General features: G+C 38.6%; 7 protein-coding genes, 2 long non-coding RNA genes, 1 other non-coding gene and 5 pseudogenes across 13 annotated transcripts; 4 read left to right on the forward strand and 11 right to left on the reverse strand.

Annotated features, from left to right (window-relative positions):
* Positions 1-67,397: 67,397 nt before the first annotated feature.
* Positions 67,398-86,445, reverse strand: ANXA1 (annexin A1). Its single transcript, XM_012454038.2, has 13 exons — positions 86,307-86,445; positions 79,397-79,476; positions 79,195-79,303; positions 78,578-78,672; positions 77,623-77,736; positions 77,108-77,198; positions 75,175-75,254; positions 74,506-74,562; positions 72,821-72,914; positions 71,866-71,961; positions 70,226-70,284; positions 68,675-68,797; positions 67,398-67,739 (listed from the first exon to the last, which is right to left on the reverse strand). The coding sequence occupies exons 2-13, from the start codon at positions 79,460-79,462 to the stop codon at positions 67,683-67,685; spliced, it is 1,041 nt and encodes a 346-aa protein (XP_012309461.1). The 5' UTR covers positions 79,463-79,476; positions 86,307-86,445; the 3' UTR covers positions 67,398-67,682.
* A 65,756-nt stretch (positions 86,446-152,201) lies between these two features.
* Positions 152,202-327,012, forward strand: ALDH1A1 (aldehyde dehydrogenase 1 family member A1). Of its 2 annotated transcripts, XM_012454032.3 has the most exons (14): positions 152,202-152,306; positions 276,254-276,333; positions 289,351-289,455; positions 298,873-299,013; positions 300,862-300,991; positions 302,722-302,783; positions 304,276-304,404; positions 306,049-306,162; positions 310,876-310,978; positions 312,602-312,786; positions 316,843-317,007; positions 319,170-319,327; positions 321,675-321,749; positions 326,407-327,012. In XM_012454032.3, exons 2-14 carry the CDS (start codon positions 276,268-276,270, stop codon positions 326,477-326,479), a joined length of 1,506 nt encoding a protein of 501 aa, XP_012309455.2. In that variant the 5' UTR covers positions 152,202-152,306; positions 276,254-276,267; the 3' UTR covers positions 326,480-327,012. The 2 variants fall into 2 exon arrangements, with proteins under 2 accessions (XP_012309455.2, XP_064217715.1); XM_064361645.1 differs by lacking the exon at positions 276,254-276,333 and having other exon boundaries at positions 152,288-152,306.
* On the reverse strand, positions 173,404-188,888 carry LOC105718631 (cytochrome P450 1A1-like; annotated as a pseudogene).
* A 27,283-nt stretch (positions 327,013-354,295) lies between the features above and the next one.
* On the forward strand, positions 354,296-354,810 carry LOC105718353 (uncharacterized). The gene is made up of 2 exons (XR_001107744.2): positions 354,296-354,430; positions 354,523-354,810. It is a non-coding gene; the product is annotated as an uncharacterized LOC105718353 (long non-coding RNA).
* A 41,431-nt stretch (positions 354,811-396,241) lies between these two features.
* TMC1 (transmembrane channel like 1) lies at positions 396,242-876,037 on the reverse strand. Its single transcript, XM_064361646.1, has 22 exons — positions 875,961-876,037; positions 874,493-874,560; positions 855,449-855,538; positions 528,883-528,930; positions 522,974-523,145; positions 516,364-516,492; positions 482,576-482,666; positions 480,017-480,098; positions 470,631-470,737; positions 467,774-467,872; positions 450,476-450,618; positions 437,555-437,699; positions 436,724-436,918; positions 433,987-434,166; positions 433,700-433,861; positions 424,229-424,357; positions 415,762-415,829; positions 410,953-411,192; positions 405,007-405,132; positions 401,538-401,616; positions 401,386-401,437; positions 396,242-396,366 (listed from the first exon to the last, which is right to left on the reverse strand). The coding sequence occupies exons 3-22, from the start codon at positions 855,534-855,536 to the stop codon at positions 396,341-396,343; spliced, it is 2,361 nt and encodes a 786-aa protein (XP_064217716.1). The 5' UTR covers positions 855,537-855,538; positions 874,493-874,560; positions 875,961-876,037; the 3' UTR covers positions 396,242-396,340.
* Positions 458,270-458,376, forward strand: LOC135268763 (U6 spliceosomal RNA). The gene has a single exon (XR_010337116.1). It is a non-coding gene; the product is annotated as a U6 spliceosomal RNA (small nuclear RNA).
* LOC135268727 (small nucleolar RNA U13) lies at positions 710,849-710,944 on the reverse strand (annotated as a pseudogene).
* On the reverse strand, positions 737,441-739,770 carry LOC105718681 (heat shock protein 75 kDa, mitochondrial-like; annotated as a pseudogene).
* On the reverse strand, positions 767,925-768,345 carry LOC105718671 (small ribosomal subunit protein eS12-like; annotated as a pseudogene).
* A 629-nt stretch (positions 876,038-876,666) lies between the features above and the next one.
* ZFAND5 (zinc finger AN1-type containing 5) lies at positions 876,667-886,831 on the forward strand. 2 transcript variants are annotated; one of them, XM_012453992.3, is made up of 6 exons: positions 876,667-876,741; positions 880,605-880,764; positions 881,175-881,286; positions 881,881-881,984; positions 884,226-884,351; positions 885,189-886,831. In XM_012453992.3, exons 2-6 carry the CDS (start codon positions 880,614-880,616, stop codon positions 885,335-885,337), a joined length of 642 nt encoding a protein of 213 aa, XP_012309415.1. In that variant the 5' UTR covers positions 876,667-876,741; positions 880,605-880,613; the 3' UTR covers positions 885,338-886,831. The 2 variants fall into 2 exon arrangements, with proteins under 2 accessions (XP_012309415.1, XP_012309392.1); XM_012453969.2 differs by lacking the exon at positions 876,667-876,741 and adding an exon at positions 877,335-877,986.
* Positions 886,832-918,071: 31,240 nt separating this feature from the next.
* LOC105718668 (uncharacterized) lies at positions 918,072-944,848 on the reverse strand. The gene is made up of 3 exons (XR_001107805.2): positions 944,696-944,848; positions 944,429-944,505; positions 918,072-918,174 (listed from the first exon to the last, which is right to left on the reverse strand). It is a non-coding gene; the product is annotated as an uncharacterized LOC105718668 (long non-coding RNA).
* Positions 944,849-948,735: 3,887 nt separating this feature from the next.
* On the reverse strand, positions 948,736-949,038 carry LOC105718623 (putative nucleoside diphosphate kinase). The gene has a single exon (XM_021669253.2). The coding sequence runs from the start codon at positions 949,036-949,038 to the stop codon at positions 948,736-948,738; it is 303 nt and encodes a 100-aa protein (XP_021524928.2).
* An 11,921-nt stretch (positions 949,039-960,959) lies between these two features.
* On the reverse strand, positions 960,960-1,072,711 carry GDA (guanine deaminase). Of its 2 annotated transcripts, XM_064361647.1 has the most exons (14): positions 1,072,589-1,072,711; positions 1,017,379-1,017,467; positions 1,007,756-1,007,927; positions 1,000,502-1,000,589; positions 998,211-998,316; positions 996,321-996,348; positions 992,626-992,733; positions 990,075-990,182; positions 988,125-988,222; positions 985,330-985,397; positions 971,546-971,692; positions 967,977-968,107; positions 965,869-965,896; positions 960,960-964,958 (listed from the first exon to the last, which is right to left on the reverse strand). In XM_064361647.1, the coding sequence occupies exons 1-14, from the start codon at positions 1,072,709-1,072,711 to the stop codon at positions 964,888-964,890; spliced, it is 1,365 nt and encodes a 454-aa protein (XP_064217717.1). In that variant the 3' UTR covers positions 960,960-964,887. The 2 variants fall into 2 exon arrangements, with proteins under 2 accessions (XP_064217717.1, XP_064217718.1); XM_064361648.1 differs by lacking the exon at positions 992,626-992,733 and having other exon boundaries at positions 1,072,589-1,072,701.
* On the reverse strand, positions 980,715-981,775 carry LOC105718305 (BAG family molecular chaperone regulator 2-like; annotated as a pseudogene).
* On the reverse strand, positions 1,058,164-1,058,760 carry LOC105718311 (cytochrome c, somatic-like). The gene has a single exon (XM_064361301.1). The coding sequence runs from the start codon at positions 1,058,586-1,058,588 to the stop codon at positions 1,058,271-1,058,273; it is 318 nt and encodes a 105-aa protein (XP_064217371.1). The 5' UTR covers positions 1,058,589-1,058,760; the 3' UTR covers positions 1,058,164-1,058,270.
* Positions 1,072,712-1,104,525: the final 31,814 nt, after the last annotated feature.

Raw genomic sequence — 1,104,525 nt, forward strand, 5'->3', positions numbered from 1 at the left:
TAAGAAAACTGAGGGTTGGAAAGATGAAGAAATTTCCCTGAGCTCAGAGGCTAGTAAGTGACAGAACCTAGATTCAAACTGAGGCCTCTAACCATTAAGCCCAAGTCTAAAAAGAAGTAAATCTTATGGTATGAATTTTGACAATTTTAAGTATTGCAAGTAAATCTGATGACTGATAACCCAACATCAGAATTCTGATAGGTAGGAGATAAAAAGATACCTACTACCCTGGACTAATTGCAAGCAATTATAAGTACAAAGAGCATATTCCACTAAGCTACCGGTATTACACTAAGCTACCGGTATTACACCCTACGTGGTGTTAAAACAGGAACATGGTTCCTAACACACCCCAGCATGGGTGCCACTCTATAATTACACTGTTAGCAGCTCTGTAATGACTACTTTCTTTTTACTCCTCCCATCAATACAAATGCCCATCAATGTAAAATAGCCACGCAGCTCTCTACAGTCTAAAGAGTAAAAAGCAATCCCGGAGTATCTATAACATATTGCTTCTTTTTAAAATGCATTACTGGTATTATTTCACATGTATTGAGGATGGTCAGCACACGGGAATGAATAGAACAATGGACGCCTCAGATGGAAAACATAGATGCCTGGCTGTCTGATAATGAAAGGTGCTATCAGAGGCAAATCACACCCAATTAAGACACAAATAGGAAACATTACTAATGCTTAATTCTGACTGTGTCAAGAATCTCTCTTCGCTTTCATTCATTGCTGATAACATCATTGCCTTGACCTTACTGCAAAATTAATGGTAGGCATTATGTTATATTCATCATAGCATATTGAAAATTTGTGTGGGTGTATTTGCAGCCTTTATGATTTTTCTCTTTGTACTAATATATCGCTTAGTTCTAACTTTGTTCAATGCTCTTTTAAAAATGCAAAGCCTCAGAGCAAAACCAGAGAAAAACTCTTTTCACAACATTCAAAACTATTTAAGATTAGCTTCATTTATATTTCCATGACCTGTAATGATTCTTGTGAGCTGGGTCCACTTTTGGTTTCTTGTTTCCTAACTATATATACTTTGTGATGCGTAACTAAAGAGAATACTTTAGGAAGTAAGGATTTCTGTGACTCACTGAACCTCCTTTTACTAAGATTTGATGGTAATTGTTAAGCAGTGTAACTAGAAACCTTTATGTGACTATTCCCTGGCAGCTGTTTTGGGTCCTTCTGTTCTGAACTCACACCATCTCTCTGTGCCTGGATATGTGGTTCCTGCTGCAGGACCCTTATTCAGTCCTAGTTCCTGTTGACAAGTTCCTGAAAGGACATCTTTCAATTTTATGTCTTCTTTTGTTAGTGTTAGGAATGTCCATGTAATGATGAAATTGCCTTCTGTTTTCATTGCAGTGACTTGTGGTTTTGAGGATTTTTTGGTTGGTTGGTTTCTCCTTTGGTATATTAGAGGGGTAATATGATCTTTGGATGCAACAAAACTCTTCTGTTTGATCAAAACAAAATAAAAATTCATCTTCTATTATGGCTATCACAGAGATATGGGCCCAAGGAAGCAAGTGAGCAAAAGAGCCAGTTTAATTTACGCCATTACACTTTCTGGGTTACATCATTAATGTTCTTCATGCAACAGACACTTGGTGTATTGCTTAATGTGTTATGGGTAATATATGTGTGAATGTGTAAATGATACATTTAATTCAGTTTGGCAAATCGACATTGAGTATTTAGTATAAAGCATGCCTATGTAAGCTGCCAATAATCCACAACATCAACACAATCCATAAATGGATCCTCCGAGAACTCATATCCATGATGACTCATACTATAGAAGAATCCTGGAAAAGGTATTGATGCCACGTGAGAGTACACAAGGATCCTCCCACCCATATTCTGAGAGAGGAGAGATCAACGCTTTCCTCTTCTGACAATAATTTTACCTCTCCAAGCGTTACACTTTTCGCAGTCAGGACAGAGAATGAACAAAATCTAATCAACCTTCTTGTCTCTACTGTGCTATCTTCCCTATTGAGTAACATGATACTTCACGGCTCTCTACCAAAAAGTACTATATAAATATTGTCAGCTAATGCTAAAAAGAAGAGAGTTATGAGTGGCTAGTAAAAAGTTTAAGGGCTGAGACTTCTATGAGGGCAGAGTGAAGTGAAGAAGTAGTGCCTTTCATTTTGCCTCAGTACTCGTTCAACCGCCTAAACTCTCAGCAGTGATAGAATTAAAAAGATATGAGTATAGATGGGAAGAATAAAAGACCATATGGAGGACTGCCTACATCTCTTAGGGCAGTGACATACACTGTAAGCTGTAATCTTACCAGTTCCTGCTTCTGTCATCACCTCACCAAAATTTAATATGCACTCCAAAATCTCATGAAAATAATAGGAATTAGAGTTTTGATTTTCCATCTCAATGTGTGATCAATTCCTAAATTCATTGAGACAATAGAATTGTCATACTTTACTATAACTTGCATTTTGAAACTTGACTATAGTTTCCTTTTCTGGCCCTATAGCATACATTGTTTCTTCAAAATTGGTCAATGTTTTATGTGCAGGATTATGCGCACGCGGACTAACTCATTACTTTTTTTAAAAGTTTTGCTTTGAACCTGAAATGCCTTCCTCCACATCTCTTCAAATCAGGAATGACAGATACTTGATATATATACTGATTATCTGCCTTCCCCGACTATGTTAGACATTACTAATTAATTATTGCATGCATTTTTATTGAGTCTCAGAATTCTCAACACAGCTCCACTCCAGTACCTCAATCAATCACCATTGGCCTAGGAAATTAAAGCATTTTTGCTATCCCTGACTTGGATCATCACAAAAACTATATTTTGAGGTTCATTCATTATATTCTTGTCTAAGTTGTATATCCACTTGCTATTGTTAGGTCTGTGTGAAATAGTGCTTTTCTGACATTGGTTTGATTTTTTTGTGTTTCTTTTAAATATTTTATTCAGACTTTAACCAAATTACTAACCAAATGCATCTCAGTATTAATAACTGTCCATTGATTGATCCTCACTGATTTCAGAATATGTCTTTACCTCTGCCATTGGGATACGAAGAATTAGTCATTTCAATTTTCACTGTGACAACAAGTATGGGCCCTGAAGTCAGGCAGCCTGTATTATCCAGTTTGCTTTAGTTCCCTTATCTGAAAATGTGGATAACTTGAGTATCAATCTCTTAGGGCTGCCATAAGGATCCAATGAGTTAATGCACTCAAATCTCTTAGGACAGTGCTTACCACATTGTATGTGTCCAATATATGTTAGCTACTAGTAGTGCTTGTAATACTGGTCATTATTATTGACTGAGGCTAGATGGGTTTACTCTATTTTATCTGAACATTCTCCATGTGTAAGACATGGTCTCTTATATAATTAACTTTATGTTTGTAACTCAAGCTTCACAATTATATAAGTGGGGGACACATTAAAAATAATGGCATAAATTACGATTGCTCTTTTGCACACTTGCTTCCTCAGGCCCATATCTCTGTGATAGTTCTTTCAAGTGGTCCAAAGTGTCTTCAGGGAGTGTCTTTCCAGGTTTCCCTGCTGTGCTGTCATGTCCGCCTCGTTTTCAGTCTCCCATCAAGTATCACAGTCTTGGTTGTTCCTCTGCTCAGTCCTGTGGGCAAGTTCTATCACTATCCAACAGATCTTTCTGTGGTTATGAAAATTCTTTATATCTACACTGTCTAATATGGTAATTATAAACTCTAAGGCCCTGTTAAGCACAAATATGGCTAGTGTGAATAAGGGCCTGAGTTTTAAATTTTATTGGAATTCTTTTAAATTTAAATAGCCAAATGTTGCTAAGGGTTACTTAACTGCACGGCAGTAGAACTTTAAAGCATCACAGTTATGCCATGCTCTGCATGAATAAGAGACATCCATGTTCCTATTTTGTGATCACTTAGACACTTGGATCCTTAAATAGTCCTGTGTGCATCCTGTGCCTCACAATGGGCTCTTTAAGAAGATCTTCTTCAGTCTCTGCCTGCAGCTTCTTCTCTAGACCACAGATATGACCACATTGGAAGATACAGAGAACAAACTTTAATTATGTTTCTGTGTCCACCCTGCTACCTCCCCTAGATTCAAACTGAGGCCTCTAACCATGTAGCCAAAGTCTAAAAATAAGTAAATCTTACTGTATGAATTTCAACAATTTTAAGTATTGCAAGTAAATCCAATGGCCAATATCCAAACATCAGAAATCTGATAGGTAGGAGATAAAAAGATATCTACTACTCTGACAATCCAACCTAGCGTTCTCTTACTATTTTCTTCTTTTCCATACCCAGTCTAACAAAACAGTCTCCTTTAAATTAGCTCAAGCACATTGACTCTCTCAGGAGCATGTAACAAATTGATAGCTATTACATACATAAAATAACGCATATATCTCACACATGACATAAAAACAAATTAGTATTTACTATGGTCAAAGCTATTAGCATCAAGGAGCAGGCAAATAGAAATTTTCCTATTTCTTCTCCCATTTTAGTTAACTTCATCTCCCTTGTCTACCAACATCCAGGACATTTTTCTAACGTGAAAAGAACTCAGTCCATAAGGCATATCTTTGTCTTTGCACTTCTGATCATACCCAGTGTCTGAAATACTTGAAAATGCACATTGATAACCCTGTGATAACTTTTCTACACCATTCCTTAAGCTTAGTTGCCTTTACACATCTAGGTGTGGCCATATTCTGCCTCTTATTTTGCATCTGATCCACCTTCAAGATTTTAATTTCAGCAACCCTCTTTCCTGAGAAACTGTTATATTTCTGCTTTCCTCACTTTATTTTATGAGATGCTATTTTGGATTATAATTACTTGTATTTATTATTTACCTTCTTTAACATATTGTAAGCATCTTGAGAGGAAAAATCTATCATTTATTTTCTGTTTACCTAAATGCCTTATACATAGAAAGTGGTATTTTAACATATCTGAAATAAATTACCATGTTGGATACTTATGTAAAGATATAGCTTTCTGTATTCTTTGAATACTGTCCTGGGACTGATTTATTTGCATGATCTGTCCCTAAGAAAATATCTTGCTCCTAGTTATTGTAAAATAAAGCTATGCTATTTGATCACACACCTGAGCTTTACCAGTGGTGATATTTGTGAAAACGTTGTTTATTCTCTCAGAACTTCATTTCATATTTTTATGAGGACAGAATATTTCCAGCATTGTTTAAAGGGATAATAATGAAAAGCATCTAGTAAAGAGATACAACTGCTATTCTATTCATTCCTCTCTGGTATATAATGTCCCTTTCCTGAAAGCATTTGTGTAATTAAGTACATTTAATAATATGAGAGATTACTTTTCTCCTAGCATATTGGGAAAGAGTAGAAATCCTTTTATAAATGTGTTTTTGTGAGACTATAAGAAGACAGGCACAGATTTATAAATGCTGGTGCGAGTATAAGTTAGTGTAAACTTTTAAGACATTTGAAAAAGCCATTTGGCAATGAGAGAAAGGAATAGAAAAAAAGAAAGAAAGGGGAAGGTGGAAAAGGAAAATTAGAGGAAAAGAAGAAAGAGAGGGCAAAAAAAGATTGGGAGAAGAGAGGAATACGAAAAATAAAAGAAAAAGTGTTGGACTTAGTAAAGAAAATAGAGAGAGAAAAAAAAGAAAAGTGCAAAACAGACTGAATGCCTTAGATAGGCACAATGCCTGTGGATGGAGAAATGAGTGAGACCTGCGACCCGAGCACCACACCTGTGTCAGTAGTTTCATCCCCATTCCCTAGGCCCCCATGTGCTTCTGGTACGTTCTCTTCCCCAGTCAATCTCGGGCCCTGATCCCCAGGAGAGGAGAATGTGCAGCTGCTCTTCAACAGAGCCTCTGTTCTGGGTTTTGTTTTCCCTGACCAAATTTAATAGCTTTTATATTCTTTTGATGGTTATTTGTGAAATGTAGGATCAATAGAAATTTGATAGCCAACTTAATGAACATCAGAAAACAAAACAGAAATAATGCTTGCTATTTTCTCATTTGAAGCTGCCAAAACATTGAAAAATGGCATATATATCAAACACATGGCAATACAGGGGAGAAACAATAGTATGGGAGCTTTTAAGCCAGTATTTCCATATCATATGGGAATACGTCATCCTCAGTATGGATGGGGGGTTGATTCCAGGACCCTTGAAGGTACCAAAATGCATGGATGCTCAAGTCCCTGACAGAAAATAGTGCAGCACTTGCATATAACCTAGAGACATCCTCCCAAGCACTGCAAATCATCTCTAGATTACCTATAATACCTAACTCAATTTAAATTATATGTATGGAAATAGTTGCTATGGTGTGTTGTTTACAGAATAATGACAAAGAAAATAGTCTATACACGTTCAGTATGGAAACAACCATCTTCTTTTTTCTAAATATTTTTCTTTTTTTTGGAGATAGAGTCTCGCTCTTTCACCCAGGTTAGAATGAATCAGTGTGATCTCAGCTCACTGAAACCTCGGCCTCCCGAGTCCAAGCGATTCTCCTGCCTCAACCTCTCAAGTAGCTGGAACTACAGGCACATATTACCACACCCAGATAATTTTTTATATTTTTAGTAGAGACAGGGTTTCACCATGTTGGCCAGGCTAGTCTCAAACTCCTGACCTCAAGTGACCCACCCGCCTTGACCTCCCAAAATGCTGGGATTACAGGCATGAGCCACTGCACCCTGCCTCTTCTAAATAGTCTCTAACCACAGTTGGTTGAGTACACCAATGTGGAACCCACAGATATGTGCGGTATGGAGGGCTTATTGTATATGCTTTTAAAAAAATAAATTATTTTGTTAAATTGTTAAATTTTACTGTAAAATATTAAAGCAAACAGATATAAATGCATTTATATATGTATACATATATATAATGTATATGTCTATATTTATGTAGAGATCAAAAATTTTAAACATAATTTAGAAACATTAAATAATGTTAATTTAGCAGTGGAATATATATCAAAAATAATATAACTTTTTATTAACTGCTTAGCATTATTATCAACATTTCTAAGTTCTTAGCATTGTGCTATGCAAAACTAAGATGATTGCACATCATCTGAGATTCAAAAGTTTGTTTTAAAAAATTAAGTATATATGAAAAGACATGGGAATAAAGAAATTAAAAACAAAAGAAATAGGGCAAAATTCTGGGAACAATACTTACAAAATTCACAAGTTAAGTTTACGTTAATATTTTTAAGCATGCAAATACAAGGAGAACTCATAGAACTCCTCCAATCTAAGCAATATTGATCAAACACACCAGCTTTATATAGTATTCTAGAGGCAGTCAGGTAAGCATGTTTATACCAATGCTTTAGAAAATATGAGCTATGACTCTATTGAGTCATGAAATCAATTTAATATATTAGAAGCATTTTTAATGGAAGAGAAGATAACAAAAAATAGAAAAAAGAAAAGATAATGTCAATGTATTATTCAAGGTAAGGGTGCTGTTTCAAGAAACTGTCTCAGAAATACACATGTAGGGAGACAGATACGATACGTATTTTTATTGTGGTTAGCTGCCAAATGTTTTGATAGCCTCTGCCTTTTACAATATGAGTGAAAAACAACTTGCATAACACCAAAAAGGGGATGTTCTACTGTGAAAGTGTTGCAAATGGTGACCTTTCTGCTAGTACAAATGACAAAGCACTTCACAAATAATACCCTACAGTCAGAATAATCAATATGAAGTGATGATGTAAGGGGAAAAGGGGGACAGGCAAGAGCAGTGGGGAGTGGTTGGCAGTGATGAAGAGCCACTTCAATCTAACAAAGAAAAAATTTAGCTATTAGATTAGCTGCTGTCCACAACTAGTGGTTTCTTCTCAACTTCCACATCCCATACACTCATTTTTCAAATGTGTGAGTTCTTGGACAATACTGATTTTGACATTTCCCATAATATAGAATGGCTCTAAAATCATTACAATCAACAATCATTACAATCAACTGTGTGAAATGGCTGGAAGATGCTTAAATGCCTTTAGTGCCAGCTTCTCACTCACCGAAGCAGACCTCAGACCATCTCTAGCAGCTGATTAAGCCATTACTTGAGGCATTGTAGCTGGGACTCTGATTTACTAGAAAAAGGGGTAAAAGGAAAAAAGGAAAAAGTTGATGTTTTAATATGAACTAAATGTTTCCCTTCATTTTACTATATTCTGTAACTTTATACCACCAATATTTTGCTTCTAATTATGCTGACAGGATATTTTATGAATTCAACATTCAGGCACAGGCTTCTCAATCTTAAAGGATAACTAGATCTGAGAAAATTTCTCACACGTGTGTATGACTTACACATTTATTGTGGAAATAAGTTATATGTTAATTTGAAAGGAAGTCCAGAGAGACTGTGCCATTTAATGGAAGTAGTCCTAAGATGTGACTCAGTATATCTGGGATTCTCAGCCAGCCACTAAATAACTGTGTAAAATGAACACATTCCTTCACCCTCTGGGTTTAGTTTTCTCATCTGTAAAGTAACAAAATGTTAATGAGGTAAATATATCAGAGATGTCTATGATTCTAAAACTTCTATTTCTAAAACTCTGAAATAAATATAAAAATGCTCACCAAATAATCTACGTCTTCTCTAAATTTCCTAGCTTCCTTTGGATTCAGGTTGAGACTACATGACCAGTTCTATGAGGTATGAGCAGTAAAGAGGCATGTCAGATTTAGGCTTAGATACATAGAATCAAGTTTCATTTAAGACTGCCAGATTTAGCAAACAAAAATACCAGAAAACAGCTATATTTGAATTTTAGATAAACAACAAATATTCTTAGTATAAGCAAGCATGTGCCATGCAATATTTGGGACATACTTATAGTAAAAATTATTCCTGGTTAATCTGAAATTCAAATTTGACTGGGCCTCCTGTTTTTTCTGGTAATCTTACTTTGAATTTTCAAAATCTCTCATTCCTTGCTGCAACTACTCTGCAAGATACTTGTTGAGCTGAAAGCATCACTAATTGTGAGAAGATAGGATTCCTGAAAAGCTGGAAAAAGTTATCAGCCTTGAAGAATCCCCCCAACCATCATCAGAATTTTCGAGGGTAAGACTTTGTTGGGTTAAGCCCTTGCAGTTGTAAGGTGTATGTATTGCTGCAATTTAGCCTAACATCACCCTGACCAAGAGTCTGCCAGTGTTTTACAGTATGTTGGTGAAATGCCATTTGACATAATAAATAGAAATTGTATGAGTTCAAAGACATTTTTTAGTGCTCTACCTAAGTAATGGTGTTCATATTCCCCATCTGGCGTAAACTTGTCTGATAAGAACATGAAAGCAGACAAAGAAAACTTTGAGAAATTTCCTTTTTTATATTCCTTAAATTGAAATATTGAAGTTAGTGAGATAAGGAGCAGTATACCAGATGCAAAATAGCCTAATGCCAATACTAAAGGAGGTTGTTTTTCCCCCAGATAATTTCTGCACCAATAAAAGGATCTGCACTCAAAATAATTCAAGCTATCCCTCCACCTTTCCCTGGGAGTAGGACAATCATAGAATGCACCAGTTTACTAAATGAGAAATTCATATTTTAATCTACCCTGTTCACCTAGAACAGAGTTGGAAAACTTAATACCTTCAAGGAAGAATAGAGGTCATGTAAATGAGTAAAACATTTCAGGAGTTTGAGGCAGAGGAAAAAGTGGGAGGGGCATGCTTGGAACAAAAAGCAGCCATGTGATGCAATTCCAACCAATTGGCCAGTGGGAACGTAAGCCCAGTGTAGCCAGAGAATCCGATTATTCAATGGAAGCCAGAAATCCAAAGGTAATGTATGAAATCAGCTAACTTCATTTGTTGAAAATTGCTTGCTTCTTTGTTTTAGCCCTAGCCATGATTCTACCAACTAGATAAAATATGCCAGTAGGCTGGCAGTTAATCGCAATTTCTTATTAGATTTTAGCTGTTAAAAACTAGAATAATTCCAGGAAAACCACGAGTCAAGAGAAAAAGCAAATAAAAATAAAACTTATTCAAGATACTAACAGGCAAGAGAATCTCTAAAGAAATACCTTTAAGGAGAATTCATAGAAGTAGAAAATTATATTGCATTTCTTCCATAACTGAAAATACTCAATACATTATTTGAGCAGAGTCTACTTACATAATTCTACTTGAAGAATAACTGAGAACATTCATAAGAAAATAAAAACTGATCTTCATGGAAGAAAAAATTAGTCCAGCTTGACCCATAACAGCTCTATATAAAAACAATCAGGATCTGCCATCTTTATCTCTGACTTCTCTGACTCCACTCCAGCCACACTGACCTACTTGCTGTTTCTTAAACATATGAAGCCTACTTTTTTGTATTTGTCTTTACTTCTGCTTGACATTGTCTTCCCGAGTTATCACAGCTGTGAGCATCCTCACTTTACTTCATGCCTTTATCTAAAAGCTCCCTCGTTAGTAGGACCAGCTGTGGCTACAGCATCTAAATTTTCAATTAGATCGTCTCCTTCCACAGACTCAATCCTATTACTTGATCCTTTAGCACTCGATGTTAGAGTCATGTAACATTCTTTTTAGAGTCATAATGACAAGTTTTCTTATCTTTTCTCTCTTATTTCATCTTTTTTCCCTATGAACAAGGGGTACTATTTTCTGGCTGGTATCCCCAATTTATTTTCCAGACCTGCTATGGATTTTTTTTTTTTAATTTTCTGAAGTTCTAACTGCATACTTATTGATTCTAAATGTTCTTTCTCTAAAAATAGCATTCTGTGTTGTTTCAAGAATACAATCTTATTTTTCTGAGGATATTAATTGTAGTGTTTTTTAATGTTTCAGTATTTTCTTTTCTTACTTGCATTTGTGTTTTTTCTGGAAATTCATTTTATCTGTTTGCTTGTTTGACTGTCTATTTGGTCTCAGTCTTTTATGTTAGAGGGCTCCTACAAATACCTGCCTGTACTTAACTGCCTGCTTATGAATAAACTTGAGGTTCTGGAAAGCATAAATTATCTGTTTTCTCGGACTTGATTTGTCACCTTGTGGGCTTCATTGTATGGGATCTGACTGGGCAATTTCATTCTAAGTACCTATTTGTTGGGATGGTCAACTTCCTGCAGAGGAATCTTTCAATTTTCTGTCTGGGAGGTAGAACCCTACCTGCAAGGTCCTGAGTAAGGTCCTGAGTAAGCATGGGCTCTTTTTTGGTTCCATATGAATATTGAAATAGTTTTTTCTAGTTCTTTAAAGAATTTCAATAGTAGTTTAATAGGAATAGCATTGAATCTTGTATTAGTCCATTTTCACAGTGCTGATAAAGACATACCCAGGACTGGGTAATTTATAAAGAAAAAGAGGTTTAATGAACTCACAGTTTCATGTGGTTGGAAGGTCTCATAATCATGGTGGAAGACAAAAGGCACTTCTTACATGACAATGGCAAGCAAAAGGGGTTTGTGGCAGTTGTGAATGGGATGGCGTTTCTGATTTGACTCTTGGCTTGACTGTTGGTGGCATCTAGGAATGTTAGTGATTTTTGCACATTGGCTTTGCTGAAGTTATCAGTTTAAGGAGCTCTGAGACAGAGACTTGGGATTTCTAGATACAGATCATGTTCTCTGCAAACTAGAATAGTTTTGAGGGAATGTGTTCTCTTTCTGGGTCCATAGGGGGCGTAGTTTTAAGGGCAAGAACTTGCTAGCACCATGCCCCCCTCCCATCTCTCTCCATCTGGGAGATTTAACGGTTTATGTTTGAATTTCGTGGGCACGGGAAGAAACTAAGAGTCAATCACCCCAGCGGAAGTTCTGAGGAACTCCTTTAATTGGCCCGGGGTCTTAGAGAAGGTGAACCCCAATATTACATTTTGGCGAGCCAGCCAGGAGAGGGGTACACCAGGAGGGGGTACACCAGAAAGAGGGGTACAGCCAGGAAAGGGGTGCAGTGGGAGAAGACTTGAAAATCGTGAGTAAAACCGGCCCCATTCTGTCCTGTCTCTTTAAGAACACCTGAAGCGCAAACCTGAGCAGCCGCACCTCAGACGCTCGCCCAGCCCCTCTTAAGCAGCACGGCCCAGCCAGAATTAAAAGCACAGTTTTTTTTTTTGTTTTTTTTTTGTTTTTACCTCCGAGCTCTCTCTCTGCTTTTCCTCTCCTTCTCTATCCTTTGGATATCATCTCTGGGACCAAAACCTGTGGGCGCCTGTGGGGTGGAAAGGGTGAGTACCCCCGCTTTCCTGTCCTTGCCGGCAGGGAACAGCCCGGCCCAGGGGGCGGAATCCCGCGTCCCACAGAGGTCAGCCGCAGAAAAACAGCGGGGAGGGGTGAGATACAGCCAGAGCCTGCAGGGGACCAGGGAGCCGCAGCCTGGCGCGTGGTTCTGGCAGGCCTCTGGCATTCTCCAGTCCCAGGTAGCAGTGTGAAAAAGGCTCCCCAGCACGTTGGCCTGCTGGCCGTAGGTCCCTGTGTGGGCAGCAACTCGGGGAGTGGCCCAGGCGCGCACGTAGTTCTGGCGGGGTCAACATGGCGACCGAAAGCCACGGGGGCGGGGAATCTCACAGCCCGCCAAGCAGCGGCTGCAAACACGGCTTTTAAAGTGATGGCTGCAAGCGGCTTTTTTCCTTTTCCCGTACGGCTGAGGGAAAGGAAGCGGCTGCTGGCTGTCAGCCCTGCCCAGCTTTCGGGCGGGCCTCAGCGCCTCAGGGCGCAGCATTGTCATTCAACATATGGCTTAAGAAAGCTTTCTGCCTCTCTTTAGTTAAGTGGTTTGTTTGTGCAGTTGGTTATGGTGTAGGACCTGCAACAGCAAGGTTGCTGGTTCAAGTCTTTGCAGGACTCAGTCTTGATTTGGGGAAATTCAGAAGCTGAAGGTTATGGGACTTTGTTTTTGGTGTATAATTTGTCTTGCTTAGGATTGGCTCTCACTATAGCCGAACTGGTTGCAGGCCCCAATTAGTCAGTGGCAGGTCTCACACCCTTAAGGGCATTTTCCTACAATGGGAAATGGGTTAGGGGAGAGGAGGCCAGGGTCCTGAGGGTATTGTTCCCACCTCAGCCACGCAACTTGCCTTCTTTGAATTGTATGCTCTAATCCAGTACATGGGAGGCCCTCTGATAAAATGGATCACTAATCTTGGGCACATGAAATTTTGGGGTACTGACTGAAAGACGTTTCATTTGAGTACCCATTTTACCTGGGGGACGCCTCAGGTCAAAGCAGCTGTAATTTCTTTAACTGGAGGTGCGGGCATCACTTGTGTTCAATTTCAGATGGATGCCTCTATTCCCAAGCTATCCCTCCCCCAGCAAACCACACCCTGCTATCCCCCCCCAGCCTCCCGCCCCAATATGCCACAGTATGTGATGTTCCCCTCCCTGTGTTCATGTGTTCTCATTGTTCAACACCCACTTAGAGTGAGAACATATGGTGTTTGGTTTTCTGTTCTTGTGTCAGTTTGCTGAGATTGATGGTTTCCAGCTTTAACCATGTCCCTGCAAAGGATATGAACTCATCCTTTTTTATGGCTATGCACTATTCCATGGTGTATATGTGTCACATTTTCTTTATACAGTCTATTTTTTTTTTTTTTTTTTTTTTTTTTGAGACGGAGTTTCGCTCTTGTTACCCAGGCTGGAGTGCAATGGCGCGATCTCGGCTCACCGCAACCTCCGCCTCCTGGGTTCAGGAAATTCTCCTGCCTCAGCCTCCTTATCCAGTCTATTATTGATGGACATTTGGGTTGGTTCCAAGTCTTTGTTACTGTAAACAGTGCCACTATAAACATATGTGTGCATGTGTCTTTATTTATAATCCTTTGGGTACATACCCAGTAATAGAATTGCTGGGTCAAATGGTATTTCTAGTCCTAGATCATTGAGGAATCACCACACTGTCTTCCACAATGGTTGAACTAATTTACACTCTCACCAATAGTGTAAAAGCATTCCTATTTCTCTACACCCCCTCCAGCATCTGTGGTCTCCTGATTTTTTAATGATCGCCATTCTAACTGACATGAGATGGTATCTCAATGTGGTTTTGATTTTCATTTTTCTAAAGACTAGTGATAATGAGCTTTTTTCATATGTTTGTTGTCTGTATAAATGTCTTCTTTTGAGAAGTGTCTGTTCATATCCTTTGCCCACTTTTTGATGGGGCTGTTTGTTTTTTTTTCTTGTAAATTTGTTTAAGTTATTTGCAGATTCTGGATATTAGCCCTTTGTCGGATGGGTAGATTACAAAAATTTTTTCGCATTCTGTTGGTTGCTGATTTACTCTAATAGTTTATTTTGCTATGCAGAAGCTCTTTAGTTTAATTATATTCCATTTGTGTATTTTGGCTTTTGTTGTCATTGCTTTTGGTGTTTTAGTCATGAAGCTATAGTAATGAAAACAGCATGGTACTGGTACCAAAACAGAATTATAGACCAATGGAACAGAAAAGAGGCCTTAGAAGTGATGCCACACATATACAGCTATCTGATCTTTGACAAACCTGACAAAAACAAGCAATGGGGAAAGGATTACCTATTTAATAAATGGTGTTGGGAAAACTGGCTAGCCATATTCAGAAAAATGAAACTGGATCCCTTCCTTACACCTTATACACAAATTAACTCAAGATGGATTAAAAATTTAAACTTAAGTCCTAACACCAGAAAAACCTTAGAAGAAAACCTAGGCAATACCATTCAGGACATAGGCATTGGCAAGGACTTTTTGTTGTATCTCTGCCAGGTTTTGGTATTAGGATGATGCTGGCCTCATAAAATGGGTTAGGAGGAGTATCTCCTCCTCAATTTTTTGGAATAGTTTTAGCAGGACTGGTACCAGCTCTTCTTTGTATATCTGGTAGAATTCAACTGTGAATCTGTCTGATCTTTGACTTCCTTTGGTTGGGAAGCAATTTAGTTTTAGCAGGAATGGTATCAGCTCTTCTTTGTACATCTGGTAGAATTCAGCTGTGAATCTTTCTGGTCTTTGACATATTTTGGTTGACAGGCTATTTCAATACTGATTCAATTTCAGAACTCATTATTGATCTGTTTAGAGAATCACTTTCTTCCTATTCAGTCTTGAGAAGGTATATGTATCCAGGAATTTATTCTATGATTTCTAGTTTATATGCATAGAAATGCTCATAATATTCTCCGATGGTTGATTGTATTTCTGTAGGATAAGCGGTAATATCCCACATGTCATTTCTGATTGTTTATTTGAATCCTCTCTCTTTTCTTCTTTATTAATCTAGCTGAAAGTCTATCTATTTTATTAATATTTTTCAAAAAAAAACCAGCTCCTGGGTTAGTTGAGCTTTTGAATGTTTTTTGTGTCTCAATCTTCAGTTCAGCTGTGATTTTGATTATTTCTTGTCTTCTGCTAGCTTTGGGATTGGTTTGCTCTTGGTTCTCCAGTTCTTTTAGTTGTAATGCTAGGTTTTTAAATTAATATCTTTCTACCTTTTTGATGTGGGCATTTAGTGCTATAAATTTCCCTCTTAACACTGCCTTAGCTGTGTCTCAGAGATTCTAGTGTGTTGTACTTTGCTCTCGTTAGTTTCAAATTACTTCTTGATCTCTGCCTTAATTTCACTATTTACCCAAAGGTCATTAAAGAGCAGGTTATTCAATTTCTATATAATTGTATGGTTTTAAGTGTATTTCTTAGTCTCGATTTCTAATTTCATTGCACTATGGTCTAAGACTTTTTTTATGATTTTAGTTCTATTTTATATGCTGAAAAGTATTTACTTTTGGTTATGTGATTAATTTCAGAGTATATGTCATGTGGCAATAAGAATTTATATTCTGTTCTTTTTCAGTGGAGAGTTCTGTAGATATCTATCAAGTCCATTTGATCCCAAGTTGAGTTCAGGTCCTGAATATCTTTGTTAATTTCTGACTTGATGATCAGTCTAATATTGTCAGTGGGGTGATAAAGTTTCCTACTATTATTGTATAGGAGTCTAACTCTCTTTTAAGGTCTCTAAGAACTTTTCTTATGAAACTGGGTACTCCTGTGTTGGGTGCATATATATTTAGAATAATTAGAACTTCTTGTGGAATTGAGCCCTTTTCAATTTGCATGGTAGATTTTTCCCCATCCCTTTATTTTAAGCCAATATAAGTTATTATATGTGAGATGGGTTTCTGGAATGTAGCCTATCAATAGATCTTGGTTCTTTATCCAGCTTGCCACTCTTTGCTTTTTTAATTGGGGCATTTAGCCCATTTACATTCAAGGTTAGTATTGATATGTATGGATTTTATCCTATCATCATAATGTTAGCTGGTTATTTTTCAGACTTATTTATGTGCTTGCTTTATAGTATCACTGGTTTGTGTACTTCAGTATGTTTTTTTACTGGTTGGTAATAGTCTTTCTGTTCCATATTTCATGTTTCCTTCAGAGGCTCTTGAAAGGCTGGTCAGGTGGTCATGAATTCCCTTAGCATTTGCTTCTCTGAAAAAGATCTTGTTTCTCCTTTACTTATGAAGTGTAGTTCGGCTGAATATGAAATTCTTGATTGGAATTTCTTTTTTTTAAGAAGGTTGAATATTGACCTCCAATCTCTTCTGGTTTGTAGGGTTTCTGCTGAGTGGTCTGCTGTTAGTCTGATGGGCTTCCATTTGTAGGTGACCTGGCCTTTCTCTCTAGCTACACTTAACATTTTTTCTTTCATTTTACCTTTGGAGAATCTGATAATTATGTGTCTTTAGGATTATCTTCTTTTGCAGTATTTTACTGGGGTTTTCTGCATTTCTTGAAGTTGAATATTGGCCTCTCTACCTAGTTTGGGAAAGTTTTCATGGACAATATCTCGAAGTACATTTTCCAAGTTGGTTCCATTCTCCCTGTCCCTTTCAGGGACACCAGTGAGTCATAGATTTGATCTCTTTACATAACTTCATATTTCTTGGAGATTTTGTTAATTCTTTTTTTTTGTTAATTCTGTTTTTCTCTATTCTTGTTTGTCTGTTTTATTTCAGAAAGTCAGTCTTCAAGCTCTGAGAGTCTTTTCTTCACTTGGTATATCCTGCTTTTAATACTTGCAGTTTGCATTGTAACATTGTTATAGTGTGTTTTTCAGCTGTATCAGATTGGTTATGGTTTTTTTCTATACTGAATATTTTTTTCTGTCAGCTCCTGAATTGTTTTATCATGATTTTTAGCTTCCTTGGATCGGGTTTTAATGTTCTCCTATAGCTCAAGGATCTTTGCTTCTATCCATATTGTGAATTATTTTTCTGTTAATTTCAGCCATCTCAGACCAGTTCAGAACCCTTGCTATAGAGGTGATGCAGTCATTTGGAAGAAAGACAACACTCTGGCTTTTTGAGTTGTCAGGTTTCTTACCCTGATTCTTTCTCATCTTTTTGGACTTATCTTCCTTCAAACTTAGGTTGCTGACATTTTGATTTTTTTTCTTTTATCCTATTAGATAACCTTGAGGGTTTGATTGTGGTATAAGGTGGATTCAGGTGACTGCCTTCATTTCTAGAAGATTTTAGGGGGCCAACACTCAGCTGCTAACTCCTGGACTGTGTGCTCTAAATCTGGGAGACTTGTCTTGGGCCACGACTTTGTTCTCTGTCTCCTGGAGGTCCAGAATCCACTGCAATGGGGGTGCTGAGGTTCTCGCAGACTGCTGCTCACCACACTCTCCTGGGTGGTGTCAGCCAAAGGGTTTTGCAATGTGGCAAGTGGGATCCAACTTCCTTCGTGCATGCCAGCAGCGGTGATAGCGGCAGCTGCAGCAGACTGCTAGCAGGTGCTGGAGTGCCTACCTTCCTGCAGGTGTTCACCACAGTAATAGAGGCAATGCAGCTGAAAGGGAGCGGAAGGGCCCTGATGGTGACTGTATGGGTGGTCATGCTGAAGGTGGTGTTGGCTCAGGGCAAGGCACTGGCCGGTGCAGGTATGGGTGTCTTCTCTGTGCCCCAGAAGCAGGAGTGGTCCAGGATGTGGTTTCAACCAAGCAAAAATATATCCATATATTATCTGCAGAGCCAGCATCAATATGGGACAGTGTTAACCATTTGGGAGAAGTTGGTTTTGGTGAGTAAAGACTGAATATATCTTCTTTTTAATTTTTCTGCTGGACTCACCCACCAGGAGGGACTATTAAGGAGAAAGTAGGAACAGGGGTGATAGGATATTCAGATAAGAAAAAGGAGAACCCAGGGATGAACCTCCTTGGGAGGTTAGTAAAAACATCAGACACTCCATGAGATTTACTGTGATTAGAAATATTACAACTGAGCAAGTATTTGGAAGATCTATGCTCTGGAACAGATTTTATTTTAACTTATTTTTCAACCGAGGTTGTAGTGTGGAGTGGGGAACTTGGTGGGATGAAGAGGCTAGCTATCATCTTGTTGGCAGCTTTAAGCCCACACATTTCTCACATAGTGAGTATGTTGAGACTGTGAAGCACATCACATTAAGTTGCACAGAGTTGAATGCTGTTTTATTTTAATAGCAATAAATTTCATTTCATGTCTGTAACATATATAAAAATTTGTGAATTTCAAAGATAATATTTCTTAGAATGTTTAAGAGAAAAGGTAATTAATTGAAAGAAAATACACTGTAAGCAATAGTACTTGTAGTTTATAATTACAGTAAAAACCTTTAAAATAATTCATAAATGGGCAAAGTTTGGAAAACATTTGACTTTTTAACTTACTGTCTCTATGCATATGTTTGGATTTCACACACTCTTTAATTTCTACTTGTTTTTGAGAGCATTTTGAGAGGGCACAATTTTTAAAGTCAAAGAATCCATTCAAAATGCCAACATCAGCTTCTCATTTGTTTTAAAGGGAGATATTTTTCTTTTCTAAGAATACGTGAGGCTCTGTACAGTCCATTAAGACCAGGGATCTTGGCAAAAATGGTTTGCTGTGAGCATTGTTGAAACAGATTGATTATAATACCCATGTCTCATAATACCAAAGAATGCAAAAAAAAAAAAAAAAAAATGACAAGTGTCTAACTTAGCAGTGCTTATGCCAGGGAGACCACTTAATTTTTGGCAACTAAAACATAAAGCCTCATCAGATATACCTATAATTGAATGCCAAATTGTGGCATTTAATTTCCAGACATTATTTTCCTTCTTCCAAGGAGACACACAAGCCAAAGCTCTTACCTGTAGAGACAGCATTACACAAAATATTTTCAAAGCACTCTTCCTAATCACTAATGCCTGTGGATTGAAGAAATTTTTGCTTCTTGAACAGTAATGGATAATAATGTTAAGACAGATGTTCTCCACACTATGTCAAGTAGAGATTAAGTCTTTGAATCTGAGGTGATTTTAGGTAAAAAATGTCAATTTGTAAGAATACCATTCATACTAAATAATTGGTGGGGCTAAAGAAATTACTACCAACACTACATATTTTCTTTATTATTGTTGTTCCATTGAGAATGTCCAACTTTGAAAATGGGCATTCTGTAAACACAGCTATAGCACAGATCATTGGTTTTGAAGTCACGCTTTGGATCAACTCTAGCCTCCAGCCAGTTAGCTGTTTCATTCTAAAGATAATACATCTTTAAGCTTCAGGTTACTTATCTGTAAAATGAAATAATAAGATAACCCAACTAAAAAGGTATATGTAAATATAATATGATATATTAATACATCATAACATTTAATGCAATACATTAACATATAATAATATATACTAATAAATAACATGTGCTTAGAAAAGCAACTGGCACATTTAAGATTAAAGGTATTATTATTTCATTGATCTTATGCATACATGTTTCAAGGTCAGTTTGGTCCTGTAGTTAAAATCTAGAAATGTCCAATTTTCTCACCTAATAATATATTTTTTAATGTTATTCATTAAATTTCCACATTCTCCTCTATTTTGCTCTATTTCATTTCCTATTATCTTCTCTTAAGACCCTGTAGTTGCTTGCATTGTTGCCTTGCATAATGGAGAATGTTGGTGGCCTAGGTTTTTGTTGTATTTCATTTTCAAAGATGTGTTCTCAGACCCTTAGATGTAAAATTGCATCTCTTTTTTTGTATTGTCAACTTTTTAAAAAGCTTGATCCATTTAGCTGTGCATGGGTATGTTGTCAGAACAAGGCTCTCACAATCCACTTGGGAGAACAAATAAAATCGTCTAGCCTCTGTTGATGCATAATCAATAGGGACCTGACTGCTTGAGATTTCACTTACCTTATAGCTACCTCTGCAGCATAAATGGAGATTAGAACCTTCAGGAATTCTGGAAGTATTTATAAACTTTGGTGGGGGATTTTGCTTTCAAAATTAATGGACCAACCCTGAATCCTTTTATCATTTTGCTTCTGCTGAAGATAAATTATCAATCTAAATCCCCTCAAGATATTCAGTGTTATCACCTTGATTTGTTCATTAAGTCAGTAGGTTCAAATTCTTATCTGATTTCTGTTTCTCAGCTGTTCTTCTGAGAAGATACAAAAATATGGAACTTTCCTAATTTGTAGTTAGTATTGCAAACTTCTCACTGTGTTATTTTGACTTTTTAATATAACAAAATAGATAACTCAAAGAACAATACTGTATTAGTGTCCTAGGGCTGACATAATGAAGTACCACAAACTGTGGCTTAAGCAACAGCAATGTATTGCTCTGTAGTGCTAGAGGCAAATGTCTGAGTAATGTGTTCGAAAGGCCATGCTCCCCTTAAGGTGCTAGGGAAGTTCCAGGAGTCTTCTAACTTCTGCAAGTTCCTTGGCTTGTGGCAGTATGACTAATTCTCACTGGGCTTTCTCCCTATTTGAGTATTTCTCTTCCTGTTTGAATTCTCTTTTCTTTTTTTTTTTTTTTTTTTTTTTTTGAGACGGAGTCTCACTCTTGTTACCCAGGCTGGAGTGCAATGGCGCGATCTCGGCTCACCGCAACCTCCGCCTCCTGGGTTCAGGCAATTCTCCTGCCTCAGCCTCCTGAGTAGCTGGGATTACAGGCACGCGCCACCGTGCCCAGCTAATTTTTTTGTATTAATAGAGACGGGGTTTCACAATGTTGACCAGGATGGTCTCGATCTCTCGACCTCGTGATCCACCCGCCTCGGCCTCCCAAAGTGCTGGGATTACAGGCTTGAGCCACCGCGCCCGGCCTGAATTCTCTTTTCTAAGGACACCAGTCTTATTGGATTGGAGGCCCACCCTAACCTACTCTGACTTTGTATTAGTCTGTTTTCATGCTACTGCTAAAGACATACCCAAGACTGGGCCATTTACAAAAGAAAATGGCTTATTGGACTTACAGTTCCACATGGCTGGGGAGGCCTCACAATCATGGCAGAAAATGAAAGGCACATCTCACATAGCGGCAGACAATAGAAGAGAGTTTGTGCGGGGAAACTCTCCTTTTTAAAACCATTGGATATCATGAGACTTACTAACCATCACAGGAACAGCACATGAAAGACTTGTCCCCATGATTCAGTCACCTTCCACCACATCCCTCCTGCAATACATGAGAATTCAAGATGAGATTTGGGTGGGGACATAGCTAATCCATATTGTTCTGCCCCTGGCCCCTCCCTAATCTCATGTCCTCACATTTCAAAATGATCATGCCTTCCCAATGGCCCCCCAAAGTTTTAACCCATGTAGCATTAACTCAAAAGTCCACAATCCAGCATCTCATCTGAGACAAGGCAAGTTTCTTCATCTATGAGCCTGTAAAATCAAAAACAAGTCTGTTACTTTCTAGATACAATGGGGGTGCAGGCATTGGGTAAATATAGACATTCTAAATGGGAGAAATTGGCCAAAACAAAGGGGCTACATGCCCCAAGTTCAAGATCCAGCAGGGCAGTCAAATCTTAAAGCTCCAAAATGATCTCCTTTGACTCCATATTTCAACTTTGGGCCACGCTGTTGCAAGAGGTGGGTTCCTATGGTCTTGGGCAGCTCTGCCCTTGTGGCATTGCGGGATACAGCCTCCTTTCTGGCCACTTTCACTGGCTGGTGTTGAGTGTCTGCAGCTTTTCCAGGCACATGGTGCAAGCTGTCAGTAGATCTGCCATTCCGGGGTCTGGAAGACAGTGGCTTAGACATTTTCCCCATTGCCCTGGGGATCAACATTCGACTCCTCATTACTTATGCAAATTTCTGCAGCCGGCTTGAATTTCTCCTCAGAAAATGGGTTTTTCTTTTCTATGGCATTGTCAGGCTACAAATTTCCCAAATCTTTATGCTCTTTCCCTTAAATTGAATGCCTTTATCAGAGCCCAAGTCACCTCTTGAATGCTTTGCTACTTAGAAATTTTTTCTGCCAGATACCTTAAATCATCTCTCTCAAGTTCAAAGTTTCACAAATCTCTAGGGCAGGGGCAAAATGCTGCTAGTGTCTTTGCTAAAACATAATAGGAGTCACCTTTGCTCCAGTTCCCAACAAGTTCCTCATCTCCCTCAGAGACCACCCCAGTTTGGATTTCATTGTCCATATCATTATCAGCATTTTTGTCAAAGCCATTCAACTAGTCTCTAGGGAGTTCCAAACTTTCCCACATTTCCCTGTCTTCTTCTGAGCCCTCCACACTGTTGCAGCCTCTGCCTGTTACCCAGTTCCAAAGTTGCTTCCACATTTTCAGGTATCTTTTTAGCAGTGCCTCACTCTACTCGTATCAATTTACTCTATTAGTCTCTTTTCACACTGCTAATAAACACATACCTGAGACTGGGCCATTTACAAAAGAAAGAGGTTTATTGGACTTACAATTTCATGTGGCTGGGGAGGCCTCACAATCATGGCAGCAAGTGAAAGGCATTTCACATGGTGGCAGACAAGAAAAGAGAGCTTGTGCAAGGAAACTCCCCTTTTTAAAACCATCAGATCTTGTGAGACTTATTCACGATCACAAGAACAGCCTGGGAAAGACCTGCCCCCATGATTCAGTCACCTCTCATCAGATTCCTCCCACAACACATGGCAGTTCAAGATGAGATCTGGGTGGGGACACAGCCACACCACATCAGACTTCATCTTAATGTAATTAATTATATCTACAAAGTCACTTTTTCCAAATAAGATCACATTCTGAGGTACTGGGGATTAGAACTTCAACATAAAAATTCTGAGGGAGACACAAGGAATAAAACATTTGGACACGTAATTTTATTTATGAATCATTTACTTCATTGTAAGACCTAGTCTCTAAAAAGAGATTCTGTTTTTCAGAGTCATCCCTGGTAGGTGAAATTGTAACGTAGGACTTTCAAGGTTTTCAAAGGGTGCAGAATGACTAGAAACACTGAAAGGAACACAGGACTGTTATGTTAACTACTATTTGTAAAAGTAGAAAGAGCACCTTTTCCGTAATGTAGCTGAGGTTTACAGTGATATATAAGCAATTCATAAACACACAGAAGCAAAGAATTCAGGTTCTTACATACAACACCAGTTCACAAAAAAGTAACACAGTTGAGTCTATACAAGAAGCCTAGATAGACCTTATTATGAAAACCTAAGTTGTAGTATAGAACTATAAAAATGTTAACACCAATTTAGATAAATTAATTATCAATTGTTCAATCCTCCAATCCATATTTCATAAAAGATGGAGCTTGATATAGATTTTCATCTCTTCAGTCACTCTAAATTATTTCAACTTTAAAGAGGCAAGTCCTTGCCTTTCACATTGGGATACAGAATTTGGTGAAGTACAACCTGGGCAAAGTGGTAAAATTCTGTCTTTGCAAAAAGTACAAAAGTTAGCTGGACATGGTGATGCATGCCTATAGTCCCAGCTACTCAGGAGGCTGAGATGTGAGGATCGCTTGAGCCTGAGAATTCAAGGCTGCAGTGAACCGTGATTGTGCACACTGTATTCAGCCTGGGTGACAAAGCAAGACCCTGTCTCAGAAAAAAAGAAAAAAAAAAAGAATTTGGTGAAGCATATGGGTTGTGGATTTGGGGTATGCATTTTACCAACAAAGCTCTATTTACAAAACAGTCAGTTAAATAAATGTAGTTCATTAAGCCACATTTTAATATGGACTGTGGCTTACTGAAAATCACATTTATGCCTGAGTGCTTAGCACATAGTTGCTCCTCCAAAAACATGTTTGTTGAGTGAATAACAATAATTTACCAAGAAATCAACAGGTTTTATTTTTTTCCATTTGCCTATATTCACCAGGAACAAAATTGGAGCTGGAGACTAAAAAAGAGTGAATAGGAGTAAGAGAGAAAAGGCTAAAGACAGAAGGGTGGGAAGAAATGGCCAAAAAAGTAGGAAAGAAGAAAGAGAAGGACATAAGAAGTGATTAGGAAGAGACTGCAGTTCTTCCATTCTCTTCATTACACTATGCAGCTCCTATTGGTCTATCTTAATTAAAGTACATTCAGACCCTCAAACAGAACTTAGAATTTAAAATGGCTTGCAAAAATTCAACATGTTCATTTAATGTGAAATAAATGATTTGTTAAAAGGTGGGAAATTCCAAGAGGTTGAGTAATGACAAGAAGTTTTAAATCTTATTGGTTTATTTTGATTGCATTTGCAAGTATCTGATGAAAATGTGCAAATCAGCTCATCTCCATGTTTCAGGCTTCCTGTTGATTGTGTGACAGAGTTGCCAGGCACATAGCACATTTGTTTTACAGCACTGCATGATGAACTCACAGTGTTTTACCTCCAGGACTGAAAGTCCTTAATTTGTTCTTTGAGGAACAGTCTGTTTTCATCAAGAGACACGCTTTCGTTGATCAAGCAATTCTACAGAGAGTGACATTAAAGAAAAAGAATCTGGGGATAAGGGTTAGCGGGAAAGTATCTGCCCAGTACCCATGAAAACATAGCAGTTCTTATTTTGCAATTAAACACATTTATTAATTTTTAATTGAAGTTTTCAGAATATGCCTATATCCAGCACAATAGCAATCTCTAGGGCAAGAAAAAAATGAAACAAAAGCAATGAAAAAAAAATTATGTGAATTTGTAGCAAGTGCTGTGTTTAAGGGAAGTAATATAAGTGTCAAGGAATATATAACACACCTAAAATATGCTTTTGGTAAAACATTACTGTCTGCTTAGGAATTATCTATTGTAATTTTTCTAAATCCAATTTAAATATATAATGGGGTGAAAAATATATGTGCAATATATTTCTAATTGCTTTTCTAATTAGTATGAGAATCCCTCTTAGGAAATACTTTTATGTATTCATTCAATACATATTATTCTTTATCCACTACATGTCAGACACTACTTTCTGACACCAGAGATACAGTGATGAAATGACCCTCCCTCCCCATGTGGAGCCTACATTCTAGTCTGAATTCATCTTGACCAACCACCTGGAGTGAAAGTGAAGTTCTGAGGGCTTAGGTGAAGAAATAACAAAAGATATTCATGATAGAAATTTAGAGCAGGGATGGGCATAAAAACAAATAGATGTTAAGAGTTTCAGAGGAACGAGAAGACCAAGTAATAAGGTGAAAAGTTTAAGTCTGAGGTAGTGAAAATGACTTTAAAAAACACTGAAAAGCCAGATAATCTAATATACAATTTCAAAATATCTGTTGAGCAGCACTGTGTGTAAAGACCTTTGCCATTACATGAAAATAACCACAACAATCTACTGTATGACAGGAGCAATCATCAGACATAGATTGGAGAACTGACATTCTACAGAAGCTGGAAACTAGAGCAGAGACATCTAGGTAAACATTTAGCCACAGGGAAACTCCCAAATCTCAGATACAGAATTTGAAATGAAAATCTGCTGATTTTAATGTGCACAGTGGAGATCTGTACTAAGATACATTATAGACTCCATCTCTTTTTTTTTCTCTCTTTCCTCTCTGCCTTTCCACTCTCTCCTCTTCTCCCTGTGTGTGCATACACATGTGTATTTTTTCTTATACAAATGATTACATTTAAATGAGAGTTTTAATTCCAAATTCAGAAGCCACACATTTCTATTCAGTTTTTTAAGTTGTAAAATTGGTTGTGCCTGGCTCTACCTGATCTTGCAGAACTTCAGTGTTCCCATCTGTGCAGTAGAGAGTTTCTCTTTCTTCTCTACAGAGCGGCTCTAAAAACCAAATCAAACAATATACATTAAAACAATTTGTAGATTGCCACCTGCTAAGCAAGTAATGGTGGCAATAACTTGTATTTGAACAGCTAGGAACTCTTTATAAAGCTCTTTCTCATATATCATCTCCTTTTCTGTTCAAAACCACTATGCAAGTTAGACCTTATTAATCCCATTGAAAAACAATAAAACAAAGCTCTGAGAAGCTGAGTATCCCAAAGTCACACAGCAAGTAAATGGCCCAGAGATCACTTCCTGCTTCAAGAGCATCGCTCTTTCATAACACCCTTTTTTTTTTAGGCATTTAGCCAGAAATCAGATAATCTTCAGTAGCCTCAGCTTCACTGAACCCATCTTTCTTTCTGGTCAGAGTGTGTGAGCTCTATGAAATGGCATAGTGTCAGAGACCTTGAACTATCCAGTATTTCTATCTAGTTAAAAACAAATATCCAGGGGTATGGAGAAGGTACATTAAAAAGAAGAAGGAAAGGTTGAAAACAGAGTTCCTACCACGCCGGGTAATTGCTTTGCATAGTTTTTTTTAAGCAGAAATTATAGATCCATAATATGCTAATGAACATTCACACTCACAGCGTGCACTGTAATGACTCCAGTGGAAAAGCTCATAGCTTCCATTCAGTCCTGAACAGGCTGCCAAATGTGATCATACCTAGTTTCAGGCAATCATAGATTAAACAATACTTTATTGTCATTTGCGTACTTTAAAATAACACACATACCACTACCATAAAATAATATTTTAAATTGTAATAAAACAAAAATATGATCAGAAAGGAAAAAAGAATATTGAGAGTAAAGTGTGAAATTGACCAAAATAAATATATTATTAAAGGTTAATAGATCAGGAATCTGATGGAAACCTCATTCTCACCCAAGTTCACTGTCAATCACAATTCTTAGAAATGCCAGTGCCTGAGAGATACAACATCAATTTTAAAAATTGTAGTGATGTTAAGGAAAATACACTCCTCTTAACACTTTCCCTAGACCAGTACAGCTTATCTGCTTCTCAAAATGGATGAGTTTGAGTGTGTGTCTTTTATGTATGTGTTACTAGACTACTAAGTCTGGCCCCTGCCACCCACTTCCCCACAGGAATATGGCTGCCAACGTTTCAGATTTCACTCAGCACATCAGACTTAATTTACTAATTGTCTTTCCACATCATTTTGCCAACTGATAGAAAACCCAGAGCCAGTGAGTAACCAATCATTTCTACTAGTCATGTCTCTCTCTGCAAGTGTAATATAGTATAGCCATGCTTTTGTGCAATGTGATCACCATTTCATTCGCTTACTTTCTCTGCTTAGAAATAAAATGGTTTTGGCTAATTGTCATAACTTGAACCTATACTGTTAGTACATTTTCTTAATATGATATCCATTTTACTCCCTTATCTTTCCTCTGAGCAACTCCCATTATGCAAGGCTGAGTCAATACTTTCTCAGTCCCAGAAACATACTTTCTTATTTTTCCAAGTCCAGGTAATTTCATATTTATGTGTACATACAGGAACAAATGAATTATCAGATGTATCTTAGTTTGGGTTCCTCCAGAAGACAACTCTAAAATAAGAATTTGAATACAAATACTTTACTTAGGATGTTATCCCAGGAAACATGGCTGGCTGAAGGGGTATAAGTAAAAATTGTGTTAATTCTCCTGTACTTCCAGACTACTGTGCAAGGGGGCAGACCTGTCTGCAGCTATCAGAAAACCCACTGGGCAAAGAGGTGCAGAGTCTGGCAGTGAGAAATCAGAACTCCTTGTGTGATATGGTAAAGCCCTAGGGAATGTGATGGAGAACCAGCAGTTTCTGCTACAGAATGAATGTAACCTACATGGAAAAATAATAGAACCTGCATCACCAGAGTGATGTTAGGATGATATGGATATATATGTATAAGCCACGTAGGATCTTATGTTTGATCTATATGTAATATCCTTTATTATGTTATGCCTATAAGTATTATATATTTTATTAGCTTGTTGTATATTCATTTTTTAGCTTAGTAATCATTCATCTCTGTGCATTTTAATGTATTCTTTACCTATTCTACAAATCATTTTTTTCTGTTTTGTTTTATTTGAGATATACAGAATCCCCCTCTGTTGCCCAGGCTGGAATGCAGTGACATGATCTCGGCTCACTGTAACCTCTGCCTCCAGGGTTCAAGTGATTCTGTGTCTCAGCCTCCCAAGTAGCTGGGATTACAGGCACCTGCCACCACGCCTGGCTGATTTTTGTATTTTTAGTAGAGACGGGATTTTGCCATGTTGGACAGACTGGTCTCAACCACCTGACCTCAGGTGGTTTCCCCGCCTTGGCCTCCCAAGGTAATCTCCCCACCTCCACTTCCCAAAGTCCTGGGATTGCAGGTATGAGCCACTCTGCCTGACCCAAAGTTTTTTAAATGACTTACAATAACACATAAAGTATATAAAATTTTAAATGCAGCAAATAGAGACACAACTAAATCATAGATCAAAGTAATGAGTGAAAATAAAAACAGGCTGAGCATGGTGGCTCACACCTGTAATTCCAGCACTTTGGGAGGTTGAGGTGGGTGGATCACAAGGTCAGGAGTTTGAGACCAGCCTGACCAACATGGTGAAACCCTGTGCTACCAAAAATACAAAAATTAGCCAGGCATGGTGGTGCGTACCTGTAATCCCAGCTACTCAGGAGGCTGAGGCGGAAGAATCACTTGACCCTGGGAAGCGGATGTTGCAGTGAGCCGAGATTGTGCCACGGCACTCTAGCCTGGGTGACAGAGCAAGACTCCATCTCAAAAAAAAAAAAAAAGGAAAAAAACGCATATCACAATGACCTACACATGTGTCATATCTGACTAGATATTTGTCTGTAAGCTATTTAGTAGACAATGTACAAATAGCAAGATTTTAAATCCAGAGCTAGTTTCTTGTTCAATATGTGCTAAGATGCTGAGGAAACAATTGGAAACCTCTTCTAAAATCAAGGGGCCAAAGAAAATATGAAGATAATTTTGATCACATTTTTCATAAAAATTATATTCTGTTACCAGAAATATAAAGCACATCAACATATGATATGTATTCATCATATACAGAAACTCAGGGTATGCATAGTCACATGAGATTTCTCCTGCTTCTGAAATTCAAATAACTTTAATCTGCAGAAGGAAAGTCTGCTCTTATAGACTTACACAATCCATAGACACTACTCATGGAAAAGGTGCTCTTACAAAGACACACACAATTTTTTAAAAAAGAGGTACATAGATTAGATTAGAACTTTCTTGGTTCATAGCACCCTTAATGTTTAGTAATATTTTTGGCAACTAGACCAAATTAATGGCTTACAGTTCCATTTATTAAGTGGTTAAATGCAACACTGAAAAAGTGTTTATTTTCTAACAATGTAGTGACTGTTGAAAAATATAATGGTACATACAAATTTAAATAAAATATAATATTTTCTTTCTTTAAGATGATGTGCTTTCTGCAGGACATTGCATGCCAATCTTACTTCCAGCTGGCCATTCTTACAGTCCTTTTAGAACTATCTTTGGCCTCAAGGGCCTGCATGCAGGTGAGAAATTTCAGGGAATTCACATCCTCCAGGAGTACTTCCAACAAACCATCAATAAGAGTTGTGTGGCCGGGCGCGGTGGCTCAAGCCTGTAATCCCAGCACTTTGGGAGGCCGAGGCGGGTGGATCACGAGGTCGAGAGATCGAGACCATCCTGGTCAACATTGTGAAACCCCGTCTCTATTAATACAAAAAAATTAGCTGGGCACGGTGGCGCGTGCCTGTAATCCCAGCTACTCAGGAGGCTGAGGCAGGAGAATTGCCTGAACCCAGGAGGCGGAGGTTGCGGTGAGCCGAGATCGCGCCATTGCACTCCAGCCTGGGTAACAAGAGCGAGACTCCGTCTCAAAAAAAAAAAAAAAAAAAAAAGAGTTGTGTATACCATGGCCAGAATGTCGTGTTCCCCTAGGATCCATATGTTGAAATCCTAACCCCCAAGGCAATGATATTAGGAGGAGGGGCCCTTGGGAGGTAATTACCTAATGAGGAATTTGTCATTATGGGAATTAATGGGATTAATGCCCTATAAAAAAATCCCAAGAGAAGCACCTTGCCCCTTCTGCCATGTGATGTTACAGTGAAAAGAGGGCCATCAATGAACCAGAAAGGAGACCTTCACCTACTCACCAAATATACTGGCACCTTAATCATGGACTTTTCAGCCTCCAAAACTATGAGAAATAATTTTCTGTGGTTTGTAAGTCGTTCACATCATGATATTTTCTTATAGCAGCTTGAACAGATTAAAACAATATATTAGGTTGACACAACAGTTACTGCAGTTCTGCATTGTGAATTTTAGATCATTACAAGTAGACTCAAACACATCTTTATTAATCAAATGGGAATTGTTACAATCAGCACCCTTATGCCAAGGAGAAATAAATTTGTTTATTCCTGTAGTGTAAAAATCTGTGCTTCAGGATTTGACGAGCTCTGGAGAGCATGTTCTGCATCCTGCTGGTTGAGGAAGTATTTTCCCTGCAAAACGATGTTGAGATGCTTGAAGAAGTGGTAGTCGGTTGGCAAGAGGTCAGGTGAATATGGCAGATGAGGCAAAACTTCATAGCCCAATTTGTTCAACTTTTGAAGTGTTGGTTGTGTGATGTGTGGTCTGGTGTCATCATGGAGAAGAATTGGGCCCTTTCTGTTGACCAGTGCCAACTGCAGGCATTGCAGTTTTCGGTGCATCTCACCAACTTGCTGAGCACGTTTCTCAGATGTAATGGTTTCGCCAGGATTCAGAAAGCTGTAGAGGATCATACCAGCAGCAGACCACCAAACAGTGACCATGACCTTTTTATTTTGGTGCAAGATGGTCTTTGGGAAGTGCTTTGGATCTTCTTCTCAGTCCAACCACTGAGCTGGTCATTGCTGGTTGTCATATACAATCCAGTTTTCTTTGCATGTGACAATTTGATCTAGAAATGGTTTGTTGTGTAGAGCAAGAGAAGATGACACTTCAAAATGATATTTTTTTATTTTCACTCAGCTCATGAGGCACCCACTTATTGAACCTTTTCACCTTTTCAATTTGCTTCAAATGCCAAATGACCAATGTTGAATTATTCAGCAACTTCTCATATAGTTGCAAGGGGATCAGCTCCAATGATTGCTCTCAATGGGTCATTGTCAACTTCTGACAGCCAGCCACTATACTCCTCTTCAAGGTTCTCCTGTCTTCTGCAAAACTTCTTGAGCCACCACTGTACACACGTTCGTTAGCAGTTCCTGGGCCAAATATACTGTTGATGTTGCAAGTTGTCTCCCCTGCTTTATGCCCCATTTTCAACTTGAATAAGAAAATTGCTTGAATTTGCTTTTTAACTTATATCATTTCTATTGTCTAAAATAAATATAAAATAAACAGCAAGTACTAAGTCATTAGCAAGAAAATATAAAGTTAGAAATGCATGTTAAAATGATGTATAACATAACCACATTTATTTCAGAATATATTCCTCTATCAAATGGCAAATTTCAACAATGCAAATACTCCAGCTCCCTTACCCATGTGGGGACATAAGTCTGAGGTGTTTGTTCTAGTTTGTCTTCCAGAGGTCTCCACTGGCATTAAGTTTCAGTTACCTACAGTGAAAGCTTGCTTGATAGTCTACCACTTTATTGACTGCTTTGCCTTTTCTGTATAACTTTCCTCCTTCCCTTATAGTGTTTCTGGGAGTCACCTCCTAATCAATATACTAATGTACTCAAACCCCTATTTCAGAGTTTTCTTCTGGAAGAAATCAAACTAAGACAAATTAATTAATGAGTCATCAACCAAACACCATGTTCTAGCAATATTTTCTTTATCACTTTTTTCCCTTGCTTTTTATCCTCAATGGTAATGAGAGTGTCATTTATATGATAGGCATGTAGCTAATCATTGTATTCTTACAGTGCCCAATCACACTACAATTCATTCAGCTGAAATGCACCAAGCCCCCATGTTGTATATACTGTGTTTGGTGCTGAGCCTACAGTTTATACTATGTTTGGTGCTGAGCCCAAAATATACTGTGTTTGGTGCTGAGAATATCAATATAAATAAATACAAAGAAGGTACACAATCACTGTTTTTAAAAACTCATAGTCTCCAGAGCAGAAAGACTTATGAACTAGTGATGGATGGTATACAGTAAATGCTTAAAAACTCTCAATAAGTAGTTTCTCTAATTACTCAAATAAATTGTCATGCTCCCTGTCCCCATAACCATTTTTACTTTTTTCCTATGCCCTTCTCTCTCTTTGTGCAGCATTGTTAGAATACAGCATGAGCAGTGGGTACTGATCAGAAGTCACATGTTAGGGCAGTTCTCCTTTGTCATCTTTGCAGCAAGAGTAGGGGCTATTTTGTCCATTTATTTAGCATAATGTATTTGAGGCCAAGATTAAAAGTTTCACTTAATAGGGAAGACACATGGAAAAGAGAACATGAAAGAATTAGCTCAAATCCATCACTGCTGCTAAGAAAACAGCTTAAAATTGGTGTTCCACTTGTGGGGGGATGATAGCATCAAACTTATTAGTAAGGTATGAAAGAAATGACATGAAAATCTTCCCCTTTTTTCTAACTCATCTTCACTCATTAATAATATAGTTCTCTAGGGAAAGTCCTCTTCAGCAATCAAGGATCAGGAAAGTGCTATCTATGTTCATATGTATTAAAGTGAGTCCCTTGCCAGATTAGCCCTGGTTCTTCATATGTGATTCAGTTAAGTAACTAGACAGATAGACAGGCAGACGTGGAGATATATATAGGAGGATATAATGAACTCATAAGTATTTGCCTGCCATCAACAACAAAAATAAAATAAGAATTACTTTAAAACAACTAGGAATTACTTCCAGTTGAGCTATATTTTTACCCAAGTTCTATGGTATGTCTTGTGAAGAGAACAGAAGGAAAATAATTCTACTGTTGCACATAATGTTGTAAGACCATTGTTAATGGGGCCATGATCACAGCTAATGATTATAATTTAAAGACATCTCATGCTAGGAACCAGGTAGAAGAGGCAAAGCGGCTGCCACTGTGTGAGCTTGAAAGTAATGTTATATTTCCCCTCAACAGCTTAATATTCTATTGGTTAAATATAACCACAATTTGTGCCCTTGGAAGTAAGGGCTGGAGGAGGGAAAATTTAAACTTCTAAGAGTTTTTTGAATGAGCCACTGATAAGGAGATATTGAGATTATATGGTTATAGTTACCATGTTGTCGTGGAAGTCCTCTCTAAGTGACATGGACAACAGGAAACTCATCATTGCTCCCCCATTTTATTCATCTTCAGACAGCAAGAAAAATAAGTTATCTACACATATGAACATATTTACTTACAAATATGCATATACACATACACATACATAAATAAGAAGATTTTAAACTCCAGTACAAAGCCAGATGTGGTACCTATGTCCCTGACAGTTTTCAAAGCCAGCCACTGGTTAAAGACAGAGAATTCATGAATGAGGTTGAATTACAATATATTCTACTTCTATGCATCATTTCCAAAGACAAAAGAATGAGAATCAATTCAGAAAATAATGTTTTAATTTTTTTCATTCATTATTTGTAGCAACCTTTTAAAAGTAGTAATAAAATAACCATCCCATTCATCCATTAGTTAGACTCAATATACCAAACTCATAAACACTAGACATTTTCCATGTTGTAGTATCTTCTGGCAGTATCTCTAAAAAAAAAAGAAGTTTAGAGTTTTACGTGTTTGTATAATGTTGGGGATTTTAATTGTGTTGAAGCAGGGGAAAATAAGTAAGAGGTTTAGCAAATTCCCCTATTTTGAAGTAAAAAGGAAGTAGTCTAAATTAATATGTTGAAGTCAATGCTATCTTTTTCTCTCCTATGTTCAGTACCTCACACTAGGCAAATAAAATGTTGCTAGAAGCAGTTATTAGAGAAACTATTTTACTAAATAAGAATGTAAATAAGAGTGAGTCACAATTTGTAGTGTATTGGTTGTTTTAAGGGAATATTTCAAAGTACAATTTACATGAACCAATTGAAGACAATCCCAGTAAACTTGTTCACATGGTAAAATCAAGGCATAGGTTTCTATAACTAGAGAGCTACTAGTCTAAAAGTTTATAGACACTTACATAGCAAACCTAATACAAATGTTTCATTGCAATAAACATTACATATTCAATTCTGATAATATTTCTATTCTACCTGTATTAACCAGATAATAGAAGCACTGATAATTCTCTACACACAGATCACACAGATACTATCAATCTTTGTTAAGATTTATCACAGAAGAAATAAATACCTCATGCAATTTTGTTCCTGTTATCTAGGGCCTATAAGACTTATAAATAAATACCTCATGTGCAGTTTTGTTCCTGCTATCTCAGGCCTGTAAAAAATGCAAAGTAGAACTTCCTCTGAAAAAAAGATCAACATGGTGATCACAAATAAATGGTCCTTCTGGAAATAAAGCAGAACAAAACAACATCAAAAAATACCTCTTTGCCTGCTAAGGAATAAATCTAAATGTATGTTTGTTTTTAAGATATAAAAATCGTGACCTCAGAGACAACAAAAACAACAAAAATCTGTTGCAATTATAGTTATGATTGAGTTCCTACCAATCAATTCATGGTAGGGTTGAGATGCAAGGGATTTAAGACAGCACCTTTCAAAACATGATTCTACTAATCAGACTAAGAGAACAGGAGGCAGGCAAATGCCAAGAGTAAGGGCCTGATGTTTGCCCTTTCTAGGACATTTGTGCTAAAGAGCAAAGAAATTTTTAAAATTTAGAGCACAACAGTGCCTAGTCAAAGGAAACAGAGCATTTAAGGTATGCAATTAAAAATTTCCCTTGACAAGCATGGATAACAAATACTGTGACCAGACCAATTCAGGATAACTTACCACTAATTCTACAAAAGTAATTTTCAAACTCATACAAAAATAATGTGAGTTATTTTTGTTATATATTTTTAAAAACACAAATTTCATCCACTTCTGTGTCCTTATCATTTTAATTTGAATTTCAAAGGATCTTATAGCATCCAGGCCAACACCAAGGAAAGAAGAAGTGAAATGATTTGCTCAGTCTTATGAATATTTGGGAACCAAACTCCACCTAGAATGGGATATCCTGATTTCACCTCTAAAATAATTTAGTCTAGTGACTTTTTGTTTTTGTTTGGTGCAGAGATAGAACAATAGCTGACAGACAATAGCAGCTCACATTTCCATTTTTTCTCCTCATTAGTGTCACAGAATCATCAACAATTAAATGTCCAAGTATAAACCATATTAAAATAAACAGCAAGCCAACAAAATGGGTCTTTTACTAATTTGGAGTCTGAAGAATGTATGTTGAGCATTTAAGTGTCTTTGGCTTCTCTGCTAGAATGGGAAAGGACAGAGTCAGGCTACATGAATGTCAGCCCTGCTAAAATTGCCAGTGACACGGGCACTTCAGTTGTGAGAAATGTACTGAGTCCACCAATTCTTTTTAAACCAATATTTAACAAAGCTTTCTGAAAATATTACATATGGCATGTATCGGCCTATGACATGTGGCTCATAACAACAGATAAAAATTTAACTTGGGAAATTAGATGTGAAGGGCATACTACTCATTAATAATTTGTATTATTCAACTCTAGCAACCACACACAAGTAATGAGGCATGACATAGTCAGGAGACAGTTTTGACCACCACTGCTGTCACGGTCAGTGGTACAATGCAAGAATTTACAGCGAGGAAGGTGGAAGTGTTCCTTTTGAGTTGTTGTTTAAGTGCTGGACAGATATCTTCCAAGGGCCTTGATATTGAAAGGAAGCTCTCATGCATACAGGTCATTACATAGGAATGAAGATGGTGGTAACAAGGCATATATAGAACTGCATAATTTCTGAGAGAGATATTTTCACTAGAGAAAAAGGTCAACAGTGGTTGGGTAGCATTATTGAGGAAGTATAATGTCATCTACTAGAACTGGTTATGGACAACAGCCCGGCAGTTGAAAATATTGAGGGAATGCATAGAAGTAATGATGACAGTCCTTTTATCAAGAAACTTACATTCAACATGAAACATCCACAAACAAGAGTCAATATTAATAAATAGTAGTATACATGGATATAGTTACAAAAACTGTGCTGAAGATAATTATCATTATTGTTTAAAAAATAAATTTAACATTAATAAGAGAAGAATTAGGGTAAGAGTTGGCCAAGTGGATTTCAAGATGATATTCAAACAAGAGAAGCATATCTGAATTGTAAGGTACAAGTATGTATAGGCAGGCATGATCACACTCTTTTAGAAGAATTTTGAATAGATTGGCCTAAGCATTACATTCTAGAATGTGAACTTCTTGATTGCCATGTTGAAATTGACATTGTTCTCTGGCACATCATGCTGCCCAATAGAACTTTCTGTGATGCAGAAAAGGCTTTATATCTGAATTGTCCAACATTGTAGATACACACGGCTAAGGAGCACTCGAACAAGTAGTACAAGTGAGAAAGTAAATTTTAATTTCATTTAATTTTAACTAATTAAAATTTAAATTTAAGTAGCCACGTGATGCTAATAGTATACAGTATTAAATAGCACAGTTCTAGAGACTAGGAAATCACTATAGGTTTTAAGCAGAGAATGACAAGAAAAAGACAGTATTTTAGGAAGATTAATTTGGCAGATGTGTCTAGGCAAGTCTGAGGGGTGAGGGAATGAGAGGTACTCTTGAGATTGTGTTGAATTTATGAATGATGTGAAAGAACTGACATTTTTAAAATAAGTCTTTCAGTGATTAACATGATGTATTGCTCCATTTATTGAGGTTTTTAAATATCTCTCAGCGAGGTTTTATAAACTGATAGCACCATAGTTCATAATAATAAAATATGAAAACAACCTAAATGTGTATCAGAAATATAATGTGTATGAAAAATTTTATTTCAAAAAAGGTGAAAGGACTATAGCTGTATACAACCTGATATCATATTAGATAAATGAAGTAAGACACAAAATGACACATACAGTATTAGTCCATTCAAAAGAGATAGAGTAAGTGAAACAGAAATGTATTGCTTATATACATAGTAAAACCATACAGAAAAACAAAGAATGGCTTACTATAAAAGTCAAGATGATAGATTCCTTTGCATGGAAGGGATGAGGTTGTAACAAAATTCTTATTAACCTGATCACTTCTTGATCTGGGTGGTGTTACTGCAGCATTCACTTTATAACAATTAATCTGTAAATACATGTTATGTACTTCCTAGTTATGTGTGTCACAGTGACCCAAAAAAATAAGTTGAAATAAATTTAAGAAAAAAGTAAGGCAGAATTAAAATAATAAAAATGAGACAGAGATAATAGGTTGCAATCATTTGTAGCTCTTCCCATTGAAAAGGAAGAATATTCTATTATCCTACCCATTGATTCTAGGCTGGTTTTGTGACTTATCTTGTCCAATTGGAAATTAGCAAATGTGACACAAGCAAAAGCTTGAAAAAAGTTTTCACTTTGGGGTTTGCCCTTTCTTGTTGATTTTGAAACACAGCTGTAACTTGATGAAGCTTGTCTACTAGATGTTTGGAGACACATGGCTTGATATTTCTTATCATCTCAGCCAACCATTAGACATGTGAGTGAAGCCATCTGGGACTACAGCCCCAGTGTCCTACTAGCTGATTGCAGCTGCATGAGGGAGTCAGGGTCAGACAAGGGAGGAACTGCTGGCTAAACATTGCCAAATTTCCAAAGCACAGAATCATGAGCTAAAAATAAACCTTTTAAGCCACTAAAGTTTTGGGTGGCATGCTTTCTGTTATGAATGCAGCAGCAGATTTAGATATCCCCAGGTATCAAAACAGAGCACCATAGTACAATTGGTCAGTGATTCTAAATCCAGGTATTTTCACAGTAAAAGGGAAAGAGGAAATACACTAAAATACATAGTTTTCATTTTCTGATCAACATATACCAACAAAAAGCAAGGTACATTGTTATGCTGTACAAAGTTATTGATCTTTTTTAATATTATCTACAATGATGTCAAAGACTATAAATATATTGCTTATATGTTAAAAATCATGGGGTTTATGAAAAATTGCTACACACTGGTTATAATTTGTGCTCCTTGACAATCTTTTATTATCCTGTTTCACACATGTATAATTTCATATGGACGATGAGTCTGCTCTCATTGGCTGGTATCAAAATTTCCAGTATTGAGAAGATTCTGAAATTAGATGAGCTTGCTAAAGCAAAAGTAATAATAATTGCAGAATGTCTGACTCTGATTAGTAAAAGAAATCTCCCACCTCTGCCCAAAAAACCGACAAAAAGTAATAAGACTTCAAAATAGATATTTGTATTAAAAACAAAAGGAATGCTAACTTGAGTCAGAGTTCAAAGTTCCAGGTATTTTATCAATTTCCAAAGAATATCGTCCCATGTGAAATTAACATTGGCATATACAACCTAAATGACTTAGGAAACAGTATAGCAATTAAAAAAGAGATTAAGATTTTTCAGGGTTATAGACTTTGAATACAATAATCTCTAGAGGCAGATAGAGGATTTAGAAGAAAAATCTTGTCTGAACTTTCTGAAGTTTTTCCATGTTTGCTATTTATTAATTTCCTGAATCCTTTTAGTGCTTTTCAGTGAAAGAATCAAAAAAGATTGTTTTATAAGATTGTTTTGGGGATAACCAGAATGAGAGGATAGGAAAGCTGCAGCATCTTGGGAGAGAAAAAGATAGGAATCTGAGCAAATGGGGAGAGTGTAATCTGCAGCCACTATAGAAAGAAAACAGAAATATTCTGAATATCAGAGGCCTGGGCAAAGGAAATCTTGGGGAGCTTTTCTAGACCTGAAAAGGGAATGTAGGGCTGAGAAGCTGTGTGCAATTTTCTGACATGCTAGAAAACTTCAATGAGAGCCCATAAACTAATTAACCATAAATGCTGAGAAATATGTACACCAAAGTACCTGTATCTTTGCTTTATTCTAGATTCTGAATTGGTCCATAGTCAACTAAAATATCTTTCTCTTTAGTCAGTAACACTTAGCACACACCCCAAATATTTAGCTACTTTCTATTGATTTACCTATGAATATGTCACATGCCTCTTCACATAGTTAAAAAACTCTTACTTTGATCTATTTAAATAATATTTTTACAAGAATTCTTATTGTCCCTGATTAATTTCTCTATCAGCATTAATAAATTAAAATTGTATTTATAAGGGCTCTGTGGCGTAAAATTTAGGTACCAGAGAATGGTGTGGGTAGGCCTTCTTTGAAAAGTCTTTTTCCCCTGCCCCCACTAATGGATATAAGATGATTAAATTGCAAAAGGCACGACAGAAAGGTGATGTTTTGACAAAATGAGCTTGGTTGTTTGGAAGCAGCCCTGAGGCAGTAGCTTGGAATTGGGGGCCTTATGGATTTCTCCATAATGCAGATAGAACTTCATGATATATTTAAATCCTTTTCCGCAAACATTTCCCTGATTTGTTGCCAAGCCGTCACTGAATTTAGTAATCCAGACAGATTACCATAGGGGTCCTATTTTTAGGGTCCTTCTGTTGCTGTGGCAGTTGCAGCTGATCGGATTATGGTTCTATCCTAGCCATGTAAAATGCTTTGATGCTTCAAGAGAAACCTGCACTCCACTCCCGTAATTACAATGTCAGACTCATAGCTGAAAATTCCGCTCTGAATTTATTTTGTAGCTCCATTGTGGCCAATCCATTATTAACTCATGAGATGGCGTGTTATCTTTTAGTTTTGCTCTGTGTCTTTCAAACTAGCTCACTATTATGAGTATGTGTGTTTTGGAAGGGAGGGTGGGTGATAGTAAATGCACGCAGTGGGTCACAGAGGACATATATAATTTCTCTGATTCTGAGTGCAAAATATATATATATATAAATGCAACCCAGACATTACTCTCTCCTATAAATGGCAATATCTCCATCTAGTGGTGAAAATTATCTTAATCATGTTGCTGTCTTCACTGTCAGATGAGAAAAGGCTGCAAATTTCTCAGAACGTAATTTGTATTTTACCTTTACGATATAAATGTTTTCCCAAGAAGAACAGATGTTCATCAAATCAAATTGGATCCATCCCACAGTCTTTTCAAGGGAAAATGTAATTCCATTTACCTCAGAGGAAGTTTGTCTTTCACTGTCACCTTATATCTGCTTACACAGAATTTGTCCATAATTTTTTTCATGTTTTTTCTTCTACAAGGTATTGGGAGGAAAGTAGTGATGAAGTGTAATAAAATAACAAGCTGAATTAATTTCGTATGGATTTTTATATTTGATCTAAGAAGTAAATCACTCAACAAATTTCTCATCTCTTGTAAGACTATTTTTCATCAATCGAATAGCAATTACGCCACAGTAAGCTAGTATACATTATTGACGCATATACAAAGAAATAACATTTTTTTCTTTGAAGAAGTAAAGGCTAAAGCAGAATGTTAAGGTCTCCCCCATTTTATAATTTATTGCAACCTCGATCAAAAAGCTCTTGCAGGCCGAGTGCAGTGGCTCCCGCCTGTTATCCCAGCGTGGAAGCCAAGAGTTTGAGACCAGCATGGCCAATATGGTGAATACCTGTCTCTACTAAAAAATTAGCTTGGCGTGGTGGCAGGCACCCTTAATCTCAGCTACTCAGGAGGCTGAGGCAGAAGAATTGCCTGAACTCGGGAGGCGGAGGTTGCAGTGAGCCCAGATCTTGCCATTGCACTCCAGCCTGGGTGACAGAACAAGACCCTGTTTCAAAAAAAAAAAAAGCTCTTGCAACATGAAACCAGTTATTTAAAGCTGTCTTTTGCAAATGTTCTTGATTGCATTTTTGTTATTGTTAATGCAAGTAAGAAATTGTTTTTAACTAATGTTCCTACTCCTCTCCAATTACACAGCGTGTACTCACACATTTATTTGTTTAGGTAAATACAAATACGAAATCACCAGGTAGAAAATCAGGAGAGTGAAGGCGGCCTCTGGGCACTCAGCAGAGCCCGCTAGGTGGCAGCACGCTCACGGTCTCCGCTTGTTTTAAATCCTGTTGCTTGTACTTGGAGCCCCTGAGGCCCAGTTTTGTTTCTGTGCCAGGGCAATTTGGTCTCTCCAGAGTGACTGAGTCCAGTAACTCGACGAAACAGAGTAAGATCTTTCAACCCGGAATGCCAACTGATTAATGTAAAATTGAACTTTTTTTTTTTCTGATACAGTAATATTAGAATGTGTCCCCCAAAGAACCTGGTATCAGGATTTCTAAGAATTTGAATGAGTTTGTGGCCTGGACAAGTGATTTATCCAGCTTATGTCAAGATCCAGTGACTTTTTTTCTGTCCAATACTTTCTTCTCTCCTTCTTTCCCCATCTCCTTTCTTCTCTTCCTCCTCCTCTTTCCTTCCTTTTTCTTTTCCTTCTTTCCTTCCTTCCTCCCTTTTTTCTTCATTCTTTCTATACTTCTTCTTTCCTTCATTCTTTCCATCCTCCCTCTCCTTGCCCTTCCCTGGCTTCCTTCTCTTGAAATAACACGAACAAGATTAATAGCAACAACAATAAAAGAAAAAATTATGTTTATGTGTCAGTTACTGTTCTAAGAACTTTACTGAGATTGTCTAATCCTTCTAACCTTAACTATTCTAAACTATGTGTACAGTAGGAGTAAACTGAGGGCTAATATGATTAATTGTTCACATTAGTAATTCAGAAAATATTTTTGACCACTGTGTAGTCAGGATACAACAGTGTTCAAATCAGATACATGTTCTCATAGACTGCATTCTAGACAGAAAAGCAAAAAATGAACAGTTTAACAAAAAATATTATGGCTTATGGTGTCATGAAGCAAATGAAAGGAGTACTATGATAAGACAAAGATTAGTGCTCCCTTTTAAATAAGGTAGTGAATATGAATTGTACATTTCATATAGATATGTACAAATCTAGGTAATAAAGTAACTGTATTCTCAAGATCTGGAGTCTTGCTTGTGTGGACAGGTTTTGAGCCTTGCACTTTTAGATTTCTTGGACATTATAGTTTTTCTTATACATTGCAGTCTTCATGTTTACATTTTCTTCATCTTTCTTTACTTTCTGAAAAGATTAGGCTTTAGTTACCTTAAATAAAATACGGCAATCATACTTTCTTGAACTACACCCCTATTGAACAATATGGTTCTTCACTGACATATTTACAGATGATATCTCACTTATTTGTATAGATGGCTAATCTCATCCATTATGTATTAATTTGCACCTTAATTTTAAGTTACGGGGACTTTCCTATATCTCTCCATAACTAACACTTATGTGTGTATGCACAACACATTATATTTTAAGAAAAAAAGTTTGAGTTTTAAAAAATGTTATTTATAGCCACCTGAGAAAATATGCAATGTGAAATATAACCATTTTGCTAATTTTATGTAGTCTAAAATATTTGGTATATTACTTCTTTTCAAAAAATTAACCCTTTGATGCCCCAAATTCACTATTCTCAATTGGCATGATATAGAAGAAATAAGCAATAAACATTATAAATGTGAATGTATTGAAAATAGTAGTGGAATAAGGAAAGTAGAGAATCCAGACTGAAAATAGCAATATTTAAACTGCATGAAAGAATACTGCTTTTTATTGAGGCATAGTTAAAACTTTTAAGATATTCTTCAAAAGAGATTCACAGCTTTAAAATAGCCAATGCTTTCATTGATTTTCTGCACCAGTAATGCTTAAGAATGCCTGTCACATTAAAGTTTCTCAGTAAAGGGGCCAGGCACAGTGGCTATTGCCTATAATCTCACCACTTTGAGAGGATGAAGTGGGCAGCTCACTTGAGCCCAGGAGTGTGAGACCAGCCTGGGTACCATAGCGAATCCTGTGTCTACAAGAACATTTAGAAATTAGCCAAACATGTTGGCTCATGTCTGAAGTCCCAGCTACTCAGGAGGCTGAAGTGGGAGGATCGCTTGACCTGGAAGATCAAGCAAGGCTGCACTGAACCAGGATCGCACCAGTGCACTCCAGCCTGGATGGCAGAGCAAGAGAAAGAAAAAAAAGAGAGAGAGAGAGAGAGAGAAAGGTGGGGGAGGGAGGGAGGGAAGGAGGGAAAAGAAGAAGAGAAGGAAGGAAGGAAGGAAAGAAATCTATTTTAGTGGTTTAATAGGCTTGCTATGTAAGTAGAAAGAACATGGCTCAACTAGGTATTTTTATACGTATGGGCATTACTCTTAATGATGTTTTATTCCTGTCCTTTGTTGCTCATGCTAAGGTGAAGGCTGAGACCCAGCCTCTTTGTAAGTAGAGTAAAATAATCTAACTTTTTTTGCAGACCCTATTCACAAGTTTAAAAAAAATCAAGATTGCTTTCCAGGTTTGAAATTTACCATTGAGAGTCAGTGAAGTTGCTATTTTGAGTTTAGCATTGATATTGTGAAAATAAATGCAATTTGGATTTCATGTTTCATAATATTCATTCTTGTTCCACGAATGATTAAGGCATTATGCATCATAAAGGAACCTAAGTGAGGTATACGATGAGTGTGTTGTCTTTGTACCCACATATAGGTATATTCTGAATACAAGCTTATTCACATTTTGCTTCCTAATCTTTTTGTTGTACAGGGATTCAGGTTTCTTATTCTTACAACATGATTGTTTATATGTGAAGCACATCTTGCGATTGCCTTATTTTTGATGCTTTTATTCATGGTAATAATTGTCAATATGAGAATGTATATCTTTTTTTGCAACAAACTTAATAAAGGGGTTGAAAGAAAAATGAAAGAGGGAAAGGAAGAAAAAAGGAAGAAAGGAAAGAAGGAAGGAAGGAAGAGAAAGAGAGGAAGGAAGGGAAAGAGAGAGAAAGGAAGGAAAGAAAAAAGAAAACATTTCTTAATAAATAAAAAATAATATTTAACATATCACACCCTAAAGGATTATTAGGGACAGTCAAATTATCTAAAATAGAGTGCTTGATGTGCATTACAGAGAAACTATAAGGACAGAATCATCTAAAGAATCAATGGATTTTCTGACCCCAGGATGTCTAGTGAATAATAGCTATTAAATAAATGTTTCTTCAATTTGTTAGTAAATAAGTGCAAATTAACATTTCTCATGTAGACACAATTATAATAGTCTCAGAACAAGAAATATTTATACTCAGTGTATTCATTAAGCAATATTTATAAATAAAGGTATAAATTATATAGATAATAAATATATAGTATTAAAAGCATAATATGTGGATGTAAAAATAAATAAACAAAATATATGTGTATAGATATATATTAAATATACATATATGTATATTATATATTGAATATACAATATATAAATATCTGTATATATATACACATTTTATATGTATATTCAATATATATACATAAACATGTATATTCAATATATGTACTATACATATATGTGTATTCAATATATATAATATACATATATATGTATTGCTCTTTCTATCTTCTAGGAACTACATTAGATTCTCAAGTTTTAGTTTTAAGAAATAGAGGTTTCATTTTCATGGAGAAGACAATTAATAACTTACTACAAATTAAACAGTTTAATTTCAATTATCATAAGCCCCAAGAAGAATTTCAAGAAACTAGAAAAATATAGTAACAAGGGTGATTCACTGTTGGGAATCATTAGTCTAAAGTAATAAACAGTTAATGAGTTATCAGAGACATAAAATGTTTTTAACAGCCTCTAATAATCAATTTAAGCCCTAGCCCTAGGGGCTCAGATTTTCAGGATGTGTTTATTCCTGTGTTATATTCATATAAAAGCAAAAAGTAAAGTTCAAATTGGTAAAAATAATCTTAATAATGCTATGGCAATTAAAAATACAGTACTCTCTCCTTTTATCTGAATAGTATCAGAATTAAATATTTTAGATTCTTCTGTAAAGTAGGTAAGCAGATTAGATAGCAGTGTTGTGTCAATGTAAATTTCCTGATTTTGATAATTTTACTGTGATTTTGTAAGAAAACATGGTGCTTTCAGAAAACGTACATTTAAGTATTCAGTGACACAGAGGCATCATGTCTAAAAACTACTTTTCAATAGGTCAGAAGTGTGTGTGTGTGTGTGTGTGTGTGTGTGTGTGTGTGTAGGAAAAGAAAATGGAAAAGGAGTAAAATATTAAAATTTGATGATATGTGTAAAAAATATATCAGAATTCTTTGTTCTTTTTTTTTTTTGAAAGAAAGAAAAAAAATGAAGAAGAGGAAGAAAAAGGAAGAGAAAGAGAGAGAGAGAATGGGAGTATTGCTTTCTTGCCCAGGCTAGAATGCAGTTTAGTAATGGGTATTGAAAACCTCTTTTATACCAATAATTATACTTGATGGAGACAGGAAGGAATAAGGGAAGAAAATAACAAACAAGCAGCCAACCAATATTTCATTTAAACCTATGAAATGCTATGCGATTACTGAGGAGTGATTTACTTCCAATTATGTAGTCACTTTTGGAATAGGTGTGAGGTGGTAATGTATGTTTTGTGTATTTGAAGTGGAGAGTTCTGTAAATGTTTATTAAGTTTACTTGTTCCGGGTCTGAGTTCAAGTCCTGAATGTCCTTGTTAATTTTCTGTCTCGTTGATCTATAAAATCGTTAGCTCTTCTTGTTACATTGATCCTTTTGCCATTATATAATGTCCTTCTTTGACTCTTTTGCTCTTTGTTGCTTTAAAGTCTACTTTATCAGAGGCGAGAATTGCATCTCCTGCTTTTTGTTTATTTTTACTCTCTGATTGGTTGATAAATCTTCCTCCTTCTCTTTGTTTTGAGTCTTTGTGTATCGTTGCATGTGAGATGGGTCTGGATGCAGCATACCAATGGGTTTTGGCTTTTTATCCAATTAGAATATATATATATAGGTTTAATACTGGCATTTGATGCTAGCTGGCTGTTTTGCCCATTAGTTGATGTAAATTTTTCATTGTGTTAATGCTCTTTGCTTATTGATATATTTTTGGAAAGGCTGATATTGGTTGTTCCTTTATATGTATAGCGCTTCTTTCAGAAGCTCTTGTAAAGCAGGCCTGGTGGTGGTGCAGTCTCTAAGTACTTGTTTGTTCGCAAAAGATTTAATTTTTCCTTCGATTATAAAGCTTAGTTTGGCTGGACAGGAAATTCTGGGTTGAAAGTTCTTTTCTTTAAGGATGTTAAATATTGGTCCCCACTCTTTTCTGGCTTGTAGGGTTTCTGCTGAGAGATCTGCTGTAAGTCTGATAGGTTTCCCTTTATGGGTAACCTGACCTTTCTCTCTGGCTGCCCTTAGTATTTTCTCCTTCATTTCAACTCTAATAAATCTGGCAATTATGTGCCTTGGGGTTGGTCTTCTTGAAGAATATCTTTGTGGTGTTCTCTGTATATTACCTGGAGTTGAATATTACCCTGCCTTGCCAGGTTGGGAAAGTTTTCCTGAATGATATCCTGAAGAGTATTTTCCAACTTGGATTCATTCTCTTCGTCACATTCAGGTACACCTATCAAATGTAAATTAGGTCTTTTCACATAGTCCCATATTTCCTGGAGACTTTGCTCATTCCTTTTCATCCTTTTTTCTCCATTCTTGTCTTCTTGTTTCATTTCACTGAGCTGGTCCTCGACTTCTGATATCCTTCCTTCTGCTTGATCAATTCGACTGTTTAAACTTGTGCATGCTTCACGAAGTTCTCGTGTTGTGTTTTTCAGCTCCATCAATCCACTTATATTCTTCTCTAAATTGTCCATTTTCGTTAGCATTTCATCAAACCTTTTTTCAAGGTTCTTAGTTTCTTTGCATTGGGTTAGAACAAGTTCTTTTAATTCACAGAAGTTTCTTATCACCCACATTTTGAAACCTGCCTCTGTTATCGGAACACACTCGTAATCTATTAAGCCTTGTTCCGTTACTGATGAGGAATTGCGATCTTCTGTAGAGGGAGAGGCATTCTGATTTTGAGTATTCTCTGCCTTTTTATGCTGGTTTCTTCCCTTCATTATATATTTATCCGTCTGTCGTCTTTGTAATTACCGACTTTCTAACTAGGTCTCTGAGCTGATGTCCAACTTGTTGATTCCCAGCACCGAAATCTGAGCAATCCACTGCGCCGGCCAAAACAGCGGTGTTAAGATTGATGGTGCTTTTCTGCCCGGGAATCTCCGGACTCTGCACCAAGAACTGGTGCGCTAAGGCGCCAGCAAAACCGCCATGCCGGCCACAAGAGTCGCCCTGGTGACCCGTGGGGCTCCTCTGCTGGGAATCTCCTAGTCCGTGAACAACAAATATTCGTCTGAAAGTGTGGCGTCCTCTCATTCTCTGCACTTTCACTGGGAATTATGAGCCCAAGCTGCTCGTGATCAGCCATCTTGGATCTCTCTCTTTGTTCTATTTTTACAACATTTCTGTAAGTCTAAAATTCTTTAAAATAAAAGAAATACAAACATAGTGTTTGAAAAATCATGCTGAACATGGTTCCTGGCACATACAATCTTCATGAATGTCAAGCTTAGATTCATAGTTTTCACTGAAATTATGAATTCACCACTTATGTATTAGTTCTTACATTTATCAAGAAATACCTGTGACTAGATATTTTTTAAAGAAAACAGGTTTAATTGGCTTATGCAGTTGCACAGGTTGTACAGGAAGCATGACACTGGCATCTGCTTAATGTCTGGAGAGGATTCAGGAAACTTACAATGATGGCAGAAGGCAAAGGAGAAGCAGGCACATCTTACATGGCAGGAGCAAGAGAGAGGGACGGAGGAGGCACCACACACTTTTAAACGACCAGATCTCACAAGAACTCACACACTGTCATGAGGCTGTTACCAACGAGAGGGTGCTAAACCATTCATGAGAAACCACCTCCTGATCCAGTCACCTCCCACAAGGCCCTGCCTCCAACACTGGGGATTACAATTTGACAAGAGATTTGGTGGGGACACAGATTCAAACCACATGAACTTGATATGACAAAACAAAGTTAAGCCCCTGCCATTCAACTTTTAATTCACAAGCTGAATTTTTAATTCACAAAGTAAAAAGAAAAACATCTGCTTGGTAAATTTAGGTTAGAAGAGACACTTTACAATCATACTTACAAACTTTTAGTTTAAAAAACTGACCTGAATACAGAAATTTTCCTTCCTTTCTTCTTACATACCCAAGAAGAATAAATTATTCACAATAATAAAAGCAAGAAAATATACCGTCGATCAGCCACTTAAATGTTGAATTTCTATAATATAGAAAGCTGATAAAGTCTTACTGATGAATAAATTAGAATTTAGAAAACAACACAAAGCATGTGCTTGAGAAGGCAGGAAAAAAAAGATGGGAACAGGGGTTACTGTCAAAGTAATTAGTAAAAGACTGAACGCAGAATGCATTAGCCTCCATGTTTGCAGCTGGCTGTGATATATACACCCAAATAATGGCACAAATGGAGAAGGTAGACTTATATATGTCTATTCAGCCATAGAACGGAAGGCTAAGAGTTTGCAAAGTTGCTGTCCAGGGACCTTGACATTATTAAGCCTATTGGCCAACCCTACAATCATGCACCTCTAGATCTCTTGTTATGAATGGCAAATAAATTCTTACCTACATAAGCCATAATGATAATCAAGTTTTTTTTTAATCTGGAGCCAAAGATATTCCAGAACTGACCAAACATTTAGATGTATAAATGCAATTGTCAGAAAAACTCAAAATAATGATTTAATTAACAAATAGTTGTAGGAGTAAGTAGGGCCAGAAAGATTGAGTAAGAAATATACTATCTTCATCTTTTGCAATAGGGCTCTTAACATATATTTTTAAAAGTTAATGAATCAAGAAAGAAGTTGATATGTTTGTAGTAGGAATTATTGAGTTGAGCTACCGATAAAAGTAAAATCTGGATTTTTCAAATGGATTTACCTGGGACCATGGTACTGTTCAGGCAATATAAAAAATGAATTGGCAAAAAAATGACATACGCATTTCATATAAAATATTACAAATGATATATGTTGAGACTATGAGATGAGGCAAGATATCATAGAATATAGTATCTGATATTTTATTAATTTAGTAACATGTTTATATTTACTTGTACATATATTTCCTTATAGCATTTATAAAGAAATACATATAATTATTGAAAATATTTTATAGTTATGTGTTTTGCAATTTTTTCTCAAGAATAGTCAAAAGAAAATAGAAAAGTTTTTTTCTTCACACAGCTGACAAAAATAAAATGTTCACAACGTAAAGAAAATACATGGTTTTGGGGAGCAGATTTTTAAATTCCTGGAAAGAAATAACTAAGTAATTGTCTGACTTCATATGCTGTTAATAGGTGATAGTTTTCCCTCTCTCTTGCATTTTCATTTGCAGTTATCTCTTTTCGTGTCTTCTCACTATGTCGGGTATATACCCTCAATGTGATGCTAGTAATTTTAAACAATTGAAAATCACCCTTGAGGGTGTGACCTGGCTTTGGACAATCTGCAATAAAACCAAGAGGCACAGCACCAGGAGAGAAGCAGCAAAGAGTATTTTAAAGCAAGAATTATTCATCCAAGGACTGTGATGCTTCTTGCCGGACTTCTCTCTTAAAATTACTTAGTTCTGAATGGAGTTATTCACTCTTATTGATAGTTTCTATATTTAAAAGCCAGCAAAATGATCCAGCCAGTAAATATCACTGTTTTCTTTTGTTTGCTTCCATCCCCAACGATCAGCAATGGCAGCCATCGGTGCCCTCACTACATTTTTATTTATTACCAGTGCAGATGGTAATTCTGTTAAGATGTTGCCATGGTTTATACATTTCTCATAGGCACATTCACTTTTCCAATAGGCATAAAATTCACTTTGGGATAGAAAGGGAGACATGATAAGCTTTAGTGACCCAAGGACAAGCAAGGGTTCAACAGGTCACTAGCTGTGCAGGGCTAGACCTCTGAGAAGCCAATGCTCACATGCTAGATTTAAAGGACCTAAAATGCAAATTAAAGATTTAAATATACATGTGGATGATATCATGTGACCAATAGTAAGGCAAGTAGATCATCCCAGACAGTATCAATAACAATAAGAAAGTAATCAAAGGAAGCAGAACACATGAACCCACGTAAAAGAAGTAATGACTGGAGAACCAGAAAAGAACCAGAGGATGGAAGATAAGACATAAGGGAACCTGTCAAATATAGCAAAGAAAAATTAAAAATTAAAAATGGTTATTTTATTAATTGATAAGGTCATTGATGATTGGCCAATATTATTTCAGCAGAGTAATGAGAAGTAAACAGGAGTGAAGAAGTGTAAATGGTCACTGAGATGTACTCTTTTAGGAAGTATGGAAAAGACGAGTAATATAGTTTGGCTCTGTGTTCCCACCCAAATCTCATGTAAAATTGTAATTCCCAGTGTTAGGGGAGAGAACTGATGGGAGGTGATCAGATCATGGGACCAGATTTCTTTTCACTGTTCTCATGATAGTGAGTGAGTTCTAATGAGATCTGGTTGCTTAAAAGTGTGTAACACTTCTTCTTTTGCTCTCTCTCTCCAGCTCTGCCATGTGAAGGAGGTACTTGCTTCCCATTTACCCTTCTGTCATGACTGTAAGCTTCCTGAGGACTCCCCAACCATGTTTCCTGTGCAGCCTGCAGATCTGTGAGTTAAAACTCTTTCCTTCATAAATTACACAGTCTCAGGTAGTTCTTTATAGGAGTGTGAGAATTAACTAATACAAAGACACAAGAATTATTTGTGTGATTTTTTAAAAAATCTATGCTCCATTAATATTTTTAATTGATGTGCAATAATTATACATATTTATGGAGTACATGTAATATTTTGATACTACAGAAAATGTGTAATAATCAAATACGGCTATTTAGGATATTTATCACCTCAAATATTTATATGTGTGTGTGTGTGTGTGTGTGTGTGTGTGTGTGTTGGGAACATTTCAAATCTAGTTATTTTGAAATGTACAGTAAATTGTTGTTAACTATTGTCAGTCTACTTATGCTATCAAGCAGCAGAACTTATTTCTTCTAGCTAACTGTATCTTCGTACCAATTCACCCAGCTTCCCTTCACTTTGCCTACCCTTCCTAGATTCTGATAACTATTATTCTACTCTACCTGAGTGAGATCCACTGTATTTACCTCCCACATGTGAGTGATAACATGTAATATTTATTTGTCCTTCTGTAGCTGGCTTATTTTACTTAACATGATGACCTCCAGTTCTATCCATGTTGCTACAAATGAGAAGATTTTATCTTCTTTTAGGAATACTGTTCAATTACATTTATATCTTCTTATCTATCTATCACATTTTTATCCATCATCCATTAATGAACACTTAGATTAATTTTGTATCTTGGGTATTGTGAATAAACTGCGATAAAGGAGTGTAGTTTTGATTTACTAGTTTTCTTTCCTTTGGAATAAATACCCTGTAGTAAGATTGCTGGATCATATGATAATTTTACTTTTAGTTTTTTTGAGAAATCTCCATACTGTTTTACATAATGGCTATACTAATATACATTCTCACCAACAGATAAGTGTTTCCTATTCTTTGCATCCTCTCTGGAATTTGTTAATTTTTGTCTTTTTGATAATAGCCATTTTAACCAGAGTGAAATGATATCTCATTGTGGTTTTGATTTGCATTTCCCTGATTAGTGATGTTCAACATTTTTTTTTCAAATATTTGTTGATTATTTGTATGTCTTCTTTTGAAAACTGTCTATTCAGATTTTTTGCCCAACTACTGAAAGAATATTTGATTTTTTTGTTGTTGAGTTGCTTTAGTTTCTTTTATATTCTCGATAGTATTTCTTGTGAGATAAATAGTATGCAAATATTTTGTCCTAATCTACAGGTTCTCTCTTCATTCTGTCAATTGCTTCCTTTGCTGTGCAAATAGCTTCTTAGTTTAATGTAGTCTATTTATCTATTTTTGTTCTTCTTTCCTGTGCTTATGAAGTCTTAGCAATAAAATATTTGCCTTGAACAATTTCCTGAGCATTTCCCCTATTCTCTCTTCTAGTAGTTTTATAGTTTTAGGCCTTATGCTTAAACTTTGATTCCTTTTGAGTTCATTTTTATATAAGGTGAGAGATAAGAGTCTAGTTTTATCCCTCTGCATATAGAAATACAGTTTTTCCAGTGTGAAGAATTGAAGAAAGTATGTTTTCCCCAGTGTATGTTCTTAGTACCTTTGTAAGGAATGAGTTTGCTGTAAACACATGAATTTATTTCTCGGTTTTCTATTCTGTTTATTGGTCTATGCGTCTGATGTTAGACCAATATCATGCTGTTTTTATTACTATAGTTTTGTAGTATATTTTGAAGTCAAGTAATGTGATGCCTCCAGCTTCGTTCTCTTTGCTCAGGATTGCTGTGTCTATTTGGGGTATTTTGTGGTTCTATACAAATTGTAGGCCTTTTTTTTTCATTTCTGTGATGAATGCCATTGGCATTATGATGGGAATTACACTGAATCTGTAAATTGCTTTATAAAACACGGCTATTTTAGCAATATTAGTTATTCTGATCTGTAAGTATGGCATGTCTTTCCATTTGTTTGTGTCCTCTTCAATTTCTTTCATTAAATAATTCAATAAAAATTTTACAGTTTTTTAAATAAATCTTTCATTTTCTTGTTTAAATTCATTCCTAGGTATATTTGATAGCCATTGTAAAAGGCATTGCTTTATTGATTTTTTTTCAACTAGTTTGTGATTGGTGTTTAGAAAAACTACTGAGTTTCATATGTTGATTTTGTATCTTGCAGCTTTACTTAATTCATTCATCAATTCTAAGAGTTTTCTAGTGTAGTATTTAGTTTTTTCTATATATAAGATAATACTTCAGGCAGAGAGGGACAATTTGACTTCCTCTTTTCCAATTTGGCTATCTTTTTATTTATTTTTCTTGCCTAATTGCTCTCACTAGGACTTTCAATGTTGTGTTTAATAAAGTGGCTAGAGTAGCATCCTTGTCTTGTTTCAGTTGTCAAAGGTAAGGTTTTCAGCTTCTCTCTCTTCAGCATGATGTTAGCTATGGGTTTACCATATATATCCTTTATTATGTTGAGGTATATTCCTACTCTACTAATTTGCTGATAGTTTTTACCATAAAGACATGTTAAATTTTATCAAATGCCTTCTCTGCATTTATCTAGATAATCATGTGGTTTTTGTGCTTCATTCTGTTAATGCAATGTGTCACATTTATTGATTTGCATGTGTTGAACCGTCCTTGAATCCCTGGGTTAAGTCCCACTTGATTATGATGTAATCTTTTAGATGTGCTATTTGATTCAGTTGGCTAATATTTTGTTGAGATGTGGGGATGCATGGGACTGTTGAACCTGATGGAACAATGCAGTCTAGTGGGAGATGAGTTCTCAAACTGATTCCATGCTGCCAACTGCTTGGGTCTCAGGGGGTGAGTATGACACAGCATGAGTTTCCTCTTTGGAATAATGCCATTGTGTGGACTCCAGATGAATCCCAGGGTTCTCTTTTAGATGCTCTATATGATGGATGTGTGGTTATGTACTGTGTGGGATTAGGTACTGTATTCATCATTCTTTGTTGAGGAGACGAGTGTCAGGCACATTTATTCAGCCATATTGAAGCCCTCTCCCCTTCATTTATGGAAGGTAAATCTGAATTATCTTTCTAATGCTTTATTTCAAATAAAGATATAATAAATATACTATATAAAATAATTATTCTATATTTCATATATATATATATTTATAGTTCTTACCCATTGTTGACAATTTTAGTTCTTTTATATTCTTAAATTTTTTCCCAATATTTTTCATGCCTAGAGCTTATGTGCCCTAGGTTAGATTGCAGACCTTGTGATGCAACAAAACATGCTTTTACATTTTACTTTTACATTTTAGAATACAGTAACTTTACATTTTATAATACAGTTCTTTGTGTACACTTAAAAGGAAGTTTTAAAACATTACCACTAGATGGCAGAAAAGATCAAAAGTTGGATGAAGCCAGTGGCAAAAATTTCCAGAGTGATCTTTTAAATAAATATTTATTTTTATCTTTTATTATAAATTGACAACTTATAATTGTATAAATGTATGAAGTAATTTATAAATTTATAAATATAAGGGAGGAGGTTTATATAATTATATATTTATAAACTTATAAATATAAAAATAAATTTATAAATATACAATTTACAATGTGGTATAATTAAATTAAGCTAATTTATATGTCCATTACCTCAAACAATTTTTTTTGTGGTGAGAACATTTGCAATTTGAATTTTAAAATGTATAATTCTGTATTATTAACTATACTTCTCATTCTACGTGATAAAACTCAAAAGAATTTTTTCTCTTATCTGAGATTTTGTACCATTTGACCATCATCTTCCCATTCGTCCCCCTCCCTGGTCTCTGTAACCACCATTCCGCTCTCTGCTTCTATGAGTTAAATTGTTCTAGACTCCACATGTAATTTAGAACCTGTGATATTTGTCTTTGTTTCTGGCTTATTTCACTTAGCATAATGTTCTCCAATTTCATCTATGTTGCCACACATGAGAAAATATCTTCCTTTTTTAAGGTTAAATAGTGCTTGATTGTGTATATGTACCACATTTTCTTGATCCACCCACCTGTGCCTGATCACTGAGGTTGAGTCCATAACTTGGCTATTGTGAATAGTGCAATGAACACAGGAGTGAAGACATCTCTTCAATAAGCTGACTTCAATTTTTATTGAAGTGCATCCCCAGATATGAAATTTTTAGATTATATGGTAATTCTTGTTTTTGAGGAACCTCTATCACTATTTTACAATACCTTTATTAATTTAAATTTCCATCAACAGTGTACAAGGGTTGAAATTGTACATTTAAAATCACTATAAATTTTATTGGCAAATACTATAGCTAATACATATCAAAAAATATGGTGACATACTGGGGAAAGCTATGGAAATACTGAAGCCAACAGATTAAAAATTACAACCTAGTAATGCTATGCCTGTTTGTATCATAGCTGTGTCTTTTACGGCTCCCTAGAGACAAACTTACAAGCTTTATACGTGATATGAGAATCATGTTGAAAATATTATAGTTCATTTCTGTTCTTTCTGTCAGAAAATATATTCTCCAAAAGGTACAATAGATAAATTTCTTTAGTATTCTAACATTCTTTATTCTAACACCTTCCTCATTTTTCTAGAACAATTGGCTAATATCAAACAATATTAAGATAGTACATCATCATTCAATAGTAAATATATTTACTAGCAGCATTTTTTTATTTAAAATAATTTCACGGTTCTTAATTTTTGTGCCATTGTTTTATTGGAGAAAGGTTATACTGTTCTTTACTAACAAATATGAGTAGTTATGATAAGACATTTTAGTTATTAAGCCTTTGCACTCTGAAAAACACCATTCATGCCCTTTAATCAAAACACAAGAAATACTTTAACATCCACATAGACATATTCACCTCCTACCACAGAAGTAGGATAGTTCTGTGAAAAACTCAGTGAACCCAGGAGTTTGAGACCAGCCTGAGCAACATAGTGAGTCCCCATCTCTACGAAAAAAAAGAAATTTAAAATTAGCTGGGCATGGTGGTGCATGACTATAGTTCCAACTTCTCAGGAGGCTAAGGTGGAAGGATTGCTTGAGCCAAGGAGTTTGAGGCTGCAGTGAGTTATGATTGTGCTACTGCCCTCCAGCCTGCTGACAGAGCAAGACCCAATCTTAAATAAGTAAATAAATAGTAAATGATCAGATCAGACTCAGAGTCATACCAGATGGCAATAAAAGTTAATGTCTCCCCTCCTTGAGTATGAGCATTCATTAATAAATAGTAAATGATCAGATCAGACTCAGAGTCATACCAGATGGCAATAAAAGTTAATGTCTCTCCTCCTTGAGTATGAGCATTCATTAAAGAGAATAGATTATTTTAAGCAAAAAAGAAACTATACTCAGGACCATGTTCATGGATATACAATCTGCACACACTCACAGGGTCCTATATTCAGAAGAGCCCCACATTTGATTTAATAATCTACTCTTATCTACTTGAAATCAGTAATTTTTGGATAGGAGCCCCCACATTTTTAATTTTGCATTGTTCCCACAAGTTATGTAGCCATGCTTGACTCTATTTTCTTGTTTTTCTTTCTTGCTTTTATCAAATTATGATGTGAGTTTAACTTGTTATCCCACTACACACAAGCCAAAAATTTGTATTCTTTCTCCCTCCTTTTTTTCTTTCTTTTTCTCTTGAGAGTTGACATAAAATTTAGTTTTCTGTGACTATGTAGACAGATTTTGTGTGTGCTTCTTTGATACTTCTATAGTAATAAATTTAGAAAGACTAATCTAATAGGTACACAGATGATAGATAAAACCAGCAAAGATAGTTAAAAGTATAAAGTTGAGGCATTGGAAATCAACAGCTGATTTTCATTCTGCTAACATGGAGTTTCCAACAGTCACAATCTCCTTGAAAATGGAACAACAATAATTGTTTCCATTTGGACCCAAGAGGCTAAAAGTGTATTTCCATTAGACTGGCCAAAACCAGTCTTCTGTCCAGGTGGTTTGTTTGGTTGATGACTCAGCTTGGGACTAACTTGAGTTTTTTATAGACTCCATAACTGAGGTCTATTTTTTCAAAAAAAGTGAAATTATTAATCTGTAGATATATTAATGACATTTTCATTTCCTTTCTTTTCTTTTTTACCTAATTTTTTTGTATTCTACTTTGCTCTTTTTCACAGAAACATTTCTTACTCCTACATTGGAGCCATTTGTAGTTCGATATTTGCAGAAAAGAACAGTTTATAAATAAACTTTCTACTATTTAAAAGACTAACACTATTAACTTTAATCTGCAGTGAGACAAGAATATAAAGATTATAATCCATAACTTAGTTTATACATGTGACAAATCCCATTACATTTATCTTTGCAATAGCTGAAAATGATCTAATGTTTCTAGTAATATAGGATATTTCATAATGCATTATCATGTTAAAGGAAAGTTTCTTGGTTGGAAATGCATTACAAGCTTCTTACAGTAGCAGCAACTACTATGTTTTAATATTTACAGAGTACTTTCTGTGTGCTAGATGTGGACTATCTCATTTAGCTTTGGTCATGTCCATCAATATGTTCATTTTACAGATGAGCAACCTGAGTTATGTAACTTGGCCAACTCCACAGCCAGTGAGTGGTCGGGCTGGGATTTGAATCGCATAACCTAATTCTGAGTTAGGGTTGTGAAGACACTGACCTCCTCTGAGTCAGTCTTCAGAGTCAAAAAGTAAGCAATGATAATAATTCTAAGAAGGCACATTGTTTACACATCAAAGCCAAAGAAAGGATTTAGCAGGTGGGTCACTTGACTGTTGAGTCAACCTCCCACATCTTTACCATTGAAGTTGAGGGAAAAGGATCATTTCCACATAACTGCATTTTGGGTTTCCAGTTACTAAAAGCCCTTTCTCTTCCTGTATTTCTGGTTCAGCCTTAGCTGGTACACAAGCTCCAGTCCAAAAATTCCTTCTCAGATCATTCTGTCCTCTAAAGCCGTTTCAGTTTTGAGCTATGAATTAGTTTAAGCCAGGTCCAACTACCAGAAGAACTGTGTCATCGATACCAACAGAGATGAATGAAAAATAAAAATGGATTCAATTACATTGACTGACCTATCATTACTAATTATCTACTATTTGGGAGCAGTGATTTCTTTTTTCACCTTCTCTTACTGGTTTGATATTGGCTGTTTCTGCAATTTCTTATGCCCTCTGCTCCACTGTACCTAATCTTTTTATAACAACTCTGTACAGCAGTTTGTAGCAGTGGTAGTAGTATTTCACTGATGAGAAATTATCTCTTAAAAGAAGTAATTACTATCTTTGGGGTCACTTAATAAATGGTGAAGGCTTAATTAAAACTCAGATCCCTCTGGCTGTCAAGTCACTATCCACTCTGCTCCCATATTATAATGAATCCCTAGCAAATATATACAAATGTTTTTTCGCTCTTCTTGGCTAGTAATGTTTCGTGGCTTTTGCAAAGGAAAATAATCATGATTAATCTCACTCTTCATTTACTGAGTATAATCTTCAGCACAATGTAGCTAATAAATTGAACATGCCTTGTCGGCACCTCGCCCCAAAATATTGCCCAAGGTGGCTATTTCTTGTATTAATAAGAATATGAGAACCATAGCTTTCTTTTAAAAGGAATGATGATGTCTGAATTTTCATAGCCACTCTATGGAGAATATTGCAAATGAAGTACAAGAAATATTATTAAATATATTATTGTCCTTTATATCTGGAAAATAGTGTCTCCCCTAAATGGTTCCAGTGATCTCTGTTCTTCCCCAAATCATCTAGGACCTCACTACTCACCCTTTGAAAGGTAGAGTCTAATCACTGTTGCTTTGAAACTGAGATTGTAACTTGCTTATAACCAAAAGAATGTGGCAGAAGTCATTTGTGATTTGTGAGGCTAGGTGGTAGAAGAAGGTGTAGCATTTGCTTTGGTAACTGGAACTCTTGTATTGAAGCCCTGGGCTGCTGCCTCAGTGAGCTTACTTCCCTGAGACTACTGTGCAGGGAGGATGCTGAATCCAGTCCACTTGGATAAGCCCTGAGTTTATTACATAAAGAAAGAGATGCCTGGACAGCCCTCAGCTGCTCCGTTTTCCATTTTCCAGTTTCAGCCACCATTTGACTGCAATTGCAAGTGATTCCTCTAGCCAGAACCACCTGTCAGGAAGAGGGAGGTTTAGATGTATTTCCCTGCAGAGGTGTTGGTGACAGCTGAGTGGTGGTCTCCTGGTTAGGATCTGTGAGCAATGAGAAAGTGGCTGTACATATGTTTCCCTCTGCTTCCTGTACTTCGTAACCCCTACATTTCTTGGCTAGTTCTAAACCTGGGCTCCCAATCTTCCACCCTCTCTGAGTCCTTTACTCCAACACATCTTTATGCTTCTATAAGTTCCTCTTTTACAAGTTTACTCCTCAGTTTGTCTTGCTTGCAATCAAGGACCCAAATGCTATTCCTCACATTTCAGCTTTCAGAGGCCTATTGCTTCATATCAGCATACTCACATATAATCACCTGATTTTGTTTCTGAGTAAAAGGATTAGTTTAAGGAGCCACTTAGTCATCACTTTTAGAACAGTATAAAATTTTTGGCTAAGTATGTAAATTATTTTCTCAAATTATGAGATGTCCTATAAGAAAGCATTTTAAATGTTTTTATAAAAGTATTCACGTTTCTATAAATTAAGAGACAAAAGAAGTTACAATTAGGTGTCACTAGATTAAAAAAATAAATTTCATTCAACAAATAGAGGGTGAAACAACTGTTTAGAGAACACTCATTTCAGAGCTCTTTGTGTGTCACAATGAAAGCATAGATAACAATACAACTTTCAATTTACAGAAAGTCATGAAAGCTTAATCTTTCGTGTGTGAATGTGGAAGAATGAAGGAACGTAGACCAAACAGCAGATATAGGTAATACACATAGTCTTGAAGGAGTTGTAGAAATAGTGTTAGATTAGTGATTCTTTAAACCTAGTGTTCAAGTGAATGCAAAAGGAACATTCCAGAGGACCAGAAGAAAGCTGTGTCCACAGTGCTCCCATGGTGCTCTCCTGATCTCTCTGGTCCTATTTTGCTGTCAATCTGTTTCACATCAGTCTGGATCTTGTCTATGCTCAGACCTTCAATAGTGTTTAGCGCCAATGTTCATTCAGCTTATCTTATAATTAGCAAAAAGTGAAATGCTGAAAACAAATGTTCCCTGTCAACTGTGGCTAATTTGAAATAGTAGAACCACTCCATCCCTAAGGGATCTTACAGAAGCGTACTTGTCCTTGATGTAAAGCAACTTCACTGCTGCAGTTGTGACCCTGGTGGCTTCTCTAGAATAGATCTTTTCCCCACCATGTTGGAGTAACCAAGAAAAGAAAGCTAGAGAGAGCATATGACACACCAATGCTCTAGTCTTGTATACTGGATATTCGAGTATAATTCTTGATGCCCACCAAATGCCTTAGCACTAAAAAATAAGCACATTGTGCTAACATGTAATGGCACAAGCTATCATTTTTGTCATAATTTTACTTAGTGCTAGCTATTGCACCAGACAATAGCAATATAATAAAAAGCAGAAAAAAAAGAAGACAGAAAAAATAGTCTCTGCAAACAAGCTGTTTGTATTCTAGAAGAGGTGACAAATAATTAATCCCCTAAACGTAAAATTACAGCTCTGGCATTTAATATAGTACAGAGGTATGTAGTGTTAAAAGGGCCTATGAATATTTGAGCTTATGTTTATAGGATTAGTAAAGTTAACAAGAATGAAATGAGAAAAATATTGTTTAGGCTGGGGAAGTCCAAAGCTCTTGAGGCAGGAGGAAGCATAGACAGAGCAGGGCTCATAGAAGGCCAGCAGGGGAATACAGAAAGTGCCAGAGAGTATGCTGCCCAAGGAAGATGGATAGCTGGGTGGAAGCCATGTCATACTGGCACTAAGCTGAGTGACTAATGTGTCTAGTATTTTGTGGAACTACAAACAAAAGCTTCTCAATATTATAAGATGCCACCCAAGGAGCTGCATGGGATAACCCAATTAACATTTTCCATCTGGGCAGAGCAAACTATGTGTGACAAAACATAGACATTAGTCACTCAGCTTAGTGTCAGTATTGAACTGACAAGACTCACACTTGCCTCGGTAAGGCTCTACCATCTTTAATCCATTAAAAGTGGATTAAAGAAGTTTCAATATGTGGTCTCTGAGAAAGATGGTTGCCCTGAGTGAAAGAAAAGATAGGAAAGGGAAAGGAGAGAAAGCGAGAGAGAAAAGCATTGCCCATGGTGAGGTAGAGAAGGCAACTAGCTCAGGGAGGCCAAAGAAAGATCCACCCATTGTAGCAACACTGAATCAAAAGTTCAGGTGGCTGCTTGTCAGTTCTGAAGGGATCTTTTCCAGGGGTCCTATCTATCAGCTCTCAAGTTTCCCCCCTTGGGGGAAGTAAAACTCCCCATGTCTCATAATCATGTACATGCTTAGTCCTGATACCTACAGCCATCAGCAAAGAGTGAAAAGCAGATTAACCCAAAGAGAATAGTGGTTAACATCCCATAGTGCCAAATCCATTATTAACCAAGAGAGACTTTACTGAGAGGGGCCTCTAACCCCCTACATTTTAGGAAGGACTCTAACTTTCCTACGCTTGGCCTGAAACCTAAGTTTGGTCAAGCATCCTTGCCTTATATTCCTGCTTGTAATCCCAGCACTTTGGGAGACTGAAGCAGACAGATTACCTGAGGTTAGGAGTTTGACCAGCCTGAACAACATGGTGAAAACCCATCTCTACTGAAAAATACAAAAATTATCCGGGCATGGTGGTGCATGCCTGTAATCCCAGCTACTTGGGAGGCTGAGGCACGAGAATTGCTTGAACCCAGGAAGTGGAAGTCACAGTGAGCTGAGATTGCGCCATTGCACTGCAGCCTGGGCAACAAGAGTGAAATGCAGTCTCAAAAAAAAGAGGGGAGCCTTTAACCTTCTCTGTCTTAGGAGAGACACCCTCCTAAGTTGGGCCTCTAACCAATCCCATCCTTTACTGGGGTAAAATGTACCCCACCACTTACTCAAAGTTGGTGCTGCAAATTATTTCCTTCAGGTAGGGGGTCTCTTCAGTATAGTCCCTTCATCGTCACCAGGAAGATGTTACCAGAAAGGGGTCCTGATCTAGATCCTAAGAGAGGGTTCTTGGATCTCATGCAAGAAAGAATTCGGGGCAAGTCCATACAGTAAAGCAAAAGCAAGTTAATTAAGAAAGTAAAGAAATAATCTTTTCTCCTAAATCTTGACAATAAATGCATTTCTTTCTAATATTTGACATTTAAAACTCTCAAGTATTTTTTTTCTTTAAAGCTGACCATTTAAGGGGAATATGATATTTTTTAAAAAGTGGAAAATATACAATTGCCCTTCATGGCTTTGTTTATTAGAGTGGCCAAAACAAACAAACAAACAAAAAAATAATTCGGTCTATCTGTAAGCAAAAGGCATTTCTACTTTTACTTGTACTTTTTGGGTAAAACGAAAGTACTTATTATTATATATGGTTCCTAGATTTTTATATATTTGAAAATCTGATTACTATTTTGTTTAAGAGATTTCTCATTGATTGTACAGAGTTTCCACTACTCCTTGCCAAAACCAACTTTTTCTTATAACAGTATCTTGTAATAAGACCTGGCATCTGAAGCAAGTTCTCATTTAGTTTCATTCCTTCCTCATACCTATGGTCTTTCTTCTCATAATTTTCTTCTGTAACTTTGGTAAAATGGACCCCCAGTCCGAAGGCCTGTGTTTGAACTTGTGTTTATTCATTCACATACTGTATGAATTTGTACAAGTCAGGTGAAACCTGGGAACGTTGGATTCCTCATTTGTAAAAAGCAGATAACACCTCCCTCCAAGGTTTATTTGAACATTGAATAATATTTTTTGTAAAAATGCATCTAATTATAGTTCTTAATTCTCAATACACAAATTAATTAATTCATTCAGCAATATGAAATGTCACTAACCATTCAGGTTTTCTCTATTTTGTAGCCTTTCCTGATTCCATTTCTCTCTCTTGTTTTACCAAAGCACTTCATATGTGCCTATATATTACCCTTATTACATTATACCATCATCTATTCCATGGTTTTTTCTCTCTAGCTGTATTATGAGCTTTAAAATTAAAGAACTATTTTTAATAGACTTCATTTTTATAGAGCAGTTTTAGGTTTACAGAAAAATTGCACAGAAATTAGAGAGTCTCCATACACCCCTTCTACTTCTCTTTTATTTTTCCTTTGATACATTATTATTAATGAAAATTCAAAGTTTACATAAGATTCACTTTTTGTATTGTACAGTTCTATAGGTTCTGAGAAATGTATAACTGTCATGTATCTACCATTACAGTATCATACAGAACAGTTTCAGTGCCCTAAAACTGCTCTGTGCTCCACCTGTTTATCCCTCCCTCCCTCAACCTAACCCCTGAAAACCATTGATCTTTTTACTGTCTCTATAGTTTTGTCTTTTTCAATATTTTCAGTATTTATATAGTTGGAATCATGTAGTATGTAGACTTTCAGACTGGCCTCTTTCACTCAGCAATATGTGTTTAAGATTCTTCTATTTTTGTTGCTTGATAGCTCATTTCCTTTAATTATTGAATAGTATTCTACTGTTTGAATGTACCCAGTTTGTTTATTCCCTAACCTTTTGAAAGACATCTTGGTTGCTTCTAAGTTTTGGAAATTATGAGTAACTCTCCTATAATCATTTGTGTGCAGGTTTCTTGCTTGTGGACATAAATTTTCAACTCATTTGCATAAATACCTAGGAGCATGATTGCTGGATGATGTAAGACTACGTTTAGCTTTGTAAAACTAATTGCGAAATTGTCTTCCAAAGTGACTGTGACATTTTGCATTCACACCAGAAATAAATGAGAGTTTCTGTTGCTTGACATGGAATGGATTTTAGTCGTTCTAATAGGTGTGTAGTGGTATTTCATTGTTTTAATTTGCAATTCCCTAATGATACATGATATTGAGCATATTTTCATATGCATGTTTACCATCTTTATATCTTCTTTAGTGAGGTACTTGTTCAGATCTTTTGCTTATTCTTTAAATTTTTTTTACTTTTTTTTTAACTGTTCAGTCTTTAGAGTTTTTTTTTTTTTTTTTTTTTTTTTTTTTTTTTGAGACGGAGTTTCGCTCTTGATACCCAGGCTGGAGCGCAATGGCGCGATCTCGGCTCACCGCAATCTCCGCCTCCTGGGTTCAGGCAATTCTCCTGCCTCAGCCTCCTGAGTAGCTGGGATTACAGGCACGCGCCACTGTGCCCAGCTAATTTTTTGTATTAGTAGAGACGGGGTTTCACCATGTTGACCAGGATGGTCTCGATCTCTTGACCTCGTGATCCACCCGCCTCGGCCTCCCAAAGTGCTGGGATTACAGGCTTGAGCCACCGCGCCCGGCCTAGAGTTTTTTAAATATATTTTATATATCAATTCTCCATCAGATATTTGTCTTGCAAACATTTTATCCAAGTCTGTAGTTTGTCTTTTTATTCTCATAATAGTGTATTTACAAAGAAGTTTTTAATTTTAGTGAATTTCACCTTACCAATTCTTTCCATGAATTATGAAAAGCCATACATTTTTATTTTCAAAAATTTTGCTTTTTTCTGCTTCTTACTGAGGTGGCTCTCCTATTCATTTGTGTATCCACTTATCTATCACCATGTCTAGAATTTATTCAGGAGGCTTCCAAGTAGTTTTATAAAGTAAGTAAGTTTAGCACTTTCAGTAGGTATATCAGACAGGGTCCTAGAAGGAAATGGCTAATATAAAAAGCTGGAGATTGGAGGATTGTTTTAATTACAGAAGAGGGTTAAGGAACCCACATGCAATGTTGCAGTATCCATGGACCAGCAACAGCAGGAATCTCAAGTCCAAAGGGCAAGGAGAGGAAATAGTTGAGAGCTAGAGCCTCAGACAAAGTGACATGGGATGAAGTTGTAATTGTAGAAGAACACAAATGTTAGTAAGTCGATAGAAACAGGAAGGGAGTAGGAGTACCTCTGCCTCATCTCCCATCTCCTTCCAATTTCTTTCATAAGCTGAATTCAGCCAGAAATCAGAAGGCAAGAGAGCCTGCATGATAAAATCTTCAGAAGTCATCTTTCAGAGCAGAACAGAAAAAAAGCAAATGATGGGTAGGGAGGGAAAAAAGGGCAAAGAGAGAGTAAACAGCTCTGGCAGTTTCTTTTAAAATTAATTGGAAGTAGGGAGATGGGGATGCAATCTGAACAAGGTAGCTCTCTTATAGATTGGCAAATATTTTGGCCAGGCATGGTGGCTCATGCCTGTAATCCCAGTGAAATCCCAGCAATTTGGGAAGCCAAGGCAGACAGATCACCTGAGGTTAGGAGTTTGAGACCAACCTGATCAACATGATGAAACCCCATCTCCACTAAAAATACAATAATTAGCCGGGCGTGGTGGTGCTTGCCTGTAATCCAAGCTACTCTGCAGGCTGAGGCAAGAGAATTACTTGAGCCCAGGAGGTAGAGGTTGCAGTGAGCTGAGATTGCGCCATTGCACTTCAGCCTAGGCGACAGGAGTGAGACTCCATCTCAAAAAAAAAAAAAATTATAACACCTGGCCCCTATTATTAGAATAGTGCTGACAAAAATATCTTGATAACTTCATCCTGCCTTGATATAATAGCTGCAGGTTCCCTCCGATTTCCCACTAAGGTACTTCTTCCAAATCAAGCACACAAGGGAGATACAGTATATAATAACAACAGAACTTAAAAAATCCAGAGGCCATAAGAGGCAGCATATCTGCCAACCCATTTGTCCAATATGCTGTGGGCCAAGTAATCATGACTATAACACGATACATGGGACGGGTGTGTGTGGATAAAAGTTAAGATCAGTGATCAAGGCAAATAAGCTACAACCAGGTGAAGGAGGGTGAACTCTGAATGCAGCTCAGGGTGATCAGAATATCCCATGGCCAACCCAAGTCTTTTGAGGATGAATAAATTGTCAGCACCTTTATCCAGCTCTACCTGGTAAGAAGATGCTCACGGGAAAGTAACTTTTCCCATTGCCTTTTTGAAAAAAGAGCTTGTACCCTAGAAGATACTCTCCTTGAAATAAAGAGCTTAACTAAATTGATATCTATTGTCTATTTATAGAGGATGAGAAATTGCAAGGTTTTATATTTTCATTCAATACAAATATCAAAAATTAAAGAAAGACCAACACAAATATGTCCAATTGCTTTTTGACGAAAATGCGTAAGCAAGTTAATAAAGGACAGCCTTTTCAACAAACAACAAAGGGTGCAGGAGCAATTGGACATTTATAACAATGCTACCAAAAAGGAACCACGACCTAAGTCTCTCGCTTTATACCAAAATCAACTCAAAATGGATCACAAATTTACAAAACCATAAAATTTTTAGCAAAAAACATGAACAATTCTTAAGGCCTAGAGTTAAAGAGCTTGTAGACATAATAGCAAAACAACAATAAAAGGAAAAGAAATTATAAATTGGAAGTCATTAAAATTTAAAACTTTTACTCTGTAAAAGAACCTGCTAAGAGGATGAAAAGACAAGCTACAGACTAACACAGAATATTTGCAAACCACATATCTGATGAAAGACTAATATCTAGAATGTATAAAGAATTTTCAAGATTTGACAATAAATAAAAAATAAGTAGCTGGGCCTGGTGGCTCATGCCTCTAATCCCCACACTTTGGGAGGCGGAGGCAGGTGGATTACCTGAGGTCAGGAGTTCAAGACCAGCCTGGCCAACATGGTGAAACCCCGGCTCTACTAAAAATACAAAAAAAAATTAGCTGGGCATGGTGATGGGAGCCTGTAATCCCAGCTATTCAGGAGGCTGAGGCAGGAAAATCACTTGAACCCAGGAGGTGGAGGTTGCAGTGAGCCGAGATCACACCACTGCACTTCAGCCTGGGCGACAAAGTGAGACTCTGTCTCAAAAAATAAATAAATAATAAATATGCAATGCTAAAAATACAAAATAGTAACAACTTCAAATTCTGGCAAGGATGTGGAGAAACTGAACGACTGTTAGATTTGTGGTGGTAAAGTGGCATGGTATTACCACTCTGGAGAACAATTTGGAAGTTTCTTAGAAAAAGTAAACATAAAATTACCATAAAACAAACATGAGAACTTTTTACAAGTTTTGCCATTTCATCTTTATACTAGTTAATGAAATATAGAATATATCAAATTGTTATTATGCTAGTGCAATAGACTTATTATACAGAGATACCATCTCAATAATCTGGACATAGATGATAAAATGTAGTGTCCCTCTTCAAAATTTATAAATATTTTCTTCAATTCCAAATGTGAACTCTATTTCATTAAGTAATTATAATATAGAATTCAGGCTCCTATCCTTAATGTCAAATTAAACCACTGAATTACACATAAAAGAAAATCAAAATAGAAGAGTCAATGACATACCAATTGTCTTGTAACATTGTTTTATTTTCAGTTACATAGACATCTTTCTCATGTATTGTTACCAGAACAACTTGTATAGGGTTTTATGGTTTGGGGTAAACATTTTTAAAAAATGAACTTGTCTCTATTATACAGAGTTATAATATAAAAATGGCTTACAGGCTATATTTTTCAGAATGTAGGTAGCTAGACTGTAATCCTGTTGAAGAATCTTTCCTATTTAAGCTTTAGGATGAAAATATATAATTAAAGTCTGCTGATCATAGCTTGAGACCATCAAGGAAATGTTTAGTTTCCTCCACAAAGAGCCACCAGGATTTTTTCATAATCTCCCTTGGTTTCATCCTGTTGATTCAAAAGCAGAGTATACTTAATGTTAGACTCAAAACCACAATTAGTCTAAAGTTTTTTTAATTATAGAAGAATTATTTTTAGACTTAACTGTAGATGAGATTATATATTACCATTTATTTAATTAAACAATATGTATAGCAAATAACTGATATTTCTTGATCATTGCATAAAAATGCAATAGCTTTCAAGACTGAGATTACAAACTTTTCTCAATTAATTAAATTTTATATTAGTGCCATTATTTTCTGTGAATAAAATATCACACAGAATTAAATAAGTACAATACAATATAATCTCATATTATATGTGAAGAAATACCTGATTCACTCACCAGAAGAAGAGAAATGTATAGTGCCTGTGATTTTCTCATGTTTTCTCGGTAGATTTTAGTTAACCAATATGAATAATTAATTAAATTTAAATAGTTATCTATCTTTCAGTAAGTCCAAAACCCTTGACTATTTGTTGTCTTATTTTTTAGCATTCTAATGAGATAACTTGAACATCAATTTTAAGCATTTTACATGTGATAACATTAAGATAAATATTTTGAATAAGACGTTTCTAATCCTCTGACCAATATTAATGGCAAAATAAACCGTAATGTCTATCTACCCTAGAGGAAACACTAAACTACAAATCTAATCGTCTAGTCCATCTATTTAAAATATTTTGCTTGCCGAATTTATGCATGGGAAACTAAATGTTTCCATGACTTTGGTTGAAAAATGTACCTAGTATGTCAGTAGAGAACTCACTAGTAGATTTTACCAGTAAAAGTTCAATTTACTCATGAAGTATACACTGTAATATGTTGAATTAATCTTACATATTAAATTTATAGATATAAGTCAACTCTTCTCTTTGAAGATCTTGCAAAAAGAATTTTCATTTGTAGGGATGGCATTAGAGGAATCACAACATACCAGGATGGCTTGGCAAAGAGAGATGCCGTACATCTTCTGATAGAATGCTTTGATATCATTCATGTCAATTTCAGAACGGGAAACCATAATCCTGATCAATGCCTTATGGCGAGTTCCAACACCCTGGCCAAAACAAATGATGGTAATCGTCTCATATTCAGAAAATACTTTCATTGAAGAACATGATTTTTAAAGTGATGACTTCTTACTCTTCCATATAATTTCTATAGAGAAACTAGCTACACACACACACACACTCACACCCCTTACACAAATGGTAATGAAATGAAAAGAAACAATCTTCTACATTAGCAGTAGGTATAGAGAGGAATCACGACTTCCTAATTGGTCTCTCACCATCCAGTCTCTACGCTATCCAATAATTATAAATAAAGGGAACTTCTAAACTACAAATCTAATCATCTAGTCCATCTATTTAAAACACGTCAGTGATCTTCTTTTGCTCTTAGAAACAAGAAAGTGATAGAAACTAATCACTATTTTAGGGCTTACGATATCCTGCCTAATTCTACCATCTCTCCCACTGTGCACCATCACTCTATACTTACTTTCTGGAAAAGGTTCTGTTACTTTTTGCCTCAAGCCTGTGTGTGGATTACTTCTTCCACTTGGACCATCCTTGCTTTATCCCGCATCTCTTCCACTCTTGCCCTCATCTGGCTCATTTCTACTCAAACCTCAGGCCGTAGTTTAGCTGACAGAAGTGCTACATAGATTTTCAGAGTCTGGAGTATATGTCCCACTTTGCTCTTCCATGGCACCAGGTATTCATCATTACCCAATGAAATATCACACTAGACTATCACAAAAAGGGGGCAGCAACTATGCTAACAATTGCAGAGCAGTGACTAGCATGTGCATCATTTCATAGATGCTCCTTCATATTATTCAAATAGTAGATCTTTCTCTCTTTCTCTCTCTCTGAAAACCTCTTTATTTTGGAGTTGCAAAGAAAAATGAAGATAACTTCATAACTATTCATTTGCGGGCTCAAAATATCAATACAGAAGTTGTACCTTGTATAATACCATGCATGTCAGAAAGTAAAGTGACATAGTTGATCTCAAATACTATATCTTTCTACTTCTCTAATCATAAAATGACATTTCAAAAGATTCAACTATTAATCTGTGGCATGAAAGACAGAATAATAAAAACTACAAATCAGACTCATAAAGTGTGAGTTTATAAAACTCACAACCGTAGAGGAAGTAGGCCACTAAATTACACATTAAAAAAGAAAGTATATCATCCTTCCCATGGTGACACGGGTTTCTTAGCAAATCACAAGTGAGCCATAAATCACTTGCAGGCTCACTTTCCAATCTCACCTGTAAAAAAAACAATGCACCAAATCTAACAGAAGTTTCTTCTAAGAAAGTAGTGTATTACATCTTCCATCGAATAGAACAATGATTCTCTTTCATGGGAAGATATTAAATGTGTGATTTTCAAACAATATGACGTTTTCTGTTCTTTCTACAAATAATTTTTCCTTTAAGCAGAGCATATAAGTAGAATGGTACATACTTTCATGGCCTGATGAAGCTTCTCTGCAAAGAAAGCTGGTTTGCTTGTGGCACACTTCACTGTAAGAGAAGCAAATTTTAGTTGATGTATTTACCATGACAGAAAAGAAAAGAAATATGCATATGAAAGAAACAGGAAACAGAAGATTCTGTCAACAGGATTCTATCCCTCATCACCATTCTTTACCTCCCAATATAGGGCAGTTAACTTATGAAAAGGTATTTGTGACTCTCTAGATGGTGGTTTTAAATATTCTTTCCCCTGACGACCAATTTTTTAATACCTTAAATACATCTCAACAGCAACTTCAGTAGTTAGTGCTATCCTGCATATATTCTCCTTGGAAGTGGAGAAACCAGTAGGTATTCAAGGCTATATAAATATTTATGTTATTATAAGAACATTTAAAAAGAACAGCTGGTGAATAACAGACAGTGCAGACTACTAGAGAGGGCAGCAAGAGAGGGGGCATGGGTCAAAAAACTACCTATTGGGTACTATGCTCACTACCTGAGTGCAGTACACTCATAGAACAAACCTGCACATGTACCTCTGTATCTAAAACAAGAATTGCAAAAACAAATACGTAAAAATGAATAAATAAACAAATACCCTGGTGTAGGATGGCCTTAAATATAAAGCAGCACCCAAATAATACTAGCACATGCCAATTCATAGTGTTCTTCATCTTGTTGAGATCTATGGACCAACAGCATTGGCATCAATGGGCAGCTTGTTAGAAAAGCAGAATCTAAGTCCCACCCCAGCCCTGCGGAATCAGAATCTGCATTTTAACCAAGCTTTCCAGGGGATCTGAGCTCATAGTCATGTGTGAGAAAACTGCTTGAGAACATAGGTTCCCCAACCCTGATGGTTGTCTGGATAACCGGGAGTTCTTTTAAAAGTATAGATTTTTTTTTTTTTTGAGACGGAGTTTCGCTCTTGTTACCCAGGCTGGAGTGCAATGGCGCGATCTCGGCTCACTGCAACCTCCGCCTCCTGGGTTCAGGCAATTGTCCTGCCTCAGCCTCCTGAGTAGCTGGGATTACAGGCACGCGCCACCGTGCCCAGCTAATTTTTTGTATTTTTAGTAGAGATGGGGTTTCACCATGTTGACCAGGATAGTCTCGATCTCTTGACCTCGTGATCCACCCGCCTCGGCCTCCCAAAGTACTGGGATTATAGGCGTGAGCCACCGCGCCCGGCCAAAAGTATAGATTTTAAGAAGCCAACTCAGACCCACCAAATCAGACTCTCCTAGACCTGCCCAAGAACGCACTATTGACAAGCAGTAGACCAGGACTTGAAGTTACATTTATCTATTTCCAGATCCCATGTTCTCAATGACCATTCTGAATTGCCTCTGTGGTGTCCCCAGCCTGGTACATTGCTTGATATAAGTAGGTGCTCAATAAGTGTAGTCTATCTCTCTCTATTTTTGAAAAGGGGAATAATATCTGTTGTTAGGAAGGTTATAATACTTTGCCAATCTTATATGTTGCTTCCATTTGAAACAGGTACACTACCTCTGTTTTTTGTGTTGTTTTGTTTTATTGGTTTTGTTGTCGTTTTTAAGTATGGAATAGCATTGAAAATACAATTTCTAGTTAGAAAACAGTTTCAACAGAAGAACTACGTACCGATAGCTGTGAGGCATTTCTCAATGTCACCTTTCAACTCCAGGTCCAGAACTTTGTTCATGTCATGCTTACTGTACTTGGTGTATTTCTGAAACACTGAATATTAAATTTAAACTAAGATATATGCAAAACATTCTTTTCTTTAGAAAGTCTTTAGCAAAATCAAGCCTCAAGAATTTTTAGAATAACAACTTCGGCTACACTTCTTAAAGCAATTTACACAATTAATCCTCTCCTAGGAATGTAACTCACATGGCCATTTTGGTACTCCGGTATATTTTGGGAAAATGTTTGCAAGTGTTCACAGTTATTAGAAATGGTATGTGACTGACAACCATAGCACTCCCTACAGCAGTTCTAATAGCCACAACAAATGGATCTTTCCTTATATAAAGACCTAGGCACTGAATTTCTCTTACATTTAACAGTAGAAATCAGTATGCTATTATAAGATGATGAACTTTAGATAATCATCATTACTTTTCCATTGCCTTGGCTTCTGAGAGGCTGAGCTAAATCTTGTGCTCAAAGGCCAGATCTATTTCTAATTTTTGTCTTGTTGTTTTTCCAAAGCACCTACGTATTTTTTTCTTCATTTAACTCTGAGGGTTTTTTGTTTTGTTTTGTTTTTCTTCATTCTAATTTCATTTGTTCTGTTATGCATGTCTTTTTTCCACATATATTCCAAATCTTTTAGGGAATTAAAAGCAGTGAAAATAATGAAATGATATTCCACATGCCTAAGTCACAAAATGTGTATTAAATATTATAAAATAGTGACTGTATAAAATTGGACAAATGGGCAAATAACAATAATGGATCAGGAATACTATAGCCGTTTGATATAGGAGAAACATTGCTAAAGTCTTCTGTTTTTACTTTCTCTTACTTTTCCTCAAAAAAGAAAATTACATCTTCCACAAACAGATTCTAGAGAAAAAAATTTTCTTGTTACCTCTGCGAAGATGTGGATAGCTTCTGGTGGTAAGAATGGTATTGAACACGTTTACATCTGTCCCCTTTCTCCTTTCTCCTGCTTCATACAAGGCCTGTCAAGAAACACAAAAGTAAACACTTCACTATCTGTTGAAATGATATCTGCACAAGAATATTAGACCTTGTCAAAGATTATCTAGGCAGTTGCTTTGTGCTCAATACAATCAGAGTAGTCAACAATAAGATTTCAAGTTCTTTAAAGATGGGGACCTTATTTTGTTTGTCAAATATCTTCCACAGTTTCTCTCAAGGCACCTTGTAAACACTAGAGACTGAATATATGTTTGCAGAATAAATGTTTGCTGAACTAAATTGCTTTAAGATTATGCTCTATATCAAGACAACTCCAAGGGGATCTCTAAAAGGATTTTTTACTCTATGTTGTTTAAAGTAATTATCAGCAAATGTTACTTATAAATCAATAGTTCAACCATAACCTGGACCTTGCATTTTGATGTTAGAATTTCTAGATTCAAATTCCAACTCTGCAATTTCAAAGCCTTATCATCTTAGACAAATAATTTAACCTTACTAAACTACAGATTTTTTTTCTTTTATATATGGAAAACATAATACCTGCCCTATTGTCACAAGCAGTCTCTATTAATTTTGGGATGTTAATTACCATCATTCTCTTGGGTCACATTAATCCATGTAGCCTTCATAAATATGTAGTAAGAACCCTGATAGTCTTAAAATGGAAAGTAAATTCAGAAGTGTCAAAAGCAAATAAGAATTTTTTATTATGGGCAATTATTCAAATGCTAATTCTTGTTCTTTAATATGTTTGCACAACTTCTATTAAAATGATAAAGCCTCCAATGCACATAAAAGTTATTTTGTACTCGTCAAGCAAATTGATCTGATATGTATGCATTTATTCAACAAAAAGTTAGTGAGTACCTATTATGTGCATGATAATGTACTGGTATAGCAGAAGTGGATGAAGAAACGCAAAAAGTCTATTCTTAGTGAATCATCGTAATGAATTATCTAGAGAATACTGTTCCATGAGAATGCATAATGCAAATTATAGTTGCCTGTTTGTTTGTTTAAAGAGGAAATTCTGGGCCTTAAAATGGTATGATTTTTCTTATGTTGCCAGTGGATTGGTATATAAATAACCAGCAATGTCACTGAAACTATATAAAACAATATGTCAGAAAGTCTATATTATTATAATTTATCCTATATTATTAATTTAATATCATTACAATGATATTTTAGCATTATAAATTGACATCTATAAACCATTCCAATGTTCGCTGTTAAAAATAATATTAAATGTGTTTACTCTTTCTATTACACATAATAAAAAAATTACTTTTCCCCTTCTTATACCTAGTACAATGAGAGTTCAGAGTATTTTTTTCAACAAACAATTCTTGGGAATGACAAATCAAATTTGTATTGTTCTTTTTCAGTTCTCTCTGTTTTTATTAATAATGAGAGATATTGAAAACTTAAAGACTACATTTTTTTCTCTCTTGGGCTACAGAAAGGCATGCCTCATTCAGGAAATGAACATTAACAAGTCATTGGTCTCTCAGAAGATCTTAGATTTGCTTTCACAGGGCATCATGGGGTAGCACCACCTAAGGTAGGAAGATGGACTGCAGCAGTATTTTGTAAGCACTTGCTTACCCTGGCATCCGTATCAGCCAAGTCTTCATTCACACCAAGGTCCTCAGAACGGTCACCCTGAAAGAAATCCCATTCTATTGTAAGCTTTTCTCTAGCATGTAATTGCATGATTTACTTAATTCTCTTAAACTCAGATAAATAATATTCTTTGAGAAAAACATATTCTATTACTCATTTCTAGAAAGAGCTCAGATCCAAGATTTTACTTGCAATGGTTTTAGATGTTCTTCCCCTCCAAACCCCATGTTAAAATTTGATCCCAGTGTTAAAGGCAGGGCCTAAAGAGAGGTATTTGGGTCCTGGGGCTGATCTCTCATGAAAAGACTAATGCCATCTCTGGGGATAAGTTCTTGTTCATGAGACCACCAGAGCTGGTTGTTAAAGAGCCTGGCACCTCCCCATTCTCTCTCTTGCTTGCTTTTTTGCCATGTGGTCTCTGCACACACCAGCTCCTTTTCCTTTTCTGTTAGGAGTGGAAGCAGCCTGACGCTCTCACCAGACACAGATGCCCAATCTTAAACTTTTTAGCCATCAGAATCATGAGCCAAGTAAACCATTTTTTCTTTAAAAATTATCCAGCCTCATACATTTCTTTATAGAAACACAAAATGGACTACAAAATTACTCTTTATATAACAAGAAGCATTTCCTACAGGATTTGAGTTGTACCTTAGCAAGAGAAAGCAAAGCGTTCCGAAAATCTCCAGATGTGTCTGAGGTTATGTCTTTGGCCAGATCTCTCTTAAGTTCTGAGAAAAAAGGAAAATAGATTTTACAGTAAACCAGTGATTAATAATCATAATAATATCTGACATATCTAAATTGGTTGAAAATTCACCATGCCACAGTGTTCAATGATTTATGGAATGCTGTGGCAAAATATCATCATTTTTAAATAAGAGAAAAATTAGAGCAGGTCAATTTTTGGATCAGTGAATTTATTTCATACGAAGCAATGGTAGCAATTTACGTAATACTGTGATTGAAAACTCACAGTCATAAAGCTTTTGTTAAGAATAAATTGTATAGGTATGCATTAGCAATTAATTCTGAAATATAATGGCATAATTTAAGCAGTAGAACAAATAAAATAATTGTTTAAAAGAACAAAAATGGAGGTACTTGCTTGAATGCAAATTATTTAGTTTAAAAACTATAAATGTCTTATAAGTAATGTGATTTCATGATTTGTATGTGTGTAAACACTTCTACTTAACCATGTAAAATAATACTGCAATAGGAGAAGTTAATTGAATTTATAATTGACTAGTGCTATGGTTTTGATATTGTTTGTTTGGCCCTGCCAAGTGTCATATTGCAATTTATCCCCATTGTTGAAGGTGGGGACTGACGGGAGGTGTTTGGAGAATGGGGGCAGATCCCTCATGAATGACTTGGTGTGAGTGAGTTCTCAGTCTTAGTTTCTTTAAGAACTGGCTGTTGAAAAGAGCCTGGCATCTCCTTTTCTCTCCCTCTCTCTCTGCACACATCTGCTTCTGTCTGCTTTCTGCCATGAGTAGAAGCAGTATGAGGACCTCATCAGAAGCAGATGCCGGTCCCACACTTCTTTTACAGTATTTCCTTTCTTTATAAATTACTTGGTCTCAGTATTTCTTTATAAATTACTTGGTCTCAGTTTTTCTTTATAGCAACACAAAGGGACTAAAACAACTTGAAACTGGGCAATTTAATAAGCTATCACTGGCTTATATCTTGGCATAATGAAAAAAAATGAACATTTATTTTTATAAACTATGTTTTATCAAACAAAAAAATGATACAATAAGAAAATGAGGTTTAAAAGCTTCCTTATTTTTATTCTTTTATTAAATTCCGTGAAAAACGATATGCAAAAGATATTGTATTCTCCATGCTTGGTATGAGCATCAAGCAGAAAGATCTTCTATGTGCCACATATTGGGTTGGGAAAGCAAAAAAGCCAGCAGCTCAGGGAAATGAGAAAAGGAAAATGGTAACAGACTTGCAATTACGCTCTTTTCAGTGTTGAGCATGTCATTTAAATGAGATGCTTCACTGAAGAGATAAAATAAGCTAAACTAGTCTTTTATTCTCATGAATTTAACAAAAGATAAATAGTGAGTTGCTTATGTTCATAACAATAAGGTTAAGGTTTCCAACAGAGAATTATAAGCACCCAATTCTTTACTTTTTCAAGAACAAATGAAGAACATTTTGTTAAAAGATTTTTTTTGTTATATTCTTTTCAAAATAAATGGCATTGGGATATTTTTATTAAATGCATTCCAGAAAAACAGAAAAATATTTTTCAGAAAAAAATTTAAATTCAATGCTCTGAACTGAAGTTTCCATTATAATCGTATGTGGCCATTTATCCTAGAGGATCATTTTCTATTAAAACACAAGCTTGATGCGGATTGGTACACCATCTCCCTTGTCAACAACCTAGCAACATGTGTTGCCTGGTAACAGCATTTAATAGACATGTGCCAAACAATAAAGAAACATTTTGGTATGTAGAGATTCCAAAGCTGCCATAATTAACATACACATTTAATTTTAAGAAAGTATATCAGATTTCCTTTTCAACTAGGCATTTGGACTGTTGGACATTACAACATACCCTCTCTGTAGACCCTGTTAATGTCTCTGATTTCTTTGTTAGTTCTTGATGCCAAAATCTCAATCAGAGTATCTTCATCAGTTCCAAGGCCCTATTTGAAGAGAAAAAAGGAGAACTGTAGAAAAAAAATCTTTATTCAAGAGGATCAACTCATTTTTGGTGTTCCAAAATTTTGTACAACTCTGTCATTTAGTAAATTTCACCCATAATATTTAATAATTACAATAAGTGCTATCTATTACATTGCACTAAAACAAAACAGGGTTATCAATATTTTGGGTAAAAATAAAAATGCAAATATATGACTCATACAGTGACGTGACACAGAAGGTGTTATAGTGCCAACATTTATGTTTTCATGTATATACTAATTCCTTCACTGAGTTATTAATTTATTCTTCAAACTTTCACTGATTGACTTGCACTGTACTAGATTTTGAAGATAACATAAGTGTAAGTGATTTGCCCATTACATTCTCTTGAGGAAAGGAGTTTGCTTAAATTGGATTATTTACCTTCATGGCAGCACGAAGTTCATCAGCATCAAACTGCGCTGGAGTTTTTAGCATAGCTAAAACAACCTCCTCAAGGTGACCTGTAAGGGCTTTCTTCAGGACTTCATCCAGGGGCTACAAAAAAAAGATTAGAATCAGGGCATCTAATAAGTAACATGCTAGGTTAAAAAATGTGGTATTACTGACTTTAGGTCATTGTACAACTGATCCCTAAACCCAATCATCTTTCAGAGCTTCTACCCTTCACATACAAAGTGTACCAAATATTTTGAAACATTATCTTAGTCTTTTAGATCTAGAGAGATTAGAACAAAATTTACTGTTCATCGATAACTTTTTAAAGGATAGGGTTCATAATCTTTTATACAGGGGAGAAATCACAAATTTTAAAACATAGAGGACTGTGTGCTAACAGAAAACAGTAGTAAAATTACTTTTAAAATAATATATTCATGTTTCCAGTCTTTGAGGTTTGTACATCTCAAATAAACAATATAATCAGATGTTGAAATTATATGGTTTTCTAATTTCATTGTTTTAAAAAGAACTATTAATATTTGATACAAAAGACATAAGGCTTATTTTTAAAGTTGAATTATATATCAACTTTAGGCATTAAACAGCTCAGTTTAAATATTAGCACATTACAGTCAGACCATATTCTTTATTGCCAATAGCAATCTTGATGTTTATGTTCAAAATAAAATTTGTCCCCAGAACACCACATCTGCAAAGAATATACACCATGACGACTAATGTAGAAAAACAGGAAATTTGATAAAATTTGTTCAATTGCAACAAAGTCGATAAACACTGCAATCCCAATCATAGACGTAACAAAAAAATGAAAAAACAGTGGTTAGAAACTTAAAGAACTAGGTAACTGTGCTTCTGAATCCATGTTTAAGTATAAATATACTGAAATTAAATATCTAAATTTACTATTCTAACTTACCTTTCCTGTTTCCTGGAGATATGCTGCTTTGATCTGTTGACGCTGCGCATTGGTTCGCTTAGTTAGAATGTCAATGATGGTTGCTTCATCCACACCTGGAAATAAAGGGCAGACAGCTTTTAAAATCAATTTTCTTCATTTTTAATTGACATAAAGTAATTCATTACCTATATACTCTGAATCAACTTCTTAACAAACTAAGAAATATAAATTATATATCAGCCTAGAAAATCAATGCTATCTGACATATCAAGGAAGCATCTAGGAGAATGATATTTCATTCGAGTGAGAAAGGAGGAGACAATTAACTTTTCCTGGTTCTCAGTGTCGCAGTGTTTGATCCTAATTCCAACTTTATATGTGAGCAGAGTTGTTAATTTCAGCATCGAGTTTCTGCTAGAAATGAGCTAGTAATATCTGTTATAGCAGCAGAGATTCCACTGATTTGAACACAATTTCCTAAGTGTTAAGAGAATTATATCTTCATTTGGTAAAGAAATTTTTTTATCTTCAAAATGAAACAAATTCTTTCCATTGCACATGTCTGTTCCTTGACAGTCATGCAAATAGCCATTCTGAAATGTCCAGGAGGGAACCGTTTTGAGGAAGCACGTTACCTTTAACCATTATGGCCTTGTGCAAGGCAGCAACATCCGAGGATGGATTGAAGGAAGGATAGGGGCTCACTGCTGATCCAGGACCACCTTTGGATGACTTCACAGTTTGCTAAGAATGAGAGAGAAATAAATTAATGGCCATTTACCTATATTGATTTTTATTTCAATATTGTAATGGTCATTTTATTATGACTCTACTTACAACATATTCCTGCTCTTGATTTTCAATAAACCAGGCCTGCTTGAGGAATTCTGATACCATTGCCATTTTGGAAAAAGTGTCTGAAAAGAAAACAGGTAGATGCTTTTAAAAAACAAATGCACCACACACAACCTCTCCTTCCTCACCTCTTACATACATAAGGAGCAGCATTAGAGAGTAGCCTTGCTCTTACTTTCCAGGATTAATTACACTTAGGAGCATAACAAAATATAAGACGTTAAGTTTGTTTTTCAAGGAAGTATTTATCCTTAAAATGAAACCATACCCTCCTCTCCGAAACTGAGCTCTTTCTTGGCATATTCAATTCTAAACTTTAGGGATCAGACAACTACTACAAGTAAGCACACAGGCTAAAGAGAGGAGTTTGTGGTTCACTACATTGTTCTTAATTTATAGACCACCCACCAATGCCAAGCACTGAGAGTACAAAAACATTGAAATATCATCTTAAGTACCCTTAGGACTTAAAGCTAGTGTATATTCTCCATGGGAAAACACAAAGGCTAAAGAAACTTCTTAGAGTAGGCCCTGGCTGATCCAAGCCTCTCTTGAAACGCATCAAGATTAACCTGGCAGAAAAGTTAAAGAGCACAAAATGGGGAGAAGCTTGTCATATTTGGGAAGCTGAAGAAAGTTTGCTGGAGCAAGAAATGTTGGCAGAGCTGAACCAAGAAGTTTAAATGTGTCCACAAAGCTTTAGGAAAACATTAATTTTTTTTAAAGCAGCATATTTCACTTCCATTTCAGAAAGATCATTCCTCCTGTATCTTGGAGAATGGCTAAGAGGTAGACAAGATGGAACACTAGAACATCATTTAGTAGACCATTAGACAATCTATGTAGGATTAATGAAAGCCTGTACAAAATAAATTGCTAGAGGAAAAGCTTAATGATTATTATTATTTTACTTTTTTGAGATAGAGTCTTGCTCTCTTGCCCAGGTTGGAGTGCGGTGGTGCAATCTCGGCTCACTGCAGCCTCCATCTCCTGGGTTCAAGCAATTCTCCTGCCTCAGCCTCCCGAGTAGCTGGGATTATAGGCAGTCACCACCACACCACGCTAATTTTTTTATTTTTATTTTTTTGTATTTTTTTTAGTAGAGACAAAGTTTCATCATGTTGGCTAGGCTGGTCTTGAACTCCTACCTCAGGTGATTCGCCCGCCTAGGCTTCCCAAAGTGCTGGGATTATAGATGTGAGCCACTGTACCTGGCCAATGATTATATTTATGAGGTAAAATAATCTGTGGTAATCTGTACAAGTGAATTCAGATTTAAAATTTTATCTGTAAAAAGATATCCCGGTGATATTTCTCCCTGAATAATTAAGTTTCCTTTTAAATTTCTTGGTATAAAATTATTCAGCATTGAAGTAATTGCTATCCTCACATTTCTTCCTGCTTGCACTGTCTAAATACTAGTCCTGCATATTTTTCCACCCAACACAAAAAACCCAGAAAAGGATTATTTCATACCAGGTTTTTTGTTCTAACAGGAAACCTAGAGGTGAAATTGTAACATGCATGTTCTTTTGGCAAACTCTATCTTAAAGGAAATTTCTTGAATTGCTATCATGGCTTGGCAATATTTTTATTTAATGAGACCTATTTTTAAGATCTTAAGTATATAAAAATTAATGTGTTCTCTGTTTTGGCCACACATACACACAAAAAAGCCATCACAGATCATTTTGTCTGGGGATGTTTTTCGGAGACCTGGCTCCAGGTCTACACTGATCTGTCTATCCATACCATTCCATTTCACTCCTCTAGAGACTACTCTCACGAATATTTGTGATAGATGTTGGGAGGATAATCTTAGCAGTTTTAAATTCTTCATATGAAGATAAATGACTTATGAGGAGTAAAACTCATAAACTGATTCCTTAACAGCATGTTCAGACAAACCCTTTCAATTCACACCTGCTAAAAAAATAACTGGAGTTCCAAGTAATAACATTGAATGCATGAAGGAAATAATATCCAAAGCAGAAACCAGCTCCACTTAACTCTCACAGGATTGCACTAATTACTATTCTGTTATCTGTGAGAAGAACCAATACTTTTTGCATTCATTTAAAGGATTCTCTTCCCTCCAGTAATCGATAAATATAAAGTCGGTTCCTGAGGTAAAGTAACAACGTACAATTTTGCACAAGGTTTTAGTTCCCATTACAGTATAGTATGATGCAATTGTGGTTGCCACATGGAATTTCATATTCCAACTGCTTAATTGGCACACCCAAAACTTTTAAAAAGCAATTCGAGCAGTTTCAGGCATTCAAAATTTCAATTTCCATCATCTCATCCAAACCCTCAATAAAGAAGAATCATCAAAATGAGTGTTATAATTTATCACTGGCAAAGTACTACTCCATCACTTATAAAAACATGTTCATTCAATCCATTCCTTTCAATTAGCAAATAAAAACTTCAACATAAAGCAAAATAGGCCAGGCGCAGTAGCTCACTCCTGTAATCCCAGCACTTTGAGAGGCCAAGGTGGGCGGGTCACCTAAGGTTGGGAGTTCAAGACCAGCCTGATCAACATGGAGAAACTCCATCTTTACTAAAAATACAAAATTAGCTGGGCGTGGAGGTGCATGCCTGTAATTCCAGCTACTTGGGAGGCTGAGGCAGGAGAATCACTTGAACCCGGGAGGCGGAGGTTGCCATTAGCAGAGATGTACTCCAGCCCGGGTAACAGAATGAAACTCTGTCTCAAAAAAAAAAAAAAAAAAAAAGGCAGCAAAACAAGAACTATTGTTCAGTCCAATATTAAAGGTGACTCTGACAACTTCAAAATAAACTTTAAGAAAATTTTACTAGTTTATTTTTTACGTCTAAAAAATACTTGAATAATGTCAATTTAAAAAAAAAAAGCCAGAGAAAGCCTAGGAAAAGCTGTATTAATACATAACACAAGATAACAAAAACAAGTCGTTTGAGTCACTTATTTAACAAAGAGAGCATCCCTAGAGGAGATAGCTTTGTGATTTATATCTTCTAAGTTCCTACATTTTAGCCTGAAGTATTTGGATAGAATAAAAGCATAGTCTAGGAAAGAATAGCAGCCAATTTAGAGAACTTTCTTCAGGAAATCAATTAGAGGAAAACAGAATCTAAATTCAGCCAAATTCACCACCAGCTCTTAGCAAAGATTAAAGACAGGAGCATCAAGGCAGGATATAAGAAATTGCTCTAAAGGAAACAGATTTTATCACATACAGCTGGTTAAGAGCGCAAAGCCAACTGCACATATTAACTGAACTTCTGAATAATTACAATACATCTAACAAATACCATATATATATATGTATGTATATTAGCCAAATTCTATTGGTAAACCAATCTGAGTCTGCAATACCTACACTCTGCATGAAAACCTGCCTGAGCCAATGAGTTCAAAGGTTTTCTTTTTTCTATCTTTTTGTTTGTAGTGTATAAAGCTTGCAATAGATTTTAAAGAGCCCATTTTAACAACTTATTTTAGCTCAATACAGATTTCAGCGAACCAACAATAAGCTCAAAAAACAAGTTTATTTCAGTACTTAGCATGAGCTCATTGAAGGTGAAATTGGCTATTTACATAGGCTAATCCATAAGGAAATTAACAATATTTCATATTTCTTCTAATTAATGGTCTTTTGTGAACACGAACTGCCTACCAATGTCAGCTTATCTATGATTTGAATGTATAGCTTTCTAAAGAGTAGCTTTTTTTGCATATTAATGTGTCCTAAGAGAGAACCCCCTTCATTTTTCTATCTCTCAGTCTCATGAAAAGCTACCTCTAGAATTTGTGACAGAGGAAGCTGAGTTTTGTGGTTTATTATATCTTCCTGGTTACAATCTAGAACCATCAGAGTTTTGCAATGGTAGTAACAGCAATGACCAACCCTTGCTTGGGTAATAGCCTTTCATCATTATCTTCAGTTTCTATCTGGGAAAACTGAGTATTATTTTCAGGCAGTCTTCAAGCTAGTAGTGGCAAGAATGGAGACATAAATCCATCCCTTTTGATTTCAGAGCGTTATATATTTTGGCCTGGTGCGGTGGCTTACGCCTATAATCCCAGCATTTTGGGGGGCCAAGGTGGGCAGATTACTTGAGGCCAGGAGTTCAAGACCAGCCTGGCCAACATTGTAAAACCTTGTCTCTAAGGTTTCGCCATGTTGGCCAGGCTGGTCTTGAACTCCTGGCCTCAAGTAATCTGTACTTTGTAAAAATACAAAAATTAGCCAGGCATAGTGGCATGCACCTGTAGTCCCATTTACTCAGGAGGCTGAGACAGGAGAATTGCTTGAACCCAGGAAGTGGTGGAGGCTGCAGTGAGCCAAGATCACGCCACTGCACTCCATCCTAGGTGACACAGCAAGAAAAAAAAAAGAGAAAGAAAAAAAAAGGAAAGAAAACAAAAGTGTTATTCTTTTAAATTAGTGACAAAAAGAAAATGGCACGATTGATGTTCGCTTTAATAGCTCACACCTGAAAATCAAATTCATTAACACTCAATTCACGCAAACCATGGCAGGTTTCACCCCAGCCTTAGGGAGTTTATTTTTAAATGCATTGCCTTGTGCATAGTTTTTCCTCTGATATATATTTCACAAGTCCTTTCCACACCTTCCCTGGTGAGAGAAGGCAATTAAGACTACACAATGGCATGACTTACAGAAACACAATTTATGAAAGGTAGTCTCATGAATGTTTTGCTTCTAGGCTTTTCGATAAGGTGTTCTTCTTGCCGGGAGTGCTTGTTCCTCCTCCACATTCACTTCCTTTTGCCTAACTAATTGCTGCTTCTAAGTGAAGCCTCAGCATTGACCTCAACAGGTTTTTCGGAAAGCCTTCATTAGTTCCTCAGCACTGGATTTGGTGACCTTCCATGCTCTGCCTGACTTCCCCCTACACCAGTCCCACCATTCTGTATTATCACTTTCTATTGGCTTTTATATTCCCCAGTAGCAGGCCATGAGACCTGTGCTAACGTACAAACAACATAATATTCATTATGTATGTACTTCCAATCCCTGGCAAAATGCCTGGAATTTAGGATGTCAGTAAGTATAATTTAATGAATATAGTGTATCATTGCTAATATTTTAAAAAACATATCTACACTAATTTAACAAGCATTCTCTACTACAACAATAGGATATAAAATACAAATTGAAGTATACTGGTCCTTAATTATCTGCCCATCTGACCTCAAGAGAAACATTTAGCTTCTCCAGAGAGTCTTCACTTATAAGATAACAATGTTGAAATAATTAGTATCTAAGATCCATTTACAGCTCTGAAGTGCAATCTTAAATTTTACTTCAAGTAGATGAAGATGAAGAAAATTAGCATAATGAAGGAAGGCATTGTATAAACTGGATCTGTTCTGATCTTCCTGATGAAATTCTGTCCAATTTTAAAGGAAAAGGAAATAGTTGACTTCAAAAAATTGTTTATAGTTTATCATTGAAAAATAAAAGTCCACTGGTTTAGCTCTGATTTTAAATGTCATAAATTAATAGGTCTAGAGAGAGCTAACGTCATATTCAGAAGTCAACGTTTGCAGATCTTTTGGTTGAAAAAGTATTTAATAAGCATGAAACTCTGACTGGTTCCTTAATAATGTTATTATTAACTATTTTGTCAACATCTGTTAAATGTTGGCTATGTGCCAGATGTGGTTGAGCCTGGAGCTAGGGTGGTAATGTTATTTTTGGGGAAGAGGCCATTTCAGAATTATGATACCAACATTTTACCACATTGGAGTTATTTGCAATGTGCATTCTCTTACAGCTACCAAAATACACTCCTGTGGAAAGAGGGCAACGTTACTTTTTCAAAGTTTATACACTCTTTTAGACATAACCAAGGCAAGAAAAAGTCCATCCTTGTTAATTAGCTAGCATTGAACATGAGAAATCAGAGCATTTGATAAACACTTAAAATGAACAAACAGAAAAATCCTTGAAGGAACATGTGTAAGGAAAAATAACCAGACACATGGTTGTGATTTGTAATCTCACTTTTACAAATATATCCAACACCAGTAAATACTCTTCTTTAGTTTTGCTTTGTGCTTTTCTAAGGAGTTTTATGGCCATTATCTCATGCAACAATCAAGTAAAATAGCTTTTAGAGGGCCTCACTGACATTCCCCTAGGATAATGTATCTGACACTACCCAGTAAGTATTTCCCTTCCCCTTAGGTTTTCCAGCCAGCACTTGAAAAGCCTGTATATGACACAGAGCCTACAAGAAAAGGAATGTGGCCACACCCTCTTTAAATGAAACAAGTAATAAGCGGACCTTCTTATTTTCAATAGCATAAGCAAACATAACATATATTTTTAAATGTTTATTACGAAGGCCATGATTACCACTTTGAGGTCTGAATCTATCTTGTTTCCTTACAAAAGAGGAAAATAAATTATGAGTCCTACTAGTTAGAAACAGTTCCCTGTAACCCACCCTGCCACTTTTATTCTTGCCCCCAAAAAGCATCCCCCTTTATGATTTCTCTGCAAAGCACACACAGCTCTTGGGAAGAAATATTTCAAGGGGAAGGAAAGGAAAAACACATTCTTTTAAGGCTACCAGAAGAAAAGCGCATTCTCTCTTTCTTTCTCATATTAACTTACCATGAGTACAATGAGCCAGTGTTAAGCAAACTTACTATATTTTTACTTGTATTTCTTAACTAATTAGAACAAAAACATTGTAATTTGTGATTCCTAAAATATAAATATCCAATATAATTCTACAGAGTTTTGAATGATTTATCATGTTAAATGCAACTAACCATAAATCCTGTAGAAGCAGTAACATTTTACAGTCATGAGAAAAGTTTTCAAAACAACCAAAACTAACTAAAAGGAGAACCAAGACTTACCTTTATCTCTACCTTCTTCCAAAGAACTGAAGAGAAATTCTTCTCTGAAAATTTCACACTAGCAGTGGAGACTTGGGCTTCTGATTTTATAGGATTTGAAAGGAAGCCACACCTAGCAACCAGAAGTTAGTAATTGGCTGCCTTCTGTTTAAAGTACTTGGCTCAGCTCTGTCCAAAAACAAAGTGAAACAAGTCTTGCAAAACTGCTTTCTAAACCAACTCAACTGGCATTACAAAGGAAAAAAATGGAAGGGCTGATTTTCCCCCTTTATTTTGCCCTTTTATTTCCAGAGGAGATATTTATTTTGCACTTTTATTTTTAGAGCATACATCTGCCCCAACCCTAATGCCACTTATTAGCACAATTTTGTAGTTAAATAAAATAGTTATAGAATAAAAAGTATGTTACCTTCAAATCTAAACAAACAAACAAACAAAATCTTACATTTGAATTTCAGCTCCATTACTTATTTTTCTGTGATTTTAAGGACATATTTAATTTTTCTGAACCTCCTTTTACTTTTGTTTTGTTGTCTTTTTTTTCCCCTTCCTTTTTTGTGGAGAATAGGGTCTCATTATATTGATTTGAATTTCAGCTCCATTACTTATTTTTCTGTGATTTTAAGGACATATTTAATTTTTCTGAACCTCCTTTTACTTTTGTTTTGTTGTCTTTTTTTTTCCCTTCCTTTTTTGTGGAGAATAGGGTCTCATTATATTGCCCAAGCAGGTCTCAAACTCCTGGGCTTAAGCTATCCTCCTGCCTCTGACTCCCTAAGAGCTGGAATTACAGGCAGGAGCCACCATGCCTAGTTGTTTTTACTTTTGTATATAGGAACATTATCTAAATTGTCTACCCACTAGAATTCTTGTGACAATGGAGAAATAACATATACTTGTAAATTTTAACATTATGTGGTGCCAAATAATTTTCTATTTATATTTTTCTTGCCTTCAAAAATAAAAGACTTTTGTGCCTAGATATAGCTTGTTGCTATGAATAAGAAATATAGAAGAAATAAAGTTCCAGATTGGCTCAAAATTTTGAATATAGTAATGCCAAAAATTTGATCATTATGATATTCAATAAAAGCATTGACATTAGAAGGCCTATCTACATGAATATTTTAAATAGAATCAGTTATATAGAACTATATGTGTCAACTGTAGTATAGATCAGTTATATATAAATTTTGATACAAATACATCTTTGACATTGTAGACTAGTTGAACAACAAAACAAGGAACTACACTTATAAAATGAAAAGATTTATGGAGTAGCAACTATTACAGAATACGTTCCATAAGAAATTTCCCACCTAATATAAGGAAGGAAAATTGGTTCTGGTAACTTCCATAGTGGTTCATTTTCATTCTTCATGAAACCCTACAAAATATTATATAATGTTTCCATTAAAGCACACAAGTGTAAACTCTCACAACATTATGGCTCAGTTTTTGCTGCATTTAGTGGTTTGTTCTTTTTCCTCTTTTCCTCATAGATATTTCAGATAAAATACATAAAGTTTAGAAAGTTAATGAAATATTTTCTAAAAATTGGCAATATTTAATATTACATTCTAAGTTCTCAATGCCAATATCAATGAAGTCAACACATCCTGAAGTAGGACGATCATCTAATCTAAATATTTAAGAAAATTATCAGTATATGTTTTTACTATCATGTGTATGTTGAAAATTAGTTATCTGCTAACAAGTTAACTTGATTGATATTATTGCAAATTGATCTTGACAGATGTTGATTAACGTTCTAATACCATATTTATGTCATCAGCTGAGAAGGAATAAGATAATTATACAAAATCTGGTTTTCTTTTTTTTTCTTCATTTGCATTTTTATTCCTAACTTTGGTAATGGAACTATTGGAACATTCCTGCCCAGTGACACTCTTGTAAAATGAGGAAAAGTCCACTTACTTTTTATAAAATATAACAACCTAGAAAACATATATAGTCTCATTTTGTTTTGTTTCTGTCATTACCAATGGCATAAACTGAATGGAATTGTTTTATATATTTGGATTTGTAATACATAGGCAAACCTAAAATATAAGAAACAAACATGGTAATTGTAGCAGAATTAAGAAAAGGAAGTCAAAAGAATGTTTTTCCAAAATTAACTTCCAGCTGTAGCACTAAAGGCAAGTGAAACTCTGAAACATAAAACAAAAAGAAAACTACTAATCATCTAGGTATAGTTCTGTGAATAATCTGTCAGAATCTTTTTCTCCACACAATAATAATGTCGAGTAGATTTACTGAAACAAAAGAACAAATGAAATATGTTATCATTAACAGTTAAGGGATAATCATGGGTTAAATGCTTTTTGTGGGTGAAACGCCACAAACTTCAGAGAAATGACTCACCACTCTTGCTGTTTCTAGAAGATGATTCATCGGCTCCACTTACTTTACAAACAGAAAAAATAAAGGAAAGGAAGAGAAAGAAAGAAGAAAAGACAGTTAAAATCAGTCACTATACGTTACATTTTCACAGCATGTTTATTTTCACTTGTTTGGTTTATAATCTGATAGTGAAGAAGAAACGAAATAAAACAAGGAGAGAAAATATGGAGTCTCTCACATACATCTCATTGTGCATAAGACTCTTGCAAAATATCTGATCTTAGTAAGCTGTCCCCTTATCCTTTATGTTAAGCTCTAAGCATTACTTGCTATATGAAAGAAAAGGTATATTCTGAGTGATCAAGAACAGCATTTCACTGAAATTCCAAAGTCTTCCTCACACCCCCCATCTACAGCCAAAGAAAATCATTATTTTAGTGTGTGTTTCTCATGTGTCCCCAGGTCAAAGCATTTTGAGAACTAGTGTTCTAAATGCTTTACCCTTTGCCTTTAAACATGGCATGACAAATAATTATCACACACGCAATGAGTTACTGGGATTTTTTTTCCCTCATTTATTCACATGAATTAAAGACATAATTTCTTTTTCAAATTTTACTCTTTCAAGTTAATGAAATAGTCACACTGGTAGCTAAAACCAAAAGGAGGTAACTTAGTTGGACTTCACGTAGAGAAAAAAGATCTCATCTCCCTGCCACTCTACGTTTCCTTTTGTGGGTGGAAAATCTTAGAGAAAATAAAAATTCAAATTTGGTGATGGCTTAGTATCTATTACTGTGTGACTTAGGAAAAGACAGTGAATGACTTGATGATTCAACTATTATACTTTCAACATCAGGATCATGCTAGGATTAGTAATTTTGTATTTCACAAGTCTTTTTTTTTTTTTTTTTTTGAGTGGAGTCTTGCTCTGTCACTCAGGCTAGAGTGCAATGGCATGATCTCCTCTCACTCCAACCTCCACCTCCTGGGTTCAAGCGATTTTCTTGCCTTAGCCTCCCAAGTAGCTGATATTATAGGCATGTTCCACCACTCCTGGTTAATTTTAGTAGAGATGGGATTTCACCACATTGGCCAAGCTGGTCTCAAACTCCTGACCTCATGATCAGCCCAATTTAGCCTCTCAAAGTGCTGAGATTATAGACATGAGCCACTGCGCCCAGCCCAAGTCTTTTTTTTAAATCCCTGAATATGGTATCCATATTCCTCTCTATATTATTCTAAAGTGAGAGAATAAGACCTTGTCACATTCACTGTCATGAAAAATTTTAATTCAATAAAATTTCAAGAAGTTTTAGGGAAGGAAAATTAAGATGTGTGTTAAGGTCAAGAGGTCAAACTCTGCTTTCTAGGTTCCAGCTGTTTTAAAACAGTCTGGCAGATTCTTACAAAGGTAAACACAGTCTTACAATGCAAGCCAGCAATTGTGCTCCTAGATGTTTACCAAATCAGTTAGGAAACATGTTTACACAAAAACTTGCATGTGTGTTTATAGCAGTTTATTCATAATTACCAAAAATTGGAAGCAACTGAGATATTTTCCAAGCAGTAAATGAATACATAGATGATAGTACATTTATATAATGAAATATTATTCAATGATAAAAAGAAATGCTTTTAAACCAGAAAAGAAATGGAGGAATCATAAATGAGTATTGATAAGTAAAGGAAGCCAGTAGGAAAAGGCTGTCTGTTTCATTCCAGTGAAATTCATTCCAGAAAAGGCAAACTATAGAGAAAGTAAAAAGATCAATGGTTGCCAGGAGTTGGTGGTAGGGAAGAGAAATAAAAGTGATTTTTAGGGAAGTGAAACTATTCCGTATGATACTGTAATGGAGTATACATACATTATGCATTTGGCAAAATGCATAGCAATGTATAACATGAAGAGTAAACTGTAATGTAAACTATGGCAATTAGCTAGTAATAATGCATCAATATTGGTTCATCAATATAACAAATGGGCCACATCAATCCAAGATATTAGTAACAGGGGAAACTAAAAGCAGGGAGAAATTGAATATATGAGAATTCTCTGTACTTTCTGCTCAATTTTTTGGTAAACCTAAAATTTCTGTAAAAGCTAGAGACTATTAATGAAAAAAGAAAGTTCATTTGATTATATACTTTCTAAGATATACTAGGACCATATAATTTCTAATATAATTCAAAAATTGCTATGTAATCAGAACAAAAAAAAATACAGCAACTCTTCACATAATCATTGCTAACTTTGTGGATTTATGACATAAACCAAAGATTCACATCTTTAAATTTAATAATGATTTTTTTTTTCAATTTCTATTTTAACTCAGTAGGTTGAAAAAGTGATTTAAAACAATTCTTTAAACTGGGATAGTTAAACAAAAACTGGATCCCTAACTTATTAAAAAAATTTAAAAAACATGGATCTGAATGGATCTAGAATTAAAATGGGAGTAAATAGATAAAACAAACAAACAGCTTTACAAGATATTCTGGGAGTAACATATATAATCTCTGTGTTAGGAGATTCTTATCTGTGGCTGAAAACCTACTATTATAAAAGAAGTGAGAGTTTTTTTAATATGAGCAAATAAAAAAATCCTTAAGTGGAAAAAAAAAAGCAGAATCAGTAGATTCCTACAAAAACTTCCAATTTCTTTACATGCACTAACAAAGTGTTGCTATCTACAGTGTGTCAGGAGCGCTTATAAACTGCTGAGGAAAAAAAGCAAGCAACCCAAACAACAACAAAAATAGATAAAACCTGAATACACTCAAATGCCTCCGAGTCAGCTGATACGCAAATCCAAATTGCCAAATAAACAATAAAAGTTGTTCAAATTTACAGTGGTGAGGGAAATACTGTTTAAAGAAATGTCATGATATGGATATATACCCATCGGACAGGCGATAACCTCAAATTTTCTGTAACACCTTTACTGGCAATAAATACTGTTAGAAAAGGGTACTCTCATATATTGCTGGTGCTTGTTTGCTTGTTGGTTTGAAAGCCATTTGACAGCAACTCTTAAAATAAAATATATACAGAAAAAGATAATTCAGAGGGGGCAGAAAGCAAGCCAAAAGAATGTAATCCTGATGAAGCAACCACAGGTGAAAGTGTCAGGAAGGAGATGTGAAAAACATTGTGAAAAGATACTGAATGGTTATTTAGAAAGAGGGTCTAAAGGAAATCATTTAGGAATGGTCCTTGTGCTTGAAATTAATAAAGAGTTGTTGGTCTTAAGGATAGGAGTTTTGGAAACACAGTGGAGAGAAATTGGTTTGAAAAGACCATAGGAGCTGAGGATACAGAGTTAAGTGTAGGCCACGCTTAGACATACACACTTTCACTAAATGGTGGAAAAACAAAAGAGAGCAACGAGATATTAATTGTGAGGTAGCTTGAGAAATCTGAATGTGTTTTCAGGGGCTATAGAAGAGTGAAGCCACAGGGGAAAACAACAACAACAGCTGAGTTGATGGAATAAAATTCCAGAATATTTGCGAAAACACATGAACCAGTATAGAGAAAGAGTTACTAGCTTTTGAGATGAGAGCCATTCCTTTCACTGAGGATCTCCTCGTATCATCCTTTTCTGGTTGAAGATTTGATGGGAGGAAAGATATGAACACACAGTCCTCTAGTGGGACAAATATAGTAATGCTGAGGGGCAGAGACTAAGAAACAGCACTGGCAAGAATTTTCAAAGGGAAGATGATGTGAAGACATAGGGAGAAGACGGCCATCCACAGCCAAGGACAGAGGCCTGGGGCAGATACATCCTTCATGGCCTCAAAAGGAACCAACCCAGCAAACTCCCCAATGATGGACATGTAGCTTCCAGAACTGTGAGGAAAGACATTTCTGTTCATTAAGCCACCCAGTCTGCAGAGTTGGGTCTAGACACTCTGATAGTCTTAGGGGAGGCAATGGATGTGCCAGAATATCTCTTTCATGAAGTAGCGCACTTACAAACTTAAAGATCACCAGAAAGTCCCTTGATGCGCACCTCCAAGAACATGCAGAATTGGTTACAGTTGAAGTGAAAAGACATATTTTTTGCATTATCTTGGACAGTAAGTGCAGAGTAGAATAACCCTTTAACTTATTTTTGTTCTTTATGTCTTGAAGTATTATTATAAAGAATTTTGCAAATAGTTGCCTAGCTGGTCCAAGTACACTGGTGTTTACAACTAATTGATCACAATCAGTTACAGACTTCTTTGTTCCTTCTCCATTCCCACTGCTTGACTTGACTAGCCTAAAATAAAACAAAATAAATAAAATAAGATTTTGCCAAGAGTATATGGTTATCTCTTGATTTTGACAAGGCCCTAAAGCAACCTATTTCACTTTAATGTTTCAAGTCAGATGTAACCATAGTTTAAAGGCTACAAATAATGCTTAAATTTTGCAACAACACAGCTCCTTTTTTTTCCCTACATGCATAATGATGGCAAGAGACATAAGACAAATCTTAATAACCAAATAATTTAAAATGAAATGTCTTACAATGTCATAGTTGTACAGAAATATTAGAAGTGACAGTTGTATAGCTAGTTAGTATACAAAAATGATTATCTGAGCTTCTCAAGTTTTTGTATTTTTTATTTATCTGTACAATTATGGAAGGCCACAAAAGTGCCATAAAAAAGGGTAAAAATATAACATAAGAAGAGGGATAACCTGCACACTTTACATAACTATGATCATCTTTAAGCTCAAAGCCAAACATGCAAATTCTAACATTTTCCCTAAATCTGATACATAACCAGGAGTCCTTTGGAGAGACTAAAAATAAGCAAAATGTGAAAAAGAAACAATTCTAAATTCCACATGTAATAGCCAGATTCAGAAGAACTCCAAGAAATTTAAATTCAGCTAGTGGGTTTACAGTGGTCAATCCAGAGAATTAAAGATTCTTAGGCTCCATCAGAAATTCCTTTTCCTATTTGAAACTGTATTTTGTTGCCTGGTTAAGGTTTGGCATTTTGAAGAGGTTGTGGCAGGTGCTTCTAATATGCACACTGTAGTTTTATTTCCATCTGGGTGAACAAGAAGTCAGCTACCTAGAGCTGAGACTTATTTGCTTATGGACACAGGTAAATTTGCTTAAAGTGTTCTAAATGTAAAGAGAATAAAGGCTTAGTTGGGTGAAGGGGGAGCACCAAAAACTCACTGGGATTAGAAATGATGGGTTAGGCAAATATTTTCATAGTATTTGATATTTGCAATATGGAAATGAAATGCAGATCAGAACTGCCTCATAGACTTCTTAAAATACAGTGTTTCCTAAACTTCCTTTAAACTGAAACATCTAAGTTACATTTCTATGCAGCTTGAATATACTAAATTTAATATAACTATGAGATATTTTTTAAAACTCTATAGACAGAGTTTTGTTAAAATAAGTACTGCATTGAGGAGAACTATTGTGTACTGAATATCACTAACATAAAAAATTGTTTCTGGGAAAATTAATGAAGAACCCATTTTGTGAACAAACTTACTTTGCAGAAGGCGTTTTAAGAGTTCAGGATGTCTGTTGTTTGATGAATCATGACTTTAAAATTTACCCAGAAGTGAGGAATTAGGGAGGAAGATTTTCACAGGATTGCAAAATCCTCTTTGAACCTAGGTAATGGGAAGATAATACCATTCCTTTTCTTGAAATACCTGTATATTTTTAAACAGGCAGTTCAACTTTAACTTGGCAGATGCTTTAAACTGAAATATGAGCTCTTTAATACAAGAAGAAAGCAAAAGAAGCTGTTTTCCAAATTACTTATTTCATTTTTAAAAGAAGTGGTAGAAAAAACCACATTTTTCCCAAAGGAGGGGACACAGAATTGCTTAAACGACTTGTTTTGAAGACACTGCATTGCTTAATAAATTAAAGTTATTTCAGCTATTGAGATATTATTCTTTACTTCTCTTGGTTTTACAGAGGCTGGGAAGACTTTCAAACTGATTTCTGGGGCAAGGCATACTCTGACTTTGAGCTCTCTCTGTAGAAATCCTGTTCACATTTTTAAGACCCAACTCAAAAGCCAATCTTCTACAGTATAATTTCAAATCTTTATAAAAAGGAGTGGTGCTTCTCTAAAAAGCATATTGCACATTAGTTGGATCTTGAATACTAGGTCATTTTACTTGACTTTGTAGTGTATCTGTTTTTATATTGTATCTCTCCCTTCCTAGACTGTTTCTTTACTACTCATTCATATTCATACCCGATCTTTTTCACAGGGCTTTGCACATTGTAGGTGCACACATAAAATACTCAACATTTATTCAATTATTTAGCAAAGTGATTCAACTGTGGCCAGTAACTACATGTTAGCTCTCCAAAAAAAATTAGCAATCACATGTAACACATGCTATTCTAGGTACTAGGGATTCTGTGATTGAACCAGACAAAGCCTGCTGCCCTCATGAAACTTACATTCTAGTGATACAAGTTGTTGTTGCATTATGCCAAAAAAAAAAGCTTAATCTTCTTCTTATAGGAGTTCCATAGTCTACTCATAAATAGTGCAGACTTTGAAACAGTACTTTTGCCTTAAGAGATAATTGCAGCCAACAGATCATAAATAGAAGAGTGTCTCATCTTACAAGCATAGACAATTCTTCAATTAAAAAAAAAAAAAAACAGAATGGACTGATAACATTAAAGGCAGTCATGATTAGACCTTTCAAGGCATCCAAATTCAATATCTGCCCCTTGTGGCCATGTTGTGAAGTAATTACATCCATCCATTCATATGTGGGCCCCAAAGGGCTGTGAGAAAGGGGGCCTTGGAAACACTGTTATCAGTGTTGTGTTTAAAAGTGAAAGTCAAACTGGAGAGGAATAACTCATCCTACCTGGGCCAATGAAAGCAGATGCACAGAGCAGGGACGTCAGAAGATAATTCAACTAATTCCAGCTGTAGTAGCTGTCAACAGCAGAGGGCAGGGGGCCAGACTCTTCACAATGCGTGTAAAAGTCTGTGATGGGACAGATGGTGATCACTACTGACATTTATTGAGGTCTCACAATGGGCTGGGCAGTAGCAAGTAGGCTTTACTGAAGGAGAGGGTAGAGAAATAGGTTCAAGATGGGCTCCAGAGATCTTGGCAAGGTAATCAACACCAGGTCCTCAGCAACTCCCCTGGGAAAAGTGCCCTGTAAGCAAGGACAACTTTACAACCAGTATATCTCAATTTTACTGATTAATTGTTCCTTAATATAAATACAATCTGTGGTGTCAGTTGAGAAAATTGACAAGTCTCAATCATTTTAGGTTTATTTGCCAAAGTTAAGGATGTGCACCTGTGACACAGCCTCAGGAGGTCCTGGTGACATGTCCCCAAGGTGATCAGGGCACAGCTTGGTGTTGTACATTTTAGAGAGACATGAGACACCAATCAATATATGTAAGAAGTGGATTGGTTCCGTCCAGAAAGGCAGGGTCAACTCAAAGCAGGGAGAGGGCTTCCAGGTCACAGGTAGGCAAAAACAAATGGTTGCATTCTTTGAGTTCCTGATGAGCCTTTCCAACCGAAGGAGGCAATCGGTATACGCAATTATGTCAGAGAGCGGAGGGTTGACTTGAATAGAATGGGAGGAAGGTTTGTACTGAGCAGTTCCCAGCTTGACTTTTCCCTTAGTTTAGTAATTTGGGGTCCCCAAGATTTTCCTTTCACAGTGGTATTATTGATTTGTATTTTTAAATTTAAATCCCCCAGATTAGTCAGGATTACTGGTACGGAACTGAATTGCAACAAATTTAATCAGAAAGGGGGAAATGTACTGGAAAATTACTGGGGTATATTTCGTAACTCCATGTTTAGAGTTTACTCTCAAAATCTTTTGGAACCAGGAATTTGAACCTTGCTAGGAGTTTCTTTGTCTTTCTCTTATCTCTACGTTTATCAGATGAGTTTTCCTCCTCGTGGTAGCAACATGACAGCAGTCTTGTTTTTACATCTCACAGCTTCTCCATAAGGCAGGCATAGTTTTTTCCCCATTTGAGGAAATTAAAGTAAAAATCCTGTGGGTATACATTGATTGATCTAGCTTGAGTTAGTGCCCTATACCTAAAACTGAGGACATAGAATTGATGATTATAATGGGAAGACCTCACTAGAACCAAGTGGTTGGTTTTACTCAGAAGAAAATCAGGCTGTTTTTAACATCAGCGAGGAATACTTCTCAAACAAAATAATGGAAATCTACAACATTCTTGTAGAAATAACATCCACCCACTCACTGTCATACTTGGAATCTCCAGTTTATTTTCTGAAAAGGTTTCAAATCCATAAAATTTTATCTAAAATAAATAGTCTTTATTTTCTTCCTGGTATTCCTAAAAAACATTATTCTGTAATCTAAGCAGTGAATTATGGTTAAAATGGAATTTGAAAGAAGGTGAAAGAAGGTAAAAAGTAAGTACATTACTTCCATTGAGTAGCAACCAACAGAGAATAAATCTTCCATTGATACTGACTTAATCTGAAAAAAAAAATCTTGCTATCAGCATAAATACCACCTTATGACTATTCCAGCACTAAAAGTAATTGGTTTAATTCTTTATGCATTGGATATTTTTGCAAAAGTGGTAAATCATGTAACTAATTGTCATAATCAAGTATAATATGACAGAATTCAGAAACATAAATAAGGTCTGTCTTTTTATAATGATCATAAATCCTCATTTTGTTTCATTTATTCCTATACTTTTTGAAATATCATGGAGATAGGCAACTATAGTTTATTTTATGCCAATGTACAACCATAATGTGACCTTTCTGTGATTCTTTCATTTTTGTTACTCTGATCATAGCCCTTTTCATTTGTATAGTACTTCACTATTTATGATGTCCCATTATATAATCTCAATTTGTCAAGGTTAACTGCCATGTACTTTTTAAGCCCAGCTGAATCAAAACATAATTAAAATACCATTTGGGCTAGATTGATGGACTTTGAATAAGGTGTGCTTCTCTGAATAACTATGGCTACTGAGAATCAGAAATAAAGATTAGAACTGAATTTTTATGACCTTCCATAAAATATGCATTCAACTAGCTAGACCTCCCAAGGTCAAATGTGAGATAATGAAAACTTATTAAAATTCTACTCAGTTGGAAATTTTGTGACTGGTTTTAAAGATTTCTCCAGTCTCTATCAGTTTACTGCTTGGTTTGAACGTCCATTTATAGTCAGAGAAGATGAAGAGTGTCTAATTAAAGGTTGCAATCTGCCCAAAGATCTAGAAGGTCTATAGAGACATAGAGTACTTAGGAATGTTCATTTTTTTACACCTAGGAAAAAGACCACTTCTCAAATCTAAGATTTATGTTCAGCGGAGTTCTTAGAATTCACACTTAAGTCAATAGCGTATTTACCAAAGGTATTAATTCAAATAACTTTTCGGTTATAACTCTAACCAATATATGTGTCATTGATGGCTCCTAAAGAAGGTTTGATTCAGGTTTTAGATAATAGAAAGAAATTGCCCGAAGCCTTGGGTATGCAGTATTACATTTGTATTTTCTTTAAGAGAAAAACAAAATCTAAATCAAAAACATTCGTTTTGCTTAAAGAAATCAGGAAGACACTGTTCCATTAAAATATAAAGTATTCTTTGGCCAGGCATGATGGCTCACGCCTATAATCCCAACATTTTGGGAGGCCAAGGTGGGTGGATCACAATGTCAGGAGTTCGAGACCAGCCTGGCCAATGTGGTGAAACTCCATCTCTACTAAAAATACAAAAACTAGCTGGGTGTGGTAGTGCGCTCCTGTAGTCCCAGCTACTCAGGAGGCTGAGGCAGGAGAATCGCTTGAACCCAGGAGGCGGAGGTTTCAGTGAGCCTAGATTGTACCACTGCACTCCAGCTTGTATAATAAAGGGAGACTCTGTCTCAAAAAATAAAATAATAATAATAATATATATATATAATGTATTCTTTCTATGATGGCTGGTACCTTGCTTTTCTTTCTTTTCACATATTACTAAGAACATTAATCAGTATCCTCCAATTTTAATCAACATTAAAATCTTCCTTCTCTCCTAATAGTTGATCTTGCCTCATTATTTTTTTGCTGCCTGAAATAGTAATTCTCTTTCACATATATTCATGGCACTAGTATAAAGGGAATTTATGGTTTTGGAATTATGGTTCTGCTTGAAAATAGATGTATGTGTGTGTGTGCATGTATTCTATCAATGCTGAAAATATGCATTAAAATATGGATAGTAAAACAATAAAGTCTTTCCTGTTTCCAACTGGTCAGTTTAAGCAACCACCATTAAGAACCTGTTCATTAAGAGCCTGTTGTCCTAGCTCTGAATCTATTTTCAAATGAAATCATATTTTTCAGGTACAGAGAGTAATTATTTCCATCATTTCTAAGAATACAGAACACAAAATTTATAAAGTACAAATAAAAGTTTCTTTTTTACCTTAATATTTAAACAGACCTAAAAATGGGAAGACAATGTATCAAATATTATTTAATTTTTTTTCCTTTTCGATTTGTAGTTAAGAGCTAAAATGGTGATGACTTGTGTTTTCCCTTCCCATTCTGTACCCTCAGCTTCACATACAGCTTCAGCCCAATGAAACCACTTTTTCTACTATTTTCCAAATACTCTTGACTCCCATTACTCACATTTGCTCATCCTGTTCCCAGTGAATATGCTCCAGTCATTTTTCTATAAATTTTTGCATTTATGAAAGCCCAGTTGCAACACACGTTATATATTTCTTAACTTTCTCATTCGGTCTTTTGAGTAATCAATCTTATTCTTATTTATGTTAATATCCGATTCTTTGACACTTCATTAGAGCATCCGATGTGTTTTTAATGCCACTTTAATTTAAACCTCAGAACTATCATGTTGGAAATTATTACCATTTCCATTTTTCTGATGATAAACAAGAACTGAAACTCACAGAATTTTAGACTTCTTCCCTAAAGGCAAAGTGAATTAAGTGACAACATTTCAACTAAGGCTAGTTTGCTTATGACTACAAATGACATGTCCACCTACCACATAGAACTATGCTCGGTATATAATAGATATTTGAATTAATTGTTATTCATGCATTCCCATTCAGAATTAGGGGGAAAATAAACATATAATTATGACTTAAGTTGAATTATACTGAACTTTTCTTTAGTGAATTTAGTGTGAATCTATAGTTATTTGTGTGGTTAAGTCCATGTAATTATGAATTTGGTATATCTATCCCCAACAGACTATAAATTCCTTTGTTTGTTATTGGTTCCATTTCTTAGCACAGTGCCTGGCACATAGTAAGCACTTAGTAAATGCTTGTTAAATTAATGATGAGTGATGTGGTGTCTCTATATTAGAATGAGCTTATTTGTCCAGGGAGGTTTTTAATAATAAATAATCAGAGAGGGCAATCTTGTTTACTTTTCACCTTTGGAAAGCTGGTAATATTTTTCTTATGGTAGCCCAAAAGGAAATGTGCAAGGAGTGCCTGAGCGGATTAAAGCTGAGCCGATACTGACCTGTTCATATGTCAACAGAAGTCTCATGATTGAGCAACAGATAGAGAAGGTTAATATCTGTGAAATCAATTCTAGTTTCAGTATCTGCATTCTAACATTCTTTTTCCCCTTTCTTCATCTTAATATGATGACAATAAGTAAGAATGGCTTTCTTGTTTAGTAACGTGTTGTGAGTATGTCGTTAACAAACAAAATTCAGAGTGAACAAAATGGAATTTAGAATGATCTCATTGTACGGAGTAATAAATATTACTTGGGTATAATTTTAAAAACTGGTTGGAGGTGGCAGGGTTGTTGGGGGTAGCAATGTATTAAGGGTAAAGCTAAGTAAGAGAATCCAAGATGAAAGCACTGTTAATACCTCCCTGACTTGGATACATTCCTGAGTAAATACTTTACAAGAGGCCAGTGCAGAGCCACTTGAAATCAAATGAGTAAGGAGGGAATTCAGTCCATCCTGGTAAAGCTGAATTAACACTCTTTGTTTCTTTAATGCAGTGGATATTGCTAATATAATGTATATTTCTAATCAGTCAACAGTCTTTTTGTGCCCATGACTCTGAAACTCTGAAACATAAAACTTCGCAGGGCATTATGCCCAGGTGGCAAGAGCCAAGGTAATGATATGTGTTTATTTATGGTTAACTAGATGATTCTTTGTGGATTAAGACTGAAACTCAACAGATCCCACCCTTTAGTATACACTCTGCCACCTATTGAGATCTTTCAGGCAAGCTTGAACTTCTCTGAAAAGGCCAGCAGCCCTATGACTATCCCTGGTAACTTTCAGGATTTAAGTAACTCTCTTTTTCTAAGATTCTTACATTGAGTGATCCACTCTTCACCACTATAAATGTTTTAGATCTTACCCTTTAGTGTACACTCTGCCACATATTGAGATGTTTCAGGTAAGCTTGAACTTCTCTGAAAGACCAAGTGCTCCTACGACTATCCCTGGTAACTTTCAGGGTTTAAGTAACCCTCATTTTCTAAGACTGTTACATTGAGTGATCCACTCTTCAGCAGAGTAAATGTTTTACCTACTGTAACAAGGTTTAGCCATTTAAATTACAAAACTGAATTGGTATTGTTCTGCTTTAGTACAGGCAAATATATGTGAATGTGTATGCATGGTGTGCATTCAACATTCACTCAGTGTCAGTGTTCATGGAAGAAATAACTTATGTTTTCTCAATATTTTTGGCCAAATGATGATTGGCCATATTTAATTTGGAAAAAAATATTTAAACACATGGAAGTAATAGACTCTGCTACTGGACCTGGATCAAGGAGACCACAGTTACGACATTATGTTCATTCTACTCTGATTCTTGCATAGACACTTCATTGGCACTTTGCTGAGCAACACTGTAGAGATTTTTCTAAGAATAGTAAAATAAATATTGATTCAGAAAGGTAAATTTAATTACAGGCACTATTCAATTTAAAGCCATTTTATATGGAAAATGCATCATTAAAATTGTAGTAATTAGAACTAGTAAAATTTAGTAATAATTCACTATATAAGACATATCAAACAGAGTGCTCCAACCTACTTTCTTAGTTGAATAAAATATATGTATTTATAAATGTATGTTTATTTTAGAGTATAGATAGATAAATTTGTCTTCATTCCAAGATTTAGGTCATTGTGCCACTAAGGTATGTAACTGACCACATGGAACTTTGTCTTCTGTTTGATTCTCTTCTAAAATAGGTAATTACAAAGTCTTTTAAATCAAAAAGAAAGAAGTGAAATCCTATCTGCTACAACAGTCAAGGGTGAAACTTTTTATTAGTTTAACACTTTAGTGCTTTTAAAACTCTTCCATGTATATTTATTTCATCTTCATAATTGTATTGTGGGAAGGATACATGATCATTACACACACACACACACAGTGTGTGTCTCACTCTGTTGCCCAGGCTGCAGTGCAGTGGTGTGATCGTAGTTCACCATAAGCATGTGTTACTACCCTAGGGTAATTTTTTTATTTTTTGTAGAGAAGAGATCTTGTTATGTTGCTCAGGTGGGTCTTGAACTCCTGGCCTCAAATGATCCTTTCCCCTTGGCCTCCCAAAATGCTGGGATTCCAAGTGTGAGCCACCATGCCTGGCCCATTGTACATATTTCAAACTGAAAGCCAGTGAATTTTGGATTAAGCTAAAGCCAGTGATTGCTAAGTAAAGAAGTTGCCACTTGAATCTAGGTCTTTTACCTTTGAGTGAAGGGGTCTTTATGTCAGATCATGATGCCCACCTTGCCTTTGCCAGTTGGAGGAATAAAATTATCTAAAACTCTACCTGGAAGACAAAATTGTAGGTTTACAATGAAATCAAATAGAGGCCAAAATCTGAGGACTTCACTGACTATGAACTCATATACAGCTACCTTTTAGTGTTGAAAAACCACAAATGAACTTCTGTACCTATAATCCCATAGAACTGAAGGCATCCCCTTTGTTTCTCCATTTTGGGAGAGTGTGAGAACTTCAGAACTACACTTTTACTTCTAACTACTATATCATTTCTCAGTTTCCTGTATAATTCTTGAAAAACCAGCTATTCTGGAGTTAGCACTCATAGTGTGTTCATACTTTTCAAAAGTTTGTTCCTTTTGAAAACTTTTGTTCTTCTTAGTAATTTTTCATACCTGACAGTTGAAACAAAGCTAGGTGATGAAATAATGAGACAGTTTAACTTACTCATTGTCTTACTAATGAAATGAATGCAGTGCAAAGGCATTGTGCATGCCTGGTTTTTGACCATTCATGATCTTTTCTTTGGGTTGATAATTCTTAAACTCTATTTTTCATAATTTTCTTTGATATAGTCTCTGGAATTCTTTCATTTTTTGAACTAACTTTTACCTTTCAGTTCTTATGTTTAAATCTTTTTTCATTATTTCTTAGCCTCTATTCACTAAAAGTCATTGACTATAAATAAATTCTTAGATTCCAATTTTTTAAAAGTACTTTGGAAAAATAAATGAGTTGATTCTCCAGACAACTTACTTTGTATTTCAAACAAATTTACAGTCCCTAGAAAATTGCCAGATGTAAATTATATTTATTACAGAAAATGTAATACAAAATGCTTTATTCTATCTTCAAAACAAACCAACCAGAAATATATTAAAGCTTGAATTAAGTCGATAGATACTAAGATTCATTCTGATCTCACATGTTTTGAAAGTAATCAAATTCAGTACACTTCTAAATACTCTGACACTCTGTGTCTAAAATGTGTTTAAATAATTAGTGACACTATTGGCTGAAATTCATGTCTTACTCATCTTTCAAGAAATTTAGAAAATTTTGTAACATAAAATACTTGCTAACATCAATGATATGAATGTATAATTTAGAGAAAATATTAGAAATAATCTTGCTAATTGTTGAAGAGCAAAAAATAATTTATTTGATTTTCATCTTCCTTAAGCTAATGTTCATTTACTTCAAAAAATTCTTCAAGATGAGAGCTCCCAAAGAAAAAAGAAACTTTACATTTTCTATCGGTCTGGACTTAAAAAATGAAATAAATTATTAACAAAACCCAAGGAAACACTGTATTTATCAATAAAACTCCAGGAAACACTGTTTTCTTCTTCAGGGAATTAATTTGAGAAAGAAAAAAACAAATCTGCCAAAAATAGTTCATCACTTCCAAATAAGAGGAAATTTAGAAACTTCTAATGGGCCATGGACAGACTTTTTTTCCCCTAAGTGTGTGCTGAATTTATATTTCAGCACAATTTTAAGAACAAGAGCAACACAATCAAGAAACGTTCCAGGAAATATCTTGTGCCATTTGACATAATACATAGCTGATTCTAGGATGCATGACTCTTCTCTGAAGGTATGGAGGGACATATGTGGAAACACAGGAAGTATCAGTCTGAGAGTACTTTTTGAGAGAATCTAGATTGTGAACCATTACCTCAGGTGTCATGAACACCCAAGGCTGCTTTGGTGAGCAAGAGGTGGAACATCATCTGGGTGCAGAAGCTGGGGCTTGGCTTGCTACAACTGGCTCATCAGGGTGGGGCCATAGTAGTCAACCAAGGAAAACGCTATGTCACACAGAAAATGCAAACATTGAGCCAATTGTTGCCCAGAGTCCTGAGCATCTTACTGAGAAGGAAATGTCCCAGCTCACTGTGGTGTGTACAGTGTGAATCAAAATGTTCATCAAGGGAGCTAATTTGTATTGGCACTATGTCAGTTTCATATATTGCAGATAGAATTTTAAATATAGAGGCTACTCTGTTCCTTTACTGGTTTGTTTACAGGATTGGGTGTACAAAATAATTCATTCATCCAGTAACTTTACCTGAGTTTGTGTAATGAAACCTTGAATCATGAAGTTGTTTCTTTTTTTTAATTAAACTATATCTTAAAACTTCAATAAATCTAAAAGTAAGGCCAGGCTTAGTGGCTCACACCTGTAATCTCAGCCCTTTGGGAGGCCAAGGTCAGGAGTTTGAGACTAATCTAGGCAACATGGTGAAACCCTGTCTGTACTAAAAATATAAAAATTATAGGCAGGGGCCTATAATCCCAGCTACTCTAGAGGCTGAGGCAGAAGAATCTCTTGAACCCAGGAGGTGGAGGTTGCTGTTAGCTGAGACTGCGCCACTGCACTCCAGCCTAGGTGATAGAGTGAGACTCCATCTCAAAAAAAAAAAAAATGAAAACTAAAATTAGTCAGAAAAACAAAAAAGATCTTTAATAAAAATTAATCTTAGAATTCAATTTTATAGAATCAATTATTACAAAGTAAATCTATAGGTTACAGAATAAAACAATGGCATTAGGTGACAATTTAAAGCTAGAATTGATTAAACTGCTTTCAGTAAGCACCCGTCTATTTCACTCTGTCATTTTGCCACACATTTGTACCCTTGAAGTGAAGATAAGCTGTTAATTTACACTGTCACGGTGGAGATGTCCCCTTTGAAGACATTAGCTGTCAGTTTAGGAACAAAAGGAAAGGCAGATTTGTTTTTTTTTTAATTAATTAATTAATTAATTAATTTTTATAACTCAGCTTCCAAGTTTAACTTTTCCCTTTTGGCATAGTGAATTTGGGGTCCTGGACTTTTTTTTCCTTTCACAATGATAAGAAAAAAATTTTTAAAGATAAAAGTGAGTCTTGAAATCAGACAAGTTTAGGTTTTCTTTGGAAATGGTTCTTTCACCATTTTTCACTTTTTATGATAAAAGTGAAGTTATTTTGGAGAAGAAATTCATTATTTTTTGTACTCTTTGAAGTTCTCTGAACTTTCTTTCTAATTGATCAAATTAAGCGTTTGACTCATAAGGAAAATAGATTAGTAGAGATCTTATGGTGCGGAAGGAAAACCAATTATTTATTATTCCACTTTTTCTAATTGCATTGTATGTTCAGAACCACAATGCTTATCATGTTATTATCAGAAGACTATATGTCATCAAACAGAAATGAAAGGACTGTTCCTATGAAAAATACTGAAGAAAAGGAAGAGGCATGTTAGAAAAAATTGCCAAAGATGTGGGAGGGCCAGAAATATCACTAATACTAGAAACCAAAGAGGAGAGAAGGCAACAGCATGGGCTTCTGCAGCTGTAGTGTTTAATAGTGGAAACTCCAGGCGCTCTGAAGCCCCATGACTGAGCCTGTCTCAGTATGTTTGTCTTCTGAGTTTGTGTGCTGGCAAGGCATTTCCTCAGCTGGTTGCTATAGAAATAATTATACCATACAACTTCAAGAATCAGAAGCAGATGGAAGTTACAGCAGAAACACTGTCATCTTTGTGTTGCTCTAATAGCCTTAGGATTAGAAAATGAGACAAAATTAAAAACAAAAAGTATTATTTAAATTGAAAATTTAGAAATGCGGGTCATTGTTTAACCAAGTACTAAAATTCATCACAACAGAACAGTTAAGTGAGTGTTCTTACACCGAAGCCTTCAGAGCTACTGGCAAATGCTAGAGAAAACAGGAAGGAAGGATCTTTGTCAAGCAGAATGTCTGATTTTAATCAAGAAATTGAGGATAAGTGTATTTTTGAAGGGATGATATCATCCAGTGAATAACTCCTTTTGTTTGTAGTATGTGCATGAATGTCACCACCTTGGAAAAACAGTACTCAAAAAGTCATAGCCTTTTTTTTTTTTACTAACACCATATTCACTTTGATTCTTTCTTTAAATTTTCTTTCTTGTGAGATTTGTCAACTCTCTTTGTGTGATTGCATACGCCTATTTGTATGTGCAGATATAGACATATAGATATATGTCTTTCTATTTTCTCTGTTCCCTTCCATCTATCTTTTGATCTTTCTCTTTTCCAGTACCACAGTATCTTAATTTCTAAAGTTTTGTAATGAATTTTGATGTCTGAAAGAACAATCCCAACATCCTTTTCTTCATGTTTCCCACACCAAAAAGCTAATAATTTTCCAGTAGGAAACAGCCAGTCACATTTCCCAATTTTGGTATGATAACTTACCGAAGACTTCTGGGATAGTAATTATAGCCCTTTAGTCATTATGATGTAAAAGATGACAGAGTTACAGAAGGACTTAAACTTCAAGACCATGCATTATTTCTACAATGGCTGTCAATTTTCATTTGACTCATCTGATGCTGACTACTTACAATTCCAGCTTTTAAACAAGAGCTAAGTTTAATCTGTCTATCTACCCAAGTTAATCATTCTATATTAAGTATTCCTATCTATTTTAGTTTATCTCTCAAGGATTTCAAGTAATTCATCCAATTAAGAATCTAGGATAAAGCGATAGCTATAATAATATTTGCATTTTGATAATCAATAAACTGGTCTACTTCAAGTTTAATAAATGGAATAAATTAAATATTTTAAATGGACAATTCCAATTAAGAGTTTATTAAGCACAGAGCATTGTAGTAAGTTCTGAGATGTAAGATATTAATCTTGGTGGGGTGCAATGGCTCTTGCTTGTAATCCCAGCACTTTGGGAGGCTGAGGCGGGTGGATCACCTGAGGTCGGGAGTTCCAGACCAGCCTGGCCAACGTGGAGAAACCGCATCTCTACTAAAAATACAAAATTAGCCAGGCACGGTGGTGCATTCTTGTAATACTGGCTACTAGGGAGGCTGAGGCAGGAGAATCGCTTGAACCCAGGAGGCGGAAGTTGTGGTGAGCCGAGATCATGCCATTGCACTCCAGCCTGGGCAACAAAAGTGAAACTCTGTCTCAAAAAAAAAAAAAGATATTAATTTTGTTTGCAAGGATCTGAAAATCTAGTTGAAAAAATTGACTTTTCTTTACATAAAAATTTTAACAACCATTAAAAACTGAATATAATAAATGTTAAATGAACAAGATAGCTGTTTGGAGAAAGTGATTTCTACTAAGAGATAGAAGTCATTGACAAAGGTTACCTTAAGTCTTAAAACATAGAATAGCACTCATGTAGAGAAGGTGTCAAAGGGTATTCCAGAGACAAGAAGCATCATTACCCAAGGTAAAGAGACCAGAATATGCATCATGGACTTCCTGGTTGTACTTCAAATTATAACTGGATTATTTGTACAATATATAAAACTATATGCACAGAAATCTCAGCTGTGTATACTTATGGCATTGCAGCATCCTTCTGTGGGTCTGAGAATTGGGACAGGCTTTTCAGTTGGGTCAAGAAGTCATATTCCATGGGTATTGATGACATGAGGCTTCCAATTGCTCACCCAATTTTAATCATCCTTGATTATGTATAGCCAACCATGCTCTTGTTGACTATCCATCTATTTTTTTCTCGATAAACACCTTGGGATATCAGTCATCACCATAGACTTCTAGTGGTTGAGTATATTGCACTTGATCCATGATATTCTGGAATATAATCATTTCTATTGATACTAGGGAGCCCAGTTCTCTAACAATATTGCCTACTGTCAACTTTGGTCCAGCTACCACTAAGCTTCTCAAATATGCCAATCCCTCCATCACTAGCACATTCCTTATCAGCTTTGTGATTAGAATGTTCTCTTGGCCCTTCCCATGAAAATAATCAGCTGGTAGTCTCTCTGGTGTAACACAATAGAATCATTCTAGTACGCTTACTTCTTTGAGCCTTTTGATCCCTTCCTCAAAACTCTGCTAAGGCAGTTCTGTCATTTCTACTTAATGTAATGTGAGCCTTTTTGTTTCCCCTACAGAGCTTTTAGTAACCATCCAAGCAGTGTATTAGGACCATTCCCAGGTGCTGTTGTCAGGGAGTTTTTAGTCATGGAAGAATGCTCCCTTGTTGACAAATGTTACTTTATTGAGCTTCTCTCTCACCCCAATCCAGCACTATCAAGATATACTTCCTGGCATGCTCTCCTGATTCCTTTTGCTGAAAATTAATCATGTCTTGATACTCTTTTGGAGAGTAATTTCTTTCCCTTCCCTGGTTGGCCATGCTGTGACTTAGATACAGAACTAGAAGACAGGAGCGAAAGTGAAGTTAGATCTTGATAAAGACAAATATCAACTTCAAAGGCATCCATCTTGATTGAGGTTTTGGCATGACCTTCAAGCAAGAGAAGGCTGCTATGTATGTTCCAGCACAACTAAATAGGCCACTTTTATATGCCCAGGGGTTCAGAGGAATCTGAAGGTCCTATAATTTTGAGCACATCCACCTACAATTCTCTGTACCATCTCTATCAGGATTCTGACTTAGCATAAAACCTTGCCAAAGCTATTAACTCAGCTTTCTTTGTATTTCTACCACTTTTACAGTAAAGTTTATCATCCAGTCTTCCTTTCAATCTGTCTTCTAGCTATAGAAAGTATGGGTTTCTTTAAATGCTGCTCTAGAGGCCTCCAATCTTTTATAACATAAACCTGGTTAGTAACAAACAAATCAGAGCTTGTCAATTTTCTTCTTCAGCACAATGACACTTAGCAACAACCAACCAATTTGCAGTCTGTGTAATTACTAAATCCATGCATAGCTCTGTAATGCTTGTGCCATCTCCTTTCAGCTGTATTATCCCATGCCAACTCACCACTGGCAAAAGTTATAGCAATGACCATGCTAGAGTTTTCAGGAAGTTTTTTACAGTTTACTTAATCTCCAATAGTGCGATCCAATTGCTATCCACATGGAAAGTGATCTAATTCCAGAATCCCATCCTAAGAGTATGCTTCCTAGGACCATTTCTGAAATAACCTATTTTCAGGTTGTGTTTCTTCATTAGTTTCCTTGGGCTGCTACAAAAAAAGCACCACAAACTTGCTGGCATAAAACAACAGAAATTTAGTCTCTCACACTTCTGCAGGATAGTAGTTCCAAATTAAGGTGTTGGTAGGGTTTATTTCCTCTGGGTGTGCCAAAGGAAATTATGTCCTGTGCTTCTCTCCTACCTTCTGGTGGTTTGCTGGCAATCTTTGCCATTGCTTGGCTTATAGAGGCACCATTCCAATCTTTGCATTTGGTTTCACATGGCACTCTCCCTTTTGTGTCCTTGTGGTCAGATGACATTCTCCCTGGGTGTCTCTATCTCTGTGTCCAAGTTTCCCTCTTCTTATAATGGCACCATTCCTATTGGATTTAGGGCTCATTCTAACATAGTATTATCTCACCTTACCTTGATTACATCTGCAGTGATTGTATCTCTGAATAAGGTCATATTTACAGGTTAGGACTTTAATATGTCTTTTTAAAGGACACAATTCAACCTATAATAGCATTCGAAAGACAAAGACAAATCCTGTGATGCAAATTTGTGCCCTAAGTTGTTTATTAGTGTATATTCCCAAGAAATTACAGAGAAACAGAAATAATAACAGAAGATCGATCAAAGATGCATTATCAAGCAATTTCTAGCTAAGGACACCTTTTGTTCAAGCCTGCCATGCATTTCTGGGAACAGTATAGGTCTCAACTCTGAATTGGTCATCATAGGTAAAGAAGCTAGATTAGTCTTATCTGTGCACCTACCAGTCATTGATTCAGAGCTATGACTGAGGGAATGTAAATTTCCAGGCATATTTAATTTCCTTTTGTGTACATAAAGTCTTTGTGACAGCTTGAATTGCAGGTCCCTCATGCAGATTCATAAGTTGAGGTCCTAACCTCCAGTACATCAGACTGTGACTTGTTTCAGAGATTTGGCCTTTAAAGAGAAATGGCCTCTCACCTTGCCATACCAGGCAAGAGAGTGGTTTCTCAGAGAAACCAAACCTGCTGATTTTTTAATCTTATACTTCTGGCTTCCAGACCATGAGAAAATAAATGTTTATTGTTTAAGACACCCAGTCTGCAGTATTTTGTTAGAGCAGCCCTAGCAAACTAATACAGCAGCCACTGACAATCATAGGGTGCTGTCTCATGGGAATGAGAGCACAGTGGGGCAGCTATGAATGTAGTGAAAGAGGGATCAGAGGGAAGAGCACCATGTTGTCTGCTCTGGCCCTAAGGCTTCATTACTAGGGAACCATTTACAGAACATGTGCTTTCTGTCCTTACAATGTTAGCTATTGCTCCGTTAGACATCCTGGTTTTTCCAGAAAAGGCATAAGAAGGGTTCTACTGGAACCTGAAATTGCGACTAATACTTGGTCAATGTAGGCTGCTCTAAAAAGTTTACCTAGGATTGCTTTTATATAATGGAGGCAGTATCAACTATGGACCCAGGAACATCATTTTTATACATCTTGGAGTTTCTTCACCTGCTGATACAAGTGATTGAGTAAATGCAGCAGCTGTAGTAGGATGAAGACAGGGTACCGAGAACACAGTTCCTTCAAGGCTGATGAAATGTGTCCTACACAGAATGATCAATTCAGACCACTAGATACGTTAACCAAGGATAAGGAAGTCTAGGATACTGGAGGAATAAAAAGAACACTCAGTTGATTGGTTACTATTAAAACCTTCGTTTAGTTTAGTATGTATTAAATTCTGTTTCCTTAACTGCACACACAGGGATTTCCATCACAGTCCTAAAAAATAAAATGCATAGCCAAGTTTAAAGAATTGTTGTCGATATGTAAAAAAAATGCAGTAAATGATCACATAAATGGCAGAACCTCTTTGCTTCCATAAAGGACTAATAATAAGACCCATATTATAGATAGTCTACTTTGTTAAATCTGATTAGACATGATTTTATATTTCCAAATCTAATTAGAAAAGGACCCATTGAATGACATTCTACTATATAATAAAAGGTTGAAGTTGATCTTACTTTTTTCACTCCTTATCATCTCTATTGTTTGTATGATTTTTATCTTTACCTGGGGTTATAATTTTACATATTCATTGCCTACAGAAGATATTTACTGTGGATTTTTAACTCCAAAATTGGACTTTCTTGTTATCTAAAAAAATTACCATAAATGATGATCCAGCTTTCAAACTTATAAGAAGAAAACATAGACATGCCATTCTTATGTTAGAAAGAAATACAAAATGATAAATGTGGTATACCATTTTTAATTCAAATTAGGAATGCTTTGTATAAATATATATAAAAATTAGGTGATTACATTTTTATTCTGTCAAACATAACAATATGAAATTATTTAGTACTACTTTTAATAATAGAAATAGAAAATTTTACATGTTACTTTATAAGTGATATGAGAAATTAATGTCAATGGGGCTTTGGGTTATCTTCAGGGATGAATTTATGTGGTGATGTTGTTTATATCCATAAAATAAAAAATATTCCAAACACAATTCACCTTATAATAGAATAATCTTCAACACCTTTTTGGAGCTAAAATATTTGAATACATACTGCATGGAAATTATATTTTATATGAGAAACTATTTTGATGTTAGTTTCACAACTGCTTTATTCACACCCAGTGTTAATTAACTTTTAAATCTACTAAATGAAACATCAAAATCTCATGTTTTAATACAATAAAGAGATGATTTTATTCCCAGGAAACAAAGCTGAGCTAGTATTCAGAGCCTAGATACTAAATATAGAAAAAAATATTAACTTTCCAACTCAGCCAACCTCCAATGAACATGTGCAGTGAAAAGAGTGGGGGAAGGGGAGGGAGAGCATTAGGACAAATGCCTAATGCATGCGGGGCTTAAAACCTAGATGACAGGTTGATAGGTGCAGCAAACCACCATGGCAAACGTATACCTATGTAACAAACCTGCATGTTCAGCACATGTATCCCAGAACTTAAAGTAAAATAGAAAAAAATTCTTAAAACAGAATAACTTCATGCTTACAGATCATAAACTCATTGTGAGAAAAAAAACAAAAAAGTACATAATTCTTAAAACGTTGGAGAAGATGTGAACTGAAAAGGCAAATATTTGATGGGCACACAAATCCTCATATATTCTAATATTACAATGTTATCTCATTTAAACTTGTTCTTATTCATGTGTGTATCCTTCTAGTTTTCTCTGACTTGCAGCACCTCACCCTTATTCCTCATCCTTCCATGTCTCTGAGTGTCTCCAGAGAAGCAGCAGTATTCAGTGGCTGAGACTAGTGATTCAGAGGTCATATTACTTGCCTTCATTTATCTATGCAACCATATTGATTTAGCCAGGAAGTGTTTAAGGTACTGAAACTATAGGAGTGAGAAACAGTCCATACACAGTTAATCCTTGAACAACATGGGTTTGAACTGCATAAGGCCATTTAATACCTCTTTTTTCTTATTTCAATAAGAGTTACATCAAGTGTGTCTGCCTCTCCTGCCTCCCTTTCTGCCTCTCTACCTCTTTCTCTGCCACCCCTGAGACAGCAGCACCAACCTTTCTTGTTCCTCCTCCCACTTAGTCTACTCAACATGAGGATGAGAAGAATGAAGCCCTTTATGATGCTACACTTCCATTGAATAAATGGTAAATATGTCTTCTCTTCCTTTGTCTTAATAACATTTTCTTTATTCTAGCTTACTTTATTAGAATTCAGCATATATACATATAACATACAAAATATGTGTCAATCAATGGTTTTTGTTATTGGAAAGGCCTCCAGTTAACAGCAGGCTATTTAGCAGTTAAGTTTCAGAGAGTTAAAAGTTTTACTCAGATTTTGGACTATATGAAGGGTTGGCACTCCTAACTCGCTTGCTGTTCAAGGGTCAACTGTACCTGTCTTCATCAAGGTGGTTTTTTTAATTGGTGTGACATGGATAAATAAATGGAAAGATTCATAAATAAGTAAATAAACAATTATCTTAAATTTCTGAATCTTTTACTTACTGTGCAACCTTGAGTATGCTATTTACCTAAGTAATCCTCAGAATATTTTTTAACCTGTAAAATTGAGATGATAATATTGAATACAGTTAAGTATATGATACGAATATAGGTTTGTGTGTATATACATATATGTCTTTATCCATTTTATGTTGCTATAATAGAATACCTACTAACTAGGTAATTTATAATGCACAGAATTTATTTGGTTCATAGTTCTGGAGGCTAGAAAATCCAAGAGCAAGGTGCCAGGATCTGGTGAGGGCTCTCTTGCTCCATCATCCCATGGTGGAAGGCAGAAGGGCAGGAGAGCATGAGAGCAAGCAAGAGAGGACCAAACGGGCTTTTATAAATTTCTACTCTTGCAATAATGAACCTACTCCTGCAATAATGATATTAGTTTATTAATGGGGTGGAGCTATCCTGACCTAATTACCTCATAACAGTTCTACCTCTTAATACCATTGCAATGGCAATTCAATTTCAACATGAGTTTTGGAAGAGATATTCAAACCATAGCCACACACACACACACACACCCCATGTGTGTATATATATGTATGTATATGTATATTTTCTTGAGATTAAAAACCTTCATTGAAAGGTAATAATGAATAACAATCAGATTAAGCAAGGAGCCTTAGATAGAAATCAAACTTAAAAAACTAAACATACACCTCACTCAGGTTTTGTTCTATAAATTGCTTTTGTTGACATGATAAAATAGAAAGAAAATTAGAACTTTTTGGTCCTTTATCATAAATTCAATATTCTTTCTCCATCTTTCTGACATGCAATGCAAAAAGACAATAAAGACTCTCTGATCTATCAAATCATTTTGCCAAAAAGTCCATTGTTTTGTGTTAACTCTGAAACCTAGAAATCATTTTTTGTTTTTTAAAAAGTATTGAAATCTTAACTGTCTATTGTATGACATAATCTTAGTTCATATGGTTTACCATTTATTAATGACATCTTATGATTAAGTTCAGAGTCCTTTTTTTCTTTTCCTTTATTTGATCTTCCAACTAATCTGTAGCCTCTTGTATGAGGGAAAGCAGTTCACACAGGAGCAGCTCATCTCATGAAAATATAAAAGGCAGTCTTTTTTTCCTGACTGTAAACAAAATGCAAAGCTTTATTCCTTTTGTATTACCTCATAAGCTTGTTCTGAAGTTAAAATGAGATAATCCATATGGAATCCTTTGCACAATGCCTAGCATATAGTAAATGCTCAATAAATGTCAATAACTGATGCTCTCTATCTGTACTCTCCCACTGTTCTCACTGAGCTTATCATCATTTTGAATATCACCGCTTTTGCCTTGTTATATTTGCACTAGCCTTCTAATAGGTTTTCCCTTTTCTAATAAAACCTTTCCCCTCTTCCCTATAATTATGTGATGTCACAAGATTAAATGTCTTCATGAACAATTCTGAATTTTCCATGTTTTTGATCAGTTTCAATGAGTTCACACCTTAAGTATTAAAGACCACCCCTATCTAGATCCACGTTCCCTTTCTAATTTGGCCCTTCAGTTATGCTTTATAACAACTCTTGTATTCCAGTTAAAACAACTTGTTTGTTGTACTTTTAAGTGTCTTAAAATTTATTTTCTATGAAAAATGCCCCCACTTACTATTTCACTTCCAATGGGCACAGATGGACACACCAGTAGGCCGTGTCTTCTAATAATCTCCTACTTGAAAGAATTTCTTTTCTTATCTTTGTTATTAATTTTCTCATCGCCCTTTCTATGAAAAAGGACTTTTTACATTCTAGTTTCTAGCATTGTTACATGTGTACAGATTATACATCCTTGAGGGAAAAATCTGTATCTCATTCATATTTTTATTTCTAAAGTTTCTACATTGAATCAATATTTGTTGACTACATGAATAAATTAACTTTTCAAATTCTTTATAAATATTAGAAGTTTAAATACCAAATACAAAAAAATTACTATAAAAGTGTTTTTTCAACCAGGTATACGTGACTTAATTTTTGATATGATTGCTGGAAAACAAGGTGATTAACCCTGCTCCAAAATGTCTCCCAACCTCTTGTATTCCCCCAGTAGAAAGCCACTAGAAGTTGATATTCCTAGTCTTCCTGATGATGGCTTTATCACATTTGATTCAAGAGCCATGCGCTTGCTAAATAAAGTTGTTTGCTATATTATAGAACACAGACCAATGATAAATGGTAAAATGACACTGAAGGTAGATGTAGAATTGCCAAGAAGACACACTTGGCTGCCATAGAACTTTTGAAATAAATGTTTCTAGTTTAGTATTTTGTAGGAACCTAATTTCTCAGTAGAATGTGTCATAATTTACCTAACCTGAAGTAGACTGCCAGCAAGTTTCAAGAACCTGTCAGGGGGCAGAATCAGAGGGCACAGCTGACTGACAATAATGTGAGAGGATACGAAGGCAGATATGAGTCTCTTTGAAGCTGGGAATGTTACAACCAGGAAAGAGAAGATGGAGCTTGAACAATGCATATTGCTTTACTTATGCAAATTCAGAAGCCACTGTTGAGTCAAACCAGACATGTACAGTCACCCAGTATGAAAGAAATTCAGAGAAGTTAAGGAAACAATTATGTTAAATAAGGAAGAGAGAGTCACTAAAGCAAACTCAAAAGGGAAAAATCCAAGTCAAAGCAGGAGAAACATCGGTAGTTGCAAAATAGCAAAGGAAATAAATGTATAGGGCCCATATGACCTTGTATTAAACACTATATTGCTCCATTCAATTTGTATTCCTCCACATAAAGGCCCTCAGCATACCTTTATAAATTCTTATAATCATGACATATAATTTACGTTGCCCAAATGTCTCAGATAAGACTAATGTGAGACCATTGGGAGATTGATTAAGTAGCATATTATTTTTATTACTAAGTCATGATGGTGACCACCACTTGACTGGTAGAAAGTAATGCCCATGAAAGTGTGTGCTCACTTACAAAGTGTCTCATATGTACCCAAAGTCAGTTTTCAGCTATAATAAGAATATAGGGTCTGTAGACAGTACTGTGCTAGAGTGACTTCCTAGCAGCTCGGCAGAATCCAATTGTGAACATTTCTTTCCAAATCCAAGTTCAGTGATTGCTAGTAACTTGAAATTGGCTGTGGTGGCAAACACAACAAGCCAGGGCTTTTTCCCAACTTGGTGAGCTGGTTGTTAAATATTACCAGCGTGCTACTAGATCTGTCCTGATCTTTCTTTCTACCAGGTCTCATTTGTGATTTAAGTCCACTATTCATGAAGCCCTTTGAGAAAGCCCTACCATTGCCATTCATCAACATGAGTTCAATAATTGTACCAATAGTATTGTTTCAAGAGGCTTTAATAGCTTCCAGTCTTGGAGTTCCCAAAATATTCCTGGATTCCGTGCAGAGATAGGGAAAATAGCCTACCTCAACTCTTCATTTTTATACCTGGGCTCTGAAATCTCTTTGTATTTATTCATTCCCCTGGTTTCTCACTGTATCTTGTTGACTTCTCCAGGTTGTCTCAAAATGAATCCAATAAACCCTGTAAGAGATAGACATTATTCCAACTTTGATTTGTTTTACTATTTAAGGTCCTCCTGCCAACCTACAAAATATGTTTTTTCTTCCTCAGGGACAAGAAAGCATTCACATGTATTAGTAAATGAAAACAAGGTAGGCTGTATGAGCTTATGGGAAAACAAGAGGAGAAAAAATGTCATGTGGTTAGAGAGGCATATGGAATCCAGCTTAGCCAAAAATCAGCCATGCCACTTAATTTTTTAAATTGTATTATTTGCTAGATGTTTTATGTTTTTCCTTCTTTCTCAGATTGACTCTTTAGAATTTTTTACCCTACTGTATATTCTGGGGAATTGATATTTAGGGGATACCTTGATGGCTTCCTTTCTCTTTTGCATCCTGTTGAGTTTGGCCAAAGGAAGACACAAGCAGGAGATTTGGAGGGTTTTGTTGGATGGCCTTCTCCATATAGCTGCTCTCTCTGGACTATGATAACTGTTCTTCCCCTGGTCTCTCTGGCCTGAAGTTAACAACAGCTCTTTGCTATCTCTAGTCCTTGGACACAACACTGTACTTCATTGTTTTTAGAAAAACTCCATCCCACACCTTTAAGAAATTCTCTCAATAGAAATCTCATCAATTATCCAGTTTGACTATACCGTCCCTTATTCTGCTGGAATCTGGTATGATTCTCCAGTTAACCTAAGTCATAGCCCATGTGGCTCAATGCTGTTTTCACTAAAGGTATTTCTAGTTAGTATATTTATGAATCTTACTCATGGTGTTTCAACTATGAAAAAAAGTTTAAAATCATTCTGCCAAAGAAGGCTGTTTATTTGACCCTAATTATTGTACATCTACCCTACCTGCAATTTTATTAGATTTTTTCAGAGTACAATTTTTTTTCTGAATGAATAGCTCCTCTTGACATAAGTATTTGAAGAGAAAATCAAGGATAATGGAGGCACATGGAGCACATTGAATCTTGTAATACATAGCACACATTGATACATATTGATATGAGAAAGAAATCCAGCAGTTTTATCAGAGTAATAAATATGTAGTAATGAATTAGAACAAATGGGCTCAATCTCCTCAACATTGTCTCTGGGTTCATTTACATTCAAGTGAAAACTTGGTTATGCAATCTGAGTTTAAACGTAGGTGCTAGAAAATCCACTCACACTGCTGAGTTGAAAAGTTTCCAGAAAAAAGATTTGCCTACCCATTAATGCTCAGAAAACGAACAGTTGGAAGAATTCAAATCAGGAATTAACAAGGATACATTTTAGGCTATCTAATTGTCAAATCCCCTAGGCAATCCTGAGTCATTCATCTAAGGTGCTGTTCCAATGATCAAGCAGTGTCCAGAGTAAGAAAGGGTGCCCTTCCCCTGACCTGCAACTAAAAGACTAGGAGAAAGGTTATGTTATATGAATGATTCATGTGAAAATGTGGGAAGAAACTATGGTATCATTTTATCATATTCCAGTGATGACATAGGTTGTAAAAACTATGTTTTCTACCATAAGGAAAATGTTAACTTAAATTTTCCTATTTTTACAATATAATTTCTATTGTTTTACTTATTAGTTCTGATGAAGGTGATCTTGTAACTGTAACTGTGTTTTTAAAGGCAGTTTAAGAATGTGGGTATATGAAAGGAAAGGTTTAAGTTACTGTCTGACCCTCCCAAACCTCCAAAGGGCCTAACATAATAATTTGAACATATTAAGACCTCTACATTTATTTACTGAATTGAATGCAAAATATGTTTAAAATTATATTGATTATTTCTGAGAGCAGTCCCAAACTTAAACATATTTTTCTTTTTTAAACATATTTTTCTTTTGACATAATGAAAAAATAATATGCTTACAGAAACTTTGTATCTCCAAGAAATTGTATGACTCTCTCAAGGAGCCAAAGATTACCCTAAAAGATTTGTCATCAGAGGCATGACAAAAGTAGTCACCACCCCAGTGCTCCCTTGCCTGGAATTGTTCCTGGTGAAACAAAAAATTACCCACCCTGTGTGACTAAAGGAATTAAAAGCAATAAAGAATACAGACAGGGTAAGCTATGATTAATTGCTTGGTAAGATGAAACTCTAATCCAAAATATACATGAATCCTGGTATTTAATGCTCATAGTTTTATAAAAGTAATCTTTGAGATTTTAACATATCTTCAAAAGCATGGATTTAAATATATTGTTTTGCCTTCATCAGAATTTTTACTTATGAGTTCTCAGTAACAGCAATAATACTAGAGAAATTAAATAGCCTAATCAGGCATAAACTTTCCAATGTCATCATATTTATCTAGCATGAACAGTTTTGATGAGATCTAATTATAGTCCTAATTATTGAGAGTTGCCTACAGATCAATGTTTTGCTGCTTCTCTTCAGCAACAAGAAAACATGTTCTTATAGAAAAATAATACTATCAGAAAACATTGAACTGAGAAGAGACAGGAGAAATCATGAAACTGGGAAGAGCTAGGACAAAGCTGAGAATCAGTACAGAGTCAAGATTGTTGTAAAATTTCTAAGAAACCTTAGGGATGATTCAAGGATACAAACGGTAGAATCTATAGCAAAGTTGTTGATTTGGAGAGGCAATACAAGAAAAAAGACATTTTCGATTCAATTATATTATTCAGGATAGGATAAACTGTATTGTGGTAATGAAATGAACCTGAAATCTCACCAGCTTAATATATAAAACTGTATGTCTTGTTCACCCAAAGTCAACTGTGATTTGGTAGCTCTCAAGAACAGCTAGCTCCCTTTCCCCAGTACCACAGGTATCCAGGTAGAGCTCCTGTATTGCCACCATCAGCAAGCGTTGGTGTAAGAGTTGTGTTGAGAGAAGAGGGAGCTAAAAACTGTGTCAAGGGAGTTGTGTCTAGACTGTTCCCAGGCGAGGATGTAAAGGGGAAAGTGGACTGAGGTATAAACCTTAGAACTCACCAACTATCCTATGTGCTTTTCCACAGTTCCCAGTCTCCATGTAGTTATTTTGGGACAATAAGACTACCCTGACCAATGGAATATGAACAGCAATAATATGTCACCTATGAGATGAGGCATTTAAGAGCCAGCATGAATTATTTCTCTTCCCTTGCCATGGTGATCGTTGCAGTCCAAAAAGATAATGCTAGAAGATTTAAAAAGATAAAAAAGAAAAGGACCTGGCTCTCCAAGTCACTGTTTGCAAGGAAGCTGTCCTAGAGAGTTACGTGACCCACAAATGACTTTGCATGGGCAAGAGAGGAGAAAAGTTGTATGCAATAGGCCCTGATTTTTAAGGTTCATTTATATAGCTTAACCCATCTGTCTTTACTGATACTCTAGTGCAGATGAGTGCTTCAGAACTAAGTTCGCCTATGAAGGACGTTCTGGAGATTTAAGTTTCCTAGAATTCTACTATGGTTAAAAAAAGGGGGGACATTACAACCTAAGTAGGAGCATTACATGATTCCATGAACAAGAATAAGATTATGTGGCTAGAAATGTGTCTATCCAATTTAGAAGCTGTAATACATTTTCAACATAATAGCTAATTATCCCAACAACAGACTTGATCTTACTTCTAATCATTTTCTCCACTTTTACTTTAGAATCTATAAAAACCCTGCTGAGTTTATTTTTACCCTGTGGTCAATAGGTGTTTTTTTCTAATGGATCTGAGTGACCACTTTTTCACAGTAAAGAATAAACTTTCTTTTCTTTCTTTTTTTTTTTTATTGCATTTTAGGTTTTGGGGTACATGTGAAAAACATGCAAAGTTGTTGCATAGGTGCATTCATGGCAGTGTGATTTGCTGCCTTCCTCCCCCTCACCCATATCTGGCATTTCTCCCCATGCTATCCCTCCATTAAGTTTTTTTTTTATTAAAGTAGATCTTCCCAATTGTAAAATTAATGTAGATCTTTCCAATTTCCTGCCATATAGAAAGTAATTTCAAATATTTTTAATTGAGCATAATGTAGATGGCCCCAATTATTGATTCATTGTCTCATTGCTACCTAAAAGACATTGTTAATATGTTTTAATGTGTTTGCTTCAGATGTATATCAAATAGTCCAGAAGTAGAAAGGGCCTGATCTCTAAAACTGGAAACAATCCATATTAGACATCCCAAGCAGAAACAAGGCTCTAAAACTATTTTGAATAGGCCTGCAGATTTTAGTTCAAATAGAACTAGTACATGGTTTGAAAATACTTAAAGGAAGATGAATAACCTTGCCTCTGAGAAGGCTGAATCTCATGATTGGGAAAAGTACAGTCAGAGAAACCATGAATTACATATTTAATTTTGCTGCGAATCTTGAATCCCTTAGTTTCAGTCCAGATATATGAAGTCAGGTTTATGACTAAGTAAGTCACGGTTTCCCTTTCATGCAGTGAATCAGAGGGACTAGGCAGTTGGCTAGAGTTAGGCATAGATTAGCAAAGACAGAAACATTGAGCTGTCAAATACTTCAAAACCAGTAGCAGCAAACAAAATATCGAAGTGCTGCGGTAAACTTATACGACCATTACAAACCTAGGAATTTTCGACAGCCAAAGCAACATAAGTCTTAAAGGTATCTTTCAGAATATGAAAAACCGGAGTCATGCTATAAAGCGATTGATAATACTAAGATATTTCTTCCTTATTTATATTTAACACTTGCTTTTAAATATAGTATTTTTTAAACACATTATCCCTTGCTATAATACAAGAAAAATGACAGATGAATACTTAGAATCTCTTTCATTCCTCATATGTCAGGAGAATTTTTTTCTTGTTTGTATGGCCTGGAGTAATGAGTGAGGAAGGGAAAAGTAAGACCTGACAGCTGAAATCCACCGGATTGATTTTCACTGCTCAGGGCTGGAAATTATTTGTAACAAAGGAAGCATGGCAGTGCAAAGATAAGCGAGAGGGAAAAGACTGCCTGGGTTGAAGGAAGAGATTTGGAAAGATTTTAGAAGTTGAGGAATGGGATTGGTTCTAAGCTCCCATCTTATGATGATTGGATTTTTATTTGTATGAATGGAAGTCTTCTTTTGGAGTGGAAGTCTTCTTTTGGAGAGGATTCAGTAAAAGTTCTCTCTCTCTCTCTCTCTCTCTCTCTCTCTCTGCCTCTCTCTCTCTTTCTCTGCCAGTAAGGGTTTTCTAAAAGTTAAAAAAAAAATTGCTGAAATGGGCCAAAGAGTGACCAGTTTGATAGATTGTTCTGATTGTTCACAAATATTTTGATTTTCTAGAAAAATATACTTAATAGACATCAGTGTGCTATCCTAAGCCAACAGGAAAATGTCAAACCATGATAGACCAGCCTGGTCATTCATGTAATGAAAGTTCTCAAAATAACAAGCAGGAGTCATGACATGTTTTTCAGTGAGCAATGCTCCCACTAACAAGAAACAGAAAGTTTAACAATAGAGGGATACTTTTCTTATATTGCAAGAAATCTGAAAACAGATCTCTGTTGGCATTTGTTCAGCAGCTCAATGAAGTCAGGCCTAGCATCTTTATTACTTTCTTTGCCTTCCTTTCATTATTGAAAAGTGTTGCTGCTTCACAGTGGCAGGTCCTTGAGATGAAAGAAAACATGGCCTGGTCCTCATAGCTCATAGCAAGGAAGAAGATGACATGGGAAGCGTGGTGGCCCTGAGAAGGTAGCCTGAGAAACAGGTCTGGAGAAGACAGAAGAAAGGTCTTGTGTAGTTCAAGGTTACCTATATAAGTTTCTTGTATACAGGTGTTCCATAGAGGTCATATTTTTGGCTTTTTATGATTTCCATATGAGTATTCTCATATTCAAATATTGTTAATTAACCTGGTCAATGCCAGCTTAAAACCAGAGTTAGGGAATACGGATATATCTGGGCCATGGAGCACAACTTATTCCTTCCATCCACTCTCCTCTTTAAGCTAAAATTATCTCACAAAACAGTATCAATAAAAGCAATTTGGCATATATTTGTACCACTAAAAATCAGGCTCTTTAATTATCAAAACAGACTGCCCATTAGATAGAAAGAGGGGAGAAAGTTGTATCATTAAGTACCTTATTGGCAATATATGTAGCATCTAGTGTATTTTATAATCCCAAGATCTTTAAGAACATCAAAAATAGAGGTTCTGTATGCACAGATTGAGATTTGTTTGGAACATGGCTGAAACCTTCTATATTTCAACCTGGATGATGGAGATGTAAAAACTTGAGAGGTTTCCAACAAAACAGAATAAAGTCAACATAACCTATTCTGGCTACTAACCAAATGCACCTTCAGGCATGTTTAAAATAATGCAATACATTATAGCTACTAGCATCCTTGATTTTGGGCAGTATTGCTTTTTTTCTATACACTGTTCTGGTGGAGTTTCTCCAATCTGCACCTGTTCAATAATGAACATCTTTCATCTGAGAGATTAAAATTCTGGGCCATAGTGAGGAAGCAGTAATTAAAATAGTATTTTTATCTTCCTTACTCTGTGGGACTTATTACCACATCTTTCGGTTAACACTGGGTTGAGGTTAGACCTTGATCTCTTCCAAATACATTCCCATGAATGTTTTTCACCTATGTTTACCTGTCCCTTTTGAAGTTGAAGAGCTGGGAGTGCCCTGGATGAATAGATTTGGCATCAACAGAAATCTTAGTATTTTTGATTGGCTCATTAGATACAAAGAAAAGAATACAACTATGAACAAAGGTATTTTATTATACAACATGCAAATATGTTTATTAAGTGGTAGAACAAGTTTGATAAAAGACACCCATACCAAGATAAATAACATGCAAATAGTCTATTCTACTGACTAATTATAGAACATTAAAGAATGTGTTTCAGGCAAGGCATGGTGGATCATACTTGTGATCCCAACATCTTAGGAGACCCAAGACAGGAAGATTGCTTGAGGTCAGGAGTTCAAGACTAGCCTGGGCAATATAGAGAAATTCTTGCCACTACAAAAAAAAAAAAAAAAGTAGCTGGGAATGGTGTCTCACCCTTATAGTCCCAGCTACTCAGGAGGCTAAGGCAGAAAGATCATATGAGTCCAGGAACTTGAGGCTGCAGTGAGCTATGATTGCACCATTGTGCTTCAGCCTGGGCAACAGAGTAAGACCTTGTCTCTAAAAAAAATTTTTTTTTAAAGAATGTGTTTCTATTTGCTTAACATAACAGACAGTATTCAAAAATAGCTTTTGTGGTATATTGATAAAGTCTGGAAGTGGTAGAAATTGATATCATATAAAAGTGTTCAGAATAAGAATAAATCTGATACAAAGAGGTATCTTTATATCTGTTATATTAAGCCAACAAAATAAACACTTTTCCCATAATTATGAGGAGGATAATAATAGTAATTATAGCTACTTTTTATGGGATGGTTTAATAAACATCTGGTGACAAAAAATATTAATTTTACATCAACACATTAAGTCACAAGCCCCCTAAGCAGTATGTATTACTTTCAACAATTTATAAATGAGGAAAATATGTCCTGAGAAGGATAATCATTTAATTAAAATCAAACCAATTGAATTTTGTAGCACCAGGAAAGGATATCAGGTTTTTAATACTTCAAAGCCTTTGTATTTAACCATTATTTTTTTTTCCTTCTCAATCTTTTGAATGCATCCTAGGAGAATAGTGAAAAAGCATGAAAAATTATGTATATATCTCTGCTTATTGAAGCATTAGATATAATAGAAAAAACTTTGAGGTCATTAAAATGTATAAAGAATGTATTAATAAGTAAAAATGCTTATGAGAAGATGGCAAATGGAAGAAAGCTCAATATACAAAAGACATCTGATCCAAAGCAACAAGAAACAATATAAGCAATAGATGATATTTGATATAATGAGCAGCAATTTTGAGGTAATGAGCAATAATTTTCCAAAGCTCTTCCATGGATTAGAAGAAGAAACAATACATTCCAACTCATTTTATGAGCCCAGTATAACCCTGATATCAAAACCTGACAAGAAGGATTGCATGAAAGGAATATACAATAGCTTCTCTTTATCTGCAGAAGATATGTTTCAAGATGCCCATGGATATCTGAATTCGCGGATAGAACTAAACTCTATTGCCCTCAATAGGACATTTTTCTATGCATGTCTTCCACCCACAAATTGAATGCCTTTTCCATCTCAACTAAGCACTTATCACACACCATGTTTGCAACTTTTGCAGTTTGAGGTGTGGCAACAAAACTAGCACAAATTTTCCTTTTTCAAGGTTTACGGGATAGAAGATTCATTCTTTCCGTAGATCTTAGCAACTTCAGCCTACAATTTTCCTTTCCAGCATCATTACTCTTGCACTTTGGGTCCATTAAGTAAAATAAAGGTTACTTGAACACATGCACTGTGATTCCACAACAGTTGATCTGATAGCTGAAACACTAAGTGACTAATGGCTGAGAGTACCTGCAGCTCTGTGGTGTGGATACCCTGGCCAAGGGAACAGGCAGGACAGAGAGCACAGGACAGCACAAAATTTCATCACACTACTACTCAGAACAGCATGCAACTTAAATCATGAATTGTTTTCTTCTGGATTTTTCCATTTAATATTTTCAGACCACAGTTGATCACAGGTAACTGAAACCATGAAAGCAAAACTAAAGATGAGGGGGACTGCTGTAGAGAAATCTCATTCCTGAATTCGTCCTTTATCAAATGCAGATATTATTTATTTGAGCAATACCTGATAGAAATCCTGATGAACATGAAGAAAAAAGCAAAATAGAAAATGTTAATGTAATTTAGGTATATAAATGTTCATTTTATATATATATATAAAATGTACTATATACATATAACATTTTATATATGTCTATTTCTCTTCACAAAACATGCTTCTCAGAAAACCAAGAAACATAATACTATTCTTATGTTTATTTTATTCTGCCCTTATGTCAACAATGGCCAGTGAAAACAACTTGGGGGTAACTAATAAAGATGACCAGAGGCCAGTGAACTGAAAGTGTTCCCAACAAAGCAGCCCTCTGATCCATATACTTTAGCTACATCTTACATCACTAAGGTAAATATGCACTCCATGAAAGAAATAGGTCCAGCAAATGTATTTTGTTTTAATTTTTTCTGATTTGTGTAGAAACACATGCACAAAAATGCATTCATATCTTTTAGGAATATAGGCAATTTTTGAACATCTACCTATTGAATTAAATAACATCTATCTTAGAAATAATATAAAATTCATCCCAGAAATCCATGAAAATACTATAAACAAGAGTATGCTCTTACAAGCATTTGATAAATATGAAAAACCAAGTTCAATAACAAAGATATATCCAAGTGTTGTTTTCAGGGATGCAGTCAGATTCATGATATTCCAAATATTCCTATAAGACTAGTTCAGTGACACTTGGATGAAAGATGGACAACCTTTTTTCAACCTAGCAACCCTCCTCAAAATTGAGGAATATATTTATTCCACAAGAGATTTTGAATGTATCCTAAATTAATGTTAACTGTTTAGAATTTTTTAATTTTACAATTGATAGGCAAGAATGCATCTGAAAATCATTGAATAATGACTAGGGTTGGAATATTTTCCATTTTGACTGCTAATTCATATTCTTTAATGATTCTCTACTTTTCCATCTCAGTAAGAAGTTTTTCACTGAGTTATCTGCATTGAGATATTAATAATTGAATCATATCTGCAAGAATAAAGTCCTAGATACTATTGTAAAATAATACAGTTTTCTTGAAGATAGCTGTGGAACAAGTTAACAGATTCTCTGCTGCCTCATTGTTACGCAGTGTTGCCAGATACCTGGTTGTTGGTCACAATTATAGTCATAAATATAAGTTTTGGTGATTGACGTGTGTTTATTATAAAATGTAATAATAGTCTCACAAATCAAGCAGGGTTACTCTGTCTCTGTATGCTTAGGCAATAGATCATGGACTATTGGAACAGTGATGTCGAGAGGCATTTGTAATTCTAAATTTCGAGAATATTACTCTATCACCTTCCAAAATTGTTTAGAATGAATATATAGATTTGGTTTGGAAAGAAAAACTGGAAACCAATATTAACAAGAACATACCTGGGAAGTCAGTTGATCTAATTAGAGATGCCAAATTTGTCCCATATAACAACAATACAGTCAGCCCACAATTACAAATTTCAGAAAAAACTAGACACTTTTTTTTAAGACAGGGTCTTGCTTGCTCTGTCACCCAGGCTAGAGTGCAGTGGTATGATTCTAGCTCACTGCAGTCTCAACCTCCTTGGTTCAAGTGATCCTCCTATCTCAACCTCCGAAACAGCTAGGACTGCAGGTGCAGATAGATAATTTTTAAATTTTTAGTAAAGATGGAGTTATACTATGTTTCCCAGGCTGATTTTGAACTCTTGGCCTCAAGTGATTCTCCTGCTGTGCCCTCCCAAAGTGTTGGGATTACAGGCATGAACCACCACATCCAGCCAAAATAGACACTTTGACTAGCATGATTAAGAACTCTATTGGATTGAAGTGTATATATAAGTGCAACAAAACTTTTTTCTGATTTAATTTAAATGTTTTTATTCATTATGTGAGACTTGCCTAAAATAAATCTTAATTACTGTGTTGAAGACCTCTGATTGCAGATAACAAATTTATTTGCTTTATGCTACATTGTGAGAGATTTATGTCAAATTGATAATATAGCCTTTCATAATAAAAATAGTAATACCATATTTTTTCAGTGCCAAGGTGTCTTTTATCTCTCATACTTTAAGTTTTCTGAAATTGAGATGCAGCTTGTAATTGATGTAAATATTTAATGTAGATATGAAATAATCAGTTTGTATAATATAACATTAAATAGGAAATATATTAATTAGGAAATATAACATTAAATAGTTAGCATATGTTAGGCACTGCACTAGATATAAAAACAGTATGAAAGGAGACAAAGAGAATTGGGTTTAGAGGTGTAAATAAATAAGTTTCTGTAACTAGACATTTGTTACTAAAATTGAAAAGCAAACATCTTGAAATAGGCAATATTTTTGATCAGTTGGAATTTTAAGGAGGCTACAGCTAGAGCATATTGATATGAGGAAATAATTGAAGCAGGAATTATAGTTTTATTTATGGATGTAGTGCTTGAATCTAGAATAGCACCTGGCAGGTAATAGAGGCTTAGAGAACAAATGCTGAATGAGAATGTATGGGCTGCTCAGGATCTAAATATCTGAGTCTGTTTAGGTAGTAACAGAAGGTACCAAATATAGCTCTTATTTTGTCTGGCCAATGTCTAGGTGTCTTATTCATATTAACTTATTTACGCTTATCAGTCCTATGAAATGGGTGCTGTTTTATTCCCATTTCATAGGTGAACATACAGAGGCTTTTAGCAACATGCCCGAGGTTCCACAGTTAGTAAGTGTTGGAAATGGAACTTGAACCCAAGCCATATAGCTCTGGGTTCTGTACTATTAGACAGTGTGCTACACTGTCTATGTGAGATCTTAGAAATTTTAAGAACTATCAAAATCAAACCTCACCTGGGGACTCAAAGCATTGTGGACAGAATGTATTAGATTTTCATTCTTTTATTTCCCAGACTCTCATTCTGCATTAAACCACCAATCAAAGAAGTCAGCAATCCAATCATGGGGGTGGAGATTAAGTATTTTTTCTATTTTAAATGAATGTAATATTGATATAATATTCAACCATCCTTAAGAAACTGGTCATACAACCTGTTTGAAATGATATATCATGTCAAGTGAGAATTGTTGAACAAAATCGAAATAGTATTAATTTTGAAATTACATGCTAAAGCTAGACTGAAAATTCACCTATTATAAACAAATCAAAGTTAAGAGTTGTCAGTATAGATAATAGAATCCTTTAAGATAAGTTTGCTATAAAATAATGAGCCTTTGCAATTACATAGATAGACACACGTGTGTAAACTTATAAAGAATGACCCCATTTAAACAAGAGTTAAGCTTCTGTTTCATGTTTCTTATTAAAATGTATTTTGTGTGCAATTTTCAAGAATTAAATGAAATTATTCAGTAACTCGCTTTCTATTTTGAAAACATAATGACAAATAAGATCCAACTTAGCTTTTGAATAACACATATGAATGGTAATCTTGATTAGTAAAAGGTTTGGATTTAAGACGTCTTTCCTTATCACTTGAAATGCAAACACGAGGCACTTTAATTGTGTTAGTCATTGTAGTAAATGTAGAATCAATATCATTAACAAAGCCACTGTGGGACTATATGGACAAGTTGTGTTTATTGTTCCCTAGTCAGCTTCTTAATGAACCAACTTCTTAGTCTCTGTGGGTTTCCCAATATTCCAGATAAGTAATAAAGCCACTGGCCACCTCAGGTTTCCAGAAAATTCTGCAGTAAGGCAGGCCAGACCAGATCAGAGCAGAACAATAAGCTCTTCTTAGACACCTAACATAATGATAATAAATTATTTGAATAACATCAGCACCTTTAGCACACAGTTATTGCTATGAGATTGAGTAAGATTTTGTTCTCAAATGCTCACCATAGGAATGAGGAAAAGAAATGACTTCATATTTGGCAGGTACTGGAGATTGGGTAAACAGGTGATCAGAAGAGTAATTTAGAAGAAGAGCTAATTATCTGGAAATTAGAGTCAAAACATCAAAGTTCAAATGTCAAATTAATTGTTTATTAGTAGTATGATCCTTACAGAATCACCTATTATCTCTGAGTAGTTATTTCCTCATCTGCTAGTTGGATTTATAAGACCAATTGTGAAGATCATTTTCATTCTTGTGCCACATGCACAGGCTTGACAAATGCTGAGGATATGAAAGGCAAGATGATACATTTGATAGGTACCCTCTCCTTGTGAATAGCAGTAGTGCAGTCCAGGGAGACATTAAATACTCATAGAAATCTGCATTCAGGCTCCAACACCATATTTTTACTTTATCAAGTGATGAGATTTTCAGGAATAAATAATATCTACATTAAATTTAGATGCAACTAAATTTTTTCATAGTCTTTTATTTGTTTCTGCCTGATTCTTCTTAATTTCTTGAGTTATTGAACTAATATTTATTAGATCCTACTCTGAGTCAGGTAGTATGCTAAATTCTAGGGATACAGCAATGAAACAATCATGAGAAATCCCTGCCTCTGTAACAACAGAAATATAGGAGAGATAAATGTTCACATTAATTCATACTTCATTTCTGAAGTTTTCAATGTGCAAAACATGCACAATAATTAACAGTTAGTTTTAATCATTCCCCCAGTGAAGCTGAGAAAATCTGAGTTTTGATTCTCTCACTATTACTTAGAATGATAATTGTTGGCCTATTCCTTAGTAAATTTGTAGCTCTATTTCTGGCTTCTTACTGATGTTTCTAAATCGGTCAAAAATGCTAATAAGTAGAAATATGAAAATCAGATATTACATTATGAAAAATGTGAAGATTGGTGGTACTGTGGCATAGAAATCAGTGAAAGATACATCTATGTGAAAGAACTTACTGCCATTTTTTTAAGAACTTGATCCTTTTCCAGTCATCCAAAATATGAACCATTTCTATCACTAAATTTATCAATTTATCATTCTCATTTATAGGGAATTATGGAGAAATACTAAATAAAGCATGTGAAAAACTCCCATAGGCTTTGAATGAACAGGAAAAATTATCAAAACAAAAAAAGATGCCTTTGTAGAGATCTTGCACAAACCCTGGTGTTATGTTTAAGGTTACCTTCTGTTAAAGCTCTGTTTCTAAGCTACTCAGATTAAATTTTTGAAGCCATAAGGTAACCTTTCCAAGACTGATTTGTGAGCTTTTATTTATTAAGTCAAGAACTGTTGTAGAACACCATTTTTATCATTTAGTTTGAGGTGGTTGTTTATTAACATCGGGCTGAAAAATGACTTAGCACCCATGAGATCCAGAGTTACCAGCTGTTTTTGTTCACAGATAATGCACACTAAAAAACAGGTGTCCTTCACAGTTACTGTCTTTTTCTAATCTGTGGGAATATATGCATTTGTCAAGCCTATGGATGTGGGACAGGAATGAAAATGTGGATAAGTATGTTTTTGTGTGTGCACATATGTGTTAAGGTTTCATCCTATAGAATGTCCCTTGGTTGTAAGGAGCAGAGATTATGGTTAGCTAATGTGGTTGTAAGGATGCTGTAAGCCTCTCTTTTCTCTATATAATGATTCTGACAGGAAAATAAAGATACTCAAGAGAATGTGTGAGGCATATTATGGCTCAGTAGTATAGAAGAACAAAAACTAGCAAAGCACAGTGAAGGTGATTTTAAAATGTAAACTGTCTTCTGCCTGTAATCCCAGCACTTTGGGAGGCCGAGGCGGGTGGATCACGAGGTCAAGAGATTGAGACCATCCTGGTCAACATGGTGAAACCCCGTCTCTACTAAAAAAATACAAAAAATTAGCTGGGCACAGTAGCACGTGCCTATAATCCCAGCTACTCAGGAGGCTGAGGCAGGAGAATTGCCTGAACCCAGGAGGCGGAGGTTGCGGTGAGCCGAGATCGTGCCATTGCACTCCAGCCTGGGTAACAAGAGCGAAACTCCGTCTCAAAAACAAACAAACAAACAAAAAAAAACTGTCTTCTATTAGGTTGGTGCAAAAGTAATTGCTATTTTGCTATTAAAAGTTATTACATGACGAGGGGCAGTGGCTCAAGCCTGTAATCATAGCACTAAGGGAGTCTGAGGTGGGTGGATCACCTGTGGTTGGGAGTTTAAGACCAGCCTGTCCAACATGGCAAAACCCTATCTCTACTAAAAATACAAAAATTAGCCGGGTGTGGAGGCATATGCCTGTAATCCCAGCTACTTGGGAGGCTAAGGCAGGAGAAGCACTTCAACCTGGGAGGCGGAGGTTGCAGTGAGCCGAGATCACGTCACTATACTCCAGCCTGGGCAACAAGAACAAAACTCTGTCTCAGAAAAAAAAAGTAATTATTTTGTACCCGACCTACTAGAAAGGTTTTTATATATAAGATAAGAAGAAGAACCTCTGAGATAATTATAACCAATACTAGAAAATAAACAACCTTTTCATATTAAACTTTATTATTGCTGTATTATCTATATATTTCTTGTCTTTCTTTTGATATTTTCATTCTCAGTGACGTAAACCAAATATTTCAAAACTTTTGCAGCAACTGTCTCTAAAGTTTCAACCTATGTGAGAGATATCACATAGATGTTAAAGATGATCGTCTTGAACATATATGCAATAGATAAATGCTGGTTGTCTCTCAGTCTTTGCAATTCTCATTCAGTGCTGACGGATCATGTTTATATAAATGCCATGTATTATTCCAACTTTTGTTCTTGTTTGCAGAAAAAATTTGTTTGAATCATATATTTATATTTTTAAAAATGATCTGAAACAGGGGGTTGTCTATAATTTATAGAATTGTATACCTTTTTATGTGTCAACATTGATAGTTGGGCTACTGGATACAGGGAAAAAGAATTTAACCAGAACTCACTTATGAAACTTCATGCTTTGAGCCAGACCTGTGTTATAAGACACAGGACCTATGCAAGAGAACCATGAGGGCAGAATTAGAAGGTTAGGCCTGTGGAAATTCGGCTCGACTATGTCTCCATAATCTTACCTGTCAGTATGAGAAATGATACTGCTTAATTTTAATTTCAATTTAAAATACTTCTTGCACAGTTACAAAATCAACCACTCACTTGACTAAATAGCAATGTTATTTTTCTCTGGAGTTGGATTTCAAACTTTGGGGGAGAAAAAATTGTATTTTTTTTATGGCAGCTGTAACAAATTACCACAAATTTAATGGCTTAGAACAATACATATATATCATCTTAGAGTTCTGTGAGTCACAAATTCAAAATAGGTCTCACTAGGTTAAACTCCAGGTGTCAACAGTATGGATTTCTTTTCTGGAGGCTCTCAGGAAGAATCCATTTCCTTGCCTTTTCCAGCCTCAAAACCTGCCCAGATTTGCTGATTTGTGACCCTCTCCCTTTATCTTTGAAGCTAGTGGTGTAGCATGTCTCCGACCTTGCTCCCAATGTCACATCGCCCCTTCTGACTCCTTCTTCCATTTTTAAGATTTCTTATAATTACTGTAGGCTTGCCCATGTAATCCAGGTAATCTCTAATTTAAAGTCAGCTGATTAGCAACCTTAATTCTATCTGCAACTTTAGTTCCTCTTTGCCCTGTTACCTGACATATTCACATGTTCTGGGGAGTAGGACATTCAATGGAAGAAACTTCTTCAGATGTCATTATTCTGCCCACCACAGAGACTAGGAGTGAGAAATGCTTAAGTAAATAGGGTCAGTCTACAGGTCCACATAACAAGACTTAAGTTAAATCTTGAAACTTGCCTTCAGATTAAGGTATGATTAAATGGCTCATTTTGGCCACCTATCAATTTGACCAAATGCTATAGCTGAGTTGATCATCTCTATGTAATAATGTATTCCATGTATACTCTAGCATGCAGACATGGTGTTCACTATTCCAAAGAAATTTACTTTTAAATTTTTGAGATCACAATTGATTTTAAACTATTTCTATCTTAAAAAGAAGTATATATAATGACAGTGTTTCGATAATAAAAATTAACTTTTCCTCTCCTCTTCTCGTAACTTCTTCCAATTTTATAGACTCTGATGAAGATAAACAATGAGCTCATGAAAGAAAGGAAAAACCTCCTTTGCCAAGCAAACCAGGCAAAATGAGAAATAGGAGAGAAAGGGAGAGGTTAAAAAACATGTGCTTTGCTATCTAGTGTGTGCCTGGTAGAGTTTTAGTTACAGGCTTTTGTTGTATCTTTGCTCAAGTGTTTCATTTCCAGTTTTTGTGAATAATATTCATTTTCCAACCATAATTTGTGAAGCATTGTGCTAGATTTTAGGATTATAAAGAGGAATAAGACAGAGTGAAGACATAAGAACACATAATTTTAGTGCAACAAGGGAAGTATTGCATATTTGTGGGTTATGAGGAAAGTACTAAGAAAAGGGCATCTAACATCCTGGAAAAAAATGAAGAAATTAAAGATAACTTCCTAGGGGTAGACATCTGAGCTGGGTACTAAGGCATAAGAAAGCCTGCATCAGGCGGTGGGTAGAATAGAGAAGACATGTCAAGCACAAGAAAACTAAAGACCAGAAATGTGAGGGAACCCATGTGTACCAGGAGTGCCAAGTTGCTTCCCACTGGCGAGCATAAAGGGAAGGCAGGGGCAGATCGTGGAAAGGCTTGCTGGCACATGGGATAGCTCCTCTTTTGCATCAACTGGGAGTGTATATTTGGAAAGGATACTCTGTGAGGAGAAACGAAGAAGAGATACACCTGCCTGGTCTTGCAGTTCATGAAATAGTTTTTAAAGAAGGGTAGCAGATGAGAGTTTGCATGTGCACTCAATGTGAACAGGCTTATTGCTCCTGTAGGCTGGGACATGGAAACCCCAGAATCACTTTAGCTGAGGACTGGAGGCTATGTATATATTGTATATAAGGTACATAGTATTATGTATATAATATAACACATTGCATTAGCCCCTCAGGCAGCTGTGTGAAATCTGGTCATTGTAATCCTAACTAAAAGTCTGTTATAAATGTTTCTGCTTATTCATAAAGATATTTTTAGTAAGAAATTCTTAAAAATGATTTAAAATGTGTCTTCTTAAAACAATGAATCAAGGACAGAAATATAAATATGATGAAGTTAATTTTGAGAGTTTCTTGTTGTTTTAACTAAAATTCATTGTACAAGATACGCTTATTGGAATGTGGGAGTTAGGCAAAATGGTGTTTCTTTGTTTGTTTTTTGAGATGGAGTCTTGCTCTGTTTCCAGGCTGGAGTGCAGTGGCACAATCTCAGCTCACTACAACCTCCGCCTCCTGGGTTCAAGCAATTCCCCTTCCTCAGACTCCTGAGTAGCTGGGATTACAGATGTGTGCCACCATGCCTGGCTAACTTTTTGTATTTTAGTAGAGACGGGGTTTCATCATGTTGGCCAGGATGGTTTGGATCTCTTGACCTCATGATCTGCCCACCTCAGCCTCCCAAAGTGCTGGGATTACAGGCATGAGCCACAGTACCTAGCCGGAAAATGTCTTTTATAAGCATACTCAGAGCTGGTTTACACTCGTACTTTCAGAGTTTACTATTCCATATTTGAAAGAGCTGTGTAATTTTATTCAACTCTATTTATAATATCTATATCAGTAATATCTCGAACTACTCTAGAAATTACTGTGTGTGAATGTCACTGGTCTTTTATTGTATGAGGTTTACTGGCTAGAGTGCTCAAACCTAGGTAATCATATTTTTGTAAAAACTGTTTTATTTAGGTATAAATGCAAAGTGTCTAAGATTTAAGTATTTTGTTCTCCTCTCTTTTAATCATGCTTTGGAGGTAAAATGTAATCTTCATAGTAAGACGTGTAATTGGAATGAAATAGACCCGTCTCTACAATTTGCTTCGAAATAGGAGAGAGAACACTCCCAGCGTTTTACTCAAAAATGTATTTTGCAATAAAAAGTTTATTAAAAATGTTCTTCATACAAAAATGGGAGAAATCAGAGAACAAACTGTATGATCTATCTTTCATGTCAGTAGTTACTATGAAATTATGTGAGTGGTACTAAGCAGATTTACTTGCTTCACAGCATATTTCACTCAAATGTCACCATGAAAAGAAAAATCAAGGCATTTCTCTTCCTTTGCTTTCTGTAAAATAAAATATATATGCATAAAATATATACATACATATACACACAAACAAAAACACCAAATACACACCAACACACACACACACGACAAGTTCGAGGTTGTACAAACATCTTTTGATAATCTTAGATACGAGACTGCTATTCCTACAGTGTCTATGCATGGAGAATTCTTAGTCATTTTACAAATCCAAACTAAATATCACCTCCTAAAAGAAGCCTTCCCTGGAAAACCTCAACAGAGCCAGTCACGTCCCTTCATATACTACCCCATTCCTTATACCTGTTTCTGTTTTTGCATTTTCTCTACTCTCTCGTAATTAATTGTTGATCCTACTAGACATGAATTTTTTAATGGAGAATTTTTTTTTACTGTTCTATTTCTACCATCTAATCTAGCCTAATTCCTAATTAAAAAATGATAATGTGTCCAAATAATTCTTCATTAAGTTGAATGCCCATGGAAAAAATTCATGAGACACATGGCTATACTTTGTTTCCTTCTGTTTCACTTGTACTATTTCTTAACCATTGCAACAATACAGTGAGGTCCTCTATATTTTAGGCACTGGATATGGCGCTTAGTCTGCTAGGGTACTGTAACAAAATACCACAGACTGTGTGTCTTCAATAACACACTGTTCTGAAGGCTGGAAGTCCAAGACCAAGATGTCACCAAGCCTTTTTTCTCCTCAGCCCTCTCTCCTTGACTTACAGGTGACCACTTTTTCACTGTGCCCTTATATGCCCTTTTCTCTGTACAGGTGTGCTTCTGGTGTCTCTTTCTCTTATTATAAGGATACTCGTCCTATAGAATAGGGACCACCCTTATGACCTCACTTAACCTTAAGTTCCTCTTTAAAGACCCTATGTCCAAATAAAGTCACATTGAGGGTTGAGGCTTCAATATATGCATTTGGAAGATAGGGCACAATTTGGTCCATAACAGGCACATTTGAGATATATTGAGGAACAATACTTGTTCCTTCCTTATTTCTATGTATACTCACTGTCACTGGTAAGGAGTAATAGAGAAGAAGGAGCAAGATGACATAGTTGCTTAGCCTGGTCACCAAAGCAAAGTGTAGTTTCATGCTTTGAAATTCAGAGGAAACACTGGAGATAATTGAGGTATGGGGAAAGGAACAGATGAAAAGTTTGGTCATAGAGAATGTGAGCTGCTGGTGGAATATCACAATGGAAAAGCAATTGGCTTTGTGAATTTGGAACTCCACAGGTACAGATTTGAGAATAAGTGTTAATTTAAACCTGTGAAAAGATAAGGTGGTAGGTAAGCAAAGAGAAGAGAGATCACGACCTGAGGAGAATCATTATTTATGAGAAAATCAGAAAAAAGAAATGAATCACACAAAGGAGATTCCGATATGATTCAAGGCTGAAAACAGGTGATTTAAAAGCAGCCATATTAACAATCTTTGAAAAACACTTAGCTACAGTTATCTATTATGTTAAAACAAAGAACAATGTGGCTGAATTTTACTGTCTCAAATTTAACTGGAAAAAGGCTTACGATAATTTTGTTTTAAAGAAATGGTGGCATACTATTACATCACTACTTTGAAATATGTATATTGTAGACTTGGCTGCTGGAGATTTAGTCAGAAAATGAATTTTTCTATATATCCACCAATGCTGCAGTTTCATTATTCCTACCCCATGTAATTACTCTTGGTATTTCTAGTAGTGGGTCTGTATTTTTCTCTATGAATCACACTCCACTCACCTTGATTAACAAAGAAGTGTCCGCCTCAGTCAGTTTTTAGAAACACGTTGAATTACTTTTGTTTGATAAATTTCTTTCATTCACATGAGCATACACACACACACACGCACACACACACACACAAATACACACATAATCAAACATGCCTTCACAATTATGACCATCAGAAACATGAAACTAAAGACCTTCAGAGGTTTCTAGTGTAGTAGAGTAAGCTCATATCTGACATACCCTGCCATGAATAACAAATGTGAATGCTGAACAAAACATATAAATGCCTATTTGAGGGTTTTGGAGAGTAAAAGAAAGCAAGCAGATTTTGGAGGGGAGTTAAAACTTGAAGGAATCACTCAGTATGGGTTTTTCATTTTTTTTCAGATTAAATTTAAGGGAGACCTCAGTTGCAGTACAGCACTGGGCAGCTAAATATATGATAGAAAGCCCACTGTCTGTCTAGCTTGAGGAACCAGAGAATGGGGCCCAGGGCAATCATGGCAAGTAAAAAGTAAAAAAGGAATTCCAGAAAAGCCAGAGCAAGAGAAAGGGAAGTCCACATTCTTTGTTGAAACTCTCATAAAGAAATCCCTGAACTATAAATGTTTGAGGCAAACTCTACATAACTTAGTTAAGGCCCAGAGAGGTGAATGGAGTTTTGAGCTGTAACTTGTTGCAGTTAAACAATTAATTGCCTAATAAATCACAAAAAAAAGTAAAATTCTCCAAAGATATATGAAAACTCTAGGTATCAAAGACACAATAATCACAATGAACAGAATATGATGTAAAGAACCAGAAAAGTCAGTCTCAAGGAGAAAAACAGTCAACAAAGGCCAATTCTGAGATGAGCTGGATGTTGAAGTTATCAGATAAGGATTTTTAAATAGCTGGTATAACTATGCTTAAGAATTTCTTTCTTTTGAGTATTTGTAATAAAAGAAAAGAGAAAAATCATACCCAAAAAAACAGAATATATGAAAAAATAACCAAGTAGAAATTGTATAACTAAAAAACCCTATATCTAAATTTTTTTAATGGGCTTAATAGCACAATGGAAATCATATAAAGAAGAGTTAGTAAAATTTAATAAGGATTAAGATAAATTACACGCTTTTTAAAAAGAGAAAGAACAGAGCCTCAGAAATCTTGTAAGAGTATATGAAAATTTCTAATATTTATAATCAGAGTCTCAGAAGAAAAAGGCAGAGAGAAGTGGTATGAAAAAAATGTGAAGAAATAATGGATAAATTTCTCAAGTTTGTGAAAGTCAGTATTTCACAGGTTCAAGAAGGTTGGCAACACCTATCAAAATAAATAAAAAGAACATCACCCCTAAGCTCATCCTCATCAGATGGTTGAAAGCCAGAGATAAAGAGAAAATCATGAAAGCAAGGGGAACAGAGAACAATACATCACACAGAAGGGAACACAATTCAAGTTCATGGAAAATCTTTAAAAACATTTGTAAATTGGAAAGGTGGGAAAATTAAGAAAGAATATCCTTATTATAAAGTGGCAAAGTACTTGGCTGAATTATGTTCCTGTTCAAGTGGCAGAATTTATAAGCCATGTACTAGGATATCTGACTGACAAAATATATCAGTAGCAAAGCATTGATGGAGCTGCACGATTTCTCCCAATAGCATATAGCAAAATTCAACAAGAGAGAAATTATTGAAAGGTATAATTCATAATTAAAAGGAAAACAGGCTGGGTGTAGTGGCTTATGGCTGGACTACCAGCACTTTGGGAGGCTGAGGCAGAAGAATTGCTTGAGCCCATGAGTTTAAGTCCAGCCTGGGCAACCTGTCAAGACCCTGTCTCAATCCCCCCCAAAAAACAAAACAAAACAAAACACAACAAAAACTATCCAGGTGTGATGGTATACACCTATGGTCCCAGCTACTCAGGAGGCTGAGATGGGAAGATTGCTTGAGCCCAGGTGGTCCAGGCTGCATTGAGCCATATTCGTGCCACTACACTGGAGTGAGAACCTGTCTCACTGAGAAAAAAAAGAAGAAGAAGGAATCAGATATTAAAAAATTGGAGCATCCCCAGTCCGGCCATGTAGAGAATAATAATATGTTTGGGAGAAAATACAAAGGGTATGTCAAGCAACTCTTTGATAAGATTAGTAGAAGAAAGCATGGTGCTGCATACCAAGATAATGGGAGAAAGATTGTGAAGGCATTTCAGATATCTTTGAGGCTGTCCTTCCTATCACAAGCTAAGAGTTCTAGAACCTTGAGAGCAGAATGGCTTCAGGGGACAATCATGGGGAGCTGATGGGGCCTCAGGCCTTGCTGCTTTGGCCACTCCAGTTATGGTTCAAGTAGACCCAGGTATGGCTTCACCTGCTACTCCAGAAGGTATTTGCTGTATATCTTGGCAGCATCCACCTGGTGCTAATTTTTAGGTGCATGGTACAAGAGTTGTAGAGGCATGGCTACCACCATCTAGATTTTGAAGTATCTACTAAATAGACTAGAGGCCCAGACAGAAAACTGCAGTAGGAGTGGAGTCATCCCAAAGACTCTCCACTGAGGCAATGCCTACTGAAGCCACGGGAGTAGAGCCAGCTCCAAATCCCAGAACTATGGACTACCAGAGTGCAAAGCCAAACTGGGAAAGCCACAGGCATTCTACTCCAATATGCAAAACCAGCTATGTGGGCTGCAGTCAGCAAAGCCATGAGAGTGGGGCCCACCAGGACCTCAAAGGCTCAGCCCCTACCACAGTTTGTCCAGGAGGTGAGACATAGAGTCAAGAAAAGTTGTTCTGAAGCCTTAACACTATCAAACAACACGTTTCATGTTATTTGCCCTGTTTGGTTTTAGACTTACGTTGGGTCTGTTTGTTACTTCTTCCTTCTTGCCTGTGAGAATGTCTATCCTGGCCAGGCACGGTGGCTCACGCTTGTAATCCCAGCACTTTGGGAGGCCGAGGCAGGTGGATCACAAGGTCAAGAGATCGAGACCATCCTGGTCAACACGGTGAAACCCCGTCTCTACCAAAAATACAAAAATTAGCTGGGCATGGTGGCGCGTGCCTGTAATCCCAGCTACTCAGGAGGCTGAGGCAGGAGAATTGCCTGAACCGAGGAGACAGAGGTTGCGGTGAGCCGAGATCACGCCATTGCACTCCAGCCTGGGTAACAAGAGCGAAACTCTGTCTCAAAAAAAAAGAGAATGTCTATCCTATGCCCGTCCCACCACTGTATTTTGAAAGCATACAACTTATTTGATTTACAGGCTCAGAGCTAAAGGGGATTTGCTTCAGGATAAATTTTGCCTTGAGTCTCACCTGTATCTATTTTAGATGAGACTCTGGACTTTGAAGTTATGAATTGGTGCTGGAACAAGTTAAGACTTTTAGGGATGAAATGAATCTATCTTGTATGTGAAAAGGACATGAGTTTTAGGAGGCCAGGTTTTTCCCCTCCAAAATTCATGTTGAGATTTGATTGCCATTGTAATAGTACTAAGAGGTGTGGCTTGTAAGAAGTCACTAGGCCAAGAGGGCTCCAGCCTAATGGATAGGTTTAATGCCTTAATGAAAGTGTTGTCAGGAGGTCAGCTCTCTCTTTTGCCCCACTGCCTTCTGCCATGGAATGATGAAACAAGAAGTCTCTCTCCAGATGCCAGCCCCTCAATCTTGAACTTCCCAGAAAATAAATTTCTGTTCATTGTAAATTACCCACTCTCAGGTATTCTGAGCACAAAACAGATTAAGGTATAGACTCTCAGGTATTCAGCACAAAACAGACTAAAGCAGACGCTTACCCATCTATTCATTCCACATTTATTCATTAAATTAATGTTGACTATTTCCTAGGGACATTTTAGTTAATAAAATGTTCCTTTCATATGTACCTCATTTTGCTTTTTGCTTAGAGTACAGGTAGAAACTGTGAAACATACTTCCAATTACCCTTTAAAAGCATGTATTGTATTTATAAAGTAACTCTTAAATGTTCTCTCCTCCCCTCAAATAAGCACTCAGTTACTTGAAAAAATTAAATGCCAAAAGAAGCAAGATCTTCAATTTAAAATGTCAAACTATTTACCCCAACATTTCTGGAGCAGTTTAAAAAATACATATTTTTAAAACATGTCAGAATTTAAGTATTTGATATTTTTACCTACTTAGCTTTTTAAAAGTCCATTTTATTGGTGCTTTTTAGCATATGATAGGATAATACTGTTTGCTCTACTTCATAGATTAAAAGATGAAAACATTAGTATCTAGAAATTAAAAATACACTTGTATTCTTTTTCTCCAGGCTATTAGCCCAGTGGAGGAAAGGAAGAATATCCTGTTAGAACAACACATAGCAGGGTCCTTTGCCACACTGGAAGAAATGAAATAGGCCTTATCCAAATAAGAAAGAGCTATGAAAGAGATCTTACAAAGTGAAAGTAAACCTAGGAGATTGAATCGTCCTTAGGAAATGATCCACTGCTGCAAATTTTAGTTAGCACAGTGACTATGGGTGACATTTTTCCAAATGAAACCTTGGTTAAGGACACGAGAGGGAAGGCGTTTTATCCATTTTTAAAAAATATCCTGGTCCAGTGTGCTGGGGCAAATGGCTCACCCAATCAGAATAAACCAGGACAGAGAACAGGTGAACTAGAAAGAGTGCTGCTGCTAACTCAGACCAGTTGTTTTCAAACCTTTTTATAAATTAGAGGCTTCTTTCTTCTAAGAAAACCTTATCCCTAAAACCCAAAATGTAAAATATTGAAACAAAAATAATGATAAAAAGCAGAGAGTCTTTATTAGTGCCTAGATAGAGTAATTGGAGGTCTCAAGGGGTCAAATCCTTGAAAATTCATTAGAAAACCAAGCCCTTTGGGATTCAATTTGCAAGATGCTCATGTGGTTCAATCCTCTTACTCGGTTGGGGGAGAAGCAATGAGCTTACGTGACACCACCCACAGTCATGTAGCCGGTGAGTGGTGAACTAGGGTTTCTTAGCTGTGAACTAGGGTTCCTGAACTTTCCATCTCATGTATTTCCACTACCTCTTATTTTATCCTATCTCTCCAGAACAGACAGGTATTGTAAGAAAACATTCAACTGATATACCCACATTTACCTTCACAAATTCAAATTCCATTTATAACAAGAAAAATAATCAAGAATAAATGTTTTCCTTATCTTTTATAGGAGGAAAGCATTGTTAATACAATAATGTATTTATTGGAAGGAATGGTCCATAGCAAGGTCAGAGCAAAATAATTGTAATACAGACTTTTTTCTGGGTTGTTCACCATCATCAGGAAGTTGATTAAAATAGTGAGATAATCATAAGTTTGATGTTTGTGTGGGTTGCATTGCATGTTCCTCATTGGCCTTTAATTAAAGGAGCTATTATCTTTCAGATACTAAAGGCAAGAGAGAGTTGTTGGATTGGTATCTTAAATATTGAAAGCCTGTTGAAAACAGATGCTGTAATTATGATGGCTATTTTCAACTTTACATATAAAGTATTTATAGAGTATCCTATTGTTACCATGAACAATAAATACTTAATAAACAGTTAAATGTCATGATTCTATTTCAATTTTTATGCATTTAAGCTATCTATTTTCTCTTGTCTATCAATACTTTTAAAGTTGGTCATGTTAATGCCAAGCTAATGGTCAAGTTTATTCTCAGAGTTAGTATTTATAACTCTAATTACCTAAATAGAGGAGTGGTGAGTTCTGGAACCTGAATAATTTAAATGATTGGGGCCTAGAGGACAAAATGGCACTAAATTAGAAAATGTCAATAATAGGCATATCTTAAAATAAAATTATTGAATTATTTATTAAAACAATATGCCTATATGCATTTGCAAAAATTATTCACTGTGCAATAAGAGAAAATGCAAGAAGTTAAAGCACACAATACAAATTTTTTACAGCTTACAAGAAAGAAAAATCAAATTTTAGAAAAGACTTCCACTATTTACAAAATGTAAATATTTTGCAACAAAAAAGTCATAGAAATGAAAATGTATTATAACAATGCATAACTGAATCAGAAAAAACACAGCAGTTCCTTGAAGCTACATGGGGTGAGTACACAAAGCTTTGTGTCCCTATAACACCAAGAGGTGCGTAAACCAGGGTGGAGCATGAAACAAACAGCTCACCTGTTTGGATTTATTTAAAAAATTTATAAGCCAGTGTTTAAGGGCTATGCAAATATAAAGTATAATTAGTCAGTGTTACATGCACATAGGGTTGGAAAAGAATAAAAATGCATTCTGAATCAGAATCTCTAGAATCACAGAATCTCCAGTCATAATGAACTTCAAATGGCATCTAATCCAATGGCCCCTGATTCTCAAATCCTTCTGATTACTTCCCAGCCTATAGAACATTTAACCTTTGTCCAAAAACCTCTAATGGTAGAATAGAACAGTTAAATCGTGGCAAGTGTAGAGTTTAATGTTTCTGTCAATAAAATGATCTGGTCTTAATTTTTTATCAGGTTCATATTATATAGTGTGATATTCCACCTGCACAGCAAAGAATCCACCACTACTCACAAAAAAATATGATGCTGAGAGGTTTGAGCACAATAAAGTAGATAATTATACACAGGCAAACACATTTTTCCACGAAGCATTCTTTAAGGATGTGCCAGGGGATCTTGAAAGATCTTTGAAGAGCTATAAATTGATAGAAATACAATCTTGGCTTTATTTTTTAATCATTTACTAGTTAATACAATTACTGCTTTTAATGTAGAACTACAACTTTTAACTGGTCCTACTTTGCTATAGACTTGCATAAAAAGAAAACAATCTAATGCAATATCTGAAAGCAAAACAAAGAGAATAATAATAGTTTGAGGTCTGAATTGTATTCCCTTGCCTTTTGATATGCATTGTCAATTTTCCTATAAGATATCCTAATATATTTATGTAGAATTTACAATTCTACATAAATATTAACTTTCTTTTTTTTTTTTTTTTGAGACGGAGTTTCGCTCTCGTTCCCCAGGCTGGAGTGCAATGGCGCGATCTCGGCTCACCGCAACCTCCGCCTCCTGGGTTCAGGCAATTCTCCTGCCTCAGCCTCCTGAGTAGCTGGGATTACAGGCACGTGCCACCGTGCCCAGCTAATTTTTTGTATTTTTAGTAGAGACGGGGTTTCACCATGTTGGCCAGGATGGTCTCGATCTCTTGACCTCGTGATCCACCTGCCTCGGCCTCCCAAAGTGCTGGGATTACAGGCGTGAGCCACCGCGCCCGGCCATATTAACTTTCTTAATGTTGTGATTTTGCTTTTAAGAATCTGTCAACTTAAATTCATGACTACTTAAAGAATCACTTTATCTTTATATATCTGAAGACATGAAAGTCTTATTTCCTAAGGAATAATGGGATCAAAAATTCTTCAAGCCACTCTACTTAAGTCATCATTTTCCCTGTCACTCAGAATGCATTAAATCCAGTACCAAAATGTAACCACTATGATTCTTCATGTCTTCATGACTCTCTAAACTGTGTTGTTAATCATTTTGTGATAAATCTTTTCAGAAAGCCTATGATGACCGAAGTTTATTAGAATCATCAAGACATAGAAAAAATAACACTGTGTTGCATTAAAAATGGAAAACACCCCAAATTAACTCTTGCAGATAGTCCACTATCAAAGATGGGTAAGATAAATAGGACATTCATTTCAGATTTTCAAATTAGTAATGTATATTCTACGGCTTTCTGTTTATATATGGATCCATGTGGGGTACTATGAAAAATACCTTTGTTAAAATACATTATCAAATTATTTACATAAAATTGACTTTAAGTCAAGTTTTGCTCATTCACAAGTATTTATTGTATGTTTCACTGTGTAACCAGCTACTGTTTTTGTTAATCAGCTTTTTTGAGGTATATGTTTTATTCACTAAAATAAGCTCTTTTTTAGTGTGTAGTTCAATGAATTTTGATAGATGTGTACACTTCCATAACTACTACTACAGTCAAGATACAACGCATTTCATCACTACAAAATACATTTTACCCACACCCTCTGCTCCAGGCAATCATTGATTTACAGTCTGTCGTATGTTAGTCTAGTCTATTCTAAAATTTCATACAAATAAAATTATTCAATTGGTGTTATTTTATATATGGCCTTTTTTTAATTTTTCTCTCGCCGAGCATAGTATTTTTTAGATTAATCCACAGTTTTACATTTCAGAAGATCGTTTCTTTCTATTGCTGGGTACTCTTATCCTATGGCTTATCTAATCTATCCAGCGAATCATAAATGCCATGGTAGGCCTCAATGTTAGGTTTTTGGATCATACCAAGCACTCTGTTTGGTCTCTCCATATTTGATTCTGCTCCTAGTCTGGGAATAAGCTTCAGATGTTATGTGTGAAAAAGAAAAAGAGATAAGAACCTCCAAAATTATCTGGCACCAAGATATAACTTCAAAAAAAAAAATAGTAAAGCATTTTCGATCCAATTAATAACCTCTTTGTGACATAACTCTTATAACATATTATGTCATTAAAAACAATCTGATGTTAAAAACTGAAAAGTGACATCTATTGGGAAATGATGGGTAGATGAGGAATGGTAGATGAGGAATTAGAAAAGAGGATCTAATTATTTTACTACAAAATGTTAGAAATTCAAAACAATTTTTAATAGCAAGACCCAACTTCATAACAAATGCCCAGGAATTGTTTTAGAGACTCTTTCTTTTTAACTTAAGTGTTCTATACTCTTCAAAATTGAAATAAATGCTATTTTTAAATCTTCTGTGCTAAATGCACAAAAGGGGAAAGATGGCTATTTCTTTTTATTTTCTATTGGAAAATATCCCATCAAAGAAAGTTGTATCTCACAGAGAAAATATAAAGTAAGAAATCCAAATTAATGCATTTCTTAAAAATTCTATATTATCTACATTAATTTTAAGAATTATATAAATTATTCAACAGAATAATTCACAAAGAAAGCATTTATATTTTAGACTTTGTTTCATACTTAGAGTATAATATTGACTAAAAAATAAAATATAAAATGTTTTAAAATTACATTACCAAGATCCAATCTTTGTAGTTTAAAAAAAATTAAATTAACAATGGAGGCCCATGAATATGTCTGACCTTTTGAAAATGTAAGCAAAATTAAGGGTCGGGTGTGGTGGCTTTCGCCTGTAATCCCAGCACTTTGGGAGGCCGAGGTGGGTGGATCACGAGGTCATGAGATCGAGACCGTCCTGGTCAACATGGTGAAACCCCGTCTCTACTAAAAATACAAAAAAGTAGCTGGGCATGGTGGCGCGTGCCTGTAATCCCAGCTACTCAGGAGGCTGAGGCAGGAGAATCGCTTGAACCCAGGAGGCGGAGGTTGCGGTGAGCCGAGATCGCGGTGAGCCGAGATCGCGCCATTGCACTCCAGCCTGGGTAACAAGAGCGAAACTCTGTCTCAAAAAAAGAAAAGAAAAGAAAAAAAAAGAAAATGTAAGCAAAATTATTTAAGAACAAAAATTTCACTACGGCAGACTAATAAGAATGTTGGCTTCCCAATCTCGCAGATCTGCTCTTTATGACCCCATGCCCATCCCATCCCTCCTATTCTCCAAAACATCATCACAATGACTCTTTCTGCTCCTGGTAAATTTGGCACAAGTTGAGACAAAGAAAAAAGAAAATTTTTTACATTGATTTTTATTCCTTTTGCCTATTACATGAAAAATAGTCAATGGGCAAGCAGAGACTATCAATAACAAACAAAAGAAAACAAACTATGAAACAAAAACAATAAACCATCCAAAACAAAGCAGAATTATCCAAACTGAATGGACGTGATCTTAAAGGACTGTTAAAGGAATGTCTATTGTTGATTGAAATTTGATTTTAATTTTCCTAATTGTCAAATACCTAAAAATTATAATGCCACAGGAATTAAAACACATGTAAACTGAATCTAAAGTGTGCATCTGAAAACCAGTTCCATCACTTCCTAATTATGTAACTTCAGATGAGTTTGATCCTTTTGTGATACAGTGTTTTCATTCTAAAATAAGGGTAAAAGAAATCTACAATACAGGGTTGTTTTAGAATAATATATGAAAAGATCTTAGGAAAGTACCTGATTGAGACTGCATACCAGTGCATACATTTTAGCTGTATTATTTTTAAAACATAAACTTAGAACTCTATTAATAACATTCTAAGAATTGTCAAATGTTGACTTTTAATATGTTTTCAGAGTTTGGAAATAAATATGTTCATCTCTTTTAATTTCTTTCTTAATGAATAAACATATATCTTACATCTCTAAATTGTAATTATATTAAAAACACATACATACATTACTTTAAATTTGTATTTTTTAAAATAGAAATACATTTCATAAAATTTGGAAAATGGAGAAAAATATGATCATCTTATATTCTAATGAAGATAGTAGGAGAGAGAAAGGCCATGTTCTCTTGCAGAGTATGACAGGAGCTAATTTTCCTGGCACAGTATTCCCGCTTCTTAGGGGGTGTCACTAGCTAACAAGAGTGCTGCCCATCTCTTTAGGTTGAGTGAAGGAACATGTAAAGAAAAACCAAATAGAACTTCTAGAAATAGAAAAATACTGTCTCTAATAATAAAAATTAATTAAATGGATTAAACAGCAGGTTAGACACCACTAAGTAGTGAGAGTACTTGGAGGTAGAGCTGAAGAAGCTATTCAGATTACAGAGAGATAGAGGAATACAATCTATAAAAGTGAAGTTAATAAAAATGGAGACTAGAACAGAATAGTAGGATAAAATTGGAGTGTCCAAGAAGTGTCCAAGAAATTTCCAAGAAAAAAGAATAGATCAAGGACATTATTCGAAGATATAATGGCTCAAAACTTGCCAGAATTTATGAAAAATATAAATCTTTAGATCCAAATGTTAGTCAAATCCAAAACAATATTAAAATATATGTGTCAAAAGATAAATTATATAGCTACATATACATTATAAATATATAAATTCATCTGTGTATACAACTACGTTACATATGATACATTGCATTTCGCAGATTGTATCTTATACAAAAAAGAGATCAGAATCAAACTACAGAATTTCAAAGATAATATCTCTCTGAAAGAAAAGAAGATTACCTAAAAGAACATGAAACAATTATCATGAACAAAGACACGCTAAAGTTACCTCAGGAAAATGAAAACTGAATAAGTACCCAGAAAAATCTCACTAACATACCTTTCAAGGATAAACCACAGGAAAAAGAAATCTGAACCCAAAGAAGACACTGAGATTCAAGAGGTAATGTCAGTCAGTCAAAGTAATTAGTAAATCTATGAATAAATTTCCTCAAGCATTGAATATATTATAATAATAATAAGGTTGAAGAATTAGAAATAAAATATGGCTAATATTGACATAAGACGCATCTGTTTGGAGTTAACATGCTTGGGGCTTTTGTATTGTTTTGTAGGATAGTAGAGGTATTAATTAGTTTATACATTTTAAGTTACATATGTTCATTTAATTTTAAGTTCAGGGAACAAAAAATCCAGTATATTACTTCCAAACCAATAGAGAAAATATATGGTATTACAATAGTCATTAATTTAAAAGAAAGGGGAAGGAGAAGAACGAACAAACATCAACAAAGCAGGGCAAATACAAAATAAAATGATTTAAATAAGTCTAAATATATCAGTAATGAAAAGAAATTAAATAGACATGTTCATTCCTCTTGTATTTGAGAGTAGAGAACAACGTGTAAAATTTTGTATTACTGATGGCATTTTTAAATGCTATACACTTTGGAAGAAGGCAGTTAGTAATTTGACAAAACAATTTGACAACCATTAAGATAGTTTATTTGATAGAAAGACCCTAAAACACAGAGAAAGCCATAAATACAAAGCATTACTTAAATTCTGAAAGAGGAAGGAAGGAAGGAGGAGGGAAGGAGGGAGGGAGGGAGGGAAGGAAGGAAGGAAGGAGGGAGGTAGGGAGGCAGGCAAAATTATAGTAAAGATAATAGAGCTAACAGAAATTTTAGAGATGGTCTAGCCCACTCCTTTTTGAAGAAAACTAAGCCCTTGGGAGGAGTGCTCAAATTTTACCTAGAAAGTTAGTTATAAAACAGAGTTATATGGTTTTGCTTTGTGTCTTCACTCAAATCTTCTTTCAAATTATAATCCCCACATGTTGAGGGAGGAGCCTGGTTGGGGTTGCTTATATCATGGGGGCAGTTTCCCCAAGCTATTCTTGTGATAGTGAGGGAGTTCACAAGACCTGATGGTTTAAAAGTGACACTTTTCCGGAGCTCGCTCTCTCTCCAGCCGCCTTGTGAAGAAGGTACTTTCTTCTCCTTTTCCTTCTGCCATGATTGTTAAGTTTTCTGAGATCTCCCAAACCATGTAGAACTGTGGGTCAATTAATCATCTTTTCTTTAAAAATTACCCAGTCTCAGGTAGTATCTTTAAAGCAGTGCGAAAATGAACTAAAACACTGAGAATATTAAAAAAAAAAAAAAAAAAAAAAATCAAGATTCTGTATCCTCTCTCCAGTGAATGAAATGACACTTACAAAGTGCTTAGCAGAGTAGCTAGCTCATTGTCATGGTAATAATGTTTTTTTTTTTTTTCCTACTGTGTTCTACACAATTCATTTTCTAGTATATGTTAAGAGATAGAAGGAAATATACAAAACCTCTATTATGCACTCTGAAGCTACAGAGATGAACGAAAACATGGTTTTTTTCCTCGGAAGAGTAATTATAATGGAAAACATTTCTTGCACATTTACTGCCTGAAAGGTGCTCTGACGAAGTTTGCATACATCACACATCATTTAATTCTAAAAGCATTTGAATGCAACATGTATTATTAGCATTGCTTTTTTATCAAAATGAGCAAATAAAAACTTAGGGAGATTATATAGCCTCACAGCTAGCTAGTGGAAAAGTTATGATTCAGTGGATTCTGGTCTTGAGAATATTAAATATTAATGTTTAACATCTAACATAATGCAGTATTAATTCAATATCCATGAATCATCATTTACAATGAAGACATATGACCTAAAATAGACTTGTTATTTTCTTATCTCCAACCTTTCCATGCATGTGCCATAAAAGAAGTTGTTTTACATAGTTGTGTATCAGACTTACTTTGAGAAAGCTAGAGTATTTATACCAAGGAAAGGGAAACAAAAATGAATAGAAAGTCAACAGAAAATAAAAGAATAGGAAAAGAAGAAAAAGGAGGAAAACAGATGAAAGTTTTGAGAGAAAGCATCAGAAGATTTTGAGTTTGGGTTTCTTGTAATTTGGGGGCACAATAAACCATTTCCCAGTAGGTGGTGCTAGAGTATATCAGTTCCAAAATCCAAAAAGGCTGGCTTTCCTTTTTGGATTTTTCCCCTCCACATTCAGAAATAAAACAAAGAAAACCCCTCACAACCAATCAAATACCGGAAGTTGAGAATTGACTGACTTTTTTGTAGTGATGCCGACTTTAAAATAAATTATAATTTCCTCTGTATTACCAAAAAAAAAAAGACTACTTGAAATGCAGTGCCTTTGTGAGGAAATACTGTAATGCCAACAAGAGTTGAAATATTTTATTCAGTATTTTTCCTCTGAGATTTTGTCCTATATTCACAAAAGATGTTTTCCACAACCACTTAGTAAGTACAAAGTAAAAGGAGTTTTAGAGATTCCCAGTTCCACATAATAAATGTCATATAAAAAGAGGTTTGCAAATCTTCTCCCACAATTTTCTTATAATGAAAGAAAACATGAGAATAATAAAATGTCAATATAATATGATTTTAGTTAAGAATACACTGAAGGGGAAAAATCCTTTAATTTCTCAACTAAATAATACAGAGTTACACATACCCAGGAAACTAAAGACTAGATGGAATTAGCAGAGCCTTTTCCATTCTCAGCCTAGGCTGGCGCCCCAAAAACCGTGTTTATTAAAATGTAGTCTCTTCCTGGCCTATGGATGCACTGAGATAGACTTTCTTGCATATTGAGAAATAATCGCTTGTAATTTTCATCCCAACATCTTTAGTTTGATTATAAATGAACCATTGAAGACATGTATAAAAAATAGGTATAGCTCTATCGGTTTCTTATCAAAAGTGACATTCTTCTGCCTATTATTCCCAGCAGTATCTTGCTATTTCCATCTGTCTGCCTATGGGAGTCAAGAAATGATTTTATTTCTTTAATGTGCTAAAGAATACAGCTAGTGTAAAGGGTTTGGAAAGATTGCAAGAGAATATGAAGCATCCGCATATACAGGAGATAATTTTTAAGTAAATGAGTGATGACATTTGCAGTTTAAGTTTTCTCTTTCAGGTTTAGAGTTCAGGAATAAAACACTGTGAGTGTAAGATTGTAAAGGCTAGACCACCAATGAAGGTTTAGGACACTCCTTCAACTACTCACAAATTGGATGGTATGTTTTGATGGAGTGTGCCCTCCTTCACCAGGTATTTCAGGTTATGAGGGGAGGATGCAAGCTGTGAATCAGCATAACTAATTAAGACAGAGTTTGTGCTTTGTGCTTCATGGATCTTTTTTCCATTCATGTCCACTTCAAGAAGGCAGCCAGCTCCTTCATGCTTTTAACCTCCCAGGAGGATTGTGCTGTAGGACAGAAAGGCTAATTATCCAGCAGATAATCTGCCTCCCTGGCACTCCTTGAGGGAATTATGCCAGATAGAAGAAAGAGAGACATGTGCCTTGTGGAAAAGAGAAAGTGAGAGGGGTGGCAAGGCCCAGAAGTCCAGGATGGAAAGAGAGATCTGCAGACTCCCAGGGAACCTACAGCTTTCTCCACAGCATTGCTGGAGGTGAGCAATTTTGGGTTAGGTGGGAGGGGTGTGGCTGCATAGTATGCCCAAGGGACTGGAGTCTAGGCTGAGTTTTACAGCTTTTGCAAAGTTTACAGGGCTTCCAGATGGCACTAAAACTCAAGGCTCTCAGATTTCAGTAGCCCTTGTAAGTTTAGACAAGGCATCTCAGTGGTAACCGGGATGAGTAAAAGACCCCCAAATGCTTTGGTTTTCATAAGATGGGTGTGAGTGAGAGAGCACCAAAATAAATTCAGATTGAATGATCACAGGATTTGAGCTCAAAAAAAAAAAAAAAAAAAATCTAAGCTCATTTTAAATAAATATATTTGATTTCTCAGATTTTTTACTAAGAATTATATTTACTTTAGTTCAAGTTTGGTTTCTAATTCTGAGATTTTTCCCTAAATATGTAACTATTCATGCCAACAAAGGCAAATAACATTTTTGTTCCAAAGAAAATACAAAATGCAAGAAGTGGAGGGAAATATATAAGAATACCTTTTTAAAATAATCTTTTCTGGGTAAACATACTACTTGATAAAAACTCAAGGAAATATCATTATTATGTAACAGGCCAATTTTTGCAAGATAAGAGTTAGGGAGGGGTGCGATGAGTAGATTTTAACATCTTTGTACCTCCAAGTGTGCATGGCAAAAAAAGAATAATGTTTGGGCTTTTATGATGTGAATCAAGATATGGCCTCATGGCTGAATTATCCAGTGAAATAAAGAAATTATTGTTCACAACCTTTTATGTTAAAGTAACAAGGAGATGACATCCGAGACCTAACTTAGATCATACCACAGTTCCGCCCGTTCATTGTTCTAGCCACACCTGCTACACCTCAGGCCTTCAACAAACAAGGTGTGTGCCAGCTTGTGGTTAGAAATTCTCAGCAGATAATTGTTCATCTTTTATTCTGGCTTATCTAGAGCTAAGTTCAGGATAGACAAGTGTTTCAGACATCTCCATTTTAAAGCAAAGCCAGGTTTTTTTCCTTGAGATTTTGCCACTCCCAGCATTATGCTGGGGATCCTACCATAGATGTAGTTTCAAGCTTTGTTTCCTGTCCCAAGGGCTCATGAACCTCCACATCAGCAGATCTGGTACTCGCTCACCCCTCTGATTGCCTTCTTATTTTTATTTTATTTTATTTTATTGTGAAAGAGTCTCATTCTATCTCCCAGGCTGGGGTGCAGTGGCGCAATCTTGGCTCACTGCAAACTTCACCTCCGAATTCAAGTGATTCTCATGCCTCAGCCTCCTAAGTAGCTGAGATTACAGGTGTGCACCACCACACCTGGCTAATTGTGGTATTTTTAGTAGAGACAGAATTTTGCCATGTTGGCCAGGCTGGTCCCAAACTTCTAGCCTCAAGTGATCCATCCAACTTGGCTTCCCAAAATGCTGGGATTATGGGCATGAGCCACCATGCCAGGCCTAGATTGCCTTCTTATATCAAGTTTGGTTTCTAATTCAAGCTTCTAGATTCCCTTACTTTTACTTTCCTACAATGATTCAAAAACAAAAATTGTTAAATAGTGTTGAGATTTTTCAATGTGCTTTACCAAAAAAGGTTTTCCTGAATATCAAATCAACCATCTTGACTCTATTTTCCATTTTCTGTCAAATACATCTGAGTCAGGCTTTTGCCCATGTCACTACACCAATGCTAATGTTAAAAGGCAAGTTTCAGAAAAAGGTGAAATCATGACCCTCATGCAGATATGAAAACAAACGTGTTAAATAAGCTTACGTCATATGAGGGAACCAGGGAGATGTTATAACTGATTCAAAGGAAAAGTTAAACAGCACTAACTTATCTGGAGCACAAGAATGTTAAAATCAATTGCAAATGCAGACAAAACTGATTTTTCCACATTCATTTACATCACTACCAAACTGGACACAGGAAGTCAATTAACAACACAGGAAGTCAATTAACGTCACAGGAAGTCAATGTCAGAATTTATCAGTTATATACCACTTACAAAGATTTGCAAAACAGCTCAAAGACAATGAGCAGGGGTAGAGTCTGCTACCCTAAAAGAGTTGTCAGACCATGTATAGTTGTCCACTGAAACACAAAATTTCTTTCATACATGAATCTTGTCAAGGTCATTAATGACATCCATACTGAAAAATTCAATGTCATTTCTGCATAATCATCTTGCTTCAGCTATTAACATCTTTTGACATAACTAATGACTCCCTTTCTTTTTGAAAAAAAAATTATTTGCTGTCCCCTTTGTTGATTTCTCTTTAGTTTCTTAAACTCTTCTCCATCTATACTCATTGTGTAGGTGACTTCATCCAATTCCAAGTATTTAAATACCAACTATAAGCTTAAAATTCCTAAGATTTTATCTTTAGTCCCAACATCTCTTGGATACTCCTGGCTTATAGACTTTTTTGCTAATATCTACTATTGAGTTGCCATCTTAAATATCTGTTATCTGAAATTGGACTTTGATTTATTTCAATCTACCCCTTTTCGGCACACACTCACACACACGCAAACACCCATGCCCACACACACACACCCCTAATCTTCATGCAGTTCTAGTTACTCAAGCGAAGTCTGCAGAGTCATTTTAAATATCTCTAGTTTGTCCCTCCAGGTTCATTCTCTTTTCTAAAACCTGATCCATGACACCAAACTAAACTGATGTCATTTCTCAGTAAACATCTTGCAAGTGTGTAATATCCTTTTATACTTGCCTTTCTACAGCCTATTCTCATATGCAAACAGAGCAATATTTTAAAACAAATATCATATCCCACCCTTCAGACCTTATGCTATTCCTTAAATATACTTAGAATATTCTTGTCTCAGGGTCCTTACTTGCCTGGAAGGTGTTTCCCTTAGATAATCCATTTTGATTTCTCCTTCACTACAACTCCATGAATAAATGTCATCTTATCAGAGGAGATTTTCCTGACTCTCATCTGAAAGGGCATCCTTCCCTCTCTCCACTATTATTCTCTATCCCCCCTACTCTACTTCATATTACATCATAGCACTTACCGCCACTTTACATAATTTATATATCTGTAGTGTATTTATATTTAAGGTTTATTTGATATCTTTTCTTCTCAGAATTGAATTTCCATGAGAGTAAGAACTTTTGTCTGTTTTTTTCAGTGATGTTTCTGCTGTGTATATAAACATGTCTGCATTATAGTCACTCCATATGTGTGTGGAGTGAAATGATGAATAAATGAATTGACCAATGATACAGAAATTATGTTTTGGCACCCTGAGTGATACATGGTCAGTCCTACTTTTATTTGAGTCCCAACCATTTTTCAACAGGAAGAAAAGAAATTCCTATGTATAATCACAAATACAATTTCATGTTTGAAAGATGTTCATTGGTCTCAATGTGACTTTAAAGCTGAAACACAAACAAAATCAGAGTTGAGCAATGATTTCTTAAGAAGCCAATAATGAGGAAACAAATCCGCAGGATAAACAAAGATGTATATAGAAAGAACTTTACCTCACTGTGGGTTCAAGTTATATTTTCTCTGAGTAAAAGAGCACAGTTATGCTATTGATAGTGTAATTAGTGTCTTGCTTAATTCATAAAATTGCCTTGAATAAAGTAATGATTGCCTAGTGAATTTCTAAATTCTCCCTTGGAAGAGAAATATAAATATGTCAAATTTATATTATGCAAGCAATAGAATAAATGTTCTTCATCTTCCTTTTACACAATTACTTTATTTCACTTTTACAGTTTTGCATTTAGAGCCTTCTATACTTTTTGTTGTATCAGTAACTATTAAAATTCAGCTCTTTAATGAAGCAATCTAAGCTTTATCCTATACATCTGTGATAACATTTAAGCAACTCTCTATGGTCAACTCTATACCATTAAATTATTTTTCATTTTATTCTCATGATGGTAATAGAGTGTGTTGATTCTGGTATTTTTTCTAAAGATTACCAGCATAAGAATTATCTCAGGAAGCCAAATTCAAATTTCTGTACCATCTTATTTGATAAACAATGACGAATAAGGCCTATTTTTTGTTTTTTTTTTTTTTGTTTGAGTTTCGCTCTTGTTGCCCAGGCTGAAGTGCAATGGCACAATCTTGGCTCACTGCAGTCACTGCCTCCTGGGGTTCAAGTGATTCTCCTGCCTCAGCCTCCCAATAGCTGGGATTACAGGCACACACTACCATTCCCAGTTAATTTTGTATTTTTTTTTCAGTAGAGATGGGGTTTCACTATGTTGGCCAAGCTGGTCTCGAACCCATCACCTCAGGTGATCTGCCCACCTCGACCTCCCAAAGTGCTGGATTAAAGGCATGAGAGATTGTACCCAGCCTAAACCTACTTAAATTAAATAAACATAGGGAACATTTACTGGCTCAAAATAATTGCAAAGGATAATTGGTAATGGTTTCAAATATGGCTTATTCTAGTAGTTCAAATAATAGCTCTGGAACCTGCCATGTCTCGATCCTTAGATTCTACTTTCCTTCATATTGAGTGATTCTCAGACTCCTCATGACCAGATGTCTGCCAAAATCTCTGTTCCAGGAATAAAGAATGTCTCTGTCTCTTTCCAGTAGCTCTTGAAAAAGCCTTAAAATTAACTTTGTAAACCTTAAGAAAATCAGTAACTTTTTCTCTGTCATAGCAATAGCAAGGTTGAAGCAAAAGAAAAAAAGAAAGATTCATTTATAATAGGGACTAAATATGAAAATTCTTAGACTTAAATATGGCAATAGTGGCATCAAATTTATATAAAAGTTAATTTATAAAACCCAAACGAAGTACATAAAATAATCTTAATAAGACCATTATAGAAATGTCACTACTTCTAAAATTAATATAGAAATGTTATGCAACTCAAATTATAACCTTAATAAGCTTTTCTGTTAAACAATACAAAGTGATTATAGAATGTATGTGGAAAAATTTATCTCTAGAAATAGTCAAGAAATTTTATGAATAATAACAAGAAGGCAAAGGAGGAGACTTTGAGATACTAAAATAACTATGAAGTAAAGGTATAAACAAAGGTAAATGTATAATATTAGCACAGGAATATGTAAATATATTAGTCATTTATGCCTGAGCATCCATAGAAAGATTTAGTAGATATAGGATTTTAATGGAACTTAGTGAGAAAGACTGTCTAATTTAATAAGCAATGCTTATATGTTTGATTATCCATGTAGAAGAAAAGAGAATTGAATTCTTACTCTAAGAAAAATATTGAAAGAAAATTTAGAATGCTATTTATATAAATTTGAAATGGGAAAGCTATTCCCAAGTATGACAGAAATCCCAGAAACCATAAAGGAAAAGCTAGATATATTTGGCTATTTTTAAATTACATATTTTTACATGGCAAAAATTACCAGAAACAAAATGAAGAAACAAATTTAAAGATACATCATAAGTGTGGAAAATTAAATTAAGTGTGAAAAAGGTTTATCTTTCTAGGGGACTAGTTATAAAAAGATCATTCAATGTAAAATCCTTCTGTAGAATTCATAGGATTATCAAACTGTATAAGCAACAAAAAAATTTCAAATTTTGTCAATAAAACTATTTCACAGTTAACACTTAAGCTTTTATTGTCCAGAAATATCTTTCTAATGAAATGATACTTCTAGTAAAGCATGAAAAAAATCACTCAAATTCTTTATTTTAAAAATAAGTAAATAAGAAGCAGAATGGTATTCATTAGAAAAGATAAAGAGTAAAACAGAAGAAAAGAAACACAAAGGCAATGAAAAATAATAACTCAAAAATGTCTCTTTCTAAATTTTGTTTTCTTGTCAGAACAACAAAAGTTTGAAAGCGTCAACAGATTTGCACTTTTGACCAAGAAGGAATTTTAGAAATGTGAGTCAATTAAAAAAACATCCTGTTTTTCTGTCCCAATTATGAAATGAAAAATAGGATTCTGGAAAACATAAAAGAGGCATGCCACAAGATAAATGAAAGTTACTAGTCTTAGATGACTTTTAAATTATGAACAAAATGTAGACATTGTAATAACTGAAATGATTTTTAAATGTAGAGTTTGATCTAATTGATGGAGAAAATCCCACAGCATCTCTACCGAAAGAAACTATAAAAAGGAAGTACTGCTAAAACAGCTTTCTCAGGGGGCCATGGTAACTGTGAGCTAATACCATTTGTGTTTGGTAGGAGGTGGGGAAGAATGGGAGATCATTCACTTTTGAAGGACTTGAGTGGATGAATGCATTCAATCTGTCCCAGATGCATTTCATTAAGAAAGAATAAACTAGCTAACATTGCCAAAATTAGGTTCACTTAAGGCATCAGGTCAGGGATGTTTTTCATGATCCGTGTCTTTAATAAGGATATGTTGGCCCTCAAAGTAGCTACAGAAAATATCAAATGCTGAAGAAGGTGTGGAACAACCAGAGAGCTGTTTTATGGCACTAGTAGGAGTGTAAATTGGTACAACAATGCTGAAAAACTAGCTGGCAGTTTAAAAATTAAACAAATGAATGTTTGTGACAGCAGTTCCAATCTTAGGTTTATATCGTCAACAGAAATGTGTACATATGTTCACCAAAGAATGTGCCCAAGAATGCCCAAGCAGCACTATTTGTAATAGAACCAAACTGGAAACTGTCCAAGTGATTACTAGTAATGGAATAAACTCATAAATTGTTGTATTCACCTAACGGAACACTCTACAACAATGAGAATAAATAAAATACAGCTATACCACATGGAAATATGTCTTGCAAACACGTCATGGATGAATCTTACAAATGCAGTGTGGTAAAAAAGAAGTCAGGCACAAAGAGCATGTGTTATTTATTTCCCTTTATAGACAATTAAAAAACAAGCTAAACTATGGCATTGGAGACTGTCTTTGAAGCACAGAAACCAGAGACTGTAACGGGAATCAGAGGACAGGGGGCTCTGGGATGCTGCTAGTTCTCAGTTTGTAAAAATTCATCAAGCTTTATAGTTATATTTTGTACATTTTTCTGTATATATGTTATATTATAATAAAAAGATCCCAAGAAGGGTGTGTGTGTGTAGTACAGAGCTGGAAGCAATGAGTAGAAAATTAACTTGTTAATTTTCCTTAAATAGAGGGAATCATTTATAACTAATGCAAACAGCAACTTTCTATTTATGAGATAATGGACTTCATATCTATCTTGCCCAATAGCCTGAGAAAAACAAAATCTTTGATTCTTATCTCAAAACCAAAGGCTAATATTTCTCCTCCTTCAAATAATAGGTTTCATACACTAGATTCCATTATATAAAATAATAATATTGTTGTCTTAGTCTGTTTGCATTGCTAGAAAGGAATATCTAAGACTGGGTAATTTGTAAACAAAAGAGGTTTAATTGACTCACAGTTCTGCAGGCTGTACAGAAAGCATGGCATCTGCCTCTGCTCCTGGTGAGGGTCTCAGGAAGCTTACAATCATAGCAGAAGGTGAAAGGGAAGCTGGTGCATCACATGGCAAGTGAGAGAGCAAGGAGGAGGTGGCAAGCTCCTTTAATTTTTTTTATGTTTTATGTGTATATTTATTTATTTTTCATTTTTTTTTTATCTTAACAGGTTTTTGGGGAACAGGTGGTGTTTGTTACATGAATACATTATTTAGTGGTGATTTCTGAGATTTTGGTACACTCATCACCGAGCAGTGTACACTGTATCCACTGTGTAGTCTGTTATTCCTCGCCACTCCCAACCTTTTCCTAAGTCCCCAAAGTCTAATGTATCATTCTTATGCCTTTGCTTCCTCATAGCTTAGCTCCCACAGATGAGTGAGAACATACAATATTTGATGTTCCATTCCTGAGTTACTTACTTAGAATAATAGCCTCCAATTCTATCCAGGTTGCTGCAAATGTCATTATTTCATTCCTTTCTATGGCTGAGTAGTATTCCAGGGTGTGCATATGTGTGTGTGTATGTGTGTGTATCACATTTTCTTTATCCACTCATTGATGGGCATTTGGGCTAGTTCCATATTTTTACAATTGCAAATTGTGCTGCTATAAAAATGTGTGTGCAAATATCTTTTTCATATAATTGCTTCCTTGCCTCTGGGTAGATACTCAGTAGTGGGATTGCTGGATCAAATGGTAGATCTACTTTTAGTTCTTTAAGGAATCTCCACACTGTTTTCCATACTAGTTTACATTCCCACCAACAGTATAAAAGTGTTTCCTTTTCACTGCATCTCTACTAAGATCTACCATTTTTTGATTTTTTAATTATGGTCATTCTTCAAGGAGTGAAGTGATATCACATTGTGGTTTTGATTTTCATTTCCCTGATAATTAGTGATGTTGGACCATTTTTCCATATGCTTGTTGGTCATTTGTATATCTTCTTTGGAGAATTGTCTATTCATGTTTTTAGTCCACTTTTTGATGGGATTGTTTGGTTTTTTTCTTGCCAATTGGTTTGAGTTCTTTGTCAATTCTGGATATTAGTCCTTTGCCAGATGTATAGATTATGAAGATTTTCTCCCACTCTGTGGGTTGTCTGTTAACTCTGCTAATTATTTCTTTTGCTGTGGAGAGCTTTTTAGTTTAAGTCCTATCTATTTATCTTTGTTTTAGTTGCATTTGCCTAAGCCAATGTCCAGAAGGGTTTTTCCAACCTTATCTTCTAGAATCTTTATGGCTTCAGGTCTTAGATTTAAGTGTTTGAGCCAACTCGAGTTGATTATTGTATTGAGTGAGAAATGAGGATCCAGTTTCATTCTTCTACATGTGGCTTGCCAATTATCCCAGCACCATTTGTTGAATTGGGTGTCCATTCCCCACCTTATGTTTTTGTTTGCTTTGTTGAAGATCAGATGGCTATAAATATTTGGGTTTATTTCTCTATTCTATTCTGTTGGTCTATGTGCCTATTTTTATACCAGTTCTATGCTGCTTTGGGGACTATGGCCTTATAGTATAGTTTGAAGTTGGGTAATGTGATGTTACCAGATTTGTTCTTTTTGCTTAGTCTTGCTTTGGCTATAACATCTTTTTTGGTTCCATATGAATTTTAGGATTTTTTTTTCTAGTTCTGTGAGAAATGATAGTGATATTTGGATGGGGATTGCACTGAATTTGTAGATTGCTTTTTGGCAGGATGGTCATTTTTACGATATTGATTCTACCCATCCATGATCATGAGATATATTTCCATTTGTTTGTGTCATCTGTGATTTCTTTCAGTAGTGGTTTGTAGTTTTCCTTGTAGATGTCTTTCACATCCTTTGTTAGGTTTATTCCTAAGTATTTTATTTTTTGTGCAGCTATTGTAAAAGGGATTGAGTTCTCGATTTGCTTCTTAGCTTGGTTGCTGTTAGTATATAGCAGAGCTACTCATTTGTGTACATTAATTTTGTATTCTGAATCTTTGCTGAATTCATTTACCAGTTCTAGGAGCTTTTCAGGTGAGTCTTTAGGGTTTTATAGTATACGATCATACAATCAGCAAACAGCAACAGTTTGACTTCTCTTTACCAATTTGGATGCCCTTTTTTTCTTTCTCTTGTCTGATTGCTCTGGCTAGGACTTCCAGTACTATGTCAAATAGAAGTGGTGAAAATGGGCATCCTTGTCTTGTTCCAGTTCTCAGGGGGAATGCTTTCAACATTCCCCAATTCAGTATAATGTCAGCTGTGGGCTTGTCATAGATGGCTTTTATGACCTTAAGATATGTCACGTCTATGCCAATTTTGCTGAGAGTTTTAGTCATAAAGGGATGTTGGATTTTGTCAAATGCTTGTTTGTGTCTATTGAGATAATCATGTGATTTTTTGCTTTTAATTCTGTTATGTGGTGTATCACATTTATTGATTTACCTATGTTAAATTATCCCTACATCCCTGGTATGAAACCCACTTGATCATGGTGGATTATCTTATTAATATGCTGTTGGATTTGGTTTGCTAGTATTTTGTTGAGGATTTTTACATCTATGATAATCATGTATATTGGTCTGTAGTTTTCTTATTTTGTTATGTCCTTTCCTAGTTTTGGTATTAGGGTAATACCGGTTTCATAGAATGATTTAGGGATAATTCCCCTTTTCTCTATCTTTTGGAATAGTGTTAATAGGATTTGTACCAATTTCTCTTTGAATATCTGATAGAATTCAGCTATGAATCCATCTGCCTGGACTTATTTTGTTGGCAATTTTTAAATTACCATTTCAATCTTGTTGCTTGTTATTGGTCTGCTCAGAGATTCTATATCTTCCTGATTTAATCTAGGAGGGTTGTATATTTCCAGGAATTTATTCATCTCCTCTAAGTTTTCTAGGTTATGTGCATAAAGGTGTTCATAGTAGTCTTGAATAATCCTTTGTATTTCTGTGGTATTAGTTGTAATATCTCCCATTTTCTTTCTAATTGAGCTTATTTGGATCATCTGTATTCTTTTCTTGGTTAATCTTGCTAACAGTAAATCAATTTTACTTATCTTTTCAAAGAACTGACTTTTTTTCTTATCTTTTCTATTTTGTTTGTTTGTTTGTTTGTTTGTTTCAACTTAATTTAGTCCTGCTCTGATCTTTTTTGTTTCTTTGCTTCTTCTGGGTTTAGGTTTGGATTGCTCTTCTTTCTCCAGTTCTGTGAGGTATGACCTTAGATTGTCTGTTTGTCCTTTTTCAGACTTTTTGAAGACTACATTTAATGCTATGAACTTTCCTGTTAGCACCACTTTTGCTGTATCATGGAGGCTTTGATAGGTTGTGTCACTACTATCATTAGTTCAAATATTTTTTTAATTTCCATCTTGATTTTCTTGTTGACCCAATGACCGTTTAGGAGCAGGTTATTTAATTTCCACATACTTGCATGGTATTGAGGATTTCTTTTGGGACTGATTTCCAGTGTTATTTTACTGTGGTCTAAGAGAGTACTTGATATAATTTTGATCTTAAATTTACTGAGACTTGTTTTGTGGTCTATCATATGGTCTATCTTGCAGAATGTGCTGATGAATAGAATGTATATTTGGCAGTTGTTGGGTAGAATGTTTGGTAAGTATCTGTTAAGTTCGTTTGTTGTAGGGTAGAGTTTAATTACGTTGTTTCTTTTTTGACTTTCTGTCTTGATGACCTGTCTAGTGCTGTCAGTGGAGTATTGAAGTACCCCACTATTATTGTGTTGCCATCTATCTCATCTCTTAGGTCTAGTAGTAATTGTTGTATAAATTTGGGATCTCCAGTGTTAGATGCATATATATTTAGAATTGTGATATTTTCCTGTTGGACTAGTCTTTTTATCATTATGTAATGTCCCTCTATCTTTTTAACTGCTGTTGCTTTAAAGTTTATTTTGTCTAATATAAGAATAGCTACTCCTGCTCACTTTTGGTGTCCATTTGTAGGAAATACCTCTTTCCACCCCTTTACCTTAAGTTTATGTGAGTCCTTATATGTTAGGTGAGTCTCCTGAAGACAGCAGAAACTTGGTTGGTGAATTCTTATTCTTTCTGCAGTTTCGTATCTTTTAAGTGGAGCATTTAGGCTATTTACACTCAGTGTTAGTATTGATATGTGAAGTACTATTCTATTCATCATGTTATTTGCTGCCCCGATTCCTTGGTTTTTTCACTACATTATTGTTACATAGGTCCTATGAGATTTATACCTTGAGGAGGTTCTATTTTGATGTATTTAGAGGATTTGTCTCAAGATTTAGAGCTCCTCTTAGCAGTTCTTGTAGTGGCAAATTCTCTCAGTATTTGTTTGTCTGGAAAAAACTGTATCTTTCCTTCATTTATGAAGTTTAGCTTCACTGGATATGAAATTCTTGGCTGATAATTGTTTTGTTTAAGGAGGCTAAAAGTAGGAGCATAATCCCTTCTAGCTTTTTGGGTTTCTGCTGAGAAATCTGCTGTTAATCTGATAGATTTTCCTTTATAGGTTACCTGACACTTTTGCCTCACAGTTCTTAAGATTATTTCCTTTATCTTGACTTTAGATAACCTGATGACCATGTGCCTAGGTAATGATCTTTTTGTGATTAATTTCCCAGGTGTTCCTGGAGCTTCTTGTATTTGAATGTTTAGGTTTCTAGCAAGGCTGGGGCAGTTTTCCTTGATTATTCCCTCAAATACATTTTCCAAACGTTTAGATGTCTCATTTTCCTCAAGAACACCAATTATTCTTAGGTTTGGATATTTAACATAGTCCCAAGATTCCAGGAGGCTTTGTTCATTTTTCTTAAATTCTTTTTCTTTGTCTTTGATTGATTGGGTTAATTCAACAGCCTTATGTTCGAGCACTGAAGTTCTTCTGCTTATTTGATTCTATTTCTGAGACTTACCAGTGTATTTGCATTTCTCTAAGTGTGTCCTTGACCAGAAGTTGTGATTGTTTTTATTTATGCTATTTTGGTGAAGACTTTACCTTTCATATCCTGTATAAGGCTTTTTATTTATTTAAGTTCAACTTCACCTTTCTCTGGTTCCTTCTTGATTCTTTTTCTGGCAATTCGGAGATTTCGTCTTGGTTGGGATCCATTGCTGGTGAGCTGGTATGATCTTTTGAGGGTGTTAAAAAAAAAAACCCTTGTTTTATCATATTACCAGAATTGTTTTTCTAGTTCTTTCTCATAGTCTGGGGTAGACTACATCAGAGGAAAGATGTGGGATTCAAGGACTGCTATTCAGATTCTTTTGTCCCACAGGGTGCTCCCTCGATGTGGTGTTCTCCCCCTTTCCCTAGAGATGTGGCTTCCTACGAGCTGAACTACAGTGATTGTTTTTGCTCTTCTGGTTCTAACCAACCAGTTGAGCTACTGGGCTCCAGGCTGTTACTGGTGAGTGTCTGCAAAGAGTCCTGTGATATGATTCATCTTCAGGTCTTGCAGCCCTGGATGTAAGTATCTGCTCTGGTAGAGGTAGCAGGGGAGTGAAGTGAACTCTGTGAGGGTCCTTGGTTGTGTTTTTGTTTAGTGTGCTGGTTTTATGTTGGTTAGCCTTGAGCCAGAAGGTAGTTCTTTCAAAAGTGCATCAGCTGTGGTCCTATAGGGAGAATGCAGACTTGCCTTAGGTATACCTGGTTAAGTATTCTGGTTTCTCAGGCAGTGAACAAGACCATAGAGCTCCCAAGAGATTATGACTTTTGTCTTCAGCTACCAGAGTGGATAGAGAAAGACTACCAGGTGGGGGAAGGGATAGGCATATCTGAGCTCAGCCTCTCCTTGGGCAGGGTTTGCTGTGGCTGCTGTGGGGAATGGGGGTGTAGTTCCCAGGCCAGGGGAGTTATATTCTCATGGGAATTATGGCTGCCTCTGCTGAGTCATACAGGTCACCAGGGAAGTAGGGAAAAGCCAGTAGTCACAGGCCTTACTCTGTTCCCACACAGCCCACAGTTCTAATGGCCAATCTCACTCCCACTGTGTCCCCGCCAACAGCACTGAGTCTATTTCCAGACAGCCAGTGACCAGGGCTGAGAACTTGCTCCAGACCACCAGCCTTCCTGTTGAGAAAGCAAGCGGACTCACAGTTTTTCAGTGTCTCACGCAGCCTCCAGCAGCAATCCAGTTCTTTCAAAAGATCTGTAGATTCTCTCAGCTTTGCTGGTATGTTCCTGTGGTAGTTGTTGGAGCAAAAGTTCATGCTGTGAGTCTCCACACACTAGTGTGTTGGTCAGAGAGGGAGCTGCTAGTTAGTTCTGCCTCCTACCCACCATCTCAATCCCCTCTCTTACAAGCTCCTTTAAACAACCAGCTCTCATCACCAAGGGAATGACACCAAGTCATTCTTGAGAGCTCTGCTCCCATGACCCAAATACCTCCCACCAGGCTCCACCTCCAACACTGAGGATTACATTTCAACATGAGATTTGTAGAGGACACACATTCAAACCATATCAATTGTTAAATCAAGGGATATCATCTTCTAAATCATTTCACTGCCCATTGCAATGTTACCTTTGGAAAGCCTTTACAAGAAATACTATTCTATGACCCAGAAAGGTCTAGTGAAGTAGATTGCCAATCAGTAAATATTTTAAATGCTCATGAATTATCCAGTACATGTTCAATGACTTTACATTTAAGCCACTTAGCTAACTACTGCTAGGACAATAGGTGACATTCTGCCTTTAAAATGTGTTAAACTTTCTTCCTAATCTGCTGGACTTCTAAACTACCCTGTTTTCACCTACTCTGAGATAGCAAAAACCTTTAGTAATGCTAAACTAGATGAAAGCCAGGCAGAATGATAAGAGGCACACTGAGGCCCGATGAAGACTGTAAGTATGGAATGCTAAGAAATAGCTTAAGCTAGGTGAAGTTGGCATGGAGAAGTCAAGGAATGAAGACTCTAGAAAAGTGACCGTCTGTGCAAAGAGGTAAATTGGTAGAGATATACAAATATGCGTATCAAAGAAAAGCATTCATCATGTTGAGATGGTACAGTTCCCTTGACCCCTTTCACAGGCAGGAACTGAAGTGACTCATTTCACTCAGGCTGGCATTCCTTGCAGGAGGGAGCAATGGAGTGAGGGAACCAGAGTGAACGAACCCTAGAACCAGCTAGTCACTCCTCTCTGGAGGAAGCAGACTCTGTGCAGGCCCCTCAGCACTGTCAAAGCATGTTACAACCAATGCTCTTTCAGCTCTGCTGTCCAGGGATTGTCAAGTGCCAACCAGCTCAGTGGAGGGTCACAGTGGCAGCCTCTGTCCTCTTGGCACCCAGGTTCTTGTCCAGCATCCAGGAAGAATCAGGTCACACGAACTGTTTGAAAGGTGATGAATGAGGAAGACTTTTTGAGCGGTGGGTGGCTCTCAGTGAAAAGGGAGGCTGGAAAGGGAATGAGAGGTAATTCTTCCCTGAAACTTAGCTATCTCCAACTGTGCCCCTTTCTGAGGAAGTCGCACTGTCTGAAGTTAGCCACATTTATCTGTAGTCTCTGATGCTCAGTGGCTTCTCTGCTCGCCAACTCAGCTGCTTGTATCCTTGATGCTCAGCTGCTTATGTTGCTCTACCAGCTGAAGTCTTTTATGGGCACAGGATAGGGGCAGGGCAGGCCAAAAAGGCAACATTTGGGTGGAAAAATGGGGTCAGCTGTTTTCACTTAGGGCCTAGGTTCCAGGCTTAAGGGTGGGGCTCAGCGGGGAGCCCAGCCCTTCTCTATCAATGTCAAGGTCTATTTTACAAAAACAGGTTATTGCAAAGGAATTTTCAAATGCATATCCCATTTATATGTGTAAGAAGGGTAGAAGGAAGCTTGAATATTTATGACCAGTTTTAGAAAGAACAACTAAAATATGTGTATGTAACTGTATGACTATATATACACATTATGTACATGTATATGTGTGTATACATGCATATATATACATAATTGCATTATCCTTATTTTTGTCTACTCTAAGGAGTTTTGCAAGTTAGAGATAATAGTCATCTTTTTTATGCTTTGCATCTAAAATGTCTGGATTAGAGTAGGTGCCTGAAAACACTCACAAACATGAAATACAAGTGTTTTGTAGATATGAAGAGTTTCTTGATGGATCAATGAATAATCTCAGACATCTAAGGTTTTTTACTTACAGTGTTTTGTCTTCCTTTATTCTCAGTTACCAGCTTTTGTTTTAATTTAATTCATGCAAAACTTCTATATCCTGCAGTTTCAACTCACAGCTCGGTTTTCTAGTCTGAGAGTCTGAGGATTCACTATCCCTCTAGACCAGATCTACTAACTTTGTGACAGATACTTGCCACCCTTAAACGTTTCTTTACCATTTACGTGAGTTCACAGATGTGGAGGGAATTTATAAACTTAAATAAATAATATCTGCTCCATATTAGGCTTACGCTCTTAATATAGTATTGTATTTATAGTATTTTGTTTTTTGAAAAAAACCATAGTTTTGTCAGCATTATATTTACAACACATTCCCACATCTTTCTCTTTTCCTATACTTTTAACAAAATCAATAAAGGTATACATGCAGTATTTTACACTTGCTATTTGTAATATATTATTCCTTCTTTCCAAAAAATATACTTCTACATATTAACCATCTGCATGCATGTATCACACTTTAGTTTTAAATTTTAGTTTGGAATATTTTAAACACAGAGAAAACTAGAATGAAAAACATGATGAACAGCCTTCAACCATCATCACATTCTATGAAATTAAATATTATATCATTGAAACTCTGTGATACCTTCCCCATCTTAAATCCTCTCTCCACAGAATACTGGAATGTGCATTTATCATCCTCATGAAAGAATTTATTCCCATAGTATAAACACTTGAATATATTCATACAAAATACACCATGATTTTTCAGGTGTTAAAAATATTTATACAGGCTGGGCATGATGGCTTACACCTGTAATCCTAGCACTTTGGAAGGCTGAGGCGGGTAGATCACCTGAGGTCAGGAGTTTGAGACGAGCATGGCCAATATGGTGAAACTTTGTCTCTACTAAAAGTGGAAAAAAAAAATAGCCGGCAGGGTGGCAGGTGCCTGTAATCCCAGCTACTCAGGAGGCTGAGGCAGGAAAATCACTTGAACCCAGGAGGTGGAGGTTGCAGTTAGCTGAGATTGTGCCTCTCCACCCCAGCCTGGGTGACAAGAGTAAGACTCTGTCTCAAAAAAAAAAAAAAAAAGTAAATATTATAATATCTTGCTCCATATGTACTTCTGCAACTTTTTTTATTGAATGTTTCAGCAATGTATCCATATTGATTTATGTAACACTAGCATACTTGTTTACACTACTTAATTCTATTATATGAATACAACATAATTATGTATATCTAGCATATTATTTATGAGCATTGGGTTGTTTCCAGTTTTTCACTATTAAAAAAAAGCTACAATGGATAATGCATACCTTCTTTTGCATATGTGTGAGGATTTCTCTAATGAAATTCCTAAATCTCAAGCAAGTCATCTTCAAGTTTATTTAAAACTTTCAACTGTTTCTTCATATTACATACCCAATCAGAGTGAATGCAAGTTCTCATTTCTCCAAATACTTATCACTATTTGTATTGACCTATTTGTAGATTGTTTGCCAACCTACTTGTGCAAATGGTATTTTAGTTTGCTTTAATATCTATGTCGCTAATTATTACTGAGGTAGGTATCTTTTCATGCTTGTTGGCCCTTTATATTTTTACCTACTTATAAACCTTTCCCATTTATTGGAATGGAGATTAGTGACTTTTTCCTTATTAATTTAAATAAAGTCTTCTTAATTCTGGATACTTAATCATCTGTCTTCTTAATCCTCTGTCTACTCTATGTGTTCCAAATATCATTTTTCACTCTCTGGCTTCTTTAGCTTTTTTTTTTTGTTTTGGTTTTTTTCTGTTGAGTGGTAAAATTTCAATGTAGAAAATGAACTGCTTTTTTATGGATTGCATTTTCAGTATCTTGTTTAAGAAAGTTTTCTTTATTCTTCTAAACATTTAAGCTTTGACTTTTTTTTATTAAGGTCTTTAACCTACCGAAATTGATTTTCTGAATGGTATAACTTTGGAATGTTCTAGAGACACAACTTTATATTTTGAGATGCTGCCAAAATTTCTTTTAAATTAGGCATATACTGTTGAAAGTATTGGCATTATGGAAGCTACATAAGTTTTGAGTTGAGTTTGATGTCGATTTTAATTCTGCATTAAGCCTTACCTGAAGAGTATCTTGAGTATATTCATCTTTCTAAGCCTCTTGGTCTGCAAAAAATTAGTACTAGGCTGGGTGCGGTGGCTCACTCCTGTAATCTCAGCACTTTGGGAGGCCAAGGAGGATGGATCACTTGAGGTCAGGAGTTCAAGACCAGCCTGGCCAACATGGTGAAACTCCAACTCTACTAAAAATACAAAATTATCCAGGTGTGGTGGCACACACCTGTAGTCCCAGCTACTCAGGAGGCTGAGGCAGGAAAATCACTTGAACCTAGGAGGCAGAGGTTGCAGTGAACTGAGATCGTGCCACTGCACTCCGGCCTGAAGGACAGAATGAGACTCTGTCTTAAAAAAAAAAAAGAGTACTAATGCCTGTTCCATGGTTTGTGTCAAAATTAATAATTTAGAAATATCTACTTTGTTGCCTGACACACAGAGTACGCTGTTAGGGACTTGATCTCTGGCAGTGAAAGGAAATACCAGTAGCTTGAGAGAACCGGAACAAATCGAGATGAATGCTTGCTTATCTAATTTTAGCATAGCAAGGTGATGATAAATAAAAATAATATCCTACATTTTGGAAACTAATAATGTGAATGTCTATTGAGATTATTGAATCAGACTTTCCCTCTGTAAGTCCCAGATAGTCCTAGATAGTTCTAGGTTAGGAAGTGAAGATTCAGAGTTATGCCCAGGACAAGGGCCAGAAGAGACAGTTCTCTGGGGCTGAGAGAAGGCTCCTTTGCTTCTTTGTTTTACTGGCCTCAAAGTGTTCATAAGCTGAATGAACAGTTCTAATGGGGATTGGATTGGTCAGGGTAGGGAGTAGGTGGGGGGACCTATCCTCAGGGAGAAAGAAAGCAAGGATGAGGTCTGGGAACAGTCTGTGCTTAAGCAGTAGGCTATAGAACTTTTTCATTTTTCTGGTGTTATCCTTTCCAATAGCCCCAAGCCTTCAAGTAAATTTTCCTCCAAATTACAGCTAAATCTCAGTTACGCCCTTGAAAAATAGGTAAATTCCAACACCCATGCTTGGATACAAGTTGTCCAAGGAGAGAACGGTGATCCTTCTCTCCGTCAGAATGGACTGAAGACATGGCAGATGCCATCAGATGACAACGTTTCTGGTGGAGCCGATGGCGCTGTCAGCCACCCAAGCTTTTGTGTTGGCAAGATACAGTGGTCAGAGTGGGAGAAGCTCAGTGACATTTTGGAACGCACTTGAGATGTTGCCTTTGGAAAGTTTCCTAAATACCAGGGACGTACTTTGATTGTGGTTCTGGAAAGACATATGAGGGCTAATTTCCATTAAAATGTGCCATAAAAATGAGAGGAAGGGAGAGAGAGCCTGGAGCAGTAGTGTGTACTTGTAATCCCCAGGAGACTGAGGTGAGAGGATCACTTGAGGCCAGAAGTTTGAGATCAGCTTGGCCAACATAGCAAGACACTGCCTTTACAAAAAATAAAAATAGCTGGATGTAGTGGTGCATACCTGTAGCCTCAGCTATTTGGGAGGCTGAGGTAGTAGGATCACTTGAGTCCAAGACTTTGAGGCTGCAGTGAGCTACAATTGTGCTACTGCCCGCCAGCCTAGGTGACAAAGTGAGATCCCATCTCTGAAATAATAATAACAAAAAAACTTTTTAAAGAATTAAGTGCTTCATTGATGAGACTTGGACCTTGGACCTTGTAGATTAAATAAAGTGTGAGAAGACTGAACAGAGTTTTAGGCTGAGGAGTTGTAAGCAACACAGTAGAAATTAAAATGTGAGCAGAAATGTCAGAGATACTATTTTTACCAGACATTCTTAGACACTTCCTTTTTGCTATAGCTTTTCCTGTTCTCTCACTAAATCCCTTCATTTAATCATTAATTCATTCCATCATTCACCAAACATTCAATCCAACATTATTGAGCGTACTACATGCCTCAAATAGTGCTAGGCACTGGAGATACAATGGGAAGCAAAACAGACTGCCCCTGCATTTGGAGAGCTTGCATGGTGGTGGAGATCAGCCTTAAAATAATGAATGTAACTAGGTACTGGGGCAGGGATGGAGGATGTAATAAAGAGATCAAATGATTACACCCCAGTGCAGTACCTTATAGAAATGAATGGGACTATAATGTCTGGAAAAGGGAAAATTAGGTTTAGTAAAGGAATCTTAAAACATCAGAAACTCAGAAAGACTTTTAAGAGCCATTAAAATGAACATTTTGTAAGTTGATCATCTCACTGTGCTGGGAAATGATATTCATGCACCATGCTTCAGTATACAGAGATAGCAAATAAAAACACTTTTGTGTGTAGAGTTTATTCTTTGTGGGGCCTGATAGTCATACTGAAGGGAAGTAAACTATTCTGTGGAAACAACTTGAAGGATAAAAGACCTATAAACTTTTATTGCTTTTATGTATTTTGGCTCTTCCAGTGTTAACAATGTTTATGATAGAGAACATGTTGACTGCATCCTGCATTTTTTTGTTTATCTAAAGAGAAATCCAGTGGAGTATTCCTCACAGGGAATTTGTTTTTATAGCTTGTTAAGCCATAAAAACAACTCCCTTTAGCTATTTCTGATTTAAAGTGCATGTAGCATAGTGGGTTTTTTTTACTTGTTTATTTAAAGCATGACTTGAATTTTGTGAGGAGGTCCCATGTGAATCTGAAATATCAAATTGTGTATCTACACTTCCAGAGTCCAGGAACCATCTGCAAACCAGGACAAATTTCACAGCCTAATTAATAATTATGTAGATAGTAAAATCCCAAAGACCCCTTCTGCCTTTCTTTAAAATAGTTCAGATTTCTTCTTGTGTTATTATGGATTGATATTGCTTCTGAATTATAGGTTTAACTGGGAATAAATTAGAGAATTGCAATGTGGGAGATGATCCTGTTCTTTTAAATTCTGGGTGCAAGTTACTTCTTTAAAGAACTTGAGACCAGGCACATCCTGCACTCATTTGCATCAGTGGATAATGTTTCCAGACTGATCTTTGTCTTTATAATGTTAACAGGAATCCCCAGGGGCCGTGGCTACAAGGAGGCCCGGGAGATGTGTCTGCATATACTTGTGTGAAGCAGGATATTTAATTCCTATAACTGTGCTTTTAGACTTCATACATGTTGACTCTAAGTCTTCACTCATCTTGGATTACCAGAGGATGCATATATCCATATATTATCACTTCTCTATAGTTATAATGATTTCTGTGAGTAGTTTCCAGATTATTTAAAGTATTTTTGTTAGTACAAGTTTATATATATATATATATATATATATATATATATATACAGTTATACTATGTTGTTTCTGATTACATATTTCATGAAATAAATTATTACTTTAGGATAAGTAAATATACATAATTAAAATGAACTTATTATGTATTAAATGACAAAGAAAAGCTATTCTTATTTTGCTTTTACACTTTCTTTTCCCAGTTTTATTCTCACCCATGTTTCTAAAATACATAAAATACAAACATAAATTATACAAAAAGCCCAATAGTATACTATTTAATTATGCTGTAGGAGCAGAGAAAGCATGCAAAATAGCATTTTACAATACAAGGTGTTGAAAGTATAAGATTTGCTTATTTTTAAAAAAGTGATTAGAAAAATGTAATTCTTTAAAGAAAATATCAGATAAATAGATACCAAGATTTTCACAGTTTCTAGTCAACCCCATTTTCTTGAGTATACAGAAAATTTGACAAGTAAAGATATAAGAATGGTTTCATTTTGACACACTGTCATGAGGATAATATAAATAATTTCAAAAGCTTTTACAGAGAAACACAAGCTATTCAATTGTTAATTCCCAAGAGAATATTGAATTTATTTATATTGGAAAAAAAGACTAAGCATTGACTTTAATTTTCAATGTCTCCGAATTGCTTAAAAGTTCTCTACTTCATACATTGCACATCTTGGCCAAGATCATCGTTATCTAGAGAGTCACACTTCTCTCATTGCTCTCCCCAGTTGAATTAGACCCCAGATGTTCTCTTACCTCTCAGCTTGTATTCCACATCCTTTATAATGCAATTCCACTTCAAACTTTCAATCTGAAATACTAGTTCTTTCACTGTCCATTTTAAGTTCACTTATATGCCTTAGCTCATTAACAAGTTCAGTTAATAAAGCACATACTTAGTGCTGAGTCCTACATTTGAAAGCATTTAAAAAAAATCAGCAGCCACTTTTATTCTCATAACATGCTACTATGGGCTCAATTGTGTCTCCCCACTCTGAAATTGATGCATTGACACCCCAACCTTTAGTACTTGAGAATGTATTTGGAGATAAGGTCTTTAAAGAATAATTAAGTTAAAATGAGACTGCTAGGGTGGGGCCTTACTGCATTATGACTATTGTTCTTATAAAAAGAGGGAGAGACCCCAGGGATGTGTGCATACAGAGAAAAGGCAGTGTGAGGACACAGCAAGAAGGCAGCCACCTGCAAGCCAAGGAGGGAGGCCTCCCGAGAAACCAAGTTGGCTGGCCCCTTGATCTTGCACTTTCCACATCCAGAACTGTGAGAAAATAAATTTCTGTTGTTTATGCTACCTGGCCTCTGGTATTCTGTTATTATAGCAGTCCTGGTAAATGATTAATAATATACATATATATTTAGTATGTACCAAAAGAAGTTGGTAACATGGTGAAAACACCAATTTGATTTACAATTAAATTTTTAATTCACAAAAATACATGATCTGATACAAAAATGGGATTGAGGCAATCCCTGTCATCTCGTTCCCTCTACTTCTCTAACTCTAGCCTAGCTCATCTACTGTCACCATGCAATGCTCTCTGCTAGACTACTCTAGCCCCCTTCTCTGGCCCTCTTCAGCACCCATTCCCTAAATCACTGGAAATATTTAACATCAGAACTTTATTCTGAGCCCTATATTTCAAGCAAAGATGAGTATACCTGTTTATTTGAAGCTGGCGTAAAGGGAAGGTAGACAGAGTCCCCTTGCCTGCCTGGTCAATCCGCCACTCACTTTTCCCTTCCACTTACACCCACATGACACCTGGGACACCACTGTGTGAGGCTCACACTTTATTATTATATTAAAATATCCTCACAAGACAATAAGTCTCATGTTGAAACTAAAGCTATACAACATACTTTATAAAATATGTCACAGTGTTGAATTAATAGTATAGCTCAGAGATGTGAACTATACATTGCTAGTTAAATAAACTCAAATCATCTATTTTTCTGAATTAAATAAGAAACCTATCGCTCATTCCGAGAATCTAAACAGATGAACTACCTGAGGAACGGAGTCTGCTTGGAGTTGGTATGGTTTTGGCCTCATGGCTAACCCATATGTAGGAGTCAGGTTTAGCTGGGCTCTGGGGCATTTTTTCAGCTTGAGCTGCTGCAGAACAGTAGTGATGAAAATGAATATCTCATTCCGTGCAACATCTTCTCCCAGACACTTCCAGATGCCCGTTCCAAATATCAAAACTTTCTGAAGACTTTTATTCAGTTCTCTGTTTTTGTTTAGAAACCTCTCAGGTCTAAATAAGTTAGGATTATCCCAAATAGTTCTGCATAAAATAGACAAAAACAACATTTTAAAAAGGAATTATTTTCTCACTTTTTGCTATTATTGGCAACTTTTCCACAATAATTTTGTTCTGCATGAACTACTTTAAGTTTAGAATATTCCTTATAAATTGTATATAGAGAAAGGAAGTATACATAGATGAGGTATGTATACATATATGTATAAGTACTTTTGGAGACATACGATTATATATAATTACAAATATATATGTCACTTTTGCTTTTAATATTTGACAAATCTAATCAGATTTCGTACAATTACACTTAATTTTCACTAAAATGACTATCAATTCATTAGTGAATAAAATACTTAAAAATCTACTTTATAAATTTTTCTGAGTTAAATAAGAAACCCTCCACTCAGTCTGAGAATCTAAGCAGATGAACTCCCCAAGGAGCAAAGTTCTGCTTGTAATTGGGGATAGTTTTAGTTTCATGGCCAACCCATACACTGGAGCCAGATCTAGCTCAGCTCATCTGCAAGCTTGGCTTGCTAACTTTAAGGTGTGGGTTAGCCATAAATTTAATTATTTTAAATGACGAATTCCATAAAATTCTCATAAGAATATTCCAAATTGATGACATAAACAAAAATTAATAAATATTCAATATCTTTTGTTTTAAGCAGAATGAATAAGAATTATGAGACTGGGCCACATCTCTCACTCTGGTAAAAATATATTTAGGAAATGATACAAATGATAAATATATTTAGAAAAATATATTTAGGAAATACAGAGAGGATCTGGGTCTTCAGAAAGCAACTCTAATTGAGGGATTGCCCACAGTTCCCAAATTACCGTGTACCTGATTCTTTCTTCTATCTTAATCTTTTGTTACCGGCACCATATTTGGCTTGTTTATGACAACCAATGTTAGCATGTTTTCTGTAGGTCCTAAACCATATATCAGGGACTGACCTGGCTTCACAAAGAGCTGACCCTCTTTGTGTGTAGATGTCATCATCTCTCCAGAAGGAAAAATTGGTTTCTGTCTGTACCAGAGGCCACAGACCTAGAGGATTAGTTCTCTACACGGTTCTCCAATGCATTTTGGTTTGATCTCATAATCTTTTAAAAATAATTTATTGTTGCTAACATTTAAAAGTCAGATTTTCACATAAAATGTGCATTTCCAAGGTCTCTTTTATAATTGCAAAAACTGACAACACTGGGACAATGTCCTGCTTGCCAAAAGTTTACTGAGCTGAGTTAAATGTGGCAGATGACACCCCCCACCACAATGCTTCGCCGAGTGCAATTCACTTATTTTTGGTATTTTTCATTGCTCAATAGATGCTTGAGTTTGTGACCTATGCTTTAGATTAAGTATGAGGGATTTTCTTATAATATCAAGTCTTGAATTACATACTCAGCTTAAACAAGTGCCTCCATACAAATGGTATTTCTTTAGTAGTATCCATGTTAACTCAGTTTGTTTGAACACTACTCAATATTCATTATAATCACAAGTTCCTGGGTTATTATTAATAGAATACTTAGGATTATACTAAGTAAGAACAAATGTCATTAAATATACATTGGCTGTATTTCTTCTTATAGTGGTTTTAAAATGCTCAGCTGTGGAGAATAGAAGTGTCAATCTCTGTGACAGTAAGTGTTGCAGTGGGATAGGATATGCTTTGTCTTCTACCATCTTTCTGTTTACAGAGATTGTGAAGCTGCTGTTAGGTACACAGGATATAATCACCTCCCTCTCTAATAGCTTGGAGCGAAACATCAATCAGATGAGATCTTGGGTGAAGAGGAAAGGCTGTATAAGATATTTACCCTCTGCTGAGTGCATAAGAATGCAGTCTGTCAGTTACTGGAAACATCAAGTCCTGACCACCACAGGTAGCACTTGGTTTCCATTACATAAAATTTACACATTTGGATTTGAGTTCTACCTCTGTCACCTTCTGAACAGGCGACCTTAGACAATGTGTTTAACCTGGATGAGGGTTTTTTTATCTATAAAATTGGGATCATGATAGCACCAATGCATCATGTTATTATTGAGGCTCAGGAAAGATACTTCAAGATTTTGTGCCCTGACCACAGTAAGAGCCTGTAATCATCATTCTCAGCACCACCATCACCACTATCATTATCCTCACTTTCATTGCTTCAGGTACCCTCATCTCAGCCCTCTCTTTCATAGTTGATGAGAGTGAACTTCTAACTTTATTTTATTCAACAAATATTTATTGTGTGCCAACTATGTGTGAGGCAGTAATCTAGGTGCTAGGGTAGAGGGAAAAGTATACAAACAAAAAAAGAAAAAAAAAAAATCCCTGCTTGTGGCTTACATTCCAGTGGGGGATTTCTGACTGCATTTCAATATACTAGCCATGACCATGCAAAAGGTGAGCCCATGAAGTCCTTGGCCCAAATCTCTCCTAATGAGCCCACTTTTGAAATTGAATTTGCCCTATATTTTTCCTCAATTTATGTCAATATGTCACCCTTTGCATTATAGATGAGGAGAGAAACGGAACTTCTTTCCAATATCTTTCAAGAGAAACAGGAGTGAAGTGTGGCTAAGAAGAAAGTAAATCTTTTTCAGATTAATAAACAGTAAACAGCCAAGCAAGCAAAGAAATTTATCCAAAGATTAATTTTGGTGACTTACTCATCATGGTTTACTTGATACATGTCAATAAATGTGCAAGTTTTCCTGGAAATGAAATAGCCATTCAGAGTAATGTCTGCTGCTGTACTAAGAAAGCAAAAAACAGCATTACAGCACATCCTGTCAATTCAAATTACCCATCCTTAAACTGCTACCTGCAACTCACAGACTATTTTTATTTTTGTCTTTTTTTTACTATAATAATGTATCTTTATACATCTTCATTCTCTCATTAATTAAAACAATTTCCACTTCTTGTCAAATTAATTATTTTTCTTGCATAAGTTAAGATACTGTGCACTTAATATATTCAAAGCACTTCTATGAGCTAAACATTTCTGTAGAAAATTGTCTCAACATTTTATAACAGCATTGACCATAAGTAGGCAGATCAAATTACATCAGGAAACAATTAAGGGAATTATTAAGTACTTCTGTGTGCTCAATGTGTTTGTGTCTATTATTAATAGATTAGAAAGACAAAATATCACACTTTTTAGTACTGGGTAGAAGGAACAATGGAATTGGAGCAAGGAAATCCGAACTTTGGATGCTGCCCTCAGTGAGGTGTTGAGCAAATCCTGTATCTATTATGCACGTCTATTTCCTAGCTATGAAACAAGGGTGTTGGTTGTGTTAGATGGTATCTAAGTTGCCACTAAAGCAAATATTCTATTTCTCTAGTCTCATACTCAAACTCCTTCCTGAAACCTGTTTGCCTCTCCCATTTATACCTCTATAATTATTCATGGATTGGATTCAACCATTTTATGTTTCCTTGTGGCAGTCCCTACCTCATTACCCTACTCTCATACCCACTTCCCCAAGACAAGCAGAAACATTACAATTTGATGAGTTTGAGAGAAGGCATACTACTTCTCTCAATGTAGAAGTACATTGTCTAGCTACTTCTGGGTTCTCTCTTCAGATTAGCCAATTTGTAATGAAGATTCATCTCACCTACAATCAGAAATAGGCTGAATTTATTGTCCTTCAATGGAGACCTGAAGGTGTTTGAACTAGCCAGAGACTGAGAAGAGAAGTATGTCAATTTTGAGGTCTACTTGATCTAGCTCTAAGCCACATTGTGAAAACTAGCTCTGATTATTTAAAGAGCTAATAACATAATTTCTATTTTACGCATGGTCTATTTTGTGGCTGGTACTGAACTTTGGCAAATGATATGAATGTTATTTATTGAGTTTCTCAAAACCCAACAAGGGGAAAGACCAAACAAGCAATAGACTCGCTTTTTGGAAGGGTTACCTTTTCTCATGCATGGCCACGTGCCTATCTCTATCCACACTCCCTCTGTGTATTCAGCTGCTCAGATTCTACTCATATAAGAAGTTATATGCTTCTGTTTTACGGAAACCTGGTATGTAAAATTTTATTTCACTGGTATTAAAATATAAGGGCAAATTGTAGAGTTTCCCTCTCTCTCCTTTTATATTCCTTAAGTTTCATGTACATATATGGCTGTCCACACAACTTTTAAGAAACACATATGCAATAAATATTTATTAGGATATGGTTTGGTCTTCCGTGTGTGTGTGTGTGTGTGTGTGTGTGTGTGTGTGTGTGTGTGTTATATGTAATAGCAAACTTTTGCTGGCCAATGAAAGGAGTTCCTTAGAACTTCCAGTGGAGTGATTGACTTTTAGTTTCTTCTCGTGCCCGCGAAATTCAAATATAAACCATTGAATCTCCCAGATGGAGAGAGATGGAAGGGGTCATGGCGCCAGGGAAATTTTTGTCCTAAAAGCTACGCCCCCTCGTGGACCCAGAAAGAGAACACATTCCCTCACTTTTACTTAAGTTTATTTCATTTAGTTTGTTTAAATTTATTTTATCATATTTTGTGCCTTTTATTTTCATTTTAATTGAAAAACAATAAACTTCCAAGTGTAGTAGAATAGATCAGGGCTAAACAGTATAAGTAAGATAGCTTTTTTGTGTGCACAAAATTCCTGGTTCATATCTCACTGCTGTCATTAGCCAATGCAGTAGTCCTTTTAATTTTACATTTTAATATATTTCCTTAATTTTAATAATACAATGAATACCTATGTCCTAATACATATATCTCCCTATTACTTGGACCCTCAGATGAGTTTACCAGGCCCTAATTAGATGATCGCTTTCATTCCAAATGGTGCCTATAAATTTGGCAGAGCCTTTCTGTTCCTGGGTGCTTAGCAGAAGTGTAGATAATACTCTTATGAAGCACCCAAAGTCATCTTATAAAAGTTGTTGGGACAGAAGAGTTGCTTTTAAATAGGTAGGACTTTAAAAAATTTTTTTAAGTTTGTTAAAATGAAATTTGCTTTAACTGAGAGAGGATCTGACAGAGCAGCTAGAAAAAAAAAAGGATCACTGTGAGAAAATAGTCACTGTGTGTGAATAAAGACAGCAAACAATGAGCAAAATACAGGAAACTATGTCACTTGCTACCTGGCCTTGACTTTGCTCGGCTGGCAGTCTTGCCCTTCAGGACACTTAGCTAAGGACACTGCATGCTCTCACACCAATGACTAAATGATTATATCAGTTTCCTGGGAAGAGAGATAATCCCACTCCTTCACTATTTAAAGGGATAGGGAAGAACAAACTCTAAGAATTCTAGTTTTTCTTTAATAATTTTTAATTGTGTGGAATAAAAACAGGTCAAACTACCAGAAATTTGGTTTCCCACAGATGTATTTAATGAAGCTATCTACCTAGTCTATGCTGGCATACATTTGTGTGCTGATTCTGGAATAAGATTCAGTAAAGTTTCAAGTGTCTGCAAATGAATACTCTGTTTAATCTAATTGTGACATTAGCTTCTTTAGTTTACTGTCCAGCAAAATTCTAGGCTACTAAAAACCAATCCATATCAGAAGGAAGCTAAGTCTGCTCCTTAGATGAAATTAAGCAAGTTTGCATGACTTTTCATAGCCAAATACATATTATGGTTGGAGTATCCGTTGTTTGGACTTTCCATATTTTTCTGTCTCCATGATTAGTACATATAAAATAAAAGCTAATGACAGCATAGTTTAGTAATGAAAAATGTTCACAAAATATGCTTTTGCTGAACACAAAACTTGTATTATGTTATTTAAAAATAATATTTAAAGTAATATTAGAATAATAACACAATATATATTTTAAAGTACTTAAAATATTCCAATATCTTAAGATTTTTCAATGCCTCCACCCCACCACTGGTTGCTGTTTCAAAGGAGAATTATATGCTTACCAATGCGGAATAGTAAATGGAAGAAAAGAGACATGTCTGAATATTTCACTTATGAAAGCTTCTGTGTATGGTAAAATTCTCCTGTCTTCAAATCTGGGTGGTTTCAGCCCAATGTTTCCATCTTTAAAAAGATTATTTTTTTGATTTAAAAAGAAAAATGATAATTGTAAGAATTATATTTTTCATCTGAAAGCATATTACAAATTTCTTCTTGAATTTTGGCTCGAATTTCTGGATAGTGTATCAAATAAAGAAAGCTCCAATATAGACATATTGATACTGTTTCAAACCCTAAAAAAGAACCAAGAGACCAAGTGTCATGGAAAAAAGCATAGTTAAATCAGTTTGCTCACTTTATTTCCTATTTGACTGTTAAGAATTAACAAAAAGAAATCTAAAGAAATTAGATTAAGAATTTAGAAGTTAGATTAAGAATAAGAATTAGCAGAAGGAAATCTAGCCAAAAAATAATAGAAGGACCAAAGGCCAGGAGGGGACACCTGCTTTCTGCCCTTTCTCCTGAGAGCTCTTACAAAAACAAAAATCATCACCAAAATGATGAGAGGAGTGGTCACCTCTCCAGGAATGACTGCCAAGTCAAGAATCATTTTCAGGAATAAAACACCTAAAACAGAAAAATGTCTATCTCATTTTTGTAGTTTTAGACATAGACTAAGTAGTCTCTCTCCCTTTAAACATTTAGGAGGAAAATCCAGACTCTTCAAGATTAGTTGAAAGCTCTTCTTACCTAATGCACTAAGATGGCAAAATCAAATTTTTGCAAAATCAAATTTTTGCAAAATGAATGGCATCTCTATCCTAATTTGATTATTTTCACAGTTCTAACCACCAGACCCAAATCCTGCAAGGTGAGTCACTGACCATAGACAGAAGAGGAAAGTTGATGGAGAAAGCAGCCTGGTGACATGGAAAGGGATGGAGGCTTCAGCAGCTGACTTTATACTCATTCATGGGAGGACCTCAGTGCCTCCACTTAACCTCAGTGAATCCCAGTTTTCTCCTCTAACTATCCTACCTTACAGATTTAGTCATATTCTTTCAGCAAATATTTACCAAACCCCCTGATATCAAGCGCTAAGAATCCAAAACAAAAATTCACAGACTAATGAGGAAACTAAGTTAATAAAAATAAGATTAGAAAGTGGAAAGCGCTATAAAAGAATTAGGTGCAGAGTGGTTTGTCATTGTTTGTGGATTAAACAAGATTATTATTTTTTAAAAGCACCGGGACCAGGCGCATTGGCTTATGCCTGTAATCCCAGCACTTTGGGAGGCCGAAGCGGGTGGATCACTTGAGGTCAGGAGTTCGAGACCAGCCTGGCCAACATGGTGAAACCCAGATTCTACAAAAATACAAAAATTAGCCAGGGTGGTGGTACGTGCCTACAATCCCAGCTACTCAGGAGGCTGAGGCAGGAGAATCGCTTGAACCTGGGAGGCAGAGGTAGCAGTGAGCAGATATAGTGCCACTGCACTCCAGCCTTGGCACAGGGTGAGACTCTGTCTCAAAAGGAAAAAAAAAAAAGAAGTGTTTGGTGAATTATAAGCCATTTAATGGCTATCTAGTTGATTGCCTATTCCTTCTGTCCTTGGACTTCCCAGGTTGTTTATTAGGGTGACTTTCTAAATTATTTCTGCTCTATGACCATGGGTGGTTAATCTAAGAATGGGCCACTAGCCCAATATAAATCTTCCTTAGGAATAGGGAAGAGGACTGTGAAAGATCATCCTTTCTCTGGGCAGCTAGATCTATAAAATCTAAGTTCTGAAGATATGATTTAGTGGTCTTTCACCCATCAGGTGGACCTAAGAAAGCATGTTAGAAAAATAAATGAGGTAGCAAGGAAAGAAATAAAAGATAAAGAGGGACCTTGTGACCTTACATTCACCACTTCTACCTTCAGGAGACCTAGGTACACTCTTGTTCCTAGGTTGAATTATTTCCCACTTGAACAAGCTAGAACTGGTTTCCGTTACTTGCGACCAAGAGAATCCTACACCCCCTCCAAAAAAAATTAATGCTGTATATACATGCAGAATATTTTTATTAACTATTGTATTTTATGGTAACTATAGACAGAAGAAAAGGAACGTCAGTGGAGAAAGCAGCCTTCTCTTTACAGATGACTTGGAGAGACTTTGGACATTGCTATTGTTTAGCACTTCCAGAGGGAAGTCTAATGTGTGTGTCTAGACTTTAGAATCAGTATACAAACCTTCAACGTATGTATGTCTTTCTCACCAGGCTTTGGACCAATGGACCAATTACATCAAAAGTAATTGCTTTACAGAGACTTGGAGAGAGAAAGTTAGTGACTTAGAAAGAAAAATTTAGTATTCCCTTCTCCTGAAAGAAAACACGACTAAACTGTTCACACTTCTCGAATTATTTACATAGACAAATAGCATTGATGGACATATACGCTTTGGCTAGTGTAAATGTACAGCTCTTTGATTTTAGAGAAGACCAACACTTCATTTCTTCTAAGCTTTAGAAATAACAAATTTTAATAAACTGAAAAATTATTTTGCAAACAGCAATGAATTTGTCTTCCAGTTCAGATGAAAGTGACAGGGTGGTAAAAACCATTCCAATTTGTTCTCCTATAAAAAGAACCAACAGTGAAAGTCATGTTTATCTTAACTCCCATAATCAGCATAAATAGCTTCCACTTTTAATATTCAAGATAACACATTGCCATGTATCTTATCTACTAATTTCCCCTTTCTTTTTTTTTTTTTTTTTTAAGACAGAGTTTTGCTCTTGTCACCGAGGCTGGAATGCAATGGCGCAATCTCGACTCACTGTCACCTCTGTCTCCCAGGTTCAAGCAATTCTCTTACCTCAGCCTCCTGGGTAGCTGGGATTACAGGAATGCACCACCACAACCAGCTAATTTATGTATTATTATTAGAGACAGGGTTTCACCATGTTGGCCAGGCTGGTCTTGAACTCCTAATCTGACCTCAGGTGATCTACCCATCTCTGCTTCCCAGAGTGCTGGGATTACAAGCATGAGCCACAGCGCCTGTCCTTATTTAACCTTTCTAAGCTTCATAGATAAAACGTAGCTAAGTACACCAATTTGCTTGGTATTGTTTTTTAAGGGATAAACTTTGGAGTTAAAATTGAGAGATATATTCTTTGTGGGAAACAAAAAACCATGAATATGCATTTAAACTTAGAAAAAAAAAGCCGAGTGACTAATCAATGTAACATCTACATGCAAAACTACCATTAATTGCAGTCTTACTATGTGGCAGATATAGCAGTAAACAAAGTCTGCACTGTCTTTCAAAACTCACATCTCTGGGAGGTAATAAATCATCCTGCTATAGAGAGACCTGGAGAGAGAAAGTCATTTTTTTCCCATTTATTTCCCACTTTGAGCTGAATAATGAGTCACCAATTATTTACATCTAGTGCTTGCCCAGGAGAAAATTCAATTTTTTTTGAGCATACACACACATACACACACAACAAAAATTGATAGTTTCTACATTGACAATAAGTTGCATTTTCAAAGCTGAGTAGTGAGTAGGTAAGAGGTATGCGTGGCTGGAAAAACACTGGACTCAGAAAGATGACTGTGTTTCCAGCCCCTCTCTTCCTCTATTTAGCTGTGGAATTTCTGTTAAATCACAGTCTCTCTTGGCTTCAGTTTTCTCATCTGTAAAATGGTAACATCAGAGTAGATGTCTAAGACCAGCTCTAGCCTTCAATAATGAAAGCTAAAAGGAAAGAAGGGCAAAAGCCAAGTGTGATGCACATTGTTAATTGCCCAACAATACTATTTTTCCAGAGTATCCAGAACAATTAGCAGTTCATCGACTAATGTAAGTAACTGTGTGATCACCTTGGCTTTTTTTTTTTTTTTTCTCAGCCTGGGCCCTTCCGTTTCTTTTACTAAATTCTCTTTGGTGATTTACCAGGCTCAGATGCTTTGCCAACTTTCTCAGCAACATTCTTGGAAAGCACTGAAGCACATTCTGTTCCTGGTGTTTTGAGGATAAATTCAGGCTGAGGACAGGGGATGTAAGACTCCCTAAGCCTTACAAGGGTGGGCTGCTATATCACAGAGGATTCAAAGTGAATCCTAAGCATTTTTTTTAAACCTTGGTGAGAAAGACATACATAGGTTGAAGGTTTCTATACTGATTCTGAAGTCTAAACACACACATTAGACTTCCCTCAGGAGGTGTTAAACAATTGCATGTCCACATGGAACAATTACATCAAAATCTCTAGGGGTGCATACATTTTTCAAAAGTTTTTCAAGGTGACTATGTGGCACTTCCAGTCATCTTGAGGACATTTTTTAGGGGAAAACTACTTGCCAGGATAATTATCCAACAGTTTCAACAAACTCACATTTCCAGTTGAGGACCATTTTTAGGGAAAAATTACTTGCCAGGATAATTATCCAGTAGTCTTAACAAACCCACTCAGCCCAGTTACAGCTTGGAAGGCTCACCTGTGCCCAGAAATCTTGCAGATCAGTGTGAGGAATCTGGTGCAGGAACCAAAAGAGAAGGATTTTGGCAAAGCTATGTGTGTCCTAAGAAACAGTCTCTTCCACAGCAGCAGAGGGCAGGAGCAGAATTTTGCTTGGAGGGAAAGGACTGGTGAGAACACCCCTTTCTGGAAGACAGGGGAGGGGTGGACCTTTGACTTGTGTGGGGAGGAGTTTGGAGCTTGATCAAGGACACTAGGAGCAGGAGAGAGGGGTGGAGAGGCTTTTGTGGCCAGGACTGAGTCTGGGGAGCTGGGAAATTCCACTGTGAGTGAAATCAGAGGGAATGCATTTGGAGCAAAGGCTTCTGGAGGAGGGAGTAGGATGGACATTGATCTTTGAAGAAAGCAGGACAGAAGAAGGGAGATGGAAAGACGAAATCACCAGCACGAAAATTGCTGGTGACAAATGAAATAAGGTCGAAAGATGTATATAGCAAGAAGCAGGGAAAGAGAAACAGGGAGGAGTAGTACAGAGAGGTTGCTCTGATGTGAGTTTTGAAATCCCTTTCTCCAAAGTGCTATGGGATTTTAGCACCAGGAACATGCACACAGCTCTCCTAAATTGTCAGCAAGTGCAGGGGCAAGAGGATCAGTGAAACACAAAATAAGGGAACGTAGGTCCACCTTCTCAGATGAGTTTGGTAGATTCATCAGGTAGATTCACCAACCAGACAGATCTGCATTTCCACAACTAGACAGTTAACTACTGAGTGCAATATTGGTAGCTTTGGTTTGAGACAATATTCCCATCTGCACCAAGGCATTTTTGCCCAATCTGGATAAATGCCAGTTTTTTGACATAATGCAAGTTTTTCTATGTAACCAGATAAATGACCTATGGTTTTAGACCACCTTCTTGTCAGGGTGTCTGCAAATTATTACATAATAGACTTTTTTTTTTAAGCATTGAAGTTTTTGGCTTCCTAAATATTCTCAGTTTTAAGGTCAGATTTAATGAGAGTGCCCAAGGATAATCAATGGTAGCCAGTACTTTTTCACAGAGGGGGAAAGCCAGCCCCAACGGGGAGTGCTCAACCCAACATACTGCGATATACCCGAAGGGTAACCTTCAGGCCATGAGCTACTGTGGTGTCAGGTTCAAAAAATAGCATGGGTTTCTAAATAGCTAGACTTCAAAAGTCACACAACCAAAAATATCTGACAAGAGCCTACAAACCACAGGAATTTTCTGACCCACTGGCAGACGTTTTGCTAATTGACACTTAATCATGTCATACTTAGATACTGTTAAAAAGTTTTACTCCTAATGTTTTTCCATGAAGTCTCTCCTTCTCTAGTATAACTAACTTCACATTGGATTAATGGATAGACTTTAGGTAGCTGCATCAAATTATTTATGCAAGTAAATTATAGATAATTTTATTATAGACAGCTATTATAGACAATTGATAATAGCTGACTAATAATGTGTTATTTAAAGGTTTGATAGGAGTAAGTAATGAGAATTGCCTTGCATTCCCATTGGCTAACAGGAAAATCCATTCTACGATAATAATTGTTATAGCTAATATTTATCATGTGCTTACAAGGATTAGGAATTTTAAAGTCATTTATAGTTCAGTTATTTCTCATAGCCAATCTTTGAAGGGATTGCTATTTTTTCCTTCTTTTACATATGATAAGTTCTGAGGCCCAGGGATGTTACAGAATTTGCTCAGACTAACAGTGTATAAGTGGTGGAAAAAAAGATTTAAAACCAAATAGTTTAACACCTGTGTCCTTTGCCTTTGATTATGCCACTTTCTAGTGGAGAATTTTTCAGTTGAAACCTGAAGCTTCTACTGCAAACAATAGCCATCCTTACTGATGTCACTTCATATAAGAAATTGTCATATAAGATACATCTAGTAGTACCTGACTCAGAGATTAGTTTAAAAAATGAAAATTACTTTATCTCTGTAAAGCACTTAATATCTGGTACATAATAATCATTCAAAAATAGTAGTTTTTGTCCACAGAAGAGGAGTATTCTACTTTTAGGAATTAAGTGAGTGGTACTTTAAAGAGAAGGTGATATTTGAAGTAAATTTAAAGTATAAATGGGAGCTTACTAGGTGGAGTTGGAATTAAGCAATATTAAGCAGAGAACATTTTAAAAGGAAGAGGTTTTCAAAAGAACTAAGTATGGTTAAGAAATAAAGTGAAATACAAGATGGCAGAGGTGAACATGGGAAAAAAATCTTAAATCAGAATCTCAGTGATTCCCGAGTCTTCAGTCTCTCTTGTAACCCACAGCTAGTGACTTAGTCCTGTGAATTCAGCCATCTACATGTTTCTCGTTTGTTGGGAAAAACAGCAAAGGAGAAAGGACTTACAGAGTGCCTACATAAATTGGTTTTGAGTAACACATAAACAAGGAACAACAAATGGCGGAAGGCTGCAGGAGGCCTCTGAGGAGGGAGGCCTCTGAGGAGGAAGGCCTCTCCATGCCTCATGTTCCTGTGCAGGGTGACCTAGACACTCTTACCATAAACATTGTGCTCAAGGATGTAAACCCCTTTGTCGCACTATGACGTAGCCAGACTTGTAAGCTCCTTGTAAGACCCACGTTCCATCAGCTGCACATAGATAATAGGCTAAAGACAACTACATGTTCTTGTTTTGTGAAACTCCCAAACTGCCACTGTTATCAATCCTTAGGATTACACACCAATTATGACTCACTGATTCACTTCCAGCTCACTGACTCACTCCACCATCACTCCACCCCTACCCTATAGATCAAAGTGATTGTAATCAATAAATAGTATGGCTGATCAGAGCTCAGGGCCTTCACTGCCTCCTCCAAAAGTAATAAGAGATGGCCCCCTGGTCCCACTCTTTGCATTCTTATTCTTTTTCTCATTCCTTTGTCACCATCAAACTTGGGGTACCCACAGGTGATGCAGGGCTGGCTCCCTACACTCATTGTCCTAGCATTTCTAGTCCCAATTGTTACCTAGTTCGTGTCCCCATCAAATATTTTCTGGACTATTTTAATAACTTCTATATTACACTCAGCAGCTAGTAAGAACAAATGACTTAAATGAATACAGTTTATCTTTCTTACACAACAAAATGCCTACATGTGGGTGACTGCTTCTACTGGTTCAGTACCTTCATGACACTTGGGATGATATCTCTGCCATTCTTTAGGCTTTTCACTTTGGTTGCTATATGGCCGCTGCAGTTCTAGTCATCACATCTGTGTTCCAAACAAAAGAAGGGGGGAAAGTCCATGTCAGCCACATCTGTTTCATTCTACCTCTGAAGATACCTGAGCTTTCCCCAAAGCCACCAGTAGACTTCTGCTCAAGTTTTATCATATCAGAGAAGATGATAAAGTATTTGGCTTGTAATACTGCCACTGTGAAGAAAAGAAGGGGCAATTAGTAAGGGAGGCAGGTAGACTGAATATTGGGAATAACTAACATGGCTGCCATGCTTCAGATGTAGTAGGTTTGTTACTAGTCTCTCCTAAGTCATACTCTATTCTGCTGGTCTAATCAGTTTTGAAATGAACAAATCCGATCACATTGCTTATTCACTTCCTGCAGCATGCACACAGTGCTTTGCCTTTCATTCATTATCATCTGTGACCGTCTGCCTTTCCAGTGTCATCTTTTGCTATTGAGTCCCTTTCATTTTGTACTATATCTGCTTTGATTCTTTCTCCTTCCTCTTAGTACAGACCTAGAATTTTGCCCACATTTTTAAGTTTTACCAGTCCTTATGCTGTAGTATTCAATGTTCCCTTTGCCTGGGATGTCCTTACATTCTACATTGTAGACCTGAAAACACCAGTCTTCAAGACACATTTGATTCTATGAAACCTAGTCCTGCTTTCTCCGTTTTTCCTTCCTTGGCTGTTTGAGTGGATACTGTGGTGTCTTGCCCAGATCTGTTCTTCAGGGTCAACACACACATCCATGCAGCTGGTGTGAATTTCTGCTGCTGGTGGTTCTCATCTGTATCCCAGGAAGTTTCACTCTTGGTTTTAGTACACCCCCTCCCTCAAGATGTTCCTTCTTTCCAGGTGGCCTACAGTCAGCAACTGATGAATGCAGAGACACAAGGCCCTGATGTTTTGATTCAGTCCAAGGAAGCTATAAAGCCTCATTCCAGCTCCACAGCTCCTTAGAAGGTGGATTAAAACTTTGGTTGCACCCACATATACCTTGTGGATTATGTTTACCTTCTGCCCAAATTGGCTTTCTCTACTTCTTCAAAAGTGTGTCTTTTGATAGTTCTCAATAAAATGTCTACATGAAAATTTCCATTCTGGATATATTTCCAGAAAACCCAATAAAAAATAGCTCTCTTTGCATTTGTGCCAAACTAAATATATTTTTTTGGACAATGGTGGCCATGTGGTGATATTTAGCATATTTATAAACTGACTACCTTCTGCAGTCAAGTTTGCTATGGAAGTCTGGACTCCCACCATACTAGAAGGATTTTATACATGTTGCATTTAAAATAGGAAGAAAGAGTTTCCAGAGAAGATGCTATTAGGAAGACTTGCCACTACCTCCCCCCCCCCCGAAAATAGAAACTTTAATATTTTTCCTTTTGTGTTATCAAAATGGCAATCATAAAAGCCACAACTCTACAGACACAAATGTCTGTATCAGAATGTATCAAACTTCTGTATATAGAAGACTTGCATTGCTTATTATTAGCATTGCCCCTCCATCCTGATCACATAAGCATAGGTCCAAGCCCTCCCCGCTACCACCACACACATAAATACTTTCCACATATACACACAGCAGTGTTCTTGACAGTGAGTAGGAGATACGGATAAAGTCTCAAATATAGACCGCCGATATTGGCTTCTTTTAGAAAAACAGCTTAAATTCTTTTGCTCGATATGCATACAAAATAAAACCCATTTGCTACCAATTCTGATACTGAAATAGAGTTTGATGCAAGATCTTAAAGGTAATCATATGTGAATGGTGTATGGCAGATGTTAGCTGCCTTTGTTTCTTTGCCTCTACTGAGATCCAACCATTTTTTTTATTGTTAAAAATCAGGATGTGGAATGATGAAAGCTAAGCCTCATGATAACTATTTGGGGGCTAAGATAAAGGAAAAGAAAGCAATAAAATATGAGTTTTATGCTACTGCTTTGATGCTCAGGCCAGATTCCTCAGAATGATACCTTTTTGGAAGAATGTGCCATGAATATTTGTCAGCAAAGACCTCCTCTGAAAGTTACTTCAATCTGGCTGTCTACATCTGGGAACAGGCACTAATGAGTCCATGAATAACTTTTTTGGCCTGCAGTCTCTTGGTGTCTGTTATACTTGGTCCATGTGTTAGCTAATAGTGTCAATAACAAAAAAGGACCACAAAGCCATGATAGAACATTATTCTGTTCAGGAAAACTTAGTAATTATTCAGTAATATATTATAGAAAAATAAAAATGGACTTTATACATTACAGGTATTTGTATATACAGGTTGACAAATCCATACAAGTAGCTAAATAACATGTTTCTGCTTTTCTAAACAAGTAACTTACAGGTTTATAACATCATGCAAATAGCCAACATCTTGGAATTTATCTTGAAGAGATCATTAGACAAGGGAATGAAAATGCATGTACAAAAAAGCTAACCATAGCATTGTTTATGACAGTGAAATTTTAAAATCACCTATCTTGCCTTCCATATAGCATTTTACATAAAGAACACTTTGCATCTATTAAAAATGATAGCACTAGCTCAATATTTATAACCGTGAAGATGTCCCTTTCATATTGCTGAGTAAAAAAGTAGACACCACGCCACATGCATAGGAAGAAATCATCTATATAAAATTATACATGCACCCAAACACATACTCATATATCCGTAAAGAGATGATATCTGGAGGCATGTTCTCATGTGTTCATGAAGAGATTTGGGAAGATATTTACCTTCACTTCATACTTTGCTGTGTTGAATTTTTTTTACAATGAGCATTTATTATTCTGTTAATAAAATGTTAATCTATTTTGATTTTTAAATCATGTTTCGATAAGTCAGAGTCTTTATCAGTACGTCCATTTCTGTACTTACAAAAGTTCTTTATTTATTTTTCCTTATTGTAATATTGCTTGTGTTGTTCTCATAGTTCAATGTTAAAACTGTTAACATTATTTGAATATACAAAGTTAGCCATATGCAGACCTTCTCAGGAAATAGTACTGACACACATAGATTCCCAGGAAGTGGTGCCGACACACAATGGATTCTGATGTGACTAGCCTCTATATTAAGAAGGAAAGTGTGGTCCCTGGACTCTAGCTTTCAAACCGATGGGAAAATACAAATGGGACCAACAACCCTGTCTTGTCATGCTTGTATAATAGACATGCTGGTATCAAAAGGAAATAGGGGATTAGGAATGTCGAAGTAAATAGAAGAGGAAAGATAGCATGGTCCTAGCTGATTGTCTTTGAGAACCTTATCTGTCTTTTCTGAACCTCTTTATTTTTCTCATTTGCAGTTTGTTGTGCTGACTAGAAAAATATATGTCAAATACTGACTCATAGGAGGGTCTCAATTAATGAAATCATTTATAATTGCTATTATTATTAATATTTTTGTTGCTGCTGCTGTATCAGGAAATGTAATATTGAAAAATCACATGGTAAGTTTTATCAATGTATTCATTTGAAATAATTCATTTAAGAAAAAAAAGTATTCTTATTCTACAACACAGGAAATTCTCATTTTCCCTTTTTTTTTTTGGAGAGGGCATCTTGCTCTGTTCCCAGGCTGGACTATAGTGGTACAATCTCAGCTAACTGCAACCTTCACCACCCAGGCTCAAGCAATTCTCCAGTTTCAGCATCCCAAGTAGCTGGGACTACAGGTGTGTACTACCATGCCTGGGTAATTTTTGCATTTTAGTAGAGATGGTGTTTAGCCATATTGGCCAGGCTGGTCTCAAACTCCAGACCTCAAGTGATCAGCCCACCTTGGCCTCCCAAAGTGCTGGGATTACAGGCATGAGCCACCACACCCAGCCACTGTTCTTAAAAATATAAAATATTGCCAAATTTTAATTTTTGTTATAAGGATTCAGCTCAAGAGTAAGAACTTGTTCTTTTATGCCACTTAACTAAGATGAAATAAAAGTTTTAATTTAACACTCCCTTCTTCATTCCTTGGAGACCCCAATTTTCCATTGTGGAAATCACACAAATAATTTTGCCTTGAGATAAACAACACTTGATTTGTGGCATATGCTCTACTGTGTTAAACTTTTACTTGGTGTCAATTTCTACAAACCACAAACATTTTCTTGCAAACATTATTTTTTATAATTTTTTTGATAAATATATTTATTTTGATAAATTTCGCATTAGTAGTGTGAAAAATTACCAATGAACATTGCACACATTGAAAGTGAAGGCGAAAATGATAACAGGGAGTTCACTGAACATTCATTTACATTTTAAATAATAAACAAATGCATAATGTCATTTTTAAAAAGTGAAGGCAGTACTAATAAATTTCTCTTTAATTTTTCATGTATGTATGTTTAGGCTTGTCAAGTAAATCATAATCACATGTGTTGGTTTGTGATGCTCTTTATTAGCTTAATATACTCTGTATCTTATACGTCGGTCCATAGCAAAGAGAATAACAATTCTATTCTATTTTATAATAGTATTGGAAAGAATAAAATGCTTAGGAATAAACATAAATAAGCAGGTGAAGAACTTACACATCAAAAACTGTAAAACATTGCTAAAAGAAATTAAGAAACAAATAAATGGCAAGACATCTCATGTTCATGGATCAAAATCCCAATGGTGTTTTTGCAGAAATAGAAAAATCCATCCTAAAACTAACATGAAATCACAAGGGACCCTGAAGAGCTAAAACACTTGAAACAGAAGAATGAAGTTGAGTCTCACATTTCCTGCTTTCAAAAAGTACACAAACCTATGCTAGTCAAAACAGTGTAGTAGTGGCATAAAGACTGATGTAGAATGTAATAGTAGAGAGAGTCTTGAAATAAACTCTCACATATATGGTCAAATGATTTTTGACAAGAATGTCAAGATTATTCAATGGATAAAAGAGAGTTGTTTTAGCAAATGGTGCTGAGAAAACTGGACATACAAAAGAATAAATTTAGAACCTTAACTTATACCATATACAAAAATTAAAATTTAAACGTAACAGCTAAAACTATAAAAATTTTATAAGAAAACATATGTAAAAATTTTTATGGCAGTTGTTTTAATAATGAATTATTGGATGTGACACCAAAAACACAGGGAACAAAGAAAAGAAATAGATCAATTGGTCCTTCGCCAATATTTACAAGCTCTTTTGTATTAAGGACACTCTCAACAGAGTAAAAGGGCAACCCAGACAGTGGGAGAAAATACTTTCAAATCATAATCTGATAAGAAATTCACATCCAGAATATAAAAAGAACTCCTAACAACTCAATAACAACAACAACACAAAAACTTGACTTAACAATGGACAAAGACCTGAATAAGCATTTCTAGAAAGAAGATATACAAATGGTTTAATAGGCCCATAAAAAAAATACTCAACACTAATCAGGGAAACACAAATCTAAATTACAATAATGAGATATTGCTTTATACCCATTAAGATTGCTATTAAAAATCAAAACAAAACAAAACAAAAAAGACAGAAAATAAATGGTGTTGGCAAGGGTATGGAAAAACTGGAACTTTTGCCCATTCCTGATGGGTTGTAAAATGATGCAGCTACTGTTCCTCAAAAAAAAAACATTGAATTATATGCAATTGACAAGACTCTCTCTCCCTGACCTAACTTTAGTTAGTCTCTCTTCAGCCCTCTTTCTAACTAGCTCCCATCTTTGGGGACCTGTCTTAGGCCTGCCCAGTCCAACTATAACAAGAGTCCTTCTAAATACCTTTAGAGAGAATCCCCCACCCTTGATATCTGATCACCCTTGGGATCTGATCAAGTTCCTCACCCCTCACATTTGATATCCGATTACCACAGTCTGGCTTCAGCAAGAATTCTGATAAGTCAGGTTAGAAAGAACCACCTTTCTTTCATGTGTCCTCTTAGTAATTTTCTATCTACTGATTCAGTCACTTTGCTGATAGTCTCTGAATCTCCAGCTATCCTTTCTGTAGTCTCTCTTCCCTACTGCGATAGGCTTGCCACCTATCACAACAGTCTGAAGTTTTCCTTACCATTTTAATAAGTGTCAGAATGATTTTTTTCTTTAACATGATTCAACAATTTTACTTCTGGGCATGTATCCTAAAGAATTGAAAGCAGGATTTGAACAGATATTTGTATACCCATGTTCAAGAAATCTGAATGCTTATTGAAGGAAAAATGGATAAACAGAATATGGTATTCATATGCCATGAAATATTATTTGACCTTCAAAAGGAAGAAAATTCTGACACATGCTACAACATGAATGAAATTTCAAGACACTATGCTAAGTGAAAAAGCCAATCACAGGACAAATATCATATGATTCCACTTATATAAGGTCTCTAGAGTAGTCAAATTCATGGAGACAAAAAGTAGAATGATGGTTGCCAGAAGCTGGGTGCCAGTGCAAATGGGAAGTTATTGTTTACTGGGTACAGTCCTTCAGTTTGAGAAACGTGAAGAAAGTTCTAGAAATGAGTGGTGATGCCTATATAACTATGTGAGTGTACTTAATACCACTTTAATGCCACTGCCCTGTACACTTAAAAATTGTTAAAATGGTAAATTTTATGGTAAGTATACATTACCACAATTTGAAAATGACTGAAACTCAACTGAAAAAAACTTTAATTCTGCACACATTGAGCTTCCTTTTCAGTTTATAACATCTAATACAGTTCCACATTACATATTATATGTTTCTCATTCAGCTGTTGCTATGGAATAACTAGAAAAACTATCTCCTCTTGTTGATTGTGAAAACATTTCTTTGTAGCTTAATCCTTTGTCCATATATTACTGCTAAACATTTTAGAGCTGAGTAAACCCAGACTCTTTTTTTAATCCTTTATTTTCAAATGGTGGCATTAGAATATTTGAAATTTTCTTAAATGAATATAAAAGCTGCTCTTCTTTTGCAAAGACAATTAAAAAAGAAAATAATTGACCCTAGGAGTACTTGCAGTTCCTATACTAATAAGTCTGAATTTCACTTGAAAATATAGTGAATTCATTTAGAAGGCTGGAAACGAACTCAAGAACATATATAATTCATCTGTTCTAAGAAGGACTCACTCATTCCAGGAAGAGATGGTCCATTATGATTTTATTTTTTCTAAGACTCTAGAGCCTATCATACTTCTTAAAAATAATATTCCAGTTTCAAATTGCCTGTGTTTACCATGTGCTCTCTATAAAATTTATGCTTTTTCTTCTTCCTAGTTAGGAAATAGTACAGTCTGTTGACATAAAGCATGTTTCCATAAAAGAAATTTGCTCATATCTACTAGGAGAATCAAGCTTTTTTTAAGAAGTCAGGTTTACTAAATTTGTGATTTTCACTAACATATTAATGTTTTGAAGTAAGCAGGGGTAAACTTTTTCTCAGTTAAAGAGAATCATTATCAATATATGAAAATGTAAGGAAGGGAGGAAAAAGCTTAAATCCTGAAAATCCTCAAATAGCCTGCTGTTCACCTAGTTAGCTGTTTGGTGAAACTAAGAGTGCACATGAAGACTCTCCAAAAACAGTTACTCTTGTGGTTTAAAAATTGCAAAGTGGTGATTAAGAAGTCTATACTCAGCATCAGATTTTATTATTTTGAAGAAACTGTTCTGTTAAAAATGAAGGCCCTCTTTGAGTTACATTTTGGAGGAGAAATCATGAGCCCAGGGTAAAAAGCTGCAAAGGGTGAAACTGCCTCTGGAGATTTAACTGTGTTGAAATTTTTATTAAAACTTTAAATTTTTTATGTTAATACTCTGCTTACAAGGAAGGATATACTTTTAATGGCCTGCCTTTGCCCTGTTTCCCCACCCCAACCACCAATAAGCCTTTCGATGCACCTTTTTGCAAAACTGTAGAATTCTCAGCATTACATACATTATCTCATTTAAGCCTTAGTAAAACCTGTTTATGTTCAGTATAATTATGCCCTGTTTTTAAAGAACAGTTGGCTGTAGTCCAATGGTATATTTGCAAGAATATATTCGTCAAACGATTTCCCCAAATGCTAACATTTCTTTTCATCTTAGCTTTATCATTTTCCTTCTCTAAACTTTTACAGTTAAGTAGCTGACATGCCACCCTGTTACTTCTGTGTCAGAGTATATTTCCTAAAAATGAACACATTCTCTCATATAACCATAGTATAATGATGAAAATCAGAACATTAACACTGATAAAATAATACTATTTTCTTCAATTTGCCTAATAATGTTCTTTATAGCAGAAGCACATTGTATTTAGTTGTCATATTTCTGTAAACTCCTTCAATCTAGAATAGTTCTGAAACTTAGCCTTTGTCTCTCATAACTTTGACTCTTCAAAAGGGTACAAGCTAATTCTTTGTTAGATTGCCATTAAATGTGGTTTTGTCTGCTGTTTCTTCATGACTAGGTTCAGATTGTGCATTTTTGTCAGGAAAATCCAATGGTAGCAGGTAGCACTACACAAAGATACACAACAAATTAAAGTTGGGTCCAGGATTTGAATTTCAGCAGGAATCCCAAGACTATATTCTCAACCTCCACTTATAACAATGCAAACAATTATGAATTTCTCCTAAAGTATCTTTAACAAAGTTAATGGTTTCTATAAATATCATTGAAGATTGCCTCTGCCACATGATAGAATGTAAGAGCAGGGAAATCAAATAGTATCATAGTATAGACCCATTATAAAATGCACGTGTTTATTATCTATTATGTGGGAAATGCAATTCAAAAATTTGGACTAATGGAAAACTTTATCTGAATCTATTTTGTATGTCTTGTGTCCCCAGTTATATGGTTCCTCACTTTACTTGCTTATTTGGCTTCTGATTTGGTTTCTGCCTTAAAGATTTGTTACATAATATGAAAATATCAGTTTTATTCTATAGTATTTCCATTTACATTTTCTAAAGAACATAATAAAAACCAAATTAAATTCCAGAAATTCAACTCCTGAAAGCCTTGCTCGTATGTGGCAGTTTCTATATAATACCCTGCTTTCCTAATTATTTCAAAATTTGACAGGTTAAAAACTAGTAGCATGAGCCAACATTAATCATAAGAGCCCTAAAGAGAAACCTGAGTATTTTCAAATTCTATGCACCTTGGGCTAATTTTTCTAGTGTCATCATTACCATGTTAATTGAAACTTAAAGCAATAATCAATTAATACTGTAAATTAATGTTTGGTCATGAGTATTCTTTTTCTTTTTTATTTCTTTTCTTCTTTACTTGAGACAGGATTTCACTTTCTCACACAGGCTGGAGTGCAGTGGTGCAATTGTAGCTCACTGCAGCTTTGAACTCTTTGGCCTTCTGAGTAGCTAGGACTACAGGTATGCACCACCACATCCAGCTATTTTTTTTTTCATTTTTATTTTTTGTAGAGATGGAATCTCTCTTTGTTGCCTAGGCTGGTCTCTCTTTGTTGCCCAGGCTGGTCTCAAATCCCTGGCTTCAAGTGATACTCCTGCCTCAGCCTCCCCAAAGTGCTGGGATTATGGGCATCCACCCAGCCATGTGTATTGTTAAATGCAAACATATTCCACAAATAGAGAAATAAATTTATGCTAGATATCCTCTATCATAAAATTTAAGTTTGTATACTCTTAAAGTATTATGATTGACTTGACTGGTAAAAGTAAGAAGTTCCTGAAAATAAGCACAGCATCTTGATATAAAGTGGTATTGCAGCAGAAAGAATAAATAAGGAAATTATCTACTTCTGACTATAACAGTAGTATAAGAATAGTACTGTATCTCAGATCCTACTATACACTTTCTGGACCTTATCCTGGAAAATCCATGGAGCCCACTGAGAAGTAAGTAAGGACTGATATATAATGGCATGTGTCTATTTTATTTACTCCATTGTTTTTAAAGAGGAGGGCTTGGCTCATTATAAGGTCATGACAAGTGCCTTTAAAAAGCAAACGAAAACAGAATGGAAAGTATCTCAAGGTGTCAGATGTAGTAAATGTAAATATTAATGTAAAATTTGGTTTTAGTGTGTCTCCTCTTGTGTGCACTATGGAAAGGGAAAATAATTTCTTTACTATGACATAATCCAGAGAATTTGAAAGCTGCTGGTTTAATAAGTTTTCATTTCAAACCGATTCTTTGCTGCTATTTCCCACCAGAAACAAATGTAATGTATTTTATTATTTATTCATTGTCTCTTTTTTCTGCCCATACTATATATTTTTAGGTCCATTTTCACCATCCTTCCACCCTAGGCAATACACAAAGATAAAGGCTTCACTAGGAATGGTCTTCTCCACGCCTAGCTTTCTCATTAATATTAAAGCAGTTTCAGGCAATGTGGCAGTTATTTATTTTAGCTGTTAGAATTCTTCCTTCCATTGGTAATGATCTTAAATCTTTTCCTGTCTGATGAAATTTTCCTAAACAAACTGTTGATATTTCTAATTTGCTCGCTGTTATATACTGAGTTCCTACCACGTAGTATAGGCTCTTTAGTTATTTGCTAAATAAATAAATGAATAAAGACCTACCAACAAGAGTGATCCTACCTACCAGTATACACGAGTTTCCTAAAATATCCCTCACTACTAAATTGTTAAATGTTTAATCTGATTCTCACAGGACTAAAAGCATCATCCCGAGACTGTCTAATTTAAGAGGTAAGGTAGATAGAAGAATCTCTTCGTGATTGCAAATATGATAAGATGGGCTGCACATTAAATCAGGCTAGCAAACATGTTTTGTTTGACCCACACATTTTAATTTATGTTCTATATTTTGGTATTATTAATTCTCTTGTAAAATTCAACTGATTTTGAAAGATCGTAAGGTCTGACATTAAGTCCACCATTGGCTGGAGACAGGGTGGCTAATTTATTAGATAAATCATGAGTGTGAATCTTCCCTTTTTGTTTGTCTCCACTACTAGGTTGTAAGTTCCCCATAATCCTCATATCATTTTGATTATTCAGAATTCAAGATATATGCGTGTGAATACATAAATTCCGAATGGACCAGAATTAGGTTTCCAGAACAGTTTTCAGGATGGCTTAAATAGGCATAGGGTTTATTTTTCTGTCTTCTTTCTCACTGCATCTAGAGTTTGTCCCACAGAAATCTTATCTAAACTCATGGCCTTAGCTATCATCCCTACCATAAAGCAAAATCTCCAACTCTACCCTGTCTCCTGGATTCTAATCAGATACCTCTAACTGTCCCTCAACTCAGACTCTCTGAGTCAAAAATTTGATCTGTTATCTTACCAAAACATGCTTCCCAACTGACTGCCCCAATATATATATATTTTTTCTTTTGAGACAGAGTCGCACTCTGTGGCACAGGCTAGAACACAGTGGCACAATCTTGGCTCACAGCAACCTCCACCTCCTGGGTTCAAGCAAGTCTCCTGTCTCAGCCTCCCAAGTAGCTGGGATTACAGGGGCCTGCCACCATGCCCAGCTAATTTTTTTTTAAGTAGAGACAAGGTTTCACCATGTTGGCTAGGCTTGTTTTGAACTCCTGACCTCAAGGGACCCACCTGCCTCAGCCCCCCGAAGTTCTAGGATTTACAGGCACGAGCCACCGCACTGGCCTGCCCCAGTGGTTTTTTATCACTGTCACCATCCTCCCATGCACATAATCTTGAAGTCTCAGCAATTTTAGGTTCTTTCTTCCTTATCAGCAACATTCAGTGAGTTAGCAAGTCTAGTTTATTCGTTCTTCAAAATATTGAATTTATCTTTTTTTTTTTTTTTTTTTGAGACGGAGTTTTGCTCTTGTTACCCAGGCTGGAGTGCAATGGCGTGATCTCGGCTCACTGCAACCTCCACCTCCTGGGTTCAGGCAATTCTCCTGCCTCAGCCTCCTAAGTAGCTGGGATTACAGGCACGCACCACCATGCCCAGCTAATTTTTTGTATTTTTAGTAGAGATGGGGTTTCACCATGTTGACCAGGATGGCCTCGATCTCTTGACCTCGTGATCCACCTGCCTCAGCCTCCCAAAGTGCTGGGATTACAGGCTTGAGCCACCGCACCCGGCTGAATTTATCATTTTATCCTCATCTCCTTCCTCTCTCCAAGAGCAAGTTTTATCATCTTGATAAAAGGACAATTATTATTCCTGCCTCAAACTTCTTGTCTTTCGCTGTAGATTTATTTATAATTTTAACAAATATTTATCAGATGTCCACTATTTATTTATTAAATATCCTATCTTAGAAGTTTGGAATATAATTTTAACAAATATTTATCAGATGTCCACTATTTATTTATTAAATATCCTATCTTAGAAGTTTGGGATACACCAATAAACAAAAGCAACAGAGCCCCTACCCTCCTCAAACATATAGCCAGTTAGTAATACAAGCAAACAGAAAAATATGTATATAATAATATAATATCAGGTAGTAATAAATTATATTTTTAAAAAGCAGAGTAAGGGAATAGGGAATGGTGGATTAGAGAGGTACAACTTTATTTTTTAATAATCACACCTCTTTTAAACATTTAAATTTGCATGCCCTTAAGAGAAATGTATTGCATACATTTTCCCAGATTAAACTTCCTGAAACATTTGACCATATGCCACTGCTCTATTCGTCTGTACAATCATTTATCTATAAAATAAATGGGATAAAATCCAAAACACTTAGTGCAAGTTTGCTTAATCTGGCCCAAGGTACTCTTTCTTGCTTTTAGTCTATAAAGACAAATCTCTGGCAGTATTGACTATTTTCCTGTTTATTATGCTTTTACACTTGATTTATTAAAACCCTCTCTCCTTTGGAGATTCTTCTCTAACCATAATAATCTCTCTGTTCTAAACCATTTAGTATGGGACAGAATCTACCACCTTGTAATTAACTGTTTCCTTGTGGCAATTATATATTTTATCTTTCCAGTTGAATGACACACTTTTGAAAAATGACTGTCTAATATTACCTTGTACTATTCTCAGTACTGACCCTTCTCAGTGTTACAAAATTGTTGACATATAAACACAACCTAGCATCCTCTGTCCTTTTCCTTTGGTGACATTAAGCCTATATCTGGGATAGAATCATTACTTGAATTGCCTACATATGCCATTCATTTCCCCACTTCAAAGCAGCGTATCATTATAATTCAAATAGATCTTACATCATCTTGTTAGAATGAAATACTTTAACAGAATGCTAGCGTTTCACACTTGCCACAAGGGGGAGCAGCTGTTCTTTTCCAGGAACCAGACTGACGCCATAGTTTCATTCCCCAGCAATTCACATCCCAACATTTTATTCTCTCCCATATTATTTCCATACACTTTTTTATTTGCTTTTTTCTCCTGAATATATTTACCACAGCTAAAGGGTCATTCCTTCTTCTCTTTAAACATAAATTTTTATTTTAGTTTGCCAGATTTTATCCCTCTAACCCCTTATTCTTTAATTTCTATTCATATTCTTAATTTATTTATTTTAAATTGAACTCAATATCTAAAATGGTACCGGTACTTTTTGGGAAATATTTATTGTTGGAAATAATCATTGAAGAAGATACTAGAAAAAATAATTTTCCAATGAATATCTGACATTCATTAACAGGTAACATATTTTTGTTTCTCAGTTTGCTCATAGTGTTCAGTGAAGGTAGATATTTAACAACTGCCAAATAGGAAATGTCCTTAATTAGACGTAGGAATTCCAATATTGTACATATATACCATTCTAGAGCTAGCAGGACTATTAGAAAAAATCTGGACCAACATCTTCTAGTTTACAAATAAGGACAGTAAGTCCCAGAAGGTCAAATGACTAAGTTACTTCAAAGGCTCATTCTGGTCCACTGGTCTTTCTATTAAGTTCCACTGTGTCGTTTGCAATATTAGTATAGAAAATGGCCTGTAGTTTCAACATACAGCTAGAATAGTTATTTCCACAAGTCTGTCAATATCATACTAAAGATTATTATAAAAATAATATTTCGGGTTCTGAATAATACATCTTGTGTTCACACAGTAGTAAATATTACCTTGCAGTTGTTATGGTTAACCAAGCAGATCTGTGTGTGCCAATTTGGAGGCTCGGGTGGGGTGAAAAAGGCAAGTTAAATAAAAATAGAGAAATAATGAAAATATTAGTACTAGGTAGTATGATTTTCCTTATGTTAAAAAAAAAGCTATATAAATGTATAAATGCATGAATAAAGTTCTGTAACAGTACACAGTGGGAATTGTGAATCATGACACTCCGGATAGAGAGAGAGAGAAGGTGAAATGCCTTCTAGAAGGTGCTAAAACTGGCCCCATGGGATTCACTCCAGCCAGTGTGTCACCCCAACACTCCCAGAAGCTAGACCACTGTCTGAGCTACTATGTGACCGTTGTCATAAAGATGTTTTAGAATAAGGTGTTGGTGCCGGAAATGGAGAGAGGTGGCTGGTACTGGGTTCTGAATATCATACAGTATTCTAATGCTGTGTCTACCTTCATAACGTTTGAGTTTTAACAACAAATATGCATACATTTTGAGTTTATGAACAACTAAAAGGCAATAATTAAAATTAGAAAATTCACCATTAGAATTACTAACAGAAAGATGTTACTTATATAAAAGGCTGTTTAACTTGAAATCAAGACATCTATTATTTTCCCACAGAAAATAGAGTCAGTAATTAACCAGCATAGTAATAAGAGCTCAAAATTTAGTTCTATAGTAGTTCTGTATTGAATAATAGCTAACAAAGAGTAGAAATGTTTTACAGAAGCACTTAAAACAGTCTTGTAAAATATTTCCTGATAGATCAATTACATTAAATCTGATATTCACCACAGTGAATATCTTCAAGAGATAAAGGCATTTAGGCTTTATTATTGTTGTTTAAGTTCAGGCTGTGAAGGTTTTCTCTCATGACAATGGCCAAGCCCTGGAAAGCTATGTCTAGGCAGCTATCTAGAGACTTCTTACAATATCTTTTTATGTACACTAACTTACCATCATCTTTGCTCATTAAAAGTGTAATTATATTATTTTCTTTTATATAAACTTAGCTCCATAGTTTCTCTTTTCTAAAATTAGAATATAAAAAAAAATTTTTGAATTCAAATACCTGTTCTTTGTTTTTTATATGATTTTGGTATATTTTATTAAAGGGAAACCTTTAGCAACTCAACCTCACCCGTCCCCCATGCCTCACATTGCTATAAAGGAAATGGAACTTCAGTCTCTATTCCCCAACACAGAACACTATCAGAACAAACACTTCTGGCTCCTTCCTCTACCTCACCATTTCTCCCTTGGATAGTGAAATAGCTTGCCTTTTGGTAAATTCAATAAGAATCTGGCATTCACTGGTGATAACTTCCTCTATTGGGGCAGATAATTGGTGTTAAAGTTCTTGTTCATGAATAGCCCTGCATCTTGTCTATTTCTCTTTCTCCTGGAGTAGTCCATCATCAGTGAAATATGCTTTCCTACTCCAGCTCTTCTGTATCCATTTGATACCTGACCATAGAGGATTCCTGCCATTCTCTAGTTTATTCACCTTATGTTGGGAGAGAGAGAATCCCAGTGAGGAGAGGTCTTCATACCCAATATTTTCAGAATAATCCTGATCCTGGACTTTCATCTTTATTTATCTCTTAGGTTGGTTCTAAATTTTTTAATAACCCATAGGAGAAGATGTATATGTAATTAGAATTCTTCTTTAAATGCCAGGATTGTATATCCAAATGTCTAATATGTATCTTCTCTTGGATATTTAAAAATAAATTCAAAATTGGTACATCCACACTTAACTCATAATCTTCTCCCCAGGGTGAAAATCAATAAGCAAAACACTGGTCCTCCTTCAAGCATCCCCTAACTCAGTGGATGATATTGCTTTCTCTCTGGTTGCGTGAGCCAGAAATCACAAGCCTTCTCTAACCTCTTTTCTCCTTCATTTCACATAACCAATTTATCACTAAATCTTTTATTTTTCCTCTTAAACAAACCTCAGACCAGCCACTTTTCTCCATCACTACCACAACACTTCATTCTAAAGCATCTTCATGACAGTGGCCATAGTAGGTCAGATAGTGGTCTGGTCCTTAGGGGTGTGGGTGTGACCCACTGGCTGGGGTAAATCCTATGGGCCAGGCAGGGAAAGAGTCACTGGCCAGCCATGATACACAACATGAAACTGGACAACTAAGGACTCATAAATTAAACAAAGACTACAAATTGGAGATTGAAAGTATTACAAAAGGATATGAATGATTTGTATGCCAAAATATTAGATAATCTAGGTTAAGTAAATAAATTCCTAGAAACATACAAGCTATTAAGACTGAATCATGAAGAAAAAGAAAATTTGAACAGACATATGACTAGTAAGGAGATTGAATCAGTAATCAGAATTCTCCAACAAAGAAAAACCCAGCACTAGATGTCTTTACTGATGCATTCTACTGTACATTTAAAGAAGAATTAACACCAGTTCTCTTCAAATGCTTCCAGAAACTGAAGAGGAAGGAACACTTTCAGACTCATTATATGAGGCTAACATGATCCTGATAACAAAACCAGACAAAGACGCTGTAAGAAAATTACAGAGCAATAGCCCTGATGAACACTTGTGCAGAAATTCTCAACAAAATATAGCCAGGCATGGAAGCGCCCCTGTAGTCCCAGCTACTTGGGCTGAGGCAGCAGAATCGCTTGAATCCCGGAGGTAGAGGTTGCAGTGAGCCAAGATTGTGCCACTGCACTCCAGCCTGGAAACAGAGGGAGACTCCGTCTCAAAAAAAAAAAAAAAAAAAAAAAAAAAAAATTAGCAAACTGAATTCAATGGCTTAGGTAAAGGATTGTACACTGCAATAATTTGGTTTGTTTATCCCTTCCAAATTTCAGATCGAAGTTTAATCACCAGTGTTGGAGGTGAATCCTAGTTGGGAGGTCTTTGGGTCATGGGGGTGGATTCTTCATGAATGGTTTAATACCATCTTTGTGGTAATGAATGAATTCTTGCTCTACTAGTTCCCACAAGAGCTGATTGTTAAAAAGAGCCTGATACCTCTTTCTCCTCTCTATCATGCCTCCTTTCTGGCCATGAGATCTCTGCACATGCTTGCTTCCTTTCACCTTTTTCTATGAGTAGAAGCAGCTTGAACCCCTCATTAGAAACAGATGCCAGCACTATGCATTTTACACAGCCTTCCAAACCCTAAGCCAAATTTTCTTTGTAAATTACCTAGCCTCAAATATTTCTTTATAGCAACACAAATGTACTAAGACATACACCATGACCAATTAGAATTTATCCCTGGAATGAAACAATATTTCAATATACAAAAATCAAACAATGTAATCTACCACATGAATGGAATGACAGATAAAAACTTAATAATCATCTTGATTGCTATAGAAAATGCACTTGACAAGATTCAACATGCTTTTCATTAAAAATAAAAAACTACTCAATAAACTAGGAATAAAAAGCAAACTACCTCAACATAATAATGGTCATATATAAAAAGCCTATAGCCAGTGTTGTACTTACTGGTGGAAGACTGAAGGTGTTTCCTCTAAGATCAGAAAGAAGACAAGAATGTCCGATTTTGCCACTTCTGTTTAACATAGTTCTAGAAGTCCTAGCCAGAGCAATTAGGCAAGAAAAAGAAATCAAAGGCAACCAATTGGAAAGGAAAAAGTAAAATTATCTCTGTTCACTGGTATGATTTTGCATGTAGAAAACCCTAAAGATTCCACCAAAAAGAAACTGTTAGAACTAATGAATGAAATCAGCTCAGTGGCAGGATACAAAATTGACATGCAAAAATTAGTTGTGTTTCTGTACACTAACAAAGAACAACCTGAAAAGGACATTTTTAAAAATTCAGTTTACAATAGCACCAAAAAAAGAGAGAAATACTTAGGACAAAACCTAACAATGAGGTGAAAGATTTGACTTATATGGTGAAAGCCACAAAATGTGGCTGAAAGAAATTAAAAAGGACACAAATAAATGGAAAGACAGCTCATGTTCATGGATTGGAATATTTGATATTATTAAGATGTCAATACTACCCAAACTAATCCACAGGTTTAGTGTAATCTCTATCGAAATCCCAATGGTATTGTTTGCATAAATAGAAAAATCCATCCTGAAATTCATTTGAGATTAAAGGGACCTAAATAGACAAAGCAGTATTGAAGAGAACAAAATTGGAGATCCCACACTTCCTGCTTTCCCAACTTATTACAGAGCTACAGTAATCAAAACAGTATGGTACTATTTAGCATAAGAAAGATATATAAGTCAATGGAATCAAACAGAAAGTCCAGAAATAAACTGTTGAATAGATAGTCAAATGATTTTAGACCAGCATGCCAGGACAATTCAGTGAGGAAAGGACAGTCTTTTTAGCAAATGGTGTTGGAAAAACTGAATATTCACATGCAAAAGAATGAACTTGGATACTTACCTTATATCATATATCAAAATTCAAAATGGATCAAAGAACCTAAATGGAAGAAATGAAAACAAAATTCTGCCAGGTGCAGTGGCTTACACCTGTAATCCCAGCACTTTGGGAAGCCAAGGTGGGCAGATCACAAGGTCAGGAGTTCTAGACCAGCCTGACCAACATCGTGAAACCCCATCTCTACTAAAAATACAAAAAAAAAAAAATTAGCCAATGTGGTGGCATGCATATGTAATCCCAACTACTCAGGAGGCTGAGGCAGGAGAATTGCTTGAACCCAGGAGGCAGAGGTTGCAGTGAACCAAGATCGCACCATTGCACTCTAGCCTGAGTGACAGAGCGAGACTTTGTCAAACAAACAAACAAACAAAAATAATAAATTTCTTAGAAGGAAACATAGCGGAAAACTTTATGAGACTGGATTTGGCATGATTTCTTGTGTATGATATAAAAATATCAGGATACAAAAGAAAAAATTGATAAATTATACTATATTATTAATAACTTCTGTGCATCAAAGGACACCATCAACAGAGTGAAAATGTAACCTACAGAATGAGAAAAAATATTTGCAAATCACATATCTGACAAGGAGTAAATATCAAAAATACACAAAAGGCTCCTACACCTCAACATCAAAAAAAAAAAACAATTAAAAAATGAGCAGAGAAACTGAAGACATTTCTTCAAAGAAGATAAGCAAGTGGCCAATAAGCACATGAAAATGCTCAACATCACTAATCACTAATGAAATTCAGATCAAAACTACAGTAAGATACCACCTGAAACATCTTCATCTCTCACCTGAACTACTGCCTCATTGCTTCATAATCAATCTACTAATTGTTCAATGAGTTCACCATGTTATAGCAGGAGGCATCTTTTCCACACCAAAGATGGCATTCTATTACTTTTTCACAAAGACAAAACTCCTAGAGCAGCCTCTAGCAGGGATCTGCAAACTTTCTCTAAAAATGATAACTATTATTAGGTTGCAGTGAGCCATAGGGTCTCTGTTGCAACTGTTCAACACAGCTATCATAATAAAAAAGCGGCCAGAGGTAATATGCAGACAAATCAGTTTTATTAAGCAATGGAAATGTCTCTTAGCAGAGAGGGAGCTGGAGAGGGGACAGGATGGGCAGGTCATCTTCCCCTGAAGTCAGGTCATCTCTTCCATAGTCTGGCTGTCTCTTCCCTGAAGTCTGGCCATCTCTTCCCTAAAGTCCAGATGTCTCCTTGAAGTCCAGCCATCTCCCCCTCTACTGACTGAATCTGGGGTCTTTACAGGCACAGAAAGAGGCTGGGGTGGGCTGTAGGTAGTTTTGGAAAAGACAACATTCAATGGATAGAAAGGCATTAGTCAGAAAGAATCAATTAGGAGAGGGTGAGCAAACAGAAATAGAAGTTCTCACTTTTGGCCACAGTTTTTGTTTTTTAGTTTAAAGGTAGGGTGTCACTGGACACACACCCCTGTCTGCCTAGAATTTCTCTGCCTCCTGCCTCTATTAACATATTATAAACAAGAAATTACAGCTAAAGGCTAGATAGATCATAAGTTAATAATCTGGGTGCTATAAAATAAGAGCAGCATTCTGCTGACTTTTGGTATAAAGTATATAACACAAATATGTGAACATATATATATAATTGAGGATATCTATTTAGTCAAAAATGGATGTTTAATTTTGTCAAATGCCTTTAGAGATTATTATACATCTTCTTATATTTATTAACATTTATTCCAAAAATGAAGCACTTTTGCATTCCAAGAGTACACCACATCTGATTGTGATATATTAATGGTATAATATTCTATTTGCTAATATTTTATTTAAGATGTTGACATCCATATTAATGTTATTATCCTATAATTTCCGTTTTTAATTATTAATTTTAAAAATAATTGTTAATCTTAGTCTATAAAACAAATTTGAACATTTTTCTTTTCTATGCTCTGAAACTGTTTAAATATCACTAGTATTTTCTTTTTATTAATATTGGTGAAATTTTTCTGTAAGCATTGCTTTAGCTGCATCTTGTAAATTCTGGTATATGATGTCTTAGTTATTGTTTTTAGCAATGCTGAAATTTTGTTTGTACTTCCCTTTTGACTCATTATTTAACATTTAATTATTTAAATGCTTTCTAGTTAGTTGAACTGTGTTCAGGGAATATTATTTGCATCGTCTATTCTTCAGAATGTAATGAGTTCTTTTATGTGATCTAATAGAAGACCAATTTGGGTGAACGTTTTCACAAACACTTAAAATTCAGATATATTTTTTGTTATTGCGGTACCTATTTAATCTTTATTATAAATTGTAGACTTCTTAAGCATTATGGTGTTTTCTTCTTAATCTTGTTAAATAACTTTTAGGTGGAATTATACCTTGCAGTGTTATCAATCTACTAGTGTTATCAACAATGTGACCCTTTGCTATTTTTTCCTGGAAATATATTGTCCATCCTTTCATTTTAAACTTTCTGAATTACTTTTTTAAAGCCATATCTGGCAATACAACGTGGAGTTTTTTTTCTGTTTTGTGAACCAATCTAAATATTTGCCTTTAATAAGTTAAAAATAAGTCCATTTATATATTGTGATAACTTAGATATTTTGTCTGGGTTCTAACATTTTATATTATATTGACTATTAACATATATATGATATATTTCTTTTGCTCATTTTTGGCAGTCCTAATATTTTGGAAGATTTTCATTTTTTTCTTTTCTTTATGTTTTGAAGTTTTTTTAATTTTTGTCTTTAGATCTCGATTCATATGTCACATTTCCAAAAAGGGCTCATCTAACCTAGCCATGACTCTCAATGCCATGACTCTCTACCATTTATTCTTTTTACGTTTTCTTATATTATAGTAAGTATCTGAAGTTATCTCATTGGTTATTCATTTAATAATTTATTGGTTCCGACTGGGCGCGGCGGCTCATGCCTGTGATCCCAGCACTTTGGGAGGCCAACGCAGGCAGATCACGAGGTCAAGAGTTAAAGACCAGCCTGGCCAACATAGTGAAACCCCGTCTCTACTAAAAATACAAAAATTAGGCAGACATGGTGGTGGGCGCTTATAATCCCAGCTACTCGGGAGGCTGAGGCAGGAGAAGCGCTTGAACCCCGGAGACGGAGGTTGCCGTGAATGGAGATCGTGGCCACTGCACTCCAGCCTAGCCACAGAGCGAGACCCCATCTCTCTCTCTCTCTCTCTCTCTCTCTCTCTCTCTCTCTCTCTCTCTCTAAATATATATATATATATATATATGTTCCTTTCTACTATAAGTTTCTTTTTTTTTTTTTTGAGACGGAGTTTCGCTCGTTACTCAGGCTGGAGTGCGATGGCACGATCTCGGCTCACCGCAACCTCCGCCTCCTGGGTTCAGGCAATTCTCCTGCCTCAGCCTCCTGAGTAGCTGGGATTACAGGCACGCGCCACCATGCCCAGCTAATTTTTTGTATTAGTAGAGACGGGGTTTCACCATGTTGACCAGGATGGTCTCGCTCTCTTGACCTCGTGATCCACCCACCTCAGCCTCTCAAAGTGCTGGGATTACAGGCTTGAGCCACCGCGCCTGGCCTATAAGTTTCTTTTTATTAGAACCTCTCTCTCTCTCACTCACTCTTGCTTTGACTCTTCACGGTATAATTAGAGCTTGCAACAGTATGCACTGGGTAACAGAAGATAGTTAATAAATATTATGACTGTTAATTGAAGCTGCTTTTTAAATTTCTTTTAGCATACTTTTCCTAGTAGTGTCTCAGTCATTTTAGGCACTCAGTAAGGATTTGTTACCACTGAATTGAAACTGCAAAGACTATAACCTTATGTAAAATGTAAAATATGATTATGGTAATGATAGCTAATACTCATGGAGAATTTACCATATGCAAGGCACTGCTCTAAGTTCTACACATTTATTAACTCATTAATCCTCACAATAACTGAGTCACAGAATGGTTAAGTGACTTTTCCAAAGTCACAAGGCTGGTATTAAATTAGAAATTGTAAAGGCTATAACCACACTGAAGATGAGAAATGTCTGAAATAACATCATCTTAAAAGAAGATTAATAATACATGAAAGTATTTTTGTTACTATTGTATCTTATTTATAATTCTTATCTCCTGTGTTATATTTTAAGCTTTCTTGAAAGCAAGCATTTTTAAAGTTCTCATAGTGCCTAGAATGGTGCTAAGTTAACAGTAACCAGAAAAGTAGCTTATCTTTTCATGGCACTTACTTTGTACCAGACTTAGTGCTTTAAATGTACTAGCTCATTTAATTCTTACAAGAGCAGGTACTATTATTTTTCCTATTTACATATAATAAGTTAAAGCACAAAGAGATTCAATAACTTTCCTGAGGTTACACAGCTTGTAAATGGCAAAAGCAAAATTTGAAGCCAGCCTACCTGATCCAAGGTTAGTGCTTTTAATCATTATTCTGTCCTCTAAGTGCTTGTGACTGGTTAAAGACTCCAATGATAACATATTTCATTATAGATTTATATGATGCTAGGCATGATTTTTCCACATGCTTATCTATCTACGTCCTAGATTTATATTTTTGGATAAGCCATATAAAAACAAATTTGAGGTAATAGTGAATCATACGAGGTGCATTAGGAAGTACATTTACAAACATTTACAATTCTCAGAGACTATGAGTTTTCTTTAGATAACATTGTTCATTTAAGTAAGGTCAAATTTTAAAATGGTTTTGAGAATCACAGCAATGCTTTGCACTTATTCAATATTGTTTTTTAACTGTTCTCCTCTAATACAATGTATACAGGATTTTACTAAAAATAACCACAAATTTGGAAACATTAATATATTGAAGGCATACTTGCCAAAATAAACATCCCAAATTAGATCCAGCTATTTTACCAAACATCATTATAATTCCTCTTCAGAAGTATTATTGTTTAAACCACTACAATTTTTTTATTTCCTACAGAACATTAATTTCGTATTTCAAAAAAAGCAAATAAGAGATGATTAAGTGCAAATCTCATTAAGACAAAACTTGTAATTTTGCCCGTATGCCTGACTACAGCTACATTAAAAAACAACAACAACAGAAAACGTTTTCCAAAGAAACAGAAACAAGTGTTTAAAAACAATAACCACAATTACATACTACTATTGAGACAAGCATATTTACAATGAGGCAAAAATACATAGTAGCCACCAATATATATATTTCATTGTTTGTGACTTACTGGATTACCACAAATAGATCTATTAATATGGCATTGGACTCACATAAGAAACTAGTACTACTCTTTAAAATTAAATGAAAAGATTATTTTTTATCCATATATATTGCATATGTAGTATTATACATAATATTTATATACACATAGGTTACATGTAGTATTTCAGATCAATAGCATTTTACATAGAGTATTTTATACATAGCTTTTGCATAGAAATATATAAAAATCATAGAGTATAGCATAGGAGAATATAAAAATTTGTTACTAGAGAAAACGAAAGATATTTTGTAATGATCAAAAGGGTTAAAGATAGTTAAAAACTAGAAGGAAATTAACCATTTACATCTTCGAATGCTACAAATGCAGAATAACTTTTTTCTTGTTTCTAATGTTTCCTTGTTTTCTAGTGTCAGCTGGTATAAGGTTTAAATCATTACACAGTGTTACAAAATTCTACTACAAAAAAATCAGATAAATACTTACTTGAGAAGAAGAGCAATTTGAAATAGCAAACATCTCCTAAATAATCTGAAAACTATAACTCTTATAATTTCAAGTTTAGTATTTGGTTTGGCATTAAATAAGTTTCAGTACCTCACTAACATAAATAATAAATTCATAGTACCTGTGTTGAAACACTTCTTTAAAATTCAAAAAATTACATCAAATTATGTTCTACAATGGCACACTAAAGGAATACAGGAGTATCGTACCATTTCTATAATTTGATATAATAATCAACAGTAACAGATTAACAATATTGCCCTATCATATATAAGCAATGTACACACAAATTTATAATAGCTAGTACAAATAACCTAACTTAGACTTATAGAAAATAACTATATATATCTGAATGGGAGAAGAATAATAAAAATTAAAGGGTCCTACCTTCTCAAAGACTAAAACCCAAAAATATTTTCCATTTTTAATTTAAATTTTTTGGTAGATAACAGACCTTCCCTACTTGGTTAAATCCAATCACAACTTTCTATGCTTACAATTAACAGATGCTGACATCTTCATTCAAGAACAACCAGGAAAGGTATACGCATTCCAAACAAATTTTTAAAGATATAAATTAATTTGTAGAAGTTAGTATCATTATCCATTCTAGGCTTCTCATTCTTGTCAGAGAGGAGAAGGATTTTCTTCCGGGTTGTCTTCGTCAATTCTCCTTAACTCCATAGAAAATCAAGGCTTAAAGTTCTTTGGCTTTTAAAAAAACTTATGTCTTCATAGGTGGGGAGGAGGCCCGACTAGCAATTTTGAACCGTTTCGTTACAATCTCAGAAGTTCCACTTTGGCCAGACTCATTAAAGAGAATGAGAAATTTCTATCTTCAAGAAATTTCATTTCGGAACAGTTCTTTTGGGGCAGGGAAAACAAAATAAAAGAAAAAATAACTACAGGTGGAACTGACATTTAGACAAGAAGGGAAAGAAATATTGGAATTTAAATGGCACATTTCCAGGAACAAGAGCACAAGCAGACTTTCTCCTCCTCTTCTTGCTCTTCAGTCTGATATGGTGATCCAGACGGGACACCCACTTCCCAGTTAGTAGATTCTAGCCATGGGCTTCCATCTTCTGAATAAGGGCATGGGTTTCTAGTCTCTACATATGGAGGTGATCGTCTCATTTCATTATGTGGACCTTCATAGGATTGAATAGGATACATTCTATCTCCTTGACTATGTCTAACTTGAGGACCACTGAGTTGAAGTATAAGAGTTTGCATAGCAAAAGAAAGGCAAAATAGTCTGAAGATAATTTCATCCTCATGAGAGACTTTTTGGGCTCCCTACAAATTCTCCTGAAATAGCTGATGCTGATTCACTTGCTCTGGGAACATATTTATTGTGACCAAATTTTTTATGACACCTGATTGTGAGATCTTAGATTAGTAATGTTGCTTGGCAACACAACAGCATCCCTAGACTTTTTCAATTTGACTCCCTAAATTCAAGTTTTAAACTTTCAGAAAGAGCACAGATGGTTTTAAGATTTAGCATTTTATATTTATAAGAAAGAATATATATATATATATATGTTTGATTCAAATTTATGTTCCTAGCATAAGAAATTCCAAGTTTTTCTACTAAGCAATTCCATTTATATCTATGTTGAATGTCCTTGCCATTTCCTCCAGTCTACATCCCAGCTGTTTCATCACTACCCACATTCAAAAACTCTCTCCTTATATACATTTTTAATTATAATTTCTGCTCCAGAAAGGAATATGCAATAATCCAAGTAATGCCTTCATATTAACACCATAACATGATAGAAGAAGGAAGGAATAAAGGAAAAGAGGGAATGGAGGGAGGAGAAAGACAAGAAGGAAGGAAGGAAAGGAAAGAGAGAGGAAGGGAGAGAAGATGAAGTTTGCATCTAAACTTCTATTCAAGAAATTGCTTTTTTCAAATGTGCCCATACTACTTTCAAAATAATTTATATAGAGAGTAAATATCTCTAAGATTTTGCTTTTCTTATACAGAGAGTAAATGTCTCTAAAATTTTGTTTTTCTTATACACAGAGTAAATATTTCTAAGAAATTGCTTTTCTTCATGCGGCAAATACTACTTTCAAAAGAATTTATATAGAGAGTAAATATCTCTAAGTTTCAAACACAATGTAATAAGAGTAGAGTGGACATTTCTTCACAATTTAGCATATCAATAACTGCAAACAATTTCTACAAAGATATTTAGTACAGTATTATTTATTAATGCAACTTATTGAAAAAATTTACAACATTCCAAATGTGTCAGTGTGTGTGTGTATAACAAGGGCAGTAGAAGCAAAATTTAGAAATGGTGTGATCATGAATAATTTTTATTTTTTAAATAAATTTTCCACAATAAATACACGCAACTTCCGTAATATGAAAAATAAGCCAGTTTAAGGTGCTTTTATAAATGTTGTGCAGTAGAGTAAGTTGATGATCAGTTTCATTCTGTGCTAGTTAGTAAGTTACTCCATGTCATCTCCTATCTTATCCTTCTGACTTAGTTTTGTGTTACTGAGGTCGCAACTCTGCAAATAATCTTGCCCCCTTCTAGGTGCTTTCCTATCCACCGATGAGGGAGCTAAGATAGACTTAAAAGCAGAAATAAGAGAAGGAACATGGTCTCCCTATTTGCTTGTTGTTTCTATGGGTTTTGTCCTGGCAGTGCCCGGGCTTCCTTCAACACTCCCAGAGCAAACCTCTCCATACTCCACTGGTAGGACTAGCACAAAGCAGGCAAGTATCCTTTCTTCAGAGGTCTTATTTCCAGCTACCATTTCCATTTAGTGAGTCACATCTAAAACTGCCAAATTTGAGTGGAGACCAGAGCAAGCGAAGGCTCTGCAGCAAGTCCAGACAGTAGTGCAAGCCACTCTTCCCCTTGAAGATCAGTAGCAGTTCTTAAGACCTTAAGTATCTGTGGTAAACAGGGGTACCACATGGAGTCTCTGCCAAGCCCTGTTAGGAGGATTACAATGCAGACCTCTAGGATTTGGGAGCAAATCTATGTCTTCAACATATTTGCTTCTTTTTTTGAGAAACAGTTAACTGGAGTGTTTTTGATCTTTGTAGAGCCTGAAAGCCTCACCAAGGACCATTAAAATAACTGTGCAATCTGAACTTCCTCTCCTAAACTGGGTGTTATATGGCCCACCAAGCCATAAGTTTGGCAAGCAATTAATCATCAAGTAGACATGCTTTTAAGAGATGCACATGAGAAGGTGGCTCAATGCCTCAATTTGTCCTTCATGTCCTTTGAGATCTACTCCATCTTCATTGTCTTCTCTCACTCAATCCAAAGGAATCCCTTATAACTGAGAAAGAAAACCTTGAGCTTAGTTTACAGATGGTTAGATCCCAATGAAGGAATGTACACAAAGACACCAAAAATTCCATTAAACTGGAAGCTAAAACTGTAGCCTCGACACTTCAGGCTCATGCCATTGAGCCATCATTTGAAGGAGATTATTGTATGAAGAAGAACGGTTGATGTTGATTACCAAAGGGAACTTGAGTAGCTTCTAAACAGTGAGTGAGGCAGAGAACACACTGACTGGATTCTCTGAGCACCTATTAACACTTTATGTCCAGGCCAGGCACCTGGCATACATAAAGTGTATGAGTGGCTCATGCCTGTAATCCCAGCACTTTGAGAGGTCAAGGTGGGTGGATCACTTGAGCCCAGGAGTTCAAGACCAGCCTGAGCAACATGGTAAAATACTGCTTCTACACACACACACACACACACACACACACACACACACACACACAAATTAGCTGTGCATGGTGGCATGCGCCTGTAGTACCAGCTACTTAGAAGGCTGAGGAGGGAGGATTGCTTGAGCCCTGGAGGTTGAGACTGCAGTGAGCCAAGATCATGCCACTGCACTTAGAAAACTAAGCAACTACACAAATTCCCATTACTGAGGATTCAGATCCTTCAGAAACAAAAATTTAGATAAGCCCACTAGTGAAGAAACCTAGTCAGCTGAGGACAAGGGGGACATGGAATAGACATGAAAAGAAGAAAGTTGGAAATGTTAACCATGATCTTGTGATTAGTTTCAGAAATGAGGACAAGAGTAGTGTTTCTTGTTACTTACAGGTATATTTGTAGTAATACATATTAGCTAATTTATATTTATTTTCTTTCTGTTTTTCTCTCCTTCTTTTACATATAGATTATTGGATCATGGAACTTTCACCCTTTAGACTTTATATTACCAATCTCCAAGTGGGACTGTGACAGAATTTGAGGAGTAATGAACATCACTTAGAAATTGATACCATAACTCTTTCTGGAAATTGTCACTTTGGTTGGGACTTCACGTATCTCCCTTTTAGATCTAGGAGAAACAAAGAATGGATAGTTGCTTGCTTCATCTTTCTAGACTATACCATAGCTTTTGCTTTATGGAAATCCAAAAATGCATAGAAAGGTGTAAAGATGTAGAATGGTCAAACGAGTGGACTGTGCCAGTTTATTAAACTAGTTTTTCTCAGTTCCAAACTCTTCATTCTATGCTCAGCAGAGACCCTGCAATCTACTTTTCTCTCTTGCCAGATTGTTTCTTTCTAGGTTCTGTTAGTAGAAGGCACTGGTAAGAGAACGGAAGGCAGAAGGCAGGAAGGCAGACTCCATCCTATTTGCTTACTGTTCCTTCAGCATTTCCCTCCCCACATCCTTTCCCTAGCAGCAGCAAAAACAACGTCTTAAAAGACAACAGAGTAAAACAAGCAGAATCCTCCCCTGAGCTGTCTGGATCTCAGCTCTGTGGGGTCCCCTCCCAGCATCTGGGCTCTGATAACCCACTCAACACCTTCCTGTTTCCCTCAGCCCTACTGATATAGCTACTTCCTGCAGTTAATTTCTCTGTTCTCTTAAGGTTCCTTTTTTTTTTTTTTTTTTTTTTTTTTTTGGGAGACGGAGTTTCGCTCTTGTTACCCAGGCTGGAGTGCAATGGCGCGATCTCGGCTCACCGCAACCTCCGCTTCCTGGGTTCAGGCAATTCTCCTGCCTCAGCCTCCTGAGTAGCTGGGATTACAGGCACGCGCCACCATGCCCAGCTAATTTTTTGTGTTTTTAGTAGAGACGGGGTTTCACCATGTTGACCAGGATGGTCTCGATCTCTTGACCTCGTGATCCACCCGCCTCGGCCTCCCAAAGTGCTGGGATTACAGGCGTGAGCCACCGCGCCCAGCCAGGTTCCTTTTTTTAAACGTCTTTAGCTATTCCCCATACTAAATTCTTTCTGTTATAATAATTAGTATGCTTTCTGATTTCCTGACTGATATGGTACTTATTACATGGACCAGATACTGTATTTTACACATATTGTTTAACTTAATCTTCACAAACCCTGTGAGGTCTAGAGTGTGTGTGTGTGTGTGTGTGTGTGTGTGTGTGTGTGTGTGTGTGTGTCTATTTCAGTGTATTGGATATATAATATTAAATCTCAAATATATATGTATAATTCAGTGTATTGAGGCTGATAAAACTGAATTTAAGCATTTTTTTTACTTTAACATACTCATCTTCACAAAGGAAATCAATGCTGAAACTTGGATTTGAACCCAGATTAGATTAACTCAAAAACCCACCAACTGATAGATAAATAAATGTGGTGTATTTGTACAATGGAATATAATTCAGCAACAAAAAAATGAAGAATTTATACACGCTACAAAATGGGTGAATCTTGAAATTATTATGTGAAAGAAACCAGACACAAAAAGCAACGTGTTGTATGATTTCCTTTATATATGAAATATTCAGAATAGGCACTGTATAGACACCAGAAAATTGATTAGGTGTTTGTCAGGGGCTTGAGGTTATTAACTCCTTAGTTTTTACTCCAGGAAAATGGTTATTTTACTTTTGTTAACCAGCTTCAAATCAATTCAGAGAATAGTCCAGAGTTTTGTGAGTAAACCACTATTTTATGTATAGTGCTTGTATTTTCCTCAAAAGGCTACCAAACAGAGAGCACTTCAATTTTCCATGCTGTTGCTGTGTTGCTCTCAGACCTTGAAAAGAAAAGTAGCTTTGATCTTGGACTGAAAAGAAGAGGAGGTGGTGCATTTCACAGAAGGAGAATTATGGATGGCTAATAACATTAATAAGATGCTCAACTTCACTAACAATGTAAACAAATGAATGTAACAATAGCATATCACCACACACACTCAGACTGGCAATCATGAGCATTGTAATGAGAGAGGAAGAAAACTCTCATCTATCACTGGTGGAAGTATAAATAGATACAGCCTTTTAGAAAAGCATTCTGGTGCTATGCGTTAAAATTAATAATCCACATAGCCTCATATTCAGTAACCCCACTCTTAATATTCTATATCATAAAAATAGAAGTTTCAATACATAAGGATATAGTGACAAAGAGATATTTGACAATTTCAAAAACACAGTGAATGTCTACACAATGAGGTATAATTTAATATGTTATGGTAATTTTATACATTATTACCTCACCATTAAAAGGAATGACCCAGATCTATATCTATTTCCCTGGAAATATGTTCTTGATAAACAGTAAAGGAACAAAAGCAAGTCCAGAGAAACAAATACAATATTCCATTTATGTAAAACAAAGTGGCAAAAATGTATTTTGCAGGTACCATGCATATGTGTATATGAATCTATAATAATGGAGAAAGTTATAGAAAGACATATACCAGGTAGTTAACTTTTGGCTGCATAATTGGTGAGTGGGGGACAAGGTGGGGAGGGGAGGGTGGAGTACAGGGAAAAGATACATCAATTCACAAAAACAACTGTATTTATTAAATACAGTTTGTAAGATATTATTCCATTTATGCTGTTTTATACATAAGTCTGATATTACATAAAAATACATAGGCCAGGCACAGTGGCTCACCCTTTTAATCCCAGCACTTTGGGAGGCCAAGGCAGGGTGGATCACATGGTTTAAGGAGTTTAAGACCAGCCTGGCCAAGATGTTGAAACCTCATCTTTACTAAAAATACAAAAATTAGCCAGGAGTGGTGGTGGGAGCCTGTAGTCTCAACTACTCGGGAGGCTGAGGCAGGAGAATTACTTGAACCCAGGAGACGGAGGTTGCAGTGAGCCAAGATCAAGCCACTGCACTCTAGCCTGGGCGACAGAGCGAGGCTCCATTTCAAAAAAAAAAAAATACGTAAATGAATTTAACCAAAATACTATGAATCATTATATATAAGAGTAGCAGGATTTCAAAGGACTTTTTTCATCCTTCCCTATAATTTGGTGTATTCTTTGAAGTTTTACAAAGATTATGCATTGCTTATATAATCATACAATCAATGGAGTGTGGGCCTCCCTCTATGACTTGGTACTCCTGCAGTTTTTAACTCTCAGACTTGTTCGGATTGAGACTCCAACAATTTGTTAATTACTACTTAGATTTTCCTAGCCTGGAATTGATTCCTACAGAAGTTTCTGGTATAGTAAGTTGTAATTCTCTATATCTGCCTGTCTGCCTCTAAAATTTTGGGAGTAGCAGTTTTTCCTATGACCTCACCTCTCTGATGGATTTAGAAGAGTTGACTTTTAAGTTTGTCCAGCTTTTTACTTGTTGTTACAATAAAGTGGTAACAACGTGCTATTGCTATGTTGAACTCGGACCTTGAAAAGAAAAGTAGCTTTCATCTTGGACTGAAAAGAACAAGAGGTGGTGCATTTCACAGAAGAGGAATTATGGATGGCTAACAACATTAATAAGATGCTCAACTTCACTAACAGAATGTAAACTAATGAATGTAACAATAGAATATCACCACACACACACTCAGACTGGCAAACATGAGCACGGTAAGCTCCGTGAATGCTGAACCAGAAACCAGAAGTCTGAGCGGGTAGATTTTCCAATGGGATTATCATTGGCAATGAATGTTTAATTGATCACATTATATTTTCAGCTCTATGAAAATTAGAAAACAAGAAAAGATATATGAATATACTATAATAAATGGAAGGTTATAAGGCACTTTCTCTAAAACCCATAATGAACTTTCATCTTTATACAGTGTTTAGAATATATATTTAGAATACATAAATCAGTAAGAAGAACCTATATTTTTCCTTTTGAAACACACAATTTTTTTTTGGCTAGATCCTTTAGACCTTTAACAAAAGTGATTTAATTTGACTTACAATAAGTTACAGAATGTAATTTGTATACATTCTGTTGCTTGTAACAGAATATCTAAAATTGGGTAATTTGTAAAGAAATGTCTGTCTTATAGGAAAAAAACATTTCCCATTCTTAACTGATTGAATAGTTAACAGTTTGCTCAGGGGTTGTATCTGGTGAGAGCCTTCTTGCTAGTGGGGATTCTGCAGCATCCTGAGGCAGTTCAGAACATCATGTGGTGAGGGGGCTAAGCATGCTAACCTGCTAGCTCAGGTCTCTCCTCCTGTTCTTATAAAGCCACCGGTTACCCTCCCAGGATAAGCCATTAATCTATTAACTCATTCATACATTCATCCATGGATGGATTAATGCACTCATGATGCAATCACTCCAATCACCCTTTTTTTTTTGAGATGGAGTCTTGCTTTGTCACCCAGGCTGAAGAGCAATGGCATGGTTTTAGCTCACCACAACCGCCATCTCCTGGGTTCAAACGATTCTCCTGCTTCAGCCTCCTGAGTAGCCAGGATTACAGGTGTCCACCACCACCACATGGGCTAATTTTTGTACTTTTAGTAGAGATGGGGTTTCACCATGTTGGCCAGGCTGGTCTCAAACTCCTGACCTTGTGGTCTGCCTGCCTTAGCCTCCCAACATGCTGGGATTACAGGCGTGAGCTACCACACCTGACTGATCCAATCACCTCTTAAAGGTCCCACCTTTCAATACTGCCACACTGGGGCAGTATTTCAACATGAATTTTGGAGGGAACATTCAAAATATGGCAGGGATTTAATGAAAATAGTGAAAAACCTTCAATAACAGATAATGTAAGCAGAAAGATACAAATTCTAAGAAAGCATCAAAAAGATATGCCATAGATCAAAAACAATGAAACAGAAGTGAATTCCTTTGATAGGCTTATTAGTAGATTGAACACAGCTGAAGAAAGAATCACTGAGCCCCTGGATACGACAATAAAAACTTCCAAACTGAAAAGCAAAAAGAAGAAAGATTGAAAAATACAGAACAGAATATTCAAGAACTGTGGGATAGTTCAGAGAGTATAACATATACATAATGGGAAAACCTGAAGGAAAAAAAAAGAAGAAGAAATATTTGAAACAATAATGACTTAGAATTTCCCCAGATTAATCTCAGACACCAAACCAAAGATCCAGGAAACTCAGGGAATACCAAGTAGAATAAATTCCCAAAACCCTACACCTAGATATACCATAGTCAAACAATAAAATTAAAGGCAAGGGGAAATTGTTGAAAGAAGCCAAAAGGAAGGAACACCTTACCTATAGAGGAACAAGGAGAAGAATTACATTTGACTAACTCAGCTGTTAAAGCACTGGAAAGGGTCTCAGAGCTGTTTGGACAGGGAATTCAGCCTGCTGATACCCAGATCGTGTTCTAGGAGGGAGAAACATTTTCCTTAGTCCCAAGGACAACTTGCCCCTTGACTTACTAATGCAGGGACTCCTTCTTTCTGGGTGTAGGGACAGAACTTCTATTAGGTTACCTGCCACACACAGACCTCAACAAATCATGATTGAATGAACCATGCAAACAATAATAAAATGGAGTAAAATAATCAAAGTGTTGATAGAAAATAAATCCGCCAACTTAGAATTATATACCCTGTGAAATAATCCTTCAAAAGTGAAGAAGAGTCAAGGCGCAGTGGCTCACGCCTATAATCCTAGCACTTTGGAAAGCCAAGGCAGGTGGATCACCTGAGGTCAGGAGTTCGAGACAGGCCTGGCCAACATGGTGAAACCCAATCTCTACTAAAAATACAAAAAAAAAATTAGCCAGGCGTGGTGGCAGGCACTTGTAATCCCAGCTACCTGGGAGGCTGAGGTGAGAGAATCACTTGAATCTGGGAGTCGAAGGTTGCAGTGAGCCAAAATCACGCCATGGCACTCCACGCTAGATGACAAGAACAAAACTCCATCTCAAAAAAAAGAAAAGAAAAAGAAATAAAAACTTTCTCATGCAAAGAAAAATTGAGGAAACTTGTTGCCAGTAGACTTGTCTTATAAGAAACTTAAAAGAAGTTCTTCAGAGAGAAGGAAAACAATATAGGTCAAAAACTCAGATATTCATAAAAAATAAAGAGCATGAGGGAATAATTGAAAGTAAAAAAAAAACTTTTCTGTTCTTAATTGGTCAAGTAGTTAACAGTTTGCTGAAAATAATAATGGCAACAATACGTTTGATTATATATGCATATAAATGTATGTGTGTGTGTATATATATATGTTCTTATGTATAAATGAAATGAATGACAATGATTATACAAGGTACAGGAGTAAGGACCTAGGACCATTTTATTATTATAAAATATTTGCACTACCAATGAAGCAGTACAGTGTTATTTGAAAAATAGATTAGTTGTAAATGCATATTGCATACTCTACAGCAACAACTAAAAAGGGTTTAAAAAAGAAGTATAATTAATATGATAAGAAAGGAGAGAAATGGGATTATACAAAAGGTTCAATTAAACCCACAAAAGGTGGAAAAGGTGTGGAAGACCAAAATAGAAACAGAGAACAAGAGTAACAGAATATGGGAGAAAATATAGTAGATATTAATTCAACTATATCACTTAAACATCAATGATCTAAATATACCAGTTAAAAAATAGAGATTGTGTGAATAAATCAAAAAAACAACACCTAAATATGTGTTTTCTACAAAAAACTACTTTAAATATAAAGACAAATATAGATTAAAAGTAAATAATAATGAAGAAAAATATACCATGCTAACACTAATCAAAAGAAAGTGGGAGTGGCTACATTATTTTCAGACAGATCACATTTTAGAGCAAGAAAAGTTATCAGGGGTACAGAGAGGCATTATATAACGATAAAGGAATCAATACTCCAAGAACACATAATCGTTAATGTGTATGTACCTAACAACCAAATGTCAAAATATATGATGCAAAAACTAATATAACTTTATTGAGAAATAGATGAATCAACTAATATACTTGGAGACTAACACCCCTCTGTCAGTACTATATGTCAGATAGATTTAGAAGGCAGAAAATCAGTAAGGATATAATTGAATTCAACAGCACCATCAATCAACTGAACAAAATTGACATCTAAAGACTACATCTAACAATAGCAGAATACATATTCTTCTCAAGTTAACATGGAATATTCACCAAAATAGACCACATTTTTGGCCATAAAACATATCTTAACAAGTTTAATATAAATCACACTCCTTGGTATTTACCTAAATGAACTGAAAACATGTCCACACAATAGTAAATTCCAAAATATTTAGAGATTAAGCCATACATTTCAAAATAACACATGGGTCCAAAAATAAATCCCAAGAGTAATTTAACAATATTTGATCTAAAACAAAATGAAAATTCAACTTATCATAATGTGTGGAAAGCATTAAAGTAGTGTTTAGAGAAAGATATTTGGATTGAATGCGTATGTTAGAAAAGAAGAGAGATCTAAAATTGATCATCTAAAGTTTCACCTCAGAAAATGAGAAAAAAAAATTAAACCCAAAGTAGCAGAAGAAAAGAAATAATACAAATTGGAGCAAAAATTAATGAAATTGAAAACAGGAAATCAATACAAAAATCAACAAAACAAAAAATTGGTTCTTTGAAAAGATAAATAAAATTGATAAGCCTCTAGCCAGGCTAGCTAAAACAAACAAAAAAGGCAGACATTACATTTATCAAAAATTAAAGGTGGGGCTGGGTGCGGTGGCTCACATTTGTAATCTCAGCACTTTGGGAGGTGGAAGTGGGAGGATCACTTGAGCCAAGGAGTTCAAAACCAGCCTGGGCAACATAGCAAGACCCCCATCTCTACAAATATTTTTTTTAAAAATAGTCAGGGGTGGTGGTCCATGCCTGTGGTCCCAGCTACTCAGGAGGCTGAGGCAGGATGATTATCTGAGCCCAGGAGATCAAGGCAGTAGTGAGACATGATTGTGCCACTGCACCCCAGCCTGGGTGACGGAGTGAGATACTGTCTCAAAAAATCAAATAAATAAGTAAATATATAAAATTAAAATTAAAGATGAGACATAACTATAGAACCTATGAACATTAAAGAAAATAAAGGAATATTATGAACAGCTCTATACCCCAAAATTATACTAATTTCTTGAAAGACACAATGTGCCAAAATATACACAAGAATAGACAATATGAATAGGCCTATATGTAATAAAGAAATTGAATCAGTAGGCCTGGCACAGTGGCTTCTGCCTGTAATCCCAGCACTTTGGGAGGCTGAGGTGGGTGATCATGAAGTCAGGAGATCAAGACCATCCTGGCTAACATGGTGAAAACCAGTCTCTACTAAAAATACAAAAAACTAGCCTGGCATGGTGGCACACACCTGTAGTCCCAGCTACTCAGGAGGCTGAGGCAGGAGAATTGCTTGAACCTGGGAAGCGGAGGTTACAGTGAGCTGAGATTGCGCCACTGCAATGCAATCTGGGTGACAGAGTGAGACTCAAAAATAAAAAAATAAAAAATAAATTGAATCAATGATTAATAACCTTCCAAAACACACAACACCCTAGGGTGGTTCCCTATGAATTCTGTCAAACATTTAAAGAAGAAATTGTACCAATTTTCTACATCTCTTCCAGAAGATAGAAGCAGGGAGAATACTTCATAGCTCATTTTATGAGGCTAGCATATCTCTCAATATCAAAACCAGACAAAAATATTATAATAATCACAAAAAATATTTTAGAATTAGTGATTATAGCAAAGTTGCAGGATATGAGGTTAATACACAAAAGTCAATTGCGTTCTTATATACCACTGATGAACAAGTGGAATTTCAGACTAAAAACCTGTTAGCATTTACATTAGCACTCCAAAAAATGGAATACTTTAAGTCTAAACAAAATATGTACAAGATCCATATGAGGAAAACTGCAGAACATTTAAGAAAGATAACAAAAAGAACTAAACAAATGGAGAGATATTTCATTTTTATAGTTAGACTCAATATCATCAAGATATAAGTTCTCTCAAATTGATTTATAGAGTGAATAAAATTACGAACAAAATTCCAGCAAGTTATTTGTGGATTTTAACAAACTGTTTCTAACGTTTATATGGAGAGGCAAAAGACCCAGAATAGCCAACTTTATGTTGAAGAAGAGAAACAAAATGGGAGGACTACACTACCAGACTTCAAGGCTTACTGTAAAGCTTCAGTAATCAAGACAGTTGGCGAAAAGCTTGACAAATACAATAATGGAGCTCAATAGAGAGCCCAGAAATAGACCCACATACATAGAGTCAAGTAATTTTTGACAAAAGAACAAAAGTAATTAAAGGAGCAAGGATAGTCTTTTCAACAAATGGTGCTGGGACAACTGGACGTCCACATGCCAAAAAATAAGTCTAGATGTATACCTTACAGCCTTCACAAAAATTAACTCAATATGGACCATAGATCTAAATGTAAAAAGGCAAAACTGTAAAACTCCTAGAAGGTAACATGGAATAAAACCTAGATGATCTTGAGTATAACACTGACTTTTTAGATACACCTCTAAAGGCATAACCCATGAAATCAATAAATAATAAGCTGAGCTTTATTAAAATTAAAACCTTATGATCTGCAAAAGAAAATATTTTTTTTAATCAGATGACAAACCACACACTGGGAGAAAGTATTTGCAAAAGATACATCTGATGAAGGATTATTATCCAAAATATACAAAAAAAACCTCTTAAAACTCAACAATAAGACAACCAACAAATTGATTAAAATATGGACAGAAGACCTGAACAGAAAACTCACCAAATAAAATTTACAGATGGTAAGGAACGTAGGAAAAATGTTCAAAATTCTACGTCAGTAGGGAATTAAGAATTAAAGCAACAATGCGATACCATGACATACCTATTAGAATGTCCAAAATTCAAAACACTGACAACACCAAATGCTGGCAAGGGTGTGGAACAAGGACTCTCATTTATTGCTAGTGGAATGTGACATGGTACTGAACTTTGGAAGGCAGTTAGCAATGTCTTATAAAACATACTTTTACCATATTATCCAGTAATCACACTCCTTGGTATTTTACCCAAATGAATTGAAAACAAGTCCACACAAAAATCTGCACATGGATATTTACAGCATATTTACTCATAATTGCCAACACCTGGAAGCAACCAAGATGTTCTTCAGTATGTAAATAAGTACACATGGTACATTCGGACAATGGAATATTACTCAGTGCTGAAAAGAAATGAGTTATCAAGCCATGAAAAGATACAGAGAAAGCTTAAATGCATGTTTTAAAGTGGAAAAAAGTCAGTCTGAAAAGGCTTCGTACTGTATGATTCCAACTATAGGGAAGTCTGGAAAAGGCAAAAATTTACAGTAAAATGATTAGTGGTTGCCAGGGTTTGTGGGGAATAAGAAGAATAGTCATAGCACAGAGGATTTTTAGGGCAGCGAAACTGTTCTGTGTGGTAGTGCAATAGTGGAGCCATGCCGTTATACATTTGCCCAAACCCACAGAATGTACAATACCTACAATACCAAGAGTGAACCCTAATGTGAACTAGGAACTTTGGGTGGTAATGATGTGTCAGTGCAGGTTCATCATTTGTAACCAATGCACCCTTCTGGTGTAGGAGGTTGATAGTTTGTAGTTGTGCCTCTGTGGAGAAAGAGGGTGTATGGGAACTCTCTGTACTTTCCACTCAGTTTTGCTATGATGTTAAAATTTATTGTACATCCTTAATTAAGAACCTATTATTCCCCTCAAATTTTGCTGGATGCTGAAAATTTGAGGATGAGCAAGATATCGTCTGTATATCCCTAGATCTTGGTTTCATTTGGAACAGTGTTCACATAAACAAAGAACTGTAAAAGCAGTGATGAAATGGCCACAATAAGGCATATAAAAATGTTCACCTTGTTTATACTTTCTCATTTTTCAATTCTTCTTAATATAATAAAATACAGTAATATATTTAAATGTTTTGATGTGTTTGTATGTATTCCTTCAGTCATCAAGTAAAATGTATTTTAATATTACTACTGATACTGTTTTTCTAAGAAAGGTAGCTTATAAAAATGATGAGTTAAATGATTTGTCAGTTTACTTCTAAATAGTAGTATTTTAAAATGAAGAATAGCTTGTAGAATTATATGTATGTTATATTTAATAATATAGTATGCTTAATAATACATTATATTTAATAATATAATTATACATACCTAATTACATTTTGTATTTCTGTTGGAAAACCTTTTTAAAAAATGCTTTGTGGAATTTTCCCCTCTCTTCTCACTCTTATACCTTCCTTTCCTCAGTGTCAAAGCAAGTAAAGTCTTAAATTCTTAAAAATAGAAATAATAACAATAACAAAAAAGGAAAGGAAAGTCAGAAACTCAACATTAACAGAATGCATATTTAACCAAGTCTGGGAGATCAAGCCAGACAGCACTTGGTAAATACTCTTTGGAGACAGTAATGCTCAAAGGTTGTGTTTGCTGTTGTGCTTGACGTTTGTTTTGCGTGTGATCTAAGACACCAGATGACCAGTAATCTCACTTGCCCTTTCTTTTTCTACTCTCTGTGGGCTCTGCATACACCTCCTTCCCCTGCAACCTTGCCTGCCCCTGGCCATCGCCCAGCTGACTGTTCTTCCAAAGATGTCTGAGATGGTTAGGATTCAGCAGGTCACACCTTAGCCTGTCAGGACCTGGCGCCTCCTGTGCCCAGCATTAGTCCATCGCTTCATTTCACCTCCAAAGAGCCCAGCGACAAATCTGCCTTGTTAGACACAGATCTCAGTGAGCCCAAGGCAGCCAGCAGTTTCCCGTTTGGTTTCCTGTCATATCTCCTTATGTTTTGGCAGTCTGAGATATCCACAGTTCCTATTAACCTCAGCAAGGGCCATGCCAAGGAGGATGAATTGCTGGGGTAGCCAGCTTCACTCAAGGCTGTTAGATTTAGTCTGCACAAGGTCAGCATTTACAAACTGAGTATGGTTGAGTTTTAGCTTCGTTTATTTCAAATCCCCAGTCTTTTACTAAAGTCATGCGAGTTAAGGGAAACGGTCCATGGCGCTTAGGTTTAAAATGTTTAATTTAACTTATCATGCATTATCAGTCTTCACAACCATCCTGCAAGATAGATGGGTAAATATTATCCACATTCCACTGGATTTTATTCATTTGCTATCCTTTCACTGGTTTAACAAACTTCTTTGAGAATCTGCTCTGTATCTAGCACTGCACTTGGAGTGGAGCTACAGACTACCATGTTTTTATTCTCTATGGACTCGTGGTCTTATGAGAGAAGCATAGAATTAGGTAAACACAACACAAAATGCAATTACAGATATAAGCAAAAAGCAGAGAAGAGTGTAGTAAGTAAGGGGGGTAAGAGGGTACATTTAAGAGATAGATGCTCATAGGAAGTGATGCTGAGTTGAAATCTGAAGAAATAAGACATTGCCATAAAAATGAATACAAGATCCTAACATATTGTGCCGCTATTTAGTACTTCCATGAACCCTAAAACATTGTAATTCATATGACTGCCTCTTTTCAGATGTTTCAATCCAGATTTAACACAGTTGTAAGAATTAGGCAGTCAATTAGCAAGTAACTGACACAAATGGGACAAAAACTCATTCCGTATGACTCATATTTAGTGTGTTTTCATGAATCAAGATTACTTTCCTAGGAGAAGCTTATTTTGTCTTAAAGAAAGCATTGAAGGTGAGAAGAAATAAATTATAAATTGAGATAACTCCAACCTCATCACCTCCCAAATAACAAGAATGGACAAAATTTTCCACTTATATTTTAAATGAGGCTTATTATATGGTGAAGACTTCGAGTTTTATGAAGCACAGGCTTCAAATTTTGCTAAATAAAAATGGTGCTCAGTTTCCAGTTAAATTTCATACTGAAGAATTTTTTTTTTAGGAAGCATTAAAGAACTATCCAGCCAAAAAGTATGTTTTAAAATCATTTTATTGAGTAATGAGAGGAAATGAAACAGGTAAAAGAATATCAGTGCATTCCTCTTGTAGGCTCTCTTGGAAAAACAGTTGAAAAAACTTTACAAAAGATCACTAAGAAAGTTTTACTCATTGGAAAACCATGGTCTGTCTCAATAGACCAGGCCAAGTCTATCAAGATTGTGCAGCTCTGGACACTTCATTTGACCAGAGTGAGCCCTTCTGGCTTCTTTTGTATGATGAAGATACTGGTAACTATTGTATTCCAATTTACAGGGTTTCAGTCGCTAAATTAAATGATGTATGGGAAATAATTTGAAACACAAAATACTATGCGTAATGAGATACTAAAAAGAAGAATGTCTGAATTTATTATTATACATTAAATATGTTGTATGATTAATGAAGAATGATGTGTTTATTAGTAGACCTTTGAGGGAAAGAGTTGATGTAGACATCTCAGTAAAACTTAATGTTTTCTTATGGGTAGATTATAACAATTCCTGTTATGTTACCTGTAATTCATTTTAAATACTTCATCATAGATAGTATGATACAGACCTGCCTTGGAGATATTTTGGGTTTGGTTCCACATCACCACAATAAAGTGAGTGACACAAAATTTTTGGTTTCCCAGTGTACATAAAAGTTATGTTTACACTTTGCTGTAGTCTATTAAGTGTGGGGTAGCATTAAGGTGTGTATATTATACACATAATAAAATAAAAACACTTTATTACTTAAAAAAAGACTTTTCATTGAAAAGAGTTCAGACTTTTCTCTGTATTGGACTTTGGCTTAAGGGAACATTGCAGCCCGTTTGATCTTCTTTCCAAAGCACTAAAACTTTCTCCATATCAGCAATAAGGCTGTTTGCTTTCTTATCATTTGCGTGTTCACTGGAGTAGCACTTTCAATTTCCTTCAAGGACGTCTTGTTTGCATTCACAGCATGGCTAACTGTTTGGTCCAAGAGGCCTAGCCGTTGGCCTATCTTGACTTCTGACACGCCTTCCTCACTAACCTTAATCATTCTAGCTTCTCATTTAAAGCAAGAGATGTGCAGCACTTAGTTTCACTGGAACACTTACAGCCCAATATAGCTTTATACATTGATCTAATTTCAATATTGTCATGTCTCAGAGAATAGGGAAGCTTGAAGAAAAGGAGAGAGACCAGGGAATGGCTATTTGGTGGAGCAGAACACACACAATATTTATTAATTACATTTGCCCTTTTACATTAGCAAGGCTCATAGCATTCCAAAACAATTGCAGTAGAAACAGTAAAGATCACTGATCACAGATCTTTATAACACATAAAAAAATAATAAAAAGTTTGCAATATTGCAAGAATTACCAAAATGTGACATGGAGACATGAAGTGAGCACATGCTCTTGGAAAAGTGGTGCCCATAGACCTACCTGAGGTGGAGTTGTCAAACCTTCAATTTGTAAAAAATGCAATGTCTGTGACATACAGCAAAGTGAAGCACAATAAAACAAAGTATGCCTGTATATGATGAATAAGTTAACTGTATTCTACTTGCTAGAGTGAATTGTTAACATTTAAAATATTGTAATTAGAGATTTACTCTCCAGGAAAGGTTAGAGCGTTTGAAAGATCCTAATCATTATTTCCTAACTTAGGTTATTCCAAATGCACTGACTTCACAGCACAACGACTCCAATATCACTACCTCCATCTGCATTTGAACAGAGCGCTCTTTGAAATACATTTTTCCATTTTGAGAACGTGAGGAGCCAGGGTCCTAGCATCCTTAAAAGCTGTGTCCTTGTTTTTGTCAGGTTTGTCAAAGATCAGATGGTTGGAGATACATTGTGTTGCCTCCAAGGCCTCTGTTCTCTTCCATTGGTCTATATCTCTGTTTTGGTACCAGTACCATGCTGTTTTGATTACTGTAGCCTTGTAGTATAGTTTGAAGTCTGGTAGCGTGATGCTTCCCGCTTTGTTCTTTTTGCTTAGAATTGATGTGGCTATTCGGGCTCTCTTTTGGTTCCATATGAAGTTTAAGGTGGTTTTTTCCAGTTCTGTGAAGAAGGTCATTGGTAGCTTGATGGGGATAGCGTTGAATCTGTAAACTACTTTGGGCAGTATGGCCATTTTCACGATATTGATTCTTCTTAACCATGAACATGGAATATTTCTCCATCTGTTTGTGTCCTCTCTTATTTCGTTAAGCAGTGGTTTGTAGTTCTCCTTGAAGAGGTCCTTTACATTCCTTGTTAGTTGTATTCCTAGGTATTTTATTCTCTTTGTAGCAATTGTGAATGGCAGTTCATTCTTGATTTGGCTCTCTTTAAGTCTGTTATTGGTGTATAGGAATGCTTGTGATAAGCAATGGGGAAAGGATTCCCTGTTTAATAAATGGTGTTGGGAAAACTGGCTAGCCATGTGCAGAAATCAGAAACTAGACCCCTTCCTGACACCTTACACTAAAATTAACTCCAGATGGATTAAAGAATTAAACATAAGACCTAACACCATAAAAACCCGAGAAGAAAATCTAGGCAAAACCGTTCAGGACATAGGCGTAGGCAAGGACTTCATGACCAAAACAAAAAAAGCATTGGCAACAAAAGCCAAAATAGACAAATGGGACCTAATCAAACTCCACAGCTTCTGCACGGCGAAAGAAACAGTCATTAGAGTGAATCAGCAACCAACAGAATGGGAAAAAATTTTTGCACTTTACCCATCTGACAAAGGGCTGATATCCAGAATTTACAACGAACTAAAACAGATTTACGAGAAAAAAACAAACAAGCCCATTCAAAAGTGGGCGAAGGATATGAACAGACACTTTACAAAAGAAGACATACATGAGGCCAACAAACATATGAAAAAATGCTCATCATCACTGGTCATTACAGAAATGCAAATCAAAACTACATTGAGATACCATCTCACGCCAGTTAGAATGGCAATCATTAAAAAATCTGGAGACAACAGATGCTGGAGAGGGTGTGGAGAAATAGGAACACTTTTACACTGTTGGTGGGAGTGTAAATTAGTTCAACCATTGTGGAAGACAGTGTGGCGATTCCTCAAGGACCTAGAAATAGAAATTCCATTTGACCCAGCAATCCCATTACTGGATATATATCCAAAGGATTATAAATCATTCTACTATAAGGACACATGTACATGCACACAAATGTTCATTGCAGCACAGTTTACAATAGCAAAGACGTGGAACCAACCCAAATGCCCATCAATGATAGACTGGACAGGGAAAATGTGGCACATATACATCATGGAATATTATGCAGCCATCAAAAACGATGAATTCGCGTCCTTTGTAGGCACATGGATGAACCTGGAAACCATCATTCTCAGCAAACTGACACAAGAACACAAAATCAAACACCGCATGTTCTCACTCATAGGCAGGTGTTGAACAATGAGAACACATGGACACGGCGGGGGAGAGCACTACACACTGGGGTCTGTTGGGGGGAAATAGGGGAGGGACAGCGTGGGGTGGGGAGTTGGGGAGGGATAGCATGGGGAGAAATGCCAGATACAGGTGAAGGGGAGGAAGGCAGCAAATCACACTGCCACGTGTGTACCTATGCAAAAATCTTGCGTGTCCTTCACATGTACCCCAAAACCTAAAATGCAATTAAAAAAAAAAGAAAGAAACAAACAAAGCTGTGTACTAGACTTAGGACCCCGTTCTTGTCTGTGGGACACTGGTATAATAAAGGATTCAACTAATTACAACTAGATGATTAGCAAATTATTCCTCAGGACTATTCTCACTTGGCTTCCAGAGAATTTTTTTGTGCAAAGTATTGGTCAGTGCTTGAAGAGCAGAGAGATAAAATTTCACTTAAAGAACTGATTGACTGTTTTTGTATTACCTGACAATAAATCTCTTGTATGCTGGATGTTGTGAGAAAACAGCTTTTGTGTTAACATCCCACCTGGTATGTTAGAGAGACAAAATAGAGCTTGTAGCTATCTCTAATGTGGGGAAAGAGGAAGAGAAGCGTGGGTACTAGAAAATCAACCAAAAGAGCCTAAAAATGGTGAATGGACACACTGCCTAAATGCACTTTACTAAAATTCTCTTTTTAGTATTATTTGGAATAGCAATCCAAATTTGTTCTTACAAATGTGCCAAGCATCTATTATAAACTGCAGACACTGAAAAAAATTATTACTTAGTGTGCCACATATGAGTTCCTATTCGAAATACTTCAAATATTTCTTGAAAGCATTGAGGAGCTAATGAGATTCCACTTTTATAAATCCTGAGTCATATAGCCTACTTTATCTCCTTTTTTACTTTGGCTTCTAGAAAATTCTGTGTTACATTTGATTTTCAATTGTATGTCCTCTAATATCATCCAAACAGCTTTCATTTTCATTTTCTTTTTTTATGTGGCTTTTATTTTTATTTCTGGTCATATTGTTCTTTATTTTATATAATACTTAATTTGTATTTAAGTTTTGCTACCTTTGTAAAACCACAAGGATTAGTAATACAAACATATACTTACAAATAAACATACATATAAAGTGGATTTCAAACAGGACTGCTATAGGAGAATTCTATAACGCTAAAGAAGATTACCTCTTCTCTACCAGTTTATTTTCATAGTAAATAACAGAATTCAGATAAATGAGTGAACATTAGAAGCAACGGGATAAAAGTTGAGAGCTCATTTTAAAAGGAAAACATTTTCATGTGTTGTAAATTATGGGAAAATAGAAAGTGTGAACATTCAAATAAGAAATTTCCTTCATGCACATTTGTAAATTATGGTTTCCTCAAACAATAAAATTAAAAGTTCTCATTATAGTTTTGCATAATGTCTTTTCAAATATATTGTAATACTTTAGTTTTTTCTTAATTTTCTATACTTGAAAAAAACTTGCTGAGCATAGATTTTTAAATCAATGTTATTTTTCTATTCCTGCCACCTTTACTTCTCCCATCTCCAAGCTAGTGATAAATACAGAATTAAATGCAAGAAAAGGCTTAATGTCATTATAAAACTTGGGCTGCTCTTCTGTAGGGGCTGAAATTCTTCCTCCTAGAAAGTCAGGAATATTCATTCAAATGGGCTATAGCCATTGATTGGTTAGTCTTGCTTTCAACATTTGTAAAGCACTGGCCCAATTTGTCCTTTTAACATTTATTTCCCTTGTACCCAACATCTTTGAGGTTTCAAATTAGGATTAATTTCTTAATCTTCATGTTGTAATACTTATCATCTCTCTCATTAGTCTAATTTGAGTTAATTAGAATCTGTGGTTAGTTCTCAACCTGTGTTATAGTAGAACAATTGAAAAGAGAAGCACAGACACAATTATGCCATTTTATTGTCTGGAGGAGACAGAAAGCCAGTGGGGCTTCCCTTATTAGGTTAACATCTACCTGACTTCAAAATGGTTCAATGATATAAATAGCAATCGGAGCCATTGGGAATTCCAAATTCCACCCCTTTTTCCTTTACCGGCCCTTACAATCCGATTAATTCAAAGGTGATGGAGAAAGAGAAATGTTCTGCATGTCAAAATGACAATGTCCATTATATGATTTACAGAATGAGTAGTGTGTGCAATAGTTGTGTGAGAATTCACATTTTTACATTTAAAATCAATTTCCATTTTGTTATGTTTTATTAAAATTGCCCTTCAAATAAATGTGGATGAAGTATACGCCTGCATGTTCTTTTTTGATGACCACAAGGGTTTGATAAACATTGAAATAAGCATAAAATAAACATGAAATAAGCATAAAATATTAGAGGATCCATTATATCAAAAACGTTGAAAACCTAGCAGTTGTGGTGTGGTTTAACATCCCAAAAAGAAACTTTGCTGAGGAGTATAGATTTGGGAAGCTGACTTTTGTTATAAAGGTAGGACATTGCATTCTTCAAAATCTATGTGATGTAGGCCAGGTCTAAATTTCATTGCACAAATATATCTATGAAAACATCAAAAGAGGCATAATATTTGATATAATTAAACATACTTGCCATTTACTGTATTCAAGTAACTATAAGCCTCCAACTTAGTGGTTTAAAATTAGTAACTATTGAGAGTGTAATCAACAAGAGTCATCAATGTTTACAAAATACAGATTTTATTTTTTTAAAATATATGGGTACCAACAATACTCATTGTATAGGGAGAAAGATCTTAAAACTCATTCCTTAAAAAAATTCTAATTGAAAATCACTGGGAGCCATTAGAACATGAATAAATGTAAAACAAATAAAAAACAGATTTTAAGGTACCAAGATCAGGTGGTAGGAAATAAAATAAATGTCAGCTACTTAAGAAATCTACATTGAATAAGAAACTACTAATACTCTTCCAAAAGGGGTATTAAGGAATTATCCTAAATATATTCTCTTCAGAGCCCTCTAGATTCATAAAAGCACCAGCTAGGTTGTTTCCCTTATCTTTAAATAAAATATATAGCATGAAAACCTTGTTTACTTTTAACAACGATAAAAATAAATAGATTTTAATTGACTATAATGTAAAGTTGTTTCTTAATGATAGCTGTTATTTTCAGGAACATTTTCAAGGGAGAAATTTTATTCATGGATTCACGTAGATAAATTATATAGAAGTAATTATAGAAATATATTAAATTTTGAGAGATATTATAATTTTTTGGGTCTTTTAAAACACATAATTAAATAATAAAATATGATTAAATGCTTTTATTGAAACCAAAATTCAATGAGGCATATGGTTGGGTCTGTTCTTAGCCTATAAATGTTATATTTAATTTTAGTTGCAATGTTTATGTCTATGAGACTGCTTCACAAGCTATACAAGCTATAATTTTATTTGCAAAGGGCAAATGAGATTATTCTGAATTCTATACCAATCCAAAGAGAAATTTCAATTGCAGTTTATTGGCTGTAAAATAAGGACAATACCTGCTTAACATTTCCTTGTATTACTACGAGAACACTGATAAAATATTATGTGATAGTTGGGGGAACAGTAAAACCTTTGGCAAATGTAAGGTGACCCCAGAATTTTCACTGTGAATTACTTACAGTAATACACTCCACCTGGATGATTTGGGCAGAAAATAATAATCTGAGAATGTTTTTTATAATATTGCATGTTGCAATATTGCAAGTTGATGAAAACATGCAGAGTTAGCTAACCTGTATGCTGTCTTTGTGCCAATTAGAAAACCAAACACCGCATATTCTCACTCATAAGTGTGAGTTGAGCAGTGAGAACACATGGACACAGGGAGGTGAACATCACACACCGAGGCCTGTCGGAGGGTGGAGGGGTAGGGAAGGGATAACGTTGGGAGAAATACCTAATGTAGATGACGGGTTGATGGGTGCAGCAAACCACTATAGCATGTATATACCTAAGTAACAAACCTGTACATTCTGCACGTGTGCCCCAGAACTTAAAATATAATAAAAAAAATTACTCCAGACAAATGCAGGTTTTTGCCAGGGCCAAGGCTTCGTGAGCATAGTACAAGCTGGGACTTTTAGTCAGCAGTCCTGTGTCATAAATAACTTTACAGCTGTATACTATGACCCTGCAAAGACGCTTGGATACTATCAACTCAGGTTTTTACAAAAAAAAAAAAAAAAAAAAAAAAAAGACTAACCTATTATGGGTGTCTGAACACTCTACTAGCAATTAAGATGGTCCCACAAGTTAAGGAGAAACCTATGCCCTGGGTGGTTAGTTTAGCTGTGACTATATGAAATCCTGATCTTTGGTCAGTTGTAATAGCTATGCTCAGAAATACATATAATGATAATTGCCATTTACTTTTATAAACTGCCAAAATTTTATAAACTGCCAAGATTGGTGAGTTTTAATTTCTATCTACAATGTAAATCAATGGTGTCCAGTTGAAAATACAATATAAGCCATATATATAATTTGAATTTTTCTAGGAGCCATTGTTTTCTTCATTTAAAATAGGTGAATTTTAAAGAATTTCATAATGTATTTTACTTAATCCCACATATCCAAAATATTATTAATCCAACTCATAAACAATTTTAAAAATCAAACTTGTTTCCCTTTTTTCTTTGTTTTTCATAATTATTTGTCTTACACTTAAAGCAAATCTTAATCTAAAGGCTAAATTTTCATCAGACATACTTTATCTGTATTTACATTTTATAAAATTTATGATTGAGAAAGTTATTTCAAGTATATTTAACTTTTTTCTTTTTTGAGAAAGGGTCTCACTGTCTCACCCAGGCTGTAGTGTGGCATGACCATGGCTCACCTCAGCCTTGCTCTCCCCAGGTCACGTGATTCTTACACCTCAGCCTCATGAGCAACTGGGACTACAGGCAGACACCACCACACCTGGCTAATTTTCGTATTGTATTTTTTGTTTCTCCCTGTTGCTCAGGCTGGTCTCAAACTCCTGGGCTCAAGGGATCTGCCCACCTCAGCCTCCAAAAGTGAGTGTTGGGACTACAGGTGTGAGCCACTGTGCCCAGCCTTAACATTTTTTTAAAGTAAAATTTGAAAATAGTTCTTCAGTCATACTTTCCATGTTTTATGTGCTCAGCAGCTACATGTGGCCCGTGGCTACTGTATAGAGTGGTGTAGTTAGTTTATAGAGCTACTATAAAGTTTTTCAAATATTTATTTAGTAATCGTCAGATATACCGTTAGATTTTCTAAAGATATGGTCTCTGACTATATGACAAACATTTTAAAATGATATTCACATAAAGAAGTTATTAATCAAATTCCAGCTACTTGAAAGGCTGAGGCAGGAGAATTGCTCGAGACCAGGAGTTCTAGACCAGCCTGGGTAACATACCAAGACTCTCTTTGTGTTAAAAAAAAAAAAAAAAAAAAAAAAAGGTTATTAATCAAATACAAAAAAAAGCAATATTTTAACAAGATACATGAGGTTTATATAAAATATTTTTAGAGCAATAGAAGTCCACCTTATTTAAATATTAGTTTCCCTATATTTGCTTATTAACTTTTCTGTCATCTTTTGTCAAAAAATGACTTTCATGTTTATAATAGTTACATTCCTAATTTTCTTTTTAAAATATGAATAACTCAGATGCTGCCTCAGTAACAAAAAAGTCTTTTCAAATCTTCTAACATAATCAAACTTTGCATGTTTTTACTTTCAAGAAAAAAAGTGAAAAATTCAGCTTATTTCTTTGTTGATAAGAGTGGCTTTTTGATGTAGAGGAAAGAGGCAAGAAAAGTTTGATGCTTTATATATGATTTTAAAGTTTCAACTTGGAAAATAAAATTGTGAACACAATTTAGAATACTCACTCTGCTAGCCCCTGGCACAATAGAGGAATTGCAAAGATATACCAAACAGTTCTTTAAAAATCAATGTTTATTACAAGTTATATTACACAACTTTTCTACTTTTATATTCCTTCTATATGTTCTGAAGAATGTTCACCTTTTAGAGGCAAGATGTATTATTTTTATGGAAGAAAAAGTCTTTAAGATTTATTCTGTTATTTTATACTATTGTTGTCACCATTATGTGAGAAGCAAAATCAAATATAATAATCTTTCCTCTCCAAGTAAATGGATACATATTATTCAAATACTTGATGTGCTTTTACTTACTTGAACTTGAAATTTTAAACTTAAAGTTTGCATTAACTTTATATGTAAAAATATCTGTCAAATCTGTGCACCTATTTCAGAAATTACATATTTTCATTATTCATTTTATTCAAATTATCTATACCTTTTAAAAATATATATCTTAAACTAACTTCTTTTTGACACATTGATAAAGTGAAAAAGACCTAATTTTTATAAAAGAAAGTTATGTAAAATTATTTTCCTTACAAATTTGTTGTTTTAAAAGGATATACTAAAAAGTTCATACTATGAGCTTTTCTTGTCTGGTGCTTTATATAAATTTTCCTACCTAAGACCAGTCAATGAGAAAGTGTCTAAAGTACTGGGGACCAATTAACTATTTTAAAATTGCAAGTCTTTCTCTTACTGAATCTTTTGAGTTTGCAAAATCTGTACAGACAACTATACAGACAACTTTGTGTCTGGACTTGACTTGGTATGAACTTGAATAACTTTTATGGGTAAGTGACACAAACTAGTTCTAGGTAAACAAATTGTTCTCTTTCTCATTGAAAATTACACAGAGTGCTCATGCAGTTTCCTTCAGAGACAGCAGATGTCTTGTTATGTTTCTGTTCATAACGTCCACTGAATAGGACAGAATTGTAATTCTTACTTCAGTAATGTAATTCATGCCACTATAAATATGCTGAACTGTCTGGTAATTCGGTGAAGAGGCAGTGAACTGCAGTGACAGAGGACAGTGCTATGCAGAAAATGATGTGTGAATAAGAAAAGCACGCAGCCACATCTCTTGAAGAGATAATAGATTTTATAAGACAAATCCAGGCCGGGTACATTGACTCATGCCTGTAATCCCAGGACTAGGAGGCCGAGACAAGCAGATCACTTGAGTTTAGGAGTTCCAGACCAGGCTGGCCAACATGGCAAAACCCCGTCTATACTGAAAATACAAAAATTAGCTGGGCGTGGTGGTGCATGCCTGTAATCCCAGGTACTCAGGAGGCTGAGGCAGGAGAATTGCTTGCACCCAGGAGGCGGAGTTTGCAATGAGGCAAGATGGCACCACTGCACTCCAGCCTGGGCAACAGAGTGAGACTCTGTCTCAAAAAAAAAAAAAAAATCCCATTGCAGAAAGTCTGTTAATACACCTGACAATTTTTATACTAGTGTTTTATTGTGTTTAATGCTGCTTGTAATAAGTAATATATATACCAGTTAAAGTATAGAAAAAACATTATTTTACATACATTTACTTAATTACAATACTGACAGAGGGATTTACACTCCAGAATATAAAAAGGGAGCTCCATCTTGACACTACTTACAAGTTTATGAACTAACAAAATCTTTTCATATTTTGGTGTTCCTACTAGAAATTATGTTTTTCATAAATGTATAATGCCAGATTTAGCCACACAAACATGAATATGTATTTATATGTATATGAAGATGTCTACTCTTGTTTAAGTTTAAACATAGTCTAGTTAAAACACAGTAATTGTTCATGTTCTGTTTAAAAAACACATCCAACCTTGTTGTCCTTCTTTAAACACTAAGTTGATGAGAGTTGTCACTTTGTATGTAAGGAAAGACCTCTTATTCCCACCAGTAGGATAACTGTTGGTTGACTTTGCCCCTTTATATTCCTGTATAATATTGGATTTTTAAGCTCCAGGATATAAGTAAGGGCAAGGACAGAGCTAACGAATGTGCTTAGAATGGTCTGACACATTCTTCACTCTTCTCTAGACTACTCTGGGTTTTTGGACTTGATTGCAATTCATTTTCCATATTCTTTTTGCTAAAATAAACTGAGAATATTGGGAGTAAGATCCAAGTAAGTGTTTCTTCCTCCCTCCTTTCCTGACTCCATTTCCATGAAAGCATGCTACTCCCACATCATTATCTAAAGACCATTTTGCGATGCTGCATGTGTGACTCCTTTGCTTCTCTTTCATAAAAAGGAGCAGGTTGTGAGATGTGTACATGCCCTGGTTCTCAAAATATGTTCCATAGCAGAAGCATTAGCAATTATTTGGGAAGTTGTTAGGAAATCCAGATGCTTAGACACCACTCCAATCTACTAAATTGGAAACTCTGGGGACAGGAGACATCAATTCGTGTTTTAACAAGGTATCCAGGTGATTATGAGTTTGAGAACCACTGACATAGTGAAAGGCAAAACAGAATTGACAAAAGTCCCATAGTCAGAGGTAGAATCAGCCTAGAATGCATGTGTCTAGACTCAGATTAAATCTAATCACCCAAGACCGTACATTTGTGTGATCGTCAATCTTCTCTTACACCTGTATTTAAAGCTTATTTGGGTAATACTTGAAACAGAACTTCTCCAGGACTTTATTAATGTGAAGAAATTAATGACAGCATAGTCATATTTTAATAATGCAAAAAATAAATGAGAATATGAGTAATGAATAATTTTTATTAAATATGACTTGTCTTTAAAGATCATATAGAAATTATTGGCCCTCTGATTATAGCCTCTTACAAATGGGCACATCTGAATGCCTAAGAGTGCTCAACAAAATCTTTGTGAAGTTAGCTTCACCACTTCTGTTCAAAAAGTAAAATGTGTCTTGTAGGTCATTGGTGAACTAAACCACACCGATGTACTAAAATACCATTCTTACTTCCCTTCATCTTTTTATCAAAAAATTTATCTAAAATACACCTATGAAATGGTATTCAATTCTCTTGGCACTTTCAGACATTTCAATGCATTAGTGCTCTGTTTTTATTAGCCTGTAAATTTGTGCAAACATAAATGAACTATGAGCACCAACATAATTGTTTTATTGTTTTCATCTAAGATTTACTGTGTACCCTTTTATCAGAGCATGACTTCTTTCTCAGGTTACTTCTGGTAATGTCTATGTATTTTCATTTGATCCTTTTTTTTTTAAGTTGACATAATGGCCTGTCTTTAAAAATATTTCGAGATCTAACAAGCGCCATCATTTCAGAAAAAAAATGAACCATCTTTCCTCTCAAAGCCAGAATTTCACAAGTGATCACAGTGATAGTTTGGCAAGAGTATAAAGTTTTCAAAGGCAGTTGGCACTGGGAACCATTTTATTGAAATAGGTAAGTTTCAAATACCCTAGATGAGAATACATGTCTAAAAGCACAAGTTGTTGAAAGGAGACAAGTTATCAAGGGTGATTATGCTTAACAGGCTTGATTTCTCTACACCTCAGGTATCCCCTCCTCCATCCCCCAGTGTCTCCAGGGAGATTTTGTGTTAAGTACAATGAAATTATCATCATTTAGGGGCTTGTACTGCCAGACATAATCCAGGTAAAACATTTGTACAATGCAGCCAAGTATATGACTTAGTGTACTCATGATGGGATTCCTTTTGCTCTGTAAAATGATAGGCACAGGCAGAAGGATTATGTAAATTATAAAGGGAATGAAATGCAATGCAGAGGGTGTAACTCTATGCTGGGCTGCCAAGCAGGAGACGGCATGAACCTGGCACCATGCTGAATGGAGATGCCTAAAAATGGAAGCAGTTACTTTTTATAGGCATGCTCCTCCCAGGGACTTACTCTACATAGTTACATTAAACAATCTCCTCACAATTCCAATGTTACTGCCAGAGAGTCTCTAAATAATTCCATATTTTGCTGCCCACAGCTCTCTTGAACAAACTTTAGGCTTTGGAATCATGGTGATTAATCATTTAGTGTACTTTGTCTTCAGAACAAATTTTTAAAAAATCTGTTATAAACCTGGTACACAAAGAAAATGTTTTCTTGCTTCTCCCCCTAGGATCATGATATGTGTGACTCATATATTTAATAATTATGTATTGAACAGAGTTACTTTAGGTCATGTGCTATATTAGTTTCTGGGGATACAGTGCTAGCAAGACAATCCTGTAATAGCTGAGTGCATATGACAGATTCATAGACACTATAGTGTGGTAAGTTCCATGATTGGAAGTCATTAGACGCTTTGGACCAAGCATCTATTAGAACACCTGAAGTAAGGACGCTGTCTCCACTCTTAAGGGGTCTGGGAAGTTTCCCTAGAATAAGGCCCTATCAAGGTTGAGACCTGAATTAGTAATTAACCAAGTGAAGAGAGGGAGAGGAAAGATGGGCAAGAAGAAAAAAAGAGAGAGAGAGAGAGGACAAGATAGAGATAGAGAAAATATCATATTCTAATTTCCATAAGCAAAAGAGGGAGTTCTATTCAGGGAGGCAAAGTAACATGCTCAATTTATGGGCAAGGAAGTAGAGAGGTGAGGCTTTTAGAGAGGTGGTAGGCTAGAGCTACAACATGAAGGAAATTTAACATGGCACGCTAAGGAGTTTGAATTTTATCAGCCAGAGTACAACAGGAAGCCACTGAACAGGCTTGTGCATTAGCAGTGACATGACAACTGGATTTGTGTTTCACAAAAAATGTTCTGCCTCTGTGGAGAAAGGATTAGAAGGGCCAAAATTGTCAGAATATTTAGTGATCTTGTCAACATTTTCTTGCCCTTGTATGTAAAGCACAATGCCAGGAATGTTTCAGATGCTGAATAAATATCAGATGAAGTATTACCTAAAATAATTTCCTCTTGTACTATACAGTCTAGTAGGAGTATAGAAAAACAATGAATCCTTCTAGTAAATTTCTGTTACACATCATTAGCTTTCTCCAAAGGCTCCAAAGCTTTCTCTAGGGAACTCAAAGCCTAACAATGACATCCTATCACCAAGCATTCAGGCCAGTGGTTTAAAGAGTAACTTTTCTCTTATCTATGAACTTTATCATCAAACTGACTTAACCCCAGTCATAATGACTTAGCACTTTGGATATGGGCTTTGTAAATGAAATATAGACAAAAGTTTTCACCACTAAGCAATCATTTCTTTTTATTACCACATTTATGTAGTCAGTCCTCTTCCCTACCTCTCTCAAAATGCAGTGTCATCAATGTGATGGCTAACTGTAAAACTATTTGTCTATAGATTTACTGCCCATATATCCAATGTGTAAACATCAACAGGCTATATGAATCTTGAGCTTGAAATGAATTGCTGCAGTGAAAGCTAAAATCTGTTCAACCACAATTGCTTTTAACAATGCAAGCTTATGATTAACAATTTTATCTGCAACCTGATGTGGGGATGAGGATCTTTTTTTGCTATTCATATTATATTTAATAGAGAAAACCTAAATTCAGCCGTTCCCTAAATATTTGCTTGCAAAGTAGTTTAATTTTAAGGTAGGAAAACTTCATGTTAATGTTAAATTTGTTCTCTCTAGTTACATAATTTGAATCAGATTATTATCTTCCATGGCGAACAAATACCTTAATGAGCAGCTTGAGAGTATAAAGTGCACATGGAATTATGTAGCTTGTACATGTGGGATCACAGAACTTGAAAGGCAGGCCCGTCTGGTCTAATACATCATGTTCCAGTTAGGAACACAGAGGACTTCAGAGCCCCAGCACCTCTCCTTGTCCAGGCCTACATTGTTGAGTTTCAGAGGGCTGGAACTGAGATGCTGACTCTCGATTTGAATCAGGATCCTCTCCACTTGATCCAGTATTTTAATTTTTTTTTTGTTAGAATTTTCTAAATTGGAACTGTTGACATGATTGTGAAAAATCATTTAAAAGGATTATCTTTGTATTTTTGCAACTATTTTTGTAATTATCTCAATGATTGGTCTCTATGGGGCATATTTTAGTTAATTATTCCCCTTTTTGCTTCCCATTGCCAGTATTTAGCTTGTGTTTCATAAATGCAGGTAAACTTTATATATAATAATGTGCTCCTTTGTAGGTACGTAAAATCAAATTAACTCTTTTGGAACACATTTGAGGAAAATTCTTAATAAGAGACTAACATTCTCAGGCACATTATTATCTGATTTCTGGTAACTCCCGTGATATATTAACCAAAAGTTGTCTGTTAAGCCATTTTGTAACCATAGAAGACATCTAAATTAGGGATGATTTATTTTTTTCTTTCAAAGCATTTTTTTTTAATCGACTGGACTGGTTTACAATAGGCTTAAGAAAAATAGTTTATGTTTCACAGTCTCCTAAACCATACAGCAAAATGCAGATTTTTCAAACATCAGAGCCTAGGGAGATGACTTACAAAGGTAGGTCCCCTACACCATCATCATGAAGTGGGTTGGGGTAAAGACTAGAAATGAGTTTGAGATTCCGGACTTGGGACTGCCCCTCAAAAACTTTAATCCTGATAAGAATTCTCTTCATTGAGAGCTCCCACTGTAAGATTTGTGGACCTAGCAAATCATTGTCCAACTTTGGCTATGACAGCCAGATTTGGAAAGATAGCTGGGCAGAATGCCCTGCTGATAACAGAACCCCAGCATTCTCCCTTAAAAGTGTGTTCCTTTGAATGAGTCATGCTGCTTCACTTTCAAAAACCTACTTAGGTTGCCTATCCCCATGACAGTTATTTCCCAGAGATAATATATTCAGCAACTTACATAACTTCTAGAAAATATTGAGGTAATGCATAATGAGATATGATACTTATCATGTCATATTTAATATAGGATATACTTGTAATATATGTGGTCGTATAAGCATCATTTTTTTTAAAGTTCATGAATAATACTGACTCTTTCCACATGCAGTACACACTAACACATTCCACTGTATTTTATTTTTGTAAATGCTGGTCTCAACTAACTGAATTGGTACTACATTTTAGCTTGACAATTAATTTGACTGATTTTCTGATTTGTCAGTTGAAAAATACTGTTTAAGACATATTTAAAATACATTTATTTATGCCATTTAAAAGATAACTGTAAGCCCTGTCAAGAATTTTATGTTTTAGCCCACAAGTAACAGTAAGTTGTTGAAGAGTTTTAAGCAAAGGAATGGAGTGATCCTTTTGGTATTTTGAAAGACGATTCTGCCTGCACCATAGGGCATGGGTTGGTGGAGAAGGAGACATTCTGGGTGTCATCTATCTGTTCGGCAGCCTGGCACCTCCTTGAGCAGCAGAATAGGATCCGCCTCTCCTCACTATGGCTTTGCCTGTGTTGAGGAGGCAATTGAAGGGCAAGGGTTTTAAGATGGTGATCTCCACTTCTCCAGAGGCCAGACCTAGGAAACAAGAAAGTAAAGCAAAGGGGTTATAAAATTAGTCCAGTCTTTTGGGGCAGCAGTTTAGAAACTTAAAGAACCTACTTAACACACTACCATATGTACTCTGTCAAATTGCTCATATATTTTAGTTTTTGGAGTATTTATTTTTAATTCAAGATATAAAACAGTTGTTATGTGTCAAGATTTGTCTTAAGTGTCAGGGATTTAGAGAAATAAGGCTAATTCCTAGCCCTGACGGAGATCTACACTTCTTTCACTAAAAGAAAGTCCCTCATGTTTTTTCTGTATTTATTTCCTTTTTGCTCTTTGTATACAAAAGTCTCTGAAAATTTAGCCTGGCTTAGTTTTACTGAAACAAACACCTAATGTTAGGAAAAAAATAAAATGAAATTTAGAAGGAACTTTCTCCCCTATCACCAGCACCCACGGGAAAGTTGAAACTCAAGAGAACAAGTCTGGAGTCACTTTGTTCAACATGGACATCTCTGTGGAGACTCTGCTTCCACGGATAAATCTTTCAAGGTTCTGGATTTTGTTTGAGAGAGTCAGCATTTCCTTAATCATTCAGCATAATCTTTTTGTATGTCTTTTCAAAACATGTTAACTATTAAGAAAATCGGTTGTTTATCATGAAGAGCCCAAAGATGAATGAAAGACACCCTCCATTGTTCATAAACACATCTCCCTTAATGTAGTTAAGCTATCAGCGAGTAATGCTGGCAACAGCTGAAAAGGTTTTACAAAATACTAAGGGACATGAGATAAAGATCTGAACAGTAACATAGAACAGAGGTAGGGTTATTCAAAGCACACTTTCCCCCAAACCTCAGCATACACAATAACTCCCTCTGTGAGTAGCAGGCTTCGGTATAAGATCAAAGAGCTAACACTTGAGACTATATCATGAAATCTACTCTTTAAAGAGCCAAAAATGTAGATCAGAATCTTCTTTCAGATTAGCTCAGGATATGAAGCAGAATAAAATGAACAAAACATCTTTCGAGTGAAGTGAAGACCAAAAAATTATATAGAGAAAAGAAAACACTAATCTACAGTTCAAAGTGGACCCCTGAAATGTGGGGCCCTAAAATATTGTCTATTTGGATACCTATAGACAATTTCATCATTGCCCCCACCACCACTAAATTGCCAACTGTTTGTCTCACATTTCTGAAAATTATGAAGCTGCCAAAGCACTAAATGAGAAACAAGGCATTTGGAAAACTGTTCAATAATTACGGTAAATCATCACTGCAGGGGGACTGGATTCATTGGCAAATCATTAATAGGCTCCCACTTGGCCTAAATAATTGGTATTCAGCATTTTGTAGGTAGTTTATAATACCTAATGAATATTTCTTTATTACTCCTTTAACTTGCAAAATGAAGCAGTGCAACTAGATGATCTCTAAGGCAGTTCCTAGTCTTAAGATCTTCTACCCTAAAACCTTTGGGAAAGATAAACCTACTTGTCTAGAATATATATTATTTATAAATGTGTGTGTGTGTGTGTGTGTGTGTGTAAAAGAATGATTCTGTTAATAAAGAGCACACCTGAACTGTGACATCTCTGATAGATGGCACCACTAGGTGCATCTCATCAGGTTCTGAATGTTGCTATCATCTTGATGATAATTTAGCACATTAAATAAAAATCAGTGATGGGCATATGACTTTATACAGCATCTTTTGACAGAGACCATGTCTTTCATCTGAGGAAAGTATAGTTTTCTTTGGATTTAATCTATGTGATAGAGTTTGACCTTTAATTTCTTGCACAGTGAGACAGAATTATTTGCTGATAAAGGTAATAAACTAATTTTCATACTCACTGTTATATAACCCACAAAAATAAAATGTACACTTTTATTTTTTTCCCATGGCATTTGCATAACTTTATACCTCATTGCAACACAAAAGGCCCTTATGTATGGTCTTTTGCAACAGGGCATACTCCTTGTGTATACACCTGAAGTCTTGTTTATATTTGCTATGGTGGTACCCATAAGAGCATTTTTGTGGTAGGTGTTGCTGTTTGCACCAAAATTCTACTTCTAGCTTGACTTACAGACATCAAAACCTAGTAAACACAAGTGAAGTTCATGTGACTACATTGTTTTATATGTGAATAGTGTCCCCCAGAATTCTGTGACTCCCGTGCCCCGGTCTGGTGAAAATAATCACTTCTTTGGTACGGAGTTGAGGGGGTCAGTAGAAAAGAAAGCAGTGGCTGGGCATGGTGACTTGTGCCTGTAATCCCAGCACTCTGGGAAGCCGAGGAGGGCAGATCACAAGATCAGGAGTTCAAGACCAGACTGGCCAACATGGTGAAACCCCATCTCTATTAAAAAATAGAAAAATTAGCTGGGCATGGTAGCTTGTATCTGTAATCCCAGCTCCTTGGGAGGCTGAGGTAAGAGAATTGCTTGAACAGGGACCCAGGAGGCAGAGGTTGCAGTGAGCCAAGATCACACCACTGCACTCCAGCCTGGGCTACAGAGCAAGACTCCATGTCAAAAAAAAAAAAAAAAGAAAAGGAAGGAAGGAAAGAAGGAAGGAAGGAGAGAAAAAGAGAAGGAAGGAAGGAAGAAAGAAAGAAAAGAAAGCATTAATCTACAGTTTCTCTGAGAAAGAGGCCACAGAGTAAAAAGTTTCAGGATATGCTTGGTCATAATAGAGCAACTCTTACTAAGATGGTTGTCTTCTGTTCTTTAATAGCCATTTTGTGGATATTCGTGAGAAGGAAACATACAAGAAATTAAAATTTATTCAAATATATAGTTCATGAACATATACTATCCTGGATTATCTAAAATGTGTGAGTCTTAAAGCAACTGCTCACATATAAGTAGTTAGGAATGCAGAGTACTGGATGGGAGCCAGGGGATCCAAGTCCCAGAAGGAAATACTTTTAATATACTGCATTATTCAGGCCTCTAATCTCTTGGATTGTTATATAATGTTTCACTCCACTATTTGGAAATGCTTCCAAACCGCAGAATGTCTTCAGCATTGCAAATAAATTACTGTGCCAACATGTTTCTGCCACCCTGTTGAGCCACATTATTAGATGAGGTCCCTCAGCACAAATTACTTTTTGAGCAACTAGATTCATTTGGTTGGAAACATCATACCTTCAACAACCTTTTAACATAAAAATCTGGGATCTTATTTCATGCATGCATTCAGTTAATCAACATGTATTTGTTCAGGCATTAGCTAGGAACTATAGTACAGGGTCTGGTGGAGAAATCATTATAAAATGATTTCTGCCTTCAAATTGCTCAAACTCTAGGAGAGAAAAGATATATAATCATAATTATAAAACAGTATGATTAAGATTATAAGCAAGAGTGTCAGAAAGCAGAGCTGAGGATGGAGAGAGAGAGACAGAATCCTGATGGCATCATCTGAGCCCCTGTATCCAGCTATATTTGAAGCCAACTCTCTTACTACAATTCTTTGGTTCAATAAGTTCTGTTGGTTTAATTTTGTTTTGTTAGCATAGTTTGAGTTTCTGTATTTGTAGTTGAAAATGTTCTCATTAATATCAAAAGCAAAAGTCAGAAAAAAATGGAAGCAGAGAGCTGTACTGAGGAATTAAAGTAATCCAGATGAGTGATAACAATATAACTAAAGGAGAGAGGCTATATCCAAAATGTGAATCCTGAATGAGCAAGACTCACTAGCTGTGTGAGGGTGGGGAGAGGGAGGATGGAGGGTCATGATGTTATCTGTAAAATACTTTCCACCATGAAACCTAGACAAAGTGAAAGAGTTACATTCTTAGCTAAAATGAGTGAAAGGAGCATGAGATCTTTTAGTTCTCGAGGTTCAGTCCACAGAAGCCTTTGTGGTTTATTGCACACTGGTGAATAGCCAGTGCAAAGAAGTAAAGGCTGTGTGTGTGTCTCTTCCCAGGTACTACAAGAGTCAGGTTCTAAGCTTGGTGTAATTAACTAACATAGCACTTGATGTTCCTTCACCTAAAAGCTGAGCACTGTCAGATGTGAAGTACCAGCTAAGCTGGGTGCCCACAAAAGGATGAGGATGACTCACTGTGCTCTGCTTCCATGCCCGCCACTGCTGTGAATGGGATAAAACTTAAACCCTCATCTTTGAAGCCACTCTTTGTGGGTAACTCCAAGCAGAGCAGTAATTCAATCTCCAGTTCCCAGAGGTATAAGTGATAGTGGTTTCAGAGAGATGATGCCGTATCTGTGCCAAAATGCAGCTGAAAAGAAGCCTCCCTTGCCTCTATTAAAAAACTCAAGATTAATCTTGAGTGACATGTCCCTTATAATGAATTAAAAAAAAAAAAAAAAAGAAAAGCTAGGTAGGAGCTTAAAATAAATTTGGTTCTTAAAAAATCAAATTATATATTATCTAGTATAAATCTGTAACCTAAAGAGAGCTCATTCAAATCTGCATGTGAACATTAAGACTTCAGTATAAAGGGAATGAGCTGGAGGCCCACTTATGAAGAGACAGGCACAATAAACAGACTCATGGAAACTTGTTTAGCTTTACAGGCAATCAAATAAATTTAAATTAAAATTCAGCTAACATTTCATTACTAATAACTTGGAAGCAGGAACTTAAAATATTAAAGTGAAATCATTATTTGGAATGGAGTATGGCAATATTTAATTTATAATATTCAAAACCATAAAATATCCTTAATCTCACCCAATATTCCAATTCCTATGATTATAACCTAAGGATATTACTCAGCAGAGGAAAAAGATATATGCATGAAATAATCATTATATCATTCTCTATAATATCAAATATATTAAGAAAAGCTTAGCTGACCAACAGTAAGCAAATGTTGTAAAAATATATGTAGGAATAAATAATATAGTTATAAAACAGTGTGGAAATACGAAAAGTAATTCTGTAACTTTTGAAATACATAGTATACAAAATTGCATGCATACTATGTAAACTAAATGTATATATTTGGACAAAGATGGCATTCAATCAAATAAAACAGAAACAAAGTAATATATGTATTAAAAATTAATTTATGAAGGAATGAAAGAGGGACAGAAGAGAAACTATTCAATAAATTGTGTTAGAACAACATAAAGACAAAATTGATTCCAGGCAAATAAAAAACATAGGTGAAAGGTGAAACTGTTAAAATTTTTAGAAGATAACCTAGAAGTAAGTTTTTCTGGCTTCAGAACAAGAAATAACTTTTTTAAAGATACATAATAAGCATTTATCATAAAGAAAGTTGATATAATTGACATCATAAAAATAAGAAACTTCTGTTCATCAAAAGACACCCTAAGAAGGGTAGAACTATAAGCCAAAAATTGGGAGGAAATATTTGCATCATAAAACTGACAAAGGGTTAGTATGCAAACTATATGAAGAATTTGAAAAATGGCAAAAATCATGAACCTGTACAGATGAATAAACAGAATAACCATTAAACAGGTGAAAATATTCTCAAACTCATTAATTGACAAGCAATTTTAAATTAAAGCTACACTGAGATATGCTTCACAGTAGGGTTGCTGCATATAGCTGCATAACTTGTATACTGCTCAACTCCAGAGAGCAGTATACACTCATATTGACTCATATGCATATAATATAAGTGGGATCCCTCAGAATGCAACATGCAAGTCATTGGCTCTGTTTCACTACCATCAAACTGGCAGAAATTCAGAAGTCTGCAATATCAAGTATTGGCAAGGAAGTGAAACAATGAGAATCTCAGTCACCGCTTTCTAAAGTGTAAACTAGTTCAACTGCTTTAGAAAACAGTTTGCCATTATCTGTTATGACAAAATGGCAGGTTTAGAAGAAAAGCAGGAAAGCATTGACTAGTGATGAACACAAAAATTACTAGTGTTGAATGCCCAGGAATAATCAAAATTGAAAATGTGAAATGATACCAATCAGCATATCTTTTTCAGAGGTACTGAGAAGCTGACAACAAAAATGAAGAAAGCAGATTAATACAGAGTTTTAATAAAAAGCCTATCAGGATTGATGAAGTTAATACTCAGATAGGCTAGAAAATTGAGTGTACAGATAGAAGTAACTTTGAAATAATTATCTATGGTATTCATGTTAGTACATAGATGAAGATATGGGTCAGCAAATTACAACCTGTAGACTGAATCCAACTCACTGCCTGTCTCTGTAAGTAAAGTTTCATTGAAACACAGCCACATTCATTCATTTACCTACAATCCATGTCTACTTTTGCTCTAAACAGTGGAGAGGAGTAGTTGCAACAGACACCATATGGCCCATAAAGCCTAAAATATTTATCTCACCCTTTCACGCTTACAGAAATTGTTTGGCAGTCCTGCAGTAAGAGATTAGGGAAAGCCAAAAAAAAAAAAATCTAAAGTTTTGCTGACATTTAAAAATGTTTATTTTAATGCAACAATGAAAAGATTCTTCATCACTATAATGATCAAGCATAGTGGAAAAGCATAGTGGAAAACTAGAATAGAAGGCCACATAATTACCATGAATTGACAGAGGTCAACATCATGTGGACATAAATATAAAAGATAAAATAACAAAATAATGAGAGGTTGAGTTTTGCTATTAGATTATCCAGGTCATTCTATTGACTTTTATAATCCCTGTAATATGGGGCTATCCACTCACAAATCAGGTGTATATGTCAGGACAAGACTAAGCTACTGGAAATGATGTCCAAAATCCAGTGGCCTAATGATCAGAGCAGTCCATATCTTTCTCCCATAATGGTCCGTATGAATTCACTCCAGGTTTACAGGAAAACCTTATTCCTTGAGATCATTCATAGACCAAATTCCTTCTACATCCTTAGCACCGTCACTATTTATATGATCAGACATGAATTTCCACCTCATCTGTCTTCCTGTCTGTGGGAAAGGGAGAGAACATGGAGGAGGTACAGTCAATGTCTAAAATCGCAGACCAAGAAGTGGCATGCTAAACTTCTGGAAATGTACTGTGCAGTAATGTGCCAGCCTCAATATCATTGCTATGGAAGATGAGGGTCATAGATTTTGGTGGGAAAGTAGCAGTCTCTACCTCAGAGGGAATAATGGTTGCCTACCTAGCAGAAGAACACCAGCCTAACCCACACTAAATGGAGATGTAAAGAATATAATTCCAAATGTAGAGATGATCAAATCACATATTAATGATATTTTCTTGAAAGAAAAGTTCATAAAAATTCTTTGGGGCTTCCTACTTTCAAACTGAATTGTGAATGATTCTCATAATTTCTCTCACTGGAGATGAGAGAAGGAAATAAAATATTTTTCTAGTCACCAAAACATCTATGTATTTAGTTATTCAATGAGAACAAAGTTGGCAGAATAACAATGTGATCACAGAATAAATTAATGTCAAACTAAGAAAAAAAAAAAAACAGTGATTAAAAAAAAAAACTGCCACAAATTAAGAACAATGGCAAGGTGATAGGGTCATGGTCTCCTTGTCTCACAAGGCAAATAAATATAAAATTTTGTGGAAATAGCCTTGTATATTAACCAAAAACAAAAAACAAAAACAAAAAAACCCTCACCAGGTCTCTTGTTTTCTTAAGCAGTTTATGAATAAACTGGTTAAGGAAAAACTTGTATTAATGGCTTTCTCAATATTCTTTGGGCCTAGTATGCTGGTTGGGAGTCTTGCTTCTAAACTATAGTGCGAGTATTCTATCTGTGCCAACTCAGGTTGAACTGTTGCTCAGGAAACTTCATTGAATAGATACTGGGCAGTCTATACCCAAATCTAGGTACTTCTCTTTAGCATCAATGTTAATAATTTTCAAAATGTGAAAATAATTATGAAAGATTCTATCATATACAAGGCACTTCCCTCTGCACCACATTTGGTCCAAAGCTGAGTGACACAGGGCATTCCCTCAATTTACATGGTGCTAGAATGATGGGCCAGAGTATTTGTGGGAGCTAGATGAAGAGATACATCAAGATAAGATTATCAAATATCTGTAGTGGGTGGCCAGTCACAGGAGGTAGGGACTAAATTTATTGGGAATGGTTAGGAGGGCAGGAGGACTCTGGGGGTATTATTGACCTCACCAAACTTTAGTGTTCTCATCTGTAGAATGGAAGAAATAATAATACTTTGGACATAGACTTATAAAGCACTTAGAGCAGAATCATGTTCACAATAGCTAAAATAACTGTCAGTTGTCATCATTGCTGTTTTAGTTAACATAGTTCTTTGAAAGTTTGATTTTGGATGAACAAGAATACAACAATTGAAAACACTGGAGTGTAGGATGCCAAGCACATGGAATAGAATCATCAGCTGCTGGATATTTCTTTGGTATGAATCCAGAATGTGGGAGGACTTAGTATGGATTTACTGAGTGAAATGCCTTTTCTATGCCAAATGCCTACAAGAGACTGAGGCACCAAGGTTTTTCTGTCCTTGGTTTATATTTAGAAAGAATTATTTTATTAACCCACTTTTATGAATTTCCCATTTTACACTTTTGAGGGAGAACTCCACCAGCCACTTTCTATATGTTGATTAGGGTAAAATAATTTTTCCATGCACACATCAGTGACAGTTCAGATATGGAGAAACACAAAAAACATTTCTAAAGGATCAGTCATCAGATCACCTCAAATGGTAGTTGAATTAAGAATAGTTACATAACATCAATTTCAATTCTCCTGAGAAGTCTACTTGAGTCAAGTGGTAAAGAATGAACAATTTACAATTCTGAAGAGCAAAGTAGAATCTATGAACATAGATGCTTCTTAAAATCCAAAAAACAACAATGACAAAAGTATTTTGGGCATTAGCTGGGTGCTTCTTAGAATTTTGCAGTTTGGAGGGATTGAATTCAAGACCTAACTTCTTATTTCGAAATGGAAAATAAACTTCTTAATGCTAAGTGAAAGTAAATGAACCGTAGCCTTTCCAAAACTTTGAACTGTTGAGATCTATTTTCTTGAAAAATTAGTTTGGAGCTTGCAGATATTTTTAGGAGATAATATGTGTTTATGACCCATCTATTTAAGAAATCAGTCTTCATATTAGAATACATGGGAAAGAAACGTGCCATTACTTTTTTGGCTAGGAAAGTTAGATCCTAGAAGAACTATCTCCCAATGGTTTAGAGGGAGGCTTTTAAATCTGGGTCTAGGACAGGCCATGATACTATCTCCTGAGGGAAACTATTTATTTCCTATGTTTATATACCATTTGTTTTTTAAATGTTTAAATCCCATATTCTACATTGATGTTCCTTGCTTTAAAGCTCTAGTAATCTGATGTCAGAGAGAAATGAGTTTCTAATTCTCAGGATGTTGTCCAGACTCCTCCCAAAGCTAATAAAGATGACTTTTTAATATTATAAATATTAAATTTAGTCTTTAATTTAAGGGAGTCTTTAAATGAGGGAGAACATAAAGGAAATCATCTTTAGTTTTTCAGAAAATGATCAGAAATAATAAAAAATATATCCAAATTTACCCTTTTAGAATACTCTCGAGGACATATCCAATACATGCTAATCATTATTTATATCATCACAATATCTAAGAATTTCAATTGAAACAATAGAACATGGAAGCAAAATATTTTAAATGGTATGAAATTTATATTTCCCCAGGGCATCCATTATTGAGTCAGTTTCAAAATAATAAAAACTACCTTTCTCAGGCTTTTAATATCTCTGATGTTGCAAAGGCTTTATCCCCTATTGAAAAATTATCCATTTTTTAGGGTAGGTCTTGGGTTGTTAAATGACTGTCTCTCTGCTTCTCTTTTATATTTTCAAAGTAATTTATTGAAGTGAAATTCAGATAACATAAAACTAACCATGTTAAAGTGAGCAGCTCAGTGGCATTTAGTACATTCTCAAACTGTTACAGCCATTACCCTTATCTAGTTCCAAAACATTTCCATCACTCCAAAGTAAAACCCCTAATCTATTAAGCAGTTTCTCTCTATTCCTGTTCTCCATAGCCCCTGGCAATTGCCAATCTGTGTGATGTCTCATCTGCTACCCCTTTCTTGATTCATTCTTTTTCATTCTTTTTAGTGAGGCTTCTTACCAGGGCTTTTGCTTCCATAAAGTCATCTGACAGCACCTTGCTGCCACTATTTACAATGTAAGAAAGCTGATACTAGAGCCAAGGGTACAATCTCACTCTTGGTGGTCAATAAGCTGCAATATTTCCCTGCGGCCTGGCTGCTGTCAAATCTCCCTGGTTACCCTATCCCCTGGGAGTGTTTGCTGCCATGAGCAATATACAGGAGTCTTCAAAAATGCAAGCAATAATGTATTTTCTGGGTTCATTAATGCCCCTAAGCCACTGTGGGTAGAATATGTATGTCTCTCTTCCCTTTTGCATTTATCATGTGAGTTATAGAAATGAATCACTTACCCCTGGAATTTCTCTGCCTATGAGGGAGAATGACTTTTAATTAATTAAGCAGTTTTTTGTTAATTAATTTCAGCCTACTTTGTTCCTGCCATTATAACTAGAGGCCATCTTTGAGAGAAAGGGTGCTGGATCAGAAAGCAAATCTCAATAGCAAATGGCCAGTTGTGTTCCGGTTTAACCCTCGTCTCTGACAACCAAAGCATATTACAGACCCAAATTTACTTATCTCCTGCTATCTTCACTTAGAGAGTGTTATTTCCAAGAAGATCTTATCCCATCCTTTAAAGATGCTCCTGATAGGCCATGTGTAATTATTCCTCCAGACACATCCAAAAATGTCTCAATAGGAGTGGATTTTAGCTTGAATTTAGGTTCAGTGTGGAACTCTATCTAAATAAAAATATAAAACTTTATATTGGAAAAATAACAAACTGAGACAATCTTGTAATGTTTAACAGTGAATTAACCAAGAGTGTCCAAAAGGAAAAGGTGAGAGAGAACAGATTTGAATTAGGAAAGATCTTCCAACACACATGCATTTATGTATGTACATACAAGTTAAGCAAAAACAACTTTAATGTAAGAAAGTAAGAACATCTTCTAATATCAATTGCTATTCATAAGAAAAAGCTTCACAAAATAAATACAAACTCAAAATGAAGAGCCATTAAAATCTAGCAGATTTATGGTTCCATAGATTCTTTTTTTTTTTAAATGACTGTTCTATCTCTTCTGATTGAAAAAAAAAAAAATTATTTCACTCAGTATACCAAGCTAGATAATGTGAAAATTCTTCTTCTAAAGCACAACTAAAAATGAAAGATACAGATATAATAAGTAGCCATCTAATGCATACTTGGCTAGATAAGAAAGGAAGAAAATCTCCAGAAGCCAAAAGAACAAAGAAGAAACTAAGAATTGGGCAGTAAACAGACTGTTCCTGCCCTTGAGAATTTTCAACTTTGATAGCCAAATAGCTTAAGAGCCAAGCAAGGAGAGCAGTCAGGGTGCATGAAGAGGAGGTAGGAACTGAAAAGCCACATCTCTGAATAGCTTACAGTACTAAACAATATAATAGAAAAATATGTTCTCTGAATGCCTGGATGGGAAGGCAACATGGTCATAGCACTTCAACCTGGGCTGTGGTGTGGGTGGGGAAAAAAAAATTCTTCCTTCCACACTCATTGTCAGTGTTCCAGCACTTAGACATAAAGCTATAGCCCCTTCCAAATGCCTATGAAAGGAATATCAGAAAGACAGAATAAAATGCTCCTTCATCCTCCCAGATAACAAAGGAACAGATATAATTTTCTGTCTTACATTTAGTTTTGATTATGTGGTAAATTAAGAACATTTATAAAATCATCTCAGTATGATTCTTCTTTCCCACATAGAGATTTGTATAAGTATATAATCCTGTTCTATTCCATAACACATCTTTGGAAGTGTTATTCAAACGAACAAGCCTTTTAAGACATTCAAACTTTGAAGATTATTGCTGTGTTGTATTACAATGTATCTTCCACATGTTCTTATACGTGTTTTCCCTAAGTAATACTATCTAAATTGGTAAATTACTTTGAGGTATTCATAGTAGGTCCAGAAGAACTTGAGACTTTCTTCTTTATCCTTTATGCATGAAGACATAGTCCATGTCATAATTCTGTTGAATTATTCATTTAAACGACCATTTGAAACTATTTTTTATCGAAGTCAACACAAGACAATACCAAAAAGAGCATAATAGTTTTTTAATAAGATCAAATAAAGCTGTACAAAATAAAGTCACTGAAATTAAAAACTCAATGGATAAAACAAATAGCAAATTTAAAAATAGCTGAATAGAAAATAAGTAGACTAGCATATAGAATGAGAAATTTATTTAGGATGCAGCAGAGGGAGATCAAAATATAGGAAGTCTGAAATAGATTTAAAAACATAGAGGTTAGAGTGAGAAGCTCCAATGTATGTCTAATAAAAATAAAGGTTAAGAAATCTTCAAAACTAATGAAGGCAATGAAACCCGGATTAAAGTATCAGACTGAATCCACAAAAGAATAAACATTTAGACATATCATAGTAAAAAGGAGAATATCATGGAAAAGAAAGAGAGAAGAGAACATGTATAAGTGACAGAAAAAAATAAGCTGATATCACAGAAATATCATTTAATTCAAATTTTTAATGGAGAACATATCAGAAAAAGGGGAAGTTTCCCAATTTCTGATTGCAGTAATGGCAAAACAAATAATTTGTACTGAAGCCTTTCTTGAAGAACAACTGTATCTGGACAAAATATTTATATAAACACATCTGCTAAAGACATAAAATTGCTAACCAGATGATGACTTACTACTGGGCTAGATTCTAGGGCAGGATGGAGGTCCTGGAAAGGAATCCCAGTGTTTGAGTTATCTTTACTTTGCGGGCATTTTCTTAGTCCAGAAGGTGTACCTGAATATCGGAGAGGCTGTGCTACACAATTGCCAACCTCATGGTACTTAGCCCAGAGCATGCAGAGAAGAGGGGTGGAAATAGTCTTTATGAAAGCCTCTTACTTTGATGCCAGAATACTAGAGCCCAGTGTTATTTTGGAAGAGCTGGAGATACCAGGACCTTAACAGTAGCAAATACACATATTCTCTGGAAGAAGGTAATATTGTCATAGTTCTCTGATTATTTCTATCAACACAATTTGAAATTTGATGCCTAGGACATAGCATCAAGCAGGATTGTAAAAAAGTAAATCTTGAACAAAATTCTGAGGAAACAACAGATAATACAAAGAGAAATGGAAGGGTTTCGTATACTGGATTTATCAAATACAGACTTTAAATATCTGTGTTTAAAAAACAAAATTGAAAATTTCAGAAGAGACTTGGAAACCAAAAAAGAATAACAAAAAATTTATTGAACTAACAGAGACCTATATCAAGAATTCACTGGATAAACTGTTTAATAGGAATTGGACACAGTTGAAGGAAGAATTAATAAATTGGTGTATATGTGCCACATTTTCTCTGTCCAGTCTATCATCGATGGGCATTTAGGTTGGTTCCAAGTGTTTGCTATTGTAAACAGTGCTGCAATGAACATTCGGGTGCATGTGTCCTTATAATAGAAGGATTTATAATCCTTTGGATATATACCCAGTAATGGGATTGCTGGGTCAAATGGAATTTATACACCATGGAATACTATGCAGCTATAAAACATGATGAGTTCATGTCCTTTGTAGGGACACGGATGAACCTGGAAACTATCATTCTCAGCAAACTGACACAAGAACAGAAAATCAAACACCGCATGTTCTCACTCATAGGCAGGTGTTGAACAATGAGAACACATGGACACAGGGAGGGGAGCATCACACACTGGGGTCTGTGGGGGGGATCTAAGGGAGAGACAGTGGGCGGTGGGGAGTTGGGGAGGGATAACATGGGGAGAAATGCCAGATATAAGTGATGGGGAGGAAGGCAGCAAACCACATTGCCATGTATGCACCTATGCAACAATCTTGCATGTTCTTCATATGTACCCCAAACCTAAAACACCATATATATATATATATATATATATATATATATATATATATAATTAATAAATTGGTTAGTGTGGAAGAAAATTTCCATAATAAATCACAGAGAGATACCATAATAAAAAATAGAGAAGAAAGGATGAATGACTAAAGGATGCAGTGACATAATCTAATAAAGCATAACTTGAGTCCTTAATGAAAAGGAGAAGAAGAATAGAACACAAGTTGTATCTCAGAACTTTCCCAAACTTATGAATGGCATAAAGACTCGGATTCAATCATAGATGACACAAATACGTGGAAAAACATTCCATCTCACGGACTAGAAGAATCAATATTGTTAAAATGGCCATACTGCCCAAAGCACTCAATAGGTTCAATGCTATTCCAGTCAAACTACCAACATCATTTTACACAGAACTAGAAAAAACTTTTCTAAAATTTACATGAAACCAAAAAAGAGCTTAAATAGTCAAAGTAATCCTTAGCAAAAAGACCCAAAACTGGAATCATCATATTACCCAACTTCAAACTATACGGTAAGGCTAAGTAATCAAAACAGCATGGTACTGGTACAAAAACAGACACATAGACCAATGGAACATAATAGAGAACTCAGAAATAGAGCCACACACCTACAGCTGTCTGATCTTTGATAAGTTGACAAAAGTAAGTCAATAAATGATGCTGAGATAGCGACCTAGCAGAAGAATAAAACTGGACCGCTACCTTTCACCACATACAAAAATTAACTTAAGATGGATTAAATATTTAAATGTAAGACCTCAAACTATAAGAATCCTTGAAGAAAACCAAGGAAATTCCATTCTGGGCCTTAGCCTTGGGAAGGAGTTTATGACTACATCCTTAACAGCAATTGCAACAAAAACAGAAGTTGACAAGTGGGACCTAATTAAACTAAAGAGCTTCTGCATGGCAAAAGAAACTATCAACAGAGTAAACGAACAATCTAAAGAATGGGAGAAAATATCTGTGAACCATGCATCTGACAAAGGTCTAATATCCAGAATCTATAAGGAACTTAAACAATTGAACAAGTGAAAAACAACCTCCTTAAAAAGTGAGCAAAAGACATGAACAGACACTTCTCAAAAGAAGACATACAGGCAGCCAACAAACGAATGAAAAAAATGCTCCACATCACTAATCATCAGAAAATGCAAATTAAGACCACAGTGAGATACTCTTACACATGTCAGAATGGCTATTATTAAAAAGTCAAAAACAACAGACATTGGTGAGGCTACAAAGAAAAGGGAACACTTATATGCTGTTGGTGGAAATGTAAATTAGTTCAGCCACTGTGGAAAGCAGTTTGGAGATTTCTTAAATAAAACAACTATCATTTGACCCAGCAATCCTCTTACTTGGCATATACCCACAGAAAGTTAAATAATTCTACCAAAAAGACACATGCACTTGTACATGTCCTGCAGCACTATTCTCAATAGCAAATACATGGAATCAATTTAGGTGCCCAAAAATGGTGTATTGGATAAAGAAAATGTAGTACATATACACCATGGAATACTATGCAGACATAAAAAAGAAGAAAATTATGTCCTTTGCAGCAACATAGATGCAGCTAAAAGCCATTATACTAGGCAGATTAATGCAGGAATGGAAAAATAAAGACTACATTTTCTCTTATAAGTGGGAGCTAAGCATTGGTTATACATGGACATAAAGATAGAAACAGTAGACACTGGGGACTACTAGAGAGTAGATGAGAGATAAGGGCTGAAAAACTACCTACTGGGTACTATTCTCAGTACCTGAGTGACAGAATCATTTATACCCCAAACCTCAGCCTCATGGTAATACACCCGTGTAACAAATCTGCATATGTACCCCCTAGATCTAAAATAAAATTTTATTTTTTTAAAGAGGCTCAGATTCAAGACGCTCTATGAAGCAGGACAAATACAAGGAAAGCCAGGCTAAGGCAGGAGTATTTCTTGAGCCTAGGGTTCAAGACCAGCCTGGACAAGATAGAAAGACCCAGTCTTTTTTTTTTTTTAAAGGAAGAATAAAAGAAAATCAAAAGAAATCCAGTCACAGGAACACCTCAGCGAAGCTAAAGAAAAAGAAAAAGATAAAAAGAAGAAAACACTTTTATCAATAAGAACAACCAAAAAGACAATTTTCTTCAAAGGAACAACCATTAGATTGCAGTTGATGGCACAACAGAAACAAAGGAAATAGATGGCATTGGGATGGTATATTCAGAGTGCTAACATAACTGCCAACCTAGAATGTCTTTTCCAGCCAAAATATACTACAAGAATGAAGGTAAAACTTTAAGACATCTTTAGACCAAAAAAAAAAAATTAGAATTCATCACCAGCAAACTTTCACTAAAAGAAATAAAATTAATCAGTAAAGGGTATTTTTCAGGTGGAGATAAAATTATTCTAGGTATGAGTTTGGAGATGTAAGAATAAAGAAGAATAGAAAGGAAAAATATGTCAATATATCTAAATAAAATATCTGAATAAATGTATAAAACAACATAAATATAATGTCCGGTTGTATTTAAAATACCTGTTTAAGATCTACTTGAATTTTTAGGTTATGTATATGTATAAATGATTTTTAAAACATATTAAAAGAAATTTTAAAAAACTATTTCTGCTCCCAGCCAAGATGAAATTAAAAAGACTGGATTTGTCTTCAAACCTGTAACAACAAAATCTACAAAAACTCTTCCAAAAAAAATCAAAGAAAAAGAAATATTTTGAACTCATTCTATGAAGTCAGGATTATCCTGATAACAAAACTGGACAAAAACATTTTAAAAATTGCAGATAATATCCTTCTAAAACAGAGACGCAAAAATTCTTAAAATTTTAGCAATCAAATTCAAAAAGTTTGTACGAAGTTACTACTTCATGACCAAGTAAGAATTATCCCAGGAATGGAACTTTGGTTTAACATTTTAAAAGCAGTCAATGGCTGGGGACATGGCTCACGCCTGTAATCTCAGCACTTTGGGAGGCCAAGGAAGGCAGATCACTTGAGGTTAGGAGTTTGAGACCTGCCTAACCAACCATGGCAAACATGGTGAAACCCCATCTCTACTAAAAATACAAAAATTAGCCCTTCAGGGTAGTGAGAACCTGTAATCCCAGAAACTCAGGAGGCTGTGGCAAGAGAATTGCTGGAACTCGGGAGGCGGAGGTTGCAGTGAGCCAAGATTGGGCCACTGCACTCTAGCCTGGGCAACAAAGCAAGATTCTATCTTAAAAAAAAAAAAAAAAAGCAGTCAGTGCAATTCACCATTTAGTTTTCTCAATACATAAAGGAAAAAGGAAAAGAATTTGGCAAATTCACCATCCATTCCTGATTTAAATGAAAGAACTCTCAGCAAACTAAGAAGAGGAACATCTACCTGGTAAAGGGTCTCTATAGATCAACAGCTAACATTATAATGAAGATTGAAGACATTTTCCCATGATGAGAAAGAAGATGGATATTTGCCTCTCACTACTTTTATTCAACATTTTACTGCAGATTTTATACAACATGATTAGGCAAGAAAAATAAAATGGTACTCGGATTGAAAAGGAAGAAGTAAAAGTAGTCTTTATTTGTAGATGACATGTTTACCTATGTAGAAAATCTAAATAAATTTACCAGGAAAACAAAAGATAATAAGACCAACAAGTGGGTTTGGCAAGGTTTCAGGATACAAGATCAATATACAAAAATCAATTGCATTCTACAGACTAGCAACAAACAATAGAAAATTGAAATTTAAAATGCCACTTACAATAGCATAGGAAACTGAAATACTTAAGAATAGATGTGACAGAAGACCAGGTACAAGACCTGCACAGTAAAAAACCACAAAACATTATTAAGAGTTAGCATATAATCCAGCAATGTCACTTCTAGGTACAGAGCAGGTCCTCCAATAACATTGCTTTGTTCAACATCTTTTCATTATAACATTGATGGGGGAAAAAAGTCAACTTCCAGGTTGGACCACTGTTTGTGAGGAGTTTGCAGATTCTCCCCTTATCTGTGTGAGCTTTCTCAAGACACTCTGGTTTCTTCTCACATCTCAAATCTGTGTTGTTAGTTTAGGTGAACAGATATGCCTATGTGGCCCGAGCCTGCATGAGTATAGGTGTGTTTGTGTGAGTTTGCCCGGCAATTGGGTGGCATCCTTGTCAAGACTGGTTACCACCTGGTGCCCTGAGCTGCAGGATAGGCTTAGCGATCCACAACCCTGAACTGGAATCAGTAGGTATATAATCATCTTGTTTGTACTAATCTTTCTTAAATGTATGTATAGCTCACATTTATTTCAATGTTTAATATTAAAAGTGTTTCAGTCCTTACTCAGAAGTTTGGTGATGTTTTTGTGACCAGAAACATACTATAGGAATTTAACTCTTCTTTATATCAATTCGCCTATTGTAAAATTGGTTTCGTTACGTGCCATTCCTCCTAAAGTTGCCGTTTCAAGAACCTATCAATGACATTAAGTGAGGACTTACTGTTTATCCAAAGGAATTAAAATCAGTATCATTAAGAGATATCTGTACCTTCATGTTTATTGCAGCATTATTTACAAGAGCCAAGATATGGAAACAACCTAAGTATCCATGGATAGATGAATGAATAAACACAATGTGGAATATATATACAGTAGAATATTATTCAGCCTTTAAGAGGAAAGAAATCCTGCCATTTGCAATAACATAAATGAATCTGGAAGACCTTAACTAAGTACAATAAGCCAGACACAGAAAGACATGCATGATCTGACTTATATGTAGAATCTTAAAAAAATGGAAGTCATAAAAGCAAAGAGAAAAGTGTTGGTTACCAGGTGACGGAAGTCAGGGCAATGGGAATATGTTGGTCAAAGGGTATATTTATTCAGTGACATGGATGAATACGTTCTGGAAATCTAAAGTACAGCATGGTGAATATAGTTAATAATACTGTATTGCATATATGAAATTTGCTGAGAGTGGATTTTAAGTGTTCTCATAACAAGAAAAGGTGAAATAAATCCAGAGTGAAAAATAGAATATCCAGTAATACTTATGTGCATTCAAACACATTTAAGTAAATACCCAGCAACAATGATGTTGCAATGATGTATGTTGGGAGGGATGTAAATAGGATTTAAAATGTTCTATTGTGTTTGGTTAGCTGAGGGAAAGAGTAAAAGAACTAATTAATTTTAATCTTTGATAAATTAAAAAATACATGCAATTTCTAAAATAACCACAAAAATAATAGTAAAGATAATATATAATTCCAAACTAATACAACAAAGAATTATAATCATAACTATGAGAAATGATTGATATGGTAGTTTGTACTAGTAATCATTTTACAATGTATACATGTATCAAATTATAAAGCTGTATACCTTTAATATATACAATTTTTATTTGTCAAATATACCTCAGTAAATCTGGAAAAACTTAAAAAGATCCAAGTCAAGTACATAACTTATACAAAATATAAAAAATACCAAAAAAAGACTGAGAAAAATTAAAGAATAAATGAGATATATATGTCAAATTTGTGTGTGTGTATATATATTTATTTACTCTAAACTTGTAAGCACATAAAAAGCAGCCTTGCTCTTGTAAGCTACAAAGATTTTGAGGTTGTTTATTACTAACCAATAGAGAAATTTTAAAGTGCACATTCAAATAACCCATGAATCAAGGCAAAGATCATAATGGGAATTAAAAAGTATTTTGAATTGAGTAAAAGAGAAAATGCTATACAGAAACTCATGGATGCCACTAAAGACATGCTTAGGGGGAAATTTAGGGCTTTAAATGAAAAAAAAAAAAAAGAAGAGCTAGAAAATTAAATTATCTATGTATCAAGAAGTTAGAGAAGGGACATCAAAACAACCTAAAGAAAGTAGAATGATGATAACAGTAAGAACAGAAATTAATAAAAACAAACAAACAAACATAAAGTAGAGTGTCAACGAAGCCCAAAATTCTTGGAAAAACTAACAAAGTTCACAATCTCCTGATAAGACTGGTCAAGAATATGAACCTCTAACAGACTCTCAAAGAGTGAAATTAAACCCAGAAGGAAATACTAAGATTAAATAATAAATAATAGTTGAAGAAAATTTAAAAAGAAGTAAAGTAAAATAGGAATTGAGTGAATAAAATAATGATGATATAATTATGACTCATTTGGGTGCTATAAATCAAGGCGGAACAAAAAGTTATAAGGGAAAACTATAACATGTCGAATAGGGCAATGACAGAGTGTTCAAAATCCCTGAATTCTTTACAAGAAAGAAATGGTAATTAAATTTACAGATTAGTGTGTTAAAATTTTTAGGTTAACAAGTGAAAATAGAAAGCATTTCTTCCAAACAAGAACAGAAGTGGAAAAGGAGGGATAAATAAATTACTACTACTACTACTATTATCATATTATTATTACTTGAGATGGAGTCTCCCTCTGTTGCCCAGGCTGGAATGCAGTGGCATAATCTCAGCTCACCGTGATGTGTGCCTCCCAGGTTCAAACAATTCTCCTGCCTCAGCCTCCCAAGTAGCTGAGAGTACAGGTGTGTGCCATTACACCCAGTATTTTTAATAGAGATGGAGTTTCACCATGTTGGCCAGGCTGGTCTCAAACTCCTGACTTCAAATGATCTGCCCACCTCGGACTCCCAAAATCATAGAAAAAGCTTACAATCTTTATTTTCTCTCATAGCTAGGTACGGACATGAGACTAAGCTACAGTCAACGAGCTCCAGGATTCAGGGAAACTTCCTCAAAATGTAGATGGACCCTAGACTTTTGTCACTTTCTTCTGAATCCTGGAATTTAAATGTAATTGTTGGAGTTCTAGCAGTCTTCTCTTATCAGAAGGCAAAGAGTCATACTTTAGTGATGCTGGAGCAGTAAGCTGGAAGCAGCCTCTGTCTTTCCATTCTGCCCCCATGGCTGCCATGGACAACCTGCTTACAATCTGTTTATGTTAGAAAAGACTCCATTCCCACCTTGAATTTTTTTTTGGGGGGGTGGGTTTCCATCAGAGGCAGCGAGATTTAATCCTAACTGATCTAAAGACAAAGAGAAAGCACAAAGTACATCAGTAATTACAATAGATATAAAGGACTAAATATATATACATATTAAATATATATTAAACATAAATATTAAAGACAGATTGGATTAAAAAGTGGTCCAGCTATATGCTGTTTAAAACCTAAATCTAAAATATCAGGACACTAGGAAGTTGAAGGTGTTAATTTGTTTCATTAAATAATATTTTACCAGAAGGAAAGTCAAGAAATTGCCAATGCCTGATGTTTGGTTGGTGTTGTTTTGTCATAATCAGAGACAGGAAATTCAAGAAAAGATTATGTTTGCAAAAATGATAATGAGTTTCTTTAGGGGTCTTATAAAAGACAAGGTAGTAACAAGTGAGAACAGACAAGAATAAATAATAGAGACAGGTGGAGGTCTGTGTTGGAGTGCAGTCGTTCTCAAACTTGAGCACAAATCAGAATCACCCGGAGGGCTTGTTACATGCACCATGAATTGCTGGGCCCCACCCCAGAGTTTGATTCAGTATGTATGTATAAGATGGGGTGAGAGACTGCATTTCTAAAAGGTTTCCAGTGGATGTAGATGTTATAATTATGACTCATTTGGGTGCTATAAATCAAGGCAGAACAAAAACTTATAACAGACAACTATAACGTAGGATAGGACAATGACAGAGTGTTCAAAAGCAGCTCCAACTTTGACAACTTTTACCACTCAGCTTCGTGGTTGCGCTATGAGGAAATGGATCCCAAAGCTGCTTCAGTGGTTCTGACAGCTGACCACATATTAGAATTACCTAAGGCACATTAAACACACCTGGGTTCAAACTACTTCTACATAATCAGAAACTTTTGTTTTGTTTTGCTTTGTTTTGAATTACCCAGGTGATTTTAATGGATGGCAGACAGGCTAAACCTATTCTTCATGTATTCTGACATTTAAGAAGTTAAAATCTGGAATTTTCTTTAAATGTTTCTAATTTGTACAGCATTGTACAGTCCACATAAAACAAATATGCAGGCTCTCAAGTTTGCAAACCCAGCTACATGATGAGGTGTGGCATTTAGCTTAGTTATCTGACAAGCAGTTGAAATGTAAAGCCAGGCCTGGAAGATAAATTTGGATTGTGGTCATAGATCTGGATATGTATGTGTAACTTTAAAATGTGAGAACAAATTCAAGCAAGCAAATGCAAACCAAAAGTTTTATATTCTCCAAATACAATAATTACTTTAAAAAAATAGCTTTCACAGAAATCATTACTTATTACATAATACTTTTGCAATATAATGAATATTTATAATGCAACCGAACTGGAAGATTTTTAAAATGTAACTCTTTCTCCCTCTCTCACCATATAACATACCTGCTCCTTCTTTGCCTTCTGCTATGAGTAAAACCTTTCTGAGGCTTCAGCAGAAGCAAAGCAGATGCTGGTGCCATGCTTGTACAGCCTGCAGAATTGTCAGCCAAATAAACCACTTTTAAAAAAGTAATGAATTATCTAGTCTCAGGTGTTTCTTTATAGCAATGCAAAATGGATTAACATCATAAATTGGTACTAAGGAGTGAGGCATTTCTAAAAACATACTTGAAAATGGGAGCAGCTTTGGAACTGCGTAACAGGAAGAAATTGGAAGATTTTGCAGGGGGTGGGGTGCTCAGAAAGGACAGAAAGATGAGAGACAGTTTGGAACTTCTTGGAAACCTAGAGCTAAGTGATTGTGACCAAAATGCTGATAGAAATATGGACAGTGAAGACCAGGCTGATGAGGTCTCAAATAGAAATAAGGAATTTATTGGAAACTGAGCAAAGGCCACCTTTGTTATACCCTAGCAAAGAACCTGGCTGCACTGTGTCCATTCCCTAGGGATTTATGGAAGTTTAAACTTACGTGTAATGACTTAGTATCTGGCAGGAAAAATTTCTAAGCAAGCAAAGCACTTAGGATGTGGCATGGCTGCTTCTAACAACCTATGATCAGATTTGGGAGCAAAGGAAAAACTTAAAGTCATAACTTGTAATTATTAAAAGCAAAGCAAACTGTAAAAATTCAGAAAATTTTCAGCCTGGACATGCAGTAAAGAAGGAAAGAGCATTTTCTGGAGAAGAATCCAATCAGGTGGAGGAACAACCACTTGCTAGAGAGATCTGCATAACTAAAAGGGAGCCAGGTGTTAATATTCAATGCAATGAGAGAAAGGCCTCAAGTTATTACAAAGTTCTCCCATCACAGGCCCAGAAGCTTAGGAAGAAAGAGTGATTCTTGGGATCAGATCTAGGACTCTGCTGCCTTGCCCAGCCCTGGGACATTGCTACCCATACCAGATCTTTCTGGCTCAAAGAGCCTTAGATACTGCTCTGGCCACTGCTTCAGAGGATGAAAGCCATAAGGCTTGGCGACTTCCATTGCAACGTTAAATCTGCAGGCATTCAGAATGCAAGAGTAAAAGAGACTTAGCAACTCCCAGCTAGATTTCAGAGGATGTAATAGAAAGCCTGGATGCCTGGGCAGGAACCTGCTGCAGGGGCAGAGCTCCCACAGAGAACTTCTACTAGAGCAGTGCTAAGTGGAAATGTGGGGTTAGAGCCCCTTATAGAGAGTCCTCACCAAGGCATTGAGTGGAGCTATAGCCCAGAATGGGTGAGCCACCAGCAGCCTATATCTGAGCCTGGAAATGCTGCAGGCATTCAACTCCAGCCCTTGAGAACAGCCATGTGGGTGGTGCCCAGGAAAGCCATGGGGATAGGGCTTCCAGAGGCCTCAGGACTACACTCCTCACACCAGAATGCAGAGCATGGAGTCAAGGATTATGTTGGAGCTTTAAGGTTTAATGTCTACTCTGATGTATTTTGGACTTGAGTGGGTTCCACTGCCCCTTTCTTTTGGCCAATTTCTCCCTTTTGGAATGGGAATGTTTACCAAATGCTTGTACTACCATTGTACGTTGGAAGTAAATAAGTTGTTTTTTTATTTTACAGACTCACAGGTGAAAGGAACTTGCCTTGAGTATCAGATGAGACTTTAGACTTTGAACTTTTAAGTTGATGCTGGAACAAGCTAAGATTTTGGAGGATTATTGGAAAGGAATGATTGTATTTTGCAATGTGAGAAGAACATAAGATTTGGGGTGCCCGGGGCAGAATAATATAGTATGGATGTTTGTCACCTATAAATCTCATGCTGAAATGTACTCTCCAGTGTTGAAGGTGGGGCCTAGTGGCAGGTGTTTGTGTCATGCAGGTGGATTCCTCATGAATGACTTGGTGCCCTCCCCATGGTAATAAATTTACAGGAGAGCTGGTTATGTAAGAGCCTGACACCTTCCCCTTCTCTCTTGCTCCCTCTCTCTCCATGTGACATATCTGCTCCCTCTTTATCTTTTGCCATGAGTAAAATCTTCCTGAGGCATCACCAGAAGCTGAGCAGATGCTGGTGCCATGCTTATGCAGCCTGCAGAAACATGAGCCAAATAAACCTTTTCCCCATCTTTACAAAAAAGATATATAGATAGATAAAACAACTGATTGGTTTTTCATTGTAAGGTACACATAGAAAGCTTATCTTTATTTAAATGATAATATTTAGATAGTATCAATAAACCTGAATGACACGAAGAATGACTGGTGAATGATCAATGATAACATATACATTTTGGCATCTATGAACTTGAACTTTCATTGATTAGTGCACTAGTTTCCGATGGCTGCTGTAACAATTATAAACTTGGTGGTTTAAACAACAATTTTAGAGATCTGAAATCAGTTTCACTGGTCAATATCAAAGGAGTGGACATGTCAGGCTCTCTCCAGAGATTCTAGGAAAGAATCCGTTGTCATCTTTTCCAGTTTATAGAGCTTTATTTTTTAATTCCTTGGCTTTTGGTCCCCTTTAACAGCTTCAAAGCCAGCATCAAAACTTCTTACTTAAAATATTGATTAATTGCAAGGGCATAGGTGGTAAGAAAATTTATTTATATGAAAACTAAACTGAATACATTACAAACAATATTATCAAATTTATAAATACATTTTTGGATAATCTGCATGAGAATTGTAAAAAAAATGGAAAAAAATGTGGAGATCTCAAAGTAGTCTACATTTGGATTGACTCACATGTCTTTCATGTCTTTCTCTCTCCACATTAAAGAAACAAACTGGAAACTGCAGACAAAACACTACGAGCACTATTTATCCAAGATTATTTCAAATTCCAAGCAGCAAATCCAGTTCCAAGAAATGGCCTCAACCCATAAGGTTTAGCAAAAACCTATTTAAACTCAAATAATTATCTTACAGTGGCTTTAATGTACTGTTTTAGTGACCTTACTAATCAGTTAGTGTCTGATTAGACTGGATAAGAGGGGCATCTCTCCTATCTCAGTAACACAAGCCAAAGAGAAAAACAATAAAGCAATATGTAAAGAGCAGAAGAAATCAGAGGTGAGGAAATTCTTAAGAAGAATGGCATATGAACAGAAATTAGCCAACAAATACATATGTTCATATACTTAAATTCTGCCTTCCACTTCCATTTTTAACATCAACTTGCCAACTAAGCACAGACTCTCTCACTACATACAAGATTCACTTTTCCCAAATTACGAAAACTCAAATAAGCATAAGAGCAATGTGGTATCGGCTAAAAATATAGTAATCAAAATCATAGGGACACATTTCTTGCTAGGTCTATCAACAGGCAGACATGCTAAGGCAACAGAGAATAGATAGGGGAGTGGTCATATAACTGGAGTAGGAGAGGTTCACCTTCAATAAATGGTTCCAGGATTCTGAAATCAGGAAATATGAAAAGAAGCAGTCTTAGTTCATTCAGGCTGCTATAACAAAAATACTATAGACTGGGTGACATATAAGCCACAGCCATTAATTTCTCACAGTTCTGGAAGCTTGAAGTCTGAAATGAGGGTGCCAGCATGGTTGGGTTCTGGTGAGAGCCCTCTCCTGGGTTGCAGATTGCCAACTTCTCATTGCATCCTCACATGGCAACAACAGTGAGAGATCTCTCTGGAGTCCCTTTGATAAAAGCACTGATACCATTCATGAGGGTCCTACCTTCATAATCTCATTACCTCCTGATATGGTTTGGCTGTGTCCCCACCCAAATCTCACCCTGAATTGTAGTTCCCATTATCCCCATATGTCATGGGAGGGACCTGTTGGGAGGTTATTTAATCATAACAGGAGGTTTACCCTCATGCTGTTGTCATGATAGTTTGTTTATATGAGATCTGATGGTTTCGTAAGGGGCTTTTCCCCCCTTTTGCTGAGCATTTCTCCTTACTGCTGTCATGGAAGAAGGACATGTTTGCTTCCCCTTCTGCCATGATTATAAGTTTTCTGAGGCCTCCCCAGCCTCAGCTGTGAGTCAATTAAACCTCTTTCCTTTATGAAGTAGTTTCAAGAATGGTTGAAGTAATAATCTATATGTTTGTTGGTATAATTAAAGCTTTCACAAAGGGCTAGAGATGTCACATTCAAGTGATAAATAAACTCTCCTCTTATATTTCTTGTTTCTCTCTCCTATTCATGTGTGTGTGTGCTCATGAGTATATGTGTGTGTGTGTGATTTAGTTTGTTCCTAAGAAGGAAAAAGAAGATTAAACATCCTTTGTCTATTACCCTCAAGTTAGAGGACCAGCTTCTCCTCTGCTGCAGAGTCCTGTACAATAAAAATGTACAATTCTGGGTCCAGTCCTAAAATGTGCAACCATGGCCCCTAGGTTCTCACTAAAGCCATTTTTTCCTCTGTAAGGGATAGAAGTCTAATGAAATATTTTACTCATACACAGCCACTCCCAGAAATACGCTATTCTACAAAATAAGCACTCAGGGCAGGATGATGCTTACCTCAAAAATATAAGTCTCAGGCCCTGTGGTTTCTAGGCAGAGAAGATCTGCTCAAGTGAGGTTAGGGCTGAATAATTACAGATGCATAAATGATACTTAGTAAATATTTGCTGAAATTAAATGGGCAGGTGTGGTAACCTGTCTCCAAAGCAACTCCTTTTGCCTACATTCAGTAATGCCTGGAATAAAGGGATTGTTCTTACATAATTATCCAATAAAATACATTTGAAAATGATCATATAAGAAATGAGATGACAAGCCAAGTGTATTATGAAGCCTTGAGCTTTCATCGCCTGGACATCAAATAAATAAGTATTTGAATCCACAAACAACTGTGACTCTGGGAGAAGAAAGCAGCAAAACACAGCTGTTTGGGCATGGCTAGAGCACCACTCTCAAGTTATGTAACAGCTGTTGTGTAATTGTGCATTTAACTCAAAACACATTTTTGAGAGAGAAAACAATTAGATTTTCCAAAAAGAAAGAAATAGAGAAATGTTGAAAGAACACAGAAGTTTCTATCTGGTCTTCAAGCATGAGACACGGAGGAGTCAAAGGCATTGGGAATGATACTGCCTTAGAATCTAGGGAGTTGGCCCCGTGCACCAAATCTAGCCTGCCTTCTGTTTTTGTAAATAAAGTTCTATAGGAAAACAACTACACCCATTAATTTACCTATCATCTACAGTTTCTTTTAAGCAGAGTCAAGTAAATTATATCAGAAACCATCCAGCCCAGAGGCTGAAAATATTTACAGAAAAAGTTTGCAAACCCTTGTCTTAGATGAATAAAAACTTATGCTTAAATGCCTGTAAGGGTGACTATTCACTGAGAAAACCAAAGCAGTTGACTCTTGATCCCATATAGGAGTTCCCTTGTGGATAGAGGGCAAAAATAATGAACAGAAATAAGAGTCTAGGTTTGGGAGTCAGACTGTCCTGAAATGACATTCTGGTCTTGCATTAATAGATCTGTGACCATAAGCAAGCTACTCACCCTCTCTGTGTCTCTAAAATGGAGATATCAAATGAGGGTAGAAAGGGAAACAAGTGATGCACCTGATTTGGGCAAACGTTTTAGAAATTTTCAGTAAGTCCCATTTGTAAGTCCCATATTCAAGGGAACTGGCAAGTTTCATTAGGAAAAAAAATCAGTTAATTTTCATAATCAGAGTATCCAAAGTATTCTATCTTGTTCCTACTGTAACGTTTGCTAGAGCTACAACACAATAAAGTATTGTACTTAAAATGGGAGTAACACTGTTTAACAGATTGTCCTTCAGTTAAACATTAAGAACTTGAATTATTTTGAAACCCTGCTTAAATTTACACTTTGTACACTGCCTATATTCATAAATACAGACAACTTCCAAAACTAGGGTTACTTTCATTTTAAATGAGTTTTAATAGATGATATTGCCATGTTTCTAATTGTGGTGTTTGTGTGTGACAGAGTGTTCCGAATTCCCTAAAAGTCCTTCTGGTTTTTCTGTTCACATATAGAAAATAAAGATAATTTATGGCATCTGAAATCACAGTAGGTCTACTTACCCAGCACTGAAAATACACGTAATATTTTAAAACTAACTTAGTGTATAGTGTAGCTAGAAGGCCTTTCTTCCCCAAATAGCACCCTGATTTTCTGGGAGATGGACTGATTTCCTGAAAGCCTTGTACTGAAGACACCTGGCCAGGATTCTCTCCTGACCAGCTTCTACTGAGAACAGGTGCCCTTTTAAACTCTTTTCAGTCCTCAAATTCTCTGATTCCAAATCTGTCAGAGAACAGAAAGTTACATATTAGCATTAAAAAGCATAAAAAGTCAAAAAAAATAATAACTGGCCTTAGTGGCCGGAGCAGCTGCTGCATACCCTTATCACAGGTTTCGGCTTTGTAAATTAATTCATCTGCAAATAGTGCACTGTCTCCAGATGCAACTTCGATGCTGGAGCACTGGTTTCTTAAGGATTTAAGTTTAAAGTCAAAGGCTTCCTGCCCTAGGTGTTACAAATAAGTAGTGTCGTTTTCTTTTTTTTGCTCTGAGTTTGTTCATCCAATCGTATCCGAGTATGCAAATAAACTTTAGCCCGTGCGGATAAAAAGGAACAAATAAAGCCAAGTGCTCGATCAGAACCTAATTGCTGAGCCAGTCACCTGTGTTCCAGGAGCCGAATCAGAAATGTCATCCTCCGGTGTGCCAGACCTACCTGCAGTACTCACTGATTTGAAGATTCAATATACTAAGGTGAGTACAACTTATATTTCCTGCTTTGACTAGGGTTTGCAAAAAATACATTTATTTAAAGCCTAAAAGGTCAATTTAAGTAAACTTGTGTAAAGAGCCTTTTGCAAATATAAAAATAAAAGGCATGCAAAATGCAGGTCTTGGTTTAGTGCCCTGATCAAATATGATCTAAATCATATCGGACCATCCTTCATAAATTTATTTCTTAAAATATTTCCAAGTGAAAGGAATTCTCTTCTGTGTGAAAGGACCCTTATACCAGGATTCAGAGGACTTTACTAAGCAGTTCTATTAACTTCAGTGTAGCCGGCATGTATGATAAGAGAGCAAACTACTCACTAGAGAAACTTACTGGAAAGAACCAAACGAGTGAGAAACAATAGAAAGCAAACAAGGAGAAAGAGAGCACACTGACATAGCATAACTTTCCGATATGTTTAATAAAATGAGTGTTAAAATAGGGGGACTTGAGTCTGATAATTGGATTCAAAAAACTTCAGATGGACTTGCATTATTTTGCATATTTGGCGGGGAGAAAAGCATTATTCCTTCAGCCACATTTGTTGCCATTGGAGCAGATGTGTAATTGTTAACTGATAAATATTTAGAGAAACAAGAGCAGGAGCTAGATCCAGACTTTAAAATCCACAGCTAGGGGGAACTAGGAAATGGATCCTGCTTGAGTCATTCTGAGAGTAACTCTGAACTTTGTTTCGCACTGCTTTCCTGTCAGATCCTAGAACTCCAAAACAAACAATAAATAAAACACGGTCTAACCAAAATTACTTAAAGTTATCTTTGTGGTGTGATGCAGAAAGTATGGTAAGAAATTAACTCTGGCAACTCAAGGGAGAGCCTTTTTGCTGTCTGAATTAGCCAACAGAAAAACAAAGGGCATTATAATTTAATGATAAAGTGAAAGCCGCCGCTGTTACACATTTATTTCCTTACTTGTAACCGTGGATGGTTTTGAAATCCTAAGGTCTCTTGCATTTTCATTTTCATAAAGCACAACGAATGAGGAAGTTGCTCAGCTGATAGGCTCTTTTCCTCAGGAAAGTGTCAGCAGAGATCAGATTGTGCCTTTAACATGGTTGACCAGCAGCTATGAAGTATATTTTAAGGTATTGTTATCACGAGGTTTTATTAAAGGGGAAAGATTTTTCCATTTAATTTTACTACAAATGGTAACGTGAATCCATACCCTCAAACAATTTACATTTGGCAAGGTATGCCCAAAAAATTGCAATAGTCCAGTCTCCCTCATTTTCTTATTCCAAGTTTGTCACTCCCAAGAAATTTCAATTCAAAGTAGGTACATTTAAAAATACACTTCATGAAGCTCAAAATTGTTGGCAATGCTTAGATTATTCTATTACTATTATTAATGGGAATTTTGTGGTTTTTTTTTTTTTTTAATGATACTACGTAGGAAGGTATTTTGGTAGTCTGAATGTCCCTGTCTCCCCACTCCTCTGGCTTTGCAGAAGTTTGCACAGTCTTCCTTGTGTGTGTATTTCAAGGAAGCTCTAATGTAAATAATTTTCCTGCTGAATTAAGCTTCACTTAGTAGTCACTAATTAAGCATGTAAGAAGCAGTACTAGACAACTGAGGTGGTCCTTAAAATCTAAAATCCTTGAAATCTAACATGCAAGCACAGATCTAATGATCCCTTAACACAGAGAGATGATTTTGAGATTGAAACCTGTTCACTTCAAAGTCACTGTGCAACAACTCCCCTCTAGGGAAAATGACTGACCTAAGTGTCCAAAAGAAGGCAAGATTCAAAGAGCAGGCATTTTGCTCTGTGGTTAAGAACTTTTCAGAGTGAAAATACCCAAAACAAGTCAGTGAGTTTTGATTTTTCATGCATCTTCTATATAAATCTGTTCTGCTCAGATAAATTTTATTGTTTGATTTATTGGTTATAGCATTTTCACACTTGGGAGGACACCAGTTATGTATGTAATTAAATCTAAATGGGTGAGCTTTTTCAAATGCCTTTGCATTTTTTTTTTACTATGTCCCAGTGAAGAATTGGATTGAATTTGCACTTACAAGAGGAGTTAAAAAAATGATGATTATTAACTATAATAAGTTCCCTGGTTACAAATCAAGTAAGCAAGCAGTTTATAGTGTCTGAGGAATTACCTTCATTTACCAGTCCCTAAACTCTTGTGTTATTTTTCTATTACTATTTTAATGTCCTTTTTAAATTACAGCCAGAAGTATATTGGTTGTTAGGACAAGTTGGAGGAAAGAGACAGGGTTGAGTACAAAAAAAAATATTACAACTATGATAGAAAAGTTACATACTCTCAAGCCTGGGACTATTTTTCACCCAAACAAAAGAATTTATTGATGCATATCTTTTTATGACTTATTTTCTAGTACAGTCTGATTATTTCTTTGTTGGGGTAAAGAGAGATCAGAGTTTAAGAAATGTTTTCTAAAATTATACAAAAACTTTTGGAATTTAAAATCTCAAAAACATCATTATAAATTCTTGATATGAACTCATATCCCATCCTTATCCTCATTACTCCCCTTTCCAAGTCCAAATGAACCCCACATTTTCCATTTTATTGAGGCTTTAAATGAAGAGCTTCTTTGAAAGTTATGTGATCATTGGGCAAACTACATTACCTCCCTCTGCTCTGGTTTTCTTATGTTTAAAATGGGGATGATAACGCACCTATTTTCTAAGGTGGATGAAAATATTAAATGAACTTAATGCATACAAAGCACTTGAAATAATGCCTGGCACATGGGACATGATTTAACGTTAGTGATCCTAGTCCTATTTTTCTGAATCCTTTCCAGTTTTTCCAGAATTTTCTCTTTTACCCAACCTTTCTTAGACCTGTTTCCCACAAGTATCCCTCATGTCTTCCCCTAGCTTTTCTGTCAATCTTTCTTGTTCAGTCAAGTTCCATCTGACAAAGACTGCATCAGAGTGAAGTTCCAAGGGTCTTTCAGTATTTCAGGGATCAAAAATTTTCTCTTACAGAATTTGGTAACTTTGTTTGCCATTCTCTCTTCACAATACTGTTGTTTTACATTTTTTTAAAAAAAGAAGGAAATAGGAAATTCAAGAAGACAAGCATTCTCAGACAGAATTCAAACCCCAAAGTGTTTAACTGATTAAACCATAGTTTGTTCATGCTACAAGAGATCTTCATCAGCTAATGACATTTTACACATATATACGCAAACACACACATAATAAATAATTATAGGTAAAATTTATTGTGCTTACTCTGCCAGTGACTATTTAAGTTCTTGACAATGATTTTATTTAATCCTTATAATAACCCTATGAGGGGGTTATTATTCCTGTTTCACAGTTGAGGGAACTGAGGAACAGAGCAGCTATGTAACTTACTAAAGTTATACAGCAGGTAAGCGACAAAGCTAGACTTCCAATGCTGGCAGTCTGAGCTATCACACTAGCAAGTGACTTGTCTAAGGTCAATTCCACTACTCTGGGACACAGTTGCTAGAATCCTATTGTATCCTTCTTTATTCTGACTTTCATTTGCCGATTGCTGATTCCCATGGCCTTTCTAGCTGCTGCTCAGCTGTTCCCAGGCCATTAGGAGAAAGTTTGCAGCCAACTTAGAAAAAGAGAGCAATAGGGAAAATTGGAAAGAAATAGTTTTTCTGCTTTTATTGAAAATGTGACGTTTGGGCTGAGAGAGGCTATGAGGCAGAGGACTGACATAGATGTGAAATGCCTGTGTGAACTACATTTCTTCAACTCCTGTGGAATCAATTTTGCTTAGAGTAGGAGATTGCGCTCCTAGATGTCTGGTTTGCTTAACTCTTCTGGGTTAAAGAGATATTTTCAATAGAGAAGAGTTATGAATCATTGAATAATATGTGCCAGGCACGATTTGAAGTGCTTTTTTTCCACCCCCCATGATTTTTTCTTTAAATTCTTACAACAAACAAATTCAGCTTTAAATTTTTTCTTTAAATACTTACAACAAACAAATTCCAAATACTTCCTTTGTCCCCTTTGCTTGTTTCTCCCTTTTGCTTTTCCTTTCTCCCATATTTCCCTTCCTCTTTTTTTTTTTTTTTTTTTTGGAGACGGAGTCTTGCTCTGTCGCCAGGCTGGAGTGCAGTGGTGCAATCTCAGCTCACTGCAACCTCCGCCTCCTGGGTTCAAGGGATTCTTCCGCCTCAGCCTCCCGAGTAGCTGGGACCACAGGCACGTGCCACCATGCCCAGCTATTTTTTTGTATTTTTAGTAGACATGGGGTTTCACCATGTTGGCCAGGATGGTCTCGATCTCTTGATCTCGTGATCCACCCGCCTCGGCCTCCCAAAGTGCTGGGATTACAGGAGTGAGGCACCGCGCCCGGCCTCCCTTCCTCTTATAACAGGGTCTTGAATGACTGCCCTATGCTAGGTCTCATGATATAAGAAGGCCAATATGATTCATGTCTCATGGAGCTTCTATTCTTGTAAGGTGTGTGGAACAGTGTGGAGCAAAAAATAAGCATGAGAATACTTAAATCAGAAATTACGATAAATGTTTAAAGGAAGAAAATGGAAAGCTGAGAGAATATGAGGAGAAGAGCTTTTGATGAGGATTTTTAGGAAGGGAGCCTTTAAGGAAGGGAGCCTTTAAGGAAGGCACTTTAAAAGTAAGCCTGAGGGATATAGAGAATGCGGTGGCCAAGAGTGGGGAAAAACAAAGATCCAGAGGTCATACCACATTCAAAGACCCCGAGGACACAAGCATGTTATGCTTAAAGAACTATCCACAGGCTAATCTGGCTGGAGTAAAGTGAGTAAGGGAGAGAATGGATGAAATGAAACTGAAAAACAGGCTCGGGCCAGATTGGCTGGTGGATTTTATTTGAGGGAAATCACTGAGGGGTGCTTAAAACAGGAAAGGACTTATGTTCAAGGCAAAGCTGATTGTGCTGTGATGCTGCTTTCACTTGGGAAATGTTTTTAACTTCCTTCTAACTAAAGCAATATTTTGTTTGCTTTGGGCTTGGAAGCAGGTGAAAAAATAGCTGACTGACTGCAAGGTGCAGTGATTGAACAAGCTAAACCTGGCTTCAATTTCCAGCTATTCTACGTATTTAATTATATGATCTTGGCCAAGCTTCTCTTGGCCTGGAGCTTCGGTTCCTCTGTCTGTGAATTGGGAATGAGAATGACTACCTTGGAAAGTGGTGGTGAGAATTAAGTGAGGTAATTTGAGGAATGTGGCTGGCATTTATTAACTACTTGGTCCCTTGTCTCCTTGATTCTCTTTCCCAAGATGACTCCTAATATTATTCGATCATTCTGTTCTCAATGTAAGTGATATTTATATTGCTTGCCACAGTTCAAAACTGATTTCATGTTTTTTCTCATTTGAGGCTCATAATTAACCACTGGGAGGAGCTAGAAAAGATGTTACCAGGGTCCCATTTCAAAGCTGAGGAAGCGGAGCTCAGAGAGCATGACTAACTTAAGGTCACATAGCTCTTAAAATGCAAAAGCAGAATAAACTGTATTCTGAATCTTTTTATCTTGGATCTGATGCTTTCCCACATGATACCCTTTTTTCCTTAAATATCAAAACCAGTAGTACAAGAATCTCACTCAAGAAAACCTAAACAACAAAAAAACTGAAGTAAACAACAAATATCCTAAGAGAAGAAGGTATTATTTGCCTTTCCTAATTAGCTCTAACAACGGTTTTCACACCTATTATTACATTTTTATCCTTCATTCTTTATCCTGATTGACGATAGATCTGGGCTGAGGTCTGAAATCCTGTATTCTTAACAGTCTTTCAACTTTTGCTGATGCTACCAAAATGTCTGTTGACAAGCAGCAAGGGTCTAAAAGTTTTAGGTGAGTGAGCCTTATAATTTCATATGCAGCAACCACCTTCCAGGTAATTTATGACTGAGCTGCCAGTTTCTCCCAGAAACTCACACTCAGCCATGTCAGGACCTTTCACTTCAGAAAGTGCCAGAGCCAAGAAGAAACAGGATCATGGCCATAAACCAGTGACGGAACCAATCATTGATTTTACTCGTAGGAGATAATCATTTATTAATATTTAGAATGCAGTATCTTAGCTCATTTCTGAGGACTGCTATCTTGGCAAGTTGTTTGTTCTCTGGCACCTGCCTGACTGTAAGAAAATGTAATCAACAATTTTAAAGTAAAGGACACATGTCCTAAGAGAGGGTATTGTCCCCATTTCATAAGGACTCTCAGTACAACTGTTTATATAACTTTGTAACTGGGACTTTACATATTGAATTTGTCACTACAAACTTGCCAGAATGAGGGAAACACTCTTAGAGACTATGAAAAGTAACTTATTTGAAGACCAACCCAAAGTAAAGGTAATGACTCTGAAATGGCATGGATAATCTATAGGATGATATGATGCAAATCAGCATAAAATAAATCTCATAGAAATACAGACATCCAATGAAGATATCTGAAAATAGCAGTTATCTGGCTTGGGATGTGGTGGTGATGGTGGTGCAATTTGGTTTGATTTATCATGATGCTATTAGAACTATAGCCAGGGGATACATTACATATTTACCAAATGTAAGTGACAAGGTAGAGCCATGTTCAAAAGAATTTGAGCAAGGATTGCTTCACAAACAATTAAAATCTAATAAATCAGGAAAGTAAATGTTGTGTAATACTGGTTTTCCTGATGCTGACATATTTTGGGTGAGTGTGTGTGTGTATGTGTGTGTGTGTAGATATTCACAGCAAAAGTTTCCACAAACTTAGAAGCATTGCTTGAGAGGGATGTGAAATGTTGCTAATATTTGATTTTCTGATATTATCTCTACCGGATTCATTGTAATGTTGGAATTGCTAATGGAAATTTGTTCACTGGGACATTTGCACAAATCTCACATCTCTAAAAACTTTGCCTGAATTGTTCCCTCCCCCAACCCAAGTCCCATTACCTGTTTCCACTGCTCTATCAATACTTTTTCAGACATCAAAAATTTGTATTCAAAGGAATGCAAATAAACTACTGAATTATGCTTTATATTTGGCATTCTTTTAGAAGGAAGAAGGCTTACTGGGTCTTTATACTGCTAAATATGGACAGAACTTTCTATCACTTCTACATTGTACCTCTTTGATACGGAAAATATATGATGTATAGAACTTGCTGACAAGTATTGCTGTCATCTGTAGGACATAGTGAATGTGTGACTCAGAACAAATGCTGTGTCATCGTTTCTCTTTCCCTGACTGAATTGAAAAGGCTGAAGGGGTTTTGCAAAAAAAAAAAAAGAGAAAGAAAAAAGCATATATATTCATGTTGCTAAAGTCAGACTATAATTTAAAACAAATGAAAGGAAACTTTTATTTCTCCTATTTTTGTTTTGGTCATTCTCTCATTTTGTTTTCATTCCTTTGACTGCAGTTAAAAATTTTCCTCCCCTTTGTTATTTCCTCCTTAATTTCCTTTTCCATTTTTTGACTTTGAGTCTCAACATTTTGCTTTGCTTCCTCGGGGTTAGGGTGGAAAGCAGTTGCCAGAGATCCAGCTTTGATTCTTTTAAATGTTTAACACCCCACCTGACTTTTGTTCAGTCTCTCCTCCTCATTATTCATCCCTGATCTCATTCTCCCAGACTCCCAGTGGCCTTTGGTACTTTGGTAGATTCCTAAGCTGAGAAAACGTTGACACATTTACAGTACAAACCACTCTCCACAGGTTCACACCACCACCCATGCACCCTATGCTGTGACTCAGCCCTCAGGTTTGAAAATCCACATGGATGACATAAAATGGAGACTCTCATCACCCTCCCTCTCCTTTGGAAAATCTTAAAAGAAATCCTTTGTGCTTTGAAAATGTGATCCTTAAAATCTCTCTCCCACCAAGAAAGTATTGGCTTCCCTTACAGGATCTACAGCTGCTTGCCCAGTTGCTGCCCTGATGAGATAATATTAATTTAAGGTGCTCTGAGTATCTTTTGCAAGAAGTCAGGGGCTCTTCACTTTAGCCCACAGCCTCCACAATCTCCTATCAGCAGATAAGGTTAATAGGGCTTTATTTTGCCCACTAGTCAAATCTAGCTTTATCTAAGCCAGAAATATTTTGAGAAAAGTGCTTATTTATTTAGAATTGTAGCTTTATACATAGTACATTAAGACATAATAACTTTTGCTCTGGAAAGACAATTTTTTTTTCAAAATTGTGACTAATTCTTGGACACCAACTGAATCCAGGAAATAGCTACTTGTTTATGAAAGGTAATATGATGCATTTCTTAAAATCTGGCATATCTAAAATCTAAAGTGTAAAAATCAATTTCTAAGTTGCTTCAACATTTCTATTGATTGCTTCCCCATATAAAAAAGTACTTGAAGTCCAAGAGTATGCATAGGCATTGATAATTTCCAATCAATATTGCAAACTGAAAGTTGATGTTTACATTACATACATATTATTCAAAAGTAACCTAAGCCCCAAATTCATAATTAGACTTGAGTTAATATATAATGGTTACATAGAACCCAAGAATATTTTACTTTTATAGTATCATCTCTTTTTCTCTAAGCTTGCTAATGGCAAACAACAAAAGGAAAATGACTGTCACCATTATAGAATATTTCAATGAGAATCTACATTTCTAATGTAGATTTTATAATTATTATAACAAACATTCATTAGCCTAGACTTCTCCATATAACCATTAAATATAACTACAGGAACAGTGATTATACAAAAACATTTGGTTTGGTCACAGCTGGAAGCCAAATGCCAAATGTAAAGCTCCTATAATTAAAAAAGAAAAAGTATTTGAGGTCTGTCCTATGAATAAATTATCTGTGGCTAAGGGGAAGAAAAAGACTGCAATACCTGGCGTTCTAACAATCTAGGTCATCACGTTACCTATGCCCAGTTCTCTTTTCATGCTGAAATGCCTCTGTTTGTGGGAGAATGTGCATAATTCATAATTTGTATACTGCACTGTTACATCTCTCTCCTCCAAAACCTTGTGACCTTATGATAGGATTATGAAAGTAGTCTCTGGGCTAATTTCCTGGACTCTGGTTGGTCTACTTCAAATCAGTTTGGGGTACTTTAAAATCAGTATTCCTAAACATCCATTTGATCTGGTCTCTCCCTTTTTATATCCAGAATAGAGTCCAAACTTCTTACTCTGGGGACCAGGATCTACCACAAACTGACTTTATTTTCACTGTCGGGCCTTGTCTGTGACTTGTGTCCACTGGAACTCCGTTCTGTTGGGAGCTGCTCTGTTTACTATGTTATGAACCTCCAAAGATTTGTCCCTCCCTTTACTCTTTGTCTTCCTTCTTTCTCCCAATCCAGTCTCATCCTCTAAAGAAGCATTCTTCCAGCCTATGCCCCTCTACGCAGTTTATTGACAACACCACTGCTTTGGCCATTTTGCTCTACAGCCTTTAATTCTTTACTGGCTGATATTGATATGAAATTAGATTATAAGCCCTTGAGAGCAGGAGCCATGGCTAACTTATCTCTCATTTTCCGATAGTAACTTCCAGGGTGTGTCTCAGGTATTTACTCATTATTTGACAAACACTTTTCTGATAAAACAAAAGTTCCTATTCAGGATTATATAAATGTAAGCACAAATTCAAACACAAGTTGAGCTCACAGTGCTCTCCTGTATTAAAGGTTAAAACTGAATAATGCAGAACAGTGCTGGTAATTTGGGATCCTCTACAGCTGATCTCTTCAGTTGCCTGCAGGCTGCCAAATAAACGTGTGTTTTCACTTCAGGTTAATGCTCATTTACAAAATGTTCACTGGCTTTAATCTGAAGTGGCAGTTTTATGTACAGCTTAGATACAAGTTCTGATCATGGAACTAGATGGTACATACATATTGTAATAATTCTTTTACCAAAAAGTATGTAAAGAGAGTAAAATAAGCTATAATATGTTGAGAGCATATTATCGAGAACTTGAAACCACAGATTATCACAGACCTAAGGATAAGAGGACTCAGGCAAGAACTAGAAACTCCGACCAAAGGCCTAGCAAAATGTAATTGATTCTGTATGTTGTTTTATTTTATTTTTAATGAAATTACATTGTAGAAGGGTGAAATTCTGGGTATAACTCTGCCAGAATGAGCTCTGTATTCTCTTAGTTTAGAGGTACAAAATCTAAGGCGGTTATACACTCTTTAGGGCAGAGAGAAGACAGAATTAGTAAGTGAATGAATCTGATGCAGGTTTTGGAAGACCGATTTAAAAATCTGTGACAGGTACCACAATATCTTTAGTTTTTTGTTTGGAATTTCCTGGGTTGATACGTAGATACCTAATATTAACACACAGCAGAACATAAGTAATTTATCAGTAGGATACTAACATGTTATGTTGGAGAGAAGAAAAAGGAGGTGAAATTCAGTTGGAGCAACTAGTGAAATCTTCATGAGGAGATGGCATAGTAAGCTAGAATTTAAAGTGAAAATAGAAGAAAATAGTGGAACTCTAAAGAACAGTGTAAATAAAAGTATGCTGCAAAAAATGGCAAGGTGTTTGAGGCAGTAGAATGAGGCTGGAACAAAGGGTAAACTGAGGGAATCGTAGAGCAAAAGACTGAAAAAGCATGTTGGGACAAGATTGTTAACCACTTCTGCTGCCATGTTAAGCAGTCTGACAATAGAGAATCACTAAAGTATTCTGAGGAGGGCTGTAGACAGAATCTGAGGAAGATTACGATGACAAGGAGAAAATTAAATTTTAATTAGGCAGAGGTAGGGGGCCAAGAGAACAGGGAACACTTTTTTATAATTGTATAGAACAAAGTGATACAAAAGGGTACCTAGGGATTATTTGTGTCATTAACAAAAGGGAAGTGTGTATGAGAGGGACAGTGTGCTGGGGGACAGTGTGCATGAGCAAGCTTTAGAATTTTGGGGTGAGAGCAACATAAAGCTAGAGATGCCAGTGAGTTGAATTCGGGACAGGTTCATTAAGTTCTTTCCCAGACATCCCTTGGGAAGAAAAATACTAAGCCGTAAGGGCATAAATGGAAACACTCTAGGAATAATCATGGGATTCTGTAAAATGTGTTTCTGATAGCTAGAGTGTTGATCGACTGTAAGAAACATTGGGCAAATCAGCACTTTCATCTGAATTTATGTTTCCTTAAGTTGATCTAAGAGCCTAGTGCTTTTTCCCAAAAAATAATATAGTGCATTTTGTGGTCTTCATCTGTATTCAATTAATCTTGTTTCTGTAATCTGATAGGGTTTCTTGATACTTTTTCCATTTTTCTTATGCCCCTATATATGTATTTTTGCACATCTAGTCTCTTTATCTGAACAGTTTTAGGCCCCTTTCCCCTTTATTTGGCCATGCCCATGTGTTTTTACCGTCAATTTCAGCATAGCACTACAATTCCTTTGAACACCTCTAACTATACAGGATAATTCTATAATTCTGGGGTTTTTTTGTATAGATAATTATATTGGCATGAATGGGCAAACAAGGAGGCTTATCCTCCTCCCCATTTTGTAGAAAATCACAAGTGTCATAGAGTATTCATTTGCATAATATTATAGATCTTATCCATGAGTAGTTGATGGATTATAGATCTTTGATTCAATTAAGTTAGTTATTCAAGAATTTTTTTACTGTGGCTAAAATCGCTTGAGGGCTGAGATTGTGTTGGACACTGAAGATAAACCAGAAAACTGGACATAGTCCTTGATGGAAGGCAACCACTTAGAAATGACTAATTAAAAAGTGACACATTGTCCAATGGAAGTATAGGAGAACAGGGAAATATTTTTTGTCTAAGTAATAAATCACAGAATATAGAATGAATTATATTCAAGCATTTAGGGATACATAGTAATATACATATTATTACTCTGATAGAATTTTAAGCTATGCTAGTGATCACTGGCAAATTTTTAATAAATAAGTAATTTTCATTTATCATAGTAGCTAATTTAAACCTTGGAGGAGTGTTTCATTACATTCTCCCTCAGGATTGAACTATTGATGATTTATCTTTAAATATCAAGTAACAAGGGATGTCTGAGTTAGGATACATGTTATCAACCCAGCACATATGTCACCTTCCTTTACTCTCTGTATTAGCTACCTCTGATTCAAAATCAAATAAACTAAGTCTATCTTGTCATAAGTCTAACAGGAAGTTATAATATACACTATCTAATACTGTACTTATGATTGTTTACATATTTCAAATAATAAGAAATGTCAAAGCTGGCTCCTCAAGAAAAGGCAAATTCAGTGACATGGAAGTTGAAACTGAGATGTTTTAAATGACTTACTGATGCTTTTAAATATGTCTATTATTTTATAGTACACACAGACAAAATTCCATATTTCCTACTGTTGCTTTAGTTGCATGTCTCTTTCTCATAGTTATCATTAAGAAATCTTGTTCCTGATTTTATCTGAGGACAAAGAAATTACCAGGTAATCTGAGGAGAATAAAACCTATGCTTTTAAAAAGCCAGTGAAACAATGTCACGAGCTAATTTTCTCTAAGTGAACTTCTTTTAAAATTCTTTAGCAAAAATTTTTTTTAGCTTTAAAACATTAAAGGATTAGAAAATAGTCTCTTAGGATTCCAAATCACCAGTAGCCCAATATGAGGATGTTCAGAATTTGAAGTGGAAAATAGAAGCAATCGTTAATAAAGACCAAGCCCACAAAAGCCTTTGCTTTTGCCACAAATTCATGGCCATTTCAGGTAAAATCATTGTTCTCTAGTTTGTTTTCTCCAGCATGTATTTTCTAGTGTTGAAATGACTGCATCGCTTGGTTAAACATAAAAGCATTATGTACTTCATTTTAGTACATGTGTGTGCATGTAAACACAAAATGTCTTAAACAGCCAGAAAGTTTTGAGGGGTAAAGAGATGTGCTTCTTTTAGGCATTGTGAAATGCTTTAAAGTTCATGAAAATTTCCAAAACTGGCTGCATATTTAAGTGCCTTTTTACACATTTTCTCTTTATTGCTACAGATCTTCATAAACAATGAATGGCATAATTCAGTGAGTGGCAAGAAATTTCCTGTCTTTAATCCTGCAACCGAGGAGGAACTCTGCCAGGTAGAAGAAGGAGATAAGGTGAGTTTCTGAACACTAGGTTTTTTTTTTTTTTTTTGGAAAAAAGAAGAAAAAAAAAAGAGTGAAGGAGAGGAAGAAAAAGGAAGAGAAAGAGGGAGAGAGAATGGGAGTATTGCTTTATTGCCCTGGCTAGAATGCAGTCTAAAAATGGGAATTGAAATACTCTTTTATGCCAGTAATTGTGCTTAACAATGGAGACAGGAAGGAATAAGGGAGGAAAATAACAAACAAGCAGCCAAACAATATTTCATTTAAACCTATGAAATACTATGCAATTATTGAGGAGTAATTTACTTCCAATTATGTAGTCACTTTTGGAATAGGTGTGATATAGTACTGATAAGAATGTATGTTTTGTGTATTTGAAGTGGAGAGTTCTATAAATGTTTATTAAGTTTACTTGTTCCAGGTCTGAGTTCAAGTCCTGGATATCCTTGTTAATTTTCTATCTCGTTGATCAGTCTAATATTGACAATGTGATGTTACAGTCTCCCACTATTATTGTGTGGGAGTCTAAGTCTCTTTATAAGTCATTAAGAACTTGTCTTATGTATCTGGGTACTCCTGTATTGGGTACGTGTATATTTAGGATCATTAGCTCTTCTTGTTGCATTGATCCTTTTACCATTATGTAATGTCCTTCTTTGCCTCTTTTGTTCTTTGTTGCTTTAAAGTCTATTTTATAAGAGGCGAGAATTGCAACTCCTGTTTTTTATTTATTTATTTATTTTTGCTCTCCGTTTGGTTGGTAAATCTTCCTCCGTCCCTTTGTTTTGAGTCTTTGTGTATCGTTGCACGTGAGATGGATCTGGATACAGCATACCAATGGGTTTTGGCTTTTTATCCAGTTAATAATATATATGAGTTTAATACTGCCATTTGATGCTAGCTGGCTGTTTTGCCTATTAGTTGATGTAAGTTCTTCATTATGCTAATGCTCTTTACTTTTTGATATATTTTTGGAAAGGCTGATACTGGTTGTTCCTTTATATGTGTAGTACTTCCTTCAGAAGCTCTTGTAAAGCAGGCCTGGTGGTGGTGAAATCTCTAAGTACTTGCTTGTTCGCAAAAGATTTTATTTTTCCTTCGCTTGTGAAGCTTAGTTTGGCTGAATATGAAATTCTGGGTTGAAAGAATTTCAACCTAGTTTTATTTTATGCCAGATTTCTTAGTTTCTTGCCCTTCTGAGTTCCTGAACCCCATTGCAAATTCCAAAAGACATGTCATGAAAATATGGTTTCTGGGGCAGCCTAGGGAAATTGTCTAAGTTGTTCTTGTTTAAAAAAAAACAAACATTCTCTCAGTAGTCATGTAATAATGATGAATCTGTGCTTCTGGGTGTCATGGTGATTGTTTTTTTCACATCATTTTTCCTTACTTTATTTTCAATTGAAATAGTATATAGATTTATTTTACAGACTGCATAAGAAGGGATTGATCATATGTTATAAAGGAGAGAAATTCTCAGCCAGGTGCTGTGGCTCACACCTGTAATCCCAGCATTGTGGGAGGCCAAGGCAGTCAGTTCACTTGAGGTCAGGAGTTTGAGATTAGCCTGGCCAACATGGTGAAATACTGTCTCTACTAATATACAAAAATTAGCCAGGCACGGTGGCACATGCCTGTAATCCCAGCTACTCAGGAGGCTGAGGCAGGAGAATCACTTTAGCCCGGGAGGTGGACGTTGCAATGAGCCAAGATCATGCCACTGTACTACAGCCTAAAAAAAAAAGGAGAGAAATACATTATTCATATGAAATTGTTCTTTTTATGTTGCTAGATAAAAGTAAAAAGTTATTATAGAACTTTTAGAACAATATATTACCAAGTTATTTTATTAAAAATCACTGCATTATTATTCAATACCTTTAAAAATTAAATTGTGGAATAACTTAAATTGACTAACAAATTAAAAATATTGTTATTTTCTAGCTAATAACAGCAACAACAACAAAAACGAACTTTTATTTAGTGAAAATTGTTCTCAAGTTCTAAATGCTGTCTTCATTTAAAACTTAAAGCAACCCTATAGGGGAGGTACAATTTTGGCAGAGTAGAAAGGCTGAGTAATTTACTCAAGGCGACATTGCTAATAATTAATGACATCATGAAAATGCTGCCCCTCTAACACTATAACCTGTGCCTAGCGGGGGATACTGCTTCACCTTGTCATTATTATGAAAGTAAGATAGGGTAATATTAAATAGCCTTTCTTATTATAAAAGTAAGATAGCCTAATATTAAATAACCTTTTTACTTTCCTCCTGGGTGAGGAGAGTAAAAAACTTAGGAATTTTTATCTGAACATACAAGTGTTTCTAAGTCTAATTTGAAATGATGTTTCTGTTCTTTAGTTTTCCAGGGGTTGCCAAGCTTTACATTTCTGTAATGTGAAGAGGTAATTTTTTATTTTTTATTTTTTGCTGCAGGAAAAGACTACTGGGAAATTAAAGTCAGTAACACCCAAGGATAATATTGTTCATGACAATGTATTTCAGTTAACTGTAGCAATCACACAATCCTGCCAGTCTCCTGCCCAGTCTTTTCTATTACTTTAGCCCCGATAAATGAGATCACAAAAATGAGATCACAAATCTGAAGGTACTGGGCCGTGCAGACAAACTTATTCCAAGATAGTGACAGACCTGAGAGGGCCCTTTTGGATTTAGGAGAAGGCCTGGGTTCAGATTTCAGTACGATGAGAACAAGACCCAGGTCTCAAGGCACAGGAGTACTGAGTTCAGCCACAGGGGTCAACAATTTGAGAAGTAGAAACAGAATAGAAGGATGAAAAATGTCACTGGCTTTCACATTCAGATTTTCTGTTTATACCAAAGAGTTCACCAAAGCATGAATTCTCCATTCTGTTTCTCACTGTCTCTGGAAAAAAGTCCACAAACAAAGGTCCTTTATAATATTACTCAACCTTGTTTATGGACTCCTTCCCAGGCTACCCCATCAACTTTAGAGTTTCAACTTCACTGTGCCCAGCATCCCTCCCCAACCATTGCTTGCGAGTCACTGCCTTGCACATGTTCACAGTGTAGTCCTCAGGACCTAGTTCAAGTCACCCTCTACAGTAAGAGCATAGATTTTCAATGTTTGTTCTTACCTTCTTTGAGATCCTATTCCTTTTCATGTAAAATGAGAGATAGGAAAATGCTTGAAGAGTTAAAAGTATAAAGCTCTTCAAAAGTGCCAGGCATATCTGAAAGCTTCAGTCATGCCAGTGTTTTATACTTCTTTAAAACCTTCTCTAACCTTCTCAAGTAGACTTGCTCTCTTCTGTGTGGTTATAGGACATTGTATTGACCTGTATTATAACCTTTGTGTTATACAGCTATAGGTTAATTTGTCTGAGACAATATGCTTCTTGTAGAGATCAACACTACATCATGTCTCATTTATATCCTTGGTTTCTGGATATATAGTATATCCTATAGGTATTCTATACTATATCCTAGAAATACACTATACTATAGATATAGTATATTCTATAGATCTATAAAATATTCTTCTTTTTCATCAAGCTTTGAATTTCCATATATTGCTCATTACTCACCTTAGGAATTTAGTACGAACCTGACTATTGACTGTGGCAGACATTCTCAAAATTTAGCCTGTATCAGAATGTTCATGAAGGCTTGTTAAAGCACAGATAGCTGAGTCCCACCTGCCCCCGATTTCATTGCAATAATCTTAGAATGGGACCTGAAATTTTTCATTTCTTATAAATTATTTTGTAATGCTGATGTTAGTTGGGATGGAGGTGGGGGAATGCATCTTGAACCGCCAAATTAAACTGTTAAGCTGTTAAGTTGTATCTCCTCTCAGCTGTTAACATTTAACAGGGGTCATGAATTTTTGACACCTAAGAAAGTTAGTGATTGAAAATTGTATTGTGGTGATCACTCTGCACCTCTCTAAAATGCTACCAAACCACACATGGGCAGAGAAATACTGATCATCCCCGGCAAGGTCTATAGGAGCCCCGGAAGCCTGTTCCCTCTAAGCCATTCCCAGAAATGAGAGAGAACTTTATTCTTCACCTTTCAAAGAGGAATGAATGTCTTTTATCAGAGACTTCAAGAGATCCACACATCACCACCTCAAATGTTCCTCTAGTTGCTTGAGTAGCCCTAGCAGGCCTAGCAAGATGAGAAAAGCAATAAAGGGCAAGGACAGAGTTAGCCCTTGAGAGCTACCTACTTTCTCTCTCCATTCAAGAGAGAGAACAGATCTGTTTACAGTTTGCAACTAACAAATGGAAAAATATTGTTGGTGTTTTAGTTCTGGAGCCTTGAACATCAGCCTTTGTCACTGGGATTAGTTTCATTACAAAAACAAATCTCTATGCCTAAATTTCCAGATGAAACCTTGTCAGGCAGTCTGAGGACTTTTCTTAGCACAGTTTGTGGAATTTACCTCCTTTCTAAAGTATAGTAAGGGAAAGCTGATTGTCAAGCTGGAAGCCTTAGAAATGTTTGCCATTGATTTGCTCTGTGCTTCTTGACAATTACTAGTGCTCACCCAAGAGATCAAGGATGCCCATTAACATCTACCCAAGCTTCAAATCAGGTCACAATGCCAACTGAGTTGGCTGGACATCTGATCACTGAAACTGTTTATGGCATAACTGTTCATGGCAAACCACTGTTTGAAGATCTAGCACCCTTACAGTCATATTCTTTTTAAGCATTATTTTAAAACTTATTTTAAAATAATTATTACTGTTCTCACAGTTTTACCAACATATGTAGACTCCAACATTGCTTAGTGAAAGGTACGAATCTAGTAAATTACATAGTGACAGTAAACCCAATATTCTGGATCTGACTCTTTAGATAATGAGCCAAGAGGTTTTAGGGATTTAATTTATAAGTAGAATGGAGCTAACAATGGGCTATATACCGCCTTTCAATGGTATTATAAAGAAAAGAGGAAGGGCAAGAACAAATGGAGGTTACAAAGCAAAGTACAGATGTGGGTGGGAACTGTTTTCTTTTCACTTCAGTGGTTCTTTTAGGCTATATTGACTAATCCTGAAAACTGCTTTAATACTAAGGCATGACCTAACAAATAATTGGTAGGGATAAAAGTAAATGTCCATTAAAGTAAGTGCCTATGACAGGTGTAAAAGTAAAACTGGTCTGATAACTATTTTTTCCATCTCTGAATGAATTTAATATGGAAATATACCATCTGGGAGTGATCGAAGAGTTCAGTCCTTCCTTAACTATGCTTTAGCAGACATTTGATATCTCATCATCATTTGAAGTGACTTTTTACATTCAGCTTCTGGGCTCTCACTTTACAAAAGGAGCATTTTCAGTGCTATGAGCAAAAGTCTTATTGATGGTGCAAATCTGAGTTAATGTACCAAATTGTTTTCTGTTTAATTTAAAAATCATATCCCTGAAAATTCCAGTTCCAAAATAAAAATCCAAAAAATTACAGTCCTGGAATTAAGAAAACAATAACTCTTATGTCTAATAGTTTTTGAATAATGTATAAGTTTAAGTTTTGTTATATCAGTGAATCTATTAAAATATGATTTGTTATGAAAATGCCAATGTAATTAAGTTATGTAAGGCACCCCTTATATAAAATCAGTACAACATGATGTGTTTATAGAACAGGTAACCAAATAATTGAAAATTTATTTACTGCCTATTATACACCCAGAATTGTAAGAAACATTATAGTTTATAAAACAAATAGCAGTACATATTTGTTGCAAAAGAGGTCACTGTTAGGGCAGCCTTACAGAGATGTAAGAACTAGATTTTGTAGTCAGATATGAAATCAAATTTTGATTCTACTATCTGCTAGATTTCAAATCCATCAGCCACAGTCTACTCATTTATAAACCAAGGTTCGTGATACTTAATAATAATAGTATCTATGGGGCTTTAAAGGACTTTCCTTAGTGCCTGGAGATTAGCAGGCTGTTAACTAATAGTTCATCATCAAGCTGGATTAATCTGGCAATGTTTTAGATAGAATTGATATTTGAGCTGGGTCTTAAAGAATATATAAGATTTTGGAAGTAAAGGAGTATACTGGTAGAATATTCTAGGCAAGGAGAACTACAGAGACAAAGGTAAGAAGGAGTTGTGTCAGATAGAGTAGAAAAAATGTAAACACTAAGTTTGGCTAGGTGAGATTTGGTCTGAAAATTTTGGGCTTTGAAAACCAGGTGGAGGACCCTGGCCTTGAGACTGTAGAAAAAAGGGAACAGGTATAAACATTTGAAAAACAAAGTGATAAGATAAAATTATTTGCAGATTAGCCTGATGACAGTAGCCAAGGTAGTTTGAGGACAGAAGAGAATGAACTTGAGAAAGTATTAACAATATGAAATAATAAGGTCTAAAATTGTTCAGGACAATGAAAACTGAAAGGAAGGATTAAAATATGTTAGAACTTGCTGGGTGCAGTGATGTACACCTGTAATCCCTGCATGCCTGTAATCCCACCACTTTGGAAGGCAGAGGCAGGCAAGTCACTTGAACTCAGGAGTTTGAGACCAGCCAGCTTTGGCAACATGCCAAAACTCCATCTCTACGAAAAAATTTGGCATGGTGGTTCATGCCTATAATCATAGCACTTTGGGAGGTCAAGGTGTGAGGATTACTTGAGCCCAGGGGTCCAAGACCAGCCTGGGAGACATAGAAAGACCTCGTCTCTACTAAAAATAGACAATTAGCCAGGCATGGTGATGCACTCCTGTAGTCCCAGCTACTCCAGAGGTTGAGATGGGAGGATCACCTGAGGCTCATCAGGAGATCTAGGCTTTGATAAGCCATGTTTGTGTCACTGCACTCCAGCCTGGACAACAGAGTGAATCTCTCTCTATTGATAGAGATTCTCTCCTTAACTCAGGCTGGAGTGCAGTGGTACAGTCTGAGCTCACTGCAGCCTCCACCTCTCAGGCTCAAGTGATTCTCCCACCTCTGCCTTCTGGGTAGCTGGCACTATAGGCACATGCCCCCACACCCAGCAATATACCCCAATTTTAAAGAAAAGAAAGTTGCATCTTGAGACATCATACCATAACATATTTCATGGTTTATAATAATGTTTTGGGGTAGTAATCTGGTTGTATGTCTCTTTCATATGATTGAATATTCCAAAAGAACAATCTTTTTACTTCAATCTGCTGTCATTAGCAGAGGGATGATGAGAATGCTGCAGAGTGGAATGTTTATCAAATTTTTAGCTGGATGGACAGATGGTTAGATGCCTCAAGGATTACATAGCTAATGAAGAGGAATCAGAATTCAAATCTGGGTCATTTTCATATCAAACTATATATTAACTAAGATTACTCTATTTATGTTTCTGCAAGATTACATATAAAATGTGTGAGAAAAGTAAGCGCATGATCCAAAGGACATAACCATAAGAACGTCTTTATTTATAGCAGCATTCTTTAGGGATGTGCTTTCCATAAGGCAGAGTTACTTATCTTGAAGCCAGTTTTCCATATCCCTTTGGGAGGCTGAGATGCCTATGATAGCCCATATTTGGCTAAGCCCAATAGCAGGACACTGAACAGAAGGATCCAAATGAAAGCTGTGTCATACAGATCTGTTGAAACACAGAGCAGCATATATTTTATAAGCTCTGGTATCCACAGATCATGCTGACAATCTCAGATTTTTGTGGTTTGCTTTTTCTTTTTTCAAACGTGCTCTGTAAATTTAGGAAAAAGTTAGAACATGTGGCGTGAAACAATGTCTAAATATAAGCAATCAATGTGATTAACTGAATGCCCAAAATATGCACTGTATATGTATTTCTCAGGAAAGGCAGGCAATAAATACATATATTTTATTGTATATATCATCATTCCTGAAGAGTTAGACAGTAAGATATACCAGTGTGTGATGTATTACAGTGAAAGAATCTTTGCTTGTAGTCAGTAAATATTATTACTTAATCAGACCAGATTATGCTTCTAAAATATCTCTCTTGCCCCAGAGCATCTTACATTGGTGATAAATACTAGAAGAATAGTTTTTTTGTACTTTAATTCACAGACTTGTAAGTTTTGGGCTTAATTGAATATAGCCAAAGGAGGAAGATGTTAATTTGAGGTCCATTTGAAGGGAAGATATCCTTAGATGGGATTTACCTTAATTGTGCACAACTTTAAAAAAAAAAAAAAACGAGGATAATTACTTTTTCTCTCCCCCAATTCTTAAATTATGTCTCCTGCAAAATATTGCAACCTACTGGCCTGTGATGTAGTCACTATTTGTGGAGCTATACAATTCCATGCAGTGGCCAGTCGTATGTACAAAAGAACACTAGAATGATCTATGCCTTTATGGAGTTTTCAGTAATAGTAGCTATGTTCTGTAAGAACTCAGATGAGGTCTGAACAGGTGTCTGTAGGGGAATAGAGTGGCCAGGGAAATGTTTGTAACTAACATGGATTGCCAAAGAACCAAATATACCTGGTGTAGAAAAACACAACAGAGAAAGAAGGAATTGAGTGAAGGCGCTATGAGAGACGACAAGGAGGCTAGACTAAGTGTGGAGTCGCTTTATTCTTTGACTTTTACTTGAATTAATGTAGTTTTAAGCCATACATCATTAGTAAGAAACTGACTTCTTTACCTAATTAGGGATTTAAAAGGATCTCTTTATACCCAGTTGGGAAATGAGAGTTTGTCACATGCACATCCTCCTCTATTAGTTCCAGTCTCTATGCCCTTTTCCCTCCGCACAAGAGGAATGAGCACATGTTTATAAGGTTTACTCTTCAACAGCAACGAAAAGTTCTTATTCACCCTTCAATAGGCTCTTCATGAAAGTGGACAGGCTGTTGAGTTACCAGAGACCAAGGAACATACTCACTATTTTGATTCTTGAGCTTGACCTGGAACTCATGTAACCTAGTCACTAAGAAAGTATAATGTGTGGTGAACAGCAAGGATTCTACAGTCAGATGGGCTCTGTTTAAAACTCAGCTCAGCCACTTTTAGTTATGGACCTTGAGCAAAGCTCCCCTTTCTTTTTGCTTTCATTTCTTCATCTGTAAAATGGGAAACATATTTGTTCTATAAAATTATTGAGAATTAAATGAGTTAATATGTGTAAAGTCAGCAGAACATTACAAATGAGGCAAGCACTCAGATGATAGCAACTATTAAAATCATAAAATATTTATATTCTAGGAAATTCAGCATGTGCTAGGTGTGTGGAGCTCTTCATAGTAAAGACAATTTAGCAGAAGTAAAATTCCAACAGACAGTAGTTGAATGTGCACAATGTGCTAGACTTTGGGATAATGGAGGCACAGTGCCCGTTTATGAGGTGCTTCAGTCTATTTTACAGGGTTATTAGCATTAAATTTGCTTGCCTGATATGTTTAGCTTGCTGAATTGAATTCCCTTTGACTTACAGGAGGATGTTGACAAGGCAGTGAAGGCTGCAAGACAGGCTTTTCAGATTGGATCTCCATGGCGTACTATGGATGCTTCCGAGAGGGGACGACTGTTATACAAGTTGGCTGATTTAATCGAAAGAGATCGTCTGCTGCTGGCAGTGAGTATTACCCAAGCTGGATGGGTAGCTAGAGCTCTCCAAAGCGTTCAGTGTTTGAAATGGCAAGTTGTTTTGGTTTTAGGGATTACTATATGCTCTCTACAAAGAAAATGAAAACATTTTTTGTCCCAATGTATGAGACTTTTAACATTAAACTTATTCTCAAATAGTAATCTGCAATTCAATTCTGGATGATGTTAATTTCTGCTCCCATAATAGATTCTACGGTCTAAACTTTGGCAAACCCCAAGTTAAACCAAATTTTAAAAATTTCTTTACCTTAGAACTTCTCAGAGGCTTTAATAAGATCACATAAAGTTTGAGTCTCCTAGAATGATATATTAGGTTTATTCAAACACTTGACCACTGAACTCTTTTGATGGAAAAACTCAAGTTGGTTAATGGTGCCCAAAATATTTCTTTAAAATAAGTCACATTTCTCATTAGTCTAGCCCACTAAGATATTTGATAAATGACTACTTTTTTTCTTCCTGAAATGTGTCTGTTCACAAGGGTCATAATTAAATGATGTTCTTTTTACAGGTGAAAAAGGCAAAGAATAAAAAAAATCCAATTATTAATGTGTTTATCAAAATTATTTTATTGTGCATACAATTTTTGTTTGTATTTTAGCAGTTAGATGAGTCAGAGCATAATATAGTCGGGGGAGGGCACTTGTTTTTTTTCTTCTCAGTTGGGCATTATGATAAAGCCAATCTAACATAAACCAATACCAAGATCAGGTTTCAGAGAAAATTTCATCTTTGGAATCTGAAAGTGGCAGTAACAAAGAAGTCTACATAAAAAAAAAGTCAACATTATCATGTATGGTTAATAGCAAGTATGGTTATCAAGGACCATTTATTACTCACATATTCAACATAATTTGAAATATGCAAAAACATAGAACCAGCAGCTATGTGCAATAAAACTATAGGAATAAAAATAGCCTGTAGGAAGAAAGCAGAATTTGCTAAAACTTGGCTTTTCTCATTTATCTGATTTGTTGACTGCCTATCAGCATAAGATCCTTTGGGGACAAAAGTACAGTCATACAAAAATCATATTTGGTTAAATTTTGACATGGTAGACAGTGTAGTACAGAAGCAAATAGCTTTAACAGTTTATCACCTGTCTGTGCATTCCTACCAGGTAACCACCCCAGCAGAATATTAGCTCCCAAAGAGCTTAAGGTCCTGCTTAAGAAGAGAAGCCAAGGGTCATCTTAAAATGGTTAGGGCACATGACTAGAAAATGTTGAACTTTATAGCCTGACCATTCAAATGGCAATTATGATAATAACGGCAGTGCTGGTAGTTTCATAATTAAAATTCTGCTGAGGGAAATTCATGAATGAAAAGTCCAGGTGTTACTTAAGTTTGTGTGAGTAGACTGCCTATATCCAGAGGGAATGCAAAAATTAAAAATAATTACTGAGGCATCATTGATAGTCACTGACACTAAATTGTCACCCACAATTGATTACGAAATAAGTGAAATTTTGGAATTCTGATCTGACTTAGAAGACTAGGTACCATTCTCACGTGCTATGTATATATCAAATTGTGACCAATTCCTAGAAAGTTGGTTAGCAGGAAAACATTCAAAATGAGACAAAGAGAGCACCTGGGTTTAGAAATCAGAGTCTCGCTACCCTTTGTGTCCATATCTTGCTAGTTGACCCCAAGCAAGTCATTTTAACTCTTAAAAAATGGAGGTTGGACAAGATGACAGGATTTCTTCTATTTCCAAAATACTCTAGCACATGATTATTCAAAATATTTACTACATATTTTTAACCTAAGACTTTTATGGAATTTTAGATTTGATGTTTGACATGTTTTTCAGACAATGGAGTCAATGAATGGTGGAAAACTCTATTCCAATGCATATCTGAATGATTTAGCAGGCTGCATAAAAACTTTGCGCTACTGTGCAGGCTGGGCTGACAAGATCCAGGGCCGTACAATACCAATTGGTAAGTACCTTTGGGAAACCACTAATGGTGGGGATAGGGGTGAGGAGCTTACTATAGAGCTGAATAATTTCAAACTCTCCCTTTTAAAAATGTTAACCAAATAAGGCAAAATTATTTTCCTCTTGACTTTTTGAGACAACACAGTTTTCAACCTAGAAGTTCTGTTAAGATTCATCAAATGTCTTTTAAAGTTGTTTCATCATGATCATGAAGATAACATTATAGATATTTTAGAAAATGTTAAAGTAAGAACATTCCTATGACCATAATTACTGATTTGAGGCAATTGCCTCTCTAAGGGCCCAAACTTTTTAAAGCTGGCCTCTGAAATTATTTATTTGGGTTTTATTCCAATACTGGCATTTATATCCTTTCTGTAATATAATTATTTAAGCTTCTTTACATGTTCCAGTATAAGTCAGTTATGGTCATCTGTGCCTGGTCAAACTCAGTGTAGTTAGACTATACTAATTAAACAAGCCAGTTCACACTGATTCATTTCAAATATCTTTAAAGCAAGATGGGACTGTGTTTGTAGCCTGAGTTAAGGGTTTGTGCGTGTGAATGTGTATGTATGTGTTATTTTAGTGGGGTATGCAAAAAATGGAATAGAAATACAAAAAATACTTCATGGGAAACATGAAAATGCACCTATTTGGGAAACAATATGGGTAGAATTTAATTCACACAAACATATGAACTTTAGGAATACATTACCCTCCAGGACACTGTATTCCTAAATACAGTGTGCATTTTCAATCTAATTGGAGCATCCAGGAGGTCAGAAGTGATAGCAGGAAGTTGAGAGGAAAGTAAGACCATGATAACCTAAGAAATGTGACTGCTTTAGAATTGTGTTACTTTACTCTGGAACAAAATGGGAGAAGTCACTTAAAACACAAATAGATCTTGATAAAGAAAGAGAGTTCCTGCCGAAGCCAGGAAGCTTCTGTGGGAACTAGAACAGAATTGAACATAAAGCATAATGTATCTCTCAGGATGACCACATCAAACTTTGGGGCACATAAATTGGTCAAATTTAGATTGAAAATAAATGTCTTTGACTTCTGATATTTTCTTCATGTATTGAGAGAATTTGCTTTTATTGTTTGGTACGCAAATAAAACACATTTTAGAACAAGTCAGTGGGAAAGGCTTATTACTTATAGGGAGATTTTCTTTTTAATTCTACCTTTTTTAATTTTACTAATCCTAAAAATTATATTACAACCTTTAAAAAGAATTATCTTATTGGTAGAACTTTGACCTACCAGAAACAAATTTGAATGTGGTTCTTCTCTTAGCCAGAGACCTCCTACTTTCTTTCTCACCCCCTTTTTATAAAACTCTGAGAATAAGGATGATTTTCAAATCAGGCCTCCTAGATGATGAAAGGTATAATTAATTATCTTTCAGATTTTTTTCAGTTTTGCATCTTTGATTTCACCTGCTCAATTTTAATGTTCCTATCATTTCAAATTACTAATTTAGGGCTTCACTTACCATTTTGTGAATAGTTGGAGATATGGATGGTCTCCATTTCTTGACCTCATGATCCACACACCTCAGCCTCCCAAAGTGCTGGGATTGCAGGCGTGAGCCACGTGTGCCCAGCCGGAGATATGTTTTTAAAATTATTGTCTACACTTTTCTCTCACCAGCCCCAAACCGCCATTTTGTGAATGTCAAATACATTTGTTATATATGATTGTATGTATTTTATTTTTCAGATGGAAACTTTTTTACATATACAAGACATGAACCTATTGGTGTATGTGGCCAAATCCTTCCTGTAAGCTTTTCTCCTATATAATTCTCAATTTTAAAAAGAAGGGTTCTTATTCATTCTAATAATGAAGCTTTCTCTAACACAGATGGATGCTTATGTATTTGTTAAATGCAGCGTAAATGTAAGATTTGTTGAACTTGCTCTTCCTGTGACTAAACTTCTTGGATATGAATTAGGTAGTCCAAACAACTGTCTATATCTTGGCATATTTTATGTTTTAATACTACATCATCCACAAATGTTAACCCTTTAATCTGGGTTGTTTTTTAAAATTTGCATTAGGTACTCTTTATAAGAGCCATACTTTACATGTATATGGCAAGGTGCTCTCTACTGCACATCTGCAGGACAGCATTTTAGTGAAATGTCATAGGGTCTACTATTCTCCAATGCACTTTCTTATTGAGACATCTCATCATGGAGAACAGTAGCTCCCAGAGTATTCAACTCATGAAAGACATTTGTTAATCAAAATGGAAAAAAGAATACCAGAGGCATTTGAAGCACTGCATGGAATGGAATGTATTTTACCTTTAAGTAAGAGGGTCAGATCTCTATGTTCCTCTCAGAGAAGGTAGTCTTTTTAAGAGGATTGTGAAAATTTTTAAGCCCAACAAACAGGAGACTATCTAAATGATTTTATTTTAACTGCCATGATTTAAAAGGCCAAACCAAACAAATGGTGGTGAAGTTCTTATATGAAGAAATGGTCATGACTTATCTTTTGCACCAATGAGATTGAAAGGTATTCATATCAATATTTTAATAAAATTGCTTATTCAAAAATCCCAATAAATCTATAAAAACTATGTAATTTTGAACACTGATAATAGCTAATATGTACTACGTGTCTATGATAGACCAGTCACTGCATTAAGCACCTCACCCTCTTTCTTGATTAATCCTCAGGAGAGCCTTCTGAGATAGAGAGGACTATTATCAGCACTCACAGATTATGAAATAGGATACAGAGAGCATGTAACTTGTGTGAGTTCACGTGCTGGTCAGTGATTGAGCTGAGATTTGAAACCAAGTACTTGGCCTCTGGACCCTGGACATGTTTGTCTTTAGCAAGATATTTATCCTGGAAATAAAAGCTACTAAATAATAATATTGGGTAAATAATTACAATAAATGACCTACAAAGAAGGAGAGTAATCATACTTCTTAAACATTTTCAGATAACTTACAATACGCTTCATAGTAAGCTAAACCATGCAGTGATTTATTTTTCCTGGTAGAAAAAGAACTCAACAGCACTTGATTAAATTTTGGGATTCTCTCCTACTTCCTTCTCATATCTCATATCTGCTTTATTTAGAGCATTTTAGCATTTACTAGTTGCTTTTAGCAATGAAGTATAATATGCAAGATGATTTCACAAAACTACTGTAATTATTATTTAACATCTATAGGGGGTGTATAATGTGGAAGTTGGATTAGCAAATGTGCCTTTCACAGTACAAAGAATCTATTGTTACATATTGCTTTCTAGTGGAATTTCCCGTTGGTCATGCTCATTTGGAAGATAGGGCCTGCACTGAGCTGTGGAAACACCGTGATTGTCAAACCAGCAGAGCAAACTCCTCTCACTGCTCTCCACGTGGCATCTTTAATAAAAGAGGTAAGTCTCCCTAAATCAAAATATGCATAAGGACTCGAGAGTCCTAACTTAAAATAGGAAGACTTCATTTGGTGCTACTATGAACTGCATTATTTACAAATGGCTCCTGTCCAGTGGTGGGAATACATTTAGCATGACTGTCGCTGGCTGCAATTTCTGGCAGTCACCCCAAATGAGTTGCTGCCCAAATGCGGACAGGAAGCCAAACGCAAAGGCTTGGTGTCAGTCACCTCGGGATCACATTTTTGCTTATTTGTCCAACTCTCATGAACATAAATTCATGTTGAAACGAATGTAGAATTCTTTCAAATGTTGAAACTTAAGGTGGTTTGTACCTGCCACTGATGGCCTAGTGTTTTCTGCAAAGTTGAGTAAACTAATATATGTAAGTTCAAAAGGGCCTCTGTGCCAATATGCTTGTTTGTAATATTGGGTCGCATTATTTCCAAACACTTTCCAGTCTAATTGTGTTTGGATATGTTTATATTCACTTTTCTGTTATGGTTTCCTCTGCATTTATCTTACTGTTCAAAAGCAGTAAAAGAGCACGTAAAACTTATTTTCATCAACTATCTAGATTGTGTTATTTGCAAACAATTCATTGTCCTTTTTTCTTCATATTACCAAATCTTAAAAAAAACAAATATTAGTAACTAGAAACTTAAAGTTAGAAAATCTGAATTTATATTTTAAAAATATTATTTATTCAAATTAAAAACAGGGAAAAGAGATGTCAAAATGAATCATTGTGATGCAAATAACATGCAATTGTATCGTGCCCAACTCAGTTCCCATGCTTTCTACCTGAATTCTTTAATGAGGATTGAAATCAACCTGTGATGTTTAATCATGAATGAGATGACAGTAATTACTTAACCATTTACTGGCTAAGTAAGGCCAATGGGAATTTGCAACTCAGTTGTTATGCCATCAACAATCAACAACAGCTAGGAACTAAAAAATGTGAGATCCCTTTAGCTTTTAATAAACATGTTACTTTGTTTCTACATAAGTAACTTACCAAACACTTTTTTTTTCTTTTCTTTTTTTTTTTTTTTTTTGAGATGGAGTCTTGCTCTGTCGCTAGGCTAGAGTGCAGTGGCAGGATCTTGGCTCACTGCAATCTCAGCCTCCCAGGTTCAAGCGATTCTCCTGCCTCAGCTTCCCAAGTAGCTGGGATTACAGGCACGTGTCAACATACCCAGCTAATTTTTGTATTTTTAGTAGAGGCAGGGTTTCACCATGTTGGCCAGGGTGGTTTCCATCTCCTGACCTCGTGATCTGCCTGTCTCGGCCTCCCAAAGTACTGGGATTACAGGTGTGAGCCACTGCACCTGGCCATACTTTTTTAAATACAATCTTTTTGAGTTAGCATTTTGAAATTTGAAATAGCCATCATTGGAGCAATGATGCATAGAGTATGGAGTTACCCTGACAAGAAATTGTCCCTCAATAATGCAACCCTTGAAGTTATTTTTTATGTGTGCTTAGAAATGAAATAATAATAGAACCAGTTAGGTGAATTTTTTTTTTCTAGAGCATCTTATAAGGTTGGCATTAAGAGACAATCTCAATCCCCTACTCACCTCTCTTTTGAATTAAATTCTTAGTTATATTGTAACTTTTAAACTTTTTACCTTTTAGGCAGGGTTTCCTCCTGGAGTAGTGAATATTGTTCCTGGTTATGGGCCTACAGCAGGGGCAGCCATTACTTCTCACATGGATATTGACAAAGTTGCCTTCACAGGATCAACAGAGGTAATATTATTTACTCAGGGCAAAAGTTAAGAATGTCTGCATTGCCAGCTATGAAGCATGTTTTATGTAACTATTTTTGAGCCAACAATTTTAAAACAAAAACTCTTTCTAATGATTTGTTCTTTTAGTCTTCAAATGTGTGCATAGAATACAAGCAGATGTAGTTTGAATGACATGATATACCTATTTAAAACTCAGAATGAGAGTAAACTATTTATAGTATGTTCATTACTTTCTCTGATGAGAAATATGGCCGCTGAGACCTGGTCATGTGATTAAGATACAGAATACAAAATTAGGCCATGGTCATTTATATCAATGAGTATTATTTTATCCTGTAGATTATGAAAATTAAATAGTAGAGCCTCACCCTTTGTACTTTATTTGGAGGTATCTTTCTCCTGGACATTCTGAAAGAGAGCCAGAAACTCCACTTTCCTCAGTGGTACTTTAACGTAGACTAACTTTTCCACCTTTCTGGCTCAAACTTGACCATCCTAAAGGTTAAAGAAAAAGACCCCAACCAAAAAGAAGTGGCAGGCAGGAGGAAGAGCAGACTAGAAGGTGAAGTTTGTGAAAATAGATCCCCGTTTGTTGATGATGTTCTATCCTAAGCAAAAGAAAGTGGTGGAAGAATATTGTACCACACAAAAAAAATTAGTGTATGTTATTCATTGGTACAGAGTATAGAAAGTGAAGAGTGAGCTTCATTCCATCTTAGAAAGCTGCTGACACGAGACAAGGCAGGGTGTGATAAGGTACTAAGGTATGTACAAAGTGCTGTAAGAAGGTCCACAGGAAGGAATAATGATGTCCAAATGGGTGCCAGAACTTGCTCTAGGTTTTAAGGAATTGTTACTTTTTTAACTTCCTGGAGGTTGAGAAACAAAAAAGGCATTCCAGATAGTGTGGTGAGCATAATTTGATTATTTTATAATCCTAATATTTACTCCAATATAAAGACAAATTTACATAGCAAACAGAAATGGTAGAAAATCAAACCTTATTTTTCTGGATCTTTTTAAAATGAGATATATATTTTTTAAATGATATATATATCTCATTTTGAAAAGAAATATATGTATATATATAGAGAGAGAGAGAGAGAGTCCCTAATTCAGATAGGGAAAGTGAACCCCACATTTGGGATTTATTGTAGACAAAACAAATGGGAATGTTCAAGACATGGTAATACATTTAAAAATGGTGACACCACAGGTTGAAATCATACCAGAGGAATAAAAGTAAAAATTCCTCAGCCTAGAATTCTAGAACCTCCCCAGTAGGGACTCCATGTACTTATTGAGGTCTAGATCAAGCCTGTCCAACCCACGGTGAGGGATGGCTTTGAATATGGCCCAACACAATTTATTTTCTTTCTCATCAGCTATCTTTACTGTTAGTGTATTTTATGTGTGGCCCAAGACAATATTTCTTCCAGTGTGGCCAAGGGAAGCCAAAAGATTGGACAACTCTGATCTAGATCCTATGCCTACTCCTTCTCCAGGTCATATGGACCAGGGGCTACTGTTTCCTGATCTTGTCTTTAGCATCAGTTTCTCTTTGCTCACCCATGATCCCCTGTAACATTGGGGAGCACTTTACCTACCTTAGAAAAAACTCTGGAGATTAAAAGTCTAGAAAACATCTTGGTTTAAATTGACTCCACCTCTCTTAGCAGTGTGTCTTTAAAAAGTTAAGTAGCCTTGCTAAATTTGAGTTTCTTCATTTGTAAGATGGCGATGAGATCAACCTTACTGAGTTGTACAGAATAAAATTAAATGAAGTAATGAGTAGTAAAACATGTAGCACCCTACTGAGCACTCAGGACATGCCATGGTGATTATATGTGTACTCATGTCTATATTTCCTCTTTCCTCCCATACTTCTTAATTTCTCACACGAGTTTACACAGTGTGAGAAAAAAACTTCCTGTCCCAGTGTTTCTTTTTCTCCATCTCTGCCACTCTTCCCCATCTCTTCCTGATTATTCCATGTATATTTTCATTCCCCCATGCCTTTAGTTCATACTTGGCCATAACCTACTCTAAACTGGCTCCTATATGTTCCCTCTCTGGCTTTCTTCTTGCCTCTACAGTCCCAGGAGCAGAGCAGCCTAAATTTTAAAACACCCCATATGAACTCCCATTGTCGACCATGTATAATAATAACAGCACATGCCTGTTGCCGTGTTATGTGTTTCTCTCTCTCTTGCTGATTATCCTCAAAGACGGTCTTATTCATTGTTACCTCCAGAAGCCAGCACAGTAAGAAATTCTAAATAAGTGTTAAAGAATTAAATGTGAATAACATGATGTTAGGAGCCACACAGAAAAACTCATCTTACTTTCAACTCCTGGAACTTAGTTCCGTACTCCCTGGAACTTCTTTCTGGATTTTCTTTTAGCTTCACATTTGTTGCTTGGCAGATACTAAGGAACTTGATAAATGTCATGAAAGAGGCAAACAATAGACTGTATCTTTTGTGTTCATTGTAGCAACGACCCCCCATTCTAACAACACTTTTGGCAAGGTAAGAATTTAAATGTCCCATGAGATTCATATAAAATAGAACTCTACCCACATTGTGCAAGACAAAATAAGTTAAACCATCTTCATGAACATTTGTTACTTCTGCTCCACATGTCAGTGCCACAGTATCATGGAATACACTGTTTACTCATAGTCTTAATAGTTCTTATCTTTTCTTCATTGTATATTCATTTTAAAAAAATGATAAACATTTACTTTCTCCAAGTAAGGGAATTAAATTATGAGACAAAAATTAATGTCTCCTTGTTTTGACTTTAGCTAGACTTTTGGGAAAACTCAAGCCTTTTATTTGCCATCTAAACTTGTGCTAAGGAAAAATGTAGCCTTTCTCATTAATACTTCTAACCATTCTTCATGCTAGTTCTTTTGATGTCTATAGCTTTTACAAAAATATCTCTGATTTTATACCCTTCTCCAAGACAAAAGTTATCTACTTTAATGAAGTTTCTCCAGTAAACCTAAATTAAACAAATAAAAAAATAAAGGTACGGAAAGAATTTGGAGAAATCAAAGGGTGACAGGCAAGTAAGTTTTTTTATCTTCAGAATTAAAAACTCTTTAACACCTTAAATGGAAATTCAGTTTCTGAAATGGTCATAAGAAGTGTGTTGTGGAATGGCATGTAAGAGAAATTTCAGACAGGATTTCCCCAGAGCAAATCTCCTTTTAGTTTATTTTTTTATTAATCTACTTTTAGGGGTTTGATTTAGAAACATAACATACTTCAATAAGATGAAAACATTAGCATATTAATGCCCTATTCTGTAATGCACAGTAGCAGTTAGTTCAGTAACCACATAAAATTTGAATATATACTCACTAAGCATCTATTTCTCTCTTGTTCAGTTGGGATAGAAACTTTTTATTAAAATCTGACATGTAGAGTAAAAAAAGAAACCTAGAGAATAAAAGAAGCAAAATAGTGAATTCCCTTTAAAAAATAAAAGCAAAGAACATGCTGGTGGATTGTATTATTTGCCATACAAATAATAAAAAAAGAAATAATTGTAAAACCAGCCAAGCTTTTAGAGATAGGAAAACCAGAAACAACTATAGAAAATAATCTTGATGGGAAGTGATCCACAAAGGAAAAAAAAAATTGAAAACTAAGTCTTTCTCTGAAAAGAGGAAACTAGCATTAAAGAAGAAACCAGGATGGTAGGATTCCAGCCAGCTGAAGTAGCTGCATGGATCCCATTTCTTTCTTCCAGTTCCACTGTTCAAAGATGTGTGTGTTGGGAGGCAAGAGAGACAAAGAATGAGGTAGACTGTCAATCAATCTGCAGTTAAATGAGCCTTCTGTCATAGACACTAATGCGGAGAGGTATGCAGTGATAGGTTATTGTTACTGCTACAATGGAGTTAACAATCTATTTAGGAAATTTATTCCTATACAAATAATATAATTTGAATCAGACTCTGAAGGCTCTTTCATGAGGTTCTTTGGGAGACTAGGAGAAGAAATAGTCCTGTTATTTCTTCTAGCATCTGACCTAGTGTCATTAGAGAAGGATTTAAGGAGAGGCTAAGATATGAGCTAGACCCCTAAGAAAAATAGAACTTGAAGGCAGTCCAAGTTGGGGTGGACAACTAATGAGAAGAAGGATGAGACTCGAGAGGTAGTGAATGTGTCAGTTTGACTGGATAGAGTTATCTGGATGTCAGAAGAGAGATTAAAAAATGAAATAGCTAAGGTGCAATTGGGTCATGATATGTCTGCTCAATCTGTAGAGAGATAAAATTCTGATTAAAATTAAAAATAGCCTTCTGTGTAGCCATCAAGATCAGTTATCATGTTCTATAACTCTGCTTCCTTGCTGATGAGGAAAAATCAGCATCTTTCTGATTTCTTTTATGTCTGTATAGTTGGATGAGGGAACCTTTTACATCTAAAGGTGCCAAATCTTTAAAAACACCATTTGCGGGAGAATTGCTTGAACCTGGGAGGCAGAGGTTACAGTGAGCTGAGATCACACCACTGCACTCCAGCCTGTGGCACAGTATGAGACTCCATCTCAAAAAAAAAAAAAAAATGCCATTTGGTGTTTCTCCCAAATGAAATTCAGCTGTGGCACAAACATCACACAAATTTAGAATGCTAAATAAACCTGTGTTCATGACAGCAAGGTAAGCCTCCTCCTTTGTAATGTACCCTTTCAGGTTGGCAAGATTATCAAAGAAGCTGCCGGGAAAAGCAATCTGAAGAGGGTGACCCTGGAGCTAGGAGGAAAGAGCCCTTGCATTGTGTTGGCTGATGCTGACTGTGAGTAGAAGTCACTTTGTTAACTTTTCATCCTTCATCGTTTTTGGTGTCGGATAATACCAAAAGTGAACTTGAACTTCACACACACACAAAAAAAGCATTTGCTTCTAACATCAAAGTGTAAGGAATTAGAAACCAGAATTACTCTTGCAAATCTCTTAGATCATCCTTAAGTAATAACACATAGGTAATAGACACAATTTCCTCCTGGTTTAGTGTAGATTGCTATTTTCTCAGCTGAACCCTAGGTGATGTAAACATTTTGCATTTAAGGGCTATGGTGTATTTAAAATTTCATATCTGTGATTGTTAGCATCTCATTGAGCTAAGGAGATACGCCAGAATGGGCTTAGATTGAGAACAACTGAGGAGACAGCAGTTTCACATTTGCCCTCTCCCTTTACTCTGGGTCATATAATCATTGAATGAAACGACCAGAAGAAAATTATACCTAGTATTTAAGTATTTTTTCCTAGCAAGTGTAGTTGAGCTTGTGCATATTAAACCTTACAAACATGATGTAACTCTGCTATATAATATTTTAGGTTCATTCTGATAATATTACCAAGTATTATCCCCTAATTATTTTCTAAGTAGAAGTTAAATCACAGAGATTCTTCTAACTCTTTCTTTCACAACTGTATTATCTGTTTGAGGTTGTAAATACAAATGTTTCATGGAATTAGCCTATGTTGCTGTTTTGATCTTAATTGAAATATTTTAGAACACTCTACCTTGTTAAATGTTCTATAAAAATGACAAATTTCTAATTTTACCACGCCTGTACATAAACTGCTTCTGCTACAACTTAAGCAGATGTAATTAGTTCACAAAATAAATAATAATACCCAGTTGCTATAACATTGAATTGAATCTTTAGCATTTAGAAAATTAAAGTGCAAAGAAAATTTTATTCTTGTTTAGCATATACTAATGAAGCAACCTATCTCTTCCTTTTAATGCACCTTTTATCACCTAAAATAAGTAAGTTTATAGGTTCATATGAAATAATATGATATACTTTAGATAGATTTTGAAAATGTCTTTACTAGAATAAAATCATAGGGTGAGTGAGTGATTCTGAATATTAGTGGTTTTTGTTGTTTTTTAGTTATTTTTATTTTGTTTTTCTTTCCCACAAACATCACATTTCCTATTGAGTAGAGTATTTAAGAATCTTTTGAAATTATTTAATTCAATCGACAAGTCAGTTTTCTCTTTTTATTATCTGTTTAAAACCTGGGGCCTGAAAGAAATAATTGCAGTCATCTAATTATATAATTAGAGATATTTACATGAATCATTTGCAATGAGATTTGATCTCATGATCAAATCTACATTCTTGGTGATGTCCATATTAAAGTTGTAATAGTAACCACTGTTTTTTCAGATTCTGTATGTTGCTATTTTTTCCACAAATGAAGTATCAGAAAGATTAATTTGCCACCTGACTGGTCGGAGGTGAGCTATATTGAGCCCACCTATGTCTGACTATACAACTTATAATTTGCCACGTTGCCTCTGAGAAACATATAAAATATATAATTTTTAGAAAATATTTTTAGAAACTTTTTAGAAAAAGAATTCTTAGAAAATTCTTTATTGTGAATGTCTTCTTTGCAGTGGACAACGCTGTTGAATTTGCACACCATGGGCTATTTTACCACCAGGGCCAGTGTTGTATAGCTGCATCCAGGCTTTTTGTGGAAGAATCCATTTATGATGAGTTTGTTCGAAGGAGTGTTGAGCGGGCTAAGAAGTATGTTCTTGGAAATCCTCTGACCCCAGGAGTGACTCAAGGCCCTCAGGTAAGTATAAAATAGAAAGGAGAGCATTTTCAGGTGACCGGAATAAAGTATCCTCTTTTGGCCTAGATTTTATTAAGATTACTTCCTATCTGCACATCTTCCTAGGTAACAATGCTGTGCCAGTTTGGTGATAAAAAACAATCTCACTCCCGATGATAATGAAACTATCCTGTTTTTGTGTTGCCCAGTTTTCATGCCTAGAAACAGTTTAACAACCATGCTGAGAGTTAAAGACATGAGGAAAAATAGCAAATGTTCTTGCTTTCCTCACTCTGCACACCTCTTGATTCCTATATACAGTTCTCTGTTCACTTTGAAGTTCTTATACCTTCCTGTCATTTCTTCCTCAATTCTTCATCTCAGCTGCAATCCCACAGTTACAAACAGCTCAGCCCTAAATCCTCTGCAAGTCATCAGTTATTCTGACCCCCTAATGGCAGCATGAGTATCCTAAAAGGTCCTGAGTTTCCTTTGTGGTAAACTTTTTATTTCAGTGTTAAAGCCCAATTATTCCCCTAGGGCACTCAGTTTTCTTTGTAGACTTTATTATCAATAAATCAATAATTATCACTCTCTCTTATCCAAAGATCATCTTTCCCTCTTCCTTGCATAGTTCTCTGTTCATTGTTTAAGTTTCTGGATCTTTGGTTGTGAATTTCTTCCTGCCCTTTGGGGTCTTGTTCTAGAGCAGTGATTCTCATCTAGGGGCAATTTTGCTCCCCTCACCCAGGGGACATTTGGCAATGTCTAAGGACATTTTAAGTTGTAATGACTTTGGTGAGAATGGGTGGCTCTACAGGCATCTAGTGAGTAGAGGCCAGAGTTGCTGCTAAACATCCTGCAAAGTACAGGACAGCCCCATGACAAAGAATTATCAGACCCAAAATGCCAACAGGGCTACTGCTGAGAAATCCTGCTTTGGAGTCTAGACATTAAACGTAGAACCTCTATTCTTTCACACTAAAGATTATACGCTGTTATGTGCTATTGATTTGAAACACAACACTATTGTTGACTCATTCACTAAGCCAAAAGTAAATTCAAATAACTAAAAGTTAGTGAATGCTGTTATCAGCTAAAACTTGAGATGGGTACCTGGCAATGCCAAAAGGAACAAGGAGGACTTGATCCCAAACCCCATGGAGTTTACAGTCTAAGTAAGTTGAACAGTCTTGGATTTTCCTGTTCATCTCAAGACATCCAAGTAGATAAATCTTAGGACTTAGGCAGTGCCACATATCAAAATCTAAAATCCCTAAAATAACTGGCTAGTGAAGTAATACTTTGTTTTATCTTAATCCCATTATGTTTTGTATTTGTCTTTGAGTATAATGAGTACATAAAAGTAGTTGCCTTTTTTTCATATTTGGTATATGGATACCGAGATATATTCAAATCGATTTTGACTTGGTCTCCCATTTCAAAAAGGATGAAATTCTAAGTTTTTTGTTGTGATTGTTTCTCTCTCTAAATATCTATTTATATAACTAAAAGTAAAGCATTTTTCTTATTTTATTGATGGATTGATAGATGAATGATAGATAGACCTGAAGAAAAAAGAGAATACTTAAGATACCTAATACCTAATTGTTGGGCAGTAATTTCCTCCAAAAGGACATCTTCACAATTCAACCAAAGACTCAAAAATTGAGCTGGAAGACCTCACTGTGTAGAAAGATGGACTTTTGAGTTATAGGCTGGATTTAAAATCTAACCTCCCTGAAACTATTGTCTTATGTGTAAAATGGGCATAGAAATATCAATTTTGAAGAATAATTCTGCAGTGCAATTGGATAATCTATAAAATGCATCCATCAAAGTGCTTGGTCCACATGCTCAAATGTCTAGTAAAATTACATGCTTCCATTTATACCTATGGTGATAATTATCATACAGATCAATGACTTCTATATCTACTCATTGTTTTTGTTGATACATGGTTTCTGAATAATTTGAGAACATGTAAGTGCTTTTTCCCAATTCATCTTCTTTAACACATTAAGCCTGAGGAATCAAAGAATTTACCCAGTCAAACACGTTAAAATGTCTCCTTTGAGACTGTCGCAATACCATGACCTACCTATTATATTTCATAGACAAGCCCACAGGCCAATGGCTCATCTTATGTAAGAGCCCCAGCTACATCCTAGCATTATTGAACAGTCCCTGGTGTCCAGAAAAAAGGTCAAGTTTATATATGGTCAATTGGATGGTTTCTGAAGAAGGTCTATATTTACAGTGAATCAAAATTAGCCAGACCAAACTGACCAGTCACTAAGTAGAGCTTAATTTTTTGTTGGTAGTCCCAAGCTCCACCACAGTGTTCCTCAATCTTCCTGTGCCTGGGGATTCAGTAGAACTGAGTTGGGGCCAGAGAAGCACATTTGGCTACCAAGTGATGCTGTAGCTGCTGGCTGTAGGACCACACTGTCAGTAGCGAGGCACCGAAATACAAAGGCCTGTGGTTTTATAAGTTAGAGACCATATAAGTTTTCCAACAAATAAGTCTTTTCAGCCCTTTTCTCCAGTATGTATGCAGAGACTGGATTGGCATTGGGTATTCACTGTGGTCACAGATAGGGAAACATGATGACTTGGGAAATATATCTTTAAATAAAAACCAAGTATCATGATGTTGAGGGCATAGTCAGATTAGTATGTTCCAATAAGACAGAAAGCTTTATGTGGAGGTACATGGACTTGACTGTTTATTGAGAAACTAGAATACCTTACCCAGGAAGAATTTATCTAACCCCGCCCCTTAGTCTGCTACAATTCAACCTGTGTACTAATTTAAATATTTCTTCTTAACACTACAATTTCCTTAATCTGCTGGAAATGAAGGAATGTTTTTCTTGTGGGATATTACATTAAATATTACACTAAAGGCCACAGAGCAACATTGTACCAAATATTGTGTCAAATTTTAGAAAATAGTTTCTAGTTTCAAATAGTGCTTAATCTAGTTAGATATGAGAGGTAGGCTGTATCCAGTTAGAAATAACTTTATGGAAGCTTTTTCTTGGCTTTGGAAGATAGAGAAGATTTGCAGAGTCAGAGAAGAGTAAGAGAAAGTGAAAGACAAAACTTTTCATGTAGTGAGAAGTTAAACCTGCAAGAGCTTCCACCCTCCAACCCATCTTAGCTTTTAGATCTCCTGTTTTTCCTCTAATCCTTAACCCCTGCTACACCTGAAACAGGCAGCCCTCACCAATGACTTGGAATCCAAGAGTCACCCAGTCATTTAATGTCACAAAACAGAAATTGAGACAAAAATTACCCTGCCCCCCCATTTCAGTACTTGAAGGAGAGGCATGTGTTTTTGGTGTTCACAGCTAGAACTCTGAACTCATTTATTTTCCTTATAAAAATAGTGTTTAAATAAAGACCATTTAAGTTCTGTAATACTTGGCATATATTTAGATGTGGCTCATTTAATGAAGCAGGATGGTGACATTCAGGACAGGCCAGAAATTGGAAGCAAACCTACTGACTACCCAATGGGACTGGAACTGGGAAGGATGCCCAGACTATGGTCCCAGGGCATTGGACAGGTCAGAGGGGGTGGTTCAGAAATGGAGAGATCAAACAGAGGCTCAGGAGTCTTCTAAGAAAAGTCTTAAAGCATCTGCTTCCCAACAGATCTAATTAAACCCAGTACCAAAGTTCTGTTTTTCTTCTTTCCCTCCTTTCATTTCAGCTAGGATGATAGTTTCCAGGTAAATGTATTTAGATTAACTGGCATTTCTTCCAGAGTGAATAAATGACAATTATGTAAAAGGTTTTTATTCGTTTGCATTGCTGAATGCTTTTCCTATATAACTATAAAACAAATATTTAAATACAAATATCTATCTTCAAGGAATTTTTTTCCTAAAAAGTTATGAGAACAAACATATCCAAAGAATGAATCTGAGCCTCTGTTAGCTATTTTGATTCAATATTTGGTTTAATTGCAATATTTTAGCATTTTGAAGCCCTTGTTAACAGGCCCTGCAATGTGTTATCTTTACAAGTGACTACTTTTTTTCTTTTCACGTGATATTTTTCAAATAGATTGACAAGGAACAATATGATAAAATACTTGACCTCATTGAGAGTGGGAAGAAAGAAGGGGCCAAGCTGGAATGTGGAGGAGGCCGGTGGGGGAATAAAGGCTACTTTGTCCAGCCCACGGTGTTCTCTAATGTTACAGATGAGATGCGCATTGCCAAAGAGGAGGTAAATGGTTTCATTCTGTTCTGTTCTTTTTGTTGCCATGGTTTGTCTGTATGTACGTATACAAGTGTCCCTTTAAAATTCCCAGCTCTTTCCAACATCTTTCTCTGTAAACGTTACTGTTTATTTCCATTATTGATAGAGGTTTAAGTTATTTGTGATGGAGACTAAAAAATAGTCAGGGATCCATGGGGCCAGCCACAAACGTCCAGCCACATGATCTGATGCTTAATAATTCTTAGGTGCTGCCATCACAGCTTTAAAGGAATGGAAAATAATCCTGTCATTTGCAGCAACAACCTGAAAAATGTTATGCTCCATGAAATATGACAGGCACAAAAAGACAAATACTGCATGATCTCACTTACATGTGGGAGCTCAAAGACTAGAACTCACAGAAGCAGAGATTGGAATGGTGGTTACCAGAGGCTTGGGGCAGTTGAGGATGAGGGTTGGGAAATGTTGGTCAAAGGATTCAAAATTTAAATTAGGAGGAATAAGTTCAAGAGATCTATTGTAAATATCCTGACTGTAGTTAATAACAATGTATTGTATACTTGAATATTGCTAAAAGAGTCAATTTTAAGTGTTCTCACCACAAGAGGTAAATATGCAGGTTCTACTTTCTGTTTCCATGTTTTCCCTAGGCCTTTTTCTACATAACAGCCATCCACGTATTTGAAAACAGAGTTCATCCCCTCCATCACTTCCACCTTCCATGTGCTCTTGGTCCTATTTATTTCAGCTGTTTGACATTCAAATTTTGTATATTGTAGTTAAATGTTTGGTGAGCGTGTATGTGTGTGTATATATATAATGTATAGCTACATTATAAATATGCTCACCAAGTATTTAACTACAGTATTCAAAGTTAGAAAAAAAAATTGAGCTGTCATTCTTGCATATTCTGATTAATACCACATAGGAGGTGGAAAAACATTTTCAATTAAATTTATTGTGTTCCTATAATATATTAATATATAGAAGAACAGCTAGCTTGCTACTTCAAAGTAGGAGCCTGGAGCTATGTGCTGGGTTCAGTTAAAATTGTGTAAAATATGAACCCATTTATTAGAGTAGCTGCTGTGTATCTGAGTCCCAAGTTCAAATATGATTAGATTTATAACATTAAGATTTGCACTCAGCCTCTATCGAACAGTAGCACCTCCCTTCTAACATTTAAATCAGTGGTGAACACCAGAAAACCATTTGTCATTTCTGATTTTTGTCTCCCTTCATTCACATTTCCCAGAAAATTCTGGTAATTTCAGAGGAGTCTTTATTTGATCTTAATAAACATTTTATTGAAATATAGGAGTTTAATTTTAAAGAGAGAATCTCATTGTTTTTCTTCTACCTGAGGCTGAGATACAGGGTGAATTTAGTTCTGGCTGCAGTAACCAGAGAGTTAATGAAAGCAAAAGAGTAGTTTAGGATAGAATAAGCAAATTGTGATTTTTGTTTTCTGTCCTGCAATTATAGCCATTACCAGTGAACTCATACTTTAATTAAAATAGGATGGCTTAGAATGTATAAGCTCTTGCCGTAATGAACGATTCTGTTTGATATATTTAAGTTGCCTAAGATTTTGCTACAGAGTAGAATAAAAGGTCGATGTCTTATCTAACTTGACTAATTATGGAAAGATCTGAGTACAGTAGAATAGTTAATATTTTACCAATGGCATACAAGTATTTAAAACATTATTATTATATCAATCATTGCCTATTCGTTTATCCAGTAGATTATCATTGCCTATTCATTTATCCAGCAGTTTGCTTTCTGGGGCTTATCATTATATTTAATGACCTGGAAGATAAGAAAAACTAGAGAGTAAATTTAAAATATTCCCAACTGAAAAAGAAATTCTGAAGTTAATGATTTGTTGCACAATCAAAAGTTCTCAAAAGCTTAATTTGAAAATCTAGAAAATTAATATTGCCTTAATTATTTATACCCTATCTTCTTCCAAAGGGAATTTAACACTTGACCATGTTTTTACCTACCATTTCTGCAGTTACCTATTTGGATTTTCACATAAAGATTTGAGATGGGAAGCAAAATCTTAATCAATTTAGGATAGCATATAGGAAAAAATCTATAGTATCATTTAAAATATTTTGTTTTAACCTATGATTTTTACTTATTTATTTCTTGTGGTATAGATATTTGGACCAGTGCAGCAAATCATGAAGTTTAAATCTTTAGATGACGTGATCAAAAGAGCAAACAATACTTTCTATGGCTTATCAGCTGGAATCTTTACCAAAGACATTGATAAAGCCATAACAATCTCCTCTGCTCTGCAGTCAGGAACAGTGTGGTAAGTCCAATCTAAGTAATACAGCCTTTTCAGTAATAATGACAGTAATAATTAACAGATTACCTTGAACCTTTTTGGACTTGGATTTTTCATTTGGAATTACCTATCCTGTTAGAAAAGCAGTTGCTGCCTTGAAAAACAAACAAAAGGCCAGGTGTGGGGGCTCACACCTGTAATTCCAGTACTTTGGGAGGCTGAGGCAGGTGGATTACCTGAGGTCCAGAGTTCGAGACCAGCCTGGCCAAAATAGTGAAACCCCATCCCTACTTAAAATACAAAAATCAGCTGGGTGTGGTGGCAGATGCCTGTAATTCCAGTTACCGGGGAGGCTAATGCAGAAGAATCACTTGAGCCCAGGAGGCAGAGGTTACAGTGAGCCTAGATCACACCATTGTACTTTAGCCTGGGCAACAAGAGTGAAACTGTGTCTTAAAAATAATAAAAAAAAAGAAGACAAAAAAAGCTACTACACTGGAAGAACTTTGGAAGGACATTTTAACTTTATTTAGACTCTTGAAATTGCTTACCGAAAATATTGATCGATGCTTGGTTAATACAATATAAGAATTGCTAAGTAATTTCTGGGCACTTGGTATTATGCTGTATACAGGTAGGTAAAAGAATAAGTTCTGTTTAACCAATAAACAACATTTACTTGGTACCCTTGTATATGCAAATATTTAATTATTATTTCAGCCTTCTTACTCTAGGATTATTAGAGATCATTGAAGTTACTTAAAAAAAATTAAGTTTTGAAGATTCCCCTCTCTCTCTCATTTTTGGCCTAGTTTACATCTCTTATTTTTATACTTTGAGAGGATATAAACATGAAGTCTGTGTCTCTCAAACTGTTGCATTCTATACACAACCATCATCTCTAGACTATGTCTTGGTTCACTTTGGTCCCATTAGCCTCATTTTGGCCCCTCAGTCCTGGCGACTGCCCAAGATTATTTTCCTTCCCAACACTAAGCCACATCTAGATCAGTCCTATACAGTATTCTTTTTTGGGTTGTTTGTTTTTGAGATGGAGTCTCACTCTGTCACCCAGGCTGGAGTACAATGGTGTGATCTTGGGTCACTGCAACCTCTACCTCCTGGGTTCAAGTGATTATCCTGCCTCAGCCTCCCAAGTAGCTGGGACTACAGGGCATGCACCACCAAGCTCAGCTAATCTTTTTTGTTTGTTTGTTTGTTTCAGTAGAGATGGGGTTTCACCACGTTAATCAGGCTGGTCTCGAACTCCTGACCTCAAATGATCTGCCTACCTCGGCATCCCAAAGTGCTGGGATTACAGGCATAAGCCACCATGCCAGCCTGGACCTATACAATATTCTAAAGCAGTGGTTCTCCACTCTGGCTGTCCATTAGAATCATCTCGGGGGTTTTAAAATTGTATAAACTGATTTGGGGCAGGTACACGCCTGTAATCCCACCTACTCAGGAGGCTGAGGCAGGAGACTCACCTGAACCCGGGAGGCAAAGGTTGCAGTGAGCTGAGATCGTGCCACTGCACTCCAGCCTGGGTGATAGAGCAAGACTCTGTCTCAAAAAAAAGAAAAGAAAATTTTTTTCTCTTGTGTATAATGAGAATCATGTAAGTAATTAGATTTTGCTAACTTTGGCCACTAGGAAATTTAAAGCTAAACAGATTGCTGATAATCTGCAAAACTGCATTCTAATTAATTTTCCCCATCTTGATCTTCTGTTGTAATTTTTTATACAATTCTAATTACTCCCATTCATGTAATTATATTTGTTTATATAAGCATCTTTAAACACTTTATTAAATATGATGGGGAATAAATAATAATTAAAAACAACTCCTGCCAAGGCCTCTGTTTAGGCAATTTATTTAACCAATTAATGGGAAAAAATTAACTGAGTAATATGATAAATATTACAATTGCAGAAGAAAATTGATTCTAGCCTGTAAGTACAGAAACATGAAGAGAATTATAAGCTGATCCCTATACAGGCAGTAATGAACACCCATCCCACAAATTCTAGCCTCTAGCAAACCATATCCTTCCTCTACAGCATAGTGATTATTCTATCTTTAATAGATTCAAACTACCACTTCTCAGGGACTCAATGTACTACCAAAATGGCTATCCACATATGTAATTGTACTGTTACTATTTGTTTCTAGGTAGTGTGTAGCCATATATGTTTGCATTCTAATTTATAGGGCTGCTTTTTTTTTTATCACAATGAGTATGTTATATTAAAATTAATGGAGTTTGTAAGGAGCTTTCTAAATTTCTAAAATTGCCAAAAAGGAGTTTGTTTTTTTTTTTCACATGTTAAGTATTGTCCATAATGCACTTCTTTTCTTTCTTTTCAGGGTGAATTGCTATGGCGTGGTATCTGCCCAGTGCCCCTTTGGTGGATTCAAGATGTCTGGAAATGGACGAGAACTGTAAGATTAACGTTCTATTCAGATAAATATTTATTTTAATGAAAATGATTTTTATTCCCAGGGAATTAACTCATAGTTTAAATAAAACCTACTTTTGTTATATCCTGGAGATTCATAGCACCAACTAGCTTATTAAATGTTGGATGTACTCCATAAGAGCAAAAGGTGATTGCAGAAGGGCAGCATAATTTACCAAGTTCCCACTATACATTACGGACTAAATTAAGCAATTTACATTGGTGATTGCAATATTGCTCGCTTTTAGAATTGCTTGCTAATTATATGGATGTAATAATCCATTTGAGAAACATTTCCAGAAAACAGGTAGAAACTATGAATTGGTGATTATAAGAAAGGCACAAATATAAACACTCTAGTTATTTGAATAAACCTTTTAAAGAAGCAAATTAAATGACTTATGTAAAGGAAATTTCAGTGTAAGAGGAATGATTCCCATTTGTTGAGATATTATTGATGTAGACTTTAAAATTTTTACTTGCCATATGAGTTATTTTTAGTATTAAAATTTAAACCTAAAAGGAAATTTGATTGAGGAAAACATGTTTTATAGTAGTGACCAGATTGAGAATATTTATATATAAATGCATTTATGAAATTTCACCAGATATAGACTTTTTAAGTGTGTACATGTATATGTAAACACAGAAAGTAGTGGCAATATGCTTAGTTGATTTCATTAAACAATTTTAGTCATTTTATTTCTTAAAACCTTTTTACATATATTAATAAATGTAAACATTTATGAAGAAAAAAATCATACAAACCTTATGGTATCAAACAAAGATAGTAAACTTCCTCATTTTGTAATTAGCAAGTGAAAATGAGTCTTTCTCAATTTCTGAATGCAATAAATATTTGTGTACTGTATTCTACTGAATCAGCAAAATTACAAGGAAACAAATACCTTTGGGGAGTCAGTGGAATGGGCTAATTATAAAATGACCAGTCTACTTTCTTAATATGCATTCAGTAAGCACTTGCTACGTGTAAGGTCCTAGGAACCCCAGAGACATGACACTATGTTCCATCCTCTACATAACTGTGGTGGCAGGAGGAATATGTAAAAAGACATGCAAAATAACCCACATACACTATGAAATAAGTAGCAGTGCATTGGGACTCCATATCTCATGGAGGTAGAGAAGCAATTAATGTACAGAGCAAAGTATTGAAGAAAATCTAGAGAGTACCAGACTATAAGAGTCAGGATGGCATCTCTCTAACCATCACTGTTTTCATCTGTCAGACAAGGTCAAGGAATGTGAGTGCATATAAGAGTGGAAGAAGCAAATACGTCTTTTAAGCTCTATTCCATGCTTAAGATTTGATTTTATGATTCTGACCCCAGTGGAAATCCAGTGGTTAAAAACTTAATCGCAGTTGATGGAGAAGAAAACTTCTCCTAACAAAAGAAAAGAAACTTCATCTAGGGCAGAAAGCAAGTGTAAGATGTCAATTAGTGAAGAGGGCTTTCTTGAATGGAACATTACATGTGGTATATTGAGGGGCTAGTGAATTCGGTTGATTGGTGTGGATTTATGGGGGTGAAAAATAAGACTTCAGAGTTACATATGATACAGATTAAGGAAGTCCTGCATTTAAGAAAACTGACTTAGATTTTATTAGTGGAGTAGTGAAAAGCCAACATTGTTGAGATAGATAGAACAAAAGGTTAGCCCATCAAAACTGCATGGCATAGCTGAGAAAACGACTGGTGTCTGTCTGGCCAACTGAATTTGTTTGATTCCTGCCTCTGCCACTTGTTTGCCATGCACCCCAGTTCAAGCTTTCTAACTTCCCAGACTCTATTTTCTCTTAGTTCATGGAGATGTTCACATTCCACTTAAGATGGAATGAGAGTTCTTGTGAGAGTTAAATGACATACTGAATGTTAAATCCCTAGCCACATAACTGTCACAAAGTGTAAATTCAACAAATGATTTCTTCCTTCCCTAGTTTCTGCTCTTTCTGGAGAATCTCTTGGCAAAGCTAATTACTTTGTACAAAAAGTCAGAACAAAGGTTAGATTACTCTGAAGGGCAGTTGGTTCATTGCTGGCTTGGTTATCTAACAACACATTTCATTAAGAACATTAAAGATAAAATAATCAAAAGGAATGCAAAACTAAAGTAGACCAAACATGCCAATTTCATTGAACACAATTTGGTTAGACTTTAAGGTAAAGGCATAAAGAAATCAATCAAGAGAAGCACTGAAAACAGGCATCAACCATCAGTAGTTATCTAAAAACCTAGAACAGAACGTGGATATAGATAATTTCTTTTAAATACAAAGGACAAAGTTATGGTGTATGTGTGCATTTTTTTTCTTACTTCAAAATTCAACTTGAGAATGCTACGGTTATTAACAGTCTACCTGAAGCCAAATTTGGGGAACTTAATAAACAAGTCATTGGCTGCAAGATGTTCCAAGAGAATTCAGGCAATAACCTGAAATATATATTCAGGCGATAACCTCAAATGACTCTCGAGTTCAATTACAATTTTTCCTCAACATAGAAAGACAGAATTGATCAGTTGAGAACAGAGTCCTCAAAGAGCCAAAAATGGTATTATGCAGACCTCTGTGTGTTTTGTGATGATACAGAGTATGCAAACCTTGATTTTGCATCTCTGATCAGAGTGGTGGCTCTGGAATCAGTTAAAAGACAGAAATTTCTCCCTTTATGTAATTGTACTCAGTTCACTTAGGTTAATATAGGTCCTTGAAGACTTTGCTAGTATGCCAGTTTAAACTTAATTGGCTCTCAACACCTCACACAATATTTTTCCCCTGTCCTATAGAAAAGGGGAGCAAAGAAGTATAAACGAATAGTCATATAGTGAGAACACAAATGAACTTTTCTTTCTTGATGACATTTACAAGAGCTGTTCACCAAACAATTCTTCTGTGCCTACTTAATTAGTGCCAGTCTCTATCTTGAATACAGAGAGGAAACCAGATGTAATGTACATTACTAGTGCCTTTCTTTTTAAATACAGTGTGGACCCTGGACAAGAAGTATAGGTTGGTATCATTTGCAAGTTTATTAGCAATGCCAACTCAGGGTTCACTTGAGACCTACTAAATCAGAATCAGTATTTGAATAAGGTCCCAGGTGATTTGTACATTGAAGATTTTAGAAGTACACGAACAGTAACTCACAGACTTAGTAAGATGAAGAGAAATGCAAACAGATGTTTGGAGCTTATGTCTTAGGAATCCTAAAGCGCAGGACATGTTTCAGTCTGAATATGACAATAATCACGCTTATCACTCTCTTGAGAGTTTCAAGTGCCTAAGTGACCCAAAGTACAATGGAAAGCCTGTTGGTGAAAGTTGACTGATCTAACTCCGAGATAAAATACTTATTAAAATATTATCTTTTAATGGATTTCAGACAACTGAGGCTAAGCCCTTTAATTACTTTAAGGAACATGCTCACTGAAGCTTTTAAAAGGTATTTTCAAAAGCTTAATTGCCCAAGAAAATAATCAGTGTAAGAGTATTAGGTTACCCAGCAGAAAATGATGTCTTCTACATACCTGTCTACATCACAAGAAGGGAGGGGTAAAAACGGATCAAGATCTTATTCTTCAGTAAGCCTACATTTGCATGAGTCTTACAATTTTAAGACTACTCTTATATACATGTAATTTGAGCCTCTCGTCAAAACAATATAGAGAATAACTGAGCTCAATCTTTTTAGTCATCTCTTCGACAAGGGGTAAATCACAGTCAGTTTCTAAAACTGGTGGGAGGTCCCCATAAACCTGATAACAAGGTCCCAGAGCCTAAACTGATTGACTTGGGTTAATTCCTGATCATTTGGGTTGAACGTAAGAGTTACGCAAGCAAATGTTAGGGGATAGGGAGGTTGTATAAAAAAGAAAAACCAGCAACTGCAAAAAGCCCAAGAGCCTGAATTTAGACCAATCCATCCTCTTCCTCCTCTTAAAAAGAAAACAATTAAAAAAAATACTTTAAACCACAAAGGTCAGGTTTTTGTTTTGCCAGGAATCAAAAGATTTTGCTAGAACTACAGCTGCAAAATATTTTGTTTCAGGCCATATTAGGGCACCTTAGATGAAAAATAAAACTATGATCACTTTCGATCTCCTTACCACTTCTGTGACAATCGCACATGGTAAATACAAGCTCTACTGGAGTACTACAGTAAAACTGTAAACTAGATTTAGCGCTTGGAGTGATCGTACAGTACTTCTCCTCTTGTCCTATGTACATCTTACTTGGCGGGTTGATTTGTGTTTTGAGTAGTTTTAGAGCTTTTTGTTTTCATTTTTCCCAAGATGATATTGTTGCATCTGCAGTTAAGAGTTTTTAAAATCAAGTAGAATAATGTTAAAAGTCGACAATTTCTGTGAAAAAATCAACTGATAGTACATGATTATTTAAAATGAAAGTTTTAAAGAACATTTTCTCCACAAGGGAATCTGTGTAAGACCAGAAATCTTACGATTCGCTAGCTACTATAGGAAATGCTCTGTACACAGGAAGTATTTTCCATTGTCCCTGGCCAGTAAAACAAGATAAAACTTGTACCAAACATGAACTACAATATATTTACACTGCTGTGCTAAATGGTGTTTGTTGGTATTTTTTTCCTTCTCTCTAGGGGAGAGTACGGTTTCCATGAATACACAGAGGTCAAAACAGTCACAGTGAAAATCTCTCAGAAGAACTCATAAAGAAAATACAAGAGGGGAGAGAAACTCTTCAATAGCTAAGCATCTCCTACAGTCACTAATATAGTAGATTTTAAAGATAAAATTTTTCTTTTCTTGATTTCTTAAACAAAAGCTAAATCATATTAGTATTAATACTACCCATAGAAAACTTGATTTGTATCTTGTTCTGAAAGAATTATTTGCTTTCTGAAATGTGACCCCCAAATCCTACCTAAATAAAAAAGAGAAATTTGGATGTATGATCTCTCTAGCTTTGTCGTAGTGATGTGATTTTCTTTGTAGCTACCTTTCCAGGATAATCATTTTGTAGAAAGGGAACAGTTGCATTTAGCTTCTTTCCCTTAGTGACTCCTTGAAGTACTTAACATACATATTAACTGCAGAGTAAATTGCTCTGTTCCCAGTAGTTATGAAGTCCTTGGAGTGTTTTGAAAGGTTTCCTAGGATGTCATGTCTGCTTGTCAAATGAAATAATCCCTGTAATATGTAGCTGTAAACTGAATATAAAGCTTAATAAAAACAACCTTGCATGATTCTTGTTACTTTTTTTGAATTTTTTTAAATGCAAGTTTCGGTTACAGTGATTTCTTCTTGTCACTTAAAAACAGTATTAAACTGAGTATAAAGGTACATTTACAAGTAAAAGTCTAATCCACCCATTCTCAAATGGGTAAAGAAACGTTTTATTTTCCAGAAGAATTCTTGAAATCCATAGACTTCATTTGAAATAGATGGCCTCAGTCCTTCAGTAAGCAATTATTGAGTTCCTACAAAGTTTGGGGTATGTGTTAAAGTGTTGTAAAAAAAAAAAAATAGGTGAATAATGAATCGTCCATTATCTGAAGCTCTTTAATTTACTGGTTGATAACGACACAATCCGTATCCCACAAAAAGGAGGGGTCGTTAAAAAAAATGAAGATTTTAGAAACTTGCAGTGACTTGCGGAAGAGGTCACTGAGGGAATCGGGAATGACTTCATGTAGGAAATTTGACGGAACATAAACCTTAATGATGAGCAAATTTGCAATGAATAAAAAGGAAAGAGGTTCTACAAAATGTATTGGGACATGTTCCATTGAAAAAACATTTGGAAAAATTCTATACAACATATTTTCCCCTCTTGGAATTTCAAATTGCACATCAGCAGCATATGATAGGTTCTGAGAAGTCCTGCAACCTTTTTAGTTTTAATAGAGCCTTTTTCTCCCCAAATTAGCAGAGACCTTGCCTTCCCTCCCTCACCTTCTCAGTTACCACCAATTAACATTAAGAAACCCGTGTTGGACTGAATACAGTGGCTCACTCCTGTAATCCCAGCACTTTGGGAGGCCATGGCAAGTAGATCACTTGAGCTCATGAGTTGGAAACCAGCCTGGGCAAGAGGGGCAAAAACCCATCTAAACACACACACACACACACACACACACACACACACTAGCCAGGCATAGGAGCACATACCTGTGGTCCCAGCTACTTGGGAGGCTGAGGTAGGAGGATGGCTTGAGCCCAGGAGGTCGGGGCTGCAGTAAGTCATGATTATACCACTGTACTCTAGCCTGCATGACAGAGTGGGAGTCTCTAAAAAAAAAAAAAAAAAACCTCCATTGTTAAGCACAATTATTGGCATAAAAGAGGTTTTTAATACCCATTTTTAGACTGCATTCTAGCCTGGGCAATAGAGCAAGATTCCCGTTCTCTCTCCCTCTTTCCCTTCCTCTCTCTTCTCTCTTTCATTCTTTTTCTTTCTTTCTCTCTTTCTCTTTTTTCAAAAAAAAAAAAAAAAAAGACACTGTAGTTGTCCTATGTGATGAGGGAACACTTAGAGTTCTAAGGAGAGATCTGGGAATCAAAAGAGAGGAGCTGAAAAAAATGTCCTCTGCATCAAACTCCACCAAGCTTACACATTTGCCCCCTCATAACAAAGAATTGCTGCTTGTGTTCTCATTTTTCTGTTGTGCTTCAATGAAGTGAACATTTGTAACTATACACATTCTAAAATTTTCTTATTTTAGCAACTTAGAATAACATTTTTTTCCTATTTTATGTAAGTTTATCATTTTACATTAACAGACACTTCAATGCCTCTGTTATTAGGACACTCCTAGCTGCTGCAGTCAAGTGCAACAATGTAAGAACAAATGAAGTTCATTGGCTTCTTATATAGGAAATAATTTAACACCCATTTCAAGAGTTTCTCAAACTTATGTTGGCCTATAAAATTTGCAATTTGGACTACCTCATAAAATTTGGGACATATTTACCCCTTTGAAAGCTGAAGAAACCAATGTCTTGGGGAGAACTGAAAGGTCTTTGGACAATGAGAAGGAAAACTATCCAAACACAGAAGGAGTTGTGTTTTTTTTCTAAAGCCAGACTGTGTCTACATTTTAAAAGATGTGTTTAAAACCAAGTGTAAATAAATTAATAGGTAGACAAGTTAATATTGTAATGGCATCCAACCAGAACATTTTTAAATGTGTAACAAAGAAGGCTGAGGACAGAACAAGACAAAAGCCAGAAGCAAGTTTAAATATTTGAAAATTAAATCTTCGTTGTATAAATAAGACATTACAGGATTAAACAGAAAATATCTGTTTTATATTGGCTGGTTCTGAGCCTCTAGACATTATTTGTATTATATTTCATTATTTGTATTAAAGCCATACTGGTAGTAATTCTTAAAACCTTGAAAAGTTAAAAGGTATCTTATCAGGTCATGTGCTACAGGAATTCCAGTAAGAAATTTCATCTTGAAAAATTCAGTTTTGCAGTCATAACTATGATCTCATTGTCCTCAATGTCCAAATGATAGAGTATTTTCATCTCCAGGAATACCAAACTAAGTGACATAAGTTGGAATTTCACTTTTCAGGCAGAGACAATGTCAGGTATCAGATACTCATTCACAAATATCTAATCTAGTTGAGTTTTCTTCGCTTTTTTTTTTTTTTCGGTATTCTTCTGTTGTTATTTTCTAAGGGTATGTACTTCCGGCTTCATTGGATACACGCGTCTGGCTTTATTTTGAAACAGCCAAGAAGAAATGGAGTGCAGGGTAAACATTTTTCTTAAATTCTTGTGACCAACTCAAAAAGTAGAGAATTTTAGCCATTTCTTCACAGAATTCAGGAGGGAGCAATGAACTCAAAAGACTGTTTCTCTGGGTAATGCATATAATGTTTTGAGTGTCTAATTTCACTTGAACATTTAGAAGTGCAATTCTACAAATGTACCATCAGCTAAACACTTAGTTCTCCCGGCTTTTTCAGAGTATGCCGCATGACCAGGTTGCATTTTCACATGAAACACATTTCCTATTAGAGTTTCATTTACTGATTTATCCTGGGATTTTTTAAAATTTTTATTTTAAGTTCCAAGATACATGTGCAGGACGTGAAATACCATTTGACCCAGCAATCCTGTTACTGGGTATATACCTAAAGGAATATAAGTCATTCTATCATAAAGATGCATGCACACATATATCCAGTGCAGCACTATTCACAATAGTAAAGACATGGAATCAACCCAACTGCTCATCAATAATAGACTAGATTTAAAAAAATATATGCTATAAATACACCATAGGAGCCTATGCAGCCATAAAAAGGAACAAGATCATGTCCTTTGCAAAGACATGGATGGAGCTGGAAGCCATTATTCTCAGCAAACTAACAAAAAAACAGAATACTTTGAGATTTTTTAATGTTCTCTTGAGATGTGTTTGAGCTTTTCCAGTCTGATGATGAAATAATATATGGAAAGGGAAACTGGAGATGAGAACTAAATTTTCTAGATACCAAGATTTAGTTGCTGCCAGGAATGTGGGAAAGCTTTCTGTTGTAGGACACAAGGACTGTGGCTTCCTGGAGGATATCCTGAGTCAAGACACAAATGCCCACATAAGAAGCAAGGAAAGATCTAAAATCGACACACTATCATCAAAATTGAAAGAGCTAGAGGAGCAAGATCAAAAAAACTCAAAACCTAGCACAAGACAAGAAATTACTAAGATCAGAGCAGAACTGAAGGAGATAAAGATACAAAAAACCCCTCAAAAAATCAATAAATCCAGGAGCTGGTTTTTCGAAAAGATCAACAAAATAGACAAACCACTAGCTAGATTAATAAAAAAGAAAAGAGAGAATAATCAAATAGATGCAATAAAAAATGATAAAAGGGGATATCACCACAGATTCCACAGAAATACAAACGATCATCAGAGATTAATACAAACAACTCTATGCACATAAACTAGTAAACCTGGAAGAAATGGATAAATTCCTGGCCACTTGCATCCTCCCAAGCCTAAACCAGGAAGAAGTTGAAACCCTGAATAGACCAATAACAAGGTCTGAAGTCAAGGCAGCAATTAAGAGCCTACCACCCAAAAAAAACCCAGGTCCAGATGGGTTCACAGCCGAATTCTACCAGACATATAAAGAGGAGCTGATACCATTCCTTCTGAAACTATTCCAAACAATCCAAAAAGAGGGAATCCTTCCCAAATCATTTTATGAGACCAACAGCATCCTGATACCAAAACCTGGCAGAGACTCAGCAAGAAAAGAAAACTTCAGGCTAATATCCATGATGAACATAGATGCAAAAATCTTCAATAAAATACTGGCAAACCAATTGCAACAGCACATCAAAAAGCTTATCCACCATGATCAAGTAGGCTTCATCCCGGGGATGCAAGGCTGGTTCAACATACACAAGTCTATGAATGTAATTCACCACATAAACAGAACCAAAGACAAAAACCACATGATTATCTCAAATGATGCAGAGAAGGCCTTTGACAAAATTCAACAGTCCTTTATGCTAAAAACCCTCAATAAACTAGGTATTGACAGAACATATCTCAAAATAATAAAAGCTATCTAACAACAAATCAACAGCCAATATCATACTAAATGGGCAAAAACTGGGAGCATTTCCTTTGAAATCTGGCACTAGACAAGGATGCCCTCTCTCACCACTCCTATTTGATACAGTATTGGAAGTTCTAGCCAGAGCAATCAGGCAAGAAAAAGAAATAAAGAGTATTCAAATAGGAAAGGAGGAAGTCAAATTGTCTCTATTTGCAGATGATATGATTGTATATCTAGAAGACCCCATCATCTCAGCCCAAAATCTCCTGAAACTGATAAGCAACTTCAGCAAAGTCTCAGGATACAAAATCAATGTGCAAAAATCACAAGCATTCCTATACACCAATAACAGACTTAAAGAGAGCCAAATCAAGAACAAACTGCCATTCACAATTGCTACAAAGAGAATAAAACACCTAGGAATACAACTAACAAGGAACGTAAAGGACCTCTTCAAGGAGAACTACAAACCACTGCTCAATGAAATCAGAGAGGACACAAACAGATGAAGAAACATTCCATGTTCGTGGTTAGGAAGAATCAATATCATGAAAATGGCCATACTGCCCAAATTAATTTACAGATTCAACACTATCCCCTTCGAGCTACCAATTACCTTCTTCACAGAACTGGAAAAAACCACCTTGAACTTCATATGGAACCAAAAGAGAGCCCGCATAGCCAAGTCAATTCTAAGCAAAAAGAACAAAGAGGGAGGCATCACACTACCGGACTCCAAACTATACTACAAGCTACAGTAATTAAAACAGCATGGCACTGGTACCAAAACAGAGATATAGACCAATGGAACAGAACAGAGGCATCGGAGGCAACACCACACATCTACATCCATCCGATCTGTGACAAACCTGACAAAAACAAGCAATGGGGAAAGGATTCCCTATTTAATAAATGGTGTTGGGAAAACAGGCTAGTGATGTGCAGAAAGCAGAAACTGGACCCCTTCCTGTACCTTACACTAAAATTAACTCCAGATGGATTAAAGATTTAAACATAAGACCTAACACCATAAAAACCCGAGAAGAAAACCTAGGCAACACCATTCAGGACATAGGCATAGGCAAGGACTTCATGACTGAAACAGCAACAGCATTGGCAACAAAAGCCAAAATAGACAAATGGGACCTAATCAAACTCCACAGCTTCTGCACGGCAAAAGAAACAGTCACTAGAGTGAATCGGCAACCAACAGAATGGGAAAAAATTTTTGCAATCTACTCATCTGACAAAGGGCTGATATCCAGAATCTACAAAGAACTAAAACAGATTTACAAGAAAAAAACAAACAAGCCCATTCAAAAGTGGGCAAAGTATATGAACAGACACTTTATAAAAGAAGACATACATGAGGCCAACAAACATATGAAAAAATGCTCATCATCACTGGTCATTAGGGAAATGCAAATCAAAACCACATTGAGATACCATCTCACGCCAGTTAGAATGGCGATCATTAAAAAATCTGGAGACAACAGATGCTGGAGAGGATGTGGAGAAATAGAAACACTTTTACACTGTTGGTGGGAGTGTAAATTAGTTCAACCATTGTGGAAGACAGTGTGGTGATTCCTCAAGGACCTAGAAATAGAAATTCCATTTGATCCAGCAATCCCATTACTGGGTATATATCCAAAGGATTATAAATCGTTCTACTATAAGGACACATGCACATGAATGTTCATTGCAGCACAGTTTACAATAGCAAAGACCTGGAACCAACCCAAATGCCCATCGATGATAGACTGGACAGGGCACCATGGAATATTATGCAGCCATCAAAAATGATGAGTTCATGTCCTTTGTAGGGACATGGATGAACCAGGAAACCATCATTCTCAGCAAACTGACACAAGAATAGAAAATCAAACACCACATGTTCTCACTCATAGGTGGGTATTGAACAATGAGAACACATGGACACCGGGAGGGGAGCATCATACACTGGGGTCTGTCGCGGAGAAATAGGGGAGGGACAGCAGGGGGTGGGGAGTTGGGGAGAGATAGCATGGGAAGAAATGCCAGATATAGGTGAAGGGGAGGAAGGCAGCAAATCACACTGCCATGTGTGTACCTATGCAGCAATCTTGCATGTTCTTCACATGTACCCTAAAACCTAAAATGCAATTAAAAAAAAAAAAAAAAAGACACAAGAGAGGGAAAACAGCTCACTCTCCATTCTGACATTCTGTGGAAGAGCAGAGGTGGTGTCTCTCAGAAGACCAAACCACAAAAATCTCTGTGAGGGCTTGAGACAAGTCAAAATCATGTCTCTTAATTGGCCCTTGAATTCTGGGTGATGGGTTTATCCCAGAGAAAAATAGTCTCATTCATGAACATCTAGGTTAATTCCCAATTTCCTACAAAGTCAAGTTTATCACCTAATGAAAATACCAAAGGAATAAATCCTTTTTGAACATTTACTTTAGTGCTGGCTGGGCACTAAAGTACCCATGTAATCCCAGCACTTTGGGAGGCTGAGGCAGCTGGATCCTTTAAGTCCAGGAGTTTGAGACCAGCCTGGGCAACATGGTGAAAACCCTTCTCTATGAAAAAATATAAAAAATTAGCCGTGTGTGGTGGCATGCACCTGTAGTCCCAGCTACTCAGGAGGCTGAGGTGGGAAGATCATCTGAGCCTGAGAGGTTGAGACTGCAGTGAGTGGTGATAGCACCACTATATTCCAGCCTGGGTGACAGAGTGAGACCCTGGCTCAAAAAAAAAGAAAGAAAAGAAAAAGAAAATAAAATACTTTAATGCCATGTGCTTTATAATTTCACAAGAATTTATTTTTTTAGAATGACATCTCTGAGTTTCATAGACATGCTCAGCCACCATAGTGCTATGCTGAAGTATTTCACCAGCGTTTTAGGATTTTGATTGCTTTTTGTCAAATCACTTATGTAAAGATTCATCAGGTCTAGAAAACACACACTAAATATGAAAAACACAAAAACTGATTTAGGCAGGCAACTAATTTTCCTTTAACATTTTATTTTAAAATATTTTCAAACATTTAGAAGAGGTGCTCCAGCAGTGCCAAAACCTCTCAAGAACTGTCCTTTGTTCCTTATCTTTAAATATTTTTCTTTCTTGACATTCTCATTCTCATTCTTTTTTTAAGGAGACAAACTTGAGAATAATTTTTAGACATCATGTCCTTGTATCCCAAAATCCTTCAATTGGGTCATTCATAAAACCAAAGCACAATTATCTAATTCAGGAAATTTAACATTAACAAAATACTAGTATCTAATACAAGATCTACTCGAAATTTTCTCAAATTGTTCTACTGTCTTTTTTTTTTTTGAAACATAGTCTTGCTCTGTTGCCCAGGCTGGAGTAGAGTGGTGCAATCTCGGCTCACTGCAGCCTCTGCCTCCCAGGTTCATGTGATTCTCCTGCCTCAGCCTCCTGAGTAACTGGGTTTACAGGGGCACGCCACCATGCCCAGCTAATTTTTTGTATTTCTAGTAGAGACAGGGTTTCACTATGTTGGCCAGGCTTGTCATGAACTCCTGACCTCAAGTAATCTGCCCACCTCGGCCTCCCAAAATACTGGGATTGCAGGCATGAGCCACAGTGCCTGGCCTACTAATTTCTTTTATGGCATTTTCCCTCATGATCTAAAAATTAATTCTGAATTATGTGTTACATTTAGTTACTATGGTTTCCTTTCATCTTCCTATTCCTTAATAATGGCACTACGACTTGTAAGCACACCTAATAGTCAGGTTGCTAACACTGTCTTGGCTTGGGAAGGAAATGTAGAGGACACACAAAACTAAGCGAGTTACTGACTTAACAAGAATCAGTCAAAACGGGGTGGATGGTTTTTGAGAGTAAATAGTTCAATATATGATATTAATTACCATTCTCCATGATAAATCAGATAAGAGTATTTACGCAGGCTGGAGAATACTCCTTCTTTCTTGGACAATTGTGAAGAAAAGTTGAATGTTCCTTTGAGGATCTTAGTGTCCGTTCTCGGTGTGTATTAATACAATATTGCCCTTCATTAGTTCATTTCCTAGCTAATTTAAATATTTTTCCTTAATAACAGGTTGCCTATGTTCAGATGTCATCTGGGTAGATACCTGCATATCAGTTAGTTACAAATCCCTTAGTCACATAAAACATATTAAATGACTTGCCTTTAAAAGTCCAATTACGCTAGAAAGATCTTGATTTTTAGAGTCAAACAGATGCTGCATTCTGATTCCACCACACACCAGTACCATGGTCTTAGATCACTTATTAAACCTTTCTCATATAGTAATCATTCAGCAGATCAGAGTGGTTACTAATATTTGTGAAGCAATACAATGTTCTATATAATCACACTGGCCCTTGGAGCCCAGCAATCTGATTTCCAATTCCTGTTCTGCACTCAGTGGCCTTGGGATTTGGAAAAAATTATTCAATCTTCCTAAATTCCAGTTTCCTTTTATGCAAAAAAAAAAATTAATAATGATATCTATTTAATTGGGATATTCTATTAAATGAAATAATATTTGTAAAATGCTTAGCAGGCTTCCTAAGACATAACAAGTGCCCGATACGTGTTACCTATCTACTAAATGGATGTCTCGGCACTGACGATTTTTTCAACAAAAATAATACAAGTTTCCTATACACATCAAGGTATCCCTCTTGAACTTGACTTTGAATCTTCCTTCTACATCCTCTTTCCCTCAGTCTTTCTTTGTCCTAGCTGTTAGACCAATCTCAGTTACAACTTCATAATTTGATGGTTTGCCCATTCCTTCCATTCTTTTTTGTTGCTGTTGTTTAATCATTCCCTCCAGATAAAGGCTAAAATTCTCCATCAAAGAAATAACAGGGCAGAAAAAAAAACATGTGAGCCAAAAGCTCGGCTTAGAGTTGAGGTTAGAAATTTAAATACATCTAATACCAAAGCAGGACTAGTTCTAATTAAATGAACTCAACTGCCTTTCACCCCAGAGTTACCAGTCATCACGTTAATCTTTACACTAATAGTCAGGGACAGCGGGACTAAGGGAAAAACAAACAGAGGAGGCCGGTCTCAAACGCAGCATAGGACCCACAATGATGTTGGTCACCCGATGACTGATTCGAAGACTCAACCCACATGAATTCAATGGGAAGGATTAGTGGACGGAAAAGCACATGGCTTAGCATTTGTGCCCAATGCTCAGTCATCCAACATTCTTATAACCACAAAATGTCAGAACTAGGAAAGAACCTAGCGTTCTTCTAGCCCAATAACTTCATCTCACAGAGGCATAAAGAAATCAAGCGACACTTGAAAGGCTATTAAATTATCAGTGGCAGAGTTTAGTTAATACCCTTTGTCTTCTAACTCCTGCTTCTGTGCTATTGCCTTTATTCCATGTGGCACTGCAAACATTTAACTTATATTTGATTAAATATGTAACACTCATTGCTGCATTTATTTGTATCTATCTTATTTACTATATATTTTTTGTCTAAAAAAGAAAAGTTATATAACAACCATGTTCCATTTCATTTGTATTATATTTATTAAAATTCATCCCTTTTGTCTAAAAAAGGAAAAGCTCTGAATGATAGCTTTTATAAGCCCTCAATGCAAATTAGTTTCAATCATCTGCAAAACAGTGTCTTGATAATTTAGCTACAAAGGTAAAATCACTAACTTAGATATAAAAATAAAAATATATTTATTTAACAGTCATTAAAGAGTCAAAATTCTGTGGAAAAATACCAAGAACTGCAAAAAGAATACTGGACATTATGCTTTTGTTCTCTACAAGCACAGTTCTGCGTGCTGCACAAAAAGTCATTTGCTTCATATAAAACTGAAAGATCCTGCTCTTGTAATGTTTAAATCTAACAAAGGAAATGAGAAATACACACACCATCATGGAAATAAAAGACAGAATGCACAGAGTGTCATAAGATTGACAGCAACAAAAACCTGCCATCGTTTGGAGAGAGAAAAATGACTTCTCCCTGCAGTGACTTCCATAGACTAGGCAGCATTTGGTCTAGCATCTGACGTGGAGTAGGACCAGAACATGTACAGGCAGAAAGGACATTCTGGCCTGGAAATGAGGAGTATAAGTGGAAAAAGCCCAGGTTTATATCATTTAAGGTTCTGTTTGACTGGAAGATGAAGCTGGACAGCATTTCAAGACTTTTACCTGTAAAATGGAGAAAGTACTACTGGTCTCACATGGCTATTAAGAGGAGAAAATGAAGCAATATTTAAGTCTGGATCGCTCAGATAACCTCTGTTGCCAAAACAGAGGAAACCTTGAATTCCAAGTCAAGCCATAAAAAATCAGACAAGGAGGAACTTTAAAATGAATGGTAAATTCATTGGGGTTGAATTTATTTATTTATTTATTTATTTTTTGAGACGGAGTTTCGCTCTTGTTACCCAGGCTGGAGTGCAATGGCGCGATCTCGGCTCACCGCAACCTCCGCCTCCTGGGTTCAGGCAATTCTCCTACCTCAGCCTCCTGAGTAGCTGGGATTACAGGCACGCGCCACCATGCCCAGCTAATTTTTTGTATTTTTAGTAGAGACGGGGTTTCACCATGTTGACCAGGATGGTCTCGATCTCTTGACCTCGTGATCCGCCCGCCTCGGCCTCCCAAAGGGCTGGGATTACAGGCGTGAGCCACCGCGCCCGGCCTGGGGTTGAATTTTTAATTAAATTTTTACTTTTTAATAATTGTAGATTCACATGTAGTTGTTAGATGTTGAGACTTCATGTAACTTTTACTCAGTTTCCCACAATGGTAACATCTTGCAAAAATCTAGGACAATGTCACAACCAGAACACTGGTGGCATTACAGCCAAGATACAGAACATTTCCACCAACACATGGACCCCTCATGTTGCCTTTTTATTACCATAATTATATCCCTCGCACGTCTACCCCTTCCTTAACTCCTGGCAATCTGTTCTCTATTTCTAGAATTTTGTCATTTCAAGAATCATATAGTAGATAACCTTCTGCGATTGGCTTTTCCCCCATTAAGTATGATTCTCTTCAGATTCATCCAAGTTGTTGCACATATTGAATCATAACAAAGACCTGCACATAATTGACTGCATTTTTCCACTTGCAATGAGAATTGTTTTGACAGGTCCTCAGACAGCTATCTTTGGAGACAGGTTTATTTCTTTTCTTCTTTAATAACATCTGAGAGTAGCTGAAGTGTCTTACCATGCCCTAGTCAAGTATGTAACAGAATGGCAATGCAAAGGTGGGCAAGTGGGAGGAGAATCTGTTGACAGAATCATGGAATATTCTATTTCCCTACTTCTGTAGGTGTCACCGAATTTCCTCTGAATTCTGAGTTACATTTGAGAAAACAGAAGGGACATTTCTTGCAACTTCCTTGTTAGAAATGAAATAAAGACTTGAAAGGTATGAGGTAAGCCAGGCAGGGTGGTTCATGCCGGTAATCCCAGCATTCTGGGAGGCTGAGGCAGATGGATCACCTGAGGTCGGGAGTTTGAGTCTAGCCTGACCAACATGGAGAAACCCCGTCTCCACTAAAAATACAAAAATAGCTGAGCGTGATAGCGCACGCCAGTAATCCCAGCTACTCGAGAGGCTGAGGCAGGATAATCACTTGAATCTGGGAGGCGGAGGTTTCAGTGAGCCAAAATCGTGCCATCACACTCCAGCCTGGGCAAAAAGAGCAAAACTTCATCTCAAGAAAAAAATGGTATAAGATAGGACCCTATGTGAGAGAATGTGCCTTGTGTTCTTAGACAGACACAAATGGGTCAGGAGATTTTCAACCCCATGAGTCTCCATTTATGAATCTTCCTCAGAAAGCCTGAGGCACCACAAAGCATGTGGCTTCTCCCTTAGGACTTCTGGAGATACTAGTTCCCACCCTGCCAATCAGACTGGTCCCCACCAACATCTCCCTCATCCAGAAGAAGTTATATTGTCCCCACATGAACTTGGCTCTGTGTTTACTCCCCCAACTGCTGACTTGGGCTAAGACTACTCCACCCCTCAGCAGCACTCCAGGCCCCTTCCCACTGAATGAAAGGTCATGGAACAATCCAGAAGAGCTGCGTCCATTACTGCACGTGAGTAACCTCCAGGTGCTATTCTAAGTGCACTCAAGCGTTACCTCATTTTCTCCTCTCAACAACCATGTAAGACTAGCAGCACATTCTCCATTTTACAGATGAGGAAACTGAGGCTCAGAAAATTTAACCAACCTGACAAAGTTACAGGGCTTGTAATTAGCAGCTTGGGAATTCAAACCCAGGCAGCCTAACTACATAATCGCCCTCATTCTTAGACATTGAACTGTAATAACTGAATGTCAGGCCCAGTCAAGCAATTGTAAGTTATAGACTATCACTACCAAAGCTTAATTTTGTTCTTTTGCATTCATAGTTTCAGTCATAAGAACATTTTTGTTCTTTTGCATTCATGTTTCATAAAAATCATTGAGGATTTTCAGATTTCAAATATATTCTATTTTTCTCCTCATTTTAATATTTAAGTCTAGATCTCTCAGATAACCTCTGTTGGGAAAAAGATCCATAGTCAGTGGGCTGGATGGAAGGTAACCCTCTGAAAACAAAACTGTTGAAGAAATTCTTTCACGTCTCTTTATTGACCATTTTCACAAAGGAACACATGAAGGAAATTGTCGTCTCTCTTACACATTGGCCCTACCAGCAAAAAATGTACCCAAATATTCCTCTGCAATGAAAACAGCGGTCTCCACAACACTAGTGCCTGAGGTCTTAGGCCAAGTGAAGTGACTGTGGGGCCTCTATAATATTTCAAGACTTTTAAGCTACTCGCAGCTAATTTTCAAGGGTTGAAGGATTTTATTAGGACTTACCTCCTCCAACAACCAAGAAAGTGCCAGTTTTTAGGCAATTCAAGTCTTGAGGTAAAGGATGGAGGAAGAAGTCCTCAGATTTAAGAATTTTCTTATACTCAAACTATGACCAGGTGAAAAGTCAGGGTGGGGTTTGGGGGAAATAAGGAATGAAGGCAGAAGGAGATCTGAAGGCAGAGATACTATAGGGGGAGGAAGCACTGTGTTATAGAGGTAAATAGGTGCTGCTTTAACGTTTGAGTTAGTGAAGACCTCCACCCAGAAGCCTTTGCTCCCGCCCTCTTTCTTCTATCCGTCTGGTCAGTTGGCTCTCCCACATGTCCTTGAGCCAGATCCACTGGGTATCTTGGTGTCATTTTTCTAATCGTCACACATAAAAGAAATACTATGGAGACATTGCAAAGAAGAGCTAACTTTAGCATCACACAGATTTGTTTCAAAGAACCAGTTCTTACTCTGATGTGAATAGCTGTGCTACTTTGGGTAAAATAGTAATTTTAGGTTTCACTTTCTTCATCCTGTCAGTGAAATGGGGATACAATAGTGAAAACTTCAGAGGGTTGTGAGAATTAATCTATGTAAGTATTTAATTGATGTAACTAACTTATAACTGACTTAAGACTATAACTAACTTGGTGCATAGTGTGATTCTTAAAAGTTAGCTGCTCAGTCATTCATTACAGTAACATTGCTGCATATCGTGTGGCACTTTCACACACATTATTGTAGTTGACTCATAACTATCTCATGGGTTGAGCTGGGAAGGTCGTATTATCACACTGGATATATGAGGAATTTTAACTTCTAAACAACTTACTGACTCGTTTCAGTTCACCCAGAAAAGAAGTGAGAATACAAAGATTGTGCTAAAATCTGATTTTATTACTCCAGGCTGCCAGCCAGTGTCCTGACGGCCCTCACTGTGCTTTTAAAGTCAGAGCGTACCAGGGAAGCAGCTATGGCAGACGACAGTAGCTCAGGAGTGAGAAAGAGGAGGCTGCAGGAAAGTAAAAAGAAAAGTGGTACAGAGGAACGGTGACGTTTCCCCTTCATATTGCCCCTAGATTTCAAAGGAAGGTTGCAGGGGGAAGAAATGCAGATAAGGGATACTGTGTTTACTGATACTGGAATGAAGACCAAGTCACATTACTCCCAAAAGGATGCTCTGTTTTCATACAATCTGTTTTCCATTCAAAAAAACATGATTTCATTTGTCCCCTTACACTTTTTAATATTAAGTCAAGCATAGAACAGGATGGGTGGAGACAGTGGAAAAATGGAAGGAGTAGGTTAGAGAGTACACTCGCCCCTCACTCAGAATGCTCCCTGCTTGGGGCCTGAGAATCTGATCTCGACTCTCTTCTAACAGATGGACAAAAGCTTAAAATTAAAATCTGAATGGTGATGGAGGTGGGACACTGTAGAAATTCCTGAAGCCTTCATGCAAACAAATATTGGAAATAAAAAGATCATTGTGAAAGGGGCAGAAAGCTTCCCTGGAGCAAGATTTGTAGCACCGGACATTCTGAAAGGTAAAAGCTCTGAACCTTGCAAATCTAGGCATCTTTGCATATAACTGAAACTGAGAGGTCTGTCATATCCTACCCCTAGGCAGAAAGGGCTGGGGACAGATGAAAATGCTTAGCTACAACCTGCCTTTGAGATAATTGCATGTTCCAAACAACATCAAACAAGAAGACAGTCCCGACTTTATTGGCATAAAGTGCTATTAGGTTGTCAAGAATCCTGTGATCTCAAACTGCAAGAATAGGCAGAAAATGACTTTCGGTGTGGGGGATATTAAGGGATTGCAGAACATTTTCCCCAAAGTTGCATTATCACCTTGTTTTCTCCAATCTTTTTGCATCACATTCTGGAAGAAAATAAACTAGGTATGATTTTCCCACAAGGCAGATGGTACCATTTAAAGAAAGAGATGGGTTTTGTGGGGCTTAGGAAAGTTCCATCTGAACTTTCCCTGATCCATAAGTTTTTTAGAAGCAAAGAAATGTAGGCAGTTACGCCATGATTATACCCAGCAGGTAAAAGAGAAGCACTGAAATTGCATTTCTGTAAATCACCTACATTTCAGTGAACTTTCCAGGGCATTTTGGTTGCGACAGGCTGTTTGCCATAGATTTAGGGAGAAAGTCAGAATACATGACTGCAAAGTCAAACTCCTTTCTCTAGAAACAGACAAAGCCTCTCTATGTCTGCCACAGGGCTCTAAATTGAAAGGAATCTAGCACACATTTTAGCCCAGAACTATTAATATATGGATAGTGAGGCCCCAAAGGGTTAAGTGGGACAGCTGCAATCACAAAGCTACTTACAGGCAGCGTCATGACAAGAATTCAGGAATGCTGATTCTTAGAATCAGACTTTTCCCAGGATCACGCTACTTGGCACTTTTCTAAATAAAAATACTTGCATCTTCACATTGGAAGTGACCCAAGAGTTTCCAGTACACATACTATTGATAGTTGTTCTATTTTGTCAGCTTAGCATGTGTTTGGAGAATTAGTTTTTAATTCTTACTCTATAAGGTTTGGGAAAGTCAGAATCCTTCTGTAACTTCAGGGCAAATGACTCAGATCTGGCAAATCGAGTTCTTATCACTCTGGAATTGAGGACCGGTATAGGGTTGGGCACATAACCACAGCTCAGCCAGTCAGAACACTATTCAAGACTATTACTGGAACTAGCAAGAATGATTGCTAATATATCTGGCATATAGAACAAATGAGACCCAAGGGTTCTAGTTAATATACAGCTTTGTTTTTATCTCCTGCTCTCCCATGAAAATATATTTAGTGGGAGAAGTTCTTCTGACCCTGCATGAAAATTCTCACAGACCTACAAATTTTTTTTCACTCTCAGAAAATAAAAATTCTTTATACTTTTCTGGACAAAAAAAAAAAAGGCAAAATTCTGTAAAATATTTGAAGAAATTATTCTCAGCCAAATGTCAAGACCATGACCCATGACAGAGCCTCGAGAGGCTCTGAGAACATGGACCCCAGGTGATTGGGTTACGGCTTGGTTTTATACATTTTATTATTCATTATCCTGTCATAAAATTGGCTGTAGCAGTCACATTATCTGGGGATCTGGATGTGATAGGGTAGACCTAGTCTTTATGACTCAGAGAGCCAGACAGAAATATTCCTGAGAGCTCAGGAGACCCTCTAGGTGTGGATGTTTGATTAAGGAGGGTCAAATAGAGACTAAGCAGTCTCAAGTAGGACAATGACCATCGCCAAGAGCTTTTGAGCTTTAACTGTTTCAAATTTCCTGTGTGACTAAGTTATTTGAATATTGTGCTTTACAATAGTCAAATCAGTCTTCATTTCTTGACAATACTTTCACTGTAATATATTTTATTTCTGAATGTGATTTTCCATTCTATTATGGCATGTTATCCCAAGTGAGGCTCTCAATAACTCTCACCTGCCATTCGATATATTTGACAAATGCACATTTTGTCATTTAGACAAATGCACATTTGTTTATACACGTAATTTGGCATACAATTGCCTGAGGCTTACTATCCTCCAAAATCCATCTGTGGGTCTTACAAGTTACGAACTTCTCTTTTGTAGACACCTAAATTGGCTTTAACTGACATCTTGAGCAAGGCAAGATTATTCAGTATTTTTTAAATCACTTTATATTTTTGTATTATTTTAATTTTTAAATTTAAGATGTTATTAAACATTTTATTAAGTGCTTATTATACACCAGGAACTATCATTTTGTGTAAATGATCTCGTTTGTTCTTACCACAATCTTCTGAAGTACACTGAAGTAACCAACAATAAAAATAGGAAGTACATATTTGTATTCCTACTTTATAGATGAGGAAACAAGTCTAGTGGTACTGTGCGAAGTCTGCTTCACAGTCTGCGGCAGACCTGGACTAAAACTCAGGTCAGTCTTTTAAGGATCACTCTGATTTCTTTTCTTTTTGCACCCCCATTTCTTCTCCTGTGGGCTTTATCTTATGAGCATATTCCTAGTCTCCCTGATTTGGTCAGGATAGGCTATATATCATGCACAATAACAGAAGATAAACCTCCAAATTTCAGTTGCTTTGCACAGTGAAGGTTTATCACTCTTCCACATAAAGTCTGATGTGGGGACTGTGCGTTTCCTGCATCTTATAGCTATGTCATCTAGAATGTGTGGCCTTAGAAGTAGATGTTTCAAGTGGACGGGAGAAAAGTGGAAAAAGCACATAGTTTTACCTGCCTCAGCCCAAAAGTAATACATTATACATACAATTTGGCTTACAGAATCTTAGAAAATCCTATCAACTTTATAATTCTTGCTACCATCACAGAAAAATGCATTCTATTTCAATGCCAGCTCAGAGAAATACATTTTCCTAAATATTATATAAGTTCAGCCATTTTTTTCTGCATAATATTTTTCAATCTTTTCATCTCTATAGCCACCCAAATCTCCCAACCTACAGATAATTGTTATCGGAGGTGTTAGAAAAGGAACGTTTTTGGTGATTCTAGTTTGGGCACATTGGATATTCACTTCTTGTTGTGAGTATTCGGCTTCTGGTGGGAATAACATCTGCAGTGAATCCAAGAGACACTTGTGTACTTCCACCACCTCAATGCCAAAGGAGACACCTAAATCTGTGAGTAACCATCCCCATGTCCAGCACCTACACATCAAAATAACAAGATTCTATAAATCCACCAAAGCACTTTGAGAAAAAGTTAAACTTCTGTGACAATATACCTGGATAGCAACCACAAAAAATATTACACAAAGCCCAAAGGTAAAAACAAAATATAGAAGCGATCAAATGGTGCCATCCTTCAATAAGAAAACACCTGATGTTGGAAAACTGCCTTACCCAAATATAAGAGGAAGAGGAAGACAAGCTGCTACTCTGGAAATGGTTTGCCTATATTAATCATGACAATTCTATTGAACTTTTTATCCCCTGCCATTGCTTTTTTTATTTTCTTCCCAACCTCAGTAAATGGCAGCTATATTTATTGAGCTATAGGCTTGGAATTAGGTGTGTGTGTGTAGGTATGTATTCCACACAATTTCTAAGTGTCCTAGTAACATGATAGATGTCCTCAGTTCAAAGAATCTCCATTTGCAGATTCAGTGAAGGAAACAAGTTTGAGGAAGGTAAGTTATTTCTTCATAAACCTATTAAGTTGTGAAGTTACAATTCAAACCCTGGTTGGGATCACCTCAAAGGAAGCCCTTTCACCAGATTCAAAAGGGGTGCACAAGACCTCCTGCACCTCTTCTTCGAGCATTTCAAATAGATACATCTGACTCTGCTCCACTTGGAACAGTAAATATATGGTAGAAATAAGTAAAGAGACTGGGGGGACAGGAGCCTTGAGGCTTTTCTGTTTTTTTTGTTAAAGTCTTGAATGGCAATACAACCAGGTTACTAAGGGTCATACAATATACTGTCCGTGTTCTTGCTTGCTTTCACTTCACCAATTCATTCATTCATTTATCCTTTCATGGGTTTGTTTAATTGTTAATTTATTAACTCAACTCTCTTTTCTTGTATTGTTTGCCCTACTTCTGAATGCTCTGATGTTTGCTCCTTCCTTAGACAAACCTCCACACCCAGAGGGACTACATTCAAAAGAGGATTCCTTCCAAGTTCTCTGAGTAATGAGAACTCCAGACCCACCCTGCCACACCCAGTTCTCCACTTACTGTGACCACTGCTAGTTTTATCACAGGACCATATGGCAAAACCAACTGGCAATAAAGCACTTGAAAAAAATTCAGATCTCATCAACAGATTGGTTTTATTTCAGTGGCAATTTTGCAAAGGGAGGAAGTAGACTTGAACTCATGAAGGCTCTAACGCTAGGAAGCTCTGAGTTCAAATCCTGGTTCTACCAAGTCTTATTGTGGGATCTTGAGCAAGTTGTTTAAATACAAGGTTGTCACTTGTAATGGCAGGATAAAGATGGTACATAACCCATAGGTTGAAAGAGGGTTACAGAATCCTGTAAAATACTTAGAACATGTGACAAGACACATGTCAGTCACAGTTAGGGTCCAGTGAAAGCAGGAGATGGAAATACGCAGAGCAGAATAATGTCAAGAGTACAGTTGGGTTACTCTTGAAGGAATGTAGGGGAGAAAACTTATCTTTTTCTTCTGCCTATCTTGGGTTAATTGGCTGGTTACCCTGTAACAAAAGACAGATTACAAAGACAAAAGCATGCATACTTACATAAGTTTTATGTAACAAGGGAGGCTTAATTAGGAAATGAAGACCCAAATAAATAGTTAAAGCTGACTGTTTTATAGTCAGGTGAATGAAGAATGGAGAGTTGTAGAAAAATATAGTAGGAGGAAAATAAAGAGTATGAACTAAGACTAATAAACTGGGGGAAAAAGCAAGACCTGTTCATTCAGATTCCTCTTGGTGTCCTTTATCTTGGAGATAAGGATGTTCCTTTCCTCCAGGTATAAAAGGGCATTTCTCATATGAAGGTCTTAGGACTTGCTTCAGGGGAGAAGGAAAGGGAAAGATCAGAGAGACCTTGCATATACTGTTTCTCAATTTCCTTCAGCTTAAAATATTCAATATGCCAAAGTGCTATTTTAGGGTAGCATGTCCTGAACCTTTTGTTGGAAACAGATGCTTGGTGCCACAAAGAAAAATCAGCACTGATACAAAGGATCTCTCAGCAAGGCAATCTTTACTTCCTGCAGAAAGGGTACCCTCACCGGCAGTCTTGCTGGGAGAGTACAATGAACAAAGGAAAAGCAGACGTATTTATCCCTTATGGATTTGGGTCGTCCTTAATGCTGTGTCTCATCTTTGTTGGTTGGAACCAGACCTCACAATCTAAAACTGAACTGGATTGGCTAATAACTTAAAATTTTCTTGAATAGGTAAAGGCAATGGATAACAAAAGGAAAAGAGGAAAACCAAATAAGGAAGGGACAGGAAGTTACTTGCAAAAGGACTTAGAAAAGTAATAGCATAAATATCTTGGTTAAAATACAAGGACGTAGAATGTACTACAAGCCTGTGAGCATGTCTAACAGCTACATAGGGTATGGTTTAACAAGGGGTTATCAGCAAAAAGCAAGAGGGTTTTGAAGAAAGTCTTTAAAACAAACTATTATTTCTAACACTTATGATTTATTCTTTAACAAGAAAGGAAACTTTGAAGAGAGACTTTTCTATTTCCCACACCCCCTGAGGAACATGGAGCGAGGAACATACACTGATTGTCAATACGCCTGCTCCAAACTGTTTTGGGAAGTTGGGTCTTGCCATGTATCCCCCAAAACTGATAGTCTCCTTGTAGATAAGAGACATTCATCATCTCTACCATAAAATGAAGTAAAAGTTTGTCAACTGCTCCTTGCTCTCCTTTTTCTCATCCGAACAAGACTTACCAAAAATCCCTGAATATTTCTAGCTGGATATTTTTTGTTTTACAAATTTTGGACCAAATTCACTCTTTCATTCAAATTTATTCTCTTGCAAAAATCCAGGCTATATTCATGATCCTTGAGAGCTTGAAGCCTTCATATCCACATGCTTTAGTCTCATCCTCAAAGTTTGAGACTTCGTGCAGCAACAGTCCTGAGCTAGGATGTTCAGACAACCATCCATTCATGCTACTGGAGAAAATGACCTTCCCAAGTTTGTCATTGCTGGGTCACGATAGCCAGCTTGGGCTTTTGCCCATACAATTGCTCACTGCTTGTGCTTGGCTGCTTGCCCTCTTCTCCTTGACTGCGATCTGCCCAACCAACACCCTGCTTAATTCAGGTCCCACTGAAGTGACAGTTTCACATGGAACTATTCTTTCTTTTTGTGTGACGGTTTTTTTAGCTCAATCTTGATATGCTGACTTCTGAGACAGCCTTATTCTTTGATTTAACAGGATAGAAGCCTCCATGTTTAAAGTAACAACAGCTGGTTATTGATTTGCAAACTGCCCCACAAGGCGCTCCAAATGGAGCAAGGTAGGGGGTGTTTGTGAGGCAAGGTAAGGTGTGAGCAGACCAGCTAAGGGGAGCCTCCCTTCCTCCCTCCATCCCAATCAGAACAGCTCCTTCTTTATCTGTTTACATATTGTGCTTCAAAACAGGTTTTTAGTTGAAAAGGGGTTATAATAAAGGTTGACTACTTCTGGCCTGAACTGACTCCCTTATTAAATAGGACTAAAAGTTTCAGAGTGGTATGACTTGGTGCTCTGGAGGGATCCTTTGACTACCAATCTTGTTTCTCAAATTGGAGCCCATGAATTTGGCTTCCCCTCATCTTTCTTATTCAAAAGATGATTACTAAAAATGTATTCTATGGAGGTGAATCTAAGCATAACAGGACACCTCCAAACCTTCTCCAAACAAGGCTGAGTAATAGAGATCTGCCTTATGTTGCGTGAATGTCTTAATCCTAGATTCCAGGTGCCAGATTTAGACCTCTAAGATCATGTAAAAAGTATTTTCCAGGAGGCTTTATGGGTCTCATGTCTGCCTTGGCAGCCCAGAAATCCCTGAGGCAGGCTTTATACGTTAGACTCTGAAAAACCCTCAGAGTAATGAAAAACAACTTGGTAATGCCATTTAGTAAATGTAACACTAAGCAGGTGTTTTTCCCATTACCAATAGATTATAACATTTTTTAAATTTCCCATTTCTCTCAAAGAAGGATAGGCCCCATGGAAGAGATAATAAGCTCAGTTTCCTACTCCACTAATATTGCGAAAAATGAGAGAGAGAGCATGCAGAGCAATAGCTTAATAAAATTAATAAGCACATGACCCTTTCCTGATTTCTGCCCATCCATTCCCTCAACACAAGTAAATGCCAGTGATTTTTTTTTTTAAGAAATAGGTTTTCACTCTGTCACCCAGGCTGAAGTGCAGTAGCATGACCTTGGCTCATTGCTCTGGCTAGGATTTCCAGAACTATGTCAAAGAGGAGTGGTGAGTGTGGGTACCCTTGTCTTGTTCCCGTTATCAGAGGGAATGCTTTCAACTTTTCCCCATTCAGTCTTATGTTGGCTGTGGGTTTCCCATAGATGGCTTTTATCATATTAAGGCATGTCCCTTGTAGGCCAATTTTGCTGAGGGTTTTAATCATAAAGGGATGCTGGATTTTGTCAAATGCTTTTCCTGCATCTACAGGGACGATCATGTGATTTTTGTTTTTAATTCTGTTTACGTGGTGTGTCACATGTATTGACTTGAGTATGTTAAACCATCCCTGCATCCCTGGTATGAAACCCACTTGCCCTTGGTAGATTATCTTTTTGATATGTTGTCAGATTCAGTTGGTTAGTATTTTGTTAGGGATTTTAGCATCTATGTTCATCAAGGATATTGGTCTGTAGTGTTTTTTGTTTGTTTGTTTTTGGTTGTTTCTTTTCCTGGTTTTGGTATTAGGGTGATGCTGGCTTCACAGAACTAATTAGGGAGGGTTCCTTCTTTCTCTATCTTGTGGAACAGGGCACACACAATTTAATCTACAACAGATAGGTAAACTGACTACTATAGTTCTGTAATTATAACCAAAGCAAGTATGTTCTGTGAAAGAGGGCAGTACAAACCATGGAGGAGGGGTGCCTGACTCAGACTTATCCCACAAGGTTAGGATTATGAGAGGCTACTGAATTCTGCTAAGATGTTGATGTAGTTAAATGATAATCAGCTAGTGTTCTGGAGGTCAAGAGATTTGTAACGTCCCCAATGACTCCTGTAGATAACATCACTATTGTAGAACCAAAGATTAACCTTTTGAGGCATCTTTCAGACTTTCTCATTTCTGAGGATTAACTCCACCCAAACCCACAACTCATGACTTAACTGGTTCTGTGGCCCAGAGGCTGACACAGTGAATATTTTCCACACCCCTAAGGTTGCATACCCAACCAAGCAGCATTTCCCATTCCCTATCCCCCTGCCCACCAAACTATCCTTAAAAAGCTCTAGCCTCTAAGCCTTTGGGGAGATAGATTTGAGCAATAACTCCATCTCCCACATGGCCAGCCTCATGTCTATTAAACTGTTTCTTTACTGCAATACTATTGAAATTGAACCAATTCAATTCTCAGTGAATTGATTTTGTCTGTTCAGTACACAGGAAAAACCCATCAGATAATTGCAGAAGAAAGGAAAAGAAAAAGGAAGAAGAATGTGATTTGGGGGACCTCCTCCAGTGGGGCCTGTAATCATAGTATACAACTCTCTGGACACGAAGGTGAACTCCAGTCTCTTGCTTAGAGAAAAACAATTGCCCATCCTTATTACTCAATGTTTTTCCTAGATTCGGACACAGAATTCAGTCCATCATATAGTCTATCCTAAGGCATGATTCTGTGAGCCAATAAAGTTTGCTTCTGTCTCTGACCCTCACACACACCAAAAAATCCTAATTCTCCTCCCTCCCCACCTGCACAGACACACTCAAATAGAATATATTCTTTTATGTATTTTATATTATTATATATTATAAAAATATTCCATATGTAGTTGGATTTTTATATATTTATGTTATATATAAATATATAAATGTATAATGTATATTTATACATTTATATATATTATTTATATATTATATTTTATTGTATATTTTGTATTTATTATATATTTATCTGTATAATATATATTTATTTTATATTTATATATTATATATACATATATATGGAAGCAAAGGCTCCAAGGCTCCCATACTGTCTCCTCTGCCTTGCACTGCTACATGTGTGAGATACACAACTTTTCAATGTTTTGGCAGCTTCACCTACAATTTTTTTAAAAGAAGGAGCAGGAGGTGACGGTAATCATCACAGTTTATTTTTTCTTGTCACATGGAAGAAACAGATCTTTGTGGAATAATTTAATCCTTTGAAGGCTGACCCAGAAACACAAGTAACAGCTATCAATGCCTCTTCCAAGCCAGTGAGGCTACAAGAACAAGGGTGTCCAATGCTTCTTTTGAAGAAAGCTTTAAATTCATCTCACTAGTTTGGAATATGAGAAAAATATTTTTAAATGCATTTCTTGGCCTCTCGTTTCATTTCCTTCCTGCTACTCTTGGGGAGTATGAATAAAAGAGATGGGAGAAGTGAAAAACACAAGACAGAACTATTTTTTTTTCACTTTTTTTGCCACTGAAATGAAAAGATTATAATAATAATAGTCACCATTTATTAAACTCTGCTAAGCACATCATGGCCTGATTCAATCCTTTTAGCATCGTACAAGGAAGTTATCTCCCCTTTACAGAGAAGGCTGTGGCTGGGGAGGTGGGGGTTGAGAACTGGCCTGAAGTCATAGCACATCCTAACTGCTAGGAACTATTTTCTAAACTAGGCACTTCACACCGACCATCTTATAAAGTCTCACAGCACTCCTGGAATAAATGCATTATTGTCAACATTTTTATAACTTACAAAAGGCTAAGTGGTACATTGAGGGCAGAATTCAAACTGAGGTCTTTCCAACTCCAAAACGTCTGCTCTGACTACTGTACCATAAACTTTCTCTTATCTTGTCAGAACAAACGTACTGAAACTACCGTAGTTTCAGAACTGTGATAATCGATGCATGGTCCCCATTGGTAGATTTAGTGTTTTACTACAGAGTTTCTGAAAAGCAGTTTTAAAATATCCTTCAGCAAGCATTTACTGAGGCCTCCTCTAGGCCAGGCCTTGGGCTGGACATTGCAGGCATGGCCACAGTAAAGACGACTCAGAACTTGCCCCCAGGGGGGTCATAGTCTGGGAGCATTGGGTAGAGGAGCAGAAAGTAAATTAGAAAGCACAACACACAAAGCCACACACTTGTGTAACACACACTCAGTAAAAGGAGGCCCGCTAACACCTAGAGCAGGGTTTCTCAGCCTCGGCACCATTGCGTTTGGGGCTGTCTGAGTCTTTGTTGTGGGGGCTGCCTGTGCATTGTGGGGTGTTAGCAGCATCTCTGAATTCTAATCAGTAGCTGCCAGTAACCCCTTGTTCCCCTTGTGACAACCAAAAATGTCTCCAGACATTGCCCAATGTCTCCTGAGGATCGGGGAGCGAGAATCACTGCCCCACAGTTACACCCTGGCAGAAATAAGCCATAAAACAAAATCAGTGGCCATTAATAATACTATATGATTTTTAAGTAAGAGCTTATTTGCACACCAAGTACATTAGAATGCTGATCTCGTCCCATCCTCATCAAAACCTAATGTGTGCACAAGCTGGAATGATGCCTATTTTATAGGTTAGGGCAGTGAGGCACAGAGAGTTTGGTGGATGCCTAGCTGCACAATAGTGACTGACAGAGCTGGCATTTGAATCCTGGCCTGCCATCTTAGTCAGTGCACAGAGATATGAAAAGCATTTTTAAAGTGTACTAGGCTCTTTCATTCTTATTACACGTCCACTGATACGGTTTGGCTCTATGTCCCCACGCAAATCTCACGTCCAACTACAATCCCCACATATTGGAGGAGGGACCTGGTGGGAGGTGATTGTATCATGGAAGTGGATTTTCCCCTTGCTGTTCTCGTGATAGTGAGTGAGTTCGCATGAGATCCAATGGCTCAATAGAGTGGGGTATGTCCCCCTTCGCTCTCTCTCCTGCCACCACGTGAAGATGTGCTTGCTTCCCCTTCAGCCTTGTGCCATGATTGTAAGTTTCCTGAGGCTTCGCCAGCCATGTCTCCCATACAGCCTGTGGAACTGTGAGTTAAACCTCTTTTCCTCACAAATTACCCAGTCTTATGTATTTCTTTATAGCAGCGTGAGAACAGACTAATACATCCACAGACTGACCTAATCTAAAACTACCAACATAAAGGAATGAACATTTATAATTTTATACAGGGTTATCCTTTGTGAATATTCATCTTATCCATTCTGGGCCTAATTAATCTTGCTTATGTTGGGTGATTTGGTTATGAGTCTTGCTTTAACCAGGGAAAATATCTATTAATTCTGAAGAATGTAATACATTTCATATCTTGATTTGTATTTTGGCAGTTCAACCATGCACTGTGTGGGGGCCAAAAAAATCCCTGAAGATAATCATATGATATTGGCTAAGACCAAATGCAGCCAGTTATTTCTGTTGGTATGCCTTAATGAGGTAAAAAAGCAGACCTAAATGTCTCTTCTTTCTTAAATTAAAAATGAAACAAAATAAACAAACAGAAAAACTTTGAGAGACCTCAAAGGTTAGTAGAAAGTTTTTGTTTAAATTGCCAATTCTATCATTCAAGCAATGCAAGTAAACTGCCCTCAAATAACTTTTCTAGGTATTTTTCAAAAAATTTTAAGTAACTTGATTTGAAGGAAGAATCACTTGTAGGTTGGACACTGCTTATACGCCTGACTCAAGTTTGCCATTGTACCATTTAAGTGGAAACAAAGGAGAGCCAGATCTCTAGTTAGTGCAGTAAACCTGCCACGAGAAGAAGGGTGACTGGCCAACTTAAAGTGCAAGGCAAGTTACTTTCATGCACTTGTAAACTACATGATGAATAAGTGTTAGGAAACATCGGGCTGATAAAAAATTTACTATTGATATCTTCTAATACTGCATGAAGCAAATATGAAATAAAGAACCATTCTGAACGTAATCAAACTATAGATATTTCACATATTTCCACAACTAAGTGTTTTCAGTAATTCTGATAGAATGTCCCCCATTCACCACAAATTATTAAATAAGCTATTTAAATAATAGGGTATTATTTAAATAGCTATTTAAACAATAAGCTATTTAAATAATAGGGCTTGTCTTCCTGTATGCATAGGAAATGGTTCAATTCTTTCTGGTGCAAATGCTTTATAAGCAATCAAACATCCTACCCCACTGTCAATTTGGCCATCTCCTACTAATTTTTTCTCGGTTTATACTTAAATGTCACTTTGATAATGGTTTATTCCCTAACCTCCCAGTTGTAATTAAGTTCCCATGTGCATTCCCTCTTCAAATTTGCATTTTATTCCTAGCATTTATAGCAACTTATAATTTTATGTGTGTGCTTTTTTGTTTAAAGCCTGTCTTCTCATTTAATACCTTTTCTACCCCTGTACATCCAGGCCCTGGCACCATAGTAGAGACTCAGTATGTGCATTTAATGAAGAAATAGTGAATATACCAGCAACAGAAATAAGAGTGACCGTAAATTCCTTAAGAGAGGCAAAGAGCAGCTCCTGCTCCTGGTAAGCCCTGACTGTATTTTGTTTCTTTTCCAAAGATGTCTGTGATATTCCTTGTTGTATATTTATAACAAAATTCTTTTTTCTTGAGCCAGCTGGAATGAGCTTCTGTTTCTTGCAACAGAAGTAACCTAAGTTACAGCCAGAGGATGGGGGCACATTGACAAAACATAAAGCGAGTATCATAATAACAAGGTACCATTCCAGCAAGAACATCTGAAGAAAGAAGCAATGCCTCAGTATTGTTTATCTTTCCTTCATCTATTCTGAAACTAAAACCCTTAACCAAATTTCCAAAGTTTAACCCTTTAATAAACTGGCCTCTGACTCCACCTGGTGGAGATACATAAATCTGTGAAAATAAACCAATCCAAATAAAGATTCAAAAGTCACCAGATCTCTTTCAGTCTCAAAAAGAAAAAACACATATCCCGGAATTCAAATAGGTGACCGTCAGGGATGTGTTGTTTGCACTCAGAGGCCCTGAAGAAGAAATAGTTTGAGTTGATCATTTGACTGTTGCTCTCAGCCTTCATTTCTGCCTTTCTAGGTTGTGTTAGGCATTTTGAGTGTCCAGAGACCCTGCATATTCTATTTTCCTAGTTACTTGCTGCTAAGGTTTTAATATTTGTCTCCCTCCAAAACTCATGTTGAAATCTAAGCCCAAATGTGGCAGTATTGAGAGGTGGAAGTTTTCAGAGGTGATTGGGTCATGAGAGCTCTGTTCTTATGAGTGGATTAATCCATGCGTGGATTAATGGAAAAATGGGCGAACGGATTAATGGGTTATCATGGGTGTGGGACTGATGCCTTTATAAGAAGAGGAAGAGAGATCTGAGCTAGCACACTCACCGCCCTCACCATGAGAGGTTCTTTGCCACCATGGAACTCTGCAGAGTCTTACCAGCAAGAAGCCACTTACCAGATGTGGCCCCTTGACCTTGGACTTCTCAGCTTCCATAACAGTAAGAAATAAATTTCTTTATAACTTACCCAGTTTCAGGTATACTGTTATAAGCAACTGAAAATGGACTAAGATACTTGCCAGTTGGCTTCTGGTTAGTTTCTACCAATAGGAAGTACTGGCAGAAGTTTGAAAGGTAGGAGTGGTGAGAAGGGACCTTTTTTATTTTAGTTTCTATTGGCATTTTCCAGCAGCAAGGAAAAGCGGGCATTTCATCATCTTTTAGCATTCCCAGCACCCACAGCAAGGAGTCCCTTCACCTGCTGAGTAGCAGCCCCTCGGTAATCCTAGCATCTGTTTTAGGCGGTTCTTCATTTGCAGTTTCAGGAGTGACCCAGGTAGCTCTCTTCTCCATGATTCTGAGCTCTGGTGATTCTATCACTTCCATGTACTCCTTCAGCCAGAAGGGTTATTGCTATTCCCGGTAGCCTTTAGCATACAGTTACCTAAGTGTGCCCGAATTCCTGTATTATATTCCTTTGTTTGAAAAACCTTGAGTAATTTCTGACTCACTTCTGTCTCAAGGCCTGAATATTCTGATTCAGATGAATTTCAGAAAATGGAAAACAACTTAGTGAATAGAAGAGATGAAATATTTTTTAGAAACCATGGAAGACAAAAAAGCAACTGGAAGTCACACACACACACACACACACACACACACACTTTTAAGTCTAGAAGCTATAATAAATTACAGTAAAAGAGTGATAAGTTTGCCTACATGAATATTGAAGAAAAAAGTGTACCAATACAACAGAAAATTTCAGACTGGAAACATATTTGTAGTTATTGTCTTAGTTTGAGCATGTATCAATTGCATTACAGCAAAACCCTCCAAACTGCTCTCTCTGCTTTGAGTCTCTTCTTTTTCCAAACCATTTCTGCATCTTGTCAAAGTTACATTTTTAGGGAGCAAATTAAACGCTGTCACTATGCTCTTTGAATTATGAGTCAACAAAGAGATTTTTTAAACTGATTAATTTTATAATTATCCACAGAAATGCATATTAAAAGGGCAGTGAGGTGTCTGCTAACTCTTTGCTCTCTTGGATGCAGCTTAATTTCTTCTTCGAGGGACCCTTTTCTGAATCTGGTTCTTATACAATTATAGCAATTTTTCTTTCTTTCTTTCTGTTTTTTGAAACAGGGTCTCACTCTGTCACCCAAGCTGGAGCGCAGGGGTGTGATCTTGGCTCACTGCAACCTATGACTCTTGGGTTCAAGCTATTCTCATGTCTCAGCCTCCCGAGTAGTGGGATCATAGGCATGCACCATCATACCTGGCTTATTTATTTCTGTATTTTTAGTAGAGACAGGGTTTCACCACGTTGGCCAGGCTGGTCTTAAAGCCCTGACCTCAAATGATCCACCCACCTTGGCCTCCCAAAGTGCTGGGATTACAGGTGTGAGTCACCATGCCCAGCCAGTTACAGCAGTTTTAAAAACAATATTCTAATCACGTCCTTTACAGAAACATGGATGAAGCTGAAGGCCATTATCCTAAGTCGGTTAACACAGGAACAGAAAACCAAAGACCACATATCCTCACTTATAAGTGAGAGCTAAGCAGTAAGTACACATGGACATGGAGATGGGAACAGTAGACACTGGGGACTGCTAGAAAGAGAGAGGGAGGGGGTAGAGCTGAAAAACTACCTATTTGGTACTTTGCTCACTAACTGGATGATGGGATCATTTGAACCTGACATCTCAGTGTCACACAATTTGCACAGGTAACAAAGCTACAACATTTAGCTCTTGAATCTAAACTAAAAGTTGAAATTATAAAATGACAAATTTTGTAAATAAAATTATGGCAAATCCTTTAGAAATAAAACAATATTCTAAATAAACAAAATAGAGAATAGAAAAAATAGAGAAAATTAATGAAAACGAAAATGGATTCCTTGAAAATGGTTTTTAAATGACAAATCTTTAAAAAAGTCTCAACTAAAATCAGAAGTGTGACATTACTACCCATTTACATAAATAAAAGGATTATAAGAGCATTATGAACAATTGTACTCCAACAAATTGAATAACGTAGACAAAATGGACATGTTTCTAGAAACACAAAACCTTCCAAGACTGAATCAGGAAGAAATCTAAACTCTGAATAGAAGTATAACTAGTAAGGACACTGAATCGATAGTCAAAAACCTCCCCAAAGATGAAAGCCCAGAACTTCATGCCTTCACTGGTGAATTCTATCAAACATTTAAAGAAAAATTAACACCAATCCTCTCCAAGTTATTTAAAAAAAAATTAAGAGGAAGAAACATTTTTAAATCACTCTGTGAAGCCAACATTACCCAATACCAAAATCAGACAGACTTTACAAAAAAAAAAGCAGACCGGTATCACCGATGAATATTTATACAAAAATCTTGAACAAAATACTAGCAAACTGAACCCAACAGCATGTTAAATGCATCAGATACCATGCCAAGTGGAATTTATTAATAAAATGCAAAAAGGGGTCAACATATAAAAATCAGTTAATGTAAGACACCACGTTAACAGAATGAAGGGGCCGGGCGCGGTGGCTCACGCCTATAATCCCAGCACTTTGGGAGGCTGAGGTGGGTGGATCACGAGGTCAAGAGATTGAGACCATCCTGGTCAACATGGTGAACACCGTCTCTACTAAAAATACAGAAATTAGCTGGGCATGGTGGCGCACACCTGTAGTCCCAGCTACTCGGGAGGCTGAGGCAGGAGAATTGCTTGAACCCAGGAGGAGGAGGTTGCGGTGAGCCGAGACAGTGCCATTGCACTCCAGCCTGGGTAATAAGAATGAAACTCCGTCTCAAAAAAAAAAAAAAAAAAAAAAAAAAAACAGAATGAAGGAGGAAAAAAACATGATTTTCTTAATTGGTGCAGAAAAAGCATTTGACAAAATTAAATTCCTTTTCATGATAAAAGTACTAAACGAATTAGGAATAAAATGAAACTACCTTAACATAATAAATGCCATATATGAAAAATCCACAGCAAACATTATACCCAATGATAACAGACTGAAGGTATTACTCCATGCTCAGGAACAAGCAAAGATGCCTCTTGCTTTCAACACAGTAGTAGAAGTTCCAGCCAAAGCAATTTGGAGAGAGAAAAGAAAAAAAGGGAGAGGAAAGGAGAAGAAAGAAGAGGGGAAGGGAGGAAAAGAGAGGAGGGAAGAAAGAGGAGGGGAAGGGAGAGGAAGGATTAGTCCGTTCTTACGGTGCTATGAAGAGCCTCCTGAGACTGGATAATTTATGAAAAAAAGTTTAATTAACTCATAGTTCCACAGGCTGGACAGGAAGTATGGTTGGGAGGCCTCAGGAAACTTACAATCACGGCAGAAGCAAAGGGGAAGCAAGACCTTCTTCACATGGTGGAGCATGAGACAGCGTGAAGGGGGAAATGCCGCACACTTGTAAACAAGATCTCAAGAGAAATCACTTATTATATCCTAATAACGGCAAGGGGAAAATCCACCCCCATCATCCAGTCACCTCCCACCAGGCCCCTCCTTCAACACTGAGAATCAAAATTCAACAGCAGATTTGGGTGGGGACATAGAGCCAAACCACATCAAAGGAAGAGGAAGAAATAGACGGCACCAAGACTGGAAGGGAAGAAGTGAGATCATCTCTGTTCACAGACTCCTTGATCTTTATGTAGGAAATCCTAAAGATTCCACCCCCTCAAAAAACCATTAGAATTAATAAAGGAATTCAGCAAAATTGCAGCATGCAAAATCAACATGCAAATATCAGTTGTATTTCTATACACTAACAATTAATAATCCAAAAAGAAAACTAAGAAAACAATTCCATTTACCATTGCATAAAAAAGAAAAAAAATGGGTAGAAACTAACTTAATCAAGGGAAAAAATATGCCCTGAAAACTACACAATATTGCTGAAAGAAATTAAATAAGATATAAATAAACAGAAATATTTCCCATGTTCATGGATTGGAATGTTTATATTGTTAGGATATTAATATTACCTAAACCAATTTACAGATTTAATGCAATCTTTATCAAATCCCAATGACAATTTTTGAAGAAATAGAAGAATCAATCTTAAAACTTATATGGGATCTAAAGGGACCCCAGAAAAGCCAACATAATCCTGAAAAAGAAGAACAAATTTGAAGGTCTTACTTTTTTTTTAACTTACTATAAAGCTACAGTAACCAAAATGTTATAGTACTTGCGTACAGACAGACATACAGGGCAGTGGAATAGAAGAGAGAGTCCAGACATAAACCATCACATGTATCATCAAATGAATTTCAACAAGGATACCAAGACCACTCAATGAGAAAAAGATGGTCTTTTTAAACAAAATAGTATTGGGAAGATGGTTATTCACATGCAAATTAATGAATTTGGATCCTCATCTTATACCACATACAAAAGTTAACACAGAATGAACCAAGTTAAGAGCAATGTATTGTATATTTCAAAATAACTAGTAGAAAGGAATTGAAAAGTTCTCAGTACATAGAAATAATAAATAGTTGAGGTGATGGATACCCTAAATACCCTGACTTGATCTTTACACAATCTATGCAGGTAATAAAATACCACAGGTAACCCATAAATATGTACACATATTACATATCAACAAAAAACGGACCAAAACCTAAATGTAACAGCTAAAATGATAAAACTTTTAGAGGGAAAAGTAGGGAAGTCCCATGTGAGATTACATTTATCTTGGTTAATCTAAGATTAGATTTGGCAATAATTTATTGGGTATGAAATCAAAAGCTCAGATAACAAAAAAAAAATCAGACAACATCAACATTAAAAACCATTGTGCATCAAAAGACACTAACTGAGTGAAAATTTTCTCCCACAGGATGGGAGAAAATATCATAAACCATATACCTGATAAACATTTAATACTCAGAATATACAAAGAACTGCTACACTCAACCACAAACAAAACAGCAACCCAATTAATAAATGGTCAAAGCTCTTGAATAGACATTTGTTAAAAAAAAGAGATACAAATTTCTGAAAAGCACATGAAATGATGTTCAACATTACTAATCATTAGAGAAGTGCAAATCAAACCCACAATGAGAAATCACTGCTCATCCTTTAGTATAGCTATTATTTAAAGGACAAAAATGAAATAGAAAATAATGGTCTGTGAAGATACAGAGAAATTTTCACCCTTGTGCGCTGCTGTGGAATTGTAAAATGGTGTAGTCACTAAGGAAAACAGTAAGGTGGTTCTTCAAAAATTAAACATAAAAGTACCATATGATCTAGCAACTCCATTTCTGGGTATATACTCAAAAGAATTAAAGGCAGAGACTGTAATATGTATCTGCATACTCATTTTCATAGCAGCATTATTCATAGTAGCCAAAAGGTGAAAGCAATCTGTGATCTATGTCCCTTCATGGTTTAGATAAACAAAAAAACATATATATATATATATATATATATATATATATATTTTTACTATTATTTAGCCGTAAAAAGAAAAGACATTCTGACATATCCTACAAAATGGTTGAGCCTTGAAGACACTTGAAAATGGTTAAAATTGTAAATTTTTCATGTATACAAAAAATAAGAAAAATTTTTCTTGAAAGGATCAATGAAATGATCAACTTATTACTGTAACATTTTATATTATTACTAATAACTTTCAATGTAAATTTTTTCTGCCACTGGAATAAGAAAAGATAAATGTATTTTTCAATGAAGTAATTTCTAGAAATGCTTATAAATTCTGGAAAGTAATACTTGATGAGTATGTAACTTGCATACATCTCTCATTGTTAGCGTGTCTTTTAACTTTATTCTAAATATCTTTTGATATCAGAAGTTTTAAAATGTAGTCCGTTTTATCAATATTTGTTCTTATGTCTTCCTTAAGAAATATTTTCTTGCTTATTATCATCAAGGTATTCTCTTTTATTCACTTAAGGTTTTTTTTTTCTTTCTTTTTCTTTGAAATAGGGTCTTGCTCTGTCACCCAGGCTGAAGTGCACTGGTGCCATCTCTGCTCACTGCAACCACCTCCCAGGTTCAAGCAATTCTTCTGCCTCAGCCTCCCAAGCAGCTGGGGTTACAGGCATGCACTGCCACACCTGGCCAAATTTTGTATTTTTAGTATAGGTTTCACCATGTTGCCCAGGCTAGTCTTGAACTCCCAGGCTCAAGCCATCTTCCCACCTTGGCATCCCTAAGTGCTGGGATTACAGGCATGAGGCACCATGCCCAGCCCTCATTTGACTTTTTAATTCACCTGCAATGATGTAAGATAGAGAACCTAAGTGGAGAGCTTTTCCTTTCTGCTTTGTGAAACATTTGCTGTCATAAACTAATGTCTTTTTATACTAGATTGTTTTTAGGATCTAAGGTTTTTTTTTTGGTTTTTTGTTTATTACCACTGCAATATTTTGATTATATAGTAGGAAGTCCATGTGGTCAATTAAATCCCATACCATAAGAAAAATGAGGTAGCGGTGTGACTAAATGACTAAATTTAGTCAATTTGGAAGCACTAATGCTGATGCATGATGCTATATATATGTGTGTTTGTGTGTATCTTTTTTAATACTCTCACCAAAAGTGATCCAACAATAACAACAATCCGTTCTCCTACCACTACCACTCATATATTAATTTTTGGTCGTAATGCTATTGTAGACGGAAGGAGAACAGGTTGCCTTGGAGGTAGCTCCTTGCAAATCATAAGGAAGAAAGGCAAAAGTATATATGGGTCTGGATTATCTTGGGTTTTTTAAATTATTATTTTAAAATATACTCCTTACCGTGAATTTGAGAATCATTAAAAAATGCTTCCCACAATTTCTTTTTTCTTTTTCTTTTTTTTTTTTTTTTTTGAGACAGAGTCTTGCTCTGTTGAACAGGCTGGAGTCCAGTGGCATGATCTCAGCTCAATGCAACCTCTGCCTCCTGGTTCAAGCAATTCTCGTGCCTCAGCCTCCTGAGTAGCTGGGATTACAGCTGTGCACCACCACACCTGGCTAATTTTGTTTGTATTTCATTAGACATGGGGTTTCACTGTGTTGGCCAGACTGGTCTCAAACTCCTGACCTCAAATGATCTGCCCACCTCAGCCTCCCAAAGTGCTGGAATTACAGGTGTGAGCCATCACGCCTGGCCACCTCTCACAGTTTCTAAACCTAAAACAGTTTCGTTCCTTCCATACTGTCTTGTGTCATTCTAGAAAATGATATTCCTGATTACTCTACTAGTAATAATAAAGCACTTACAATAAAAGGAAATCCCATACAGTTACAGCCTTGGGCAATTTGGTTGGTTCTTTTCTTAAAATATAGTCAATCTTCCACTTGTATATATGATGCATGTTTGTAAAATGTGTTACACTGTTGAACGAATATGTTGTAAGAAAACCTGTACTCTCAGAAAGGTAAAATATTATATAAATCTTCAGTCAAGATATTTTCCCTGCTGATAAAAATTGCAGTAGATTATTTACAAAGATGTTCACATTCCTTCATGCTCTTTTGCAGTATAACTTCTCATTCCTCACAGTAGGAAGTAGTGTTTATCCTCTCTTCCTCCTTGAATTTGGTTTGAATTTGTGACTTGCTTTGACAAGTTTCAGGCCTGAGTTTTAACAGGCCATGCAGCTCCTGCTTTCATTCTCTTGGAACCCTGAGCTCACTATACTGTGAAGCAGTCCAGTCTTGGTTAACGGAGATAAAAGATAATATGGAGGAGAATTGAGGTCCTCTAGCCAACAACTAGCCCCAATTGCCAGAGACAGATGCATTCCATCTTGGACCATCCGGCCCAACCACTGGCTGAATGCAGCTGCCTGAGGACATCTAGACAAGCCCAGCAAAACTACTCAGATAATTCACAGAATGTTCTGAATTAATCAATCATAAGTTTAAGCTACAGCATCTCAGGATGATTTTTTTACACAACAATACGTAACTTAAGTAACAACATATACATAGATATAAACAATAATTTTTTTTTTTTTGAGATGGAGTCTCACTGTGTCATCCAGGCTGGAGTCAGTGGTGCATCTTGGCTCACTGCAACCTCCACCTCCAGGTTCAATGAATTCTTTTGCCTCAGCCTCCTGAGTAGCTGGGACTGCAGGAGTGTGCCACCACACCTGACTAATTTATGTATTTTTAGTAGAGATGGGGTTTCATTGTATTGGCCAGGCTGGTCTCGAACTCCCGACCTCATGATCCACCTGTCTCAGCCTCCCAAAGTGCTGGGATTACAGGCATGAGGCACTGCGCTAAGCCACAATAACATTTTTTTCAGTTATCTCCTGTTTGAGTTAAAATTTTTTAGCTTACTTCAAAGGATGATGTAGATTTTGTAAGAAAATGAGGAGATTTTTATGTTAATTTTTATAGAGGCTGCTAAGATTTCTCACAAAAGAAGATTGTGGAACACTGAACTTTTTTTCCTCATGGTTAAGGAATGTATTGTGCACTGAGATGGAGGAGGGACCCTGCTTATGGACCTGCACGTCCTCCCAAGCATGGAAGTAAAGGAAAGTCTTGAGTTCCTTCAAGGAAAATTTCAGGCACCCAGCTAGCCCTGAGAAATAAATAGGCAATGCCGTAAGCAACAAGGTAGCTTAAAACAATAGATTTATGGGATGTTTGGTTTCCCTATAGAAACTACAGATAACATCTTAACATATGTCCCTGAATTGTTTTTCAGAAACCCAGGCCCCCACCAAACTGATCTGCTGGCATGTAGATTTCAGATAAGGTGGAGTAAGGGGGAACAAAGAACTGAATTCTGACCACTATTCTTTAAATTTCTTTCTGAGGGGCCTGGAGGAAGTTATGTCCATGAGCCAGAGCTAACAGTCTTTTTGCTGACTCCAAATTTTTAAACAAAGCTTCTCTTTCTTAACCAATTGTGAATCAGGAAATCTTAAAATCTACCTATGACTTGTAAGCCCCCACTTTAAGATATCCCACCTTTTTAGGCCAAACTAATGTGTAGCCTCCATATATTGATTTATGGTTTTCCCTGAAATTTTTGCATTCCTGAATTTTACCATGCCTTTAAAAACCTTTACTTGTAAGTAATTGAGGAGGCCAGAACTTAAGTGAGAGCTGTCTGAATCTCCTTGCTTGGTGTCCTACAAATAAACATCCTCCTTTTGAAACGGGCTCAAGAGTCCCATAGACAGTTGTTTTTGTATAAACATAGAAATTGACCCTTCTGCTGTTAAAAGCTTGAAACTTACATTTGTTTTATCTGAGTTCCTTCCTCAGGAAATGACCTCCAGGCCTCTCACAAAAAGTATCCAAGAACTGAAACCAGATGCCAGACCCCTCATCATGATTGCTTCCTTGCCCATCCCAAGTTCATATTTTCTTACACATTGTTACATTTCTTCTCTGCTATATAAACCCCTGGTTTTAGTCAGTCAGGGAGATGGATTTGAGACTGAGCTCCCATCTCCTTGGCAATACTTGTCATCCCAGTGATTGGCTTTCTGTGCAGTGAGCAGCAGGACCTAGACCAAACCCCTGGTGTTTTGGTGACACTTTCTCCTGCTGCAAACCTCAATGTGGATGTTTGGCCTTACTGTGTCACATGAACAGATTCCAGTTTTATTCAATAACCAATGTTTCCCTACCAGCAGACCTGTGAAATTTTCTCTACCTTTGTATCACTGAAGTATCTTTGTTGATGTTTATTTTTATATTGATTTCTTTCCTCCAATACTGAACCTCAATCCACAGACATTTTTCCCTATTTTTTCTATTGCCAAGCTTGAATCTTTAGACATAATCCATCAGAGTTTTCAATTGCAGGCAAAAATATTCAACTTCTACTGTTTTGAGGAAAGCAGAAATTTATTGCAAGGAAATCAGAGTTCTCAAAACTGATGACAAGTTAGAGGATCAGGCCTATGGAATTTACAATTAAAGAGCTTCAAAGAGCTCTGCAGAAGAAACGAATATTGAGATTATGCATCAGGGTCAGACTAGTTCATGGGAATCATTCTTTTGCAATTAATCCCAATGTCTTTGTGGGTCACCTACATGAGAGTTAAGGAAGTTCTTGTAGAGTTCCTGTAGAGAGTTCCTGATTGGCTGAGCCCAGGTCATGGCCTAGCCCCTGGCTGCATCAGTGTAGAGACTGAGAAGATGTGGCCCCTCAGCTTCCATGGGGGAGAAATTACTTCTCAACAAGTCCACAAACAGAAGTAAGTCTCCTTGATGGTACTAAGAAGACTTGAATGCCAGACAGCCAAAAAGCAGCCATGTGCATTACAAATAATTTTGCTACCATTTTGAACATGTTATAAATTTGTTCTTTTCTGTCTCAATTATAAACCTCATTGAAGGGCTTTAAATGGGTTAGAATCTACCTTTTAAGTACCACTAAAAAGTTCCATGTTCATCTTAATTATATTATGCCTTTTTTCAGTTTTCCAGTTCATACTATTTTTAATAAAATAAAATGTGTATGTCATTTTATTTAATTGTTTGATCCTCATTGTACAAGTATTGTGTGTGTAAAACTAACATCCTGGGTTGTTAGCAGCACTATAAATTAATGGCTTGCAATGCTCATTTGTCAACTAGATGAAATTTGTAAGCCAAAAATAAAATCCTAAGCCCTTCATCAGCTGAAAGGACATGATCTTGGCCAAGGGGACCCCAGAGAAACCTGAAAAACCGAATTCCCGACCATGACGGAAGGGAGGTCAGACCGAGCTCATTATGCCTCCTCCCTTTTGGAGCTTAGGCAACACTAACCAGCATTAACGTTGAAACACAGATCGTAAGACTAACAGAACATACTCTTCATGGCAACAAGATATCAAATTCCCACCTGACTCTGGGATAATATCACATGACAGATAACAGACACTGAAGGAAATCAAAATATTTCATCTCAAAATACACATCTTTGACATATTTTGAAATGACCCTGCAAAGCCATCTCTTGTGGAGAAAATTTGCATCTGTAGAGAGTCTCCATTAATGCAGCTAGGGCTTCCCTTTCTAGATATTTCCAGGATTACAGAGAGATTAAATGAGAGCCTAACATCTTCAAGGTCTGAAAACAGACATTTATTATTTATTCTCTGAAAGCTGCTACCTGGAGGCTTCATCTATATAGCAAGAACCTTAGTCTCCAAACCCTGTTTATTTTAAATATTTCTTTCTACTGACTTTAAGTCCTTAGACAAAGCTTACCTCTTTCAATCAACTGTCAACCAGAAAATCTTTGAATCCAGCTATGACCTGTAAGCTGTCTGCTTCAAGACATCTCATCTCTTTAGGCTGAACCAATGTACATCTTCCATGTGTTTATCTATGATTTTACCTACAATTCCTGCCTCTCTAAAAATGTATAAAACCAAAATATAACCTAACTTCCTCAGACAAACTTTCTCAGGACCTCTTGAGACTCTTCCCCAGGGCCATGGTCACTCATAATTGGCTCAGAATAAACCTCTTTATATATCTTACAGGGTATAGTTTTTCCATTAACAAATTCCAGTATGAACATACTGAAGTCAAGGACTGCTGGTGTCCTGTCCCCTTTCTCATGAGGAAGTTCATTTATACCTGCTGTAAACCAAGACTAATGGAAACTGCTATTGGGGGTGGAGGAGGGGCATGGAGGGAGATCCTTTTCTCTCACTAATTCTGTTCCTTTGCCTGTAAAGCCTTTATTACACAAATACAAACATAATAACAAAGAAGTGGGTATCACGAGAACATTAGGATTGAAGCCTAAATTGAATATTCTAACAAGTACCTGTTAATTAGAGGAATCCAAATCAGGAGGAAGACAGGTATGAGCAGTTAACAGATGTGAAGTAAGATTTGCTCATCACAGGACATCTGTCTCTAATCATACAGGTTGTCATTTCAATAGCACAGTATTTAATCAGAAAGCACTGATTAATATATTAAAGCCATTATTGCAATAAGAATGGTTCATTTATATACAGATAAAAAAATCAAAAACCAAACCATTGCTTATCAAATTACTTACCCCCTGGCACAGACTAAAAGAACAGCTCAGTATAACAGTTTATCGCTAAAGCAGGTGAGAATCCTGCAGCTCCTTCTTCCCAACACTGTATTGATAAAAGGCCTCTTATCTCGTTATTGCAGTAATGGCATTTTAAAATGAAAATGCTAAACTTTCATAACAAGATAGCAGAAAGGACATGATCTTTTCCTTTCATACCAAAACCCTAACAATAACAGAAAACATATTTTAAGATATATTCAGCCATGCTGAAAGATAAAAATGAGAACTTCGATAAGAAACTGTGAGAAATCCTGGAAACACAAGAGGCCAACAGATTGGATTTATGAGGAAACTCATAGCTCAGATAAGTGTGAGAAAGTTCCAGCAGAGAAGGTGGGAGCAGCCACAAGGGTTTTCTACATGAGTATTATAGTGTCAAAATTCTTTTGTGGTATTTCTTGAGAAATTTATGTTTTTCAGAATCTTAAGAAAAATCAAAAAATCAAGTTAAGAAACTAAGAAAAGGATTTACTTCTTCCATAATTATTAAAGACTAGCAATCAACATGGAAGCATTACTGGTTAGAAGGAGTTCCCTGATGTCTAGTTGAAAGCAAGATATTTGGTGGCTGAAAGTTAAGGCCAACATTTCCAGGAATCTAAACAGGACATGGAGGAGAAAAGCAAGAACGACCTCATAAGTCAGTCTTGCTACAACTGTTATCTTGTGATGAACAGTTGCTCATGGCCCTGTCTGCTGCTACTGGTAAGTTATTCTTGCAAATAATATTAATATTAATAAGTTTATTTGTATAGTGTACTTTAAACAAATCTTATGACTGATGTGCCCAGAAATAAGAAATTTGCAAAGCAAAATAAGTCCTTTAGTTAACAACTTCAACTAGTGATTCTGTGCAATATTGTTAACCTTGCTAGAAGATTCTAATATAACAATTTTTTTCTTTTTTCTTTTTTTGAGATGGAGTCTGTCTCTGTTTCCCAGGCTGGAGTGCAGTGGGGAGATATCAGCTCACTGCAACCTCCACCTCCTGGGTTCAAGTAATTCTCCTGCTTCAGCCTCCTGAGTAGCTGGAATTATAGGCACCCATCACCACACTTGGCTAATTTCTTTGTATTTTTAGTAGAGACAAAGTTTCACCTTGTTGGCCAGAGGGATCTTTAACTCCTGACCTCAAGTGATCTGCCCACCTCGGCCTCCCAAAGTGCTGGGATTACAAGTGTGAGCCACCATGCCCAGCTGTATCACAATATTTGAATATTGCTCAAGAATATTTTCTGGCATTTTTTTCTGTCTGATTATTTGCTATAGGTTACAGTTGTTTATAAACACCTGAAGAGAGGAAATGCAAGAAGAAGATGTGAATATTATTGAAGACATCCCCCTTGGGAAATCAAAAACTGTTCTAAAATCTAAATTAGTAAAAGCAATATTGATTTCAATAGAAAAACTGAAATTATTCCAAAAAGGAAATGAGCTTACATGAAGCTACATGTATCCTAATGCCCAGCTGGAATATAGTTTTGGATGCAAACATCAATGTGGAATAAAAGCAGCACTTTTTGTCACAAAACAAAGATCAAGACTGTTGGATAAGATGGCCAGTGCTTTGTATTTTAAAATCTAATAGAGAATTTAGAAGTAAAGCCAAATACAGCCAGTTGAACTTCAACAAAGCATACAAGAATGTAAATTGGAAAAAAGATACCCTATTCAACAAATGGTGCTGGAAAAGCTGGCAAGCCACATGTACAAGAATGAAATTGGATTCTCATCTCTCACCTTAAACAAAAATCAACTCAAGATGAATCAAAGACTAAATCTAAGATCCAAAACTGTGAAAATTCTAAAAGATAACATTGGGTTTTTTTCTTTTCTTTCTTTTCTTTTCTTTTTTTTTTTTTTTTGAAATGGAGTATTGCTCTGTTGCCCAAGCTAGAGTTCAATGGCGCAATCTTGGCTCACTGCAACCTCTGCCTCCTGGGTTCAAGTGATTTTCCTCCCTCAGCCTCCTGAGCAGTTGGGATTACAGGTGCCTGTCACCACACCCTGATAATTTTTGTATTTTTAATAGAGACAGGGTTTGGCCATGTTGGCCAGGCTGGTTTTGAACTCCTGACCTCAAGTGGTCTGCCCTCCTCAGCTTCCCAAAATGCTGGGATTACAGGCATGATCCACTGTGCTAGGCCTTTAAAAGATAACACTGGAGGCCAGGCTCAGTGGCTCATGCCTGTAATCCTAGCACTTCGGGAGTCCGAGGCAGGCAGATCACAAGGTCAAGAGATCAAGACCATCCTGGCCAACATGGTGAAACCCCATCTCTACTAAAAAATACAAAAATTAGCTGGGCATGGTGGTGCACACCTATAGTTCCAGCTACTTGGGAAGCTGAGGCAGGAGAATCACTTGAACCCAGAAGGCGGAGGTTACAGTGAGCAAGGATTGTGCCACTGCACTCCAGCCTGGCAACAGAGCAAGACTCCATCTCAAAAAAAAAAAAAAAAAAAAAAATTAGAAAAACTCTTCTGGACATTGGCTTAGGCAAATTCATGACTAAGACCCCAAAAGCAAATTCAACAAAGACAAAAATAAATAAATTGAATAAATTGGACCTAATTAAACTAAAAAGCTTCTGCAGATCAAAAGATATAATCAGCACATTAAACAGACAACCTAAAGAGGGGTAGAAAATATTAACAAACTATGCTTCTGACAAAGGATTAATATCCAGAATCTACAAGAAACTCAAAGAAATCACCAAGAAAATGACAAATAATCCCATCAAAAAGTGGGCAAAATGCACAAGTAGACATTTCTCAAATGAAGATATATGAAGAGCCAACAACCATATGAAAAATGTTCAATATCACTAATTATCAGTGAAATACAAATTAAAACCACAATGAGACACCACTTTACTCCTGCAAGAATGGCTATAATTAAAAAGTCATAAAACAATAGATGTTGGCATGATTGTGGTGAAAAAGAAGCACTTTTACACTGCTGGTGGGAATGTAAATTAGTACAACCTCTATGGAAAACATGGCGATTTCTTAAAGAACTAAAAGTAGATTTACCATTTGATCCAACAATCCCACAACTGGGTATTAACCCAAAGGAAGAGAAGTCATTACATGAAAAAGACAGACACATATACACAAATGTTTATAGTACACAATTTGCAGTTGCAAAGATATGGAACCAGCCTAAATGCCCATCAACCAATGAGTGGATAAAGAAAATGGGAACGGAGGAGATCCAAGATAACCGGTTAGGAGGAGCTCGGGATTGCAGGTCCAAGTGAAAGCGCAGAGGGTGAGTGGATGCCACATTTCCAGACAGATTTTTACTGCCCACAGACCAGGAGATTCACAGGCGGAGGAGCCCCATGGGTCACCAGCGTGGCTGTTTTGGCCACTGCGGCTGTTTGGCCTGCACCCGGGTGCAGTGGTTCCCAGTGCAGAGTGAGCGAGACAGTGTCCCGTCTTAGCCAGCAAGGGGAGCTGAAACAGGGAGCCAGGCCAGGAGATTTCCAGGCAAAAAAGTGCCACGAATCTCAGAGCCACGGTTTCAGCCAGTGCAGTGGCTCCCTGTGCATAGCAAACGAGACGGTGTCCCCTCTTAGCCAGCAAGGGGAGCTGAAGCAGGGAGCCAGGCCAGGAGGTTCCCGGGCAAAAAAGCAGGCTGAGTGTGACTAGGCTGCCACCTTGTGGGCAGGGAAAACGGCAGTGGCACAGCGGAAATGCATGAAGCCCTAACTCCCTGGGACAGAACACCTGGGGGGAAGAAAAGGGGGTTTATGAGTTCTGCTGCTGCAGACTTAAACTTACCAAAATCAGAAAGTCAGCAAATACGAAGTCGACAGGTGGATAAATCCACAAAGATGGGAAGAAACCAGCGCAAAAAGGATGAAAACACCTGAAACCAGAACACCTCTTCTCCTACAAGGGATCACAACTCCTCACCAGCAAGGGAACAAGACTGGATGGAGAATGAGTGTGATGAAATGACAGAATCAGCTTTCAGAAAGTGGATAATAAGAAACTTCTGTGAGCTAAAAGAACATGTTCTAACCCAACGCAAAGAAACTAAGAACCTTGAAAAAAGACTTGACGAAATGCTAACGAGAATGTACAACTTAGAGAGGAATACGAGTGAATTGATGGAGCTGAAAAACACAATACGAGAACTTCACGAAGCATGCACAAGTTTCAACAGCCAAATTGACCAAGCAGAAGAAAGGATATCAGAAGTCGAAGATCAACTCAATGAAATAAAATGAGAAGGCAAGATTAGAGAAAACAGGGTAAAAAGGAATGAACAAAGTCAACAAGAAATATGGGACTATGTGAAAAGACCTAATCTACGTTTGATAGGTGTACCTGAATGTGACGAAGAGAATGCATCCAAGCTGGAAAATACTCTTCAGGATATTATCCAGGAAAACTTCCCCAACATAGGAAGGCAGGCCAATATTCAAATCCAGGAAAAACAGAGAACACCACAAAGATATTCCTCTAGAAGAGTAACCCCAAGGCACATAATCGCCAGATTTATTAGGGTTAAAATGAAGGAGAAAATACTAAGGGCAGCCAGAGAGAAAGGTCAGGTTACCCACAAAGGGAAGCCCATCAGACTCACAGCAGATCTCTCAGCAGAAACCCTACAAGCCAGAAGAGAGTGGGGGCCGATATTCAACATCCTTAAAGAAAAGAACTCTCTCAACCCAGAATTTCATATCCAACCAAACTAAGCTTCATAAGTGAAGGAAAAATAAAAATCCTTTGTGAACAAGCAAGTACTCAGAGATTTCATCACCACCAGACCGGCTTTACAAGAGCTCCTGAAAGAGGCACTACACATAGAAAAGAACAACCAGTATCAGCCACTCCAAAAACACATGAAATGGTAAAGAGCATCAACACAATGAAGAATATGCATCAACCAATGGGAAAAACAGCCAGCTAGCATCAAAATGACAGGATCAAATTCACACATAACAATATTAACCCTAAACGTAAATGGACTAAATGCCCCAATCAAAAGACACAGACTGGCAAATTGGATAAAAAGCCAAAACCCATCAGTGTGCTGTATCCAGGAAACCCATCTCACATGCAAAGATACACAAAGCCTCAAAATAAAGGGATGGAGGAAGATTTACCAAGCAAATGGAGAGCAAAAAAAAAGCAGGAGTTGCAATTCTCATCTCTGATAAAATAGACTTTAAAGCAACAAAGATCAAAAGAGACAAAGAAGAACATTACATAATGGTAAAAGGATCAATGCAACGAATGCAACAAGAAGAGCTAACGATCCTAAATATATATGCACCTAATACAAGAGCACCCAGATACATAAGGCAAGTTCTTAAAGACTTACAAAGAGACTTAGACTCCCACACAATAATAGTGGGAGACTTCAACACACCATTGTCAGTATTAGACAGAGCAACGAGACAGAAAATTAACAAGGATATCCAGGACTTGAACTCAGACCTGGAACAAGCAAACCTAATAGACATTTACAGAACTCTCCACCCCAAATCCACAGAATATACATTCTTCTCAGCATCACATCACACTTACTCTAAAATTGACCACATAATTGGAAGTAAATCACTCCTCAGCAAACGCAAAAGAATGGAAACCATAACAAACAGTCTCTCAGACCACAGTGCAATCAAGTTAGAAATCAGAATTTAGAAACCAACCCAGAACCGCACAGCTTCATGGAAACTGAACAACTTTCTCTTGAATGTTGACTGGATAAACAATGAAATGAAGGCAGAAATAAAGATGTTCTTTGCAACCAACGAGAATGAAGACACCACATACCAGAATCTCTGGGACACATTTAAAGTAGTCTCTAGAGGAAAATATATAGCAATAAGTGCCCATGTGAGAAGAAAGGAGAGATCTAAAATTGACACTCTATCGTCAAAATTGAAAGAGCTAGAGGAGCAAGATCAAAAAAACTCAAAACCTAGCAGAAGACAAGAAATAACTAAGATCAAAGCAGAAATGAAAGAGATAGAGACATGAAAAAGCCTTCAAAAAAATCAGTAAATCCAGGAGCTGGTTTTTTGAAAAGATCAACAAAATAGACAGACCACTAGTCAGATTAATAAAAAAGAAAAGAGAGAATAAACAAATAGATGCAATAAAAAATGATAAAAGGGGATATCACCACAGATTCCACAGAAATTCAAACCATCATCAGAGATTATTACAAAAAACTCTATGCACATAAACTAGAAAACCTGGAAGAAATGGATAAATTCCTGGGCAGTTGCCTCCTCCCAAGCCTAAACCAGGAAGAAGTCGAAACCCTGAATAGACCAATAACAAGGTCGGAAGTCGAGGCAACAATTAAGAGCCTACCACCCAAAAAAAGCCCAGATCCAGATGGGTTCACAGCCGAATTCTACCAGACATACAAAGAAGAACTGGTATCATTCCTTCTGAAACTATTCCAAATAATCCAAAAAGAGGGAATCCTTCCCAAATCATTTTATGAGACCAACATCATCCTAATACCAAAACCTGGCAGAGACTCAACAAGAAAAGAAAACTACAGGCCAATATCCGTGATGAACATAGATGCAAAAATCTTCAACAAAATACTAGCAAGCCGATTACAACAGCAAATCAAAAAGCTTATCCACCATGATCAAGTAGGATTCATCCCGGGGATGCAAGGCTGGTTCAATATATGCAAGTCTATAAATGTAATTCACCACATAAACAGAACCAAAGACAAAACCCACATGATTATCTCAATTGATGCAGAGAAGGCCTTTGACAAAATTCAACAGCCCTTTAGGCTAAAAATTCTCAATAAACTAGGTATCGACAGAACGTATCTCAAAATAATAAAAGCTATTTATGACAAAGCAACAGCCAATATCATACTGAATGGGCAAAAACTGGAAGCATTCCCTTTGAAATTGGCACTAGACAAGGATGTCCTCTTTCACCACTCCTATTCAATATAGTACTGGAAGTTCTAGCCAGAGCAATCAGGCAAGAAAAAGAAATAAAGGGTATTCAATTAGGAAAAGAGGAAGTCAAATTGTCTCTATTTGCAGACGACATGATTGTATATCCAGAAGACCCCATCATCTCGGCCCAAAATCTCCTGAAACTGATAAGCAACTTCAGCAAAGTCTCAGGATACAAAATCAATGTGCAAAAATCACAAGCATTCCTATACACCAATAACAGACTTAAAGAGAGCCAAATCAAGAACGAACTGCCATTCACAATTGCTACAAAGAGAATAAAATACCTAGGAATACAACTAACAAGGAACGTAAAGGACCTCTTCAAGGAGAACTACAAACCACTGCTCAACGAAATAAGAGAGGACACAAACAGATGGAGAAACATTCCATGTTCATGGTTAGGAAGAATCAATATCATGAAAATGGCCATACTGCCCAAAGTAATTTACAGATTCAACGCTATCCCCATCAAGCTACCAATGACCTTCTTCACAGAACTGGAAAAAACCACCTTAAACTTCATATGGAACCAAAAGAGAGCCCGCATAGCCAAGTCAATTCTAAGCAAAAAGAACAAAGCAGGAGGCATCACACTACCGGACTTCAAACTCTACTACAAGGCTACGGTAATAAAAACAGCATGGTACTGGTACCAAAACAGAGATATAGACCAATGGAACAGAACAGAGGCGTTGGAGGCAACACAACATATCTACAACCATCCGATCTTTGACAAACCTGATAAAAACAAGCAATGGGGAAAGGATTCCCTGTTTAATAAGTGGTTTTTGGGAAAACTGGCTAGCCATATATAGAAAGCAGAAACTAGACCCCTTCCTGACACCTTACACTAAAATTAACTCCAGATGGATTAAAGACTTAAACATAAGATCTAACACCATAAAAACCCTAGAAGAAAACCTAGGCAAAACTGTTCAGGACATAGGTGTACGCAAGGACTTCATGACTAAAACAGCAACAGCATTGGCAACAAAAGCCAAAATAGACAAATGGGACCTAATCAAACTCCACAGCTTCTGCACGGCAATAGAAACAGTCATTAGAGTGAATCGGCCACTAAAAGAATGGGAAAAAATTTTTGCAGCCTACCCATCTGACAAAGAGCTGATATCCAGAATTTACAATGAACTAAAACAGATTTACAAGAAAAAAACAAACAAGCCCATTCAAAAATGGGTGAAGGATATGAACAGATACTTTACAAAAGAAGACATACATGAGGCCAACAAGCATATGAAAAAATGCTCATCATCACTGGTCATTAGAGAAATGCAAATCAAAACTACATTGAGATACCATCTCACGCCAGTTAGAATGGCAATCATGAAAAAATCTGGAGACAATAGATGCTGGAGAGGATGTGGAGAAATAGGAACACTCTTACACTGTTGGTGGGAGTGTAAATTAGTTCAACCATTGTGGAAGACAGTGTGGCGACTCCTCAAGGACCTAGAAATAGAAATTCCATTTGATCCAGCAATCCCATTACTGGGTATATATCCAAAGGATTATAAATCGTTCTACTATAAGGACACATGCACACGAATGTTCATTGCAGCACAGTTTACAATAGCAAAGACCTGGAACCAACCCAAATGCCCATCGATGATAGACTGGACAGGAAAAATGTGGCACATATACACCATGGAATATTATGCAGCCATCAAAAACGATGAGTTCGCGTCCTTTATAGGGACATGGATGAACCTGGAAACCATCACTCTCAGCAAACTGACACAAGAACACAAAGTCAAACATTGCATGTTCTCACTCATAGACGGGTGTTGAACAATGGGAACCCATGGACACAGGGAGGGGAGCACTATACACTGGGGTCTGTTGGCAGGGAGTGGGGGGGGACAGCAGGGGGTTGGGAGTTAGGGAGAGATAGCATGGGGAGAAATGCCACATATAGGTGAAGGGGAGGAAGGCAGCAAATCACACTGCCACGTATGCACCTATGCAACAATCTTGCATGTTTTTCACATGTACCCCAAAACCTAAAATGCAATAAAAAAAAAAAAAAGAAAATGTGAACATATACACCATGGAATACTACACAGCCATAAAAAGGGATGAAATAATTTCTTTTGCAGCAACTTGGATGGAGCTGGAGGCCATTATTCTAAATGAAGTGGAAGCTAAGCTATGAGGACACAAAGACATACAGAGTGATATAATGGACTTTGATGACTGCAGGGTGGGAAGTTGGGAGTGGGGTGAGGGATTGAAGACTACATATTGAGTGGGTACAGTATATACTGCTTCAGTGACAGGTGCACTAAAATCTCAGATTTCACCACTGAAGAACTCATCCACACAACCAAAAACCACCTGTACCCCCAAATCTTTTAAATTTTTAAAAAATCAAAAATGTTAACTTTTAAACATTAAATATACGTAATATAATGTTTACATTTTAAAATGACACAATTGTTTTAACACCCCTTTCTTTCAATGTTTTCTATTATAAAATGTCAATGTCAGTTAAAGATGATTTTAACATGGCATTTTAAAACATATCATTTTGCCCCAATATACTGGTTTATAATAATAATTTTAAAAGTTATAAACTTTCTGTAAAATCCTTATAGTAGAAAAATGATTCATAGTTTAATATTATAGTCACTTGTTACTAATTAAAAATATGTACTTTTAGAAAGAGAATAATATCATTTCAGGAATTCTGATTATTTGTTCTGAAATTTCAAAGATTACTATCTGTTGGGAATTTAGAAACCCCATAATAATCTAAAATGTCACTAATCAACAGTGAAAACCAGGAGGCCAATAGAGGCCAAAGGAAGAGGCAGAAGGGTCACTCCTGTATGGCATCTTCCTCTCCTGGCCAGGCGGCAGTGCCTGGGGTTGTTGAAGGGAACAGCATGAAGATGAGACCTTCATTTAGAGAAAGGACAAGGCCAAAGAGGATGTGGGAAGACCCACACTCAGGCCCACTTTGGTTAATCCTCCTTAGTTTTTTTGTAAACTATTAAAACATTTAAATTTTCAACTGCTTGAATTTACCTCTTCTAAATATTCAGCTTTTCAGTTGACTTTGGTTACCAAGAAAACATAAGTATTATAGCCATATTATTTTCAAAGAAGAAAGCATGCTAGTAACTACAACAGTGACTGGCATGTAGCAGGCACTCAGTAAACAAGTGTTACATGGGTTGATCTGAGTCTCTGCCCAAATCTCATGTCGAATTGTAATCCCCAGTTTTGGAGATGGGGCCCGGTGGAAGGTGATTGGATCATGGGGGAGGATTTCTCCCTTTGGTGCTGTTCTCATGGTAAAGTTTTCACGAGATCTGATTGTTTAAAAGGTTTAGCACCTCCCCACTCTCTCTTCGGCACCTGTTCTGGCCATGTAATATATACCGGCTTCCTCTTTACCTTTCATCGTGATTGTATGTTTCCTGCGGCCTCCCTGGAAATAGAGCAGATGCCAGAATCATACCTCTTGTACAGCCTGCAGAACCATGAGCCAATTAAACCTCTTTTCTTTATAAATGACCCAGTCTCAGGTATTTCTTTATAGCAATGCAAGAAGGACTAATACAATATATTAAACTAATTACCAGATGATGCAATTCACAGAGGAACAAATAATCCTTTTGCTTGGGACTGGCCAGTTTCCTGTAAGTCAGAACTATGCAAATCCAATCAAATTTTTCATAAACAAAATATTGTGATTGAAGACTAGATTCTTTATCATAACTCTGAAAACCATACAACTTTCTGTAAAGATTTTAAAGGTTGTATCTTTTTTAACTTCAGTCAATTGGAGAGTGAAGCATCTGCTTTAATGGGAAATTTCAAATTTCTTTAGAATTATTGTGAGAATAATCTCAGCAGAAGTCAATAGGAGACTCAGAAGCATAAGAATATCTCCTAGAATTTAGATATAAGAAACAGATTAAAGTTAATAATCTTATTTTCTCACTGTAAAGTTGCCCACTCATCTTACTGAGCATAAAATCGGGATCCAGTTGTTCAAAATCAGTGTGTTTTGTATGTGGAACATAGCAGAGTATTTACTGCTGGTCACCAACTAATCCTTAGACTTTTCTTATTCTAAAAATAATTGGGAATAAAACATTAACAATTTAGCTAGACAATGCGTTTAAAGCTTTAAAGGCTGCCTTGAAAACTGTGATATATCAGTTTCAATGCCAGGAATGTAGATTCAACAAGATTCATTAGTACCAAATGTCTGCTATAATAATTCCTAGCACATAGGGAGTTCTATTTGCTAGACTCTGCATCTCAAGCTCTTCACAGATTTTAACTCAACCAGTTTTCATAAAACCTTGTGGAAGAAGTGCAATTACTTTCCATATTTTACAGAAGAGGACACTCAGTCTCAGGGACATGCATCTTTTCCAGGCCCCATGGTTAACACATGTCAGAGCTAGGCCACTTGGACCTTGGCCTCCAGAGTCATTGAATGGTAACCCCTTCCCTCCTGCATAGACAGCACCAAAGCCCATACTGCTGAGTCACAGTGACAAGACTGAGCCTCTGGCCTTGAACAGCTCAAACTCTAATAGAGTAAATAGATACACAAGCCACTGTGACGATAATAATAGTAATAAAAGGTTATGAATGCCAAGGTAAAACCATGAAGCATGTAGTGTTAACGATTCAGGAAGATGCCATAGCCTAGCAGATAAGAGCACAGACTCAGGACTCAGAAGGTTCTCACTCCAGTGCCAGCTCCAGAGGCTCAGCTGCATCAGCCTCACTGCTCTTCAGGAGCCTTATCTGTAAAACAAGGCTGGTCTTTGTGGGAACTCAGAGAACAGGCATGTCAGGTATTCAGAGCAATCCTGTAGCCCAGAAAGCCTAGGTCAGTACTATCGTGATCATGGAAGAGTACATTATTAATGGAAGCTGACTTAACTGGGAACACTTCCTGAAGGGCTTTAGATTTCAGCTGAAATGTTAGTTGCTGTTTTAAAAGAGAAACAAAAAGGAAAAACTCCAATAGCCCAGGTGCAGCCAACAAAGCACCTTCCAGACAACAGAAGCGACTGGGAAATGAAACAACAAACAAACAAGACAAAGCCACATCTCAGAACAGGACCTGCCATGTGGACCAGTGTACTTGGAGAGTGAGGTTCTGGGAAATTCCAAGTGAATGGGAGGAAATAAAGCTGGAAACCTAAGGAAGGACTAGGCCCCAAGGTAGAGAGAGATTCTCTAAGTACCTCAGCCCATAGAGACAAATCACTGGTTTTCCTTTTGCCCGAATGGAAACATGTTTCTTGTCTTAGAGAATTATTATTATTTTTTGAGCCAGAGTTTCACTCTTAGTGCCTAGGCTGGAGTGCAGTGGTGCAGTCTAGGCTCACCGCAACCTCTGCCTCCCGAGTTCAAGCGATTCTCCTGCCACCGCGACCGGTGAGAATTGTGTTTTGTTTTGGGTTTATTTTCTATTTTAAACGTAAAGTTTTAATTGTAAGACTATAGAATCCCAAGAGTTCCAAATTCTGTATTTTTCTTATTCCTTCAGCTCTGCCTTCAGCATATGTCATGGTAAAAAGTAAATTAACCTAAATCTGTACAATAAAAATAATAAAAATAAAATAAAAATTACACAGATAGGCCATTATGTGTCCAGGGTGTTCGGTGTTTGTTTGATGTTTGTTTTTATAGCTAGTAATTCCAAACAAAACCAAAGCACGTAAGCAATCCTAGCAGGAGATAAACTAAGCTGTCATAGAATCATAGCTTCAGTCGTTGCATTAATCAGCATTAACGCGGTGCAAAACTTGACAAAAAAGAAAAACGTTTGAGCTCCACCTTGTGGTAGCACATCTGAGCCAAGCTCAGGTTCTTTGTGCAGGAAAACCGTGTCTTAGTGAGCCTGCAAAAAAACCCTGAGTTACTTAAAGAAGAAAAAAACTAGGAAAGCTTTGAAAAATTGTTTCAGAATGTGCAAATAAGGGTTGCTTATTTGAAGATTTTCTAATATTTGAAATATCACAGTGCACACTAATGGCCCTTGGGCAGCATCCTGCTAACAGAAGGAGTGTGCACGTGTGTGTGTGTATGTGTGTATTAATTTGAGCTAATTACTAACATTTAAATATTTTAGTATGTGACATAAAAATCAAGATTTACGGCTTCTCTTTAGACACCAGAAGATCCGGGAGACCTGTGTCTTCAATAATTAGCTAGAACTGAGCATTTGACGCCCCCTAAAGATAGTACATATTGTCTACATTTCACTGGCTATAAACCAACAGAGGAGGCAACACAGAAGTGGCAACATGCATGTCTGTCAAAGCTTCCTCCATCTTCACTGCACCCCGTATTCTCACCCAGGCAACCTAAGTAAGACATCATGAGCATGCTGCCTGCTGTTTGACACAACACAGAAAACCTGATGTGCCATTGCTCTCAAACAACTTTTATTTTTAAAGACCTTTATTGTTGCTTTGCTAAGAAATAAAATAATAACTTGCCTTGATCTCACTGGCCTTGAAGGTATTTATCAGCATTAAGATCCCAGATGTTATTGCATACACATTTTGCTTCCTAGACATTGGTACTATGCAAAGTCGCATCTGATTATGTCTGAGAGTCCATTGTTTATGAATTGATCTATCAGGCTCTCTCACTGTGCGGCTTGCTCTGTTCTCCTTCTTCACTCCTTTAGTCCTTCAAGCCAATACCTGAGAAGTGCCTGCTGTGCTTGTTGTGAGGATAGCAGACTCCTCTGAAGTGGGCTATTGCCAGTGTTCCCCAAACAGTCAGTTGATGGTAATATCACACTGGTTTCCTACTCTATTCCCAGGTGGACTTGCAGGGCTTTATTTCCTGAGAACCAAAAGTGCATTACATATACTCCACTGTCTCAGAACCCCCCTCCATGAACAGCTCCATTGGATTCTGGCTGCTGTCTCTGTCTGTCTCCAGTGTACTCTAATCTCATCCATTCCTCTTCCCTTCCCTCCTTCCTCAAAGGCTACATCTCTGTACATCCATGCAAATCAACTGCTTCAGTCAGATGGAGGGGGAGCCGCCAACACGATCTACTTATCAGAAATTTCCTGGAAGGTCTGAATTCTAACTCTGGGTATGATTTAATTGGAACTCTCACTAAAACTTATTTAATAAACTCAGGGAATTCTTAGAACAACACTGTCCAGTAGGGATGGAATGGACACCACAAATGCAAGCCACATGGCATCTTAACCTTCCTAGTGACCACTTAAAAAAATGTTCAAAATAGTGTTTTTTAGACATGTAATCACAATGAAAAAATATTAATGGCATATTTTATATTAGCTTTTTCATATGGAGTCTTCCAAATCCAGTGTATCTTTTACATCTCAATTTCCAGCCATTTTGCATGTGCTCAAGTCACATATGGCTAGTGGCTGCCATATTGGACAGGTCAGGTTTACAGCATAGGAAGAAATTTTAGAAATCATGTTATAAAATCTCCTTGTCTTGCAAATAATTGAGACTTGGAGCAGTTACATAACTTCTAACAGGTCAAACTACTAATCAGTGGCAGAGGCACTGGGCCCTTAATGCTCATTCACGTGCATCTCTATTCACTTAATGCTGCTTATCTTAAATTTGCTAAGCCATTCTACTATTAAAACATTCCCATCTAGAAGTAACTAAGGATGTACCAATATAATACAGGCAGCTGTTTTATTAGATACATAAATGATCAGGTTTTTCCAGTTGAGTGAAACCTTCCTTAAAAATAATTTTCCATTAATAATTCTCTGAATTAGATCAATTTTTTTTTTTTTTTTTTTTGAGGCAGGGTCTTGTTCTTTTGCCCAGGCTGGAGTGCAGTGGCACAATCTTGGCTCACTGCAACCTCCATCTCCAAGGTTCAAACAATTCTCCTGCCTTAGCCTCCGGAGTAGCCGGGACCTTAGGCACACACCTTCACGCCTGGCTACTTTTTTTTTTTTTTTTTGTAGTTTTAGTAGAGACGGGGTTTCACATGTTGGCCAGGCTGGTCTCAAACTCCTGACCTCAGATTATCTGCTAGCCTTGGCTTCCCAAAGTACTGGGATTATAGATGTGAGTCATGGTGCCCAGGCAGATCAATTAAAATAATTCTAAATTTTTAACTAGAATGTGATCATTTTCCAAACAAAAATATTTGATTGACAAAAAGTGGAATTGTGGGTAATGTGTATCCAGCCCTTAACTATGTGCTAAGTGCACTGCTCAGTGGTTTTCAGCATCATCTTATGTAATCCCTACAGAAACTGCAGTGGAGATTATCATAGTCCATTTTAAAGATGAGATCATTGAAGTCTATTGCTGAGACTTTCCAGTGCATTTTGCATTTCTGTGTGTTTTTCATTTCTGGAAATTTTGATTTTTTTAATGCTATCTACTTTACTGGAGATTTTTCCATTCATATCCTGTATTTTTTTTTAAATTTCTTTAAGTTGGATTTCACCTTTCTCTGGTGCCTCCTTAATTAGCTTAATAAGTGACTTTCTGAATTCTTTTTCTGGTAAGTCAGAGATTTCTTCTTGGTTTGGATCCATTGCTGATGAGCTAGTGTGCTCTTTGCGGGTGTTAAAGAATCTTGTTTTGTCATATTGTAGCAGGAGCAGCCACGGGAAATGGATCTCTCAAACACTGAATACAGAAGGAAGACATTTATTTGGCCTGGGAGCCTGAGCAATAATTTGTCCAAAGCTCAGCTCATCTAACAAAAGAAGGTTCCACCTTTATATAGGTTTTTACTTTAGCTATTACATGTGGAAGATGTAAGGCCGGCTACCTCGCTGAAGAGCCAAATGGACACACTTCTCTCCCTGTGCTGGCTCCCCACACCTGCTCCTATCTGGCCTCTCCATGCAGGCTCCACACGCCCACTCCTGCATTCCTCACTCAGCCCTTTCAAAATTTAAAAAGCCCGCGGAAGATTTGTCCAATGGCAGTTTAACATTAACCTCCCCAGCCAGTCAGCCTACCAATGAAACTGTCTGCTCTTTGTTTCCCTAACAATCAATCAAATCTCCTTACCAATGAAATTGTCTGCTCTTTGTTTCCCAATGACCAATCAACTACCTCCACTTCTTATAAAACCCCACGCCCTGAGAAGCCCATTGCGACTTCTCTGGCCCCTTCCTGGACCACAGAACCTCGCCCGGGAGCTAAACAAATTGGATTCTCATTTTTTCTCACTGGCCTCAGTTTCCTCATTTTAACTCGGCAATATACCTTACAGAAGAATCTTGAGTTTATAGTCTTAGAAATCACATACAAAAAGGGTCTTGGTTCCAGTTTACAGTTTTAGGACTTACATGTGAAAAGGTTTCTGGTTTCATCTTGTTTTAAGTAAAAATAGTCCCTTCCAGAGAGTTTCCCCAAGACCAACCTGCCACCTACAGGAATGCAGTGTGATAGTCAAAGGGGAAGCTAATCTCAGATGCCTGGGTCTCCTTCTTCACTGCCCCTCCCCCTGCCCCTTTGAGACCCTCGCCACTCCGTAATATTAGTGAGAGGTCTCACTCTTATTCTCACTTTCCAGATCCTCTGAAGAAACTGATTAATGATTTATATAATATACTTGTGAAGTTATTTTTCTGGTCTTATTACAGCAGAAAAGGATTTCTTACCCATTTAGAGGAACAAGGGGAGAAGCAGGGGAATAGTAAACCAACACCCACTATGGTTATTACACTAATGATGAGGGTTTTTAATCCTCCCAAGGCTGAGGACTAACCTTTAAACAAGGACTTAGGGTTGAATTTATGCTATACCTGCACAGGCACGTGTGCCAGTTTGGTTACATTCTTAACTGCATGACCCTGGCCGGTTATGTGCCAGCAGCAATTGGTTAGTTTGAATTTTCTGCAGACTCCTCCTTCAGCTGCTAGCAAATAATCTAGGGCCAGCTGGTTCTGATAAATCACATTTCTCGTTTGAGTTTCTTGTTGGGCTAAAAGGGACAGAGCTTTTCCCATTTTATTAGTGAGTATTTCCAAAATAGGGGTCCAGTATTCCCATGAGCCAACCTCTGCCCATGTGGCCAGCCCATAATACTCAATAATTATCTCTGGTGGCCACTTATCATCTGTCCAATCTCTTATTTTTAGGTCTCTTTTCTCCTTAGCAGAGTAGACAGAATACCCTAACAGTTCATCTGTTTTAACAGATAATAGGAAGAAAGAGGACTTAATGATGCCTATGACACAGGCCTGTCCATCTCCCGGATTACACACCTTATACTGAGTACCATTATATAAACAGGTTCCCTTTTGTGTCCCTGTGCACTCATAATAACTGTAAGACAAAAGAATGGCAGTGACATTTCACCCTACCTTTGTAACCTGGTGGACACATTGAGAGCATTCTTCAAACAGTTCATGTCCCTGCCGTACAAGTCCAAATATTAAGAAGAAAAAGGCCCACGATGAAGTTCCTCCTGCTTCAGCCGTGCGTTGACCAGCCAGCTTCCGGGATGTGGCTGGAGCAAGGCTGATTAACCTTTTTAAGGTGCTTCTGCAGTCCTTGCCTTGATCCAATTCTCAGCTGTTGCTGGTTTTTACACAGCTGTGGCGAATTCAGGCTGGAATTCCCTCTACCTTCACGGATGTGGGAGTGGTCAGGATCAGGTCTGAGGTCCTTTCCATTGTGGCTTTAGAGGGGCTGTACTCCCATCCTTTAACCACACATGATCACCTAGTGAGAAAGGGTGAACTGGATTACAGGACATTTGTTATTTATTCAGGTTGAACGATCCTCAGCGATTCTCCCTAGAGCTGGTAACTGGCGTCCTAACTCAATCTCTCCCCACTCCCGAGGAGTTCTCGGGAGTGCCTGGAGTGGGGAGGGGCCTATGATATAAGACTTCATAGGGGAATATCCTGTTGTTTTTTAAAAGGGGGTACATCTAATTTTGAATGACACCAAAAGAAGTGCCTGCACCCACTTTAATCTTGTTTCCTGACACACTCTCCCTAAACTGTTTTTGATGGTTCGGTTCATTCTTTCCACTTTTCCAGAACTCTGAGGTTGGTAGGCAGCATGCAGTTTCCAGGTGATACCCAAGGCCGTTGCTGTTTTCCAGACTAAATCCTCCACAAATGCTGGTCCATTGTCTGATCCGATGTGCAGTGGCAGTCCAAACCTAGGGATAAGATCTCGAAGCAGCACACAGGTTACTTCATGGGCCTTTGCAGTCCTAATCAGGAAGGCCTTAACCCACCCCGAGTATGTGCACACCAGGACCAACAAATACTTATGTCCCCCACACTTGGGCATTTCAGTAAAGTCTACCTGGAGATCTTCAAATGGAGCTGCTCCATAAGCTTGAATGCCAGGGGGAATAGTTGGATTATGCCTCACGTTGTGTTGCCAACATGTGATGCATCGCTGTGCCACGGTTTTGGTCAAGGCTGATAAGTATGAGATGTAAAAGTACCGGCCCAACATCTTTGCAAGTGACTCTTGACCTAAATGGGTGGTCTCATGTAAGGCTTGCACAACCACTGCACATAGCAGGCCCTGGTATTTGGCAGGCCTACCAATGAGGTCTTTTGGTATTCATTAGAGTCACCACTGTGTGGGGTGCTTTGATATTTAAATTCTTCCCAGAGTTGAGGCTAGAATCTTTAATTGCCATTTCTCTTCTTTCTTTCTTTTTTTTTCTTTTTTGACAGCATAAAAGGCTGTGTTAAATCGGCTTGCCCCAAAGCCAGGGCTGACGGAAGTTTCACTTTTAGCTTCTGCCCCATTCAAAGGATGTCTTGTCTTCTCTCCTCTCCCTTCCCCTTTGTCACTTTGTATGGGGGTTTGGCCAGTACTGCGAAGTTTGGAATTCCACAATTTACAAAACCCACGGCTCCCCGGAGCTCTCTCACCTGCTTTTAGTCTCAGGTTCTGGCACATTGCAAAACGGCTTGCTTCCTCTCTGCTTCTAGGCCGCCTTCCCCCTTCCGGATGGTGAGCCTCAGATATTGCACTTGCTTTTTGGCAAATCTGGGATTTCTTTTTAGACACTTTATACCCACAGTCCTCCGGGTGCTGAAGTAAGGCATCTGTTTGCGCACTCGACTGCCGTGGGGTGTCCCAATAGAAGGTTCTCAGTATATGGGGGCAGCGTGCAAGCAAGAAGCTTTTGGGGGTGTAGTTACAGGTTAATGCCTCCCCAAGGATGTTGAGAGAGTTTCTGAGCCCCTGGGAAGCTGGGTTCAGGTGTACTGAGTGGTCCCACCTGCTTCTGGATTTCTCCCATTGAAGTGCAAATAGTTTTTGCCCCTCCGAGGCCAGTCCTATGCTAAAGAAGTATTCTTGAAGTCCAATTAAGTGAACCAACTATCCTCTGCTGGGAATAATCCCAACTGCGTGTACAAGTTGGGTGGAAAGCCACGCAAGCCCTGCATGGGCCTGGGTGTTAATATCAGTCTTCTGTTTCCGGCTAGGAAGTCTCCACCCTCCTTCCCGAGGGACTATGAGAGCCTGGATGACCCCCGACTGAGGCAGTTTTGGCTGCAAGGAGTCTTTTTTTGGTTGAATGGGATAGTGGCACTTGATGTGCACAATAGGTTTTGCTGGAGAAGGGGGGGGCAGGGGAGGTCCATTAAGTATAAGAAAAGTCTGTTCTCTTAACACCTTAATAACTTTAACAACATTGGTTTTGCTTTTTTCAATGGGAGGTTACAGGGCTGTCGCCTGGACCATGGGCTCTTTGGGGCCAAATGAGTCTGGACCCCCCCCTTTCTTTTAGTCCAGTGGCCCTTCCATTAGATTGAACAGAGCCCCTTCACTTTCATCTGGATCCTCCTGCTTAGGATCACCCCGTTCTCCAGTTAACTGTGGACATTTTCTTTTCCAATGTCCTATTTTTCAACAAAATGCACACTGACCGCATTGCAGGTGTGGGCGTGCAGACTGTGGGGCTTTCCAGGAACCCCCCTTTTCCCACACTCCTGGGAGCATTCCCATCATAGCAGCGCTATCAAGTCGGTCTTCCGTTGAGCCTGACGCTCCTTTTCCCTACGATTTTCCCTCTGGCTTACCGCCTCTCGGTTTACAAACACCTGGTTAGCTATTTCCAATAACTGTGAGGTATTCATGCATGCAAATCCTGCCTGTTTCTGCAATTTTCATCTAATGTCTTCTGCACACTGACTGACTAATGCCGTATTTATCATACACTGGTTTTCAGGACTCTCAGGATCAAAAGGAGTGTGCATGCGGTAAGCCTCACACGGTCTTTCATAGAATTGGGTAGGGCTTTGCTCTTTTCCTTGAAGAACCTCAGAGACTTTATTAATGTTTGTAACTTTCTGTGCCCCTTTTTAAAGTCCTTCTAGCAAGGCTTCTCTGTACCAGATTAGCCTCTGCATGCCCACCGGGGTGTTCGGATCCCACTGGCGGTCAGTTCCTGGTACCTGGACCCTGACATACTCTTGGGGGTTTTGGTAATCTGCAGGAATATGCTCCTCCAGCCATTTAGAAGAGGCTTGGAGTACTCTCTGCCTTTCATCAGTGTTAAAAAGATGCATAATCAGCTGATGGCAATCAACCCAAATGAGGTTATGAGTTTGAATAATAGTTTGCAGTAGGTCAATGAGAGCTTGTGACTTCTCGGTATAAGACAAGTTGTTATTTTTCCAGTTGATAAGATCAGCCGAGGTGAACGGCAGGTACGTGAAAACATGCTTTTCTACCATGTGGCTGTCCTCATCCACTCCTGTGTACCTGTGTTCTCTCAAAGGCATCTGCACCCTGGCCTTGGGTCGCAGATGGGCTGCCAGAAGGGGAGTTCCCTCCAGGAAGTGGGCTGCAATGGGTGGAATTTTTCCACACTCTCTTTTGTCTACTCTGGGGGGTTTAGGGGTGTGCAGCTCTGGCGGGGATGCCGAGGCTTCTGGCTCAGGGGCAGAGAGTCCTTGAGGAGGAGGGGGCAAAAACTCTTCTGCCTCCAGATCTGCCAGAATCTTGGGGGTCGCTGTTCCTGCCACTGAATCTGCCCAGACCTTAGAAGTCCACATCTCTCGGCGGTGACGGGGATGGTAGTTTCTAGCAGTCTGTCCCTTGGACACTAAAACAGTCGCTGCCTGCTCTCTTAGCCACTTCAGAGGAGGATTCAAAACTAACTGCAACCACGGGTCTATGTGTGGAAATTGATCGAGGTGCTCTATCTCACCATATATAACCTCATGCCTTACTTTGGAGACAAGATGCCTGTCTAGAGTCCCCTCTTGGGGCCAACCTACCCTAAATGCTGGCCAATCTTCCCTACATAAAGCCCTTAATTTCTCTGGTGTCATAGTTACTTTATAATTCCCACTAAATCCCTTCTTGAAATTTTTCAGCACAGTGGTCTCTAAAGGCGTGGGCTTGCTATGGGAGTGACTCATATTAACACTTCAAAGAAACAATTCCCACAGTTAGGAGAGAGTTAGTTCACTCACAGCAGTTCCCACCCAGCAAGATGCAGCATGGAGCACTCTCCAATTTACATTCACTTCAATCCTTTCACAACACCCAGAGGCCTCTTCACTCAGACGTATGTGGCTGTCTCTAATTCTTACAAATTGCTCGACACATGAGGCCCCTCCTATTGGGCCCGATACGTTTCACGACTGATGGGTCCATTCGAACACATCTACACACACACACACACACACACACACACACACACACACACACAAATTGCTCTCCTTCCAATTCAAAACCATAAGCAAAAAGCTTCCAAGGTTAGTTACACACACAGAGAGAGAACCACATTCAAAAGTGCCGAATCTGGCACCCGTGGGTGATCAGGCCATGCCTCCACCCAAAATGGGGTGGACTGTTTTCCTGGGTTCGATCTTACAATATTCAGTGGTCTGGACGTTCCAAATACTCATTCCTTCTTGGTGTTCAGACACTGGGTGGATCCACACTCTGGGGCCTCCCTGCTTGGCTCTGGTGAGGCCTTTCCACGGGGCAAACACCTGCCAGGGAGCACTTTTAGGATGCGTTGCCCCAGCGAGCAGGAGCCCCCCCACCCCACACACACACACAGGGATGCTCCACAGGGCCAGGCAAACCTCCTGAGAGACTTTTTCCTGCCATCTGCTATCCAAGACTCTTTTCCCGGCCCAGGCACCAAAAATGTAGCAGGAGTGTCCACAGGAAATGGATTGCTCAAACACTGAATGTAGAAGGAAGTTTATTTGGCCCAGGAGCCTGAGCAATAATTTGTCCAAAGCTCAGCTCGTCTAACAAAGGAAGGTTCCACCTTTATACAGGCTTATACTTTAGATATTACACGTGGAAGAACGTTAGGTTTATAGCTTTAGAAATAACATATGAAAAGGGTCTCAGTTTACAGCTTCAGGAATCACATATGAAAGGGTTCTGGTTTACAGTTTTAGGACTCACATGTGAAAAGATTTCTGGTTTGATCCTGTTTTAAGAAAAAAATAGTGCCTTCCAGAGAGTTTCCCTAAGACCAAGCCTGCCACCTACATGAAAGTGAAACAGGAGGCTCCAGTCAGTCAGCCTTTTCTTCTATTGAAATGCAGTGTGATAGTCAAAGGGGAAGTTGATCTCTGATGCCTGGGTCTGCTTCTTCAATATCATCAGAATTGTTTTTCTAGTTCTTTATTTGAGGAGATTCTGTCAGAGGGAAGAGCTGGGGCTCGAGGGCTGCTGATCCAATTCTTTTGTCCCACAGGTGCTCCCTTGATGTGGTGTTCTCCTAGTTCCCCTAGGGATGGAGCTTCCTGAGAGCCAACCTGTAGTGATTATTTCTCTTCTGGGTCTCCAGGCTGGAATTGGGGGGTGTATGCAAAGAGTCCTGTGATGTGATTCGTTTTCGGGTCTCTCAGCCATGGATATCAGCACCTGCTCTGGTGAGGTAGCAGGGGAGTGAAGCATCCTCTGTGAGGATCCTCAGTTGTGGTTTTCTTTAGCATGCTGGTTTTGTGTTAGTTGGCTTCTGGCCAGGAGGTGGCACTTTCAAGAGAGCACCAGCTGCAGTAGTATGGGAAGATACAAGTTTGCCCTAAGGTGGCCTGGAAAAGTATTTGGGTTTCTCGGGTGGTGGGCAGGACCATAGAGCTCCCAAGAGAAGATATCCTTTGTCTTTGGCTACCAGCACAGGTAGAGAAAGCCCATCAGGTGGGGGCAGGATTAGGTACGTTTGAGCTCAGACTCTCCTTGGGTGAGACTTGCTGTGGCTGCTGTGGGGGACAGAGGTGTGGCTCCCAGGCCAATGAAGTTATGTTTTCAGGGGGATTATAGCTGCCTCTGCTGCATCATACAGGTCACCAGGAAAGTAGGGGAAAGCCAGCAGCGACAGGTCTCACCCAGATTTCATGCAGTCTGAAAGGTGAGTCTCTCTCTACCACTGTGCCCCACCAACAGCACTGAGCTTACTTAGAGGTAGCTGGTGAGCACGGCTGAGAACTGGCCCTAGGACACAAGCCTCCCTGCTGAGAAAGCAAGCAGGGTTTTCAGGTTTCACACCTCCCTGGATGCTGCAACTTCTGTACTGGTATCTGCACCCCAGTTCACCCCCTTCCCCAGATTATGTCTGAGAAACTTTGTATTTAGTCAAAATTGTTACAAAGTGCAGCTGGAAATTTCCTTCCCCACTTGGTCTTTCCTCAGTTTTACTGGCAGTCCTCCCCAAGGACCCCCACAAGACAAAGTCAGAAATGGCTTCCCTCGAGACCAAGATCGCCACAGGGCTCTTCCCGCTGCTTCCTCTAACCCCGTTATTTTGCTTGATTCTCTAAATTTATCTCATTTCCCAGTAAGGACTAATCCTTCTGTGATCTGGACCTTCAGGTTCTCCAGTGAGCATGTGTGTTTGGGGCTGATGTTACCCCTCACACTTTGCACACTCACAGTTTTTCGGCTGTCTCACAAAGCCTGCAGAGACAAGCTGCTTCCTCCAAAGAGTCTGTGGATTCCCTTGGCTTTTCTGGTATCTTCCTGCAGTATTGCCTGGAGCAAAAGTTGACAATGTGAATCTCCACATGCTATTCTGTTTGTCTGAGTGAGAGCTGCAAGTTACTTTTGAACCATGATCGTAACCTGAGAAACATGACCTTCATGAAAGTGACAATACAAAAATTCAAATCATAATAAAATATCAGGAACTCTATCTGTTTTCATTGAGTAAAAGAATAATTCTGGGTTATTTTTAATAATTAAATCAAAACATAAATATAACTAATAACAAAGATTTGTTAATCAAACAGAAAAAAGTTAATTTCCTAGGTGGCACTTTGGATTGGTTATCAGATGTAGATGATATTCGATTTTATGCAGCATGTGAGATTTGGCTTCCAAATAATGATTTTAAAAATTTTCCTTAACCTTAAAACTTCTTTAAAAGAAAAACTGATAATTCCTATAGAGATTTTATGTAACCACAAATAAAACAGTATCAAGAGAAAAATTTAGTGACTTCTAAGGCTCATTGCTATGAAATAGAAAACCTATTAAGTAGTAAGATAATTGATCCATATATTGACCACAACTGCCTTGAAATGTGTATATATTGATTTAAATGTCTGTATTGACAATTATGTGTTTACACAAAAATTTGTTCTAAAAGGACTAAAATTTAAAGTTAATCTTTCTACTTTAATGTAAAGTTAATCTTTGTAATTTAATCTTTAAATTATCTAAGTGTACAAAGTAGAACAGTTAAACTAATTATACTATATTAATGTAGAGGAGTATTTTATTACTATTAAGATATTCTGAAGTACTTTTTGTGACATAGGAAAATGTTTAATTAAAAAGTGGGATAAAACTAGATATATCTAGTTTTATGTATCTATAGATATATATATCTATATTTATATATCTATCCATGCTATTTTATTGTGTCTATGCATATACAATTGCAAATTTGAAAAACAATGTTAACAAGTTATTTTGCATGGTGGAATTGTGGGAGTTATTTTACATTTTTATTTTATTAACATTTTCCAAATGTGCCATCATTAATATGTGCGATTTTATAAGTTTTTAAATAACCATCCCCATTTTGTATGGAAACGTCTTTGCAGCATATATGAAGAAAACGTGTATGATACAATATCTAACTGGTCAGAAGAGGACAAGTATTTTATGTACACATTTTTTTCATTATTTGTAACTACTGAGTCATCAAAATCAGTCCTGGAAAAGGGCAGTTGGTCCATTTGAGGCCAAATAGCCAACATGATCTATTACAAAAGAACTTTGAGAAAAAGATATCTCATGACAAGGCTTGAGAAGTCCTGATGCCATCATATAATGGCATTTCCTTCTTATAGGAGTGGGAATAAAGGCTATGACTACAATTCTGTGGGTTTTTTTTTTTTTAACATCAAGTTTAGGTCTCAAAGTTTCCTCCAAGAATGCAAGTGCATATGTGCGTTGAGAGCTGAGAACACATGCCAATCTCATTCTTGAGCCTCTTGTTTTTGAAACCCTGCTTACTTATTCTTTTGGTTATCTTTCTGGCTCTAATACTTGTAGAGCTCCATCAGGATAAGAAAACATAGCTCAGGTCAACGTTTTGTTAATATAAACCCCTTGATAAAGCTTAACTATGTGTTTCTCTGAGAAGCCTAAATAATTCAAAGAATATGTTGAAATGCAGTTTCTTAGTTTTTCAAATGAATAGCAAAGCTCTTTAGATAAATCTAGTTTTTGCATATATTTCTCAGAGCTTTTTTATTTTTCTCAGAAAGAGTAAGAAGTACAGATTTTTGTTTGCTTCTTTGCCTTAGAAATTTCTCCAATAGCTTTGATTAAATATGGAAATGAAGATACAGAAATAATAGCAATCAGATCATCCTAATGGAAGGGTATTTTCTGAATAGCCATAAAACAGTTTTGGAAGTGGTCTTCACTGCTTCAGATTCTTGTCTATATAGTAATATGAAAACATTTTCAACAATTCTCTGGAGACTGAAAGGGTTAAAATTTCTAAAACTGCTTAACTTAAATCAGGTGAGTGTTTAGGTGCTAGGAAACTCCAACATATTTTTTAATTTATAGAAATACTGAAACTTGGCATATTATGTCTGAATGATTATAACATGAACATTCATTCATTCAAAAGTACGCTACCTGCTGGACGTGGTGGCTCACTCCTGTAATTCCAGCACCAGCACTTTGGGAGGCCGAGGCAGGTGGATCATCTGAGGTCAGGAGTTCAAGACCAGCCAGGCCAACATGGCGAAACTCTGTCACTACTAAAAAATACAAAAATTAACCGGGCGTGGTGGCAGGCACCTGTAATCCCAGCTACTTGGGAGGCTGAGGCAGGGAGAATTGCTTGAATCCAGGAGGCAGAGTTGCAGTAAGCCGAGATGGTGCCATTGCACTCCAGCCTGGGCAACACAGTAAGACTGCGTCTCAAAAAAAAAAAAAGTACACTGCCTTTAGGAGATGAATGTCTTTGGGAAACAGTTTTTCATCTCTCATCATTCTTATGAAGTAGATCCAGAAAAGGAAGTGCAATCCACATTGTAAATATGACAAAACAATAAATCAATTTGCTAATCTTACTACTACACAGTGCAAACATGATCCAAGTAGAAATAAACACTAGCTTTATTTCTTTATTTGCATTATAATCTAATTAAATAAACTCAGCCTATCAACAAATAATTCATTTCTTACACTATTGTAACATTTTTTCATGCAAATAACATAACAGAAGTTTTTGTCTCATAATGCAATTGCTGTAAGTTAAATTGATTCAATTTAATTAACAAGCATTTATCCAGTGCCTACTTGTGCACAGCACTATACTAGGCATACAAAAGAGTTAGAAGATATAACCCCTGCTCACAGAGAATTTACAACCGGGACAAGAAAGATAAGCCATGCATTCAAAAAATAATAAGGAACCATTACAAATCACATGAAAATCTATATAAATAATAGACTCTGAATTAAAGACACAAGAGCCCAAAGAATCCTAAAAAAGGAGTGATACTATTAAGGGTGAAAGTTAATCTCAAAAAGATAACCAGAGGAATAAAGTTTAGAATTGTCAGGGAAACAGTGCAATTATTCTATGGCCAATAGAGTTTCTCCTTCTTTTCAATCATCAGTAAATCAAGAGAGTTTCTCCTTCTTTTCAATCCTCATGTATTGATGATTGAAAAGAAGGAGAAAATCTGAGACAGGATCATAAAAAATAGCAAGTCAACTGCAGGGAATGGCAGGCAAATTGTCTTAGCTTTGGAAAGGCACATTGAGTTAGGAGATGCAATTGAAGTCATACAACAAGGCTAGTGAGGGCATTGAGTGTTACTATTTAAATTCAATTCAAAGTGTAAATCTATAATGATGCCTAAACATATCTATAAATCAAAGCCCCCAACAGAAGTGTGTTTACCCAACCTTAACAAAAAAGCAAAGAAAAAAATTATAGAATATTAGAATCTAAGTTTACAGGATATGACTGTAAGTAAGAGTAAGTAGTTAGGCAAACATAAGCAGGGCAAGAGAGAGCCCCCTCAGCCCACAGGAATGTCAGGTGACCATTAGTTGATGGTCAGGTGGTTGTTAAACTCTCTCTTTAAAATAATAATTGGTGGTAGCCAGTGCCAGGGAAAGGCAGGCTCCCAATAGATAGAAACACCTGAGCTGGAGATCTCAGGAGTTGGACAACTGGGCTCAAGCATGTGCACTCAGCAAAATGGCAGAGTTTAACTGGTATATGACCTTATTCTAAGAATGCTGGAATGGTAAGGGAAAACGCCACAAGTGAACATGCACACAACTTCAGTAACACCTGGTGCACATAGCTCCTCCCAAGTGCTGGCAGGCCACTGTGCACACAGACAGCCCATCTCCCCAAAATATCAAGGGAGGAGAAATGCAAACCCCAGAACCATGCCAATTTATAAAACCCCAGGTCAAAGGCTGAACAGGGCACTTAGAACTCTCAAGTTGCCCACTTGGCTTTCTTCCAAGTGTACTTTATTTCCTTTTGTTCCTGCCCCAAAACTTTTTAATAAACCGTTCCTGCTCTAAAACTTGCCTCAGTCTTTCCCTCTGCCTTAAATCTGCTTCTGCCCCGCAGCTGATTTCTTCCCACCAAGGAGGCAAGAATCGTATCAAGTTTGATGCAAACCTGTATGGATTCACCGCTAATAACATAATCACTGGAAAACAAATGAGCATGAGCAGACTGACAGAACAGCAGTCATTTATGACGTCTTTCCTTTTGGTTTTTTAACTTTAACTCATAAAAAGCTAGGCTGTATAAGACTCACGTACCATCTCAAGGTAAGAGGTCTTCGACTCAGTGCTATCCAGGCCCCAATTCACATAGGATTTTTATTTACAAAAAGCCTATTTCTCTTCATACTGAACCCAGCACCAAATACAAAGGTGTTAGGTATATATTTGTGGGGGGCATGGGTGGGGAAGCGAGTAGAAAAAAAAAAGAGAAAATAAGGTATTGGTTTCAAAAAGTGAGTTAATGAATGATTACAGCGAGTACTTTTTGCAGATATTTCTGAACTTAGAGGAAAAAGGATGAAATATTTCTGCTCTCAGTTTAAGAAAACTAAGGCAAAAGAAATGTATAAAATGAAAGTTCATATAAGCAATTTATTTTTAATTAATCCACCAACTAAACCAGTAAATTGCATTGCTGGATCACACCCACTTCTAAACTCAATTGGTTAAAAAAAAAAAAGTAACGAAATGGAGTAGGGGAGAGAGCTGATGCACAAAAATAGTTTCTGAATTTGGAATAAGGTGAAGATTCTTTTTGCTCAGGTAGGATTGATGATGCCTTGATTGCCCAGCATGACCTTGAAAAGCCATCAGGGGTAGAACAGGAAAACAGACGCTCCACAGTGCTTGTCCTCTGGGCCTTCACAGATTTGAAACGGCAAGGCAAAGTGAACCTTTTCCGGGCTCTCAGGATACTTATGACTGGCCACCAGCAGCTGCAGCTGTTAAAAAAAAAGAAACAAACAAACAAACAAAAATAGTGAGAGAGAGAGAGAGAGAGGAAGATGAAGAGGATGAAGAAGAGGCAAATAAAAATGTAGCTTTCAGTGTGCTTAATGGTTCTGAATGAGGTGGCCAGAAATCAGAAATCTGTATTGTCCCATAATATTTAGCATTTTTATGTTCAAAATATTTCTATGTTTTTAGTTTGCAAAGTCTTCACAAATTCTAAATAAGGGAGAATGAAAGTACTACTTTTTTGGTAACATTTATATATTATTTCTTATGTGATGAATAGATAAATGTATTTCTTTCATATTTTTTCAATAAAAGAGTTCCTCATTGTTCAGTAGATATTCAGTAGGTATTTACTGGGTGGCCATACACATTATAGAAATATATCAGATGAATAGCAGGCTATAGCATTATACTATCATTTAAAACAAGAAAGATAACAATAAGCCTTAATTAGAATTTAGATTTTATAAGTCAGAATTTTCCATTCTTAACCACTAATTTGATAAATTATTCAAAAGCACTGCTGGTGTGTGTGATGTGTGTGCTTCAACCACTTCATCTTCTGCAAAGACTAGACAATTCTAATCAATTCCCACTAAGGTAGACTCCAACACAGACTCCATTTAAAAACAATACCCCAGGTAAGCACTGTGGGATGAACAGAGTGAAGATGGAGATAAACCCATTGCTCTCCGGGTGTAGGAAATACAAAGGTTTCCCTAAACCGCAGAGGTAGATACATTGAATTGAACTTTCACCCTTTCACAAACATGACAGTCAAGAAATTTTGGGGGTGTTGGGGAGGAGGATGGAGGAGGTTGCATAAACCTACAAGGAAGGGGAGAATAGGAAAAGAGACGATGATAAAATTTTACAAACTGGAAAGCAGACAGATTAATGATGCATGACTTATCAATTCTAAGAAACTGAAAAGCTAAGCCAGGGGAGGAAAAAGACAGTAAGCAACATAATCTACACACAAAATCTCCAAAATTCTCAGTGATGCGCAGCAACGGGTACCTCTGGAAGTCAGGAACCAATACAAAGAGGATGTTTTAGCTGTTCATTTAAGAAGCAGTCAAGCTTGGTGGGGCAAAGGGGTGGGGTTATTAAAAAACGAAGCAGCAGCCGGGAGCGGTGGCTCACGCCTGTAATCCCAGCACTTTGGGAGGCCGGGGAGGGCAGATCACAAGGTCAAGAGTTTGAGACCACCCTGGCCAATACGGTGAAACCCCGTCTCTACTAAAAATTCAAAATAATTAGCCAGGCGTCGTGGCGCATGCCTGTAATCCCAGCTACTAGTGAGGCTGAGGTGGGAGAATTGCTTGAACCTGGGAGGCGGAGGCTGCAGTGAGCTGAGATCGCGCCATTGCACTCCAGCCTGGGCGGCAGAGCGAGACTACGTCTCAAACAACAATAATAACAAAAGCAGCAGCAGTTAAAAGTCTGAGATCTGAGATCGGCTTCACTTGGTACAAATGAATAATTGCTCCTCCCCCAACCCCAGCCTTCAATCTGGCAGAAGCCCAGAGTAATTTCTTTTTCTAAAAAGAGTAAAACAGAGATGCGTCTGGGCCAGAAGACTACAAGGAGTGCCGCAGTAAAAACAGGGGCTAAGTGAGCGTTTGTAGGCTGAACGCTGAGTCCCGCCGTGTCGTTTTTCCCACGCAGGTGCTACAGGTTTCGTGGGCAAACCTGTACTCTCTGGGCAGGATTTCAGAAGTAATTTTTCTGAGGAATCTGATCAGCCTAAAAGGAAAAGCCTAAAAATACTGACAAGGGGGTCAGCAGCAGCCCAGGCAGAGTCCTCCAGTGAGGATCTGCCCACAAGCCCCGCCCACTTGCCTAGAGCTTCCAAACCCACCTTTGCATCCTACCCTGAAATATGAGCTGAGAGTCACAAAGCAGGGGATCACCAAGCAGGGGGAAAAGAAAGGACAAAACGGCTTAGAGAAAACAGACTATCAAAGGCAAGAAAACGTCAAAAAGAGTTATTAATATTTTCATAAAGACAAAACAACCCATTGCAGCCATTGAACAAGGAGAGCATGCTGTTTAAAAAAGAAGAATTAAAGAAAAAAACAGCTTGCAGGAACTAAAATTATGATAGCAAAAGTGAAGAGGCAAAGAGAAATGTTAAAATTTAAAGATAAGGAAATATGACAAGGGGAATGTAAGGATGAAAAATAAATAATAGGAACTCTACATGCAAAGAAAAAAACAACAGAAAATGAATGGAAAGAATTCGTAAAAATTCCCTGCAACCAAATAGCAGAAGAACCCACTGATGAGTACACAAGGAATAAAAATAGATCCATGCAAGACACATCATCATGAAATTCAGAACACACCGATAAAGAGACCCTATAGCTTTCCAGATTGGAAAACCAAACAGATAATCAAAAACACAAGTTGCTCAAAAAAGACTAGAATCACAATGGCTTTAAACTTCTCAAGAGCAATAGTGGAATACAGAAGGCAATGGGAAACCTCTGAAAAAATATTATTCTGAAGGGATTTTATTTCTAATATAATTAGATGAGTATTTTTGACACTCAAACTATCTGTCAAAAGGGAGAGTAAGAGAAGGACAATTTCAGATGTGGTCTCAGAAAATTTGCCTCTCACACACCCTTTCTTACCCACAAAATGTGAGCAAACCAAAACAGGGGAAGTTGGAGAAAATGGAAAACACGATATCCAAAACAGGATAGAGTGATAGAGATCCTGCTGAATGACAGTGAAGAAAAATGGAAGGATGAGAGTTGTAGCCCATACGCCAGTTGAAATTGGAGAAGTTCAGAAGATTCTGGGAAAGACTTCTCCAAGGAAATGAAATGGATAGATAACCCAGTATGTCTGAATATATTGAGAGCATAATTCAATCAGTAACAGAGATTTGGAAATTAAACGAATCACTGAAAAATATATATAAAAAAAGAAAATGTTTAAAAAGAGAAATTATGAATCCTGAGAAAATTTAAAAGTATGCACAAGTATCATAGTTTACTACTTAGCCCAGCTGTGAAGACATTGTGTGTCCATAATAATGTATATTGGCCTAACCGAAATAATAATATAACTACATAGTGGAATGCATAAAGAGACTGGGCAAGAGCTTAAAAACTTATTAAATATTACCTATTAAAATTTATTATCTCTATTGTAGTTATTATCTCCATTATTAACTACAAGGGAGATAATAATTTTAATAGATAACACTTCAAAGTCAAGAAATTACAACAAAATTAGGCAATTTGGAGAGAAATATATAAAAATCAATTTAAAAATTGAAAGTGTCTTGGGGTAGTTGAGTGTATGGGAGGGGAAGAGAGCAAAATTAATGTAGGAGGCGGAAGAAGATGGTGTTTTTCATGATAAACTTTATAGAATTATGAAACTCTAAATAAAAAACTCTAAATTATGCACACATGCAGCATTGATTTGAAAAATTAAAAAATTTATTTAAAAAGTCTGATAACTGTACATCACCGTAATCATTTAATTCAGCACCCAGCATTCAGCCTCACATTTCTGCCTGCTAGACAGAAAAGAGAGAGGAAAAAGAAAAAAGGCTAAGCACGAAGAAGGCAACAAAAGCAAGTCTTGAACATGTTGTTTGGGGCCACCCAGCATCTCTGTCGTCTTCTCTTAGGTAGGTGTGCCCTCCCCAGTGCATTTCATGTGTCAGGAAAACTGACCAATCCCAGCTCCAAGGGTGGGTCCTGACTCAGACAAGTATGGTAAGTTACAGTGACTGGCACAGGAATGGACACATGACCCATTTGGGGCCAATCTGAAAGAAGGAGAGATTGAGGAATTTCTAGGAAAGAAGTTTTACAGTCTGAGGACACGGCACTGGAAGTTGCTGCATCCATTCCTGCTGCCATAAAGGTCAGCCAGCGTGAAAGGAGGTTAGCTTCAGAGATTCCCAGAGAGGTGGGCTCAGACCTGACCCTCTTCTAAGAATAAAAACCACCCTGAAGTCTGGGCACAGTGGTTCATGCCTGTAATCCCAACACTCTGGGAGGCCAAAAGGAGAAGATCACTTGAGCCCAGGAGTTCAAGAGCATCCTGGGCAACATAGCAAGACCTCATCTGTACAAAAAGATTAAAAATTAGCTGGGCATGGTGGTGTGCACCTGTGGTACCCACTACTCAGGAGGCTGAGAAGGAAGAATCACTTCAGCCTGGGAAGTTGAAGCTGCAGTGAGCTGAGATCATACCACTGCCCTCTAGCCTGGGCCACAGAGCCAGATCATAACTCGAAAAAAAAAAAAAAAAGTGGCCTGAAGCCATACATACCATTTCCCTGCATTTGTGTGGTCAAAGAAATTACTCTTTCTTAATTAAACTAATTTGAGTGTTTTATTACTTACAGTGGGGAAACAGTCCTACTAATATAAAGAGTTTTAAAGTTAGGAGTGAGGGAAAAGTTGGAAAAGATTTTTACTAAAGTTCATACGTATCACCTTTCCATGGGGAGCTCAAAGCATAGTATTAATTTTGGCACCTAGAAGTTGGCTTTATTCTAAGATTTTTAAATTTAAAGAGGTTTAAAAAAAAGAAAGAAAAAAGAAAGTTTAATAAATTAGAAAAAGCTTCTGGCAATCAGTGGTGGAAACTCCAGAGAATCCTCTTGGGATCTTCTCAGAATATCCTTCCATGTATGAAAATAGTCAACATGGGCAGAAGAGCATCTGCATTTGTATCTGCTGTTTGTGTATGACTATATGGGGGACTTCTTCATTTTCTGTGCATTTTCAAGGTCACTTTAAAAGATCACTACTGCCAAGTTTACATGCCAACATTTTCATTTCTCTTTTTTTTCCTCCAATTAGAAAACAACCAAATCCCCTGGATGTGATGCCTGAGAAGGGCTAAAATGGTGGAGGGTAAGACTTGCTGATGGCAATAATGCCACTTGCCACCCAATGGAGAAAAAGCAAAAAAAAAAAAAAAGAAAGGAAAAGAAAAAGTGCAAACATAAACCTATCTCCAACCTGCTCGTGCAGCTGCCATTTTCTTGTTTCGCATTTTATTCTCCAAAGCTTGCTACACAATAAAAAATGAGAGAAAAAAATTAGATTTCCCAGTGTTTTCTACTACCTACATTAATAAAGATAATGTTTCTATGAAATAAAATGTATCTTACCATTTTCATCTTCTTTTTTAGATCCAGATTTGCTGCCTTCTGGCCCTTGGCAGTAGCATTGAGATAATAGATGGTCAAACTAAATTTAAAAGAAAAAAGTATATGATTTAGGGTATTTTTCAGTTCCCCAGAATACATCTTAAATTTACATTAACTAAGTTATGAAATATCAGCATGGGAATGAACATTAAGCTATTTTGTACTGTAAATCTCTTGTCTTAAAGATAAAAGCTGAGGTCCAGAGGTAAAGAGACACACTCAGGATGACAGAGGGATGAAGCTGGGGTGAAGTTGGAAAGTTGGGGTCCAAGCCTCCTGATCCACAGCCTGCTCCGTCTGCCATTTCACACTGCCTAATATTAGCTTTTTTCTGGAAATGTATTAACATCAGTTTAAATTATAATTGAAAGTAGCATTTTAAATGGATAGCAATGGCATCCCAGAGAACTGAAAACCCACTGCAGTTTAGGGAATATGTCGAACAAAAAGAAAAACGACTTTCGGCCTTAAACTTTGTCCTTTGGCCTTTGCAGCTAAGAATCTAATCCTCACAGGCATGGATAACGAACATCGAATTTTTTCTGTAGAATGTATTGTTTGCATTTCCTTCTCCCTCAAAAAGAAAATGTTGTATAAAGGAATATTCTTGGATTTTAAATGACATTTACATTCTAGAAAGGGCAAATTCTAGCCAGACAATTCTGTAAAAATAAATATGCTTATCTTCACAACGCAAAACGAACAAACAAACAAAGAAAAAATGCAGTAGAAAAGGTAACTTACATTACTCTTTGCTGCAAATAACTGGATATTGAACACATTTCCTCTACTCCCCAAAATGCAAGACAATACTCTTTATGAGCCATCTGGTTCTAGCAACATAATTATTGATATGGTTTGGCTGAGTTTGTTTATCTCTTATGCGAGTGATAGGAATTTAGCTAAAATTACATACATAAAAGCATGCAGGACAATATCTGGCATGAAATAGGTGCTCGATAAATGTGTGTGTGTGGTGTATTATAAGGATTTTCTTAGAAAAGTTCCTGGATTTGGAGGATGAACTCAAAGATTTCACAAGTCATTTTAAGTTCTGGAATTCTCTATTTATCCACCATGTTTTTCTGCCTTATAATGCACATTAAATAAGTATTCCTCACAAATCTTTTCCTAGTCTCCAAAGGAATGAAACTGCCTACAGCGAACTAACCTGAAGTCTGCTTAGATACCCAAAAACCATCCAGGTTAATTTAATATAATCCACTGGGGGAAATTCAAAATACTAGTACAATTCTCTAAATAAAGGTAATAAAAAGCTAAACCAATTGTATGGGCCCATAAAGTAGAAGATGAGATTTCAGAATTTGAAAAAATAAAATAAGTGATAAACTAAAATTTGAGTTTTAAATCAGAACCTCAGAGCTACAATCAACCTTTCAGGACATCTATTTGACACTTGCATGCTGCCAGCTTTTCACCAGGCTGTCCAGATCAAAGCAAACTAGGTCCTGCAGGCTGAAAAGGACTGCCAGACTGTTTTGTATGGTCCATGAACTAAGAATCGTTTTTCTGTCTTTAGATGGTTATATTAGTAATTACTTAATTAGATCCTCAATTTTGCCTCTTGGCCTAAAATGTCTGCTATCTGGTCCTTTAATTAGAAAAAGTGTGCTGAGGCTGGGTCTATACCATCTCTAACAAATGACTTTCAGCCCATCTGAAATTCCCACTGATTCTGATCCCTGTTTGGTGCTGCAAGTGAGTGTAGGAAATAAGTGTGAAGAAGATCTGAGTTTAAATTCCGCTTATTAGTCACTTGATTGAGACCTAACTTCAATGTGTTATTAATAATATGATTAATGAAGCCAACTTCTCTAAACACTCTTAGGATCAATTACAAAATCTTTGGATTAAGGCATTTGAACAATGCCATTCCTTTACTTAAAAACAAAGCTATCTCCTAATAAATTAAGAATATAGTAACAAAATCTGACATTTACATTGCGATTGTGTGTGTGTGTGTGTGTGTGTGTGTGTGTGTGTTTTAAACAACACCTCATTTATAGCACTGCAGGGCCTTGACTCTTAAAGGCCACAGGATACTGATTAACATGCTCTCAGAAGCCACTGTATCATGGAAATACAGAGAAAGAAAATCGTTTCAAAGGCCATCTGGTGAAACATGCTGCATTCAGTGGTCATTTTCTAATGCATCTGTGCCAGAGATTTACTATCAGATTCTTAACAGCACCCCATTATCAAGGTCATATAATATATAATGGTAATCTGATTTACTGTTTAATTATCCCTTCAGGTTATTAGCTCTCCCTCACAGAAAGAATCCTGGTAAAAAGAAGTGAACACTGGATTTACTGTCAAAGGATCTGCTTTAGGTCACACTATGACCATTTTACTCTCTCTCTCTCTCTCTCGCCTAGGGAAAATCACTTTCTTTCTGTAAGTCAATTTCTTAGGTAATAAAATTGAAGAAGATAAACCTGCCCTCACTACTTTATGTGGCTTGTGATCATGACAGTAACTGGGTCAAAATCTCTGCTCATTTACTGCAAACCACTGTGAGTTCTCTCCCTGAGATTTCCTCGCCTTACCTTTATTTAAATGAACCCAATCCTTTGCATCAACTTTGTTCCTAGTGTCCTTGGTGTTGTTTAATATTTACCCAATGACTGAGAGTCACGGCACTTCCAGATGTTCTATGTAGGAGGCACTTGGGGACTGAAAGGAAGAGCCAGACACTGCGTTTGGCTATTCCACAGCAAGTCTATAGAATCTAAGTTTATCTGTGGTGGCCAAGAATCAGAAGCCAATGAACATTATATGAAAACAAAAGTCATCTGCCAACTTCCCCTTTTGAAATCACTTCTGAGTTTCAAGGGACAGACTACAGAAACTTCCCGAGACCCTCTGGTCCTTGAGTCTATTATCATGAACACACAGTTATTGACAGCCCTCTAATAACAAGGACAGGGCAATTTTTAAGATCCTTTAAGCCCTTGACCCTAAAATATAGACTTTAGGGCCCCCAAGGGGAATATTAACTAAGAGGCTCATTATTTCTGTATATTCACAGCCATCTGCTTTATGGAACAAGAGGTGGAGGCCGGGTTGTTGGGGGAAAGCTCAATGTCCTGATTAGATTAAGCATTTAGCATTTAGCATTTATATTTCCCTTGCTTTAGCTGTTTACAGATAATTATTTTGGTTACTTGGGAACAAATCTTATAATCCTGGGGAAGCAAAGACAGATGCAGATGGCTGTGAATTACATCCAATAGGATCAGAATATGGCTCATGAATTTTAGCCTCTCACCACCATGTAATCAGTGTTGAATTTGGGTAAGTTACAGCACAACCCTTAGGGAGAGTGAGAGCGCTTAAAAAGCTGAAAAGTAAAAGCATCCAGGAAGAACATCACAAAGCCTCTTCTATAAGGAGGGAAAGCACATACACCATCACCAAAATGACAGCAATGACCAGCCCAGGGTTCGAAAGCTGTCTCAAGATCTTCGCCATCCAGCTTGGGAAATCATGCTCCAGGGTCTCTCCAATGACTTCAAACATTCTATTTTTGCCACTGGGGGAATTAAAAAAGGGGAGAGAAGTTTATTAAGAACACATGGGAAAACCATGGTTACAGGAAGAAAACTGTAACTCTTTCCACATAACTGCTTAGGTCCTCTTTCAGGTTAGGAATCTGATGTCTAGTTACAACTGCTGACACACTGACCTCATGTAGTCAATAGACGGGTAAGATATGAGAAATATGATCCCAATATAAACATATACTGAAAGCAGTTATGAAATTAACCACATATTTAGGAGGAGATTTTTTAAAAACTGTATGTCTAAGATTTTTCTTGAAATATGTTTTGTAAATAGCTCATAAGTCTGCCTCTCAGTCAGCTGTTCTTGCAGGAGAACACTCTCTTTGAGCTAAGTAAACAGTGCACTCAATTTTTAATTAACCTTGGAAATGAGAGCAAGGAATAGCCCAGTGGAATAAAATCCACATATAATCCAATATCTTTACACGCAATGGCTTCCATCTCATTTTCCACCAGACCTCCTTCAGCAGATATGTTAATAGGTAGGTAACCACACCAAATAATGGGTTCTTTCCCTCTCAGTTTCTTCTCCTGGACAGGCCCGAATGAATACCAGCTTAGCTGCACTGCTAAAAGCCATGAAGGCCAGTATCAGCCAGTATCTATAAACTAGAAAGATGAGAACAGGATGTCTTGACTTACGATAGAATAGCTAGAATTGTACCATAATATTCATAGTATTCATTATACCATTATTTTTTCTGTATATGCATATTTATTTTACTATGAAAAGATGAATTTTCAGAAGAGATTTGGATTGGGTTTCACCAAATTGTATGCATCCTCAGAATAAATGTTGGTGCAATATTTAATATGATGTTTAGTTTTGCTTTTGTATTTTAATCTTTAAGCATTTTCAACTAACATGTGTGTCGTTGTTAGACACACAAGTCAGTCCCAGATTATTTTTTTTTCCTCCAGATCTAACCAATACTATCTTCAAACAGACAGAGTGACTCCAAGTATTTTGTCAGTAGTCATTGGACTACAGAGGTAAAAGTTTTGCTTCACAAATTAAAGCTCTACACCCTAATTTTCAAGATTTATGATACATAAGAGGGAATGAAGCTTACAAGCAATATAAGATTATAACACCCTATTCCAATAGGTTTTATTTTTCACCATTCTGTTCTAATTATTCATACCCCCCAACACAACTTAGCCAGATGGAATACAGGATAAGCAGATAAATTAAAAGTACCAAAAAAGATAAGACCCTCTATCCTCCCTTCTCCAGTACCTCAGGTTATAGCAGATGAATGTGGTTAGAGTGGGGGGATTCAAATTTTATGAAATTATCTCTACCCACAAAGGCCTTCTCAGCATCCACTGTGACCCAAAGCAAAGCTGCTGAGTCCCTGGGGATTCTTGTATACCTGTTTCATGACAGGCCTGTTACCAAACAAAGGAGTCCAGATATCTTAATTACATACAAACTATGGAAGCATCTACAAATCCTTGGCAATGCCTTCTCCTGCCAGGTTAGCCAAAGTGTGTTATTACACAAGATACTCAGAATTATTTTCCAGTTGTCTGTGCCTACCCGTAGTCCTGCTGTAGGCATAGTGCCACTCTAGATTAGAACAGCTTATGAGGAGACCTGTCTTCCCAGCTGGGTGATAAGCTCCACAGGACCAGAATTAATGCTTAATACATGGACTTAACCCTTTGTTTCCTCCAGTGCTTAGTGCACAATATGCAGACATTATTCATTCATTAATTCAAACTATTGATCAGCCTTTTACTGTGTCCTAGACACATGAGATGAAAATGCTCTGTCCCCAATCTCTAGAAGTCAGCAAAACTATTAAAAAAATAGATGCATAAAGCATGATTGCAAAAGAGCAATATAATAGCAGTGTCACAATGTAATGTTAACTTTTAAAACTAAAAACCTGCACCTAGTATACTGATAGGAACAGGAGGAAGCCAAATGCCTAGGCAGATAGGGGCAGGTACCTGATGAAACGCCACCTCCAAGCCAAAGACAGTTTAAAGCCTGAAAGCTAAGCTACAAGTTAACTCCTCCGACCGGTTTGAGAACTTGTCTTCCTGTTTGGGGCACTTTCCTTTGATTGATCCCCTATATAGGGGAAAGCCAATTAGGATAGGGTAGGTATATGTAATATACTGTTGTGTCTACTTTGAGTGATATCTTCATTTCAACCCTTTTTGCATACTCACAAACCAATCAGCACACATTCTCCATCCTGTGCCTGTAAAGACTACAGACTCAGCTGGTAGAGGGGAGAGACAGCCTGACTTTGGGGAAGAGACAACCTGACTTCGGGGAAGATGACCTGCCCCTCCTGGCCCCTCTCCAACTCCCTTCTCCGCTGAGAGCCAATTTCATTACTCAATAAAATTCTCCACCTTCACCATCCTTCAATAATCTGTATGACCTCATTCTTCTTGGATGCTGGACAAGAGCTCGAGGCCCACCAAATGTGGGTACTCAGGAAAAGCTGTCACACTGGCCCTTTGCCCTCCCCGGCAGAGGGCAGCTGCCCCACGTAATGAGGCAAGGGGCCAGCTGAGCTGCTTACACACTGCCATCCATTGGGCTGAGGATGGTGGAGCTGAGGAAGCACTGTAACACCCCCTCTGGGGCTTCAGAGTCATGGGCATCCTCACTTGGGCACCACTGCATTCCCCTCAAGGTGACACACCTGGCCTGGCCATGGGCCCCACACGGAGCTTGCTCTTGTCTCAGTGCAGGGCATGTCTGGCCAGATCCTGCACTCGCTTGCTCACGTACTTCCTCCCATAAGGGGTTAACCACAGCAGGCCGAGTGGACAGGGTGCCCCTCTGTGAGTCCAGCAAAGGAGCTGAGAAACATCCTGCATCCATACAATCTCAGTTATGAAAAATTATGCTTAAAAGGCAAACCAGAATATAAAATGCAAAAACATTGTTATTTCAGGTTTCCGAGATTACAGGCAGTGTTTCTTTTCATGTAAAAATGTTTCTATAATTTTTAGGTTTTCTAGCATAAGCACATATTATCTTTGTAGTAAGATGAATATACATGAAAATAAAATTGCCATAATGTAAACATGGATGTGTATAAAAACCTAGAGAACCACAAATTATTCAGAATTATTGACATAGATGGAAGGAAATATCAGTGTCAGGAAATGAGACAGAACAATTAGAATTGTCTTCATCTGCACATCAAATAAATTGTTTTTAAATTGTCAACTGTTTAAGATAAATCCACTTGCCACCCTATTGGAATAATTTCTCAGAAAATTTACCCTCTCTAGCCAGGTCTTATAAAACCAGACAAGCTAGAATATCCCATCAAATTGCTTCATTAAATGGATAAATGTACTATAGCCATCTTACCTGAAAACTTTCCTGCACTGGAGAGCAACTAGCCATCACTGTGATACCTCCAGTAACCTAGTTCAAATTCATTCTTTCTAAATTGCTGCTTGCCCAGGAGACAACCTTCACCAGAAAGATTAAACAAATCACCTAAAACTCAGGGTTCATAAAGATGACAAACCACGAGGTACCTACCGATACAAGAATTCTCACTTCATTTCTAGAGCAAAACAATCCTTTCAAACTTTTAAGTCCAGACTAATAAACAATGTAAACATCCTTTGGCTCCAAAATGAGGAAACTGATAGGAAAAAAAAAAAATCTAAATAGCATAGAGATATCCCTTCTGAGTACTCCACTGAAAATATTTAAATTTCCCTGATTTCTCACAAATAACCCTACAGAACGGACTCAAGTAACCAAACAATACCTGTTCCCCAATAACCTATGGAAATTAAAATTAAATAACTAACTTAAAAAATAAAAAAATAATTTTCCCTGATTTCAAAGTAATGATTTATGTGCAGTAATTTTTCCTAAGTTTGCCAATTAGAAAACTCTTGGTCAAAGTCAGATACTATGGCTTAACACAAACTTTTTTTTTTTTTCAGTAAAAATCAGAGTAAATCAGTGCATGACATAAGGAAAGCCAGAAGAGTTAGGGCTTAACAAGCTGAAATTGTGCAACCATCGTTCATGTCTAACTCAATGGTATTGTAAATCTGAATGCATCTGTGTAACCACCCAGATCCATGTTTACATTGTGTGGTTGCCCTAACAGACAGCTAAGGTCCTTTGCTATGTTTTACTGAGAAGGATCAACTTCCAATTAATAGCTTAATGCACACCTCAGCTTATCCTAGATAATAAGTTGTGTGAAAAATTTGCAATTAACGAAAGTCTTTGAATGGCATATTTCTTGAACTTTGTACTCTGAGACTGGTTAGGGATTTATTGAGACGATGTCTCCATCAAGACTGTAATTTCACATTTAGTCTCCAGATGTCACTGTCTGCATTATTTATTTCAGCCCAGTTGGAAACAAACACACACACACACACACACACACACACACACACACACACACACACACACACACGGGAATTAACAGAGCTTGTCAGCATCAGTTTTCTGAGCAGACAGAGCTTTAGTTGGTTTAGCTCAATCAGCTGGCTTAATATTTTCTGTTTTCTGGCAACAACTCAGACTACTGTTAGAGTTAAAATGTCTCTCATATACTTAGTCTGTTAGCAATGAACCTTTTGACTTTAATCAAATAACTTGGGTCTGACAACATAAAGGGGGAATTATATGTAGGCATTACAGCATCATGCATATAAAATTCACATGGCTGGTTTTTTTTGAAACAGATTCACTCTGTCACCAGGCTGGTGGAGTGCAGTAGCACGATCTTGGCTCACTGCAACTTCCGCCTCCTGGGTTCAAGTGATTCTCCTGCCTCAGCCTCCCGAGTAGCTAGGATTACAGGTGCACACCACCACACCCAGCTAATTTTTGTATTTTTAGTAGAGACGGGGTTTCACCATGTTTGTCAGGATGGTCTCCATCTCTTGACCTCGTGATCCACCTGCCTTGGCCCTACAGGCATAAGCCACCACGCCTGGCCCACATGGCTTTTTACAGTCTCATTTTCTTCACTGAAAAGGAGAAATAGCTCAAGTGTATGCTGGCAAGTGACTCAACATGCAGAGATTCTTGGGAGACTTGTGGTAGGATCATTTCTAAGGCCCTTTAGGGAAAGAAACCTCATCCTCCAGATCCCATGAACTTAGCTTTCTGATATGTGTCATAGAGAGAAGAGAATGCTGCCATAGAGAACTGTGGAAATGTACATCTCTACATTGGATCAAGAAGCCTTTGTGACTCTTGATTCCTCACTTGAGTGATAATTAGGAGAGAATATATATGTGGAACAGCCTTAATTTTTTTCACTAGCATGTGGCATTTTGGATAACAAATTGGGTGGCTCTCTTTATGCTCATTAGTATTTAATAATGATTCCATTTCCTAGGTAAAGTGTGGGGTATTCTCTGTCTCTCTCTCTCTAGTGATGCACATGAGAAGTAGCGATAGCTGACTGTCTGGATGTGATGGCCCTGAGTCAGGCAAACTCACATCCAGACTAGTGTCATCAGACCTTGCTCTTATCTATCCCCTAACATGGGAACAGCTCAGATTCATCATACATAGTTTACAGGCACAGCCTGGAAAAGGATAAAGTATTTTCTCTTTTATGATTCCTAAATTAGGAAATAGATAGAACTTGCCTAAGAATCTCCATGTCACCTAATGTACCTGAATACCCAAAGGGTCTCATTTCTACCAACCAAAAATGCCATTGTTTGGAGAATAAAAATAGCTTATACAATGAATGGCCATTCCCACCTCCACCCCTGAAAGAACACTGTGACCAAGTCAAATTTCAAAAACAAGAGACCTGAAGGGACCACAGTCAAAAGATGGCGGGAGGGACACAATCATGTACAAGACAGGCATGGTGGACAGGAAGAGGATGAGCAGTAGCATGCCCAGGTAGAAGTTATTCGATCTGGAAGCTTTGAAGACCCTGGCCTCAGGAACATTGCAGCACATCACGGCCCAGCACTGGAAGTACATGGATGTGTGAAGTCGAAGGATATTGATGCCTGGGAGGCTGGGAGCAAAGAAGGAACCCATCCTAGAAAGAAAACAGAACTCTGCTCAATTTTGAGTCTACTCCATAACAAAGTCACACTGCACCTTGACTACCGCTTTCAACCACACAAACCCTTTTCATAAACTGCATTTATCTATTTCCATCTTCTAAACACATTTTGCCATTTTCCACATTATTGTAGGAATTGCATATCATAATTCTTTCATAGATAGGATGCTGCTAACTAACTATACCATCATTAGTGAATTTAAACTACAACAGAATAAATGATATTTATAATTCTTTTACTTCTTTCTTCTAATTCTAAAATTAACTGTTCCTAACACTCATATCATTGACTAATATATCTATAAATATAACTTGTTAAAAATAACCCTTAAAGTCACTCCTATTCCAATAAACTGTACGTTTGAAATCATCACTTTTGTCACGAATAGTCAGTTTTTGCTTAATGACAGGGGTGAAGGCTGCAGTGGACCATGACTGCACAATTGAAAATACAAATTTTTGCTTAATGAAAGAAAAAATTAAAATAATTTTTTTTCTGATGTTGATCATTTTCTCTTTGTAGGTGGTATGGTGTTTTAAAGCCAATTGCAAAGATGTATTTATGCCTGATAACATAGTGTTTTGTTGAAAATTTATAATTAGGTTATAGGTTTTTGAGAAAAAAAATTGACACATTTATTTAAATTTAGTTTATCTGTTTACTTTCTTACTTCAGCTTGTCCTGGGAATTCTCTGCTTTGTGCATTGGAGTTTTGATAAGTATTTTAAAATACTGCTTTTAGGTGGGAACCACTTAGGTAAGGTCACTTTTACTTGATGGCTTAGTTGGCAATTTCAATAAAATAAGTTTCACTCTTCTTGGGTGAGAAAATTCATTAGCATCATAAATCAATACAAACAGCAATTTATTATTTCAAAATCGAAAAGAAGATAGATGTGCACTTATTTTGAAAATGTAAAGGGAGCCCTGTCTTTTAAACTGTCCTGTCTATAATGAAGCCCTCAACATTTCTCGCTAGGTTTAGCATTTTGTACTTCCTGGATATGTAGAATAGTTGTTTAGCCAATCCAATGTAAATTTGGTACATTACAGAGACATTTTAAATTTAGATGAAGAAATTATTTTTCACTATAATTGAACTTTTGCCAACCCAAAGTTAACTCATTTCTTAGAAAAGTGGAATCTTGTCACAATTTGAGTTCTTCTTGACATGATTTCAGACAATAAATCTCAATGGTATTTTACCACAATGAATTGAACAAAGCCTTTGTAGGAAGTTAAACTATTTTTTTTTCTAATGGGAGGATAGATTTTAAAACAATACAGTGAATTTTTGTTACAGGACAGCAAGAGAGAGGGAACTCCAAAAAAGTGAGCAAGTAAGCAAGTGACAGTCCCAGCTAATGGTTAGAATCGCAAAGCCCTAGGTTACATCCCACAATACCAATGCTTGTTGATGTAATACACTTTGGCTCTTTCTAAAAATCAGGTGGCGACATCACTTGTTTTGGCCAATAAAGTATGAATAGAAAGCAGGTGTCTTACTGCTGGGTAGAAAGTTTAAAAGCCCTGTATGGTTTTTCCTTCTCTTCTCTCTGCTACTGTGATAGCAATGTTTCAGATGGATCCTATTCCATCTGTCTGTGTCTCCAAAGTGAAGATAAGTTCTAAGAGCAAAGCTCTTCTTCCACCTCACATTGAACATGTTCTTTTTATGAGCTGCTAAGATTTTGAGATTGTTTCATTGCTGCATAACTTAATCGATTCTAAAATGTAATTTTGCACATAATTCAAAATTGAGACTTGCCTAAAACCACATATCTTTGTATTTATATATGTGCACATTGTTTGTATGTATATTCTTATTATTTGTGCATGAATCTATAAATAAATTTTAAAATTTCAAAATAAATATCACAAAGGCACTTTGAACAAATAACTCAAGAGCCATAACCTGGAAAAACAAGTCCTGGCATAATATCTGAATGTTAACGTTCATCCTATCTTTGCTCATAAATCACTTATCACCTCGGCTCACTAAGTCCCTTACCCAGACTTGATCCCGTCATCTGTCAGTAAAAATCACTGTAATACCTTAGCCTTATAAAATGCTTTTCTTCCAGGAAGATCAAAGAAAATAAAAACTTCTTTTATTTAACTCTCCTTATTACTTCAGTGACATGCACATGTCAGGTAAATTATTCACATCTGATCAACTGAGAAAGTGAGGGAGAAAAGGTGATAAACCTGGCCTGAGGGTACCCAATGAAGTGGTGCTGGAACAATGTCCAAACTCATTTTCTCTCTCACTCTGTGTTCTCTGCCATTTCTCTGTATCCTGCTATGATAAAGATATTATGTGCTTTCATCACTTAAAAATATTAGCACAGAAACCATCATGTGTATTTCAAAAAATAAGTGTATAAACAAAGGTTACTGATCATTCAGCCAAATCATAACAAAATGGATTTTATCTATAAATGTTGATGCTAACATCTGCATAAATAACCTCCACTACTCAGCATCTCCAAAAGCAGTAATTCAGTGTCTCCAGTCACAAGCCAATGGAACTGAATAAAAAATCCCTGCGCCATTTTCATTGTTTCTGTAGAAAATGATTAAACTCAAGCATTTGATCCTCATGCCTCATAAAATAATGGAACGATTGTGTGTGAGGACCTTTGTGCAGAGTGAACCTACTAATTTTACATTATATCTGCTCCACACCTCCCTCCACATGACATGACCCTCCCTCATCAGCCTCCTAGGTTTAGGAAAAGAGTATTTGTGCCAAGTATTGACCTGAAGGTGAATAATAGAATAATAGTCAGTTTGCTTCTGGAACTTCAAAAAGAGTGTGAATATCTTTGTATACTCAAAAAACGCAATTCCGTTCTAATACTGTCTTCCAACTAGCCAGAAGCAAGCTTGACCACTGTCTGAAGAATAAATAAATAGAAAATGACAGTGCAGAGATTTTGATAATGGATCTACCCATGAGAGAACTGGAAAAGCATTTTAGATATTTAAGAATTTCAATATGAACAATAGTGGACTAAAATAGTTGCAAAATCACAAGTGAAACCAATCAGGACATCCATTATAACAGCTTTTCTGACAATAAAAGCGTATTACTAGGCCAATCTGTGGTCTTAACTCTGAAAGAACACAATCGACGTGCAGCAGATGTCTACATGAATGGTACCCACAAGGCCTGAGGGATTTATGACACTTTATATAAAAGCCACTGATAGAACAGTGGTTTCTCATTACTCCCATAGCGGTGTTACCATTTTCTGCCATGACAGCAAACTGAACTCTAGGCAATGAAAGCTCAGAACCCACAGAAGCTGCTCCCTTTACTTCTGTGTCAGTAGACATTCCTTGGGCCACCTTGACTTTGACATTTTCCACTGCTTGGAAAATGAAGGATGCATTTCCTTCCTTAGTGACTCTGGACATGTGAGTCATACTTGGAAAATTTAGAAAGGAAAGGTATAAAAATCAGATTTTTTAAACCTACCTGACAAAGGAGGAAATAATATTTTTATAGTGTCTTTTCCATATTGATTCGCCTATTCAGGCACAGGAATGTGACAGTCCCAATGAGAGGATGACAGAGCCCTTGAGGGTGGTCTTTGTGTGACTGAAACAAGACAGTTTTTGCATTTGCAGAGGGGTCCAGTGTCTGCCAGCACCCAAAGTTTTAATAATTCAGTCCAGCTACATTTGTGCAATATATGAAGCTTGTTCAAAAACTGAGTCTATACTGGCACTTGTGAATAGCACAATGGTGTGGTTGATAGCATAATATTGTTTTAGCCACATGTCCCCAGGATAAAGTAGCCTGATAGTAATTACTTGTAGGCTGGAAATCTGAAGTGACAGATTTCCAAGACACATGGTCCCCAGATGAATCAGATGTCAGGATTCAATTTTTAAACTCAAAAACGATTTCTACTATATCGACTCATCTTAACCTGTCAAGTTTATAGTGAGAATGCTTTTATTTGACAACCCTTCAAACATGAAAAAAAAAATATTCTGATGTGCCAATGGCCCTATGAAACAAGTTACAAAATGAAGATCATATTTTAACTTGAACTTTGTAAAACACGTGTTTCATCTCAATGAACTACTGGATTTGATAAAATATTATTTTTAAAATTAGCTATAAGTTACACTTTGAATATATTTAGTAGTGACAACAAAATAAACTCAGTCTCCCAGAAAAGACTTGTTAACTTATTTCATACTTAACATGTGGTAATGTAATTATTAATGTTTCAACACTAGATCCTGGTGTCACAAAATATAAAAATACAGTCTTCAAATAAATCTACCAGCCAAAACATAGATTCCCATTATTTGATGAAGGAGTGCCCTGCAAAACAGAGCGACATCTTTGATGACTGACATTTAAGATACAGAAAAAAACAGAAACTTTACAGGCATCCACTTCACAGAAATAAATATTGACATCGATTGTGTTCTCCTCTAACACCAGGATTCAGTGCTTTATGCAAAAATAACCTTGGAGGCTTTTCTGTAAGTGATAAGCTATCCAACAGCTGGCCTACCAGATCATGCCTTGGTTGAAGATCAGAGCGAGGACGTTGCCACTGATGTCGAATTCCGTGTACGAAGGCTAGAGGAGACACGGTGTTCATTGGATTAACATCTCACGTGGTCAAAACTGAAAGGCAAGTGGTTCTGCGTAGGCATGGCTAAGGTTTCAACTACTTTCCTTCAGCAACAATAGCAGAATAATCACTAGGATAAGTAACCAGAGATAAATAAAACAAAGAAAGCACTTTTTTTTTTTTAAATACGAGACTCATTTTTAAATGCTGTCATCCAATGGTGTGAAAGTATAGCAAGACAGGCTTTCTTATACACTGCTGGTGAAAGTAAAAACTGTAGCAATCTTTCAGAAAAACAATTTGAGACTACATATTAAAAGCTTTAAAAATCTTATTCTTTTTGATTCTGTAAGAAAACTTCTAGACTCTTTCTTAATAAAATTATCTGAGGTGATAAACTTTAACCAGCAATGATGAAACCATCTAAGTGTTGGACATTAGTTAAGCATATACAGTATATTTATACTATGATATATTGCAATGAATTACAATCATTTTGAAAGAATATTTACGTGCATGAGCAAAAACTGTGTTCTAATGTTAAACGAAAAATATAAAGTCACACATTAATCAACCATATGACACTACACACACAGACTGGAAAATAATCAGCAAGATAGTCATAGCTTATATGTGGGTGGACTATAATTTTTCTTTTCTTTTTTAAGTTTTTCATATTAAAAATTCTTTCGATAAAAATGTGAATTAACTTTAACATAAAATAAATATAGCAAAAGAATAACAAAAGCTTAAGAAGTTATTCAATTCAATGTCCAGTCTTCACATCTTGGATAATACCATCATGCTCAGGGCAGCAACACTTGGCTGTTTATTGTGCACAGGAGCCACACAAAAAAAAAAAATAGTGTGGAAGTGGGAAACTGTGACAGGGTGGTCCATCCACAGACTTCCTAGTGATACATTAGGCATCCTAACAGGAGGTTCTAACAATGGAGTTAGTGCTAATTAGCAGGGCAATAAAACTGGCTCTTATTTAATTTGGGCTAGAGAATCAGAGGAGGCTGACCAATTGTTAATAAGGGAATAAGAGAGCAGCGAATATGAAATAAGAGTGCCAAGAAGACCGTGGCAAAAGAGACCAAGATACTGGCAGGTCCCTAGCTGCTCAGATCTCATTATCTCCAGGTGTGCTTCAGACCACATGGATCCCCATAACACACACACACACACACACACACACACACACACACACACTTAAGAGAGCCTCTGTTCCTCCCAAACCCAAGAACTCAAAAATATACTTGTAAAAAAATATAATTGGTTCCTGATTTGGAACTCCAACAAAATCATTCCCAACTTTCAAATGCTTGGGCTCAAGAGTCTCATGAATCCAGGCCTCAACTTCATCACTTTCCTGAAAGGCAGTCTTACTCTTCTATTCAACTGAAACATAAAGACAATCTGCCTTGTAACAGATTCAGGGCTAGAGCAGCAAGTGTGGCACAACAGGAATGGTTAACCCTCAAGGTAAAATAAGATGATACATAACGAAATAATAAAGAGTCCTGTGTATTAAACAGAACAAAGACGGCCTGGATAATTGGAGTATCATTTTAGATACTGTTGAAGGACAGCTACAAAGCGTTTCAGTAGTTTGCAGATTTTCTAGAAGGGCAATGTTCACAGGAGGCAAAAAGGTTTGGTTCACAAGAGGCAAAAAGGTTTGGTTCACAGTTTTTGTTCTGAAATCAGCAATGAAAAAAAAAAATGTGTCCTTCATGGAGAATAAATGAATTGCTTCTTTTCTGGAGAACATTAACTCTGAGTCTTTTTCCTTCTAGGGGAGTGCCCTGCTCTGGATGATCTTCAGCACTTTTCCCCTGGAGCCCTGTGTGAATCACGGAACACATCTAAAAAGTGCTCATTTGGGTGGCCTGTGCCATCTGTGGCCTTGGAACACCCTTTCTCTGTGTCAGTTTAAAAATCAAACCTTATTGGGAGGCCGAGGTGGGTGGATCACGAAGTCAAGAGATCGAGACCATCCTGGTCAACATGGTGAAACCCCGTCTTTACTAAAAATACAAAAAAATTAGCTGGGCATGGTGGCGCGTGCCTGTAATCCCAGCTACTCAGGAGGCGGAGGTTGCGGTGAGCCGAGATCGCGCCATTGCACTCCAGCCTGGGTAACAAGAGCGAAACTCCGTCTCGGAAAAAAAAAAAAAAAAAAAAAAAAAAAAAATCAGACCTTAAACCTTGGCCTCCTTAGAATGGTGTGATGAGGTAAGCCCACCACATTACTGAACATGGCAAAAGCTCAATGTTTTAAATATCTATTTTCTTCACCCTCTCGACCTCCTGAAGGTCATTTGAGATGAAATATTTTATAACTAATTGACTAGAAAGCATAAAGGACACCCTAGGGTCCCTAGCTTCATGCTGTGCTTGTGGCAGGGGCAGCTGGGGGAACAAACCCCTTGGTATATAAATCGGCCTGGTGCAGAGAAAGGATATAGGGTGGTCATACTGGACCAAGCAGATTTGTAGAATAGACATTTGATGGGGATTCAAACCTGTATTTTAGACTTCACTATACCATTTCTTAGCTGGATGAGCTGGGCAGGTCACTTATCTCATTAGGCTTAGTTTCCTGACACAAAAATCAATAAAAATGAACTAGACCAAGGGTCACCATAGGTTCGATGCATGAATTATTCAAGTTTTAGCAGAGGTTTTAAAATTTCTAGAGTCAAGCACTACAGTGAAAATTCAACATGATAGAAATTTAGTTGATGGCTTTGAAAGTGATGAGACTCGGGTTTCAGGCCTAACTCTACCCCTAACCAGCAATGTGACTTTGAGCAATTATTTAACATCCTCTAGCCTCAGTTTACTGCAAAGTAGGAACAATAATACCAGCTCACAGCATTGCTGGTATGATCACATGGAATAATATATGTATTTTGTAGATTTTCTGACACAAAATAAGCAGTACATTGAGATGTAATGTAATATAATATAATATGATTGGGAATCCACTCGGGTCGTCAGTCAATTACATGCCTCTTATTTACTGATAACCTTGAGCACCTTCATCAGACTTGAAGCACCATTCCCATCGCCATTTATGTAAATGGAACAATGATTACCTTAAGTATACAATTGTGAACACCATGCTGAGTTTATTGAACATTCCCTTACCCCATCATGCCCTGAATCTAATTCTATTTCTTCCTGGATATTCTTCACTTGCTTTGTTGGTAAATAGTAAGAATGGTGTCAATGAAAACTGAAGTGAAGATAAAGACATTCTGCATTGAACTGTTACAGGAAACCCAAAGTGTTTACAAGAGGCCATAACTTTGTATTAAATTAGAGCAGTTAAAATCCTTCCTAGGGACAAATTATTCTACTCCCCATGAACTCTTTTGAAACATTGAGAACTATGCTCAGAGAAGCCCTGGGAGATACTAACTTACATTACATTAACTTACATTGGTCTAATAATCTTCTCCAAGCCAGTAATTTTCCCACCTTAGTCAATCTTCATAGGTTTGTTGTGATAACACTATGACCATAAATTTATGACTTGAAAAATATTCATAATCCCTTTTAACCCAACTTACTTTGATAAAGCCAGTATATAATTCAGTACATTTAACATAACATTTTGGTCCAGAAGTGTACTTCATTGTCATTATTCTCTCACTACATAAACTTAGGAACCTCATTTCAATACACAGGTGCAATTTTTCACATGTTAAAAACAAGCATTACAGTTGATTGTGTCAAAAGCCACCCAACTTTAGCATTCTATAGATCTCTGAATCTAATGGTGAAATCTGCAGAGTTTCTACAGAGGCTGTTGTAATAAAAGTGAATAGTCTTCTTTAAAGGCCCTTTCTGTGACTGAGCAATTCAACTCAGAGAAATTTATTGTAAGAAAATAATGTGTGCATCCACTATGATTTATCTATGAAGACATTTATTTACATGAATATAATTAAATGTCATCACAACACTTATTAAGAAAAATTAGACAAAGTTCAACTCAAAGTAAATTTAAAAATAATTAGATTAATTATACTACATTCACATGCAGAATATTATACAACCATTTAAAAGGTATGTTGTAAAACAACAGTTAATAGCATTGGGAAATGGTCACTGGTAGGTAAAACAAATAAAAGCAGGTAACCAACCTATCTACCTATCTGTGTACACGCATACACATGCAAATGTATATATGTGTGTATTTATATAAATCTATGTTATATTTAATATAAATATATACATATATAAATATATAATACATATTTATAAATATAAAATATATATATAAATATATACATATATAAATATAAAATACATATATATGTATATGTACATAAATATAAAATATAAAATATAAATATATTTTATATAAAATATAAAAATATAAAATATAAAATATAAAAAAATAAAATATAAAAATATAAAATATAAAATATAAAAATAAATATAAAAATATAAAATATAAAAATATAAAAATATAAAATAAATATAAACATAAAATATATATATGTACATAAATATAAAATACATATATAAATATGTAAATATGCTACATATTTAAATATGTAGCACTTGTTATCTAAGACTGATTAAACAATTCAAATAATCTCATTAGTGCAGAGATAACCTATGATTTTTACTTTTGTATTAGCTTTGCTGTATTTTCCAAATTTTTTACAATAAACTACCATTATTTTTGGAATTCAGAAGGAAAAACATATGCTTTGCATGTGTGTGTGTGTGTGTGTGTGTGTGTGTGCGCGCATAGTAGAAAGGACCACGTTTTTCTCTTTTATTTCTCACAGAATTCTCAAGTATCTCCTCTGTCCATCTCGGGTTCTCCTTCCCTACATGACAGGTACTTTCTGAAACCATATTGTTGATTAGCAGGTCTAGGAGAATAGCAGAGAAACATTTTTATCAGCCTTTTCTGCTCTATTACACCCTCATTTTAGTGGGTTTTTTTCTTTTTTTTTTCTTTTTGAGACAGAGTCTCACTCTGTCGCCTAGGCTGGGGTACAGTGGTGTGATCTTGGCTCACTGCAACCTCTGTCTCCCAGGTTCAAGCGATTCTCCTGCCTCAGCCTTCTGAGTAGCTGGGACTATAGGCACATGACACCACACCCAGCTAATTTTTTGTATTTTTAGTAGAGATGGGGTTTCACCGTGTTAGCCAGGATGGTCTCGATCTCCTGATCTGCCTGCCTCAGCCTCCCAAAGCATTGGGATTACAGGAGTGAGCCGCTGTGCCCGGCCAGTTTTTTAAATTTATGCCTGCATTGCCCATACTGTCTAGCTCTGGGTCCCTGTCTTACATTTGTCCCTCCACAAGGGACTCCTTTCATCTCTTGAAATCTTGACCATCCTTCAAGACTTAGTTCAAATGTCTCCTCCTCCATGTCTGCATTTCTACTAATGTACCTCTCTCTCTCTCTCTTTCTCTCTCTTCCAAAGGGCCATACAATTGATTTCTCCTATGGCATTTACATTTTATGTTCCTTATCAATATTGGTAGCTTTGAAGAGAAAAGAGTGGTGAAGAGTATGAGGAACTGGAGAATGAATAACCCAACTGTAGATGGTGGTGGTTTCTCAACTCTAGCCAATTTCTCCCTAGTGGGAGTATGAACTGAATGTTGCCAGTCCTTTCAAGAAATACAAGAAATCCATGTGTTTTTATGTAAAAGTTCTCATTTTAAAATATTAGCTCATAAAAAAATGAAACAAAAATAAACACCACCACTGGCATACCAAACAAAAATACCCTTTAGCTGAATCTACCCTGCCGGACAAATTTGCAACCTCTCCGTAAGTCTGCATCTTCTACAACCCTGTATTCCGTTATCACCTAGCACAGAGTCTGTTCATAATGGCTTGCACCTAGTAGGCCCTCACCCGTGTAAGCTATCCATTTGATAAGTCAACGACAATGGGATCTACATCAAAGATTCGTCATCCATCATTAATGTTTTAAAACTTGTTTTGATTCTGATAGAGCTTTTTTGAGCCTTCCGAAGGTAACGTGGGAGAAGATTCTTTATGACCTAAAACAGGAACTTGTCTTTTTTCCTGTACTTTGTACTAACCCAGGAGCACTGTCAGCACTCAATAAATAATAAATTACAGTCATTTAATTACAGCTTTTATGCATCCAGGTCATGTTATATTGACTTCATATTTGCAGTCAGATTTTCTGCCAGAAGAAAGCAGTCAAGGGATAAAAGGTAAGCACAAGCCAAGCAATGGTCGAAGGAAGAAATGGCCATTTTTATGTCTGCCTCAGAGGAGCTGAATCAGGCAAGGAAAATAGAAATGAAACCAAGCCAGCTGAATACCTCATAGCAAAGAATGAGAAAGCAACACAAGAGCATCCTGGATCTATAGCCATTACCTCACTGTCGTTCACTGAAGAGCATTACCTAACTGCTTTTCATCAGTCCGAGGAGGCACTTTCAATGAGGGTGATAGAGATGACCTCATAAAAGGTACCATCTCAAAGTCAGACAGTCAGACAGAAGATCTAGCCTGAAATCTTGAAAACAGTCCTAAATGTGGGACTTATCTAGAGACTAGAGGGCATGAGATAAAACAGATAGAAGATCAGCTATAAAGGATATTCCCTCACTGGTGAGGAGAGAAGCATGACTGGCTCAAGAACTCAAAAATGTTACAAACACTGAGACTCTATAGGCACATGCTTCAAAGGAGGCAGAGTTCTGCCAATAGAGAGTGCTGCCTTGATGGTGCTAAGATGCGAGGCTCAACATTCGAACAGCCAGCCAACACATGGTGCCTGCGACGTGACTCGTACAGTTCAAATAACAGAGGTCAGGGCCTCTATTTTCATAGAGTATTAATTCTAACAGAGGGAGATAGACCATAAATACATTTTACAAGAGCAATGTCAAATAGTTGCACAGCTGATGAAGAAAACAAAACAGTGTTTTGAAATAAAGAGTGCCTGATTAGCTATGTTAGAATAGGTGGTCAGAGAAGAGCTCTAAGTAGGTAACATGATAGCTGAATCTAATGACAGGAAGAAACGAGCTATTCCAAGTTCTAGGGCAACAGCACCCCTTGAGGGAGAAACAGCAAGTGCAAATTTAAGGATCATCTTGTGTTTGAGCATAAAAAGCAGCCCATTGGCCGGGCGCGGTGGCTCACGCCTGTAATCCCAGCACTTTGGGAGGCCTAGGTGGGCAGATCACCTGAGGTCGTGAGTCCGAGACCAGCCTGACCAACATGGTGAAACCCCATCTCTATTAAAAATATATAATTAGCTAGGCGTGGTGGTGCATGCCTGTAATTCCAGCTACTGGGGAGGCTGAGGCAGGAGAATCTCTTGAACCTGGGAGGCGGAGGTTGTGGCGAACCAAGATTGTGCCATTGCACTCCAGTCTGGGTAACAAGAGCAAAACTCTGTCTCAAAAAAAAAAAAAAGAAGCCCATGTTTGTGAACTTTACAAAGCAGGAGCAAAAGTGGTAGCAAATGACTTGAGAGAGAAAGAAAAGCAGATCATCCAGGGTACTGAAGGCCTAGAAATGGATTTAGAAGTCGTTCTAAGTACTTGGGAAGTCACTGGAAGATTTTAAGCAAATGAGTACTACCAATCCCCCAGGTCATATTTCCTGGAATGACTGAAGTCAGTTTGACTGCAAAGGAGGACAGTGGAAGCCAGATGATGTGCTAGTCACAGAGTGATGAGTGTGCTGTTGACCTCAGACGTTGCTGGGGGACCTGAGGTTGAGCATAGAGGGAAAGCTGGTGATGGAGTCAGCATCAGTGTGGTTCTGAGAAATCGGAGCTATTGTTTTAGGAAAAGAAGCCGCCCCTGCCAGAATTTAGCTCCACGACTTGCCAGATGCATGACAGCAAACTAGGACTTTCTTGAACTTTCTGCAATCTCTTGTTTGTGTCTCTGTCAAGCTCTTATTAGATTGTGAAGTTTGTGAAGCAAGTACCACATTTACCAAATCCTTTTATCCTCCCCCCGCAACTACTGCACAGTAACTAGCACATGATAATATCCAGGAGTTTAGTAGAATTCAAAGGCATAAATAGAATATGCAGTTGATATTAGCCATCCTTCCCTGCTGCTAGATAGGGAGAATGGGCTACAGGGCCAAGATTTACTGAGTTCAACATTTTAACTAACAAGTTGAGGTCCATAGCTTTTGCTATCTTGTGCTAATTTTACTAGAATATTGCAAATCATGATACTCAAGTCTGACCTTCTCTGCACTATAAATGTACTCATTGGTCTTCATTTATTGACATCTAAAAAGATGATCCCACCTAGTAAACTCTATGATGCCTTTCTCTTATATAGTGTGTGCAAATGATGAATCACAAAGGAAAAATCTTATAAGAACAAAATTAACATCATACTTACGTATCCATATTCCAAGTCCCAGCACCAGCAATAATTGCAAAACCTCACAAAACATGCTCTAAGAAAGTCCCCAATGAGGATTGTGACATAGGTGGTCAGAACATCAGAGACTGTCAGCCGCACAAACTCCTGTTGAGATATTATCTCTATTAAAATATACAGTTCCGTCTTCAAATGGTCCTAGTGTTGGCCCTAAACCTGTCATGTTTCTAAAGAAGTATTGGCTTGAAGACTGCAATTAATGGCAAAAGAAGAAAATGACTAGGCATTTCAAGAAAACAAAAAATATTTCACTCCTATTTTATCACTTAAAAAATAAGTATTTCCCATTTACTAAATCAAAAGTTTTCTTTTTACTGAGAAATTTTATAAGCATGATACAAGAACCAAAAACAGATAGGAAAATATTGACCACACAGCAGTTTAAAATTTTATGTGGTGAATGGCACTATTTATAGACTTGAAAGACAAATGTGGAAAAAGTACTTGCAACATATATGATAGAGGATGAGTATTGCTAACACATTAAAAGCTTTTACAAATCAGTATGAATATAGGCGGACAATCCAATGAAGAAAGAAACCAGCAAAAGGTACAAATTAAAAATTCACAGAAGAACATGTACCAACAGTCCATTAAAACTGAAAAATACCTAAACCTCACTGCTTAAAAATGCAAATGAAAACAATGAGTTGTTGCCTCACAGAGTGATAAATGTAAAATCTATGTTTCTTCATATTGGTGAGTGTAGTGAAATAGCATGAGCATAAACTGATGGGGAAGTTAAACTGGGCACAACGTTGGGGAGAAATGTATTAAAATCAACCATATTTTAAAATGTTTGGAGCTTGATCAAGAAAACCACTTTTAGAAATAACTGTGACAGCAATGTTCACACACGTGCACAAATCTATACATACAATCATGAAAGTACTGCTTCTTCCAGATTAAAAATGGAAAAATTCAAATATGCTTGGGAGATTAATCAAATAAAACAAATTAAATGTCCACACAATGGTATATTATATTGTAAGTCCTTAAAACAAAATGCTATCATGGTGCTGGATGCTTAACTATGTGACTACATTAGAAACCATTGAGTTGTGTATTTTTTTTTAAATTTTTTAATGTTTTTTTTTTAATTTTAAGTTCCGGGGTACACGTGCAGGTTTGTTACATAGGTAACCGTGTGCCATGGTGGTTTGCTGCACTTATCAACCCATCACCTAAGTATTAAGCCCTGCATGCATTAGCTATTATTCCTGATACTCTTCCTTCCCCCTTAACCCCCACCAGGTCCCAGTGTGTGATGTTCCCCTCCCTGTGTCCATGTGTTCTCATTCTTCAGCTCCCACTTATGAGTGAGAACATGTGGTGTTTGGCTTTCTGTTTCTGTGTTCATTTGCTGAGGATAAAGGCTTTCACCTCCATCTATGTCTCTGCAAAGTACATGATTGCATTCCTTTTTATGGCTGCATAGTATTCTATAGTGTACATATGGCACATTTTCTTTGTCTAATCTATCATTGATAGGTGTTTGGGTTGATTCCATGTGTCTGCTATTGTGAATAGTGCTGCAATGAACATATGTGGGCATGTATCTTTATAACAGAATGATTTATGTTTCTTTGGGTATATACCCAGTAATGGGATTGCTGGGTCAAATGGTATTTCTGGTTGTAGGTCAAATTAACACTGCTTTAGCTGTGTCCCAGAGATTCTGGTACATTGTCTCTTCATTCTCATTAGTTTCAAAGAACATGTTGATTTCTGCCTCAATTCCATTGTTTACTCAGGAGTCGTTCAGGAGCAAATTGTTCAATTTCCATGTAGTTGTGTGGTTTTGAGTGAATTTCTTAATTTTGATTTCTAATCAAATTGTCCTGTGGTCTGAGAGACTGTTTATTATGATTTCAGTTCTTTTGCATTTGCTGAGGAGTGTTTTACTTCCAATTATATGATCAATTTTAGAGTAAGTGCCATGTAGTGCCAAGAAGACTATATATTCTGTTGTTTTTGGGTGGAGAGTTCTGTAAATATCCATTAGGTCCACTTGATCCAGAGGTGAGTTCAAGTCCTGAATATCCTCATTAATTTTCAAATTTTGTATTTTAAATGGGTGAACTGTATTGTGTGCAATTTATATCTCAATGAAGTTGTATTAAAGGTACAAAAAATGCTATGCTGTAATAGGAAATATGTTTTTTAAAAATTTCCAAAACAGTATATGTGGTCTGAACTCATTTGTTGACAAAGACCCCATATACATATTATGTATGTATGTATGTATTTAATAACATGTATATGAAAATAAAAGATCTGGAAAATTGGAAACTGGTTATCTCAGTTGGCTTCAAATTCAAATGGGCTTAAATTTATGTCCAAAGTGTGTGTGCTACGGGTTAGAGGGGAAGTTCACTATTTTCTCATATGTCAATAGGCAATAAATATAAAAATAGATATACAATTATAAATTTTCATGATAGCTTGCATTTGTTCTTCCCTTTCTGTTCCTTCTCAGTAATTCATGCCCTAAAGCTGAAGACACTGAACATCTAACAGGACATATTTTGCTAGAAATACTAATGCTATTTCATAATATGAGAAATCTTTTGGTGTTTATTTCCAGCTACCTGTATAGACTCCCCTCTAAAGTAACTAGTGAGTAAAAATTATCTCTTAAGGTAAAGAATCATTTAACCGCGAGGTGTTAGGTTGAGTTCAAGCTTCACACCTCAGAACAGTGCTTCCTAAGTCCTGTGCTGTCATGTACAATCTTCACAATCCTTGCCATATCCAAGTACCATGTGAAATATTATTTATCTAATATTTCTTTTAACTTTAATATAGTTTATTTTATAAGGTAATTGTTACTATTATAAATAGAAGATGTATATATCATCTGCCATAAATAAGTTAGCTATAATTAAATATGAGGAAAACAAAAACTTATGTTGAAACGTAAATATATAAATATGAGACAGCCTCAGCTTTGGTTCCCCCTTTTCCCTGTGAAAAGGGCTTTTAAGCAGTAGCACATTTTGGGAAGTGATATCAGAGAACAGGAGAGGGGAGTGGGAAGAATAAGACAGTGAAGGAGAGAAAGTCTCTCCACCAAGGTGTGTTACAAGCTGTCACTACTAAGGTAAGTGGATCTTAATCCTTCTGGGGACCCACCTAGTAGACATATAGAATAAGCCTCAGAATTGTCCACTCAGGAGATGGAAGAGGGATGTATTTATCCACCAGCTCTCATTTCCCATTAGTCAAGGATGGCCCCATAGAGTATTAATGTTCCATATGGTGACTGCAGAGAACGCTGGAGTAAAGGTAAGAACATGTATGCAGAACAGTCTAGATGCTGTTATGTAACAGGACATGCAGTTGTTTGCTGCAACAACTGGAGTGGAAAAGTGGAGCAAGAGAGTGTAAGGTTTCTGCATAATCTGACGCCTGTCTAGTGATCCCTATTCTTTTTGCATTTCTCTTCCCTTTTCTGTGTTTATCTTTGTCTTCTCTGGTCCAGCCCCACTAGCCTTCTTCTAGACCCTCAAACTTCATACTTCTCCAGGCCACAGGGTCTTTGCAGTTGGTCTCACTCCACATATGGTCTCAGTCACACTTGCTAGACCTCTTTCTTTTTTTTTTTTTTTTTTTTTTTTGAGACGGAGTTTCGCTCTTGATACCCAGGCTGGAGTGCAATGGCGCGATCTTGGCTCACCGCAACCTCCGCCTCCTGGGTTCAGGCAATTCTCCTGCCTCAGCCTCCTGAGTAGCTGGGATTACAGGCACGCGCCACCATGCCCAGCTAATTTTTTGTATTAGTAGAGACGGGGTTTCACCATGTTGACCAGGATGGTCTCGATCTCTTGACCTCGTGATCCACCTGCCTCGGCCTCCCAAAGTGCTGGGATTACAGGCGTGAGCCACCGCGCCCGGCCTAGACCTCTTTCTTGACTCAGTTAATGCAAGCAACTACGCATTCTTACAGCATCACTAATGTAGTAAAGTCTCCCTCCACTCCCTGACAAGGGTAAGCTCCCTATAAAAGGCTCCAAGGGTCCAAGTATTTCATTTTTGTAGTACTTGTTACCATTGTAAATTTACAATTTTTGGTCTATATTTGTTCCCCAGTGTATCTCTAGTATCTAGCACAATGCCTGGCAATTACCATGCACTCAAAAAATACAAAATGAATGAATAATTGATAGTATCCCTGTGGTTATTTTTGGACATAATTTTTTTTTCTCTTTTCTACTCTTTGTCTCCTTTCCTTTCCTGAGGCAGTTCTTTGCATTTATTTATTTATTTAGAGACGGGGATCTTGCTATCTTGCCCAGGCCGACCTGGAACTCCTGGGCTCAAGCAATCATCTTGTCTCAGCCACCTAAGTACCTTGAACTACAGACACATGCCTCCATGCCCACCCTTTCCAGGCAATGTTTAGCTCAGATTCTAATAACTAGCATCAATTAGAGGAAGGCTATGAGGGATATTTTTGGGTTTCTACTGCCAGGTCTAGAAGACTTCCTCAGGTAAGAAAACATTTCAGAATGGTTTGGAAGTCCTCCACATCCTCTTAAGCATCCTCATCCCAAAGGTTGAAATTCTATTTCCTCCCAAGCAGTGATTTAACGTTCACATAAAATATCTGAAGAGGATTCAAACATTGTATTAAAAATGTTAAATGTTTATTCATATACCATAGGAAAAATATATTTTAAAAGAAAAGGAATTCAAAAAATGGTAGCCCAGCCCATCTCAAGGACATCATCCATTCCTAGTTCCTCCTGTGCTTGTCAGGATGGAGAGCACAGCCCCCACGCAGGTCTCCTGCTAAACCCACACTCTGCACCTAAAAACTCTGCACACACAACATTGCTTAAAATGCCTGGGCAGCTTTGACCAGCAAAGCTAAAGGAATCATTTATTAACAGGTAAAGGGAAAGCACCAGGCAAGGAACATCATAAAGGGCCGCCAAATACAGATGTTGCAAGGCAGACATTTGGAGAGTGTGTCGATGCTAACTGGGGGACACTTTAGCACTGTGAACAAAGACACAAACTCTGTAAGCAGATTATGCAGGCTAAATTGGGGCTCCTGTCATTGACTTTCTCAGAGGTCTTGAGTAAATTACCTTTCTAAGTCTCGGTCTCCTCATCTACAAAATGGGAATCATAATATAATGTATCTCAGAATGAAACATAAAAATTCGAGGAGAAAACACTTGGCACATTAGCCATCATTGTGGTTATCTTGCTTTCTCCCCTTCCCCAAAGCGCAGACCTCAGGATATAGCTTCAAGGAGGAATGGCTCTGCAGCTCATCAAATCCATTAGGAATGAAACTAAAGGAATGCCTGGGAATCTGCAGAAGTAAAGGAGCAGTCACATTATCCTATATTCAAAACAATAAGAGCTTTGAGTCTCACAACATCCTTGGAGATAATCAAAGCAGAGGGCATCCATGGAGAAGAGGAAGCTTCTGTGATGCTCTCACAGAACAATGCATGAGGGTGCATATCTAACTTTACATGCAAACAAGCTGCCTTTTACTATTTCTTCTGGAGGTGTATTTTTTAAGCAATTAAAGAATAGAAATTTTCCAGATGCATGGATACAGATATTGATCTCTTAAAGGCCAGAGCTTTCCAGTACTCAGCTCTGTTATGAACTATATGTTCTCTTTGTTCCCAGAGATTCTATCTGCCTAGTCGACATTCCAGTCAGAACAACCCCTTTTCCCTTGGCCCGCTTCTTCAGACGTTAATGATTCCTTGGAGAAAGGAAGGTGAAAGAGAAGGGAGAAATCCAACTACAAATGGCAGTAAGGAAAGATGATGAAGCAAGGAAAACCACTTCAGATAGGATTAAAAAAAAAAAAGACAAGACAAGCAGCATAATCCATGGGCTTCCAAGGTGGAGAATTAAGTAAATGGTACTTCTTTTCTTTCAAGTCAGTATGTGTGGGACTATTGCAGAACCATCTGCATCTGAAACGTTCTCCTAGATTGCCTTCACATTCCTATCTAATTAATATATTCCTTCACTCCAGAAATGGCCAGCCCAGATCCTACTCTTTACAACTAATTCTATTAATCCTGTTCAACTGGTGTTTTTGCCTGTTAAAGAGCAGGTTTCTTAACTTTCAGGCCAACCTGTGTTCCAGGATGTGCAGAAGAGAATGTCTCAAATTCCTTCAGTTTCTGAAAACTGTACTTTCTATATTTTCGTTTCTTGAATCATGTGCTCAAGATTTAGGGAGCAGCTCAGTTGTGATAAAACAGTTTGTGTTAAGCACCATCGCCAGATTTACTCCAAAGAGCCTTGGAATATGGAGACCCAAGTACCACTGTGAACTCGTTTCTTACTGTTGCTGTGACAAATTGCCATAAATGTAGTGGCTTAAATCAACACAAATTTACCTTCTTACAGTTCTGGAAATCAGAAGTCTTAAATCAAAGTGCAGACATGGGGAGAGAATCTGTTTCCTTTCTTTTTCAGTTTCTGAGGCCACCTGTATTCCTTGGCTCTGATCTCCTTCCTCCATCTTTAAAGCACATCGCTCCAACCTCTGGTTTTGCTGTCACATCTCAATTTTCTGACTTTTTCTCTTTGTCTCCTGCTTATAAAGATCCTTACGATTTCATTAAGCCCACTCACATAATCCACAATAATTCTTTCAACCTGAGATCTTTGACTTAATTTTATCTGCAGTCTATTTTACCATGTAACATATTTACTGTTTCAGGGATTAGAATGTGGACAGTTTTAGAGGGTCATTATTCTGTCTACCCCATCCTGAATCACAAGCACTCCTCTATTAAGTGCAGACAACTTTCATTTATTTCATATGTACTATGTTCCTGTAAGCTGTATAAAACGTGCATGTCTGGAAATCAAATTAATATCATATAACTTGAATGGGGGAGATTTATCTGGTTTCTGAAAGCTTAATGAATAAAGTAAAATAGAATTCTCAATTATACCATAATTTTTGTATTCAATTATTAATGATACATGTCTAGCACTATATACATTTACCTTATTTTTTCTTTCACAGTTGGAATCATAATTGATTGGCCTAAGTTCAACGAGCACCTGATTAGACTAAAGATATGATTCACTATTTGTTTGAATTATATGAATTTTATAAGACTAATGCTAGTCCTTCAATTTTCATGTTATCTTACAAAAAAAAACACAGTAAAAAATTATTCAAATAATGTCACAAAGACCAAATCACTGTTAAACTGAACTGTTGCACAAAAGCTGTTCTCAATGATAATCTGAAGCCCCAAAATCAATTTATGGAATGCACATTAGGAATATCAATTCTAACTAAGTAAAATAATAAAAGCTTTTCAAAATATAAATTGGATTTGTGTAAAAATGAGAGATCTGAAGTGGATTTTTCTTGGGTTTTCTTTGGTTTTATTTGCCTTGCCTTGGTTTCCCTTAAGGGATAGAAAGCCAGATGAAACATTATTTCTTTTCTCTGGTAAAGTATGGCTAGTCTTCAATTGGGGTTATTTACAAAATCATCATTAAAATAAATAACTTAAAATAGTATTTTATTTCTCTTAAGGGAAAATTATTTAACAAAAATGGACATTATTTAAATTTCTTAGTATGGGCTCCATCCCACTGAGATGCAGGTCAGCAATCACTCCTTGCAATTAGCCCAGGATGGACGGTCTATGTTGTGGGTCCAAGCTGGGGGTTCCCTGTCTGGTGACAAGCAGTGGGGGGAGTAGGTAGAACCTGTGAGAGACAGACTGGCCTCCTCTCCTGGAGTCACCTGCAGTTTGTTGGAGGTATGGGTAGGCACTTAGGGTCTTCGCTCCTTTGTTAGTCCAAGGGTAGCAAGGGCAGTTCTACTGCAGAGGTAGTGACAGAGAGGCTTTCAGTCGACCCTGGGAATACTGTCCAGAGGGTTACAGAGCTGCAACTTGCTCAATAGCTCTGGCAGAGGGTAGCTGGAGGCCTAGACCTGGAGTACCTGTCCAGTGAGAAGATATGGGAATGGGTGCCCTTGTAAAAGTCTGGCCACTTTTTCATAGGGTGGCTGCATTATATTGGGAGCTTGCATCAGTCCCTAGTCACCTCAGATGTTTTATTCCCTGGAATCAACAGTGAAGGCTGTGAAACAGCAAAGATGACAGACTGGCCCTCCCTCTGGGACTTCCATCCCAGAAATGTACAGACCTGTTGCTGGCCCAAACACACCTGTAGGAGGTGGCTGGAGACCCCAGTTAGGAGGTCCTACCCAGTGAGGAGGAACAGGATCAGAGACCCACTTGAAAAAGCAGTCTGGCCACATTTTCATAGAGCAGCTATGCTGTGCTCAGGGTCTGCTTCAGCCCCTGGTCAGCTTGGACTCTGAAGCCTGAAGGCTGGAAAGGCTAAGTCTAGCAAACAGCAAAGATGATGGCCCATCCCTTCTCCCAGGAGCTCTGTCTCAGGGAGGTTCAACACTGCTACCAGTGACTGGCTGGAGTTCCAAGCCAGTGGGTTTCATTCTGTGAGGTGCTGTGAAGTGGGGCCTGCAGACTGTCACTGGATTCAGCCCCTTTCCTAAGGGGTGTTCTTGGGGTTTTAACCTCCTGTTCTGCCAGAGGTGCAGCTACTTTTGACGGAAAGCCTGAAAAGGAAAATCCCAGGTATCTAAGGCTCCCAGGTCTCTGCATGTGCTTAAGTGGCTGCTCTGCTGAGACTTTACAAAGCTCTGGTGTCAGACAAAGGCCCTGGTGGAGTAGGTTCATGAGGGAATCTCCTGACCCAAGGGTTGCCAAGTTCCATGGGAGAAGCATGGGTTCCCAGGGTCGTGCATTCACTCACAGCTTCCCTGGGCAGAGGAAGGTCCCCTGGCTTCATGTCACTATGAGGTGGGCTGTCACTCTGCCTTGCTTTTCTCTGCTCTCCATGGGTCAAGTTGTTTCCTTGATTAGATCCCATGCATATACCTGGATGTTTCAGTTGAAGGTGCTGTATTTACTCACCCCTTCTATTCCTCTCCTTGAGAGCCACGCACGCTAGCTGCTTCTAGTTGGCTATCCTGGCCACTCCCTAAGACTCCATTTTTGTTTGTTTGTTTTGTTTTATTTTGTTTTACAGCAAACAAGTAATACTAAATAGAGTTCCATTTAAATATTTGCTTTGGCCTGTATTGAAATCGAGTGCTTTATTATAACACAGATAGTAAGCATCTCTTTGCACACTTTTCAACTATCCTTCCTTTATATGCAACTGTAAACGGGGCATACAAATAGTGCTTACCTCAAGGGATAGATTCGCAAATAGCATGAGATAATATACATGAAATTCAGCGCCAGCACACAGTCAATATTAAACAAATCTTAACTATTTTTACTAAAAAGCAATTTTTAAAAAGCTACTCTTATGGAAGAAATATTGACTCTGCTCTTTTTTTAATATACTAATTGCAAACATTTCTGTTCATGGCATTACCTGTCCCACCATCGTTTCCCAGCAGGGTCCTCGAGGTACATCTGCAGGATGAACAAAAAAGGGTGGTCCAGTGCTGTTTTCAGAGAATGATGCATTGTAGGCCTTGATCATATTGGCTTCCCAAAGGGTAATATTGGCCTTAACTAGCTTCTCCTCTTCAATCTAGAAAGCAAAAAGAAAGAAAAATGAAGACAACAGAGATTTCAAAGGCATTTCTGGCAAACTTGAAACTGAGAATGGAACAGCAAGCACTCTTATGGCAAGGGCAATCCAGAAACAAGGCTTACCTTGTTGTTAATCTCATCCATTAATGCAAGAATAAATACATACAAATTGCCTAAAAGGAGAGCAAAAATGCGTCCCAGTAGCCATTTCAAAGCGATGAGAGGGTGGTAGTCTTCTAATTCAGCAAATAAGTCAAACAATGTTGGACAGAACATCCCTAAGAGGGACATAACCATGTTCATCTACAAGGAGGCACAAGAGAGAAATTAGGTTAATAGTGTTTAAAAGTTATTACTGCTTTTTGCCAGAATTTCAGAAGATTCTGAGCTACGCTTCTTTGATCTCTTTTAAGACTAAAAAAGATTATTTTATGCATGTTTAGAATTTGATCTCAATAAAAGACAAGGACAATATTCAACTCACATTTTCAAGATAGACATGTGTGTGAGTGTGTGTATGTGCCAGTAGTAAGAGTCTGTTACCTGGTATAACGAGGGCGGCAATTTGCATCAATCTCTACACAGAGAACACATATTGTTCTATGTGGTAGCTGATTCTGATATGGTGACATACTTCACAACAAGATTTCCAAAGAAATTGAAATGATCTGCTTGAGGAGAAGGTTCAAACTGAAAATTCTAATCTGACAATCATCAGTATATGGGCTAATCAGTTAGAATGGATTAATTCCCTGAGATGGGCTTAAGTCTAAATATTGAATTTTGGCAAATGTAAACTTTTAAGGTCAAAGAAAACCCCACATAAAATGAGTTTTATTAAAGGAAACAAGATATTCAGAGAAACAAATGGAGAACACATGACATAATGTTATGGAAGCCAAGGTAGAAAAGTTTCAAAAGTGAAAGAATGAGCTATAATTCCAGAGACAAGAGAATAATGCAGGGGTGGGGAGAGGAGGGAGAGAGGGAGAAGAAGGAATAGAAACATGAAAAGTAAGAAACATGTGCTTCTTATTTCCTGGATGTTTGGCAGCCTTATGGTGATATTATTTGGAAGTCAATAAAAAGAATCCAAAACATATACTAATTTTCTAATGGGGAAAAACAGATATAGGTAACTCTGGTGACTGTATCCTTTTTCAAATATCTGGCCCAAATTGTCACCACTAAACATTTCCTATTTTCTCCTGTGGACTTCATGGTGTGAGCAATTATAATAACTACTGGACTATATTTAGAAAACAAGTGTTATTAGATTTTTGTCATTTTTATTAAAACATTATATAAGTATGACCAACAGGATCCAAATCTCAGCATGACATAATACAAAATCAGCATGCTATAATTTTAGGCTAATGTAAAGAAAATTTGGCAGATCCTGTACAATCTTATGCAAGGTAAATTTAAATTTGGTTTCATCAAATTTGTAAAGTTACTCATGAATCTCCATTATTACCTTCACTGGCCCCCAAAACTCATAGGGTCCCTAAAATAGATGTTAAAGAGGTTCTTACAAAATATAGTTATTTTAATGATAATCAACTACCCATCCTTTAATATAGTTCATTTATACAAAAACATAATCAATATAAATAATGCACCAAAGCTGCATGATAATGTTGCCTCCATGTACTATTACAATTATGAGACAATTTTGAAAGCAAACTTAATAAATGCTTTGAGGTGTTCCTCCATTTTTCATTTCAAATAAACAAACTCCCTCTGCTGAATAACTTATATTTTATAAGTTTTCATGAAATGACTGTATATTAAAGTCTTTAAAATATCTAGTCCCATCTCTATTGGTACCATTTCTGAAATACCTAGAATGTTATTTGGAACCTGTTTTTGTAAGTAGATTGTATCATTTGCTGTCCAAGATTTTTTAGGAAATTCTATGCTTATAAAGACATATTTTAATTCTTTTGATCTATACAGTTCTACAAAAGCTTCAGTGTGGGAAGTCTACACTTCCCACAGCCTAAATCTGTGCACACTTTGAAAATGCCCAAGCTCAAAATGATGTCACATTATACACATAAACATTTTATGAAAGGGAACAGGCTCTAGCAACAACTCATGACCAGTGATTTTCTAATTCTAAATGATCTACCTCTAACCTCCGTTCTCTGCTCCACTAAGTGGGCAGATACTCTGAAGGCAAATTACAATCATAATGTTTAATTCCTGGAAAAGAACTGGCCTTCCTCATTTGAATAGCATTTAGAGGGAGAGGAAGTAAAGTACAGGCAGGAGGAAATGGAGATGGAGATGCTGCAGCTAGGCTTCTACTGAAAAACAGAGGGAAGCCCAGACATGCCCAAAGGTGGAGAAGCAATCTCCACCTTTGTGTTTCCAGTGAGATCAACATAGGAATTGGTGGCTTTATCACAGCTACTTCAAAAAATTCAGGCAACAATTTGATCTTTTACTGACAGATGAAGGACTTGGAGAAAACAACAAGAGCGAGCCTTGGACTCGAAGTCAAGACTCCTAGGTTCTCATCCTAATTCTTTTCCTAACTCTGTGACCATAAACATATCATGCAATCTCTTGAGAGTCAGCAATCCCATCTGTAAATGTAATGATTGGACTATATGTTTTTAAATATCTTTTCTGACTCTAATTTTCCATCATGTCACAAAATGAAAAACAGACAGTACAGATTTAGAAATAAGACTGGAAGAGAATGGAAAATGAGCAACATGATTGGTTAACTGTCAGGGCAGGATGGGGGATAGGTAAAGAGTGGCCTTTTTAAATGTTCCATCAAAGAAGCATGACCCACAAAATAACAAATGTCAGGTTCTAAGCACATAAAAAGCATGCAGAGACGAACTTCATTTTTTTCCCACCACCCAAGGGTGTCAGGATCTTGCTGTGCAAATTCCTGGGATCGCTTCACAGCCCAAAAGATGAGGTATCCACTCCCTCCAAGTGTTAGAAACACGAAGAAGTTAGCAAGAAACCTCAGGAATCTGATCAAGTGGACGTTTTCTTCTACTTGGGCTGCTCTTTCTTCTGTTATGGCTTCCTGTATCCATGCAAACAAACAAACAAACAACCCAAAATAGAATATCTTAGCCACATTTTAAAAGTATCATAAACTCAAAAGTTATTCTTACAATCATCAGAATGTGAGGAATGACAATGTAGACTAAATCTGACATTCTACAAACCAGGTGAACTTTGCCAAAAAATGATGTCAAGTAAGAGACAGAAGGAAGAATTTTGCAAACAATCTGTGATTGATCTGATATTAGGATAGTCTTTATTCTAAAAATTTTCATCCCAGTGAATTTTTTTTTAAACTACAAAACAAAGTTTTAGGGTCATTTTAAATATTATGCTTATTCCTGTAAATAATTAGTGAATATTGTTCTAGTTTTAAAAATATCTGACTCTGATTACTCATGGTGTCCTGTTTCAATCCAGTAACGTTATTTTATTACTAGATTTAGTGAAGTCCTTAAGGGATAATTGTGCTGTTGTGGGTCATGGAAGATTTTCCAGTAATAATCAGAACCATGGCAAGATCCTGGTAGGCAGATATCATGAGTTAATCTTCCTTGTAAATTATCAAGATACTACACTAGCTGGACCAGATGGAATGCCTCCAATTTTACTCCTAGAAATACAAAAAGCAGGCTTTTGAAGTTGATGACTCTACCTTAAAGTTCATTGTGATAGAATTAAATTTGTTGTCTGCCGTCTCAGGATTGCCAATCAGGTAGTCCCAGCTGGTAAAGACCTTCCAGCTAAAATTGAAAGTGTTGTCATCTCCACCTCCATCATCACCAATGTTTTTGGTCATTCTGCAAAACAAGAAGTTTAACCCAGCAGCCAGAAAAAAATGAGACAGGGAGAATAGAGAGAAATAAAACATGGTCATGAGAGTTGAAGTGGAGAAGCAATAGGAAAAAGATATATTTTTTAACAAGTTTGTTCTAATGACCAGAAAAGTTTCTTTTTAAATTTTATTTTTGCTAAATTGTTTAAATGATTCACTTTCCAGGCCTTCAAGACTAATAAACTACTATAAGCACTGAAGATTTAAATGATTCAAAATATATACAAAAACATATATATATATATTTTAATTGTACTTTGGGATCTGGGGTACATGTGCACATCCTACATCCTGCATGATTGTTGCATAGGTACATACACGGCATGGTGGTTTGCTGTCTCCATCCCTCCCAACCCCATCACCTACATCAGGCATTTCTCCCAGTGATATCCCTCCCCATCCTCCCCACCCACCGCCGTCCTTCCTCTCCCCTTCCCTCCACCCCGCACCCAGCCAAAAACATATTTTTATTAAACTGAGAAAATTAGTTCTTAACCTTTGGTAGGATAAGAATCCCTTTAAGAATATGATGAAAATTATTTAGTCCCTCCCCAGGGGGAAAATCCACATGTACTGACGTTTACATTGCTCCACACAACTTTAGTTGGTTTCCAGACCATCTGAAGCCTCTGGATGGACTAAACCAGGCAAAGAAACTCCTGTGTAAATTTTAATTCCCTCTAGAATGTCCTCCCAAAGAGAGATTACATTGCATACATTAAATTTCAATCTATTCTACAATTCTTGAAGAAAAATCAACATTTTTATACAATCTCAATGCCAAATGGTTTTATATATATACATAAATCAGTGATTTTATATATATTTTAATCAGTGATTTTATACACACACATGTGCGCACGCGCTCACGCACACACACATATATACTTGCTTGAAGAACTTAAAGTGCATTTGCTCACGGGTTTATTTTAGTGGTTAGAGATCTATATTCCATTTACTCCACTTCCTTTTTTCCCTTTCACTATAAATAGCAACATTAAAATTTCATATGACACATATTATAAAATGATTCCATAAGGTTTTCGTTTTTAAAATATTATAGTCATATAAACCCCAAAGAAGAAAGGGGCACAATGACACAAAGCTGACATTGTAGGTTGACAGGTGTCTCTAGATCATGTTCCCCCACTGTTAGCCACACTTATCATGGAAACTTATGCATTTTAAATAGGCTAGCATGTAAGGAAAAATAACTATATATCATTATTCCTTTCATCCATCTACCACTTTACCCTTCGTAAATGGTGATTGTGTTTTCGCATTTGTTCTCTTTAAAATCTCAGCAAGAAGTCAAGGTAGTTACTCTCATTTTTACAGATGAGGAAGCTGAAGCTCAAAGCCATGAAATAATTTTCTGGACATTATCCAGTAGTGAACCACAGAGATAGGTCAAGGGCTCAGATTTTCTGACTTTGCTCCAGTGTTCAAGCTAGGATACTATGAGGTATGAAAAGCCATACAAAATGCCTTTTTTTTTTTTTTAGGTAAAAATGGGTCGAAAGTAGACATTCCCTATGGTTTAACCTAGGAAGAAAATGACTTCTTTGATTGATATGCCACTGTCCAATTTTTGCACTGTCATTGAGCCAAGGGCAGGGCTTCAAATAAAAGTGGCTACTTGGCAGATAAATTTTGAAAAGAATTTTATCACTGACAAAGTTTTGAGCTGAAGACAGCCTCCCCGAGAAGGGAGCCCAAACTGAATGAGCAGACTGGGAAGATCTAACATCAGAACGGGTGTGAAAAGAAGTGGAATACTGAAAGGAATAAGGAAGAATGCCGAAGACAAATCTCCTTGCAACACATTTTTATTGAGATATGGCCCCAATGGCTATAAACTCTACTCTTGGTCTATAGAGCAAAATATATACATATTTATGAAAATTGCTCATTTTTTGAGACTGCTATCGTTTTCAACCACTGTATCCGTGAGAAACAATTTCAATACATCGTTTGCTTTGCCAGGGGAGTTGGCAAAGGCAATTTTAGCATATATGTTGTAGCCTAAGGTTTTTATACCGAATTTCTTGCCTTGGACCACAAGTTTGCAGGTTCCACTTATACCCTGAGGTCATTTGGTTATTTCATGGGTACATGTGGAGGTTTTTAATAAATCAAATAAATGCCTTTTTAAATCCTGAACCAACAGGGTCACTATAATGTAGCCTCTGCTAAAATGAAAGTTGAGAAGAGAAAGGAGATTGAGAGGCAGGTAGAAAACAGTTTTCTAGAAGCCCACAGGATAAGACCACACAAGAAAAAGAAAATTACTATAAAAGTGATACTAAACAACATGTGGACTAGTTCTTTCTTTTCCTTGGTTTTAGTTACTTATGATCAGTTCATGGTTCCAAAAATATTAAATGGAAAACTCCAAAAAACAATTCATGTTTCTCACCCTCCTGCTTCACCCTGCCCAAGATGTGAATCCTCCCTTTGTTCAGTGTGGATGCATTCTGTAGATACAAAGTGGATCCATGTTGTTAGTAGCCCTCTCAGCTATCAGGCTCACGACTGCAGTTAGGCAATGCTTCAGTTCAAGTAACTCTTATTTCACTTAGTGGTCTCAAAGTGCAAGAGCAGCGATGCTGGCAATTCAGATATGCCACAGATAAGACATAAAGTTCTTCCTTTAAGTGAAAAAGCAAAAGTTTTTGACCTAATAAGGAAAGAAAAGAAAATCATTCACTGAGGTTGCTAAGATCTACGGAAAGAACGAGTCTTCTATCCGTGAAATTGTGAAGAAGGAAAAAGAAATTAATGGTAGTTTTGCTGTTGTACCTCAAACTGCAAAAGTGATGGTCACATTGTGTGATTAAAATTTAGTTGAGGTGGAAAAGTCATGAAATTTGTGGGTGGAAGACATGAACAGAAACGTGTTCCAATCGACAGTAATAGAATTTGCTACCCACAGTTTCAGGCATCCACCGGGGGTCTTAGAACATATCCCCTGAAGACAAGGAGGTACTACTACTTTAAATTATTTTCCCCCAGATGATTTTTTTAGCTATTACTTTTTTCTTTCCAATTTTTATTTTAGGTTCAGAGGGTGCGTGTGCAGGTTGCTTACATGGGTAAACTGCATGTTGTGGGGGTTTGGTGTACCGATTCTTTCACCACTCAGATGATGAGCGTAGTACCCAATAGGTAGTTTTTCAATCCTCACCCTGCTCCCACTCTCCACCCTCACATAAGTCATGGTGTCCACTGTTCTCTTCTTTGTGTCCATATGTACTCAATAGTTAGCTCCCATTTACACACGAGAATATGTGGTATTTGGTTTTCTGTTCCTGCATTAATTCACTTGGATAATGGCCTCTGGCTTCATCAATGTTGTTGCAAAGACATAATTTCATTCTTTTTATGACTGCATAGTATCCCATAGTGTATATATACTACATTTTCTTTATCCAGTACACTATTGATGGGCATCTAGGTTGATGCCATGTCTTTGCTGTTTTGAATAGTGCTGTTGTAAACATATGGGTACATGTGTCTTTATAGTAGAATGATTTATATTCTTTTGGTATTTACCCAGTAATGGGATTGCTGGGTTAAATAATATTTCTAAGTTTTTTGAGAAATTTTCAAACTGCTTGCCACAGTGGCTGAACTAATTTACATTCCCACCAATAGCATCTAAGTGTTCCCTTTTCTCCACAGCCTTGCCAGCATCTGTTTTTTTGTTTTTTTCTAATAATAGTCACTCTGACTGGTATGAGATAGTATCACATTATGGCTTTACTTTGCATTTCTCTAGTGATTAGTAATGTTGAGTAATCATTTACATGCTTAATGGCCATGTGTGTGTCTTCTTTTGAGAAGTGTCTGTTTGGCCTCATACTGACCATAAGCTAACGTGACCCAGAATAGATTTGAAAAAAAAAAAAAAGAGAGAGAGAGAGAGAAGTGTCTGTTCATGTCTTTTGCCCATTTTAATGGTTTTTTATTGTTTTGTTTTTGCTGGTTAGTTTAAGTTCCTTATAAATTCTGGATATTAGACTTTTCTTGGATGCATAGTTTGCAAATATTATCTTCCATTCTATAGGTTGTCTGTTTATTCTGTTGATAATTTATTTTGCTGTTCAGAAGTTTTTTAGTTTAGGTCCCACTTATCAATTTTTGTTTTTATTGCAATTACTTTTGGAGCCTTCCTAATGAAGTCTTTGCCAGGGCCAATATCCAGAATAGAATTTCCTAGGGTTTCTTCAAGGGTTTTTTTTTGTTTTTGCTTTTTTTTCCCCCTAGACAGAGTTTCCCTCTTGTTACCCAGGCTGGAGTGCAATGACTCGATCTTGGCTCACTGCAATCTCCACCTCCTGGGTTCAAGAAATTCTCCTGCCTCAGCCTCCCAAGTAGCTGGGACTACAGGCTTGTACCACCATGCCCAGCTAATTTTTGTATTTTTAGTAGAGACGGGGTTTCACCATGTTGACCAGGATGGTCTCGATCTCTTGACCTTGTGATCCACCTGCCTCAGCCTCCCAAAGTGCTGAGATTATAGGCATGAGCCACCATGCCTACCCCAAAAGTTTTTATAGATTAGTTTTAAAAACTAAAAATTTACAGTTTTAGATTTTACATTTAAGTCTTTAATCCACCTTGAGTTGATTTTTGTATATGGTGAAAGGAAAGAGTCTAGCTTTGATCCTCTGCATAGGGCTATCCAGTTATTCCAATGCTATTTATTACCCATGGAGTCCTTTCCCCATTGCTTATTTTTGTGAACTTTATCAAAAATCAGATGCTTGTAGGTGTGCAGCTTTATTTCTAGATTCTCTAACCTATTCCATTGGTCTATGTGGTAGTTAATATTAGATGTCAACTTGATTGGATTGAAGGATGACTAGATAGCTGGTAAGTATTGTTTCTGGGTGTACCTGTGAAAGTGTTGCGAGAAGAGATTGACATTTGAGTCAGTGGACTGGGAGAGGAAGACCCACCCTCAATGTGGGGGGGGCACCATCTAATCAGCTGCCACAGTGGCTAAAACAAAGAAAGGGGAAGAAGGTGAGGTAAGCTGGCTTGTCGAGTCTTCTGGCTTTCATCTTCCTGCTGTGTTGGATGCTTCCTTCCATCCTCCTGCCCTTGGACATCAGACTCCAGGTTCTTCAGCCTTTGGACTCTGGGACTCACACCAGTGGTTTGCCAGGGGCTCTCAGGCCTTCAGCCACAGACTGAAGCCTACACTGTCAGCATCCCTGATTTTGAGGCTTTTGGACTCAAACTGAGTCACTCTTGGGCTTCTTCCTTCCTCATCTTGCAGATGGCCTACTATGAAACTTCACCTTGTGATTGTGTGAGCCAATTCTCCCTAATAATCTTTCTTTCATTTATACATATATTCTCTTAGTTCTGTCCCTCTAGAGAACCCTGACTAATAAAGTCTATGTGCCTGTTTTTCTATCAGTATCATGTGGTTTTAGTTGTTGCAGCCTTGTAGCATAGTCTGAAGTCAGGTAGTGTGATTGTGATGCCTCCAGCTTTTTTCTTTTTTAATTTGGCTTATGATAGCTTTGGATATTCAGGGTATTTGGGTTCCATATGGATTTTAGAATAGTTTCTCCTAATTCTGTAAAAAAAAAAAAAAAATCATTTGTACTTTGACAGGAATAGCATTTATTCTGTAAAGTGTTTTGGGCAGTATGGCCATTTTAACAATAATGATTCTTCCAAACTACAAACATGGAATTTTTCCATTTGTTTGTGTCATCTCTGATTTCTTTCAGCAATGTTTTGTAATTCACATTGTGGAGCTCTTTCAACTCCCTGGTTAGCTATATTCCTAGACATTATATTCTTTTTGTGGCTATTGTGAATGGAATTGCATTCCTGATTAGGCTCTCAGCTTGGAAAATATTGCTACATAGAAATGTACATTAATTTTGTATCCTGAAACTTTGCAGAAGTTGTTTATCAGATCTAGGATCCTTTGGGCAGAGACTCCGGGGTTTTCTAGGTATAGAATCATATTGCCCACAAAAAGAGATAGTTTGACTTCCTCTCTTTCTATCTGCATGCCTTTTATTTCTTTCTCTTGCCTAATTGCTCTTGCTAGGACTCCCCATACTATGTTGAATAAGAGTAGTGAGGGTGGGTATCCTTGTCTCGTTCCAGTTCTTAAGGGGAATGCTTCCAGCTTTGGCTTGTTCAGTATGATGTTAGCTGTGAGTATGACATAGATGACTCACTATTTTGAGGTACATTCCTTCAATGCCTATTTTGTTCAGTTTTTGACATGAAAGGACGTTGAATTTTATCCAAAGCCTTTTCTGTACCTATTGAGATGATCACATGGTTTTTGTTTTTCATTCTGTTTATGTGATAAATCACATTTACTTACTTGTTTACATTGAACCAATCTTGTATCCCAGCAATAGAGCCTACTTGATCATGGTAAATTACTTTTGGAGTGCTGATGGATTTGGTTTGCTATTATTTTGTTGAGGATTTTTGCATCTATGTTTATCAAGGATATTGGCCTGAAGTTTTATTTTCTCATGTGTCTCTGCTAGGATTGGGTATCAGAATGCTGCTGGTCTCATAGAATGAGTTAAAGAGGCATCCCTCCTCCTCAAGTTTCTGGAATAGTTTCAGAAGGGTTGGCACCAACACTTGTTTATACATCTGGTAGAATTTGGCTGTGAATTTGTCTGGTCCAGGGCTTTCTCTGGTTGATAGGTTTTTTGTTACTGATTCAATTCTAGAATTTGTTATTGGTCTGCTCAGGGTTCCTTTTTCTTCCTGATTCAATGTTGGGAGGTGTATGTTTTCAGGAATTTATCAATTTCTAATTTTTCTAGTTTGTGTGCATAGAGATGTTTGTAATCATCTCTGAAGGTTTTTTTGTGTTTCATCGGGGTTGATGGTAATGCCCCTTTTGTCATTTCTGATTGTGTTTATTTGAATCTTCTCTCTTTCTTCTTTATTAATCTAACTAGTGGTCTATCAATATTATTTATACTTCCAAATAGACAATTCAGGAATTTATTTATCTTTTGTATGGCTTTTTGTGTCTCTTTCATTCAGTTCAGGTCTGATTTTGGTTATTTCTTATCTTCTGCTAGCTTTGGGGTTGGGGTGCTCTTGTTTCTGTAGTTTCTCTAGGTGTGATGTTAAGTTGTTAATTTGCGATCTTTCTAACTTTTTGATGTGGGTGTTTAGTGCTGTAACTTCCCTCTTAGTCTGCTTTAACTGGGTCCCAAAGATTCTGGTATGTCATGTCTTTGTTCTCACTAGTTTCAAATGAATTTCTTTATTTTTGCCTTAATTTCATTGCTTACCCAAAAGTCATTCAGGAACAGGCTATTTAATTTCCATGTAATAGTGTGGTTTTCAGTGATCCTCTTGGTATTGATTTCCATTTGTATTGTGCTGTGATCCAAGAATGTTGTTGGTATAATTTCAGTTTTTCTTAATTTGTTGAGAATTGCTTTATGGGTGTGCATGTGGTTGATTTTAGAGTATATGCCATTTGCAGATGAGAAGAATGTACACTCTGTTGTTGGGTGGAGTGTTCTGTAGATGTCTGTTAGGTTCATTTGTTCATGTGTTGAGTTCAGGTCCCAAATATCTTTGTTAGTTTTCTGCCTAGATAATCTAATACTGTCAGTAAAGTGCAGAAGTCTCCCACTATTATTGTATAGTTATCTAAGTCTTTTTGTAGGTCAAGAATTTATTTTATGAACCTGTGTGTTCCAGTGTTGGGTGCATATACATTTAGGACAGTTAAGTCTTCTTGCTGAATTGAATATTTTATCATTATATAATGCCCTTATTTGTCCTTTTTGATTATTGTTAAAGTCTGTTTTGTTTGAAATAAGAACAGCAAGCTCTTCCTTTTTTTCTTTTCTGTTTGCTTGATATGTTTTTATCAATCTCTTTATGTCTCGATAGATTTTTATCAATCTTTTTATTTTGAGCCTATGTGTGTCACTGCATGTGAGATGGGTCCCTTGAAGACAACATACAGTTGGGTCTTGCTTCTTGATCCAACTTGCCATTCTGTGCCTTTTGAATGTGGCATTTAGCTCATTTACATTTCAGGTGAATATTCATATGTGAAGATTTGATTCTGTCACCATGTTGGTAGTTGGTTGTTGGGTGGACTTGATTGTGTAGCTGCTTTATAGTATCAGTGGTCTATGTACTTATGTGTGTTTTAACGGTGGTTGGTAACAGTTTTTTATTTCCATGTTTAGCTCCTCCTTAAGGACCTCTGTAAGGCAAGTGTGGTAGTAATGACTTCCCTCAGCATTTGCTTGTCTGAAAAGGATTTTACTTCTCCTTTGCTTATGAAGCTTAGTTTGGCTGGATGTGAAATTCTTGGTTGAAATTTTTCTTTTAGGATGCTGAATATAGGCCCCAATCTCTTCTAGCTTGTAGGGCTTCTGCTGAAAGTTCTGCCATTAGTGTGATGGGTTCTTTTTGTAGGTGGCCTTCCCCTTCTCTCTAGCTGCCTTTAATATTTTTTTATTTTGCTTTGACCTTGGAGAATATGAGGGCTGTGTTCTGGGGATGGTCATCTTGTACAGGATCTTGCAGGGCTTCTCTGAATTTGAATGTTGACTTCTCTAGTGAGGATGGGGAAATTTTCATAGGCAGTACCCTCAAATATGTTCTCCAACTTGCTTGGTCTCTCTCCACCTTTCTCAGGGATGTCAGTGAGTCATAGGTTTGGTCTTTTTCGTAATCCTAAATTTCTTGAAGGCTTTGTTCATTCTTTTTTATTCTTTCTTTTTTAGTTTTGTCTGACTGAGTCAATTTGAAGAACCATTTTTGAGCTCTGAGATTTTTTTCCTCAGCTTATGCTGTTCTGCTGCTGATACTTCCAACTGTATTATGAAATTATTGTAATGGGGTTTTCAGCTGTATCAGATCAGCTTGGTTCTTTCTTAAAATGATTATTTTGTCTTTCAGCTCATGTATTAATGTATTGTTTTACTGGATTCTTAGGTTCTTTGTATTCGGTTTTAACTTCCTACTAAATCTCAACAATCTTTATTTTCATCTACATTCTAAATTCATTTCAGTCTAATTAAGAAGCACTGCTGGGGAGCTACTGCGGTCATTTGAAAGTGAGAACACACTGTGGCTTTTTGAGTTGCCCCAGTTCTCTTGCTGGTTCTTTCTCACCTGTGTGAGTTACTGTTTCTTTAATCTTTGAAGTTGCAGTTCTTGGATGGGGCTTTTTGCTTTTATATTCTTTGACGCCTTTGAGGGTTTGACTGTGATGTAAATTGGGTCTAGTCAACTGGCTTCATTTCTGGCTGATTTCAGGAGACCCAGCCTCAGCTCAGCACTCCTGGGTTGTGTGCTGTAACCTGGTGATACAGGACCAGGCACACAGCTTTGTTCTCTGGCCCCTCAAGGTTAAATACCTGTTGTGCTGAAGGAGCTGAGGTATTCCCAGTCTGTGACCAACAACATTCCAGTGAGGGGTGCCAGCAAAACTACTTTGTTGGGGCAGTGGCAGCAGAGCAGCAGGGTCCGTGCATGTCTGCATGCTGGCACAGCAGTGGGGGGAGGCTGCAGGTGTGTGTGTGTGTGTGTGTGTGTGGAGGTTTGTCTTCAGAAGCTCTCCAACAGTTGGGTGGGGTCTGCCAGCAAAGAAGCTATGGTGGTGGCTTTCAGGAAGTGTCCCAGTTGGGCATCCAAGGCTGTGCTGCAAGGGGGTACAGCCAGGTATGAACATCAGGAAAGGCTGGAAGACAAGGGAGGTACTCAGACTAGAATGGCCCCATTCCATGGGCAAGACAGCTCTGCTCTGTATTGGTCTGACAGTCAGCAAAGGCCAAAGCTTACAGGAGCATGGTCAGCCTTCAGGGATGGGTGTCCTTGGCTGTGCTCTACTGTAGTCCTTCCTTTGCCAAATCCTTTGAACTCCACACAGTCTGGAGTTCTGTCTCTGCCAACTCTTCAAGCAGCTCTCCTTATCAGTTCAAATATCCATGGGGGTCATAGAGTCTCCTGCAGCTAGAATTATGGAGGTCCATGATGAGAGTGGGCAACTCCACACCTATTTAATTCTCCCTTCCCCAGGAGCTACTTGGGGCCAGGAATGAGTCCTGGAACTCATTCTTAAGCCTAGCATTCCAAGCTTCCTCCAACTTCAGCACAGAATCTACATCCTCCCTCCATCCACTCTCAATGCCTCCCTTCTGAAGATCTGCTTGGAGTGTGCCAATCTTCTTAATAGTCTGGTTTCTCAGTGGGAGAAGCTCTTCCTGGCTGCATCTGGTAGCCATCTTTGCTCTTCTCACCTATTTAAAATTCTTGAGCATGAAGAAAGTATAGCAAATATTTGACTGCAGAGGATCACAAAAATATGAAATTATACTATATTGACCAAAACCTCTGGTCATTTCTTTGTTTACAGTATTTCCCCAACTGAGCACCACAGGGGCAAGGACTTTACTTTGCTTGCCATGAAATACCCAGGTACTGGATAGTTCTCTTAGATTACCCATGCTAGGTGCTCCACAAATAGTAATTAAATGAATGAATACATGAATTGTCATTCTAGAAGTAAATTTAGCACTGGAAAAAGCTTCACCAGGTAAATACATATGGCATAAATTGCTCTTTTGCATGGCGGAATACATATAATAAATGCATACCACACACGCTTGTTATGCTATTACTATTAGTTCTGTCTTTGTCATTATGATAGGTTTTGACAATATCACCTCACTTTGTAAATAGCTGCCATTCATTGTGAACTACTACTATCCTTATTAGCCCATGCTTGCAAGAGGAGTTTTTCATGTTGAGGTTTATAATCTAGATGCAGTTCATAGAGCAGTAATAAAAAATGGAAGATGGTGACTTTATGTCTTTCATACCTTATTGCTTTTCTGCTCCAAGCATTTTTGAAACAAGGTCAACTATAGTTTGAGGAAGATGAGATAATCATGTGCTTTGTGGGATCTGCCAGAATATCATGCCCTGTAGGCTAGGTCCATTTATCCTTACATAACCTTCTCTAGGGTCTGAAATTCATCATTACAAACATCAAACATTATGATCTTTAATGAAAATATCTCTGAGAAGTAAAATATTAGACTGCAGTCTATGAGGGACTCTGGCTGTTTTCTACTAAATAGATAAGGAGAAATTCCTTCGACAAAGAAAAAAAATTAATTGGGGGTGGGAATGTGAGGATGCAAAAGAAACAATTTCAATGTTAAGAAATTAAGGCTGTCAAGAGACATGGAAGACATTTAGGAAGAGTATCAGGTAGATCACAGCTGTCTGGGTAAACATGTACCAAAGACGTAAAAAAGAAATGGACTGATGACCTAAGTAGGAGGGAGAAAATAAAATTTCACTGATTTAGAAATGGTGTGTGTGAAGCTGGCCATGATATATCTTGGAATATGCAAGAGTCTTATAGAACAAGAACTCGGTTTTGACAGATTTAATTTTTTTTTTTTTTAACAAAGCGTTTGGTCACCTGAGCCATATCAAGGCCATAAAACTCTAAGGGAATTTGACAACAGATAAGGAACTATTTTAATATAGATTTTTTAAAAATAAAAAGGCTACCCAGGATAAGACAGAGACATCAATGTATATTGATGATTGTTATCATCAATATAGATGCATCCACATCAGAAATTAGAAAAACTAAGTGTTGGAATTAAAGGAAGATATTCAAAGCTCAGTTCTGCTAGTTACTGAGTATTTGAACTTAGTCATATCCTCAAACTCTGCTTAGCCTTAATTTCTCCATCTATCCAACAGGAATAACTAATGTGTACTCATGTCCTGAAAGAGCTTAAAAACTAAATATGGCAGTTTTCTCTGGAGGAACCAGTAAGTGAGGCAGGTTTAGGACACAAAGTATGTCACAGACTGCTTCAGAGAGCTCCTGCTTAGGGTGACTGTGCACTTTCTCCCTCAAACACCTTCAGGTGGAGGGCCCTTCACAATGAGGCAAAAAGCTCATTCACCCTGTGCATAGTCAAATAAAAGAATGGAGACCTTACTTGAGATGTTTCAACTCTCCTCATAAACTAGTTCAAAACAAATTGGCTAATGGGCCATTTTTTAAATATATAAACCCAAATCACTCTGCTAGGCTTCTGCAGTCTTTAAGTGGAGTATTACAAATATATTTTAGGCAGGGGCAAAAATGAACTGCAGTAATATCAGTTCTCTAGTGAAATTCCTCCCCATACTCTAATAAATCCTTTCCCAAGACAAACTGTGATTATACAGTTGATTGTTACGGTTTCATTGGGGAACATCCATTTTTGCTGTCTTACACAGCTAAAATTTTTTGTATGGGTGATTATTCTGCTTTTATAAAAATGAGCAGAGAACAATAGATTCTGCCTATTGAGCTGATTCTGCAAGTTACAAACCTATCTGCATACAAAAGAGGGGCCAGCAGCTGTTTCTCTGTCGTGCTGGCAACATTAATTCACACCTTCAAGTACAAAAATGCACATTTGAAAATTATGCTTAAACATAAGATAGGCATGTAAGCATTGGTCTGACCCCATGAGAAGACTCAAGGCCTGTGTTTATGTTCAATTCTTTAGAAGATGTAATAGCCTAACATTAGTGTTGGTATTAAAACTATATTTCATCTCTTATAGACTCTGTTTCCTTTAGACATAAAATAGCAACAAAATTATATCCAATCCCCAAATTAATCCCTCCGTTTGATTCCAGAAATCATTATTTGCTTCCCAAAAGACAAATGAAACTTACGCTTTGAGGACAACCAGAAAGCTGTATCCAATGCACATAATCCCCACTAGAAAATAGGAGAGCGGCAACCTGAAATTCATCCATCCAATCGTTCGTTTATTGTCATAATAGCCATAAAAGAGAACGGAGTATTGCGCCAAACCCTGAAATCAGACAACAAAGCCACTTAGCAGAAGCTGTGAAGAGCAACTCAAAGGAAAAGATAAGCTCTTAAGAGGAATAACAAAATGACATTAATTTTCAAACCTGGGTCACAGCTCTGACAGGAGCCCTATTGTTTTACTCCATAAAGTGATTGTTTCAGCTGCCATGTTGATTGGCAGCTTTTTGGTTTATTTGAAATCCAGTGACTTCTAAATAGATAAAATTTTTCAGCAAATATGGGCTTGCTCAGCTGTGGAGCCATTACTGTGAAATGCCCTTTGATTTAAACATCAAAACACACTTCGTGGCATCATTAGATTTACGATTTTAAGAGCTTGCTTAATATTGGGGGATGGGGATCTGACAAATGCTTCCTCAAAGTGCTGTGGCAGATTTCCATTTCCAATCACCTGACCATAATTAGATCAGTTCTTCTTAAACCACAGAGGCTGTGTCTCAGCTCTCACTTCACAAAATAAAGGAGTGGGTGAGATGACATTGGAACTCATCTGCGCAACTTTACCTTCATCAAGACCGTTACAGCATTCCCCTGTAACAAGCATATTTACCTGTGCATTACATTGGCATATTCTGATGCTGCTTCCTTTATAATATGCACCTTTTTTTCTTCTTCACATCCACTGTTTTTCACTCTCAGCATTGAAGCATTCTTACTGTGTCACTATAGCTATCCACTCCCATCTCCTCACTTACTTCTTCTCTCTGACAATAACTATGTTTTGTGAAATAAGAAGATGGTAACTTGTCAATGTGGGGTTTCCTCTGGAGATCAGGGGAGTCAACCTGAATCTTAGAAAACCCAATTGGTTGCCTTTAACATCATTTATGCCAACCCCAGGGCTTTGACACCCACAACTGAAGAAGGGAAGAGAGGTGAGGGAGAGTGGAGGTGTGGAAAAGAAGGAAGAAATGTTGCAGATGCTAATTCCTAAAGGAAGAATTAAGAGAAAATTAGAAAACTGCCTTAAACAAAGATCATGCCTAACTCAAATCGGAAGCCAATGGAGATCTGAAAAAAACTACTGCTTTCAAAATTTGGGGCAAATTTATTTTTAAATACTGTACTCTGTAAGAACTAGAACAAAATAAAATCTCCAAATAATCTCAGAGGAGCTTGTGTGCTTAACTTGGGACTGCATGGAATGAATCATAGGTAAATTCCAAAGTTCTGAGCTTTATCTGCATTTTTCAGTTTAAGAAAAAATAATCCAACTTGTGATGTTTAATTGTATGTGTCAACTTGAGTGGGCCATGGGGTGTCCAGATCAAACACTGTTTCTGGGTGTGTCTGGGAGGGTGTCTTGGATAAGATGGGTAGATAAATAAGTGGATTCAGTAAAGTAGAATGCCCTCCCTAACGTGGTGGGACATCATTTAATCCACTGAGGACAAAAAGAGGAAGAACAAAAGGAGGACGGAGGGATTTGCTCCCTTTTCTCCTGCCTCACTCACTGCTTGGGACATCTCATCTCATATCCTCCTGCCCTCAGAGTGGGATTCATACCATTGGCTCCCCTGGTTCTCAGCCCTTTGGATTCAGACTGAATTACAGCACTGGCTTCTCCGGGTCTCCAGCTTGCACACGGCAGATTAGAAGATTTCTCAGTCTCCATGATTGTGTGAGCCAATTCCTCAAAATGAATCTCTTCTTATATCTGTAATAAATCTATTATTTATATTAACTTATAAATTACATATATTGGCCAGGTACAGTGGCTCATGCCTGTAATCCCAACACTTTGGGAGGCCAAGGTGGGAGGATCACTTGAGATCAGGAGTTCAGGACCAGCCTGGCCAACATGGTAAAACCCTAGCTCTACCAAAAATACAAAAATTAGCCAGGTGTAGTGGTTCACCTCTGTAGTCCCAGCTACTTGGGAGGCTAAGGTGGGAGAATCCCAAGCTTGAACTCAGGAGATGGAGGTTGCAGTGAGCTGAGATCAAACCACTGCACTCCAGCCTGGGTAACAGAATGACACCCTGTCTCAAAAAAAAAAAAAAATCACATATCTATCAAGATTTATATAATAAATTTAAGTAATAATAAAATAGTGATAAATATAAATTTATTATATAAATACTAGATTTATATAATAAATCGTGTGTGTGTGTGTATACATAATTTCTACTGGTTATATTTATCTGGAGAACCCTGACTAGGATGCAACCCAAAATATCTGGGGATAAGCAACTAGTAGAAACCTCAAGCAGAGGGAGCTGGTGAGCAAATTTCATGTCTAAGACAAGACACGGATTGACCAACTCCCCAACACCTGGGAAGCTTCATCCCAGGAGAATATGCTTGGCAGGATTTTCCAGCTCCCAGTTGCATGACATCTTCTTCTTTCACATTCATCTAGTTAAGATCTCTGCTTCTTCTCACGTGTGTTAAATCCAATCTCCTTCTATCGTGTCTTAAACTTTCTTGTTGGTTCCTCTGTCCCACGGTGACAATAATAGAACGTGCTAAGTATAGACACTTGGTCTCTTGTCTGGTTTAAAGGTTATATCCTGAACTGTTTATTTACCCCTGATGGGACAACATATCATTTTCCAAATGTCTCTCTGTTTTTCATTGCCCTATTTCTTTGCCACAGGCCTGACACTCAGTGATAATGGTTTCCATGATATATAACATTACTGTATACATTTTGTTAACATTTAGCACTTGCCAAATACTTTATTTTATCTCACAGAATCCTCAGGAGAACACTATGAAGTTGCTGCTACTCGGGTGATCATATCCCCACTCTTAATGTTTCCTTCCATGTGAAGACTCATTAACATAACACTCCCAGCCACCCTCACTCTAGCCTAGGGGAAAGGAGACTGGTTTGACAGTAGAGCATGGATGGAGAAATGTGGACATCTCTTCCTCCTCTTGAGAGGGCACATGCTGTGCTCTGCCCCTGCAAGGAGAGGCCTGTCCTGGCAGAGAGGTCTGGCTGTGAAGTTCCCTTGTCCATAAAGACACTACATTCTTTAATGTCAGCTTTAACAATAATAAAGGCTACATGTTGAACTCCACTGGTCTTACCCTTTGTTATATTTCTGGTTAGTTCACAATCTTGTTGAACAAGGGAGGAATTATTATTTACCATAATTTTTCCCTCTCCTGCACACACAAAAATTCAATAGCTACTATCACAATACCTATTTTATAGATGAAGAAACTGAGCCTTAGCGAGGTTAAGTAATTTGTCCAAGTTCATATAACTAATGAGTGACAGTGTTTGAACTTGAACTGAGTCTAATTCAAATCCTATATGCTTAACCACTGTACTATACTGCTTCTCCCGTGCTTTCTTTATTTAGCAAGAGTTATATCATGCTAGTGTCATACCTTCTCGGTGAAAGAAAAAAACAAGAAACTCTATGAACCCAGCACGGACTTTGGTCTATACCCCTAGACTGGTCCCTGGTGGTGCACAGAGCCTCTTGAAAATAACCCCAGACATCCCTTTTGAGAATATTTCAGAGGCGGTCACCTCCACCTGGTATCTATCATCTAATTCATAATGATAATATCAGGATTAAAAGACACACCAAAAATAACATAAAAGGAGAAACTAGGTATATAACAAGCATCTGGTGAGCTTGTTAGGTTAGCACAATAGCTACTGGGGGCAGCCAGCTCATCTGGCGTATGTACCATTCGACAAATGTTCAATGGCTGGCATTTCATAAATATTAGATCACAACCAAAGCCCAAGAATGGTTCTAGTTTTGTTTTGTTTTATTTTTCTGGCTGGGGACAGGCAGAGTCATGATTAGTTCACGAAGTTTCCTGCAGTTTGCCTATTTGTTATATATGCAGTCAAGTCTGTAAATGAATGAATATTATTAAACAGAACAGTTTTTATATTTTAATTAATTAAGTTTTAAAATTATTATTATACTTTAAGTTCTGGGATACATGAGCAGAAGGTGCAGGTTTGATACACAGGTGGTATACATGTCCATGGTGGTTTGCTGTGCCCATCAACCCGTCATCTACATTAGGTATTTGTCCTAATGCTATCCCTCTCTTAGCCCCCGACCCCCTGACAGGGATAGTATTCCATGGTGTATATGTGCCACATTTTCTTTATCCAGTCTGTCATTGATGGGCATTTCGGTTGGCTCCAAGTCTTTGCTATTGTGAATAGAAGAGCACAGGTTTTAAAGGCTTTATCCAATCCATCTTCGTACCATATTGAGGGGTGGCTTTAAATACAACTTGAGAGGCTTCAAAGGAGAACGCTCCTCATCTTCTACCCAGTGGCATGCCACACTCCACTCATCTTTCCCTGACCCTTAAAACTATAGCAGCAGATATCTGGAAGTGACTAAAATAGCAATGACTCCTAGCCCAGCCAAGGTTCTATTCATTTTCCATGTCAGCTTGTGCTGCTTTCCCTGTGGGAGCACTCTCCCACCCCAAAATCTGTGACAGAGAAACCAGAGTCAGAGCCAAGTTTCCAATGAGCACAGGAAATTTCTGTCCAACTCTGGGGTTCCATGCTGGTGTATTGTCCATTAAGACTCTAATTTCTGTTTGAATGCTGCAGCTGGTCTAATGTATAATCACCAACACATTTCCACAAGAAAGAATGTTTTTATTATGATTACCAGGGCTCGATTCATGCATTTACTTTTCTAACTAACATTTATTGAGAACTTACTATTTGCCTAATATACATAGATGGATTAGGAGACAGGATTATAGAGGTCCCCAAAAGGTTCTCCTTCATAAAAGTATTTGTTGCCTGAAGTTATATTAGAACTGCACCCCTTTGGTGTTTCTCATAATTATAAATAAATGTTCACCATGAAAGACAACACTATGCCCAGGATGGTCAATGAACTTCTTCATTCTTAGTAACTCTTTAATTTTTAATAGCTGCCAGAATGTATGAGGTAAAACTAGTAGGAAAAGAAGATACAATTTTTGAAGCAAATCTGCTGAGGGTATGTGAGGGGAAGTGACATCACGATAGGCAAATCTGGGTGTATTTTTACTTTTCTCTGAGTTGTTGCTGGTTATTTATACCTTAGCATGAACGAAGGTTTCAAGTGTGGATGAAAGACAAGGACTAGCACTCAACATTTCATAGAGTAGGACACAACACAGGAGCGGAACAAGAAGTGAAAAGGCTAATTACGCCCAGAACAAACCTCAACTAATGTCACAAGAGCAGCAGCCTCCCAGCGCTTATGCGCCGCGTGCTGAGACCAGCGCATGGTCACGCTCCTCCTCTCCAGCCAGATCCATTACGTTTCTGCCTAATGCATTGCTCATCTCTGAGTTTTTTTTCTTTTCCTTTTGCTCCAATCCAGATCCAGAGACATAAAACAGATGTTCTATGGTTCTTAACAGGAATAGTGTAGATTACAAAGAGGAAACTGAGCTGAGTCTAGGCAGATCTAATTTTCAGTAGAGGGAATCAAGTTGTGTTAAGGACTGGAGACAGTGACCTCTTCCTTTCAAGCAGCTGTGAAGAAAACAGATCCTTTGGGTGTCCATCCTTCCATCCTCGTATTGGCACTCTCGACCCCCTGCCTCCTGCCTAAACGGGGGACATGGCTGCTGCCCCACTTCCACTTTCTTGCTATGGATACAAGTTCCTTCCCTCTGTCTCTTTGTCCCTCCAACAAATGGGCATTTTCATGAGCTAAGTATCCCGAATAGGCATTTAAAGAAGCATGTATTAAACAACTACCATGTGTAGATGGACTGTGCTAATACTTTATACATATAATCTCATGTGTGTTTTAGACAAGCCTGGTAGGTGGGTATTAATACTGCTAGTTTATACATGGCAACTAAAAGATTCAGGATGATTGTCTAACATGTCATAGGCAGTAAGTGGCAGGATTCAAACCCAGGTTTGCTGGAATCTCATGCCTACTTTTTGTTATTATGCTACACTACATTTTTATTCTCTGGCTTCTACAGAAAGTAGTTCCATTTGCCTTTTGTGACATGACCTGACACTAACATTGGGAAATCTAGACACTAGGCGCAATGTCAACACATCTCACTCCACTTGCATGTCTCATAAGAAGCATGAACATAGCACATTCAACAAAGTTCCCAAGCCTGCTCCTTCCTCCTATCTCAGGTGCGCTCCACTACCTGTAGGATAAAGTCTGACTTGAGCATAATGAAATCGTTCTCTCTGATCAGGCCCTTTTCTGAATTGTTTTTTTAGTATGACAGACTCACTTCTTACCACTCTCCTCTCTCCCTACATATAAACTTTGCTGAATCACTTGTGGGTTTTGAGAGCATAGCACCATCTCATGCTTCCAGGCCTTTGTGCATGCTGATCTCTCTGCTTGGAATATGCTTCCCAATTGCCTGCCCCATTCTAGAGCCTGGTCTATTCCTGCTCTTTCTTTTAAACTGGTTCAAGATACCTGTAAAGGCTTTACTGACCTCTTAGCCAGAGCCAGTTGGGATATGGGTAATGAATGCCCCTTCCTTTCTCCCAGCATATCCTTCAGATGCATGGAGCTTCACTCTATGCAATACTCCTCAGTCTTTCTCTGTCCCTATACTCACTTCACCCCAGGAGAGGTGTAGTGATTTCTCTTGGTAAACTGGGAAAAAATTAACTGGGCAGGCACAGCCTAAACATATCTTTCTTCCTATAGGACATAAGTTGCCCTCCAGGTAAACTGGGGTTCCAAATCAGCAAGACCATTTGGCTAAGAATTCCAGATTGTTCCTCCAATTTGATTTCTATTAATAATGAATGTGGAATTTTTTTGCCCATCTGCCTCTTTTTTTAAAAACAAATTATTCAGAACTCACATGGGAAACAGAGTTACTGTTTACTGGGCTATCTCAAGAGTCCAGTATCTGAACTCCAGTAAACCCCGACACTGAACCTTTATTCCATTATGTCCCCACGTGCCTGTGATACATGTCTGTCAGCTTCAGATTGTCATTTTGCATGGCAGTTGTTTGTTTGCATATCCAATTAGATTATAATGTCCCTGTGGGCAGGGAATATTTGTTAGTCCTCTTTGTATTCCTAACATCTGACATTCTATTTGTATTTGTGGCATGACTGAATGAACAAAAAAAAAATTGCTTCTGGTGATCATTAGCAATCCTCAGTTAGAATAAGTTTCTTTAGATTGTCATGTACACCAATTTTTTTATTATTCTGCATTCTGCTACTCGTTTTAATAAAATAGAGTAAATCATCCAAGACAGTAACATGACAATAATAATCTTATGTTGGGATTTAATGAATCAAAACACCAAAGAAGTATCTGAGAGACAATGAAGCTGGAAAAACTCTTTCATTTTTTTTCTACTGTCTAATTGCACAAAACTCTTACAAAATGAGATAATCTCAGTGCTATAAAGTAAGCTTTTATGTATAATTTCTTTCCACACAGAAAAAAAATGTTGTCTTCTTTCATTTTGCAAGGAGGAAATTAAAAGTATATTGTTGGCTGATTGACTTCTGGAGTTATAAATTTGCCCTTGGTTCTATAAAATTATTCAGAGTGAAGCTTTGTGAATTCATACACAAAACGAGATGTGTGTGGTCATCTGGACACAGTGTATACTGGGAGCTACCTCAGTATTATATTAAAAAAAAATTTTTTTTTAACAAATAAAAAATTTAAGTGCTCACTTCGGCAGCACATACACTAAAATTGGAATGATACAGAGAAGATTAGCATGGCCCCTGAGCAAGGATGGCACGCAAAAAAAAAAAAAAAAAAAAATTTTAAAATGTAAAGAATATATTGCAACTACTTGGAAAAAATGAATTTAGTTCAGAAATTTTTAATTCCATACGAGCAGCATATATTTTACTTCAAATATTTAAGAATAGTGAATGTAATTAATTTCAAGGCCAGTTTAAAGACAAATGATGTCTACTGGAGACATACAAAGCTAGCACATATGACAGAATTTGTACTGAATTGCTTTCAAATGTTTGCAGATTTACGTAATCTACTTGTCACAGCAGAGGTATTAGATTTATGATTTGGTGCTATGTGTTTAAATTATTGACTATAATTTAATGCATTGTGAAGTTCTAACCTAACTCAATGGCTCAGCCTTTAATCTATTAGCTTGGCAGCCAATATTTAGATATAGAAAATTCCTGACAGGTAAATTTAGATCTTCCCACCTTAGTCTCTAACCTAGTCACATCGAAAGACTCTTCCTTGATCTCCTCAAATTCATCTTGCCCTTCTACAATCTGTTGATTACCTCAAAATCCAAATCTGATATGTCGCCACCCACCTACCTCCCCCAACTTAAATTACTTTTAATTTCTCTGAGATAAAAAGAATTATTAGTGCAGTCTAGATTTTAGAGGATCCCACATGCTTTGGTTATGTCCAATCTCTCCAATGCCTTATGTTCTGATCTCCCTTCACATTCTGAGCGCTCATTTTACTCAGTCCCTTGAATAAGGCCACCTCTTTCCATCACAGGGTCTCTGTACTCGATGCTCTTACTGCTGAGAATGCCTCTCCTTTCTTTCAAATTCAGAGGTTGTCCTGAGTCTTCAGAGCCCAATTTGAACATTACTTTCTCAGGAAAAAAAAAAAAAAAAACATTTTCTATTCTTTGTCCCCTTCCCTTGGGCCCTAAACTGCATCAGGTTGCCTACTGTAAGTTCTCCTAACACTACACAGCTTTCCTTCATAGCACTTGGCACAGTTACAATTGGATTTATTTTTGTGATTACTCGACTACTCCCCTGGATTTTATGTTCCTGAGGACAGAGACCTTGGGTTTTGCTCACCTTTTCTTAATACCTGGCACTTGGCAAATGCTCAACAAATGTTTACTGAGTTAATGAAAAGAAGACTAATTTCTGTGGTCACATTCAAAGAAGGAACGCCATTTTCATATTGTAAGTATAGCATTAGGATCACATGCATCATGCATCCCAAATATTTGCAGAAAGAAATCTCACCTTTTGTTTGGCTAAGTGTAGCCTGAGGGAGGTGATGAAAACTAGACTTTGTTGCTAAAGCCAAAAAAAAAAAAAAAAAAAAAGCATCACTAGGGACTTCAGACCTTAAGAAATCAGTTCCCCAAGTTTAAAATATCAAGGAAGCTAAAAGCAGACCCAGGAATCTCTCTCATCACAACTTAGAACTGTGTCATAAAGTCACCCACAAGTAACAAATTAAGATGCTTACAAAGCAAAAGAAATGATCTAGGACCTAAAATAGAATAGGAGATGCCTCTTCTTTTAACCAAACTTAATGAGCCTGTTGAACCGAGACCTGCACTGGACACTGAGGAAGTGAAGCAAGGGATAGTCCTTAGATACTGTCAATCTTAGCGTCACGTGTCTGAACAGCACCCTGCCCTGCTCAGCAAAGCCGCTGGAGGAATCTCACTACATCCACAGATCAGAAGATCCTCACCCCCTCCAATGTTATGATCTCTGCTCCTAAGGAAAGAGACATATCTCTAGGTGGATTTGAAAATTTATACATCTGAGTTTGTCCACAAGAGGCTTAGCAGTCTCACTTGGGGTCATGCCACCAAAGAATTGTTCGTGATCCAGGGGTTCGGTCTCTGCTGACCCAGCACTGAGGTAGGCCTAGACAATGGCTGTGGGAAACAGGTCATTCTGGCTGCATTTGAAACCTGTTGAAACTACATAACAGCAACAACAGCAATATGAACAGCTATGATCTAAAGGGGAAGAGCCCAGTCACATTTTCAAGGTAGCAGCTGGGCATGCTGCTCAGCTCTCCTTTGAAAGACAGTCTCCAGATGCCGCCTCCTTGGATCCACCAGAGAGTGGACCAAACTGTTTTCATATTGAGATCACACACACCCCAACCTCTACCTAGATAATGACTGAGCATGTTCGGAAATATAGAGCTGAGTTATTGCTAACCACTATGGAATTTCTCTAATGGACATACTTTGTTTAGAGACTCACCATTGGCCTAGCCAAGACTCTTTCAGAAGTGTGCTGCAATCTGAGACTCTTCCTAAATCCTTCCTTATCTCTCTCCTTTCACAGGTATAGTATAGGGCCTGCATTACCAACTAAGGCTCTTCTCACCTACTCTTGCTCTCTATCTCCTTTATCCTTCACACACCTCCCTCTCCCAGTATCTTCTGCATGTAATACTGTTTTGATGTCTACACCTCAGGAAACCTAAAATGATTCACCCTTTCAAATAAAGATGCATTTGAGCTACTGAAATATTTTTAAAACAAAAGATGTGTTATTCAATGTGTAACACACAAAATAGCGCTTCTACATGTGTCCAGTGCAATAAGAGATGAAGGAACTTAAGAGAACTGAGGTATGTTTCACAGGAGACAACATTACTTTGGAAGATTATTACTTTAAAGAGTTGTTGATGTTGATTAAAGAACTGAACTCTTTATTATTAACATTAAATGTCTCTAACCCATTTCCTTTAAGGACAGACCTCAAGATGGGATGTGAAGCAGGCAGGGCAGAAGGAATCACATGGAATGATATATTCCATCTTAAAGAGTTGCTATCAGGATAAAATTTAATGTATGCACCTACTTAAGACATAATGGGTGTTAAGTCTCCTCTCCTGCCCCTTGCAGGATATCTTCCATCTCCCACATCTATGATAATCCACAGAATAGGGAAGGCAAAGTAGACATACCATTTATCCATCAGCAATGTACAAGATGCTCTCAAGGTGAAAAGCAGAATGCACTTCCCTTTACTCATAATTTAAGTCTTTACCCATATGATCTCACTGTCTGATATCAGCTGAAGCTCCTTCCGAATTCCACTTTAGTTTCTCCTTCTTTCTCCTCACAAGAATATCAAAACTGTACAGCCTCTTCCTCTTTATCATTTCTATGTCACCCTGGTGCCTCTGAGTATCTTGTAAACAAAGACATCCTCTTCCTACTGACTTAAACTCATTCTTCTACTTCTCTTAATTTACATGACACAATTTCTGCTTATTTGACTCATAGCATACATAATAACCTCCCTGTTTCTTACTATTTTAATAAAATAGATTTCCTATGCAATCAGTAATATGCATCATTATGCACTCAGTAAAAAGTTTAAAAAATATGGTGTTTTGTAAATGGCAAATTCTGACTATGAAAAGCCTGAAGACTAGCTGATCTTGCACATTTTGTATGGTATTTGTCTACTATTAATTAAAGAGAATTTGGATGAGTTGTGATACATGCTTCTAAGTCACAGAGCACTGAGCTTTCATGGGTGTGGAGAGGAGGTTTCAAGGTTCCAGATGAAGCTTTACAGATTAATAGTTCCTCACAACCTCTCTCACCTTAACCCAAAGGTTTTCTGATCCTTTCCATCCAATAGGCTCCTGTATCATAAGAGATCATGCTTGTGTTTATCTTACATTATTCTGTAAGTGCAGACTTTTAATCTATTTCTGCTTCTGTTCCCTTGCCTCTATATTCAATGACTTACCTCTCTATGGTCTGTTCAAGGTCAACTGATCCTGTAGCTGGTGTGCTGCTCAGATCTCCTTTGACAGACAGCCGCCAGATGCCACCTCTTTGGATCCAAGAAAGTGGATCCAAATGTTTTCATATTGAGGTCACACACACCCTAAGCTCTACCTAGATAATGATAGCCTAGATAATGGCTCTAGCTTAAATAATGGCACTTTACAAAAGCCCAAAGATGCCTGTTTTGGCATTCCTGGGCTTTGTGAAAGTCAGAATTCTGTTTTTTTTAGAGTTTAAAAACATTTCATCAATGGTTTCCTCTATGGTGCCATGATAGATGGAATACTGGGTTGTCTACTTAGATCATCTGACAATACAGAGAAGACACCTCTATGAAGTCATTGTTCATAGGATCAAGCAAAGAACTACAATTTTTATTGTCTATTTCAAAAATAAATGTTTAAAACTAAAAATAGAATTCTGCTAACCAACCAAAGCAAAATTAATAATAATAATTTTCAAAGTATGATTTTCCTTTATAACTATTTTAATAAAGCATAAGTATATTTAAATGATAAAAAAAGAAATCAGGGAAGAAGAAACATAGAAGCTCTCATTCTATTTGAAAAGGTGATTGAGGAATTACGAGATTATTATGAACGATGAAAATGGGACCCAATTGCTTCAACTCCTTCTCTCCTTGTGAAATAGATATAGCATGAAATGGAGTCAGTCGATGTTCCAGGAACAGACACTGAGAATGTTGCTGGAAATTACATCAGGAAAATTATGGATGGAATACAGGACATGAAAAGAACACTAGAATAAGAGCCTCTTATCAACTATAAGACCCTGCAACTCAAAATGTCTGTAACGTTATAAGGTAAGATACAGGATGGAAGATATCAAAGAGCACCTCTATTTCTAAAATTCTCTTATTTCTGTTAATTTCCAGTATAAAACTGCAGCCTTCTCAGTGGCCCCTGGCAGCATATGTAGAGGCAGCTTGTCCTAGGCTTCAGAGTCAGAGATGTCAGATAGACCAGATGACCATCCTGGCCTCTCCACTTGCCATCCACAAAACTTGGAGGAGAATATCAAATCCTACTGAAACTCAGTCTCCCCATATGTAAATTAGAATGGTCATGTCTACCTTACTAGACTAGAATAAGGACTAGGTTATAATATAAATAGAATAATGTGCCAGTTATTAAGCTATTTCAGCTTCAGACTCATCCTTGTATACTCTGCTTTGTGATGCTAGAGACAGGACTTGGGGAGCTACATTTCTCCTTTGAGATTGTATTCCCTGCAAATTTTTCCAATAGGAGGCACTTAGACACAGAAGTGGGGAGAAGGGATTTGCTCTTTCCTGAATGCATGGCTGCAGCAACGCCTCTTTACTCTGGTAACAGTAATTGGTTCCATTTCCAGCCCGTTTGAGCACTCCCAGAACCAATCTCATGACACCCCCTGGGGCCATGCAGGGCCCTTTCTCCAAGTTCCTAGATTCTAATAACTGCAACTTCTTTTGTTCTCCCAACAGTAGGGATAAAAACTGTTCTGTGTTACCTGTTACTGCTTCTATGTTACCTCAATGTCCCCTTTTGCCTTTTTAGTCCCCTAATACTTGTTTAACTAATTTCTTATATTAAATCATCTCTGTCGAGATATCTGTGCCTTTCATTTTCTTGATGCATACTGATACAAGTAGAATAAAGAACTATAAATATATGAGTATAATATTCATAAATAAATAGAAATATCATAGCACTAAGCGCAGTGCCTGCCCACATAAGTGCCTAGTCAACATTAATTTTGGTATTATTAACAAAAATTATAATTTAAAAAAAGCAATATAAGTGAAAATTTAGGTTATCTCTTCTGAGCAAGGTCTGGTTAACCTGATGTAACATATTCAGGTCCTTGAGCTCAGCTAGATTTTATTTTTCCTTCCTTGTATTGTTTTCTTATTGTGTCCAGTTCCAACGTGCTAAGGAGGACAACTCTGCTCATTCCATGGGCGTTCTTAAGGCGACAGCCCAAGGCTGTGGCATCTGATCTCTCCCATCTATGCAGGATACTTAAGGCAATCTGTGTTCAGGCAGCCTCTTCCCCTCTGCCACAGAGGACACCACGTCCTGACCAAGACAGCATCTCATTTGAATCCATAGTGTCTTGTTACTAGTGACTACTTGGCTTTTATTCTCCTGGATTCTTATTGTGAAACTAAATCTCCTATATTTTAAATTAAGTTTACACATTTTTTTCTTGTTGTTATCTTCAGTTTTATAATTAAAGGTCCTGCCGTCTCTCTTATTGATGTACTTGTGAAATTATTTTGACCCTAGTATAAAGAATGTGTTCAGTCATTGGCTTATTGTAGGACGGGCAGAATTCCTTCTTCTTACAAATGTTTAAAAGCAAAATCTCCCTTAATATGAAACAACCTATCTTTCCCTGCCAAATTTAGAATGTAATCATTGCCAAGAAAAAGACAAATACTTCAAACTTCCAAAGTCATAAAAACTTGTATGTCATATAAAATTCCTTAAAGCAGTAATATTTTCTTTTAAATAATAATATTCAATGAGCAATTTGATAACGACTATATAATCCCATCGCTTCCTTTCCTTGAATCTTTCAATAACTCCTCTTTAAGGTCAGAATACTTTTATTTACTTATGTATTTACTTCTTTGTTCTAATAAAAGGCCTTTTACTAGCTTGTAACTATCCACTTATATGGCCTTGTGTAATACCACTAGCCCTGCATCCCAATTCAGTCTCCTAATAGCTGTTTGCTTTTGGTCAAGTTATGGTTCTTTTAAAAAGGAATATTTAGAAATTGAGTATTCCTAATAAAAAAAAAAATCTGAACTCCTAAATGCTCCAAAATCTGAAATGTTTTGAGCACTGACATAATGCCACAAGTGAAAAATTCCACACCTGACCTCATGTGATAGGTCACAGTCAAAACATCATCAAATCTTTTTTTCATGAACAAAGTTACTTAAAATATTGGATAAAATTACTTTCATATACGCAAGGTGTATATGAAACTAAATGAATGTTGTGTTTAGACTTGAGTGTCATCTTCAAGATATCTCATTATGTATATAGAAATATTTTAAAGTCTGAAAAAATCCAAAATAGGAAACACTTCTGGTCTCAAGCATTTTGGATAAGGAATACTCACCCAGTACTGTGCGCTACATACTCGGAGCTATCTGCCATTTCATGCATTATCTCACTAATGCTCTTTGAGGTGGATACTATCATTTTCTCCATTTCACATATGAGAACACTCTTGAGCTTAGTCTCAGATATAAATACCTACCATGAAGTGGGTTGTGAAGTGAAGGGCCTTACTTACCAATCACAGTTCACTGCATGATGCAGGCATTGGGGAAAAAGAACTATTAAAATCACTACTAACCTCAGAAATGATGCATGCCAAATTAATGACTGATACTAGCTTGCAATAAGCCTGTAAGTGAATAAAATCAGTGTAATGGCTTTCTTATATTTTCTTGACCTTTAAAAATTCTCTCATTGCCTTAGGATTGTTTTCAGGCAGGCCTAGAAATAAATATCATGGAATGCTCTGGTTTCTGTATTCCCCTACTGACCTATAAATAGTATTTCACCAAACTGGACATGAGAGAGCTGTCAAGAGCAGTGATCCAATCTTGGGGAACACACTCATTATCCAAACCTTTTCCCTCTGCTTTCCCCTGAATTTGCCTCTCAGACGCTCTTGTCCACTCATTAGTAACTCTCTCACAGCAACTTTTCTGTTTGTCTTCTTCAACTGAGTCAGTATCTTTCAAATCTCAAATTGACATTTTTGTCCAAAACTTTACGTTTCAGTTGATTGGGAAATTCAGAAGTGCTTGAACTTCATAAATCTATATATAAACATCAAAAGATCTTTTGTTCATATTTTTAGTTCTTCCTTTCTCTGGTATGTCTTAAAAAGCAAAAAGAGCCAGTGATCTTAGTCTTTGTTCTTATTAAGCAGACTGGAAGTTTATCGTTTTGCTAATCAAAGGAAGAGAATGAGAAATAAAACAGTGCTAAGGGGACATAGTAATGCATTGTTTGAAATTTAAAAGTGAGAGAAAGAAATAAAGGGAGGAAAAAAGGGAGGGGAGGAGGAAGAGAGGAAAGAAGTTAGAAGTGATAGAAAAGAGAAATAAAAGATAAGAGGTAAAATCCAACTCAGAGGCCATCTCTTCTGTAAAACCTACACTTACCTCAGAAGAAATAAGAACCACTTGCTCAGGGTTCCCAGAATCTTTTTTCCCTTTTTTTAAATATTGCTAACTTTGTGCACAGCATCTTGTACACTGGTTGCCCACATGTCTTTCTTCTATTACCATAAGTACCCCGAGGTCAAGAATCATGTCACATGCATCTTTGTAAAACCTAAGCATGTTTATAATTCAGTTAAAAAATGCCGAATTGAAGTGGGAAGTCCAACTGACAGGGGAGATTGAAGATTACAAATGCCACAGAATTGTTGCTCTCATTGTGCCTTATGCTAATTCAATAGCTTGCTTTGTTCACTCAGAGATGGGAAACGTTTCTTAAGGTTTGCATGGTCTGGAATTCTTCACATAAACTGGTTTTGTGCCTCTTATCTCAGGCTCTACAAAATCCTCCCCCTCATTCAGGACTGTCAGTCAATGAGATTCATTTAGCCTCTATTGAATGAGGACTAGATTAGGCGCTGAAAAGGTGTAGCAGACCTAGATTTCTTCTTTAGGAAACTACAATTTAAGGAGGTTAAAAGTAGAAATCAAAATGTTTATGAGATATTCATATTGACACTATAAACAGGAAGTCTGTTTTTTCTCTCCTTCATTCTGCAATCTATATAACATTTTATTCTCATTGTCTATCCTCCAAAAATTACTTGAATTATCAATTCCTCAATTTCTACCTGGTTATTTTCCCACCCATATGCTTCCAAACATTTCTAATCTGGTCACTACTTAAAAAAGAGTATGTGGAATTACATTTTGTCAAATACTTGAATTATATAGTCCAAAATGGTTTTTCAATGAACAGGAATAACTCCTTTCCACAGTAATAATCTCTACCTAGGGGAGTTCAAAGAGTAATGCTCATTTGCATACTACAATGGAGTAACACTAATTTTAGTATTATTTAGAAGTTAGAATTTAGTATTCTTTAGTTCTCAATATTTAGCTTTATTTAATCCTAACTATTGAGTAATACTAAATAGGAGGCTTGTTTAGGAAGTGAAGAGTTTAATAGGAAGTATAAGAGTTTTAATTCCCTAGAAATCCAACAGATTTTCCAGAAAGCACATTTTCAAACTCTTCCTTTATTCTTTTCCAAAGCCAGCGATAAGAATATTTGCTTCAAGTCTTTGAACTCTGAGCTCACCTTTATTCAGTAGTCTATGTTCCCATATAATCATATTAACATTGACCTAAATTGTAGTCACATTTATATAGAGACATATATGTATTTATCTTTCTCTTTCTTTCTCTTTCTCTCTCTCTCTCCCCCTCTCTTTACTTTCTTTCTTCTTTCTTTCTCTTTCTTTCTTTCTTTCCTTCTTCAGCAGGGACATCTTTCTTAAGACAGCCTCACCCGGGAGAGGAGGCCGTGGGTTTCAGAATAAAATAAACTAAGGAAAAATCCATCCTCCCACCAATACAGTTGTGTGGAGATACTTACATTGAAGTCATACAACACACCAAAGTTGGCTGCCGATGCCTCTTCGGCCCTGGGAACTGTTTTCCTAGGTAAACTGCCATATGGCAAACCCCAGAGGTACTGTACAGAGAAGCAAAGAAAACAGAGAACAATTAGAAACAAAATCTGAGGCACACATGTGATCACAAATGGTTTTGCTTAAAAGTCCTTCTGAAACATTTTCATGGGGGACTCTGTGGGTCTCCATGTGGGGTCCCATTTTCTGGGAATCAACTACTAAATCCAGAGGTAAGAACAAAGGGAATGCAAAGGACCCTGCATTATGAGTTCAGGGGACCCCCAGCAGTCAGGTCAACCACATTCCCCAGAGGGCTTTCTGAGGACCCCACTGCCACCACCACCACCAAACTGTTCTGATTAAAAGTCTGGAAAGGAAGAGAGGTAGCCTTTCGGGTCACATAGGACTCAACAAAACCATCTTACCCACACCTTCATATGAGAATAGTCCTTAGGAGTGAGGGTGGAGGGAGATTCTGTCCTTCATGTCAAGGAAGAGAACTCAAGGGAAACCAGTCATGAAATTTGTGAGTGTCTGCAAAGTGAGAACACTTGCACCCTGATTATGGTCTGTGCTTCCTCACTAATTCAGGGCTGCTGCCTCCAATTTGTGCTACCAGATTGGGAGAGAAACACAGTAGAGAGAATAGTACTGGGGAGAGTGGGCCAGTGAACAGGCAAGAATAGGGTCATAGGAAGGTGCCCTGGTGAGAATTAGAAAGAGCACCTTTCTAGCCCCATAGCTTACCAAGTGGATGTTGCTTCTTCAGTGAGATAGAAACTTCCCTCCTAAAGCTGGGAACAGAAGATGAATGTGGCTTGAAGCCTGGGTACAGAGCTTGACTGAGCAAGGGCTGGACATCAATCTCTGCTCACTCCCTGAGCACAAGTTGCACAATCTCCCAAAGTAGGCCTTTGGCCCATCTGGCTTCCTGGTCCTAAAAGAATGGAAGGTGGGTTCCACACATATTATCTCACCCTAAAGTTGGGGGCACAGAAGACAAAGGAGATTAAGGTCTTAGGCTTGCCCAGGGACACAGGACCTTAGGGCAAAAGGCCATGTGCCTTGGAGGAAGATTGAGTGAGCCTGTCAGGTAGAGGCAGTTGAAAAAATACAGCCTTGCTACCAGGAGATGACTGCCCTGGCTGCTGGTGGTTTTGCACAGGCAGCATGCAGGGTGTCCATTCTCTTGTTCTTTGGCTGGAGTTGGTCATTGTTGCCTAGAAAATAGAATGCCCCTCAGCATCTAATACAGCCTATAAAAGGGTATCCAAAGCCAGCATGCTTCCTAGCTCTTGGAATACATCAACCTAACACATAGGCACTCTATCTACTACATAGAAGACATTCTGTAATTTTGTATCATTCAGATAAATCAGTGACAGCCTTTCATTTTCTCCACATGGAGGCAGCATGGTGTGGGGGAAAGAGTAAATGCTGCTGATAAAACTCCATTTATACCTGCATCTGACACTGAGTAATGTCATAGTAGCCAGTGGTGGAATGGAGGAGTTTCAGGTTTCCTTAGAGAGGTAAGTATTAAAAAAAAAAAAAAAAAAAAAAGCTGGGGTTAATTTGAAAGCGATAAAATACACACATTCAGCTGCACTGCCTGAAAGTGAGCACCTGGGAAATAAACTATACAGGACCTCTGATCTTTGGTCACTGTCTTCTGTGAGCCAGACAAGTTTATAAGCCCTGGAATTATCTCAAGGTTTATAAAACTAGTCGATTAAAGTGCAGAATCTTGGCAAAAGGGATTGAATCATGGGTTCTAGTCCTAGATCCGCTTAATAAAAAAAAAAATCAGAGATGTTAGCTAAGTCACATCAGCATTATGTGACTCCATTTACATGTTTTAAATGGGGGAAGAAAATGTCTTCTACAGTCTACATCATAAATTTGTTGTGAGGCACTATAAGTAAAAGAAGTGACAGTGCTTTATACTATTACAAGCTCAAATCTCTTCACAAACGTAAAGCATTATGATGCTGCTAATGGGAGGCTCAGTACAGAAATGCACGGACTTGAAGCTATTGCGATAAAAAGTCACCCAAAAGACCAAATTTTGGCTGTTGTCAATGCTGTATGGACCAAATCGGCTTTGAAATACTGGTCCTAAAAGGTCCTTTGTAGGTTAAATAAAACCTAGTCCAACTTTTGTAAGGTAAGCATTCAAAGGCATCAGAATCATTTATTTTCATATTGGTGAAGGCTCTGACCTCAATCTAGCTTTTTGGCCTCAGCTGATCCTTTCCCTACATCAGCTAAGACCCCACTCCCACTCTCATCCCATCCCACTGTGTGTGCGTGTGAGTGTGTGAGTGTGTGTGTGTGGTGGGCATTATCTTTATATCTTAGGGGGAACATGTTCATTTTGTGTTTCTTCAGTATAGAAAATCTGGATGCTTTGAGTCACATTAAAGAAGCATTTGTTTCAAAGCTACATTGGCAAAATAAATAAATACAACTCACAAGGTGTCAAAGTCTTCCTCAGGAATGATATTAACGTTAAGGAACATGGACCCCCTTGGGAAACTGAAAGAAGCCATGAAACTTTCCACATAAAGATGCACATTTAAACATTCATGTGAAATTATACATAAGTTGTATAATTTCAGGAGGCTCACACACCCTTTGGTGCAAGTATTGGGACCTTTGGCCCATGGGCACCATTTTGAAGCTTAATCCCATTACAAATCCTATAACTTTAAGAGGTGAACATGGCCAGTTAATTATTCTGCTCTTAAAGAAGAGATAAATCCTTTTCTAGGAGAAACATTTTTCACCAGGTTTTGTAAACTGGAAGTCAGATCTCACCTCTGGCAACATGATGAGGCTGAATGTCAGGATAAAGAGAACCATATTGACTCCATACATCCATCTCAAGAAGAGGAAGTATGAGGCCACCGAGGAGCCAAACTGACCTATTACAAAGAAAATAAAACGGTTGAAGGGAGATCAAAGCAAACAAACAAAAAAGAGCTTTGTCTTGGTTGCCTTCCAGAATCAATCTATTAATAGTGAGACTGGTCCTTTTTATATGTAAAGCTACAGCATTCTTTTCTCTCTATTCAGGAAGAGAAAATGTTAATCATGATGGAAGCATTCCCTGTCACATGGAATGTAGAAGATACGCAGAATGCAGTTGTGCAGACCGCGTGTGACCTGCCCCATCAGAGTCCATCCGAGGAAAAGCTGCCTTTTGCAGAGCAGCCATGATTGCCAACTGCAGAGTGCATTTTATTCCTTGAGTTAATACTGAGAAGTGAGCATCTCTTTTTCTCGGGCAAACAACATCCTTCTCAAAAAAAGTTTACCACATCCTTTACAAATAGTTATCTTACCAACAGTCCCTTGCTGTTTCCCCCATTACTGGAATTTTACAGGGGTGGTGTAGAAGCTGAAATTCATTCATTCACTCCATACATCTTATGCCAGAAATTTTATATATATATATATAAATTAGATATGAAGCACAATGTCATAGATAGGGTGGCTGCTATAATAGAACTTACATTTTAGTGAAGTATGGAAATAGCAAATATGTAAGATACATAGAAAGATACAGAGATAGAGACATAGACATTAGATAGAGATACAGATAGATATAGATACAGATGATAGGAGATAGAGAGATAGAGATAGAGATAGTAGCAGGTCCTACAGGAGAAAAGGGAAAGTACTGAGAGGGGTTGCTTTAGAAAGGTTTGCCAAGTAAAGAATATCAGAGATGTCATCTAAGCAGAGATCTGAAGTTTGAGGAAGAGGCAGCAACAGGCTGAACTGTGGAAGAGGAGCTCAAGCAGAGGAAAGAGCTAGAACAAAGATCCTGAGTGGCAAGGGCTCGGGAAAATTGAGGAATAAAACTCAGGCCTGTGCAGTTGGAGTATATGAATGAGGGAAAGTGGTGACAGATAAGGATGGAGAGGCCAAACCACAGTGTGTGGGGCCTTTCAACACATGGTAAAGAGTGAGAATCTTATTTAAAATGTAAGAAGTCATTGAGAGGTGTTAAGCCTTAGGGCCAGAGAAAGAGGTGATGAGCATGACTTTTAAAAAACCATTTCAGTTTTGGGGAATGAATAGGTAATAGGCAAGAATGTTCAGTCAACTCACCCCTGTCCACCAAAGTGAAAAGTAAAGTGATTGGTTAATTCTTATTGACAGAAAAAAATAAAAGCATCTTCTTAAAGCAGAGAATGGAAGAAGAAAAATCAAGAATTTAAGTCTTAGGTTCAGATTTCACAGATTTATGAAAGCAAACGTTTCTTTGATGGTCATTTCAGATTCAGCACCAAGTTGCTAGTTTTTCCAATCTTCCAGATTATCATTGTTAGTTGCCCAAGAAAAAAAACAAATCATTTCAGTCCCCGGCTGCATCAGCCCATGTGTTCTGTCTCATTCGGCTAAACATCTCTATTGACCAATGATTTTCTGAAGCCTTTTAGCATTGAAATATTATCAGTGGGGAAGCATTATCAATGGAACTGAAGTCTCATGGGGAGCAAATTCCAGCCTCTACTTACTTAGATAAGGCTGACCTTACAGGACAGTAATGCCTCTATTTCTGGACATTTGTCTATTGCCCAGGCTGGAGTGCAGTGGTGCAATCTTGCCTCACTGTAACCTCCACCTCCAGGGTTCAAGCAATTCTCCTGCCTCAGCCTCCTGAGTAGCTGGAATTACAGGCACCCACCACCAGGACCAGCTAATTTTTTGTATTCTTAATAGAGACGGGGTTTCACCATATTGGGCAGGCTGGTCTCCAACACCTGACCTCAGGTGATCCACCCGCCTTGGCCTCTCAGCCTCCTAAAGTGCTGGGATTGCAGGAGTGAGCCCTCATGCCCGTCCTCTTTGTCTATTCTTTACATATCATCTTTCTTATTCCCATAACTCAGTGGCAGTTTTCTCAGAAACTTAAAAAGAAGTCAATCTGGCCAGGCACGGTGGCTCACACCTGTAATCCCAGCACTATGGGAGGCCGAGGTGGGCAGATCATGAGGTCAGGAATTGAAGACCAGCCTGACTAAAATGGTGAAACCCCGTCTCTACTAAAATTACAAAAATTAGCAGAGCATGGTGGCACGTGCCTGTTATCCCAGCTACACCGGAGGCTGAGGCAGGAGAATCACTTGAACCCAGGAGGTGGTGGTTGCAGTGAGACAAGATTGTGCCACTGCACTCCAACCCGGGTGACAGAGTGAGACTCTATCTCCAAAAAAAAAAAAGAATTCAATTTTTAAATGGATATTTTGGAAGAAATAAATGATTTTGAAGTCTGAGAATTTTTCTTTATGCTCAAAAGAGAATTTGGTTTGTAGGGACATGGATGAACCTGAAAACCATCATTCTCAGCAAACTGACACAAGAACACAAAATCAAACACCGCATGTTCTCACTCAAAGACAGATGTTGAACAATGGGAACACATGGACACAGGGAGGGGAGCACTATACACTGGGGTCTGTTGGGGGGGAGTTGGGAGGACAGCGGTGGGTGGGGAGTTGGGGAGGGATAGCATGGGTAGAAATACCACATATAGGTGAAGGGGAGGAAGGCAGCAAATCACACTGCCACGTATGCACCTATGCAACAATCTTGCATGTTTTTCACATGTACCCCAAAACCTAAAATGCAATTTAAAAAAAAAAAAGAGAGAATTTGGGATTACACACTGTCAAGGAGTGCAGAGTTCTATAGGGTTTTATGGGTGTGTGGTTTTGATAAACAGTCCCACCCCACTCCAGGCCAGTGCTGTCACCAGGCGCACTGGTCTGCTTCTCCTAGGAAATCTGATCACCCACCTGGCTCCCAGTGACTTTATACCATTTCACGGCTGTTATCTACATTCTCTGGTAACAGCTACCTGACGGCTGCTCAGCCAGGTTCACTCCTCATGTTTTATTGAAGGCAGTGGATTCCCAGTTTGTTACTCATTACAGTTACTCATTTACTGGAGGAAAGCCTTGGTCGCTAGTTATTAAGGTAAGTTTTTCCCTGGAATCACATGTGAGATCCTCCAGTATAAAGTCCCGCATATAGGATTCTAATCTCTTCCTTCCTTCCTTTCTTCCTTTCCTTTTTTCCTTCTTTTTTCTTCCTTCCTTCCTTCCCTTCCTTCCTTCCTTTTTACAGTTTTGCTTTTCTAATTATTGCCACAGCCCATCCTCTCAGCACCTACATACAAACCCCGGCAAATGTTTCTTGTGTGTAGAGTACAAATACACCTAAATGCAAAAGAGAGTAGTGGATTAAGATGTTTCAGAAAGTATGCCCTTGTCCAACATGCATATGCATTATAATGAAATATACTTTAGAGTCCAAAACGTCCAAACTCCATTTCTCAGATTTGACAGTTGTGACAGACATTTCACAACTATTTTATTTGGAGGTTGAATCTTTACAGAATCCTAAATGTAAAGAAAATGAATTGCAGGCAAACAAATTTCATTAAAACTATAATGATTACAGGAAAAACCCAGACACAGGTGGAAGAAACTAAGAAATCCAGAGACAAAATTTCTTCTACACTAGATCTGTCAAGGGCAGAAGAGAAAGCACAGTAACAAAACAAACGCAGATCTTAAAGGAGAGAAAACGAAAAAACGGGTTGTCATCAAAACTCCAGTTTTTCCTGCCTCAACACAAAAATAAAAATAAAGAAAATTTTCCTTCTTACCCCTTTTGCCTAGTGTTCTATCCTACCGGATATTGTTGACTAAAACTGATGTTCATTAAAAAGAAATGTCTGATTATAGTGTGGCTAAAAGAATAGCAATTCCTATATACTTAGTCTTAAAACTGATTTATTTGTATAAGGAAGCAAAATGAGTAATAATAATAATAATAGCTAGCATATCTTGATGGTCAGTTATTGTACCAAGAACTTTATCAGTATCAACTCATTATGCTGTCACTAGAACTTAATGAGGTTAAGTATTATTAGTCCCACTATGAACTGGGAAACAAAAACTTAAACATGGTAGTTAATAATAGGTAACATTTAATGAATCTTTATTTCAAACGCCAATTTGATCTGTATGTGTTAACTTACTTAATGATCGGCAAACCCCTTTGAGATGGGAACTATCGTATTCCCATTTTACAGAGACTTAGGTCTGTAGGTTACACAGCTAGTAAATGAGGAAGCCAGGCTTCTAAACCAGGAGTCTTGAGCTATAGGCATTTGACTCCAAATCTAGAACTCTCTTAACCACACTGCTATATGGCCCCTTAAGTAAAACATAGTTCAACTAATTTTCTTAAAATTGTGATATATACAATAAATATGCAATGGACATGTGTGTTTGAAACAACAGGTATAGATAATATCCATCAATCGGCTAAAGTCAGTCAAGTTCACAAATATGATGCCCACTATGGCCAATTCTTTTTTCTTTAATCAGACTGATGATAAATGCTGCTTTCACAGTAAATTATTAATTTATAAAAACAGAGTCTCTGATATGTATTAAACTGAGGCTTTATGCTTAGGCATATTCTTGGTCCTGAATTTTTTCATTTCTTTCAAGTTAAAGTTAAAATTTCAACTCTCTTTCTGGTTATTTATTATTAAGGCAAAGTGATTTGTAGTCTGTCATAACACATCATTTCCTCTTGAACAGATGGGTAATAAGACAAGCAGATAAATATGAGCATTTCTAAGTGGGAAAAGACCAATTAAATGACCTGCTGTGTGACTACAACCTAAATACTATCATGTTAGGCTAGGATATGAAGCACAATTTTTTCAAATCATTTAGGGGTAGGGAATTAAAAGTGACAAATTTGATTTGTATTTTCTAGAGTGCTTAGGGCGGCAAGGAAACATAAGGTTTATGCCCTGTGCTTTGGATTTCCTATCCAAAGCTATTTCCAGTCTGAAAAAAATAGGTTTCTAACACCATAATTTTGATGATGTAATCTATTATTAGGAAAAAGCAGATTTTGATCCTGAGAAAAATTTGTAATTACCAGCTAGAAATACATTCAGTTATTTAATTTATGGTCTTAACAATAATGTTGGCATCACAATGGGTATAGATTATTTTTCCTGGGGGTAGAAATACACAGTTGCTTTAGAAAAATGTGCGAGTCAATGAGATTAATAAGATGTGTCCACAAGAGTAACCCTTGAGTTTTAGGCATGATCTTTTTAAGGCTGACATGACAGTAAAACTCCATAATATTCCCATGTGATGCATAACTTCACAATATCCTCTGTGGCAGGAATTATCAGATCTATTCTTTAAGTAAAAAGAGTTGGGAGTCATCAGGTGAGAATCCACTTCACGCTAACAAAGAGATCTAGGTCTTACTGGAATCAAGATGGAAACAGTATGAATTTTAGACTCTGATTTGAATTCCACTCTTGATTCTGAAAATTATTAGACACAGCTTTGGGGAAATTCAGTGAAGGCTGTTAATTTTGGACTCCTTTAAAACCAAATTTTACAATATGAGTTCAGTATTATTTAGACATTGAGCAGAGAGTGTGGCAGGGTGGATTAGAAAGGCTGTTGTGAATAGAAGGCAACAGCTCCTCTTTTGACCAATCCACTTACTAAAATCCACAACTACCTTCAGTATTTATCTGCTTATATTATAATTCCCCATCCAAGCATACACATATTAACCCATTTGGATGAAAGATTAATGAGGGTAGAGTCTTTGTGTGTCTTTATCAGCAGCGATAGTGCCTAGAAACACACCGAAGGAGACATGATAGGCATCCAGAATTTGCTCAGTTCATCAATAATGTCAGGCTTATTCTGGGGATTTAACAAGATATATATTAGATGATTCTGATGTCCAAAAGGAATACAATGGTATTTCTGAAGTTTTTGTAAGATTAAATGGCCATTTACTTAAGAGAAAAGAATTTATGTTAATTTTATAATTAGATATATATTCTATAAGTAGTGTACATAGTTAACCAACTTTATTTTGAAGAGAATTTGAGGAGGCAATTATACAGTCCTCTCTTGGTATAAGTCTGTTTTGCATTTAAATGTTTGAGGACTTATCAAAAGTATGAATTAATGAATTTCACATGCCTACATATACATGTAAAACTGACTGTGACTTATACATCATAGAAGGCTGAGCTGGAAATACTTTGTGTAGTGACTCATTAAACCCAAGATGGTGTAGTAGCCCCAAATGTAGAAACAGAGGATCAGAGATTTAAACAGATTGTCCAAACTATAGAGCTGGTAGGGGTCAAAAAGTCCTCAACCCTTAGAAAATCAATTGCATGTCCTACTTGTTCCCATCTGTCATTAAGCTCCGTTTCAAAGACCGTCACAGATACGTGCTTTACCTATACTTAGTAGGGTACTTTTTATAAGATAGTTAGTCCAATCCAATGCTCTAATAATATATTCTTAGATAGGTTATATATTTTTCAACCTAATACTATAGCGCAAATCTCATAATTATCACTAAAATCTTAGTACATTAAGCATCTTATAGAATACAAAACATATAATTAAAGAAATCACTCACTCAAAAGTAAATACATGAGAAAATGAAAAATAATTCTTTGATAACGATCAAGAAAATCTATAACTACTCATCCTGCCATTGGCCTGGTAGAATACTTTTTAGGAACTGGTGCAAAACGTATTTAAAAAGAAAAAGTGTATAAAACCTTCCCCAAAGGAAAAAGCAGCATAACACATGGAAAAGCATACGTTTTTGAACTCAGACAGATTTTTCCTTATATCTCAGCTCTGCTACTAATTCTGGGACAGTTATTTAATCACAACTGTAAAATAGGAAGGTTAATGTGCACATTGCAGGAACATTGAAGGTTAAATGAAATAATGTTTGTAGAGCGTCTGACTGATGGTAGCACTTAATAAATGGTGGTTTGGTGAATATTGATAGAATAAAAAATAAAGCTCATTCTTCACAGTTGAGACAAAGCACCATTAACAGTGAAGAAGTCATGACAAACTAATCAAATCATAAATTATATATGGAAAGAAAAATAATCCACATTTGCCTGAATTTTCCAGCTTGGCTTTCCAAATTTACTAGAAGAAGAGAGGAGATAAGTGATGGTTATTATTGGATAACTCTCAATCTGTCTTTTCTACTGTGATATTCATGATGGATGGTGGTCATATGTGTAACTCTTGCTGCGTGCAACTTCTGGCAATAAGAATAATTCTGTCTGTTTCTGTTTCACTGGATATAGCTGACTGGAACACAAATGAGCATGATATTACTATTAAGATAGGCTGGAACCTACTGTAGTGTGCTTTAAAAATAATTTGCAAATGTATGTGTTTACCAATCATTAATTACAAATTTCTTGGGATATACGTAAAACAACTGATCAAGACTCAGCCCTATAATTTTGTAAATTAGTAGACTGAGGTCCAGAGGGGTTAAATGACTGGCTTGAAGTCAAACAGCTAATCTGCAGCAAAGCAAAGACCAAATTCGGATTTCTTACCACATAGATTGTATCAGGATCTTAATATTCCAAATGGTCTTTTGTTTTTCAATGCCTCTCAAGCTACCACATTTGAGCTGTACAGCTGAAACCTAAGAAATCCCTGATGTTTGCCCTTTTTTGATGTGTCTGAATTCCTTTCTTTTTTTCCTAGAATGGTAGACATTTAGAGAGTTTGTCTGTAATTTTATTCAATACACATTTATTAAGTGCCAAATGGAATCCAGGAGTGAACAAAACTAAATTTCCCCTATTGGGAGAAATGAATGTAAAATAAAATGAATTAAGATTACATCAAAAAATTAAATTAAAGATACAGTATTTTAGATAGTTGTAAGTGTTAAAGAGGAAACTGAAGCAGGAAAGAAATAGCATCAGGAATGTGTGAAAGGGGGTACAATTAATGAGCTGATGTATTTTAATTCACCATCACTTAATAATTGTCATCTGATATTGAAAGATAGGGAATGGAAGGTTAGCCACTCCTAACACATGTCCAATCATGTCAGCAAGCTATCCATCAGCTGTGTTATCTCCCCATGGAGCCTCCATTTTAATTATACACCACCACACTTAACCAGCAGGAAAACCTGCCTCCAATCTAGAGAGGAATGGATAAAAATCAGATCCTAGTTGAAACCGTTAGAAACCAGAATGTGGCAAGATTGTGCTCAAAATAGTTTCGAATGTTATCCCTTTTTTTTAAGATTCCTTGTTATTTTTTAAAAAATTTACTATTTTTATTTACAATATTTTAAAATTTGTATTTGCCTTATTCTAAGCCTAGCGCACTTAACTAAATAGATTTTTGATTGGTTGCATTCTCCTTCCTTCTTTCCTATGAATATTCTACAAAATAAAGGCACAATGTGAATATTCAGATAGCAAGTTCCTGGATGATTATTGCTTATTCTACTTCAGAGATTTAAAAATGAGGTTTTAAGACTTCACTTTCTCTTTCTTTCTTCCTCACTTACTTACTTTCTTTCTCTCTCTTTCTCCCTCTCTCTTTCTTTCTTTGTTTTGTTTTTTTTTTTTTTTTTTTGACAGTCTTCCTCTGTCACCCAGTATGAAGTGCAGTGGTTTGATCTCGGCTCACTGCAACCTCTGCCTCGTAGGTTCAAGTGATTCTCTTCCCTCAGCCTCCCAAGTAGCTGGGACTACAGGCTCTTGCACCAGGCCCGGCTAATTTTTTGTAATTTTAGTAGAGATGGGGTTTCACCATGTTGGCCAGGCTGGTCTCAAACTCCTGATCTCAAGTGATCCACCCACCTCAGTCTCCCAAAGTACTAGAATTACAGACATGAGCCACCATGCCCAGCCTAAGACATCTTCACATTTTAAAACATTGTTCATTTTGATTACTGTCTAACATTCATGAGTGTTTATTCTCAATGTCATGTTCATTGCCAAAATAAAATCTCTGCCTTTCAAATAAGATGACTCAATGTCACTGTGCACAGCAGTGACTTCCCTGTATAGGAAAGAAAATCAGGTTAGAATGGCAATGTTTTGGACTAAGGTATGAGAGTGGGGTCCCTAGTGTTGTCCTTGGTTAAGTGCTACCAAATCTTCACAATGACCAAAGCAGTCACAAACAACGCTTTTGTTTATTTGGTTGTTTTTGTTTGTTTCCAGTCTTCCGAAAGTCCAGAAACTGAGAAAGGCATCTGATAAGCTTATAAGATATTTTTCTAAGACAACCTTCTCCATCTGAGATCCAATGAGCACTTACTTTCAATAGCCTTGATTTTATTTTCCCATGGGATACATGCAGCTTTGAAGTTCTCAAAATCACGGAGGAATTTTGCCCATTTCTGAAAAGAAGGTCAAATACAACAGTAAAGTCCAGCGTCTTGATTTGTGAAGATGTTTATCCCCCCATCTCACAACATTACAATGCAATGAGCTTGGAAAGGTCTCTCTGGCATCAAATACTGCGTTCTAGTCAAAAGAGGAAACAGTAGATTTCACTTGTTTCCCTGTTCTCCACTAACCACAAACCAATTTAATTCCATAAAAATAATGTTGATCAATCCCCTATGTTATGGGACATATGCTGACCACTCAGAAAGAGCTACTTACTCTATAAGACAATAGGAAAGTAGGGAATTAGTTAGCACATAATAGGGTGATCGGAACAGAGTGTGCATTTAGTATTCATAGTATGGAGGACTCAAAATGAATAAATTTTATTTTCTGTCTTTTATTTCCTGGTCCTGTCTTGAAAGCCTTCTGATCTATTAGAGTAGTTTGTGTACAAATAGGTGAGTTCAGTACAGGATGGTAAGTTTTATGACATGAGACACTTCAATCTGGTAGAGGCAGAGTAGTTGGTTTAATGGAAAGAGAAGAAAACAAGTCAAAAATTCATTTTACAAAAGGTCTTTCTTCTATTTAACTCCAGTGTTGGGTCATCCATGGTCAAGAGGACCACTGGGAAGAATGAGAATGTGGCAAAGAACTTTGCATATGTGCATATCGTGTTGGGATGATGTGGGTGCTGGATAGGCACTATTGTCTAAATAACAGCACAAGTCTGAAGTTCAAAAAGTACCCACTTTTTTTTCCATCTGCCTTCTGCAGCGGAACCACCAACAAAACACAGATTTTCTTTAAAAAACCTAATGGGAAAGACCATCACTTTAGAGTTTAAACCCTGGCATACAATAGAAAATGCAAAGTCCAAGATCTAGGATAAGATAGGAATACCTACGGATCAGCAAAGACTGATCTTTGTTGACAAGAAACTGGAAGATGGATGTGCTTTGTCTGAATACAACATTCAAAAGGAGTCTACTCTTCATCTTGTGTCAAGACTTCATAGCAGTGCAAAGAAAGGGAAGAAGGCTTACACCACTCCAGAGAAGACCAAGCATAAGAAAAGGAAGGTTAAGCTGGCTGTTCTGAAATACTGTAAGGTGGATGAAAATGGCAAAATTAGTCGCCTTCATCAAGAATGCCCTTCAGATGAATGTATTGCTGGAGATTTCATGGCCAGCCATTTTGACAGACTTCTTTTGGGGGGCGGGGGGAGTCTCCCTCTGTCCCCAGGCTGGAGTGCAGTGGTGCAATCTCGGCTCACTGCAATCTCCACCTCCTGTGTTCAAGCGATTCTCCTGCCTCAGCCTCCCGAGTAGCTGGGATTACAGGCGTGAGCCACCATACCCAGCTAATTTTTGTATCTTTTTAGTCGAGACAGGGTTTCACCATGTTGGCCAAGATGGTCTGCATCTCCTGACCTTGTGATCTGCCCGCCTTGGCCTCCCAAGTGCTGGAATTACAGGTGTGAGCAACCATGCCCAGCCGACAGGCATTATTGTAGCAAATGTCTGGATTACTGTTTCAACAAACCAGAAGACTAATAATTGTGTATGAGTTAGTTTTTTAAATGAACAGAAAAAGCATAACTAGAAACAGCCATAATGACCATCTACAATAGAATGGGTAAATAAATTGTGGCATCTTTATACAATAGAATACAACACATGAATAAAAATAAACTATAACTTCCACAGCAACATGGATATATCTTGTAAACGTAACATTGCATCAAGGAAGCCAGAAACAAACACATAAATACTATGACTCCATTTATTTAAACTGTAGAAACAGACAAAATTAATCTATTGCATCTATATATATATATGAAAGTTAAGATATATGAACTTTATTCACAAAACTTTATGGGAATACATTTAGCTTACAGTTGGTATAACATTTGTAAAGAGGAGATAATAATATGTGTTCCTACTTTACTGTAAGAATTAAATATAACTTTATAAAAGAATTCAATTCAGTGCTTGGCACATAGTAAGTGTTAAATAAATGTTAGTTGCTTTTCTGTCATTCCCCAAAATCTATATTTGTATCAGTGTATCATGTATTTTTTCCTTATTTTCTGTCCAGTGTATAGTTAAAGTTCCTGGTAGAAAAAAGCTATTTAGACACTTCAAGAAAAACAACTTGACCAGAACCCCTTCACTTCCAGAGAACGAAAATGAAAAAGGACGCAATCTTTTATATTTGGAAGTGTTAAAGTCACCAAGTAAGTCTTTTGCCATAAATCTGCATTTTTGACTTATTTTACATTTTAACTCCACTAAGGACAATTTTTTAAATCTCCCCTGTAAACTTCAATACCACAGATATGCTGTGTATATACTGTACTAGTATTTGTGCTTTATATATACAAATGCAAGATTTTTTTTCAGCCCTTTAGCTTTTTTTTAACCCAATGTTCTCCTTCTTAGGGACAATATACTATAAACCAGACAACTATAAGAATACCTACCTTGGCCATCATCATTTTAAATGCAAACCACCGTTTTCCTTTTCCTTTCCCAAGGGCCCCTTCATTTTCACTCACAAATTTTTTTGCTTCCCTGAGAAATAAAACAACATAAGAGATAAAAGGAGGTGAGCTGCAATGACTAGAATATGGAAGTAGTAGACATTTAATTTTACCAAGTCTGCAGTCTTATTTCTTCTAGATCCTTCACAAGTGAACGTAGACCCGTGTTTCATAACCCAGAGATTTTCAATGCATGCTTAAATTTTTTAATCTGGCTAGGAAGAGTAAGATATTTTAGTCTCACTTATTAATCAGCTGGAATCATTGAAAAGGAATTTATGCTAAGTGTCAAATAGAGAACCCTAGGTCTTTTCATTTCTACCACATGTAAAATTGAATCTGAAGTTTACATCAGATTCTGGCAATCAAATGTTTATTTTAAAAGATGTACTTCTTTTTTTAAATGATTCTTTTAGAAAAAAAGAAAAGGGCAGAGAGGTTAGGACAAACTGACATAGAACACACTTAATGACCTGGTACTTAATCCTGTAAAAAAAAAAAGGGAAGCAGCAATTATGACTGAAAACAGAAAAATCATTCTGTAAAGTAAATGGGGTTGAGAAGAGAAAGAGAGAAAACGAATACTTTTGGCCTCACATTCAGAAAGGGCTTTAAATTTAAACTTTAACATTACTGCCCAATATTTATACATTTAGTTGCATTAGTTTCTTTGGTACGCATAATAAAAATACATTAATTCATCAAAACATAATGCAAGCATGCTATATACACTGTAATTTTTGTGACCTTGTTTGGTCATTGTTATAGAATGAATGTTTGTCCCTGTCAAAATCTGTATGTTGAAATCTAATCCCCAATGTGATGGTATTTGGAAATGGGGCCCTTAGGAGGTAATCAGACTATAAGGGTAGAACCCTCATGAATGGAATTAGTGCCCTTATACGTAGTGGCCAGAGAGCTAGCTAGTCCTGTTTCCACTATGTGAAGACACAAGGAGCCAGCCATCTGCAACCTGGGAGAAGGCCCTTTCCAGAGCCAAACCATCCTGGCACTTAGATTTCACACTTCCAGCCTCTAGCACTGTGAGAAATAAATATCTGTTGTTTAAGTCACATGGTCTTGGTAATTTGTTCTATCAACCTGAACTGACTGAGACAGTCATTTTTGTTGTTGCTTGTTAAAATTTACCAAAAAAAATTTACAAAAAAAGTAAATTACAAATAGAGGCAACCCAGGCTTCTCTTCGCCTCTCAGGGGCTGCAGAACATATTATTTATGTGACAGAGCAGCCTCTTTCATGATAAGAACAGATAACCCAAGCCTGGATTGTGGTTCCACAAGTGCAATGCTGTCCTCAGTTGGATGGCTCCTGGAATGTGTGATTTTATAGACAAGACCCTTTAACATATGACTATAATTAAACTCCTATGGGTCTCACTGGGCGCAGTGGCTCACACCTACAATCCCAGGATTCAAGACCAGCCTGGCCAACATGGTAAAACCCCTTCTCTACTAAAATTACAAAACTTGACCAGTCATGGTGGTGCATGCCTGTGGTCCCAGCTACTGGGGAGGCTGAGGCAGGAAAATCACTTGAACCTGAGAGGCAGAGGATGCAGTGAGTTGTGATTGCACCACTGCACTCCAGCCTAGATGACAGAGCGAGACTCTGTCTCAAAAAAAAAAGAAGTGTCAGTGAAGAATTTTTTTGTAAGATATTCTTTAGTATCAGTGCCAAACTCAGGATTTTGCAATACAGAGTAACTAAAAAGCAGCACACATCTGCTGACTTAACTGATACTAGGGAATGGGGCCTCATTTCTCACCTGTCCATGTATACTGTGGCATAAAAAACACAGGCACAGTGGTAAAAATTCTCTTCAGTCATTAGACAGAACTCTCAAATCAGTTTCTTGATAGTAGAAATAGTATCTCGTCTTGGTGAATCTTCAAAGCATTGACCATTGCATTGACCACAGTGAGTGTTTAATAAATGTAAACTTTCTAGAAATAGAGCTGATTGACATAGCTTGGGGTAGATGTAGACAAGGGAGTATCTAATAATTTTATTTTCCACATTAATTAATGCTTGAAAGCAAAGTCATTCCTGACTTTGGGATTGTACCCTTTATCATTAATCTTCTCTGAAACTCAATGGATAGGCTAGACTGGCCTTGTCAAACATCCTGACACTTGACATGACCTCTGTGCTGGTAAGATTCATCGAAAAACAATTTCTAAAACCTTTTACACATTCTAAAATATCCAATAAAGCAATGGCAAAAATTAGAAACTGAGTTCTCATGGCTGGGTTTTTAGATCTATGCAATGAAGAAAACACAGCCTATCTAAGCATTAACAATGTGTTGTGGAGGTTATAAGACAGGCGGGAGGATGGCAGCCAGCAGGTACTTTCTGAGATGGTGAACTGAAGTCTCTAAACAGAAAATCAGGTAAGGCGGGTTCTAATCCCGTCTCTGGGATCTGTCTCTATGACCCTGCCCGTGTTTTTGATGCTCTTTGTTCCACATACATGAGTGTCTGCCTTTTCAGAGGAAAGCACGCCTGCCTCAGACTCACACAGACCTAGGCAAGGTCTGACACAGATTCCCTCAGTTGCTGTGTGACTTTTAATAGGTCAGGATTTCTCAGAACGCAAACGAATGGTGAGGCAATTGCAGCCCTGCTTGCTAAGGTGGTGGCAAGAACAAGGTGGGATCATAGGTGTGCAAGTGTTGAAGGGGTTATTACACAGTCAATTCTATGGTAATGCTGGTTGTGAAACCATGACCTTGTTCTAACATGATTGATATGTTACAGAACAATTTGATCATAACACAAGTTTTGGGTTTGCTTATGTGTGATTCTATCCACAAGAAACACCAGGTGAACACAGAAAACTGCAACCAGCTAAACTAAGCAGCATAGGAATACACAAAATACACACACCCATCCATCAGCTACTGCACTTACTCACACAGGTAGAAAAGCCATATCTGCTCACAACTGGGACAGCAATGACCCTCCCTCCACACTTCTCAAAAACTCACAAGCTGCAACCCTTTTGAAGGCCAACTTCCACAAGGAAACTTCAGGTCTTTTTCAAATACACTGCCATGTTTATTGTAAATTTCTTAACCATTAACATGTGCAAAAATTTGCTGTTGATGTTACTAAATTCTCATATTTTTCGTAATGTGTCACTAGTGATTTTTCTCAGTATTGTGTGCCTATCCCCATTTTTGGAATAAAATGTGTTTTTATTGCCCAGTTTCGTATAGTGTAGTGATTTTTAGGAACCCATATATCATGTTATGGCATAATTGACTATATTTCAGTTATTTGGCATCAAGAATTTTGAAATTCATAAAACTGTATGTAGGAGTTATCATATTAATCTCTAGTATAATGAACACTTATAAATTGAGAAATGGAAATTCTTCTTAGTCATAAAATTAAAATTTGCTTTTCAAGTGTAATAAAGTGCTCACTTTTAAGACAGCTCCACTGCTCTAAGTATTTAACAGACAATTTAAAAGACATCCAGTTTTGCTTTTTAGATTTATATCACTTTCTAGATAAGTAACCAATTCAAAAGCACAATTTTGTTCTAAACAGAAGTACAAAGAAATAGCTACTCCATATTTCTACCAAGATTTTTAATTTTGTGAGCTCATGAATATTAAACCAGCAAAACTTAAGAGAGAGAGAAGTCAGTGTTATAACCAGATTAAAATCACTACAAAATTAATTATAAACTCAGTTAATAATATAGAACCCTATCAACATGGGATTAAGGAAATAGTTGTTATAATTTTCCTTTGAACAATATAAACAAGTTTTATTTTTGTCTCTTCAATTGCTATTAGTTTTCCTTGACGCTACATATAGTTTCATATTTCTCTTTCAATTACTACCCCACTCTACCCTCAACATATATATCTTGATTCTAGTTTTTAAATAAAAGTCCACACTCTATTATCTATTACATAATCTCAGATATGAATTTCTTCTCTTCCCTAATGCTCTACCCCCTCCTTCATTCTCTGAGAGTTTCCTGCCCCACTGTAAGTGTTATACCAAAGAGATTCCTGAACAGCCATTCTAGCTAATCCCTGATCACCATAGCCCACTCAAGCCAGAATTACTAGACACAACTCATCAGAAATGTTAGAGATAGGTTTAAAATAAACCCAAGGGGCAGAGAGTGGGCCACAAATAATTGTTTAGCAAGAAAAGATTCTTTATCCATATCTGATGCTCATAGGATGTAAGAAAGTACTCTTGCAGGTCACAGGCCTTCAAAAAGGGACATTGGGCTGTGAGAGATCAGAGACTCAGTGAAAGGGCATGCCTTAATACTATTTTGAGGGCTGACTTTTGCAATGAGTTGGCATGATTTCAGGATGGAAGAAAACTAGTATCACCCAATTCTATTCTCCTTGATAACATATTTCTTAGCCAGAAAGCATATTTCATTTTGCAATTAGAAACAAGGTACAAAAACAAATCCAATATGAAGATAAATATTGATCAATACAGAATATTAAAGTGCCCATGACAGATAGCAGAAACTAAGAAAATAAAGAACAGGGTCTTTAGAACACTAAGATGCAAGAAAACATCTTTACATACATGTTTTTCTATAGCTAATCCATTCTCCTATTCATTTGTTTTTATCTGAATAATTTAAAGAGATTTTTCTACATGGTTAAAATGAAATAGGCTTTTGTGGATAATCTTTGGATATCTTTTGGCCTCAAACTATCCAAATGTCTAACTGAAAAAAAAATGTGTATCACCCCTTTGAATTGCAATCAACAGAAGCCACCTGCCAACAATGTAATCTGGTCTTCAGGTCTCAGAGCTCAAGCAAACCATGCTACAATATGCAGAGCTTTCTAAGCTGTAACCCCAGATCCAGGGATAAATAATTGAGTGAGGTCTATTTAATGACATTCATACCTGGCCTCATCATTCATTTATCAACTTGTTGTTTTGGTAATTAGAATAATAAGGTTTCACAGTCTTTCAAGAATGCTTTCACAGTTAGTTGAAGAAGTCCACACTGGACTAACTTACAAAATAGATAATTTACCCGTAACATATGATACAATCATGATTACACAGAAGAGTTAGGACATGCTATGCTGCCTTTGACATATTCTCATCCCAGGAAACATATTCCCCTTTTGGGTTAGGTTAAGGTGACTTTCCTTTCCTTTTGCTTTCAGTTTGATAGTATGATTAAGCAACCAATTTATTGCTCAAGTAAATGAAAGACATTCCAAAACTGGTGTTTAGGCAACTGTAATTAAAACCTGTACTCTCGAGCAGTTTCCAGTGAAGGGATCAGAAGAACGAAAAGACTTTTCATAAGAAACACTGCCATTTAAGAGAATTTAACCAATAGTCCAGAGAATCTGACTTCTGCTGAAATATTACTGTGAGAGTGAGTTGTAGAGGTAAGAAGTTAGTCAAAGGTACAAAGATTAAAAATAAGAACTAGAGGCCTCCTAGATAATGCAATTTCATAGTTAGGCTGGTAGAATTATTGAAAATCATCACAATACTGGAAGTGATTATTCAAAATATATTTTTTTCCTAAGGCTAATGCTAATGGCAGTAGCTGGAATGGTTAAGATATCTAGACGCTTCATCTATAAAATGAAGATAATAATAGCTACTCTGTAGGACCGTCGCATCCATTATAAAAAATAATGTACATAATGTGTTTAGCTTAGTCCATGGCAAATAGCAAGGGCAGTATAAGCAGTAACTATTACAGTAGTTCCCCCTCATCTGCAGTTTTGCTTTCCACAGTTTGTTACAAGTGGTCAACTGCAGTCAAAACATATTTAATGGAAAATTTCAGAAACAAACAATTCCTAAGTTTTAAATTGTGTGCTGTCCCAAGTAGCATGATGAAATCGCACGCCATTGGTGCTGTCCAGTCTGTGGGGTGAATCCTCCCTTTGTTCAGCAAATCCACGTAGTCTGCACTCTCCTCCTTTTAGTCACTTAGTAACCCTCTGGGTTATCAGATTGACTGTGACAGTATCACAATGCTTATGTTCAAGTAACACTTATTTGCCTTAATAATGCCTTCTAAGTATAAGCTTAGTGACGCTGATAATTCGGATATGCCAAAGAGAGGCCACAAAGTGTTTCCTTAAAGTAAAAAGCGGAAAGTTCTCAACTTAATAAGGACAGAAAAAAAGATGTATGCTGAGGTTGCTAAGCTCTATGGTAAGACGTCTTCTCTTCCTGAAATTGTGAAGAAAGGAAAAGAAATTCTTGCTAGTTTTTCTGTTGTACTTCAAACTGTAAAAGTTATGACCACAGTGTGATAAGTGCTTAGTTAAGACAGAAAAGGCATTAAATGTGTGGGTGAAAGACGTAAACAGGAATATGTTCTGACTGACAGCAATCAGGTTCAATACTATGCTTGGTTTTAGGAATCCACGGCGAGTCTTGGAAGGTATTCCCCTCTGACAAGAAGGGATGGCTGCATTAGCAGTGATAGTACTAACAGGGCTGACTTCAGTTTTTATGCTGAGTCTCCAAACTATAAAGTTGAGAAATAACTAGATACTTCCAGGCAAAACCGCAGCCCATTTCCCCTCAGGCTATTACCTCGTTGAAAGTGGGAATTGTTCTTTTTAGTAAGTGAGCAGGAGAGGATGCAAACCTGCATTTGAGAGCCAAGGAGAGGGCCCAGGTATTGGGCTTTAAAAGCCCCAGTTATGACACCACTTGGGAGAAGGCAGTTAGGAATTCTAGCCTGAGCCCTGTTCCAGCCATGCTGTGCTGCTGCAGGGAGCTTGGGCCCATAGGAAGCAATCTCTCTCTCTCTCTCTTTCTCTCATATATATATATGTATGTATATATATATATATATATATATCTCCAAGCAGAAGATAATCTGAAGACATCCAACTGTGTTTTCCCTCAAATCTCTGCATATGTTCTCTGTAGCACTAAATTGTGAAATGTTATACTCGGACAACATTGTATTAAATTCTGGAATCCCTATCTTGTGTCATAGTTGGGACAGGGGTTTGCATCCTGGCTCTGCCACACACCAGGTATGTGATTTGGGAAAAGTTACTAAATGTCTTTGATCCAGCTTCTTCATGTGTAAAATGGCACCGGCAACAGTGATGGCAGCAACAGCTGAAGCACACTGAGTGTTAGCCATGTGCCAGGCACTATTCACGTCCATCATCTCACTTCATCCCCTCAAAATCCCAAAAGGTGGAAACTAGTATTATCCTCATCTCAGAAACTGAGGATTCACCAAGTAAAATAAGTATCCAAGGCCATCTACTAAGTATCACAGCTCTACTCTTTTTGAACTTAGTGTTCCCAGTTGCCCCAGGATAACACTAGTGTTTACCTCATGGGATTGGAATAAGGACATATATTCAAAAGTTGAAACAGTGTAAGCAACACAGTACCTGGCACGCCATGGGTAAATGACGCTTTTAGTTATTATCCAAAAATATTTATGATTTTTCCTTTTTTTTTTTTTGAGACAGAGACTCACTCTGTCTAGCTGGAGTGCAGTGGTGCAACCTTGGCTCACTGCAACCTCTGCCTACTGGGTTCAAGTGATTCTCATGTCTCAACCTCCTGAGTAGCTGGGACTACAGGCTTGTGCAACTACACTTTGCTAAATTTTTTGGATTTTTAGTAGAGACTGGGTTTCACCTGTTGGTCAGGCTGTTCTCAAACTCCTGATCTCAAGTGATCCACCCGCTTCAGCCTCCCAAAGTTCTGGGATTACAGGCATGAGCCACCATGACTGGTGGATATTTATTATTTTTCATAGGAAATGTTGATGACACGGTGTCAAGTAAAACTTCAGAATACAGAACAATTTGTATACTCTTGTTATCATTATGTAAAAGTAGTGTGCATCGATGATCAAAGACTAGGCAATTATGCAAATGCTCAGTTTCTCCATTTTCCAAACTCATTATATTATCGTCATTCAGTTTTGTTATTAGCAATAAAAATATAAATTTTGTTTATTTTAAGGCACTGTGCCATATGCAGAAAGAGAGATAAAAGAATGTGGTCCTATGCTTTTCTGTACAAAATTTACAATTCCATTAAAAACTAAAGATATAGATAAATATTTAGGGCACCATCTAATTACTAACAAATAAGAATAGTAAAAGTAAATATAAATGCTACAAGATTGAGATGAGAGATGGAGTGGTATCAAGGAACTCTGAATGAAGGGAGGATTCAGTTACATGGTCAAAGGGGTAGGAAGGCATTCTGGTGCAGGAGAATGATATAAGCAAAAGTGAAAAGATGAAAACATACCTGGGGTCTTCAGGCAGACAATGAAGAGGACAGTTTAAATGCTTTAGAGGAGGAGCTGGCATGCCCTAATGTTAGGTTAAGCAGTGCAGAATTCGTTCCGATATTAATACGGATCCAGAATATTTTTGAGCAGGAAATTGATGTGTATAATACAGTGCTGTGAGAAAAATGTTTCAACAATTATATACAAGATAAGTGGGAGAAAACATAAAATGAGAAGCTGGCAGCAACTCGATTTCTAACGCATCCATGCTTTTATACATGCTGTTTCCCTTCTCTAAGATGCCCTTTCCTTTCTCCTTCATCTTTTTTCTTCCTTTTCTTTCTCTTCAGTTCAAGAGTTAGGCCAACACTACAGCTCCTCCACAAAACCTTTTCTGATCCTTTCTTTCTTTCCAACAATCCCCTCAACCCCCTAGGTGTGTGACTTGACTTCTGCCCTTTCTGTAGTAGTTATCCCAGTGTTGCTTTCTAGTCTATTTTCACCATTGCACTGAAATCTCCAAGCTCTATGTCTTTTGTACTAATTTCCCAGTACTTAATATAGCACCTGGCATAGATGTGAATTTCAACAAATGCTAATTAAATGAATGAACACCAGTGAGAAGATCAGATGATTGTCAGGTCATGGCCATTGGCACAGATGTGAATTTAGCGCTTGGCATAGATGTGAATTTCAACAAATGCTAATCAAATGAATCAATACCAGTGAGAAGACCAGATGATCGTCAGGAACTGGGCCACACACCAGGCAAGTGGTGGACGAGTGAGTGAAGCTTCATCTGTATTTACAGCCACTCCCCATTGCTAACTCGCATTACCACCTGAGCTCCTCCTCCTGTCAGATCAGTGGTGGCATTAGATTTTCATAGGAGTGCAAACCCTATTGTGAATTACACATGCAAGAAATCTAGGTTGAGAACTCCTTATGAGAATCTAATGCCTGATGATCTGTCACTGTCTCCCATCACCCCCACATGGGACCATCTAGTTGCAGGAAAACAAGCTCAGGTCTCACTGATTCTACATTATGTGGAGTTGTACAATTATTTCATTATATATTATAATGTAATAATAGAAATAAAGTACAGAATAAATATAATTCACCAGAATCATCCTGAAACTGTCTCCCCACCCAGCCCCAGTACATGGAACAACTGTCTTCCATGAAACTGGTCCCTAGTGTCAAAAAGGTTGGAGACAGCTAATTTAAGTCACAATCTCTAGGGCTGGGATATGGCATCAATATTTTTTTTAAGTCCACAAATGATTCCAATGTGCAACAAGTTCGGGGCAAAATATGGAACTGTTGGGCTCAGAAAATGAGACCCTGAATGTGCTGCTTTGCCATGCCAAACACATTGAACTAAAGGACACTGGAAAGCCTCAGAAGAAGCCTCAGAGCCAGGATCTCACCGACCTTCACCTGTTCTCCTGCCTCTCACCCCTCATTCTTGCCCAAAACCAGCCATAGAACTCAGAATGCCCCTTCTCCAGATCAGGCATAGAAACTAAAACCCCTTTTCTCCAAAGCCAGTAATAAAAACAAGAATTATTACTCTAATCTTCTCCACCTTTCTGTCTAGAAGGTGGTCATAAAGAAACTCTATGACCTACACTTGGTCAATAGTAGGTCAAGGGAGAGAGAAACGCTCTCATGTTTGTTGCTGACAAAAATTGTAGAGGTCTTGGTAATGTAAAAAATATATATTTTATCTGTGAAGTAGTACTATCTAAAAGGAACTATACCAAAATAAGCCAGGAGGGGGAAGAGATGTTACAGTAGTGAGGCCAGGGAGAATCTGGACAGGTCTTGCTGGGTTTCCCTGCTCAGTTCATTACTGTTAGATAATTCTCTCTTTATCGAATAACATTTCTACATGGCTGTTCATTCTTTATTGAATCTAAGCATAAAAATGGACAGTGTGCCCTTGGGTCTTCAAATTTTCATTCTGAAGGCTCCCATGTCATATAAAACTTTGGTTAAATAAATGTGTTACGTTTTTCTCTTGTGAACCCATCTTTCATTACAGAACTGCTGTCTGTTACCTTATGATAGGGACAAAGTACCACATCTTTCTGTCCCTGCAGAACTAAGCAAATTTTATTTACTAAGACTACCAAATTTAAGAGGTTAAGAGCTCTTAAATTTAGTATGTTTTTCAAGCAATTATTGGAAGATTGGGCTAAAAAGCTACTATATTTTATATAATTGTTTTGTTGTTGAACTGGCATTAAGTACGCTACATGTTTTGATACTTGATAATTGCCTTTGGTAAATAACTGCTTTTCATGTCCATACTTTATCTTACATCTCTAAAGAGTAACTACCTGACTGACCATCTGAAAACAACCAGTAAATAAACTAAGAACAACCAAAAAAAGAATTGCATGTGCATTTATATAACCTCTTAACTTTTATGTCTGATGTATTTGGTATAGTTCCTTTTGGATAGTACCACTTCACAGGTAAAATACATATTTCTTTTAGATTACTAAGACCTCGAAAATTTTCATCAGCAATAAACATGAGAGGGACCTATGTACAAAGATTTCTTTAAGAAATTCTTTTTCTCTAGTTCTGATCATACTCATAGAGATGTGTTAAAACCAGATGCTGGTGTTGGTGAATAATTAAAGTAAATCTTAGACCTGTCAAATTTGTATGAAATTCCAAGTTACTGCCTCAGAAATTCTTCAGACTCAGGATGACTTTGTTGCTCCCTGGAGCTCTAAAACAATGCTAATTTTCACGGCTGGCTTAAATGTTAAATAAAGACTCAAACACATTTTAGTCTCACCCTAGAGGTCATGCCAGCATCTTCAGGTAATTTTAGATGAAACAAGGGAAAACAACAAGCTGGGCTTTAGTGGCTTAATGAAAAATTTAAAAATAAAAGCATACTAGATCCTTTTTCTACCTGCTGATTGAATCTTTTCCTAACTCTGATTTGTATCTGATTGCTTTAAGATTCAATTTATGGTTTAAACATTCTTTGGTTAATATCATAGTAGCAGGAAACTGTTTTCTTCATAGAAGGAAACCAAAATTTTGGAAGAATATACAATTATCAGCTAAGATAATAAAAGGGTAGAGACAGTTTGGAGGGTAGCAAAATACGGCACCTCAAAATATGCTATGTCAGGATTATGTGCCACATTATGCCAAAAAATGCCCAAAATATGGCATAAAGATTATTTCAAGCTGAAGGCAATCAAGAAAAGGTAGACAGAAGAAAAGCTCTCTGCTCTCCCCTTCTTTGCCTAAAAGCAGGAGATAAACATACAAAGCATTATTTTCATTCCCCTCTTATCAGGAAGGACAGAAGTTAATCACTGAAGACTATTCCAAACCTATCAGTCCAGAGAGGGCACCAGAGGAATCTGCACAACAAGCTTTACTAAATAGCCTTATTTTCCAATAGTTCCCCCATATGTTTGCTTTCCCATCATTTGCCATCATAAAAATTCAAAGTCCTTTTCCTTCGTCTTATTGCTTCTTTAAAAATGTATTCTTCTTTTCTTAAGATGCTATGTAAGCTAAAGTTCTAACCTCCTCTTTCAGTTACTGATCCCTGAGTGGTCCCATGTGTAAGTGGGATACATATATGGTCGTAACCTTCTGCTTGTTTTTCTCTTCTTCATCTGTTTTGACAGTCTGACTTACAAGTCTCCAGCCAATAAATCTATGAAGGGAAAAAGAATTTTTACACAATTTACAACCAAATTATTATAATGAATTCTTTCTTAGTTGGAAGCATTTTCTAATGGTAACTTTATAAATGTCTCTCTGGATTGTCTTATTAAGCTCTATGAAAAGGGTTTTATGTCTGTTTATTTTTTTGTATTTTGTTTTAATGAATCAGTTGAGCATGTGATTAGCAATACTAATACCTGAAGGTATGGATAGTATTATGTGGGCTGCAGAGTTCTAGGCCATATTCGTAAGGCATCCCAGCCTACTCTTATTGCTCAGGTGTTGAGCAGAAATGAGATTTGGGGAGAATGTAAACTAAAAGCCACAAATGAATCTTAAAATCACCAGCCCAAGAATAAGAAGGAAGCTCTTTCTAAAGCCTTACACCAATAATTCTCATCACCAATATTTTGCAAAATGGTGGTATTTCCTTATGCCCCTTTACTGTGGAAATATTTGTATTAGAAGTAGGTAAAAACGCCACTGAAATTACAGATTGCTCTACACAGCTATCAGGAGGACCCACCCAAAATGATGGCCCATAAACAAATTCACTTTATTTCTCTTATTCTTTCATTCTCACTTTTACTTAGTCTTTTTATTTTTTTCAAAGTAATTACTGGGCATGTTTTATGTTCTTAATGTGTTAACTGTTTAAAAGAAATAAAAGAAACATATGGATTCCTTTCTACAGCTTAAAATTTATTAAGAAGTATGAGATATAGGCCCATGAAATAAGTTAAATAACAGTACAAGACAGGCTTGAAGTAAAAAGGAAGAGGACAATGGATGCTGAGAGTTGTTGAAGATACTGTAGATGAGATAAGAATTCAAATGGATGTTAAAAGACTAATAGAATTCAAGTAAGCAGAGAAGGGCATTCTCGGCATTGGTTTGCAGGAATTTCTCTAACAAAGGAGACATTTCCACCATGAATCATACACAGAAACTCATATTCTTAGATATATTAGCATTCAGCTCTTTGCAAGGCCATCTACGTGGCTTGGTAGACAGACTGTGTTAATTTTGCTTGCCTCATGTGCATTCTAATCAAACACGTTCTAATGAATTCTGAACACTGTGAAACAGAAAAATTCACAAAGTGCTGCCACATAGTGAGAAGAAGCATCCTGCATTGAAAGTGTGGGTAACATGTTTCAACACAATACCTGTGGATTTATATTTATATTCTTCTAAATATTTCTAAGCATTATACATGTTTTTTACAAACATTTTTCAAAATGTTGTGTAGTGATATTTAGAGGTGTTAAATCTAAATTGTTCTAACAGAAGTCCTTAGTTTTCTATTGGAACAATGTGTTCTATCTTTTTTTATGAGTGGACAATAAATTTAAAATGACACTTTTAAATGATGGCAGTTCAGTGAGCTCTGCAAATAACTAGGACTACCTTGGTAAATCTGATTGTTTGCCACATGACAAACTCAGATATGGAAGACTGTCCTAAGCAACTGGGGAACACAGCTTGGGTAAGGGTACCCTCAGAGGACACCATGTTCCTATGTGAACTGGCCTTTCTGCAAAATTAACCTGTGTTAATATTTTACAGTGTCCTTCCATAGCCTCTCTTCTAACCTGTCCTGATCTCTGTGACCAAGCACTGGTCATGAAACACAGTAACAGTGTATGCATAAAACGTAAAAGTTAATTCATCCAAAGAATTATGTATCTTTATACATAATTCTGTATAAATATACAGTGTATAAACATACAGTGCCTTTGTATATATATACATTATATATACATGCACACATATATAAATATATGTAAACTTAAGCATATATATTGCAAAAGCATCATAAACACAACTATTTGAAAGAAGCGATTTCTAATATTTAAAAATTTCTAATTTTTATAACTATAAAAGGGAAGTTTGAACCCCTTATATTAGAAATGTGAAACTATTCCCCTTTCCTCCTTTTACACAATGCATTATGATATTTGTGATGGTTAATACTGACTGTCAACTTGACTGGATTGAGGGATACAAAGTATTAATCCTGGGTGTGTCTGTGTGGGTGCTGCCAAAAGAGATTAACATTTGAGTCAGTGGGCTGGGGAAGGCAGATCCATCCTTAATCTGGTGGGCACAATCTAATCAGCTCCCAGTGAATATAAAGCAGGCAGAAAAACGTGCAAAGGAGAGACTGGCCTAGCCTCCCAGACTAAATCTTTCTCCCATGCTGGATGCTTCCTGCCCTCAAACATCAGACTCCAAGTTCTTCAGTTTGAGGACTGGCTCTCCTTGCTCCTCAGCTTGCAGACAGCCTGTTGTGGGACCTTGTGATCATGTAAGTTAATATTTAATAAACTCATATATATATACACACACACACACTTACACATATATACATATATATGTAATAGCTATATATGTTTATATATGTATATATATGTGTGTGTAAATATATATATCCTATGAGTTCTGTCCCTCTAAGAGAACCCTAATATTCTAATACAATGTTCTTCAAAATTTATTTTAATATGTGCATTTTAATAAAGCTTAGCTACTTTTAGCTTTTAACATATTTATTTAAGTACTCAAAATAATATCCCACTTGCCATTGCTTGGTCATATACATAAAGATGTCCACAAAAATGCCTTGATTGTTATCTTATTATAATCTTCGTAAAACAAAAGGTTTTCTCCACAAAAAGTACCTTACCTGAGTTCTGGATAACTCTTCCCCAAAACAGCAAGGACACATTTCTCTAATTAATCTTATTTTGTGCTTATTAGTTGCATATATTTTTTCCTTTTACTGTTATTATGTCCAATGTATTTAAAAGCATTCCTAGATAGTTTTATGATCATTAATATATTTATCCTTTTAACCACCTTTCAAAAAAACATGATGGACAGTCTAATAAAAGTTGTGAAAATCAACTGTTACTGACAGCTAAAATTCTAAAGAGTGCATGTTTGACAAATCATCATCAAAAATTGTTAGGCGAAAGGATGCCCTAGCAAGCTCAGAAAATTTATTCAATGTGTCTTTCTATATAGAATATGTTGACGGATAATACCACAGAAAAATAGGGTGCGATGATATGTAATTAAGAAGATAATAGTAACCATGATTTATCTATCTAAAAAGAACTTTGGAACTTCTTTATGTCTGATATTTCTTATTATCATTTTATACTGTGCTACTAAAACAATCCCTGTTTATTTGAAGTTTAAGTTTTGCTATGGTTTGAATACGTCTCCTAAAGTTTATGTGTTGGAAACTTTATTGCCATTGTAACAGCAGTAAGAGATGGAAACTTTAAGAGTGAACTTTTAAGACTCCACCCTCATGAATGGATTAATGTGGTTACCATGAGAGTGGGCTAGTAACACAGAATAGGCTTCTGATAACAAGGTAAATACAGCCCCATTTCTCTCTGTCTCTCGTCCTTGCTCACCATGTGATGCTTTCCACCATCAGATGACTCTTGTCAGGTGCCAGTGTTATGGCTCTTGGACTTCCCAGCCTCCAGAACCATAAGCCCCATAAATTTCCTTTCTTTATATATTATCCAGTCTGTGGTATTCTGTTATAGCAACAAGAAACTATGACAAAGTTATTTAAATTCTTGATAATTAAATGTTTGTGGAAGTTAGTGAATAAGATTGCCAAGAATATTGGAAAACATCTTTGAATATTATCATTTTAGACCCATTTTTCCAATGACTAATATCCTTCTGCAACCATATGGGCAGAACCTCAAGATGATTTAACTAGGCCATGTGCTTGAGATTTTGAGGCAGTTACAAGAGAAATAAATGCCTCCACAAGTTTCTAAAAGAAATAGAAACAGTAGCCCAGTGAGCCACTTGAAAAGCCTATCTCCAGGTATACTATGGTAAAATGGTACAAGTGCAGCTAGGAAAGATTAAAGAATCATGAAACAAACAAGTAAAGAGAATTATTGGTAGACAAAAGTATATTTAGCCTGTGTTTTATAGCTGACTTCCTTAACAATTGAGAGTTTTCAAAACATACAAATCTCAAGGAAAAAAACAACAATTTTTACATTTGGCTTTTTTCAATATCCTTTCAGGGAGAGTTTCAAAATATTATTAGAAAGGCACTGGTAAAGTTATCCACAATAATTTGCTAAGCACTCATAATAATACAACAAATATCAATAAGATAAATTCTGAGACAAAAAACCATCAGGGACATTGTTCTTGTTTAATAGAAATATGTAAGATGCAGGCTAGTTTATAGCTGTAAATACTTATTCCAATAGAATGAAAATGATGAAGCAGGCAATTGCGGTAGATAAGCTCTAATGTGAATGGCAAGAGATTTCTGATCTCAATCAAAAATTGATTTCTCTTGAATAAAAAGTATTCCACTTTAAGATAAAATTTAAGAAGAAATGAATAGAAGAGGAGAAGATGGAAGAAAAACTGCAACTCTCTATGCATGCGAATAGATTTGGAAGGAAATTCTAAAATAAATAAAAACAATTCAGCAGGTTTTTTTTTTTTTTCAATTAAAAAACTAGGATAAGAAGTCATTAATGCACTTTGGGCCTTTGTCTGGAGTTTTCACATTATGGAATCATTGTTTTTTTCTTCTCACAGGCAGCTCTAATTCAAGCATTTCATAGTTGATTATAGATTAAATAACAGTTATTTTACTTAAATCTCTGCTTTCAGTTGTTCCAGATTAGTTTTAACTAAGTTGAGTTCAATATTAAATCCCCCAAAGGGATACCAAATCTGACTTATGCTGGCTCACACAAAACCACTGATTATGAAATTTCTAAGAATTTTGTGAGTTGGCTTGTAACTGCTGATAGCTTGAAATTGGCTACAGTGGAAGTATTTACACTATGGAAATTGGCAAATACTATAGATCACGGCTTTTAACCAGCACATTTCTGTCTTTTACTCACCTATTTATCCAGACCCTTTATGTTTAATTGTCATATTAATGTGTCATATAATATGTCCCAGTCATATTAATTGTTCTTCTGCTTTGGAAATGAGTGTCCAACAAAAAAAAGACATTAACATTTTCACTGACACACAAAATATCAATTAAATATTGTGTACAAAGCACTATGCTAGCCCTTGAGACAATAAAGAGTTATATGATACTTTTTGTGCCCTGAGGAGCTCAAAATCTCTTCTGGAAGGAAGGAGATTTACATACAATTTTTAAAAATACAACACAATGCTGCATAACACAAGAGCCAAATGAATAATCAAGAGAATTCATTTGAATTTTATTTCTATAGGAGTTGGCAGAGAAAGAACCTCAAACAGGATATAAAGTCAGGCATGGAAGAAGCATAGGATGCCAAAAAATGGAGATGATACCAGAATGAAGTGATAACATGTACCTGGCATGTCTATAGGAGAAGATTAATATCATTTCACTGGAAAATATGGTTCAAATGAGAGGTAGTATGGCACAGTAGAAAAAGTCTGAGGTTTTGGAGACACAGAAATCTGGATTTTAATCCACTCTCACAGTTATTAACTGTGTAAGGTTACCTTACCTCTGTCAGTATCAATTTTCTCATCTGTAAAATGGGGATAACTTTGTTTTCAATGCTCTCAGGAGGACTAAATGAGTTAATGTGTGAAACATCTCCTAGAGCAAGACATGATACATAGTAGACACTCAAAAACATTCGGAGATGGTTCTGTCCATCTCCAAAACCTCATGATCATCGTCAGTAATTAATGAGAGGTTGCTTTGGAAAGGGAGTTCAAATTCAGGTTGTGGAGCTCACCGATTTTTTTAAGCAAAATTGACTAAATTTTGTTAATTACTCAGGAGACATTGAAGGCTTTGAACATGGGGATGACATGTTCAAAACGGTATTTAAAAAGAACTCCATGGCTATAGTGCATGAATAGTTTCTTGGAGTTACATAGACTTGAGTTCTATAATGTGAGTTGGCTAAATTAGTTGAGATGACTGATTTCTGCTGTTGGAATAGATGGAACTCATTAGAAATGTTCAGCGTAGATAATAAGTAGCTCTTGCCTTGGAATATTCAGGTGAAATTCATAGGTAAGGGCAATTTCATAGGCCTATGACCTGCACTGTCACACAGGGCTCCATACTCAGATGGACCCTGTGCTTAGTTTTATGTTCTGCTATTGTCATTGTTGGGCAGAAATTATAATTTTCCTGAACCCTTGTAAGTTTTTAATTGAGACAGTCTCCTGTAACAAATGACAGATTAACAAGAGAAAAATAAACAAGTCTATTAATACATTAACATCATGCAGGTGAAAAGTAACTCAAGACAGTGTGACTTAGAATCCTGGCTAATATAAAATCTTCAACAAGATCAATAAATACATTGTAGAGAAGTGACAGAACAAAGAGGAAAACAGCCCTAAGCTTCCAAAGGCCAGAAAACTGTGGGAAAGAGTCAACTCTGTTCCCTGATTTTTCTGGAGCAAGCTCTCAGCTGGTAAATGTTGTAAAGGAGAATTGACATTTTTTCTTCAGGCAGGAAAAGGGAGAAGGAGCATAACAGAGCTTTTGTTTTTGTAATTCTGTGTCCTGCTTTTGGGCAAATAGAAGAAGCAGAGAGCTTTTCTGTATGTGCTTCTTCATTCCCTTCAACTCAAAAATATTTATGTCAATGAGGCATATTTAGAGGCGGCATATTCTGGTTTCTTTCACTATCTTAAAATTCTTAATAATAGAAATTCTCAAGTATTTTTGAACATGGGGCCCCACATTTGCATTTTATATTACATCATGCAAATTATGTAGCTGGTCCCGCACATAGGATATATTAAATATAGCTAATAAGTGAACATGTATGTGTGATCCATAGGCATGTTTGATGTGTTCACTACAGATAGCAGGCAAATTAGTAACCTGTAATATCTGCCAAAGAAGAGAGAAAATAAATAAAAAATATGATGAACAAACAAGAACATTATAGTTAGAAAGAGATGAAAAAATTAAATCATTATCCTGATACTTTGGGACTGAGATACTTGTCTCTGCTAACCTGACCAGCCATTGGTGTCATCCAGTTTGTTCCTCTTGCATGTGCTCTGTCCAAGAAATGCAGATACAACTCCTGTAATTTCAACAGACTAATCACATGCTACTGGTATAACCAGGCGTACTTGTCATGTGTCATTCATTCCAATAAAGCAGGTAGCTATCATTGGCCCAAGTCATCTTTATTCTGGGGGCTCCTTTGGGACCTCAGTCCCCTTAGCCACACTATCAGTAGGATGAAAGAGACAGGGCACATGAACACTGCAGAACAAAGGATATAGAAGTGTGGTCCTGTTGCCCATGATCTCACAATATTGCTACTTTATCCCATGTCTTACCATATCTCATCTCTTTCCCCTCACTTATCACTGTGCTTTAAATAAGCTTACTAAGCCATGTGATTTGAATATTTTAATTTGGTATGTGAACCATCAGGTCTGTGACTTCTGGGAAAGCTTGCTTGGTAGAGTACTTAGAGACATCCATCATACCAAGATAAATTTCCACTCAACAACCTTAAATTGTAGATCTATCACTTATTAATTATCTGACAAATATTTATCCTCTCAGAGAGTCAATTTCCTTATATGTAAAGTCAAAATAATAAAATGTACCATGAAGGAAGGTTGAGAGGGATAAAGAAAATTATTATGCCAGGCACCATGTTACATGTTTGTATCTATGAACTTATTTAATTCTCTCAATAACTTTATGCAGTAGTACTTTTATCCTCATTAATAGTGAGGAAACTCAAGGATGCAGAGGCCAAGAAACTGGCCCACAGCACAATGCTTGACACCTGGTTGAACATATCAAATAGCAGAAAAATGGGGATGTGGGGAAATATGACCAATCAGAATCCTGGAGAAGCTGTGCCTGCATGGAGTGAACTTAACATAGTGCACATCACGGCTGATGAACACAGAGTTCTGGTGGACCTACTATGCCTGAGAGTTCAGTGAGACTCAAAGTGAGTGCAAGTTGTCCTGACTGTTCATCATGAGCTGGAAGCCCTGAGGTCAGCCATAGCCAGTGTCAGGAGCCCCACTGATTCCAGCATTCATGATTCAGACTCAGCCATACCTTCTGACAAGCTCCTGGGGCTCTGTGATGAGATCCCTTTAGACGGGCCACACTGGGATTGTATCTATTTGCTCTTTTTTTCCCTCTTCACCAATGTGTTCATCTTATAACACAATGTTACTATTTTACTAATTTTATACAGAAAACATGTATTAAAGAATTAATGTTAAATATCTTCTATGCTATATTAAATTCTATACTATACTAAATTCAAACCAAAAAAAAGAAAGAAAAATGGGGATGTCAATGTTACATTTCGATTGACAAAATCTAGATGCATTAATTGCCTATAGATTCTCCATTCCGCAGATGAAAAAACGCCATACTCAAGATACCTGTAAAGTACAAAAAATGAAGGCCTATGCTTTGGTTGAGTTATTGGTTAGAAATAATCCAGAATGAACTGCTAGGAAAAGATGGCAGATAGGAGGCAGGACTAAACTGCAGCCCCCACTTGGATGGATAGAACAGCATGTGGCAACTTGCATTGTGAACTTTTGTTCCAAGAACTATTGCAGAAATATACCAGGAAAGCCAAGAGAATCCACAAACCATTTGAAGGAAGCAGATTGCTCCTGCAGGACCCAGGAGACAGCCCAAATTCTGTGAGTGCCCAAACAGCGAAGATTGTCCCCGGCCTGAATACACACACGCTTTGGGGAAGGGAAGCTAAAAGTCCAGATCACGAGAGCAGGATTTGACCTTACCTGGAGCTAAGACAATTTAGAGAGCTGAGCAAAACACAAGGGTAGAAGAAGCAACAGGAAAAGCCCGGTGGGCCTTTTTGGGTCCCCAGGGAAGCAATTTCTGACGTGTCTCACAGGGGCCCTAGAGGAAGGCTGCCAGAGGAACTGGGAAAAGACCACAGGGAGAAGGAAACCTGAACTGAACCAACCAAATGTAAAGTTTCCTGGCCAGAACTTTGGGGAGGATGTGAATCCAGTGACAGGCAGAGAGGCTGCACAAAAGCCCTGCTTGCTTTCTCAGCCAGGAGGCTCATAGCCTGGGATAAGTTTTCAACCCTATTTGCTCACTGCCTGAAAACAAACTCAGTGCTGTTGAAGGAGGCACAGTGGGAGTGAGACCAGCCTTTTGGGTTTCATGGGAGCTGGATGAGGCTTGTAGCTACCAACTTTCCCCACTTTCCTGACAACCTGCATGACACAGCAGAAGCAGCTATCATCCTCCTGGGAACATAACTCCATTGACCTGAGAACCACACCCCCAGCCCCACAGCAGTCACAGAAAGCCCCACACAAGGAGAGTCTGAGCTCAGATGTGCCTAACCCTGCTTCCACCTGATGGTCCTTCCCAATCCACCCTGGTAGCTGAAGACAAAGTTCATATTCTCTTGGGAGTTCTAGAACCCCACCCACCACCTGATTCTCCCCTATACTACCATAGCTGATGCTCTTGAAAGCCCAACCTCCTGGTAGGAGGCCAATCAGCACAAAACTAGTACATTAAACAACTACAACTAAGGTACCTCACAGAGTCTATTTTACTCCCCTCCACCTTCACTGGAGCAGGTGCTGGTATCCATGGCTGAGAGACCTGAAGATGGTTCATATCACAGGACTCTGTGAAAACACCCCCCAGTATGAGCCCAGAGCCCAGTAGTTCCACTGGGTGGCTAGATCTAAAAGAGAAATAACAATCACTACAGTTTGGCTCTCATGAAGCCACATCTTCAAGAAAAGGGGGAGAGTACTATATCAAGGGAACACCCTGTGGGACAAAAGAATCTAAACAGCAGCCTTGAGCTTCAGATCTTTCCTCTGACATAGCCTACCCAAATGAGAAGGAACCAGAAACACAATTCTAGTAATATGACAAAACAATGTTCTTTAACACCCGCAAAAAAATCACATTGGCTCACCAGCAATGGATCCAAACCAAGATGAAATCCATGAATTGCCAGAAAAAGAATTCAGAAAGTTGATTAGCTTGCTAATCAAGGAGGCACCAGAGAAAAGTGAAGTCCAACTTAAGGAAATAAAAAAATATGATACAAGATATAAGGGGAGAAATCTTCAGTGACATAGATAGTATAAATATAAAATAATCACTACTTTGGGAAATAAAGAACACATTTAGAGAAATGCAAAATGTACTGGAAAGTCTCTACAATAGAACTGAACAAACAGAAAAAAGAACTTCATAGCTCAAAGACAAGGTTTAAGAAATAACCCAATACAACAAAGACAAAGAAAAAAAGAATTTTAAAAAAGGAATAAAGCCTCCAAGAAGTTTGGGATTATGTTAAATGATCAAACCTAAGAATAATTGGTATCCCTGAGGAAGAAGAGAAATCCAAGTTTAGAAAACATATTTGGGGGAATAATAGAGGAAAACTTCCTTGGCCTTGCTAGAGAGCTGGACATCCAAATATAAGAAGCTCAAAGAATGCCTGGGAAATTCATTGCAAAAAGATCATCACTTAAGCACATAGTTATCAAGTTATCTAAAGTCAAAACAAAGGAAAGAATCTTAAGAGCTGTGAGACTAAAGCATAGGTAATCTACAAAGGAAACTTTATCAGAGTAACAGCAGATTTCTCAGGAGAAACCCTACAAACTAGAAGGGATTGGGGTCCTGTTTTTCACTTCCTTAAACAAAACATTTATCAGAGAAGAATTTTGTATCCAGTGAAACTAAGCTTCATAAATTAAGGAAAGATGCAGTTTTTTTCAGACAAACAAGTGCTAAGAGAATTCGCCACTACCAAGACAGCACGACAAGAACTGCTCAAAGGAGCTCTAAATCTTGAAACAAATCCTGGAAATACTCAAAACAGAATCTCTTTAAAACATGAATCTCACAGGACTCATTAAAACAAAAACACCACTAATAAGTAAATGAATAAATAACCAAGGTATTCAGGCAACAAATAGCATGATGAATAGAATAGTACCTCACATCTCAATACTAACATGGAATGTAAATAGCCTAAATGCTCCACTTAAAAGATATAGAATTCCAGAATAGTTAAGAATTCACTAACCAAGTATCTGCTGTCTTCAAGAGACTCAACTAACACATAAGGACTCACATAAACTTAAGGTAAAAGGGTGGAAAAAATATATTCCATGCAAATGAACACCAAAAGTGACCAGGAGTAGCTATTCTTATATCAGACAAAACAAACTTTAAAGCAATAGCAGTTTAAAAACACAAAGAGGTACATTAAATAATGATAAAAAGATTTGACCAACAAGAAAATACCATAATCCTAAATAAATATGCACCTAAAGCTCCCAGATTTATAAAATGATTACTACTAAACCTAAGAAATGAGATAGATAGCAACACAATAATAGTGAGGGGCTTCAATAGTCCACTGACAGCACTAGACAGGTCATCAAGACAGAAAGCCAACAAAGAAACAATGGATTAAAACTATATCCTAGAACAAATGAACCTAACAGCTATTCACAGAATATTCTACCCAACAACTACAGAATATAGATTCTATTCATCAGTGCATGGAACTTTCTCCAAGATAAGCCTTATGACAGGCCACAAAACAAGTCTCAATAAATTTAAGAAAACTGAAATTATATTAAGTACTCTCTCAGACCACAGCGGAATAAAGTTGGAAATCAAAAGAAATCCTCAAATCCATGCAAATATGTGAAAATTAAACTACATGCTCCTGAATGATTTGTTGGGCCCATAATGAAATCAAGATGGAAATTTAAAAATACTTTGAGCTAAACAATAATTGGGAAACAATCTATCAAAACTGCTGAGACACAGCAAAGGTGGTGCTAAGAGGAAAGTTCATAGCATTAAATGCCTACATAAAAAAGTCTGAAAGAGTACAAATAGATAACCTAAGCTAACACCTCAAGGAACTAGAGAAACAAGAACAAACCAAACACAAACAGCAGAAGAAAAGAAATAACAAAGATCAAAGCAGAACTAAATGAAATTGAAACAACAACAACAACAAAAATACAAAAGCTAAATGAACTGTTTTTTTGAAAAGATAAATAAAATTGATAGACCATTAGCAAGATTAACCAAGAAAGGGAGAAGAGAAGATCCAAATAAGCTCTACTGAGGAAAGAGACCCAAGCATCTAAGATCACCTCCTCCTTGACTTCCACACTGCATTCCAATAGAAGAAAAGGTTGGCCAACCGGAGCCTCCTTAGTCACCTTCCTATAGAAGGCAGGCATAGCATGGGGGAATCTTTCCAGAAGGCATTGTTTTTACTTAAACAAGATCAAACCCCCATCCCCCTTCTACTCCATGACCAAGCCCCTTTCACATGTAATTTCTAAAACTGTAAACCCAAGACCCTTTCACATGTAATATCTAGAGTTGTAAGCCTATATAAAAGCAGAGATTCTCTTTGTTAGACAAGTTTGGCTGTTAGACAACTATGTTGCCTTGCTCCTGGCTGAAATAAATTCCTTCCTAGTTCAGTGTCTGAGAGGTCTGTTTCTTGTGGCCACTCCTGATTCACTATTAGATATGAAATAGGAGATACTACAGCCAACAAGACAGAAATACAAAAGATCACTCAAGGCTACTATGAATACCTTTATCCGCATAAACTAGAAAACCTAGAAGAGATGCATAAATTCCTAGAAAGATACAACCCTCCTAGCTTAAATCAGGAAGAATTAGAAACCCCAAACAGATCAACAACAAGCAGTGAGATTGAAATGGTAATTTAAAAATTACCGACAAAAAAAGTCCAGGACCAGACAGATTCACAGCTGAATTCTATCAGACATTCAATCCTACTGACACTATTCCACAAGACAGAGAAAGAGAGAATACTTCCTCAATCATTCTATGAAACCAGTATTACCCTAATACCAAACCAGGAAAGGACAAAACAAAAAAAGAAAACTATAGATCAATATCCCTGATGAACACAGATAAAAAATTCTTAACAAAATACTAGCTAACCTGAATCCAACAGCATATGAAAAAGATAATCCACCATGATCAAGTGGGTTTCATCCCAGGGATGCAGGGATGGTTTAACATACACACGTTAATAAATATGACACACCATATAAACAGAATTAAAACAAAAATTACATCATCATGTCAATAGATGCAGAAAGAGGGGATCCATTTAGAACCCTCCCCACTGCATGAGGGTGCTTTTCTCTTCTTTCTTTTGCCTATTAAACTTTCTGCTCTTAAACAACACTTCCCCCCCAAAAAAGTAGACACAGAAAAAGCATTTGACAAAAACCAGCATCCCATTATGATTAAAACCCTCAGCAAAATTGGCATACAAGGGATATACCTCAATGTGATAAAAGCCATCTATGACAAACTCACAGCCAACATAATACTAAATAGGGAAAAGTTGAAAGCATTCCCTCTGAGAACTGGAACAAGGATGCCCATTCTCACCACTTCTATTCAACATAGTACTGGAGTCCTAGCCAGAGCAATCAGACAAGAGAAGAAATAAAGGGTATCCATATCAGTAAAGAGGTCAAACTGTCACTGTTTGCTGATGATATGATCACATACCCAGAAAACCCTAAAGACTCCTCCAAAAAGCTCCTAGTCCTGAAAAATGAATTCAGCAAAGTTTCATTATACAAAATCAATGTATACAAATCAGTAGCTCTGTTGTTCACCAACAGTGACCAAACTGAGAATCAAATCAAGATTTCAACCCCTTACAATAACCACACACACACACACACACACACACACACACAAACACACACACACAAATACTTAGGACTATACCTAACCAAGGAGGTGAAATACTTGTACAGGGAAAACTGCAAAACCCGGCTGAAAGAAATCACAGATGACACAAACAAATAGAAATACATCCCATGCTCATGTGGATGGGTAGAATCAGTATTGTGAAAATGACCATATTATCTAAAGCAATGTTCAAATTCAATGCAATTCTCATCGAAATAGCACCATCATTCTTCACAGAACTAGAAAAGAACAATCCTAAAATCCATATGGAACCAAAAAAGGAGCCTGCATAGAAAAAGCAAGACTAAACAAAAAGAACGAATCTGGAGGCATCCCATTACCTTCCTTCAAACTATACTATAAGTCTATGGCCACCAAAACAGCATGGTACTGATATAAAAATAGGCACATAGACCAATGGAATAGAATAGAGAACCCAGAAATGAATCCAAATACTTATAGACAACTGATTTTCAACAAAGCAAACAAAAACATAATGTGGGGAAAGGACTCCGTATTCATTCAACAATATTTGCTGGGATAATTGGCTAGCTACATGTAGGACAATAAAACTGGATCTTCATCTCTCACCTTATACAAAAATCAACTCAAGATGAGTCAAGGACTTAAAGCTAAGACTTGGAACTATAAAAATTCTAGAAGATAACATCAGTAAAACCCTTCTAGACATTGGCTTAGGCAAAGACTTCATGACCAAGAACCCCAAAGCAAATGCAACAAAAACAAAGGTAAGTAAGTGGGACTTAATTAAACTTAAGAGCTTCTTCACAGCAAAAGGAAGAGTCAGCAGAGTAAACAGGCAACCCACAGAGTGGAAGAAAATCTTCACAATCTATACATCCAACAAAGACTAATATCCAGAATCTACAAGGAACTCAAACAAATTAGTGAGAAAAATACAAACTATCCTATCAAAAAGTGGACTAAGGTCATGAATAGACAATTGTCAAAGGAAGATACACAAATGGTCAACAAACATATGAAAAAATGCTCAACATGACTAATAATCAGGAAAATGCAAATCAAAATCACAATGTTACACCACCTTTCTCCTGCAAGAATGGCCACAATCAAAACATCAAAAAATAATAGATGTTGGCATGGATGTGGTAAAAAGTGAACACTTCTACACTGCTGGTGGGAATGTAAACTATTATGACCACTATGAAAAACAGGGTGGAGATTCCTTGAAGAACTAAAAGTAGAACTACCATTTGATCCAGCAATCCCACTACTGGGTATCTACCCAGAGGAAAAGAAGTCGTTATACAAAAAAGACACTTACACACACATATTTATAGCAGAAGAATTTACAATTGTAAAAATATGAAACCAGACCAAATGCCCATCAGTCAACGAATGGATAAAGAAATTGTGGTGTACATATATATATATTGTATACATATATGTATATATGATGGAATACTACTCAGTCATAAAAAGAAATGAAATGTTGGCATTCAGGCCAAGCATGGTGGCTCACGCCTATAATCCCAGCACTTTGGTAGGCCGAGGTGGGTGGATCACCCAAGGTCAGGAGTTCAAGACCACCCTGGCCAACATGGCAAAACCCCGTCTCTACAAAAAACACAAAAATTCCCTGGGTGTGGTGGCACATGCCTGTAATCCCTGCTACTCAAAAGACTGAGGCAGGAGAATCTCTTGAACCTGAGAGGCAGAGGTTGCAGTGAGCTGAGATCATACCACTGCATTCCAGCCTGGGTGACAGAGCGAGACCCCATCTCAAAAAAAAAAAAAAAAAAAAAAAAAATTGGCATTCACAGAACATATGATGTTTGGTTTTCCATTCCTGAATTACTTCGCTTAGAATAATAGTCTCCAGTTCCAATGGAAACATCCTATGTTCTTATTCATAAGTAGGAGCTAAACAATAAGGATGCAAATGCATAAAAGTGATACAGTGGACTTTGGGGACTCTGGGGAAAGGGTGGGATTGAGATGAGGAATAAAAGACTACAAATTGGGTTCAGGGTATACGGCTCGGGTGATGGGTACACCAAAATCTAACAAATCCCCACCAAATAACTTACTCATGTAACCAAATACCATCTGTTCCCCAAAAACTTATGGAAATATAAAATTAAAAAAAGAAAATAATCCAGAATAGTCGAAGGGTATGTTGGTAGGTGTGTTTACATGTCCTCTTGTATAGCATCTTTCGTGCCTTCATAATGACAGAGAGGGGAAAACCTTGTGAACTAAAGCATAAACCATGATTCTTGCCTGTGAAAATCTTAAGCTCCAAGAAAACTGGAGAGAAGGGGTAAGGATGGAAGCCAAATGGTTTTCCCAAAGTTTTCCCAGATAGCTCCATTAGAGGAAATCAACTGTACTATGTTCTCATTTTCCTAGAAATGTATTCATTCTCCCAACTTAAAAAAAATAATAATAATAAAAAATAAAAAACAAATAAACCAATGAAAAGAAGTGTGAAGAGACAAAAGGAGATTGAGTAAGAGGAATGTTACCTTAATGGCTAGCCGATAATTTGAAGCACCTGTTTAAGTGTAAATGAAATCTGAGGATAACTTTCCTGGCTTTACTGAGTGTCTCATTAATAAATCACCGGGCCTAGCCAGCCAATGGACAGATCCCAGAAACACTGGGTCAGAGTGCTACAAAGCTCAGAAATAGAAGTAGTCAGTATAATAGCTAAATACACATTTTTGTTATCAAACTAAATAATTTTAAAATGGTGACTATCCAAGAGCCAATTCCCTACAAAAGTATACTTGGAGTGTTTCTGTATCTTAATTTGTGGACTCATGAAATGTTAGAACTGTCCCCTCTCCAAAATAAGTTTCTTTAAATATCCAGCTAAGTGGGTTTTTAAAACTGTTTTTTTAATAGCCACAGAAGCATTCCTTCTTCAAATTCAATGCTTTATATGGAAGTATACTGTGTAGAAGAGAGAAACCATAGGTCTGTTCTTGAAGCCAGCATTGTGGCCCAGTGGCTGTCCCTGTGAGCTCTGCCTCCTTTGCCCTGATTTGATTTCACCACACTACTTGACTTTGGAGGATAGCAGTTTGAAAACCATGGTCCACAATCCAATTTCTCTGTTTTATAAATGAATAAACTGAGGTTCAAAGAGGAGAAGTTACAGGAAGCACTTAGCTCAAAGTCCAAGTCTAAATTTTCAATCTAAAACCTATTCTACTATAACAAAATAAGGTGGTTGCTTATTTAGGTTTAGTCATGAGCACTTTTAATCTACCACATATAATGTTCTGATACAGTTAAAAGTCTTAGGTTTCAAGATGAGTAATAAGTAGACCTGTTACTTTCTACCTGGGTGTTTTATTTCACTTGTGGTAGCTGCTATCACGTAAGTGCTGTGACCTCTTATAGGTAGGAAAGACCTAGTCATCCAAACTCAGAGTTAAACCCATGAGCAACTTAAAAACAGATTATACTTTGTATTCTCATCAATGTTTTTAAATTAAGTGATTCATAAAAAAATAGAAGTTGACTTTCAAATAATTGGAAAATATAACACTATTTCTCTTTTCCCCCTCTAAGCCCTCCACATACACTCTTCCTCATTGAATAAATCATCTATAGAGCTGAATATTATGTTTAATGAAGCTTTCTGTCTCTCAGAATTGAAAACAGCAGCTCTCATTCTGACTATGTATCAGTAATTTTTAGATCAAAAGATAAAAATACACATTTCTGGTCTGGGCCAGACACACCTGCCTTTCCACCAAGAGATTATTATTCAATAGATTTAAACTACAGGAGTGTGCAAAATTGCATTAATATACAATAAAACATACAACAAAAATCACAATTTCCACAGTGATGATGGAAAGGAGATGGCTTCCTTTCAGCTGTATAGAGCCAATTCCACTATCTTGAGAATGCTGAATTCTAGTTCCTGAGCCATGTTTGAGGGTTAATACGGATTCAAAACCAATTCCTAGAGCTTCCTGGCTATGTAGCAACCACTTAAATAACCATCTTTTGACCCTAAGCCCTGAGTGTGCTCACGTTACTAATGGTAGATGCTCTTTAAAAATGTGGGAACTCTCTCACTCTCCCATAACACCCTCAGAACTGTAAGTTGCCATTCCTGAGGCTTATTCTAAAATATATCTTAAAACCCTGACCCTGTCTAAAATATCTTTTAGAAGTTTCACAACTTTCTCCAAGCCCAGAACAAGAAGCCTTCACACCCAGGCACAGACCCAAACCTGTGTTCAAAACATCTATTCCAGTTACACTGAGCCTAGTATCTTGGGTTTCATAGACTTAGCCAGGAGCAATGATGCAGACTAATTGGGGGAATATTAATAACATAATCCTTAGAAACATGCTCTCAAAGTTACATATCTCTGAAAGAAATAAAGGGTGGAAGGAAAGCTGCCTCACTCCCATGCATTGGTAGCATTGGGGTAGAGAAACATTTACCTACCTGCATGTACTGTGAAGTACTGACCACTTGTTCTAATAATGTAGTTGGAATCTGGTGGGGAGAGGCTCAATAGAGCATTCAAAAGCCTCCAAAGGGAGATAAGTCAGGCACTTAAGTACCAACAACTTCATACAGAGGCTGAAACTAAGAGAATTAGGCTGGCCCCAGACATGGCACCAGCTGGAACCCACAGGTGCAGCCACAAGGCAGAAACCACTTCTGGCCATGGAAAATCATCACCAGACTGTGAGCCTTGTTGACAAGTGAGAAGCCACAGTTGTTTCTTCTCTGGGCCTAAATTTGTGCTTCCATTCTGTGAGCTGACTTTGGTTTTGAAAATCTGAATCACTGTCTTGGTAGCATGCCTAGCTTGTTCCCCTGCTGCACTGGTAGGAGGCAGCAAATCTGAATGTCTACAAGTCCAGCCAAGTAGCATAAACAAGTAATATGGATTGTTTGAGAATGGTGCAAATTGAAAAGGGAATGCCCCGTTAATAGAGCCGCTGGTGCTTAGTCCTAGCTGTTACTGTAATGGAAGAAGGTAGGACCAAATCTTCCACTTGTTCATGAAAAGCTGAACATCTGAATTTTTCACTCCCTCTTTTAAAAGTTTGAGGCTGGGTGAAATATAATCTCAGCACTTTGGGAGGCTGAGGTAGGAAGATAGCTTGAGGCCAGGAGTTCGAGATCAGCCTGGGCAACATAGTAAGACCCCATCTCAACACAAAAAGAAAAAATTAGCCAAACATGGTAGTGTGTATATACAGTCCCAAGTACTTGGTAGACTGAGGCAGAAGAACCCCTTGAGCCCAGGAGTTTGAGGCTGCAGTGAGCTAAGATTGCACCACTGTACTCCAGCCTAGGCAACAGAGTTAAGACCATATCTCTAGGGAAAAAAAATGAATTTAAATTTTTTAAAATATTGAAAAAATTGTAAAAATACATTTGATGGTTAAAATATAAATTTTGTATTGTATATTTTGCTAAAATTAAAAAAAAAAATAAAAAGAAACAAAACACATGTGGGCCGAATAAAAAACACCTACAGTCTAGATTCAGGTGCGGCCTCCTCATTGTCAGCGTCTGCTTTTGTAGTAAGGCCTAGTACTGTCCTTCTTCCCAGTGCTAATGCCTATCTCTCCCCAGTGTTAAAATGTGCTTAAATCTTGGACTCCAGATCAAAGCCTGAGACCTTGAAATCTGCCACAGGACCATGGCTATGTTTTACAAGATCCAAGAATGGTCTGGTTCTGAATTTTGCTAAATTGTCGAATGCCTTACTTCCTTCTGTTGCATCCTCACAATCTTATTGTTTATCCAAACTATTACTAATGTGTCACCATCCCACAAGGCTTCTGGAGTCTGACTGTGGCAAGGTCTGATCCCACCTAGACTTGCCAGGTCCCAAATTCTCTCCATCTCTCCTGTCACCCTTCAGGAATCAGACATCAAGTCTGTTCTGAGATGAAGTAATAACTACAACCTCTTATGTTTCCCAGATATGTGCCATGTTCTGGTACCATGTTTTACATAAATTATCTCACTTTATAATTCCAAAAACTCTGCCAATAAGGTAAAATTTCATGAGGAACCTGAGTTGTGTAGAGAGACTACACAACTCGATCCAATGTGCACAGCTTTTAAATGGCAGATCTGAGATCCTAACTCAAATCTGAAGCTGTTGTCTACTCCATTATCCTGCACGAGAGATACAGGCAAAGAAGATCGGGGGCTGAGGGGTGGTCGTGGGGGTTTCTACAGCTCCATGCAGTTAGTAAGGAAAGATAATACTTGGAATTTTTATTCAATCATATATATTTGGAAGTTCACAATATTGCTTTCCAATTTTAAACTTTCTATGTATAGTTACCTGTGTATCCCAGGTTTGGGGATTTTATGGGACATTAATATTTCAAATATGTTTGAGGGGCCTGTATAGGATTGCCAAACTTCTATTTTGTCAGGTAAGAATATTTTTGAAATCTATAATTTAGCATCATTATCACTTCACTAAATGAAAACTATTTTAACGTACGGACACACGCACATGCACACGCACAAAACTTGTAGCTCTGTGGAACGTGGGCTGCCGCTTGCCTTTGCTTTGATTTATGAAATATTTTACATAAATTATCTCAGTTTATAATTCCAAAAACTCTGTCAATAAGATACAATTTGATAAGGAACTTGAGTTGTGTAGAGGGACTATGCAACTCGATCAAATGTGCACAGCTATTAAATGGGAGATCTGAGATCCTAACTCAAATGTGTGCATGCGCATGCAAAGGGAGTTCCCAGACTACAATTTTGTGGTGTTGCAAAAGTTTTCTGGGAAAACCAATGTTTAGAACTTAGAAAACCTTACTCTACAAAACAAAACAAAAATACTATAAATGATGGCTTAGTTTCAAGCACACAGAGAAGATACAGAATATCTTTCTTTATTTTGGATATGAGGTAACTAAGGCTTCAGGAGATTAAGCAATGCTTTTAAATAGCACACAAGTGCTTGCAGAACCGAGACTAGAAGTGAATTATCCTGATAGCTATTTCAGTTCTTGTTTTCATTATCAGAGACAATAATACTATACTATCATTTTTACAGCATTACTAGTTAAATAGGCTTGTGAGGGGATAATTTTAAAACACTACAATTTATAAAAATGATTTATGGATGAATGCAATCTTTGGCAAAATTAAGAAATGCAAACATGGCTGTTATCACAAACAAAAGGCTTCCCTTTTACCTGCCCTTTCCTCCTCCCCCAACTACCAGGTCAGGGAAATACAGTGTGGTCTTCAGGGGTGAGTCCTCCCATCCCCCAGAATGGGATAATCATTTCACTCTGCATGTGGAGAGTTTCTAAATCTGTGTGCTCTGACTGTGTTTGCATCCACATTATCAGTCAACAAAAGACTGAAATTGGGTCACTGACATGTTCAGGGAATAGCTATTAGAATAACCTTTCATTGGAATCCTATTTACTGTTCTGTTGGCCTAGCATCTTCTCTGTGCTTTAATGTGAGCTGTCACATGAAAAGATCATTTGAGACAAGGGCCCTGAAGAGAAACAAGAGTGTGCAATCCACACAAACTTGTAAAATTCAAATACCTTGTCTCTTTCAAAGAGATGGTAACAAATGTATTAAGCTAAGGAAACTACGCTTTAAGGAACAAAGGATTGAAGATGACCACAGAAGTTAAAAGCCTCTAAACAATTTCTCATGATTGTTTCCAATTTATAATTATTAGCCCAGTCTCTCTAGTGAAAAGAAACAGATATGAGAATATACACATATATGTGTATATATACAGATATATGATATGTTTATGACTATGAGCATTATATACGAGTATTTCATATATACTTGATATAGATAATATTACACACAAAATACATATATATAATGTGCATGTATATAGGTAATATTCAGAGGATTTAGGAGCTCAATATCAAGGAAAATGTTTCTACTTAGAACAAGTGGCACCATACTTGAGAACTTCAATTTTCTTCTCCATCTTCCACGGTTTGCATTTGACAGTAGCAATTGTTTGTCTTTTCTCATCTAACTCTGCCTTCAATCTTTCCAATTCCTCTTCATCAATTTCTTCTTCTTCTTCTCTTTAAAAGAAAAAAAGAAACACCTTAGTAAAGTTAAGGTTTGCTTGACTTCCGAACTTAAGGAAGACAGATACCAGATATTTAGCCCATTTTCAAAGATGTGGCCATATACAGTCAATGCTAGGACCTATAAGCACAAGAACTCATATCTGAACACTGATGTAAGATTACTGGAATTATTATGACTTTAAGCAGTAGTATTGTAGTATTTGCCTTCCTGAATCTAAACTGTTCTTTTTCTTTTTTGAGATGGAGTTTCACTCTTGTCACCCAGGCTGGAGTACAATGGCGGGATCTTGGCTCACTGCAACCTCTGCCTCCTGGGTTCAAGCAATCTGCCTCAGCCTCCCGAGTAACTGGGATTACAGGCACCTGCCACCTCGCCTGGCTAATTTTTGTATTTTTATTAGAGACAGGGTTTCGCCATGCTGGCCAGGCTGGTCTCAAACTCCTGACCTCAGGTGATCTACCTGCCCTGGCCTCCCAAAGTGCTGGGATTACAGGCAATGAGCCACCATGCCTGGCCTAAGCTGTTCTTTTATGTCTACAGCCTCAAATTCTCTGAAATAGAAAATCTGTGGAAAGAAAAACAGATATATCAAGATATTTCCCTCTCTTCTTTGTTCCCTTGAATACCTTCCCCAATTCTACATTTCATTTAAAAACTTAATTTTTCAATAAGGATAATAAATTAGAGGTGAAGCTGTCTTTGAGTGCCCTTAAAAATTTTGTTAGTCCTGTCTCAAGAGAAAAAAAAAATGAAATTGGGAAAAATAAAAATCTGTTTCTTAAAGGTAACTTAATCTGTTATCTGTTAATTAAACTTATAACTTTAATGGGTAAAATTCACCTTGAAATATATTTAGTGGAAGTCAATCCTTTGAAGAGACCTTCAAAGGAATGTAGTTCCTACTGAGCACGGATGTAGCTTTTCTTTTTTGTGTTCCTAGTATTACAAAAACACTATAGGATCCAGAACTCAAAGAAAACAAAATCTAAATATGAGCAACATAATTTTAAATTGAGGCATGCAATACCATATTGTAGAGATCAGGTTTTTTTGTTTTTTGTGTGTGTGTGTGTGTGTTTTTTTTTTGTAATAGATTGTTTCAGTTATTAAGCTATTGTCTCAGCTTCAAACACACCCTCCTACACTTTAATATTGTGGTGCTGGGGCTGGTATTTTGTGAGTTACATTTCTGCTTTGTTAGCTGGATCAATATAGACTATGACAACAGGGGATACTGAGGAGAATCTCCGTCTTTCCTGTGTCTTCCTCTCTGCTTCCTATTTGCTTTGTGGGATGATACTTCCTCCTTAGCATAACTTCTTCACTCCTGGAGTTGAGCGTCCTTTCCATAACTGCAAGTGAATCCACATTACCAATCTTACCAACACTAGCAGAACCAGCTTCATCACTTCTCCCATTGAAATCAGCACCACAAAGCATCAGCCCCTCTGCAGAGTCCTGAGTTTTACCTTCAAGGGTCTTTCCTCTATGCTACAGTGCTTTCATTTCAACTTTTTCCACTGTTCCTCCAGCCCTTGGAATGGCAGCTGCTTCCAGTAGTTACCGTCACCATGATACTTTGGTGTTCTCTTTTTTCCTTTTCAGTAGTCTAACAATTATTTATACCTCCTAGCAATTCATTTATTAAACTCTCTCTGTTCAATTAGCTGTTGAAGTTTCTCCCCTCACTAAATACTGACTGATAACAAAAATTGTAATCCAATTTAATATTACTCAGAAAAATATTTTATTTTTGACTAAGCTCAGGACTAGACACAGTAGAAATATGGTAAATTTTACTTTTTAAAGTTCTAGCTGAGGAATAGGATATAACCACAGTTTCATAGTTCACCCTAGACAATGACTTTCAATCTCCTTTCTTCGCCACCAATCTACAGTTTTTAATCATGCTGTGATTACCGAAACAAAAATTCATATTAACTGTTTAATATAACACTTCCTGTCCACAGTTTGTTTTTTGGACAATTCAAAGATTTTGCTTAGAATAATCATCATGGTTCAAGAGAACAGAGGAAGTACACTCTACTAAGATACATCTCTGATTGCCATTGAGTTGTTTATATTTTAATTATTTGGTGTTTATCATATAGAAGCCTATGATGCTGTGCAGTCATGACATAAAATATTTCAGGATTTTTTTTACTGCATCTATATCCAATTTTTTTTTTAATTTGCCAATTAGTGGGTTAGTTTTTCTTAGGAGGTAAAGATGTGCTTTAATAAAAAATGATTAGAATTGTTTCCACGCAAACACAGAAATAACTCGAAATTACATAGATAAGAGTTTTAATGAAATATTTTCAGAAACTTCAAAAATAAAATAAAATAGATGCCAAGAAATTATCAGTAATAAAGTCAATTAGAAAAAAACCTTTCTAGGCGCGGTGGCTCACGCCTGTAATCCCAGCACTTTGGGAGGCCAAGGCGGGTGGATCACGAGGTCAAGAGATCGAGACCATCCTGATCAACATGGTGAAACCCCATCTCTATTAAAAATACAAAAAAGTAGCTGGGCATGGTGGCACGTGCCTGTAATCCCAGCTACTCAGGAGGCTGAGGCAGGAGAATTGCCTGAACCCAGGAGGCGGAGGTTGTGGTGAGCCAAGATCGCGCCATTGCACTCCAGCCTGGGTAACAAGATCTAAACTCCATCTCAAAAAAAAAAAAAAAAAAGAAACCTTTAAGATTAATGATTTAATTGCTGATATGTTAAGCCTTTAACTTGTCAATTGTTTCAAAATAATTCATAATATTTATGTATAATTACCTTAAAGATTTACATTACTGAACTTCCATTAAGAATCACATGTAAGGCCGGGCGCGGTGGCTCAAGCCTGTAATCCCAGCACTTTGGGAGGCCGAGGCGGGTGGATCACGAGGTCAAGAGATCGAGACCATCTTGGTCAACATGGTGAAACCCCGTCTCTACTAATACAAAAAAAATTAGCTGGGCACGGTGGCGCGTGCCTGTAATCCCAGCTACTCAGGAGGCTGAGGCAGGAGAATTGCCTGAACCCAGGAGGCGGAGATTGCGGTGAGCCGAGATCGCGCCATTGCGCTCCAGCCTGGGTATCAAGAGCGAAACTCCGTCTCAAAAAAAAAAAAAAAAAAAAAAAATCACATGTAAAACCACATCTCTAATCCAGCATCATCAAAGAATGAAAAAATGATCTATATGATGTGTGGATTTGCCAGGTAACTAAACCTATATGTCAACTTTCAGAAATCCTTTAATGAAAACCATTCTAACACTAATTAAATCGTTTATAAATTCAGCCTGTCCAAATTCTAAGTCCTATAAAAATCACATGAATTGTCTTTAGTAATTAATCCCTTCTGTAATTATCCCTGTGAGAACAGTTTTCGCTTCTCTGAGACTCCAAGCTACTCTGGGACACATATACTATCTTATGTCATAATAATTTGTATCAGTGGCCTCTCCCTTACTATATTATAGACTTTTGAAAATGCAAGATTGCAGGCAATTACATGTTCACATCCAAGTATCCCAAAGATATTAGCAACTTATATTGCACAAAAGTAAAGGAAGATAAATACTTATTGAATTTTAACAATTATTTATTAAAAATTTTAACAATTATTTATTATTATAAAACACATGTAAATAAGTACTTATTGAATAAACAAAACTTTTCTGGATAGCTCAGGGTTATCATCATAAACCCAGTGCTCAAAGTATACTAAAATATAACAATGACCTCTGAGATTATTATGGTATGGAAAGACATTTATTCCTATACTAAATGATCCCAGATTGGTATATCTTTTAAGTTGTTAACTGTTTATTTCACCAGGAGGATCATGCTGTGTTACAGGGTACAGTTGTTGAGACATAAGTTACCCTCAAATATGAAAGCAATTAAAATACTTTTCTAAGCAGCATTACAGGAAACCTGCTTTTCTAGAATCACTCAAAGAAAGGGCTAATCATATTAAAAGCCATAGGCATGCTTCATCTAAATTTTCAAGCTAATCTGTGCAAGAATGGCTTTCTATCTTAAGTTTGATATATTTAAACAACAGTTGTTAGGAAGAAGAAGGCATAATATGATGAATTTCTCACTGCTATGAATATATTACTTATTCTCTTAAAACTGGGTCAGGAAAAGCCTGTAATATTACTGGAAATACTCCAAAATGTCTAACAAGGCAGTGTTTTTTTAACTGCCTCCAAAGATAGTTAGCATTACAACCTTGGTTTTAGTTGGTTTCAAATGTTGTGTCAATGCAAGGGAAATTCCCTGAGGCATTACTTGAATATTTAAATAAAAAAGACCCTGAATTAATTAACCTAAATAAATGTGCCCTGATTTGCCTACCAATCTTTCTCAAAAATATTATCTAAGATTCTCTTTAAAAGAAGATGTTTATCTTCAAAATGAACAATAGAAAATAGACTCTAAAATAGAGAACAGAACTATCAATGATCACAACTAATTTCTTATACTATTTATAATAGATGCACAAATTGTAGCAGCAGAAATACAATTTGTAAAACATATGGAGACAGTTTGGTTATGTGGAAGAGTGGGACATAAGGAATCTTGATTCTGAAGATCAGAATGAACGTAAGGCCAGCTAGGGAGAGACACTGTCATAGGCACAGGATCCAGTTACTTCACATGGCCCCATTTCCTGCAGGTTGAGCAGTTGCCGTGAGGGCCGTCAGCAGGTGAAGAGAGCAAAGGAATTTCTGTCCAACTCATCTTTTTAAAAGGATTTTTTTTTTTTGAGGCATAAGTAGGAAAAGTAAATTTTGGAACACACCCTATATCATGCATACATCAATTGGTGATGTTTTCTCACTGAAATACCACCATCAGAAAGCATAAGCTTTGCTAAATAGGAACTGTTACTATATAAGAATGGAACTAACAATCACAGTAATACATGGGACTTAACATTGTGTTGCATTTTATTTTTGAAAGGAATAAAGCATCAAGAGACTTTAAAAGCAGATACAAATAAAAAATACTAGAGTCAAAATTTAAAATAAAATTTTGTCTTGGTATGCAAAAGAGGGAAAGGGGAAGCTGGGAAAGAGAAGAAGGAAAACTAAGACATGAAGTAGATGGGGTTATTCTTATCTAAAAGAAGCTGTTGTCTGTTAATACTAAGCTTCTCTACTTGACAAATTTTTCATACAGTTGTTTTTAATAACAATCATTTATAAGGAATAATACAATAGTTAGAGCTATTGAGTATAGAAGTGTGTCATCTTGGAAGGACATCTTAGAAAGTTCCTCATTCTGGCCGGGAGCGGTGGCTCACGCCTGTAATCCCAGCACTTTGGAAGGCCAAGGCGGGTGGATCACGAGGTCAAGAGATCGAGACCATCCTGGTCAACACGGTGAAATCCCGTCTCTACTAAAAATACAAAAAAGTAGCTGGGCATGGTGGCACGTGCCTGTAATCCCAGCTACTCAGGAGGCTGAGGCAGGAGAATTGCCTGAGCCCAGGAGGTGGAGGTTGTGGTGAGCCAAGATCGCGCCATTGCACTCCAGCCTGGGTAACAAGAGCGAAACTCCGTCTAAAAAAAAAAAAAAAGAAAAAGAAAAAGTTCCTCATGCTTTAAAGTCCTAGGAGTGCTTCCACCACCTGATGGTGATTCACATGGCTCTGTTACCTGTAAGTCATGGAACAGGTTGACTGTTCTCTTTCATTCTGTCCATGGGGTCTAGGTTTTCTCTTATTAGAGGTATTTTACACATACACTTTTCCTACCTGCCTGCTATCTGCAAATTTACAAAAAACCAAAGACAAGAAAAGTCTTTTCTTGGATGTTTCCCAAATAGCATTAAATATATTATTCTGCACAAAGTCAGCATTCAGTAAAATGTTTTCCTGGTGGAACTGAAAGATATTGAGTTGTACTAAAAAGAAAATGACAACCCAAATCCTCTGTAACAGGAGCTACCACACTTTCTTTCTGTAAAGGGCCAAATAGTTAATATTTTAGGCTTTGAGTGCTATATACAACTCTGTCCCATATTCATCTTTGCTTTTTGTTAATAGCCCTCTAAAGCTGTAAAAACCATTCTTAGCTCTTGGGCTGGATTTAGCCATAATCTGCCAAACCCTGCTCTGAAAGATAAAATGTGTGCTCACTATTTAGCAGTTTCTACTTAACCTAGATAACAATACATAATTAGTGGGATAAGTTTAAAATCTTTAACTGTAATATGTCAATAATCTATGATAATTTAGATCCATCATAAGGGAATTTCTCATGGTCCATTTTTAATATATATTCATTTTAAAATTCTATTTTAACTATTAAAACACATTTACTTAAGTAGAATAAAAAGTATCATCAGATTAAGGCTGTCTTTCTAAATAGTTTTAATTACCAATTTTAAGGTCAAAGAGTGTCTAAAAGCAGTGATCTTCAGCATTGGAGCTTTTGAAAGAATATCAGAACTAACTTACACTCCTCTCTTTAGCCTCCTCCTCCTCTCTTTTTCTCTTGCCTTCCTTGTTTCTTCATCCTCCGGTTCAGGTTCTGGGTCATCCTCATTGATAACATCTCTGGTCCGTTTCCTCTTTGGTCTCAAGCTCTCTCTTCGAGGTAGTTTATCTTCCTCCTCCTCTTCCTCTTCACCTAAACAGAGAGGTTGATTCAATGAGTAATGTCAGAAAACGCTTCCTCCCACTAGCAAGTTTATTCTTCGTTTTTAATAACTACTATTACACATCTGACAGTACAATCTAGCAATTCTCCACATCATGATAAGGTGCATCATGGCATACATATTTCATGGTCTGTCATTTACATAAATGTATCTAGATTTTCATTTCCATTGTGATTCATTGATTAAGATATGTGAATGTGGATTCCCAAATTTTAATATGTTTTTGAAGAAGTTCTAGTCTTCATTTACTTGAGTAACTAAATAGTTTGGTGATTAATATCATACCATGGCCTTTAAGACTTTTCAATAAGTCCAAGTTTAGTGATTACCATTTCATTACATAATTGTTGAGTGATTAACCACTTCATATTTACTACTACTTCTATCTTAGAACAAAGAAGAGAAATGTTAAAAAGATGCTACAAACTAGAATAATTTTGGAGACATTCATTTAGCCCCGAAGTTTCCTCCCAATTTAAAATTTCTTCATTGTTGATTCTAAATATTTTTCTCCTTTTTTCTAAATATTTGTTTTCTTTCTCTTAAAAAAAAGTAGTATGCACACTTGCTTGGTCATTTATTTCTTATGAATAGAAATAGGTAACTTATAAATATAAATTTAATGTAAAATTGAGAATATGACAGCATTATTTTGTTTAATCAGCAACTAACAATCAATTCCTCATATTTTTGTAACTTTTTAGGGTGCTTCCAGGCAAAGAATAGAGAGATAATTAAGATAAAGGATAAACTTTCCTTCACAAAGTTTGTAACATAACATTACTACTTCAGCTTCATTTCTATTGCTCCTAATTTCTTCTAACATTTAGCATAAACTATTGTAAAAAAAAATAAATATTACAGTTATCATTATCCTCTTAAAAAGAGGCTACCATAGGAAAAAAAATTATACTTCAGTGGAAAACTATGAATTATCTGTAGCATACCTTTCTGTGTTATCTGATTCTGATTTTATGGAAACTAAATGACAACGTTGAAAATTATACATAGCCATATAGCAATGTAAAATACTTCTCATCCGTAGACATCCAAATAAACTCTTTCCAATGGAGAGACAAGCTCCCTTTCAAAAAACAACTTTGCCTTCATTTGTATAATCATTTCAATATTTATTATCTATTAATGTATCTATTCTTTGGACTTTCCTTTGAACTGATTATAGTACCTCAAAATTGTTTTATTAGTTAATATATTCTTTTCACATACGTGTGAGTAATCATTTTGTATTTTCAAAATTATCTTTAATTACCACTTGTTAAAACTTTTTTATTGATATTTCAGGTTTAAGATCTAAATATTACCTATATTACTAGATGTCAGGTGGCAGAACGAGAAACAGAATAACTTTTTTTTTTTTTTGAGACAGAGTTTTTCTCTGTCACCCCAGCCTGGAGTGCAATCAGGCTGGAGTGCAAAAGCACAATCTCGGCTCACTGCAACCTCCACCTCCAGGGTTCAAACGATTCTCCTGTCTCAGCCTCCTGAGTAGGTAGGATTACAGGCATGTGCCACCACACCCAGCTAATTTTTTGTATTTTTAGTAGAGACAGGGTTTCACTATGTTGGCCAGGCTGGTCTTGAACTCCTGTCCTCAAGTGATTCACCAGTCTCAGCCTCCCAAAGTGCTGGGATTACAGGTGTGAGACACCATGCCAGCCCGTAGTAACTTTTCTAACTGGGCTTGGAAAACTAAACATATATTCTGTCATCAAAATCAAGAATGAGTTTCTGTTTGTTAAATATCGTAGCAAATGTATGTTATCTGAACCCCATCATGGCATTCTGAATATTTACCCAGCATTTATTAGCCACATTAGTCACTGATTAAAGAAAGGACAAAAACTTAACAGGAGGTAAGAAACGATTTCACCCACTAATAACTCACAAACCCAAGAAGCTACATGGTACTCTGAATTTTAGTATTTTTGTATTAAAACTAAACTACTGGGATGACATCAGCAAGATGACAGAATAGGAAGCCCTGGCCCCTTCATCCCTCCATGGATATAACAGTTCAACAACAATGTGGAGATAAACTCCCTTTGTGAGAAATTCAAAAACTAGTTGGAGGGTGCCTGCACCCTAGATGAACACAAAATCAGCTAGGTAGCTGGTAGAAAAATCTGACACACCCTCACACCATAATTCCACCCCATTAACACAGCACCATACAATTGGGTGGAAACCACCATCTCCCAGTTTCTCCCTGGGGAAGGGAGAAAACAACTGAACCATGTGTCCAATATTCTGATTTTTCTGGGGCTTCCCAAGGGACTGGTTTCTGTCTTGCCAGAATCTGAGTACTGACCCATTGGGAACCAATGAGAGCAAAGATAGCCATTTTAATAGTATGCCAGCACTCACAACAGCCCCTCCCACAACTTAGACAGAGTGACCAGATGATAAACACTAAATCTGCACCTCTGTCTGGGGAGAACAAGAGTTTGATAGGGCATCCAACACTCCAACTTCCGGAAAGGATTACTGAAGAACTGGTTAATGTCCCACTTATCTCCTAGAGCACTAATGGGACCCAGCATACTCTAGATGGCCCAGGGTCATGGAGAACAAAGGTGAAGTTTTGAACTAGTTTGTACTCATTCATCAAAGCCCCTTACCCCAGTTCAGTGTGACACAACTGGCAAGAATGCCAGCCCTTGATTTACCCCTGAAATGGGACAAAAAAGACTGAAATACATATTCAATGTGCAAACTTTTCAGGAGGCTGCCTAAGGGAATGGCCAATCTCAGAGCATGGACAGGACCCAGCATACTGTTGATACCTGGGGGCCATTGGAAACAAACAAACAAAAAAGAATTCAGGACATGCTGCTTCCCCAGAAGACACATGTTATGACAGAAGGACACTGGAGGGAAGAAAAGATCATGAATTCTTAAAAAGAAAAAGGTCAACTGAAAATCCCTCTTATTGAGAATTTACACACACAAGTCCAGAGAGGATGCATACATAGGAAATGTTTTAGAAGCCCAAGAATCTCTGGCCTGCCTCACTGGAGAAAGTCTTCTCCTGTATAAATCTTGTCCTTCTCCTGAAGACTGGGAAAATAATCTGTTTTTTCTAATATACAGGTATACACACACACACACACACACACACACACACACACACACACACACACAGAGTCAAGAAAAATAAAGAAACAGGAAAACGTGCCCCAAACAAGAGAAAAAGATAAAGCTCCACAAACTAGCCCTAATATGATGGAGATACATGAATTGACTTAACAGACTATTAAAAATAACTCATAAAGATGCTCAACAAAGTCAGAAAAAAAATGCATGAACAAAGCGAGAATTTCAACATAGAAATAAAAATATAAAAATAACCAAAGATAAATATTGAAGAGTATGAGACAATAACTGAACACAATAACTGAAGAATACAATAAGTAAAATTCACTACAGAGGCCCAACAGCAGACTAGATCAAGCAGAAGAAAGAATCACCAAACTGAAAAATAGGGTATTTGAAATTATACAGTTAGAGCAAAAGCATAAAAAAATAAGAAAGACTGCAGAAAGTTTTATGGAGCAGACCATATATATATACTATGAGAGTATATATATATATGAGTGTGTATATATATATGTATATATGCAACTCTCTTATATATACTATGAGAGTTCTGAAGGAGAATAAAAGAAAGAAAAGGCCAGCAAGACTATTGTAAGAAATTCATAGTCAAAATCTTCCCAAATCTGGGGAAGGAAATGGACCTCCAGATTCAGGAAGCCCATAGACCCTAAATTATATGAATCCAAATAAATCTACACAAAGATATATTATACTTAAATTGCCATAAGTCGAAGACAAGACAGAATTTTGAAAGAAACAGGAAAGCAACTTGTTGTTTACAAGGAAACCTTCATAAAACTATAGGTGATTTCTTAGCAGAAACTATGCAGGCCAGAACAAAGTAGGATGATATTTTCAAAGTGCTGAAAAGAAAAAAACCTGCCAACCAAGAATACTATACTCAGCAAAACTGTCCTTTATAAATGAGGGAGAAATAAAGACTCTCAGACAAACAAAACCTAAGTTAATCACCCCCAGACTTTTCTTACAAGTAATGCTAAAGGAAGTACTTTAAGTGGAAATGAAAGGACACTAAACAGCAAGACAAAATTACATGAAAATATAAAACTGTCTGGTAAAGATAAATATATAGACAAATACAGGATACTATAATACTTCAATGACAGTATATAGATAACTTTTAATTTTATTATAGAAGCAAAATAACAAAAGTATTCAAAATAACTATACAAATATGTTAATGAATGCATAATATAAAAATATGAAAATCAAGACATCAATAACATTGTCAGGGAAAGTAAAAGTGTAGTTGTAGGATGCAATTGAGTTTAAATTGTTTTCTGCTTAATATAGGACTTTTATAATTATGTTCAAATCATTGTTCAAAAAAACAATGAACAAAATGGCAAAAGTAAGTTTTGCTCTATCAATAATAACTTTAAATTTAAGTGGATTGAACTTCCCAATCAAAAGGCATAAAGTGGCTAAATGGATTAAAAAACAAAGTTTAAAAAAGAAGGTCCAACTATATTCTAACTACAAAAGACTCACTTTAGATTTAAGTACACACATAGGCTGAAAGTGAAGGGATGGAAAATGATAATGCCATGCAAATGGTAGCTAAAAAATAACAGGAGTGGCTTTAGTTATATCAGACAAAATATACTTGTAGTACAAACTGTCATAAGCAACAGATAAGGACATTATATAGTAATAAAAGTATCAATTTACCAGGAAGATATCAAAATCCTAAGTATATATGCATTCAACATCAGAACATCTAAATTTATAAACATTAACCAAACTAAAGAGAAAAAATATACAGCAATATAATTATAGGAGGACACTTCAATACTCTACATTCCATAATGGATAGAGCATCTAAACAGAAAATCAATAAGGAAATAGCAGACATGAGCAACAGTATAGATCAAATGGACTTAGCAGACATATACAGAACATTCTACCCAATAGCAGCAGAATGAACATTCTTCTCAAATGCATAAAATATTACTCTAACATTCTCTCTGCCCTGTCTGTGTAAAAACTGGTCATAATGAAATCATCGGGCCTACCTTGAGTGTAAATCATTAGACCCTCATTCCAAAGAGGGTCCTGCCCCATACCCAGAAGAAAGAAATGCATGCTTAGAGAGGCCGAGAAGAATCTAGGCAGACAGCCTTGTGGCCTTTCCCCACTCAGAATGTAAACATTAGATTATACTCCTTTTGTCCAATCATATTTCTACACTGCTGTCCATACTTTGTTGAACCTAAGGATAAAAATAAACAAATTTTTCTATCTTTGGGTCTTCATCCTAAGGCTTTAATGAATACATGTTCTATAAATTAATACACCTTTTATTCTATTAATATGCCTTTTACTGGTTGATTTTTCAGCAAACATTCAAGGAACCAAGGTGTTTGCCCTTAAAATGCCAATTGAATAGAATCTAGAGTGGGGATTCTGTTTGCTGAACTTGATTCCTCCTGTGAGACCATGAAAAATTATCCACACACACTTCTGCTTATATGTGCTAGCTCAAGGCCACAAGATAAGAAGATAAATCCCTTGAATTTACTGGTCTTCCATAGGAAACATATCCCAAGTGGGCCCATCACCACTTACTTGAGCTTTCCTCAGTATCGTCTTCTTTTTCCTCCATTTTGATTTGTACTGTTGAGGAAAGAAAAGAGTACAGAAATTCTTTAAATGCCTGTATAATTGTTAGTAAGTGGTTTTTACTTTTATTGTTTTTATCATAATGTTTCTGTGTAGTTAGCAAAAATTTTCCATAAACTTGTCAAAATGAGTATGATTTATTAAAGTTATACAGCTACAGCATCTTATACAATGCCATGCAAAGCTTTTTCTATTTCATTATCTTCAGGGATTTGCAAAACATAACAGTTATAAAGCAATTCAAAATTATAAGTTATCAGCTCAATTCAAAATAACTTCAACTGAAATAAATTCTGTATTGCAATAGTTGGACTTGGGGTTTGTTGGGTTATTTTATTTCATGAGAAATTGAATTGTTAATAAAGCTATAGCCACATACCCAAGCCAATTAGGTTAATAACCAAATTAACTACTTAAAAATAGAGAATAATTTATTCCAACCACTTTTACCAAGCATGAAAAAGTCTTTAGAGAAATGCTTAAAGCCAGATCTTTTCAATTTCAATTATTTTTATAGGTGTTATATTAATAAAACCTAAATTTCCCAATATGTAACTCCCCTTGGCAATGTGGAGATAGGTAATTTTACAGTTCTTTCCAAGACAAAGAACAGTTTTTCTGTTTATTCCTCACCCCATACTCTTTTTGTCCAATCATATTTCTACACTGCTGTCCATACTTTGTAATATAAGTAGAGAACAAAAAAGAGCTTGTTTATGGTTTCGCTTTCAGTTTATAAAGACATATAAAGCTTTTATAAAATTTTTAATGCTATAGTAATATGAAAAAATATATTTACTGGCATATTTTTTCTCTTGTCAACTTAGTGTCCATTCAACACAGGTTTCTTGCCTTGGAAAAATTAGAATATTTCTTAAAAATCAAAGTCTATTAACTTACTTATGAAACATGAATTTTATAATATTTTTATTTAAGATGGAATGGCATTTGTTCAAAAAAACAAAGGTGCAAACAATGTTGCTGTGAACAGATGAAACAACCTCTGGTTTTATTTCTGTTCATTCACTGTCAAAGGTTATTATTCAGAACTTGACAGGCATATTGAAAAGTCAACACATGCCAAGAGTGTAAATTCCATTCACAAAGAAAATTATTGTAAAAGCACTTTTTGCTTTAAACAGCATCTGTGTAAAAAATTTTAGGATATGCAAAAATGTTATCACTCAACATCAGCCACAGAATGTGAAAATAAATGTTCTTTTGTTCAAAGTGAACATATGCCTTCTGTTGCTGGCTGCAACTGAATCTACACAGGACAAAGATCTTTATGTCACTACTGAGAGTTTGCAATAATGAAGGCAGATACTTCTAAGGGAGATATTCCACATTCCACAATAGGTCATGGTCTTTTATTTGCAATTAATGTCACCACTAAGCTTCTTCAGTCAAAGAAAGATTCCCTAGGAAAGAATTTTAATGATGTAAGATTAGCGTTGGAGCAGGATCTTATCAGTTATATATAAAGAAGAAACAGCTGAGGAGAAATAGCAACTGTTGACCCACAGCCTACTTTGCAATATGCATAGCCAAAGCAAATTTTTAAAACATTTGTACAATGTATTAGGCTGATTTGTAACCATTATTTCACCAGAATGTGATTATATAAAGTTAATTAAATAAAATAGGAGAACTACTAAATGAACAAAAATATAAGCAAATCTTTAGGAAGGTTCATGTATTAAATAAAAATAGCAGAATAAGGTATCCCAAGCTAAGGAGATAAGCAACGACTCAGTTTTCTCTAATAACCAAGGGAGAGAAAAAGCAGTGCTAGAGACATGAATCATCTCTGGCACAGAAAGAATAGTTATAAACAACCATTGAATAAAACCTAAAAATCATAGGGGAAGATATTCCCTGTGGTGGCAAGTAGAGAACAAAATAGAGCTATGACTTAGTGATGCAATGAAGAATGCTGCAGAAATGACCCGTTCCCTCCTCTTGAGTTGCTTTTCCAATAGTGATTCTGGTCTGTGCATGATCGTCTCCACATTCTCATTAGGTGGTTTCTTTGCTTAACAGCATTCCTTTGTCTGATCATGGAACAGTCATTTTTTGTAGTCATTGTGATAATACTTGTTCTTTTCTTGAGTGAAACCCTCAGCAAAGGCGTCATCAGCATCAAGAACTAAATAGAAGCACTATGACCAGGAGATTTAAGACACTGTCAAGATCCTTAGACCAAGCTTGATTTTAATTGAACATTATTCAGTCTGAAAAGTAACTATCAGCACTGGCCTACATCTCCTGCAACTTAAAGCGATGCTAAAGGATCACATTAAAAACTCCCTCCAAGACAAAAACCTGTGCAAAGAGATAACTCAGAACACTTGAATATGAGCTACGAACTATTTCCTTTCTCAGACAATCTTTGAGAAGTCCTGTTGCCATCACTTCTCTCAGCAAACCCTAGTACCTTATTCCCAATCATATGATCTCCTCATGCCATGGCTGCTCCCCAATGCCTATTGATCATGCACTTTAAAAATAACCATCTCTCCTGGGGAGTGATGGGGGGATAGTGAAAGAAGAGGAGGGGAAGTCTGTCAAAATGTTGGAGGCAGCAAGCAAAACTGCACTGAAGTATGTGTAGTTAAAAGAGGAATATGCAATAGGAGCAGATGAACTCCTAGGCAACCCAGATCCTCATTTCATGCAGATAGACTTGGTAATTAAAAACAGTAAAAGGAAACAACAGCAAAATGTCACATTTCAGAGGCATAGGAGTTGTTCAGACAAATGGATGTTGTTCTGGGCTTTCTTTTTTAATCTATAATGCTGAAAGTAGTTTATGCTTCCTTAGGATAACACAGTGACCAAGTGGCCAGAAGAGTTTAATGGTATTGCCTTTTTCTGTAATCCACATTTACCTCTTGAAGCAATGTTTATAGCTCCAGGTTATTATTTGAGAAACTGAAAATTCACTTATTGAATTACCATTTATTGTGCACTCACAAAGGAATACAGAGAAAATGCTCTTGGATAGGAGTTTGTAGACAGTAAAAGAAAATACCGCTGCCTTTAATGAGTCTTACTATTTGATGCAAAAGAATGACTTTATAGGCCCAGCACAGTGGCTCATGCCTGTAATCCCAGCATTTCGGGAGGCCAAGGTGGGTGGATCACTTGAAGTCAGGAGTTCGAGACCAGCTTGGCCAACATGGTGAAATCCTATCTCTACTAAAAATACAAAAATTAGCTGGGCATGGTGGTGTACACCTGTAACCCCAGCCACTCAGGAAGCTGAGGCAGGAGAATCGCTTGAACCCGGGAGGCAGAGGTTGCAGTGAGCCAAGATTGTGCCACTGCACTCCAGCCTGAGCCACAGAGTGAGACTCCCTCTTAAAAAAATAAAATAAGAATGACTTTAAAACAATAAGGTTTGCGATTAGGTATGGATATCTTATCTAGTCTACTTGAGGAATAACAGCAATGTATTATCTAGCTGTTTTGTGTTTCTTCACAGGATTCTTTTTTGTGTATGAGGAATGTCAACACTGACTCTTCTCATACAAACTGGATGTCTATTACCGCAAACTAAACTTTCTTGACAGGGATGTTGTTAATCAATGGCATGACAGGCACAAATGAACCCATGTCATCCCTGTAGGGTGTAATGTGGGATGTGGGAGAAATAGAAAAATAAGAATAACCACAGGTTCTTTGCTTAAGCACCTGAAGAACGGAATTGCAGGAAATGAAGATGGAAGACTATAGGGAGAATAGCTTAGTTAGGCGCTTTTAAAGACCAGGAGTTTAATCAGACCCATTGGATTTCAGGTGCCTTCTAGACATCCAAGCATGACATTAAGTAGGCAGTTGAGTATTTGAGCCTGGAGTTCAAAAGAAAGGTTTGGACTGGAAATATGACTCAGGGAATTATCAGCACATAGACAGTATTTAAAGTCATAAGACCAGATGAGAACACAAAGAAAATTTGTGTCAACAAAACAGAAAAAGGAGTTTCAAAATGGTGAGGAATGGGAAAAGAAGAACAAACTGAAGAGATTAAAAATGAACAATCAGCTCTTAAGCAGAAGGAAAGTCAGAGATTGTGGAAGACAAAAGATGTGCATCAGAGATGTATGGTAAGTTGCTGAGTAAAGTACAATGAAGACTGAAAATTGACCACTGGATTTGGCAATGTAGAGACAGTGATGATCTCAGCAGTCATAGATTTAGTGTAGTACTGTGGCAAAAAGCTGAATTAAGTGGCTTCATGAGCTGATGGGCAGTGATTTATAGGATACAGCTATTTTTGCTAGTTGGAATGTTCTTTTATGCTTATAAAAAATATCTAATGAGAATTGAGAAATTGATGATGTAGGCTATAAAATGAATCCCCTGTAATGTTATGCAAACAACAATGAATTAGATTATTAATTCCTCAGTTTTATTTTTGCTTTTGATTTGTCCCTGGGCTGTGCTTCTCTGATTGATACTTTGTTAAAGACTGAACAACTTACTAATACATCTCTTGCTTATATTGGAGTCCACAATAGCAATTCAAAAGTATGGAACTAAAAAATGGGGTAGGGAGAAGATAATGAAAAGGAGGAGAGGAGGAAGGAGAGAAAAAGACATAAAAGAGTAAATATGGGGTGAGAATTACAGTAAATGATAATGGAAAAGAATAAATATGAAGTAAAATTTTGCATTTTTGTCTTGCTACATATGACAAATATTTTATATATATGTATATATATACTGTATGTGTAACCTCAGGTTAACTAAAGTCAGACCACCTCTCTGTACTATTAATATTTTGCTTTAACAAGAATTTGAAGGTGAAAAGCTAGAAAATGTGAATAAAATAATTTTTTAACATGGTATTCCAAAGTGAAATTTGTCATATTTTATAAGGAAAGTATGAGTCCCTTAACAAAAACATAAAATCTCTCCTCTCCAGGGGGAAAAAAAGAGAGAAGAGGGAAGACAGACCAGTGAAACTATAAAAATAAGCTATGATTAAAAAAAAAATCACCTCTTTAAAAGGCAACATTCTTTTGAATACACACTGTGTAATATTATACTCTGAAAATTCTAGGTATAAGGCCATTGAGTAGACCCTCAAATTACTAATTTCTGATTATAGCAATGATAAAAATGATGGAGATGCATATTTTGATATGAAGAAAATTATACATAGGTATGCATATATATGTATATAAGCTATGCCAAGAACAGCATATAGATATTTTGCTTTTCTTAAAACCAAACAAGAAGTAAATCAATCCAAATTTCAAAGAAATGAGTAAAGTTAGCTCTAAAGAAGCCTAAACAAGAATTGCCCAACAATGAGCCACTTGGATGCTAGATTGATCACCAAATCATATTCAGGCATCATCACCATATAGAGAATGGCCCATGATATGGTTCAAATTTGTGTCCCTGCCAAAATCTCATGTCTAATTGTAATTCCCACTGTTGCAGGAGGGGCCTGGTCGGAGGTGACTGGATCATGGGCACAGACATTCCCCTTGCTGTTCTTGGAACAGTGAGTTCTCATGAGATCTTGTTGTTTAAAAGTGTGTAGCACCTTCACCCTCTCTCTCTTTTTTCTGCTCTGGCCATGTAGGAGGTGCCTCCTTCCTCTTTGCCTTCTGCCATGATTGTAAGTTTCCTGAGGCCTCCATGAGGAGGCTGGATAGCAAAAAGCAGCCATGCTTTCTGTACAGCCTACAGAACCATGAGTCAATTAAACTTATTTTCTTTACAGGTTACCCTGTCTCAGGTAGTTCTTTTTAGCAGTGCAGGAATGGACTAACACAGCCCAACTCTCTGAATTTATGATAACACTATTGGTGGTTGTCAAGTAGGGAACTGAAGTTACTCTCTACAAGACAAAATAAAAATAATGGGGTGCAATTCTTCTTACTCTAGAATAAAATATACCCAAGCTTATTAAATCTCACTCAGGTTAACTACACAGCTGCCTTTATTTTTGCTACTTCTACGTCAGGACAAAAAGAAGCTTATGCCATTTGTTTATAACAATCCCAAGTCCTTCAAATGCTGGAATTAACCATAATATTTCAGAAGCCATTGAATGAAGAGAATAATTATTTAGTTCTTATAACAAATACCTTAATAAACCTGTAAGCTATAAGACATTTAAAAAATTATCAGGAGTGAGAAATACAGAAATGAGATCATTACACTTAAATATCATCAAAGTATCTGGGGAAAAGATTTTATGAGACAGACCTAGGCTGATATTTCTTCTGTGTGTACTAGTATCTTATCTTCCTTAAGACCAGTTTTGTGAAAATCAGAGGGTACACACATTCAAAAACACCCTACTGAAGATTTGAATAATAAATGCCCCCAAAACTGGTCATATTTTCAAACATTACAGTATCTTGGAGATACCAAATAGTTATTTTCAATCTCTGTGGTTTTAAAATTACAAAGAGAATAATAGTTTTGTTTTGTTTTTTTTTTTGAGATAGAGTATCTCTCTGTCACCAGGCTGGAGTGCAGTGGTACTGAGGGACTATATTAACTTCTCTTCCCAAGTCCACAGGGGGCATGGTTTCAAAGGTAAGAACTTCCCAGCTCCATGCCCCCATCCACCTCCCAACCCAGAACTTACCAGTTCTTTGTCTAACTTTCCCAGGCACAGCCTAGGTAAAATTCCAGGTGAGCTTCGTTTAGAAAGCCCGCCAAAAGCTCTGGGGGAGGAGGCTTTAATTGCAGACCAAGCAGCCAATCCAGCATCAGAATCAAAGATCAATCACTCCAGAGGAAGTTTGAAAGAACTCCTCTCATTGGACAAGAACATGAATGGGGCAGGAATAACTTCAAAGTTAAAACTCCACTGCACCTTGCCTGCGAGGATTTCCCTCTCTGGGATCCCTCCCACAACAGCATGGGACCTCTCTCTACCTCTCTCCCTCCCTCCCTCCCTCCCTCCCCCCCAACCTAATAAATCACTCTGCAAAACTCTGTGTCCGGTATTTACTTAACTGGTAAGCTCACAGTGCTGCCGGGGCCTCTCCCCAATTCCTGGGCCAGGGAGCCCAAGAACCTCAGGCACATCAAATTGGGGGTGGGTAGCTAAGCCCTGTCCTGTTCTCCAACCTGGTCACACCTTTGGCGAGCCAGCCAGGAGAAGACTTAGGAGCAGTAAGTGTATTGGACCACTCTCACTTGCTAAAATCTATCCTATTCGCTTCTTTTAAATCACTGGGTCTGAGTGGGACTGAGCACAGAGGGAGTGGTCGTCCCAGCCCACAGAAGTGGCGGCTGGGCACACAAAGTGCCATACTCACTTGGGAACTGGCCAGCGCCACAGGAGCATCAACTGTTGGGTGCCAGTAGGTCTGGGTCAGAGGCTCACAGTCCTTTGCAGGCCCCACCCAATTTTTGAATAGCGCAGGGCCAAACTTAAAGGTACAGGCATCCAAGCAAGCCTCCTCCAGGGCTGGCCGCCTGCTGTGGCCCTCCATGGGGGTGTGCTTACCCCAGGAGTGGAAGCATTAGAACACTAGCTTATTAGAACACGAGGCTGTTTGCTCACGGGCCACACAGTCCTGGTCATAAACTGAGCACATAGGGCAGGGACCTGCCCGCTGTGAGGTCCACTTTTAAATAGCACGCTGCAGCCATGGTCGGGCCTGGTAGCCACGGTCGCTGGCCGCACACGGCCATGGCTGGACTGGGCAGGCACGGTCTCAGATAAGGCTCCACCCAGCCTCTAAATAGCACCGGTCAGCCACATTTAAAGGCACAGCCCAGCCTTCTCCATACCAGCTTCCTTTTCTGGCTGTACTTTGTTTTTCTGGGCCAAGTTGCCTGTGGAGTGGGAGGGAGCAAATGAGGAAGAGGGGGCATGGCCAGGCCAGGCCCGGGGCTCCGCATGCTGCAGCACCCCAGGGCACCCCCGCTGCAGCCACTCATGAGGAGCAGAGCAAGCGAGCTAACCCAACCCTGTCAGCGGAGGCATGGAGGCCTAGCTCCCGCAAGATTGTACCAAGCCAGGCAAGCCCTCCCAGGGTCTGGGTGCAGGCCAGGCTCCTGCCACCTCCGGGCATGGCCTTTTTTTTTTCTTGGGCAACACTTAAGGGAGCCCAGCCACTCCCAGTGCATTGAGAGAGCAGCCAAGCACAGCCTGTTTTTGGGAGAAGGCAGAGCTTCAGGGAGGGGCCTAATGCAGGCACGTGGTAATGGCAGACAGCAGCACCACAGGGGTGTGGCTCTGGCAGCACTAGCCCCCCACCGGGCAGTGTCAGCCCAGCAACCTATGCCTGCAGTGCCCTTTGGCTTATGCCTATGAGGACCTCCTGTAGTATAAATGAACAAAGCCAGCTCCCCTAGTCCACAATGCTAGGTTAAATCCTAATGGAGTTAGTTTTATCAGTGGATAATGAGAGGCTATAGAACACTGTGTTTTTTGTCACCTGCAAATTTCCCAATCCAACTAAATGGTGCCAGAATCTAATGATATATAATTTGTCTTGCTTAGGATCAGCTTTCCGTATGGCAGAACTTCTCCATCTAAAATACCATAGTCAAACCTGGTCCAAGGCTCAAATAGTTAATTACAGGGCCCACAACCCTAGGGCATATTCTTATAATGGAGAATGGGGTAGGGGAGGAGGTCCGGGTCCTGAGGGCATTGTTTTGGCCTTGGCAAAGTGGCCATCCAGCCTTCTTTAAGATGGTTGTGCTTAGAGTTCCCTCCCTAGGAGTTTATCCTCCTAGGGCAGTTTTATATTCAGGCCTACGTTAATTGAACTCTTGCTAGGAAATATTGGTACCCATCACCCAAGCCTCGCTGGCTTAGTTCAGGGAAGCGCTGGTATGGACCACTAATCCCGGCAGTCCTTGTGGTGGTCAATGAGGACATTTAGATAGTGAGCGTGTGCCCTTGATGCTGGTAAGCATGATTAAACCCAGCACATGGGGGGGCCCCAGAAGATGATCACACATCTTGGGCCAAGGAAATTACAAGGTGCTATAACTGGGGACTCCTCAGGGCTATCACTATAACTGGGGGACCCCCCCAGGCCTAGTGGTTGCAAGGAATAACCAGGGATGCGGGCATTCCTGTGTTTGATTTCAAGTATGTGCTACTCTTCCCAAGGCAAAAATCTCCTTTAAAGTGTATCTTGGATAACTGAGACCAATTTAACACATGATCCTTGAAGAAATGGCTCATTTTTCTCTGCTGAACAGCATGGCCATGATACCCTCTGCCAAATAGAGAAACCTGGCCTCCTAAGGGAGGTATAAATTACAACACCATTGTACAATTAGACCTGTTCTGTAAGAGCAAAGGTAAATGGTTTGAGGTCCCCTATGTGTAAGTTTTCTTCTCTCTGAGGAATAATCCTCAGCTATGTAAGGCCTGTACCCCATACCCTACTGGCCCCTCCTCAGGACTACCCCCATATTTAGGACTCCCTGTAGCTCCTCCCTCCACTGAAGCTGACCAGGTCTCCTCAGCTCCTATAACCCAAGAGGAATTAGGAAAGGCCAAGGTGGCCCAGGTACCTCAAGCTACTAGGGTGCCCCAACTCTGCCCCCTACAGGCAGTAGGAAGAGAATTTGGTCCAACCAAGGTATATACTCCCTTTTCACTTTCTGACTTAAAGCAAATCAAGGAGGACTTAGGAAAATTTTCAGATGACCTGGACAAGTACAAGCTGTTCTGCAGGGACTGGGTCAGTCCTTTGAATTAGATTGGAAAGAGATCGTGCTGTTGCTTAGTCAAACCCTAACCAGCAATGAGAGAGAGGCTGCTCTAGCAGTGGCTCAAGAGTTTGGGGACACATGGTACCTTAGTCAAGCACATGACTAAATAACGCCAGAGGAGAAGGATAGATTTCCTACAGGTAGACCAGCAGTCCCTAGCACGGACCCTCACTGGGATCCAGACTCAGAATAAGGGGACTGGAGTCATAAGCACCTATTAACCTGCATACTTGAGGGATTAAGGCAAACTAGGGAAAAGCCCATGAATTATGCAATGTTATCCCCATAACTCAGGGAAAGGAAGCAAACCCAACAGCCTTCCTTGAGCAGTTATGGGAGGCCTTAAGAAAGTATACTCCTCTGTCACCAGACTCCATCGAGGGTCAGTTAATACTAAAAGACAAACTTATTATGCAATCAGCAGCAGACATTAGGAGGAAGCTCCAGAAGCTGGCCCTGGGGCCAGAACAGAACCTAGAATCATTACTAAACCTAGCAACCTCGGTGTTTTATAATACAGACATGGAGGAATAGGCTGAATGGAAGAGGAGAGACCAGAGAAAAGCTACAGCCCTAGTCATGGCCTTCAGGCAAGCAGACCCAAGGGGCACAGGGGAGAGAAAGGCTTGGGTTAGCCACCAGTCTGGCAAAGCTTGCTACCACTGTAATCTAACAGGACACTTTTTAAGAAATTGTCCCCAGAGAAATGGGCCACCACCTCATCTTTGCCCACTGTGCCAACAGGATCATTGGAAGGCATATTATCCCAGGGGACAAAGGTTCCCAGGGACTGAGGTGGCTAACCAGATGACTCAACAGCAGGACTGAGGGTGCTGATGTCTGCTTTATTAAAAACACAATATAAAATGTTGTAGTTGACAAATGGAGCAGGATGAAGCCTACGGAGAAACACATTTTACTCTGAGGTCACAGAGAGAGGATCACTAACTCTGAGGCAAACAGAAAGAACAAAAATAGAAAATCTACTCTAAATAAAGATCCCCATTCTATCCTTTTACAATGGAAATAAATCTTTTTTATATACATAAGAAGAAGGGGGAAAAGATGTACACCCATTTCTTTGCACATTTTCCTTCTGCTTTTATTGTACATGAAATTATAATTAAACACAGGCTGAGTGAAGTGGGTTGCTGGTATATTTCCAAATTCTACCACCCCTGAGCTGGCAAAGCAAATATGAAATGTGAAGCCTGGTTCTGCAAATGGCAAATTACATGCTGGAGTATTTGTGAGAAACTGCAATTAGGTATTTCATGACACCATCAGTCTACAGAAAGAACAAAAACAGCTCTTACTCTATGTGGTTTGGAGGGTTGGCTTTTTCAAAAAAAAACTATACATATTCAATAAATAAATAGCTATTTACAAAGACATTTAGAGCCCTCTGTAGTTATGAAAAAGTAAGTGGTGAGTCTTGTATTTTCTTTGCATTTAAATTATTTGAGGGAGGGAACATTTCTTATTTAACCATGCTGTCATAATATACATTCAGAGTGTATGCTTTCACATTGCAATTACCACCATAAAGGGCAACCACTGTAAATAAGCGTGGTAAAATGAAATACATTATCGTGTGTGAGTTTTTGTGGTTAAAATCTTTTCTAGTAATAGGATACCAAAATAACAACCAGATGAAAATACAAATGTGCATTATAACCCCTTAGCAGCTATGCTTATATCCTTGGATTATTTAGGACAAAAAGGAATCTTTCTGTCCTCCAAAGCATTTTTGCAATATTCCAACTCATGAAGAATAGTTGTCAGGGTTCATGGATAAGTAAACAAAATGAAACAAACAAAAAACACTAAAGAATTGTGAAAGAACTGAAAGAAGAGGATTGTTCCTAAGGCATAAAGAAGCATAAAAGGCTGGCTGAACTCTGTACACATCTTTACCCTTCCTTCCTAGCACTGCTTTTGTTCACATTAGAGAGGCTAATTATAGCTCATTAGCATACATTAGCAAATGTTAATGAGTGTCTTCTAAAGAACAAAAGGCAGTGGGGGCAGGGTAGAGCCAGGGTGAAGGCTTAGTGGTGAGGGAAGGGCTACAACAGAAGAGAGACAAAGAGAGAAAGGAAGTGAGAGCAATATAGAACTTAGATTCATAGTTTCCTAAAATTTGGAAGATCTGTCTTCCTGACAAAATAGTAATAGCACCAAGAAAAATAATTTACTTCATTTTTTTTTGTAAAAATAGAAAAAGCAAGTCATTAACTAGAATAAATCCATTTTTTTCTCCTCTTTAGCTGTTAGGGGAAAATCACACTTCATAGGACTTGCTACCCAATGAGGAATATGAGTTAACATTGTCATAATGAAAAGGAATTCTGAATTCTAGGTGTTCTCAATTCATCCTAATTTTTACTTTCACAGACTCAACTTACAATATTCAGGAAGACTAAACCTATATATAATTTGTATATGGCCTGTAGTATAATTAAAATAATTCATATAGAATGTGGTACACATATTAATTTATATCTTAGAGGAAGCTAGTTAATATTTGAGTATTCTAGTTAAGGATTCACAATGTTAGAATAGAGATTTAACACCTAAAATACTCTAATCAGAAGCATTTCAGTCATCTCTATCTTAGATTGGCACCAGATGGTTCGTTAGTTGGAACAATACCAATTAGAAGTGAATTTTGTGAAATTAAATGTGATTGAGGTATGTGGATTGGCTAGAAATATTATTTCTGCCCCCTGTCTTTGTATGCACAGGGCCAGAGAATATATTAGCCTCAATAATAGTAGGCACTGTAGACCCAGGAATCCCAAATAGTTCTTTGTTTTGTGCATGCTTCGTGAAGTTCTCATGTTGTGTTTTTCAGCTCCATCAATTCACTCATATTCCTCTCTAAGTTGTACATTCTCGTTAGCATTTTGTCAAGTCTTTTTTCAAGGTTCTTAGTTTCTTTGCATTGGGTTAGAACATGTTCTTTTAGCTCACGGAAGTTTCTTATTATCCACTTTCTGAAAGCTGATTCTGTCATTTCATCACATTCATTCTCCATCCAGTCTTGTTCCCTTGCTGGTGAGGAGTTGTGATCCCTTGTAGGAGAAGAGGTGTTCTGGTTTCAGGTGTTTTCATCCTTTTTGCGCTGGTTTCTTCCCATCTTTGTGGATTTATCCACCTGTCGACTTTGTATTTGCTGACTTTCTGATTTTGGTAAGTTTAAGTCTGCAGCAGCAGAACTCATAAACCCCCTTTTCTTCCCCCCAGGTGTTCTGTCCCAGGGAGTTAGGGCTTTATGCGTTTCCGCTGTGCCGTTGCCATTTTCCCTGCCCACAAGGTGGCAGCCTAGTCACACTCAGCCTGCAGAGGCTTCACTGAACTGCTGTGGGCTCCCCCCAGCTGCTGTGTGAACTTCCCTGCAGTCCTGTTTATATGGGTGTAGTTAGAACTGCTTCCATTATGTTGGCCCGCCTCTGTTGTGACGGACTCTCTGTAGTGGCGGGTTGCCTTGGTGATGGCAGATTGCCTCGAACTGCAGGGTACCTCTGTAATGGTGGATGCCCCTCCTCCACAGAGCTGGACTGTCCCGGGTTCAGTTGTGTTTGCCGTGAAAGTCTCAACCCAGAGCATTTCCAATTGCTGTTTTTTTTGTTTTTGTGGGGGTGGGACCAGCCAGGCCTGGTCACCTGGCTCCCTGCCTGAGAGCCTTTTGTTTTTTAGTTGAACGGTCAGCTCTCTACCAGGTGACCTGGTCACCTGCTGAATAGGCACCGGGACCTGTGTGATTTCCCGTGCAGTGACCCACTGCGCCAGCTGAAACCGCAGCTCTGAGATTTGTGGCGCTTTTTTGCCCGGGAATCTCCTGGCTTGGCTCCCTGCTTCAGCTCCCCTTGCTGGCTAAGAGGGGACACCGTCTTGTTTACTCTGCTCTGGGAGCCACTGCATCGGCTGAAACCACAGCTCTGAGATTCATGGTGCTTTTTTGCCCAGGAATCTCCTGGCCTGGCTCCCTGTTTCTGCTCCCTTTGCTGGCTAAGAGGGGACACTGTCTCATTTGCTTTGCACTGGGAGCCGCTGTGTCAGCTGAAACCACGGCTCTGAGATTCGTGGTGCTTTTTTGCCCAGGAATCTCCTGGCCTGGCTCCCCGTTTCAGCTCCCCTTGCTGGCTAAGAGGGGACTCAGTCTCGCTCACTCTGCATTGGGAACCACTGCGCCAGGGCGCAGGCCAAACAGCCCTGCCGGCCAAAACAGTGGCGCTGGTGACCCATGGGGCTCCTCTGCCTGTGAATCTCCTGGTCTGTGGGCAGTAAAAATCCATCTGGAAATGCGGCGTCCACTCACCCTGTGTGCTTTCACTCAGACCTGCAATCCCAAGCTCCTCCTAACCGGCCATCTTAGATCTCTCTCTCTCTGGTTTTTTTTTTAATGCCTGAAAGAATTAAAATTAAAATAAAATGGAAAAAAAAAAAAACAGTAGAACTTTGATATTCTCAAGAGAGTATGTGTTTTTCAAATATCACGAAGATAAGCCATCCATTGTAGAATGTCATAAGATAGTAAAAGCTTTTTCTAATATATTATTGCTGATAAAGACAGGAGGCAGGGAAATTCTGGGCAGAAGAGGGTGGGTCCCCAATGAGGGTACCACCATCAAACCTGGAACCATGGCCCAAAGTGAGAACTTTACTTCCCTGTTTCCCTGCCTGAATGTTGCTTTTTCCAAAACCACGCATGGCCTGCCCTACCACCCCCCATCCTGTGCCCATAAAAACCCCAGGCTCTGCCAGCAGAGACAGGAGAAGAGGAGAAGCGGCTGGACATTGAAGACTGCAGTTTGACATTGGAGAGAAGCAGCTTGACTTCAGAGGCATGGCTTAACAGCATGGCTTCAGAGAGGAGTCCAGCCAGGGATGGCCAGACTTCAGGGGAGGATCACCTTCCCACTTAATTCCCTTACCAGCTCCTCTTCCCACTGAGTGCCACATTTATCAGCAATAAAATCCTCTGCATTCACCACCTTTCAGTTTGTTCAGGTGACCTGACTTTTCCTGGATGCAGAACAAGAGCTTGGGTACCACAAGTGCAGATTTAAAAGGTTGTCACTCTGACCCTCCACTAAGCTGTTAACACTTAAGCCATCCACACACAGCAAAGCTAAAAGAGTGCTGACTGTAACACTCTTTCAGGGGTTTTGGGGGTCACTGGTACTTCCTCCTAGATGCTGCTGTGAAGCCTGCACGAAGTTTCGCTCCTGCCAGTGCCCAAAAGCACTCGCCCTGGCTCCTGCACCCACTCACCTACATGCTCCCTCCTGTGAGGGGTTGAGCATTGTGGGTTTGAGTGAGTGGAGTTTGTTTTGCCAGCACCAAAGCAGCTGGCTAACCCAGCACCCACACTGCAGTTCCCACCCATGAAGGGGTCAGGAAAAATTTCCTGCTTCATTGCTATAGATTGAAAGCTTATGTTCCTCAAAATTCATATGTTGCAACATAACCCCCAATACAATGGTATTATTAGGTCATAGGATGGAAGCTTCATGAATGGATTAGTGCCCTTACAAAGAAGACTCCAGAGACTTTATTCATTCTTTCTACCACATGGAGACACAGCAAATGGATGGCTGTCTATGAATCAGAATGTAGGCTCTCACTAGACACCAAATCTGCCAGTGGTGCCTGGACATTGGACTTTGCAGCCTCCAGAACTATGAGAAATAAATGTCTGTTGCTTACAGGCCAGCTAGTCTGTGGTATTTTGTCATGGCAACCAAACAGAGTAGGACAATTATATGTGGCACTTTGTACAAATAACAAATGCTTTTGTTTAAGTGAAGCCAATCAGGCAACAGGAAACAGAAGAAGGTGGATGGAGTGGTAAGAAAGCTAAAAAGAGAGGGGCCTATAGACCTGGGCAAATACTCTGGAGTTAGGAAATAAAGGTCTACAGAAAAAGAATGTCTTGAGCAAGAAAGAGAAAGCAGATAATTATGTTTAACATCTCATGCTGAACTCAATGAGATATTAAACATGAAGGTGAAAAAATGAAACCATTTGTCCTGATTAAAAGATTGTTGTAAATATAAGAAAAGAATGAAAGACATGCATTGGCATAAGTATGCTTATGAATAGCAGGGGCAAAATGAGAGTCTTTGGGGTCAAACTCATTGGGGGCTTGAAAATGAAAGAACATTGATTAAAATAGCATGAATGTTAGAGGGGAAAAAAAAAGAAGACAGGTAAATATAGAGTTTAGTGGGATGGGAGTTGGGAATGTTACAAACATACTAAAGATGTTTTGTCTCAACACATAACATACTTGCTTGGCATAGACACTAAGGGTAATATTATTAGACTAAAGAAAAGAATTTATGTGTACAATCCCATTCCTGGGATCATTTTAGCCATGATTGTTAAACATTTTGAAGATTATAATCACAGATTTCTAATTGTCTTACTTTCCGAAGAATATCAAAGTCAAAAGTGGTCAAACCATATATCTCACAAGGGTCAACCAATTCCTGAGTGAAATTAATGACTCTATGAAAAACATAATAAATGTAGTCTACAATAATGGAATTGACTATATATGTATATATGATATATAAACATGCATAGCTTTTTCAAAAAGCTAAAAATTAAGATCCTTCTTTGTGCTAAGTACTGTTATTTCACTTTATGCTAGTAATGATATAATAAGATAGTTATTACTCACCCTATTTTACAGGTGAGAAATCTGAGGCTCACAAACATCAACTGACTTGCTAAAGTCTGCACAGTAAGAAAGCTGCAGAACTAGAATTCAAACCCATAGGCATCAGTCTGAACTCCAAAACTCATGTTCTTAAATAATATAATTTATTATTGCTCTAAAATAGAACATTGTCTTCAATGTGGAAATGGGAAAGCTATCTTAGAATACATATCCAAGATTTATCTGTGCCTGAGAAAACTGACTATTAAGGTCAATAAATACTAGTCAACTGACCACCACTGTGGCACATGTATACCTATGTAATAAACCTGCATGATCTGCATATGTATCCCAGAACTTAAAGTATAATAAATAATTTAAAAAAAAAAAAGAAAAAGAAACTCTGAATAAACACAGGTCAAATGACTTGACAAAACTCATATAACCAATAAGTGGCAAAACCAAGATTGAAATTCTAGTCTTCTATTCTTCTAGTCTTTTCTAGTCTTCTATTCTTCTAGTCTTCTAGTCTTCTTCATCCTGTATTGCTTTCATACCATGCTACCTCAGTTACATTGATTGCAAACTTTTACCCAAAAGGTGCAAAGTGTATTATAAAATCAGCAATGAAAAATGCAAGCACCTCATTTCATGGTGAGTCTGAAATGGAGTATGTATGTAAATCCAAATTCAAGTTCCTGCCATCAATGTTATTCTTCATGTGGGCAAAAGTTGGTTAAAAAAATAAAATAAATGCACAGATGCCATACGTTTGCCACACTTAATCAGGCTAAACACCATTCATCTTAGCACCTGTCACAGGATCTCATTCAGAGTGTTAACACGGCAGATGCTCAATGGTTACTTGATCAGTCAATGAGTTAAGCCAGAATGAATGCTAAACAGAAAGATACAGGGAGGGTCAAAACATGAGTCTGCATTCAGAGAAAATCATATTGTGAAAAGAGGCAATCCCAACATTTTTCAGTTTTGGTTGTGGTCAGAGTGGGGAAAAATTATTGGGTATTAATAATTGATTCATATTCTAAGGACAATCTCATCTCTTGTCATTTAGTAAATATGTATGGAGCACTTGTTCCATGCAAAGCTCAGTGCCTTGTATTGGAGATACGGCACAGATTAAGAAGAATGTAGAAGTTAATATTATGTGTCAATTTGGCTGAGCCAGCATGCCTAGATATTTTGGTGAAAGATTTTTCTGGTTGTGTCTGTGAGGAAGTTGCCAAATGAGATTAACCTTTGCATTGGTAGACTGAGTAAAGCAGACTCCTTCCCCAGTTGGGATGAGCCTCATCTAATCCACTGGAGGTCTGAAAAGAACCAAAGTCTGAGCAAGACAGAATTTTCTCTCTCTGCCTGAAGGTCTCTAAGCTGGGACATCTGTCTTCTCCTCCCTTCAGACTCTGACTGGAACATACACCATCAGGACTGCTGGTTCTCAAGCCTTTGGGCTACAGATTTTGAGACTTTTTAGCCTCTAGGAGCCAGTTCCTTATTGTGTGTGTGTGTGTGTGTGTGTGTGTGTGTGTGTGTGTGTGTGTGTGTGTGTGTAGTTTCTGTTCTTCTAGAGTACCCTGGCTAACACAGGAAGTCTCAGAAAGTCTCTGCCCTCAAGATTACCTTGATGAAAACAGTCAATTACAATAAGAAGACACATGATATAATTATTTAGTAAATTCCACCAGAGAAATACAGGCAAAAGCCTATGAGAGAGAAAGACAGAGAGAGAGATCAGGTTCATTTGGGAGTTTCAGGATATTTGCTTTTTATTACAATTCTTCAAATGTTTCTAGAAATAGGCAGAAAATTAATCAAAATATGTAAATATACATTTCAATACCTGATTTCCTTTGGATTAATCTCAATTTCTTCAAGATCATGGCCATGAGGAACAGAGCTTGTTCTGACAGACCTAGTACTGAGAAATACGAGTAAGAAAGAAGGACTTCTGTTTATCTGGGTCCTGAGACTATCACATTCATCCACAGAACTAGGAAAGTTAACTCAGAGCTTTCAGGTTGTTGGCTGGCTCTAGGAGAATGAGCCTGTGTTTTTGAGTCAGACAGAGACATGTTTGAGTTTTGGCTCTGCTACTGTGAATAATTTATTTAAACTCTCTATGCCTTAGTGAAAGGAAGGAATTGTAATTATTGTATAGGGTTGCTGTGAGAACTAAATATAATAATAAATACATGCAATATACATAATACAGTGCCTGGTACAGAACAAAGTCTACAAGGGCTGTTCAAATGCTTTGACACATACCAACACACAAATCTTTGGCACCTTTAATCTAAAATTTTAGGAAGATAAGAAAAACACACCTACTTTGAGCTTTTTCTTAATACCTTAGAGTCTGCAAGTAGAAATATCCCATAAAATTTAGTCTGAGATGATATTAAAAACCATTTCACTGAAAGATAAGTACTAGGCATAAAGTATTACCCTAAATTGGTGCTTATGAACTCTCTTGATACTCTTAGTTCCAATGCCAATGTCTGCTCTTGATGTCAGCCAATATTGAAAGTAGAGGCAGCCAAATTCAAACTTGCTGTGCTGCCTCAGCTAATTCAATTTTTTCTTGTTACCAGATTGGAGGATCAATTCTAGTACAGGCTTAGACTGATCAATAAACAAAGGACCAGCAGTCATTTGGGTACTAGTCTTTCATTGCCACAGAAATTACAAAATCAGTTCTGTACAAAGAAAGAGACAAGAGTCAATGGAGTCTGGACTGGAAGATTTATACAATCTCTCTCAGCCAGTTTCAGAATTCCTTTTCTTGACAATACTCTGGCATTCAGAGAAAAAATTATTGTGATTGTGTGGCAACAGAAAAATTAAAATGCATGGGGTAGGGTCTCTTACTAAGAGCCTGACAGTCTGCCAAGTCCACTAGAAGCGGGACCTTGTACTTGCTAATATATTCAGTATCCCGATTGTAAAAGTGATTTTTTTGCAGTTGAAAGTGATCAATTTTTTAGTTTTTTTTTTATTATTATACTTTAAGTTCTGAGACACATGTGCAGAACATGCAGATTTATTACGTAGATATACACCTGTCATGGTGGTTTGCTGCACCCATCAACCCATCATCTACATTAGGTATTTCTCCTAATACTATCTCTCTCCAATTTTATCTTCATTAAATGCCAGAGGGTTGAGACTGTAATTGTAACTATTACATCTTCCAGGGAAAGGCAATGGTTTAAGATCTAAACCTAGACTTTTAGCAGCCTGCTCAAAAGTAGGAAAGAAAGCTAATGTTGATGAAGAGAGACCCCCTCTAAAGGAGTAACAAATACATGCAGGTGTTTTTAATTCATCATTATCCCTTTTTTCCTTCACATGGGATGGAATCACTTTGGTCATTGCAACAAGCCACATCCTAGTTTCAGAAAGTAAGACTAGCCTACACTAAAGCTATTTTTAAAAATTCAATATAATATATCTTTTAGATGACAGGAGAAATGACTAATATTGTGTTAGTAGCCTCAGAAGCTACTTAGCCTCTCTAATGTATTCATGTGTTCCCCAAGAAATGAATTTGTAGCTTATATCCAGCTACAATAGACTTTAATCTCCTGTTCTTCAAGGTGATCTACTACTCAGGCATTTGTCAGAGCTGTTCAGCTTCACATCCTATCTCAAGTGTCATGAAATCTTACTGTATATGTATGTGTGCATAGATGTGTATGTGCATGAGAGAAAGGGAGAATTTTAAAAGATTTCTGAATCCTGGATTTTTATAACTTCTGCACTCTTCTTAAGCATCTACCTTGAGTAAGACAGTTCAAACAACAAATTGTCTCAACTGTGTGAGCTTGGTAAAGCTGTTTGCTCACCCTAAAACACAATTATCATCAATAGCCCGATGGCTTGATATGAGATTAGCTTATTTTTTATTCATCAGTTCAGCCTGGCAGCAGTAACAGTATATTTTAACGGATTCCATGGACAAAGGCCATAGTTTTCCTCTTCATTCTGTGATGTTGAATTCTGCCACTCTCTCCAGATCTCTTCCCCCGTCTCCCAAATCCTGGAGGATTTCTAACAGGGCCAAGCCAAGGCAATGCATCTCAAACTTTAATGGACATCATTATCACCTAGAGAGTGTGTGAAAACACAGATTCCTTGGCTTCGCCCACAGAGATTCTGGTTCAGTAGGTCTGGGATGGGCCCAGTAATTAGCTTTCTAAAAGGCTTCTAGGTGGTGCTAAAACTGCTACTGGTTCCTCAACCACTGCTGAAGATGTCCTGAGGGCAGGGGAAAGTTAATAAGCACCTGCGTCTTCCTTTAGGAAACATAACTCTCATGACCTAGAAATTGTCATGCCAGTCTTGCATTGTCTTGATTACTGTAGCTTTACAATGAGCCCTGAAGGCAAGTATATGTCATCTCTTCTTTTTCAAAGACAGTTTGCCTCTTGTAGGTTCTTTGCATTGTCATATCAATTTTAGGATTAGCTTGTCAAATTTTGTAAGCATTTTTCAAAGCCTATTGGGGTATTGATTGGGATTCTGTTGAATTGTAGATCAATTTAAGGAGAATTGATATCTTAACAAAAATTTGTCCAATTCACAAATGAGGTTATCCATTTATTTCTGCCCTCTTTAATTTCTCACGGCGATGTTTTTTCTTTTTAGTTTTTTCACTGCAATGTTTTATAGTTTTCAGTGTTCAAACCTTGAGCCACTTTTGTCAGATTTGTTCCTAAGGACTTCGTAATTACTTTTTCTGATATCATAAGTGATATTATACAATTTTAATTTCTGATTGCTGCTTGCAAACAGTGTCTGTAGTTTTGTTTTCTTGGAATGTCTTTGTCTGGTTTTGGATAGAGTAGCACCGACCTCAGGGAGAGTTGGGAAATATTTCCACCTCTTCAATTTCCTGGAAATGTTTACACAGAATTAGAAATACTTTCTCCTTAAATATAGGGTACAATTCTCCAGGAAAGCAACCAGAGCTTGAAATATGTTTTGTAGGATAATTTTTAACTATCAACTTAATTTCTTTAATAGATCTACAGCTACTAAGATTATCAATTTCTTCCTGAATTTTGGTAGATTGTGTCATATAAGTAATTTGTGCAATTTATCTAAGTTGTCAAATTTATTGGCCTGAGTTTTTCATCATATTATCTTGTTATCCTTTTACTATCTGTAGAATGTGTAATGACACTACCTTTCTCATTTCTGTCTTCTGTTATCAGATGAATAAATGTTATATTAAAATTATTTACTTTGGGGTGCTACATACAAGTTATGAAAAAACAGAAATTGTTTATTTCTTCTTGATAAATTCCTAATTAGTCTGACCAGTTGTTTGTCAATCCTACTGATCTATATAATAAGTTTGGGGTGTTATTAGATTTTTTTTGTTCTTGTTTTCTACTTTATTGATTTCAGCTCTGGTCTTTATTACTTACTTTCTTCTGCTTATTTTGGGTTTATCTGCTCTTCTTTTTCTAGTTTCTTCAGGTAGAAACTGAGATCACTGATTTAAGATCTTCTTTTCTAATAAAAGTCTATACTATTGTAAATTTTTCTCTCAATACTGCTGTTGTTACATCTCAAAAGCTTTGAAATGTGTGTTTAATTTAGTTCAAACACTTTCTTTTTTTTTTTTTTTTTTTTTTTGAGACGGAGTTTAGCTCTTGATACCCAGGCTGGAGTGCAATGGCGCAATCTCGGCTCACCGCAACCTCCGCCTCCTGGGTTCAGGCAATTCTCCTGCCTCAGCCTCCTGAGTAGCTGGGATTACAGGCACGCGCCACCGTGCCCAGCTAATTTTTTTTGTATTAGTAGAGACGGGGTTTCACCATGTTGACCAGGATGGTCTCGATCTCTTGACCTCGTGATCTACCCGCCTTGGCCTCCCAAAGTGCTGGGATTACAGGCTTGAGCCACCGCGCCCGGCCAGTTCAAACACTTTCTAATTTCTATTTTCATTTTTTATTTGACCCTGGGTCTGTTGGGAAAAGCTGTAAGGGAGAAAGGACTTACAGAGTGCCTACATAAATTGGTTATGAGTAACACATAAACAAGAAACAACAAACTGCCGAAGGCTGCAGGAGGCCTCTGAGGAGGAAGGCCTCTCCATGCCTCATGTTCCCATGTAGGGTGACCTAGGCTCTGTTACCATAAACATTGTGCTCAAGGATGTAAAATCCCTTCATAGCACTATGACATAGCCAGACTTGTAGGCTCCTTGTAAGGCCCGAGTTCCACCAACTGCACATAGATAATAAGTTAAAGATAACCACATGTTCTTGTTTTGTGAAATTCCCAAACCGCCACTGTTATCAATCTTTAGAATGATACACCAGTTCCAGCCACTGATTCACTTCTGGCTCACTGATTCACTCCACTGTCACTCCGCCCCTACCCTATAGATCAAAGTGATTGTAATCAATAAATACTGTGGATGCTCAGAGCTTGGGGCCTTCACTGCCTCCTCCAAAGTAATAAGTGACGGCCCCCTGGTCTCACTCTTTGCACTCTTAATTTTTTTCTCATTCTTTTGTCGCCACCAAACTCAGGTACCCACGGGTGATATAGGGCTGGATCCCTACATTCTGGTGCCCAATGTGGAGTTCATGGATTCCTGCATTCTGGCACCCAACGTGTGGGGCTCGTGGATTCCCTACATTGGATAATTTAGAAGTATGATATTAGTTACCAAATATTTGGGGATTTACCAGACATCTTTTGCTATTGATTTCAAATTTAATTCCATTGTAGTCACAGAATATACTTTGTATTAGTTGAATTCTTTTAAGTCTGTTGAAATTTGTTTATGGCCTAGAATATAGCATATCATGCTAAATATTCTGTGTGCTCTTGGAAAAAAAACGCATATTATGCTGCTTTTAGCTAATGTGTTATGTATATATATGTTGCCCAGGCTGGTCTCAAATTCCTGAGCTCAAGGCCTGCCAAAGTGCTGAAATTACAGGCATGAGAACCAAACCAGGCCCATAAATATTAATTAATTCAAGGTAATTGATAATTATTTTGGAAGTTTTTTATATCCTTACTGATATTTTTCTCTGTTTGTTCTATCAGTTATTGAGAAAAAGGTCCTGAAATCTGACTATAATAGTGGATTTGTCTATTTGTATTTGAAGTTATATCAGCATTTGCTTTATTTATTTTAGAGTTCTGATATTAGGTGAATAAATGTTTAAGTTTGTTATTTCCTTTTTATAAATTTACCTCAAGTATTATGAAATAATGTTCTTCATCCCTGGCAATATTAATATGATTTACTCTGAAGTCCAATTTACTGAATGGCTACTCCAGCTCTCTTTTGATTAGTTTAATACAGTATGTCTTTTTACATCCTTTTATATTTTACCTATTTGTATTTTTATACCGAAAGTGACAATATTTTCTTACAGGCAAGATATAGTTGGATATTGGAATTTGATTAAATTAGACCATTTTTAACTTTTAATTGGGGTGTTTAGGCCATTTACATTTAATGTGAATATCTAAGTGGCAAGTTTAATCTATTTTGTTACCATTTAATTTTTTTGCAGATTGAATTACTTTTATAAGGAATTTAGAAAACATGAGCTAATATTCATATTTCATTAAAAAAACAAAGTCTACATCATTCAAATTTTAAAAGTGAATGAGACACTAAAATATATACTAATACATTTATTTACTTTTAGAACAAAATATTAGCAGCTCATCATAACTGATATACGAACACAAAGAATATGCTAAAAAGATGTAAAACTGATGGTTGTAATTGTGTGGCGTTCTTTCTGAGGCCTCTGTTCTGTTTTATTGGTCTGTATCTCTGTTTTAGTACAAGTACCATGCTGTTTTGATTACTGTAGCCTTGTAATATAGTTTGAAGTAAGGTAATGTGATGCCTCCAGCTTGGTTTGTTTTTGTTTTTGTTTTTGTTTTGCTTAAGATTGTCTTGGCCATCTGGGCTCTTTTTTGGTTCCATATGAAGTTTAAGGTGGTTTTTTTCCAACTCTGTGAAGAAAGTCATTGGTAGCATGATGGGGATAGCATTGAATGTATAAATTACTTTGGGCAGTATGGCCATTTTCATGATATTGATTATTCCTAACCGTGAGCATGGGATGTTTTTCCATCTGTGTCCTCTCTTATTTCCTTCAGCAGTGGTTTGTAGATCTCTTGAAGAAGTCCTTCACATACTTTGTTAGTTGTATTCTGAGGTATTTTATTCTCTTTGTAGCAATTGTGAATGGGAGTTCACTCATGATTTGGCTCTCTGTTTGTCTGTTATTGGTGTATAGGAATGCTTGTGATTTTTGCATATTGATTTTGTATCCTGAGACTTTGCTGAAGTTGTTTATCAGCTTAAGGAGATTTGGGGCTGAAACAATGGGGTTTTCTAAATATACAATCACGTCAACTGCAAAAGAGAATTTGATGTCCTCTCTTCCTATTTGAATGCCCTTTATTTCTTTCTCTTGCCTGATGGCCCTAGCCATAATTTACAATACTATGTTGAATAGGAGTGGTGAGAGAGGGCATCCTTGTCTTGTGCGAGTTTTCAAAGGAAATGCTTCCAGTTTTTGACCATTCGGTATTATATTGGCTGTGAGTTTGTCATAAATAGCTCTTATTATTTTGAGATGCGATGCATCGATGCCTAGTTTATTGAGAGTTTTTAGCATAAAGAGCTGTTGAATTTTGTCAAAGACCTTCTCTGCATCTATTCAGATAATCATGTGGTTTTTGTCTTTGGTTCTGCCTATGTGATGGATTACATTTATAGATTTGTGGATGTTGAACCAGCCTTGCATCCCTAGGATGAAGCTGACTTGATCATGATGGATAAGCTTTTTGATGTGCTGCTATTCAGTTTGCCTGTATTTTTTTGAAGATTTTTGCATCAAGATTCATCATGGATATTGACCTAAAATTTTCTTTCTTAGTTGCATCTCTACCAGGTTTTGATATCAGAATGATGTTGGTCTCATAAAATGAGTTAGGGAGAATTCCCTCTTTTTCTATGGTTTGGAATAGAAAGGAAGGGTACCACCTCCTCTTTGTACCTCTGGTAGAATTCAGCTGTGAACCCATCTGGTCCTGGACTTTTTTTGGTTGGCAGGCTATTAATTGCTGCGTCAACTTTAGACCTTGTCATTGGTCCGTTCAGGAATTCAACTTCTTCCTGGTTTAGCCTTGGGAAGGTGTAAGTGTCCAGGAATTTATCCATTTCTTCTAGATTTACTGGTTTATCTGTATAGAAGTGTTTGTAGTAATCTCTGATGGTAGTTTGCATTCTGTGGTATCGGTGGTGATATCCCTTTTATTGCATTTATTTGAATCTTCTCTCTTTTCTTTTTTATTAGTCTGGCAAGCAGTCTATCTATTTTGTTGACCTTTTAAAAAAAACACCTCCTGGATTTATTGATTTTTTGAAGAGTTTTTTGTCTCTATCTCTTTCAGTTCTGCTCTGATGTTAGTTATTTCTTGTCTTCTGCTAGCTTTTGAATTTGTTTAATCTTGCTCCTCTAGTTCTTTTAATTTTGATGTTATGGTGTTGATTTTAGATCTTTCCTCACTTCTCATGGAGGCATTTAGTGCTATAAATTTCCCTTTAGACACTGCTTTAAATGTGTCCCAGAGATTCTGGTATATTGTGTCTTCATTCTCATTGGTTTCGAAGAACATCTATTTCTTCCCTGCCTTCATTTCATTATTTATCCAGTGGTCATTCAGGAGCAGGTTGTTTAGTTTCCATGTAGTTATGTGGTTTTGAGTGAGTTTCTTAATCCTGAGTTCTAATTTGATTGCACTGTGGTCTGAAAAACTGCTATGATTTCCGTTCTTTTGCATTTGCTGAGGAGTGATTTACTTCCAATTATGTGGTCAATTTTAGAGTAGGTGCGATGTGGTGCTGAGAAGAATGTATATTCTGTGGATTTGGGGTGGAGAGTTCTGTACATGTCTATTAGGTTCACTTGGCTCAGATCTGAGTTCAAGTCCTGGATATCCTTGTTAATTTTCTGTCTCGTTGATCTGTCTAGTATTGACAGTGGGGTGCTAAAGTCTTCTACTATTATTGTGTGGGAGTCTAAGTCTCTTTGTAGGTCATTAAGAACTTGCTTTATGTATCTGGGTGCTCCTGTATTGGGTACATACATATTTAGGATAGTTAGCTCTTCTTATTGCGTTAATCCCTTTACCATTATGTAATGCCCTTCTTTGACAAATCTAACAAAAACAAGCAATGGGGAAAGGATTCCCTATTTAATAAATGTTGTTGGGAAAACTGGCTAACCATATGCAGAAAGCTGAAACTGGATCCCTTCCTTATACATTATACAAAAATTAACTCTAGATGGATTAAAGACTTAAACCTGAGGCCTAACACCATAAAAACTCTAGAAGAAATCCTAGGCAATACCATTCAGGACATAGGCATGGGCAAGGAATTCATGACTGAAACACAAAAAGCAATGGCAACAAAAGCCAAAATAGACAAAAGCGATCTAATTAAACTTAAGAGCTTCTGCACAGCAAAAGAAACTATCAATAGAGTGAATCAGCAACCAACAGAATGGGAAAAATTTTTTGCAATCTACCCATCTGACAAAGGGCCACTATCAAGAATCTATGGAGAACTTAAACAAATTTACAAAAAAATATATATATATAACCCCATCAAAAAGTGGGCAAAGGCTATGAACAGATACTTTTCAAAATAAGACATTTATGCAGTCAACAAATATGTGAAAAAAAGCTCATTATCACTGGTCATTAGAGAAATGCAAATCAAAACCACATTGAGATATCACCTCACACCAGTTAGAATGGTGATCATTAAAAAAATCAGGAGACAACAGATGCTAGAGAGGATGTGGAGAGATAGGAATGCTTTTACACTGTTGGTGGGAGTGTAAATTAATTCAACCATTGTGGAAGACAGTGTGGTGACTTCTCAAGGATCTAGAAGTAGAAATACCATTTGATCCAGCAATCCCATTACTAGATATATACCCAAAGGATTATAAATCATTCTATTATAAAGACACATGCACATGTATGTTTATTGCGGCACTATTCACAATAGCAAAGACTTGGAACAAACCCAAATGTCCATCAATGATAGACTGGATAAAGAAAATGTGGCACATATATACCATGGAATACTATGCAGCCATAAAAAAGGATGAGTTCATGTCCTTTGCAGGGACATGAACCCCTCCAACCCCTCCTGTATACCAAATTCATGGATGCTCATGTTCCTACCATTTAATTTTTATTTCTCCCATCTCTTCTTTGTTTTTGCTTTCCTCTTTCAGCCTTCTTTTGGATGAATTGACTTTTCCAATGATTCCATTTTACCACCTTTATGGGATATTATCTATAACTCTTTGTGTTACTATTATAAAGTGGTTGTTTCAGGTGATAGGGACCAAGATATACTACCCCAAAATATAACACCTTAGCATATTAAATATTTTAAGCTGTATGAATTTGAGAAAACTGTAGAAGCAGGAAGGTTACTTTGCTCTTCCCCTGACCTTCTTCTCTGAAGCAGATCGTAAGTCCTTCAAGTGATAGGTGCTCTCCCTTTACCCAGAGCAAAGAAACATCCTTGTCTCTCACGACAAAAGGTGAAGGAGAAAAATCTGAGCAAACAAACCCAGCTAAATGTCCCCCAGTTTACTACCATTAGATCCTACCCCCATTGTCCTATTACAGTTTTCCATGACTTCCATTCTTTGTCAAACCTACTATAAAAATACTCAGGTCTGTTTCTTTGAGTCTTCTTTCCTTATGACGGCTCCTGTGTCACCTAACACTTATATTAAGTAAATGTGTATGCTTTTCTATTGTTAATTTGTTTTTTGTTATAGTGGCCTCAGTTGTGAACCTAGAATGGGTAGAAAAAAAGATATATTTTTTTCCCCTAAAAGGGTACAGTGGTCTTTAGTCACAGTCTGTTTTCAAGTGATATTACACCATTTCACGCATAGTGTAAAACCTTATACCAGTATGTTTCCATTTCTTTTCTTATAGACTTTATGCTACTGTTGTCATACATGTTTTGAAATTCATTAATCCTTCTTGTACATCTAATCTGTTGTGAATCCCATCACACTTATGCTTCATCTCTGACACTGTAATTTTCATCTGTAGATATTTCATTTTGTCTTTTTATTTCTTCTGTGTCCTGATTTAATCTTTCTTCTGGCCTCTTGAATACTTGTAATGGCTAGAATTGGCAGAGTTATAATTAGCTGTTTGTTTACTAGTTACATCATCTGTGTCATTGATGGGGCAATTATGTTTAATTGATTTTTCTTGGAACTATGGGTATTTATTTTCATGCTTCTTTATATTCATCATAATGTTCGGTTGCATGATAGACATTATGAATTTTATCTTACTGAGTGCTAGGTATTTTCATATTACTATATTCTTTGGCCTTGTTCTGGTATACATTTAAGTTACCTGGAAACAGTTTTATCCTTTAGGGTCTTATTTTTCAATTTTGTTAGGATCAGAGCAACATTTGGTCCAGGTTTAATTTTTTCTCACTGCTGAAACAAAACCATTCTAAGTACTCTACCTGATGTCTCATGAATTACATGGTTTTTATACTCTTTCTGGTAGAAAGAGGAACTATTCCCAGCACTGTGTGATTCTCTAAACCTTTTCAGAGGTTCTTTCTCCAGTCACACACATGCACTGATCATGACTCAGCAGAAGAGTCAGCAGAACACTCCATAGAAATTCAGAGCTTGCTCTCTGTTCAGCTTTCTTTTTTCTGGAACTCTTCCTATCTTAGTATGGGCAGACTCTCAGCTCTCTCTCCTCAACCCAAAAAGAGCAGTAATTTCCATTTGCAGCCCTTCTTTCTGCACCTTGGCCTGGAAACTCTCCAGGCAGTTAGCTGGGGCAATCATAGGCTCACCTAATTTGTTTTCCCTCTCTCAGAGGTCACTATCCTTTGTTGTCTGAGGTATAATGTCTTGAAAACTGTTGCTGTATGTATTTTATCCAGTTTTTATTTGTTTCACATAAAAGAGTAAATTCAGTATCTGTACTTTATCTTAACCACATTGAGAAATCTATTTGTGCTAACTATTCTAGAGGTCTCTAAGTTAAGTTCTTTTTTCAAGTCATATGAAAAAATAATATGAGTGAAAAAAGTAGTTTTCTCTTTGTTTAACATCTGCTCATCCCCAGGTATGTGAAATTACCAATTGTAAGAGAAGGGTTATATCAATTAACTGTGCATCCTTTAAATAAAAAGATTTATAAATATTTCAATGACATGCAGAAATGTTATGATATATGCCACACAAAAATATCATTAAAATTCTATAGATGATAAAGACTATCTGAAATAAATGTCTTCTGCAAAAATAAATTAAAAGCTGAAATAAAGTACATCAAAATGTTAGCCATATCTAGATGATGAGCTTGTAAGATGTTACTTCTTTTTCTTTAGATATTTTCTTTTCCTTCTAAATTATTATAGTATGTATTTTTTCCTTTTTTTTTTTCTTGAGACAGACTCTTACTCTGTTACCCAGGCTGGAGTGCAGTGGTGTGATCTCCGCTCACTGCAATCTCCACCTTCCAGGTTCAAGTGATTCTCCTGCCTCAGCCTCCCAAGTAGCTGGGATTACAGGCAAATGCCACCACGCCCAGCTAATTTTTGTATTTTTAGTAGAGATGGGGTTTCACCATGTTAACCAGGCTGGTCTCAAACTCCTGACCTCAGGTGATCCACCAGCCTTGGCCTCCCATAATGCTGGGATTACAAGCATGAGCCACCACACCCAGCTGTATTATCTTTTAAAAGGACAACATTGTGTTTTGGTTTTGTTTTCTAAAAATGAGTTGTAGGGAGACAAAAAGTGAGAGAAAATTTTGAAGAAAACTTACAGAAGGTCTGAGATTACTGCTTAGCTATCTCTTTTAGGATCTCACACAAGCTGTTCTTTGCTTGACCCTGGCGGTTATAAAACATAGTCCTGTGTCTCTGTGAAGAAGGCCTAGATTATAAAACATCATGAAAAAACAGGAATAGAACATCCAGAATTTAGTAAACATTTTAATACCACAGTATTAGGAAAAAAGGAGCCAACGTCATCAAATGTTATAGTGTTCTCTCCAATAATGGCTAAAATGTTCTATCTTGTAATAGGGCTCAGGACCAGACTTTTGGAACCTTCTACAAGTGTAGACAGAAGTGATGGCAAAGGGTTCTTATTAATTAATTCTACTTTCTCTTGGTTGCCAGATTAAGGGACTCGGTTGGACTATTCTATTCTTAGATTAGGTTCCTGCGATGATCCTCATTTTACAGAGAAGAAAACAGAAGCAGAAAGCGGTCCAGACAATCCATCCGTTAATTCGCTCAGTCAACAAGAATACACCTAGTGTCTATGGAGACACTAAGAAGCACTAAAAGGGGCTGTATGGTTTAGCTGAAGGAGCACAGGATTGTTTTCAGTATCAGACAGACCTGAGTTCAAAACTTGGCTCTATCACCTCAAAAATTATGACCGCAGACAACTTTTTAACCTTTCTGAGCATCAGCATCCATTTCAGCAAATCATAAAAACAAATAATATCATAGAAATGTTCTGATCAATTAAATAAGTTAAATGCTAAAACCCATAAGTAAAAATATTATACACTAGGCATTGCCTGGTATATAAAATGCACTGAAATATATATTAATCTAATAAAATCTGGGAAGCTATAAAGTAAAAACAGACATTTTCTTTTATTCCCAAATGTCACAATCTAACTAGGAAAAAAGATATTAACAAATAAAACAGTTGGTGGGAGGTAGCATATAACTAAGTACTCTGATTTTTAATGTCAAGGAAAGGAACTGAGAGAAAGAAGGCATTCTAGGCAGCTGAAAATGATGAGAGAAGGCTGAATGAAAGAGGCAGACTTAAATTGAGTCTCTAGATGTAAAGACATTAGAAGTCATCACTCCCATCCTAAGAAGAAAAAAGCTGAACAAACTGGAAATCAATGACTCTTCTTAATTCTGTCAGCAGAATTGATAGAGAGAAAGGATAGCCTCATTGGGCAGGGATTATAACAATAGGTGCTGTCACCTGACCATTTCACTGCTAAGCAATTTAAAAATTACAAGGATTAAAAATGCCCCGGGTTCGCAGAGAACACTGGTGCCTGTGTTACTATCTCAATATTAAGCAGACTAAATAAGTAAGTTCATTTAAATATGGTGGATTGTATTTATGTGTTTATTATGACTACATCCCAATATCCAACTACATTTGGTAGTAAAAGAATTATAAAAGGTATCTACTCACAGGACAAAAAGTAAGGAACATGAGCAGGTAAGAGATTTCTACATCTTTTTGAAAATGTGAAAACAAGGAAGAGATTTTTGGTTCATCCAGGCATAAGAAAGTAGTGAGCGGCCGGGCGCGGTGGCTCACGCCTGTAATCCCAGCACTTTGGGAAGCCGAGGCGGGTGGATCACGAGGTCAAGAGATCGAGACCATCCCGGTCAACATGGTGAAACCCCGTCTCTACTAAAAATACAAAAAAATTAGCTGGGCATGGTGGCGCGTGCCTGTAATCTCAGCTATTCAGGAGGCTGAGGCCGGAGAATTGCCTGAACCCAGGAGGCGGAGGTTGCGGTGAGCCGAGATCGCGCCATTGCACTCCAGCCTGGGTAACAAGAGCGAAACTCCATTTCAAAAAAAAAAAAAAAAAAGAAAGAAAGTAGTGAGCTGGCAGCCAAGGAAAAGGAAGCTGACTCACATTGCAAAATCTAAGGATCGGATCTTAGAGGTCCTGGGGAGGGAAAGGGCAGTGAAGAGACATAGGGTAGAAAACGGACTAAACCTGAAAGTCAACCTGGAATTTTCCTTTGCCACTCTTATCTCACCCAGGATGCAAAAGCAGCCAGAGAGATGGAGAAATCCAAATCTACCAGTTATCACTAGTTCTCCTACCCTGCTTTAGTTTCTACGAAACACTGTCACCATCTGACATTATGTTTTTTGGTTTTGGGTTGTTTTGTTTGTTTGTTTGTTTTGAGACAGGGTTTCACCCTGTCACCCAGGCTGGAGTGCAGTGGGGGGATCTTGGCTCATTGCAACCTTGCCTCCTAAGCTCAAGCCATCCTCCCAACTCAGCCTCCTGAGTAGCTGGAACTATGGCACATGCCACCATGTGTTTTGTTTGTTGTTTGTTTTGTTTTGGTAGAGATGGGGTTTCCCTATGTTGTCCAGGCTGGTCTCAAACTCCCGGGCCTAAGCCGTCCTCCTGCTTCAGCCTCCCAAAGTGCTGGGGTTACAGGCATGAGGACATCACACCTGGCTATGACATTACATTATCTACTTATTTGTTAATTGATTCACTGCTTATTTTCCCCACAAGTAAATAAGCTTCTAGGAAGGCAGGGGCTTTGTTGGTCTTCAACTCTTTATTGTCCGTGCTTGGCAAATAATAAGCACTCAATCGGTGTTTGTGATATGAATAAATGAGTGAACCAAGCAATAATATTAACAATAGTTATACTGTATAAGACTGATATCAGATGGCAATTTCCTTCCAGTCTCAGATTTACCACATTTCCCCCTGTCTTGGGGCCTCTGGATTAGTACAGGAAATTTTTCGAAGAGGAAGGAAGAACATTAGCAAAGTCACAAAGAAGAAGGCAGTACAAGGCATGAAGGGAGTAGAGATTTGCCAGACTAGATTAGAACCACCTCAGTAGAGTGCTTCTCCAGTGTCCTTAGAGAAGGTCTCATATTACTCATTGCATCTCTCATGTCTCTTAATATTAAAGCACTTTTTCTTGCTTTCCTTTTCTTTTTTTTTTAAATAGAGACAGGACAAGGTCTTGTTACGTAGTGCAGGCTAGTCTAACTCCTGCCCTCAAGCAATCCTCCTGCCTTGGACTCTCAAAATGCTGGAATTATAGGTGTGAGCCACTATGCCTGGCCTCAAAGCAAGTTTTAAATCCAACTATTATAAATATTTCCTTTTAAAATGTCTGATATTTTAATTTGCTGTCTTCTCACTACAGCATTTATGTAGTCTGGTGTCTCTGCCTTTCACATAACCCAAGCTTCTCCATTCAGAGGAGATGCAACCAAAGGCCATAAAGGAACTGTGGAGGGAGCCATGAGCCATGTTCTCCACTTATGAAAGCCATCATCCAGGTCACTCTTATTCATGGAAAAGTAAAGTTCACTTGCTTGTGATTGGGAAAATGTTCCCTCCCAGAAGCTGGTGTTGATAGCGCACACATCTAGAGTCTTCACCTACATCTAAATATAGTTCAGAAGAGGTTTAGTAGGGAGCAAAAAGCTAAGCAGATTTCTAAAATAAAGCAAACTAACTGAAGGCCTGTTAGATTAATCTCCAAGTCTGTAAACTAAGGTGGTATCATGGTGCCAGACATAACATTCAGGTCTCCTGACTAGAGCCTGAGTCACCAGTTGTCAGACTTGTGAATTCCAAAGAGGAGCTTGGCCTGGTTTATTTCAGCTTGCCAGGACTTCCACCCATCCAACCCAAGCCATTGGAATGCAGTGCTAAAGCACCCTGGATTTGATATTCTATGTGTGAAATATCTTTGTATCACTTTCTATAGCAACCTATCTAAATTAGTCACCAAATCTAAAAATAGACATTCTTCCTTAACTTATGCCTTTGAGTCCATATAACCAATGGAGGAAAATAGTACCAGAGTCCAATCTTTTTTTCTAACCAGAGTCCAATCTTTTTTTCTAACCAGAGTCCAATCTTTTTTTCTAACACTTCTAGTAAGCACTAAGAAAAGGAGTGGGGACCTAGACTAGAAATGTCTCTTCTTATACCCACCTGAAAGCAGCTCTCAGAAGGGCTGATAAAACCAAGGTTCATACAACTCATTATTCAAGTACCTACTCATATAGTTGACCATCCGCTTAATAAACACAGTCAAGTACCACATAACTACACTTCAGTCAATGACAGACTATATACATAAAGATAGTATCATAAGATTATAATGGAGCTAAAAAATTCCTATCACCTATTGACATCAAAAAGGAAGACTTCCCTGACCCCCCTTGCAGGACGTGTGGAAGGCGTATGGTTCATCTTTTGGGCCACCACTGCTGCTCAAACCCCTTACAGGAGAGGGAGCATGTAGACAGACAGGTGCAGGAGCCAGGTTGGCCACTTTTGGGTTCCAGCCACATGGTGGAGTCTAGGGGTGTGTGCCTGTGACTCTCAAAGCCCCAATGGCTGTGCTACAGGGCTCTTTTAGCTCTTCCATTCAGATGGCTTAAGTTAACCAGCTCAGTGCCCTCCTGGTACCCAGATTCTTATCCAGGGTCCAGGAAGAATCAAGTCACACATGAACTTGAAGGATGGTGAACGTGGAGATTTTACTGAGTGATGGAGGTGGCTCTCAGAAGGATGGATGAGGAGCTGGGAAGGGGATGGAGTGGGAAGATGATCTTCCCCTGGAGTTTGGCTGTCCCACAGCTGATCTCCTCTTTGACCATCCCCAACCAAACTCCTCTTGACATTCAGATGCTCCTTCTCTTCTCTCCTTCTCTGCAGCACCACTCTTCTGCTCTTCTGTTATCTGCCCATCTGCCTGTCTGCTCATCTGCTCGTGGAGCCTGGGATTTGGGGTTTATATGGGTACAGGACAGACAGGTGTGGTGGGCCAAAAGGCAACATTTGGGTGCAAAAACAGGAATGCCTATTGCCATTTAGGGATGCAGGTTTCCAGGCTTGGGAGTAAGGTCTTTGCCAGGGAACTGCCCTCTTCTACCCAGTATTTCCCTGTCTCCTGTCAGTACCAACATGGTAGCTCTGGTAATGTCATAGCTCAACACATTACTCACATGTTTGTGGTGATCCTGATGAAACACACCTACTGCAATGCCAGGCATACAAAAATGTAGCACAGTTAAGTACAGTACATAATACTTGATAATGAGAAAAAACTATGTTACCGGTGTACATATTTACTGTACAATACTCTTAATCATTATTTTAGACTGTACTCCTTCTACTTATAAAAAAGGAATTAACTATAAAACAGCTTCAGTCAAGTCTTTCAGGACGTAGTCCAGAAGAAGGCATTGTTATCATAGGAGATGAAAGCTTTGTGTTATTGCCCATGAAGATCTTCTAGTGAGACAAGATGTGGAAGTAGAAGATAGTGATATTGATAATCTGGACCCTGTGTAGGCCTACAGTAATGTGTTTGTGTCTTCATTTAAATTAAAAAGTTTAAAGGGAAAAAAATAGGAAAAAAGCTTATAGAATAAGTATATTTAAATAAAAGTTTGTACAGTTGTACAAAGTGTGCTTTATGCTGTTATTACAAGAGTCAAAAGTTTAAAAAAATTAAAAACTTTAAAAAGTAAAAAAGTTATAGTAATCTAAGGTTAATTTGTTATTGAAGAAAGAAAAATATTTTAATAAATTTAGTATAGTCTAAGTATATGGTATTTATAAAGTCTACTGTGAAACTACCTTTGCAAACATTATAACAGTGACAAAATTATGACAGTAAAAGAGGTCTGACTGCCAGGCATGGTGGCTCATGCCTGTAATCCCAGCACTTTGGGAGGCTGAGGCAGTCAGATCACCTAAGGTTGGGAGTTGGAGACCAGTCTGACCAACATGGAGAAACCTCGTTTCTACTAAAAATACAAAATTAGCTGGGCATGATGGTGTATGCCTGTAATCCCAGATACTCAGGAGGCTGAGACAGGAGAATTGCTTGAACCCAGAAGGGAGAGGTTGCAGTGAGCCCAAATCATGCCACTGGACTCCAGCCTGGGAAATAAGAGCAAAACTCTATCTCAAAAAAAAAAAAAAAAAAAAAGAAAGAACAAATGAAACGAAGAGATCTGACCTAACAGAGTCCATCATGCTTCTAACCTCCAAGCTGCCCTTGTTCATTCTTGGGAATAGGTCCAACTACCTTTGGGAAGAACTTAGTTTACAGTTTAACTTTGAAACCAAGATGGTAACAGCCCTTTCCTTAAATAAACTCTCTTCTTTCCTGGGGACTAATCTGCCTTTGTAGGGCTAACAAATTAGCCACAAGATTTGCAACTTCCCCAATTATTCCTGCAAATAACATCACTATTATAGAACCTAAGATTGGTCTTTTGAGGTGTCTTTTCAGGTTTTTGCATTTCTGATAACTGATGACCCCACCTGGACTCACCAACCTGTCCTGTGACCCCACCCAGAAGCAGATTCTAACATCTCCATTAAGCAGGAACTAAGAAAAGGAGCGGACTTGAGAAATGCACAAGGACCATTTTCCATACTCTTATGATTGTAGCTCCAACCAATCAGCAGCACCATTCCCTGGCCCTTCAAACTATCCTTAAAAAGCCTACCCTCCGAATTTTCAGGAAGACTGATTTGAGTAATAAAACTCCAGTCTCCCATTCAGCTGGATCTGTATGAATTAAACTCTTTCTCTGTTGCAATTCCTGGTTCTTGATAAATCAGCTCTATCCAGGCAGCAAGCAAAGTGAACCTGTTGGGTGGTTACAAGAACATATCCCAGTTGTTAAGCAACACATCACTGTATTTATTAAGTCTTAACTCTTGTTGTGGCAGTAGGGATATATGACATAAAAGGTTATCCATATCCCTGCTTTCCTGGCTTTTCTAGTATAATCATTGATATAATTTACATCCTGAAATTTCTGGAGGAGTGCTGATTACAAGTATTTTATGACTAAGATATATTGTTATAGAATTTTTCATTTTTTTCTTTAAAAAGCAACAAATTTTTGAATCTATTGCTTATTAATTAGCAAGCACACTTTTTTTCAAATCATTTAAAAACCACAAAACAAAAACCTTTAAATGCTGTTAAACATCAAAACATAAAAGATGAGATCTGATACATGCAAAAATGTCCTAAAGAGACAGAATGGCTTTCAGGACAGGATAAGTAGCCAAAATGATGGTTTTGATACACTTAAAGGAAAAGCCAGGCATGGTGGCTCACATCTGTAATACCAGCACTCCAGGAGGTCAAGGCAGGTGAATCACCTGAGATCAGGAGTTTGAGTCCAGCCTGGACAACATGGTGAAATCCTGTCTCTACTAAAAATAAAAATTAAAAAAAAGCTGATTATGGTGACACACCTCTGTGATCCCAGCTACTCAGGAGGCAGAGGCAGGAGAATTGCTTGAACCTGGGAGGTGGAGGTTGCAGTGAGCCAAGATTGCACCACTGCACTCTAGCCTGGGTGACACAGCAAGACTCCACCTCAAAAAAAAAAAAAAAAAAGGAAAAAGAAAGAAAAAACATGTGTTAAAGGAGATGTAGTGGTTGGAAAAAGAAGCATAGGAAATGGCAAGTGAAAGAGGAAGACAGTGTTTGTGCTTATTCAATGTAATCTGGTAGAAAGAGATTCAGACCTGGGGAAGACAAGCCCTTTCAATGCTTTTCCCTCTGTTGGCAAAACTGGAATGTTCCATATCCCTCGAGTCTATCGACCTGTTTTGCTCTTGATCAAGGGCTCTCCAAACAATGTTTGCATCATAATCTGGTCCCCCATGTAGATTTTCTCTAGGCCAATAATGTGCTGGTCAGCAGACACAAACCAGCTCTGAGTTTAACAACTAGTCAACTGACCACAACAAACTCACTTCATCCTTGGACCTTTTCAGATTTGCAATCTAACAAAATGTAATTTAATTTCAAAAATTTGTTTGAAAAAATTAAAAAAGGAAACTCAAAATCGGGAAAAATTATCTGGTCAAGTGTCTCAATATTTAGTCTGGAAAAAAGTGGCCATTAGTAATATAAGGAACATAAATAACATCTCCACACCAAAGCACTTGGAGATGAGTCACATGTAAATGGTACATACTTAATACCACAGAAGTATGAAAAGGAAGAAATTATGTCTTACTGAGAAAATCCAGGAAAGCATCACAGAGGAGGCAGTAATCAAGTGAGGCTTGAAGAATGGGCAGAGTGATGATAAGCAAAGACCTAGAGGGGCTAAAGTGATTGCTCCAATCAAATAAAATGTAGAGGATGGAAAATGTGCTGGGCATGCAGGCAAACAGGTTAGATGTGGACTTAAAGTAAAACCAAGTTTAAATGGTAGAAGATGATGATGCAGCAGCTTGAGCAGTATAAATGTCACATGGCAACAATGCAAAAACCATCTAATCTTTATGATGAAGGAGGAGACATCATGGAGTGAGACTCTAGGAATTAGGCAAGGCTAGAAAATATGATCCACGGCTGAAAACCGAAAAGCATACTGTTAACTCCTAATCATTTATATTCTTATATAAGGTGTTGATAATTTCTATATAAATACTTGGATGAAAGCAAGCTAAAATGAAAAGTGAAGGACAGTGCTTGAGAGAACTGGAACCTGGATCAGAATGCCATTATTTTGTAAAAGAGGAAGCAAATTTGGGATACTTCCTAATTTTGACTCGGTCTTCCAAGCATCTCCTGCACATTCCAGGAGATATTTTTGCAAGAGGAGCCTTGTCTATTCATACTGCCATAAAGATATTAAAACCTAGAATATATCTATTTTCTACTAATTCAGTGGAAGGTTATTATGGCCAAGATGTAGCTATATGCAAAATCCTACATGTGCAGTCTGAGAAACTCTGGAATGCTCTGAAAAAAATTTTTGTGCATTTGGAGGAGTTGGAACAGATGTAGAAAGACAAGAAAACTCTCTTTGAATCAAAAATAAAAGGTTATTTTTTTCAAAGGCAGATAGAATTGAAGGAGAAAATGCTATTGTATTGCTCATTGCCTCTCAAAAACCCATGGTTTAATAACTGGACAGGTGACCTGAATGTTAAGTTCAAGGAAAAGGAAGTATATTTGAGGTAGAGAATTCAATTTCTCAAAACCACTATGTGTGAAGCCTCAAGCTAGTTGCAAATTTAACTTCCATACAATATTGTCCATGAAGTGAAAAAGCAAAAAACTAGCCGCTATTGCTGGAAAGTCTGTTTAATTGTTCATCACCCAGGAAGTGTCATAGTGCTTCATAAATGAGGAATCCATATTCAGTTCAGATGTTAGGCAAAGGAGAACATTAACATCAAGAGAGTATGAAGCCACTTCAATCCACACAGTGTGTAGATGATCTTCCTCCTCAAGGCAGGAGGAATAAGATAGGCCATGAGCACTCGGGGTAGAAAATGTATTATGCACTCATACTCAGAGTTAGAAAGCAATGATTTTCAACTCTGTTATCAGCAAGTAAGACCCAGGAATCACAAATAGAAACCCCAACTAAGATCAGATCATGAGTAGAACAGAGAACACAAAAAGTAGATTAGCCACCCCATTAGAAATTCTTTAGTTCTTTTGCTTAAAGGTTCTAACAAGTTACCTTAAGAGGAAGAACTAGATACCTTATTAAAACCTACTATGTGCCCTACTAACTATAATTACAATTCAGTTGAGCACATGACGGTTATTTGTTTAAAGAGTAAACAAACTCTCCATGGCATTTTTGTTTGTTTTTTGGACACAGGGTCACACAGAGTCTTGCTCTATTGCCCGGGATGGAGTGCAATGGCTCAATCTTAACTCACCACAACCTCCCCATTCCAGGTTCAAGTGATTCTCATGCCTCAGCCACCCCAGTAGCTGGGAATACAGGCACATGCCACCACACCCGGCTAATTTTTTTTATTTTTAGTAGAGATGGAATTTCACCATGTTGACCAGGCTAGTCTTGAACTCCTGGCCTCAGGTAACCTGCCCACCTTGGCCTCCCAAAGTTCTGGGATTTACAGGCATGAACCACTGCTCCCGGCCCAAACTCCACTTTTAATTTGGCTCCATTGAATTTCACTTTTCCATCCCTGGATAATATGGCAGGAGATCCTGCAGCTTTCTTGTTATTTTCAGTTGTAGGAACCACCTCATTTTGAGAATTCAGATTCATTTTCAGGTATTCAAATATCCAGTCCAGTCAATATTAAAACTGTAATCTCACATCCTATTCCAAGCTTCTCTCCTCTACCTACTCATGCCAAGAACTGAGGCTTGGAGACCTAAGTGCGGAAGTGAATATAGGCATCTTTTGACCATTTCTTCTGATTTATGTTTCCTTCTCCAGTCATCATGAGGCTTCTGGATCTTGTGTTGTCTAGATGAGTATAGGAAATATTAGAAGGAGAAGGGCAAAAAGTTAAGCATTTTTGCTCACACTGTGTGGCCACCATGCCCTTGTGCTACCATCTGTGGCTATTGCCTGGAAAAACTTGTAAGTTCTTCAGAACCACTCCCTTTTTCCCTGAGGGAATATTCACTCTACGATTTATTGACTTAGATCATTTATTTTCCTGAAGGTCTTTTGTAGCACCCCAACAGTCCACCCCATCAGCTCCTTCTGTGTCTGGATGACCCTCACGCTAGCAAGTAACCTTCTTCGGAGAATAATCATCAGAATTTCCAAATCCCTCTTACTTTTTATTGCATGTACTTGGCTCAGAGTGAATATATGAATTCTTGCCTTTGAAAAAATGACAGAAATGTAAGAAGCTGTTTTGAATAACTCTGTTCTATAAAAACATATTCCTATTTGTAGGTACTACACGTTTAGCAAAATTAGGATAGAGAGTGAAAAATTAACTAGAAAGAAGGAAGGAAGAAAAGAGTTAAAAGAATTAAGGAATAGAACCTAGGATTTATGGCATTCTTCCTGTATGTCAGGGCCTGCACTCTAAAACAGGTTTTATCTCCATTTTGTAAATGAGTAAGTTGGGCTAAACGAGATGAAATGTTTGGTTATAGTGAACAACCATCATTTCATCGTCCTAGTTATCCTGTTTCTCTGGGAACTCTTCTACCACTTTCCCAACATTTTCTGTGCACTGAACCCTAACATAAACATATACCTATGTATCTGTCCAGACGGCTAGGAAATGAAAGCTTTAGGCGCATTTAGCCTCAGCTTTACCTGTCGTATCTACCATAACAGAGAGAAAAACATATGCAGTCAAAAGGAAGAATGAAACAGATAGCAGAGGTGAAAGATAAAGAGAATTTCCTGTATTTGCTGAAGTATTTTATGATCCTGAGGCTCAAATTCATTCTTACCTGTGGGTTTTGTGAGTCACCCCTGATCATTCAGCTTAGGCTAGCTAAACAGGAATATATTGTTTTCAATCAAATTGCCCTTAACTAATATGTCAGCTCAAGATTTAAAGCTTGTAAAAAGTGAAGCAAGGATTCAAACCTGGGTCTGTATGATTCTAACATTTGTTCTATTACCTATGTTGCCAAGAGTGTGGCTGATCAAGAGCAACTACAGGTCTGGGATGTGTACACAGAACTGTAGCAGTCAACTTTGAAGTCATCATCCAAGCATGATCAGAACTGATCAGATTCATATCAAACTGAATGTTTCAGTTCCACTACTATGTGGTGATCTAGATAAACTAAAGAATGTTCACTAGAAAGTCATGAAAGAATATTGAAGTCCTAAAATGAGAAATAGTAAATATCGCCTCTATAATTCAATTGATACTTTATATCCTGCACCCAAATATTTTTCTTACTATGGTCCTATACCACCTTTTAATTTTTCGAAGTATTTGTTCCATCTGCCCTTTCTGTTGTATTCAATAATCAACATATATTGAATATTGTGTCAAATCCATCAAAATTAAAAGTACACAGCTTATTGAAACACAAGGGGGTATGAGGATAATTTAATCATTGTGCTTGTAGATATGAATCTGTATTGATGGGAACGGACTTTTTCCCCATACCACGGCAAGAACAGGAGGAAGAATTCTCATATTCCAATATGAAATATTTAAATTAGTACTACAAATCCATTTCCAAATTGAAGCAATTGTTAAACTATGGACTGTGTCACAGTGGTGGTGGGGAAGCTTAAGAGATTCAGCTTCTGGATAGTGATACTTTTCATTATCTAGGACAATTTTGGTTTGGATTCTTTCATTGTTGTCTCATTGTAAAGTTCTGGACTTTACAACCCTTCTTCAAATCTCTCCAAGACCTATAAAGACATCAGACAAAAGTGGAATTTCATCTTTCTTTTCCCATTATAACATACCATATGGATACACCCAAGACTTATAAATTTTGTCATATGGAACTCAGATACTAAAAATCTATTATCTTTGGCAAAACACAGAACTGCAAGAACTACCCCAAAACTGAAAAATAGGTTTTGAAGATATTCTCGTTTACCTGTTTACATCATCTAAAATTTATGATCTCTAAAGAGAAACCTCAAATAATTAAGTCAAAGCATATTATGACAAACAGTATTGGAATTCTGCTTCCAGCCACAATCCAGTAACTAGGAATGCATTAACCTGCTTACCTTAAGCATGTAGAAAGCCAGACAAAATATATGAAACATCTTTTTTCAGACATTGTTCAACAGGGAACCCAAGACAGTGATCTCTGAAGGGGAAGGAGATGAGATGACCCCTGACATTGCCTGACCTTTTTGGCTGAGGAGAGTTTCTAGGCTGCAACATAAGCAGGGGAAATCCGAACAGTAGCTTGTGTTCCGACTGAGTTGAGGAGTCATAGTTCTGATTTCAGGAAGTTTCACACTTAGAATTTGTGGGATAGAATAATAGAAATGAGTGACACAGAGAGAGCTCTGGAGATATTTGGACCCTTTCAAACACTGCTGTGTGCAAAGATGTGTGGTCACTAAGGTCAGGGAAAGAACTATCAGAAAGGAGTATGCAGAATAGTGTCCAGACCTTACAAGAATCAGGAATAGCTTAGATTGTTACCCAGTCAGAAAAAACCTATCTCACAGAACATGGGACCCTTCATAGGGCTATTTCCTGGATCAAAGTATCCTTGCTCTGAACTCACTCTAACAAATCTTAAAACCAAATCTCAAAATCATCCAGCTAATTCCAAGAAGCTTATCTGCATCCCCAGGGGGAGGGGGTAAAGATATCCAACAATATTTAAGGTAATACAGAAAAATTCAGAACACAAAACTGTAAAATTCATTATGTCCAATTGTAAGTAAAGTTTACTTTTAAATTTATTTTAATAAAAAAATTACCAAATAAGCAAAGAAGTAGGGAAAATATTGCCTCCCAAGCCAAAAAGTAATCAAATCTGTCAATAGAAACAGATCTAGTAATTGCATAGATGATAGAATTAGCAGATTACAGTAAAACAATTATTATAAGTATACTCAAAATGTTTAAGACAATGATGAGAAAAATTAAAACAAAACTTTTCAAATACAAATCAAACTTTGCAGACAGAAAATTTAATATTTGAAATGAGAAACATACTGGATAGGATAAACTTTAAGTTAGATATTGACCCAAAAAAAGAGGACCAAACTTGAAGACAGATTTTATCCAAAATGAAACAGAAGGAAAATAAGATTTTTAAAACATGAAACACCTCTTTAAGGAAGACGTGGTCGTAGGTGGTGCGGAGCTCTGATCCGCCTGCTCATGCTCCTGACTCACTGCTGTTCACTCTTGCTGAGGAACAAGTTGGTCAGGAAGCCATGTGGCAATCATGGCTTTTAAGGATACCGGAAAAACACCCGTGTAGCTGGAGGTGGCAATTCAGCAAATTTGAATCACTCTAATGAGGTGCAACATAAAATTCCTGGAGAAGGTGTGCACTGACCATTAGAGGAGCAAAGGAAAAGAATCTCAAAGTGAAAGGACCACTTCAAATACCTACCAAGACTTTGAGAACCACTACAAGAAAAACTCCTTGTGGGGAAGGTTCTAAGACATAGGATTATTTCCAGATGAGAATCCACAAGCAACTCATTGACTTGCACAGTCCTTCTGAGATTGTTAAGCAGATTACTTCCATCATTATTGAGCCAGGAGTTGAGATATAAGTCACCATTGCAGATGTTCAAGTCAACTATTTTAATAAATGGATTACCAGTTGAAAAATTAAAAAAAAAAAAAACATGAAATAAGCATCAGTAATCTTGTGAATGATATTAAGAAGTCTAGGATATTTGTAATTGGAGTCCCAGAAGAGGGAGTCAGAAAAGAAATGAGAAAATAATGGCACAAAGATAGGAATGCTCACAGTCTACTCATCAGAAACTATGGAAGAGAGAAATCCTTAAAGCACTGAAGAGAAAAAAGGGACTAACAACCTGTAATTCTATGTACTGTATTAGTCCATTCTCGTGCTGCTATGAAGAAAATACCCGAGACTTGGTAATTTATAAAGGAAAGAGGTTTAATTGACTCACAGTTCAGCATAGCTTGGGAGACCTCAGGAAACTTACAATCATGGCAGGTGAAGGGGAAACAGGCACCATCTTCACAAGGTGGCAGAAAGGAGAAGTGCAAATAGGGGAGATGCCAGACGCGTATAAAACCACTGGATCTCATGAGACTCAGTATTAGGAGAACAGCATGTAGGAAACTGCCCTCATGATCCAGGTACCTCCACCTGGGGAGCCCTTGACACCTGGGGATCATGGGGATTATAATTCAAGGTGAGATTTGGGTGGAGACGCAGCCAAACTATATCATATGTCCATCAAAAAACATCTTTCAAAAATTATCTAAAGGCTTTTTCAGGCATACAAAAGTTGAGAGAATCATTGCCAACAGATCTGTACTACAAAAAAATACTAAAGGTAGTTATTCTGGCAGAAGGAAAATTATACCAGATAGAAATTTGGATCTGAAATATGGGAGGAAAAAAAAATAAAAGTGGAAAATACTTGAGAAAATATGAAAGACTGTTTTCTTATTTTTAAAATCTCTTTTAAAGAGAATTTAATATTTAAAGCAAAAGTAATAAAGATAGATTGTAGAGTTTATAATATATATGGAATAAAATACATGAAAACAATAGCACCAAGTACAGGATGGGGAACTGATATTTATACCATTATAAGGTTCCTAAAACATATGTAAGGGGCATACCATTATTTGATGACAGACTGCGATGTTAGAGATTTATATTGTAAACCCACTAAAATGAACAACAACAAAAAATTTACAGATAATATACTAATAGCGGAGATGCATTACAATTAAAAAATGCTTAATCTAAAAAGAATAAAGGAGAATCAAGAACAAAGACTAGATGGAGACAAAAGAAAATATTATAAAAACACGTTAAACATCATTAGTCATTTGGGAAATACAAACTAAAACCACAATGAAGTACTACTACACACTTTCTCAAAAGGCTAAAAGATTCACTTTTAATGCCAGTTTTTGATGAGGATGAGGATCAACTGGAAATCTCATACACTGCTGGTGAAAATGCAAAATTATATATAGCCACTGTGGAAAGTCATTTGGCAGTTTCTTATGAAGTTAATCAAACACTTACAATACAAAGCAGCAATTCCAATCCAAACATTCACACAAAGACTTCTATTCAAATGTTCGTAGTAGCTTTATTTGTAACAGCACCAAATATAAAACAACTGGAAGATCCACCAACAGGCGAATGGATAAACTGTGAACCATGTATTCAACAGAGTACTACTCATCAATAAAAAGAAACAAATTACTGATACACCCAACAATGTGGATGAATCTTAAAAGCACTATGTTAAATATAAGAAGCCAGGAACAAAAGAGTACTTACTGTACATTTCCATTAATACTAAATTCTAGAAAAATGCAAACTAATCTACAATGACAAAAAGCAGACTAGCAATTGCTTGGGTCCAAAAGTAGAGTATATGGGTGATGGGTATGTGGAGCCAGAGGGAACGTGTGAATTTATTCCAAGAAGGCATGAGAAAACATTTTGAGGAGGTAGAAATATTTATCATGATTTTTATAATGTATATACATTTGTCAAAACTTGTCAAATTGTCATTTTAAATGTATGTAGTATATTGTGCCTAAAGTGTATTAAGGCTGATTTTAAAAGTGGGATGAAAGAAAGGGAAATAAAGGAGTGTCAACATTTTGCCAGCCAAAAGAACAGCATAATGCTTTTAAGATTCATCCACATTGTTAGATGTATCAATAGTTTTTTTCTTTTTGTTGTTGAATAGTATTGTACGGTATGTAAGTTTCACAGTTTTTGTGTATGTGTCTATTTACCTGTTGCTGTCCATCAGTCATTACTGATGAACATTTCAAATCCAAGGAGTGTTGCCACTTCAGAGGAATCCAGAAAGCACAAACCAGGTTAGACACAAATGTGTCTAATTCTTATAGGCTCTCTATAGCTTGCATAGTAATGTGTCTGACTCTGGTTTTGTTTCCACAATTGTTCTGTACTCCCTCCAAACACATTAATCTATAAACACTTTGAAAGAAGGGACTCTGTCATATCACCTTCTTCCCAGTGCACTTAAAAAGAAAAAGTCAATTTGCTGAATAAACTGTGATCAGAGGAATAAATTAATTGATAAAATGAATTTCTAATGAGAATTTATAATCCCCACACAACTATATATAAATTATTTATTTATTGTAGGAAATGCTATCTATTCATCTTTATATATGGTAAAACATTCAAGTACCACAAATTTAGAATTTTGAAGAATTTGTACAAGGCTTATCTTTTTTTGAAAAACCTTTTTTTTTAAGGCCAAAGAGATGATGATGATTGCCACCTTTATTTTGTATGCTGTTTCAAAGTTTAAAAATGGATTTCACAAGCATTATCTTAATTAGGTACTATTTTATCAATAGGGAGTTTCTACTTTTAAATTACATTTCAGAATTGTCATCATTTTTACAAATGTTCACCTGGTTAGTCTGCATTGCAGGTTATTTCTTTGCAATATACTAAGGTTCTTAACTGATCCTGCCCTCCCTCTGGTAACTCTCTACTCCTTTAGCTTCTGCCTCTCCTCTCACTGGCCCATCTTTTCTGTTTCTTCCGTGAGCTTATCCTCCTCCACCCACCTATAAATGCTGAAGTTGTTCACGGTGCCATTACTGGCCATCTTCCTTTGTCATTCTATATGCTGCTAGGAAGCCACATGATTTTAGAAACTTCAACTCACAGAAAATGGCATAATCAGTATCACTAACATCCACTTCTCTCCTATGCTACAGCAAATATCTTACAAATAATCAAGCCATATCCCAAACAAACCTCTTTCTGCTGCCTTCCTGTTTAATTTATTAGAATTTCCATCTACTCAGATATACAAATGGCCAACGAGCATATGGAAAAATGCTCAGCATAACTAATTATCAGGGAAATGCAAATCAAAAGCACAATGGGATACCACCTCACTCCTGCAAAAATGGCCATAATCAAAAAATCAAAAAATAATAGATGTTGGCATGAATGTGATGAAAACAGAACACTTTTACACGGTTGTTGGGAATGTAAACTAGTACAATCACTATGGAAAACAGTGTGGAGATTCCTTAAAGAACTAAAAGTAGATCTTTAGTTTTAGTTTGGTCCAGCAATCCCACTGGGTATCTACCCAGAGGAAAATGAGTCATTATGCAAAAAATATGCTTGCATGCACATGTTTATTGCAGCACAATTTGCAACTGCAAAAATATGGAACCAGCCTAAATGTCCAACAGTCAACAAGTGGATAAAGAAAATGTGGTACATATATATACCATGGAATACTACTTAGCCATAAAAAAGGAATAAAATAATGGCATTCACAGCAACCTGGATGGAATTGGAGACTATTACTCTAAGTGAAGCAACTCAGGAATGGAAAACCAAACATCGTATGTTCTCACTCATAATAGGGAGCTAAATTATGAGGACACAAAGGCATAAGAATGGTACAATGGGCTTCGGGGAGTCAAGGGAAAGGGTGGGAGGTGGGTGAGGGATAAGAGACTACACATTCAGTACAGTATATGGCTTAGGTGATGGCTGTACCCAAATCTCAGAAATCACCACTAAAGAACTCATTCATGTAACCAAACACCACCTGTTCCCCAAAAACTTATTGAAATTTTAAAAATAAAAATAAAAATTTCCTTTTATTCAGCTGACCAAGCCAGAAACTTGGAGTTATTCTTAATACCTTCTTATCCTTCATCTTTCCACATTCAATCTCACCAAATACTAGTATTTCTATGTATCAAATGTTTTTAGAGTTCTTTCTTTCTGTATCAGACACAGACATCATGCACATAATCAAATTCCCTTGAATGTTCCCTTCCTTTTTAAGGCTCTGCCCAAATCCCAGCCCCAACCAACCACTTCCCTTGAAGTGGCAAGCCTACAGCAGAGTTTACCACCTGCAAACACAGAGATTTTAGGGCCTAAGTCACTTCCAGACTTTGCTAAAACACACCATAGAATGTGGGGTCTAGGATCTTAGAGCAATGTCCTGTTGAAGGAGCTTGATAATACAACTCAGAAGTATGCTGTATTGACTCTCCATGGAGTGAAAACAGCATACAGGAAGTTATCCAGGCAGATAAATTTGCCTCGATTCATCTCTTCATGGGCTGCCTCCGAGCACACAGTGTTGCCTTGTGTTCTGTGCAGAGTATTTCAACAAGCTGAGCAATAGACTTGCCAGTTGAGTTGCTCTGTCCTGATGGTATAAAGTATGGTGTGTGTGTGTGTGTGTGTGTGTGTGTGTGTGTGTGTGTATATATATATATATATATATATATAGACACACTGTGAAATATCATGCAGCCATAAAAGAAAATGAGATTATGTCTTATGTGGAAACATGGATGGAGCTGGAGCATATCATCCTTAGCTAACTAATGCAGAAACAGACAACCAAATACCACGTTTTCATTTATAAGTACGCTAATGATAAGAACTTATGAACGCAAAGAAGGAAACAACAGACACTGGGGTCTATTTGAGGGAAGAGGATAAGATGACTATTGGGTACTGGCATATATACCTGGGTGATGATATATGATACACAACAAACCATCATGACACATGTTTACCTATGCAACAAACCTTCACAGGTACTACTCCTAAGCCTAAAATAAAAGTTTTTTAAAAAGGCGTGTTCTGTCCCTTCATAGCTTGTTGTAAGCCATCATAGTAAGGCATCACTTGTCCTTCCTTACACCACTAGTCATCATGGTGACTCATCACTGAACATTGTACAGAACCTGGCACATAATAGACACTCAATAATGGAAGCTATTGGTAAGATACTGTGACATTATACAAACCACACCAAGCAAGTCTATCATTTTTTTCCTTTCTTATGAAGCCCAACCACTTTCTTAAAAACTACATGTGCTTTTGTATTTATTGATTTTTATTCATTTTATTACATATAAACCAAACATAACTCTCACAAAAAAAGTTTGGAAGAAAATATCCAAATATTGATAATGATATTTTTATGGTGGGATTCTGTATTTTCATTAGTGCATCATTTAGTATATTTTTTCTAAAGTTTACATATTTTCTGCAACAACATATATTACATTCGTAATTAAAATAAAGCTATTAAACTTTAAAATACCTGCTATGTGAGCACAATAAGGTTAATAAATGACAAATAATAGGCAGCACCAATAAACAGCAAAAATAATCCTTCTGATCTGACTTGCTTAATGAGATGGTTGGCATTTAAGATAGCCTGAACAGCTTTATTCCAAGTTTTTGTAAAAATTACTGGGCACTTAAAAATTTTGCCAACACTGTAACTACCTAAATAGCCTGAGGAACTTGAAGATCCCAGGGTTGAGAAAAACGCTAAAGGTGTTGAAGTCTACTACCTTCCATAAGCTTTGAATCCTGTTCTTACTAATGAAAAACCACCCACCCTGTCAGGAGCTAATATGCAAGTTTGAGCCATTTCCAATAGCTTCTTTGGAAAGACGTGTAGAACCTCAGAAAAAGTAGTTGTTTTGTTTTTGTTTTTTTTAAAAGCAATGACCTTCTCAATAATGATGTTCTCCAGGTGCTTAAAGTTAATAAAATGAGCATATTAAATAAGGCTACTGCTCAGATTCCCAAGATATGGGCCTGAAGCTGGATGGCTTTACTAGATTATCTCTAAACGAGGTCTCTGTTTCCACTTTCCATTCTAAGATTAAATAAGGAAGCTAACAAAATGACTGATAGCAAGATTATCTGGACTAGACAGTCTACAGAGAAAAGCAAATGTGTGTGTCCAGGTTTTTCCTATTTGAAAATTCCACAAGTTTGTCTTTAGGGAACTGAAATGTTGTTGAAAATAGATCCAAGTGTAAGCTACATAAATGTCACAGAATGACTGATGAATGAGCATGCCACACATTATCCACTTAGTACTGAAAATGCACCCTACAGCAAGTCACTGCAAGCAAAAAATGTGTTTTATCACATTGCTCATTCCTTCACATAAATATCCTACAACAAAGGGTTTGATGTCTCCTTTCTCTGCTATCCCTTCCTTAACCTGCTTCCTCTTCTTTTCAACTTTACTTAACTTAGAACTTTGCTTAATTCATAAACGAAAGCAGAACAAGTCCCCTTCAAAAAGCTGTCTCACACACCAATCTGACAATAGGTCACTGCTGTGGAATGAAGCCCGCATTTGAGTTGCTATGCTGAAATCTCAGTGCATTTTACTTTCCTCCATTGTCTTCCTGAAGGAAAGCAAGGTCAATTTTAGCACTTAGCCAGTTGGTGAAATCATTCATCCATAAAAGAGAAGAAGGTGAAGAGATATTAAACCCTTCTCAATTTCTCAGGAAACAAAGAGAAACTACCCACAGGAAAAAAAAAAATGAAAGAGGGAAAGCCCCCAAAGAGGGAACGAAAATTGTAAGACAAACTTTACAAAGTTTTCAAACACCTTTATACCTCTCAGAAAGACATCGCATCCTCCAGACAGTCTTGATTTTGCAAATACCTTTTTTGGGTGGCATCCTGGGGGTGTCCTGTCAGAAGATCTCAGTGGCTGGCTGGCTCAGAGAGGGATTACAGGTTGAAGGGACAAATATTTCAGGTTTGATCTAGCACACCCACACACTTCTGCCTGCCACCGAAAGGGCTCCCCTGGTGCCATTTCACCGTCTGAAACTTAAGAAGGTACTAATTTCCTCACCATTAAATTTTCATTAATGTTTAGTTTGCCATTTAAGGGATGGAGTACTCAGGTCAAAGGGGTTGTATTTGGGGCTTGTGTTTGGAACAAAACTAAGCTGATCCTGATCATGCAAGTCCTATTCAGAACAAAGCTGGCTTCATCCCACTCTGCCTGTGCTTTCCTGCCTCATTTTTAATGCCTTCCATTCTATGATTTTATCCTAATTACATATATTGAGGGCAGTGTAAGTGAGTTCACCCTTAGAAAGGTGAGAAATTCCAGCCACTAAGAGTGCTTGGTAAATTAAATGGGTTAGTAAAGAAGATACTCCTGCCCTTGGCATTTGGGTTTAAACAGCAAAGCTATAGCACATTCAACGTAGCAATCAGTTTCCAGTCAGGGGAAACCTGGGGACATAGTATTTATATTCTCAACTTTTCTAGAAGTAAAACTTGCTATATGAAGAAAGTGCTATTTTTCTGAGGAAATATAACATTTTTTTCTTTCTATTGAAACTTATAGGAATGTAGTGATCTTTGATTTGAAATGATGAAAAACATTTCCATCAGTAAAAAGAAAAGGACAAAAATCACCGATTGTAATAGTGTAGAAAAGGTTGCCTTTTTGAGAGTAAGGATGCTGGCATTCTCTGGTTACTTGAGTGCTAGCAGGCAAAGCTGCACTGACCTTGGCAAGAGGAAGCAATGTTTTGAAATGGATCCTGGTGGCACATTTATACTGGAGCAGCTTTTGGCTACACGAATCAATTTGTGCACATATCTGACCCTTCTAGAATATATAGACTAGTACATAGCCAAGGCAGCATGTAGCACACCCTAAATTATGTCTTAAAATAAATCTATGTAAGGGTGATGCTCACCTGGTTTTTCCCTTTTCTAGATGATGGATTTTAACTGGACTAGTAAGACAGAAGAGACAGCTGATACAAGTATTTTTATGTAAAGATATCCAGAGTATTTAATTAACTTGAGGACTGACAGATCAAGTTTTGTTGCAAATTATTGAATCTGTAATCTAGAGCGAGATCAACATGCAATTTGATTTATATTAAGTATAAATATATAAAATAACCCTAAATACTATTATAAGAAAAACCATGAGAAAATTAACAAAAGATGTTTTGCAAGTCTCATATCCAGAATATTATGAAAACAATACTAAAGAAACTAAAGACAATTATAAAAGAATAGATGAATTAAACTACATTAAAATAAAAAAATTTCTATTCATTAAAAGAGGTCTCAAAGTAAACTAAAAAAAGTGGTAAGAGGTACTTGCCACTGACAGAGCACTTACTTTCTTTCTTTTTTTCTTCCTTTTTTTTTTTTTTTTTGAGATGGAGCCTCAATCTGTCACCCAGGCTGGAGTGCAGTGGCACAATCTCAGCTCACTGCAGCCTCCACTTCCCAGGTTCAAGTGATTCTCCTGTCTCAGCCTCCCGAGTAGCTAGGATTACAGGCATCTGCCACCAGCCCCAGCTAATTTTTGTATTTTTAGTAGAGATGAGGTTTCACCATGTTGGCCAGGTTGGTCCCAAATTCCTGACTCAGGCAATCTGCCTGCCTCGGCCTCCCAAAGTGCTGCGATTACGGTCATGAGCCACCACACCTGCCTGGCCTGACCAAACATTTTCTAAAAGGTTAGTATCAAAAATAAAGAACTGTTATATTATAACAAGAAAAGGACAAGCATACTTACAGCAAAAAAAATGGCAAAAGATTTGAACAGATACTTTATATGTTAGGATATAAAATGGCCCACTGGAGGTGCCGTCAGCCAAGATGGTGCCACTGCACTCCAGCCTGGGGGACAGGACAAGACTCTGTCTTAAAAATAAATAAATAAGGTGGAGATCGATCCAAGATGGCCGCTTAGGAGGAACTCGGGAATGCAGCTCCGAGAGAAAGCACAGAGGGTGAGTGGACGCCGTATTTCCAGACTGATTTTTACTGCCCACAGACCAGGAGATTCACATGTAGAGGAGCCACACGGGCCGCCAGCGCCGCTGGTTTGAACGGCGCAGCCACTGGGCCGGCACCCTGAGGCAACGGCTCACTGTACAGAGTGAGAGAGTCTGAGTCCCCTATAAGCCAGCAAGGGGAGCTGAAACGGGGAGCCAGGCCAGTGCCACGAATCTCAGAGCCGCGGCTTTAGCCAACGCAGCGGCTCCGGAGGCAGATCAGATGAGACGGTGTCCCCTCTTACCCAGCGTGAAGACAGGAGATTCCCGAGCAAAAAAAAAAAAAGGGCCACTGCAAACACAACTGAAACCGGGACGGTCCAGCTCTGTGGAGGAGGGGCGTTCTCCATAGGCACCCTGCTGTTACCAGGGCAATCTACCAAGGCAACCCGCCACTACAGACTCCGTCACTACAGGCGTGGGCCAACATAGCGGAAGCAGTTCTAACTACACCCAGAAGTTCACATGGAAGCTGGGTGGAGCCCACAGCAGCTTAGCGAAGCCTCTGCAGCCTGAGCGTGACTAGGCTGCCACCTTGTGGGCAGGGAAAACAGCAACCGCACAGGGGAACATCATAAAACCGTAACTCCCTGGGACAGAACACCTGGGGAGAAGAGCAGGGGGTTTATGAGTTCTGCCACAGCAGACTTAAAATTACCAAAATCAGAAAGACAACAACTACAAAGTCAACAGGTGGATAAATCCACAAAGATGGGAAGAAACCAGCGCAAAAAGGATGAAAACACCCAAAACCAGAACACTTCTCCTCCTACAAGGGATCACAACTCCTCACCAGCAAGGGAACAAGACTGGATGGAGAATGAGTGTGATGAAATGACAGAATCAGCTTTCAGAAAGTGGATAATAAGAAACTTCCGTGAGCTAAAAGAACATGTTCTAACCCAATGCAAAGAAACTAAGAACCTTGAAAAAAGACTTGACGAAATGCTAACAAGAATGGACAACTTAGAGAGAAATATGAGCGAATTGATGGAGCTGAAAAACACAACACGAGAACTTCGTGAAGCATGCACAAGTTTCAACAGCCGAATTGACCAAGCAGAAGAAAGGATATCAGAGGTCGAAGATCAACTCAATGAAATAAAACAAGAAGGCAAGGTTAGAGAAAACAGGGTAAAAAGGAATGAACAAAGTCAACAAGAAATATGGGACTATGTGAAAAGACCTAATCTACGTTTGATAGGTGTACCTGAATGTGACGAAGAGAATGAATCCAAGCTGGAAAATACTCTTCAGGATATTATCCAGGAAAACTTCCCCAACCTAACAAGACAGGCCAAGATTCAAGTCCAGGAAATACAGAGAACACCACAAAGATATTCCTCTAGAAGAGCAACCCCAAGACACATAATCATCAGATTCACCAGGGTTGAAATGAAGGAGAAAATACTAAGGGCAGCCAGAGAGAAAGGTCGGGTTACCCACAAAGGGAAGCCCATCAGATTCACTGCAAATCTCTCAGCAGAAACCCTACAAGCCAGAAGAGAGTGGGGGCCGATATTCAACATCCTTAAGGAAAAGAACTTTCAACCCAGAATTTCGTATCCAGCCAAACTAAGCTTCATAAGTGAAGGAAAAATAAAATCCTTTGTGAACAAGCAAGAACTCAGAGAGTTCATCACCACCAAACCAGCTCTACAAGAGCTCCTGAAGGAGGCACTACACATAGAAAAGAACAACCAGTACCAGCCACTCCAAAAACACACAAAAAGGTAAAGAGCATCAACACAATGAAGAATCTGCATCAACCAAAGGGCAAAACAGCCACCTAGCACCAAAATGACAGGATCAAATTCACACATAACAATATTAACCCTAAATGTAAACGGACTAAATGCCCCAATCAAAAGACACAGACTGGCAAATTGGATAAAAAGCCAAAACCCATCAGTGTGCTGTATCCAGGAAACCCATCTCGCATGCAAGGATACACAAAGGCTCAAAATAAAGGGATGGAGGAAGATTTACCAAGCAAATGGAGAGCAAATAAAGGGATGGAGGAAGATTTACCAAGCAAATGGAGAGCAAAAAAAAGCAGGAGTGGCAATTCTCATCTCTGATAAAATAGACTTTAAAGCAACAAAGATCAAAAGAGACAAAGAAGGACATTACATAATGATAAAAGGATCAATGCAGCAAGAAGAGCTAACGATCCTAAATATATATGCACCAAATACAGGAGCACCCAGATACATAAGGCAAGTTCTTAAAGACTTACAAAGAGACTTAGACTCCCACACAATAATAGTGGGAGACTTCAACACACCATTGTCAATATTAGACAGATCAACGAGACAGAAAATTAACAAGGATATCCAGGACTTGAACTCAGACCTGGAACAAGCAAACCTAATAGACATTTACAGAACTCTCCACCCCAAATCCACAGAATATACATTCTTCTCAGCACCACATCACACCTACTCTAAAATTGACCACATAATTGGAAGTAAATCACTCCTCAGCAAATGCAAAAGAATGGAAACCATAACAAACAGTCTCTCAGACCACAGTGCAATCAAGTTAGAACTCAGAATTCAGAAACCAACCCAGAACCGCACAGCCTCATGGAAAATGAACAACTTTCTCCTGAATGTTGACTGGATAAACAATGAAATGAAGGCAGAAATAAAGACGTTCTTCGAAACCAACGAGAATGAAGACACGACATACCAGAATCTCTGGGACACATTTAAAGCAGTCTCTAGAGGAAAATATATAGCAATAAGTGCCCACATGAGAAGAAAGGAGAGATCTAAAATTGACACCCTATCATCAAAATTGAAAGAGCTAGAGGAGCAAGATCAAAAAAACTCAAAACCTAGCAGAAGACAAGAAATAACTAAGATCAAAGCAGAATTGAAGGAGATAGAGACACGAAAAACCCTTCAAATAATCAATAAATCCAGGAGCTGGTTTTTTGAAAAGATCAACAAAATAGACAGACCACTAGCCAGACTAATAAAAAAGAAAAGAGAGAATAACCAAATAGATGCAATAAAAAATGACAAAGGGGATATCACCACAGATGCCACAGAAATTCAAACCATCATCAGAGATTATTACAAACAACTCTATGCACATAAATTAGAAAACCTGGAGGAAATGGATAAATTCCTGGACAGCTGCCTCCTCCCAAGCCTAAACCAGGAAGAAGTAGAAACCCTGAATAGACCAATAACAAGGTCTGAAGTCGAGGCAGCAATTAAGAGCCTACCACCCAAAAAAAGCCCAGGTCCAGATGGGTTCACAGCAGAATTCTACCAGACATACAAAGAGGAACTGATACCATTCCTACTGAAACTATTCCAAATAATCCAAAAAGAGGGAATCCTTCCCAAATCATTTTATGAGACCAACATCATCCTAATACCAAAACCTGGCAGAGACTCAACAAGAAAAGAAAACTACAGGCCAATATCCATGATGAACATAGATGCAAAAATCTTCAATAAAATACTGGCAAGCCGATTACAACAGCACATCAAAAAGCTTATACACCATGATCAAGTAGGATTCATCCCGGGGATGCAAGGCTGGTTCAATATACGCAAGTCTATAAATGTAATTCACCACATAAACAGAACCAAAGACAAAAACCACATGATTATCTCAATCGATGCAGAGAAGGCCTTCGACAAAATTCAACAGCCCTTTATGCTAAAAACCCTCAATAAACTAGGTATCGACGGAACGTATCTCAAAATAATAAAAGCTATTTATGACAAACCGACAGCCAATATCATACTGAATGGGCAAAAACTGGAAGCATTCCCTTTGAAATCTGGCACTAGACAAGGATGCCCTCTCTCACCACTCCTATTCAATATAGTACTGGAAGTTCTAGCCAGAGCAATCAGGCAAGAAAAAGAAATAAAGGGTATTCAATTAGGAAAGGAGGAAGTCAAATTGTCTCTATTTGCAGACGACATGATTGTATATCTAGAAGACCCCATCATCTCAGCCCAAAATCTCCTGAAATTGATAAGCAACTTCAGCAAAGTCTCAGGATACAAAATCAACGTGCAAAAATCACAAGTATTCCTATATACCAATAACAGACTTAAAGAGAGCCAAATCAAGAACGAACTGCCATTCACAATTGCTACAAAGAGAATAAAATACCTAGGAATACAACTAACAAGGAATGTAAAGGACCTCTTCAAGGAGAACTACAAACCACTACTCAACGAAATAAGAGAGGACACAACAGTTGGAGAAACATTCCATGTTCATGGTTAGGAAGAATTAATATCGTGAAAATGGCCATACTGCCCAAAGTAATATACAGATTCAATGCTATCCCCATCAAGCTACCAATGACCTTCTTCACAGAACTGGAAAAAACCACCTTAAACTTCATATGGAACCAAAAGAGAGCCCGCATAGCCAAGTCAATTCTAAGCAAAAAGAACAAAGCGGGAGGCATCACACTACCAGACATCAAACTCTACTACAAGGCTACAGTAATCAAAACAGCATGGTACTGGTACCAAAACAGAGATATAGACCAATGGAACAGAACAGAGGTGTCGGAGGCAACACAACAGATCTACAACCACCCGATCTTTGACAAACCTGATAAAAACAAGCAATGGGGAAAGGATTCCCTGTTCAATAAGTGGTGTTGGGAAAACTGGCTAGCCATATGCAGAAAGCAGAAACTGGACCCCTTCCTGACACCTTACACTAAAATTGACTCCAGATGGATTAAAGACTTAAACATAAGACCTAACACCATAAAATCACTAGAAGGAAACCTAGGCAAAACCATTCAGGACATAGGCGTAGGCAAGGACTTCATGACCAAAACACCAAAAGCATTGGCAACAAAAGCCAAAATAGACAAATGGGACCTAATCAAACTCCACAGCTTCTGCACAGCAAAAGAAACAGTCAATAGAGTGAATCGGCAACCAACAGAATGGGAAAAAATTTTTGCAGCCTACCCATCTGACAAAGGGCTGATATCCAGAATTTACAACAAGCTAAAAAAGATTTACAAGAAAAAAACAAACAAGCCCATTCAAAAGTGGGCGAAGGATATGAACAGATACTTTACAAAAGAAGACATACATGAGGCCAACAAGCATATGAAAAAATGCTCATCATCACTGGCCATTAGAGAAATGCAAATCAAAACCACATTGAGATACCATCTCACACCAGTTAGAATGGCGATCATTAAAAAATCTGGAGACAACAGATGCTGGAGAGGATGTGGAGAAATAGGAACACTTTTACACTGTTGGTGGGAGTGTAAATTAGTTCAACCACTGTGGAAAACAGTGTGGCGATTCCTCAAGGACCTAGAAATAGAAATTCCATTTGACCCAGCAATCCCATTACTGGGCATACATCCAGAGGATTATAAATCGTTCTACTATAAGGACACATGCACACGAATGTTCATAGCAGCACAGTTTACAATAGCAAAGACCTGGAACCAACCCAAATGCCCATCCATGATAGAATGGACAGGAAAAATGTGGCACATATACACCATGGAATATTATGCAGCCATTAAAAACGAGGAGTTTGCGTCCTTTGTAGGGACATGGATGAACCTGGAAACCATCATTCTCAGCAAACTGACACAAGAACACAAAATCAAACATCGCATGTTCTCACTCATAGGCGGGTGTTGAACAAGGAGAACACATGGACACAGGGAGGGGAGCACTATACACGGGGGTCTGTTGTGGGGGAGTGGGGGGGACAGCGGGGGGGTGGGGAGTTGGGGAGGGATAGCATGGGGAGAAAGGCCAGATATGGGTGAAGGGGAGGAAGGCAGCAAATCACACTGCCACGTATGCACCTATGCAACTACCTTGCATATTTTTCACATGTACCCCAAAACCTAAAATGCAATAAAAAATAAATAAATAAATAAATAAATAAATAAAATAATAACTAAAAATAAAATAAAATAAAATGGTCCATAATCCAATAAAAGATACACAAAAACATGAGCAGTAATATCGCAGAAGAAGGAAAAATACAGCCCTTAAACATAAGAAAGGTCCAATCTCTTCTACGTAAATGGAAATCAAGACCACTACAGTATGGGTATGAATTTTCATGTATTTTTTCTGGCAAAATTAGTAAGTCTGACAATAGTAAATATTGAAGATTGAAGATAATAGAGTCTCTCATATGTGGCTAATAGCATAACTTAGCTGCTTTGGAAAACAACCTAGCAATTTCCTGTAAAAAGTTGAGCTTTCGCTAAACTATGACTGAGAAAATTTAATACTAAGACTATTACAATAAACTTGCATCTGTGTATGAGGTGGCAAATAATATTTATATTAGTAGCACCATTCATGATAGAATAACAATAACAAAAAAATTGCAAAATATGATCATCAGCATATAGATATATAAATTATGGAATAGTCACAAATATATAAATCATAGGCTATAATTTTGGAATATTCACAAAACAGTGTGTGACATAGTAGTGTATGTAAACAACTTGATAAGCTGATTCCAAAAATTTATATATATGCAAGGACTTCAAAAAGTTTGTGGAAAAAATACAATTAAAAGATTAAAATGAAAAATATAAACTTTATTTCTCAATATAAGCTCCATCAAGTTTAAGACACTTTTGTAAGCAATGATACCAGCCAAACAGTTCATTCCTTAAGACATGAAGATTCTGGGAAGTAAACTATGTCAATGCAGTCTTTTTTACATTATTAACTAAGGAAAAATGGGAGCCCCTTAAAGATTATTTTAAGATTAGAAAACAAAAAGTCAGCAGGAACCAAATCAAGATTGGAAGGTGGATGCCTAATGATTTCCCATTGAAATTCTTGCAAAATTGAGCTTGTTTCATGAAAGAAATGAACAGGAGCATTTTCATGGTGAGAAGGATTCTGTGGTGAGGCTTTGCCGGATGTTTTTCTGCTAAAGCTTTGACTTCCTCCAAACACTTTCATAATAATAAGAGATATTATTGTTCTTTGGCCCTCCAGAGAGTCAAGAAAAGTGTCTTGAACATCTGAAAAACCGTGGCCATGATCTTTGCTCTTGACTGGTCTGCTCTTATTTTGACTGCGCCACTTTCACCTCTTGGTAGCCATTGGTTTGATTGTGCTTTGACTTCAGGATCATACTGATAAGCCATGTTTCATCTCCTATTACTGCTCTTTTAAGAAATCTTTCTGGATCTTGATCCCACTTGTTTAAAATTTCCATCAAAAGCTCTACTCTTGTCTGCAGCTGATCTAGGCACAATGGTTTTGGCACCCATAAAGTGGAAAGTTTGGCCAATTTTAATTTTTCAGTCAGAATTCTGTCAGCTGGGTGGGCCAGTTGAGATATATATGGTGTTGGCTATTATTTGTGCTGTTAATCATCAGTGCTCTTCAATTAAGACAAAATCAAGATAAATTTTTTTCCTATATAAATTAATGTGGATGGTCTGCTGCTGTGGGCTTCAACTTCAACATCATATCATCTGTTCTTAAAATTAGTTATCCATTTGATAATGTGACATTTGCCCCACAATTTTTTCATAAAGCCTCAATGATTTCACCTTTTTTTCACCCCAGCTTCACCATAAATTTGATATTTGTTCTTACTTCAATTTTATCAGAATTCATGTTGCTCTGATAGGAGCTGTTTATAAATTGATGTTTTATCCTTTTTAATACCTCAACCTACCTCCTGTTCACAAATATTATAACAAATTAGTACAATTTACTTTGATGCAAAAAAATTTTTGAAAATTTTAAAATTCCATACCTTTTTTCATAACACACATTTTCTATGAATTTTTTGATTAATGCAAATTACTTGGAATAGGAAAAGAAGAAAATAGCAGACTTTCACTACCTAACTTTAAGACTTTATAAACTACAGTTATCAGGACAGTATACCATTAGCACCAATGTGGATGAATCACTGAAACAGAAAAGATAATTCCAAAATAGATTCACACACATACATGGTCAAATGATTTATAACAAAAGTACAAAGACAATTTAGTGGAGAAATTAGTCTTTTCGATAAATAGTGCTGGAAAAATCAGTTTTCCGCATATTAAAAAAAAAAAAACCTTCAATCTTCGTCTTATACCACATACAAAAATTAACTTAAAATGGACCATAAATCCAAATGTAAAACTGAAAACTATAAAACTTCTAGAGGAAAACACATAAGGCTGTGGGTTAGGCAGATTCTTTTTTTTTTTTTTTTAGATATAACACCAAATGTCCAATCCATAAAAGAAAAAAATGATAAAGTGAACTTTATAAAATTAAGAGCATCTGCTCTTCAAAAGACTGTTAGGAGAATGAAAAGACAATCACAGACTGGGAGAAAATATTTGCAAATCATACATTTGATAAAAGATTTGTATCCAGAAATAGATTCACACACATACATGGTCAAATGATTTATAACAAAGGTGACAGAGCGAGACTCTGTCCCAAAAGAGAAAAGAAAAGAAAACAAACAGTCCAATTAAAAAAAAAATGTATGAATGATTAAACATATATTTGACCAAGGAAGATAATGATGGCAAATAAACAAAAGTAAAGACCACAGCATAAATGGGAACTAGAGAAATGCAAATTAAAACTGCAGTGAGATACCATTACACGTTTATTAAAATGGCAAAAACTGCAAGACTGACTATACCCAAGTGTTAGAAGGGGGATGGTGAAGAACTAGAACTCTCATACACTACTGCCAGGAATGTAAAATGGTACACGCTTTGGACAACAATTTGGCAATGTCTTTAAAAGTTAAACATACATCTACCATATGACTTACCCATTCTACTCTAAGACATTTACCCAAGAGAAATGAAAGCATATGTCTCAATACAGACTTTCACATGAATCTTTGTTGCAGCCAAAACTGGAAATAATGCAATGTCCATTCACAAATGAATAAATTGCAATGTATTCATGCAATTGAATGCTAATTTGTAATACAGAATGAACTATCGATACACACAAAAATGTTTATGAATGGCAAAATAATTCTGCTGCATGAAAGAAGCCAGACAAAAAAAAGCACATGCTATATGATTTAATTTACATAAAATTCTAGAAAATGCAGTGACAGAAAGCAGATCAGATGGAAGGAGGAAGGAATAACATAAAGACACAATGAAACTGAGATATGTTATTACCTTGAATGTGTTGATGGTTTCATTGTGTATACATATGGCAAACTTTTCAAGTTGTAAATGAGTATGTGTAGTTTACTGTGTATCAACTTTTTTCCCTCCACAGGGCTGTCTCCATGTGAATGTATATGAGTTTTATCTCAATAGAACTATTGAAATGAAAGCCATGCATGGGCCCAAATGAGAGTATGCTGTGAAATAAATATCAAGATTAATCTACTTTTGTACACCTGGTATGTTAAAAAGTGGGAAAGTAGGAAGCAGAGAAAAAAGGCAGAATAAAAGGAGGAAGGAATGTAATAAGGAATGAAAAAAGAAATGAAGGAAAAAGGGAGAAAAGGAGAAGAAAGGAAGGAAAAAAGCCTTTGAAAATTAGAAACAACCTAAATACATATAACAACATGAATAAGTCAAATTATTTATGCTCAGTGAAAGAAGCCTGTCTCAAAAGGCTACATACAGAAGTATTCCACTTATTTGACATTCTTGAAAAGGCAAAACTATCAGCAGAAAATGTACCAGTGATTGTTAGGAGCTAGAAGGACTAAACACAAAGAGACTTGAGAGAATTTTGGAGGAGGGGAGATAACAGAATTTTTCTATATCTTGTCTACGGTGATTGTTATACTAATGTTAAGTGTTTGTCAAAACTCATAAAACTGTACACTTAAAGGGTGAATTTATTACACCCAAATTATATCTAAACAAATCTGACCACAAAGAAAAAATAGAAAACAGACCCTTCTTGGCTTAATCTTGGGCTGTAGTTATTTTTCTCTGCCTCTATTGAGTCTTTTTAGAAATTGAATTAATTGACAATATAAAAATTTAAACATTTTCACATGAATTTTTAGATTTCTGACTTTTCTTTAAAAAGACTTGACAAACCATACCCACATTTTTACATGGCGATAATCATCTATGGCAAAATAGGCAGCTGTTTCCTCTGCAGGCATGCAGTCCATCCCTACCTGATGCCTTTACTATTTAAGGCATATTGCCTGTTCAAACTCTAGAGATATTTACGTTTAACTTCTTGCCTTACTCGTGTTAGCTAACACCTTTACTAGCATTATCTGCTCCCTAGCCATGAACAAATTTGTCTACAGGAATGAAACAGGAAAAGTGTGTGATGACAATAGAACCAGAGGCATAGGGACCACGGGGGCCCTATATTATGTAGTTAGGACAGATCACAAGAACCTGGAATAGAGAATTTGCAGCTTGAGATTAATGTATAGGAAATCACAGCTGAACATTTGCTCTTAAGGAGAAAATAATCTAGCCAAATTCTGGATGTTATTTCATCTATTTCATGAGGGCCTTAATCACCAAAATCTAAGATTTGGGGCCAGGAGCAGTGAGTGGCTCCTACCTGCAATCCCAGCACTTTGGGAGGCCTAGGCAGGCAGATCACAAGGTCAGAAGTTCAAGACCAACCTGACCAACATGGTGAAACCCCGTCTCCACTAAAAACACAAAAATTAGCTAGGTGTGGCGTGCACACCTGTAATCCCAGCTACTCAGGAGGCTGAGGCAGGAGGATCATTTGAACCTGGGAGCCGAAGGTTGCAGTGAGCCAAGATTGCACCACTGTACTCCAGCCTGGGTGACAGAGTGAGACTCCATCTCAAAAAGAAAAAAAAAATTGGGGACTACATTATAAGCATATTTTTATTTCCAATAGTGAACACGGTGCCTCACATATATTAATAATAAGTTGTCCATATTGTCAGTTGGAAAGAAAACGAAGAAGACCAACAGGTAAAGGATCCAAGCAGGGATGACTACATGGGCACAGGGTTTCTGCAGCTGTGAAGGGCCCCAGGGACAGAAGGACCCTGCACTTCATTGACTGTTCCACTGTTGCCATCTGGAAATTCTTAATAATTTTTGAACAAAGGGCCCTACTTTTGGCATTAAGTTCCACAAAGTACATAGCCTGGACTAAATCCAGGAGTTTGTAGACTCATCATTGTGCTTTTTCTACTGGAGGACAGTGAACAGGACTGTTTTTGACATGGTGCATATTTGGCATTGTGATAAAGTCCTGGGTGAGGCCAGGCATGGTGGCACACGCCTGTTATCCCAGCATTTTGAGAAGCCAAGGCAGGTGGATCACTTGAGGTCAGGAGTTAAAGAGAAGACTGGCCAACATGGTGAAACCCCGTCTCTACTAAAAATACAAAAATTAGTTGGGCCTGGTTGCACACGCCTGTAATCCCAGCTACTCAGGAGGCTTAGGCAGGAGGATCATTTGAACCCAGGAGCTGGAGGTTGCAGTGAGCTGAGATGGCACCATTGCACTCTAGCCTGGGTAACAAGGGTAAAACTCTGTCTTTAAAAAAAAAAAGAAAGAAAAAACACACCAAGACATCTGCTTTCTCTGAAGGAAATTGCATGAGCACTGTTTGTAATTTTCAATGAGTTAAGAGAGCCATTTGTTAACCTAGAAAGAGTTTGTGTCATTTACCCATAAAAATCATTCAAGTCCATACCAAGTCAAGTCCAGACACAAAGTTGTCTGTACAGTTGTCTGTACAGATTTTGCAAACTCCAACGATTCCGTAGGAGAAAGACTTCAAATTTTAAAATAATTAATTGGCCCCCAGTACTTCAGATACTTTTTCACTGTCTGGTCTTGGATAGGAAAATTTATGTATCTGTCAAATTACTTTTGTACCACTGCATTCCAGCCCAGGAAACAAAGTGAGACTCTGTCAAAAAATAAAAAAACAACTACCACGTAAGTGTCATTGGTTTAGGCTATTAGGCTATACCCACAAACATAATTTTGACCACCATAATTCCAGTCGATATTGTCTGCCACATGAAAAGATGGACACATCTAGCAAATTTATTTACATTTTCATTCATAATCAAATCCCAAGTAAAAACCACTTTGAGAGGAAAGGTAAAAAAAAAAAAAGAGACAAAGACTTGTACTTTCATTTCCTAAATGTTTCCTGATCCGTGACCTACAGCAGGTCAGAGGAGATTGGCATCGGAATAACTGTACCTATCTTAAGTGCATGTCCCCATACTTGGAAAGCTTACTCTCATTCAGGTTGCTTACTCGCCATGGTGAGCCCTGGATAGCTTAGATGCCTAAATCAAGAGAGAGTGATGACTACACTGGAGCCTTTCCATCATGATTCTTTATAATAAAGCATTGGCGACCATAAAATTTGTCCTCCAAATCACATACTTTGGAGTGCTAAGATATTAAGTTGGAGAAAATTGGAACAATAGACATTAAACAGGATTCTCACAGGCCAGCCCTGACAAGTGGTCATCCTAACCATATTATCACACCATAATGCAGGCATCCCATTTAGTCTTTAGTAGTACCAATATACAACATCAATAAAACTGACAGTCACAAAGACATTGCCAAACATGTATCAAGTGCTTTTTCTGTGCTGGGCACTGTGTCAAGCACTTAATTAAAAAAAAATTTTTTTAGATGGGAAAACCAGAAATGTATTTTATTAATACTACATATCATAGTATGATGCTTTTGAATTGGGCTGTGAAATTGGTTCCTTGATCTATTTTAAATTAGTGTGATGCAAATTAGGATTGATTTTGGTTGTTGGAGTTGGAGGATAAGTAATGCCTAAAGAATTAAGAAAGATGAACAATTAAAAACATGATGTCCAATTTAAAATGTAAGTAACAGAAAATCAAATTACATTTGAAGGCAACTTGGGTTTGACTGACATACATTTTTAAAATAATTGCAGTCCTTCTTATTTAATTAAGAAAGGATAATTTTGGTGTTAGAGTTCCTTTTATTTCTCTATGTATTAGCTAAGAATGCTTATTAAAATAACAGATGTCAGAGTAATTACATAAATTTCAAGCATATATTTCACAAGTGACTCTGCCAACATATCTGAAGACCAGTGATAAAATGTATAGATTACTTCAGGGCTTTATTCATACATACAGATACAATTTCTGCACAGAAAATCTTTAAAAAACTGTCAAATATAATTTATATATATAACTGTATATGGCTCTAAAAGATAGATATGGAGTTATGTGTTGCTATTTTACCTAATAAAAAAGCTGTGAAGTTTATTTTCCTTTTTTAAAGTATTTTTCTAATAAATAATTAGTTTTCCCCATGAATATGTTGCAGTTCTTAAAGACAGTTGCTACAAAAATTCGAGATATTAGAAGTAGAGTGCCAAATGTCTTACATTTATTAATTGTGTGGGCCATGTTTCAAATTATGAAATCTACTTTCTTAAGCACATGGTTAGCATCCTCTAATATATCTTTCCATACATTATGGAAATTTATATCACAAATTGCAAATAAATCCCATGAAATAGTAGAATAGGTTATAGTACACTAAAATATCACCCATAGTTAGTTCTGAGTAGTGAAATTCATTACACATTTATATAACTTCACATATTTCCTGACTATAAAAATAAATGCACACTTACATTAAAAAAAAGTACAATGAAGAAGAAAGTATAAATTCCACCTATGGCAGGTTGATAAATTGCTCCCTTATTTCTCTATGCTCTTTAGCAATGCAATCATTTGCAGAAGTAAATGAGTGTTAATTGTTCAATCAAAATTAAAAATAATTGTGCATTAAAGTAAACTAAAATGCCACTAATTTGCAGGGAGTGAGAAGGAGTAAAGAGATAGCAGCATGTTTTCTATAAATAAACTCTTGGCCATTCTCAGAAAAAGTGGATTTTAATCCCAAATCTGACACATAGTAACTCTGTGAGCTTTGCCAGTCATCACTGGCCCTCTCCATGGGAGATGACTGAGGGCAGCTTTCTGTCAATTTACTCCCTGCACATTTATTTCTCGCTGTTTTTTCATTCAGCCAATACTATAGAGAAGTCACACATGGCAGGTCCTGTCCAAGCAAGGCAATAGACACCATGCTCTGTATTTTTACTGACTCTTTCCAGTTTTTCTGTACAGAACAGGTTCAAAAAGGGGTGTGGTCAAAGTAAGCAGCCGGCAGGGGGCTGCTGCAGTTCAGTGAGCATGAGCGTCGATGGTGGCCCAGACCAGAACGACAGCAGTGGGCACTGCAAGAGGTAGACGAATTCCAGACAGATTTGGAATTAGAATAGTCAAGCCCACCGGATGAACTGGAAGAGTAGTTAGAAGCGAAAGCCAAGGAAAGGAAGTTTCAAAAACAAACTTCCTGGCCTTTAGGTTCCAGTTACTTAGGGAATGAATGCAGACACTGTAATGTGTGGGGAGTGATAGATGATTAATGTATAAAGAAATAGATAAGATTTTTAAAGTAGAAGACAAAACAGAGTATAGGGTAGAGAGGGACTGGGATAGTGTGGGCAGGCAGTGGGCAAGGAGGGAAAGTATATGTTTCAGAGAGGAGATCACGATAGGACCTTCTAAGTTGTCTTTGAGTTGATCTGGAATGGTGGGTGTGGGGGGTGATGGGAGGCAGCATAATCAATATCTACACAGCTTCAGAAGAGCACCATGAGAATTACAGCAATTCAAGAAATTTCCCTAGGACTCCACTTTAAAATGTACTACGCCGCCACTTATGTGTTAAACTATTTTATTTTTTAAAAAGACTAACACAATCCATGATTCCTTATTAATGGAATGCTAATTCTCTTGTACTTTTCCAGCTCTGAAGAAATCTGAATCAACCACATCCAAGAATGTGGCTTGAAAACAGAATAAACAAGATGGTGCCATTGACTTTCCAGGATTCTTTAGTAAAATTATTTGTCAAATTACTTTCAGGTGAACTGTCAAAACACATGTATGAAGTACTCTACTAGATGCTGGATAGAAAATAGACTCTATTTACTACTGTGGGATATTGAGATTTTCTTAGTGGTCTCTGGGAAACAAGTCTTCTAATATCATAATAATTTAGTCATCTATACTGACATTAGAAGAATGACTAAAAGAGTTGAACGATCATAACCGCAGAGAGATTTAAAATATTGAACAGCTCAGAAAACTACCATGTTCAAACTGTGAATCTTTTAGGAGGTCCTACTTTCAAAGTACACTGGAGACCTGGGGGAAACCCACCGACTGCGGATGGAAACAGGGCAGAGCCATGGGGAGAATTCAGACTTCTTGGATTATCAGGGTGAAGAATGTATAGACTAGGAAAGTCTTGTGTAAGTGAAAAAGGTCCAGTACAAAGAGATCTCTATGGTAGATTTCTCCATACTAAATAACTAAAATAGGCTCTTAAAAACAACAAATAATAATAATAATAAGCATTTTAGTAATCTGGCCCTGTGAAATTTCTTACCTTCCAAAAATAAGCACATTGGTTGACACTGGTGAATAGCAAATATCTGAAATGATTTTGAAAACCAAAGAAGGCTGCTGACATTTTTGCCTATCTCTCTGACACTTTTTCTCATTAGCTGATTGAAAAAGAAAAAAGGAAAAAAAATCAGAGTTCTAAGCTTCTTCTACATAGCAGGGTTTCTCAGTAACAGCACTATTAACATTTTGGACTGAATAACTCTTTTTGTGGAGGCTGTCTTCTGAATTGGAGAACATTTGCAGTCTCTCTTGGCATCTGCCCACAACACCAATAGCATCACCCTCTTAAGTTGTAACAACCAAAATTGTCTCCAGACATTGCCAAATGTCCCTTGGGGAATAAAATCAATAGTTGAGAAGCTCTGTGCTGGGGTGATGTGCTACTACATACCACAGATTCAAAAGAACCACACATTGCTGACTTTTTTTTTTTTTTTGAGATGGAGTCTTACTCTGTCACCCAGGCTGGAGTGCAGTGGCACAATCTCAGCTCACTGCAACCTCCATCTCCTGAGTTCAAGCAATTCTCCTCCCTCAGCCTCCTGAGTAGCTGAGATTACAGGTACACACCACCAACCCTGGCTAATTTTTGTATTTTATTTTATTTTATTTTTAGTAAAGACGGGGTTTCACCATGTTGGCCAGGATGGTCTCGAACTGCTGGCCTCAGGGTGGTCCGCCCACCTTGGCCTCCCAACATGCTGGGATTATAGGCATGAGCCACCACACCTGGCCTAAGAACATTTTTCAAAAATCTTCAGAGCAAGTAGAGAAATAAAGAAATTAAAAAACAAAACAAAACAAAAAAAAATTCCATGTTGTTAAACACATGTAGGAGCTGAGAGGACGATGAGCCCAAGGGTGCATGGAAGCTTCGTGCCCCTTCCCACATACAATGCCCTGTGCATCTCTTCCATCTAGTTGTTCCTGATTTGTAATTTCCTTTTGAAGTAAACTGGTAATCTAATAAGTAAACTGTTTTCCTAAGTTCTGCAAACCATTCCAGCAAATGGTCAAATCTGAGGAGGAAGTCCTGGGAACCTCTAATGTATTTCCACCCAGTCCAAAGCACAGGTGAAAACCTGCACTTTCCATTCTCTCATTTCAAGTGTGGCCATGAAACCACCTTTGCAAAAATTATGACAGTGAGAGAAATCTGACATAGCTGACTCCCTCTTTCTTCTAACATCACAAGCTAACTGCCTTTGTTAACTTTAAAACAAAGATGATAACAGTCCCTTTCTGAAATCAATCCCCTCTTTGGTGGGCAGCTGAAATTGCCTTTGTAAGACTAATAAAACTACACAAGGCTGGGATTATGAGAAGGACCTGAATTCTGCTAAGATGTAGATATAGTTAAACAATAACTAGCCATTGTTCCCTAGCTTGCCTTTCCGTAATAGCTTACTGCTCAAGAATCATGTAGCCAGAGGTCACAAGATTTTTAACTTCCCCACTTTCTCCTATAGATAATATCACTATTGTCAAAATCTAAGATTGGTCTCTGAGATATTTTTCAACTTTCACATTCTGGCAACTAACCAACTCCACCTGGACCCGTGACTCATGCCAAGGAATTAACTCCCACACACAAACTTCCACTCAGAATCTGACTCAGCATGCGAAGACAGTTTGGATACTCCTATGATTTCATCCACAACTAATCAGCAGCACTCATTCCCTAGCCCCCTGTCTGCCAAATTATCCTTAAAATCCCTAGCCCCTGAGCTCTTAGGGAGGCAGATTTAAGAATTATCTCCCATCCTTCCACTTGGTTGGCCTTGTGATTATTAAACCCTTTCTCTACTGCAACACCACTGTCTCCATGCATTGCAATAGGCAAGAATAACCCACTTGGGCCATTACAGACAGACTTATGACAATGAGCTATTAGTCCATGGGATCTGATGCTGTTTCCATGTAGATGATGTCAGAACTGAACTGAATTATAGGACATCTAATAGGTGTCTGACAAACTGATATAGAAAAAACCCCACACTTTTAGTGACTAGAAGTTTTGAGTTGTAGTAGTAGTGGAGGAAATAGAATTCATTTCTTTAGTTCGTGTAGAGAATTTTTTTTTTCAGAACATGTAATAGGATTGTGTCTTGTGCCAGTCAAAAAGTTATGTGTATTAACTCATTTAAGCTTCACCTTAAGCAAATTGAGTAGGAACAATCAGTAAACTAATTTTATAGAATAAGAAAATGAAGGTCAAAGTCAACTGACAGACCTTGGATTTGGAACCAGACAGTCTGACTCCAACTCCCATTCCCTTAACCACCTATGACGTGACAGGCATGGATCAGGAGCCTGCCATCATCCAATTTTGGCAGCACCTGGTTACCATAAAGCATGTGGTCCCTATAACAGCAGCTGAAGGTGAGGGCTACATTATTTAAAATCACCTAGGCATGTGGCAGAAAACTGTTTTACCTGCCTAACAAAATGGCCATCCAACATGGCAACAAAGCCTACCTCAAGTGTGAAGTAAATAATTGGTTAACAAAAATACATTTTCTATACCATGAACAGAGAAGAAAGCAGAAAAGGTAGGGCCAGGCTTTCCCTTTAGGCAACACGATATATCAGGTTAGAGTGGACCCATGATTTTATTGAACAAACTGAGTAAGGAAAAACTCCACTTATTCTTTTAAAGGTTAACATTCTCATTATTAAAAGTCTTATTTCGAATCATCTCTCAGTGACCAAAATACACTGAAGCTCATTTTCTTTTGTTATATTTATCTTATTTTTTTGCAGAATAGTGTCTATGTTAGAGAGCTTCCACTTCTTCCTGTTGCCTTTACCAGTGAGAGAGGTCTTTTCTAATCTTAAATACCTGCCTTATTATCTGATCCTGGTAAAGCATGCATATATGTTTCTAAGTTCTTCTGGGATTCAGTATTACATAAGAAAAGCTAGAGTTTAGTTTTGGTTTCTTTATTGGCAAACTTCTTACTACTGCCTGAGTACTTATTTTTGTTAAAACACTATACTTAATATAGTTTAAAGAATGTTATTGTAGCATTTCTTTGTTGTTGTTTCAATTCTTTTTATTGGAATTTGTGAGCCTTTTCAATCTGCGTACTTTGATCATTTTCAATGCAGGTTCATTTTCTTCTATTATACTTAGGAATATGTACAGTTCTTAGATGTAGCTTCTAACTCCATATTCTGTCCTCTCTATCCATTACCTTTCTTTTTCCAGCCCCTTGTCCTCTTACCCTACACCCTGGGGAAACTTCTCAAGTTTGTTCCCCATGTGTGTCCTACAGTATGGAGTCTGCTCCTTGCTCCCTCAATGTGGGTGATATGGTTTGGATGTTTAGTCCCCTCCAAGTCTTATATTGAAATGTTACTGCTAATGTTGGAGGTGGGCCTAGTGGGGGGTGTTTGGGTCATGGGGGCAGATTCCTCATGAATGTCTTGATGCTGTCCTCATGATAAGTGAATTCTTAATCTGAGTTCACACAAGATCTGGTTATTTCAAAGACTGGCATCTCCTTTCTCTCTCTTTCTTACTCCATCTCTCACCATGTGATATGCTAGCTCTCCCTTCACTTTTCTCCATGAATAGAAGCTTCCTGAGGCCTCACCAGGAGCAGATGCTGGCACCATGCTTCTCACACAGCTTGCAGAACCATAAACCAAATAAACCTCTTTTCTTCATAAATTATCCAGTCTCAGGTATTTTTTATACCAATACAAGAACAGATGAATGCTATGGATATTTTATTACTTTTGCATTCCTTTACTTCTATGCCACCATTCACTATTCCTCTTATATCTATTTCCATCTTACCATGGTGACTTTTCCTTTAGGCTTGCTCTCTCTTAGTAGCCTGGTGCACCTGTTTTATAACAATCACATCTTCTTGCATGCACTCTTATTTTTATAGGCTTCATTGATGCCTTTTTGTGATTATTTATCCCTAAGCAATGAAACACATGCTCAGATTTGGTGTTTTCAATAGGCAGATTGTGGATAGCTGATGCTTTTGGAAGCACCAGAGTGTTCTCTCTGCTTCCCCCATCAACTTGCTTTGTAAAGAGACAGGAACTTTGAGAAAATAACAATTCAAGAACATCATATATTTGGTGCAAGTCTAGCTGTGGAGCCTTGTACTCTGAGAGATATAGTTTGCAAAATAAAGTATTATACCATTTAGTAGACTGTAGTACATAGTAATTTGTAGATTGTAGCTTTCTATAATTTCTCTTTTTCCAGAAAATCAAAACAGCAAGTGACTCTAGGGGAGAAGATCTCATTCCAGTTCAGCAGAGCTATCCCAAGAGAAATCTAGCTAATATTGAGAAATTTTAAAAACAGTTACCCACCTGCTGCCAGTCATAGATTTATCAGAAAACAAAATAAAACTGAACTCTATAATGCATCTTTTCTTGTTTATAACAGAAATGTGTAATAATTTTAATTTTCATTTGTAATTTTTATTTGTACAAGTTAAAAAAAATTTTAATTACAAATTTTTACTTTTAAAGTTAAAAACATCATTAAAAATGTGAAAAATGGGCCAGATATGGTGGCTCACACCTATAATCCCAACAATTTGTGAGGCCAAAATCCCAACAATTTGGAGGCCCAGCACTTTTGGGAGGACTTTGAGACTAGCCTGACCAACATAGTGAAATCCTGTTTCCACTAAAAATACAAAAATTAGCCAGGGTGCTACACACCTGTAATTCCAGCTACTCAGGAGGCTGAGGCAGAATAACTGATTAAACCTGGGAGGAGGCAGAGACTGCAGTAAGCCAAGATTGTGCCACTGCACTAAGCCTGGGTGAGAGTGAGACTCCATCTCAAAATTAAAAAAAAAAAAAAGTGAAAAATGTGTAAAAATAGAAAGAAAAAAATTATTCATAGTCCTACCACACGAACACAATGACCATCATTATTAACATTCTATGGATCTCTTTCCAGTTTCTTTCTTTAGTATATAGTTTTAATTTGCAGTTTTTAACATATAGTTTTTACTTTATAGATTGACAGGGAGAGGGATATATATACATAGACATGTATAAACACAAAATGTTTCAGTATCTTTTTTTTAGCTAGAATTGTATTAAATGCATCTGAAATGTTATTAACAAACATGATTTTTAATGACACATTAAGTTGCATCAAAGTGATGTACCATAGCTACTTTGGCTAATTCCTATGACTCATCATTAAAGAAACCCTGCAATAAATATTTCTAATAACTTTCCTATTATAAAGCACCAAACCTAGTGCTATTGAATCAAAGGGCATAAACATTTAAAATAGCTTATGTATAGTTTTACAAAAGTGTTGAATCACTTTATAGACCAATCAGCAAAACACAAATATGTTTATCTCATCTTCTTCTTATCAATATTAACTATTTTCATTACTTTTGTTCTATGGTTGAATTTTTTTTTTAATTTTGATTGCCAATAACACCTAGTTTAACATGTATTTATATACCAATCACATTTCTTCTTTGGGAAAATATTATGACTTTTACAGTGTGTCTTTAAAAGACAGATACCCCAAGCCAGGCACAGCGGCTCACGCCTGTAATCCCAATACTTTGGGAGGCTGAGGCAGACAGATCACCTGAAGTCAGGAGTTCAAGACCAGCATGGCCAACATGGAGAAACCCCTTCTTTACTAAAAATACAAAAAAATAGCCAGGCATGGTGCCAGGCACCTGTAATCCCAGCTACTCAAGAGACTGAGGCAGGATAATCTCTTGAACCCGGGAGGCAGAGGTTGCAGTGTGCCGAGATCGTGCCATTGCACTCTACCCTGGGAGACAGAGTGAGACTCCACCTCAAAAAATAAAAAAAAAAAAATAAAAAAATATATATATAATATGACAGATACCACAAAACAGAAGGAAAATATCTATCATATAAAGACAATTTTAAAAAGTTATGATCATTCCAAAAAGTAGAATTTCTACTGTTCCCATTCTCATGGACTTGCATTCTCATTTCTCATAGTCTGCCACATTTAACCACTATTTTCTAGTTAAACACTTTGCTATGTCTCATATAAGTTATATGCTCTGAAGCTCTTAACTTTGTCTATGTTGTTGCCTTTATCTCAAGTGTCCTTTGCCTTCTCCCAAACACACACACACACACACACACACACAGAGAGAGAGAGAGAACCTGCGGCCTTTGTCAGGCTCCGGTAGTACCTTATTAACGCTCCCATTGCACCTAACATTCTGCATCATAATGATTAATACTCTTAGTCTTCCCGACTAGCCATGGGTTCCCTGAGGGCAAGGCCACCTTATTGTTGACCTCTAGAGTCTGCATTATTTATCACCATGAGTGGAGTAAAATAGAAGCTTAATGAATGGTTCTTTGAATATGGACAGTATTGAATAATAAACACAACTACAACTACCTTCCTAGCTGTAAAACTGAGGGCTATTCTCAGTTATTGTCGTGACTTTGAGGGGCAGCTTGTTTGAGTGGAAAGCCTATAAGCTTCAGAGTCATCAGACTTAGGTTCAAACTCCCAACTCTGCCATTCACATTCACAGGCTCAATGTCATAGGAATAATTACCTAATATCTTTGAGACCCTATTGGAACAAATGGTGATCATAAAGCATACCTTATAGGATTATTTTGAATATATAACACAAAATGAACATAGGTAAAGAACATGGTATATAGTAGTGGCTCAATAAATAGTAGACATTTTTTCTAGTTATTGCTAATTAGTAAGACTATTTCCATTAGAATAAATATTAACACATTTTTAAAAACCTGATTCTTACATATTTTCCTTTGCATCATCAAGTCAATAAGACAAGGCCAATTTTACCATACACATTCTTGTCCCTAGACAGAAATATTTCTTTTTTCTTTTAAGTAAGTCTGGAAAAGTATTTGATCTAATCACATTTTGAAAAATACAAATTATATTTTTTTCCAAAGGCAACAGAAATAAGGTTCTCTGTAAAATAACACATGATCTAATTATCTGCTACCTGATTTTTTTTGTTTGCCTCATTAATTTTGCTGAAAGTATTTAGGGACCTGAAATTACTATAAATAAAAAATACCACAATCCCTGATGGCAGAAGCAAAGAACGTTTGGAACATGCTCTACTTTCCACTTCTAAAAATAGATTTACTTGGGCCACACTAAAGAAGCGTGTGAAATCTGCCCTGTTGCAAATCAGATGTAAACTGGTGGTCCACTTGGCACAAGGGTGTGCCCACACACATGCAAGTACACACGTACACACACCAAAAACCCGCTGAAACATGGCTTCTTCTATTTATCACATAGCCATGATTCATGTGTGCCTTCCATGAAGCTAAAAGGCACTTTGCATCCATCTGCCAACCAGATGAACACAGAAAAAGTCACAAAGACTACACAATTGAGGATGACACAAGTATTTGTTCAGAATGTATCTGCCAAGATCTTTTTCCCTCTCCTGCTACCTCAAACTTTATCCCAAGCTGTTTTTAAGCCCCACATGCTACAGTTTTCCCTCCAAATGACAGCTCAGACAATCTCCCCCAGGACTTCACAATCCCAGGCCTCACTCCATGCAATGCTGCATGATTAAACGTAGCATGCAAAAGGCCCCAGTACAATACTAGGCACCAAAATGTGCTCAATATGAAACTTTCTCCTTACTACCTTCCCTTCCCCACCTCCTTGAGCATTCGCCAGATCACTCCACATGGACATTCCTTCCCCCACAGACTCAAAGTTGTTGCCCCAAGCAGAGATTCTCAGATGCAGAAAAGCACCAGGAGTTTCCCACTTTAGAGTCTTCTAGCATCCTAAAATATATATAAAAAAAGCCAATATGGATTTTTTTAAATAATAAAATCTTTTTTAAAAAGTGGAAAAAAAAACAACTTTTACATTTAAACAGTGTTTTTAAATACAATCTACTCTATAGTGATATTTACAAGGTAACTACAGGATTTGTGAAAGATGCCACAGACAAGGGTAGCCAAGGAATGCAACAGGAGTTTAAACTGCATGCTATGTGGCCTCTTCCAAATCTGTTAATTGCATTTCTGTCTGTGTGTACAATCTCATTTGGAAATGACATTTGAAATATAAATTTCAGGTTCTTTGAAATGTAAACTCTTCGTTTAAAGGCCTTACTCCCACTCACTCCTGTCCTTGTCATAATGCTTGCCTCCAAGCATCTCCTGCAAGGAAACCACAAGCAAGTAATGAAGAAAATAGGGTAAGACTTGCCCTGAAAAAAGGCCAAATGAGGCCACTGCATTGGGATCTACTTATGGATGGAATTAGAGGAATTTCTTTCCACAGCCTCCTAGCAACTCATTCACTGTTGTCAAGGAGGCCTTAACCCCCACTGGGATAAGCAGAGACCCATACCAGCCTCCCAGGAGGGTGAACTAGAACAGGATCCCTGACAATCAAGCCGATAAATTAGCAGGGTATGACTAGAATAATGCTCCCCAGACGGCTCTGGCAAAAGTAAGCTATTCCTCCTGCAGAGAGGCCTTAAGAGTTTATAACTCTTAAACTGAGACTGTTTTTCTGAAGTAATTACAAGGCACCAATGGACACTGAATGCTGGGTACTATTTTAAATGATGAACTATTTTAATAGCAAGAGAAATAAACAATAAGAGATGTAAAGTGATTACTATAATGACAGACCAAAAAAAAAACAACAACACAGTAGTACATTTATGACTCAGAACTACAGGTTAAAGTATAACATTAAAAATACACCAGGGTATGATCTACCCACGCTATTGTGGAATTGTAGGGTTTACGATGTGATGCGATAGTTCTAGGCATTATTAAATTGCAGAAAATAATTATACATACATCGTATAGAGAGAGGGCACATGATGTGGCAGACAGCATGGATTTGGCATTCTTCTCATCTTCTTACTCCTCCTTACCTCATTGCATTCTGGTTCCTGCCCTATCACTCCCTAGCCCACAATTTCCCTCAAACTGCATTTGTCAACAATGAAAGCTCATTGGTGCTGAATCAATCTTGTCTTACTCCATCTCTCTCCATAGCATTTAACTCTGTGGACAACACTCTCCTCTCTGAAATACTCTCATTCTTGGCTTCCTGGACATCATCTCTTGGATGGATGCCATTTGATCACCTTATTCACTCCTTCTCTGTCTACTTGCAAATACTTCTTTATTTCTTCCTGGTCTCTTCAGTGTTGTTACTAAAGGTGCTACTGTCAGCTCTTTATTTTTTTTCTTTCTCAATGTATATTATCTTTCAGGTGATGTCATCCATTCAAATGACTTCAAGTGCCTTCTCCTTGTTAAAGGACTTCCTGACCCATATCTCCAAGCCAAATAATTCTCCTTAGCTCCAGACCTCTGGAGCCAACTCCCTGTCAGACACCTGCATCAATGACTTATTACTGTAGGAAAACCTCCCCCTAAATAGTGGCTTCAATTAATGATAATTATGTATTTTATTTACGAATCCAGAGGTTGACTGGGTTCAGCAAAGCAGGCCTTCCTCAGGGTCTCTCATGCAGTTGTGGTAAGACAGTAACTGGGGCTGAAATTACCTCAAAGTCTCCATTCGAACGTCTGTCTCCTGGGCTGGGAAGATTTAACTAGCTGGAGGCTTGAACTCCAAACCATCTCTCTTTCATAGAGGTATACAGCCACTCTATGCAGTGGCCTCAGAGTAGCCAGACTTCTTACATGACAAATGAAAGCTCAAGAAGAAAATATCAGCCCCTTATGTTCAGAACTGATCTGACATTCACAGCCAAGCCATGTCATTCTCTTCTTGTACATAAACAATCTTATAGAATACCAACCTCAGACAAAGTTACTATGAGACAAAGATAAAATGAAACAAAACAAGCCTACTTCATAATTTGTGTAAGGACAGACAAAACAAGGTCACTATGCCACCTACAAAATATCCAACCCTAGAATTCTAGAAGTACTCCCATTTTCTGAGAGCATTTAATCTAGACCAAACCCCTGGTTCCTTCAACCTTCCCCCAAATCACCCAACCAAAGCCCAAATCTTCTAATAGGTTCTTTCTAACACCTTCTTACTGAGATATCCTATGGTTCCCCTGGTGTATGTTCTCCTGCTACAATGAGCGATAAATCCAATTTGTTTAGCTGTAGGTGTGTTCCTGGAAGGCTTTAGTTGAAAGACACTTATAGCTCCCAGAGCAAGTGTCTCCAGAGAAACCAACATGGGCTTTTGTAAACTAGCCTTGGACATCACACTGCTGCATTCTATTCATCAGATCTGTCACAAAGGTCCACTTAAGGTTCAAGGGGAGGAGATACAGACATCACCTTTTGATGGAAACAGTGTCAAAGAATTTTCAGACATGTTTTAAAACTACCACAACATCTATATTCAGAGGCCCCACAGCCACTTAATAGTCATCAGTTCCAATACTGAACACACGATCCATTTTCCTGCTTTTGTACCTTTCCCTAGAATTCACTCGGCCTCATTTGTCCCCAGGACTTGGCCAGTTCCTCAGTGGAAAATCCAGGTCATCCTCACTACTTCCCGCTCATCTCATCACTCACCAAGTTGGTCTTTTAGGGTAGTTGCACTTCAGCCACACATTTTCAGAACACGCTGCAGGTGACTTATGGGTTTGAGCAGCTGCGCCACCTGAATCTGTTCATGTGGTCCACAGGAAGCTTCCACAACTGCTACCTACAAGCAATCAATGGTGTAGGAAACAGTTCAGGCCTGGTGCATAATTGGGCTAGTATAATTTATTGCCTCTAGCCAGAGATAGTCTGCTGTTGCATTTCATCCTCACATGAGGTGGCCCCAAAGAAGAGAAGTAAAGGAAAATCCTCCCAGTGGGTGAAACTACAAGCAACACACTTGGTTATCCACTTCATATGGAAGAAAGGACCAGATCCTTAAGTATGCACTAGCTTCTAAGCAGTAGTGAATAGCTTGACCATTTGGACAGGGCAAGAAAAAAAAGACTTGAAGATCAGAGAAAATGTATAGGAAAAAGTATGTGGACAATCCTATGGTAATAAACACAAAGCAGATCTCATACTACTGCTCAACTGCAGAGGAGACTCTCAACAACCACGTGCTCAAGATTATCCTTCCTGCCTCTTAGCCAGGCCCTCTTTAGCCACCCCAGTTCTTGTAGAGCAAAGCCCATAAACAGTGTCTCTAGTACTGCAATGGTAGCTATGCATGGTCCAACAATATAAGTGCCCACTCACAAAAGATAACCCAGCTATTGTCAATGCTAAATTTCCAATCTGTCAGTCATGGAATCTGATGCCAAGACCTTGACTTAGTACCATTTCTCAAGGAGGCTGGCTATACAATCATCTATCAGAACCACCTGTCTTGGAGGGAATACCAATTTGTCCTTACGAGAATCAACACATATTCTGAGTATGGATTTACCTTTTCTTCCTGCAGTCCCTCTACCAGTACCACCATCAACGGCTCAACAGTACCTGGTCTATCAGTATGGTGCCCCTTGCAATACAGACTAGGACCAAGATGACATTTCATAGCAAAGGAAGTGCACCATGGTGGTCATTTATCATGGGAGTCACTGCTCTTATCATTTACTCTATACCCCAGAAACACCTAAAATGAAGGAATAGCCTAGTAAAGACTCAGTTATGGCACCGGCTTGGGGAGAAAACCTTGTGGTGAGAAATTAACTTCATGATATGGAGTACATACAACACTAATAACTGATACATGGTTCTCTGCCCAGTAGCTAAAATGCATGGGTCTAGGAACTAAAGAATAGAAATATGATTGAACCTGGTCATTAGAACTCCCAGTGAATGACCACAAAAGTTTGTGCATTCTGTTCCTGAAAACACGGGTTTTCTGGATTAAAGATCTTATTTCTTGGAGTAGAGTGACATTTCTACCAAGAAACAATTAGTGTCCCCACTGACCTGGAAGCTGAAATTGCCAAAAGATTACTTTGAGTTCCTTAAGCCAGTGAGCCAGCAAGCAAAGAAAGGAATTGCTGTTTGGCAGAGCCCACAGACCATGATTTCCTTGAGGAGCTAGGGTTACTATACGATAGGAACAAGAAAGACCATGTCTAAACCCCAGGAAAACCAACTGCTCTGTTCATACTTTTTGATTGAGGACTTGGGGAATATTCATGATTTCCGGAGGCATCTTGGTATTTCTGTGTCCAACGACCCTAACAAATGAGCAATTACAACAAATGAGTCAAAAAATTTTAGAGAGAAGATAAATAAAACCCTTTCTTTCCTTTTTGTTTTTTCTTTTGTTGTTGTTTTTCGTTTGTTTGTTTTTTTTGAGATGGACTCTCGCTCTGTCGCCCAGGCTGGAGTGCAGTGGCATGATCTCAGCTCACTGCAACCTCTGCCTCCTGGGTTCAAGCAATTCTCCTGTCTCAGGCTTCCAAGTAGGTGGGATTATAGCCTGCCACCATGCCCAGATAATTTTGGTACTTTTAGTAGAGATGGGGTTTCACCATGTTGGCCAGGCTGGTCTCAAACTCCTGACCTCAGGTGGTCTGCCCACTCAGCCTCCCAAAGTGCTGGGATTACAGGTGTGAGCCACCACACCCAGCCAATAAAACCCTTTCAAACAAGGGTCTGGGTCACCTCACCAAGAGAACAATAGATAATTCAAACAATTTTACAAACAAAAAACAAACAAATAAATAAATAATAAAATGAAAACAAAAAAAAAGAAGAAAAAAAAATTTATGCCATTGTGTGGATACCTCCTTATTTATTTAAAAAGTCTGTTATTTTTGAGCCTTTAACTTCTGCATCATTCAATGTCCAAGTGGAAGACAAAACCTATGACAATTATCTGAACAGGGAAAATGTAATATTCCAAAACTTTACACTAAAAAATTTACTACTAAAAGACTTGGAAAATATTCACGATGTCTGCTCACAAATGTCAAAGTTCTCCCGTAAGACACTAATTTCCAGGGATGTTGTCAGGGTCAGTGGGGGGCGGGGGGGGTGGCAGGCATCACGAATTTAAAAAGCAGCTATTATCTCTAGGCTGAGGAAGAAGAACAGTAAAGGTACTAAGGACTAGGAGAAGCCCTCCTTGCCCCAGGGCTGAGATTCAAACTCTTGAGAGAGGTAGTAACTACCACAGGCAGACTGCAGGAACAAAGAAACTTGACTGAGTGCACAGGCTGGCACTGATCCATAAAAGCAATCTATCATCACTGGTGGATGTGGGTGGTTGGAAACTGGTCTACAGGAGTGACCTTCCTTTGCTTGGTGCTGTGGGTGGGCCAGAGTTGTTCTATAGAAGTGGCCCACCATTGCTGGAGGGTGTGAACAGGCTGAAGCTGCCCTGAGATTGCTGCTGGTAGGGAAAGATGGCCTGCAGGTGCACCTGGAACCTCTGCTGCATTGCAGAATCTCTCCAGTGCCCTCAACTGACAAAGTTGAATATCCCCCAAATTTGCAAAAGAGAAATATCCATAGGGTCCTGCTCCAGTCACAAAAAAACAAGACAAACAAGGGTGGATTTGGAGTTCAGAGACATAAACTGATATCTGCTACCTTGCAAGTTTTTGTTGTTACAGATAAAATGATCAACATTCACATAATTCTTTGCAGATATCTTATGATTATTTTCCTTAGGATAGATTCCAAGAGGTAGAATTAACAAGACAAATAATATATATATTTAAAAATATTTGGGTATAAAATAATAAAATTTCTTTATAAATGTACCAATTTAGGGGAGTATGAATATATGAAGTCTAAGCACAATCTGCATGATTCTAGGAGGGTGATTTGCTAGAACAAGTTCTCAGACACTGAGTGATCTTAGCTGACTGCCCAGTTTAGCCAACTTCCATTCTCTACTCATTTCCTGTACAGTCTTTCTGTAAAGAGATTTTAGTTCATTTGCTTATTAAAGTGGCTCTCAATGCAGAGATAAAACTAAAGTTCTAAGAGTCAAGAAAATATATTTTTTAATCTGACATGAGAATATTCACAAGCAACATTTGATTCTTAAAATAAATATAATTCAAGAAAACCAATAGCTATGTCCATACTTTTGGATTGAGGACCTGGAAAATATTCATGATGTCCACTCACAAATGTCAACGGTCTCCTGTAAGACACTAACTTCCAGGGATGTTGTGAGGGTCAGTAATAACGTGTAAGGCACACAGGGGGAGTCAATAAAGAGTAGCTTGATCTCCTGAGCGCATTATGTTAAATTGCTAAGAATCCAAGGATATATGTTTTTCATTTTATTAAAGTTGTTTTCAGTATGGGTGTAAATATGCCCTTTACGGCCAAGCTAAGACTGTGCACAATAAAGTGTTATTCCCTGATGACTAGTTACAGATTGCATTGTACCTCAAGAGGTATTTTCTATACATTTGTGTAATCAGCTATGAAAGGACGTAAGGAATAAGGGCAATTTACCATTTTAAAGAAATTAACTTCATAAGGGAATCCTTCTTCTAAGCAGCTCACTTGGTCGTTTCGTAGACTGACATCAATCAGTCCCAATACAGTTAATGAAAAGTTCTTCGGCACAGTGGGGTGGTACAAATGTTTACACCAGGCATAGTAAACTCATTTTCAGCTAACTCAAACCATAAAGCAATAGTATTTGCAGGAGTATTTAGGTGAAGAATCTCCTTCTGAGGTTAATGTCTTTAAAATAATGAATTGCCCTTATTCTTTACATCCTTTCATAGCTAACTATGGCAAGTAAAGAAAATTCCTGGAGGTACAATGTAATTACTATAAATCTACACTGGTCAGATCTTCGGATCCTTGAAAGTCAATCTTTAGCCACTTATTAATCACCCCATGATAAATTCAATTGTACTAAATTTGGCCATTTTTTCTCCAGATTTAAGAGATAAATACAAAATTTTGCACACATAGATGAAGTATCCAGGACCATGTCAAAATAATATAAATCTGGCTGGGCATGGTGGCTCATTCCTGTAATACCAGCACTTTGGGAGGCTGAGGTGAGAGGGAGGATCACTTGAGTTCAGGAGTTCAAGATTAGGCTGGACAACATAGACATCATTGCTACAAAATATTTCTTTTTTTAGTTAGCCAGGTGTGGTGGTACACACCTATAGCCCCAGCTACTTGGGAGGCTGAGGTGAGAGGATCATTTGAGCCCAAGAAGTCAAGGCTTCAGTGAGCCATGACTGCACCACTGAACTCCAGTCTGAGCAAGAGAGCCAGACCCTATCTTAGTAATAATCTGATTTTTAAAATATAACCACATTTTGTACTTTTGACTTTTTCTTTGCTTGAAAATAATGGCCTTGAGCAAGTCACTTTGCTTTTTGGGGACTTAAAAATTTCTTAAGTTAAATTAAATCTGTAGTTTCCTACCTGGAGGATCAAATCCCTAAACACAGGTACAAGTATTGCCTGTAGCCTAAAAAACAAGGTACCTTTCCACTCATATGCTTTTGTTAAAAAAAAAAAAGTTGAATTTTTATTTTTTCTGTTTAATACTAGCTAAATAGCATATTTTGTATTAAAAATATAAAATTACACATGCCAACTGTAGAAGATTAGAACATAAAGAGAAAACAAAATACAACCACCTGTAATCCTGCCACACAGATACAGCAACTATGCACATTTCACCATTTATTCATTCAGTTTTCTTTTTATGCATATTCGTACCTAGATCATTTTAAACAAACTGGAATACACTGCATGCATAATATTTTGTGACCTGTATGTGTTTTACAACACATTATAAACATCTTCCTAAATCATAAACTTCTTTTCTACAACAAGGTTTAAATGACATTTCTATATATGAGGGCGTACTGCTAGTTTTGAATATTTAAGTTGTTTCTAATATTTCATTATTTTAAATAATGCTACTATGAACATCTGCAATATGATTAAGATTTATTATTCTTAATGCTCATATTATTCCATTTCTGGACACTGGGAGCCTCTTCATGGTGGCTCTTGAGTTCTTTTGATAAAATTACTATAGTCTTTCATAGTGTATCTGCTTTTCAGTATGACAAATGTTCCAGGCACTTTTTGTATGTGTTCTGCTCTGTATCTGAAAACATCCAATTCTCCAAGGAGCCCTCATTTTTTTTAGTGGAAAATGGTATTTAGAGAGCACCATCTGGGCACTAGGGCTGTTTATTGCCATTGCTACTGGCTTGGTAATTGTTGTGAGTTCTCTTCAGGAGACTGAATTTGAAAATAGTTTTTTAAAAGAAAACACATTATGAGTTTATAGTGATTTTCCAGTTTAAATTTAAGATAACATTTTTACTAATTTCTTTAATTTTATATTTTTCTTTTTCTCTGAAATCTTGGTTCCTGACATTAACATAATCATGTTTATACATTGTCCTAATATCTATACATCCGTATGTTATGATAAGCATAAACATGATTATGTTAACATGTATTATATATATAATAATTTTAAAATAACAATACAAAAATTACTATTTATGATATAATTATTGAAAACTATTTAGGATTGTTGCAGTTCTTTTTACCTTTATTTATATCTCACTAGGGATGCACAATCAAATCAGTATGTTTTAAAGTCACTTAAAATAATTTCTGTCTGTGTAGTTATGCTACCAACTCAACTCACAGTTCAGTTAATGTGTTTCTTTTGACTTCCTTTTTATAAATTGTTCTTTTTTTATTCTATTTTTTTCTTAATTATAGAAAATACTAACTTGGTTTCAAAGTCAAATGTACTAAAAAGAGATCCAGACAGCCGGGTATGGTGGCTCACACCTATAATCCCAGCACTTTGGGAGGCCGAGGCAGGTGGATCACTTGAGGCCAGGAGACCAGCCTGGCCAACATGGTAAAACCTAGTCTCTACTGAAAATACAACAATTAGCTGGGCGTGGTGATGGGTTCCTGTAATCCCCAGTGACTCAGGAGGCTGAGGCGAGAAAGTCACTTGAACCTGGGAGGCAGAGGTTGCAGTAAGCCAAGATCGAGCCACTGCACTCTAGCTTGGGCAATAAAGTGAGACTTAGTCTCAAAAAAAAAAAGAGATAAACCCTGAGAAGTCTCGCTCCTATCCCTGTCTTCACCATCCTCTTTTCTCCGTCCCTCTGGAGATCACACACACACACACACACACACACAACTTCTTGGGTAAATGGTAACCACTATTCACATTTTCTCTATCTTGCTCTTTCACTTAACAATGCTTCCTGGAGATTACCCCTGGCAGCGAACAGAAACAGACCTCATTCCTTCTCTCAGCTGTGTGATGTGGATAGAACATCTTGGGTTCAAGCAGTCTTGATTAGTGGACATTTGGGCTGTTTCCAGTCTTCTCTTAAAAATCATGCTGCAGTAAATAGCCTTGAATACAATTATTTTCATGTTTTCAGGTGCTATTACTTTTTCATTTATGTAAATGCCTTGTGATGAATAAAGTACAAATTATTTTGGAACATTACTGAATTCAAGTGGTCTTATGCCATTTGGTATTATCTCATTTAATATAGTTACAACTTGCAGCTGCCATGATGTGACGGTCAGAGAAAATCTCAAACATTTAAAAAGAGAACACATACAGGATTACATAAGCATTTTTCATATGCAAAAGGAAATAAATGAGTATCTCTTGAAGGAAAAATCATCCTATATATCTCTCTAATTTTTAACTTAATTTTGCTTAAATATATAATACAAAACAAGATATAAATGCCTTATGATTATACTCCTTGTATAATAGCAAGACTAAAAAATGTTACAAAGTCAAAACAAACAGACCTACAAAGGTAATAACATTCAAATCAACAACACTAATGTGATTTGATGGATGATGTGACTCCCATCAAAGCTAGCCAGCTCCTTCCTTGTGAACATGCTACCGACTACAGTGGGAGTGGGAATGGCAGTGGGTGGGAGCAGGTTCTTTGGAATGTGGTTCATTCATCCTTTTGTGCCCTTATAAGGATTGATTTTCCAACTCTTTTCCTCTATTCACAGTCCTGTTCTGCAGTATTCTAGCCCATTCCATTATTTGACATTTAGTTTAGGAAAATGCATCACTTACAAATCAGCTTGATATCTGCTGTGTTCTTATTGGACTTCAACAATAAAAATATATACTCCTCAGTACTAACACAACCTCGATTGTACATTAGTACTAAGCTCTAAAGTTCAGTCCAATGATCCTGAACATTACATATATGTATGTAAAGTGTGTTTCTGTATATAGATACTCATTTTAGATTTCCTCATTTCACATCTTGTAAACAGTAGACCTGAGATTCAACCAAGGTCTTTCTGTTCCACTACACCACCCAGACTAAAACAGTGGCCTTTCATGATCTGGAGTTATAAAGGTAGACAGTGGTTGTGATTCATTTGGAGGGGTCTTAGATCTGAATCCAGATAATTGTAGCACAGTTCTGCTGTAAACCAACTTTGTGAATTTCACCTGTCCCTGACCCTGTCACAGTTTGAGCTTCCTCATCTACAATATGAAGAGACAGCATTAAATCATTGCTAGGGCCTTTACAATTATAATTTCTGGGAATGTTTTATACTGGCAAACATCCCATATATGACAGAGGAATGACTCAAGTAATATTCTCCCTTTTAGCAGTGGAATTTCCAATTTCACCCCTAAGCATCAACAAATGGGATCAATAGCCAGGCACAGTGGCTCATGCCTGTAATCCCAGCACTTTGGGAGGCTGAGGTGGAGGGATCACCTGATGTCAGGAGTTCGAGACCAGCATGGTCAACATGGTGAAACCCCATCTCTGCTAAAAAAAATTAGCTGAGTGTGGTGGCGGGCACCTGTAGTCCCAGCTACTCAGGAGGCTGAGGCACAAGAATTGCTTAAACCCGGGAGGTGGAGGTTGCAGAGAGCTGAGATGGAGCCATTGAACTCCAGCCTGAGTGCCTTTTTTTCCCTCTCTCAAAGGAAAAAAAAAGGTGTCAAAGCAAAAAGAGAGACTGGAAAATTATTCTGTCAATTTGGGAAGTATCTATTCCAAACAATTTAATGCTAAAGGATGACCATTTGATAAAAGGATGCGGTTTTTTACAAACCTATACATTACTATGGAATCACCACATTGAAGACATTTTGGAAATCACTTAATATAATCTCTCATTTTACAGAGGCAGTTATGTGATTTCCCTAAGATCACACAGCTTATTTGTATTATAGATGGGACTTATTACCTGGGTTTTTAAGACTCAACATACCGTAATGCCCTCAAAATTATCTTCTCATATTCATCATCAAAAGTACAGAAAAGGAAAGCAGTCTAAGAGAGTGGTTGAAAATAGGCTCTAAATTTAAATTTTCTGGGTGAAAATTCCAACAGTATCACTGGCTGCGTGATTTTGAGCCGACTACATAACCTCTTTATGACTGTTTTCTTCATCTATAAAATGGAGATGACAATAATTGCACATCCCTCCAGTTTATCAAGAGGATTAAAATAGTAATTCATGTAAGTTGTTTAGTATATTGCCTGGCACATAGGAAATTATAAATATTAACTAGAATTAAGATTAAACTATTTAATATACAGATCTTATCTGGTTTAATTTTCGTTTAATGTTGCAACCAAATTTGGTTTAATGTTTCAATTATACTTCTGTCACTAGTATGCAGGATCAGAATTATTCTAAAATGATCTTTCAAGGATTGTAGGTTTAGAAGTTATCCTATAGTTGGCTGGGTGCTGTAGCACATTGGGAGGCCGAGGTGAGTGGATTGCCTGAGCTCGGGAGTTTGAGACCAGCCTAGGCAACATGATGAAATCCCGTCTCTACTAAATACAAAAAAATAGCCAGGCATGGTGGCAGGCACTGTAATCCCAGCTACTCAGGAGGCTGAGACACAAGGATCCCTTGAACCTGGGAGGCGGTGGTTGCAGTGAACCAAGATCACGCCACTGCACTCTAGCCTGGGCAACAGAGCAAGAGTCCGTCTCCAAAGGAAGAAAAAAGAAGTTATCCTATAATAAAAGGTATGTACTAGCAAAAATGGACTCTAATTTTAAGAAGATTGGACGAAGGTATAAAGCTGTTTTTCACTGTAATATTTTAAGGCCAAGTCATTCCCTTGAAAACCTTGCAAAAAAAAATTTTTTTTTTTTTTTTTTGAGACGGAGTTTCGCTCGTTACCCAGGCTGGAGCGCAATGGCGCCATCTCGGCTCACCGCAACCTCCGCCTCCTGGGTTCAGGCAATTCTCCTGCCTCAGCCTCCTGAGTAGCTGGGATTACAGGCACGCGCCACCATGCCCAGCTAATTTTTTGTATTTTTAGTAGAGACGGGGTTTCACCATGTTGACCAGGATGGTCTCGATCTCATGACCTCGTGATCCACCCACCTCGGCCTCCCAAAGTGCTGGGATTACAGGCTTGAGCCACCGCGCCCAGCCCATCCTTGCAAAAATTAATCACAAATTACATATAAGTAGCATTTCTTCCACTGTTTTTCTCAAGACTTTTGTCCCTCATTAAGCAGTTGATGATCTGATTTTTGCCAGTGTACAGACATTGCTTTAACATGACCACATTTAACTAACAGCAATTAAATCCACTTAACACACTGTGTATGAATTTCAAAAGGCCTTTATGACTGTTTATCTCATCTTTATGGACCTTTAAACTTAATAGCTTTGGTTGTAATAAAGAAGTACTTTCCAAAAGTTAAGCATCTCTTCAAGACCACTGCCAGGCTTTCCAGCTGATCAAAATTATGACGCCATCCAGACACAGACCTCCATATGTCATTGTTCTTCAAACTGGACACAAATGAACAGTGTGGGGTGGAAGCAGGGAGTGTCATGGTCGCTGGTCATTGAACGTTGCAGTTCTGCTCAGGTTCAATAGTTTTAGGCTAATATATAGGTTCATTTAAAACTCACAGTACAATAGCCAACATCAGTTACTATTTATTCCTCTCCTTCTTATTCTGAAATGTTAAAGTATCTAGTTTTAAACATAGAGCCCCAGAAGAATATAATGAAAAGTACTAGCTCACGGGCACACTACCCAGCCTACCTTTTCCAATCACTAATTTGCCCAGCTGTCATCCTTCCTCCTTCTCGCCATTGGTAAAATGTCCCCAGTCTCTCTCAGTTCCTGAGATCTTCGTTAATCCTGTCTAGCCATACCAGTTCCACTCCTCCCCCAACACACACACACACACACACACACACACACACACAAAAAAAAAACCACACTTTTGAGTATTCTTATTTGGGGGGGGGCTCAGCCACCCATCCCCAACCCCCACAGCACCCACCATCCACACTCATACCATTCTCACATTTATTCCACTGAGCCAAATCTGAGTCTTTCACCAGATAGTCATTCCTCTTAATCAGTAAGCAAAGGAAATCCAAGAAGTCATAGTTTTTTGCTAAAAGAGGTATGAATACTTTCATTGCCCACCCAAAAGATAATCAGGGGTCAAAAAGACTAAGTTAAGATTGATTAGTATGACTAATGACTAGAGGGGTTACAAAATTGCTGAAGAAACCATCACAGTTCTGGGCCAAGAGCAGTGGCTTACTCCTGTAATCCTAGCACTTTGGGAAGCTGAGGTGGGTGGATCATCTGAGGTCAGGAGTTCAAGACTAGCCTGGCCAACATGGTGAAACTCTGTCTCTTCTAAAAATACAAAAATTAGCCAGATGTGGCAGCAAACACCTGTAGTCCCAGCTACTCAGAATGCTGAGGCAGGAGAATCGCTTGAACCCAGGAGGCAGAGGTTGCAGTGAGCCAAGATGGTGCCATTGTACTCCAGCCCAGGCAACAAGAGTGAAACTCCATCAAAAAAAAAAAAAAAAAAATCACATTTCTGAATAAACACAACTTATACCACTTTTTATAAAAAGTACTATAAAATAATTTTAAAATAAGAACTAGAAAAAATTCAGCTCCTAACAATCCTTCATAGTTACAAAATTAACTCTGTGATTCTTTTTGCCAAGCCACAGTGATATGATGAACAAACTGACAATCTCCTTAACATCTTCGAGACCAGCATTTTTCAACCTCAGCACTATTGACATTTTGGGCAGGGTAATTTTTGTTGTGGGGGCTGTCTTGTGCATTGCAGTATGCTTAGCAGTATCCCTGGATTTTATCTACTAGATGCCAGTAGCACTCCTCCTCCAGCTGTGACTACCAAAAATATCTTACATTACCAAATGTCCCTTAGGGAGCTAAATTATCCCAGATTGAGAAGCACTCTCATAGAGTAAATGGAAAACTTCATGTCCTAGATCATTGGTCTTTCAAGTATAGCCCATGGGCCAAAAGCAAAGCTCACTGCCTGTTTTTGTAAATAAAGTTTTATTGAAACACAGCTGCAGTCATTCACTTACTTAACATCTATGGCTGTTTTCTCACTGAGATAGCAGAGTTGAGAGGTGGTAACACAGATTGTATGACCCACAAGTTTGACAACCTCCGTCTCAGTTTACTGGTTTCAAAGATTTTTTTTTAAGTGATGACCATTTTTTATAATAAAAGATTACACAAAACTTTGTCAAAGGGTCCAGATGGAATAATCAACTTGGGTACTTTGAAGAAATAAAGCATACGCTAGGTAAAGTATGTAGGCAATTGCACAGGTATAGCAGGGTATAGAGAAATTTCAAGGGCCTAAGAAAACTGGGCATTATTACCAACTGTAGGCCTGAAGGGGAAAGGACCCAGATGACCCTATAGGTCACAGCAGATTATACCTTGCCTCCCATTCTCCCTCCCTGCAATCTCATGCTCGTGCTCCCCAAGGGCAAAATCCAAACAGAAGCAGGAGGGCAAAGCAGCCCACTGATACGGTCCATATAGGTCAGCCTCCTGGATCATAATGCAGCATGGAGAAAGAAGGAGAGTGGCAGTGGGGATGGAGCAGGACAGAAGATAGCCACATAGAGCCCTAATAAATGAAACTGGTCAAACTAAATGTGCTGTGATGTTTAACAGAAGAAGATCTTGAGATCAGCACTGGGTGGTCTTTTCTCTAATCTACCATTCAAGACTCCAACGAATGGAGCTTGAAAATCCCACCCTAGACTCCCTTCTGGTTTTTAACTTCATTTGTATCCTTTCTAAAACAAAATCCCATGTTCAGATATTTTAATGCTGTCACAAACCACAATCCTCAAGCCTATTCTTACCATTCAAGCCTTCAACTCTCAGCCACAGACATGCTCCCCATTCCTCCTGTTCCCTACTCCCTCTGCTCATGCCCTCAAGCTGCGAAGCACTAAGAGACCATTTTAGAAGACTCTAATTACTAAATTCACCACAATGTCATAATATCAAACAACAGGGACCTAACTGATGCTCAGTTTCCCATGACTTAGCTGAAACTTGCCCTTAATATCCTAATTACCAAATCCGATGGCCTTTTCCTCAAGCCTTATCAACGTTTACCTCTCTGTAGCAAAACACTTTTCCATCATTTCTTGCCTCTTGATTTACCTCTTCCTTTGGCTTCTATACTGCCATATATTCTATGATCTTCTTATAGTTCTTCGACCAACTCTTCTTCATAACCTTCATAGGTGCTTCTAATTGAAGGAAAGAAATTTCTCCAAAGAACCTAATAATAAATCATGTTTCCCATAATACAAGTAAAGCTGCAACTTGTAAACAGATTTTCTGAAGGAATAACATTTCCTGAAGGTATATATGTAAAATTTAAAATCTTATAAATAAGTAGTTTCCATATAACTGGTACGTAACAAGACATTGTTCCCTTCCAAAATTTTCTTACATCATCAAATTCTCTTAGTATTTCCATTTACCCAGTCTTGAAACTCCAAAGTAGGGAGATAATAGATGTTTTAGAACTGGAAGGATCTTCAAAATTATCTAGCTCAATGCCACCACTCTGTATGAGAAAATTCACTTCCTCATCTCCTTGGCCTTCAGGCAAGGATTCTAAGGAAACATCCCAGATCCTGTATTTTCTAGCCTTTTTCTCCTGGCTTCAGAGACGTTATTACAGCGTTAGCTCTCTCCTCTGTGAGGTGCTACCAATCAGATCTTCATCTACAGGCTTTATTCCTGATGGTGTTTAATTTTATACATCCACTTGACTGGGTAACAGGGTGCCCAGACATTTGGTCAAACATTATTCTAGGTGTGTCTGTAAGGGTGTTTCTGGATGAGATTAACATCTAAATCAGTACACTGGGTAAAGCAGATTGTGGGTGGGCCTCATCCAATCTGCTGAAAGCCTGAATAGAACAAAAAGGCTGAGTAAGAAAGAATTCCTTCTGTCTGACTGCGTTCGAGCTGGGACCTTGGTGTTTCCTGACCTCAGACTTGAACTGAAACATTGGCTTCTTCCTGTGTCTGGAGCCTGCAGACTTTCACACTAGAACTATACCATTGGCTCACCTGGTTCTTAGACCTTTGGACTGAGCCTGGACTACACCATTGGCTCTCCTGGGTCTCTAGGTTGCCGACTGTAAGTCTTGAGACTTGCCAGCCTCCACAATCATGTAAACCAACTTCTTATAATGAATTATATAATAAATGTATATATCTTTATTGATTCTGTTTCTCTTGAGAACCTGACTAATATAGTCTTCTTTCAAGCTCTAGTCCAATATTTTCAAAATGAAGTTTAAAATCTCCAACTCAAATACAAAATGAAATTTCTAAAAATTTTATTCATCGACTTATTCAATCACTAAGGATTTATGAAATGTCTACTACGTGCTAAGTGTTCTGCTAGGTATGCAAAATGGTGTCCTGGTCTCAAATAGTTCACTGAGAAGTAGAGTCAATAGACACGTAACAAAAATGAAAAGTTACAACTTAATAGAAATGTACAAGGCCAAGAGGTAGTCCAGAGAGCATAAAGGTGGGGTTTGTAGCAGAGCCTTCCCTATTGCTATGGAAGTCTTCTTGATGAGTAAGGCTTGAAGAAGAGAGGGTCACCATGTGGGCAGAAAAGTTAATTTGATGGAAGGAAATAATATTTCAGGCAAAGGGAAAAAAACGCATGTACAAAGGAAGTGCTTGAATTGGATGAGGAAATGATAATAATTAGATGTTGAAAAAGAGCAAGAGCTAGTCATGATTTCCAAGTATTATGAGAATAAAATTACTGACGTATAAAGATTCCCAATTTTTTCCCTGCCTACCTATTAAAAAGAGTTTTGGTATAACTGTCCTTAGTCTTCTCCTTTCCTCTGTCTTTCAGGGAAGTCCTGCATTGTCAGTTTGTTTTTCCTGTTGTTGCTGTTGTTTTGAGTCAGAGTCTTACTCTGTCTCCCAGGCTGGAGTGCACTGGCACTCACTGCAACCTCCACCTCCTGGGTTCAAATGATTATCCCACCTCAGCCTCCCAAGTAGCTGGGACAACAGGTGTGATGCCAGCATGCAGAGCTAATTTTTGTATTTTTAGTAGAGATGGGGTTTCACCATACTGGCCAGGATGGTCTCAAACTCCTGACCTCAAGTGATCTGCCTACCTCGGCCTCCCAAAGTCCTGGGATTACAGGCATAAGCCACCATGCCCAGCTAGTTTGAGGAATTTTTAATAGCAAAAAAAAAAAAAAAAAAATAGGAAAGAAGGAAGGTGGGGGGGAGGAAAGAAAGGAAGGGAGGGAGGGAGGGAGGGAGGAAAAAAGGAAGGAAGGGAGGGAGGAAAAGAAGGAAGGAAAGAGGAAAAGAAGGAAGGAAGGAAAGAAGGAAGGAAGGGAAGGGAATAGAAGAGGAAAAGGTAGAAAGAAAGGGAGGTAGGGAGAGGGAGGCGAGATGGAGAGATGGGGAAGGAGGAAAGGAAGAAAAGAGAGGAGTGAGGGAGGAAGAGAATATTAGCAGATGAGAAAGATCAGAGTTAGCAGGTACTTGAGATTTTTGTTGGTGGTGTTGGTGGTGGTTTTGTTTTTATTTGGAGAAAAAAACTATTAGAGAAAGTAACTGCATTGGTGAAGGCAGTAGCTGAAAGAAGAAAAATATCTATTTAAAGAATGATTACTGAAGGACTTTGTATTCTCCCTTTGATGTGAGAAAAAACAGCTGTATTTGAGTTATTTTAAATTCGCATTTATACCACAGTATAGTTAAAGGACTGAACCATGCATATCACCACTAAATAAACATTATAGGCATTTCTACTAATTGCAAAACTTACTCTTTTTTTTTTTTTTAAGATGGAGTCCCACTCTGTCATCTGGGCTGGAGTGCAGTGGTGCCACCTCAGCTCACTGCAACTTCCACTTCCCAGATTCAAGTGAATCTCCTGCCTCAGCTTCCCAAGTAGCTTGGATTACAGGCATGCACCACCATGCCTGGCTATTTATTGTATTTTTAGTAGAGATAGGGTTTCGTCATGTTGGCCAGGCTGGTCTCGAACTCCTGTCCTCAAGTGATTCACCCACCTCAGCCTCCCAAAGTGCTAGAATTACAGGTAAAAGCCACCACACTGGTCCTGCAACACTTACTCTCCAGCCATCTAGACACGAAACCTTAAAGTAGTAGAATGGAATTTGACTGAAATTCGTCTGTTTCTTTCTCTAGGTGTGGTATCAGTGTTATCATAGTGCCTAAATCCAAGCAGCCATTTCATATCCTGGACATGATAATTGGTTGAAGAATAGGAACATGCCTGAACTCAGGCCAATAAGATGCAAGAAGATATTTTCTGGGAATGAAGCTTTTCCACTATTTCTGTTTAACAGACCATTTCTCTTTTTTCTGTGCTTCTTATGGAGCCACAGGCAGAGCCACACAAAGAAAGCAGACCTGACATATGGATCTTGGTGATTTTATTTGAATCCTGGATCAAGCCAAGCCTGACCCCTGCATCTCAATTTACTTTTACTTTTCACAATTGGATCAGATTAATCTTCCTAAGACATTCACTTTGTTGCTAAAAACCTCCGTAGTGACCACAATGAAGTCCAAACCATGTAGTCTGATGTTAAAATGATTTCATTACCTGGTTCCAACTCAATCTCTTCATTCTTGCTCCCTCTGACTCTCCTTCTCATACACCATGCTCCAGCTCCATCGTGAGGAAAAGAGGGGAATTTTGCTTATATTGTTTCCTATTGTGAGAATAATAATCTTTTTTTTTTTTTTTTTTTTTGAGACGGAGTTTCGCTCGTTACCCAGGCTGGAGTGCAATGGCGTGATCTCGGCTCACCGCAACCTCCGCCTCCTGGGTTCAGGCAATTCTCCTGCCTCAGCCTCCTGAGTAGCTGGGATTACAGGTGTGCGCCACCATGCCCAGCTAATTTTTGTATTTTTAGTAGAGACGGGGTTTCACCATGTTGACCAGGATGGTCTCAATCTCTTGACCTTGTGATCCACCCGCCTCGGCCTCCCAAAGTGCTGGGATTACAGGTGTGAGCCACCGAGCCCGGCCTTTTTTTTTTTTTTTTTTTTTTTTTTTTTTTTGTAAAGACAGGGTCTCACCATCTTGCCCAGGCTCGTCTTGAGCTCCTGGACTCCAGTAATCTCTCACCTCAGCCTCCCAAAGTGCTGGGATTACACATGTGAGCCACCATGCCTGGCCTAAAATAATGATTTTGACATATTAATACTCTTCATTTGTTCTAAGCTTTAGCTCAAATACAACCAGGTTTCATGACAAAGAAATCAACAGGTGCTTCTTTCAAATTCACATGGTCATCTGTTTGTAATGCTTCCATGGTACCTACCATCTACCACCTTTTATTGAAAACTCCATTGTAAATTCCTTACTGACTATGTTTAGGGATCACACAAAAACATTTGTTGAGTACCTATAATGTATTGAGCATTGCACCATGTTCTGGATGATAAGAAGAAGAGGAAACAATTAATATTCTTTTATCATAACCTCTTTGCCAAATATATATATATATATTATACACACACATACATATATATACATATACCTGCTTAGTCTTCGTAACAACCATATGAAGCAGATGTTATTTGTTTCTCCCATTTGACATATGAGAAAACTAGGGAACAGAGAGATTGAACAAATTGTTCGAGTTGTTACAACTTGTAAATGACAAAGAAAATATTCAAACCCAGGCAGTCTAGCACCAGAGGCTGGAGTCAACTACTACACTAACTCTTGGTGCTTTTTATTTAGAGGAATAGACCATCAGCCACTAATATTTGCAGCATTTATAAATGTGTGTGACAAAGAAATTTAAGTATCTTTATAGTAAATATAACTCAATCCAAGAAAAAATAATTCCTACTCAATTATTACATAGCTAAAAATACTTAAAAGTCATTTTTCACTAATTGGTTAAAATATTTTAAGTAACATAAGTAGGTAACTTTCTGCAACCTGAATTTTTATTTTTACCTAATTACCGTGGCCAGCCTCAAAGAAGACCACCAATGACCCCATTTCCCCCTGTATGGTTCACTCCTAGATTTTACCAGAGTTAGTGTGTATGACCAATAGAATGTGGCAGAGGTACTGATATATTATTTCTAAACCTAAGTTATAAGAAGACTGTGCGTTTTGTCTTGGGTTCCCTGTCTCTTATCCCATCCCCAACCCCCACCCCATGCTTTTGGGGAAGCCAGCTGCTATGTCATGAGGTAATCTGGATAGCCTGTGGAGAAGCCCACATGGCAAGAAATAAAGTCTCCAGCCAGAAGAAACTGAGGCCTGCCAACAACCACACAAGTGAGCTGGGAAGCCCATCCTTCTCCAGTTAACCCATCAGATGAGACTGCAGCCCCAACTGAAAGCTGACTACAACCTTATGACAGGCTTCTATGGGCTAAATTGTGCCCCTCTAAATTCCTATGTTGACATCCTAACCCCACCACCACCACCACCTCAGAATGTGGATGTATTTGGAGATAGAACCTCTAAAGAAATAATTAAGGCTAAATGAGGCCATACAGCTTGGCCCTATTCATGTGACTATATTTGGGGATAAGGCCTTCAAAGAGGTGATTATGTTAAAGTGAGATTAAAATTTTATCTGACTGGGGCTGGGTGCAATGGCTCACACCTGTAATCCCAGCATTTTGGGAGGCCAAGGCAGGTAGATCACTTGAGGCCAGGAGTTCGAGACCAGGGCAACATGACAAAATCCTATCTCTACTAAAAATACAAAAATTAGCCAGGCATGGTAGCACGTGCCTGTAATCCCAGCTACTTGGGAGGCTGAGGCAGGAGAATCACTTGAGCCTGGGAGGCAGAGGCTGCAGTGGGCCAAGATCGTGCCACTGTACTTCAGCCTGTGTGACAGAACAAGACTCCATCTCAAAAACAAAATTAATATGACTGGAATATTTACAAATTTTCACTCAAAAAGACACAGGGGTGCATGTGCACAGAGGGACAACCATGTGAAGAGGAAGCAAGAGGACAAGCATCTGCAACCCAAGGACAGAGACCTCAGAGGAAACCTTGGTCTTGGACTTCTGGCCTCCAGAACTCTGAGAATGCATATTTCTGTTATTTAAGGTGCCTGCACTGTTGTACTCTATGACAGCAGCCCTAGCAAATGAATACAAACACTTTGAGCCAGAACCACCCAATGACTCTGCTTCTGGATTCCTCATCCCCAGAAGTCTATGAAACAATACATTGTTGTTGCTTTAAGCTGCTAAATTTTAGGGTAATTTGCTATGCAGCAATAGATAAATGATAACCCCTCAGTTGCTTGGATTCCTTGTGATATGATGAGCAATGATTTGTCTTTCTGAATCCATGTCATGATTAAATGTTATATTGTTTTTGGCATATGTTAGAGACAATTTTGTTGTCTGAATTTTTCAGAAACTGCTTATAAACTACCATAAAGTTTATTTTTTCATTCACATTATTTCATTTTAAGAGAAGAAAATAGCATATAAACAATTGATTAAGCCATACATACCTTAAAAATTATCTAGAATTTTTACAAAATTTCCCTTTAACATGTGTTGCCTATTTTCTATACTAATGATATATACTCTTCAGATATTGAATGAAGCATGTGTAAACACATATTATTCTATTTTCCTCATGAAATGGGAAGCCTCAGAGATACAAAAGAATTACCTCTGTCCCATCTTATCACTATTCATTGTACAAAACTTAGTTGAGGTTCTTTAAACTGTTTTTAAGTTCTGATGATGAACATTAAACCAACATGCTTCATCTATTTACTAAGTTATTTCTGAATTCACCCAACCAGCATTTCTTCAATGACTACAATGTGTTGGGCACTGCTATAGACATTGAGAATATAGCCATAAACAACACAGATAAAATGTCTCTGCTCACGGAGCTTGTGGAAAGAGACAGCAATAAACAAGAAAAATAAGTAAAATAGGCCAGGCGTGGTGGCTCACACCTGTAATCCCAGCACTTTGGGAGGCCAAGGCAGGCAGATCACGAAGTCAGGAGTTCAAGACCAGCCTGGCCAACATGGTGAAACCCTGCCTCTACTAAAAGCACACAAACTAGCCAGGTGTGATGGTGGGCACCTATAATCCCAGCTACTCGGGATGCTGAGGCAGGAGAATCGCTTGAACTCGAGAGATGGATGTTACAGCGAGCCAAAATTGTGCCACTGCACTCCAGCCTGGGTGACAAAGGCACATTAAAAATAAAAAAAACTGAATGCAACATTGACATGCTAAGGTTCTCTACAGAGATAAGCCTTCAGAACAGAGAAATCTGTCTGACTTAACATATCCATGCAAAATGTGTGTGTGTGTGTGTGTGTGTGTTTGTGTGTGTAGTGGGGAGAGAAAAAGAATAAGTTAGTGTGCTGGACATTACACTCATATGGTTATGAGTAGGGAGAGTAGAATAGGCAGAGAGCCAGAAAATGAAACAATAAAAAAGCCTTGATGTGTGGTCGGGCATGAAGTTGTACTTTGGGACTTCAGTGACTCCAGCAATGAGTTAATAAGCCAATAAAGTATGTGTCCATTTGAGATGCTCAGAGGCCAAAGCGCTTGAAACAAAGTGATTTACATGACCAATTTCCCCTGAGTCAGGATCGTATTCCTGTTTCCCAAGATGCCTTAAATATTTATCAGAGCCATCTGTACTATTGAAAAAAATAACCTCTGCAAAGCTCTCAAGACCACCTCCGTACACACTACTGTAAATGGCATTAAAATAAAATGAAAAGAAAATGCTCTATAGTGGGTGGTAATCTAGCCTTCCTCCTACCACCTCCCAAAACAAAAAGCCATAAACTGAATAGTAGATGCTCTTTATTTTTGTTATGAGTCAGCAGGTTTGGCAATTTTTCTAAAGTCAGAAATATTCACTGGGGATGAAGTACATTTCTATCTAAAAATACAAATGTTTTTTCAAAGAACAACATTCATCTCAGAACAAGGCAATATTAGTCACAAAACACCAACAAAATATTCTCAGGGTTCCAAAGTCTCTGAATAGGTGTCACACTTGGGAAATAAAAATTCACCAATAGGGGCTGGGTGTGGTGGCTCACTCCTATAATCCCAACACTGGAAGGCCAAGGCGGGTGGATCACCTGAGGTCAGCAGTTCGAGACTCACCTGGCCAACATGGTGAAACTCTGTCTCTACTAAAAATACAAAAATTAGCTAAGCATAATGGCACATGCCTGTAGTCCTAGCTACTCAGGAGGCTGAGGCAGAATTGCTTGAACCTGGGAGGCAGAGGCTGCAGTGAGCTGAGATCGCACCACTGCACTCCAGCCTGGGTGACAGAGCAAGACCCTATCTCCAAAAAAAAAAAAAAAATCACCAATAGGAGAATCACAGCAAGTCATTTGCATATCAAATCTGGGTTCAATTGTTGCCCACCACTAACTGGCTGAGTGACCTGGAGTGTGTTGTCTTACTTTCTCAAGTCTCACTTTCTTCATTTGTAATAATATGATACTAAAAACACCTGTGTCCTAGCATTGCCATGAGGATTAAAAGAGATATTAGAAGTGAGTCCAGGATGAGCACCTTTAATCCAAACATCTGAAATTCTCCAAAATCTGCAATTTTTTGAGCACTGACCCGACACCACAGTAGAAAATTCCACACCTGACCTCATGTTGACAGGTGCACAAAGTTATTTAAAATATTACATAAAATTACCTTCAGGCTATGTATACAAGGTATATGTGAAACCTAAATGAATTTTGTGTTTAGACTTGGATCCTATTCCCGAGATGTTTCATTATATACATGCCAATATTTCAAAATCCAAAAAAAAATCTGAAATCTGAAACACTTCTGGTCCCAAGAATTTTGGTTTTGGTTTTGGTTTTATTTTCATTTAAGGATCCTGCTCTGTGGCCTACATTGGAGTGCAGTAGTGAGATCATAGCTCATTCTAACCTTGAACTCCTGGGCTCAAGCAATTCTGCCTCAGCCTCCCAAGTATATAAAACTACAGGAATGCACCACCATGCCAAGCTAATTTTTTTGTTTGTTTTTGTTTTTTTTGAGACAGGGTATCACTCTGTGACCCAGACTGGAGTGCAGTGGCATGATCCTGGCTCATTGCAACCTCCACTGCCTGGGTTCAAGTGATTCTCCAGACTCAGCCTTCCAAGTAGTTGAGATTACAGGTGTGTGCCACTACTGCCCAGATAATTTTTGCATTTTTAGTAGAGATGGAGTTTCACCATGTTGGCCAGGCTGGTCTTGAATTCCTGACTTCAAATGATCCACCTGCCTCAGTTTCTCAAAGTGCTGGGACTCCAGGCGTGAACCACCACGCCTGGTCAATTTTTAAAAAAATTTTTGTAGAGATGGGGTCTCACTATGTTTGAGACTAGCCCAGGCTAGTCTCGAACTCCTGGTTTCATGTGATCCTCCTCTCACAGCCTCCCAAGTAGCTGGGACTATAGTCATATGCTGCCATGCCTGGCAACTTTTGTGTGTGTTTGTGTAGAAACAGGGTCTTGCTATGTTGCCTAGGCTGGTCCCAATCTCCTGGTCTCAAGCAGTCCTTCTGCCCCAGCCTTCTAGAGTGCTAAGATTATAGGAATAACCCACTGCACCCAGCTTGCCCCAAGCATTTTGGATAAGGGATACTCAGTCTGTATTTGGAACACAAAACACAGAAAGTGGCCAACAAAAATTTACTGTTATTATTTCAGAACAATAGTTCTCAGAGTACGGTCCCTGGACCAGCAGCCTCAGCATCCCCTGGGAACTTGTCAGAAATGCCAATTCTCAGATTCTATGACTTGAATCAGAAACTCTGGGGGTGGAACACAGACCTCTGTTTAACAAGTGCACACAGTGATTCTGGTACACACTGAATGAAGTTCGAGAATCATGCTTATAATATATAGGGTAAAACAGGAAATAAATTTTAATACAATTCATCATTAAAACTTTTTTTTATTTTAAATTTTTTCTTTAATTGGCTTATTTCTCCAAGAAAATGGGAACTTTTTTCTAAATTACTAGAAAAAGAATTTCAGCGGTAGCTTGAGAACATTAGATTTTTGTAGGATAACTCTTACCATCTTATTTTTCATTTTGCCAGACAGAATGCTTAACACCAAACAACTATGTTCCAAGATATCTATTATGAAATTGTGTTAATGTATTTTGTAAAGCCAAAGATATGATAGAAAAACTCATCTAAAAGAGGGAGAGCCCACAGTATTGGCGGTAATCATGAGACTGTACACTTGAACACAGCCTAGTATTCATCAGTCTTACCTATTTCTATACACAATCCCGTCACACCAGAGGATAGATGCTGAATCAGTGACAAAGCTAGTATCAGCATGTGACACAGGATTTCCAAATGTGTATTTAGTCAGTAAGCTGTGTACACAGTTAAAGGTAAAGTTGCCATCCAGAACAAAATGAACCAAAGTGTCTATTTTTGTCACTTCATCCTCCACATTGCTGCCATTGAGATTTTTCTAAAGTGCACATGTAATCATGCTACTGCACAGCTGAAAAGCCTTAAATGGCTTCCTTCCACCTGGCACACGAGGGCCCCATCAACCCAGTACGAGGGCCCTTATCCTACAATCACACAACCTCCATGAAGCCTTCCTTGACAGCCCATTTCCCATCACTAAGGAGTTGGTTTCTCCTTCCTCTAAGCTTCCTGAGCACTGTGTTCATACCTCTTGTAGTAATTTTCACATTGCATTATAATAGTTATTTAAATATCAATCTCTCAACAAGACTTTTGCTTAACTTTTACTGACAGCAAAAAGTGCATTTACTTTTTTCCTTTTTTTTTTTTTTTTTTGACGTAGAGTTTGGTTCTTGTCGCCCAGGCTGGAGTGCAATGGTGCGATCTCGGCTTACTACAACATCTGTCTCCCGGGTTCAAGCGATTCTCCTGCCTCAGCCTCCCAAATAACTGGAATTACAGGCGCCTGCCGCTAAGCCCATCTATTTTTTTGTATTTTTAGTAGAGACGGGGATTTCACCATGTTAACCAGGCTGGTCTCAAATTCCTGACCTCAGGTGATCCACCCACCTTAGCTTCCCAAAATGCTGGGATTACAGGCATGAACCACCATGCCCAGCCCAAAAAATAAATAAATAAATAATAATTTTAAAAAGCACATTTTTGTTTTTATGTCCCCAGCAGTTCACATCAAGCCCAGCATAAAAGAGACACTTAGTAAATAAATAATGACTTTTCATGGGTCTAAAATGTGAGATTTATTCAGAAATCAGAGATCAACTGAGGAAAACATGGTAATCACCTAGAACCTCTCCATCCACATAAAGGCCAAAACCTTTCAACTTTGAGAATAAGTTCTGCCACTTCCAAGGTTCCGATGTCATCCTCATTATAACAGAATACTCTCCAAGACAGAACAGCCTTGCTGTTGCCACTGTCTTCTGGCAGCCATGAAAACTCTTTCACTTCAGATACTTGGACCCCAAAAGTTGGCACTGATCTGAAACCCTTGACCTTTATCCAGGTTTTAAGTCATGAGCTTTAGAGCTTCAAGACTTAAGTTAAAGCAAAATAATCTGGGTGTAGCAGATTAGAAGCAGCCGACCCCATATTTGTTGGCCTGCTAAGTAATCCTCCTGGCCTCTGCACTCAAGAATTATGAAAAAAATTTGCTCATCCACAACCCCCCACCTTCTACCTGACTTCCCTCACAGCCCTGCTACCATTTCACAATCTCTCTTATTGGCTTTTTAGAATACTTTTCTTTCTCCACTTGTTTCTGCTCTGTGCCCCTGGTTTCTTATTCTTGCTAAACCATTTAGCCAGAAGCATTTGGCCCGCGGTAGCTGGAACATCCAGCCAGCTATGTATCTAAGCCCGTTTCTCCCAGGAGTACACAACACCTAAGAGTTACACCACCCTGCATCAATTGCAAATTGCCTGAGATTATCTTGTTTGTTGAGTTGCCCATGATCATCTCCCTATCTACTGTCCTCTCCCTTAGGCCAAAAGATACATTTCCAGTTTTTTAGTGAGCTTGGAGTCCTGCATGGGAATGGACAGAATGGTAACTCTTCAAGGTCTGCCTTGAGAAATCTATTGACAGTTCCCCATTACTCATTCTGAGTTGTCCAAGGCTGCTGTTTCCCTGCAAGCTTTTATGATGCTCTCTTCCAAACACCAATGAAAGCTTCATCCTTACAGGGCTTCTTTAAAGATGAAGTCCCATAATGAAAACAAGGCACTGCCGGGCGTGATGGCTCACACCTGTAATCCCAACACTTTGGGAGGCTGAAGTGGGAGGATCACCTGAGGTCAGGAGTTAGAGATCAGCCTGGCCAATATGGTGAAACTCCGACTCAACTAAAAATACAAAAATTAGCCAGGCACGGGGGCAGGTGCCTGTAACCCCAACTTCTCGGGAGGCTAAGGTGGGAGAATCACTTGAACCCAAGAGGTGAAGGTTGCAATGAGCCAAGATCACGCCATTGCACTTCAGCCTGGGCAACAAAGCAAGACTCCAACTCCAAAAAAAAAAAAAATCAAAACAAAAAAACCCAAGACACTTGGCACACACCACACACATTGTAAATAATCAGTGAATGATATGATGATATGTATATTGTAATTGGATTTTGGATTTTGGAGGCCATATTTGCTTCCTAGAACTGCCATAACAAGTGCCAAAAACTAGCGTAAAGAACAGAAACATATTGTCTCACATTTCTGGAGACTAGAAGTTCAAGATCAAGGTTAGCAGGGACATGTTTTCTCTGATACTCTAAAGGAGCATCTTCCAGTCTGTCCTAGCACCTGGAGGCTGCTGGCGACCTTTGGCATTCCTTGATCTATAGATGCATCACTCAGTCATATGACATATTTTCTTCGTATGTCTTTAAATCATCTTCCCTTGGTGTGTGTCTGTCTCTGTATCCAAGTTTCTCCTTTTATAAGGACACCAGTTATATTGAATCAGGGCCTAATGACTTATTTTTAATTTTATTATCTCTGTAAAGACTATATTCCCAAATACAGTCTTAGGGTCTAGGAGTTAGACTTCAACATATCCTTTGAACTGGGAGACACAACTCAATCCATAATAGAGGCATAGCAATCCACTTAAGTAAAAATATAGAATAGTATTTTTCTCACAACTAAAACAATTTTGTTTTGTTGACCCCCCCTTTTCTTGGTGAGAAGAAGAATTCCCTAGTTATATTTCAGTCTAATGTTAAACTGTTTCAATTCCCTTTGGTTATTCAAACAGTTGATGAGTTGCTACCTCAGGCACTTACTGTCTCCCAAGAGCAAATGCCTGGGTGGAGAGAAAGCAGTGGTGTGCTTTAAACCAGCTCTCTGGGAGAGAAACAATTAAAAGGCCCCAGTTTGTAGCATTTGCTGATTCCCATTGTGCATGGAGTGCCATATTGAATACTCCCACCCTGGCTGATTCAGTCTACCAACAACTGACAAAATTCCCAAGAATGGGCTAGGCGTGGTGGCTCACTCCTGTAATCTCAGCACTTTGGGAGGCCAAAGCAGGTGGACTGCTTGTGTTCAGGAGTTTGAGACCAGGCTGGGCAACAGAGTGAGAACTGGTCTCTACATAAAATTTAGCCGGGTGTGGTGGCACACATCTGTAGTCCCAGCTACTCAGGAGGCTGAGGTGGGAGGATTTCTTGGGCCCAGGTGGTCAAGGCTACAGTGAGCTTTGATTTCACTCAGCCTGGGCAACAGAGTGAGACCCTGTCTCAAAAATTTAAGAAGCTGACAAAATTAAAAAATTATCAAGAATGAACTGTTTCTAGCATGCTACCAAAGGCAAGATTTAGTTTCTCACTATTGCCTGCTCCCTTTCTCCTCTCCAATTCTCTAACCTGTGCCTACCCCCAAAGCTTCAGTCAATGGGTGAGAGAGACAGGGGCAACATTAACTTATTAGGGAAACCACAAACTGCTGACAGCAACTCTGACATCCCCTTTCTAGTGGTTGCTCCTTCTTCTCCTCTGCCAACATGGTAGGACCCTTGGTCTCCAACGTGTGGCAAGCATCCAAGTGCTGGATTGCATTCTTTGGCTCATTGGTGGTCCTGAGAGGGTCTTTCTCTATACAGTCTGTGATATGAAAATCCAGCTTCAACTTGGCCTTCTGGTATCTCCTCCCCAGGCCTTTTCTTAGAAACTTCAACCAGTAGTCTTTTGTGACTGAGATTTGCTCACCCACTGGCCAGGCCTTTTGGGAGATAATGACAGGAAGGCTTTCACCCCTTCCATCTTCTTCCACATCTGCCTAATGCAGGGAAATCCAAATGTCTTTATCAATGAAATAGTGGGAAATGGCCGATAGTGGTGGTGTCTCATGCCTGTAATCCCAGCACTTTGGGAGGCCAAAGTGGGTGGATAACCTGAGGCCAGGAGTTTGAGACTGACCCTGGCCAGCATGGTGAAACTCCATCTCTACTAATAATACAAAAATTAGCTGGGCATGGTGGCACATGCCTGTAATCCCAGCTACTCATGAGGCTGAGGCACGAGAATCGCTTGAACCAGGGAGGCGGAAGTTGCAGTGAGCTGAGATCGCACCATTGTACTCCAGCCTGGGCGACAGGGTGAAACTGTGTCTCAAAAAAAGAAAGAATAAAAAAAAGAAGGGAAATGCAGGTTTCTCCCTGGCATTCCCTCTCCTAGGTAAGCCATGCCTTTCCTACAAATTCCTGCTTGCTTGATTAATACCACTCTGCTGGTCTAATAGTAATCAATTTTAAGACAAGAGGTCATTGTCAATATCTAACCATGTGTAGATGAGGGAACAGACGGTTCTGACATCCTCAAATGTACAGGAAAAGGAGAGAAACAAGTCCAAAGTCCTTCCCCTCCCACAGGAAGAACAGCAGGAAGGATTTTCACAATATGATTTCGGCATTTTCCCAAAAGACATCATCTTCTTCTCTTCTGGCACCCCCTTTAATATGGTTTACTGACAAAGATTATGAAATTAGTTGGGCTTTCCTAACAGGCAGAAAGCAAGGATCAGGAATCACATAACCTAAGATCAAGCCTTCGACCTTGGAGAATTTAGTAATTGTATTATCAGAGCTCTGTGTCCACTGTATATGCTACATTCTTCAGCAACCTCTGGGGGCAGAAAAAGATATCAGTAATAAGTGATACTATCGTGAAGCAGAGAACAATCAGCACCTCACAACATTCAGTTACATTATTATTCTCCTAATGGAGGGGGAAAAAAACAAACTTTGCTTTGAATCAAAGCTGACCATAATCAAATCTGCCTCCCAAGGTAAAAGAACAGGAGAAGGACATCATTTATATCCCTGGGAAAATTAGTCTCTGTATGGGCCCCTTTCAGTCACAGAGACTGGTAGGCAGGAAGGGATGAGACCTCAAGTCGATGGGCTGTCAAGAGCAAGAGCTGGTTAGGTTGCCCTTGGATATGTAAGTAGATTGATGTAGTGTGTATATCCATTTATGAGGGTAGGTGGGGGGACTCCAGAAGTAAAGGAGAGAGCAAAAGGTGATAGCCAAGCTACACCGTGGTGGTTGAAGACTGAGTTTGGTGTTTTGTTTTGTTTCCATTTTCCATTGTCAATATCTGCACTGCTAGGATATAAACCCCCATCGTGCTCTCAAATGTGCAGTGAAGACCATTACACATAAAGTGCCCATGAGGGTTTTTTTTTCCATATAATCCAAAGAAAAGGGGACGACTGTGGCATTTGGCTGAGCATGGGGCACAGAGGAGGGAACTGGCGTAGGAGATGTGAGGTTATGGTGAGAATACAGAGTGAGTTTTCCCACAAGCGGAAACCAGGAGCCAGGCCTGAACTGACAGTGATCCCCAAGGAGATATAGAAATGTCAGGGAAGACAGAAAACAGAGGGTCTGTGCTGACATCTGGGTTGTATTATTATTATTCTCCACTGGGGAGCCAAACAGAACACACACAGCACAGCTGCCAAATACATCAAAGGCATGGGGGACCCCTTACGTCTGGGGGAGGGATTTGTGAGAGGTATCGTTGCTAGCTCTCAGTATGCCCCTAAGAATCGCTAACTTTTATTCCTACTCAGGGCCCGGGGTAAGAAGCATGGGAAATGCTGCTGTTTCCTGGAGCTGACATGTGCGTAGCAACACCTCATGCCAGTACCCACCCAAACGGCCACTCGCTCTTCAACCTTAATCTAAGAGAAGGTGAACAGCAGGTACCCTGAAGGTGGCCCTTCCTTTTCCAGAAACTGAAATCTGTCGCAGGGCACCGTGACTCCACAGAATTGAGTAGATCGGAGCCAATCTGTGCTATCGGGAGGAACTCAGTCCCTGTGCCCTGCTGACCCGCTTGGCAAGGGCGTGTTTCACGCCCTGTGTGAACAGAACCACCATCATTCTTTCTTTTCTGTGAGTGGAGAAATCTTAGTGGCTAGGACTTTGCACCATTACACACGTAAAATCTGCTTCTCTAAAGAGCTGGTCTTAAAAAGCCTTTTATAAAAAAACTTTTCTTATTAGGAATTTCCTACCTCCTCATCTAAAAAGTCTCCCACATGTGGTTTGGTGGTAGTTGCCTCAGCTCTTTGACATTAGCAGCAAAGCCTTCAGCAGTCTGGGATTCAATTTGTGAAATTCAAATCCGCAGATATTTACAAGGGTTGTTGGTAGACAATGTACCTTCCACACCATCACAAAATGAGATAGGAATCTGAGGTTTTCATGGTATATATTTAGAAGGCACTGACAGTCAAGTATCTCACAATCACTTTTCAGAAATGCTAGTGGTTATTTTTCTTGTTCTTTTCCCCTTCTTTTTTATTTCTTTAGTTAGTTATGTATTTTCTTCAAGGGAGGATGAAAGCCTTCAACATTCGAATGCCATGGAGGCTTACTGATACATTCTTTACTGCTATAAGAAACCCAAAGCAGGCTGGGCACGGTGGCTCATGCCTGTAATCCCAGCACATTGAGAGGCCAAGGCAGGTGGATCACCTGAGGTCGGGAGTTCAAGACCAGCCTGACCAACATGGAGAAACCCTGTCTCTACTAAAAACACAAAATTAGCCGGGTGTGGTAGCACATGCTTGTAATCCCAGCTACTTGGAAGGCTGAGTCAGGAGAATTGCTTGAACCCAGAAGGCAGAGGTTGTGGTGAGCTGAGATCGTGCCATTGCACTCCAGCCTGGGCAACAAAAGGGAAACTCTGTCTCAAAAAAAAAAAAAGAAGAAGAAGAAGAAGAAGAAGAAGCCCAAAGCAACCATTGGTTTTCACAAAGAACAGCATGTACAATTTCTTATCAGGCCTTCTTTGGTGTAGACTTACATTAAGAGGCTTTGATCAACTTTTTTCATGGATGAGAAAGCAAGTACTTTCAATTGTTCTTTTTCTGTGTCTTTTTTTCTTTTTCAATTGCGACTGTGAACTGACAGTCTCAATTGTTGAAGTCATTATTTCTGTTCACCAAATATTTCCCATTCCTCTTTCCTGAGCACAGGAAAGAGGGGTTGCATATGGCCTTGTGGTGAGTAGGACAACATGATTAGTTCTAGCCATAGATTTAACAGTAGAAATGAGATGTATTGCTCCAAGACTGGAACACTGAACTGCTCATGAAAAACCTTCCAGAGCTATTGTTCTTTTGGCCCTAGTGACCAGCACCTTTTTCTGTGTGTGCTTCGTTAAACTGGGTCCTGGAGGGAAGGTGATACAGATGGACAAGTAGTAAGAGCCAGAAGTAAATCCTTATTGTCTTAAGCTACTAAGAGTTGAGAGTTGGTCAGGCACAATGGCTCACGCCTATAATCCCAGCACTTTAGGAGGCCAAGGCAGGTGGATCACAAGGTCAAGATTTCTAGACCAGCCTGGCCAATATGGTGAAACCTCGTCCCTACTAAAAATACAAAAATCAGCCAGGCATGGTGGCATGCATCTGTAATCCCAGCTACTTGGGAGGCTGAGGCAGGAGAATCACTTGAGTCTAGGAGTCAGAGGTTACAGTGAGCCAAGATTGTGCCACTGCACTCAAGCCTGGGTGTCAGAGTGAGACTCCATCTCAAAAAAAAGAAGCAGAGGAGAGCTGCATATACTGAGGCAGGCAGGGAGGGAATTGGAGAGTATATCTCTCTCGTTTTCAAATTATAGCATGCCCCCAAGTCATTCCAAAATTTCCCCAACATTCCAGGGGAAGATTTACGAGGAAAATATGAGGAAATATGAAATAGAAGTGAAAGTTATGAAATCAGTCACATAAATTGTGAGACATAGTCGAAGTTTGTGTTTTCTAATTTAGAGTTTAAAAGTCAGATTTCTTTCCTATTATCATAGCAAAACAGGCCATGTCACCCCAAAATCTGCTGATATGGCATGTCACTTACTTTGAGCTAAAGTCACTTGAGAAACAGCAGATGCAGGAAAGGGCTATGTGATCTGCCCTCTTCTACCTGTCATAAGCCATAAAGATTTCTTTGAGAAAGGTGCCTTCCCGTACCAGAATAAGAAAATAACTCATCACCATTGACTGAGAATTGATGCTGCAATGGAGCTGTACAAATAAACTTACTAAACTATCCCTTATCTTCCTCTCTCTTTACACCTCCCTAGTGAACTTCTACAATTTACTGCCACTGGCCCTAACCACTTTGTCTTGTCAGTTCTTCATGAATTTATGGTTTCTTTGTCTAAAAACTATTAAAGCTTTCTGCTTTGCCCATTTCTTTAGGTCTTCTGCTGTCTCCTGAGGGTCTCCATGTACATGTAAAAATCAATAAAAGTCATATATTTTTCTCCTGTTAACCTGTCTTATAGTGATTTAATTCTTAGACCCAGGTGAAGATCCCAATAGGGTAGGGAAGAATTTATCTTTCTCCCCAACAATAGAAATTAGAAACAAACTAACAAAAACAGCAAAATGAGTATACTCTCATGCCTCCCCGCTGTCGTAGATGCAGCCCCTGCCTCTCCCATCACCGTATTAGTAACACAGTGCCTGGGCAGGAGAAGGGGGCCCTTGATGGAAGAGCAACAAAGGAGAAAGTGACTGACGGAGGGTCTGCACCTGCCACCAACGAGGCTGCAACACAACCAGCCAGAGATGAGCAATATCCTGGTGGGCCAGTCAGTCCCAAAATACCCATCAGTTTCCGAGAAGCCTAGGTTTTTGCCTGTTTCCATTTTTACTTTTCTTTTCCTTTTTTTTTTTTTTTCATAGAAACGGGGGTCTCGCTATGTTGCCCAGGCTGTTCTTAAACTCCTAGCTTCAAACAATCCTTCCACTATGGCCTCCCAAAGTGCTGGGATTGTAGGCATGAGCCACCACACTCCACCAGATTGTTGCCTGTTTCTGTTTTCTGAGATGCTGGTTTTGGCTGGAGATCTCTAACTTCCTCATACCATGTGTTCTTTCAATAAACTCTTAATTACAGTAACTTGAAGGTTTCTCTCTTCTTTGAAAACTGAACATTATTTCCAATAATTATCCAATTTTTCCAACTGTCTCAAAAGAAATTCTTCTTTCTAACGAATTTTGCCCATATTTTTAACCTTAAAAAAAATGAATCTTTTCTCCCAGAGCAATACTATTTTAACAACCGAGCCTAGACCTCAAGATAATAGTTGTTGCATCGCTTGTTTCCACCAGATGGCGCTGTTGCTGGTTCACACACCCACTGTCCCAGGAAATTAAATATCATTACTAAATAAATATCAACAACTGCTTCACAAAGGTAACTGCTTCTCCCTCTTCCTGAGAACTCATCACAGTTTTAACAACCACCATCTCCCTAACTGACCCACTGGACATTTAACAGCTGTCTTTGACGGTTCCATAAGTGTAAGACATTGAGCTGATCCGTGGGGATGCAGCAGTGGGTTCTCCAGTCACTGCAGGCAACTTAGAATCTGGCAGGATAGATAGATGGCCATTTAGCAAATAATCCCACAGATACATAATCATAGCTCTTATTTGTGCTTCAGAAGGAAACACACGTGCCTGCTTGCTAATGCCGCACATGACCAAGCCTCAGAGGTGGGACCCAAAGGAGGAGCAGGAGGTAAAAGCTGAAGGAGGAGGTAGAGGCAGCCTCCCAAGGAGAGCTCGCAGCAAGGTTCTGAGACTGAAAGATCATGGCCCCTGGGTAGGACCAAGGAAAAGAGGCCAGAGTTTTGACACCAAACATAAGAGTAAAAGAAAAGAGAATTGATTGATGCCATTGATAAGTCCCTGGTTTTAACGATCCCCAAAATTACACCTGTAATGATTTTCCCTTCCAAGTTCCACGTGTGTCCCTGCTTGATATATCCACTTAGTTGTTTCAAAGGTAACGCTCAAATACATGTGCAGCTTTGAATTCACCATCTTCAGGTCTGAATGACTGTCTCCTGAATGTCAATGAATAGTGCCACTCGTCATTTAGTTGAAAAATTCAGAAAACTGTAAGAATCCTGGAGTTGCCATTTAGCCCTAGCACCATAGACAATCTACTACCAAATCTTGTTGATGTGTTATCCACCACATCTGATGGTTTTTTTCTCGATCAGTGATTAGCAAAAGGGCTGTCTGATATTCAGCAGCATCCCTGACTACTACCCACTAGATGCCAAGAGTGATCTCTAAACTAGCAATTAGCACCTCTAGGTAATTTGTCAGAAATGCAAATTCTCAGGCCCCACCCATGACTACTAAATCAAGGGCAGATCACGAGGTCAGGAGTTCAAGACCAGGTTGGCCAACATGGTGAAACCCTGTCTCTACTAAAAATACAAAAAATTTAGCTGGACATGGTGGTGCAGGCCTGTAATCCTGGCTACTCAGGAGGTTGAGGCAGGAGAATTGCTTGAACCTGGGAGATGGAGGTTGCAGTGAGCTGAGACGGCGCCACTGCACGCCAGCCTGGGCAACAGAGGGAGACTCCATCTCAAAAAAAAAAAAAGTTTCCATGGCCAGGTGCAGTGGCTCACACCTATAATCCCAGCACGTTGGGAGGCCAAGGAGAGAGGATTGCTTTATCCCAGGAATTTGAGACAAGCCTGAGCAACAGAGATCCTGTCTCTATTAAAAAAACAAAATGAACAAAAAATAGCCATGGTGGTGCATGCCTGTAGTCCCAGCTATTCAGGAAGCTGAAGTGCCAGGACTGCATGAGCCTAGGAGATGAAAGCTGATCAAGGCTGCAGTGAGCTATGATTGTACCACTGAACTCCAGCCTAGGCAACAGTGCAAGACCATCTCTAATAAATAAATAAGCCTTCCAGGGGATTCTGAAATCCACTGCAGTTTGAGAACCACTGTATTAGAAACCTACTGCCATGAACCTATTCCATCACTTCTTACCTGGGCTACTGCCATAGCCTTGTAAATTATTCTTTCCTATATTCACACTTCTTCTACAGTGAATCTCAATCCTGGCACACTTTATAACCTAGGGAGCCAACCTAAACTAATTAAACCAGGATTTCTGTGGGTGACGCCCAGGCTTTGATATTGTTTAAAAGTTTCCTTTGGAAGGCCAAGGCCAGAACTACTACTCAATGCTAATCCATTCTAGCTTGCAGCCAGACTGATCTTTAAAGCTGGAAGTCTGGTCTTGCAATTCCTCTTACTTACTTATTTATATATTGAGACAGAGTCTCACTCTGTCACCCAGGCTGGAGTGCAGTGGTGCGATCTCATCTCACTGCAACCTCCACCTCCCAGGTTCAAGCGACTCTCATGCTTCAGCCTCTCGAGTAGCTGGGATTACAGGCGTGCACCACCATGCCCCACTAATTTCGTTGTATTTTTAGTAAAGACGGGGTTTCACCATGTTGTCCAAGCTGGTCTCGAATTCCTCACCTCAAGTGATCCACCCACCTTAGCCTCTCAAAGTGCTGGGATTACAGGCATGAGCCACCATGTCTTGCCTTTTTTTTTTTTTTTTTTTTTTTTTTTGAGACAGAGTCTGACTGTGTCACCCAAGCTGGAGGGCAATGGTGCAATCTCAGTTCACTGCAACCTCTGCCTCCTGGGTTCAAATGATTTTCCTACCTCAGCCTCCTGAGTAGCTGGGCTTACAAGCACCCACCACCAGGCCTAGCTAATTTTTGTATTTTTAGTAGAGACAGGGTTTCACCATATTGGCCAGGCTGGTTTCGAACTCCTGACCTCATGTGATCCACGCACCTCGGTCCCCTAAAATGCCGGGATTACAAGCATGAGCCACCATGCCCAGCTACCTCTACTTTAAATTCACCTTGATATAGCCTACATTTCTTAACACCTACAGGGCCAACCAGTAAGCAAGGGCCCTATGTTCAAAGCCACACATGCCTCCATCTTCATCACACTGACCTTCCCTCTGTCCTCTGCAGGCTCTGTGCCCCGTCCTGCCTTAGCGCCTTGCACTGCTGTTTGCTTTCTTGGCCTAAAATACTCACTCTTCCTCTTTTTGCCTAGGGATCCTCACTCACTCCATAGATCTCAGTTTCTTCTTCCCTTCCCCAGGGAAACCTTTCCCAACCTTCTCTCTTATAGTAAGGGTGGGTAAGACTGGAGTAGGGAAGAAATATTGCCCAAGAAGTACTGACTTATGCTTGTTGTTCCAGCACAATTAACAGCACCCTCTTTCACACTCAAAAATGTCCTGTTTACAACAACAAATTATATAATGCCCTCACCTGTTGTATACTCTCACACACGTTCTCATATACCTCTCCTTTGTGACTCACCACAGGTGCAATGTTACTTCTTTTCGGTGACTCTTGAATTCATGTCTGTCTTCATCACTGGACTGTGGACTGAAACAGTTTGACACACAGGAGGCACCCAACAAATATGTGTTGAATAACTGAACAACCTTTCAAGGTGAGCATTAATTAGTGTTCCCATTTTATAGTAGAGGAAACTGAGGCTGGGTGTGGGGGCTCACACCTGTAATCCCAGCACTCTGGGAGGTCAAGGCAGGTGGATCACGAGGTCAAGAGATCAAAACCATCCTGGCCAACATGGTGAAACCTTGTCTCTACCAAAAAAAAAAAAAAATGCAAAAATTAGCTGGGCGTGGTGGCGCATGCCTATAGTCTCAGCTACTTGGGAGGCTGAGGCAGGAGAATTGCTTGAACTCGGGAGGTGGAGTTTGCAGTGAGCCAAGATCATGCCACTGCACTCCAACCCAGCAACAGAGCCAGACTCCATCAAAAAAAAAAAAAAAAAGGAAACTGAGTCTAGAGAGTTTTAAGCATATTTGCCAAAATCACACAGGTAGGAAATGGTATGGCTGGACTTTGAACCTAGGTGTGGTGTTTTTCAAGATCATAACCATCAAGCTTGGAGAGAGATCTTTCACTGCCTGATTCAGTGACTAAGATTCTACAGTAGCCCGGGATTGAGCTTCGCTTAGTCCTTTTTAGAACTGAACTCAGCTTGAAAGCTACACAATTATTTCCTTTCCATTGAAATTGCAATCTGCTTCAAGGAAATGAAGCTTATGGCTGTCAGAGTATAAAGGGCAAGTGTGTGGGAGAAGCCAGAGATCAAACGGTCAAATACACTTGTTACAGAATTTTTCATGAGCTGAATTCAAATGCTATCATTTGAATCCAAGCTTCTCCCTGTTGGATTTTTTTAAAAAAACTGAGAACAAAGGGTGAGGGGAAAGGCAGCTGTCAGTGAATAATCAGGAGGCAGATGGAATGGTGCGGGCCTGGGGACAAGGAGGAGATGCAGCCAAGGGCTGGGACAGAGATCACAAGAGAAGTCAGCATGGCAGAAGCTAAGAAGCTGCTTCTCCCTCAGCCCAAACACAGGGGAAAGAGTGGGTACCTTGCAGTTCATCAGTGGGTCACTCAATTTGCACCAGCTTCGCTTCTTCTTTTGACATAGTAAGTTGTAATGCCATGAGGTCACTTTGTCTCTGATTCTCAGTTTCCTCATCTGCAAAATGAAGAAGTTCCACCTAAATGACCTTTAAAGTTGTTCTTGGCTATAAAACTGTATGGCATTATAACCTACAGCCAATGCTATTAGAATTGACTCAAGAAAGACAGAACACACGTGGGTGTTAGTAGTCATTCTTTCCTCAAAAATCAGAAAAAGGATGACCCATTTATGCTATTCCTCACCCTGTAACCTTATAAACTGCACCTGATTGCTGAAAATGTGCCTCAGGTCAAGTCCCACATGCTTTGAAGTCTAAACTGAACCATGAGGTTCAAAGGCAAATGAATCCAATTTAGTACACAGAGTGAATGTCACAGTGCACTAAATCTCAAACCGAGATAAACTAAGCTATCATTACAAAAATATACATTTAACAGAAAAAAATTGATGATGATATTTCTAATTTTTCAATAATTTCATTTGTTGGCAAGAGAATGAAGTAAGTATAATTTTAGACAATTAAATCAGAACAAACCCAGATCGTATTAATAGTTCACATTTGTGAAATACAATGTATTCATTCAATAGAAACTTTCTAATTGGATCAAAACATTTCATGAGGCTTTGTTTGTTTCCCCACATTGAGCCTCTAGCAAGTTTATGAGGTTGATGTCAACACTAGGAGTAAGCAGCTATGAGGCCAGCTAGAGAATTTATATGAATTCAGCTCTGATGTTTCCATGCCTTGACTCGTGCAAAATGCTCATTCCCCGAACTCCACCTAAAGAAATTTGCTTTTCTATCCTGTCACCTGCCTGGGAAGCAGTTATCTGGCCCCCACATTCTTTGACCTTCCTGCTATTGAAACATGGGGTCTATTTTTCTTCCCCTTAAAGTTGGCCTTTATAACTCCTTGATGAATAGAATATGGTAGAAAGAATTCTGTGCCAATTTGCAGACAGACTTTAAGAAACTGGCAGCAATTCCTTTCTGCCTTGGAACCCAGCCACCATGCTGTAAAGGGAGCCAAGTAGCCACATGTAGAGGCTGGGAGTGGGTGGTCAAGCTGACAGTCACAGCTGAGGTCTCCGTCTATGCCCAGCATCCACTGCCTGACATGAGAGCACGGGAGTGAGCAAGCATTCAGTTGATTACAGCCCCCAGCCTTTGAGCCACTCCCAGTTTTTGAGCTGTCCCAGCTGATGCCCCATGGTATAGAGAGGAGCTGTTTCTACACAGTCCTAGCCATGCTCATGCAACTTCATGAGCAAATTAAATGACTTTTGTTATCTTCATCCCCTAAGTTTTGAGCAGTTTGTTATACAGCAATAAGTACGTAAAGTGACAGGAGTGAAGCCTTCTTTAAATTCTTTTTTTTCTTTTCCTTTTTTTCTTTACAGGGTCCACTGAGTTGTTTAACACTTAAGCCTTCTTTAAATTCTCACACCATCCCACAACTACCATTACCATCAGCATGATAGTCATGAGGGTAGTTCATGATTATTCCCATTCTCTCCTCTTTCTGGGTACAAGACAAAAATGTACTCTCACTGGGCACAATGGCTCACACCTGTAAACCCAGCATTTTGGGAGGCCGAGGAGGGTGGATCACTTGAACTAGGAGTTTGAGACCAGTCTAGCCAACCTGATGACACCCCATCTTCACCAAAAATACAAAAAACCCTAGCCAGGCATGGCGGAGCATGCCTGTAATCCCAGCTATTTGGGAAGCTGAGGCAGGAGAACTGGTTGAACTTAGGAAGCAGAGGTTTCAGTGAGCCAAGATGGCACCACTACACTCCAGCCTGGGCAAGACAGTGAGGCTCTGTCTCAAAAAAAAAAAAAAAGAAAAGAAAAATTAAAATGTAGTCTCCACTTACTCCCTCTGAATTCAGGCATGGTCATATGATGGATTATGGACAATAAAACATAATTGGAAGAAGATATGTCAATTCTGGGCAGAAGCTTTAAGATTTTAAAATTCAGGGTGCAATCCACCAAATTTTCTTCCCCCATCATAGTGGTGGTAGAAGCCCATATGAAAATTCATCTTTCATCAATGGACTTCTTGAACGTACTAGGACAAACAGGCTATGTTCCCAACCAATGCTGGACATACAGCACAAGGAATAAATAATTATTTGTTGGGTTAAATAGCTGAGATTTTAAAAATTTATTTGTTATATAACCATATTTCTCAATGGCAGCACTACTGATATTGAGGTCCAGATAATTTGTTGTGGGGCGCTGTCCTGTGCATTATAAGATATTCAGCAGCATCCCTGGCTTCTACCCACTAGATGCCAGTAGCACCACCACCCCACAGTTGACACGCTCCAGACTTTGCCAAATGTCCCTTGGTAATGGGAAAAAGGCAATAGACTCCACTGATTGATGCAACCATCATCACCAGGAAGAATGAGTTGTTTCCTCTTTACGTTCTGAAAGCCTTCATAGATACTCCTGTGTAGCAATCATATCATTCACCACATTGAATTGCATTTAGTTACTTGGACTCTAGTTACACTCACGAAGATTGTGCAAGCAGGTAAAAAAGTAGGGCAGGTGCAATGATCTGCCTAGAGCTTGAGTTTTCTCATGGTATACCAACTGACATGGCAGGAACTCACAGTCTCTTCCAGCAAGATGACCAGATGATCCTGTTCAGGGGCACTGCAAATGGCTGGACAGTGCACAGACTGCACAACAGTACCCAACTACGGGGATAAGTGGCAAATGAGACCCATCTCACACTTCTCATTAAGCAAGCTTCACATGTAGGGAGTGAGCTTTTCCTTATTCATCTCTCTGAATAAGAGCCTTTTTGGAAACTTTGCACCAACGCTAGCAGCTTCTCTGACCTAAACCGTGGGGGAATCTGAGCTACATACAGACCCACATAGGACAGAACTAGAAAATCAAAGCTCTCCTACTAGATGCTGACACAGAAATTCATCTTGTCCAAAATCTTGTGGAAGAGATAGAAAGCTAGTTCAAGCCACTAGACAAGAGTGGGTAAAAGAAATGCAAGTTACAGTTCCTTCATTTGTGTCAGGTAAACTTCAGCAGGATTCCCTAAAATTGGTTCTTTATCTGAATCAAATTGGCATCTCCACCAAGTAACACAAAATCCCCAAGCTCTACTGTGTGGGCCTGTAGAACTCTCTAATCTATGTAAATTAAGCACCAATTAGAACCATTTTATTATACTTTAAGTTCTGGGATACATGTGCAGAACATGCAGGTTTGTTGCATAGGTATACACGTGCCATGGTTGTTTGCTACACCCATCAACTCGTCATCTACATTAGGTATTTCTCCCAGTGCTGTCCCTCTCCTAGGCCCCCACCACCCAACAGGCCCTTGTGTGTGATGCTCCCTTCCATGTGTCCATGCGTTCTCATTGTTCAACTCCCACTTATGAGTGAGAACATGCAGTGTTTGGTTTTCTGTTCCTGTGTTAATTTGCTAAGAATGATGGCTTCCAGCTTCATCCATGTCCCTGCAAAAGACATGAACTCATCCTTTTTTATGGTTGTATAGTATTCCATGGTGCATATGTACCACATTTTCTTTATCCAGTCTATCATTGATGGCCATATGGGTTGGTTCCAAGTCTTTGCTATTGTGAACAGTGCTGCAATAAACATATGTGTGCATGTGTCTTTAGAGTGGATTGATTTATAATCCTTTGGGTATATACCCAGTAATGGGATTGCTGGGTCAAATGGTAATTCAGAGAACCATTTTATTAAAGTTTCCATATAAAATGCCAGCTAAACTGTATATATTAGTGCATGTTGAAATCAGCCCTTGTGTAAACTGTTTCCAAAAGCACACATCCAGGAGGATTGGCTGCAGCTGCTGTTTGTGAAATGTCCCCCAGGTTCTGCTCAAGCAGCTCTTCTTGCTGCTGTAAAATAGCTACCAGAGTCAAATGGTCCAGGGCAGTGGTATGGTCGGAGGAAATCTGACATCAATATTGGCAAGCCTCATGGTGCATGATGAATCCACCCGCTTCTCCATCTACGCCCCATCCACTCCACACTCACTGCCCCGTTCCTACACAACACACATCATTACGCTTGATAGCTGAATGGCAATGGCTTCTCAACTCACCACCAAGTCTATCCCCACAGCATCACTACATGACCCACTAACTTCTCCATTGACTTTTCCCAGAAGAAATCTCCATACATTATACTCTCTTCACCTTTCTCTTATTTTGGTCAACTCCCATCCAGAGAAACTCTTTATCTTGCAAAATTCTATATGCTCTTTATCCTAATGACCTCTCCTTGTAGGAAAATTCAATTAATTTCTGTCATTGGCTTTTCCTTCCCTTTTCTTCTTGTATTGTCATCTCCTTTCCTCTTTCCTTCCTCTCTTCATTATGGTTGTCATTTAAGACATAGTCCCCATGATGAGTGATAGGAATAAGAGAAGTCTTAATGATACCCCTTTATCAAGAAAAATGGCCAGGCGCGGTGGCTCATGCCTGTAATCCCAGCACTTTGGGAGGTCAAGGCAGGCAGATCACTTGAGGTCAGGAGTTCAGATCAGCCTGGCCAACATGGTAAAACCTTGTCTCTACTAAAAATACAAAATTCAGCCAGGTGTGGTGGTGCACACCTGTAATCCCAACTACTCAGGAGGCTGAGGCAGGAACATCGCTTGAACCCAGGCAGCAGAGTTTGCAGTGAGCCGAGATTGCACTACTGCACTCCAGCCTGGGTGACAAAGTGAGACTCTGTCTCAAAAAAGAAAGAAAGAAAAGAAAAAAAGGGGAACTACATTTTTACGTTATAATACATTCGAGAAGGATCAGTGGTGTGAAATTACCTAGAAGTTCCCTTTAAAAAATTCTACTCACCTCACCTCTACATAAAGCTGTCTTTCTCAAGGAGCAATACTAATCATAATCTACTGTTTATTACGTATGCTTTGTAGTGACATTCCCATTTATCACTGCAATTTCATGACATTATGCTGGGTATGATGTCTCATGCCTGTAATCCCAACACCTTGGGAGACCAGTGGGCAGATCGCTTGAGCTCAATAGTTTGAGATCAGCCTAGGCAACATGGCAAAACCCTGTTTCCACAAAAAATAGAGAAATTAGCTGGTATGGCATGTGTGCACCTATAGTTCCAGCTATTTGGGAGGTTAGTGTGGAACAATGGCTTGGGTGACAGAGTCAGACCCTTGTCAAAAAAAAAAAAATAGTGACATTATGCTTTCTTCATGCAGCCTCCTTGACTTAGGATGATCTTCTCTCCACTGTTTGCCTTCAAAAAACCTCTTTATCTTTTAAAGCCCTGTAGAATGAATTATCCCTTCCCCTGTACCCCTACATCAAGTTGCTTTTGTTGCTATTGAGTAACTATTTTATTTTGTTTTGCATGATTTGTATTTCTTTCTCCTCCTATAGTCTCTAAGGCATTAGAGAGACTGAGTACTCTTAACGTTATTAAACCCCCTGCCAGGAACACCTTTGTCTGGCACATGGTAAACTCAGATGAAATATACATCAAAATGAAATAGACTAGAAACCTGAAGACCACTTCCAAATTTATCTCTGATACAAATGCATTGTTTTTCAAACAATTGACTTATTTATTTATACTCTACTTTTTTTCCATAATAATTTCAGACAGCCTACAGATACTGTTACTTTTTATAATGGCATATTTTGTAAACTAAAGCCAAGATAATGACTGAAGATCATTATCAAAGAGAAAGGAAGAGTCCAGATATATGGGGCATAGTGTCTTATATAGCCATAAAACTTGGGCTACAAGTTTGGCTCTGAGTTTCCTGACAGCCAAAGAATAAAGGAAAATGTGTTTAATTACATGGTTCTTACTGTCCAGAAAAACAAAACACGCCATTGCTTGGGGTAAGCAAAATTTTCCTGGCACTTGGTTTTGAAACAAAAGCTCTTGTATAAGATTTCTCACTGGGGTTGTTGAGTAGCCAAACTATTGAGTCTCAGTTGGGATTTTGGTGCACAATTTGTTTGTTTTGGGAACTGTTAAGGAAGAAGCATATGGAAAGAGGCAAAGCAAAAGAGATGAATGTAGTAAGGTTATTTTATTTGCTCTTAAATAATAAAGCTTAGAAGATGTGTTCTAAATAGAACCCATGCAAAGCACAGCACAACATCCCAGAAGTAGGTGTAGAAATTATTTTCCTGTTTTCATTGCTTTTGTTTATCTGTTTATTTGGCATTTGTTTTGGGGGGGGTTGTTTTTGTTTTTGTTTTCTGAGATGAAGTCTCGCTCTATTGCCCAGGGTGGAGTGCAGTGGCATAATCTCATCTAATTGCAACCTCTGCCTCCCAGGTTCAAGCGATTCTCCTGCCTCAGTCTCCCACATAGCTGGGATTACAAGCACACATCACCAATCCAGCTAATTGTTTTATATTTTTAGTAGAGACAGTGTTTCATCATTTTGGCCAGGCTGGTCTCGAATTCCTTACCTCAAGGGATATGCCTATCTCAGCTTCCCAAAGTGCTGGGATTACAGGGATGAGCCACTGCGCCCAGTCCTGTCTGTTTATTTGTAATGGTAATAAAAACATTATGCTTCTGCTTTGTGGAAATTTTGAATGGAAATTTAGATCATTGACTCAATATTTCTGAGGTTTAGTGTGGGTTTAACAAGTGAGATATTAAAAAAGGAATTGAACAGCTTACATTTAATCATTAAACTAGAAATAAAATATAAATAAATAAAAATGATCTTTTCTCAAAAAAATCTAACATGAAGCACTGAAGCTTTTCAAAATTAAGGGTGTTATTAAGTTTTGATTTACCTCTATTCATTGAGGTAAAAATGTAAAAATCCAAAAACACGGGATTCTATGCAGCGAGTTGGCTTACAGCTAGAGAAGGCGGGGCCAGTAAGAAAGGGGAGAAGAATTTTAAAAGGCTAGTAAATCTATCTGAAAGCTTCCAAGGGGGATATGTAGATCTCACTTCAAGAAGTAGATCTGCCCCTGGATACTAACTAAATCCTCAGTTAATATACAGGCTGCCTATCCAAGCCAAGGTCAACTGTGCTTTAAATTTCAGTTTAAACATTCTGAGGGGCTGGGGGCGGGGGTAGCTAAGTAAATTAGCATAGAGCGAGGATATTAAAGTATAGCACAATTTTCTAAATGTGTTTTTCTTGCTGTTTGCCAACATTTACAAATCTTCCTGTTTATTGCTAAGTATTAAAATGCTATCAGTCAGGTACGGTGTCTCACATCTGTAATCTTAGAACTTTGGGAGGCCAAGGAAGATGGATCACCTAAGGTTGGGAGTTCGAGACTAGCCTGACCAACATGGAGAAACCCCATCTCCACTAAAAATACAAAATTAGCCAGGCATAGTGACACATGCTTGTCATCCCAGCTACTTGAGATGAAGCAGGCAAATCACTTGAACCCAGGAGGTGGAGGCTGCAGTGAGCCAAGATGGCATCATTGCACTCCAGCCTGGTCAACCAAAGTAAAACTCCTTCTCAAAAAAAAAAAAAAAAAAAAGATGCTATCATTCCCTCTAAAGTTATTCAAATTGATTGGACTGTTTTACTAATTCTGTTTTCTGCTAGTCATCTCAAAAATATTCTCTTCAACCTAACCAAAAAAAAAAAAAAAAAAAAAAAAACAGACTATTTTCAGAGCTGTGGAGCATGAGAATGTAAAATGTGAAGTGTTCACCCCTAAAATAGTTTACTAATAAAAATAACCAGACTTTTGAGTCACTCCCCATTATTAGGTTTTATTTATAGAGTTCTGAGCTATTACTCAGGAAAAACAGTAGAGATGAGAAGGCAATAAACTGCTAAGCAAAAGAACATACTTGAAATTTGAGCAGAATTTGAAATTGAGCTGCGCTGATACTTCTTGCAAGGTCACTGTACAGTGGAACTGTAATTCTTCTTTTAGTAATAAAACTGGCCCAAGAGTCCTCAGGGCTAGGAGTGCTAATCCAATGAGGATACGTTTAGAAAGACAGAAATGGAGTCAGTGCATCTCAATATACTAACTGCAATTCCAGTTAGGATATAATTGCATGAGCAAGTCATTAAAAAGAAAAACGTGACCATTACAGACGGCCAGAGATACAACCTGATATTTATTCATGAAATATCCTTGTGAAAAGGTGGCATCAATAAAACAACCTGGGAAGGTAAACATAACTAGAGAAAAATGAGTAAAAAACTCTAAACCAAGTTTTCTTGTCAACCTTCTATTTCCCTTTATACTAGTTAAGGACGATGCATTATCCATCCAAGGAAACTTTATGTACTTTGAACTCCAAAACGCTAATCTTTCACTAATAATTATGCATTATTTATGGGGGCTAAAGATATTGGAATAAATTCATTTTTATGTATTCCAACTAGCATAAAAATTCTTTTGAAGTTGGGATCAAACTGTTTTACAGAGTAATCGAATTTTTGCAGTGAAAGCTGGACTTTCTGCACATACAGAGAGAGGCAGACGAGAGTCAGCAGAAGTTTTTTGTCACCCTGAAACCTCTGACTAAGGATGGGGCCTCATGGGAGCATCTCTGGTTTGACTTGGACATGATCCAACCCTGAATGAGATTCTAGTTTTGAAGAGGTGCCGTGTTATCCGTAGATCCATATTCAAAATCTCCCCACCCTGCTTCACTTTGAAGAGATACAGTTTAACATTAAATGGAATTTTCCAAGTCCACTAGATATTTTTGTGTAAGAAGGGGTTGTTTGTTTGCTTGTTTGTTTTTCTGTCTGGGAATCCAAGCTTGAAGTAGAATGCCAGTAAGGTTTTCTCAGTTGTAGTATATGTCAATTCATGAAGCAAGTGTGATCAAATTTAACTCTGTGCATGTGTGGGTGGCATGTGCACTGGCACGTGTGTGAGCATGCACACACACACACACACCTTCACTGTCAGATTTAAAGAAGGGATTTGGAAATCAGTGTTGTCAATATTTTTAAATGTGCATGGGAAGAAATTAAGAGACTGAGGCAAGACAGTGCAAAACCCAAAGCCAGGTTGGATTCCTGCATCAGTCAGATACCATGAGCAATGTGAGGAAATGAGAAGGGTGTGTGTAATAAAACTGCTGGTTGAGGAAGATATGAGTAAGACTGCACAGTGAGCTTATAGTGGGGTTTCTGGTAAAGAAAGAAGGCAATTCTTCAAAGTAAAGAAACAAAGAAAGAGACAAGGCTATATAGCAGGGAAAGACATGGTTCTCCATGCTTCTTAAACTTTGGGATACATCAGAAACATTTAGAGGCCTTGCTAAAATACATATTCCTGGACCCTACCCCCAAAGAAACCGATTCAGTAGGTCTTAGATGGCACCCACGTATTTGCATTTTTACCAAGATCCCTGGTCACACTGATTCTGCTGGTCCAGGGACCATACTCTTTTAAGTAGCAAAGCTATAGATGCTGACAGATCTGAGTCAGAACCCTTGCTCAGCCATTAATTTTTTTCTTTCTTTACTTTTTTGAGACAGAGTTTCACTCTTGTTACCCAGGCTAGAGTGCAACGGCACTATCTTGGCTCACCACAACCTTCACCTCCCGTATTCAAGCAATTCTCCTGCCTCTGCCTCCCGAGTAGCTGCGATTACAGGCATGCGCCACCATACCTGGCTAATTTTGTATTTTTAGTAGAGACAGGGTTTCTACATGTTGGTCAGGCTGGTCTTGAACTCCCGTCCTCAGGTGATCCACCTGCCTTGCCCTTCCAAAGTTCTGGGATTACAGGCGTGAGCCACCGTGCCCGGCCACCATTTCTTAATTGTGTATCTTTGGGAAGATGATACAGGCTTTCTGAATCTTATTTTCCTCATTCTTTTCTTTTTAAAATTAATTAATTTTTTTTTAATTTTTTGTCTATTTATTTAGTTATAGACCAGGTTATGTGACTGGCTAATTTTTGTATTGTTTGTAGAGACAGGGTTATGCCATGTTACCCAGGCTGGTCTTGAACTCCCGGGCTCAAGTGACCTACCTACCTTGGCCTCCCAAAGTGCTGGGATTACAGGCATGAGCCACTGTGCCCAGCCATTGTTTTCCTCATTCTTAAAATAAAAATTATAATACAGACTTCATAAGACTGTTGTGAAGATTAAATAAAATAACATATTTAAAGCACCTAGGACATAGTAGCAACTTGACATACACTTCCATTTTTATCCCTTCTGAGTGCAGAAATTGGGGAAGTGGAATCATGACCCAGGAGGGGCTCCAGGAAAAAGGAGAGGGGACTGTGTGTCTAGAAGCTAGAGCAGTGGTTCTCAACCCTGGACTGGCATCAGAATCAACTGGAGAGCCATTTACAAGTGGAGATTTCCTTGAGCCAGAGGACTGAGTGGAGTCTACAGGATTTGCTTGGAGCTGGGTGATTCTGAGGCTAGCCAGAGCTGAGCCCCAGGGATGTATAGAAGTGTGAGTCAGATTTCCAAGGTCCTGGAGAGCAGAGACCAAACAGATGAAGCCGGGAACTGAGAAGACAAAGTTTTAAACTCACAGGCGGTAATGGAGTGAGAAGAAACCAGAGAAAGAAACTTGCTTGGGAAGTGTACAAAAAAATAAAGAAAGAAAAGAAAAAAGAAAGGGAAGTGTGTTAAGGATCAGTGTGAATAAGTGCTTAGGTTACAATACTTTCTATGACTTGCACCTTTAAAGAGTTAGACAAGCAGGTTATAAATAATGTGATTACAACCCCTCACTGTGTAAAAAGATTCAGCTCTGCAATCAAACGGATGATACTGATTTTTCAAAGTAGACAAGCTAGCATAAAGAAGTAAAAAGGAACTGGGAGAATTTCAGAAGCCCTGGATCCTCAACAAGCAATTCCCAATTTAAGCTACTCTCCCCAATCCAACCGCCATGGTAAAGAATGGAAATTTATCCATTGACCAACATCAAAAGGAACTGCGACTGGGGGAGTTCCCGATTCTGAGATGCCCCGTTCATTCTGTTCTTCTTTCCCCAGACCCTCAGGCACCACGACAGTGTGTTTATCAGGATGCCAGACGTAGAGAAGGGCTGCGGGTGGCATAGTTTCCTTGACAAATATGAATAATGACACATATTATAATTCTTTGTTGACTATGCCCTAGGCACATTAGCAGCATATTTAATATTTTAAAAAGCCCCTCGATTAGAAATCCTTCTTTCAGTAAATTCTTTTGTAACCTCCCTCTTGTCACTAGCTCCTCAGAGCACACACACTCCATAGAAAACACAACCCTACGGCAAAGTCTGTAGTTGTCACTCCCTCTGCCTGCCCCATTGCCAAGATCTGGAACTAAAAGCTGCACTGTCTAAATGCAGAGTTGTTCGGACTCCAAACACTTCCTGTTGAAAAGAAAACTTTTCTTGGCTTTCAGATTCATTGCTTGCAAAGGAGGGATAAGAGCATCACTTGTTTGTCAGTTGGCTTTCATCACTGGTGCAGTTAGTTAATAAGCAGACAGTATGTTAATAACACGGACATACCTGCTTGAGACTCTCTGGCCCCTGTAGGGAGATCAGAAAATACATACACACACGCACGCACGCACGCACACACACACAAAAGAGGGTGGAGTTGAATTAATAAAGAGAAGATAATATTCTCAAAGTCCTTGAGGAGAACAATAAAATTACAACCAGCAGGCCAGGTGCAGTGGTTCATGCCTGTAATCCCAGCAGTATAGGTGGATCACTTGAGGTAAGGAGTTCAAGACCAGCCTGGCCAATATAGTGAAACCCCATCTCTACTAAAAATACAAAAATTAGCCAGGTATGATGGCACATACCTGTAATCCCAGCTACACAGGAAGCTGAAGCAGAAGAATCACTTGAACCTGGGAGGTGGAGATTGCAGTGAGCCAAGATGGCACCACTGCACTCCAGCCTGGGTGACAAAGTAAGACCCCATCTGAAAATAAATAAATAGAAATAGAAAATAAATCAATTTTAAAAAATTACAACAGGCAAAGCCAAAAACAGCATGCTGGCTGCGTGAAAACTCATAACTCAGTTGGCTTGTTTTTCAGCAAGCTAATACAACCCTCCCTTGAAACTCCAGCTTGTAAATATATTTATAGCTGCTCCACACAATATGCCGGATACTAAAAAAAAAACACTGAGTCATTGTTCCTGGTGAACCAGTTTTGCAAGAGTTAACCTAATCCCTGGCATGAAGCTCAACATACTTTGCCAAAAGCTTCAGCAGGAAGAGTTGCACTGTTGGCCTAAAGGTTAGCTGATCTCAATCAGGCTGCTGCAGAAACTCGGTATTTATTGACAAGGCATACTGTTTTTGATCTGCCTAGAAATGGAGGTATGATGAGGTGTGCCTGCCAGTACCTGTGTTAACTGATGAGTCTCTCTTTTACACAATCATAGTAAGTGCCCTCAGAGTTTTTGGCTTCTTGTTTCTTTGCTCTACCCGCCCCTGTGTGCTGAGGCACAACAGCCCACTGAAGTGGGAGTTTCCAAATCAGATGTGTCAGCTTTTCCTAACAACTGGCAGAGTGATTAAAGAATTTTAAAGCAAGTAGTCCCACTGTGACTCCCCTACGTTGTGAGCAACCCAAGAGCAGAAACAATGGTAGCTCCAGAAATTCTAACAAGAAGGGGAAAAGGCCAGAGATTTATTAAGAAAAGAACTTTTGGAGGAGTAATCAGGGGATATGACTTGAAACAATAGGTGCACAGTAAGTACATTATTTATCCTTAGATTTTATGCTGTAGTGTCATTAAAAATATATATATATATACCAAATGGGCCAGGCTCCATGGCTCACGCCTGTAATCCCAGCACTCTGGGAAGCCGAGGCAGGTGGACCAACTGAAGTCAGGAGTTTGAGACCAGCCCGGTCAACGTGGTGAAACCCCATCTTTAATGAAAATACAAAATTAACTGAGCATGGTGGTGCATGCTTGTAATCCCAGCTACTTGGGAGGCTGATGGAGGAGAATCACTTGAACCAGGAGAGGGGCCAGAGGTTGTGGTGAGCCAAACTTGCACCATTGCACTCCAGCTTGGGCAACAAGAACAAAACTCTGTCTCAAAAAAAAAAAAAAAGCAAATGTTTCTGAGAATAATTTCCATAAGATTGAAAAAAATTCCAGTTACCCATATTACAGAATAAGAACACCAAGGCTGGTGAGTAAAGCATGTTCCAGGAGGTAAGAATTGGGAGTCCAGGGAGGGCCTGGTCAAAACCCATCAAGCCATGCCTTGGCACTAGGCAGAAAATACAACTGATTCATCTTGACATCCCAGCTCTTTGTTTAGTCATTGGCACAAGAAGGAGCCCCGTAAATGTTTGTTGAATCAAAGAGGCACTGAGCGCCTAAAGGGGAAGAGGAAGGGAAGGTTCGAGAAGACAGAGAAGAGCAAAGAGGGTCAGAAAGGAGAAAGGGGAGGGAAGAGAGGAGGAGAGAGACAAGAAGGAAGGAAGGAAGAGGAGGGGCTAGAAAAGAGACCATGACACAGTTGGCATACAAGCTGAGAGTATCCAAGCTATTTATGTGCTCTGAGAGGTCAAGTATATTTTTACCCTCTTAGCCAACTAATGCAGTTGTTGAATGTCACCATGATCACAGCTCTTGCTCCGTAAAACTGGATATATATTTTCTTACATTAGACCTGTTTTCTAGAGTTTATTTTCTACAGCTTACTTTGACACTTAATGAAGATTCTGCCACGAGTATGCCATCTACTCAAGTGGTGCCATCTCTTCAGGCACAGAGGAAACCTGCCTTACTTCTGCAGACATTACCATCAAAAACACTGCCATTGTCCTGGGTACCCTTCCCCAATGAGTTCTTCTGTACTTCTGAAAACTTATTTAGCTGTTGGGAAGACACAGGTGAACCCAGTTTATTTTTCTTTTCTTTTTTTTTTTCTTCTGTTGTCTGTGAGCCCAGTTTCAATCAGCCCTCTCTCCTGACTCACAGGTACCAATCAGAAACTAGTGTTCTGCAGCTCTGTCATTTCCACTCCAGAGAAGAAAAATGTCACAAGCCCTGGATTGTGAAGTAACAAGATGAGCAATACAGAATGAGCCAGAGAGAGACAAGATCAAGGACCCAGGGCCACCCCGAAAGCTGCTGTGACCCCATGTCCTTCTCGTATGAGACTTGTTTCAGTTAGTGTCACCATCTGGGCAAGAATGGACCAATGAAAGGCAAACCATCTGTGCCTGTGCTTCTCTCAGATGCCCGTGAAAATCCCCATAGTTGTTACCTTCTGGGAAGCTCCGAAATGTTGTCATCGTTCCTGATTCTCCCATTCCAGAGATTTACAAATTTTACAACATGGCATTTAATCTTTAAACCTCATCAGGCTGTGCTCGGTGGCTCATACCTGTAATCCCAGCACTTTGGGAGGTCAAGGCGGGCAGATCACAAGGTCAGGAGTTCGAGACCAGCCTGGCCAATATGGTAAAATCCTGCCTTTACTAATAATACAAAAATTATCTGGGCATGGTGGCAGGCACCTGTAGTCCCAGCTAGGAAGGCTGAGGAAGGAGAATCACTTGAAACTGGGAGGCAGAAGTTGCAGTGAGCCGAGATCACACCGCTGCACTCCAGCCTGGGCGACAGAGCAAGACTGTGTCTCAAAAACAAACAAACAAACAGACAGAGAGACAAACAAAAAACCTCATCTACTGCTGTTGTAGAATAACAATACACATGGGATACTACAAGTACACCCTTTATATACATATTATTATTTGTCTCTCTGTAAGTAGAAAGATCGAAGTGAACGCAGTCAAGGAGGGGCTGAGAGAGAAAGCGTAACAAAAAGGAAGACAGGCCTCATAGCAGTTGGCCACCAGCTCCGTCACCACACCCAACTCTAGGCACTAAAATCATTCCATAAGCACATGGGGCACGGTACTAGACCTGGGAATAAAACGGTCAGCTCTAGTCCTGACTTTCTAGGAGCCTGAGCTTTATGGTGGAGACAGATGAGTGAACAGTTACAGTGAGGGAGCAATTTCAACAATGGGGGTGAACATGGGGAGATGGGCAGCATATGTGGGGATGTAGTAGGAACGCGTAGTAAGAGAATACTTCTCAGAGAAGCTGACTTCTAGAGATTCACCTTGCATGTATCTTACTTCTTATGACCCCTACTGCATGTAAAAATTGACAAGGAAGTAATCATTATCGACCTTAAGTTAACCTGGCACCCTGTATCAGCCTAGCTTCCTGTGGTTAGCAGGGGTGGCCTTTTCAATCTCACTCTGAATTGATACATTTTTTGGTTGAGTTCCAAAAGTTAATTCCATATTACAAGGGGAAAGAGTGATGTTAAATGCCTTTTATAAGGAAGGAAGCATTTTTTGAAACTGAGTCATTAACTTGAATCTGTATTGCTTTCTGCAATGGGAGCAGTCTGCTGCAATATTCGGATATTGGCTTTGCATCCCTGATACCACCATATCCATTTCTGAGCCAGGGGATCAGTCAGGATGGCAACCCAGGCTGGAGCAGCCAACAGCTTGGGCACCCAATTAAATGGAGGTCACTCACCACACTTCCCTATTTATGTTCTTTAGCCATCTGTACTGGAGGAGACCCTGTTAACAATTCTTTCTGTTCTCTTTTACTAGACCCAATCCTACCATTTCAAATATGCTTTGTTTCCAAAGAATATCCATATGGAGCATGGAGCATGGCCACTGTCTAATCAGAATAGCAAAAAGTAAATAAAAGGAATGAGATCATGGCTTTTGCAGGAACATGGATAGAGCTGAAGGATATTATCCTTAGCAAACTAATGCAGGAACAGAAAACCAAATACTGTGTGTTCTCACATATAAGTAGGAGCTAAATGATGGCAACTTAGGAACACAAAGAAGGAAACAACAGACCCTGGGGTCTACTTGAGGGTGGAAAGTAGGAGGAGGGAGAGGAGCAGAAAAGATAACTATTGAGTATTGAGCTTAATCCCTGGGCGATGAATCATCTGTACAACAAATCCCCTTGACATGACTTTACCTATGTAACCAATTTTCACATGTACCCCTGAACCTAAAATAAAAGTTTTTTAAAAAAGAAAAAAGACAGAAAAAGGGAAACGTTCTCAAAAGAAAACATTTGACATAAATACCACTAAAATATTGCAGAAAAAGAAATCCTAATTAAAAGGAGATGAAATGAGCCTTTCTTTTTCTGAGAATGATTTCAAATCATTATAAACCATATAAATGAGAACAATACCAGCCGCTTTTGGCTAAGCCACCCTGTACGGAATCTATTGCCTGCGTCCTTAATGGTTTAAAGCAAGGTATGTTCTCTTCCAAGGTTTACGCACAGGACTTAACAATTGTCCCTTTTGTCCTTCACTCCAGGTCATCGTGGTAGGTAGAAATGCTGGCACAGCATGCTAATGTCATCATGTACTCTGAGGCCTTTCGTGGGTGGTGGATTTTGAGGCTGTGCATTCATCCTACCTCCTCTTATCCTAGCACCCCTGTTTAGAGGAGAACACGCTGTCCATCTGCTTATATAGTTCCTTATTCTGAATTAGCCTTCATTTTCCTCAAATTTATGTTAGAACAGGTATGACACTTAAAATTCTGGGTTTCAGGGATAAATGTGAAAGAGATTTCCATAAAGCAAAGTATCTGAGAGAAAGAACAGTTTGATGGGCTATGAGCAGGCACATATCATGTGGTCAAAGGATATGAATAGAAAATGCATAACAGGAAAAACCCAATGGCTCATACACATCTAGAAAAAAGAATTCAACCTCACTAGTTATCAAAGGAAATACCTCTTTAAACAATGAGATACCATTTCATAACCAATATTGACAATAACTTTATTTTATTTTACTTATTTTATTTTTGAGACAGAGTCTTGCCCTGTCCCCCATGTTAGATTGCAATGGTGCAAACTTGGCTCACTGCAGCCTCCACCTCTAGGATTCAAGCAATTCTCCAGCCTCAGCCTCCTCCTGAGTAGCTGGTATTACAGGTGCCCACCACCATGCCCAGCCAATTTTTGTACTTTTAGTAGAGACGGGGTTTTACCATGTTGGCCAGACTGGTCTCAAACTCCTGACCTCAGGTAATCCACCTGCCTCAGCCTCCCAAAGTGCTAGGAAGTTACAGGCATGAGCCACCATGCCTGGCCAATAATTTTAAATCTAAAAAAAGAGTAAGTGTTGGCAAGAGTGAAATAAATCAAGAACGTGTACAAATTGCTAGTGGCAATGTACACAGGTATTACCCCTTTGGAAAGCCATATATCAATGCCCAGCATGGCTGATTATGGGCACCTCTTTTAGTCCCATGTCTATGAATGTCTTTCACATTTAAGCCAAGAGAGATTCAAAGATACCGCCTATAGTACTGTTAACAATATCCAAAAAATAAAGTAAGTTTGAGGCAGGCAGATTGCCTCAAGCCAGCAGTTCAAGACCAGCCTAGCCAACAGGGTGAAATCCTGTCTCTACTAAAATACAAAAATTAGCCAGGTGTGGTGGTGCACCCTATAGTCCCAGCTACTTGGGAGGCTGAGGCCAGAGAATAGCTTGGACCTGGGAGGCAGAGGCTGCAGTGAGCCAAGATCACAACACTGCACTTCAGCCTGGGTGACAGAGTGAGATCCTGGTCTCAAAAAAAAATTAATTAAAAAATAAAATGAGATAAAGAGAAAAACTGTGTATCATAAAATAAATTAAAAAGTAAATGATCAGCCAGGCATGGTGGCTCATGCCTAAAATCTCAGCACTTTGGGAGGCAGAGGCAGGCAGATCACCTGAGGTTGGGAGTTGAAGACCAGCCTGACCAACATGGAGAAACCCCAACTCTACTAAAAATAGAAAATCAGCCAGGTGTGGTGGTGCATGCGTGTAATCCCAGCTACTCAGGAGGCTGAGGCAGGAGAATCACTTGAACCCAGGAGGCAGAGGTTGTGGTTAGCCAAGATCACACCATTGCATGCTAGCCTGGGTAACAAGAGAAAAACTCCATCTTAAAAAAAAAAAAAAAAAAGGAAACAATCTACACAACGCAACATGATAAATCTCAAAAATATAATGTTGCTTCTTAAAAAAGCAAATTGCAAAAGGATGTGTACAGTATAATACTATGAGTATAAACATTTAATAGAAATAATAGAATAATAAAAATATTACTATATACTATATTGCTTATGGATAGATACAGTTGTAGAAAAATTATTTTAAAAACAAACATGAGGGCCGGATGCAGTGGCTCACACCTGTAATCCCAGAACTTTGGGAGGCCGAAGCAGGTGGATCACCTGAGGTCAGGAGTCCAAGACCAGCCTGGCCAACATGGTGAAACCCCATCTCTACTAAAAATACAAAAATTAGCCAGGTGTAATGTTGTGCACCTGTAATCCCAGCTACTTGGGAGGCTGAGGCAGGAGAATAGCTTGAACCCAGGAGGTGGAGGCTGAAGTGAGCCATCTCACCACTGCACTCCAGCCTGGCAACAGAGCCAGACTCTGTTTGAAAAAAAAAAAAGCACGCATGAGGTTGATTCATACCAGCTTCAAGATACTGCAAACCTTTGGAATACAGATAGATAGAGAGACAGAGAGAGAGAGAGAGAGAATAGTAATTGAGTAGTTTTCTTTCTTTCTTTTTTCATTTTTTTCTTTTACTGAGATGGAGTCTTGTTCTGTCACCCGGGCTGGAGTGTAATGGTGCCATCTCAGATCACCGCAACCTCTGCCTCATGGCTTTAAGCGATTTTCCTGCCTCAGCCTCCCGAATAGTTGGGACTACAGGCACCTGCCACCATGCCCGGCTAATTTTTGTATTTTTTGTAGAGGTGGGATTTCACCATGTTGGCCAGGCTGGCATCCAACTCCTGACCTCATGTGATCCTCCCGCCTCAGCCTCCCTAAGTGTTGGGATTACAGGCTTGAGCCACCATGCCCGGCCATAATTGGGTAGTTTTCTATATCTGAAAAATTATTTACAAAAATGGAGATTTGGCAAAGTGTTTACTTCTCTTAAATCTACATGGTAAGTATATGATGTTAATGTTATTTTCTTTACTTTTCTGCATATTTGAAGCATTTCAATTTTAAAATATAAGAAATGAATTAAAAAGCAATAATACTCAAATCCTATAAAATATGAGTGGCCACATAAAAGAATATACTATAGGCCAGGCTCAGTGGCTCACGCCTGCAATCCCAGCACTTTGGGAGGCCGAGGCGGGCGGATCACAAGGTCAATAGATCGAGACCATCCTGGCCAACACAGTGAAACCCTGTCTCTACTAAAAATACAAAAATTAGCTGGTCGTGGTGGCATGCGCCTGTAGTCCTAGCTACTCGGGAGGCTGAGACAAGAGAATTGCTTGAACCCGGGAGGCGGAGGTTGCAGTGAGCCGAGATCACGCCACTGCACTCAAGCCTGGCACCTGGCGACAGAGCAAGACTCTGTCTCAAAAAGAAAAAAAAAAGAATATGCTATATACTTTAAAAGATCTGTAATTCTGTAGACCAAACTGTTCATGATGGTTGTCTCCAGAAAAGGTATTTCAGGGGTTTTGTTCTGTACTTTCTACAATTTGTTTTGTTTGAATATTTGCCATAATTCTGGATTACCTTGGTAATCAGAACCACCAGCCAAAATGTTGAAAAGGAGTGAAGGAGATAAAGAAAAATGTAAAGAAACTTGCATTTAATTATTTACAATATACACACACACACACACACACACACACATACCCCACTCTTTGAGCCCCACCCCCTTTCAAAGTGTGGGACAGAGGGAAAAAAAACTGCAGTTATGTTCTCAGAAGCCAATAACTAACTAAGCCCCAATTTTGCAATTATGCAACACCAGCTGCCATTTCTGAACATTCACAAAGAGCTAAAAAAGGGCTCATTATATTCCTCTGAAATCTGCTCCTCATCCTGTATTCTCTGTCAAGATGAATGTTGCCATCAATCCTACCACCTTAATAACTTTGTACCCCCCCAACACACACACACACACACACACACACACACACTCTCTCTCTCTCTCTCTCTCTCTCTCATCCCAGTGCTACCATCTTAGTTAAGTTATCTTGCAGACCAGTTTTTCTTCACGCCTCAGGGCTTAACAGTTGGAATCCATCTAGCAGATAGCACTCAGGGTGATCAGCCAGAAGCACAAGTGACCATGTAAATCCCTTCCTCAGTTCACCCATCTCCACAACATGTGTCAATGTTTCTTATTACTGACAAGATAGAATGCCACTTCTTTAGCCTGGTTTCCCAGGCTGGAGCCCTCCAGGAGCTCCCCTGCCTACCTCACCAGGCTGGCTTCTTTCCATGCACGCTGCAGCCCCGTCATCTCTCTGCAGCTATCTGTAGTTTCCTGGGCTTCACTCTGTGCTTTGTCTGTTGCTTCCTCTGCCTAAAATGCCCTGCCCCGTCCACCTGGAAGACAGTTCATTTGACTAACTAGCTCAGTTTAGCACTTCCTTTATGAAAACTTTCCTAGTTCTTATCCACATATATGTCCATTTGGTCACAGAGTCTAGCTTTTTTCACTGCATCCTGTTCTTATTTTACAGATTTAATGATTTCCCAATTCTCTCTCAGTATACTAAATAGAAGCTGTTGGTTTTAATTACAGTCAGCTCTCTGTAGCCAGGTTCTACATTTGTGGATTCCAACCAACCACAGGTTAAAAATATTCTGGAAAACAAAAAGTTGCATCTGTACCAAACATGTACAGACTTTTTTCTTCTCATTATTCCCTAAACAACACAATATAACAACTATTTACAGAGCATTTACATTGTATCAGATATTATAAGTAATCTAATGATGATTTAAAGTATACAGTAGGATGTGCGTAGGTTGTATGCAAATACTATACTATTTTATATCAGAGCCTTGGGCATCCAAATTTTGGTATCTGAGGGAGGTCCTGGAATCAATCCCCGACAGATATCAAGGGATGAGTATATTTATTTAGTTCAGTTCTGTATTTCTCTAATTATTTCCATTTTCTCCAAGAGTCAACTTGTTTTTCTTGGATTATCTTTTTCATGCTGTTGGTTTTCCAAACATATCTAATAATTCCACATATTACTATTCAATTTACCTTTCATTTTCTAAAAAACTTTTGGCATGTCTTCCCTACTGACAATGTCTCCTTCTGTCCCCTTTGCTTTATAGATATATTTAATTTTGAACATCTACAATTTTATTTCAGAGAAGTATGGAGAGGCACAATGAGTAAATACCAATGTTTGGTCCACTTTCTTGAATCAGAAGGTTAACAGAACATCTTGGATTCCACTGAGCTAATTGACATGGTATAATAATAAAAAAAATAAACAAGCAAATTTCTCAAGACCCAAAATATGTAAGAATGTAGGTCAAGAACATTTTAGGTAAGCAGTCATGACTTCATAACTATGAAGCTTACAGTGTAAGCTTATTTGAGGAAGAGACTAGGTTCTCTTCATCTCTGTAGCTGCAGTACCTAGCCTGGTGCCTAACTCATAGCAGGTCTCCATAAAGAGTTGTTAAATAAATGCAACATTAACAGAAGAGCCTGAAGCAATCTTCCTGCTTTATTGTGTTCTGATTATATCCCTAACTAGAAAATAATTCTAATCTTGTTTTCATTTTAATTGGAAAAGGGAGAATTTAGACAGAGCCAAAAGTGTTAAGAAACATGTTTAGAATAGGGTTTCCTACCTTTGTTGCCTCAAGAAATACATGTTCTCTACAGGTCAAGCTTGTGACTGACCATAGGGCACCGGGGAGTGTGTTGAAGAAAGAAGTTCAGTTTGGGGGGTTGAGAAGCAGTAAATTTGGGGATAGGATCTGATTACAAAAGCTAAGCCATGTTTATCTGGAAGATCCTAAGTATCTCTCCTTTTCCCCCAGAAAACCAAAAAAAAATCATCGAGAGGAGCGCCATACCCTCTTCCTTTTCCACACTTTCACTGACTGCCGGTCTTCGGTACCAAATTCAGTACTCACAGGCCACAAAGATGGAGATTTGGCCCAAGTGTAAATTTAATCTGTGGAATAAAATACGATCTAGGACTAGGATCTCCCAGAAGATGATAAACAATTTTTAGCGCCTCAGGATAAACTCTAGATTAATGAACAACGATTCAAAGGTAAAATTATTTCTTTGAGACACAATAAGACTGCATGAGTGCCTTAGCTATCTTCAGCTGGAAGGCTGTTTTGAGGACTCTGCTTAATATGGTTTGACTCTGTGTCTCCACCCAAATGGCACCTTGGATTTTTTTTTTTTTTTTTTTGAGACAGTCTCGCTCTGTTGTCCAGGCTGGAGTGCAGTGGCACAATCTTAGCTCACTGCAACCTCTGCCTTCTGAGTTCAAGCGATTCTCCTGCCCTAGCCTCACAAATAGCTGGGACTAATGGTGTGCACCATGACACCAGCTAATTTTTGTATTTTTAGTAGAGATGGGGTTTCGCTATGTTGGCCAGGGTGATCTGAAACTCCTAACCTCAGCCTCCCAAAGCGTTGGGATTACAGGCGTGAGTCACCATGCCCGGCTCACCTTGGATTTTTATCCCCATAATCACCATATGTCAAGGGTGGAACAGGTGGAGGTAATCAGATCATGGTGGGTGGTTTCCCCCATGCTGTTCTCCTGATAGTGAGTGAGTCTCTCGAGATCGGACAGTTGTATAAGCATCTGGCATTTCCCCTGCTGGTACTCATTCTCTCTCCTGCCACCCCGTGAAGAGGTGCCTCTGCTATAATTGTACGTTTCCTGAGTCCTCCCCAGCCATGCGGAACTGTAATCATTTAAACCTCTTTATTTATAAAGAAAATAAATTACCCAGTCTTGGGTATTTCTTCACAGTGGCATGAGAATGGACTAATACAGTGATATATATCTATTTATTCCTTTCACAGAGGGGGAAAATGGGTATAATTATCTGAGACCACTCTGGGGAAAGGAGTTACAATGATGAACAAAGAAGACTATATTTGAGGAGTGAAGAATACAGACAAGTAAGCAGACAAATACAAGAGTGTGATAAACCCTACCATAAGCCAACGACCAGGTGCTTTGGGAACATAAAGACAGACATATGTTTGGAATGAGGAGTCAGGAAAATGTTCCAGGGGAAATGGCATCCCTATAACCTAAGGGATTTAAGAAGAATTCATCATGGCTGATGCATTATCTGTAAGTGGAGGATTGTGAGGTCTAAGGCAGGAGACATAAACAGAAAAATTATAAAGAAACTTCTGCCCCCATACTAAAGAGCTTAAACTTGACCATGAGGCCAAAGAGAAGAGCAAGTAAAGGGGTTGGGATGGGGATGCAACAAGGTCTGATTTGAATTTGAGAAAGATCTGTCTTGCTACATATTATTTGGAATGTGCTAAGACATGAAAACAACTGGGCACCTGGTGCTGGGAACTCAGATAGGAGTCTGTGACTGTAATCCAGGAAAGGGTTAGCCTAAAATAGTAGCAGAAGACTAGAGGCAAGTGGATAGAATCAATTTGGAGAATATGTCAGTGGTAGAGTCTATAAGGGTAGGAGGAAGGGCCTAAAGCTGTAGACTAAATATGGTTTTTGATCAAAGTCTGAGGACTGGAGGATGGTGAGCTGTTCACAGCAGGGTCTCCTGTGGGCTCCTTCTGTTTGCAGCCTGTTTCACCTGCTTTCACTACACAGCATTATTTGGTCTCCCTCTTTCTACAAAGGGCTTGCTCTCTAAACCTCTGTGGTCCATATTCCATCCCCCTCCAATCCCACCTGAAAGACTGGCCTTTCCTCCTCACCTGCCCACCCACCCCAACCTGTACACTTCCCAAAGCTCAAGACAGTCCCTATGGAGTGACTTCTTGAAGGCTTCTGTAGAAAAGGCAGGGATAGCCCTTAACACTACAGAGTTGATGGCAAATGGAGGATGATGGAGAGAAAGGGAAGCAATCCAGGAAACTGGTCCCTTTTAAGATCCTAGTGGTTTAGGAAGCCAAGGCTGGAGGATCACTTAAGGCCAGGAGTTCAAGACCAGCCTAACATAGCAATACTCCCATCTCCCATCTCCACAACAAACAAACAAACGAAACATTAGTTGGGCATAGTGGCACATCTGTAATCCCAGCTACTCAGAAGGGAAGATCACTTGAGCCCAAGAATTAGAGGCTACAATGAGCTATGATCATGCCACTGTATTCCAGCCTAGGAGGCAGAGTGAGACTCTGTCTCTTCTCTTTGATTTTGATTTATTTTATAGATAGTCCATCAGTCACCAGTGAAAAAATTTATGCACGTGCACATGCGTACACACAGGCACACTGATATGGTTTGGCTGTGTCCCCACTCAAATCTCATCTTGAATTGTAGCTCCCATAATCCCCATGTGTCATGGGAGGGACCTGGTGGGAGGTAATTGAATCATGGGGGTGAGTTTTTCCTGTGCTATCCTTGTGCTAATAGTCTCATGAGATCTGATGGTTTTATAAAGGGCAGTTCCCTACACACACTGTCTTGCCTGCCACCATGTAAGATGTGCCTTTGCTCCTCCTTCACCTTCTGCCATGATTGTGAGGCCTCCCCAGCCATGTGGAACTGTGAGTACATTAAACCTCTTTTTCTTTATAAATTACCCAGTCTTGGCTATTTCCTCATAGCAGTATGAAAAGGGACTAAAACACACACTAAACCTCCAAGATACACACACACAAACACACACCCTCCAAAGGACAAATATTAACTCTCAAAGATATACAGCCTATAAGATTAAAAAAAAAATAAATGTTTTCCTAACTGCCTCATAATTTGCAAGTCATCTTTCTTACACAATAGAGTCTGTGTTTTATTTGCTGCTTCTTTGCTTTCAATTTGTGCTTCTACCTTCCTACAAGGAATAAGAAAGAGCCTATTGCTGAGTTAAAACCCCTCCTCATGATCACTTTCAAGATATCCAGTCTCCTATTCCAAACTGTGAGATTATTTGTCCTTAAGGCTTGATTAAATTTTTAGTCAATGTTTCTCATTTTTAGTCAATGTTTCTGCCCAGGGTAAGAAAAAATATTTATTGTTTTATTGTTTCAGATGCATCTATATGTTGTGTTAATCTAGTCAAGTAATAGAAAATGTTTAGCAGCAGTAAAATATTATGCAAAGGGCACAGGTTAAAGTAAGACCTTGGCTCAAAAATCCTCACTAACTGCCCAATACTGAGTAAATCACTTCTTTTTTCCGAGTCTTAGTTTCCTCATCAGTACAGGGATGGTTAACATAGGTTGAAGTGTTTTTTTTACAATACATTTTATATTAAGTGCTAAATTACACACGTAAATAGCTAATATGTAGCAGTTATTTTAAAACTACTATATTTATTTTTGGCTAAAACAGAAATCATCTGAGGTAATCATAAATTTTTGCAAATGAAAGTGCTAAAGCAGAGTGAAATAAGATCTGCCCAGTCCCACAAAGTGGCACAGTGAGGAACAGATGCCAATTTCCTGATTCTTGCTCAGCGTTTTTTCCATTATACCTTCTGGCGAGAGCTGGAGTGTGTGGAAGTGGTGAAGAGCCTTTCACTATGGAATCTGTGCCCTAAGGATGTGCCCCCACTAAATCTCTAGGCAAATACCAGTTCTTTTCAATGTCCATGTGGTTTGGTCTTGGATGGAAAAGGTTTTTTCCGGCTGGGTGCGGTGGCTCACGCCTCTAATCCCAGCACTTTGGGAGGCCAAGGCGGGTGGATCACGAGGTCAAGAGATCGAGACCATCCCGGTCAACATGGTGAAACCCCGTCTCTACTAAAAATACAAAAAATTAGCTGGGCATGGTGGCGCGTGCCTGTAATTCCAGCTACTCAGGAGGCTGAGGCAGGAGAATTACCTGAACCCAGGAGGCGGAGGTTGCGGTGAGCCGAGATCGCGCCATTGCACTCCAGCCTGGGTAACAAGAGCAAAACTCCGACTCTCAAAAAAAAAAAAAAAAAGGTTTTTGCCAACACCACCTATCCTATTATCCTGTTTTGAAAGGGTAATCTGTCAGGCACATCAAACACTAAAAGCAGTGGGAACATTCTGAGGTTTGTAGTGTGTATGTTTTTCTCACCGATTAAACCTTCACTCCTCAGTTATCAGACAAAATGGAGAAAAGCTATTCTCTTCCTCCCCTAAAAAGAGAAAAGCTTTTAAAACAGTTGGCAGAATCTACTATTCAAAGTGGAAAAATAAAAATTTCAAGTAACATCAGATGAGTAAGGCAAAAGGACACATGTGTTCAGGATAAAGTTTGTTTGCTCTCAGGATAAAATATTGCTGCTTCATGATTCTAAGCTATTATCTATCATTAGAGCCAGATTGTAGCCAATTATGAATATAAGTTAATGTTTTTCCTAGGTTACCATAATTAGAAAAATATAGAGGCAGTTTTAAGCAGAACTCACAAAATAACAACAAAAAAATGGCATTGGTAAAAATACAATTTGTCTAGATGGCAAAGGAAAGGATTGGTGTGTAAAATTCTTGAAGTTTCTACTTTACCCACAAGTGATATGTGATTAAAGATATCATCATGACAGTGATATGGTCACCTTGGAAACAACTCAAGAGTGCCATAAGTCCAAGCTAGAATCTCAAACTCAATATATTACAATAGGAATTCTATATCTCCTCCCCTCCCTCAATTTATTCTTTTCTTTTCTTTTTTTTTTTTTTTAACTGAGTTTTGCTCTTGTTGTCCAGGCTGCAGTGCAATGGCGTGATGTCTGCTCACTGGCAGCCTCCACCTTCGGGGTTCAAGCATTCTCTGGCCTCACCTTCCTGAATAGCAGGGATTACAGATGCCCACCTCCAGGCCCAGCTAATTTTTGGTATTTTTAGTAGAGATGGGGTCTCACCATGTTGGCCAGGCTGGTCTTGAACTCCTGGCCTCAGGTGATCCACCCATTGTGGCCTCCCAAAGTGCTGAGATTACATGCATGAGCCACCATGCCCAGCCAATTTATTCTTGCTCCAGTTTATTCTTCATCTTATCAAAAGCGCCATTAGTCATCAAAGACATCAGCTCCTTCTTTCGCCTCATCTTCTGCCTTCCTCTCCTCCCAAATGATCTCTTAAGTCCTTTACAAAAATCCTAGAAATGCCTCTAGCATCCACGGCCACTGTGTTAATTCTGGATTTCATTGTCTCTTGCATTATTGGCAGTTAAGTTTAATGAATTGGCCCCTTGGAGTCTGCTCTTATCAACTCCCAACCGATGCTTCTTACGAAGCCAAATTACCATAGTGAAATATAAAGCTGGCCATGGTTGAACACTTTTTGGGGCTCCCTGTTGCCTAAATATGGCAAAATTTTTCATGTGGTCTGGAAGAGCTTTCTCAATCTGATCTCAATTCACTTCCCAATCTTCCTTCGTATCTACCCAGCATCATGACCTCACAACTCAAACTCTGGCCACCCCCAGAGGACTTGCTATTCTCCCCTCAAAAACATTCTTTTTGTACCTCCAAGCATTTGTTCATGCTATATTCTTTGTTTTTAAATCTTATATTTGAATCTCCATTGGCTACCTGGTAACTTTCTTCTTAATCTGAAAGACAGCTTAAATGCCACATCTCTGTCAAATCTTCTTTAATTTTCATTTCATTTTATTTTATTTGAGACAGAGTCTCGCTCTGTTGCCCAGTGATCTCAGCTCACTGCAATCTTCACCGCCTGAGTTCAAGCAATTCTCCTGCCTCAGCCCCCTGAGTAGCTAGGATTACAGGCACCCACCACCACGCCCCAGCTAATTTAAATTTTAATAATCCCCAAAAACTTAGTTAGATCTTCCTCTGTATTTTAATACTATAGCTAATTAACTGTTATTATACCAATTATGCCATTTCATTATGATTTTTCTTACTTGGAAACTCCTTTTTAATTTTTTTATTTTAATTGACAAATAATAATTGTATATATGTATCAGATAACTAGGGAACTCTGAAAGATTAGATTGTATCTTCCTTGTATCCCCAGTTTCCAATACAATGTCTGACACAATCTGATTCAAATGCTTATGAATCAAACTAAATTGTTTAACTTTCTTTCTCCTAGTGATAATCAACGTGAATTATTTTCATGTATAATCTTTTCACTTAGACTTCTAGCCATCAGAAAAACAGACTGGTTCTTGAACAATATAACACAGCACAAAGGTGTACTGCTAAATATATAAAATGTAAATTACATAAGTTATGTGAGAGCACTGTTTCCCTATCTGTCCAGCAGCAGGTTGAACAGATCATATAAATGAGCATAGGATGTTTTATGCACAAAGGAATTGGAAAAGAATGAGGTAAAGTAAATCCAGTGACCCTAAAAAAAAAAAGGTGTTTTTTTTTTTTTTATCAGAAGACTATACATGAGGATATAGTCAGGGCAGGAAGTAGTCCTACTTAATGAGTCAATATTACAGTCAAGCAAGTGGACAGAATGGTAACTATGCATGCTTACTAGCACTGCAAGATGTTGTTAGGCAGTTGAATGATCATGTTGTAATTACCGTTGACTTGTTTGGGCCCTTTTGTTAACATTTTAATTTTTTTTTCCAGAGATAGGATCTCGTTCTGTTGCCCAGGCTCGAGTGCAGCGGCAGGATCATAGCTCACTGCAACTTCAAACTCCTGAGCTCAAACGATCCTCCCCTCTCAGCTTCCCAAGTAGTAGGGATTACAGGCATGAGTCACTCCACCCCACTCCTGTTTGGGGCTTAGAAGAAGAAACATTTTCAACTCTGTGACCCAAATTTTCAGTATTCAAACATGTGCGTAAACTGTAGAGAAGCAGTTGAGGCAGAATTGTGGAACAGAAATAGGACAGCCTGGATTTAAATCCCAGTTCTGAACTCACTATATCTCCTGGCCTTTGGCAAGAGACCTTACCCTCAAGGATCCTCAGCTCAACTTGCTCTAAGACGGGACAGAACCTGCTTCATGAGGCTGTAAGACTTGAGCTGAAAACAGTGCCTGGCTTGGAGCAAGCCCTTATTAAATGCTGTCTACTGTTACTTGTTAACATTGTTAATGTATTTATTACGATGGCTCATAGTGAAACCAAAATGCCAACTTCATGTTATCACCCTTCCCCGTCACAGCTATAAACTCCTAAAATTGACGGATTAACTTGAATAGTTTTGGTTCTTACGCTTTGATGAACATCTACTATATGGATCAGAGAAAAATAATAAAAACTTAAATGTAGCTGAGTTATTTTTTCTCTCTCTTTAATTGTCCAAAAACATACTCCTGCTCTTGCCACTGTGTTGTATTGAATGGGAAATACATGCTAGGAAAATCAAATCATAATGTTTATTTTATTTTTCTGAGGACATCAGATTTCTGTAGGGGTATCTATTGAGAGATACCCCTACAGAAATCTGATGTCCTCAGAAAAATAAAATAATTATTATGAAGTTTGCTTGGGTGGTAAAATGAAGTTTAGCTGAGGTTGCAAAACCTGATTAAGCAGACAGATAAAGAAAATGACAACTCCATTACAGACACTCACAAACTGAGAGTAAATTATGGCAAAGTTCAGGAGGATGAGGCAAATTCAGGATATATAAAGATATAGGAGGGGATTAACTTTTATCTGATCAAAATTAAATAAGATAATAGCCAGAGGTGTTTATACTGTATAGGCATGTAGAATTTCATGGTACATCCAAACATTGCTTCAGCAATCAGATACTTGTATAATCTCCCTCTTGGGAAGTAAACAACAATAACTACGACTTATGATATAATTGTTTTTATCTAGTTATCATTGTTTGACAGTTGCACAAGGCAGGTTTTAACACTTCCCTGTTGGGGATGTTGGGATAATTAGTGTTTTCAACGATGTTTTGAGCTGCTAAAAGCTAGAAGCAAATATAGGGGTAATATGTCATGGTTATCAGACACAACTATTACTCATTTTCCTTGTAATCAAGGAGATACCAGGCCCAGAGCCCCTTTCTAACATACCTATTTAAGAATGAGTTGATATTCCTCAGCCAAATGAAAGCTTTCAGTGTCCAAAATAACAGATTCCTGCTAAATACATTGAGGTCTGGTTTTGCACCCAGCATCAGTGACTTTCTACTTGCTAAATCCATCTGGACACTTCTTAAAATCCAAAGCATTTGACCTAGTTGTTGACCTTCTTTCTTTAGCCATTTTTGTTGTTGTTGTTTCTGTGTTTCTATTCAGATGGCACAATCATGGTGGGTGATTTGACTTTCAAAAATGTAACCACTCTTTTTTTTGTGACCAACATGATATCACGTTTTTCTGGGTTTTCTTACTTACTTTGCAGACTCTTTCTCTACACATCCCACAAGTTTGATCCTTTTCTAGGACCTGCTCTTTTCTTTCTGAATTCTCTCTTCCTGAGCAGTGTCATGTGTTACTCCACTGCTACAGCTTGGATGAGAAACACTGAGGGCTGTAGGAACTCAGAATATGGCCTGGTCATTACAGAAGGTATCAGGAAATAAGCGGCATTTGAGTTTATCTAACGATATGGGCAAAGAGGGGCCTTACAAAGTTCCTGGTATGAGTTAAATTCTAACTCTCATTCTACTGTCTATTCCAACTTGCTCTTTATAACAGAAATATTTTCCTCTAAAGGAAATTTATTCATTTTCATTCTAGTGCCTCAAATCTGAATGAAGTCCAAATGAAACAGTTACAGAATAAAAATCTTCCAGGCCGCTCACAGTGGCTCATACCTATAATCCCAGCACTTTGGGGGGCCAAGGCAGGTGGATCACCTGAGGTCAGGAGTTCAAGACCAGCCTGATCAATATGGTGAAACTTCATCTCTACTAAAAATACAAAAAATTAGCGGGGCATTGGGGAGCACACCTGTAATCCCAGATACAAGGGAGGCTGAGGCAGGAGAATTGCTTGAACCTAGGAGACGGAGGTTGCAGTGAGTTGAGATCACACCCACTGCACTCCAGCCTGGGTGACAGAGGGAGACTCCATCTTAAAAAAAAAGACAAAAGAAAAATCTTCCAGGCTCATTTCTTACATCAAAATGTGTTCATTTGAGTTCAATATGATATCAAACAGAGAAGCTGTGTGACTTCATTTGTCCTTCAATCTTTCAAACAAGAATTCTTTTTTCCTTTTTTTTTTAATTGAGACAGAGTCTTGCTCTGTCACCCAGGCTGGAGTGCAGTGGCTCGATCTAGGTTCACTGCAACCTCTGCCTCCCAGGTGCAAGCGATTCTCCTGCCTCAGACTCCCAAGTAGCTGGGATTACAGGCACCTGCCACTGCACTGGACTAATTTTTGTATTTTTAGTAGAGACGGGGTTTCACTATCTTGGCCAGGCTGGTCTCAAACTCCTGACCTCATGATCCACCCACCTCAGCATCCGAAAGTGCTGGAATTACAGGAGTGAGCCACCACACCCAGCCCTTCAAACGAGAATTCTTATAAGGCACAGTAGGGTCTTCTAGTTGGAAAGAAAAGAATGCTTTTGGCCAGGTGCAGTGACTCACCCCTGTAATCCCAGGCATGAGGCTGGGATTTGGGAGGCTGAGGTGGGAGGATCACAAGGTCAAGAGATAGAGACCATCATGGCCAAAAGGTGAGATCCCATCTCTACTAAAAACACAAAAATTAGCTGGGCGTGGTGGTGTGAACCTGTAGTCTCACCTATTTAGGAGACTGAAGCAGGAGAATCGCTCGAACCCGGGATCCAGTGGTTGCAGTGAGCTGAGATTGCACCACTGTACTCCAGACTGACTACAGAGCGAGACTCTGTCTCAAAAAAGAAAGAAAGAAAGAAAGAAAAGCATGCTTTTAATTGCATTTCTTATAATAAAAAAGAATTGTTGAAAAAGGAATTATACAACTTTTTAAAAATAAAAATTTAACTTTTTTTTTCTTTTGTCAGACAGCTTGTAAGCCACTTAAACAGTATAAAAAGTTTAAGTTTATAAGCACATCCCACAAGTCTATATAATATATGTAATCACAATATATATAATGTGATATATATATTACAAGCACAATTTTCCAGAGTAGTACCAGAAAAGCTGGCTTGGGAGGGGTGTGGATCGTGATAGATTCCCCAAAGGATACAGGTGTTGCTGCTTCTGACTCTGCAATTTTATTGTACATTTTTATATTTGTAAAGTGCTTTAAAATAACTCCTCCTGACAAGCAGTTAAGCTAGATAACCATTATCATCCCAAATTTTCAAAAGATGAAATAGAAACAGAGATCAGTGAAGGTATTTGCCCTTTTCCAGTAGAAGATGGCACTGACACAAGAACAGAAAATCAAACACCGCATGTTCTCACTCATAGGCGGGTGTTGAACAATGAGAACACATGGACACAGGGAAGGGAGCATCACACACTGGGGTCTGTTGGAGGGGGCCAAGGGAGGGACAGCAGTGGGGTGGGGAGGTTGGGGAGGGATAACACAGGGAGAAATGCCAGATGTAGGTGACAGGGGGATGGAGACAGCAAACCACATTGTCATGTGTGTACCTATGCAACAATCCTGCATGATCTGCACACGTACCCCAGAACCTAAAGTACAATAATAAATAAATAAAATTTAAAAAATTATTTATATTTTTCAATTAAATTTAATCTTTCCTATTTTCAGAAGAAACTAGAGAATTTATAAAGTTTTTCTTCTGATCTGTGCCTTTTATTCCTTTTTCAGTACTTTAACCTTAATACAATTAAATAAATGAAAAGCTATATGCAGAAAAAAAAAAGAAGAAGAAGACGGCAAGTGGTAACAGATTAGAAATCACTGAGCCCGGAATTCTATTCTGCTGTATGAGTTGAAGTCCAGATATACCCACTGGATGAGGGCTTCTCAGCACTTGCCAAATTTGAATAAGGCAGTGCACAATTAAGGCAGTGCATCCAGATAATTCAGGGGAAAATTTCCCTGTGACTCTGGAATCTCAAAAACAATGTAATCAAAATTATTTAACAAACTCATAACTTTATGCTTAGCTACTGAGCTGGGCCACCAAGATGCTAGTGTCCCATGGGAAAGGCAAGAGATTTAACTTAAATTTGGTTGGGCCGAGGTAAAGTAAGGAGAGTGATTGGGAATTTTGCTTATGTAAAAATGTTGCATTTTAATTTAATTTTTAAATAGATTTTTCTATGTCTTCATTTATGGAGAGAGAAAGAGAGAGAGAAATTTTCACTAAATACACAGGCAAATTAGAAATGTTTCCTATGTCTTCAATTTGGACAATTCTCTTCACTGAATAACCATTTTTATTTTATTCCTGGCTGCCCTTCTAGTGCCAGGGAAGCCTCTTTCTGTGAATATAATCTGATATCTAACTTATTAAAAGAATTGACTCCCAGGAACAATTCCTCAGGGTCTGAAGTCTTCCACACTGGCCCAGCCGTGGAGGCCACAGAATGAAGGGCGCCCACCTGGGCTCCAGGTATTGCTCAGTGACAGTACCCATGAATAAGAAACTGAACAGCTGTTTTTCCTCTTTAGCCTCACTCACACCAAAACACCGGAAGACCTAAGTGAGCAAATCAGTGCCATAGGCAAATGACTCAGTGAGAATCTCGACTGTTTGCTAAGATCTCCTGCAGCATCGCAGATCAAAGAGGCTGACTCGAAGGGCCCTACTCCCACTGCAAGCCCGACTCACATTGCAAAGGCCTTGAGGCATGCTGCCTCTGAAGTCTGGTATCAGGTGACTCACAACCTAGATCTGAGAGACATGGGTTTAGTGGTGGAAGTGTTTGCCTTTCATTTCTTATGAGTTTTTTTTTTTTAAGAGTTGTCATTTCTTTGTTTAACGATTGCAAAATAAGTGCTCAACATTAAACATTTGGAAAGAACAGAAAGCTTTTTTTAAAACAGTAGCAAAACAATCATCATAATCCCATCCAGAAGTAATCATTGTAAACACTTGTGTCATTTCTTTTTTTTCCTTTTTTTTTTTGAGACAGAGTCTCACTCTGTCACCCAGGCTGGAGTGCAGTGGTGTGATCTCAGTTCACTGCAATCTTTGCCTCCTAGGTTCAATTTTGGTTCTCCTGCCTTAGCCTTCTGAGTAGCTGGGATCACAGGTGTAAGCCACCATACCCAGATAATTTTTGTTAATTTTTAGTAGAGAAGACATGTCAGCATGTCGGCCAGGCTGGTCGCAAACTACTGGCCTCAAGTGATCTGCTCGCCTCAGCCTCCCAAAGTGCTGGAATGATAGGCATGAGCCAAGGCACCTGTCCTGTCATTCCTTTTAGACCAAGTTTCTCAACCTCAATGCAACTGACATTGTGTCCTGACATTGAGAGTCCTGAGGAGCTATTCAGGACTATTTAATATTGTGGCAACGGCTGTCCTGTGCACTGCAGGATGTTCAGCAGCATCCCTGGTCTCTACCTACTAGATGCCAATAGCACTTCACTCCCCACCCCCAGCTGTGGTGACCAAAAATGTCTTCAGCCATTGTCAAATGTCCACTTGGAGGTGAAATTCCCCTGCTTGAGAACCAATGTTTTTTATTTTTTTTTTCCAAGACAGAGTCTCACTCTGTCTCCCAGGCTGGAGTACAGTGGCAGGATCACAGCTCACTGCAACCTCTGCCTCCCGCGTTCAAGCGATTCTGCCTCAGCCTCCCAAGCAGCTGGGATTACAGGTATGCACCACCACACTCAGCTAATTTTTTTTTATATTTTTTGTAGAGACAGGGTTTCACGATGTTGGCCAGGCTGGTCTTGAACTACTGACCTCAAGTGATCCACCCGCCTCAGCCTTCCAAAATGCTGAGACTACAGGCGTGAGCCACCACGTCCAGCTGAAAACCAATGTTTTAGAGAGTATGCTTTCAGGAAGCAGGAGTGTCTATTTGAGATTTATGTATGGAAATTTGTGAGAAGTTCCTAAGGAGTAACAGTTGAAGCTTTAATTTTACAAGTAAGCCAGGCATGGTGTCTCACACCTGTAATGCCAGCACTTTGGGAAGCTGAGGTAGGTGGATCACCTGAGGTCAGTAGCTCGAGATCAGCCTGGCCAACATGGTAAAACCTCACCTTTACTAAAAATACAAAAATTAGCTGGGTGTGGTGGTGTGCACCTGTAATCCCAGCTATTCAGGAGGCTGAGGCAGGAGAATCACTTGAACCCAGGATGCGAAGATTGTAGTGAGCTGAGATTGTGCCATTGCACTCTAGCCTGGGTGACAAGAGCAAAACTCTGTCTCAAAAAAAAAAAATTCACAAGTGAGAAGGCTAAAAGAAAGGTGACTTGCAGAAGGTCACCAGGTGGAATAGGGGTTGGACTTGCCTAGCTTCTGATCTACTGATATTTCCACTCTTCTCTTTGTGCAGTTCTTGTACTTCATACTTGATTGTCACATATGTGGGTCATAATCACAGCAGTCTTTTGTCTCTGTCTCTTGAATTTCAACCCTATGCCATTCCTAGTGTGAAATGGGATTCTTCCCTGATTTTTATGCTCTTCCTTGGCCAATAGCGACCAGTTGCACAGTAAAAGTTTCCTTTTAACTAAAAGGAAATCTGGTTTTCTCAACTTATAGTTGCTCTGCTTAGGGGAATTCAATGAATTCCTAGAAATGCTTATCTCTTACAATCCCATGTCGCTCTGATTCTGTCATCATTGGGCAGTAACCCAGTTATTTAGAGTAGCTCTTCTTTTTTTCTTCTTCTTGTTTTTTTATTCTTTGCCATGATCCATTCATCTAAATATCAGCCCTACATTTTTCTTCATCACCTCTCCTGGAAAGCCTTTACTTCCACTCAAATTCAAACTCCCATCATCTTTTTTTTTTTTTTTTTTTGAGACAGAATCTTGCTCTATTGTCCAGGCTGGAGTGCAGTGGTGCGATCTCAGCTCACTGCAACCTCTGCCTCCCAGGTTCAAGCAATACTCCCTCCTCAGCCTCCTGAGTATATGGGATTACAGGTGCACACCACCACACCCAACTAATTGTTGTATTTTTACTAGAGACGGGGTTTCACCATGTTGACCACACTGGTCTCGAACTCCTGACCTCAGGTGATCTGCCAGCCTCAGCCTCTCAAAGTGCTGGGATTACTGGCGTGATCCACCGCGCCCTGCTAAACTCCCATCATCTTTCATCTGGGCTAAGGGAATCGCCTTCCAGAAGTCTTCTTGCTTCTGCTCTAGCTGTTGTAGAATCCATAATCCATTCTTCATTAAGCTCTTATCATTTTAAAATGTAAATCAGGGCTGGGTTTGGGAGGATCAGCCTGACCAACATGGAGAAACCTCATCTCTACTAAAAATGCAAAATTAGCCGGACATGGTAGCACATGCCTGTAATCCTAGCTACTTGAGAGACTGAGGCAGGAGAATCACTTGAACCCAGGAGATGGACGTTGTGGTGAGCCGAGATCACGCCATTGCACTTCAGCCTGGGCAACAAGATCAAACTTAGTCTCAAAAAATATATATATATAAATCAGATATTGCCAGCCCTCAGCATTAAATCCTCCCATAGCTTTCCATTTCACTTAAAAATATGAATTCCTAGCCACAGCCTCATGTCTTAAAAGGTCCCCACCCACTCCGCTCCATCGCAGTGGCCTTATGGTTATTCTCAAACATTCCAAACTCTGCCTGTCTCAGGGTTTGTGCATTTGCCCTTTGCTCTGCATGAAATGTTCTTCTATGTTCCTGAGACTGGCTCCTTCTTGTCAGTTAGGTTTCATCTCAAAACTCAGCTCATCAGGGAGGGATCTATCTTATTAGCATAATAACTTCTGCCTGCACCTAAGTCACTCTGGATCACGTTACCCAGAGTCATGGACTGTATAGTATTTATTGTTATCTCAATCTGAACAATCTTGTTTATTTGTTTACTTTTTATCATCTTTCTTTCCCTATCCCCCACCAGAACATGTCTGTTTTCTTCACTGCTGGTGCCCAAAATATAGTTTTGGGTTTTTGTTGTTGTTTGTTTGAGACACAGTCTCAATCTGTCACCCAGGCTGGAGTGCAGTGGTGCTATCTTGGCTCACTGCAACCTCCACCTCCCAGGTTAAAGTGATTCTCCTGCCTCAACCTCCCGAGTAGCTGGGAGTACAGGTGTGTGCCAACATGCACGGCTAATTTTTTTGTACTTTTTCGTAGCGATGGAGTTTCACCACGTTGGCCAGGTTGCTCTCGAACTCTTGACCTTAAGTGATCCACCCACCTCAGCCTCCTGAAGTGCTGGAATTTGAGGTGTGAGCCACTGTGCCTGGCCCCAGAATATATTTTTGAATGAATGAAAACCCTACAGAACACTTTTGCAAATACAATTTAAAATTCTTGCCATCTTTTTTTCAATAACCCTTACCCCTCCTACTCTAATATACTTTCTACCCCCTGCTCTACCTTTATTGTACTACATAATATAGCAGTCATACCCAAAGTCCAAATTATTCATTTGGTGACATTTACTTAATCATCTATACCCTATCTGACTCTGAGTGAGTCACCTGAATTTCATAATAAAATTTCCCAATTTAATATGTTGCTAAATAATCCTGCCTTTTTTTTTTCCTTACTCATGGATTGGTTTACCTGGATAACATCATCTAAGAGTTAAAGAGTTAAACCCAAAGCTGAGAGGACCCAAGGAAGCAGTTACTAAGAGGATTTCACTTATTTGCATGGAATTACTCCTACCATCCACATCATCTGGGAGTGGTGAAAACAAATGAGACAATATCTCAAAAAAATCTGTGAGTATTGGCAGGGCACAGTGGTTCACACCTGTAATCCCAACACTTTGGGAGGGGTAGGTGGATGGATCACGAAATTAGGAGATGGATACCATCCTGGGTAATACCGTGAAACCCCGTCTCTACTAGACATCAAAAAAATTAGCTGGGTGTGTAGTCCCAGCTAACAGAGAGGCTAAGGCAGGAGATCTACCAGGGAGGCTGAGGCAGGAGAATCGCTTCAACCCAGGAGGCAGAGGTTGCGGTAAGTCGAGATCACGCCCCTGCACTCCAGCCTGGGTGACAAAAGAGAAACTACATCTTAAAAAAAAAAAAAAAAATTATGAGTATTTTAATATACATAAGAACATTTATAACTATCTTACCAATAAGTACAGAATAGTAAAAAGAAAAAAAAAATTATACACATGACAAATGAAGATACTGATTTTCTGACATTTCGATTTGTGCATATGATTTTTATGGATAATTACAAGGAGAGTCAACCTAAGTGCATTGCTCATAAATCAAGGAAAATCCAGTTGCTTAAGGCATTTACCAAGACTCAAAACTCAAAATTCAGGCCAGGCGCAGTGGCTCATGCCTGTAATCCCAGCACTTTGGGAGGCAGGTGGATCACTTGAGGTCAGGAGTTCATCACCCTGTCCAACATGGTGAAATCCCATCTCTACTAAAACCACAACAACAATTAGCTGGGCATAGTGGCACACGCCTGTAATCTCAGCTACTAGGGAGGCTGAGGCAAGAGAATCATTTGAACTCAGGATGTGGAGGTTACAGTGAGCCAAGATCACGCCTCTGCACTCCAGCCTCGGGAACAAGGGTGAAACTCTGTCTCAATAAATAAAACCAGAGTCAAAACTCAGAATTCAGGCCAGCTGTGGCTCATGCCTGTGATCCTAGCGATTTGGGAGGCTGAGGCATGTGAATCACTTGAGGTCAGTAGTTTGAGACCCCCTGCCAACATGGTGAAACCCCTTCTCTACTAAAAATACAAAAATTAGCCAGGCATGGTGGCACATGCCTGTAATCCCAGCTACTCAGAAGGCTGAGGCAGGAGAATTGCTTGAACCTAGGCAGCAGAGATTGCAGTGAGCCGAGATTGTGCCATCACACTTTGGCCTGTGCAGCAGAGTGAGATTCCATCTCAAAAAATAATAATAATGATAATGATTTCAGAATTCAAAAATATTTCGGAATAAAGGAGCTGTGTAAGTTTCAGGAATTTTCTACATTCTTTAATCTCTGGAGACTTTAACTGTCTTTATAGAATATGGAATGTTAGAAAGCAAGAAACCACATGATCCAACCCCCTTATTTTACAGAGGAGAAAGTAGCATCCACAAAGTCAGATACCAAAGTCCTTCAAGCTTGTAAATAAATGGTTGAAACCAGCTTCCCAGACTTTCACCTCAGAAACTGTTCTGTCATATCCCATTGCTTCTCAGCGTGCTGTTATTCTATTACCTTCCTCTAAAATACAAAGGTCAAGCTAGAAACCAGGAAGAGAAAGTAAGATGTTAAGATCACAATCTCACCAAGAAAAAACACATAGTTTTGCCCTAGTATTACCAGCTTTCTGTCTTTTGATGAGAATTAACCACTCCTGTTAAAAATATGCAAATATGCAAATACATAACTGGAAAGAATTCAGGTCCACATGGTCAACATTTTAAAACCTTGGCTAACTTGGACCTTAGCCCTCTGGAATGCTCAGTAAGCTGGAACAACACTGGATCTAGAAGTAGCCTGGGGCAAAAATTTAAGAGAAAAATTTTAACTTGAAAACTATTTCAGTGGGAAAGAGTTGCCCTTAATTATTCAGCAATAAATGATTACAGCTAAGTAAAGCTAAAGACCAAACAGAAGACAACACCCAATATAATAAATCCGTCAGTGCTTCTCATGGGGGAAAAAACACTAATGCTTATAAAATATCAAGATTTCAAAGAATCAGAAGTCAAGAGTGTGTATGCTGTGAATCATGAAAAAATATTGTTAGATGCTTTGTGCTCTGTTTGAGAAAGTGGAGCAGTTGTGAGTGAATTTACTAAAGAATTTTCATTGGTATAGTTAAAAGGAATAGTCAGGCATAAAACTCAGTTGATTTGAAAACTGAATGTGTTTTCAGATATAATAGTCGTAGGGAGACACCAGTACTTAGACACTTTCAAGAAAAATGCCTTGAAAGGATAAACTGCGAAAGCATGAATTGAGATGGCTCCATATAGAACTGGTGGCATGATCTCTAATCATTATGTGTCTAGGACCCCAGAAATCCAATTACTTTGAAGACAAAATTCTAGATGATGATAGCCATAGTAGATTTGTACATTGAATAGTACACTTCTCACCTGTTAATACAGCAGAGATAAATTTAAAATAAGCCTCTAAAATGTACACGCTCGGGGGAAACACATATCACTAAAAGTACAGGCAAGTTCTTATAAAATATGAGCATACTACTGGAGTATAATTCTGCTTTCTCTTCTGTTTCATGCTTTGTTTTATTCCTTTTTTGTTCTTCCAAAATCAAGCAGTAGAGAAGAGTAGAGCAGCTACAGCTGGATTATTTCACAAATAACTTGGTCTCTTTTTAAAATAGAGTAAAAGTTAAGGAGATATTTAACTTTACGTTCAGTTTTCTTCATCTGGAGATAGTTAAAATGGAAAAAAAAAAGACATGGAAACTGATAAGTGAATATACTTTCTTTGATCTTTATACTTACATTTAAAAATATACTGAATGCTACAAAGTCCATTCTAGGTAATGCTGAGAATCGTGTGTGTATATGCATATTTAATATGGACATTTAAAATAACTATTCTATATAGAAAGAAGATAAAGAGTATTGAAATCTTTGAACTTCATCCCTCTTTTAATATGATAGATTATCATATTATCTATTGATAATCTATTTATCATATTAAAAGGTGGATTTAGCCATCCAAATCCAAACAGAAACAATCACAATAGGCAAACATCTAGTTATCATTATACCTTGGGACAAACAACACAAGTGGTTGGTTGGTTTTACAAATAGCAAGTAATCCCATGTAACTATCTTCTCATTGTCTCTGAAGTATTCTCTGGTTCTTTTGTTTTTTTTTGTTTTGTTTTTGTTTTGTTTTTGAAAAGGAGTCTTGCCCTGTCACCAGGCTGGAGTGCAGTGATCTCGGCTCACTGCAACCTCTGCCTCTCGGGTTCAAGCAATTCTCCTGCCTCAGCTTCCCAAGTAGCTGGGATTACAGGTAAGAGCCCCCATGCCCAGCTAACTTTTTTTTTTTTTTTAGTAGAGATGTGGTTTCACCATGTTAGCCAGGATGGTCTTGATCTGCTGACCTTGTGATCCACCTGCCTCATCCTCCCAAAGTGCTGGGATTACAGGTGTGACCCACTGCACCCAGACTCTCTGGTTCTTTAATTAAAATTTAGCTAATACTAATTTGATTAATGCAAACATTACTTTTCCAAGTATCTTGTGATCCATGTTAACAAAGTTGTGCTGTAACCAGAATGTCCTGCCAAAGTCCAAGGTACAAATAAGCATCTGTGATGCATCCCCCAAATATAACAGTGTTTGCAGCCCACTCCACCCCAACTTCAGGCAATAAAAATTTCAGAAGGTCAGTAAGTCTCCAGGCTCATCTATCTGCCCTCCCTCTTAGTTTTCCAGAGGCCTTTAATGCTTACAAGTCCCTTCTGGGGTGGGGTGGGGGTGGAATTCCTTTAAAGCTTGGGCCTTTCCTAGTCAGGAAGTGATAGATTGGGGAAGAGGCAGGTGCAATTCTGTCCAAAGCACAGAATCCTTGTAGCAGCTCATCTTTAGGAGTTTCTTTGTTCTGTGGAAGAGGCTCCCAAATAAATAGGCCAAGATCCCTGGGACCTTTTGGTCTCCTCTTCCTTGGCAGAAATTTGAGTTATTGTGGACCAGGACCCCTGCTACCAGTGTGATCAAATCCTCCTGGCAGAAGACACGAGACACTGTGTCAGTTTAAGAGCTACTGAAACAAATTACCACACGGTAGGTGTCTTAAAACAGTACAAAACTGTTCTCTCACAGTTCTGGATGCTAGACATCTGAAATTAAGGTGACAGCAGGGCCATACTCTCTGAGAGGCTCTAAGAGACAATCTGTGTCATGCCTTTTTCTTAGATTCTGATATTGCCGACAATATTTGATATTCCTTGGCTTGTAAATACATCACTCCAATCTCTCATCATTACACGGCCTTTTCCCTATGTGTCTACATCTCTTCTCCTCTTCTTATAAGAATGCCGGCCATATTGGACTGGGGACCACCCTAGTCTAGCAGGACTTCATTTTAATTTGATTACATCTGTAAAAATTCTATTTCTAAATAAGGGCACATCTACAGGTCTGGGAGACTAGCACTTTAGTCTGTCTTTAGGAAGGACTCAATTCAACAGCTACTTATGTTTGAGATGGCTCAAAACAATGGCCACAAGGGGTAAGTAAACTTGGACCACTTCAGCCAAGCTCTCCTCAAAGGTCTGATTGAGAAAGCAGCAGAGGAGGCTGAATCCGCCACACCATCTGCTTCCACAATTCTGACAACTCAACAGGGAGAAGGTGATTTCCCAGTCACATGCTGAATCATAGGCTCATAGTGCCCTTACCAGGCCAAGCTCAGAGCACAGTGGTGTTTTGTTTTGCTCTGTTTCTGTATTTTTGTTTTGTTTTGTTTTCCCCATAAGATCTTTTTAGATAAATGTCTAAGCCAGATGGGTCCCAGGGCCCACTATATAAGTTTCCTATTGCTGTAACAAATTACCACAAATGTAGTGGTTTACAATAACACTACTTCATTATCCTACAGTTTTAGAAGTCAGAAGTTGAAAACCAGTCTCATTGGACTAAAATCAAGGTGTCAACAGGACCACCCTTCTTCTGTAACCTCTACAGGGCCATCTATTTTCTTGTCTTTTCCAATGTAAGATCACTTGCACTCCTTTGCTCTCAGCCCCTTTCTCCGTCTTCAAAGCCAGCAACGATATAGTATTTTTTTTTCACAGTATTTATAGGAAACAATATTGCATCTTTAAATCTGACTGATCTCAACTTCCATCATTCCATCTCCTTCTTTAGCTTTTCTGCCTCTCTCTTTTCTTTCTAGGGACCCTCGTGATTACATTAAACACACACAGATAACCCAGGATAATCTCCCTAACTCAAAATTCTAAATTTAGTTACATCTGCAAAATTCCTTTTGCCACATAAGATACTCTAGTCATGGGTTCCAGGAAATAGGACGGGGAATAGGACCTGAACATCTTGGGAGAGGGAAGAGGTAATTATTCTGTGTACCACACCCACCATCCTTATTATTCCCTATTTCAATTTCCCAGGACTGGAACAACTATACATTTTTTTTTTTTTTAGATGGAGTCTTGCTCTGTCGTCTAGGCTGGAGTGCAGTGGCACGATCTGGACTCACGGCAACCTTTGCCTCCTGACTTCATTGAAGCAGTTCTCCTGCCTCAGCCTCCCAAGTAGCTGGGATTACAAGTGTATGCCTGAACACGCCCAGATAATTTTTGTTTTTTAGTAGAGACAGGATTTCACCATGTTGGCCAGGCTCGTCTCCGACTCCTGACCTCAAGTGATCCTCCTGCCTCGGCTTCCTAAAGCACTAGGATTACAGGCATGAACTACCACGCCTGGCCCGAAGCAACCATATTTTTAAGTCCTCAAATTACAAAAAGGTCATGCTTCACCTTTGTGTCAGGTTATCAGGGTGAATTGTACTGCATTAGCTTAGTGAATTCAGGTTGATATTCTACCTGCATTTAAAATGTAATATGGGCCAGGAGTGGTGGCTCACATCTGTAATCCCAACACTTTGGGAAGCCGAGGCAGGTGGATCACCTGAGGTCAGGAGTTTGAGCCAGCCTGACCAACATGGAGAAACCCCATCTCTACTAAAAACACAAAAATTGGGCCAGGTGCGGTGGCTCACGTGTGTAATCCCAGCACTTTGGGAGGCTGAGGCAGGTAGATCACCCAAGGTCAGGAGTTTGAGACCAGCCTGACCAATATGGAGAAACCCCATCTCTACTTTAAAAAAAAAAAAATACACACACACACAAAAATTAGCAGGGCATGGTGGTGCATGCCTCAGTCCTACCTACTGAGAAGGTTGAGGCAGGAGAATTGCTTTTACCCAGGAGGTAGAGGTTGCAGTGAGCTGAGATCAGGCCACTGCAATCCAGCTTGGGCAACAGAGTGAGACTTTGTCTCAAACACACACACACACACACAAATTAGCCAGGTGTGGAGGTATGTGCCTGTAATCCCAGCTACTTCGGTGGCTGAAGCAAGAAAATTACTTGAACCTGGGAGGCAGAAGTTGCAGTGAGCAGAGATTGTGCCTCTGCACTCCAGCCTGGGTGACAGAGTAAGACTCAGGCTGAAAAAAAAAAACCAAAAAAACAAAAACAAAAGAACCAACTTACTAAAGAACAGAAATCGCAGTTGGGTATGGTGGTTCATGCCTGTAATCCCAGCACTTTGGGAGGCCAAATCAGGAGGATCCACTTGAACCCTGGAGTTCGAGACCAGCCTGGGCAACATAGTGAAATTCCACTCTCTCCACTCTCACTCAAAAAAAAAAAATTAATGAATAAAGAACGGAAAACACCATTTAATTATTTAATAAAATATAATGTCTGATGATTACCTTTGATGGGAATATATGAGTGTACAATAACAGATCTTGCAAGCACATGCAGCAAATAATAAAACCCAGAAGAGAGGTTTGTAAATAAAGTTATTAATTTGAAATGTTGATCTCTGAGTATCTATTGTTTCTTATAAACTATTCTAAAACTTGTCTTCATTTGTTTATTCCACAAATACTTATTTCCTGCCCACTATGTGCCAGCTACTGTGCGAGGCACTGGAAATATAGGTGGATAGAGGGGCTGCAGTTTCTTCTCTCATGATGGTACAAACTACAATCTTGTGGAAGAGACAGACACTTCACATAAACACACAAATAAACATACACTTGCAAAGTGTTACAAGTGTTTTATGGGAGATATAGAGAATTTGATGACTATGATTAAATAAATGAGAACCAACACAGGGATTAAAACTAGGAAAGATTGCTCTCATGCGCATGTGTCTACCCAGAGCTGGAGCAACACATTGTCTTTAGAAAAATTAAAAGCAGTAATAAAATTGACAAAAATGAGTGTTTTGTTTTGATTTTTTTGAGACAAGATCTCACTATACTGCCCAGGTTGGTCTCCAACTCCTGGGCTCGAGCAATCCTCCTGCCTTGCATTTCCAAAGTTCTGGGATTAGAGGCATGAGCCACCTCACCCAGCCAAGTCTACTTTTTGCCATGCACTGGCAATTCTAAACAATGTCAGTGATAAAAAATACATTTCCTGGGGGAAAAAAAAACATAACTTGTTGGTCTAAATTCTAAACAATTGCATTTACTGTAGAGTTTTAATAATACTATAAATTAACACATTTTTTATTACTTATCCTTTAATAAATATTGTATTCTACGTGGAAGTTAATTTTGAAGAATTCCTATTTATGCAATCAGTTCCCAACACATACAGACTCAGTGCTATGGATTGAATGTTTGTGTAGCCTCAAAATTCCTATTTTGAAGGCTAAATCTCCAAGTGATGGTATTTGGAGATGAGGCCTTTTGGTTATGAAGGAAGAGGCCTCATAAATAGGATTAATGTTCTTCTAATAACACACACGAGAGATGGTCAGCTCTCGGCTCTCAGCCATGTGAGGACAGAACAAGAAGATGGCCATCTGCAAACCAGGAAGATGAACCTCAGCAGATACCAGATCTTGGACTTCCCAGCCTCCAGAACTGTGAGAAATAAATATTTACTTTGAAGCATTCCAATTTATTGATATTCTGTCAAAGCATCCCAAATGGACTAATACACTTAGCTATATACATTTGGTTTTTAGATTAAGTTCATGGGGCTGAAGAATGATTTCTGTTCATTTCAGGCTCTGTTTGCATTAAGTCTTTGGTTCTTTTTCAGAGCACTTAGTCTTCCCAGTGTTTTACACACTGAGCAAATATAAAGTGCTTGGTTATGTTCATTTTGAGAACAGCAAATTTGAAAGAAAGGAGTCACTCCTGGGTTTCTATTTCTAGGATAAATACTCCTGAATTCACATAGTAGACACCATATATCTGAGTTGTGATACACTGGACATGAACCTCTATCATGGCCAATGACATGACAATGTTGAAACTATGGCCCCAAGACTGACTATAGTGCTTGGGTAAAAATCAAAGAAATTTATCCTAAATCCTCATTTGTGCTTGTGCAAATCAATCTTTCTCCAGACTTCACTGTTTTGGAATTGTTTCATCATGTATGATTTTTTGCAGGGGATGGAGGGGAACTTGTAAAATTTTTATTTCATCTCTTTATCAATTTTTTTTTTTTTTTTTTTTTAGACAGAGTCTTTCTCTTTTCAGCCAGGCTGGAGTGCAGTGGCACAATCTCAGCTCACTGCAACCTCCACCTCCCAGGTTCAGGCACTGCCCAGTCTCCAGAGTAGCTGGGATTACAGGCGTGCGCCACCACACCCAGCTTTTTTATTTATTTTTATTTATTTATTTTTTTGAGACAGAGTTTTGCTCTCGTTGCCCAGGCTGGAGTACAATGGCGCAATCTTGGCTCACTGCAACCTCTCCCTCCCGAGTTCAAGCTATTCTCCTGCCTCACCCTCCCGAGCAGCTGGGACTATAGGCATGTACCACCACATCTGGCTAATTTTTTGTGTTTTTAGTGAAGACGGGGTTTCACCATGTTGGTCAGGCTGGTCTTGAACTCCTAACCTCGTGTTCCACTCACCTCAGCCTCCCAAAGTGCTGGGATTACAGGTGTGAGCCACCGTGCCCAGCCAGATTTTTATATTTTTAGTAGAGATAGGGTTTCACCATGTTGGCCAGGCTGGTCTCAAATGCCTGACTTCAGGTGACCCACCCACCTTGGCCTCCCAAAGTGCTGAGATTACAGGCATGAACCATTGCACCTGGCCTTTTTATCAATTTTAAAATGATTCACTGATGGACCATGCTGAAGATTGTAAGTATAACAATGAAAAGCCTTCCCCACACACAACAGAGTATTCATTTTGAAGCTATGCACACAGTAAAGACAAATTTTAAGTATAACAATGAAAAGCCTTCCCCACACACAACAGAGTATTCATTTTGAAGCTATGCACACAGTAAAGACAAATTTTAAGTATAACAATGAAAAGCCTTCCCCACACACAACAGAGTATTCATTTTGAAGTTATGCACACAGTAAAGACAAATTTTAAGGAACGAATCCCAACCTTTGAAGTATTATACTATCTAAAAGAAAATGTAGACACAAGAAAATCAGTAGATTTTTCTCCCTGCTGAGGCTATTTATCTTTTCTGGGTTAACTTTTTTCCTGGAGTGAAGTCTTAGATAAACTTAATCAGACACAAACTTCCAAAGAGACAGAATCAGCTTTGAAAAATGTGCAGTCTTTAAAATTGTGTGTGCAGGTTTTAAAATTTTTTCTTGAAGATCAGTGCACAGAACTGGTGGAAAGGCCAATAAATATGTAATCATAAATATAAGAAAATGGCCATTTACATCTTTTACAAAGCAAATTTCGAAGAAAACAACCAGCAGCAACAACAAAATATGCTGATCTGACATTACTGGAAGAAAACAGAAGGACAATATTTGAATCCCTCAATCACTTTAATCAAGAACTGGGTACCTTCTCTAAAGCAAAGTAGTAAACGATGTCAATGTTTTCAAATATTCAGTGGTTTTCTCTAACTTTTTGCAGAAGAAGAAAATTTCAGAAGTTTTTCCAAATGTAACATTATTTATTTATTTACTTATTTATTTTAATTTTTTGAGATGGAGTCTCACTCTGTTGCCCAGGCTGGAGTACAGTGGCACGATCTCAACTCACTGCAACCTCCGCCTTCTGGGTTCAAGCAATTCTCTTGCCTTATCCTCCCAAGTAGATGGGATTACAGATGTGCACCACCATGCCTGGCTAATTTTTTCATTTTTTTTTTTTAATAGAGATGGGATGTCACCATGTTGGCCATGCTGGTCTTGAACTCCTTACCTCAGGTGATCCATCCACCTCAGCCTCCCAAAGTGGTGGGATTACAGGTGTGAGCCACTGTGCCCAGCCTATAACATCAATTTATTATTAATTTTCTAGTGAAGATATTTTAGTGGAAGTTTTTTGAGTGATAGCATGTGAAAGCCAGTATAACTGACCTGAAAGAAGTGAAAGTATTGTCAATTTTACAATTTGTGAAAATTACTGTACAATAGGATTTTTATTTCACTAACCATATCCTTTTATTTAAGGTTTTTTTTAATGGGGGCTGGGTGTGGTGGCTCACGCCTGTAATCCCAACAACTTGGGAGGTCAAGGCAGGCAGATCACCTGAGGTCAGGAGTTCAAGACCAGCCTGATCAACATGGCAAAACCCTATCTCTACTATAAATACAAAAATTAGCCAGGTGTGGTGGTAAGTGCCTATAATCCCAACTACTTGGGAGGCTGAGTCAGGAGAATCACTTGAACCTGGGAGGCAGAGGTTGCAGTGAGCTGAGATGGCACCATTACACTCCAGTCTAGGTGATGGAGTGAGACTTCATCTCAAAAAAAAAAAAAAAGATTTTTTTATTTACTTGTGTATCTGTAGCTTTATATGAAAGACATCTTTCAAACTTAAAATTAGTAAAAAATAAGAAATTTTTTTGTTAACTATGAGTGTAAACAGTTGACAAATCTGGGCCAGGCAAGGTGGCTCACTCCTGTAATCCCAGCACTCTGGGAGGTCAAGACAGAAGGGTCACTCGAGGTCAGGAGTTTGAGACCAGCCTGGCCAACATGGTGAAACTCCATCTGTACTAAAAATTCAAAAATTAGCTAGGCATGGTGGCAGATCCCTCTAATCCCAGCTACTTGGGAGGCTGAGGCATAAGAATCTCTTGAACCCTGGAGGCAGAGGTTGCAGTGAGCCAAGATTGCACCACTGCATTCTAGCCTAGGCAACAGAGTGAGACCATGTCTCAAAAACAAAACAACAACAACAACAAAAAAAAAACAGTTGACAAATCTGGTTAAACTGTCTATTGAACCTGATTATTCAAAAAAAAAAAAAAAGATCAGTTTTAATGAAATCATTGACCAGTTTGCCAAAGTTAAGTCATAAAAACAGAAACCATAATATTGTCATACATTATTGTGACAGACCAATACATATATTAAAGGTTTTTTTCTTTAAAAAAAATTAATATAATTGCAAAGTATCAATTCTGAAGCATAAGAAGAAGCCAGCCATTCAAAGGGCAGGGCTACAAATGCCCATTAATGAATGAGTGGATAAAGAAATGTGATATATATATATGTACACACATACATACTCAGGAATGAAAAACCAAACATCGTATATTCTCACTCATAAGTGGGAGCTAAGCTATAATGATGCAAAGGCATAAGAATGATACAATGAACTTTGGGGACTCTGGGGAAAGAGCTGGGGCGGGGTGAAGGATAAAAAGCTAGACATTGGGTACAGTGTACACCACTCAGGTGATGGGTGCACCAAACTCTCAGAAATCACCACTAAAGAACTTATTCATGTAACCAAAAACCACCTGTTTCTCCAAAACCTATTGAAATAAAAAAACAAGTTAAAAAACAACAAGAAAGGGCAGGGCTAAGATCATTCTACCTGGAAGAAGCAGCAAGCTCAAAGACCCTGAGTTAGGAAAGAATGTGGTGTGTTTGAAGAATTAAGAGGAGACAAACATGGCCTCAGTGAAGTGGAGAGTATCTGGGGTTATACCTTGAGAGGCCTAGTCATATGACATCCTATAGGCTCTGGACATGAATTTAAACTTAATATTAAGCACAAAAAGAAAACATTGAAGCATTTTAAGGAAGAAAGTCACTGGGTGTGGCAGCACATATCTGTAGTCCTAGGTACTTGAGAGGCTAAGATGAGAGGATCTCTTGAGCCCACATATTAGAGACCAGTCTGGGCAACATAGAGAGACCATTCTCTTTAAAAATTGAAAAATTGAAAAAAAAATTCTGTGGCCCAGGCTGGAATGCAATGGTGTGATCTTAGTTCACTGCAACCTCCACCTTCCAGGTTCAAGTGGTTCTCCTGCCTCAGCCTCCCGAGTAGCTGGGATTACAGACACCTGCCACCATGCCAGCTAATTTTTGCATTTTTAGTAAAGATGGAGTTTTGCCATGTTGGCCAGGCTGGTCTTGAACTCCTGACCTCAGATGATCCACCCACCTCAGCCTCCCAAAGTGCTCAGATTACAGGTGTGAGTCAACATGCTTGGCCCCAACTTATATTTTTAAAAGAAAATCCTGGCTGCATTGCTGAAAATTGATCAGAGGGGAGTCAGGGAGTCAGAATAAAAATATGAAGACCAATAAGAAGGTTATTCCAATAATCCATAAGGGAAGTGGTTGTACCTCTGTATAGCCTAGTAGCAGGAGAAATGGGAAGAAGTACCTGAGATGTAGGAGACAGATTTGGGAACTATATTTAAGGATGAATAGACAGGATTTGCTCATGAAGTAAATGGAAGACATGAACAAGAGAAGGAGGAATCAAGGAAAAGTTCCAAATTTCTGGCTTAAACAATTAGTCGATGGTGATGTAACTGTTGAGATGGGAGAGAAACCAGTTTAATGAGAAAAATCTTTGTGTCAAGGCTCAAAAGTAACCTCACAAGATAAAATGTAAACATAAAGAGAAAATGTAACATGACACCTTCATTTTTTTTAAAAAAATTATTGCATAAAGAAAATCAAGTGAAGGTCTAGTGCATATTTCAATATTTTACACATTAGAAGGCCGAGGCCTGAAGAGTAAAGATGACTGGGTGAATGAGTCAGTGCCTGGATCAGAATTCTCTTTTTTTCCCCCCAGGCTGGAGTGCAGTGGCGCGAGGTCAACTCACTGCAACCTTCGCCTCCCAGGTTCAAGTGATTTTCCCACCTCAGCCTCAGGAGCAGCTACGATTACAGGCGTGTGCCATCGCACCCAGCTAATTTTTAAAAAATAATATATTTAGTAGAGACGGGGTTTCATCAAGTGGGTCAAGCTAGTTTCCAACTTCTGGCCTGAAGTGATCCACACACTTCGGCCTCCCTAAGTGCTGGGATTACAGATGTGAGCCACCACACCCAGCCTCTTATGGCAGATTCTTTGGCTCTAGTATTGAAAATACCTCACCCAGGTTTTTTTGGTTCTATTTTGTTTTGTTTTTTTAAATAATTCTCTTACATCCTCTTTCAGTTTTTCACTATGTATGCTAATAGAGCCTATGACCTCACTTCTTGCTAAGGGCATAGACTGATGCCAAGAAGGTTCTTCCTTCCTAACTTCAGATCTTTCAATCTAGTCATACCTTGTTTCTGAGAAGTACATGGAATGCTGTTGATCTGGAAATTTTCATCTATCAAGCTTCCTCTTCTAAAGCCAATACCCCCAGGACCACCTGGAAAACTTCTAGGCTCTTTAAGAGAATTCTGGTTATTCAAACAATTCATTCAGATAAACACTTATTCAGTATCTACTGTTTTGTAGGGTTTGAATCACTCAAAAGTACAAGATTTGATTCTTGGCACCAAGTCTTAAATTTGGTTGGAGAAATTAAGACATAGATGTAAGAATTGATAAAGTGATAACACTGGTTGTTGTAAAGATTTGACATCAAAATAGGTGGCTAGCACAGTAAGGGCCATGCCATCTCAGAAAAGGTAACCATCCATGTGGGCAAGAGAAATCAAAGAGTATAGGGCTCAAGATGGAAACTGAAGAACAATTTGGCATTGAGAAAAAGGAGAGGAGGATAGATTTAAATTTGACCTGAGAAAAACCAATTCAGTTCAGGACATGGTCATATATAAAAAATAAATAAAGATCAGTAGTATTGATGATTGGATTTAATGGAGGCAGAATGGCTAAGGTGAGAATAATAACTAATTGTTATATCTGTATTAACTCACTGAAACTTCTCAACATCCCTATGAGGAGATTCTATTCTAGCTCCATTGTATAGATAAGAAAATCAAGACACAGAGTGATCATTTAACTTGCCTTAGTCACACAGCCAGCATTTTGTTGTGCTGAGTTTCAAGTTCAGCTATGGGGCCTGTGCTCTTAACCACTGCAGCATGTGGCCACTTGCCTGAGCTCTCATGATTTCTAACAGTCAAAGGGAGGAGCATCAAAATGACCACAGCAAAGTTCTGGGAATCATGACTAAGGACAAACACAACTACCAACAAGGCAATGCAGAGACAGATTGCAAAGATAAACAGGCTTAAGAGCCAACTTCAAAATAGTAAGGACAGGATAAAGCTTGGAAAGAAATAGTGCCAGGTTTGGAGAGGAGGTGGAATTAAAAGAAAAAAAAAGTCATAGAACGAGAAAAGTCAAAGATCAGGTATTTCCCCAAGGCAAATTCCTGGCAGAAAGCTGGTCTGTCTGCCCCTGATTTCACTACCCATATGGTTATCTCTGCCATTGTATCTTAAGGAAGTCATGCAAGCCTCAACAGAAGAATAAATGGAATAAAATTTGATAGTACAGGCTGAACATGATTGCTTAGAGCACCAAGAACTCATCTTTTTAACCCCCACTTCCTGGGATAAAGGACAAGTATTAAAAAACAAGAAGAAGCAAGGTGCTATAGTTTGGATGTTTGCTCTTTCAAACTTCATGTTGAAATTTGATCCCAGCTGGGCGAGGCGGCTCATGCCTGTAATCCCAGCACTTTGGGAGGCCAAGGCGGGAGGATCATGAGGAACAAGACCATCCTGGCCAACATGGTGAAACCCCATCTCTACTAAAAATACAAAAACTGGCTGAGCATGGTGGCATGTGCCTGTAGTCCCAGCTACTTGGGGAGGCTGAGGCAGGAGAATCACTTGAACCCAGAAGGCGGAGGTTGCAGTGAGCTGAGATCGCAGCACTGCACTCCAGCCTGGTGACAGAGCAATATTCCATCTCAAAAAAAAAGAAAAAGAAATTTGATCCCAGTGGTAGAAGTGGAGCCTAATGAGAGGTATGTATTGTGTTTTCTTTTAATTCCACCTCTTCTCATGATCCCTCATGAATAGATTAATGCCCTGCCTGGCAGGGTTGGGATGAGAGGTTTCTCGTTCTGTTAATTCCCTCAAAAGCATGTACCTCTATTAAAAAGAGTGTGGCACCTTCCCCTCCTCTCACTCTTCCCCTTTTGCCATGGGATCTCTGTACATGGAGGCTCTCCTTCACTTTCCATCATGAGTGGAAGCCTTCTTTCCTTCACCAGAAGCAAAGTCAGGTGTCATGCTTCTTGTACAAGCTTGCGGAACCAAGAGCCAAATAAACCTCTTTCTTTGTAAATAATCCATCTTCAGGTATTCTTTTAAAGCAATGCAAAATGCACAAAGTCAGAATACTGGTACCAAGTAGTGAAGTGTTGCCGTAGAGACATCTGAAAATGTGGAAGCAACTTTGGAACAGGGCATTGGACAGAAGTTGGAACCTAGAGGGCTAAGAAGAAGATAGGCAGATGAGGGAAAGTTTTGAAATTCTTAGAGATGGGTTAGGTGGTTTTGACTGAAATGCTGATGGAAATATAAACAGTAAAGCCAATGCTGAGGTCTCAGAAGGAAATGAGAAACTTATTGGGAACTGGAGCAAAGGGCTTCATGTTATGCTTTAGCAAAAAACTTGGCTGTGTTGTGTCTATGTCCTACGGATTTGTAGAAAGCTACAGTTAAGAGTGATGACCAAGGATATCTGGAGGAAGAAATTTTTTTTTTTTTTTTTTTTTTTGAGAAAGGGTCTTGCTCTGTCACACAGGCTGGAGTATAGCAGCACAATTGCAGCTCATTGCAACCTCCATCTCCTGGGCTCAGTCATTCTCCCACCTCAGCCTCCTGAGTAGCTGGGACTACAAGCACATGCCACCATGCCTGGCTAATTTTTTTTGTATTTTTTGTAGTGATGGAGTTTCACCATGTTGCCTAGGCTGGTCTCAAACTCCTGAGTCCAAGTAATCTGCCTGCCTCAGCCTCCCAAAGTCCCTGCCTCTCACAGCCATGAGTCACCATGCCCAGCTGGCAAAAGAAATTCCAAGCAACACAGCATTCAAGAAGTGGTGTGGCTGCTGGAAACCAAAACTAAAATTCTAAGACTCTCCAACCAACTGAATGGGCCCTTTGGTTAAGGAGATCCCTAGGAAACCTGAAAAACTATTTCATGCCATAATAACAGGATGATAGGGTGTCCAACATGCCTAATTACACCCTCCCCCTTTGGAATTTGGACACAAATGACTAGCACTAACATTAAAACAGAGATTATATGACTGACAAAAGTCATATAAACAATAATATACCAAATTTGAACCTGACTCTTATATAGCATCACATGATGGATAGCAAGACCTAAAGGACATAAAAGTATTTTATCAGCTGGGCACGGTGCTTCACGCCTATAATCCCAGCACTTTGGGAGGCCAAGGCAGGCAGATCACTTGAGGTCAGGAGTTTGGGACCAGCTTGGCCAACATGGTGAAACGCTGTCTCTACTAAAATTACAAAAAATTAGCTGGGTGTAGTGGCAGGCACCTGTAATCCTAGCTACTTGGGAGGCTGAGGCAGGAGAATTGCCTGAACTCAGGGGAGACAGAGGGTGCAATGAGCCAAGATCGTGCCACTGCACTCCAGCCTGAACGACAGAGCAAGACTCCATCTCAAACATAAAATAAAATGAAATAAAAGTATTTTATCCCAAAATGTATTTCTTTGACATTTTGAAAAGGCCCTGCAATGTTATCTCTTGTGGGGGAAATTATTGTTCTGTAGAGAATCTGTTTCCCTTACCAAGTCTCTTACAGAGAGTCTGACACCTTTTAAGTTCTAATAAAAGACATTCATCATGTATTTACTCTGAAGCCCATTATCTGGAGGCTTCAGCTACATGACAAGAACCTTAACTTCCACAATCTTCTTTTTTTTTTTTTTTGAGACAGGGTCTGGCTCTGTCACCAAGGCCGGAATGCAGTAGTGCAATCTCGGCTCACTGCAACCTCTGCCTCCTGGGCTCGAGTAATCCTCCTGCCCCAGCCTCCCAAGTAGCAAGGATGAAAGGTGTGCTCCACCATGCCCAGCTAATTTTTTGGAAAGACAGGGTCTCATCATGTTCCCCAGGCTGATCCTGAACTTCTGGGTTCAAGTGATCTGCCCACCTCAGCCTCCAAAAGTGCTGGGATTACAGGCATAAGCCACAGTGCCCAGCCAACCTCTTTATCTTAACTCAAGCTGACTTCAACTCTTCAGGCAGAGCTTAACTCTTTCAATCAATTGCCAATCAGGAAATCTTTGAATATACCTATGACCTGGAAGCCCACATCTGGAGATGCCTTGCCTTTCTGGGCCAAACCAATGTATACTTTGCATGTACTGATTTATGTTTCTGTCTGTAACTTCTGTCTCCCTAAAATATACAAAATCAAGCTGTACATAAAACCACCTTGGGCACATGTTCTCAGGACCTCCTGAGGCAGTGTAGTGGGCCATAGTCCTTAACCATGGGAAAATAAACCTTTACATTGATTAAGACCTGTCTCAGATGCTTTTTGGTTTACACTGCTTTTAATTGTAAATCTGATTGTAAATTAGATATGGCAGCAAAGAAATAACCTAAAGCTATAAGTAACTAAAAACCAAGTAGAGCATAAAAATGTGGAAGATTTGCAGCCTGTCCATGTGGTAGAGGAAGAAGGAGTGTTTTTAGGAGAGAAGTTCAAGTGTGCAGCCAAACAACCACTTCCTAGAGAGATATTAGCATGACTAAATAGGAGCTAGGTTCTAATAGCCAAGACATTGAGAAAAAGGCCCCAAAGGCATTTCAGACACCTTTGAGGCTGTCCCTCCCATCACAAGCCCAGAAGCCTGGGAGGACAAAATAATTTTGTAGGACAAGCCTGGGGCACCACTGCCCTGTGCTGCCCCAGGATGCTGCTGTCTGAGTCTGGCCTCTCCGGCTCCAACCATGGCTCAAATGGCCCCAGGTGCTGCTTGAGCCACTGCTCAGGTGTGTGTAAGTGGTAAGCTTTGGTGGCTTCATGATGTGAATTCTGCAGGTGGCCATAATGCAAGAGTGCTGGAGGCTTGGCAGCTTCCACCTAGATTTCAGAGGGTTTATTGGAAAGCCTGGGAAGGCAGGCAGAAATCTGCCATAGGAGCATATCCACCATGGACAGCCTCTACTTGGGCAATATCTATTGGAGCTATGGGAGCAGGGCTACCATCCTCCAGACCCCAGAATTATAGAGCCACCAGCAACATGCAACTGCAGCCTGAAAAAGGCACAGGCATTGGACTCCAATCTGTGAGAGCAGTCACTTGGGCTACACCCAACAAAGCCACAGAGTGAGGCTGTCTAAGGCATTAGGATCCAGCCCTCACACCCCTAGGCCCAGGATGTGGGATATGATGTTGAAGGAAATTATTTTGGGGTTTTAAGAATTACTGTCTGCCCCACTGGGTTTCAGACTTATATGGGACCTGTTACCATTTTCTTTTGGCCAGTTCCTCCCTTTGGGAAATGGGAATGTTCACCTAATGCCTGCACAACCATTGCATCATGGAAGAACATAACTTATTTTTTACTGTACAGGTTCACAGCATAAGGAAGTTGCCTTGAGTCTCAGACGATATTTCGGACTTTTCGACTCTTGAGTTTATGCTGGAACAAGTTAAGACGTTTCTTTTTTTTAGATGGAGTTTCACTCTTGTTGCCCAGCCTGGAGTGCAATGACACAATCTTGGTTCACTGCAACCTCCGCCTCCCAGGTTCAAGCTATTCTCCTGCCTCAATCTCCTGAGTAGCTGGGATTGCAGGCACGAACCACCACGCCCAGCTAATTTTTTGTATTTTTAGTAGAGACATGGTTTCTCCATGTTAGTCAGGCTGGTCTTGAACTCCCAACTTCAGGTAATCCACTGCCTCAGCCTCCCAAAGTGCTGGGATTACAGGCATAAGCCACCACGCCTGACCTAAAGTTAAGACTTTTAAGGACTATTAGGAAGATATGGATTGTATTTGAATGTGAGAAGGACATAAGTTGTACAGGGCCAAAGGCAGAATGCTATAGTTTAGATGCTTGTCTCCCCTCCAAACTTTAGGTTGAAATTTCATCCCAGTGTTGGAGGTGGGGCCTATGGGAGGTATTTGGGTCATGGGGGAGAATCACTGATAAACAGATTAATGCCCTCCCTGCTGAAAGAGTCAGTGAGTTCTCATCGTGTTAGTTCCCTTGAGAGGTGGTTGTTAAAAAGAGCCTGGCCCCTCCCCACACCTCCCTTGTTGCCTCGCTTGCTGTGTGATTTCTGCACATGAAGGCTCCCCTTACCCTTCTGCCTGTGGGTAAGCAGTCTAAGGCTTTTACCAGATGCCCAATATTCCAGCAAGCAAAATTGTGAGCCAAATCAAGCTTTTTTCTTATTAAATTATCTAGCCTCAGGTCTTCCTTTATAGCAACACAGACAGAGTAGAACACAAAGCTAACTAGATATGTCAGACTGTGGAACACCAAAGCTCAGGATGAGTGGCTGCAATTTAATCTCAAAGATAATATGGAGCCACTGAAAGTTCTTGAGGAGGAAGTGAGGGAACAAAATTGACAAATCACATATCCCCCCCTCCACCCCATATGGTTTACAGGTTGGATTAGAGGGAAAAGAGCAAGGTTATCTGCAGTTAAATTTAAATGCAACCAAGGAGAGAGGACATGTAGGTAGGGATCAAAACTACTCAAGAAGGTAGTAAAAACAATGATAGAAATACAAGTTTTCAGGAGAAATCCAAACTTTCAAGGATTTCTTTCTGGGAGAGATTCTTCCTGCAGTGCTAATAGTTTAGAAGACATGGAGTACCTCTGTAACATGCTAAACAAAATGCTGAAAAGATGAGTCCCTTGGAACAGAAGTGAACTGGGTAGCTTTAGGTAGATTCATAGTTTCCCCTAAAAACATTCCTTTAGCTATGATAAATATAGCTTTAAGCAGCATTCTACATGATTCATATAGCTGTAACATACCCAACAATAGATATATTTGAAGTAAGAGCAGTGATCATGAAAATAAACTATTTCCACTCTGGTATAAAAAAATTAATAATAGCCTTTTTCTTTCACTTTATTTTAGAATACTCTAAATCTTTGAAACAGCCTGTCAACTACATTAATGGGTTTTAGACTTCTTAATTTCTTTACTACTATTTACCGGATATCTTTTTTCAGCATTTAGAATGAAAACCTAAATGCATCTTTAAAATATCTTTATAATCTTGTGATTTCAGTTCTGTTTCTTCACCAGTAGAGTAAGAAAGTTAAACTGGACATTCTCACAGGCACTAAATATATAGGATTCCATTAACCTTTTCATTAACATTTTTCTAATAATGGCCTTTGAAATATCTGGGATTTTTCTATATACACCAAAATAATACATAGATTCAGATACCAAATACAAATTTAAGAAGTTATATAATCTACATGTGTGTTAGCGCTTAACCAATCAATCATAATTTCTTCCTTGACACAGTTGAAAGAATTTTCTAGGATGTTCATAAATATAACAAATAGCTTTCTTTGGTGGAACCCTTTTAGAATATCTGTTCAGCACCAGCCTCCACCTCCCCACCACTTTTTCTGTGAACTGCTGTCCATCTACATAGTTCAAGGTTAGATCCTAATGTGATATTTCTGCTTCATGTCCCTACCTCACAACCATAGTCAGTTGAACCAGGGAAAGCATCTGACCCTGGATTTCAGAATTGGAAAAGAGAACAAGAGATAGCTGTTCCTCTCCAAATTGCTGACATGTAATGTTGGGAAATTTTAGAAATGTATGTATGTAAGTATTTAGATACACAGTCTCCCTCTGTCACCCAGGCTGGAGTGCAGTGGCACAATCTCAGTTCACTGCAACCTCCACCTCCCAGGTTCAAGCGATTCTCCTGCTTCAGCCTCCCAAGTAGCTGAGATTACAGGCATGCACCACTAAGCCTGGCTAATTTTTGTATTTGCAGTAGAGATGGGATTTCACCATGATGGCCAGGCTGGTCTTGAAGTCTTGGCCTCAAGTGATCCACCTGCCTTGACCTTCCAAAGTGCTGGGATTACAAGTGTGGGTCATAGTACCTGGCCAGAAATTGTATTTTTTTAAACTTGCATATGAAAAGTAGAAAAAGCTAGTCCACAGAGAGAAAGAGAGAGAGATGGAGGGAGAGAGAGAAACACATGAAACAAATACACAAAGGAGCTTTGGTCCTTAAACATTTAAAGGTATTTTAAGTCTTTGGTCCAGTTTGTTCTGATGCTTAGCTATTTTACTGCCTTAGTTTGTTATGAGAGTACCTGTAAACTTATCACAAATTTTGTTTTCATAAGCTATCTCAAATAAGTTTCCAGCCTGAGTTTGTCTCTCCAGAATGGTAACTCGCATGAGAAGTTGTACAAGGCTGTGTGGACTATGTCTCCCTTAGATTTATTGGATTGGTTAGGTGTACTTAACCACAACTCTGGTGGTTGCTGGGAGACACCTCGGGGAGAGTATGGTTGGGGAAAATCAGGAAGGGAAGCAGCAGTCTTTGCTTAAAGCAACATCTCACACCAGTGGATTACTGGGTCATGCCCTCTTTTCCTTCAATTTATCCCCCAGACTTTGAAGCAGATAAAAGTAAATCATGCCAGCTGCCCAGAGTTTCTTCTAGAGCCAGGGATCTTACCTTTGGTTTCTTCAGATCTCCAAGGCTTTATTACTTTATGCATTATAAAGTGTGAGGGTTCTCTGGATGAGTATACTCCACAAAAAGGAGTTTTGCTCAGTTTCCCATAGGCAAAGCAAGAAGAGAGGGCACTTAAGCTGATCCTGGCTGCTGTCTCATGAGTATGTCCTTTCCAAGGCTAGGGAAGACTCATGCCTTACTACAGAATGTAGCTTTTTCGGCAAAGCACAGCACCTCCTTCTCCCTTAGCCCCAGCTCCCACATGTATGTTAATCCATCATTTTATGGCAGATTATGGGAAGAGCCAGTTTGTCACTGAAACAGGATCCTCTACTCCAAGTAGCCTGAGCCTGGTGGACTGACTCCCTTTTAGCAATTCAGAGCCATAAGGTCATTAAAAATAGTTTGCTTTGCCTTTCCCTTGTTAGGCATCCCTCAAGCACTTGGAAAATTTATTCTCATCAACAAGCTCTAACAAGACTACATTTGCATTTTGTCTTTCTGAAGATTAATTTGAATCTACCCAAATAAAATACAGTATTACACTCTTTTTGAAGCCTCATCACAGTCTATGGTCCAAAATCACCACAGCCCCAAATCAGCGTAGCATCTGAGAATCTGTCTCATCCTACCTCACCAGTTCTTCCACAGTGTCATGATCATGACTTCAAGATGACTTGGCTTTAATTCTGGTAAAGCTTTTTTTTTTTTTTTTTTGATACAGAGTCTCTCTCTTTCACCCAGGCTAGAGTGCAGTGGAGTAATCTCAGCTCACTGCAACCTCCACCTCCCAGGTTGAAGTGATTCTCCTGCCTTAGCCTCCTGAGTAGCTGAGATTACAGGTGCGTGCCACCATGCCCGGCTGCTTTTTGTATTTTTAGTAGAGATTGAGTTTCACTATGTTGGTCAGGCTGACCTCGTGTTCCGCCCACCTCGGCCTCCCAAAGTAGAGGGATTACAGCCATAAGGCACCTTGCCTGGCCCAGTAAAGCATTTTAACCAAAACATCAGGCTGGGTGCAGTGGCTCATGCCTGTAAACCCAACACTTACGGAGGCCAAGAAGGGTGAATCACCTGAGGTGAGGAGTTCAAGACCAGCCTGACCAACATGGTAAAGCCCCGTCTTTACAAAAAATACAAAAATTAGCTGGGTTGTGGTGGTGGGCACCCGTAATCCCAGCAACTTTGGATGCTGAGGCAGGAAAATCCTCTGAGCCCAGAAGGCAAAGCTTGCAGTGAACTGAGATCTCGCCACTGCACTGAAGCCTAGGAGACAGAGCTAGACTCCATCTGAAAAAAAATATATATCCTTTGCTTCTGGTGCTGGCAGACTGGTTAATGTGAACTAATCATTCCACAAAAGCAGGCAAAGAAAGCTGAAAGCTAGATGATTTTTTTTTTTTTGAGACATAGTCTCACTTTGTTGCCCAGGCTGGAGTGCAGTGACATGATCTCTGCTCACTGCAATCTCCGCCTCCTGGGTTTCAGTGATTTTCCTGCCTCAGCCTCCATGTAGCTGGGACTACAGCACAAGCCACCATGCCCGGTTAATTTTGTATTTTGTGTAGTGACGGGGTTTCACCATGTGGGCCAGGCTAGTCTCGAACTCCTGACCTCAGGTGATCCACCCGCCTCAGCCTCCCAAAGTGCTGTGGGATTACAGGCATGAGCCACAGCACCTGGCTTTTTTTTTTTTTTTTTTTTTGACAGAGTTTCACTCTTGTTGCCTAGGCTGAAAAGAAATGGCTCAATGTTGGCTCACTGCAACCTCCACCTCCCAGGTTCAAGCATTTCTCCTGCCTCAGCTTCCCAAGTAGCTGGGACTACAGGCACGTGCCACCACACCCAGCTAATTTTTGTATTTTTTGTAGAGACAGGGTTTCACCATGTTGGTCAAAATAGCCTCAATCTCTTAACCTTGTAATCCACCCATCTCAGCCTCCCAAAGTGCTGGGATTACAGACGATGAAATTTTAAAAGATGAAAATCTGGCCAAGCTTGGTGGTGGCTCATGCCTGTAATCCCAACACTTTGGGAGGCTGAAGCAAGTGGATCATGTGAGATCAGGAGTTCAGGACCAGCCTGACCAACATGGTGAAACTCTACTAAAAATACAAAATTAGCCGAGCATGCTAGTGCATGCCTATATAGTCCCAGCTGCTGGAGAGGCTGAGGCAGGAGAATCACTTAAACCCAGGAGATGGAGGTTGCAGTGAGCTGAGATCACACCACTGCACTCCAGCCTGGGCAACAGAGCAAGACTCCACTGCAAATAAATAAATAAAACGAAAATCTTAGAAGCATCAAAGGGCTAGCAAGATTCTAATGAATTACCAATCCCAGATACAGGAAAAAATTGGAATCCAGATAGGGAAGCTTGGCACTTGGGGCATTTTTTAATTGAGGGCATTTTCCAGTTGAAGATGGGTGACCAAGAGGGAGAACAAAAATCAGTGCCTAGAGGTAGACAAGGTAGGAAGTTGGTAAATTATTCTTCACTTTGGACTGGTAGCTCATAGAGCTACATCCTGGATGTAGGAGTAATATGGAAGTAAACTATTTCTTTTATGAGCTACAGGGCAGTGTGAGAGCAGCAGAATATTTTACGTGCCTAAGAGCTCCATGGTATATCAGAGAGCTGCAGAGCTGAACTGATATTGCTTTAGGAAATAAATCATTTAACAGGGACAGTTGGTCCAGCTGGCCTGGAAAATATCAAATCTAGAACTTGGATAAACATCATCCTGAGTTAATAGTGTCCCTAGGCATGTAACTAAAGTAATTTAAAATCTTTTTTGGTGGTCAAAACATCATTCTGGGCTTCATATGATTTGTACACATTGTGTTTGAAAAATCATTTGCCACAAACAATGTCTAGCACACAATCAAAAGAAACCAGGCACAAATGCAGACTAGACACTTAATGTAAATTTAAAAAAAAATGAAAATAGACTCCAGAGGCTCCCGATACTGGAATTATTAGATAAATATATAAACAACTGTGCTTGCTATGTTTAAGGAGATAAAAGTCAAGCTTAAAAATTATGGCAGAACACAAATGGCAAATTAGATATCCTAAAGCTGAAAAAATTAAGAATTCAATAAACAAACTATAACACTAGACATAGCTGAAAAGAGAATTAGTGAACTGGGAGACAGGTCACAAAAGTTATCCAGAATGAAACACTAAGACATAAAGATGAAAAAAATACAAAAGAGAAAACAAGAAGCACAGAAAAAAACCTTCAGAAGCTCTTTTCTTTTTTCTTTTTTTTTTTTTTGAGACTGAGTCTGGCTCTGTTGCCTGGCTGGAGTGCAGTGGCATGATCTTGGCTCACTACAACCTCTGCCTCCTGGGTTCAAACGATTCTCCTGCCCTAGTCTCCCAAGTAGCTGGGATTATAGGCACACACCACCACGGTCAACTAATTTTTTGTATTTTTAGTAGAGACAGGGTTTCACCATTTGTCCAGGATGGTCTTGACCTCTTGACCTCACAATCTGCCTGCCTTGGCCTTCCAAAGTGCTGGGATTACAGGCATGAGCCACGGTGCCTTGACGAGAAGTTCTTACATGCTTTTCAGTAGAATTGCAGAAGAAAAGAAATAGGTAATGGGACAGATGCACGATTTTAAAAGATAATAGCTGAGATTACTCTGAAACTAATGAAATGCCCTATTTATCATCAGATTGTGCTGCAGAAATGTATGTTGCAAGATGGTTCTCAAAAATCCAAGAAGAAACATCAGATGTGGACAATCATGTATCCTAGCTGCATCTACATACACAGTCTCATTTCCATCTGGTTTTCAGTCGTTGTTCCACACAGGACCAACTATCCCAGCTATATCATTAATTTCTTAAAGCAAGATCAACTCAGCTCTGGAGCTCTCTTATAAACTATGGAAGGCAGGTGTGGTGGCTCACACCTATAATCCCAGCACTTTGATGGGCCGAGGTGGGTGGATCACTTAAGGTCAGGAGTTTGAGACCAGCCTGGGCAACTGGGAAAACCCCATCTCTGCTAAAAATACAAAAATTAGCTAGGCGTGGTGGCACACATATGTAATCCCAGCTACTCGGGAGGTTGTGGCATGAGAATTATTTGAACCCGGGAGGCCGAGGTTGCAGTGAGCCAAGAATGCATCACTACACTCTAGCCTGGGCAACAGAGTGAGACTCCGTCTCAAATAAATAAACAAACAAACACACAATCGAGCTCTCAGCCACATAAAATATTCTGCTGCTCCCACACTGTCCTGGAATTTCAGGAACTCAATCAGGCTGCCTCATGCCCATCTGCCCAGATACACTATAATGATATTCCTTTATTCCCACTTTAACATCATCATATAGAAACTCTGGGTTTTAACTTGCTCCCTAGACCTGATTTCATGGGCTTCTCAGACCTTCACTGACAAAACCTATTAGAGAGGGGGACGGTGTCTTTTATTCTCTATTCTCAGAACTCGGGCAGAACCCTTATCAGGGAGTCAAGTCTTCAATCTTTCATGATTCTCTCCTTCCTCCTAGAAATTTTTATCTAGCTGCAGGTGAGGGAAACTGGTTTAGTCTCATAATTTGATTCTAAATGTTCTCTCTTATGTACAGACCACATTCTCAAAGGATGAACATTTGATTCTTCTAAGTGTTTTGCTGTGTCACTTTTTCCTAAATGCAATGAAAACCACTGAATGAAATAGGAAAAAAAACAGAAAAACGAGAAAGTACACTTGAATGGATATCTCAAGACATTATTTTATGACATATGAAGGCGATTTTTTTGTCTTAACTAATACAATATGCACACACACGACCACACACACACAGACATATATATACACACATTTCCTATACACATATGTATATACATACTACAGATACATAGACATCCTTTTATGTGTGCAGGTTTATTACAGCAGAATTTTTCTTTTTTAGAGACAGGGTCTAGCTATGTTGCCCAGGCTAGAGCACAGTGACTATTCACAGGTGTAACCATAGCGCTCTATGTAGCCTCGAACTCCTGGGCTCAGGTGGTCCTCCCATCTCAGCCTTCCAAATAGCTAGGACTACAAGTGCCCACCACTACACCTGGCTTGAAGAAGCATATTATTCTTTAATTTTTGGCCTTTTTCAGTCTTCATGTTTTTCACCAGCCCTTTACTATTTCACAAAAATAGGAAGTGATTTAGCAATTACAGTCATCCCTTAGTATTCATGGAGGAAGAGTTTCAGGACCCCCCTTAGATACCAAAGTCATAGCTAAAAAGATGCTTCAGTCCTTGATTTAAAAAAAAATGGCATAGTATTTCTATATAACCTGTGTACATTCTCTCACATACTTTAAATCATAACTACACTACTTACAATATGAATGCTGTGTAGATAGTTATTATAGTATGTAGTTTAGGAAACATAAAGTCTATACATGTTCAGTACAAACACATTTTTTTTTCCAAATATTTTTGACCCATGGATGTTGAAGGCATGGATACAGAGGGTGAACTGTATTTGTCTAACCCTGTAAGCAATCTATTTTATAAATGTAACAAAAGTCATACTAAGTTTGGTGGGATGGGGAGATAAACCACAGTAGAAGGCTGTCCTAAATTCTGGAGCGGGGGAGGGGGGAGGTACCGCAAGAAAACAGGAATACTAAAGGACATGGACTCCTTCTCAGATCTCAGAGAACAGAAAAAAGAACTCAAACGAGATGTGGGAACCACAAGGCCATAGTTTAGGGTCTCACAGTGCCATTGTCACTTGGCCACAAAGCCTGAAGTCTAGGTGACAGAGGCAGAACACGCACAGAAGAAACCCCTTCCCCTTGCACCGTGAGGCTGGTGTTTGCAACTTGGTAGCAGTGGCAACTGGAACAATAACAAGTTCTCCTACAGTAAGCAAGGGACTGAACAAACAACAGCGGCAGCGGCAACAGGGCAACAGAATCCGTGCTAGCGTGCAGGGAGCAGGCAGTGTCTGCAAAGGCACGGTAGTGCTGGCAACAACAGACAGGCCAGCAACAGGAGGAGCAGGAGGAGCGTGAGTCACCAGGGTATGGGGGAGGGCAGCAAGGGAGGAGGGCAGAGGAAGGAGGCTGCTCTCCTACTGGTAAACATCCCCCAAGTCAGCAGAGCCGAACCAGGAAACACCAGAATATCAACCGGTGACTACACAGGCAGATTCCTGGGCCTTACTACAGAGCTGATACATCATGATGTTGGGGTGGTGCCGGGTGGGGCAGGGGAGGATCCAGAAATTTGCATTTTGTTTTCAAGTCAGACAGGTAATGTGCTGGCTCAAAAGGAGGTTGGCACATCTCACACATGCCTGTGAACACCCAATCATCATGCTTATGAACTACTAAAGGATGGAGGCATTTGTATTTTAAACTAGTTCTCAAGGAGATTTTTAAGCAGTTCTACCCGTAGGCCTGAGCAACTGGGAGTTTTGACCTCAGTCCTGCCTTTTAGAGAGCTCAAAGCTAGCCACACCCCTCAGAGCTAGCATCCTACTGGACAAAGGAACATGCCCAATGGAACCTGATGCTCACCTAGTACAGAACACGCCCTACCTACACCATGCACCTGGTACCCAGGACCCTGGATTCATGCCTAAATGGCATTGAGACTGATTCCAAGGCCTGAATGGACCTCTGGCCCAGCCAGCAACTGTTCTGTGTTTCTGTGAGTGGACCACACTGCATGGTGTGCACAACTCTAGAAACAAGAGTTCCTCACGGGTTGCTTGGTGGACTCATGTGTTGAGCTGACCATATGTGGTCTCCAAGCCTGACCCTCTGCAAGAGAAGGAGCAGGAAAAGAAGCAGGGGGTGGTGCTCTTCTTCACCCTTCATGTTCATTTGTGTCCCCAGCTCACAGATGTTAAGGACATCTATTGGCCTAACTAGACACTTGCTCATTATTCTTGGCTATTTTTTTTTAAGTCACAGGGGTTTTAATTGAGTTAATGTTGTTTTGTCTAGTTTTACTTTGTTTTTAAGCACCAGAGAGGAAAAGAAAAGCTCTTAGAGTGAAAATACCAATTACAAAATGAGTGAATCCTAGAGTTTAATTCCTTTACAAGTTTAATCATTTTACAAGCTTTGATTTTTCCCATGGCAGATGAAGTTTTGGAGATCCAGGCTTACGTGATTAAGTACCATCTGAAAACTTTGAATTCATAGAGTTAATTTAGTGTAAGTCGTATCTGTTGAGAGTTTTTTACTGTGTTCTCCATTGTTCTACACAGTGAGAGGATCAATAAGATAGAATGAATATCCTCAAAGCAAGGCCATTGGATAATTTAAGTTGTACACATGAAGAGAAAAAATAACAGCTGTGCAAGGGAGTATGTTATTTTAAGTGCTAAAGTGAGAGCCCCAGATAAGGCTAACTGCAGTAGGAAATGAACAAATTTCCAAGATCCTCTCCTTCTTTTCTCAGTGCTGTCTGTAAGGTTGGCCACGTCGTGGAGAGTTCGGACACGCCTCCTCCCCTCGCCGGGAGCTCAGACACGCCTTCCTCCCCTCGCCGGGAGCTCGGACATGCCCCCTCCCCTCGCCGGGAGCTCAGACACGCCTCCTTCCATCCGGGTCCCACTCCCCTCCATTTTGTCCCACCCACCTTGGCCACAGCCAATCGGATGCCTCCACTCCCTATAAAACCCCGTGCCTGAGAGGAGTCCGCGCGACTTCTCCGGCCCTTCCTGTCCGGACCGCAGAACCTCATCCGGGAGCCTGAATAAATTCCCTTGCATTGGATTATTTGCGTGCTGGCCTCAGTTTCTCCGTTTCATCTTCGGTGAAAACAGACCTTACACTGTCTTCTTCTAGAGGACACACACACTTACACCCCACACCCCCAACCCCCAAAGCAAGGCCCTGGTTCTTTCAAGGTTCAGGAACAAGCAAGATTAGCGGATGGCACTCTATACAACAATGCTTACTTAATCTGCAGTTAAGGATTTTTTTTTTTTTGGGACAGAGTCTCAGGCTGTCACCCAGGTTGGAGTACAGTGCCACAGACTCGGTTCACTGCAACCTCTACCTCCCAGGTTCAAGCAATTCTCCTGCCTCAGCCTCCCAAGTAGCTGAAATTACAGGTGCAAGGCATCACGCCAGCTAATTTTTGTATTTTTAGTAGAGACAGGGTTTCACCATGTTGGCCAGGCTGGTCTTGAGCTTCTGACCTCAAGGGATCTACCCATGTATGTCTCCCAAATGCTGGGATTACAGGCATGAGCCACCGTGGCCAGCCAAGAATTTTTTTTTTTCATGTGAGCAAGGAGAGAAACACAACAGTTCAAAATGTTTCTCCTTCTTTCAGTGATGACCCATCCACTGAGCTTTGTCATCTATAACAAGCTCTGAGTTTGTCAGTCCCAGATGGTCTTTGATAGGCTGTGTCATCTGTGTTTCTTTCTGGGTGGAATATTGAGGAATAAAATCTCAAAAGGGATTAAATTATTCATACTCTTGTTAAAGTAAGACATTGGTCTCACCCTAAACTTCCCATCACACAAGCCTGAGGCATCTGACTCAGTACTTACAACTGCCCTGAGGTAATGTAGTATCTGGTTCAGTTTTTAGCCAATGAAGTGTGCTGTGGAGGACAAAGAGCAGCAGAGGCAGGAAGCAGTGACAAGGAGTGAGCTGGGAAATTCCAGCTGCCCTCCTGTCCTACTTAGAAGGAATACGTATGACTCATTTTTAAGATGCAAACAGATGCTGACTTGGCTAACAAAATCCTGTGCAAAATTTAACCTCTCTAACACCTTGTTTCCTTTTCTGGAAAGAAAAAACAGATAAGCTATTATATTTGGACACCTGGATATCATTGTTAGGTACTGGTCTAAAAGAATAGGCATACATTTATTTCTTTTGAATGTGTGCTTTCTTACATCCTTGAAGCCAGCCTTCTTACGGACCATATCTATCTACTGAAGACACACTCTACAAGGAAAACCTCCACAACCCAGGCTTGGGCTGTGCACATGTGTGGTGATCTGCTCCTTAGAAATATGTGGAATTTTCAGGTAAGGACAATAATTAGTATATCCTCATGTGTCTGCCACCACATAGCAGTCCAGAGGTCTGGTTTATAATCCTGGCTCTGCACTAAGTGACTATGTAGCCTCAGTTCTCTTACCTGTAAAATCAAGAAGTTGGTCCCTTAACACTTCTCTCCCTTCCCACTCCTTTATTGTTTTATAATTCTAAGACTTAAAAAAAATTGAAAATACATACCTATCTTTTCCATCTACTTATCTACCATAAGAATAAGCACTTATATGGAATACAACATTCTGGGTCTATCATGTTTTCTTTCATTGCCGGGAAAGGAAGGCAGGATGGGGGTAATACTGGGTCAAGGATAAGATATAACATGTATTAGAGTTAACTGTTCCTCACTTAGCTCATCGGGTTGTTATAGGGATCAAATGAGATCACATCCTTAAGAAGTTTATCATGTATTATTTGTCCCTATTAAGTTGTTGTTAGTATTACTAATAACAAAACTGAAGATTTATCTAATAAACATTGGTCAAACACCTTCTACATATCAAGCATTATGCTAGATATTAAAAACACACTGATCCTGTTTTTTCAGGCTCATGGGAAGTCAAAAGAGCTCAGATAAATTGATGACAATATTTACCCTTAAAATTATTTTTTCCTTTCTGAGATGTTTGGGCAGAATAAAGGCACAAATTGCTACATGCTATTTTTTCTCTCTATTTTCAAGAACTATGCATTTTTTAAGTGCCCCAATCTAAACCAGAAGAAAAAACACACATATCTAAGATTCTGCAGAAACTCAACTGATTTCAAAGCCAGGAGAAGAAATAAAAGATGCTACAGTCTATTAACTGTTGGGACCAAGTATAGCTGCAATTATTTAATGGGTTCCCTAGCACTGACGAGTGAAAAATAGATGATGATAACCTCACTGCAAAGGGTAAGAGAAGACTGACCTTGGGCTATGAAAAATGTGTTCTGTAGACTTGTGGCTGCAATTTCAGAGCCCATGAACCCCCTTTATCACTTTATGCTTCAGTAGCAAAGCATTTATGGGCTTTGAGTTCTTTTACTATAATATGCTATTTCAGGCCTCTGTGCATTTTTTTAAATTCTCTGTTCTTAGCCTGGAACAAGTACAGCTGACTCTGAGCAAGTTGGATTTGAACTGCCTGGGTCTACTCATATGCAGATTTCTTTCAATGGAAGTGACACAGAGTGTGTCTGCCTTTCCTGCCTCCCTTCCACCTCCTGCACCTCTTCCACCCCCGCCACCCCTAAGACACCAAGGCCAATCTCTTCTCTCTCTCCCCCTCCTCCTTCAGCCCACTCAAAGTGAAGATGACAAGGATAAAGACCTTTATGATGATCTACTTCCCTTTAATGAACAGTAAATAGAGTTTCTCTTCCTTACAATTTTCTTAGTAACATTTTCTTGTCTCTAGCTTACTTTATTGTAAGAATGCTGTGTATAATACATAAAACATACAAAATATGTGTTAATAAACTGTTTATGTTATCGGTAAAGCATCTAGTCAACAGTAGACTTTTAGGAAAGTTTGAGGGTAGTCAAAAGTTAAGCTCAGATTTTTTTTTTTTTTTTTGAAACGGACTCTTGCTCTGTCGCCCAGGCTGGGGTGCAGAAGCTCAGATTTTTGACTATGCAGGGGTTGGCATCCCTAACCTTTACGTTGTTCAAGGTCAAATATAAGTCCCTATTACTCCTCACTCTTCCTCCCTCCTTCCTTATCTCTTCTTCCTTATCTCTTCTCCTTCATTTTTCCCACAGGCTAACTGCAACTCAGCCCATCTCATTTCCTAATTTTCCACCTCCCTGCATCCCCACCCCCACCAGTCTTTGTGAGACACTCCTTCCTGCACACCTGCCAGCCCTATGGTATCATGGCATGTGTATGAAAAACATCTATCTATTTATCTGTTTCTCCCACTACCCCAGTGGGTTTCAATTGGAGACAATTTTGCTCCTCAGGGAACATTTGGCAAAGCCTGGAGACATTTTTAATTGTCACTTCTAGGAGGGGATTGATACTGGCATCTACTGAGTAGAAGCCAGGGATGCTGCTAAACATCCTACAATGCACAGGACAGCCCCTCACAGAAAAGGATTATTGGGCCCCAAAGGCCAACAGTGCCGAGGTTGAGAAACTACACTAGGCTGAGTTCCTTTAAAGTAGGACCCTATTCAGCCCTGTTCCACCAGCTCCACAGAAGGTGCCCAGTGCTCAGTAGGAAGGAATCCAAACCATTTTAATGTTACATTTGAAATTTTAATTGAAAGAATCTTCCGACAGCTCTATGATATAACTAATAAGCAATCTGAGCACATACCACAATTCAAAGGAAAACCAATATGCAGAGGTAAAGGTGGCTTACACTCAGCAGTCTTTGACACTTCCTCCTATCTAATTCTCTGTATTTCTTCCCTTTCTCCTTTTATCTTATACCTGGACTCACTGTCCCCCTTTACTGTCATGTTTGTTTGAATTCCACTTCAAAATGGGAATTTGAACAGAGTGCAATAAATTGTCCCACATTTGTTTATTTTAGGAATTCATCCCATTTAATTTTAACATTTAAACCCATCAATTACTGGGTGACATGCTGTGCACTGCAAGACAAACAAAGATAAATAAGAAACTGGGACTATCCTAATCGGGGGCGATATCTGTAGCAGTAGAAAAGTAAAGGAAATACAGTTTTATTTCATTAATGTGATCAGGGAATATCTCATAGAGAAGGTGTTTGATTTAGGTCTTTGCAAGTGTTTCATAAAGCCTGTTAACACACCACACATATAGATAATAATGTTGTCTTTCCTTACCTGGCATCTGATTATGAGGGCCACTTTTTAGGACAACGATTCTTAAATTTCAGCAACTCCTGGAGGGCTTCTGAAAGCACAGATTGCTGGGTTCTGCCCTCATAGTTTCTGAGGCAGTAGGTCTTTGGTGGAATCAGAAAACTGGTGTTTCTTTTTTTGTGTTTGAGATAGACTCTCGCTCCGTCGCCCAGGCTGGAGTGCAATGGCGCAATCTCAGCTGAGTGCAATGGCGCAATCTCAGCTCACTGCAACCTCTGCCTCCCAGGTTCAAACTATTTTCCTGCCTCAGCCTCCTGATTAACTGGGATTTCAGGTGCGTGCCATCATGCCCGGCTAATTTTCATGTTTTTGTAGAGATGGGGTTTCACCATGTTTGCCAGGCTCGTCTCAAACTCCTCACCTCAGGTGATCGGCCTGCCTCAGCCTACCAAAGTGCTGGGATTACAGGCGTAACCCACCACACCTGGCCTTTTTTTTTTTTTTTTAATCACAGTTTTCTCTCATCGCCCAGACTGGAGCGCAGTGGTATGATTTCGGCTCACTGCAACCGCCGCCTCCCAGGTTCAGTCAATTCTCCTGCCTCAGTCTCCCAAGTAGCTGGGATTACAGGTGCCCACCAGTACACCTGGCTATTTTTTTTTTTTTTTTTTTGAGATGGAGTCTTGCTCTGTTGCCCATGCTGGAGTGCAGTGGCACAATATTGGCTCACTGTAACCTCTGCCTCCCAGGTTCAAGCAGTTCTCCTGTCTTTGCCTCCTGAATAGCTGGAATTACAGGAACGCGCCACCACACCCAGCTTATTTTTGTATTTTTAGTAGAGACGGGGTTTCATGATGTTGTCCAGGCTGGTCTTGAACTCCTGACCTCAGGTAATCCACCAGCCTTGGCCTCACAAAGTGCTGGGATTACAAGTGTGAACCACCACACTCAGCAGCTAATTTTTGTGTCTTTAGTAGGGATGGGGTTTCACCATATTGGCCAGGCTGGTCTGGAGCTCCTGACCTCAGGAGTCCGGCCTCCCAAAGTGCCAGGATTACAGGCATAAGCCACCATACCCTGCCTAGAAAAACTGGTGTTTCCAACAAGTCCTCTAGTGCTTCTGATGCTACTACAGGTCTTCTGAGGATACTCAGAACCACTGCATCAGGATTATCAGCCTGGTAACTCCTTGCCTAAGAAATACACGCCCTTCATTTGGCTAAAAGAAAGAATTTCTAATATTCATAAAGAAAACACAACTCGTGTATTCTCCAAGCAGGAGAGGAGAATTGTGTTCCAGTCTATTCCTATAACTAACAAAGGGCTCAGTTTTCAAAGGTAAGTTAATTGTCAGACCCACTTTATTGTACCTAGTGTCCTTGGGGAACATAATTATTTACTGGAAATATGTCACAACTAACATAATATTCTTAAAAATTTGTTAAATTAGAAACAAAATATTGTGTTTGCTGGTATGTTAAAACATAAGGGCCTAATATTTAGAATTACGCTTCTCATAGTCATAACATGTATTGAAATGTGTTAACATCTACTTTGATGATTGCTTTGGGGTTACTTGAATCTAATGCTTCTGTTTAATAATTCCTATTTTTTTCCATTCCTTTTTTCCATCAGTCCTTTCTCTTTTCTATGTTGTAGATCCCTGTCATCTTAGAATTCCATTTTGGTCTTCTAGGTTCTTTTTTTTTTTTTTTTTTTTTCTTGAAACAGAGTTTCATTCTTGTTTCCCAGTCCGGAGTGCAATGGCACAATCTTGGCTCACCACAACCTCCACCTCCCAGGGAATCAAGCAATTCTCCTGCCTCAGCCTTCCAAGTAGTTGGGATTTCAGGCATGTGCCACCACACCCAGCTAATTTTGTATTTTTGGTAGAGATGGGGTTTCTCCATGTTGGCCAGGTGGGTGTCCAACTCCTGACTTCAGGTGATCTGCCCACCTCGGCCTCCCAAAGTGCTGAGATTACAGGCGTGAGCCACCGCACCCAACCTGGCCTTCTAAGTTCTTTACTTCTTCCTCCAGCCCCTCATTTTCATGTCTTCTGTGATTTCTCAGAGTTCTCACAGAAAGTTACCATTTTTGTGCATCTTGAAACTTTTAACTTTGATTTGAAGATAAATCCTAAAATATAATTCTTATGAATACATTATACACAATGTTAAATTCAAAATGTGTGACATGTTTCATGCTGTGTGCTACAGATATGCTAAACTTCATTTCAAACAGATTAAATAAAACACATGGAACTACATGTACTTTTTGTGAACAGCCTCTTCATACCTGTTGTTTGTTAATGTCAGCAATTATTAGCTTATGGTGTATTTTTCAAGTGACCACTGAAAATACATGTAGTATGTCTATTGGCAGAGACACTCACACCTACTAATTATTTGAGAAATGTACTCAAACACACAGTAGCGCCTTCAACAGATAGCATAGTATAGTCCTCTCCCACACCAAAGGACAAGAATTAATTTCTTTAGGTATTCTTCACAAAAGAATGCAATAAAAGAGCAGGAAACCGGGACTTGATTAAAGAAATATTTCTACTGGGAGCTAATAATGAGTGACTCTAAGAAATCTCTCACAGGCATTTTTATTTTTGGCTTTTGTTGTTGTTGTTTGATTTTCATTTGTTTTTACTTTTACTTTTTCTTTTTTTTTTTTTTTTGAGACAGAGCCTGTCACCCAGGCTGTGCATTGGCAGAGTCGCAGGTCACTGCAGCCTTTGCCTCTCAGGTTCAAGTGATTCTCCTGCCTCAGCCTCCTGAGTAGCTGGGATTATAGGCACCCTCCATCATGCCCAGCTAATTTTTGTATTTTTGTAGAGACGGGGTTTCACCTTGTTGGCCAGGCTGGTCTAGAACTCCTGACCTCAGGTGATCCACCCACCTTGGCCTCCCAATTGTTTTTTATTTTTTAATTTAATTTTCTTTTTGTTGGGGGACAGGGTCTCAGTCTGTCACCCAGATTAGAGTGCAGTGGTGTGATCTGGGCTCACTGCAACCTCTGCCTCCCAGGTTCAACTGATTCTCCTGCCTCAGCCTCGCGAGTAGCTGGGATTACAGGTGCATGCCACTACCGCCTGGCTAATTTTTGTATTTTTGGTAGAGACAGGGTTTCACCATGTTGACCAGGATGATCTTAAATTCCTGACCTCAAGTTAATCCATCTGCCTCGGCTTCCCAAAGTGCTGGGATTACAGGCACGAGCCACCTCACCTGGTCTATTTTTTATTTTTGCCAACACTAAAACAAAGGCAGACCATGAAATTGTCAGTGACATTTGGCATCTTAGATTAGTAAGACTGAAGACTACCAAATCCATTTCCTGTTTTCATTTCTTGCTTAATAAGAACTTTTCAAAAGACCACTTCCCCTAAGTTACAATAAGAAAATTAGAAATTAATTTGCTTTATTGCAAATGGCTTGCATGCTGAGGCATTGTTTAAATGTGTCTGGTCCTTTCTGATTTTTATAACTTAGAGCTCTAAGTCCTGTCATTTCTGCTTACACCATGGTTTTAGGGACACAGGAATTTAAAAGTGAATGTATGAAAGGTTCTCTGGAATGCCGGCCTTCTTTGCACAACAGAGGAGCTATTTTTCAAACCTTTTCTGTAGTATACATGTTAATATATCTTGGGATCTTTCCAGAAATTATTCTGGCTAAAGGACATCCAAAGCACATCTGAGTTCTCATTTTAATAAAGAAAAAACTGTAATACCAAGGCCGTAGTTGCTTCCTCAGCTCTCTTTTCCTCTTCCAATGTTTTACTGCAAAAACCTCCTTGCTTATTCATATTTATATATCAATCATAACATCTATCTGGTGATAACCATGTGCTAAGTTTCGTAAGCATTACTACATTTATTTATTTATTTATTTAGAGATGGAGTCTCGCTCTGTTGCCCAGGCTGAAGTGCAGTGCTGTGATCTCAGCTCACTGCAACCTCCACCTCCTGGGTTCAAGTGATTCTCCTGTTTCAGCCTCCTGAGTAGCTGGGACTACAGGCACATGCCACCATGCCCAGCTAAGTTTTGTATTTTTAGTAGCGATGGGGTTTCACCATGTTGGTCAGGCTGGTCTCGAACTCCTGACCTCATGATCTGCCCACCTTGGCCTTCCAAAGTGCTGGGATAACAGGTGTGAGCCACTGTGCCTGGCCTATGCATTATGTCATTTAAAACTTAAAACCACCTTATGAGATAGTTATTAGTGTCATCCTCGTTTTATGGATGAGGAAATGGGGGTTAGTAGAAGTTTAGTACCTTGCCCAAGGTCACACAGTTAATGAGTGATCAGGAGAGGATTGGAACCCACTTTTGACACCTGAGCCAGAGCTCTTAGGCACCAAGCTGGGCCACCATTCACCTTTTCTTACATCCCTTTTCCTAACTCCCACTTCTTTTTTTCTAAGTGTTCTCAATAAAAGTGATGTGCAATTTGCTGATATGGAATTGGAATTCTGTATCCTATGCTTTGTTAAAAGATGGCACAGAGACAAAAGGATAAAAAGAAAGAGAGGATAAGAAAAACATGAGCTCTGCCCTGAAATAATGGAACACTCTGGACACACATATTAAGCAACTGAAACCTACACATCAGAACAATAAAACCAGTGTCATAGGTGCTAGGTAAATGTCTGTGGAACGGATTGTGAGACCCAGTGAGATCTAGAAGCATTAAGGGGGTCTAGTTATGGATATGAATAACATTTGTAAAGAGTCTGTTAAGAAAATATGAATTTCGGCTGGGCGTGGTGAGTCATGCCTGAAATCCCAGCACTTTGGGAGGCCAAGGCGGGTGGATTACCTGAGGTCGGGAGTTCAAAACCAGCCTGACCAACATGGAGAAACCCTGTCTGTACTAAAAATACAAAAATTTAGCCGGGCATGGTGACACATGCCTGTAATCCCAGCTACTCGGGAGGCTAAAGCAGGAGAATTGCTTGGATCTGGAAGGCTGAGGTTGTGGTGAGCCCAGATTGCGCCATCTCACTCCAGCCTGGGCAACAAGAGCAAAACTCCATCTCAAACAAAAAGAAAAGAAAAGAAAATATGGATTTCTTCTTTACACTAGTAAACAGCAGTAACTCTCCACATTACTTCTCCATCATCCAAAAGTTTCAAAGGTCACACAAAAAATTGTATTAAATAAAAGCATCCAGCTTAAGAAACCAATTTATTACAGTGAGAACTGTCGTAATTTAACTAAATGTTTACTGAATGTGCACTATAAGTAGGCACTGCACAACAGATATTTTGAAGCCTGAATTTTTTCACAATATTGGCAGAAATTCCAAAATAACTATTCAAACTATAGTCAGTATAAAAACGATAATCCATGAAAACACATTTCATAAGCTTATTTCTCTCTTAATCAGAAACATTTTGAAATAGGGTAAGACTTTGTGATTTTAGGCTAATTTACTTCAAGTACCCATTTATTTCTGCTATTTGGTGTTTTAAATTTAAAGCAAGCTATGTCTTCTTCAAAAACATAGTCTTTAACATTGTTTTCTGCATTTAGTATGTTTAAAAGTATATGAAAAACCAAAATGGGCTGTGGATTCCCACATGTCATGGTTAACTCATTCAAACCTAGAATCTTCTTCCTACAGTGGAAAACTCTAAAACTCTCTCCTTTTAAATAATCTTCACTATATTTGAAACTTTAAAGAGATCACATTTTATCATCATAAATACTGAAGCACTTGATTCTACTGACAAGCCATTTTCCACGACGTTTATTAATAAAATGATCTTAAAAACAGAGAACCTAGGCCAGGCAGGGTGGCTCACACTTGTAATTCCAGCACTTTGTGAGGCTGAGGTGGGCAGATCACTTGAGGTCAGGAGTCTGAGACCAGCCTGGCCAACATGGTGAAACCCTGCCTCTACTAAAAATACAAAAATACAAAAATTAGCCAGGCGTGCTGGTGTGCACCTGTAATCCCAGCTACTTGGGAGGCTGAGGGAGGAGCAGCCTTTACTTTTTTAAGTAAAGAGCTACATATTTAGAGTAATGAAAAAAAAAAAAAAGATAGCACTACCAGGCATATGCAAATATGCATATAGAAAGGGTTCCACAAAGAAATGGGACAGAGGTAGGAAGAGAAGGTCATCTGTATGGATGCCTGGTAGTGCTATCTTTTTTTTTTTTTTCATTACTCTAAATATGTTGCTCTTTACTTAAAACATCTCAATGGTTTCTCATCACCTGCAAGATAAAATTCAACCCCTTACCATAGGTCTCAATGACTTCAATGGAATTCACCTTTCCAACTTCATTTCCCAGTATTCTCCAAAATACTCCTTGAATTTTTGTCATACTAGCTTTTAAGTATGTAATGGTTCTCCTAATACACCATGGGAAAAACTGCAAGGACTTTCATCCAGCAAATAAAAATCTGGTTTATGCTTCCTTGTTGTTTTTTGTTTTTTGAGGGTTTTTCTGTTTGTTTGTTTGTTTTGTTTTTGTTTTTGAGACAGAGTCTCGCTCTGTCGCCCAGGCTGGAGTGCTGTGGCATTCACTGCAATCTCTGTCTCCTGGGTTCAAGTGATTCTCCTGCCTCAGCCTCCTGAGTAGCTGGGATTACAGGTGCCTGCCACCACACCCAGCTAATTTTTACATTTTTAGTAGAGATCCGGTTTCACCATGTTGGCCAGGATGGTCTGGAACTCCTGACCTCAGGTGATCCTCCTGCCTTGGCCTCCCAAAGTTCTGGGATTACAGGTGTTGAGCCACTGTACCCAGCCCTGAACATAGTTTTCTTCATGTCTGGTATATAGATGAAGGAGCCTTCTGTGAAGACATCTCGAACCACTTTACCAAAAGCTGTTACACTCTTTCTTCTGTGTCAGACAATATTGCTTTTACACTATTTATTGCACTTATTACCCATTTATTCCCTTTTCAGTTGGAGAGTTCATCATGCCAGAGTCAGTGACTTAGTTATCTTTGTATCTCAGGCTCTAGCACAGTTTGAGACATATCGTAAAAGTTTGATAAACGTTACCTGTTGTATTGATGTTGTTGAATTTGATGTAGACATAAAATGTACATTTGAAAATCATCTCTGTATCTCAATAGTTGTCATTTTTATTTTTAAAATGATCTCCCTACAATATCTAAATATCTTTTCCCTCCATTCCACTTTCTCTCATATCAAATCTTTTTGCTTTTCTATTGGGTATACTCAACTGGCTTCATTGTACAGCATTATAACCACTAGCAAAAGAACACAATCTGTGGAAACAGTTAAGCTCACCTTTTTTTTTTTTTTTGAGACTGAGTTTCACCTTATTGCCAGGGCTGGAGTGCAGTGGCATTATTCTTGACTCACTACAACCTCTGTCTCCCAGGTTCAAGCAATTCTTATGCCTCAACCTCTTGAGTAGCTGGGATTACAGGTGCCTGCTACCATGCTCGGCTAATTTTTGTATTTTTAGTAGTGACAGGGTTTCACCATGTTGGCTGGGCTGATCTCAAACTCCTGACCTGAAATGATCCACCTGCCTCGGCCTTCCAAAGTGCTGGTATTATAGGCATGAGCCACCACAGCTTTACAAAATTTTAAAATTAGTAAATATATGTGTACATGTATGTTTGAATACAACTATTATTGCATAACTTGAAATGAAGGTGTGAGCTAAAGTTATATTTCGGTGATCATGAATCAAAATCTGTCTCATAAAGGTTATCACAAAATTACCAATAAAATGATGATGAATATTCACCCAAATGTCTATTAACTTCATTAGTTTGTGGATACAAATAATGTCAATTTTTCAGTTAAATTTGGACTTGTGGCTGGGCACAGTGGCTTACGCCTATAATCCCAGCACTTTGGGAGGCCAAGGCAGGCACATCACCTGAAGTCAGGAGTTCGAGAGATGCTGAAACACCATCTCTACTAAAAATACAGAAAAAATTAGCCAGCCATGGTGGCACATACCAGTAGTCCCAGCTACTCAGGAGGCTGAGGAAAGAGAATTGCTTGAACCAGGAAGGCGGAGGTTGCAGTGAGCCGAGATGGTGACACTGCACTTCACCCTGGGTGACAGAGTGAGATTCCATCTCAAAAAAAATATTTTTTTTAATAAAAATAAATTTGGACTTGCTCTCGAAGGATTCCAGGTCCTTTCAAACTGTTTCTTCTTCCCTGAGTTGCCCAGTATGGCAGAATCACTAAGGAATGTCTTACAAACCGTTCTGGTCATCACACACTGGCACCTACGTTGGTGCTGCTGTTAACAGTGCCAGAACTATGCAGACCATGCTCCTACCTAGGTTTTGTTTGTATTTTGTTTTATTTTTGCTTGTTTTATTTTGATTTTGCCCTCCCAAGATTGTTTCCAGCCAATAATGCTCACAGAGAGAGACAAGTGAAATAATCTGCTCTGTGTGTTATGCTCTCCTTGGGGATTCTCAGAAACCATGGGCAGCAGTGGGAAGAATGCAAAAAACAACATCAGGGGCCTGGGACTTAGGGTTGCAAAGACAGTGAAAAACACATTTTTTTCTTTCTCTTTCAGGTGATATACAGAGTGAATTTATCAGGGCTGATTTCAAGTATTAGCTGCCACGCTTTAATATTTCTTTCCTTTGGCCTGTACTGGAGTCTGACTTGTACAGCAGCACATTGTCTTCACTGTGAATTCTGTTACCAGGTACTCCCTCCAAGACTTCACAAAACTGGTCAGCTTGTGGCCGGACTCAGGGGCGCACGCCTGTAATGCCAGCACTTTGGGAGGCCAAGGCAGGCAGATCATGAGGTCAAGAGATCCAGACCATCCTGGCCAACATGGTGAAACCCTCCCTCTACTAAAAATACAAAAATTAGCTGGGTGTGGTGGCGTGCGCCTGTAGTCCCAGCTACTTGGGAGGCTGAGGCAGAAGGATTGCTTGAACTCGGGAGGCAGAGGTTGCAGTGAGCTGAGATGGCACCACTGCACTCTAGCCTGGTGACAGAGCAAGACGCCATCTCAAAAAAACAACAACAAAAATTGGTTAACTTGCGCTCCCACCTCCAAAACATACACACCCCAGCCCTAAATCCACCAGACATACCTGTGTACATCTGAACCCCAATTCTGAGCTACCCTTAAGTTGTTCATTTTTTTCTTTCAGGAAGTTTCTCAATATCCTCTTAAGATGAGTAATTACAAAGATATACTTCTAAGGAAGTGGAGTGTCATCTAACTCTATGCCACCAAACTATCCAAAATTCAGCCTTAAATCAGAGGTGACTCCCTTCACAATAGCAATTACCATTGTAAGAAATATTTTAATTATTAGCATTTGTAGCTTTGATAAGATTATTCCCATTAAGAAGACCAGAATTTGAATTAGACATTCACTGGAGAATTAAATGATGAGAAAGTCATGAAACCATATGCATTTGGTTTCCTCTATCTTGTGAAACATAACTCTTCTTTTCTTTTGACATTGGCAAATATTATTGTTATAGTTGTTACAGGAACCTCTTTTTCATGGATGGCTCTGGTTTGAGCAGTTTTCCTACTGTGCCACATGTAAATATTAGCTGTGATGTAACCTACTTTAAGCTGAGGTTGTCAATTCAAGAGCTAATTTTAATCCTGGTTATGTCAATGAGATTTCATTGTAGATAAACATAGTCTGCTGAACTTTTATAAGTCAACAGAGTGAAAATAGTAAAGTGTATGCAGTTACCAAATTAGAATTTTTTTATTTTTATTTAATTTATTTATGGGTTTTGTTTTTTGGTTTGGGTTTTCTTTTTTTTTTTTCTTTTTTTTTTTTTTTTGAGACAGTGTCTTGCTCTGTTACCCAGGCTGGAGTGCAGCAGCATGATTTTGGCTCACTGCAGCCTCCGCCTCCTAAATTCAAGCAATTTTCATGCCTCAGCCTCCCGAATAGCTGGGATTACAGGCATATGACACCAGGCCCAGCACTTTTTTTTTTCTGGTATTTTTAGTAGAGATGGAGTTTTGCCATGATGGCCAGGCTGGTCTCAAACCTCTGGCCTCAAGTGATATGCCCGCCTTGGCCTCCCAAAGTGCTGGAATCATAGGCATGAGCCACCACATCCAGCCAGAAAGAGGTTTTTTTTTTAATTATCTGGCCTGCTTTGAATTATCTGGTCTTGCAATGTTATAATAGCCTCTATTTGTACAAAGTATTGGGATAAAATTCAGATATTTCAGATGACCAAATGGAAAAAAGCACTAAAGCAATTTTCTAGCAAATGTATCTGAAATGTTATTCATTATACAGTTTGGGTATCCACAGTGATTGAATTTACTAAACCATTTATTTTGTGTGCTTATGCTTTGACATTATGGGTCAGATTAAAATGACACACAAGAGCAATAGAAGCAATTGAGCCATTTGCTCAAAGTACATGTGTCTTTATCTTTCTGCTCTAAATGCCTCCAAACATTACAGTTGTTGGGGCTACAGCCAGTTGAGGGATTTTTTGTTTGTTTGTTTAAGTTAAAGAACAAGGTAGAGCAAGTATTCACCCATCGTCCTGAGAGAAGAGCATAGGCCTTTGGCTTTTTTCCAGGAGATAAGTAAATCTGCCCATATCCTGATAATTAGAGGCTTTCCCTGGGATGGAGGTGGCCCAATCTGCATAAATATCCCAGTCCCCAAACTCTGGACAATATTCAAAGTGAAAAATTCTAATCATGGAAAATAAAGCACAAAATTGGCAGTGTCTTTGCAGACTGGTGATACAGGGCTACCACCCAGGTTTAAATGTTTATGCCAGAGGGCTTATATGAGCAGATGATTATGTTGGAAGTTCACCCAACTTAGGCACCTTAGCATAGTAGTTGGACTTGACAGCACAAAAGTGAACACTAAACTTGGCTCAGTGGCTCAAGCCTGTAATCCCAACACTTTGGGAGGCAGAGGTGGACGGATCACCTGAGGTCAGGAGTTCAAGACCAGCCTGGCCAACATGGCGAAACCTCATCTCTGCTAAAATTTAAAACATTAGCCAGGCATGGTGGCACACACCTGTGGTCCCAGTTACTTGGGAGGCTGAGGCAGGAGAATCACTTGAACTCAAGGGCAGGCAGAGGTTGCAGTGAGTTGAGATCGCACCACTGCCTCCAGCCTGGGCAACAGAGTGAAACGAGAAAGAGAGAAAGAGAGAAAAAGAGAGAGAGAGAGAGAAAGAAACTAAATGTTTGTGATGTTGGACTTTTTCTTGTCAGATAAATAAAATCCAGCCACTGACTAATTAAGTGGAAAATCTGAGCACTGAGACAGGACACAGAAAAACAAATATAATTTATCCAGTGACTTTGCCTTAATGAGACCAGAAAATGTTATGGGGGTGAATTTGCTTCAGACTGAAATGTTTGAAGAGCATGAACCACCAAATACACAGACTCAACCCATGTAAGAATCCACAAGTACGCACACATACATATTCCTCAAAAACATCAGGCGTTAAATGTCTAGGGTTTTTATAAAACATATCAGTTCTTAAAATGGCTCCACAGAAATGACAAATCTGAAATTCTAACTAGTGGCTAAGCCCTCTATTTTATGACTCAGACTTTCTGTTCTTGTCAGAGGAGTGGAAGGAGAGCAATACCTCTTAGTTTAGTTTCTCTCCAAACCTACTTATCAGCTAAGATTACAGTGAAGGTCGCAATTATAAAATGGTTGAATTCTCTCTATTTTAGTCAGTGGAAGATATGCTTTAATTGTTTTATTTAATTTCCTTTTCAGGGACAAGCCATCAATGCATTTCTTATTTTTTTAGAGCTTATTTTAAAAATCTACCTGGATTATTCAGTGTCTTTTCTTGCTTTGGGGATAATTTGGGAAAATCTATTGCAAGCAGATCATGAAGAGGATAAAAAAAATGCAGTCAGTTTGTTCCAAGTCTTTCAGTTCACTGCATTTTATTGTGTTATAAATTTCATATATTCAACTGGACCCTCTAGCTCCACTGTCCCACCTCCCTCCCACACCCATCTGAAAGATAAAAATATGTGAATGCTGTCTTTGTCTACTCAGACTTTTACAGAGTAACAGTAATAGCTTTGAAAATCTTCCATTATAATTAATCTAACCTGTGACATCATTTAACTGTAGTGATTCACATTTGTGTACTACTTCAGAGATTACAATATTCTCTTATTTGAGACTTGCACAACCCAATGAGAAAGATAAAGAAGGAATTGCTACTATTCCTGTTAGACAATGGAGAAAATTGTGCCTCACAGGGCCAGATGATGCCTACAATCAGCTAGTAAGTGGAGGGGCTGGTTTGCCTATTTTGACTATACTACTTTGCCTCTTTCCAACCAGTTCTTTTGTGACTTTCCATCTAGCATGTTTTCAACATATTCAGCACTTATGTTTCTCTCATGAAACATACATTGGATAACAATAGCAAAATAGAAGAGAAAATTTAGAGAATTATCTTTTTTTTTTTTTTTTTCCAGACTGAGTTTGGCTCTTGTTGCACGAGTTGGAGTGCAATGGCACAATCTCGGCTCACTGCAACCTCCACCTCCCAGATTCAAATGATTCTCCTGCCTCAGCCTCCCATATAGCTGGGACTACAGGCATGCGCCACCATGCCCAGCTAATTTTTTGTATTTTTGGTAGAGACGAGGTTTGTCCATGTTGCTCAGGCTGGTCTCAAGGTCCCTACCTCAGGTGATCCACTCACCTTGGCCTCCCAAAGTGCTGGGATTACAGGCATGAGCCACCACGGCCGGCTGAGAATTCTCTAGATAGGTTGCCTGTTGCCCTGGATAGAAGTACCCATTTAAATCTGTATAAAAACTGCACATAAGACCTTACATAAAATATCATACATATCTCACAACTAAAATTTAAGTATCAATTAATACTCAAAGCAGGAAAAGTTAGCAGCCCAAGAAATTGTTCTTGGATTCTATGCTTCAGACCTGTCAGAGTTGAGATAAAAACTCTTAACTTTATTGATGGTACTAGTGCTTACTTGGTAATTCCACAAATATTTTCAGATTTCATATGTTTTTGCATTTCATGAACTTTTAAAGCCTATGCCCAGTTCTTATTTGCCTTTCTGTCATTGCAGATAAGCTCAGTGCCTTGAGCATAATAAAAATTCGGTAAATATTTTATTTGTTGTTAAGCACCTGACAGATACCTGTAAGGCACCATAGTTTATAATTTAAGCTGACTAGTCAATATGGATCTCAACAGGACTCTGAACAAAATTCCACTGTTGATCCTAATTTGTACATAGACACAATTATTCTTTGGTAGATTCACATAATAAGAGTTAGGTTTGCAATTCAAATCTACCTGAATCATTCAGTGTCTTTTCTTGCTTTAGAGATAATTTGGGAAAATCTATTACAATTCTATTTCTAACCAAAGCATTAAACTGAGTCTTTAACTTATCAATCACTATAACTTGATAATGAACCTCTTTCTCTCTCTCTCTCTGTGTGTGTGTGTGTGTGTGTGTGTGTGTGTGTGTGTGTGTGTGTGTGTATAAGGGTGGAGAAAACTAGAAATAAGCATGTATGCTTTTCTGCGTTATTTGCTAGCATGGCATGCCCTTCCTTCATTATTTTTCTACAAAACAATTCTCAATCAAATATGTTTGCTTTAATTTAAGATTAAAAAATAAAAAGACTACATTATATATTTAAATATTTATAATATATTACATATAAAATATATTTAACATATATTTATATATTACATAATATATCTTAAGTATATATACATATATGTGTGTGTATGTGTATATATATGCATATATTCTATTTTGGAAAGTAAAAAAATATATATTAAAAAGTAGAAAATATAAAATATATAAAATATATATAAAAGTAGAAAATATACACTACATATAAAATATATTTAACATATATTTATATATCACATAATATATTTTAAGTACACATACGTATGCATGTGTGTGTGTGTGTATATATATTCTATTTGGAAAGTAGAAAATATGCATATATTTTCCAAAAGAAATCTTAAAAGGGCCTATTTTGGGAATCTATTTATTACTATGTATTTTTATCTCAAGGCCTATAAACATGTATAGACAATGTCTGTAAATCTAAAAGAGACCAAGTATTATCCCTCAGAAAACACTATAGCAATTAAGATTTTTTTCCACCTAAAGCATCAGGAATCAGCCCTAGCTAAGCAAAAGGGGTTTTGTTGGCCGGGCGCAGTGGCTCACGTCTGTAATCCCAGCACTTTGGGAGGCTGAGGTGGGTGGACCACCTGAGGTCAGCAGTTTCACAGCAGCCTGGCCAACATGGCAAAACCCCATCTCTGCTAAAAATCCAAAAATTATCTTGGCATGGTGGCTTGCACCTGTAATCCCAGATACTCAGGAGGCTAAGACAGGAGAATCACTTGAACTAGGGAGACAGAGGCTGCAGTGAACTGAAAAAGTGCCCTTGCACTCCAGCCTGGGTGACAAGAGCTAAACTCCATCTCAAAAAAAAGTGTGAGGATTTTGTTATGAAGATGTCAGATAGTATACAGAACCTACAGGCAGGATAGAGAACTAAACTGAGAACCAAAATAAGGCAGAATTGAAGGCCATTAGAGTTACTTGACCTTCTTTTCGGGCTGCTGCTACTGGAATAAATGACCATCAAACATTACCACTGTTGTTTTGTCCACAAGTCACTTCACTCGATATTCAGAGAAAGAGAACAAAACTGGCTTAGCGTTGGCCACATGTTCACACCTTAAATTTGGGATTGAGGAAATTATGCAGCATCAACCAAATGATATGAGATTGAGGGATGGGTGGAATCCCAAATCGAAGGATCACCCATCCCCTTGTGCTGCCCCCACAGATTTTTTCCATGCATATGCCCCCATATAACACAATGGAACTCCTTCACTGAATGCTCACTCACCACCTCCTCAAAAGAAGATCAGCTAAACTGCTATTACTTCACGCACTTTTTTTCCAAGTACAGGATCTCTTGTGAGACATCAATTTCCCTTCTAGGTTCATCATGATTCTACCTTAATGTATAGTAAGTTATGGATAAACTGAGTATGGGTTGAATTTTGTCTCCTCAAAATTCATATACTGAAGTTCTAACCCCTAGTAATTCAGAACGTGACCTTATTTGGTGACAGGTCTTTACAGAGGTAATCTAGTTAAAGTGAGGTCACTAGGGTGGGCCCTAATCCAGTATCACTGGTATCCTTATAAAAGGGGGAAGTTTGGGCTCAAAGACACACACAGAGAGAAGTAAGACAATGTGAAGAATCACAGGGAGAAATGACCATCTACAAGAGGCCTGTGACAGATTTTTTTCATCACAGTCCTCAGAAGAAGCCAACCCTCCAATACCTTGATTTTGAGTTTCTACCCTCCAGAAATGTGAGGACACTAAATTTCTGTTGTTTAAGCCACCTTATTTATGGTACTTTGTTATGACAACCCTAGAAAACTAATGTATCATCATAACACTCTTCACATAATAATGGGGTGATCATTACAATTATAAATATACATTTATCAAGAAATATAAGGCCAGGCGTGGTGGCTCATGCCTGCAATCACAGCACTTTGGGAGCCCAAGGCGGGTGGCTCACTTGAGCTCAGGAGTTTGAAACCAGCAAGTAGCATGGCAAAACCCCATCTCTACAAAAAATATATATAAAAAAATTAGCTGGCCATGGTGGCAAGCACCTGTAGTCCCAGCTACTTGGGAGGCTAAGATGAAAGGATAGCTTGAACACAAGACATGGAGGTTGTACTGAACCAAGATGGGGCCACTGCACTCCAGCCTGTGCAAGAGCCAGACTGTGTCTCGAAAAAAAATAAAAGAAAAAGAAACATACAGCTGTATGATACAGCAAGGGAGGTGAATAAAGCAGAAGTTATCCTTCGTATTCATTAACCTATACTTTTAGGGGATACTTCAGGGGCACATTTTCCTCAGAATGTATTAATTTCCTACAGATTTCAGGTATAGCAGTGAAAGAGAGAGAGAGTTGGCAGTACTTCTGCAAATATTTTATGGGACTCAGTCTCTCTGAGTTCAAACTCATAAAAATATCAATGTCTTCTGATGTTACTTCCTGGGCTGGAGAGATTCCTAATATGAGAAAAAAAAATTCTTTTTTTGAGATGAAGTCTCACTCTGTTGCCCAGGCTGGTGTGCAGTGGCACAATCTCAGCTCACTGCAACTTCCCCCTCCCAGGTTCAAGCAATTTTCCTGCCTCGGCCTCCCAAGCAGCTGGGACTACAGGCATGTGCCACCACGCCCAGCTAATTTTTGTATTTTTTGTAGAGATGGGGTTTCACCATTTTGGCCAGGTTGGTCTCAAACTCCTGACCTTGTGATCTGCCTGCCTCAGCCTCCCAAAATGCTGGGATTACAGGCATAAGGCACCACACCCAGCCATGAGAAAAATCTTGAGCACTCAAAACTAAATACAATTCCTAGATTTTTAAGATTTCCTCATTTATACTTAGATCCAATTTATAGTCAACAAACATTTAAGAAACACTAATTACTGACATGCCCTGTGCTTGAAACTAGAGGATACAGTAATATCATTTCTACTTTCAAAGAATGCAGTCCAGAGTAGGAAATAAACAAGTAAACAAATGACTTTAATATAATACGTCCAGGTTATGACGAGGATAAGCAGAGTTTTATGGGGACCCAGTGAAAAGGCAAGTTGGTAGAATTGATAAGCTTAACAGACTCACTGATAAAGCCAGAAGCAGGATTGATTTCTGACCATATGCAGCATCGAAGGAGAGTGCCTACAACTCAAAACCCAAAATCACTATACAAGCAAAAACAAAACACGCCAGCAAGACAAATGCTAGGTATCTTTCATTCAGTAAGCACCCAGGGAATAGAACCAAGTTTATTAATGTTAAGCTATTTGATTAATCATACATCAACTCAGTAATGCCAGTTTATTCAATATCACTTTAAAACATGTCCAGAGAGACCCGGCATGGTGGCTCATGCCTGTGATCCCAGCACTTTGGGAGGCCAAGGCGGCAGATCACGAGGTCAAGAGATCGAGACCATCCTGGCCAACATGGTGAAACTCTGTCTCTACTAAAAATACAAACATTAGCTGGGCATGGTGGCATGCACCTTGTAGTACCAGCTATTCAGGAGGCTGAGGCAGGAGAATCACTTGAACCCGGGAGGTGGAGGTTGCAGTGAGCCGAGATCGTGCCTTTGCACTCCAGCCTGGGTGACAGAGCAAGACTCCGTCTCTAAAACAAACAAACAAAAAGAAAACATGTCCAGAGAGGGTTTGCAGAGGTGCTGGCAAGGAGGTGCTGTGGCAGCGGGAGGTGAGGGGGACATTTCAGCACACAGCTGTTCCTCATTCGAAGGTCTACTTCTCCACCCTTTTGTTTTTTTCTGTACGTAAAAGATGGAGCTCTTGTCACCCTCTGATTTCCTCACAGGTACACATCGCCCTGCTGAGGTTTTGAGGTGCTACATCAAATCTCGGGTTCCCTCTTTGACTTTTTGCTCCAGTCATGGATTAGCCCATACCCACATGATTCAGGCTACTCCACCTCTTCCTTGATCACTCACACACCAGGATCACAAGATGAAAGAGTGCTGCCCAGCTTCTCCCATCTCACCCTTTTCCCCACTCCTGCACACAGGCCCCCACAAGGCCACCTCGGGACATCTGATCCCAGCTGATGCCAAGTGGCCACAGATCATGTGTAACTGGGCATTTTACTCACAATCTCACACTTGAGAAATATGTCAATTTACCAAATACTTCTATGTGCATAGGAACATAACAACAAGTTGGTGTCTACCATGGTATTTCAAAGGAAGAACACTGGGCTCTAGGCAACCTCCTATGTGGAGAACCCAAGGGCAGAAAAGAGGTCTAGGCATATTTGTCAAATACAAACTATGTTCCCAGAGCCTTCTATTTATTCATTCATGGACTTAGCAAGCATATTCTCAAAACCTCGGGTACATATTTGATGCTAATTTATTATCTCTAAGTTCCAAGAAAAAACACAAGTTGCTTCAGAGAGAGGGATTAAATAACTATCAGTAATAACTGCAGGCTTAATTACATAATTTCTATAAACTTTCATGCAAAATCAGAGCTCAATTTTCAAGTAAATATTATTTATCACACTGATGATTGGCATTAGAGAAACAATCACTCAGAGAAGTAGGGAAACTGGCTCTCCTCTCCGACTCATGGGTTCAAACTGAATTTATGTTTACCAAGGTATTGACAAAAGTGAGGAATGAAATATTTAATCTTTTTTTTTTTTTTGAGACAGAGTCCTGCTCTGTCGCCCAGACTCACTGCAACCTTCACCTCCTGTGTTCAAGCGATTCTCCCGCCTCAGCCTCCCAAGTAGCTAGGACTACAGGCACATACCACCACACCTGACTAATGGAGTTTCACCCTGTTAGCCAGAATGGTCTTGATCTCCTGAACTTGTGATCCCTGCTGCAGCCTCCCATAGTGCTGGAATTACAGGCATGAGCCACCATGCCTGGCAATATTTAATATTTTTAATGGAAGTTTCTGCTCAGGTTTTAGGATACATACACATGGTGGTACACATGCTGTGTACGGAGTGAAGCAAACAAAAGAACTATTCCATCTGGATAAATTAAGATGGGATAGGCCAGGTACAGTGGCTCATGCCTATAATCCCAGAACTTTGGGAGGCCAAGGCCAGCAGATCACTTGAGGTCAAGAGTTCAAGACCAAGCTGGCCAACATGGTTTAACCATGTCTCTACTAAAACTATAAAAATTAGCTGGGCCTAGTGGTATGCACCTGTGGTCCCAGCTACTCAGGAGGTTGAGGCATGAGAATTGCTTGAACCCAGGAGGCAGAGGTTGCAGTGAGCTGAGGTAGAGATCGCGCCACTGCACTCCAGCCTGGGTAACAGCGTGAGACTCCATCTCAAAAAAAAAAAAAGAAGGGATAGGCAGGTGCTAGTAGCCTAAGAAGACTATATCCCTATAATGACGAGAGGGTAAACACAGCGGATAAGGCCTGATTCATAACATGAAGTCTGACCAAAACTAAAAGGACTCACCTCACCTTTATATCAGCAAAGCAAAAGCCGCAGCCATAACAGGTGCAATGGGTACTTCCCAATCACTTGTCCCAGTTTTCCCTGTCTGGAGAAAAAATCAACCTCTTGGTTTTTTGTTTTTTGTTTTTGTTTTTTTTTTGAGACGGAGTTTTGCTCTTGTTACCCAGGCTGAAGTGCAAGGGCACGATCTCAGCTCACTGCAACCTCCGCCTCCTGGGTTTAAGCAATTCTCCTGCCTCAGCCTCCCGAGTAGCTGGGGCTACAGGCACGTGCCACCATGCCCAGCTAATTTTTGTATTTTTAGTAGAGACTGGGTTTCACCTTGTTGACCACGATGGTCTCGATCTCTTGACCTCGTGATCCACCCGCCTCGGCCTCCCAAAGTGCTGGGATTATAGGCGTGAGCCACCGCGCCCAGCCCAGTCTCTTGATTTTTATTGACGAGAGTAGTATTTCTATACTTGAAGTCTAATTTTGCTGTCAGCAAGAAGGGATGTGACCATTTTACAGTCAGAAATAACATCAAAAAGTTTATGAGTACTCTGTTAGGGGAGTAGATTTATGAAGAGCTCCTGGGATGAAGTCAGACGATGCTTAGTTAGCATCAAGTCTGACATAGCTGGGAGACCATAAATAATGTCCTTTGCTTCTCTGAGCCTCAGTTTCCTCCTCTCTATAAGAAGGCATTAAAATAACAGAATAATAAAGATATCTAGCTGTGGAGTCAGACAGATCTGGGTCCTAACCCTGGTTCTGCCACTTGCTAGTTGGATATTCTTGGATGAGTTATTTAACCTCCCTGAGTCTTACTTTCTTGATATGTATCATAGGGACAAAGATTAAAGCACCCTCTTCAAAGTAACTTTTAATAAGAAAGGCATTATTGGCCGGGTACAGCGGCTCACGCCTGTAATTTCAACAGTTTGGGAAGCCAAGGTGGGTGGAACACATGAGGTCAGGAGTTCAAGAGTACCCTGACCAACATGGCGAAACTCCATCTCTACTAAAAATACAGAAACTTAGCCAGGCATGGTGGCACACACCTGTAATCCCAGCTACTTGGAAGGCTGAGGCAGGAGAATTGCTTGAACCTGGGAGGCTGAGGTTGATGGGCAACAGAGGAGGGGAGGGGAAGGGAAAGAGGAAAGGGAGGGGAGGAGAGAGGGGAGGGGAGGAAAGGGGAGGGGAGGGGAGGGGAGAGGAGGGGAGGGGAGAGGAGGAGAGGGGACTAATACTCTATTACTATGCTTTCAATACTATTACTACCTTATCGCACTACTACTACCGTACCACATGACTACTATCGTGCTACTTTTTTTTTTTTTTTTTGAGACAAAGTCTCGTCTGTCACCCAGGATGGAGTGCAGTGGCGTGATCTTGGTAACCTCCACTTCCTGGGTTCAAGCAATTCTCCTGCCTCAGTCTCCCGAGTAGCTGGGATTACAGGTGCCCCTCACCATACCTGGCTAATTTTTGTATTTTTAGTAGAGATGGAGTTTTGCCATGTTGGCCAGGCTGGTCTTGAACTCCTGACCTCAAGCAATCCACTTGCCTCGTCTGGGTTTACAGACATGAACCATCGTGACCGGCCCATTTTTCTTTCTTTTTTTTTTTTAAGAAATAACTTTTAATTTAGGTAAATAAAGCTCAAGGAGGTGGGGCTGTCATCTATGGTTTCAGTCCTTCTTCCCCTGCCTGGGCAGAGGCCTCTGGTTGTCAGTGTCACTCCAGGGCCTTGACAAGCAGCTCATTCAGGCGGCCCACCACGGCCCTGGGGTCATCAATGAGCCCAGCGGCTATCATGACATTCTCGTATATCTGATCCACCAGCAGCTGGGCCAGGCCAGGCTAACTTGCCTGCAGCTGATTCAGCTTCATGAGTGCATGCCTGGGGTTGATCTCCAGAGCGGGCTGCAGGAGCTGTGCTCACTCTGCCTGGGTCCTGGCCAGCTGCTACATGTGCAGAAGTGCCGGGCAGCCCCCATCTCCAGCACGGTGACCATGGCAGGGTGGGTGTCCAGTCAGAGGGTCACCTTCACGTTGGTGACACGCGACCCCAGCACGTTTCTCATCCAGGCCACGAAGTCCTCTGTCTCCTTCTCTGACAGGAGCTCGGCAGCTGGGGACCCGTCCTTAAACTTCTCCTCCTTGTAGTGATCCACAATGGTGTCTGTCTCCACAGAGATCAGCTGCTTCTTGTCAAACTCACGAAGGTGCAGCAGGGTGAGCTCATCACTGCTCATAGCAGAAGAGAATCTCTGTGTCTTTCTGCTTCATGGCCTTGTAGTAAGGAGAGTGCTCTGCCAGGTGCCAGTTGGGGGCACACAAGTAATAGATGTTGCGGGTGCCAGCCCGCATGCGGTTGGCGTATTCCAAGAGGCCAGTTAGCTGCCCAGCTGGCAGTGCAGAGGACTCGTAGCGCAGCAGCTTTGCTATGTCCTCCTTGACCTCCTGCTCGGCCATGGTCACAATGCCCTCCCGCATTATGAACAGGCTGTAATCTTCAAAAAAACTTTGCATATTTCTCAGCGTCTTTTTTACTCTGCTCAACGAGAAATTTGATCAGCCTCTGCTGTAAAACATCCCGGAGTTTCCTGATGAGTGCACCCTCCTGCTGCAGCTCCCAGCTGAGATTCAGGGGAATGTCCTCACTGTCCACCACAACTCGGATGAAGCACAGCCACTTGGGCAGAATGTCTGTGGCCTTGGTCTGGATGAGGACTTTGAGGCTGTACAGTGCGACGCTGGAGCCCAACTCCCGGCTCACATCAAACACGGACGGTTTCGTGTCCGGCACGAACAAGATGCTGTGGATGTTGAGTGGCGTGACAGTCTTATAGTGCAGGGTGTAGCAGGGCTTCTCGTAAGCCTGCTCAATGTAACAGTTGAACTCTTCATGCTGCCACTCGCTGATGTCCTCGGGGGTCCGTCATCCAGATGGCCTGCAAGGTGTTCATCCACCTTCCACTCAGGTACAAGGGGAAGCTGACGAAGTTGCTGTACTTCGTCACCACATCTTGCACCCGGGCCTCATTGGCAAACTCCCTGCAGTCGGATTTCAGGTGGATGATTTTTGTCCCAGTTCTAACTCCCGAAGCTTCCGCAATTTCAAACACTCCAGAGCCGTCTGAAAGCCACTGGTAACCCGGGCTCCCCGGGGATGCCGAGCGGGAATAGACCTCCACTCTGTCAGCCACCATGAAGGCCAAGTAGAAACCCACTTTAAACTGGCCGATGATCTTGCTGCTGGCCTCAGCCTGGTTCTGCAGAGCATCTAAGAAAGCCTTTGACCCCGGTCTGGCGATCGTTCCTAGGTTGGACACCAGCTATTCCTGTGTCATCCCGATGCCAGTATCCTGGATGGTGATGGTGCCTTTCTCGGCATCCGTCTGCAAGTGAATCTCCATTTCTGGCAGTGCTTGGCCGTCAGACACCAGTTTGTGATGCAGTTTTTCCAAGGCATGGCTGGCTCAGGAGATCAGCTCCCGTATCTCCCGTATAAACAACTCTTTTTTTTTTTTTTTTTTTTTTTGTGACAGAGTTTCGCTCTTGTTACCCAGACTGGAGTGCAATGGCGCGATCTCGGCTCACCGCAACCTCCGCCTCCTGGGTTCAGGCAATTCTCCTGCCTCAGCCTCCTGAGTAGCTGGGATTACAGGCACGCGCCACCGTGCCCAGCTAATTTTTTGTATTTTTAGTAGAGACGGGGTTTCACCATGTTGACCAGGATGGTCTCAATCTCTTGACCTCGTGATCCACCCGCCTCGGCCTCCCAAAGTGCTGGGATTACAGGCGTGAGCCACCGCGCCCGGCCAAACAACTCTTTTTCTGAGTGCAAGGACCGGGCAACGATGTCCAAAAGCTTCTTTGTCTCGGCCTGGAACTCATATTTGGAAGCAGAACCCTGCACGCTCTCTGTGCTGCTGAAGATGAAGTGCAGGGGTTCCTCCTTGTCCTCGGCGGTCTGCGTGTTGAATGGCTGTCCTGCCTGTAAGCTCCAGGCCGTGTTTCGCCTGGGGCAGAACTAGGCTGTGGTCCTCCGTGGACACAGAATTGGTTTTCGTCCCGAGGCGGTCGCCAGCGCCGGTGCCCACAGCAGAGGCCGCAGTCGGCAGCCCCACAGCAGCAACACCCGCAACTCGCGCGCCTCGTAGTAAACAGTAAACGGCACGAGACAGGGCAGGGCCGAGCAGGGCGGGGCCGTCCTCCGGAGTGGGGAGGTGACGTCATGGCGGGCGCTGGGCTGCCCAGACCGCTCCATTTTTCTTTTTTTAATTTTTAAATTTTTTTTTTTTTTTTTTTTGTGAGGTTTTTTGGGGGGTTTTTGTTTACTTATTTTTTTATTTTTATTCCCATTTTTCTATTCTTAATACACTTCTACTGCTACCTTAACTACCCCATTGCTATTATCCTGTAACACTACCACTACCATACCACACTGCTACTACCTAACTACATCTTTATTACTGTTTCACTGTACTTCCACTGCTACGTTACTACACTGCTACCTTACTATACTACTACGATAGCTACAGTACTGCCTACTATAACCACTGTATTATGCAAAATGTGTATTAGTTCAGGAACACCATTTAGATCACCACTGGAGAATATTTCAGAATACAGAAATTTTGGTCAAGGAATATAAAGAAGTTAGGCCAGGAAGATGGAAAAACTAAGAGAACCCACACAAGAGGAGTTTCAGTCTGTCAGTGGTTACCAGTAAGTGAGTTTTCCTGGCTACAGAGCTCAAACGTTCTGGGGCAAAAGACTCAGCAGCAGTTTTGGTTTGATGTCATAAGGGTTCATCACTTGAGTGGCTGGCCTGGTTTTCCTCAACAGTAAGAATCTAAGGAATGTTTACCTTTTATTCCTCTTCCAAGCATTAATTATATACTTTTGTTTATAATTTTATGGTAATCACCAGACAATAATTGAGAAATACTGCTGAGGGAATGTGTTCTCTTTCCGGGTCCACAAGGGGGCACAGTTTTAAGGGCAAGAACTTCCCAGCGCCATGCTTCCCTCCCATCTCTCTCCATCCAGGGGATTTAACGGAAGAAACTAAGAGTCAATCACCCCAGCAGAAGCTTAAAGGAACTCCTTTCACTGGCCAGAGGAACTTTGGGAGGTGGGAATTTCTCCCAGGATAAATTCCCCTGCTCCTTCACCCATGCCAGATTTCCAGCTCTCTGGAATCAGCTCCCACATAGTGGGAGCTCTCTTTCCCCTCCTGAATTTCTCCCTTGGGGTCCCCTTCCACCCTCATGGAAGCTCTTTCCTCTCCTGGATTCCATCTTTCTGGATTCTCTCACTCAGTGTGAGGGGAGTTTTACTTCTCTGGGAACCCATCAAACTCAATGTGAGGAGCGGCTTTTCTTTCTCTCATTCAGTGTGAGAGCTAGCTGTCTCTTTCTCTCTCCTTCTCCTTTTTCTCTCTGTACCTAAATAAATCACTTTACTGCAACACTTTTGGGGATCTGTTATTTATTTCACAAGTGCACTGCACCATGGTCTCCTCTCTCATTCTTGAGAGAGTGATAGACCAAGAACCTGGAGAAATGTCCTCTCAGGGAAGCTGAGGGCTCCCCTGAACCCCTGAGCCCCAACATTGCCAATGAAGGACTAAGTGATGAATGAGTGGAAAATACTCCACATATACATATGGTTGTTTTTTTTTTTGAGATAGATTCTTGCTCTGTCACCAAGGCTGGAGTGCAATGGCATGATCTTGGCTCACTGCAGCCTCCACCTCCCAGGTTGAAGCAATTCTTCTGCCTCAGCCTCCTGAGTAGCTGAGACTACAGGCGTGTGCCACCACGTCCAGCCAATTTTTGTATTTTTAGTAGAGACTGCGTTTCACCGTATTAACCAGGCTGGTCTTAGACTCCTGACCTCGTGATCTGCCTGCCTCTGCCTCCCAAAGTGCTGGGGTTACAGGCGTGAGCCACCAAGCCCAGCCCATAAGGATTTATACTTATAGACATTAACAGGCCAGCAAATGATGGCTTTTCTCAGTTTCATTTTATATTCCATGCAAATTAAATTGTACAAAGACAATACGACTCCCAAAGATGATGACTGAGTCTTTTTTTTTTTTTTTAATAGAGACAGAGTTTCACCATGTTGTCCAGGCTGGTCTCAAACTCCTGACTTCAGGTGATCCGCCCGCCTCGGTCTCCCAAAGTGCTGGGATTACAGGCGTGAGACATCGCGCTTGGCCAATGGCTGAGTCATTCTTTTCTTCAGTGTCTTTTACATCATCTTTGTTCAGGAAATATTTGCTGAGTTTAGTAGAAAGAAGATTACCCAAATTCTAATGATATTAGCTGTACTGCTGCTATATTTCTCATTCAAATGTATGTATCAAGTTCAGCTACCCTGCCAGCAATCGAACAAAACAAACTCACAATGTACTGAAAGATTGAGAGCCTGTGACACGGTAAGCAGTTCAAGTAAATCCAACAGTCATTGATTCAGCCTACACTATGTGTAAAGCACTGCAGAGCTGCTCATCCATTAAGGTAGATGGGGTATGTACATGAATATCCATAATTCAAGGCAATTTTCTCTATTAATAGAGAAATAAATAATGTACTGGGATGTGAAACATGGCAGAGACAAGGCAGGAAACTGAAACTAGTGCCAGATTGTGGAGCAGTTTGAATGCTGGGCACCACCCTAATCGTCACTGATAAATCCTTCTGTCACCATTCATAAAGGTTGAAAAAAATATGGAGACACAAAGCCTGAACGGCCTCATTACCCTAATGGGCACAGCATGGAGTAGCTTGATAGTACTGACACCACTTCCAGGAATAACACCATGTTCATGATAAAATGCCCAACCTTACTGTCTCCAGAACATTCAGTTATGAACAGTTATGCACCAATTACTTTGTATTTTAATCAATATCATTGAAGTAAGCCAGATTTAAAACTCTTTAATGCCACAGGCAACAAGATAAAAACTATGAAAGTTAAAATAGTTACATAATCCCCCTAAGGGCACCATTCTGTAATTCCAAGGCCCACTCTCCTCTCCCTTTCATCTCTCATATTGACACAAAAATAGGGGGAAAATATCGTATGAAAAGAGTTAAAGCGACTCACAAAGAGCTCTGAGAGAGGGAGGTGGAAAGAGAAAGTAGAAACCATCCAGGCTTAGAGGAGGGAAGGCTTGGGATATAAGGTAGGGGATAGCTGTGCATAAGAAAGTGTGGAAGTATTGGGGAAAGGGGAGAAAAGGATATAATGGTTATGATTTGGATACTTGTTTATGTCCTTTGAGAAATACAAGTAAAGAACAGATTTCTCTTTTAATTTAGGGGAAGAAATGAGATTGGCTGTTGCACTGTGCTTCTTGAATGCCAAACTGAAATCTTTGGGACCCCAATTTATTAGGGTTGCAATGAAATCTAAAATATTTTGGTTGATGTGAAATGCAATGGATTTATGCCAGGCATTCTCTAACTATGCGATTAAATTTTGATTTAACCCAGAAAACTATTTTCTTAACCTAGTGATACAATTTCAAGACAATGGATATGAAAATGAAACATTAAGGGGTTTTAATTAGGACAAGGGCTGTGGTTGTTGTCTAACTACCTATTATTTTTCCCAGAAGCAAGCTTCTTGAAGTATCTAGGTCAGAAATTAAAACCTGTCAGTACCAACTGAAGTGTAAATGCAAGCAGTTAATGAAAGCTTCATTCCCTAACAATCTATGGACTGCATTGGGCAGTTAATGTTGATCTTTTGGAGTGCTATTTTAAAATTTCATAATGAAAAGATATGTGTATGCATGTGTGTGTATTCATACTACATAAGCAACTTAAGCTGTCATATATATCAAATTAATTTAAACATGTAATAACCAAAATGTCACTAAAAAACCTGGCTTGCAATTTGTTTATTGTTAATATCTGATATCAAAATGTCTTGGAATCTTGAAACTATAGCTCAAATAATTTAATCACACACACACACACACACACACACACACACACACACACATACAATATTAATTATTGCTCAGTGTTCCAGAAAATGTATGCCTTCTCACCTAATACCAAGTAGAAAATTAAAACTTCCCAAATTAGCTGGATGTGGTAGTGCACACCTGTAGTCCCAGCTACTCAGGAGGCTGAGGCAGGAGAATCACAGAGCGAGACTCCACCTCAAAAAACAAAACAAAACAAAACAAAAAAAGAAAAACTTCCCTTCCCCCAAAGCCAGCTAAAAAATTAAACACAGGTTGTAATACTCAAAGGTACTAAACACTTGCATCCAGACCCAACATAGCTCTAAAACAAGCAAGTAGAAGAATCACACAATCTGCAGTAGTAAATACAAGTACAGAGCCGCTGACATCTATAACATCAATGTGGGAAGGGCAAACTAAAACAGAGGGACAATGACTCCTTTCTTTTTTTTTGAGACGGAGTCCCGCTCTTTCGCCCAGGCTGGAGTGCAGTGGTGTGATCTTGGCTCACTGCAACCTCTGTGCCTCCCAATTTCAAGCGATTGCCCTGCCTCAGCCTCTCAAGTAGATGAGTAGATGGGACTAGTCTCGTGCCACCACGCCCGCCTAATTTTTGTATTTTTAGTAGAGACGGGTTTTCACCATATTGGTCAGGCTGGTCTTGAACTCCTGACCTCGTGATCCGCCTGCCTTGGCCTCCCAAAGTGCTGGGATTACAGGCGTGAGCCACTGCCTGTAATGACTCACAAAAGAAAAATGACTCCCAAAAAAAGAGAAAACAATCTGTGTGTAAATTGCTTATCATCATGACTTATATCATTATTTAATAGTCATTAGCATGACAACCAGGCAGTAATTGCTCACTCAGAAATTAAGTACCTTCAGATTTACATGCACTTAATGGATATACCAATATGGTAAACATATGACTGTGGTGTAAAGTCCTTTGCAGGTTTGCTTAAAGGAAATATTTTATTCTTCAATTGAATAAAAGCTAAACATAGTTCATTTATTTTTTATTATTTTAATTTTTTTTGTGACAGAGTCTCACTCTGTTGCCCAGGCTGGAGTGCAATGGTGCCATTTCAGCTTACTGCAACCTCCACCTCCCAGGTTCAAGAGATTCTTCCTGCCTCAGCCTCCCAAGTAGCTGGGATTACAGGCATCCACCACCATGCCCAGCGAATTTTTTGTATTTTTAATAGAGACAGGATTTCGACATGTTGGCCAGGCTGGTCTGGAACTCCTGACCTCAGGTGATCCACCCGCCTCGGCCTCCCAAAGTGCTGGGATTACAGGTGTGAACAACCTCGCCCGGCCAAGCTAAACATAGTTCTAAATACAAGTTCTCTCTATTCTCTGAGGATTGTGAAATCCCCTCTTCTTTTGATAAAGATCGATGAAGGGAATGAGGCTGAACAGCAGTCTCTAATCTCCCTTCCTTGGCTCCAGTATACTTCAGTCCCAAGCCACATCCCAAGGAAAGAGAAGGTAGGGGTGGAATGAGGAGAGAAAAATAGGTTCAGAATCACTCTAGGGTAAAGGTTGATCCTGGCAACACACAGATATATTATTTGGCCCACCATGTTTTCAGATGGAGAAAATTTACATTTAAATAAATCTAGATTTCTGGCTGGGTCCAGTGGCTCATACCTGTAATCCCAGCGCTTTGGGAGGCCGAGGCAGGTGGATCACTTGAGGTCAGGAGTTCAAGACCAGGCTGGCCAACAAGGTGAAACCCCATCTCTACTAAAAATACAAAAATGGTGGCATGCGCCTGTAATCCCTGCTATTCGGTTGAGGCAGGAGAATCGCTTGAACCCAGGAGGCGGAGGTTACAGTGATCCGAGACCGCACCATTGCATTCCAGCTTTGGAGGGAAATAATTAGAAGACGATCCAGAATCTCAAAATTCCTATGCTCACTTCAGCTAGAGTTGAGTACCTCTTGCTAAACGTAAATAGGACAGATGTTCTCTAGTTCACCACAATCTTGAGTTGATGCACTTTAGTCATGTCTGTTACCTGCCAGACCCTATAGGCATGCAGGTTTACCATGCAGGCATTAACATATCTCATAAAAGCCCCAGATAAGGACACAGGGAGGGGAATATCACACACCAGGGCCTGTTGCGGGGTAGAGGGTTAGAGGAGGGACAGCATTAGGAGAAGTACCTAATGTAGATGACGGGTTAATGGGTGCAGCAAACCACCATGGCATGTGTATATGTAACAAACCTGCACATGTATCTTAGAACTTAAAGTATAATTTTTAAAAAGTCCCAGATAAAACTATCTGGAACTTCACATATTTATAATTCCACAGTTTTCTTTTCAGGTATTCTCTGGGGTGGGTTATAAAACATGAAACTTTGTCTTGTTATATTTCTCTCTCTCATAGTTCACACAGTGCCTGTCACATAAAAGACACTCAGTAAATGTTGATTGCTACAAACTAAGGGTAGAATGGACCATAATAACCCTCACAGAGCTAATCTGCTTTGGACATCTTTGATTTACTCAGAGCCAAATCCATGGATCCAGGATTCGCCCTAAATTGAAATAGGCCTGGAATGTAAGGGGATTACAGTGGTTGTGTTGCTGTGAAGGTCAGAAGTCAGACCAGTTTTCTGGGAGCAAATTCGTGTACAGTGAAAAAAGGACTTGCCTCAGCATTAGGAGTCCTGGATGCATTGACTACATAAATGAATGTCATTCATTGCCTACTATGTGCTAAGTGCTATGGATACAAATATGAATATATCAAGGTCCTTTAAGGAATTCAAAAGTCAAATACATGGGTTCCGTGAAAGCCATGTGAATATGGGCATGTCATTTAACCTTTTCAAACTCACCGGCAAAAAAAAAAAGGGGGAGAGTGGCAAATCTGTTTCTTGGGACTTATTTCATGATACAGTGAGAAACAACCGAAACAATGGGATTATAAACCTTGTGAACTGTAAAACATTCCCAACAAGATGGTAGAATTGGATTCTTCCTGCCTTTGTTCCTTAGGATGCTAATACTGTAGTCAAAAAAGTAAGCATGAGACACACCCTGCCCAAATACAAAGAAAATGTTGCCGTTTTATACAGAAATGACCCCTGAGACCCTGTTGCATGCCAGTTGGGCTCCTCAAGCAGACAAATGATATTTTTTTTTATCACAGTTAAGAGGAGAGAGGCGCTGGCATCCTCAAAGTTGCCAATCCCCACTGTCCATCTCTCCCATATTTTTCTAATCTCAAGCCTAGAGAGGTGAGCATAATTACAAATATGTTTCCTATAGTTGGGAGAACACAGGACTGTTGTCTGACTCCCACAAGACGCCTCTAAGGTAGAGAGTGGATGGTCCACCTGGGGAAATCTGGAAGTAAGAGATGCCCTGAGCAGTCACTTTGGTGGTGGATCTAAGGGGAAGCTACTGTATTGGGATTGCATTACTCCAAATTTGCCTGCACAAAAGATATGGGATGTTTCCTGTTGACTAGAGTGAGCAACCTGAGAGATAGATTGGCCTCTGTTACTCCTGTGTCCTATCATTTCAGGTCACATGGAGGTGTGAGGTGACCTCAGTAGAAAGAGGCTGGGTTTTGGCCGGGTGCGGTGGTGCCAACCTGTAATCCCAGCACTTTTGGAGGCCAAGGTGGGCAGATCACAAGGTCAAGAGATCAAGACCATCCTGGCCAACATGGTGAAAACCCGTCTCTACTAAAAATACAAAAATTAGCTGGGCATGGTGGTGCACACCTGTAGTCCCAGCTACTCAGGAAACTGAGGCAGGAGAATCACTTCAACTCAGGAGGTGGACATTGCAGTGAACAGAGATCATGCCACTGCACTCCAGCCTGGTGACAGAGCGAGACTCTGTCTCAAAAAAACAAAAAAAAAGAAAAAAAGAAAAGAAAAGAAAGAAGCTGGGTTTTTATCCTAGATAGCCCCTGAGCATGGAGGTAGTAGTGAACACCTGTTTTACAGATGCATCCATGGAGGTAAAAATCAACTATGGGAGAAGTCCAGCAAGGGAGAATCCTCTGAAACTGCCACCTAGGAGAGAGTCCATTTTTCTTACATGTCCCTGCAGCCAGGATCTCTAAGGGGGCCTGTCTCTAACCATCTGCTGGGTCGGAGAGCCAAAGTCACCTCACAAGTGACAATGGTCCTATCCCTTTATCTCTCCTCTCTCCCAACCCTGCTTTTGAGCCTAGGAAAGCGGTGAGCAGTAAGTGAGAAGGAGGAAGAAGAAACCAATTCACTTCTTCTACTGCAGGCTTCAGACTAAAACAGGACATAGCTAGGCAGGGAGATTTGATATCAAGTTGTATTTGGAGTTCTGACCTTGCATGGAGCTGGACAGTGTTAAGACTGAATTAGGACTGTGTCTATGACTTAAAATGATTGTAGGACTGCTTTTTACTGTACTAAACAGAAAAGACATGGAAATAGCCCAGATATTCACTCAAGGTCAGGTGAAGATTGCCTTCCCAACCCCAAATAATACAAAATTAAGGGAGATAGAAAGCATATACAAAGATGCCTTTAATCAAAATCCATACATTGTGCACTACATAAACAAGAGTAATTCTGGTATGAAGCAGAGTTATTTTCTCTTCCTGAAAAGTAGCTTTCATACTGGACTATTGCCAAAGTTGCCATAATTGGCTTTTTCAACTTTTTTTTTTTCTTGAGACAAAGTCTTGCTCTGTCACCCAGGCTGGAGTGCAATGACACAGACTCAGCTCACTGCAACCTCCGCCTTCCAGGTTCAAGGATTCTCCTGACTCTGCCTACCGAGTAGCTGGGATTACAGGCACCCGTGACCATGCCTGGCTAATTTTTGTTATTTTTAGTAGAGACAGGGTTTCACCATATTGGTCAGGCTAGTCTCAAACTCCTGACCTCGTGATCTGCCTGCCTCAGCCTCCCAAAGTGCTGGGATTACAGGCGTGAGCCACCGTGCTTGGCCTCACCTTTCTTATTTTTAATATGAAATATAGGTAAAGGCTATTGATAGAATAATAATGTTTATGGATCATGATGCAGGTCCTGAATTTGAAGTGAAACCATCTTTGAAGAATTATAAGTAATGAGAGATCTAATGGGACCGACACCATCTTGCTTCTATGACTGACTGCATCTTGTTTGTAATCTCACAGACTAATCTTTTTGTTGTTGTTGCTGTTGTTGTTGTTTTGGTCTCTCTCTCTCTTTTTTTTCTTATTCTAGCTTCGAAGCCAAGAAAACTATGAGATAAATTCAGTTAAACTTAAACTTAGAGGCAAAGGAAACTGACAATCTCCTTGTTCACAGATTGAAGCTGCATTTATAAGACAAGTATGGAATTATAGGAAGGACTTGAACTTTTCTAAAGACTATGCATGGTTAAACAATGAACTGCCGTTGCTTAGCTTGCTTTTCTATTAGTTGCTTACCACTCCAGAGTCACGTAAACAGGGGTTGTAAGATTTATAATTTCCCCAACTATTCCTATAGATAATATCAATATTGTGAAACCTAAAGAACTGGTCTTTGAGATATTTTTCAAATTTAGCATTTTGGTAGACCAAGAGATGCCATCTGGTCCTCAGACCCCCTCTTTGGAACTAACTCAGCTATACAAAGGCAGTTTTAGACACCCCTGTGATTTTATCCCCAGACAATCATTTCTGTTTCCCAGCCCCCTGCTTGCCAAAGTACCCTTAAAAAAACTCTAGCCTCGGCCGGGCGAGGTGGCTCAAGCCTGTAATGCCAGCACTTTGGGAGGGCAAGGCAGGTGGATCATGAGGTCAAGAGATCGAGACCATCCTGGTCAACATGGTGAAACCCCGTCTCTACTAAAAATACAAAAAATTAGCTGGGCATGGTGGTGTGTGCCTGTAATCCCAGCTATTCAGGAGGCTGAGGCAGGAGAATTGCCTGAACCCAGGAGGCGGAGGTTGCAGTGAGCCGAGATCGTGCCATTGCACTCCAGCCTGGGTAACAAGGGTGAAACTCCATCTCAAAAAAAAAAAAAAAAAAAAAAAACTCTAGCCTCTCTGGGCACAGTGGATCATGCCTTTAGGTAATCCCAGCACTTTGAGAGACCGAGGCAGGCAGGAGTTTGAGAAATCCTGTCTGTACTAAAAATACAAAATTAGCCAGGTGTAGTGGCGGGTGCCTGTAATCCCAGCTACTCAGGAGGCTGAGGCAGGAGAATCACTTGAACCCAGGAGGCAGAGGTTGCAGTGAGCTAAGGTCGCACCATGGCTCACCAGCCTGAACAAAAGTGAAACACTGTCTCAAAAAAAAAAAAACCCTAGCCTCAGCTGGGCATGGTGACTCACACCTGTAATCCCAGCCCTTTGGGAGGCCAAGTCAGGCAGATCACTTGAGGTTCAAGACCAGCCTGGCCAACATGGTGAAACCATGTCTCTACTAAAAAAAAAAATTAAAAAATTAGCCAGGCATGGTGGCAGGTGCCTGTAATCCCAGCTACATAGTAGACTCATGAAGGAGAATCACTTGAACTCAGGAGGCGGAGGTTGCAGTGATCCGAGATCATACCACTACTACAGCCTGGGCGATAGAGCTAGACTCACCTCAAAACAAACCAAAACAAAAACCCTAGCTTCTGAATTCTCAGGGAAGCAGATTTGAAAAATACCTCCTGTTCTTCCACTTGGCTGGCCCTGCAATAATTAAACTGTCTTTGCTGCAATACCTGCCATTCTCAGTGCATTGGCATTTCTGGGAAGTAGGCAAAAAGAACCTCTCAGGCTATAGCATATATCAGCTGAAGAGGATCCTTGACACTTTCATCGGGAACTTTTGTTCCTCCCTAGTACTGTTAATTCAGCTGCTCCCCTTGAAATTTTAGGACTTCCTTCAAATTTTGGAAAGAAGAGCAGTTGCCCTATCATGCCTCATGCCTCAGTGGTCAAGTTTCTGTGATGTGTCAGTCAAAAGGAATCCTTAGAAGCACCAACTGGCCCCACTTGGCAATGAAATTGAGAGTAGATAGAATAATTATGCTATGCACCTGTGCCTCTCTGCTACCCTAATAAAATCTAAAAAATAATGTCCCCATTTTCCCCACACTTTCACTATTTTACTCAAGAAATCGAAAATTCATATAAGGAAAATATAAAAGAAAAAGCTCTGTGCTTCAAATAATAATTACTTTCAAGATTTTGCCATTTGGATTATATCACATAAATTTCTTTTTTGTTTTTTCTTTTCTTTTCCTTTTTTTTTTTTTTTCTTTGAAACAACGTCTCACTCTTGTTGCCCAGGCTGGAGTGCAATGGCATGATTTCGGCTCACTGCAATCTCCACCTCCCAGGTTCAAGCAATTCTGCCTCAGCCTCCCTAGTAGCTGGGATTACAGGCATCTGCCACCATGCCTGGCTAATTTTTATATTTTTAGTAGAGACAAGTTTTCACCATGGTTGACCAGGCTAATCTCGAACTCCTGACCTCAGGTGATCCACCCACCTCGGCCTCCCAAAGTGCTGGGATTACAGGCATGAGCCACCTCACCTGGACTAGTTCTCAAAAATTTCTAATCTAGCCGGGCGCGGTGGCTCACGCCTGTAATCCCAGCACTTTAGGAGGCCGAGGAGGGTGGATCACGAGGTCAAGAGATCGAGACCATCCTGGTCAACATGTTGAAACCTCGTCTCTACTAAAAATACAGAAATTAGCTGGGCATGGTGGTGCGTGCCTGTAATCCCAGCTACTCAGGAGGCTGAGGCAGGAGAATTGCCTGAACCCAGGAGGCGGAGGTTGCAGTGAGCCGAGATCGCGCCATTGCACTCCAGCCTGGGTAACAAGAGCGAAACTCCATCTCAAAAAAAAAAAAAATTCTAATCTGCCCATCCTGTGATTCATATAGTGGCTGAAATTGAAATCTGTGAAAGAAATTAGGATTACTCCTTTACTTCAGCCTTGAAAAAGCACAGCCTAAAGGAGTTTCAGATGTAGATTTTGTATAGAAAACAGGCACTTAAAACAAGCAAACAAACAAAAGAAAAACAGGCCGGTGGTTCACACCTATAATCCCAGCAGTTTGGGAGGCCGAGGCAGGCAGATCACCTGAGGTCAGGAGTTCAAGACCAGCTTGGCCAATATGGTGAAACCCCATCTCTACTAAAAATACAAAAATTAGCCAGGAGTGGTCTCGGGCACCTGTAATCTCAGCTACTCAGGAGGGTGAGGCAGGAGAATTGCTTGAACCTGGGAGGCAGAGGTTGCAGAGAGCCGAGAACACACCACTGTACTCCAGCCCAGTGACAGAGCGAGACTCCATCTCAAAAAAAAAAAAAAAAAAAAAAAAGCAAAAAACTGAGGATTATACAAGTGAAAAAGGAGAAGGAAATATCCTCCTTCTCTCCAAAGGTGCTTTTCTATACTTACAAATCTGATTCCTTTATTTCTCCCTTTCCACTTCCACACTCCCATACTTTTAGCTAGAGCAGCCTAAATGGTGATGAAAGCACCTTTCTTAGCTTTTCCTGTGTTGCCTTGAAGCCACAGTGCTTACCTTTCAGTTACTGTCGCCTTCACCATGGCTAATTGTCAGGGACAGAGATGTTGAAAAAACACTTGCTTTAGTATCATGAAGATCACTGCTAATTAAACTCAACCAGACTATTTGCTGAGTGTTTGTTGTCTATTCTGTATCATGCATTTTCCTAAGATCTTCTTATCCCTAAGTGAATTATACCAAAAGACAGCAGATTGTCTGAGCCTCGGGGGGGATTTTTCCTTAGTTTGCATTTTTGTTGTTATTCTTATACCATTACTCTTGATCATTTGTAAAGAAAATATCTTGAAAAAACAATTTACAATGGAAATTTTAAATATTGAGAGAGTTGCTATTTAATTAACACTTGCCAAATGGTATTAAGTAATATACATGCATAAACATGTTGTTCATGTCACCGTACAGGCATAGTGCATTTAGCCATGCAGGCATACCAACAGGCTTAGAAGAAACTGGGACTGTAAAATGAAACAAGTACTTTATCAGAACATTTGAGCAGCTGTTTAAATAATATTATACGCTTAAAAGAAACATCAAAGCATGGGTCATGCTCTCAGAAACCATAAAATTTAGTTGAATAGATCTGAATATTTTGGATCTCATGGACCAATAGTTTTTTGGGAAAGGAAGAATGGGAAGGAAAGACAAAACAAAGAATATCAATTTTTTATTGTTTTGCTAAATAATGAAAATGGTTAACTGTATTAGGGTTCTCTTAGAGAGACAGAACTAATAGGATACAAATATAGATACATATATATAAAGGGGAGTTTATTAAGTATTAATTTACATGATCATAAGGTCCCACAATAGGCTGTCTGCAAGTTGAGGAGGAAGGATAGCCACTACGAGTCCCCAAACTGAAGAACTTGGAGTCCGATGTTCGAGGGTAGGAAGCATCCAGCATGGGAGAAAGATGTAGGCTGGGAGGCTAGGCCAGTCTCTCCTTTTCACATTTTTCTGCCTGTCATATATTCACTGGCAGCTGATTAGATTGTGCCCACCAGATTAAGGGTGGATCCACCTTCCACAGCCCACAGACTCAAATGTTAATCTTTCTTAGCAACACCCTCACAGACGCACCCAGTATCAATACTTTGTATCTTTCAATCCAATCGAGTTGACACTTAGTATTAACCATCCCAAGTCCACTCCTCTTCAACTTGAACCCATACACATATCCTGAGATCATATATAATCTTCAAATAAAGACAATAATGAATGAGCACATAATTACACCTAACATAATACAACTATCCTTCGTACAACCAGAAACGTACCAATCCCCAACCCAAAGTACTATTACAGAAAGTTGACAATACTTGAATCCTGACATGAAGTCAATAAGTTTCATGTCACATGATAAAGGAAAAGGAAATAAAACGAAGACATTTTCTTAGTGCAAGTGTTTACACGCACAAACATGTTTTTAACAAAAGGAGGAAATACTCATGACAGTTACAGGCCTCATTTCTGCAGCTGGTCACATAGTGGTAGCTGGTATTGATGACTACCTTCTTCTACTACCCATCCTGGATTCTCTTTGTCTTCAGCAAGCACCTCAGCAGGTAGTGGCTTTCTTCCTGGTGGAGTGGCCTGAGCCTTCATTCCTGAGGGGGTATGGGTCATTTGTAGTTCTGCCTGGATTGGGCTGTTGTAGTTTCTCATGGACCTTAATCGCAGGGCATGGTAATACTAACAGATGCCCTAATGGATCACCTGTATTCCACGCATACTCTTTCTTACCTCTATTGTGGAGTAGTAGACTGATTTCATCCTGATAGTAAGGGTCAGTCACCCCAACCAGCACTGTAACCCCCTTCTTAGCTAGTTGACTTAAAAGTAGGGGGATCCCAAAGTGGCCAGGTGGCAATCTTAACTTCCAGTTTAATGGAATCGTGTTGTGTCTCCTGGTGGCAGTGTTCCTCCCCTGGAACTAAGACCCCTAGGCCAGTAGAATGTAATGTTATGTGAACAGGTAGCAAAAATTTTGCTAGTGGGTCACTATGAGTGATGTTGAGTGGTGCCACTTCCATTTCCACCCCTTGATTCCTGGACCTGTGAATCCTGGCTATGGGAGAAACAGTGCCATATATTGGATGCTAATTCAGAGCATACACGGCCTTCTGGAGAACTTTGCCCAGCCCTGCAAAGTATTGTCACCTAGTTGGCATTGTAATTATGACTTCAAAAGGCCATTCCACTGTTCTGTCAATCCAGCTGCTTCAGGATGTTAGGGGAACACAGTAAGATCAGTGAATTCCATGAACGTGAGCCCCCCGCAAAAAAACAAACAATCATCATTCAGCCAATTTAGGGGGTGGGGATAATAGAAGAGTGAGCACAAAGAATGAGGACACAGAAAAAAAAAACCCAAAGGGTTTTTTGACTGCCCTTGGGCTCACAGCATCCTCAGGGTCAAAATGACAGACACGAAATGCCATAATGAACAATATGAGCAGTCATTGCCCCTAAGAAGCTTCCATTCTAGTGGTAGAAAACTTAGGTCAAAATCAGACAGGGAATTTCTTTGAATTTCAAGCTTAGAAATTTTGACATTATATTCTGGTTAATGAGAAATCAGGAGAGTTTTATTATATGTTACTCGAAGTTTCTTAGTAGACTCACAGAGGGGTATTTATTCCTTGGATCCCAGGTTTGAATTAAATCAACCATAACTCTCAGGTTAGTAATGGTGCTTCTGTGAATAGAAGGAGAAAAAAAGGAGGGGGAAAATCCCCCATCCAATGAATACAAAGGGGCAGTCCAGGGTAATGTGCATTTTTTTTTTTCCAAGAACTCAAGGCACATTTTCAGCCACTCAGCTCAGTTTAGTTTTCCCAGTCTGGTCAGTAACATGATATCAAGGGGTGTGTGTGTGTGTGTGTGTGTGTGTGTGTGTGTGTGTGTGTGTGTGTGAAAGAGAGAGAGAGAGAGAGATTGGGAAAGGGGCAGGGTAAGAAGAAAGAAAGTACAGTACAGTTGTTACTAATGGACCACTAAAATTTTCCCCCATGTAAAGATTTTTTAGCCCTCTCATTCTTGTATCTTATGTCATGTCTTGGCATCCAATCAGCCCTCCCAGAGGCAGGCCCATTAACTCTCAAGCCTCTAGTGTACTATTCATACCATTCAGTGCATTCTGGTACTGCACTGAGCCTACCATGCAAGAACGCTATTTAGTTCAATGCACTCTTGATACCTAAAGCAATTCCCTGAAGGCCTGAAACAGTTAACCTGCATCCTTCTCTGAACATTTGGCTTAATGCAAGGGATTGACTGAGAAACAGAGGACAACAGAGCCCCATGTCTCATTAACTGGCATAGAATCCTATTGACATAAGAAGAAACAGACAATATCATCTTTAATACACAAGTGGAAAAACTGAACCCCAACAAGTTTTTGCCTACAATCACACAACAAGCTGGTCTCACAGCCAAGACCATTTTCAGGTCTCCAAATGTTCTGCCTGGAGCTCTGCCTATGGTTTCCTTTAAACCCAAACTCATGCAGGGAAGGAACAGATGAAAGTGTGTGAGAAGGCAGAATAACACAAGAGTCCTGTGGGTCCTTGTCTTTTTATCCCTGTCTTACAAATGCAAATGCTGGACTATCCTCTTATAAATCCTTCTTGGGAGGAAATTTATTATTATTATTATTACTGAAACAGGGTCTCACTCTGCTGCCTAGGCTGGAGTGCAGTGGCACAATCTCAGCTCACTGCAACCTCTGCCTCCCAGGTTCAAGCAATTCTCCCGCCTCAGCCTCCCAAGTAGCTAGGACCACAGGAATGCTACCAGTCCTGGATGTTTGTATTTTTAGTAGAGACGGGGTTTTACCATGTTGGCCAGGCTGGTTTCAAACTCCTGACCTCAAGTGATCTGCCTGCCTTGGTCTGCCAAAATGCTAGGATTAGAGGCATGAGCCACCGTGCCCTGCCAAAAACGAAATTTTAAGTAGAACCTGTACAAATCTTCCCTGCCAGATTTCCTTCCTGGACACTGGTATGGTCACCTCTGACCACACCAAACCCAGCAACATTTCTGCATTTTACCTCAATTCCCATCAACATGTTTGCAACTTCCCGTAGTTTATTTTCATCACTTTCTAGCCTGGGGAGAAGAAAAAAAAGTCTCTTGAGAAAGGAGAGAAGATGGGGCCAGAGCACACACTCCCCTGCTAGCTTGAAGGAAAGTATTGCATGAGCCCAGGCAAGCCTGCTTGGGGTGCTGCTGGGACGCTGCACAGCTAATTTGCACATTGGCACTGCATTTGGATTCCTTATGAGACAGGCCTCAAGTTTAAAGCACTCTGTGGCTGGAGAAGGGGCTGGAGATAAAGGTGGAGACATTTTTATGATTTTGCAATAGAACTGTGACCAAATGCTTTTATGTTAAGTTCACAATAATATGCATTGGAGCTGGAAGTGAACTTAGACATCACCTGGTCCAACCCTCATCTTGTCACCAAGAAAACCAAGGTAGACAAGGAAAGTGACCTATCCCGGACCACAAAACTCATTAATAGCACAGTCGGTGGGTGAGGGTATTTTAAGTCATAAGGAATGAAAGAGAAGCTCATGATTACCTCAGATAATAAGGAGTGATTTTAAGGATATCAGTGGTAACTTGACCAAACCTCACCAAGCACTAAACCTGCAGTCAGATAAGGTGAATTTATACCCAATATACTTCTTTTGCTCTGGCCCATATTCCTTAAATATAGGTATCTGTCTGCCTGCTTCAGTCCTTTGCTGTTATGGGCACTAGCTACTCTCTGCCTTGGTTTTATTGCTATTGTTCATATGCATTCGTATCTCTCTACTTTCCTTTTCTGTTTCTTAATTCCTGCTTGCCAGAGAGTCTGCTTTCTGTGGACGCTTTCTGGCTTATTTTCTGTGTGTCTTCTACCTTACGTTCATCTTCCAAGGGTTGACTCCCCTTTAATAGATTTACATTCAAGTTCCTGGAGGGAGGATCTGATAGATTCATGTAGAACTCTGCAGTAGTGCTATAGAGCTGTCCCACCAGATCTCAGGGTTATTACAGATGGTAACTTTTTCAAGAAGGTGTCTATCCCCGGTCAAACAGAATAGGACAGAGAGACGTAAAGTTGAGTGTCATCTTTCCTCAGAATGGGGCTTTAAGCATGGAAACTACGTCATGCATAACAGATTTCTCCCCAAATTAGTACTTTGAACTATATTCCACATCTCTTCAGTTCTAGTATAGCATACAATAGTAAGAAAATATTTCTAAAACCCAAATGACTGGGTTTTAATCGCATGACTATTACTTTCTAGCAAGTTGTGCTTCAGCATATGCTCTGAGATAGCAAGTTATACAATTAAACATTCCTTATCTATAACATAGATTATTATATCACCTGTCTTATAGAGTGTGGGAGGACTAGAGAATTTACAGAAAGTGTTTAGGAGGATATCTGACACATAAGTACTCCATAAGCGTTAGATGTTATCATATTGTTTTCTTTGCACAGCACCTGGGTTGATTTTTAAATATGTCTATAAATTCTTTGATACTTTCCCCATAAATGATGCAGTCTAATTCTCCTTCTTTGAGTATGGCCCACATTAGTGACTTGCTTCTAATGAGCAAAATACAACAAAAGTGATGCTGCATGATTTTTAAGGATAGGTCAGACAAGATGATATTGCTTCAGCCTTGTTGGGATTCTTGCTTTTGGAACACAGATGCCATGATGTGAGGAAGCTCAAGATCCATGGAGAGGCCACATATCGGTGTTTTGACCAACAGCCCTAGCTAAGGTCTCAGCTAGCAACCAGCATCAACCACTAGCTATTAAAGAGTGAGCTTTCAGATAATCTTAGCCCAGGCTTCAAGTTTTTCATCTGAAGTTCCAGACATCATGATGCTGATCTACTCCAAATTTTGAATTCCTGACTCATAGATTCCATGAACATTATTGATGATTGATTTATACCATTTAATTTGGAGGGAATTTAGGCAGCCATGGCCTTATATTTCTTCATCTGTATGAGAGTTTGTGGGGAACCTTGACAGGATTCAGGAAACATTAGATTTTCTCTAAAGCTTGGCTTCTACACTGCAGTGTTTCTTAACTAGTGTGTTAGGCCATTGTTCTTGCATTGCTATAGAGAAATACCTAAAACTGGGTAATTTATAAGAAAAGAAGTTTAATTGGCTCATGGTTTGGCAGGCTGTACAGGAAGAATAGTGACATCTGTTTCTGGGGAGGCCTCAGGAAGCTTCCAATCATGGCAGAAGACAAAGAGGGAGCAGACACATTGCCTGGCGAAAGCAGGAGCAAGAAAGGGAGAGAGCAAGGTGCCACACGCTTTTAAACAACCAGATCTTGTGAGAATTCACTCACTGTCATGAGGACAATACCAAGGCGATGCTGCTAGCTAAACCAATCATGAGAAATCTGCGGCATGATCCGATCACCTCCCACCAGGCCCCACCTCCAATGCTGGTGATTACATTTCAATTTGACATTTGGATGGTACAGATACACAAACTGTATCAACTAGAGAGTGAATTATAATGCCCAGGACTTTTAAAAATGCAAAGCTCCCAGATGTGCTGGCTTAACACCAGTTCTGTGGGACTTACACATGTGTAATTTGAAAATGTTCATCATTTAACTTCATCAAATCTCCACTGGGAGAGATCATTTGCATATCTAGTCCTTACCCTGAGTTTGAGGGCAAGAGCTGATGACTTTCATTCATATTCATTAGTGGTCTATAAGAATCTATGTATGCCTGGCTTTTCTGCCCAGTGTCCTGATGGGAAGACCACACTTCCAGTCTGTGAATGAATTGGCATTCCTGGTGTGTAGGCAGCTTCTGATGGAATCCAGGTTAGGAATGGCAGACACCAAACTATGATCTTCAACAGTGAATTCTCAATATATTAAGAAAAATCCATTTAATTTTTCCCTTTCAAAATCTGGAGAGCCAGGAACAAGACAAGGATGTTCACTCTCATCATTTCTACATGTACTGGATGGTCTAGCCAGGGCATTTATGCAAGAAAAAGAAATAAAAAGCATTTAGATTGAAAAGAAAGGAAAACTATCTCTATTTGCAGATGACATAAACTTACATATAAAATCCAGTTTTGCAAGGCATCCTTTTTGGGCGTGAAAACCAAAAGGAATTTCTATCTCCCTCCCACATTCCCTAGAACACTGATTCTCAAACTTTAGTGTACAAAAGAGAGTTGTTAATCTTCCGACTATGTCCAGCTTCCAGATATTCTGATATCTGATACACTGGGCTGGGAAATTTCATTTTAGGAAGCACCCTGGAGAAATCCAATGCAGGTGAATTTCAGATGACTTTGTAAAATGCAAAACAAAATCTTTCAGAATTGTTTAGCACAATGATTTAGAGTCAAATGCCTAGAACTGTATTGCCTGGCTTTGATTCTTGACTCTTCTACATGCTAGCTGTGTGATCTTGAGCATGGCACTTACCTCTACTGTGCCTGAGTTTCTCCAGTTGTAGAATGGGGTTAATGATAGTGCACAAGTTTACTGCAAGCATTAAATACAATAGTGTCTGTGAAGCAGTTAGACTAAAAATTGTTCCTACCATCACTTATTTGCTATAAGGTAACTACCTGGTTATCCCTGGAAGCTAGATCTTGCCTATAGACCTGTAGCCACTATAGAAAAATGCAATGACTCTAACAAGTGTAGGAAAACCACATTAACTCTGTTATTCCTCTTCTCTACTGAGTTTCGCATGGCCCCTCTGAAAAGCTATGGGAAAGAGACACATTCTGTTAGAAATCAAATTATAACATGGGCCAGCCACTCCTTCCAGAGTTCAGATCCCCCTCTACCTTAAAGGATCATGGCTTATCTCCAGTGTGATCGTCATATTTGGCATATTGCCAGGGGTTTCTTTTTTCCCATTATTTTAATTTATGCCATTAGTGAATCTGGTTTTCCATGTCCTGTTTTGTTTTTGTTTTACAGTACATTTCTCAGAAAGTTCATTTCCAAATACAAACATGAGGACTAATGCTCCTAAAACGTTATGACTCATAAAATGTATTACTCCATTCCCCGCCCCCATTCACTAGCATGATAGCAAATCTTTAACAGATTGCCTTGTACATAGGGACGCAGCTCCCAGTGCTCACATAAATAATTTATACTGATCAACCCTTGCTCAAATTAATGGAAATGATAATGTACAGAAAGTGTTTTACTGTGTTTCCAAGTCTATTCCCCAGGGCAACATTATTGCTATTCCTAGATATGCAAGAAACTGCCCTGATGGTTCTCAGTTGAAAAATCACAGGTAGAGGCCTTGTTTTCGGAATTTCCTTAGTCGGCTAAGAACAGAGTTTTCTTACAGTGCAGTCTATTACATACTAGATATTGTTCATACTTTAGTGACAAGAGAGTAGAAACAGCTCTTATTTTATAATGCTGCTGTAATTTTTCTGTGAGCCAACAACTATGGTTTCCTGAAGTAGCAAAAACCTGAAAAAAAAAGATGAAGTAGTTCAGAGAGAATGAATCAGAGTGGGCTGGTGATTCATGCATCCTCAGGAAGACAGTTGGACATGACCTCTTAAACACCTTTCAACCCTGTTTTTTGTTTTTCTACAATTCTACTCAAACACTAATGTATGCTCAAATATTAGTTGCACCTTGGGAAAAAAACAAGTTGTCTTCCCCTCTCCTGCCCACACAATTCCCCAGTGTTTTGGCTTTAAACTTTCCTCTAGCAAACTGATGAAACATGAACACGAGTTAAGTTTAAGCCACTTCATTCATGTAATTCTTTGAAGCCCATAACAGGTATAGAGTGTGCTGGAGTAGCATTAAAGAAAAACTCTGAAGCAAATATAGCTCTGGAGTTCAAGTCAGCATTTTACCTAGAGTGTAAGACAACACTATTTGTTCCTTAGAGTGACAAGAAAGGATATATCTTTGACCTTAAATGACCTATTCTTGATCCCTGGTAAACATGAAAGGCTGGCAGCTGGGTATTTGTGTGCTAAACTCCACCCCCTCATCCACATACCTTGTTTGGAAAACAAGGTATGTGGAACTCAGAAGCACTTCCTGTTTGGGATCATGACTCAAGGCCAGAAATTTCTCCTTAGGCACAGTTAGAGCAACAATATCTGCTTGTGGGACTGGTTCCTCCTAAAAGTCGTCTTCCAATCCCTCCACCCCCATCCTTCAAAGCCCAGATACTTAGAAACCAAACCTGGGAAGAGAGCAGCAGGAAAGCTGAGGGTCATCGTTAGAGACAATGCCCTTCCTTGTACCATTTATTGCCATTCTAGCTCACCTCCCTGAAGCCCATTTCTGGGTCCCTGGCTTCCCCTCTCTCACACAGATAATGTCCTGGGGGCAGGAGGAGTGTACCAAACACAGGATTACAGTTCTTTGAAATGGTGACGTCCATTACAGATCGAAAGTCAAGTTTACAGGACTGTCAGTAAGGGAAAAGGAACCTTGTGAGCTGAACTTTCTAAAATTAATCCACCTAAAAGCTACATAGCAACAGAGGCATAAGAAAAAGATAACCACTACATCTTGAAGGAGACTTTTCCCAGGTTGCAGAATTACCTGGTTAATTAATTCAGGCATTGTAATAATTGAACTAATTTAAAGCCAGAATATCCATCATGGAACAGAAATAGATCTGCTGTTTTTATCAAGGTAATTACCAGGACAATTGCCAGACCTCCTCTTAGTTTTGCTCCCTGAAAGCCAAGCCAAGCCTGCTGGTTTACATTTTTACATATACATATGCCCTTGTATTAATAAATGAGAATCTTCTGAGGACAACATTCACAGTCAGAAACTTCCCTCCCAGAAGTAAGGATAGGAAAGAAAGCAAAGGTTGTGTTCTCAATCCAGGCCATGGACTTTGTATAAATGAATGCAAACCTTATTTAAAAATCTATGTCCTTTTTGTGCCTACATACAGTGAGTTTATTATAATAAAACCCTTTTATAGTCAAATAACGAAACAGTACATTGGTGAGTGAAAGTTAAGACAGTTGTAAAATTTCAAGCTACTTCCAAGGAGGATGGAAGTTTGGCATATCCCCACAAAATTTGTGAAGCTGCTCTTGCTACTTCCAATATGATGCTTCATCCACATGAGCCTGAAGGTGTGGGGCTATTAGAGCTCCTTAACAGGCAGACTTCTTTTACACCTGGCTGGTGATCTGTCCTGAGACACCTCCAACATGTCTCTACCATGAGTCACTATCCACAAAATCAGTGAGTCATCGACCACATTAGAAAGAAGTCCCACAGAGTTTTATTCTAAGCAAGGGCCTCAAACTCAAACATCTACAGGGGCCAGGTAGGTAATGCATAGTGATGAGGAGGAATGAGATAATTGGAAATTATGAGCACTGGTTACTTCTGCAGTCTCTCCTTCACTCCAGCCAGTCTTTGCATTGAGAGTTTATAGGTCCCATTTTGCCACATTTTCTCATTTCTAAGAGATTACAGAAATCTGCTTTCTTGTTGTTTGCTGACTTATAAATGTTTGCAACAAATTTGATTCTGCAGAACACTATGCTACAAGGTCAAAACACATCTGTGAGAATAATCACCAATTTGTCATCTGTGGTTTTTAGTATCATCTCTGTACACAGACATACACGAGCACACACATGTGTGCATACCCACCCATGCACAAACAATCATCAGCCTCAAAAATGATGGATTCTGGGAGTTGAATTTGTCAAACTTTAATCATCCTTGGAAGTGGCTTGAAATACTCCTCTCATTCCTTTATCAATTTACTATGTTATAGATATTTTCCAGTAAAAAGATTTTATTACAATTTGTAGAAACTCACAGTAATAAGGATAAAGGACATACATTTTTAATGAGATTTTCTTTCATTTACTAAAATATAAAATCCAATAGAGAAAATTCTATTTAAAGACTAAAAATCATACATATACCAAAACACCTACATATTTCACCAAAAAGTGAATAATTAATGTTGTTTCATCCAAAATTCTGTTTATTCTTCATAATTGCTAGAGTTAGAGAGGTTGAGTAATCAAGCCAGAAATGACAGGCAGAGAGGTCATTTTCCTCACCTGTGTGAGGTAAGCAGTTACTCAGCAGCAAACAGTTGCCGGGGTGTGTAATCATGGCTCACTGCAGCCACAATCTCCTGGGCTCAAGTGATTCTCCTGCCTTAGCCTCATAAGTAGGTGGAACTACAGGCAGGTGCCACCAAACCCAGCTACTTTTTTTTTTTTTTTAGTTTTAGTAGAGACAGTGTCTTGCTATATTGCCCAGGCTAGTCTCAAATGGCTGAGCTCAAGCAGTCCACCTGCCTTGGCCTCCCAAACTGCTGGGATTACAGGTATAAGCCACTACAGCCAATCCAGTTATTTATTTTATTTTATTTTATTTTTTGAGACAGAATCTTGCTCTGTCACCCAGGCTAGGGGGCAGTGGCAAGATCTCGGCTCACTACAACCTCCACCTCCTGGGTTCAAGTGATTCTTTTGCCTCAGCCTCCTATGTAGCTGGGATTACAGGCACCTGTTACCACCCCTGGCTAATTTTTGTATTATTAGTAGAGATGGGGTTTCACTATGTTGGCCAGGGTGGTCTCGAACTCCTGACCTCAGGTGATCCATTCATCTTGGCCTCCCAAAGTGTTGGGATTATGGACATGAGCCACAGCACCTGGCCAACCTAGTTATTTACTTATTTATATTAAAGGTATAGGCCAGGCATGGTGGCTTATGCCTGCAATCCTAGCACTTTGCGAGGCTGAGGCAGGCAGATCACCTGAGGTCAGGAATTCGAGACCAGCCTGGCCAACGTGGTAAAACCCCCATCTCTACTAATAATACAAAAATTAGCCTGGCATGGTGACACGCACCTGTAATCCCAGTTACTCAGGAGACTGAGCCAGGAGAATCGCTTGAACCCAGGAGACAGAGGTTGCAGTGAGCCGAGGTCATGCCACTTCACCCCAGCCTGGGCAATAAGAGTGAGACTCCGTCTCAAATAAAAAAAAAGGTATAAATGAGAAAAGAGTAGATGAGTTGGCATCCATATTATATGTTATATTAAAACTTTATGTCATACATTAAAAAACTGTCAAACCAAAAGAAGTTTTCAATCAAAAAACCATTAGTAAACTAGGTTATGAAAAGGGAATACTTAAGGTAAAACAGGGACTTCTGAAAACAGGCAAGTAGATTCTGTTCTGATGTTTAATTAGACATACATATCTACAGAAAAATGTTCTTTAGAAAGAAAGATACTTCTACTGTTCAAATACATATTCATCGTGGATTAAGAATGTGTCATATACATATAAGAGCCATTCCCTGAAGTGTTTATTATAGAGTTGGACAGTAAGTGTGTGATGTTGGTAAGTTGTTCCCTGCCTCACGAACAGCAGACTTAATTTTCCTCTGGAGTTTGTTGAAAGGTTTTTTTTTCAGTGTTATGAGAATTGGGAGTCATATGGAATGCACACTAAAATACTTGCTTATTCAGAAAAAGCTGAAAGGAAAGGGCTATTATTGCCAGTCTGAATCGTTCTAATGGGATGGGTCATCAGTTTCTTTTCTAAATGTTTATATTTAAAATGTATTCCTTTTTCTCTCACTGAAAACTTCTATTGCTTAAGAGCAGAGTAATTGTGATTGCAAACTCCTGATGACCCTGTGTAAGCACCATGATTACATACCAAGGTTAGACTTCAATGGTATATGTTATATCACAAAATAACTGCTAAAAATCAAAGATTCTGTTCAGAGTGATTTGGGGAGAGGCTGTTGTGTTTCCACACTTACCATTGTTATTATTCTGTGTATATCCACAAGTTAGTTAGCCTTACCAGTTGTGAAGTAGTTAATAATAGCTGTATTTAAAGAATTGGGAACACACCTCTCTTATATGGAGGTAGACTTTGGAATCTGAAAGACTTGGAATCATGTCCTGCTTCTGCTCCTTAGCAGCTGAATGATCTTTAGCAAATCCCATAACCTCTCTCAGCCTTTGTTTTCCTATCTTGAGAATGACATTCAGATCTTCTCTTCAGGGTTGTTGTGAGATTAAAAGAGAAAATTACTCTAAAGCATTAAGCACAGTGGTGAACATTTAATAATAAATATCTTAGGACAAAAGCAGTTTCAGTTTGTCAGGATGTAAGCCACAGAAACAACTTTCCAAGAGAAGTCAATAAATAACCTTCAGAGGAAATTCTTGAGTTTTTAAAGCTGGTCATTTCCATTTGCTTATAAAATAATTGTTTGTGCTTACTCGGTTCAAGGAGAATCTATATGAGCAGGGAGGAAAAAGAGAAGGAAGAGAGAAGGAAGATGTGTCTGGGTAGCTGAATTAGTTCCTTAAAGAATTTAAACTCTGGCAGTAAACAAAAAGATAAGACTTGCCAGTAAAAGGCCATAAATCAGAACTGAAAGTTATACCTGCTAGAATAGAGATAAGTCAGAGGAACAGCACCTGGGAGGAAGAAGAGATTATTTTGCCTCTGATTTCATTTTTCTTTCATAGTCATGACTCTGAAAACCATAGCAAAGCCCATCCTATAAAATTATCTTTCTCAATTTACATGATTCTATACATATATGTATATTTTTAAGAGTTTGTGTTTAGAACTTCTACATTTTACAGATGAAGAAACTTGGGCCCACAAAGATGATAATAAGTTAAAGTAAGAACAAACCATGAAATCACTTATTATGTTCTTCCTGCTTCACGTGACCCATGAGTTCTCTTTCTCTGAGTCAACTGGAAATACCCTTTATACATTGCATGTCTCATCTACCCAAAGAAAACTTTCAAATTTCAAATGAAAAATCTCTATGATAGTTTGGGCTTCAGACTTTTCCAGGGCCTTTTTCTTTCTGCTCTTTTCCACTCTATTTTTTCCTCCAGAGATTTTCATTTCTACCTAGAATGCATGGCTTTCTTCATCTGTTAATCTAGTGCCTAATAAACAAACCCAGTTGAGACAATGGCTTTTTTCTTTCCTTCCTTTCTTCCCTCTGTCCTTCTTCCTTCCCTATTTCTATGTGGTTTCCTAAGACACTAGACTTAGACCCAGTATTCCTAGATTGATCAAAAATCCCTGGTGTCCAATTGTGGAAAATGTCTGAAGGAGTGCTAGGCATGGTGGGTATCTCAGCAGGACTTGATGTAGACAGAGACCAATGAGTAGTGGGACTTGCCTAGTGCCTTAGAGGTTCTGCACCCTTGGCATAATACTGAAGGAGGTGGAGAATCCCAAGAATCATTGCGACTGAAACTCCCAACAGTCTATATTGGAGTCAAAATTAAATAGAAAGAGAAAAATAGAGGGGAAGATAGGAAGGAAAAAAGGAAGAAAGGTACACAATATTTCTTACATACTTAAGCTGTGGGCTGACATTCATGAACACTATGCGTTATTTACACAGTGATGTCGTGATGATATTTTCTCTATACATCATAAGAAATATAGTTTTCATTCACAGCTACAGAGTAATTATTCTCAGCCCAAGTAAAGATTTGATAGCTATCATTACTGAGCATCTGCTAGGGACTTTATCTACATTATTTTATTTTATCTCATCATCACAATGACTTTATAATCTTGGTTTTGTTATCCTTACTTTAGAGATGAAAACAATGGGCTCAGAGAGTTCAAGTAATTTGCCCAAGATTGCACAGATAGTAAGTGGCAGAACTGGGATTAGGAACCATGTACCAAATGCCACACCTCTGCTCTGTCTCCTAATCTGCCCTGTGGCCTGAGACTACACTAGTCAAGGCACAGTGACTGGAAATCTTATTGAAAGTTGGGATACTTCGGTTTAACTCAATATTTATTTCCATTGTTCTTCAAGCTTTCCCACAGACTGAGTTTCATGAAGCATTCATTCACATTTTTGTCTTCTATTAAGCAAAATCACAATCTAACCTTGGCCACAAACCCCTCTCAGCTCTTGGCCTTCTGTCAACACTCTCCTATCATCTGACACCCCCATCTTTACACCCCTCATCCTAATCCATCCTCATCCCCTACCCTGACCATCCTGGGTCTGCTTTTGTTATGCCTGTCTGACACTGACAGTTGAAAGGGCCACTGTGTAACTCAGAGGAGATAGTAAGTCTCAAGGCAGCCATTCAGAGAAGATTAAGATGCCTACAGGCTGCAGTAACCAGGGAAGGTTTCTGGAGAAGGAAGCTTGATAAGAAGAGACCATTAGATTAAGTGGACAAGAGAAAAAAGACCATTATTTTTGGAAAGAAGAGAATAAAGAACACTGGAAAATAAAAATGCAGACATTAAGCAGTCCACACTGGGAGAAGAAGGAAACTGATCTTGATTACAGTAGGAGATTACTTTGGAAAATTTAGGGATTAGCTGTGGATGGCTTGAATGTTTTAAAAGTTAAATTTACCTTCAATGTTGTATAGTATGTTTAGGAATAGAAAAGAATGAAGGCAAAAAAAAAATGATCGTCACCGAGAAATAAACAGGATCCAAAATGATTCTACGGATCTAAGCTATAATAACTAAGAGAATGACAATAACCACTAAAAGACACAGGAAATTCAAGAGGCAGACACTGGTTACAGACAAAGAACATGAGTTTTCATTTAGCCATGATGAGCCTGGGGTAATTTGGTAATGTTCCAGTGGAACCACCATGCAAGAAGTTAGAACTGCATGACCAGAATTGGTAAAACTTGTCTAGGTGAGATTATCCACACGAAGGTAAGCTTTAATTCCACAAAAATAGATGAACTACCCAAAGGAATAGCAAAGACAAAATCAGAATTTATCAACACAACTATGGTTGCATTTATAGACACAACTATTTGTGTCTGTGTATGTGTGTGTGTGTGAAAAAGAGAGAGAGAGTCAAAGTTTTATGTGTTCATTTCTTGCATTTAAAGGACTCTTCAATGACATCCTTGGCCTGAGACTCCTTGCCATAGTCCTTAACTACTGCACAACTGCAACCAAGCACCTTAAGGGGCTTCCCCTCTCCCAATTTTACAGAGGCCTACCCATTCCCCTAGTTTCTTGTTGTCAACAACCTTAATTAGGTTGATTTGGTGTTCAGCACAAAGGGCCTCCATGAACTTGACATGCTTTGACTCACCACACTTTGATACAAGCAGACAAAAATGGGCTTGGGAGGTATCTAATGTTTTGGCAGCTTCATGAATTCCACATGCTAGGCCACCATGGATGAGGGCGGTCTTCAACACCTCTTGTAAAGGAGTATTAACATCCATTACACCTCTAGCAATCCACAGCCATGGCGGTGGATTACGGGTGAGCCTTCACCTCCATGTGACTCAGCAGCAGGGAAAGAGGCCACAATTATTTATTAATGAATTATATATTCCAGAGATCAGAGTAGATAAAATTGATGTTTTCATTTTTAGAACAGACAAGCACACATGGTTAATTTTTTTAAAAACTTTAAAAAAATTATTAGTTGTGGTAAAATGATATATCATAAAATTTTGCCATCTTCACCATTTTTAAGTGTACGGTTCAGTGGGGTAAAGTACATACAAACATCACCAACGTCCATCTCCAGAAGGCTATTCATATTGCAAAACTGAAACTGTATACCAATTAAATAACTCCCCATTTCTCCCTCACTTCCTTCCATCCATAGCAACCCAATTCTACTTATTCTTTCTTTCTTTTTTTTTTTTTTGAGATGGAGTTTCCCTCTGCCACTCAGGCTGGGATGCAGTGGTGCAACCTCTGCAGAGTGGTGCAACCTCTGCAGAGTGGTGCAGAGGCTCACTGCAACCTCCGCCTCCTGGTTTCAAGAGATTTTCCTGTCTTAGCTTCCCAAATAGCTGAGATTATAGATGTGTGCCACCAGGCCCAGCTGATTTTTTGTATTTTTAGTAGAAATGGAGTTTTACCATGTTGGCCAGGCTGGTCTCAAACTCCTGACCTCAGGTGATCCACCCACCTCGGCCTCCCAAAATGCTGGGATTACAGGTGTGAGCCACTGCATCTGGCCCCACAATCCAGTTTTATAACATGTTCATCACCTCAAAAAAAATCTGTGCCAGTTTACAGTCAACCTTTGCTACCATCCTAGTCCCAAGTCATAACTGATCTGTTTACATCTCTATGGATTTGCCTTCACTCGATCAAATTTTACAAGTTATTATAAAATTATCTTTTTAAAAAACTAGCATTTCATAGCATTGTAGGGGGAAAAGTATGTCTCATAATCTCCCATCAGTTTTTGTATGTTTTTAACAAATTTCTCTTCACAGATCCATCATTTCAGCATCATGTTTTATTTTTATTTTAATCTTTGTCAAAAGCAAATTTGAAAACTGATCTTGTTGGTAAGTGACACACATTTAAATATGTTATTAGAATGTTATTTGTTCCTTAGAGTTGTATCTTTTATCACTGAATCTAATTTCCTTCTAAAATAAGGCATGACATTTCCACTAAGGCACCCAGGTGAGTTATGTGCCTGTCCTAATCAACAGCCACCTGTCATGATCTAAACAGGTTTCTAGGCTTATATTCTCTCTTCCTCCCTCCCTAACCCAAGATTGAACCTCTTAACTGTTCAGTGCCGATCACATGTACTCTGCACACACTACCACCTGTACTGAGTGGAATTCAGAGGCCTCAACTGAGCCGTAAACACACTGTAAGTGAATTACTTAAGGCTTTGGCATGTGGAGGCCCACACCCATGGTTTCACACTTGGTTCCTTCCAAAGCAACGTTTAAAAAAGAACAATGTGAAAGGTAAAAAAAAAAAAAAAAAAAAAGAAAAGAAAGAAAGAAAGAAAGAAAATATACACACAGAGAAGTTTTTAAAAATAGGAAAGTATTTTGTTTTTTTTTTGATAAACAAATAACATCTCTGATACCCAGATCAAATTTAGAAAAGCTTGATTGTTTAAAAAAAGTACCTGAAACAATATAGAGACAGATTTTATCCCTGATTTCCTGAGGTGATGAGGTCAAATTCTGAGCTATAAGTTTACTAAATAGGTCAACTTCAGATTAAGAACTTTGTGTTCAGCTAGTCCACATGATGTATATATGCTTTAGTGAGTTTCAGCTGAGGATGATGCCTTTAATACAGTGAAACTACTTAAAAAGTGTTAAGGTTAAGACTTGAATCATACCACGTCAAAGCAAGATAACAATGTAGGAAGGTATTACTACCGAGCAGGTTATGTTTGTGGCTTGACAGTGTACCCCACACCCCATCATCTTTGTGTATTCAGCTCAAAGGATGCTAAGAAGAGAATGAATGCATTTGTCTAGAAACCAAGGAGTCTCCAGGAAAATAAAATTCTCAATCCCCAACTCTAATGAGTTTCACCATTTTAAAAGGTCTCAACTGAGATCAGTGAACAGGGAAAGGACCCAAGGATGTGCTTCCAAAGGAGGAACCAACCCATCATGAGAGGGGGTCAATGACTCAGTAGTACTGTCTTGCCATCATTACCTAAATAATTCCCAGGAGAGTTCTGGACACAGTGTATAACTGAGATCAGCTGGCCTAGATTCTCCAGCACTATGGATATGCTTTGATAAGCAGCTATGCCTTTTAATATGACAAGCAATCTTATTGAGTTCAAGGCATAAAATGTTAGGCGCAATCATAGCCAAGTATAACCCTATGGGGAGATTTCTCTACCTCCCTCCCCTCCACACTGGTCCTGAGAAATTACTGCCAAACCATCCCAGTGACAGGATATCAGGAGGCTGTAAAGCCCTGTGAGTTTGGCTTCTTCAGTTTTCTCTCTGTGAGGCCCTTGGCAGCAAACTTGTTTCCTCTCTGGACTCTCTACCAGAACATTTTTTAAGAATAGCTAAAAAAAAATGTATAAAGGTTAAACATAAAGGTTAAACATAGGTTCTCTTTATGTTTAGGTCATAACTAGAAAGGAAACTTTGTGCTTTGCAAAAGAGCAATTAACAACAGCACAAATTCTTATTCTATGCATCTTTGATATACCAGAGTGACCTGCAGGTGATAATTCAACTTGTACTGGAATTTTTATTACATACTAAAAAGTCTCCTATTCATGGAGTGGACAACTTGTTAAGAAGGAATAAAAGCTATTCTACTCTCAGCCCCAAGAAAGGGCAGTGGACAGAGTCTTGTGTTTCTGGAGCATTTTTTTTTTGAGACAGAGTTTCGCTCTTGTTACCCAGGCTGGAGTGCAATGGCGCGATCTCGGCTCACCGCAACCTCCGCCTCCTGGGTTCAGGCAATTCTCCTGCCTCAGCCTCCTGAGTAGCTGGGATTACAGGCACGCGCCACCATGCCCAGCTAATTTTTTTGTATTTTTAGTAGAGACGGGGTTTCACCATGTTGACCAGGATGGTCTCGATCTCTTGACCTCGTGATCCACCTGCCTCCGCCTCCCAAAGTGCTGGGATTACAGGCGTGAGCCACCGCGCCCAGCCTGGAGCCTTTTTAATGGTCCTTTAAGTTTCACTCTGGGAAGAAAGAACAGGGGGTACCATTCCTATTTTAGAAGGATGAAGAAAGAAAGAATCCCAGACCTTGAGGGAATTCTAGAATTCAAAAAAGGAATCATGATTGTCCTTTCTGAGACAGGAAGAGGCCTGGATGTGCTTTGGTTTGGGTAAATAACAATAGAGGAACATGGCTGTGCTGAGGGTTCTGAACTATCAGAGAGCAAGTTGTATTATCCTTTTATGCCACTCTCCTTCAAAGTCCATACCACTCAGCAGCAAACTGTGTAAGTTGACGTGTTGCTAATCTCTGATGCCACAGGGCCAGAGGTACAGTAGAAAATTGTTGACCCCAGCAGAGCCCAGACAGTGAAAGCAGCAGTGAATAGGGATTCACCAGGGCCCCTAGTCATTTGAGAGTGGAACCTGGCACACTATGTTCTGGTGCACAAGCCCCTAGGAATCCAAATAACCGAGTAGAAGGGATTGGGAAGGCAGGAGTGTGATCATAGAATTTCTTTAATTCTGCAGATAGACCCTAGAGCCATTTCCATTTTAATCTGAAAGTAAGAAATATAGTATGCTGTTCATCACAGAGTGCAAAACACTTCCTACTTTTTATATAGTTCTGGGTGTTTTCTTTCTTTTTTGGCTTCTAACACACTAAGCACACATACTTGTTATATAAACCATAATGTTTATAGTTGGGGTTTCACAAGTACGTTGGCATTTTTTCATCAATTATTTATTCAGTCAGTCTTAATAAGGAGAAATAGACAAACTACTGGGGCCCACCTACCCTGGAGTAGGTACTTAACATAATGAAGTCAGTTAAATTCTGCATTTGAGATATTAACAATGAGCTGTGGCAACACAGCATAGTGAAGGCTTAACCCAGGCAGGAATTTCCTAAACTTGACTTGAATCTTGTTGCATGGGAAAGAGTTTGCTCTTTCTTTCATATCCAGTCTTTTAGTGAAGACACCACCAGCCAATCCAAGTCTCTACCAGAAGCATATCTGTGAACTCCCCTTCCCCTTAATCAGACAGGTACCATCTCGTTCTCATGTTTCCTAGCTCTTCAAAACTCTTTTGATCCCATTTATTTCAAGTTCCACATTAAGGTAAGAGTTTTAGCTGGGACTGGAATTTCTTACTCAAGGCAGCAACCCATTCATTGCTTTTAGTTCCTCTATCTCTTCCCAATTTTATGTACCTGTCCCCACCTTCCACAGAGTTAACCAGCCAGATCCACAGTGCTGGGCCTCTTGAGCAAAACAGAAGGATCAAACATTTGTAGGTAGGAAAGATATCTGATAGAGAATACTTGCAGGTCTATCACATTCCTGGAACCCATTCATCCTACCCTTTTTTATTATGACTGCTAAATAGTCACAATTTAACTCAACTCATATTCATTGAATATTCCTGGTAGATATTTTGGGCCATGAAAGATGAAAAGGCTGGGAGCTATTAATGTATAGTGGCTTAGAACATAGGCTCTGAAGCCAGGTTTAGGTTTAAATTCTAGATTATCCAACCCAGAGATTCTCACATTTCCCCCCAACCTGCTCCCTCCAAACCAAGAAGGGTGGGTCACTACACCACTGTTTAGGAGCTGCTACTTCTAATTAGAATGTAGCATATTTCTAATAGTGAAAAAATATATTAAGAACTGCTAAGATGATTCGCATAAAGGGCCCAATACATGCCTGGCACATTGTAAGCATAAATAAATGACTGTTTTAGGTAAAGGAAATATAAATAGAAAATGTGAGTGTGTAACTGCTTTTTCCTGTCTGGGATTTACTGGCTAGTATGAATGTCATACACATGTTATACTAGTTATACATATTTAAGACTCACATCTTCTTCATCCTTATGCAAAAACACTTTACTACAATACCAGTAAATTATTTCTCATTTATAAAACTGTTCCAAGTCTTGTAGATCTCAAAGTTAATTTTTCTCTATTTTTTCATTCTAAATTCCCCCAAGCTATTAATTTTCAATATGAAGCTGCCATAATTAAACTTTGTCTTAAAGAAGAAATAAACTTCTTTAGTTGTGAGAACAGAGCTCAGTCCACATAAGAGGCAGTTATTGTGAATTCCTCCCTAAAATATTCAAAATGAGCATATGTGCAATTCAAACTGGCTTCACTCAAAAATGAAATCCTAACAGGACGATAGAGAGTAAACATGAGAAGTATATCCCTGCTATTTTTTGCCTCCCCCACAAATTGTTTCCATCCATGTCTGAAGTGCCAGTCTGTTTTCATGAATTTTAATTAAAACTGGCACCAGATTGCTGCTGGGGATAAGGGTTGGACTGGGAGGGAATGGAGGCATTTTGACATCTGCCAAACTCCGGATAAGCTGTGAGGTTTGCACTTGAGATTGGCTTCCTGAATGCAGGAGGAAGCTAGTGAGAGACCAGACTTTCTGGTCAGTCTAGTAGCATACATCAACCTCTGAGGTTTTCTCAATGGACAAATACAAAAGGCAGAACTTCTGCAGTATGCTAAAATTGACAGAAAAAAAGAGAACTACTAGAATTAGATATGAACTTGATCTAATGAAGAAATCCTATGATGCAATGAAGAAGAATTAAAGAGAGCTTTGGCCAATGCCAGTGGTACTGTTAGAGGCTATGTTTGTTCCCAGACAGGAAAAATCTTGAAGGGACGTGACCTTTGAGATGTTAAATTATCTATCTCTTTTGGCCAGAAAAGACATAGAGGAGGCATCTCGTTTAGCACAACTCATGGTATGAAAGTAGGCAAATACCAAATACATTTACATTGTTGGGGCAGAATTTTTTCTGAAAAGAATTCATTTATTGCTCTGACATAATGTAAACAAAGTCAGTGTCATTAAAATCAATCCTCCCTTTACACCAGGAAAACTGTGCCATCTCCAAACATAACCAGCATCTGCAAATTGCACCCATTATATATGTAAGAATCAATAAAAATCAGTGAGATCTGTAATCATACAATGATTTCCCCAGAACAAAAGCAGAGAGTAGCAAGGGTGTGTGTTAGCCAGCTGGCTTTGGAAGGTACTGAACAAAGCAAGTTTAATCAATAATAGCTTTAGTATTTAAATAGCCAGTAATAAGGATAAACAATATGAATGTTGAAAATGTAAATATACAAGCAAGCATGTGGCAACATAAAATATGCACTGGTACAGAGGTGCATGTAGAGAAGTTATGGTGATTTGTGTCACTCTGCCCAGGCCTTCAGCAAGTCAAGGGGAGTTCACTCAAAGGAAAGGTCAGACAGCAATAAATCCAAGATACCCAGCAGGATGGTTGAATCCATACATCATTGTCTAAATCAGTGGCTTCTAAATTGTTCGACCTATGCACCTATGAGTAAAACAAAATTTAAGCATATGCTTTCAATTTGTATATATATATGTATACACACATGTACTATACATACTATATACATGTATGTATTATTATATGATAGTATGTGCATGTACTATTATACTAGCATATAATACAGACAAAAATATACAAAATAGATAATTTTTTAATTTTTATTTCAAGTTTAGGGGTACATGTGAAGGTTTGTTACATATATAAACACAGGTCATGGGGGTTTGTTGTACATATTATTTCATCACTCAGGTATTAAGCTCACTATCCAATAGTTATCTTTTCTGATCCTCCCACCCTCCACGCTCAAGTAAACCCCAGTGTCTGTTGTTTCCTTCTTTGTGTTCATGAATTTTTATCATTTAACTCCTATTTATAAGTGAGAATGTGTGATATAAGGTTTTCTGTTCCAAAATAGACATTTTTAAAGGATGAAATCAAGATAACCTAGGGGTTTGTTTTACTTCTATCTTATTAATTTACAAAGACATCTTTCTGTTTTCACTTTTAAAAATCATTGAGACTACTAAAATGTGTAAACAATGTGATTTATTATACTTAATTATGTTTTTAAATGTTTGTGATTCTGTTTGACATTATGTTTATTATTTCTGGACTTAATTTTAATGATAGTCATAACAAAAAAGTTAATTCCTAATGATATAAGGATGTGATTTTTTTAAAAAAGGACCTCATTGGCCAGGTGCAGTGGCTAATGCCTGTAATCCCAGCACTTTGGGAGACCAAGGCAGGTGGATCACGAGGTTAGGAGTTCAAAACCAGCCTGGCCAAGATAGAAACCTCATCTCTACTGAAAATACAAAAATTAGCTAGGTGCAGTGGCAGGCACCTGTAATCCCAGCTACTCGGGAGGCTGAGGCAGGAGAATCACTTAAACCCGGGAGGCGGAGGTTGCAGTGAGCCGAGATTGCACCACTGTACTCTAGCCTGAGCGACAGAGCAAGATTCCATCTCAATAAAAGGACCTCATTATCTTGCCTACTAAATCATGGTAATTATTTTTTAATGTAATCCTCCAATTATGCAAAAGTTTTTATTTAAAGTTGACACAGTGTTCAACTAAGGTGAAGTCTACAATGATAGAGGAAGTAAATCCGTATTTCATAATTCTCTTGATCATTTCAAAATTCATTAGAATATCTAAATTCATCTTTTATCTCTTTGGCTGCTCAAGAACTAGTTCTATAGGATTGAGGGAGCTGTCAACTTTGCCACTTTTTTTCATTATCAAGCAGTGCATTAGTCATCTTCAATCTTAGAAAATTTTGCAGGAATCTTTTATATTTGTCTATTTTGTGAAGTCAGTAATGAAATCCCTAAATCCACTTAACCAAGTATGTGCAAACTTCAGTATGTGTTAACACAGTGAAATCATGCAAGAGAGAACTCTATAGCCAATTCTTTGGGGTTGGGTTCAGAGACTACTGCCAGTCTGTGTATTAAATATTAGTAAAGCTTAATTTCTTCTCTCTACATATTAATGTAAAACCATAAATTATAACATCTTTCTCCACACATCAATGAATGGTCTTCTTCACACCCTGGTGAGCATGTCCTCCACTTTGAAATGATTGTCTCTCCATAAAAAGCCTGTCTTCTCTCTCCCTGCAGAGTAGGTGAATGCATGTTTTATGACCCATGGAGTAGTTCTGGGGGTGGGGTTACAGGTTAACAATTGCTTAACATTTCTCATGACTTTGGATTCTAAATTAATTTCTTTTGTGGAGAGTCCAACCAAGAAATATCATCATGCATTCTATCCATAGATAATGTGCATGTGTTTCAATAAAACTTTATTTATGAAAATAGGTAGTTGGAAGGATTTGACTTGTGGGTCAGAGTTTGCCAATTCTTTATCTAGACAACTGCTTCACTTCCTGATTTGACTATGGTGATATGGGTCCATGAAATTTTACTTATCTGACTTTTGCGTCATACTAGGTTTTTTTATTTGAATAAGTAAAAAAATTTGGAAAAGCTAGTCTATTTCTTGATGCATATTTTTATACTTTACTTTTTAAGATACCTGCTTTACCTTTTGTCCCCAGATGCATTGACCAAATGAGTTAGTTTCTTATTTCTTTTTTTTCTTTTTTCTTTTTTTTTTTTTTTTTGAGCCAGAGTTTCGCTCTTGTTGCTTAGGCTGGAATGCAATGGCGTGATCTCAGTTCACCAGGTTCAAGCAATTCTCCTGCCTCTGCCTCCTGAGTGGCTGGGATTGCAGGCATGAGCCACCGTGCCTGTCTAATTTTGTATTTTTAGTAGAGATTGGGTTTCTCCATGTTGGTCAGGGTGGTCTCAAACTCCTGACCTCAGGTTATCCGCCTGCCTCGGCCTCCCAAAGTGCTGGGATTACAGACATGAGTCACTGAACCTGGCCAAGTCCCTTATTTCTTACAAAATTAATTTGACATAGAGTCAAAGGAATAAGTTAAAGACATAATGTAGCCTGTGAAAGAACAAAAGTCTCCTTGACCAGTATCTTCTGGCTAGAAACTTCAAGATGAACATTGTTTTCGTAGCTGATAACACATTATGTCAAATACTGCAGGGGCAGGAGAAGCAAAATATGGCTTTCAGAAAGAGAGTTAACTTCAACTGGAATAGGTAAAAAGCTACCTACTAATGACTACAATGTGCTACCGGCACATTGCATCATTCCCTTCTCAGTGTATTCTAAGATATAGTCTACCTCAATACTCATCCAGGGGTTCTCAAATTTGAGGGCCTATAGGTTTTACTTTGGAAGTAAGTTAAAATGCTGACTGTCTGTAGGGTTGCTGGGATTGGGATTCAGGGATCTGCCACCAAACACTTCTGGGGATTCTGATGGGGCCAGCCAAAAGAACATATACTTGCTGAAAATAACAAAGTAAATTTTCTAAGTTCAAAATCTCTGTTGTAAGGCAGGACTGAAGATTAATGAAAATATGTCTGAAGCTCCTAAATCAGAACTTGGCAGATAGTACATACTCATTAGATTTAAATGATCTTATAATTAATATTATTGTATACTTATTATGTTATACATAAAGAGAGCTATACATTGCATCCTATAAAAACTGGAAGCATTTAAATTGCAATTAGGTAGAAAAGGGGAAGGGAGGAAGTTAATAAATCTTCAATACCAAAAATGAATGCACTATAAGGTCAGAAACTACAAGAGTTAAAAAGAAAGGTCATAAACTGCTGAATCATTAGGTAATCATTAAACCAAACCAGAGACAAGTAATGAAAGAAAGGGGAAAACGCCTTAATAGCTATTTGCCCATATGTCACAAAACTGAAGCAAAGATACATTTATTATCTGAATCATCTGGGCTTTATCCACAGTTCTTTGATTCTCTTTGCCTGAGTAAACCTGAATCTGAGGCTATAAAATTGAGAAAGTAATGGGATTTAGCGAAATGGGAGATTTTCAGACTGTGATTGAAGTCAGAGAGCCATTCCAGTCCAACAAGATCAATGCTCTTCTCAATGAATCTCCAGAGATTGATGGTTTTGCCATTTGCTTAGCCCCTGGCAAAGAATGTCTTCAACAGTTTTCAGGCCAGGTCTGAAATGCCTTCACTTGTTCATTCATTTATTCAATCAATATTTAATGACATACCAAGTACTGTTCTAAGGACTTGGGATACATAAGTGAACAAAACAGATAAAGATCCCTGCCCTCATAGAAATTACAAAGAAAGGCAGATAAGAAAAAATAAACACAACTAATAAATAGGCTATATAATATAAAAAGAAAAAGTAGCAAAAGTATAGGAGAATGTGGGGGTGTAAGTTGTGGTCAAGGTAGCCCTTTGTGGGAAAGTGAGATTTCAGCAAGGACCTGAAAGGATGAGGGACCAGAAGCCAGGCAAGCAGCTGTGGCAATAAAGACTTCCTGGCAAAAGGAGCAACCAAGGTCACAGGACCAGAAAGTGCAGGACTTATTCTTATTCTTCTTATTATTTTTTTTTCTTTTGGGACAGACTTTCATTGTGGCCCAGGCTGGAGTGCAGTGGTGCGATCAAGGCTCACCACAACCTCCGCCTCCCGGGTTCAAGCAATTCTCCTGTCTCAGCCTCCCGAGTAGCTGACATTACAGGCATATGCCACCACACTTGGCTAATTTTTGTATTTTTATTAAAGATAGAGTTTCACTGTGTTAACCAGTTTGGTCTCGAACTCCTGACTTCAGGTGATCCGTCTGCGTCGGCCTCTCAGAGTGCTGGAATTATAGGCATGAGCCAGGACTTATTTTTAAAGAATACTAAGAAGGCCAGGCACAGTGGCTCATGCCTGTAATCCCAGGGCTTTGGGAGGTTTAGGCCAGCAGATCACAAGATCAGGAGTTCAAGACCATCTTGGCCAACATGGTGAAAACCCGTCTCTACTAAAAATACAAAAAATAATCAGGGGATGGTGGCAGGTGCCTGTAATCCCAGCTAGGCCAGAGGCTGAAGCAGAAGAATTGCTTGAACCTGGGAGGCAGAGGTTGCAGTGAGCCAAGACCATGCCACTGTTTTCCAGCCTGGGCAACAGAACAAGACTCAGTCTCAATAAAAAAAGAAAGAACATTAAGAAGACCAGTGTGGTTGGAGGAGAGTGAATAACAAGAAATGAGAGCAGAGAAGTAATCAGGGCCCAGATCATTGTAGAGCCTTGCAGGCCATTCACTGTAAAAACTTTGGCTTTTACTGTGAGTGAAATGAGAAGACTTTGTATGGTTTTGAGTACAGAAGTGACATGGCTACTTTAGGCTTTAATTAGCTCAATCTTGCTGCTGTGTGGAGAGGAAGCTATAGAAGAGCAAGTGTAGATCATGCCTGCAGTAATCATGCTGCATAGCTTATTTAACCCCAGCAACAGTGCTTTACACATGGGGCACTTGGGAGCTCCACTGCAAATACTGATCTCTGCCTGTGCTTGATCACTGACCCTTAACTGAAGGTTCTGCTTGCTGCTCAGTTTTGACCTCTGGCTACTATGAAATCTAATTACATGGTCCCAGCCATCCTGTTGTTCTCTCAAGTTTGCATTAGCTACCCTCAAAAAGTACACAAAGTTCACCCTTTTTCATCCAGCAAATTCCAGAGCCCATCACTATATTAAAAATCAATTGGAAAATAGAAGCACTTGAAGCCTACTTTAAGCGATAGGAATAAGTACCATATCATATTTTTCATTTCTATAATATGCCAGGTGCTCTGCCTTTTGTATATTAACAGTTAATCCTCTTAACTCAGAGAACTAGTATTATTATGGTAATGTCTCAGTGGTAGAAACCGTATCTGAAGATACAAAGTAATTTGTAAGAACAGAAGGCAAGATTCAAACCCAGAAAATGATACTACTACCCTATAATATGCAATTAGCTTTGAAATAAAGATTTATACCTTAAATGCCTGGTTTAAAATTAAAAAACTTTTCCACACTATTCATTAGTATAGTACATCCTATTAAGACTGTATTAAGAAAATAAAGGAAATGTTAGCTTGGCCCTGACTTCAATATGACAAATTAATGTCCCTGTAATCAAATACAATCAGAATTGGTAGTTAGTTGGTTAATTCAAAATAAGTTAAAGTGAAGAAAGTTAAGAAATTATACATGTATAGCTAAATAATGTATTATGGCATCAATCATTTCTTTCTGCATTTATTAATCAATCTTTTGCTGTAGAACATTTTCCCACAGTTTGATGGGAGTTCTATTGCTTTCTTGCATAAGTGTCATCTTTGATCTCCAGTTTCAGTTTCTTTAAAGTGGAATAAGAAAATAAGGTCAGCTGTGAAGAAATATAAAAATATACTTCTCTAGATATTTATCAGCATTTTCTAGCTTTTTATGATGTCTTCTTCACACCTGATTATATTACATGCTTATAGACTCTATTGAAAGCATTAGTTTCTCATAGAAACAGCTCTTTTTCTTTTCACACTCATATTACTTTGGCTTTTACACTATTTAATAAATTGTGTAATTTCAATAATAAATATAACTTGAGATAAACAGACTTGGGGACAAACTCAGCTGACTCTTGGGAAACATAAAACTCAACCAACAGGAGAAGGAGTGGATGAATGTACTAGAGTAATCATCTGACTGCTAGCATTCTGCAAAAAGCATTGTCCAAGTTTTACAGAGAGAATGGAGAGCATGGGTTACTCTAGCAGATTGATTAAATGGATGTTGATTAACTGAGCATCTATGGTATAGATTATTGGATGCCAAGTAACGAAATCTTATTTGGAATTCCATGACGTGGGATCTGGAAGAAGCAATAACAAAAATAGCTAGCATAACCCAATCATTTAACAAATGAGAAAATGCAGACCAGAGTTGGAGTATCTTCCCAAGATTACTTCATTAGTAAGGAATGGAACAAATTTCATGCTCTCTGTTCAATGCTTCTTCCTACACTGGAGAATTGCGTTCTGCTGCTACTGGACAAAGTGACTTACTTGAAGGACCTAATTTTCTTTTTTCCCTCACCTTTCTGTTTTCAAGTGCAGTGCAAAGAAGAATTTCTCTCATCTGAGACTAACGTTTTTATTACCTAAATTTAAAAATCAAAAATGTTTTACTTTGGAGTTTTCATGAAAAAAAAAAAGACTAGTTTGGTTTTCATTTCAATGTCAATTTTATATAAATCTCTTCCAAAAACTGAAAACTCAGGACCAAATGTTTATATATATGACCTATTGAATTTACAGGGACTCACATAAGTCCTTGGTCAGGAACTAGGAAATAGCTTGAGAGGAAAAAAAAAAATGGCTGAAATACTATAAAGACTGAAAAAATAAACAAGAAACCAAACTTGCAGCTGACTTTTCCAGATATTTCACCAAGATGGCTAAGGTCATTGGTAACTACTCTATTCTCAAGTAACATCATCAAAAATATCTACCATAGAAATAGATCCAAAATTATATTTACTTTGCAAAAATGTACAAGGCTTGTGTGATGTGTACTCATGTATATTTATAAAAATGGGTCAAAATATAATGTAATAAAAGTCTAAAAATGGACCCTGGAATTAGAACCAGATTCCATATTCTCCTATTCATTTATTTTTCTTATCTCTTCTCTTTCTGCTAGAAACATGTCTACTAAAAAATTAATTTGGCACCAATAATGTGTACAAGTATTAACTCCTCTTTCAACTTGGGCCTCAGCCTTCTGGCAATAATGAACTACTTTTAAGCCCTACATGTCATGATTACTTCCACCAAAGAGGAGTGGTGGGTGCTTAATGTCCCCTGAAGAGGAGCATCACTGCTCCCTTCTTGCTGAAAAATTCTCAGACAAGTACTGCCTTGGGGGTCACTTGGGTAATTTGTCTACGTGAACTTTTAAGTGTTTACTCTACAACTTCCATATATTACATTGGTTTATTTTCAAACCTTTTTGATTTTGATTTTTTTTATTTTGTTTCTTTACATATACTTTTCCTCCATTTTATCATTAAATATTGGGATTCCACAGAGTTTGACCCATTCATTGTTCTTCCTCATCACCTATTCTACATGACTTCATTCCCTCTCAGAATTTTTGCTATCACATGCTAAGGCTTCCCAAATCTATGAATCTGGAAGGTATATTGCCGAGTCAAAATGAGGAAACTGAGGCCAGTGTGAGAAAATGAGAATCCAATTTATTCAGCTCCCGGGCAAGGTTCTGTGGTCCGGGAAGGGGCCAGAGAAGTCGCGCTGGGCTTCTTAGGGCTTGGGGCTTTATAGGGAGTGGAGGTAATTGATTGGTCATTAGGGAAACAAAGAGCAAACAGTTTTATTGGTCAGGGGGGTTGACTGATTATTAGGGAAACAAAGAGCAGACAGTTCCATTGGTCAGGGGAAGTTAAGGTGCTGATGGGGCGAGCTGTCATTGGTAGCCAGATGGGGCTACTGGTGGGTTGACCGGCTGGAGAGGTCAATGTTAAGCTGCTGTTGGACAAATCTTTGGCGGGCTTTTTAAATTTTGAAGGGGTCGAGTGAGGAATGCAGGAGTGGGTGTGTGGAGCCTGCATAGAGAGGCCTGATAGGAGTAGGTGTCTGGAATGATGACTTCATTATCCAGCATGGGGAGAGATAAGTGTATCCATTTAGCTCCCGGCAAGGCAGCCGGCCTTACAGAATCCAGCACAGCCCTCACCAGCAAATGAGAGTCATGTCAAATTCCCACAAAACAGCTCTGGATTTTTACCATTCAATTTGGATTTTTATAGTGTGAAATTACAGTCTTAAGACAATGCAGTCTTATTTAAATTAATAATTCACTGTGCTTCATAATAGCAGGCTAACAAATTAATTAACTGATAGCTTTTCCTGGTCACTATGCAACCACCACCACCACTACCACTACCAGCCCTGGTATTATCATATCTTGGTTTTTCTCCTAAGCCTCTTTGCAGATTTATAATCACAATCTCATATGTTGAAATTCCTAATTTGGGAAATATTGTCAACACCCAACTACACAAAGTCACCACAGATTACATGTGCTTTAGGAATACAAAAACAAAAACAAAATCAAAACAAAAAAACATGCAAGAACCAATACTGAGTATCTAAGTGCATAGACTCATTTGACCTCACATGTTTATTTGCATCTTTATTCCCCAGAACTAAGAAATGAGGAAGAGGAGTGGGGAGTAAAACACTTCCTTGAGAAAAACTTCCAAAAATAAAATCGTAGGTAGAAGATCGGGTAGGAAAAGTGAAAAAAGTGCTACATTTTCCACTTACACTAATTAAATCTAATCACAGCTGCCAACTAACTGTTGCATTGTGGGTTTATAAAGTCAGCTTAAAGGCTTCATTCCTGATTAAATCAGTACAAGCAGTCCTAAAGGCACTCATGATAAAGCAAGCCCCATTAGACTGTTAAAATGTAACAAGGATCCACTTTCACAGATCATTGTATTTCTATGTAGCCAGAGCCTGCAAGTGCATCAGTAATCATTCTCTCTTTCTTGAGCTTTTGCTACTTTCCCAAGGGCTTGCAGTAAACTTGAGGTAGAACAATGAAGTCTTTCATGTGGAAGAAAAGAAAAAAACCCTCTTGAGGCAATAGTCTCCCTTTCCTTTTCCATATCACTGTGAGCATACTAAAAGAAACAAAAGGAAAACATCAACCCCCTTTCCAGTGGTCAAAAGGTATTTCAGAAATAAAGGAAGAATCCTTGAGAATGGCTTTGTGTCTGTCTGTCTGCCAATTGACTGCTACTGTTGGTATGTTTTAAACCTTTTCAATGTCAGGAATCCAAGCCCAGAACAAACAACCAAACCACAGACTCAGGTTGTCTTCTATAAAACAAAGAATGGCATTTGTTAGGATGACCAAGATCCCTTGGCATTATAGAGAATTCTATAAGAAAAAATGCTGGCACCCTTGAGGAATTTGAATATTTAGACAGACAAATGTAGACAAACCTCCTAAACTTGATTTTGTTGTTTACAAAATAATAAAATGAATAGTGAGATCTTGAAACTTACATTTGACTTCAGAGTCAAGAAAGAAACCAAGTAAAATAGAGAACTTTGAAAAATTAGAACCTACATTATGTCAAGATCTCAACTATTTCCTGTTCTTCGGTAGAAAGCAAAATAAAAGCCAGAATGTTTACGAGTAGAACCAGTACATACATAAGATCTAATCGGTACATTGTTCATAATCCACAAACTACTCAAGAGGCAAAGGACTCAGGAGTCGCTGCTTCTGCTTTTTTTAAAGTCAGTTGTCAACAGTAGGCCTTTTAGTCCAATATGTCCTGCCTTAATGTAGTGTTAGCAATTCTTTCAAAATAATGTTCCTTTATATTTGTATAATATTTTACAAACTAAAGCGGAAGGTGCCTAACAGGATTATTCTTCATAAACTTGCTTTATCCTGACTTCAGCACAGGTAGGTATTATCCCCACTATTAGTGAGCTAGTGTGAGTGATAGCAACTCAGCTATATAAATAGGGAGTCGATACATTGGAGAAGCTAAAAGGATTAGACAAGAGTCTTATACTTTGGAAGTAGTAGAGCCAGAAATAAAATCAAGTTGTTCATCTAGCATTATGTTACCACATGAACAAATTATATTTAAACAATAGAGAAAACTACATTTTATAAGAGGCAAGTAGGCAGTTTTAATCCTATGTAACTCATCATATACCAAAGCAAAAGTATCTGTCTAGGAACATTCAGTCTCATAATTGACATTAGCCAAATGCATTTAGAATGGAGGACCAATGCTGCATGAATGTGTACTCATTGATGAAGTTAATTGCTAACATTGTCATCTGTTAAAACAGAACCATATTGGCACAGGCAAGGACCCCAGCTGAACCCCACTCTCCTAATACTTCAAGTGGTAACAACTAATACCAATTTTAATATTGCTATTTACATGTCATAAATGTATCTGGCATAAATGCTTCTGTCTACTCTTCCCTGGAGGCTTATTTAGAAGTGAAAACAAAGGCACTATTTATAAAGATTCTCTATGTTATTAATTTAGTTGGAAAAGCAGAAAGTCACCAGAGAGACAGTTACATTTGGGTCATGGTGCATAATATCTTTGGTATACTATGAGTGCTCAATCAACACTAAGGCACAACACAATGAAGATTTTCTGATTTCTATATATTTTAATGTAACTAATATTTATTGAGTAGTTGGTATCCAGAATGCATTGTAAGACTGTGAAAATGGGCTGGGCATGATGGCTCATGCCTGTAATCTCAACACTTTGGGAGGCTGAGTTGGGTGGATCACCTGAGGTCAGGAGTTTGAGACTAGTCTAACCAAGATGGTGAAACTCTGTCTCTACTAAAAATACAAAAATGAGCCTGGTTTGGTGGCATGCACCTGTAGTCCCAGTTGCTTGGGAGGCTGAGGCAGGAGAATTGCTTGAATCCAGGAGGTAGAGGTTGCAGTGAGCCAAGATCATACCACTGCACTCCAGCCTGAGCAACAGAGTGAGACTCTATCTAAAAAAAAAAAAAAAAAAAAAAAAAGACTATGAAAATGAATAATATGACATCCTAGATCTGGTATATAAATATATATAGCTATATACCAGATACATATATATATACACCTTAATAAGACACACCCAGTAAAAAGACCCACTCATGCCTTCAGAGATTTCAATATAAAGATACACACACACACACACAAACACATATATATACACACACACACACATACATATTTCTTCCTCCCAAAGTCATTAACATTATATCAAGGAGATAAAAATTTATAAACTGGATTTGGAAAAAGATGGACAATGGGTTCAGTGGAAGAATCTAACTTTGCTCCCACCAGAAACCTCTATAAAATCACTGTAAAGGGACAAATAGACAGACAGATACAGATATGCTTTTAAAGATATATACCCAAGAAGAAATGAAGATAATACAACAGCACAACATTTGGGAAGTCAGGAAAGCAGACATATGAATGTTAACTAAAGAGCCTTGCAGACCCAAAAAGGAAATGAGGAAAGCTGAAAATTGACCTAATCTTCACTTCGAAATCACCAAAAGCCTCAGAAATTGGCAGTATCAGATATCTCAGGAACTGGGGATTAAGGGGATGGGGAGCCAAAATAAGAAAAAATGGTTGGAAGCTTTAAAAAAAAAAGCAATCAGAAGCTTTGAATGGTGGCTCACACCATAATTCCAGTACTTTGGGAGGCTGAAGCAGGAGAGTTGCTTGAGCCCAGGAGTTGGAGATCAGCCTGGGCAACATAGCGAGATCCCATCTCTATATAAAAATAAAGCAATAAGTAAAATAAAATAAAATAAGCAATTGGATCCCTGTCCCTAGATTCTATTCATGTCACTGAGTCAATTCCCTTTCACCACAATGGTATAAGACTAGACAGTTTAAACAGAGACTCAACCGAGGGGGAAGCCATTCATAACTGAGGGTGTGAGTGCCAGCCTGAAATTGTGTGGGCTAACAGATTACTAGCAGATAGGCCTTACTCTTTAGACGTAAGATTAGAAGATATCTCTCTAGAGAATCAGCAGAAGTGGAAAGACTTAATGTAATATTAGGGGTTCCCCCAATAGTTGCCCAGCCAAATTGTCCTACAAGGAAACAGCCTTAACAGGACCCACTCATGCCCTCAAAAATTCCAATCAGAAATTGCACTCTTGCACCTGGAATCATGGACAGTCAGACAAACATTACCAGAATCTGAAGAATATTTCTAACGTGGAACATATAGGCAAGAAAAGACTAAATGAAACACTTAGAGAAAAATGAGTAAACAGAGAGAAGTCTTCACAAAAATTCTCATTAATATCTCTAGAGAGGATTTTGATATGTACAGATTGCTAACAACTAAGTAGCATTTATGATAAAAGAATAAGATGATATAAGATATAATAAATTTAGAGCATAAAATAACTTTTGGAAAATAAAATTTGATAGCAGGGAGGAAAGAAAGTCAGTAAAAGTTTTCAAAAAGAATGTTAACAAAATCTTCAAAACAATTATAAGATTGAAGGATCCCAGAATGAATATGGAATGTGACAAAACAATCTATTAGAAATGTGTAAAATAACCTCACTGAAAGAAGGGGTGGGATCCTGACCAAAATTATATTGGAAATATATGGCGTCTGTAAGACTTTTTTTTTTTTTTTTTTTTTGAGACAGAGTCTTGGTCTGTCGCCCAGGCTGGAGAGCAGTGGTGTGATCTTGGCTCACTGCAACCTCTGCCTCCTGGGTTCCAGCAATTCTCCTGCCTCAGCCTCCTGAGTAGCTACGATTATAGGCGCATGACACAATGCCCAGCTGATTTTTATATTTTTTAGTAGAGATGGGGTTTCACCATCTTGGCCTCGAGATCACGAGGTCTCAAACTCCTGACCTTGTGATCCGCCCACCTCAGCCTCCCACAGTGCTGGGATTACAGGCGTGAGCCACTGCACCCAGCCTGGAATCTGTAAGACTAATGGTAAAAGAAACTATACGCAAGCACTGAACTCTAGTTGATAAAGTTATTCTCATGAGGGCACAGTTAACAATTTTGATGTCATGATACACATATATTGGAAATGAACAATCAAGTAAATGGATGTGGGATGCTATGAGCCAGGATTCTTACTCTTGGAGTGTGAGTTTACATATAAGAAAAGGATGCAGCTGGAATGACTTGTGTAATATATTAGAGCTGAAAACATCCATCTGAACTCATGTTTTGCTTAATATAGACACCGATGTTACATATAGAAATATTTCAAGATATTTGTATATATGAGTTGGTGTGTACAGACCTATTGTTTGCTTTGCCAGCTGAGAGGACCTAGATACAACAATGTTCTGTTAGCCACAAACACATCTAGTGCTCAGACCTTGGTTTCTAATATCATCTTCTAGTAAAAGGAACTAGGTCTTCTTGGAGAAATGTCTGATTCTAGGTTTGAGAAAGAAAATATATGAGATAAGCCTAAAATATTTAATAGTGCCAGAAAGTAAAAAATAATGCCCCCAAATAAATAAATAAGTAAACCCATAATGTTGAAGGTATTCAAAAAGGTCAAAGGAGCTAACTAAAAACCTCTTAATGGTCAAAGCTGGAATAATTCCAGCAACAAAATAAATAAAGTAATATTAGATTATAACCCAAAGTATAAAATAAATATTTATGAATACATGCTGTTATAAATAAATAATTGAATAAATATATAAGTGAGAGAAAAGGGAAAAATTGCCCATGCAGGAGAATTTCAAATAATGTATGTAGATAAAGAGGTAGAGCATAACTCCCACCTAAGTATTGTGAGGGAGTGGATGTGCCACACACTTTTAAATGACCAGATATCACTGGAACTCATGGTCACCAAGACAGCACCAAGCCATGAGGAATCTGCCCCCATGATCCAAACACCTCCCACCAGGCCCCACTTCCAGTATTGAGGATTATAATTAAACATGAGATTTGGGTGGGGACTAATATCCAAACTATATCAAATGCTTTTAGACAAGTTTAGATAATAACACCAGAATAATTAAAATCCCAAGCTATTAAGAATTAGACATTTTCTCCATATGGAGAATGAGACAGCTGCTTATTTTTTATTATTTGTGTGGGGATCCCCCACCAGCGTAGAGGCCCCTCCGTGTCTCCGCCATGACGGGGTTTGAGCCCAGACACGTCTCTCTCCACTGGGTGCAGTCGAGTGAGGTGGTTATAGGAAGACGTGGGAAATGTTAAGCTTGCAGAAAGTCACTCTCAGTTCACTGCTTCTAAGGCATGACTGAAGTAATGCCAGATTATTGTTTTTCTCCTGAAGTCAATGTTCTGGGCTAGTTCTATGACTCTATTTACCCGTAGTCACAGAAGCATTGAGATCATTCACTTAATCACTACAAAATTGTTCCCCTCCTGATTTATTGCTTGCCCACCTGTCTTAACGTCATTTTCTGTAACAATGGATAAAAGGATAAGAATCTTTTGTGACCTTTAGGTAAACTTGTATGTTGTTCCCTTCCTTGGTTATTTTGTACTTTCCTTGGTTACTTTGTAACTTTCTATTCTTTCCCCCTGATAATGATTCTGTAAGAAGACTGACGTCAGTCACTGTATGTAAAATCATATATAAGAACATGTGCACAAAGAATAAATCGCTGATCTGAGCATATCTCTTATCAGTCCTCCAGACCCATCTATCTCTCTCTCTTCTCTTCCGCGCACTCTCTCTTCCAGGTATTAGGACCCTCTTGCTGGTCAAGAGATCCTTGGCAGACGTGCTGATCTCACGGCCAACAACATCTGGCGCCCAACGCCGTGGGGCCTGGACACGAGAGACTACAGTGACGCTCAATTCAATTAACAGTGAAGGGCCGGCAGTTCAGTAAGTGAGTTTTTGGTTACTTTTAATCTTGTAAATATAAGCTGTTGATTTTATTATCAATCTGGAGTAAAACTATGGGAAACATTGAGTCTAAGGAACATAATATGTTTATTCAGTTGTTGCATTCTATGATTAAGTCTCATGGTCATAATGTTAAGCAGAAAACTGTGGAGGAATTTGTGCACATTGTTCGTGAAATTTGCCCTTGGACTCCTGAAGGTGGTTTTCTTGATGAATCTGCTTGGTTTGCTATAGGTGAAAAGATTGATCAATTTTGTGCCCACAATGAGTCTTTGCCTCAGTCAGCTGTTTTACTTTCTGTTTGGCCAAAATTGCGTGATTGTGTTTGTCCTTGCAAACCTCCTGCTGCTACTGCTCCTTCATATACTTCCATGCCTGATGTTTCTACATCTTTTTCTGTTCCCTCTCCACCTGAGCCTCACACTCTCCCCGATCCTGATATCCCGCCGCTTCCTGATGTTGAAACTCTTTCGGAAGTTTTAATTGACACCACACAACAGCAGACACTGCCTGTATGCTTGTTAAGCAGTTGGCTTTTGAAAATACAAATGCCACCTGTCAGGCTGCTATTAGACCTTGGCGCCACAAGGTGGATCTCCAAGGTTACATTCGCCTGTGTGCTGATATTGGACCCGCTTACCAACAGGGTCTGGCCATGGCTGCAGCTCAGGCCGGTATGACTGTTGCTGCTTTTCTTAAACAAAAAACTAATCAGGCCAAACCTAATCTGAAATGTTTCCGCTGTGGTGGTCTTGGACATTTTGCTAAGTCCTGTAAAGCACCTGTCCAGCCCTCTCCACCGCTTTTGTCATTGCCGGTTCCTCCAACGCCTGCAAAGCCATCTCCCCGGCAACCAGGGGAATGCCCACGTTGCCACCGTGGTAATCATTGGGCTAATGAGTGTCACTCTAAACGTGATGCTCAGGGTAACCCACTGCAACCACGTTCGGGAAACTCCCAGAGGGGGCTGCCCCGGCCCCCTCAACAACTCGGGCAATCTCACATTCCCCAAAATCCATTTCTCAGCTCTTCCGAGCAACCCCAAACAGTGCCGGACTTGACCTCTGTCCCTCCGCCACTCAAATATTAACTCCTAATATGGGACCACAGGCCATCCCCACTGGTGTTTTTGGCCCTTTACCTCCTAATTATGTTGGTCTTGTCTTAGGATGTAGCAGTTCCTCCTTAAAAGGTCTTCAAGTTCTCCCTGGTGTTATTGATTCTGACTATACAGGTGAAATCAAAGTCATGATCTGGTCTCCCACAGGTGTGTATACACTTGCCCCTGATCAACCCTTTGCTCAGTTGTTGCTCATACCTGTTAATTTGCAAATTGGCTCGCCACTTGTGAATAACTCCAGAGGAGATCGTGGTTTTGGATCTTCCTCTTATGCTTATTGGATACAATCAATTTCTGCCACTAGGCCTGAATTGTGTCTTACAATTAATGGAAAATCTTTCAAAGGTCTTTTGGATACTGGAGCTGATGTCTCTGTTATCTCTTCTAAATTCTGGCCTTCTTCTTGGCCAGCCACCCCTACCATGACAGCCCTACAAGGTATAGGAACGAGTAATCATCCCTTGCAATCTGCTGATCTGCTTTCCTGGACAGATCATGAGGGCCATTCTGGCTCCTTTCGCCCTTACATTGTCACTGGCATTCCTCTTAACCTCTGGGGCCGTGATGTCCTGGAGGCTATGGGGACTCATTTGGTTACTGGTGGTAAAGCTTTAAATATGATGTTACAGCAAGGTTATCAGCCTTCTAAAGGACTAGGAAAATATTTGCAGGGAATGCCTGAGCCGCTTTCCTTGTCACAAAAAACCGATCGTTCTGGACTAGGTTATTTTTCCAAGGGACCACTGTAATTCCCGATGCTCATGCTGATGCCATCACATGGAAATCTGATGTCCCAGTGTGGGTAGAACAGTGGCCCCTGTCCTCTGAAAAGATTTCTGCAGCCCGTGAGTTGGTTCGGGAACAACTTGCTGCCGGACACATTCGTCCTACTAACAGTCCTTGGAACTCTCCTGTTTTTGTCATAAAGAAAAAATCTGGTAAATGGCGTTTGTTACAAGACCTTAGAAAAGTTAATGAAACTATGGAAATTATGGGACCCTTACAACCTGGTTTGCCTTCTCCTGTTGTTGTTCCGCAACACTGGCATTTGATAGTCATTGATTTAAAGGACTGCTTTTTTACTATTCCATTGTCACCTGCTGATTGCAAACGCTTTGCTTTTAGTATTCCATCAACTAATTTTGAACGCCCTTATGATCGATATGAGTGGGTCGTTCTTCCACAAGGCATGGCAAACAGCCCTACATTATGCCAGTCTTATGTTGCTAAAGCTATTTTCCCTGTTCGCCAGGATTTCCCTGACGTGCTCCTTTTACATTACATGGATGATTTATTATTGGCAGCTCCCACAGAGATTCTGTTGTCTAAAGCATTTTTCTCCTTACAGCAATGCCTTGACAAAGCTCATCTTGTCATTGCCCCTGATAAAATTCAGACTGTTACTCCCTACCATTATCTTGGCCGCTTAATTGAACACAACCATGTGTCTTTTAAAACTCCCATTTTGTCCACAGCTAATCTTAAAACCTTGAATGATTTCCAAAAATTTTTGGGTGATATCAATTGGATTCGTCCTAGTTTAAAATTAACTACTGGTCAGTTGAAGCCTTTATTTGATATCCTGAAAGGCTCTTCTAATCCAACCTCTCCCAGGTCTTTGTCTCCTGAAGCCTCAGAAGCTTTACAGTTGGTTCATCACGCTCTAGCACAACAAAAGCTGTCTAGAATTAAAAATGATGCTGCATGGTCTTACTGTGTGCTACGCACTGCCTATACTCCTACTGGTGTTTTCTGGCAACAAGGAGTTTTAGAATGGATGCATCTTCCTGCCACCCGATCTAAAGTTATTTCCCCTTATTATGATCTTGTGGCTATTTTAATCACCAAAGGCAGACAGCGTGCTCTTACTCTGTTTGGATTTGAACCACCTATTATTATTGTTCCCTATTCCACTGCACAGCAGCAGTGGCTTTGGCAATTTTGTGACTCTTGGCAATTAGCATTTGCAGGTTATCCTGGTCAGATCTCCTGTCATTATCCAGCTGACAAGATTTTACATTTTTATTCACAATGCTCTCTCATTTTCCCTCAAAATTGTGTAAAAACTCCTCTGCCCTCTGCAGCATTGGCTTTCACCAATGGCTCATCCACAGGTCTTGCTGCTGGCACCATTAACCAACAGCCTTTTTCTTTTCAGACCGAGGAAACCTCTGCCCAGCGTGTAGAATTGCTTGCTGTTCAGCATGTCCTTACTAATTGTGATGTGGCTTTAAATTTATATTCTGACAGTCAATATGTAGTTAATTTGGTTCAACATCTTGAAACTGCTCCCCTTTCTCTTTCAGACTCCTCTTCCATAATTCATCTTCTTCTTCCTTTACAGCAAGTTATCCGTCGCCGTCTTTCCCCATTTTTTATTGGACATATCAGAGCTCATTCTTTCCTTCCAGGACCTCTGGCTGAAGGAAACGCCTTTGCCGACCAACTCACTCAACAAGTTTTTCCTGTTTTAACATCGGTTCAGCAAGCACAGGCCTCTCATGCACTCCATCATCAAAATGCTCGCAGTCTCAGGTTACAGTTTAAGATTACCAGAGAACAAGCTCGACACATAGTTAAATCTTGTGCGGCTTGTGCTCCACACTTGCCTGTTACTCATCATTTAGGAATTAACCCTCGAGGTCTCCTGCCTGCTCATATTTTTCAAATGGATGTTACTCATTTTTCTCCCTTTGGTAAATTGCAATATGTTCATGTTACCATTGACACTTATTCTCATTTTGCTGTTGCTTCTGCACATACAGGTGAAGCTGTTAGAGATGTTGTTGCTCATTGCCTACGAGTTTTTTCTATTCTAGGTGTTCCAAAAATCTTAAAGACAGATAATGGACCAGCTTATGTTAGCAAAGCTTTTGCTTCCTTTTGTTCTCAATTTCAGATCTCTCACCGAACGGGCATTCCTTACAATCCTCAGGGTCAAGGAATCGTGGAACGTTTCCACTCTGTTTTAAAAACTCTTTTACAGAAATTACAACATGACCCTTCTTCTGCCCTTTTGCTTAAGTCTCCTCACAACAGATTGAACCATGCCCTGTATGTTCTCAACTTTTTAACTTTAGATACTGAAGGCCGTTCATCAGCTGATCGCTTTTGGCATCCCCAAAACAAACCTACTCCTGAGGTTTTGTGGAAAGACTCTCTCTCTAACCAATGGCATGGGCCTGATCCCGTCCTCATATGGGGACGAGGACATGTTTGTGTTTTCCCCAGGTCCGCTGAATCTCCTGTCTGGGTTCCTGAACGTCTTGTCAAGCATGCCCCCTCGCAACTCTCCACGAAGCCTCATCCCCCGCTTTCGCCGTCTTCATGTGACGACGCCTCAGAATAACTCCAGTCACCTTCGCAGACAACGCTGTAGACGTCGCCCCGACTCTCCAACGCCTCGTCGTGCAGTGTCCCTTCCCACCTGGAATCAAATACGCCATCTCAGCGCTGAAGCCTCCCGCCTCATTCGTGAACAAGGACAGTCTCGTACTCCTTCTAATTTTTTTTTGGCTATGTTGGCTATTCTGTCATGTCAAACCATTACTCCAGTTCAAGCTCAGGCTCAACCGTTGCCTGATTCTCAGGTTCTTTGGGCCTATGTTCCCGATCCCCCAGTTCTTCGCCCGGTCACTTGGAATGATCCTTCTTTCTCTGTTTACCTCAATGATACCTCTGTTTTTGGACTTCCCTCTTCTACTCATATTATTCCTCAATCTGCTCCCTACTCTTATGTAGCTCAAGCTGCCAGTCCTCCCATGTGTTTTCATGCCCCTGCTTATTCAGACACTACTTTTCCAGACCTTCCTAGATTCTCTCCCTTACCTGTTACCCCTTTCAAAACCTCTCCTTACTGCTTTCATTTGGATTTTAAACAACTTACTACCTACGAAGGTCCTTCTGATTTACTCCCTGGTGAAAACGATTTCTCTCGGAATTGGTTTTTGTTTTATTATGCCATTAAGGAATCCTGGAATCTTACTTCTCCTCATTTCCCTGGTAAGGACAGACCTCGTTGTTACCCTACTAATCACTCTTTTGATTCCTTTCCTCCATGGAGAACCTGTTACACAGTCCATCAAGCTGTACGGTATACCTTGTCTTCTGGTTTTACTTTATATGATTGGTCTGTTCCCTTTCCTCGTAATAACTTTGCTCCTCATTACCATGTCCCCGGTGGTTGGAGCACTCCCCTTGTCTCCACTCCCTCTGGTCGACTATTCCCTTCTCTTTGGCGACTCTTTCCTGCTTTGGTGCCTGCTTATTACAAGGTTGGCTCTCGTAGCCCTACATATGTCCCTTCATCTTCTCCTTATCACCGTCATTATGTTAAAGCTTGTGTTGCTGCTCCTTATGCTCTTCTTTATAGTTCTATCAATATTACTTTTACCTCTGGACAATACTTTATTTCTTGTTCCTCCTGTATTCTTACCAATTGTTTGGATTCCTCAGTTTTTCCTACACCCACTATTCTTGTTGTTCATCAACCGCCTTATGTTATGCTCCCTGTTAATATTTCTGGTCCCTGGTATGAAGAACGTAGTCTTCAAATCCTCCACCAGATGTGGGACCTCCTTCTTCGCCCTAAACGCTTCATTGGTTTACTTGTTACTGGTATTCTGGCTATTGTTTCTATTGTTGCCACTGCTGCCACAGCAGCTGCTGGCCTTGCTCATAGTGTTCAAACTGCTACTTATGTTAATCACCTTGCCCAAAATATCTCTGTTTCCATGGGTACTCAAATGGATATTGATAAAAAACTGGAAGTTAAACTTAATGCTTTAGAACAAACTGTTACTTTATTGGGTGACAAAGTGTACAACATTCAATCTCGTCTACTGTTACGTTGTCATGTTGATTTTAAGTATATCTGTGTTACCAATACCCCTTACAATGATACTCAATGGCAATGGCCTTTAGTTAAGGCTCACTTACAAGGTATTTGGAGTCATAATAACTTGTCCCTTGATATTCTTGAGCTTCAACAACAAATTCATGCTATTGATTTTTCACGCCAAGTGCTTCCACGGGATGATACTGTTGCCCGTGACATTGTTAACACTTTGTTTTCCTGGACACGTGGTTTTCACCTGCCGTCCTTCTCAAGCATCATAGCTGTTGGCGGCTGTGTCCTTCTGCTTCTCATTTTTCTGCCCTTTCTGTTCCGCCTTGTGTTCTCCTCCATCCAGAAATTGCAGTTCAAACTATTTGAACTCAATTTAAAAAATAAAAATGGAGGAGATGTGGGGATCCCCCACCAGCGTAGAGGCCCCTCCGTGTCTCCGCCATGACGGGGTTTGAGCCCAGACACGTCTCTCTCCACTGGGTGCAGTCGAGTGAGGTGGTTACAGGAAGACGTGGGAAATGTTAAGCTTGCAGAAAGTCACTCTCAGTTCACTGCTTCTAAGGCATGACTGAAGTAATGCCAGATTATTGTTTTTCTCCTGAAGTCAATGTTCTGGGCTAGTTCTATGACTCTATTTACCCGTAGTCACAGAAGCATTGAGATCATTCACTTAATCACTACAAAATTGTTCCCCTCCTGATTTATTGCTTGCCCACCTGTCTTAACGTCATTTTCTGTAACAATGGATAAAAGGATAAGAATCTTTTGTGACCTTTAGGTAAACTTGTATGTTGTTCCCTTCCTTGGTTATTTTGTACTTTCCTTGGTTACTTTGTAACTTTCTATTCTTTCCCCCTGATAATGATTCTGTAAGAAGACTGACGTCAGTCACTGTATGTAAAATCATATATAAGAACATGTGCACAAAGAATAAATCGCTGATCTGAGCATATCTCTTATCAGTCCTCCAGACCCATCTATCTCTCTCTCTTCTCTTCCGCGCACTCTCTCTTCCAGGTATTAGGACCCTCTTGCTGGTCAAGAGATCCTTGGCAGACGTGCTGATCTCACGGCCAACAACATATTTGAAATCTTTAACAAGCATGTATATTACTTTTAAAAAGATAAAAGTTGGCTGGGCACAGTGGCTTAAGCCTGCAATCCCAGCACTTTGGGAGGCCAAGGCAGGTGGATCACCTGAGGTCAGGAGTTTGAGTCCAGCCTGGCCGACATGGTGAAACTCCTTCTCTACTAAAAATACAAAAATGAGCTGGACATGGTGGCAGGCACCTGTAATCCCAGCTACTCAGGAGGCTGAGGCAGGAGAATTGCTTCAACCTGGGAGGCGGAGGTTGCAGTGAGCCGAGATTGAGCCATTGCACTTCAGCCTAGGCAACAGAGTGAGAGTCTGCCTCAAAAAAAAAAGATAAAAGTTATCTTTTAATGACTAAGATGCCATTTCTGTCCTGAAGAATCTTGCAATCTAGTACAGAAAACTGGTTATAAAAAGAGAGAGGAAAGGAGAGAAAGAAGTAGGGAGGTAACAAAATCTGTATTGAGCGTCTACTTTGTGCTACGCATTTTACTGGATAAATTACATACATCACCTCATTTAATCCTTTTACTGTTCCAATGACTTTCTCCATTTTACTCTGAATATTGAAGGCTTGAAAAGGTTTGCTAATTTATTCACAAAACTCCTACATGCCAAAGGCAGGAATCAAACCCAGGTCTATCAAAGTCTTAATTTATGTACTTCCTCATATAGTAGGCAGTCATCTAAGTGCTAAAGATATTTGGATATCAGTAAGATTTTTAAGATAGACACTGCTCCCTTGCTAGACAAAGTTGTAGTAAAGGACATGGTTACCTTACAGATCTAGGGCACAGCAGGGAAAGTCAAGCTCCAACTGCTTGGTGAGACCCTCTCCAGAGAAGCAGAACGCTGAGGGACTGTTTGTGATGTCTGTGCCCTATCTAACACATTCAAAACTCTTAACAGCTGGAGAGATGAATGATTCATCTAAACCCAACCCAGGAGTACTGAAATCTTTCCCTTTGTTGCAATGAGACGCATGATTAAGTGAAGGAGAGATAGGAGAGAATGGCCTCCTGCAAATCCCCATCACAGTCAACCTCCCATCTTCTCTTTCCACTTCCCTGTCACTCACCTATGAGATATGGAGATAAGCTAATTTTGTCACACTATTCCTCAGCTGGTCTTTTTTGGAGAAATCTTTTCAGACATTTTGGTCACCAACTTATTTCCTTCCTTAAAGTAATTTCTGTTAAACTGTCACCACCCCCTTAACTTTTAATTCCTCTTCCTCTTTTCCTCCTCCTCCTCCTTTTCTTTCCTCTTCCTCTTTCTCTTTCTTTTCTCTCTTTCTCTCAGTTAATAACTGTGCCTACTACATCTCCAGGAAACACAGACCATCAATTTTATAACTGAAATCCAATCAATGTCATATACACATCCATTCTTCCTTTCCTCCCATGTCAGAAGCAGAGGAGCCCTTCTTCTAGGCAAAGCTAATTCTGCTGCTTTTGTCCTTATCCTGTTTACTCCTGCTTCACCTGGAGTCTGTGCCATCTCTTATTGTCTCTCCTCTACCTTTTCACTCCTCCTTCTCTATGAGCATTTTTCCCTTACTATAAAACAAAACTAACCTTGGTCCCACTGGTGAAAATCTTTTCTGTCTTCTCAATTCCATTTTCTTTCCCGGTTTTTGTGGAGTGTGTGCTATGTACCAGACACTATGCTGGGCGATGAGAATACTTTGGGAAACAAAACAGATCCAAACCCTACCCTCAGGAAGCTTAAAGTCTAGTGAGAAAGCAGATGATAGTAAGTATATAAATATAAATTTCCACAAAAATGGCACAGTGATAGAGAGTAAAGGGGGAGTCCACTAAATTAGGGTAGCCAGGAAAAAACTCTTACCATTCCATCACTTCCATTACTGGAGTTCAGACTGTTATCTCTCACCTGAGTTCTAATGAACTTTTTTTTTTTTTTTTTTTTTTTTTTGAGACGGAGTTTTGCTCTTGTTACCCAGGCTGGAGTGCAATGGCGCGATCTCGGTTCACCGCAACCTCCGCCTCCTGGGTTCAGGCAATTCTCCTGCCTCAGCCTCCTGAGTAGCTGGGATTACAGGCACGCGCCACCATGCCCAGCTAATTTTTTGTATTTTTAGTAGGGAAGGGGTTTCACCATGTTGACCAGGATGGTCTCAATCTCTTGACCTCGTGATCCATCCGCCTGGGCCTCCCAAAGTGCTGGGATTACAGGCATGAGCCACTGCGCCCGGCCTCTAATGAACTCTTAACTGGATTCTCTGCTTACAAATTCTCATTTTTGGTCCTTTTCACATATTATTACCATAGTTCAGTGGCTAAAGCAGATCCAAACTTGTCATTCCTCTACTTACGCCTTCAGTAGTTTCTCAATACCTGCAAGCCCAGATACTTGAGCCCAACATCTTAAAACACATAGATGAGTAAAGAGAGTAGAGATTGCCCTATAAACAGAGACCGGTGCTATGAGCAATGTTTGGTGCTGATGTTAATCTCCAGAACTCCCTTGGGCTTGTTATTTTTCCCAGCCATTCTCTATTTTGATTTGTCTTGTTTAACAAAACAAAGTCAAATGAAGAATGAAGAGCATCCAGTGGAAGACCTAGAGCAATCACGTTTTCTCCTTTGACTACCAAGTGGTTCTAAGAAACAGGTTGGGCTGTGGAACCTGCAGAGTGGAGAAGAAAGTGGCTGAAACTCCAGAGAAAGAAAGGGCCACACAGCTGACTGCTACAGGAGACCACATTTGACATTCTTCTTTAAAATGCTATTAGGAAAACTGGCCAACTAAAACTAAATAAAACTAAATTTAGTGAATTTCTCATTTGGTGAAACGGGCTTTTGTGAATTGACCGTTGAGTGAGTTTTCTTCAAGAGTCTAAGGGAATTTGACGTTCTGCCTATTTGACAGATTCCACTGGTGGAGAAGTGAGTTATATGAGTCAAGGTTAATACCATGGACAGAGGAGCTTCTGCCCCACTTCCTTTTCAGTAGTTCAGAGCATGTGGTGTCTCTTGTTGCCTTTGAATCAGCCTGTGAATAGCAAAGGGTGGCCTAAACTTCACTCTACCAATCTGCCCCAAAGAACATGGATCTTAGTTGAGGGCCTGATTAGGAGCTTGCTAGAAGATGTCTTGACAAAGATGAGGTAACCTGTCAGCAGTGAGCCAGAGACCTACCTATTAAATTATAAGAAACTTTGCAAGACAGTTGTTAAACACAGCACTAACTAAAAACAAAGATATTTCAACTTACACTTAAATTAGTTCTATTAAAAATAAAGACAAGAAATATTCAAAATTGTTACTCCATAGAAACTATACTACATTTTACATATTATCTATGTTCTTGAGCTTATACACATCTCTTGTACCTGTAAGGCAGATCTTTTTCCAACTTCACATTTGCTGACACCACACTGGTAGCTTGAAATGCCAAGGAGGGAATGTTTACATCACAAAAATCCACAAATACCACAAATCAGGGCTCACCTGCAGGGCAGACTTTCTCTTCGAAAAGCTAGGAGAGGCTGGGCACAGTGACTCACACATGTAATCTCAGCATTTTGGGAGGCCAACTGGGGTGGATCACTTGAGGTCAGGAGTTTGAGACCAGCCTGGCCAACATGGTGAAACCCCATCTCTACTAAGAATACAAAAAAAATTAGCCAGGCATGGTGGCACATGCCTGTAATCCCAGCTACTCAGGAGGCGGAGGCATGAGAATCGCTTGAACCCAGGAGGCGGAGGTCAAAGTAGATGGCACCACTGCACTCCATCCTGGGTGATGAAGTGAGACTGTCTCAAAGAAAAAAAAAAACAAAAGAGCTAGAAGAGTCACACTGGACCTCTGCAGCACTAACAAGGCAAGGTCACATCAGCAAGGATAAGAATGGTCCATGCGTTATACCAGTTGTATGCTTCAGTTCAGATACCAGCAGAACACCGCAGAATGGCACCAGTCCCTCCCAGTGGTCGTGAGTCCAGGGAGCAGTCCAGACCAGCCATGACTCAGCAGAGACCAGCAATGTCAAAAGGATGCCAAGAACTCCCAGTCTCCTCTGTCCTTCTGAGGTCACTTAAGCCTCACATTCAGATGTCATCTTGAAGAGAAACAGAGTGAGCAGAAACCTGAAAGACTGAGCACTTTATCCAAAAGAGATAAAGAATTTACCTAAAGACATGATTTTCTTTATAAAATTCAATAAAATTCTGGCACGACTAAAACTGCATTTGTCACCCCTTGGAATAAGGGTGGTTGAGTGAAGATGATCTTTGCTGAAAATAGACCAAGTATAGGTAAAAGAAGCCATACTTTGTTGTTGTTGCTGCATATTTGAGAACAGTGTGTATAACTTTACACTTCTGCTACAGTGGTGATTTTGAACATTTTTTTGCTTTGTGTGACTCTAGCCAAAGAGATATTGAACTTTTATTAAGGGGTAAGTACTATTAGTATCTTCCACATGCAGATAAAGAAATCAAGCCTCAGAAAGTCTCTGTAACTAACACAAGATGACCCAGGCAGGAAAAGGATGAGTCAGGTCTTGAAAGGAATGTTGGTATGACTGCAGGGGTTCAGCCCTGGTTTTACTGCTTGTTATCAACTATATTCAGGCCTTTTGTAGGTCATTTTAGCTGTATAGGTACTTCTGCAAGAACTGAGACAAGCCAGGAGAGAACATCTCCTCAGGGAATCGTCTGGAACAGGTAACCTGGGGACAGGTCAAGTCAGAAAGGGTATTACTTTAGAAACTGACCATGAATACTTTAGGATCTAGGATGAGAAATGAAATGTCACTGGAAAGGAAGTTGAAATCAGAAGCTAAGTGCACAAATCATGAAGAAGGTAAATGGGCCACGGGGCCGGCAGTTAATAGAGTTGAGACACTGGAACACTGAGGTGTGGAGCAGAGAGGCTGGACTGTGAAGAACTAAATCCAGGAATCCTGAGCAAGCAATCTCTCATACCGGGCCCAGCTCATCTTGCCAGTGCAGCAGTAGCCTCATTAAGGAGCCAACCCACTGCCCTGCAGGCCCCAAGACTGCTAGCTCCATCTGACTCTTAGTTGTTGTCTTAAAAAATAAGCACTTTTGGCCGGGCATAGTGGCTCACGCTTGTAATCCCAGCACTTTGGGAGGCCGAGGTGGGCAGATCACAAGGTCAGGAGTTCGAGACCAGTCTGGCCAAGAGGATGAAACCCCATCTCTACTAAAAATACAAAAATTAGCCAGGCATGGTGGTGTATGCCTGTAATCCCAGCTACTCAAGGAGGCTGAGGCAGAAGAATCACTTGAACCCAGGAGGTGGAGGTTGCAGTGAACCAAAATCGTGCCATTGCACTCCAGCCTGGGCAACAGAGTGAGACTCCATGTCAAAAAAAAAAAAAAAGGAAGAAAAATAAGAATTTTTATTTTATCAAAGTAATTTATGCAGATACTTTAAGAAATTGAAATAATAGAGAAAGGCTTAAAAGAAAAGCAGAAGTCACTTGTCCCAACCTACTCCATTTCCAATTCAATTCTTCATACTTTGCATTCAATTTCCGTAAACTTCCAAATGTCCCATGCACTCCCATGGCTCACACAGAATAGCACACACCAGAACCTGTTCCAGTATTTCTTTCCTGGTTTTATTATCCCAGAAAAACAGGGAGGAGCCCAGCACAAAAGTCCCCAAATATAGAGCCTTGGTGAATACAAATAGATTGAGAGCCAGAGCAGGCACAGGAGGGAAGCGAGGGTGTCCACCCAGGCCCCTTTTGTTTCACTGATTTCCATGGGCAGATGGATGATTTCTCCTCATTGTCTGGGGTATATTGTATACTTTGCCAGCTCAAAGGAATGAGTCAGCTTCTCCCTCCTCCTTTATTTCCCATCTGCTGATAATGCAGCTCTCTACAACCTGTTGATCTCCATTAATAGTAAGAAGGCCCTCAAACACAATTTGAGTTGAAAAACACATTTTTCCGTTTTGGTAGCAGAACTTTCTTCTGAGGTCTAGTGTTGCAGTGGCTCAAGCTTTCCTTTGTCTGCCATCCTAAAGGGCATGATTCTTGTATTCATTCATTCAGCAAACATTTGCTAAGCATCCACTCTGGGCCAGGGATGTGATCAGCACAGTGAACACAGTTTAAGTGCACAGTCTGTGCCCTCATGCTGGAATAGCCTAGAAAGAAAGTCAGATGAAAAGGCCACCGCAAGTCCATTTAATGAAGGCACTCACCGACAAGTTTCCATGGAAGAAGCACTAGGATGGGCACTGCTCTCCTAATTGAGTGGTCAGGAACAGCTTTCTGGAATGGGGATATCAAGGTGAGTTTTGAAAGCCACCTATGAGCTAGGGTCTCTGCAGAGTATCTAGAGGCACTGAGTGTGGCCAGAACAAACTTTCTCTGATCACAGCCCCAAAACTGCTGAGAAATTCACAATACCTGGCCAACATCCTTTCTAGATTAACATTGTAAATCTTGACTTTTTAGACAACAGCACCTGAATCCCATCAGATATTGGCTGTTATAAGCCATTTCCCCAGTTTGAGAACTCTATCTTTGGGCCCAGGTCTCTGCAGAGATAAACAAGGCACCTTGTTCCAGCAGCCAGCCCTCTCCTGCTCTTTGGCTCTGCCTGGACTTCTGGTCCAGCTTTGCTGCTTCCCGAGACCCAGTTCCAGTATTTTGTCACCCAGATGCTTTCTTCCTCTTAGAAGGGTCTGAGCTCTCCAAGGCCCTGAAAGAGGAAGTAAAGTGCTTCTCACAGCTATATCCCCACTGTTTCAAGAAATTATACAAAAAATAGAGGCAATAGGATCGTAAGACACATGGAAGTCTCCAGAACCCTAGCCAGTCCAGGAATTTTACTTCGGTATTTCATGACTTTAGATTAAACACTTTGGTAGCTGTTAAACTGAGATTTGTCCCAGGAAAATAATATTTGGAGCAAATAAATTGCAAAGAAAAAGAAAAGGTTTTATTTTGGTGGAAAAAAAGCAATAACACTGAGGAATAGAAAAGTGGAACCAGGCCGGGTACAGTGGTTCACGCCTGTAATCCCAGCACTTTGGGAGGCCGAGGAGGGTGGATCACGAGGTCAAAAGCTTGAGACCATCCTGATCAACATGGTGACACCTTGTCTCTACTGAAAATGCAAAAGTTAGCTGGGCATGGTGTCGCATGCCTTTAGTCCCAGCTACTTGGGAGGCTGAGACAGGAGAATCACTTGAACCCAGGAGGCGGAGGTTGCAGTGAACCAAGTTCACACCACTGCACTCCAGCCTGGCAACTGAGTAAGACTGTCTTAAAAAAAAAAAAGAAAAGAAAAAAAGAAAAGAAAAGAAAACAATTCAAGTCTCAAGGGCTGAAAGATTGAAATTTTACAAGTTTGCTCAGGATTAGACCTGTTTGAAACACATGGAGAGAAACAAGGTGCGAAAAGAGGCAGGGGAAGAGGGAATAATAAGGGCACTATTAGAAGGAATGACTGAGTTGGGGCAGAGGCATAGGCAAGTAGGAGGAGATAAAATGCTAAAACTAGAAGCACATACATGGACAATTTTATAGGAAACGTACATTAAAATAAGTACTGCAAACAGGCAAAGGAGACAAGATAGCAAAGCTTGGGTGATACCATACTTGGTTCTTAGAGATTCATTTTGGCTTTGCCTGATTACAGAAAAGTCCAGCCAAAGACCCATCAAATGTGCTGTTCTCTGTTGTCTTCTGTGCATGACTTCTCCCAGTTCATCCACATCCCCAGCATGGCTTCCCCAGTAGGGAACACACTTGTACCTGGGACAAGAGTCACTTCTCTTACCTTGTGACATGGAGGGCCAGTTCAGTTCTGCTAAAATTCAAAGCTAAAATTTTCAAAGCTAAAATTAAATTTCTTCTGCCCACTCTTGTAAATTCCTTGTAAGTTACTTCTCTACCCGTCCCTGACTCATTTTCTGAGAGTAAAAGTCAAATGAACAAAGAGTCCAATTATTTTCCATGAGTAGGAGAAAGGGATTATAGCAACTCCAAGAAATCATTAGTCAAAATTATGCATAGCATGAAAAATATTACACACACGCACTTGTACAAACAATTACATTCACACATGCCACCTCCAAGGGCCTCTATCTTCACTAACAATCTACTAAAAAGGCCAATCAAATTTTAGCCTAGATGAGGACACAGTTTCAGTTTATCTATTTGGTATACATGGACAGCTCTTTTCTGCATATTTTATCACTACAGTGCCCAACAGGGAATTGTAGCTTAGTATTTTAGAGATCAACCTACTGGTGGGAAAATGGTCTGTTCAAATGGTTCACCCACTATTGAAAAGTGGATCTTTCCAGTGCAGAAAAAAATGTCAAAGGGAATTTTCTACCCATGTGTCTCTCTTGACAAAACTAGAGAAGAAAGGATTACTGTGCACTAGGAGTTTAGAATAAAGCTGGTGAGAACACACAAAGGAATTTTGTGAAGCAGCCACTGGGGACTACTTACAGGCCTTAATTGTAAGTAGTAAATTTAGAAAACCATGTTACCCTGAAACCATTATTTATTTTTCTCTATGAGCTTTGAAAAGTATTGATTTGGAAATATGGATTTATTTTCCTACTGAGTCTTTTGGAAAACATGTTCTGGTTATCTTTATGAGCCCAGTCTGTCTTCCTGGCTTTACATGGAAATTAATTTCTTTTGGCACCATACTCGCTTCTTGAGCTAAGGCATATATAAGGTTAAACCATATCTCTTCAGAGCTTTGCAAATACTCATACTGACTCTTTCTGGAAAAGGAAGTACTTTAACCCCATATAGGGAGGCTGGCCAAGAAGAAGGATTGTGGTTCACTCTAGCAAAAAATAGTATTCCTTGATAAAAAGAGGGAACTAGTTAAGCAAGAACATGCTAGGGTAAGCACTGAGGAAGAACTTTTTTGGCAAATGCAATGACAAACAAATTCTAAAACTGGCTATCAAGGAATATCTGTAATAGTAGACACTTGAAATAATTACCCATGTTACATCACTATTTCTTTTAAATTGTTTAAGCAGTAAGAGGTTTATAATGATGAAAGCTCTTAACTACACTAGGGGGGAAAAAGCCACACTCACAAATCACTTCTATTATGAAGGTTTATTACAAAGTTACATATGAATGTGGGTTCAGAAGATCTCACCATTGCACTCCAACATGGGTGACAGAGCGAGACTCTGTCTTAAAAAAAAAAAAAAGTTATCTGCTGGGCGCAATGCCTCACATCTCTAATCCCAGAACTTTGGGAGGCCATGGTGGGTGGATTGCCTGAGCTCCGGAGTTAGAGTCCAGTGTGGCCGACGTAGTAAACTCCATCTCTACTAAAAATACAAAAAAATTACCCAGATGCATGATAGCATCTATAGTCCCAGCTACTTGAGAGTCTGAGGCATGAAAATCACTTGAACCCAGGAAGCAGAAATTGCAGTAAGCCAAGGTCGCACCACTACACTCCAGTCTGGGTGACAAAGCAAGACCCTATCTCCAAAAAAAAATAAGGTTAGAAAGTAAAATCTTAGTTTCAGCCGGGTACAGTGGCTCACGCCTGTAATTCCAGCACTTAAGGAGGCCGGGCCAGGCTGATCTCCGGAGGTCAAGAGTTCAAGACCAGTCTGGCCAACATGGCAAAATCCTGTCTCTACTAAAAATACAAAATTAGGCATGTGAGGTGGCTCACGCCTGTAATCCCAACTACTTGGAAGGCTGAGACAGGAGTATCACTTGAACCCGGGAGGTGGAGGTTGCAGTGAGCTGGGACCATGCCATTGCACTCCAGCCTGGGCGACCAATCTCAAAAAAGTAAACAAAAAAAAGAAGGTGGGCTCAAATAAGAAATTCCTCATCAGCCACACTCCCCTTTTAGGCCCTAGGTGTTCCACTCTTGGGTTGCAGGCTTCTAGGAGCTTCAGAGGAATAACTCAACACTCAAGACTGCAACACAAGCTTGAATGACCCATATTCTCCTGTTCAACTAACATCTTTAACTTCCAGAAGAAGGAACTTGGGTGAATTTTTTATCATTCAGCATGCTGTAACCTTGTTATGTAGAAAACAAAGAAAAGCAAAAGGAAAGAATCTTGGTGTTAACAAACCACCTTTTTTTAAAAACAGACTCCTTAGTTAAATTGACTGTGACTAGGACAGCAGGGTTTGTTTGATTAAGAAACAATGGAAGATGGCTGATGATTAGCAGCTCGGGCACGTACCTCCCAGTGAAAGCGCAAAGAACGAGAGGACGCCACACTTTCAGACGAATATTAGTTGCTCACGGACCAGGAGATTCCCAGTGGAGGAGCTTCACGGGTCGCCAGGGCGACTCTTGTGGCCGGCGTGGCGGTTTTGCTGGTGCCTTAGCACGCCAGTTCTTGGTGCAGAGTCCGGAGATTCCGGGCAGAAAAGCACCATCAATCTTAACACCGCTGTTTTGGCCGGCTCAGTGGATTGCTCAGATTTCGGCGCAGGGAATCAACAAGTTGGACGTCAGAGACCCAGTTAGAAAGTCGGTAATTATAAAGACGACAGACGGACAAATATATAATGAAGGGAAGAAACCAGCGTAAAAAGGTAGAGAATACTCAAAATCAGAATGCCTCTCCCTCTACAGGGGATTGCAATTCCTCATCAGTAACGGAACAAGGCTTAATAGATTACACGTGTGTTCCAATAACAGAAGCAGGTTTCAAAACGTGGGTGATAAGAAACTTCTGTGAATTAAAAGAACTTGTTCTAACCCAATGCAAAGAAACTAAGAACCTTGAAAAAAGGTTTGACGAAATGTTAACGAGAATGGACAATTTAGAAAAGAATATAAGTGAATTGATGGAGCTGAAAAACACAACACGAGAACTTCGCAAAGCATGCACAAGTTTAAACAGTCGAATTGATCAAGCAGAAGGAAGGATATCAGAAGTCGAGGACCAGCTCAGTGAAATGAAACGAGAAGACAAGAATGCAGAAAAAAGGATGAAAAGGAATGAGCAAAGTCTCCAGGAAATATGGGACTATGTGAAAAGACCTAATTTACGTTTGATAGGTGTACCTGAATGTGATGAAGAGAATGAATCCAAGTTGGAAAATACTCTTCAGGATATCATTCAGGAAAATTTTCCCAACCTGGCAAGGCAGGGTAATATTCAACTCCAGGTAATACAGAGAACACCACAAAGATATTCTTCAAGAAGACCAACCCCAAGGCACATAATCGCCAGATTTATTAGGGTTGAAATGAAGGAGAAAATACTAAGGGCAGCCAGAGAGAAAGGTCAGGTTACCCACAAAGGGAAACCTATCAGACTTACAGCAGATCTCTCAGCAGAAACCCTACAAGCCAGAAAAGAGTGGGGACCAATATTTAACATCCTTAAAGAAAAGAACTTTCAACCCAGAATTTCCTATCCAGCCAAACTAAGCTTTATGAGCGAAGGAAAAATTAAATCTTTTGCGAACAAACAAGTACTTAGAGAGTTCACCACCACCAGGCCTGCTTTACAAGAGCTTCTGAAAGAAGCACTATACATATAAAGGAACAACCAATATTAGCCTTTCCAAAAATATATCAAAAAGCAAAGAATTTTAACACAATAAAAAATTTACATCAACTAATGGGCAAAACAGCCAGCTAGCATCAAACGCCGGTATTAAACTTATATATATTTTAATTGGATAAAAAGCCAAAACCCATCGGTATGCTGCATCCGGACCCATCTTACAGGCAACAATACACAAAGACTCAGAGAGAAGGAGGAAGATTTACCAATCAAACAGAGAGTAAAAATAAACTAATAAACAAAAAGCAGGAGATGCAATTCTCGCCTCTGATAAAGTAGACTTTAAAGCAACAAAGATCAAAAGAGGCGAGGAATGACATTACATAATGGCAAAAGGATCAATGCAACAAGAAGAGCTAACGATTCTATAGATCAACGAGATAGAAAATTAACAAGGATATTCAGAACTTGAACTCAGACCCGGAACAAGTAAACTTAATAAACATTTATAGAACTCTCCACTTCAAATACACAAAACATACATTACCACCTCACACCTATTCCAAAGGTGACTATATAATTGGAAGTAAATCACTCCTCAGTAATCGCATAGCATTTCATAGGTTTAAATTAAATATTGGTTGGCTGTTTGTTTGTTATCTTCTTCCCTTATTCCTTCCTGACTACATCATTAAGTATAATTATCAGTATAAAAGAGGTTTTCAATACCCATTACTAAATTGCATTCTAGCCTGGGCAAGAAAGCAATACTCCCATTCTCTCTCCCTCTTTCTTTTCCTTCTCCCTCCTCCCCATTCTCTCTCTCTCTTTCTCTTCCTTTTTCCTCCTTCCTATTCTCTCTCTTTCTCTTTAAAAAAAAAAAAAAAAGAAACAATGTCACGTGGATTACTGGATTCTGCAGGAAATAACTGGTTGTAGTCACTTTTCTTAAAAGGTTTCTTTGCCACAAAAATATCCAGGATATAAATAAGATTGAAAAAGAAAAAGTAAAAGGAAAGATATGTGTAACTCATGTTGCAGAGTAGTGATACCCTCAATATTTTTTAAAAATCTAACAAGTAAAAACATTGCAATAGAAAAAATGAAGAAAGGATATTAGCCTTTTTGGGGGTGGGCTACCCAACATCTGAATGGCCATTTAATGCAGACAAGTAGTGGTAGAAAGTAAGCCCCCATTTTCTACTACAGAAGCCAAAGCGGCCAGAGAATCTTGCACTTACCCATCGACTACTATCATTCAGGCATCTGACATAGACTCAATCAGTCAAGTGCCCCCACCTAGGACTCTGAGTCTTGAGGAATGATGCAAAGACAGGGGAGTAAGTGAGAATGTATTCACAGTAGTGTTGAGAGTTCCAAGACAGCAGTGGAAGGTTGCAGGCAGGATACCAATGACAACATATTAACTGTCCTGTCTTGTGGTATTAGATGTACTGCATTTCCCACTGCCTAGCCTTCCTTTATCAAGCCTGGTTCTCCAACCTTCTCATTGATTCAATAAGCTCTCCCATATCTTTCCAGCAAAATATGTTTCTGTCTAGGTAACCGAAGTTGACTTTTGTTGCTTATAACTAAGAGCCTTAACTGAGGAAATGAACAGACAGTTCTCAAATGAACCAGCATATGTGGATAATAAAAACAAGGAGAGATGTGTAACCCCACAAATAATCAAGAAGTAATAAGTAGAGAAAAGGATATGCCTCTTCTCTATATTAGCAAAGATTAAAAGAATTTTTTTGGAATCCAGTGTTGGCAAGAGCGTATGTAGGGAAGTAAGCAATCTTAATAAACTGGTTTTTTGCTGTTGTTCTGGTTTTTGTTTTGAGAAGGAGTTTTGCTCTTGTTGCCCAGGCTGAAATGCAATGGTGCAATCTCAGCTCACTGCAACCTCAAGTGACTCTCTTGCCTCAGCCTCCCAAGTAGGTGGGATTACAGGCGCCCACCACCATACCCGACTAATATTTTTTGTATTTCTAGTAGAGATGGGGTTTCACCATGTTAGCTAGACTGGTCTCAAATTCCTGACCTCAGGTGATCCACTTGCCTCAGCCTTCCAAACTGTTAATAAACTGTTAACAGGAATGTAAGTTGATGCAACTTTTCCAGGGGGCAGATTGAAAATTACACCAATATTTTAAATGTGTACACCCTTTGATCAGCAATTCCTCAACTAGCATTTACCTTAAAGAGATAATTAGTCAAGGTACAGCAGTAGTCTTGATATGACAGCAATGTTTATAATTTAGAAATAGGAACAATTTAAACAGACATCAGTAGAGAGATTGTTAAATTATGATAGATCTTTATAAAAGAATATTATTCAGTACTAAAAAGGCAATTAGAAAGGTTTTATGCATATTTAATGAGAAACATCTGCACAGCATGGAAGAGAAGAAGGGCTTTCAGAACAATAAGTATTGTATAATTTCATATTTTAAATGTGGTAGGCAGAATTCTAAGATGTCCCCATGATCTCTGTTCTCTGATAAACTTGTAATTATGTTACATTAATAGAAAATGGATTCTACAATGTAATTAAGATTACTAACCAGTAGACTTTGAGTTCATCACAAGGGAGCTTATCAGGTAAGCCTGACCTGGTGAGCCTTACCTAAACCCACGAGCCTTTCGTAGTAGACCTCATAGCAAAAGGGAACATCAGAAATTCAAAGCACAAAAAGGACTCAGTGTGCCTGACTGGCTTGAAAATAAAGGGATGGAAGGGACCACATGGAAAGGATCTGATCTCAAAGAGCTGACAGTGACCCCCAGCCAACAAGAACATTCATCCTATAACCACAAAATAATTAACAACCTCAAAGAGATTGAAGGTGGATTTTTCCCCACAGCCTCCAGATAAGAGCCTGGCTATCACCTTGATTTCAGCCTTGTGAGACTCTAAGCAGAGGATTCAATTGAATTGGTGGACTTTTGATAATTTCTGATACAGCAATAGAAAACTATAAGATGAAATATATATATTTCAGTTATTGCTGACTCTGGGCAATGAAATTGGAGGGGGTGATATTTAAATTATTTTTTATAACACTCTGGATTGCTTTCTTCTTCTTCACAAATATAAATGGAAAAATATCGGGCCAGGTGTGGTGATTCACGCCTGTAATCCCAGCACTTTGGGAGGCTGAGGCAGGTGGATCACTTGAGGTCAGGAGTTCAAGACCAGCCTGGCCAACATGGAAACCCTGTCCCTATGAAAAATACAAAAATTAGCCAGGTGTGGTCACACACACCTGTGAGCACAGCTACTCAAGTGGCTGAGGCACGAGGATCACTTGAATCTGGGAGGTGGAGGTTGCAGTGAGCCAAGATCGCATCACTACACTTCAGCCTGGGTGGCAGAGTGAGACACTGTCTAAAAAAAAAAAAAAAAATCAGAAAAATATATTTTAATATTTCAAAAAAATGAAAACCATGTAATATGCCTGGAAGCCACTTGAGCATCTATGGATTTCTCCTGTAGCCTACACAGGAGAGAAGACATCCTTCTCCAACATCTGAGATCAGGAAAGTGGGGTATTAGGCCCACTGGGTTTTGGTGGTGGCAGTGGTGGTTTTTTATGCTAGCTTGTAGACATGCAGATTCGCAAGGCCCCACCCACACTTACTGTATCAAAATCTTCATTTTAATGGGATCCCCAGGTGATTTGGGTACTTATCAAAGTTTGAAAAGTGTAGCTTTACTTGTCATGTAATCCTTAACTTCATCTTAGAAAAAGGTGCTACATCATTTCCATTTTACAGGTGAATAACTAGAGTCTGAGACAGGATAATTTGCCCAAGATTAGTAAAGCACGGTCTGATTCCATGAGCTTAGCCAGTCTGCTTCACCACCTCTCATAGCAGATGTCTGACTTATGACAGTGGGATGTAACTAGAATTCCATAGCCCTCCCTCCTTCCCTTAGCCATGCCATCCTGGTGTAGGGATGGCCTGGATGGTGCTTCCTAACTATGAAGAAAAGAATGTGAAAAAATAACATTTTTAAGCTGTGGGAGTACTGAGCCAAAATAGATTTAGAATAAGTGCTCATAATATCTTATTCTTTATTTTTTCTCTTACTATGTGTTATTACCAAATGTAGTTTCCTATGTTAGTATTAACTTAAATATCTATATGCACAGTTCTTCTCTTCTTATTAATAGTCTTGCCCAAAAAGAGATATTGAATGTTAATGAGAACCTCCATACTCAGTGAAATGCACTTGGTACACAATCTGTAACTAAGGTTCAGGGTAGATAAAAAGTATTTGATTTGGCAGGGCACAGTGACTCGTGCCTGTAATCTCAGCACTTTGGGAGGCAGGCAGATCACGAGGTCAAGAGATGGAGACCATCTTGGTCAATATGGTGAAACCCCATTTCTACTAAAAATACAAAAAATCAGCTGGGTGTGGTGGCATGTGCCTGTAGTCCCAACTACTCGGGAGGCTTAGGCAGGAGGATCGCCTGAACCTGGAAGGTGGACGTTGCAGTGAGCCAAGATTGAGCCACTGCATTCCCGTCTGATGACAGAGTGAGACTCTGTCTCAAAAAACAACAACAAAAAGTATTTGATTCAAACAGCTAGTTCAAGCTGATAATATATTAAATCTTTGATTATTTATGATAGCTAACACTTGTATATCACCTTACAGGTTGGTTTTGCATATATTATGTACCATAATACTGAAAATAATCCTGATGGTAGGCATTAGTATTCTAGTCTTATAAATAGGAAAATGAGGTTTAGTTAGTACGTGGTAAAACTGGGGCTTGACCTGTACTTGGAACATTATTTATCTAGATGTATATTTCCATAAGAAATTACCTCCCGTGATAATATGTTAAAGTCCAGTACACAAATCTGAAATACTAAATTCTGAATTTTAATAATATGTAAGAAAATATGCATTTATTTTAAGTCATATAGGAGTAATATCCCCCCGATAGAGACTTAATATGTTCCCTACACTTCTTTTTATATTATTAATTCGCATAACTAATTCTTTTTTCATAGACTATGTGGCAAAATGACATTTGTGAAAGCAGCTGGCACATGGCAGAAATTGAATAAAAATTATTAAAAATAAAAGCTACAGCCCAGCACTTGTCTAATCCATCAGAAATTCTATTTCTGAAATGAAATACAATGAAATCCTTTTTGACATTACTTCAGAGAAAAAGACCTACTCTGTACTAACTGGGCTAACAGTGTTCAGATCAACTCCTGTAGTTACAGTTCGTTTGTGTATAATGCATGATGTACAGTATAGATACAAATGAATGGCATGAACAATGATCAACTACCGTATTTTTGTCCCTTCTGTTAAATACCAATATCCTATCAAATCTACAGCAAAAGGCTGGGCGCAGTGACTCATGCCTGTTATCTTGGTACTTTGGGAAGCCGAGGCTGGCGAATCACCTGAGGTCAGGAGTTCAAGACCAGATTGGCCAACATGGGGAAACCCCGTATCTACTAAAAAACTTTTCAAATATTATCCAGGTGTGGTGGAATGCACCTGTAGTCTCAGCTACTCAGGTAGGCTGAGGCATGAGAATCACTTGAACCCAGGAGGCAGAGGTTGCAATGAACCAAAATTGTACCACTGCACTCCAGCCTGGGTGACAAAGCGGGACTGTCTCAAAAGAAAAACAACAACAACAACAACAACAAAATGAAAAACAGAACACCAGAATTATTTGCCCCAAAATTATCATTTCTGTTATCATCAGATGCCCCCAGTTTTTTCAGCATGCAGGTTCTGAGTTAAATGTGTTCCTCAGCAAGCAATATAGTTTTATAGCAAATTTCATGCATAAGAAATTTGCATTCAAGCAGCAAATATTTTCTATTTTCTTCAGAAAAAAAATTCTCAAACTGGAATTGCTGAAAATTCTAAGCTCTTCTTTTTCTGAGAAGGAAAAAAATTAAGGCAAGAGAGAGAGGAAAAAAAAAGAAGAAAAAATTAAGGGTAAATGTATTTCTATTGAAATAGAAATGATGAGATTAAGTATCTTTTTGGGTCTGGGTGTTCAGGCTCTTGTCCTCCTTCTCCAGGAGATGGTTCTCTGTTGTTGCATGGACACTGGAAAGAGTGTGCTCTTCTTTTTCTAGCTGATGAAGAGTAAGTGGAGAAAAGAAAAAATCTATCTGATCTTGTGAAGAGCTGATAACAGCTACTCTTCTCGACTTGCAAATTTCAAAGGTTGCCAGTGTTCACTTTAAGGCAAGCCCCTATTTATCTATTCTAATAAGGTAAACCATCAAAAAAAAGAGGACAAAGGACACTGACAAGTCTGGACAAGTCATAAGAACAAACAATCTGCCGAGAGCTTACTATGGGCCAGGCTTTATAAACGCAAAAAAATAAAAATAAAATAGCAACAACAACTAGCATCAGCTGAGCACTTACCAGGAGTTAGTCCTTACTGTGAGTGTTTTACATGTATTACATGCATTAACATTTAATTCTCACAGCAACTTTACAAAATAGGAACTGTCATTGTCCCATTTAACACAGCAATCAGAAACTCAGGGAGTTCTAGAAACCTGCCCAAGATTACACGGCCAGTAAGTAGCAAGGGTGGGACTCGAATCCAGGCAGACTGGGTCCAGAGTCTGTGCTCATAACCTCTGTACCATCATCTCACTTAACCCTCACAACATGCACCATGATTGATGGAATCCTATTATTATCTCAATTTTTAACAAACCAGACTATGTCTTGGAGAGATAAAGTGTCCTCTGTGAGATCGCACAGCTGTCCATGCTTTCACCATCAGTATGGCTTGCAAAAAAAAAAAAAAAAAAAAAGATCGCGCAGCTGGTAAATGTGACAAACTGGAGCTTAATCCAGGCCAAACTGACACAAAACTTTGGTTCATTAACCACCTGACAATTCTGTAGCTGAGTTTAAAAATTAAAATGTTATGATCTACTGCCACATTAAATGATTTATGTGTAGCACTTACAGGCAGAATGTAGCAGGAGAAAAATTACCTGAAAGTTATTGCTGGTTCTAGAAAAGACTAGTAATGATAACTTCACCACTGGGCTTCTTCAGAGATCTAGCAAAGTAAATGTATAATCGAAGGAAATGTTTTTCACTTAGAAGCAATGTCTGTCACTTCTAAAGATGGTCATTTACTCCAGACTCTAATATTTTCAGCCTGTATCAGAAATTTCAGGGTTGAAAGTGAAGAGGGAGATGTAGCATAGAAAAAATAGTACCCCTGAAACAAAGCCAGGTTTTACAAATAGAAGCATAATATATTTGGGTTTCTGTAGAAAGGCCAACAGATTCAATAGTACTCCAAGGTGGCTCATGCCTATAATCCTAGCACTTTGGGAGGCTGAGGCAGGCAGATCACCTGAGTTCAGGAGTTTGAGATCAGTCTGGTCAACATGGCGAAACCTTGTCTCTACTAAAATTATAAAAAGTAGCCAGGCGTGGTGGCACACACCTGTAATCCCAGCTACTTGGGAGGCTGAGGCACAAGAATTGCTTGACTCCAGGAGGTGGAGGTTGCAGTGAGCTGAGATCATGCCACTACACTCCAGTGTGGGCGACAAAACAAGACTCTGTCTCAGAAAAAAAAAAAAAAATCAATAATACTCCAAAAACACTTGTTTGAGATAAAGGAGAACTAGAACAGGTAAAAAATAAATAAATAAATAGAAAAAAAGATAGGGAAAAATCACCATGAATAATTAAATTATGGGTGACTTTTCTCTCTAATATTTTTCTAAATTTTCTAGTTGTTTGTAATAAACGTATATCACTTTTAAAATTAAAAATATGTACTTTTAAACTTTAAAGAAAATAACTAGTTGTAACTTTAAGATGGAAAAAAAATTGACCAGGGATGTAATGGAATTTTTACTAATCAACATGGTACCCTAAAGGGAGTTGCTCATAGCTGCCTAAATTACTCCTAAGGTTTATAAATGCCCAATTGATTCTGAGTTTCTAAAGAGGCCACACAGTAGGGCCACAGTGGAGATCTTAACGTGGCTACCTACAGTGGTTTTGCGGAGAGAAAAGAGATGCAGATGCTACTGGAAAGTAAGATCAGAAAACAAGGAAAGTGAGTATTTCACTATGCTTAAAGTGAAAGCAGGAGTTGGAATCCTCATCATTAGACCACTGTGGATGGACTTTTTCATTCAAAGGATTTTTCTTAGAAATCACTTCTAGCCTCACAGTTCTGGAGGCCAGAAGTCCAAAATTGAGGTGTTAGCAGGTTCGGTTTCTCCAAGATTGAGGCACTCACACATTTGATGTCTTGTTGAGGCCCCTCTTGCTGTGTTCCCACATGGTTTTTCTTCTATATGTGGGCCAAAGGGCAAAAGCCTCTCACGTTGGTCCCTGGATGTCCACCTTCTCTCTTTGTCCTTGCATGATTTTTCCTCTGTGTGCATTTCTCATGTTTCTTTGTGCATCCAAATCTCTTTTCATAACAACAGTCATACTGAACTAGGGTCCAGCCTAACAGCCTCATTTTAACTTAATTTCCTCTTTTAAAGCTGTCTCTCCAAAAGTAGACACATTCTGAAGTTCTGGGGGTTAAGTCCTCAGCAAAAAATTGGCATTTGGTGCTTTTGTGTTTTGGTGGGGTGGGAGGTGCACAATTCAGCCTATAATATCTGGGAAACAGAAGATCAAACTTAGTCCATCTTCATAGTTGAGCCAGTGAGAAATATTACCTATTTGTGTGGTGTCTCTGTAATAAAGTAACACTGTAATTGCTTGAAAGAATGGTTCCTCCACTTCAGCACAATTGACATCTTGGTTGGAAAAAGTCCTTGCTGTGGTGAAGTGTCCTGTGCATTACTGGATGTTTAGCAGCACCCCTGGACTCTACTCAATAGATATCAGTATCACTACCCCACCCACTCCTGAGTTGCAGCAACCAGCATTTTCTCCAGATGTTGGTAATAATGCCCCCTGGGAAGAAAAGCCACTCTTTCACTGAAAATAATTTTAAATGACCCTGTTATTCAGTTAGGAAACAAAAGTTGATCACCCTCCTTCTATTGGCCAATAATTATACTAAGGTGATTTTTTTTTTTTTGAGATGAAATCTTGCTCTGTCACCCAAGCAGAAGTGCAGTGTCATGATCTCCACTCACTGCAACCTCCCCCTCCCAGGTTCAAGCGATTCTCCTGCCTCAGCTTCCTGAGTAGCTGGGATTACAGGCACGTGCCACCATGCCTGGCTAATTTTTGTATTTTTAGTAGAGACAGGGTTTGACCATGTTGGTCAGGCTGGTCTTAAACTCCTGACTTCATGATCCTCCTGCCTCAGCCTCCCAAAGTTCTAGGATTACTGGGGTGAGCCACCGCACCCAGCCAACCAAGGTGATTTCTTATGGACAATTTCGATAAATTTCCATAACAATTCTGAGAGGTTGGTATTAATGGTCCCATTTTCTAGATTAGAGAATGACTGAGAGGTGATGAATGACATGTTGAGGAGCTGATGCAACTGGTAAGCTTCGGAGTAAGGTTGTAAATCTAAGCAGACGTCCAAAGTCTGTGCTCTGCTATTAAGATCAGAACATTGTCATATACATATACAGAAGTCACACACACATACTCACAAAGAAACCGAGATCCCTGACCTTATGGGGACCACACACACACAATAATGTCATTATTTCTGAGTCATGGGAGGCTGGATAGTTTAGTGGTTAAAAGTTGAATAAACAGAGTTGACATACCAATTCTACTTCCAAACAGCTATGAATTGGGCAAGTAACTTGAAACTTTTCTGCTTCTTTACCTGTAATAATGTGTAATAATTCCTCATAGGATTTAATGAGATGATATATGTATATGTTAAGTGCTTAGCAAAATGTCTGGTACATAGTAGGGGCTCAATAAAGAATAGCTATTATTATTTGTGTATTGAGCCAAGTAATTCCACTAAGCAATTGCTAGAATGTTTCTTTAGAACCAAGAAACTAATGTATGCATTTTCTAGGGCTTCCATAACAAAGTACCACAAAGTGAATGGCTTAAAACAATAGAAGCTTATTCCCTCACAGTTCGAGATACCAGAAGTCCAAAATCAAGGCGTTAGCAGGGCCACATTCCCTCTGAGACTCTGGGTAGAATCCTTCCTTGACTGTTCCTATCATCTGATGGTTGCCAGCTATCCTTGGCATTCTTTGGCTTGCAGGTCCATCACTCCAGTCTCTGCCTCTGACTTCTCTCCTGTGTGACTCTGGGTCCACATTTCCCTTGTCTTACAAGGATGCAATTTATATTGGATTAAGGTCCACGCTAATAGAGTATGGTAATGTCTTTACTTACATTTGCAATGACCCTATTCCCAAATAGGATCATGTTCTGAGGCACTGGGGTTTAGGATTTCAACAGATCTTTTATTTTATTTTTTTTTTTTGATATGGAGTTTAACTCTTGTTGCCCAGGCTGGAGTGCAATGGAGCTATCTCAGCTCACTGCAACCTCTGCCTCCCAGGTTCAAGCAATTCACCTGCCTCAGCCTCCTGAGTAGCTGGGATTACAGGCATGCACCACCACAGCTGGCTAATTTTGTATTTTCAGTAGAGACAGGGTTTTTCTATGTTGGTCAGGCTGCTCTTAAACTCTCGACCTCTGGTGATCTGCCCGCCAGCCTCCCAAAGTGCTGGGATAACAGGCATGAGCCACCGTACCCAGCCTCAACGTATCTTTTTATGGGGCACAATTCAACCCATAGCATGGGGGATATAGGTCATATTATTTAGTCCTTTTTTTCTTCTAATGCCTTTAGGATAGGCCTTCATTGAATACATATTTATTAGTAACCACTGTATGCCAGGCACTGTTATAATCACTGAGTATATATCAGTGAACAAATAGGTAAAACTAATTTTTTGGAGACCAAATTGTTTTGGTCTCAAATTACAGTGGCTCATGCCTGTAATCTCAGCACTTTGGGAGGCCGAGGTGAGTGGATCATCTGAGGTCAGGTGTTCAAGTCCAGCCTGGCCACCCTGGTGAAACCCGTCTCTACTAAAAATACAAAAATAAGCTAGGCATGGTGGTGGGCAACTGTAATTCCAGCTACTTGGGAGGCTAAGGCAGGAGAATCACTTGAACCTGGGAGGCAGAAGTTGCAGTGAGCCAAGATCGTGCCATTGCACTCCAGCCTGGGCAACAGAGCGAGACTCAGTCTCAAAAAAACAAAAAACAAATGGTTCTCTTTTTGTCCAATTCTATACAAATACATAAAAATAATTAGCATTTTTCTACCCATCTGACAAAGGTCTAACATCCAGAATCTACAGGGAAGTTAAACAAATTTACAAGAAAAAAAAACCAAACAACCCCATCTAAAAGTGGGCAAAGGATATGAACAGACACTTCTCAAAAGAAGACATTTATGTGGCCAAGAAACAAAAGAAAAAACAGCTTATCATCACTGATCATCAGAGAAATGCAAATCAAAACCACAATGAGATACCATCTCATGCCAGTCAGAATAGCAATTATTAATTTAAAAAGTCCAGTAACAATAGATGCTGGCAAGGCTATGGAAAAATAGGAACACTTTTATGCTGTTGGTGGGAAAGTAAATTAGTTCAGCCGTTGTGGAAGACAGTATGGCGATTCCTCAAGGATCTAGAACTAGAAATACCATTTGACCTAGCAATCCTATTACTGAGCATACACCCAAAAAAATATGTAATTCTACTATAAAGACACATTCACAGGTATGTTTATTGCAGCACAATTTGCAATAGCGAAGACATGGAACCAATCCAAATGCCCATCAATGATAAACTGGATAAAGAAAATGTGGTACACATACACCATGGAAACCTATGCAGCCATAAGAAAGAATGAGATAATGTCCTTTGCAGGGACATGGATGGAGCTGGAAGCTGTCATCCTTAGCAAACTAACACAGGAACAGAAAACCAAACACTGCATGTTCTCCCTCATAAGTGGGAGTTGAACAATAAGAACACATGGACCCAGGAAGGGGCACAACACACACCAGAGCCCAGGGGGTAAGGAGAGGGAGAGCATTAGGACAAATATCTAAGACATGCAGGGCTTAAAATCTAGATGATGGGTTGATAGGTGCAGAAAACCACCAGGCTACATGTATACCTATGTAACAAACTTGCACATTCTCCACATGTATCCCAGAACATAAAGTAAAATTTAAAAATAATAATTAGCATTTACTGGACAATTACTGTATATCAAACACTATTCTACCTACACACTGTTAAATCATCAGAATAATCCTATGGGATAAGTATTAATGGGAACCCTATTTTACCAAAACAAGGAGAATTAAGTGAGTTGACCAAAGTCACATGGGTAATAAGAGGAACAAAACTAGAACACAAAACAAGTAGGCTGTCTCAGCATCCAGGCTGATAACCAAGGCACCATATTACATCCTTTGTGGATAAGGCACTGACAGAGAGGGAGGCACATGTTGAAAGTTCTCCGTTCTTATTCCTGCAGCACTAAATATTTTTTCAGTGTTGTAATTTTTTATAGCATTCCAAAATTCTAAACCTTTATCAGCAAGTATGTATACATAATAGTATTTTTGAGCTATTAGATATAAATCAAGTGTCAATAGTTTGTATCATAAATCATGCTAAATTCCCATGTTTTCAGAAATGATTTCACTTTATTTTTGCAGAATATTTTGTTGACAATGGCTCTTAATTCTTGTTTATTTGTTGACAATGGCTCTTAATTCTTGTTTATTTGTTGACAAATAATATTTTGTTGACAATGGCTCTTAATTCTTAAGTTTATTTGTTGACAAATATTTTGTTGACAATGGCTCTTAATTCTTGTTTATTGTTAAGAAATAAATAATATATAATTATTGACAGACAATCCCTCCCTAGTGTTTCTCTCTCTCTCTTCTATTCCTCTCTCTGTGTAAGAAAAAGCTTAAATACATTAAGATAGATTGGTATTTCAAAGTACTACAAAAAGAATGTTTTTGAAGTAAGGGTAAATAGACTTTAAATTCCATGTTCTCTAGTATCAGCATCACATCTGTAGCATTGGTGGAGAATGAGATCTATCAGCATTGACAGCTGCAGATGCGGTGGCTTGTGCCTGAAATTCCAGCACTTTGGGAGGCTGAGGCAGGCAGATTGCTTGGGCTCACAAGTTCCAGACAAGTCTGAGCAATATGGTGAAACCCTGTCTCTATCAAAAATATAAAAAATTAGCCAGGTGTGGTGGTGCACCTGTGGTCCCAGCTACTCAGGAGGCTGAGGCAGGAGGATCACTTGAGCCTGGGAGGTGGAGGTTGCAGTGAGCTGAGATTGTGCCACAGCACTCCAGCCTGGGTGACAGAGGGAGACTCTGTCTCAAAAAAAAATAAATAGGTGCATTATTTTAAGGAAAATTAAGACCCAGTAAAGTCAATTTCCTTGGGACCCACATCAAGGACATGACAGGGAGTCAAAACAAAACCAGTTCATGGGTACTTCTTAAACATATTTATGGAAAAATATGACTACGGCTGAAAGGCAAAAACCACCCCACTCTCAATCTCTGGGAATCCACAAGCTTGGCAGCACTCTTGCAACGGTAATTAATTTTATACACTACTTAGAATGATTCAGTTCCCCACTTAGGAGAGGACTAAAAGTCAAAAGATAAGAAAATCTTTCCTATTGTTTTTTTTTGCACAGTTTAGGGAAAGAACTTCAGAGGCAAAACTGTTCTCATTTGAGGGGTTCCTTCACTTACCTTCCTACAATGTCTGAGCACCTAGGAAAGAATGCAGGGTAATACCCTGAAACTCCTGGTTTGGGGAAGGTTGGAAGGAAGAGAGAAGGGAATCTTGCTTCGGTTACAGTTGCATAATAATAATGAATCTCCTCTCCAATGTAAAACTTCAGTCTGAAAGATCAAGCACATAGGAATTAATAGGAAAATTTCTGTACTCTAAGTCTGTATGCCTAATTTCCCTGTCTTGACAGGAATGTCTTAAGGGTGGAAAACATTGCTTTGCTTCCTTTAAATAGTGTTCAGGTAGTGTCCACTCAGGGAGTAAAAAGTAAGTGATCACCACTAGCATCTTCAGGTCAACTTACTAAGCTGCCACCCATATGAATCTAATAAAAATCACATAGCATAATATACATGACATCAAAAATGTAATAAATAAAATATAAGACAGAATACAGTAAGTTTATAAACATTTATAAGGATTTTGGGAAAGCAGTTATGATGTAACAGAAAGAATATTAGCCTAGGCAAGTATTTGAATCTTTTGAGTCTGCAATTCACCAGTTGTGGGATCTTTGGCAAATCGCTGAGCCTTTGAGTCATAATGGTGTCATCATCATATTGTTATAGGTACTGCATGGGAATACATAAACACTTAAAGCTTTAACTCCTAAGTAGATTCTGATCTGAAGGCAGAAAAGACCTATAGACATGAAGTGAAGATTAATTGCAAGGTATTCTAAACAAGGTATGATGCTTGATACATGGGTATAATAACTATATTCATATAATTGTTTTGAGAAATAAACGCAGCAACTTATGTGAGAGTGCTTAATAAATAATAAAACAACTTTTGAAGATTCCATGCTATGATCCCATTTCCACCAGACCAGGTTTTCTATTTTTATTGCATTGTTTGACTAAAATATTTGCTATGTCATTCCCATAACAGGTTCACATATTGGAACAGTCACACTCAATATGTATTAATCCCAAGATGATTTGGGCAAGTATTCTGTGTCCCTTGAAGAGGATTAAGTTGCTCTCTCCTATGTTGTCTTCTACCTTGAACTCTTATCCAGCTATAAAAGAGTGTAGTGTCAACCTGGGGGACTAATACCAACCAACACCAGTAGAGTGGAAATCTCTTCCTTATTATGAAAGAAGACACAATCTCAAAACCCATGTTTGATTGAAATTATTTTTCTTTGAATTAGTTTCCCCATAAGGTCCCTTCCATCCCCAATCATTTTTTGTTACCTCTACCATAAAGAGCTAATAGACTAAATGTTCCAAGTTTGAGCTTGGAAAACTTGAGGGAAAATTAGCAAGATAAAGTTATCAGAGGAGATGATAAATACAATGAAACTGAATTCCAAAAGAACTGTGTACCACTGTAGTAGCACTGGTTATGCAGCATCATCTTTTCATTTTTATTTATTTATTTATTTATTTTTGAGACGAGGTTTCACTCGTCACCCAGGCTGGAGTGCAACGGCACGATCTCGGCTCACTGCAACCTCCGCCTCCAGGTTCAAGAGATTCTTGTGCCTCAGCTTCCTGAGTAACTGGGATTACAGGTGCATGCCACCACACCCAGCTAATTTTTGTATTTTTAGTAGAGATGAGATTTCACCACGTTGATCAGGCTGGTCTCAAACTCCTGACCTCAGGTGATCCGCCCACTTTGGCCTCCCAAAGTGCTGGGATTACAGGTGTGAGCCACCACGCCCAGCCAGGAGCATCTTAAATGATATTCACTTTCCCTGAGCAAGCATAATAATGTGTTGGATACACAGTGTTTAAGTCTACGAATTCCAAAGGACCTAGTAGCAGTCAGGCAGAAGAGTGAGTGTACTGGGGCTAATGGGTATCTCAGTTCACAGTTTTCAAAGACACAAATAGGGGAACATTTTGTTTGATCTTATAATGGAAGAGTAGGGTAAAGCCTAATTGTGGAGAGTAAATTCTGTGCCTTAAATAACCATAAAACAACAATCTGTGTCAGTTCATGGCAGGCAGAAACCAGATTAATTTTGGAACACAGCATGGTAGAAAAAATTCCATTAATTTTAAGCCCCCAAAGACTGCTGATGTTACTTTTCTTGTGCTGCAATCCCTTCCCCCTGTTGGGCACCAGTAAATAAATGCCAGTTATTTAATCTTGCAGAGATAAGCTACCTGAATGTGGCAATTTGAGTTTGATCACACACTAATTTCACCCTCTGAAATTTGGAGTTCCACTCCTAAGTATAATAAATAGATTGAATGAAAAAACCACTTTTATTTTAATGACTGAAATCCCTGTGAAACAAAAATGCAAACCAAATGAAAAAGTTGGTCACTAAAGAGCATTAAGGAGTTCATTAAAATACATACAAATAAAATATAGAATACACATGCAAATAAAACTCAGGATATAAACCTTTAATGAGACTTGAAATGAAAAATGCATGATGTCCACTGAGGACAAATATTTAGGTCAGGTCATACATTAAGCATGCTGACTTTCATGATTAATTAACCCTATAAAACAGACAACTGGCCAGGCATGATGACTCACGCCTGTAATCCCAACACTTTGGGAGGCCGAGGCAGGTGGATCACAAGGTCAAGAGTTCGAGACCAGCCTGGCCAACATGGTGAAACCCTGTCTCTACTAAAAATACAAAAATTAGCCAGGTGTGGTGGCAGGCGCCTGTAATCTCAGCTACTCAGGAGACTGAGGCAGGAGAATCGCTCAAAACTGGAAGGCGGAGGTTGCAGTGCGCCGAGATCACAACATTGCACTCCGCCGAGATCACAACATTGCACTCCAGCCTGGACAACGAGAGCGAAACTCTGTCTCAAAACAAAAACAAAACAAAACCAGACAACTACAAAATCTCAACAGCAAAAACATAAAGTATTTATTTTTCACTCAAGTATCTACAAGGATTCAGTTGATCTAGGCTGGGCTCTAAGCTTTGGGAAGAATTTTGGTTTAGTTCTATATTTCTTTTTTTTTTTCTGGGACCAGTACCTGAAACACACACAAGCACAGCTCAACCCTCTGCTTCATCACATCTGCTAACACCCCACTGGTCATACGACCATTCCTAAAGCAAGCAAGTCACACAACCACACCTAAAGCCAAGGACTGGGAAATATACTTTTCTTACTCTAAACCTTACCAGTGGCTCACGCCTGTAATCACAGAACTTTGGGAGGCTGAGGCGGGCAGATCACCTGAGGTCAAGAGTTCAAGACTAGCCTGGCCAACATGGTGAAACTCCATCTCTACTAAAAATACAAAAATTTGCCAGGCATGGTGGCAGTCACCTGTAATTCCATCTACTCAGGAGACTGTGGCAGGAGAATTGTTTGAACCTGGGTGGCAGAAATTGCAGTGAGCCAAGATCACGCCATTGCACTCCTGCCTGGGTGACAAAGTAAAACTCTGTCTCAAATAAAATAAAATAAACCCATGGCAGGGATATAAATGTATAATGTTACTATAACAGGGGAATTAAGAATTATACCCAATAACTTAATCTGCAACCCCACAGATGTCGCCAGGATAATGTGTCATTGATGGCACATTATATATCACATTACTGGGCCTTTATCTGTCAGGAAAACATCACACCAAAATAAGAAGAGGGCCTAAGATCCTCAGAACTAGAAAGAGACTTAGTTGAACTCCCTTACTTCACAGATGAGGAAATTCAAGCTTCAAAAGAGGAAGGATCTTTCCCACAGTCATATGTCTGGAAGTGACCTACTAAGGTTAGGCAAATCTACCGTTCAACACAAAATAGTGAAACCCACCAGAGGAAGGGGAGGCACGCTTTCCCCAAGAAAAAGAGAGTCAGCTCTGGTAACAAGATCCTAAAGATGAAACAGTCTTCATAAATTGCAAGGGTTTCGCTGAAACACAGAAGTCCCTGGGCCTCCTGGAAATTTATATCAAGAATGCAAATATGACTTAAACAACTCACAACTTCCAAACTATTATGCCTAATTTAACAAAAATAATTTCATCTGTATTGACTCTGTAATATTTACCCCTCTTTAAATTGAACCAGAAGTTCCATAAATCATTGCCAAATTTCTTCCAGTTTGCTATTTCTCTTGATGGTACCCGCCAACATGTCCTTGAAAGTATCCAATGCTCCACTGTCCACCCAGCGAGCCCATGCCAGGTACCTCCTTGCTCTTTCAAGGCCCTCCCTCATGTCACCAATAACTACCTCACGTTTTTTCTCACTACATTTTAGCCCCCAGATTTCACAAAAGACATAAGTGACTTGTCTTAACACTTTAACACTAGGGCCTAACAGGGCCACACTCAAAGCCAATAGCCTGAAAAAATGAAGTTAAATAATAAATTATGGGCTGGGTGCGGTGGCTCATGCTTATAATGCCAACACTTTGAAAGGCCAAGGCAGGTGGATCACCTGAGGCCAGGCAAATATGGTGAAACCCTGTCTCCACTAAAAATACAAAAATTAGCTGGGCATGGGGGTGGGAGCATGTAATCCCAGCTAGTCACGAGGCTGAGGCAGAAGAATCGCTTGAACCTGGGAGGCGGAGGTTGCAGTGAGCCCAGATCATGCCATTGTACTCCAGCCTGGGCAACAAGAGTGAAACCCCATCTCAAAAAATAGTAATAATAATAATAATAAACCATGAAGACCACTCAGAGGTATACTTACTGTTCTAATCAAATGAACCCTAAAACAAAGCTACTTTCCTATGCACAATTGTATCCTTCTGGGTGAATAGGCACACATAATAAGCTGCCCACAGAAATGAAAGCAAAGCACTGGCCCAGGTGGAGAATGAACCCCTGTATTTCTCCTGCAAACAGGAGAAACAGGGTATAGTAGGAAACTATTCCAAACTCCCTGGGATCTACAAATACTTAAATTGGTCCATCAGAAGAAAAATAGTTTTATTTGGTAGAGCTCCAGAAAACAGAACTAGGACAAGTAGGTGAAGTTAGAAAGAGAAATTATTTCTGTTCAAAATATGGAAAAACTGGGTGACAAACACTGCTGACTAAAAATGGACTAGGTTGCTTCATGTGGCACCACATTCCGGGTCACCCGTAGTGTCTGAGGAGAAGCAAAGTGACAACTGTCAAGGATAACATCCAGGGGATTCTTTCTGGGGGTGGGCAATAAGAGGGGAGGACATTATGAGGTGCTTTTAAGTCTGCAATTCCAGCTTTCCCAATCCGCACCTCTTTTCAGCTTCAATGAGGCCTCCTGGGCACCAGTAGTAGTTAGTTGGTCAAGAAGAAGGGCAGGGACAAGAAAAGTTGAGCTCAACTCCCACTCTACCACTTAATAGCTGAGTGACCTTGAGCAAATCACTTAATCTTTTTGAGTTTCCATTTTTCCACCTACAAAGGGGAGTTTTCTACTAATTATTTTTATGAGGAATAAGAGAGGTATTATATGTGAAGTGCTTTGAACACTGCCTAGCAGAGACTAAGTGTGCAACAAATATTAGTTATTATTATTACCATTCAAACTAGGATAAAATTAGAGGACATAGAGCCATATTGGAAAGGATGCCATGAGGATTTAATACCAACTCCAGCTACAAGACAACAAACACACAGCGGTGGAGATAGCATTAGGCAAAGGGCAAAGGACTCACTCTAACAGCTCCGTGAGCATGCAAAGCTGCATGGTCAATGCCAAGCATGAAACATCATGGGGATTTAGAAAACGTTGCCTTTTTCACTGCACTTGTTGTCTAATTGTCAAAACCTATACTTCAACTTTCCCCATTACTGTGGCCCCTGCTAGCAAACCTCCCTGGTAGCATATCCTGCTGCCCACTCTCATCCTTCATCTATATACCAGACATGAAGAAAACTATGTTTAGGGCCAGGTGCAGTGGCTCACATCTGTAATCCCAGAACTTTGGGAGGAAAAGGCGAGAGGATCACCTGAGGTCAGGAGTTTGAGACCAGCCTTGTCAACATGGTAAAACGCTGTCTCTACTGAAAATACAAAAATTAGCCAAGCATGGTGGCGCACGCCTATAATCCCAGCTACTCCAGAGGCTGAAGCAGGAGAATCACTTGAACCCAGGAGGCAGAGGTTGCAGTGAGTCAAGATCACACTACTGCACTCCAGCCTGGGTGACAAAGCGAGACTCTGTTTCAAAAAAAAAAAAAAAAAACTAATACAATTATCCCTTTTTGACAATTGATCAGGTAACAATTGAAACTTAAAAGCTCGATCAGAAGTTGGGAGGGGGCCAGGCAGCAGGCAGATCCCTTGAGTTCAGGAGTTCAAGGCCAGCCTGGGCAACAGAGTAAGACCCCATCTACTCTATTAAAAAAACAAACAAACAAATTATATATATATACACACACACACACAACAACAACAACAACAACAACAAAAATCAAGAGCATGGTGGCACGTGCCTGTAGTCCCAGCTACTCAGGAGGCTGAGGTGGGAGGTTGGCTTGAGCCCCAGGCTGAGATCTCACCACTGCACTCCAGCCTGAGTGACAGAGTCTGTCACACACACAAAAAAAAAAAAAAAAAAGAAAAGAAAAAGTTGAAAAGGACACCACCAGTCATAAGGACAATTATTATGCATATTCAAATGCAAGCTGATGGCTATTTACTACAGAATTTTTAGAAATAGTGAACCTTTGAAACCACAGCCAACTACAATCTTGGTCTAATAATCTAGGAATTCTTTGAAATTTCCATTCACACACCTTTCATAATAGGAAGGAAAATAACGAAGCCCTCAATTCTAATTTCATAGAATAGGCTCTTCTTCCTCCCTTTGTCCCTATTCCTCAGCTAATAGTTTAAGAACCATCATCGTATTTTTAACCTCCCAATTTTTGAAAAAATATTTTCCTTGCTGAGGCCATTTCAGATGAGTATGTAGAAAGGACTCACTTTTTGATAATGCTTAAAAATGAAATTTGTACGTTTACATTAACTAGCTGGATTTAGCCATTCTGCAACAGATATATATACCAAAGCATCATGTTCTATATCATAAACATGCACAATTTTTATTTGTTAATTATTTTTTAAATGATACATATCTCAATTATAATTTTATTAGACTTTTATTAAAGTCTAATTTTATTAAATGTTATAATTTTATTAGACTAATAAATCAATTTTTAAATAAATCAATTATTTTTATAAACAAGAATAAAAATATTTTAGCAGAAGTGTTGGCATCATGGCACCTGGATCCAAGGGCTGACTTTGCCACTGGTCACCAGTCTGAGCTTGGGTGCATTACCTAACCTCTCGAGATCTTAGTTTTATCATTTGTAAAAGCATCCTTTATTCATTCAAGGCTGGGCACAGTGGCTAACACCTGTAATATCAACACTTTCAGCGGCCAAGGCGGGAGGATCACCTGAGGTCAGGAGTTCAAGACCAGCCTGGCCAACATAGTGAAATCCCATCTCTACTAAAAGTACAAAAATTAGCCAGGGGTGGTGGCATATGCCTATAGTCCCAGCTTCTATGAAGGCTGAGGTAGGAGAATCACTTGAACCCGGGAGGCAGAGATCGCAGGGAGCTGAGATGACGGCACTGCACTCAGCCTGTCATAAAAAAGGCATCTTTTATTCATTCGATACATATGGGCTGAACAAATCAAATGTTCTAAGCCTGTACCTGGAACTAGGGAAATAGTGGTGAACAAGATAATACCTTTTCAAGGGAATGGATATCAAATAATTATACAAACAAGTATTTAATTGACACTGCAACAAATGCCAAGGACAAAGCGATGAGCAAGAATTTAGAGTAGATGATATGGCAACTGATCTAATGCCCTGAAAGACTGTGGGAAGGGCAGAGAATTCTTCCTAGAGGAAGTGATTTTTAGGGTGAGATTTGAAGGCTAAGAAGTTAGTTAGACAAGAAAGAGGGAGAGGGAAAGCAGTTCTCAGCATAGGCAAAGACTTTGGCATGGAAAGGAACTTAATAGTATATTATGAAATACTTAAAGAAGACTAACTTGGCAGAGAAAGGAGTTTCAGATGAGGCTGAAGACATAGGCAGAGCCTACATGAAGGATTTGTTGGAACTTAGACTTCATTCTAAGGGCAATGAGAAGAATCGGTGAGTTTCAAGTAGGTGGAAGATAAGAAGAACTTCAAATTTGAGAACATCATATGTTTCAATGAGAATGGATATAAAGTGTTTTGCTATTAATTACATAACATATTCCAGTTCTTTAAGCATTCTCGTTTACAGCTAAATAGTAATTTAGTCCTCAAGCCTATAGATATAGTTGCTTTTGATACTGGGGAAAATGAAAAGGAAAGGAAGAAAGGAAAAAATAAACAACTACTCAAGGCAGCCAAGGCCAATCTTTTTGTTGCCCATTTTATAAATAAAAAAACATTAAGAGGTCATAGAGATTAAGCATTCCTTAGGCCACAAAACAAATGAGTGACAGTTCTATGTCTAGAACACAGGGGAAAAGTTAAAAGATTCTGGAGGAGGGAGTAAAGAAGGGAAAAAAACTCATATTCCTGACAATATTCCCAACAATGTTCCTAACAAAAACTTATACTACATGCATGAACTAAATATGTTTTGTTATTTTATTTAATCTTCAAAACAATCCAGAAAAGTAGGTGTAAGTATGCCCGTCTTCTAGATGAAAAAACTGAGTACGAAGCGATTACATTTCATGCCCATGTCAAAATTTGAACCATATCTTCTTGTTTCTGTCTTAATAAACTTGTTATTACACAGCACTGCTTATTTTAGGGTGATGCAAATGGCCTGTGGCCAATAGCCAAACTCCAGAAACTGCTTTCTTCATCCTGGATGTCAGGAGGAAGGGAGGTAGGTTATAAAAACATATTTTAAATTTTGGAATAAATTTTCTTTTCTTAAGGTTTCTCTGGGAAAAGACAAGAAAGATTATGGGAGGAAAGAAAGGCTTTTGTTCACTTCCTTCATGATTTCTAACCCAACTTATTTTGGGAATCTTCCTCTTCAAGTTAGACCAAAACAAATTAGACCATTGTTAGATCAAACAATGGATTAGTAGAAAGGTAGAGAGATAAACAGATAATATTAGAAACCTGCTGAGAACTTCACCCTCTTCTTTAAAAATTCTGTTTACCTTTTTACTTTACTGAATGTGGAGCTTATAATTACTGACATAATTTAGTTTCCATGTGTGTAACAGTGTGTGAAATAGTTTAAACCACAGTCTCAGAAATCAGCCTGCCTGGGTCCAGACTGCCACCTCCCCCATTTTGAACAGTATGACTTACCCCTATTTCACACGGTGATTAGGATAATTCAATAAAACAATGTCTCCTTAGCATGAACTAAGCATGGCTATTAAAATGTTATCGAATACTGAATTATTTTACAATTATTATCTGTTTTTAGAAGTTTTTGTTTTTGTTTATGATAGAGTCTCGCTCTATTGCCCGGGATGGAGTACAGTCGCACATTCTGGGCTTACTGCAAGCTCGGCCTCCCACGTTCAAACTGTTCTCCTGCTTCAGCCTCGAGAGTAGCTGGGATTACAGGTGCCCCCCACCACACCCTGCTAATTTTTGTATTTTTAGTATAGATGGGGTTTTGCCATGTTAGCCAGGTTGGTCTAGAACTCCTGACCTCAGGTTATCCACCCATCTCAGCCTCTCAAAGTGCTGAAATTACAGATATGAGCTACCACATCCGGCCATAAATAAAACTTTTTAGAAGATTAATTATATCATGATTACAGCAGTCAATTTATTGCTCCAAAATTTGCATGTGGCAATTAGTTACAAATAAAATCTGATTTAATCCTTATAAATTATTCAACAATACTAAAATGTGAGCACCAATGAGATTCTCTTGATAGTGTTTGAAATAAGTGCCCTAGATTGATGCAAACAGCAAGAAAAAAATGATTGTAGCTTTTGATGTTATGTACAAGACAATTGCTAGCAAAAATATTTAAGCACCTTTATTTCTAGTTTTCATAACTGTAGCTTGAACTTTTGCATGTTTGAATTCACTGAAATATTAAGTGCTCAGCCCTATGTGATTCTTAGTATCTGTATTCATTTTCTACTGCTGCTCTAATAAACTACCACACTCTTTAGTGGCTTCAGACAACACGAATTTATTATTTTGCAGTTCTCTAGGTCATAAGCATGACATGGGTCTCACAGGGCTAAAATCAAGGTATCAGCAAGGCTATGTTCCTTTCCAGCAGATCAAAAGGACAATCTATTTCCTTGACTTCAGCTCCTGCAGGCTGCTCACTGTCCTTGGCTCATGGTCACGTTCCTTTGCTGTCAAAGCTAGCAACACTGGGCTAAGTCTTTCTCACATCCTCTCTCAGTCAGCTCAGTCTGCCATAACAAAATATCGTAAGTGGAGTGACTTTGATAATAGCCATTTCTTTTCTCTTCTTTTTCTTTTTTTTCCTTATACCTTGATACCCAATAGACATTTATTTTCTTATAGTTCTGGACGCTGAAGTTCCAAGATCAAGATGCCAGCATGATCAGGTTCTGATAAGGGCATGCCTCCTGGCTTGCAGATGGCCACATTCTCACTGTGTCTTCACATGGTAGAAAGAGAGAGGAAACTCTCTGAGGTCTCTTCTTCAAAGGCCACTAATCCCATCATGAAGGCCCCACCCTCAAGAGGTCATCTGAACCTAATTACCTTCCAAAGTCTCCACCTCCAGAAACTATTACATTTCGGGTTACGTTTTTACCATATGGATTTGGGCAGGGGATATAATTCAGTCTAGAACACATCTTACTGCTCTGACTTCCTCTTCTGCCTCCCCCTTCCACATTTAAGAACCCTTGTGATTACAGTGGACCCACTTAGATAATCCAGGATAATCTCCCAGCTTTAAGGTCAGTAGATTTGTGAACTCAATTCTCCCTTGCCACCAAAGGTAACATACTGGCAGATTTCAGGATTAGAAAATGGACATCTTTGGGGGTTACTATTCTGCCTATCACAGTATCATATCCATGATACATTTATAAAATCTGGACAAGACTGTTAAACTCCCACTAAAAGAGAACATGAGAAGTCATATTGAGTATCCAATAGTGCTTTAAACTCCTGTGATTTTAAAGTCATGCTATACTTAAATTTAGAAATAAATTTCACAGCATTGTTCAAAGAGAAAGATGGTAGATGTGTTATACATGCACTTATTTATACACACATGTATGTTTATAAGTATGCACTCACATAGGTGTGATGGTTATTTTTAAGTGTCAACTGGCTAAGCTGTGGTACCCATTTGTTTAGTCAAACACTGGCCTAGATGTTGATGGGAAGGTATACTGTACATGTAATTAACATTTAAATTGGTAGACTTTGAGTAAAGCAGATTTCTTCCCTCCATGATGTGGGTGCGCATCATCCAATCAGTTGAAGGCCTTGAAAGGAAAGACTGAGGTCACCTGAAGAAGACAGAATTCTGCCTCCAAACTGCCTCCAGATACAAGACTACAACATCAACTCCTGCTGGAATTTCCAGACTTCCCTGCACACTTTATACTGGCCAGTGCCCACAATCTCATCCATCAGTTTTTTTTAGAAAGTTGTAATGAAAACTAAAATTATATATAATTTAAATGATAGAAATTACATACATATGTTTACACACAATACATATACACACACATATATATGTAATTTTCTATCATTTAAATTATATATTTACATATTTCTACATATATATTTACACCCACATATACACACATGTAAAAATATGTAATTTTATTCTTTTAAAACAAAGAAGGAATAAAATAAAAATAATGGCCATTTCAAGCTCTCCCCATTTGTAACATGGATCATTTGCTATTACCTATTGCATTAGGGTTTTCCAGAGAAACAGAACCACACACGTGTGTGTGTGTATATGTGTGTATGTGTGTGGTTCTGTTTCTCTGAAGATCTCTAATACAATAGGCAATAGCAAATGTGGGAAGTAAAAGTTGTTCTTCAAAGTTTCCTTTCTTCTTAAAGAATAAATCACAAGTGTGCTAATATCTCTTTGTTAAGCCCTATCCTATGTAGCTGTTAAACATGCCATGCTTATAGGCATGTAATATATTCTATGTCCTTGTGCTTTGACCAAGATATCTGTGCTGGATGTGCTCACCCGCATGTCCCAGCTTGCAGCCTATGCCCCTTACCCCTTTAGAAGTTTTAAGTTGTTAGCCAATCGGGTTTTAGTTTAAATTGTGAGATCTGGCTCCAGCCAACGGAAATCAGACACAGCAGTAAGGACAACCCCAAATGTGTAAGGGATAAATATGTCTGCTTTTCCTTTGTTCATTGTACTCTTCATGGCAAGATGACTAGCAAGGGTACCCTTCCTGCAGTCCAGGAAGTAAAAATTGCTTGCTAAGAGATCCTTTGTCTCAATGCTAATTTTTCTTTGTGGCACTGAGCATCTGTTTCCAACAGCAAATGATCCATGTTACAACTGGGGAGAGCTTGAAATGGCCATTATTTTATTTTATTCTTTTATTTATTTATTTATTTATTTAGAGATGGAGTCTTGCCCTGTCACCCAGGCTGGAGTGTAGTGGCATGATCTTGGCTCACTGCAACCTCCACCTCCTGGGTTCAAGCGATTCTCCTGCCTCAGCCTCCCAAGTAGCTGGGATTACAGGTATGCACCACCATGCCTGGTTAATTTTGTACTTTTAGTAGAAATGGGGTTTCTCCATGTTGGTCAGGTTAGCCTCAAACTCCCAACCTCAGGTGATCTGCCCACCTTGGCCTCTCAGAGTGTTGAGATTACAGGTGTAAGCCACCACACCCAGCTGAAATGGCCATTATTAAAACAACTGTTAGGTAGTCAAAAATAAAGAGCATATGTCTGTAAGAATATTTCTCTCTCTTTTATAATCAAGTGTTATAGCAATCTTGTTAAAGAATAACAATAATTGGACTGTTTACTTCCTCATGTGATCTTTAGTTACACTCAGGAACTTGGTGCAAATGAGTAGCTCCACTGTAGAAGAAAAAGAAACTAATTAAAATTAAAATCTCAAACTAAAATCCATGTAAAAATTCAATAATTTCATACATTTAGGATATAGACAAACCCCTTCAATTTTCCAAAGAAGTTTCAAAGAGCTCAATTTTTAAAATCCTGACTTAGACTTCTGGGGGAGTCATTAGTGTCCCCAGCCTATACAACCATGGGGCAGGGAGGGTTCTGGAGGGAAGCTGGGTAGGCCAGAGGGGTCACAGTTGAATTACTGGTCCCAGTAGAGGTTAGAAGCAATCCTGGCATTAGAGATTCTTTTTTTTTTTTTTTTTGAGACAGAGTCTTGTTCTGTCACCCAGACTGGAGTACAGTGGTATGATCTTGGCTGACTGCCACCTCCGCCTCCCCAGGTTCAAGCAATTCTCCTGCCTCAGCCTCAAAGGTAGTTGGAATTACAGGCACCTGCCACAACTCCTGGCTAATTTTTGTATTTTTAGTAGAGACAGGGTTTCACTATGTTGGCCAGGCTGGTCTCAAACTCCTCACTTCAGGTGATCCTCCTGTCTCAGCCTCTCAAAGTGCTGGGATTACAGGCATGAGCCACTGTGCCCAGCCTGGCATTAGAGATTCTATTGTACAGATGTGTTTTCTTATAATATTTTTGCATTGCATAGGATTGGTCTTTCCAGACTGGGCACAGTGGCTCATGCCTGTAATCCCAGCACTTTGGGAGGCTGAGGTGGACAGAGCACTTGAGGTCAGGAGTTTGAGACCAGCCCGGCCAACATGGTGAAACCCCATCTCTATTAAAACTACAAAATTAGCTGGGCATGGTGGCTCATACTTGTAATCCCAGCTACCCAGAGGCTGAGGCAGGAGAATCACTTCAACCTAGGAGATGGAGGTTGCAGTGAGCCGAGTTGCACCATTGCACTCCAGCAGGGGCAAAAACAGCGAAACTTTGTCTCAAAAAAAAAAAAAAAAAGATTGGTCTTATCAATCAGAGACCACGAAAGAGAAAATAGAATATACTACCACTAAAATTTTCAAGTTGTTAACAGAACAGACATACTGCTTTGGCTTGCCTTTGCCAAGGTTGCTGTCACCCAATGCTGGTAATCCAAAATGCATTCTTGCTACTGAGTGAACAACATGCATCCCTGTCCCCAAGAAAGAGTTGTAGGTCAAAACTAGGAGTTGGCAAAACTTTTTTGTAAAAGGCCAGACAGTAAATATTTTTGGCTTTGTGGGTCACTACTCAATGCCACTGTTGTAGGTCAACCATAAAACATGAAATTTCATGAATACATGAAAGAATGAGCATGGCAGGATTCCAGTGAAATTTTCTCTACAGAGAATAAATTTACATTTTATATAATTCACCTGCCATGAAATATTTTTCTTCAGTAGACAGTTTGCCAACTCCCTCCATAAACAACAGATATTGAGCATGAAAAAACTGGTGAGTTATGTTTAGTGGAAAACATTCACTTTATTTCTAGGTATAGAAAGTCAATTCTATTATTTTAATTTAGAAATAACTGGCCCCATTGGTTCAGATATATGCCAGTATTTAAGTCACAAATTGCAAGTGCTTCATTCACTCATTCTTCAGTAAATATTTATTGAGTGTCTACTATATCCCAGGCAACGTATGCGATACTAGGATAAAAAAGCAAATATTCTGTAAATTCATGCCCAAAATAAACCTCTGAAATAAACCAAAATAATGTTCCTTCAATCTGCTTGGGATTTTGATTTTTTTTTAATTTACAGAAACATTTGACTTTTGTTTGTATTCATCCTACCCAGGTCCTGCAAAGCTACAGTCAATGATTAACAAAAGGAGATGTGTTAATCCAAGTCTGAGGTATTATTAACTCAAGTAAAAAAAAAAAAACAGCATTTAACATGAATGACAATAAACCTTCTTATTCAAATGAGATAAGAAGCCAATACATGTTTACTATTTGCACAAGGGCTGGCTGAATTAGAAATAACCATAATAGTTTCAGCTGGGGAAAGGATACTTTATATTAACTTCTCATTTCTAATAGCATGAAATTAATTTTTAGTTACAGTGATTAAGTGTAAGTTTCCAACCTTTTGGAAAATAATGGTGACTGCATTAATCTATTGGAAATCAGGAACTGGGGCATCACAGGGACAATCATTATCAAAGTATATTTACTGACTGCCTCTTAATTGCCTGACTAACAAGATAAGTCTGCTCCTATTTCAAAATGAGTGTGTTTGAATCTGTAAGCTTTGATATGACTTGATGTTCATCACAGTTCTATCTATAATAGTGGGAAATTAGAAATAGCTTAAATGTCCATCATGAAAGGAATAAATAAATTTATAATGGTAACATATTATGTAACCATCAGTTCCATTATATAATGGAATATGGCTACTATGAAAGATGATTATAAATCAACTGCCACTACTGAAGAAAGATATCTACAATACACCAAAAACTTTTTCAGAAAGCAGGTTCTAGGCTGGGCGCAGTGGCTCACACCTATAATCCCAGTACTTTGGGAGGCCAAGGCAGGTAGATCACCTGAGGTCAGGAGTTCCAGACCAAGCTGGCCAACATGGCAAAACCCATCTCTACTAAAAATACAAAAAATTAGCTGGGCATGGTGGCACTTGCCTATAATCCCAGCTACTCAGGAAGCTGAGGCAGGAGAATCACTTGACTCTGGGAGGTAAAGGTTGCAGCAAGCTAAGATCATGCCACTGTACTCCAGCCTGGGCAACAGAGTGAGACTTCTCAAAAAAAAAGAAAAAAGAAAGAAAGAACAAAAGCAGGTTACAAGACAGCATTTATAGTTTATTCTAATTTATGTAATGTCATATACGTTAGAATACTAACTAAATTTTTACAAATTATTACTTCTGGGTGGCCAGAATTTGGGGGCGATTTTTACTGCCTTCTTTTAATTTTCTCTATTGTTTGAATTTTTCACAATGAATATGTATTCAGCATTTATTTAATCCTAAATAAATAAGGATTTTTACTTTGTAATCTACAAAAATAAAAATCAGCAAGACTTTTATGATTAAAATGACCAATATGTTATCATTTCAGTGATAAAAGTAGTAACAAGTATATGAAGCTTGTCAGGATGGCAATACTAGGATTTATCATAGCTATTGAAATTATCCCTAATGTGAACTTTTTTGAGAATCTATTCCCATTGTCCTGCCTTGAACAACACTATTTCATTTGAAAGCTTAAAGAATATCATGTGCTTTGCCATCCTTAACGTGCCCATTGTCTTCAAAAAGCTCAGAATCCAGCACAAAGAAGTGTTGAGATCAAGTCTAAATCATTCATCCTACAAATGAAGGAACTAAGCTAGAGAGGTGCCCAAAAGCCCAACAGCTAAATCTTATAAACACGATTTCTCTCATTTTGTGTCAATCATAGAAAGTTTCCTTGATCCCATCATAAGACTATCATAGTACCCTGGAACTCCCACATGAAACCAAACTAAAATCATGCTGGAATGTATTGGCATCCCAGCCTGCACTGTATTCACAGAGCTCTGGGGAGCGCAATACTGAAGGACTGGAGGAAGACCCAGACACACATCTGTGATGCTGCACCTGGCAAAAATGGAAAGGTGGAGTGACATCAGGGCTCTCAGAGGCAAACAGATTTGGGAGAAAGAAGCTTCCGCCTGTCATACACTGCCCAGGCCTTAAAAAAAAAAAAAAACATTAAAAATACTGATACTATACATTCACAGAGAGGTTCAGATGTGACATTGTGCAGCTGTTTATTAATAAAGGGGTAACATTTGAAATAAAAGAAGTAAATGTAGGCCGGGCACTGTGGCTCACGTCTGTAATCCCAGCACTTTGAGTGGGTGAGGCAGGAGGATCACCTGAGGTCAAGAGTTTGAGGCCAGCCTGACCAACATGGTGAAACCCCGTCTTTATTAAACATATAAAAATTAGCTGAGTGTGGTGGCACGTGCCCGTAAACCCAGCTACTCAGGAAGCTGAGGCAGGAGAATCACTTGAACCCGGGAGGCAGAGGTTGTGGTGAGCCAAGATCATGCCATTGCACTCCAGCCTGGGTGACAGAGTGAGACTCCATCTCAAAAAAAAAAGAAGTAAATGCAATTCTGTAGTATATGAAGAATAGAGAACTTAAATGTAAGGCTTGGGTGAAGGAAAATATTCAGTCTAAGATAATTAAAAAGGCCAATAGCTATAATTGACTGAGAACCTAGTACACATTTTACATAAACTATTGCCCCAAATTTTCACCACAACCCACAAACCTTTGTTCTTCAATCAATATTGCTGCCCTGTCAGGACAAGTCAGAGTGAAAAGAAAAGGCCTCAGACATCACAGCCCTGGAAGGCAATGGAGAAGAAAATGTTAAAGGGAAGGTTATTACTGTCAAGTGGTGCTCTGAAGCTTAGAAGGATGAAGACTGTGAAAAGCCATTGGATATGGTGTTTAGGACATTTTCAGTGTCCTTTTAGAATTTGATTCTCCCTTTTGTCATGTTACCATGAAATCTGACCTAACTTGGCTAGCTGAATTTAATCACTGGGATTGAACTAAGCCTACAGTAAGTGTACTATTTTCTGGAAGCAAATGATTCATCTGTATGATGTAAAGGAAATTTTCCAGGAAGAAGAGTTGCTATTTAGCAAACGCTATTATACTTATTAGAGTATAGTAGTTATACTCATTTATTGACACATATTAACTCCTTCCTTTAGTGAAGCCAACTTGTAAGATCTATAAACATACTTTGTAAATCATTCCCTGTTTCCTTCCCCTCTTCCATCCCTATCTTCTTGCCTAAATCAAGTGCAGAAAGGCTCGGTTAAAAAGAATCAATCACCACAAACAAGGCATGACTCTCTGGCCTGTTTCTCTGCAGACAGACTAGCTCTGAACTGCTTTTTGTCAATTGGAGGTTCATGTTCATATGTAGTTTGCAAACATGTTGTTATTCCCCTTCAAGTATTGTAGTCATTACTATTTTTCTGCTTTTCTCTTATCTACTTAATATTTAAATTCCTGATGACACTCATTCTATTAAACCATTCTTACAATTGCAACATTTTCCACATCCATATAGAGATTATTCATTGCACATTTTCCCAAAGTGTACTCTCTTGCAATTAGAGCCTAGATCAGTAGCATCCAATGGAAATAGAATACAAACCATATATGTAATTTAAAATTTTCTAGTTGTCACAGTAAAAATTTTTTAAATGAGCAGGTAGGTCAGCACTTTTGGGGGCCAAGGCAGGTGGATCACTTGAAGTCAGGAGTTCGAGACCAACCTGGCCAACATGGTGAAAGAAACCCTATCTCTACTAAAAATACAAAAATTAGCTGGGGATGGTGGCACACACCTGTAATTCTAGCTACTCAGGAGGCTGAAGCATGAGAATTGCTTAAACCCAGGAGGCAGAGGTTGCAGCGAGCTGGGATCATGCCACTGCACTCCAGCCTGGGTGATAGAGTGAGACACTGTCTCAAAAAAAAAAAAAGCAGGTAAAATAAATTTTAATAATATGTTTTTTAAATCCAATATATCCAAAGAACTATTGTTTTAGCATTTAATTAGTATCTTAAAATTGTTACAGATATATTTTAGATTTTTTGATACTATTTTAAAAACTCATTGTATATTTTACATTTATAGTACATCTCAATTCCAACAGTAGCCACATGTAGCTAGAGGCTGCCATATTGGGCAGTTTAGTTCTAGATCCTGAATAAAGGTGTTAAACAGGTCAGACTTTTACCTGAGCCCTTTGCCTAGGTTCTCTCCATTCTCATCTCCCTCATTTCCTCACCATCACCCCACTCTAGAAATATTGCTCAATATTGCTCTTTCTCAGGCCAATTTTTTCAACTAAATTTGTAGAAACCATGTCTTAGACATTTCTACAATCTCTTTCCCACCTTAGACTTTTCCTTATCTCAACCCATTCATTTCATTAATGGGAAAACTGATGCTCAGAGAGATTGATAATTGGCCCCAGGTCACACAGTGGTTAGGAGCAATGATCTAAATTCAGACTTACTCATGACCAGGTCAGAGCTCTTCTGATTACTTTAAGAACTGAAATCCTTTTCTTCCCCCTGTTCTTCCATCAGGGCTCAGCCTTCCTTTAAGACTCTCCAACAAAAAAAGAGTTGATCTTACCCTCCTACACAGACATTAGGTTTAGTGGCCAGAACTAACTGATCTTTCAAGGACAACACGTGGATTTAGGAATTGTTCACTGGTAGTTCATACCTGGCAACTTTTTATTTCCTTAAATATAAGGCTAATAATCCCTTCACCTAAGAAAAGAGGAAAGATCATTCGCTAGCTAACTTATTCTGCTACAAGAATTCATTTATTGTAGTAATCTCCCCAGGTGCCACTGGTAATTTGCTAGTGTTGTTTATTTGTGGTTTTGGATTTTTGTTTTACAATAAATACATGTATTTTAGGGCAAACAAATAATACATGTTGATAATAAATGAATGTGACTAATACATTTTATAAAGACACAGTCTGATCATCTACTCTGGTTTAATTCTCCCAGATCTTTTAGTAGAAGCCCTTCTTTTTTTCTTAACCACTTTAGGTAATCATCAAAATATCTTCCAAAGGTAAAAATGAAGAGATAGTGCAGTCTTGCACTCTGAGCCCCTACTATATAAAAATCACTTATTAATATAAAATGACCTAATAGTGACTCAGCTTGAGCACCCAGAGTACTCCACTTAGATTTCTATCAATGCAGAACGTGACAATACTTGATCAGTTCGGCAACGCTAAGAGTAACTAACAATTTGTTGACATGTCCTTCTTTCAGCTTAAAAAAAAAGTGAACAAGATAGCCTACAGTCAGATCCTAATATCATATGACTAAAGAAATCGGGAAGGAACATGTTTCATACATTTTTAATACAGGTAAATATATACATCATTTTGTCTTAGGTAACTTTAAAACCTTTTTATCAATCATTTCAACAGATTTTAAAAAAGTAAGATTCCCACACATCTCATCAATCTGTCTTGAACAATTCGCACTTCACCTTTCAATATACAATTGGCAATATGTTCATGTAGAGGTGGGAAAACAAAAACCATATATTTTCCTAAGAGTTTCAATTCACCTTCCACACCATAAGAAAATGAAACATGGGCAGGGCATGGTGGCTCATGGCTGTAATCCCAGCACTTTGGGAGGCCGAGACGGGTGGATCACGAGGTCAGGAGTTCGAGACCAGCCTGACCAACATGGTGAAACCCTGTCTCTACTAAAAATACAAAAATTAGCCAGGTGTGGTGGTGCACACCTGTAATTCCAGCTACTCAGGAAGCTGAAGCAGGTGAATTGCTTGAACCCAGGAGGTAGATGTTGCAGTGAGCCAAGATCACACCACTGCACTCCAGCCTGGGTGACAGATGAGATTCTGTCTTCAAAGAAAAAGAAAAGAAAATGAAACCTGAATTTCCATAGACTGATCCTACTTATAATTTGTAATTTTTTGGTACAAATACACAGAGCTTTAAAATAGCTATGTTGATGTTTCAGTGAAATCAAATTTCATCACATTTTAAGTTCACTAATAGAGTTTACAATATAAAGGAATAAAGGAATAAATGCTTTTATAATTAAAGTTGAAAAGACCAGGTTTACATTTTTATGTGTTCAGATGTGCATGTTATTTTTCTTTCAGTAGGGGTTATGCCTATAGTTTGAAAGATACAGAAAAGATATCTAAAAAACACCCTTGCTAGCAATGGAATTTCAATAAACTAGGGTTTACAGGTGTATATTATGTTCTTTCTGTATCTCATAGAGGAAATATGAAGGGCTTGCAATAAATTTAAGAACAAGTGCTCCTGAGAAGAGATTTTAGGGGATCATCTGGTGCAACCCCCTTCTTCACATTAGAAAAAACAGCAAGCATTTTCATTTCAGTGCATAATGACTGCCACATGACAGTATTCTGAAGTTTGCTGGTGGTGAAAACTTAAGTCAATGCTTTTTTGTGGAAACCTACAAAATGTCGATATATTTATGTCTCCCCTGGAAACCAGAACTTTTACTAGCAGAAAATATTATTCATATATATAGTACTCTACCTTAACTAAAAGATTGTTAAACTAAATACAATGAGTTATGTCAGATATTTTTCTATTAAAATTTGTATGCCATCTACTTGTTTGATTTCCTGTGCTCAGGAAAAATCAAATTTGGGAGGCCAAGGTGGGTGGATCACCTGAGGTTAGGAGTTTGAGACCAGCCTAGCCAATGTGGCAAAACCCTGTTTCTACTAAAAATACAAAAAATTAGCCAGGCATGGTGGTGGGCGCCTGTAATCCCAACTACTTGGGAGGCTGAGGCAGGAGAATTGCTTGAACTCGGGAGGCAGAGGTTGCAATGAGCCGAGATCGCACCATTGTACTCCAGCCTGGATGACAGAGTGAGACTCTGTCTCAAAAAAAAGAAAAAGAAAAAATTAAAGGGAAGGTGAACCTTATGTAGAAATTCCAAGTTCTTTAAATTTTTTTCTAAAATTGATGATACTAACATCATTTCATATCAGCCATCGCACCTCTGTGCTCCCTAGGAGAATAGTTTGTTCAAGAACGCTAAGTCCGTTCTTATTTGGTATAGCATAGATAAAACATTTGAGTAACTATTTTGGTTTTATTTTCAACCCATTGTGCCAAAATCACGTGGTTACTGCATGTATATTGTTCTTTAAAAGATGGTTTTAAATGAAAGTGTTTTGAGAATATATGCCTTTTTTAATGTTTTTGGACAACTACAACAATCAATGCTAATTTTGAAAAATACTCAATTAAAAAGCAATTGAATATGGGAAGCAATTTTCTTAAAGTCCATTTAAAAGTGGACATGTTGACTCTTCTCGATTTCAGAAGTGTTTTGTATGTAAAAGAATTGCCCATGACATAATTTTGTGTGGGGAAAAAAAACTTGCAGATTTTATTTCATATGCAAAATAAAGAAAAAAAGAGGTCTGAAGTAAAATCAAAGTTGTTAAGACAATTTACTCCAGGTGGTAAGAAAAGAACTTTCAGTTTTTATTTTATGGATTTCCATATCATTTCACTATTTTTCAACATATTAGCACAACTTTTTCACTTTTTTTTTTTGACACAGAGTACTTGCTCTGTCACCAGGCTGGAGTACAGTGGTGCTATCTCGGCTCACTTGCAACCTCCACCTCCCGGGTTCAACCAATTCTCCTGCCTCAGCCTCCTGAGTAGCTGGGATTACAGGCATGTGCCACCATGCCTGGTTAATTTTGTATTTTTAGTTGGCCAGAATGGTTTCAATCTCCTGACCTCATGATCCATCCGCCTGGGCCTCCCAAAGTGCTGGGATTACAAGCATGAGCCACCACACCTGGCTTTCACCTTTCAAACCTGTAAACTTTAAGAAAATTTTTTGCTGAATTTTTTTTGGTCAGGTTAATTCACCACACAGTTTATAAACAATTAATTTTTAAAAGTTAGGTGCCACATAAAACATTTGTTAACAAATAGAAAATTATACCCAGTCAATAAGAGTGAATCTTTGAAATGCTATTGTTTGATATTCCACCTTTAGATTTCTTTCTCCATATAATTGAACCTTTGCTTTGTACATGGTACATGCTCAATAGTTACTTATGAGATTGATCATTAGGTTGTCTTTTTTTTTTTTTTTTTTGCCTACAAAAATAGCCATTTTAGGCTGGACAAGGTGGCTCGCGCCTATAATCCCAGTACTTTGGGAGGCCCAGGTGGGTGGATCACAAGGTCAGGAGTTCGAGATCAGCCTGGCCAACATGGTGAAACCCCGTCTCTACTAAAAATACAAAAAATTGGCTGGATGTGGTGGTGTACACCTATAATCCCAGCTACTCAGGAGGCTGAGACAGAACAATCATTTGAACCCAGGAGGCGGAGGTTGCAGTGAGCTGAGATCACGCCATTGCACTCCAGCCTGGGTGACATAGCGAGACTCTGTCCCAATAAATAAATAAATAAATAAAAATAGCTATTTTAGATGTCTAGCCTAATAGTAGCTACTCAGTGAATAAATGACAATGAGGAAAAGAACAATTGAACATGAAGAACCAGGATAGTAATGGCTGTGAACCATAAAGGCAGCACCTAAAATATCAAATGTCTCAACCAAAAGTAGATACAAGTTTGAGAACAAGCCAGACAGCTTCTTAAAATTACAGAGTATGAATTTCCAACTAAAAAACACTAGTTTCCAAATCTATGAAAGAAAAGATTTTCAAACTCCACCAGCTGAAGGAATCTAAATCTAGGCCAAATAACTGATTACAACAAAAAGAATGTTGGTTTCATATATCCATACATAAATATGTGTGCATGTATATATTCTTTTCTACAAGGAAAAAACAAGAGGACCTATGCTAAATTTACAACATTACAAAAATTTCGTTTTTAGATTGTGAACCAAATGATAAGTTCTTGAAGAACAGATAGGTTTTCAAGGAAAGCTGTGAATCTTTTTTTTTTTTTTAACAGTGCTTTGAAAGTAAGACAAAAGTGCCTTTGTGTGCCATGGCTTAGGCACAGCCCTGCTTAGAAGCCAGCAGAAGAGATAACTGGTACTTTGAGGTTGTAGCTGCATTATGTGACAAGGAAGTTCAAGTGCATCCATGCTGATTTTTCCTTAAGTTATCCAGTTTTTTTTTTTTTTTTTTTTTTTTTGAGACGGAGTTTCGCTCGTTAGCCAGGCTGGAGTGCAATGGCACGATCTCAGCTCACAGCAACCTCTGCCTCCTGGATTCAAGCAATTCTCCTGCCTCAGCCTCCCGAGTAGCTGGGACTACAGGCGTGTGCCACCATGCCCAGCTAATTTTTGCATTTTTAGTAGAGACGAGGTTTCACCATGTTGACCAGGATGGTCTCGATCTCTTGACCTCGTGATCCACCCGTCTCAGCCTCCCAAAGTGCTGGGATTATAGGCGTGAGCCACCGTGCCCGGCCGTAATCCAGTATTTTTAAGTGAGACAGTCAGTGTCATTTTCACAAGCTTGAGCTACCCTATATGTAATCATCTCTATTATTATCAGTGATCATAATTAAAGCTAGAAAGAACGGTGGGGACACAACCTCTCAGAAGCATACGCAATTGGACAGAGGATACAAGTAAGAAGGGTACCCTGGAAAATAAAAAGTGCTGGATTTTTTACCATTTCTGACATCTCAATAAGGTTACAAGAAGAAAAAGTATGAGGTAAACTCATAAGACATTCTGGTCTAGGTTTATTGATATAACACTAGGCTGACCTCTACAATAATAGTTATTAGAAATGTCATAATAATCATAGATATAATAACTGCTTAGAATGACAATTACAGGTTGGACCAGTGCATCCTCCAGGTGCAGATTTTGGAGCAGCATGAGCCTCACTACAAGCCGACATCACATTTAACTGTTCAAATGGCTTGGAAACTTGGTTTTCAAAAGGCAATTCCAGGATCTAAAACTGTTTTCCTCCATTAAAAACAAAATGTGTTTGAGAGAGCCAATTAGAGATCTACCCACTAATTTATATAGCTGCTATTTCCTTAAACATGTACTGGGTGCCTGGTATGGCATCCAGTGCAGAAACACAGAAATGAAAAAAATATATGGTTGGATGACTTATTTATGCCAGATCACATGTAAAACATATTCTTTTTGTTTCTTCAACTTTTAAGTTCTGGGTTACACGTGCAGGATGTGCAAGTTTGTTACATAGTGCCATGTGCCAGGATGGTTTGCTGCACAGATAAACCCATCACCAGGTATTAAGCCCAGCATCCATTAGCTATTCTTTCTGATGCTCTCCCTCCTCCCGCCACCTTCAACAGGCCCCGGTGTGTGTTGTTCCTCTCGTATGTTCGTGTTCTCATTGTTCAGCTCACACTTATAAGTGAGAAGATGCGGTGTTTGGTTTTCTGTTCCTGCATTAGTTTGCTGAAGGTAATATGGCTTCCAGCTCTATCCATGTCCCTGCAAAGGACATGATCTCATTCCTTTTTATGGCTGCATAGCATTCCATGGTGTATATGTATCGCATTTTCTTTATTCAATCTATGATTGATGGGCATTTGGGTTGATTCCATGTCTTTGCTATTGTGAATAGTGCTGTAATGAAAATATGCATGCATGTGTCTTTATAATAATTTCTATTCCTTTGGGTATATAACCAGTAATGGGATTGCTGGGTCAAATGATATTTCTGCCTCTAGGTCTTTGAGGAACTGCCACACTGTCTTCCACAATAGTTGAACTAATTCCCACCAACAGTGTAAGACTGTCCATTTTTCTCCACAACCTTGCTAGTATCTGTTGTTTCTTGACTTTTTAATCAACATTCTGACTCATGTGCAATGGTATACCATATCTCATTGTGGTTTTGATTTGCATTTCACTAATAATCAATCAGTGATGTTTTGCTTTTTTTCTATAAGTTTGGAGGCCACATGAATGTCTTCTTTTGAGAAGTGTCTGTTTATGTCCTTTGCCCACTTTTTAATTGAGTTGTTTGCATTTTTCTTGTAAATTTAAGTGTCTTGTAGCCTGTGGATATTAGCCCTTTGTCAGATGGATAGGTTGCAAAAATTTTCTCCCATTCTGTTGGTTGTCTGTTCACTCTGATGACAGTTTCTTTTGCTGTGCAAAAGCTCTTTAGTTTAATTAGATCCCAGTTTTTAATTTTTATTTCTGTTTCTGTTGCTTTGGGCATTTTCATCATGAATTCTTTGCCCATGCCTATGTCCTGAATCGTATTGCCTAAATTTTCTTCTAGGGTTTTTATAGTTTTGGGTTTTACATTTAAGTCTTTAATCTAACTTAAGTTAATTTTTGTATGAGGTGTAAAGAAGGGGTCCAGTTTCAATTTTCTGCATATGGCTAGCCAGTTCTCCTAACACCATTTATTAAATAGGGAATCCTTTCCCTATTGCTTGTTTTTGTCAGGTTTGTTGAAGATCAGATGGGTGTAGGTGTTCAGTCATATTTCTGAGTTCTCTATTCTAAAACATGCTCATTAATATGATACATTACATATGAAATAATGCAAATTTCTGCTTTGGTCTAGTAGAAAGTACAGTTCTATACACACACACAAATTCTTTATTTAATATGAGTATAAGTAAAATATGGATATATTTTGGTCTTTCAAAGAGAAGTGTTATAATAATTGTAATAATAATTACTGTTAATTGAGCACATTATCAGACCTGTGTCTGATATTAACTCTCATCCTCAAAACAACCCTGAAAGCAGGTGTTACTTCCATTTTACAAAAGACTTGTCACAACTATATGTGGTTCCATATTAACAACTACAACCCATTCAAGGAGACAGGGTAACAGTGACCATTTACTGAATATCTATTATGTCCTTACACTGTGTCAGGCCCTTTATGCTTATTTTCTCATTTAATTTTCACGACAACTTGCCAGGATAGGTAATAATGTCCCTATATTAAAGATGCAGAAACTGAGGTTCAGAAAGGCCAAGTAATGTACCCCAAATCATAGAACCAGTGAATGGCCACTTAGCTGGGTTATAACCTGGAGCTGCCTGACCCTCAAACACTTATCTCTTCTCTAAAATATTTCCCATAAACCAATGTCATCCATTTCTCCGTGCCTTTGTTCAAGCTGTACTCTCTTCCTAGGATGACCTCCCATGCCTAACCTCCACTTAGTCTTTAAGGCCAAGGTCAAATATTACTTCTTCAGTCCTAACCAGCCCAGGCAAAATTCACAATCTCAGCACAGGTTTTTGCCACTTGTCTAACACTTATCATAAAGTATTTTAATTATTTGTATGTATTTCTCTGCCATGAAAGGTTAAGAAGATCTTGAAAGCAAAAATTGTTTCTTATTCACTTTTTATCTTTTTTTTTTAGACAGTCTTACTCTGTTGTCAAGGCTGGAGTGCAGTGGAACAATCTTGGCTCACTGCAACCTCCACTTCCCAGGTTCTAGCAATTCTCCTGCCTCAGCATCCCAAGTAGCTGGGATTACAGGTGTGTGCCACCTCACCTGGCTATTTTTTTTTTATTTTTAGTAGAGACAGGGTTTCGCCATGCTGGCCAGGCTGGTCTTGAACCCTTGACTTCAAGTGATCTGCCTACCTCAGCCTCCCAAAGTGCTGGGATTATAGGCATGAGCCACTGCACCTGGCCTCTTATTCACTTTTGAGTTCCCAATGCATAGTATATAGCTTGGCATATATGTTGGCACTTCATATGCTAATTGGTGGCTGATGTAATAACCCATATCAGCATGTTATAAACTAAAAAGACCTCTAAAAAGTGACAAAATCAATTCCTTCTTCGTCTATTGGGGAATTACATTTTTGCTTATTTTTATTTTTCTATTTTAAAGACCCTCAGAAGAATGATTGCTACAACCTCTTCACCTTCTTTATTTCTGATTCTAGCCCCACTCATACATGTTTTCTCTCTCTGAGAAAATGGTCTTATATTTTCAAAAACATGAAATGCAATTTTCACAAAGTATGTCTTAACTTTGGCTGTTTCCTGGTTATCTGAGCTCCACGTGGCACGAAAATTTATTTTTATCTCTGAATTCTCACCACAGATAGAGGGCTTTTCCTTGCCATAAAAAATGTGATGACCACAAGGGTGTACTTTGGTCTCATGAGGAAGGAGCAGACGAAGAGGATGCTTGGCTTGGTGTTTCAAACAGAACAAATGCATGTGCACTGATTCTTACCTTCTAATCAACTATCAATGCTTTATTTCTTTATAATGAGAAAAGTACATAAATGTTTTGATTCTCATTTAACAGACTGGAAAACTAAGAAACAGAAAGAGTAAATGATTTGGCTCAAACTTTATTGTCCTAGAGTTTGAAATTCAATCCAAAATTTTCACCTTCCAGACTGCACTCAAATCCAAGGCCAATTTTTCAGAAAATGGGTTGCAACTATATTTTCTTTATCAAGATAATCAGGTCATCCCTTTAAATAACTCCTTTCTGCTTTAGAAGTGCCATTAATATACAATTATCCTGAAAACTCATATGCAAAATAGGCTAATAAAAAGATCTTTCTTTTTTAAGTCTTTACTGAATAAAGATATTCACAGATAATTGGCAGTACTGTCTGGACAAAGAATTACAGCTTCGTAGTCTAAAAACATAGCCTACTTGTGCAAATTAGCTTAAGAAATTTCCCATTTCTAAGAGGATAGGCCAGCTGCCAGCTCTTTAAGAAAGAAAAACACACCCTCTTAGAACAGGAGTCATTAAATATTACATAAAGGGTACATGCACACACACACACACACAGGCATTTCAAATAATTGCTCAACACTTTCCAAAACATCCCTTCTCCACACATAGGGTACACATTTTGTCAAGATTAAGTTTCACATTTTGTCAAGATCAAGTTGTTTTTTGCTTATGACTATCACTTACCAATATTATTGCTACATGAGAAGGCTAAAGATGTACTGTAAACAAAGTGCCAAACAGACAGAGCAGATGACTCAGACTGATTTTAAAATACAGTGTACACTTGTAGGTTGAACTTAGTGCCTGCAGCTGGTTACTTGTCAGCCCTGTTTTAAAAACAGATTGGCTGATCTTTATACCTATAGTTATTTTCTAAATCTCATACCTGAAATGCAACCTTTTAGAGAAAGAAGATTTAACCAGTGTTTTTAGCATAGGTGGACTAAAATGGCCATTCTTTGGAAACGTGGATTCAAAGAGTGAACAAGGAAAGAAGTGAGCCCACCAAACCAAAACACAAGACCAGAGGCAATGTCACTTGCCAGAACTGAGTGTGGACATTTGAGTGGCTCCTGTCCAGTCTGTGTCGTAAATGAGTGCAGTGGGTGTCTTTATTTTTTATTGTGAACCCTCAAAAGTATTGAAACATTACAAGCAGACAGATAGTTAACTATTGAAATAAGACCAAAATAGTTCCAAAATCTAAAGGCAAAGGAATTCAGATGTCTCAGCATACTTCCCTAAAAAGCAAATTTAAAGTATACAATAAAAAATAGAAAGAAAACTGCTTTGATTTACAAGAATAGTTGATGGATTTGCTTCTTAAATGCCTTGGGACAACAGATTTCTCAGAACAATGTCATATTTATTTTTCTAGGTTAGCTAGAAAAGTGAAAAAGAACTACTGACTTTGAACAATAATTTTTCCCTTTATAAAATTTATGATTTCATCATAAATATTATGGTAACACATTTCAAGAGTCTCAAAGTTTAATCCATCATATTTTTAGTAGTGGATTTAACAAAGTGGAACCTCAACTTTCAAATTCCTTTTATTTTATATTCGAAGAATATTTGCCTATTTCATACTACTTTTTTAAGTTTTTTTTTTTTTAATAAATCACTTTTGGACAGAAAATTTGCATATGTTTTTCAAGCTAAATTTGCTTCTTTCCAAAAACAAAAATGAATCTTAAGAAAGTAAATGCAGACAAGCAATTAAAAGACAGACACTTTTCCTTATTTGAAAAGCAACTTTTCTCTTGTATGTTTTATCAGTGAGTTCAAATGGATCTATATTCATAATTAAAATGATCTGCAGGTGTCTTGCCCTTGTTGTTAAAAAGCCATGTTAAAATGTGTTTCATATTAAAAGTTACACTTCCACCTGAGTATAATGCACCATGAAATGATGGGTGATGAGGACATTGTTTCCTTAGATTAATTCTTATGGGAGACATCATACTGAGTTTTTGTAGAAGTGCAGAGATTTCAGTTGGTTTGTTTAGTTTTGGGGGGTGATACGGGGGTGGGAGTGGGAGTGGTTTATGAAAGCTGTTTAACATTATGTTATTTATTAATGAAAATGCCTTTAAAATGCAATGGAGTCAGGAAAGGCAACAATAAAAGTAAGATTTTGCTACTAAAACAAAAAAATTTTACAATCTCCTATTTGGATGCTTCTCAAAGTTCTCACAAGTGATCTGAAAGTTACACAGAGAGAAGAGATAATTTTTGACATTTTATTGAATATATAAAATTGTCTCAATAAATATTTAGGGCACTACAAAACAACTCACAAAAAAATTAAAATCCCTCAAACTAAGTTAACTCAGCCAAAAAATTTGTTTCTAATCTGGTGTTCAGTCATACAGATGTTTTAAAAATATAAAAATGTTAATATAACAGATTTTTTCCTGGTTATAAAATTAATAAGTATACATTATTTTAAGAAGGAAATTGCATAACAAAGAACACTTTTACAGTTGGTTTTGGTTCTTATTTCATAATATGTGTATCAATTTGGAAATTTTCTTATTAACTTCCTGTGACCACAGTAAAGAAGTTAGCTTATTACATCATTCTACATCTCTCAATTTTTAGCAGTTACAGCACTATTTTAGTTTCTCTATTGGTTACCTTTGTTATTTAAATAACTTTCTTAAACTACTAGTTCTTTTTATTTAAATCCTCTTTTCAGCTTGTGAAATAGGTTACACGCCAAAAAAAAACCAAAACCAAAAACAAACCAACAAAAAAAAACATAAAGGAGTGTCAGACTCCAGAAGGTTCCTGCATGCCTCTCCAAGGCATAACTCACTCCCTTTTCCTAAAACATAAAACTCTCCTGATTTCTGTAGTAATAACTTCCTTGCTTTTCTTTATGTTTTTGCCATCCAAAGATGCATGACTCAACACTGTAGTTTCACTTGCTTTTTAATTTTAAGTAAACAGAATCATACACTATATATTCTTTCACATTAGGCTTTTCTTAGCTCAATATTATGTTCGTGAGATTCACTCATATTGTAGCATTTAGCTGCAGTCATTAATATTCACTGCTATATAGAATTCCATAACAGATCCTTACAATAATTTATTTATCCATACTCCCATAGATGAATATTTTGGTTGTTCCCAGGTTTAGGCTATTGTGAATAAAGCTGTTATAAATTTTCTCATACATGTCTCCTGGTACACATGGACATATATTTCTTTTGGATATATACCTAAGAGAGAAATTGTTAGGCCATGAGATACGGTATCTTAATTTTAATAGATAACGCTGAACTGCTTTCCAAATTGGTTAAACTAGTTTCTCTTTTCACCAGCTGTAGATGAGAGTTCCAGGAGCAATCCTTGCTATTTTTCAGTCTTTTTAAATTTTAGCTATTCTAACAGGTGTGTAGTAGTGATATCTCTTTACTGTTTTAATTTGCATTTTTTGGCTGGCTGAGATTGAATATTTTATCATATGTTTATTGATCAATTAATTATATCCTGTTTTGAAGTGGCTGTTGAGTCTATTTGCTCATTTTTCTATTAAGTTGTATTTTCTTATTGGGGTATATAAGTTCTTATATACTCTAGATATGGGTCCTTTGTTGGCTATAACAAATATCTATTAAATATGTATTCTAGATATTTTCAAGTCTGTGGCTTGCCTTTTTACAATTTTTTTTTTTTTTTTTTTTTTTTTTGAGACGGGGTATTGCTCTGTCACCCAGGCTGGAGTGCAATGGCACTATCTCAGCTCTGCAACCTCCACTTCCCAGGTTCAAGCAATTCTCCTGCCTCAGCCTCCTGAGTAGCTGGGATTACAGGCATGTGCCACTATGCCCAGCTAGTTTTTGTATACTTAGTAGAGATGGGGTTTCACCATGTTGGTCAGGCTGGTCTCAAACTCCTGACCCTGTGATCCGCCTGCCTCAGCCTCCCACAGTGCTGGGATTACAGACTTGAGCTGCCGCACCAGGCCAATTTTTTTTTTAACTTTAAGTTCTGGGATACATGTGCAAAACGTGCAGGTTTGTTACGTAGGGATACATGTGGCTTGCTGCACCTATTGATCTACCCTGTAAGTTCCCTCCCATCGCCCCCCATCCACTGTTTTATTTCATTATTTTTATTTATTTTATTTGTTTATTTATTTATTTTGAGATGGAGTCTCCCTCTGTCGCCCAGGCTAGAGTGCAGTGGTACGATCTCAGCTCACTGCAACCCTCGCCTTCTGGCTTCAAGCGATTCTCCTGCCTCAGTCTCCCAAGTAGCTGGGATTACAGGTGCATGCCATCAAACCTGGCTAATTTTTGCATTTTTAGTAGAGACGGGGTTTCACTATGTTAGTCATACTGGTCTTGAACTCTTGACCTTGTGATCCACCCACCTAGGCCTCCCAAAATGCTGGGATTACAGGCGTGAGCCACCATGCCTGGCCCCATTATTTTATTTTTAATGTTCTTATTTCACTGTAATCAAATTCATCAATCCTTATCTTCAAGGTTGGGGCTTCTTAATGTTTAACATGTTTTAAAATCATTCTCTCATATAGAAATCATGAATCTATTTTTTTCTGTATTATCTTTTAAAGCATTACTGTTTTGCCTTTGAAAGGGTCTATACTTTACCTGTAATTAATAGTTTCATTTACAGTGTGAAGTGGATTAAGTGTTTTCTATTTTTCCAGATAGAACATCCTCTTCCGCACTGCTCTCAGGATCATTTTTGTCATTATTATTTAATTTTTCCATCAATTTTCAACAGAATTCTCTTGATGCCTCATTTTATAAAATGGGAGTATCTGCATTCTAACTACTCCTTCCCTTTTCCCTATCTACTTTTCATCTTTTAAAATCTGTCATCTGGAGCTTTACTTTAACATCGTCAAAGCTGAGAGTGTTTACATTCTGTTCTTAATCAGGATTAACTTCTCCATGCTTTGTGCAATGGTTTATTTTAAAAGCTGATAATCAATAAACAAATTTTACATTATTATGACTATTCATCACATTATTCATCATACAGCCAGAGAGTGCTAATAATTACATTCCCTTGACTACATTTCTGATCCTATAATCATTGTGTCGCTCAAAAGAAAATACACTAGCACCAAGGTTAAATAGATTACCCTCTCTAATATTTTAAGATTTGCTGAAAAATATCATGTTTAAAATTATTTCATATTTGAAACATGACATTCTGGTAAATGTTTTGCTTTAGCTAGAGCTTCTGGCTATTCTTTTTTGCTTTGTTAAGACTCATAGGTTTTTTCTACCATATCCTAATATTTTGCAACTTTTCATTATCAATGGCTATTATCTGAAATATATTCCATTCATTTCCTTGAAAATAGACTTCTGTAAGTCTGCTGATCACTCTCCTAAATTGGACTAATTTTCTTCTTGGTTACACAATTGTTATACTTGAATGCTGTTTTAATATTCCTCTAAGTTAGTACTGCCATTCATAAAGCTTAAGACTTAAGACAATTGCAAAGTGAGAGGGAACACAGCCCACACAAGACCACCCCCAGGCCAGGTGCATAGCTCATACCTGTAATCCACACTTGAGAGGCCGAGGTGGGAAGATCACTTGAGCCCAAGAGTTTGAGTCTTGCTTGAGCAACATACTGAGACTCCATCTCTACAAAAGATAAAAAATTAGCTGAGCCTGGTGGCATGTGCCTGTAGTCCCCGCTACTCGGGAGGCTGAAGTAGGAGGATTGCCTAAGCCCAGGGGTTTGAGGCTGCAGTGAGCTATGATCCCACCACTACTGCACTCCAGCCTAAGTAACAGAGTGAGCCTCTGTCTCAAAAAAAAAAAAGAAAAAAAAAAGATCACCCTCATTAAATTGCAAGTTTGAGGAGTTCTCCAAACCACCTTTAGTTTTGATAATTTGCTAGAGGGACTCACAGAACTTTTGAGTTATACTCACAGTTAAGATTTACCACAGAAAAAGGATATAGATTAAAATCAGTCAAAGGAAGAAGAGCATAGAGCAATGACAAGGGAAGAACCAAGTGCAGATCTTCCATTGGCCTCTCCCCATGGATCAGGACACAGTACTTTTCCAGCATTGATGTATGACAGTAAGCACAGACTGTCATTAACCAGGGAAGCTCAGTAGAGCCTCTGTGTTCAGAGCTTTTATTGAGGCTCCATTACAAAGACATGATTGACAATTCACATGGCTAATATTAGTTTCCAGTCTCCAGCCACTTAAGGTGTGACCCCAAGCTCTCAGCCTAAATCATATTTTTGGCATGGATCAAAGCTCCACCCTAAATCACATTTGTTACTGTCTGGCTAGCCAAAGACCTCCAGGCAAACAAAGACACTCCTGTCCAACACGAGGAGGATCCAGGGACTTAGAGATGACTCTCAGAAGCTCAAGGCAAAGACCAGAGTTCTTTTGGGACAGGTTAAAGTCATTGCCACCAAACCATATGTCTTCTTCTTTCTTGGTTTTCACCCTCATTTTACAGACATACATCCACAAAAGTGCATGGCATGGATGTAAACTTTCATTTTGAATCATTGGTGTTCTCAGGTTTCACAATGAGATCTCTAAATATGAGTCTTATTCCTTTTTTTTTTCAAACCCACATGGCTCTTGTGAATAATTTTTTTTTTTTTTTAGACATTTTCTCAGTCTGTCACCTAGGCTAGAGTACAGTGGCACAATCTCAGCTTACTGCAACCTCTACCTCCTGGGTTCAAGCGATTTTGCTGACTCAGTCACTCCAGTAGCTGAGATTACAGGCATGCACCACTACACCCCGCTGTTTTTGCTGTTGTTGTTGTTGTTGTTGTTTTTTCTGAGAAGGAGTCTGGCTCTGTTGTCCAGGCTGGAGTGCAGTGGCACAATCTCAGCTTACTGCAATCTCTGCCTCCTGGGTTCAAGCGATTCTCCTGCCTTAGCCTCCCAAGTAGCTGGGATTACCAAACCCAGCTAATTTTTGTACTTTTAGTAGAGACAAGGCTTCACCATGTTGGTCAGGTTGATCTCAAATCCTGGCATCAGGTGATCTGCCCACCTTGGCTTCCCAAAGTGCTGGGATTACAGGCATGAACCACTGCACCTGACCAGAATCCTTTGATTTTGAAGATCTCCCTTTAGCTAAGGGAATGGTCTTTCTTTGACAGTTCCCTCCTCTCTGCCATGAGTGTTTTGTCTTTTTAGAACTCCTACTATGTTGCTATTGGACATCTTGGACTGAGGCTCCAGCTCTGAGTCCAAAGCTTCTCCAGAGTTCTTCAAGGCAACTTGGTGACTTCTATCCTTATTGTTCCTTCTCTCATATTCTAGAGTGCAGGTGCCTCCCCTTCTTCCTCTCTGCTTTCTTATAAACCTCTTAAAGCATCTGTTTTCCCTCTTCTCATCTGCTCATTATCACCTGCAATTCTCTTCATTTCTATGGGCTATATCTTTTTTATTGTCCTGATATTATTTTAAATTAGTCCTGGGAGAGAGGAATAATGAGTATGCTCATGTTGCTGTCTTGAACTAGGAGTCATCCCTAGTTCAAGGTATTTTAAAAGGCATTTTAAAGACAGTTGGCTTTTCCTATCAGAGTAGGTTTCCTGTGACTACATCAACTGGCACAGCAATGAATACATTCCCTGAGACTCAAAAACACAATTCAGGGTAAGAGCATCTTAAGAGAAATATACACATAGAGCCTTATATGAGACCCCTTCTTCCATCACATTATCTATACACAGTATCCAATTATGACACATTGAAAAGAAAAAATAACCTAAGTGACTTAATTTTTTAAGTATATTTTCAGAGCTGTTCCTGCCTAAAGAGAAACAAAAGAAATAAAGTTAAAACTTTACTGAGTTTTTGCCAAGTTCCAACAGTTCTTAGAAGAAAGAACACTGGTTTTGGCATCCAGAGACCTGGGTTTGAGGCCTGGCTCTGGCTTTGTGGTCTCCAAAGCTTTGGTAGAGTCTCTAAACTTTTTGAGTCAGAAGTTTCTCATTTACAAACAGAATAATAATACATGTGTCTCATTACTGCTGTGAGGTTGAAAAGAAACAACAGACAAAAACAGTACTTTGTAGATTGAAAAGTAAATAAAAAATAAAATACATTCTCCAAATGACTCCATTATCCAGGGAGATTTTGTGCAGAGTTTAACAGAATCCTTCAGGGGAAAAGTTTATATCTCTATGACTTTCCTAGAGAAGAAAAAAAATTCACACAAAAATACCTAAATTTCCAATGGGCTCCACCAAATAGATTAACATGCCCATTGAAGATGACCATAAACATAGTTATGGTATCTAGTTATAGCATCTAAAAATGGTATTGCTATGGCTCGAATATTTGTCCCCTCCAAAACTAATGTTGAAATTTAATCCCCAATGTGGTAATATTAAGATGTGGGGTGTTTAAGAGGTGACTTAGCCATGAAGGCAGAGCCCTCTGGAATGGATTAATCCATTCAGGATTAATAAATTAATGGATTAATGGACTAACAAATTAATGAGTTATCATGGGAGTGGGAGTGGTGACTCTGTAACAAGAGGAAGAGAGGCCTGAGCTAGCATGCCCATCTCCCTACCATGTGACTTCCTGTGCTGCTTGGGACTCAGCAGAGAGTCCCCATAAGCAAGAACGCCTCAACCTTGGACTTTTCAGCCTCCATAACTATAAGAAATATATATATATTTTATATATATATTATGTGTGTGTGTGTGTGTGTGTGTGTGTGTGTATATATATTTTATAGACAGAGTCTCACTCTTGTGAGGCTGGAGAGCAGTAGAACAATCTCAGCTCATTGCAACCTCTGCCCTCAGGTTCAGGTGATTGTCCTGACTCAGCCTCCCAAGTAGCTGGGATTACAGGTGTGTGCCACCATATCCAGCTAATTTTTGTATTTTTTTTAGTAGAGACAGGGTTTCATCATGTTGGCCAGGCTGGTCTGAAACTCCTGACCTCCAGTGATCCAACCAACTTGGCCTCCCAAAGTGCTCGGATTACAGGTGTGAGCCACCGAGCCCAGCCTAAATTTCTTTTCTTTATAAATTACCCAGTTTCAGGTATTATGTTATACGCAACAGAAAACAGATTAAGACAGGCATATGAAACAAATTTCTATTTCTGAGTTTGTTCATTTATTCTATCTGTTAGCAAATTACATTGAATGTCAAGGCTATTCAAAACACCTTAAAGAATCAAAAAAACATAGACCAGGCATGGTGGCTCATGCCTGTAATCCCATCACTTTGGGAGGCCAAAGCAGGTGGATTACCTGAGGTCAGGAGTTTGAGACCAGCCTGGCCAACATGGTGAAACATTGTCTCTACTAAAAATATAACAATTTGCCAGGCGTGGTGGTGGGCACCTGTAATCCCAGCTACTTGGGAGGCTGAGGCAGGAGAATGGCTTGAGCCCAGGAGGCAGAGGCTGCAAGTGAGCAGAGAGTGCGCCACTGCACTCCAGTCTGGACAACAGAGTCAGACTCTGTCTCAAAAAAAAAAAAAAAAAAAAAATTACAAAACATCAATTAGGCATAATGCTTTCACTTACTCAGAAAGCTTCCTGTTTGTAGGGAGATCATGCATGTACCCACATTTCCACAATAAAGTATTGAGTATAACAAGTGACACATACCTGATACAAACTAATAAGAAATGGTACTTGATTTAAACCTTTAAAAACGAGTGGAGTTTCAATTTGGAAACCTAAATGGAAGGACATTCTAAGAAGAGGGAATTGTGTTCACATAGGTTATAGATATGTAAAAGTAATCCTTTCTTCAGGGGATTGTGAAAGCTTGAACTGTCTGAAGAATAGGTTTCATATAGAAGGTATGAGGAATGGGTCCTATTGCAGAGGACATCTAACAGGCCATTGCATGTGGACTTTACTCTGTAGATAATCTTTACTATCGAGAGGGGTGCATAAGAAAATACAGCTTATACATTTTATTTTGTATAATCTTTACTGTTTACAAATTATTTTCACATACATGATCTCACTCGATCCCCAACACAATTCTATGGTGGTTGTGTTATTACTACAGATGGTCCCTGACTAACAATGGTTCTACTTAGGGTTTTCAGGCTTTATATGGTGCAAAAGCAATACACTTTCAATATAAAGCAGTATGCTAAGTTATGCAATGCCAGGCAGTGACAGAGAGCCAAAGCTCCCAGTCTGCCACATAATCACAAGAGTAAACCATCAATACTCAACAGTGTACTGTGTTGCCAGATTATTTTGTCCAATCATAGACTAATTTAAGAGTTCTGAACGTACTTAAAATAAGCTAGGTTAAGCAATGGTGTTTAGTAGCCATAGCTAGTTAAGTGTTTCAAATGTATTTTTCTTATTTTTTTCTGTTGTTATATCAAATGCACCTTTGATATACAATATTTTCAACTCATGATAGGTTTATCAGGACATAATCCTACTGTAAGTCCAGGAACATCTGTATTTGTCAATAGATAAGTCTTAAATCAGAGCTAGAGTCCACGTCTTCTTTTTTTTTTTTTGAGTTGGAGTCTCACTCTGTCGCCCAGGCTGGAGTGCAGTGGCGCGATCTCAGCTCACTGCAACCTCTGCCTCCCAGGTTCAAAGCAATTCTCCTGCCTCAGCCTCCTGAGTAGCTGGGACTACAGGCACATGCCACCACATCCAGCTAATGTTTGCTTTTTAGTAGAGACAGGGTTTCACCACATTGGCCAGGCTGGTCTCAAACTCCTGACCTCAAGTGATCCACCTGCCTTGGCCTCCCAAAGTGCAGGGATTACAGGCGTGAGCCACTGCGCTCAGCTGGAGTGCAGGTCTTCTGACTCCAAATCCAATCCTCTTCAAATTTACTTCTAGTGATTTGCTGAAGATTTGTACAGAATACATAAAAATGAGTAGGTCCTGAAAACAATAGGGCAGCTCCTGAAGAACATAAAAACTACTGAGGCAGAGTCGGACTTGAGGAGCCAGTATTTAGCAAAGAAATCCAAGAAATAAACAAACTTCACTTATAGCAAATTTGACTGTACGAAGAAGGCAACAGGAGTATATCTCATATTTCTTTAAAATCACCTCTCTCCCCGATGATGGTACTTAGCACTTAGTATGTTCAGAGAGTTCAGGTAGTAGATGCCAAGGACAGGGAGTACCTCAATTCCTACAGTGCTCTGAACTTTACTAAATGCTCCCAATTGCCCGGTTCAAACCCAGGCTCACACCACCCCAACAGAATTAAATTAGATGCTTCTCCAAACATGACAAAGATATGTTTGTTTAAATGACAACTGTAGGATTCCTCCAAGGACATGTAGACCATGTGAAAACTATGAGCACAGAGCTCACAGCTGTTCACTTCAACAGTCAACAGTGGACAACTGGTAAGAAGCCAAACAATTTTTTATTGTTTAAATCTTGGGTACCGTTGTTTTTCTAATAGCCTCCCTGCTAATGATGCCAATTCGATCTCTAAAAGTATTTTCAAGAAAGATCTTGAGTATGTTAACAAGACTTGCATTTGATTCAACTTCTCTAATATTGAAATATAAAGTGATTAGAATGAAAGTTTCCTAACACAGTATTACCTTTAAAGGTTATTTTCTGAAATAGTTAAAACATAAACTCCTTCTTTCTCTTATGGTCCTCCTCAGATTCTATATTAGAGAAAGCTGAGTGTCTATGACATCAGGGCTGACTCACTCACCTAGTTCAGACAGGTTACTTAGAAATAATGACAGAAGTAACAAAGCAAAGAATTAACTTCCTTTCCCCTAATTCTACCCCAAATACTGCTTTTCATTTTTCTGCTTTCTGTTATTTGGTTCCTGTTGTTTAGCTTAGGAGACCATATCTTTTTTCTTTTTCTTTTATTTTCCTTTTTTTGATATGGAGCTTCGCTCTTGTTACCCATGCTGAAGTGCAATGGCGAGATCTCTGCTCAAAGCAACCTCTGCCTCCTGTGTTGAAGCAGCTCTCCTGCCTCAGCCTCCCGAGTGGCTGGGATTACAGGCATGCTCCACCTGACCCGGCTAATTTTCTAATTTTAGTAGAGATGGGGTTTCTGTATGTTGGTCAAGCTGGTCTTGAACTCCTGACCTCAGGTGATTTGTCCCCCTCAGTCTCTCAAAGTGCAGGGATTATAGGTGTGAGCCACCGTGCCAGGCCAGGGAACTATATCTTTACAAGAACTCTTGTGTAGAAGCCCACTATATAAAACTGCTGTTGGGTGCAGGATGGTTCATGCCTGTAATCCCAGCACTTTGAGAGATAGAGGTGAACAGATCACATGAGCCCAGGAGTTCTAGACCACCCTGGGACAACATGGTGAAACCCCATCTCTACAAAATACAAAACTTAGTGGGGTGCAGTGTCAGGTGACTGTAGTCCCAGCTACTCAGGAGACTGACGTGGGAGGATCGCTTGAGTCCAGGAGTTTGAGGCTGCAGTGAGCAGTAATGGTGCCACTGTGCTCCAGCCTAGGCAACAGAGTAAGACTCTGTCAAAAACAAAAAAACGAAAAACCCTGCTAAAAGCAGTTTGTAGTTGGAGGAGATGAAACTAAGAGAAGCAGGAGGGAAACGAAGACCTGATCATTTACCCTCATTCATGCTATGGCCATTTGCTGGACATAGAATAAAGCTTAACCTTGAGGATTCTGAGGGCACTTAGAATTTGAATCATGATCTTCAGGATTTAGGAACATAAAAATACTGAGTCAGACCAACCTTCTGTGAGTAGTACAGCAGTCTATTTAGCCACTTCGTTTCATTCATTCTTTCTACAGTTATTCACTGAGTATCTATGAGATGTCGGGTACTGTTCTACTCAGCAGGGATATAGTAATAAACAATAAATTTTCTGAAACCCCATATCTACCAAAAATACAAAAATTAGCCAGGAATGATGGCAGGTGCCTGTAATCCTAGCTACATAGGAGGCTGAGGTGGGAGAATTGCTTGAACCCAGGAGGCGGAGGTTGCAGTGAGCTGAGATTGTGCCATTACACTCTAGCCTAAGCAAATGAGCAAGGCTCTGTTTCAAAAAAAAAAATGATATGAAGGCAAGAAAAATAGTAAAAAAAAAAAAAAGTATAAAACATAATGAAAAGGTATATACACGTGGGTGTATGTGTATATGTGTTTATGCTCTTTTACATGGCTCTTAAAGAAGGTCTTCTTTGTGAGGGTGACCTTTAAGCAGGGAATAAATTAAGTGAGATATCTGAGACAAGAGCTAGTCTGCACGAAGGAACAGTAAGTAAAAAAGTTCTGGCCAGGTGTGGTGGCTTACACCTGTAATCCTAACACTTTGGGAGGCCGAGGCTGGTAGATCACAAGGTCAGGAGTTCAAGACCAGCCTGGCCAATATGGTGAAACCTTCTCTCTACTAAAAATACAAAAATTAGCCGGGCATGGTGCAGGTGCCTATAGTTCCAGCTACTTGGGAGGCTGAGGCAGGAGAATTGCTTGAATCTGGGAAGCAGAGGTTGCAGCAGTGAGCTGAAATTATGCCACTGCACTCCAGCCTGGGCAACAGAACAAGACTCTGTCAAAAAAAAAAGAAAGAAAGGAAAGAGAGAAAGAGAGAGAGAGAGAAAAGAAGGGAGGGATGGATGGAGGGAAGGAGAAGAAAGAGAAAGAAAGAAAAAGTGCTGAACCAAGAGAGGGTTTGGCACATTTGAGGATGCACGAAGAAGCCCAAATGGAAAGAATAAAGTGAGCAAGGGTGAGAGCAGTAGGAGGTGAATTCAGGAAGACATAAGCTCCTTTGGAGAAGAGGCCGGATCATTTTCAACCTTGGTTTCCAGGGTGCCTGTCCTGTCGTAGGTGTTCAATATGTACTGAAGAGAATCAGAAAGGCCATTGTTTTGGCAAACAAAAAGTCATCAAAGAGTACATCTAATTCCTTAGTTCTTTCATCAGAAAGTCTGAGGTGGTTAATTTTATAATTTATTTGTCTGATTATAGTTCAGAACATCCCCATCTCTTATGGAGAAGAACACTGTCTCTCTCCACTGTGATCCTTGCCTTGGAGACAATGTGTTTCCAGTGTTTTCAGGGCCACATCTCCCACCACATTCCCAATCAGTTTCCGATGTTCTTACTGCTCAGATTACATAGTATGACACGTTCACAGAAAAATGCTAACTGGTAAAGGATGAACGTCATAATAGATTAGATCTCCTGGTGCATAAAAATCACTTTTTTGTTTTAAATCAGAAAAGAAACAAATTGTTGCAAAATCAGTGGCCTTGCACTGTAGCCCTGAGCTTTGTAGGACTTCTGCCCTGTTGTTTTGGTCAATGATGTCACTTGCTCTGTCACTTCGTGCTGTGTTAAGTGCAATTTCAGAGCTAAACCAGTATTACAAGGTAAACACTGATTTACTCTTTGTATTTCAGAGAGCAAGCCATTTTTAACATCACTTCTTAGGTGGAACGATTTTCATATGAGATCGTTTTTACGGCAGGCTTTATAAAATCTTAGCAAATAAACCTATGTCTTGTGCTTCCTTTTGTAAGGATGACCATGGTTCCATCCTTCCCTCTCGTGGCACCCACCATCTGCTAAGAAACATGACTGATTCCTGGTTTTCTCATCCCTTTACAATTTTTAACTTGAGTTGCTTTTTTTTTTTAATTGTTCTATTCGCAACTCTATGTCAAGATTAGTCAGACAAAAATGCAATCTTTCCCTTTTAAAATTGTATCTTAAAGGGACATTTTGGCTGGGTGCAGTGGCTCACGCCTGTAATCCCAGCACTTTGGGAGGCCGAGGCAGGTGGATCACAAGGTCAGGAGTTCAAGCCTGGCCAACATAGTGAAACCTCCTCTTTACTAAAAATATAAAAATTAGTCGGGTGTGGTGGCATGTGCCTATAAGTCTCAGCTACACAGGAGGCTGGCGCAGGAGAATTGCTTGAACCAACCAGGAGGCACAGGTTTCAGTGAGCCGAGACCACGCCATTGCACTCCATCCAGCCTGGGTGACAGAGTGAGATGCCATCTCAAAAAAAAGGGACATTTCATCTTTGGTGAAATGAGGTTAATTTCAGGTCACTCACACACAAACACACAGGCACACACCACTTTAGATCTGTGCCACACTGATAATGCAGTAGCCCAGATTATTGACTAACTGAAACGTGGAAAGTCAGAGTATTTTGTAGGTCTATATATGTGGGACATTGCATTTAAATTACCTGACATTAAAAGCCAAAAAGGAAAGGTAGGAACTTCTGCTGTCAGAAATTTTGTGAGATTAAAATAAATAAATAAATAAAACAGAGAAAAAAAAGAAAGAAAAGCAGAAAAAAGATCAAAAACAAAAGATAACCAAAAAAAAAGAAAAAAAAATTTGTAAGATTACGTTCCTCTTCAGCACACTTGGCACCCCTTAGCATATCAGCACCTCTGATCTGTTAGAATGCAATGTAGGTATAGGTCTCATCTCCTTTTAATTTTTTCTTGTCTCACAGGGAGTATTCTAGCAATCCTGTGAAGGGGAGTCTGCAGCCTTGACAGTACTATTTATATGGATGGATTTATCAAAAGATATTCATTTTTTTATCTATTTATTTTTTTGAGACAGAGTCTTACTCTGTCTTGCCCAGGCTGGAGTGCAGTGGGGTAATCTCAGCTCACTGCAGCCTCCGCCTCCCAGGTTCAAGTGAGTCTCCTGTCTCAGCCTCCCAAGCAGCTGGAACTACAGACATGTGCCACCACACCCAGCTAATTTTGTATTTCTCATAGAGATGGGGCTTCACCATGTTAGCCAGGCTGGTCTCGAACTCCTGACCTCAGGTGATCTACCCACCTCAGCTTCCCAAAGTGCTGGGATTAGAGGCATGAGCCACTGCACCTGGCTGAAAAGATATTCACTTTAAGGAATGAAGGTCCTGTCAACTCTCTTATCAGGAGGGATACCACCCACCTGCTCCAGATAGGTTCCAACCCACCTTCCCTCAAAACAAACACTACTAGGCTGGGTGCAGTGGCTCACACTTATAATTCCAGCACTTTGGGAGGCCAAGGCAGGTGGATTACTTGAGGCCAGGAGTCCAAGACCAGCCTGGCCAACATGGCGAGGCCCTGTCTCTACTAAAAATACAAAAAAAAAAAAATTGCTGGGCATGGTGGCGGGCACCTGTAGTCCCAGCTGCTTGGAAGGCTGAGGCAGAACAATCACTTGAACCCCGGCGACTGAGATTGTAGTGAGCAGAGATCACACCATTGCACTCCAGCCTGGGCAACAAGAATGAAACTCCATCTCGAAAAAAATAAACAAACACTACTTGGACTAGGATGACCAACCATCTTGGTTTGCCTGGGACTGAGAGGTTGACTGTGATATAGGACTTTGACTGCTAAAACTGGGGAAGTCCCAGGCAAAACAGAGGAGCTGATCACCCTAATTTGGACCCCCATAAGAATGGAGCAGTTCTTAATTGAGAAACATGGCTGCTGTGCCTTGATGGAGCTGCTCTGTTCCCTTTTATCACACAATGGGTAAGGCCTCAAGGTCCAGGCCTTTGAGGTACACCATGTGGAGGTTCTTATAATTTCCAAATTAGCAAAATGGTGATAATAGATGTACCTACATCCTAATTATCTTATGAGAATTGAGTTTATATTAATATATAAAATGGTGACAACAAAGCCTGCCATATAATCAGTGCTTAGCAAATGTTACCTATTGCTATTTTATTTATTTATTTATTTTTGAGACAGAGTCTCACTCTGTCACCCAGGCTGGAGTGCAGTGGCACAATCTCAGGTCACTAGGACCTCCACCTCACAAGGTCAAGTGATTCTCATGCCTCAGCCTCCTGAGTAGCAGGGACTACCAGCACCCTCCACCACGCCCAGCTAATTTTTTTGTATTTTTAGTAAAGATGGGTATTCACCATGTTGGCCAGGCTAGTATTGAACTCCTCACCTCAAGTAATCCACTCACCTCAGCCTCCCAGAGTGCTGGGATTATAGGCATGAGCCACCATGCCTGGTCACCTATTGTTAATAAAATCATTAGTTTATGGATAAGGGAGAAATGACACAGGACTTCACTCCTCTGTGGTTGATTCTCTTCTAGCGAATCTTGAATGTCCTGTATGTATTATGTTTTCAAAAGTTAAAAAAGAGAAAGAGAGAAAAAGAAAGAAAAGGAGGGAGAAAGAGTATAAGGGAAAGAGAGAAAGAAAAGAAAGAGCGAAGCCAGGCCCAGTAGCTCATGCTTGTAATTCCAGCACTTTGGGAGGCCGAGGCAGGCAGATTACTTGAGGCCAGGAGTTCGAGACCAGCCTGGCCAACATGGTGAAACCCCGCTTCTAATAAAAATACAAAAATTAGCTGGGCGTGGTGGCGCATGTCTGTAATCCTAGCTACTCGGGAGGCTGAGCTGAGGCATGTGAATCGCTTGAACCCAGGAGGTGGAGGCTGCAGTGAGCTGAGATGGCACCATTGCACTCCAGTCTGGTGACAGAGCGAGACTCCATCTCAAAAAAAAAAAAAAAGAAATAGCAACACTGTTGAGTATGATCTCTCAGTAAGTCTTTTTAAAATAAAATTTGTTCACTGTTTTTAACCAATGGCATCTTTTTTTTTTTGCTTATATAGTTGCTCAGATAGCAACTATATGATTTTAAACATGTTACTTATCTCCTTGTGCCTCAGCTCTCCCTCTGTAAAAGAGGATGATCACCACTGCTTCAAAGAATTATTGTAAGAATTAGAGATAAGGCATAGAAAACACAAAGTAAGCACAAAATAAATACTAAACATTATTTGCACATAACTCATATAATTCCTTTAATCTTTACATAGTCACATTGCTTTATTGATTTTTATTTTCAAAATTAATTTACTGGCCAGGCATAGTGGCTCATGCCTGTAATTCCAGCACTTTGGGAGGCTGAGGCGTGTAGATCACGAGGTCAAGAGATCAAGATTATCCTGATCAACATGGTGAAACCCCACCTCTACAAAAAATACAAAAACTAGCTGGGCGTGGTGGCACATGCCTGTAGTCTCAGCTACTCAGAAGGCTGAGGCAGGAGAATTGATTGAACCCGGGAGGCGGAGTTTGCAGTGAACCAAGATTGTGCCACTGCACTCCAGCCTGGCAACAGAGCAAGACTCCATTTCAAAAAATATATATATTTACTATAAAATTCTGTTTTTTTAACATCTTTAAATATTCTATCTTAACTATAAGGTCAAGCAACTATAAAATAATGAAACTTAAAAAAAAAAAAAACATTAAATTAACCATAAATTTGCCTATTTGAATAAGCACTCAAAGAAATCAGTCTTATAATTGCCAGGGACTTTAGAAGTCACCTGGTTGAATCTAACTCCTATTGCAGGAATCCTTTATTTCGTGCTTTCCTCCTGAAGGCTGCTCAATACCTTAGCTTCTAAACCTCTTAGCTAGAAAAGGGTGGAGGAAGAGAAGTCTTTCTGAAAGGAAGAAACTGGACTAGAAGAGAAGCTCCAGTGCACCTGGGGTGTCAGTACCTCCTTCTATCAGACCCACTGCCCAGGGTAGTCTTCAGGTCTCCACAGGAAGCAATAAAGCAACCTGCTCTGCCTCTCTGATCTTGGGGAAAGCTGGAGGAGACTGATATGGGCCATCCTTCTATATCCAGTGAAAAGTACAAGAAAGCATTGGATTTCAGGGAAGTTGTTTCCCCCAAAGGATCAATATTCTTCAAAAACAATGATAAAGATGGATACCGAAGTTATTCTGAAGTTTCCCTGTGCCATTGTCAAGTACCTCATAGTCCACAGCTGCAGTCTAGCCCATAACCTAAGACTAATATTCTCGAATCTCCGAAATCTTCTGTGATGCCCACTGAACTCTACTCTTTAGTTCGCTGGACTCCTTCAATTGCATTCTTGAAGGCTTCAAAGACGTCACCTTCTGCTATATAATTAGGAAGTTCAAGGAAGCATTCTCTCTAGCATCAAAAGCTTCAGGAAATCCCAACAATTTAGGCTTAGCCTTAGACACAGTTCAGCGATAGTATTATTAAGACCTAACAATCTGTGATTTTTTTTCAAGTTTATATTATCCAAGCACTTAATAGACTTAATTTTTTTTAACTTTTTGGGGTGACGATCAAAGCTTATCTGAATCTGAGCGATCCCATTTATTTATCTATTTATTTGTTTTTAATAATAGACTTTAAAGAGTCATTTTAGGTTCACAGCAAAATTGAGAGAAAGGTAGAGATTTCCCATATACACCTGCCCCCATACACGCATGGCCTTCCCCATTATCAACACCCTATAGAATGGTATGTTTGTTACAACTGATGAACCTACACTGACCCATTATTATCACTCAAAGTCCATGGTTTAAAATAGGGTTCACTCTTGGTGTTGTACATTCTGTGATTCTGGATAAACTGATCGTGACATGCAGCCACCATTATAGTATCACACAGAGCAGTTTCTCTTCTATAAGAATCCTCTGTGCTCTGCATATTCATCCCTCTTTCCCCTCTATTCCCTGCCAATCACTTGATCTTTTTACTGTTTCCATAGTTTTGCCTTTTTCAGGATGCCATATAGTTGAAATTAATAGTATGTACTTTTCAGACTGGCTTCTTTCTGTTTTTTGTTTTTTGAGACAAGAGTCTCACTCTATTGCTAGGCTGGAGTGCAGTGGCAGGATCTCAGCTCACTGCAACCTCCACCTCCCAGGTTTAAGTGATTCTCCTGCCTCAGCCTCCTGAGTAGCTGGGACTACAAGCACCTGCCACCACTTCCAGTTAATTTTTGTATTTGCAGTAGAGACGAGGTTTCACCATATTGGACAGGATAGTATGAATTTCTTGACCTCATGATCCGCCTGCCTCGGCCTCCCAAAGTGCTGGGATTACAGGCATGAGCCACCGTGACCAGCCCTCAAACTGGCTTCTTACACTTATTAATATGCATTCAAGTTTTCCGTGTCTTTTCATGGCTTAATAAACTCATTTATTTTGGCACTGAATAATATTCTATTGTTTGGATGTACCAGTTTATTTCTCCATTCACCTACCGAAGGATATCTTGGTTGCTTTCAAGTTTTGGCAATTATGAATAAAGCTGCTATGAATATCTGTGTGCAGGTTTTTTTCTTTTTTTTGGACATGTCTTCAGGTCCTTTGGGTAAATACCAAGGAGTGTGATTGCTCGATCATATGGTAAGAATATGTTTAACCCTGTGAAAAATCAAACTACCTTCCAAAGTGGCTGTACCATTTTGTAGTTCTAACAACAATGAATAAGAGGTCCTGTTGCTCCACATCCTCACCCGTATTTGGTGTTGTTTGCATTCTGGATTTTGGCCATTCTAATAGATACATAGTGGTATCTCGTTGTTTTAATTTGCATTTCCCTGATGATATATAATGTGAAGCATCTTTCTATATGCTTATTTTCCATCTATACATCTCCTTTGGTGAAGCTAATGTTTTTATTTCTTTGTCCTGCTTCAGTTTATCACTTTTAATTTTTTAATAAAAAGAATTTTCCCTTACATTTATATGCTTCACATTTAGAGTTGATCATGATGTTGTAAATTATAGTACAAAAACAACTTAAATCAGGTATATACCAGTAACTGAAGCACTGGCTCTGAAATTCTTAGGTTCAAACTTTATCTTGTTTATTCTAGAGCCATTGATCTACATGGAATTAATATAAATTTGTATCTATTTCTAGATACTTAATTCACTACTCCCACTTACTCACTACCTAACAATAACAGTGGTTAGCTACACGTTTCTCTTCCAATGACAGCTGTTTTGCATAACTTTAGTATGAAAAAAAAAAAGGTTTTCTGGATTAAGTTGAAAAATGTATGTAAAAATTTAAAAATAGATACATCTTTTTCAGCTGGGTGTGGTGGCTCATGCCTGTAATCCCAGCACTTTGGGAGACTGAGGCAGGTGGATCACTTGAAGCCAGGAGTTCAAGAGTAGCTTGGCCAACATAGTGAAACCTGGTCTCTACTAAAAATACAAAAATTAGCCAAGCATGGTGGTGCATGCCTATAATCCCAGCTACTGGGGAGGCTGAGGTGTGAGAATCGCTCAAACCCGGGACAAGGAGGTTGGTTGCAGTGAGCTGAGACTGGTTGCAGTGAGCTGAGATCATGCCACTGCACTCCGGTCTGGATGACAGAATGAGACTCTGTCTCCAAATAAATAAATAAATAATAGCTACATCTTTGTAAGTGAAAAATTCATTAATAAATCATTTGTAAGCCAAGGAACGAGTACAGATACACATTCCTTTGAGTACTTAATTTGAATCTATGAAGGTGGGTAAAATCGCTCTGAGAGAGTATGAGCAGTGAAAAAACAAGCAGTGCTCAGGACCTAGACCTAAAAAATGTCAACATTTAGGAGACGGACAGATAAGCTGGAGCTAGCAAAAGGGACAGGAGTTGCCTGTTAGAGAGTGCTGGGAGAGGTGAGCGATACAGATGAGAATGGTTAACTTTTTAGGCTGGGGGCAGTGGCTTACACCTGTAATCACACCAATCTAGATTGCTTGAGCTCAGGAGTTCAAAACCAGCCTGGGCAACATGGTGAAACCCCATCTCTACCAAAAATACAAATAATTAGCTGGGCATGGTAGCATGTGTCTGTGTGGTCTCAGCTACTCCAGAGGCTAAGGTGGGAGGATTGCTTGAGCCTGGGAGGCAGAGGTTGCAGTGTGCAAGATCATGCCACTGCACGCCAGCTTGGGTGACAAAATGAGATTCCCTCTCAAAAAAAAAAAAAAGGTTAGCATTCTAATGGGAAATATAATTTTGAAATAAATTTAAAGGGGGAAGTGATCCTGAAGAGGCAATAGAACACAGCTGAAGAACAGAAGGCTGTACTCTCACTAGATATGACAATGGACAGGATATATAACTTTGCCCTGAGCCTCAGTCAGTCAACTCCTCCAGCAAAAGGAGAGATGATAACACTTACCTCTACAGGCTGCTATGAGAATTTATCAAATTAAAGCATTTGAATATACATTGTAAGTGGAAAAACATTACACAAACTTAAGAAACTTGCCTTGGCTCTCTGCTTAGAACTTACATTGCTCCAGGACAGAAGCCCAACCCTACCTACCTTTCTCATGCTAGTCTGCTGCCTGAATCCTGACCTCCCTAATGGTTTCTACCTTTTTCTCTGCTGACTGATAGGACCTTAGGGACAATTGCCCACTGCCTAAGCTTTATTCCAGCACAGTTGCTGGGGTCTAGCTGAATCACTGACACCATTACTGTCTTCCTGGCAAGTCCCCACCCCCATGAACCCAGGTTATGATATGCTCCAAAATATTATTTTTCTTTTCTTTTTTTTGAGTGAGAGTCTCGCTCTGTCACCCAGACTGGAGTGAAGTGGCACGCTCTCGGCTTACTGCAACCTATGCCTCCTAGGTTCAAGAGATTCTCATGCCTCAGCCTCCAGAGTAGGTGGAATTACAGGCACGCACCACCACACCCAGTTAATTTTATTTGTTTTGTTTTGTTTTGAGAGGGAGTCTTTCTCTGTCACCCAGGCTGGAGTGCAGTGGCATGATGTCGGCTCACTACAACCTCTGCCTCCCAGGTTCAAGCGATTCTCCTGCCTCAGTCTCCTAAGTAGCTGGGATTACAGGCACCCACCACCACGCCTGGCTAATTTTTGTTTGTTTTGAGACTGAGTCTCACTCTGTTGCCAAGGCTGGAGTGCAGTGGCATGATTTCAGCTCACTGCAACCTCTGCCTCCTGAGCTCAAGTGATTCTTCTGCCTAAGCCTCCTGAGTAACTGGGACTACAGGCATGTGCCCGCACCTGGCTAATTTTTGCATTTTTAGTAGAGACAGGTGTCACCATATTGGCCTGGTTTCGAACTCCTGACCTCGTGATCTGCCTGCCTCAGCCTCCCAAAGTGCTGGGGTTACTCAGGCGTGAGCAACCGCACCCGGCCACACCAAAGTTTTTAAGACCCTAGAAAAGGCTTTGTGCTTCACCAAGTTCTACTCAAGCACATACAGAAAATGAATAGTTACTCATGACAGAGTATTATAATAATGTCATAGAAGCAATTCTTGTCTCCATAATAGGAATTTATATGTCAAGATAAAATAACTTCAGGTCTTTTATATTTTACAGTGGACTAATAACTTATATTGCTTTTAAGGGATGTCAGTTTTCACTTTCTAAGAAATTTAATCACATTTGCTCTTCTCCCATCTTCATCCCCTTTCCAGTCCATCCCTAGATTACAAAGAAAAATGTAAGTGAAACTAATGACTTTACCTAAGTTCTTAAGCAGACTACCAGGTTACCTACTTTAAGGAAATATCCTGGCTCCTTTGGCCATGGGGATGGTTGGAACTCAGACCTGGATGAATTTCCAGGATTCGTTATGATGGGTTATATGCTCCCATAGCATTCTGTACTTTTCCTTCAAAATATTTACCAGTTCATAATTATATATTATATGATAATATATTTCTCCCCACATGACAGCAAGATCCATGAGAACAGGGTAACATCTATTTTTCACACAAATGTATATCCCAGCACCAAGTTCAGTGGGTGCCTGGAAAGTAGCAAATATGCAAAACTTTCTTTTTTTTTTTGAGACAGAGTCTCTCTCTGTCATCCCAGGCTGTAGTGAAGTGGCACAGTCTCGGCTCACTGCAAACTCCACCTCCCCGGCTCAACAATTCTTCTGCCTCAGCCTCCTGAGTAGCTGGGATTACAGGCACCTGCCACCCACTGACTAATTTTTGTATTTTTAGTAGAGACGGAGTTTCGCCATGTTGGCCAGGCTGGTCTCGAACTCCTGACCTCAGGTGACCCATCTGCCTGGGCCGCCCAAAGTGCTGGGATTACAGGTGTGAGCCACCACCTGTAATACCACATTTTGAGCACAACCAACTTTGCTCATTATCTTTTTTACAGAGGTTAGTTTCAGGCCAAAGTTGACCTTCCCTAATGACTACAGAGTAAAGCCCTTTGGCATGTTATATTAGAAGCATTCTATTATATATTTCGTGTTTAACAATTCAGTTTGTCTTTGGAGTCCAAGTGAAAATTTGAAATATAAGAAAACAAAAATAAAGCAAAAACCTTCTTAGAAGTATATCCCTTAATCTGTTACACCAGTAATATGAGACCATTTCTTTCTTTTTTTTTTTTCCTAAACCTTTCCCTTTCACAAGGTGTGAGCTATCTGAAAAAAAGAGGGGTTACCTGATGCCATGGTAGGGGTAAATCAGTGGTTTTCAATCTTGTGCATGCATCAGAATCACCTGGAGGGTTATTAAACCACAGATGGCTGTGCTAGCCCCCAGTTTGTGACTCCACAGGTTTGTTTTTGCGGCCTGAGAATTTGTATTTCTAATAAGTTACCAGGTGCTGCTGCTGCCGCTGGTCTGGAGACCACACTTTGAGAACCACTAGAAAATATCTGCTGAAAGGGAATCTTGCTATTTTTAGGTTCAATATCTGCAACAGTCTTGGCTGAAACAGTCTCAGAGAAAATTGTAAATGGGTGATAGAGAAGACGAATTATCAGAAGATGACAAATTATGGAATACACTTCAGTAATGAGCTTGCCTCGTTACCTTTATAGACTTTTTTTCGAGTATGCTTCTTCAGGAATTATCTTGTTTCACTCATTATAACTCCAATTCTAGAAGGCAAAAAAAAAAAAAATTCAAGTTATTTTTGTTCTCAATAATAATCACCTCCATTGCCTCCCTGCCCTTCAGTGCCCTGAGCAAGCTCTTTAGTCATTGTTCCTATATCTGTAGAAAGGGACATGATAATAGTACCTATCTCAGTGAATTGCTGTGAGGATTAAATGAGACTCTAAATGGAAAACAGTTGCACTGAAAATGGCCTGTCAATGGTAGCTACTATGTTTTTTACTAAATTATCTACTAATTTAAGGAAATAAATTTTAATGATCGTGGGACCAAGGACCCAAACTACTTAAATCTCTAATACATTAATTGATCACAGTAATAAGTCCGAATTTGTTCAAAATAAAAGGTTGTTATGCTCCATGTACTCTGCTAACTGTGGGGAGAACTGATTCGGCAATGTTGGTTCAAGGTATCAGCACAGTCTTCCCCCAAATACAGATTATAAATACGGATCACCTGAAGCGCAACACGAGCTCCGCCCGCTTCTCCCGACCAACAAAAACCGTATCCAGGAGAGAGGCGTAGGAATCTTTAATCACCCAGTGATTTTTTTGATTACGAACTTTGAGAAACACTAAAGGGACCTCTTCTCCATTCTATATGTGGCTAATATAAGCCCTAAACGTCATTTCTATGTATTCGTTAGATCATTGTTTACTAGAAAATTTGAGAAGTCCTTTCGGACTTACTAATTTTATTGAGTTGAACTGAAAGTCACTTGGATCAGTCAGTTGTAAATGGTTTGCGCTCTGAAAAGGTTCCCAGTGTTTCGAGGTAAGTCATCCTTTCACCCAGGGGGGGCCCGTTCCTCGTGCCTGAACTGCCCGCCCAGTACATCCCCCCTTGAACTTCCTCCCGCAAGCCTCCTCCTCCCGCTTCATCTGGGCCTCAGGTCTAGCTTGTTTTGTCCCTTCGCTGCACTTGAGTAGAACATTTGGTGCTTTCCCAGGACACGACGTTTTGCTGGAATGGTCAATTTCCAGGGATTTTACAGGCTGGCCAAAACAGTTTGTTCAGAACAGCGCCGCCGGGGCACTGGCAGCTCTGGGCGGCAACGCGTTTCCTCACCCCGCACAACCACTCGTGACCTTGGGCGAGCGAAGGCGCGCCGCCGGCCGCGTCAGGGCCACGCTCAGGCTGGACTTCGGAGCTGAAAATAGGGGTGGAGAGTGAAGAGGTTTACACAAACAGAAAAGACCTCGAAGCCATAAGGCGGTTCTCATTCTTTTCTGAGGGTGAATCCTTAAAATTCCTGGGGGAGGGAATGTCTGCCCAGGGTTGGAGACAAAGCGTGAGAACTAGGATGGCGAAAAACGGGCCTGAATGAGAAAATCCGAAGGAGGGAGGCTGAGGGCGGACAATTGGGTTAAAAATAGAAACGCACCCTCCTCAGGACCCGCTCTTTCCAGCTCCACCCAGAGGCCGAGCGCCAAACCAGTGCCTGGCTCCGCGAGAACGCACAGTGACCCGGCTCAGCCCCGCCTCCCGGACCTACTGACTGAGCGCCGGGGGCGTGGCCTCGGGCACTCGACGTCACCGCGCTCACCGCCGCCGCCGCCGCCGTCGCCGCCGTCGGGGTTTTCGCTGACGCACGGGTCCCGCCCCCTCTCCCTCTTTTCCCTCACATCCCGGGCACCGGGCGGCGAGCGCGTTAGTCGGCCGAGACGCGAAGCTGTGTGCATCTCCTACGCGGGCTTGTTCGCTCCCGGGAGCCGTGCAGCTTCCCCAGCGGTGGCAGAAGCGGCGTACAGCGCCATCAGCGGGCCCTTAACAGCCCCAGGTCTCGCGGCGCGCGCTCCGCTCCCCCTTGTCCGCCCAACCTGCTGCCTGTGGAGGCGCGAGGCGACGACGGGCGAGCGCCTAGTGAAGCGTTAGCCGCTGCGGCCTCCGGTCCTCCCTCCGCTCCTCCTCGCCGCCCCCCCGCGCTTCCCTCCTCCCACTTACCGAGCTCCGGCGGGTCCCGGCCACGCTCGTCGCTGCTGCAGGAACAAAGGAAGACCCCGCGGCGGCGGCGGCGGAGCCACCTCCGCCTGCGGCTCCGACCCGCTCCCGGCCCGCGGCGCCGGCACCAGGGCGCCCGGCTCAGCCTTCCCGGAGGCCTCGGCCCGGCCTCACCGTGCCGGCTTCGCGCGCGAGCCCGGCTTTCTCATTTGTGGCCCCGCAGGGTGAGTGGTACGGGGCTGGGGGCTGGAACCGGGTTCCTTGGGCCGGGCCGGGGGCGGGAGTGAGGGGACGGGGGCGCCGCGGGCCAACGGCGAACCCGGAGCAGGCCGCGGATGGCGGCGTCCGGGGGAGGGGAGCCTGCCCGCCCGCCAGCTCAGGAAGCACAAAGACGGAGGCGTCATCCTGTCGTCGTGGCCCGAGGCCTGGCTCCCCGCGTCCCTGGCTCGCTCCAGAGCACTGTCGGGAAACAATGCCCGGCGTGCAGCCTCTGCGGGGCTGGCCTCTAGGCCGCTCGCCTCCCGCCCGGCGGCAGCATCCGGCGTAGGCACCGGGACCCGGAGAAACAAAGAGGCCAAGGCGCCGGCCGCGCCCCCTGCCCGCTGCAAACCCCCCCTTCCCCCCGCCCCAGCGCTTTTCTCTCTGAAGAGCCGTTCGGGGTCGGGGATCGGCGTGGGGCCTGCGGGCGAAGGGCCGGCCGGGCCTGCCGAGCTGCTGTTCTGCATGACTCAGTGGTTTTCGGAGAGGGCCCTACTCGGCTTTCCTGAGTGGGGCCTTTGCTTGGAGGGGGATGGGGGAGCAGTGGGACCCGAACTTGTTCCAAAATCCATTGGAACATGGGGCCAGGGGTTCTCCGGCGTCGTGTTTTGGGTTTCTCGACGTCGCTGCATGTCTACCCTGAGATCCGTTTTCATGGAGGAAGTGGAGCACCTTCTCCTTTGTTCGGTGCATTTAGGCTGGTGAACGTAAAAATTTTTTGCTCGCTTTCCACGCACCTCGTGGAGCTGCGTTTTCGGGGAAGGGTCGGGCTATCTTTTATTGATTGAATGTCTATTAAGAATATAATCTATCATCCAATCCAAGGAGATACTAAGGTAAAGGAACATGTAGGTCACACGTCCCCGTTCTTAAACCTAGGATTTAGATACAGACGCCTAAAAACATAAACGAATTCTATTTTACTCCTTATTAGGATTTTTTAAGTAGGATTTCTTAACTCAATTGGTAAAAATATTGCAATTTTATCTTTAAAGATTTTTCTTAAAATGTTTCCCCTCGCCTCCTAAAAAATTAAGGATTCGTTGTAGTTCTCTCCTGTTTTCTATCTCCCAGGCCCTGAAAAGGAGCCTTTAAAAGTCAATCCTCCTCCATTTGGCAAACAGGAAGCTGAAATCTGGAAAGTAAGGACTTGCCCAAGGTCACTGGCTTAGTGGCAGACTAGAGACTTGAACTCAGGTCTCAATTCCCAGGTGAGTGGGAATTCATGCCGTCTCATAACATCTTGTGCACCTGGAAGAACTATATTCCATGGGTGTAAAACCTCTTTGTTCAGAATTGGAATTGGTGAATTTTTCAGTTACACTCAGGCTTTTTTTTTTTTAAGCTGTGAGTTAGAGGAAGACATAAACTTTATAAAATGTGCGTTTTAGCTATACCTGATAGAGCTGACACGTGCATGCTTAAGTTTCTAATTACTTAAAGGTGATAAATAGTAATGGCATTTTTTAAAAAAAATACGAGAAGAGAAGATGCAATACCTAATGGGAACACACATCCTCCACTTCATCCTCCAAATGATTGCCACTAAATGAGGATTCTTTCTTACGCTCTCTCCACTGTGCCTAGTATTTTATAAACAACCTTGGCCATTTTAGCTTTGAGTGATTTTTATGCCTTCATCTTCTAGATTGAGATTGTTCTGTAGTTTTTCCTCATTAGGAAAAAAACTAGCAGCCTTTGTTGTTTTCTTATGTTAGATATATGAACGCTGCATCCTTAGTTCTTGGGGTTGTGTAGGAGTTGGCAGGCTTTGAGATATAAATAGAAGCTGATTTCAGAGGCCCCTGTTGACTAGGCTTTATGTGAGAGCCTCCATCCAGCTCGGCTTGTCACATTGCAGCCTTGTGACAGGCTGAAGCGCCCTCCCATGTGATCTAAGCTTCTGAGAAATATTAAAGCAAGCTGTGCACATGTGATGGCATTTAAAAGCTGACTTTCCAGGGGAAAAAAAACCTAAAAGATGGGAACCCATGTAGAAGACTCTTATGTCATGGTGCCCCTTGTGCGTCTCGCAATTGAAGGTTATTTATAATGAAATGAAGGTAGACATGTTCTCCGAAGGGAAGGTGGAATAGTTTATGTCCAAAGTGTGTGAAATCTTTAAATGGAGTATCCTCCATTTTATTTATCTAAAAGATTTTAACAGTCATTAAAATTACATATGTAGGTTGATTATTTGGTCTTAAACTTAAGGCAGTTTGTTTTTAAAGCCAATGTCAGATGACAGTGGACATTAGTGTAGAAAATGTGAGCTGGCATACTTAAACTGGTTTTAAGGAATGACCCAACTTTTATGCATAGGGCAAAGATTCACACATTTTGTGCATGGCAGGCATGCAAATATATACATATTTATCTTTTGAAAGCATTTTTTGCCCCTGTCATACTCAACATTTAAAAACCCAGCTGAAAGTGTTTATTAATAAACTTCCTAAGTGATGTTGAAATGTTTACACTACCCTGCTCCAAAATGAGTCAGCTAAATTCCACTTACTATTTAAGGAGACAGTGTCAACTAAATTAATACTATTGTTCAAAGTAGGTAATAACTCACTGAAAAGTGTATTCTAGTATGTAGTAGTTGGGAAAAATGACTGTGACCACAAGTCACAGCACACAAATTTCCCTTTAATCACATGCTCTCAAATATGCTTTTTGTACCCTTATACATATTTAAGATGATATGAAAACCCTTCACAACTTTATTGTAAAATAAATTTTCTTGAATATTTAATTTCTCTCACCCAGAGGAAAACTTAATAATTTAACACAGCATTTTAACAAGACTTTTAGAAAAGCAAACCCTTGCTTGCTTTCAAACAAATGCTTGCTATGTAAAGCTTTTTCTGGTAACCTAGCACTGAATATTAACCTAGCAATACTAAAGAGTTGTGTATTTATATTGCCTTACTTTACTATATTGAATTTGAGCTTGGAACAGTTTTATTATTTTCTGGTATGAGGAAGACAAGCACTTGTTAAAAATTAATAGTGCCTTTGGCTGAGAAATTTGGTTCATAATTTATACATTGCAGGTTCCTAGGCACTGGCTTTAAAGTACTCTGAAACAGATTTTCACACCTCAAATGGACAACATGAAAGGAGTTTCATAAACCAGCTGACCCTAAATTCTTAAACTTTACTTGTTGGTGCCAAGGTGGCAGGAAGAGCTACCAGCTTTGTTTTCAGCCTTATATAAAGATGTTTCAGCATTTAAAAAGTACAGATGCCCTGCCTCAGCAGAAATGCCAAATTACTGATGAAGCCCAGATATGTATAGGTGTTAGTTTTAAGAAAGCTTTATTCATCCAGTTTACAGAACTACCTATAAATATCAAGAGTCAGTGATGAATTGTGATTAGCCAACTAAGTAAAAACATCATTTGAAATGGTCTACCTGTAGTGCAGGAGAGTCAAAAGTAACCAAAGAATAAAATATACCAATTTCCCAAATTGATTAAAACATAACCCTGAGATCTAGCAGACCTTTTCATAAATTGAAAGCAAGAATAGTGACAGGTAAAAATATCTTGATAATGATAGAATTTCTTTTTAGGTTTTTTGGTCTGGTTTGGTTTTGTGTTTTTTGTTTTTTTGGGGGGTTTTTTGGCACTAAAACAGTTAGCTTTTATAAAGGCAACAAAATATTGGTAATTATCTCTGCCTACTCTTTTTAATGATTAACAGAATTTCGGCTTTTGTAAAACTTGTGTAGAAATGGTAAAAAAAAAAAAAAAGGTATACTGATGATTATATCAGACTGTATTTTGGTGATATGCTAATTTCTGAAATTTTGTTTCATCTATAGCAGGAAAATATGGCTCAGGAGACTAACCAGACCCCAGGGCCCATGCTGTGTAGCACAGGATGTGGCTTTTATGGAAATCCTAGGACAAATGGAATGTGTTCAGTTTGCTACAAAGAACATCTTCAGAGACAGCAGAATAGTGGCAGAATGAGCCCAATGGGTAAGTTGTTTTCAAGGAAAAACACATTTGAAGAACTGGTGGACAGAAAATATAGAACCAAAAATTGGGGCTGAGAATGCTGAAAGCCCATGGAGAGAACACTTAACAAGAGCTTGAAATTAAAGCAACAGCCCAAGTACTTGATGTGACTAATCAGGAATGAATATCTCTACAAGCATCTTCTAGCTTTTCAGTTTTCTTTTTTTGATGTTTTTCTGTTTCACACTTGTGTTCATTGGATATGACTTTTTAATATTTTGTGTTTGGATACTCAAGTGTAGGATTACAGCACAGTGGATGCTTATATCACTAACCTAATTAAATGCAAGTATTCATTACTTACTAAGTCTTGATACTAAGTGAGTTTTTGTAGTGTCCATTGGTTCCTTACAAGTCCTTTTTTTAAATAGGGACAGCTAGTGGTTCCAACAGTCCTACCTCAGATTCTGCATCTGTACAAAGAGCAGACACTAGCTTAAACAACTGTGAAGGTGCTGCTGGCAGCACATCTGAAAAATCAAGGTAAGATTGAACATTTCAGAGTTTTTATAATATTACAAAGAGGAAACTAAGATGTCTGTACTAGTCCAATAATAAAAATGTTAATATGTCAGATATTCTTGGTTTTGCATTGTTGCATAATCGAGGATTTCAGTGTCTGACTTAAGTCATTGAGTAAAGATGTATATTAGAACGGACTCCCTAATCCCCTCGAGGATTCTGTGTTGGAAATGCTGTGCTTTTTTTATTTCTTTGTAATTGAGGTTTAGGGGTTGTCGAGTGAGACTATGGACTATATCATTGGACCAAACAAGGTATTTTGGCAGAGCTGCCCTTTTTGCTCTTAAACAAGTTACAGGCACAGCTAAAAATTCCTAGTTAGTTTTAGAATATGGCAACCAATACAAAATGCAGCCCCGAGTTGATGAGCCATTTATCAAACTTTTTTCTCAACCATTTATGCTGGGCATCCAGTATTTTTTTAAATTTTAGGTTTTCTAGCTCCATTTGCTCATGTTGGAAATATTATGTAATTTAAAGTTGAACTGACAACTATTCATTATCTCAAGAAGTACCCTTAACACCTTTAAAAATTGTTTGCTTGAACTCAAATAGAAATGTGCCTGTGGCTGCCTTGCCTGTAACTCAGCAAATGACAGAAATGAGCATTTCAAGAGAGGACAAAATAACTACCCCGAAAACAGAGGTGTCAGAGCCAGGTATGCTTTTCATTTAATATTTGTTCAGTTCTGAATTTGATAGTGCAAGTAATGGTTGGTGGAGATATTCTTTCCTTCTTATTGAAGGACCAAAGAGGAAGGAGAGCTATAAAATACAGGCCAAACAAAGAACTGCTATCTTTAAAAGTTTTTTGATGTGTAAAATAGTCATTCTGTTTATTCTTAATTTCTTCTCTGTTCATCCCCTGCATTACCCTCATGTGCATAATGGGCAGAGTCTGTAATCTGGAGATGGGATGTGTTAAGAACTTGATGAAGTGAAATATCAAGATCATAAAGGATAATTTTATGATCAAAAGCAGTAATATTCAGTTTTGATATTGTCAGTGTTGTAGAAAACTTTAAACAACATACTGAACATTAAAACTTATTTGAAGAAGTGCAGTATTCCTATCGTATATTGTGTGGGAGTTTAAAACTCAGTGTGAAAAGACATTTTGTTTTTCATGACATTTGGTAAGTTTGGAGACTTTGCTTACATAGAACAACCAGAAGCACCCTAATGGTGCAAGAAGACTGACTTGAATTACCTGTACTAGGCCCTAGAACAGATTTCTGTACTTTATGTAGTGCACGTCTTTGATCAATTTGTTCTTTTTTGGCAGAGTGCTAATTAAATGCAATATAAAACTTGTGAAAAAATAGTGTCAGTGGTTATACAATCTGCTTTGGAGGCTTGCTTTTGCTAACAGCAGTCAAGTTTGTTTATTGTATTAATCTTACAATGTTAAGGCCAAATTCTTAAGTTTGGCAGGTAAATCTATATTTGGTATTTTGAAATGAGCTCCATCCTTAAAACTGACCACATTAGTGTTCCCATGATGCCTTTTTTTTTTTTTTTTTTTTTTTTTAAATACTCAGACCTTGGAAGAATAGTCTTGGGTTAGAGCTGTAGCTAGTATGTATTTATTACTTAGTAGGCATTTTGTGGTTTACTGCTATTTGCCTTTTCTGTATAATTTTCTTCTTACTCCCCCTTCTTCCCTTGTCTCAAGAGCCATAGTTCATTTTCAGGTGTGGCCAAAGAAATGACTGACACCCTCTCTCTACCCCATACAACTATTCCCATAGATTATTCTTTATCCTCATGACATCTGGAAAAACATTAGTGTTGTCACAGTAGAAGTAGGTAGAACTTTATTCTTTTAGTCTAATTAATATTAGGCTATTTGTCCTAGTAGATACATTGCTAATGCAATTAAATTATAAATTTGGGCAGAGTTTTAGAGTAAATTGCCATTAAACCAATCAGCTTGCTGTAGGAGCTAATAGCATTGGTGCTGGCATAGTTGGGCAGTAATTTCAGCATTGGCATACATAAAGTTGCTATTTTTATGGTTTGGATTAATGTTAAAACCCGAGTTTATAGTGTTTCAGGTGTAGTTATACTAAGTAAGTATATGTAAATTTTGATATTTTGTTTTAAATAGTGGCAATGTGGGCTTCATTCAGTACAGTAATCTATTTTTTGTTCATTGTGAGAAATTTTATTGATGTCATGTACACTGAAACTTAAAGCCCTTTTAGGTGGAGAAATGGTGGTGGTAGATGCTAACTCTAACTGTCCAAAAAGATTCTTGTTCTGCCTGTGGAATCCTTGATAGTTTAAAATCAGAACTTCTCAAGTAGTTTCTAAACACTGTGCTGATCTTTTTTAAAAAACAAGCTTTAAAAAAAATCAAGTCTTCCTATAATGTTTAGTGCACCTTTGAAAATGGCAAAATGATTGTTTTGGAATTTTTGGATCTGACATTGATTTAGGGATTAATCGTTTGGGTTTTGTCAAAATTTGCTGTTTATATCTACAGATTTTTTTTTCTATAAGCAAAAAATTCAAAATGATTTATAGCCAGCTGCTTCAAAGTTGGCTACCCTTATTTACTGAGATGTAATGAATTTGAACTGCCCTGATTGAGAAGTTTGCATTTAGGAAATTACAATGTGGAAAAACTGAGCATATGATTAACATCTCCCAGCTCTTTAAAGCAGAATTAGGATTTTGTTTTTAGTACTGTCTGTTAAGAGTGTGTTAAAGGAATTTCTTGAGTGAGTGATCATTTTACAAAATTAGAGAAGCAAAGTATGGTGATTGGCAGGAATTTCTCGATTTGAAAGGTTCTCATGTTAAAGTATTTTCAAGGAATGCTTCTTAAATACTTCCTTTTTTGACTTAAAACGTTAGCCAGCGAATGCTTGACAAATTTTTTTTGTCCTTTTCAGTTGTCACTCAGCCCAGTCCATCAGTTTCTCAGCCCAGTACTTCTCAGAGTGAAGAAAAAGCTCCTGAATTGCCCAAACCAAAGAAAAACAGATGTTTCATGTGCAGAAAGAAAGTTGGTCTTACAGGTATTACAAAATATAAGACAATGTGTATTTTACTTCCTGCAGTTAAGAAGGAGCTCTTGGTCACTCCCTAAGAGACTGATTGGTCTTACACATTTAAAAAAATGCCTGGCTAGCTGTAGTTTAGGAAAGGTGGGGAAGGTGGTATTGGAGTGGAAAGAAGTTGGATTTAATTTCCATCTGTCTCCTAATCATATGAAATGTTTTAACTCACACCCTCCTATTTTCTTTTATTAGATTGATAAAAAGTTTTTATATACCTAGGGAAAATGTTGGTGACATTGCCACCAGCTTTGAGCTATGCACAGAATGTTCTGAGTGCTTTTTTTTCTTGTCCCTTTTAAATCTCAGACCTTGATGGTTGTTTTCACTTGAGGAAACATTACCCACTTAACATAAGGTAGTACTATGTTTTGAATCCAGGTCAGCCTAACTCCAGAGCCTGTGTAAATTTTATCCTACTTTGCATCTACAGGAGTTAATAGAGGGAGAGCACCTGGTAGAAATTAGCTGGCAGATAGCCCATTTTGTTTTCTCCACATGGTTTGGCTTACCAGACACTTCCCTGTTGCCCTTGCAAGGGAAGACTGAACATAGTTATTTGAATTTCTCACCATGTCAAAGGAAGTTAAAAGTTCCTTTTCCAGTGTAAAGTGATAGACTCTTTTCAAGAGTTGACTGTATCTTATCACCAGAAAGTAGAAGAAAAGAGTTCACTGTCTTTTATGTTGCAAAGCACTGAAAACCTGGTTCCCTTTCTATAGTGACTAAGCTTTTTTTTTTTTTTTTTTTCTTTTAATTGCCTCACGTTCTCAAGTGACTGCTTCTTTGTTTGTTCAGGGTTTGACTGCCGATGTGGAAATTTGTTTTGTGGACTTCACCGTTACTCTGACAAGCACAACTGTCCATATGATTACAAAGCAGAAGCTGCAGCAAAAATCAGAAAAGAGAATCCAGTTGTTGTGGCTGAAAAAATTCAGAGAATATAAATTACTACTTGCGAAGAGACTGAAACTTTGTTTTTATTTTAATATATCGTAGGAAAACATTAAAGAGCAGATGCATGGCCATTTTTCTTTGATGTTCTCCAGAGTTTTACTTTACACTTGTCTGTCTTATAATTGATATTTTAGGATGTTTGGGTGTTTGTTACAGGCAGAATTGGATAGATACAGCCCTACAAAATGTATATGCCCTCCCCTGAATAAAATTGGATGAAAATCTGCACAGCAAAGTGAAATACACAGATAATAGGAACAAAATATAGTTCCCATGTGCCAAACAAAATAAATGAAATCTCTGCATGTTTGCAGCATATCTGCCTTTTGGGAATGTAATCAAGGTATAATCTTTGGCTAGTGTTATGTGCCTGTATTTTTTTAAAATGGTACACCAGAAAAGGACTGGCAGTCTACTTCTACCATAGTTAAACTTCACCCTCTTAATTTCACAACATGTTCTTTGGAAGCAGGAAGAAAAGCTTATAAAGAGGATCAGACCTTCCCGTGAAACCAGTATTTGGCGCCATATATAAGTCCAGTTAAATTGGTCATCTAAAGCTGTCAAATAAGACATTCTGTGAAAGGTAAACATCGAAACTGCTTATAAGTAAAACCATCAAGCCAACAACAGGGTCTTGAGATAATCTTTGAAGCTTATTGTGCTGCCCTGCACCAGAAGATGTCTGCATTACTCATTGCTAAAAATGTGTAGCACAGAACTGCACTAGGATTAATTTGTTTACAAGAAGAAATTTAAACTCTACGTTTGGTTTTCACATACAGCAGCTCTATTGAATAACATGCATCTGAATTTTAAGTTGCAAAGGTATCTGAATAGTTAATTTTTCATGTGCATCTTTTGTCGAATGTTTTGGTTCAAGAAAGAATGTTTAAAGCCTTTTAAAAGACTTCAGTTCTTAATGTAACTGTACCCTTCTGCATGGAAAATCATAACCAACATGGCTGCAGTAGACTTCTTAGTGGTATCCAGCACCACTTGCAGAGGGCTGCTTTATCATATTGTACTTGGGTGTAGGACTCTAGTGTTCTTGGGTGTATTGCATGGGCTGCATTATCTACAGCATTGTACAATAACAACTAGAAAAGGCAGTATACTTCACTGATGCTTGTCTGGTAATACCACTTCTGTGTTATAATGGAAGGTTTTTTGTGATGTATGAAACTTGTGTTTTTTATATATAAATGAGTATAGTTAGTGTTGTGGTAATGCCTGTTTTCATCTGTAAATAGTTAAGTATGTACACGAGGCACTACTTCTGATTTATTGCAGTGTTCAGTCCTAGTTTTTACTTTTATTCTTAAAGCATTCAGTTTTGCTTTCAATTTTATGTACCTTAGTTCTGAGTTAGACCTGCAGATGTGTACAGATAGTTCATATTTATGTATTGCACATAGTCATGCTATTCAGCATTGATGCTATATTGTATTATGTAAATAATAAAAGCCATGTACAGAGGGAAACTTCACTTTGTTCATTGGGTTTTTAAGCCCCAGTTAGAACCCTAAAGGGGGGAAATTAGAAAATGTTATTTTGCATGGCTATACTGTAATTTTTTCCTTTGCCATCCCTGAACTTATTCAAGTGATAACCAAGAGATATTTGAAGCATTTTCAGGTATGATACCTGATAAGGCAGTTTATTTTTTAAGAATTCAATAGGCACCTTTGGGATCAAAACGATTTTAAAATCTGAGGAGAAAAATGAAATTGGAACAATTATGGACTGTCCCCTTTCCCCATGTTGTAAAAGATGACTTTTTATAATTCTGAAGAAAGTAGGTATGACTTAGTTTACAAAAACACTTGTTTCATTTCTCTTTTGGGTTCTAATACAGAGATGCATCTGTGGACTTGGTCTTTGAAAAGTTTATGCCAGATCATGAAGAACAAGGGGTGACATGTACATGCTAACTTTGCCCGGGGTAAATAAATACCAGAGGGCAACCATTGCTTCTCTGTGATGCAGTTTGGGATGGAAATACCCTAGTTTTTATCTGTCAGTTCTTTGCATGCTGCTACTTTCACTTCAAGTTGGGGGTGAGGGGTACATGTATATGTCAATGTTTCTATATTGAGGGGGTAGTATTTCCCTGAACATGAAAAATCACAATTGAGTTGGAAATTACAAGATTTAGAAGGGGAACTTAATTTTTTAAGTTAAAAATGAAACCAGTGGCATATAGGAGTTAAGATGAGCCCTCAGACTCCATCACTCTGAAGGTCTGAGTAGTAGCAAGAGATTGGTAGGGTTTTTTTGTTTGAGACAGAGTTTCACTCTTGTTGCCCAGGCTGGAGTGCAGTGGTGTGATCTCAGCACACCCAGATTCAAGCGATTCTCTTGCCTCCACCTCCTAAGTAGCTGGGATTACAGGCACGTGCCTCCATGCCTGGCTAATTTTGTGTTTTTAGTGGAGATGGGTTTCTCCATGTTAGGCTGGTCTGGAACTCCAGACCTGCCTCAACCTCCCAAAGTGCTGGGATTAGGGGCGCGAGCCACATTTCCTGGCTAATTGGTAGTTTTTTACAAGAAACATTTAATTTAGACCAGAACAAAGATTTGTCAGGGATGTCCATTGATTGGGGAGAAAGGGATCTGTAAGGCACCTGAGAGGGTTCAATTCTAGATTCTTACATTGAAACCTGAATGCAAGACCATGCAGTCCTTTAAGTTGGAAATGCACGGACACAAGCACCTTAGTAATAGAACAGCCGGGCGTGGTGGCTCATGCTTACAATCTCAGCATTTTGGGAGGTCGAGGTGGGCGGATCACCTGAGGTCAGGAGTTTGAGACCAGCCTGGCTGACGTGGTGAGAACCCGTATCTACTAAAAAAGTTAGCCAGGCATGGTGTCAGGTGATACTTGGGAGGCTAAGGCAGAAGAATCACTTGAACCCGGGGAGGCAGAGATTGCAGTGAGCCGAGATTGCACCACTGCACTCCAGCCTGGGCGACAGAGTGAGAGACTGTCTCAAAAAAAAAAAAGTTTCCCTTACATAAGCAGACAAATCTTTACACCCCCACAACCTTAAGTTTTGTTAGGCTATGACCACATAAATTTGCGGAATAAATGGGTGAGTCCTTTTTAAAAACCTCATCTTCATTGTGACTGATCTGTAAAACTAGAGCCTCAGATTTGATCCTAGGTAAGCTTTCCACAACGTGGATTAGTTTACAAGGGAAAGCTGTTTTTGAGCAGTATGGCATAGTGATTAAGATCAGGGACCCTGGAACCAGCCCATGATTTGGGATCCACTTTGGGCTGCTTCGTATGAGGACAGCAACCACCTACTTCAGGAGTGTGAAGCTGACAGCACTTAAAAGTGTACCTGGCACATAATTTTTGCTATTAAAGTCCTGGAGTAATGGTTTCCAGAACTTAGAAAGAAAACTCTTCGAGAACAAGATTGGTTACATCAAGTTGTATAGTGAAAAGATAAAGATCTGTTATTTAAATTTGCAGTTTAGAATGATTAGAATGATTCTTTTCAGTAAGGCTTTCTTTGCAAGAGATCTGCATTAAATAAAGTTGCTAGGAAATAAAGTGAGCAAATAATCTACCAAGTAATGATAGCAAGATGTTAAGCATACTATTGTTGTAATTGTATTTTGGAAGTTGGTAATACCTTCACATGGTTCACAAATAGATCTATCAATACACACTGAGAAGCAAAGCCTCTCAACCTGTTCCATATCCTCCATTCCAAAGGCACACATACATTTTAGGTAACTCATAGGTTAGAAAGTTATTTAATCTCTTCCACATCATGTAAATATTTGGATATGTAACAAAGAATTTGACTCTTGTCTGTTTGAATGTAAAGTTCTCAATAGTGGTTTTTGTTCATAAGTATTAACTTGTAATTTTAGAGAGTAATGGGCATGGTTGCTGGTTGATTAGCAATAAGACTATGTCGCCTTCAACTACCTAGAAGAGTTTCCATGGGTGAGGCAACAGTTTGTTAACAAAAAAAACCTGGAAATATAGTTTCTCCTTTTGTACAACTTGCTTTAAAAACAAGTGTACGTATACAACAGAATAAAAAAGTTCCTTTTAACATTTGAAAGGGTAGCTATTTCCACGCACAACTGCTGGTTTTAAATTTACATAAAAGCAGACTGTTTTTGTGTTATCTTCCAGAGTATTTCTGTTACAGCTGTAGAAGTAAATTCCGTTTTGTGCCATAAGTGTGACTCCATTTTGTCTGCAACTGCTAAGTGCCACTTTTATGGGTAGGAATGTTGCAAGGATTCTTAAGCAGTTAACAGCAAGAAGAAAGAAGTTACAGATTGTTTTCTGGTTGGCTAATCTGTGTTGAATATATTTTTTATGATGATTTTTATTGACACAACAGAACCTCAAACTGTATGTATCAAATGATTGATAATGTAACCAAAGCTACTCAGGAATTGGGGTAATTTTTCAGTCAACTCAGAAGTTAATAGGAAATCCTTATTACACATTCTTAAATTTTAGATAAATGCAAGAACTATTCACAAAATAACATTTATTAAGCACCTACCTTGTAGAACTCAGGCCTTAGCCAGGAAAAAAATACAAATAAATTAGCCTTATGACCTCAAATACTTGGGTCTGGGTAAATTTTTCAGCCTGTTCTTGTGAATATAATCCAGGATAAATTAAAAATGTTGGCTGGTCCTTGCTATGTAATATGCTTCTACCCTTTTGTCCCTTCCCATCACTAAAAATGTATTCAAACATGCAACCTACAATACCAGTTGACAAATATAATTTAGATTTTCTGTTGTGTGGTACTCATCTACTATTATAGAACCTCAAGCATTTCTCTAACTTACGCATCTTGGTGTTGTGGTTTTATGTCCACCCCAATGAGAAAAGTACTTATTTACTAGGGTCATGTTTCCTGAGGAACCCCTCCCCTAGATTTATCCCATAGGAGGTCTTATAAATAATATCCACCTGCTAAAATTATTTGGCTTCTAATGTTAAGTTTTGCACTAATTGCTATTGTAACAGTAACTCTACAGTTAAAAGTTGTAATATTTAAATAAGAATAATCTGCCATCTGAGCCATTAGCCTTTAGCATCTGTGTTATATTTAAAAATGCCTGCTAAAATTGTCTATGCACAAACAAGTTTTGTTTTTTGCTACACTGTGGCCTATTTGGTTGGCATGAAAATTAGATTGCTTTGCATATCTGGGGTAGCATAACCAATTTTATCAGTGGCTAGATTATTTCAGATGACAAAAATAACATGAGACTTCAGAGGTTCGATAAAGTGATGATACCTACTAGAAGTGGGTACAATCTCAAAATATGATTTATATTCAGGCATGGTCCTTTAGCATTCGAGTGATAGGTACGTTTGAGTGTTTGAACGAAAGATAGACTTTTAAAGTGGATTAAATGATAGCAGTTTTTACTTGATAAGTTGGGGCCCATGGTAACAGCAAGCATTCCACTTATAACGTGTCCATTCAGGAAAAAACAGACTTAACCATCATGTGACTCAATACAAAGAAGAAAATTACACTGGTAAAAAATATGAAGTTTAAAAAAAAATACGTAGTAAAAACTACTAAGAGGATTACATTAGTGAAGATTCAGGGTGTGAAGTAAAAGGAGAGATTAACAGAATAGGTTTACCTTTATTTGATCTCCTAACAGGAATCTATCTTTCATGGCAACTAATTCTCCTATTTTGATGAAACTTTTCAGGTTGATGGATTTAACAAGAATAATATAAATCCAAAATTTTTTATTTTAAGGTCATGATTTTATTTTTTACTCTGTGGCTCTTAAACACAATTTACTTTATTTCATGTAACACCTGCCAATAATAACCTAATAAAATTAAACAAGATCTGGTTTAGGTTTAACAAAATTAAAATGTCTTTAACAAAACCTAGAAATGGTGTGAATTTGCTCCTAGGAAACATTGAAAGCATGTGAAAGGAATAGCACTCTAATCCAGCAGTTTATTTTATTTGTGCTTTTTAATAATGGCTGTTTTAGATTATCTAAGGAGTTGATAATACATGGTTGTTTCTATTTGGCTTTGAAGTGATCCAAGTATGTATATGTGGTTTGTTTTATAAAACAACCACAAAATACAGTCTCCCTATGAACATATGCAGAGTGGTTAGAAAGTATTCCCACTCTCTAGGCCAGAAACATCATGAATGCTCTAATATCTGACTAAATGCTGATTAAGACATCTCAAACTCTACCTTTTGTCCAAACTGGAGAAGTTTTTGACAATTTTTCTGGACTGTGGAGGGTGTTTTTCAAAGATCCCTATTAAACTTTAGGAATCAGAAAGGAATCTAAGAAAATTGCTTATTTAATCTTCAAACTGATGAACTGAGAACCTGAAGTATTGAAAATGATTAAATATTCTATAAAATCAATAATTTACCAAAAATAGAAAACTTTTAATTATCTATTTATTTTATTTATTTATTTATTTGAGATGGAGTTTTGTTCTGTCACCCAGGCTGGAGTGCAGTGGCACTATTTCTGCTCACTGCAACCTCCACCTCCCATGTTCAAGCAGTTCTCCAGCCTCAGCCTCCCAAATACCTGGGATTATAGGCACGTGCCACCACACCTGGCTAATTGTTTTGTATTTTTAGTAGAGACGGAGTTTCACCATGTTTGCCAGGTTGGTTTTGACTTCCTGACCTCAAGTGATCTGCCCACGTCCGTCTCCCAAAGTATTAGGATTACAGGCGTGAGCCACTGCGCCCGGCTACTTATTTATTTTTATTTATTTCTTTCTTATTTTTTGAGATGGAGTCTCGCTCTGTTGCCCAGGCTGGAGTGCAATGGTGCAATATCAGCACACTGCAAACTCCACCTCCCAGGTTCAAGCAATTCTCCTGCCTTAGCCTCCCAAGAGCTGGGATTATAGGTGCAGGCCACCACACCTGTCTAATTTTTGTATATTTTGGTAGAAACAAGGTTTCACCATGTTGGCCAGGCAAGTCTTGAACTCCTGACCTCAGGTGATCTACCTGCTTCAGCCTCCCAAAGTGCTGGGATTACAGGTATGAGCCACTGCACCTGCCTATTTATTTTGAGATGGAGTCTCACTCTATCACCCAGGCTAGAGTGCAGTGGCATGATCTCGGGTAACTGCAACCTCCACCTCCTGGGTTCAAGTGATTCTCCTGCCTCAGCCTCCAGAGTAGCTGAGATTATAGGCATGGACCACCATGCCCAGCTAATTTTTGTATTTTTAGTAGAGACAGGGTTTCACTATGTTGGCCAGGCTGGTCTCGAAGTTCTGACCTCAGGGGATCCACCCACTGTGCTCCCAAAGTGCTGGAATTCCAGGTGTGAGCCATCACACCCAGCCTTAATTACTTCTTTAAATGCTGTCTACCAGTGGTTCTTGTGCCAACAGCTGTGCTTTAAATTCCCTACCAGTGTTTTCCAATAGAATTTAATGTAGTCCAATACGTAATTTTAAAGTTTCTAATAGCCACATTTTAAAATGTGCTGTATGTACTATCTTCAATTTCTTAGAGCACATCTCAATTAAAACTAGCCACATTTCAAGTGCTCACTACTCATATGTGGCCATTATTATGTAGTATATTATGCCATTCTTGTGTTCCTATAAAGAAATAAATGGCCGGGCGCGGTGGCTCAAGCCTGTAATCCCAGCACTTTGGGAGGCCGAGGCGGGTGGATCACGAAGTCAAGAGATCGAGACCATCCTGGTCAACATGGTGAAACCCCGTCTCTACTGAAAATACAAAAAATTAGCTGGGCACGGTGGCGCGTGCCTGTAATCCCAGCTACTCAGGAGGCTGAGGCGGGAGAATTGCCTGAACCCAGGAGGCGGAGGTTGCGGTGAGCCGAGATCGCGCTATTGCACTCCAGCCTGGGTAACAAGAGCGAAACTCCGTCTCAAAAAAAAAAAAAAGAAATACCTGAGACTGAGTAATTTATAAAGAAAAGAAGTTTAGTTGGCTCACAGTTCCGCAGCTGTACAGGAAGCATCGCAGCATCTGCTTCCGGGGAGGCCTCAGGGAGTGTTACTCATGGTAGAAGGCAAAGCAGGAGCGGGAGGAAGAGAGAGAAGGGGGAGGTGCCACACACTTTGAAACGACCAGATCTCACGAGAACTCATTATCGCAATGACAGCAGCAAGGAGATATGGTGTTAAATCATAAGAAACCGCCCCCATGATCCATTCACCGCCCACCAGTCCCCACCTCTAGCACTGGAGATTATAATTCAACATGAGATTTGGGTGGGGATCAATATCCAAACTGTATCATATGGTACAGTCCTAGACTGTGCTTAAAGGCATCTTTAAGGACTCTAAACAAGTGTCACAGCAAATCAAATTTGCCCAATGATGTGCAGGCCCTCATACAGAAGCCACTCTCCCACCTCCGCCTCCTGAGCAGCTGGGACTACGGGAGCATACTATCATACCCAGTTAAATTTTAATTTTTTGTGCACGGAGATGTGGTTCTTACTATGTGGCCCAGGCTGGTCTCAAACTCCTGACCTCAAATGACACTCCCACTTCAGCCTTCCAAAGCACTAGGATTACAGATGTCAGCCACTGCATTCAGCCCTGTTTTTCTTTACATCAGAAAGTGATCTTCTTCAAAAATAAGTAATTCTTTTAGCCCATTATACTACTTGTAATGAAAACTCATTATTTGACATCTTATTTTCTTCTTTTTTCTTTTTTGAAATGGAGTCTCGCTCTGTCTCCCAGGCTGGAGTACAGTGAGGCGATCTAGGCTCACTACAACCTCTGCCTCCTGGGTCCCAGTGATTCTCCTCCCTCAGCCACCAGAGTAGCTGGGATTACAGGTGTGCTCACCCACGCCTGGCTAATTTTTTGTATTTTTAGTAGAGATGGGGTTTCACCATGCCAGGCTGGTCTCAAACTCCTGACCTCAAGTGATCCACCCACCTCAGCCTCCCAGAGTGCTGGGATTACAGGCATGAGTCACCGTGCCCAGCCCAGCATCTTATTTACTTAAATACTTAAAAGAAAGAGAAAAATTAGTGACAACAAAAACAAAAAGCAGTGAGTGACTGCCATGTGCCAAACCCTCTGGTGTTAAACAGGCAGAACATATTTACTTTGTATTTATTTGTTTGTGTATTTATTTATTTATTTTTGAGACAGAGTTTCACTATTGTTGCCCAGGCTGGAGCGCCATGGCACAATCTTGGCTCAATGCAAACTCTGCCTCCCGGGTTCAAGTGATTCTCCTGTTTCACCCTCCTGAGTAGCTGGGGTTACAGGCACGTGCCACCACGCCTGGCTAATTTTTGTATTTTTAGTAGAGATGGGTTTCCCCATGTTGGCCAGGCTGGTCTCAAACTCCTGACCTCAGGTAATCTGCCTGCCTCGGCCTCCCCAAATGCAGGATTATAGGCGTGAACCACTGCACCCAGCCTACTTTAGAGGCAAAAATCGTAACTACATACTCCAAACTTGGGAAACTAGCTAATAAAGTTAGCAAAACATCCTACATTGTCCACCAGGGACTATTGGTTATTTTATTCACAAAAAATGTATTGACACACAGGGAAAATCACCTAGAAGAAACCTCATCAGTTCATATAACAGTCTTAAAAAACGGAAAAAGGCTTCTGTGGCACCAGTCTGGGCGAATCTAGAGCAGTGTCCGGTTTGTGGTGAGCCACATTCAGAACGAAGTAGGGGAGCTCACAACTGGACATCTTACTTAGCAAATACCAAATCCAGGCATGTCAGCTGGGACAACTGGGGGAGGAGGTCTGGTGGGCTGTGCAGCTGGGGGAACCTTCACCAAATGACTAGAGAAATGAGAAGAACAATTATAACTGACAGATAGGAACAGCCTGCTCAGATACGCTAAAAATGAGTCAGGCCTTCAGGATGATGACAACTTTGACAAGGATTTTGGAGGTGACAACAAATGGAAAGCTTTATGTATCTAGTTCAACACAACTGTTATTAGAGCCCCCAAGGGTTTGATGCATTTAGCAAATGACTATTTTATATGCTTTCTAATTTTCAGATGCTTCCATAAATTCATAGTCTTGAAAGGAAGACATGTCTTCCGAGTTCTGTAAATCTTACGACGTCCGAGTCCTGAGGGAGTTGGTGGTGGTGGGAATAGTTTGTATTTGCTAAGCATGACAATAGTGTGGTAAAGATTTTAAGACTGTGCTCCAGCTGTGAACAAACTTCACCAATTTCTTCCTTCAGAAAAACGAAAATGCTTTTTTTTTTAGATGGAGTCTTGTTCTGTCACTCAGGATGGAGTAAAGTGGCAGCATCCTGGCTCACTGCAACCTCTGCCTCCCAGGTTCAAGCGATTCTCCAGTGTCAGTCTCCCATGTAGCTGGGATTACAGGCGCCCGCCACCACACCTGAATAATTTTTGTGTTTTTAGTAGAGACAGGGTTTCACTATGTTGCCCAGGCTGGTCTTGAACTCCTGACCTCAAGTGATCTGCCTGCCTCGGCCTCCCAAAATGCTGGGATTACAGGCGTGAGCCACAGCGCTCAACCTGGAAAAATGAAAGTAATTCTTAAGCTGATTACAGCTCATTCTTTTTGTTATTGTTGTTGAGACAGAGTCTTACTCTGTCGCCCAAGCTGGAGTGCAGTGGCGCGATCTCAGCTCACTGCAACCTCCACCTTCCCTATTCAAGCCATTCTCCTGACTCAGCATCCCAAGTTACAGGCATATGCCACCATGCCTGGCTAATTTTTTTTTTTGTATTTTTAGTACAGACAGGGTTATACCATGTTAGCCAGGATGGTCTCAATCTCCTGACCTTGTGATCCACCTGCCTCGGCCTCCCAAAGTGCTGGGGTTACAGGTGTAAGCCACTGCGCCCGGCACAGCTCATTCTTATCCAGCCACCCATTCTCAACATTTTTTTTTAAATCTAGTAAACTCATTTGTTGCAATTAAGTCAATTAAATTTCTTTCAAAAAGTTCTATAATTCAGACTTGCCTGTATTATTTACCTGTTTTCTATTTAGAAATAAGATTGATAAAGTATTTAAATTTTACTTTTAGTTATAATTTGCCAAGTGGATACAGGAATTTAAAAAATGAATTTGCAGGCCAGGCGCAGTGGCTCACACCTGTAATCCCAGCACTTCGTGAGGCAGAGGTGGGCGGATCACCTGAGGTCGGGAGTTCAAGACCAGCCTGACCAACATGGAGAAACCCCATCTCTACTAAAAATATAAAATTAGCCGGGCGTGGTGGTGCATGCCTGTAATCTCAGCTAACTCAGGAGGCTGAGGCAGCAGAATCCCTGAAACCCGGGAGGCGGAGGTTGTGGTGAGTCGAGATCATGCCATTGCACTCCAGCCTGGGCAACAAGCAAAACTCCGCCTCAAAAAAAAAAAAAACTGAATTTGCATTCTCCTAACATTCAAAGGGAATATTACCAGAACTGGGAAATTTCAGAGGGTAACTGGAAATGGAGATGAGAATAATGTGATTTAATGGGTAGGAGGAGGGATGGGCACACCAGGACAATTTTGAAGGTTTATGTATCAGGTCTGGCCATCCTCTAGAAATAATAAAAAATTTCATTTAAACAAAAGTAACATTTCAGTCAACAATCAAGATAATTTTTCTTATAAATCTAAATTTCTATTTATTTATTTATTTTTAGAAACAGCATCTTGCTCTGTTGCCCAGGATGGAGCACACTATGGCCTTGAACTCCTCTGCTCAAGTGACTCTCCCTCTCACCTCAGCCTCCCTAGTAGCTGGGACTACAAGTACAAGGCCAGAAAACTAAACTCTTTACTTCATTTCTAGTTTAGGGTTTTAGTCTTCTTTTCTTACTTCTTAATAAATTATTTGGACATATTTAAATGAAAAGAGAATAAAGAATCTTTATTTTCCTTTTCTTCATGATGATTAGGAAATAAATTGTTCGCTGGGCACGGTGGCTCATGCCTATAATCCCAGCATATTGGGAGGCTGAGGTGGGAGAATCACCTGAGGTCAGGAGTTCAAGACCAGCCTGGCCAACATGGTGAAACACCGTCTCTACTAAAAATACAAAAATTAGCCAGGCGTGGTGGCGGGCACCTGTAATCCCAGCTACTTGGGAGGCTGAGGCAGGGGAATCGTTTGAACCCAGGAGGTGGAGGATGCAGTGAGCAGAGATCGAGCCATTGCACTCCGGCCCAGTGACAGAGCAAAACTTTGTCTCAAAAAAAAAAAGAAAATAAATTGTTTCTCCTAATTAGCTTGATTTAATTATTCCATAATTAATACATATATATGAAAATATCACATTGTACCTCATAAATATACGCATTAAAAATAAAATAATTTTTTTTAAAGAATTAAAATAAAATGGCTCCTCAGACCAGAGAGAAGTGAACTGAGCCTCAGGAAAATGGCAGGCAGGCTGCTTCTGGGTCTGTCGTGAAGCAGCTGTGTGACCACAAACAAGCGCCTTGACCCACGGTTTTCTTCACCTGTAAAATGAAGGCTTTGCTTTAGGCAGTATTCAGGTTTGGTCCAGCTTTAACATTTTGGGATTCTAGATGAGGAGAAAGACTCTTATTCAAAACTTCATTTCCTCTTCAACAGGACAGAATGAGAACTCAGAGGGTGTGACCACTAAACTCTCTTTCCCAAGGCTTTCCTGGTCTTGTCTGGGCATTGGCTGGTCTCCTTACATGTCACCATAAGGCATTCTTCCTGGCCATCAATGTTTTGTTTAGACATTCCCATACTATCTACCAAGAGTCTTTCAATTTCATTCGAGCTTAACTGTGGTCAGCTCTGAGTTGAAATTCAAGTGCACAACCTGACACCAACATCTGTGCCTTTGTTTCTGGAATAAATGGCTAACCTCTGAGGTGGAGGGGAGAAAGGGAATAGAGCCAACAGCCTGTCTACTTCATAAGTCATCGATGAATTGAAAAAACAAAACTCTTTGCGGACCCCATTTCTTTCTTTTTTTTTCTTCTTTTTTTAAGACAGAGTCTCACTCTGTCGTCTAGGCTGGAGTGCAATAGCATGCTATTGGTTCACTGCAAACTCCATCTCCCACGTTCAAGCAATTCTCCTGCCTCAGCCTCCCCAGTAACTAGGATTACAGGTGTGCCATGATGCCTGGCTAATTTTTGTACTTTTAGTAGAGACGGGAGTTTCACCATGTTGGCCAGGCTGGTCTCGAACTCCTGACCTCAGGTGATCCTCCTGCGTCAGCCTCCCGAAATGCTGAGATTACAGGTGTAAGCCACCATATCTGACCTGCAGACCCCATTTCTCAAGTGAAATTCTGTGGGAGACCTTCATTGAGATTCATCCATCCAATGGAGTCCATCCAATTGAGTCCATCCAATGGACTTCTGGTAAATGATTATAATGGAGTTCGAGGAATCATGTTTTGAGAAGGTTGTTTCATTGACAAATGTTCTTTCTCCTCAGAACTGAGGCCCTAAAATGTGAGAAGACTCACAATTGCCTTTCTCAAGAATCCCATCTTGCCCACTTCACCTTTTCCCAAGAGCGCCACCTGCCTTTCCCTGGTTGGGTGCAGGATGCTGCCTCCACAGGGCCACAGAAGCCATTCATTGTTCAAGAAGTGCCAGCTTCTTGGGCTTTTAGCTTAATCAGTCTCCATGTTAGGACTTTGAGTTCTGTGTCCTCCTTATTTCCCCATCAATCCCCACAGCAGAATGCATTCCTTTTCCAAATATCTCCAACACTTGACCACTCATCTTTCCATCAGATGTCAGTGAGAGTCTATTAAATGGCCTAATCTTGAAATCCTTCTAATGAAGACAAATGAGAAATCAACCTGTGAAACAAATCCTAGTTACATTTAAGTCTCTCCATTTTCTTTAGTTTCTCTCTGCTCCAAGGCTTGAATATAAAATGGAGAAAGGATTTTATCGACAGATGGCAAAGGATAATCTTTCATTTTGTCATAAAGTTAACCCTTGGAGGGGCCTGAAAAGACCTTTCTCTTGGAAATTCAGTGGCTTCATATTTCCTTGCTTTTAACTGGATGGAAAAAGCTCTTCTCTGATTTTCAGAGAACATGGCTTTCCTTTAACACTGGACGAGGCTGACCTCTCCATTCTGATTTATTTATGCTGCTTGTGGGTGCCTTGCACATTTTAATTAATGATGATTTGACTGTGCTTGAGCCCTAGCGATAAATACAAAAACAGGGCTATTAAAGATGATCCAATAAACAAACCCAAGAAAAGCTGTCTTCCGGTGTTATTTGTTGCCATTTTTAAAGGGGACAGATGACTAAATGAAATACAATACTGAAATTAATTTTTAAGGATGATAACAGCAACTATAACCGTGACTAAAAAATGCCCTTTAAATCTTATACTGGCTAAGAAATCACAAGTCTATGTCCAGATAAAGCATTTGTTTTATTCCTTAAACAAGTTCAGCCAAAGGGGGTTATGATTTAATGAGTGGAGAATTCTGGTATTAGGAGTTTAGTCTTAAGACTGTCACTAAGACCAAACAGCTTCCAACCTTAATTAATAGATGACAAAGAAGCCAAGTGACAAATTATCTTTAGGGCAAAATTCTGAGCATTTTTTGATCATTTAAGTGAAAGGAGAATCTAGATGGCTCCAGGTATGTAAGGAGACAGAACGTTCACTCAGAGTTAAGGAAATGTTAAAGAAAGAAAAATCTTAAGCTGGGCCTGATGTCTGTGCTAAGTCACAACACATGAAGGTAAAAGCCTTCATGTTTGTATTTGGGGGCACAGCACATCAAGGAGGACGGGTCTCTATGTGGTTTTGCATAGTGGTAAGGATGGAGAATGTACACAGTATAGCAACGTAGGGACACCCGGATTGCATTAGAATCCTGAACAGAGACAAGCCATTTCTGCTCATGTTAGCAATCTCTCCCAACCTGCTCTCCTACACCCAAAGGCTGACTCCAGAGACAGTGAGAAGCAAGAACAGTCTCTGTAAGGAACGAGGGGGTGGAGAATTGAAAGGAGAGAAGACTGATGTTGAAATCTGGTTCTCTCACATCACACACCATTTCTGTGATGGAGTAATTGCTTCTTCTGTTCCAAAAAAAACCAGACATATATCCCAGGTCTGGGGAATATTGGAATCATTGTTTAAGAGGACAGGCAATTGAGGTAGCAAAGAATAACAGGAAAGGATTAGAAGGAAAATAGAGGGGTTTTAAAACCTAAACATGGGATTTTCTTCTGTTGAATGCCTGAAGGCTTTCTAGCATCCTCTCTGTTTCTGGGCAGTGACCCAAGACTGGGGACACCCAAATCTCCCACATAAGTTTTCATCATGTAGTTCCCCTTAAAGAAGGAAACTTTTCCTTGGAAAATGATTTTTTTTGTGTTTTTTTTTTTTTTGCCTCTAGCAAAATGCAAACAAGAGCCGCAATGAAGGACAACATATTAACATGTAAAAACCTTGAACACTCATCCACACATTCTTCAGATCCTAGAAATGAGTTTTCAGAAAAACTGTTTCGGATCTATAGTACCATAAATCAATTTTGTTATGAGGGAAACTATCTTTTGTGTGCCCCTGTAAAGACTGGGCTACCATGTCCCACATTTTTCCTCCCAAAGTCAAAAAAATCTCCAAATCTCTGATTTACAAATTTTGGAAAGGGGTAACTATCTGTATTCAGATTTCACAAACTTTAGGGAGATGAGGAGATGATGGAGATGAAGCAAGCAGCAGCACAGATTAACATAGGAATGGAATGTGACACAAACCCAGCTCCCAAAAAATAATTAGGGAAAGATGATTCTTGAACAATAGAAAGGCTGACCTTTAAATTACTTATGTAAAGTGTTTAATATGATGTCTGTTCTATAGTAATGCTCAATAAATCTTTACTAACAAAAAGGATTTTTAGGAAGAACAGTCACAGGGCAAAGATCAGAGCAGCTGAGCAAGGCTAACTAGCAAGCGAAAACAATTTTGAAAAGGTGTCCATCTCCATCACCTCAGATATTACAGAATCAGTTAAGGACTGAGAAGGGGCCTCATGGAGATCTGGCAAGGAGTTCATTGCTGACTTTGACGATAACAATGGTTAGTAGAGTGGCTGAAGATGGAATCAGATGCCAATAGGGTAAGGGAAAGATTGAAGGTATGAAGGGAAACCTTGCAGGGAGGACAAAGTGACAGAACAGACCAAGATAAATTTCTTTAGGTTGGGGTAGAATTATGCAGATTAAGGAAAAATGGTAACTATGTTAAAGCCTAGTGATACTCTGTGTTGCTTGGAAGGGCTAAGGCATTTAGTTCTACCATAAGCTCAAGAGTTCAGAAACAGGACTTCTGAGGAGTCCAAATCTAGATTCTGGATTCAAGGTTTCACAGTGAGCTCACTGCACCCATTTGGCAATTACTTAATGATCCCTGGGAATCAATCCTTCAACAAATAATACCAAATATGAAGAGTATAAAATACTATATTCCATAAGCATTACTAGAAAAAATCCATATGTATGTTATCTGTATCAAGCAGACAAAAAATGCTTTGAAAGTAATGGTGATAGAAAACAGTGATAAGAAAGTGTTAAGTGTTATCAGCAAAATGGTTGTTGCAATGACTGCCACATTATGCTATTTTCTACTAATGATATTATACATTCTTGTTTTTCAAATTTCAGATGCTGGGGCTACGGGACCTGGTTAATACAAGAGTAGGGGAAAATTAGTATTCCTACCAGTGTGTCATTTTTGAAGCAAAGGAGTGATTTCAGAAATGAAGAGGTCACAGTAGAAGTGGCAGAATAATAATGCCTCAATAATCAGTGAAATTATCTTGAGATAATGAATGCTTCTAAGAGGCAGAAGGAGTGGATGAGGGGAATTAAGTGATGAAAATGGCCCTACCTAGATTTTCCCATAATGGGGTTATGCAATAACCTGTATCTGTTGGGTTAGAATAGAGTAAATTATCTTAATCTTAATTTTGGTAATATAAAATTTCTTTTTTCTGAAAGCACCTTTTATTTTTGTAATTATTTTTAAAGGAAAGTTTGAATAAGTTTTGTGCATTCTTCTTTTTATTCTTGCTAACTTACTTTTGGTCTCCATATGACTACTCGAAAGTTAATGAAGTGATAATTTTTTTTTTTTTTTTGGAGACAGAGTTTCACTCTTGTTCCCCAGGCTGGAGTGCAATGGCATGATCTCGGCTCACTGCAACCTCCACCTACGGAGTTCAAGCAGTTCTCCTGCCCCAGTCTCCAAAGTAGCTGGAATTACAAGCGTGCACCACCAGATCCAGCTAATTTTTTGTATTTTTAGTAGAGACGGGATTTCAGAAGGTCTCAAATTCCTGCTCTCAAATGATCCACCCACCTCGGCCTCCCAAAGTGCTGGGATCACAGGCGTGAGCCACCGTGCCTTGCCAAAGTGGCAAAATTATACTTAGTAAAGGAGAAAGGAGTAAGGGCAGTGGTGAGAAAAAAGGCACTGAGTGAAAGCCTTCACTCAAGACCTTCATACAGAGTTTAACAGCTAACACTTTGATAATATTGAGTGTTTACATGTACAAGTGTGCTACATAAATATTACCTATAAAGTAGATATTTTTATTCCCCACTTTGCAGATGAGAAAACTGAGACTCAAGGTTATTTGCTCAGGTCACAGAGCTAGTAAGTGATAATGCCAGGATATTCAAACTTAGACCTAAGTGCATCCATGCTCTTAACCACTGTGCTATCTTGCTTCCCTAAAGACTCTAACTGCAGATCACTCTGTGTTACCAGCATTTGGACCTTAGAACCTATTCCCATGAAGGGATTTCAATGGCTCTTGAGCACTTTGCTCTCCGTGACTTATCCAGGAACGTGCTGATTTTCCATTGTTGACATCATCCCAGTGCCGCCTGCAGTTGCGTTTCCTCTTATTTATTTTCCTTATTGGAAACTAGACATTACAATTATTAAATGCAAAGAGAACTGCTCAGGGAAACAGACTTTCATGAAGGCCATACTCTTTAAAGACCAACATAAAACTTCCTCTACTGCCTTAGGAATCAGAGAAGGATGAAGGGCAGGAGATCCAGAGAGAGATTCTGTTGTCCTGACCTGAGCAGTAGACTATTCTATCCTTGTTCACCAAGAATGAGTAGCTGGGATAGTAGAAATTCAGTTTAGGAAATATCATCCCTGTGTGTTAAGGGATGTAAAATGTGAGGAGAATAATTAAGAACCTAACAGGTAACACAGTGATTAAGAGAAGAGGACTCGAATCAGATTGCTTGTGTTCAATTCTGGTTTCATCACTTACTAGCCAAGCGAATCTTTGCGCAAATTACTTCAATTTCTCCAAATGTTAGTTTCCTCATCTGTACAAGAAATAATAGTGCCTATTTTATAAGATTGCTGTGAAAGTTTAATATAGTATTCTATGAAAACTGTACATAATAAGTGCTAAATAAATATTAGGTATTTGTTAACACAACTTGGGAAAGTGGGGGTGAGGGTTGTATTAGCTTCCTAGGGCTTCTGTAACAAATGACCACAAACTGAGTGGCTTAAAACAATAGAAATTTATTCTCTCACAGTCTGGAGCCCAGAAGTCTGAAATTTATGTGTTGGCAGGAATTCACTCCCTCTGCATTCTAAGCGTCTATATCCTTCCAATCTCTGCTTCCATTTTCATTTGGCCTTCTCTGTTTTTCTTCTCTTCTGCCTCTTTTAAGGACACTCATCATTGGATTTTAGGCTCATTGTGGCAGTCTAGGATGATCTCATCTCAAGACTCTTAACTTACATTTTTCCAAATAAGGTCACATTTACAGGGTTCGGGTTTTAGCACAAGGACCTATCTTTTGGGAGGCTATCATTCAACCCACTATAGGTATTCAGGAACTTTTTCACTTCTCTTTTAACTACTTTAATTTGACTCTTGACCAGGTACAATCCTTACGCTGTTTCCTAAATGCTGACAGTCCTTCCTTGACTTAGTGCACATTTATGAGTGCTAACTCTGTTAGGCTTGGTGCCATGGAGGATATAAAAATAAAACATCATCCTGTCTGGGCATGGTGACTCATGCCTGTAATTCCAGCACTTTGGGAGGCCAAGGTGGGCGGATCATGAGGTCAGGAGTTCGAGACCAGCTTGGCCAATATAGTGAAACCCCATCTCTACTGAAGTACAAAATTTAGCTGGGTGTGGTAGTAGTCCCAGCTACTTGGGAGGCTGAGGCAGAAGAATTGTTTGAACCTTCAAGGCGGAGGTTGCAGTAAGCCAAGATTGCACCACTGCCTGTGCAACAGAGTGAGACTCTGTCTCAAAAATAAATGAATGAATAAATTAAATTAAAATAAAACATCACAAACCACTAAGTAATACAAATCTGCCATGATCAAGGCCATCAGAGAAGTGTGGATGAAGGCACTTAGAGGATGAGAAGTTACTTTGAAAATAAGCTAATAATTGAACCAGGTGATGGGTACATATAGGCATGTAGGGTTGGGGTGCATAGGGCTCCTTCTACATAAGTGGAAGGAATGATGGGAGCAAATGTAAAGAAGTAGGATAGCATGGAGTATGTATTGAAAATAACAAACTGATTTTGCTTTGGAACAGGGATCAATAAACTGACCCATCCAGCCCACCATCTGTTTTTATATGCATCCTAAACTAAGAATAATTTTTATATTTTTAAATAGTTGAGGAAAAAAACAAAAGATAATTAAAAATTTATAACATGAAAATTATATTAAATTCAAATATTAGGATTCATAACTAAATGCAGCCATATTCTTTTGTTTATATATTGTCTAAGGATGCTTTCACACAACAATGGCAGAGTTGAGCAGTTGCAACAGAGACCACATGATTGAAGAACCTAAAATATTTTCTATCTGGTTTTTATAGAAAAACTTTGCAGCCTGGTATGGTGGCTCATGCCTGTAATCCCAGAACTTTGGGAGGCCGAGGCAGGTGGATTGCTTGAGTTCATGAGTCTGAGACCAGCCTGGGCAACATAGTGAAACCTTGTCTCTGCCAAAAATACAAAAAAATTAGCCGGGTGTGGTGGTGCACACCTGTGGTCCCAGCCACTTGGGTGGCTGAGGCAGGAGGATCACTTGGGCCCTGGAAGCAGAGGTTGCAGTAAGCCGAGATCATGCCACTGCACCACAGCCTGGGTGACAGAGTGAGATTCCATCTCAAAAGAAAAAGAAAATGTCCTAGCAAACTAATATACCATGTTTTTGCCTTTACATATAAGTGGGCAATTATCATGTTTTCTCTTACCAACTTCAATACCTTCTCTCCCTTCATACATTCATTTTGGCTTATGCATTGTCTACCAACTCTTTTCTTTTTAAATATGATTTCCAGGCCGGGCGCAGTGGCTCACACCTGTAATCCCAGCACTTTGAGAGGCCAAGGTGCGTGAATTACGAGGTCAGGAGTTTGAGAGCATCCTGGCCAACATAGTGAAACCCTGTTTCTACTAAATATACAAAAAAACTAGCTGAGCGTGGTGGCAGCCACCTGTAATCTCAGCTACTCAGGAGGCTGAGGCAGGAGAATCACTTGAACCCTGGAGGCGGAGGTTGCAGTGAGCAGAGATCACGCCGTTGCACTCCAGCCTAAGCGACAGAGCGAGACTCTGTCTCAAAAAATATATATATTTTCAAAATATTGTATCCATTGGTTCAGCAATTCTACATCTAGGAAACTTTCATACTAAGGAAATCATCCTAAAGAAGCACAAAGCTTTATATTATACATAAAAATTTGCATCCCCGTGATGCATATCATTTTCTCAAATTTTAAAAAATGTTATATCACACATACTTTATTTTACAAAAAAGTAAACCAACATAATATATTTATAATACAATTTTCAAATAATGTGAAAAATTATAAGCAAAAAGTAAGACTTTCTCTTACATTTATCCAGAAACCCACTCCCCAAAGAGTACTATAAGAGCATATCATCTGCACATATGATTATAAATAAACTCATGTATATATTTCTAAAAACAGAAATGGGGAAACAATTACATATAATAGTAGAATAGTTTCACTTATGATATCATGCATATCTTTCTACGTGAATTCAATTCCTTATCCTTCCTTCTTTCACTGCCTTTGTAACTCCTGCCCAGCTTAAGAGAGCCAGGTTGTCATCTTGCTGACGCTAACTGTCCTTCCCTATCTCTCTCATCAGTGTTTTCTCTAGGTTCACATAGCACCCTGGACAACCACAGTTAAGAATGATGGCACTAGGGTCACACTGCCTGGGTTTTAATCCTTGTGTATTTATTTCCTGTTGCTGATATGACAAATTACCACAAACAATAGCTTAAAACAACAAATTTAGAAGTCAAAAGTCCTAAAATCAAGGTGTCAGCAGGACTCTTCTTTCTGGAGGCTCCACAGGAGAATTCACGTCCAGCTTCTGGAGGTGCCTGGATTCCTTGGCTCACGGTCCTTTCCTCAGCCTTCAAGGAGGTCAGCCGTGTGGCATCGAGCCTCTCTTTCCTTCCCTTCCACCCTTCCTCTCTCTTTGTGTTTTCATTATCACATTTTCTTCTCTGACTCTGACATTGCTATTTCCCTCTTATAAGGACTCTTCTTGACATTGGGCCCACCCAGATCAACCAGGATAATCTTCCTATATCAAGACCCTTAACTTAGGCCAAGCACAGTGACTCACACCTGTAATCCCAGCAGTTTGGGAGGCCAAGGCAGGCAGATCACCTGAGGTCAGGAGTTCAAGACCAACCTGGCCAACATAGTGAAATCCCATCAGTACTAAAAATATAAAAAGTAGCCAGACATGGTGGCATGCACCTGCAGTCCCAGCTACTCGGGGGGCTGAGGCAGGAGAATCATTTGAACCCAGAAAATGGAGGTTGCAGTGAGCTGAGATTGTGCCACTGCACTCTAGCCTGGGTGACAGAGTGAGATTCCATCTTAAAAAAAAAAAAAAAATCCTTAACTTAATCATACCTGCAAAGTCTCTTTTTTCCATGTAAGATAATATTCCATTTTTACCATCTTACTTTATGGGTAATTTCCATGCAAGATAATATTTGCAAGTACTGGGGATTAGAAGGTGGTCATCCTCAGGGAGCCATTACTCTACCTGCCATACTGGGCAATGCCATCTTATTAGCAAGGCATGCCTCAGTCTCAACAGCTATCAAAAAGAACAGAGTAATCATCCCTACTCATAAGGTTGCTCTGAGGATTCAGTAAGTCCATACATGTGAATGGTGCCTGGAACATCATGTATTGTTCAATAGTGGTAGCTATTATTATTTTCATCATTATTTTAGATGGAATCTGACTGTGTTGCCCAGGCTGGAGTGCAGTGGCACAGTCTCGGCTCACTGCAACCTCCACCTTCTGGGTTCAAGTGATTCTCCTGCCTCAACTTCCTGAGTAGCTGGGATTACAAGTATCCACCATTACACCTGGCTAATTTTTGTATTTTAGTAGAGATGGGGTTTCACCATGTTGGCCAGGCTGGTCTTGAACTCCTAACCTCAGGTGATCTGCCTGCCTCAGCCTCCCAAAGTGCTGGGATTACAGGCATGAGCCACCATGCCCAGCCAGTGGTAGCTATTATTATAACTACATAGTTAACAACTTACCTTTGCTCTACACTAGACTGCTAGTTCTCAAAGGAAAAAATCAGAATTTTATATATCCGTGTGTTCCCAGGGTGGAGCACCGGATCTGGGACATATTAGATGCTCAATAAATTTTTGTCAACCTGATTACTCCACTTAAAAGACTATTATTTAGCCAGCAAAAATTATAGAGAATTTGAAATATTATGAAAAACATCATCATACATTATATTGTCATACAAAGTGACAAAAGCAAAATAAAATATCCACAGACAATCAGAGCTGCTTTAAATATGCAGGGCTAAAAATTATACATAAAAATAGACTGGGAGGAAATATGTCCAAACATTAACACATTAACAGTTGGTGGTCTTGGAGTTGGGAAATGATGGATAATTTTTTCTTCCTGTTTTTTTTTTTAACTTCAGATTTTCACTATTGAGCATATTCCTTTTCAAGATCCAAAACTAATTTACATCTCATTTATACACACGTATCTCTTGTTCACTAAACATTAGAGGTGACATTATACATCAAGTCCACTCAACCTCTGAGTTACTGCCTGGCTTGCAGTTCTGAGTTCAGCATTTACCAGCTGAATGAACTGAAGAAGTTGCTGTCGCTGTTTCTGCTTCACGTGAGAGCTGAAGAGAGAGAGCATCCACTCACGGGGCGATAGCAGGGTCCAGTAGGCTAATGGGGTGCCCAGCATGTGACAAGGCACACACAGTAGGCATGGAATAAATGTTAGCTGTTCTTCTCACGGTTACTGTTACTCAGAGAACAATGCTGTCAAACGCACACAGAAAGAGTTATAAGGAGCCATTAGTTCAGAGAGAAGCAGCAGAGAAAACTGGAAATAAAACTAGCTCACTGTATGTCAGGATCTGTAAGATATTTCACTTTAGCTCGTTTCAGGGAAAGAGGTACCAAATTCAACTGTACAAGGGAGGTTTTTTTAAACATTCTAAGTCTTTAGGAAGGGAGCTGGCCCTCCTCCCTTGAAATCTCATGCTTATCTCCCAGCTATAAGACAGATCAAAACAACTGCTCCGGTAAAAACAGGGTTTAGGCTGTGTGTTCTGAGCTCCACATCACCCTCACGGATCTGAGACTTCTCAGAATAATGTGGCAAGTGCTGCTCCAACACTAACAGGTTAATGAGTTGTAACTTTCTCGGTTTCTTCTGGGAGCAGGGGCACAGGGTCATCCACACCCTATTGTGCTTTGAGAGGCAACAGGAGGTAAAGGGCACATTGGGAACAGCTGTGCCAGGCTCCTGAACTACTTGGCCCAGCACTTATGCGTGTCTCAAGCCTGTTCCTTAGGAGCCGTGCCCTTATTTGAGCTGGAGCACCACGCAGGAATTGTCCTCAAAGGCTGGTCCTCCTCAGTCTTGACTACCCCTTTGTTTACGCATTCATCAGCAGGTGGCGGCTGAACGTTCCCTTTTGATTTCTGAGGCTCAGGAGCAGAGGGTTAAGACATGAGCTGAATAAACATCATATCATTTGGCACTGGCAGGATTCCTGGTAACCCGGGTCAGGCAAGGTTTAAGGAGGATTAGGTTTAGATTAGAAAAGGGGTTGAGCTCTTTTTTTTCCCCTGTGGTCTCTTAAGTGCCTAGGGGTTTTGTAAGAGGAGAGTGGGCTGACAGCCTGGGTTCAGTTGCTCCAGAAATAAAAGTGGTGGGTTTGGTGTTCTTTTCCAGAAGACCCGCATGGCGTGAGCTAATCCTGAGTTTCGTTTCTGCTGTAAGGATCGTGGGCTCTTGGGAATCTGGTGAAAGCTCTAGATCCTTTCTGTAGAGAATTGCGTGCATGCACACACACACACACACACACACACACACACACACACACACAATTTTATTTACTTATGGAGCTTCCTGAAACAGTCTGGGCGAATTGTAACAGCTCACACAGCTCACTAATGGGAGGCTGCACTCTTCACCAAGGTGAGCCTGGGGGATACCCCACCTGGCTGTCCTCCCCATGGTTGCTCCTCAGTGACCACCCACCACACTGAATGAACACTGCTGTCACACCGCCAGGTTTTCTTGGCAGTCTGGCCTTGGAGAGGCTCGCTGGGGGCTCTGGCAGTTGCTCTTGTTTATTACAAAGTGCTCCACTCCCTGGCAACAGCTTGCAAACCAAAACTATTTCATTTCCCAGCTACAAACAGGTTAGAGGAGAGAGTTAAAAAAAAAAAAAAAAAAAAAAAAAAAGTCCTGGTCAACATGGTGAAACCCCGTCTCTACTAAAAATACAAAAAAATTAGCTGGGCACGGTGGCGCGTGCCTGTAATCCCAGCTACTCAGGAGGCTGAGGCAGGAGAATTCCCTGAACCCAGGAGGCGGAGGTTGCACGGTGAGCCGAGATGGCGCCATTGCACTCCAGCCTGGGTAACAAGAGCGAAACTCCGTCTCAAAAAAAAAAAAAAAAAAAAAAGGCGAACACCTTTTGAAACCACAACTTCGTGGCTTCCCTGGAAGACGGTTTTGTCCTCCAGTGTTCCGCAGCTCTGGATTTGCTTCTAGCGTAACCGTGGGTGTTTCTGCCCTTGAGTGAACAAAGTTGCTGGTTGAATTTTTCCTTCTTGTTCTCTGTCTTGGTGGAGGTTTTTCCCCCACCACTTAGAAAAATGGGTGAGGCTGATACTCCCCCTCCCCCCAATTAAATGGATGTTTGGCAGAAACTACAATGTGGATGAAAGGGGGATGGATGCAGGTATCAAGGAAGGATAGAAGTATTTTCCAGTTCTGTAAACAGCTGTCTGCCTCTCACCTTTACCACACAAAAATCACGGCTCGGAACCCTTGCAAAGGAGTGATTAGGCACTAGAAGTGCCCGGTCCACCAGCTACTTGTTATGTGACAGTGAGCAAGTTTCTTAACCTCTCTGAGCCCCAGTTTTCTCCCAGGATGAAAACAGCACCTGCTGCATAAGGCGGTAGTGAGAATTCAACGAGAACGTGGGCCAAGTTGCTGGCAGCTCTTTGACTCCGAGTGAACATTCAAGAACTATTAATATTGTAAACAGATTTTTACGCCTCAGTGGAGCACTATTTTTCCTCTAAAACACCATCTAGCGCCGCCATGGTCTGAATGTTTGTATCCCCCCAAAATTCATAGGTTGAAACCTAATTACTCATGTGATGGTAACAGAAGGTGGGGCCTTTGGGGAGTGATTAAATCACAGGGGCGGATCCTTCATGAATGGGATTAGTGTCCTTATAAAGGAGGTCCCCGAGAGCTGCCTTGCCCCTTCTGCTCCATGGGGACACAGCAAGAACATGCCATCTATAAACCAGGAAGCAGGGCCCTCACCAGACACTGAATCTGCCAGCTCCTTGAGCTTGGCCTTTCCAGCCTCCAGAACTGTGAGAAATAAATTTCTGTTGTTAATAAGCTACCCAGTGTATGATATTTTGCTGTAACAACCCAAATAGACTAAGACTGGTGTCTTAAACACAAACATAGGCTCTCTCCAATTTGTACTAGGAAGTTCTACTTGCCACACATAACTAATTAGGTGATATCATTTTAGGACCTGCTTCTAATCCTAAATCATACCCTTAGCACAAAGGTAAGGGCACTTGATATGTCTAACCTACTATGTCATGTAGTAAATGTATTTAAAACATTCAGCCTGGACACGATGGCTCAGGCCTATAATCCCAGCACTTTGGGAGGCCAAGGTGGGTGGATCAACTGAGGTCAGGAGTTTGAGACCCACCTGACCTGTATGGTGAAACCTTGTCTCTACTAAACAAACAATATTAGCCAGGTGTTAATCCCAGCTACTTGGGAGGCTGAGGCAGAAGAATCACTTGAACTCAGGAGGCAGAGGTTACAGGGAGCTGAGATCGCACCATTGCACCCCAGCCTGGGCAACAAAAGTGAAACTCCACCTCATAAATAAATAAATAAATAAATAATAACAAAAAATTCAGACTCTGCTATTCATGTAACACCACCGTCAAGTCAGCAGCAAAGACAGTATAGGCTTTTATAAGAGTAAATATTTATTGGAGCACTTTGCCTATGCTAATAGATGTCCTAAGCAATTTATCTAGTTTCATCGTTTCAATGACCTTCTGAATAGGTACTATTACTATCATCATCATTTTATAAGTGAAAACAGAGTCTCAGAGAGGTTAAGTGAATGTTTCAGAGTCACAGAGCTTGTGCAGATGAGAGCTGGCACTAAACTGCAGCCTACTGCATTAAGTGGCTTTGGTCTCTTCTAATTTTTATGAAACTGTGTTGCTTCTCTTTAAACTCCCTAAAATCACATTGTTCAGTTGAGAAGTTCATCCTCGCTCACTTTAATAGGACTGAACATCTCCCCCGAGCAGAATTCTCAAATGGCTTAACACTGTCCAGAGCAAACTCAGCTTCAGATTTATGTAAAGCAACTTTCACATTGTTTGTAAAACTGACAGATAATTTATTTTTTAACCACCATGCAGAGGAAAACTATGTAAGTGCACACATCCTTCAGTGCTCACAAATAAAGGGAGAAGAAGTAATAGTGTTCATTTACATCACTTACAATGTTTGCTATAAAACATAAGAAACAGTTCTTAAAGCCATATACAGACTCATGTGGTGAGGCTTCTGAATAAACTTGCACCATGAACTCTAGTCTATTCTCTCATTTCTTTTTTTGAGACAGAGTCTCACTCAGTTGCTCACTCTGGAGTACAATGGCATGATCTCAGCTCACAGCAACCTCCACCTCCTGGGTTTAAGGGATTCTGGTGCCTCAGACTCCTGAGTAGCTGGGATTACAGGTGTGTGCCACCACACTCAGCTTTTTATTTATTTATTTATTTTATTTTATTTTTGTAGAGATGGGGTTTCACCATGTTGGCCAGGCTGGTCTTGAACTCCTGGCCTCAAGTGATCCACCTGCCTCGGCCTCCCAAAGTGCTGGGATTACAGGCATGAGCCACCGCCCCCGGCTTATCCTTTCATTTCTATTGGTCCTGAGCAAGTTTGAGATCTCAACTAAACTTCTTCATGTAATGTTGGTTTTGTTTTGTTTTTTCCTCTGATTGTAAAAGTGGTATATGTCCATTATAGGAAATTTAGAAAATGCGGATGTGTATAAAGAAGCCACTAAAATGAACCAAATTTCTTAGTGTTTGATCTGGACTCAGAGTCAAAGCTCATCTGGCTCTGAATTTTATTCAGAGTTATATTTGTGAGGTACTACAAGGATACACCTTTTGATTCTAGGGTGATTTAAGATATTTTACTGGCCGGGCATGGTTGCTCACACCTGTAGTCCCAGCACTTTGGGAGGCCAAGGCTGGCAGATGACCTGAGATCAGGAGTTCAAGACCAGCCTGACCAACATGGTGAAACCCCATTTCTAGTAAAAATACAAAATTAGCTGGACATGGTGGTGCATGCTTGTAATCCCAGCTACTCAGGAGGCTGAGGCAGGAGAATCACTTGAACCTGGGAAGCAGAGGTTGCAGTGAGCCAAAATCATACTACTGTACTCCAGCCTAGGCAAACAAGAGCAAAACTCCATCTCAAAAGAAAAAGAAAAATGATATCTTACCATAAGTCATTTTAAAGAAGTCAAGTTAGAAAAGAATTTTTTTATCTGCTCCTAATCGTTATGAGTAAGTATCTAGAGAACCGTTGAATGGGGTGAAAGTAGGCCTGAGACATTCTCCAATGCTTTCTACTGTATAGCAAACTGGATTCTTGCCTTCTCTGAGCTTTCAAACTGATCTGGGATCTTGAGCTTTCAAAGCTCTGATTTAAAAAGACAACTAGAAATGTGATTTCCTACTCCTCATTGTTTTTCCATTTTTTTCTTCCTATTTGTAAAGGATTCAAATGTTATACCTAAAAAAAGAAAATTGCAGGCCGGGCGCGGTGGCTCAAGCCTGTAATCCCAGCACTTTGGGAGGCCGAGGCGGGTGGATCACGAGGTCAAGAGATCAAGACCATCCTGGTCAACACGGTGAAACCCCGTCTCTACTAAAAATACAAAAATTAGCTGGGCACGGTGGCGCATGCCTGTAATCCCAGCTACTCAGGAGGCTGAGGCAGGAGAATTGCCTGAACCCAGGAGGCGGAGGTTGCGGTGAGCCGAGATCGCGCCATTGCACTCCAGCCTGGGTAACAAGAGCGAAACTCCGTCTCAAAAAAAAAAAAAAAAGATAATTGCAAAAATCAGGTTATATCTATATCATTTTTGGATATTCGCAGTGCTTAATATTTGCATCTTATCTATCTGAATATGATTCAAAGAACAAATTATCTCCACATACATTTCTTTCTTCCTATAATGGCCATTAGACACTTTAAATCTACTTAAAAGTTATTTTCATGTTATGGCTGCATATGAATATGTAATGGAAAAAGATCATACCATTTAATTTTCCATGTTCTTAAATCAACCATATTGAGTTGACATTGCGTGTTCAGAATGTCTCCAATCATATGTTAAAAAAAATAGGTAGACATTAACCTTATTTTCTTCTTTCTCTTTCACTTGGTTTCAAAGTCCAATTAGAGGGAGGTTGATTTCATTTTACACAGCACTACTTCCCACGTTATATGTCAGCCAAAGTTTCATAAAGCAATTAGTATTTTCAAATTTACCATGCACAATTTGAGGGGCATTAATTGCTCGGGTAATTATTCGTTTATGTAATATTTATTTACTTGCCTATCATTTCACTTCATCTGAGAACCTCAATGTGGTCCATAAATATTAACTTACTGTAATTATGTTTTATTGCAAGAAAAATAAGATACATAGTTATTAGTATGTTTTAAATCATTATTAGCTGTGTAGTTGACAAGAAAACTGACATTTAGATTTGTGGTTCCCCTTCCACACTCTCTCGTGGAAGCCTGTCTTCCCCTCCTAAACTCCATCTCTCTCTCTATTCCCTTCCACTCAGTGTGGAAGCTGCTTTTCTCTCCTGGATTCCATCTTTCTGGATTCTCTCACTCAGCGTGAGAGTTAGCTGTTTCTTTCTCTCTCCTTCTCTGGTTTCTTTCTAAAGAAATAAATAAATCATTTTCTACAAAAAAAAAAAAAAGATTTGTGGTTATAACTTATCTCTAACTTATAGTTAAATCATTCTTTTTGGTGCCAGTGATGTGCTATCATATATTGAAAGAATTCTGGCCAGGCACGGTGGTTCACGCCTGTAATCCCAGCACTTTGGGAGGCTGAGGCAGGCAGATCACAAGATCAGAACGAGACCATCTTGGCCAATGTGGAGAAACCTCATCTCTACTATAAGTACAAAAATTAGCTGGGCGTGGTGGCACCTGCCTGTAATCCCAGCTACAGGGGAGGCTGAGGCAGGAAAATCACTTGAATCCAGCAGGCAGAGGTTGCAGTGAGCTGAGATCATGTCACTGCACTCCATCCTGGGTGACAGAGTGAGACTCCATCTCAAAAATAAAAATAAAAATAAAAAAAGAATACTGGATGATATTTCAGCATTGTGAAGTGATAGCAGAAGAACCTGATATAAGTTTATTCTTGCCTTAAGATTTCCAGTATTTTATCTCTAATATAGTAGGAATGGCTAAATTAAGCATTAGGATTTTATTTTTAGGGTCCTCCAGATAACTCGTTCTCTCACTTCCTAGAATGACCTTCAGTAATCAATCGAACAAGGAAAAAGTATAATAATTATAAATATAGTGCTTACCAAGATTTAAAAAAAACAAGTAAACAAACATTCATATGCTACCTAGTAGTCTGTCCAGGTTTGTGACCTTTTCCACTGAAATCAACATGTCTGGCTTTTTCCTGCCAAACCTCAGACCTCTGACCTGTGTTGTTTGTGGTCATCATCTTTGCTATTGTTGTTGCTTTTAAGTTAATTCTTTTAGGGTTGTGGAGTTCCATGCTGTGAATTATAATTTGTAATCTCTTGTGTTTATGACATTCTACTTCTTTCCAACATGATTTATAGGTGAGTTTATTTTTAACATTTGGACACAATGCTTTTATATTTCAAAGCTGACCTTAAATCTTTGTGTGTTCTGTTTTGTAAATCTTAGGTGTTGGATCTGGGAGCCACAGGTGAAAGGGACTAAAAAAAAGGTCCCAGAAATGTGATGGTGGCTGCCATGATTCAACAGCAGGGACATGAAAGCTGAGGCAGAGAGGTGCTCAGACTAGGGGTGAGTTTGGACTGAAAATCTGAGTCACTGCCTGATCCAGCAAGCTCCTGCGGTGCCTCTGAGTCCAGGATCAGGGTCATCTTTGACTTAAGAGTCAATAACAATGTCTGCTTTCCCAAAGTAATAAAGATGGGATAAGCCCTCTTTTCCATTTTTAATCATATATTTTTTCTAGCAATATGCTAATTTAATACATCAGTACCTGTATGTCTCTCAACATGTCGATAATCTTAGTCATGTTAACATGCTGATAACTGTGCCATTTTAGTCATTTGGGTTTACAGACTTATTAAACAGATGTGCCCCCATGAGGACATACTTAGATGGCTTTCTCATAGTTTCCAACTTGACTACATTTAAATTAATATTAAGAGAAGTAATTACATTATAAAATTATAGTTTCCCAAAAGATTTCTGAGTCCAGATCCCTATTGTCCGAAAAGGTAGCAATTATTTGTCTTCAGGTAGACTGTTAACTTCCTAATTTTCATTAATTCTATTAATTCCTTGGTGGTCCATTCCTATATTGAGTAACCCATTTCCTAGATATCGTCCTAAAAAGCAATGGAACTTCTTACTGAAGCAATGTAAGACTGGTGTTATTATTCTTCAGCAATCCTCAAGGAAAACAGAAAAGTGACCATTTTCCTTCCTTTGCTCCTTCCTTCATTTCCTCCTTCATTTTTTTCTTCCTACTTTGTTTTATTTGTATTTATTTACTAGAGAAAGGGTCTTGCTCTGTTGCTCAGGCGGAAGTGCAGTGGCACCATCACAGTTCACTGCAGCCTTGACCTCCTGGACTCGAGTAGCTAAGGTCACAGTGTGCACCACCACAGCCGGCTAATTTTTTTTTTTTTTTTTTTTTTTTTGTAGAATCACAGTCTACTTATATTGTCCAGGCTGATCTCAAACTCCTGAATTCAAGCAATCCTCTTACCTCAGCCTACCAAAGCACTGGGATTATAGGCCTGGGCCATGTGTTCAACCCCTCTTTCTTCCTAATTTATATTCTAGTTAAGGGGAACTATATACATCCTGAGCACAAGCCATGTGGCTAACAAGCCAATATTCTACTACCAAGGCTTAAAACTTTTATCTTTACCTGGTTGGAGATTCATCCAAACTCTATAAAATGAAGTGCATGGAAGAATATCTCATGGAAAATGCCCCAGCTTTGGATTTTTTTTTTTTTTTTTTGAGATGGAGTCTCACTCTGTCCCTCAGGCTGGAATGCAGTGGCACTATCTCAGCTCACCGCAGCCTCCCTCTCCTGGGTTCAAGTGATTCTCCTGCCTCAGCCTCCTGAGTAGCTGGGATTACAGGCATGCACCATGACACCTGGCTAATTTTTTGTATTTTTAGTAGAGACAGGATTTGGCTCTCAAGTGGATTCAATCTCACTTGAGATCGAACTCCTGATCTCAAGTGATCCATCTGCTTCAGCCTCCCAAAGTGCAGGAATTACAGGCATGAGACACCGCCCCCAGCCTGGATTCAAATGCATTTTTATTCCGGTATGGCTTTTCCATTTTACGTACTTTGACCTTGGACAAGCTAACCTGTTTCAACATGTGTAGAAGAAAGAAAACAATAATTAACAAATGTAAAGGTGATGAAGATTAGATAAGAAATGCAAGTAAGTGCCTAAAATAGTGACTTTCACCTAATAGACACCCTCTATATAAACCAAACTATTTTTAGGTTTATGTAGAGAATATCTACCAGGTGAAAGTTAATTTCTCAAATATTTGAACAATTTCCATTAAATTTCCCCTTTTATCATTTTCTCCATTAACTTTATGAAAAACAGTAAGCTTTTCTGTATATAAGAATAATCTCACCTTTCAAAAAGAAGATTGCCATTTCTCTGTAACATCAATAGTTATTCCTTATCTATTTTACTAGTATAGTCAAAGAATACAAACCTTGAAACAGATGAAGAGACATCAAGAAACTGCCTTTGCTTAGGTTGGCAACAGTTGATGATAAGATTCCAAAGGGGAATGCTGTAAGCAGGGTGAATTAGGAGATTGGACTGCAAAAGATTCAGAAAGACAAGATGAAGTTAGTTACATGAAGATAGCATCTAAAAAATGATGAAAGATGAAATTCAGGCAAGGTGTTCTGATGTATTGGCAACATGCAAAATGCTGCTGGACAAACTCCTAGGAATCACTTAACCTTAGAGGTAATTATGGAGTGAAAAATCCATTCAGGAGATTGCCTAAAAAGATAAATGCAAAAGAGATACTAAAAAAAAAATGCAATTAATGCTCTGAAATGAAAGGCAATGGGCAGGGGGGATCAGGATAATAATGAGACTTTACCCTTTCATGAAAGACCTTTGCATGTGTCATCTCTGTAACTCAGAGCACCCCTAAAAGACAAGAACCTCCCACATCATCATTTTATAGATGTGGAACTGAAGCTGAGGCACAATGAAGTGACTCGCCCAAAGCCACACAGCCAGTAAAGGACAAGGCCAGGACTTACATGTAGATCTTCCAATTCTAACTCCATTATCATCTGCTCTAAAGGACTGTCAAATCTGGTATTTCACTGAGGAATAATGACTTTGATTAGCACCATTTTATGGTAGAAGGCAAACTATCTTTCTGCCTTGAATACAATAGTGACCCATTACCTGAGGCCAACTGTGGTCCAAAAATTGGTGAGTACAGTACAATGAGATATTTTGAAAGAGAGAGACATATGCGTGTGTATATATATATATATATATATATATGAGAGAGACAGAGAGAGACAGGGTCTCACTCTGTTGCCCACAGTAGGGTGCAGTGGCACAAACACTGCTCACTGCAGCCTCAACCCCCTGGGTTTAAGCAATCCTTCTGCCTCAGCTCCTGAGTAACTGGGACCACAGGCATGCATCATCATGTCTGGCCAAGTGTTTTATTTTTTGTAGAGATGGAGTTTTGCCAAATTGCCCAGGCTCCTGGGCTCAAGGGATCCTCCCACCTCTGCCTCCCAAAGTGTTGGGATTCATAGGCGTGAGCCACTGTGCCAGCCTTACATAACTTTTATTACAGTATATTGCTGTAACTTTTCATTTCTTTATTATTAGTTATTGTTGTAAATCTCTTCCTGTGCCTAATTTATAAATTAAACTTTATAATTATGTATATAGGAAAAAACATAGTACATATAGGGGATTTCAGGCATCTAATGTGGGGCTTGGAAGGTATTCCCCCAGATAAGAGGGGACTACTGTATGTTCACCTGAATAATTTAGGGGAATGTTTAGAAGCCTTTATTATAGACATTGACTATCAGGTTATCCCCAGTCTCTAAATGTTTCCTGTGTCAATATACTCAGTTTCTGAGGGATATATATTAAATGTATGTTCCAGAAGACACTTTAGGCAAATATACCCATATTAATACAAAATAGGACTTAACCCCAAACCCACATGGGTTTCTACCCTGGTGAACTCAGCTGGGCTATTTCTTGGCTTCTGGCTGAATAGGGCTTAGTATGAAGGCAAACCAAAGATCATGGGCTTGAGTATTGCACTTGAAATCACATATACTTTTGCTGCTAATCTTGCAGGAAATTACAAAATAAAATTAACTGAGGTACAGCTTATACACTAAACTACATATGTGGTAAAGAACACACACCTTAACTGTACAGCTTGATGAATTTTAACATATGTATACACTGTGTAACCCCTACTATCAAGATACAGACCATTTCTGGTACCTGCAGGGCATTTTAGAACATCTATAAAAATGGACTTTCCCACTCTAAACTGTCAGGAGGGTAGGAGGATGGCCTTTGCCTATGGTCTTACTAGGACAGGCAAATACAAGCACTAATTTTTAAATTTCAGAAAGTTCTTAGCTCTTCAGAGGGAGACCCTGTGCTTAGTGAATCAGGCGTGAGCTGGCCAGCACTGTTTCCGGCTGTGTCTCTGCAGCATTTCCCCTTTCGGTAGTACTGTAGCTAGTTTCCCTCGGAGGAGCCACTCCTTTCCACGTGTTTGAGTCACACTAATCCCATCCTTCTGGCGACAGGGTTGGACGATGGGAACAAGGCCTAAGCCAATAAGCACGCTGCATTCCCAGCCACACTGACAGGCCTAGGCCCAATGTAAAGCAAGGAGAGTTTCGCTGAGACAGGGAGCCAGGATCAGGAAGGGTGGAGCCAACACACTGAGACAGAAAGCTGATCTGCTGACATGGCCCAGCGCCCTTATCTACCCACACCCGAAACAAGATCCACCCTTGGACTTTTAAGCTATCAGGCTCAATAGATTCTCTTGGGTCAAGCACTTTGCACTTTGTTTTCTGTCACTTGCAGTCAAAATGATCTAATAAGTTTCTGGGAGGGCTAAGTTGTCCCCTGTAAGAAAATGAGAGGAATTTTTTCTTTTCTTAAAAGAGAGTAGGCATAGAAAGGAGGGGAAAAGGAAGAGGAGGAGGCTGGAGGCTGAATGTGGCAGAAAAGGAATGAAAGATTTGTTTTTTAAGAACAAGGACAAGGAAGATGAATATTGTATGTTTTTGAATATACTGAAGCTGGCACGGCCTTTCAGAGTTGTTCTGAGTCAGGAAGAGCCTTCTAGACCTTTAAACTCCACATGGACCAATCATGGGATGCTGACTGCCCCAGGGAGGGGTTTGATTCTGCTGGGGGAGCTCTGAAGACTGTCAGCTGACATCCCAGAAACACCTAGAGGAATAAATCCTTCAGTCCTGAAAAAGAGATCTGGGTGCACAGTGCACAGCACAAACTACTTTCACCTTTCCCAAACTCCGGCAAAGCTGACTACATATAAAAATGCCTGTGTGTGTGTGTGTGTGTGTGTGTGAGAGAGAGAGAGAGAGAGAGAGAGGAGAGGAAAAAGGATGAGAAGGAGAGGAAGGCAGGCTGGCTGACTGGCCAGGATCTACATTGTATTGAGGTGATACAGAATAAGGAACACAAGAGGCAATGAAAAGATTATCTCTAAACTCAACAAATTCAGCAAAATAGGAGCTCGAAGCCAGAACTGACCATGGGAATGTAAGCCCTCTGGCAATGCATGGAATTGTTGAAGAATGACTTGGACTTCCACAAGTCTTGGTATGGGGGGTTGAGTCTATCTCCTCTACATCTTAAGGGGCAGGGTGACCCCAACTAACTAGGGCTGACATTATCCATAAGTCTATTTATTTGACAATAACATTACTTGCTAGTAAGAGTTTTCTCAGCCAATTCTAACTTTGGGTTGGTTAAACAGGAACCAAAAAGGCAAACAAATAAAAGTCTACATAGGGAATGAAAAACAGATAATGGCAAAATATTTTTCAAAAACATCTTGAAATAAGGAACCTCAAAATTAACAAACTCTTTCACTTTATTGATCTGCAAGAAATCTGATTCCCAAAGACCAAACATACCCAAAGGAAAACAAAATGCATGTACTTCGCTTTGTTTAATGCAGTTGCCTGTGCATTTGCTAGGCCTCCATGGACTTAACTCACTTGCAGTTCTCTGATGTTACCAGTTAACCCCAAATTAGACATTTACCACTTAATGGGAAAAACATGTGCTTTCTCTGCTTCCATCACTGCACCCTACCTTGGAACTTTTTCCATTCATTTAACATATATTAAATTCTAATGGCACTAGATGATACATAGGATACAGATTATAAAGTAGGCAAGATCTATGCCCTCAGAAACTACATAAGAAATGATCAGGGCCGGGCGTGGTGGCTCACACCTATAATCCCAGCACTTTGGGAGGCTGAGGCAGGTGGATCACGAGGTCAAGAGATCGAGACCATCCTGGTCAACATGGTGAAACCTCGTCTCTACTAGAAATACAAAAATTAGCTGGGCATGGTGGCGTGTGCCTGTAATCCCAGCTACTCGGGAGGCTGAGGCAGGAGAATTGCCTGAACCCAGGAGGCAGAGGTTGTGGTGAGCCGAGATCACGCCATTGCACTCCAGCCTGGGTAACAAGAGTGAAACTCTGTCTCAAAAAAAAAAAAGGAAATGATCAACACATTCTCCACTGGCTAATTCCAATGTCAAGAAAGCTAAGTATAGGTATGTATAAGCCAAGGAAAAGGAGAAGCCAGATATTGTAGGTTGGGTTCCCAGGGAAATAAACTCCAGCATGGAGAATAGTATGCAAACAGTATATTAGAGAGTATTCCCAGGATTGAAACCTGTGGGAGGGAAGGGAAGAAGCCAGGACTGGGAAGGAAAAGAAATAGTGCCCGAGGCAGGCTAAATTCAGACCTGAGGTCACTCCTCAGGGAGCACTGAAGGTGGCACAGCCTTTCAGCGTTGTTCTGAGTCAGGAAGAAACTTCTAGACCTTTAAACTCCACATGGACCAATCATGGGATGCTGACTGCCCCAGGGAGGGGTCTGATTCTGCTGGGGGAGCTCTGAGGACTGTCAGCTGACATCCCAGAAACACCTGGAGGAATAAATCCTTCAGTCCTGAAAAAGAGATCTGGGTGCACAGTGCACAGCATCTACACCCCCTGAAATTATTTAAGGGTTTGGAATTCAATTAATCTGGTGATACCCCAACATATTCCCCATTTCTTTTTGGGAGGTGGGAGTGGCTTTCCTGGGTAGTTTCTCCTTGAGCAAGAACCCATCTGATAAAGTTTTCCCAGAAATCGGCATGTTGCTTGGGCTGATAATGAAAATACTGACATTAGAGAGAAGTGGTCCAGAGTTGGAGTCACACAGAATAGTTGTGTTTTCACCGGAGCGGAATAAGTGCTTTGCATATTATTGACTCACTTAGATCTTTGGGTATATAGGGGCACCAGATAGTTGATAATACCTGTCAGAGGAAGGCAACTGAAATGCTGCTCAATCTCAGCTATTTGCAATTTGAACATCTACTATCAATGAAGACAGCAAGTGACCTCGCTTGTGAAGGACCCTGAGTTCAGAGCTGTTAGCTCTAGCTAACAGATCTGTTACCAGCTCCAACTCTGCAACATACTTTCAAGTATATTATTAATGTTCAGGAACACAGGGCAGTCAAGTTAGGACTTTCTTTCAACAAAAAGTAAATGATAAAATTATCTTCCGGCCAGGCGCAGTGGTTCACACTTGTAATCCCAGCACTTTGGGAGGCCAAGGCAGGCAGATCACCTGAGGTTGGGAGTTTGAGACCAGCCTGACCAACATGGAGAAACCCCGTCTCTACTAAAAATGCAAAATTAGCCAGGCGTGGTGGTGCATGCCTGTAATCCCAGCTACTCGGGAGGCTGAGGCGGGAGAATTGCTTGAACCCGGGAGGCAGAGGTTGCAGTGAGCCGAGATCATGCCATTGTGCTCCAGCCTGGGCAACAAGAGTAAAACTACATCTCAAAAAAAAAAAAAGTTAACTTCCAAGAACCTGAAAATTCTGTCCTAACATATAGTGTTCCCCAAGAATCCCAAAGATACATTTTTGCTGTGTTGATTGTTGTTCATAGCATGAAAGAAAAAAAATCCAAATTCTTATTTTTATTCTTCTCCTAGAACTACCTGCAGCCACTCCAGAAACATGGAAATAACTGCAACATCCACTTATTTTGCAAATACAGTTGGAAAGTGCTGCATTTCAGACAATGGAAATGAGCTTTCTGTATTATTACTCAATTAATTAATTTAATGGCCCCCATCAGATTATAAAGGCCAGTACCTCATAAATTTTTTCTTTGTGTAGGAGAAGCAAAGGAAAATAACATAGAACAGACAGCTGTGAACAGGCCCTGTGTTAATTTGATTTATAATCACCTAAAAAATAAACATCAGATGCTCTTAATTAGAAATTTTCTCCTCATTAGAGAAATATGCCTTGCCGTATTTTTATCGAAGAACCATTGTGGAGTTTGTAGAGAGTTTGGGGACGGCTCTGTGGAAAGTTAATCATAGCCTGCTCAGTTGATTATAGTATGCATTCTGTTTGCTTCTCATGTGAGTAGAGGGAGGCTTCAACTGCATGACATGAAAGGGCTGGACGTGCCAGAGAATTATGTATTGTGTTATTTGTTAAACTTTAGAACCAAGACCAATGCTTAATGCTGAAAACCTCTAATCAGCATTGGATTGTTCGGACTTAAAGCTGTGTTTATAATAATAACAGATAGTAGGATGAATGTATCTTCCATTTGCAAATTAAATAGAAACATACATTATAATTGAAAGCCCTTTAAAATTTCCCCAGATGGGGTTAAAAAGTAATCACTTAATGAGTTTTTATTGGGAAAAAATGGAAAAATATTTATTAAAATTATTCAATTACTAGAACCTGCTCTGTCCATAAGGAACAATAGGGGATATCAACACAAAGTAACTCACTGAAAGGTATTATAGGCTGGGGGTGGTGGCTCATGCCTGTAATCCCAGCTACTCGGGAGGCCAAGGCAGGTGGATCACTTGAGGTCAGGAGTTTGAGACCAGCCTGGCCAACATGGTGAAAACCTGCCTCTCCTAAAAATACAAAAATTAGCCGGGTGTGGTTGTACGCGCCTGTAATCCCAGCTACTTGGGAGGCTGAGGCAGGTGGATCACTTGAGGTCAGGAGTTTGAGACCAGCCTGGCCAACATGGTGAAAACCTGCCTCTCCTAAAAATACAAAAATTAGCCAGGTATGGTTGTGCGTGCCTGTAATCCCAGCTACTCGGGAGGCTGAGGCACGAGAAACGCTTGAAACTGGGAGGCGGAGGTTGCAGTGAGCCAAGATTGCACCATTGCACTCCAGCCTGGGCGATAGAGCAAGACTGAGTCTCAAAAAAACGACAAAAAAAGGGTATTATATTCTTCATACTAATTGATAAATAACTTCTAAGAAAAACAAGATATTATTGCTATCACACTAATTAATAATTATAATAAGCCAAGGTAGAGAGAGAAGACACTTCCCTTCTTCCTGCAGTATGATATCAAAGTCTAAGTAGACTGCCCATGAATATTTGCATTTTATTACAGTAAAGGATTTTCAAGTGTTTACTTAAGTAAAGTCCTGAAAATTTTAAGGACATCTTGCTTTGTTTTGCCCTGTTTATAACCTTACTAGCCACTTTACTTGGTTGAGGTGGGGACAGGGGCTCTGTTGCATTTTTTTCAGTAGATAATTATTTTTAGCCTGATTTAAATAATAGAGAAGCTCTGAAGACAGTTCTTGAAAGTTAGCAGCCTGAACAAAATCACATTTGGCTTACAAGATTTGTATTACTTCTGCCAGTGTTTACTATTGTTGTAGTGCATCTTTTGAGCCATTGGTATCTCTGTAGTTCACCATATATGGGCCAAGAACACCTGCCTGAAACAAATACATTCTACACTCAGCTGAGGCAGTGGGGTGGAGCTGATTTTTCTGATGACTGTAGAGGGTGACAAAGAGACACATTCTCATGAGCACCATATTAGTCTCTTCTTGCGATGCTATAAAGCATCTTGCAATGCTTTATAAATATAAAGGTAATTTATAAATATAAGAGATATAATTGGCTCATGGTTCTGCAGGCTGTACAGGAAGGATGGTGCTGGCATCCGTTCCTAGGGAGAACCTCAGCAAGCTTACAATCATGGTGAAAGGCAAAAGGGAAGCCAGCATTTCACATGGAAGAAGGGCGTCAAGGAGAAAGAGAGAGAGACAGAGACAGAGACAGAGACAGAGGAAGTGCCATACTCTTTTCAACAACCAGCTCTTGTGTGAACTCAGCCAGGAACTGACTCATCACCAATGGGATAGCAGTAAGCTATTTATGAGGGATCCACCCCCATGAACCAAACACCTCCTACCAGGCCCCACCTCCCAACCTTGGAGTTTACATTTCAACATGAGATTTGGAGGGGACAAATACCAATCTATATCAAATTCTATTGAGATAGACAGGCAAGAACGGCTCTTCTGCCCAGCTTCAGTCTACGGTTTACTTCTTCAGCTGACTCTTTACTTCCCCTGAAGTTCTATCTCACTTGATAAATGAAACAGAAAGTCCAGAATCCTTTGATGAATTTAGGTCACTGAAGGCCTAAGCATTTTTTTTCTTCTTATTAGAAGATTGAGTTCATTCATTTGCTTGTTCATTTGTTCAGTTGCTCAGTCTACAAGTATACATAGAAAGAGCGTACATTCTGAGACCCTCGGGAATGTAACAGTAATAAGGACATAGTCTCTTACATTGAGGAGTGTGGCGGAATCCTGACATCCCCCCTCCCTGGCCCCATGCCCTTTTTCTCCCCTGCTTGCCCAGTACACATATACCCAGGAATGACCTATTTATCTATTTCCTTCCTCAAGCTCCACTCTGCATCGTTTTTGTAAGATCATCTTATGCACTAAGCAGCGATTGCTTATGGGTAGTAAAAAGTGTTTTTAAGAAAGTAAATATTCCTTTGCTAACACATATTGCTGATTTTATATTACCTCACAGTCAACTGTAGTCAATTTATAAATGAAGAACCAGTTTTCTTTGTATTCTCAGAGCAATATGAGATGTGCCAGTTCTGTTATCATGCAGTCATTAGTATGTGGGTAAATTACATCTCTGTAGACAGTGTGGGAGATAAGAAATAGGCAATGTCATGCGGAATTTGGGAGTATGAATTTGGGAGTCACAAAGACCTGGATTTGAAACCATGCTTTATCACATAGAAGCTGTGCGACCTTGGACAAGTTATCTACCTTCTCTGAATCTTGATTTCCTACTCTACAAAAGAGTGATACTACTGGCTCAAATACATATGGTGAGACTTACAAATGCTGTTAGCCCAAGTTGTTCTCACTACGCCTTCATGCCTGGGCCTCACCAGCCTCAGAGCATGAAACAGATCTTCTTAGGGATAGTGTATTAGTTTGCTAGGGCTGCCATCACAAAAGATCATAATCTGGGTGACTTAAACAACAGAAATTAACTTTCTCACACTTCTGGAAGCTGGAAATCCAAGATCAAGTGGTTGGCAGGTTTCCTTTCTCCTGAGGCTTCTCTCCTTGGCTTGCAGCTGCCTGTGTTCTTGCTGTGTTTTTTCTATGTGTGCACACATCCCTGGTGTCTTGCTCTTTTCTTATAAGGACACCAGTCATACTATATCATGGCTTCACCATAATGGCCTAATTTTACCTTAATCACCTCTATTGAAGCCTTAGCTCCAAATTTCGAAGTACCGGGAGTTGGAACTTCAACATACCTCCTGTCCATATCACCCCGAACACACCTGATCTCATCTGATCTCAGACGCTAAGTCGGGTTGGGCCTGCTTTGTACTTGGATGGGAACTTCAACATATGCATTGAGGGGGTGGACACAATTCAGCCCATGACGGAGAGTAATGCAGATTTCACATTCATCAGCATCACTCAGGGCTCAGTATCAATCCCAGGAAGTATCTTTCAGGTGCCCAGGACTCTCAAGTTTTTCCACTCTTGCTCTGCCAGGAAATCACTTTGGAATCCGACTCCACCGTCAGCCCTGCCTGAGACCCCAATGGACACCTGATGCCCAGGTGCTCTGCCTAGTGCCTAGGATGCTCTCTTTGCAGCCTACACTGCAGCACAGCCAGGCCCTGGCAGTGGGGAAGAACACCACTCATTCCACGCCGTGTCACATCCAGTCACCGGGCCTCCAGCCAGGCTGCCTGTACTTCTGTGCTTCGGAGGCCCTTGTGAAACAGCTGATTCATCACCTGTCTACAGCCCCTTTCCCTATAGAATTTGGACAGTGTGGAGCCAAATGATGTGCTCTGTTCCCTCCCCTCATCCCTCAACATCAGGGCCTAGGGAGTGTCATCCCTCCTCACTCCAGGTTCAGCCCTCCCCTCCTCCCTCAACATCAGGGCCTAGGGCGTGTCATCCCTCCTCACTCCAGGTTCAGCCAAAAATTTCATTTATTCTGACTTCTGGCCATCACCTTCTTTCAAGTCATTCACATGCTCAGACAAATTGGGGCAGGATTCTTTTACATATAAACCCTGGCACTCTCTTGACATATATGTTCAATGGGCACCTTGAAGGGAACAATGAAATGTGTGCTAGTTTTGCTGTTGTGCGTCAAACTGTAACCGGGTTTTGTACTGTCCATGATTTCAGGCATCCACCGGGGGTCTTAGAACGTATGCCCTGCAGATAAGGAGGGACTACTGTTTACGTAAAGGGTTTGTCTCCTTGCCTGGGATGTTAGGATTATTGTCATTTTCATCAAACATTCTCCAAATGCTAACTCTTCTAGGTATTTCTTTCAGGTATGATGTCATTTAGTTCTCAGACAATCCCATGAGGGAGACACGGTTCTGATCTCTATTTTACAGATGAGCAGACAGTTAAGTCAGTAGCCCAAGACTGCACAGTTATCAAGAGGCACTGTCAGCATTGAGACGGGTTCCATCTGATCCCACAGGCTGTGCTCTTAACCATTATGCTCAGCAAGTGATATTTATCAGTCACGATCAATTAGTCAACTGATTTTATATAGATGCTAAATACACTTTAGTAGGTGGAGTGAGAAATATAAAGATGTATACGAAGTAGTTTTTTTCCCCAAGAGTCTCACAGCTTTATTGGGAAGATGTTTATACACGTGGAAACAGAACTGAAATTACAGGGCACTGAGTGCAAATAAATAGTGGAAATGAAATGCCTTATGCGTTCCAAAGCGGGAGTGGGAGAGCCCATGGTGTACCAGCACGGTCAAGGAAGGCATCATGAAGAACATAGTCATGAGCCTGGAACACAGGAGCTTTGTGTTTGATGACTGAATACATTAAGCAGACATTGAAGAATAAATAGAATCAGGAAAAACCTAGAGAAGGAGGGAGAAAAGGCATTTCAGAAGACTGAAGTAAGCAAATAAGTGCTAAATTGGAGGAAATATCAATATTCTTTATATTACTAATTTAGAGTGGCCTTAAATATATGGATTACCAGATAAATGCCAAGCAAATCTATTTTTGCAAAGCTCCTTAACCTCTTTAGCTTCACTGAACATTCAAAAACAGTAGATTTTGACGGTAACTGGGGTAAATGAATGAGGCTTTTAGAAGGTAGAAAACACCAGCCACAGATCTGTAACCAACCCAGGTCTCACCAGCTGCCCAAGAGCTGAAAGGAATGAATATCTTGACACACAGCCCAAGGATCTCTGTTCAAAACAACTCGAGAATACTTGGGGAGAATAGAAATATACCACTGTTTCTCAGTGTGCTTTTACATATTATCACCTGAAAGTGTCTAAAAACAAGAGGCTACATGTTACCAGAGCAAACAGAAACCGTGCAATTAATTTTACATTAACCCAATGCTGAAGCTAGTTCAAAGGTTTAAAAACGAGACAAAAGAAAGCCAGCCATGATGGCTGAAAACAAACACTCTACCAGCAAAAGTCAAGCAATAATAATGACAATATAAAGCAGTTTTACTAGGTGATGTCTGACCACACAGGATGCTGGGAATTGGGTTTTGTTGATTGAATGCTGTGCCAGCAGTGTCCATCTGAAACAGCAGTGCAGCACATGCGTGGTAGCATATTGTGCATGGCAGCACATAAGCTCCTGCCTTCAGAGTTGTTTGAAACCGAACGTTCTATGCATTTTGTGTGATTTGAAAATTAAGTGGACACCAGGACATAGCAGTACCTTTTAGAGCCAGGCAAAGAAGGTTCCTCTCCTGGGCCACATAACTTAGAGAGTTCTGCTTTGGCTCTCCCCAAGCCATATCTCTCCTAATGGAACAAGGAATTCATAAGGCCAAATGGATGTGCCCACCTGGAATTGAGCAATCCCATCCCAATCTTGGCCAAATATCTTGAGGCCACGTACAGGACCTCTGAAGACCTGGCCCCCACGTCTATGCTTTGGAGAGGAGGCTGTACCACTGGTGTGCAAACCCCTCACCATAGAGTAACCAAGGTGCTGCTGCCTGTGTGGTGTAGACAGAGCTCGAATGCATGGTCTGGGGTATCCATGCCATTCACATAGGGTCCTTCTCCTTCATGACTGATTCAGGACAGAGGGTTCAGGAGTGGGGAGGTAAGCATTATACCTTAGCGAGGCTCAGGGCCAGCTCTCCCTATGTTACCATGCTGCAACATAAAACTTTGGGAAGTCCAACAATTCTAAATTCAAACCTGACCTGCTAGTTCATTATAAAGGTGCATTTTTCATGATATGCAATTTGTCAGGTGTTCACTTGATTTATACATTTTAAATATGTAGACATAATATATTTAGCCATATATGGTTCCCCTTTGTATTCTTGCCCTGGGCCCCATAAATGCTTGCTGTGGGTCCCGGAAACATAAGAGTCTGACAGAAGCAAAAAGGACAAGGAGATAATATTTTCAATCCCGTCTCCTCTTAATCCAGGGCTAGGACATCCATAGCAGAGATGGGGAGCTGGGTGGGCTGAGTGCACGACTAATGCCACGTCTTTCTGTTCTTTCTTCTTTCTTTAATTTCCTTCCTCATTATCTGATTTCTCCATAGACTGGAAGACCAGCCAATGTCCACCTTGGGCATTGCTGAGGTGGTCACCACTGGGTACATGAAGATCACTCACAGTCACTCAGAATTTCTTTTTTTTCTCTCTTTTTCAATTCACTCTGTTGCCCAGGCTGGAGTGCCGTGGCACGATCATGGCTCACTGCAATCTTGACTTCCCAGGCTCAGGTGATCCTCCCACCTCAGTTGCCTAAGTATCTGGGACTACAGGCATGTGCCACCATGCCCGGCTATTTCTTTTTGTTTGTTTTGTATTTTTTTGTAGAGAGAGGGTTTCACCATGTTGCTGAGGCTAGTCTCAAACCTCTGGGCTCAAGCAATCTGCCCACCTTGGCCTCCCAAAGTGCTGGGATTCTGGGATTCCAGGCATGATCCACCGCACCCAGCCAGTCACTCAGAATTTCAAAAATGTGAATTACCTACGCAATGACACACTCCCCAAGGTGGGCGAACACCCAGCTCTGCCTCACATTCTAAACCAGCTCAGTTGTTTTCCTATTTTTTTCTGGTTTTCTGAGTCCTTTCCTAAAGTTGGCCATTCCTATCCTTGGAGTACAGTGTGCTCAATACATGATTTTAACGGATGATCAGTGCCCTTCCTTGCCCCTAGATCTGCATCCGCTGCTTCATTGAGTATTCATGTATCTTACTTTAAATAGAAATTAAACCAGAGTCAGTTTTAAAAGTTCTTCCACTTAAACGTGGCTTTCATTCAGAGTATCTGGAAGAAATTCCCTTTCCTGGTCTTACATTGATGCATTTTGCAGTATGGATTGGAGAGGAGGGTAAATAAGGAAGCAGACTTTGGGCAGAGTTTGTACCAGCAGTTGTATTGATTTCACTAACCTTTAGACTCTCGGATTGAGGAGCTCACTCAAACTTAAAGGAGAAAATACTTTAAAACTTGCTCATAACTTTTAAATAACGATAACAAATTTCTTGACAATCTGACCTTGGGCGTGCCTGAAAAGGAGCTGAAACACCAGACTCTGGTGATATGTTTACTTTCCAAAGCGATGGGAAAAGAGGTGGCCTTGAGAAAGGGTCTTGAGATCTGGATACAGAAAATGTACGTTGAATTTGAGCAGTGCTTCTTATTAGCTATGCACCTTTGAGTAGGTTGCTTACTATCCCTGAACTCTAGTTTCTTCAACCGCAAAATGGAAATACTGTCTAGTACTCCTGTCTAGGAACAGGATTGCTGTACATCTCAAATGAGATTATGAATGGAAAAATACCTTGTGAACTAAAAGCCCTGTGCAAATGGTTTGTTTGTTTGTTTTTTGAGACAAAGTTTCTCTCTGTTGCCCAGGCTGGAGTGTAGTTGCACAAGCATAGCTTACTGCAGCCTCAAATTCCTGGCTTCAAGTAATCCTCCTGCCTTAGCCCCGCAAAGTGCTGGGATTATAGGCATGAGCCACTATACCTGGTGTTAGTTATTATTAAGTGCTGATTACAAGGCCATTTATTCTCCAGTTCTTGGAAGAAGGGGATAGAGAAGAACTGTCAGAAAAAAAGAGAAAAAGTCTTGGAAAATGGTGAAGATGCAGATTAAACCAGAAGCTACTCTATTTAACATTCACCTTTCAGACCTGTGTCATGGGTGCTGAATAACTAGCACTGAGCATAGATGAAACTGACTCCTTAATCAAACTTTGCCCAAGAGTCAATAAATTTTTAAAAATCAATATTTGTATTTAAAGATTCAGAAATGTCCTCATCATATCTAAGTAAATATGTAAGTAAACAAACTGCAAACTTCCCTAAAGTATAGGGAATTTTTAAATGAGCAAACAAGAAACTTCGTAAACATTTAATTTTCATCTGTTTTGTTCACTGAAGTGTTCCCTGTGCCTAAACCCAGGGCCCGACACAGCAGGCGCTCATGAATTACAGTGTATATGTAAGTATGCCATAATTTGAGGGGCTAGCTTCTGACTCTTACACGGTTCACTAACAAGACCTGCACTTGCTATTCCAGTGAGAAAAAGTCTTTGGTTAGCTGAGACCTTGTGCCTCAATGATAAATGTTTTTTACATGAAAGCGTTGAGTGCAACTGGCTTCCCTCCAAGAGATGTAAGGCTATGCAATGCACTCATACTTGTGGCCTTTGGGAATATGGTCTCCTACCAGCAGGAGGATGGTTGCAACATCAAGTGTTTCTTGTTTCAGAAATGACTTTCATGTATGCAACTTAATTATTTTAAAAGCCTCTTTGATATGTGTTATCTCACTTGATTAGATCCACAACCCAGTGAGGTCGGCAAATGACCGAAATCTCCATTTCGTGCTTGAGAAAAGTGAGACCCAGTGAAGGGAAGTAATTAATGACGAGTAATGAGAAAGAAGAGAAAAATCTAAATTGGGTCCCTTAAATTCTTGTCTAATGATCTCATCCCACCATGATGTATACACGTAGTCATAATTAATACACCGCTCATTAGTTGTTTATCTATGGAAAGATACCTAAATGCAAAAAAATTTAAGCAATTACTGTATTTGGTCTAAGTTAAAGCAATCTTCACTTGAACATAAATGGTCCAAAAATTCTTCCAAAGGAAATTCTGTTTTCTAGGTTTTCTGAGTTATTGCTTATCTCCACTTTCCCCTTCATGCCTGGACACAGCTTTTGTGGATGGTGGCTTACTGCTAAGCATTCATCACTCCTATTTTCATTCTGTTGGGGAACGCGTTCTCTGACTTCTTGTTCTTTATGATTTAAGAAATAACCTTCTTTTACATAATTTCTACTTCCTGCACCCTAAGTAAATTATGACAGTGATAAATACACAAAAATTAAAATCCATGAAAAAGGACATGAAATCCTATTTATGAAGGAACTTCATGTAAAAAAGTATGCCCTCTGCTGGAATAGTGGTGACATGACAAATAAAATTGGAAAGAAATGTGTCGTTCTGCTAAAGACCAACCTGACACCCATAAGGCTTTATTATCATTTAAAGAGCCCCCCTCCCCCGCCTTCACCACCAATTAGGCTGTACCAGGTGGCTCACTCCTGTAATCCCAGCACTTTGGGAGGCCAAGGTAGGAGGATCGGTTTAGTTCAGGAGTTCAAGACCAGCCTGGGCAATATGGTGAGACCCCCATCTTGAAAAAAAGAAAATTATAAATTACATGAAGGCCACCCCCCCAAATTTTATGTCTCACTTCCTGATATAGTTTGGCTCTGTGTACGCAGCCAAATCTCATCTTGTAGCTCCCATAATTCCCATGTGTGGTGGGAGCCTGGGTGGGAGATGATGGAATCATGGGGGCAGGTCTTCTCTGTGCTGTTCTCCTGATAGTGACTGGGTCTCACAAGATCTGATGGTTTTAAAAACAGGAGTTTCTCTGCACAAGCTCTCTCTTTTTGCCTGCCGCCATCCAAGTAAGATGTGCCTTGCTCCTCCTTTCCTTTTGCCTTCCGCCATGATTGTGAGGCCTCCCCAGCCATGTGGAACTGTAAGTCCAATAAACCTCTTTCTTTTGTAAATTGCCCAGTCTTGGGTATGTCTTTATCAGTAGCCTGAAAACAAACTAATACAGTAAATTGGTACCAGTAGACAGGGGCACTGCTGAAAAGATACTGAAAATGTGGAAGCGACTATGGACCTAGGTAAAAAGCAGCAGTTGGAACAGTTTGGAGGGCTCAGAAGAAGACAGGAAAATGTGGAGAAGTTTGAAACTCCCTAGAGACTTGTTGTCCATTCAAAATTTTGCTGCAGGAGTGGGGCACTCATGAGAACCTCTGCAAGGAAGTGAGAAAGGGAAATGGGTTTGAGCCTCCACACAGAGTCCCTACTGGGGAACTGCCTAGTCGAGCTGTGAGAAGAGGGCCACCGTCCTCCAGACCCCAGAATGGCAGATCTACTGACAGCTTGCACAGTTTACCTGGAAAAGCCACAGACACTCAACACCAGCCCATGAAAGCAGTTAAGAGGGAGGCTATACCCCACAAAGCTACAGGAGTGGAGCTGCCCAACACCATGGGAACCCACCTCTTGCATCAGCATTACCTGTATGTGAGACATGTACTCAAAGGAAATCATGTTGGAGCTTTAAGATTTGACTGTCTTGCTGGATTTTGGACTTGCATGGGTCCTGTGGCCCCTTTGTTTTGGCCAATTTTTAGCCATTTGGGATGGCTGTATTTACCCAATGCCTGTACCTTCATTGTATCTAGGAAGTAACTAGCTTACTTTTGATTTTACAGACTCATAGGTGAAAGGGACTTGCCTTGTCTCAGATGAGACATTGGACTGTGGACTTTTGAGTTAATGCTGAAATGAGTTGAGACTTTGGGGACTGTTGGGAAGGCATGATTGGTTTTGAAATGTGAAGATATGAGAGCTGGGGCCAGGGGCAGAATGTTACGGTCGGGCTCTGTGTCTTCACCCAAATCTCAAATTGTAGCTCCCTTAATTCCCATATGTTGCGGGAGGGACCTAGAGGGAGGTAACTGAATCATGGGGGTGGGTCTTTCCCATACTGTTCTCGTGATAGTGAATGGGCCTCAGGAGATCTGATGGTTTTTAAAACCAAGACTTTCCCTACACAAGCTCTCTCTTTGTCTGCTGGCATCCATGTAAGACATGACTTGCTCCTTGCCTTCCACCACGATTGTGAGGCTTCCCAGCTATGCAGAACTGTAAGTCCGATAAACCAAGACTGGGCAATGTACAAAACCAGAGGTTTATTGGACTTATAGTATGTATGACTTTATCGGCAGTGTGAAAATGGACTAATACACTGCCTGTTCAAATTTACTTCCATCACATACCCAGTCCAGAAAATCCAGACTTCAGCAGCAAGATAAGAATACACTATTGAGTTCTGTGTAGATATGAAATTCCTTTCTAGACCAAAGGATTATCTTTCACAAAGTATTTATGAAAACATTTCAGTAGCAAGTAAAATATTTACCTCTTAAACATTTTTAAATAAGAACTTAGAAGATGATGTAGTAGCAGAAACACAAAAAAAATATCCTCTCTACCCTGCCTTCTCTAGCTGGTAAACTCCTATTCATGTCTCAGGACCAAACTCAAGTGCCATTTTTGTTTTCATTTTAATTATACTCCTTTAAAGAGCACTAGCCACTTTCTTTCCTGTGCTCCTATAAATAGACTTTGCATTTTTATACTGTGTTAAAATCATTTATGCATCTTTCTCCCCATAACTACTCCAGAGGCATTAAATGAGAACTACAAAAACATATAAAATGTTCTCCTTAAAATTGAGTTTCACATGGCATTTTATTTTCATTTTTTGAGATGCATCATAAGTTTTTTTTAAAAATTATTATTATTAGTGTAAGTTTCAGGGGTACAAATGCAGTTTTGTGACATGGACATATTGCATAGAGCAGTCCAGGTTTTTAGTGTAACTGTCACCCAAAGAGTGTACCTTGTACCCATTAAATAATTTCCCATTCCTCATCCACCTCACCCTCTCACCATTCTGAGTCTTCAATGTCAATTATTCTGCACTCTTACGTCCATGAGTGCACATTACTCAGCTCCCACTTGTCAGTGAGAACACGCAGTAATTGACTTCCTGTTTCTGGGTTATTTCATCTAAGGTAATGGCCTCCAGTTCCACCCATGTTGTGGCAAAAGACATGATTTCCTTCATTCTTATGGCTGCATTGTATTCCATTGTGTATATCTACCACATTTTCTTTAGCCAGTCATCCACTGATAAACACTTAGGTTGATTCCCTATCTTTGCTATTGTGAATAGTGCTATGATAAACATATGCGTACAGGTGTCTTTTGATATAATGTTTTTTTCCTCTGAGTAGATACCCTGTAGTTGGATTGCTGGATTGAATGGTAGTTTTATTTTCAGTCCTTTGGGAAATCCCTGTACGGTTTTCCATAGAGGTTATACTAATTTATGTTTCCACCAAAAGTGCACAAGTGTTCTCCTTTCTCCACATCCTCACCAACATTTGTTATTTTTTCACATGGTATTTTAGATAATTATAAATTATTAGAGCTAGAATATATTTGCAAGATTAATTCAAATATAACTCTTCCCTAAGCTTACCCCTAACATGTCATCCCATTTGATAGATGAAGAAACAGAGCTTGTTAAAATAAGTTAAATACATAAGGTTTTCTTAGGTAGGAATTAGCAAAGTAAGGCTATCATCCCCATCTTTTGAGTTTGATCACTGTCTGTCTGCTTCAACATAACTACCTCCTTTCCACATGGTAAATCTGCAATAATATATCTTGCTAAGCTCTTCAGGGCTACTTAATCTGATGTCCTTGAATTTCCCAAAATGATGTGCAAAATTTGTGTGCATGTAGTGTAGGTCCTGCCTTTATGAGTAAGGCCTTCCTTCTCTGAACATTCATTTATTCATTCAACAAATATGTATCAAAGACTCCATGTGCAATCCTCAACAAAACACTAGCAAACCCAAACCAGCAACATATATAAATGTATACCATGATGTGTGATTTTTTTCCATGAATGTCCAACATCTGAAAATCAGTCATGTAATAATCTGTATTAATAGAATACGGTATAAAAATTACATAATCATCAAACTAGGTACAGAAAAAAAATCTGATGAAATGCAACACTATTTAATAAAAGCACTCAACAAACTAGAAATAGAAGGGAACTTCTTAAGCCTGTCAAAGGACATCTATGAAAAACTTCAATTAACATCATACCCAATGGTGAAGGACTAGCTGCTTCAGCCTAAGACCAGGAGCACACAAGGATGTCTTCTCTCACCACTTCTGTCAGCATTGTACTTTCAATTCTAGCCAGAGCAACTATGTAAGAAAAAAAGGCATCCAGATTGGAAAGGAAGAAATAAAACTGTCTCTATTCGCAGATGACATTATGTTATATATAAAAAAAATGATAAGGAATACACACACACACACAACAAACTATTAGAACTAGTCAACAAGTTCAGTAAGGTTGCAAGATGTACAATCAATATACAAAATATGCATATTTCTGTACATTAGCAATGAACAATGTGAAAAATAAATTTAAAGAATAATTCCATTTATAATTGCACCAAAAAGAATAAAATATGTAGCAATGAATTTAATAAAAGAAGGGCAAGACTCGTACACTGTAAACTAGAAAGTATTGTTGTTGTCTGCTGTGGATGGTATAGCGGTGAGCATAGCTGCCTTTCAAAACCTTGCTGAAAGAAATGGAAGAAGATGGAAATAAATGGAAACACATCTCATGTTCACAGATTTGAAGATTTAATATTGTTAAGATGAAAATATTTTCCAAATTGACATACTGATTTAATGCAATCCCTCTCAAAATCCCAGCTGCCTATTTTGCAGAAATTGACAAACTGATCCTAATATTCATATGGAAATTCAAAGAATCCAGAATAGCCAAAACAAGCTTGAAAAAGAACAAAGCTAGAGAACTCAGATGTCATGGTTTCAAAACCTACCACAAAGCTATAGTAATGAAGATGGTATAGTTCTAGCATAAAGGTAGACAGAAGAATGAATGCAATAGGATCAAGAATTCAGAAGTACTCTCACACTTACAGTCAGTTGATTGTCAACAGGGCTGCAAGGACAACAAACGGTACTGAGACCCCTGGGTAGCCACATGCAGAAGGGTGAAGATAGATTTCTACACCACATGAAAAATTAACTCAATGTACTGTAGACTGAAATAAAGGTGCTAAAGCTATAAAAGCATAAAAAGAAAATAGAAATAAATCCTCATGACCTTGGATTAGGCAATGGTTTCTTGAACACAAAACCAAAAGCACAAGTAATTAATTAATTAAATAATTACATTTTACTTCATCAAAATTAAATGTTTTTTGAGACGGAGTCTTCCTCTGTTGCCCAGGATGGAGTGCGGTAGCGCAATCTCAGCTCACTGCAGCCTCCGCCTCCCAGGTTCAAGAGAATCTCCTGCCTCAACCTCCAGAGTAGCTGGGAATACAGGCGCCAGTCATCACACCTGACTAATTTTTTATTTTTACTAGAGACAGGGTTTCACCATATTAGCCAGGCTGGTCTAAGAACACTTACAATTCAACAATAAGAAGATAAATCACTAATTTTAAAACAGGCAAAGGCTAGAGTTTCTCTAAACTCTGCAGGTGGTGATTTGGGACCACACATTGGAAATTCACAATTATATCCTGAGGAACTTCAACGTTAACCTCCCGTTACATACATAGGTCTGAAATACAATTGTGGAAAAGTTCATATTCTTCCCTTGGGACTGTTGGATGCCAGACAAGTTAGAGAATTTAAGTAATCTTCTCAGGATAAGATGGGCAAGAGAAGGAGTGGAAAAATACGGAATAGGAAAGGTCATCCTTGAACTAGGACTGCATTGGAAGGAGTAGTTGAGAATTTCCTGAAAGTTAAAAAGGTTTTGTCAACACAAGGTACACATAAACTGCGGGAGAGCTAGGAATGGGAATAGAGTAGTGCCACCTTTTCTGAGATTCCGTTCTGACTCTGAGGCCAGAGAATCGTTTGAGGCCAAGAGTTCAAGACCAACCTGGTCAACATAATGAGACCCCCATCTCCACAAAAAATAAAAAGTTAGTGTGGTGATGCACACATGTAGTCCTAGCTACTCAAGAGGCTGAGATGGAAGGATCACTTGAGTCCAGGAGTTCAAGCTTGCAGTGAGCTATGGTCATGCCACTGCACTCCAGCCTGGGTGACAGAGAAACTCTGTCTCTAAAATTAAATAAAAGAGGCAAAAAATATCAACAAAAATTTTTCTGAAAAACTGATATGCAAATGGCCAATAAGCACATGAAAAGATGCTCAATATCATTAGTCATTAACCAAATACAATTCAAAACCACCAGGATATACCACTTCACATCCCTAGGATGACTATAATGTAAAAAAAAAAAACAGGCCAGACACAGTGGCTCGCCTTTAATCTCAGCACTTTGGGAGGCTGAGGCAGGTGGATCACCTGAGGTCAGTCTGAGACCAGTCTGACCAACATGGGGAAACCCTGTCTCTACCAAAACTACAAAAATTATCTAGGCATGGTAGCGGGTACCTATAACCTCAGCTACTTGGGAGGCTAAGGCAGGAGAATCGCTTGAACCCAGGAGGCAGAGATTGTAGTGAGCCAAAATTGCACCATTGCACTCCAGCCTGAGTGACAAAAGCAAAACTACATCTCAAAAAACAAAAAACCAACCAACAAACAAAAAAAACAACAGATAATAACAAGTGTTGGTGAGGATGTGAAGTTGAGACCCTAATACTTCAGTTGGAAACGCAAAATGGTGCAGCCATTTTGGAAAATAATCTATAAATCTGACAGGAGTTGAAAGAATTTTGTTCATGGCTCCTTTATGAAATGGTTTAGGCTCACACCTAGGGTAAGGGCTGTGCTAACAGATTGTGAACTCTCTGAGGTGGGCTGCATGTAGTGGCCCCTTGTGGCAGAGGTGGAACCCAACACTTAGTGGGCACTGACTCAGTGTTTTGGGGTTGAATGCTAAGACATCTATGAGAAGTGACTTCGCTAGATCAGAACCAAATCTCAGAAAAGGCATTACAACCCTATTTCCATTTCCAGCTCTGCTGCGGTGTTATGTGTACCTTGTGTTGACAAAACCTTTTTAACTCTCAGGGAATTCTCAAACACTCCTTAAAATACAGTCCGAGTTCAAGAGCAACCTTTCCTGTTCATTACTTTAATACTCCTCCTTCTGCCCATCTCACCCTGAGGAGATTACTTAAATGCCCTGACTTGTCTGGGTCCAGCAGTCCCGGGAAGAACATGACCTTTTCCACAATCAGAGTTCAGACCTATATGTGTAACAGGAGGTTAACGAGGAAGTTCTGATAGATCTCAAGATAAAATTGTGAATTTCCAGTGTGTGGTGCCAAATCACCATGTACAGAGTTTACAAAAAATGAATGAGAACTTGTCACATGATTCTTACAACCTCACACCACTTTGACTCCAGAACAGAGGGGAAAGCATTAGATGCAGAGGCCGTCTTCAAAGAAAGCTGGACTCTTTGCCGCATGCCCTCTTCTGACAAATCTAGCATGGCGATGGATTCTTCAGTTGAAAATCTTAGAATACCCAAGATGTTTCTTGGTGCTCTGGACTTGGGTCTGACTCCTGCCAGAACATTAATGAGTGAAAAAAAATTTGCTCAACTCCTTTGGTGGCCATGCCAGGAAAGGGCTGTAGCCTTCCTTGAAGATGGCAAAAGCTTTCAAAGTTTATTGAGCTCATAATAAATAAGTGTTTCCTGTGGGGCAGAGGTGGGCCACACAAGATTCAGAGATGGCAAGGGGTCATCTTGGCTTCTTTCTGAGTTGCCAGGAGGAGGGCAGGATCCATGGCATTGAAAACTGGGGCAAATGCCAGGGACTAGAGAAACCGTGAGTCATATACAGAATAGAGTAACATCTGCTCAGCCTAGCAAACTCAGGAAAGCAGAGTCCAGCCAACGACTTGCAGAAAGCCTACAAAACCACTCTGCAAAAGAAAAAGTCATCTTTCCACATTGCTAGGTCCAGAAAGCAGCATGCTAGCTTTCTATGGTTCTAGTTCAAGCAAGACCTTTCTTTTCCTTTCCTTTTCTAATCTTTTTCTCCATCAACTGTAAAAGACATTCAAAATGGCTAGCAAGTTAGAATAGGGGGTTGGGGAGAGGAGAGAGAAAGTTATTTGACTGTTGACCCTCAGTATCATTTCTGCCCTTCTTCCATGCTGAAATTCTGCAAACCACATTCCGCAGATCCCCTTGCTAGGAGCCTGGTGTGAGGATCTGTCAATTGAGGCACTGGTGGAACATGGAAAAGGGAAAGAAGGCTGTTTTTTCCTCCTCTAGCAATGCCTGCAACAGCAGCAGCAACAGCAATGGACAGCTCCAGGCTTTGGTGTTAACTATGACCTTGAGCGGCATTGGTGGTGGTTTCGGCAGCACCACTGGGAGTGCAGCCTTCTGGATTTCCGCTCAGCAGAACCGGCAGGTCCCACAGCAGCAGAGTCCCATCTCTAGCAGTTGAGCAGCAACTGTGGGGTTACGAGCTCCAGCTCACAGCTTCCTCATCACTTTCCTTCTTTTGCTCCTTCAGCCTTGTCCCTTTGGAGCCAATGTGCTGCATTAAATCCCTCTCTCTTGACATGTGTACTGCAGTGTCTATTTTTCTGACCAGACACTGTATGATATACTTCTTTTTCTTTTTTTTAGATGGAGTTTCACCCTGTTGCCCAAGCTGGAGTGCAATGGGGTGACCTCCACCTCCAGGGTTCAAGCGATTCTCCTGCCTCAGCCTCCTGAGTAGCTGGGATTACAGGCATGCACCACCATGCCTGCCTGGCTAATTTTTTGTATTTTTAGTAGAGACAGGGTTTCACCATGTTGGCCAGGCTGGTCTCGAACTCCTGATCTCGTGATCCGCCCACCTCAAACTCCAAAAGTGTTGGGATTACAGGCGTGAGCCACCGCACCTGGCCCACTTCCTTTTTACATTATAAGTTTCAGACTAAAGCAGGACCAGATGACATCTGGGGAAAAGCAAAGTTGAATCGAGTTCAACATTTAAATTTGTTTTGGAGTAGATATTCTAATTTCTGAACAACTGTTAGCCTTGTAAAGTGAGAGTAGGTCTCAATGTTGCATAAGAGTGAGATGTTAAGTCATAAGCCTACCAAGGGCTAGGAAGATCACCTTTATGGAATAACTTTATAGGAATAGTAGGAGGCTACAATAAAACTGTGTTTTGGGCCGGGTGCAGTGGCTCACGCCTGTAATCTCAGCACTTTGGGAGGCCGAGGCAGGTGGATCACGAGGTCAAGAGATAGAGACCATCCCGGTCAACATGGTGAAACCCCGTCTCTACTAATACAAAAAATTAGCTGGGCATGGTGGCGCGTGCCTGTAATCCCAGCTACTCAGGAGGCTGAGGCAGGAGAATTGCCTGAACCCAGGAGGCGGAGGTTGCAGTGAGCCGAGATCATGCCATTGCACTCCAGCCTGGGTAACAAGAGCGAAACTCCGTCTCAAAACAAACAAACAAACAAACAAACAAACAAACTGTGTTTTGATTATGTCATGAGCGATGTTTGTATAACAAACTGCTTATATATGTAGACATGTGTGTTGGAGAAGTGGTCTGTCTTAATGACCAAAATGGGAGAGCAGAGTCTAAGAGTGTGTAGTCACCAGGCTCCAAGGCGGCCCCCAATGGCCTCTCTTGATTCATGAGCTTGTAAAATGCCCTCCCACATTGAATTGGCCTGACTTGTGTAATTCATAGGATATTCTGGGTGAAAAAAAGACATTGCAGCTTCTGCCTTGCTCTCTGGTGGATCCCTGGCTCTGAAGTTCATCTGCCTCATCATGAAGACTTTCAAGTACCTTATGGAGATGTCCCCTTGATAACAAAGTGAGGCCTCCTGCCAATAGCCATGTGAGTGAGATCCTCCAGCTTCTGTAAAGGCAATGACAGCCTTGGCAGACATCTTAAAGAAATCTCAAACCAAAGTCACCCAGCTAAGTTGCCCTTGGATTCCTATTCCACAGATAGCATGTGAGATAATAAATGATTATTGTTTTAGGTCTCTGAATTTTGAGCTAATTTGTTACACAGAGGTGGCTAACTAATACAGGATAAGAGAGGCATTGGTTCTAGGTACAGGAGACAGAGCAGGGAGCACAAGGACTAAGTCCTGGCCCTCCCACATGGTGGCTATTGATTCAATTCACATCCACACAAACTGGTAAAGTGAGTGTGCCTGGTGAGCCCTATGGGACAGCCTGCCACAAGTGATAATGTCAAGTGGAGACCTTGATGCACTCTAGACAAATAGAGAATTGGATCAAGTTTGTATCGGAGACTATCTTTAGAGTCCTCTACTACTTTGTAATTCCCCGCAGACTCCCATGAGACATTTCAACTTACCCTCTCCTGGTGCACTGCTACCCCTCCTTTCTTTATCTAGCTTAACAAACCACTTCACATCAACATATTTTAAGAGCTGGCTATGATCAAGGCCCTCAAAGATCAACAAAATACTATTCTCCTAAAAGAGTCTTGCATTTATAGACTACTTTGTGTTGGGAATATACTGCATTTGCCTCTAATCTCAAAGGTAGAGGTTAATTGTAGTCTGTTTCAGTGGGACCTGAGATTCTGCATTTCCAGGAAGCTCTCAGGTGATGAGAGTTCACCACACTATGAGTACAGAGAACTAAGGAACTCTGCAGGTGTAGGGATAAAAGATAGAACAGGGTACCTAACAAATGCATGCACTCTCAGGATGAAAGAAATTCAGTGACTCAGATCAAACCACGTGTAAAGATTCTGGTTCAACTTAGGTCCAAGATCTGTCCCAGCCACCATGATTGAAACCTGCAGGGTGGCTTGGTCTTGTGTGTCCCTTGCCTGGGAGGCTTTCACAGAGGAATAGGCAGGATAACAAGGGGGAAAAAAGTTCCATTTTGTTCAGTACATAGATTAAATATTCTAGGTTGGAAAAGACTTTCACAGTCTTCTTCAGTCACCTAACCTGCGGTTGAATCACCCCCATGTCATCCCTACCAAGTCATTGTCCAAGCTGTGTTCAGATACTTCCATAAGCTCACCACTTCCCAAGACAGTCCATTTTTTGTTTGGGCAGTTGTGATTGAAGAAAATTCTACAGAATAAATCACATTTTTTTGTCTCCAAGTTTCCAATGACTTCCTGAATGTTAGAGTCATTTAAAACAAATCTGTAGGCCTTTATATATTTAAAGATGGTTCCCTAATTTGTATCAAATTTTCCTTTCTACAGGTTAAACATCACCGGTTTCTTTACCTGGTGCTGCTTTGTCATGTAGCTTGGTCTCAGATGATTCTTAGATTGTCCCACTGAGCATATCCCAGTGTTTCCACCTGAAAGAAGAGAATCTAGATGAAGCAGGGAGAAAACCAAACTTTAAAGGCAATTTTCTAGCCATAATGAGAAATATGGGTTTCAAATTCAGAATACTGTGTTCTAGAGGGTTCTAGCCACACTGGGTGAGAGGGCCATGCTTACTCTACACTCCTGTGAAGTATACTTAGCTTTAGGCTCCTTTTTTACCTGAAATATGCAGGTGCAGGTGCAGTTGGTCTCTTCTCACAGGTCTCTGTTTCTCAAAGCCATGTCCTCAGAACACGTGGATTAGAATCAGCTGGGATCCTTTTTGGATAGAAACGCTGATTCATGAGTCTCAGCTTGGTCCTAGGAAATCAACAGCTTTTGTGGCAGGGACAGCGGAAGCTACATTTAAACAAACTGTCGAGGAGGTTCTGCTGAATATGAAGGGGAGAACCATGGCTCTAGCCTGTACTTAGATCTCTACTTGTCTTGCTCTTTACTGCATCAAATGAACGGGAGTAATAGGAAAGCTCAACAAAGAAAAATGTCAAATGCTTCAGGAATTCTAAGAGGGAGACCGAGGAAGAGAAAAAGAAGGAGAACAAAAAGGAGGAGGAAAAGAAATTAAAACTTGCATTCCTTTCCTTATAACCCAAGATTCCCCTTCCGTAATCCTGTGACTCCTGCGGTACTTAAATTTGACGTCAGCACCAGCAGCCTGTGGGTGCTGGAGTAAAGGACCTCTCGCGCCCTCTAGAGGCCGATAGTAATAAGGGCGGGAAGAGCGGAAGCGTAATTGAAAGTGAGAGGAAAAGAGGGGTTTGTTAACTACCTCACTTGGTATCATTCACTCTATAGCCTTCTAGTGCATCAGTCCTCAAAGTGTGGCCTGGGGAACCCAAAGAGGGGGCCATAAAATCAAAACTATTTTCATGATAATACGAAAATTTGCCTTTTTTTTACGCTCATCATGAATATACAGAGATTTCTGGAGGCCACACAACATGTTGAACTCCCAATAGGTGGAATATAGAAGCAGATACGAAAAGCCAATTTTCTTTTTAATTAAACCCTAGATTAGAGTTATTTAAAAGCAATGTGGCCAGACACGGTGGCTTACGCCTGTAATCCCAGCACTTTGGGGGGGCCGAGGCAGGCGGATCATCTGAGGTCAGGAGTTTGAGACCAGCCTGACCAACATGTAATCACACAAAAAGTTTTCTCTTGCCATAGATGTTGGGTTTGTTCATACACCACTGCTTCACCAGATGGGAGAAAGGAGTCTAGATTAAAATGCCACCTAGATGAGGATTTGAGCAGTTTGGGAGACATAAGGTAATCCCATGACTTTATGCAGTAATGGAAGACACAACGCATTTTATGATGTCCTGTGTCTACACAGATAGATCTCAAATATAGGAATCAAACCAAAGAAACAGGCAGAATGCACTTCTGCTTCCAAAAAATCCAGGTGAAAGCTAAGGATGTGGGTTAGGGAGGGGGATTGAGTCCCATCAGGAAACACAGCTGGGTGTGAGGGACACAGGTGAATTTTTATAGCCTCCAGCTTCTCTCAGAGGATCAATTCTTAGCATGACAAGCAGGTGCCAGGGGAAGAGGAAATATAGCTAAGTCCTTGGGCTTCAACTGGGTCCAGAGCTACAAAAGTGAAAGGGGTGATGATCAGTCAACAGTTCTCAGGCTGAAAGAACTCTCAAGCTTTCAGATAACCTGCTGCCCTTCAAAAACTTAAATGTTGCATTAGGTTCTTCTACTCAGATATTATGTTCAGTGTTCCTGACGGCAGTGAGCCCACACTGTCCATGGCAGTAACCTTGATAATGTACCCTTCCTTATACTGATTTTCTCCTTCTTTGCTCATTCTTCCCGTTCCCTTTCTCCTATTTCCCAGGATGGCCTCCCATGTTCTACACTCAAGTTCTTTCCTCAGGCTCTGTTTTTAGGGAGAACCCAAACTAACACAAACGTCATGAGAAGCATGCCTTTTTAAACAGATTCAGATAATGTCCCATTAAAAGCATATTAAAGAGTTTAAAGTTAGAGAACAAGTTCATTCCCATAAGGTTTTGTTGCTGCTGTTGTTTTTTCTGGCCACCAAGAAAATAGATTCAGAGATTCCTGAATGCTTTACCCAAATTGATGTGCATGACTCGGTTTAATTTTATTAGTTTTTGTTACAATTTTCTTTTTGTTTTTTAGAGTCAGGGTCTCACTATGTTGCCCAGCTGGTCATGAACTAAATGCAAGTGATCCTCCCACCTCAGCCTCCTGAGTCACTGGGATTTCAGGCACAGGCCACTTAACTTGTCTTTTATTGGCAATTTTCAACCGTAAGTATTTCCCACCTGCAGATTCAGACCTTGGAAGTTTATTGTTAATAAAATTTCCCCCAACTTCAAGGGCAGCTTCTCTGACAACTGGGCTTTTGGCCAGCATGGCCTGTCTAGTCATCCTGGAGTACATTTTGACCAGAAACCAGAAATAATTAAGTTTTTAAAGAAAACTTTCTAAAGAAAGACTCTATTTCTTGGCTCTTTTCTTGGGTCACTATAAAATCTTTCTTTGACTTTTAGCCAAGTCAGGAATATTCTCTTGGTGTCTTTGGTATCCCAGTTTTGGTCTCTGTAAAATATTACTGAACATAAAGATTTCCAGAGGAAGCTTTCAGAAAAATCATATTATGATATCCATATCTGGCCCTACTTAAAAGCTGGATTGTGCCGGGTGCGGTGGCTCACGCCTGTAATCCCAGCACTTTGGGAGGCCGAGGCAGGTGGATCACGAGGTCAAGAGATCGAGACCATCCTGGTCAACAAGGTGAAACCCCGTCTCTACTAAAAATACAAAAATTAGCTGGGCATGGTGGTGCGCACCTGTAGTCCCAGCTACTCAGGAGGCTGAGGCAGGAGAATTGCTTGAACCCAGGAGGCAGAGGTTGCACGGTGAGCCAAGATTGTGCCATTGCACTCCAGCCCGGGTAACAAGAGTGAAATTCCATCTCAAAAAAAAAAAAAAAAAGCCAGATTGCATTGAGTAAAGTGAGCACAGATACCTTCCAATAGTCTGTCTCCAAAGGTTCTCACCAAGCTGACTTGAAATCAGTCTTTGGGGGCATACAATATATTTTCCCTTAGAAACAGTTATTCCTGGGGTGACGGATTCATTGTGGTTTGCTGGCGCCCCTTCCCAGTTTTGGTACGAAAATTTCCATGTCCCCAAATACCCTGAGCCCTAGGAAGCCAGGACAGTTGATGGCACTACATTTTTCTGATGATTATGTTTCCAGATTAGCTCACAGAAGCCTAATTAACTCTTGATATAGCTGAAATTTCGTCCTGGATCATGGTTAAGATAAGGTAGGTACTGTGGTAAGTTTGTGAATTTCAGGACTGATTAAGGAAAAGACGAGATGGCAATATCGCACAACAAGCTCATTCGACGGTGCTGCGACAGGGTTGCATAAGAAAGGAAGTTCCTCCTAGAGGAGAGCTGGTCTAGAGACCGCTGCGGGCACGAAGCCGCCACCCGGAAGGGAAGAGGGCAAGGGAGCTCTGAGCGGAAAGGGAAATGGGACAGAGGGTACCTGGGTCTAGGCAATGTCACTCAGCAGCAAGGTGGAGAGTCTCTGTTTCAGAGAGTTCTGAAGAGCAGCAGCTCTGGTGGGGTTTTTAGTAGCTAAGTAGGATTTATCTTACATATGGCTAGCAGGTGTTGGGTGCAGTTTTGTGGGTGTGCAGAGAATTCAGGCTCTAATTGTCTAAAAATAGGCTAATTGGGGCTATATTTAAAGCAGTATGTGTAAAAATTTGAATTGGTGCTGGCGGGCTTCGAGTTCCTGGTCCTAGCCTGCTGTGAAGAGGTGAACACATGAGGACCAAGAAACGGGGCCCGTCTTTGACCCATTTGCACCACATATGCATTCAGATTCCTTTTGGTTTCCAGTTTCCAGTTTCTAAAGGCTTTATTGGTAAATATACTTTAGAAAAGAATGATCAATGCTGTTCCTTCCAAGTCAGTGGAATGAAGACCTGTGCCCAGGGACACTCCAAGCAGTGCTGAAGGAGATCGCTGCTATGTCTACCTCTTGTTCATAGGCCCAGTCATAAGCACAAGACTTGTAATCAACCAGCACTGCAGGCTGAGTTTTTCCCACCTGCGGACTCTGACCTTGGAGATATATAGTGCCATCAACTGTCTTGGTTTCCCAGGGCTCAGAGTATTTGGGGACGTGGAGCTGTAAATCATAGGCTGATTTCTTTTTCAGCACTTTTTACTGAGTCACGGCCATGAATGACGTCCCTGCCAACCTGAATACAGAAGTCCCCGCCAGTGGTGCCTGGCTTAGAATCCGCTGGATTAGCCTCCCCACGCATCACTCGGCCTGTCTCCACTAAACTCAGCCGCTCCGCGATGGCCATGACTGGCCCTGAGTTCATGTACTTCACCAGCCCAGGGAGGAACGGATAGTCCTTCTCAGGGTAGCGCTGCTTCAGGTGTTCCTCAGAGGCCCAAAGGTGGAATTCCTTTAGCTCACAGTGCCTCATGACATTGCCCAGCAGGCCCACTGCATGCTGTGTAGCTTTATGGCGATGAAGGTGCACTCTAGGTCGGACGTGGTCTGGAAAGCTGGGGGGGGCAGGCAGTGGCTGCACTGCACGAGCTGAGAGCTGCAGTGACCTGCACCCAGATTTCCTATCATGGGCATCAGAACACATATCGCTCCTGCTGCAGCCTTGCCAGCGAGAACAAGAACTCTCCTCTGCAGAGGGCCCCTGCCTCACTCCTTCCCATTCTTGTGCTTCCTTCTTCATACACCAAGGATGAGTCTCCCATGACTTGGGGAGAAGGATCCAACCAGAAGTGAAGGAGATAGTAGTGGTAGAGGGTGGAAAGGAAGAGTTAGTGATGAATCATGAATACTTAGGTGATATAACGGGACAGGCTTGGGCAGGAAGAAACAATGGGGCAGGACAGTTGATGTGAAGAAGGAAAGTGTTGTTCTGGGAGATGCAGGTCGGAGCAGGACCCGTAAGAACCACGCACTGTAGAGATGAATACTGGAAACAGCTTTTGTTTTAATTCAGACTGTTCCCACATCCAACCCCCATTTTTTAATTTGTAGGAACCCTCCACCTTGTGTGGTATCAGTGGGACGTGGTACCTCAACTCTTACCAAGGAATATCAGGATGAAGTCTTCCTCCTTCATGCCCTTCATAGAGGCAGGAGCACATGGCCCAAGCTGGCTAATCCAATGCCCAGGGACCAGCATTGAAGGGCAGTTAGTTAGCATCTTTCACCATGTGCCACATGGTGATGGTACCCAGTGATATCAGAGACATTCAGCACTGGCCTGTCCTCTGGAAGTGGACAGCTGATTTTAGATAGCCCCTGTCAGTTGCCGTTACTTGCATCAAAGAGTCCTGATTATGTCATGACCTCTCTCTGATGCAGGAGCTGTAAATTTCTACATGTCTGCAGGCAAACTCAGCTCTGTCTTCAAATAAAACAGAGGCAAATCGGGTACCTTTTTTCTCCTTAAAGACAAATTCCTTCCAAGGATTATCAATAATTTATCGATCTCTGCTCTTGATGGGCAGAAAAAAGTCCCCATGAATTTAAAATGTGAAAATATTTTTATTGACCTAAAGACAATAATTTTAGGAAAGCAAAACGGTTGTTTTCAATTATTGTCACAGCAAGATGCCCGCAAAATTTATATAATTGGATTGAATGGCACTGTTGCTGACTCTTCAGATAGGTACAAATCTAGTCATACACTCTAAAATTTGCAGAGACAAATCAATTTAATATGCTTTATTCACTTGCTAAGTTTAACATCAGAATATATCCCGACTGAATAAAACATTCAGATGTGCCCTAATTTACATTTTGGCCACAAAATAATTTCCGATTCTGCTTCATTCATACCATTGTTTGGTATTGTGGTTGTGTTCATCATTTCTTAGAGAAGAGGACATAGTTTCATCTATTGCCAGCTGAATGACTTGACTCAAAAGGCAATTAAAAACCACACTTGACCTAGACAATGTAACCAGTTGAGGCACAGGTCAAGCCCAGGTTTAATGTGTAAGAGAACACTGGGAGTAGGCATGAATACTGAGAGTTGTGCTTCATGGCACAGCATCTTTGAATGACTAGCCTGGCCACTTGTTTTTTTATTTTCTTTATAAAATGGATTAACTATTCCCTGACTCTCTATCAGTATCACTTTCAAGATATCATCACTTAATAACAGATTGTTATAAGGATTAAATAAAGCGTGGGAAAATTCTAGTGACTGCTCCCTATGGATAAGCAGAGGTAGACTCAAACTTGAAATAATACAAAACTAATGGGCATAGGAAATTCTGGATCCAAAGACTTCAGCAGGTTAAAAGGATGGACTTACTCTAGCAACATGCAATTCAATAGAGGTAGAAGAAAACGCCAACAATCGGATCTATAAATACTAATGAAAAAATTGATGAGTAGATGCATGACTTAATAGACCAATGTGGAAAGGAATGAAAGGTTTAAGTAGATAATAAAACACTGAGATATGAAGAACTACAAATGCTTCATCCAGATTTTTTTTTAAATGCTTTAGTGGGACATAGTAGTTATCTTCAAATACATGAAGATTTTCATATGCAGACATGGTACACTGTTCTCGAAAGGTGCACCACTGGTCAGAGGTGAAAGGCTGCAAGAACAATTTTGGCTGTTCAAGAGATTTTCCAACTTGGCAAGAATGGAAAGAATCTTGGGACATAATCTTGAGCTGCCCATCACTCTCAGGACTTAAATGAGATTGAATATTAATTGCTGGAAATGTCAAAAAAGGGATTCAAAGATCAATCATCTGGCCAAGCAAGGTGATCCTTAGAGCGCCCTTCCAAACCTGAGATTCTTGATTTCCAAGCCTTGACTCTTAACATCTGTCATGGGACCATTACAGCATCATCTGCCCAATTTCCCTGCTGATAATTGCACCTGACTATGTAATCCTGGGAGAGAGGGTAATGCCCATTAACTTGTAGTTGGTTTACATAAGCTAGAGCAAGCGGTATGGTTTGAATCATGTATGTGTCCATAGGAATCTAAACTAATTGGCCAACTGTAAGCAGCATTGCTGAATTTCGTATTTGGTGAATATGTAAAATGGTTTGAATTACATTCAAACTTTCTAGGTTAAATTTAATATGTTCATGGACATTCATTATTTTCTCATATTTCCACAAGTTAGAGATAGCTTTCCAATGGACAAATCTTTGCGTTTTATCTTCTAAGGAGCTGAAGTAATTCAAGCAAGCCATTTGGAATTTCATAATTTTGTGTTTTTTTCCTTGTGAAATTATCCTCACTTAGGACATTAAGTAAGTGATATTTGTTTGCATTGAAAATATAATTTTATTTATGACTGATCTATTATAAAATTTGGTTTAAATCTAGGAAATTATTTTCTACCCAGAAGACAAAATATGTCCAGTTTCTTGCTATAAAAATAATCATCTACTCTTTTGTACATTTAAAATCATGAATTTCTATTCCGTTAGTTGTCCAAATAAAGTTAAGTAATTTTTTCCTCTGCCCGTGGGCCTTTTGGAGAGAAACTTTGGTCGTTCCACAGTTGTTCATTCAAGCTTTGGCCACTAGGTGGAGCACTGGTTAAACATTGGCTCTACCTCGCCGGCCTGCTTGCAATCTCATCTTGCACCTGAAAAAACGCCAATTTTTAAATGTTATCAAAAGGCCAATTTCATTCACTTTAAAATAATTGCATTTATTCTAGCATTTGCCTCATATATATATATATATATATATATGAGGCAAATATATATATTTATATATATATGAGGCAAATATATATATATATATATATATAATCTGATAAATAATTTGCTATGTTGTCCTGTAGGAAAATAAGCCACTTATTAATAAAATGAGTTCCTCATCAAGGCAGCTGTACAAGCACAGACTCACAGACAAGTTGGAAACAGGATAACGTTTTCACTCTAAATACTTTCATGTGTAGTATTTTCTGAAAACAAGGACATTCTCTTACATAACCAGAGTGCAATGATCAATACCGTTATCTTACCCAGGGGTTGGCAAATTTTGGCCTGAGACTCAGTCAAATCCAGCCCACTATCTGTTTTTGCAGGGACCCCTAGATAAAAATGCTTTTAGATAGTTAAGCGCTTTTTTTTTTTTTTTTTTTTAGACGGCGTCTCTCTCTGTCGCCCAGGCTGGAGTACAATGGCTTGATCTGAGCTCACTGCAACCTCCACCTCCTGGGTTCAAATGATTCTCATGCCTCAGCCTCCTGAGTAGCTGAGATTACAGGCATGTGACACCACCCCTGGCTAATTTTTGCATTTTTAGTAGAGGTGGGATTTCATCATGTTGGCCAGGCTGATCTTGAACTCCTGACCTCAAGGGATCCACCAGCCTCAGCCTCCAATGTGCTGGGATTACAGGCATGAGCCACCACACCCGGCCAGTTAAGCACTATGTAACACATGAAAGTTATATGATATTCATGTTTCAGTGTTCATACATTAGATTTATCAGAACTCGGCATGCTCATTTGTTCACATGTCCATGCCTGCTTTTGTGCTGCACATGCAGAATTTGCTGCTTGTGACAGCGAACTGCTGAGGTTCTCTCATTGTTTGGTCTACAGAACCTAAAATATTTACTCTCTGGTCCTTTACAAAGAAAATATCTAATCTACAAACATTATTCAAATCTTTCCAACTGTCCCACTAATGTCCTTTATTTGACCTGGAATCCAACCTAGTTATTTAACTTCTGTGGACCTCGGTTTCTTGTGCAGTTAAAATAGTAATAGTTCCTTCTCATTTAATTTTTATGAAAATTTAATGAGTTGATTCAATAAATCTGTTGGAACGATGTCTGGCCTGTAGAATAACCACCACACTAAGTGTTGGCAATTGTTACTGCTTCAATCTTAGTTTTACTTTTCATTTTTAAAAATTCATATATTTGGGCCAGGCACAGTGGCTCACACCTGTAATCCCAGCACTTTGGGAGGCCAAGGCAGGCAGATCACAAGGTCAGGAAATTGAGACCATCCTGGCTAACATGGTGAAACTCCATATCTACTAAAAACACAAAAAATTAGCTGGGCATGGTGGCATGCACCTATAGTCCCATCTACTCAGGAGGCTGAGGCAGGAGAATCACTTGAACCCAAGAGGCGGAGGTTGCAGTGAGCTGAGATCGCGTCACTGCACTCCAGACTCTGGCAAAAAAAAAAAAAAATCATACATTTGGTCAGGCTCAGTGGCTCATGCCTGTAACCCCAGCATGTTGAGAGACTGAGGCAGGAGGATCACTTTAGCACAGGAATGTGACAGGAACCTGGGCAACATAGCAAGATCTCATTTCTACAAAAAAATGAAAAAAGAGAAACAATTATGTGGGCATGGTGACATATGTCTGTAATCCTAGCTAGTCAGGAGGCTGAGATGGGAGGATTGCTTGAGCACAGGAGGTTGAGGCTGCAGTGAGCCATGATTGCGCCACTGCATTCCAGCCTGGGCAACAGAGTAAGACCCTGCCTCAAAAAATAAATAAAATAATATATTGTATTTTTTTAATTAAGCAATACATACATGTGACATGGTAAAAGCCCATAAAACTGCACACCTCAACCATACCTCAGCTGTCTGTTGAAACTGCTCTCTATAACCCAAATGTGAATAAGTTATTAAGGACTGTAATTTCCACCCTACCCAGACAATGTATAAACAAATGCTAATCTTGACTTTTGTGAACTACTTAAGTAACAGTCAGAATGTCAAAAGTCCCCTGGTCCTCGAAGCTTACGGAACCCCTCACCCTCATCTTCGCCCAGGGATCCACTGGAATGTCCGGAGCCCCTCACCCTCATCTCTGCCCAGGAGGTGATTTACAGAATCCACTAGCCCTCAGAACGTCTGAAGCCCCTCACCCCTACCCCTGCCCCTCACCCTCACTCCTGAGGTGGTTTTACGGGTATAAAAGGTCTTGACACCCAACTTTCGGGGACACGGGTTGGAGAGACGCGAGTCCTCCGTGGCCACCGGCAGTAAAGACCCTGCAATTTGGCATACTTTTGTCTTGGTGTTGACTTTCTATGCTCGGGCCAGTACAACATACATTCAGCATAAAAGTTAAATGGTACACATACAAAAGAGAATGCTGTGAAATGTAAGTTTCTCTGCTACTCTCCAAAGGCTACTGCTTTGGGAAATTTTAAACAGCTACATAGTACTACACAGTATTTTTTTAAAAAACTTTTAAAAATCAATTATTATTATTGGTTTTGAATACAAAGTCTCCCGCTGTCACTCAGGCTGGAGTGCAGTGACATGATCTTAGCTGACTGCAAACTCTACCTCCTAGGTTCAAGCAATTTTCCTACCTCAGCCCCCTAAGTAGCTGGAATTATAGGCCTGTGCCACCACACCCAGCCAATTTTTGTATTTTTAGTAGAGATGGAGTTTCACCACATTGACCAGGCTGGTCTTGAACGCTTGACCTCAAGTGATCTGCCCGCCTTGGCTTTCCAAAGTGCTGGGATTACAGGCATGAGCCACGTGTCCAGCCACTACATAGTATTTAACCAGTGCCTTGTTGGTGTACTTGTAGGTTGCTCCCAATCTTTTGCTATTAAAGTTACAAAAATATTGTTGTGTTTGTATATAGAATAAATTCCTCAGTGTGGAAATCTAGGGTCAAAGTGATATGGAAGTGCTGGGAAGGAAAGAGCATGTCTCTTTAAATTATATGAAACAGGGGAAGAAAAATGCGGGGTAGAGGAGGGCATGGTCCCTGGCTAGGGCTCCAAGTCCATCGACCCACATGAGGACAGACATTTTCTGCCCAAATGTTGCATTTCCCAGGACCACTCTGGCCTGTCATGGCCCCATCCTCTGCCTATAAAAACCTGAGACCCTAGGAAGACGGGCCCACAAGCTGCTGGACATTGAGAGGAGCACATCAGCAGAGGAACACAGGGTGACCGGATGTCGAGAGGACTGCACCAACAGCCACCAGCAAAACAACGCAAAGTTTGGCTGGGGCAGTTGGAGGAGAGCCCAGGCTGCTGAGTGAGCTGACTCTGGGGGAAAACCTTCCCGCCATGTCCCTTTCTCACTTCCCCAAAGCTACCTCCACTCAGTAAAACCTGGCACTCATTCTCCAAGCCCAGGTGTGATGCAATTCTTCTTGTACACCAAGGCAAGAACCCAGGATACAGAAAGCCCATTGTCCTTGTGACAAGATAGAGGGTCTAACTGAGCTGGTTAATACAAGCCACCTATAGATGGCCAAAGTAAAAGAGCATCCTGTAACACACACCCACTGGGACTTCAGGAGCTGTGAACATTCATCCCTAGACACTGAGGTGGGGTTGGAGCCCCACGGCCTGCCCATCTGTATGCTTCCCCAGAGGTTTGAGCAGCAGGGCACTGAAGAAGCGAGCCACACCCCCATCACATGCCCTGCGAGGTGGACAAGGGAACTTTTCCCATTTCTACTGGGGTGCTCGTCCAGACCATGACTATCTTTATTTTTGAGAGTTGTTACCAGATTCCCCCTTTGATTGTTCCAATCTACAATCCTCTTCATTAGCTCCCACACCTGGTCCTTGTCATACCCAGGATGGCTCTCCTCACTATACCCACTCCCCGACCATACCAAGGTATTTGTTGATAATACAGATTCTTGGGCCCCAGGCCAGACCTACTGAATCAGAATGTATAGGGAGAAGGTCCTGGAAACCTTCATTTTGAGCCAACACCCATGGTGACTCATGCTGAATGCTCTGCTTGGAATACCTTTTGAGTTTTCCCATGGAAAATAAATTCCTATTCTTCTCCCAAGCTTAGATGTCACTTCTTCTGTGAAAGATTCACCACCACAGTTAGCCCTCTGTAATCTCTGGGCGCCATATACATAACACAACCCAGTTTCCCCCTCAAGCACCCTTAGCGCTCATCTGCAATAAACTTAATATATTGTCTATGTATTCCCTCTCACCTACCATCCCAGACTGTGAGTTCTTCAAAGAGATAAACGTTATTTCTAACCCTCAGAACTGACCTGTATCTGATATCTAGTATGCATTTGATGAAATGTTGCTTAAATGAATGTTGATTAAAATTTACCAACTTCATGATTAGTAAATTAAATATGATTTAATAGGCCATTGTTTTATGTTTTCTGCATGTAAAGATTTCTATCTTTAAAAAAACCAACTAATAATTTTTAAGTATGAAATTTACCAAGACATAAGAAGCATAACAGCCAAGTACATTTCAGAGAAAACTGATTAATTTCTTTTGGATTAAATTATGCCATGTTAAATGGTCTATAGTACTACAAACATTAAATGAATATTTTATATGCATTTATACTGACTTCTTATTTAATCAGGGCAATAATTTTCTAGGGAATGCAAAGATTTTGTTTGAGTCTCATCATGAGTTTTCCCCGTAAGTTACAATAAATAATACATCCATAAGAGATTACAAAATTGTCCTGGATGACATAAAAAGCCTATTACCCAGCTTTAATAAATACATAAACAACTAAACCCCATAGCTTCTCTTTTACCCTCGTATTTCTGAGTCACTACCATGAGACTTTACGGGATGGAGAGCACGCCATTGCATTATGCCAGGACATGTTTATGATGCTGGAGGGTTTGCTGTAGTTATTATAAATTAGTCCAAAATACATAAGTTGCCAAGCCCGATTCATCTTTCATAGTTCTGCTAAGAAAGTGTTAATGAATTGAAAGAAGTGTGTGTACTTGTATTTTTGAGCCCCTTAATTTATCCTTTTGAAGTAGGAGACAGGCAGGATTTGTTTTCTTGTCACAACCTTGCTGACCAAAAAAGGATCTGGTCTAAATAGGATAAAGTGAAGAAACTATTAGGAACCAGCAGATGGCTACCAAAGCAATCCATGGCTGCCCTCATTGCTCATTAGCATAAGACACTCCCACCAGCACCATGCCAATTTACAAAAGCTATGACAATGACCTGGAAGTTACTACTCTTTTCCTAGAAAGTTCTAAACAAACTGTCCCTCAATTTGCATTGACCCACCCCTTAATTTGCATGCAATTGAAAGTGGGTTTAAATGAGTATAAATACAGTTGCCAAGAACCCATGTTTTCAATTTCAGTTGCACTGCCTATGAGTTAGCCCTGCTCTGTAGGGAGCAGTACTGTTCAATAAAAGATTGCTAACGCTGAATTCTTTCCTGGATAACCTTCCCGGGCAAAGCTCCAATTTGGGGGCTCATCTGTTCTGCAATACTTTGATAAATTAAGCCTCTTGCCTTTATCTGTTTTAGTGCTTCTGTCAAGGTTTTCAAAGTGCTTTACAAACACAAAGCCCTCCTTCACTTGTTCCTTAACTCAGGTGTGATGAAACCAACTTTTGTGGAAGAAAAGCAAAAACAAAAATTACCAAGGTTGTCTGAAGTCTCTCAAGTGTTCCATGAAAGCAAATGTAGAAATCTGAAAACAAAAACAAAAAAACACAAACAGAATTCTTCCTTGGGTTATTCATTTATGGTTTTTATTTGACAGCAGTTAACCAAAAGTCTGATCTGGAGACTGGCCCAGACTAAAAGGACAGAAGTCAATTTCACAGTGAAGCTACTTGTTCCAGTCTTCAAGCAAGTGGATGTCATCTGATCAAATAACAATCTTCCAGGGCCTTTATTTCTGCAGTTTGATTTGACTGCTTATCACGCTGGGTTCTCTTTCTGCAGACAGGGAACAAATATTTGTTTGCTCTTCACAGAATCCAGGCAATAGGGGAGGCCCCAAGTGGACTATGAAATTCTGTGTGATCTGTTTGGTTGTTTTTTTAAATCCCATTTTGTACTAGGGAGAAAACATTTATTTTTTACTTTTTAGTTACCATTGAAGAATTTCCCAACAAAGTTTTTGTTATAGAGAAAATGCTTTTAGTTCTCTATCTATATTCCTGCTCCAAAGTTTAGATTCAACTATTATAGAAGCATGGACAATTTTTTACGTATGATAAATGCGACGTAGTTTTACATCATTATGTGGTTGTAGATTAGGGCAGAGCTGGAGATTAAAGTGTTAAGTCTGAATTAGTTTAAAAAGTTAATCACACTTTAAAATGCTGTCCTATCACTTTAAAGACAGAGAGTATTTCCCTTTGTTCTATTTTAAAACAAGATTAAAACAAAATACCTGCTGCCATTGGTGACAGTTGTGAGTTCTGTTCCAGTAACTAAGTGGCCTCTTCATGGAGTCTGAAAACACCATAACACAAGTCCTGTTTTGCTACTAGGAGATATTCATCTTATATCCAAATCTTTTTTAATTTAAATCCTGAATTTAGTACTATGCAATGATTAGCACATTTTTATATTATCTATTGCAGTACCCAGTGTCCACAATATGCAAACTGGACATACATTATTGCTAAATTGTGAATGTGAAATTTCTTTTCTATTATTTTATACTAAATTGATCTTTTTTTTTTTTTTGAGAAGGAGGCTCACTCTGTCGTCCAAGCTGGAGTGCAGTGGTGCAATCTTGGCTCACTGCAACCTCCACCTCCCGAGTTCAAGCAACTTTCTGCCTCAGCGTTCTGAGTAGCTGGGATTACAGGCATCCGCCACCACGCCTGGCTAATTTTTGTATTTTTAGTAGAGACGGGGTTTCACAATCTTGGCCAGGCTGGTCTTGAACTCCTGAGCTCATGATCCACATGCCTTGGCCTCCCAAAGTGCTGGGATTACAGGTGTGAGCCACCACACCTAGCTCCCTAAATTGACCATTAGGAGAAAAAAAAAAGTGCTTAGTAAGTCGTGGGAAGCAGTTTCGTCAGGCCCGCTGCATCTTGGGACTGCAATTTCTACCCCTTGCATAAGTCTGGTGAGACAGACAATCACACAGCAAAGTTTAAGTGAAGCAACTTTATTACTCACAGATAGGCAGCAAGGAAGAATAAAAGCTTAAGATTTATGGCAAACAGTCAAGGCTCAGGATAGTTTCCCAGAGCAGATAGAGTCTAGTCTGCATGTAGCTGAGGGACCTTCAAAGCATGCTCCACCCTGAGTTTTATACCTAGGCGATACTTGAGTGCTAGGCTAAAGCACCATAAGATCCTGTTTTAGGAAGGATGGGAACAGAGCTCAGTCTGATCTGGCCAGTTCCTCCTTATCTGAGAATGTTCTATTTCCAGCACATTCTACAGTTACTCTGAGAACTATAAGAGAGAAAGAGAGAATGAGCTTGGTCACCAGCGCAATCCAAAGACTTGTTCTGCAAAGCTGCTTTTACACAGGGATGAATTTATAGACCTAATCCACTACTCTCTTTATGTTTCATGTTACAAATAAAAAATAATGAACATATAATAGTGTTGAAAAAAATCAGATGCAAAGTGTTTCTATGTAAAGGGGGATCCTTAAGATCACTTGATTTAAATTCTGAAAAATACACTGATAAAAATATTTTTAAATTATTTATATTTTTATTTGGTTTATATTCATTTTTAGGATAATAGCTATCAAATTGTGAGCACTCACTGTGTTCCAGCTGCTAGCTTGAGTGCTGTCTATGCATTCTTTTATTTAATCTTCATGACTGTAAGGCAGGCACTCATGTCATCTCCATATCCCAGAATTGGAAATGGACCCGTGGAGACGTAAAGTAACATGTCTGCCACCCAGCGAGGCAATGACCAAGCTTAGATTCAAACATAGATCAAAAGACACTGGAATATCACTTCTGAATTACAGGCAATGATTCATCAGAGGCTCAAGAAACCAACTGGGGAATCATCAGTAGCATTACAAAAATAGAGAATAAAATAAAATGACATAGAATAAAATAGTATAGAAAATAGCCCAGGGCAGCCAGGCATGGTGGCTCACGCCTGTAAACCCAGCACTTTGGGAGGCTGAGGCGGGAGGATCACCTGAGGTCAGGAGTTCAAGACCAGCCTGACCAATATGGTGAAACTGCATCTTAAAGAAAGAAAGAAAGAAAGGTAAAAGAAAATAGCCCAGCACATCACAAATAGAGAAAGTATTATTCTGTGAAACTTTTGTTTTAAATACACATGCACATATGTCTGTGTGAACTGATTCTTGATATAGAGTGCATTACTCACTCTGGGTAATGCCTTAAAATATATAAAATATACACTATGCTGAAATCAAAAGCAATAGCAATCTGCTTCTAAAAGGCTGAACATTCAAGTTTAATTTTTAAAAGCTATGTATAGTGACTATCATAGGATGGAAGATACATGTTAACTCACAGCTAAGTATTCTATCCTATTTTTTTAATTCATACTAAAAGAAGAAATACATTGTAAAATCAATTCCCCTTCCAGCAGATTGATAGAATTCACAACAAAACCAAACAGAGAGAACTCACAACAAAAAAAATAACAGAAACACAAAGTCTCATTTATTTTTGTCTGAAGCACACAGGAGCTCACTCAGCACAGTAACAGTAAGCGAATCATACAAATATTGAGAAAAAATGTTCCTATGAATACATATATGTATATTCTTAAGAGTAGCGATCAGGAGTTTAACAACAATGTAAAGTGGTTTTCTCTAAAGAATGCTTTCTGACAGGCTTTTAGGTAGGAAATGGACAGGTAAATCACGGTCACATAACAGATAAGCTAAGAATAACTTCTGTTACCAAGTCATTTGAACCCTGTGGACTGTGAAAGCCCTCTTGGAATTTACATTTAATTCCATCATTGTCCTGGTTGACTTCCACATTTTACTAAATTTGTACAAGATCTACAAAGTAATCCCTCAACTCTCGATCTCTCACACTCAGGGCTCTGGGAGGGAAGGGCAGGTGAGACCAGTTGTGAACACATACGTGGGGACCAGTGTTAGGATTTTCTAACAGCATCTTTCTGTGTCTGCACTTCCTTCCAAGCTCTTCCTTTATAGGCATTATTATAAAGTGTAAGGTGCAAAGTCATACCTCCACTGGCTAGTAGATCTGAAATTGCTAATGTCTCCTTGAAACCATCCCCTCTCCCAAAAAAACTTAAAAATTCTTAACAACCCATGCAATTTAAAAACAATTTCAAGTCATTGCTCATAACATACTTCTTAGTTTACCTGTTAATAACTCACACCATTGCTTTTAAGCATGTGAATGTTTTCAGCCATCATCATCGACTTTAAAAATGGACAACAATGAAAAGGTGTCCAACAGCCTCCAGAAGCATCCAAATTTTGCATCTCTATCTCTCCCATGTATAGCACAAGGTAGAACTGATACAATGTGCCTTCCAGCTTGCCTTTAAAGCTTTCCATATGTCTGGTTCTGAGGTGAAAAGATTAAAAATAGAAGAGCCTGGTAGGGAGTGACAATTCAAAATGCATTGCTAGTTCTCACACCCGTTATGCTTCCTCTCTAAGATCTCAGCTGCAGTTGCCAACAGAGATATTGGAGGGCACACTTCAAAGTCGGCTAAGCATAATGGGGAGAGTTTCCTACCATTTCTTTCCCTTTAACCTGTAGAATTCTTTCTGAAGCAAAACGAGTTTCAATGGGGGCTCAATGCTCACAGCACTAACTTAGAAAGACCCCCAGCATGAAGGGAGCTTGTTCCAAGATCTCCTCTTGTGGTCTGATAATTCAGCTAGGGAACAGTCTCCTTGGTCTATTTAGGACAACCTTTCACATCCTAATCTTTTACTTCCCATGTTTCCCTCTCATTTGAAAATGAAATTTACCTTAGCTGATTAGCCTGCTTTTGTGTTCTGGTTACAAAAATATTTTGTGAATTTGTGATAATCGATACTTTTGAATGGTTTTTCCCTTTCAAAGTCTATTCTGTTGAAAATACCATGGAACATGAGGGAAATGGTGGGGGGTGGAGTGAGGAGGCTGGTAAGTGAATTGTTTCTTTCCTGTCAGAGAGCAAGATATTCAAACAAAAAGTGACAAATAAGATTGGCTTAGAAAAGTGCCTCTCCACAATTCAGAAAGTCAGCCTACATTAGGCAAAGGCAACATTTCAAAGTGCAGAAAATCTGGCCCCAGGTATAGCTAATGCCTGTGGTACAGAAAAAAAAAAAAAGCATACATAAAATTCAGGAACACCGCACTTGGAGAAATAAAACATAAGTTTTAAGTGATGCAGAGAGATCAAAGTACATATAAACATTTCAACACACCCTATTTTTACTAGGAAAGATATTCTGATCTTAACACACTATCAGAGCTAAATTTAAATGTTTAACAGGATGGTCGTGTACGGCCATTCCTACTGCTTCTGATGCTACACTTATTTATATTTACTGCACGTGAATCCTAAGTCTACATGAAAACTCATGTTCAACATCAAAATGGACACCCTTAAAGAAGGCAAAAGTGTAAGATCTTGCAAATGCTAGAAGCAGCTGCTGCCTGTAAGTAGATCTTACACATCTCATCTAAATTCCTAAGCATACTCATTGGGTTAGACACCATGTAACCAAGTTCCTTTGGCAGGGGTTGAGGGATAAAGTGGAAGATTCTTGCCAGCCCTGTAGAGAAATGGGGAGAAATTTGGCAGGGCGTCTTTGACATGGCTCAGGAATTAGAAATATTAGAAATACAGACTAAGACTGGAAATTGGGTTTCCTAAGCTACTTACCCCACAAAACAATCTCTGTTGTTTATTAAAAAAATAAGACTAAACTTTTGTTCCATCTTTAGGTGTCATAAACACATAATCAAATCTAAAAGTATTTCTACTAGGGAAAAAAAATGGGCCAATTACTGCTAAATTATCCTAAGTATGTGAAAATAAAATTTATACTACATGAGGGGGAACTGTGTTTTTTGTTCTGTAAATATGGAATTAGCTATATTATATAAAGTTTTCTACTATAAGATAATATTAAAGAGTCACTCCTAAGCTCTAGGAATGAGTATTATAATATATTAAGAAAGTCTGTTCTTTTCCTTTGCTCATTTATAGTATTTGTAATTAAATAAGAAAAATATAGAATTTAAATAACATTCACACCAATACTTAAAGATTTATCATAAGGTCATAATTTGGTTTTAATTCTAGGTTATGGGAAAACACACTGTGATAGGAAGCATAAAAATACTCTTTGCTTTGTAATGTTCCCGGATGTCTAGTAAGAATTAAGTCATATTAACGTGAATAATAAGTAGGACATTACGCACTTTTCATTATCCTAAAATTCTAATGTCCTAAAAATTATAAGGAGTTAAACAGAAAATTGGATAAAATTAGAAAATAGAGTGCTTTCGATATACAGAGTCTAAAGATTTTTAACAATATTTCTTTAACAGGATTTGTCCTTCATTTTAAAATTCTAACAGACTGATATTTAAGGATGGAATTCCAACAACTACGACATATTGTTTGGGTGGAATAGGCCGTGGCAATGGAACTGGTCCTGCTAGTATTGGCAGCTCCTGGATGCCCAGCACCTGCCCTAGTTTACGAAGACTCCAGTCTACATAAATTCCATAAAGCATGGAATTTGTTTCTCTTCTAATAAAATGGAAGCAATGATAACATCTCACTGTTATAAGTTGATTTTTAAGGTACACAAAAATACAACTATTTATGCCATGTAGTTACATGAATAATATTCCTAAGAGACTTTAAATCTTTAATACCCAACTTCTGTCAAACACTTTGAAGCACAAAACTATATTAAGAAAGCATGTGGCATTCAATTTCTGACATTCATCCCCGAAGAAGGCAAAGCAAAACACAAACACATCTCTGAAATGCAAATTCCATTAAGTGCAAATTTCTAAAACACAAGGTCAATCTAGAAACATGTTTTAAAATTCAACAAGTTCTCTTTTTAAATTAGTATGCTCCGTATATAATTTTCAAACACAATCTGAAGTGATTTTCTAACATTTGTTCGCAGTCTAACTTTGCTCCCTCATAAAAATATACTCTCATGGGTCCATTTCAGTTTTCTAATTTTTGCATTTATTAGCTCAAAATGTCTAACCTTTTAAGAACATCTTTTCTTTTCACATTTTCAAATATGAAAAAGGCTTTGCTTAAATCTCATTGTACCACCAGTGATAGCATTCCCTTCTGTTTGAGCTTAAAGTAAGTCTGAGCAGCTCCAAAGGGAGACATTTTCATGAAATTTATGAACCCTCTCAACCAGAGTTGAGAATTAGTGCAACTTCCTTCGAACGATTTGTCGAGTGAATACTGTAACTAGACACAGAAAGGGATAGTCATCCCAAGAACAAGGTACTATTTTTTGACTTTCTAACTCCACCTGGGCACAAGGGGGATGCAGAACCACACTAATCCCAGGAGAACTTCGTAGATGCCCGAGGGTCTTACACTGAGCTGGAAAACGGAACCACCTGCTTTCCGCCCACATAAACCTCCTCAATATTTCGATCATCTCCTGAAAGAAAAATCAAGGAATCGTGGATAAAGTCCTTTTGTGTCAATAATTATCTTCATTGCCATTAGGAGAGACTTTTTTAAAAAAAAAAACCTTCTAGGAGAGGAAATACCAAAAGCTGCTTTCCCCCCACCCTCAGATCGTTTATAATCTGAACAGGAAGACATGATCAGTAGAAAATGCCATAGCTAATTTCATGATTAGGGTCTGAATTCTGCTCCAGCGGCAGAAATCACATAAAGTTGAATCAGCTCCCTATAGCTGTCCTTTCTCAGCTAACGTGGTTGGTTTACATTTTGCCACCGTGGAGAAAGAAACACTTTACACATTTCTTACACTCCAGAAGCAGTTCCACAAGAAGTAACACGTGTCTTTCCATCTCAAGTTCACTGAGATCACTCTGAGCTCACTCAGCAGGATGGGACGTAGAGTAGAATCTTCTGCATTACTGTTTCTCTCAGTGAATGGAATTGAACGTGAGTACATTACAAGCACATTTATGAACCTCTCAACCAGAGTTGAGAATTAGTGCAACTTTCTTTGAACAAAGGTGAGACTTTGAACACGTGGTGAGACTCTACTATGTATTTGTCACAAAAACATGGTAAGGCAAAATGTCAGATACTGAATGAGCGCAAGAGGAACGAACATGAAAATCTCTTCCCCTTTGGCCTTCTATTTCTCAGCTTAGAACTTATGACTAGAGAGAGTCATGTGCACTTCAAATAGAACCTTTAAATAATATGCCACCAATGGGCTTAATGCTTCAGAGTGTTAAAAAAATGAATCAAAGCAAATTATCATACATAGAGTTTAATATATGGCATGATAAATACAGAGAGCCATAGCCAAGAGAAAGACAGGCAAAGATTTTATTTAATATTTAGCATAGAGACATACATTCACCTACCTAAATAGAGGAACTTCTGGATAACAGCCTAAAATGGAAAATAACAGTAATAAGAAAGAATAGTTTGTGCATTTAGAAAAGTAAATTCACAGCTGACAATGGTTGGCAAAGCCCAGAAATATGAATTTACTTCTCAATGGCAAAATCTACTTCTATTAATTAAAAAAGAAATAGCTATACGCTTTCAAAAAACCTCCCAGAACAACAAAATAATCCATTGGCAATTAACAGTTCACCTATTGCGTGAAAGTTCTGGGTATGTAACTTTAGAGTTATCATGGAAAAGGTATTATATAAATTAAAGAAATTAATTTAGTAAAATAATTCAAATATTTCAAGAGGTCTATGATGGAAGACAAACTTGTCCAATCTGCTTTATTGTGTTGTTGTTCTGCTTTGTTTTGTTTTAGGCTTTTAGCAGCCTGAAGCCATGGTTTTTAGTTTCTGTCTCTGGTGATAAGCAGAAAAGAGGGGTGAAGGAGGGGACTTTACTGGCCCAACCAGAAACAGAAACTAAGAACCCGTGACTGTATTCTCTCCCTTGGATACCCCTGCTGTAAGAAAAATAACTAAAACTATTCCCTAGAGCCCTATTCCCAGAAATTAATTCTAATAAGAGAGTAAAAGAATAAACAATATAAAAATAATGGTGGGATCAGGACACGCTATCCTCAAATCAAAAGCAGGAAGGTCATTCTGACCCTCCCCTCACCCCTCACCCCAATGCAGGTTATAAGACCATCCTGTAAAGGGTGCCCTCCTTATAACTGATCTCTGAAGACAAAGGGTCGCAGAGAAGAATCTGAACCAACAGGCCTTGCTAAGTCCCCTCTAGCTTATTACCACTGGATCACACTCTTTGTCCTATCACATTTCTCTACAATGCTCCACTCTTCATCAAACCTAGCATAAAAATACCCAAGTGTACCCATTTCTTTGGGTCTTTACTTCCTTATGAAGGAAGTCAGTTAATGTTAAAAATTTAGCAGACACATAAAACTCAGTCAGATACTGTTTTTAGATTTTCTAGGATTTTGTTCTCCATAATTTAAGTTCATCACATGACTTCCCTTTCTTGACTTTGGGTTGTCTAGTGATGGCCTATAAAGTTCAAGTCAAGTTCTAGCTGTCACTTATTATCTGTAAGACCTTAGGAAATTAATTTTCTAAGGATTCATATCCTGATTTCTACAACAATAGTAACTAGCAATTACAACTATGTCTATTAGCTGGGCATGGTGGCACGTGCCTGTAGTCCCAGTTACTTGGGAGGTTGAGGCAGGAGAATCGCTTGAACCCAGGAGTTGGAGGTTGCAGTGAGCTGAGATTGTGCCACTGCACTCCAGTCTGGCAACAGAGCAAGACTCCGTCTCAAAAAAAAAAAAAAAAACTTTAATATGATATATTTATTATCACATTTACTTTCATAAGTAGATCAATTTAGAAATGGCAATAGTTAACTCTTTTTTTAGAAAGAACTCAATATCTTACAAGAAATTATTTTTTCAAGTAAGATAAACTAGTTTATTTTATCCACAGGAAAACATTTTATGATAAAGCAACAAAGTTCATTTTCTTATAAAATTGAAAACACTGACATAATAGTGGTCAAGAGCCTCGCCTCTGGTAGTCAGAAAGCCCTAGGTGTGAGTCCAAACTCTGCCTACTACTCACTGGCTATGAGTCTACGTAAATCACTTAACTTCCCTTAAGCCACACTGCCTTTATAAATTAACATGGCAACATTAACAGTACCTACTCCCTTAGAGTTGCTCTGATGATTGAACAAAATTAGGTATGAAAGTGCCTAATCCCATACCTACCCAGCACATAGCAAGTGTTCAATGAGTTCTAGTTACATTATGGCTGTTTATAGCCAAATATATTCAAATACACAAACACATTCAAAATATTAAAGTTTTGTTAATACCATTATTCTTAACATTGGTGTCATAAAATTGCAATAATTATCAAAGGGCTCTAGTGTCCCTTTTAAGATTTTCCTGCATTCCATTAAAATGTTTCAGTTTCTATTTTCTTTTATAGAGGGAAGCTGTTAGGGCAACTTTATGAAATAAATGCCTTTTGATTAACTTTATTTTACTTACCTCAGAAATATCACCAAAAAAATCCCCATAAAACAGGTCAATGGGAGAGTCAGATGCTTTGGGGTTGATCAGGAGGGCATCAAATTCCTTGCCCACTTCAAAGTTTCCTATCTCACTATCCAGCCCCAGGGCTACAGAGAACAAGGGAATAAACAGTCAGGATTACAAGCCATCACACGACAGTAATGTCTCAGTTTGTAAGAACAGATTCTGCCAACATGTCGCTAGGAGAAAAAAAATTAGTATCTTAACAGTGAGACAGAAAAGCACTCCCATTCTAACAGGTCACAAGGCTTCTACTTACAAAAAGCAGAGTAACCACAGGAAAGCAAAATCTGGGAATAAAAACAGTTCCCTTCATCACTGTATCGTAATTCTGATTTGTCTCTATTTCAGCTCTATCGGTGCACTTCATAGCCCAGCTGGTCTGTGCTTTTCATTTATCCCTCTAAGAAACATGATGATTAACATAATACCGCTCCTCTTTTTCCCTTCTGTTCTCCCCACAACACTTCAACTCCTTGCCGTGCCTTTTTTGTTCTTTCTGTTCCATGAAATAGCTGACAAGATTTATTTTCATGGCAGTGAAATGAACCTTGCATAAATAAAAAATAATTATCCTTCTGCATATTTGTCAATGCAGGCATATCCATCAGAAATTCCTTAGTTTAAATCTTTTGAATGGAAAAAAAAAACCTCACTTCTCAAAGTGAACAGATTCTCATAACTCAAAAGTCCCAAAGCTTTTGAAAACAGACCAATCTCTTTGCAACCTTGAAGGTTTTCCGGTTGCCAGAAAAGAATGGTTTTCTAAAATAGAGCACAGGCCAATAACATCTATTGACTTGGCTCATCTCATAGCTACAAATCATGCTCCAAGATTATTGGATACCAAGGAAGAACATCTCTCATTTTTGTGATTTAGTTTCAGAAAAATGGAGGTAGTTGGCTTTGCTTGCAAATGGAGATATTGAGTCTAAAGTTCCTTAAAGCCTGTAATCTGAGGAAGGTGTACACTGGGGTCACTAATGGAAGCATGAATAAAAGGAAGGTTAACCGGAGTGCAGTATTATTTATTTCAATTTTTGCATGTAGTTTTTGCATTCTATCACTGCTAAGATAAAAGTTTTATGTGAAAATATTGAATTGATTGCCTCTGTTAGGCAATATCTAATACATTATATTTCTACGTGTAGGCATCCAGAAATGGTGGCATTTTTCTAAACACTGACTTAGAAATCTTACTTGGTCTTAAAAGATTCTTTAAAGGGCAACTCTCATTCTCAGAAAAGAAAAATGGCTTTTTAGCTAAAGTACTCTCTTTAGCAAGACAGGGGTATGAAAACAATCCAAAATGTTAAAAGGAGCCAGATGACTTCTACTAATTGTATGGGGAAGGACTGACTGTAATAGAAAATCACTGGACATTCTCTCCTCCTTCAATGATTACTTCTTTTTGCCCTTGACAAAGAAGCATGTCAAGTATGAGTTTTTAATGACTGGATTCAACATAAAATTGTTGTGCATTTAATAGACCAGATAACCAGGTGCAGTGACTAGCTGGGGTTTGATGATATATATAAACCAACTGGACTTTTCAGTAGCGCCTAGAGAGTTCAGGAATGAACTAACCAAGAAAGACACAATTCTTTTCAGTGAATTTGTAAACTGATATAAATACAAATTGTTGCACATAGACGCCAATGGGCTGGTAAGTGACTCGAATGCATTTCAGGAAATGCAGTTTGGCTGCCTTTGGAGTAAATGTTGGTTGACTCTGTGAAGATAATTTATGCTCATCTTGATCTTCTTGAGAGTGAATGGAAAGGCCATGGCAGCACTGGGAAAATGCCACACTTTAAATACAGATCCATTCATCTCATTTTAGTCTGACTATAGTAGAGAGACAAACTAAGGAAAAGAAATTCCGTGAGTAAGCTCAGTGACCCAGAAAATAGATTTAAAAGCTACACAGCAAAGTAGAAATGATTGGGTAGACACCCATGCTGGCTTCGTCAAAGAAACAGGATCCTGATGAAGTAACTCACAGAGAGCCTAGAATTCAAAAAGCACAACTTAAATACAACTCGTTTGTACCACAAACATAGACGGCAGAATAACTACTCAAACTCAAATTCAGATGTGAATGATGATGGTGGTGTGGGTGAAAGGTTGTAACACTTGTTAAAATAGGAGTGCTTTGAAATTTGGGATTTTAGAAAATGAAACCATAAGACTTTGGGAAATCCAAAAAAGAGAAAAAACCCAACCCTGTATTTGTTTTTCTTGAAATGTGCTTATGATGTTCATCATAGCCCCCAACACTCAAAGAAGATGTGAGAAGTCTCTTCCCAGGATAATCTTGGCTTCGATTGTCCTCCATTAGTAAGACCCAGGGTATCTATCATAAATCTGCACCCAAATATGTTTCTAAAGCTGTATCTACATTTTGATTTCTTACTCGCCCCCTAGGGTTTCATACTATTTTTCACTATCAGATTACATTTATATTTGACCAATTTTTTTCCCATAACAATACAGTTACCCGTGAGAACTGGGAAAAGCTGATGAGCAATATTGGCATATCAACCAGCTATATTTTTGCATCTTTATCCTTTTAAAGAGGTTTGAGTAATTAGTGTACTTAAGTATATGAACCAAATGCATGGTCTTGGCAGGAAGATACTGTAGTGGAAGGGCAGACAGTAAGAATTTGCATGTTGGCATATGATTACGTGGATTCAACTCATAGCACACTGTGTCTTGACAGCTGTGTAAGCCTCACTCAGACTTCTTGTTTGGAAAACAGAATAATAGTGGTTGTGAGGATTAAATAACAACACATATAAAGCGTGTTATATGATTCCTATCACAAGGAAAGAACTCAGTAAGCCTTGGCTACTATTTTACTATTATGATCATCACTGAGGCCACGGGAGAGCAAGTTACTTGACTCAATGGAAAATGGATTCCTTAATTTATTTATCTGGAGACTCTATTGCCCAGGCTGAAGTTGTAGTGGCGCGATCACTGCTCACTGCAGCCTCTACCTCCCTGGGCTCAGGTGATCCTCCCACCTCAGCCTCCCAAGTAGCCAGGACTCTAGGCACACTCCGCCACGCCCAGCTAATTTTTGTATTTTTTTGTAGAGACAGGGTTTTGCTACATTGCCCAGGCTGGTCTCAAACTCCTGGCTCAAGCGATCTGCCTGCCTCAGCATCCCAAAGTGCTGGAATTACAGATGTGAGCTACTGTGACTCTTAGGCGCCCTGCCTAAGAATGGATTATTCTAAAGAATTCATAGGCATGTAACCAATGTAATATCCATTAAAACAATATGATAACTGTGTCTCACACATCTATTCTACCAAAGACAGTGAATTCACTGAAGGAATGATTCCTCCTTCAGTGGACATTACTTTACTGGCTGAGTTCTGGGTATGTCACATGAGATGTGATCATTATGAATATTGGTTTTTCTAATGCCAAGCATGTAACTTCATACTACATCCAAGGACACAGATCAGCATGGTTGTATATTGTGTGAGAGAAAATGTAATAGTCATTACCTTGGCTTCCTCCAAGAGTAGCTAGTCTGAAGACTTCTTTGAGGGTGAGGCTTTTCTCATTTACCTTATTAATTAAAAGGATATTGGAAACCATCACTGCTCTTCTGATTGCATCAAGCATGGAATATGAATAGCCACCAGCCACATCTACAGTAGGTAAAATAAAACCAAAACAGTAACCTTATGAGGATAAGTGGAATAATACATATATCATTGTTTTTATGACATTCAGTCCTTAATAGACTTTTTATAGCTAAAGCTCTTAACTATAAATAGCCATAGACTAAGATTTAAAGCAATTCAAAATCTAATTAGTATCAAATGCATACTTTAGTTTCCTACACCTGCTGCAACTAATTATCACAAATTTTCTAGCTTAAAACAGCAGAAATTTATTCTCTCACAATTTGGAGGTCAGAAGTCTGAAATTAAACTATTGGCAGGACCACAATCCCCACAGGAACTCTAAGGAAGAATCCTTCCTTGCCTGTCTCAGCTTCTGGCGGCTCCTGGTACTTCTTGGCTTGTGGCAGCATCACTCCAATCTCTGTCTCCATCCTCAAATAGCCCTCTTCTCCCTGTGTCTTTTATTTGTCTCTCTTCCTGTCTCTTCTAAGGATATTGATCATTGGATTTAGGACCCACGCTATTTCAGAATGATCACATCTTGAGATCTTTACCTTAATTATATCTACAAAGACCTTTATTCCAAATGAGATCACATTTACAGATTCTGGTAGACATCTTTAGGGACCCACAATTCAACCCAATGCAATACTCAAATGGTTTTAAAAGCCAAGAGAAGAAACTCTTATCTCTGAATATTCTATGAACACTCACAGAAATTGTTCAAATATGGCTGCATAGTTATAAGGATAATTTACATAACATGTGGTTTAAAATAAGCTCATGGTTCTATTCAGTAAAAATTTATCCTAACTTTGTTCTAATCCAGATGAGAGTTTTGGGAAATTAAAAACCCACTTCTTTGTAATTTTTATGAAAAGCTTTTAGAATGAACTTGTGTATTTTGGAAAATTAGTGTAATAAATGAGCAATGCTAATGCCGACAGCTCTGTATTTTGGTGGGCATGATTAAATGAGGAATGAGATTTTAGCAATTTAAATAAAGTCCATAATCATAATCAAATGAAATACTACCTTTAACAAGAATGAACATGGGATTATTAAATGAGTTTGTAAAAATAAATTTCGCCTATACTGAAAAAGTTTTCAAACCACTCCCACTAATATTCAACACCTGTCTTTGTCTATCATATTACCCCATTTCAGTGCCTGAAACTCTCGTTTGCCTGTTTGTTTTTTTTTAGAGAGAGAGTCTAGCTATTTTGCCCAGCTACTCTCAAACTCCTGTCCTCAAATAATCCTCCTACCTCAGCCCCTAGAGTAGCTGGCATTCCAGGTGGGAACCAATGAACCTGGCCAACTGCCTGTTTATGTTGTGCCCCCTGCATTAGAGTATAAGCTTTACAACAGTAGCTGACCAGACTACGGGCTTAATAAATATTTTGTGATAAAAATAAATAAATAAATAAATAAATAAATAAATTTCAAGTAAGTTAGTATGTTTTATTAAAAGAAAACACATTTATAGCTAATAAAATAAGCTTCATGTTTTGTGTTCCTTCTGTCATTTCTAGGTAGACATATGTAATTGTTAGTGCCTATATATTTGTTGCAAAAACAAAATATTTGCCTATTTAGTAGTAACTCTAGATTATAGCTCAGTTTTATGCTCAACTATCTTACATGTGCTTAGGTAAACCTATATTTAAATTAGAGAATCACCCAGCTCCCTAAAAACTTTCATTACATCTACTTGAGTTACTAGTCTGTGTTAATATGCAGTAACCATCCCTTAAATCTTCATTTTTATCATAGCTAAGAAAACAAACACAGTTTTGAAACAATGCACATTAAGCTTTGAAATAGTTTGTCTGCTGCTTCCTTCTTTACTGCTAAAACAAAAATGTTAAATATTGATAAAAGTAGAATGAAAATTGTATCACTATGTGATATGAAAATATGTAAAGACTAACTATATTTTATTACATATGGATAAAGACTGGAAGCAATGCAGTTGCTTCCAGTGAGTATGGAAGATTTAAATGTATGCAGTTAAAAAATAAGGTATAAAATATCACGTAAAGTGGGATTTTCCTAAATATCTACTCAAAATTAACCTTACAGAAAGAATAAGGATAGATTAGGAAATAATGCTATGCAATTTACTGGAAAAAAACTGAAAGATGCCTTATGATGTTGATTTAATCATCTTATATTCTTCTGATTGCCAATGTTATGTCAGTAAAATAAATGTCAACCAAGAAACAATTTTGTGCTCATCAAAGAAAGACCCCTGGGCTGCATAATTTCATGGTATTTAGTCAGGACCATTTGTGTAGGAGCCAAGCTTTTCTTCCAGGGATTTCCACTGTGACAGTAACTTGCCGATTCTTCCTGACTGTATTAGCTTTGTAGTTTCCCCTTTCATCTACAACACATTTAATGTAGGTTGTACTTTATCATACGGCCAGAGGCACTGTGGTAGGATGAAGGAGAAATCATGAATGTCTAACATTTTAAGACCTGGTTTTAAACTGTGCACCTAGAACTTTTTGCATTGTGGACCATTTTTTTTTTTTTTTTTTTGAGACGGAGTCTTGCTCTGTCACCAGGCTGGAGTGCAATGGCGTGATCTCGGCTCACCGCAACCTCCGCCTCCTGGGTTCAAGCAATTCTCCTGCCTCAGCCTCCTGAGTAGCTGGGATTACAGGCACGCGCCACCATGCCCAGCTAATTTTGTATTTTTAGTAGAGACGGGGTTTCACCATGTTGGCCAGGATGGTCTCGATCTCTTGACCTCGTGATCCTCCTGCCTCGGCCTCCCAAAGTGCTGGGATTACAGGCGTGAGCCACCGCGCCCGGCCACTCTGTGGACCTTTTATCAGTAACTTAGGACCTGTGAACCTCAATTTTCTCAGAAAATAGAAATAGCATCATATATCTTAATAATTGCAGAGAAAATTCAGTTACATAATCAAAGTGCTGAAGAATCAAAGGACAAAAGAGTGGAAACTGTGAGGAGGAGGGAGGAAAATTGAAGCATTTTCTCAGAAGATCTGCTCCCTTACCCCACTCCTTCCCCAGGACCATCATGATGAAGATGGTTCCATTACCTGCTCATCAGAGTCAACATTTGGACACTATTATTTACAAGACAACTCTAACAAAATTATACAAGAGCAAAAACTTAAGCCAGAGGAACATGGAAAGATTAAAAAATGATTTCCTATGTGTGTGCTCATTTCCTTTGCATTCATTCACTTATTCAGCAACCATTTACTGCACCCCTTATGCATGCTTGATTTACTTAAGCACTTGTAAATAAAACCTATGGGCTCCCCACATGAGCGAGCTAACTATCTTGTTGGGGAGAAAGAAAAGAATCATATCAACAGACTCACATTAACAATAAATTTTTTTTAAAGAAAAAATGGAGATGCAGGGCCCATTTTGATAGGATGGTGAGGGAAGACCTCTTTAAGGCAATGAAATTTGAACTAAGACAAGAATGAGAAGAACTCAGTCATATAAACAGAGGCAGAAAAGGGCATTCAGACAGAGAAACAGAATGCACAGAGGACTTCTGGGAGAAGGGAGTATGATTTATAGAGACGATAGCCAGGGTATTCATAAAAGACAGCCAGGGTAGGGAGGAGACAGTAGTGTGAGATGAGGCTGGGCAGTGGATGGGTGCCAAACCATTGTGGAGCTTTGTGGGCCTTGTAATGAGCCTTACATATTCAAAATCCCACCGAAGGGTGACAAGCACGAGAGGGTGACATGATCAGATTTTCATTGTGATTCTTTTGAAAAGAGGAAAACAGACTGGAAGGGCCTAGGATGGGTATGAAACCCATTAGGAAGCTAATTCAGCAGTTCAGCAAGAAATGATGGCAGCTCACATCAGGTGTTAGCGACCAATGAGGGAAAAGAGGATGGTTCCAGGAGATACTAAGAAGTCATGAGGTTGGGCACTGTGCTGGCTTAGACATGGGGAAGAAGTGAGGGAGAAGAACGTCCCAAAGATAATGACCAAATTTCTAGTTAGAAAAAATGAATTCTCTAAAAAGGAGAGCTATTTTAGAGAACTAGGTTTAAATGTGTTTTGGGATATAATGAAGTTCAGGGGTTCCTTCAGGAGGGGTCTAACAGATGGGAGAATGTAGTCCTCTGAAAACATGGGTTTAGAATTCAGAGAAGTCTGGGCTGGATATAAAAACCCTGTGTGCCTGCATGTTCTCACCCATAGGTGGGTGTTGAACAATGAGAACATATGGGCACAGGGAGGGGAACATCACACACTGGGGTATGTTGGGGGGTGGGGGGGCTAGAGGAGGGACAGCGGGGGAGGGGAGATTGGGGAGGGATAACATTGGGAGAAATGCCTAATGTAGGTGATGGGGGGATGGAGAAAGCAAACCACTATGGCATGTGTGTACCTATGCAACAATCCTGCAAGATCTCCATATGTACTCCAGAACTTAAAGTACAATAAAAAAAAAAATAATGAAAACCTGTGTGTCATCTGAATATATTTAATCACATGAGGCAATGATTGTGGATGGCACCTCCTAAGAAGAACGTGTAAAGTAAAAAAGAGACTGGCAAAGACTGAGCCTTGAAGAAAGCTTTCAAATGGCCAGGAGGAAGAGAATCGCCCTTCAGAGAAAGAAGGGAAGAACAAAGGTGCTTCACTGGATTCAAGATAAGATTATTTGGACAATGGAGAGAATAGTCAATTATGGCAAATACAGCTGAGAAGCCCCACTGCATGAGGACAGAATGGCATCCTTTGGAGTTCGCAACAGAGATCCCAGTGGTAATACCCACAGGAGAAAGGGCAAAGGCAGTTGTCATGGAGGGTGGGGCAGGAATCCAGATGGAAGTTGGTGGAGGAATGCAGAAGGGCCTAGAAAGTGGTGCCAGTGTGCATCTCCACTCTTTGAAGAAGCTTTGCCATGAAGGGAAGCAGACAGGTGGAGCAGGAGCAAGAGGGGGTTGTCTGATTAAGAAGCAGTCTTGGGCCTTACGTGGTGGCTCATGTCTGTAATCCAGCACTGTGGGAGGCCGAGGTGGGTGGATCACCTGAGGTCAGGAGTTCCAGACCAGCCTGGCAAACATGATGAAACCCCATCTCTACTAAAAATACAAAAATTAGCTGGGTGTTGTGGCATGTGCCTGTAATCCCAGCTACTCAGGAGGCTGAGGCAGGAGAATCGTTTGAATTGGAAGGCAGAGGTTGCAGTGAGCTGAGATCACGCCACTGCACTCCAGCCTGGGAGACAGAGCAATATTCCATCTTAAAAAAAAAAAATCAGGGGAGTTTGTTTCTTTGCTTAAAAGATCAGAAGGTACTAGAGTGTTTGTGTACCAGCAGGAATGATCCAGCAGGAAGGAGACACTGATCATACAGGACGGTCTGCAGCCAAAGGAACTAGTTTATTGAGATGCTAGGAGAGAGAAAGAATACAGAACACACTTGCGGGTATTTCGGTATTTTTGCCTTTGATTGCAAGAAGGGCTTTGTTGTTGCTGTTTTTGCTGTGACAGGGAAAAGAAGACAAAATGCCAGCAGATGCTGAAAGGTCTGTGAATTTGGTGGTGGGAGACTGAGGGAAGGATTTCTAGTTGCTTCTATTTTCTCAATGACGTATCATGAGGGAGGCCTTAAGCTAGAAGTTGGGGTAGAAAGTTTAAGAAGAAATGAGAAAAACTATCTTGGAATAAGAAGATATATGCCTTATTACAGACTAATAACTAATAACTATTGTCCATGCAGAGGGCCATTTGGGATTTGAGAACAAAATTTAAAATGAAAGCCCACCGGAGGTTTTCCTCTAGCAAATTCCAGATGCTCCACTGCAGGCACTGAATGGGGACTTTTGACATAATCAAGGGTGGGGCTTTTGCGATGTGAATACAAAGAAAATGAGAGGAATATAAGAAGTGAGGATGTTTCCAAAGGAATGATTGCAGTGATGTACTCTGAAATCTAAGAATTCGAAATAGAATAATGGATTTTGAGAAAGCATGGAGTCACTCGATTAGAGTCTACAAGAGATCAAAAAGCTGTTGCTTTTGGAATAATGGAAGAAGTCAGTTAGGACAGGGAATTAAACTGAAAAGTGAGGCACTGGCTCCAGGTATGTTGTTTGTTTTAATGAATGTATAGGTCTTGTTTATGTAAACTTGTTCTATACATTTAAATTTCTCTTCAGATGACTATTTTTGGTTATTTCCTATTTTTTTATTGTTGTTTTTACAAGTTTGTTCGTATTTTACATAGGAGGTATCCTATTTTTAAAATTCTTCAAGTAGTTATCTCTAATATTTTATACTGCAAAGTCAAAAGTAAAACGTACAATTCCTTTTTTTCTGAGACAAGGAATTTTTTGTTTTCGTTTCTGACACAGAGTCTCTGTCACTTAGGCTGGAGTGCAATGGTGTGATCTTGGCTCACTGAAACCTCCACCTCCTGGGTTCAAGCAATTCTTCTGCTTCACCCTCCCATGTGGCTGGGACTAGAGGCACATGCCACCACACCCAACTACTTTTCATATTTTTAGTAGAGAGACAGGTTTCACCATTTTGGCCACTTGCCAAATACATCCTCCTCTCAGCCTTACACATAAATTACAATTTCTTGGGTTTTGTTAATAAAATTAGAAGACAGAATTATGTGTTATACTTGAAAAATTCTTTCCTGCAGAGTATGTATTTTTTTTTACAATTTTATGATAAAATACTGAAGACATTCAAATGATATACGGAAAGCATAAAACCAAAACTCAAGAACCAACACTCAGGTTTTAAAATAAGTACCATATATTTAGGTCCCAGGAGCCTCTTTCCAGCCTGAGGAAAACATCTTTCTGATTTATGCTGTCATTCTGATAGGTTTTTAAATATATATATATTACTTTTAACATTGTGCCTTTTCTGTCTTGAGATATATTCTTAACTTTTACTTTCATTTTTAAAAATCCTTAACAATTCTTTGATCTTCTTATTTTGATTGATTTTAGCTTTCCATGACATCATATTGTACCATTATTTTCCCACATGGCCCTTCATTTGCCTCATCGTTCATTGAATGATGTAGGTTTTCAAGTAAGTTTTTCACAGGGTTCCTAAGGAAAATATTTTCCAAGTCTTTGTGTAGCTGAGAATTTTGTTGCCTTCATACGTAAAGGAGAACTTGGCCTGGTGTGTTATTCTTGACTAACAACCGCTTTGCCTCCAAACTCTTTTCTTGCCTTTTGGTATTTCGTGTGCCAACAAAAACATCTGAAAGAAAACTGGTTTTTAATTGTTTCGTTGATAACTGACTTTTCTCCTTCTGTCAATATTTTGAAATTTTTTTATTGTAATTAAAATATTTTGCCACAACATGTTCAGTTATGATTTAGTGTAAAACTAAATAAAGGGTAAGGACTTTCAAGGCAGTTCCTTCTTAAGCACAGAAAAGATTTACCCTTCAAAGCTCTGACTATTCCATCTGTCCCATTTGTTCTGGGTGCTCCATCAGAAAAAGACCCCTAGGCCGGGTGCAGAGGCTCACGCCTGTAATCCCAGCAATTTGGGAGGCTGGAGCAGGCAGATAATGAGGTCAGGAGATCGAGACCATCCTGGCCAACATGAAACCCCATCTCTACTAAAAATACAAAACTTAGCTGGGCATGGTGGCATATACCTGTAATCCCAGCTACTTGGGAGGCAGAGGGAGGAGAATCACTTGAACCAGGGAGTTGGAGGTTGCAGGGAGCTGAGATCGTGCCACTGCACTCCAGCCTGGTGACAGAGCGAGACTCCAACTCAAAAATTAAAAAAAAACCTATGTGTTGGCTCTGTCCTTTCTGGGCTTCACATCGATCATCCTCAAACCCCGTCTATCACCTTTGGTTGACTTTGGTCTCCAGATCACTGATTTGATTTTCTTCAACAATAATTCTGCTTCTCATAGCTTCCTACAGGGTTGGTTGGTTAGTTGGTCATTTCCTTAACTGAGGTATAACTAAAATATCATAATACATATAGATCTTAGGTGTTCAGCTTGGAGAATGTTAACAATTATATAGCTTTAACTACTTTGCAAAAAAAACTAAGATATTAAACATTTCCATCACCCCAGCAAGTTCCTTCACGGCCTTGTCCAGTCAATACCCTTAATTCTTGCCTACAACCTTCGGCAACCACTTTCAGATTTCTACCAATATCACTTAGCTCTGTCCATCTGTGAGTTTCATACATATGGAATCATGCAGTGTGTGCTCTTTAAGCCCACACACCGGCATATATAAACCCACATTTTGCATTTATCAGTAGTATGTTTTTTACTGCTAAATAGTATTTTATTTTATTTTATTTATTTTTTTTAGAGAATTGATGCATTTGAGAAAAGATGAAGCAGATACATAATTGTTCACAGTGGTAAGTTATAGGTGATTTTCTCACATTTTATGTCATAGTTTCTCGTATATCAAAAACTTCATTCATATTGAGACACGTAAATCTGTATATCCAGAATAATTTGATATAGATGCCTTAACATTGCTAAATGAGACAACTTTGGAAAGATTCTTGTTTTGTGATTCCTTTTATCCCTCTAAGCACAGTGCTTTGTTAACACTGTGTGTGTGCTGCTTAGGGAGAAATGCCAGATATAGGTGAAGGGGAGGAAGGCAGCAAATCACACTGCCACATATGTACCTATGCAACAACCTTGCATGTTTTTCACATGTACCCCAAAACCTAAAATGCAATTAAAAAAATAAAAATAAAAATAAAAAAATATATATAAAAATTAAAAAAAAAAAAAAAAAAAAAAAGAATTTCTAGGCCAGGCGCTGTGGCTCATGCCTATAATCCCAGCACTTTGGGAGGCCAAGGCGGGTGGATCATGAGGTCAGGAGATTGAGACTATCCTGGCCAACATGGCGAAACCCTGTCTCTACTAGAAATACAAAAAAAAATAGCTGGGTGTGGTGGTGCGTGCCTGTAATCCCAGCTACTCGGGAGGCTGAGGCATGAGAATAACCTGAATCCAGGAGGCGGAGGCTGCAGTGAGCTGAGATCTGCACTCCATCCTGGTGACAGAGCGAGACTCTGTCAAAAAAAAAAAAAAAAAATATTTCTAGTCAGCTAAATGCCCCAGGTGACTGCATGATTCCATGCTAGACCAAGTACAGGAAAAAGCAGTGATGTCCTTGCCCCTAGCCAAGCACTTGTTTTCCCCGACAAACTGTATTCATCCACAGAATAGTGAAATAAGCTAGATCCTAGTACAAGACAAGAATTCAATCTAAAAACTCTCTAGATAGGTAATTAAAATATTGCTAGTTTTGTTATTCACAAAACCGAAGATACTTGATGGAATATTTTCCTCATCTCAAACAGCTGTCAGTATCAACTAAGTGGTAATACCTAACACAAAGAACTAGTTATCAACTAAAATAGTATTGTACCATTTTTACACCACTGTGTAAATGCTGTTCGGTTTGAAGACTAATTGAATCTGCTTTCAGCATTTCGCTGCAGAGTTTGGAACTAGCTCCTTTAGAAGGCTCTAACAGCTTGATGGCCTCGTCAGAGTTTTCAGTGTTTCTAAGCAGAGTCTCTAATCTCCTCTTAATTTTCTTCTGATCTTCAAGAGCACAGCCAATGACTATGGATTGAAACTTCTCATCAACTGGCCCATGTGGCACCTCAGACGAACATGCACTGTAAAGCGACATTAAATGACTCTTGGCATTTCCCAAATCATCCGGAAACTTATTGACCACCTCATCGATAATCCTTGTGGCATGCTTTAGGGATTCTTGCTGCTGGGGGTTTCTAATTGTTTCTACTGAAACTTCCACGGTGAGAGTTCTTCCCATCAAACGGTTTGCAGTCAGATTTAATTCTTCGCTTTCTCCGTCACTGATCTGCCTCCTGTCCTGGCTATTTTGGACACTGTGGATCATTTCCAGAAGGATTTCTTTCTCTTGCTCAACAGCAGTTGCTGCTTCTCTCAAAGCTTCGACCCTGAGCTCCATCCAGCTGGTCCAGGCTCTCCAACAGGCGGCTGGAGCGGTCGGCCACGGAGGAGGAGCGGCAGAAGCGCCCCTCGTTGGCTTTAGCGTTAATCTTCGCTTGAGCCATCTGAGCCTCCGACGCGGGGCAGCCGAGAGGTCACCGGCCCCTCCGGCGGCGGCGAATGGAGCGCTCCTCGGGCTGCAGGCGCTGCCGTCACTACGCGGGCACCCGCCCTCCCTCTGACGCCCGCGGGGGCAACCCCAGAGGACTCGCCAACACCGCCGCTGCCGCGTGGCCAAAGAAGGGCAGGCGCGGCGCCCGCGGGGCTCGGGGATGCCGGGCCTGGGAGCAACAGGTGCGCGGGCCACGGGGGCTCGGGCCTGGGGGGCGCACGCAGAGACGGAGCGCCTACTGTGGGCTGCCGCTCGTCTCATCAGCTCCTCAGACCCCAATAGTATTTTATTATATGAATACGCCTCAACTTGCTTATCCATACTCCTGCTGATAGATGTTTGGATTGTTTCCAGTTTGGGGCTATTATAAATAAAGCTGGTATAAACATCCTCATACAACTCTTTTATTTTACTTAGTTATTAATTTATTTATTTTGAGACAGGGTCTCACTGTCACCCAGGCTGGAGTGCAGTGGCATGAACACAGCTTACTGCAGCCTCGACCTCCTAAGCTCAAGCGATCCTCCTGCCTCAGCCACCCAAGTAGCTGGGACCTCAGACGCATGCCACCATGCCCAGCTAATTTTTCTATTTTTTGTAAAGACAGAGTTTTGCCATGTTGCCCAGGCTGATCTCAAACACCTGGGCTCAATCAATCCTCATGCCATGGCTTCCCAGAGTGCTGGGATTATAGGTATGAGCCACTGCGCCTGGCCTCATACAACTATTTTGGCAAATATACGTGTTTATTTCTCCAGGGTAAAATACCCAAGAGTAAAATTCTTGGGTCATATGTAGATGTATATTTAACTTTATAAGAAACTCCCAAAACGTTCTCCAAAGTAGTGATACCATCCACTGTCCTTCCAGCAGTGTATGAGACTCTACGTGCTTTTTAATCTGATTTTCTTCAGTTTTCTTCCTTCATTTCTAAAATTTCTACCACAATCTTTTCATAGAACCATGTTTTCCTGTACTCCAGGGATGAGGGCAATTTTCTGAAATTTTCTTCTGGATCCTAAAGCAGATCATTTTCAGCTGTTTGCTCATACTCTTATTCTTTGTGATATCACTTTATCTTGTTTTGCTATATTTCTATTAAATTTCATGTGGATTTCTTCTACCTAATATTTGTGCAAGTCAAGATCTGCCTGCACTTGTTATAGATACAGTATGTGCACTGCTCTTGGACCTGCTCTCTAGTCATAGGATGAGGTATAATAATCTAAAGTTTACAAACTGAAGGGTACATTGATACATAAAAGTCATGTTTAGGAAATAGTGGAGTATAGAGTGACTTTTGCAATAAAGACTAGGTAAAAATGAAACAGGATTCTCTGAGTAAACAAGCTAATAGGTCATATTTAATCAAACATTTGGTCACCAACCTTGCCCTTTCCTTTTTAAGCCAATCTTTCTTGATTAGTGTCACGTGCCAGGCACTGTGCTAACCATTTTGCATGCATTTTAAAATTTAATTCTCTAAACAAGCTTGTAAGATAGACATAGTTGTAATTGCTAGTTACTACTGTTGTAGAAATCAAGAAATGAATCCTTAGAACATTAATTTTCTCAAGGTCTTACAGATAGTAAGTGACAACTAGAACTTGACTTGAACTTTATAGGCCATCACTAGATAACCCAAAGTCAAGAAAGGGAAGTCATGTGATTAACCTAAAATCTGAAAACGGTACCTGACATTTTTTTTTTTTTTTTTTTGAGATGAAGTTTTGCTCTCATTGCCCAGGCTGCAGTGCAAAGGCACAATCTTGGCTCACCGCAACCTCCACCTCCTGGGTTCAAGCAACTCTCCTGCCTCAGCCTCCGGAGTAGCTGGGATTACAGGTATGCGCCACCATGCCTGGCTAATTTTGTAATTTTAGTAGAGACGAGGTTTCACCATGTTGGTCAGGCTGGTGTTGAACTCCCAACCTCTGGTGATCCACCCGCCTCGGCCTCCCAATGTGCTGGAATTACAGGCATGAGCCACCACTATCTAATTTTTATGTGCCTGCTAAATTTTTCATATTAGCTGACTACAGTGTGTAACAAAACTCTTGGCCATTTTTTCTTATCCCTTAAAGCTTTTTTGTGAACATAAAATCACTCGCTTCCTCCTTTAACGCCTGTGACTGTATGTAGAATTATCACAATCTCAATAATGTAAGGCTTAAATTAGAATTTTTAAAATCTTGATTACTTTGATTCCCGTAAAATTGGGAAAAGCTTCTAAACTACTATATAGCTCTTTAAAGATATTAGTAAAATCATTATGCATGTTATTGTGTCTTACCAATGATTTGCTTCGTAAAATGTCTCACTATAACAAACTGAGACTTGAGTTACTACAGAAAGTGATGAAAAGTACCAGTGTCAACACGCATACAGTCTGATGCTCTTAAATACCAGGAAGACAAAGTCATCAAGAACAGAAAACACATCCTCCTACCCCATATTCATTGAACAAAAAATTTAGTTCAGCCATTCAGTCATAAAAGGAGGCTCACAGAGGACACCTAGACATTTGAGCCTGACCCACACTTTCAAAGTGAACAACACTGCACACTCTCAAGAAACACAATTAAAATGTTCTGTGAGGAAACAAAGTATCACTAATTCATATGCATTAGAACGTCCCTCAGCTTAGTAGACAAGTAGACTGTCTGTGGATATGGAGAGGTCTCATTTGGCTAAGCATTGCTTAAAAGCAAAACCAATTCTTAACATATGTGAGAATTCTCAATTCTGCCATAGACTGAATCTGTGCTCACTATGGCAAGGACAAAAAAAATTTCTTTTGAGACAGTATTTGTAATGACATAGTTATTGAAAACTACAAATATACAAATCCAAACCATTAAAGCCTAGCCAGAAAAACAAAGAAAACAAAAGTCAAGGACTATTTTTAAAATACCTCTGAAATACGTTAGAAGGAATTAATTATCCTGTATAGCCTAACCTTTGAACAATAAAAATAGGGATGACAGCTTGCAGGATGTTAGTCATCAAAACTTCTCCCTTTGCATATATACTTTCCTTACTGCTTCTAACTTCTCTATTTTGTTAGATACTTATCATCAAGATATTGCTGCCAGATAATAAAACTAATTTTTTTTGAGACGGAGTCTCACCTGTTGCCCAGACTGGAGTGCAGTGGTGCAATCTTGGCTCACTGCAACCTCCGTCTCCTGGGTTCAAGCAATTCTCCTGCCTCAGCCTCCCAAGTAGCTGAGACTACAGGTAAATACCGCCACACCAGGCTAAATTTTTTTGTATTTTAGTAGAGACGGGGTTTCACAGTGTTGCCCAGGCTAGTCTCGAACTTCTGAGCTCAGGTAATCCACCCGCCTCAGCCTCACAAAGTGCTGGGATTACAGGCATGAACTACCACACCTGGCCCGAAACTAATTTTTTTAAAAGCAGAGCAGTCACTTGCGAATTAGTCACATTAGAAAGTTACACAATAACCAACCACTTTGCCATAGCTCCAAATGGTGAACTACTAACCTGTACCCAGCCCTATCTTGACTTCATGTTTCAGGACTTCTAGCACATTTAGAAAGCCACTGCTGAGCCTGCAGAGAGAGAAGATGTCAGAACAAGGAGATGTATGTGGTTCCGACAGAAGAAGGACACTAGTAACAATGATGGTGATATCACTGAAAACCGTGCTTCCCAGTATATCAGCTCCGATGTTGACACAAACATACAGTCAAATCAGACCAGCCAAGTCCTGGAGTGAACAGAATCCATAAAGAGACTGATCCTCGGTCGTTGGGCCAAGGTTAATCTCAGGTGGGCACAAAGCAGCAAGAGCCAGAAAAAAACGCAGGGGATCATTTGGGGAAAAAAATGAAGAAATCAAACCTTGTAATCAATACAAAAGTCTTATTTGTCTTTAATATTTTTTGACCAACACATCCTTTTATGTTAGGAAGGGGAAGTTATAAAGCATCACCTTTTCTCTATGCCTGGAATAATGTGTTACCCTGAATGAGTAGTGATTTGCAGGATCAAAGAAAAGGGAGTACAACTGGATAGAGGGATGCAGCCTAATGAGTCAGGACCTGATCATTCAAATGCTGCTTCTGAAGACAGCAGCAAGTAGCAAGCAGGAGAGATGGTTAAGCTTAAGACATGTGCCACCCTTCTTTTTCTTTTTCTTTCTTTTTTTTTTTTTTTTTTTGTTTGAGAGATAGTCTTACTCTGTTACCCAGGCTGGATTACAATGGCACAATCTTGGCTTACTGCAACCTCCACCTCCCAGATTCAAGCGATTCTCCAGCATCAGCCTCCCAAGTAGCTGGGATTACAGGCACCTGCCACCAAACCAGCTAATTTTTGTACTTTTAGTAGAGAAAGGGTTTCACCATGTTTTCAGGCTGGTCTCGAACTCCTGACCTCAGGTGATCCACCCATCTCAGCCTCCCAAAGTGCTGGGATTCCAGGCATGAGCCACCACACCCAGCCTGATGTGCCACCTTTCTAAAGAGACAAAGGAAAACTGAGGCAATCCTTAGAATTCCATAAAAGACGCAAAGGTCAAAGTAGTCTGCTGTAAGATGCATATGACTAATTTCCAAAGCCCCAGTGCATACACAATAAATCTCTCAGTTGTTAGAGAAAAATCAGCAGTGACCATTTAAACAGAACTGTGTCCTAAAGAAATTTAACTTCAAATCTCAATTTGCAAAGCTAGATTATGCTTTAATTTAACACCCAATGGGTGTTAAATCCTTCCACTATCAAGTAACTTGACCATAATTATAGTCACTAAACTATACATAGACAAGATTCCCTGTTATGTGTCACTACTTTAAGTCTGAAAACTCAGAACCTTTGGGTCCCTAAAGCACTACAGAAATATGTCACTGTGGCTCTCAGTGCCCTTCCTGTAATGTATCTGTAAAGATACTGACATGTATCTTTGTAATTTGCAAAGATCCTAGATTTTCAACTGTGAATGCCTTCCAGCTCTCTGCCTAGGAGCTTTCTCAGCTCTCTCCTGTGCTGGAGCCTGCTCTGCCCTTGTTTGGAGAAAGTTAGAAGTTCCAGGGAATTAATGCTCTTCTCCACCCCCACCCAGAAGCCCTCAGTCACAGTCCAGGAGCATTTGGGTTTGCTATCGCAGCCAGCTTCCTCACTTCTTGGGCGGGATAACTTTGAGTACTGTTTTGGACACTGGTTCCCTGAGTTTTTTATTAAACAGAAGGATTAAACTCCGGAAGCCCACAGCGGTAACTTGCTTGATGATACAATCTTTACTGACTTCTTTCCCTCTTCCGTTTTACTTCCCTAAAGGTGTTTTCTGAGATCACACTGACAGCATGGGTTTTTAACCTAGCATCCATGGACTGACATCATGAAATCTATGAATTCCCTGAAATTAGATGCAACATTTGCAATATCCATAGGCTTTCTTTTTTCTGAAAATACAGGCTATAACTTATTTGTTTGTTTATTCATTTTTCTGAGATAGAGTCCCACTCTGTCGCCCAGGCTGGAGTGCAGTGGTGCAGTCTTGGCTCAATGCCACCTCTGCCTCCCAGGTTCAAGTGATTCTCCTGCCTCAGTCTCCTGAGTAGTTGGGATTACAGGCGCACACTATCATGCCCAGCTAATTTTTGTATTTTTAATACAGATAGGGTTTCACCATGTTGGTAAGTCTGGTCTCAAACTCCTGACCTCAAGTGATCCAGTGGCCTCCACTTCCCAAAGTGCTGGGATTACAGATGTGAGCCACCGCACCCAGTCAATAACTTTCATTTTATTCATTTACAGATCTATAACTTTTCAAAAGGTTAAGAACTGGTTAATAAATAACACCTCTGTATTCTGGGGAATTATAATAGGACAAGGTCCTCCTGGGCTTGCCTGTGTGGGCTGGCGTTCCGTCAGGTCCAGCAGGGTGACATATATCATAGCGCATTGACTTTGGCATGGCTGTGTTTCCTTCTAACACTGCAGCACAAACAGTAATGGAAGTGACTACCCTCTTCCTGGAATTCCTGGCTGACCTATGGGTTCTTTCAGTACTTTCACTATACATTTTTTATGTTGTATTCCCTATTGTCCTTTTTTGTACAAACTCAGGGATTTCAGAAGATGCTGTGCTCTCCAAATGTGCCCCCTGAGATAAACGTCCTCTCATGTGTTCTCTTTTACTCCCCAACAGCACGAGTAAATGTCAAACACAGAATAGAGGAGAGATCCTGGAAAAATGACTGAGGAAACAAAGGTATTTGGCTGCTAATCTGCAACCCAACCATTCATAATCTACCAAATAATCATTGTCTACTTACGATAAATTAGAATTGGGACAATGTGCAATGGATGCTCCTCGTTCATGAAATACGTTCAGTTCTTCTGCGGAGAGGTAGCAGCCGTGTGCCATCACTGTCTGGAGAGAAGAGTGCCCTATATGGAGTTTACCGCTCACAAATGATTAAGTGGGTGCTCACTCACAAGGTATTTTAGAGAGAGACTGAAGCTGTACCTTGGCTGTTACCATCTTTACAAGAACATTTATGATGATCTATATTTACAAAGTTGCTGGGTACAAGTTATACCTCAGAAAAGACCTGTTAAAACCTTGTCTTACCAAAGTCCCAGCAAATCTGTGGAGTTCACTTAGGTTCTTTTTGTTGATCTATAAAGTAATGAGGGTTTGGTCCAGGTGATCTACAGCACAAGATATCCACCCAGATGGAAGATAACATGATTTTATCATCTCTACTTTCGAAGACTGTCAAGTTACTTTCCTTTCTAAGTCTACATGGTGAGTGACTGGTAGGGCTGTGCTTGCTCCAATTCTACAAAAACTTTCTAGAAGTAAAAGTCCCTTCTCAGTACGTGGAAGCCGTGAGAGTGATCCTGCAAAGCGCTGTTCTTTATTTCTGCTCCTAGTTTCAATATAGCTGCCAATGGTCTTGACACTTTCAACTAAATAAACTTTAACTCACCTGTTTATGTTTTCATAAAAACTAGGAAATTTACATCTTATAAGCATTAATTCAGAAAGTAAAGTTGATCCAAGAAAGCAGGCACTGCATACATATGAGACCTCTCTAAATTTTTAATCTAGGTAGTATTTATTTGTAGATTTTCTTAAATAAGACTTTACTGTTTCAAAATTATTTTTCCCTCAGGACAAAACCTGTATATAACTTGCTTTCTCCTTTGAGAGGCATGGTTCAGTGACTACAGAATTATTATTAAAATATAACTTTCTTAATCTCTGTACAAATAAAATTAACATGCAAATAGAAGGTTAATTTATTAAGCATATGGAAATATATGTAAAGAATGAAAATTATGGCATAGCATTTACATGATTTATGCAGAGTATTAACCTTTCAGATCAATCATATGCATATCTCCAGTCACATAGTCACTAAGAAATTATTTGCTACAGTAAACTCTCCATGCGGTTTGAACATTTCATTGAAGACCAAGGCCAAGTAGTACATTATTTTAATGAGGTCTCCTCACACATATTAATTTTAATGATAGAAGTAATGCATACTCATTTTTTAAAAGCACTCTTGGAGTATTTAAAAATAAAAAGCAGAAACTCCTTCTGCTTTGTCCCTCAGGAAGAGTCATTTTTAATTCTCAATGTATGTCTCTCAGTTTTTTCTAAGTAAGTATGCATCTATACATAAGTACATACACACCAAATAATATTACACGAACATTCTTCCTTGTAAGACTGTATACCTCTTTCTTTGTGAATGCTGGATAAAATCCTATATATTTAATTATATACTTAAAATCCTATATATTTAATTAGATATTAAACTTTAATATATAATTAGTATCCCTTTTCATATTACTTACAGAGTGAATTCTCAGAAATGTATTTGCTGACTCAAAGAAATGCACGTTTACATTCTAATGGATACTGTTAAAATGTCCTTGGACCAAATGACACTCCCATCATCAATGAAGCCTTTAGATTTAATTAAGTAGGATGAAACTGCAGGCCCATTTTTAACTACACATATATGCACATGCACACACACACACACACACACACACAAACACACTGGGCTTTATTCTAGTTTAAGAAATGTATACACATGTACCCCATAGATATATAAGCCTTCTGTGTACCCACAAACATTAAAAATTTTTTATATTTTTTAAAAGAAATGTATTCATATCAGAAATCTGAAGATTACTATTGAGATTTTAAAACTTAGATAAATATGCCCTACTTTACATAGATTGTATCATGATATAAAACTTACCTTATTTGTCAAAAGATTGTTTTTATCATACACATCTGTGTAGTTTTTATAATTGGGGTATAAGTTTTTCACAGCTTCAACTTCATCACGATTTTCACTTATATGGCTCTACAAGAAAAGAATTAAATTTTCATTTTTCTTCTGTAAAATACCATTAGAAATTACACTTCTTACCTCAAAATGGTATGAACGGTTTCTACTTGCCTATTTAAGGGACCACATAGAAAGGCAATAAAGATTGCACATGTATTTTATTCAAAACAATTATATACGTCATATAATATAATGTATATGACAAAGAAACTGAATATCATGAACATGTAGTGTGTGTGTGTGTGTGTGTGTGTGTGTGTGTAATCTCAAGATAAATTTTTCCAACAAATTCTTTTCGAATTCTAACCTACAGCCAGAAAAAATATAAAGTCCTTCTTGAAGACAGTCAGGAGCCTAGCAACCTGCCTCTTCTGGTGCTGGCCTTTTTTTTGTTTTGAGACAGGGTCTGACTCTTTTGCCCAGACTGGAGTGCAGTGACACAATCTCCGCTCACTGCAACTTACGCCTCCCAAGTTCAAGCAATTCTCCTCTCTCAGCCTCCTGAGTAGCTGGGATTACAGGCACGTGTCACCACACCCAGCTAATTTTTGTGTTTTTAGTAAGATGGGGTTTCGCCATGTTGGCCAGGCTGGTTTCAAACTCCTGACCTCAAGTGATCCACCAGCCTTGGCCTCCCAAAGTACTGGGATTGCAGATGTGAGTCACTGTGCCTGACAGTGCTGGCCATTTAAGAAAAGGGTTCAAGGTCCATCAAAAAGGAAACAGTGGAGTTCACTTATGCGAACACTGGAATTTGAGTAAAGAGAGCTTGGTTGAAGCCCAAGTTCTGACAGTTGTGTCTCCTAGGGCAAGTCTTCTTTTCTTTGGACAGCCATTTTCCCATCTTTCAAAAAAAACTGTAGGGGGTAGGGCTAGATGAGTGATTTTCCAAATTCTTTCAGCATTAAATATATTATTCATATAAAATCTCACAGAAATCCAATATATAGAAGGTATAAAAACACTGCCCCTCAGGATATAGCAGGACTGATACTCTGGGACCCTGTCCCCATTCTGTGCCCTTTGTTAGCTTCCAGAATGAATTCTTCTGCAGAAAAAAGTTTGAAAATAGTTGAGCTAGAAAATTCCACAGTAATCAAGAAGCAGTCCGTAAGATTCTACATGCAAGCAAAAGAGTAAGTCCTACGCCCCTACCTAGAGAAAAGGCCCCCAAGACTTTTCTCTAGGGCACCACAAAACCTAAGAGGGCATAATTAATACTTCCAAGAATGGCAATGCCATTTCTCTCTTTCCACAAGATAGAACATGCATAGCTAAGTTTTTAAAAGAAAAAAATAGCAGTGTTCTGAAAATAGGTGTTTTACCCAGACAATGAACTCCATCCCTGGCCTTGAGGAAATCCCAGACCACCGATGAAATGCATGGACACAGAAACAGAAGAAAGGACCACCTGATGATCCAAGTCATTTGCATAAATGTGAGTAAATGTGTGTATATTCACATGCATCTCCCCAGCAAGGATAAACTTGATTTTGTTGTGTGTTCTTCTCATTTTATTTTTCATATATTTTTAAATGGTCATTTGTATTTTATTTTGTTGGCGACAGAAACATTGTGTTTGCAAAGTAGAAACATCATGTAAGTTTGAATTTTATCTCCAGGAGATAAATGTGTGGGATTGGATTAAAAATTCAAATATTATAGACTGCAAACAATAATAAAACAGGGACAGTGAGAGCAGTTAATGGTTCCTAAGAAACTAGATGTGGGAAGCAAAAACCAAAAACACACCAATTTACAAAACGTTAATGAATCAATGTGTTGTCTCTTCCCTGATCTGACCTTTCTTATTAGACTATCACCTCCTAAGAGGAGAAATTTTAGTACAGTATGTAATTAAGCTTGAGTAGGGGGAGGGAAATTTTCAATTTTAACCCAGATATAAGCTTTAAAAAGTGTTTTATTCCTAAATTGCAACAACTTAATGACAAAGTAAGATACAGTTTTTTGTTCTGATTTTAAATTAAGAACTCAGAACAATAGAAGTTTTAAATGCTATTTTGTAAGGTGGAAATTAGGTTCTTTTTGCTTTACAAATAATAACTGGTTTCTCTAAGAATGAAGGTACAGAACACTGAGAAAGTATCAAGTAAAAGAGAAGTAGGAAAGGAATGCATTAAATGTATCCTACAGAGAATAAATAACAGTCTGTTATTGATCTAACCATTATTCATAAAGATTCTTTAGAAGATTGATCAGAAAACATTGAGGGCAGTTAAGGAACTTCAGGTTTTTTATCTGCAAAATTAAAGAATTAGATTAGGTGATATCTACAGGGGTCCTTTCTCTCCTGTCAAGCTGTGATGCTAGGAGATCTCAGTTGAATAATTAGGGATTACTCAGTAAAAGAACTAGAGATTACCGGAGATTATGATTTCAGGGTACTGAGAAATCTTGCAGGTCTGCACAGAGACATAAAGAGAAGAAAAATATTCACCTGAATGTACAAATCACGAGTTTTAGCAATGTTGCCGAGTTCACCCATCAGAGTCTCAGAGCAGGAGAGGGGAAAACGTGGTGTCACTATGGGCTTCACTCTAGAATACTGGAGAGAGTTAAAAACAATTTATACCTCCTTCCTTACACCATATACAAAAATTAACTCAAGATGCATTAAAGACTTAAATATAAAACTGAAAACTATAAAAACCCTGGAATGGCCAGGTGCGGTGGCTCACATTTGTAGTCCCAGCACTTTGGGAGGTTGAGGAAGGCAGACCACCTGAAATCAGGAGTTTGAGGCCAGCCTCACCAACATGGAGAAACCCTGTCTCTAAAATAAATACAAAATTAGCTGGGCATGGTGGCACATGCTTGTAATCCCAGCTACTCAGGAGGCTTAGGCAGGAGAATCACTTGAACCTAGGAGGTGGAGGTTGTGGTGAGCTGAGATCGTGCCATTGCACTCCAGACTGGGCAACAAGAGTGAAACTCCATCTCAGAAAACAAACAAACAAACAAAAAAACCCTGGAAGACAACCTAGGCAATACCATTCAGGACACAGGCATAGGGAAAGATTTCATGACAAAGACAACAAAAGCAATTGCAACAAAAGCAAAAATTGACAAATGGGATGCAATTAAACTAAAGAGCTTCCGCACAGCAAATTAAACTAGCAACAGAGTAAACAGACAACGAACAGAATGGGAGAAAATTTTTGCAAACTATGCATCTTATAAATCTATGCATCTTACAAAAGTCTAATACCCAGCATCTATTAGGAACTTAGACAAATTTATAAGAAAAAAACAATCCCATTAAAAAGTGGGCAAAGGACATGAACAGACATTTTTCACTGTTTTTTATATGATTGATGCAGCCAACGATTATATGAAAAAAAAACCTCAACATCACTGATCATTAGAGAAATGCAAATCAAAACTGCAATAAGATACAATCATATACCAGTCAGAATGATTATTATTAAAAAGTTAAAAAATAACAGATGCTGGTGAGGTTGTGGAGAAAAAGAAATGCTTATATACTGTTGGTAGGAGTACAAATTAGTTCAACTGTTGTGGAAGACAATATGGTGATTCTGCAAAGACCTAGAGACAAAAATAGCATTTGATCCAGCAATCCTATTACTGGGTATACACCCAAAGGAAAACAAATCATTCTATTATACAGACACATGCACACATATGCTCATTGTAGCACTACTCACAACAGCAAAGGCATGGAATCAACCTAAATGCCCATCAATGACAGACTGGATAAAGAAAATGTGGTACATATACACCATGCAATATTTGCAGCCATAAAAACGAATGAGATCATGTCCTTTTCAGGGAAATGGATGAAGCTGAAGGCCATTATCTTAGCAAACAAATTCAGGAAGGGAAAACCAAATACCGCATGTTCTCACTTATAAGTGGGAGGTAAATGATGAGAACACACGGACCCATAGAGGGAAACAACAAACACTGGGGCCTATTGGAGGGTGGAGGGTGGGAGGAGAGAGAGAATCAGGAATAGTAACTAATGGGTGCTAGGCTTAACACCTGGGTGATGAAATGATCTGCACAACAAACCCCCATGACACACGTTTACTTGGGTAAACAAACCTGCACATGTACCCCTGAACTTAAAATTTTTTTAAAAAAAGGAATCTATGGATATCATGAATGTGAAGGGACCTCAAAATGCATATCATACAGCGAGATGATGCTATGTCTTCATTTTGGGGAGCAGTCCCCCATTCTACAAGTCAGTGGAAGTGCTGGGTTTCATGAAAACAGCTCAAAGTGGAGAATAAAGGAGAGTATGTTCTTCAGCACCCAAGTTCAACAAAAGATCCCATCCCAAATGACAGATGCTCCTCTCCTGCCACATTAAGGCTCCAATGAAGACTAGACTGGGTAGCCCTTATGAAGAGAACTGGAGCCTGAAGAAGTTTTGAGTGCTGGGGAGACTGAAAGCGAGGTGATAGCCTATTCCCTTTTACGAATACATCTTGTGGAGGCGTGCTGGTTACAGCCTTCCTGAGAATTATTCAGTTTTAGGATTGGCTCTGGTGCCACAGAGGTGAGTGGCCAGACAGGAGAGGACTCATAGAGGGGTGGTGAGGATAAGGACCTACAAAGTTTCATCTAAATCTCCTAAGGTTAGATTGAAAGAAATTTTAAGATTTCCTATGATTTCCAATCAGGCTTCAAAAGATGGTAAGGGAAGGGTCAGCCTTGCCAATCTAAAAGATTGCTTGACAGAGCCACAGGCCAGTCTGTTAGGGGTGGAGGCAGGGAATAGCATTGTCTCCAAAGGCTCACCAACATCAGGGAACCACAATGGGGGGTGCCTGCAGGCCATGTGAGGTGTCACACACATGGGAACCAAGATAGCCAGTGGCAGAGGCATCAGGGCTGGGCACTGCCTGTGTTGCAGAGCAGGCCAAGGGCACAAGTGGCCAGAGCCAATGTTGAGGTGGCCGCCAAGCAGTCCCCAAATTCCAGGTTCCACCAGTCAGCCCATACCCATCAAGCCCTCTCCCTGCTTCCCGGAAACCAATCCTGTGAAATTAAAAGATCCCAGAGGTGGGTGAGGAAAACCACTGAGGAAGGGAAACCTCCCCTGAGACAGTAACTCTAACCAGGGCGGTGACTGAAATTGTCCTGATAAAAATTGGATCAACTAAAAGCTTAGTGAACTTACGACGCAATTTACTTGCTCTACGAAATTTAATTTTTCTGTTGCATATAGGAATGGGGTTTGGGAGTCAAGAAAACTATACACCACTTTAAGAATAAAGCAAACGATGTTCGCACACATGTGAATGATGTCTAATCAGATCCACTAAAATCAGTTAATGTTTCATGATTTCAAAACATATTTAAAACAAAGCACAGAGGGCTATGTATAGAGCTGCCCCAAAAAGCAAAAACACCTGACCTCTGTTTCTGTAAGTTTGACTTTTTTTAGATCTCACAAGTAAGTGAGATCATGCAGCATTGTCTTTCTGTGGCTGGCTTATTTCACTTATTGTAATGGGCTCTAGGTTCACCCACATTGTCACAAATGCCAGGATTTCATTCCTTTTTATGGTTGAATATTCCATTGTTTGTATATATACATACACACTGCATCTTCTTTATTCATCTATCCATGGACACTTATTTGTTTCCATATCTTGGTGATTCTGAGAGATGCTGCAATGAACATAGAGGTGCAGGTACCTTTTCAGGATGCTGATTTTGCTTCTTTTGGATATACACCCAAAAGTGAGGTTGCTGGCTTATGTTGGAAGATGATGGTCAGAGGGTATACATTTTCAGTTATAGCATGAACAAGTTCTGAGAAGCTAGTGTAGTGTGGGTAGGAATAGATGTGTTAACAAATTTGATTCTAATAATCATTAAATAGTGCATACATATATGAAATCATCACATTGTACACCTTGAGTGTATACAATTTTTATTCATCAATTAAATATTTTAAAATAATTTTTTAAACACTTCTGACTTCACTGAGCTGAATTGATGGGTCCACAATGACATATCAGGCTCTAAGCAAATAACTTCTTCACGCACGGAATAAGCCAATCATACACAGACTAACTTCTTTCAAACAACACTATGAATTCTACAACTAGTACAAAGGCAATCCAAAAGCGAACTCTGAGCCAAGTTACTCACATTCCTTTGAAGCATTTCTGACACGAATCTGAAATAAAGCAACAAATGGTTAGAAAACTGAGCATTTTCAAGTAAACATCTTAAAAAGATAAAAACATGATTCTTCCACATCCTGATTTTCATGCAAACATTTCTAATGCTGCACATGTTCCACCACCACTAATTAAAGATTAACAAGTAGTAATTACTCTGCTTTCTTATTTGCAACCAGAGATGGAGTGCAGAATCACAAGGAAATGTAATGTTACCATCTAGCATCAGTCGGGCTGTTCTCAAATATTCCCACAGCGCTCAAGCTGTTCTACTAGCTCAAGCTCTGTTTGAGGAAATATTGCAATATATTATGCTCTATGGATGGAGAAATAGTGTAATATGTTATGCTCTATGGATGTTAGAGTCACAAAGTCCTATGCACCTGGAGGCTTTTAGAAGTCATGAAGCTCTTTACTTCTAATTCTCCCAAAGTAGAAGCTACTTGTTCCCACAGTATCACCATTTATTTCCAAAGGCAGAGTCCTCTTGGGGAAGAACATTGGAGTAAAGTAGAAGGAATAGGCCAAAGGTGGTTGTGAGGTACGTGGGGAATGGGAGGGATGGTGACCCACCAGATTATGCCTGCAGGGATGGTGGCCTCTGTAAAGACTATGAAATGGCTCCTTCTCCCCTGGCTAGGCAGCTGTAGTTTCCAGCCTTCTGGCATTCCTTTGTTTCAGGACAAAATATAAATTCAGAGGGGATATTCTAGCTCCCTATGTTAGCATCTTATGACCATTCCAGCATACGTCCAGACAACTTTCCTGTTCCCATAGTAGCACGAAAGAGTAGTGAGGGATGCATATACCACCTTGAGAAAACAATAAAAGATATCCAATTACGTAATTTTTGGTGGTTTAATTACAAAAAAATTTTTTTTTTCTTCTTTGTACCTTTTTGCGCTTCTCCAAGTTCTGTATCAGGTAAACACACATTACTTTGGTACCTTTTTAAAAAATGCTTTTGTAGTGAAAGTCTTTCGTTAACCTGTAAATGTAACGGATTTTTCCTAACTTCTTCTATGATATCTTATTTCACAAATGATTCTTCACTTCTATGATCATTTTTAAATTAACATATGCCATAGCAAGTATTCTTGCATACCCTCTGTTTCTCTCTCTTTTATTCTCTTTACTTACATTGACTATGAAGTGAGATCTGTGTCATTGCAGAAAGAACTTTGAATTTGGGGCCATAGATCCTGGTTTTGAATTCTGGTTCCACTACTTAACGCTGTATGACTGTGAGCAAGCCACTTAGCCTATGTCAGACTCAGTTTCCTTATCATAAAAGACAGATGTTTCAGGCCGGGCATGGTGACTCACGCCTGTAATCCCAGCACTTTGGGAGGCCGAGGAGGGTGGATCACGAGGTCAAGAGATCGAGACCATCCTGGTCAACATGGTGAAACCCCGTCTCTAATAAAAATACAAAAAATTAGCTGGGCATGGTGGCGCGTGCCTGTAATCCCAGCTACTCAGGAGGCTGAGGCAGGAGAATTGCCTGAACCCAGGAGGCAGAGGTTGCGGTGAGCCGAGATCGCGCCATTGCACTCCAGCCTGGGTAACAAGAGCGAAACTCCGTCTCAAAAAAAAAAAGACAGATGTTTCATGGAGATTTCTCTGAGGATCAAGTGTGGCACTACAAAGGAAAGCTCTTTGTAAATCATTAATGATTACTAAGCGTTTGATCAAATTCACTGTAGACTAGCTGACCCATTGCACTGAACAGGACATTCTGAGTCACTATGTCCACATCCCAACTGGGTTGTGGATAACAGTCCTTGTTTCCTCTTTCCATCTCTAACTCTATCAGTGCAGCACAGGAACTGACCTATAAGACAAACGGGCTTTTTACCTCTCGGTTTCCTTGATCGATTCCTCAGTGGTCTCCTTGTATTCTGGAAAAGTGTCATTCAAATCCATGCAAACTTTGCCCACAAATGCCCGCTGTCCAAACTTATCTGTAAAGCATACACAAAAAGAACGTGAAGGCATGTTTGTTTCTGAAACAGTACTCTTTCTAAACTTTTTAAAACTGTTTTTAAATTAAAATCATTATGGAAAATATAAATGAAAATGTAAAAGATCACCCACCATCACACCACGTAAGAACAATAACCACCACAAACTCCCCACTCTGTTCAATAAATAGTAAACGTTTTCTATTCATCACTTTAACCCACTACCATCCCCATTCTCAGGCTGTCGGGTAATAATTGGGTGTTTTTAAGTTATTATTTAGTTTCCCCCTTTGCTTATACAGTGTGTCTATCCTTTCATTAAATGCACTACAGTCTTTGCTCTCATTTTATCACATGGAAAAGGAGCAAACAGCTTCGGGTCCTAAAGAAAGACCCTCTTAGTCATTGACATACCTACACTCAGTTTCTTCTTTCTTCCTTTTTTTCCCCCAATTTACAATCTCCCTCCTGTCTCCTACTCTACAACCACCCCTTGAATCTCTCTCTCCCTCTCTCTGTCATGATCCTCTTCTAGATAAAACACAGAATGGCTGAGGGATAAGAACATGGGCACTGGAGTTGGACAGATTTGGATAGATTCCTCATTCCTCTGATTACTCCCAGTGGTGGGTATTTTTTGGTTAAGGTCTAAACCAATATATGTCCAATGTTCTCTGCTACAGGCAGGGTTGTGAGGAATACATGCAATAATATATATAAGGTGTCAGGTACGTGGTTATCTAGGCAACATACTGCTACTATTCTCAACTGAAAGAATGTCAATATTATCTGTGGGAAATTTTACTCAGTCCTATTTGCAGCTCTCAGCACTAAAGAACCTAATCCTCATCAGGGGTGGTGGAAGAATTCTATTTCAGCAAGAAAGTTGAGGTTGTATGGGACAATGGTAATTGTTTTTATAGTGTCTCCATCTCTGTCATAAGAGATTTTTAAAAACCTTTCTGCTTGCCTCTTTCCCCTGTAACTGATTTTAATAACTGGCCATTAGATTAATCTTCCTTAATACTGCTTTGATCACATCACTCGCACCTGGACTCAGAACCCTTTTTGGATCTTTGGTTCATATTTGAGCCCTTCCACAATCTGAACCCTCCCATGTGCCTACCTTCTTCTCCCACTGTCCCCAGGTGATGAATCCACTTCTCCAGTCACACTACTGCAGTCCCTGCATCCACTATTGATCTTCCTGTTCCCATGCCTGCATCCATGCCATTTTCCCTATCTGGAAGCTGGTGGGTCCTTTCCTCATCTTATCTTTACTTCAAAGCAGAGTTTAAAGGCCGCTTTCATAAAGTCTTCCCACATTTCCTAGTTCTGGGTTCTCTTTGCCTTCTCTGAAAACTGTAATATTTATTTTCAGCGTCACCCATTAGGTCTTTTGTATAAGCAAACAGTGGCATCAGTGTATCTGCCAACAGTATTTATTGAGCACCTGCTATGTGCCAGGCACTGTGCTGGGTAAAAGTTTTGGAATCATCACCCTAAATCCAGAATCAGCTCTTCTTACTATCTGTGCAACCCTGGGCATGTTACTTACCTTCTCTGAGCATTAGTCTATCCATCTGTAACATGAGGACATCAGTAACCAGCTCAGAAGGCTGTTTGCCACTGAACTAATCCTTACAGAGTGGCACACGCTAGATGTCTAGTAACAGCACAATAGATGCTACTGAAGTTAGTAATCAATGTGTGTAGGTATTCTGTCTGGCTCCTCAAGGGCAGAGACTATTTTTTATCTCACTGTGTTCCTAGCATGTAGCACACTATCCTGAGTCTAGCCAACAGTCACCATGTGTCTGCCGATATAAGAAACTGTTCCCACAGCTAGAATTAGTGAAGTTTCCCTTAAAAGCCCTAAATTAATACACAAAATTCAGATGCATATGTATCATTCTGTAACCAAAAATTATAAGTAAATAATTAGAGTACTTAGAAAATAGAAAACACTCTATCATATAGTTTTCTATTTTCTAAGTACTTTAGAAAATTTTCTAAGGGCCACAGTGACACACAGACACTTAATAACTTGCAAAAAAAAAAATGTAATGCTCATGTTCTAGCAATTAAAAGGCAGGACTGCCCACAAGTACATATAAGTTGTTTGCCACGATGGTCTGGCTGTCTTTGCTTGATGTGCCCATAAATCATGCTTTCATTTGCTCACCTGTAATTTCAGCAAGGAGCAGAGATGAGTCAGTGTGAATTGTTCCAAAGTAACAAGCTGTGGTTGTTCCATTCTTTAGTGTTCGCCTCTAAAAATAAATCACAAAAACCATGAATCACGTGTGCTCAGAAAAGTCACATGGTACATCCAGAGGAAAATAGAATTTTTGTTTTTAATTTTAAACTATTTTTATTTAAAGATATGCCACCTTGATGTAGAATACAGTTAGGTAAATGGTAAAAGTATTTATATTCCAAACGTTAGCTGGAGGAGAAGCTGATACTTCTGATTTTTCCTAGATTCACACAGTTCTGTGCTTCAGAATTCATTAAAATGTGATACTAATGAATTCCTTCTTTCTTAGGATTGCATAAGGATATCCAAATTTTATTGCATCTGGGAGTATATAAATAAAATTTTTCTTCTAGTACAGAATAAAAATATTCAGTCAGACTTTTAGCTCAACCTGGAAGGTTGATCACATTATCTCTATCTCCTTTCCTTTGCAAATTACAACTCACATAACAGTAAAGGAGTACAAACGCTATTAACCCACAAGAAGAACATGAGAGGAGAGACATGAGCAGAGAAAACATTTCAACATCTTCTTGGAAGACGAAAAACATGGACGAGAACCTGGAAGCAACTTGGAAACAAGGAGAGAAGTGCATGGATCTTAGCAGGGGATTGCTGGAAGTCTTTATGGGTATGATTAAACCCTGGCAGGAACCTTGTTGAAATCAGCCAACCACCCCAACCTGTTCCTTGTAGAAGAGATTTACTCTTTGAAGAACCTGGATAGTAGTTAAAGGCTACAAGCCCCAAAACACACGGTAAAGCAGAGGTTTAAGTGAAAATCTGGCTGACCTCAAGGGCACTCAGTCATTTTCCCCAGAATGCTACATGTATTCCTCCCACAACTCTTGGCAGAGGACTACGGGATTCTTTTCTAGAGAAAATGAATGGCTCTAAAACAAAGACGTCTTCACAATGACGTTTGCAACCCAAATTCACTGCCTTTACTACTCATCCTATAATGAAGTTACCATCAACAGGTGCTACCTCCACCCAGATATTCCAATCAGCACCTTAGAGCATCACAGTATGAATGTATGTCCAGGGTCTGTTAGATACTGGAGGGAATCTATTATCAAAAAGATAAGGAGGGGGAGAAAGAATCTGGAAAAAATCTTAGAGAAAACATAATCTATAAGATCAGAAGAAAGCTCTCTTAAAAAAAAAAAAAACCCCACTATGACTCATATCCTCAAAGAAATAAAAGACACTATTGCACCCACAAAACAAGAACAGAATGCTATGAAAATCAGAGAACAAGAGCTCTCCAAAAGTAAAAATATTATAACTGAAATGTGGAAGCCAATGGGAGGGTTGTAGGATAAATTCCAAGACAGTCTCTCAGGAAAAGGAAAAGATGAAAATCAAAGGTGAGAAGATAAGAAAATTAGGCTCAATCTAGGCAGTTCAACATTTAGAATAAGAAAAAATAATTTAACAAATGGAAGGAACAAAAATATTTGAGAAATAATATTCATCTCCAAAATTAAAATCCTCATAGAATTCTCAGCACAGTGAATAATAAAAAGAGAACCCAAAGTAAGGCATATAATTGTGAGATATTAAGTCTGTAAGTAAAGAAAAAAAAAACTGGTCACAGATGAATGACAAAACTCAAAATGACATTGGATTTCTCACTAACAGCGCTGGAAGCAGAACAATGCCTTCAAATTCAACTCATATATATCATTCTGTAACCAAAAATTGTAAGTAAATAATCAAAGTACTTAGAAAATAGAAAACACTCTATTAGATGGTTTTCTATTTTCTAAGTACTTCAGAACATTTTCTAAGGGCCACAGTGACACACAGACACTTAACTATGTGCAAAAAAAATGCAATGCTCATGTTCTAGCAATTAAAAGGCAGGTCTGCCCACAAGGACATAGAAGTTGTTTATCACAATAGGAGTTTTTGGGGCTTTTTTTGTTTTTGTTGTTGTTGTTGTTTTTATGGAGTCTTGCTCTGTGGCCCAGGCTGGAGTGCAGTGGCGCAATCTCGGCTCCCTGCAACCTCCATCTCCTAGGTTCAAGCGATTCTCTTCCCTTAGCCTCCCGACTAGTTGGGACTACAGGCACCTGCTATCACACCCAGCTAATATTTTGTATTTTTAGTAGAGTCGGGGTTTCATCATTTTAACCAGGATGATCTCTATCTCTTGACCTTGTGATCCACCTGCCTCAGCCTCCCAAAGTGCTGAGATTATAGGTGTGAGCCACCACACCCAGCCAGGAGTTATTTTTAACACCGAATTTTATACTCTGGTAAACCATCAATCAAGTGTGAAGGCAGCATAGAAATATTATTAGATACTGAATGACTTGAAAATTTTACTCTCCATGAACTCTTTCTTAGGAAGCTTTTCGAAACTGTCTTTTAGTAAAACATGAGAGCAATCCAAAGAAAAGTAATTCCTGGATCCAGGGAGTGAGCATTAAACACAGGAAAGAGGCAAAGAGAATGCCAAGGTTACAGCACTTCCAGAGAGAATGCGGATCGGAAACAAGGGAATGGGAGGAGGTGAGGAGATCTTCAAGAAAGAAAATGGAACTGATATTGCCTGATCTGTGTAAACGCTTAGAAAAAGGACTAGTGGATTGAGTACTTTGGGGCATGTCTTTAGCAGAAGCTTTTAAAGTCCAGAGGAAAACCTTCCGGACAGTCGCTCTTGCTTACATTTTGCCTGTTATTAGCTATGTGACCTTGAGAAAGTTGCTCACATTCCATGTTTCCTCCTTTGTAAAATAAGAGGGTTTTCTTGACTAGCACAGACATCAGAAGCTCAAGTGTCTGCAGGATCAAAATAGTTTTGAGTTAAGATAACAGGGAGGAACATGCCATGCCTTAGACAGCAGCCTCTAATCAGATCCCATGTGTTGCATTTTTGCTGTTGTTATTTTGGGTTTTGTTTTTTGAGACAGGGTCTTGCTCTGGGATGCAGCGGTGCTGTCATACGTCACAGCTCACTGTAACCTTGAATTCTTGGGCTCAAGAGACCCTTCCTCCTCAGCCTCCCAAGTAGCTGGGACTACAGATGCATGCCACCACACCTAGCTAATTTTTTTTCAGACAAGCCCTTCCTATGTTGCCCAAGTTGGTCTTGAACTCATGGCCTCAAGTGATCCTCTTGCCCTCAGACTCCCGAAGTTGTTGGGATTACAGGCATGAGCTACTGCACCTAGCCCAGTCAATTCTTTTAAAAAAGCAAATGAGGATTCAGTAACATTGGTTAGTCCCAAAAGTCAAAAGAATTTGGAAACCTGGATTTTTATGTCAATTTTTCCAAATTTTAAGACAATTTTCACACACAAAAAAAGATCTGGCTGCCAGTAGAGATGTTTAGAATCTGTTAGCTACAGACAAAGATGAGTTCTCCATCACAAATCTGGGTGAAAAGCCAATACCTTGACGAAGGTACCAAATTTAATCTCCAATGACTAGAAGAGTGTATGGGTCCTAGGATATGCTCAGTAAATATTTACTGAATGAACACCTGAAGAAGCAGAATTACTAAAACAAGAGACATAAAATGAACTAAAATTAGCATCCTTCAGTAAATAGGACAGGATGTTGTATCCTTGAAAGAGGAACAGGTTATCATAAATAGTAAGAGTGAATTAATGATTTTATAAAATTGGGCCATAACCATTTCCTAAGAATGTAGTATGAAAGAAAAGTTCAGAGACATGAAAACAGAACCAGAAGTTTCAATTTTCTAATACTAATTATCAAAAGCGAGAATAGATTGGAGAGAGGAATATACTCAGAAAGAGAAAGAGAAATAACAGAATTCCTAGAACAGAAGGAAGACAGGAGTTCTCTTATTGAAAGAACTACGTATTAAAGAGAATGAACTGAATAATTAAACTGAGAATGAATTGAGAAGATCAACAATTATAATTTCAGAACATCAGGAATGAAGGAAAAATCTCAAAGGCCAGAAAATTAACCGGAAAGAAATGAGAACCAGATTGACGTCAGCACTTTGGATGCTGATAGATAAATAATTTCAAATAGAATTCTCTCTACAGCTAAGGCCTGTTCAAGAGTGAAAAAAAAAAAAGTAAAGCAATTTTTGATAATTCTAGGTTTTAGAATGTTTATCACCCATCTGATTGGAAAGAATTGTCAGAGGATATAGTCCAACAAAATGAAAAATGAATGAAGACAGGGTCCAAGTAGCAAAATAAAAAGCAAAGCTCATAGTTAAATTATTATTATTATTATTATTGAGATGGAGTCTTGCTCTGTTACCCAGGTGGAAGTGTAATGACACAATCTTGACTCACTGCAACCTCCGCCTCCCAGGTTCAAGCAATTCTCCTGCCTCAGCCTCTTGAGTGGCTGGGACTACAGGCACCCACCATCATGCCTGGCTAATTTTTGTTATTTTTAGAAGAGGTGGGGTTTTACCATGTTGGCCAGGCTGGTCTTGAACTCCTGACATCTGGTGATCTGCCCGCTTCAGCCTTCCAAAGTGCTGGGATTACAGGCATGAGTCACCACACCCAGCCATGCACTAATTTAATTTGCCTAAAGTTTTTCTTTCAACAACAAGAATGAACTGAAAACACTAGAAAGTTCAGGAACTGCCCTAACTACAGTAAAGGGACAGGACAGGGAGAGCCCTGAGAAAGGGAAGAAGGAAGGGAGGAGGAAACCCAAAGCTACTCCTGTTTATTTCCACTAAGCTCAACCCACTGAGTAGGCTACACTGAGTAGGCTACACGTCTAGTTAACACATCTCAACACCTTTAAACAGATTTCAGCCACACTCTCAGCATCTCCTACTTAAAAGTTTGTGGGCCCACTCATTCATTATCAGAAACATAAGAAACAGGATATGTACTCTGCAACTTTTTTTTTTTTTTTGAGACAGAGTGTTACTGTGTTGCCCAGACTGGAGTGAAGTGGCCTGATCTTGGCTCACTGCAACCTCCCCTTCCCAGGTTCAAGCATTCTCATGCCTCAGCCTCCCAAGTAGCTGAGATTACAGGCATGTACCACCATGCCCAGCTAATTTTTGTATTTTTAGTAGAGACAGGGTTTCTTCATGTTGGCCTGGCTGGTCTTGAACTCCTGACCTCAGGTGATTCACCCGCCTTGGTCTCCCAAATTGCTGGGATTACAGGTCTGATGTCAAATACTTAAACCACCTCCGTGCCCAGCCTGACATCAAATACTTAAATCTCTGATGTAAGAAATCATTTATATGGAGGATTGCCTGGAAAATATATAGTCCTTGATATTCTATCTCTCTAAACATAAAAGAATGACCTATCTGGACTTTTTGATAATATAGCATCTTTACAATATGTATTTTGGGCTGGGCATGGTGGTTCACGCCTGTAATCCCAGCACTTTGGGAGGCCAAGGAGGGTGGATCACCTGAGGTTGGGAGTTCAAGACAAGCTTGACCAACACGACGAAACCCCGTCTCTACTAAAAATACAAAAATTAGCCAGGCGTGCTGGTGGGTGCTTGTAATCCCAGCTACTCAGGAGGCTGAGGCAGGAGAATCACTTGAATTTGGGAGGTGGAGGTTGCAGAGAGCCAAGGTCACGCCACTGCACTCCAACCCAGGCGACCAGAGAGAAACTTCATCTCAGAAAAAAAAAAAAGGCAGCTGGAGTAGGGGAAAAAATATGCTTTACCTTAAAAAATATGTTTTTTAAAATCATAAAGGCAGTGTAAATTTCATATCTGATTTCTCTCTCTGGGTCAGTTTCTGAAATGTAAAGTCAAATTCATGACTAACAAGCGCATGGACCCCCACAGTAGACATTGGTTATTTTATTTTATTTTATTTTTCCTCCCCGCTTTTTCTCTTTGCCTTGATTTCATGACTCATTTTCTTCTGTTGTATACTACGTAATTTTAAGCTATCTCACATCGTTTTTAGAACAATGTGAGGTATAAATAAATTTTGAGAATAAAGATTTGGTGTGGTTAACACCATTCATTAACACAATGCACCAGCTACTTTATACACAGCTTTAGTCCTTCTCAGCTTTTCTAATGTTATGTGATGCATGCTAAATATGTAAGATCCACAATTGCACTGAATTCATAATTACGTGAGGCAAGTGTATAAATGTTAGCACTTGCTTTTACTCTTTACGGCTGGAATTATGCCAGACCAAAAAAAAACTGGCAAGATGTTAGGTCAGTTGATATGGAAGGCTTGTAATACTGCAACCACCACATGCAGTGAACCCTTAGGAGGAAAATCATCAACGGGCCCAACAAAAATCCATGAGTGTTCAGACCAAGTGTGCTGAACACCAAGACGTGGGGGCCAGATAAGAAGGCATTTGTGCTTCAACTCCTTACTGCAGAAACTGTTTCTGATTCCTGAATGGATTATGATTCTGGGCATAGGATGGAGTACAAAGAAAGGAACTGATTTTCCTGAAAGAGGCGAAGGAAGGACACTTTCAGAGCTTTCAACATATGGCTGGCACACACTACTGCCACTTTTCAATGAATGTACTAGCCCCAGAGTTCCCTCTAGTGGTGTCAATGCTCAAGTCACATTCTCACGGGCCATGCAATATGGGACCATCCTATTTTCCCTCCTTGCAAAGCTCCCAGAATAACATGATATCCCTTCTAACAGTAATTTAAATTTTTAAATTTAAACTTCCTTGGGTATTTTTGAAACAAACAAACAGAGCTCTAACCACGTGCCAGGCACTATTCTAAGAACTTCACAAATATTAACTTGTTTAATTATCACGAGAATCCTGTGAAATAGGTACTATCATGATCTCTATTTTTTACAGATGGGAAAAGTGAGTCACATAACTTTGCAAAGGTCACAAAACGAATCCATATGGTCCTCAGAACATCATTATGGATTGGCAGGAGTAGGGAAACACACATATTCATTAAGCCCAAATTTGGTAAAGTAAAACACAGGAAGTAAAAGCGTAATGTAAACCCACCAGATTGGGGATGTGGAAACTTGGATTCAAATTTTCTCTTTGCCACTGACTAGCTGTGTAGGTAAGGTGGTCACAAACCCACTGGGCTGTGAAAAAGAAAAAAAACTTTAAAATTCTCTATGGCCCATCTTAGGCTTAACTGCCTATGCTTTGTAACTTAAATCTGTCCCAGGAAACTGATGGTTCTACAGATGACCAAACAGAATACCATACTCACACACAAGATACTTACGACAACTCTGGTATATACTTCTTCCGCAAAGTCGATGTTCTGGAATCTGTGTTCTGTAGGAAATGTGTACTTGGTCAGCCAATCCAAGAGTGGCAGGTCTACACTACTTCCAGAAAAGGAATACTGAGAGGCATGGATGTGTGTATCAACCAGCCCAGGCATGAAGAACTCACTGGAAATTAAGATGAGAGGAAAAGTATTTAACAGTATCTTCAGTTATTTTCCATATTTTTAAATCACATTTTCTCTCAAACATTATTCCACTGTTCACCCCATACAGGTTTATAGGTGATACAATCAGATAACTGTAAATTCTCCAATCATTTAAAGGCCAGGACATAAAAATGAAGCTCTGCTAGGAGAGATATTCCTCTAAGTTGGAATAGTTAGTGGGGGGGTTAACCACTGGTGATGAAGGGAGAGAAAAACACAGCAACTGAGCAGAAGCAAAGCAGTAGAGGCACAAGACAGGAGGGAAGCTCTGACTGAATCCTATGACTTTGTTCCCACAACTGATGGTTGTAGGTCAGACAGCAAGAAGGAAGAAGAGGTCTTTAAAACCTCTAGAGTCATGCTGAGGAATGTGCACCTGAGTCGCTAAGGGCAACTGGAGAAGAGAAACAGACTGGCTGCAATTTTATGCAATTTTAGACTCCGCAGTCATCTTGATCTTGTCTGACTACAAGAAACCTAGTCTTTTCCCACGTGTTATAGAGACTGAATTCTGAAATAGAAGCAGCAAGAGCAAGCTGGTTAGGGACAGGCAATCTTAGGAGATGGACCACAAATGGTCACAGAACTCTGAAGAGGGAGTTACAATGCTGTGACAACCATGCTCAGGATGCTTCTGATCACCAACGCTGCCACCCTGATCCAACAATTACTGTTCATAGTTCTATTAATTTTTATAATTAGAAAGTTCTGGAAAGTTTTCAGAGGCACTACCCACAGAATGGAGGCAGCCAGGTGCTGACAGACACTTAAAGCTCTTCTAAAGAGCTAATCCAGTTCACCAGTCACTATTAACTGTCCAACTTATCCAAACAGATATTTGCCAAAAGACGGGATGCTCTTCTGCCACCATTAGCCTAGGTAAAAATCACGTAAGCAACCTGAACTTGAAACCTGACATCACGAAGAATTCCTCATACTATCAAATCAAATGTATACATACTACCTAACCATAAGCCAGACAAAGTCATGAGTAACTCTAAATGCTTTATTTTAAAACAAGAGCAAGGAATGGCAAACTCAGTGGTCATCTTGATTTTGTCTGACTACATCAAAGTCTCTATTTCACATGGAAAAGATTACCCTTTTTGTAGTTAGTCATTATAATAATGATGGTGACAGCAGCCAATGTTTCCTGAATATGTACATTCACTAGCACTGGCACAGCATTCTATGTACATCATCTCACCCATGGGCAGCAGTTGGGTTAACTGTATACATTCTGGTTTTCGTCTGCTTAGATCTGAAATCGGGTTTCACCATAAGTCAGCAGTTAGATATTTGACATATTACTTTTTTAAAAAAAATCTTGGCTGGACAAGGTGGCTTATGCCTGTAATCTCAGCACTTTGGGAGGCCGAAGTGGGTGGATTATGAGATCAGGAGGTTGAGACCATCCTGGCCAATATGGTGAAACCCCAACTCTACTAAAATACAAAAAACTAGCTGGCGTGGTAGCACACACTTGTAGTTCCAACTACTTGGGAGGCTGAGACAGGAGAATCACTTGAACCCGGGAGGTGGAGGTTGCAGTCAGCCGTGATCATGCCCCTGCACTCCAGCCTGGTGAAAAAAAAAAATTCTGTGTGACTCAGTTTCCCCTTATGTATAATGGAGCTAGTAGTAACATCATAGGGGTCGTGAGAGGATGTAGAGTGTGCAAGAACAATGCCTAGATGATGGAAAACATCAGGAAATGTTCTCGATGATGATGATTATGTAATGCTCACAAGAGACGTATGAAGTATGAGAGTACTGTTACCCTCCTTTACATAAGGGTAAGCTAAAGCGGAAGTAACTTGAAAAAAAGTAACTGTTAACTAGTCAGCTTTGAAGCTGAGATTCAAACCCAGGCAGTTTGTCTGTAGGCTCAGTACTCTTGGTAACTACGTTCCATGTGACGGAATTGTCAATTCACTAGCTATGGAAATAAAGAAGAGTGACAACATTTAAGGACAGCAAGAAGGCAGCATTAAGTGGGCCTATAATGTGGGAAGCCCTCAGAAAGGGAGGGTGGAATATGGATTTCTCTCAGGTATCAGTCACTGACCTCTCCGCAATGTCAGTCCTTCGGGCCTTTGCTTTTTCCCGCACCATAAAATGGAATGGCAGTGAAACTTCACGCAGTTACATTGTTTAACCAAATACTATTTCCAAAGTGTCTACTCTGTTTAAGAAATTTTGCCAAGCCCTGTGGAGACTCCAGAGAAAAATTAGGCATACTGTCCTCAAAGACTTTATAATCTAGTTGAGGAGATTAGGGGTGAATGAGGGAGAGAGAGATCAAGGAGGAGGAAGAAAAAGGAGGAGAAAGAAAAAGGGGAAGAGGAGGAGAAGAAGAGGAAAAGGAGGAAGAGGGAGAGGAGGAGGAAGAGAAGGAAAAGGAGAAGGAGGAGGAGGAGAAGGAGAAGGAAGAGGAGAAGAAGAAGGAAAAAAAGAGGAGGAGGACGGGAAAAGGAGAAAAAGGAGGAAATTGAGAGGTAGATCTGGTCAGACATAAAAGGTCTTAGAGAACAATTTCACTTCTATTTACCCAAGTGAAATAAAGCATAGGTTTACAAAAAGAATTTTGTGAGAACGTTCATAGACGTTGTATGCATACTAGCCCCAAATTGGAAGCAATGTAAATATCCACGAGAAAATATGGATAAACAAACTGTGGTTCAGCGTAATACTCTTCAGCAAGAATAAAGAGTGAACTGATATACACAACAATGTGAACAAATGTCAAAAAGATTATATTGAATAGAAGAATCCAGACACTAAAGAGTACATATTGAGTTACTCTATTCATATGATGTTCAGAAACAGTCAAAAGTAATCTATGGGCTGGGCGCGGTGGCTCAAGCCTGTAATCCCAGCACTTTGGGAGGCCGAGGCGGGTGGATCACGAGGTCAAGAGATCGAGACCATCCTGGTCAACATGGTGAAACCCCGTCTCTACTAAAAATACAAATAATTAGCTGGGCATGGTAGCACGTGCCTGTAATCCCAGCTACTCGGGAGGCTGAGGCAGGAGAATTGCCTGAACCCAGGAGGCAGAGGTTGCGGTGAGCCGAGATTGCGCCATTGCACTCCAGCCTGGGTAACAAGAGCGAAACTCTGTCTCAAAAAAAAAAGTAATCTATGTGAGAGAAAACGATATCTGCCTATGAGGGGCTGTAGAGACTGGAACCTTCTAGGATAACAATGTTTTACATCTTGATTGGTGTGCTGGTTATGTGGGTATATACATATTTATCAAAACTTATCAAATTATGTATCTGAGATCTCTGCATTTTGCTGCATAAAAATTGTTCCTAAAAGCTGCTGGAAACACTGTGGACCCCTCAGTGATGACTGAGCAACCCCAAGCTTCTGGAAGAATTGGCAAAACCCAAGCTATCTGAAATAACAAGAAAAAATTGTTGTTGATTTTTAACCTGTGAATTATCTTAGAATTTGGCTTCCCTGAAATGAGTTATTTGCTTTGTGATGCTTGTTACTTACTGTATTGATTATATTTGAGAAAATGAAGAATAATGTGAAAAGCTGAGCTGTAACTTGTAACTTTGGCTCTGCTGAGCTGTTCTTGGAAAAACAGGAACTCTGTGAAACGGACAAACCACGTAGCCTGACTGCCAGAGAGAGATGACAGCACATAATAAGCTTCTTGTTGCAGAGAGCCTATAAACGGACGTGTAATGGAGAGGCTTATTACCTAGATTCCTTTCTCAGGAAAGGCATATTAATTATGGCCCTAGAAAGGGAATACGACCCTTATGGAGAGCCTATAAATGGACGCATGATGGTGTCTGTTTTGAGAGAAACCTGTGTGGTGGAGATAAGGGTGTAAAGTCTTTCTTCTCCCACTGCTCCTCCAGGCCTGCATGGAGGCCCCCTCCTCCTGCAGTTTTGTGGTCAGGCTGGTTGTCCTGTGTCAGATCCTTTTCCCCCTGCAGCTGTGAGCCCAAGGTGTTTCTTGCTGATCATTATAAGTTTATGTTTGACCTCTATTCTTGCTAAGGTGTATGGTTTCTATGCTGACACTGGGATCGTTGTGCACCGGTTTGGCAAATATATTCTTTTTGTATGACCATCACTACAGTGCTGTGTGGCCTTATTCCCCTCCCTTATGAAAAGAGCCTAATAAAAAACTGAGGTTTTCAGGGAAATTGTAGACATCCACAGAGCAGCATTATGGGGTGTCTCCCCTGGGCCCAGCTTTAAGGAAAACTGTTTCTTTGTCTTTTTTTCTTTTTCACTGACCACTCGATCACTTTGAGAGATCTTGAATCCACGTTGTTATATTGGGAGCTGGTCTTCCATAAAAAGCAAGAAAAAAGTTTTTTAAAGGGTCTTGAATACTCAATTTAGTGAATTAACATACATGTGTTATTAGGGAGCTAAGACAAAGGGAATTATGAGAATATGTGTTTGTGTTTTGTTTTTTATTGGCAGACTATGACATATTGAGCTTAGGGTTTAGGATGATGAATCTGGGGGTGGTGGCCACGTGTCAAGTGACTCTGCAGTCTCGCAATACGGAGGTTTTTAAATAAAAACCATGTTGATGGATACAGAAAGGAAAAGCATGAATGTGAGAAAAAAGAAAACTTGATCTTTTATTAGCTCTAGGAAACAAGCGAGAAGTCAGTCAAAACAAGTAAGTTTTGTGAGTTTTTTGTTTTCTTTTCTTTTCTTTTTTGGTTTGAGATGAAGTTTTGCTCTTGTTGCCCAGGCTGGAGTGCAATGGCAAAATCTTGGCTCACGGCAACCTCTGCCTCCCAGGTTCAAGCAATTCTCCTGCCTCAGCCTCCCAAGTAGCTGGGATTACAGGCACCCACCACCACGCCCAGCTAATTTTTTTGAATTTTAGTAGAGACAGGGTTTCACCATGTTGGCCAGGCTGGTCTCGAACTGCTGACCTCAGGTGATTTGTCTGCCTCGGCCTCCCAAAGTGCTGGGATTACAGGCGTGAGCCACTGCGCCTGACTGTAAGTTTTTGAGCATGCGAGCCTGACAATATGACATACAGAACAGAGAATCTAGAAGGAAAGTCTGTTTTTTAGGGAGAAGAGGTTATGATACCACACTAAACCTAGTGTCAAAGTGTGACCTCCAACTGTCCAAGAAGTAACTGGGGATGTGGGACAAGAGGTCACATAAGGGTTAAAGAAAGGATTTAGATTTGAGGGTCCTCTCTATACAGATAACACTAGAAGCTGGCGATGCCAGAGATCTCTGTGGAAGAAAGAACAAATCAAAATCTTAAGTAGCACCTTTCACTCAGGAGTAAGACTGAGAAAGAGAAGATCAGATCAATCTTGGCAGAGTTACTGTCAGGAGGATAGAGGGAACCCAGGATGGAAAGGTGTCAGGGACAGTAAGGAAAGGACAGTCAAGAAGGGGCAGGGCAGTGATCAGTGCCAAAAACTGCAAAGGTCAAAAATGTGTGGCCTCAGGAATAATTCTGAGACCCCAGTGCAATCAACAGGGGAGACACGCAATTTCGGAAGGATTTAGTTCTTCATTTAAAACGTACTCACCGAGTCTCTAGCATGCTTTGGTTACAGCACTAAGTGCTAAACCATGGCGTTTGAGAAAGTCCTGTGCAGACGGAGAGCTCCTTTTAAAAACATTTAGTAGTGAAAGTTAGGATGCAGAAGAGTTCAAGTCACTGTATGTTTTTCATGTAGGGGAAATGTGTATGTTCGTCGTAGCTGAGATGAGAGAGTGAAAGATGATTCAGAGTACAAAGTCTTCAGAGGCAACAGAAGCACAAGGATTTATTGCATCTGAAGTATGATTTTTTTTTTTTACCCAGAAAAGTTACAATCCTTTTTAGGCAATGGGAGGCATTGCGAAATGATTATTAATAGAAAGATTACCAGAATAAAGGTTATAGTCCAGGATTTACATATAATATATATTTATGTGATAATATCGGTACACACAGAAGCATGGAATATGAGTGCACACAAGATTAGAGGTCAGTGAACCCACCTACTCATTTTACAGAGAGAACAAAAGGAAGATCTGGGATGGCAAGTTTATTTTCAACTTGCAATTTGTTGGTGGCTCAGCCAGGATTCAAACTCAGTTCTCCGCTCACAACATCGCTTATGACTAAATTGTAGCTACTACAAGCCCAGCTGCAGGCAAAGCAGAAAAGAGATCTGGAGGCTGCAGCAAAAGGTAAAAAAGCTCTCCTTTCTCCCTTCTTTTCAGCTTTCCTCCTCTCACTTTGCTTAATCAGCACCGTAATTTCCTCAAAGAATCTCAACTTCCCCGAGATATTACAAATCTGCAGTGTTGGCCAAGCCATATCATAACCTGACCAAACATGTATACATATACATATACATATATATATTATATACACACACACACACCTATATATGCTTATCAGAACCACCCATCTTTTCACCAAATGGAAAACATTAATAAAGTGTTATAATCAAAACACAGTATAGGTGTGTATCAATACATGTGTGTATTGCCCAAACCATCATCACCGTCATCAACCTGCCCTACCCATAAAGTAATAGCCCCATGGGCCTGGGAATCCACGTTATTTGAAAGTGACTGTTCCATTGCATAGAAAGAAGCATGGCTGTAAAACAAACAACATCCTGTCTTTATTTAAAATGTTGGTATTTTGATCTTCGTGAGTTTCTGCATTAATTTTTTTTTGAGACGGAGTCTCCCTCTCTGGAGTGCAATGGCGTGATCTCAGCTCACTGCAACCTCCACCCCCCGAGTTCAACTGATTCTCCTGCCTCAGACTCCCAAGTAGCTGGGATTACAGGTCCTGCCACCTCACCTGGCTAATTTTTATATTTTTAGTAGAGACAGAGTTTCACCATGTTGGCCAGGCTGGTCTTGAACTCCTGACCTCAAGTGATCTGCCTGCCTCGGCTTCCCAAAGTGCTGGGATTACAGGTGTGAGCCACCACACCCAGCCATGCACTAATTTTTTTATTTTAAAATATTGCCTTAAAGTATTTGTCTTGATTACTGAGTTTCTGTCCTTCCCCTGCTGCCTTTAAATTTTGTGCCTGAGGTAAATGCCTCACTCCCCTCATCCTAATCCTGGCCCTGCAAACCTGTCCTCCGTCCATGGCCACCATCTGATTCACTCCATAGCACTGTCCATGGTACTCCAGTTGTGATTTTCCTTTTTAAAACATCCACATAGTACTGAGGTAGACCTGTAGGTACACTGTGTACTGTGCCAAGTCTATTAAAAACTGCCTGAGACATCCTTTTACGGTACTTTAATCATGACTTAAATTCAACTGCACGTAACTTGTGTGCTCCATATAAGAATCTCTTTGCATTTCAAATATACTTTTTATTTAAAGACTTTGGTCTTCTACTAATATTTAAGTTATTTCTTACCTTACTACTTCTTTGTGCACAGTGTTTACATATGACCCCCGGAATCTGCATTTCTGATGGATTTAATTTTAAAAGCAACCTCATAAAGAGGAAGAAAAGGATATGAAGACCCACAGTTATGTTCACCCTCCTCTCCATCCTCCAACCACTTGCACCATTGTCTCATCCCATCTCTGCCTCTACTTCAACTGCTTCCAAGCCTTCTTCTAATCCTCCATCACAAAGGCACGCAAGCAGGTGACTATAAATGTCAGTTGTTCCTCATCATAGATTGTTATGTGAAAATCTAGCAAGAGGAAGTAGATGGCAACAGCAGAAGCTACTATATTCATTTCCATGCCCACTGCCCACATGCTTCCAAGCCCATAGAGAGGCAGCAGGGAGAGGGAAAGAGGCAAGGGATGTGAGTAAAACTGCTGGTACAGTGAAACTTTATGAACAGTCACTCTGTCTCTCTGGACTATGACCAGAGATGAGCTTCATAGTTGATGAGCTCATAGTCGATGAGCTCAGAGGGAAGTGGCTTGCCTGACATTTAACATCTGTAAAACTACAGCGTGTAGATTCAAACCAGGCATCCTAGTTCAATGTTCCTCTCACTATATTACGTGAAAGTCAATTCCCAAGTTATCAAAGTGTTTTCAGAATATAAACGATACCACTTTTATTGGCCTTGGAACTTACTTGGCCTGAAACATGATAAAATATTTGAGCTTTAAAAAAGTCTCCCCATTCATGTCCTCTGCAGGGACATGGATGATGCTGGAAGCCATCATTCTCAGCAAACTAACACAGAAACAGAAAAGCAAACAGTGCATGCTCTCACTCATAAGTGGGAATTGAACAATGAGAACAAATGGACACAGGGAGGGGAACATCACACACTGGGGCCTGTTGGGGGGTGAGGGGCAAGAGAAGGAAGAACATTAGGACAAATACCTAATGCATGTGGGGCTTAAAACCTAGATGACGGGTTCGTAAGTGCATCAAACCCCCATGGCACATGTATACCTATGTAACGTTCTGCACATGTATCCCAGAACTTAAAGTTTAAAAATAAAATAAAAATAATAACCAAAAAATGTCTTCCCATTTCCATAAAACAAATCAACTGGCTATGAGGAAAGTGAGCCTTTTTTTTTTTTTTTTTTTTTCTTGAGACAGAGTCTTGTTCGTTCACCCAGGCTAGAGTGAAGTGGTGCGATCTTGGCTCACTGCAACCTCCACCCCCTGGGTTCAAGCGATTCTCTTGTCTCAGCCTCCCAAGTAGCTGGGATTACCTGCCACCAAGCCCGGCTAATTTTTGTATTTTTAGTAGAGGTGAGGTTTCACCATGTTGACCAGGCTGGTTTTGAACTCCTGACCTCAGGTGATCCACCTGCCTCAGCCTCCCAAAGTGCTAGGATTACATGTGTGAGCCAGTGATCCTGGCCCAATCATTTCTTTAAAAACTATATTTTATACAAATATTAAAAACCACTAAAAGTAATTAAAATACAATATCACAGCTCAAGTGTACTTCTGAACATCGGTCTTCCCCAACCAATTAATTCTCAAATTATCTTTTCTCCCTACTCCTTAATAGTTAATCTCTACCCTACCCCTCCCCACCTTGATTCCTTCCTTTATAGACGATATCACAATCTACCATGGGCATGCTCAGATATCTGTTTGCTTGTTTACAGTCTTTGTCCCCCATGGACTGCAAACCCCGTGAGGACAAGGGCTTTGAAGATCTTTTTCACCTCCAGACCCTAGTACTGCAGATGGCAGGCTCAACAGATATATGCTAAAGAAATGGATGAGTGACGGCAGCCTCTAGTTCTCTAAGTTTCCGTCCTTCAGCTTCCTGCTTACTTTCTCCTTCCCATCTTCTCCCTTAACAAATAACTAATTAAAAAATAGTTCTTTTCAAATTATTATTTTTTAAAGTCTGTCTCTCAAGGCAGGCTTTCTATAATTTTAGCTTATTAATGGCACCCAGTAAAAGGGAAGAAGTGACGACTTACTGGTGGCTCAGTTCTCTTATTTCACACGGCTTGAAGCACCATTCTTTGGCCAGTTTTTCTTGTTGAGATGCTTCTTCTAAAAACACTATCTTTAAAGGAAAGAAAAGAAAAGAATCACATATTAGTGAGTCATAGTCACTTGTTTTCATTAAATATGTAAATCTTCTTAAAAGAAACTATACTGTAGCTGAGTTAAAAGGTATTTGACACCAAATGGAATTGAGTTTAGAGGCAAAAAAAAAAAAGATCGAGGTTTACTTTTGGTCATCCAAAGACAAGCTGTGTGTGATATCTCCTTTTCTGCATTAACATCAATGTAAACGAGGCTTGAAAAATTCTCAATTGAAGATACATGGTATTAAAAATGGCTAATGTGGCTGGGCGCGGTGGCTCACGCCTATAATCCCAGCACCTTGGGAGGCCAACGTGGGCAGATAACAAGGTCAAGAGATCAAGACCATCCGGCCAACATGGTGAAATCCTGTCTCTACTAAAAAAATACAAAAATTAGCTGGGCGTGGTAGCATGCACCTGTAATCCCAGCTACTTGGGAGGCTGAGACAGGAGAATGGGTTGAATCCAGGAGGCAGAGGTTGCAGTGAGCCAAGATGGCACCACTGCACTACAGCCTGGCAACAGAGCTAGACTCCATCTCAAAAACAAAAAAAAAAAGACTAATGGGAGACGCAGAGCAACATGGCAGAAGAGAAGGCTTCAGCAATCACCCCCTGCGAGGGCATCACTTTAACAACTAACTATATTAAAAAGCACCTTCATAAGAACTAAAAATCAGGTGAGCAGTCACAGTACCTGGTTTTAACTTCATCTCACTGAAAGAGGCACTGAAGAGATACAAAAACCGGTCTTGAATTGCATATGCTACTCCTTCCCCACCCACCGGGTCATGGTGATGTGGTGTGAAGAGCATTTCTGGGTGCTGGTGGAGGGAGAGCATAGCAATTGAGAGCCGCTGAATTCAGTGCTGTTCTGTTATAACAGAAAAGAAAACTGGACCAAACTTAGCTGATGCCTGCCCACAGAGGGAGCATTTAAACCAGCCCTGGCCAGAGGGGAATGGCTGATCCCAGCAGTTGGAACTTGAGTTCCCACAAGCCTCTCCATAGCCCACACTGGCTAAAGTGCCCAGTGGCCCTAATAAACTTAAAAGGAAATTTAGGCCACAAGGTCTGCAACTTTTATATGAGTCCTAGTGCTGAACTGCGCCCAGAGACAATAGACTGGGTGAGGAGGGGGGCGGAACACAACCTCCTGAGACACAAATTGGGGTGGCTGCAGGAGTGCTGGCATCACCCCTCCCCTAACTCCAGGCTGCACAGCTCACAGCTCCAAAAGAGACTCCTTCCTTCCACTCGAGGAGAGGAGAGAAAAGAGTGGGGAGGACTTTTTCTTGCATCTTGGATACTGGGTCTGCCACAGCAGGACAGGGCACCTGTCAGGGGTGTGAGGTTCTCTTTCCAGGCCCTAGCTCCTTGACAGCATTTCTAGATATACTTTGGGCCAAAAGAGAATCTTATGCCTTGAAGGAAAGGACTCAGTCCTGGTAGGATTCATCATCTGCTAAATGAAGAGTCCTTGGGCCCAAATAACCAGCAATATGCAGGTACTATGCTGAGGGCCTTGGGTGAAACTCACTACATTCCCAGGTGTGGTGGCTATGGGGTAAGACTCCTGCTTGAGGAAAGCAGAGAGTAAAGTAAATGGTACTTTGTCTTGCACTTTAAATACCAGCTCAGCCACGAAAGGATAAAACATCAGGCAGGCTCTTGGGGGCCCCAATTCCAGGACCTGGCTCTTATATAGCATTTATGGATCTGCCCTGGGCCAGAGGGAAGCCAACTTCCCTGAAGAGTGAATCCAAGGCCAGGCAGAATTCACTACAATTTGACTAAGAGTCCTTGGGCCTTAAGGGAACATAGGCAGTAGTCTGGCAGTACTTTCCCTGGACTTGTGGTGGCAGTGGCCACGAGGTGAGGCTCCTCTACCTTTGAAAAGAGGAGGGAAGTGTGGGAAAGACTGCATCTTGTGATTTGAGTGCCAGCTCAGTCACAGTACAGTAGAACACCAGGTGGCTTTCTAAGGCTTTTGACTCTACTTGCTGGCTCCCTGAGGGCACCTCTAGAACTGCCCAGGCGATTGGGGTGACTCACTACCCTGAAGGGAAGGATACAAGCCTGGCTGGCTTCACCACCTGCTGATGGCAGAGCCCCAGGGCCTTGAGTGAACATAGACAGTAGCCAAGGAGTGATTACAGCAAGCCTTTGGCAACACCCAGTGCTGTACTGGCTTCAAGTCTGACCCAGCACATTCATAATGATTGTGGCCACCGAGGTGCTTGTGTCACTCTACCCTGAGCTTCAGGTGGTTAAGAACAGAGAGACAGACTGTTTGTTTGGGAGACAGTAAGGGAAGAGAACAAGAGTCTCTGCCTGGTAGAGCAGAGAATTCTCCCAGATTTTATCCAGGACCATCAAGGCACTACCTTTATGAGTCTGCAAGAACTACACTGTTGCTGGGCTTGGGATGCACGCTAAAGCACATACAGCTTAGATCACAACACCCAAGTCCTTTCAAATATGTGGAAAGCCTTTCCAAGAAAGACAGGTACAAACAAGCCCAGACAATGACAACTACAATAAATACCTAACTCTTCAATGCCCAGGCACAGACAAACATCTACAAGTATCAAGACATTCCAGGAAAAAAATGACCTTACCAAAGAACTAAAGAAAGTACCAGGGACTAATTCAGGAGAAAGATATGTAAACTTTCAGAAAGAGAATTCAAAATACGTGTTTTGAGGAAACTCAAAGAAATTCAAGACAACACAGAGAGAAAATTCAGAATTCTATCAGATAAATTTAACAAAGAGATCGAAATGATTAAAAAGAATCAAGCAGAAATTCTGAAGCTGAAAAATGTAATTGGCATAATGAAGAATACAGCAGAGTGTTTTAATAGCAGAATTGATCAAGCAGAAGAAAGAATTAGTGAGCTTGAAAATAGGCTATTTGAAAATACACAGAGGAGACAAAAGTAAAAAGAATAAAAAACAATGAAGCAAGCCTATAGGATCTAAAAAATCCACAAATTCAATAACTCTTAGATTTGCCTCTAAAGAGGAGGTAGGAAAAGAGATAGGGATGGAAAGTTTATTCAAAGGGATGATAAAGAACCTTCCAAACCTAGAGAAAGGTAGCAATACCTAAGTACAAGAAGGTAATAGAATATCAAGCACATTTAGTCCAAAGACTACCTCAAGGCATATAATAATCAAACTCTCAAAGATCAAGGATAAAGAAAGGATCTAAAAGTAGCAAGAGATAAGAAACATGGCTGGGCACGGTGGCTCACGTCTGCAATCTCAGCACTGTGGGAGGCCAAGGTGGGTGGATCACCTGAGGTCAGGAGTTCGAGATCAGCCTGGTCAACATGGTGAAACATTGTCTCTACTAAAAAATACAAAAAATTAGCCAGGTGTGGTAGTAGGCATCTGTAATCCCAGCTACTCAGGAGGCTGAGGCAAGAGAATCTCTTGAACCCAGTAAGCAGAGGTTGCAGTGAGCTGAAATCACACCATTGCACTCCAGCCTGGGCAATAAGAGCAAAACTCCATCTCAGAAGGAAGGAAGGAGAGAGGGAAGGAGGGATGGAGGAGGGAGGGAGGGAACACACAACGGAACTCCAATACATCTGGCAGCAGGCTTTTCCATGGGAAGCTTACAGGCCAGGAAAGAGTGGCATGACACATTTAAAGGCTGAAGGAATATCAACTATCAAAATAATACCAAAAAAACCTTTTATCCTAAAATAGAGTATCTGGCAAAATATCCGTCAGACATGAAGGAGAAATAAAGACTTTCCCAGACAAACAAAAGCTGAGGAATTTCATCAACACTAGGCCTGTCGTATAAGAAATACTGAAGGGAGTACTTCAGTCAGAAAAAAAGGATGTTAATGAGTAACAAGTAATCACATGAAGGTACAAAACTCACTGGTACTAGTAAGTACACAGAAAAACACAAATATTATAACACTGGAACCATGGTGTATAAACTACTGTTATGACCAAGAGAGATTTATTCCTGGGATGTAAGGATGGTTCAACATCTGCAAATCAATCAATGTGATACATCACATTAGCAGCATGAAGGACAAATACCTTATGCTCACTTCACTTGATGCTGAAAAAGCATTTGAGTAAATTCAACATTCCTTCACGATAAAAACCCTTAAAAACCTGGTTACTGAAGGGCCATACCTCAACATAATAAAAGCCATATATGATAGACCCATAGCTAGTATCACACTGAATGGGAAATAACAGAAAGCCTTTCCTCTTAGATCTGGGACATGACAAGGATGACCACTTTCACCACTGTTATTCAACATAGTACTGGAAGTCCCAAGTAGAGCAATCATACAAGAGACAGAAATAAAGGGCCTCCAAATTGAGATCAAAGTTATATTATATTTGTTTGCTGACAATATGATCTTATATTTGAAAAAATCTAAAGATTCCATACAAAAAAAAACTATTAGAACTGATGAACAAATTCAGTAAAGTTGCAGGATACAAAATCAGCATACAAAAATCAGTAGCATTTCTGTATGCCAACAGTAAACACTCTGAAAAAGAAATTAAAAAGTAATCACATTTACGATTGCCACAAATAAAATTAAATATCTAAGAATTAACTTAACCAAAGAAGTGAAAGTTCTCTATAATGAAAACCATAAAATACTGAAGAAAGAAATTGAAGAGGACACCAAAAAATGGGAAGATATTCCATGTTTATGGATTGAAAGAATCAATGTTGTAAAAATGCCCACACTAGCCAAAGCAATCTATAGATTCACTGCAATCCCTATCAAAATATCAATGACATTCTTTACAGAAATAGAGAAAGCAATCCTAAAAATTATATGAAACCACAAAAGACCCAGAATAGCCAAAGCTATTTTAAGCAAAAAGGACATAACTGGAAGAATAATATTACCTGACTTTAAATTATAGTACAGAGCTATAGTAACCAAAATAGCACAGTACTGGCATAAAAACAAAACAGACACACAGACCAATGGAACATAATAGAGAACCCAGAAACAAATACACACACCTACAGTGAACTCATTTTTGACAAAGGTGCCAAGAACATACACTGGGGAAAAGATGGTATCGTCAGTAAATGGTGCTGGGGAAATTGGATGCCCATATGCAGAAAAATGAAACTGACCCCTATCTTTACCATATATAAAAATCAAATCAAAATGTATTAAAGACTTAAATCTAACACTTCAGACTACGAAACTACTACAAGAAAACACTGGGGGAAATCTCCAGGTCTGGGCACAAATTTCCTGTGTAATACCTCATGAGCACGGGGAACCAAAACAGAAATGGGCAAATGGGATCATATCAAATTAAAAGTCTTCTGCACAGTAAAGGAAACAATCAACAAAGTGAAAAGATACCCCACAGAACGTGAGAAAACATCTTCAAACTACCCATCTGGCAAGGGATTAATAACCAGAATATATGTAAGGAGCTCAAACAACTCTAGGAAAAAAATCTAACATACAAATAGCAAAGAAGCACATAAAAATGTGCTCAACATCGTTGATCAGCAGCCAAATGTAAATCAAAACTACAATGAGATGTCATTTCATCCCAGTTAAAATGGCTCGTATCCAAGACAGGCAATGATAAACGCTGGTGAGGATGTGGAGAAATGGGAACACTCATACATTGTTGCTGGAAATGTAAGTTAGTAAAACCACCATGGAGAACAGTTTGGAGTTTCCTCAGAAAACTAAGAATAGAGCTACCAGATGATCCAGAAATCCTATCACTGGGTATCTACCCAAAAGAATGAAAATCAAAATGTGGAAGACATGTCTGCACTCCTCTTAATTGTAGCACTGTTCACGATAACTAAGATTTGGTAGCAACCTAAGTGTCCATCAACGGATGAATGGATAAAGAAAATGTGGTACCTATATACAATACAGTACTATTCGGCCATAAAAAAAGAATGAGATCCTATCATTTGCAATATGGATGGAACTGGAGATCAGGAAGTGAAATAAGCCAGGTACAGAAAGACAAACATCACACGTTCTCACTTATTTCTGGAAGCTAAAAATCAAAACAATTGAAATCATGGAAATAGTAGAGTGATGGTTACCAGAGACTGAAAGGGGTAGTTAGAGCAGGGATGGGGGAATGGTTAGTGGATATGAAAGAGAAAAATAGAAAGAAGGAATAAGACCTACTACTTGATAGCACAGCAGGATGACTATGGTCAATAATAACTTAATTGTACATTTTAAAATAACTAAAAGAATATAATTGGATTGGTTTGTAATACAAAGGATAAATGCTTGAGGGGATGGATACCCCATTCTCCATGATGTAATTATTATGCATCGTGTATCTTTATAAAAACATTTCATGTACTCTATAACTATATACACCTACTATGTACCCACAAAATTAGAAATAATTTTTTTTTGAGATGGAGTCTTGCTCTGTCACCCAAGCTGAAGTGCAATGGTGCAATATCACCTCACTGCAACCTCCACCTGCCTTAGCCTCCCAAGTAGCTGGAATTAGAAGCATCCACCACATGCCTGGCTTTTTTTTTTTTTTTTTTTTTTTTTTTAAGTAGAGACAGGGTTTCACCATGTTGACCAGGCTGGTTTTAAACTCCTGACCTCAAATGATCCACCTTCCTCAGCCTCCTAAAGTGCTGGGATTACAGGCATGAGGCACACTTTCAAGTGTAAAAATATATTGCATTAGTAAAAACTCTACAAGGGAAATAGAATAGAATTAGTAATTTAAGAAGAAAAAGGGATGACAGTTTGAAGAGGGAAATTATAAATAATAATAATGGTAGTCTGTAATTGCTGCATAATAAAATAAAGTTTACTGTGTTGTGTTCAATATAAAACCTAACCTCCAGTTCTGCTTAGAATTAACTAACTCCCTGTAAAATCTACCTTATCTATTCTCCCCACATTCTCAGCAAAGTTCCCAGGCCTCTCAAGACCCCTGTTTTTCTTGCTGACCAGCTGCAAGCTCACAGGGCAAGATAACACTCAAAGAATGTACAAAGCATTTCTCAAAATGCTATTTTTCAAATGCAACGTACATCACAAGACATGTTACAAATGAATTAACTGTTCTTTGTTCTGGCTTCTGTGAACCTGTTAGCTGCTACCTCATCCTGGATGTATAAAAAGTTCCCCATTTTCTTTCTCTTTTGCTCAGCCTTGGGATGCTAATCCTTTGAGCTGGTGGCCACCTTAATAAAACCTTCCTGTTTCACCCATTGGTCTCTCTGGTCTCCTGAACGTTTTGCAACAAGTGGACCCTTGAATAATCAGGGGTTAGGAGCACCATAGTCTAAAATGCACAATAACTTTTGACTTCCCGGAAACTTAACTACTAAATAGCCTACTGTTGACCAAAGACTTACCAATAACATAAACATAATCAACATAAAGTTGATTTACACATATTTTCTATTTTATATATATTATATACTGTATTCTTCACTAAAGTAAGCTAAAGAAAAGAAAACATGGTGGGGTGAAGTGGCTCATGCCTGTAATCCCAGCACTTTGGGATGTTGAGGCAGGCAGATTACTTGAGGTCAGGAGTTTGAGACCAACCTGGCCAACATGGTAAAACCCCATCTCTACTAAAAATATAAAAATTAGCAGGGTGTGGTGGCGGGTACCTGTAGTCCCAGCTACTTGGGGGACTGAGGCACAAGAATCGCTTGAACCTAGGAGGCGGAAGCTGCAGTGTGCTGAGATCCCAAAACTGCATTCTAGCCTGCATGACACAACACAGCAGAGACTCTGTCTCAAAAAAAAAAAAAAAAAAAAAAAACAAGAAAAGGAAAGAAAACATTAACAACCTACTCTTACAATAACTAACCCATTCCCTTGATAATGGCATTAATCCATTCATGAGAGCTTCATCCCTATGACCCAGTCACTTTTTAAAGGCCCTACCTCTGAATACTGTTACAATAGCAATTAAATATTAACATGAGTTTCAGAGAAAAATACTCAAACCATAGGATTCTGCCCCTGTCCCTGCAAAACTCAGGTCGTTTTCACATACAAAATATATTCATTTCCTTTTCTTTTTCTTTTTTTTCGAGATGGGGTCTCACTCTGTCACCCAGGCCAGAGTGCAGTCACATGATCTTGGCTCACTGCAACCCCCACCTCCCAGGCTCAAGTGATCCTCCCACTAGAGCCTCCAGAGTAGCTGGGACCACAGGCATGTGCCACCACACCTGGCTAATTTTTGTATTTTTGGTAGAGAAGGGGTTTCACCATGTTGCCCAGGCTGGTATCGAACTCCTGAGCTCAAGTGATCTGCCTGCCTTGGCTTCCCAAAGTGCTAGGATTACAGGCTTGATCCACTGCATCTGGCCTAAAACAGATTCATTTCATCCCAACAGTCCCAAAAGTTTTAAGTTGTTTCAGCATCAACTTAAAAGTCCAGAGTCTCAGGCCAGGCATAGTGGCTTATGCCTGTAATCTCAGCACTTTGGGAGGCTGAGGTGGGAGGATCACTGGCACCCAGGAGTTCGAGACCAGTAGCATAGCAAGACTCCATCTCTACTAAAAAATAAAAATAAATTAGCCAGGTGTAGTGGTGCATGCCTGTAGTCCCAGCTATTCAGGAGGCTGAGGTGGGAGGATCACTAGAGCTGGGAGGTCAAGGCTACAGTGAGCTGTGATCACACCACTGTAGTGACAGAGTGAAACCCTGTCTCCAAAAAAAAAAAGTCTAGAATCTCATCTATATCAGATGTCAGTGAGATTCAAGACAGGATTCATCCGTAGGCATATTCTTACAGCCATGAGGCTGTGAAATCAAATTAGTTATTTACTAGTTATTTACAAATTAGTTATACAATGGTGGGACAAGCATAGGATAGACAGTCCCATTTCGAAAAGGGAGAAATAGGCAAAAAGAAAAGAGTAACAGACTCCAAGTATGTCCAAAAACTCAATAGGAAAAAACACTATATTTAAGCTCTATATTTAGAGAATAATCTTTGACTCCCATTTTCTGCATCCTGGGCACACAGGTCTTGGGCAGCCCCACTCCTATGGCTTTCCTAGGCGCAGTCCATGTTTCAGCTCTCACAGGTTGGAGTCTCCTGCCTGCTGCTCTCCCAGGCTGAGGTTACTAGAGTCTCAGTGGCAGTCCTGCTCCCAGGGCTCCACTAGGCATCACCCTAGTGAGGACTCTTTGTGGCAGCTCTGGCACTAACCCCAACCCCACATTCTTGTGCCATAGTTGGGGCTCTCTGCAGTGGTTCTGCTCCTGTGACAGGTCTCTGCCTGGGGCTCCAGGCTGTTTGCAACATACTTTGAAATCTAGGTGGACAAAGCCATGCCCCCACAGTTCTTGCATTCTGCATGCCTGCAAACTCAACACCACATGGATGCAACCAGGATTTGCCACTTCTGAAGTTGTGGCCTGAGCCACACATGGACCTGTTTGAGCCATGGCGGGAGCAGTGAGAGAGGCACGTGCTGGAATGCAGGAAGCAGAGATGGGAGGTGGGTCTGGGCAGTGAGCCTGTGTAGGTTGCTCCTAGCCCAACCCCTCAAACTATTCTGCCCTCTTAGAGCTCTGGGCCTGTGATGGGAGGGGAAGCCTCAAAGATCTCTGAAATGCCTTCCAAGCCTATCTCCTATTGTATTAATGGTGGCTCTCTTCTGTCTGTATTAATCTCATCAGTTAATAGTCTCTTGGTTCCGCACTAGAATGCTTTTTTGTTGTTTACACGGCCAGGCTGCAAATTTTTCAAATCTTTTCACAGAGCTTTCTTCTCCATTATAAATTCCATCTTTAAATCATTCCTTTCCTCTAGCATCTTACTATAAGTGGTTAAAAGTAGCCATGCATCAGCCTGAATGCTTTGCTGCTTAAATACGTCTTCTGCTAGATATCGTATTTCATCACTTTGAAATTCCGACTTTCACAAAGCCCTCAGGTATACACACATTTTAGCCAAGTTTTTTCTAGTTTATAACAAGGACGGCCTTTGCTCTAGTTGCCAGTACCTTATTCCTCAGTTCCATCTGAGACCTCAACAGAATGCCCTTTACTGTCCATACTTCTATCAACATTCTGGTCATGACCACTTAGGTAATCTTTGAGAATTCAAAACTTTCCCCAGTCTTCTCTTCTTCTGAGCCTTCACCAGAATCACTCTCAGTCCTCCATTTACAGCAATCTAGGCTTTCTCTAGCCTCCTCCTCCAAATTCTTCCAGCCTTTACTCATTACCCAGTTCGAAAGCCACTTGCACATTTTTATGTATCCATTATTGCAACAACCTTGGTCTTGATACCAATTTTCTTAGTACATTTTCTCCTGCTACAACAGAATACCACAGATTGATAATGTATAAAGAGCAAAATGGATTTGGCTCACTGGTTTGGAGGCTAGGAATTCCATGAGCATGGCAGCAGCATCTAGCCAGGGTCATCACACAGCAGAAAGGTGGGAGAGCATAAGAAAGAGGGAAGCATGCGAGGCCAGACTCCAGTCAAGATAACCACTCCCATGCTAACAGGATTAATCCATTTATGGGGGCTCTGTCCTCGTGACTTAATCACTTCTGAAAGGCCCCACCTCTGCATACTATTACAATGGCAATTGAGTTTCAACACGAGTTTCTGAGAGGACAAACATCCAAACCATAGCAAGTGTCTAGATAATGACAGTGGTTATCTTTTTAGGAAAGAAGTTGAGAGTGACTCCATTTTCATCTTTACTCCTTTTTAGATATAAAGTTGTTAAAAATAAATGTCTTATTCTAGCCAATACAATAAAGCTAATTACATTAAAATGTATACAAAAATGCAAAGTATGAAAAGTAGAAATATATACAGACAGTATCTACTCATGGAACTTAAGGTTGAGGAGTTAAGACAGGCAGAGGTAGAAATTGAATTAGACTACAAGAAGGGAGGATGAGGAAGTGCAATAGCCCTATGGGTCCAAATGGAGAAATAGGAAGTGTGATCAGTGAAGATTTCAAAGAAAAGGCAGAACTCGGACAGTGATTGGTAGGATTTGGTACTTGATAAGTATCCAGGGTTGTGGGGAAAGGGATGGAAGCAGTAACAACACGAGCAGAGGCAAAGAGCAAAAAGCTACAAGATGTGATACAGACCATGTGTCCATGTATTCTATAAATAACATGGATGTATAAATAACATGGTTGGGGACAATTTTAATTCACAAATCAAGTATCTAATCGATTTTTTGTCTTGCTTTCATTCATATTTTCACTCAGAAAATACTTCCTGAGTGCTACCTGTATGCTCAGGATTATTCCAGAGACTGGGAACAATAAATGGATAGATTAATATATACGGCATATTGAGTGTTATGATGAAAATAAAGGGAAGTAAGTAGACAGACTAAAATGTGGAGTGTGATGGTTTCTCTGAGGAATGAGGTTTAAGCAGACATTTGCATAAAGGAAGAGGGTGAACCACTTGGGCTTTTGGGGAAAAGCATACCAGCCAGAGGGAGTATCTAGCAATGACCCCAAAATGAGAATGTGCTTGGCAAGTTTTGAAACACCAGAGACGATAGTGGGGCTACAGTACAAGGACTAGAAGAAAGAGTGGCAGGAAATCAGATCAAGGAGGTAGCCAGGGATCAGCCCTCAGATTTATTTTCAGGAAATCTCTATAAATATTTTGGAAAACAAATGTGGCAAAACTACAAAGTATGATTGACACTTTCTTCACGGGGCTACTTCTTTTTCATCCCAGGGTTTCCTGGATTTATGCAGAAAACATGTTCACTCACTCACCATCTAATGAATGTCTGTGTTGTTATTCCTTCACCTGTTTATACTCATTCACCATCTAGTGAGTGTCCACCATGGCCAATGGGCCTTCCCCTTCACAGGCCGCACTCTAGGTGGGCTGTTAAGCACATATACAAGTCATTAACAACCAAGTGTCACAAAATAATAAAATCACAGATGGTTCCAGCTGGCAGGTACCTTCTGAACCGACCCCTTGTTTTCCAGATGAGGAAACTGACTTCCTTCTGCTGAGCAAACAACTCCAAGTGCTTTCTTACTTGAAACTGGGACTATTTAGGATGAGCAATAATGCGACTGTCAGGAATACTAAAGCCAAAAGCAGATGAGTAATGGCTGTCAGCTAATGAAAAAACTGCCACAAGATACAGGCTTCAAACACCAGATGGCAAATTTGGGCAAGTGGCTTGTTGCTATGGAACAGAGTAAACTGCTCTTTGAGCCACTGTGAAATTGCTCAGCCATCCAACAAAGTAAGGTAACAAATTTCAATCCATTATACAAAATCTCCTCTTGAGTCACTGTGAGGGAAGATAAAATCAGATTAAAAAATGAGGTCTCAAAAATTTCTGAGATTTTTGAACAGAGATGAAAATTGTCATATTAGCTCAGTTCATATCAAACAGATTTATGGAAAAGACAGATGAAGTGAGCTAGCCTTTAAATAAAAACCAAAGCGGGGAGAAAACCCTTTCAGACTAGTAGAATGGGGCAAATAATGTTACAAAGGCATCAAAGAATAGCATGAGGCATGAGGGACTTAGATCTTCAGGTCCAATATTCTCATTTCTTAAATAAAGAAACAGGCCAGGTTATTTTGATTGCCTAAGGTACAGAGAAGCCAGGAGTGTCTCCTAAACTAGACCTGTCTTCCAGAGATTCTTCCAAAACTTTATGATTGCTTTTCTAATAGTAAAAACCAAGGATCAGCACAGTTTCTCTAGAAGGTGAGACAGTAAATATTTTAGGCTTTGTGGGCTATATTGTGTCTATTGTACTACTTAAATCTGTCATTGAATTGCAAAAATAACCACAGACAATATGGTAGTAAATGGCTATGGCTATATTCCAATATAACTTTATTTACAGGAACTGATATTTGCATTTTATGTAATTTTCATTTGTTACAAATCTTTCTCCTCCTCTTCACTTTTTTCCAACCATTTAAAAAACATACTTAGCTCACAGGCTATATAACTCAGGCAGGGAGCTGGATTTGGCCTGTGGCCTATTGTTGCCAACCTCTGATGCAGACTCCTAAAAAGATGCATGTAAATTAAAATTATGTAACTTGAAAACCATCCCAGTGGCTTTCACTAGCATTTCTCAGAAGCTTTATATTTATTTATGATTAGCTTCCAATTGGAAATAACATTTCACATTTTTCTTTAATGTCAGGGACTGTTGAAATTCTCTTGGAAGAGAATAGATTCTGGTGGCTTACAAGTATCATTTTGCAGTAGAAAACAAACACTCCTTGATAGATTAATGATGTACCTTTAGGAAGCAACCAAGATGTCCTTCAGTAGAAGAATGGATTAATAAACTATGGTACATCCAGAAAATGGAATACTATTCGCAATAAAAAAATGAGCTATTAAGCCATGAAAATATATAGGGAAACTTACATGCATATTACTAAGTGAAAGACACAAATCTGAAAAAGCTTCATATTACATGATCCCACCGATGAGACATTCTGGAAAAATCAAACTATGGAGACAATAAAAAATCAATAGTTGTCAGAATAAGCAGAGCAGAAGATTTTTAGGACAGTAAAAACACTCCGTATGATACTATAATCGTCAATACATGATTACACATGTGTCCAAAACCACATAATGTACAAATCCCAGAGTGAGCCCTAATGTGAACTGTGGACTTTAGTTGATAACGACATGTCAATGTAGGTTCATCAGTTGTAACAAATGTAGCACTCTGGTCAGGAATGTTGATAATGAGGGGCTATGGATGTGTGGAGGTAGGAGATACATGGGAAAGCACTGTACCTTTCTCTCAATTTTGCTGTGAACCTAAAACTTCTCTAAAAATTGAATTTTTAAAAGATAAATGCAAAGATTCAAGATTTGTAATAGTAATTTAGTGTAATGTCTGTTGCAAAGTGGTATAAGGTATAGACAGTCAAATCTGAATAAAGAAAATAATATTCATGGCAGAAAAAAGTAACTTTAATAATTCTTCTGATCTCTGCAGAAGACACCACTAATAAGTCATTGATATTTAACAAATTTTTATTAGAAAGATAAGCAATATATTCTAAAATGATAGGATGTCTGATAATAATAAAAAGATAAAAATGTATTTCCTGTGTGCCAGTCACCATCCTACACACTTTACATGCATTAACTTCTCTAAACCTCACAAGAACCCTGTGAGGTACTATTACTAGCCCCATTTTGCAGATGATAAAATTGAGGCATAGAGATGTTAAGTACCTTGCCCCAAACATCTGGCAGGTAATAAATCCTGAATTTGAACCCCAGTATGCCTACAGGCTAAGTAAGGGCTTTTAGACACTACATTATGTATTTTTTCCATACAAAAATTCAAAACAAAGAGCCCTCTCCTCTTTTTTCATTTTCTCTTTATAAACTATGTCTTTGTGCCTTTCCTTTCCTTTTCCTTACATTCGTACAGCCCAGATAGGTGGATCCAAGAATGTGGAGGCAGTTGAGGCTAAGTGAGCAGTAAAGGCTGAGAATGCTAATAGGGTCAGGGGAACTAGGGCCAGAGAAACGGAGTGCCAAGGAGGCAGGTGGAATGGGCAAGGTTGTAGCTGAGGAGACAGCCACCAGAGTCAGGAGACTGATTACATATAGGGGTAATATATATTTACATATACACATATACATACGTGCACACACATACTAGCTTTATCTACCTAGAGACCATGAAACCCAGATGCAATTAACACCCCTAGTTCTCAAATCTTGGTTTCTAAATACCATTCTACACTAAACAGAACCAAGTGACCCCAGGGCTTATTCCAGGGCTCTGGCAAAGAAAATACAAGATGAATCTGGAGCATAATTTCGTGCCAAAAGTAAGGAATTGCTAGAATATAATTGGAGAATAGTCAAAAAGACAAGCCACTCTGAACAAACTCCCACTAGCTAAATCTGAGCCAGTTTGAGCATCAAAATAAATAATGATAGTAACGGATTAAAATCCAATGAATAATATGGTAATCCATGAGTCCACAATGATAAGTAAATGAATGAGTACATGAGTGAGAACAAAGAGTTCTTTCTTCCAGTAGAATAGCAACTAGTGTATGTGGAAGAAATGACACAATTAGAAAATGAGCATTTGGCATCCATCATCATAAAAAGCGATTCATGCAAAAATCATCAATGAACGCTAAAACTAGTAGGTGAAAATTTGTTGAGAAACAGGTTGTTTACGTAATTATCAAAGTATCTCTCCACAAAGTTTATTTTACAAAGAGAAATAGTAAGTTTGCAGTGCAGAAAGCTGGCCCACACCACCTCAGCCAAGTGACCAAAGTTAACATCACCAACAAAGGGACAGCGCCACATCCTGTGCCTCCTGACACGATGCACCAAGAGCACAGCATTATTTCTCTGGTGTCCCTGCTAAAAATGCACAGCCTGAATCTAATCATGGGGAAACATCAGACAAACTCAAATTAAGGGACAGTTTGTAAAAAGAAGAAACTGTTCTATATTCTTGAAAATTAACCGGCAAAGAAAGACTAAAGACCCATTAGAAGCCGGTGTGGTGGTTCATGCCTGTAACCCCAGCACTTTGGGAGGCCAAGGCGGGCAGATCACGAGGTCAGGAGTTCGAGACCAGTCTGGCCAACACAGTAAAACCCCTGTCTCAAGTAAAAATACAAAAAATTAGCCGGGTGTGGTAGTATGTGCTTGTAATCCCAGCTACTCGGGAGGCTGAGGCAGGAGAATAATGCGAACCTGGGAGGCGAAGGTTGCAGTGAGCTGAGATTGCACTCCTGACCGGGCAACAGTGTGAAACTGCCTCAAAAAAAAAAAAAAAAAAAAAAAAAAAGCCCTTTACAGATAAAAGGCAGCTAAAGGAATGTGATACATAAATGCAGCCTGTAGTTCTGGGGTAGACTCTGAACAAAAGGAGGGGAAATAGCCATCAAGGGCATTATCGGGCCAGTGGGCAGTCTGAATGGGTCTACAGATTATGTGGTAGAATCTAACCTACGTTAATTTCCTGACCCTTATGTAAGGCAGGGTCCTTATTTTTTAGGGAAAAATGGTATTTAGACTCTAACAGTATGTCTATAACTTACTCTCAGTCCAAAAAAATGTGTGTGTGCACGTGTACATTTGTGTCTACCTATATATGTAGTGAGAGCAGAGAATAATGAAGCAAATTTTGCAAAATATTAACACTGGAGAATCTGGGTGAAGTCTATAGGAGAGTTATTTTGTATATCTTGTAACTTTTTTTTTTTGAGACAGAGTCTTGCTGTGTTGCCAGGCACCAGACTGGAGTGCAATGGCGCGATCTCCGCTCACTGCAACCTCCACTTCCTGGGTTCAAGCAATTCTCCTGCCTCAGCCTCCCAAGTATCTGGGACTACAGGTGCTACAGGCATGCGCCACCATGCCCAGCTAATTTTTGTATTTTACTAGAAACAGAGTTTCACCATGTTGGCCAGGATGGTCTCCATCTCTTGACCTCGTGATCTACCCGCCTCGGCCTCCCAAAGTGCTGGGATTACAGGCGTGAGCCACCACGCCCAGCCTGTTCTTGTAACTTTTAAAATAATTAATGATTTAAAAATAAAATGTTTTTAACTGAAAAACTAAACAATTTGATATTTAGAAACACAAATATACAAACTGAAAGTATAGGCTGGGCACCATGGCTCACACCTGTAACCATAACACTTTGGGAGGTTGAGATGGGAGGATTGCTTGAGCCTGGGAGTTCAAGGTTGCAGTGAGCTACAATCATACCACCGCACACCAGCCTGGGTGACAGAGCAAGACTCTAACTAAAAGAAAGTGAAAAAAGGTAGCAAATGTATAATAAAGGTAAGGTCATGATAAACATAAAATTTAGGATAATGCTGATAAGGGAAGGGAATGGATGGTGGGGACATACACAGAGCTTCAAAGATAACCACAGCTCATCACATCCTTATTCATTACACCTTACATAGACATTATAACTGTACTTTCTTTACCCAATGAGTTAATTAAAAAGAATAACTTCAAAAAAAATAAGTAAAATGTACAAAGATCACCAGAAAAATACATGAGCAAAACCAATTTTCTTTCTTTCTTTTTTTTTTTTTTTGAGATGGAGTCTTGCTCTGTTTCCGATGCTAGAGTGCAATGGCATGATGTCAGCTCACTGCAACTTCTGCCTCCCAGGTTCAAGTCATTCTCTTGCCTCAGCCTCCTGAGTAGCTGGGATTACAGGCACATGCCACCATTCCTAGCTAATTTTTGTATTTTTAGCAGAGATGGGGTTTCACCATGTTGGTCAGGCTGGTCTCAAACTCCTGACCTCATGATCTGTCCCCCTGGCCTCTCAAAATGCTGGGATTTCAAGCCTAAACCACCACACCTGGTCCCAAATTTTCTACTCACAATAAATGTTACTTTTTAAAAATCACAATCTATTTCATGTGAAATGCATGCATTGGTAATCTGTGGAACACCCAAATTACCAGAAGGAAAAAACCACAGGAGAAGTGAAGCCAATGAGGAAGCACAATGACACAGATCTCGTATTTGTAGCACCTCAACACCAGCAATCTAAAACAAGGTCATAATCAGTCCTTTGTTTCGATAAGTAATTGGTAATATGCTAAACAAACCTTAAATATACTTGATAGCTTGTGAATCACTTTGGGATACAAAGAGTTACTGCCTAATGTATTTTTTTTTAAATTCAGAATCCCTTGATGCTTTAACCAACTTGTGGAAGAAGGAAACTGCTTAGATGTGTGTAAAATGAACACTAAGCTTGGAGTAAAATTCACCACAAATCTCCGCTCTAAAGTTAAATGACACATTTGAATCCTGAAATCATCAAACAAGCAAATAATTTCAGCAGCTGCCTCACAAAAGACATCTTCAGAGACTCCATTCAGCAAGTAGACAACTAAGAATGAATTTAGGAAAAGCAATCTCTCTTTTGAAAAACTGAAAGGCAATGTCAGTTGACCACAAAGTTGATCTCAACAGACTGTATCATATACATACATATTGATTTAAAAATGCAGGCACACACAGAAGGACTCACCACACAAGCCTATCCCTTTGGCCAGTTTTTTTTTTAAATGGAGTCTTGCTCTATTGCCCAGGTGGCACTGCAGTGGCGTGATCTCGGCTCACTGCAATCGCTGTCTCCTGGGTTCAAGTAATTCTCCTGCCTCAGCCTCCCAAGTAGCTGGGATTATAGGCACCAATCACACCCAGCTAATTTTTGTATTTTTAGTAGATACGGAGTTTCACCGTGTTGGCCAGGCTGGCCTCGAACTCCTGATCTTGTGATCCATCCGCCTCAGCCTCCCAAAGTGCTGGTTTTACAGGCATGAGGCACTGCACCCAACCAGCCATTTTTTTAAAAAAAAACTTGAAATCTGCCTTAAAGACCTGGCATGAGTTGAACCTCTCCTCCCACCCCAATTTAATGTTACAGTCCTAACCCCCCAATAATTCAGAATGTGACTTTACTTAGAGATAATATCTTTACAGAAGTAATCAAGTTAAAATGAAATCATTAGAATAGGCCCTAATCCAGTATGACTGGTGTCCTTTTGGACACAGGAGCACACATAGACAGAAAATGATTTGAAGAGACACAAGGGAAGATAATCATTTATGAGCAAAGAAGACAGGCCTGGAACAGAGTCCTCAGAAGAAACCAACCCTACTGACTCCTTGACCTTGGACTTCTGGCCTCCAGAATTGTAAGACAATAAATTACTGTTGTTTAAGCCTCCTGTTTGTGGTACTTTGTTACAGCAGTCCTGGGAAACCAATACAGACCCTATAGGAGGAGGGTTATAAGACTGATCTATCGTAATCAATCACTGACAGGAAAACACTGCAGAAACCCCCTTTTTCTTGACTGTAGTCACCTCATCTGAGATAGTTTGAGATGGTCAAAACACACTGGATTTACTGAAGGATCAATCAAGATTCTGCTGTTTGCTAGCTCTGTGAACAAGGGCAAATCCCTTAACCTTTCTAATTTATCATTTTGAAAATACAGTAATGATATCTGCCATATCTCCCTTCAACTCTATGTAGACAAAGTATTTTAAAATGGAGATACGCCAAACATTCCAGTGAACAGTAAAAGTTCTCTGTAAACATAAGGTATTATCCATAGTGTTAATTTTTGATAGGGTAACCAGAGTGGTATTTCAGGACACCATTACTGATCAAATATGCTTTGATTTCAGAAAGGCATCTGACGGCACCAGACAGATAACTTTGCTGGACAAGCTCAAAAAGGTCACGGTGGATGACAGCAGAGTTGGGGAAATTCATAGCTGCTTATGCATTCCTACTCAAAAGGTTGATTAATAGGATGAGGCAAGTATGGCTGGAGAGCTCTTGGAGAGCTCTGGAAACATATCATTGAGCTTGGCCCTAGCCATGTTCTTGCTAATGGCTTAGTGTGAAAGGGTAACAATTTGGAAGGGACAGTTTATTTACTAGAGAGCACAATCTGGTTCTAAAAAGACAGGTACTCCATAAATATGTAAGAATATTATGTATCAAAAAAAATTTTTAAATGTCAAAAATAAACCACAAGCTAACTGGAATGTATGTAAAATACTACACTTATATTTTACACAATTCAAATGCATAGGTGAAGACATATGAGATTTGATCACAGCAAGGACCATGAGTTTAAAATAAGCAGCAGAGAACATAAAAATCAATTCCAGGCCAGACACAGTGGTTCATGCCTGTAATCCCAGCATTTTGAGACACCGAGGCGGGAGGATCACCTGAGGTCAGGAGTTCAAGACCAGGCTGACCAACATGGTGAAACCCCATCTCTACTAAAAATACAAAAATCAGCCAGGCATGGTGGTGCACGCCTATAATCCCAGCTACTCGAGAGTCTGAAGCAGGAAAATCGCTTGATCCCCGGAGGTAGAGGTTGCAGTGAGCAGAGATCATACCATTGCACTCCAGCCTGGGCAACAAGAGTAAAATTCTACCTCAAAAAAAAAAAAAAAAAATTGATTCCAACTCTGGTCAAATATGTAAGTACTCAGGCAGACTTTGCTTTGTATGGATCTGATGTACACGAATTTCCAATACCATGATTTAGTTAAATAATACCAGTTCCCTAACAACATGGTGCAAATATCAGTTACCATGGTATAGTAACTGTGCGTAATTGAATAAAGTGCAAACTTAGCTTCTATTTCTGCAGTCCACAAATCATTATATACAAAACAGGTGTGCATCATGATCAGTGATCAATCACACACCTTATTCCAAAGTATGTGTGGCTAGTCACTGTGCATCTATCATTCGGGTCACACGCTGACATCAAAGCATGTAGCTGTGTTGCTTTCTTGCTTCCCAGCAGTAAACCCATGTGGCATTTTATAAGAACAGATAATTGAGAAAGTGAATTGGTAAACAAAAATGAAAGTAGAGCAAAGAAGTGAACAGTGACAATACAGCAGTGAGATGGAATCTGACCTAAATGTAAGTATATGGCTAACCATGGCGATGTGGTCACTGCCACTGTCAGAGACACTGAAGTCTAAAGCTGGAGGACCTATCCACATAAATGTGGAGAGTGATTAACAGTGTCTCCAAGGAAATGATACCAGCAAAAACAACTTCACATTAAAGGAACTCTCAGAGAAATAGCTCAGAGATGTTTTGTAACACTGAAAGCTCAAAGGATATAATGTTGAAAGCTGACACAAATTTTAAAAGCAGGATGACAATTTGCCAAAGCAAAGATGCTCACTCTGTATTACAAGTTATACAAGAAGAAGAAGGAAGCAAGCATTATTCAATCTACTAGTGATGTTTTTATTTGCTTTTTTCTTTTGCAAAAATATTTTAATTCTCTATTTTAAATTCTCTATTTTTAATGTAATATGTAATATTTTAATTACATAATACTAATGAATACTAAATGAACATTAGTTCTATGAATTTTTGCATTTAAATTTGAAATAAATTTTTTTTTTTTACTTTAGGTTTTGGGGTACATGTGCAGGTCATGCAAGGTTGTTGCATAGACACATACAAAACCAGGTAGTTTGCTACCTCCATTCCCCCTTCATCTATATCTGGCATTTCTCCCCATGCTATCCCTCCTCACCCTCCCCTCACCGCTGTCCCTACCCAGCCCCCTGCAACTGCCCCCAGTATGTGATGCTCCTCTCCCTGAGTCCATGTGTTCTCATTGTTCAACACTGCCTATATGTGAGAATATGCAGTGTTTGGTTTTCTGTTCTTGTGTCAGTTTGCTGAGAATGATAGTTTCCAGATTCACCCAAGTCCCTACAAAGGACACGAACTCATCATTTTTTATGGCTGTGTAGTATTCCATGGTGTATATGTGCCACATTTTCCCTGCCCAGTCTACCATTGATGGGCATTTGGGTTTGTTCCACATCTTTGCTATTGTACACAGGGCTGCAGTGAACATACGTGTGCATGTGTCTTTATAATAGAATGATTTATAGTCCTTTGGATATATACCCAGTAATGGGATTGCTGAGTCAAATAGAATTACTATTTCTAGATCCTTGAGGAATTGCCACACTGTCTTCCACAATGGTTGAGCTAATTTACACTTCCACCAACTGTGTAAGAGTGTTCCTATTTCTCCACATTCTCTCCAGCATCTGTTGTCTCCAGATTTTTTAATAATCACCATTCTAACTGGCATGAGATGATACCTCAATATGGTTTTGATTTGCATTTCTCTAACGATCGGTGATGATGAGCATGTTTTCATATGTTTTTTGGCCTCATATATGTCTTCTTTTGAGAAGTGACTGTTCATATCCTTCACCTACTTTTGAATGGGTTTGTTTTTTTCTTGTATATCTGTTTTAGTTCTTTGTAGATTCTTGATATTAGCCCTTTGTCAGATGGGTAGATTGCAAAAATTTTCTCCCATTCTGTTGGTTGCTGGTTCACTCTAATGATTATTTCTTTTGCTGTACAGAAGCTCTGGAGTTTGATTAGGTCCCATTTGTCTACTTTGGCTTTTGTTGCCCTTGCTTTTGGTGTTTTAGTCATGAAGTCCTTGCCTATGTCTATGTCCTGGATGGTTTTGCCTATGTTTTCTTCTAGAGTTTTTATGGTGTTAGGTTTTATGTTTAAATATTTAATCCATCTGGAGTTAATTTTAGTGTAAGGTGACAGGAAGGGGTCCAGTTTCTGCTTTCTGCACAATGCTAGCCAGTTTTCCCAACACCATTTATTAAACATGGAGTCCTTTCCCCATTGCATGCTTTTGTCAGGTTTGTCAAAGATCAGATGGTTGTAGATGTGTGGTGTTGTTTCCAAGGCCTCTGTTCTGTTCCATTGGTCTATGTCTCTGTTTTGGTACCAGTACCATACTGTTTTGATTACTGTAGCCTTGTAGTATAGTTTGAAGTCTGGCAGTGTGATGCCTTCAGCTTTGTTCTTTTTGCTTAGGATTGTCTTGGCTATGTGTACTCTTTTGTGGTTCCATATGAAGTTTTAAATTTTATTTTAAGAAGTTTTATTTAAAAACAGAAGTTTTGGCCACACACAGTGGCTCATGCCTATAATCCCAGCACTTTGGGAGGCCAAGGTGGGTGGATCACAAGGTCAGGAACTCAAGATCAGTCTGGCCAACACAGTGAAACACCATTCTCTACTAAAAACACCAAAAATTAGCCAGGTGTGGGGGCATGAACCTGTAATCCCAGCTACTCAGAAGGCTGAGGCAGGAGAATTGGGTGAACTCGGGATGCAGAGGTTGCAGTGAGCCTAGATTGTGCCACTGCACTCCAGTCCAGGCGACAGTGTGAGACTCCATCTCAAAAAAAAATAAAAACAAAAACACACACAAAAAACAGACGTTTTTAAAGGTCTCAGAATGATCATCATTTTTCCCATTAAGATTACTTTGCATTATTTCAGGTTTCATAGTCATTTTTCAATCCTCCACTATTATGCAAAGTGAGGAAACCCTTGCTGTGTACATTTATACTTAGCTTGGGCTACAGAACTATTAGTCTGTCTTCAGTTTGGGAAGGATAAACTGAATCAGAATGTTTTTACAAGAGGGTGACCAGAATGTGGAAGAAACTTGGAATTAAAACACAAGGGGAAGTGCTGAATGGAACTGACAAACTTTCATCTGGAGAAGAGAAGTTAAGATTATCACAGTTGCAAATATTGGAAAAGCCATCATGTAAAAGTGTCATTCTAGAGTAGCAGAACCAGCTTCAATAATGGAATACCCACAACAGGGCTTTCAATTTCTTGAACAGAAAAAGCTTCTAACAACTGGATATAAATGGAATTCACTGACTCACAGTGTAGTGAACTCCTCGTAGTTGGAAGTGGCAAGCAGAGGCTGAACGACCATCTGTCAGGGATGCTGTACCCGAAATTAATTCCTACACAGGGTGAGAGGGGAGGCCCTGTCGACAGCTCAGATTTCAAACACCCATGTGGTGTTCTAAAATATGCCCACAGAATCTTCGACACTCTTTCCTTCAGAAAGTGGAGCCAAGTTCCCTCTCTCACCCTTGAGGTGGGCCAAACATAGGGACTTCCTTGCAATGAAGCACTCACCGCACGCTGCAAGTTTTAAGACTCGCTCATAAAAAGGGTGGCTTCCATCTGGCCTTCTCACTCTTGCGTTGTCTAGGGGGAGCTTTCTAGTCATAGGTTAAGGGCACTCAAGTAGCTCTGAGAGAAGCTCTTGTGGGGAGAAACCAAGGATTCCTGCCAACAGCCAACCCTAGCTTGTAGTCATGTGAATGAACGTGAACCTCAGAAGTGGATCCCACAACCTCACCCAAGCCTTCCAATGACTCAAGCACTCACTAACATCTTGACTGAAACCTCTGGCCTCCTGAGCTAAGCCACTCAGCTAAACTGCCTCCAGATTCCCAGATGCACAGAAATTGTGAGGATGATACATTTTTATTGTTGTTTCCAGCCCCCAAGTTTTGGAGTAAATTGTTATACAGCAGTAGCTAACAAACGCACTCCTTTCTGACTTGAACACTGAGGTTACACTGCAGTCTTAAGAAGCCTTCTAACACAGCTTTCTGGTTGTTTGGTTTTTGTCTTGCCAGTTTCCTCATAACAGACTCAAATCACAATTTCCAAAAACTAGTTCCTATCATTGAAGGATAAATGATTATCCAATGGCATTCTTTTGTAAAAGTAGAAAGTGGAAAAGGTCTCTAAAATTAATTCTTCCCACTCTGACTGATTTTCACCCCACATTCAAATCTACAACAGAAGATTAATGCAGTCTCACAAGTAGGACTTGTGAATGAAACAAAGGCTGGACTTAAAGGCCCAGCCCAGAATCTCTTATGAACTCCAGATCCAAATATTTGAAATTTTCCATCATATCTCATTAGTGTTTCTCAAAGTCAACAGGTCCAAAACAGAGTCCATGGTCTTATTCCTGAATGTGGTCTCTTTCCTGGGTTCCCTGTTCCAGAGAATGAGACCACATCAGTTCAGGGCACAATCTAGAAACCTCTGACACAGCTCTGTTGTACCCCGTGAATAGAACCTCAGTGGGGCTGGGTGTGGTGGTTCACACATGCGGTCCTGCATTTTGGGAGGCTGAGGCAGGAGGATCACTTGAGCCCAGGAGTTCAAGGCTGCAGTGAGCTATGATCATACCACTGCACTCCAGCCTGGATGAAAGAGTGAGACCGTATCTCAGAAAAATGAAACAAAACAAAAACCCAATGGCAATGGCTTCCCATTGCATTTAGGATAAAGAAAAATGTTTATAATATGACCTATAGATCCTGGGTGATTTGGCACCTACCTGCCTCCCCAGCCTAATCCCGTACCTTGCTCCTCCCTCTGCCTTGCTCTCTCGGCTCCACCTGGTCCCATTTCAGACCCCATAAGCACTCTGCTCCTCACCTCCAAATGGCCTTGACACATGACCTTCCCTCTGGATGGAACACTTTTTCTTTCTTCTTGTCCAATTAATGCCAATGCATATTTCTAACTTCAGTTTAGCTGTCCCTTCCTTAGAAAGCTTTTCCAATTCTCCATCCCCACTCTCATTCATCCCACTCTCATTCAGAGTATATATACAGTATATGTATATACTCTATACCCACTGTCATACTTAGTGCCTATATATATATATATATATATACTCGACAGTTCCCAACAGGCCTGCTATACCACCAAGTTGTGTACCTTCCTCAACACATCACCCGTGAGGCACTTTTGCTTCTCTCTGCTTCTTTCTACCCTGGCCCCACTCCCAGTTAATGATCTTCATAGCACCAGGCATCTCTCCTTTATCGAAATACGACAGTGGTTCCATACACAAAATCTAGAACCAAGCTGCCTGGCTTAAATCCTTTCCAGCTGTGTAAATTTGGGCAAATCACTTAAACTTTCTTTGCCTGTTTTCTCACCCATAAAGTAGGAAGTAGCAGTTACGAACAAGTTGTGAAGATTACATGAGACAGTATATGTAAAATTCTTAGAATGAGGCTAGATGCATGGCAGGCATTACGTAAGTCTGAGCTGCTGTTTTATTGCAGTTGCAATTTCACAATTTCACATTTCTTCATAATTATTATTTTATTCATATCTGTCTTTCCTATTAGACAGCAGAATCCCCAAGGGTGGACCTGCCTACTTTTACCCACTATCATACTTAGTGCCTGGCACAGTCTTAACACATGAGAAATCCTGATGAGCAACTGATGAGTAAGTAAATGAAGTCAATGTAGGTCTCGAACTCCGGAGAACCGTGAAGTGTCACGCTAAGGAGTTCAGAATGTATTCTCTAGAAGTTTTTAAACAACAGTCACATAGAACAATTAATGGAACATCGGTCGTAAGGTAAGTTGGGAGGGTTGCACTGAGACAGGGAGAGCCCTTAGCTGACCATTTGAATGTTTATCTGAATAAGGGCATCAGCCAATGTAGAGAGGAGCAGAGAGAGAAGAAAAAGGAATGCCCCATGGGTGGTGTTTTGAGGAAGGACCCCCACAACTTGGTGGCACACCAGGTCTGGAGGAAACTGTTAAGGATACACACACATACACACACACACACACACACAGCGAGAGAGAGAGAGAGAGAGAGAGAGAGAATGAGAGAAAGAGGACAAAAGAACAGAATTCTATAAAAGTCAGGAATCTGTGAATGTTACCTTATATGGCAAAAGAGACTTTGAGAACATGGCTAAATTAAGGATCTTGCTATGGGAAGATTATCTCAGATTAGTAGGGTGGGCCCTAAATACAATCACAAGTGTCCTTAGAAGGGGAAGTCAGGGCTAGGCACGGTGGTTCACCCCTGTAATCCTAGCACTTTGGGAGGCCAAGGCAGGTGGATGACTTGAGGTCAGGAGTTCAGGACCAACCTGGCCAACATGGTGAAACCCCATCTCTACTAAAAATACAAAAATTAGCCAGGCGTGATGGCACATGCCTGGAGTCCCAGCTACTCAGGAGGCTGAGGCTGGAGAATCGCTTAAACCTGGGAGACAGAGGTTGCAGTGAGCCAAGGTCACTCCATTGCACTCCAGAAGACTCCATTTCAAAAAAAAAAAAAAAGAAGAAGAAGGGGAAGTCAGAGGAAGATTTGAGCAGAAGAAGGCAATGTGATCACTTAAGCAAGATGCCGCACTCATGGCTTTGGAAGTGGAGGGTGGAACTAAGCATGTAAGGAATGTGGCTCTAGAAACTGGAAAAGCAGGAGGCAGATTCTCCTCTAGAGCTTCCAGGAGAGTGCAGTCCTGATGACACCTTGATTTTGGACCAGGGAAACAGATTTCAAATTTCTGACTTCAAGAAATGTGAGAGAATCGCGTGTGTTGTTTAAGCCATCAGGTTCATAATAAGTTGTTACGGCAGCCCTAGGAAACTAGTACAAGCACTGAACTCACTGTGTTATAATTTGCACCTAGGGCATTTGTCTCCCACTGAAGTGCAACCTCCTCAAAGACAGTGGTGTTCTTGTACCTTGGTATTTCCAGCACCAAATAGAATGCTAGGCACACAAAGGTACTCAAATAAATGTTTGCAGGAGGGTTGGAAGGAAGGAAAAAACTAGAATAAGAAAAGAGAAGAGGGAGTTTCAAAATAGAGTAAGTGGCTAACAAAAGCCTATCCTTAAACATATGAAACTAACAAATACGGATGCAGAGTAGATGGGCAAGGCTGAGTATCGTGCCTTCCATCCCACCCCCCAGGAAGCAGCAATCCTAAAACACACTTGCACAGGCCACATCTAGGCAAGGTGTAAGGATTAGAGAGGAGAACCTAGCACAAACCCTAACCCCAGCCTTTACTCTAACCCTCATCCTAGTTCAGTGCAGAGGAGCTAAGGATGTCAAGCCCAAATCAGCATCCTGTGAAAAGCCAAAGTGTGCAGACTCAGGAACCACGAAGACCTAGGTTTGAATTCAAGAAATGTTACTTTTGTCATTTCTATTTTTCTGGAAAAAGCAGACACATAATGTATAATAAATATGATATACTGTAATATATATATTAGATTGTATGTTTTGTACACCACCCCTAGAAAAATATCTAAGAAACTGGTAACGATGGCCTCCTGGGAGGGGCAATGGCATGTTTAGGGCACAGGAACAAAAAAAGGACTTACCATTCACTATATATCTTTTCGTGCACTTTGAATTTCCTATCACATGCATAATTTTTTAAGGTATTTCTTTTCTTTTCTTTTCTTTTCTTTTCTTTTCTTTTGAGACAGAGTCTTGCTCTGTCACCCAGGCTGGAGTGCAGTGGTGCAATCTCAGCTCACTGTAACTTCCACTTCCTAGATTCAAGCGATTCTCTGGTATCAGCCTCCCAAGTAGCTGGGTTACAGGTACCTGCCACCATGCCCGGCTAATTTTTGTATTTTTTGTAGAGACGGGTTTCCCAACGTTGGTCAGGCTGGTCTCAAACTCCTAACCTCATGATCCACCCGCCTCAGCCTCCCAAAGTGCTGAGATTACAGGTGTGAGCCACTGCACCTGGATTTTTGAAGGTATTTCTTACAATCCCAGATCTACTATCAACCCATGTAGTATGTATCAGCTGTGTAACATTGTCAACCTGTTACTTAATCGCATTGCACCTCAATTTCTTCACCTGTAAAATGAGAATAAATTGTTACTTTTCCTCATGAAGTTGTTGTGAGTGTTAAATGAGCTAACACAAGTAAAAGGCTCAAAAGAATGCTTGGCACAGAGTAAGCATTCCATAACAGCAATTTCACTTTCAGAAATACGGTGGGCAAGATACCCTGGAGGCGTTTAAGTTATAAAATAACATTACAATGCACAAGACCTTTCAGGTAGCACTTTGCAGGACCTAAGGAAGAGTATGAAGATTAAAGACGAAAAGAGGAAGAAAAAAAGAGATTCTAAGCTGAAAAGGAAGCAGTGAACAATAAATGCAGACAAAATGCATGGTGGCCCCAATGGTCCCCATCTCTGAACAGAAACAATAAAACATTTTCTGGAGGATCACATCTTGAATTTCAGCCTCCAGATTTTCCCAGGTGAAGATGAACCAAAACTGAACCCATAAAACAAATTCATCAAAATCAAAGGAACAAACCGTCTGAGGTAAAGGCTAGCAGAAGCTACACAGTCCAGATTTAGAATCTCAAGGAGTCCAGATGCTCTGATACAAAGTACACACAAGTATACATTTTAAAGAAATAAAGAGTGGAATCACAAAGTGGAACAAGCAACAAGGGACCATCAAAGTGATCAGGCAAATATGAAAAAGAACCAAGTAGAACTTTCAGAAATTGAAGTTATAATTGTTGCTATAACAAGGTTAACAGGTGGAATATACAATAGATTAGACAAGATTAACAGATGGACTATACAATAGATGAGACATAGCTGGAGAAAGTAGACATGAACTACCAAAGAGAGCTGAAAAAATGACACAGAGCACAGTAGCTCACGCCTGTAATCCCAGCACTTTGGGAGGCCGAGGCAGGCGGATCACCAGATCAGGAATTCAAGACCAGACTGGCCAATGTGGTGAAAGTCCATCTCTACTAAAAAATACAAAAATTAGCTGGGCATCGTGGTTTGTGCCTGTAATCCCAGCTACTTGGGAGGCTGATGTAGGAGAACTGCTTGAACCGGGACCCGGGAGGTGGAGGTTGCAGTGAACCAAGATCGCGCCACTGCAGGGCTACAGAGCGAGACCCCATCTCAAAAAAAAAAAGGAGAGAGAGTTGAAAAACTGACCCAGAGAGCACGGTGGCTCACACCTGTAATCCCAGCACTTTGGGAGGCTGAAGGGGGGAAGACTGCCAGAGATCAGGTGTTCAAGACCAGCCTGGGCAACGTGGCAAAACCCAGTCTCTAAAAAAATATATAAAAATTACCTGGCTATGGTGGTGCACACCTGTACTTGGGAGGCTGGGGTTGGAGAATCGCTTGAGCCCGGGGGGACTAAGGCTGCAGTGAGCTATGATCACACCACTGCACTCCAGTCAAGGTGACAAGAGCAAAAGCCTATCTCAACAACAACAATAATAATTCACTGGTCTCACTAGATCTCATGGGTAGAGAGACAGTGCGCCTTCATCTTTGGGCCCGTATCATCTATCATGGCACACAGCAAGCACTCCTTAAATGTTTGCTAACTTGCAGCTCTTGCTGATTCGTTCATGGTAAAACAAAACAAGAACTCTGAAACACAAAGGTATTGGGAGACATGTATTTGAAATGGCTGGTAAGGAAATAGCAAGCCTCCCCATATCCATTTTACAAATGAGGAAGACAGGCACGCTGACAAAGGATACTGACTAGCCCATGATCAACAACTCTCAGTAACAGAATCCCTTTTACATAGCTCAGCTATACCGACTTGTACCCAAATACGTTTTTTACATCATTTAACTGGTAAAATCTCTTTTACATACAACTCCACAAAAATCTAGTTATGTGCTAAGAAAGATCTATACTGGTATGAAGACAGCTATGAGCTTTATTTTTCTCTTTGTCTATATATACATTCACTGCTTCTTGCTGTATCTTTTATATAGAACTAGGAGAGCCATTTTTGCCAAGCAAGATTCTATCTTTAAAAGTAATATGTATAAGTGCCCCAGAAGTTACTGCAGTTGGTTCATTGCAAGAGCTCAGGAATAATTATGTGTTCTCATAAGCACAGCATTCATTAATCAAATCTGCTGGTCTAATTCAACTTTACTGTTTTATTTTATTTATTTTTTTTTTTTGAGACGGAGTTTCGCTCTTGTTACCCAGGCTGGAGTGCAATGGCGCGATCTCGGCTCACCGCAACCTCCGCCTCCTGGGTTCAGGCAATTCTCCTGCCTCAGCCTCCCAAGTAGCTGGGATTACAGGCACACGCCACCATGCCCAGCTAATATTTTGCATTTTTTAGTAGAGACGGGGGTTTCACCATGTTGACCAGGATGGTCTCGATGTCTTGACCTCGTGATCCACCTGCCTCAGCCTCCCAAAGTGCTGGGATTACAGGCGTGAGCCACCGCGCCCGGCCCTGTTGTATTTTTATGGTAACGAAAAAATGATCTTCTTTGTCATATCCCCTAATATTAAAGGGGAAAAAATATTTATGCCTAATTCTGTTTGTTTAATAGACAACTTGTCTCTCTTCATTGCACTTGATCACTGGGACACCGGTGTATGGAATAACAGAGAACACCGCCCCCTGGATGCTTAGATACAGAGGACCATTATCTGTCCTCAGAGCTGAAGGATGATTTTTTTATTTTTTTGTCTATCATATATGGTGCAATTAAAAACATCTCTGCTTCAGTTTTTCTTCTGTCACATTAATTATAAAACCATTCCCAGTTCCCCTAGAAAACCAAATGTTTTATAATTTCTAATCCTAGTGTGAACTCATTAGCTTGTTTATTATCAAATTGACTGCATATAAGAAGTTGGAGGATAACAGAAAAGCAAAATGTTGGTCCAGTTTGTTTCTGCCAAACAGAACTCCCAAGACTGTGCCTGCAATTTGAGAGAGTTCTTTAAATAAGTCACACCAGGATATTTAGTCCACAGTTTTATTTACAAAGTCTTACAAAATTGATATGAACGTGCAAAGAAATTATAGTGGCCATGGAGAAAGCATGCATTCAGAGTAGCACATTAAGTTAGATCATGGCTCTATTTCCAAAGAATAGATTTTAAAGATAAAATCTGAGTCCAGTAAGAAATACTCTATGTAACTTGACACTCTCTCCTCCTTGTTTATCTATGTCCTCTTCACCGTGGCTCTAAAATAGACTTAGCATTACGTTTCACATGATCAACATATTGTGAGCTTTATTTACTTAACTCAACAAGCCTAATTCCTGAAACTAATAAAAGAAACTCAGAACAAGCCCAGCTACTTGCCTTGAAAATTCCTCTCCTGTATAAAGATGCTAGCCATGCCAATTACTGGTCAACTTTTTCCCACTCCCCAAAGCCAATATCTTCACCTGCTTCTAAAGCCCCAAAATGAAACAACATAAAGTGTAAATGAAAACTGATTAAGAATTAGTGATCTGGCAGTCTTGGAAGGGTTTAGAAAGTTTACTAACAAATTGCCAGAATCCCTCAGGAGTTTGCCTTGGCAAGACAAAAAGCCAAAAGCAAAAACAAAGAAAGAAAGAAAAAACTTGTAACAGAGGCTAGTGACTGTATCTTGAGGCTTTCCTGTCCTCACAAATATCTGAATAGCAGTATAGGATTTAATTTATTCCATATGAGAGCTGCTAAATGTAAAACCAGACCATGTGGATTATAAATCCTAATTCTACCAGTAACCAGTTATGTGACCTTCAATAAGGCACTCAAACTGTTGGTGACAGTTTCCTCATCTGAAAAATAGAGATAAATAATAGTTAATTTATAGGGTTGTTGGAATGATTAAATGAGTTAATACATGTAAAAGATTTAGAGCGGTGCCTGGCACATAATAAGTGCTATACATTCTTCATTTGTTTGTTTGAAGTCAGGGTCTCAGCACTTTGGGAGGCTGAGGTGAGCAGATCACTTGAGGCCAGGAGATTGAGACCAGCCCGGCCAACACAGCAAAACCCTGACTCTACTAAAAATACAAAAATTAGCAGGGCATGGTGGTGCATGCCTGTAATCCTAGCTACTTGGGGGTTTGAGACACAAGAATCATTTGAACCTGGAAGGAAGAGATTGCCATGAGCCGAGATCACATCATTGCACTCCAGCCTTGGCCACAGAGCAAGACTCTAGCTCAAAAAAAAAAAAAAAAAGACAAGGTCTCAGTGTGTTGCCCAGGTTGGAGTGCAGTGGTGCAATCACAGTTCACTGCAGCCTCCTGGGCTCAAACCATACTTTACCTCAGCCTGCTGGGTACCTGGGACCACAGGCACACACCACCATGCCTAGCTCATGTTTTTTTGCTTGTTTTGTACAGAGGGATCTCGCTATGTTGTCCAGGCTGGTCTCAAACTCTTGGGCTCAAGTGATCCTCCTGCGTTGGCCTCCCAATGTGCTGCGATTACAGACATGAGCTACCTCACCCTGCCCAATCTTTTCCTTTTATTAGGATGAACCATTTCCTTACTTAGCCATTCCTCAAATATATGCTGAGCACATTCTATCTCCCAGGTGACAGTACCCCAGCACTAGGGAATGTGAACAAGACCTAATCCCTGCCCTCAGGGAGTTTATAGCCTATGGCAGTAGCAACACTAGTAAAAATAAACTACTTCGATAGGTGCACATCTTCATTTGCTCAGCAATTTTCTCAAAAGCACTATACCACTTAACTAAAATGCTAAGCTTTGATTGTTTTTCAACTACTTCTTGAGAGTTTCTGCATATATGATAAGGACAAGAAATTACACTGAGGTATAGATGCTGATGAGCAGCAAGGATCGCTGGCTGGTCAAGGGATACCGATCAGTGCACCAGTGTGCTGCTCTTGAACACACGCCTCCACAAAATTACAAATTATCTTCCAGGTCCATCTGTGAAAGTTAGACCTGTGCATGCTGAGGGCCTGTGAGACGGTGTATGCCAATCACACACTGCAGGCAGAGGCTGGGAACAGAAATACCAGGATTGGACAGAAAGATGCTTAAACTGTGCTTCTTAGACCACTTTTTGCCATGTTCAGAAATGCAGCATTTCAACTAATAACAGTTCAAGGAATTATCATATATTTCTTAAATGTGCATCATATGCCCATCAGACTGCTAAGGGTTCAGATAAATGTACAAGAAATTGTTACTGAAACACCGCTGAGACAATGATTGCCAAGGAAGAAGGCTTTAATCTGGTGCTGCAGCTGAGGAGATGGGAGATCAGTCTCAAATCTATCTCCCTGATTGACTAAAATTAGGGGTTTATACAGCAGGGAAGAAAGATATGAGAAAACAGGAACTCCAGAGGGGTAAGGAAGCAATCATGATGAATGAAAAGCCTGGCATTTCAATGTCTGGATGCAGTATCTGGTTAGTTCCAGTTCTTTTGATACTTTTGAGAGGCCTGGGGGTCCTTTCCTGAACAAGGAACTCAAAACAAACTTAAGTTTCAAGCTGTAAGACCAAAAGCACACTTTCTATGTTTATCAGAAGAAAAACAACAACAACAACCACAAAAAACTTGTCTATGGAACTATTGGGTCAGTTTCAAAATCATCTTTGCCTTTTAAGAGTTTACTTTCTGGTGGGGGAAATAAAATTTACATGCCTATGAAAAATCGAGAACAATGCACAATGATATGTTTCTAAGCACCAAATTGGTACTATGGACTGATCTGTGAAAACTCTGAGAAAAAGGAAATCAGTGAGGACCGAATAACCAAGGTGTTTTCTGTAGAAAGCGATGAGTATGGTATACATAGGGGAGAAAAGAAAGTAAGGGCATTCAGAGTGTGAACAAAAAGATGGAGAAGTCAAAAGACATGAACAAATATAAATTGATTTATACGTTTATATTGGCACAATTATATTTTTAAGTTTTTTTATTGATAAATAATATTGTACATATTTATACGGTACATGTGATATTTGTTTCATGCATAGAATGTATAATGATCAAGTCAGAGTATTTGAGGTATCCCTCATCTTGAGTATTATTTCTATGTTTTGAGAACATTTCAAGTTCTCTCTTCTAGCTATTTTGAAATATAAGATACATTGTTGCTAACGAGAGTTACCCTACTCTGCTATGGAACATCAGAATTTATAACTTCTATCTAACTGTGTTTGTACCCATTGACTAACCTCTCTTCATCCCCCCACCCCCAACCCCACCCACACATCCTTCCCAGTCTCTGGTATCTGTCATTATATTTCTATCTCCATGAGATCAACTTTTTCAACTCCTGCATAGGAGTGAAGACACCGCATAACTGTTAAATCATTTCCTTTCCACATCTTGTTCTCTTATTGTCTTCTCACTTACTCCATCTGCTCAATGATTTGACACTTTTGAAACATCCAATCCTGTCTAGATCACAGGGGTAGTCTTCCTTTTAATTTCAGCTGGAATAAATCTAGCATAAATCTTATTTTTCTCCTTCCCACTTGATTGTCAGGACAGTGAAAAACATCATTACACAAGCCTCCATTCACATATACAAAGGTTGTAACTTCCCTCTTAATGTGAGTCATCTATGTGTTGTTTTTCTCAACTAGATTAAATCTTCATGGTACAGTCATTCACCCAGAAGGGAGGAACAGAAGAAGAGGTAAGATGTTTTCTGTTCCCTTGGGGAAGCAGGGGAAATCTTAAAATGCTTCCCTAGGAACAAACTGATTTTTTTTTTTTTTTTTTTTTTTTTTTTTTGAGTCAGAGTCTTTCTCTGTCACCCAAGTGCAATGGCATGATCTCGGCTCACTGCAACCTCCACCTCCCGGGTTCAAGCAATTCTCCCCTCTCAGCCTCCCAAGCAGCTGGGATTACAGGCACCTGCCATCATGCCAGGCTAATTTTTGTATTTTTAGTAGAGACAGAGTTTCATTCACCATGTTGGCCAGGCTGGTCTTGAACTCCTCTCGGCCTCCCAAAGTGCTGGGATTACAGGCATGAGGCACTGCACCTGGCCCAAACTGCATTTTAAATTTTATTTTTCTTTTTAGCCATTCCCTACACATACCTCACATACCAACCGTATTTCTGAACAGAGAAAACATCTGCTTCTATTGTCTTACCTGGTTTTGTTTGTTTTCATTTCAAACAATCTCACATTTATGGGAAAATAATACCTTACTTGTTTGACATTAATAAAATGAAGTGTTTCACTACTGATATCCTGTACTTCCAAACAAAAATACTGACTACCTACCAAGATTTCCAGTGACACTGAAATACTAGATGATATTTCTGAGATAAGTAGTAAAATGATTATTAAGAAGGCTGCAAGTAGTTCTAAGCTCTGGCACATACATATTTGCCAATGCTTGGCATCCTTTGAAATTAAGTATTTGTAAATGGGCAACAGCAGCATGTTTACTTAACTTTTGAAATGCACTTGGAAAGAAGTTATTCACATACAATACAGGAAAGCTGGGGAACATCATACAAATACAGGAATGTGAACACAAGTGAATTGTGATTCAGTAGACTGAATGTGCACACTGAAGAAGTCACCTGAAATTTCAAGACTCACAGAAACCTAAGCAACGTATGTGAAGTGCAGAGGACAGCCAGAGCATTTTTTCCTCAGAATGCCACCAGTGCAAACGTTTGTATGAAAGTCCTCTGGTAAGCAGTGGGGGAATAAAATGTATGTAGCTTACTTGCATTTTCTTATGGTGAGAGGCAATTTATTATTTTTCTCATATGATAAAACATTACACATTACAGTCTTTTTTTGGAGATGGAGTCTCGCTGTGTCACCAGACTGGAGTGCAGTGGTGCCATCTCCACTCACTGCAACCTCCACCTCCTGGATTCAAGCAATTCTTGTGCCTCAGACTCCCAAATAGCTGGGCTACAGGCACGCACTACCATGCCTGGTTAAATTTTGTGTTTTAAGTAAAGACGGGGTTTCACCACATTTGCCAGGATGGTCTCCACCTTTTGACCTTGTGATCCACCCACCTCACCCTCCCAAAGTGCTGGGATTACAGGCGTGAGCCACTGCGCCCGGCCAAACATTATACTTTCTTTCTTTTAATCTCGAAACAGTTGTCTGTGATTACTATCTGCATGTCCTTGTCTTCCACTCATTCCAAAAGCCAGCCCAAGCCGACTGCCACCCTCTCTGTGTGCTAAAATAAGCTTCCTAGGGTCAACGGTGACCTCAGGTCGCTAAATCCATTGGACATTTTTCCGTGTTGGCCTTACATTTCAGTAACATGACAGCCGCCCTACTCCCTCCATCCTGAAGTATCCCCATCTCTTGCTTTTTGTGACAATACTCTCCCGTGTCTTCCTCTGACATTCGCATTGTCCTTTTTATCCTACTCATTCTCTTTTACTCTAAACTCAACAACGGGAATTAGTCTAGTTCCTGTTGTCTCCTCAACCTTTGCTCCACATTTTCTATGGCCCATTCAGATATCTCCTGTGAGCTCCAGACTGCAAATCAACATCTACTTCACATCTCCATGTGGATGTCACAAAAGCATCTCAGCTCAGCATGACCGAAGCAGACCTCTGGATCCACCCTCCCTGACTGGACCTCTACTTCTCTCCCCTATGTGAAGGTTAATCAACAAATTGTGTCGTTCTTGTCATGCCCAACTAAAATAAAGAGATCATGGTAAAAGCACTCAAGGAGCAAAACACTGCTCTAAGAATGTAATTCTATGCAAGCGCTGGGGAATCTGCCTACTGCACCTGAAAACAGTTTTATCTAGTAGCTGCTGAAACAATCTTCTGTGACTTTAAGAATAGTTTTACGTGTTACCGTCACTTCAATCAAAACTTGCCAGCTCTCTTACTAGTGCCATTAATTCTTTCTTCCCAAATAAAATGTTTTAGTTTCAGAGATTTGTCTCTGTATTTTATTTGACTTCAATCACTCAGTGACAGCCACCACATCCATCCAGTTGTACAAGCCTAAAAGCCAGGAAAGCTCTTCCCTCTCCCTCCATATCCATTTTTCATCAAATCCCATTGATTTGCCTCCTTCTCATCTCACAGATCTCCCTGTTTCTCTCCATCTCCATCACCATCTACTTCTCTCTTTTGTGGTCCACTGCAGTCTTTTTCTAACTCACCTCTTCCAGCAGCTAGTCTTGCTGTGCTCCATTCTGCTCCTGATTCTGAAATTATTTTTAATATATTTTTAAATGTAAATCTCATCTATCTTCCTCTAACACCCTTCACAGGCTTTCCCTTGCTCTTGGGCTAATGGGAATGACTACTGTTTCTCTCTGCCCTCATCTAGTTCCACCCCCCCTCCTCCTCCATCCTTTACCACATGGTTCCTGGTTCCTCCTCCCCTCTGGGTCTTTGCACAGACAGACCTTTCCCCTCCCTCTCTCTGCCTAATTAATTCCCATTTAACTTTCAGACTCAGCTCCAACATGACTTCTTTAGGGTTACATTCTTGAAGCTTCTCCTCAAAATAAACCAAGTCCTCTGGATTTACATCTCCATGGCACTCTGCATTTTTTCTTTTTAGAAATTGTATACTTATCCACACTAATTTGATTATTGACTCCGAGTGCAAATAAGTCAGGAACCGCATCTCTTTTGCTTACCATTTTATCCCTAAGACCTTGAGGCCCTCGCTTTCCATCAGCTATTGTCAGCTCTCATGAGCTCCAAGCACACTAGTGCCACAGACCACTGAGTTCACGCTCCATGGGAAGGTGAGGAGGCACAAGTGCCCCGGAACCCAGAATGGCTTCTGTGTTTTGCATTTCAAAAAGAGTCAAAGTGTACATGAGATCAGAGTCTACATGGGGTGAAAGGAAACAATTTATAGGTTAAATAGCACAGGAGAAAAACTTTGCTTCTATGTGTGGAAGTCACCAACAATGTTACTTCTTATGTTGCACCTTCAAGCACGTTGGCTACAACCATCTGAGGATGTTAACTATTTCTCGCCTACTCTGTGCAAAGCATATACCCATTCTATTTATTCTTTCATTCAAAAGCATGCATTGAATGCTGATTTTGCACAAAAGCACTGTGTAAAGTACTATGGTGGACAGGCCACGGTTAATAAGAGCTATTGCTCGTGGAGGGTCTATCATGTTCCAGGACTATAAATTATAAGTGGCATTTACAAGCAACATTTCAAGTAAATTACCATCTTATGGAAAAGCAAACACTTAATAAACCATAATACAAAACCAAAAGAAGCAAGCAGGCCTTTATAATCTACATTATTTCAGGTCCTTAACATAGTCCAAGTTAAAGGCATTTGAGAACTTTATGAGGTCTCAGAGTTCTAATTAAAATGTACTCTTCCAGGGTTCTTAATTACTCACCAGAACATGAAACTAATTGTAGCTCCCAGTAGCCAAATACATTGGCATCTAGATTAGAAAAAACCAGAGTTCTTATTCAAACAATTGGTTATTTGGAAGATAACTTGGTCATGCTATGGTGAAAAAAATCCAAGCACCATTTAGCAAAGAAATATTCATCAGAGTGTCTACCATGTGTTAAGTGCTGTAGACACAAAGGTGATAAAGTCATGAACCTGCCTTCAAGGTCAGGTTTAGGGGAGACTCATGAGATCAAGTAAGCGTTGAAAAGAGGCACTGAGTAGAAAACGGGGCCGGGCGCGGTGGCTCACGCCTGTAATCCCAGCACTTTGGGAGGCCGAGGCGGGTGGATCACGAGGTCAAGAGATCGAGACCATCCTGGTCAACACGGTGAAACCCCGTCTCTACTAAAAAAAATACAAAAAATTAGCTGGGCATGGTGGTGCGTGCCTGTAATCCCAGCTACTCAGGAGGCTGAGGCAGGAGAATTGCCTGAACCCAGGAGGCAGAGGTTGCAGTGAGCCAAGATCGAGCCATTGCACTCCAGCCTGGGTAACAAGAGCGAAACTCCGTCTCAAAAAAAAAAAAAAAAAAAAGGAAGCGGGACGCAGGCTGGGCACAATGGATTATACCTGTAATTCCAGCACTTTGGGAGGCCAAAGTGGGTAGATCATCTGAGGTCAGGAGTTTGAGACCGGCCTGGCCAACATGGTAAAACCCCATCTCTACTAAAAATACAACAACAAAAAAAATTAGTTTGGGGTGGTGGCACACACCTGTAGTCCCAGCTACCCAAGAGGCTGAGAGTCGAGAATCACTTGAACCCGGAAGGTGGAAACTGCAGTAAGCCAAGATCACGCCACTGCATTCCATCCAGAAGGCAGGCCAGGAGCTGTGTCAGCAATGACCTCATTGAGGAGGTAACACCTAAGTTGAATCTTGAAAGGTGTATCATCGAACAGATGGAAGGTGAAAAAGGAGCATAGACAAAGACACAAAGGAATATAACAACATGGAAGGTTGGGCAAACAGTCAGCAAGGCCGGGCCTGGGTTTATCACAGGGTTAGGCAATGGGAAGCCACACAAAGATATTTTTTAACGAACTGGATTTTTTAATTTGTGCATGAAATATTCATAGCAGCACTGCTGACAAATAGTGAAAAGGCAAAACAACTCAAATGTCCATCAACTGATGAAAGGATAAACAAAATGTGGTATATCTACACAATGGAATACTATTCAGCCATAAAAAGGAATGAATTGTCACACATGCCACAACATGGATGAGCTTTGAAAACATGCTAAATCAAAAAAAGCCAGACACAAAGGGTCATGTATTATAAGTGTCCATCTATCTGAAACATCCAGAATAGGCAAGTAGATAAAGAAAGCAGATTAGTGATAGTTGCAGAAGAGAAGAGAGGGAATAAGGAGTGACCGTTTAATGGGCAATGAGCTTCTGTTTAGGGTGAGGAATATATTCTTGAACTAGATCATGGTCAGTGTGGTGGTAGTTGTACAACACTCTGAATACAATAAATGACACTGAATCATACACTTTAAAATGGTAAATTGTATGTTATGCATCTTTTACTGTAATTAAGAAAAATATAAATTTTAATATAAAATAAATTGGTTTTAAATTATGAAAGCAATACAAGAAAATTTTTTTTTTTCTGGTAAAGAATTCAAGAGTGAAGTTTAATTGGCTACTATTTTAAAAGCATGTGACCTTATGGATCATCTGTAAAATGTGTGAAGTGTTATATAATTTTTAATATTACACATAAACCACACAAAATGCCTTTCAATAAGTAAAACGAACCATTTTAAATACAGGGAATTCTAATTAGATTGGCATAGTTAAGGCCAAAAATATAAAGTAGCCATTGCTACCCATTTATCTTCAACCCTTGCCTTTAAGAGGCAAATGAACACAAAACACAGGTGAATCTTGCTTGGTTCTGAGACAGTGAAGGAATTTCCCTCATATTCAAAAATATTCACATAAGCAGTTATGTAAATCTAAATATAAAACCAATCTCCAGTAAGTTTTAAGATGACACTCACCATCTCTTTGAAAAGTTTAACATTACTAACGAAGTCTAATCATATCTTTAGAAGGGGTAAACAGTGATAGCAGTTACTAAATTGGAATTACTATTAAAATTCAAAAACTGAACATATTCATTTAACCACAAGCCAGTCTTAGTCTTAAATCAGGACTGCCCAACAAAATATCCTGTCAGTCATTCACGATGTAAATCCTGGTGTATGAGATCTATTAAAGTATGGTACACATAAAAACGTCATGAGACATTTGTTTCATAATAAATAAGGCAGTGGCCAATTATTACTCATTAGTAGCTTTTTTGAGATAAGCTCTCAGGTCTGCCCTTTCTCCCTTCTTCTTAATGCCAGCAAAGATCATTTTTGTTCCTGGGATGTACTTCTTGGGATTCTCCAAATACTCCATCAGTGTATCCTCTCCCCAGGTGATGCGTTTGTTCTTACTGGCATTAGTATAAGTGAATCCAGAGGCCTGACCTGTCTTCCGCCCAAAGATACCATGGAGATGAGGCCCAGTCTTGTGCTTGCCTCCCTTTTCCACAGTGTGGCACTGGGAACACTTCTGAACAAAAATCTTCTTGCCCTTCTCAACATCACCCATATTTAATTCTCTTTTTGTGTCGCCGGCGCAACAAAGGTTACCGCTCGGAAGCTGGACGTCCCTCTCTCTCAATACAAAACTGTTTAAAACTAGCAATACAAAAATAAAAATTATCCTCCATAGCCCCAACTCTCCATTCCTACTCTACAAAAGTAATTATTTAAGTTTTTTATTTTAATATCTTCTTCCAGAACTGTGTTTTATATACAAGTGTACAGCGGTGTACCTGTGTGAGGGTGAGGGGATGTACGATCTTATGATGCACTTTATTTTTCCATTTAAGCTTCTGGAGAATCTTGGAATTTAAAAATTCTTGTATCATTATATGCAAGTTGAGAAGAACTCACTTTAAATTATAATTACCTTATGATTGCTTTGGCCTTCAATTTTTTTTTTAAATTCATGAATCAATGGCCTGTAAATAAACTGATACTGACACAGTTGGGTTTTAAGGTGAGGTTTGCTAAGAAAGATTTGTTCTATCAAAATAATTTTTAAAAACCAGTTATATGGGCCGGGCGCGGTGGCTCACGCCTGTAATCCCAGCACTTTGGGAGGCCGAGGTGGGTGGATCACGAGGTCAAGAGATCGAGACCATCCTGGTCAACATGGTGAAACCCCGTCTCTACTAAAAATACAAAAAATTAGCTGGGCATGGTGGTGCGTGCCTGTAATCCCAGCTACTCAGGAGGCTGAGGCAGGAGAATTGCCTGAATCCAGGAGGTGGAGGTTGCGGTGAGCCGAGATCGCGCCATTGCACTCCAGCCTGGGTAACGAGCGAAACTCCATCTCAAAAAAAAAAAAAAAAAAAAAAAAAAAAAAAAACCAGTTATATGATAAAAAGAGAGCATTGTGACCATAGCAATAGCTCCCACAGTGGCATCAACCTGAACAGGTCCATGACAGCAAGAGAAAACATGAGAGGTGAGGATGGTAAAATGGTTTCAGGTAATAATGCGTGAGTGACTAATTTATAAGAAGAAAACTGCATTTCACAATCAGAGACACCAACTTCAACAGTCAAAAAGGTTTTGAAAAACAGATCTCAAATAGAAGTTAAATTGAAAAACATAATTCATTCTTTTGAGTTAATAAGTTAGTGTGATAAAGTCAACTAAATCATGTTTTCACTAAGGAAAAGGGTGAAGCTTTTTGGAAGGTATGAAACAAGGTCAAAGACAGGTGTGAAGCAAGATCTTTTGTGAGATAGTCAACATTTAGTGCTTAATCTTAGAAAATGCATCAGAAGGCCAGGCATGGTAGCTCATGCCTCTAATCCTAGCACTTTGGAGGCCGAAGTGAGTGGATCACCTAAGGTCAGGAGTTCAAGATCAGCCTGACCAACATAGTGAAACCCCATCTCTACTAAAAATACAAAATTAGCCAGGCATGGTGATGCATGCCTGTAATCCCAGCTACTCAGGAGGCTGAGGCAGGAGAATCACTTGAACTCGGGAGGCAGATGTTGTAGTGAGCCGAGATCACGCCATTGCACTCCAGTGTGGGCAACAAGAGTGAAACTTCGTCTTTAAAAAAAAAAAAGAAAGAAAGAAAAGAAAAGAAAATGCATCAGAAGGATGAGTCTATCTTTACCTATAGTCTTAGTAATTGAATCTGTAGTAACAACTTAAGTAAGGGAAGCTATTTCTAAATCTGTTTCTTGACTGTCTCAAACAAAATTGCTACATGATGACTTAAGGAGTAAAAAAACTCATGCTATTTAGTCATCACATTTTTATTTCAGGGTTAGAATCAATACTCTGAGTCTCAATTTCCTTATCAACAAGGAAAACAGTTTCAGCTCACAAAGTCATCGTGAGAATTACTGACATATTCATGGAAAGCATTCAGCACAGGGCTTAGCATATAACACGTGTTCAATAAATGTTCAATAGTATTATTGTTGTTAATATGGTCAATATCATCAATGTGCCTTTTGTCTAGGAGTTTATAATTCAGTGTCATAGGCAAGAAGCCAAATGCAATGTATAAAGATGACTTACGTACAAAATATATTCCTTTTTAATCATGTTATAGAGTATTTTAATGCACAACTGCTTAGTATGAGACGTGTTGCTAATATATTAATTGATCAAACTTCTAAAATCATATTTTAAATGTACTTGAGTGACCAATTGAGAATTCATCTTATTTTTCAACTTTTACTTTAGACTCAGGGAGTATTTGTGCAGCTTTGTTATCTGGGTACACTGGAAGTCTGGGGTACAAATGATCCTGTTGCTCAGGTACTGAGCATAGTACCTGATGGTTAGTTTTTCAGTCCTTGCCCCGCTCCCTCCTTCTCCCCTTTAGTAGGCTCCAGTTTCTATTATTTCCATCATTATGTCCATGAATACTTAATGTTTAGCTTCTACTTATAAGTGAGAACATGCCCTAGGAGAATTTATGTTGTACTTTGTTTTTTAGTGTCTTAGATCCACCAGGAGAGGATGAAACATTGTTCTCCTTCCTAGAGGGGAAGCGAGATATCAAGACCACTGTAGCCACAGCTGTCTATCTAAATTGTTCTAGAACAAACTGAGCACCAGGTGTGGAGTAGCCACTAAACTGCCCTTGGGAAGGTCCCTTCCAGCCTGGACGAGCGATGGCAGTTACTCAGCACCCAAATGCAGCATGATGTGGGCACAGGAACAAGGACAACAGCAGCCATTGTGGACTTAGTGATAAGGGGTTGTATTCATTTTAAGAACCACACATCTGGAAGACCCTTTTCAAAACTGAAGGGCAGTTCCATGAAGGCAGTGGCTTTGCCTTGTTCACCGCTGTAACCCCAAACAAGAACAATCCCTGTACCACAAAAAGCAACCCATATTCAGGAATGAATGAAGGCTTGGATCATGAAAGTCTCCAGGAATCTTTGTAAAGTAGGAGGAAAAGAAAAAGAGGTCCCAAAATGACTGATAGTTGACTTTCCAATAATTGTGGTAGGTAGGACTCAAACTCCTTCTCTTAAAATTTGGTAAATGAAAAACAAAAGCGACATTAATAGCATCCGGTTTGTCAGATAAATAAATATGTTTTTGGCCTACTAATCACTGAACGCATTTAAATTAAAAGCCAAACAAGGATGTTGTACAGATAAAAGAGTTCTACTTGAGATGCAGGATTAGCTAACATAGAGGTTTTTGACATTTTGAGGTTACTTACCTTTTGAGATCGGATGAAAACTACGAAGCCCTCTATAGAAAAATCCATATGCAGCCGTTGCACCAATCACAGGAGTAGGAGTGGGAGTGGAGTGTGGGAGAAAAGGAGCAGAGCTTAACGGATAACTCATTAAAGAAAAGCAGGATAAAAAGGGTCTGATGCCCCTTTTGAATCTATCTCAATCAGTCAAAACACCTCTTACCAACTCTATTGTAAAGCACATGTGTATCTTCCTCCGGCCAGTTTTGTAAATTCGGAGTTATGCATATCGGTTAGGTTAGTTTAAGTGCCACCATTTTTGCATTGTTTGGAGAAGACTGTGGATTTAGGGGGACTTCCAACGTGTGCTTGAGTTTTGAGTTTTGAGGGAATCAAGGCATAAAAATAGTTTTACTGACAAGAGCAACAAATAACACTGAAAGGAAAGACCAAGAAAAAGATGGTACAGTTTCAATGGAGAAAGAACTAGGAGGTGAGTAACAGGACGCAGTGGACAGTTTGGACAAGGCTGCAGAATAAAGGGTGGGTTTTCTCTCAGGAATTCAAAGGCACACCAATGAAGGAGGCAGGACTGAGAAAGAAAGTTCAGCGCTCAGGTGGCTGACATGGTGACAACAATCTTTAAATTAAGTCCAGAGACATAATAAATGCTGGAGAGAAAACAGAGCTGGATTCAAATCTCAACTCCATTCCTTCCTGGCTGTATCCCATTGGGCAAGGTACTTAATTTCTCTGTGCTTTGTGTTCCCTATGATTGAATAATTTTGAAGTACGACCGTTTATCTTGAGTATTTTGTTTTCAATGGTGAATCCATATTTCACTATGGTTTGAATGTATTGCTTATAACTGAGTCATGAGCCACAGAATCCAGTTCTTTAGTATATTAAATAGTGAGTACTATTGTAGAAAGAGTAATTGAAGTTATTGCTATAGTTTGGATGTTTGTCTCCTGCAAATCTCATGCTGAAATTTGATCCCCAATGCTGGAGGTGGGGATCAGTGGGACGTGTTTAGGTCATGGGGACAGATCTCTCATGAACGACCCGATGCCACCTTCACAGTAATGAGGGAGTTCTCTCGCTCTGTTAGAGCTCTAAAGGAGCCTGGCACCTCCTCTCTCCCTCTGTTGCTTCAGCTCTCGCTGTGTTATCCACACACGCCGACTCCCCTTCACCTTCAGCTGGGAGTGGAAGCAGCCTGAAGACCTCACCACAAGCAGATGCTGGCAACGTGTTTCTTGTACAGCTTGCAGAACCATGAGCCAAATAATCCTCTTCTCTAAAAATTACCCAGTCTCAAGTATTCCCTTATAGCAAAACAAATGGACTAAGACAGACATAACACAGGTAGTGGAATGCAAAAGAGCAATCTCCAATTCTTGTGTTTTAGTTAAAACAAAAACCTCTTAAAAAGTAACATTTTCAAACCAGAATGGATTTCATCACTAGAAGAAACAACTTCTGAACATCTATATTTTTGTGCAATAAAGATCACTCTTGAGACACAGTACACAAAAATGCATTTTAGAAATATTCTCAACAAAGAGACCAATTGTGCTAGTCGCTATAATTTTTGGAAGTATTCATTCAGTTAACAAATATTTACTGAGCACCATTTGCAAGATCTTGTGCTTGCTATAAAGTATTAGGCATTTTCTACTTTTTTTCTTGATGTGACTAGGAACTTATAATCAGTTGGAATTAAAATATTAATATTTTAATATTTTATGTGACTAGGAACTTATAATCAGTTGGAATGTAATATCTAATTAATATTAGAGTACTTGTATACATTTGCTGATCAAGTAAGGTACATGGTCAGCAAATGTATTAAGAACTCTATAAAAAGAACAGACAATAAGAGAGACGTCAAAGAAAGCTTGCTTACATTCGCAAAAAGAGAGAGATCAAAAATAGGAAGAGGTCACTTTGGAATAGAAAAGTAATAAAAAGATTTGAAAGACGGTACTTGGCGTGAAACATACATAAGGAATGGCTTGAACACAAGCCAAATGGAAAACAAACCAAGCAGCCTCAAAACCATCCCACTTTCTAATGAGATAAGAGTATTTCCCACCAATGTGAATTGATTTGAAATTATTGAATAGTCTCTCGTTAGACTCCTGAACATCTTGAACACTGGGTTACCAGTAAATGCATGTGAGTCTGCATTTTATTGATGACACAAAATAGTTGCACTCCAGGCTTTGCTCAAAAGAACGACTTAGGCTCCCACCGCTTGGTGTTCATTAAAACCTCCACTGAGGCAGGGCGTGGTGGCTTACGACTATAATCCTAGCACTTTGGGAAGCTAAGGCAGGTGGATCACCTGAGGTCAGGAGTTCAAGACCAGCCTGGTCAACATGGCAAAACCCTGTCTCTACTAAAAATACAAAAAAATTAGCCAGGCATGGTGGTAGGCACCTGTAATCCCAGATACTCGGAAGGCTGAGGTAGGAGAATTGCTAGAACCCTGGGGGCAGAGGTTGCCGTGAACAGAGATCACACCATTGCACTCCAGTCTGGGCAACAGAGCAAGACTCAGTCTCAAAAAAAAAAAAAAAAAGAGGAAGGAGAGAGGAGAGGAGAGGAGAGGAGGGGAGAGGAGGGGAGAGGAGGGGAGAGGAGGGGAGGGACTCAACTGAAAGAACCACTCTTAGGAGGGTTGCCCTACAGACATGTGATCTTGCCATCCTTCTAACATTCTGAAATCTATCTCCAGATTAACTCAGATTAGCCAAGACCTGGCTACCTGGACAACCTTCCCCTGCTCCTCCCGCAGCCTCCTCCCTACAGAAGAGTGTTACGCATCCTTCTTTTGTCACATCTTCAGCTTGCATAAAAGGTACTCAAAAAAGCCAATTATATGAAATTCTACCTTGTGTAGGAAACTTGTTTAGCACAATTATAAGGCACAATGTTCATGTAAGAGAAGTTCCAGTCTGAACTCAGCACCAAAAACAGATGTGCTCTTTTTGAGCAATGGCTTTAGTACACATACTGTTGACTCGGTAACAGATAATGTGCCTTTCCCAACTGGCACCTCGAAAAGTTGGAGGCCAGTAAGAGTGTAGGTCATTGCATGAAGCACTTTAAATCTAATTCCAAGCTGTTTCATGTTAATGACTGACTTTCTTCTCCCTTTAAATGTGTAAAAGCATCAGTATTTGCTTGTGTCCTTTGCAACTGACTTAAATCCTTTCTACAGAAAGATAGGTTGTAAATATATGATTGATTGGATTTCTCCTCTTGCAAGTGAGAGAAGTCCACCTGGTCTTCATCCCTAAATAATCAGATTAATGCCTGGTGGGCTCGCAGCAGGCCTGCAAGAGATACTGTCCACTATTTCTGCATCTGCCAGAACCTCCTGGACATTCAGCCACGTGTCAGGTACATCGGCACCCACACACCCACAGCCAGATGCCAAATCAATCAGGACTGCCAGGAAGTTCCAGGAATTAATAGACAGCTTTACACAACCAGAAGGGGGCAAACTCCAGTCATGCCCAGCAGCATCGCTTCCAAGTCTCAAAAAGCGAGGCAAGTCATGTTTTCAGAAAATCCGTCTGGAAAGAGAACTGTATTTTACACATCACACGTAAGTGTCTTTGTATTACACATCACATTCAACACACTTTACTGACCACCTACCTTGTGCTAAAACAAATGACAATGTTGAAGGGGCCTTAAGAACAATAGAGTTTCGGCCCTCCCCACGACAGAAGACAGCAGGCACTCCTGGTGAGCATGGACCTTGGGCATCAGACAGCCATGGCTCTGAGTGCTCTGAGTCTTGCCTTCGCCACTTGTTGGCTGTGACTGCAGCCAAGTAACTCTCTGAGCCTCCATTTCCTCATTTGTAAAGTAGAGATGATGACGACGATGATGATGATGATGATGGTATCCTTACCTTGTCTCAAGGTTGTTGATTCGTGAGGGATTTGGCAGAGTGTCTGACATACAGTATGACTTAGTAACTGTTACCTTCTCTCCAGTTCACCTCTTTTTCCAAAAACTTTAAATCACTTCAGTGAGTGAGAACAGTCTATAAAGCTAAGTATAATCAAAGGCAAATTGAAATAATTACTATAAAGAAAGAAAAATCATAACACACTCTCACTTGCCTCACAACTCTATTAAGGCGCTATTAATCCACATTTTTAAATGAAGATGCTGAGGCTCAGATATGTCAGAAAGTTTGTCCAAGTAAGTGGCAGAGTTGTGATTTGAATTCACGTAATCTGACTCTAGACGCCATATTCTTAACTGCCTGTAAAATACTGATTTGAAATACATGAAAATTTTGTGGAAGAACAGAGGAAGGGGCAATTTAGTTCTACTTGGGAATGGTGGTCAAAAAGCCTTTGTGAAAAAGAGAACATCAGAGCTGGGCCTTAAAAGAAGAGCAAGATTTCATTTTGATAGAAGTAAAATGGAAATGGAGATATAAAAAGGAAGACTATTCCAGGCTGAGAAATTGGTGCCAACAATGTGGAGGCATAAAAGGACATGATGTGCTGGAAAACAGGGAGAAATTTGCGTGGATAGACATCTCTTGGCTCATGGATACAACATGGCATAAACCAGTCATGGTAATCCTATTCCCACTTCCCAGACAGAGAAATGAAGCAATAGGAAGAATTAGAGAACAGGTTGGGGCCAAATAATATCATGCCTAGAACACCTTCGGAACATTTGAACCTTAGAGGCAATAGTAGTGAGCCGTAGATGGTTACAGAAGAGGAGATACATGATACTACCCATGTTCCAAGAAAACAATTGTCAGTAATGTGGGGGAAATATTAGAATGAGAGAGAAAAAACAGTTAAGGGTCTCCTGTTATATTTTAGCTAAGAGACAGTAAAGGGCTGGATGGGGGCAATGGAAGTGAATATGCACACGGATATCCCAGAGGAAAACTGGCTGGGCTTGACCACTGATATGGGTGCCTGGAAAGGCCAACAAGGAGAAGAAGAAGAAGTCAGTTATTATTGTAAAGTGTAAAATATTGTTCTTTGGACAGCAGTATAGTAATAGGGGGGCATTGAGCTGCAATGAACAACACCCAACTAACAGAGATTTAGACAATAAAGACATTTCATTATCTCACAAAAGAAGTCTGAGCTGGGCGTGGTGGCTCACAACTGTAATCCCAGCACTTTGGGAGGCTGAGGCAGGTGGATCACCTGAGGTCAAGAGTTTGAGACCAGCCTGCTCAATGTGGCAAAACCCCATCTCTACTAGAAATACAAAAAAATTGCCAGGGGTGGTGATGGGCGCCTGTAATCTTAGCTACTCAGAGACTGAGGCAGGATAATTGCTTGAACCCGGGAGGCAGATGTTGCAGTGAGCCGAGATTGCACCACTGCACTCCAGCCTGGGCAGCAGGAGCAAAACTCCATCTCAACAACAACAACAACAACAACAAAGTGATGGCAGAGAGTTCCAGGGGTAGTTCAACTGCTCAGTGATGCTAGAGGCTGGGCTGGTGTCTCTGAAATCCCTTAACCTTTTCCTCACAGTCTCACATGGTGGCAGCAGCAGTTCCAAGAATCCTTTCTTGATATGAGAGTATCCAAAAAAGGCAGGGCCTCTCTTCCCAAATCCTAGAAACTTCTGAACAAACTTCCTGTATGCCAGAATGTCATCACTGGCCACCCTCAGCTACCAGGAAGTTGGAAGAATAAGTATCTGGTAAATGGAGATAGGATTACCATGACAGGCTTACACCACGATGTATCCATGGGCCAAGTTTATTATGGGCTGATCTAATTCAGGTGTTGATAAGGAAAAAGAGGTCATGACTGGTGAGTGTGTTTGCCATAAGCATTTTGAATAAGCAGTCAGCCTTCTAGAAAATGGGGATTTGCAAGATGATCCTGTAATAACTGGGAGTGAAGCATCTTGCTGATGAAAGCCAAGCTCCCATTCAGCAGCCTCAGAGGGATGGCTTAGCCCAATTTCCTTTCTCAGGACCAAGAGCATATTTTGAGTTGCTGAGCTTGGCAGGAAGGTGGAGGAAAGGATGATACAGAACCACTAGGATTTGTGATTCAGACTGAGTGAACTTCTGGTAAAGTAGTCTCAGGTGAGAAAGAATGTTTTCTCCTCCCAGCAGTCTTCAGAACTGAAGAATATTGGCTCACTTTTTTCACCAGAGCTATATAATCCTCTTTTGTATGTTCAAGTTCTAACAGGTCCAGTTCAACTACCACTTCCTTCAAGACGCTTTTCCTATCACTGGTCAACTTGTGCCCCACTGTACTATTTACACACATTTACATACACTTCCCAATCACTCCTGATGCACTTGCCTTCCAACCCTACATACGCAAGCTATCATCAAATCCAGTCAACTTGATCTAAATAGCTACTGATTCTGTCACCTCTCTCCATCTTCACTGCTGACAATAACTGCTCGAGTCTAATGGACATGTACTACATGCCAGGCATTATTCTATTTATTTTACACTTATTAATCCATTTTATCCTTTCAACAACCCCATTAGGTGGATCATAGTAATTATTTTACACGTAAAGAAACTTGGAGACACAAATAGTAAGGAACTGGATCAAATTCACATAGGTAGTAAGTGACAGAGGTACTCCTAGGAGTTCATGCCTCCGTTGATAACGACACTGCCTCTGTCATCTAAACCACATTCCATTTTACCTAAATGCGGCGATAGGTTCCCATCTGACCTCCTTGCCTGCACTCAGCTTCTTTTCAATGCATTTATCCTGAAGTTAGAATGACCTTTATAAACCACAAAATATAATCGTGACACAATCCCACCATCCCCGATGCTCTCCATGATGTAGCCCTGCTTACCTGTCCTGCCTTATCCTGTGTTAGCCTTCTCCTCAACCTTTGGACTCTAACTACCTTGGCTGTTTCCTTCCTTCCTACCCCAGGGCCTTTGCACAGGCAGTTCTCCCAACATAGAAGGCTCTTCTTTACTTCCAATCCTGTCCACCTTACCTACTGATATGATTTGACTGTGCCTCCACCCAAATCTCCTCTTGAATCGTACTTCCATAATTCCCACATGTTGTGGGAGGGACCCAGTGGGAGGTAACTTGAATTATCGGGGCAGTTTCCCCCCATACTGTTCTCATGGTAGTGAATAAGTCTCACAAGGTCTGATGGGTTTATCAGGGGTTTCCGCTTTTGCATCTTCCTCATTTACTCTTGCTGCCACCACGTAAGATGTGCCTTTCACCTCCCACTATGGTTCTGAGGCTCCCCGGCCATGTGGAACTGTAAGTCCAATTAAACCTCTTTTGCTTCCCAGTCTTGGGTATATTTTTGTCAGCAGCATGAAAATGGACTAATATACCTACTTAACTTCTCATTGTTCACATCACAATTTCAATGTCACTTCACACTAAGGAAAGCCTTCCCCTAACTAGTTCAAGTTCTGATAGGTCATGGCAGATTCTGTTAATGCATCACTAGATCATCAATCTCACGAGGGCAGGGCAGTATTTTCCTTCATCAGTTTATCTCCAGTGATGAGCCCAATGTTTGGCTCAGGAATTAGTTCACTTTATTACAGCCACAAGTCTTAGGTCCCTTGCCAAAGTACAGATTCTTTGAGGTCCAGGACTGTGCCCTAGAGAAGCAGTCAGCTATAGTAAAGAGCACACGGCCTTTGGCTCATACTAATTCAAAATCCAACTATACCACAACCATATCCGAACGCATGACTTCTCAAGTCTCAACCTCATCTTCTGTTAGTGGGAATAATGGCATTGTGAAGTCTAAAAGAGATACTGAAAATAGCATGCTAGCGAATCTAGCAGCAAATGCTTCTTAGATCTTTCTTCCCGGGTGTATCTTTGGGTCCCTGGGTATCAATGACATAAGCAGTGAGAATAAAGAGCTAAGATTTTGCGACCACCCCACACAGTTCATCACAGGCCACAGGCCATGGCTTCCTTCTCTACCACTTGGCATGCCTGGGTGCCACCATGTGAAAACATGCAAAAATGTCACAGTAAGCAAGAGGTTAAGGATTTGCTAGGAGGCGAAGGGAAGAAAGGGAATAGAATGAACCTGGTACATGTTAAGTATCCACTAAGTGCCAGGCGTTTTCATACATTATCTCATTTAATACATAGCAAAAGGAAATCTGGCTCTACAAATGAGGAAACAGAGGCTCAGGCAGGTTAAGTCTCACCCATCATCTCAGCACAGGTAAGTGGTAGAGACTCTGACCCCAACCCAGGTCTCTATTTCTCCATTGGACTTGCTCCTGCCACCCTAGGGTACTACCCCAAAATGAATCTCTTCCTCACTCTTGCTTCTGGGTAAGTGTGCATGAAAAGGCCCAACGCATCTTTATGCATCTTTACTGTCAACCTGACCCTGATGTATGTGGGAAGAATCAGGCAACTTAGTAATATCTGAGCATGCAGTATCTCAAGATCAGATATTTGCAGATGAATTAAACATGTTAGAGTCTATATTCTTAAAAGCTACATGCTACTTGAGCAGAAAGACTCTTTATTTTGCTTAATATCAAAGTTGGCTAGATAATTTCTTTTAATTAACCTGATTTTGAATGAGCTTTAATTTAATGTATTAAGAGCAGTTAGTCATTAGCGTTCCCTGGGCCTAAATAAAGTTATACAAAATGAGTAACGAAGTCTAAAAGGGAGGTCAGGAAGGACAGAGTAAGCTCTATGCCCTCTCTCTGAGATGCTACCCCAGATCTGAGCTTGCAGTGGAGAAATAAGCTCCTGGTACTTCACACAACTTGCCCCATCACAGAAACTCTGTGCTACAGTTATTCAAAATGCAATCCACCCACTACCTGCGTCTGAATCTCCTGGGATGCTTGTTAGAATGCCCCTTTCTGGTCTACAGATTCAGAGTCTCTGAGGATGATGCCCAGAAATCAGCATATTATCAAGCACCCCTAGATATTTCTAATTCATCCCAAGGGTTGAGCTCCTAAAACTTAAGAGTAAAAATGTACAAATCATAATAATTCAACATATTTATTTATTCCAAGGGGATTTTTTTTTGAAACTTGAAATGTTTAAATAAATAAAATATTTATCCCTCAACTGTAAAAACAAGACATTCTCCATTTCGAAATGGGTGATGTCAAGTTTTGAAATATATACGGTATGCCCTCTCTTTAAACACAGCCAGGCATCAACTGCCTTGCACCTAGGAGAAGAAAGCAACAGTTAGCAACTCACTGGTTCAGGAGATCTACACCATACATTCCAGCAACTGACTAACTCACCTTTATATTCAATTCCTAAGTAATTTGATCTTGTGGAGGAAGGGCATGTTTTCTAAATTTATAACTTCAGTATGATCTTTGGTTAGGAATAGACTCCCTGACTCAACTGCTAATTGCATGTTCAGGACACTCTTTTATTCTTCTGTACAAGCACCAGAAAAGGTAATTTTTTTTAGATAAATTACTTCCTTTTCTTATTATTCTCCACTGCTAAAGCCAGTTGCCTGCTAAACTACTAATTAAAATTCTGGATATGGGAAATTAATTTTATAAAAGAAACCTAAGAGTTGAACAGGTCCTTGTGATTAAACTAACACCTCTAATCTTACACCAGTTTAGCAATCTCCGTTCCTTTGCTTCCTGGGACTTGCCACAAATCTGAGTTCCCTGAAACTTGATGACCAAGTGCCCAAGCATGGGCTCATCAGTCTTAGGGTTTACCAGAATCTCCCCATTTGGGAGAGCTCTGAGAGTTTTATCACCTTGGAAACAGGCTCTCTGAATGTGCATAGAAAGAATATTTTTTAAAGCACCAAAAGAAAACAGGGTTTAGTTACCCCCAAATGTAAGAGTCACGATTCAAAACTGTCACCGACTCAGCAGCATCTTAGTCAAGAATAGTATCTTCAACTTGACACATCACAGTATGTGTACTTTTGCTAACCAAACTGGTAGTTGGAAAAAACGGCTCAAAAATATCCCATCTCCATATTTTATTTTATTATTTTTTCTTCTAAGAAATGGAATGGCTTCACTTATCAAACTGGTCAGGCCATGGCTGATATAGTCACTATATGTGTGTATGAAAGAGTAAATATTAGACATCTAGTTACCTGTGTCATTTGTAGAAATCCTGATTTTGGAAAAGGAAGTGTAAAAGATACATTCAAAGAAGACATTTTAAACCTTAAAATGGAACTGCTTGCTTTGATGCAAATGGCTATGGTGTGTGTGTGTATGCACGCGTGCGTGTATGAGAGAGAGAGAGGAAGGAAGGAAAGAAAAGATTTGGATGAAATATTTCTTTCGGACTACCCCTTCTAGTATTACAAGTTGTGAAGCCTGCGTCGTTAGTGTGTTATCTCTGTTGAATGATGGGGTGAATGAAATCAGTTCTTTTTATTCTATGTTCTGGACTTGCTAAACAACACCGATACAATGATTCCTCCTCTTATTTCTTTCACAATAAATTATGGAATTGTTTGCGGACAGTGTTAGGAGCTGGAAACAAAGATGACTGAAGCAAGGTTAGGGTTTATTGCCAGGGTCTTAGGACTGGAGCGGGAGGCGGGGTGGGGGGTCATACCCTTGCTCCCTGCTCCACCGCAGCCCGGACTGCTGTCGAGCCAGTCGCGCCACTGCTCCCGGCTTCTGAGAACTCCCCAGCCAGCCCACGAACCTAACGCTAGGGTTCTCTCTGCGTTCCCCAAGAGCCAAACACCCAAGTTCAACTCCGGAGCCGCGGCGCTCCCCGCGCGCCGAGCGAACCCCGGGCCCCACGGAGCACCGCGCCAGGCTCCCTGCACCTGTCCTCCCGCCCGTCGGAGTGCGCCCGGCCCCGCGCCTGCTTACTTTGCCGCTGTCGCTCACGCCGAGGAGGTGATCCCGCAGCACCTCCATGGGGCAGGCCCAGGTGGAGTGGACGAACGTCCCTCGGAAGATGTGCGCCAGGGGCGGCATCGGGGCGGCACACATGTCAGCGGCGGAGCGCAGCGCGGGTCTGCCGGCCGAGGAGGGCGCACGGGGCGGAGGCGCGGCGGGGCTCTCTGCGGCTGCGGGCGGGCGGACAGACACCGGCTCCGGCCTCGTCCTGCCCCCGCTTCCCCGGGCGGTTGCCGGCACCCTGCAGGCCGCGCCCAGAGGCTGGCTCCCTACCTCCTCAATGCCAATAGGATTTTTCTCTCGCAAGTCGGCTCCGCGCTCCCGTGGGGTGTGGTCTTTCTCCCCACCCTTGCGTTAGTTTTGGATGTATTAACTCTTTGAGTTATCAAAATCAACCACAGCTGAGGCCGACGAGATCTACTTCCTCCACCTTCTCTAAGTTGTGTCAGCCTGGCTCCTCTGACCCTTCGACTCTTAGAACCACTTAACTTCTTCCACCTGTAGCACCCAAGTTCTGAACTTGCATTAGTTCAGGGACAGGTGAAAGGTCAGCTGGGACTGCCTACCTTATGCCAGTTTCATTTTCAATTTCTGTGGACTGCAGAATTCATATTGGTCCTCACCTGGAAGGTTCTGGAAGCAGTCTTATAGAACCTCTCTGGGAGCTCTGCAACTGGGTGTCATTGTGGACCCCATGATTCCTCTCTTCACCTTGAGGCTACTGCTTTTGATTCTTGTGTCTGTCCGCAAACAATTCCAGTACCATTTTTTCTCGTGTAAAATGAATGAACCTCTTTTATTTACTTCCAGTTGTACAATGGGAGAAAATTAAGTTCTCAAGTCAAATAGGCAGCAATGGTAGCATGGGCTCGGTTGCTGAATTGGGAATCAAGAGACTGTGGACAACACACGTGGGCCTCGGTGTCCTTATCAACCCCATTTGTGAAAATGAAGCTTGGATTGGGTAATAGCTAGGGCTGCCACTAGCCCAGCGTTCCCACCCTATGTAATGACCACAGAGTCCTTCGCTAAGTTCCTCCATAATGCCCAACAGGCTTCCCTTCGGGGCCCTCTAACGTGCTGTTCCTTCTGCCCCTAATGCGTCTTGTGGCTCTTTGCTTGGCAACTCTTCTCACCACTGATTTGTCTTAAATGTCAGGCTCTTTGGAGTCACCTTTTCCGACCACCAAGCTAGTGGCACCTGACTCCCAGCAGTTTCTACTCCACCAATTTATCTCATTTCTCCCATTGCATTAATCATATGCAACCTTATTTATTTTGTGTTCTTTTAGTTTATTCCTCTTTCCCTTTCCCCAATACACACACACACACACACACACACACACACACACACACACACCAGTAACAGAAGCACCACAGGAGCGGGGGATGTGTCTTACGCCTAGAACAATGCCGGTGTTCCATACTTGTTTATTGAATAAGTGAATGGATGGTTTTTCTGTGAGCAGAACCATAACCTGAGACAAATAACTATTTTGACGCCTACATAAAGGGTGAGGGTTTCATTGCAGTGTATGAGCAGGCTTTCTCTGAATTGCTGCTTTTATGACACAGGTCCAGCTTACAGAAATGATTCATTCCCTTCTCAGTTCCTTCAGCTCCCCCACAGCCAATGTCTAGGGTGACCACCTCATCTGGGTTTACCAGGCACTTTCCTGGTTTTAACACTGAAAGTCAGGCCATTCAGGAAATCCCTCAGAACCATGCACACATATGGTGGATCACCCTACCAAGGACTCAGAATTAGGAATCTCTGCAGCTGAAGTCTTACCCTTGTCCCTGCACCTTGTCAGTTTCTCCTGATTCTGCGGCCACACTCCCTCCTGGCAGTCCCAACAGCCAGCACACCGAAAACATTCTCTTGACCTTGTATACACAAAAACCTCAGAAAGAAAGGTGAAGAAAATGGCTTTGAGACAGGATTCAATTAGGTGCTTCCAACAGATGTATTAGTTTCCTAAAACAGATACAGTCAATTTTTTTTTAATGAAAGCAACCTAAAAGTCAAAAAAATGAGACTAGTTTTATTAATTAGAATGTATCTACTTGATAGAACATTATGCAGTTATTAAAAACAATAGTGGAAATATGTAGCCACATTGTTGAGCTTTTAAAAATGGCTTCTATGCTATGATTAAAATCATGAAAAGCTGTAAGCATATTGGCCGGAATTGAAAAGGTACATCAAACAATGTATGTTGTTCCATCGGCATAACAGAATTGCTACGTAGAGAATTTTGTTTTGATGTTTTTTAATGTTGTTACTACATGGTTTATGATGACTAATCATTATGATGCTTTTAAAAAGTTAGTCAGCTTAAACAGAAGGATCGGCCATGAATCTCCAGGTGACGTGGCATTAGTGCTCCTCAGGTAAATTTTAGCTCTTGAGCAATGCCTAGTTCCACTTCCGTTCCCGATCAAGTTGTAGGCACCTGGACTCAGGATCCAGAAGCCCTGGGTACTATACTGCCAGGCAACGTGGCTTAGCCACACGTCAGAAGTCTTGGCTTCCCAGCCAGTCACAGTAACTCCTGCCTATAATCCCAGCACTCTGGGAGGCCAAGGCAGGCAGATCACTTGAGGTCAGGAGTTCAAGACCAGCTAGCCAACATGGTGAAACCCTGTCTCTACTAAAAACATAAAAAATTAGCCAGGTGTGGCGGCACACGCCTGTAGTCCAGCTTCTAGGGAGGTTGAGGCAGGAGAATCGCTTGAACCCAGGAGGCGGAAGTTGCAAGGAGCCAATATTACACCACTGCATCCAGCCTGAGAGACAGTGAGACTCCGTCTGAAAAAAAAAAAAGTCTTGGCATCCCCCTACCGTCACTGGTTCTCCACTCTCAGACTTGACGACTCCTTTAAATTGCTGATCCTCCTGCAATTTTGACTCCCATTCTGGTATCCCCAGGGAAATGTTCTCCTGGCTACACAGATTTGGAGGAAAAAGAGGGTACAGAGCTTTTAAATTTACCTTCAAACACAGCCCAAGCACCATTAGTGCTCCGCCCCCACACATCACTTCCTTCAGAAAAAAAGAGCCCCGCCTTGGCATGGAATGTTCCCTGGCTGTTCTTCAGTCTTGGATACCTCCACTCTCCCGTATGCTAAGAATCCGCTCTGCTCACACTCTTCTCTCTGCTTGTGGCACCCTTTTACCGTCTTCCACCATGTCTGCCTCGTTGTCTCACCCACTCTCCCGATCCCCCGAAATTCGTCAGGTTAATTGCTCACCCTCACCTTTATCCAGGATATCTTTACATTTCTCCTCTAAGGTGTTAGGTGTTCCTCCCCTGAGTTTGTGGGGGTGCTGTAATTGTTCCATTACTCAGCTATACCCCAAAGAAGATTGTGTTTTTCTGAAGGACCATGTCCTCTTCCTTTCTCTGTATCCCCTTAACACAGTGCCATGTCACTAGGAGATGCTCAATAGATTTATATGAATATTGAAGTTCAGGAGATGGCTCTAGTGCCTATATTTTAGTGATAAAAATTAAGCGGCTATAGTGGGTGTGTGCTAATGGTGAACAATTCATTGGGACTAGAACTTAACAATGAGTTTTATTTCATCTATTTAGTTTTCCAACATTTTATTAAGAGAATATTCAAACATACAGAAAAATTTAAAAGCTTCATTTCTTTTTTTTTTTTTTTTTGAGACGGAGTTTCGCTTTTGTTACCCAGGCTGGAGTGCAATGGCGCTATCTCGGCTCACCGCAACCTCCGCCTCCTGGGTTCAGGCAATTCTCCTGCCTCAGCCTCCTGAGTAGCTGGGATTACAGGCACGCGCCACCATGCCCAGCTAATTTTTTGTATTTTTAGTCGAGACGGGGTTTCACCATGTTGACCAGGATGGTCTCGATCTCTTGACCTCGTGATCCACCCGCCTCGGCCTCCCAAAGTGCTGGGATTACAGGCGTGAGCCACCGCGCCCGGCCTAAAAGCTTCATTTCTTACCATCTCAATTTTCTCTATTTCAGATGGAGCCCAGTAGTCCCCAGACTCCCCATCTACTGGGGTAGGATCAGCGTGTTCTAAACCTCTAATTGCCTGAGGTCAAAATCTAGACCATAGCATGATTAGCTTTGCATTTTGGTCATCTCATTAATGTAATTATACCTGTAGCTTAGTCAAAATGTCCCTTTTGCTAGATAGAACTTGACTGTTTGAAAAGGCTTTCTCCCCTACTGTCTCATTTTGAGCCTCTCAACAACCCTATAAAATAGGAAGAGAAGGTATTTTAACCATTCCACAGATGGGGAAACTGGGGTTCAGAGAGGTTGGCTTGCCTCTGCAGTTAGCATAGGATAGACTTGGATCTTGGGTCCAGTTGTTCTCACACATTGTCACATCACAGTAAACTCCCAGGAATGATTCATTCAATTTTGCCATGACTCACTTGGCCACTGCACTGTGGGCTGTCATCTACAACTTTCACATTGTACATGGTTTTCCAACAGTTGCTGGTGACACTCAGATCTAGTCTGCAGTAAAACTAAAGGGGATAATGAGCCTTGAGGAGAACAAGAATCCAATCAGCGTAGGTCAGTAGAATGGGCCAGCGAAAATAACTCAGGTTTTCATGAGGCACAGAGAGTGCAGGGAAGCGGGCTAAATGAGAACCCACTTTTCCTCTCTTATCGGAGAGAAGTTGTCATTGCACGGTGAAATAAATGCTGCCTATTTTATTTATTCTTTTCATGTAGCTAAATCTATCAGTTTCCATGGTGCCCTGTGTTCACCATGGAAACTCTGACAAGCTCGTTATGCTTTAGAGAAAAAAAAAAAGATACACCAAAAATTTGAGATGGGATAAATGCATTCCTTTTAAAACTGTGTGTTCTTCTGAGTGGGAGGTCTTGATGGATAGCAAATCATAATGATCTCCATTTTCCAGTTCTTAGGTGAGAACCCAGGTTTGTGTATCCACAGAAGCAGCACCCTTGCTCCCCCACACAAAACTGTTTTATGTGTATAGTGTAGTGATGCCTGTGAGTATCCCACCTCTGTATTTACCGACAATATGGCTAAATCCACATTTTGTCAATTTTTATGAGAACATAACGCTGGTCCCTACATACATTCTTTTAACAGTTTGTTCACTAAACAAATATTTGTTGGACATCTGTATTATGACAGGCACTGTGCTGAGCACTGTGGGTATGACCGCATGAAACAGATACTGTCTTACCCGTATGTAATTTACACGAATCTACTTTCTCTCTGCCACCTCTGGGTGTAGGAATTAATAGCTTTCATAGTATTACTGTAACATTTCCCTAGCATAATTAGTGAATGTCGTATTATTATATATACTACCTGTCAAATTTTAAGTGATATGAATATAATAAAAAGCACTTAACGATTAATGCTGAAGTGACACATTGATAACAATGCTCTAGTATGCTATTTAACATTACTTGTTTCAAAGAAGTCTATTGTTACTATTATTATTATTTTGAGACAGAGTCTCGCTATGTCACCTGGACTGGAACGCATTGGCACTATCTCAGCTCACTGCAACCTCCGCCTCCTGGGTTCAAGGGATTTTCTGCCTCAGCCTCCCCAGTAGCCGGGACTGCAGGCGCCTGCAACCACACCCAAGTAATTTTTGTATTTTTAGTAGAGATGGGGTTTCACCGTGGTAGCCAGGCTGGTCTTGAACTCCTGGCCTTAAGTGATCCATCCTCCTCAGACCCCAAAGTACTGGGATTACAGGCATGAGGCACTGCATCTGGCCAGAACTCTATTATTTTTAAATACCTACTATATTATTCTTGTGAAATTGGCATATGATTTTTTGTAAGATTTGAACATTTTAAAATACTGTATCTCACTATCCAGATACATTATCACCATTAGCACCCTTGTGGCTTACTTAGAAAAGTTCAAATATAGAAAAGACAAAAGATAATAGCCTAGAAGATTGTAGATGAGAAAAGTAAGGAAAAGGAAACCTACATCTACTTTTTAGAACAGCAATTAAGTTTGGAGAAATGCATATATTTTACCTGAATTTTATAGAAAAAAGGAAAACAGAACGAGAGGAGTGAGTTGCAACTTGAATTAGGTTTCATGCCAGACAGGTGCAGGGAGATATTTTTCTGGCTGGAAGTCTTTAAGTACCATGTAGGCAGCTGTCTCTGTCACCTACTCATACTGCTGATCCCTCGAATCAGGTAGCACCTTAGTAAAATTTAGCTTATGCCAGCTTCCTACCATGACAGCACGCTCAAAGCAAATATTCTTGACCTGGTGTTACTCTGTATACATTTATGCTCCAACATGGATTATAAAGGTATTCCACTTTTACTATCAAGGGATAAACAATACATACAATCAATATCTATAGGTTCCTATTCCAGCTCAGTCGCAAGCCAATGGTATCTCGGCAAAGTCATTCTACTTCAGGCCTTGGTTTCTTCCTCTGTAAGATGAAAGGTCACATACTATCACTGGTTCCATACTTCTTTACTCCCAAGGATTCACTTCCTTATTTCTCCTGCTTACATACCTTTAAGTTTTACAAGTTATCAAGAAAACTAGTACAAGATAGAAACTCAATAAAAGCTGTTAAATGAAAGATTTCCCCATTTTTCATTCATCAAAGACAAAAATAACTACCAATCAGAGCTTCCGATGAACATGAACTGTCTAGCATGTCATGTTCAGTTCACATAATTCAAACCAAAAGCAGGTCTAACATTTTACTTAGCCCATGCAACCTAGCTCAAGTTGGACAAAGTCTGTTAAACCTTTGTGAAATGTTAGAGGTGACTTAAGAAACACAGCTTGAATTTGTTGAACAATCCTCCTAAGCACCCTGGGACCCCAAGTTGATCAATACTGAAGTAGGGCTGGGAAGCCACTGAAACGATTTCACACGTTTTGGGGAGTTAGTTTGCCACATTTCTGCTTTGAACTAGAAGAATCTGTACCTCTAAAATGTGCCATATGGACAACTGAGACCTAGGGGATGAAACGCATCCTATTAGGCTCTCATTCTGGGGATCTCAGAGGAAGTTTGGTTTTTCCTAAGAATATTAAAGTGCAGCTTAACTGGTTTGAGCTGACAGTGGAGCTAAAGTGAAAAGACGCTTGCCCCAGCTAAGAACGTATGCTAGCTGAGGTGCTGAGAGTCATTGCACCCGTGTTCCTAGACTCCATGTTCCTCAAAACCATAGTGAGACTGGGCTCCGCTCTAGCAGAAAGCCGAACATTATCATCCTGACAGAAGCTACCCCTTACATAGGTGTACATTTCATACGGAAAGCAAAAACCAACTGAAGCTCAAGTTAAATCGTCATAACAATGATTTTAAGGAAAAATGAAAGTTTTGAGGAATTCTCATGATATTGTTTGAATATGTAAAATTAAACTTATTTGAAAAACTGTAAATGAATGTCAAAACTTCCTTTGTGTGTATTTCTAAAGGGATGATTTTTTTTTTCTTTTGAGACACAGTCTCGCTCTATTGCCCAGGCTGGAGCGCTGTGGCGCCATCTCAACTCACTGCAGCCTCCACCTCCTGGGTTCAAGTGATTCTCCTGCCTCAGCTTCCTGAGTAGTTGGGACTACAGGTGCATGCCACAACACTGGGCTAATTTTTTGTATTTTTAGTAGAGATGGGGTTTCACCACGTTGGCTGGGATGGTCTCTATCTCCTGACCTCGTGATCCGCCTGCCTCAGCCTCCCAAAGTTCTGGGATTGCAGGCGTGAGCCACCGCACCCAGCCGGGATGATTTTAATATTATGTATAAATGAAATTTACCAGCCAGGCACGATGGCTCACATCTGTAATCCCAGCACTTTCGGAGGCCGAGGTGGGTGGATCATGAGGGCAAGAGATCATGACCATCCTGGCCAACATGGTGAAACCCCATCTCTACTAAAAATACAAAAATCAGCTGAGCATGGTGGCACATGCCTGTAGTCCCAGCTACTCAGGAGGCTGAGGCAGAATAATCTCTTAAACCCGGGAGGCAGAGGTTGCAGTGAGCCAGGATTGTGCCACTGCACTCTAGCCTGGTGACAGAGCAAGCCTCTGTCCTAAAAAAAAGAAAAAGAAAAAGAAATGTACCATTTATGTAACACTCTTTCATATAAAATGCAAAACCCACTAATTATTTTTGTGACAGGAATCCAGCCCTAATGGGATGAAAACAAACATTTATGAGAAGCAATTTTTGTTGCTGCTTTTAGAAGTTTGGTTTGTGTTTTCGGAAATATTTGTGGAATGGCATATAACAGGAAATCAGTAAATATTAATATTAGATAAATTAATGTTATGTTATATACACTAAAACTCCATTTCAGAATCACTCATTCTCCCCCATGGAGCATTAAGATTGCCGTAGTGTCCATATTACCAAAATATGCTATGAAATGAAGAACACGTGATTGGGGTTTGGAGCACATTAAGTTCAGACAAGGTTGAAAGTGACAGAAAACCAGCTAGAACTCCGCAGTCCAAATGCGAATGGAAATATTCTGTTTTGTGTAACAACAACGAAAAATCTATGGTCTCACTCTCTTCTGGCAGCACAGATTTGTTGCAGGTTCAATCAGTGTCTACAGCACCCAGCTTCTCCTCTCTCTCTCTCTCTCTCTCTCTCTCTCTCTGTCCTCTTTCCTCCTCTTTTCCCTCTCTTCCCTTCTCTCCTCCACACAGACTCCATTCTCTGATAGCTCCCTCCTTGTGATCACAAGGTGATGACAACCACTCTAGACTTTATACTCTCAAATTCAGGTGAAAAAAAAGTGAAGTGACCTTTCCCAAAAGTTTCGGAAAAATACAAAAACCAAACTCATCATCTCATTTGCCACAATAGACTGATATGCCCAGCCCTCACAACAATAGCAAAAGCATTATAGCCAGGGCAATGTGACATGTGATACTCTGATCTGGGTCTCATGCCCCATCTCTTAGTTACGGAGCAGGTAGGGAAGGAAGTACAGGCACTCAGAGTAGGGAACGTGGGGTTCCCTTGACAAATTGGAATGTAGTGTCCAGAAGAAGATGAATGGGTGCCGGGCAGCAGAAAGTGCAGGTGTTTATTAGGGTGTGGTAGGTAGAGACTTCTTTACTAAAAGTTACTGACAACTAACTGAGAAGCACGGATATAATTAGAAATATAACAAGCATAGATATTGATAAAGTATAGTAGAATACATGAGGTACATTCGATAGTTATTGTAAGATGCTCTCATTTTCCTCTCAAAATAAAACCTTATTTTGTGCCTCTAAGAGTAAGACGCTATGCATTATATAGGATGTAAAAATGAGTCTTGGATTTCCTGCCTTCACATTAGAGGAAGGGTAAAAAAAATGAAATGAAGCATTTTTAAATTAGATATGGGGATCTCCCTATACTGCATGCAGTCTGGTCTCAACCTCTTGGCCTCAAGTGATCCTCCTGCCTCAACTTCCCAAAGCCCTGGGATTACAGGTGTGAGCTACAAAGCCCTGGGATTACAGCTGTGAGCTACTGCACTTGGCCTGGAATGACTCTTCTCATTTTTATTTACAGACTTCTCTTCCCTTAGATCTCAGACTACAGACAACACGGATTTAGGTCAGAGGTGGGGTCACCATGACTCAGAAGAAAGGCATTTAACATTTTGGTGGCATAAGGAATGTACTTCCTTTTAGCTGATTACAGTCATTTTCAGATATGGGACATTTTGACTTACTTATTTCAATGGAGAAATATTTTAATGGCCCAGAACACATAATATTCAATGTCAATTTTATCATTAATATGTATAATTTTTACCCATTCCTCATGTCATTACGCTAAAATTCTGTATACACTAAAACTCCAGATCAGAATCACTCATTCTCCCCCATGGAGCATTAAAATTGCCATAGTGTCCATATTACCAAAATATGCTATGAAATGAAAAGCATGTAAGCTCAGACAAGGTTGAAAAAGTGAAATGAATAATGGAGCTTTTTTTTTTTCTTATTAGAGACAGGGTTCTCTTAATACTACATGCAGTCTGGTCTCGAACTTTTGGCCTCAAGTGATCCTCCTGCCTCGACTTCCCAAAGCCCTGGGATTACAGCTGTGAGCTACTGCACTTGGCCTGGAATGACTCTTCTCGTTTTTATTTACAGACTTCTCTTCCCTTAGATGTCAGACTACAGACAGCATGGATTCAGGTCAGGGGTGAGGTCACCATGACTTAGAAGAAAGGCATTCAACATTTTGGTGGCATAAAGAATGTACTTTCTTTTAGCTAATTATGCTTATTTTCAGATACGGGACATTTCGATATACTTATTTCAGTGGAGAAATACTTTCATGGCCCAGAACACATAATGTTACAATGCCAAGTTTATCATTAATGTGTATAATTTTGACCCATTCCTCAAGTCATCCTAAGATTGATTACAAAATTCAGCAAAGCTGCATTTGACCAACTACACCAAAATGCCTGGTGCAAATGAGTCACATAAAAGAGCCCTACTTTGATCATTTCTATTCACCAAATTTTTACTTGTTAACCTAAGGTAAAGTGTTTGAAAGAGGAAGAGCAGGCCATGTCTTGTCCATATTTTTAGATATTCCTAGATGTGTTAGGACGATGGGCTATGACCATAAAAGAAAATAACATGAAATGCATGGAAAGAAACAATGATGCAAATGTTCCATAAGATGCAATAAAAACTTAATTATATAAATCCTCCTCTTTCCCTAGTCAATTAAATATGATTGATGCTGCTGCTGTCACTGTTGTTTAATGTGCTGTTACCAGTTCTCGCCTTTGTCCAACTTCTTACCCTCACATTCATTTATCTATGAACATTTGTTGAGCATCTTCAATATTCCAGGTATTCTGTTAATCCCTAGAAATCAAAAGATTTTAAAAAGTCATGACTTAAATCCTTAAGAAGCTTATAAGACAATGGTAGAAACCAACAGGCACACACGTGACTATGACAAACCATCTGCAGGTGTGTCTCTTCCCCTTCAAGTCTCGCATTCTCCATGGACCCGTCATAGGGCACTGTGAGAACTGGATCTGTCTCCTTTACTGCTCTGGAAACAGTGAAAGATATTTGGGACAGAGACCCACTTTTTAGTTTTTATTTTTGACTTACTTTAACCTATCACCTGTATTCCCTCATGCTGAATAAAGGAAAACCAAATGGCATCTGATTTCAGAAAGGTGATCACCTGCTAATGTGAATGTGGGGTTAGAATAAGGGATTCTGTGTCTCTGGGCTACAAGTGTTTATTGTCTAACTTTCTCTCAGTGCCTGCCCAGTGCATTGTGCTGCGGGGAAGTGCCAGAGGCCAGGGAAAGTACTTCCAGTGCTCACCCAACAACGTCTGCAAGCACAAGTCATCTCCAGGACAGGAAATTTCCAAGGGATGAAATGCTCTGGCTCAAAAATTTGTCTTATCCCAGCTTGGTGGCAAGATGAGAGTCCTGATCCAGGTCTAAGCTAACCTGGGACTTTAAATACACAACTCATTCTGCTAACTCCCCTGCCCTTCCTTCCTGCTTACCAAGCAACCTTCTGGTTAACATTTAGCTTCTCATACAGATGGCACTAATAGAGAGGCTTTGGGGCAGTTACATTTCTCATGGTTGGCTAACTACCTTAGCATTTTTGGCTTTCCATGCAATCTGTTGTGAGCAAAGTGATCATCTGTCTCCCTTTACCTGGGAAATCCTGGGACCCTAGCAATACTGCAACTGTGGAACTATAGGACTGAAGGCCAGAATATGGGATACGAAAAGTACACTGCAATAGATAGGATGAACCCTGTATGGGTCCCAACAAGTCATTTTTCTTACGGAGTCTCCCTTTGTCACCAGGCTGGAGTGCAGTGGCGCGATCTCGGCTCCTTGCAAGCTCCGACTCCCTGGTTCTGAGTATTCTCCTGCCTCAGCCTCCTGAGTAGCTGGGATTACAGGCATGTGCCACCACATCCAGCTAATTTTTGTATTTTTAGTAGAGATGGGGTTTCACCATATTGGCCAGGATGGTCTTGATCTCCTGACCTCGTGATCCACCTGCCTCAGCCTCCCAAAGTGCTGGGATTACAGGTGTGAGCCACTGCGCCTGGCCATCATTTTTCTTTAATGACTCCCCAGTCTCATCCTATGTGTGATTCAACACCTATCAAGTCTCAACTTGGACTGTAGAAACAGTTGGATGATGTCCACGTGTCTGGAGGTAGAGTGAGGAGAACAAACTCAGGATGCCATGGCCAACATGCCAAGAGGAGTGAAGCACAGCCCGTGGAGAACGCAGCCGTGCCTGGCTTATTCTCTGGTTTACTTATGGAGAGAGGCTGCTGGTCTATTCTGTTGAAAGTTTGAATAATTTTTTTTAAAATCCAAAGGAAGAGGCTGGGCATGGTGGCTCACGCCTACAATCCTAGCTGTTTGGGAGGCCGAGGCAGGTGGATCATCTGAGGTCAGGAGTTCAAGACCAGCTTGGGCAACAGGTAGAAACTCCGTCTCTACTAAAAATACAAAAATTAGCTGGGCACAGTGGCACATACCTAGAATCCCAGGTACTCAGGAGACTGAGGCAGGAGAATTGCTTGAACCCAGGAGGCGGAGATTACAGTGAGCAGAGATTGCACATTGTACTCCAGCCTGGATGACAGGGCAAGACTCTGTCTCAGAAAATAATAAAAATGAAAATGAAAATAAGTAAATTAGTGAGATGTGGTGGCACACACCTATAATCCCAGTTATTTAGGAGGCTGAGGTAGGAGAATCATTTGAACCTGGCAGGCAGAGGTTGCATTGAGGCCAGATTGGGCCACTTTACTCCAGGAAGGCGAGAAAGCAAGAAGGGAGGGAGGGAAGGAAGGAAGGAGAGAAAAAAAGAAAAAATTGGAGTAATTTTATTCCATCTATCATTACCAGGCAAGGACATAACTTCAAATACTCTAAAATAAACACCAGTGAGAGTCCACCCAATCTGAGAAGTGTATTTGTATTGTTTCGATTGTATTGCTATTCACTAATTTATTTATTTTTTACCATGTGTTGCATTCTAAAAATAAGCTAGGTGCTAGTCAGAAAAGTGAATCAGGCTCAAACCCTGATTATATAAAAATGCTGGCTGCTAGCCTGTCTCGCAGGACTCCTGTGAGGGTTTCCTGCTGGCTTGAAGACTGGCAAAGAACTCCCTCAAGGAGTTGTCAAAATCTTAATACAAATAACCCACTCTAATTACACCAACATTATATGTTTATTACATGATATTATACATATTACATATATTATATATATATGAACATTGGAAAGTGAATGGTAGTATCTATCTTCCATTATTTTGGCAAAGGTAATGGCTATAAAATGCCGAGCATGTGACAAGTGCTCAAAAATGATAGTAGTTATTTTTAAATCATTATCATTATCACTATTATAACTAGTAAAGATATCGCCAATGTAGAGCAAATTTTTCAGAAGAATGACAAGAAAGCTGCCCACCACACTCCCGTCCACCACACTCTACCACTCCACTGTTTGAATTACTTACTTGAAATATGAGGGGAGTATAGAAGAGAACGCAGAAGAGGAAATAAACACATTTGCCACTTTCAGTGAGATATGAAATAGCTTTATAAATATGATGGTAACAGGTCTGGAAGCAGCCATGCGACCCTCATTTAATCTGTTTACTTTTTTGCCACTTAGATTCATCTCATTCTGATATGAAATAATCTGCCACTTATCATAAGCGCTTTCTCTGTGGGGATGTGGGTACCTAACAACAAAATTCAGTAAGCAGGAGAACCTGGAAGTCTGGTTCAAATGTATCCACCAAGCAAAATAGGTGATTAAGATAGGATTCAAAGTCCTCTCTAATAAATGGTCTACAGTCGCCAATAGATAAAAAAACAAACAGGCCAAAAGTAAAAGATAAAGAGATACATAAAAACTGAATGGGAACCAGGCATAGTGGTTCACACCTGTAATCCCAGCACTCTGGAGGCCGAGGTGGGCAGATCACAAGGTCAGGAGTTCGAGACCAGCCTGGCCAACATGGTGAAACCCCATCTCTATTAAAAATACAAAAACTAGCCAGGTATGGTGGTAGGTGCCTGTAATCCTAGCGACTCCAGAGGCTGAGGCAGAAGAATCTATTGAACCTTGGAGGCGGAGATTGCAGTGAGCAGAGATGGATCCACTGCACTCCAACCTGGGCAACAGAGCGAGACTCAGTCTTAAAAAAAAAAAAAAAAACTGAACGGGGAAAACTATCTAATTTCTTTTGGAGGAAATAACTTCCTAAGTCATCAGTTGATAGTGACAACACCTTATTTTTGCACACAAGAGTACAGCCAATGCCCAATCTCATGCATTATTCCATTTGATCCTAACAACAAGACAGACAGATAACATCAGAGAATATCTAAGGACTAGCTTGAAAGGAAAGGCCAACTTAACTCACAGACATATTGTTGATTCTCCCAGGAAGGATTTTCTTTCAGATTTTTCTGGTTCTTTTTTGTTTGTTTATTTGTTTCTTCATTTCAGAAGAGATTTATTTTCCCATCAACGAATGTAAATTTTTTTAAAACTGGTTTTGATTCAACCTAGTTCAAATACTTATTTTTAAAAATAGAATATGATTTCTACTCTAAGTTTAGCAGCCCATTACATATAGCAAGTGTCATGCTATGTGAACAAGATAGTGTGGAGTCTGACATAAGTAAATACGAATGTAGGATGCAACAGGCTTTCCAATAATTTTGAGCTAGATGGATGGTAAGTTTAGAGCAAGAGGGCCACGGAGAAAACAATTGCTTGATGCAATTTTAATGAAATGAGTGCTTGGTTTCATTATATTTACTTAGAGATGGCGCAAGGTCTATTTCACAACAGCACGTGGAAAAGCAGGTAAAGAAAATGGCTCTTACAATGGGAAGTATTCTCGATCACGGGGAGGTAAGCAAGAATAACTAACTGCCTTGAAGGAAGATAAATAATTAGGGAAGAAAAGAGAACTTCTAAAAAGTTTATAAATACTGCTTTGGTGAGATCTGGGAAGGTGCCTTCTTAAAATATGAATATAAAGTCAAAGAAAGTAGTGATTAGAAAATAGAAATTCTAGAATTAAGAAAACATTTCAAGAAGGTTCTGAAAGGTCATGGACATCTCCCCAGATGTCAAAGTGGATTCTTCTTTCCACTACTACCTGCTGGGCAGAGCATACCTTTGGAGCAGGAGAGTAAAGTGTCTGGCAAGTGGCCACTACAAAAAAGGAAAACGGTAGAAAGTCTGGATAATCTTGAAGACATGCAGGAGGCATCTGATTCCATTGTCATCAATGAAAAAGAAAGACTGTAAAGATGGATAGAAGGATTACCTTTAATCCATTATAAACTCCTTTTTTTCTATCGGGGTGTGTGTGTGTGTGTGTGTGTGTAAATGTATATATTTTTTCAAAAGCAATGAAAATAAGAGATAAAGAAGTACAAGAGGAAAACAAATAGTAGATCTCATGTACACAGTGTGTTCCATGACATACATTACTCTCCAATCCATAAAGTTGCAAAGTTGTGATATTAATAATAGTCTGCATTTAACAGAGAACTTTCTATGTGGAAGACATTGTCCCAAGTACTTCCCATGTATTCTTTCACTTAATGCTTAGAATGCCCCTTACAAATAATAATGAGTATTTTCTCCATTTTACAGTTGAGGAAAGGAAGGTTCAAAGGAATGAATGCCTAGAGATGCATAGTTCTAGGCGGTCATGCCAAGATTTGAGCCCAGCAATCTAAGTCTGAATAAGATACTCTTAACATTTCACTGCTCTGTCCCTTTGTCTGTGAGACATGTAAAAGCAGATGTCAATTAGGCAGAAGATTTTCACGCCTGAAAGTCAGGATAGAGACCTGGACTCCAGATAGAATTGTGGGCTTGAGCAGCAAATAGAAGTAAAATTGTATGAGTGGGTGAAATCCCAGGACAGTATTTGTAATCGAAAGAGGAGATCTGATCGATCTCAACACATCAGGGGTAGGCAGAGAAAAAGAAGCAAACTTCAACCCCAGAGATTGATAAAGTAGGAGAAAAACTAGCAAAGTGGTATTTCATGAAAGTCCATGGAAGCCAATGTTTCAAGGAGAGGGTTGTCAACAGAGTCAATGCTGCTCTAAGTCATGTTATGAAAGGGACTCAGATTCTTTGACCTTAGAAATAAGAAGGTTGGCCGGGCGTGGTGACTCATGCCTATAATCCCAGCACTTTGGGAGGCCAAGGCAGGCAGATCACAAGGTCGGGAAATCAAGACCATCTTGGCTAATGCAGTGAAACCTTGTCACTACTAAAAATACAAAAAATTAGCCAGGTGTGGTGGCACTTGCCTGTAGTCCCAGCCACCCAGGAGGCTGAGGTAGGAGAATAGCTTGAACCAGGAAGGCAAAAGTTGCAGTGAGCCGAGATCATGCCACTGCACTCCAGCCTAGGTGACAGAGCAAGACTCTGTCTTAAAAAAAAAAAAAAAAGAAGAAGAAGGTAATTGATGACGTTGCTAGAGCACTTTCAGTGACATCAATGGGTGCATGCCAAGCTTCCATGGGTTGAGTTGTGCAAAGTAAAAGATAGCAAGTGTATACAAGTCTTTCAGGAAGCTTGTCTATGCTGAGGCAGAGAGTTAATGATTGGGTTAAAGAAAGCTTTTCAGAGACAAACAAGGGCAAAATAATACAATGATTAAGATAGAATCTTAGATAAGAGTTTGGTTTAAATCCCTGCTTTGCCACATGCATGTTACATAATCTTGGTTGGTGCTTAACCCTTTGGAGTTTCAGTTCCCTCAGGTGCATAATGTAGAAAACAACATCAACCTTAAAAAGAGGCTGAGAAAAATAAGTTAATATATTTAAGAGCCTTTAGCACCATGCTTGGTACAAACTACATGCTTAGTAAATGGGAGTTGCCATTTTATTAATGCTCTTTATGTGCTACTCAAGAGGATATTGAAATGCCTGCGGTTGAAGTAAGACGCTGAAGATAAAGGAGAGGGACTCACTAATGGAGTAAAGTCCCCAGGAAGGCAGCGGAAGATGAGATCCAGAGCACAGGTAGAGAAATTAACCCTAGAAAGGAGAGTGGATGGTGAGTGCTGAGGTCGGAAAGTTTGCAGGGTCGGTGGTGCAAAGAAGTCATTTTCTGTCTGCTGCCTTCTGTTTCCTGAGTGATTCAAGTGTTGAAGTTATGTGTTAAAAGTTAGGTGGTAGAAGCATACGCTTGATATGAGTAGAAAAAATTTAAATACCTATCATGGAGAACACAGGGCCTTACAAAACGTGTTGGAGAAGTTGGATCATGTGCATCAAATGGGTCAAGCTAACAATCACTCTTTATGCCTACTGAATCACTTGATTTCTTTCTCACCTGCAATGATATGAATTGGCCAAAGAAAACAAGAAAGGACCCCACCGCTTCTAAACCACTCCTAGTTTCACTGGCACATGACAAATGCCGTTTTGCTTAGAGTTTTAAAAGAATGCTGCATCTCTTAGGGAAAATTATTGCCGTAGCTTGTAATTATTGATATGACTCATACATCCTATCGATAAGTGCACTTATACTGATCTTTAAATAGCACTGGCAAGGAGAGAGAAGCAGGAAAGCAGTTTTTAAAAACATTAAGTTCCTCTTCTTGCTTATGGGCTATACAAGGTTCAGGTTAACTTTAGATACAATAGATTATATTTTGAAGGTGAGCTCTAAGAGATGTGGTTCCACAATTTACACAGAAATGTGACTTTTTAATAATCTTTAAAATATCATTTCAAAATGTATATCTTTTCTGCAGAAATCACAGACGGAAAATATCCCACAGTCGGTTATAAGAAAATATGACTAATTAGTTCTCTGTGCTTACTTTGTTTGATAAAGTGTATATCTTACTCAAGCCATCATTATTTACCAAAATAAATAATGACATTTCGTTAGGAGTAATCAAATGAAAAGAATATTTTTCCAAATCACTCACTTAAAAGAAAATTTACCCTCTTTATTATCCCCAAAACAATACATGTTAAGAATAGATCAACATTGGCTGGGAGCAGTGGCTCACGCCTGTAATCCCAGCACTTTGGGAGGCTGAGGCGGGCGAATCATGAGGTCAGGAGATGGAGACCATCCTGACCATCATGGTGAAACCCTGTCTTTACTAAAAATACAAAAAAATTAGCTGGATGTGGTGGCGCACGTCTGTAGTCCCAGATACTCGAGAGGCTGAGGCAGGAGAATTGCTTGAACCCAGGAGGCAGAGATGGCAGTGAGCTGAGATCACGAGCATGCCACTGCACTACAGCCTGGGCGACAATGCAAGACCCCGTCTCGGAAAAAAAAAAGATAAACATTTAAAAAATCAACTACCTTCTCATTACAGTGAAATAATGATTGTTCACATTTTGTTATATATTTTTTTCAGCATTTTCTGCAAACATTTAAATGTATCTATATATTTAACAAAAGGGATAATTTTGAAAACAATTTTTGAGACAGGGTCTCACTCTGTCACCCAGGCTAAAGTGCAGTGGCCCAATCACAGCTCACTGTAGCCTTGGCCTTCCCAAGTGATCGTCCCATTCATACTCCCAAGTAGCTGGGACTACAGGCATGTGCCACCACATCCAGCTAATTTTCCTATTTTTAGTAGAGATGGGGTTTTGCCACATTGGCCAGGCTGGTCTTGAACTCCTGAGCTCAAGGGTTCCCCCGCTCCCTCGGCCCTCCAAAGTGCAAGAAGTACAGATGTCAGAAACTGCACCTGGCCTGAATATGCTAACATTTAGAAAGCTAATCCTTTATTGCTAAACATTATTTCCTCCACTGACATTTTTTTCCTACAACTTACAATAGGATACCATCTTTACAGATAATTTTTGGCATATAACTCTTATATCTTTCATTTATATTCCTAGAAACCTTAATGCTGGGTTAAAGACTATGTTTTCTTTTTTAAACATTTGCTTGTCAATTTCACAAGTATTTAGTGACCATTCAATAAATATGCAAAAGTTAATTATACATGTATTGAATTATCAGTGGCCTTGGCACTAGGAATACTCAAGTGGGACAAATACAGTCCCTGCGCTAAATGATCCTGAAGTGTAGGGAAGGAGACAGAAGGTAAGCAATTTCTTGTCACACAATGTTAAAATGAAAACCAGAAAAAATACAGGAAGTGCATTCTCACCAGCAGTATATGAAATGCCTATTTCTTTACATGCTCATCAACTTTAATACTAAGCTTAAGAATAAAAATTGCTAGTTTGATGGATGAAAATGTTTCTCAGGGTAATTTGCATTTCTGTGATTACTAGTGAAATTGAACATTTTTTTCATATGGTTATACTGCTCTGACATATTTTGGGGGAAATGCTGGATAAAAATCTGTGCAATTGTTTGGCTTTTCTATGCATCTCCTAGAGTTTTATTTTTCTTTTCTATTAAATTTCCACAGCTCTTTAGAGTTGAAATAATTAATATCATGATAAAAACATATTTATATTGTGACTTTATAGCGTTCACTTGCCTGAATAGCACTATAAGGAGGAATGAGGAAGAAACGTTTATACAGTACACACGAATGGACATTATCATAAATTCTCAAGGTATTCAGTGCTTCTAAAGAAAGAAGTAAAGAATTAATTTTCTTTTTTTCAATGCCTGAATTTACATTCTTAATATCTTTCTCCTCCATATATATTTTTACTTCTGTGTATTCATTCAACCAATATTTTGTGCAGTACAAAGAACCCTAGAATTATCCTGGAGTAGCTGACCTCAGTGACTATTTATTGACAACCATTGCCTCCGTTCTTTTGTGCTTGCAGAACCCACTTCTGTTCCATTATCTATCCCTCAAAGAAACTCTCAATTCAACTCAGTGGTACCTCCTAGCCAATTGTGGACACCTCATTCATTTTGCCACAGTGATTGGGCTGGTTCTCAACATGTGACACATTTTAACCAGTGAGATAACAAGGGAAGTCCACTGGGTGTCGTCTGGGAAAGATTTCCTCACTTTTACAAAAGGCAAACACAGAAAGAGATCATCTCTTCTCATGTCAATCACTGGCATGTCTGCTTGTGATATCTAGAACCATGACCTCCACCCTGAAATCAAAGCCACCCTACTGAATATGGCTGACTGATGCACTTGAGTTTGAGGTTACCTTTGGCAACATTACTTCACCTCTCTAAATTCAGCCTCTTTATTGGGAGATGGGGAGAAAGAGCAAGATGGTTCTGTATTTCTCAAATTATCATTTTATAAAGGTCATTTTAACATTAAAAAATAGAAAAGACATACTCTCAGGAAAAAAAATCAAAGGTTGAATTAATTAAACCTTTTTAAAACCTTAATATTCTGTCTTTATTTTCTTCATTTCTTTGTGGAGTGAAAAATTCCTGCAGACTCTGGATAGAAATCCGTTTAATTAAACAGATCATATACTCATAAAATAAATAACGATTCACATATATATTTTTAGTTCTATTTAAGATAAGAGTTCTGAAAAATCGGAGATCACTGAGGACAGAAAGGCTGGGGAACCTTCATAGAGGCGTAGAGTCATTTAGCCACGTGGTCAGTAGGTACTGTAAGGTGCTTCGCATGTTACTTGTAATTTGCTTTGACTTCATGCTTACATAGGAAACATGGAACAAAATAAGGAACGTATTTTGGAAAACTTTAAGCCTCTTATAATAAAAGCAATTTATGTCAACACTGAGAATCCACATGGACGGTTTTTCTTAAAAGGGCTTGAGAAACATGGGACTAGGTCAATTCTAAAATCTCTCTAAGCACTTAAATGAAAGCAGTGTAAACTAGGATTGAGGAGCAAAGGTTCTACAACCAAGCCGATCTCCGCTTGAACCTCGGTTCTGTTACCAACTAGCTATGTGGCTTGTGGGTAGTCGCTTAACCTCTGCAAACTCTGTTGCTTAACTGAAAAGTTAGGATAATAGTTATTGTCTCTTAGCATCATGTTGTAGGTAAAACCTTGGCATATGAAAATAGTAGCTATCGCTCTCATCTGTGGAAGGTCTGCTCATTTGCATCCTTCCCCATTTTTCAGCAGCTCAACCTGGTTGAGTTTTGATTTACATTTGTACAAGTTTCTGATTTTGTTAAATTAGTATTCCAAGATCGGCAGTTTACTTAGGATCAATTTACTTAGGATAATTGTCAGTATTTTAAATTTTTGTGGTATTATTATTATTATTATTATTTGAGACCATTTTGATCTGTCACCAGGCTGGAGTGCAGTGGCATAGTCTCGGCTCACTGAAGTCTCCATCTCCCGGGTTCAAGTAATTCTCCTGCCTCAGCCTCCCGAGTAGCTGGGACTAAAGTTGCACACCACCACACTCAGCTAATTTTTGTATTTTTAGTAGAGATGGGTTTCACCATGCTGGCCAAGATGGTTTCGATCTCCTGACCTCATGATTCTCCTGCCTCAGCCTCCCAAAGTGTTGGGATTACAGGTGTGAGCCACAGTGCCCAGACTATTTTTTAAGTATAAATTTAAGGCATCATTTCAACCAAAAAAAGCAGACTTAGAGGAATCCTGACTTGGAAATAAATATTTCAGATGAAATGAATTCTGTTTCTTTGATGTAAATTTTAAATAACACTTTTTTTCTTGTACATTACAGTATAATTCAGATTTTTTGTTAATTTTAGCTGTTCTTTTTCATATCTACCCCAAGTTTTTAAGACATGTGGATTAATACAAGTCTACATTCAAAAAGTTCTTTTTTCCAGGATGGTGCCTGAATAAATGCCATTGAATTAACCTTCTGTTAATACTCTATAATGGGTCAACTCATCCCCTTTCGGTCCAGGCTCATAATGTAACCCGTGCACCACAGGAAAGAAATCCTTGCATTATTGGATTGAAACTAGTCAGAAACTTTTGACACGGTGGGTGGTTTTAACTGGGTCAAGCAACACTAGACAATAGTTTTTCTGAGAATGGCTTGAGCTCTTCCATAAGTGCACAAGAACAGACTTCTTAATTTTTCTCAATCAAATTAATTATGGCTTGTTTTTTCCACAGCCTGCCCAACCAGCACTGGGAGAACATAAAATACTATTTAAATTTCAGGGCCTTTATCCTCTGCTCCTACCTGTAGATCACACAAAAACTCCTACTTGCTCAATCCACAGGGCAGGTTAAGGCCATAGTGGCAGTTTCTGTGATGTCCCTGGTCCATCAAAACTAAACTTGCCTCTGTACCAGGAACACACTCCCTCTTTGTCCCATTAAGCCCCTGGGACAGGGCTGTGGTACTCAGCACGGATTCTCTAGGCATCTCTCTTTGGGGTGCTATAGGAGAGCAGAAAGCAAGTCCTCACCTCTGGAGAAAACACCACCCTCTCTGCTTATAGTATTGGAGAGTCTAGTTCTTCCGAGTTGGGCTGCTGCCCTCTTCCTCAAACTTTAGAGTGCTTCCTGTCTCAGACAATATAGGTTTTTGTATCACTAAGCCTAGATTTTGAAAGCAAAGTCCTCTTAAGAAGGAAGGGGACGTTTAGCTCTGCGTTCTCAGGTCTGACTTTTTGAGCATTTTGTGACAAAAACATCACACGATCTAAATTTGCCTATTAAGTTATAGCACACCACTAGAATATCAATAAATGTTTACGCTACATTTGTTTACATAAAAGCCTCCCTGCCAAGACCTTACCTTTTTCACTGTGTAGTTCACATATTTAGCAGGGTACCTGGTGCTTGGTAGGTACTCAAAAACTGATCAATGAATTGGGCCTACATGTAGGTTTACAGGCCTACATATGCTAGCTCTCTGAGAAGGAAAGTCATTGGTCTAAATATGTTAGCTTTCTGAGAAAGAAGGAGTTGGGGACTGCTTTGCAATTTGTGCGTTCAACTTATAGAGTTAAACTGAAGTAAAAAAAAAAAAGGAGTTGGGGGAATGTGAGAAAGAAAGAAAGAGTGGAGAAGAGGTTGGAGAAAAGGAAAGGGCAGGAGATAAAGAAATGGATGGTTATTGAGTACCTACCATGTTTTGGCTCCTTCTTGTTACTGCATTTAATCCCTAGAAAATAACCACATAAGCGTTCTCATCCACAGTCCATGGGGGAGGAAACAGTGATTGAATGAATCGTTAATAATTTAGCCAATATGACCAAGAGCTAAGATGTAAAAGGACATACCTCTGAATTCAAGATCCCACTAATTTCTACAACTTTTCCACTTCCTGACGGTCCGAGTATTTCCAATTAATCTGGTGATAACTTGAGACTCTGTCTGAAGCTGCCTGCATTTGAAGATTTAAAATAACATAAAAACGTTGCTGTGTTTGTCCTGAGGTCACCAGGATATGAAATGTAAGCAGCTGGAAGCCAGTTCTGAGAGAGGGTTTCCATAGTGGCCAACAGTGAATGGAGCCCAGCATGACTGCCATTTTGTCTCTTCAACAATAGTTAAAGTGCTCTCAGATAACTAGTTCTGGGCATTCTAATGGCTCTGAACACACTCTTCTAAAGGAAAGTGCTCACCAGTTACTCTCTAATAACCTTTTTCTGATAGGAGGGCTTTTATGAATACCAGTGGTTTTTCACTATGAACCCCTAAGAGGACTAGGCATCTGGATGTTCATGCTGTCTGGGGGAAATCATACATGACTGTTCCTCAAGTTGAGAAAGAGTACTTTGTGTCCCTAGAATGTAAAGCTGCATGTTCTAGATGGGCAAGAGCTCTTGGGGTAGAGTTTATTTCTTCATTTTGGCCCTGTTTTTTTTTTTTTTTTTAATGCCTCCTTGATGTCTCTTTGTCTACAGAAGCTGCTTCTTTAAAATGTTGGATGTACCATCTAACACCACCCACTGTGTCTAAAAGTCTAATTAATTTCAATCTAATGATGCAAGGATTTCTTTTCTAGGTACACAGGTTACTTTATGAACCTGGATTAAAAAGGGAATGAGCTGACCCATTACTAGAGTATGAATAGAATGTCAGTTCAATGGTATCTACTCAAGCATCCCACAGGAAAAAAACAAGAACTTTTGAATACAGACTTCTCAATCCACATGTCTTAAAAACTTGCACTAGGTATGAAGGAGGTCAGCTAGAATTAATTACAAATCTGAATTGTAGTGTACTGTGCAAGAAAGAACACTGGCAACTTGGAGGCTCTCAATACACTTTATTTATTTATTTATTTGGAGACAGGGTCTCACTCTGCTACCTGGGCTAGAGTGCAGTGGCACGATCTCGGCTCACTGCAACCTCTGGCCTCCCGGGGTTGCAGCCTCAGCCTCCCAAGTAGCTGGGATTACAGGTGCCCGCCACCATGACCGGCTAATTTTTGTGTTTTTAATAAAGCCGGGATTTCCCCATGTTGGCCAGGCTGGTCTCGAACTCCTAACCTTAGGTGATCTGCCTGTCTCGGCCTCCCAAAGTGCTGGGATTACAGGCATTATCCGTAGCACCCGCCTCAATATACTTTAGTTTCAGAGATGATGATATTTTGAACTGCTAAGCTTTCTCTTCATTTAAATAATATGCAGGCCAGATATTCTGCTAACTTTTCTATGAAAGACTCAAAAAATGAGGACATGACCAATTATTTTATTCCAATGACCAAAGTGTGCTGCAAGGGAGGAAATGCAACAAATATGAAAACTGGGGCTGGGAATGTTGGAAAGGGTGTAGCAGGTACCTGTTGGTCCCCACCATTCTCTTCTCTCTTGCTAGCAAAGCCCTGATTTTGTTTGGGCTGCAGAGTAGTACCCGATCTCCTCAAATGAATTAAGACTGACTGAAGTCAATTATGACAATCTCATATTCTTCATATGTTGAGTGTTCTGAGGGTGAGCTGGTGTTCCACTTCTGGCCAATGAAAATGAGAAGTCTGCTTATGTCTTCTCAGAAACAATTTTCTCCCTGCTAAAAAAGATGTGTGTGGATAGAGTATTTTATCTCGAGCACCCCTTATTCTTGCTCCGGCCATTGCCTTATCAAAACATAATGGAGCAGCTGCAGCCGTGCCACGATTGTGAGAGAAAGGTCGGGAGAGTGGAAAAGACATTCATTTGTCCATTCAACAAGTATTTATTGGACACTTACCATTGCCAGAGTCTTCTAGACCTTGGGGGATACACTAATAAACAAAACAAAGTCTTACCGTGGATATTTATCCAGAGCCCTGATATTTTGGAGCAGAAGGGACATCAATGCCATTATTGCTTAAGACACTATAAATTAAATATTTTATTGTTTCAGCCCAAAGCATTCCTATTGACATAAAACATTTATTTTACTATCATTAAAAGTTTAATGAAGTGCCTAAGCTAAGCACACAGTTTATTAACCTTTTGGTAACTTCCCCAGATTTCCAACCTCAAAGGTTTATTTGCATTCATCAGTCTACAAGCAGATTTACCTACCTCGCCCCTGCAAAAAAGATGGCAAAGTGGTTTTGCATAGTAATCTGAACCAGAGAAAAGAAAGATAGAAAAGTGCCCATTATTCAACCCTCAGGGACACCGTGTAGAGAAGCAGGGGTTATAAATCAAAGCAAAAGCATTATGATAAGAGACTTACAAGAAAAACTGCATAGGCCAAACACGGTGGCTCACTCCTGTAATCCCAGCACTTTGGGAGGCTGAGGCAGGTGGATCACCTGAGGTCAGTTGTTCAAGATCAGCCTGGCCAACATGGTGAAACCCCATCTCTACTAAAAATACCAAAAAATAGCCAGGTGTGGTGGTGGGCACCTGTAATCCCAGCTTCTCAGGAGGCTGAGGCAGGAGAATTGCTTAAACCCAGGAGGCAGAGGTTGCAGTGAGCAGAGATTGTGCCATTGCACTCCAGCCTGGGTGACAGAGTAAGGCTCTCCTCAAAAAAAAAAAAAAAAAAAAAAAAAGACATACACAATAGCACTATGGAGCTTAGGTGCCAAATTGCTACTTAAAGAAGCGATGAGCATGTCCCCAATCTCTGCACAGCACAGGATGGCATCTAGCAGGAGTCTCAGCACAGCAGTGGAGCAGGAATGCCAGGATGTAGCATTCCCACTGGAGATCCTGGCCACAGTGGCTATGTTGAAGAAGAACCACAATACAATGGCTCCTAGCAATGGACTTCAGTAATAATACAGAATTAGAGCATGTAAGGACTTGTTCCTGCGCACACCCATGAAACTAGAGATGAGCTGGGGTCCTGACATATGTCAGGAAGGGATATGAGAATGCTAAATTCAGATCTTACTAATGTTCCTGTGACCTTTTTTACACCCACTGGCTGTGAGAGCCAAGGATGTTCAGGTCACCTTGCAATATTAAAATTATGGAAAATGACTGCAGCTTCTGTTTCTTTCATTATTTTCCAATTTACAGGTAGCTCTTCTCTGTTTCTTAATTAACAACTCCCTCCAAAAAAAAAGTATATGTATACATTTGTTCAATTTTAGATTGTGAGTATCCCAACAGAATTTAATCTTTTCCTAGGGAAAGGAAATAAAAATTTTAATTAGAAAGCATAGGTCAAAAGAAATTTGGATGAGGAGGATGATATGGAAAATACTAGAAATTTCCTTATGGTTAGAGGCTTGTAATGTTTGTTGGGTCACAGACCCCCTTTAAGATTCTGAGAACACGCTAAGCTTCTCTACAGGAAAAGCTCATATACAAGAGTACATCTGAAGCCCATTCACTGCCTCTATCTTGGGAGCAGAGGGACCCTAGGCTTAAAGTTCTTGCATCAGGTCTCTGGACTTTAGTATCCTCGGGGGGTAAGAATGTGATAAAAATGAAACAAAGCCTACAACGTTGATCTACCTGCTGGTCAGTTAGCATTGTGTGACTCCCTGACTGCATCCCTAATCCTCATCAGAATCTAGCAAGTGTAGATGGATTCAGTGCTGACAAATCACCTTTCCAAGTAGGGCGCCTTGCTGACACAATTAATAGTTTCATGTTCCATTGAGTCGTACTGACAGCATGCTCTTCCAACTCATCTGAGCACCGTGATACTGAAGAACTGTAAAGAGTGACTGACACTTTGTACTCAGAGAAGTATCCTAATAATAGCTGTCTACACAAAAGGCATCATCAAACACTTTAGAAATATTATCCCATTTCTGTTGACTCAAGCCTGTAATCCCAACACTTTGGGAGGCCGAGGTGGGCAGATCACTTGAGGTTAGGAGTTCGAGACCAGCCTGTCCAACATGGTGAAACTCCATCTCTACTTAAAAAAATACAAAAATTAGCTAGACATGGTGGTGCACCCCTGTAGTCCCAGCTACTTGGGAGGCTGAGGCAGGACAATTCTTGAACCCCAGAGGTAGAGGTTGCAGTGAGCAGAGATCATGCCACTGCACTCCACCCTGGGTGACAAGAGCAAAACTCTGTCTCAAAAAATAAAAAGAAGAAATGTTACCCCATTTCATCTGCACAGGAGCTGTATGAGATTATAAAATATGACTCATTTTGTAGATGAGAAGACTAAGGTTAAGTGACACGACCATGATCACACACATAATAAGCGGCAAAACACATATCCCTGTCTTATGGACTGAATGTTCAAGTGCCCCCTCACTCATATGTTGAAGCCCTAAACCCGTAGTGTGATGGTATCAGAAAGTGAGCCTTTGGGGGGTAATTCTATTTAGATGAGGTCACGGATGTAAAGCCCCCATGATGGGATTAATGCATTTTTAAGAAGAGGAAGCGCTGCCATCTTGCGTTCCTGCATGTGTGTGCTTACTCTCTGCTGGTCCACCCGAGATCCGCTAAGCACCAATCCCAGTCCCCAGTTCGGCCCCTTATCCGCTCCAACAGGAAGAAAGAAACAATCATAAACCAGGAAAACTTGCCAAAATTCAGGCACGAGTGCTCATTGGTGGGAAAGAAACTGCTCACTGAAAGAAAGTGATTCATAGAACAGCTACAGCAGATGATAAAAAACTTCAGTTCTTCCTCGATAATTTAAGGATAAACAATCTCTCTGGTACTGAAGAGGTGAATATGTTTACAAACCAAGGTACAGTGATCCACTTTACCAGCCCTGAAGTGCAGGCGTCTCTGGCAGTGAACACTTTCACCGTTACAGGCCATGTTGAGACAAAGCAGCTGGCAGAAATGCTGCTCAGCGTCTTAAACTAGCTCGGTGCAGACAGTCTGACTAGTTAAGGAGACTGGCTGAAGCTCTGCCCAAGCCATCTGTGGATGGAAAAGCACCACTTGCTACTGGAGAGGACAATGATGCTGAAGTTCCAGATCTTGTGGAGAATTTTGATGAGGCTTCCAAGAATGAGGCGAACTGAACTGAGTCAACTTCTGAAGATAAAACTTGAGAAGTTACTGGGAGCTACTATTTTATATTATGACTGCTTTTAAAGAAATTTTTGTTTATGGATCTGATAAAGTCTAGCTCTCTAACATGTTTAAGCCCAAGCCCCTTGAACACTGCCGCTCGTTTTGGTTTTTGCTTATACACAGTTCATTCTTTGCAGCTAATTAAGCTGAAGAATACTGGGAATCAAGTTTGAAAAAAGGTTAATAAAGTTCTTTGCCTAGTGAAGGAGAAGAAGATGAAGAAGAAGAAGAGTCACAATAGCTCCCTTTCTCTGCCATGTGAATATGTAGTGAGAGGGCAGCTGTCAGCAAGCAGGGACAGGGTCCTCACCAGATGCTGAATCTGCTGGCACCTTGATTTTTGTTGTTTTTTGTTTTTTGAGACAGAATCTCACTCTGTCACCAGGCTGGAGTGCAGTGGCGAGATCTCCGCTCACTGTAACCTCTGCCTCCTGGGTTCAAGCGATTCTCCTGCTTCAGCCTCCCAAATAGCTGGGATTACAGGCATGCATCACCACGTCCAACTAATTTTTCTAATTTTAGTAGAGATGGGGTTTCACTATGTTGGCCGGGATGGTCTCGATCTCTTGACCTTGTGATCTGCCTGCCTTGGCCTCCCAAAGTGCTGGGAGTACAGGCATGAGCCACTGCATCTGGCCTGGCACCTTGATCTTAATCAGGCTCCAGAACTGTGAGAAATACATGTCCGTTGTTTAAGCCACCCAGTCTATGGTATTTTGTTATGGCAGCCTAAACAGGTCGGCAGCCATAACAGGATGGCCGAACCTGTATTTTTTATGGCAGCCTAAACAGGATGTATTTTGTTATGGCAGCCATAACAGGATGGCCGAACCTGTATTTTTTACCTCTGTGCTTTTTGCATGCCAACTAATACAAATGATATGCCAAGTAATCTAACTCCCAAGTGTCAACACTAAAGTTAAAAGGTTAATAGAAGCTCAACATAAATACTTCTAAATCTCCTGAAATGATTTCAATTAAACAAGACTGGCTTTTGAGAGACATTAAAATGTACTAACATTGAAAGAAGAAAAATACACATTTTCACTTAATTGTTAAAATCACTCCATCTATATCCTGCCCACATAATTCTCAACTAATAATAGCTTATTTCACTCAGTGTCAGCAAAGAGTACGGAATGCTGTAATCCACATGTATGTTATTTTGTTGCACATGCCTGCAAACTATAATTAGCAGATATTTTCTTCAAACATTTTTGAGAGCTTTTTCTTGCTTACAGAAAATCCAGGAGCAAACATATTGGAAAAAATTTTTTAAAAAAGACAAGAAAAACCATCCCTGTTCTATCTTATACTATGATTTGACTTTGAATCTGTCACCATATTTACTAATTCTTTTAAAATTACATCTGAAAATGTGTGACTTGAAGAAAGAATATACCATCACGATGCAAACATCAAAGAAATTACGTCAAAGAAGATGAAAGCAAGGGAAGGCCATAGAAGTCCCTAAAAGTGACTCATTGGGTTCAGAGATATAAAAGTCATTGGTGACCTAAGCAGCAGGCATTTGTTATTGATGAGTGTGAAGGTACAATTGCAGTGGGTTAAAAAAATTAAGGCACCTCCATATACAACGGACTATTCTGCAGTGGCTAAGCAGATTGAGGTGCATGTCTAAGTACAAAGCTAGAAATACATCTATGAGGAAAGCAAGTTTGCCAAACAACATGAATAGCACGATTTGCAAAAGTAAAATTATCAGTGTATAAAAATATGTGTAGATATAGATAGAGCCTTATTTGTATATCTGTAAATGCATGAGAGAATTGTCTAAAAGGACATATATTTGTACCACAGGCCTTTTGAGGCCCTAGATTGCACACCCTCAGTTCATCTCTGGTTTCAGCCACAGCTGTGGTAGGTGGGTTCTCACAAGCTCTGACGGTAGTGGTGATGTCCACCAAAAGAGCATATCTTGGTCTTTTCATATGTTGCCTTGGGGGATTCTCAAGGAAGCCCACTTAGCCTTGCAAACAAGAGCCACCTAGGAAAAGTGAGTGAGCAACACTCAACCAACGGAGAATGCGAGCTAATGGCTAAATGCCCCAGCCCCACCACAGCCTTCAAGTGGACAAGTCTGGGAGTCATCCTATATACTTTTAAAAATTGTAAGCCGGTTGTGGTGGCTCATGCCTGTAATCTCAGCACTTTAGGAAGCTGAGGTGGGTGGATCACTTGAGGTCAGGAGTTCAAGACCAGCCTGGCCTACATAGCGAAACCCCGTCTCTACTAAAAATGCAAAAAAAAAATTAGCCAGGCGTTGTGGTACATGCCTGTAATCCCAGCTACTCAGGAGGCTGAGGCAGGAGAATTGCACAGACCCAGGAGGTAGAGGCTGCAGTGAGTCAAGATCATGCCACTGCACCCCAGCCTGGGTGACAAAGCAAGACTCCATCTCAAAAAAATAAATTGCAGTAAAAGATACACAATATAAATTTACCATTGTAATCATTTTGAAGTGTACAGTTCAGTGGTATTAAGTACATTCACAATGTTGTGCAAGTGTCACCACTACCCATTTCCAAAATGTTTTCATCATCCACAACAGAGATTCTATGCTCATAAACCAATAACTCCCCATTCTCTCCTTTCCCCAGTCCCTAGTAACCTCTATTCTACTTTCTGCCTCTAGGAGTTGCCTATTTTAGGTATCTCATGTAAGTGGAATCGTAAGATACTTGTCCTTTTGTCTCTGGCTTATTTTGCTTAGCACAGTGTTTTGAGGTTCATCCATGTTGTAACATGTGTCAGTATTTCATTCCTTTTAAAGGCTGAACAGTATTCCATTGTATGTATATACCAACTTTTGTTGACACATTCATCTGCTGATGGGCAGTTTGTTGTTCCACATTTTGAATATTGTGAATAACGCTGCTATGAACATTGGTGTACAAGTATCTATTTGAGTCTCAGCTTTATACTTTGGGGCATATACCAGGGAGTGGAAATGCTGGATCATATGTTAATTCTAAGTTTAACTGTTATGTTTGCTTGTATTTAACATGCTCCATGAAAAACCTATTTTATTTGTTTATTTTTTGGTAAGTTTAACTTTTAGAAGTACTGCCAAATAGTATACTTCTTGCAGGCCTGGTGGAATTGAACCTCAGACTTCTGATGATCTATCCATATGTTGCCCCTCCTGCTTCTCCTGCTTCTCTCCCTCTCTCTCTTGTTCCCTGTGAATTTCACATGGTCTAACTGGCCCTAAGTCCTCAAGTCCCCGTCTCAGGCTCTACTTCTCAAGGAACGCAAGCTAGGACAACACCCACCTGTAAGGGTGATTAACTCTGAGAATTCGGATTAGAGAGAGGGAAACATTTGTTCTTAAAACTTTTGTACCTGTATCACTTTGCTGTCTTTCAAGTTTTTGTGAACATAAGAAGTCAAAGTCATAGCATTATTCTATTCTGTATACATAAGTGATTGCTCCAAAACAAAATAAACCACAGACTTATCAGGTTAATTTTTTTAAAGGTTCTTAAATTCTTGATCCAAGAT

This window comes from Aotus nancymaae, unplaced genomic scaffold (assembly GCF_030222135.1).
Source record: "Aotus nancymaae isolate 86718 unplaced genomic scaffold, 86718_ANA_hifiasm-v0.15.2.pri h1tg000041l, whole genome shotgun sequence".
Lineage (NCBI taxonomy): Eukaryota > Metazoa > Chordata > Mammalia > Primates > Aotidae > Aotus > Aotus nancymaae.

What these genes read in the sequence shown, in the direction of transcription:
- ZFAND5 (XM_012453992.3), top strand. Translation starts at nt 880,614, where the DNA reads ATGGCTCAGGAGACTAACCAGACCCCAGGGCCCATGCTGTGTAGCACA. An exon ending in TGGCAGAATGAGCCCAATGG is followed by an intron (nt 880,765 to 881,174) that starts GTAAGTTGTTTT and finishes TTTTTTAAATAG; the next exon opens with GGACAGCTAGTGGTTCCAAC. An exon ending in AAAGAAAGTTGGTCTTACAG is followed by an intron (nt 884,352 to 885,188) that starts GTATTACAAAAT and finishes TTGTTTGTTCAG; the next exon opens with GGTTTGACTGCCGATGTGGA.
- LOC105718311 (XM_064361301.1), bottom strand. Translation starts at nt 1,058,588, where the DNA reads ATGGGTGATGTTGAGAAGGGCAAGAAGATTTTTGTTCAGAAGTGTTCC.
- ANXA1 (XM_012454038.2), bottom strand. Translation starts at nt 79,462, where the DNA reads ATGGCAATGGTATCAGAATTCCTCAAGCAGGCCTGGTTTATTGAAAAT. An exon ending in TAACAGGGTCTACAGAGAGG is followed by an intron (nt 75,255 to 77,107) that starts GTATGTTGTAAT and finishes CTTTTTTCTCAG; the next exon opens with AACTTAAGAGAGATCTGGCC. An exon ending in CTTTGCTTTCTCTTGCTAAG is followed by an intron (nt 74,563 to 75,174) that starts GTACAACTCAAA and finishes GATTTCTTTCAG; the next exon opens with GGTGACCGTTCTGAGGACCT.
- LOC105718623 (XM_021669253.2), bottom strand. Translation starts at nt 949,038, where the DNA reads ATGAGGCACTGTGAGCTAAAGGAATTCCACCTTTGGGCCTCTGAGGAA.
- ALDH1A1 (XM_012454032.3), top strand. Translation starts at nt 276,268, where the DNA reads ATGTCATCCTCCGGTGTGCCAGACCTACCTGCAGTACTCACTGATTTG. An exon ending in AGGTAGAAGAAGGAGATAAG is followed by an intron (nt 289,456 to 298,872) that starts GTGAGTTTCTGA and finishes TTTGACTTACAG; the next exon opens with GAGGATGTTGACAAGGCAGT. An exon ending in TGTGTTGGCTGATGCTGACT is followed by an intron (nt 310,979 to 312,601) that starts GTGAGTAGAAGT and finishes TCTTCTTTGCAG; the next exon opens with TGGACAACGCTGTTGAATTT.
- GDA (XM_064361647.1), bottom strand. Translation starts at nt 1,072,711, where the DNA reads ATGTGTGCCGCCCCGATGCCGCCCCTGGCGCACATCTTCCGAGGGACG. An exon ending in AAGTATATACCAGAGTTGTC is followed by an intron (nt 1,000,590 to 1,007,755) that starts GTAAGTATCTTG and finishes ATTTATTTTTAG; the next exon opens with AGGCGAACACTAAAGAATGG. An exon ending in TGTCCCAATTCTAATTTATC is followed by an intron (nt 985,398 to 988,124) that starts GTAAGTAGACAA and finishes CTCTCTCTGCAG; the next exon opens with GCTCAGCAGTGGCTTTCTAA.
- TMC1 (XM_064361646.1), bottom strand. Translation starts at nt 855,536, where the DNA reads ATGGAGTCTCAGTATGTTGCTCAAGCAAGACTCAAACTCTTGGGCTCA. An exon ending in AGGAGGCTAAAGAGAGGAGT is followed by an intron (nt 516,493 to 522,973) that starts GTAAGTTAGTTC and finishes TTTCTTTTAAAG; the next exon opens with AGAAGAAGAAGAAGAAATTG. An exon ending in GGGAAACGATGGTGGGACAG is followed by an intron (nt 424,358 to 433,699) that starts GTAATGCCATGA and finishes ATATCTCAACAG; the next exon opens with GAGTTTGTGCGGCTGACAGT.